The 1,153,433-nt window shown below is 47.4% G+C and overlaps 6 protein-coding genes and 1 long non-coding RNA gene across 12 annotated transcripts in view; 1 reads left to right on the top strand and 6 right to left on the bottom strand.

Annotated features, from left to right (window-relative positions):
- Positions 1-242,015: 242,015 nt before the first annotated feature.
- LOC119970617 (proteinase-activated receptor 2-like) lies at positions 242,016-260,417 on the bottom strand. The gene is made up of 2 exons (XM_038805531.1): positions 260,294-260,417; positions 242,016-243,677 (listed from the first exon to the last, which is right to left on the bottom strand). The coding sequence occupies exons 1-2, from the start codon at positions 260,346-260,348 to the stop codon at positions 242,596-242,598; spliced, it is 1,137 nt and encodes a 378-aa protein (XP_038661459.1). The 5' UTR covers positions 260,349-260,417; the 3' UTR covers positions 242,016-242,595.
- A 3,484-nt stretch (positions 260,418-263,901) lies between these two features.
- On the bottom strand, positions 263,902-275,125 carry LOC119970616 (proteinase-activated receptor 2-like). The gene is made up of 2 exons (XM_038805530.1): positions 274,955-275,125; positions 263,902-265,715 (listed from the first exon to the last, which is right to left on the bottom strand). The coding sequence occupies exons 1-2, from the start codon at positions 275,007-275,009 to the stop codon at positions 264,619-264,621; spliced, it is 1,152 nt and encodes a 383-aa protein (XP_038661458.1). The 5' UTR covers positions 275,010-275,125; the 3' UTR covers positions 263,902-264,618.
- A 75,076-nt stretch (positions 275,126-350,201) lies between these two features.
- Positions 350,202-361,629, bottom strand: LOC119970615 (proteinase-activated receptor 1-like). The gene is made up of 2 exons (XM_038805529.1): positions 361,302-361,629; positions 350,202-353,291 (listed from the first exon to the last, which is right to left on the bottom strand). Exons 1-2 carry the CDS (start codon positions 361,366-361,368, stop codon positions 352,075-352,077), a joined length of 1,284 nt encoding a protein of 427 aa, XP_038661457.1. The 5' UTR covers positions 361,369-361,629; the 3' UTR covers positions 350,202-352,074.
- A 25,269-nt stretch (positions 361,630-386,898) lies between these two features.
- On the top strand, positions 386,899-532,252 carry LOC119970614. The gene is made up of 3 exons (XR_005461651.1): positions 386,899-386,993; positions 455,454-455,543; positions 532,114-532,252. It is a non-coding gene; the product is annotated as an uncharacterized LOC119970614 (long non-coding RNA).
- On the bottom strand, positions 391,984-402,430 carry LOC119970613 (proteinase-activated receptor 1-like). Of its 5 annotated transcripts, XM_038805524.1 has the most exons (3): positions 401,184-401,545; positions 395,605-395,778; positions 391,984-394,327 (listed from the first exon to the last, which is right to left on the bottom strand). In XM_038805524.1, exon 3 carries the CDS (start codon positions 394,164-394,166, stop codon positions 393,177-393,179), a length of 990 nt encoding a protein of 329 aa, XP_038661452.1. In that variant the 5' UTR covers positions 394,167-394,327; positions 395,605-395,778; positions 401,184-401,545; the 3' UTR covers positions 391,984-393,176. The 5 variants fall into 5 exon arrangements, with proteins under 5 accessions (XP_038661452.1, XP_038661455.1, XP_038661451.1 ...); XM_038805527.1 differs by lacking the exons at positions 395,605-395,778; positions 401,184-401,545 and adding an exon at positions 402,342-402,430; XM_038805523.1 differs by lacking the exon at positions 395,605-395,778 and having other exon boundaries at positions 401,184-401,548.
- On the bottom strand, positions 502,013-910,007 carry iqgap2 (IQ motif containing GTPase activating protein 2). The gene is made up of 38 exons (XM_038805522.1): positions 909,851-910,007; positions 860,167-860,266; positions 746,466-746,622; positions 710,826-710,903; positions 691,324-691,400; positions 663,866-663,933; positions 663,592-663,705; positions 663,070-663,248; positions 661,483-661,570; positions 659,578-659,741; positions 659,264-659,351; positions 658,806-658,969; positions 653,133-653,293; positions 646,794-646,918; positions 645,182-645,345; positions 625,621-625,711; positions 620,737-620,904; positions 611,118-611,260; positions 607,446-607,616; positions 603,680-603,763; positions 603,405-603,476; positions 601,779-601,848; positions 590,926-591,134; positions 589,390-589,539; positions 587,530-587,693; positions 585,800-586,024; positions 581,425-581,565; positions 575,520-575,604; positions 573,276-573,508; positions 560,372-560,504; positions 547,140-547,242; positions 541,734-541,875; positions 515,381-515,468; positions 512,818-513,030; positions 512,231-512,391; positions 511,941-512,084; positions 509,280-509,388; positions 502,013-504,370 (listed from the first exon to the last, which is right to left on the bottom strand). The coding sequence occupies exons 1-38, from the start codon at positions 909,891-909,893 to the stop codon at positions 504,257-504,259; spliced, it is 4,983 nt and encodes a 1,660-aa protein (XP_038661450.1). The 5' UTR covers positions 909,894-910,007; the 3' UTR covers positions 502,013-504,256.
- A 123,673-nt stretch (positions 910,008-1,033,680) lies between these two features.
- sv2ca (synaptic vesicle glycoprotein 2Ca) overlaps positions 1,033,681-1,153,433 on the bottom strand; it is a 315,141-nt gene continuing 195,388 nt past the window's right edge. For both annotated transcript variants that reach the window (XM_038805520.1, XM_038805521.1), the window contains exons 6-14: positions 1,109,153-1,109,286; positions 1,104,957-1,105,046; positions 1,099,336-1,099,446; positions 1,093,664-1,093,752; positions 1,092,321-1,092,485; positions 1,080,465-1,080,598; positions 1,077,991-1,078,194; positions 1,063,986-1,064,145; positions 1,033,681-1,041,243 (exon numbers count right to left, since the gene is read on the bottom strand). In XM_038805520.1, the coding sequence (XP_038661448.1) occupies positions 1,041,060-1,041,243; positions 1,063,986-1,064,145; positions 1,077,991-1,078,194; positions 1,080,465-1,080,598; positions 1,092,321-1,092,485; positions 1,093,664-1,093,752; positions 1,099,336-1,099,446; positions 1,104,957-1,105,046; positions 1,109,153-1,109,286 (1,271 nt within the window). In that variant the 3' untranslated portion in view covers positions 1,033,681-1,041,059. The remainder of the gene's footprint in view (positions 1,041,244-1,063,985; positions 1,064,146-1,077,990; positions 1,078,195-1,080,464; positions 1,080,599-1,092,320; positions 1,092,486-1,093,663; positions 1,093,753-1,099,335; positions 1,099,447-1,104,956; positions 1,105,047-1,109,152; positions 1,109,287-1,153,433) is intronic.

Raw genomic sequence — 1,153,433 nt, 5'->3', positions numbered from 1 at the left:
TCTATCCCCATCAATGTTCTCCTCGTTAGAGGAGAGATCTCACTCCCCCATGTTTCCCTTGAGCAAATATTCCCCCCTTAGCACCACTAGGTTGCGCAGCGCCCAACAGACAATGTTGGTCCTGGACACTGTTGGCGGTGAGTATGGGTGCGCCCTGCCTGAGCAGACCAAATATCAAAAATGCATCTTCAGGAGACCGAGCGTCCACTCTAACAAGGACCTGGTGAAGGCATGTGTAGCATTGCACATCTTCCTAGCAGCACTCTGTGGACGGTGAACTGTGTCAACTACATCTTCTCAGGATATCCTTTGTCCCCAAGCAGCCAACTCGTTATTTGCATTGGTCCCTCAAAGATCTGTGGCACCTGCAAGCAGCTCAAAATCTACAAGTCATCAGATTTCCCTGGGTACCTGGAACAAATGTGCAGGATTTGCCTTCTGTGATCACAAATTAGATGGATGTTCAAAGAATGAAATCCTTTTTAATTGATGAATTCCACAGGCTGCTGCCAGGAAGCTCTCAAGGCCACATGTGCATAGTCGATGGTGCCATGCACTTGTGGGCAACCAGGTTTCTCTACGAATCCCACCACTCTCACAGCATGACTTTCAAAATCCTTGTGGAACTGGACATACTAGTGAGCTCTAGTGAAAAGGGCATCTGTGATCTTCCACATGAATGTGTGTGTTCCTGATTGGGTAATAGAGCACAGGTCCTCAGTGGACCCTGGGAGGAATAGTTGGCAAAAATGATCAGTGCAGTGGTGATCTTCAATGCCACTGGCAATGAATGCCTTCTAAATCCTTGTGGCCACTGTTCATCCCAGAGAAGCTGGTAAACATAAGTTTAGAATTTAGAACAGTACAGCACAGAACAGGCCCTTCGGCCCTCGATGTTGTGCCGAGCAATGATCACCCTACTTAAACCCACGTAACCCGTATACCCGTAACCCAACAATCCCCCCATTAACCTTACACTACGGGCAATTTAGCATGGCCAATCCACCTAACCCGCACATCTTTGGACTGTGGGAGGAAACCGGAGCACCCGGAGGAAACCCACGCACACACAGGGAGGACGTGCAGACTCCACACAGACAGTGACCCAGCCGGGAATTGAACCTGGGACCCTGGAGCTGTGAAGCATTGATGCTAACCACCATGCTACCGTGAGGCCCCAAGTTACAGCATCTGTGGACAAGTGACAGTGCCTGTGGCATTGCACAGTGCTCATTGACACATATGAACACTGCCTGCAATAGACCTGTGTCTGAAACATTGGTCTTCATTCCATTTGCCCTTCTTCAGTAGCATCTTCGATACTTTGTGATCCTGCTCCCTCTTGTTGCTGAGGTGCTGCTCCTCCTGGACCTGTGCCAATCTACAGCAGGCCCTTCTCCCCTTTATTAGATGTAGGTCTTGGGGCTAACGGTATATGGGGGGAAGACAGGATCAGGGTATTGAACTTGATGATCAGCCATGATCATAATGAATGGCGGAGAAGGCTCGAAGGGCCAAATGGCCTCTTCCTGCTTCTATTTTCTATGTTTGTATGTTACTGCACCTCAAGAAATAATTTTTACACTGCTTTGTTCCCGAGTTAAGTTTCTTCTTTGTAGGCTGTTAACTGAAGGCTCTGGACCTGTGTTCAGAGCTAACACTAGAAATGCTCTGTCCTGCCCTGGACTCTCCTGTGCAGCTCTCTCCAGTAGATTCAGTTGTGAGACTGTCCAGTAGGCACTCTGCCTACTTATGTCTCTGGTCGTCTCTTTCATGTAACAAAATGATTCATCTTCACAGTCCTCTTGCTTACCGGCAGCTAGAAATTGGAATTCCATGGTTTGGCACCAAAAGTATATATGTATAGAGCGCCTGATGTCAGGTGTGCGTGCAGGGCGTGTGACCTGCGCACTGCTGCCACTTATGTCTGGAAGACTGCCCACAGCCTCATTTCCTTCTCATTTGAAAGGCGGTGGTGCTGCCATTCTCAATAAAACTGCTGGTTGTGGCCTTTGCGCTCTTCTCCCGCGATTGGGAACACCATGGGAACACTGCGATCAATTGTTTTGTGACCCTCCTGACTCCCATGGGTTGCAACCCGCACTTTGAAAGTCCCAGTCCTAAAGAATGATTTCTAGCTTGTGACTCAGTATGAGGACAAGGCCAGTACATTATTCTTTCATGAGGGATGACCTATGGATAAATGCCACCGTCCATATTTAGATCAGTTTTCAGGCGTTCACGTGAGAACCAGTGATTGACAATTGTCCTCCTTGAGGTGCCTTGCAATGCATTAACCATACTGTCATGTGTGCACTGAGGTTGGCAGTGCTGCTCCTCCCTCGTGAAGGTTGCCATGGGCAGTGAGATGTTGGCATGATGCTTAAAGAGACTGCACCATGTCTAACTTCTTCACAGTGCATGCTTGTGGAGTTCTTATCCCAGAGCAGAACACCCCATGCTCCAGAGGCTTGCTAGCACCGTCAGACTGGTCCAGAACAGAAATGTGTGAGGGACTGACAATGCCCTGCATATCATGCTGTGTATGTCTGATAGGCATTCCCACTCTCCGGACTTGGACCAGGACATGGCCTTGTAACATGGTGCATACTCCCGCAGGACTGGCTTTGCTTTCCAGTCCCAATGACATGGTGCACAGTGCTACTGGACTGACTTTCCCTGCTGGTCCTGACAAATGGTGTGTACCGCCCCTAGTCCTGACAATATAGCATGCATTGTCCCAGGACTGAGTTTGCTTTGCAGTCCCGATGACATGGTGTACACTGCACCGGGTCTGGCTTTGCCTTTAGTCCTTATCACATGGTGTGCAAAGCCCCCAGGACTGGATTTGCTTTCTGGCCCTGACTACATTGAGCGCACTCCCCCAGGACTGACTTTACTTTCTAGTCCCGACGGTATGGTGCACACTGTCCCAAGACACACTTTGCTTTCTAGTCCCGACGGCGTGGTGTGCACTGTCCCAGGACTGACTTTGCTTCTAGTCCCGACGGCATGGTGCGCACTGTCCCAGGACTGACTTTGCTTCTAGTCCCGACGGTATGGTGCACACTGTCCCAGGACTGACTTTGCTTCTACTCCCGACGGCATGGTGCACACTGTCCCAGGACACACTTTGCTTTCTAGTCCCGACGGCGTGGTGCGCACTGTCCCAGGACTGACTTTGCTTCTAGTCCCGAAGGTATGGTGCACACTGTCCCAGGACTGACTTTGCTTCTACTCCCGACGGCATGGTGCACACTGTCCCAGGACTGACTTTGCTTCTAGTCCCGATGGCATGCTGCGCACTCCCCCAGGACTGACTTTGCTTCTAGTCCCGACAGCATGGTGCACACTGTCCCAGGACTGACTTTGCTTCTAGTACCGACGGCATGGTGCACACTGTCCCAGGACTGACTTTGCTTCTAGTCCCGATGGCATGGTGCACACTGTCCCAGGACTGACTTTGCTTCTAGTCCCGACGGCATGGTGCGCACTGTCCCAGGACTGACTTTGCTTCTAGTCCCGACGGCATGGTGCGCACTGTCCCAGGACTGACTTTGCTTCTAGTCCCGACGGTATGGTGCACACTGTCCCAGGACTGATTTTGCTTCTACTCCCGACGGCATGGTGCACACTGTCCCAGGACTGACTTTGCTTCTAGTCCCGATGGCATGCTGCGCACTCCCCCAGGACTGACTTTGCTTCTAGTCCCAACGGCATGGTGCACACTGTCCCAGGACTGACTTTGCTTCTAGTACCGACGGCATGGTACACACTGTCCCAGGACTGACTTTGCTTCTAGTCCCGATGGCATGGTGCACACTGTCCCAGGACTGACTTTGCTTCTAGTCCCGACGGCATGGTGCGCACTGTCCCAGGACTGACTTTGCTTCTAGTCCCGACGGTATGGTGCACACTGTCCCAGGACTGACTTTGCTTCTACTCCCGACGGCATGGTGCACACTGTCCCAGGACTGACTTTGCTTCTAGTCCCGATGGCATGCTGCGCTCTCCCCCAGGACTGACTTTGCTTCTAGTCCCGACGGCATGGTGCACACTGTCCCAGGACTGACTTTGCTTCTAGTACCGACGGCATGGTGCACACTGTCCCAGGACTGACTTTGCTTCTAGTCCCGATGGCATGCTGCGCACTCCCCCAGGACTGACTTTGCTTCTAGTCCCGACGGCATGGTGCGCACTGTCCCAGGACTGACTTTGCTTCTAGTCCCGACGGTATGGTGCACACTGTCCCAGGACTGACTTTGCTTCTACTCCCGACAGCATGGTGCACACTGTCCCAGGACTGACTTTGCTTCTAGTCCCGATGGCATGCTGCGCACTCCCCAGGACTGACTTTGCTTCTAGTCCCGACGGCATGGTGCACACTGTCCCAGGACTGACTTTGCTTCTAGTACCGACGGCATGGTGCACACTGTCCCAGGACTGACTTTGCTTCTAGTCCCGATGGCATGGTGCACACTGTCCCAGGACTGACTTTGCTTCTAGTCCCGATGGCATGGTGCGCACTGTCCCAGGACTGACTTTGCTTCTAGTACCGACGGTATGGTGCACACTGTCCCAGTACACACTTTGCTTCTAGTCCTGATGGCATGGTGCACACTGTCCCAGTACACACTTTGCTTCTAGTCCTGATGGCATCGTGCGCACTCCCCCAGGACTGACTTTGCTTCTAGTACCGACGGTATGGTGCACACTGTCCCAGTACACACTTTGCTTCTAGTCCTGATGGCATGGTGCACACTGTCCCAGTACACACTTTGCTTCTACTCCCGACGGCATGGTGCGCACTGTCCCAGGACTGACTTTGCTTCTAGTCCCGACGGCATGGTGCGCACTGTCCCAGGACTGACTTTGCTTCTAGTCCCGACGGCATGGTGCGCACTGTCCCAGGACTGACTTTGCTTCTACTTCCGACGGCATGGTGCACACTGTCCCAGGACTGACTTTGCTTCTAGTCCCGACGGCATGGTGCACACTCCCCCAGGACTGACTTTGCTTCTAGTCCCGACGGTATGGTGCACAGTGTCCCAGTACACACTTTGCTTTCTACTCCCGACGGCATGGTGCGCACTGTCCCAGGACTGACTTTGCTTCTAGTCCCGACGGCATGGTGCACACTGTCCCAGTACTGACTTTGCTTCTAGTCCCGACAGTATGGTGCACACTGTCCCAGGACTGACTTTGCTTCTAGTCCCGATGGCATGGTGCACACCGTCCCAGGACTGACTTTGCTTCTACTCCCGACGGCATGGTGCACACTGTCCCAGTACTGACATTGTCCTAGTCCCGATGGCAAGATGCGCACACCCCCAGGACTGACTTTGCTTCTAGTCCGGATGGCATGCTGCGCACTCCCCCAGGACTGACTTTGCTTCTAGTCCGGATGGCATGCTGCGCACTCCCCAGGACTGACTTTGCTTCTAGTCCCGACGGCATTGTGGTCACTGTCCCAGTACACAATTTGCTTCTACTCCCGACGGCATTGCGCGCTCTGTCCCAGTACACACTTTGCTTCTACTCCCGACGGTATGGTGCACACTGTCCCAGGACTGACTTTGCTTCTAGTCCCGACGGCATGGTGCACACTGTCCCAGGACTGACTTTGCTTCTACTCCCGACGGCATGGTGCACACTGTCCCAGGACTGACTTTGCTTCTAGTCCCGACGGCATGGTGCACACTGTCCCAGGACTGACTTTGCTTCTACTCCCGACGGCATGGTGCACACTGTCCCAGGACTGACTTTGCTTCTAGTCCCGACGGCATGGTGCACACTGTCCCAGGACTGACTTTGCTTCTACTCCCGACGGCATTGTGCGCTCTGTCCCAGTACACACTTTGCTTCTAGTCCCGACGGCATGGTGCACACTGTCCCAGTACACACTTTGCTTCTACTCCCGACGGCATTGTGCGCTCTGTCCCAGTACACACTTTGCTTCTAGTCCCGATGGCATGGTGCGTACTGTCCCCGTACACAGTTTGCTTCTAGTCCCGACGGCATGGTGCGTACTGTCCCCGTACACAGTTTGCTTCTAGTCCCGACGGCATGGTGCGTACTGTCCCCGTACACAGTTTGCTTCTACTCCCGACGGTATGGTGCACACTGTCCCAGTACACACTTTGCTTCTACTCCCGACGGCATTGTGCACACTGTCCCAGTACACACTGTGCTTCTAGTCCCGATGGCATTGTGCGCTCTGTCCCAGTACACACTTTGCTTCTACTCCCGACGGCATTGTGCGCTCTGTCCCAGTACACACTTTGCTTCTAGTCCCGACGGCATGGTGCGTACTGTCCCCGTACACAGTTTGCTTCTAGTCCCGACGGCATGGTGCGTACTGTCCCCGTACACAGTTTGCTTCTAGTCCCGACGGTATGGTGCACACTGTCCCAGGACTGACTTTGCTTCTACTCCCGACGGCATGGTGCGCACTCCCCAGGACTGACTTTGTTTCTAGTCCCGATGGCATGGTGCACACTGTCCCAGTACACACTTTGCTTCTACTCCCGACGGCATTGTACGCACTGTCCCAGTACACACTTTGCTTCTAGTCCCGATGGCATGGTGCGCACTGTCCCAGTACACACTTTGCTTCTAGTCCCGACGGCATGGTGCGCACTGTCCCAGGACTGACTTTGCTTCTAGTCCCGACGGCATGGTGCGCACTGTCCCAGGACTGACTTTGCTTCTAGTCCCGACGGCATGGTGCGCACTGTCCCAGGACTGACTTTGCTTCTACTCCCGACGGCATGGTGCGTACTCCCCAGGACTGACTTTGCTTCTAGTCACGATGGCATAGTGCGCACTGTCTTAGTACACACTTTGCTTCTAGTCCCAATGATGTGGTGCGCACTCCCCCAGGACTGACTTTGCCTCTACTCCCGACGGTATGTTGCGCACTGTCCCAGTACACACTTTGCTTCTAGTCCCAATGATAGGGGCGCACTGTCCCAGGACTGACTTTGCTTCTACTCCCGACGGCATGGTGCACAGTGTCCCAGTACACACTTTGCCTCTACTCCCGACGGTATGTTGCGCACTGTCCCAGTACACACTTTGCTTCTAGTCCCAATGATAGGGGCGCACTGTCCCAGGACTGACTTTGCTTCTACTCCCGACGGCATGGTGCACAGTGTCCCAGTACACACTTTGCCTCTACTCCCGACGGTATGTTGCGCACTGTCCCAGGACTGACTTTGCTTCTAGTCCCAATGATAGGGGCGCACTGGCCCAGTACTCATTGTGCTTCTAGTCCCAACGGCATGGTGCGTACTGTCCCAGGACTGACTTTGCTTCTAGTCCCTATGGCATGGTGCGCACTGTCCCAGTACACACTTTGCTTCTAGTCCTGATGGCATGGGCACACTGTCCCAGGACTGACTTTGCTTCTAGTCCCAATGATATGGGGCGCACTGTCCCAGGACTGACTTTGCTTCTACTCCCGACGGCATGGTGCACACTGTCCCAGGACTGACTTTGCTTCTAGTCCCGACGGCATGGTGCACACTGTCCCAGGACTGACTTTGCTTCTAGTCCCGACGGCATGGTGCACACTGTCCCAGGACTGACTTTGCTTCTACTCCCGACGGCATGGTGCACACTGTCCCAGGACTGACTTTGCTTCTAGTCCCGACGGCATGGTGCACACTGTCCCAGGACTGACTTTGCTTCTACTCCTGACGGCATGGTGCGCACTGTCCCAGGACTGACTTTGCTTCTACTCCCGATGGCATGGTGCGCACTGTCCCAGGACTGACTTTGCTTCTACTCCCGACGGCATGGTGCGCACTGCCCCAGGACTGACTTTGCTTCTACTCCCGACAGCATGGTGCGCACTGCCCCAGGACTGACTTTGCTTCTAGTCCCGACGACATGGTGCACACTGTCCCAGTACACACTGTGCTTCTAGTCCTGATGGCATGGTGCGCACTGTCCCAGGACTGACTTTGCTTCTAGTCCCAATGATATGGGGTGCACTGTCCCAGGACTGACTTTTCTTCTAGTCCCAATAATGTGGTGCGCACTGTCCCAGTACACAGTTTGCTTTCTACTCCCGACGGTATGGTGCGCACTGTCCCAGGACTGACTTTGCTTTCTACTCTCGACGGTATGAAATGAAATGAAAATCGCTTATTGTCACGAGTAGGCTTCAATGAAGTTACTGTGAAAAGTCCCTAGTCGCCACATTCCGGCGCCTGCCCGGGGAGGCTGGTACGGGAATCGAACCGTGCTGCTGGCCTGCTTGGTCTGCTTTAAAAGCCAGCGATTAGCCCTGTGAGCTAAACCAGCCCCTGGTATGGTGCACACTGTCCCAGTACACACTTTGCTTCTAGTCCCGACGGCATGGTGCACACTGTCCCAGTACACACTTTGCTTCTAGTCCCGACGGCATGGTGCACACTGTCCCAGGACTGACTTTGCTTTCTCGTCCCAATGACATGGTGCACACTATCCCAGGACTGACTTTACTTTCCATTCCCGATGACATGGTGCACACTGCCCCAGGACTGACATTACTTTCCAGTCCCGATGACATAGTGTACAGTGCCCCAGGACGGCCTCCGCTTTCCAGTACTGACTACATGGTGCGCACTGCCCCAGGACGGCCTCCGCTTTCCAGTACTGACTACATGGTGCGCACTGCCCCAGGGCTGTCTTTGCATTTCAGTACTGACTACATGGTGCGCACTGCCCCAGGGCTGTCTTTGCATTTCAGTACTGACTACATGGTGCACACTACCCCAGGGCTGTCTTTGCATTTCAGTACTGACTACATGGTGCACACTGCCCCAGGGCTGTCTTTGCATTTCAGTACTGACTACATGGTGCACACTGCCCCAGGGCTGTCTTTGCATTTCAGTACTGACTACATGGTGCTCACTGCCCCAGGGCTGTCTTTGCATTTCAGTACTGACTACACGGTGCTCACTGCCCCAGGGCTGTCTTTGCATTTCAGTACTGACTACATGGTGCTCACTGCCCCAGGGCTGTCTTTGCATTTCAGTATTGACTACATGGTTGATGTACCATCAATTGGACTCGAGTCGTGAAGAAGTTCCATATATCAGGCTTTAATCAACTAGTTGTGTGCCTGGCAGTCAACGTACAGAGAAAGGCCGACTGCCGGATCCTACGGGTTCTTATATCCCACCTCGTAGGTGGGACTACTTGCCTCTCGGCCAATGGGTGAGCAGTAACATGACTAGCCTCAACCAATCTGCAGAGAGGCACATGACCGACCTGGGCCAATGGGCAGCGAGTGCTCTGCACCAATGGCAGATAGGTACCGTAAACCTCCTAGTCATACTACCACATTCACCCCTTGTGGAGAAAGAAGCCGGGGGGGGGGGGGGGGCAGGAGTAAGAAAGGGGGGGGGTGCTGTTGGACTGGTGGTATGACTAGAGAGAACGAGGTGTACCGAGGTAAATGGCGGTTGCCCACTGGCTCGCGACGACTGTGCAGATACAAGAACGGCAATGAACTGTAAATAATTAGAAAAAAAAACAAAAAACATGTACAACTTGCACATTGGAACTCTGAATGATACAAGGAGTCCGATAAAAGTCCAGTGGAACATCAAATTGATGCGATCAGTCTGTCGGGCGCCCTTGATGTTCTGCTGGACCGTCGTAGCGGTGCCGGTGACGTCGGGCCGGTGGCCGTCCGTGACTCCGGGAGCGGCTGTCGTGATCCTGTGTCCATACCCCTGGTCGGTCCTAGCGAAGCGCTGGCCGGGGGAGGGGGTTCCTGTGCGCTGGGTTGCGGGGGCGCCGGGGGGGGGGGGGGGGGGGGGGGGGGGCTGAGCGGAGGGTATTGATGTGGGGGGTTGGGGCCGCACGCCGGCGGGTACCAGGTCTCGAAGGGAGACCGTGCTCTGCTGACCGTCGGGATACTCCACGTACGCGCACTGCGGGTTAGCGTGGAGTAACTGGACTCGTACCACCAACGGGTCGGACTTGTGCACCCGCACATGCTTCTGGAACAAGATGGGCCCGGGTGTGGCCAGCCAAGTTGGGAGTGGAGATCCGGAGGACGTCTTCCTAGGGAAAACCAGAAGACATTCATGAGGCGTTTGGTTTGTGGCAGTGCAGAGGAGAGACCGAATTGAATGGAGGGCGTCGGGGATGACCTCTTGCCAACGGGGGATAGGGAGATCTCTGGACCGTAGGGCCAGTAGGACGGTCTTCCAAATGGTGCCATTCTCCCGCTCGACCTGCCCGTTACCCCGAGGGTTATAACTGGTCGTCCCTGCTGAGCAGGAATTGACACGCAGCTCGTCGCTCATAAAGGATGACCCCTGGTCGCTGTGGATGTATGCGGGGTAACCAAACAGGGAGAAAATGGAGAGGAGGGCCTTGATGACAGTTGTCGTGGTCATGTCGGGGCAGGGGATGGCGAAAGGGAAGCGGGAGTACTTGTCAATCACACTTAAGAAGTAGGTGTTGTGGTTGTTGTAGGGAGGGGACCTTTGAAGTCCATACTAAGACGTTCGAAAGGGCGGGACGCCTTTACCAGATACGCTTGCTCGGGGCGGTAGAAGTGCGGTTTGCACTCTGCGCAAATGTGGCAATCCCTGGTCACGGTCCTGACCTCCTCAATGGAGTAGGGCAGGTTGCGGGTCTTGATAAAGTGATAGAAGCGGGCTACCCCTGGATGGCAGAGGTCTGCGTGGAGGGTGTGGAGGCGGTCAATCTATGCGCTGGCGCAGGTACCGCGGGACAGGGCATCAGGAGGCTCGTTGAGCTTCCCAGGACGATACAAGATATCATAGTTGTACGTGGACAACTCGATCCGCCAGTGCAAGATCTTGTCGTTCTTGATCTTGCCCCTTTGTGCATTATCAAACATGAAGGCCACTGACCGTTAGTCTGTGAGGAGGGTGAACCTCCTGCCGGCCAGATAGTGCCTCCAGTATCTCACAGCTTCAACTATGGCCTGTGCCTCCTTTCCACCGAGGAATGGCGGAGTTCGGAAGAGTGGAGGGTCCAGGAGAAGAAGGCCACGGGTCTGCCCGCTTGGTTGAGGGTGGCTGCCAGAGCTACGTCAGACGCGTCGCTCTCAACCAGGAATGGGAGGGACTCGTCGATAGCACGCATTGTGGCCTTTGCGATATCCGCTTTGATGCGGCTAAAGGCCTGGCGGGCCTCCATCGACAGTGGAAAAGTGTTGGATTGGATGAGGGGGCGGGCTTTGTCGGCGTTGTTCGGGACCCACTGGGCATAATAAGAGAAGAAGCCCAGACAGCGTTTAAGGAATTTGAGGGAGTTGGGGAGAGGGATTTCCATCAGGGGGCGCATGCGTTCGGGATCGGGGCCTATCACTCCGTTACGCACTACGTAGCCGAGGATGGCTAGACGGTCGGTGCAAAACACGCACTTATCCTTATTATATGTGAGGTTAAGGAGTTTTGCGGTACGGAGGAATTTTTGGAGGTTGATGTCATGGTCCTGCTCGTCGTGGCCGCAGATGGTGACGTTATCAAGATACAAGAAGGTCGCCCGTAAACCGTATTGGTCAACCATTCGGTCCATATCCCGTTGGAAGACCGAGACCCTATTTGTGACACCGAATGGAACCCTTAGAAAGTGATAGAGGCGCCCATCTGCCTCGAATGCGTTGTACTTGCGGTCACCCGCGCGGATGGGAAGCTGGTGATAGGCGGACTTAAGGTCCACAGTGGAGAAGACTTTGTATTTCGTGATCTTGTTAACCAGGTTGGAAATACAAGGGAGAGGGTACGCGTCCAGCTGCGTAAACCTGTTGATGGTCTGACTGTAGTCAATGATCATTCGGTTTTTCTCCCCAGTCCGAACTGCCAGCACTTGGGCTCGCCAGGGACTGTTGCTGGCCTCGATAACTCCTTCCTTTAGTAGCCTCTGGACCTCGGACCTGATGAAGGTCTGGTCCTGGGCACCGTATCATCTGCTCCTAGTGGCGACGGGTTTGCAATCCGGGGTGAGGTTTGCAAACAAGGAAGGGGGGTCCACTTTGAGGGACGTGAGGCTGCCGACAGTAAGGGGTGGAATAGGGCTGCTGAATTTAAAGGTCAAGCTCTGCAGGTTGCACTGGAAATCCAGTCCTAAGAGTGCCGGTGCGCAGAGGTGGGGGAAGGACGAGGAGTTTGTAATTTTTAAGAACCCTCCCCTGGACCGTGAGGTCCGCTACACAGCACCCGGTGATGTGGACGGAGTGTGAACCTGAGGCTAGAGCTATCTTATGCTTGACTGGGTGAACGGGGAGCGCGCAGCGCCTTACCGTATCGGGGTGGACAAAGCTCTCCGTGCTCCCGGAGTCTAGTAGGCAGCTCGTTTCGTGTCCATTGAGAAGGATCTGTGTCGTCGCCGTGGAGAGCGTGCGTTGCCGCGACTGGTCGAGAGTCACTGCAGCGAGTCGTGGCAGGAGGTCTGGGTCGTCTTCGCTTGCGGAGGAGTCGCTGGTGGGGTCCTCTGTATTGATCCAAAATGGCGGCGCCCGTTGGCCACATGTGGAGTCGGGGCCCCAAGATGGCGGCGCCCAGGACCCACACGTGGCGTCCGGGACCCAAAATGGCGGCGCCCGCGGGTCACTCGTGGTGGCTAGGGGCAGGGGCAAGGAGGCCCGTGGGTCGCCCCTGGGGGCCGGGAGCGGGGGCAGAGAGGCCTGTGTGCCACGCGGGTCCCTGGAGGAGCGCGGGGGGGGGGGCGATCCGCGGTCGCTGCGCGGAACAGCAGCGACCGACTTTGATTGACAGGCCACTGAATAGTGACCTTTCTTACCGCAGTTCTTACAGACTGCGGCGCGGGCCAGACAGCGCGGGCAGGGGTGCTGGGCCAGGCCACAGAAGTAACAGCGGGGCCCCGTGAGCTTATCGGGGTGCCCCGCAGCGCGGTCCTGGGGGGGTCGGAGTCCTTTTCTAATAGTCGCTGGCGTGTTGCAGAAGGTTGCTTGCCTGCAACTAGTTGATTAAATTGATGTGCCATCAATTGGATTCGAGTCGTGATGAAGTTCCATATATCAGGCTTTATTCAACTAGTTGTGTGCCCGGCAGTCGACTTACAGAGAAAGGCCGACTGCCGGGTTCTACGGGTTCTTATACCCCGCCTCGTTGGCGGGACTACTCTCCTCTCGGCCAATGGGTGAGCAGTCACATGACCAGCCTCAACCAATCAGCAGAGAGGCACATGACCAACCTGGGCCAATGGGCAGCGAGTGCTCTGCTCCAATGGCAGATAGGTACCGTAAACCTCCTCGTCATACCACTACAATGGTGCACACTGTCCCAGGACTGTCTTTGTTTTTCAGTCCTCACTACATGATGTGCACTGCCCTATGTCATTGTGCCTCTGTCCACCCCTTCCCTTCAGGGCTCGAGGGGCCAACCCCATCCCAGTCATGTATCTGTGTAGACCCCTTCCCCCGTGCTCCAGGCATACACCCCACCCTGAGTCAAGCACATGCATTCCAGCCCTTCTGTTACCTTCCTATTGGTCTTTCCAGAGCAGGCTTGACACAGAGATGGAGCAGCAGCGAGCATAGAACAGTGAATGGTAGGCGAACACTGCGCAAACAAATCTCAATGCCACAGGTGAAGTGCAGTTCACCAGTTGCATGTCAGTTATATTCGGTCATGACTCACGATGGCCTAAGTAGCCCTGGGTATGGCCATTAGATTTTGAGTAGGGATTCCGGCAAGCTGGGCTTTTAATGAACACTCCTGAGATATAAAGGCAAGTTCTTGACATGGCGCTACTGTCAACACAACCGACCTTGAAAGTCAGGAGTGGAAAACTGCAATTGATTTTGGCACTGTGGAAAACTGACTTTCTTTTGGTTGCACTCTGAATTTTCCAGTCCCGCCCACCACGATACTTATCACCAGCGCGGCTGGAAATTCTACCCCAAGGGACTGAAAAGGGATATGGATAGGTTAACCGAGTGGGCAAAGATTTGTTAAAAGGGGAAATGTCACTGTTGGCAGAAAGAACAGAAAAACAGAATATTATTTAAATAGAGGGAGATTGTAGAATGTTGTGGTACAGAGCAATCTGGGTGTTCTGTTGGAGTTTGGAAGAATGTACGATGATCATATTGCAATATACAGGACTCTGTGGGAGCTTGACATATTAGATGGGAACCTGGAACCAGGAGTTATAGTTTCAAAATAAGGGGCAGGATTCTCCAAGAATGGGGCTATGTCCCCCATGCCCGCGAGAAAACGGGCGCGAATCATTCCAGACTTCTTTCTGGAAAGTCCGGGGTGTTTCTCCGTTTTGAAGAGGGCTAGCAGGGCCCTTGGGAGAGATCCCCGCAGCTCCAGCTGCCAATGCAGGGCCCTGCACTTCTGAGCGCGGGTTCGCGCATGCACACGGCGGCGGACTGAGGCGCCGGCCCCGCACGACATGGCGGACCCACACATAGGGCCACGCCGAAGAAATAGACCCCCCTCCCCAGATTGCATGCGCCCGCCGATTGGTGGCCTCCGATTGCGGGATGGCCGTCGTGGAGGCCCTCCCCCCCCCCCCCCCCCCCCCCCGGTGACGGATCCACCTGCCCCCCATCAGGACGGCCACCACAGCCGCGACTCTGAGCTCCCGCCGGTTGGAACCATATGTGAACCACCACCGGTCATTTGCGGAGAATCATCGCAGGGGCCTCTTTCAACGGCCCACGACCAGCGCCGCGTCAACCGTGCGTACGCGACTGGTGGCAATTCTCCATCGTGGGTCCGACACCCCATTCTCCGCCCCCGCGCCGGGCGCAATTGTTGCGCGGAGGCTCGGAGCATCCCGGCCAAGGTGTTTCCCATTTAAGATGGAGAGTGCTGTTAGTCTTTGACATTCTGCACTCCAGTAAGCTTTGAAGGGTGCTTCATTGAATATACTCATGGCTGAGTTTAATTTTTGATCTGCAGGAGCGTTAAGAGCAGGCTGGAAAGTGGGTTTATAGCCACCCATCACATCAGCCATGATCTTATTGAATGGCAGAGCAAGTCTGAGGGAGTTAAATGACCGACAACTGTTCCACATATTCCGTTTAAAATGCTGCCCCCCTAGTTCTGGATTGTCCCACCAGATAATTCCTCTCTACCTACCCTATCATCATCTTAAGCACCTCTATTGGGTCATCCTTTAATCTTTTACAGTCAAAGGATAAGAGCAGAAATTACCTAAGATTGCAAAATGGACACAACAGGTTAGCTCAAAAAGTGAACTCTGATGGTGCCATGGGGCCATCTCAGTCGTCTCATAGGTTCTTTGGTAGCCAATGATAAGATCATTTCTAGCCATCCTCAAGGCAAGAATAATGTTTCAAAAGCTATTTTTCAATCCCATCATTAACTCCTTAAATTTCCTTCAGACTGCAAGTTGCAAAGGAAAGCACTTCTGACCGCTCAGTAGATGCTGAGGTCAGCTCTGCCTTTTTTTCAATCTAATCATTAAATACCCATGGTGTTAGAACTGCGGCACTGTTCCCAGGTGCTCCTTCAACTTGCATACTGCAGAATGTGGCAGGAAATGTTTTACAGATATTCCCAGTTTTACAGACGTGACAGTGCAGAAGGAGGCCATTTGGCCCATCGCGACTGCACCAACCCTTGGAAAGAGCACCCACACCTTCACCCTATCTCCGTAACCCCACCTAAACGTTTTGGACACTAAGGGCCACTTTGCATAGCCAATCCACCGATCCTGTGCATCTTTGGACTGTGGGAGGAAACCGGAGGAAACCCACGCAGACACGGGGAGAACGTGCAGATACCGCACAGACAGTGAACCAAGCCGGGAATCGAACCTGGGACCCTGGAGCTGTGAAGCAACTGTGCTAACCACTGTGCTACCGTGCTGCCCCATGTTACCAGGTTGGTGTGCTAGCTTTGTTAACACTGCATTGTCTGCATGTGCCTGTCTGTTAATCTAGTATCACATCTTATCTCTGTTTCAGTTATGTAGAAAGGCAAGAGCATAAGCACAGGACAAGTGAGATAAGTGATAACCATTTGCTGTGCAATAATCGGATGGCTCTGTGCTTCTGGATAGAGCAAGGCTGAATGGGCACAGAGGAGGGATGTCCTGTTCCCCTGAGTGGCCCAGAGGGTCAGCCATAATGCTGCCAGCGCTGCCTGGGACGAGGTGGCGGAGGCTGTGAGCAGCGGGAGTGTGACCAGGAGGACCACCCCACCCCCATCCCCGTGATCTTTCCACCTCCACATGAGCATCCACCCCCCAACTCTCCACGTGACCCTAACACCCCTCCACCACCTCTCCCTTCAGACCCCCCAACCCTCCCTCCACCCCTTCTCCCTTCAGACCCCCCAACCCTCCCTCCACCCCCTCTCTCTTCAGACCCCCCAACCCTCCCTCCACCTCTATCCCTTCAACCCCCCCAACCCTCTCTCCATCCCTATCCCTTCAACCCCCCCAACCCTCCCTCCACCCCTCTCCCTTCAGACCCCCCCAACCCTCCCTCCACCCTTTCTCCCTTCAGACCCCCCAACCCTCCCTCCACCCCCTATCCCTTCAACCCCCCCAACCCTCCCTCCACCCCCGTCTCCCTTCAGCCCCCTCCAACCCTCCCTCCAGCCCCCTCTCCCTTCAACCCTCCTTCCATCCCTTCCCTTCAACCCCCCCAACCCTTCCTTCACACTTCCCCTCCCACCACACTGAACCACGCATGTGGCTAATGATGTCCTCTCTGTGTCTCCTCGGAAAAAGCTCCCCCACAACCATCTGGAGAGGGCCCAGACTTGCGGTGGGATGCTGGACATAAGAATCCTCACCTCCTTCACGGAGGGGGCCCTGGAAGTGACTGGAGTGGCCGAGAACAGAGTGGTCACCAATGTCGATTGGAGATGTTCCAGAGGCTATGGGAACAGGAGATGTCGCCAGCACCGAGGCCAACACTTCTAGGTTGGCGAGCGTGGTGGCGAGCCTAGTGCAGGACATCGGCACCATTAGTGAAGGTGTCCAAGGCATCGTGCAGTCAGTGACGGCCATGGCTGAGTGTCTCGGCAGAATGTCCCACTCACTGGGAGATGTCACCAAGTACCAGGCTGACCTTGATGAGGTTCTGTGGGACATGTCCCACTCTCAGATGGGCATGACCGAATACCTGCGGTGGGCATTGCCAAATCGCTGCAAGCATGTCCCAGTTAATGAGGAGCATCACCGAGGGCGTCGACACGATGGTGCAGACCAGGGGAAACCACCAGGGCTGGCAAAGCCAGATGAGCCCGGGCTCAAACCAGCTGCCTGGTGCCCTATGGGCACCGACCGGGAGGAGGGGATGCTGGATGTCAACACAGACCCATCCCATGGAGTGGTGCGGTGGCCACCATTTTCCCGAAGTTCCACCACTCTGATGAGGCCGCGTCTCGTAGTCAGTACCTAGATCTGGGCGGCATGTCTGTGTATGTGTCGCCGACAGGTGAGCTGAGGCCCCCGGCCGGAGAGCCCCCTGAGGATGCCTGCCGGGGGCATCAAAGGCCATGTGATGAGGTAAGCAGCCGGTGCCGCCAACACTAATGTGCATCCTGGGGATAACATCTAGAATTAGCGGTAGAGCTAGAAAGGCAAAGCACATTGAGGATCACTGAGGGCACCGGGGGAGGAAGGGGAGATAGGGGAGTAGGGGGTGATGGGGTGGGGGAGAGGGGCTGGCACAATCGGGAGCATGGGAAATTGTTACACATATTAAACACCCTTGTGCACAAACAGTATGATGTCTCTCCAAGCATGCTGCCATCCCAGGCACATCGTGTGCAGGTGGTGGGTGTGAGCGAGCACTCAGCAGACAGGCAGCGGTCAGACTGTGGCTTAGATTGAGGAGCACCAGCACTCAGCTCTCTGCGGGTATCATCATCCCCCTGCCTTCGACAGTGACCTGCTGACAGTGCCAACACAGTCCCAGCACCCTGGAGTGATGTGTCACATACGCTGGGAGGGTGGGAAATGGGAGTTAGGGGGTGATGGACCAGGCCACGTACCAAGTCAATCGGGTGTGTTTGAGGCCACTCTGGCTCTCCGGGCTTGCTGGACCCTCGCCGCTGCCGCCTGTCCTCCAGCCTGCGGCTGGTCCTTCGGTTCCTCCCTGGCTTTGGCATCCAACATCCTCATCATCCTCCTCCTCCTCCTCGGAGGTGGCCACATGGTCCTCATCACCAACCTCCAGCTCGTCGCCCTGCTTCTACCTCTGATGTGCTTCCTGGGTATCACCTAGACATAGTGCTAGAGCTAGGAAGGCCAAGCACATTGGGGATCACTGAGGGCACATTGGGATGGGAGGTATGAGGGGTTAGATAGGCAGTGGGGAGGGGGAGTTTGGGGGTTGCGGGATGGGGGTGCGGCACCACCGGGAGTGGTGTATTGTACAGCACATGAAACCTTTATTTGCACAACCATTATGATGCCTCTGTGACTTTCTTCCGCAATGTGGGCTGACCTCCGGATCCATTGCCCATCTCTCCCGGCATTCCACCCCCACCTCCCCATGGCGCTCACCCACTGTAAAGGAGTATTGTATCATAATCCAATTTTTCATATTTAACAATTGTTTTCTCTTCTTGTTAAAACTAATTAGTGGTCCTGTGACTCTGTTCCTCTACTTTTTTAAAAAGAAAATTAAAAGTCCTTTGATCCAGGGTTCCATTTTGGGATCTTCTCATCCAGTTATAATGCCAACTGGGATCATAGCCCATCTACATCCTTGGTGAAGACAGGTATAAAGTATTCAATTACTTCAGCCATGCTCCCAGCCTCCATGTATAAATTCCCTTTTAGGTTCCTAATCGGCCCTATTCCTCCTTTTACCACCCTTTTATTTTTTATATGCCTTTAGAAGACTTTTGGATTCCCCTTCCTGTTGGCTGCCAGTCTTTTCTCATAATCCCCCTTTGCTTCTCCATGAGCTTTTTCACCTCCGCTTTGAACCTTCTGAATTCCTCTTGGTTCTCAACTATATTTTCTATCTAACACCTGCCATAAGCACACTTTTTCTTCCTTAACCCCAATTTCTATCTCCTTTTTCATCCTGAGAGCTCTGGATTTGTTTTCCTTACCTTTCCTTTTTAAGGGAACATACGTTGACTGTGTCTGGACCATTTCTGTTTTGAAGGTAGCCCATTGTTCAGGTACCTTCCTGCCAATCTTTCGTTCCACTGTAACCAGCCCAAATCTGTTCTTGCCCCATTGAAGTTGGCCCTCCCCCAGTTAAATATTTTTACTCTAGATTGCCTAATATCCTTTTCTATTATCATTCAAAGCATTAGGATACAACGATCACTGTCTTCTTAATGTTCCCCAACTGACATTTAGTCTACTTGGCACACCTCATTTCTAAGAGCCAGATCCAACAATGCATTCTTTCTTGTTGGGCTGAACACATATTGCTGTAGAAAATGTTCCTGAACACAATCTAGGAACTTGTTATCTTGTCACTGTAGATTACTATTCTGACTCTTGGGCGGTACACCAACTGACTTCAACAATGTTAGGAGAAATAGGAGGATGTCTGAATGCACACTTTAGTCCAGACATTGTGATTGATGAGGGAAGGGCTGTGGATGTTGTCTACATAGACTTTAGTAAAGCATTTGATAAGGTACCTCATGGCAGGCTGGTGCAAAAGATTAGATCACATGGAGTCAGGGTTGAACTAACTGGATGGATCCAGAACTGGCTTGGCCATAGTAGACAGAAGGGTATTTTTCCGAATGGATGCCTGTAACTAATGGTGTTCCTCAGGGATCAATTCTGGGACCTCTGCTCTTTGTAATATATATAAATGACTTGGAAGAAAACGTAGCGGGTCTGATTAGCAAGTTTGCGGATGATACTAAGATTGCAGGAGTTGCGGATAGTGATGAAGATGATCAGAGAATACAACAGGACATAGATAGGCTGCAAAATTGGGCAGAGAAATGGCAGATGGAATTTAACCCAGACAAATAGAACAGTACAGCACAGAACAGGCCCTTCGGCCCTCGATGTTGTGCCGAACAATGATCACCCTACTTAAACCCACGTAACCCGTATACCCATAACCCAACAATCCCTCCATTAACCTTACACTACGGGCAATTTAGCATGGCCAATCCACCTAACCCGCACATCTTTGGACTGTGGGAGGAAACCGGAGCACCCGGAGGAAACCCACGCACACACGGGGAGGACGTGCAGACTCCACACAGACAGTGACCCAGCTGGGAATCGAACCTGGGACCCTGGAGCTGTGAAGCATTGATGCTAACCACCATGCTACCGTGAGGCCCCAAATGTGATAGATCCAATTCAGGTGGGAGCTATAAAATAAATGGCCGAACTATCAGGAGCATAGAGGCAGAGAGAGATCTGGGCGTGCAGGTCCACAAATCCTTAAAAGTGGCAGCACAGGTGGAAATGGTTGTAAAGAAAGCAAATGGCATGCTTGCCTTCATAGGATGGGGTATTGAGTTTAAAAGCTCAAATATTATGTTACAATTACATAGAACGTTGGTTAGGCCACATTTGGAACTGTGTCCAATCCTGGTTACTGCACTACCAGAAGGACGTGGAAGCTTTGGAGAGAGTACAGAAAATGTTTTGCAGGATGTTGCCTGGTATGGAGGGTATTAGCTATGAGGAGAGATTGAATAAACTGGGATTATTGTCCCTAGCGAGACGGAGGCTGAGGGGCGACCCGATAGAAGTTTATAAAATTATTAGGGGTATAGATAGGGTGAACAGTTGGAGGCTTTTACCCAGGGCGGAAATGACAATTACAAGGATGCACAAGTTCAAGGTGAAGGGGGGAAAGGTTCAGTGGAGATGTGTGGGGAGGTTTTTTGCACAGAAGGTGGTGGTGGCTTGGAATGCACTGCCAAGTGAGGTGGTTGAGGCAGATACGTTAGCGACCTTTAAGACTTATCTGGATAGGCATACGAACAGACGAGGTACAGAAGGATACAGGCGGTTGGTCTAGATAGGACACGTGATCGCCGCAGGCTTGGAGGGCCGAAGGGTCTGTTCCTGTCCTGTATTGTTGTTTGTTCTTTGAGTGTCAATGACCCTCAATTTACAACTGAAGAATTCATCTACTGTGGTAATACCGCTGTATATATATATGTGTGTGCCTCTATTAGGGGTGTACAATAGTACCGGCTATTACAGGTTTGTCGGTAAGCCCCTGCATAGTTTTTCGGTAAGCCCTTGCCGGCTAGCTCCGCCCACAGGAGCAGTATAAATATCCATGAGGTCTCCTGAGCCTCCATTTTACAGCTCCACTTGACGTAATAACATCTCACGGTAATAAAGCCTCTTTTGTACCGTTTCGTGTTTCTGTGTGCAATTATTATCGCAACATCTACTTCACAGAGGATTGGGAAATTCAGCATTACATTTAATCTCCACACTATGGCTAGTCGAATGAAAAGGCTGAGGCGGAGTGAAAATCGCCAAAAGAATCATCAAAAAATCAATCTAATCTGGCACAGATGTATATGAGGCAATCTTCCAGTGAAAAAACCTACCAACTGAAGGCATGGAAAGTAGTCCATTGAAAGATTAATGTCATGTCACACCCACAGTGCCCTACCAATAGCAAAAAAATTGCTGAAACCAGAAGTTTAAGGGCAGCACGTTAGCATAGTGGTTAGCACAATTGCTTCGCAGCTCCAGGGTCCCAGGCTCGATTCCCGGCTTGGGTCACTGTCTGTGCGGAGTCTGCACGTTCTCCCCGTGTCTGCGTCGATTTCCTCCGGTTTCCTCCCACAGTCCAAAGATGGCCATGCTAAATTGCCCTTAGTGTCCAAAATTGCCCTTAGTGTTGGGTGGGGTTACTGCGTTATGGGGATAGGGTGGAGGTGTGGGCTTGGGTAGGGTGCTCTTTCCAAGAACCGGTGCAGACTCGATGGGCCAAATGGCCTCCTTTTGCACTGTAAATTCGATGAAAACTATGAGAAGTAATAAAAGGTGTGAGTGAAAATTGGCAAAAAGCCAAATTTCATTTTGACAAAACTGCCAAACCATTGCCAGAGTGAGCTTTTGAGAGTCCATCAGGGTACAAACCTCCAATGCTCTCAACAGCAGTCAGCTCAAGTTGGTCCTTAGGGCATGCATAGGGCAGTTGTCACCTCAATCGTACATGGTGGGTGTGAACACCCAAATGTACCGGCCCAAATACAGGCACATATCAACAACAAGAGAAGTTGTTCCTTCGCTCCAGGTGATTGATCAGGAAGATGCAATCTCACCAGCTGCGCAGTGTACAGAACAATATCATCTCCATAGGTCTGTTTGTCCCCAACAATGTAAATGGATCACAAACAACAGTTCCCACAGCATCAAGTGCCACGGAATGACATTCCCCAGAAAATTAAGTAGGATGCTCTTTCTAAGGGCCGATGCAGACTTGATGGGCCGAATGGCCTCCTTCTGCACTGTAGGGATTCTATATTGATGATTTTATGATGAAGGAACATCATCCAGATGTTAAACCAATGACAACATGCATGTGTACCATTAAGAGACCTCATGATTTAACACCTATGTATGCAATACATTTGTAGAGACTAATGGCAATTATGAACAATCTGTTAATATATGAGGACATTTATTGCCCAGGTTCCTCTTCCTTATTGCCCAGGTTCCTCTTCCTTATTGCCCAGGTTCCTCTTCCTGTTTAGATCCATTCCGATCTACATCCCCAAGGCCTTCTTCAAAGCGCTGGACAAACTTATCATGGCGTTCGTATGGGGGGGTAAAAATGCTAGGATCCCAAAGAAGGTCCTACAGAAAACAAAATCCGGGGGGGGGGGGGGCTAGCCCTCCCGAATCTACAATTCTACCACTGGGCGGCTTCAGCCGAGTGAGTAAGGGGATGGATCCAGGAGCCAGAAGCCGAGTGGGTGCGTGCGGAGGAGGCCTCCTGCATGGGGACCTCCCTCCGGGCCCTCGCCACGGCAGCACTCCCATCCCCACCCAAAAAACACTCCAGCAGCCCAGTGGTGACAGCCACCCTCCAATCCTGGAACCAACTGCGGCAGCAATTTGGCCTGAACAAAATGTCGGACAAGGCTCCCATCTGCAACAACCATAGGTTCAAACCAGCACTGACTGACGCCACCTTCAAAAGGTGGAGGCAGGACGGGGGGACACTGACAGTCAGGGACCTATACACGGACGACAGGATCGCAACACTGGACGAACTGACAGAGAAATTTCGGCTAGCCGGGGGGAACGAGCTACGGTACCTGCAGCTCAAAAACTTCCTACGAAAGGAGACAAGGACGTACCCACAACCGCCACGACAGACACTACTGGAAGACCTACTGGACGCAAGTATCCTAGAGAAAGGGAACTGTAGCGACATGTATGACCGACTGGTAGAAAGGGACGACACCGTACTGGACGCAACAAGAAGGAAATGGGAGGACGACTTGGGGATGGAGATAGGGTGGGGACTCTGGAGCGAAGCACTGCATAGGGTCAACTCCACCTCCACGTGCGCAAGGCTCAGCCTGACGCAACTAAAAGTGGTACATAGAGCCCACTTAACGAGAAACCGTATGAGTAGGTTCTTCCCGGAGGTGGAGGACAGATGTGAACGGTGCCAAAGAGGCCCGGCCAACCACGCCCACATGTTCTGGTCTTGCCCCAGACTTGTGGAGTACTGGACAGCCTTCTTCGAGGCTATGTCCAAAGTGGTGGGGGTGAGGGTGGAGCCATGCCCGATAGTGGCGGTCTTCGGGGTTTCAGACCAGCCAGATCTATTCCTGGGGAGGAGGGCAGACGCCCTTGCCTTTGCCTCCCTGATCGCCCGCCGTAGAGTCCTGTTTGGCTGGCGGTCAGCAGCACCGCCCAGAGCTGCAGACTGGCTGTCCGACCTCTCGGATTCTCTCCAAATGGAGAAAATCAAATTCGCCATCCGAGGGTCGGACGACGGCTTCCACAGAACGTGGGAGCCATTCATGCAATTGTTCCGGGACCTGTTTGTGGCCAACGTACAAGAGGAAGAATAGTCGGGGGAAGGTAGCCGGGGGGGGGGGGGGGGGGGGTGGCTACAGGTTCGTTACGGGTTCGTTACGGGGGTTTGATGGCTAGCTAAGGCCCAAAACCAAACTAAATAAATGCCAATAAACATGTTGGGGAATGTAAAATATGTATGCCGGCTAAAGGGGGGAGGCCACAGTTATTACTACGAAGATGCTTACCTGTAAATATATATGTTAATTTTTGCGTGTTTTTTTTTTCTCTCTCTCTAACAATTTGTAATTTGTTCAATATAAAACATGAAAACTGAATAAAAAACATTTATTAAAAAAAAATATATGAGGACATTTACAGTGTAATGGGTAACTTGGGTAACTCACAGTTACACATGATATTGCATATACGTTTGTTTGTTTTCATTATGGAAAGGGAATGTTTGGGTTTTGAAATGTTCCAATGGGATACGGGCCAAATCCCATATATGGGGTGGGATTCTCTGACCCCCTCCCCCCCCCCCGCCGGGTTGGAGAATCCCTGGGGGGAGGCACGAATCCCACCCCGCTGCCCTGTCGCCGGCTGCCGTATTCTCTGGCGCCGTTTTTCGTTGGCAGCGGCCCCCCTGGTGATTCTCCAGGCCCCGATGGGCCGAGCATCCATCCTTTTTGGCCTGTCCTGCCAGCGTGAATCACTCAACCCACGCACCAGCGGGACCTGGCAGGTGAGTATACATGGGTGGACCTCGGGGGAGGGGGGAGGGGTGCAGGGGGATCCGTCCCCCGGGGGGGGGGGGGTCCCTGCGGTGGCCTGCCCGTGATCGGGGCCCACCAATCTGCGGGTGGACTTGTTCCGTGGAAGCTCATCTTTCTTCTGTGCTGGGCCCTTGTAGGGCTCCGCCATATTGCCTGGGGGCTCGTGCGGAGAAAAGAACCCCCCCGCGCATGCGCAAAAGCACGCCGGCCGGTCTGCGCATGCGCGAGATCACGCCGGCCCTTCCGCGCATGTGCACGATCACGCCGGCTCTTCACCGCTGCCTGGAGCGGCTCCAACCACTCCGCCGTCCATGTGGCCCACAAAAATGCGGAGAATTCCGCACTTTCAGGAGCTATTGACGCCGGAGTGGTTGCCGCCGGTTTTCCCGGTGGCGTGGGGACTTAGTCCCCAGAAGGGAGAATCCCGGCCATGGAGTTAATTCGCATATCAACCATGATCTCATTGAATGGCGAGACAGGCCCGAGGGGCTGAATGATCTAATCTGTTGCTATGTTCCTAAGAAATGCAATCATTACAAAGTGTCCTATCTAGATGCCATGATCATGTGACCTCTGCCATGAGGAAATGTATGGGGTCAGCCATGATACATTCCGTTCAATGAAGAAACTACACTAGAGACACTGTACTCTGTGAACTTTGAGCAGCCTCTGCCTACTTCACATTCTGAGCTTTCTTTGGGGCCTTTGATCTCCTGGTGTTTAGGTGCTCCACTATCATCAGGTACAAGGTCCACCCTTAGATGCTCCTTACACTGGACAATGCCCTCATGACCCTGAGATTGACTTGGTACAACCACTTGATCTCCATCCTGCCAGCTTCCATGGCTCAATCGTACTGGAGACTGCCAAGCCTTCTCTTAACACAGGCTCCCACACTTTCGGAACTGCTGGTGCAGGGTGCTGAGCTGCACCATCCTCTTCGATTTCCAATACTATATACAACACTTCCTGCACTGCTTCAATGACTGACTTTATGCTATGTCCACACATTCATTACCAATACTATTAGGTTTTTGGCTGGGTGATTCAGCACCTATCTGCCTGGGACTTGACCAGTGTGGGTTTCTGGAGCATCAGGAACCCGCTATTCCTGCCATGCAAATGCCTCATCACTTGTGCTTTCACGCTGTTTAACGCTCCATCCTGATCGACAATCACTATAGATACGATTTCTCCTCCCCCGCTCCCCCCCCCCTACACACTCTGGTGTCGCTCAGGCTCATGGAGTCGCTGAAACACGATGCTCACCAGGAGAAACCTGTAACTATCTTGCTCCCTGGGACGAGACTTTCGGAACCTATCGTGAGATCAGATAATCACCAGCTCAAATGGAGAGCAAGAAGGAGAGGGGGGAAATCTATTCGGGAAACCTAACACATTCAGTCGGTTCTAAAAATCCATGCTCAGCAGGTCAGGCAGAATTTGTTCATGGTCCTGAAGAGGCTTGACAGGGAAGGCATTGAGAGGTTGTTTCTCCTGGCTGGGGAGTCAAGAACTCAGGGGCACAGTCTTAGGATAAGGGGCCATCTTTTAAAATCATTTGACATGAGGAGCAATTTATTCACGCAGAGTGTTGGGAATCTTTGGAATCCTCTACCCCACCCCAGAGGGTTGTGGATAAGCCATCATTGAGTGTATGTAAGGCTTGGGGAAGACACATTTTTGCTCTTTCAGGGAATCAAGGGATATAGGGAGCGGCTGGGAAAGTGGAGTTGAGCCTTGATCCAATTGAATAGTGGAGCAGACTTGAGGGGCCATATTGGTCTAATCCCTCTCCTATTTCTTATGTTCTTCTAATCAGAACTTAATGATGAACTAGTGAAACACAGTAAGAAGTCGTACAACATCAGGTTAAAGTCCAACAGGTTTGTTTTGAATCACTAGCTTTCAGAGAGTAGCTCCTTCATCGGGGTGAGTCTCCTGCTGAAGGAGCTATGCTCCGAAAGCTAGTGATTCCAAACAAACCTGTTGGACTTTACCCTGGTGTTGTAAGACTTCTTACTGTGTCCACCCCAGTCCAACGCCGGCATCTCCGCATCAGAACTAATGAAAGTTCATGGACCTGAAACATTAAATTCTGTTCTTCTCTAAACAAATGCTGTCCCATCTGCTGAGTGTTTCCAATACTTTCTGCTTTCAGATTTCCAGCATCCCATAGCATTTCCCATCCCATGCCATCCCTCAAACACTGAAGCAGTCCACGTGCAAATTCAGCAAGACCTGGACAATATCCAGGCTTGGGCTGGCAAGTAACATATGCACCACACAAGTGCCAGGAAATGACCATCTCCAACAAGAGAGGATCTAACTATCACCCCTTAACAATCAATGGCATTACCATCACTGAACCCCTACTATCAACATCCTGAGGAATACCATTGACCAGAAACTGAACTGGACTAGCCATAAAAATACTGTGGCTATAAGAGCAGGTCAGGAATCCTGCGATAAATAACTCACCCCCTAATTCCCCAAAGCCTGTCCATCACGTACAAGGCTCAAGTCAGGAGTGTGATGGAATACTCCCCACTTGCCTGGATGAGTGCAGCTCCAACAAAACTGAAGAAGCTCAACATCATCCAGGACAAAGCAGCCCATTTGTTTGGCACCGCTTCCACAATCATGCAAACCCTCCACCACCGACAAACAGAGAAAGCCGTGTGTACCACATACAAGATGCACTGCAGGAATTCACAAAGGCTCCTCAGGCAGCACCTTCCAAACCCATGACCACCACCATTTTGAAGGACATGGGCAGCAGATGCATGGGAACCCCACCACCTGGACGTTCTTCTCCAAGTCACTCACCATCCTGACTTGCAAATATATCACCGTTCCTTCACTGTCGTTGGATCAAAATCCTGGAACTCCCTCCCTAACAGCACAGTGGGTCTATCTACACAATATGGACTGCAGCAGCTCAAGAAGGCAGCTCACCACCACCTTCTGAAGGGCAACTAGGGAAGAGCAATAAATGCTGGCCTAACCAACAAAGCCCACATCCCGTAAAAATGAATATTAAAAAAAAAATTGCTGGTCCATTAGCTATGCTGGCTGTTCATTGTGCTAATTGCACTTGCCACTGAACAATCACGATATTGCAATCTGCAAAGACAGTCATGAGCTCAATTGATCAGATCAACAACTCAAGAGACATTAAGACTTATTTTGCCAACTGTCTGATCAATATCACATGACACAGAAACACGTCCTTTCTAAACCCGCCATGACCAACCAAGTTGTGGAACAGTTGGGTCGATTGCTTTGGTTGTCAAGGAAGACGTGCCACATTAAATATTAGCAATGACGTATGCAAGCCATCTAATGATGTTTTAGTGGTGCCTTGATAGATTTTGATCTGATATCTGTTGCTACAATGAGTTTAACAAACAAAAATAAAGTTTTTTCGAAGACAATACACTTTTAATAAAAATCTCAAATGGCTATCTAATGCTACCAACAAAAAAAACAAATGTAGGTAGTTCTTATCTAAAGCATTTCTAGTTCTTGGCAGCTGAATGTAAAGCAAATCTAAGAAAATTGATTAAAGTGGCATTGTTGATGGAAAAGCAGGTTCATTCCACTGCAAAAATGGGACTGTATCTTGCAACATTTCTGCAATGATTATGCTCACCATTTACTGCTCCGAAGGATAGCTTGCCTCTGTTCCTCCTCCAAGTGTTGACTGCCCCCATTACAGATTTCTGCTCGGATTTAGATAATCTCTTGGATTCAAAGGTGTTTGTCAGATGTATAGGAGTGTACCTGAAGGATCGAGTGAATAATTAAATGATGGTATTCCTAGGGGCAATCGCAACTGCATCTCATATGTGATGTGAACTCGATATTGTGTCCTGGTCGCATGTATTATAACCACACAATAGGTGGACTGAAAAGACATTCAGCAAATTACATACAACATACAGTGCAGAAGGAGGCCATTCAGCCCATCAAGTCTGCACCGACCCACTTCAGCCCTCACTTCCACCCTATCCCCGTAACTCAATATCCCCTCCTAACCTTTTTTGGTCACTAAGAGCAATTTATCATGGCCAATCCACCTAACCTGCATGTCTTTGGACAGTGGGAAGAAACCAGAGCACCCGGAGGAAACCCATGCAGACACGGGGAGAACGTGCAGACTCCGCACAGACAGTGACCCAGTGGGGAATTGAACCTGAGACCCTGGCACTGTGAAGCCACAGTGCTAGCCACTTGTGCTACCGTACTGCCCAAACGGTCAGAAGCAAATGGTTAAACTGCTTTATTTTATGGACAGGAATTGACTCAAGAGATTGATGTCATAATAGAAATGAACGAGGGCAGCACGGTGGCCTAGTGGTTAGCACAACCGCCTCACGGCGCTGAGGTCCCAGGTTCGATCTCGGCTCTGGGTCACTGTCCGTGTGGAGTTTGCACATTCTCCCCGTGTCTGCGTGGGTTTCGCCCCCACAACCCAAAAATGTGCAGAGTAGGTGGATTGGCCACGCTAAATTGCCCCTTAATTGGAAAAAATAATTGGGTAATCTAAAAATTAAAAAAAAATAATAGAAATGAACTTGCTTCATTAACTTTAAATAACTCCTTGTGAATAAAGGAAATAAAAAAGCAGCTCACTCTGCCCTGATTACTACTATTTATATTTACAACATAATAAAATATACTAAGGGACTTCACAGGAGCATTGAAATAAATTATGAGACTGAGGAACAAATGGAGACATTAGGTCAGATGACCAGAAGCTCAGTCAAATACAAGAGAAAATTCTTGGTGAGGAAGATCATAAGACATTGGAGCACAAGTAGGCCACTTGGCCCATCGAGTCTGCTCTGCCATTCAGTTAAATTCTGACTGATAGGGCCTGGGCACAATTTAACCACCGTGTTGCATTCAGCGTGGATCTGCGTTCGCCCAGTGCAGATCCGGGTACAACAGGTGAATAGAGGGAAATGCCAAAATCTAGTTTCATCCGGGCGTGAACCAGTTTGCAATTCACCAGCCCACTCCCAATGGCAAGTTTGGGATGTCGCCCAAAAATGGCGAGAATATCATTAACCCTCATTTGAATCTAATTAGTGAGATTGAAGCCGAATGCAGCGGCCTCCTGCGAATTACCCAACGAGAAATCATGCAGGCGTCATTTAGTAACCCTTATTAAATCCTTATTATTGAAGCTGGCATGATGGCTTCTGAGGGGAAGTGAGGGGGTCAGTAGCCATTTCCATTTCTGGCATGTAGCTCAATGGTACAAAGCTGTAGCCCCAGTGTTTGGGGGTGCGGGGAACCCACTAACGGGGTTGGGCTTGGTCAGAGTATCATAGAATTTACAGTGCAGAAGGATGCCATTCGGCCCATCAAGTCTGCACCCTCCTTAAACCCACTCCGCCACCCTATCCCTTTAACCCAACCTAACCTTTACGACACTAAGGCCACCATGGCTGGTTGAATTCCAATATCCATTGTCTGCAGGGGTGAAAGGCTGACACATTAGCATGGTGCATACCCCCGTGCCCAACAAGGGTGCCCCCTGATGGCTCCGTGGGCTCTGCCGCTGTGTGTTCCTCCACCATCCCTGCACTCCAGGCCCCATCGGTGGCCAGGACCGTGGGGGCCTCTGGCCCTGCCCCCCCCCCCCCCCCCCGATGCCAAGCGTACCGTCAGCCGGCACTACTCTTGCCAGGGGTATGCACCACGGTCCCGAAGGGGCTTCTGGGGTGGTGTCCGCCACGATTTTGGGTTAGAACTGATTTTCCTCCCAATCAAGCTTTGCAATTTCGGCTTGTGGTGGAGGAGGAGGATACCTGCCCCCAGTGGCCATGAAGATCATGGCAGCCTTAAACCTCTATGCCGCCGGGTCATTCCAGGGCTTGAGCGGGGTCCTGTGTGACATCTCCTAATCTTTAGCACACGGGTGCAACCAGGAGGTGACGGGTGCTCTGTATGCCTAGGCATCAGACTGTAACACTTTGACCTGGACAAGGCCTACAAAGATGCCCAGGCTGCAGGAATTGCTGCCATCGCTGTGATGCCCCAGGTCCAGGGGGCCATCGATGGCACACATGTCACCCTGCGAGCACTGGGGCATCGGGAGTGCCCGATATTAACAAGAAGGTGTTCCACTCTCTGAATGTTCAGATCATGTGTGCCCACCACCTCCGATTAATGCATGTATGTTCCTGATGCAGCCCCCCAATGTCTTCAGGGACCTCTGTCGGATTTGCTTGTGGAGGACACGGGGTTCCTGCTGAGGACATGGCTGATGTCACCAGAGTGGAGGCCTGAGGCCATGGCAGAGACCCGATACAATGAGGCCCGTGAGGACCCCCGTGCTGTCATTGAGCAGTGCACCAGGCTGCACAAGATGCGGTTCTGTTGCCTGGACAGCGCTGGCAGTGCCCTGCAGTTCATCCCCCATCGGATCTCCCGGTTTGTAGTGGACTGCTCTGCCCAACACAATCTGGCACAGCAGCGGGGCGACATGCTGGAGAAGGAGGAGGAGGCGGAGGGTCACGCAGCCTCTTCTGAGGATGAGTAGGTGGCCCAGTAGGAACTGGAGGACAACCCCGAGGAGGAGCTGGAGGATGGAGGACAGACTGCAGCGAGGACCCAACATGCCAGGAAAACAAGGGAGGCTCTCGTTGTCTCCAGATTCTCCTAGGATGAGCCTGTGTCCGTCAGCTCAACACCCCACCCCCCCAATTCTGCGCCCCCCCAATCCTCCCCCATTTCCCCTACACCATCACCCCTAATTCCATCCTCAACCCCCCCCAATACACTGCCTCCTCCGGACCACCCTGTTTCCCCCCACCAGGTACTTCCTCCTCCCTGAGGGTGCCTGTAGGGCTCTGGGTCGCTCCATGAGATGGAGGGCCAGTTGGAGTGAGGCTCCCCATTGTCTAAACCATGGTATCGATGCTCTAAACGATGGTCCTCAGTGACTAGACCATGTTCTGGAGTGCCTCGGCAAGGTCCGCCTGCCTCTAGGATGTCCCTCGTCGACTGGCACATGATGTCGAGGTCCTGAGTCATGTCTTGGACACCACTACTCAAGACTCGTGCTCCAGTGTTGCTCTAGGTGTCCTGTATTGTCGGCACCATCTCCTGCACCTGAAGGCTTTGAGACTCCTCCAATCGCCCTTGCAATTGCGGGACTGTCGTTGACACCCCGTCTTGAATCTCACGGTTCTGGCCTTCATCTGCATCAGCTCAGGGAGCACCTTCGCAAGTCAGGTGAATCAGGCAGTGAGGGAGACAGGCATGTCGAGATTACCTTTTGGCTGTTGAATACAGGCCATGTTCTCACCAATGCGGCTGTCATGAAACACCCCACCAAATGCGTCCAAAAGCAGACTTAGGGCGCAAATCTCCGGCCTCGTTACGCTTTCGCTCAAGCGAATCTAGGCCAGTGAAAAGCGGGAGAGGCCAAAAATGGGAACCACTCCAAGTGCCATTCAGTTTGCGATGCAAACGACCCATTTCCTTTGGCGAAACTGGGATCTCACCGTAGTGTGTTGAGAGACCAATTATTACAATTTAAGCCCCATTTCTATACAATTAATGAGACACACCGCATATCCAAGGGCCTCCTGTCTTTCAGAGGCCTCCCCAGTAAGTGGTCACGCTGGCGCCGATTATTACTCCTTTTGAAAAATGTGAACCTGGTGGAAGGGCTTCTGTGAGGAGCCGAAGACGGGATTATCCATCTTTCCTCACAAGCTAAGAGTGTGGGGCTTGCCACCCCTGTTCTCGTTGTGGGGTAGGGACCCTCAACCTGGGGTGGAGGACCCTCTGCAGGGGTTGGGCACCATGGGAAGGGAGGAGGTGCTGAGGCGCAAATAGAATCATGGAATTTACAGTGCAGGAGGAGGCCATTCGACCCATCGAGTTCGCACTGGCCCTTGGAAATAGCACCATACTTGAGCCCACACCTCCACCCTACCCCCGTAACCAAGTAACACCACCTAACCTTTTTGGGCACCAAGGACAATTTAGCATGGTCAACCCACCTAACATGCACGTCTTCGGATTGTGACAGGAGACCGGAACACAGTCATGCGAGGCCGGAATTGAACCCGGGTCCCTGGAGCTGTGAGGCAACGGTGCTAACCACTGTGCCTCCCTGCCACCTGCTGGATCATGTGAATCCGTTCCTGGGGCAATCCTTGTCCCTGCTTGTCTGCCCTACCGACCACCCATAACCCCCACTGACTGCCGAGACCTCTGACTGTGCAGCCGAAGGCTATTGTTAATAGGGAATTGGCAATCGTGCTTAAATGAGCACTTCACTCAACCCACGTGGATTCCTATGTGTGGGTGGGCCTTGTAGCATATGGGAGTCATTACCTAGCATCCTAATCACACCTTGATGCATGGACACTGTGCTTGAACACTGCGAGGGGCAACGCCACACAGGCAACAGCCAACATCCGAACACCCAGGTGATGGGACACAGCTCCGGGGACATGTCCACGGCCAGAGGGTGGGTGGGGACCATGAGGAGGGGGTGATGCCTGGAGAGATGGGCTAAGAGATCGGGGATCAGCCCACTTTGCGGAAGAAGGTGACAGAGGCGTCATACTGGTTGTGCACAAGGTGTTTATTGTGTTTGACAATTCCCCACCCTCCTGATGGTGCTGACCCCTCCCCCAACCCCAGCCACCTCAGCCCCTCCCCCTCTGCCCTCAGTGATCCTTGATGTTCTTTGCCCTCCTAGCTCTACCATTATATCTAGGTGTGCTCCCAGGATACACATCTGAGGTAGAGGCAGCCAGCTGCTTACTTCATCCCGTGGCCTTCGATGCCCTGGCGGGCGTCCTCTCGGGGCTCTGGGGCCAGGGGGCCCTGGCTCACTTGACGGCAGCACATGCATAGCCATACCACCCTGCCCCCTTCTGTTGGCTGTGAGATGCAGCCTCATCAAAGGGATGGGTTAGTCTGTATGGCATAGGGTGGTGAGCAGGGTTCCCAGGTGCCTTAACACACTTCCAGTGTGAGCGCAAACCAGGTGCGATTCAGTTCCGGCAGGAGAACATGGTCTTCCAAACAGAGAACCTTGCTCAATATATTTTGGGTGGGAAGGATGGGTGAGTAAATTTGCAGATGACACTAAAGTCGGTGGAGTTGTGGACAGTGCAGAAGGATGTTACAAGTTACAGAGGGACATAGATAAGCTGCAGAGCTGGACTGACAGGTGGCAAATGGAGTTTAATGCAGAAAAGTGTGAGGTGATTCATTTTTGAATGAATAACAGGAAGACAGAGTACTGGGCTAATGGTAAGATTCTTGGTAGTGTGGACGAGCAGAGAGATCTCGGTGTCCATGTCCATAGATCCCTTAAAGTTGCCACCCAGGTTGAGAGGGTTGTTAAGAAGGCGTACTGTGTGTTAGCTTTTATTGGTAGAGGAATTGGGTTTCGGAGCCATGAGGTCATGTTGCAGTTGTACAAAACTCTGGTGCGGCCGCATTTGGAGTATTGCGTGCAATTCTGGTCGCCACATTATAGGAAGGATGTGGAAGCATTGGAAAGGGTACAGAGGAGATTTGCAAGGATGTTGCCTGGTATGGAGGGAAGATCTTATGAGGAAAGGCTGAAGGATTGAGGCTGTTTTCGTTAGAGAGAAGAAGGTTAAGAGGTGACTTAATTGAGGCGTACAAGATGATCAGAGGATTAGATAGGGTGGACATTGAGAGCCTTTTTCCTCGGATGGTGATGTCCAGCACGAGGGGACATAGCTTTAAATTGAGGGGAGATAGATATAGGACAGATGTCAGAGGTAGGTTCTTTACTCAGAGAGTAGTAAAGGCGTGGAATGCCCTGCCTGCAACAGTAGTGGACTCGCCAACACTAAACGCATTCAAATGGTCATTGGATAGGCATATGGATGATAAGGGAATAGTGTAGAGGGACTTTAGAAGGGTTTCACAGGACGGCGCAACATCGAGGGCTGAAGGGCCTGTACTGCGCTGTAATGTTCTATGTTCTATGTTTTAGAGTGAAGAGCAAGGTTGGTAAAAGTAGGGCCCTGGCTGACTCGGGATATTGAGGCACTGGTCAAAAAGAAGAAGGAGGCATATGACATGCATAGGCATCTGGGAGCAAGTGGATCCCTTGAAGAGGATAGAGGTTGCCAGAGTATAGTTAAGAGAGATATCAGGAGGGCAAAAAGGGGACATGAGATTGCTTTGACAGATGAGGCAAAGGAGAATGCAAAGAGCTTCTACAACTACATAAAGGGCAAAAGAGTAACTGGGGAAAGTGTAGGAGGGCTCTTGAGGATCTACATGGTCATCTATGTGCTGATCCATAAGAGATGAGTGAGATACTAAATGAATATTTCTCATCGGTATTTACTGTTGAGAAAGGCATAGATGTTGGGCAACTTGGGGAAATAAATAGTGATGGCTTGAGGAGTGTACATATTACAGAAAAGGAGGTGCTGGGAGTCTTAAAGTGCATCAAGGTAGATAAATCCCATGGACCTGATGAAATATATCCCAGGATGTTGTGGGAGGGTAGGGAGGAAATTGCAGGTCCCCTAGCAGAGGTATTTATATTGTTGACAACCACAGGTGAGGCACCTGAAGATTGGAAGTGTGCAAATGTTGTGCCTTTGTTTAAGAAGGGTCACAGGGAAAAGCCTGGGAACTACAGAGCTTAATATCTGTGGTGGGTAAGTTGTCAGAAGGTATTCTGAGAGACAGGACCTACAGATATTTAGAGAGGCAAGGACTGATTAGGGACAGTCAGCATGGGGTTCTGAATGGAAAATCATATCTCATGAATTTGAATGAGTTTTTTGAAGGGGTAACCAAAAAGGTAGATGAGGGCAGTGCAGTCGACATTGTGTACATGGACTTTAGCAAAGTCTTTGACAAGGTACCACATGTTGTTGCATAAGGTTAAATCTCATGGGATCCAGGGTGAGGTGGCCAATTGGGTTGATGACAGAAGTAAAAGAGTGATTGTAGAGGGTTGTTTTTCAAACTGGAAGCCTGTGACCAGCGTGTGCCTCAGGGATCAGTGCTGGGTCCATTGTTATTTGTTATTTATACTAATGATTTGGATGAGAATTTAGGAGGCATGGTTAGTAAGTTGCAGATGACACCAAGATTGGCGGCATAGTGGAGAGTGAAAAAGGTTATCAAGGATTGCAACGGGATCTTGATCAATTGGGCCAGTGGGCCGATGAATGGCAGATGGAGTTTAATTTAGATAAATGTGAGGTGATTTTGGTAGATCGAATTGGGGCAGGACCTGCTGAATTAATGGTAGGTTGTTGGAGGAGAATTATAGAACAAGGAGATCTAGGAGTACAGGTTCATACCTCCTTGAAAGTGGATTCACAGGTGGACAGGGTAGTGAAGAAGGCATTCGGCATGCATCGTTTAATTGATCAGGACATTGAATACAGGAGTTGGAACATCTTGTTGAAGTTGTACAAGACATTAGTAAGGCCACACTTGGATTGTGTTCAATTCTGGTCACCCTATTATAGAAAGGATATTACTAAACGAGAAAGAGTGCAAAAAAGATTTACTACGATGCCAGCGGGACTTGATGGTTTGAGTTATAAGGGGAGGCTGGATAAACTGGGACGTTTTTTCCCTGGAACATAGGAGGCTTAAGGGTTATCTTATAGAGATCTATAAAATAAAGAGGGGCATAGATAATGTAGATAGTCAACATATTTTCCCGAAGGTAGGGGAGTTTAAAACTAGAGGGCATAGGTTTAAGGGGAAAGATACAAATGGGTCCAGAGGGGCAATGTATTCACACAGAGGATGGTGAGTGTCTGGAACGAGCTGCCAGAGGCAATAGTAGAGGCGGGTACAATTTGCCTTTTAAAAAGCATTCAGTCAGTTGTATGGGTAAGTTGGGTATAGAGCGGTATGGGGGGGCAATTGGGCCTTGCTTAATGATAAAAACAGGGCCAAAGAGCCTGTTACCATGCTGTAAACCTCTCAGGGGACCAAAACTGCTCCCAGTACTCCAGATGTGTTCTGACCAGTACCTTGTACAGTTGCAGCAAGACTTCCCGACTCTTATACTCCAATCCCCTTGAAATAAGGGCCAACATTCCATTAACCTTGCTGATTATCTGCTGCACCTGTGTTTCGTGCACAACTATCCCCAACTATTTCATGGTCCCTTTGTGTTGCAGTTCCTACAGATTTTCTCCATTTAAATGATACTCTGTTCTTTTGTTCTCCCTTCCAAAATGAACAACTTCACAGTTTCCCACATTATGTTCTAATTGCCACCTTTTCTCCAACTTACTATTATATATACTAGATATATCAATATCTCTTTGAAAACTGTTTGCATCCCTCTTGCAACTTGCCTTTCCACCTATTTTTGTGTCGTCTGCAAATTTGGCTACAGTACATTTGCTTCCTTCCTCTAAGTCATTAATATGTATTATAAACAGTTGCGGTCCTAGCCCTGATCCCTGTGGAATCACACTAGTTACAGGTCACTAACCTGAAAAAGAACCTCCTTATCATTCGCTGTTTCCTGCCCATCAGCCAATTCTCTATCCATGCCCGTATACTACCTCCAACACCAGGGGCTCTTATCCTATGACTTAAACTTTTGTGAGGTAACTTGTTGAATGTCTTCTGGAAGTACAATACAATACATTTGCTGGTTCCCCCCTGGTTCTCCTCGATCCACTTTGGTTGAGACTTCCTAGAGAAACTTCAATAAATTAGTCAGACATGATTCCCGTTTCAGGAAGCCATGCTGACTCTACTTGTTTAGATTGTGATTTTCCAAATGTGCTGCTATTACTTCCTTGAGAGTTGATTCCAACATTTTTCCAACAATAGATGTCAGGCTAAATGGCCGATAGTTACCCGCTTTTTGCCTCCCTCCCTTTTCAAATAGGGATGTCACTTTGGCAGTTTTCCAATCCACCGGTACTTCTCCAGAATCCAAGGATTTTGGGAAAATTACAACCATAATATCCATTATCTCTGTAGTTATTTCCTTTAGGATCCTGGGGTGGAAGCCATCAATTCTAGGGGAATTATCTGCCTTTAGCCCCATTAATTTGTCTAATACTACTTCTCTAGTGATGGTGATGGTATTTAATTCTTCCCCCATATCCTTTAATATTACTGGGATGTTCAAAGTAACTTCCACCGTAAAGACTGATAGAAAATATCTGTTTAACTCCTTGTTTCCCATAACTACCTCCCGACTTCTATTACAAAGGGGCCTATATTCACTTTGATCTCTCTCTTCCTTTTTATATATTAAATAAACTCTTACTGTCAGTTTTTATATTCCTCACTAGTTTGCCTTCGTAGTTTATTTTCTTCTTTTTATCATCTTTTCAGTGCTCCTTTGCTGGATCTTGAATTTATCCCAGTCTTCAGGGATATCACTGACTTTTGTCTTATTTGCTTTATCTTTCAACTTAATAAGTACCTTAACTCCCTCGGTTACCCATAGTTGGTTTATCCCTTTCTAAGAATCTTCACTCCTTATTGGCATATATTTTTGCTGAGAGTCATGAATTACCTCCTTAAATGTCTGCCACTGCTTGTTTACTGTCTCTCCTGCTAATATATCTGTCCAGTCCACTTTATTAACTCTATCTTCATTTCATTGTAATTACTTTTATTTAAGTTAAAAACAGTTGTTTCCGACCCAATTTTCTTACTCTCAGAGTGAATATTAAATTCCATCATGTTATGATCGTGACTTCCTTTATTCTGAGGTAATTTATTAAACATGCCTCATTACCCATTCCCAGATCCAAGATAACTTGTTCTCTGGTTGGCTCCATGACATGTTCCTCGAGGAAACTATCCATATGAATTCGTTGACGTAGCTACCCTTACCAACTTGATTAACTTAATCAACATGAAGGTTAAAGTCACCCATAATTATTGCTCTATTTTTTTTACATGCTCCGATTATTTCTTGATTTACCGGACATGTGCCCAAGATGTAACACAGTAGCCAAATACCATCCTATAGGATTTGAATTAGTGGACCATTTCTGGCCTTGTGATCTTTGGTGATATTGGTACCGGCATGAATTTTGCTGGGATGTGGCGGCTGTGAAAATTTTGACCCCACACAGTACATCATCTGGTATAAAGGGAGTGAAAGAGAAACTAGAAGATGGAATTTGAGGGAGGTAACGGGTAGAGCTTGTGACAAGAATGGAATGGCAGGATTACATTTTGACGTTGGTGGGTACGAGGGAGCAGGGCACAGGCCTGGGTAGTAATGGACAGCCTCATGTTAATTTGAAACTGCAGCAGGCATCCTGGGTTTATTGGGGGAAGGAGTTGTTTGAGAATTTGGTGGGTTAATATCTGAGGACACACAGGAGGGACTTGCAAAGTCTGTGGCCCACTAGCAGAGAGTGGGTTAAAGTACTGGGCTAAGGGCACCTGGGTCAAGATTTGTTTTCATTAACTAATCGAAACATTTAATTCAAATACCATATTTCAGTCCATAAGGACAAATTTCCTCAACTGGTGCCATGATGAAAAACGTTTGATTACGTCAAGTGATTTTGGTTCCAGCTTGCGATAAACTGCTTTCTAACATTAGAATTACGATGCAAAGCACACACTCAATTAATCTTTACAGATGCTAAATGACTAGTTCCATATATCCGGAATTCCCCCTTTGTTATTGCTAAAATAAGGCATTCACACAAGACGATTAATGCTTTGCATTTATGCCATAATAAGTTGCATTTTCTTTTATGTTGAAAGGTTTCTGCAGTTTGGTGGTTTAATCACTGTGGTGTTGTTTATGCGCAGATCCAAGTGTTCTAGTGTTCTTTGTAAAATTTAACAAAAGCTGTCTCTTGGCACAATGGCAACCAGTGGCTCCTGACCCTGAAGAGTTTAGTCTTATTGACAGTCAAATCTGTGTTCCGGTCAGTTAATTGATTTCCTGTTTCCTCACTTGCTTGTCATTTGTTCATCCCTATTTAGCTTGTCTCACTCACTGCAGATAATAGGTCATTTTTATTAGTCAACTGCTCTTGGTAACATTTACTCAAGTGACAATGTGACTACTTATATTTCTATCAATCCCTTTTCAACTTGTCAACAGATTTGTTTCATACAAGATAAAGAGAAGCTTGTATTTATATAGCTTTCATGTTCTACAACCAATTAAGTATTTTTAAAGTGTAATGGAGGAATCATCGCAGCAAATTAATGCACAGCAAATTCCCACCAACAACAATAAAATAAATGACTCGATTTTAGTGCTGTTAATTAAGGGCCAGGATCGCAGCAAAGTCCCAACTCTCCTTCAATATGATCTGGATGGCCTTTTACCTCCCAAGAGAGGAGACGGGGCTTCAGCTTAATGCCTCATCAAAAAGATAGGGCGGGATTCTCCATTGCCTGACGCCAATATCGTAATCAGTAATCGTGCGGAGAATCCCTGTTTACGACCGAATCGGGGCAGCGCCTGTTTTTAGATGCTCCGCCCCCTCCAAAACCGCATCATCGAGGCGTACGCCACACGCCATTGGCACGGCCTCAGGATGTTATCTGAAGGCCTTCCCCCGATGTTCCGCCCCCGATGGGCCAAGTCACCGACCGCATGGGACACATGTGCTCTAAGTTTTCGTGAACCTGGTGTGGTGGCTGCAGACTGTGTCCAGCGCTGCCACAGTCGGAGGGGGGAGCCGTGCTGCTGGCCGTGGGGGCTTTCGCGAGGAGTGGGGTGGCGAGAGGGTGTCCAGGGAGTCACTATCTGGCAGGTCAGGTCCGCGCACGGCTGACACCTGTTCCAGGTCGTCGCCGTGCACATGAGCGGCTACAGAACCGATAATTCTCCAGGCGTTTGTATCGGGAAGGTCATGCATTTTACACGGAGCAGCTGCTGGCCCCTCACCGGTCAGAGGATCGGTGTTGGGCGGCACCAATTTTTTCGGCGTAAAACCAGACACATCCTCCAGACATAGCGTCAAAATCTCACAACAAGGACTCCTACATCAGACTCCTATTTATTGACTACAGCTCCGCCTTCAACACCATAATCCCAGAAAAGCTCATAGGAAAGCTCCAAAACCTAGGACTCGACTCCTCACTCTGCAAATGGATCCTCCATTTCTGACCCAGACCACAATCAGTAAGATTAAACAACACCTCCTCCGCAATAGTCCTCAATACCGGGGTCCCGCAAGGCTGTATACTTAGCCCCTTACTATACTCTATATCCTCTATATCCTATCCTTAGCTCCTTGTAGACACATGACTGCATGCCAAATTTGGCCAACTCCATCTACAAGTTTGCTGATGACTCGACCATAGTAGGTTGGATCTCGAATAATGATGAGTCAGAATACAGGAGGGAGATAGAGAACCTAGTGGAGTGGTGCAAAGACAGCAATCTATCCTGCAATGCCATCAAAACTAATGAGATGGTCATTGACTTCAGGAAGCAAAGTACTGTACAACCCCCCCCCCCCCCATCTGCAACAACGGAGCCAAAGTGGTGATGATTACCAGCTTCAAACTCCTAGGAGTGCACATCACCGAAGACCTGTCCTGCTCCACCCACATCGACACTACCTATACTTCCTCAGGAAATCAAGGAAATTCGGCCTGTCCACACTGACTCTTACCAACTTTTACAGATGCACCAGAGAAAGCATCCTATCTGGCTGCATCACAGCCTGGTATGGCAACTGCTCGGCCCAATACCGCAAGAAACGTCAGATAGTCGTGAACACAGCCCAGTCCATCACACAAACCTGCCTTCCATCCATTGACTCGATCGACACCTCCTGTTGCCTTGGGAAAGTGGGCAGCATAATCAAAGACCCCCCCACCCAGCTCACTCGCTCTTCTAACTTCTTCCATTGGGCAGGATATACAAAGGTCTGAGATCACACACAAACAGATTCACAAACAGTTTCTTCCCTGCTGTTACCAGACTCCTAAATGACCCTCTTATAGAACATAGAACATTACAGCACAGAACAGGCCCTTCGGCCCTCGATGTTGTGCCGAACAATGATCACCCCACTTAAACCCACGTAACCCGTATACCCGTAACCCAACAATCCCCCCATTAACCTTACACTACGGGCAATTTAGCATGGCCAATCCACCTAACCCGCACATCTTTGGACTGTGGGAGGAAACCGGAGCACCCGGAGGAAACCCACGCGCACACGGGGAGGACGTGCAGACTCCACACAGACAGGGACCCAGCCGGGAATCGAACCTGGGACCCTGGAGCTGTGAAGCATTGATGCTAACCACCATGCTACCGTGAGGCCCCAAATGCACTGACCTGATTAATACTACACTCCTGTATGCTTCACCCAATGCCGGTGTCTATGTATTTACATTGTAGATCTTGTGTTGCCCTTTTATGTATTTTCTTTTTATTTTATTTCCATGTACTAAATGATCTGTTTTAGTAGCGCACAGAAAAATACTTTTCACTGTACCTCAGTACACTTGACAATAAACAAATCAAAATCAAAATCCAAAACGGAGAATCAAGCCCAGAGTACTCCAGACAGTGCTGCAATCCCTCAGTACTTAAGTGCCAGTCTGGATTTCGTATGAGGCATATGTACCGCCTCCTCAGAAGACAAACATGGGACACAACCAACAGTATACCCTTCGTCGTCCAATACTTTCCTGGAGCAGAGAAACTACAACATCTTCTTCGCAGCCTTCAACACATCATCGATGAAGACAAACACCTTGCCAAGGCCATTCCCACACCCCCACTACTTGTCTTCAAACAACCGCGCAACCTCAAACAGACCATTGTTTGAAGCTAACTAGCCAGCCTTCAGGAGAACAGCGACCATGACACCACACAACCCTGCCATGGCAATCTCTCAGATCAACGACATGGGTACCACCATTACACGTCAGATCACCACCCACCAGGTACGCGGTACATACTCATGTGACTCGGCCAACGTTGTCTACCTCATACGCTACAGGAAAGGATGTCCTGAGACGTGGTACATTGGTGAGACCATGCAGACACTGCGATAATGGATGAACGGACATCGCACGACAATCGCCAGACAGGAATGTTCCCTTCCAGTCGGGAACACTTCAGCAGTCAAGGGCATTCAGCCTCTGATCTTCAGGTAAGCATTCTCCAAGGTGGCCTTCAGGATGTTGACAACGCAGAATCACCGAGCAGAAACTGACAGCCAAGTTCCGCACACATGCGTACGGCCTAAACCGGGACCTTGGATTCATGTCGCATTACATTCATCCCCCACCATCTGACCTGGGCTTGCAAAATCCGCCACCTGTCCTGGCTTGAGACAATTCACATCTCTTTAACCTGTGATTATATTTCTCTCCAGTCACTCCGTCTGGACCTGTAAAGATGTAATTATCTAAAAAGACTCGCATTCAAAGTATCGTTTGCGTCATTGACTTTGTCTATATATGTGTTTTTGGAACCCACCTCTTCACTCAGCTGATGAAGGAGCTGTGCTCTGAAAGCTAGTGATTCCAACCAAACCTCTTGGACTTTAACCTGGTGTTGTAAGACTGTGCCCACCCCAGTCCAACACCGACATCTCCACATCACAAATAATAACGTTTCCTAAACTTGGGATCACTCAATTAAATAAACCAATTTGTCTTGCTCTTACCTCTCGTGGAAGTAAATAGAGTAGTCCTGGCCTCGATTGTTAGGTTTCTCATACAAACTATTTGTTGCTAATGTTGCACTTTACAGGGACATAGAGCAGTGTTATTCAGTCAAATAAAGTACAAAAACAAATATTTATTGACTAAAATTATTCTATTTAATTGAAATAAATGAAGACTAGAATTTTTTAATGCTGTATAAAACCTTACATGTAATTCAAGCGAGAGAGAAGAAACTAATTCTAGAATTAAATTATTTTTGAAACTTAATAGCGTTAATGTACAGAGTCTTTGGAGCAGATATTGGAAATGAAAATAGTTGAATGAAGTTTCAGCTGACTTTCGAAACCCAGTTCATTATTTCACTCGCTGGGTGAAGAGATTTCTCCTCACCCAGTCCTGAAAGGTTTACCCCTTCGCCTCACCCCCAGTTCTGGACTCCCTCACCATCTGGAACATTCTTTCTGAATCTACCCTGTCAAATCCTGTTAGAATTTTTAAAGTTTCTATGAGATCCCCTCTCACTCTGCTAAAATCCAATGAATATAATCCTAACCGACTTAGTCTCTCCTACTGCGACAGTCCCGCCATCCCAGGAGGCAGCCTGGTACACCTCCGCTGCATTCCCTCCATAGCAAGAACATCTGGACAGCACGGTAGCATGGTGGTTAGCATAAATGCTTCACAGCTCCAGAGTCTCAGGTTCGATTCCCGGCTGGGTCACTGTCTGTGCGGAGTCTGCACGTCCTCCCTGTGTGTGCGTGGGTTTCCTCCGGGTGCTCCGGTTTCCTCCCACAGTCCAAAGATGTGCGGTTTAGGTGGATTGGCCATGCTAAATTGCCCGTAGTGTCCTAAAAAAAAGTAAGGTTAAGGGGGGGGGTTGTTGGGTTACGGGTATAGGGTGGATACGTGGGTTTGAGTAGGGTGATCATTGCTCGGCACAACATCGAGGGCCGAAGGGCCTGTTCTGTGCTGTACTGTTCTATGTTCTATGTTCTATCCTTCCTTACACAAGGACACCAAAACTGCACACAATACTCCAGGTATGTGCTCACTAATGCCCTATACAATTACAATAAAACAGCCCTATTCCTATACTCAAATCCTCTCACTATGAAGGCCCACATACCATTTATCTTCTTTATTGCTGCTGTACCTGCACGCTTACATTCAGCGACTGATGCACAAGGACTCCAAGGTCTCGCTGAGTATCCACCTCTCTCAATTTACACCCATTCAAATAATAATCTGCCTTCCTATTTATGCTAACGAAGTGGATAACCTCACATTTATCCACATTATACTGCATCTGCCATGCATGTGCCCACTCACTCTGTCTGTCCAAATCCCACTGAAGCATCTCTGCATCCTCTTCACAGCTCACCCTCTCACCCAACTTTGTATCATCTCCAAATGTGGAAATATCAGATTTAGTTCCCGTGTTCAAATCATTAATATATAATGTGAACAGTCGGGGCCCTAGCACAGATCCTGGCACTACCCCATTAGTCACTGCCTGCTAATCAGAAAAATACCCATTTATTCAAAGTTCTTGCTTCCTGTCTGTTAACCAGTTTTCTATCCATCTCAAGGCACCAGTCGTAATCCAATGCGCTTTAGCTTTACATAGTAATCTGCTAAGTGAGACCTTGTCGAAAGCCTTCTGAGAGACGAAATAAACCGCATCCACCGGTTCTCCCTGGTCAAGTCTACTAGTTATATCTTCAAAGAATTCTAGTAGATTTGTCAAGCATGATTTTCCTAGGACAGCATGGTGGCACAATGGTTAGCAATGCTGCCTACAGCGCTGAGGACCCAGGTTTGATCCCGGCCCCAGGCACTGTCTGTGTGGAGTTTGCATATTCTCCCCATGCCTGCGTGGGTCTCGCACCCATAACCCCATAACCCAAAGATGTGCAGGTTAGGTGGATTGGCCACGCTAAATTGCTCCTTAATTGGAAAAAACATTTTTTAAGAAGCATGATTTACCTTCAGAAATCCATGCTTACCCCACTGCTTTCCAAATGCCGTGCTATGAAATCCTTGATAATGGACTCCAGCAATTTCCCGACTACGGACTTTAGACGCATTGATCTATATTTCCCTGTTTTCTCTCCGCCTCCCTTTTTGAATAGCGGGGCTACAGTCACTACCCTCCAATCTCTAGGAACCATTCCAGAGTCCAAAGAGTTTTGGGAAATGGCCACCAATGGATCGACCATTTCTAGAGCCACTTCTTTCAGTACTCTGAGATGAAAATTATCAGGTCCTGAAGATATGTCCACCTTCAATCCCAATAATTTCCCCCAAACCATTTCTTTACTCATATTAATTTCCTTCAGCTCCTCACTAAACCTTGTGCTTTTCAAAACTTTGGGTCCATTATTCATGTCTTCCTTTGTGAAGACAGAAGCAAAGTACAAAATTAATTCCTCAGCCATTTCTTTGTTCCCTGTTATGAATTCCTCTGTTTCTTATTAATAATAATAATAATAATAATAATGATCTTTATTGTCACAAGTAGGCTTACACCAACACTGCAATGAAGTTACTGTGAAAAGCCCCTAATTGCCACATTCCGGCGCCTGTTCAGGTGTACTGAGGGAGAATTTAGAATGTCCAATTCACCTAACAGGACGTCTTTTGAGACTTGTGGGAGGAAACCGGAGCATTCAGAGGAAACCCACGCAGTCACGGGGAGAACGTGCAGACTCAGCACAGACAGTGATCCAAACTGGGAATAGAACCTGGGGCCCTGGCACTGTAAAGCAACAGTGCTAACAACTGTGCCACCATTTCTGACAGTAAAGGGCTTACATGAGCTTTTAATCAATCTTCTTATACCTATAGAAACTTTTACGGACAGTTTTAATGTTGCCCACAAGTTTACTTTCAATTTATGATTCCCCTTCTTAATCAATCCCTTGGTCTGCCTTTGCTGAATTTGAAACAGTTGCCAATATTCAGATCTATTGCTTTTTCTAGTTAATTTATATGCCTCTTCTTTGAATCTAATATTATCTCTAATTTCTGGTTTTTCACAGTGAGCTAAGACAGCTGGCTTGTAATGCTGAACAAGACCGGCAGTGCGGGTTCAATTCCTATTCCAGCCTCCCCGAACAGGTGCCAGAATGTGGTGACTAGGGGCTTTTCACAGTAACTTCATTGAAGCCTACTTGTGACAATACGTTATTATTATAAGCCATGGTTTGGCCAAAGTTCCCTTTCCACTCTTGTGCCAAATAAGAATAAACAACTTTTGGAGTTCACCTATTCGTTCCTTGAATGTCTGCCATTGCCTGTCCACTGTCCTTCCTTTCAGTAATGTCATATTGAAAGGGTGATAAAAAATAAAGAACGCAGAAACTAATTTAATTTGTCTAATGTTTATTCAAGACTAGAACTAATGTATGACTATAATGTGGGAACAAAAGCAAATTGAAACTCGAAGCTGTGTTTCTTCAAAAGACAACACATAAAGAAATCTTGTGATGAGACTGAAACATCATTTCAATGCTTTCTGGCAGCAAACATAGGGACAAAAGCAGGCTGGTCAGTCCCTCCAGCTTGTTCCACCATTCTGTGAGATTGTGGATATTCTCCAGCAGAACTCCTTTGAACCATCATATCTCTTGATATACTTACACAAAAGAAAACATTGTTTGCAGTGTTGAAAATTTCAATTGACAGTCTGATTTTGCTAAAACAGTGATATTGAAAGATGAAATCAGCATATTCAATAGTTTCGCTGAAGAGAAAATACTGATTTTTTTTATTACAATGGAAATGAGGTAGATGAGTTTACAAATAGTCGCTACCATCATGCAACTAGAAGACTGACATCTCCCAATGTCTTTTTTCACTTTCAAATTACCTGCAGTATTTTTGGAACAGTAGGTGATTCCGTCAAATTTCAATATTTACGCAGAGCATCGATCGAGTTAAAGTTGTTACACATTGCGACTCAGCTGTTCCACTAATAGAACATAGGACATAGAACAGTACAGCACAGAACAGGCCCTTCAGCCCTCGATGTTGTGCTGAGCAATGATCACCCTACTCAAACCCTTCTTGATTTCTCGAGGAATTAAGGGCTATGGGGAGAGAGCGGGTAAATGGAGTTGAAATCAACCATGATTGAATGGTGGAGTGGACTCGATGGGCCGAATGGCCTTACTTCCGCTCCTATGTCTTATGGTCTTATGGTCTTACCCGTAACCGAACAACCCCCCCCCCTTAACCTTACTTTTATTAGCACGCTACGGGCAATTTAGCATGGCCAATCCACCTAACCTGCACATCTTTGGACTGTGGGAGGAAACCGGAGCACCCGGAGGAAACCCACGCACACACAGGGAGGACGTGCAGACTCCGCACAGACAGTGACCCAGCCGGGAACTGAACCTGGGACCCTGGAGCTGTAAAGCATTTATGCTAACCACCATGCTACCGTGCTGCCCTAATGTATCAGAATGCTTAACAGCTAGCAGAAATTTACATGTGTCACAGTCTTGGGGGTGAAAGTTACCCCGATTTCCATCTTCTGAACCAAGACTGTCTGAATTATGTTTTTTGTAAGTTATGTGGTACAAATATAACCCAATTCTGCGGCAGTCAGAACAAGGCATGAAGCCAGATAAATAGGCTGATAGTGCAGAATAATTTGCTCCTATCCATTTCCTATGAAGCATTCATTCATTCCCTGGCAAACTTGTGAAAATGGTGACAATTATCACTTGTTTCACGCCATTCTGTTAAAATGAATGAAAATGAAATTCTTTATTTCCACAAGTAGGCTTACATTAACATTGTAATGAAGTTACTGTGAAAAGCCCCTAGTCACCACATTCCGGTGCCTGTTCGGGTACACTGAGGGAGAATTCAGAACGTCCAAATTACCAATAGCGCGTCTTTTGAGACTTGTGAGAGGAAACCGGAGCATCCGGAGGAAACCCACACAGACACGGGGAGAACGTGCAGACTCCGCACAGACAATGACCCAAGCCGGGAATCGAACCTGGGACCCTGGTGCTGTGAAGCAACAGTGCTACCCACTGTGCTACCGTGCATCCCAGTACCATCTTCCCTTCTGGGAATTAATACTTTTGCAATGTTTAAGAATTGTGGAGATGTTCTGCAAACTGGCACTTGTGCCTGAAAAAGCAATAGTGGATTGCTTCGCAAACTCGCTGACCTGTTATTCTTTCATAGTGGCATCTACTTGTCAGATATGAGTAAATTATTCAGCACTATCAGTGTACTTATCTGCTTTCATGTCCTGCTTCAACTACAGCAGAGCTGGGCTTCTTTTTGTGTCGCACGCAGTATGTTTATTCTGAATGTGAAAGAGAGCTCGCAAATCATTCAGATCACATCCGCTCCAGCTCAGTTTTTAACTCAGTAAATTTAGCAAAAAGACAAAGATATATAAAAATAATGTGACAGCCCATGGCATACAAAGCCAAGAGAGACCCTGCTCCAACCCACAATTTATTCAGAGTTAGTTGATCTTAATAACAGTGAGGAATTACAATTGGCCTTCGTCTTTTGGCTGGGAAAGGGGGGGGGGGGGGGGGGGGGGAATCAGTCATTGTTCCCAATCCTGAAATTAAAAACAAACGTTGGAAATATTCAGCAGGTCTGGCAGGATCAGTGGAGAGAGGAATAGAGTTAACGTTTTAGGTCAATGAACTTTCATTAGAACTGGAAACCTGTAGTGGAATAGCGAATTTTAAGCAAGTGCAAAGGCAGGAAAAGAAGAGAAAACAAAAAAGAAGCTGTGGCAGTGGAGAAGGCAGGAGAACTTAAAAGGCAAAAGTGTTGACGGTGCAGTCTAAAGGAGATGGTGAGGGGGACATGTAAAGAAATGAAAGATGGGGCTAGAGTGTAAATGCAGAATCATTAACAACTTCTGCTGTCGAAATATGGGGGCAGAAATGAAGATCAGAAATTTTTGGGGCGGGATTTTCCATTGGCTGACGCTGGAAACGGGAAACGTGATTGGGCGGAGAATCGTTCTGACGCTTGTGGTGAATTATAAACCTAGTAATTCACACTGTGTTGTATTATATGTATTGTGTCCTTGTGGGCTCTGTATACGAGCAGTTGCGCGGCTCTGCCCATAGGGGGAGATGAGGAGTTTGTACTGGGCTCCACCCTTGGCTCCGCCCATGGTTCCGCCCATGGTTCCTCCCACTAACCGGAAGTATAAAGCTCTGCAGTCGTGAGCCTGCTGCCAGTCCATCTCGTCACAGGCAGGCTCTGTTGTAAGATTATTAAAACCACTGTTCACTTCCAATCACGTGTCTTGTGAATTTATGGTCACATCAACGCTGAAATCGTGGTGGCGCCAATTTGACGGCAAATCGTTAATCTCCGTCAGCTCGATAGCACTGTCAATGCATTCCAGAATGCACGTACAATAAACATTGTTGGCATAGACAGCTGGCCCGACCTGGTATTCTCCGGGGCCTCCGTGATTCTCTGCCTCCAATGGGCCGAGTTCCCGACGGTGCGTCCACTTGTGCTTTTAAAGACGTGAAACTGGCATTGTGGTTGATGAGGGAGAGAGAGGAAGCTGGACACGCCAGAGGCTTGACTGTGGGCTGCCGGTCCTGATACTAGCTGGTCTTGCTGGGGTGGCGGGGCCCCTGCCAGGGCAGGGGGGGGAGTGATGACTGGAGAAAGCGCAGTGTGGCCAGGGTGATCCCTCACGGGATTAGGGTGGTGTCCAGGCACACACCGCCATTGCTGCAGCCAGCAAGGCAGATGTCTTGCTGCGCACTCCACTGACATCCACATTGGCCTTGGTTCTGCAGAGTGACACTGGCCATATGGGTGTCCCCAACCCCCCACCTCAACCCTACCCTCCACCTCATCCTCTGCCATACCAAACCCCCTTGCTGCACCCGCCGGCGGGGCATTGCACAGCCCATCCAATGGCAACGTGCAAAATAGTCCCTTAAAATGGGCATCGGATGGGTGCCGCGAAGCATACCACTGGCATGGCAAGCCGACTTACCCCTGGCTGCAAAGACGGGGGTCAGGGCCAGAGTCCCCCATGGTGCCGGGCACTGATGGGGCCAGGGGTGCGGGGATGGGGGGAGGGAATGTGGGGACAGAGTCCGCAGTGCCAACCAGGACCACCGTATAGCCCATTTGACCTGGTTGGGCACGGGGATATGCACCATGCTGACATGTCGGCCTTTCATTCACCCCCTGCAGACAATAGATGTTGGAACTCAACCAGAAATGGTGGCCTTTCTCTTAGTTGCAGCAGCCCTGCGGATGTAGATGCTGGAGCTGCTCGAGAGGAGGAGCGTGCAGCAGTGGAGCATGCAGCAATGGAGCGTGCCCGAGAGGAACAGGAGGCAGCCGGCCAGGATGGAGAGCCGTCCGCTCAACATCAAAGGACGAGGAAACACAAAGATGGCGCCGCATGTGGACTTGTGTGTACCAGCAGTGCTTGTTGTTCAAGGACCTGTCGGACTGGGCATGCCGTCAAAAATTCCAGCTGAGGAAGGAGACAGTGCGGCATATCTTTTTTGTAATAGACATTTTATTGAGGTATTTTTGGTATTACAACAACAACAAAATAAACAATGTGCATGAATCAATAAACAAAGTGCAAAAGCTGTCTCCCTCCCTTACAGGTCCCACCTTTATTAACCCCCTACTCTAAACTAAACTAACCCCCCCACCCCCCTTCTGTTGATGATTAATTTTCTGCAAAGAAGTTGACAAACAGTTGCCACCTCCTGGCGAACCCTAACAGTGACCCTCTCAAGGTGAACTTGATTTTCTCCAAACAGAGAAAGCTAGCCATGTCAGATAGCCAGGTCTCCGACTTCGGGGGCTTTGAGTCCCTCCAAGCTAATAGTATCCATCTCCGAGCTACCAGGGAAGCAAAGGCCAGAATGTCTGCCTCTTTCTCCTCCTGGATTCCTGGATCTTCCGACACCGCGAAAATCGCCACCTCTGGACTCAGCGCCACCCTTGTTTTTAACACCATGGACATGACATCTGCAAACCCCTGCCAAAATCCCCTAAGCTTCGGACATGCCCAGAACATGTGGACATGGTTCGCTGGTCCACCCGCACACTTCGCACACCTGTCCTCCACCCCAAAGAATCATCTCATTCGGGCCACTGTCATGTGAGCCCAGTGAACGACCTTAAATTGTATCAGGCTGAGCCTGGCACATGTTGTGGATGCATTGATTCTACTCATATCCCCCTTCCTCTCAATCCCTGCTCTCCACCATATCCGGAAGCTCCCCCCATCCATACTTCCCGGGGCAAACCGGTGATTATTATAGATTGATGACCAGACCGATGCTCCATCTGCTCACACATGTCTCCACCATTGCCCCCAGACTCTCAGGGCTCCCACCAACACGGGGCTGGTGGAGTACCATGCCAGCGGGAATGGCAGAGGCGCAGTTACCAACACCCCCAGACTGGTGCCCTTGCATGATGCCACTTCCACATGCTCCCATACCGACCCTCTCGCCACCATCCACTTCCTGATCATGGCTATATTCGCCACCCAGTAATAGTTACTAAAATTTGGCAACGCCAGCCCAACCTCTCCCCGACTCCGCCCAAGCATTACCTTCCTTACCCGCGGGGTCTTTACCGCCCAAACAAAGCCAGTGATCACTTTGTTGACCCGTTTAAAAAAGGACCATGGAATGAAAATGGAGAGACACTGAAATACAAACAGGAATCTTGGGAGGATCGTCATCTTCACCGTCTGGAGCCGGCCCCATTCCCGTGGCACTTCGATGCCTAGATACCTATAGCTTTCCCCTACTAATCTAAACGGCAGCTCCCCCAATTGCCTCTCATGTCCCCTTGCCTGGACTGCAAACATCTCACTTTTCCCATATTGAGCTTATACTCTGAAAAACGGCCAAATTCCCCTAGAATCCTCATGATTTCTTCCATCCCCTCTATTGGGTCCGATACATACAGAAGCAGGTCGTCTGCATAGAGCGAGACTCTGTGAACCACTCCCCTGGACTCGCCCCTTCCAGCCCCTTGAAGCTCTCAGAGAAATTGCCAGCGGCTCTATAGCCAGCGCAAACAACAGTGGGGAGAGGGGGCATCCCTGTCTCATCCCCCGGTGAGGTCTAAAGTAGTCCGATGTTGTCCTATTCGTCCGTACACTTGCCACAGGAGCCTGATACAGCAACCTGACCCAGTCAATAAAGCCCTGCCCAAATCCGAACCGTCCCAGTATCTCCCACAGATATCAAAAGCCTTCTCCGCATCCATTGCGACCACTACCTCCACCTCCCTAACTTCCGGGGGGCATCATGATCACGTTTAATAACATTCTTATATTTGCCACCAACTGCCTACCCTTAACAAACCCTGTCTGGTCCTCCCCAATAACATCCGGAACACAATCCTCAATCCTGGAGGACAACATTTTGGCCAATAGTTTGGCGTCCACATTCAACTGGGATATCGGCCTGTAGGATCCACACAGCTCCGGATTCCTGTCCCGCTTCAGAATCAGTGAAATTGTGGCCTGTGACATTGTCGGGGGCAGCATCCCTCTCTCCCTTGCCTCATTGAACATCTGCATCAACAACGGTCCCAATATCCCAGATATCTTTTTATAAAACTCCACTGGGTACCCGTCTGGCCCCGGGGCTTTACCCGACTGCATGCAGACCCTTCACTATCTCTTCCAACCCAATCGGGGCCTCCAGCCCTTCTACCAGCAACCCACCCACCTTTGGGGAATTCAGCCCCCCTTAGAAGTGCCTCATCCCCTCTGGCCCCGTTGGGGGTTCCGACCCATACAGCCTACTGTAAAAATCCCTAAACGCCTTATTCACCCCTGCTGAATCTCCAACCAGGTTCCCATCTCCATCATTTACTTTCCCTATCTCCCTGGCTGCCTCCCTCTTGCCAAGCTGCTGTGCAAGCATTCTGTTGGCCTTCTCTCCATGCTCATAGATCACCCCCCTCACCTTTCTCAGCTGCTCCACCGTCCTCCCTGTGATCAACAAGCCAAACTCCGCCTATAGCCTCTGCCATTCCCTTAAAAACCCTGCCTCTGGGGTCTCCGCATACCCCCTATCGATCTGTAGTATCTCCTTTACCAGTCAGCTCCGTCTCTGCCCTGTCCACCTTCTCCCTATGGGCCCGTATTGAGATCAGCTCCCCTCTGACCATCACCTTCAGTGCTTCCCAGACCATCGCTGCTGAAATTTCCCCCGTGTCGTTGACCTGCAGGTAGCTCTGAATACATTTCCTCAGCCGCTGGCACACCCCTTCATCCGCCAAAATCCCACATCTAACCTCCAGTGCGGGCACTGGTTACTGTCTTTTCTAACCTGCAGGTCTACCCACTGCAGGGCATTGTGATTGCCGGATACCCCGTGTCCACCACCTCGTCAGTAAAGCCCTGCTCAGAATAAAGAAAACAATCCGGGAGTACATTTTATGCACATGTGGACAGTGCGACATTTCTGACAGACCATGGCGCACCTGGCACCCAAGGAATGGGGGAGGACACCCGCTCCCAGTGGCTGTCAAGGTGATGGTGTCCTGAACCTTTACGTCACTCCTTCCAGGCGCCGAGTGGGGACCTGTCCAGGATCTCACAGAGCTCAGTGCACAGGTGCATTCGCACCATCACAGAGGCCTTATATGTCCAGTCGGCACAAAACATCCATTTTAACGTGGATCGCGCCCACCAGGATGCCCAAGGTGCCCGTGCAGGGGATGATTGACAGGATGCATGTCGCCCTACAGGCACCTGCAGATGATGGGTCGCTCTACACAAACGGAAAAGGTTTCCACTCGATGCACGTACAGCTGATATCTGATCATCATATATAACTCAATGGAACCGCAAATCGGTGGGGTCTCATTTCCTCACCCACGGCCAATCTCCACCTTAGCGACTTCCCTTTCCTATGGGCTGCCAGTCACATCCAAGGCCATCTGCTCAAGCAAAGGGGCCGCAGGTCCGGCGGCCCCCTCCAGTTTTCTCCTGCTCCCAGCAGTTATGGGTGCCTTCTCCTGGGGGAGGGGGCGGAAACAGAAAATGACATTGTCAGATAGTCCGACTGTGATGAATGATTACTGCACCTTTAATGTAATGATCCCTTTAAGACCGGGTTTGGAACCCTGGGGGACTCCGCCTCCGGCTCCACCCCCCCCCCAGGGAGCCATATATAAGTTAATGTTCAGTGGGCAGTGTGCAGTGAGCACACTTCTCGGTAGCTGTCTGATTCTCTGCTAATTAAAGTCTTTGTATTACCAATCATCTCTCTCGAGTTGTAATTGAGGGCATCTCACCGACCGACTCATGCAGCTTAGGAGGTGTGTAGCTGGTGGCCTCAGTGGCCAGGGCACCCAGCTATGGCAGCTGGTATGGGTGCTGGCACCTGTTGCAGGTTGGGGGTTCGGCCGCACTCCTGGTGGGTGGGGTTACAGGTTATTTGGGACGGGAATCGGTGCCGGGAGCACAGTGCTGCCTACTGACCCTGAGGTTGTTGTGCAGTTTTTTCCTGCACTGCAGGCTGGTCTGGACGGTGTTGGTGGTAGCACTGACTGCCCCTGCCTCCTGCGCCTGGACACAGCGAACGGTAGTGTCTGGCAGCCCCTTCCCAGGCCAGGGTATAGGGTGGCCTGCCTCTCCTGCACAGCATCCAGGAGGGTCTTGAGTTCAGTGACTGTGAACCTTGGCACCGTGCGTCTTGCTGTCACCTTGTTGGCTGGGATGGTGTATGTGTGGGGTGGAGTATGTACAGGCAACTGCAGCTTGTCAGTATCCTGAGAGGCATTCGCCAATCTGACGAATCCAGCACCGTTTCTCATTGGAATCGATTGTGTTCCCTGTGACACTGGTGCTAGCCCCTTAATAGTAGTTCAATTAGTCCAGGTGCGGTGCCAATTTTGCTGCCATGGAACTCCACAAATCCTGCCCGCCGTAATCAAGTCTCAGGAATGGAGAATTCAGCCATTGCACTGTTATGTTGAGTCTGGTTAACAGTAAAGTGTCAAATCAATAGATGAAACTCTATTCAATAAGTTTATGATGATCTTCATTGGGCAGCACGGTAGCACGGTGGTTAGCATAAATGCTTCACAGCTCCAGGGTCCCAGGTTCGATTCCCGGCTGGGTCACTGTCTGTGTGGAGTCTGCACGTCCTCCCCGTGTGTGCATGGGTTTCCTCCGGGTGCTCCGGTTTCCTCCCACAGTCCAAAGATGTGCGGGTTAGGTGGATTGGCCACGCTAAAATTGCCCGTAGTGTCCTAAAAATTAAGGTTAAGGGGGGTTGTTGGGTTACGGGTATAGGGTGGATACGTGGGTTTGAGTAGGGTGATCATTGCTCGGCACAACATCGAGGGCCAAAGGGCCTGTTCTGTGCTGTACTGTTCTATGTTCTATCCCAATTCTGGGGCGAAATTCTCCGACTCCCAACAGGGTCGGGGAATCGCCCGGGACCGGCGTAAATTCCGCCCCCGCCGTGGTCCCCGCGCCAATCGGCGGGCCCCCCACAGCAATTCTCCGGCCCGCGATGGGCCGAAGTCCCGCCGCTGACAGGCCAATCCCGCCGACGTGGTTTAAACCACCTCTGTGCCGGCGGGATTGGCGGCGTAAGCGGGCCCCCGGGGTCCTGGAGGGTGGCGTGGGCCAATCGGACCCCGGGGGGTGCCCCCACGGTGGCCTGGCCCGCGATCGCGGCCCACCAATCAGTGGGCGGGCCTGGGGCCGTGGGAGCACACTTTTTCTTCCGCCGCTGCCACGGCCTTCACCAGGAAGAGACCCCCTCCACCGCGCATGCACCAGTGGTGACGTCAGCCGCTGCTGATGCACCGGCGCATGCGCGGACCGGCAAAGGCCTTTCGGCCAGCCCCGACGCCGGCCGGCGTAGCGCCAAAGGTTGTTGGCGCCAGTCGGCGGAGCGGGAGCCACTCCTGTACGGGCCTAGCCCCTAAAGGTGCGGAGAATTACGCAACTTTGGGGAGGCCCGACGCCGGAGTGTTTGGCGCCACTCCGCTACGCCGGGACCCCCCGCCCCGCCGGGTAGGGGAGAATTTCGCCCCTGATCTTACCTTTGCAATATCCTTGCTGCAAAGCAGGTCATTTTAAATTGGTCGGTCTTTTGCCAAATTGGTAACAAAAGGAAACGGATCAAAGGCACACTGATGGACCATGAACTTAATGAATGACAGAACACAATTGAGAGGCAGATTGGCCTCCTCCAGTTCTTTCTTCCGATGACAGGAGCAGGATCAGTGGTGATTTGTGCACAGTGCCCAATGGGTTCAATAACCCAGTGACACTCTCATGACTCACACAAGAAGATTGTGAGTACCACTGAACTGTATCCATCATGTGTCACCACGTTGGCGGAGAAAATTGTGGGAAGGAAAAACAAGAGAGGTAACAAAACAAGGAACCACAAGAACATTTGCATAATATTGACGCCAAATACATATGAACAACCAGGCGGTAACAACTTTCACGTTAAAAATGGTACATTTTCCATAACATCCCAATTGAATGTTGATAACTACTTAATTGCAAATCAAACCCAATTTTGATAGTTAATGAACTTTGCATGAAAATGTGTTGAGATCTCAATGAGGTCTTGTTAATAAAGTTCTGATCATTATATTTGTAAAAGTGTTTTTAATCTAGCCTGTTTATCTGGAATTGTACATGTCTGCCAAATTAAATCAATGGGCTCCAGTGATACAATAAACTTCTAATTATTTCCTTTAATCGAGTGGTTTCTGAAGTCTGCCAGTTCATTGGTCATCAAATGTTTTTCTTGTGCACAGATTCAAGGTTTCTTTGTTTCAAAAATAACAAAAACTGTCTCTGGATTTGGTGCCAACTAGGGGACACTGACCTATATGTGCTCAGGGGTTACTCTCGGTCAAGTCTGACTTCCAGTCACTTGAGTTGCTGTAAAACTGGTTTTCAAAGTTCATACTTCGAATCATACTTTGAGAAATGTTCTTGTCATTAAAATATTCAATCTTGAGTTTATGACCGGGGTGAGATTAAAAGGAAACATTTTTGAGCCCCAGGGAGTTTCTCCTCGGTCAAGCCCACACGTCGAATTATTTTCATCACTGGGGAGCTGAACTCACTGGCCAGACTGTCACCTCAGAGATTGGGCCACTATTTTGAATGGGTGCACCGATCTCTAAGTGAACTTGAGCCCCCCCCCCGCCCCTCCCCCCCACACACACACAGGAGTCACTGAGGCCCCCACCCCATTTTCAGACCTTCCCATACCCCGTTTATGGCCTCTCCCTTTCAGGGCCATCACTTTTCTCCCACCTCCCCCACCTTCCAGAGGCCCCTTCATACCCACCCTTCACCCCACCACCCTTCATGCCCCCTCATCCCTCCTTTCATGGGCATAGCCCTCCTCTGGCCCTGACCCTCAGCAGTGCCACCCTGCCACCTGGGCACCTTGGTACTGGCACCATGGCACCCAGTCAGTGCTCCTGCCAACCTAGCAGGACAAAGTTGCCCTGGAGCCAGGGGGTGAGCCAAGGTGCCACCCTGCCCATTCGCTGACCACCCTTGGGCCTCCATGGCCTGGTAGACCCCCAGATGCCATTACACATGGTTCACATTTATGTGGACCAATGTCTATTGGCATCTGGTTGGGGTCTCCCTGGGGAGGCCGTTAGATGCTGGGAGTCAGTTAGATCTGGCGTGAGCGCGGTTAAGTGGGCTCTTAAACCCACTTCACTGTGCGAGACTGGGTCCCGCGATTGTGAGCAGGATTCTGATCGTAACACCTTGAGGGATCTGGTTAGATCTCGTGAGGCATAAAGACCGTCAGGAATCCCGGAGAAGGCATTTCGCATGATATACCGGCTGTGTCCCTCTCCGACTTCGGTGGGATGTAGCTGGTAAATCGCGCCCCTAATCTTTTTTTAAGATTCTTTAAAACAAACGTTATAGCAGAAAGGGTTGATGTCAAATATGTAAATATATTGGGTGCAATTTACTGGGAACATCTCAAAGTGCAATCTGGGCCATGTTTGGCGGTGTGTTTTGCAACGGCTGCAATGCCGAGATGAACACGGCTATTCAAAGGTACTTGTCCATTTTGTTTGGCCTTTAGGAGTTTCTCCCCGTCGAGGCCATACTTTGACATTTTTACAGCACTAGGGAGCCGATCCCACCAGCAGGACCAGCTCCTTACAGATTGGGGAGCCACTTTGAAAGGCTACCCTGATCTCCACCCCTTTCAGGACCCGCCGCTTTCAGGACACCACCTTCACCCACCCCCCCCCCCCCCCCCACCCCACCCCCACCCCCCCCCCCACCTTCCTATGGCCCCTTCATACCCCCTTCACCCACACTTTGATGGGCATGGCCCCTAGACCCTTACCCTTGGCAGTACCAGTCTGGCACCTGGGTACCATGTCACTGCCAACCTGGGCTTGGGGGCTGGGGGGGGGGGGGGGGGGGGGGGGGGTGATGCCGATACTTGTGGGAAGGTGGTGAGAGCCCTGATGCTGATGTTGGTGATGGAGGAGGTAAGAACCTCAATGCTGATGGGTGTGGGGAGAGGGAGTGAATGAGAACCCTAGCACCTACTGTGGATGGGGTGGGGGAGTATGAATCCCAATGATGGTGGTGGAATGGAGGGGAGGAGCCGAGGAGGTTCAGATGCCAATGGTGGTGGGATGTGTGGGTTGGAGCTCATGATGGGGTCCTGTGAACATGAAGGGGGGAGGGGATGGAGGGCGGGTGCTGGGGAGAGGGGGTTCCCCTGTGCTGATTATGGTGCCATTTTAAAGGGCACCCCTATCTCTGCGGAGCCAACATGGCTCGCTTAATCAGCACCCCCCCCCCCCCCACGCGACACCCCCCACAGTGACGGTGTAAACTACGGTCGCTGAATTCTTTTCTCAGAGTAGCTGAAAATCTGGACTAAAAACTGGGCTGTGCAGCTGGAGAGCGACATGTCAGGTTTCAGCCAGAACCTGACACTCTGAGTGTGGGTAAAATTCCACCCAGTCCCACCCTCCATCATTTCTGTAAAGTAGCTGCAGAATGTGCCATTCATAAGGTGCACTGCAGCAGTTCACCAAGGTTTATTCAATAGAATCCTCCAAACCCGCAACTTCCACCACATGGAACGACCACGGCAGAAGGTGCATGGGACCACCGCAACATCCAACGTCCCCTCCAAGTCACAGGGCACCCTGACTTGGAAATACATTGTAGTTCCTTCAGTGTTGCTGGGATAAAGTCCTGGAAGGCCCCACTGAACAATACTGTGAAAATAGTTGCACCATACACCATGCAGCAGTTTATAAACTGCTTCTCAAGGGAAATTGGGGTGGGCAATAACCGCTGACCGCATCAGCAACACCCATGTTATTTGAATGAATAAATTCTTTAAACGTTGTGAAATGTTTGCAGATTGTGTTGGTTACTTGTGGAACAAAACCTCTGATGAACCATGAAATACAAAGATTTCACAGAGCCCATTCCTTTGACTGTTTTCAGAAAGTCAGCAGTGTATATCTCCAAACTAAAGAATTTTTTAGGAAAGTTGCCATGTTCCCTGGTTCTATAAATTTCTGAGAATTCCTAAATACTGACTTTAACACACAATGTTGAAACAGATAGAACATAGAACATACAGTGCAGAAGGAGGCCATTTGGCCCATTGAGTCTGCACCGACCCACTTAAGCCCTCACTTCCACCCTATCTCCCTAAACCATCCTAACCTTTTTGGACACTAAGGGTAATTTATCGTGGGCAATCAACCTAACGTGAACGTCTTTAGACTGTGGGAGGAAACCGGAGTACCTGGAGGAAACCCACGCAGACACGGGGAAAATGTGCAGACTCCGTACAGACAGTGACCCAGCGGTGAATCGAACCTTGTACCCTGGCGCTCTGAAGCCACAGTGCTAACTACTGTGCTGCCCACAACCAACCAGATCTCCTGCAATCAACTCTAAATCAACCAGAATAGTTAAATCAAAACATTTTGGCTCTTGTCTGCAGCAGAATTGTTTTTGTGGTTTACTTACAATATAGTGTCAGTTAACGCCATCACCTTTGAGTCAGAAGGTTAGGGGCGCAATTCTCTGGTCCAGCAGCTGCATTTCCTGGGCAGCGCGCCCTCACCGGCAGCGGGAATCTCTGTTCCTGCCAGCTGCCAATGGGATTTCCCATTGTGGCCACCCCATGCCACCGGAAACCCACAGATGTGGGTGCACTACCGGTAATAGAGAATCCCGCTGGGGGAGAATCCAACCTTGGGAGTTCAGAAACCTGGCCGCCGCTGTAACACAGTGCTGAGGAATGGTTGCACAGTCATTTTGGATGGGATGTTAAACTGAGGCCCTGTTTGCCCTGTCAGTTGAAGGTAAAAGCCCTCATGTAACAATTTGGAAGAAGAGCCCTGGTGTCCTATACATCCCTCAATCAACATCTCAAATACAGATAATCTGGTCATTATCAGATTGCTGTTGTGGGAGTTTGCTGTGTACAAATTAGCTGATACATTTCCTGCGAGTGGGGTTTTCCAGCCCCACACGCTGGAGGGATCTTCCAGTCCTGCTGACGTCAATAATGATTTGAATGACTCGGCATCCATCGCGGGGTCACTCGCTGCGGTGGCATGGGAGAATCCTTGGCCAATGCCACGATATGTTAAAAAGTACTTTATTAGCTGTGAAGCACTTAGCCATGGTCACTGCTTGTGCAAAGCACTATATAAATGTAAGTCTTCCCTTTGTTTTGTATGAGAGGGCAGATAGAGCTATGATAACGGGTCATCTGGAAACCAGTCCAGTACCTCTGTCTATGAAACACTGTTGCATTAAAGTATCGGACTGGATTTTGTCCTCAAGTCACTGGAGTGGGACTTAGAAACATAGAAAAGTAAAGTAAAGTAATCTTTATTGTCACAAGTAGGCTTACATTAACACTGCAATTATGTTACTGTGAAAAGCCCCCGGTCGCCACACTCTGGCACCTGTTTGGGTACAATGAAGGGGAATTCAGAATGTCCAAATTACATAACAGCACGTCTTTCGGGGCTTGTGGGAGGAAACCGGAGGCCCCGGAGAAAACCCACGCAGGCACAGGGGGAATGTGCAGACACCTCACTGACAGTGACCCAAGCTGGGAATTGAACCTGGGACCCTGGCGCTGTGAAGCAACAGTGCTACCTGCTGTGCTGCTGTGGAGCAGAACAAGGCCATTTGGCCCTTCGAGCCTGCTTCACCATTCATTAGGATCATTTTGGATGGGGTGTTAAACTGAGGCCCCGTCTGCCCTGTCAGTTGAAGGTAAAAGTCCTCATGTAACAATCTGAAAGAGCAGGAGACCAACTCAATCGCCTAATTCCAGAAGACCAGAAGACATAGGAGCAGAATTAGGCCACTCGGCCCATCGAGTCTATTCCGTTATAGAAACACAGAAAAGACTTGATTTAGGAGGCAAGGTTGCTGATTTACAATGATTGATTGATTGATATTTATTGTCACATGTACTGAAGTACAGTGAAAAGTATTTTTCTGCAGCCAAGGGAACACACAGTACGTACATAGTGGACAAAAAAATAATCAACAGAGTACATCGACAAATAGTACCTCAACAAACAAAGCAAGTACATGAGCAAGAGCTGCATAGGGTGTCGGCAATAGTGTTCTTGCAGGGAGCAGACCAGTCTGAGGGAGAGTCATTGAGGAGTCTAGTAGCTGTGGGGGAAAAGCTGTTGAGTAACATATATTACGCCAAGTAATATAACATGGTACCAGGGAATTGACTTCAAGAAAGCTTACTAGATAGATTTGATAAGAATTAGCAAGAAAACAAACTTTGCACTGACTATTCAACTTTGGAAGGCTTCGCAGCATTCAGATCCTCGAACAACAATCGACTCGATGGACAACGTTAAAGCTCCACGTCAACTAAAAAACTACCGGTAATCTTAACTCTAATTGGAAACTTTTCAAACAACAATTCCAAATTTATCTTGAGGCACATGATTTGACCACTGCTTCTGAAGCTAGAAAAATAGAACTGCTTTTATCCATGGCAGAACGGCAGGCTATTGAAATGTACAACTCTTTCATTTACTCTGAAGGGGAGGACAATAGCAAATTTAATGTGACAATCACAAAATTTGATGACCACTGCAAAATGCAGACAAATGAGATCTTGGGAAGATCTAGATTTCACAAAGGGTTGCAGAAACATGGCGAGCCGATCACAATCTTTGTAACCGACTTAAAGTTGCTAGCACAGACATGTAACTTTGCAGATTTGCATGATTTGCTGATATGGGATCAGATTGTATATGGACTATGTGATGAAGGTTTAAGGGAAGCATTATTAAGGTAACACGATTTAATGCTAAAAGTTGCGATTGAGAAATCTATATCTCACGGACCCTCTCATGGACTGACCTCATTAACACTACACTCCTGTATGCTTCACCCAATGCCAGTGTTTATGTATTTATATTGTGTACCTTGTGTTGCCCGATTATGTATTTTCTTTTATTTTATTTTCTTTCCAGGTACTTATGATCTGTTGAGCTGCTCGCAGAAAACTACTTTTCACTGTACCTCGGTACACGTGACAATAAACAAAATCCAAATCCAACAAAGCAAAAATCAATGTCTAGAATTTTATCACCATGAAAAGGGCCTGAAAGTCAACCACGAGGTCGAGAATGCTAAAATGGCATTGGACAGCAGCTACCTTGCGCACACACACTCCAGCACACTCCATGCACACGTCGCTCGATAATGCGAGACTCAAGAAAACAAGTCTGCGCATGCGCGAACATGTCTCATGTGTCAGAGAGATGACGTCATGATGTGCTACCGATGTGGTAACGCTCACCTCAAGGGGCAATGCCCTGCTCAGGGGAAAAGATGTCTGAAATACAAAGAACAAAGAACAATACAGCACAGGAACAGGCTCTTTGGCACTTCAAGCCTGTACCAGTCATGATATCAACCTTTGCCAAAACCCTCAGCCCCTCCTTGTGCCATATCCTCTATACCCATCCTATCCATGTGTTTGTCAAGATCCCTGTTGAACGCAGTTAATGTATCTGCTTCCACAACCTCCCCTGGTAACGCGCTCCAGGCACTCACCACTTTCTGCGTAAAAAGCCTACCTTGCACATCTCTAAACTTTGCCCCACGGACCTTAAACCTATGCTCCCTGGTGACTGACCCCTCCACCCTGGGAAAGAGTGCCAACCCATCCACTATCCATGCCCCTCATAATCTTGTAGACCTCTATCAGGTCACCCCTCAATCTCCATCTTTCTAATTAAAACAGTCCGAGTCTATTCAGCCTCTCCACATAGCTAACACCCTCCAGACCAGGCAACATCCTGGTAAACCTCCTCTGCACCCTCTCCAAAGCCTCCACATCCTTCTGGTAGTGTGGCGACCAGAAATGTGCGCAATATTCCAAGTGTGACCTTACCAAGCTTCTATACAACTGTAGCATGACTTGCCAGTTTTTATACTCAATGCCCCGTCCAATGAAGGCAAGCAATCCTTATGCTTTCTTGATGACCTTGTCCACTTGTGTTGCCATGTTCAAAGATCCCTGAACCTGCACGGCCAGATCTCTCTGACTTTCTATATTCCTAAGAGTTTTACCATTTACAATATATTTTCCTTCTATGTTAGACCTACCAAACTCAATGTTCCAAACTCAATCACTATGCCTCCCAGTGCAGATCTACAGCGCGATATCAATCTCCGACACCAAGACAAAAGAACATCAAATTTCGCAGTATAGATACAATGGAGAATAACAAATGTGAACAAAATTTTTCAACCGAAGAGGATCATTTTTCCTTAGAGAACTCTTTCTTCGTAGGAATTATTGACAAGACTGAGGAACTTCAAGAAACAGCCAATGCTCCTCAACATGGTCAACTCCAACAGTGAATGGACCTCAACAGTGTAAGTCAACATTTTTCCAATCCTTTACCAGCTTGACACTGGGGCTTCGGCCAACTTACTGACAAGCAAAGATCTTGACTCAATTCCAGGGGAACATGAGATGATAGCTGCTGCACATAGGCTGAAAGACTACAAAGGCAACCAGATTGCTTCAAAAGGACCGAGTCATTTAAAGTTAGCAAATAAGAAGGTCAAGAAGACACTACGGTTTGAGATCATGGATAATCAGAAATCTTCTCTGATTAGGTGCTCAGGCGTGCAAAGACTTATGGCTTGTTCAGAGAATTTTTATGAATACTCAGGATACATCACATATGGAAGATGAGATCCAGCAGATACTTCATGAATACCCTCTCGTATTTAGAAGTATGGGTACTTTACCTTACCAATATAAGATTTTGCTGAAAAAAGATGCAAAACCTGTAATTCATCCGCCTAGGAGGGTTCCAGCTCCTTTGTCTGAGAGGCTGAAATTAGAGCTAGAAAGGCTACAGTCACAAGGAATCATCTCCAGAGTCACGTAGCCGACTGACTGGGTCAGTTCTCTAGTATGTGTTAAGAAACCATCTGGAGATATCAGAATCTGCATTTTTCCAAAGGATCTGAACAAAGATATTCATAGGGAACATTACCCTATCCCTAGGTGAAGAGATCACATGCGAGATGGTGAATGCTTGCATTTTCACTAAACTCGACGGTTCGCAGGGATTCTGGCAGAATGCAGCTTGATGATTGAAATAAATTGCTCTGCACATTCAATACTCCATTTGGACGCTTCTGCTTTAACCACATGCCTTTTGGGATCATCTCTGCTTCAGAAATTTTCCACAGAATAATTGAGCAGATGACTGAGGGTATCAATGGTGTAAGAGTCCATGTCAATGACATAATAATGTGGTCAACAACAGAAGAAGACCACATTGTTCGTTTGTAAAAGGTGTTTCAAAGAATCCATCAGTATGGATTGAAACTAAACCACTCAAAGTGCACGTTTGCTCAAACATCTTTAAACTTCTTGGGAGATACAACATCAGCTCAAGGTGTAAGACCAGATGATGCCAAAATTTCTGCGATCCAGAACATGAAACAGCCACAGGATAAAAAAGCTGTGTTAGGATTTCTGGGCTTCGTAAACTTCTTGGGCAAGTTTATATCGAACCTGTTGATGAAGACGTCACCTTTACGCAATTTGATAAGGAAGACCACTGAATTCGAATGGACACAATGTCACCAAGATGAGTGGGTGGATCTCAAACATCAACTGATGACAGCTCCAATTCTTACTTTTTTTGACCCAACTAGAACTACCAAAATTTCCACTGACGCCAGTCAAGACGGGATAGGCGCAGTTCTTCTTCAACAAAATGATCAATCAGATTGGGTTCCAGTTGCATATGCATCCAGGACTATGACCGCAACAGCGTGCAGACATGCAAGATCGGAAAAGAATGTCTCAGACTGATCGCAGGAATAATGAAATTTCCCAACTATGTATATAGGCTTCCTACATTGAGAATGGAAGCGGATCACAGACCGTTAGTTCACATAATAGATACAAATCTGAATGACATGCCTCCTCGCCTACAACGCATAATGATGAAGTTAAGGATGTATGACTTCACTTTGGTATACACTCCAGGAAAGGAACTCATCATAATGGATACATTATGGAGATCACTTGACACTGAAAGTTCACCACCAGAGTATATGGAGACATCGAAGCTGAAACGCAGTTATGTACGGAGAATCTTTCGGTATCTGATGAGAAACTACAACAAATTTGTCAAGAAACACAAAAAGAAACTTTGCTAAGAGTGATGCACCGTCTACAGCATGGTCGGCCAAAGGGACAATGTCCGCAATATCAGAACATACAGACAGTTAACAGTATTTTTTTTTTAATTTAGAGAACCCAATTATTTTTTTCCAATTATGGAGCAATTTAGTGTGGCCAATCCACCCAACCAGCACATCTTTGGGTTATGGGGGTGAAACCCACTCAAACACGGGGAGAATGTACAAACTCCACATGGACAGTGACCCAGGGCCGGGAGTCGAACCCGGGTCCCCAGCGCCGCAGTCCCAGTGCTAACCACTGCACCGCCGTGCTGCCCGTCAGTTAACAGTAGTTGATGGACTATAGTTATGTAGTGACCAAATTGTCATTCCATTGAGTCTATGCTCAGAGATGCTACACAAGATTCACGAGGGACATCTCGGAATTGAGAAATGTAAGAGGACAGCACGACAGACAGTTTACTGGCCTGGCAATAACAAAGAAATAACTGACATGATCATGATATGTGACACCTGTCAGAAACATCAACCGGCACAGTGTAAAGAGACACTTCAGCAACATGAGTTAACTACGTCACCGTGGACAAAAGTAGGCATCGATGTATTTCATGCTACAGGTCGTGCCTATGTCTCATCATAGACTACTACTCAAATTTTCCTGAGGCTATGAAACTTCCGGATATTATGTCTTTATCTGTAATAAAGGCTTGTAAGGAAATATTTTCGAGGCATGGGATTCCACACATGGTAATGTCCAATAATGGTCCAATCAGTTAAACTTTCGTCATGTGACATCTAGTCCACATGACCCACAACCTAATGGGAAAGTTGAGAAAGGGGTCCATATCGTCAAGCGGTTGTTGTGCAAAGCTGTAGACTCAGCCTCCGATTTCAACTTGGCGCTGTTGGCCTACAGGACAGCCCCTCTGTCGACTGGTTTGTCTCCGGCGCAGATGCTCATGAACCGCAAGCTGAGGACGACTGTTCCAGCCATCCATATTCCAGACCTTGACCACCTCATGGTGCTGCAAAAAGTGCATCGGTCCAGGGACCAGCAGAAGATCACGTATGATGCTTATGCCATGGATCTGCCTGCGCTGGCTCCCGAAGGTGTTGTTCGCGTCCAGTTGCCTGAGGGAGGTTGGTCGGCCCCAGCTGTTGTTATCAGGAAGGCCGCCCCAAGGTCTTTCATTGTTCAAATAGCTGACGGCTCCATTCTCCGGTGCAACAGGAGGGCGCTGCGGAGAGTTCCCCGCCCACCGCCTAACCACATTGCTCCACCGGTTATCATGCCTCCTCAGACGTCTCCTGTTACGAGGCCACTGATCTGTCAGCGATCCCATCTGTCCACGATACCGTCGCAATGCCAGAAATCCCGCCTGTCCAAGTGCCGGCGTCTCCTGCTCCACCTCTGCGCCGATCGACCAGAATTCGTCGCCAGCCTCAAAGACTGAATCTATAGACTTTACTTTTGTAAATTTTGTTCAGTTTGCTCTGCCTCTGCACGATAGACACCTTCCCATGTTCATATGTTCGTTAACTCACCACTTGTACATAGTCAGGCATGTATATACCTTCACGTTCCAAAACTTATTTTTTAAAAAAGGGTAGATGTCATAATATCCACGCATGTATATAATGAGATGCAGACAGGCAGTGATTGACACACAGGATGACCAATGAACACACAACACAGAATAACCAATCACCAGACAGGACACCACCACTATGAAGCCCACAGGGCATTAAGGCTCCCGTTCTCTCGGGACCCAGATACTGAGACAGTCAGAGTGCACAAGTTAGTGGGCACTACTGCCATGTGATAGCTAGTAAGTTTGGTCGAGCCAGTAAGGGGTCATCAGTAGGATTAGTAGAGTGTCAACCCACAGCTGAACATGTACAGCAGTTCATAGTTAAATAAAACAGTGTTGGATCATCTCCGGTGTCAGACGTTTGTTTCTAGCTTCCCTGCATCCAGTTGCAGTCAACGTTGAACCAACCTGCCTAACATATCACCATTGGGGAGATTAATGAGGAAGGGTGAATGTTTTATGACTGACCAAGAGCAGAATAAGCCATTCTGAGCATTCTGAGAAAGCTCAAAGTCTTGGATAGGACAATCATGAGTGAGCACCAACGAAGGTCATTGTGGATGCCCTTTGGGACTAGGAACAGTGCTAGCATAGACACATGCCGGAGGACCAAGTGTCACTGCTTACTGATGTGGAAAGGTGATATTTGCAGATAGAGAAAGCAGCCTTGGGGCTGATCTGGACATGTGATAGGTTTCTTGTATATCTGTTTGGCTTTGAGTTTGAGTTGCCAACAGAGCATAAACCGCTGGAAGTGATATACTTTCCCCAGTCAAAATCATGCACTAAGATCAAAAGATCGAGACTGCCTTCAGCAATACAAGGACAAGGTTGTTCACATTGCAGATTCACTCTCAGGATCACTGAAGGTGAACAAGATGAGTGGATCCAGCTGGGGAAGGAGGCTGAATCATTTGTGCAATTTGTAGTTGTACGCTGAACACCCAGAGCAATGACAATGTGGCTGCTAAAGAGAGCCAAGCAAAGATCAAGAATTAGAAGACATCAGGCAGAGGATCCAAACAGGAAAGTGGGAAAAGTATCCAAAAGAATCCTATGTTGCTGTGAGAGATGAAATGTGCACGAGCGGAAAACCTGTGCTCGGAGTCAGCTGACTTGTCAAGGCAATTAAAACATTGAATTGGCTGATGAAGATCATTTGGGAGTGGTCACCATGGAGGAGAAACTAAGAACCAAGGTTTGGTGACCTGGATTGGAGAAGGATGCAGAAAAATTCATTGCATCCTGTCATGCACTCAAAGCCATTCGCAAATCCGACCATCTGAACCAATTCACAACAGCTGCATGAAGGGAAGATTAGGTGCATTTCCGGTCAGTGCAATCAGTTCTGTTTGTTATTGAATATTACAATCGTGACTATGAATAAGTTGCGATAAAGTCTACAACAGCACAACAAACAGTGATTGAGATATTTGGGAAACAGTCTGTTTTGAGTACCTTGTGCCTAGTGGGCCACAGTTTATCTCACAGATGTTTGCTGATTACATACATGTTACCAGGAATCACCACCACAGAGTGACACCAAAATGGCCACCAGAGGTGGAACATGTAGTGGTGTACAGAGTAACTCCACAAAGCACGACATTGCTGCCTGGGTGCAAACTATGTAGAAAGATGCCAGAGATCAGGGATATCACTGATGATCAAGGAGTTTGAAAAGAACGGTGAATCAGAGTTATACCCAGATCACAGAAGGGGTGCCAGGGCCAGATGTGATGCCAGGTGATGAATTATTGGCTAGCTGAGAGTCTTCAGGCAAGATGGACAAAACTAGTGGCTAAAATCAACCTTCTCTGCAGCTTGGATTTTCCGGTGCTGTTCTCGCCCGCAATGGGTCCCTCCATGGACGTGACCGGAGAATCCTGGCCATTCTTCCAAAGTGATATACTGTTACTTTCTAGACTGGATAAACGGTTACTGCGTGGGCCACCTGAAGGAGCAGAACATGACATAAATACGTCATATGTCATGAGATATCAGCATCACTAGTTTTGTGATGCAGAATCCAGAGTCTGAGCTAAATCCAGTTCCAGATCAAGAAGATATCGAGGTTGGAACAGCAACGAGCAGCTCGACATTGAGGTGAGGCTCAGATGGTAGTCAGGACGGGTGAGGCAGCTGGACCAAGGTGTAGAAACTCCAGAGTTCCTGACACCAGGCTGACAGCTTGCAGTCCAAGGGCCCCTGAATGGAAGCTGACACTTGCATATCCAGGAGCAGAGTGTGAGGTGACAGGATGCCAGAGCAACCCTTCCAAAAGATGTGAGGGTTTTATCGAATGCTCAGTTCCATTTGGGGGAGGAGCTCAGTGATGGAAACTAATTGGTGGTTTAGAAATAATTTGTGATTATTGTATTGGAAAAGCAAAACTGTGACCCAATGGAGTTGATCAAGATGCGAAACCCACACCCACAGTTAGACTTGAATAATATTAAAGGAATTTGAAACATGAAGCATATTGGACTCTTTTGTGTTCAGTGATTTAAGAAGTGATTTCCTTTGATCTTGCGTTTGAAAGTAGGGAATAATATTTCATTGCTTGAAGTTGAAAGAATCAAACAGGAAATTATATTCAGGGTACGGCCAGAAAAAAAATCATGTACATATTTTTGGTTTGAATGTTATGCAAGTTCAGATCTTATATACCATTTAGTCTGTTCTGCAAACCATAAGGGGGTCACAAAGGTCGGATGACACGTTCAGGCAATTGCCTTGGGGATGAGGGTGGGGAGAATGATGCAGAGCTAAGATGGCCAAATAAAGTTTGTGAATCATGTCAAATATTGTTCTTAGTGGTTGGTATTGTTGCTTCACAGTGCTAAGGTCCCAGGTTCGATTCCTGCTTGGATCACTGTCTGTGCGGGAGTCTGCACATTCTTCCCGTGTCTGCGTGGGTTTCCTCCAGGTGCGCTGGTTTCCTCCCACAAATCCCAAAAGACTTGTTGTTAGGTGAATTGAATATTAGAACATAAGAACATAAGAACTAGGAGCAGGAGTAGGCCATCTGGCCCCTTGAGCCTGCTCCACCATTCAATGAGATTGTGGCTGATCTTTTGTGGACTCAGCTCCACTTTCCGGCCCGAACACCATAACCCTTAATCCCTTTATTCTTCAAAAAGCTATCTATCTTTATCTTGAAAACATTTAATGAAGGAGCCTCAACTGCTTCACTGGGAAGAGAATTCCATTGATTCACAACCCTTTGGGCGAAGAAGTTCCTCCTAAACTCAGTGCTAAATCTACTTCCCCTTATTTTGAATTCTCCCTCCGTGTACCCAAACAGGTGCCGGAGTGTGGCGACTAGGGGCTTTTTACAGTAACTTCATTGCAGTGTTACAATCAGCATCAGTAGGTTGGCCACCTTGGGTTCGACAAAGGGCAAAAGGGGAGGACCAAAAAAGGGAGTCAAATGAACAGGGTTTTCTTACAACGATTTATTCGGGATCTTGCTGTCCACAAATTAATTGCCGCGTTTTCTGCATTACAAAAATTACCATACTTCAAAATATCGTTCATTTACTGGAAAATGGTCTGGGGTGTCCTGAGGTTGTGAAAGGTGCTGTATAATGCAAGTCTTTAAAAACCTTGATCTCTGTCCCACCTTCTCTCTCTCCTCCTTTGAAGAAGCTGCTACCTTTTTGACCAGGCCACACTCCTAATATCCCTTCCTGTGGCTCAATGTCAAACTCAATCTGTTAATGCTCCTATGAAGAACCTTCAGATGTTTTACTAAGTTTACGGTACTAACTATAAAATAAAAGTTGCTGTTGTATATATCCAAGTCAAAATCTGTTTAAATTTTAACAGCTACTGACAGTCAAATATAATAATGCCATTTTAGAAACATTGCAAAAGGCAGTTATAGTTATGCTGCAGAGTTATGTTGCCAAGGGAATGTTTGACATGAGTATTGCTTTGGAAAGGGAACCACACAAACCTCCCCTATTATTTCTGGATCATGCTTTCTCAATGGTCTTGATGAATCATGGAGCAGAGAGAACTTGGGGATGAAATGATCGGACTGTACAAGATAATAATAATAATCTTTATTGTCACAAGTAGGCTTACATTAACACTACAATGAAGTTACTGTGAAAATCCCCTAGTCACCATTGCGGCGCCTGTTCGGGTACACTGAGGGGGAATTCAGAATGTACAATTCACCTAACAAGCATGCCTTTCGGGACATGTGGGAGGAAACCGGGGCACCAGGAAGAAATGCACGCAGACGCAGGGCAAACATGCAAACTCCACACAGACAGTGGCCCAGGCAGGAATTGAACCCTGTACCCTGGTGCTGTGAGGTAACAGTGCTAACCACTGTGCTACCATAATTATGAAGGGCATGGACAGGGTGGATAGGGAGCAGCTGTTTCCCTTGGTTGAAGGGTCAGTCACGAGGGGACACTGATTCAAGGTGAGGGGCAGGGCATTTACGGGAGATTTCAGGGAAAATGTTTTTTCCCAGAGGTTGGTGATGGTCTGGAATGGACTGCCTGGGAGGGGGGTAGAGGCAGGTTGCCTCACATCCTCGCATCCTTTAGATATGATATACCTTCAAGTCACCCAGAGGCAGAGAGAGCGAGTGAACATTAGGCTTTATTAATCATGAAATTGCCTAGCCAGAGTCGGCTATACAAATAAGTGCCACCCACAGGTGGCCGGACTATATATGGCCCCGGTGAGGGCGGAGCCAGAGGCGGAGCCCACCGGAGTTACAGTACAGTACCTGGAAGCAGCTCGTATCACCACTTCCAGGTCATAGGTTACAGTATCATACATGCATTAGGTGAATACATTCACCACAAGATAGTACCTGGATGAGCACTTGGCAAGGCATAACATTCAGTGCTATGAGCCGAGTGCTGGTAAAAGGGATTAGGTAGGTAGTAGGCAGGTGTTTTTCACGTATCAGTGCAGACTCGATGAGCCACAGGATTCTGCGACTCTGAAATTAATTCCAATTGTGCCAGGTTGCCACCTAGTGGCTGGACCCTAACTGCAGGCCTTACAGCCAAGTATAACATACAGTTCTCACTACAGTATTCTGTGGGTTTTCACATACAGTGCAAACTGCCTTGAGAATCCCAAAATCCTGCTCAATACATGAAAAAATTAGACATTAAACACAAATATTTAGACATTAATAGGTCTCATCAGATGAAAGTGTAAAACCTGATGTAACTATACATTTTCAAATAGTTATTTAAGATGATATATCCCAGTAAATATATTTTATTTAACCCCAATTGGTCTATCACATGATCTCACTCACACAGTACATGTGGAATTGCATAAGGTTCATTAGTGGGCACTACCTACCTACCCATGAGGCGGCACGGTAGCACAGTGGTTAGCACCGTTGCTTCACACGCCAGGGTCCCAGGTTCGTTTCCCGGCTTGGGTCACTGCCTGTGCGGAGTCTGCACGTTCTCGCTGTGTCTGCGGGGTCTCCTCCGAGTGGTCGAGTTTCCTCCCATAGATCCCGAAAGACGTGTTTGTTCAGTGAATTGCACATTCTGAATTCTCCCTCAGTGTACCTGAACAGGCGCTGGAGTGTGGCAACTCGGGGATTTTCACAGTAACTTCATTACACTGTTAATGTAAGCCTACTTGTGACAATAATAAAGATTCTTATTGCTATTATTATGAACGGAATTTCAGGATCACGAGGCAGAAGAGAGATTGACCAGTCCTAGATCTTTAATGTGTCATTCTTGCCAGTTAGAACTAGTATTAAAAATATTTATAGTTATTTCAGCATTCTTAGTTAAAGTTTGAACTATGTGACAAATGCAGGATTTTATATATAGTGGATTAAAAACATGTGGCAATTTAAGGGTTAATAGCCTGGGTTAGAGTGTTTGACTGCAGTAGTCATGTGATTAATAAGTATCCTATTTTGCAAGACCAGAAAGCTTTTAGAAGATGGAGGTGAAATTGGCCAGAGCAATGTATTTTCAGCCTGTGCTAATGCACTGTTGTTTGACTATGGGGAGTGCCCGGGGAGCTAATGGGCGGAATTCTCCGACCCTGCGCCAGGTCGGAGAACCGGTGCCGCGCGAATCGCACCACGCTGCCCCAACGCCGGGACGCAATTCACTGCAGTGCGGAGAATTGGCGCCATTGGCGCCGGCGTGGCTATGTGCCGATTCTCTGGCCCGGGCCGACATGGGCCGGCGCGCCGATTCTCCGGCCTGGATGGGCTTAGCGGCCGTCATCAAAAAGCCGAGTCCCGCCGGCGCCATTCTAACATCCTCTGAACCGGCGGGACCTCGGCATTGAAGGGTTCGGGGGCGGCCTGTGGGGGTGGAGAGGGGGTCCAACCCCGGGGGGGGGGGTCCTCTGTAGTGGCCTGGCCCCTATTCGGGGCCCACCGATCAGCAGGCCGGTCTCTCAACCCCCAGCCTCCTTTCCTCTGCGCCGCCTCCTGTTGCCCTGTGCCATTTGGCGTCGGGGCCGGCGTGGGGAAGAAGCCCACTGCGCATACGGTAGTTGGTGCCTGTCCAACTGCGCATGCGCGGACCCCGCGGTGCCGCGTTCTGGCTGATTGGGCAGAGAATCAGTTTTGATGCCAAAATAATGGCGGATGCTGGTTTTATGCCAAATCGCGATTCTCCAGTGTCTCGACAACCATGTCAATGCATTCCACTCCACATATACAATAAACGGCGTTTGCATATCATTAGCGGGCCTGACCCGGTATTCTCCGCAGCCTCCGCAATTCTCTGCCTCAATTGGAGCGAGTTCCTGACACGAGGTTCACCTGTGCTTTTAAAAATCGAAAAACAGGCACCATGGCTGATGCGGGAAAGAGAGGAGGTCGGACATGGAGAGGTACGTCCGTGGGCTGCCGATCCTGAAACTGGCTGGGCAGGCTGGGGAGGGGGCTGCCAGGGCAAAAGGGGGGGTGACGGAGGGACAGGCATGGGGCCGGGGTGACCCCCACATGGTACCGGTGTGTGTCCATTGCCATGGCCTGCAAGGCAGCCACCTTGCTGCGCACCCCACTCAGCACCCACCTTGGCCTCTGGTTCAGAAGAGTGCCACTGATTGTATAGTTGTCTCCACCCCACCACCCCATCGTCCAGCCCCCATCCTCCACCCCGCCATCCCCACACCTCATCCTCCGCCATACCACCTCTCCAACCGGCCACCACCCGAGTGCAGGGCATCACGCTGTCCACCCAATGGCATCACACACAGTAGCCCCTATGGGGCACTGGAAGGGGGCTGCAGAGCGTACCGTTGGCATGGGCAGTGCCAGATGATGTACCCCTGGCAGCAGGATGGGCACCAGAGCTAAAGGCCAGGCACTGACGGGGACAAGGGTGCAGGGATGGGGGGGACATAAGCGGCAGAGCGTGCAGTACCAACCAAGGACACTGATTAGCCTGGTGGGCCTGTTTGGGCCGGGGGTACGTACCGTGCTAACATGTCTGCCTTTCACCCCCTGCAGACAATGGATATTGGTATATAACCAGCAATGGCGGCCTTCCTTCTAGTCGCCCAGCGCTGGGAGAGACACTGCAGCTGTACGAGCTGGAGCTGCTCGAGGGGGAGGACACTGCAACAGCAAAGCCTGTCTCAGCAGAACAGGAGGCAGCTGCTGAGGATGGAGAGCTGCCCAGCAGGCCGAGGAGGAGGAGCCGCAAAGGAGGCGCCGCATGAGGCCTCGTGGGTTCCGGTAGCTTCTGTCATTCAAGGACTTGCAGGACCGGGCATGCCGTAGAAGACTCCGGCTGAACAGGAGGACACTACAACATATCTGCCGGATAATGCGAAGCTGACACGGTGAAGGAATGGGGGAGGACACCTGCTCCCTGTGGCCATCATGGTGTCAGTTGCCTGAACATTTACACCACGGGCTCCTTCAGGGCACTGTGTGGGGACCTGTCCGGGATCTCACAGACCTCAATGCACGGGTGCATCCTTGCCATCACGGAGGACCTGTATGCCCAGTCGGCACAATATATCCTTTTCAATGTGAACGGAGCCCACCAGGATGCTCGGGCAGCGGGATTCACCTCCATCGATAGGATGCCCCGGGTCCAGGGGCTGATGGACAGGATGCCTTTTGCCTTACGAGCACCTGCAGATGACAGGCCGATCTACACAAACCAAAAGGGGTTCCACTCGATGAACATGCAGCTGGTGTGTAACTATCAGATGCGCACCTCCAGACAGTGTGTACGACGCCTTCATCTGGCATACTGGACGGTCCATGGCCTTGTTGAGGTGCCCCCCGGCCGGGGGATTGGCTCCAGGGGCTATCTGCTGCTTTTGTGGCCGATGATGCCTATCCGGAGGCTGCAGTCCGATGTGGAGACCGGTGGCCCATGCCGTGACCAGGCGCATGATTGAGAAGTGCTTTGGCATCTGAAGATGCGATTCAGGTGTCTGGAACTCTCTGGAGGGGCCCTCCAGTATAGCGCTGGAAGGGTTGCCCACTCATGGTGGCCTGCTGTGCCCTCCACAACATCACGCATCAGGGGGGCAACGTGCGGGTTGAAGAATACACACTTCACACCTACAGTCCCGCTGAGCCCTGCGGCTTCCCACTGCCTGCTTTCACTCTCCGCTATGTTTATCTCAGTCTCACCTCTACACTTACTGGCCTGCTGTCCGGTTCCCACCACCCCTCCTACACTAGTTTAAACCCTCCCGAATAGTGCTGGCAAACCTCCCGCCCAGGATGTTGGTGCCCCTCCAGTTCAGGCGCAGCCCGTCCTTCTTGTACAGGTCCCAATTCCACAGAAGACATCCCAGTGATCCATATATGTAAAGCCCTCCCTCCTACGTGTTCAATTGTACTATCTCCCTGTTCCAAGCCTCACTAGTACATGGCACTGGGAGTAATCCTGAGATCACTCCCCTAGAGGTCCTGCTTTTTAGCTCCCGACCTAACTCCCTGAATTGTCTTTGCAGGACCTCATCCCTCTTCCTGCCTATGTCATTAGGCCAATGTGGACCAATGTGCACAATGACATCTGTCTGTTAACCCTCCTGTTTCAGGATTACCTGCAGCCATTCAGAGATATCCAGGACCCTAGCAACAGGGAGGCAACACACCATCCTGGAGTCTCCTTTGCAGCCACAGAAATACCTGCCTGTGCCCCTCTCCTCACTGCCATCTTGTTGGCTGGGATGGTGTGTGTGGGGATTGAAGTGTGCATTTGTGGCTGCCGCTTGTCAGCCTCCTGAGTTCCAATTACAGACCCGGAAAATCCGGCACCAGTACGAGAGGGAAGAGGTCCTGCAAAGACAATTCAGGGAGTTAGGTCTGGAGCCCTGTTCTTCTATTCATAGATAGGCAATGTATCCTATATATATTTATAGAATCATAGAATTTACAGTGCAGAAGGAGGCCATTCGGCCCATCGAGTCTGCACCTGCTCTTGGAAAGAGCACCCTACCCAAGCCCACACCTCCACCCTATCCCCATAACCCAGTAACCCCACCCAACACTAAGGGAAATTTTGGACACTAAGGGCAATTTATCATGGCCAATCCACCTAACCTGCACATCTTTGGACCGTGGGAGGAAACCGGAGCACCCGGAGGTAAACCCACGCACACACGGGGAGAACGTGCAGACTCCGTGCAGACTCTGCACAGACAGTGACCCAAGCCGGGAATTGAAATTGGGACCCTGGAGCTGTGAAGCAATTTTGCTAACCACAATGCTACCGTGCTACCCCTTAACAGTTGTTGAATCGGTCCAGGTGCAGTGCCAGTTCTGCTGTTGTAGAAATCCATGAATCTTGCCCCAGCATCAACACATCATCTCAGGAACCGAGAATTCCACCAAGGGTATTTTGGTCTCACAGTGGATAGTTAAAACAAGATTAATAGTATTTGAAGCAGCGTAGACTTGTCAGAGGACAAGGGGGAAGCTGAAACAAACCAGTTGAAACAGCTTTTTCAAGACATCCAACCAGAATCTGCAGGGGTTTTAACAGGAGCCAAATCTGTTCTGGAAAGCAAGTATCACTTTGTGCGATTAGGATGTAGGATGGATTGGAAGCTGTATGTTCTTTCATTCTTATACTTTAATCGGGAATAGAGATAGTAATTAAGGGTACTGTATTTATTGTATTAATTAGTATTATTTAAGCGGTAATTGTAAGCTTTTTTCAGGTGTGAGATTAAAGATTTTAATAATCTGTCAGCAATACAGTTTTGTTTTAAAAATATCAAATCCCTATTTTTTCATGCAACCATTCCTCGGGCGAAATATTCTTTCCGCACATTCTTTTAAAATAAATTAACATATTGGGATTTAGGTCCAATAGCCTAGTCACTGTTGGGTCTGGTCTGGGATCGTAATTACTATCACTTTTAAATGGCTGGGGTTATTTCAAGTGACTTGCTTAAATTTTCAGTTTGATATTGAATGTAATGGTTACCCTTGTGGAATGGACTAATACAGGCATGTGTGATTCAGTGGCCTCACCATGTCTGACTTGGTGTCGGGATGAAGCTGTTTAATCTTGTGAGATGCCTCTTGCGAGCTTCTCGATGCTTTAAATGCCTCGCGAGATTCAACGGAATCTTGCGAGACATCACGATCTGGATGTCCCCCTCGCTGGGCGAGATCCAGGCATGTACAGTTAATGTTAGGCTCATTTAAGTATACATTCGCCGGATTCACATGGGGCCTGGGATTCACCAGCCTCCCTAGTGAGGCCTCAACTGGACATTATTTGGTACTGGTTCACAAAGCTGTGAACCAGTCGTGATGACACCTTGGAGGGGGGGGGTCTCACTGGAGAGTTGAGGTCGCTGGGTGGTCAGGGAGAGGGCAGGGCAGTACGCTGGTACTCCCCCTGGCACTATTGGTGCTGGCAGCCTGGCACCATTGCACTGCCAGGCTGACAGGAGCACTGCCAGAGTGCACACTTGCTGTGCCCAGGTGACAGGTTGCCAATGCCAAGGTTCAGGACGGGGACGGGGGGGCCTTGTCTATGGTAGGGTGAGGACGGGGCTTGAGGACCGTTGAAGATATGAGTGGCTTTGACAGGGAGTTCCTCGCCAAGGCCAAAATAACGTCAAAGTGCTGTTGAATAGTCTTTCAGGGCGCTGCAGGTGCTGAGAAACGCCCAGGTAAATGCACTTTAACTTAAGTCCGCTGAATCGCGTTCTATGTTCTCCTGCTGCAGCTGAATTACACCTGGTTTGCCCTTGCACTGAGGGCAAATCTGGAAGCAATTCTTTGCCATGCAAATTTTTTCATGGGGATTGCGCAGGATTTCCTGCCAAACTTAGCTCTCAGGCCTCCTTCTGCACTGTAAGTTCTATCTATTCTAGGCCACCATTTTGAGCAGCCGGCCCACAAACGAGGCCCGGTGACTGGATCCACCTCCGCCCCGCAAGGCAATTCAGTCCATTCCCCGGGGATTTTCTGGATCACGGCCACAGTATGAGAGTGGCCCAACCCCGTCCATTGACCCTCCCCCCCCCCCCCCCCCCCTCGGGAAGAAGTCAAGTTCGTTTTCTGCATCGCCTCACACCAGAGACCCCATCCTATCTCCCTCCCCAACTCCTCCTCCCAATTCCGCTTGATGCTTTTCACCAGCGCCTTACCCTTCTCTCCCAACACCCATATATGTCCCCGATCCTGCCCTCCCCCATCTCATCTGGTAGCAGCAGTTTCTCCAGCAACGTGTACTCTGGTAGTTGGGGGAGCGTCGTTACCTCCTAATTTGCAAAGTTCTGCACCTGCCAGAACCTAAACTCACTCCCCCCCTCGGTAACTCAAACCTCTCCTGCAGCTCATGCAACCCAATGAATTTCCCCTCCGTGAATGAACATATCCCTGACTTGCCTTAACTGCTCCTCCTTCCACCACCTAAACATCCCATCCATCCCTTCCATCTTAAACCTATGGTTCCCATACAGTGGTGTCAAAGCCGACATATGACCCAGTTTAAGGTGCCTTCTCAACTGATTCCAAATCTGGATTCCCTGTATATTTCCTCGGAATCAGCAACAATGGAGCCATCACCAGAGCCCTCAAACTTGAGCCCCTACAGGACTGCTCCTCTAACTGATACACTCTGTCCCCTCCCCCCCAACACTATCTTTTCCCTTCTATTTTTTGTCTGTCTTCCATGTGTGTGTGTATATAGAGGGTGTGGCGGATGGGGCAAGTTAAAGAGAGGGGTTAGCAATTAGATCATAGTTAACCAGTTGTATTTGCTGGTGACTGTAGTTATTGGGCATCCAAGGGTCAAAGACTTTGGGTGTTTTCTAAGAATTTGTCCGGCTGGAATTGACCATGCATTAGCCTAGGGGATTGTAACAATATTCAGGTCCCGTCTTTGTCATCCCATAGCTGTGTCTTGTAATGGCTATCTGATCGTACATATTTATTTCTATTTATTCTGTCAATGTATCTGTTTTGTTATGAATGCTTTGTGCATTCAGATACAAAGCCTTTAGTTTTTTCTTCTTTTTTGTAATCTCTAACCTTATTTACTGGTGCACTCTTCGGTTTGTACACCTTTTTTCCTGCCATGCTCTGATCATTGTTTCCATTACTTCCAACTTGCTTTTTTGCCTTGTCTTCTCTATCCATGCTGATACATTACCCTCAACAATGTGCACCCTTATTTTGTGTATTAAACCTTGTTGTGTTGCCTTATAGAATGTGATTCTGGAAATACAAGTATATTACATCCATTGATTTCCCTTTATCTACCCCCATAGTTATATCTTCAAAAATCTCTAACTTGTAAATTATGATTTCCCTTCATCAAACCATGTTCACTGATCATTCCCTAAATACATTTAGACTTTTTAAATACTAGACTGTAGCATGTTCCCAAGGATTGATGTCAGGCTAATTAGTCTGTAGTTTTCTCCCTCCTCCTTTCTTGAATAGCAGTGTTACATCTGCTGACTTCCAATCCAATGGACTGTTCCAGAGTCCAAGGAAATTGGAAAATCATAACTGGCGCATCTCTTCTAGAATCCTATTGTCAAATTTTAGTCCCTTGAGGTTCTCCAGTACTTTATCTCTGCTGATATTAATTACCTTACTTTCCTCACTCTTTTTAGACCCCAAGTTACCCTGTATTTCTTGTGTATAACTTATGCATTCTCCTGTGAAGACAGACAGGAAGTATTTGTTGTCTTTGCCATTTCCCTATTCCCCATGATAATTTCTCCTGTCTCTTCTGTTAAAGGGTCAATGAGCTGCATTTTACATGCCTTCGACGGCTGCATTTAGGGTAGTGGGAGAATTGTAAAATGGGGTGGATATCTATCCCACCACCTTCCTGCCCATCCCCTATGCCCAACTTCAAGCTCATTCCCATAATGCAGTGGGTGGGCAAGTGCCAAAATAAGCCACCTGTCCACCATATTCTAATAAGTAGTCACGGGTCAATTAGGTTTATCCCCAAACCAGTTAACCCTAATAACATACTACCCATACCATAAAATGTTTTGCATGGGCAGTCAGGTGGGAGCGGGCTGCTCGATGATTTAACAAAGTTTGTCAAAATGCGGGAAGGAAGAGGGTTACAATATCTGGAGGATGCCCTTTGCCAATCAGTGGTGGTCCTCTGAAGATTGAAGCCCTCTACCTTCCTACCTGCTCACAGCCTTAAACCACATCTTCCCACTTGCCCCCCTTTAGCTACGTTTTTCCTTTTCATGTACTTGTAAAAGCTCTTGCGATCTGTTTTTTATATTTTGTTTCCCATTTGTATCAACTTCTTGGTGGCCCTTTGCTAGCTTCTAAAACACTCCCATTCCTCAGGCTTACTGCTATTCTTTGCAATGTTATAAGCCTCTTCTTTTAATGCAATGTTACTGTTAACCTCCTTAGTAAGCCATGATGGCAGTGACTGGGAGAGACAGTGGCATAATGGTAATGGCACTGAGATAGTAATCCTGAGGCCCAACCTAATGCCCAGGGCACATGAATAAAATCCCATCATGGCAGCGGAATTTGATTAATACATTTGGAATTGAAAGTGGGTCTTAATAATGATGAGTATGAAGCTATCACTGATTGCTGATTACTGATGGTTCATTAGTGCCCTTCAGGAAGGATCTCTGGTGTTCCACTCTGCTTGTCTTTACCCACATTGTTACACTGTTCTACTGCCTTAATATTTCTCTTTGAATATATAAATATCCCTTCAAACGAACCCTGCCTATTCCATTACCTATTCTGTTACTTTAAAGCCTTATTCACTGTCGCAGTTATATGTGGAGCCCATCCCAAACAGAACAGCTCCTTGTATGCTGTGTGTTGCTTCCAGTGCCGCACAAACCAACACCCTTCCATGCCACACCACTCTTTGAGCCACACATTTAATTCTCTAATCAGCTTGACCCTGTGTCAATTGGTGCATGACTCAGGTGATAATCTAGAAATGATCACCTTTGACGTTCTGTGTTTTAATTTAGACCCTAACTGCTCAAACTGTCTCAGCAGAATATTATTCCAATTCTTCCTATCTTGTTGGCTCCTATGTCGACTTTGAGGATATGTCCTTAACCCTGGCACCAGGCAGATAACACAAACTTCAGACTTCCCACTCACCGATACAGATTATTACCTCCCTGACTATAGAATTCCCGATCACTACTGCTTCAATTTGGTCCCTCCACCTGGATGGCACCCTGCAGCTGGGTACCATGATTATCTTACTCATCCACCCTTGTTCTCATCCACACACATAGCAAATAACTCATGCCTGTTGGTTAGAGTCAAGGGCTGAGGCTCTTCCATATACCACCTGCTGGATCCCGATACCAGACTGGGTTTTAGTCACACCCTTGTTCCCTGACCACTGACCAACCCAAAAGCTCGACTTAACATGATAGTGGAATCTTCCCACATCATCACACATGCCACCTGCCAACAGTGGGATTTATGGCTGGCAGGGATAAAGGATTATAGCAGGGAATGTAAAATTGGTTCACTGATGTCGAGGTTGGAGCGTCCCCTCCCAACGTTAATGGCGGGTTGATGGCAAGTCAGATCTCCCACTGAAACCCACTGAAGTCGAAGCTAGTGCACCATAGGAGCTGTCCGCAAGTATTGTGCATGCAGGAAGTCACAAAGGTTGAGGGGGAGGGGGTGTTGGTGCAAGTAACGAAGGACTGGTGGTGGGTCCAGAGGGTGAGAGGGGGGTCCAGAGGAAAAGAAGGTGGGGAGACAGACGAGAACAAGAGGGGGTGGGCAGACGAGAACAAGGAGGGGGAGTGGGAATAGGAACAGTGACTGAGGGGGCTCAGTAGGGAAGTAGGCCATGTGCAAAGTAACAGCGATAGGGTCTGGGGTGACTGGGACAAGGCTGAAGAGGAACCGAAAACAGAGTGAAAGTGTCATCGAGGGGTGGGGTCGATAGTGATGGGGGATGTTGGTGCGTGGCGGGGGGGGGGGGGGGGCGGTAAAAGCTGGTGGAGACTTTGAATTGAAGCATGCACCATCCTAAGACACGTCCAGCTCCAGACCAAGGCCATACTCCCAATGTCCAAGTACAAAAGAGGTGGAGGCAGAGTCTTCTCATGGGGTCGAGTTCAATTTCACCACAACTGGACAACTAAAGGGAAACCCGAAAAAAACATGTGGAGACTGTATGACAGTTTACTCATTTGCTATTCCTCACTCTTTAGTGAAAGCCACGTGGCAGCAGATCAGGCCTAGTGGTTCTCACTACAACAAATCCCAACAAGGTGCCAGCTGCCATTCACTTTGAGCCATTGACCATCAGCTCCAGGCTGAGTTAGAGAAGATGTCTACAAGGGGCATGCAGGTGCATGTCAGCCAAGTGACTACTACAGGTCTCCATGCTCCTGGGGGAATGGACCGACCTGACAAGGGCTCACGTGCTTAGCCTTTCCCTAGAGTCTCGAAGGCAATGGATGTAAGCTGATTAGTGTGAGTGGGAGGCTTTTCACACATGGTAATCACCACCCTTCAGAGGACAATGTTTCTATATGTAGCCATGTATTAGGAGGAGGAAGGTCAATCCTTAGGCCACCTCTGGAAGGGGTGGAGTGTGTTTGACTATTAAAACAACTGGGGGCAAGTAAGACTTCAGGAGACTTCCAAACGGTGCAACGTAACATATACTTTGGAGTCCAGAAACTATTTACAATAATTGAACACCCATGTCACCAGTTCTCATTAAATACTTTTTAATTTTTGTTTTGCGCTGTGTCTAGGTGCATCCCCGACATCTGCAACAGAGGTGGGGCAGCCTGTTGAATACTAGCCCTTTTGTCTGTGGGGAAGTTGGTAGGTGTCCCCTGGTGGGCTGAGGCCTGGAGGGCCAGGCCTGCCATGGGTCTCCTTCTCAGAGGGAGGTGCACAGTCCTTGGCCTGAGTAGTTGGAGCTGATGGGATCACAGGCAGGAGGAATCGGGGACATCCTTGCAGAGTCTTGGGTGGATGCTCCAAATTTCCAATCATGTCAAATTCCCAACTTCGCACCAAATTCCCAATTTCGCATTCGGTTCAGGAAAATGTTGATCCCGATCACTCTGTGCTTCTCCATTTTATGCGATACAGAACCTGCCTGCTTTTATAGGGTTTATGACTCAACATCCAAGTTGCAACTGCTAATTCAGCTGTAGAAGAGTCATATGGACTTGAAACTTTAACTCTGTTTCTCTCTCCCCAGATGCTGCCAGACATAGCGTCATAGAGCTTTACACCACAGCAGAGAGGCCCTTCAGCCCATCGTGTTTGCGCCGACCATCAAGCACCTGCCTACCTATTCTAATCCCATTGTAAAGCACTTGGCCTTATATGCTTTTGGAGTTTCAAGTGCTCATCTAAAAGCTTCCTAAATGTTGTGAGGGTTCCCGCCTCCACCACCCTTTCAGGCAGCGAGTTCCAAATTCCCACCACCCTCTGGGGGAAAAGGCTTTTTCTCAAATCCCCCTAAATCTCCTACCTTTTACCTTAAATCTGTGCCCCTAGTAATTGACCCCTTGGCTAAGGGGAAAAGTTTCTTCCTTTGTACCTGCTGAAGATGAAAAAGGTGGATTTGCTTGGGGAGAATACAGCAAGTTGGTTTGAATCGGCCGCAGGACAAAGCCAACATATAGCACACGCAAGAAGGGCCAAATGGTCTCCTGTGCTTAACTTTCTAAAATTACTTAAAAACAGTCAAAATAATTTGACTAGTAGGTTTTCTAAGCTATTCAGATTTTCCAATATTCTCTAGGAAACCCAATATAAAAGTCCCTCATTATCCCAGCCATGACCTTGGTTGAGGTTTCTGATCTTGACCTTAGCCTTGTACTAACTTTATGAGATTAGATTTTGAATAATGCACGCAAACTAAAAAGCAGACAACACTCTAACCTACAATAACCCAAAATAAACAGGTATGACAAGTTAGGTCAATAATGATCAAACTGGTCAAAAGATTACAACAGCATTGTCTGCATGACCTATTTAGAAATAACTGTGTAAATATAATCAAATCCAAATTGTATGCACAAAGGTTATTGTGAGCAACTAATCATTTATTACAAATTACCTTGAAAATGCTTCTTTGAAGATTACACAGTAGCATTTTGTACTACCCATGTCAGGATACACATAGTAGTGGTTCAAGTCCCACACTGCTCGTCATTACATGGCCCTGACCTCAGGCAGAGGAGTTCATTGTGTTTTTACTGGAGCTGCTGCATCGAGATAGAGATTGAAAATTATATTTTCTACCTTATAATGGTGAGGTAGCCTTTATTCATTCCATCCTCTGGAGTCCTTCTTCTTAGGCAGTCCCTCAGGATCAGGGATTCTATGACTTGCTTCCAAACTAAAAATGAGTTCTCAGGTGACTGAGGAGTCCGATGTGTGACCTCCAGTTTCTGTCACAGGCGGTGGTTGGAGGAGCAGGTGGATGGGGTGCTCAGGTTCCACATGCTCCTTTCGCTGTCGATGCTCGCCTTCATTTTGCTCTCCGCGAGAAACTCAAGGTGTCAGCTCCTTCCCTCCTTCTCTACTTCGGGTGGTCTTGGGCCAAGGGCTCCTAGGTGTCGGTGGGAATGTTGCACATTTTTCAGGAGACTTTGCGGTTCCCCCTGCCCTCCTGGGGTTTGCTTGCCACCTTGAAGCTTCAAATTGGGCGTTGTTTTGGGAGTCTCGTGTCAGGAATGTGGCCGATGCGGCTTGCCCAACAGAGCTGATCGAGCATGGTCAACGCTTTGATGATGGTGACCAAGAACACTGATGTTGGTGCATCTATCCTGCCAATGGATTGCAGAATCAGGCTGGGAGCGGTCTAGGTTGCCAAAACACCGATTGATCATGTCCTGGTTATGGCATGGGCTTCATTGTAGCGGGTCTCTGTGTCGCGCTGTGGCGTCCGGATAGGTGTCACAACCATGACCGCAATGGATAACCCCTGTCACTCAGCTGAGGATGCGACTCAAAGAGGTCACGAACCATCGAGTGGACCAGTGTGAAGGCGTTGTGCACACTGCCCGGCTATCAGATGTAGACTTGCAAAATGTACCGCTGATGGTCACACACCAGCTGCACTTTCGAGTGGAACGCCTTTCGGTTTGTGAAGACCGGCCTTTCATGGGCCGGTGTTCGTAGAGCAACATGCATCCCATCAATCACCCCTTGGACATGAAGCATCTTGCCGATGATGACGATCCCCGTTGCCCAGGATTCCTGTTGGACTTAGTCCACACTGAATTTGATTTATTGAGTCGCCTGGGCATACAGGGTCTCTGTGATAGCCCGAATGCACCTGTGCACCGAGGTCTTATAGATCCCAGACAGGCCCCCACTTGGTGCCTGGAAGAACCCCGTGGCGTAAAGGTTCAGGGCGACCATCACATTGATGGCCACCGGGAGTGGGTGTCCTCCCCCATTCCCCTCGATGCCAGGTGTGTCATCATCTGCCAGATGTGTCGCACTGTCCATCTGCTCAGCTGGAGTCTTCGTTGGCTTGCTCCATCCGGCAGGTCCATGAATGACAGGTGCTGCCGGTACACATGAGGCCTCATGCGGCGCCTCCTTGGCACCTCCTCTTCCTTGGCCTGTTGGGCAGCTCGCTCTCCATGCTGGGTGGCTGTCTCCTGATCTTCTGGGGCAAGTTCTGCAGGATTCCCCCTAGAGCAGCTCCAGCTCGTACGGCCTCAATGCATCCCCCAGGGCTGCTGATGCAAGGATGATGGCACCATTCCTGGTTGAATTCCGAAGTACATTGTCTGCAGGGAGTGAAAGGCAGACATGTTAGCATGGTGCGTACCCCCATGCCCAACTAGGACCACCGGGCTACACTGGGGCCTCGGTCTGCACATGCAGACTCTGTTCCAGCATGTCCCTGTTGTATCTTTGGATTTGTGAAGTTTTATTTAATTTACGGTTGCCGGTTGTTGTTGAGACATTGCTGAAACTCAGTAGAAATTCAAGTTAAAAACTTGTCAGGTGCAAATAAGAATTGTTTTATTTGAAGTTCATTGGTTACAACTTGAATTTCATTTAAAAGGTAGTTTGTAGACAATTTGATTTTCTTCAAAGAATCACAGGAATTATCTTCTGAGACAATAGCCTGAACACAACTTTAAAAGTCAAAGGTTGAAGTCAAAGTATGAAAATGAAATAGGAATACAGAACTCTTTTCTAATTCTCTTCCTTTACTTTCTCTCTCTCTCTCTCTTTCTGTCTTGTTCTCTTTGTCTCTTTCCTGTCTCTTTCTCTCTGTCTTTCTGTCTTTCTGTCTAAAATGGTGGCCAAATCATCCATGGATATACTCTTTCATATCTGTCTTAAGCGATCCGATCACACCCCAATATAATCCTAATTGGTTTAAGCTATATTCAAAACACATTTGATTTGATAACAAGCCGTCCATCCTCACGATGCAACGCCACTTCCAATTGTTGCTTATCTGCAACAATTGAGACGTTAGTCATCTCATCATACTATTAAACTGTTTTTTGACACAGTCTAAAATGTTTCGGCTTGCATACGTTATGGAATGTGGTTCAGGCTGTTATCACAAGTGGCCTGAAATCAGAACAATGGAGCCTTTAATTATTCCACTTTACAGCCCATGGGATTTAGCCGCTGTCCTTGAAAGAATGTGATGTTTTTATCAGTGGTTCTGTTTTTCCCAAACTCATGTCTGAGTTTGGGAATTGTATGTTTCAAACATTTTAAAATTGGGATTTAATATTTATGCTCTAAACTGCCTTTTTACCTATATTAAGTGTATTTAAAATACCTGACTTCTACAGTCCCCCTCCCCCCTTCTTCCCCCATCCCCACATCCATCCTGGCCGTTTCCCTTGTAACTCTGCTCACTGCACCCCGGCCCTGTCGGTGCCCAGCACTGCGGGGGCCTCAGGGCCTTACGCCCTTCCATGCTGATGGGTACAGTTGGCCGGCGCTACCCATGCCAGTGGTCTGTTGTCCCCATCCAGCACCCTCCTGCAGGGGCTACTGTGGGTGTTGCCCTTGGGTGGGCTGCGTGCTGCCCCACTGGTGGGTGGAGGCCTGTTACGGGGGGGGGGGGGGAGTTGGTGGAGTGGAGGGTGCGGGGTGGGATGATGGAGCGGAGGTTGGGGCTGGGTGTGGGGTTGGTGAGGTGGGGGGGGGGGTGTTCATGTGAGATGGGTGGAGGGTGGGGGTAGGGTCCAGGGGCTGGTGGGGTGGGTGCACTCATACAGCCAGTGGCACTCTGCTTAGCCACAGAGATGGTCAGTGGGGGGCGCAGCAAGATGGCTGCCTTGCACCCTGGTCCCATGGGAGAGTCACCTCGACCCCACAGCCGATCACCTCGTCACTCCACATTGCCCACCCACCCTGGGCCCGGTAGACGTTCCCCCATCACAGCTGGCCTGCCACTGGCAGGGCTGGAAGTCCGCGATTCAGCCTCTCTGTGTTCTACCTCCTCTCGCTCCTTCATTAGCCACAGCGCCTTTTACCGATTTTCAAAACCGCAAGTGAAAGTCGCTGTAGGTAATTCCCCCCAGCGGAGCTGGAGCATCACAGAGGCCCCAGAGAATACCGGGTCAGGCCCGCACTCATGTGCGGACAGCATTTACTGTATGTATGGAGTAGAATGCATGATTTTCCACCAAGTCGCGTTCTGTGATTCTGCAGTCTGCCAATGGAGAGTCCTGCCCCTAGTCTCCGGCCTGCTCATGTAGTCACAATATTTATATGGCTGGTCCAGTTCATTTTCTGATCAATGGTAACCCCCAGGATGTTGATTGTTGGGCATTCAGCGATTGTAATGCCATTGAATGTCAAGGGGCGGTGGTTAGATTCACCCTTGTTGGAGATGGTCATTTCCTGGCACTAGTGTGGCACAAATGTTACTTGCCATTTGTCAGCCTAAGCCTGGATATTGTCCGGGTCTTGTTGCATTTGGATATAGACTGCTTCAGTATCTGAGGAGTCACAAATGGTGCTAAACATTGTGCAGTGCAGTCATCCGGAAACATCCCCAATTCTGGCCTCAAACTGGAAGAATGGCAATTGATGATGCAGCTAAAGATGGTTGGATCGAGGACACCACCCTGATGAATTCCTGCAGTGTTGCCCTGGAGTTAAGATGATTGACATCCAACCATCACAAACATCTTCCTTTGTGCCAGGTATGACTCCAACCAGCGGAGGATTTTCCCTGATTCCCAGTTACTCCAATTGTGCTATGGCTCCCTGCAATGAAAGCAGATTGGTGATGAAAAAAGTCATTCCAAATTTCTGCCTTACACTCCTTCCCAACACAATTCTTTACTTGGAGTTTTAAAATGTATTTTTACATTCCCCCATTACAACAATCCACTGCATCATAAATGATTCCAAGGTGTTTTTTGCCTGTTCATTTCATATGTTGACTATTTTTTGAAGAGCTTCTTGATATCTGCTCTACATGTAATTTTCAGCAGGATTGCTAGTACCCCTCGTCTTACCATTCCTGTTAAATTTGATTTGAGTATTTCAGGTTTTGTATGCTTTTTTCAATCTTATATAGTTTTATGTTCTGCCTCCATACATGGCAAAGGAAACCTGCCTTTCTCTAGTGTTTCTTTTGCATCTAATGATATGTCTCTGCACTAACTGAAGCACTGCTTAAGCACAATATCCTCTGACTTCTATCCTAGTTGTGGAGATGCCGGCGCTGGACTGGGATGAGCACAGTAAGAAGCCTTACAACACCAGGTTAAAGCCCAACAGATTTGTTTCAAATCACTAGCTTTCGGAGCGCAGCTCCTTCCTCAGGTGAATCACCTGAGGAAGGAGCTGCGCTCCGAAAGCTCGTGTTTGAAACAAACCTGTTGGGCTTTAACCTGGTGTTGTAAGGCTTCTTACTGTTCTATCCTAGTGATTTATTCATTGTTCCTCTTTTATTAGGTTTATTGGCTTACCACTCTGCACTGATGAGTCATGCTTAGTATTGAGTCGATATATACCCTTATAATCCCTTTCAGCTTCACCTTTACCTATTCAGACATCGCTCAGGAAGTATATATTTCTCCCCCAATGTGTAATATTTCCAATTTATCCTTACTGCATTTCGACTGTGGTCAGTCTGCCCACGTGCAGATTTTTAAAAACCCCATTGTATTATCCTATCTTCCTCTCAATCTTCACTGCTCTTTTGCTTCTTGTGCTTGACATAAATGAAGGTCATTCTTCGTTAACATGCTTTATTGAAAATGCCTACACTGCTTAAAAATGAATGGATTCATTCCACCATTACATAATTGGGCACAATGTTGTAAGCTGATCATAATTTCTAAGCTGATAATGAGAAATTTAATACCAACTAAATACCGTAATGCAGCTTCCAGGCTGTTATGTTTGCGTAGAATGTATGGAAATTCTCTTGAGGTCACAGTTTTATGCCAGTTTACTGTACTCTTCAACTGGTTCAATCTGAAAAAGTGATGGGATGCAAGAAACTGGAGTATGCATATTCCACTCAATAAAATCTTCTCCAAACCTGTGAGTTCATGAATGCAATTTTATTTTTCCTTTTCTCAAAACGTAGGGCCATCAACCTATTGGAACAACTATAACCTATTGTAATTTAAGGGGGTGACGAGGTATTATACATTGCACGTGTACAGCCATTGGGCAGAGGGTGCTGAATGCAAGTAACCACCTTAACAATGATAGGTAGCAAAGACTATTTGCTGAATAAACTAATGTACACATCAGATGATATTTAGTGAATATTAATCTGTTTTAGGTCCGTTGAATTATACTTGAGTATTCTGTTTATCATGATATACTGTGTTTGCGATTTCAGCATTAAAACAAAGCTAGGATTTTCGCCCAATCATAGACCACGGGTGGAAAATCTAGGTCAAAGGTGCTTCTCGTAACTTCTGAGAATGGCCTTGACCAGTGCTTTTCCAACACTCCCTGTAAGAAACCATCTGAACTCAGCCTGGTGCTTTTGTCTGATGTCAATGCTGCGTTTTGGAACTCACCTGAATGCGTTTTAAGGATTTAAAACTACTACTCCATAACAATTAAAGTTCTGACTGCACTAACCATGAACTATAGTAGCTGTCAGGAAAAAAACATCAGTGTCAGTGTAGGGTGAACATTTCCAGGTATCCTTGGGAAAGACACCTCATTATCAGTGCTGACCTTGATTGAACTCCTTTAATGTTGACCATGATCTGTCAAAAAAAACTGAGATTAGATATCGAAAAATGCAAACAAGCAGAGGTGGATTTATACTGAAACACACCATGCCTAGGCACGGAGCCCCGACCAATGGGGGGCCCCATGCTGACCACTGTCTGTGGGCACTAGTGAGAGGCTGATTGTTCTGTAGTTGCTGATAGGCCCTATTACCAGGCAATGCAGAGCAACATCAGGCTCTGATTGCTCGAGTACTCTTCGGGCGGGAAAACAGACCGGCCTGAACATTGAGGCACACGCACACAAGGGGCAAAATTCTCCGACCCTCAGCAGGGTCGGAGAATCGCCCCGGGCCGCTGTAAATCCCGCCCCCGCCGTGGCAGAAATTCTCCGCCACCTAGGAATTGGCGGGGACGGGAAACGCGCCGCACCGAGCGGCGAGCCCCTGCGACGATTCTCCGGCTCGCGATGGGCCGAAGTCCCGCCGCTGGGAGGCCTCTCCCGCTGCCGAGGTTTGAAGCACCTCTGGTGGCGGCAGGATCGACGGCGCGAGGGGGCCCCTGGGGTCCTTGGGGGGGGGCGCGGGGCGATCGTACCCCGGGGGGTGCCCCCACGGCAGCCAGGCCCGCGATCGGGGACCACCGATCGGCGGTCGAGCCATGGCGGACGCGGTAGAGAATCCCCCAGCGCGCATGCGCCGGTGGTGACGTCAGCACCACCGGTGCATGCGCGAACCGGCGAAGGCCTTTCGGCCAGCCCCGGCGGCGGGCGTCAGGCGTCAAAGGCCACTGGTGTGAGGGCTTGGCCCCCAAAGGGCGGAGAATTCCGCACCTTTGGGGAGGCCCGACGCCGGAGTGGTTGGCGCCACTCCGCTGCGCCGGGATCCCCCGCCCCGCCAGCTAGGGGAGAATCCAGCCCAAGGAAAGAGAGGCGATTAGGCGAGGAGGGAAAGAGGTAGAAGCAAAATATCCTGTGTTATACTTTGCACACTTAGGCGCAGCCAGCAGGTTTGTCGACAGTATGGCAGGGGGGTGGGCAACGGAGCAATAGGTCAGAAGATGAAAGCATTGAGGGAGAACTAGGGAATAGGGCCAGTATGGCTCTGAGGCAGAGCAGACAGGGAGATGTTGCTGAACACAGCGGATCTGGTGGCCTGAAGTGCATATGTTTCAATGCAAGAAGTATTACGGGTAAGGCAGATGAACTTAGAGCTTGGATTAGTACTCGGAACTATGATGTTGTTGCCATTACAGAGACCTGGTTGAGGGAAGGACAGGATTGGCAGCTAAATGTTCCAGGATTTAGAAGTTTCAGGTGGGATAGAGGTGGATGTAAAAGGGGTGGCGGAGTTGCGCTACTGGTTAGGGAGAATATCACAGCTGTACTACGGGAGGACACCTCAGAGGGCAGTGAGGCTATATGGGTAGAGATCAGGAATAAGAAGGGTGCAGTCACAATGTTGGGGGTTTCCTACAGGCCTCCCAACAGCCAGCAGGAGATAGAGGAGCAGATAGGTAGACAGATTTTGGAAAAGAGTAAAAAGAATAGGGTCATTGTGATGGGAGACTTCAACTTCCCCAATATTGACTGGGACTCACTTAGTGCTAGGAGTTTACACGGGGCAGAGTTTGTAAGGAGCATCCAGCAGGGCTTCTTAAAACAATATGTAGACAGTCCAACTAGAGAAGGGGCTGTACTGGGCCTGGTATTGGGGAATGAGCCCGGCCAGGTGGTAGTAGCTTCAGTCGGGGAGCATTTCGGGAACAGTGACCACAATTAAGTAAGTTTTAAAGTGCTGGTGGACAAGGATAAGAATGGTCCTTGGGTGAATGTGCTAAATTGGGGAAGGCTAATTATAACAATATTAGGCGGGAACTGAAGAAGCAAGATTGGGGGCGGATGTTTGAGGGTAAATCAACATCTGACATGTGGGAGGCTTTCAAGTGTCAGTTGAAAGGAATTCAGGGCCGGCATGTTCCTGTGAGGAAGAAGGATAAATACGGCAAATTTCAGGAACCTTGGATGTCAGGGCGAGAAGGCTGGGAACAGACGAAACCTGTGTGGAATATAAGGAAAGTAGGAAGGAACTTAAGCAAGGAGTCACTTGGCAAATAGGAAAATTCCAAGGTTTTATACACGTACATAAAAAGCAAGAGGGTAGCCAGGGAAAGGGTTGGCCCACTGAAGGATAGGCAAGGGAATCTACGTGTGGAGCCAGAGGAAATGGGTGAGGTACTAAATGAATACTTTGCATCAGTTTTCACCAAAGAGAAGGAATTGGTGGATGTTGAGTCTTGAGAAGGGTGTATAGATAGCCTGGGTCACATTGAGATCCAAAACGATGAGGTGTTGGGCATCTTGAAAAATATTAAGGTAGATAAGTCCCCAGGGCCTGATGGGATCTACCCCAGAATACTGAAGGAGGCTAGAGAGGAAATTGGTGAGGCCTTGACAAAAATCTTTGGATCCTCACTGTCTTCAGGTGATGTCCCGGAGGACTGGAGAATGGCTAATGTTGTTCTTTTGTTTAAGAAGGGTAGCAAGGATAATCCAGGGAACTACAGGCCGGTGAGCCTAACGTCAGTGGTAGGGAAATTACTGGAGAGAATTCTTTGAGACAGGATCTACTCCCATTTGGAAGCAAATGGACATGTTAGTGAGAGGCAGCATGGTTTTGTGAAGGGGAAGTCGTGTCTCACTAACTTGATAGAGTTTTTCGAAGAGGTCAGAAAGATGATTGATGCAGGTAGGGCAGTGGATGTTGTCTATATGGACTTCAGTAAAGCCTTTGACAAGGTCCCTCATGGTAGACTGGTACAAAAGGTGAAGTCACATGGGACCAGGGGTGAGCTGGCAAGGTGGATACAGAACTGGCTAGGTCATAGAAGGCAGAGAGTAGCAATGGAAGGGTGCTTTTCTAATTGGAGAGCTGTGACTAGTGGTGTTCCTCAGGGATCAGTGCTGGGACTTGTGCTGTTTGTAGTATATATAAATGATTTGGAGGAAAATGTAAGTGGTCTGATTAGTAAGTTTGCAGACGACACAAAGGTTGGTGGAATTGCGGTTAGCGATTAGGATTGTCAGAGGATACAGCAGGATTTAGATCGTTTGGAGACTTGGGCGGTGAGATGGCAGATGAAGTTTAATCCGGACAAATGTGAGGTAATGCATTTTGGAAGGTCTAATGCAGGTAAGGAACATACAGTGAATGGTAGAACCCTCAAGAGTATTGATCTAGGTGTACAGGTCCACAGGTCACTGAAAGGGGCAACACAGGTGGAGAAGGTAGTCAAGAAGGCATACGGCATGCTTGCCTTCATTGGCCGGGGCATTGAGTATAAGAATTGGCAAGTCATGTTTCAGCTGTATAGAACCTTAGTTAGGCCACACTTGTAGTATAGTGTTCAATTCTGGTCGCCACACTACCAGAACGATGTGGAGGCTTCAGAGAGGGTGCAGAAGAGATTTACCAGGATGTTGCCTGGTATGGAGGGCATTGGCTATGAGGAGCGGTTGAATAAACTCGATTTGTTCTCACTGGAACTATGGAGGTTGAGGGGCGACTTGATAGAGGTCTGCAAAATTATGAGGGGCATAGACAGAGTGGATAGTCAGAGGCTTTTTCCCAGGGTAGAGGGGTCAATTACTAGGGGGCATAGGTTTAAGGTGCGAGGGGCAAGGTTTAGAGTAGATGTAAGAGGCAAGTTTTTTTACTCAGAGGGTAGTGGGTGCCTGGAACTCGCTGCCAGAGGAGGTCGTGGAAGCAGGGATGATAGTGACATTTAAGGGGTATCTTGACAAATACATGAATAGGATGGGAATAGAGGGATATGGACCCAGGAAATGTAGAAGATTGTAGTTTAGTCAGGCAGCATGGTCGTCACGGGCTTGGAGGGCTGAAGGGCCTGTTCTGGTGCTGTGCTTTTCTTTGTTCTTTGTTCTTTTGATCCGGAGCTGAGGGCAGGACAGCCAGCAACAGTGAGGAACCGAGCTAATGCCATGAGCCAAGATGAGTCAACCTGCCACCATTGAGCAGTGAGAGGAGCAGGCAAGGAGCGATTCAAGCAGGGCTGAGGAGGATAGGTTAGCCAGCAATAGCGAGGGCGCAGGCAAAATCCATGAGCCAAGGTGCTTCAGCCAGTTAGCAGCCATTGAGCAGCAAGGAGAGAAGCCAGGGGCAACTTAATCAGGGTTGAGCAGGGCAGGTAAGCTCGCAATAATGAGGCGAGGCATGAGGTGTCAGATGGAAGCGTCGAGCCAACTTGAGCCAGCCAATCTGCAGCCAGTGAGCAGTGAGGGGAACAGGTGAGGGGCGATTCAGCCCCCAAGGCTGAGGATGAAAGGCCAGCCAGCAACAACGAGGTGAGGCGCGAGATGCCAGGCAGAAGCCATGAGCCAAGGTGAGCCAGCCATTCAGCAGCGAGGGGAGGAGGAGAGCGGTGACCTGACCCAGCCAGGGCTGAGGAGGGCAGGCCAGCCAGCAACAGCGAGGCGAGGTCCAAGGCGTCGGGGCCGGACGCAAGTCACGATTGGTGAGCCAGCTGGCCATGATCAGCAGCCGTCGAGCAGCAAGGGGAGCAGGCAAGGGGCAACTTGACACAACCAAGGCTGAGGGTAGGCCAGCCGGCAACGGTCGGGTGCAAGGCACTGAATCAAGCCTTCAAGCATGAGGAGACAATCAGTGAGGCAGGAAACTGCCTTGAAGACCCCAGATGAGTGAGGTTAGTGAGACTGTGGGAACAGAAGAGTGTGAGAGGTGGGGGAGACTGTGAGGGATGGGGTGGGGGGGGGGGGGGGGGGGGTGGTGAGGGGAAAGAGTATGAGGATGTGGAGGGAGTGGGGGAGGAGAATGTGTGAGGGAGGGTTAGCCAGAGTTGCCGACTTGCTGAAAAGGAGAGTGTGTGAGGACTGGCTGCCTTTTGGAGGGAGGGAAAGTTTGTGAGTTTGCATAGGGGGAAATGGACAGGAGAAGAGCAGAGTGTGTGTTGTTTGAAATCCAGAGTCACAGCTTCATAGTTAAAAGGTGAATCCAATTTTTGCAGAGCTTGAATTAATCTGGGATTGAATGAGCAAAACCTGCTCTATCAGAAAATTCATTAAAATCAAGGTGAGTTTCTTTAGCAATATGAAACGACACTATCAACCTGGCAGTCAAAAATGCTGAAAATTGAAGGCCAGGCAATGAGACATGGTAGCACAGTGGTTAGCACTGTTGTTTCACAGCGGCAGGGTCAGAGGTTTGATTCCCAGTTTAGGTAACTATGCGGAGTCTCCACGTTCTCCCTTTGTCTTCATGGGTTTCCTCCAGGTGCTCCGGTTTCCTCCCAAAATCCCAAAAGACGCGCTGTTAGATCATTTGGGCATTCTGAATTCTCCCTCTGTGTATCCGAACAGGCGGCAAAATGTGGCGACTAGGGACTTTTCACAGTAACTTCATTGCAGTGTTAATGTAAGCCTACTTGTGACAATAAAGATTATTCTAAAGATTATTATTAGGTTCAAGTTTGTCATTTTACTTTAAAACGTTTGAAATATTAAACAGCACACAAGCTGCATATTTATCCTCAGCCAAAATGATGGGTGAATTATCAGATGATTTAGATTTGCCAATTTCCAGAGAAACCACATGGGCTGAAAAAGTTGAACAAGAAGTGAACTCTGAAATGGCAATGGAACTACAAGATATTTCTTCGGTTGAAGTGAGGGAAGAAACCTACCCTGAAGAGATTCCCTTCTGGCCAAATATGTTCCACTGGGTAAGGTAGAATATTTTGTACTAAATAAACCAGAAAACAGGTAATATGAGAAATTTAAGATTGATGTTGGGGTTGTGATGGAACAATCAATTCACTAGACACGTGCTTTAAGATATGAACAGTGGTTTTAATCTACTTACAACAGAGCCAGCCTGTTCGGCGTTGAACTCTCGATGAACTGAACGACTGGCTCTGAGCATTGGTATTTATACAGCAGTCCAGGGGGAGGAGTCGTGGGCAGAGCCAAGAGTGGAGCCCTGTACAAACTCCTAAGCATTCCCAGCGCTACTCCCCCTAGTGGCCGGGCAACGCAACTACGCTTACAAAATGCATTGTCTCATCTATATACAATACAGTGCGAATTACGGAGTTACATTCACCACATTCACCCCCTACAAAAAAATCAAGTCCGGCAGGGGCGGTGGTTCATAAATTGAGTCTGTCCGGTGGTCGGACTGTCCGCTGTGATCTGCGGAGCACCAGGGTTGCAGCCTCTTGCGGTGGCTGGACGGGTGTTGTGGCTTGGGGTACGATGGCCGACTCCAGGGAAGATCGCGTCTGAGCTCCATACCCGTCTGGTTCGACTGGGGACTGAGGGCGCTGGGGGTTAGCCGGTGCGGGCACGCGGAACAGGTGGAGCGAGCTAGTGGGCTCGGGAGCGCGAGGGGGCGGCTGGGTTGCGCGGAACAGATGCAGCGAGCTAGTGGGCTCGGGAGCCTGAGGGGGCGGCAGGATGGGGTGTAGGGTGAGGGGTGCATCTGTAGTGATAGAGGGGATGCTGGACCCGGCGGGTGCAAGGTCCCGGAGGACTACGGTGTCCTGACGGCCGTCAGGAAACTCAACGAATGCGTACTGGGGGTTGGAGTGAAGCAGGCGCACATTCTCAACAAGGGGGTCAGTTTTGTGCGCCCTGACATGCTTCCTCGGGAGTACAGGGCCCGGTGTCTTCAGCCATGCCGGGAGTGAGACCCCCATGGTAGTGCCCCTGGAAAAAATGAAGAGCCTCTCGTGAGGGGTCTGATTGGTCGCTGTGCATAAGAGGGACCTAATAGCGTGGAGCGCATCTGGGAGGACTTCTTGCCACTGGGAGACTTGGAAATTCCTGGACTGGAGGGTCAGTAGGACGGTCTTCCAGATCGTCCCATTCTCCCTCTCCACCTGCCCGTTCCCCCAGGGGTTGTAGCTGGTAGTCCTGCTCAAGGCGATGCCCTTGTCGAGCAGGTACTGACGCAGCTCGTCGCTCATGAAGGATGAACCCCGGTCGCTGTACACGTAGCTGGGGAAGCCAAACAGGGTGAAGATACTATGCAGGGCCCTAATGACTGTGTGGGAGGTCATATCGGGGCACGGGATAGCAAATAGGAAGCGGGAGAACTCATCTATGATGTTTAAGAAGTAAACGTTCCTGTTAGTTGAGGGGAGTGTCCCTTTGAAATCGATCACGAGGTGTTCAAAGGGCATAGAAGCTTTGACCAGGTTGGCCCTGTCTGGTCTATAGAAATGCGGTTTGCTCTCCGCACAGATCGGGCAGTCACTGGTGACGGCTTTTACCTCCTCAGTGGAGAAAGGCAGATTTCGGGCTTTGACGTAGTGGGCGAGCCGGTTGACCCCCGGGTGGCAGAGGTCGTTGTGGATGACTTTCAGGTGGTCGATCTGCACGCTGGCGCATGTCCCGCAGGATAGGGCATCTGGGGGCTCGTTGAGCATCCCCGGTCGATACTTAATATCGTAGCTATAGGTGGAGAGTTCGATCCTCCACCGAAGGATTTTGTCGTTTTTAATTTTGCCCCTTTGCGAGTTGTCAAACATAAAGGCAACCGATCGTTGGTCGGTGATGAGGGTGAACCTCCTACCTGCGAGGTAGTGCCTCCAGTGACGAATAGCCTCCACAATGGCTTGTGCTTATTTTTCGACTGCCGAGTGTCGGAGTTCCGAAGCGGAGAGGGTACGGGAGAAAAATGCAACTGGCCTTCCTGCCTGATTTAAAGTGGCTGCTAGAGCTACCTTTGAGGCGTCGCTCTCAACCTGGAATGGAGTGGATTCATCCACCGCCCGCATGGCTGCTTTGGCGATGTCCTCCTTGATGCAGTTGAAGGCCTGGCGCGCCTCAGCTGACAGGGGAAATAGTGTGGCCTTAAAGAGGGGGCGGGCTTTGTCCGCATATTGAGGAACCCACTGGGCGTAGTAGGAAAAGAAGCCCAAGCACCATTTGAGGGCGTTGGGACAATGAGGGAGGGGGAGTTCTAAGGGCGCATACGGTCCGGTTCTGGGTCCAGGACTCCGTTTTCCACGACATAGCCTAGGATGGCTAGTCTGGTTGTGCGGAAAACTAATTTCTCCTTGTTATAAGTGAGGTTTAATTTCTGAGCCATCTGGAGAAAACGGTAGAGGTTGGCATCGTGGTCCTGCTGGTCATAGCCGCAGATGGTGACATTGTCCAAGTATGGAAACGTGGCTCGCAGCCTGTACTGGTCCACCATTCGGTCCATTGCTCGTTGGAACACCGAGACCCCATTAGTGACGCCGAAAGGGACCCGGAGGAAATGGAAGAGGCGGCCATCGGCCTCGAACGCCGTGTAGTGGCGGTCCTCCGGGTGGATTGGGAGCTGGTGGTATGCAGACTTCAGATCCACCGTGGAAAAGAGCCGATACTGGGCGATCTGGTTTACCATGTCTGCAATCCTGGGGAGGGGATACGCGTCAAGGAGCGTAAATCTATTTATGGTCTGACTATAATCGACAAACCATACGGAATTTTTCCCCGGTCTTCACGACCACCACCTGAGCTCTCCAGGGACTGTTGCTGGCCTCTATGATCCCCTCACTGAGAAGCCTTCGGACCTCCGATCTGATGAACACCCTATCCTGCAGGCTGTACCGCCTGCTGCGGGTGGCAATGAGTCTACAGTCCTGTGTGAGATTGGCAAAGAGGGGAGGGGGGAAGGGGGGAGATTCGCAGATAGTGAGTGGGGGCAGGGGCCCGCCGAAGCTGAGGGTGAGGCTCGTAAGGTTACATTGAAAATCTAGGCCTAATAAGAGTGGCGCGCAGAGTTCGGGCAAGACGTAGAGTTGAAATTTTGCATAGCTAGCGCCTCGGATTGTGAGTGTCGCGACGGTGCGCTCCTGGATCTGGACAGAGTGGGAGCCTGAAGCGAGAGAGATAGTTTGCCGCACGGGGAAAACGGGGAGCGAACAGCGTCTTACCAGATCTGGGTGTACGAAGCTCTCAGTACTCCCGGAGTCGAAAAGGCATGACGTGCTGTGCCCGTTGATTTGGACCTCTGTCATTGAGTTTCGCAGATGCTTCGGGCGCGATTGGTCCAGAGTGACTGCGCTGAGTTGCGGGTAGTCGGCGGCTCGATCAGCTGTGCTGGAGTGGCCCCGTGATGACTGCCCTCTGAGTTCGTAGTCGTCGAGATGAGTTTCAGAGTTTGAAGGGGATGGATTCCAAGATGGCCGCCCCCATGAGTCGCACATGGCCGGCGGCGTGGAGGAGGATTGCCAAGATGGCTGTCCCCATGAGTCACACATGGCCGGCCGCATGGAGGTGGATTGCCAAGATGGCCACCCCCATGAGTCGCACATGTCGGGTGGGGGCGGAGTCGGCATAGAGGCTGCAGCATTTCGGGGCCTGTGGGCCTGTGAATTCAGGGAACGAGTGCTTTGAGCCGTGGGAGGGTTAGAGGCTGGGGCTTTCTTCGCCAGACACACTCTGGCATAGTGTCCTTTTCGCCCGCAGCTGCTGCAGGTCGATTTTGGGGCCGGGCAGTGCTGCCGCGAGTGCTGATTCTGGCGGCAAAAGTGGCAGGCTGGGGCAGCATTGTGGCTGGGCGGACGCACGGTGCAGGCCTGAGGGAGTCGTTGGTCGGGGGTCCATGACGGGGTCGCGGGGTCCGCGGCGAACGAGGTGAGGCTGCGGAAGGAGACCTCCATAGTGGTAGCAGGTTCAACAGTCGCTTCAAGATTTAGGGCCCCCTTTTCCAGCAGTCGCTGGCGCACGTAATTTGACCTAAGGCCCGCAACAAAGGCATCGCGTACAGCAAGTTCTCTATGTTCTGCCACGGTAACCGTCTGGTAATTACAGTCACTAGATAAAGTTTTAAGCTCTCTCAGGAATTCTGCGAGAGATTCCGTAGGCCGCTGGCGGCGAGTAGTGAACAGGCGTCGTGCATAGACTTCATTAACAGGCCTCACATACATTTTGTTGAGTAGCGCTAGGGCTTCAGTATACGAACCGGCACAGTTTAGTTGAGTAGAGATTCTGTGGCTCACCCTCGCATGCAGTAGGCTCAGTTTCTGCTCCTCCGTTGTTTCGGCTGTGCTTGCTTCCGCCAAGTAGCTTTAAAACACCGCAGCCAATGAGAAAAAATTTATTTTGCCTCTGCATCCTGCGGGTCGAGTTCCAGTCGCTCAGGCTTGAGGGCTGATTCCATGATTGATCCTGACTGTTTTTTAAGTAGATTAAATTGATGGAACCATCAATTAACTAGACACGTGCTTTAAGATATGAACAGTGGTTTTAATCTACTTACAACAGAGCCAGCCTGTTCCACGTTGAACTCTCGATGAACTGAACGACTGGCTCTGAGCATTGGTATTTATACAGCAGTCCAGGGGGAGGAGTCATGGGCGGAGCCAAGGGTGGAGCCCTGTACAAATTCCTAAGCATTCCCAGCGCTACTCCCCCTAGTGGTCGGGCAACGCAACTGCGCTTACAAATGCATGGTCTCATGTATATACAATACAGTGTGAATTACGGAGTTACATTCACCACAGGTTGAAAATAGGTTAAAAGTCTTCATAAGTCCCATTTTCAATGACCCCAAAGTGGTCATCACCACCACCTTCTGAAGGGTAACCAGAGATGGGCAATAAATGATGGACTAGCCATAATGTCTTCATCTCATGAATAAATTTTAAAAAAGAACTTCCCATAAAAGGCGTTAACTTACAACATCAGGCATCAAGTGACTGATGGTATTGTGTTTTCTTCTGGTTTTGAAAGAAGGTCCTCTTTAACCAGTTAAACATACTTTTAGTTAACTGGGTAAATTGTGGGTAAATCTCATTTAGTCACAATTTCCTGTCATTGTGACAATGTGAGGAAGAAGAGAATGATAAATTTTAATGAGGAAAGTGAGGAGAAGCCTCGAGTGGAACATAAACACTGACACAGACTGGTCAGGCTGAATATCCTGTTTCTGTCATGTACATACAATGTAATCCTACATAAAGGTTTATTCCACGTACTGATCGCTCTTTATTTGAAAGCAAAGGTCAGATGTTCCGGTCCTACTGACAGGGCATTCTCTCCCCCCCCCCCCCCCCCCCCCAAACTCCCGGCGCACATTTCATGCATTCAACGGGAAATATCGTTGATAACGGCGGGACCAGCCAATGGTGTGCCTCCTCTGACCTTCACGAAACTCTTGGTGGGTTGAACGGTAAATCCGACCCAGAGTTCCTGCTATCTATCCTTAAAGTATCCTTCTCCAGCCTAAACCTCTAACCTTTACATCTGCTCCAACTGTATAATTAAACGTAAGTTTCCTTTTATTCTTCTACATCTTTAGTGATTTTATACAGAATATCCTTATTAATCACCTGCTATTTGCCACTCGAAAAGTCCAAATCGCTCCAATTTTTTGACATAAAGCAGACTCCTGGAGATCACCCTGGTCTTTCTTCTCTGCACTACCTCCAGGCTGTAATGTTTCTCTTGCTTTTTGGTGATTTGAACTGGATTAATGATGCAACCTAATCTAAACAGTACAAACTTTAAACATTACCTCCTCTGAATCATATTCTTTTATTATTTAGGCTGTGTAGTTCAGCATCAGCACAATTTCTTCAGCTTCACCTTTCGATATTTCAATACTGTATCATTCATTGCAATTCACAGAATCATTACAGCACAGGAGTTTTCCCAGTTTTCCAAACGAGCGTCATGACTCAGTGTCATCCCCCTGCCTTTTCCCCATACCCCTGTATATTATTTTTATTCAAGAAATCATCTAATGCCTCTGGAATGCCTCGATTGACTATGCCTCCGTTACACTTCCAGGCAATGCATTCCAAACCCGAACCACTCATTGTGTGAATTATTTTTTTTTTCACATCGCATTTGCTTATTTTCATATCACTTTGAATCTGTGCCCCCTCATTCTTCACCATTGTTTGCAAGCGGGAACAGTTTCTCCCTATCTGCTCTGTCCAGCCTCCTCATGATTTTGAACATCACTATCAACTCTCCTCTTAGCCTCCGTCTCTCCAAGGAGAACAGTCCCAACCTCCCCAATCTATCCTCATAACTGAAGTTTCTCATCCCTGGAACCATTCTTGTAAACCTCTTCTGCATTCTCTCCAATGCCTTCACATCCTTCCTATAGTGTGGTGCCTAGAACTGTGCACAATACTCTAGCTGTGACCTAACTAGTATCTTGTATAAGTTCTGCTCTTATTCTTGCTCTTATATTACATGTCCCTATTAATAAAGCCCAGAATACTATATGCCTTATTAACTGCTCTCTCCACCTGTCCTGACATCTTCAATGATCTACCCACAGACGCGCCCAAGTCCCTCTGCTCCTGCACACCTTTAAGAATTTTCCCCCTTATTTTATATCATCTCTCCATGTTCCTCCGACCAAAATGCATCATCTCTCACTTCATCTGCCTCCCTTCTGCCCACTCCACCAACTTGTCAATGTCCTTTCGAAGTTCTAAGCTGCCCTCATTACAGTTTGTAATACTTCCAAGTTTTGTGTCATCCGCAAACTTTGAAATTGTTCCCTGGACACCAAGATATAGATAATTACTTACCGAGATCTAGATCATTAAATACTTCAGTCAAGAGAATCTCATTGTTCCATCCAGCACGTTTATACATGATATTTTCTTAGTGCGTTACAATTGTTTCCTTCTTTTTTCTGTTTATTTATTTTTTAATTAATCGCCTGTTTTAAGGAACCTTGTCAAAAACTTTACGGAAGCTGCTTATTTGTCAATTGAATTTTCATTGTCACAACAAAGTCAGAAAGATTGGTCAAGCTGGATCGTTCCTTTTTGACAGCTAGGCTATTGTACAGATAATCATCAGGTTTACTGTCGATAATCAAATCTATAAATTTACAATAAATGGAAAGGAAGATTAATGGAGATTTAGTTGTATGAGTCTGTTACCTGACCATTTTTCAATACAGTCTTTACACTAGCCTGTTTTCAAACGGATCTCCCCTAATGCTCACATTTCACAAACTTTTTCACTAGCCTCTTTCAGAATTATGAAGTTAAGTCGATGTAGATTAATTTTAGCACAAATTGAGAATCAAATCTAGGGCCTGTTTGACTATGTTTTGCACAAAGAAAGGTCACTTTTGTGATTTAAATTATAGGATGGCACGTAATCCCCCGTAACAGTCTGGGATTTATTGGTGAAAACTTGAAGCCGATACCGATGGAGAAGGTGATGAACTGTCATTGGACTAATCTGTACAAAGATTAGGTTAGACCAAATATATGAAGACGTAAGAAGATTGAAAGCAATGTCAAAGTGTTTTGCTTCAAGAAAGTTTTATCAAAAAATATACTTCTGCAGGACTGCGCCCCTAAAGAATAATGTGACAGGAAGACAAAAAATGGAAGAGGGGGACACTGTACAAACAGAAAGAAATACTAGATTTGGGAAGGTATAAATGAAGAACCATTTCAGAAAAATCTTGAAGATAGAAAGGAAGGCGATGAAGGAAAAGGTATTTGGAGTCATTTTAACAGTAAAGACACAATGGATGGGAGGGTAAGCTGTGAGGAAGATGCAGAGATGCTTCAATGTGATTTGGACAATTTGAGTGAATGGGCAAAAGATGGAAGATGGAGTATTATGTGGATAAATGTGCCGTTATCCACTTTGGGAGCAAAAGCAGGAAGGCATATTATTATCTGAATGGCTATAGATTGACAGAGGGGAATGTGCAACGAGATCTGGCAGGCAGCAATTTAATTAAGGAGCAATTTAATATGGCCGTTACACCTAATCCGCACGTATTTGGACTGTGGGAGGAAACTGGAGCACCAGGAGGAAACCCACAGAGACATGGGGAGAGCGTGCTAACTCCATACAATCATGTACCCAAGGCTGGAATTGAACCCGGGTCCCTGGCCTGTGAGGCAGAAGTGCTAACCGCTGTGCCACCATGTGTGTCTCCATGCAGGTGCAGTAGGCGGTAAAAGCAAATGATATGTTAGCCTTCACAGCAAGGGGATTCGAGTACAGGAGCAGGGATGTCTGGCTGCAATTATACAGGGCCTAGGTGAGGCCACACCTGGAATATTGTGTGCAGTTTTTGTCTCCTTATCTGAGGAAGGATGTTCTTGCTCGAGAGGGAGCGTAGCAAATGTTCACCGGACTGATTCCTGATCAAGAAATCCGCTTTTAATCATGAACACCAGATTTGTGCTCGAGCTGCTGTTATCGACAGCGTTACATACCAAGAACTGGAAGGTGGAATTAGGTAGAATAGTTCTTTCCTGGAACATAAAAACTAAGAGCAGGAGTAGGCAACTTAGCCTCTCGAGCTTGCTCCACCATTCAATACGATCATGGCTGATTTCATCAGGCCTCAGCTCCACCGTCCATAACCCTTCAACCCATTACTAATGTAAAATCTGTCTGACTCCTCCTTAAATTTACTATTTGCCCCAGCATCCACCACACTCTGGGGTAGCGAATTCCACAGACCCTTTGGGAAAAATCATTTCTCCTCAACTCTATTTTAAATTTGCTACCTTTTTGCTGAGACTATGACCTCTCGTTTTGGAGTGCCCCACAAGAGGAAGCATCCATGTTCCATGTAGTTTATCCAGACTGTTTATCATCTTATATATCCTCAATTTGATTTCCCCTCGTTCTTCTTTGGGGAGAGGCCCATATAGAGTATACGCCTAAACTGTTCAATCTCTCTTCATAAGAAATACCACTCAGAGGGGATTCTCTGTTGCCCGACGCCAAAATTGGTTACGGCGATCGGGCTGAGAATAACTCCTGATGCCGAAATCGCGGCAGGTGGCGGTTTGACGCCGAATCGCGAACCTCCACCTCACCAAAATGGCGTCATTGTGGCGCACGCCGCGCAGAGTTGCAACTGCATTTGCATCTCATTAGCGGGCCCACCCACGATGCTTGGCCTCCGATGACCCGAGTTCCCAACAGCACGGTCCACGTGTGCTCTCAGCGGTCGGGAACCTGGCGTGATGGCTGCGGAGAGAGAGAGAGAGAGTGGACATATGGACAATGTCCAGCACCATCATACTTCGCCGGCAGTCGTGCCGCTGGCAGGGGGGGCTTCTGCCAGAGCTGGGGGGAGTAGTGAGGACAGCCAGGAGGTGGGCTGTGGGGTTGGGGTGGACGGGGTTGCAGACTAAACGGCGCCACTTCCTTTAGTCAGGGAGCCCAGACAGCCAAGGTCAATGACCGCTAAGGACACGTCCAGCTATCAAAGCATCCGCCCCTTTATTGGTCAAAATCGAAGGCAGTGATCGAAGCCTGTCGAGTTATTGGGTCCAAGTTAAGGACTGCCTCAATGAGCGCAAAATCTCAGAGGGATAAGAAGATACATAGCCATGTGCTCGGTCTCTCTTGGATCCGGCCTATGCCAACCCAAGTGCAGCATAACGACCAGACAGACAAGTTCAAGACCAACGATCGCTACCAGATGGATGAGCCCAGCAGAAACAGAGCCACCTCTTTCATCCAGCCACGCAAGTTCCGGACAAAGGCCTTGTCCATCTGCATAGAGCCGGTTGCCCTGAAGTTAACTATAGGTTATTGTAATTGTTAGGTGTAGTTTAACTTGTAGTGTTTTGTTTTGCATGTCGAAGTAATCCTTGTGTCTAAATAAACCATCTTTGAACTTAAACTGACTAACTGGTTGTGTGGTCCTTTGATCGATATTCGGTTAAGCCTTGTGGTGGTATCATTTGATACCTGGCGACTCTAAAGAGCATCATTATTAATTGGCAACATTACTGCGGTGCCGATTGGCAACATTATTGGAAGCGGGCGGGAGTTTAAATACCATGTGCTTATGTGCGGCGCCCTGACGACTTAAGTTCCGAATGATGCAGGAAGTTACAGCCCATTAATTTTGTTCTGAATGCTTTGTGCATTTAGACACAAAGGGCGGGATTCTTGGACCCCCCGCCAGGTCGGAAAATCGCCGGGGGGGGGGGGGGGGGGGGGCGTGAATCCCGCCCCGCTGCAGCGATGCCGGCTGCCGAATTCTCCAGTGCTGGTTTTTGGGCGAGGGTGGGGATCACGCCGCATCGGTTGGGGCTGTTGGAAGTGGCTCCCCCGGCAATTCTCCGGGTCCTGATGAGTTGAATGGCCACCCGTTTTCGGCCAGTCCCGCCTTCCGGGCGGCCCGACGCTGGAGTGGTTCGCGCCACTCTTGGCGCCAACGTCAAGCCATCCAGCCAGTTCTGGGAGAATCCCACCCATGGTCCATCCCGGCATGACCATCCATGGGGGGGTGCGGGAGGATCCAGCCCCGGGGGGGGGGGGGGGGGGGGCACGGTGGCCTGGCTTCGCGATCGGGGCCCACCGATCTGTGGCGGGCTGTGCCGTGGGGGCTCTCCTTCCCTCCGTGCTGGCCTCTGTAAGGCTCCGCCATGGCTGTTGCGGAGAAGAAACCCCCTGTGCATGTGCAGGAAACACGGCAGCAATTCTGCCCATGCGCCAGAACACGCCGGCGGTTCTGCGCATGTGCCAACTCGCGCCGGCCCACCTCGGCCCTTTGCCGCCAGTTGGCCCGGCGACTACTCCTCCGGCGCCGGCCTAGCTATCGGAAGTTCGGAGGATTCCGCAACTTCCGGGCAGCCCGACGCCGGAGTGGTTCGCTCCGCTCTTGGCGCCGGCGTCAGGCCATCTGGCCATTTCAGGGAGAATTCCGCCCAAAGTTTTTACATTCGTTTTGTTATAATTGCTTTGTGCAAATGAACATTCACCCTCTCTGTCTCTCACCTTTATTTTCTCGTAACCACCCGTCACATTGCTAACTGCACGCCTACTCCTCCTTTACATTTGGTTTTCTAATTTTCTCTGAAACTGAACCCTCCCTGCCACTGTTTAGTTTAAGGCCCTATCTATAGCCGTAGCCATGCAATTTGCCAGGACTCTGGTCCCAGGATGATTCAGGTGAAGACCATCCCATCAGAAGATGTCCTTCCCTAATACTGGTCCCATGAATTCAAACCCATTTTCTCCCACACCAATCTTTGAGGACTCATTTACATCCCTAACCTTATTGACCCTGTGCCAAATAGCTCGTAGTTCCGGTAGTAATTTGGAGATTATTACCTTTTTGGTTCTGCTTTTTAATTTAGCCCCTAGCTACCCATATTCCCTCAGCAGAACCTCTGCCTTGTTCTATCTATGGCATTGGTGTCTATGTGGATCTCGCCAACTGGATCTTTACCTTCCCACTCCAAGTTCCTCTGCAGCCCAGATGTGCTACCCCGAATCCTGGCACTGGGTAGGCAACACAACCTCGCTCCTGATCACAGAGAACAGTGTTTATGCCCCTAACTATACTATCTCCAATTACAACTACATTTCTCTTCTCTACCCCCACTTTAATGGCTCCCTGTACCACGGTGAATGTGGTCCGTTTGCTCATCCTCCCTGCAGTCCCCATTCCTTCCACACATGGAGCAAGAATCTCAAACCTTTTGGACAAGAAAAAGGATGGAGGTTCCTGCAACTCTATCTCCTGGATCCCTCTCTCTACATCACTTGTAGCCACACCCTCCTGTCCCTGACCACTGGTTGAATTCAAGGTAGTTAGCCTGAGGGATGTGACTGCCTCCTGAAACACAGCATCCAGGTAATTATCCTCCTCCCTGATATGTCGCAGCTTCTGAAGCTCAGACTCTAGCTCATAAACTGTGGGCCTAAGTTCCTCAAGCAACCAACACTCACTAAATGTGTGGTCACTAGGAACGACAATGGGGTCAACCAACTCCCACATCATGCAGGAACAACATATCACCTGATCCTCCATTCTCATTTTATTTAATTAGTTTTTAATTTGTTAATTTTTCAACTGGCTTCTTAAACTCTCCTTATGACTCTGATCTGAAGCAACTTATAATCAGTAATTTAAAATAGATTTTCAAATTTAGCACAGATTCCCTATTAGCCAATCAAATCACAGCCTTCCTGTGACGTCAGTTTTCAGTTTTTTCCTGACCAATTGGGACACTCAGAGTGCACCACTCACCTTCCCAGGCTGCTCTCTGGTTTTCTCCCACTCCATTCTGCTCCGATATGAAGCTCTCAAATCCTTGAGGTAAGGCTTTTATATCATTCACCTTCCCAGGCTGCTCTCCGGTTTTCTTCTGCTCTGCTCTGATGTGAAGGCTGCAAATCCCTGAGGTAAAGTTTTATATCATTCACCTTCCCAGGCTGCTCTCCGGTTTTCTACTACTCTGCTCTGCTCCTGATGTGAAGAGTTATATGTATTGAAGTTTAGAAGAATTGGGGGGATCTCATAGAAACCTATAAAATCCTATAAAATAATTTTAGGATTAGACAGGTTAGATGCAGGAAGGATTCTCCTGATGGTAGGGGAGAACAGAACCAGGGGTCACCATTTAGGATTGAGGTGAGGAAAAATTTCTTCATCGCTACCACAGAAAGCAGTGGAGGCCAAAGCATTGTATTTTTTCCAGAATAAGTCAGATATAGCTCTGTGGGCCAAAGGGATCAAAGGTTATGGGGGGAAACTGGGAACAGTTGGATGATCAGCCAAGATCAAAAATATTGGTGGAGCTTGCTCAAAGGGCCGAATGGCCTCTCCTGCTCCTATTTTCTATGTTTCTATGTCATCTCCTTGAAACTTGCAACCCTCTGAGATATCTACGTCCATCTAATTCTGTCCATTTCAATGTTCCTGATTTTAATTGTTCCACCATTGGTGGCAGTACCTTCAGCTGCCTTAAGCTCTGCAATTCCCTCCCTAAACGTCATCTCCATATAATGACAAGGAGACAGCTGACATAACTGTAATATAGATTTATTTTCAAGTATTTACAATGGTATGCATAATTCAGCATCTCACTCCCAGTGCAATCGTAGCTGGGATGACTTGCCTCACCCATCCCTGATCTGGGTCTGCTTTTAACCTTTTTCCGAACAAAGCCCAGGTGGTAGGCCTCTGCCCCCTACCTGGGGAGCCCGTACTCCACGGGTCACATGGGGTGATCAATTAAGGCTTCCCGGTTGTCTTTGTGGGGGTTATAATGCTCCATCGCTCTTTTTCCCTCCTTTAAGCCATTCCTGTAAATCTACCTCTTTGCCCAAGCTATTGATGATTTGCCCTAATGTCTCCTTATGTGACTTGGTGTCTAATCTTTGCTTAATAACACTGCAGTGGAGCAACTTGGGATGCTTTACAATTTGTTCTTCTCGTAATGTTAACTGGCTTGGAAACCATCTGAGATTAGATGTTGACTAACGCACACAGACTAAGTGCCAAATGATAACACATATTAACCCAACTAAAGAAGTGGGCTAGTGAAGTCAATATAGTTCAAAGAAATTCTAACGTGTGTTGTCCAGTCTGCATATGATTAGGGAAAACTGAAGTCAGCATACTTATGTTCGGGTATATTCTGCAATTGTATTTTGTGAGAGTGGTCTGCGTTAGCCTGCAGTAATCTCCAACACGTGGACCAACAAGTTCAATGCAGTTCAAAGAGATTCCTAATTTTCAATAGTAACATCTACGTGAGATTTTATACGAGCTGAAGAGTAGAACGGCTTCCCTTTAGTTGTCGTAAACAATTTGTTCAGAAGTTAAATTTATGCAAGGGTTGTGGGCATCTCTGACTGGGCCAGAAATTATTGCCCATCTCTATTTGCTCTGGCTTGCTTGGCCATTTAAGAGTCAGACACATTGCTGTGGGCCTGGAGTCACATGTAGGCCAGACCAGGCAAGAATGACAAATTTCCTTCTCTCAAGGATATTAGTGAAACAGATTGGATTGGATTCGATTCGATTGGATTTGTTTATTGTCACGTGTACCGAGGTACAGTGAAAAGTATTTTTCTGCAAGCAGCTCATCAGATCATTCAGTACATGAGAAGAAAAGGGAATTAAACAAAATTCAAGAAAATACAAGAAAATACATAATAGGGCAACACAAGATATACAATGTAACTACATAAGCATTGGCATTGGATGAAGCATACAGAGTGTAGTGTTAATGAGGTCAGTCAATAAGAGGGTCATTTAGGAGTCTGGTGACAGTGGGGAAGAAGCTGTTTTTGAGTCTGTTTGTGCGTGTTTTCAGACTTCTGTATCTCCTGCCCAATGGAAGAAGTTGGAAAAGTGAGTATGCCGGGTGGGAGGGATCCTTGATTATGCTGCCCGCTTTCCCCAGGCAGCGGGAGGTGTAGATGGAGTCCATGGATGGGAGGCAGGTTTGTGTGATGGACTGGGCGGTATTCACGACTCTCTGAAGTTCCTTGTGGTCCTGGGCCAAGCAGTTGCCATACCAGGCTGTGATGCAGCCCGATAGGATGCTTTCTATGGTGCATCTGTAAAAGTTGGTAAGGGTTAATGTGGACATGCCGAATTTCCTTAGTTTCCTGAGGAAGTATAGGCGCTGTTGTGCTTTCTTGGTGATATCGTCGATGTGAGTGGACCAGGACAGATTTTTGGTGAAGTGCACCCCTAGGAATTTAAAACTGCTAACCATCTCCACCTCGGCCCCGTTGATGCTGACGGGGTGTGTACAGTACTTTGCTTCCTGAAGTCAATGGCCAGCTCTTTAGCTTTGCTGGCATTGAGGGAGAGATTGTTGTCATTACACCACTCCACCAGGTTCTCTATCTCCCTCTTGTATTCTTACTCGTCGTTATTCGAGATCCGGCCCACTATGGTCATATCGTCAGCAAACTTGTAGATGGAGTTGGAACCAAGTTTTGCCACGTAGTCGTGTGTGTACAGGGAGTAGAGTAGGGGGCTAAGTATACAGCCTTGCGAGACACCGGTATTGAGGACTATTGTGGAGGAGATGTTGTTGTTTAGTCTTATTGATTGTGGTCTGTTGGTCAGAAAATCGAGGATCCAGCTGCAGAGTGGAGAGCCAAGTCCTAGGTTTTGGAGCTTTGATATGAGCTTGGCTGGGATTATGGTGTTGAAGGCGGAGCTGTAGTCAATAAATAGGAGTCTGATGTAGGAGTCCTTGTTTTCGAGATGCTCTAGGGATGAGTGTAGGGCCAGGGAAATGGTGTCTGATGTGGACCTGTTGCGACGGTATGCGAATTGAAGTGGGTCAAGGCGTTCCGGGAGTATGGAGGTGATTCGCTTCATGATCAGCCTTTTGAAGCACTTCATTACAACTGACGTCAGGGCCACCGGGTGGTAGTCATTGAGGCACGTTGCCTGGTTCTTCTTTGGTACCTGTATGATGGTGGTCTTCTTGAAGCAGGTGGGGACCTCGGAGTGGAGTAGGGACAGGTTAAAGATGTCTGTGAATACCTCTGCCAGCTGGTATGCGCAGGCTCTGAGTGCACGACCAGAGATCCCGTCCGGGCCCATCGCCTTCCAAGGGTTCACTTTCAGAAGGCCGATCTGACTTCGGAAGTTGTGATGGTGGGTATGGGTGAATTATGGGCTGCTGGGGCACTCGACAGCGGATTGTTGGCTACCTGCTCGAACCGAGCATAGAATGCATTAAGTTCATCGGGGAGGGGTGCGCTGCTGCCAGAGATACTGCTCGGCTTTGCTTTGTAGCCCGTTATGTTGTTTAGTCCTTGCCACAACTGCCGAGAGTCTGTCTGTGACTCGAGCTTAGTTTGATATTCTCTCTTGGCATGTTTCTGGCAATCAACAATGGTTTCATAGTCATAATGAAACTTTTTAATTCCTGATTTTTGAAACAATGGAATTCAAATTACACCATCTGCCATGGTGGGATTTGAACCCAGGTCCTCTGGGTCACTGGACTATTAGTCTAGTGACAACACCACTACACCACCATCTGCAAAGGTTGGATACCTGTCACCAACACCGGAATTTTACTGACCCTTGGGTGATGGGTGGGAAAATGGGTGGACTGGTGAAATGCCAGGGAGACATGTCAAGATGGTCCCCTCATGCAGGTGTCCCTGTGTGCTGGAACAGCTCCCTGCCAAGCAAAGGCAAGCAGCTTCTTTGAATAATTAAAGGCCCAATTAAGGGCCATTTTCCCAGGCACTTTGTCAGTGGCGGAGTGGCCACCTGTCACATGAAGAGAAAGCCAGCTTCATGAAGATGCCCCTGCCACACCAGCAATGGGCAATACTCTCCCAATACACAGACATTGGGATTCCCCCTCCCCCACACACACAACAGGAAACCCACAATGGGGCTTCCCATCCGGCCCGCCCTTGGCAATGCTGCACAGCCACTGTTATGTTGGCACTGCTTGGTTGGCACTGTCAGTAGGCACTTCCCTGGCATGTCCCTCCTCCCCCAGGAGCTATACTTACCTTTGTGCCCCTAGTTTGTCCCCTTGACTGCTTCACATATTTAAATACCATTCACATTGGCAAGGTATGAGGTGGGAACATATGGCCCGGAAGCCATTTAATTATATTTCAATTTATTAAAATTTATTGAAGTAAGGTTCCCTCATTACTTCACCGGTGGGGCATGCGGAAAAATGGTAAACAACAGCTCGCTGGCAAGAAACTAATTTCTCAACACTCGCTGGAGCTTCCCGTACCAGCCTCCCCGGACAGGTGCCGGAATGTGGTGACTAGGGGCTTTTCACAGTAACTTCATTGAAGCCTACTCATGACAATAAGCAAGTTTCATTTTTCAATTCATTTTGGGCCCGCCTAGCTATTTATGCCAATGGCTAACGTGGGCTCAAAATTGCCCCAGAGTTTGCAGTCCTGCCCAGCTCTCAGATTTCATTGTCCATCATTTACTTCACCCTGAAGGCTACTGGGGAGCAGTGTCAACTACTACATTTCAACAGGGGTGATAACAATGTAGCTGCATATGTGATAACTGCATTGTATGTTTTTGCCACTGGAGGTTTCCAAATATCATTCGAAGGACGTGAAACAGTTAATCGCGATGCAGAGAAGGAATGAGTTAACTGACACTCTAACTCACAATCGCTTGGAGAACATGAACAACTGGACAGTGCCATAGTTAACTGCAATGATAAATCACCATCAGTTCCTGACAACAATGGAATAATAATAATAATAACCTTTATTAGCATCACAAACAGGCTTACATTAACACTGCAATGAAGTTACTGTGAAAATCCCCTAGTTGCCACACTACGGCGTCTGTTCGGGTACACTGAGGGATAATTCAGAATGTCCATTTCATCTCATCAGCACATCTTTCAGGACTTGTGGGAGGAAACTGGAGCGCCTGGAGGAAATCTACGCAGACATGGTGAGAATAAGCAGAGAGTGACCAAAGCCAGGAATCGAACCCGGGTCCATTAACATTGTGAGGTAAACCACGTTATTGCATTTTATGTACTGTATTGTATTGTGCATGCCTGGGCTTGTCGAGGCTGACTCCGCCTGTGGCTCCTCCCCTCGGGCTTCTGTATAAAGGTGGCAAGTCTCCGCCTCAGGACCCAGTTCGGGTCCAGAGGCAGGAGGCTTGCTGTTTAGTGTATTAAAGCCTCAGTTACGCTCATCACTCGTCGTGTGTTATTGATGGTGTATCAATTTAATACACTAAACTCCTAAAGATGAACTCATCTTTCAAGCCTGATCGCTTGGACCTGGACCCACAGGCAGCTGACGCTACAGAAATGTTTGAACACTGGCTAAGCTGCTTCGTTAACCAGGTATATGCTCAGCACCTCCTCGCCACGAGACAGCAGCGCCCTGGGGAATCAGTTGCAGAATTCCTGCGTGCCTTGCGCATCCTCTGCTGGAACTGGGACTGCCGGGCGATATTGGCTACCCAGCACGCGGAGCTGCTGATCAGGGACGCTTATGTTGCGGGCATGAATTCTAACTATATCCGCCAGCGTCTACTAGAAGGGGGGACACTTCGCCTCCCAGAGACAGTACAACTCTCCAACTCGCTGGAGGTGGCCTCCCAGAACATAGGGGCCTGCACCTCCGACCACACGGCGCCCTCGTGGGCCTCGTGGACGCAGCCATCAACCGACCCGGGTGTGACACAAGCCTGCGCCGTGCAGCGCCCCGCCAACACCGGAGGCCCGAGGTGCTACTTCTGCGGCCAGGGTAATCACCCCAGACAACGTTGCCCGGCACAGAACGCAACTTGTAACGGCTGTGGGAAGAAGGGCCATTTCGCAAAAGCCTGCCAGGCCCGATCCCCCCTAAATCTTCTAGGCCCAGCAGCGCTGCCTGCTGCCTGTCGGGGCCATCCCTAGCTGCCGCGCCACTCGCCATGTGCGACCCGTGGGCACCACCATCTTTAACTTCGGCCGACACGTGTGACCCACGGGGGCCGCTATCTTGGACGTAATCGCCGCTGACACCCGCCACGTGCGACCCATGGGAGCCGCCATTTTGGGACCACTCCGCAGCCTCCCTGGACCCCAACTCACCCGACCGTACGCTGGCCACCGCTACCTCCGACCGGCCTACCGACCACCTTCTGACACTCGCCTCTCTCACACTCTACCAGTCCCAGCCGCACCATCTTGCAAAGTCCACGATGACCGTCCGGAACAACGGGCACGTGACGGCTTGCCTTTTCGACTCCAGGAGCACAGACAGCTTCATACACCCAGATACGGTAAGGCACTGCTCCCTCCCCATCCTACCCACAACCCAGAATCTACAACCATACCATTAACCGATACACGCAGCTCGATGCGTACCCGCTCCCCCGCATATCTGACATGGTCAATCAGATTGAGCAGTATTGAATCTTCTCTACAGTCGACTTGAAGTCCACGTGCCACCATTTCCCTATCCATCCGGAGGACCTCCAATACACTGCCTTCAAGGCAGATGGCTGCCTCTACCACTTCTTCAGGGTCCTCTTCGGCGGCACCAACTTGGTCTTTCAAAAGGAAATGGACCGAATGGTTGAACAGTACGGGCTGCGGGCCACATTCCCCTACCTAGACAACGTCACCATCTGCGGCCATGACCAGCAGGACCATGACGAGAGCCTCCGGCGCTTCCTCCACACCGCTAAATGCCTGAACCTCACCTATAATAAAGAAAAATGCGTCTTCCGCACAATCCGCCGAGCCATGTGGAAAACGGAGTCCTAGGGCCTGACCCCGACCACATGCTGGAACTCCCCCTTCCCCACTGCCCCAAGGCCTTGAAGAGATGCCTGGGGTTCTTCTCTTACTATGCCCAGTGAGTCCCCAACTATGCGGACAAGGCTCAACCAGTGATCAAATCCACCATTTTTCCCCTGACGGCTGAGGCCCACCTGGCCTTCAATTGCATCAAGGCAGATTGCTAAGGCCGCGATGTACGCTGTGGATGAGTCCATTCCATTCCAAGTGGAGAGCGATGCATCAGACTTTGCTCTGGCCGCTACATTCAACTAGGTGGGCAGGCCCGTGGCTTTCTTCTCCATGCCTCCAAAACTCGACACTCCTCCGTCGAAAAAGAAGCCCAAGCCATCATAGAAGCTGAGACATTGGAGGCATTACCTGGCCGGCAGGTAATTCACTCTCCTCACTGACCAATTGTCGGTGTGCACTCCGCGCAGACCTGGCAGTCCGTGGTCACAGGCCTGACCTCCTCGATGGAGTAGGGCAGGTTGCGAGCCTTGATGAAGTGGAAAAACCGGGTGACGCCCGGGTGACAGAGGTCGTTGTGGAGGGCCTGGAGTCGGTCTACCTGTTCGTTGGCACATGTACTGCAGGATAGGGTATCTGGGGGCTCATTGAGCTTCCCGGGTCGACACAAGATATCATAGCTGTAGGTGGAGAGCTCGATCCTCCAACTCAAAATCTTGTCATTCTTGATCTTGCCCCGCTGTGCATTATTAAACATGAAGGCAAGTGTTCAACAACACTGTCTCTGCTGTCATTACCCATTGTTCAACAACACTGGCCCTACTGTCATTACCCAGTGTTCAACAACACTGCCTCTGCTGTCATTACCCATTGTTCAACAACACTGGCCCTACTGTCATTACCCAGTGTTCAACAACACAGGCCCTGCTGTCATTACCCAGTGTTCAACAACACTGTCTCCGCCGTATTTACCCAGTGTTCAACTACACTGTCTCCGCTGTCATACCCAGTGTTCAACAACACTGTCTCCGCCGTCATTACCCAGTGTTCAACAACACTGTCTCTGCTGTCATTACCCAGTGTTCAACAACACTGTCTCCGCTGTCATTACCCAGTATTCACCAACACTGTCTCTGCTGTCATTACCCAGTGTTCAACAACACTGTCTCCGCTGTCATTACCCAGTGTTCAACAACACTGTCTCCGCCGTCATTACCCAGTGTTCAACAACACTGTCTCTGCTGTCATTACCCAGTGTTCAACAACACTGTCTCCGCTGTCATTACCCAGTGTTCAACAACACTGTCTCTGCTGTCATTACCCAGTGTACACCAACACTGTCTCTGCTGTCATTACCCAGTGTTCAACAACACTGTCTCTGCTGTCATTACCCAGTGTTTAACAACACTGTATCTGCTGTCATTACCCAGTGTTCACCAACACTGTCTCTGCTGCCATTACCCAGTGTTCACCAACACTGTCTCTGCTGTCATTACCCAGTGTACACCAACACTGTCTCTGCTGTCATTACCCAGTGTTCAACAACACTGTCTCTGCTGTCATTACCCAGTGTACACCAACACTGTCTCTGCTGTCATTACCCAGTGTTCAACAACACTGTCTCTGCTGTCATTACCCAGTGTTTAACAACACTGTATCTGCTGTCATTACCCAGTGTTCACCAACACTGTCTCTGCTGCCATTACCCAGTGTTCACCAACACTGTCTCTGCTGTCATTACCCAGTGTACACCAACACTGTCTCTGCTGTCATTACCCAGTGTTCAACAACACTGTCTCTGCTGTCATTACCCAGTGTTCAACAACACTGGCCCTGCTGTCATTACCCAGTGTTCAACAACACTGTCTCTGCTGTCAATTACCCAGTGTTCAACAACACTGTCTCTGCTGTCATTACCCAGTGTTCAACAACACTGTCTCTGCTGTCATTACCCAGTGTTCAACAACACTGTCTCTGCTGTCATTACCCAGTGTTCACCAACACTGTCTCTGCTGTCATTACCCAGTGTTCAACAACAATGTCTCTGCTGTCATTACCCAGTGTTCAACAACACTGTCTCTGCCGTCATTACCCAGTGTTCAACAACACTGTCTCTGCTGTCATTACCCAGTGTACACCAACACTGTCTCTGCTGTCATTACCCAGTGTTCAACAACACTGTCTCTGCCGTCATTACCCAGTGTTCAACAACACTGTCTCTGCTGTCATTACCCAGTGTTCAACAACACTGTCTCTGCTGTCATTACCCAGTGTTCAACAACACTGTCTCTGCTGTCATTACCCATTGTTCAACAACACTGGCCCTACTGTCATTACCCAGTGTTCAACAACACTGCCTCTGCTGTCATTACCCATTGTTCAACAACACTGGCCCTACTGTCATTACCCAGTGTTCAACAACACAGGCCCTGCTGTCATTACCCAGTGTTCAACAACACTGTCTCCGCCGTATTTACCCAGTGTTCAACTACACTGTCTCCGCTGTCATTACCCAGTGTTCAACAACACTGTCTCCGCCGTCATTACCCAGTGTTCAACAACACTGTCTCTGCTGTCATTACCCAGTGTTCAACAACACTGTCTCCGCTGTCATTACCCAGTATTCACCAACACTGTCTCTGCTGTCATTACCCAGTGTTCAACAACACTGTCTCCGCTGTCATTACCCAGTGTTCAACAACACTGTCTCCGCCGTCATTACCCAGTGTTCAACAACACTGTCTCTGCTGTCATTACCCAGTGTTCAACAACACTGTCTCCGCTGTCATTACCCAGTGTTCAACAACACTGTCTCTGCTGTCATTACCCAGTGTACACCAACACTGTCTCTGCTGTCATTACCCAGTGTTCAACAACACTGTCTCCGCTGTCATTACCCAGTGTTCAAAAACACTGTCTCCGCTGTCATTACCCAGTGTTCAACAACACTGTCTCTGCTGTCATTACCCAGTGTTCAACAACACCGTCTCTGCTGTCATTACCCAGTGTACACCAACACTGTCTCTGCTGCCATTACCCAGTGTACACCAACACTGTCTCTGCTGTTATTACCCAGTGTTCAACAACACTGTCTCTGCTGTTATTACGCAGTGTACACCAACACTGTCTCTGCCGTCATTACCCAGTGTTCAACAACACTGTCTCTGCTGTCATTACCCAGTGTTCAACAACACTGTCTCTGCTGTCATTACCCATTGTTCAACAACACTGCCTCTGCTGTCATTACCCAGTGTTCAACAACACTGTCTCTGCTGTCATTACCCAGTGTTCAACAACACTGTCTCTGCTGTCATTACCCATTGTTCAACAACACTGGCCCTACTGTCATTACCCAGTGTTCAACAACACTGCCTCTGCTGTCATTACCCATTGTTCAACAACACTGGCCCTACTGTCATTACCCAGTGTTCAACAACACAGGCCCTGCTGTCATTACCCAGTGTTCAACAACAATGTCTCTGCTGTCATTACCCAGTGTTCAACAACACTGTCACTGCTGTCATTACCCAGTGTTCAACAACACTGTCACTGCTGTCATTACCCAGTGTTCAACAACACAGGACCTGCTGTCATTACCCAGTGTTCAACAACACTGTCTCTGCCATCATTACCCAGTGTTCAACAACAGTGTCTCTGCTGTCATTACCCAGTGTTCAACAACACTGTCACTGCTGTCATTACCCAGTGTTCAACAACACTGTCACTGCTGTCATTACCCAGTGTTCAACAACACTGTCTCCACTGCCATTACCCAGTGTTCAACAACACTGTTTCTGCTGTCATTACCCAGTGTTGAACAACACTGTCTCTGCTGTCATTACCCAGTGTTCAACAACACTGTCTCTGCTGCCATTACCCAGTGTTCAACAACACTGGCCCTGCTGTCATTACCCAGTGTTGAACAACACTGTCTCTGCTGTCATTACCCAGTGTTCACCAACACTGTCTCTGCTGTCATTACCCAGTGTTCAACAACACTGGCCCTACTGTCATTACCCAGTGTTCACCAACACTGTCTCTGCTGTCATTACCCAGTGTTCAACAACACTCTCTCTGCTGTCATTACCCAGTGTTCAACAGCCCTGTCTCTGGGCAGCACGGTAGCATGGTGGTTAGCATAAATGCTTCACAGCTCCAGGGTCCCAGGTTCGATTCCCGGCTGGGTCACTGTCTGTGCGGAGTCTGCACGTCCTCCCCGTGTGTGCTTGGGTTTCCTCCGGGTGCTCCGGTTTCCTCCCACAGTCCAAAGATGTGCGGGTTAGGTAGATTGGCCATGCTAAATTGCCCGTAGTGTTCTAAAAAAGTAAGGTTAAGGGGGGTGGGGTTGTTGGGTTACGGGTATAGGGTGGATACGTGGGTTTGAGTAGGGAGATCATTGCTCGGCACAACATCGAGGGCCGAAGGGCCTGTTCTGTGCTGTACTGTTCTATGTTCTATGTTCTCTGCTGCCATTACCCAGAGTTCAACAACACTGTCTCTGCTGTCATTACCCAGTGTTCAACAACACTGTCTCTGTCGTCATTACCCAGTGTTCACCAACACTGTCTCTGCTGTCATTACCCAGTGTTCAACAACACTGTCTCTGCTGTCATTACCCAGTGTTCAACAACACTGTCTCTGCTGTCATTACCCAGTGTTCACCAACACTGGCTCTGTCGTCATTCCCCAGTGTTTAACAACACTGTCTCTGCTGTCATTACCTAGTGTTCAACAACACTGTCTCCGCCGTCTTTACCCAGTGTTCAACAACACTGTCTCCGCCGTCTTTACCCAGTGTTCAACAACACAGTCTCCGCCGTCTTTACCCAGTGTTCAACAACACTGTCTCCGCTGTCATTACCCAGTGTTCAACAACACTGTCTCCGCCGTCTTTACCCAGTGTTCAACAACACTGTCTCCGCCGTCTTTACCCAGTGTTCAACAACACTGTCTCCGCCGTCTTTACCCAGTGTTCAACAACACTGTCTCCGCCGTCTTTACCCAGTGTTCAACAACACTGTCTCCGCCGTCTTTACCCAGTGTTCAACAACACTGTCTCCGCCGTCTTTACCCAGTGTTCAACAACAATGTCTCTGCTGTCATTACCCAGTGTTCAACAACACTGTCTCTGCTGTCATTACCCAGTGTTCACCAACACTGTCTCTGCTGTCATTACCCAGTGTTCACCAACACTGTCTCTGCTGTCATTACCCAGTGTTCAACAACACTGTCTCCGCCGTATTTACCCAGTGTTCAACTACACTGTCTCCGCTGTCATTACCCAGTGTTCAACAACACTGTCTCCGCCGTCTTTACCCAGTGTTCAACAACACTGTCTCTGCTGTCATTACCCAGTGTTCAACAACACTGTCTCCGCCGTCTTTACCCAGTGTTCAACAACACTGTCTCTGCTGTCATTACCCAGTGTTCAACAACACTGTCTCCGCCGTCTTTACCCAGTGTTCAACAACACTGTCTCTGCTGTCATTACCCAGTGTTCAACAACAATGTCTCTGCTGTTATTACCCAGTGTTCAACAACACTGTCTCTGCTGTCATTACCCAGTGTTCAACAACAATGTCTCTGCTGTTATTACCCAGTGTTCAACAACACTGTCTCTGCTGTCATTACCCAGTGTTCAACAACACTGTCTCTGCTGCCATTACCCAGTGTTCAACAACACTGGCCCTGCTGTCATTACCCAGTGTTGAACAACACTGTCTCTGCTGTCATTACCCAGTGTTCAACAACACTGGCCCTGCTGTCATTACCCAGTGTTGAACAACACTGTCTCTGCTGTCATTACCCAGTGTTCACCAACACTGTCTCTGCTGTCATTACCCAGTGTTCAACAACACTGTCTCTGCTGTCATTACCCAGTGTTCACCAACACTGTCTCTGCTGTCATTACCCAGTGTTCAACAACACTGTCTCTGCTGTCATTACCCAGTGTTCAACAGCCCTGTCTCTGGGCAGCACGGTAGCATGGTGGTTAGCATAAATGCTTCACAGCTCCAGGGTCCCAGGTTCGATTCCCGGCTGGGTCACTGTCTGTGCGGAGTCTGCACGTCCTCCCCGTGTGTGCTTGGGTTTCCTCCGGGTGCTCCGGTTTCCTCCCACAGTCCAAAGATGTGCGGGTTAGGTAGATTGGCCATGCTAAATTGCCCGTAGTGTCCTAAAAAGTAAGGTTAAGGGGGGTGGGGTTGTTGGGTTACGGGTATAGGGTGGATACGTGGGTTTGAGTAGGGTGATCATTGCTCGGCACAACATCGAGGGCCGAAGGGCCTGTTCTGTGCTGTACTGTTCTATGTTCTATGTTCTCTGCTGCCATTACCCAGTGTTCAACAACACTGTCTCTGCTGTCATTACCCAGTGTTCAACAACACTGTCTCCGCCGTCTTTACCCAGTGTTCAACAACACTGTCTCCGCCGTCTTTACCCAGTGTTCAACAACACTGTCTCCGCCGTCTTTACCCAGTGTTCAACAACACTGTCTCCGCTGTCATTACCCAGTGTTCAACAACACTGTCTCTGCTGTCATTACCCAGTGTTGAACAACACTGTCTCTGCTGTCATTACCCAGTGTTCAACAACACTGTCTCTGCTGCCATTACCCAGTGTTCAACAACACTGGCCCTGCTGTCATTACCCAGTGTTGAACAACACTGTCTCTGCTGTCATTACCCAGTGTTCACCAACACTGTCTCTGCTGTCATTACCCAGTGTTCAACAACACTGGCCCTACTGTCATTACCCAGTGTTCACCAACACTGTCTCTGCTGTCATTACCCAGTGTTCAACAACACTGTCTCTGCTGTCATTACCCAGTGTTCAACAGCCCTGTCTCTGGGCAGCACGGTAGCATGGTGGTTAGCATAAATGCTTCACAGCTCCAGGGTCCCAGGTTCGATTCCCGGCTGGGTCACTGTCTGTGCGGAGTCTGCACGTCCTCCCCGTGTGTGCTTGGATTTCCTCCGGGTGCTCCGGTTTCCTCCCACAGTCCAAAGATGTGCGGGTTAGGTAGATTGGCCATGCTAAATTGCCCGTAGTGTCCTAGAAAAGTAAGGTTAAGGGGGGTGGGGTTGTTGGGTTACGGGTATAGGGTGGATACGTGGGTTTGAGTAGGGAGATCATTGCTCGGCACAACATCGAGGGCCGAAGGGCCTGTTCTGTGCTGTACTATTCTATGTTCTATGTTCTCTGCTGCCATTACCCAGTGTTCAACAACACTGTGTCTGCTGTCATTACCCAGTGTTCAACAACACTGTCTCTGTCGTCATTACCCAGTGTTCACCAACACTGTCTCTGCTGTCATTACCCAGTGTTCAACAACACTGTCTCTGCTGTCATTACCCAGTGTTCAACAACACTGTCTCTGCTGTCATTACCCAGTGTTCACCAACACTGGCTCTGTCGTCTTTACCCAGTGTTCAACAACACTGTCTCCGCTGTCATTACCCAGTGTTCAACAACACTGTCTCCGCCGTCTTTACCCAGTGTTCAACAACACTGTCTCCGCCGTCTTTACCCAGTGTTCAACAACACTGTCTCCGCCGTCTTTACCCAGTGTTCAACAACACTGTCTCCGCCGTCTTTACCCAGTGTTCAACAACACTGTCTCCGCCGTCTTACCCAGTGTTCAACAACACTGTCTCCGCCGTCTTTACCCAGTGTTTAACAACAATGTCTCTGCTGTCATTACCCAGTGTTCAACAACACTGTCTCTGCTGTCATTACCCAGTGTTCACCAACACTGTCTCTGCTGTCATTAACCAGTGTTCACCAACACTGTCTCTGCTGTCATTACCCAGTGTTCAACAACACTGTCTCCGCCGTATTTACCCAGTGTTCAAATACACTGTCTCCGCTGTCATTACCCAGTGTTCAACAACACTGTCTCCGCCGTCTTTACCCAGTGTTCAACAACACTGTCTCTGCTGTCATTACCCAGTGTTCAACAACACTGTCTCCGCCGTCTTTACCCAGTGTTCAACAACACTGTCTCTGCTGTCATTACCCAGTGTTCAACAACACTGTCTCCGCCGTCTTTACCCAGTGTTCAACAACACTGTCTCTGCTGTCATTACCCAGTGTTCAACAACACTGTCTCCGCCGTCTTTACCCAGTGTTCAACAGCACTGTCTCTGCTGTCATTACCCAGTGTTCAACAGCAATGTCTCTGCTGTTATTACCCAGTGTTCAACAACACTGTCTCTGCTGTCATTACCCAGTGTTCAACAACAATGTCTCTGCTGTTATTACCCAGTGTTCAACAACACTGTCTCTGCTGTCATTACCCAGTGTTCAACAACACTGTCTCTGCTGCCATTACCCAGTGTTCAACAACACTGGCCCTGCTGTCATTACCCAGTGTTCACCAACACTGTCTCTGCTGTCATTACCCAGTGTTCAACAACACTGTCTCTGCTGTCATTACCCAGTGTTCAACAGCCCTGTCTCTGGGCAGCACGGTAGCATGGTGGTTAGCATAAATGCTTCACAGCTCCAGGGTCCCAGGTTCGATTCCCGGCTGGGTCACTGTCTGTGCGGAGTCTGCACGTCCTCCCCGTGTGTGCTTGGGTTTCCTCCGGGTGCTCCGGTTTCCTCCCACAGTCCAAAGATGTGCGGGTTAGGTAGATTGGCCATGCTAAATTGCCCGTAGTGTCCTAAAAAGTAAGGTTAAGGGGGGGTGGGGTTGTTGGGTTACGGGTATAGGGTGGATACGTGGGTTTGAGTAGGGTGATCATTGCTCGGCACAACATCGAGGGCCGAAGGGCCTGTTCTGTGCTGTACTGTTCTATGTTCTATGTTCTCTGCTGCCATTACCCAGTGTTCAACAACACTGTCTCTGCTGTCATTACCCAGTGTTCAACAACACTGTCTCTGTCGTCATTCCCCAGTGTTCACCAACACTGTCTCTGCTGTCATTACCCAGTGTTCAACAACACTGTCTCTGCTGTCATTACCCAGTGTTCAACAACACTGTCTCTGCTGTCATTACCCAGTGTTCAACAACACTGTCTCCGCCGTCTTTACCCAGTGTTCAACAACACTGTCTCCGCTGTCAATACCCAGTGTTCAACAACACTGTCTCTGCTGTCATTACCCAGTGTTCACCAACACTGTCTCTGCTGTCATTACCCAGTGTTCAACAACACTGTCTCCGCCGTATTTACCCAGTGTTCAACTACACTGTCTCCGCTGTCATTACCCAGTGTTCAACAACACTGTCTCCGCCGTCTTTACCCAGTTTTCAACAACACTGTCTCTGCTGTCATTACCCGGTGTTCAACAACACTGTCTCTGCTGTCAGTACCCAGTGTTCAACAACACTGTCTCTGCTGTCATTACCTAGTGTACACCAACACTGTCTCTGCTGTTATTACCCAGTGTTCAACAACACTGTCTCTGCTGTCATTACGCAGTGTACACCAACACTGTCTCTGCCGTCATTACCCAGTGTTCAACAACACTGTCTCTGCTGTCATTACCCAGTGTTCAACAACACTGTCTCTGCTGTCATTACCCAGTGTTCAACAACACTGTCTCTGCTGTCATTACCCATTGTTCAACAACACTGGCCCTACTGTCATTACCCAGTGTTCAACAACACTGCCTCTGCTGTCATTACCCATTGTTCAACAACACTGGCCCTACTGTCATTACCCAGTGTTCAACAACACAGGCCCTGCTGTCATTACCCAGTGTTCAACAACAATGTCTCTGCTGTCATTACCCAGTGTTCAACAACACTGTCTCTGCTGTCATTACCCAGTGTTCAACAACACTGTCACTGCTGTCATTACCCAGTGTTCAACAACACTGTCACTGCTGTCATTACCCAGTGTTCAACAACACTGTCTCTGCTGTCATTACCCAGTGTTCAACAACAATGTCTCTGCTGTCATTACCCAGTGTTCAACAACACTGTCTCTGCTGTCATTACCCAGTGTTCAACAACAATGTCTCTGCTGTCATTACCCAGTGTTCAACAACACTGTCTCTGCTGTCATTACCCAGTGTTCAACAACACTGTCTCCACTGCCATTACCCAGTGTTCAACAACACTGTTTCTGCTGTCATTACCCAGTGTTGAACAACACTGTCTCTGCTGTCATTACCCAGTGTTCAACAACACTGTCTCTGCTGCCATTACCCAGTGTTCAACAACACTGGCCCTGCTGTCATTACCCAGTGTTGAACAACACTGTCTCTGCTGTCATTACCCAGTGTTCACCAACACTGTCTCTGCTGTCATTACCCAGTGTTCAACAACACTGTCACTGCTGTCATTACCCAGTGTTCAACAACACTGTCTCCACTGCCATTACCCAGTGTTCAACAACACTGTTTCTGCTGTCATTACCCAGTGTTGAACAACACTGTCTCTGCTGTCATTACCCAGTGTTCAACAACACTGTCTCTGCTGCCATTACCCAGTGTTCAACAACACTGGCCCTGCTGTCATTACCCAGTGTTGAACAACACTGTCTCTGCTGTCATTACCCAGTGTTCACCAACACTGTCTCTGCTGTCATTACCCAGTGTTCAACAACACTGGCCCTACTGTCATTACCCAGTGTTCACCAACACTGTCTCTGCTGTCATTACCCAGTGTTCAACAACACTGTCTCTGCTGTCATTACCCAGTGTTCAACAGCCCTGTCTCTGGGCAGCACGGTAGCATGGTGGTTAGCATAAATGCTTCACAGCTCCAGGGTCCCAGGTTCGATTCCCGGCTGGGTCACTGTCTGTGCGGAGTCTGCACGTCCTCCCCGTGTGTGCTTGGGTTTCCTCCGGGTGCTCCGGTTTCCTCCCACAGTCCAAAGATGTGCGGGTTAGGTAGATTGGCCATGCTAAATTGCCCGTAGTGTCCTAAAAAGTAAGGTTAAGGGGGGTGGGGTTGTTGGGTTACGGGTATAGGGTGGATACGTGGGTTTGAGTAGGGTGATCATTGCTCGGCACAACATCGAGGGCCGAAGGGCCTGTTCTGTGCTGTACTGTTCTATGTTCTATGTTCTCTGCTGCCATTACCCAGTGTTCAACAACACTGTCTCTGCTGTCATTACCCAGTGTTCAACAACACTGTCTCTGTCGTCATTCCCCAGTGTTCACCAACACTGTCTCTGCTGTCATTACCCAGTGTTCAACAACACTGTCTCTACTGTCATTACCCAGTGTTCAACAACACTGTCTCTGCTGTCATTACCCAGTGTTCAACAACACTGTCTCTGCCATCATTACCCAGTGTTCACCAACACTGTCTCTGCTGTCATTACCCAGTGTTCAACAACACTGTCTCTGCTGTCATTACCCAGTGTTCAACAACACTGTCTCTGCTGTCATTACCCAGTGTTCACCAACACTGGCTCTGTCGTCATTCCCCAGTGTTCAAAAACACTGTCTCTGCTGTCATTACCTAGTGTTCAACAACACTGTCTCCGCCGTCTTTACCCAGTGTTCAACAACACAGTCTCCGCCGTCTTTACCCAGTGTTCAACAACACTGTCTCCGCTGTCATTACCCAGTGTTCAACAACACTGTCTCCGCCGTCTTTACCCAGTGTTCAACAACACTGTCTCCGCCGTCTTTACCCAGTGTTCAACAACACTGTCTCCGCCGTCTTTACCCAGTGTTCAACAACACTGTCTCCGCCGTCTTTACCCAGTGTTCAACAACACTGTCTCCGCCATCTTTACCCAGTGTTCAACAACTCTGTCTCCGCCGTCTTTACCCAGTGTTCAACAACAATGTCTCTGCTGTCATTACCCAGTGTTCAACAACACTGTCTCTGCTGTCATTACCCAGTGTTCACCAACACTGTCTCTGCTGTCATTACCCAGTGTTCACCAACACTGTCTCTGCTGTCATTACCCAGTGTTCAACAACACTGTCTCCGCCGTATTTACCCAGTGTTCAACTACACTGTCTCCGCTGTCATTACCCAGTGTTGAACAACACTGTCTCCGCCGTCTTTACCCAGTGTTCAACAACACTGTCTCTGCTGTCATTACCCAGTGTTCAACAACACTGTCTCCGCCGTCTTTACACAGTGTTCAACAACACTGTCTCTGCTGTCATTACCCAGTGTTCAACAACACTGTCTCCGCCGTCTTTACCCAGTGTTCAACAACACTGTCTCTGCTGTCATTACCCAGTGTTCAACAACACTGTCTCCGCCGTCTTTACCCAGTGTTCAACAACACTGTCTCTGCTGTCATTACCCAGTGTTCAACAACAATGTCTCTGCTGTTATTACCCAGTGTTCAACAACACTGTCTCTGCTGTCATTACCCAGTGTTCAACAACAATGTCTCTGCTGTTATTACCCAGTGTTCAACAACACTGTCCCTGCTGTCATTACCCAGTGTTCAACAACACTGTCTCTGCTGCCATTACCCAGTGTTCAACAACACTGGCCCTGCTGTCATTACCCAGTGTTGAACAACACTGTCTCTGCTGTCATTACCCAGTGTTCAACAACACTGTCTCCGCTGTCATTACCCAGTGTTCACCAACACTGTCTCTGCTGTCATTACCCAGTGTTCACCAACACTGTCTCTGCTGTCATTACCCAGTGTTCAACAACACTGTCTCTGCTGTCATTACCCAGTGTTCAACAGCCCTGTCTCTGGGCAGCACGGTAGCATGGTGGTTAGCATAAATTCTTCACAGCTCCAGGGTCCCAGGTTCGATTCCCGGCTGGGTCACTGTCTGTGTGGAGTCTGCGCGTCCTCCCCGTGTGTACGTGGGTTTCCTCCGGGTGCTCCGGTTTCCTCCCACAGTCCAAAGATGTGCGGGTTATGGAGATTGGCCATGCTAAATTGCCCGTAGTGTCCTTAAAAAGTAAGGTTAAGGGGTGTGGGGTTGTTGGGTTACGGGTATAGGGTGGATACGTGAATTTGAGTAGGGTGATCATTGCTTGGCACAACATCGAGGGCCGAAGGGCCTGTTCTGTGCTGTACTGTTCTATGTTCTATGTTCTCTGCTGCCATTACCCAGTGTTCAACAACACTGTCTCTGCTGGCATTACCCAGTGTTCAACAACACTGTCTCTGTCGTCATTCCCCAGTGTTCACCAACACTGTCTCTGCTGTCATTACCCAGTGTTCAACAACACTGTCTCTGCTGTCATTACCTAGTGTTCAACAACACTGTCTCTGCTGTCATTACCCAGTGTTCAACAACACTGACTCCGCCGTCTTTACCCAGTGTTCAACAACACTGTCTCCGCTGTCATTACCCAGTGTTCAACAACACTGTCTCTGCTGTCATTACCCAGTGTTCACCAACACTGTCTCTGCTGTCATTACCCAGTGTTCAACAACACTGTCTCCGCCGTATTTACCCAGTGTTCAACTACACTGTCTCCGCTGTCATTACCCAGTGTTCAACAACACTGTCTCCGCCGTCTTTACCCAGTGTTCAACAACACTGTCTCTGCTGTCATTACCCAGTGTTCAACAACACTGTCTCTGCTGTCATTACCCAGTGTTCAACAACACTGTCTCTGCTGTCATTACCTAGTGTACACCAACACTGTCTCTGCTGTTATTACCCAGTGTTCAACAACACTGTCTCTGCTGTCATTACGCAGTGTACACCAACACTGTCTCTGCCGTCATTACCCAGTGTTCAACAACACTGTCTCTGCTGTCATTACCCAGTGTTCAACAACACTGTCTCTGCTGTCATTACCCATTGTTCAACAACACTGCCTCTGCTGTCATTACCCAGTGTTCAACAACACTGTCTCTGCTGTCATTACCCAGTGTTCAACAACACTGTCTCTGCTGTCATTACCCATTGTTCAACAACACTGGCCCTACTGTCATTACCCAGTGTTCAACAACACTGCCTCTGCTGTCATTACCCATTGTTCAACAACACTGGCCCTACTGTCATTACCTAGTGTTCAACAACACAGGCCCTGCTGTCATTACCCAGTGTTCAACAACAATGTCTCTGCTGTCATTACCCAGTGTTCAACAACACTGTCTCTGCTGTCATTACCCAGTGTTCAACAACACTGTCACTGCTGTCATTACCCAGTGTTCAACAACACTGTCACTGCTGTCATTACCCAGTGTTCAACAACACTGTCTCCACTGCCATTACCCAGTGTTCAACAACACTGTCTCTGCCGTCATTACCCAGTGTTCACCAACACTGTCTCTGCTGTCATTACCCAGTGTTCAACAACACTGTCTCTGCTGTCATTACCCAGTGTTCAACAACACTGTCTCTGCTGTCATTACCCAGTGTTCACCAACACTGGCTCTGTCGCCATTCCCCAGTGTTCAACAACACTGTCTCTGCTGTCATTACCTAGTGTTCAACAACACTGTCTCCGCCGTCTTTACCCAGTGTTCAACAACACTGTCTCCGCCGTCTTTACCCAGTGTTGAACAACACTGTCTCCGCCGTCTTTACCCAGTGTTCAACAACACTGTCTCCGCTGTCATTACCCAGTGTTCAACAACACTGTCTCCGCCGTCTTTACCCAATGTTCAACAACACTGTCTCCGCCGTCTTTACCCAGTGTTCAACAACACTGTCTCCGCCGTCTTTACCCAGTGTTCAACAACACTGTCTCCGCTGTCATTACCCAGTGTTCAACAACACTGTCTCTGCTGTCATTACCCAGTGTTCACCAACACTGTCTCTGCTGTCATTACCCAGTGTTCACCAACACTGTCTCTGCTGTCATTACCCAGTGTTCAACAACACTGTCTCCGCCGTATTTACCCAGTGTTCATCTACACTGTCTCCGCTGTCATTACCCAGTGTTCAACAACACTGTCTCCGCCGTCTTTACCCAGTGTTCAACAACACTGTCTCTGCTGTCATTACCCAGTGTTCAACAACACTGTCTCCGCCGTCTTTACCCAGTGTTCAACAACACTGTCTCTGCTGTCATTACCCAGTGTTCAACAACACTGTCTCTGCTGTCATTACCCAGTGTTCAACAACACTGTCTCTGCAGTCATTACCCAGTGTTCAACAACACTGTCTCTGCTGTCATTACCCAGTGTTCAACAACACTGTCTCTGCTGTCATTACCCAGTGTACCTCAACACTGTCTCTGCTGTTATTACCCAGTGTTCAACAACACTGTCTCTGCTGTCATTACGCAGTGTACACCAACACTGTCTCTGCTGTCATTACCCAGTGTTCAACAACACTGTCTCTGCAGTCATTACCCAGTGTTCAACAACACTGTCTCTGCTGTCATTACCCAGTGTTCAACAACACTGTCTCTGCTGTCATTGCCCAGTGTTCACCAACACTGTCTCTGCTGTCATTACCCAGTGTTCAACAACACTGTCTCTGCTGTCATTGCCCAGTGTTCACCAACACTGCCCCTACTGTCATTACCCAGTGTTCAACAACACTGCCTCTGCTGTCATTACCCATTGTTCAACAACACTGGCCCTACTGTCATTACCCAGTGTTCAACAACACTGGCCCTGCTGCCATTACCCAGTGTTCACCAACACTGTCTCCGCTGTCATTACCCAGTGTTCAACAACAATGTCTCTGCTGTCATTACCCAGTGTTCAACAACACTGTCTCTGCTGTCATTACGCAGTGTTCAACAACACTGTATCTGTCGTCATTACCCAGTGTTCAACAACACTGTCACTGCTGTCATTACCCAGTGTTCAACAACACTGTCACTGCTGTCATTACCCAGTGTTCAACAACACTGTCACTGCTGTCATTACCCAGTGTTCAACAACACTGTCACTGCTGTCATTACCCAGTTTTCAACAACACTGTCTCTGCTGTCATTACCCAGTGTTCAACAACACTGTCTCTGCTGTCATTACCCAGTGTTCAACAACACTGTCTCTGTCGTCATTACCCAGTGTTCAACAACACTGTCTCTGTCGTCATTACCCAGTGTTCACCAACACTGTCTCTGCTGTCATTACCCAGTGTTCAACAACACTGTCTCTGCTGCCATTACCCAGTGTTCAACAACACTGTCTCTGCTGTCATTACCCAGTGTTCAACAACCGTGGCCCTGCTGTCATTACCCAGTGTTCACCAACACTGTCTCTGCTGCCATTACCCAGTGTTCAACAACCGTGGCCCTGCTGTCATTACCCAGTGTTCAAAAACCAGCGGCTGGATTCTCCGGTTGCCAACACCGAAATTGCCTGTTTGGTGACAGGCCGGAGAATCCAAATTCCCGACAGAATTGTGGGCAGTTCCGCTTCTGCGATTCTCCGCCTCTGCAAAGCGGCGGACTCTAGGAGCACGCCGCGCCACATATCCACGGCCTCAAGCCTTTACCTGAGACTCGCCCCCCCCCCCCCCCCCCCCCCCCCCCCCCCCCCCCCCCGATATGCGTCCCTGACTGGCCGAGTTCTCACTGCGTGGGGGCCTCTTGGTCTCACCCATCAGAAACTCAGCGTGACGGCTACGGACTCAGTCCAGTGCCGCCACAATTGGGGGATGGTGATCCACGGACGGGGTGGACATATTCGGGGCTGCTGTGCTGGGGTGGTCCGGAGTGTGCGAGCCGGCTGAAGGGGGCAGACTATTTCGCGGGTCAGATCCGTGAGCACCTCTTGGCAATTGCAGGCCGCCGTCGGCCGCATGCGCGGCCACGGACCCAGCAATTCTCTAGGCCGTATTGGCAGCTAGGGCCCTTGGTTCTTGGCCCTTTTCACCCAGTTCACAGGGTTAATTAGTGGGCAGACCCATCCATTTGAGAGCCCTTTGTGAGACGATGTCAAAAGGCGCAAGGGGCTGAGCAAGGAGCGGAGTCCGGTGGGATGGAAGATGACGGAGGCAAGCTCGTCGGGTGGACCTGCACCTATTCTGGAGGAGGGTGGGCGCATATGGTGGTATTGGAAATGGGGACACCTAGCTGCTAGAAGAACAGTGATATTCCACTGCATGTGTATCTGTAACATCCACCAACCCGAAGTAATTGGAAAATCTAGCAACTGCCCATGGTGGCACGGGAGGGAGGACAGAGTGGCTTGTGTGGACAAAAGTGAATTGCTGAGGCTATCGCCCACTCTCACCATCCTCTGGCTCACATTGTGAACAACCTCAGTCCTGTAGAATGAAAATTCTAGATTTCGGGAGTCCAGGCCACTTCCTGGTGCGACCCACGTCCCCCCCAACTGGAAGCTAGCGCCGTGCCTCATCTCTCTTACCTTACCAGCCCTCACTCTTATGCTGGTTCCCAGCCGAGCCAGACAAACAGGAGCCAGTGGCGTGAGCAGTCACAGCAGTCAGCTCACCACCCCGCCTGACCAGTGCTTCCCCCAACAACATGGCCTGAGATCACTGACTTTGTAAAGGTCAGGACAATCTGGTACATCGCAGAAATGGCACAGCCGGACCCCTACCATTTTCTAACAGGGTTCACCAGTCTCCAAGACTAATCTACCCAAATCCCATGAAATCCTTAACACAAGCTCAGGGTCAATTTCTAAAGATTCTACAAACAATAGATTCATCGATACAAAATTTCTCAGTAACTTGGAATGCTGTGCTAGTTTGGAGTAATCATAGAGAATAGAATTTACAGTGCAGAAGGAGGCCATTCGGCCCATCGAGTCTGCACCGGCTCTTGGGAAGAGCACCCACTTAAGCCCACTCCTCCATCCTATTCCTGTAACCCAGTAACCTCACCTAACCTAAGGCCAATTTAGCATATCCAATCCACCTAACCCTGCACATCTTTGGACTGTGGGAGGAAACCTTAGCACCCGGAGGAAACCCACGCAGACACTCCGGGGAACGTGCAGACTCCGCACAGACAGTGACCCAGTGGGGAATCGAACCTGGGACCCTGGAGCTGTGCAGCAACTGTGCTAACCACCATGCTACCCAATCATTTGGAGGGGGCTGCAGTTCCTGGATATAGGCGGCCGGGGGGGGGGGGGGGGGGGGGGGTATCATTTAGGACTGAGATGAAGAGAACTTTCCTCAGTCAAAGAGTTGTGAATATTTGGAATTCTCCACCCCAGGGGATTGTGGGTGTTCCATTGTCGAACATATTTAAGACTGAGATGGATTTTTTGGTTCCTCAGGGGATCAATGGACAAGCGGGTGGAAAGTGGAGTTGTGGCTGAAGGCAGCAATGGACATATTGAACGGTAAAGCAGGCAAGAGGGGCTGCATGATCTTTTCCTGCTCCTATTTCTCATGTCCTTATGTTACTTAATTTTGTCCTATTGCTACCTGTTTCATTTTCTATTGACAGTGGAGTGACAGTCATTGGATTTTCAGCCACGCAAACAGACTCCTGACCAATAGTAACCATTAAAGGACTAAACACATTGGTGCAGCAGCAAAGTTTAATCTAGTTCAAAAAGACTCTCATTCCAGCCACAGAAGTTACTCTAGGGCAAAGTGAGTTTTCAAAGAGCTTGTCCATACTTTCTCTTTGAAGAAACTGTGTGGTGACGATTCCCTTCCTTCGCAGAATTATCAGTTTAAAATAAACCCTGGATATAAAACACTGGAGCTGTAAAAGCGAATGTGAAGCTGTTGAATTGCCATCAAACCCCATGTATGTCCATTAAGGAAGAAAAACTGGACATTGACTTCCAATCAGGGATTGGGAGAGAAATGAGGGCTAGTTTCAGGTCCCGACACCGAACGGACTGCATTCATCTAAGGGGATTTTCACATCCACAGCCAATTAACGGTCTGGAGGCAGGTTCGTCATCCAATCAGAGCTCCCAATGCTGGGGGTTAATGAGAGGCCCTCCAGCCCTGCATGATCAGCAGCCCCACTGGCTGCACTGCCGATGTGAAGATAGAGAGAGCAAAGGACAAGTGAAGGCAAGTTTCCTTTTACTTTTTAAAAATGTTACAGCTGCCTGGGTGTGATCCAGGAGGCAGCAGTCCCTCCAAGAATGGCCACAACTGTCAGCTGGCATCCATTATGTGTCCAAAAAGGTTAGCTGGCGTTACTGGGTTGCGGGGAGAGGGTGGAAGTCCGGGCTTAGATAAGGTGCTCTTTCCAAGGGCCAGTGCAGATTCAATGGGCCGAATGCCCTCCTTCAGCACTGTAAATTCTATGATCTATGATGATCTATGACAGCGGAGGTTTAGGTAGCCCGTTGACTGCAATGCCCTGTTGCCTGTGATGGGCTTGGCTGGCGTCCACTGCAGGGCTGAGGCCTGCAAGGTGCTGGCCAGCTTTGGATCTCCAGCTCTGGGGACAGGTGCACCTTCGTGAATCTGTGATGCTGCAGCTAAGAGGATCACAGGCTGAGGGGATTGGGATCAAATGGACACTCTCAGAGTCACCTGGGTGGATGACACTGGAGTGTCCAGTTGAGTGTTCTCATCACTATGCGTGCCCGAGGGCTCCTGGGTAACTCCTTGAGGAGAAGGTGCACCTGGAGTGAGGTCAAGGTGCACCTGGAGTGAGGTCAAGGTGCCCCATCCCTCTCGCAGATAGCCATTGATGGATCCCACCTGTTCCTATAGCCATGGAGAGCAACTCCTGGCACACATCAGGTTCTATGTCCTGGATCAAGGTCTCCATGGCAGTCTCCATCCTACCTGTAGGTGAATGCCATAAGTAGGGGAATACCATAGAAAGATAAAAAGAGACACTTATGTATTCTGGTTTCATATCTAATTTCTTGAAACTCCAAATTAGCTAAGTCGGCTTTGTTACTGACGGAAATAGATGTCATAATTCAGATGGAATAGATCCAAGGGGCAGCACGGTAGCACAGTAGTTAGCACAGTTGCTTCACAGCTCCAGGGTCCCAGGTTCGATTGCCAGCTTGGGTCACTGTCTGTGTGGTTAGGTGGAGTTACTGGTTTACAGGGACAGGGTGGAGGTGTGGGGTGCTCTTTCTAAGAGCCGGTGCAGACTCAAAGGGCTGAATGGTCACGTTCTGCACTGTAAATTCTATGATTCTATACTTCAAGAGGATTAAGAGCTAAATTTGAATTAAAGCCAAGATAAGTTCTGAATGGGTAAAATTCAAGAGAATATGTTCAATGGGGCAAGTAAGAAAGTTTGACTTTCTTGTCAGAAAATTGATATAACTTGAAACAATTTTACATTAAGTCGTATGGTACCTTACAGCATAGAATCAATTCAAGGATGTCCTCAGAGAGAATGAGAGGATTTAATGCCCTTCACCAATGTGAACGTGATGGCAAGGGAGCATTTAATCAAGTAGGAGAGTAATGGGTGAAGATCCCACCATGCTCGCCCCTCTGCCCTGATTAAATCTCGTGGATCACCTCCTGACTTCACTACCCACTAAAGCCTTTAAATGGGCAATTAATGCCCACTTAAATGCCTCGTCAGGCTGCCACTGGTTTTTGCCCAGCTCCAAGTGGGGGACTCGCCATGGGGGCAATCCGAAAGGCAAGCCCTGCTGCCCCGCTGAGATCCCTCCCTGCCCTTTGTGGCAGTATGACTAGAGGTACTACGGTACCTAGCAATGCCATTGGTGGAGAAGGCTCGCTGCTCATTGGCCCAATGGTATGTAGCACTCGTCACCCATTGGTTAGGATTGTAAGGGACCTCCGCCCAGTAAGGCGGGGTATAAGAGCCCGTGGGCGCGATTCTCCGCACCCCACGCCAGGTGGGAGAATAGCGGGAGGGCCGGGCGAATGACGCCACGCTGCCCTGGCACCCCCCGCGATTCTCCCACCCCCCCAAAATGGCATGTCGCGTTTTGCGACACGCTGCTCGGAGAATCGCCGCTCGCCATTTTTCTCGGCGACCGGCGATTCTCAGCCCGGATGGGCCTAGCGGCCTGACGACCCCGACGGGTTGACGCCGGCGGCAACCACACCTGGTCGCTGCCGGCGTGAACAGCACGCGACAGGTAAGTGTGGGGCCTGTGGGGGGGCGGAGAGAGGATCGAGCACCACGGGCGTGCTCGTGAGGGGACTGGCCCGCGATCGGTGCCCACTGATCGTCGGGCTGGCGCTCTAGGAGACGCATTCTTTCCCCTCCGCCGCCCCGCAAGATCAAGCTGCCACGTCTTGCGGGGCAACGGAGGGGAAGACGGCAACCGCGCATGCGCGGGTTGGAGACGGCCAACCTGCGCATGCACGGCTGACGTCACTTAGGCGCCACCGGCCGCGTCATTCTCGGCGCGCCGCTTTGACGCAAGCGTCAAGGCCCGGCGGCCGAGTTTCTCGCAATGCCGCTCCTAGCCCCCCCCCCCCCCCCCCCCGGGGGGGAGAAAAAGGGGCGAGGAGCGGCCTCCAACGCCGGAGTGAAACACTCCGGGTTTCACTCCGGCGTCGGCACTCAGTCGGGACAGTCGCGCCACGTGTATCCCCCACAGCTTCCTTTCTGTACCTGAGCTGCTGGGGGATACATCTTGTCTATTAAAGCCTTCAATTCGGACTACAACCTCGTTCTGTGATCATTAATAGTGCATCAATTTAATAGACAAGATTTTAAAGGATGGAGCCCCGCATCAAGCCAGAGTGTCTTCGACTCAGCCCCCACGCGGCTAATGCAGCAGCAACCTTTAAGCACTGGTTAGCATGTTTCAACGGCTACCTCGGCACGGCAGAAAGCACACCCACAAGGAGCAGAAACTACAGATCTTGCACTCGAGAGTGGGCCCGGACGTCGACACGCTCATCAAAGACGTTACTTGTGGTGATATAACCACTGTAGTGATGTGTACTTGCAGTAGAGGGATGTATGCCTGTACCTGTAATACAGGTTCCTCCGGTAAGCCCCTGCCGGCTAGCTCCGCCCACAGGGAGCTTGTGTATAAATATGCGTGTGAGTCACTCAGACCCTAGTCTACAGTTGCAGATGAAGGAATAGCATCGCACAGCAATAAAGCCTCTATTGTACTAATCTCTCGTCTTTGAGTACAATTGTTAGCGCCACAATTTATTACTGTGTGATTTTCCGTTCACCATGGACATCAGAATCAAGCCTGACCATCTGCAGCTGGATCCGCAGTCGCCTCACGCCAGAAAAGGCTTTGTTCACTGGCTTTCAGTCTTCGAGGCCTACATCTCTTCAGCGGACCCTCCCCCGATGGAGGCTCAGAAAAAGCAACTCCTGTACTCCAGACTTAGCTCCAGTGTCTTTCCGCTAATTCGAGATGCGACTGACTACACCACAGCTATGGAACTGCTCAAGGAGACCTATGCACAGTCGGCGAACACCCTGTTTGTGAGGCATCAACTCTCTACTCGCGTCCAGCAGCCGGGTGAGTCGATTGAGGACTTTTGGAGAGCCCTTATATCTCTGGTACAAGACTGCGACTGCCGGGCCCTCACAGCCACGGAACACTCTGACTTACTCATGCGCGATGCCTTTGTTACAGGCATTGCATCGGACCCCATCCGGTAACGACTGCTGGAAGGGGCCGCCCCCGACCTCGCGGCCGCAAAGGCCCTTGCGTTTTCCATGAAGGCCGCCTCCCGTAGTGCACGATCGTACTCCGCTAGCCACTCGGCCCACCCGTCCTACCCCTCGTGGACCCCGCAAACAGCCCCCCCAGCAGCCGCCCCCACGCACTACGCCTGCGCTGCTTGCCGCGTCGCGCTCCCTGGGGGTCCCCACTGTTACTTCAGCGGTCAGCAGAAGCACCCCTGCCAGCGCTGCCCGGCCCGCACAGCGACCTGAAAAGCTTGTGGCAAGAAAGGCCACTTTGCAGCGGTGTGTCAGTCCCAGACGGTTGCCGTTATCGCGCCCCCGGTCCCCTCGTCTCAGCTGCTCGTTCAATGGGCCCCGCTGTCCGCTTCCCCCGACCCCACGTGCAATCAGTGGGCACCGCCATCTTTCGCCACCCCTGCCACGTGGGCTCCATGGGCGCGGCCATCTTTATCCACCACCGCCATGTGCGTTCCATGGGCGCCGCTATTTTGTCCCGACCCCACAACGTGCGCTCCATGGGCGCTGCCATTTTACCCACAGGTACTCCAGATGCCGCCATTTTGTCCTCCCCCGGGACGGGGCCACGGGACACGGGTCGCTACCGCTACTCGTCGGACTCATCTGACTCGACCGCCGATCGCCTGCTACTCGCCTCCATTATGCTCGACCAGTCGCCTCCTCGCAACCTGGCACCCTCTTCCACATCGGTGCTGGCCAACGGCCACGTGACCTCCTGCCTCATCGACTCCGGGAGCACCGAGAGCTTCATCCACCCGGACACGGGCGGTCCATCCCGCCAACCGGCAGATCTCTCTCGCCTCCGGGTCCCACTCTGTCCCGATCCAGGGTTTCTGCCTGGTTAAACTTACTGTACAGGGCGTGGAATTCAACCATTTCCCTCTGTACATTCACCACAACCTCTGCGCGTCACTCTTACTAGGCCTGGATTTCCAATGCAATCTCCAGAGCCTCACCCTCAAATTCGGCGGACCCCTACCTCCCCTCACCGTTTGCGGCCTCGCGACCCTCAAGGTTGAGCCTCCCTCCCTCTTTGCCAATCTGACCACAGACTGCAAGCCCGTCGCCACCAGGAGCAGACAGTACAGCACCCAGGACAAGGCCTTCATCAGGTCCAAAGTCCAGCGGCTGCTTCGGGAGGGTATCATTGAGGCCAGCAACAGCCCTTGGAGAGCCCAGGTGGTAGTGGTTAAGACCGTGGAGAAGCACAGGATGGTCGTGGACTACAGCCAGACCATCAACCGGTACACGCAGCTCGACGCGTACCCCCTGCCCCGCATTTCTGATATGGTCAATCAGATTGCACAGTACCGGGTCTTCTCTACCATTGACCTGAAATCCGCCTACTACCAGCAACCCATCCGTAAATCGGACCGTCCCTACACTGCCTTCGAGGCAGACGGTTGTCTGTACCAATTTCTTAGGGTTCCCTTTGGCATCACGAATGGAGTCTCGGTATTTCAACGAGAAATGGACCGAATGGTTGACCGGTACGGACTGCAGGCCACCTTCCCGTACCTCGACAATGTCACCATTTGTGGCCATGACCAGCAGGACCATGACGCCAACCTTTCTAAATTCCTCCACACCGCATCGCTCCTTAATCTCCAAAACGGACTACTGGGGCCCGACCCAGACTGCATGCGCCCCCTCATGGAGCTCACCCTCCCCCACTGCCCCAAGGCCCTCAAACGCTGCCTTGGGTTCTTTTCTTATTAAGCCCAGTGGGTCCCACAATACACGGACAAGGCCCGCCCACTTATCCAGTCCACACATTTTCCCCTCTCGGCCGAGGCACAACAGGCCTTTGCCTGTATTAGAGCAGACATAGCCAGGGCAGGGATGCACGCAGTAGACGAGACACTGCCTTTCCAAGTAGAAAGCGATGCTTCAGATGTCGCATTTGCCGCCACGCTGAATCAGGCAGGCAGACCCGTGACATTCTTTTCACGCACCCTCCACGCATCCGAAATCCGGCATTCCTCTGTTGAAAAGGAGGCCCAGGCAATCGTTGAAGCGGTGTGGCACTGGGGGAATTACCTGGCCGGCAGGAGATTCACTCTCCTCACTGACCAACGGTCGGTAGCCTTCATGTTCAACAACACGCAGCGGGGCAAGATCAAGAATGACAAAATCGTGCGGTGGAGAATCCAGCTCTCCACCTTCAACTACGAGATCTTGTATCACCCCAGCAAGCTCAACGAGCCCCCAGACGCCCTCTCCCGAGGTACATGTGCCAGCGCACAAGTGAACCAGCTCCGTGCCTTGCACGAGAGCCTTTGCCATCAGGTGGTCACTCGCTTGTACCATCTAATCAAAGCCCGCAATCTGCCCTACTCCGTCGAGGAAGTACGGACAGTCACCAGACACTGCCAGATCTGTGCCGAGTGCAAGCCCCACTTCTACCGGCCAGATCGTGCGGGCCTGGTGAAAGCATCCCGCCCCTTTGAACGCCTCAGCGTGGACTTCAAAGGGCCCCTCCCCTCCACCGACCGCAACACCTACATCCTTAGTGTGGTCGATGAATTTTCTAGGTTCCCCTTCACCATCCCATGCCCGGATATGACGTCTGCCACCGTCATCAAGGCCCTGGATTCCATTTTCGCCCTGTTCAGTTTCCCCGACTACATCCACAGCGACGGGGGATCCTCGTACATGAGCGATGAGCTGCGTCATTTCCTGCTCAGCAGGGGTATCGCCTCCAGCAGGACGACCAACTACAGCCCCCGGGGAAACGGGCAGGTAGAGAAGGAGAACGGGATGGTATGGAGGGCCGTCCAGCTGGCCCTACGGTCCAGGAACCTCCCAGCCGCTCGCTGGCAGCAGGTCCTCCCTGACGCGCTCCATTCCATTCGGTCCCTACTGTGCACCGCAACTAACAGTACACCCCATGAACGTGTTTTTGCCTTCCCTCGGAAGTCTACATCCGGGGTGTCGCTCCCGACGTGGCTCACGACTCCGGGCCCAGTCCTTCTCCGTAGGCATGTCCGGCACCACAAGGCAGAACCCCTGGTGGACAAAGTACGCCTTCTCCACGCCAACCCTCAGTATGCCTACGTGGAGTTCCCCGACGGCTGCCAGGACACAGTCTCGCTCCGGGACCTGGCTGCCTCAGGTGCCAATCCCATGCCCACGCCCCCTTTTCCCCCCGCACCACCCTCCTTTTCCCCAGCGCCCCCCTATTCGTCCCCACCAGGTCCATCCCTCGTCCCCCTGCCCACACTGGATTGCACGGAAGATTTCGGCTCGCTCTCGGAGTCATCCCGCCAGCAGCCAACACCACCAGCACCTGCACCGACGTCGCCACCACAGCTACGCCGATCACAGCGGAACATTCGACCGCCGGTTCGGCTCAACCTGTGACCTGCTGACCGGGTGGACTCTTGGTTTTCTTTGTTTGGACCCTCTTGTAAATAGCTCATCCTTTGTTTTATAGTTACACGTCACCCCCGCCGGACTCATTTTTTTTACAGGGGGGGAATTAGAATTAGAACAGTACAGCACAGAACAGGCCCTTCGGCCCTCAATGTTGTGCCGAGCAATGATCACCCTACTCAAGCACACGTATCCACTCTATACCAGTAACCCAACAACCACCATTAACCTTATTTTTTAGGACACTAAGGGCAATTTAGCCTGGCCAATCCACCTAACCCGCACATCTTTGGATTGTGGGAGGAAACCGGAGCACCCGGAGGAAACCCACGCACACACGGGGAGGACGTGCAGACTCCGCACAGACAGTGACCCAGCCGGGAATCGAACCTGGGACCCTGGAGCTGTGAAGCATTGATGCTAACCACCATGCTACCGTGCTGCCCAGTGGTGATATAACCACTGTAGTAATGTGTACTTGCAGTAGGGGGATGTATGCCTGTACCTGTAATACAGGTTCCTCTGGTAAGCCCCTGCCGGCTCCGCCCACAGGGAGCTTGTGTATACATATGCGTGTGAGTCACTCAGACCCTAGTCTACAGTTGCAGATGGAGGAATAGCATTGCACAGCAAAAAAGCCTTGATGGAACCATCAATTCACCAGACACGTGTTTCCGATGTGAATCTAGGCTTTAATCGACTTACTTCAGAGCCAGCCTGTTACCTGTCGATGAACTCGTAGTGAACTCAGGCTGACTCTGGACAAGGGTATTTATACAGCTGCACTAGGGGGAGGAGTCGTGGGCGGAGCCAAGGGTGGAGCCCAGTACAAGTTCCTGAGTGCTCCCAGCGCTACTCCCCCTAGTGGTAGGATAGCGCTACTGCGCTTACAAAGACAGTGTGAATTAACATATATACATCTATATTACATTCACCACAAGCCTCTATTGTACTACTCTCTCATCTTTGAGTATAATTGTTAGCGCTACAATACTGACTACGATTCCGCAATGGAACTACTCAAAGGACATTACATCCGTCCAGTAAACCAAGTCTACGCCCGGCATCTACTGGCAACGAAACAGCACAGCCCTGGTGAGTCACTAGATGAGTTCCATCATGCGCTCCTCATGTTATGGAGGAACTGCAGCTGCCCACAAGTTTCGGCTAACGAACGTACAGAACTATTGATCCGGGATGCTTTTGTTGCGGGTATGCAGTCCCCACAAATCCGCCAGAGACTGCTCGAGAAAGAAACTCTGAGCCTCAAGGAGGCACAGACCCTCGCCGACACGCTGGAAGTTGCCTCCCAAAACGCGCGCGTCTACGCCCCCGACCGCGCGGTGTCCCCCTGGTCAGCGTGGAATTCCCCCTCAGCGGACTCTGAATCGCCTCAGGCCTGCGCTGCGAGACGCCCCGGCAACCCCGCTGGCCCCCGTTGTTATTTCTGCGGGCAGGCGAAACACCCCCAACAGCGCTGCCCGGCTCGTTCGGCAACTTGTAAGGGGTGCGGCAAAAAGGACCATTTCATGGCGGTCTGCCAGGCCCGGGCGGTCGCTGCGGTCCCGGGCGGCGAGTGCGGATCGCCGCTCCAACCCTCTCTACAGGTCCCGTGCGGCCCACGAACATCACTACCTTCCTCCCCCAGCGCCACGTGTGGCCTCGGGCGCCGCCATCTTGGTCTGCCGACGCCACGTGCGGGGATGGGCGCCGCCATTTTGTCCATCCTCAGCCATGTGCGACCAGTGGGCGCCGCCATCTTGGACTGGCTCCAAGAACCTCAGCGCAGGTGACCACGCACCGCCCAATGATGATTCTGAACTTTTGCCACGGTTGGCATTGGTGACCCTGAACCAGTCTCAACCATAAGACCATAAGACCATAAGACATAGGAGTGGAAGTAAGGCCATTCGGCCCATCGAGTCCACTCCACCATTCTTTCCAACCCGCACTCTTTCCACAGCGTCGACGACGGTATTGATCAACGGGCACGAGACGTCCTGTCTGCTCAACTCTGGGAGCACAGAGAGCTTTATACACCCTGAAACGGTAAGGGGGTGTTTACTTCCTGTCCACCACGTCAATCAAAAAAATCTCCCTGGCCTCTGGTTCCCATTCAGTGGCAATAAAAGGGTATTGTGTAGCGAACCTCACGGTCCAAGGGAGGGAGTTTAAGAATTACAGGCTCTACGTCCTCCCCCACCTCTGCGCGGCCACACACCTAGGGTTAGATTTTCAGTGTAATCTTCAGAGTCTAACTCTTTAAATGCGGCGGCCCTATACCTCCCCTCACTGTCTGCAGCCTCGCGACCCTCAAGATCGACCCCCCTCCCTGTTTGCAAACCTCACCACGGATTGCAAACCCGCCACCACCAGGAGCAGATGGTACAGTGCCCAGGACCGGACGTTCATCAGGTCCGAGGTCCAGTGGCTTCTGAGGGAAGGGATCACCGAGGCCAGCAACAGCCCCTGGAGAGCTCAAGTTGTGGTGGTAAAGACTGGGGACAAGAACAGGATGGTCATCGATTACAGCCAGACCATCAACAGGTTTATGCAACTAGATGCGTACCCTCTCCCCCGTATATCCGACCTGGTCAACAGGATCGCGCAGTACAAGGTCTTCTCCACGGTAGACCTAAAGTCCGCCTACCACCAGCTCCCCACCCGCGCGAGTGATCGCAAGTACACTGCGTTTGAGGCGAATGGGCGACTCTACCACTTCTGAAGGGTTCCCTTCGGTGTCACAAACGGGGTCTCGGTCTTTCAGCGAGAGATGGACCGAATGGTCAACCGATACGGTTTACGGGCAACATTCCCGTATCTCGATAATGTCACCATCTGCAGGCACGACCGGCACCAACCGGACCACGACACCAACCTCCGCAAATTCCTCCAGACCGCAAAACTCCTGAACCTAACGTATAACAAGGACAAATGCGTGTTTAGCACCGACCACCTAGCAATCCTCAGCTACGCAGTGCGAAATGGAGTGATAGGCCCCGACCCGGAACGCATGTGCCCCCTGATGGAGCTCCCCTTTCCCCACTGCTCCAAGGCCCTGAAGTTCTGCCTCGGGTTCTTCTCTTATTACGCTCAGTGGGTCCCCAACTACGCCGACAAAGCCCGTCATCATATCCAAACAACTACTTTCCCCCTGTCGACGGAGGCTCGCCAGGCCTTCAGCCGCATCAATGCAGATATCGCAAAGGCCACGATGCGCGTCATTGATGAGTCCCTCCCCTTCCAGGTCGAGAGCGACGTGTCAGACGTAGCTCTGGTGGCCACCCTAAACCAAGCGGGCAGGCCCGTGGCCTTCTTCTCACGTATCCTCCAGGCTTCCGAAATCCGCCACTCCTCGGTCGAGAAGGAAGCACAGGCCTTAGTAGAAGCTGTGCGACATTGGAGGCATTACCTGGCCGTCAGGAGGTTTACCCTCCTCACGAACCAATGGTTGGTAGCTTTCATGTTCGACAATGCACAGCGGGGCAAGATAAAGAACGATAAGATCTTGCGGTGGAGGATCGAGTTATCCACCTATAACTACGAGATCCTGTATCGTCCTGGGAAGCTAAACGAGCCTCCCGATGCCCTGTCCCGCAGCACATGTGCTAACGCACAAGTGGACTGCCTCCGAGCCCTTCACGAGGACCTCTGCCACCCGGGGGTCACTCGTTTCTTTCATTTCGTAAAGACCCGCAACCTGCCCTACTCCATCGAGGAGGTCAGGACAGTCACTAGGAACTGCCACATCTGCGCGGAGTGCAAGCCGCATTTCTACCGTCCGGAGAAAGTGCATCTGATAAAGGCTTCCCATCCCTTTGAACGCCTCAGCATGGACTTCAAAGGTCCCCTCTGCTCTACCAACCGCAACACGTACTTCCTCAACACGATTGACGAGTACTCCCGCTTCCCGTTCGCCATCCCCTTCCCCGACATGACCACAACCACCATCATAAAAGCACTGCACACCATCTTTTCCCTGTTCAGATTCCCCGCCTACATACACAGTGACAGGGGGTCCTCCTTTATGAATAACAAACTGCGTCAATTCCTGTTCAGCAAGGGCATTTCCTCGAGCAGGTCGACCAGTTACAACCCCCGGGATAACGGAGAGGTTGAGAGGGAGAAAGGAACGGTCTGGAAGACTGTCCTACTGGCCCTACGGTCCAGGAATCTCCCGGTTTCCCGCTGGCAGGAGGTCCTCCCAGACGTCCTCCACTCCATCCGGTCTCTGCTCTGCACTGCAACTAACCAGACACCTCACGAACGTCTACTTGTCTTCCTTAGAAAGTCCTCCTCAGGGACCTCACTCCCGACCTGGCTGGCAGCCCCCGAGCCCATCCTGCTCCAGAAACTTGCAGGCGCACAAGTCGGACCCGTTGGTCGAGAGGGTCCATCTACTCCATGCTAACCCCCAGTACGCGTACGTGGAGTACCCTGACGGCCGACAAGACACGGTCTCCCTATGGGACCTGGTGCCCGCCGGATCCCCCACTCCCCCCCCACCGGCGAACCTCACCGTCGCCCCCTTCCCGGGACAACCGGTTTTCCCGTCGGCTCTGCCTGGAACCCCCCGCCCACTGCTGCACTCTACAGACGCTCCCTTCCCTGGTCAGTCAACCTCCCCACCAGCACCACCTAGACGTCTGGACACCCCCTCCCCGGGTCGGCCACCTTCACCAGCGCCATCTAGGGGTGTTGAAGCCGCTACGTTGACTGGATCCACGCTCCTGGAGTTACAGACGCCTGCACCGCCACCGATGTCTCCGCTGAAGCTCCGTCGATCGCAAAGGACAACCAAGGCCCCCGACCGTCTGATTGTGTCGCTATGAACTGTATATGGACTTTTAATGTGACATGTACATGGCCAATTGTGTAATTGCGAAACTGTATTATGTCCTTGTAAATAGTTATGGGCCAGTGGGCAGACGCAGTACGAGAGTAGTGCAGTACCTCAACACTAGTCATACTACCAGTTATGTTATTCAACCCGTGCAGACCGCCAGTTATGGTTGGGCGACCAAGCCGCCACCCCACCGCCGGATTCTTTTTCAACAGGGGGTGAATGTGGTAGTATGACTAGAGGTACTATGGTACCTAGCAATGCCGAGACACCATTGGTGGAGAAGGCTCGCTGCTCATTGGCCCAATGGTAAGACTAGTCACCCATTGATTAGGATTGTAAGGTAGCTCCGCCCAGTAAGGCGGGGCATAAGAGCCCGTGTATCCCCCACAGCTTCCTTTCTGTACCTGAGCTGCTGGGGGAAACATCTTGTCTATTAAAGCCTTCAGTTCGGACTACAACCTCATTTCTGTGGTCATTGATAGTGCATCACCCTTGCTGCTGACAACCCCTCCCCCAAGATCAATCCCCCTCCCACCATCACTCACCTGTGGCCTTCATCCCTTTATCTCCAACCGCCACCTTCTTGGTGGTGCTGCCGAACAATGAAGATTGGCAGCCGCTGATTGGCAAGCAGCTCACGTGGAAGGGATTCCTGCCCCTGGGGTCCTTTATCTGAGAAGAGCCCCATGGCTGCCCATTTAAGTGCCTGATTGGCACTTAACGTGGCAGGTCTTCGCGAAAGGAGGTGACACAGGGCTCTTTTCGGCTCTCCAGACAGTGGCAAAGTCATCGCTGCCTTCATTGAATTCTGCCCCAATGCCCTCTTGCTGGGAAAAGCATAACTAAAGGCCATCCATATAAGTCAGTCACCAAAAAATCCAATGGGGAGTTCAGAAGAAGCCTCCACCCAAAAAGGAATAAACATATAGAACATAGAACAGTACAGCACAGAACAGGCCCTTCGGCCCTCAATGTTGTGCCGAGCAATGATCACCCTACTCAAACCCACGTATCCACCCTCTACCCGTAACCCAACAAGCCCCCCCTTAACCTTACTTTTTAGGACACTACGGGCAATTTAGCATGGCCAATCCACCTAACCCGCACATCTTTGGACTGTGGGAGGAAACCGGAGCACCCGGAGGAAACCCACGCACACACGGGGAGGACGTGCAGACTCCGCACAGACAGTGACCCAGCCAGGAATCGAACCTGGGACCCTGGAGCTGTGAAGCATTTATGCTAACCACTATGCTACTGTATGGAACCCATTACCACAGGAAGAGGGTGAAGTGAAGAGTTTAGATGAATTTAAGGGGAAACCAAGTGTACGAGGAAGAAGGGAATAGATGCTTACAATGGTCGATTTGGAAGAGAAAAGATGAGGGGAGTCTTCTGTGGAGCATAAACACCAGCATGGACTGTGTGGGCTGATAGAGCTCACATTTGATATTCGTTGTTTATGAAAATGTTATCAAGAGTTCTGCAAACAATTACATCCTGTTGCTGTGTAACTGACATATGATTATGAAGGTAAGTTCCCCAGTTTGGTTCAAGTGCTATTCGAAGTTTATGCTTGAAACCATTTCATCAAAATCTTATTTTGAAGTAATTTATAAATGTAAATTTTAAATCGGTTTGCAAATCTATGCTTATGGAATTTTCCAAATAATGAATGAGATATGGTCTGTATATGTCTTAAATCATTTTACAATATTATTCTTAATGTGGACACAGTTAATCTGAGAAGAAAAACTCCTTGCTTTTGAAAGCCTTTGTTCACATTCTTAATTGTGTCTGTACTCTTGGGAGAAAGTGTGTGTATTTATTCTGGTCAATAATTTGAGAGGCCCTAAATCCAGACGCAATCATAAACATATTATTACTGTCAATTTGTTATAAGGCACAGTTTTGATTTCATGACACTGGATGCTTTGTATTCCAACGAGCAAATCAAAGCCTTTTTCACACGGTGCAGAAACCTATTAATTACACGCAGTTCAATTTTCATTTATTGTTTGTGCATCAGTGGGTTTCCTGCATCCTAAACTGAAGCTTAATCAATTTCACAGAGTGTAACTCAGCACAACGTGCCAGAAATGTCAGTAAGTAAGTGAAAGTCGTGCTGTGTTGCACAGAACTACCCTGACTTTTACTGAACTTCTATCCACATTTAGGCCTCTACGCTCCATTAAGTACTGATATGGCACAAAATTACATTTAAAGATTTTAACAGGAATCAAATCCATTTTGTACTATTTATGTTTGTGCGCTCAGATTATGCAGAGATTCCTGAACATATTACCTTGTTTATAGTTCCTGATTGGCACTGTTATACCGATGGAAATTTGAAGAGGGTGTCTTATTATCTATCAGCTATAAACTCATTAGAAACATTGCATGAGTTTCTGATCAATTTTATGAAATGCAATAGGTGGGGTGGAGAATATTTTCCTCCGTGAATTTCAGAGAATCTTGCTGCACTAATTTGAAAACACAATGCACTAATTTGATCAACTCCTACCCAGCGGCAAAGACACAGTGGGTGAAATTTCTGGAGACCTTCTCCACTGGTCAATTGAAACTTTGACAGAGATGTTGCAGAAGTAAAAATAGGGAGGTAATATTTCCCTCTATTTTTAGAGTTTCCACAGCTCTTCCATTAGTAATAGAGGGCAAGCTGGAAAATCATGACTTCTCTGCACCGTTGTCTCTTTTCCCTGACTCTGCTCCATATCTCTCCATCCACCAACCCGACGAAAGGCTATTCTTCTCAGCCTGGAAACTGTCTTAGCAAACACAACCTTTCAGAGGAGCGAGTTCCAGATGTCCACCTCTTTTATGTGAAAAATGTCTTGATGATTTCACTCAAAAATGGCCGACCTATATGGTTCCCATTTCTCCCACGAGAAGAGAATAGTTTAGTTGCATCTACCTTGCTGCTATAAACAGGTGAAGGCCAGAGCCCAGAATGTTACAATACTGTTATAGCAGGATTCTCCGTCAGTTGATGCTGGTGTTGGGAAACGCGATTGGGCGGAGAATTATTTTTGATGCCGAAATCGTGATGGGCGCCGGTTTCACGCCAAATCGTAATTCTCCGATGCCTCGACAGTGGCGTTAATGAACGCACATACAGTAAACGCCATTGGCATATCGTTAACGGACCTGACCATTATTCTCCACGACCTCCGCGATGCTCTGCTTCTACTGGAGTGAATTCCCGACAGCGAGGAATCGAACCTGTGACCTTGGTGCACAAGGCCATGAGCACTGTCTCCATGTGACAGAGAGCTAGTCTGATCAAGCCAGTCTGAGGTTATCAGTTTAGATTAATAGAGTGTCAACCCACAGCAGATTATGTACAGCAAGAAGCAAGTTCAATAAAACAGTGTTGGACCATCTCCTGTGTCAGAAGCCTGATTCAAGTCTCACTGCATCCAGTTGCAGTCAATGTTAGACCAACTCAGATAACACATCATGGTACCAGGGAACTATTAACTCAAACAAACCTACCTTGAGTGACTCTGCAACGACCAGCAAGCAAACAACCAGCGGAATGGAAAAGATCCAGCCCCCTCTGCAACTCCGGATCTCCGGCAACCTTGGCGCCAACTGGAAGGTCTTCAAACAGAAGTTCCTCCTGTATATCGAGGCCTCCGACCTCGAGGCAGTATCGGATTCAGGAACATTGTGTTGTTCCTGTCAACTGCGGGAGATCACGCCACCCACACCTTTAACTCGCTCACGTTTGCTGATGGCGAAGACAAGACGAAGTTCAAGACAGTTCTGTTGAAATTCGACAGCCACTGCGAAGTCGAGGTGAATGAGAGCTTTGAACGGTACATCCTCCAACAGAGGCTTCAGGGTAAGGATGAATCATTTCAGTCCTTCTTGACCCATCTCCGCATCCTAGCTCGGTCATGTAATTATGACTCAGCGGCTGATTCCATGATCCGGGATCAGATCGTTTTCGGGGTCCAGTCCGACACTCTGCGGGAGCAGCTCCTCAAAATCAAACAGTTGACCCTCTCCGCTGCCATCGAAACGTGTGTTGTCCATGAGCTTGCCAGGAATCATTACTCCCGCATCAGGGCGGCAGAAACTGCAAAACTGGCCTCCCACAAGGCAGCAAGAGTGTAGGCCATCGCAAAAATGCAAGACCTGAGCATTGAGGAGAGTGGCCGTTTCGCGTGCGTTTTCCGGGTCCCCACGCATGCGCGCCACAACTGGGAGAACGATGAGGCCGAGGATCCTGCTGCGCATGTGCGAATGTCGGCTGGCCGCACTGCGCATGCGCGACAGCGCACAGAACGCACTGACGTCAGCGTCATGACATGTCCAAATTTTGGCTCCGCCCATTTAAAGCGGCAATGTCCAGCCAAAGCAGGTGATGTCTACAATGTGGAAAGCCTGGGCATTATGCAGCCCTCTGCAGGTCCGCTCCACTGAGCAACAGCCAGCGATCCCAGCTGCAGCGCAGACGTGTCCCTTGCACACAACAATGTATGCAGGATTCTGATCCCGAAAGCCTAACAGACCCCAATGTTGACTGCCTTGAGTCTCCCTATCAGGTGGGTATCATCACCACACGCGAGCTGGTCTCCACCGCGCCTGCAAATAGTCGGAACGCCCGGCGGTCGTCCATTTTATTGTAGACAACCGCAGGGCTAAGTTCTAGCTTATTAAAGCCTAACTTTTGTATAGCAACTCGTCTCTCGTGCAATTGATGGCTCATCAATTTAATAAGCTAGATTTTTGAAGATGGAGTTCCAGATCAAGCCCGAATGCCTGCGCATCAGCCCGCAAACTCCGAACTCTGCAGAAATTTTTCAACATTGGCTGGCATGTCTCGAAGGATACCTGGAGTCTGCAACAAGCCCCTCCACCATGGCACAGAAGCTGCACATCCTCCACTCCAGCGTGGGTATAGCAGCCTACGCGATAATCAAGGAGGAGAAAGATTACGATGCCGCCATGCTAAAGCTGAATACACAATTCCTTAAACCAGTCAACAGAGTATTCGCCCGACATCTGCTGGCCACCAGACAACAGCTCCCCGGTGAGTCATTAGACCAATTTTACCAGGCCCTCGCCATCCTGGGGAGGAACTGCTCCTGCCTCGCAGTCTCAGCTACGGAGCACATGGAACTGCTGATCAGAGATGCTTACGTGGCTGGGATGCAGTCCCCCGCTATCCGCCAGCGGATGCTGGAGAAAGACGACCTCAGCTTAACTGAGGCACGGACTCTCTCCACCTCCCTGGAGGTCGCCGATCTAAACGCCCGTGCCTATGTCCCCAGCCGCGCAGCACCATCCTGGGCCTCCTGGCACGCTTCCCCACCGCCATCCGCCGCTCCCGACCTCCCTCAAGCATGTGCCGTGGGACGCCCCGACAAGTCCACGGGGACCCGCTGCTACTTTTGTAGGTTCGCGAAACATCCTCGCCCCGCTGCCCAGCCCGCTCCGCCCTCTGTAAGAGCTGCGGGAAGAAGGGCCACTTCTCCACTGTCTGCTAGGCCAAAACGGTCGCTGCGGTTCCGCGCAGTGACCAGGGATCCCCACCTCCGGGCCCTTGCTGGCCCCTCCTGGACGCCGCGCAAAACTCTCCCCCCCCCCGCCTCTCTCTCCCCTCCGGGCCCTCCCGGTCCCCTCCTGGGCGCCGCGCAACCCTCTCCCCCCCCCAGGCCTTCGTGCCTGGCCTGCGTGCCTCTCTCTCTCCTCCGGGCCCTCCCGGTCCCCTCCTGGACGCCGCGCAACTCTCTCCCCCCCCCCCCCGCTCCCGGGCCCCCGCGCCTCTCTCTCTCCTCTCTCTCCTCCGGGCCCCTCCAGCGCACCGCGCTACTCTCCGCTCGCCGCGCCCGCGCCTGGCCTGTGCGCCTCTCAGCCCCCGCTCCCGGCCGCTCCGGTCAGCCCGCCGGCACCGCTAACCCCGCCCCCAGCAACCACAAGGGCCCCACGGGCGCCGCCATCTTGGGGCGCTGACTCCACGTGCGGGCCCTGGGCGCTGCCATCTTGGGGCGCCGACCCCAAGTGCGGGTCCTGGGCGCCGCCATCTTGGGGCCCCGACTCCACTTGTAGGTCCTGGGCGCCGCCACCTTGGGATCCCGACTCCACGTGCGGATTCTGGGCACCACCTTCCGGGACTGGCACGCAAGGTTCTTCCAGCATCTACTCGGACGACGACGACGAATACGGATTTTCTCCACGGCTCGCGACCATTCAGCTCGACCAGTCACATCCACGCACGCTCGCCAAGACGACAACGCTGATCTACCTCAACGGCCACGAGACGGGTTGCCTGCTGGACTCCGGGAGCACGGAAAGCTTCGTTCACCCTGCCACGGTAAGACGCTGCGCGCTCCCTGTCCATCCTTACCACCAGCTCCCCCTCCACCCGAGTGACCGCAAATACACCGCGTTCGAGGCAGATGGGCGCCTCTACCACTTCCTTAGGGTTCCATTTGGTGTCACAAATGGGGTCTCGGTCTTCCAACGGGAGATGGACCGAATGGTCGACAAGTACGGATTACAGGCTACCTTCCTGTATCTTGATAATGTCACCATCTGCGGCCACGATCAGCAGGACCATGACACCAAACTCCAGAAATTCCTCCAAACCGCAAAACTCCTTAACCTCACATACAATAAGGATAAGTGCGCGTTTAGCACCGACCGTCTAGCCATCACAGTCAAGAAGCGGGGAAAATATTGAATACGACACGCAACCTGCCCTACTCCATCGAGGAAGTCAGGTCAGTAACCCGTGACTGCCACGTCTGCGCCGAGTGCAAACCGCACTTCTACCGCCCCGAGCGCGCACACCTGATCAAAGCATCCCGCCCCTTCGAACGTCTTAGCATTGACTTCAAGGGGCCCCTTCCCTCTAACAACCGCAACATTTACTTCCTGGCGGTTATCGACGAATACTCCCGCTTCCCCTTTGCCATTCCCTGTCCCGACATGACCACATCGACCGCCATTAAGGCCCTACTCTCCATCTTCTCACTGTTCGGCTACCCCGCGTACATACACAGCGATTGGGGGTCCTCATTTATGAGCGACGAGCTGCGTCAATTCCTGCTCGACAGGGGCATCGCCTCTAGCAGGACGACCAGCTATAACACTCGGGGTAACGGACAGGTCGAGCGGGAGAATGGTACCATCTGGAAGACCATACTACTGGGCCTCCGGTCCAGAAATCTCGCTATTTCCTGATGGCAAGAGGTTATCCCCGAAGCCCTACACTCTATCCGCTCACTCCTCTGTACCGCAACAAATCAGACACCTCATGAACGTCTTCTCGTTTTCCCCATGACGTCATCCTCCGGATCCCCTCTCCCAACGTGGCTGGTCACCCCCGGGCCCATCTTGCTCCGGAAGCATGTGCGGGTGCACAAGTCCGACCCGTTGGTGGAGCATGTCCAGTTACTCCACACTAACCCGCAGGACGCGTATGTGGAGTACCCCGACGGTCGGCAGGACACGGTCTCCCTCCGGGACCTGGCACCCGCCAGTGTGCGGCCTTCCCCCCTTCACCACAGATCCCCCCCCCTGTTTTTTTCCCCCCAGCGCCCCACTTAGGTCACCCCTTCCCCATCCATGGCGTCTCCACAGCCAGCTCGGGTGACGGAGACTATTCAAGGGCCATCGCTCCCGGAGTCCAGGCATCAGCGGAACCACCACCATCAGCTGAACCGACGTCACCTACTCCACTGCGGCGGTCTGCCAGAATGTCACGGGCCACGAAAAGACTGATCGAATCGATCTAAATTTCAACAGGTCCATGGACTTTGTTGGGACTTTGTGTGATATTGCTAATTGTCTGGGCCAGTGGGAAGCCAAAAATGTAATAAAAGAAAAGGAGAGAAAATTTTTGTTCTCCCAGCTGCTCTCATATCACCAGTTCTCACCCCCCCCCCCCCCCCCCCCCCCCCGGCTCTCGTTGATACCCCCCCTCCCGGCTTCTTTCTCCGCAAGGGGTGAATGTGGTGATATGATTTGCATAGCTGTCTGCCATTGGTGCAGAACACCGACTTACCATTGGCCCTGGTCGGTCATGTGCCTCGCGACCGATTGGTTAAGACCAGTCATGTGACAGTTCTCCGATTGATCGAGAGGATGAGTTAACCATGCCTCCATACCGAGGTATAAATAGTCGGAACGCCAGGCGGTCGTCCATTTTATTGTAGCCAACCGCAGGGTTAAGTTCTAGCTTATTAAAACCTAACTTTTGTATAGCAACTCGTCTCTCGTGCAATTGATGGCTCATCACATCCGAAACCAACCTACCATTCTTCCACTAGCCTGCCAGCTCCTTGGCTACAATGGCAATGCCATAGCTGCCAGTGGATCATGCCAGCTCACCGTATCTCACAAGGCAATCAAGGCGACGTTAAGATTTGAGGTCTTCCAGCCTGACAAGGCGTCCCTGCTCGGTGCTCGAGCATGGAAACTCCTAAATCTGGTCCTGAGAGTCCATGCCATGTCCTCCACACCTGCGACTGCCTTGCCCACTGCGAACCTACAGGCTGAGATAGATGACATTCTCACGCAATACCACAATGTGTTTGATGGGATGGGCACGCTCCCATAATCGCTACAAAATACAACTCAAACTGAATACCACCCCAGTAATCCATGCACCACGCCGGGCGCCGGCTCCTCTCAAGGATCATCTGAAAACGCAGCTACAAGAGCTCCAAGACCAGGGCATCATTTCAAAGGTCACGGAACCAACAGACTGGGTCAGCTCCATGGTCTGCGTCAAGAAGCCCTCTGGTGAACTCCGCATTTGTATCGATCCCAAAGACCTGAATCGCAACATCATGCGCGAGCACTACCCGATCCCGAAGTGAGAAGAATTAACCTGTGAGATGGCTCATGCCAAATTTTTCACCTAGCTAGTCGCCTCACGAGGTTTGTGGCAGATACAGCTGGATGAGTCCAGTAGGAAGCTGTGCACGTTTAACACTCCGTTCGGCAGGTATTGTTATAACCGCATGCCTTTCGGCATCATTTCAGCTTCCAAAGTCTTTTATCGAATAATGGAGCAAATGATGGAGGGCATCGAGGGGGTGCGAGTCTATGTGGAAGACGTGATCATCTGGTCCACGACGCCCGAGGATCACATCGCTCGTCTCAGACAGGTTTTCCAGCTCAACAGGGCCAAATGCTCATTTGGTCGTTCTGCTATCAAGTTTCTGGGTGACCATATTTCACAGCAGGGTGTGCAATCTGATGCTGACAAGGTACTGGCAATCAATGCCATGAAGACATTTGGGCAGCACGGTAGCATTGTGGGTAGCGCAATCGCTTCACAGCTCCAGGGTCCCAGGTTCGATTCCGGCTTGGGTCACTGTCTGTGCGGAGTCTGCACATCCTCCCCGTGTGTGCGTGGGTTTCCTCCGGGTGCTCCGGTTTCCTCCCACAGTCCAAAGATGTGCAGGTTAGGTGGATTGGCCGTGATAAATTGCCCTTAGTGTCCAAAAGTGCCCTTAGTGTTGGGTGGGGTTACTGGGTTATGGGGATAGGGTAGAGTTGGTGACTTTGGGTAGGGTGCTCTTTCCAAGAGCCGGTGCAGACTCGATGGGCTGAATGGCCTCCTTCTGCACTGTAAATTCTATCTATCTATTCTATCTATAAGACGCCAGAGGACAAAAAGGCGGTCCTACGTTTCCTCGGGATGGTAAATTTTCTCGGAAAATTCATTCCTAACATGGCATCCCATACCACAGCTCTCCGGCATCTCGTAAAAAAGTCCACAGTGTTCCAGTGGCTTCCTGCACATCAAGCGGAGTGGCTTGAGCTGAAGGTGAAGCTCACCAGAGCCCCAGTACTGGCGTTCTTTGACCCAACCAAGGATACCAAAATATCCACAGACGCAAGCCAGGACAGCTTTGGTGCGGTGCTCCTCCAGCGAGACGACTCCTCGTCCTGGGCTCCAGTGGCATACGCCTCCAGGGCCATGACTCCGACCAAACAACGGTATGCCCAGATCGAAAAAGAATGCTTGGGTCTCCTGACACGAATAGTCAAATTTCATAACTACGTATACGGTCTGCCAAAGTTCACAGAGGAAACAGACCACAGGCCCTTAGTTCACATAATCCAGAAGGATTTAAATGATATGACACCTCGGGTGCAGTGAATTCTTCTTCGTCTCTGCCGATATGACTTCGAACTCGTCTACACACCGGGTAAGGAGCTGATCATCGTGGATGCCTTATCCTGATCCATCTCCATGCCGTGTGAATAGGACAACTTCATTCGCCACATTGAGGCACAGGTACAGTTGGGTGCCAGCAACCTCCTAGCCACCAATGAACGAGTTATCCAAATATGCGAAGAAACTGCCAAAGATCCTCTACTGCAGCGTGTGATGCAACACCTCGCCCATGGCTGGTGATGGAACCATCAATTCTACGGACACGTGCTTGTAGGATTAGAATAGCGGTTTTAATATACTTCCAACAGAGCCAGCCTGTTAGCCGTTGAACTTTCGGTGAACTGGCTGGCTGACTCTGTGGCACGGATCTTTATGCAGCAGCTCCAGGGGGTGGAGTTCTGGGCGGAGCCAAGGGGGGAGCCCAGTACAAACTTTCGAGTACTCCCAGAGCTACTCCCCCTGGTGGTCAGGTAGTGCAAATGCACTTACAATATTGATACATATATATACTGGAAACAGAGTGACATTGGTAACTTATAATACCGTGTGAATCTCATTCACCACAGCTGGCAAAAGGGGCAGTGCCCCCAGTTCTTCAACGTTAAGGACGAGTTAACGGTTGTTGAAGGGATCCTTCTGAAACAGGATAGAATCGTCATTCCCCAAGGCATGCAAACCATGGTACTCAAACAGATCCATCAGGGTCACCTTGGGGTCGAGAAATGTCGATGCAAAGCTCGGCAGGCAGTTTACTGGCCTGGCATCAGCCAGGACATTGCCAACATGGTCCTCAACTGCACAACATGCCAGAAATTCCAACCATCCCAGCCCAAGGAAACACTGCAACAGCACGAGATCCTGACCTCTCTGTGGTCCAAGGTGGGGCTAGACCTCTTTCGTGCAAATGGGCATGATTACCTGCTTTTAATCGACTACTTCTCCAGCTACCTGTAGGTGGTGAAACTGGCGGACCTCACGTCCACGTCTGTCATCAAAGCCTGCAAAGAGACGTTTGCCAGGCACGGAATACCACTCACAGTAATGAGTGACAACGGTCCATGTTTCTACAGCCAAGAGTGGTCCAACTTTGCATGACCCTACCGCTTCAGGTATATCACACCCAGTCCCCATTACCCGCAATCAAACGGGAAGGCTGAGAAGAGGGTCCATTTTGTCAAGGGGCTGCTTTGCAAGGCTGCAGACGCAGCCTCCGATTTCAACCTGGCGCTGCTGGCCGACAGGGCAGCCCCTCTGTCGACTGGTTTGTTTCCGGCGCAGCTGCTCATGAACCGCAACCTGAGGATGACTGTTCCAGCCATCCATATTCCAGACCTTGACCACCTCACGTGCTGCAGAAGGTGCAGCGATCCAGGGACCAGCAGAAGATCACGTATGGTGCTCATGCCACTGATCTGCCAGCGCTGGCTCCAGAAGATGTTGTTCGCGTCCAGTTGCCTGAGGGAGGCTGGTCAGCCCCAACTGTTGTCGTCAGACAGGCTATCCCCAGGTCTTTCGTTGTTCAAATGGCTGATTGCTCCATTCTTCGTCTTAACAGGAGGGCGCTGCGCAAAGTTGCCTGCCCACCACCTGACCGCACTTCTCCGCATGTCATCATGCTGCCTCAGGACATCTCGCACCGCGTGGCCACCAATCTGGCAGCAATCCCGCCTGTCCAGGTGCCGGTGTCCCCTCCTCCACCTCTGAGGCGATCGACAAGAATTCGTCGCCCACCACAAAGACTGAATCTATAGACTTGAATCCTGTAAATTTTGTTCAGTTGCTCTGTATCTGCACGATAGACACCTTCCCATGTAAATATGTTCATTCGCTCACCACTTGTACAGTCACACATGTATATGCAGCCACATTCCAAAATTTATTGCATAAAGGGGAGATGTCATAATATCCACTCATGGATATAATGAGATGTAGACAGGCAGTGATTGACACACAGGATAACCAATGAACACACACGACACAACACATCCAATCACCAGACGGGACACTTCCACTATAAAACACACGAGGCATTAAGACTCTGCCTCTTCTCACTGGATACAGCTACAGAGATAGTTAGAGTGCACAAGGCCATGAGCACCTTCTCCATGTGACAGAGAGCTAGTCTGGTCAAGCCAATCTGAGGTTATCAGATTAGATTAATAGAGTGTCAACCCACAGCAGATTATGTACAGCAACAAACAAGTTCAATAAAACAGTGTTGGACCATCTCCTGTGTCAGAAGCCTGATTCATGTCTCACTGCATCCAGTTGCAGTCGATGTTAGACCAACTCAGATAACGCATCAATAATGACCTGCAAGGTCTCTTTCAAGGCACCCACCATCCTGACTGTGAAATATATCACTGTTCCATCACTGTCACTGAGTCACATGGGCAGCACGGTAGTACAGTGGTTAGCACTATGGCTTCACAGCGTTAGGGTCCCGGGTTCAATTCCAGCTTGGGTCACTGTCTGTGCGGAGTGTGCACATTCTCCCCATGTCTGCATAAGTTTCCTCCAGGTACGCCGGTTTCCTCCCACACATCCCGAAAGACGTGCTTGTTAGGTAATTTGGACATTCTGAATTCTTCCTCTCTGTACGTGAACAGGCGCCGGAATATGGCGACTATGGGCTTTTCACAGTAACTTCATTGCAGTGTTAATGTAAGCCAACCTGTGACAATAAAGATTATTATTATAGTATATCCTGGAACTCCCTCCCTAAAAGCACTCTGGGTTTACCTAAACAACATAGATTGCAACGGTTCAAGAAGGCGGCATTGCAACTATCTGCTCCAGGGCAATTAAGGATGGGAAACAAATGCACCCCAAGAATGAATTTAAAAGATATTAACTGCATCCAAAAGACCAAAGAGCATTATCCAGTCTTTCTCACAATGATTGTCACTAACTTGCATTTTCCAGTCATATCACAAAAACTGGTCATTCTGTTGAAGCAGGTACAGGAGTCAGCTCACTTTTGAAAACAAACAACATGTTTAGGTTGCTTTGGACCTTGGTCTGCAATAGTAAGTTTTCAACTGGGGCTGTTTACATTTCATTTGTTTTTTACAGTGAAAGATCAGGGCAGGGGTGGATCCCTAGCGCAACTAATCCCACCGGACTCCTCTCCGAAAACACTTACCGTTCCTGCAAGTGCTACCGGTAAACAAAAACAAATTCCATAATGAGCGGTAATGACCTTCAAAGCTCTTTGGCTTGTATCAGACTTGAGGCTCAATGAGTATTCATGCCAGCAGAACAAAGGAAATATTTGAACCCATTGGGTTACAGTTAAATAAAGAGAAATGCACAAGGGAGCAGTGGAAACATTGCGTCCTTTTCTAAGAAGAAAGTTCTGTCCTCTCATTCTGACCAAGGGCACGGAGTTTGTATATTTTTCACTTGGCTAAGCTTTAGTCTCAGGACCTCTCATATCACCTGCAATTAGTTCGGCCCATCCCTGCACCTTCTGATCAAAAATGTTTTGTTCATTAAGTTGATGCAAGTTTAAGCTGAGGATGGTGCAGCGTGTAAAACCGAATAACCAGCAGGGTATCTCCTCAATCAATGAGAGTTAAGAATTGGGAAACAAATAGTTTGAGGACTGAAGAGGATGAATGCGAGCGGGAAAATTCAATGTCCAATCAGGTACAGAAAGTGAAATAAAGAGAGTGGGAAAAAAAATTGTTTGAGGGAGTGAACAAAGTGACAGAAAGCAGGAGTAAATTAAAAAATTACACTTTAAATTTTGCTATTTTAAAACTGCTAGCCTTAAATGCACGCAATGGGTTTAGTTCATATCTACAGTGCAAATACAGTGCTTTGATGGTATCCAATAGATGTTAATGGTGAGACAGATAGTGAAATATTGGGCAGAATTTTATGCTCCCTGAAGATGGGTTGCTGATGGGGGATGGGGGATGGGGGGGGGGGGGGGACCTGTAAAGGTCTGTGAGTGCCTTTTCCTGATGCCTACCTGCCTGCCCCCGTCCCTGCTGTAAATTTGCATGCAACAAGGGAGGCATCAGGTCTGCACTTAAGCCACCTCTGGCCCTTAAGAAGCAAATTAATTGCCACTTAGGGGCCACTTACCAGCTATTTCACAAGCAGTGGATGGGTTGAGGCCGGCAACAGGTGGGAAACCTGGCAGGTAACTCTACTCGGCCAAGTGGCAGGAGTGGCCTCCTTTAATAACCCCCTATTTCAATCAGCACTTTGAACACCACACATTTCCCCTCCCCTGTCCAGCTCAGTCACCTCACCCCTCCACTTCTCACCCAGGCTGGCCCTGGCATTACTCCAAACCCTTCCCCTGCCATTTGTGCAGAACTAGCAGTGAAGCCGCACAACTTGTACCTCAACTTTTGAATATTGCATTTACCCTATATCGGCCCCTCATCTGAAGTACCAGTTAGTTATCAATAACAATGAACACCGTCAGCCTCATTGATATTTTGATGACAAATTCTGACCTCATGTAAATGAAAACATCCTTTGCGTTTATAATCTAAAATTGTAGTCAAATTTAGAATTCATTACGGTAGTATTAACTTAAAAAGAATATGTATTGATGTGTAGTATCTGGTGATAAGCATATTAGAAACTTAATTTTTAAAAATAAATTCATGGGTTGTGGGTATCAGTTGCTTGGCCAGCATTTGTTGCCCATCCCTTATTGCCCTTGAGAAGGTGGAGGTGGGTTGCCTTCTTGATCTGGTTGGCACAGTGGTTAGCACTGCTGCTTCAGGTCCCAGATTCGATTCCCAGCTTGGGTCACTGTGCGGAGTCTGCACGTTCTCCCTGTGCGTGCGTGTGTTTCCTCTGGGTGCTCCAGTTTCCTACCACAAGTCCTGAAAGACGTGCTGTTAGGTAATTTGGACATTCTGAATTCTCCCTCCGTGTACCCGTGTTAGCTTCTGGCTGCTGTTGAGTAGAGTCAAGAGTTCTGCTCCTTTTCACAAACACCTTTATTTTCCTTGAACACACCATACACAAAACTCTATCACCACATCACATGGCACGAGAGCCACCTGCAACCCCTTTACATATCAGTGTCAATTATTGGACACTTAACATCAATGAGACATCTAATTGGAATGTCTCTTAACCCATTCCTTAACAACCCAAGCATGCGCTGGAATGTGGCGACTAGAGGATTTTCACAGTAACTTAATTGCAGTGTTAATGTAAGCCTACTTCTGACAATAAAGATTATTATTATTATTATCTGTTCCTTTGCATGTGGTGTAGGTACAACCACTGTACTGTTAAAGTGGGAGTTCTAGGATTTTGGCCTTGACACTCATTGATGTTAAGTGTCCAATAATTGACACTGATGTGTAAAGGGCTGGCATTGGAGTAATGTTCCAATGTCACACAGAATGAAGGAATACCAGAGATACTAATTGAATTTTTGACCTTGATTTTCACAGAATGGGGTAATAGTGAAAATGAGAGGAGAAGATAGAGCAATTAGAGAGAGTGGGCGGGATTCTCTGACCCCCGCCGGGTCGGACCATTTGCTGCGATCACCTGAGCCCTGGTTTCGCTGCGGGCACGGGTGTTGAACTCGTCGCTGCGGGCACGGGAGTTGAACTCGTCGCTGCGGGCACGGGTGTTGAACTCGTCGCTGCGGGCACGGGAGTTGAACTCGTTGCTGCGGGCATGGGTGTTGAACTCGTCGCTGTGGGCACGGGTGTTGAACTCGTCGCTGCGGGCATGGGAGTTGAACTCGTCACTGCGGGCACGGGTGTTGAACTCGTCGCTGCGGGCACGGGAGTTGAACACGTCGCTGCGGGCACGGGAGTTGAACACGCCGCTGCGGGCACGGGAGTTGAACACGTCGCTGCGGGCACGGGAGTTGAACACGTCGCTGCGGGCACGGGAGTTGAACTCGTCGCTATGGGCACGGGAGTTGAACTCGTCGCTGCGGGCACGGGTGTTGACTCCGGGAGCGTGTCTTCTGGACCTTCATCCCTGTAGGTCGGCGATGGTGGGAGGGGGTGGAGGGGGGGCGGAGCGTAGGCCATGTAGGGGCAGGGCGGTGTTCGGTGTAGGGTGGGGGTAGTAGGTGATGGTTGCAGGGGAACCGGCAGGTGCCAGGTCCCGGAGGGAGACTGTGTCTTGTCGGCCGTCGTGGTGCACCACGTAGGCATACTAGGGGTTGGTGTGAAGGAGCTGGACCCTCTCGACCAGGGGGTCGGACTTATGGCTCCTCACATGTTTTTGGAGGAGAACAGGCCCCGGTGTCGTCAGCCAGGACGGAAGCGAGACCCCCGGAGGTGGATTTCCTAGCGAAAATAAATAGTCGGTCTCGTTCGTGGCTGTGCAAAGGAGTGACCTAATGAAGTGGAGCGCGTCGGGGAAGACCTCCTGCCAGCGGGTAACTGGGAGACACCTAGACCGTAGGGCCAGAAGGACGGCCTTCCATACCGTCGCGTTCTCACTCTCCACTTGTCCGTTTCCCCGGGGGTTGTAACTGGTAGTCCTGCTCGAGGCGATGCCCTTACCGAGCAGGTACTGACGCAGTTCGTCGCTCGTAAGCGAGGAGCCCCGGTCACTGTGGACATAAGTGGGGAAACCGAACAAGGTGAAGATACTATGCAGGGCTTTAATGGCAGTGGCCACGGTCATGTCGGGGCAAGGGATTGCAAAGGGGAAACGGGAGTACTTGTCAACGACGTAAAGAAAATACGCATTGCGATCAGTGGAGGGGAGGGGCTCTTTGAAATCGATGATGGGGCTTTCAAAGGGCCGGGATGTCTTCACCAAGTGGGCCTTATCTGGTCGATAAAAGTGCGGTTTACACTCCGCGCAGATTTGACAGTCCCTGGTCATGGCCCTGACCTCCTCGGTGTAGTGGATATAGTGGAGAAGCCGGGTGACCCCCGGGTGACAGAGGTCGTTGTGGATGGCCCGGAGTCGGTCATCTTGCGCGCTGGCGCATGTGCCATGGGACAGGGCATCTTGGGGCTCGTTGAGCTTCCCTGGACAATATACAATATCGTAATTAGAGGTGGAGAGTTCGATCCTCCACCTCAAGGTTTTATCATTCTTGATCTTGCCCGCTGTGTATTGTTGAACATGAAGGCTACGGACTGTTGGTCGGTGACGAGGGTGAACCTCCTACCAGTGAGGTAGTGCCTCCAATGCCATACAGCTTCCACAATGGCTTGAGCTTCTTTTTCGACTGAGGAGTGTTGAATCTCGGAGGCGTTGAGGGTACAGGAAAAAAAAGCTACGGGCCTGCCCGCCTGGTTAAGGGTAGCGGCGAGGGTGACCTCTGACACGTCACTCTCTACTTGGAAGGGGATGGACTCGTCCACCGCGCGCATCACGGCTTTGGCAATATCTGCCTTGAGGCGGCTGAAGGCCTGGCGGGCCTCAGCCGTCAGGAGAAAGATGGTGGCTTTGATCAGTGGCCGGGCTTTGGCCGCAAAGTTGGGGACCCACTGGGCGTAATACAAAAAGAACCCGAGGCATCTTTTCAGGGCCTTGGGGCAGTGGGGGAGGAAGAATTACAGGAGGGGGCGCATGCGGTCAGGGTCGGGCCCTAGGATTCCGTTTTCCACGACATAGCCGAGGATGGCCAGTCGGGTTCTGCAGAAAACGCATTTCTCCTTCTTATAGGCTGGGTTGAGGGCTTGGGCGGTTTGGAGAAACTTCTGAAGGTTGGCATTGTGGTCCTGTTGATCATGGCCACAGATGGTGACGTTGTCCAAGGACGGAAATGTGGCCCCCATTTGGTCCAGCGTTCTTTGGAAGACCGAAACTCCGTTGATGACGCCGAAGGGGACCCGGAGGAAGTGGAAGAGGCGGCCGTCTACCTCAAAGGCCGTGCAGTGGCGATCTTCCGGGCGGATAGGGATCTGGTGGTATGCGGACTTCAGATCTACCGTGGAGAACACCCGATAGTGTGCAATCTGATTGGCCATGTCCGCTATCCGGGGAAGGGGGTACAAATCGAGTTGCGTGTACCGGTTTATGATCTGGCTGTAGTCTACAACCATCCGGTTCTTTTCCCCGGTCCTGACAACCACCATCTGGGCTCTCCAGGGGCTATTGCTGGCCTCGATGACTCCCTCCCGCAAGAGCCGCTGGACCTCGGACTTGATAAAAGTCCTGTCCTGGGCACTGTACCGCCTGCTCCTGGTGGTGATGGGTTTACAGTCGGGGGTGAGATTTGCAAAGAGTGGGGGAGGGTCAACCTTCAGGGTCGCGAAGCTACAGACAGTGAGAGGGGGTAAGGGCCCGCCGAACTTCAGGGTCAGACTCCTGAGGTTGCACTGGAAATCCAGTCCCAACAGGAGAGGAGCGCAGAGATCGGGGAGGACATATAGTTTGAAATTGGCGTACTCAGCGCCCTGTATTGTGAGGTTCGCGACACATAACCCCCGGATCTGCACCGAATGTGATCCGGAAGTGAGGGAGATTGTATGGAATGCAGGGGAAATTTGGAGAGAACAGCGCCTGTCTGGATGTACAAAGTTCTCTGTGCTCCCAGAGTCAAACAGGCAGGGCGTTTCGTGCCCATTGACCCGGACGGTCATCATGGAGTTCCTGAGGTGCTTGGGCCGTGACTGGTCGAGGGTGACCGCGCCGAGCTGCGGGTAGCCGGCGTGGTCGTAGGTGTTGGGGCAGTCCCAAGATGGCGGCCCCCGTCGGTCGCACGTGTCGGGCGGCGTTGGAGATGGCGGCCAAGATGGCGGCCCCCGTCGGTCGCACGTGTCGGGTGGCGTTGAAGATGGCGGCAAAGATGGCGGCCCCCATGAGTCGCACGTGTTGGGTAGGGTTAAAGATGACTGCCCCCACGGACAGCACGAGGCTGATGATGCGTCCGAAGGGGGCGGTACCAGCAGGCACACAGCCACGATGCGGGGTCTGAGGGACTGTGAGTCTGAAAGTCGGGCCTGTGATTTAGGAGTTTTGGATCTGGCCAGGCAGACTTTAGCAAAGTGTCCTTTCTTGCCGCAGTCGCTACAGGTCGCGTTCCAAGCTGGGCAACGCTGCCTGGGGTGCTGGTTCTGGCCGCAGAAATAGCAGGGCAGCCCACCCGGGTTGGGAGGGCAGCCGCGCGGCACAGGCCTGGGGCACCCTCTGATTGGGCGTCCATAAGGGGATCGCGTGGTCGGAGGGGAAAGCATTGAGGCTCTGAAACGCTACTTCTAAGGAGGTGGATAGTTTTACTATCTTGTCTAGGTCGAGCGTGCCTTTTCGAGCAAGCGCTGTCTGATGTAGTTGGACCGGACTCCAGCCACATAGGTGTCCCAGATGGCGAGTTCCATATGCTGCGAGGCCGTGATGTCCTTGTCGTTGCAATTTCTAGCGAGTACGTTCAGGTCGCGTAGTATTCCTCCGGTGATTCCCCGGGGTGTTGACGGCGCTTGGTGAGGAGATGCCGCGTGAACACTTCGTTCACCGGCCTCACATACTACCTTTTCAGGATCGCGATCGTGTTTGCGTACGTGGCCGATTCCTCGATCTGTACGGAGATTCTGTGGCTCACCCGGGCATGGAGGAGACTTAGTTTCTGTTCGTCGGTGACGAAGGGCGAGGAGGCGATGGCGACGTAGGCCTCAAAACAGCGTAGCCAGTGTGAAAAATTTCCTTTGGCTTCAGCTGCCTGTGGGTCGAGTTCCAGTCGGTCAGGTTTGAAGGCTGCTTCCATAGCGATATTGTAGCGGATTAAATTGATGCGACCATAAATTCACACGAGACGGAGAGTTGAAGTGAACAGTGGTTTTAATCAGCTAGAACTGTGCCTGCCTGCGACTGCTCTGCACTGAGAGCCACCTACAGGCTGCAGATCTATATACCTCCCCAAAGGGTGGGAGCCAGTGGCGGAGTCCACAACACCAACATAATACAATGTAATGTAATGGTGAATGGTCACAGTAATACATTCACCATAGGGGGGAGGGAGAGGAGAGAGGGGGAGGGAGGGGGAGGGGGAGAGGGGAGGGGGAGGGGGAGGAGGGAGAGGGGTGAGGGGGGAGAGGGGGGAGGAGGAGGAGGAGGAGGGGGAGGGGGAGGGGAGAAGGGGGAGGGAGAGTGGGAGAGGGAGATGAGGGGGGAGAGGGGGAGGGGGGGAGGGGAGGGGAGGGGGGGATGGGGAGGGGGGAGGGACAGGGAAGGGAGTAGGGGAGAGGGGGAGAGGAGGTAGAGGGCAGGGAGAAGGTGAGGGAGGGGGAGAGGGGAAGTGAGAGGGGGGTTGGTATCAGAAAGGGGGAGGTGAGGAGGGGAGGGAAAGGGGCGAGGGCGGAGAGGAGGGATGAAGTGAGCGAGAGGGAGAAGGGAGGAGGAGAAGAGGCGGAGGAGCACGGAGGAGTGGGAAGGGGAAAGGGAGGGGAGGGGCAGGAGAGGGGTGGAGGGGGGATGGGAGGGGCAGGGGAGGGGAGGGGCGGGGTGGAGGGGGGATGGGGAGGGGAGGGGAGGGGAGGGGGGGGGGAGGGGGGAGAGGGGGGAGGGGAGGGGTGGGGGGAGGGGGAGAGGAGGGGAGGGGAGGGCGGGGGGAGGGGGAGAGGGGGGGAGGGGAGGGGGAGAGGGGGGGAGGGGAGGGGGAGCAGAGGGTGCATGCCAGGGAGGAGAGGGGTGGGCCGGGGAGGGCGAGTGATGGGGAGGGTGCTGGCCGAGGAGGACTGTGGGGGGGGGGGTGTGGGTCGGGTGTCCGCCTGGCCAGGTGCCAGCTTGCAACAGTCGCGACCATTGCAGGGAGAGGGGGGAGGGAGAGAGGGAGGGGGAGATGGCGCGAAAGCGAGGAGGAGGGCATGGGGAGGGGGAGAGGGGGGGAGGGGGACCCGGGCGAGAGTCGGGGAAAGGGGCGACACACTTAACTTAGGCCGCTGTTCTATCACCCCTCACACACACACTGGCGCTCATCTCACACACCTCCGCACGCATCGGACAGAGCACAAAGGCAGCTTCTGTAGTGTGTGAAAGTGATTTTAATAAGTGCTTCTTGCCCCCAAACCTAATTGTGTCTGCACCCGTGCCAGCTTACTCAGTGTCCAATTGTCTGGCTTTACGGGCCCTATGACTACGTCTAGGTGGTTCCTGGAGGTGCACTCCAGTGATTCCTACCCTGTGACTAGGGTCCCCTTTGGCGGCCGTTTCCTGGGGCAGCCCGGCCCAGATGGGCCAGGTTGCAGGTCAGGTGACTGGGATGGCGAGCTACCAGCCTGTCCTGCCCGTTGCCCACTGGATGCATCTGGGAAGGAATGGGGGGAGTCTGAGGTGTCATGGTGTTCCAGGACCTCCCTACAGGGGGACCACGGGACGGGCCCCAGCTCCTCCTCCTCCTGGCTCCCGGGCCTCTACTTCGGTCCAGGGATGTGAACGGACCCGAAACATCCAAACAATCCCCCCCCCCCCCCCCCCCCCCCCCCCCCCCCACACACCTGGCGCTGTAAGTCCTGGAGGCCCGCCCTGGTATCAACAAGGGTCTGCAAGTTTGCAGCCATGGAGCTCAGGGAGTTGGCCATCCCTGTCTGTGTCTGGGCGACGCCGGGCAGCACCTGGGCAATGGCGCCGCTGCTCCAGCAATGGCCTGCAGAGACTGGGCCGCTGCCTGCAGAGACTGGGCCACTGCCTGTAGAGACTGGGCCACTGCCTGCAGAGACTGGGCCACTGCCTGCAGAGACTGGGCCACTGCCTGCAGAGACTGGGCCACTGCCTGCAGAGACTGGGCCACTGCCTGCAGAGACTGGGCCACTGCCTGCTGAGACTGGGCCACTGCCTACAGAGACTGGGCCACTGCCTGCAGAGACTGGGCCACTGCCTGCTGAGACTGGGTCACTGCCTGCAGAGACTGGGCCACTGCCTGCAGAGACTGGGCCACTGCCTGCAGAGACTGGGCCACTGCCTGTAGAGACTGGGCCACTGCCTGTAGAGACTGGGCCACTGCCTGCAGAGACTGGGCCACTGCCTGCAGAGACTGGGCCACTGCCTGCAGAGACTGGGCCACTGCCTGCAGAGACTGGGCCACTGCCTGCAGAGACTGGGCCACTGCCTGCTGAGACTGGGCCACTGCCTGCAGAGACTGGGCCACTGCCTGCAGAGACTGGGCCACTGCCTGCTGAGACTGGGTCACTGCCTGCAGAGACTGGGCCACTGCCTGCAGAGACTGGGCCACTGCCTGCAGAGACTGGGCCACTGCCTGCAGAGACTGGGCCATGGCCTGGTGAGACTGGGCCACAACGTTGAGCGCCTCTGCGATCTGCTGCTGGCTCTGGCTCATGGCTGCCTGTGAGAGGGCAGCCATGTCCTGGGCCACAGACGCTGCCTCCACGGAAAACCCCAGGCCTTGCATACTGCTCCCCATGTCTGACACCATCGTACCCATTGCCTCCACATGGATGCCACCCGTGCAGTTTCAGCTTGGGTGGCACACATGAACGGCACCACTCCCAGCTCCTGCACGCGGGTGGACTCCTCCACCTGCATCTGCAGCTGCTGCAAGCCGGCCGTCACCCCCTTCGATCGTCCCTTGGTCCCTGACTGCATCGGGTCTATGGGTGGGTGCGGTAACTCCAGGAACCGAGGCCCATCAGAGCGGCAGATGGTTACCTGCGCCAGGCTGACCTCCGACCGCCCGGCCCCTCGGCTGCTCCTGCCTCCACCTGCTGTACTGGGACGGTTGTGCCAGTTAGTGTCCCAGTTGCCTCATCGCTAAAGTGCCCAACCGAGGTGAGTGTCTCTGCGATAGTGGAGGGTGTTGGAGATAGCAGTGGAGTTATGACGTGCTCCTCATCTGACCCGAAGTCCAGGGTCCCCTGGAGTGGTGACTCCTGTCCATCCGTCCCCTGTGTGTGGGTGTCGTGTGTGTCACTGTCCTGTGTGTTAGGGTCCTGTGTGTTAGGGTCCTGTGTATTAGGGTCCTGTGCATCAGTGTCCTGGGCGTCGGTGTCCTGGGCATCAGTGTCCTGGGCATCAGTGTCCTGGGCGTCAGTGTCCTGGGTGGGTGTGTCCTGGGTAGGTGTGTCCTGGGTTGGTGTGCCCTGGGAGGGTGTGTCCTGGGTGGGTGTGTCTTGGGTTGGTGTGCCCTGGGAGGGTGTGTCCTGGGTAGGTGTGTCCTGGGTGGGTGTGTCTTGGGTAGGTGTGCCCTGGGTGGGTGTGTCCTGGGGGGGGTGTGTGCCCTGGGTGGGTGTGTCCTGGGTAGGAGTGTCCTGGGTAGGTGTGTCTTGGGTAGGTGTGCCCTGGGTGGGTGTGCCCTGTGTGGGTGTGCCCTGTGTGGGTGTGTCCTGGGTGGGTGTGCCCTGGGTGGGTGTGCCCTGGGTGGGTGTGCCCTGTGTGGGTGTGCCCTGTGTGGGTGTGTCCTGGGTGGGTGTGTCCTGGGTGGGTGTGTCCTGGGTGGGTGTGTCCTGGGGGGGGGGGTGTCCTGGGTAGGTGTGCCCTGGGTGGGTGTGTCTTGGGTAGGTGTGCCCTGTGTGGGTGTGTCCTGGGTGGGTGTGTCCTGTGTGGGTGTGTCCTGGGTGGGTGTGTCCTGTGGGGGTGTCCTGGGTTGGTGTGCCCTGGGTGGGTGTGTCCTGGGGGGGGGGTGTCCTGGGTAGGTGTGCCCTGGGTGGGTGTGTCTTGGGTAGGTGTGCCCTGTGTGGGTGTGTCCTGGGTGGGTGTGTCCTGTGTGGGTGTGTCCTGGGTGGGTGTGTCCTGGGGGGGTGTCCTGGGTTGGTGTGCCCTGGGTGGGTGTGTCTTGGGTGGGTGTGTCCTGGGGGGGTGTCCTGTGTGGGTGTGTCCTGGGGGGGGTGTGTCCTGGGTGGGTGTGTCCTGGGGTGGTGTCCTGGGTAGGTGTGTCCTGGGTAGGTGTGTCCTGGGTGTGTGTGCCCTGGGTAGGTGTGTCCTGGGGGGGGGGTGTGTCCTGTGTGGGTGTGTCCTGGGTGGGTGTGTCCTGGGGGGGGGGGTGTCCTGGGGGGGTGTCCTGGGTTGGTGTGCCCTGGGTGGGTGTGTCCTGGGGGGGTGTCCTGGGTGGGTGTGTCCTGGGGGGGTGTGTCCTGTATGTGGGTCTCTGCGATAGTGGAGGGTGTTGGAGAAAGCAGTGGAGTTATGACGTGCTCCTCATCTGACCCGAAGTCCAGGGTCCCCTGGAGTGGTGACTCCTGTCCATCCGTCCCCTGTGTGTGGGTGTCGTGTGTGTCACTGTCCTGTGTGTTAGGGTCCTGTGTGTTAGGGTCCTGTGTGTTAGGGTCCTGTGTATTAGGGTCCTGTGTGTTAGGGTCCTGTGTGTTAGGGTCCTGTGTGTTAGGGTCCTGTGTGTTAGGGTCCTGTGTGTTAGGGTCCTGGGCATCAGTGTCCTGGGCATCAGTGTCCTGGGCGTCAGTGTCCTGGGTGGGTGTGTCCTGGGTGGGTGTGTCCTGGGTAGGTGTGTCCTGGGTAGGTGTGTCCTGGGGGTGTGTGTCCTGGGGGGGGGGTGTCCTGGGTGGGTGTGTCCTGGGTGGGTGTGTCCTGGGTAGGTGTGTCCTGTGAGGGTGTGCCCAGTGTGGGTGTGCCCAGTGTGGGTGTGCCCTGTGTGGGTGTGCCCAGTGTGGGTGTGCCCAGTGTGGGTGTGCCCAGTGTGGGTGTGCCCTGTGTGGGTGTGCCCTGTGTGGGTGTGCCCTGTGTGGGTGTGTCCTGTGTGGGTGTGTCCTGGGTGGGTGTGTCCTGGGTAGGTGTGTCCTGTGAGGGTGTGCCCAGTGTGGGTGTGTCCTGGGTAGGTGTGTCCTGGGTTGGTGTGTCTTGGGTAGGTGTGTCCTGGGTTGGTGTGCCCTGGGTTGGTGTGTCTTGGGTAGGTGTGTCCTGGGTTGGTGTGCCCTGGGAGGGTGTGTCCTGGGTGGGTGTGCCCTGTGTGGGTGTGCCCTGGGAGGGTGTGTCCTGGGTGGGTGTGCCCTGTGTGGGTGTGTCCTGGGTGGGTGTGCCCTGTGTGGGTGTGCCCTGGGAGGGTGTGTCCTGGGTGGGTGTATTCTGTATGTGGGTCTCTTGGGTGCGTGTGTCTCGGGCGTCAGTGTCCTGGGTCGCTGCGACGGGGGCCCGTTGCTGTGGCTGCCCTCCTCATCGTTGTGTGTGGCCCGCCGGCGTCGCCACACTTGCACTAGATGGGGGCGGCGTCCATCTGCCGCTCCAGGTCTGTCCCTGGCCGACCTGGAACGTCCTGGGGGCGGTCGGCATCCATGGGGACGGGTGGGTTGTAGTTTGGTCCTGCAATACGCAATACGGCATGCATGGTTAGACACACAGATGGGGATAGGGGGAAGTGGGGATATGGGGAAGGGGGGGGACATGGGGGAAGGTGTGATATGGGGGAAAGGGGGATACGGGCGAAGGGGAGATATGGGGGAATGGGGATATGGGGATGGGGGGATGGGAGAAGGGGGGATATGGGGGAAGGCAGGATATGGGGGAAGGGGGATAGGGGGAAGGAGAGATATGGGGATGAGGGGATATGGGAAAAAGGGGGATATGGGGAAAGGGGAGATAAGGGAGAAGGTGGGATGGGGAAGGGGGAAGGGGAAAGGGGGGCAGGCAGTGGGGGGTCTCACTTGGTGGTGCGCCCCTATCCTCTGCATCCGCAACCTCCCGGTCCTCGGGTCCGCCTGCAAGGTCCAGGGCCCTCTCTTCATGAATGGTGAGTGGTCGCTGTTAGGGTGGATCCCCTCCGGTTCTCTCACACTCTTGGTTGTTGTGTGTGAGCTTCTCCTGTGGGGGGCGGCAGGGTGGCAGGGATAAAGGGCAACCGTGTTAGGCAGATATATACATACGGACCAGCGGTTGTGTGTGTTGGCAGAGGTTCACAACCCATCCTGCCAATGCAGCCTGCATGGATGGGTGCAGCCATGTCAGTTGCACCCCCTGTCAGTCGAGGGGGGGGGGGGGGGGGGTACTCACCCTGGCTGCCCTGACAAGTTCATTGACCTTCTTGTGACACTGGACGCCTGCCCTTGCTGTTACAGCCACGGCACTGACCGCCTCTGCCACTTCCCTCCACAGGCACCGGCTGAGGCGTGGTGCGACCCTGCGGCCGTGTCCAGGGTACAGAGCCTCCCTCCTCTGCTCCACTGCATCCAGGAGCACCTCGATGTCGCACTCCTGGAACCTCAGCGCTGCACGGCGGGCGGCCATTTTGCCGGGTCTCCGGGGAGGGTCATTTTTTGTGCTGCGACGCCACGGGGCGTCACTGATGCCACGCGTGTCTGTGACGGGTGATGCCGTCGTGAATGGCTTCACGCCGCTGCTAGCCCATTCCCGGCCGGAGAATTCTCGACGTTCCGGGGGGCCTGACGCTGGAGTGTTTCACGCTGTTTTTGGCTCCGGTGTCGGGCCATCGTGCCGATTCACGGAGAATCCCGCCCAATAACTATAGATAAAGAAATTGTACTGAAAAAACAATGGTAGTACTGAAAGTAGAACTGTTTCCATGCCCTGATGATATCCATATACAAATTCAGAGTTCTGTAAGGATAGATAAGATAGAACAAGGGGTGGAGTTGCTTTGTTGGTTAAAGATGTCATCAAGGCTGTGTTAAGAAATGATATTGGCACTAAGTGTCAAAATGTTGAATCAAACTGGGTGGAAATAAAAGACAAGGGGAAAAAATCCTTGGTAGGAGTAATTTACAGGCCCCCGACCAATACTTCCAAAGTGGGGCATGGTATAGACCAAGCAATAATGAGGGCTTGTCAGCAAGGCACAACATAATCATGGGTGATTTTAACATGCATATTGACTGGATGAATCAAATTGGCAAGAGAAGCCTCAAGGGAGACTTCATAGATTGTATGAGGGATTGTTTCTTCGAGCAATATGTTCTGGAGCCAACCAGGGAGCAGGCTATTTTAGATTTAGTATTAAGTAACAAAGGAAGGTTGATAAATAGTTTTGTCTTTAAAGATCCTCTTGGAAGGAGTGATCACAGCATGCTAGAATTTCAAATTCAGATTGAGCAAGAGAAGGCAGAGAGCCATACTAGAGTTTTAGCGTTGGGCAGAGGTAATTATACAGGTCTGAGGAAAAATTTGGCCCTAATAGATTGGGCACAAATAATTGAGGGTAGAAGAGTTGAGGAACATTGATGGATGTTCAGGGAGATTTTTTTTCTCTTATAAATTTAGAGTATCCAATTAATTTTTTCCAATTAAGGGGCAATTTAGCGTGGCGATTCCACCTACCCTGCACATCTTTGAGTTGTGGGGGCGAAACCAACGCAAACACGGAGAGAATGTGTAAACTCCACACGGACAGTAACCCAGAGCCAGGATCGAACCTGGGACCTCGGCGCCGTGAGGTAACAGGGCTAACCCACTGCGCCATCATGCTGCCCATTCAGTGAGATATTAAATACCTCTCAATTAAAGTATATTCCTAAGAGGAAGAGGGATTGTAAAAGGGAGAAAAATGTTCCATGGCTAAACATTGATTCTGGATCAAAGGGTTGACATATAAAGAGAGATTAAACATTTTGAGCTTATACTCGCTGGAGTTCAGAAGGATGAGAGGGGATCTGACCGAGGAGTATTAATACTAACAGGGATTGATAAGATAAACCTAGTCTAAATGTTCCCCTTTTGGGGAAATCTAGAACAAGAAGTCACAGATAAAGGTAGAGAGGTGGTAGATTTAGAAGTGAGATGAGGAGAAACTACTTCTCGCAGAAGGTGGTGAATTTGTGGAACTCACTGCCCCATAGTGCAGTGGATCATGAGTTGCTAAATGATTTCAAGAGGAGATACATATATTTCTGATTCTGAAGAATGGGTTAAAGGGATAAGGGGAACAGGTGGGGAGGTCATTTTGAGACCAGGAAGAGATCAGCCATAACTTGATTGAGTGGCGGAACAGGCTCAAGGGACTGAATTGCCTAATTCCTATGTTCCTATGCCAAGGGAAATAGCAGTGGTTTGGCCCCTAATTCTTCATATAATCCTGGATATGGTTTTGGTGGGGACTCTTTGTTGCTTTGGAATGTGAAAGTTGTCTGTGGATCCTCTTATGATTGAGGAGTCTGATGTGGGATTCATGATGTGGAGATACTGGCGCTGGACTGGGTTGGGTACATTAAGAAGTCTTAAACACCAGGTTAAAGTCCAACAGTTATATTTGGAATCACTAGCTTTCGGAGCGTAGCTCCTTCATCAGATGACATTTGATGGCAGCCTTCCATTTCATAAAATGATGATATGCTAAATGGTGATCAACTCAGTGTTAAACTTTGCCTGTGTGACTCAGGAGCCCCACTCTAGCATGGCAGCCTCTGCCACAGTTGCTGCAGAGGAACACAGGGGGTTGAGAAGGTGTAGGATTCACTGGCCCCTGTTTTCTCTGGGCCCTCTTTGTGGCCAGTTGAAGTTTTCGTTTCCACATACATTTTCCTTCCGAATAGTCAGCCTCCAGGGTCATAGTCATCAGCAACTATCTTCCAGTTGGGAGTGTTAATGTTCAGAACCTTGATTTCTCACTTGCAGCTTCCCTTGTAGCAGAGGTGTGAACACCCAGGAAGTGGCAACTCAGTGACCAGCTTATTGTACAGAAGATTTGGGGTAGATGGCTGTCATCCATCCGATGAATATGGCCAAACCTCAACGTAGACCCATCAGCTCAGCAATGAGTATATGTTGATGGACCCCTCATGACCCCTCAGTTAATGGCATATACCGAGGGTATGTCTGAGACAGGGAAGGTAGAAACTGTTCAGCACTTTTGCCTGTCTCGCATATGTTGTCCAGGTCTCATCCAACCTGATTAAGTAATTACAATGAAATCGGCTTCATGTGTTATTATGAACTGGTTGTATCCCCACATAGGCTTTAAGTATGTAATAGATTGGCATGATTGTCCATTTCATGAAATAGAAATATGTTAAATTTCAATAAACACATTGCAGTTTTCTTTATTCAGTTACGTTGAATAAAAATTGTGTTATCTTTCAGAGTATTTCAAGTAGTACAGCCTTGACCTTTGATGTGCTGATCAGTTCACCTTGAGCTTTGCAGTTCTGATTAGATGCCACATCAATATTTGGACATTCGTCTGTTTGAAGGGAGATAAATGGACTGTATTGATTGCTCTGGTTACGTTTTTTAGCCTTCATTGGCATTATGTGTTGTCCTTTTCCAAGGATTCAGTTTTTTATTGCAATTTTACAACACATTTTAAACCATTAAAGCAAAACAACCTTGATCATCTTCTATCTGATTAATTGGTTACTTCAAAACTTGACCTGATTATCTAATCACAAATCTCTTCTAATGTGCTATTATCTCAGTTTGTTAAAGGGGAAGATAAGTAATGTGAAAATTCTTACAATGGGTCTTACATTGAACATCCAGGTAATTTTAAATAACTCGCTCAACCATTCAATTGAAATAACAGAGAACGAATGACAGACAAATGCATTAATATCCATATGCTAATAACTTCAGAGTGCATGTAACTGATAGGAAATATTAGTATGGAGACAGATTCTGAAGTTACATAATGTGATACAACATCTCAGGTGACAGTAGGTATGCATCTGCTTACATCACTGTAGCACTGCTAAATTTTCTTTTATTGAATTCAAAATCAACCATGGTGGGATTTGAACCCAGGCCCAGAGCATTACCCTGAATCTTGATTGCTAGCCCAGTGACAATACCACTACACCATTGCCTCCCCAGTAGTTTAAACCAAGGAAAGAGACATGGATTACTTGGCCAAGGATGTAAAGAAGGTGCTTAAGAGAGATTGAAGCTAGGAGGGAGATATGGGGCGGGATTGTCCGACCCCCCGACGGGTCGGAGAATCGGCGGGGGGGCAGGAATCGCGCAGCACCGATCGGCGGCCGCTCGCAGCCCCCCCCCGGCGATTCTCCGGCCCGCGATAGGCCGAAGTCCCGCTGGTTCTTGGCCAGTCCCGCCTGCCTAGATTAGACTAGGTCCCTTACTGGCGGGACCTGGTGGCACGGGCAGGCTCCGGGGTCCTAGGGGGGCACAGGGCAATCTGGCCCCAGGGGCTGCCCCCACGGTGGCCTGGCACACGATTGGGGCCCACCGATCGCGGGCGGGCCTGTGCCGTGGGGGCACTCTTTTCCTATGTGTTGGCCGTGTCAGCCTCCACGATGGCCGACGCTTGGGGAACCCCCCCCCCCCTGCGCCGCTGATGCTCCTGTGCATGCGCGGACCCGCGCCGGCCAACGGAGTCCCTTCTGCCCCGGCTGGCACGGCGCCAAAGGCCTTCCACACCGGCCGCCGGGGTGCAAGCCACTCTGGTGCCGGCCTAGCCCCTGAAGGTGCTGAGGATTCCGCACCTTTGGGGCGGGCCGACACCGCAGTGGTTCACGCCACTCCGTCCCGCCGGGACGCCCCGCCCCGCCGGGTACGGGAGAATCCCGCCCATGATTTCTTGGCCAAGGATGTAAGGAAAGTGCTTGAGGTGATATAAAATCAAAAAAGTGCCAGAAAAACTCAGCAAAGTTTGACAGCTTCTGTTTGGAGAGAAACAGAGTTAGTGTTTTGAGTCTGATATGACTTCCCAGGAGGAAGGATCAGTCCTTGGATTCTAGATTGCTGGTATTGTTTTCTCAGGCTCCTTTTCCGGCCTCTTCTTTCCATCGGGTATCCTTGAAGAATTGTGTACCATCAATGAGGACTTGTTGCTCCCACTCTTCACCTTTATGGAAACATGTAGGCCTTATACTTTGTTCCGTTTTTAAATTAATCCCACTATTCCAATGTAGATTTTCCCACAAGTAGCTGCTCCCAGTCGACTTTGGCCAGATCCTGTCTTATCCTCATAAAATTTGCCTTGCACTAATTCAGAAAATTTGTATCTGGTCCGTCTTTGTTCCTTTCCATAACTGCCTTAAATCCTCCTGAGTTATGGTCACTGTCACCAAATGCTCCCCCGCTGAAACCTCTACCACTTGCCCGGCTTCATTCTCTAAAACTCAGTCCGGCACAGCCCCTCTCTTGCAAGGCTTTCTACATACTGGTATAAAAAGCTCTCCTGGATGTATTTTAAGAATTCTGCCCCTCTAAGCCTTTCACACTTTGACTATCCCAGTTAATATAGGTGAAGTTGAAATCCCCTACTATTATAACACTATTATTCGTACATTTCTCTGAGATTTGCCTGCATATGTGCCCTTCAATATCTCCCTGAATGTTTGAAGGCCAATAGCTGCAACTTAAATCTTATTATTTACATTTCTTAGTCACCTATATATTTTTATATTAATTTTATATATTAGGTCCTTCCCCCCTCTTCTCCGTATTCCCACCATCTCCAAATTTCCAATTAAGCCACTCTAGTCAAATGCCACTCCCTTTCAGAAGCGCTCTGCTCAGGCCCCCTTGCTTTTACACTATTCCCAAATTCCCAGTGGTGACTCAACTGCCCTACTCCAGGTGATTTGCACCTATTCAAAAACAACGCTTGCAACATACATGTCCAGAGAGATGTCCAAAAAGAATGCCCTGGATTAGTCACAGATTTGGCAAAGTTCTATGATTATGAGCATGGGCGTCTGATGTTTCTGGTAGAGACTGACCGCAGGTCACTTGTATCCACTGTGCAGAAGAATTTGTGCCAAATGTCCCCGAGAATCCAGCGCATGATGATGAAGCTCCAGTGCTACAATTTTGACCTCATCTATACACCAGACAAGCACCTTTCTGTCGCAGACACACTGGGTGGGTTTCTCTCAGCCCAGGGCTGGGCCGGAGAATCACCGCGACCGGTGCAAATCACGCCACGCCGCCCCGATGCTGGGACGCGATTCTCTGGAGAATCGCCGATATTGGAGCCGGTCGGAGCGCCCCCCCGCCGATTCTCGGTCTGGGAAGGGCCGAGCGGCCGTAGCAAAAAACCGGAGTCCCGCTGACGTACGTGTGTTCTTACCCGGCGGGACCTCGCCCCAGGGGCAGCCTGTGGGGAGGGAGGGGGGCTCCAACCCCGGGTTGGGCCTCCACTGTGGCCTGACCCGCAGTCTGGGCCCACCAATCGGTGGGCCGGCCTCTCAGGCTGGGGGCCTCCTTTCTTCCGCGCTGGCCCCTTTAGCCCTACGCCATGTTGCGTCGGGGCTGGCACGGAGAAGGGAGCCACTGCGCATGCGCACGTTGGCGCCGGTCCCACTGCGCATGCGTGCATTGGTGCCAGTACCACTGCACTTGCACGGACCCTGCAGCGCCCAGTTGACGCCAGGATCAGCAGCTGGAGAGGCGAGGACCGCTCCAGTGCCATGCTGGCCCCCTGTAGGGGCCAGAATTGCTGATCCTGAGGCCATGTTGACACCGTCGAGAAACGCAATGGCGCTTACGAGGGCATAAACACTTAGCCTCAGGATCAGAGAATCCCGCCCACTTTCTCAAGCCATGAGCATCAAAGAGGTACATCTGGTTGATGAGGATGTGCAACTACATGTCAATCCCGTCGCTGCGTCGCTTCCAGTCTCCAATGAGAAGTCTCGCCGAATAAAGGCAGAAACAGTCAAGGGTGCAGTCCTACAAAAGGTAATCAAATGTCTCTGAGGGGGATGGCCTTCGGGTTCCTGCAGGGGTTACTACAATGAGTGAGAATTGAGTGAGGCAAATGGCCTTCTTCTGCAACAGCTCAGAATTGTCATTCCGCAATCCTTGAGGCCGTTCATGCTCAAGCTCCACGAAGTATACCTGGGTATTGGGAAGTGCAAGCGCAGGGATACCAACTATTGGCCAGGTATCACCCTGAACATTGCAGGCATGGTCGAACATTGTGATACATATCAAAAATTCCAATGCAAGCAAAGCAAAAAGCCAATACATGTGGGTGAAATCATCGCACGCCCGTGGCAGAAAGTGGGCATGGTTCTTTTCCATTTCAATGGGAAGGAATATCTTGTAGTTATTGACTACTTCTCAAACTATCCAGAGGTTGCACAGTTGGTGAACCCGACTGCTCGGTGTGCCATGCAACATGCTAAAACGATATTTGCCCGGCATGGCATAACAAGCATTGTTATGTTTGACAATGGTCCTTGTTTCAAAAATTATGAGTGGACTGAATTTGTCCGTCACTATGATTTTAGACAGATCACCTCAAGTCCTTTAGATCTCCAGTAAAACTGGAAGGCAGAAAACAGTCTGCACATTGTAAAACAGCTGCTAGAAAAGACCATTGATAGCCAGGAGACATCTATCTGGTGATTCTAAGCTACCGTTCGGTGCCCTTGTCAATGGACTGTCACCAGCACAGCTGCTAATGAATAGGCAGATGCGGACAGCCATGCCTTCCATTGCAACTCACCCTGTGGATCAAGTACTGAAGTGGAAACTACTTCTTCAAAAGAGGAGGCAGAAAGTGTTCTATGACAGATCCACAAGGAAGCTCCAATCACTGCATCCAAGTGATACCGTCAGACTCGAGGATGCCAATGGAAATGGATGGTGAAGACTTGCAAAGGTTTTGCAACCGGCAGGCCCACATTTGTTTCTGGTTCTTACTGAGGATGGCTCAGTCTTGCGAAGAAATCGAAGAGCGCTATCAAAAGGTTTCGAAGTAATCGAAAGTGCAACGGCCTTTCGTGCTGGTATGTAATCCCAAAATACTTGAATAGGACACAGACCACCCAACAGAGCCAGCGATCAGAGAAGCATCCGCTGCAGTGAATACGGAACAAGCAGGAATATCAGCAACAAATTAAGGTAGAACTCAATCACCGATTCAGCCATCATCAGGCGATCAAACAGATTACGTCGCAAACCTGACAGACTGAACTTGTAAAAGACTGTGTACAATATATATTCAAAGTTATCATGCATATTAGGTTGTTTAAAGAACAGTCACGTTTGTAAATATTAATACTCCCAAAGGAAGGGGGATGTGATGATCTGCATGTATGGGGCTGTTTAGCTCACTGGGCTAATTGCTGGCTTTGAAGGCAGACCAAGGCAAGCTGGCAGCATGGTTCGTATTCCCGTAACAGCCTCCCTTAACAGGTGCCAGAATGTGGCGACTAGGGACTTTTAACAGTAACTTCATTTGAAGCTTACTTATGAAAATAAGTGATTTTCGTTTCACTCCATTTATGTATATAGTTGCATATCAGTGTACATAGTTATCGGTATGACATCTGACCAGCAGGTGGCATCAGACATCTATCATGTGACTGGAGACACCCGCCAGTTGGTAGTAAGTCATACAAGTAGATAGTCGCACTTAGCGTAGCTCCATGAGAATTCACTGAGTTCATTTAGAAGCCATTGTCTGTATCATAGTTTATTAGTTGTCTTTCCACATGTTTGTTAATAAATCAGCTTTCTAGTTAAACAACTAGATGTTCTGTGTATATCATTACAATGGTTATATCACAGAACACAGCATAGGCCACAGTTGGAGTACTACTGTGTGCAGTTCTGGCCACCACACTACAGGAAGAATGCGATTGCACTAGAAAGGATGCATGGGAGATGTACCAAGATGTTGCCTGAGCTGAAGTGTTTCAACTATCAAGAGAGACTGGATAGGCTGCTTTTTTTTTCCTTTGAGCAGAGAAGGCTGAGAGGAAACCTGATAGAGGTGTATTAGATTATGAAGGGCATAGATATGGTGGTTAGGAAGAAATGTTTCCCCTCAGCAGGGGGGTCAGTAAACGGGGGGGGGGGGGGGGGGGGGCATAGATTTAAGGTGGGGGCAGGAAATGGGCAGGTGGATGGCACAGTTAGGACTGTTGCCTGACAGGTGCTCAATTCTGGCCTGAGGTCACTGCCTGTGAGGAGTTTGCATGTTCTCCCCGTGTCTACATGGGTTTCCTCCAGGTGCTTTTGTTTCCCCCCCACAGTCCAAAGATGTACTGGTTAGGTGGATTGGCCATGATAAATTTTGAGAGAGCCACAAAGAATCCAGCACACGTTGTAGAATAGAAAGAAATAACATTTATTAACAATAACATAACAGCAGCAGTAACTCCCTTGCTGCCCTCTCCTCTCTTGCTGGTTCCATACTGGCCAGCTCTATTTATGCAGGGAATCTGCTAATGTTTTCTCCGCCCTCACACTCCCTCAGGATTGTGGGATTGCCATTAGACCCAGCCAGTGGTAAGCAGGCAGGTTATAAGATCCCCCCCCCCCCCCCAACCAAAGTCCAAAGAATCCACCGAAGACCCTGGCGAAGGAGGGCGTCGGACTCTTTTTGTCGCAGGCCGGACACCATTTGCACGAGGCGGTGGATCGGGCGGTGTGTAATGGGATGGAGATTGGCGCTTCCATGATAAACGGCGTAACGTGGGCCCGAGGACTCCCCCTCTGAGGCGTCCTGTGTCTCCATCTCGGAGTCAGAATCCACTGCCTCCGTCAACTCGGCGCCCCTATCACCACGCGGGTTCTGCAACGACCTGCGCAGGTTTTGAGTGCGGCACCAGAGGAAGATTGTGAGGAATACTTTCCACTGTGTCTGGCCTCTGCAACTGTAGATGTGAGCTCTGGGGGCAGGGAATCTTTGAAGGGATGGCCTTCTGGACTAAACGTGTTCTACATGCTGGAGACGACCCTGGGCTTGCACCTGGTAAGAGATAGGGCCCGTTCGGCAAAAGATAACGCCAGGGACCCACTGGGCTCCACCAGCAAAATTTTGAACGAACACTGGGTTACTGGGCGCAAACTGCCAAATTGGCCGATGCCAAGAAAGGCCATGCCCCTGCCGTTCTTGAGTGCGGCGTACTTTTGCAGCAATGTCCGGGAAAACCATGCTAAGGCGGGTGCAAAGTCGCCGGCCCATTAGGAGTTCCGCGGGAGCTACCCCAGTCACCGCATGTGGGGTGGTCCTGTATGAAAACAAAAAACGAGCCAGTCTCGTGTCCATAGACCCAGAAGACTGCTTCATTAGGCCCCATTTGAATGTCTGCACTGCGGTGCTCCGCCAACCCATTTGAAGCCGGCTGGTATGGGACAGTGCAGATATGGCGTATGTTGTTAATCTTCATGAACCTCGCAAACTCCTCACTTGTGAAAGGAGTGCCGTTGTCCGTAACGAGTACCTCGGGGAGGCCATGCGTACTGAAAGACAAGCGCATCTTCTCGATCGTTGAACAGGACGTTGTGCCTACCATCTTATGCACCTCTAGCCATTTAGACTGGGCATCGATTAATAGAAGGAACATGGATCCTTGAAAAGGGCCGGCGAAATCCGCATGCAAGCGCGCCCAAGGCCGCCCTGGCCATTCCCAGTGATGTAGGGACGCGGCAGGCGGAAGCTTCTGATGCTCCTGGCAAATGGAGCAGTTTTGGGCCACCTTCTCAATGTCGGTATCGAGGCCTGGCCACCAGACATAACTCTGGGCCAACATTTTCATTTTGGTCACACCTGGATGCCCATTGTATCCCTTAGTATCAGCTCCTGTCCTTTTTCCGGGACAATCACACTCAACCCCTACAAGAGGATACCGTCATCCATGCTACATTCCGACAGCTTTGAGGAAAATGCCCGCAACTCGCCTGGGAGCTGTCTATGTTGCCCACCATTCCCTGTACCTCCTGCACTCCCAGTTCTGCGCTCTCTCGGGACAATTCTATTTGAATGGCCTGTTGAAAATGGCCTGTTGTCAATGTTGACTCAGCTGACAACTTTCTCTGGGTGGCCGCATTGTTAACATCAGACAGTCGCGTAACATTTCTGACAAGGTCTCAGCATAGTCACAGTACTCCGCAATCCTGCGTAGCCTGGATAGAAACTCTGCAAAGGACTATCCTGTGGTCCTCTCAGCGGTATTGGATTGGATTTGATTATTGTACCAAGGTAGAGTGAAAAATATTTTTCTGCGAGCAGCTCAACAAATCATTAAGTACATGGGAAGAAAAGAAAATAAAAGAAAATACATAATAGGGAAACACAAGGTATACAATGTAACTACATTAGCACCGGCATCAGATGAAGCATACAGGGTGTAGTGTGAATGAGGTCAGTCCATAAGAGGGTAATTTAGGAGTCTGGTAACAGCTGGGAAGAAGCTGTTTTTGAGTCTGTTCGTGCGTGTTCTCAGACTTCTGTATCTTCTGTACATGGAAGAAGTTGGAAGAGTGAGTAAGGTGGGTGGGAGGGGCCTTTGATTATGCTGCCCGCTTTCCCCAGGAAGCGGGAGGTGTAGATGGAGTCAATGGATGGGAGGTAGGTTCGTGTGATGGACTGGGCGATGTTCACGACTCTCTGAAGTTTCTTACGGTCCTGGGCCGAGCAGTTGCCATACCAGGCTGTGGTGCAGCTAGATAGGATGCTTTCGATAGTGCATCTGTAAAAGTTGGTAAGGGTTAATGTGGATCTGCCGAATTTCCTTAGTTTCCTGAGGAAGTATAGGTTGTGCTTTCTTGGTGATAGCGTCGACGTGAGTGGACCAGGACAGATTTTTGGAGATGTTCTCCCCTAGGAATTTGAAACTGCTAACCATCTCCACCTCGGCCCCATTGATGCTGACAGGGGTGTGTACAGTACTTTGCTTCCTAAAGTCAATGACCAGCTCTTTAGTTTTGCTGGCATTGAGGGAGAGATTGTTGTCGTTACACCACTCCACTAGATTCTCTATCATCCTGTATTCTGACTCGTCGTTATTCAACATCTGGCCCACTATGGTGGTATTGTCAACAAACTTGTAGATGGAGTTGGAACCAAGTTTTGCCACGCAGTCGTGTGTACAGGGAGTAGAGTAGGGGGCTAAGTATGCAGCCTTGCAAGCCCTGGTATTGAGGACTATTGTGGAGGAGGTGTTGTTGTTCATTCTTACTGATTGTGGCCTGTTTGTCAGAAAATCGAGGATCCAGTTGCAGAGTGGGGAGCCAAGTACTAGGTTTTGGAGCTTTGATATGAGCTTGGTTGGGATTATGGTGTTGAAGGAAACAGTACTTACTTTCAGACGACCCTGACCTATACCTTCACAGGAGAAGGTTCGGGTTAGGATTAGGAGCTGTAGTCAATAAATAGGAGCCTGATGTAGGAGACCTTGTTGTCGAGATGCTCCAGGGATGAGTGTAGGGCCAGGGAGATGGCGTCTGCTGTGGACCGGTTGCGACGGTATGCGAATTGCAGTGGTTCAAGGCGTTCTGGGAGTATGGAGGTGATGCGCTTCATGATCAACCTCTCAAAGCACTTCATTACGACTGAAATCAGGGCCACCGGACGGTAGTCATTGAGGCACGTAGCGTGGTTCTTCTTTGGCACTGGTATGATGGTGGTCTTCTTGAAGCAGGTGGGGACCTGGGAGTGTAGTAGGGACAGGTTAAACACCTCTACCAGCTGGTCCACACAGGCTCTGAGTGCACGACCAGGGATCCCATCCAGGCCTGTCTCCTTCCAAGGCTTCACTTTCAGGAAAGCCAATCTGACTTCGGAAGCTGTGATGGTGGGTATGGGTGAGTTATGGGCTGCTGGGGCACTCGACAGCGGATTGTTGGTTATCTGCTCGACCGAGCTTACAATGCATTGAGTTCATCGGGGAGGGATGCGCTGCTGCCGGAGATACTGCTCGGCTTTGCTTTGTAGCCAGTTACGTTGTTTAGTCTTTGCCACAACCGCCGAGAGTCTGTCTGTGACTCTAGCTTGGTTTGGTATTCTCTCTTGGCATCTCGGATGGCTTTGCGGAGGTCGTACCTGGATTTCTTGTAGAGGTCAGGGTCGTCTGACTTGAACACCTCAGATCTGCCGTTCAGTAAGGAGCCAATCTCGCGATTGAGCCATGTTTTCCAGTTGGGGAGCGTACGTACTGCTTTCTTTGGCACACAGTCATCCACACATTTGCTGATGAAGTTTGCGACGGTGGTTGTATACTCATTTAAGTTGGTCGGTGAGTTCTTACATGTGACCAGTCCACTGTCTCTAAGCAGTCACGTAAGAGCTCTTCTGTTTCCTCGGACCAGCACTGCATGATATTCTTAGCTGGATTCTCCCGCTTGAGTTTCTGCTTGGATGCCGGGAGAAGGAGCACCGTCTGATTTCCTAAAGTGCGGTTGGGGGTTGGAACGGTAGGCGCCCTTGATTTTTGAGTAGCAGTGGTCAAGAGTGTTGTCGCCCCTGGGGGGACAGGAGATGCGCTGGTGGAATTTTGGCAGTACACTCTTGAAGTTGGCCTTGTTGAAGTCTCCGGCCATGATGAACAAAGCCTCCCGGTGTTCCGCATTCCTGAAGGACCTCTTTCCATGCTGTAAAAACTTTATGTCTCTAGGATTTGATGTATAGTGCAATCGTCAAATAATGGGGTATTTGGTAGTTGACAATGTCAATGAAGTCAATGCGATGGACATGAAAAAGTTTGGATGCGATTTTAGATCAAGAATGGATAGGAACTTCATACGGAAGTGATTTGGCATATGCTCTTGACTTCTTGTCAACTTCAATGCCATTGTGCATATCTGGCCAATAGACAGTCTCTCATTGGAGAAGGTGAAATTTGCCCTCAGGGGATCAGTACAGGGGTTCTTTAGGCGGTGGCAGCCTTTCCTGGACTTCCTGGCGGAACGGTAGGGAAATAGGCCGGTAGCAGCAGCAACCCGGGTTTGGAGGAGGGGGGGGGGGGTGAGAGAGAGAGAGAGAGAGGGGGGGGTTGGTTTGGTGGGAAGGAGAATTGAGTACATGGGTTTGTTGGATGTGGCGGGTGTTATCTCTTTCCTTTTTGTTGTTTGCTTTTTTTTGTTTAGTAGTTGCTTTTGTAGTTGGGTGGGTGTTGTTCTTGGGTTTTTACCATAGTTGTTCTGTTAATATTGTTTTGTTGTTTATATTTTGTGAAAACCTTAATAAAAACTATTTTTTTTAAAATAGACTGTCTCTCTTGTGAGTCTTCTCATCTTATCTATGCCCAAATGTGAGTGATGAAGTTGTTGAAGAATATAACCTATAAAGATTCCAATATAATGATCTGCCTGCCTTTAAAAATGATCCCGGGATGAAACCTAGCTCATCCCATTAAGGCCAAAATGGTCTCAAGTGTTCATGGACATGCTGAATTGAATCAGGCCATCCTTCAGTGATGATTTTCCAGTTTCTGTAGTGTGGAATCTTTGACCGTTTATTCTTGTAGCTGCTGACACCTGTGAGGCTCTGAATGTACCAGGTAACTCGATGGACTTGCATTGTCCTCTAAGCGTAATGTCACAGATCCATTGCAACTGCAAACGTTTGTCAAAACCTTCTGGATATTTCGATGTTGGGTCATGGACTGAGGTGATAGAGGCAATTTCTGAGGTTGATCGTCTCAGGATCCCACGACACACTTCCCTTCTAGTGATGTCATGCGGCTATCACTTAAAGGCATATTGCAGCAAAAAGTTAACGTTTTGAGTTCAAAATGACTCTTCTTTGGAACTGAAGAGAAGCATAAATGCGTCGTGTTTTATGCTATTCAGTTCCGAAGAACAGTCTTATTGGATTCAAAACATTAACTGCTTCTCTCTAGGTTCCTCTACGCATAGTTCTTGTGAGATGAAGGGTTTTGTTTATAAACAAAGAGTCATTAACAGTTTGGGGTAAAATAAGTCTTTGCAGCAAAAAAGAACAACCTTCGTATTGGCAAAGTTGTGGAGCTTCCCCTAAAACACCAAAATAGTGCAACTGAGAATGGTAATAGAACATGTGTGGGATGCTATCCAGCTACTTATAAAAATATCAGTCGAACTGACATGTGTTGTGGGCAGAGGCGAGATATGATGATGAGTATTTACATGTTTAGATAAATGAAGATTAAGAACAATAGCATAGCTTCACCTTTGCTGATGCCAATTCGAATTGGCTTTCCAAAACTGAAGTGAATTTGGAAATTATTGGCTGGTCGGAGACAGAGCACACCATAAGACTATAAGACATAGGAGCAGAATTAGGCCACTTGGCCCATTGAGTCTGCTCCGCCATTGAATCATGGCTGATATTTTCTCATCCCCATTCTCCTGCCTTCTCCCCATAACCCCTGATCCATTTATTAATCAAGAACCTATCTATCTCTGTCGAAAAGACACTCAGTGAATTGGCCTCCACAGCCTTCTGCGGCAAAGAGTTCCACAGATTCACCCACCCTCTGGCTGAAGAAATTCCTCCTCATCTCTGTTTTAAAGGATCGTCCCTTTAATCTGAGATGGTGTCCTCTGGTTCTAGTTTTTCCTACAAGTGGAAACGTCCTCTCCACGTCCACTCCATTCAGTCCTCACAGTATCTCTTGTAACTTTCAATAAGATCCCCGCTCATCCTTCTAAACTCCAACGAGTGCAGACCCAGAGTCTTCAACAGTTCCTCATACGACAAGTTCTTCATTCCAGGGATCATTCTTGTGAAACTCCTGCAGACCCCTTCCAAGGCCAACACATCCTTCCTTAGATACGGGGCCCAAAACTGCTCACAATACGCCAAATGGGGTCTGACCAGAGCCTTAAACAGCCTCAGAAGGACATCCCTGGTCTTGTATTCTAGCCCTCTTGACATGAATACTAACATTGCATTTGCCTTCTTAACTGCCGACTGAACCTACACATTAATCTTAAGAGAATCGTGAACAAGGACTCCCAAGTCCTTTTGTGCTTCTGCTTTCCGAAGTATTTCCCCATTTAGAAAATAGTCTGTGCCTAAATTCCTCCTTCCAAAGTACATAACCTCACACTTTTCCACATTGTATTTCATTTGCCACTTCATTCCCCACTCTCCTAGCCTGTCCAAGTCCTTCTGCAGCCTCCTTGCTTCCTCAATACTACCTGTCCCTCTACGGATCTTTGTATCATCTGCAAGTTTAGCAACAGTGCCTTCAGTACCTTCTTCCAGATCATTAATGTATATTGTAAAAAGTTATGGTCCCAGCACAGACCCCTGAGGCACACCACTAGTCACCGGCTGCCATCCTGAAAAATCTGATTCAACTGCGCCCCCTGCTCTGGCTCGCTGGCGGAACGCACAGTAGAGGTGCTATGAATGAATGGAGATGGGCGATGTTAAAAAGGTGGAAATAGGCAGTCTTAAAGATGACACAGTTATGAGATCAGAAACCCACCTCAGGATCATTGCAAACAGACTGGCTTAATTCTCAGATTGTAATCAGGGAGAGGGATGGAGTCCCTGGCTAGGGAACAGAGTTTGGAATGGGAACCAAAGTCAATGGTTTCAGTTTTCCCAATAGTTAATTGGAGGAAATGTTTGCTCGTCCAGTACTGAATAAGCAACCTGATAAATTAGCCACGCTGGGGAGTTGGGAGAGATGGTGGTGAGGTAGAGCTGGGTTCCAGAATAACTATGAAAACTAACATAACACCATTGGATGATGGAGATGGGAAATGGAGATTGAGGGAGTGGGGTGGGGGGTGGGGGCGCTGTGGCAGGGGTGGAAATCTGGTTGGAGGGATTCAACACGTAGGTCTGAGAAAATGGCAATGGATTTATGAGGTGACAACACGTTCAAGGACTTTAGAGAGGGGAGTGAGGTTAGAGAAAGGGCAGTGGTTTGCAAGGACTGTGGGGTCAAGTCTTGTTTTATTTTGAAGCGAAGGGCCATGATGGGAGGTTTAAAGGAGAGAGAGGCAACACCTGAAGAGTAGAGGACGAACAGAACCATGTCAAATGTCAGCGGTGGTTAAAAGACTGATGACAAACCCTAGCATCGTAAAAAGTGACAGGCATCAGCACAGATATAAGCACTTGAAGGGGAGGCAACAAATGAGTTTGCTACTGTAAGGATTCAAGTAGAAGGCCTATACCACCTTCTCAAAGGCAATTAGCAATGGGCAATAAAGCATCATTCTTCCTATAGCTTTCCATTGTTCTATCTCATGGTCATCCTTTAAGACATTACTTAAAGCCTACCTCTTTGGTTAACCTTTTGGTCACCTGATGTACTGGCCTACATCCTCTAACCAGCTTCAGAACCACTGGGTCAGAAAATTACTTAATTTGATTTGAGTTATTACTGTCACATGTATTAGTATACAGTGAAAAGTATTGTTTCTTGCATGTTATACAGACAATGCATACCGTACATAGGGAAGGAAGGAGAGACTGTAGAGTATAGTGTTACAGTCATAGCTAGGGTGCAGAGAAAAGATCAACTTAATATGAGGTAGATCCATTCAAAAGTCTGATGGCAGTAGGGAAGAAGCTGTTCTTGGGTCAGTTGGTACGTGACTTCAAACTTTTGTATCTTTTTCCTGATGGAAGAAGGTGGAAGAGAGTATGTCCGGGATGCGTGGAGTCCTTAATTATGCTGGCTGCCTTTCCGAGGCAGCGGGAATTGTAGACAGAGTCAATGGATGGGAGGCTGGTTTGCGTGACGGATTGGGCTAAATTCACGTCCTTTTGTAGTTTCCTGCGGTCTTGGGCAGAGCAGGATCTATACCAAGCTGTGATACAACCAGAAAGAATGCTTTCTATGGTGCATCTGTAAAAGTTGGTGACAGTTGTAGCTGACATGCCAAATTTACTTAGCCTTCTGAGAAAGTAGATTCATTGGTGGGCTTTCTTAATTATAGTGTCAGCATGGGGAGACCAGGACAGGTTGTTGGTCTGGACACTTAATAACTTAAAGCTCTCAACCTTTTCTACTTCATTCCCATTGATGTAGATGGCGACATGTTCTCCACTACGCTTCCTGAAGTTGATGACAATCTCCTTCGTTTTGTTGACATTGAGGGAGAGATTATTTTCATCGCACCTGTTCACCAGATTCTCTATCTCATTCTTTATTGTCTCATCATTATTTGAGATCCGACCCACTACGGTGGTGTCATCAACAAATTTGAAAATCGAGTTGGAAGAGAATTTGGCCACACAGTCATAGGTGTATAAGGAGTATAGTAGGAGGCCAAGGACACAGCATTGAGGGGCACCGGTGCTGAGGATGATAGTGGAGGAGGTGTTGTTGCCTATCTTTATTGATTGTAGCCTGTGGATTAGGAAGCTCAGGATCCAGTCGCAGAGGGAGGAGCCGAGGCCCATGGACCATGGAGTTTGGCTATGAGTTTTGTAGGAATAATGGTGTTGAAGCTGAGCTGCCGTCAGTAAGTACTTACCTGATAGCGTTTAAAAGGATCCAACTTTTGATACAGCATCCAGAACAACTCCTTTCGCATGGGCAGCCTCACAGAGAAGAGTGAAGAGAATCAGACCAGGAGAGATGCTCCTTTTTACAGCACTAGCTGCGTAAGGTATGTTTAAATGTACACTGTGAATGTCAGTGAATGGATGAACGAGTGAATGGGTAGGGTGGTTGGGTGGGTAGGTGGATGAAAAAAGCAGGTAGGCTGACAGTTGGGTGACGTTGTACATCAATAGTGTGACAGGTAGGTGGGGTGGCGCATGGGTGGAGTGGTGGGGTGACAGCTGGGTAGGGTGCCAGATGAGTACAGTGGCAGTGGTGAGGTGGGAAGTGGAGGGACTGCCCTGACAAAACGAATAGTCTCCATCTGTGAAACTATCAACCTTATAGTGAAGAGCTCTTAACATGGGCTGGTTTAGCTCACCAGGCTAAATCGCTGGCTTTTAAAGCAGACCAATCAGGCCAGCAGCATGGTTCGATTCCTGTACCAGCCGTGCCGGAATGTGGCGACTAGGGGCTTTTCACAGTAACTTCATTGAAGCCTACTCGTGACAATAAGCGATTTTCATTTTCATGCAGTGTCAGAAAATGTGGTACAATGAAGCAAAACGTAACCACCTTACCTTGCAGCCTTCCAGAGTGGGACAACTTGATTCCTTACCTGACCCCAGGTTTAGTGCCAAGGCAGCAGTTACTCTTCCCTCTATTTCCAGGATAGGACGGGCAAAAGATACAGGACTCGCAAAGTGATGCCCACGTCCCATAAAGGAATCTTTTTAAGGGTTGCTTGTAATTGGAAGATCCCCTCAAATCAAAAAGAACCTTTTGCAAGACTTCCGATGAAGGACCACCAGTGTTGCCTGATTGAATATAGCACCTCTGACTTGTGCCTTAAGTTCAGCCATTTCAAACTGTCTTCAGTAAGGAAGTTTAGAGAATGAGCTGGTGGTGTTGCATAATCCACTTTTTCTCCTTGATGTGCTCCCATCTGTCTTTTGACTAAACTCATTGATGTTAATAAGTGGACCACAGGGATGGACCATGGGGATGGACCACGGGGATCGACCACGGGGATGGACCACAGGTACAGCTCACCACACAGCAGGCCTGACGAACAGTACTCCCATTATCACTGTGCCGGAACCATATTATCAGCTGCCTAAATGGCTTGGAATTCAATATATCCGTACATTCTGACACACATCCTTTCCAACCTGTGAAGATGGTGCCTCTAAGACAGCAGCACCTGTAGAACAATTGTATCCACTATAATTTCTTCTTAGTATTTCTGTTGTGAGCATAAATTCATGGCCTTGAAAATGCAGCATGTGAATATTTGCGGACAAACAGTTGGAATCAGTCTCTATTAAAATAGCAGATGGAGGAATTTGATGAAGGTATGTTAAACTTTGGAACATGTATTACCAACGCTGCAGAACTCAATAGCAATGTGTGAGGCTGCTGTTAAATAATGTCAATGATTGTGAATGAAAAATTCCCTTCCACCAAGAAATTAAAATTGCCTCTTTATCTTAGGTCTTTATAATCCTCAGTATGTATGCATGCAATTGCAAGCCATTCTAATGTCACAATAATGAAATCCTCATTAGGGATCAAACAACTGGACAGAATCATACGTTGGATTAAGAATAATTTATTGCATTTTTCATCCATAACTTGATGCTTTATAAATAAGATGAACTTGGAAATCCCTTTGTAAGGGCTTCCCCCTACAAAATGGAACAAACTTAATTGAAAACCCGAATGCCTTCATAAGGCAGGAGTTGTACATTTAAAAGTACATAATGTATTCTGAGACTACTGTTTTACTGCAGAACAGATGTTCAAAATCAACATGCTCAATATTAGTAGATTCTAGTGTGCCCTCGATACAATAAAACATTTGCTGGAAAACTGGAAAAATTTACATTTTTAAAATCACACAATATTTTAAAGTAATTCTTGGATGTCGAGCTGATATTTTAGTAACAAAATGAAATTCAAAATAGGTATAGTGGCTCCACCTAGTGTCAAATGCAGGGAATAATCTGAATATCAAAATTCATGGTGAAATAGCAAATAAGGTAAATTTCACAAATTCACACTTGTGGAGCAGAGCTTTACTTGTCTGGAAGTAATAATCACATATGACTCTTGTTGGAAATTTACTTATTCCTTAATACACCAACCATAATTTTTTCTAGAACATTTAGTGGGAAACTAATGGGCTGGTAGCTCAGGTCACTGTGTTGAGTCTATCGGCAAAGACTGCATAGCACACCCTGTGGAGGATCTGGGTATCTCCAACAGCGAGTTCTAACATCTGCACTGAACTAAGTGTGGACTCCAGAATTGCTGTCAGATTTTCTCCATTATAACAGTGAGCAATGGGCAGTTCTAGTCATGTCAAATTCCGATCATCATGGTGCTGTTGATTATAATCCGGGGAATCCAAGGTTTTAAAAAATATTTGTTCATTGGGTGTGGGCATCGTTGGCTGAGCTAGCATTTATTGTCAATCCCTAATAGCTCATGCAAAGGTGGTGCTGAGCTTCCTTCTTGAATTGCTGCAGTCCATGTCTTGTAGGAACACACACTGTTAAGAAGCCGCTTCCAGAATTTTGTTCCAGCGATTGTGGTTTGAAGGGGAACTTGCAGGTAATGGTGCTCCCATGCATCTGCTGCCCTTGTTTTTCTAGCTAGTAGATGTTGTGGGTTTGTCGAAGGAGCCTTGGTGAGTTCCTCCGATGTATCTTGTAAATGGTACACACATTGAAGGAGCTGGGAGTGAAGTATGGGCTGGAGCAGGGGGAAATATTTAGATGCATGCAGGTTCGAGACTTTGCCAGAAAGGAGATACAGAGCTTCCCAGTAAAGCCGGCTTCCACATTGCTGGAGGAGATGCTAACGACAGGGGGATTAGAGAAGGGGGGAATATCGGCAGTTTACGGGGCTATTTTGGAGGAGGAGAAGGCGCCACTAGAAGGGATCAATGCAAAGTAGGAGGAAGAGTTGGGAGAGGTTATGGAGGAGGGTTCTGGTGTGAGGTGCTCTGGAGGGTGAACGCCTCCACCTCGTGTGCGAGGTTGGGGCTGATACAGCTGAAATTGGTGTATAGAGCGCACCTTACAAGGGTAAGGATGAGCCGGCTAATTGAGGGGGTAGGAGATGTGTGTGAACGTTGTGTGTGTGTGTGTGGGGGGGGGGGGGGGGGGGGGCTAACCACGTTCATATGTTTTGCTCCTGTCCAAAGATGGAGGATTACTGGAAGGAGGTGTTTAGGGTAATCTCTAAAGTGGTGCACATGAAACTAGACCCGGCCCCTTGGGAGGCCATATTTCGGGTGTTGGACCAGCTGGGGTTGGAAACGGGCGCGGAGGCAGGTGTTATAGCCTTCGCCTCCTTGATCGCCCGAAGGCGGAGTCTGCTAGGGTGGAGATCAACCACTCCACCGTGTGCCATGGCGTGGGGACCTGCTGGAATTCTCAACGCCTAAAAAGGTCAAATTTGAACTGAGGGGAAGGATGGAAGGGTTCTACAATTCATGGGCGTTGTTCATTATGCACTTTTTAGAATTAGATCACATTGAACATTAGGGAGGTTGGGGACTGGGAGGGTTGGGGGGAGGGGGACTGTATATGTTAATGGTGACTTTGAGTGATTCCTGATTCCTTTTTGTCATTTGTTTATGTTAACATGCGGGCCAATGTCTGGATTTTGGTGGGAGCATGGGATCGTTGTTATGATATGGGGATTGACCTTGCATTCATTACTGATTATTATTTATTGTTGGGTGTAAATTTGGGAGAAAATGTGAAAAAGGAGGAGAATAAAAAAGTATTTTAAAAAAGGTAAATGGTGCACACACTGCTGCCACAACCCCCTCCAGTGGTGCAGGGAATGAATGTTTAAACCAGTGGATAGAGTATCAAACAAGCGGGCTGCTTTGTCCTGGATGGTGTCGAGCCTCTTGAGTGTTGGAACTGCACTCATCCAGGCAAGTGGAGAGTATTCCATCACACTCCTGACTTGTGCCTTGTAGATGGTGGACAGGATTTGTGGAGTCAGGAGCTGAGTTACTCTCCATAGAATTCCCAGCCTCTGACCTGCTCTTGTGACCACAGTACTTATATGGCTAGTCCAGTTCAGTTTCTGTGGAGCTAGTGATGGTAATGCCATTGAATGTCATGGGGAGATGTTACCAGTATTATTTCTAGTTACCAGATTAATTTCAATGATTAAGCATTAGTTTTTGATGGAATCAAAGTTCCTTTCAGCTCTGATTTCCCTGCGGTAATGTACTGTTCCATTTTTGGTTTCCCCCCCCACCCTCCCCGGGTCTCGGAGCAACAGCTCCACATCAGCTCTTGGTATGGAACCACAATGCATTACCACTACTGAGAGCCAAACTAGTTTTGTAATGGATGCTTCACATATGTGTTCACAAAAGAGGACAACAATGTAAACATTGTAATCAAAGAGGAGTGTAACATTTGGAAATATAAACATCGCGAGAGAGGAAATCTTCAGGTGTTTAGAAGTGGATAAATAATCAGGCTGAGATGAAGTGTACCCTAGGCTGGTAACAGAAGCAAGGAAGAATTTGGAGAAGCTTTGACCAGCAAACCTTTCTGACCATTGACATGGTGCCAGACAACTGGGTGACTGTTATCATTGTTCGGAAAGGGAGGAAGGAATAGACCAAGAATAGGCTAGTCAGCTTAGCCTTGGGGTGGACATGTCAGAAAAAACTCAGACTCCTTTAGAAAGACACAGAATAATCAGGGACTATCAGCGTGGATTGATTAAAGGAAGGTTGTGCCTGGCTAACCAGATTGAACTTTTTGAGGAAATTAAAAGGAGGGTAAAAGGATGTTGTGTTTTTGACGTAGTCTAAATTAGGGATCAAGCAGGTAATTCACTTGCTCAATTTAAATTGCTCCCTCCATTGTTAAATTCAGCGAGGCAAGGGAACCTAATATTCTTCCCCTAGAGCGCAAACTTCCCGAAAGTATGAAAAGTATCAGCCGACCTTCCATCTGAAATCCCAACACAAGCTTCGAGCACACACAGCTCCCAATAGCTGTGCGTGAGTTTGTTCAATTTCCCCTTCAATTCCAAAATCAGGAACTCTGACAATTGTTTTCAATAAATGAGTAGCAATATCTGAACTTCCTCGGAGTGGCATTCAGGGTTGGATTACCACTCTGCTTCTAACTTTTTGCCTCATATGTTTATTGTCCTATCTCATCTGACCTTCCGACTCAGGGCAGGCGAGATCTGAGTGGTACATAGTTTCTAATCCTGGTAGCATTTTATATTGTGGTACATTCTAACTTAAAGCTGTCCAATCCTTATATCATGTTATATTACCCTTGGTGGTAATATGTTGTGTTCTTTGTCTTTTCTTCCAGAATGGTCCGTTGTGTTGATGACAAAGAATCCACTAATCAAAGGGCAGCACGGTGGCCTAGTGGTTAGCACAACCGCCTCACGGTGCTGAGGCCCCAGGTTCGATCCCGGCTCTGGGTCACTGTCCATGTGGAGTTTGCACATTCTCCCCGTGTCTGCGTGGGTTTCGCCCCCACAACCCAAAAATGTGCAGAGTAGGTGGATTGGCCACGCTAAATTGCCCCTTAATTGGAAAAAATAATTGGGTAATCTAAATTTAAAAAAAAAAAAGAATCCACTAATCATTAGATTGAAACAAATTAATTTATTGTATAACGATTAATTAAATGAAGCCCGCAAACGCTACTGAGCTATAGTTAATAATAAAGTAATATTGAATCTGTCTAGCAGTATTGAGTAATCTAAATAGTCACTAATTGTGCTATGATCTAATCCCGTGTTAACGCTATCTAATCAAATCTTCTCCTAGTGCTGTCCTCAGGCTTTCTCCTTCACTAACACTTTACACTATACCCAGAATTCCCTCAGGGTCTGACTTAAATACAGTGAAGTGGTGGTGCCCTCTGGTGTTTGATTTACACTGAGATGTAATAATTAACCCTTCACTAACCTGACTATATAATATCATTACACACAAGGGTGTAGCAGGGGTGGTGGGAGTGAGAGTCATGTCTGGTTGGCGTGGTGGGGGGTAGTGGAGGGGAACAGGGTGTGAGAATTGGGCCTGGTGGCGGGGGATTTCATCGGTTGGTGAGTTTCCGTCAGGGGGTATAATCCTTTGTGGGTGGAGGGAGCTCCTGGGGATTCATAGCTGTTGGGGGGGGTGGAGGTCTGTGAGTTAGGGGGTGGGGTACTCACGGCGTGAGATATCTGGAGGGTCAGGGAGGTTGCGGAGTTCTGTGGGCCAGTGTATTCGGAGGGTGGGGGATGTCCGCTAGAGGTTCTGGGATGTGTGGAGAATCCCAGAGGGAGTTCCCTGTGCACCTGTGCAATAGTTACCCAGATGTTAGAAGAGGTTTGAATTCTTTTAACTTTTTTTGGGTAATTATTGATGTAACCCAGTCAGAACCATCCTCAGTTTGCAATTTATTCACATTTTCGGATGGTTTCACATACAAGGTAATTGCACTGGGGAAGTTTGAACTTTTGGGCAATTGCTGTGCAAACTTTACTTGGGAACATCTGGGGGGGGGGGGGCGGATGGGGGGGGGGGGGGGGTGCGGTGAGTGCATCTTTGGGGTACAACCCAGATATGACACCCTGGAGCAAGGATGTTACAGCCCAATAATGACATATTATTTATCTCAATTAAAAAGCTTTATGAAGGAACAAAATGGATTCACCTCTGATCATTCCTTCATATCTCTTACTATCTATGTGTCTCCATCCCAACCCCAGCGTCCTTTCATCTGCCCTGGGAAAGAATATCACCACATCCCTCACTCATGGTTGCTCTCAACTCCCTGCCCTGGGGCCTTCCATCCACCCCAATCTTTCATCTTTACGGATGTTGTCAACAGCCTCTTTGCTTCTCCCTTTAACTCCATTGTCCCTGCCCAATCCCTCAGGTTCGTGCAGAGGAACTTGAAGCCAACGTTTGAGCATATATGATACTAGTCGGAGTGGCACGGTGCCGCAGTGGTTAGCACTGCTGCCTCCCGGTGCCGAGGACCCTGGTTCGATCCCAGCCCTGGGTCACTGACTGTGTGAACATTGCACATTCTCCCCATGTCTGCCTGGGTCTCACCCCCACAACCCAAAGATGTGCAGGGTAGGTGGATTGGCCACGCTCAATAAATCCCAGAATGTAGGCGTATGTGAACAGCATGGTATACCATCAATTGTACCCTGTATCTTGGAAGATCCAGCACCACTTGTAAAATTAGATTCCCCATCTTGCTGGTATTTTATGATTCCAAAGGTGATTAATTCTCCAGCTCTGCACCAATGTTTATTAGTCACCTCTTGCTGTACAATGATTGATTTATAGAAATGCACTGGGATGTCTCAAGTGAGCCAAACCTTTAAGAACATAAGAACATAAGAACTAGGAGCAGGAGTAGGCCATCTGGCCCCTCGAGCCTGCTCCGCCATTCAATTAGATCATGGCTGATCTTTTGTGGACTATAAGAACATAAGATTTATGGTTAATGTTGGTCCTCTTCCACAGGGACAGCAATGCATTTCATTTACTTATCCCTCGATAGTTCCACGACATACTGCTTCAAGAAACTATCATGAAAACATTCCACAAAATCATCTGCCAGACCATGTTTCATCAATTTGATTGTCCCAGTCTGTGTAAAGATTAAAGTCCCCCACAATGATTACATTTCCATTGTTACAGGATCCAATAATTGATTGTTCGATGCTCTGACCAATGGTATAACTACTGGGAGGGGTCTATAAATTACTCCCACTAGTGTTTTTTGTCTCTTGCTGTTCCTGATTTCCACCGATACGGGCTCTATTTCATGATCTTCAGAACCAGGTCTTTTCTCACCAATGACATCCCTTACTATCAAGGCTATCCCACCTCCTTTGCCATTTTGCCTGCCTTTCTGAAATATATGTATCCTTGAATATCTATTTCCCAACCTTGATCACCTTGTAACTATGGGCGGCATGCTCCGATCCAGGGGTAAGTGTGGCCCGTAGGAGCAGCGATCCTGTGCCGCACAGAGGGCCAGCACGACACTGGAGCGCTTCATGCAGCTCCAGCTGCCGATACAGGTGCTAGCACGGCCGGCACGGGTCTGCACATGCGCGCCACGGCTGGCGCGAGTTTGCGCATACGCGTGGGTTGCCTTCTCCGCGCCGGCCTCCGAGCAACATGGTGGAGCCCTACAGGGGCCTGGCGCGGAGGAACATAGGCCACCCCCGGGATAAGCCCGCCTGCCGATCGGTAGGCCCCGATCGCGGGCCTGGCCACCGTGGAGCCCCCCGCCCCCCGGAGTCGGATTCCCCCCTCCCCCACACCAGGATAGCCCCGCAGCATGAACGCCGAGGCCCCGCCGGGTAGGACCACATGCGAACGGCGCCGGCGGGACTCAGTGGGCATTAGGCCCTATGAGCAAGGAGAATCACCTGGGGGGCCGCATTGAATGGCCCCCGACCGGCGCCACGCCGGAGAATCGGCGGACCAACATCGGAGCAGCGTCGCGAGATTTGCGAAACCCCCAGCAATTCTCCAAACCGCCGTGGTGTCGGCGAATCCCGCCCCGTGTGTCTGTAACAGCAATTAGACCCAAACCATTTATCTCTATCTGTGCCACTAGTTTGTCTACCTTGTCACAAATGCTTTCTGCATTAAAATAAAGAACCTTTAATTTCATTTTTAAAATTCCACTCCCTGCAATTACATAATTTGCTGATGTACAATCTCTGTCAAATTCTCTGTCCCTTCCTGTCATATGGGATACTTTTATTAATAATAATCTTTATTAGTGTCACAAGTAGGCTAACACTGCTCTGAAATTACTGTGGAAAATCCCCTAGTTGTCACTCTATGGCGCCTGTTCGGGTACAGAGGGGGAGAATTCAGAATAGTCCAATTCACCTAATAAGCACGTCTTTCGGGACTTGTGGGAGGAAACCGGAACACCCGGAGGAAACCCACGCAAATACTGGGAGAATGTGCAGACTCCGCACAGACAGTGACCCAAGCCAGGAATCGAACCCGGGTCCCTGGTGCTGTGGAGCAACAGTGCTAACCACTGTGCTTCTGTGCCGCCCACATGAGCTAAGGAATTAGCTGAGGAATAGAATATAAGAGCAGGGATTTTATTCTGAAACTGTGCAAAACGCAATTGTGATAGTCACCACTGATGTATATCTTGTATATATAGGATGTTGATATAGATGCTTTACAGCCCCTGTACTACAGGTACGGGGGTAGATGCCTGTCTGCTGGCTCCGCCCAGTAGGCGGAGTATAAATATGTGTGCTCCCTGTACAGCAGCCATTTCATCAGCTGCTGTAGGAGGCCACACATCTCAGTGTACATCCTACTCTCGTCTTTGCGTAATTGATAGTGCACCAATTTATTACACTGAGTTTTTCAGAGATGGACCTACGCATCAAGCCGGATCACCTGCAGCTGCATCCTCAAGCAGACAACGCCAAAAAGGACTTTGGACATTGGCTAGTCTGTTTTGAAGCGTACATCGGGTCTGCGCCAGACACAATCCCAGAAGCACAGAGGCTCCAGATCCTTTACACGCGGCTGAACTCTAATGTCTTTCCACTCATCCAGGACGCGCTGACCTACACAGAGGCCATGGCGCTACTGAAGGAAAACTACACTCAGCGGACTAACAAAATCTACGGCAGGCATCTCCTCTCCATGCGGCGCCAACTTCCCGGTGGGTCGGTGGAAGATTTCTGGCGTGCCCTTCTCGCCCTAGTTAGAGACTGTGGGTGAGATTCTCCGCAAATGCGGAGAATTATAAAGGCTGCCGTGGGACAGGCTGTGACCACAGCAGCCTTCACGCCCACTTCCAGGGCTGATTCTCCCCCCCTGGGCGGGGCCAGGAGTGCGGCCCTGTGCCTCACGGCGGCGCGGCCTTGACGACGGTCGTCAAGGCCGCACGTCAAGTGTCACGGCTGACGCAGCCGATGACGGCGGCCGCGCATGCGCAGGTTGGACAACGCCAACCCGCGCATGTGCAGTTGCCGTCTTTCTCCTCAGCCGCCCGGCAAGACGTGGCGGCTTGATCTTGCCCGGCGGCGGAGGGGAAAGAGTGCGTCTGTTTTGGACGCTGGCCCGACGATCGGTGGGCACCGATCGCGGGCCTGACCCCTCCCGAGCACAGTCGTGGTGCTCCCGTGGGTCGGGTGTGGGGAGGTGGGAGGGCGTGAAAAATGTCGGGAGGCCCTCTCGCTAGCGGAGATGGTGGTGGTGGTGGTGAAGTTCCACAAACTATGTCAATGTCGTTTTCTTCTTGGATTCCAACCGGTTGAGTTTGAAAAGATTTCCGTCCATCCTGTAGATGATGTCTGCTCAGCTAGGAAGCTTGCTCTTGACAAGGTGAATGACAATGGCGATGAAGGTGGGGAAAAGGGTGCGGATGATGACACATCCCTGCTTGACTCCAGTCTTGGCCTTGATGGTTTCTGTCTTATTTCTTTCGACAATCACTGTCGCAGACACCTTGCCGTGGAGGAGTCGGAGGATGTTGATGAATGTCTCTGGACAGCCGGCCTTTGACAGGGTTCCATAGCACTCACCGGTCGATTGGCTGTCGCTCCAATCAGAGGATGGCAGCTCTAGTGTCACGGCAGACCCACCAGGAGAAATTGATGCTACTGAAGCAGGTTGGAGAACAATGAGGTTGCCTCAACATTGTGGTTTGTGTAAGGTATTTTGTGTAGAGGTTTATTGTGTACACATTTATCATGTACACGTTGATTATGAACAGTTATATTGTGTATATTGCATACCAGAATGCAAATATAGGGATCTAGACCAGTAGACCAGTAGGGATGGAGTGGAACCCCTCTTCTTTATTGATCCCAGCTCTGTATTCAGACTTTTCTGAATGCAGCCCACACTCGGCGACATGCAGCCTCCAACTCCAGTGCTAACCCCAGACTGCCACCGTAAGACAGCTGCCACTCAGCTGGCGGCTTCTGTAGGTTATGGCAAGAAGGGGGCACACTGTCGCTGGCAAAATTAAATGACACAAACCGGGTCCATAGCCTGTTTATCCCATTCCCAGCTTTCCTTTGGGAAGGTTTGCCGGCAGTCTTCATGCGTCGGGGTTGGGTGTGGGGGTGGCAGTCCCGGTTCCAGCCCCCACCCCCTCGCCCCCGTCCACCACCCCATTTTCCCAACCAGCCACACTAACAAGATTCAGCCCTTAGATTTCGAAATCCAAATTATCCAGAGTGTCACAGAGCTGAACTCATTTCCACTGCATTGAAAAGATTGAGAGTCGACATAAGCTTTCAAAATGCTGAGGCAAAAAAAACTTCTAAGTGCAAATAATTTATTTACATTGACCCATCAACACAGAGATGATACAATTAATGTAAAATAACCCTGAGTAAACCACGCTTCAATTCTAAGCCATTAGCAAAAAGGAAAGAACGCTGAAGGAGAATGAAACTCACATTGAAAGGAATTAATAATAGATCCACTATTAAGCACTCGTAAGATGTCAGTTTCTCCTATTGTGTACAGATACATTTTGTCCAGGCATATTGCGTGTACAGGTATATTGTGTCCAGGTATATTGTGTATACAGGTATGGTGTGTCCAGGTATATTGGGTGTACAGGTACATTGTGTCCAGGTATATTGGGTGTACAGGTACATTGTGTCCAGGTATATTTGGTGCACAGGTACATTGTGTCCAGGTATATTTGGTGCACAAGTACATTGCGTCCAGGTATATTTGGTGCACAGGTACATTGGGCAGAATTCCCCGCAACGCCCGACGCCATTGTGAAACCCGGAGTGTTTCACGACGGCGTCGGAGGCCGCTCTCCTCGCCCCCTATTCTCCCCCCGGGGGGCTAGGAGCTGCGTTCCGTAAATCTCGGCCGCTGGGCCTTGATGCTGGCGTCAAGACGGCGCGCCGAGAATGACGCGGCCGCCGGCGCCTAATGACGTGAGCCGCGCATGCGCAGGTTGGCCCGCTCCAACCCGCGCATGCGTGGTTGCCGTCTTCTCCTCCGCTGCCCCGCTAGATGTGGCGGCTTGACCTTGCGGGGCGGCGGAGGGGAAAGAGTGCGTCCCTTGGAGACGCCGTCCCGACAATCGGTGGGCACCGATCGCGGGCCAGTCCCCTCCCGAGCACGGCCGTGGTGCTCGATCCCCTCTCCGCCCCCACAGGCCCCATACTCACCTTTACTAATTATAAAGGCTGCCGTGGGACAGGCTGTGACCCACGGCAGCCTTCACGCCCACTTCCAGGGCCGATTCTCCCCCCCAGGCGGGGCTATGAGCGCAGGCCCGTGCGTCACGGCGGCCCTCCCGCTAGCGGAGATGGTGGTGGTGGTGGTGAAGTTCCACAAACTATGTCAATGTCATTTTCTTCTTGGATTCCAACCGGTTGAGATTGAAAAGATTTCCGTCCATCCTGTAGATGATGTCTGCTCAACTAGGAAGCTTGCTCTTGACAAGGTGAATGACAATGGCGATGAAGGTGGGGAAAAGGGTGCGGATGATGACACATCCCTGCTTGACTCCAGTCTTGGCCTTGACGGTTTCTGTCTTATTTCTTTCGACAATCACTGTCGCAGACACCTTGCAGTGGAGGAGTCGGAGGATGTTGATGAATGTCTCTGGACAGCCGGCCTTTGACAGGGTTCCATAGCACTCACCGGTCGATTGGCTGTCGCTCCAATCAGAGGATGGCAGCTCTAGTGTCATGGCAGCCCCACCAGGAGAGATTGATGCTACTGAAGCAGGTTGGAGAACCATGAGGTTGCCTCAACATTGTGGTTTGTGTAAGGTATTTTGTGTAGAGGTTTATTGTGTACACATTTATCATGTACACGTTGATTATGAACAGTTATATTGTGTATATTGCATACCAGAATGCAAATGTAGGGATCTAGACCAGTAGACCAGTAGGGATGGAGTGGAACCCCTCTTCTTTATTGATCCCAGCTCTGTATTCAGACTTTTCTGAATGCAGCCCACACTCGGCGACATGCAGCCTCCAACTCCAGTGCTAACCCCAGACTGCCACCGTAAGACAGCTGCCACTCAGCTGGCGGCTTCTGTAGGTTATGGCAAGAAGGGGGCACACTGTCGCTGGCAAAATTAAATGACACAAACCGGGTCCATAGCCTGTTTATCCCATTCCCAGCTTTCTTTTGGGAAGGTTTGCCGGCAGTCTTCATGCGTCGGGGTTGGGTGTGGGGGTGGCAGTCCCGGTTCCAGCCCCCACCCCCTCGCCCCCGTCCACCACCCCATTTTCCCAACCAGCCACACTAACAAGATTCAGCCCTTAGATTTCGAAATCCAAATTATCCAGAGTGTCACAGAGCAGAACTCATTTCCACTGCATTGAAAAGATTGAGAGTCGACATAAGCTTTCAAAATGCTGAGGCAAAAAAAACTTCTAAGTGCAAATAATTTATTTACATTGACCCATCAACACAGAGATGATACGATTAATGTAAAATAACCCTGAGTAAACCACGCTTCAATTCTAAGCCATTAGCAAAAAGGAAAGAACGCTGAAGGAGAATGAAACTCACATTGAAAGGAATTAATAATAGATCCACTATTAAGCACTCGTAAGATGTCAGTTTCTCCTATTGTGTACAGATACATTTTGTCCAGGCATATTGCGTGTACAGGTATATTGTGTCCAGGTATATTATGTATACAGGTATGGTGTGTCCAGGTATATTGGGTGTACAGGTACATTGTGTCCAGGTATATTGGGTGTACAGGTACATTGTGTCCAGGTATATTGGGTGTACAGGTACATTGTGTCCAGGTATATTGGGTGTACAGGTACATTGTGTCCAGGTATATTTGGTGCACAGGTACATTGTGTCCAGGTATATTTGGTGCACAAGTACATTGCGTCCAGGTATATTTGGTGCACAGGTACATTGGGCAGAATTCCCCGCAACGCCCGACACCATTGTGAAACCCGGAGTGTTTCACGACGGCGTCGGAGGCCGCTCTCCTCGCCCCCTATTCTCCCCCCGGGGGGCTAGGAGCTGCGTTCCGTAAATCTCGGCCGCTGGGCCTTGATGCTGGCGTCAAGACGGCGCGCCGAGAATGACGCGGCCGCCGGCGCCTAATGCCGTGAGCCGCGCATGCGCAGGTTGGCCCGCTCCAACCCGCGCATGCGTGGTTGCCGTCTTCTCCTCCGCTGCCCCGCTAGATGTGGCGGCTTGACCTTGCGGGGCGGCGGAGGGGAAAGAGTGCGTCCCTTGGAGACGCCGTCCCGACAATCGGTGGGCACCGATCGCGGGCCAGTCCCCTCCCGAGCACGGCCGTGGTGCTCGATCCCCTCTCCGCCCCCACAGGCCCCATACTCACCTTTACTAATTATAAAGGCTGCCGTGGGACAGGCTGTGACCCATGGCAGCCTTCACGCCCACTTCCAGGGCCGATTCTCCCCCCCAGGCGGGGCTATGAGCGCAGGCCCGTGCGTCACGGCGGCCCTCCCGCTAGCGGAGATGGTGGTGGTGGTGGTGAAGTTCCACAAACTATGTCAATGTCATTTTCTTCTTGGATTCCAACCGGTTGAGATTGAAAAGATTTCCGTCCATCCTGTAGATGATGTCTGCTCAACTAGGAAGCTTGCTCTTGACAAGGTGAATGACAATGGCGATGAAGGTGGGGAAAAGGGTGCGGATGATGACACATCCCTGCTTGACTCCAGTCTTGGCCTTGACGGTTTCTGTCTTATTTCTTTCGACAATCACTGTCGCAGACACCTTGCAGTGGAGGAGTCGGAGGATGTTGATGAATGTCTCTGGACAGCCGGCCTTTGACAGGGTTCCATAGCACTCACCGGTCGATTGGCTGTCGCTCCAATCAGAGGATGGCAGCTCTAGTGTCATGGCAGCCCCACCAGGAGAGATTGATGCTACTGAAGCAGGTTGGAGAACCATGAGGTTGCCTCAACATTGTGGTTTGTGTAAGGTATTTTGTGTAGAGGTTTATTGTGTACACATTTATCATGTACACGTTGATTATGAACAGTTATATTGTGTATATTGCATACCAGAATGCAAATGTAGGGATCTAGACCAGTAGACCAGTAGGGATGGAGTGGAACCCCTCTTCTTTATTGATCCCAGCTCTGTATTCAGACTTTTCTGAATGCAGCCCACACTCGGCGACATGCAGCCTCCAACTCCAGTGCTAACCCCAGACTGCCACCGTAAGACAGCTGCCACTCAGCTGGCGGCTTCTGTAGGTTATGGCAAGAAGGGGGCACACTGTCGCTGGCAAAATTAAATGACACAAACCGGGTCCATAGCCTGTTTATCCCATTCCCAGCTTTCTTTTGGGAAGGTTTGCCGGCAGTCTTCATGCGTCGGGGTTGGGTGTGGGGGTGGCAGTCCCGGTTCCAGCCCCCACCCCCTCGCCCCCGTCCACCACCCCATTTTCCCAACCAGCCACACTAACAAGATTCAGCCCTTAGATTTCGAAATCCAAATTATCCAGAGTGTCACAGAGCAGAACTCATTTCCACTGCATTGAAAAGATTGAGAGTCGACATAAGCTTTCAAAATGCTGAGGCAAAAAAAACTTCTAAGTGCAAATAATTTATTTACATTGACCCATCAACACAGAGATGATACGATTAATGTAAAATAACCCTGAGTAAACCACGCTTCAATTCTAAGCCATTAGCAAAAAGGAAAGAACGCTGAAGGAGAATGAAACTCACATTGAAAGGAATTAATAATAGATCCACTATTAAGCACTCGTAAGATGTCAGTTTCTCCTATTGTATACAGATACATTTTGTCCATATTGCGTGTACAGGTATATTGTGTCCAGGTATATTGGGTGTGCAGGTATATTGTGTATACAGGTATGGTGTGTCCAGATATATTGGGTGTACTGGTATATTGTGTACAGGTATATTGGGAGTATGGGTATATTATGTCCAAGTATATTGTGTACAGGTATATTGTGTCCAACTATATTGGGTGTGCAGGTATATTGTGTATACAGGTATGGTGTGTCCAGATATATTGGGTGTACTGGTATATTGTGTACAGGTATATTGGGAGTACGGATATATTATGTCCAAGTATATTGGGTGTGCAGGTATATTGTGTACAGGTATATTTGGTGCACAGGTACATTGTATCCAGGTGTATTTGGTGCACAGGTACATTGCGTCCAGGTATATTTGGTGCACAGGTACATTGTGTCCAGGTATATTTGGTGCACAAGTACATTGCGTCCAGGTATATTTGGTGCACAGGTACATTGGGCGGAATTCTCCGCAATGCCCGACGCCGTCGTGAAACCCGGAGAGTTTCACGACGGTGTCGGAGGCCGCTCCTCGCCCCCTATTCTCCCCCCAGGGGGCTAGGAGCGGCATTCCGTAAATCATGGCCGCCGGGCCTTGATGCTGGCGTCAAGGCGGCGCGTCAAGAATGACGCGGCCGCCGGCGCCTAATGACGTCAGCCGCGCATGCGCAGGTTGGCCCGCTCCAACCCGCGCATGCGCGGTTGCTGTCTTCCCCTCCGCTGCCCCGCTAGATGTGGCGGCTTGACCTTGCGGGGCGGCGGAGGGGAAAGAGTGCGTCCCTTGGAGACGCCGTCCCGACAATCGGTGGGCACCGACCGCGGGCCAGTCCTCTCCCGAGCACAGCCGTGGTGCTCGATCCCCTCTCCGCCCCCACAGGCCCCATACTCACCTTTTGCGCCATGTTCACGCCGGCAGCAACCAGGTGTTGTTTGCCGCCGTCATGAACAGGTCGGGAACGGCAGGCCGCTTGGCCCATTCGGGCCGGAGAATCGCGGGTCGCCGTGAAAAACGCCAACCCGTGACTCTCCGAGCGGCATGTCACAAAACGCGACATGCCATTTTGCGGGGGTGGGAGAATCGCGGGTAGTGCCATAGAGGCCCTCCTGCGATTCTCCCACCCGGCCTGGGCAGCAGAGAATCGCGCCCATTGTGTACAAGCATATAATTATAATAATCTTTATTATCACAAGTAGGCTTACATTAACACTGCAATGAAGTTACTGTGAAAAGCCTCTTGTCGCCACATTCCGGCACCTGTTTGGCTACACAGAGGGAGAAATCAGAATGTCCGAATTATATTGGGTGTACAGGTACATTGGGCGCGATTCACCAATCGCGGGACTAAGTGTCCGCGCCATTATGAACGCCATCGCGTTTCACAACGGCGCAAAACGGGCATGGGCAGTAGCGATTCTGGTCCCCATTGGGGGCCAGCACGGCACTGCAGTGGTTCACGTCGCTCAAGCCTTATATCCTGACGCGGACTGGGATCGGTGCCAACCCGCACATGCTCAGTGGCGAAGCGCCAACCGACACATGCGTGGTAGACTCACGGAATGCTCCGGCCCCGACGCAACATGTCGCGGGGGTTCTGGGCCGGAAGCGGAACAAAGTAGGCCTGGTGGGGGTCGTATGTCAGAACCCATTGGAGGCTCCCCCCACCCCCGGTGAAGGAGCGCTTTCCCCCACCCCACAGGCCGCCCCCGACCCTTCGCGCAGTGTTCCCGCCGGCAGCAGCCGTTTCCACGCGGCTGCTCGGCCCATCCGGGCCGGAGAACTGGCGACCCGGCCGCGGACAGTGACCCGCGACTGGCGCCGCGCCAAACGCGCCACCGCAAATGGTGCCGATTCTCCGCCTCTCGGAGAATTGCGCGCCGGCGTCAGGGCGCCATGGCGCAGTTGCGGCGATTCTTCGGCCCAGCGCCGGGCTGGGAGAATCGCGCCCATTGTGTCCAGGTATATTTGGTGTATAGGTACATTGTGTCCAGGTATATTGGTCATACAGGTACATTGTGTCCAGGTATATTGGTCATACAGGTACATTGTGTCCAGGTATATTGGTCATACAGGTACATTGTGTCCAGGTATATTGGTCATACAGGTACATTGTGTCCAGGTATATTGGTCATACAGGTACATTGTGTCCAGGTATATTGGTCATACAGGTACATTGTGTCCAGGTATATTGGTCATACAGGTACATTGTGTCCAGGTATATTGGTCATACAGGTACATTGTGTCCAGGTATATTGGTCCTACAGGTACATTGTGTCCAGGTATATTGGTCATACAGGTACATTGTGTCCAGGTATATTGGTCATACAGGTACATTGTGTCCAGGTATATTGGTCATACAGGTACATTGTGTCCAGGTATATTGGTCATACAGGTACATTGTGTCCAGGTATATTGGTCATACAGGTACATTGTGTCCAGGTATATTGGTCATACAGGTACATTGTGTCCAGGTATATTGGTCATACAGGTACATTGTGTCCAGGTATATTGGTCATACAGGTACATTGTGTCCAGGTATATTGGTCATACAGGTACATTGTGTCCAGGTATATTGGTCATACAGGTACATTGTGTCCAGGGCTATTAAGCTGAGAATTGCTTTTAAAAAACTGACACCCAACATGGAGCTCATCAAATTTTCATCTGTTGAAATAAGGAACGTGGTCTCCCTGCCCATTTCTGCTCCATGCACTTTATCTGGGCAATCCAAATCTCCCAAATGCAACAGTCTTGATTCCATCTTATAACTTAGCTTCAAATATATTAGGGTCAATTTTACAAATGTGTGCTTCCACTACAGATATTTGTGTGTGCAATATGTGTAATAAAGATGTGTATTTACTGCATCATATATTGCAAAATTTGATAGCTTCAAAGTCAATAAATAATTTAGAGCACATTATTTGATACAGCCAGGAAGTGGCGCCAGATATCTGCTGGAAACAATCAGCAAGGAGCCGCCTCACAGTGTTGCAACTCAATCATTTAAACAAGCCCTTTTTATAAATGTTTGTAAATTGCAATGGTTGATTGGTCCACAATATTATAAGGGGCATGGATAGAGTGGATGGGCAGGCACTCTTTCCCAGGGTGGAGGGGTCAGTCTCCATTGGCATAGGTTCAAGGTCCGTGGGGCAAAGTTAGAGGAAATGTGCGAGACAGGTTTTTACGCAGAGTGTGGGGAGTGCCCGGAACATTTTGCCAGGGGAGGTTGTGGAAGCAGATACATTAACAGCATTCAAAAGGCATCTTGACAAACACATGGATAGGAAGGGTATAGAGGGATACGGCACAAGGAAGTACTGAGGGTATTGGCAAAGGTTGGTATCATGGCCAGTACAAGCTTGGAGGGCCAAAGAGCCTGTTCCTGTGCTGTATTGTTCCTTGTTCTTTGACAACAGATACATATCAATCAACCCTCTACCCAGTGCAATCCACATAAACAGCAGCTGTGAAAGTAGGATGATCTACATTTGTTCTTTTACCTCCCAACAGATGCACCATAGCATCCTATCTGGCAACTGCTTGGCCCAAGACCGTAAGAAACTACACAGAGTTTTTGAACACAGCCCAGTCCATCACGTGAACCCACCTCCCATCCATTGACTCTGTCTACACCTCCCACTGCCTTGGGAAAGTGACAGCGCAATCAAAGACCCCTCCCACCTGGGTTATTCTTTCTTCCAACCTCTTCCATCGGGCAGGAGATACAAAAGTCTGAGAATATGCTGTAAGATTCAAAACCAACTTCTTCCCTGCTGTTACCAGACTCCTGAATGACCCTCTTAGGGACTGAACCGATCTCTCCACACATCTTCTCTGCTGAGTAGTACTGTACACCATATACTTCACCCGATGTCTGTGTCTATATTTACATTGTAAATCTATCGTATGTCCTATGTTTTTTCATGTATGGGACGATCTGTCGGGACGGTTCACAGAGCAATACTTTTCACTGAACCTCGGTATACGTGACAATAAACCCAAAACCAAATCCAACTATCATGACGACAGCATGCTCCTTATTTCACCTTGGTACTCCGTATAGCCAGCTGGGTCACCTTGCTCTGCCCTGTCCTGTCCCCCATCCCCAGGCCCATTACAAGATGCTGCAAATCGAGCTCTTGAGCCCACCATGTGCTATCATGTGGCGCCTGATCTGCGGATCCTGCGATCATTTGGTTTTTATCCCCCAGAATTGTTCCTTCCTGTTTGCAGCCCGAATGCTCCTTAAGTCAGTATTTTTCAAACGTTTTTTCCCGGGACCCACTTTTACCAACTGGCCGAACTTTGCAACCCATACCAGCCAAACTTTGCAACCCACCATTATTTCTTATCTTTAATGCAACAGGTGAGCCTGCTTGGTCTTCACAATCTCATTTACTTTGTTGTTCAATGTTACATTTCTGCGCAGGGCTTCAGCTGACATTTTAAATTCTCGCTACATCCTTTGAAAAAAAATCAAGAGGTTTGTCCTCAAACCCGCCTTCAAATGCTTTTAATGTTTTGAGACTTTTAAACTTTCATTTTCCAGAACTTCCCTGTATATAACACAAATGTGCTTTGCATCCTGATTTGCATTGGCACAATTAATAAAACCATACCTCAATAAATCATCTTTATACTGCTTTATTCCTGACTTCAGCATCTTCTTAATGCCCTGTTCACTAGAGGCCCTGGAGGTCCCACCACCACTGCTTTGACCTGCTGTGGACTCTCCCGGGCAGCTCCCACTAGCACTGCTTTATCCTGCTGTGGGCTCTCCCGGGCAGCTCCCACCAGCACTGCTTTGTCCTGCTGTGGGCTCTCCCGGGCAGCTCCTACCACCACTGCTTTGTCCTGCTGTGGGCTCTCCCGGGCAGCTCACACCAGCACTGCTTTGTCCTGCTGTGGGCTCTCCCGGGCAGCTCACACCAGCACTGCTTTGTCCTGCTGTGGACTCTCCTGTGCAGCTCACACCAGCACTGCTTTGTCCTGCTGTGGACTGTCCCGGGCAGCTCCCACCACCACTGCTTTGCCCTGCTGTGGGCTCTCCTGCACAGCTCCCACCACCACTGCTTTGCCCTGCTGTGGATACTCCTGTGCAGCTCCCACCAGCACTGCTTTGTCCTGCTGTGGGCTCTCCTGTGCAGCTCACACCAGCACTGCTTTGTCCTGCTGTGGACACTTCCGGGCAACTCCCACCAGCACTGCTTTGCCCTGCTGTGGGCTCTCCTGTGCAGCTCACACCAGCACTGCTTTGCCCTGCTGTGGACTGTCCCGGGCAGCTCCAACCAGCACTGCTTTGCCCTGCTGTGGGCTCTCCTGTGCAGCTCCCACCAGCACTGCTTTGCCCTGCTGTGGGCTCTCCTGTGCAACTCCCACCAGCACTGCTTTGTCCTGCTGTAAACTCTCAAGGGCAGCTCCCACCAGCACTGCTTTGTCCTGCTGTGGACTCTCCTAAGCAGCTCCCACCAGCACTGCTTTGTCCTGCTGTGGACTCTCCTAAGCAGCTCCCACCAACACTGCTTTGACCTGCTGTGGACTCTCCCGGGCAGCTCCCACTAGCACTGCTTTGTCCTGCTGTGGGCTCTCCCGGGCAGCTCCTACCAGCACTGCTTTGCCCTGCTGTGGACTCTCTTGTGCAGCTCCTACCACCACTGCTTTGACCTGCTGTGGGCTCTCCTGTGCAGCTCACACCAGCACTGCTTTGTCCTGCTGTGGACTCTCCCGGGCAGCTCACACCAGCACTGCTTTGTCCTGCTGTGGACTCTCCCAGGCAGCTCACACCAGCACTGCTTTGCCCTGCTGTGGACACTCCTGTGCAGCTCCCACCAGCATTGCTTTGTCCTGCTGTGGACACTCCTGTGCAGCTCCCACCAGCATTGCTTTGTCCTGCTGTGGACTCTCCCAGGCAGCTCACACCAGCACTGCTTTGCCCTGCTGTGGGCTCTCCCGGGCAGCTCACACCAACACTGCTTTGACCTGCTGTGGGCTCTCCCGGGCAGCTCACACCACCACTGCTTTGTCCTGCTGTGGGCTCTCCCGGGCAGCTCCCACCAGCACTGCTTTGCCCTGCTGTGGACTGTCCCGGGCAGCTCCCACCACCACTGCTTTGTCCTGCTGTGGGCTCTCCCGGGCAGCTCCCACCAGCACTGCTTTGCCCTGCTGTGGACTCTCCCGGGCAGCTCCCACCAGCACTGCTTTGTCCTGCTGTGAACTCTCCCGGGCAGCTCCCACCAGCACTGCTTTGTCCTGCTGTGAACTCTCCCGGGCAGCTCACGCCAGCACTGCTTTGCCCTGCTGTGGGCTCTCCCGGGCAGCTCACGCCAGCACTGCTTTGTCCTGCTGTGGGCTCTCCCGGGCAGCTCACACCACCAATGCTTTGTCCTGCTGTGGGCTCTCCTGTGCAGCTCACACCAGCACTGCTTTGTCCTGCTGTGGACTCTCCTAAGCAGTTAACACCACCACTGCTTTGCCCTGTTGTGGACTCTCCTGAGCAGGTCACACCAGCTCTGCTTTGTCCTACTGTGGAGACTCCCCTGTGCACCTCTCTCCAGCAGACCTAGTTGCGAGATCCCGGCCTGGTTGTGTCTCTGGCCCTCTCTTCCAGATTATGAACCTATCCATTTTAAATTCTTCAGCCCTGTTGCTTCCTTGCTGGCAGCTGAAAAATGGTGGAATCACTCTTCAGTGATTTCGCGGCCAGAGTGCATGATGTCAGTGTAAGGGGCACGTGACCTGCTCTCTTCCGCCGCTTCTGGTGGGAAGACTCCACTGATATATTTTTTAAAATCTGCACCTGGGACAATGCAGTGACACCAGGACAAGGCAGTCTGCCCTGCTGGGCTCTGGGCCTGCGCACTGCCACATGCGGCTGAGTGGGCACGCATGTGCTGGCATTCCTGAAAGCCGGTCGCGGACGACATTTTTAATAGCCACTTGCGGCCGTTGGGCACTTCTTCCCGTGATTGGGAATGCCGCAACTGATCGCTCCGTGACCCTCTCGATGCCCGCCCGCAACCCACCCCCAGGTCGTGATCCTGAGTTTGAAAATCACTGCATTAAGTGATGTCAGTGAAGTCTGGTTTGCCATCTCCAATGATTGAGACTGTTTGCTTTGAGACAAAAAGTCTTAAGTTAAGCTGATGATTCCAGAAATGCAGGTGTGCCTGTTGCAAGGAAATGCTAAAATTCAGCTTTTTAATTTCCTTGAAAAGAATTTTCCAGGCACACCCAGCTGTTGACTGATATACAGACAAGTTAGAACTGGCTGTTGCAATGAGGGCAGCGCTCCATGTTGTGGATGTGTTGTCGGAGTCGGAGTTGTTTTTTTTTGAGCTGTGCTCACTGCTATTATGTGGGGAACAACAGTGACCAATTTGCACAGCAAGATTCCAAAAACATCAATGCGGCAACTAACATTCGATCACCTATTTAAGCCATGCTAGCTGAGAGGGAAATGTTGACCAGAGCACTCTGCAATAAATAGGAAAAGTGTGTCCATTATATCTTCCAAGTGTCTGGATTTCGCAATGAAACAGATGGGTTGCAACAATCTATAGATTACAAACTGAACACTAGGGGCCAGCAGCCAGAGCAGCCAAAGAGTTGAAATTTCAGCTTCCACGTTTGTTCCTGAAAATCATGTTTTCATATTGTAATCCTTTTTAAAAAACGCCAGCCTATGTATCGGCTTTTAGGATTTTTAAAAAAATCAATCTATTGGCTGTGTTAAACTGTAGGTTCCAAGAACTTGTCATCAGTGATATTCCATTGTTTTGGCATTTCTAACAACATGTTCATTACAAAATAACAAAGAGGAGTGCTACAAAAATAGAACGATTGACATTTATTTAGCACCATTCACAACCGCTGGATATCCCCAGGAACTTTACAACCAATGAAGCAATAAATGCAGCAACTATTGTAAATGTTCTTATTCCTTCTTGTGATGTGGACATTGCTTGCAAGTTGGAGCGCTGCCTTCTTGAGCTGCTGAAGTCCATGGGCGGGGTTCTCCGCCGGCGGGATTCTCCGTTTTGCCGGCGCCCAGGGGTTTCCCGATGGTGTAGGGTTGCCCCACAATGGGAAACCCCATTGACCAGCCAGTGTAACAGAGAATCCCGCCAGCAGGTCGGGGCAGAAATGTGGCGCAGCAGGGCGGAGAATCCATCCCCATGTGTTGTAAGTAAACACACAGTGCTGTTAGGGAGATAAATTCCTGGGTTTGACTCTGACAATGAAGGGAAGGTGATATAGTTCCAAGTCAGGATGGTGTGTGGTTTGGAGTGGAATCCGCAAGTGATGGCGTTCCCATGTATCTCCTGGCCTTGCATTTCTAGGTGGTGCAGATCACAGATGTGGAAGGTGCCTTTGCTCGATTCTTAGCGAGGTGCTGCAGAGCATTTTGTAGATGGTGCACATTGCTGCTCGTGTGCTGTCCATGGAGAGAATGAATGCTTAAGGCGGTATACAGCGTGCTGGTCAAGCAGACTGTGTTTTCTTGGATGGTATAAAGCCAGTTTTGTTGGAACAGCACTAATCCAGACAAGCGGAGGGTACTCCATCACACTCCTGACTTGTACCTCATTATTGGATGAGATGTTTTGGAAGCCACAATATTCCTATGGCTGGTCTATTTAAACCTCTGGTCACTGGGAACCCCAAAGATATTGTCAAGGGAAGATGATCAGATTCTCGCTTGTTGGGGATGGTTATTGCCTGGCACTTGAGTGACAAATGTTAGTTTGCCACTTGCCAGCTCAAGCATGAATGACCATTAAACCATCAGATATAGGAGAAGAATTAGGCTATTTGGCCCATCATATCTGCTCTGCCATTCAATCATGGCTGATATGTTTCTTATCCCCATTCTCCCACTGACTCGCCGTAACCCCTGATCCCCTTATTAATCAAAAACCTATCTATCTCTGTCTTAAAGATACTCAATGACTTCTCCTCCACAGCCTTCTGCGACAATGAGTTCCATAGATTCACCTCCCTCTGACTGAAGAAATTCCTCCTCATCTCTGTTTTAAAGGATTGTCCCTTTAGTCTGAGATTGTGTCCTCTGGTTCTAGTTTCTACTGCAAGTGGAAACATCCTCTCCACGTCCACTCTATCCAGGCCTCGCTGTATCTTGTACGTTTCAATCAGGTCCCCCTCATCCTTCTAAACTCCAAGGAGTACAGACCCAGAGTCCTCAAACGTTCCTCATACAACAAGTTCTTCATTCCAGGGAGCATTCCTGTGAACCTCCTGTAGACCCTTTCCAAGGCCAGCACATCCTTCCTTAGATATGGGGCACAAAACTGTTCACAATACTCCAAATGGGGTCTGAATCAGAGCCTTATACAGCCTCAGATGTACATCCCTGCCCTTGTATTCTGGCCCTCTTGACATGAATGCTAACATTGCATTTGCCTTCTTAACTGCCGACTGAACCTGCACATTAACGTTAAGAGAATCGTGAACAACGACTACCAAGTCCCTTTGTGCTTCTGCTTTCCTAAGCATTTCCCCATTTAGAAAATAGTCTATGCCTAAATTTCTTCTTCCAAAGTGCATAACCTCACACTTTTCCACATTGTATTTAATTTCCCACTTCACTGCCCACTCTGTCGTATTCAATATTTTCCCCGCTTGACTGTGATAGAGAAATGCAAACATGATTCATTAGGTAAGCAAAACTGAACTTTATTTCCGAATTAGAACTGACTGCTAGCAGTAATGGCTGATACTTGGAGTCGGAAAGCAGTCAAGTACAAACTGCTGAGTCCGTCCCAAGTCTGCGATATTACAGAAAAAGAAGGCGATTCTTATACATTATAGGATCAAGATAACATGAATACAACTTGGTCAGGAATTTGATCGAAAGTAAAACATAAGTAATAATCGTTACAATGGCGTCACCTTGCTGACCTTTAGGGGACTGGAGTTTCATATCATTATCTTGTCTTTGTTTTAAGAAAGGGACAAATTTGTTTACGAACAGGAAGAGGCAGTTGTTCAGCTTGTTATGTATTGAGACTGCTTCTAGGTTCATGACGAACAAGCCTTATCTAGACTCTCAGAGTCACCCAGTTCTCAGTTGACCTCGGCTGTTTGTATCTGTGCCTTAGGTTTAAATTCAATTGTACCAAGAAGACTTGACTAGTTTTCCCATCATGCCATTATTTGCTTCACACAATACCACACTCCCCCCTTTTGTCATATCATGACAACTAGCTAAATAGGTATATCCATGATTCGTTTGAAAATGCATTTACACAAGCAGGCAAGCAATCCTATCCCTAGTAGCATTAGTAGTAGTAGAATAAAGGCCTTAAAGATCCAATCAAATAATCCATGACCCAACCACCCTAGCCAACCTGGCGGGTTATAGTCGTGAAAATCACTGACAATTTCTTGAATTTGAGCAGCCTGTTTCTTAATATGGTCGGCCAGGTTAGTGATATTTTCAGAGCCATCTGGAATGTAAGTACAGCATTCTTGGCCTATGATAGCGCACGTTCCTCCCTGCAAGGCTAACAGATAATCCAAAGCCAGTCGATTTTGTAATGCCACAGTCCGGACAGCCACTAGCTCAGCTGAGACCTCGGCCAGTGCCTGTCCAGTGTCCCTGGCTTCTGTTGCCATTACGTTTGCCAGATGTTCCTATGCTGAGGCCATGTAGATCAGTTCGTTGGAAGCCTTGCCTGTTCCGTACAAGGGAAAGGCCATAATAAGGAATTGTTCCATTTTAGAATTTGTTCTTTTTGCTCGCGAGGGGGAATGCTTAAGGGTGGGTCGGTGGTGCATTTGGGGTATGACATATCCCAAAAGGCAGGATCCTGTCCAATCAATGGGGAGTCACGGATATGCTTTAGTGCCGCATATGAAATAGGTTCCATTGTAGGCTGTAAAATCATCAGCTGATGTCATCCAGGGGATTGTATTGGTAGGTTGCATCTACTTTGCCCCATTAACTTTCCTTTCCCTGATTTATTAAAACATATGGAACCTTGAACATTATACGAGTGGACAGTGAGGGAGGGTGGAGTTAAGGCATGATTATAGGTAGGTTGATATGAAGCTGAAAATTTAGTCATGTCATAGCCAACAGATCTCCATATTTTCATATTCCCCCTATCTCCCCTGATGCCTGTTTGATTTTGTCGTAAAATCCATTCAACTGTTTCTGTGGTATGAAAGGGGAGAGATTGGAGAGGTATTCCTTCCCTCGAATGGACGGGGATATGGGTACAAACCCAACACTTGCTAATATTCAATTTTTCGGCGTAAAGATATGACATATGTGAATAGGTATTGGAAGGCAGGTCTCGTTTAGTTCGTTTTTTACTACCGAGTGGCCATTAAGGCTAAGTAGTCCAGAAAGTCCAAAAATTATACTGAAGATCTTCATCCTGTGTTCTCGTCTGGGTTGGAGACTATCTTCTTGCAATCGGATAGATGTATCCAACTTGAACGTCCTTCAAGTTTGACCGAAGTTGGCGTTGTCAGTAGTACGAGTAATGGTCCGCTCCAGCGTTGTCCTAGTTTCTTTCTGTCCTAGTTTTTTACCAACACGTGGTCTCCGGGTTTGACCACTGGATATCGAGGGACGGCTGTCCTTGTCGTTACTGGTAGATGTACCTGTTTTACCTGTGAGTGAAGAAACTTCAAAGAAAGTGTTAATTGATTCAAATAGTTCTGCATTTGTTCCCCCATCACATGGAGGTCTACTCCCTCTAGGGGTTTTTCATGGGCATCCCAGGGAGTCCTCATTGGCCGACCATAGACTATCTCTGCAGCTGACAGTCCGGTCCGCGAATGGGGAGTCACTTGCATGTGAAACAGTGCCAAGGGTTATACTTTTAGCCAATTTAACCCAGTTTCTTCAGTTAATTTAGATAATTTTTCTTTTAAAGTCCCGTTGGCTCTTTCCAAAATTCCTGCTGCCTGCGGGTGATACGCGCAGTGCAGTTGCTGTTTAATTACAAGTGCTTTGCACAATTCAGTATTGATCCGAGCTACAAAATGTGGTCCATTGTCTGAGCTCACCATTTTGGGTACCCCAAAATGAGGAATGACTTCCGTTAACAATAACTTCACTACTGTTAGTGCCATACAATTAGTGGTGGGGAAGGCTTCAATCCATTTACTAAACACATCAATTATTACTAAACAATATTTATAGCACTGTGCTTTTGGCAATTCGATAAAATCAAGCTGTATACAAGCAAAAGGACCATCTGGCAAGGGAGTGGTTCCTGGAGGGCATTTAATACCTTTACCCTTATTATGTTTCATGCAAATGACGCATCGATCCAGCCACGTTTGTGCTGCTGTATTCAAATCTGGGTGCCACCAAGTTTTTAGGAGTAGCTGTACCACTCCCTCCTTGCCAAGATGGGTACAAGAATGCAAATAATCAACAAGTAACGGCAATAAAGAATTCGGAATACAAACTTGACCAACTGGAGTCAGCCAGAGGTCTCGTGTCAAGGAGTGCGAACACCCCATTGACTTCCATAGTGTTCGCTCAGAATCAGAGGCGTCCCTCTGCAAATTTTGAACTTCAGCTATCTCTGGCATGCCCTTCGTCCGTAATGCAGGTACCTGGTTTAGAGCCTGATTAGCCCCACTGGGAACAATTAAAGAGGTTGATGAATCTGCAGTTTTAGCAGCACGGGCATTTCCTAATTGAACAGGAGTGCCACCCTTCGTGTGCGCAACACATTTAATAACTGCCAATTGATGGGGTAGCTGAATAGCATCGAGGAGATTTTTAACCCAAAGAGCATTTTGAATGGGAATTCCCACAGAGGTGAGAAAACCTCGCTGTTGCCAGAGGCGGCCGAAATCATGGGTCACGCCAAAGGCATACCTAGAATCAGTGTAAACATTAGTACTTTTGTCTGTGGCCAAAATACATGCTTGAGTAAGGGCGAATAGCTCGGCTTTTTGTGCAAAGACAGGGGTCTGGAAGGCAGTTGCTTCCTGCACGTCAGTGTCGGTTACCATGGCATATCCCGACTGTGGGACGCCAAATGGGGAAATGGAAGAACTGCCATCAACATAAAAAATTAGATCTGGATTATCAATAGGCCTGTCTGTTAAATCCGGGCGAGGTGCAGTAAGGAAGTGATTCCGAAGTAAACAATCGTGTGGTGGGTCTTCAAGGTTATCGGGGGGCTGTTCGAGGAACACAGCAGGATTTAATGTTGAACAATAATGAAACGAGAGGTAGAGGCTTTGCAATAGTGAAACCTCATAGCGGCTCAATCATGCTTGAGTCAGATGCTGGGTTTGCTGAGACGTTAGGAGAGCCACGATAGAATGTGAAGTATGCACTTGTACTGGTTGGTGAAGGGTTAGATTAGAGGCTGCCTGGACTAACAAATGAACAGCAGTAAGAATTTGGGTGCAGGGAGGTAGACCGCAAGCTACAGGATCTAATTTGGTAGAATAGTAGGCGACCGGGCCTAAGAGGAGCATTTTGAGAGGAGTACGGAGTTAATTCTTTAGTATGTACAGTAACATTCGGAATCCATTGTCTGCAAAATTTCACTAATCCTAAAAAGGCTCGCACCTGCTTGGGCGATGTAGGAAATGGGGTCTGCAGTATAGGAGTAATGCGCTCCTGAGTAAGCGAGCGATCAGTAGTACTTATTAGGACACCCAAAAATTTGACCTGTCGTTGGCCTTTATGAACTTCATGATGTTTATGAACTTCAGCTGGCGGGATCACATATCCCCATAAATGGAGACGGATGAGCAGCTAAAAGGTGTCACGCTGGTTAGTGATGAAATCAGGGCTGGCAAAGAGTAAGTCATCAACATATTGAATGATGGTGGAGCCACCAGGAGGTGCTAATGTCGCTAACTGAGAGTGACCAAACGCCATTCGGATGATCTACCTATCTTAGGAAGTGGAAGAATCGGGGTGTTACAGGGCGATTGGCACGGTATCAGAATTCCCTGTTGAAGGAACGATTGAATCATGACCGAGACTCCTTCTTCAGCCTCGGGCCGCAAAGGGTACTGTGAAATAGAGGGTAAGGGCATATCAGGTTTGACTTTAATAACAACGGGAGGGACATTAGTGAGACCAACTTCGTGTTTGGAGGCTGCCCATAAATCTGCGGGTAGTTCAAAAGTTGTAGATTGGGTTGAATGATGATGGTGCAGTGTGCCAATGTGGACAAATGGGCGTTTAAAATATTCTAAAGTGCCTGCGGGTAGGTTTTGACTATCGTTAAGGAAAGGATCAGCTTGTCCTCTTAGTGCAGCTGCCAAAAATCCCAAGGACTTGGCATTGTAGCCTTCATTGACAGAAAGGGTCACGTGGGGTGACACAAGTCTCGACTGACGTCATAGGCTGTGGGGTAAATCGACAAGAAAGGCAGACCCTTCTTTTGTCTTGGTAAATGCTCTCCAAATCGGGCGAGGTTACTGTATGATCGTAGCAAAGAGTTACATGTGGATTGGGAATATCTAAGGGAGGTGAAAAGTGTGAGGGATCAAAATCAATCGACCACCACTGTGGAGTAGTGAATAGGGGAAAGTTTCGAAGCTGGGCCTGCGGGATAGGTGATATGGTAATGCCGTTATCAAGGCTTGGGTCACTATATTCTCTCATCTGGACTCTATCGGATGTTTTAAACAGTGGTACTCAGGGTTAACATTAGCTGCCAGCATAGAACACAGAGCAATCAGGCGCAGGCACAGAAGTTATTAAATTCTGCAGCTGGTGACCTCGTATTTGAGACAGTTCTATAAACATACCATTATCAATGCATGTATTACCGCTCCGAATTTGCAGTGTCTGTCTGCCTAATAAGGTCAGGTGTCGTTAGTTGTTGTACATCTTTACTGCGAGAAGGCTATGAGTGGGACATATTCCAGTCAATTTTCAATATTTGCTATTTAACCAGTTTTTTGGAAAGAGACATTACTGGATGTTTATTATTTCTTTTTATTTCAAATGAACTGAACCACCGCCGAGTCTATCTGGATGGCCTGAAACGATCTGAAGTTATTTTAGACAAGAATCCATTGTTAAGTTCCTAACCGTAATCTTGTATTGACTTTTCTCCCCTTATTCATTTTGGGAGATTTGTTAACCTCAGATATTCCTGAACAAAAACTAATGGAGTGTTTTAGCCCCTTACTGATCAAGGTGGATAGCCTAACTTGACCTGTCAATTCTATTCCCAATTTTAATTCTTTATCCTGCCAGCTGGCTAACAAGGAGGCATCCTTCAATTTTGGACAATATTCCCTCCATAGAGCAACTAACTTTTTAGCAGTTGACCCCCTATTATTTTCCTAAATCACTTGTTGAGCTTCTATTACTGTTGATAGGCCTTTAGTTCCCCCCAGTATTGTTCACACAGCGTTTGCAGTACGCTGCCATTTTAAAAAGTTGAATCTAAATTTTTACCCATTGCACCCTTTGTCTGATGCCAGATGGTCCTTCCGATTACAATTTTAACAATTGATTAAGGAAATTACGTGTGTGATGTTTTATGTCAGGGTCCGCACTCTTTTTGCCCTGTTTATGTGTTATTAAGCAGAGTTATCCGCATCTGCAGGAGATTATAATTTAAATCACGGAGTAATCGCGCTCCGTACAAACCAATTAACAGCTCGAAGGTGACACTGTAAAGATTCTATGTCACCCGCTTTACAAAGTTAACGGGAACCTTTTATCGCGAAGGTTTCAGGTAATAACAAGGACCATGTTGGCATCGATATCTCTTTACCTCTTTCAAATAACAAAGTCTGAAAAATGAAATATGAATTCTTTCCCTCGCTCTCTTATCTATCTCTCTCCCTCTCTACATAACTCTGACTGTCTTTGGAACTCTTGTTGCTCTTTCTCTTTATCTGCCTACCTCTCCATCTCTGCCTCTCCCTGACTCGCTCTCTTTCGCTCTCTCTAACAGTTCCTGTCTCTGTCGCTGGCTCTCTCTCTCTCCTTCAATCTCTTCCTCTGTCTCTCTTTCTCTCTCTTGGATTCAGCCCTTGTCCTTGCGGACAAATTTTGAACAAAAGTTTTTCATTCTCTTTCGAAAACTTTATCTGTGTTATTCCATTTAAGTCAATTTGCACTGATTAATTTTAGAGGCACTAACTATTCTTTGAGAAGTATTTTTTCTTTGTCAATTCAAAAAAGACCAACTGTCTGCTGAAATGGTTAATGTTTCCTGCAGAATCTAAGGGGCGGAGAACTTGGCGTGATGCCATTTACGTCTTTTCACGCAATCTAAAAACTTATTCATATTTCAATTACTCTTATTTGTAAAGTTACTTTCTTTTAAACTGATATAGTGTGAACTGAACAACTTTGAAAACATTTGCAAGAGGAATTATGAATGTTTTGCCATTAGTTTAAAAACAATTCGAGTACGCATTTTGTTGTCCTTTAGAAGAACCACTTGTTATCATAATAAGGCCAGTACAACATTCCAAGCAGTAGTTAGTTTACATCATCTGATCTACTAAATTTCATTCAAAAACAATGTTAAACTTTAGTCATATTGCCAGCATGCTTCTAAATTGGTAGCTCATTAACTTCACTTCTAAAATGTCCTTATTGTGGATCTTTTAATCAACACCTTTTAATCAATTATCATGTCTTCCGTAGAGAAGGGTTGTTCGATATTTACGGCTTGCGTCTGTGACCGAGTGCGTGTCGCTAAGGGGGATACGTTAGCGGGAGTTTCATTGGTAATGGGAGTCAGGATTTTGGAAAGTGGAATTGTAGGATCGGGGAGCGCAGAATGAGGGTGGGGTCCAGGGTTCAAATTCTCCTCGTCTTCCGTATCGCTTGAATAGGGGAACATCGGCATGCCAGAGCAACTGGGAGGATCCCCCTTTCCTATAATCTTATGAGCTAGCCCTACTTGTCTGGTGAGAGGAGGTTTCTTATTGCCGAATTGCTTTTTTAGTGTTTTGACTGTTTTCTATCCCAAAGCTCACATTACAATTTGAAAGTCTCCCAATTTTTCAATTTACCGTTCACACACTCATTAATATCTCTTTTGCGGGCGTTATCTCTCCAACTCATTGTGATTGTTCGTTGCGTTAAGTGGACTGTTTTTTTTTCCACTGTAAAATTAAACAATTTGAAACCGGCATTTTTTTTTCCAGATTGCTTTTTTTTTCTGCATCAATGCTATTGTCAAAGTTCCAAGATCCCTGTGTAACCTAGTGGCCAGATATCGTTACCTAATTTATTGTTTAAAGCAGCGCTGCAGCCAATCTTCGAATATTACGTTCTTGAGAAGGGGTTTCTAAACACATGAAAAATAGAGGGGAATTGCCGCTAGTTTTGTCTAAAGTTTGTCGCATAATGTCAGTAAAATGTGCCCCAGGCAAAAAAAAACGCTCAAACAAAATTTCTGGTACCAAATCAAATTGGAGGGTCCTTGACCCCAAAAAATTACTGACAGGGTCCCTGACCCGAAAAAATTATTGACAGCCTGTATAAATCTGATGCGGATGAAAAACGAGATCAACAAGGTCCCTGACCTGCGGCTAATTACACAAAAAAAATGTACTCACAGTCAAATTTAGATTCGAGAACCGTCACCTGTTTAGTTACTTCCGTCAGGGATGAGGGGTCGCAGCACAGATCCGAGAGAGAGAGAGACCAAGGTCAATCTTACCTTGTGCCGGCGTCTGTCTCTTTACTCCGGTCGTGGCCTTGATCACTTTTTCTCAGTCCCTCATGGAAGCTCACTTCAGGATATTGGATTTTTTCTCGCAGCGCCAAATGTCGTATTCAATATTTTCCCCGCTTAACTGTGATAGAGAAATGCAAACATGATTCATTAGGTAAGCAAAACTGAACTTTATTTCCGAATTAGAACTGACTGCTAGCAGTAATGGCTGATACTTGGAGTCGGAAAGCAGTCAAGTACAAACTTCTGAGTCCGTCCCAAGTCTGCGATATTACAGAAAAAGAAGGCGATTCTTATACATTATAGGATCAAGATAACATGAATACAACTTGGTCAGGAATTTGATCGAAAGTAAAACATAAGTAATAATCGTTACAATGGCGTCACCTTGCTGACCTTTAGGGGACTGGAGTTTCATATCATTATCTTGTCTTTGTTTTAAGAAAGGGACAAATTTGTTTACGAACAGGAAGAGACAGTTGTTCAGCTTGTTATGTATTGAGACTGCTTCTAGGTTCATGACGAACAAGCCTTATCTAGACTCTCAGAGTCACCCAGTTCTCAGTTGACCTCGGCTGTTTGTATCTGTGCCTTAGGTTTAAATTCAATTGTACCAAGAAGACTTGACTAGTTTTCCCATCATGCCATTATTTGCTTCACACAATACCACACTCTCCTAGCTTGTCCAAATCCTTCTGCAGCCCCTTACTTCCCCAACACTAACTGTCCCTCTGCAGATCTTTGTATCATCTGCAAACTTAGCAACAGTGCCTTCAGTACCTTCTTCCAGATCATTAATGTATAATGTGAACATTTGTGGTCTCAGCACAGACCCCTGAGGCACACCACTAGTCACCAGTTGCCGTCCTAAAAAAGACCCCTTTAGCCCACTCTCTGCCTTCTGTCAGTAGGCCAATCCTCTATCCATGCCAGGATCTTACCCTTAACACCGTGGGCTCTTAACTTATTGAACAGTCTCCTATGCGGCATCTTGTCAAAGGCCTTCTGGAAATCGAAATAAATCATGTCCACTGGTTCTCCTTTGCCTTACTTCCTTGTCACCTCCTCAATGAACTCTTAACAGATTTGTCAGACATGACCTCCCTTTGACAAAGCTGTGCTGACTCAGTCCTATTTTACCATACACTTCCAAGTACTTTGCAAACTCATCTTTAATAACAGACTCTAAATAAGGGGATGGATCAAGGAGCCAGAAGCCGAGTGGGTGCGCGCGGAGGAGGCCTCCTGCATGGGGACCACCCTCCGGGCCCTCGCCACGACAGCACTCCCAACCCCACCCAAAAAAACACTCCAGCAGCCCGGTGGTGATAGCCACCCTCCAATCCTGGAACCAACTGCGGCAGCAATTTGGCCTGACCAAAATGTCGGACAAAGCTCCCATCTGCAACAAACTGACAGAGACATTCCAGCTAGCCAGGGGGAACGAGCTAACAACTCAAAAACTACCTACGAAAGGAGACAAGGATGTACCCACAACCGCCAAGACAGACATTACTTGAGGAGGTACTGGACGCAAGAGGTACTGGTAGAGAGGGTTGACGCCGTACTGGACACAACAAGAAAGAAATGGGAGGAGGACCTGGGGATTGAGATAGGGTGGGGACTCTGGAGCGAAGCACTGCATAGGGTCAACTCCACCTCCATGTGCGCAAGGCTCAGCCTGATGCAGCTAAAAGTGGTACATAGAACCCACTTAACAAGAACCTGTATAAGTAGGTTCTTCCCGGAGGTGGAGGATAGATGTGAACGGTGCCAAGGAGGCCCGGCCAACCACGCCCACATGTTCTGGTCATGCCCCAGACTAGCGGGGTACTGGACAGCCTTCTTCGAGTCAATGTCCAAAGTGGTGGGAATGAGGGGGGAACATAGCCGAAAGTGGCGGTCTTCGGGGTTTCAAACCAGCCAGATCTATTCCTGAGGAGGAGGGCGGACGCCCTTGCCTTTGCCTCCCTGATCGCCCGCCATAGAATCCTGTTCAGCTGGCAGTCAGCAGCACCACCCAAAGCTGCAGACTGGCTGTCCAACCACTCGGAATCTCTCCAAATGGAAAAAATCAATTTTGCCATCCGAGGGTCAGACGACGGCTTCCACAGAACGTGGGAAGCATTCACCCAATTGTTCCGGGACCTGTTTGTGGCCAACAAACAAGCAGAAGAATAGCCAGGTAGCCAAGAATCAGGGGAAAGTAGCCAAAGCATGAAAAGGAGAGCTAGACCGGGAGGGAGCCCGGGCCCGGGGGGGGGAGCTAAACCTAAGAGGATAACAAACTTGGCATCTCCAGGAACAGAGAACAAGGAGAATACAGGCGAAAGACGGGAGGAATGGCTGAAGCGGAGGTGAGCACGAGACGACAACGGCAGCGAGATTCATCCGGGAGAAGCAAGTGACAACACCAACACCAAACCCATTCGAGTATTGCCCACTGCAATGGTTTCTCTGGCACCCAAATGTATATTTTCCTACCCAGTCTCCACACCTCCCTCCCTCCCCTCCACAAACAGTCGCCTACTTGTGTGTTGTAAATAATTTTGCCAGTTGTGCAGAGTTGCTGCTGTTGAGCTGGTGCACAATAACCTACCAGTTATTCTATTTTCTTTTTTATTTTATTTTTTATTATTACTTTGTTTTGGTATGTTTGGGTGTTCCCTTCTCTTCTGTAAATGTATATATATATTATATATATATTTCTTATTCTGTGTACATAACGGTAAATATATTTTATTCAAAAACCCAATAAAAACATTTATTTTTAAAAAAATAACAGACTCTAAAATCTTACCAATGATCGAAGTCAGGCTAACCGGCCTATAATTTCCCGTCTTCTGCCTCCCTCCCTTCTTAAACAGTGGTGTTACATTAGCCACTTTCCAGTCCTCTGGGACCCTTCCTGTCTCCTGTGATTCCTGAAAGATCACCACCAATGCCTCAACAATTTCCTCAGTTATCTCTTTCAGGACCTTGGGATGTAGTCCATCCATTCCAGATGATTTATCCACCTTCAGACCTTTCAGTTTCCCCAGAACCTTCTCCTTAGTGATGGCCACTGCACTCACCTCTGCCCCCTGGTTCTCCTGGAGCTCTGGCATCCAACTGGTGTTTTCCACCGTGAAGACTGATTCAAAGTAACGATTCAGTTCATCTGCCATTTCTTTGTTTCCTATTATTACTTCTCCAGTCCGTTTTCCAGTGGTCCAATGTCTATTTTTGCCTCTCTATTACCTTTTATATATTGAAAGAAGCTCTTCCTATCTTCTTTTATATTACTAGCTAACGTGCACTCATATTTCATCATCCCCCCCTTATTGCCTTTTTAGGTGTCCTCTGCTCACCTTTAAATGATTCCCAATCCTCTGGCTTCTCACTATTCCTCGCCACTTTGTATGCTTTTTCTTTTGCTTTGATGCTATCCTTGACGTCCCTCGTCAGCCATGGATGCCTTGTCCTCCCCTTAGCATGTTTCCTCCTCCTTGGGGTGAATTTCTGCTGTGCCTCCCGAATAACCCCCCAAAACCCCTGCCATTGCTGTTCCACTGTCTTCCCTGCTAGTCTCCTTTTCCAATCAACTCTGGCCAGCTCCTCCCTCATGTCTTTGTAGTTACCCTTATTTAATTATAATACCATTACATCTGATTGTAGCTTCTCCTTCTCAAAATGCAAGGTAAATTCTGTCATATTGTGGTTACTGCTCCATGAGGGTTCCTTTACCTTAAAATCCCTAATCAAGTCTGCCTCATTACACATCACCAAATCCAGAATTGCCTGTTCCCTAGTAGGCTCTGTCACAAGCTGCTCCAAAAAAAATCTCTTAAACAGTCCACAAATTCCTTTTCTTGGAATCCACTACCAACCTGACTTTCCTAGTCCACACGCATATCGAATTCCCCGTGATTATTGTGATATTGCCTTTTTTACATGCTTTCTCTATCTTCTGATTTATTTTCTGCCACACACCCTGACATCTGCGAGGGAGCCTTATATAACTCCTATCAGGGCCTTTTTACCTTTGCGATTCCTCAACTCTACCCACAGAGATTCTATGTCTTCAGATTCTATATCGCTCTTTGCTATCGATTTAACTTCATTCCTTACTAACAATGCAACCCCGCCTCCTTTGCCCATCTGTCTGTCCTTTCAATAGGACACATTCCCTTGTATATTTAGATTCCAGCCATGATCCCCTTGCAGCCACGTTTCTGTGATGCCCACAACATCGTACCGACCAATTTCAATGTGCTCAATACGCTCATTTACCTTGTTCCGTATACGGAGCACATTAAAGGTACAACACCCTCAATCCTGCATTGACCACCTCCCTTCTCACACTTGTCACCTTTTTTGCTCTGCCTGAGGCTGATGTTCTCTTATTTTTGTTCTCTATTTCCCCTTCAGTTATGACACCTTCTAAACTAACGCTCTGGTTCCACCCCCTGCCATATTAGTTTAAATCCTCCCAAGTGACACTAGCAAACCTCCCAGACAGGATATTGGTGCCCCTCGAGTTTAGATGCAACCCATCCTTCTTGTACAGGTCACACCTGCTCCAGAAGAGATCCCCCAATGTTCCAGAAATCTGAAACCTTCCCTCCTACACCACTGGTTTAGCTATGTGTTTAGCTGCACTATCCTCCTTTTTCTAGCCTCACTATTTCTAGTCTCGGATGTGCCGGAGCTTCTGGAGGAGAAGGGGGTTGATTGCTCTGCCCTTTGCCTCTCTGATTGCTTGCCGAAGGATTTTGTTGAATGGGAGGTCGACTTTCTCCTGTTAGAGAAGATTAGGTTCGAGTTGAGGGGGCCAGAGGAGGGCTTTGAGATGCGATGGAGGCTGTTCATGATGCTATTTGGGGAGTTGTTCGTCGCGGGAGAGGAGGGTGAGGGGAGGAGGGGATAAAAAGGCGGGGGGGGGGGGGAATTGTACAAACTGTGGATTGTGATTTGCTGGACTGTGTATTTTGTTGATGTTCCATGTGTTTGGAATAAAATACCTTTTTAAAAAAAAGAGAATCCTGAACTAGGGCTCCTATGTCCTTTGTGTTTCTGATTTCCAAAGCCTTTTCCCATTTAGAAAATAGTCTTTGCCTCTATTCTTTCCACCAAGATGCAGTACCTCAAACTTTTCTACATTGTATTCTACTTGCAACTTTTTTGCCCACTAACCGAGCCCTTCTGCAGTCCTCCTGCTTCCTCAACACTACCTGTCTGTAGAAGCCAGGTATTTCAAATACACTTAATATAGGTAAAAAGCTGCTTAAAGCATAAATATTAATTCCCAGTTTTAAAATGAAAGAAACATACAATTTCCAAACTCAGTTATGAGTTTGCAAAACACAGAAGTCTGATAAAAACATTACATTTTTTCCAAGGACAAGTGTTGAATCCATGGCAACGAGGAATAAGAATGAACAAATTGCATGATTCTCACGCCATTTCAGATTAGAGTAAATCACATCCCACGATTATAATAGCTGAAACATTTTAGACTGTGTTGCCTTGTTTTTAATAAATGGACAGTTAAAACATCAAATCAAATATAATATATATATTTGATTCTAACATTAAAAGACAGTTTGAATTATATTTTTGGAATTATGCCTCGCATAGTATGATGAGATAACATAAGGTCTCCATTGTTGCAGACAAGCAACAATTGGAAGTAATGTTACATCGTGAAGATGGACGGCTTGTTATCAAATCAAATGTGTTTGACTCTAACCCAAACCAATTAGGATTATATTGGGGTGTGATCGGATCGCTTAAGACAGATATGAAATAGTATATCCATGGATGATTTGGCCACCATTTTAGAAAGGAAGAAAGATAGAAAGAGAGAAAGGAAGAAAGGAAAGAAAGAAGAAAGGAAAGGAGAGAGAGAAGAATAAAGAGAGAAAGACAGAAAGGAACAGCAGAAAGGAAGAAGAAAGAAGGAGAGAAAGACAGAAAGGAACAGCAGAGAGGTAGAGAGAGAGAGAAAGACAGAGAGCCAGAGCGAGAGACAGAAAGAGCCATAAAGTAAAGGAAGAGAATTAGAAAAGAGTTCTGTATTCATATTTCATTTTCATACTTTGACTTTTAAAGTTGTGTTCAGGCTACTGTCTTAGAAGATAATTCCTGCTATTCTTTGAAGAAAATCAAATTGTCTACAAACTACCTTTTAAATGATTTTCAAGTTGTAACCAATGAACTCCAAATAAAACAATTCTTATTTGCACCTGACAAGTTTTTAACTTGATTTTCTACTGAGTTTCAGCAATGCTCAAGAACAACCGGTAACCTTAAATTGAAGCTCTACTTCACAATCATAAGTTCCTTCAACTGCAAACTTAGCATCAATGCCCTCAGTCCCTTCTTCCAGATCATTAATGTATATAGTGAATAATTGTGGTCCCAACACTGTCCCCTGCAGAACACCACTAGTCACCGGCTACCATCCTGAATAATATCCCTTTATTCCCACTCTCTGCCTTCAGCCAATCCTCTAACCATGCCAGTACCTTGCCCCTAACACCATGGGCTCTCATCTTATTTAGCAGCCTTCTGTATAGCACCTTGGCAAAGGCTTTATGGAAATCAAATAGACCACGTCCACTGGTTCTCCTTTGTCTAACTCCCTCTTTACCTCCTCAAAGAATTCTGACAGATTTGTCAGGCATGCCATAGTAGCTCAGTGGTTGGCATTGCTGCTGCACAGCACCAGAGTCCCAGGTTCGATTTCCGGCTTGGGTCGCTGCATGTGCGTAGTCTGCACGTTCTCGCCGTGTCTGCGTGGGTTTCCTCCGGGTGCTCGGGTTTCCTCCCACAAGTCCCGAATGAAGTGCTTGTTATGTACCCGAACAGGCACTAGAATGGGGCGACTAGGGGCTTTTCACAGTAACTTCTTTGCAGTATTAATGTAAGCCTACTTGTGACAATAATAAAGATTATTATTATCCTTGACGAAGCTGCGCTGACTCAATCCTATTTTGCCATGCACTAAGTATTCTGCAATCTCATCCTTAATAACACTCTAAAATCTTACCAACCACCGAAGTCAGGCTAACTGGCCTATAATTTCCTGTCTTCTGCCTCCATCCCTTCTTTTTTTTAAATAATTTTTATTGAAAGAGTTTTTCCATACAAACATTTACCCCTACTAATTTTTAAATTATTTACAACACAATCCCTCTAGGCAAATGTCCCTCCCTCGCCCGCCCTCTCGCGCGCACCAGTCCTCCCCCCCCCCCCCCCCCCCAGGCAACCTTAACAAACAAGGCAGCCTACAGTTTCAGACATGAGCAGCGAGCAGACTTGCCCGCGTTACAGTCGTGCACGTCCCCCCACGACCCTTGCTGCCCCCCCCTCCCCTCCCCCCCCCCCCCTCCCCTCCCCCCCCTCCCTCCCCCCCCCCTCCCCCCCCCCCCCCGGGTTGCTGCTGCCACGACCCCGCACGTCTATCTCTGATCTAAAAAGTCAAGGAAAGGTTGCCACCGCCTGGCGAATCCCTGTACCGACCCTCTCAGGGCAAATTTGATCCTTTCTAGCTGAATATAGCTAGCCATATCGTTAATCCAAGTTTCAACGCTTGGAGGCCTCGCGTCCTTCCATTGAATTAATATCCTTCGTCGAGCCACTAGAGACGCAAAGGCCAGTATTCCGGCCTCCCTAGCCTCCTGTACCCCCGGTTCTACCCCGACCCCAAAGATCGCAAGCCCCCATCCTGGTTTGACCCTGGACCCCACCACCTTCGACACCGTCCTTGCCACCCCCTTCCAGAACCCTTCCAGCACCGGACATGCCCAGAACATATGCACATGGTTCGCTGGGCTTCCCAGACATCTGACACACCTGTCCTCATCCCCAAAGAACCGGCTCATCCTTGTCCCCGTCATGTGAGCTCTATGCAGCACCTTAAATTGAATGAGGCTCAGTCTCGCACACGAGGAGGAAGAGTTGACCTTCTCCAGTGCATCCGCCCACGTCCCGTCTTCTATCTGCTCTCCCAGCTCCCCTTCCCACTTGGCTTTCAGCTCCTCCCCTGATGCTGCTTCCGCCTCCTGCATTATCTTGTAGATGTCTGATATCTTCCCCCCTCCGACCCAGACCCCCGAGAGCACCCTATCACTCGCCCCCTTACTGGGGAGCAGGGGAAACCCCTCCACCTGCCGCCTAGCAAATGCCTTCACTTGTAAATATCTGAACATGTTTCCCGGGGGGAGCTCAAACTTCTCCTCCAGCCCTCCCAGGCTCGCAAACCTCCCCTCTATAAACAGGTCCTTCAGCTGCCGTATGCCCACCCTGTACCAGCTCTGAAATCCCCCGTCGATGTTCCCCGGGATGAATCTATGGTTCCCTCTTATTGGCGCCGCCAACAGACCTCCCATTTCCCCCCTATGTCGCCTCCACTGCCCCCATATCTTGAGGGTGGCCGCCACCACCGGGCTCGTGGTGTACCTCGTGGGGGGGAGCGGCCATGGTGCCGTTACTAGGGCCCCCAGGCTTGTGTTGCCACAGGACGCCCTCTCCATTCGTTTCCAAGCTGCCCCCTCCCCTTCCATCATCCACTTGCGCACCATTGACACATTTGCCGCCCAGTAGTACCCCGAGAGATTGGGCAGTGCCAGCCCTCCACTGTCCCTACTCCGCTCCAAAAAGACCCTCCTCACCCTTGGGGTGCCATGCGCCCACACGTAGCTCATGATGCTACTCGTCACCTTTTTGAAGAAGGCCCTAGGGAGGAAGATGGGCAAGCACTGAAATAAAAACAAGAACCTTGGGAGGACCGTCATTTTGATTGACTGCACCCTCCCCGCCAGCGACAACGGTACCATGTCCCACCTCTTAAATTCCTCCTCCATCTGTTCCACCAGCCTGGAAAAGTTCAACTTGTGGAGGGTCCCCCAGTTCCTTGCCACCTGCACCCCTAAGTACCTAAAGCTCTTTCCTGCTCGCTTGAAGGGGAGTCTCCCAATACCCTCTCCCTGGTCCCCCGGGTGTATCACAAAAACCTCGCTTTTGCCCAAATTTAGTTTGTACCCCGAAAAGTCCCCAAACTCTGCTAATAGTTCCATTATCTCCGGCATTCCCCCTTCTGGGTCTGCCACGTACAGCAGTAGATCATCCGCATACAGCGATACTCGATGTTCCTCCCCTCCCCTAGTCAGTCCTCTCCACCCCCCTGAACCCCTCAGTGCCATCGCCAACGGTTCAATCGCCAGTGCGAAAAGTAGGGGGGATAGGGGACATCCCTGCCTGGTCCCTCGGTGGAGCCCGAAATACTCCGACCTCCTCCCGTTTGTCACTACACTCGCCGTCGGGGCCGAGTAGAGCAACTTCACCCACTTAATAAACCCTTCCCCAAACCCAAACCGTTCCAACGTCTCCCACAGGTACTCCCACTCCACCCTATCGAATGCCTTCTCCGCGTCCAGCGCTACCACTATCTCAGCCTCCCCCTCCACTGCCGGCATCATAATTACATTCAGCAGTCTCCGCACGTTCGTGTTGAGCTGCCGCCCCTTCACGAACCCCGTCTGGTCCTCATGGATTACCCCTGGCATACAATCCTCTATTCTAGCTGCCAGGATCTTTGCCAGCAACTTGGCATCCACGTTCAGAAGCGAGATAGGCCTGTAGGACCCGCACTGCACGGGGTCTTTATCCCGCTTCAATATCAGGGAGATCAGAGCCTGCGACATTGTCGGGGGCAGAACCCCCCCCTCTCGCGCCTCATTAAAGGCTCGTACCAGTACCGGTCCCACCAAGTCCACATTTTTCTTATAGAATTCCACCGGGAACCCATCTGGCCCCGGCGCCTTCCCCGCTTGCATCTGACCTATTCCCTTGACTAGCTCCTCTAGCCCTATTGGCGCCCCCAGCCCTTCTACCAGCCCCTCCTGGACCCTTGGGAACCTCAATTTATTTAGGAAGTCCTCCATTCCCCCTCTCCTCGTCGGCGGCTCAGACCGATACAACTCCTTGTAAAAATCCCTGAAGACCCCGTTCACTTCTTGCCCCTTCTGCACTACCTTCCCGCCCCTCTCCTTCACTCCCCCAATCTCCCTAGCCGCATCTCGTTTGCGAAGCTGGTGTGCCAGCATCCTGCTCGCCTTTTCCCCATACTCATAGACCGCGCCCTGTGCCCTTCTCCACTGCGTCTCTGCCTTCCTGGTGGTCAGCAGGTCGAACTTGACCTGCAGGCTGCGCCGTTCTCCCAGCAGCCCCTCCTCTGGTGCCTCCGCATATCTCCTATCCACTTCCAATAGCTCCCCCACCAGCCTCTCCCTCTCCTGCCTCTCCTTTCTTTCTCTGTGCGCCCTTATGGAGATCAGCTCTCCCCTGATCACTGCCTTCAGGGCCTCCCAGACCATCCCCACCTGCACCTCACCCGTGTCATTCAAGTCCAGATAGCTCTCAATGCTCTTCCGGACCCTTTTACACACCTCGTCGTCCGCTAACAGCCCCACATCCAGCCGCCACAGCGGGCGCTGGTCCCGCGCCTCCCCCATTTCCACATCCACCCAATGCGGTGCATGATCAGAGATCGCAATGGCCGAGTACTCAGCTTCCCGTACCCGCGGGATCAGCCCCCTGCTCAACACGAAGAAATCGATTCTGGAGTACACTCTATGGACGTGGGAGAAAAAGGAATACTCCCTCGCCCTCGGCCTACCAAACCTCCATGGGTCTACTCCTCCCATCTGCTCCATGTACCCCCTCAGCACTTCTGCCGCTGCCGGCCTCCTATTGGTCCTTGAGCTCGATCTGTCTAGCCCGGGGTCCAGCACTGTGTTAAAGTCCCCCCCCATGATCAAGCCCCCTGCCTCCAGTCCCGGAATGAGGCCCAATAGGCGCCTCATAAAACCCGCGTCATCCCAGTTTGGGGCATATACGTTGACCATCACCACTTTCTCCCCCTGCAGCTTACCCTTCACCATCACATACCTACCCTCCTTATCCGCCACCACCTCCTCCGCCACGAACGACACCCTCTTTCCCACCAGAATCGCCACCCCCCGGTTCTTTGCGTCCAATCCAGAGTGGAACACCTGTCCCACCCACCCCCTTCTCAGGCGAACCTGGTCCACTACCTTCAAATGGGTCTCCTGTAACATTGCTACATCAGCCTTCAGTCCCTTCAGGTGTGAGAATACCCTTGATCTCTTGACCGGCCCATTCAACCCCCTCACGTTCCAAGTGATCAGCCGGGTCGCGGGACGACCCGCCCCCTTCCCCTGCCGATTAGCCATGTCCTGTTCCCTGCTCGCCCCGGGTCGACCCTCCCCTTCTGACCCGCTCCCCATGACGATGTCCCCCTCCCCCCACCTCTCCAGTCCTCCACTTCCCGTTTCTGGTCTTTTCAGCAGCAACCCGGTGTCCCTCCCTAACCCCCCTCCCCCCCCCCCCAGGCTAGGACCCCTCCTAGCCGCGATGTACCCTCCATCGTACTCCCGTAAGTCAGCTGGTTCACGCTGACCCGGCTGCTCCTGCCACACTCCGACTCCCCCCGGCTCGGGGGGGGGGGCCTCCCCCCCCTTGCCACTCCTCCCTGGCCCCGCTCCAGCGCGGGAAAGGTCGCCATTGCTAGCCACGCCCCGCACTCCTCCCCCCCCCCCCTCCTCTGCCCCGCGCGCGGGAAAACAGAGGAAAGCCCGCGCTTTCGCCCTGCCACACCCCACCCCACCATCTTCAGTTCCACCCCCGTCCCCGTCCATGCCTGTAAAAGAACCCCCCCTAGGAGCCCATATCCCCGATCTGCTCTCCCCCCCGTCCCACCTCCCCAACTTAACATTATAAATAACAGATAAATAACAAATAACAATGTACTTAACAGTCGCCCTCTACCAAACAGCATAAATAACCATAAATAACCATGAATAACCACAATAACAATAACTAAGGGAAGTTGGCAAAGGGGGAAAAAACATCAGAAGAAAAACCACAGCAAGAGTTCAAAATCCAAACAAAGAATTCAGCTGAAAGTACCCGAGCGGCTACGGCCGCCAAGTATCCCCTGGGTCTAATTCGAGTCCAGTTTCTCTTCCTGTACAAAGGCCCACGCCTCCTCTGGGGACTCAAAATAGTGGTGTTGGTTCCTGTAGGTGACCCACAAGCGCGCTGGCTGCAGCATTCCGAACCTGATCCGTTTTGCATGTAGCACCGCCTTCGTCCGGTTGTACCGGGCCCGCCGCTTTGCCACCTCCGCACTCCAGTCCTGGTAGACCCTCACCGTCGAATTCTCCCACTTGCTGCTCCTTTCCCTCTTGGCCCACTCCAGCACTCTCTCACGATCGCTGAGTCGCTGGAACCGCACCAGCACCGCCCTCGGGGGCTCATTTGCTCTTGGCCTCCTAGCCATGACCCTGTAGGCCTCTTCCAGCTCCAGGGGCGAAGGGACGGCCCCTGCCCCCATCAGGGAGCTCAGCATTTCTGCTACATATCCCGGGAGGTCTGACCCCTCCAGGCCTTCTGCCAGGCCCAAGATCCTCAGGTTCTTCCGCCTCATTCGGGTATCCAGCTCCTCAAAACGGCTCTGCCATTTCAGGTGGAGTGCCTCGTGCACCTCTACCTTTCCCACGAGGACCGTGGCCTCCTCCTCCCTCACAGTCATCTCCTGTTGCAGCTCCCGAATCGACGCCTCTTGGGTCGCCTGGGCTCCCATCAGCCTGGTGGTCGTCGCATTCATTGACTCCAAGAGCTCCATTTTCAGCTCCGTAAAGAAGCGCAGGAGAGCGGCCTGCTGCTCCTCCGCCCATTTCCTCCATTCCTCGGGTGCGCCACCAGCCGCCATTTTGGTCTTCTTCCCCCGCTTTTTTTTGGGAGCTGCTGTTGCTTTCTTTACCACCCCACTCCGGGTACCGACCATAAAGTTGGTCTGGTTCTCTTCAGGGAGCCTTCCCCCACCGGGATTTGTCCTTACAGCGCCGTTGGGGCCCTCCAATCGGCCCGAAAACACCTTTGTAGCAGGAGCAGCCAAACGTGCGACTTAGCTGGTCATAGCCGCAACCGGAAGTCCCGCCTCCATCCCTTCTTAAACAGAAGTGCTATATTAGCCATTTTTTAATCCTCTGGGACCCTACCTGCCTGCCTCCAGTGATTCTTGAAAGATCACCACCAGTGCCTCCATAATCTCATCAGGTATCTCCTTCAGAACCCTGGGGTGTAGTCCATCGGTCAGAGTGATTTGTCCACCTTTCAGCTTCCCCAGTACCTTTGCGTTAATGATGGCCACTACATTGACCTCTGCCACTGACTCTCGAAGGTTTGGTATGCTATTGGTGTATCCCACTTTAAAGACTGATACATAGTACCTATTCAGTTCCTCTGCCATTTCTTTGTTCCCGATTACTACGAACCTCATTTTCCAGTGGTCCATTCTTGTCTATTGGCAAAACCTCCTGAAATCTTACTACCTAGCATGCACTCATATTTTCATTTTCATATTTCATCTTTTCCCCCATTATTGCTGTTTTCGTTGTCCTCTGTTTGCTTTTGAAGACTTCCCACTAATACTGGCCACCTTTTATGCTGTCCTTGACTTCCCTTGTCAGCTATGGGCTATGGTTGCCTTGTCCTCCCCTTAGCATGTTTCTTCCTCCTTGGGAAGAATTTCTGTTGTGCCTCCCAAATAGGCCCATAAACACGGGCCATTGCTGTTCCCCTTCCAATCAACTTTGGCCAACTCCTCCCTCATGTCTTCATAGTCGTCTTTACTCAATTGTAAAACGGTTACATCTGACTCCAGCTTCTCCCTCTCAAACTGCAGGGTAAATTCTATCACATTGTGGTCACTGCCTGCCTCCCCCCCCCCCCCCAAAGGGTTCCTTCACCTTAAGATCCCTAATCAAGTCTGCCTCATTACGCATCTCCAAATCCAGAATTGCCTGTTCCCTATTGGGCTCTGTCATAAACTGCTCCAAAAACAACATCTCCTAGACATTCCACAAAGTCCTTTCTGGGGATCCACTACCAACCTGATTTTCTCAGTCCGCCTGCTTATTGAAGGCCCCCATGATTATTGTAATATTATCTTTTTTACATGCCTTTTCTATCTCCTGATTTTCTGCCCCACGTCCTGACTGCTGCTCGGGAGCTTGTACATAACCCCAAGCAGGATCTTTGTTCCTTCCTCAACTCTACCCACAAAGATTCTACGCCTTCCGACCCTATAAATTGCTTCTTGCTATTGATTTAATTTCATTCCTTATTAACAATGCAACCCCGCCCCCTCTGCCTATCCTTTCGAAAGGGCACATATCTTTGGATATTTAGTTTCCAGCCCTGAACCACGTACAGCCACGTCTCTGTGATGCCCACCACATTGTACAGGCCATTTTTCAATGTGTGCAAGAAGCTCATTTATCTTGTCTCATATGCTGCGTCATTTAGGTATGATGCCCTGGCCGGCATTGACTGCCCCCTTCTCACAGTTGTCTAGGTTTTGCTGCATGCAAACAAACGGACTGCTTGACACCACAGGGATGTCAGAGGATATCGTCTTCAAAGAAAAGTGAAAATGATAAGCCCAGCGATTACAGGACGGTCCGTTTAACCTCCACGTTGGGAAAGCCTTTAGAAATGATCAATTTGGACAAAATTAATAAGTTACTTGGGCAAATGCAGCTTAATAAAGGAAAATTCAGCAGGCAAAAAGCAAGTTTGTTAATCGCAAGGGTAATCTTTTTGAGAGACTTCCAAAAGGCATTTGATGAATTGCTGCAGAACAGACTTGAGCAAAGTTAGAATAATGGAATAACATGAACAGTAGCAACACAAATACAAAATTAGTGGAGTGACAGCAGAGGTGGTGAATGGTTTTTAACCAGACTGGAGGAAGGTTGAGTGTGAGCAGAGTTCCCCAGCGATTAGTATTGGGACCTCTGCTCTTCCAACTACCTATCAATGATATGGGACTGGTTTCTCCACAACAGGATTCTACATTTTACTGGCAGCCCAGGGGTTTCCCGACAGCGTGGGACTGCCCCACAATGGGAAACCCCATTGACCGGCCAGCGTAACAGAGCATCCCACAGGCAGGATTAAATGGAAATGTAGCACGGCGGGACAGAGAATCCAGCCCATAAACCTTGGTTTACAGGGCACAATTACAAAGTTTGCAGATGATACAAACTGTGGACAATGAGTTGGATAGTTTAAAACTTCCAGACTGATGAGCCATCAATTGTACGTGAGACGAGTTGCTGTACAAAAGTTAGGCTTTAATAAGCTAGAACTTAGCCCTGCGGTCGACTACAATAAATGGACGACCGCCGGGCGTTCTGACTATTTATACCTCGGTATGGAGGCGTTGTTAACTCAGCCTCTCGACCAATCGGAGAGCCGTCACATGACTGGTCTCAACTAATCGGTCGAGAGGCACATGACTGACCAGGGCCAATGGTAAGCCGGTGTTCTGCACCAATGGCAGACAGTTATGCAAATCATACCACCACACAGACCAAAAGATATAGGTTGATGAAATGAGCAATCGGCAGATGAAATTTAATGCAGAGAAGTGTGAAGTGATTAATTTCCATAGGAATAACAGGCAACATAAAATACAAAGGATATAATGCTGCAATCAACAATGGCTTCCATGGTCATCGGTCATCATTAGACTTTTCATTCCAGATTTTTGTTGAATTCAAACTTCACCATCTGCAGTAGTAGGATTTGAACGCAGACCATACGGAGGGTCTCAGAGTTATTGGTCTAGTGACAATACGCCTGTGCCAAAGCCCCCATTTTTATATATATATTTTAAAATTCTACAAAACTGAGGGGGGGGGGTTTAGACCCTGGTGAGGCACTGTAACTACAACAAAACGGCAAAGTAAAAAACAAATCAAAATGTCATTACTGGGAGGGTGATGCAGTCCCTGGCACGCCCACTGCTCGCAGAAGGCCTGGTGTGTCCTGGTGGACACCAGCACCACATCTAGACATGTGTACAATTCATTGCAAGTGACAGGACAGGCTGAAAGAGTGCTTAAAGCATGCTGGACTTCATCAAGAAGGGCACAAGAGTACAAAAACAAGGAAGCCATGTTAAAGTTACACATAAAGCACTGGGTTATTCTCACCCAGTGTACTAGTGTCCAGCTCTGGGCACCACAACTTAGGATGGATGGCGAGGTAGTAGAGAGGCTGCAGCAAAGATGAATGTGAATGGTCCCAGGCAAGAGGAAATTAACTTAGAGATGGAAGTTGGGACTGTTCTCCTTGAAGATAAGGTTGTGAGGATAGGAAACATTTAAAATCACGAGGTGGTCTGAATAGAGTCGTTCAGGAGAAAGGGTTCACACTTGTGAAAGGATTGAGAACCAGAGGGTGTGGATTTAAGGCAATTGGAAAAAGCAATAACACAGAGGGAAAATGTCGCACAACAGGTGGTTAGGGTCAGGAATCGATTGCGAGAGTGATGGAGGCAGCGTCAACTGAGGCTATAGGGAATTATCTTGACAAGGAAACTTTGCAGGCTTGCAGAGAAAAGGCAGGGAGTGGTACTAGGTGAATTGCTCCTTCAGAGGAGGGCCAGCACAGACATGAGCTGAATGACCTTCCACACAGAAACCATTTTGTTAGAGGAAGATCATTGTTGAAGCAGCTGAAGGTAGTGCGGCCTAGGCACCATCCTGAAGGAACTCCTGCAGCAATGTCTTCTTTGTGGAAAATGTGGATAACAGCAAATGAAAATAACAGCAAGCTCCTATCCAGCCAACTGATAATCAGATTACAGTTTTGTGTTATGATAGATAAATATTAGCCAGGACGCCAGAGGCATCTCCTCTGCTTTCTTAGAAAATAGTGACAAGACCTATTGCATCCCCATGGTGGCAGGGGCCTTGGTTTATCTGAAAAAAGTGGCACCACCAAAAAATGCAACACTAGTTCAGCACTGCAGAATTGTCAACCTTGATTTTGTGCTCAAGTCCTGGAGTGGAATTGAACCCACAACCTTCTGACCCAGAAGTAAGAACGCTACCCATAGATCCGCAGCTAGTGTGGCAGCATTAATTCACGAGACACTCGCCACTTATCAACAATATAATTCCAGGTATAATCTGCATCTTTGAAAGGTGGAGTAGGTGGAGCATCAAAAAAAAAAGGGGGGAACAACGGGTTGACATTTCAGCAAGAATCTTGCTCAGAATTCTATACTTATACAGTGAAGGGGCAAAACTATTGAGAATGGATGAGTCAAGGTGAATGTGAAACCAGTGGGTCACCATAATGCCCTGTAATTTTGCAATTTGTTTTGGATTCAGACCAGACTCTGGAGACAGGTCTCAGCTAGCAATAACACGTCTGCAGGCAGGTTATTGGAGGTCAAATTTATTTATTTATTTTTTTAAAATAAAAAGTTCACATTTCACAATTTAAAAAAAATATTTATTCAAAATAAATGAGTTTTGAGAACAGCTGAAGATTTCAAAACATTTTACTGTACAATTTTGTTAATATTCTTAACACAGCTATTAAAACATCCCATGTCCCCCCTCTAGTTTATTTTTTTAATTCAAACAGGTTATAGAAAAAGGTCAACAGTTACTGTACCAATTATGAACAACGCATTCGTTCATTCTTTTTTTTTTAAAGTCACAGTACAAGCTTTTGGCAGTTAAAGGGAAGGCAAAAAAAATGTTGGTGTTCTAGTCAAACATCAAATATTTAAAAAATTCCAGGGTGATTCAAGAAACACGTCAATATGTAGGATCATTCTGAACATTCTTACACACTATATACACACACTTTCAAGTAAAATAGGGAAGATTGCTTTGATCGGCATAAGCAAATGGCAGTCAGAAATTGTTTATAATTCAGCAATTTTTACAATTCATAGAAAACTAGTGAGACAATACTTGGCTAAACTGGCCAAATTAATTTACAGATTTGTTGTACAAAGCTGAGCAACTGAAGGTTTGAAATTGAACGGTCAAAAACAATGCTTCACACTTTATTCAGCAGTGTGCTTGTTGTGGTAGTAACTTTACTGGCAGAAGTATATGAACCAGATCCTTTGGAAAGTTTCTTAGAGGCAAAGGAAGCCTTGATACTTCTAACTGCCCTGACACTACGACATCGCAAAGTATTTTTAACATGGTCTCGGAAATCTTTGGAAACAAAGTAATAGACAAAGGGATCAATGCAACTATTTATGCCAGACAGACAAAGACTTACAATATAGAACGCATAAGTATTGCTGTTCCTTTCATATTTTAGAAGTGAATAATGAACAATAAGCATAACATTGCTTGGAGTGAAGCAGACTAAATACATCGCAAGAACAGTAACGATCAACTCAATTGCTCTCCTGCGGCTTTTCCCAATGCTGTCTTCATTGGTAGAAGCTGTCAATGTTTTGATCATCAACACATATGCAGTTAATGTCAACAATGCTGGAAAGAAGTACACACCAATAGACAAAGAGAGAAAATAATCAAACATGCTGGAAACCAACTGCTTTTCAGGCATAACATCATGACAGGTTGTTATATTAAGGCGAGTAACATTTGCTGTTTGCTGAATATTTAAGTACAATGGCATAGTGCCCAATGCAAATATTATCCAAATGAAAATAGATACAGCATAGGCAATAGAAGTCTTTCTTCTTGATTGAGATATTGGATCAACAACAACCCAGTATCGTTGAACACTGATGCATGTCATGAATAGGATTGAACAGTACATGTTTCCATAGAAAAACACCACCAGCACCTTGCACAGTCCTTCTCCATAAATCCAATTGTTGCCATTGAGATGATAGGAAATTTTCAAAGGTAACCAAATGATGAACAGGAGATCTGCCAAAGCCAAATTGGCCATGTAAATAGCTGCCGGATGTTTCATTTTGGTTCGCCAGACAAACACCCACAGTGCCATAGCATTTGCAGGCAAGCCAAAGATGAACACAATAATGTAAACCAAAGGCAAGAAGACTGTAGTCAATCCACTCGTTAGTACAGATGCAGCAAAGTCGTCAACCTCAAGTCCATGGTTGCTCTTGTTACCAAGAAAGCTTCGTGGTTTTACTGGAATGAAAGAGAACTCATTTATAATTCCATAGCAAATACATTATTCCAGGTTGCATTTGTCACTCAAATGAAATGAAGATGTTTTAATTGTAGAAAAGGGCATTAAACCGCCCCAAATTATGTTACAAAATAAAATGGGGGGAAAACTAGATTATTCGTAGTTGTTACTAATAAAGCAGTCAACACACATGCAAATTTCATGTCACAGCCATTAAATTACAAACAAAACAAACATATTTTTAAAATTTGAGACAAAGTACTGATGATACTCAATGCACAAGTACATTAATACATAATCATTAAGTGTATTATATCAATGCAAATGTAGTTGTCTAATGCATCAAACACTAACCTGGAGATAGATTGGGAATTCAGTGGTAGAAATTTTATTTTGTTGAGCATTACTGAGGAACTGATCTCAGAATACATGCTGCATGCCAATGTACTTAACTTGTCAGGAAACTGAGGTAGTTTTAAGCAATTTATAGAAATTTGGGGCTGAATTCTCCGTCTCGCCACATTTCAGGTTCACCCCGTCGGCGGGATGCTCTGTTACGCCAGGCGGTCAATGGGGCTTCCCATTGTGGGGCAGCCCCATGCCGTCGGGAAACCCCCAGGCTGCCGGCAAAACGGAGCAACCCGCTGGTGGAGAATCCAGCCCAAGGTATCGATTCAAGTAAGTTTAATTTAGTGTGTCTGTGTAACAAGGATTAAAAGTTCTAGTTAGATTCCTGTTAAACAAAGGCCTTTGCATGTATGGGGATTTTGGTTTGTTTTCAAACTGTCTGCATTGCGCTTGGCAAGTTGACATCGTGAAAAGCAAACAAGTACAAAAAAAGACTCAGCCCTTGCTTAGCAACCACCGGTCACCTAAAACTTAGAAAGACCGTTAGAGTTTAGTTTTAACTGGATCCAAGACAGTAGAGGCCACCAGCTTTCATAGCTCTGCCAGAAGCATAAGTAGGACAATGGAGTAATAGGAGGAAAGCAAGTCCCATAAACTAAACAACAGCTAGTTCAGGAAACCAGAGAATGAAAAGGGAGGTCCACAGGAACACGGAATTCAGAAAGACAAAATAAACTAGGACTTGAGCACAGTACTGTTCATTGGAATTCAAGTGAAAGACGGAGAAAATACTCAGTTAGAAATGTCTGTGGTACCCAGATTTAAAGTGAGGAACTAGACAGAAGTAAATCAAAAGTTTGGTGACATCTTAATACAGCCTGTGAAGCAGCAGTGTTCTACTGGCATGGGTGGGAACCCGAGAGATTGCAGAGACGCTCGAATGCACGTGGCAATTCAAGACAGAGATATATTAAAGGAGAGTTATAATTACAATTGTAAATACTGGAAGTGGATCCTTGCTGAAAACAGCAGAGAGAAAGAATTATTTGAAAGAAGATTCAAAGGCATGTCTTTGAGAGTAGAGTTTGGAAATACTTGTGGAAACCAAGGTCCTGAATTATGTAATAAACATCTGGAGGCTTGGAGGAGAAATTCAGAGAAGTTCAATTAGGTGGCATCTGACCCATGATTTGGGATGAGTCTGACCACATTTGGTTTACATGGACTGCAAGAACAATATAGCTCAACTTATAACTTGTAACCCGTGTTATCATAACATTTTCATACATTTATAATGAAGTGAGAGTGGGAGAGTATTGTATTATTGTCAAAACTTCTCATGTTTAATAATTGTTTGTTGTTGCAGATATTCCAGTGACTCTGTTCATCAGGTTTCCCAAAAACAAGTAAAAATGTTTGGATTTTTTGAGCCAGTGTTCTATTCTGGGACCTTGCTGTCCAGTTGCATCAACTAGGATCATAACACTTATTTGTACATAGAACCACAGAGTCTCTACAGTATAGGAGTCCATTCTGTCCACGAGGTCTGCTCCGACCTTCCGAAAGAGCACCCTACCTAGGCCCATTCCCCCACCCTATCCCTGTAAAACCACCTAACCTGCACATCTCTGGACTACATTTATTGGTAATACAGTGTAGCCACCTGGGGTGGCCACTGCCCAACACAAAATGGAAGATTGCAAGGAATGCAGGGAAAATGGACATGTTGTAAAGCAAGCTGCTTGCAAAGCACTTGTATATTGGGACTGCTGCAGAAACCAGTTTTGACTGCTGCAGAAACCAGACAGCACTGTGAAAAGAAACCAGTTAACATACTAATGAGGCAATACCGGGCGATCCCCAGATACAATGGAAACAAGTTAAACACAGATCGATACATTGAATGGAAGGCCAGACCTTTCGGCGCCAGAGAAGCCCAAAACAATAGGTCCCAAGAACCGCCCCAGTGACCGAGGAACTGCCCCATTATTGGGGGATTCAAACATATTGATTGGGAAGAGACCCAATCGATTCCAAGCAGGTAAGGGAGTCCGTCCAAAGGGGCGCGGATCCCCTGGGACCTATAAAAGACAGGTCCCACACATGGTTCAGTCTTCTGATCCAGCCCTCCTCTCTCTTTGACCATCACTCCTCCATGGACCAGCTTTTGCCAAGAAGATCTTGAACGAGAGAGAGAAGAGGGTTCGGACAGCAGCCGCCAACAAGTAAGTGCCTCACAACAATCGCTACCAGAGATAGGCACTCCTGACCCCTTTTAACTTATACCAACCTGAAGTCTGCAGACCAGAGCCGAGCAAGAGGCCTTGTTCCCTGACCCAGCAGTTCCTTCGAGATAAATATTAGTTTATTTAGCGGTAGGAGTAAGTTTAATCCTTTTAGCGTGTGCATGGGTAGTTATTATAATTGTATTATAATAAACTCAGTTGTTTGGACTTACTAATTGGTGTATGGTTTTATTGCTTTGAACCTCACCTTGACCTTGTGGCGGTGTTTTAACGACACCTGGTGACTCCAGAGTTAAGTAAAGAAACAGAACCAAATTGAATGTTAAGCACACTCACCCAGAACGACCAACAACAGCAAGATGAAAAGCAAAGCATGCAAGTATTTTGATCACTGCTGTGCCGCACGGTAGCATTGTGGATAGCACAATCGCTTCACAGCTCCAGGGTCCCAGGTTCACTTCTGGCTTGGGTCACTGTCTGTGCAGAGTCTGCACATCCTCCCCGTGTGTGCGTGGGTTTCCTCCGGGTCCTCTGGTTTCCTCCCACAGTCCAAAGATGTGCGGATTAGGTGGATTGGCCATGATAAATTGCCCTTAATGTCCAAAATTGCCCTTAGTGTTGGGTGGGGTTACTGAGTTATGGGGATAGGGTGGAGGTGTTGACCTTGGGTAGGGGTTAGGGTGCTCTTTCCAAGAGCCAGTGCAGACTCGATGGGCCTAATGGCCTCCTTCTGCACTGTAATTTCTATGTAAATTCTATGTGCCTTGCTATCTTGATTGCCTGCCAAACTGGTAGAAAAATAACTTGGTTTCAATTAACTTGATAGGGGACTGGGATCTTGAGAGAAGGTTCCGCAAGGATAGATGCACAGCCAAAATTAGAAGAGAAATCAAGTGAGTCAGGAAGACATAGATGTCTAGACCAGTTAAGTTACAAGGGGGTTTGGTAAGAGTGGATGGTATTTATTTTCATGCAAGGAGTCTGACGAACAAGGCAGATGAATTGAGGGCACAACTTAAAATATGGGGATATGATGGAATTGCTGTCACCGAGACATGGTTGAGAGAGGGGCAGGATTGGCAGCTCAATATTTCAGGATACAGGGTCTTCAGGCGAGATAGGGAAGGAGAGGGGTTGTCGCAATTCTGATCATGAATCGATTACAGCAGTGAGGGACAACGTCTTAGAAGGCTCTGCAACTGAAGCCATATGGGTCGAACTTAAAAACCAAAAAGAAACAATCACATTGTTGAGAGTGTTCTATAGGCCTCCTAACAGTCCGAGAGAAATAGAACAGCGATATGTAGGCAAATTTCACAGAAGTGCAAAAGTAATAGGATAGTGATAGTGGGGGATTTCAACTTCCCCAACATTAACTGGGGTAGTCAAAGTATAAAAAGTTCAGAGGGAGCAAAATTCTTAAAATGCATCCAGGAGAACCTTTTAAGCCAGTATGGAGAAGGTCCTACAAGGGAGGAGGCTGTCCTGGACTTAAAGCAGGCAATTAGTTGAAGTATCACATAGAATTACAGAATCCGGTGGGCGGCATGTGGCACAGTGGTTAGCACTAGTGCCTCACAGCACCACGAGCAATTCGGCCTTGGGTGACTGTGTGGAATTTGCACTATCCACCGATGCCAATGTGAGTTTCTGCTGGGTCACCAGTTTCCTCCTACAGTCCAAATATGTACTGGTTAGGTGGAGTCATGCGGGCAGGGCACAGGTGGGCCTAGGTAAGGTGCGCTTTCAGAGAGTTGGTGCAGACTTGATGGGCTGAAATGCCTCCTTCGGCACTGTAGGGATTTTATGGATCCATAAACTTCAGTCTTTACCATCAAAACCTCTCAATCTTAAACCTCTATGGATCACCTCCTAAGTGCCTGTTCAAGGAAGGAGTCTGAACTTTTCTCAACTTCTTGGATTTCAATAACAAATTGTTTGGCCAGTTGAAGGACTGCAGGGGTAGAGCAGTGAAATGGGATGGAGCGGATTGATTTAAGTTGGCATGGCCTCCTGCACTATAAAGACGTTGTCCCTCATCCCTGGAAACACTTTTGAGGTTAGATATCCTTCCTGAAGTGTGGTAGACAGAATTGTCCACAGTACTCCAGCTGAACCCTAACCAAACCAAGTAATCATAAGGTTTGATATATTTTTAAAAAAATATTCTATGCCAATAGAGTATCTGCCTTTTAAAAGCCCTGATCAACATGCACTTTCCCATGATCAGGTTTATGAACACCAAAGCTTGTATGCACCAATATATTCAAATTCATGCCAGTAATAGTCCTTCCTTATTAGTCTTCCCAAAGTTCATAATTTCACATTTCTCCACATTGAGCTCCATCTGCCATAGACTATCCTGAAATCAGCAACCAACTTCACCTTTTTCTATTTGTTCATAACACTTATTGTTCCTCCATTATTGCCCAGGAGGCGATGGTGGCGAGCTTCCTTCATAAACCGCTGTGTTGTAGGATCACCCATATTGCTGTTCGAAAGGGAGTTTGAAGATTTTGATTGACCCAGCAACAGTGAAGGAACTTTATTTTACCAAGTAAATCTGTAAACTTTATAATGCTACTCCGCACTTCAGAAAACATCCATCCACCACAGTCTGCTTCCTAGTCAATTCCATATCCTGAGAATCCTGGATGATTCCGGAACACTGGAAATTGAAAATAGGACCATTAGACATGGGAGCAGAATTAGGCCATTCGGCCCATCGAGTCTGCTCCACCATTCAATCATGGCTGATATGTCTCTCATCCCGGTAACCTTTGATCCTCTTATTAAATCAAGAAATTAATCTATCTCGGTTTTAAAGACACTCAGCGATTTAGCCTTGTTAAGGGACAGGGTATAGAGAACCCCAAAGTGTATCATGGAGTTCACCTTACCCACAACTTTTAATAGATTGTGGTATGGGGAGCACACGGCCCACTCTACAGGTGTGGTACAGCAGAAATGGAAAAGTACTTTTTAAAGCAAAACAATGTGTATTCTATGAAGTCAAGTTAACCTTTTTAAAACATATAGTGAACATCTTAGCAACCATCAATTCAAATACAACCCCCAAAGAATACAACACTAAGTAATCCTTAATAAATTCCCAAACAACATCCAGAAGGCAAAATACCCTTTTAACACAACTGATCTTTGAGAAGTTACCACATTGAAATCAGCAAATGGACATTCATACACATCCTGCTGTGATTTCAGCTTCTCCAAAACTAAAATGAAACCAAACCCACCCTGCAGCAAAAAGCCTAAAGCAAAAGTAAAAAGCTGACAGACAGCCCAGCTCCACCCACTCTGACATCACTGCAGTAATAAACACCCATTTTTTTAAAGGTACTCTCAGGTGACAGGCCTCCACAGCCTTCTGCAGCAAAGAGTTCCACAGATTCACCTCCCTCTGGCTGAAGAAATTCCTCCTCATCTCAGTTTTAAAGGATTGTCCCTTCAGTTTGAGGCCGTGCCCTTGGGTTCTGGTTTTCGTACTAGTGGAAACATGCTCTCCATGTCCACTCCTCGCAGTATCCTGTAAGTTTCAATAAGATTCTCCCCCTCATCCTTCTCAACTCCAAAAGTATAGACCAGAGTCCTCAACTGCTCCACATATGACAAGCTCTTCATTCCAGGGATCATTCTTGTGAATTTCCTCTGGACCCTTTCCAAGGCCAGCACATTCTTCCTCAGATATGGATCTGCTCACAATACTCCAAATGGGGTCTGATTAGAGCCTTATATAGCCTCAGAGAAGTATAGCGCGTCTTGTATTCTAGCCCTCTTGACTTGAATGCTAACATTGCATGTTTAAATGTTACACCTTTGTTTAAAAAAATGGTGCAAGGATAAGCCCTGCAGCCACAGGCCAGTCAGTCTAACCTCAGTGATGGGGAAACATCTCCAAAACAATAATCCTGGACAAACGTGTCACTGGGACAAATACAGATTCCAGCACAAGAGGCAAATCACACAGAACTAACTTGAATATTTTTGACAAGGGGAATAGGCCTGTTGTCATGCACATGGATTTCCAAAAGCAAATGATAAGTACCATAACATACCCATCAACAAAGCCCATGGAATAAAAGGGTGAGTGGCCGCATGGATAACAAGCTGGCCAAATGACTGGAAACATTAATGTTATTCTTTTTTGGAATGTGGGCGGTATACAGTGGAGTTCTGGAACCAATGCTTTTCTTGATCCATATTAATGACTTAGAAGTGGGAACACAGGACAAATTCAAAATGTGCAAAAGCTAAAACTTGGGAAGTATTATGAACTGTGAGGGAGATAGAATAGACTTCAAAAGGACATAGGCAAATTGGGGGAAATGGGCAGGCGTGGCAGTTCAAATTCAATGCAAAAATAGGAGATGATACATTTAAACAATACAGAGGGGGTGCACATTGAAGGTGACAGATCAGGTGGAGAAAGTGGCCAGTGAGGCCTTCAGGATCTGGGCTTTTACAAAGGCACAGAGTAAAGCAATGAAGGTGCGGTGAACCTTTCGAAATAATATGGTTTAACCCAAATTGGAATATTGTGTCCAATTCTGGGCACGACACTTCAGGAGGGATGTGAACACATATTATGCAGGTAGCTGAAAGATTCATTAGAATTGTTCCAATGATAGGGGACTCCAATTACAGGAATGGAGTTTTTGGTCTTAAAAAGGAGTGGAGAGGAGATTTGATGGAGACATTCAAAATGTACAAATCAACTCCAGCCTCGATCCAATACAATTCGCCTACCGCTGCAACAGGTCCACGGCAAATGCCATCTCCATGGCCCTGCACTCTACCCTGGAACACCTAGATAACAAAGTCACCAATGTCAAGCTCCTATTTATCGACTACAGCTCAGCCGTCAACACCATCATTCCTAAGCGAAACTCATCTCCAAACTCCGTGGCCTTGACCTCAGCTGCTCCTCCCTCTGGATCCTGAACTTTCTAATCCACAGGCGACAATCAGTAAAGATAGGCAACACCGTTGCCCCACAAGGCTGTGTCCTCAGCCCCCTACTAAACTCCTTATACACCTATGACTGTGTGGCCAAATTCCCCTCCAACTCGATTTGCAAATTTGTTGATGACACCACCATAGTGGGTCGGATTTCAAACAATTACGGGCAGAGTAAGGAATGTGATAGAGAATCTGGTGAACTGGTGCGACGACAATAATCTCTCCCTCAATGTCAACAAAACGAAGGACATTGTCATAGATTTCAGGAAGCGTAGTGGAGAACATGCCCCTGTCTACATCAATGGGAACGAAGTCGAAAGGGTCGAGAGCGTCAGGTTTTTAGGTGTACAGATTACCAACAGCCTGTCCTGATTCCCCATGCTGACACTATCGTTAAGAAAGCCTACCAACAGGGCAGCACGGTGGCGCAGTGATTAGCATTGCAGCCTCACGGCGCCGAGGTCCCAGGTTCGATCCCGGCCCTGGGTCACTGTCCATGTGGAGTTTGCACAAGTGGGTCAGAATGGAGGAGAGTTTGTGCAGGGAGTCGGGACTGAAAGCACTAGTAACAGCGCCGCTCCAGATAGCTCTGGGGAAATACTCAGGGAGTCCAGTAATAATAGCTTCATTGAGAATTTCGAGGCAGTTTCACCAACACTTCGGATTCGGGGCAGGGTCAAGGGAAATGCCGATTCGGGAGATCCACAGGTTTGAGTCAGGGAGGTGGGATGGAAACTTTCAGAAATGGGAGGAGAAGGGGATTAAGACACTAATAGATTTGTTTCTTAGGGGTCGGTTTGCAGGATTGAAGGAGCTGGAAGCGAAGTTTGGGCTGGTGCAGGGGGAAATGTTTAGATACATGCAGGTTCGAGATTTTGCCAGAAAGGAGATACAGAGCTTCCCAGAGGAACTGGCCTCCACATTGCTGGAGGAGATGCGGACGACAGGGGGACTGGAGAAGGGGGTAGTGTCAGTGGTTTATGCAGCTATTTTGGAAGAGGATAAGGCACCACTGGAAGGCATCAAAGCGAAGTGGGAGGAAGATTTGGGAGAGGTTATAAAGGAGGGGGTCTGGTGTGAGGTGCTCCGGAGAGTAAATGCCTCTACCTCGTGTGCGAGGTTGGGCTGATACAGCTGAAGGTGGTATACAGAGCACACCTCACGAGAGCGGGAATGAGCCATTTCTTTGAAGGAGTAGAAGATGTGTGCGAGCGTTGGGGGAGGGGAGGGGGGGGGGGGGGGGGGTGGGGGGCGCTAATCACATTCATTTGTTTTGGTCCTGTCCAAAGCTATAGGATTACAGGAAGGAGGTTTTTAGGGTAATTTCCAAGGTGGTGCACGTGAAACTGGGCCCGGGTCCCCGGGAGGCCATATTCGGGGTGTCGGACCAGCCAGGGTTGGAAACGGATGCAGAGGCAGATATCGTAGCCTTCGCCTCGTTGATCGCCTGAAGGCGGATCCTGCTGGGATGGAGAGCGGCCTCTCCACCCTGTGCCCTGGTGTGGCGGGGGGGACCTGTTGGAATACTTGACCCTTGAGAAGGTTAAGTTTGAACTGAGGGGAAGGATGGCAGGGTTCTACAATTCATGGGCATTATTCATTATGCACTTTCAAGAACTGGATAACATCGAACATTAGTTGGGGGGGGGGGATGGGTGGAGGGGGCTGTGTGTATTAAGGGTGATCCCTGATTCCTTTTTGTCATTTGTTTATGTAAACATGCGGGCTAATGGTTGGGGTTTGGTGGGAGGATGGGATCGTTGTTATTGTTATGGGGATTGACATATTTGTTGCTGATTACCGTTTATTGTTGGTGGGTGTAAATTTGGGAGAAAATGTGAAAAAGGAGGAGAATAAAAATATTTTTTAAAAAGAAAGCATTCTTTCTGGTTGTATCACAGCTTGGTATGGAGCCTGCTCTGCCCAGGACCACAGGAAACTACAAAAGGTCGTGAATGTAGCCCAGTCCATCACGCAAACCAGCCTCCCATCCATTGACTCTGTCTACAATTCCCGCTGCCTCGGAAAGGCAGCCAGCATGATTAAGGACCCCATGCACCCCGGACATACTCTCTTCCACCTTCTTCCATCAGGAAAAAGATACCAAAGTTTGAGGTCACGTACCAACCGACTCAAGAACAGCTTCTTCCCTACGGCCATCAGACATTCGAATGGACCTACCTTGTATTAAGTTGATCTTTTCTCTACACCTTGCTATAACTGTAACTTTATATTCTGCAGTCTCTCCTTCCTTCCCTATGTACGGTATGCATTGTTTGTACAGCATGCAAGAAACAATACTTTTCACTGTAAACTAATACATGTGACAATAATAAATCAAACCAAATCAAATCAAAACAGGAATTTTAGGGAGCCTTGGATAATGAGGGATACTGTGAACCTTGTCAAAAATAAAAAGGAAGGTTTTGTTCAGTCTAGAAGGGTGGGGATAGTCAAAAGCCTCGAGGAGTACAAGGAAAGTTGGAAGGTACTTAAACTGGAAATTAGGAGGTCTAGGAGGGGTCATGAAATCCTTGGCAAGTAGGATTTAAGATGAATCCCAAAGTGTTTTATTCATATGTAAAAGGCAAGAGTGTGGCCAGAGAAAGGATTGCACCACTCAAGGACAGTGGCAGGGATCTATGTGTTGAGCCAGAGGAAATGGGTAAGGTATGAAATGAAGGGACTTTGTGGAAGATGATTCTTGAATAGGGTGTGTAAACAGTCTGGGTTATGTTGACCTCAAAAAGGAAGTGTTATTGGGTGTTTTAAAAGACATTAAGGTAGATAAATCTCCTGGGCCTGATGGGATTTACCCCAGAATACTGAGGGAAGCGAGAGAGGAAACTGCTGGGGCATTGACTGACAGGCGAGGTCCCAGAGGACTGGAGATAAGCTAATATGGTACCTCTGTTTAAGAAAGATAGTACGGATAATCCAGGAAACTATAGGCCAGTGAGCCTCACATCGGTAATAGGTAAATTATTGGAGAGAATGGTCAGGGTCAGGATTTACACCCATTTGGAATCAAATGGACTCATTAGTGATAGACAGCATGGTTTTGTGAAGGGTAGGTCGTGCCTCACTGACTTGATCAAGATTTTTGAGGAGGTGACAAAGGTGATTGATGTCAGGAGAATGGTGGATGTTGTTTACATGGACTTCAGTAAAGCCTTTGACAAGGTGTCTCATGGCAGACTGGTACAAAAGGTGAAGTCACACAGGATTAGAGGTGAGGTGGCAAGATGGATACAGAACTGGCTCGGTCACAGAAGATAACAGTAGAAGGGTGTTTTTCTGAATGGAAGATTGTGACTAGTGGAGTTACACAGGGATCTGTGCAGGGGCCTCTGTTGGTTACATTATACATAAACGGCTTGGGTGGAAAATGTAGCTGGTCTGATTAGCAAGTTCGCAGATGACACCAAGGTTGGTGGAATGGCAGATTGAGTTAAGGATTGCCAGAGAATACAGCAGGATATAGATAGGTTGGAGACTTGGGCAGAGAAATGACAATTGGAGTTTAATCCGGACAAATGTGAGGTAATGCATTTTGGTAGGTCTAACAGAGAGGAAATATACAGTCAATGGCAAAATTCTTAGGAATATTGAAAGTCAGATATCTGCACGTACAGGTCCACAGATCTTTGAAAGTGACAGCACACGTGGACAAGGTAGTCAAGAACAAGGTAGTCAAGGTAGCATACGGAATGCTTGCCTTCATTGGACAGCGTTCGAGTATAAAAACTGGCAAGTCATGCTACAGTTGTATAGAACCTCGGTACTGCCGCATTTGGAATATTTCGCGCAATAATAATCTTTATTATTGTCACAGCTAGGCTTACATTAACACTGCAATGAAGCATGAAGTTACTGTGAAAATCCTCTAATCTGTTCAGGTACACAAGAGGGAGAAGTCAGAATGTTCAATTCACCTAACAAGCACGTCTTTCAGAACTTGTGAAGTAAACTGGAGCACCCAGAGGAAATCCACGCAGACATGGGGAGAACGGCCAGACTCTGCAAAGAAAGTGACCCAAGCGGGAATTGAATCAGGGACCCTGGCCTTGTGAAGCAATAGTGCTAACTGCTGTGCTACCGTGCCACAATTCTGATCGGCACACTACCAGAAGGATGTGAAGGCTTGAAAGGGTGCAGAGGATGTTTACCAGGATATTGACTGGTCTGGGTGTTAGCTGTGCGGAGAGGCTGAATAGATTTGGGCTGTTTTCATTAGAATGATGGAGGCTGAGGGGCGAGCTGATAGATGCTTACAAGATTATGAGAGGCATGGATAGAGTGGATGTGTAAAGTTTAGAGGAGATGTGCGTGGCACGTTTTTTGTTTTCTTTTTACACAGTGGTTGGTGAGTGTCTGGAACATTTTGCCAGGGGAGGTTCTGAAAGCAGATGCCTTCTAACAGCATTCAAAAGGCATCTTGGCAAATCATAGAATTTACAGTGCAGAAGGAGGCTATTTAGCCCATTGAGTCTGCACTAGCCCTTACAAAGAGCACCCTACTGAATCCCACGTTTCTATCCTATCCCCGTAACCCCCACTTAACATCTTTTGGACACTAAGGGCAATTTAGCATGGCCAATCCACCTGCACATCTTTGGACTGTGGGAGGAAACCGGAGCACACGGAAGAAACCCACACAGACACAGGGAGAATGTGCCGACTCCGCACAGAGAGTGACCCAGTCGGGAATTGAACCTGGGACCTTGGGAGCGGTGAAACAACTGTGCTAACCACTATGCTACCATGCTGCTCTTAAATGGACAGGATGGGTATAGAGGAATATGGCACTAGGAAGTGCTGAGGGATTGGGCCAAGCGCGTATCATGACCGGTACAGGTTTGGAGGGCTGAAGGGCCCATTCCTTTGCTGTATTGTTGTTTGTTCAGAATAGGTTTTCAACCCAACCCATCCCCCACGCAGAGAAGAAAATACCAAGCTGGTATTTAAAAGGGAGAGAACAAGAGGCACCCACACCACTGTTACACATAGCAAAGGCTGAGAATGCAAAGAAATCAAAGGAAACCGTTATTCTTATAGTTAACTATTTGAACTTGAATTCTAATCATGTAATGATGTCCCTTCAGGTTCAGCTTAAAAACCTTGTGACTAACTGGGCTTGTTGTAATTCTAAACTTTATCCCGGAAGGATCAGTAATCAACCACACCCTTCTATAGTGTCATGATAGTTACAACCACACACACCTTCCCAGGTATACAGCTACAGTTCAGGATAGGCGAGGACAATATATACACCAACACTACGTGGCTTTCAGCGTTAAAATACCAATTGGGTGTACATTTTACTGCAATTACACATTCTCAATAATAGTTATTGTCACAAGTAGGCATACATTAACATTACAATGAAGTTACTGTGAAAAGCCCCGAGTCGCCACATTCCAGCGCCTGTTCGGGTACACAGAGGGAGAATTCAGAATGTCTAATTCACCTAACAAGCACGTCTTTCGGGATTTGTGGCAAGAAAATGGAACACCCACGCAAACACAGGGAGAACATACAGACTCCACACAGACAGTGACCCAAGCTGGGAATCGAACCTGGAGCTGTGAAGCAACAGTGTTAACCACTGTGCTACTGTGACATTAAGGAAGGAATGAAAAAAATGGAAATTAAATCTTGTTTCAGAACTCAATAGGTCATTTCAAAACAAAAAGCTCTTAATATAATGGTGAAGTGTGTTCAAACACCTTAAAAAAATATTCACCCTAGTCACATCAGGTAACAGTCTCATGACTCAATAAGTACACAAGATACATGTCGCTTTTAAAATTCATTTACAGGATGGGGGGGGGGGGGGGGGTCACTGGCTAGTCCAGCATTTATTGCCCACCCTTGGTTGCCCGTCACAATGTGGTGGTGAGCTGCCTTCTTGAACTGCTGCAGTCTATGTGGTGTAGGTATATCCATTGTGCTGTGAGGGAGGGAATACTAGGATTTTGACCCAGCAACAGTGAAAGAACGACAATATATTTCCATGTCAGGATGGTGCGTGGAGAGGGAAACCTCCAGGTGGTGGGGTTCCCAGGTATCTGCTGCCCTTGTCCTTCTAGATGGTTGTGGTCATGGGTTTGGAAGGTACTAAAGTCACACTTGGGGCTTCCCCATAACTGACCTTTTGCAGATCTTAACTGGAGCTCTTGATACTTCTGCAGAAATAAGACTCTCTTTCCACCTTTCACTTAACTATTTCCGACCATGCATCAAATAAAATCTCCATCAATTCTGGACAAGGTGAAAATAGATAAGTCCCCGGGGCCTGATGGGATTTATCCTAGGATTCTCTGGGAAGCCAGGGAAGAGATTGCTGAGCCTTTGGCTTTGATTTTTATGTCATCATTGGCTACAGGAATAGTGCCAGAGGACTGGAGGATAGCAAATGTGGTCCCATTGTTCAAGAAGGGGAGTAGAGATAACCCCGGTAACTATAGGCCGGTGAGCCTCACGTCTGTTGTGGGTAAAGTCTTGGAGAGGATTATAAGAGATACGATTTATAATCATCTAGATAGGAATAATATGATTAGGGATAGTCAGCATGGTTTTGTGAAGGGTAGGTCATGCCTCACAAACCTTATCGAGTTCTTTGAGAAGGTGACTGTACAGGTAGATGAGGGTAGAGCAGTTGATGTGGTGTATATGGATTTCAGTAAAGCGTTTGATAAGGTTCCCCACGGTCGGCTATTGCATAAAATACGGAGGCTGGGGATTGAGGGTGATTTAGAGATGTGGATCAGAAATTGGCTAGTTGAAAGAGGACAGAGGGTGGTGGTTGATGGCAAATGTTCAGAATGGAGTTCAGTTACAAGTGGCGTACCACAAGGATCTGTTCTGGGGCCGTTGCTGTTTGTCATTTTTATAAATGACCTAGAGGAGGGCACAGAAGGTTGGGTGAGTAAATTTGCAGACGACACTAAAGTCGGTGGAGTTGTAGACAGTGTGGAAGGATGTTGCAGGTTACAGAGGGACATAGATAAACTGCAGAGCTGGGCTGAGAGGTGGCAAATGGAGTTTAATGTAGAGAAGTGTGAGGTGATTCACTTTGGAAAGAATAACAGGAATGCAGAATATTTGGCTAATGGTAAAATTCTTGGTAGTGTGGATGAGCAGAGGGATCTCGGTGTCCATGTACATAGATCCCTGAAAGTTGCCACCCAGGTTGATAGGGTTGTGAAGAAGGCCTATGGTGTGTTGACCTTTATTGGTAGAGGGATTGAGTTCCGGAGCCACGAGGTCATGTTGCAGCTGTACAAAACTCTGGTACGGCCGCATTTGGAGTATTGCGTACAGTTCTGTTCGCCTCATTACAGGAAGGACGTGGAAGCTTTGGAACGGGTGCAGAGGAGATTTACCAGGATGTTGCCTGGTATGGAGGGAAAATCTTATGAGGAAAGGCTGATGGACTTGAGGTTGTTTTCGTTAGAGAGAAGAAGGTTAAGAGGTGACTTAATAGAGGCATACAAAATGATCAGAGGGTTAGATAGGGTGGACAGTGAGAGCCTTCTCCCGCGGATGGAGGTGGCTAGCATGAGGGGACATAGCCTTAAATTGAGGGGTAATAGATATAGGACAGAGGTCAGAGGTAGGTTTCTTACGCAAAGAGTGGTGAGGCCGTGGAATGCCCTACCTGCAACAGTAGTGAACTCGCCAACATTGAGGGCATTTAAAAGTTTATTGGATAAGCATATGGATGATAATGGCATAGTGTAGGTTAGATGGCCTTTAGTTTTTGACATCCCATGTCGGTGCAACATCGTGGGCCGAAGGGCCTGTACTGCGCTGTATCGTTCTATGTTCTATGTAAAAGGAAACTGCTTTGTGATTTAAGATAGTCATGTTGGATGCTAAATCACATTATCTCAGAGGTAAGGCCTTCTGCTCTACACAGTCCTATGGAATTAAACTACAATAATTAACTAATGCAGGAGGGCAACATTATTTCAAATTACATTACATGTTAACTCCCCAAATGGCGTTTACTCTATTCAGCCAAACTAGTACACACCATTGTATTTTTGAACAACATTATAACCTAATAACGTTTTAGTGACAGATTAACTGAATGTCAGCGGTACAAACAAAGGCAGATGGTGGCAAAATTTGTAAATCAAGTTATTTTGATTGATGCGGTCAGACCTGCTGATTTCTCCAGCATTTTCTCTCCTCGCCTTCACGATAATAAGTGTATTTTGTCTTTAGTCCCAGCACAATGCTGGTCAGACTGGGGACAAAACGAGAAATGGAAGCTGCGCCCATTCTAATTGTATTATATCCTGATAATGTTTCAGAGATTAACCGAATCGTCAGTGGTACAAACAATGGCGGGCACCAAGTGTTAAAACTCTGTGATGATCCAAGATTAGATAGTTCACTGTCTCCCCTACCGCAAGGCAGAACGGTTAGATTGCAGCAACGTGGCATTCAAAAAGGTTTATAATTTCACTACAACTTGTAACGAGAAGAGTTTTCCTTCCGATCATTAATCCAACCTTAAACTAATTTACAGCCTGGGAATCAGTAACTCGCCATTAGCATGTTTTATTCTAATACAATTTACACAAGAATGTTCCCAAATGCAGGACAGAAACCCCGACATATTCACTGTCCTCGCCTTCACAATAATAAAAGTGTATTTTCTCTTTAGTGCCAGTACAATGCTGGATAGACTGGGGACAAATGGAAGCTGCGCCCAGTCCAATTGTTCAGTTGCGATCAGCGAAATCAGCCCAGTCCCGGCTCAGACATTGACTCTGGAACAACACTAACTTTTTCCTTGGACGTAACAGGGAATTAAAATCTTTCTGTTTTAAAGTGAATGTTTGAATGAATTTTTTTTAAAGTGCATTGATCTGAGACTTGTGCCATCACTCAGGCGGACGGAACTTGAACGATTGGGTGTCCAGTGAAATCTCGGAGCGCCCGGCTCCCTCCACTCACTGAGAGCGGAGCAATTTCACAGTGAGCGCCCCCTCCCCCAGCAACAGCAACTCCCTCCTCCACAGCCTTACCTGCACTGCAAACCGGCAAGGCCAGCAAACACGCTGCCAATATTACTGCAAACATCCTCACTTGGATCAATTCCCAGGACACAAACTCCAGGACAACAGGAACTAACTCTGTCTGTACTTCCCTCCCCGCCCTGCTCTATATCATCATTTGCTAATTGCGGAAAGGGGCCGGGCTCCTCATACCTGGACTGGATGATTGACAGGATCTTGGCATCCTCAAATAATCTGATTGGAAGAACCTGCAAAGGAGGCGTGTCCTAAAGGCAGGTCTGGGCCTGCATCTGCCCTGGGCCAGGAGGGTGGGTATCACTCCCCACCCACCACCCCAGACTGATACTGTAAAAGTTAAGTCGCCATAGTCCCAGATGACTATAGGCTCCTTTCCCCTTTGGGGAAGTGGAGACGCCAGTGATCAGCGGCCTGCTCTCCCGGCGGGGGGCGGGGGCCGGGGGCCGGGGGCACACGCAACAAATATTCGAGGAGTACAAATCATGACAGCACTTGTTCAAAGTAATTTCTTAAGAGTGTTTGAGCGAGTGTTCCCCCGCCAAGTCTTTTTTTAAAACCATGCAGTAGTTTGGGGCAGCACGGTAGCATAGTGGGTAACACAATTGCTTCACAGCTCCAGGGTCCCTGGTTCGATTCCCGGCTTGGGTCACTGTCTGTGTCCCGGAGTCTGCACGTTCTCCCCATGTGTGGGTGGGTTTCCTCCGGGTGCTCCGGTTTCCTGCCACAGTCCAAAGATGTGCAGGTTAGGTGGAGTGGCTCCTTAGTGCTAAATTGCTCCTTAGTTTCCAAAATTGCCCTTAGTGTTCGGTGGGGTAAATGGGTTGTGGGTATAGGATGGAGGTGTGGGTTTGAGTGGGGTGCTCTTTCCAAGAACCGGTGCAGACTTGATGGGCTGAATGGCCATCTTATTTAGAAATGGCCGAGCAGAAAACGGCAGGAATCAAGAGCCTTGTATTTAGAATTAATTCCAGGCTGAAACCAGATTTCATGGATTTTCAGTCTATTCTGACACATGCATTTGGAAGGCTGCGGAATGATTTTTATTTATTCATTCAGGGGGTGTGGGTGTCGGTGGCTAGACCAGCATTTAGTGCCCATCCCTAATTGACCTTCAGAAGGTGGCATTGAGCTGCCTTCTTGAAACATTGCAATCCATGTGGTGTAGGTAAAGCCGCAGTGCTATAAGGAGGGAGTTCCAGGATTTTGACCCAGCGACAGTGAAGGAATGGCAATATATTTTGAAGTCAGAATGGTGGGTGGCTTGGAGGGGAACCTCTAGGTGGTGGTGTTCCCATGTATTTGTTGCCCGTGTCCTTCTAGAAGGTCATAGGTTTGGAATGTGCTGCCTCAGTGTTGGCGAGTTCCTGCAGTACATCTTGTAGATGGTACACATTGATATACAATGGGAGGGGGTGAATGTTGATGGTGATGAATGGGGTGCCAATAAAGCAGATTGTTTTGTCCTAGATGGTGTCAAACCTCTTGAGTATTGTTGGGGCTTCACTCATCCAGGCAAAGGAGAGTATTCTATAACAATCCTGACTTGTGACTTATGGATGGATGGCATGCTTTGGGGACTCAGAAGGTGATTTACTGGTTGCAAGATTCCTCGCCACTGACCTACATTTTTAGCCACAGTATTTATATGGTTAGTCTAGTTCAGTTTCTGGTCAATGGTAACCCCAAGGATGTTGATAGGGGGTGATTGAGTGGTGTGAAGGAGTGATGATTAGATTCTCTCTTGCTGGATATAGTGATTTCCTGACACTTGTGTGGCACAAATGTTATTTGTCACTTGTTCACTCAAACCTGGCTATTGTCCTGGTAATATTGCATTTGGACACGAATAGCCTCAGTTTGTGTGGAGTTACTAATGGTGCTGAAGATTGTGCAATCATCAGCAAATGTCTCCACTTCTGACCTTATAATGGAGGGAAGGTAATTGAAGTAGATGAAGATCTGAGGATCTCATGCACTGATGTCCTGTAGCAGAGATGACTGACCTCAAACAACCAGAACCCTTTCCTTCATGCCACGCATGACTCCAACCAGCAGAGAATTTCCTCCCGATTTCTATTGACTCCAGTTTAGCTAGGGCTCCTTGATGCCTTCCTTGGTCAAATGCTGCCTTGATGATAAGGGCAGTCACTCTCACTTTATATCTGGAATTCAGTTTTTTTGACCATGTTTGAAACAAGGCTCTAATGAGGTCAGGAGTAGAGTGGCCCTGACAGAACCCAAACTAAGCATCACTTAGCTGGTTACTGCTCAGCAAGTGCTGCTTGACTGCACTGTTGATGAGCCTGTCCATCGTTGAAAACAAAAGTGGATTTTGCATTGTAATGGATATGAAGGGCAGACAGTGGTTTTATTCAAGGTAATGAAATTACATTAGGCTTCAGGAAAACTTGTTCAAATTACTTAATGATGTGACTGAGCTCTGCTGAAAGTATAGAGTCTATGGTCAAACTTTGCCTTTTGCACTGCAGTTCTAACAATAGCTCGATATAAAAAGGTCTTCAGCAATGGTATGTTAGATGACATTGTAAGGGATGGTTTAGAAAAAGATTACATTTCTGAAAGGCTCAGCATTCCTTTTTGCAGCAATTTTGTGAATTAATTCTCCTGCAAACCTCCTGAACTCTACTCACCTAAACTTCAACACTAAAGATAACCAGTGAGATATGGTGAGAGATTACCCCAAACGCAGTTTTATGATGTTGTGTTTCAAGTGGAGATCTTGACAGGCAAGAATAGTAGTTCAAAGGACACCTGAACAAATGTTTTTAATGTATTTCACAGAATTGTTATAGTGCAGGAGACCATTCGGCCCATCGTATCTGCACCAGCTCTCCAAATGAGCATGTCACTTCGTGCCAACCACCTCATAACCCCACATTTTGTTCCTTTCCAAATAACAGTCCAATTATTTTTTGAATGCCTTATTGAACCTGTCCGCTACACCAAACAATGGATCTTCGACCCCTTGCACTTGCTGTGTGATAGTTTTTTTCCCCCCACATTGCTTCTGCATCATCTGGACTCGAAACATTACCTCTTTTCTCTCCCTACAGATGCTGCCAGATCTGCTGAGATTTTCCATCATTTTCTCAAATTTCAGATTCCAGCATCCACAATAATTTGCTTTTATTCAGGATCGGCAGTATTGGATTTTTGTGCTCAGGAATTCCTGGAGTGGATATGAACCCACAATCCTCTGACTCAGAAGCAAAAAACACTATCCATAGAGCTACAGTTTGCCATGCTATGTTAATTCACAAGATGCTCGCCCCATGCTCCTGGTAACATCTTTTAAAATCTTATGTTAAAAGGGGAAGGGCAGTGGCTTCTGCAGTGAGAATTGTCACGTGAATTCACTTCCCTCACACTTTGAGAATGTTGCATTCATACAAATTGAGAATGGAAGAGTAGAGATGAACATGATAGTACAGTGGGTCATCAATGCCTGTACATTTGCAGTTAGTCTTGAATTTAGACTAGACTCGACAATGGAGTCAGGTCTCAGCTTACAATAATAAGAGCGCAGCCAAGTTATTGGTGACTAAAAGTGTATTAAAACAAAACAAATTGTTCAAAAGTAGTTTTCAAACATATTTATTCAGAATAAATGCATGCATCATTCACAGTATTGAAACCACAAGACTTCAAAAACAATTTACAATTTACTGAATAGTTTAATATTCTTAAATGCTAGCATTAAAAATCTATTGTTCCCTTTCCTACATTTATATGGCCGTTTTTCTTCAAACAGGTTATAAAAAGGTTCACAGTTATAGTACCAATTAGGAACAATGAATTCAATCTTTAAAAAAAAAAAAAAATCACAGTACAAGCCTTTGGCAGTTATGTACAAGTTTTAAAATCAAATAAAAAAAAGGATTATTCACAAAATATTTCAATGTAGGACCATGCTTAAATAAAATTGTTATACACTATACAAGTTGACAAGGAGGATTGCTTTGATCCTCATATTATAAGCAATCAGCTACTGTGGTTTAGTTCAGCAATTATTGTGCAGTTCATAGACAATACTTTTGTGCAGAAATGAATGTAAAATGGCCAAGTCTATTCAAAAAAGTGACTCATACATTATAGGTATGTTGTGCAACAAAGCTGAGCAATTATTTACAAGAAAGTGATAATATAGTTTCAGTTAAAACTTCCCAAAATGGCTTAATACTTCATGCTTTGGATACCAAATCAGCTAATTATGAAGATGAACTGTTTAGTGCATGCCACACCTGTTTAGTGTATGCTATACCCGCAAATCAAAATAGATGCTTCACACTCAACACTCAGCAACTGCTTGTTGTCGTAACTTTACTGGCAGAAGTATATGAACCAGATCCTTTGGAAAGTTTCTTAGAGGCAAAGGAAGCCTGAATACTTTTAACTGCCCTGACACTACGACACCGCAAAGTATTTTTAACATGGTCTCGGAAATCTTTGGAAACAAAGTAATAGACAAAGGGATCAATGCAACTATTTATGCCAGACAGACAAAGGCTTACAATATAAAACGCATAAGCATTGCTGTCACTTTCGTATTTTATACGCCAATAGTGAACAATAAGCATAACATTGCTCGGAGTGAAGCAGATTAAATACATCGCAAGAACAGTAACGATCAACTCAATCGCTCTCCTGCGGCTTTTCCCAATGCTATCTTCATTGGGAGAAGCTGTCAATGTTTTGATCATCAACACATATGCAGTTAATGTCAGCAATGCTGGAAAGAAGTACACACCAATAGCCAAAGAGAGAAAATAATCAAACATGCTGGAAACCAACTGTTTTTCAGGCATAACATCATGACAGGTTGTTATATTAAGGCGAGTAACATCTGCTGTTTGCTGAATATTTAAGTACAATGGCATAGTGCCCAAAGCAAATATTATCCAAATGAAAATAGATACAGCATAGGCAATAGAAGTCTTTCTTCTTGATTGAGATATTGGATCAACAACAACCCAATATCGCTGAACACTGATGCAGGTCATGAATAGGATTGAACAATACATGTTTCCATAGAAAAACACCACCAGCACCTTGCACAGTCCTTCTCCATAAATCCAATTGTTGCCATTGAGATGATAGGAAATTTTCAACGGTAACCAAATGATGAACAGGAGATCTGCCAAAGCCAAATTGGCCATGTAAATAGCTGCCGGATGTTTCAGTTTGGTTCGCCAGACAAACACCCACAGTGCCATAGCATTTGCAGGCAAGCCAACGATGAACACAATAATGTAAACCAAAGGCAAGAAGACTGTAGTCAATCCACTCGTTAGTACAGATGCAGCAAAGTCGCCAACCTCAAGTCCATGGTCCCCGTTGCTGCTGTTAGTTTCTTCACTGGTAATTTCCACACCAATAAAGCTTCGTGATGATGCTGAAATTAGGAAAAAAAAGAGAATTCCATGTTATTCCAGCTTACATTTGCCACTTTAAATGAAATAGGGCCAATATTACATCTTTCAATTTTTATAAAAGGGCAGCTAATTCTACTCAGTTATGTTGCAGCATAAGGTATACAATAAAGCAAAAAAAGTCACTAGTAACAAATTATTCCATTATACACCCACAAAATTACAAACGAAACCAACATATTTAAGGTTGAGACAAAGTACCAAGAAGCAATTATGTTTGTATATTTCAAGCAATACATTTTAATATTTTATGTTCCCCATATAGCATATTAATACCAAGTGTTGTCTCTAATGCTAGCCTAGAGATAAATTGGAAATCCAGATAACAAAATATATTTTCTCTAAGAGCTAATGAGGAATTGAATTAAATATGATCTCAAAATGCATGCTCAATGCCAGAGTACTTTATCAAAATTTATTGGTAAAATAACAAGGTCAAAAGCAAAGTATGCAAGTGTTTGATCAGTGTGCCTTACTTTCTGGATTGCTTGCTAAACTGGTAGAGCGCAACACAGGCAATGATCCTAAATATCTGCAGCACAGAATAATGTGCATTGTTACACAAACTAATCAAACTAAGCACTCAAAAGCATATCTAATCCAGCTTTGACAAAGAGTCACCCGACTCGAAACGTTAGCTCTTTTCTCTCCGTACAGATGCTGCCAGACCTGCTGAGATTTTCCCTTTCACTTCAGGTTCCAGCATCCGCAGTAATTTTCTTTTATCTAATCCAACAATTAAGTCAGTCCAACAGGATGTGCAATTTTAGAAAGCAAGCAGTATCCAAGTCTATTGTGGATGGAGACCAGGGGTGAGTCTGGTGCATCCTGCTATTAAGAAAGTTGACCACAATCACATGAATTAAATCAAAGTCCAATAACAGCCATTGACACAAGATTTGCACTATTTGACAAATTAATGCCGAAATTTCAAACAGAAAAATGACAAATGTTTGTTCTGAATGGTGGAAAGTGTGTGTCTGGCATTATGGTCACATGGAGGACTGGAAGCAGCCAAATGTTCCTCTGCTGGCTCTTTGAAAGATCTTGTGCTTAGTTACTCATCCTGTCTGTCTATAAATCTGAATATTCCTCATCTTCAAGTACCTGCCCAAATCTCTGGGTGCTCTGGTTTCCCACCACTGTCCAAAGATGTGCAGGTTAGGTGGAGTTACAGGGATAGGGTGGGGAGTGGTCCTGGTTAGGGTGCTCTTTCAGAGGGTCAGTGCACACTCAATGGGCCTAATGGCCTCCTTATACACTGTAGAAATTCTCTCTTCAAAATTATCCAGGGGATCAATTTCCACCAGCTTATCAGGTGGCATGTTCCAGACCCCGACACTGAAAGAATCTCCTCAGTTGATCTTTTGACTGATCTTAAATCATGACTTTCTTACTGATGCTATGACAGAGGGGTTTGTCTTTCTCAATCTTCACCATCAAAATCTCTCAATCTTAAACCTCTATGGGTCACCTCCCAAGTGTCAGTTTAAAGGAGGACAATCTGAACTTCCTGACTTCAAGAAGAAATTTGTTGTCCACTTGAGGGAAATAAAATTGAAGGGCTGCCATGGTAGAGCAATGGAATGGAGCAGATTGATTCAAAAAGAGCTTGCATGAATTAAATAGGCTGAATAGCCTTCTGCGACAATGACTTTGTCCCTCATGCTTGGAAACACCTCTATACTCAGGCCTTAGCATCTTTGCTGAAGTGTGGTGAGCAGAATTATCCACGGTACTCCAGTAAATTATGCAAACCAAGTAATTACAAGGTTCTAACATAATCTAATTTTTTAATATTCTATGCCATATTCCTTTTAAAAGCACTCATCAATATGCACCGCCATCTTAAATGATTTAGGTTTATGAACACCCAAGGCTTGTATTCATCTACAATTTTCGAATTCATGCCAGCTTTGGCAATAGTCCTTCCGTAATAGTCTTTCCAAAGTACATCTTTTCACTTCCCCATATTGAAATCCACCTCGAAACGTTAGCTCTTTTCTCTCCCTACAGATGCTGCCAGACCTGCTGAGATTTTCCAGCATTTTCTCTTTCGTTTCAGATTCTAGCATCCGCAGTAATTTGCTTTCATCCACCTACCATGCTTCTGCCCGTTTCACCATCCTATAAACATCCTTAAATCCACAAACAACACTACTGTTTTCGATTGGTATATGGGACATGGACATTTCTGGCTAGTCCAGCATTTATCGACCATCCATTATTGCCCTCGAGAAGGTTGTAATGAAGTCTTGGTGAACCACTGCAATCAATGTGTTACAGGAAACACTCACAGTGCTGTTAGAAAGACAGTTCAAGGACTTCGACCCAGCAACAGTGAGGTGACTTTATTTTGCCAAGTTTCATCTGTATCATCTGCAAACTGTATAATGCTCCTCCCACTTCAGAATCTAGGTTGTTAGGATTCATTCAAGTTTATTAATTGATCTTTGGGAAATACCAATCCAAAACACCTGCCAGTCTGAAAAACATCCATCCATCACCCTCTCCCTCCTGTCACCTGGTCAATTCCATATCCTGAGACGCTGGGCAATTCCAGAGGACTTGTTCAAAAAAAAAAAAAGGTGCATGGACAAGCCACTAGCCAGTCAGTCTAACCTCAGCGATAGGGAAATATCTCCAAACAATAATCCTGGACAAACATGTAATTGGGGCAAATACAGATTATTTAGGAAAGCCCGCACAGATGTTAAAGGCAAATCACGTAGAACTAACTTGGAGGTTTTTGACAAGGGAAATTAGGCCTGTTGTCGTGCACATAGATTTCCAGAAGGCAAATGATAAGCATCGCAACACTCAGCAACAAAGCCCATGGAATAAAAGGGCGAGTGGCAGCATGGATAAAAAAAGCTGCCCAGATGACTGGAAACATTCATCGTGAATTTTTTTTTTGGAACGGAGGCAGTATACAGTGGTGTTCTGGAACCAATCGGGGCAGTATACAGTGGTGTTCTGGAACCAATCGGGGCAGTATACAGTGGTGTTCTGGAACCAATCGGGGCAGTATACAGTGGAGCTCCTGATCCGCGTTACACAGGACAATTTCAAAATTGGCAAAAGACAAAATTTGGAAGCATCATGAACTGCAAGGGTCAGCACCGGCCCTCGGAAAGAGCACCCTACTTAAGCTCACTCCTCCACCCTATCCCCATTACCTGACCTAATGATGGACGTCAACGAGCAGAAGTGGGCAGGAAAATTGGGGGAGATACAGACAAAGCAATGCCTGGTCAAGAGGCAGTGAGTGCTTAGATTCTGTCATCAGAGATAGTCATTGCCTGGCATTTGTGCAGTGAAAATGTTACTTGCCACTCATCAGCCTAATATTGTCCAAGTTTTGCTGCATTTGGACTGCTTCATTATCTGAGGAGTTACAAGTGGCGCTGAACACTGCAATCATGTGCATCATCAGCAAACATCACTGTTTCAAACTTATGATGGAAGGAAGGACATTGATGAAGTACCTGAAGATGGTTGGGCCAAGGATAGTGCTGTGGAGACCTCCTGTAGTGGTGACCTGGAACAGAGGCGATTCACCTTCAATAACCACAACCATTTTTTGTGCCAGGTCTGATTCCAACCAGAGAATCTGGCTCCTTGATACAACTGCTGATGACCCTTTCCACCACTTTAGTCATGTTAGAGAGTAGACGGAGAAGATTGTAATTGGCCAGGTTGGATTTATCCTTAGTGTTTACAGGACACACCTAGGCAATTTTCCACATTGCCAGGTAGATACCATTGTTGTAGCTGTACTGGAACAGCTAGCTAGCTTCAGTGCTATTGCTGGAATGGAGTCCATTCAGCCATTTTGTGATATTAGGTGTTTTCATGCGCATGAACTTCCAAAACACAATTGATGATGGCTGCAAAAAACTCTTGACAAAGCCCATGAATAAAAAGGGAGAGTGGCCGCATGAACACAGTTGGCCAAATGACTGGAAACAATAATGGAGAAAGGTTGTTTTATGAGTGGGCAAGGTATTCAGTGAGATTCTGGGCTTTACAGAGGCAGAGAGTACAAAAGCAAGAAAGATGTGGTGGACCTTTAGTAATAACTGGTTCAACTCAAATTGGAATATTATGTCCAATTCTGGGCACCACTCTTCAGGAAGGATGTGAACACATTGGGCTGGATTCTCCGCCCCGCCACATTTCGGTCACCCCATGGATGGGATGCTCCATTATGCCGGCTGGTCAATGGGGTTTCCCATTGTGGGGCAGCCCCATGCCGTTGGGAAACCCCAGGGCTGTTGGCAAAACGGAGCATCCTGACGGCAGATAATCCAGCCCATTATGGGGAGGGGGTGGGGGGTGCAGAAAGAGTCACCAGAATTATTCCAGGTATAGGCTGAAGAAACTGGGGCGGGATTCTGTGATCCTGAGGCTAAGTGTTAACGCCGTCGGAAACACGGCCTCAGGATCAGCAAGGGGCCCCCACATGGGGCCAGCATGGAACTGGAGCAGTTGACATCGCTTCAGCTGATGATCCTGGCGTGAACTGGGCGCCACAGGATCCGCACATGCGCAGTGGCACCAACGCGCAGTGGCTTCCTGCAACACACCGGCCCCGACGCAACATGGCGCAGGACTACAGGGCCAGCACAGAAGACAGGAGACTGGCCACCGATCGGGGGGCCCCGATCGCAGGCCAGGCCATATTGGAGGCCTCCCGGGGTTGGACCCCCCAACCCTTTCACGCCGAGTTCCCGCCGGCTGAGAGCAGGTGTGGACGACACCAGCAGGACTTGCCGTTTTTACGATGGCCACTTGGCCCATCCCAAGAAATCGTCGGGCCGGCTGCGGAAAGCGGCCCCCGACCAGCGCCGCGCCAACCACACCGGCACCAATGCTCCGCTCTGCGGAGAATCACGTGCTGGCGTCGGGGCGTGATTCGCGCCAGTCGCGGGGATTCTCCGGGCTGAGAGAATCCCACCCTGGGTGTTGTCAAAGGTTGAGGAAATTTGATGGAGGAGTCCAAAATCTTGGAGTCTGGACTTGATTCTACAGCATCCAAAGGCCCATTTTCCATCATTACCATCAACTCCAGCATGATGCCATATGAAACACATCTTCCCCTCACTCCCCACCAGTCAGCCTTCCACAGGGTCCACTCCTTTAGTGACATCTGGTGCATTCCTCCATCATCCCCCAACTCCTCATGCCATTCCTTCACAGTCACAGAACGTGCAACACCTGCCACTTCACCTCCTTACCATTCAAGATCCCAAACATTCCTTTCAAGTGAAACAATATTTCACTTGCACCTCTTTCAAATTTGTCTGTTGCACTCTGCTCCCAATGCGGCCTCCTCTACATTGGGGACGTTAAACCAGACTGGGTGAGCTTTTCAATCCCCAACGCAAACATTTTGTCCCAACAGACACCACCCCCACTGGACCACCCATCATTGGTCCTCAGATTTTGCTTTCACTGAGCACTGACTGACATTTGTTCTCTTATTGAAAGTCTGCTACCTGAGCAGACCTTTCCATAGTCCTCACGCTGCATCCTGTCTAGTGCCTTGCACATCTTTGTTGCGATGTCTCTTGAGCTCCCACCCATCACTGACCTTCTACTCCGTGCCCCCCCCCCCCCCCCCAGTAAACATTTCTCCCCCTCTTTAGCTCTGAAGGTGGGTCATATGGACTTGAAATGCCAATTCTGTTTCTCTCTTCACAGGTCTTGTATTTCTGATTTCCAGCATTCACAGTATTTTGCTTTTTTATTGCTACCAGTTTTGCTGTGTTACGGACAAACAAAATAACTCTGGCTTCACGTCTGTCAAGTACTAAAATTGTGTGGCCTGAAGTGTACATTGCAGACATTATCATAATTTAAAACATATGACAATGGAGTGGGTTTTCTACCCAATCCCTCCCCCACCCCGATGAGAAAATGCCAAGCTGGTAGTTACTAGCGGGAGAGAACACAATGTACCCAGCCCATTGTTACACAAAGCAACTGACTTGAATATTTTATTCTTAGAAGGGAAAGAAATCAAAGGAAACCAGTTTTCTCACTTAAATCATTTTGAGTCGGCATTTTACTCAAGTGGAAATTTCCACTCTTAGTCAAGTTTAAAAACTCGTGACTAACTCGGCTTGTAGTAATTCTAAAGGAACAGTACTGTATTAAACCACACCCTAATACAGTTTCATAGTTCCAACATGACGCACACAGGTCTGATTACAGCTATACCGCGACAGTTCAGAATCAGTGGGCACAATATGTACACACATTTAAAAAACTAACTAGTGCACAATTTACTGCAATTACAATCTCAACATTAAAGGGAGAAATGGAAAGATGTTAGTTACATCTTGTCTCAGAACCCACAAGACCATTTGAAAACATGTTCAAACATGTTGAAAATGTTGACCCTAGAAAAAGTTTTGATTTACAGCTAACAGTCTGTAGTTAAGTACCTGGACAGCATGGTAGCTAGCACTGCTGCCTCACACCACCAGGGACCAGAGTTTGATTCCAACCTTGGCTAACTGAATTTTGTACACTTTCCCAGTGCTTGTGTGTGTTTTCTCCGGGTGCTCCTTCCATAGTCGAAAGATGTACAGGTTAGGTTGATTATGATCAATGCGCAGGGTTAGGGCGGGGATTGGAGTTAGGTGGACTGGGCTTAGGTAGAGTTCTCCTTTGGATGGCCAGGGCAGACATGGTGGGCCAATGGCCTCTGCTTATACTACAGGAATTCTAAGTATGTCACATCTGAAGCTATGCTTTTGCCTTCGCAAAAGTTCACATTTTGCAAATCTGACCCAATGCTCTTGTTACTTTTGTCACTATTTCCGACCACCCATCTGCACCATCAAAAAAACCCTGTGATTTAAGACAGTTATGTTGGGCACTAAATAATGTCATCTCAGAACCAAGACCTTTTGCTTGACAGTCGCAGAGAATAAAACTGCAATGATTCATTAATAGAGAATCATAGGACTTCTGCTGGCGGCCATGCGAGAGTAGGTCGCGAATATGGCAGCTCCCGCCACGAATGAACTTACAGGCCTTTTTCAGGAGCTTTAGCGGCTCTCCCCTGGTGAAATTCGACGGGGCAAGCAACGCTGGAGAGGTTCCCCGCATTGGTTTATGGACGGGACCAGAGGTAGGGCTGCAAAGAAGCGGGTGGAATGGGCGTGGGAGCACAAAATGGCGGCCGGCTCGGATCAGGCAGCGTGGGCCCAGTGGTCACGGGAACAGCAGGACTCCTCAGAAGCTGCTTTGCAGAGCTAAAAACAGAGATGCTGGCCCCGATGAAGGCCTCAATGGAAAAGATGGTTGCGACCCAGAAGATGCAGGAAAAGGCGATTAAGGAGATCAAGAAAAAGGTCTCTGATCATGAGGATGAGATACTTGGTCTGGCCGTCAGTTCGCTTACTGCATACTTTTTTTAAAATATGTTAATAGAACATAAAACATACAGTGCAGAAGGGGGCCACTCAGCCCATTGAGTCCGCACCAACCCACTTAAGCCCTCACTTCCACCCTATCCTCGTAACCCAACAACCCCTCCTAACCCTTTTGGAAACTAAGGGCAATTTAGCATGGCCAATCCACCTAACTTGCACATCTTTGGACTGTGGGAGGAAACCGGAGCACCCGGAGGAAACCTACGCAGACTCCGCACAGTGACCCAGTGGGGGAATCGAACCTGGGGCCCTGGGGCTGTGAAGCTACAGCGCTAGTCACTTGTGCTACCATGCTGCCCACCGTTCACCTTGTTTTGTTAAATGTTGTTGATGGTTATGTAAAATTTTGTTTTGATTAAAATCTGAATAAAATTAGAGAATTATAGAATTTACAGTGCGAGGCCATTCAGCCCATCGAGTCTGCACCAGCCCTTGGAAAGAGCACCCAACTTAAGCCCACACTGCCACCCTATCCCCATAACCCAACCTCTTTGGACACCAAGGGCAATTTAGCATGGCAGTGACCCAAGCTGGGAATCAAACCTGGAACGGTGAATCATAGAATTTACAGTGCAGAAGGAGGGCATTCGGCCCATCGAGTCTGCACCAGCCCTTCAAAAGAGCTAAGCCCACAACTCCAACCCATCCCAGTGACACAGTAACCCCACCCAACCTTTTGGACACTAAGGGCAATTTAGCATGGCCAGTCCACCTAATCTGCATATCTATGGACTGTGGGGGGAAACAGGAGGACCAGAGGGAAACCCACATAGACACGGAGAGAAAGTGCAAACTCCACAGACAGTGACCCAAGCCCGGAAACAGCCCTGGAGCCAAGAAGTAACTGTGCTAACCACTGTGCTACCGTGCAGCCAATGATAGGAAGCAACAGAGCTAATCATTGCGATAGACATTATTTCAAATTACATTATGCTAACTCTCCATGGAATCCAGTCAAACTAGTGTACACGGCTATATATCCTGTTAATGTGTCAGAGATTAACCGAATCGTCAGTGGCACAAATAATGGCGGGCACCAAGTGTTAAAAACTCTGAACCAGTGAACAAGTAATCGCGATGATCCAAGATTAGATAGTTCACTGTCTCCCCTACCGCAAGGCAGAACGGTTAGATTGCAGCAACGTGGCATTCAAAAAGGTTTATAATTTCACTACAACTTGTAACGAGAACAGTTTTCCTTCCGATCATTAATCCAACCTTAAACTAATTTACAGCCTGGGAATCAGTAACTCGCCATTAGCATGTTTTATTCTAATACAATTTACACAAGAATGTTCCCAAATGCAGGACAGAAACCAGACATATTCACTGTCTCTCCCCGCCTTCACAATACTAAAAGTTTCTATTTAGTGCCAGTACAATGCTGGATAGACTGGGGACAAATGGAAGCTGCGCCCAGTCCAATTGTTCAGTTACGATCAGCGAAATCAGCCCAGTCCCGGCTCAGACATTGACTCTGGAACAACACTAACTTTTTCCTTGGACGTAACAGGGAATTAAAATCTTTCTGTTTTAAAGTGAATGTTTGAATGACATTTTTTTAAAGTGCATTGATCTGAGACTTGTGCCATCACTCAGGCGGACGGAACCTGAACGATTGGGTGTCCAGTGAAATCTCGGAGCGCCCGGCTCCCTCCACTCACTGAGAGCGGAGCAATTTCACAGTGAAACCGAGCCGGGCTTTCCAGCGCCCTCTCCCCCAGCAACAGCACTTCCCTCCTCCACAGCCTTACCTGCACTGCAAACCGGCAAAACCAGCAAACACGCTGCCAATATTACTGCAAACATCCTTCCGATGCTTCCTCACTTGGATCAATTCCCAGGACACAAACTCCAGGATAACAGGAACTAACTCTGTCTGTACTTCCCTCCTCGCCCTGCTCTATATCATCTGCTAATCGCGGAAAGGGGCCGGGCTCCTCATACCTGGACTGGATGATTGACATGATCTGGGAATCCCTCAAATAATCTGATTGGAAGAACCTGCAAAGGAGGCGTGTCCTAAAGGCAGGGGCTGGGCTAGTCAACAGGCCTGTACCTGCCCTGGGAGGAAGGTGGGGCTCACCCCCAGACTGATACTATAATTGAGCTGGCTCAGTATCAGTGTAGGCGTCAGTGAGTCAGCAGCTTGCAATCCCTCGAGTATCAAATAGCAAGCAAGACGTTTACACTTCTCTCTGGTGAAACAGACAACGCGCAACAAAAACATAAACACACAATGTTTCCCAGGAGTACAAATCGTGACACTAGTTGCCAGTAATTAACGTAATTTCTCACCAGACGACATTCCGTGGTTCCTGTTTTTTCTTACAGCCTTTATGTAAGTTTGGTGCACAATGTTTCTTCATTACATCAGATTTAGAATCATAGTCATAGAATTTACAGTGGAGAGGGAGGCCATTCAGACCATCGGTTCTGCGCTAGCTCTTTGAAAGAGCACCTCCACCCTATCCCCATAGTGTTTTGAACACTAAGGGGCAATTAATCATGGCCAATCCACCTAACCTGCAAATCTTTGGACTGTGGGAGGAAACCGGCGCACCCGGAGGAAACTTACACAGACAAGGGGAGAACATGCAAACTCCACACAGTCACCCGAGGCTGGAATTGAACCTGGGTCCCTGGTGAGGCTGCAGTGAATGGGCAGCAATCAACAGCCTAGTATTTCAAATCAAGTAGATTGAAACCAAATACCATTGGTTTTGAAGAAGTATAAAATGGACTCGAAACGCAAACTGTTTTTCTCCACAGATGCTGTCACACCAGTTTGTCCAGCATTCCCTGTTTTTCAGATTCCTCGCATCTGCAGTATTTTGCTTTCCTTTCATCGATTTTCAGTTCTTTCCGTGTGGCAGAGGGATTAGCACTGCTGCCTCGCAGTGGCAGGGACCCGGGTTCAATTGCGGCCTTGGGTTACCGTGGAGTTTGCACGTCCTCCCCGTGTCTGTGTGGGTTTCCTCTGGGCGCTCCAATTTCCTCCCACAGCCCAAAGATGTGCCTCCTCTCTTCGGATATCAAATCCATTGCACCCATGCAGGAAACAAGAAGGGATTCATCACACCCACCCATATTAAAGAAAAAATACACATAAACCCAAGTTCTGAGGGAAGTTACATATGCCACACAAATCAACTTAACCGCAATCCGGACCCAGAGCAGAATTAAATTATTCCATATCATTATGGAGAGAGGACCAGTAATAGAATATTTGGATTATAATCAAACCTCCAGGGCCTCACAGAGGAGAAAAATCAGGAAAAAAGGACTAGAAGTACCAGACATAACCCATTGGACCACGTACCAGTATCACAAGGAAGAAGCTATGAGAGACCCAGTGGAGGATCAGACCTTCAGGACTTCCTGAAAGAGAAAAAAAGCAACCAGAATGAACCCACTGGAAGACCAGGGTTCGATCCCGGCCCCGGGTCATGGTTCGTGTGGAATTCTCTCCATGTCTGCATGGGTCTCACCCCCACAACCCAAAGATGTACAGGGTAGGTGGATTGGCCACATTAAATTGCCCTTAATTGTAAAAAAAGAATTGAGTATTCTAAATTTATTTTTTTATTAAATAATTATTTTGAAAACCAAAAGGTTCAGAATCAGGATCCATCCCATGCCTCATACTTCCCTGGCATCCACCAAACATCCATCAACGGAAAGGCCACTCAGTCAACAAGAAGGCCCCAACCCTGTGTGGTGGGGGTGGAACAGGATATCCACCAAGCACAGAACATGACCATCTCCTGGCCCCCATGCCATTTTCCCAGGATACCACCTGCAGGCACTTCCGAAAAGGCATACCCCAACAGGATACGGGTGGCACAGTGGTTAGCCCTGCTGCCTCACAGCACATGGGACCCAGTTTTGATTCTGGCCTTGGGTGACTGTCTGGAGTTTGCATGCTCTCCCCGTGTCTCTGTGGATTTCCTCCAGTTTCCTCCCACAGTCCAAAGATGTGCAGGTTAGATGGATTGGCCATGATCAATGCGCAGGGTTACAGGAATAGGCTGGGGGAATGGACCTCGGTAGAGTGCTCCTTCGTAAGGTCGATGCAGATTCGATGGGCCAAATGGCCTCCTTTTGTACTGTAGGAATTATATGTATTCTATGGGTACCAGCCACAGCATCGGACCTGGCCTAGCCCAGCACCACCCAAAACACAAAAAACTAAAATTAAATCCCCAGGATCTCCAGCACACCCCAAAAACCTAAACCCCAGCCAAGCCCACGCTCTACCAAAGCCAGCCAAGGGAATGCACCATCCCCCTCACACTAAAAAAAACAGGATAATTACTCCAGCCCTAACCAGGGAGAGCTCCAACCTGTGGAGAAGAAGTACCATCAAGACACCCAGCAATTGGATGTCATGGGAGGCAGGACCAATTCCTCTCCTCCTGGCCCCACCAGGAATGCCCCCCCCCCCCCCCCCCCAAACCACCTACACCGACTAAAAACAGGATAAGAACCAGTAAAATGGTCCCTGGTGAAGAACGGAAGTAAAAAGGACCCTCAAGGAGAGAACGCCAGATTAACTGAAAGTGACCATCCATTGCAGAAATGATACGCAGGGGAGGCGATGGTGCAGTGATATTGGACTCTTATCACTAAACTAGTAAACCAGAGACACAGAGTAATGCTCTGGAGACCCAGGTTCACATCCTGCAGTTGCAGATGGTGAAATTTGAATTCAAGAAAAATCTGGAATTTAAAAAAAAAAGCCTAATGATGACCATGAAGCCATTGTCGATTGTCATAAAAACCCACCTGGTTTAGTAATGTCTTTTTGGGAAGGAAATCTGTAATCCTTACCTGGTCCGGCCTACATGTGACTCTAGACCCACAGCAATGTGGTTGACTCTTAACTGCCCCCCAAGGATAATTAGAGATGGGCATGAACAAATTTTTTTTTTTAAACAGACAATTTTATTGAGGTATGTTTTGGCATTGTAAACAGTAACAATATACATTAGTGTGCAAATACCAGTTACAAAAAACATAGTGCCAATAACAGTTCCTCTCTCGCAAATAGACCCGCCTATTCTTCCCCCCTACTCTACACTATTGTACCCCCTCTCCCCACCCCCCACCCCCCCCCCCACCTGCCCCTCTTCCCCCCCCCCCCCCCCCCCCCAACCCCTGCTGACGATTAGTTCCCCGCGAAGAAGTCAATGAATGGTTGCCACCTCTGGGCGAACCCCAATAGTGATCTTCGTACGCTTGCCATGTCCGACAGCCATACTTCAGTCTTTGGGGGCTTCGAGTCCCTCCAGGCCAACAGTATTCATCGCCGGGCTATCAGGGAAGCAAAGGCCACAACGTCAGCCTCTATCCCCTCCTGGACTCCCGGGTCCTCCGACACCCTAAGAATCGTCACCTCTGAACTCATCACCACTCTTGTTTTCAGTACCCGGGATATGACGTCCGCAAATCCTTGCCAGTATCCCCTGAGTTTTGGACACGCCCAGAACATGTGGACATGGCTCGTTGGTCCTCCCCCACATCTAGCACACTTGTCCTCCAGCCCAAAGAATTTGCTCATCCGGGCCACCGTCATGTGGGTCCGGTGAACTACCTTGAACTGAACCAGGCCGAGCCTGGCACATGTTGCGGTTGCATTTACCCTCCTCAGAGCGTCTGCCCATACGCCTCCCTCCAACTCCCCACCAAGCTCCTCCTCCCACTTAAGTTTCAGTTCCTCGGTCCTTGTGTCCTCCGCTCCCATAAGCTCCTTATAAATATCCGAGACTCTCCCCTCTCTTACCTCACCCCTGGAAACTACCCTGTCCTGGATCCCCCTTGGTGGAAGGCATGGAAAAGACAGGACCTGTCTACGTACGAAATCCCGCACCTGCAAGTACCGAAAGTCATTCCCTCTCGCCAGCCCGAACTTCTCCTCCAGAGTCCTCATGTTCGCGAAGCTCCCTTCCAGGAACAAGTCGCCCATCCTTCCCACCCCCGCCCTCCGCCATGCTCGAAACCTGCCGTCCATCTTCCCCGGGAGTTGGTGGTTGTCACATATCGGGGACCGGACCGACGCTCCCACTTCCCCCGCATGCTTCCCCCATTGGCCCCAAATCCGCAGAGCCGCCACCACTATAGGGCTGGTGGAGTACCTGGCCGGTGGGAGCGGCAGGGGAGCCGTGACTAGGGCTGCCAAGCTGGTGCCCCTGCACAAAGCAGCTTCCACCCGCTCCCAAACCGACCCGTACCCACCATCCATTTCCTTATCATGGCTATGTTAGCCACCCAGTAGTAATTGCTGAGGTTCGGCAACACCAGTCCCCCCACGCTACGGTTCCGTTCCAGCATCCCCCTCTTAACCCGCGGGGACTTCCCCGCCCAAACAAATACCAGGATGATTTTATTGATTCTTTTAAAGAAAGACCGCGGAATGAAAATAGGGAGACACTGAAAAATAAACAGGAATCTCGGGAGGATCGTCATCTTCACCGTCTGTACTCTCCCCGCTAGTGACAGCGGGAGCACATCCCACCTCCGAAACTCGCTCCTCATTTGCTCCACCAGCCTAGACAAGTTCAACTTATGCATCTTGCCCCAGTCACGCGCCACTTGTATCCCTAAATACCTAAAACGTTCCCCAACCAGCCTAAACAGTAGCTCCCTCAGCCTATTCTCCTGACCCCTCGCCTGCACCACAAACATCTCGCTTTTTGCCATGTTCAACTTGGAGCCCGAAAACCGGCCAAAGTCCCCTAGGATTTCCATAATCTCGTCCATCCCTGCCGCTGGATCCGACACATACAAAAGCAGGTCATCCGCGTAGAGTGAGACTTTATGTTCTATCCCCCCTGACCATTCCCTTCCATCCCCTTGCCGCTCTCAGAGAAATTGCCAGCGGTTCTATGGCCAATGCAAACAGCAGTGGAGAGAGGGGGCATCCCTGTCTTGTCCCGCGGTATAGTCTAAAATACTCAGATATCAGCATCAACGGGGCCGAGGTGGAGATGGTTAGCAGTTTCAAATTCCTAGGGGTGCACATCACCAAAAATCTGTCCTGGTCCACTCACGTCGACGCTATCACCAAGAAAGCACAACAGCGCCTATACTTCCTCAGGAAGCTAAGGAAATTCGGCATGTCCACATTAATCCTTACCAACTTTTACAGATGCACTATAGAAAGCATCCTATCGGGCTGCACCACAGCCTGGTATGGCAACTGCTCGGCCCAGGACCGCAAGGAACTTCAGAGAGTCATGAATACCGCCCAGTCCATCACACAAACCTGCCTCCCATCCATGGACTCCATCTACACCTCCCGCTGCCGGGGGAAAGCAGGCAGCATAATCAAGGATCCCTCCCACCCAGCTTACTCACTTTTCCAACTTCTTACATCGGGCAGGAGATTCAGAAGTCTGAGAACACGCACGAACAGACTCAAAAACAGCTTCTTCGCCACTGTCACCAGACTCCTAAATGACCCTCTTATTGACTGACCTCATTAACACTACACCCTGTATGCTTCAACCGATGCCAATACTTATGTAGTTACATTGTATATCTTGGGCGCAATTCTCCGGACTTATCGGAGAATAGCGGGCGGCGTAAATTTTTACGGACACGCTGGTCCGACACCCACCCGCTATTCTCCCCCCCCCCACGGCCGCCCCCCGACACGAATCGCTGCTCGCCGTTATTTTATGGCGAGCAGCGATTCTCCCCCGGCCGATGGGCCGATTTCCAAGGCCTTTACGGCCGCTTTTATGAATGTAAAACACACCTGGTCTGACCGTTCGTAAAAACGGCCGTAAAGTCCCGATCTGGGGCCATACCACAGCCGTGCCAAGGGTGCCATGGGCCCGCGATCGGTGGGCATCGATCGCGGGCAGCGGGTGCTTACCCCGCGCACTCTTTCTCCCTCCGCCGCCCCGTTGGATCCATTCGCGGGGCGGCTGAGGGGCATACCAGCCCGCGCATGCGCGGGTTTCGCGCATATGCGTGATGACGTCATCCGCACATATGCGTGTTGGAGTCGTCCAATCCGCGCATGCGCGGTTGACATCATCTGACGCGTCAGCCGTCGCTAACTTTGGCTAGCGGGCTTAACGAAATTCGTTAAGCCCGCGATGCCGGAGTTCACGGCCGCGCGATGCTAGCCCCGACCAGGGAGCAGAATCGGTTCCCGGTCGGGGGGGCGGAGGCTGGCGTCAAACGCGCCCGTTTTTGACGCCAGCTTCCCGATTTTTCGTAACTCGGGAGAATCGCGCCCCTTGTGTTGCCCTATTATATATTCTCATGTATTTTCTTGAATTTTGTTTAATTCCCTTTTCTTCCATGTACTGAATGATCTGTTGAGCTGCTTGCAGAAAAATACTTTTCACTGTACCTCGGTACACGTGACAATAAACAAATCCAATCCAATCCAATCCAATATCGTCCTGTTCATCCTTACACTAGCCTGCTGGGCCTGATATACCAGTCTAACCTAGTCCACAAAGCCTTCTCCAAACCCAAACCGTCCCAGCACCTCCCACAAATAGTCCCACTTCACCCGGTCAAAAGGCTTTTCGGCATCCATTGCCACCACTACCTCCACCTCTCTGCCCTCCGGGGGCATCATAATCACATTGAGTAGCCTTCTTAAATTGGCTACCAGCTACCTGCCCTTAACAAACCCCGTTTGGTCCTCCACAATCACATCCGGTACACAGTCTTCGATTCTGGACGCCAGGATCTTGGCCAGCAGTTTAGCGTCCACATTAAATCAGGGAGATTGGCTTATAGGACCCACAAGCTTCGGATCTTTATCCCGTTTTAATGTCAGCGAGATGGTGGCTTGCGACATCGTTGGGGGTAGCACCCCATTGTCCCTCACCTCGTTAAACACCCTAACCAGCACCGGCCCCAGAAAACCCGCAAACTTTTTGTAGAACTCCACTGGATACCCGTCCGGCCCCAGGGCTTTACCCGACTGCATGGCCTTCAGGCCCCCTATTACTTCTTCAGCTCTAATCGAGGCCCCCAGCCCCTCTAACATCCCCTAGCCCACCTTTATGAAGGTCAGCCCATCTAAGAAGTGCCTCATCCCCTCCGGACCCGTGGGGGGTTCCGAGGTATACAGCTTCCTGTAGAAATCCCTGAATACCCTGTTCAATCCTGCCGGGTCTCCAACCCGGTTCCCTGCCCCGTCCACTACCGTCCCTATTTCCCTGGCCACCTCCCTCTTCCTAAGTTGCTGTGCAAGCATTCTGCTGGCTTTCTCCCCATACTCATACACCGTGCCCCTGGCCTTTCTGAGCTGCTCTACGGCCTTCCCAGTGGATAGCGCCCCCAGCTCCGCCTGCAGTCTCCATCGTGCCCTAAGTAGCTCTGCCCTCGGGGACTCCGCATATTCCCTAACCGACCGTGTCATCTACTGCACCAGTCTGTCCATCTCCCCCCTGTCCGTTCTGTCCCTATGGGCTCAAATTGAGATCAGTTCCCCTCCAACCACCACCTTCAGCGCCTCCCAGAGCACTGCTGCTGAGCCTTCCCCTGTATCGTTGACCTGCAGGTAGTCCTGCATGCATTTCCCCACACTCTCACACACCCTCTCATCTGCCAACAATCCCACCTCTAACCTCCATTGTGGGCGCTGGTAGCTTTCTTTGCAGACCTGCAGGTCGACCCAATGTGGAGCATGGTCCGAAATAGTGATCGCCGAGTATTCTGTATCCCTCACCCCTCCTAAAAGTTCCTACTCATAATAAACAAGTCAATACGAGAATAAACCTTGTGAACATGTGAATAGAACGAGAACTCCTTCCCCGTCGGCCGGCTGATTCTCCAGGGGTCTACCCCCCCACATTTGTTCCATGAACCCTCTCAGATCCCTTGCCATTGCCGGGACCCTGCCCGTTCTGCAGCACGACCGGTCCAGGTCGGGATCAAGGACTGTATTAAAGTCCCCACCCAGTCGGGGATTTTCCCCAGCAGCCTTTTGATGAAATCTACATCATCCCAGTTTGGAGCGTAAACATTCACTAGGACCACCTTCACCCCCTCAAGCTTGCCCCGGACCATGAGAAATCTACCACCGCCATATACTGGCTGTATACACAGACCCCACCTCGCTCCCGTTGACTAGCTCAAAGCAGCTAGCTTGGTGGCTCTCAACTCCGGCGCCACCATGTCTCCCACCTATTGTACTCCCGCTCCCCTCCCTCCCGCCCATCCACACCACCTCCCCAGAACAGCCCTGTTCGAGCAATCGCTCTGGGACCGAGACAGAGAGAAAACAAACAAAGAACAAAGCTCGCCCCCACAATAGTGCAATTCAAACTGTGTAATGAGGTGGGCGTTACCACCCACCCCCCTCCCAACATTCCCAGAAAAATAGCAAAAAGAACCCAAACAGCCCCCCAGTACCCAATAATGTAAACTTTAACTATAACTTTGGCTTTAACTTTAAAACTTTCAAACAGGCAAACACAAACACAAGAACACCCCCAATTTTAAGTAAAAGAGCATGCCGAACGACATCGCTAACATGAAGGGCCATCTACGAACAAATGCAAACATCCCTTAATACACTCTAACTTGAGTCCATGGGTCCTCGGTTCGGCACCAGTCCATGCCCCTTAGCGAAGCCCATCGCTTCCTCCGAGTCGTCAAAATAATGTTGCTGTTCCCGGTATGTGACCCAAAGCCACGCCGGTAAATGTAGCCCGAACTTGACCCTTCTTTTTAAACAGGATCTCTTTCGGCTCAGATCCTGGTAGATGCGCAGGACACTGTTGTTCCATGAGCAGCTCTTCGTGCTCTTGGCCCACTGTAGAACCCACTCCTTGTCCACGAACCTATGGAACCTGACCACCATCGCCCGGGGAGCCCTCCCCCCCTCGTGGCTGCCTCGCCTGCACTCTGTGTGCCCTGTCCAGCTCCAACGGACACGGGAAGAAATCATCACCCACCAACTTCTGCAGCATGTCTGCCAAATTGAGGGCTGGAGTGAAAAACAATAGCACTCTAGATCTGAATCCATACAGAGTTGTATGGACTTAAGGAGCAGAAGGGAGCGAAAACAAGCGAAGAAGGGGCTGAACAAAGGTGGTGTGGAAGCTCAAGTGGGAGGAAAGATGGCCGATAAACAGACCACGGAACAGACGGTCCAGACTGTTTAGTAGCTCACTGGGCTAATCGCTGACTTTGAAGGCAGACCAAGGCAAGCTGGCAGCACGGTTCGATTCCCGTAACAGCCTCCCCGAACAGGCGCCGGAATGTGGCGACTAGGGACTTTTCACAGTAACTTCATTTGAAGCCTACTCGTGACAATAAGCGATTTTCATTTCATTTCAAATATGCCGTGGCATCCACTCCATCGGCCCCCTCCAGGAGCCCAATGATTCTCATATTCTGCTGGCGAGACCTGTTTTCCAGCTTGTCCATCAGCCTTGCTTGTTGCTCCTTCAACTTTCTAATTTCCACGTCTGCTACCATTTGGAAATCCACCTGCTCTTCCACTGTCTTCTCCAGTGCCTGGGCCTTCTTTTCCTGAGCGTCCAGCCTCTGGTCCAGTCGCTCCACCGCTTTCTGGAGCGGTTCCAAATTATCCCGCTTCAGTGCTGCGACGCTCTCTTTCATGACCTTCAGCATGTTGTCCAGTGCTGTCTGGACCGTCTGTTCCGTGGTCTGTTTATCGGCCATCTTTCCTCCCACTTGAGCTTCCACACCACCTTTGTTCAGCCCCTTCTTCGCTTGTTTTCGCTCCCTTCTGCTCCTTAAGTCCATACAACTCTGTATGGATTCAGATCTAGAGTGCTACTGTTTTTCACTCCAGCCCTCAAAAGTTCAAAAAAGTCAGAGGAAAAGGTCTTAAAGTCTGACCGGAGCGAGACCACCAAATGCGCGACTTACTCCCTCATAGCCGCCACCGGAAGTTGCATGAACAAATTTTTAAAAAGCAGCCATCCTCCCCAACAACCAACCATAACTACTGGTCCCAGCTCCAATAACACACACCACGTCTCAATGGAGCTGGTTTAGCACACTGGGCTAAATTGCTGGCTTTTAAAGCAGACCACGGCAGGCCAGCAGCACGGTTCAATTCCCGTACCAGCCTCCCCGAACAGGTGCCGGAATGTGGTGACTAGGGGCTTTTCACAGTAACTTCATTGAAGCCTACTCATGACAATAAGTGATTTTCATTTCAAGTAAAGAGAGAATCAGAGAGATTAAAAAACTCATTCCCAAGCAAGAGTCAGAAGGAACCCAGTCCTCCTGAGGATAAAAGAGACTGTCTGTCTGGGCAATCGTAGGATAAAAACATGGATTCTTAAATTCAATAACATAAATAAATCCAAAAGATTCTTTTTAAAAAACAGATTAGCTCTAGCTTGGGGGCTATCCTCAATCTCACTCAGAATGAACTAACCCTACAACCCCAACGCTCCCTCCCCCCTCACCCCACCCCAGCTCCATCCGTCTTCTCCAATTGAGTAAAATTGTGCACCATTCACATTTCTCATAATTAACTCAATGCAATTTTACTAGATCAAGATAATCAATGATACACGCCATCGCATCCACAGTTCACACTCCCCTGCAGGGAAAATAAAAGATAGCAACAAATTCTGATGACGGCCATGGAGTGTGTGGTTGCTCCTAGGGCGGCTCTTGCTTGAGGGCATTGGTTTTGGCCCCTTTTAACTGGACTTTGGGGAATTTGGGTTTGTGATAGTGAGTGGGGTGCTAGTGGAGACTCCGCTGGTATTGGTGAATGTGTTTGCGCATAATTGGGATGATGCTGGATTCATGAATAGGCAATTTTGTGGTGATCCTGGATTTGGACTCTCACCAGCTGATTATGGAGAGGGGGGGATTTTAATTGTGTATCAGAGCCAAGCGTGAATAGGTCGATCCTTAAGTCGATAGGGGAGGTCGGCGTGTTTATGGAGAGGATGGGGATGGTGGATCCGTGGAGATTTGGGCAACCATAGGAAAGGGAGTATTCCCTCTCACATGTGCCTAGGGTATATTCCCCAATTGACTATTTTGTGGTGAGCCGGGCGGTGCTGATAGGGGTGGAAAGTGTGGAATAGGCAGGAATAGTGATTTCAGACCATGTTCTGCACTATCTAGATGTGAGATTTTGTTTGGGTCAGGCACAGAGGCCTGGGAGGATGTTGGATTCGGGACTTTTGGCTGACAAGGAGTTCTGTGGGAAGGTGGCAGTGGTGATGAAGAATTATGTTGAGCTTAATCAGAATAGTGACAGCCATGTTTTGGGATGCATTAAAGGCGGTGGTCTGGGAGAAATTATTTTGTTGAAGGCCCATAAGGATAAGATGGGGAGTGAGGAGCATCGGCGATTGTTGGCCGTGATAATTGAGGTGGATAGGAGGTAATCAGTGACCCCCCACGAAGGAGTTGGCAGAAAGAAAGATGTTGAAGGGGCAATTGACTGGTTGACAACGGGTGTGTGGGGGGTGGGAGGCTGGTATGTGTTGGTTTTTAGATGGCCTCGACTTCCCGGAGCTGAAGAAGGGGAAGAGGCAGGTGATGGAGGAGCCGTTCGGGCTAAAGAAGGTGATGGAGTGAATTGGCATGATGCAGTTAGGTAAGGCACTGGGGCTGGATGGCTTCCTGGTGGAATTTTATAAGCAGTTCCCAGGGAACATGCCCCCTCCCCCCACCTTTTGGGCATGTTTAATGAAGCGGTGGAAAAAGGGGAGTTGCTGGCTTCGCTAGCACAGGTGTCAATTTCACTTATCCCGGAAAAAGTGAAGAGTCCATTAGATTAGAATGTCCTATAATAATAATAATCTTTACTGTCACAAGTAGGTTTACACTAACACTGCAATAAAGTTACTGTGAAAATCCCCTAGTCACCACATTCCGGCACCTGTTCAGGTACACAGAGGGACAATTCAGAATGTCCAATTCACCTAACATGCACGTCTTTCATGACTTGTGGGAGGAAACCAGAGCACCAGGAGGAAACCCACGCAGAGACGGGGAGAACGTGCAGACTCCACACAGTGACCCAAGCCGGGAATTGAACCTGGGACCCTGGCACTGTGAAGCCACAGTGCTAACCACTGTGCTACCTTGCTGCCCGTAGGCCCATCTCGCTGATGAATATGGACGTGAAAGTCCTGGCAGTGATATTGGCGAGAAGATTGGAGGTGTGTGTACCACAGCTGTTCTTGGAGGGACAAAGCGGTGTTGTGAAGGAGAGGCAGCTGTCCAATAACATTAAGAGTTTGTTAAAAGTGATTATGACCCCATCAGGAGGGTGACCACCAGAGGTGAGTGTGTCCATGGATGCAGAGAAGGCCTTTGACCGGGTAGAGTGTAGGTATTTGTTTGAAATCATGGGGAGGTTTGGGTTCGGGCTGAAATATGTGGCATGGATTCGATTGCTATGTGTATCCTCCATGGGAAGTGTGTGAACGCATGAGATGAACTCTAGATATTTTGGGCTGCACAAGGGTACAAGGGAGGGGTGTCCAATGTCACCGCTTTTGCTCGTGTTGGTGATTGAGCCCTTGGTGATGGTACTTCGGGCCTCGACTGAGTGGCGGGGGATTGAGGTGGGGGACTGGGAACCTCGGGTGTCATTGAAGAGGTTAAAGGGGGACCTTAAAAGGTGGGATCCGCTGCTCCTGACATTGGCATGGAGATGCAGGTGGTGAAGATGAACATACTATCGTGATTCCTTTTTGTGTTTCAGTCCTTCCCGATTTTCTTCCCCAAGGCCTTTTCTCTGAAGGTAGATGCGTAATCTTTGAATTTGTGTGAGTAGGAAAGGTGCCGAGAGTGAAGAGGGCTCTGTTGCAAAGGCAGAGGCGGGCAGGGGGGTTAGTAGTTCCGGATTTGTTGCATTATTATTGGGCAGCGAATGTGGAGAAGCTGAGATGGTGGTGGGAGCGGGAAAATTGGGTCATGTTGAAGGAGGAGTCTTGTCAGGGTACGAGCCTGAGTGTTTTGGTGATGGCCCCACTGCTGTTCGCCATGAGGAACTATATGTGTAGTCCGGTGGTGGATGTCAGTTAAGGCCCCAGCAATTTCCTCCCTTGCTTCCCTCAGTATTCTGGGGTAAATCCCATCCGGCCCAGGAGACTTGTCTACCATAATGCCTTTTAAAAGACCCAATACCTCCTCCTTTTTGATGTCACCATGACCCAGACTGTCCACACACACTACCCAAGAATCACCTTCCACAAAGTCCTTTTCTTTGGTGAATATTGATGCAAAGTACCCATTTAGTACCTCACCCATTTCCTCTGACTCACGCATGCGCGGCTGACGTCACGACGGCTCCAACCCGTGCATGCGCGGTTGCCGTCTTCCCCTCCGCTGCCCCGCAAAACGTGGCGGCTTGATCTTGCGGGGCGGCGGAGGGGAAAGAGTGCGTCGCTTTGAGACGCCGGCCCGACAATCGGCGGGCACCGATCGCGGGCCAGTCCCCTCCCGAGCACGGCCATGGTGCTCACTCCCCTCTCCGCCTCGCACAAGCTTCAAACTAGCATTTTGCACCCATGTTCAAGACGGCAGCGACCAGGTGGGGTTGCCGCCGTCGTGAACTGGTCGGGAATGTCAGGCCGCTCGGCCCATCCGGGCCGGAGAATCGCCGGTCGCCGTGAAAAACGGCGAGCGACGATTCTTCCAAGCGGGGGGGTGGGAGAATTGCGGGGGGCGCCAGGGGGGCGTGTCGTGAGTCATGTATTACAGCCGTAATACAGGAGGACACCACAGAGGATTCATACAATGAGGCAATCTAGGTAGAGCTCAGGAACAGGAAGGGGGCAATCACAATGTTGGGCGTTCATTACAGGTCCCCATTACTGGGGAGCGGACAATCGCGCCCTTAGTCTTCGTTCTCTCAGGAACATTATTTTCTTGAATCTTAATCAACTGTCGCTTGAAAGACTCCCCTTTGTCCGATGTTGATTTACCCTCCAACAGCCGCACGTAATCCAAATTCTTCAGATCCTGTTTAATTTTATCATAATTTGCCTTTCCCCAGTTTAGCACCTTAACGCGAGGGTTACCCTCATCCATGTCCAAAAGTACCCTGAAACTTACAGAATTGTGGTTACTACTCCCAAAATGTTCCCCTACTGAAACTTCAACCACCTGTCCACTGCATTTGAGTAGACAGAGTGATGTTGTTCTCTTATTTGCGTTCTCTATTTCCCCTTCTATTATTACACCTTCTAAGCTAACGCTCTGGCATCCATTCCCCAGTACCAGGTCCAGTACTGCCACTTCCCTAGTTGAATTATCTATATATTGCATCAAGAAGCCTCCCTGGATACACCTGGATACATAAACTCTGCCCCATCTAAGCCCCTAGCACTAAGTGAGTACCAGTCAATGTAGGAGAAATTGAAATCCCCTACCACATCAACCCTGTTACTTTTGCACTTATCCAAAAACTCTCTACCTATCTGCTCCTCTATCTCTCCATGGCAGTTGGGGGACCTGTAATGAACGCCCAACATTGTGATTGCCCCCTTCCTGTTCCTGAGCTCTACCTAGATTGCCTCATTGTATGAGCCCTCTGAGGTGTCCTCCTGTATTACGGCTGTAATATTCTTCTTAACCAGCAATGATACTCTCCCACCCCTTTTGCATCCGCCTCTATCTCTCCTGAAGCATCTATATCATCCAACGTTCAGCAGCCAATCCTGCCCTTCCTTTAACCACATTTCTGTGATAGCCACAACATCACATTTCCAAGTACTAATAAGTGCTTTAAGTTCATCTGCCTTACCTGCTATACTTCTGGCATTGAAACAAATACACTTCAAACCACTGCATTTGAGTAGACAGGGTGATGTTGTTCTCTTATTTGGGTTCTCTATTTCCCCTTCTATTATTACACCTTCTAAGCTAACACTCTGGTTCCCACCCCCCTGCCATTCTAGTTTAAATCTTCCCAAGTGACTCTAGCAAACCTCCCAGCCAAAAGACTGAGCTAGAGAGAATGACAGCTTTGGGCATAATTCAGCGCATAGAAAAACTAACAAACTGAGTTAATTTGTGGTCTGTGTCAAGAAGCATGATGGAGACCTACGTATATAAATGGACCCTAAGGATTTGAATCTTAATATTAAAAGGTAACACTACCCTATCGCAAGCAGGGAGGAGATAACATGTGAAATGGCAGGGGCAACGTGTTTCAGCAAATTAGACACGTCATAAGGCTTCGGGCAACTTAAACTAGATAAAGAAAGCACTAAATTCTGCACGTTCAACACTCTTTCTCATTGTTGCTGACATGATATCTGGAGCCGCTGACATTGAGGAACCACTCAAGCTCGATGAGGACGTACAGGTCCATGTAAACCTGATAACTTGAGACTCTGCCAGTATCTGACAACAACTCAAACATAATTAAAGAAGAAACTGCCAAGAACACAGCCCTGCAGAAAGTGAGAAGGTATCTCCACAAAGGATGTCCCAATGGATCCTACTCAAGTATCTACAATGTAACAGTAAAGTACAGTGATGTGAATGACTTTTGCTGGGGAATCAGTGGATTGTGATTCCACAGTCACTACGGTCAATGATCCTCATGAAGCTCCATGAAGGGCATCTCGGGATGGAAAAGTGTAGGTGTAGAGCCAGGGAGGCAATTCATTGGCCTGGGAGGCAACCATGACATTAAAATGATGGTCACAACTGTGAAACATACCAACAAGGAGCCGATGCAGATGGGTGAGATAGTCACAACTCTGTGGCAGAAGGTTGGCATGGGCCTTTTCCACTTAAATGGGGAGGAATACCTTCTGATCATAGACTATTTTTCTAACTACCCGGAGATAGCACAGCTGTCAAATTCTACAGGCAGATGTGTCATTAAGAGTGCCAAAGAGGAGGGGATGGAAGAAATCATGAGGATTCATGGGGAATTCAGGGGAATTTGGCCGGTTTTCGGGTTAAAGCTAAATATGGGGAAAAGTAAGATGTTTGCGATCCAGGCAAAGGTACAGGAGAGGCGATTGGGAGAGCTGCCGTTTAGATTAGTAGGGTGAAGCTTTAGGTACCTAGGCATTCAAGTGGCACGGGAATGGGACCGGCTGCATAAATTAAATCTGGCCTGGCTAGTAGACCAAATGAAGAATGATTTTCGGAGATGAGCGCGCTCCCGTTGTCATGGGAGGATGCCGACGGTGAAGATGACGATCCTCCTGAGATTCCTGTTCGTGTTTCAATGTCTTCCCATCTTTATTCCATGGTTCTTTTTTAAACGGGTCAACAAAGTGATGTCTGACTTTGTTTGGGCGGGTAAGGAAGGTAATGCTTGAGTGGAGTCGGGGAGAGGGCGCGCCAAATTTTAGTAACTATTACTGGGCGGCGACTATAGCCATGATCAGGAAGTTGGGGGGGGTCGGCATGGGAGCGTATGGAGGTGGCTTCATGCAAGGGCACCAGTTTGGGGCATTGGTAACTGCGCCTCTGCCATTCCCGCTGGCATGGTACTCCACCAGCCCCGTGTTGGTGGGAGCCCTGAGAGTCTGGGGGCAATGGTGGAGACATGTGGGAGCAGAGGGAGCATCTGTCTGATCCCCAATCTGTAATAATCACCGGTTTGCCCCGGGAAGTATGGATGGGGGGTTCCGGATATGGCGGAGAGCAGGGATTGAGAGGATGGGGGATATGTTTATAGAGGGGAGCTTTCCGAGCTGGAGGGGAAACGATTTCAGGTATCTGCAGGTGCGGGACTTCCTACGTAAACAGGTGTCAACCTTCTCGCTCCTACCTCGAAGGGGGATTCAGGACGGGGTAGTTTCCAGAGGGTGGGTAGGAGAAGGGAGAGTCTCGGACATTTACAAGGAACTTATGGGGTCAGAGGAGACGCAGACCGAGGAGCTGAAGTGCAAGTAGGAGGAGGAGCTGGGAGGAGAGATAGAGGATGGTCTATGGGCGGACACATTGAGTAGAGTCAATGCGTCCGCAACATGTGCCAGGCTCAGCCTGATACAATTTAAAGTCGTTCACCGGGCTCACATGACAGTGGCCCGGTGAGCAGACTCTTGGGGGTGGAAGACAGGTGTACAAAATGTGTGGGAGGACCAGCGATCCATGTCCACATGTTCTGGGCATGTCCGAAGCTTAGGGGATTTTGGCAGGGGTTTGCAGATGTCATGTTCACAGTATTAAAAACAAGGGTGGTGCTGAGTCCAGAGGTGGCGATTTTCAAGGTGTCGGAAGACCTGGGAATCCAGGAGGAGAAAGAGGCAGAAGTTCTGGCCTTTGTTTCCTCAGTAGCCCGGAGACGGATACTATTAGCTTGGAGGGACTCAAAGTCCCCAAAGTCGGAAGCCTGGCTAACGACATGGCTAGCTTTCTCTGTTTGGAGAAAATCAAGTTCGCCTTGAGAGGGTGACTGTTAGGGTTCACCCGGAGGTGGCAACCATTCGTCAACTTCTTTGCGGAAAATTAATCGTCAGCAGAAGGGGGGGGGGGGGGGGGGGTTAGTTTAGCTTAGAGTAGGAGGTTAATAAAAGGGGCCTGTAAGGGAGGGAGACGGCTTTTGCACTCTGTTTATAGTTTCATGTACATTGTTTATTGTGTTGTTGTTATAATACCAAAAAATACCTCAATAAAATGTTTATTAAAAATAAGTGCCAAAGAGATTTTTGCCCACCATGGCATTCCGAATGTGATCATGAGAGACAATGGTCCCTGTTTTGATTGCTATGAATGGACAGAATTTGCATGATTTCTAAAATATTACCTCCAGTCCCCTCTACCCTCAGTTGAACGGCAAGGCTGAAATGGGTGTTCATAGTGTTAACCTGCTTCTGAAAAAAGCACTAGTTAGCCGGGATGACACCCATCTCGCGCTCCTAAGCTATCGTTCAGCACCACTGATCAATGGGCTCTCGCCGGCGCAAATGTTGATGAACAGGCAACTGAGAATGGCCTTGCCCCATATTCCTCAAGAACCAGTGAACCACACATAAGAGAGACAACTAAGCTCTCAACAAAGGAGGCAGAAGGGATTCTACGATAGATCTGCAAAAAGACTCCAACCTCTGCAGCCAGAGGACACAGTTAGACGAGAAGATTCCAGAGGAAATGGATGGTCTGGGCAGGTGAAGGTACTGCGACAAGCGGGTCCAAATTCGTTTCTCTATTGCGGATGAAGGTGCTGCCTTGAGAAGGAATAGAAGAGCGCTGCTCAAAGTCCGGCAAGCATTTGTAGTACAACCACCAAAAGAAGCATGTAAAAGTGATCTAATGCGTGTAAATAATTTCATTTTCCAAAGGAAATGGAATGTGATGTTATGCATGAAACAATTATGTACATAACATTATACATGACCTCCAACCACCAGGCGGCACTGTAAACCTTCCATGTGACCCTGTATCTGGGGAGTTGGGAGTAAATTGTGTTGGATGATAGACGTATTTTGCAGTAGCTCTATAATAGTTAGTTACTGTTAATAGTTTATTATTTTATTTATTCTAGTTATCTTTATCACATAGTTGTTTCATAATAAATTATTTGAACTAGATGTGATGATCTGTAGAGCATCATTCATATCAGCCCACCTACAGAACATGACATACGCTTTAGGAGAAAATGTTGCGCCTTGATGAGAGGGAATAGTAGGATTGGGGAAATATACGGGTGGTTGGGAGAGCAGGGCACGGCCTTCATGAAAAGGATCAAGAGAATTGGGAGGAGGAGTTAAGAAGGGAGATAGGATGGAGACTTTGGTGGGAAATAATGCGCCAAGTGAACTTAACCTCCTCCTGCGCAAGGATTTAAGGTGCTGCACAGGCTTCACACAACTCGGACCTGGATGAGTGGGATTTTCTGGAGGTAGCGGGTGAGTGCAAGAGGTGTGGAAGAGGGCCAGCGAGCCATGCCTATATATTCTGGTGGTGTGAGTTGGAGAACTTTTGGGAGGTGGTATTCTCGACTCTATCGAGGATTGTAGTGATTGAGATGACCTTATGGTGTTGATCTTTGGGGTGTCGGTGGTGCCGAGGCTGCTGGAGGGGAAGTGGGCCAATGTTGTTGTCTTCGCCTCTCTGATTGCCCAGTGACAGATACTTCTGAATTGGAGGTCAGCCACACTGCCGGTGTTTGTGGCATTGTAAGGAGACTTGTAGTCTCAGGTTGGAAAAATCAAATTTGCCCGAGGAGAGATTTGAGATACGGTGGAGGCCGTTCATGGCTACATTTGAGGAGCTGTTTGTTGCGGGGAGGGGGAGGGGAAATGGAGAACAAATGTACAAACTGTATACTCTGTGGATCTTTAAAAAAGAAAACAGCAACATTATTCAATAGTAGGATCAACAGCGAGTAACATCCAGGATAACAGAAGAACCACCGGGCAAACTGCAGGATAAAGACATCTTCAATGTTGCACGAAAAGGCAAAGGATAAAGCAAGATCAATGAACGTTCATCAGGATCTTTCAATCGAAGCACAAGACACCATCATCTCCCCCCATGCTACTTCCTCGACACCTAAGACCAAACCGGGCAGAATGACTCAACCGGTGCGGCCACTTTCAACTCCACACAAGCATTGAGAACAGGACAATAGAGGACCAGCGATCGGTGAGCCCAACCGACCCCTGGCCTCAAATACAGGATACTCTGCGCTTCATCGAATCTGATGCACCCAATCTCCAAATCCAGATTACCAAAGCATGGCAGCCGATTTTTGAACTCCTTCGGGAACTCGCCTTCCACGTCTCGCCAGGGAGCAGACTCAGGGAACGCACCCCATCCGGCCCCCATCTCCTGAACCCCCTCAGGATAGATGACATCCATGCAGCAGGATCTCGACAAGATGGAAGCGGGCCCTCACCAAGGGAAACGCTCCTTCGAATACAAAACCTTCTGGCGCGTCTCCCCTGCTCTCTTAAAAATATTCCAGGAGAGCACCGACCAGCTGCACCACAGAGCTGAGATTTTCGTCCAGGTGCAGACAGCACCACCAGGGCCAGAGGTCGCTGCGCCACTGCAAACTGGGCCCCATCCCAGCCATGAACAAACAAGGATATTAACTTTTCAGCCAGAGCTCACGATTGCTCCCACGCTCACATCTCAGCACTTCACTAGATCACCAATTGTTAAAAGGAGGCCATTCGGCCCATTGTGTCTGTCCCGGTTCTCCGAATGAGCATTTGTTGGTCATTTCTTCTTTGGGAGTCATTCAGTAATTTTGGTTAGTCTAGTTTCTCCACAGGGATCGGAAGCGTAGGGAGTGAAACAGGGGGGGGGGGGGGGGAGTTAAGAGGCACTTTCAGAGAAAGCAGCGACGCATGTAAAGGTTCTCCAAAATGGTGAGACAAAGAGATCGGGGAATGCAGACAAACGCACAGTCAACAGGCTAAGAGAAACAAGTGAATGTAGCATACCGAAGGAGTTTGCAAACAGTCGGGTGGGTTGAGGTTGTGAAGGGATTTGAAGATGTTGACAAAAGATTTTCCTTGGCAGCTGAGGTAAGCCTGTGAATTTGGGGACAATGGGCGGAGAGCAGCGCGTCCAGGAAATAATCAAAGCGGTTAAATGGCGGACAGATTGGAAACTATCGAAGGTGAAATGTCAGAGATGGAACGAGTTCAGTGGAAAGATATTCCGTCAAGATAGAAAGAGGTAGTGCTGCAGAGGGAAACAAGAAGTTGTGGCGATGGCGAAGATGTGTTTGGAGCACAGGTCTAGTTCAAACAGAGGTCATGTTCCTCTACTGTCTAACTCAGCCTGAACTAGAGTCAGTGATATAAAGTCATGTTTCTGGCAGTGGCTAAAAAATATCAACAAAACGTATCATTACTCATGGATTATTACAGATACTGCGGCGAAATCTTCTGGTGATTGTTCATTCTCAGGAATCGGGGCCTTTTCTGCATCCTGACCACCCACAGGCCAGCATTTCACGCTTCACAGGCATCCTTTGAATTGGTTATCTTCAATGAAGGAAGACAGCTGCAGAGACTGACTTACCATCGTGAGGCCCCGTGCACAGTTTCACTTTCTGGCCTCCCATTACCCCAGGATCTTAAGGCTCAAGTCCACCCCTCTGGTACACACTATGTCCACCCCACCCCTCTGGTACACACTCTGTCCCCCCCCCCCCCCCCCGGTACACACTCTGTCCCCCCCCCCCCCCCCTGGTACACACTCTGTCCCCACCCCTCTGGTACACACTCTGTCTCCCCCCCCCCCCACACACTCTGCCTCCCCCCCCTCACACACTCTGCCTCCCCCCCCCCTCCAACACTCTGCCTCCCCCCTCCCACACCTCTCCCCCCCTCCCACACACTCTCCCCCCCCCCTCCCACACACTCTCCCCTCCCACACACTCTCCCCTCCCACACACTCTCCCCCCCCTCCCACACACTCTTCCCCCCCCCACACACTCTTCCCCCCCCCACACACTCTTCCCCCCCCCACACACTCTCCCCCCCCCCACACACTCTTCCCCCCCCCTCCCACACACTCTCCCCCCCCACACACTCTCCCCCCCCCCCTCCCACACACTCTCCCCCCCCCCTCCCACACACTCTCTCCCCCCCTCCCACACACTCTCTCCCCCCCCTCCCACACACTCTCTCCTCCCCCCTCCCACACACTCCCCCCCCCTCCCACACACTCTCCCCCCCCTCCCACACACTGCTCTCCTCCCCCCTCCCACACACTCTCTCCCCCCCTCCCACACACTCTCTCCCCCCCCTCCCACACACTCTCTCCCCCCCCTCCCACACACTCTCTCCCCCCCCACACACACTCTCCCCCCCCCCACACACACTCTCCCCCCCACCCCTCCACACACTCTCTGGCCCCCCACCCCCTACACACTCTCTCCCCCCCACCCCTCTCACACATTCTCTCTCCCCCCACCCCTCTCACACATTCTCTCCCCCCCCCCCTCTCACACATTCTCTCCCCCCCCCCCCCCCCTCTCACACATTCTCTCCCCCACCCCTCTCACACATTCTCTCCCCCACCCCTCTCACACATTCTCTCCCCACCCCTCTCACACATTCTCTCCCCCCCCACCCCTCTCACACATTCTCTCCCCCACCCCTCTCACACATTCTCTCCCCCCCCCACCCCTCTCACCCATTCTCTCCCCCCACCCCTCCCACACTCTCTCCCCCCACCCCTCTCACACACTCTCCCCCCACCCCTCTCACACTCTCTCCCCCCACCCCTCTCACACTCTCTCCCACCCCCACCCCTCTCACACACTCTCTCCCACCCCCACCCCTCTCACACACTCTCTCCCCCCACCCCTCTCGCACATTCTCTCCCCCCCACCCCTCTCACACATTCTCTCCCCCCACCCCTCTCACACATTCTCTCCCCACCACTCCTCTCACACATTCTCTCCCCCCCCCCTCTCACACATTCTCTCCCCCCCACCCCTCTCACACATTCTCTCCCCCCCAACCCTCTCACACATTCTCTCCCCCCACACCCCTCTCACACATTCTCTCCCCCCACCCCTCTCACACATTCTCTCCCCCCACCCCTCTCACACATTCTCTCCCCCCACCCCTCTCACACATTCTCTCCCCCCCACCCCTCTCACACACTCTCTCCCCCCCACCCCCCTCACGCACTCTTCCCCCCACCCCTCTCACACATTCTCCCCCCACCCCTCTCACACACTCTCTCCCCCCACCCCTCTCACACACTCTCTCCCCCCCACCCCTCTCACACACTCTCCCCCCCCCCATCCACCCTCTCCACACTCTCCCCCCCCCACACCTCTCAGCAACACTCTCCCCCCCCCACCACCTACACACCCTCCCCCCCTCTCAACAACACTCTACCCACCTCACCACTCTCCCCCATCACCACCACTCTCCCCCCGCTCACAACACCTCCCCCCCTAACACACTCTCCCCCCCTCACACACTCTCCCCCCTCTCACACACTCTCCCCCCCCTCTCACACACTCTTCCCCCCCACGCCTCTCTCACACTCTCCCCCACCCCTCTCACACACTCTCCACCACACCCCTCTCAACACTCTTCCTCCCTCCCCCCCCCAACCCCTCTCACCACTCGTTCCCCCCCCCACCCCTCTCACCACTCTCCCCCACACCCCTCTCACACACACTCACAACCACCCCACCCCTCTCACACATTCTCCCCCCCCCTCACACATTCTCACCCCCCACCTCCTCGGTCACACACGCTCCCCCCCACCCTCTCACACACTTTTCCCCCCCACCCCTCTAACACACTTCCCCCCCACCCCTCTCACACAATTTCCCTTCCCCCCTTCACACACTCTTCCCCCTCACACACTCTCCCCACCCTCACACACTCTCCCCACCCTCACGCACTCTCCCCCCTCACGCACTCCTCCCCCCTCACGCACTCTTCCCCCCTCACACACTCTCCCCCTCACACACTCTCCCCCCTCACACACTCTCCCCCCTCACACACTCTCCCCCCTCACACACTCTCCCCCCCTCTCACACTCTCCCCCCTCACACACTCTCCACCCCCCTCCAACACTCTCCCCCACACACTCTCCCCCCACACACTCTCCCCCCACACACTCTCCCCCTCACACACTCTCCCCCCCCCCCCTCACACACTCTCCTCCCCCCCTCACACACTCTCTCCCCCCCCACTGCTCTCACACACTCTCTTCCCCCCACCCCTCTCACACACTCTCTTCCCCCCCCACCCCTCTCACACACTCTTCCCCCCCCCCACCCCTCTCACACACTCTCTCCCCCCATCCCTCTCACACACTCTCTCCCCCCACCCCTCTCACACACTCTCCCCCCCACCCCTCTCACACACTCCCCCCCCCTCGCACACACTCCCCCCCTCTCACACACTCCCCCCCCCTCTCACACACTTCCCCCCCTCTCACACACTTCCCCCCCCCACACACTCCCCCCCTCACACACTCCCCCCTCACACCCCCCCCTCTCACACACCCCCCCCTCTCACACACTCTCCCCCTCTCACACACTCTCCCCCCTCTCACACACTCCCCCCTCTCACACACTCCCCCCTCTCACACACTCCCCCCTCTCACACACTCCCCCCCTCTCACACACTCCCCCCCCCTCTCACACTCCCCCCCCACACACTCCCCCCCCGCTCTCACACTCCCCCCCCGCTCTCACACTCCCCCCCGCTCTCACACACTCCCCCCTCTCACACTCCCCCCTCTCACACTCCCCCCTCTCACACTCCCCCCTCTCACACTCCCCCCTCTCACACTCCCCCCCTCTCACACTCCCCCCTCTCACACTCCCCCCTCTCACACTCCCCCCTCTCACACTCCCCCCCTCTCACACTCCCCCCTCTCACACACACCCCCTCTCACACACTTCCCCCCCTCACACACACTCCCCCCACCCCCTCTCACACACCTCCCCCCCACCCCTCTCACACACTCTCCCCCCCACCCCTCTCACACACTCTCCCCCCCACCCCTCTCACACACTCTCTCCCCCCCACCCCTCTCACACACTCTCTCCCCCCCCCACCCCTCTCATACACTCTCTCCCCCCCCCACCCCTCTCTCACACTCTTCTCCCCCCTCTCACACACTCTCCCCCCCTCTCACACACTCTCCCCCCCCTCACACACTCTTCCCCCCTCTCACACACACTTCCCCCCCTCTCACACACACTTCCCCCCCTCACACACTCCCCCCCCCCCCTCACACACTCTCCCCCCCCCCCCTCACACACTCTCCCCCACACCCCTCTCACACACTCTCTCCCCCCCCCCCCACCCCTCTCACACACTCTCTCCCCCCCCCACCCCTCTCACACACTCTCTCCCCCCCCCCCCCCCCCCCCCCCCACCCCTCTCACACACTCTCTCCTCCCACACCCCTCTCTCACACTCTCTCCCCCCACCCCCAGTGGTGAAGTTGGTAATTGAGGTGCAGGAGCTCTAAAAGAATGTGTTGGCTATATAATTTTTCAATCTTCTGTTACACTATCTTTCCATGTACTCATCATTTGACTCAATTAAAAAAGGTTTTTTAAATGAAAAATATTAGTGCCGTTTGGCTTTTTATTTCAAACCATGAATCATTGAATCATTAGTCTTTAGTATAGCTGGGAATTCATAATGCAACAGTTTACTTATGAAATTGAAGCCTATTAAAACATGAAATATAGAGCTTTACAACAAGATATGGTACAAAACTGGGTAAATAGGGTTCAGATAAGATCAATCTGAATAGCAAAACAAGCTCAAGGGACTGAATGGCCCACTCTTGCTCCTGTGTTCCTATCGATATATTAATGAATGGGGCTTGGCACATGTGTACAAGCATTGATGCACCTTACTCTTTCTTCAGTTTCAATCTCGTCCATGTGCAAAGAACTTTAACTAATTTAAAAAAATAATCTTTATTGTCACAAGTATGCTTAGGTTAACACTACAATGAAGTTACTATGAAAATTCCCCAGTCGTCACATTACAGCATCTGTTGGGGTACACACAACAAGAATTCAGAATGTCCAATTCACCTAACAGCACAGCTTTCAAACTTGTGGGAGGAAACCCGGAGGAAACAGATGCAGACACAGGGAGAACATGCAGACTCCGCACAGACAATGACCCACTGTGCTATCTTGCTGCCCAACTTAATGACTCGCATAGTATCTCTCTGCTTTTCTACCTATCCCACGTTAAATGTTATCAACTCCAACAATCGGATCAATCTTCACTGCCTTGAGCTAAGCTTAGGCCATTTATCAATTCTTATTCAAGGAGTAATATCTAAAGTGGTGAGAGTGCGGAGATGAGGCTACAAGAGAACAGATGGGTGTCAGGTAGGGGGATGTGGAGGTGAGGAAGGGCAATTGGGAGGTGAGGGAGGGGTGGGGGTATGAGGACTGAGGATGGGGATGGGAATAGGTCTCTCCTGATTGCATACTGCATCTCCTCACTGCGCAGGCGCACAGCGCCACAAGCAGAATTGGTATTGCCATTTTAACTGATGATTGAGTCAGGAAAAAGCTGCCTCCTCCTCTGTGATTGGCTCAGCAGAGTGATTGACATGGAAATTCTGGAAGGGATTTCAAAGTAGTTCTGCCTCTGATTGGCTGTGAGAGACTCGCTCATCATTTATGGTGCCCTCTGTCGTTTGAAGGCCCTGTGCCTGGGCACGATGTGTTTCATTGTGTGTCCGCCCCTGGGTGGCCAGGTTGCAATCAGATGGCCTGCAGCTCTGGAAGGCTGGCAGCCCAGCTGAGAGAGATGGTCACTACTCAGGCAGAAAGCAAGGGCACCTGAAAATCCAGTCCCTCTCAGAAATGTACATCAAATTTCTAAAATACAGAGAGGTTAAGCCGGTACACCCATCATGACTGGAGGGAAACCACTTTGGAGGAGTCATTTAGGCCATGAGTGCATGACCCAAGTCAGGAATCGAACTTGGGACCCTGGCCCTGTGAAGCCACAGTGCTAACCACTGTGCAACAATGTCCTTTCGGGAAGGAAATCTGCCACCTTCACATGGTCTGGCCTACATGTGACTCCAGATCCACAGCAATGTGGTTAACTCTTAAAATGGCCTCTGAAATAGCCCAGCAAGCCACTCAGTTCAAAGTCAATTAGGGATTGGCAATAAATGCTGTGCCAGCCAGCAAAGCCCACATCCTATTAAATATATTTTTAAAAGGCGGAAGCTGTACGGATGACCTACCTTGGAGAGCTGTCGGCCAATCAGATCTCAGTATCAGGGTGTCGGTCGGGGAGGATGCCCCATATCTGAACGGGCTTTCTGATTGAGGCACCCTCCCCGCTCCTTCCCACTTCAAATCGAGGCTGATGACTTTTTCAGTTTGGCTCCCTAATCCAACCGGGGCTCGCCAGCCTAAAAATTGAGGCTGGGTGTGAAAATGCCCTTAAGTGGCTATTAATAGGTGCATGGGCAGGTTGTCTTCCCGCCCCACTCTAAAATTGCACCTGGATTGGGCTGGCCTGTATCCCAAAGGGAATCCTGTTTTTGCGATTTTACGCTCTCCCTCGCCTCATAGGCCACTGTGGGGGAGGTGCTAAATTCTGGCCATGTCATTAGTGAGTGACCTGCCTCCTACTACAGCTCTTTGGCTCTGGCACAATAGCAGGCAGACAATGCTGAATCAGCAGGCAGGCAGGTTGCTCCAGGAGAGCTGATTTATGGAGAAGGGTGTCCGAGATGACAGTGGCCAGAATTTTGCACCTCCCTGCGCAGTGGCTTATGAGGCATAAAGTGATAGAATAAAGCCCAAATATATCAGGCATTCATGTAAAAATAGTCCGTTGCTTGGTTGAGGTGGTCATCATTGCCATTTTTACCTGTACAGTCTCTTTCTGTCCAATAAATATATTTATTTTCTCATTGCTGTATGCTTCCATTACTTCAGAAATTCTTTTTTAAAATATAATTTAGAGTACCCAGTTTTTTTTCCAATTTAGTGTGGCCAATCCACCTCATCTGCACATCTTTGGATTGTGGGGTGAAACCCACGCAGACACGTGGAGAACGTGCAAACTCCACACATTCAGTGAATCAGGGCCAGGATCGAACCTGGGTCCTCAGCTAACCACTACGCCACCGTGCCGCCCATCTTCAGAAATTCTTAGATTTTTTAAAAGTGTTGTTTAGTGATGGCTATTCCCAAATTCTCCAAGCAGGACTCCCTCACTCAGCAGAAGGAAGCCCCTTTTTATCTTTACAGCGTTTGCATGTAAAATAATCAAAACATGGGCGCGATCTAACGGCCTCGTCATGGCTGAATGGGGACACACCAAGGCCATTAAACCCGCGAGAGGCCTCTGATGAGATCTCGTGAGGCATTGTGATCTGGATCCTGCCCTCAATAGGATACATATGGATAAAGTACATATGGACCGAATGCTTCCTTTTGAGAGGTAATCTTGAATGAGAGATCATAGTTCTAGTATGAGAGGGAGCAAATTGAAACAGAGTTGAGGAGAACCTACTTCTCCCAAAGGGTTGTGAATCTGTGCAATTCGCCACCCCAGAGTGCGGTGGATGCGGGGACAATGAGTAAAGTTAAGGAGCAATTAGACCGATCTATAATTGGTAATGGGTTGAAGGGTTATGGAGAACAGGCAGGCAGTGGAGTTAAGGCCAGGATGAGATCAGCTATGATCGAATGGCGGAGCAGACGCGATGGGCCAAATGGCCTCATTCTTCTCCTAAATCTTATGAATTTATGAATATACTGCCTATCGCTTTGCATATCGTTAACTAAATAAACCTAAGTTTGGACCTTCTCGGGCCTCATTTGATTATAATACCTGTGGCACAGTGGTTAGCACTGGGGCTACAGCACTGAGGACCCAGGTTCGATCCCGGCTCTAGGTCACTGTCCATGTGGAGTTTGCACACTCTCCCCGTGTCTGCGTGGGTTTAACCTCCACAACCCAAAGATATGCTGGTTAGGTGGATTGGCCACACTAAATTGCCCCTTAATTGGAAGGAAATGAATTGGGTACTCTAAATTTATTTTTTAAAAATGATTATAATACCTGGAATGTGCAACTTGAGGGTGCAATTCAGTGGACTAAAGTTAAAGTCCACTAAACAGCATGTTCAGTGAGGTATGTCTCGGTGGTTGCAGCTCTGAGAAACACCATGCTATCCAACGATACTTTGCCATTTTTTGTTCTCGGGGAGTTTTTCCCCATTGAGGCTGCATTAGAGGGATTTCCAGAAAGAAAGGCTCCTCACAGATGGGGGTGCCATTTTGCCCGGCAGCCCCAAGCACCGAACTCCCTCCCCCCGCACCCCCTGCCGTCTCAGGTACCCCGCCTGGCCTTTTCTGTACTCACACATCCCCTCAACCTTGGAGGCCCAAGGGACTCCCCCCTCACCCCACTTTGCCTGGGCTCGTCCCTGGCAGTACCAACCTGGCACCTGAGCATCCTGGCACCTGAGTACCCTTGCAGTGCCACTCAGGCACCCTGGTGGTGCCAGGGTGGCAGTGCCAGGGTGTTTGGCTGTCAGTGCCAAGGTGCCCAGCTGCCAGAAGGATTGCCAGAATGCCACCCTGCCCTAACACCAACCACCCAGGAGTCTCCAATGGCCTGGGAGACCCCCCAAGGTGCCGTTACAATATTTGTGTGAACCAGTACTAAATGGCGCCCTGGCGAGGTGTCGCAGGCACAACCGGTGAGCCCTGGACGCTGGGTGAATCCAGCATCCAAGTATTTAAATAAGCCGTACGTCTCATTTAAATATGGTCTGGATCTCGGCCAGTGAATGTGAGATTCAGCTCAGCCGATTGGACGATTGGAGCAAGTCGAGTGACTCGCGGTTGGCTCAGAGCCCAATTTGGGGCTCGCATGCAATTTACCTCTTGTGCCCGGATTCGCGTCGCTGAATCACGCCCATGGTATTCAGTACTAGCCCAGATCCTGGTATCCCGAAGTGTTTATTTCTTTCATTAGGAGAGGTTGCTGGGACCTGAAGTTCAGTTCATGGGCACGATTCAATGAAACGTTTCTCAGTGTGGTAGAGAGCAGGAACTGCAACGGGCTTCCCGGCGCTCGGCCCAATAAGGCCGGCATTAAGTCAAGCCAACATTAATTGGTCCACTTAATGAGTTTCCATGGGCTTCACACCAGCCTATTTGCCTGGACCGCGCTCACCAGCCCCCCACTAACAAGGTAGAGCAGCAGTAACTTGCATTGCCAACTTCACTCAGCTCGCAGCCATGGCACTGATACGACCGGCCCCATGATTTGGCGATGCAGACCTGGGGAGGCTCTTAGAGGTGGTCAAGGTAAGGAGGGATGTCCTTTCCCTCCAGGCGTCCTGGAGGGTAAGCCAGGGCTGCCAGTGCTGCCTGGGAGGAAGTGGCAGCGGCCGTCAGCTCGGACAACGCGACCAGGAGGAGCAGTACGCAGTGCCGCAAGAAGGTCAATGACCTATGCAAGGCCGCACGGGCGAGTTGGCACCAGAACCCCACCGCCCCCCAACCATGGTAATGCGCCAAGTACAGCCCCCTGCCCAGCCCCGTGCCATGTCCTGGCCCAACCATGCCTCCCACGTTGACCCCCCCAAACCTTTCGTCCCATCATGCAAACCATCCCCATCCGAAGCACCCTCTCCAATTGTCCCTCCCCCCCCCATCAGGGTGAAGCACGCATGCATCTAACAATGCCCTCTTTGTGTCCTTGCAGGAGAAGTTGTCCCACAACCGGCAGGAGAGGGCCCAGACAACTTCGGTTGGTGGCCGTGGTGTGAGTGATCACACATTTGGTAGCTCCCGATTGTGGTAGACCCTTTGGACCTTTGCCCCTGTTTTACCACACGACCATAAAGCCATAAGACTTAGGAGCAGAATTAGGTTACTTGGCCCATCGAGTCTGCTCCACCATTCAATCATGGCTGATATTTCCTCATCCCCATTCTCCTGCCTTCTCCCCATAACCCCTGATCCCCTTATTGATCAAGAACCTATCTATCTCTGTCTTAAAGACAACTGAGGACAGGTGTATTAGGTGCTCAGGGAGCCCAGAAAACCATGTCCACATGTTCCTGGGCATGCCCAGCGCTGGGGGAATTTTGGAAGGGTGTAGCAAGGACGGTATCGAGGGTGGTAGGATCCAGGGTCAATCCAGGCTGGGGACTCGCAATATTTGGGGTTGCAGTGGAGCCGGAAGTGCAGGAGGCTAAGAGGCCGGTGTTTTGGCCTTTGCATCCCTAGTAGCCCGGCAGAGGATTCTTCTTCAGTGGAAGGATGTGAGGCCCCCAAGCGTGGAGGCCTGGGTCAACGATATGGCGGGTTTTATTAAATTGGAGAAGGTGAAATTTGCCCTAATGAGGTCAGTGCAGGGGTTTTTCAGGAGATGGCAACCATTCCTACATCTCCTGGCAGAAGGGTAAAAACAAAAGGCAACCGGGGGGGGGGGGGGGGGGGGGGGGGGGAGGTTTGTCTCTTTGTTTTTGTTTTGGGTTGAATATCTGTTTTTTGCCAATGACGGGCGTTAATTTATTTTTTCTCTTTTATATTTACTGGGGGGGGGGGGGGTTCTGTTTTTTAGAATTTTCTGTTATTGTTTTCTTTTTTGTGAAAATGTGAAAATTTGAATTAAAATTATTTTATTTTTTTAAAAATCAGTCTTAAAGCACTCAGTGATTTGGCCCCAGCCTTCTGTGGCACCACCACCCTGTTGCTGAAGAAATTCTTCCTCATCTCTGTTTTAAAGGATCGTCCCTTCAGTCTGAGATGGTGTTCTCTAGTTCTAGTTTTTCCTACAAGTGGAAACATCCTCTCCACGTCCACTCTATCCAGGCCTCGCAGTATCCTGTAAGTTTCAAAAGATCTCCCCTCATCCTTCTAAACTCCAACGAATACAGACCCAGAGTCCTCAACCGTTCTTCATATGACAAGTTCTTCATTCAGGGATCATTCTTGTGAACCTCCTCTGGACCCTTTCCAAGGCCAGCACATCCTTCCTTAGATACGGGGCCCAAAACTGCTCACAATACTCCAAATGGGGTCTGACCAGAGCCTTATACAGCCTCAGAAGGACATCCCTGCTCTTGTATTCTAGCCGTCTTGACGTGAATGTTGACATTGCATTTGCCTTCTTAACTGCCGACTGAACCTGCACGTTCACCTTAAGAGAATCATGAACAAGGAATCCTAAGTCCCTTTGTGCTTCTGATTTCCTAAGCATTTCCCCATTTACAAAATAATATATGCCTAAATTCCTCCTTCCAAAGTGCATAACCTCACATTTTTCCACATTGTGTTTCATTTGACATTTCATTGCCCACTCTCCTATATTGTCCAAATCCTTCTGCAGCCCCCTGCTTCCTCAATACTACCTGTCCCTCTACAGATTTTTGTATCATATGCAAACCTAGCAACAGTGCCTTCAGTACCTTCTTCCAGATCATTAATGTATATTGTAAAAGGTTGTGGTCCCAGCACAGACCCCTGAGGCACACCACTAGTCACCGGCTGCCATCCTGAAAAAGACCCCTTTATCCCCACTCTCTGCCTTCTGCCAGTCAGCCAATCCTCTATCCATGCCAGGATCTTACCCTTAACTTATTTAACAGTGTCCTATGCAGCACCTTGTCAAGAGCCTTCTGGAAATCTAAATAAATCACGTCCACTGGTTCTCCTCTGTCTAACTTCCTTGTTAATTTCTCAAAGAACTCTAACAGATTTGTCAGACACGACCTCCCTTTGACAAAGCCGTGCTCACTCAACCCTATTTTACCATGCACTTCCAAGTACTCCATGATCTCATCTTTAATAACAGACTCTCAAATCTTACCAATGACCGAAGTCAGCCTAACCGGCCTTTATTTTCCCATCTCTTGCCTCCCTCCCTTCTTAAACAGTGGCGTTACATTAGCCACTTTCCAGTCCTCTGGGACCCTTCCTGCCTCCAGTGATTCCTGAAAGATCACCACCAATGCCTCCACAATCTCCTCAGCTATCTCTTTTAGGACCCTGGGGTGTAGTCCATCTGGTCCAGGTGACTTCTCCACCTTCAGACTTTTCAGTTTTCTCAGAACCGTCTCCTCAGTAATGGTCACTGCACTCACCTCTACCCCCTGGTTCTCCTGCAGCTCTGGCATCCCACTGGTGTCTCCCACTGTGAAGACTGATGCAAAGTAACTATGTAGTTCCTCCGCCATTTCTTTGATTCCTATTTTTACTTCTCCAGCCACATTTTCAAATGGTCCAATGTCTATTTTTGCCTCTCTCTTACCTTTTATATATTGAAAAAAACTCTTCCTATCTTCCTTTATATTACGAGCTAGCTTGCACTCATACTTCATCTTCTCTTCCCTTATTGCTTTTTTAGTTATCCTCTGCTCGCTTTTAAAGGCTTGCCACGAATCGTCGCCACCCTTTTTGGAGTAGCTTGTGACAGAGACAACGATTTCCAATTCCTTATGAGCAATAGCCTTCAGCCGCATGGCCAGAGGCCTCCGCAGTCAATGGTTATGGGTTGTCAGTGGGACAGACAGGCAGGGACTGGAGTTGCCCCCCCGCCCCGCCATCCACTGCCGAGCACTGGGGTGACAAGCCCAGCACCTCCCAGCTCTTTGCCTGTGAGCAAAGGTGGGTATTCACCTCCTCGGGTACCCGCAGAAGCCCTTCTGTCAGGTTCCAGTTTTACAGAAGGAGTACCATTTAGCGCCAGCGTGACCACCTGCTGCCGAGGCCGATGAATGACGGGAGGCCGTTGGATAACAGGTGGCTCTTGTTAATTGTATGGAATTGGGGTTAAGTGGTGATAATTGGTTTCTCGCCACGTGCAGCGAGATCCTGATTTCGTCTATGGGAACGGGCGTTTGCATTGCAAATGGTTTGGCGCCTGGTGCGGTTCGTTTTTTGCCTCTCCTGCTATTCACCAGCCTCGACACGCTCTCATCGAGCACAATGAGGCCACTGAATTGCGCCCCATGTGTTTTTGGCCATGGATTAAATTGAACCTTTTAACGTGAACCATATTCACTGAAACAAACACCCTGAAGTACATTATTCCGCAGGATGTAATTCTGAAGTGAATGATGGTAACCACACAGCTCTGTCTGGAACAATGTTTCTGACCGCTTCCCTTACATGCATCTTTAAACAGTGCCAATTTTAAAAAGGAAAGGAAATTTCAAAGTACAAAAGCACTTATATTTATATAGTCCCTTAATGCAATGGAACATCCCAAGGCTCTTCCCAGGAGCATTATAAAACAAAGTCTGATGTTGTGCCACATAAAGATGATGTGGAGATGCCGGCGTTGGACTGGGATGAGCACAGTAAGAAGTCTTACAGCAGCAGGTTAAAGTCCAACATGTTTGTTTCAAACACGAGTTTTCGGAGCACTGCTCCTTCCTTGAAACAAACATGTTGGGCTTTAACCTGGTGTTGTAAGACTTCTTACTGTGCTCACATAAAGATGCATATTGGGCTGGGGTTTTGCATTTTGAAGCACCCCTGAGATTTCCAACTTGTCTCAGCAGCACCCACCTTTCACAGTGACACTGTTGAGGCTTCGGAGTTCTGATTGTGCCTGTAGCATCAGGAGTCTGCCCGCCCTTCTTCATTTGACAGTGGACACACATGAAACCTATTAAGAGACAGCCTGCGGTAAAAGTACGACCAGTATGACCACCACCAGGTGTGGACTTACGTGGCACCCACTTTTGCACCTAACCTAGGGTTGATGACGCCCATGGTAAAAGCTCGACACCCACGCTTCCCTGGGAGTCAAAAAGGCAGTGAACCTGTGAGGAAATAGACTGAAGGGGGCTGATGTAAATTTGGCCAAGGCTTGAGGTCGACACATAATTGGGTGTCGGAGAGGCGGTGGAACTATGAGGACCAAGGTTAAAGGCCTACACTTACCTGTGTTACAGGCCAGGGTTTAGAGAACCCCAAAGTGTATCATGGAGTTCACCTGACCCATAACTTGGAATAGATTTTGGTTATGGGGAGCACAAAGGCCCCCTTTACAGATGTGATGCAATAGAGAACTAAAAGTGTTTTTAAACAAAAAAGCAATGTTTATTCGATGAATCCAATGAACATTTTTAAACACACAAAATAAACCCCTTAGCAACTATCAACTAAAATACTCCCATCAAAGAATGCAGTACTTCATAAGTAACCCTTAATCTTTCCTTGCAACATCCATAAGACAAATACCCTCTTCAACACAAACATCAGGTTTAAATTCTCTATTGAGAGCAGTTATCACTTTGAAATCACCCAAATGAACACTCTTTAGCTTGCAGAGGTATTCATGCACATCTGCTGGCTTTCACTGCAGCTCTTCACTCTGAAAACAAAACTAAAACCCACAGACATCACCAGCTTTTGTTCAAAGCAAAAGTAAAAGCAGAGTCACAGCTCAGCTCCACCCACACTCTGACATCACTGTAGCTATTTGAAAACACCCATTTCTTACAGGTACACCACTACAACTATTTGATAAATACCCATTTCTTAAAGGTACTCTCACATGACACAAGGGAATCAGAGAGGTGGTGGATCTAGAAGGAAGCAGCCCAGAAGGGGAGAATAACTATCGGTACTGAGGTTCAAGGCCTGTACTGACATGGGAGTCGGAGGCACACCAACCCGTGCTGAGTTTGAAATAAGTGTGTGAAAAAGTGGACTCATCACAATAAAGGAGCAATTTGGTTGGGGAAGAAGATAGCTGTTTGGCATGTATCTGATAAGTATTTACAGTCAAGTCTATTGCTAAAGTTAAAATAGTACATCAACTGGTGGTAAGGTTCATAAAATATGTAAAAATAATAAATAATTGAATAAGATAAGTAAGTCGATAATTAAAACAAATTAAAGTTAAGGACAAGTGATGTGTCAAGGCTGCTGCATATGGGAGCTTCTGGATAACATTGTGATCCCGGGAAAACATGTCTACAGTGAGTGTTTGCGGCTCAAGGAGATTCGGCTCAGAATCATTGAGCTGGAGGCTGAGCTGTGGACACTGTGACACATCAGGGAGTGGGAAAGTTATAGAGTTATAGAGTCATATACACAGAAAAGGCCCATCGAGTCTGCGCCGGTCAAAAACAACCACCTAACTATTCTTTTTTTCTCTATTTTTTTAAAACTTAGAGTACCCAATTCATTTTTTTCCAAATTAAGGGCCAATTTAGAGTGGCCAATCCACCTAGCCTGCACATCTTGGGTTGTGGGGGCGAAATCCACGCAAACACGGGGAGAATGTATAAACTCCACATGGACAGTGACCCAGGACCAGGATCGAACCTGGGACCTCGGCGCTGTGAGGCAGCAGGGCTAACCCACTGCGCCACCATGTTGCCTACCTAACTATTCTTATCCCATTTCCTGGCTTGGCCCCTAGCCTTGTATGCCTTGGGATCGCAAGTGCACGTCAAAATCCTTCTTACATTTTATGAGGGTCTCTGCCTCCACCATCCTTTCAGGAAGTGAGTTCCAAACTCCCATCACCCTCTGGGTAAGAAAGCTTTCCTTCCCCTCCAAACCTCCTGCCCCTTACCTTAAATCTAAGCCCCTTGGTTATTAATCCCTCCACCAAGGGGGAAAGTTTCTTCCTGTCTACTCTATCTATGCCCCTCATAATTTTATATATCTCAATCATGTCCCTCCTCAGTCTCCTTTAAGAAAAACAATCCAAATCTGTCCAATTTCTCTTCATAACTAAAACTCTCCAGCCCAGGGAACAAATGGTAAATTTCCTCTGCACCCTTTCCAGTGCAATCACATCCCTCCTATAATGTGGATTCCAGAACTGCACACAATATTCTAGCTGTGGCCAACCCAATGTTTTATACAGTTCCAGCATAACCTCCCTGCTTTTAAACTCTATGCCTCAGCTAATAAAGTCAAGTATACCACATGCCTTAGAACATAGAACAGTACAGCACAGAACAGGCCCTTCGGCCCTCGATGTTGTGCCGAGCAATGATCACCCTACTCAAACCCACGTATCCACCCTATACTCGTAACCCAACAACCCCCACCTTAACCTTACTTTTTAAGGACACTACGGGCAATTTACTATGGCCAATCCACCTAACCCGCACATCTTTGGACTGTGGGAGGAAACCCGAGCACCCGGAGGAAACCCACGCACACACGGGGAGGACGTGCAGACTCCGCACAGACAGTGACCCAGCCGGGAATCGAACCTGGGACCCTGGAGCTGTGAAGCATTTATGCTAACCACCATGCTACCGTGCTGTCCGAACTTAACCATTCTATTCACTGTTGTGTTCTGTGACCTTGCCATTGCAATGATGCACACAAAACACCTGGTGACTTAACTAGAATGATGATTTACCGATCAATATCTGGAAAGATAACAAACAGAATACTCCACAGACTAGGATACTATTTGAGTTTTGTGAACTCTCATGAAACTACCCTGTGCAACTGTCCTGTTGTACGCCTTACTGCCAACTGGCGAGTGTCCCACATCACGTGACCTATGTCTGATGTCACCAGCCGGTTGGAGGTTGCACTGCTAACTATGTACAATACTGTTCACAGGCATATTACCACATCCATCTCCTCTGCTACCTTATGGGGCCGGTGTACATATGCACCAGGGTCCTTGTTTGCCTTGTTTCTCCTGCCTAAGAGCATCACCACATACTTATTAGGATTGAATTCCATTTGCCACCTATCAGCCCATCTGACCAACCTGTCTATATCCTCCTGTAATTGAAGGCTATCCTCCTCACTACTTGCCATCGAACCAATTTTCGTATCTTCCTCATACTTACTGATCAATCCTCCTGCACTCATAGCTAAATGATTCATCTATAAACCACAAACAGCAAGGGCCCCAACACTGATCCCTGCGGGACCCCACTGGACACAGGCTTCCAGTCAGGAAGACACACCTCCACCACCACCTTCTGCTTTCTACCACTCAGTCATGTTGGATCCAAATTGCCAGATTCCATAAGCTCTTACCTTCGCTATCAGTCTCCGATGTGGGACTTTATCAAAAGTTTTGCTGAAGTCCAATTAGACTACATTAAATGTATTTCCCTCATCTATATATGTGGTCACCTCTTTGAAAAATTCAATCACGTTGGTCAGACATGACATGCCCATAACAAAACCATGCTGACTGTTCTCAATTAATCCTTGCCTCCGCAAATGCAGATTAATTCTGTTTGTCAGAATTGCTTCCAATAGTTCCCACCACCACCCCCCTCAGTTCCCACGCCCCATGCCCCCCCCCCCCCTCCCCCCGATTGGGGTTAGACTGACTAGCCTGTAGTTTCCTGGCTTATCCCTCCATCTATTCTTGAATAAAGATACTACGTCGGCTATCCTCCAGACCTCCGGTACCTCTCCTGTGGCCTGAGAGGTATTGAAAATGATTGCCAGTGGCCCTGCTATTTCCCCCCCTTGCCTCACTCAATAGCCTGGGATACATTTCATCCGGCCCTGGAGATTTGTCTACTTTTAAGCCTGCCAGACCACTAAGGACCTCCTCTTTGTCTATGTTAATCTTCTATACCCACACCCTCCCTCTCACGAATGAACATTGACACTAAGTATTCATTTAGAACACTGCCTACATCCTCCGGCTCCACACACAAATTAAAACTGTGGTTCTTAATGGGCCCTGCTCTTTCCCTAGTTACCCCTTTACCCTTAATATACTTATAAAACAACTGAGTAATTTCCTTTATTTTATCTGCTTGTATCCTTTTATGTTCCCTGTTTGCTCTCCTAAATTCTTTTTTAAGTTTCCTCTTGCATATTCTTTTTTAAAAATACTTTAATTCAAGTTTTTTACATATATTCCATCCATGTCCCGGCCGTCATCTCCCTTCCCAGCTCCCCCTCTCACTTGTGATTGGTCTCCTCCACCAGAGCGCCCCCTCCCTCTCCATCAATTCCTTGTAAATATCCGACATCCTCCCGTCCCCTATTTCATCCCCTGCAACACTGGAGATGGCAGCCTTGGGAAGGACAGCACCTCCCTCCTCATGAAGTCCCTCACCTGCAGGTACCTAAAGTCATTTCCTTTGCACAACTCCTCCAGCCCAGCGGATTTGCTCCCAACAAGCAAGTCCCCACCTGTCTCCACCCCCGGAAGCTCGTATCCAGTCCCACTGGCACAAACCTATGTTTGTCCCATATCAGCGGCCACAACAACATGTCCTCCAGGCCAAAAGGTTGCCTGCACGGACTCCACACCCTTAACTCCGACACCTCCACTGGGCTCATGGAGTACCTGGTCGGCAACAATGGAACAGGTGCCAGATCCCTCAAACTCATTCCCCTGCAAGACAGCGCCTCCACCCGCCCCCAGGCTGACCTCTCCTCCACAGCCCATTTCCTCACTATCGCAATATTCGCCACCCACTAGTATTTTATCAAACTCAGCATAGCCAACGCCCCCTCCAAAAACACTCACATCACCCCACGGGGTCTATCCTGCCGCACAAACCCTGAAATTATCGCATTAACCTTCCTGAAAAAGGACTTGGGGACAAAGATAAGGAGATTCTGGAACACGAACAACAACCCGGGCAGCACCATCATTTTTACTGTCAGCATGCTCCCAGCCAGCGACAGCGGCAAAACATCCCTCATCTTAGATTATTATTATATATTATATTATTAAAATTCGCCTTCATCCCTTCTACCAATCGAGCCAAATTAAATTTGTGTAGCTGGGCTCAGCTCCAAGCCACCTGGATTCCTAAATACCTGCAGCTCATCCCCACCACCCTGAACAGCAACTGCCCTAATCTCCTCTCTTGCCCTCTGGGCATTGATGGGACCAGTTCGCTCTTTCCTATAGTCACTTTATACCACGAAAACCAGCCAAATTCCTTCAAAATCTCCATAATCCCTCCAATGCTGCCCTCAAAGCATCCACATACTGCGAAACCCTATGGTCGCCACCGACCCGCCAGGAGCACCTTATCCATCACAAGAAAATCGGTGCACGTGGGAGAAGTCTGAAAACGCCTTCCACCTCGGCCTCCCAAACCTCCACGGGTCCTCGCCCCCTCCCCCCCGCCCCGCCCGCCCCCATGTGCTCCCTCACCACCTCCGATACCCTCGACAACTTGGGACTCGACCGGTCCAGTCTCGGGTCCAGGTTCATATTGTAATCCACACCCCCCCCCCACACACCCCCCATAATACCTGGAGTATTGTGTTCAGTTTTGGTCTCCTTACCCGAGAAAGGACGTACTGGTGCTGGAGGGTGTGCAGAGGAGATTCACTAGGTTAATCCCAGATCTGAAGGGGTTGGATTACGAGGAGAGGTTGAGTAGACTGGGACTGTACTTTTTGGAATTTAGAAGGATGCTGGGGGGGATCTTATAGAAACATATAAAATTCTAAAGGGGATAGATGCGGGAAGGTTGTTTCCACTGGCGGGTGAAAGCAGAACTATGGGGCATAGCCTCAAAATAAGGGGAAGTAGATTTAGGACTGAGCTTTGGAGGAACTCTTCACCCAAAGGGTTGTGAATCTATGGAATTCCTTGCCCAGTGAAGCAGTTGAGGCTGCTTCAGTAAATGTTTTCAAAATAAAGATAGATAGTTTTGAAGAATAAAGGAATTAAGGATTATGGCAGGGGTGAGCAAACTACGGCCCGCGGGCCGCATGCGGCCCGCCAAAGGTCTTTATGCGGCCCACCAAGATCAAGTCATTAAAAAAAAAAAAATTTTTTTTTTTTTTTTATAAGGTTAATGGGGGGGGGGGGGGGGGGGGGGGGGCTGTTGGGTTACTGGTATAGGGTGGATATGTTGACTTGAGCAGGGTGATCATTGCTCAGCACAACATCGAGGGCCGAAGGGCCTGTTCTGTGCTGTTCTATGTTCTATAATCAGCCGATGTGTGTCCAGGTCCGGGATCCTCCCGAACAACTTGCCTCATAAAGTCCACATTGTGATGATATGTGAACTATCATTTGTGTGTATAATATAATAACTAAACTGTATATAAACATTAGTGCCTGTATGTATAGATTAGCATCCGACCACAGGTGGCGTGACAACAGGAGAATGTTACGGGAATATAGCCACATGTGAGGCAGAACGTATTCCAGCATCCAACCACTGGTGGCGTGATGACAGGTGAACATTACTGGAAGACACCCATATGGGAGGCAGAACCTGGTCAGCAGGCACAGAGTCCAGTTGCAAAACGAGCAACTCCTGAGTCAACAGTAATCAATACTAGTTAATTATAGTTGTTTGTCTTTAGCCGTCATATCCTACTGTAATCGTAGCAGACATCATAGAAACCCTTCAGTGTTTTAGTTAGTTAATAAATAGTTTTGTTCATTTACAAAGCCATATGTTCTCTGATCACTTCAACTTCAAAGATCTTGCCATCCGTGCATACGGAGAATGTTACACACAGCATCCAAATTTGGGGCACAAACATTTACCAGGACTACTGCCATCCCCTCCAGCTTCCCACTGACCATCACATACCCACCCCCTGGTTTGGCTACGATACGCCCCACCTCGAACGCCGCCTTTTTATTAACCAACACTGCCACCCCCCTCAACTTCATATCTAGGCCCGAGTGGAATATCTGCCCCACCCATCCCTTCCTCAACCTCGTCTGATCCCCCAGCTTCTGGGGTGCGGCTCTTGTAAAAACCCCACGTCCGCCTTAAGACTCCTCAGATGCGTGAACACACACAACCATTTACCCGGCCCATTCAGCCTCTCACATTCCACATGACCAGCCTGGTCAGGGAACTCTCCGCACCCCTCTCCTGCCAATCAGCCATATCTCTTTTTATGTCAGCCCCTGGTATGATTTTGCCAGCCCAGGCCAGATGGTGGGGATGAATGTAATGCGGCATGAATCCCAGGTCCCGGTTGAGGCTGCACTCATGTGTACGGAACTTGGCTATAGGCAGTACCACCCTGGCACCAGGGCACCCTGGTACTGCCACCCTGGCAGTTATACTGTCGGCTTTGCAGTGCCATGTTATCACCTTCCCAGTGCCTGGGTGGCAGTGTAAGGTGCCAGCCTGGCAGTACCAAGGTGCCTGCATTCAAGGGGGAGAGCCAGGTTGCCACCCTGCCCCATCCCTGACCACCCACAGGCCTCCTATGGCCCAGGAGATCCCCCAAGTGTCATTCCATCTGGTCCACGTTTGTGTGGTCCAGTACTAAACGGCGCCCAGCTGGGGTCTCCCTGGGGAGGCCAGTAGATAACGGGAGCCAGTTAGATCCAGCATCAGCAGGTTTATGTTGGTTCTGAACCCATGTAAGCGTGCAAGACTGGGTCTCACCCATTGTGGGTGGATCCTGATAGCGACGCCTTGCAAGATCTGGTTAGATCTCTTGAGGTGTACCGGCTATCGGAAAACCTGGGGAACCTCTCCTGGCATCTACCGGCCATGTTGCTCAGGCAGGACGCGGCTGGTAGATCACGCCTTTCGTCTCCCAAACTGAGACTTCTGGTCAAGGTATTGTATTACATCCGTAAAATGCAATGAGGATATATGGCAATATCCTCTATAAAACTAACAAAGTAAGAGAATTATCAAAGGGGCAATAACATTTGAGAATATTTCATTTGACCTGAAGTAAATAATGGCTTAGTCGGAATTAATGTACTCAAGACCAACTGTTCCAGAATACTAAAGGAAATAGATAAAGCTCGCCTACTTATTAACTGTTTGAGGTTCCACTGGTCAAACTTAAGAGGGAGGAAATCAGATTTGGGAATGGTAGGGCTGACAGTTATAGGAAAGTTTGACAATACAACAGTGATTTTTATAGGAAAGTTTGTCAGCCCTTTAGTCTCTGCATGGCTTTTGGAAATCAAAGAAGCTGGCTGCGATCTTTGATAAATTATGAAATATGGATGATAGCAATCCAATATCTGTCATATATCTTTAACTGCAGAAAGCAATCAAAAACAAAAGTGCAGACAGCTGTTTTGAAAGGAGATTGCATTAAATGGGATTCATAGCTAGATGTTATGTTGGGCAGGTTACTACTTGCAATCTTAATGACATTAATTGAAGTGGATCTGTCTGGCGCCAGACCATGAATGGCTTCCCATCAGTCTCCATTTTTAAATCATCGCTGTTCATTACCTTCATAAATTATTTGGATGTGGGCATTAATGGAACATTAAAAGTTTGCAGATGACACATGCCAAACACATCGCTCAAGAATATTAATGGGCTGAATCTTGGAGCAGAACACGTCTTGGCGTGTGCTGTCAAACTTTTTTCTTCACTTGAGGACTTCTTGCATCAGTAATTTCTAGAAGTGTTATCTGATAGCAGTGAGGCAAAGGCAGGGGCATCTGGGACCTCAGTGAACGGGCAGGGAGCGATGGTACATCTCCTCAATCAATGAGATTTTAAAGATTGGGACTGAAACAGAGGAATGGCACGAGAAAGTAGATGAATTAAAATCAAATTCTATGGGAAGAGAAATAAGAGGAAAAATTAAGGAACAGAGAAAAAAGAGACATGAAAAAGTAAGATAGACTTTTTTTCCCTGGAGCGTAGGAGGCTGAAGAGTGATCTTACAGAGGTGTATAAAATAATGAGGGGCGTTGATAAGGCAGTCTAAAACTAGAGGGCATAGGTTAAAGGTAAGATAGGAGAGATACAAAAGGGTCCAGAGGGTAACTTTTTCACACAAAGGATGGTGAGTGTTTGGAACGAGTTGCCAGAGGCAGTAGTAGAGGCCGGTACAATTTTGTCTTATAAAAAGCATCTGGACAGTTATATGAGAAAGATCATTTGTGACTAGCTTAGTGGTAAAAACTGGGCAGCATGGACAAGTTGGGCCAAAGGGCCTGTTTCCATACTGTAAATCTCTATGACTCTATAAAAGACAATGGTAAGCATTTTAAATTGAGATTTTAAAAAAATCTTAACAGGAAATTACTGAGTGCAGGGATAAGACAGCAGTTAAAATAATTCCCTTTCTCATCTGGAAAAATTGATTGGCATTGCACTCATAATGATCATGTCAATAAAGAGAAATTTACTCTGGAAGTTAGTTATGCGCCTGAATTTTTGGTGGTGTGATTGATAGGAACTAATGCGAATATCCAGCAAGTTCTGAAAAACAATGGGGAGGCTACAGGCTATAAAAGCCAATAGCACAGTGGCTTAAACTGACCAGCAATTTCTGGAAAGTTGCGACTCATTCTCGATCTCCTCTGCCCTTGATCTTGCTGGTGGATTTGCCTCTTAATAATGGCTTGCACAGTTAAGATGTTATTAATTTTCCAGCAAGATCAGGCCAATAATATCTGATTGAAACAGATAAGATCCTGAGGGGTCTTGGCAGGGTGGATGTGGAAAAGATGTTTCCTCTTGTGGGAGAATCTAGACTTGGGGGGGCAGGAGGGTCACTGAAAAACAAAGAGGTATCTTTGGATCTCATTGAAACGTGCAGAATACTGAGGGGCCTACACAGAGTGGACGTGGAGAGGATGTTTCCACTAGTAGGAGAAACTAGAACCCGAGGGAACAGCCTCAGACTGAAGGGACAATCCTTCAAAACAGAGATGAGGGGGAATTTCTTCAGCCAGAGGGTGGTGGATCTGTGGAACACTTTGCACAGAAGGCTGTGGAGGCCAAGTCACTCAATGACTTTAAGACAGAGGTGGATAGGTTATTGATTAATAAAGGGATCAGGGGTTATGGAGAGTGTAACTCCTGCTCACTACCACACTTAGAAATCTTTCCAAAGAATCGCGCCCATTGAGTCTCACAGGGACCCTTTTAAACAACTATAGGGAAGACCTCAACAATATGTTCAGAGGCTGATATCTCTGAACATACTAATCTCTAATCTAATCCTTTGCCTAATGATTTGACATGCATACCCCTATGTTTTATCATCCCATTCAGTTTCAAATAACTCATCCAACTGGACATGTTGGGTGGGATTCTCCGATAATGGGGCTAAGTGTTGACGCCATCGTAAACGCCGGAGCATTTTACAACAGCATCATCTGGCCGCTAGGAGGAGCGATCTTGCACCGCACAGGGAGCTAGCATGGCACTGGAACGCTTTAAGCAGCTCCAGCTGCCGATACGAATGGGCAGCATGGGCGGCACGGGTCCGCGCATGCGCGCCACGGCTGGCACGGGTCCACGCATGCGCGTGGGTTGCCATCTCCGCGCTGGCCCCCGGGCAACATGGCGGAGCCCTACTGGGGCCCGGTGCGGAGGAACATATGCCTCCCCCTTGAATGAGCCCGCCCGTCAATCGGTAGCCCCCGATCGCGGGCCTGGCCATCGTGGAGGCTCCCCCTGGAGTCGATTCTCCCGTCCCCTGCACTAGGATGGACCTGAAGCCAGAACGCTGAGGTCCTGCTGGGTAGGACCACACGCGAACGACGTCGGCTGGAGTCGGCTGAACCGGGCGGGCATTCGGCCCGTCGAGCACGGAGAATTGGCGGGGGACACGTGTTGAGGCCGCGACAACCGCGCTGGCGCCATTGCCGCCAATTCTCTGGTCGCCGGTGAATCGGCGGCCCGGCGCGGAGTGGCGTCACAGGATTCACGCCTCCCCAACACCCCCGCCGATTCTCCGACCTGGCGCGGGATGGCGCCGTTGTAAAATGCTCTGGCGTTTGGTATCAACACTTAGCCCCATTATCGGAGAATCCCGCCCAAAATGTACAGTTGGATGAGTTATTTGAAACTGAATGGGATGATAAAACATAGGGGTATGCATGTCAAATCATTAGGCAAAGGATTAGATTAGAGATTAGGAAGTTGAGAGATATCAGCCTCTGAACATATTGTTGTGGTCTTCCCTATAGTTGTTTAAAAGGGTCCCTGTGAGACTCAATGGGCGCGATTCTTCAGAAAGATTTCTATGTGTGGTAGTGAGCGGGAACTTCCATGAACTTCCTGGCACTCGGCCCTGCGAGGCCAGCAACGCTCATCAACTTTAATTGGTCCACTTAACAAAGCCCCATATGCTTCTCACTGCAATTGAAGGCTCACCAGCCAATTCACCTGCTCTGTGCTCACCTGCCCCCCACTAACAAGGTCGAGCAGCACTTGCTTAGCCAACCTCAGTCAGCTCGCAATAATGGCGCCGAGAAGACCGTCCCCATGATTTGGCGATGCGGGGTTGCTCCTAGATGCGGTCTACCTGGAGCTGATGGAGATAATAGGGAGCGGTCAGGGCATTCAGAGAGAGATGTCAGTGTCCATCCATAGCCGATTGGGACGCTTTCCGTACCAGCCTGCCGGACAGGCGCCGGAATGTGGCGACTAGGGGCTTTTCACAGTAACTTCATTGAAGCCTACTCGTGACAATAAGCGATTTTCATTTCAGTTTTCATTTTCGATTGGAGGAGTCCTAGAGGCTACAGGGGCAGGAGAAGTCGCCAGCAATGCGTGGCACCAAGGCCAACACTGCTAGGGTGGCGACTACAGTGGAGAGCCTGGTGCACGACGTCCGCACCATTAGTGAAAGTGCCAAAGGCATCACGTGGTCAGTGATGGCCACGGCCGAGGGTCTCAACAGAATGTCCGACTCGCTGGGGTTTGTTACCCAGGACCACGCTGACCTTGATGAGGTTCTGTGGGACATGTCCTAGTCTCAGATAAGAATGGCAGAGGCGCTGCAGAGCTTGTCCCAGTCGCAGGTGGACATTTCTGAGGCCCAGCAGAGCATGTCCCAGTCACTGAGGAGCATCACTGAGGGCGTCGACACGATGGTGGAGACATTGGGGAGCCGACAATAGGGTTGGCAGAGCCAGATGATGCAGGAGTAACGGGGGCTCAAACCAGCTGCCCATCCATTCCAAGGTGAACCCCAGGGCTCCACTGGCACCGATCGGGAGGAGGGAGCACTAGGTGTCAACCCGGTCCCGTCCCATGGAGTGGCAACGGTGGCCACCAGCTCCCCCTAGTTCCACCCCTCTGATGAGGCTGTGTCTCGCAGTCAGCACAAGGGACAGGGCAGCACGACCCCTCTGATGAGGCTGTGTCTCGCAGTCAGCACAAGGGACAGGGCAGCACGACCCCTCTGGTGAGGCTGTGTTTCGCAGTCAGCACAAGGGACAGGGCAGCACAGCTGTGCATGTTCTGCCGACAAGTGAACTGGGGCCCTCCTGCCCCAGAGCCCCCAGAGGACGCCGCCAGGGGCATCAAAGGCTTCGGGACAAGGTAATCAACTGGCTGCCTCCACCTCTGATGTGTATCTTGGGGAGACACCTTGATGTAGTGGTACAGCTAGGGGGCCAAGCACATTGAGGATCACTCAGGCACTGGGAGAGGGGGAAGGGGGTAGGTAGGGGATAAAGGGGGAGTGGTGGAGTGGCACCATCGGGAAAGTGGAGAATTGTATAACGCACTAAACAACCTTGAGCTCAACCAATATGACGCCTCTGTCACTTTCTTCCACAATGCGGGCCGACCTCAGAACCTTTGGCCTATTTCCCCAGGCATCCCCTGCTCCCCGGGCACACTGCGTCCAGGTGATGGGTGTGAGCTGGAGGCAGGGGTCAGACTATGGCTTAGATTGAGGAGCACCAGCGCCCAGCTCTCTGCAGGTTATCATTATCTCCCTGTCCACGACAAAGAGCAACAAAGAGACAAAGGGCAGCACCGTAGCATAGTGGTTAGCATAAATGCTTCACAGCTCCAGGGTCCCAGGTTCGATTCCCGGCTGGGTCACTGTCTGTGCGGAGTCTGCACGTCCTCCCCGTGTGTGCGTGGGTTTTCTCCGGGTGCTCCGGTTTCCTCCCACAGTCCAAAGATGTGCCGGTTAGTTGGATTGGCCATGCTAAATTGCCCGTAGTGTCCTAAAAAATAAGGTTAAGGGGGGGATTGTTGGGTTACGGGTATAGGGTGGATACGTGGGTTTGAGTAGGGTGATCATGGCTCGGCACAACATTGAGGGCCGAAGGGCCTGTTCTGTGCTGTACTGTTCTATGTTCTATGTAAAGACACGCTGTCGGTGCCGACACAGTCCCAGCACCCTGGAGTGATGTGACACAGACACTGGGTGGGTAGGAGAAGAGATTGGGGTGTGGGTAAGGAATCAATGATGGATCAGGCCGTGTCCTAAGTGAAGCAGGTGCGTACGAGGACCTCCCTGGCCACCCGGGCTAGCCGGACCCTTGCTGCTACCGCCTGTCCTGGAACCTCTGGCTGGTCGTCCGGATCCCTGGGCTCATTCTTCAGCCCCTGCTGGCCCGATGCCACCTCATCATCCTTGTCTGCCTCCTATTCCTCCTCCTCCTTGGAGGTGGCCACATCTTCCTCATCACCAACCTCCATCTCGTCGCCCCGCTGCTGTGCGAGGTTGTGTAGGACACAGCAGACTACCACAAAGCGGGCGACCCTCCGGGGGGTGTACTGCAGAGCACCACTGGAGCGGTTGAGGCATTGGAACTGCGTCTTCAGGAGTTTGATGCACCGCTCAATTACAGCCCGGGTGGACAGATGTGCCTCAATGTGCCGGGTTCCCACTTCGGTCTGCGACCTCCGTACTGGTGTCATTAGTCTGGGGCAGAATTCTCCGACCCCTCGCAGGGTCGGGGAATCGCCCGGGACCGGTGTAAATCCCGCCCCCGGCGTGGCCGGAATTCTCCGCCACCCGGGAATCGGTGGGAGAGGGAATCACGCCCCGCCGATCAGCGTGCCCCCCACGGCGATCGGCGTGCCCCCCATGGCAATTCTCCAGCCTGCAGGATTGGTAGCGTGAGCGGGCCCCCGGCGTTCTGGGGGGGGCACCGGGCGATTGGATCCCGGGGGATGCCCCCATGGTGGCCTGACCCGCGATCGGGGCCCACCGATCGGCGGGCGAGCCTGTGCCGTGGGGGCACTCTTTTTCTTCCGCCACCACCACGGTCTCCACCATGGCGGAGGCGGAAGATACCCCCCCACCGCGCATGCGCCGCTGGTGACGTCAGCGGCCGCTGACGCCCCGGCGCATGCGTGGACTCACGCCGGCCGGCAAAGGCCTTTCGGCCAGCCCCGACGCCGACCGGCGGGCGCAAAAGGCCATTGGCGCCAGTTTTGGCACCAGTCGGCGAAGCGGGAGCCACTCCGGCACGGGCCTAGCCCCTAAAAGTGGCCCAACGTCGGAGTGGTTGGGACCCCCCATCCCACCGGGTAGGGAAGAATCCCGGTCCAGGTCCTCAACGGATATACCCTTTATCCCCTAAGAGCTAGCCTCCCATCCTCGGGTGCTCCTCGCAGAGGCCAGGGATGACCGACTGCCCCAGGATGTAGCTGTCATGGATGCTCCCCGGGAAGCAGGCACACACGATCTTCATCTGGTGGTTGTACACTAGCTATATATTCAGTGAGTGGAACCCCTTTCTGTTAAGGTAGGGCATGCCCAGATGGCCTGGTGAGCACAGGGCTACATGTGTGTCATCAACAACCCCCTGGATCTGGGGACCCGTGGAGAAACCTGCTGCCCGGGCACCTTGCTGGGCTTGGTCTGTGTCAAAATAGTTTTCCGCCCGGGCAAACAGGGCATCCATGAACTGTCCGATGCACCTGTGGGCTGTGGCCTGCGAGATACCACACAGGTCCCCACTTGAGCCCTGGAAGGATCCTGAGCATACAATCTCAGGGCTGCGGTGATATTGATGGCCACCGGGAGCAGGTGTCCTTCTCATCCAAGTGGTGCCAAATCCCCGAGGACATGGCACAGGTGCCACAGCGGTTCCTTGTTGCGGCTGAGTCTCCAAAGGCACACGCTGCCAGTCATCTGTTCAAATGACCAGTGACGCCTGTACACACTGGACCATCGCGAGCCTCCCCCTCTGGGTCCCTCCCTGGCCTGATGGGAGGCCGGGTCCACAGGTATGGGGCGGGGTCCGGCACGTGGGTTGCCATCTCGAGCATCTGCTGATGCTGCCCCATCTCTGGTGTCTGCTCGCCCGGACTAACAGCAACACCACTAGGCCATGTTCTGCTGGGTTCAAAATCCCTGCCATAGCGTTCAATATCTGTAAGGAATTGGGAGAGGGTGTTAGACTGACAAACAGCGGTGGCTCCCACTCCAGGACCCTCCATTTCCCCATTGATCCCCCCACTTCCCTCCCACCGGAACTCTCTGCCCATGCACTCCCGGCCGCACCTGCTCCCCTCACTGGACCCCAGACCCTGTATCCCGGGCACCTGCTCATCCTGCCACCTGGACCGGGTGCTGGTCCCCTCCCTGTGGCACTCAACCACACTCTGGCTGTGGACATGTCCCCTGGGTGTTCAGATGTTGGCTGATGTGTGTGTGGTGTTGCCTCCCGCAGTGTTCAGGGACAGTGTCCAGGCATCACGGTCTGATTGGGGTGCGAGGCAATGACTCCCACATGCTACATGGCCCGCCCACCCACGGGAATCCACTTGGGTTGTGTGATGTGGTCACTTAACCATGATTGCCAATTCCCTATTAGCAATAACCTTCAGTCTCACGGTCACTGGCCTCGGCAGTAGGTGGGGGGTTATGGGTGGTCCATGGGGCAGATGGGCTGGGCCAAGGGTTGTCTCCAGAATGGATACACACAATCCAAGGGTTGGCATGCCTACCTCCCTCCAGTTGCCCCCCCACTGTGCCTCCCTCCCCGCCTTCCCATAGTGGCCCACCCATCCAAAGGGTGCCCCTCACCCGGCCGAGCTCTGCAGTGGCAAGCCCAGCGCCCAGAGCTCTTTGCTGGTGAGCAAAGATGGCTACTCACCTCCTCAGTTCCCACAGAAGCACTTCCGGCAGGTTTTTAAAAAGGAGCACTAATCGGCACCAATGTGACCATTTGATGGAGAGGCCGATGAATCATGGGAGGCCATTGGATAAGGGTTGGCTCCCGTTAATTGTATGGAAGTAGGATGATAATTGGCTTATCGCCACGCTACGATGGGATCCAGATTTCACCTATAAGAGCAGGCCGGTTGCATCACAAACTGTTTGGTGCCTGGTGCGGTTCTCGTTTTCAGCCTCTCCTGTTATTCACCTGCCTCCTTTCGCTCGAGTGAGAGCAGAACGAGGCCGGAGAATCGTGCCCATCGTTTCCAATTGCCGAGGCTAATTTGTCAATTAGCTGGGAATTGCCTTGGTATTATCACTAGAAGAATAATGAAGAACGTTAAAATAAATGTTTTCACACAAATGGGGAGCGATTCTCCACAAATCCGGCGTGCCGTGAAGGCTGGCGTGAAACTTGCCGTGTTTCACGGCAGCCTCGGAGCTCCGTCCCGGGACCCGATTCTCCCCCCCGGGCGGGGCTAGTATCGGGGCCAGGGGAATCACGGCGACGCGGAGTTAGCGAACGTCACTAACTCCGCCCGCCAAGAGTCACGGCGGCTGACACGCACGATGACGTCAGCCGCGCATGCGCAGGTTGGATGGCTCCAACCCGCGCATGCGCGGATGACGTCATCACGCAGACGCGTCAAACCCGCGCATGCGCAGGCCGTCGTGCCCCTCAGCCGCCCCGCGGACTGATCCTGCGGGGCGGCGGAAGAACAAATAGTGGGCGGATATCGGACCCGCTGCCCGCGATCGGTGCCCACCGATCGCAGGCCCATGCCACCCTTGGCACGACCGTGGTGCGGCCGTGCCAATCGGTGCCATGGTTGTCCGGGACGAGCACTTTGCGGCCGTTTTCACGAACGCTGAAAGCAGGTGTGATCGCGGCCGTGAAAACGGCTGTAAACTCCGCGGTATTCGGCCCATCGGCCTGCGGAGAATCGCTGTTCGCCGTAAAAAACGGCGAGCAGCAATTCGTGTTGGGGGGCGGCCGGAGGGGGGGGGAGAATAGCGGGAGACCGTGAAAATTGTCGGGAAGGCCCTCCCGCTATTCTCCGACCCGTCGTGGGCAGCGGAGAATCGCGCCCCCTTTGAATTATAGGAGGTTATAGCATTAATGGCTATTGACACAGGAATTGTAGTTTAACTTAAAAGAGAATTAGATAAGTATCAGATCAGAAAAAGCAATAAAACATGTGGAAAGTGTAACAAAATGGGAGTACATTAGATAGCTTCAATTGAAAACGTAGCTTTGGGCATAGGTGTGATCTGCGGTTTATTTTATAATTCTGTGATTCATCAGGAGCAATGCCGAAGATCTGCCAGTTCAGTAAAACATTAAGTTAGTTCAAACACATCGCCTCTCGGCCTTTTGGCTCAGATGAATATCAGGTCAGGTGTAATGCCTGGACCTGGTATGTCTCTCTTGTGGGAACCATGAATTTGCATTGGTTTTTGAAGCAGGCAAGGAGCTAGATTAGGGGTTTGCCCCTGTCCACACTCTGAGCTCTTGCTTTGTAACTCTGATAAAGTAATAAAAATAAAGTTAATTCAAACACAAATGTGATAAATATCAAAATCCCCCTACCTAAACTATCTGTTTTATATGATGAGATTATTCCATAAACAACAGGGGATTCACTGATGTAACAATAATCTTTATTAGTGTCACAAGTAGGCTTACATTAACACTGCAATGAAGTTACTGTGAAAATCCTCCAGTCGCCACATTCCGGCGCCTGTTTGGGTACGCGGAGGGAGAATTCAGAATGTCCAATTCACCTAACAAGCACGTCTTTCGAGATTTGTGAGAGGATACTGGAGCACTTGGAGGAAACCTACGCAGACACAGGGAGAACGTGCAGACTCTGCACAGACAGTCACCGAAGCAGAATTGAACCTGGGACCCTGATGCTGTGAAGCAACAGTGCTAACCACTATGCTACCATACCGTATATTAATATTATACTTATGAAGTAAGCAAACAGTTTAGAATTAAACATGATTCAGAGAAGACTAAAGCTTTGGCTGCACGGTGAAGATTGGAATATCTGATGATTTAGTGCAACCTTATGCGCTGAGCCATCTGTGTGCAGGTTGAGGGCTACAGGGAAGAAAGATAAAACTGGAGATTAACTGGAATGTTCTGGGTCAATAAAGCCTCATTCTGAAATCCAAGGTAAACAAGATTTGGAATACAAAAATATTCATTAAATGAAATGTTGGCCAGACCAATTGTTGACGTTGGGCCATGGAACATGATTTTGCAATTTGGAAGATGAATAAATGTTAGTAATGAAATAAACGGCTAATCTGAGAAACAAGGCTCCAGGATTTGGTCATGACTTAATATGAAAGGAATTTGAACTGAACAGACTGAAACTCTGACGGATGATTAAGACACTTCAGCTAGAAGGTGACAAATTACTGAAGTTTATCTAATCATTCTTGCTTAGAAATAATTTTGACTCGAGGAAGATCTGGTTAGTCAGTCTTAATGATTAAAGTTATTTATTTTTTTATAAATATGTTTATCAAAGTTTTCATTTTAGAGTAGGGGGTGGGGGACGTTGAAGCTGAAACAGTGAGCGGCCGCATTATGTGGAGGTCCTGCTGGGGATCGCAATTTTGTTCCATTCCTTACTGGGAACTTGCCCCCCCCCCGCAACAAGGGTGTGTGCTTGAAGTATCAAACCAGACACCAAAAGGGTAAAAAAGGCACTTTAAAATTGGAAACCGGCGAGCTCGGGAGTGGGGCGGTTGCTAAAGAGAGAGGCTCCTGCCCGCGGACATTTTTTTTCCCCAGGGTTTTTTTTTCTCAATCTTTTTTCGGTCTTTAGAGCTCGAGGGATGGGCGGCAAACCAAACCAGTTTAAAACTGGCGATAATTCCAACCGGAGTGCGGGGCAGTTGGAGCGGAGGTGTCGAGTGCGGAGTGTGGGCCGTTGGAGAGGCGGGAGCAGAGTGTAACACCTGCAAGGCAGGCGAGGCGGCGGGCCCAAATTAGGACCACAAGGCAGCCAAAATGGTGAGATGGTGGGCAGACTGTGAGGCAGCTGAAGCCCTGAATTTGAAATCAGTGCTTGAAGCAACCAGAGCAATGGGGCTGGGCCCAGAACACAAGGCAGCTGAAGACGGCATGTAGAGGGGTGGTCACATGTTGAGTGACTCCTGCTTGAGTTGTATGTTTTTTTTCTTTTTGGGAATTTTTAATGCCCGGTCCTGGGGGAAATTCATGAAGGACTAAGAAGCTGTAAAGAAGATGAAAGATGTCCAAAAGCCAGAGGAAAATAGCAGCGAGGAGGGGAGAGAATGAGAGCTCACCGTCGAGCATGAAGTCCAGCCCAGGGGCTGACAAGAGGACGGAGGCCGGGTCGCTGGGTGGAGCTGCACTGCTTACAGCAGAGAGGATGGCTGAGGTGGTGTCTCTAGAGCTCAAAAAGCAGTTCGCAAAACATTTGGAGGTGATGAGAGAGGAGATGGCGGTGGCACTGAAGGCGTTGGTAGAGGAGGCAATTGCCCCAGTGAAGGTAGCTGTTGCAATGGCGTCGGCTGAGGTGAGGGAACAGAATGAGGAGTAGAGGAGGCCATGTCATGGCACAGCAATCAGCTCACCTCGATGGGAGATGAGCTGCAAAGGGTGGTTGAGGCCAATAAGGGGCTGCGAGCAAAGCTGGAGGATGTGGAGAACCGCTCGAGATAACAAAATCTAAGGATTGTGGGCCTGCCCGAGGGGGCGGCGGGTCTGAGGCCGACAGAGTACTTTGCCAAGGTGTTGGCAAAAACTGATGTGGGAGGGAGAAGAACCCTCTCGGTATGAATTGGACCGAGTTCATCGGTCAGTGAGGCCTAAGCCCAAGTTAAACGAGCCGCCAAGGGCAGTGATTATCTGTTTTCACAGATATCACATGAAGGAGAAGGTATTGAACTGGGAAAAGAAGGAGCAAGAGGGCAATGGGCTGGTGCCAAGGTTCGTATCTATCAAGACTTGACGGTGGAACTGGCAAAGCGGCAAGCGGCTTTCGGCCAAGTGACGGCGGCATTGTACGGCAGTGGAGTTCGGTTTGGAGTGTTGTATCCAGCAAATCTAAGGGTGACCTACAACTCCAGAGACTTTTATTTTGAAAAGGTGGAGACGGCGGAGGCATTTATGAAGTCAGAATGTATATATGTAACTTTGAATAATGTTCCTACTTCATACTGTTATAGAGGTTGAAGAATTTTGTTGCTGTTCTTTGTAGCGACATTAGGACCCCCTGTTAGGATAGTTATATGGAACACCCCCTGTTAGGATAGTTGTGTGGAACATGAGGGGGTTGGGAGGCCCAGTGAAGAGGTCAAGGGTGCTTGCACATTTGAAAAGTTTGAAAGCAGATGTGGCGATGCTGCAGGAGACTTACGTGAGGTTGAAGGATCAGGGGAGGCTAAGAAAGGGCTGGGTTAGCCAGGTGTTTCACTCGGGTTTTGAGAGTCGGGGGCGGGGGTTTGCGTTTCTGGTGAATAAGAAAGTGAGGCTCCAAGTGGAGAAAGTTGTGGCAGATCAGGGAGGTAGGTACGTAATAGTGACAGGGGCATTGGAAGGGAGGTTGGTGGCATTGGTAAGCATGTATGGTTCTAACTGGGATGATGCAGTGTTTGTAAAGAAGGTGTGTGGCACAATCCCCGACTTGGATTCACATGAATTGATAGTGGGTTGAGACTGGAACATGGTGCAGGATCCAAATTTGGACAGGTCACGACCGCAATCGCTTACCCAGTCAAGGGGAGCGAAGACGTTGGCTGGGCTAATGGTGGAAATGGGAGGAGTGGACCCTTGGAGGTTCTTGCACCCAGGGGAGCAGGAGTATTTTTTATTCTCTTCAGTTCATAAGGCCTATTCGCGGATAGATTGTTTTGTGGTGGGGAAGTCGCTGTTGACCGGGGTCAAGGGGTTGGAATATTTGGCAATTACGATATTGGACCATGCCCCACACTTGGTTGATATGGTGTTGGAGAAGGGAATAGTACAGAGGGTGGGGGGGGGGGGGGGGGGGGGGGGGTGTAGATTGGTTGGGGGACCGAGGATTTTGTGATAAGATTGGAAAAGTGATTGAGGAATATGTGCAGTTTAATTGTACGGGTGAGGTCTCGCAGGCGGTGGTATGGGAAGCTTTGAAGGCAGCGGTGAGGGGGGAGGTGATATCATTTAAGGCAAAGATGGATAAGGAGGAGAGGGTGGAACAGCAAAGGTTAATAGATGAGATGTTGAAAGTGGCCAGAAGGTATGCAGAGGATGTGGATCCAATATTGTTGGAAAAGAGGAAGGAGCTGCAAGCGCGTTTTGACCGGCTGTCCACAAGGAAGGCGGTGCGCCAATTGAGGCGGGCGAGGGGAGCGGTCTAAAAGTATGGAGAGAACACAGGAACCATGCTGGTAGGTCAACTTTGGAGGGAGGCAATGGCGAGGGAAATTGTTCAGGTGCGGGATAGGGCAGGGAAGTTGGTGGTGGCTCCGGATCAGATTAATATGGGTGCTTGAAAAGTTTTACGGAAGATTGTATAGGTCAGAGCCACCCGGGGAGGATCAGGAGATGCAGGAATTCCTGGATGGTTTGGAATACTCAAGGTTGGGGGAGGGGCTAGGGCCATATTGGAGGGGGCGATAGCGGAACAGGAGATAAAAGATGCGATTGGGAGGATGCAGTCGGGGAAGATATGAAAAATGAAAATCGCTTATTGTCACGAGTAGGCTTCAAATGAAGTTACTGCGAAAAGCCCCTAGTCGCCACATTCCAGCACCTGTTCAGGGAGTCTGTTACGGGAATCGAACCGTGCTGCTGGCCTGCATGGTCTGCTTTCAAAGCCAGCAATTTAGCATTGTGCTAAACAGCCCCTTAGCAGGGTCAGAAGGGTTTCCGGTAGAGTATTACAGGAAATTTAAACATACATTGGCGCCGCTGATGGTGGAGATGGTTGAGGAGGCAATAGGGAAGGGGGTGTTGCCACAGACTTTGGGGCAGACATTGATCTCCCTGTTGCCCAAGAAGGATAAGGATCTGGTAGAGTGTGGGCCGTATAGGCCCATATCACATTTGAATGTGGACGCAAAGGTGTTGCGGAGTTTGGAGGTGTGGAAAGGGATAGTTCGGGGGCAGGGGGGGGGGGCGGTGTAGAGAATAGGGTATCTTTGTATGTGGACGACTTGCTGTTGTATGTATCGGAACCGAGTGTGTCGATGGTGGGCATATTGGAGCTGCTTTGAGGGTTTGGGTCTTTTTCGGGATATAAACTAAATTTAGATGAAAGTGAATATTTTGTGGTGTCTCGTCCAGGGGTGGGGGGGCTGCCAGGGAAATGGGATGGGAGTTTTCGGAGATTGGAGAAGAAGGGAATCAGGACATTAAAAGATTTGTTTCTAAGGGGACCGGTTTGCTGGATTAAACGAGCTTGGGGTGACATATGGGTTGGAGCAGGGGGAAATGTTTAGGGATATGCAGGTCCTGTAGATGTGTTTTGGTCCTGTCCAAAGCAAGAGGGTTATTGGAAGGAGCTGTTAAGGGTAATTTCGAAGGTGATACATGTGAGGCTTGAGCGGGTCCTCTGAAGGCCATATTCAGGGTATCGGATCGGCCAGGGTTGGAAGCGGGCGCGGAGGCAGATGTTTTAGCCTTTGCCTCGCTGATCCCCCCCAAGGTGGATCCTGTTGGGGTGGAGATCAGCCTCTCCACCCTGTGCCCTGGCGTGGCGGGGGGGGGGGGGGGGGGGGGGGGGGGTCTGTTGGAGTTTTTAAACATTCGAGAAGGTGAAGTTTGAGTTAAGGGGAAGGATAGAAGGGTTCTACAATTCATGGACTTTGTTCATTATGCACTTTCAAGAATTGGGTGACATTGAACATGAGTGGGGGGAGTTGGGATGGAGGAGGGTTGGACTGTGTGTGTTGTTGGTAACTATGCCTGGGTGGATGGTGGATTCCTTAATCCTTTTCTTTGTCATTTGTATCTAAAATGTTGAGGGTTGTTTGGGGGTTGGTGGGAGGAAGGCATTGGCCAGGGGATTGACATTGTATTTGTTACTGTTGATTATTTGTTGGTGGGTGTAAATTTGGATGTAAATGGGAAAAAGGAGGAGAATAAAAATATTTAAAAGTAAGTTTTAAATTTATAAAACAAAAATAAACAAATATATACAAACAAAGTACCATTTACAAACTCCAACTCTTAAAAAAAACTCACACCACAAACTCCCCTTACCCCAACGCCCCCCCTCCCCCCCACACCCCAGCCTAAACAAGTGACTGTGGTCAATTCCTGAAGATAGGGGCAGCACAATGGTGCAGTGGTAGCACTGCAGTCTCACGGCGCTGAGGTCCCAGGTTCGATCCCGGCTCTGGGTCACTGTCCATGTGGAGTTTGCACATTCTCCTCGTATTTGCATGGGTTTTGGCCCCACAACTCAAAGATGTGCAAGGTAGGTGGATTGAACACACTAAATTGCCCCTTAATTGGAAAAAATTCATTGGGTAGTCTAAAAAATTTTTTTAAATGCTGAAGATAGAAGACAAAGTTCACCACCTACTTGTGACAAGAAGCAATTTCAATTCATTAATTCCCACACCCCACTGCAGCCTCCAGAAACCATCAACACACCACAGAATCCTCCAGAATGTACTATGCTCCTGCCAGTTGGGCATTGCCAGTCTGACTAATAGCTGTTACAATGTTGCCCAACCCCATCCATATAAGTCCCCTCTCTAGTGAACTCCTACAATTACAATTACAAATACAATTACATTCAGAGGACCAAACAATGGCGAATCAACTCTTTTCAAGGAAATAAAGAAAAATTACTCACTCCATGGCCATCGAGTTCCAGCGATAACCACAGAGAGCTTTTCAATTGTCACTTTATAAATCCTACTGAGGCGCTAATACCTTGTGCCCCCATGTTCTCACTGTCAAAGCCATGTGGGGCGAGCTGGAAAATGTGCTCTACTGCCTCATAACAAATGTAAGTCCCTTTCATTTGCTCATTTCAAAAAATGCTGCTAGTGTCCCCACATGGTTCTTCATCTGTTGCTCGTAACATTTCTAGCCTGACACCATCCCTTGCAATTGTTAACTCTCACTCTCTCCTCAGCCCATTATGTCTGTTTCAGTGGTGTCAAATCCAACTCTTAATTATCTGGGGAATCTGTTGAAACGATCAACATATTTCTTGAATGATCTTCATATGATTCAACTTATGGAATTTTGATTATTTTTTTCATTCTTTCATTGGACAGGTGAGGCATGGTGACACAGTGGTTAGCACTGCTGCTTTACTGCACCGAAGACCCGGTTTTGATCCTGGCCCCGGGTCACTTTCCTTGTGGAGTTTGCACATTCTCCCCGAGACTGCGAGGGTCTCATCCCCACAACCCAAAGATGTGCAGGGTAGGTGAATTGGACCACGCTAAATTTCCCCTTAACTAAATTTTAAAAAAAAATTATGTCATAGGATATATATGTCGCTGGCTAGGCCGACATTTGTTGCCAATTCCTAATTTCCCTTGAGAAGTTGGTGGTGGTGAGCTGCCTTCTTGAACTGTTGCTGTTCCTGTTGTGTAGGTGCACCCACAATGCTGTTAGGAATGGAGTTCTAGGATTTTGACCTAGTAACAGTGGAACACAGGAACAGGAGGAGGCCTTTCAGTCCCTCGAGCCTGTTCCACCATTTAATGAGATCATGGCTGATCTTTGACCTAATTCCGTATCTTTCGGTCCATATCCCTTAATATCTTTGCTTAACTAAAATCTATCTATCTCAAATTTAAAATTAACAATTGATCTAGCTTCAACTGCTGTTTGTGGGAGAGAGCTCCAAATCTCTGGCACCTTTGAGTGAACAAACAACAATATATTTCCAAATCAGGATGGCATGTGGCTTGGAAGGGAACTGGCAAGCCCCTCCCAGCCTCCTCACCACCTCCACCATCTAGAAGGACAAGGGCAGCAGAAACATGGGAACCCCACCACATATTCCGCTCCAAGCGACTCAGCAACATGACTTGGAAATATATCGCCGTTCCTTCATTGCCGCTCGGTTGTCGCTGTCAGCAGTTCAAGAAGGCAGCTCATCGTCACTTTCTCAACGGCAACTCGGGATGGATAATGAATGATGGTCTAGCTAGCGACTCGCCTGTTTATGTCCCTCTGTACTCTTTGTGTCATCCTCACCACTTGCCTTCCCACCTATTTTTTGTGCGATCCATAAACTGTGCAATAGTACATTCATTTGTATTTACAAAATGCTATATAAATGCGTATTGCTGTTTGTTTCGTTTTCTCTTTTAACCTCTCTTTTTAGGAGCCAAGGTACAAAACTTAAATGATGCTCTTCCTTTCAAATGAATGAATATTGTTGACCCAGTATTGGATATTCGGTATGTCAACATATTATGTGATGGTTAATTTTTAATTTGATGTGATGCAAGTGGGGAACTCTCGCTTTTAACTGGAACAAATGGTTTTGATTTATGGGAAATAAATACCTTCGGACCAAAAATAAATTGATCCAACAGGGGGTGGTATTGAGTAGCATTCTGATTTGATTCAATTTATTATTGTCACATGTGTTATTATACAGTGAAAAGTATTGTTTCTTGCATGCTTTACAGACAAGGCATACCGTACGTAAGGAAGGAAGGAGAATTAGAGAGTATGCTGGGCACAGCTTGTAAGAAGTCGCCTCGCTCCGGCGCCATTTCCGGTGGCATAAGGGAGAAATCAGCACAGTCATCGCAATTTGGAATAGAATTGAGGAGGAGGACCCATTGCCAAAGAACGGAATAGCCCTAAACATTACATTGCTGTAGTGTTTCAATCTCTCCGTCCTCCTCAAACCCCCCCAGAAAAAGGAGAGGAGAGAGCACCAGACCTGTGAGGGACATGTTTGAGTGTGGATTTAAGAAGGCAGCTGATTGGTGAGTATGACCTCATGAGTATTTTCAATCTATTAAAGTCATTTAATATTTAACAGAGGGTTAGTCATGACACTTGGTGGGGCTTGGTGTACCGCATGCAACATGTGATCAATCATGGATGCTGACAGCATCCCTGACAATTACATCTGCGGGAAGTGTATCCAACTGCCCTTGCTGACTGAACGAATGGATCAGTTTGAGCAGGAGCTGAAGGTACTAAGGAGGAACCAAATGGTGGAAAACGCCATAGATAGAAGTTATAGAGACGTGGTCACACCCAAGGTACAGGAAGATAGATGGGTGACTGGTAGATGGGCAGGGAGTCAGTGCAGGAGTTTTCTGTGGCTGACCCCTCGCTAACAAGTACGTCCTTTTGGATACTGATGAGTGGGATGGCCCATCAGGTGACAACAGTAGCCAGAGGGTTGGCACCACGGCTGGCCCTGCTGTTCAAAGGAGGGAGGCAAAGCATAATAGAACAATACTAATTGGGGATTTGATAGTCAGTGATACATGGATAAGCATGTCTGTGGTCACAAAAGAGACCCAAGAATGGTGTGTTGCCTCCCTGATGCCGGGGTTATGAATTGTCTCTGAGCGGGTACAGGGCATCCTGAAACAGGAGGACAAACAGGCAGATGTTATTGTCCACATTGGTACAAGTGTCATAGGCAGAAAGAGCAGCAAGGTCCTGCAAAGTCAGTAAAGGGTAGTAAGCTAAAAAGCAGGGCCTCAACGGTAGTGATTTCAGGATTACTCCCCATGCCATAAACTAGTGAGGCTAAGAACAGAGAGATGCTACATGGCTAAAGAACAGGTGTAAGGGGAAGGGCTTCAGATATGTGGATCATTGGGATGACTTCCAGGGAAGGTGGGACCTATACAAGCAGGACAGGCACCTAAATTAGAGGGGCACCAATATCCTGGCCGGGCAGTTTGCTAATGTGGTTCGGGAGGGTTCAGACTAGTATGACAAAGGGGTAGGAACCGGAGCGGCAAGCCAGCAAGAGACTGGAGAAAAGCTTGAGACTAAGACAGATATAGCTAAGAGGAGAGCAGGCAGGGGGAGGTCGCTGAACTGAGCGGGTCTGGGGGTCTGGAATGCATTTGCTACAATGCAAGAAGTATAACAGGTAAGACGGATGAATTTAGAGCCTGGATTAATGTGGGGAATTATGATATTGTTGCTATTACGGAGATATGGTTAAAGGAGGGACAGGACTGTCAGCTTAATGTTCTGGGATATCGATGTGTTAGATGAGACAGAGGGGGTAGCAGAAAGGGTGGGGGAGTTGCATTACTGGTTAGAGAACATATCACAGCTGTGATGAGGGAGGATATCTTGGAGGGATCCTGCAGTGAGGCATTATGGGTAGAGCTCATAAATAGGAAGGATGCAATCACAATGTTGGGTTGTATTGTAGGCCTCCCAACAGTCAGCCGGATACAGAGGAAGAGATATGTAGTCAGATTCTGGAAAGATGTGAAAATAGCAGGGTTGTTGTGAATTCAATTTCCCCTCTATTGACTGGGCCCTTAATGCCAGAGGTTCGGATGGAGAGCATTTTGTTAGGTGCGCCCAGAAGGGGGAGCACAGTGGTGCAATGGATAACACTGATGCCTACGGTGCTGAGGACCCGGGTTCAAATCCCTGGGTCACTGTCTGTGTGGAGTTTGCACATTCTTCCCGTATCTGCGTGGGTTTCACCTCCACATCCCAAAAGATGTGCAGGTTAGATCGATTGGCCATGCTGAACTGCCCCTTAATTGGAAAAAAATAATTGGGTACTCTAAATTTATTTTTAAAAAGGTGTACCCAGGAGAGTTTTTTGAAATAGTATGTTGATAGTCCAACCAGGTCCTTATTGGACCTGGTATTGAAGAATGAGCCTGGCCAGGCAGCGCCGGCCCTAGGGTTGCTGGCGCCCCGGGCAAGCTGAACTTCGGCGCCCTTCGGGGGGGGGGGGGGGGGCGGGGGCGGTGCCGGGGGGGGGGGGGGCGGGGGCAGGGCCGGGGGGGGGCGGGGGCGGCGGGGGGGGGGGGGGGGGAGGGGGCCCGAGGGGGGGGGGGGGGAGGGGGCCCGAGGGGGGGGGGCCGGAGTGACCACCGGCGAGCCTGGATCCATCCACCATGTTTGTGCGGGGCGGCCTGAGGGAGGGCGGCCACCGCGCATGCGCTGGTTGGCACCGGCCCAACTGCGCATGCGCGGGACCCGCACTCCTTGATGGCGCCCCCTAGCACATGGCGCCCCGGGCGACTGCCCGAGTTGCCGGTACCTTGAGCCGGCCCTGCGGCCAGGTGACCAAAGTTTCAGTGGGGGAAAATTTTGGGAATAGTGATCTTAATTCCATAAGTTTTCGAATACTCATGGATAAGGACAAGAGTGGTCCTCAAGAGAGGGTGCTAAATTGGGGGAAAGCCAATTCCAACAGATTTCGGCAAGAGGTGGATTGGGAGCGGCTGATTGAGGGAAATCCACATTTGATATCTGTGAGTCTTTTAAAGACCAGTTGATTAGAATGTGGGACAGACATGTTCCTGCGAAAATGAAGGACAGAAATGGCAAGATTATGGAAGCTTGGATGACAGGGGAAATTGTGAGACTCGTCAAAAAGAAAAAGGAAGCATACATAAGGTCTAGCACGGTTGCAGATGACACTAAGATAGATGAAGTTGCAGACAGTGAAGGGGACTGCCAAGAGAATATAGCAGAATATATTGGAGAGTTGGGCAGAGAAATGACAGATGGAGTTCAATCCGGACAAATGCAAGTTGATACATTTTGGTAGATCAAATTCAGGTGCGAATTGTACAGTAAATGGCAGAACCCTTAGGACAGGGGTGGGCAAACTTTTCCGTGCAAGGGCCACATTCAGAAATTCACAATTTTAAAGGGCCGCATAGTATATTAAGTAAAATAATTACTTCACCCGGTTATGATTCTGGGCGCCTCATGTAGAACATAGAACATAGAACAGTACAGCACAGAACGGGCCCTTCGGCCCTCGATGTTGTGCCGAGCAATGATCACACTACTCAAGTCAACATATCCACCCTATACCAGTAAGTAACCCAACAGCCCCCCCCCCCCCCTTCATTAACCTTAAAAAAAAAAATTTTTTTTTTTTTTAAATCTTTAAAAAAAATTTTTTTTTAATGACTTGGTGGGCCGCATAAAGACCTTTGGCGGGACGCATGCGGCCCGCGGGCCGTAGTTTGCCCACCCCTGCCTTAGGAGCATTGGCATACAGAGGGATCTGGGTGTTCAGGTCCATAGTTCCATGAATGTGGCAATGCAGATGAATAAGGTGGTCAAGAAGGCATATGGCATGCTTGCCTTCATCGGTGGGAGCATTGAGTACAAGAGTTGGCAGGTCATGTTACAGTTGTATAAAACATTTAAGATGTATCTTGATAGACACATGAAAGGGTGGGAAATGGAGGGATACAGATCGTTTGGGCAATAGGTAGTAGATCTAAATAAGTAATATCGGTGCAGCCTTGGTGGGCCGAAGGGCCTATTCCTATTCTTTGTTCTCTTTCTCTGTGGCACTCCACTAGTCACATGTTGCAACCCTAAAAATACCCCTCTTATCCCAACTAGCTGTCTTCTATCAGTTGGCCAATCCTATATCCATGTTAATATATTACCCCCAACACCATTGGCTCTTAGCTTATTAAGTAGATTTTTATACGGTATCTTATTGAACGCTGTTTGCAAATCCAAGTATATTACATCTACTGGTTTCCTTTCATCTATCCTAATTGTTATCTATCCTATCCTAATAAATTTGTCATGCATGATTTCCCCTCCATGAAGCCATGCTGGTTCCATTTGATTATATTATGCATTTCTAAATGTTCTATTATTACATCCTTTGTAATGGACTCTAACATTTACCTGAGGACAGATGTTAAGTTACCTATTTTTTGTCACCTTCCCATTTTGAATAAGGCAGTTTTCCAATCCACAGCCCCAACCAGACTCTCTCACGACTTGCCACCTTGACCCAAATGGCACCACTGACCTGAACCCCAACTCACCCCTCCGATCCAAACAACACCCCCGACCTTAGTCTCCCAACCCGAATGACACCACTGACTCGAATATCCGGTCCAAATGACACCCTCCCCGACCTGACGGCCCCAACCCGAATGAGACCCACGATACCTTACTTGACCTGACTTCCTCTGGCCCAAACCTCCCGACCTAGCTCCGTGCCCTGCCTGCAGCCTCACCAATGTCCAAACCCCTACACCCTCCCTCAATTTCTGAAGCCCCACACCTTCCCCATGGCCAGATTTCCCCTCTCCTCATCCCCTGCATCTGGATCCCCCCCCACCCCCCACCGATGCCCAAACCCCACCTCACCTTCCTATCGATTTACCTTAGAAACTTACCTCCTCCCTTTCAGTGGGACCTTTAAACTCACCTGCTTTGTGGCAGCTAGCGCTAAATACAGGAGGCATGTCCTCCTTTGCCGCTCCCTTTTGCACTTTGCCACTGCAGCCAGGGCGCGCTTTTCTGCCTGAATCTCACCCGACCTGAGTCAGGCGCTTTCCATTTTAAGAGAAGGTAAGTCGCTATGGAGGTAATCTAGCGGCTGTGTAAAGCCTGTGCTCCCTATGCTGTTTATGGTCTGCACACATTGCCAAGGAACCAAATATTGCATGTGGCTAGCTTTATTTAAAACTAACCTGCGCTATTTAAAGCTATCTTGCACCTCTCAAAGTGAAGGAGCATTCTGATTGGACTCGGCCCTGGGATTTGTTGGACAAGTGAGTCTGACCTCAGAGAGAGTGAAGAAGGGTGAACCATGGGAAAGGTTTAACAAGAGTGCTTAGTGTCAAGGATGTGCAGGTTAGGTAGATTGGCCATGATAAAAACTATCCCTTAAGGTCCAGGGATGCACAGGTTAGCTGAGGTTACGGTGCTATGGGGATAAGGCGAGGGATTCAGGTGGGGTGCACCGTTGGAGGGTCGGTACAGACTCAATAGGCCGAATGGCCTCCTTCTGCACTGTAGGGATTCTATAGTTCTATGGTCAATGCACCTTCAAATGCCATCTCCTGCAAATTGCATCACTCACCTCAGAAGCTGCTAAATTCACCACACCATCACTCTTGCATTTATACAGTGCTGTCCATGGCCACTAGATGTCTCAAAGTGCTTCGCAGCCAATTACGTATTTTTTGAGGTTTACTGTTGTAATGTCGGAAATGCGACAGCCAATTTTACACACAGCGAACCTATAAACAGCAATGTAATAATGAACAAATAATCTGTTTTTGTGATGTTTGAGTGATTAATATTGACCAGGACACCAGGGATAATTGACCTGCTCTTCAAAAAAATGCCATGGGAACTTTTATATTCACCAAAGCAGACAGGTGGCATCTGGGTTCAACTTTACATCTGAAAGATAAACTGCAGTGCGGCATCAGAGAGCCAGTTTTAGTTCTTGTGCATTCAAACCCTGGAGAGGAAGGAACTTTCTTTGAAAATGTTTTTATTGAGTTTTCATGTTTTATACCCAATAATTTATAAATTACAAGAACCGACACATTTATTCACAAGTGAGCATCTTCACAACTGTGGCCATAACCCCCCTTTAGTCGGCATACATGTTTCCCATTTCCTAGTATGGCTGAGACACATATTTACAGGTATTTATTTACAATTTGGTTTGGGCCTTAGCTTGCCCTTGGGCCAGTTCCTTGCGGCTTTATCCTTCCTGCTTGTCCCTCGCATTCATTTTGCGTGCTTTTGCCTCCATTCCCTCTTCCCTCCCACTCACCTTTCTTTTTCCTCTCTGCCCCATGGCTCGCCAATGTCTCCCCACCCACTCCCCCCTCCCACCCCCATTACTCTACTATTTGCTGACTATGACCAGGTCTTGAAACAAGTTGGTGAACGGCTTCCACGTCCTGTGGAAGCCCTCTTCCAATCCACGGATGGCAAATTTTACCTTCTGCAGCCTGAATTCCGCCAGGTGGGACAGCCAGTCTGCAGCTTTCGGAGGTGCTGCTGATCGCCAGCCGAGTAGGAGTCTCTGACGGATGATCAGGGAGGCAGAGGCTAGGGCGTCAGCCCCCCTCCCCAGTAAGAGTTCTAGCTGAGCTGGTACCCCGAAGATCATCAATTTTGGGCATGGCTCCACTCTCACTCCCACAACCATGGATGTTGCCTCAAAGAAGGTCGTCCAATACCTGACAGGTCTTCGGTGCCCAGAACATGTGGACGTGGTTGGCTGGGCCTCCGTTCACTTTTTTCCTCCACCTCCAGAACTAACCCAGGTTCTGGTTAGGTGTGATCTGTGCACCACCTTTAGCTGCATTAGGTTCAGCCTGTGCACATTGAGGTGAAGTTTGCCCTGTGTCGTGCTTCCATCCAGACTCCTCCCCCTATCTCTATACTTAGTTCCTCCTCCCACTTTTTTCCTTGTCTCATCCGTGGGGGGGGGGGGGGGGGGGGGGGGGGCCTCCTCCAACAGTTGCCCATACATGTTCACACAGTTCCCCTGACCCAGGTTGCCCACGTCCAGCAGCTCTTATACTAAGAACAAAGAAAAGTACAGCACAGGAACAGGCCCTTCAGCCCTCCAAGCCTGTGCCGACCATGCTGCCCATCTAAACTAAAATCTTCTACACTTCCTGGGTCCGTATCCCTCTATTCCCATCCTATTCATGTATTTGTCAAGATGCCCCTTAAATGTCACTATAAAGACTAACTAGTGTCTTGGTATCTGGGGTAAATCATTGTTTCTTTGCGGAGGAGGTTTATGACCTGAATGTATTTCAGGTAATTTCCTCTTGATAACTGGAACCTCTTTGTGAGATCCCCCAGGGTTGCTACTCTATCGTCCGTGTACAAGTCCCTAACCATCAGCATCCCTCATCCTGTCTCCGTCTTTTGAAGGTGACATCCATTACTGTGGGAGTGAACCTGTGGTTGGTGCAGATTGTAGCCATGGTGGACATTTTGGTTAGGCTGAAGTTTCGCCTCATTTGGTACCACATTTGGAGCGTGGCTCCTACCACTGAGCTCATCGATTATTTGACTGGGGGGATGGGAGAGCGGCTGTGACTAGGGCTCGGAGGGATGTCCCTGTGCAGGAACCCTTCTCCCACTCTGCTCCCGGTTCCTTAACCCATCTCCATATCTTCCCTAACGACTGGCATGTCCAATCCATTGAGGAACTGCTTCATCTTCAAGTCCCCCTCCGGGTTGTCAGGGGTGTACAACCCTCGGTAGAAAGTTGCAAAGGCTTTGTTGATCTTTTCTGGCACAGTTAACTAGCCTGCCGCTTCTGTCTTTAACCTGAGTTAGTTCCCTCGTAGCTGCTTGCTTTCTCAGCTGGTGAGCCAGCAGGCGGCTGGCTTTGTCTCCATGTTCACAAAAGTTCCCCAGTGTCTGGCAGAGCTGGCACACTGCTTTCCAGGCGGAGAGAAGGTCGACGTCCATTTGCAAATCTTTCCTCTCTGCCAACAGTTCCACGATGGGGCCATGGAGTATCGCTGATCCACCTCCAGTATGGAGTTGACCAGCCGCCCTCTCCTCCCTGTCTTTGCGCACCTTTAATGCAATAATTTCCCCCCTGATCACCACCTACAGTGCCTCCCAGAATGTGGCGGGTGAGACCTCGCGACTTCGGTTGTTGGTTACATACCCGCCTATGGCCTGTGATACCAGATTGCAAAATGCCATGCCGGCGAGGAGGTCCATGTCCAGCCTCCATGGGAGACCTTGATCTCGGCCTGCCTCCAGCCTCACATCCATGTGGTGTGGAGCATGGTTAGAGATTACAATTGCGGAGTGTTCTGCTCCCACTACCCCTGGGAGCACAAATTTCCCACTACAAAGAAATCAATCCTCGAGTAGACCCTGTGGACTTGGGCGAAGAAGGAGAACTCTCTCTCCCCTGGGTGGGTGAACCTCCCAGGGTCCACTGCCCCCATCTGCTCCTTTGCCATATTGGTTAGTTTCCCCGATTTGGGACTGGATCTGTCCATTCATGGGTCCTGTAAGCGGTTAAAGATGATGAGTCGGTGTGTGTCTATGTCAGCGATTTCTGCCATGGGTTTCTTTATGAAATCCGTATTATTCCAGTTGGGAGCATACACATTTATCAGAACCACTGATGCCCCTTTACTGATGCTCCAGAACACCACTAACCATGACATACCATACGCACTGAGTCCGGAACCGTCTTTGTCACCGTGAAGGTTGTCCTCTTGTTTGTTATGGCCACCCCCCGCTAGTCCACTGCCCATAACACCATTAGTACGTCTGACCCACTCAACTCTTCCTTACCTACAGTCGGTCCTTCTCCCTCGGGTCTGTCCCCTGGGGAAGATAACATTGACGTTAAGAATTTTCAGATGGGTGAAGAATCTGGATCTTTTCACTGGGCCGTTGAGCCCCCTGGCATTCCAGGTGACTATCCTGATGGGGGCTTCTCCCCCCACCTTTCCTTCGGGGTCAACCATACTTACCCCATGGATGTGCCACCGCACTCTGGGATTTCCCTTCGTTTGGAGCCATCCGGGGTGGCTGCGTTCACTGTACTTTCTATATGGCAGCACCCAGCGCTCCAGGGTTTCCCTTTGTCCAGGGACCATGCAAGATGGCCATCATTGCCATTCATTCAATGTGGCTGAGCCCCTGCACTCCGGGGTTTCCCTTTGCTTCAGGGTCCACCACGATGGTTGCTCTTGGTGCTGCTGCTTCCACTTTTTAAGAAAGATTTAGAGTTCCCAATGCTTTTGTTTCCAATTAAGGGTAATTTAGTGTGGCCAATCCACCTACCCCGCACATCTTTGGGTTGTGGGGGTTAGACCCACGTAAACACAGGGGCCAGGATTCACCGACCCGGCGCCGGGTCGCATAATCACCGGGGAGCCGCGTGAATTGCACCCCGCAGCCCCAACACCGACTTCCCCATTCTCCAATAACGATTCTCGGCCACCTGCGGGATTCACCGGTCGGGGGCCGTTGTCAGGCCCCCCCCCCAGCGATTCTCCGGCCCCGATGGGCCGAGTGGCCGACGTGTTTGGCCGGGTCCCGCTGGCGTGGGTTACTCACACGGCAGGACTTGGAAGCTGAGTCTGCGAGGGCCGTCCTGGAGGGGGAGCGTGGGATCCGACCCCGGGAGGGGCCCCCACGGAGGATTGGGGCCTACTGATCGGTGGGCGGGCTGGTTCCATGGGGGCCTATTTTAGTCCACGGCGGGGCCCTGTAGAGCTCCGCAATACTGCCTGGGTTCTGGTGCAGAGAAGGGATCTCCTGCGCATGCGCGGACGTACGCCAGCCCTAGCGCGCATGCGTGGAAATACGCCTGCCGTAGCACGCATGTGTATAATCACAGCGGACGTTCCGCGCATGGGCAAACTCGTGCGGGCAATTCCACTCCAGCTGGAGCTGCGGGAGCCACTGCAGTGCCAACCTAGCCCCCTAGAAAGGGGAGCATTCCCCATTGTCGGGGACTGTTGACGCCGGAATGGTTGGCGCTGATTTTCACGCCGACGTGGGGACATAGCCCCACTATTGGAGAATCCCGGCCAGGGAGAATATTCAAACTCCACATGGACAGTTACCTGCCACTGGGACCGAATCCAGGTCCGCAACGCCGTGAAGCAGCAGTGCTAACCACTGCATCACCATGCTGCCTCTCTGCTGATTCCACTGCCATTCTGTGCAACCTGTCATATCGAGCATTTTACCCAGCCCTCCTGCCCCCAATTCCCTTTCTTTGGCCTGTCCTTCCCTCCTGTTCCCCCCCCCCCCCCCTCGTGCCCCTGTGGGCTTCCCCCACCCCCCTCTTCGTGCCCCTGTGGGCTTCCCCCCCTCTTTACCCCTCCTGTCTTTCCCTCTCGTCCCCTATTTTCTAGCGTTACTCCCCCCCCTCTTCCAGGCACACCCTCTCTGTCAGGAGCTATGCCGCCCCCCCCCCCCCCCCCTTTGCCAGTACTTCCCTGCACAGGCCTGTCCCCTACTGTGGTAGCCCCCTCACCCCCCAGGAGCAATCCCTGTCTTCCCCCACCCATTGTCTTCTTCCCCTGCCACCCCACTCTCACCTGTTTCTCCGCTCTCACCCCCTCCTTCCTGGGACTCAAAGCTAAGTCAAAACCAAGACAGTTCTGTCCCGCATAAATGTCTTTTCCTTGAAAACGAGTTTGTCTTCAATATTTCTGCTGTTTCTGCTGCCATCCCAGCCCGTGTCCTTGCCAAAATTTGTCCACTTCAGCCGGTGCGGTGAAGTAGAATTCCTTCCCCTGGAGGTTTACCACAGTTTAGCCGGGTACAGCACCCCATTCTTGTTCAGGGCCACCTTGGCTGTGCTAAATTCAGTCCGGCACTTGGCCAGGTCTCCCCCAATTTCCTGGTCGACTCGGATTGAATGGCCTTCCCACTGGCAGGACTGAGTGTGCCTTGCCTAGTTGAGGATCTTCTCCAGATCCGGTTATCGGTGCAGCTTCGCAATTGTGGCTCGTGGCTGCTCCCCCGTTTTGGCTGGAGTGACCTTTGGGCTCTGTCTATCTCCGTGGGTTTGGGAAAGTTCTCCCTTCCAACCAGGTCACCCAACATCTGGGCCGCATAGTCTGTGGGTTCCTGCCCTCGATGCGCTCTGGCAGGCCCATGATATGGAGGTTCTGGCGACATGACCGATTCTCCTGGCCCTCCAGCTTCCCCTTCAGTGCCCCTTGCACGCCACAACCATCACCAATTCTGTTTCTAGGGATGTCATTTGGTCACTCTGGCCGGTCGTCACGTTCTCTAGGTCCCTAATTGTTGCCTCCCGTGCTTCCAGTTGTCACTCTGTTTTCCAACGCCACCTTGAAGGGGGCCAGGACGTCCGTGATCGTTGCCTTCACTGTCGCCATAATTTCCAGCTTGATGGCATCTGTATGTTTTTGGGGCACCTGAGTCATGAGGTCCATCCACTCGGTTATCGGTGAATAGTCCGGTGAGGGTCCCGGTGACCCAACCCGCTCGGATGTGGCCCACTCCGACTCGCCCCCATGCTCGCTGTCGTCCCATTCCTCCTCTCCAGGCTTTTCCTGGCTCTTCCTTCCTTTCGGGTTCTGGAGTTATTGTCGGGCATTTCTCAGTAGTTGCGGCTGACTTGTGGGAGGGTGGCGGGGAATGATTCTACAGATTTGACAAGCTATTTTTGTGAATGTTGATTTTTTTGAGTTCCCAGAGGAGAGCCACCTTCTCTGCATCCGCTCAGCAAATCCCTCACACCAAAAATACTTGGATGTGGAACTTATACCTGGAGACTCAAAGAAGAGTTCAACCAACTGAGCCACAGAGAGTACAACATGCACCAACCCTCTCTATCAATCAGGACCTAGTATTCACATATTTCACCTCACCCTCACAAACGTAGCACAATTGCAAGCACCAAACACACATTTCACACTGTGTGCATGCTGCCAACGATTCAACCATGACAGTCCCATCACCCAGATTGCATGGTTTTCAAGGGAAATTGGGTGCACAACGGGAGAGTCCAGGAACAGGAGCTGGTAGAGACCTTCCTGCAGGTCCTAACTCTCGTGGAAGAGAGGGTGCTGACCATGAAAGGAAGGGCCGCTGCAGAGGCCATGGACACAGCTAGCATTGAACCAATTGAAGATTAGAGAATTTGTGTTAATCCTCTTTCTTTTATCCCACTCCGTGCTCATTCCAAAACCTCTTCTGATTAAGAAGTTGCAGTTGGTAGTAGCATACATTTCTCACCTTCTCCTCTCCCCTCACCATACCCCCACCCTTGTCTGCTTTTGTTTTCAGGAACTCAAGAATTGCATCATGTTAGACAATGGAGAGAGTGAAGATGAAGACACGCCATCACTCGAATTTACAATCACAGGCACCAGCTCCATTGTTGTGTGTAATGTAGAGGATGGCCTAGAGGGAGAACCCGCACATAGTGAAACACCCACACAAATGGACTGCACGGGTGCCAGCTCACTGGAGGGGCGGAATTGCCCAGGTTTCATTCTGCAGAGGACTCAGATGAGGACTTCAATGGGTCAGGCTGCAAAAAAAGGCTGATATCCAAGTATTTGGTGCATGGGAAAGCTTCCAAGACACCCTGCAGTTGCGCAAGCGCGGTCGACGAGCATTGTGGCGATTCTCTGCTGGTAGCTGGCCGAGTTCCCGCCGGCGTGGTTCTAACATGGTTCCACCAGGGGGACACTCAGAGTGGCAGCGGCCTCCGTCCCCAGGGCGGGGGGTCCTCCAGTACGGCCAGGGTTCCGATTGGGTGCCACAGATCGGCGAGCACGCGCGATCTGGGGCGGGCCTATTTTCTGGGGGCTGGCTTGCAGTGTGGGTCCGCCATGTTGCATGGGGCCGCTGCCGCGCCCGTGCGCAGACCCGCAGCTGGAAGTGCAGGGCCCCGTATCGGTAGCTGGAGCTGCATGTGTGAATTGCGCTTTCACATAGCCGTTCGTCAGTCCAGAAGTAAAACACTCGAACACGTTGGTAACGAATATTCGTTTATTCACGGCCGGGACAAATCTCTAAGTAGTCGGGGAACCACCTTCGAGAAGTGCCAAAGTCCCAGAGTACGGACTGTCCCTTTATACAATCACAGCTTAGAGGTGGTCCCCTTAAATTCCCAGATACACCAATGGTTTGGCAAGGATCCAGAACATGTACTTATATGGAATTATTATCCTGAGGTAGGGTGGTTACTATGACATAATCATTAGCAGCGCCGGCCCTAGGGTTGCTGGCGCCCTGGGCAAGCTGAACTTCGGCACCCTTGGGGGGGGGGGCCGAGGAGGGGCGGGGCGGGGCCGAGGAGGGGCAGGGCCGAGGAGGGGCGGGGCGGACCCGAGGGGGGGCGGGGCCGAGGGCGGACCCGAGGGGGGGGGGGCGGGGGGGCGGACCCGAGGACGGGGTGGGGGGGCGGACCCGAGGGCGGGGGCAGACCCGAGGGGGGGGGCGGGGCGACCGAGGGGGGGCGGGGGGAGGGGACCGAGGGGGCGGACTGGGGGGGCCGCCCTGGGGGAGGGCGGCCACCACACATGCGCTGGTTGGCACCGGCCCAACTGCGCATGCGCGGGACCCGAGTCTCTGGCGCCCCCTAGCACATGGCGCCCCGGGCGACTGCCCGAGTTTCCGGTGCCTTGAGCCGGCCCTGATCATTAGCACGGTTCACTAATACTGCTGCTGCTAACGGTTTTCTTATCCTATCCGTCCATCAGGTCCAACTTCCTTATCTCCTTCCCTCTCGTGCTCCTGAGTCAGCTCTTTCACATTCCAATGCCCATTGTCTCAGTTGACAAGGTTTTACACACTCATCTTTGCTGTCTCTGCACTAACAGATACAGAGATTTGTTCTCATTTCATTCCCTCAACCCTTTAACATCCCTTTCACTTGATGATCACAGATATATTTCAGAACCTTAATATTACGTACAGACAGCAAGGTTAAAACAAGACAATAAATGTAATCCACTTCCACACATGGAGCACTTCGGCGCCCTGCTAGCCCCCTTCAGGTAAGTGATTAGCTGAGCCAAGGGGCCCATTGATGCTGGCGTGAAGTGCTCCGGTGTTTAAGCCAGGGTCAACACTTATCCGCCATTTTGGAGAATCCCGGCCGTTATACCAGAACTATATAAAAACTAGTTGGATCGCAGTTAGATTCCTGTGCAGAGTTCTGGTCACCATATTACAGCAAGGATGTGATAAACTACGGAAGTTACAAAAGAGATTTACGAGGCTGTTTCAGGAATGAAAGTTTTAACGACAGGAAGGTTTGGAACGACTTGGGTCATTTTCTTTGGAACACAAATAGCTCAGAAGCGATTTAGTTATAAAATTAAGAAACCCCTCTCGAGAGTGGACAGATATTTCCACTAGCAGACAGTCAATAACCAGGGGGCATAGATTTAAAGTAATTTGTGTAAAGATTAGGGGAGAGTTGAGGAGTAATTTCTTGCAGCCAGCAGTTGGTGAGCATCAGGAACTCTCTGGCTGAAAAGCCTGGCAGAGGCAGAAACCCTCATGACTTTAAAAGACAACTGGGTGTGGACTTGAAATGCTGTAATCTAGAACTGAAAACTGGGATGAGATTGGATATTTCAGACAGCACAACACAATGGGCCAAATGGCCACCTTCTGTGCTGTAAATTTTTATTTCTTTTTTAGATCTGCCTTCTGAAGACCCTCTGCTGCTTTAGCCTCCAGCTGTGTGTCCTTCTCAACCCCACTTCTTCGAGAAGCCTTTTCTCTGCCCCCACCCCAGTTATGTCCAATCCCAAGAAGAAGCACTCCTTGGCATGTCCACCACCAAAAAGGTACTTCAGTGCTTGCTATCCCACTGCCACGTACAATGTCAAAACTTCAACTAAAATTATATAAGCATTCAAAACGTGTAATATTGCAGAAGAAATAAAGCAGCTTCTAACCAGTAAGTCATTGATGATTCCTTTCAATGCTGCTTTCAATTGTGCAATAAGGACCCTTCATGATGCTCAATGACGTCTTCTGCTGTGTGAGGTTAAGAGAGGGCACTGGATGGCAAAATAGCAACACTGGTGTGAAACAAGCATTGCACACTGATTGGCATCCTGATCTGCCCACTGTGCATGCTATTGGATGGTCGATGTGGGTGCCCTTGCCTCTTTATTAACATGTCCAGTGCACTCTCCATTGGAAGCGTGTGTGTGCAGGCACTTTGGATTCATTTCAGATGCTTAAGAAGCCTCTTACGCCCAAAGGAAACGGGTGCTGACGACCCCAAATTTGCCTCAGTGCCTTCTTATAGAAAACAAGTTGGAAATGCGAGTCAATGTTCAAGTTGCAGGAGTGTGTGTCAATAAGGTAGCTTCCAATTTGATCAGTTTTAATTTAGAAACTTTTATTTTAAAACACAAGTGTTAGCTGAAACCATTTTCATGCGATTCTGGACAAAATATATTTCAACGCATTATGATTACATACTTCATAAACTAACCATAGAATAACCGATATGAACCATGAAATTAAACTTTTAGTTTTCTGTGGTTATATAAGAAAAATGGAGCACAATCTTACAGAATTATATACAAACAGACACAGGAATATAAAGGAATAGTTTTGCTGTCACACCACTTGCAGCATTCACAAACACATTGGCTGGAATTTTCTCATTTTTTCTGTGTGGAATCAGGTGGGAGAAGCAGAGTGCAGCCCGCCAGCTGCACTGCCGCATTTTGCCGCCATATTTTTAAACATTTGGACAAAAGAATATCAAGGTGGCAGGTCCCACGGCGTTCCGCTGGTGGTGCAGTGTTTGAATGAACCCATCCTACCAGCAACGTCGAGGGCGCCCTGTAAATTCATCTCATGTAACTTAAATTTTAAGATAGGGAAATACATGAAATGTAATTAAATGAAAATTGCTTATTGTCACGAGTAGGCTTCAAATGAAGTTACTGTGAAAAGCCCCTAGTCGCCACATTCCGGCGCCTGTTCGGGGAGGCTGTTACGGGAAGTGACCATATGGGGCTGTTACGGGAAGTGACATGAGTGACCATATTAAGATAGAAGCTAAAATAATGATAAACAAACTTAAAAATATACATTTTTTATATTTGTACAAGTATGTGAAATGTTTAACCATTGTGGAAAAACATGGCTTTTCACAAATATAAGCTTAGCTTTTCAGGGCCAATGAGGGTGTTCCGCAGTAATTATGAAGTTATCCTGCTGTTAAAAACTGAGTTACACCTCATTCAACCAGGTGTAGCCGTTTCTGTGAATTTACAGCAGAACTAATAAAGTTAAAGTGAATGCTCTTGTCACATCATGATTGCAAGTGAGACAGAAGTCTGCGAGATCTCTTAAACCACACCCTAAATGGAGCAACATAGACTCACTGGCAGAAACTTCTGCTTTCTGCACTATTCTGCGCATGTCCGAACTCTCAATGTTGCTGTCAGTTTCAGTGGGGTGATGACAGCAAACACTGACAGTGTTACCATTCTGACCAAAGTAAAATCTGGGACACTATTTTCATTGATCAGAAGAGCTCCTTCCAAACCTTTCACCCAGTTACTCCCCCATGAGAAACAAGAACAAAATAAAGTTGACATAAACTTTCAAAGTGAAAATCTAACTGGGCAGCACAGTGGCACAGTGGTTAGCATTGCTGCCTAAGGTGCTGAGGATCTGGGTTCAGAATCCTGGCCCTGGGTCACTGTCTGTGTGGAGTTTGCACGTTCTCCCCGTGTTTGCATGGGTTTCACCCCCACAACCCAAAAGATGTGCAGGATAGGTGGATTGGCCATGCTAAATTGCCCCTTAATTGGGTACTCTAAATTTATATTTAAAAATCTAACAAACTAAGAATAGAAAGTTGTTTTCCTCCTGTTAACTGGCTTGACTTGTGACAAGGCCAGGTTGTACGCAACGCACAGTCGTTCAAAGGTTAAGGTGATTATGAACCAATTTCACTGAACTATAATGGAATTTCGTTAATAAATAGATTCTGAATCTACTTGATGAACAGAAAAGCAATGTGATGTATAACCAGAACAGAAATCTTTTAATGAAACTAGTTTCTTGTCATACTTTCTGTCACAGATAAATCAGCAACAAATTCACATAGAACAATAAAATCCAATGAAGCTACAAAGTTAGAAGGTTTGTTGCGTAATAAGGCCAAATTTCAGATGATCATACCTTTATAAAATAAAAATATAATACTGAGAAAAAAGAATGCAATCAATTTAGGCTAGTAATTTTTTGTAGGAACAATCGTTCGAACTGGAGTTTCCTGTTTTACAGCTCTTAGTCTCTGCTGGACTATTCCCAGATTCAGGGACATCCCTGGGGCACAGAAGGTTCTGAAAATGCATTTGGAAAAGGGTTGAGGCATAATAATAAATCAAAGGGTCGAGGCAACAGCTCACACTGCCTACGCACACACACAGCAGGTAAGCAAAGTAGAGAGAGTCACTTGGTGAGTAGTTAAAGTGAAGATAGTGTATGAGCAAAATGATGTTAGACGGTGCAAAACAGACAATGAAGACCAACAGCACAATCACAGCCAAACAGATAGCACGGGTTTTCTTGCACTTGTTTGTCACGTTTGCTAAATGAAGGGTTGAGATAATACATATGTAGCAGACTGAGGTCACAAGCAGGGGAATCACAAAGAGCAGAAAACACAAAGTGGGGAAATAGTAGCTGGAATAGTTTTGAAGTTCAGAGAGGGGTAGCACATCATGGCAGGTTGTAATATTCAGCTCGGTGATATACATTGTTTGTTCAGTGAGGAAAAGTGGTAGAGTACCACCAATAGCTGCAAGCCATGCGACAAGGCAAAACACAACCGTCCGTCCCCGGGACCTCCAGGAGGCAGATCGTATCGGATAAACAATAGCAAGGAAACGGTCAATACTTATACACATCATCAGCAGCACTGAACAGTACATATAAGCATAGAAACCACCAGTAACTAACCGGCACAGGAAAGAGCCAAACCCCCAGTTATTACCAGAAAAATGATAAGCGATTTTCAGAGGCAGCAGCAGCACAAAAAGCAAATCTGCTGCCGCCAAATTCATCATGTAAATTGCAGTCGGCTTTTTAAATTGCATTCTGAAGCGAATCATTAAAATTGCGACGCAGTTGAGAAGCAATCCCACTGCAAAAACAATGGTGTAAATACAAGGAATAAATACAGTCATCCATTGACTGGTTAGGTAGTGTTCTGCTGTTTTTGAAATGACTACAGGTTCTGCATAACGTTCCTTAGAGTTCACGTCAGGGACGATAGGTTTATTGTCATCTGATCCAAATCCAGATCCATCTCTGAATCCACTTCCATCGTACTGACCTGAACCTTCCCCTTCAATTTTCTCATCAAGGTGGGGAATTTCTTCTCCAGTATCCCAAGAAGCTGCAAAGCTTTTGGGAAACACTTGACCTTGTGACAAGTTGGCTGAAAAACAACAATCAAAAGGTTAAAGTTAATGTTTCCAATTAGTCAGTAGTGAAAAAAACTTAATTGTATTTATGTTAGATTCTTGTAACCTTTGGTAGCCATTGAAAATGCCATGTTTTGGATATTTATACTTTTCTAGAGCAGGGAGAAGTTAATAGCCATGTAGAACATCATAAACAGTGCACCACTATCCTCCAGTTTACAATTATACATTATCACTAAAAGAATAAAGGAAGAGGTGGGAGAAATTTCCCAGCGTAGAAAATTGTTGGAACATGGAATACCCCTCTCTGTAACAGTAATGGCTATCAAATTCTGCAATAACTTTTAAAAGAGGATAATTTGATTTTTTTTTTATTCCCCAAAGGTATGGGGATTAGAACAAAGCAAACTGTGCTAATGGCTTCCTCTGTTTTGTGAAAGATTGTACCGTTTGTACTAATGTCCAAAGTGCAATATTAATGTGAAATCACCAATATAATTGCACTGAACAAAATAAAATGATGTTTTGTACTTGTCAATTCTTTATAAGGTTTTTGTTGTTCAAGATCGCAGTTACCCCTTTGCCACTTACACTCAAACCAAATAAACCAGGGGCTGATTTAGCACAGTGGGTTAAATAGCTGGCTTGAAATGCAGACCAACGTGAGCAGCATGGGTTCAATTCCCCTACTGGCCTCCCCAAGCAGGCATAAGAATGTGTTGACTAGGGGCTTTTCACAGTAACTTCATTGAAGCCTACTTGTGACAATAAGCAATTATTATTTGCTTATGATTATGTTCTTCTTTCAAAGCAATCATCTTAATGCAGGTCATCTTTGGATTCTTATTCTAAAGGGTCTGCAGTGAAGAGCAATTCATTTCACATCTCACCTTGTAGTTTCCAGTGCATTGCTGGGTGAGATGCCAGGTATTTGCCACCCACAAAACTTTCATCTAATGTTACTATTATCTTTAACACCCGGTTGTAATATACATTACCCATCTTGGATGAAGGGATTGAAGGTATGGTTGCTAAATTTGTTGATGATTCCAAGAAAGGTAGGAAATGATGTTATGAAGAGAACATAAGAAGGCTGCAAGGGGACATAGATAGGTTATGTGAGAGAGCAGAGATTTGGCAAATGGAGTATGTTGTGGATAAATGTGAAATCGTCCACTTTTTTAAAAAAAAGGTTTTTATCCTTTTGGTATACATAACAAAATATAAATACGAACGGAACAATGATAATTTTGCAAGGGAGCACCTAGACAGTACCCCTAATGTTATTTACAACGAGATTGGTTTGAACTATTTACATGGATTTTTCACCGTTCCTTCATTCCGTTCTTTTGTCTTTTCCTCGCTGCTTTTGCTGTGCCCGTTGTGGTCCCCTGTGTATCACTCCCTCCTGCCCCTCATCCCCCCTGCTCCCCTGTGGCCCCTGGCTCTCCTAATGGGTTTGGTTGTACTTTCCCATTTCCCCGGACACCCCCCCTCCCCCACTGCATCCCCCCCCCCTTCTTCCCTTCTGTGTCATGCAAACCCTCCCTTTGTCCTTGGCTACCTAGCTGTTGGCCACAAACAGGTCCTGGAACAGCCGAGTGAATGGCTCCCACGCTCTGTGAAAGCCCTCTTCCGACCCACGGATGGCGAATTTGTTTTTCGCCATCTGAAATTCCGACAGGTCGGACAGCCAGTCTGCAGCCTTAGGCGGTGCTGCTGAACACTAGCTGAGCAGGATTCTTCGACAAGCAATCAGGGAGGCAGGGCCAAGGGCATCGGCCCTCCTCTCCATGAAGAGATCTGGCTGTTCTGATACCCCGAAGACTGCCACTGGCGGGATTGGGTCCACTCTCATCCTCACCACTTTGGACATTGCCTCAAAGAAGGTTGTTCAGTACCCAGCAAGTCTGGCGCAAGACCAGAACATGCGGACGTGGTTGGCCAGGCCTGCTTGGCACCGTTCACATCTGTTCTCCACCTCCGGGAAGAACCTGCTCATTCGGGTTCTGGTCAAGTGGGCTCTTGTACCACTTTTTGTTGCGTTAGGCTAAGCCTCGCACATGTGGAGGTGGAATTGACCCTGTCCAGTGCTTTACTCCAGAATCACCACCCTATTTCGAACACCAGGTCCACCTCCTACTTCTCCTTTGTCACGTCCAGTTGGGGGTCTGCCCTCCCGATCAGTCGTCCATACATGTCGCTACAGTTCCTTTTGCCTTAAATGTCTGCGTCCAGCAATTCTTCTAGTAGTGAGTGGCGTGGTGGTCGTGGGTACATCCTTGTTTCTTTTCATAGAAGGTTTTTAGGCTGCAGGTACCTGAATTTGTTGCCAGCTGTTAGTTGGAATCTTTCTGTCAACTTGTCCAGTGTTGTATTACCCTACTGTCAGTGTACAGCTCCCTAACTGTCAGCGTCTCTCCGATCTATCATCAAGGAAGAAATAGCGAGGCATCTGGATAGAAATTGTCCCATTGGGCAGACGCAGCATGGGTTCATAAAGGGCAGGTCGTGCCTAACTAATTTAGTGGAATTTTTTGAGGACATTACCAGTGCAGTAGATAACGGGGAGCCAATGGATGTGGTATATCTGGATTTCCAGAAAGCCTTTGACAAGGTGCCACACAAAAGGTTGCTGCATAAGATAAAGATGCATGGCATTAAGGGTAAAGTAGTTGCATTGATAGAAGATTGGTTAATTAATAGAAAGCAAAGAGTGGGGATTAATGGGTGTTTCTCTGGTTGGCAATCAGTAGCTAGTGGTGTCCCTCAGGGATCCGTGTTGGGCCCACAATTGTTCACAATTTACATAGATGATTTGGAGTTGGGGACCAAGGGCAATGTGTCCAAGTTTGCAGATGACACTAAGATGAGTGGTAAAGCAAAAAGTGCAGAGGATACTGGAAGTCTGCAGAGTGATTTGGATAGGTTAAGTAATTGGGCAGATGGAATACAATGTTGACAAATGTGAGGTTATCCATTTTGGTAGGAAAAACAGCAAACGGGATTATTATTTAAATGATAAAATATTAAAGCATGCCGCTGTGCAGAGAGACCTGGGTGTGCTAGTGCATGAGTGACAGAGAGTTGGTTTACAGGTGCAACAGGTGATTAAGAAGGCAAATGGAATTTTGTCCTTCATTGCTAGAGGGATGGAGTTTAAGACTAGGGAGGTTATGTTGCAATTGTATAAGGTGTTAGTGCGGCCACACCTGGAGTATTGTGTTCAGTTTTGGTCTCCTTACTTGAGAAAGGACGTACTGGCACTGGAGGGTGTGCAGAGGAGATTCACTAGGTTAATCCCAGAGCTGAAGGGGTTGGATTATGAGGAGAGGTTGAGTAGACTGGGACTGTACTCGTTGGAATTTAGAAGGATGAGGGGGGATCTTATAGAAACATTTAAAATTATGAAAGGAATAAATAGGATAGATGCGGGCAGGTTGTTTCCACTGGCGGGTGAAAGCAGAACTTGGGGACATAGCCTCAAAATAAGGGGAAGCAGATTTAGGACTGAGTTTAGGAGGAACTTCTTCACCCAAAGGGTTGTGAATCTATGGAATTCCTTGCCCAGTGAAGCAGTTGAGGCTCCTTCAGTAAATGTTTTTAAGGTAAAGATAGATCGTTTTTTGAAGAATAAAGGAATTAAGGGTTATGGTGTTCGGGCCAGAAAGTGGAGCTGAGTCCACAAAAGATCAGCCATGATCTCATTGAATGGCGGAGCAGGCGCGAGGTGCCAGGTGGCCTACTCCTGCTCCTAGTTCTTATGTTCTTATGTCCTGCCTCCACCTTTTGAAATAGGTGTTTGTGAGTGCAGGCGCGAACCTGTGGTTGTTGCAGATGAGAGCTTTTCAGACATTTTGGTTAGGCCAAAATGTTGTCGCAGTTGATTCCACGACCGGAGTGTTGCCACCATCACTGAGCTGGTTGAGTGCTTCTTGGGTGGAGATGGGAGTGCCGCCGTGGCTAGAGCCCAGAGGGAGGTCCCCTTGCAGGTATCCTCCTCCATCAGCACCCACTCGGCTTCCGGTTCCTTTATCCACCCTTTTATTCTTTCTGCTGTCGCTGCCCAGTGGTAGCACTGCAGGTTTGGGATGGCTGACCCCCCCCCCCCCCCCCATGGGGAAGGAGGTCAAACCAGTGGAACGGATTGGTCCGGGAGGTCATCCCAGAGTGGGGAGGTCAGGTTCGAGAGGGGAGTGATCAGACTGGGGTGCGGGCTGTCGGACTGGGAAAGCATCTGGTTGGACAAGACGGGGAAGAACTAGAAGTAGGTTCAGACCGGGGTGGCAGAGGGGGTGGGGAGGTGGCGTCAGTCCAGGTGGGGGGATCAGTCGGGAGGGGGCTTCGGACCAGGAGGTAAGTGTCCGACAAGGAGGGGAGGTCAGAGGTCAGACCAGGGGGGAGAGGGTTTGGCTGGGAGAGAGCAGTGCCGGGTCAGATGTGGGGGGTGTGGGGGAGTTTGTGGGGGATTGACTGGAGGGTCATGTGTGTGTGCAGAGTGTCCTGCGCAAGGCTGGGTCTGGGTGTTTATATGGTTATTCTGGAGTTTGAAGTAGTTTTTCCTTCCTCCACCTCCTTCAGAGTAACTGTCAGGCTAAAACTGGCAGAACCACCCGAAGTTAGAGATATAAATCGCTTCTGTCGAATGGTTCCCGGTCCAGCGCAACTAACTGTTCAGTGGAAGTTAGCATTTCCGTGCAATTAGCGATTAAACCCTTATGTGGGCAATTCCTAGCGGGATCTCCAGTACATCATTGAGGTATCCCCTAAATGCAACACTGAGGAACCAGGAAGTTAAGTGAGTTTCACAGCATGGAAAGAGTCTCTTCAGCCCATCGTGTCTGTGACAGCCATCAAGCACCTATCTATTCTAATCCCATTTTCCACCACTTGTTCCATAACCTTGTATGCTATGTTATTTCAAGTGCTTATCTAAATGCTTCTGAAATGTTTTTTTAAATTTAAAGTAACCAATTCTTTTTTCCAATTAAGGGGCTATCTATTGTGGCCAATCCACCTACTTGAACATCTTTTTTCGGTTGTGGGGGGGGGGGGGGGTGAGACCCACGCAGACACGGGGAGAATGTGCAAACTCCACACGGACAGAGACCCCGGGGCCAGGATTGAACCCGGGTACTCAGCGCTGTGAGGCAGCAGAGCTAACCACTGCGCCGCCATGTCGCCCAATGCTTCTGCCTCTACCACCCTTTCAGACAGCGAGTTCTAGATTCCCATCACCCACTTGGTCAAATCTCCTGTCCATTACCTTAAATCTATGCTCCCTGGTTATTAACCCCTCCAGGGTAAAGTTCCTTCCTGTCTACCCTACCTGTTTCCCTCATAATCAAGGAACATGTTCACACCAAACCAGTCCCACCACAATGACCCTGGTCAGTAATGGAATAAATTGACCTAAAATCTTTCAGTCAATCTAAATATTTCCCGCTCTGCAGTCTGCCACTTTCCTTTCCACTCAGGTTTATTGTCTCTTGTTGCTGTAAGTATAACTACATCAAGGAATCTTTCCAGTGTCCACCCAAACTCTGTTATTGTGCAGTGTTTAGAACTTGTCAAATATTTCACAACTGTCCCGGCCGCTCATTTCTTTAACCGACGGCACCAGCGTGTCTCTTTCTCATGGCTGCTCCCTCCGCCCTCTGATAGTCTTTACTTCCCTCCCCCTCTCGAAATCTTCCGTCTTTTCGTTTTAATCCTTGAGTTTCCATTCCGCTCTGCACCTTTAGATAAGCAGTTGCAACAAGATGGCCTTGAGATCTGGAGACAAAGTAAACAACTCCAGGAACCTCCTCCCTGCTCAGTCTAATTCCAGGAACAGCAAGGCAGCAAGTCCGTGGCCACATCTCTGTGTTCCAGTCATCAAATAGAAAGGGAGTGTGCACATTGGGGGGAGACCTTTGCAATAATATCTCTTCAATCTTTGGAAAATCTCCCAATTGTTCTCGATTGATAATACATTAGTCGCACCTAAACACATCCTTCCTGCCGCTGTTTGCAAACAGGAAGCACGCGAAGAAGCAAAGGTGGGTGGAATAGAAACAGTTACAGGCATGTTGCAATGTTATGGCTAAACTCTAATCAAAGCGCAGAGTTTAATTACTTCGGGAGCAAAGGAAGGCGTTGTTGCAAGTTTCAGGATAGGCCAGTCAGGAACCAAACTCGTTTCTCTGACACTGACGCTTGTTAGGCAGTATTTGCAAAGCTTCTCTTTCCATGTCGAATGATTTTCCTCGGGGGGAGGGGTGCTTACGGATTAGTTCTCCCCTGAAGCTCGGAGCACAGTAATTAGCACTTATGGTTTAAAGAGGCAGCGCGGTTGTTTCAGGGCAGTGTGTGTAGTCATGTTGGTCATGTTTATAAAGGAGTCTATTTACCGCCTTACGGCGGATGGTTTGTCTGGAATGCAGCGAAGCAAATATAAGCATCACCCACGCGAGGGTGTCCTCACACGCACACGCAGAAAGAGAAAATAAAGTTGGCAATTTACGAATCGTCTTGCGGGCCAACAGCCTTCAAAAGCGCTGAGTGGAAGGGGAGTAATCTCCCCCGCACATCGCTGTGTTGTGGTGCGGATGGATGAACAAGAAGCGTGAAAAAGCCTGGCTGCTGACACTTGTCTGGTCTTGGTGACTAAGCTCTGGGCAGAGATGTGAAGGAACATCTGTGGATTCAGGAGTTTTGTTATTTTTACAGCACAGAAGGAGGCCCTTCTGCCCATCGTCCGCACTGGCTCCCCAAAGAGCTACCCAGCTAGCCCCATTCTCCAGCCCTAATTCCGCAGCCCTCTAAATTAACCACTTTCAAATATATATCCAGCTCTCTTTTGAAATCTCCTCTGGAATCCACCTCCATCATTGTCCCAGGCAGCACATACCAAACTCCGCCAACTCTCTGAGGAAAGAAGTTTCTCGTCATCTGACTCCTAGCTATCTTGCTGACCATCTTGAAACTGTGACCCCCCCTAGTTGCTGACATGCCAACTGGTGGAAATGGAATGTCCTTTACCCTGTCAAAATTGTTCAGAAGTTTGAACACCTCAATAAGGTCCCCTCTTAATCTTCTCTGCTCCAAGGAGAACAAGCCCATCTTTCCTTGAATCTAAGATTCCTCATTCCTGGTATCATTCGTAAATCTAGTAAAGTTGCAGACAGGGGCTGTTTTAGCACAGTGGGTTAAAAAGCTGGCTTGCTAATGCAGAACAATGCCAGCAGCGTGGGTTCAATTCCAGTACCGGCCTCCCTGAACAGGTGCCAGAATGTGCCGACTTGGGGCTTTTCACAGTAACTTCATTGAAGCCTACTTGTGACACTAAGCGATTAATATACCTACCCATTCCTCCCTCTCTCTCTTTCTCACCTCCCATCCTCACATCCTTTTCCTGGATGTTTCCAAGGAGTAGGAGGGATATGGGGAGCAGACGATTGTCAGCCAACCTGCATTATGCCACATTCCCCATATCCCTCTGGGAATCTTGTTCAATTTCCCTCTTAGCAGCTGTGTGGATTTCATGATGTGGAGGTGCCCGCGTTGGACTGGGGTGAGCACAGTAAGAAGTCTCAAAACACCAGGAAGGAAGTTCCTCCTGAGGAAGGAGCAGTGCTCCGAAAGCTCGTGTTTGAAACAAACCTGTTGGACTTTAACCTGGTGTTGTAAGACTTCTTACTGTGTGGATTTCAGTCCTGGAAACTAGAAACGAACAACAAACACGGGACACTAACACAACAGAACATTTACTGCTGAAGGAGAATCATAATGGACTAGAAATAGACTATGTCTCTCTCTCCACAGATGGTGCAGATCTGCTGGGTTTATCCAGCATTTTCTGATTTTATTCTACAACCTTCCCGGAGTTCATTAATGAACTCCACATCAAAATGAACTCAATTTCATTGTCAATAAACTGTGCATCTATTTACTCCCAACTGGACAGCCTCAGCTTCACACGTGTATAGGGTTTGAAAGCTTCTATATTCTCACACGTGCATATATTTCAAATGTTTTCTTACCACGTTTGAGAGCGGAGATGGCGGGAAGCAGCGCGACCCACAACGCAAGCTGAACCTTCCAGCCCATTCCCGGGTAAATTCTGCTCCGCAATCCCGCTCCGGCTCAAGTTTGAACCGTCGGTGATTCCGGGCGAGATGTAAGCAGCTCCCTGGGAGAGAGAAACTGCAGAGAAAGCCTGGGGGCAGTGCCGGGGAGGTGAAAATGCCTGAGTTATTCTCACTGCTCCTGTCTCGGGTGCAAAGTTCCGAGTGCTGCTTTGCTCTGTGTGTGTGGGGGAGGGCGGACTGCCTCTTTGACACAATTCCTCATTGGCACTGCCTCCTCTCAACCCGACCAAACTTCTCATTTCATAACTCCGCTATTTCCGGAGAGGATTTAAAGGAATGACACCGCCCTCCCTCACATTCCTCTTACTCCCCACACCCCCACCTCCTTGAAAACAAAACTTTTTTTTCCATCCAGCAACACACCAGTTAGCAACCCAAATTAAAGTCTAAGAAATCCCTCAACCATGCCACTGGTGCTGTGGAGTCAGGGTAAGTTTCTGATTGTGTCCCTGTGGAGTGGAATGAAATGAAATGAAAATCGCTTATTGTCACGAGTAGGCTTCAATGAAGTTACTGTGAAAAGCCCCTAGTCGCCACATTCCCGCGCCTGTCCAGGGAGGCTGGTACAGGAATCGAACCGTGCTGCTGGCCTGCTTTAAAAGCCAGCGATTTAGCCCAGTGAGCTAAACCAGACCCTGGTTTAGCCCCTGGATAGCCTCAGGATAGCAGGTCATCCTGAAGGAATTCCGTTGTATTGCCATGAATCCTTACAGTATAAATTGCAGACATGGATAACGCTCTTTTTGTGTCCCCCCAAGACCCTATTAACCGCCCCACCCCCCTTGTAAGATCACAAAGGTGGTCACAGCTGATATTGGACAGCCTGTACTTCAGCGAGGATCAAACCCGGGAAGAATCGGCTGCACTGTTGATATCCCAGGTCATTTCCTGAAGGGGAATACCAGGAAGTTGGGAATTCTCGGAATCTGAGTTTTGTTTGTACACTGCCAGCCACCCAGGTCCATTATATGAAACTTATTGAAAGGAGAACCATGGTTTAGCCTGACGGATTTGTCCTTATTGAAATTGTTAACTTTGCTAACAAAGGATGTGATTTCACTAGAAAGTGTGCAGAGGAGATTCACCAGGATGTTACCTGGGCTGGTGCTTTTCAGCTATGAACAGAGGCTGGTTAGGCTGGGATTGTTTTCCTTAGAGCAAAGAAGGCTGGGGGGGGGGGGGGGGGGGGTGATTGAGGTATACAAAATTATCAGTGGCATAGATAGTGTAGATAGGAAGGAACTTTCTCCCTTGGTGGAGGGGTCAATAACCAGGGAGGCATAGATTTAAGGTAAGGAGGTAGGAGATTTAGAGGGGATTTGAGGAAAAACTTTTTTACCCAGTGGGGGTGGGAATCCAGAACGCTGCCTGAAAGGATGGTAGAGTGGATTCTTCAATATTTTATGAAGCATTTAGTTGAGCTCTTGAAACATAGCACCAACTCTCTGAAAGAGCACCCTGCCTAGGTGTGATGGTATGAATGGGAGCACTGGTTTCCCATTGGCTCTGGCTGGTCATGTGCCTCTCGGCTGATTGGCTGGGACTAGTCATGTGACTGCTCACCAATTGGTCGCGAGACAAGTAGACCCCGCCTCCAAGGCGGGTTATAAGTGCCCAGAGTTACCGGCGGTCGGCCTTTCTCTGTAGTCGACCACCGGGCTAACATCTAGCTGATTAAAGCTTAAGTTTGGACCTTCATCGTGCCTCGCGTCCAATTGATGGTACATCACTAGGCCCACACCCCACCCTATCCCTATAACCCCACCTAGCCTGCACATCTTTGGATACAAGGCTCCGGGCCAAGTGCTGCAAGATGGGATTAGGATAGATAGGTGCTTGATGGCCGGTGCAGACACATTGAACCAAAGTGCCTCTTTATGTGCTGTAAAACTCTATGCCAACCCACCATAACTCTCCCAACAAAGCGGGGAGCTCCCAGCTTCTACCTGCATTCCTGGTTAATAGTGTTAGTTTGAGCTCTTTGACAGAGTCGTCCAGACTCAAAACGTTAGCTCCCTTTTCTCTCCACAGATGCTGCTGAGATTTCCCAGTCTGTTCTGTTTTTATTTCAGATTGCAGAATCCGCAGTAATTTGCTTTTATAATAGTCTTCGTGGTGAGCTGAGTTAGCTAATCAAAGCAGAAAGAGTGGTGCTGGTTCTGTTGGCATTTCAACATTCCTGGGTTACAGAAAGTAGCATTGGAGCATTATGGGGAAGAAGTGGCAGAGTGGTATTGTCACTGGACTAGTAATCCAGTGACCCAGGGTAATGCTCTGGGGACATGGGCAGATGGTGCAATTTGAATTCAATTTTTAAAAATCTGGAATTAAATGTCTAATGGTGACCATGAAACATGTCAATTATTGTAAAAAACAATCTTTGGATAGGAGTCAGTTAATGCCCCATCAAGGGATCATCAGTAGCATCAGTTTAAGAGTAAGCAGGAAATATTACTAGGGGCAGTAAAATGTCTCCAAGTTGATATAGTTCTGAGAATTTACTCCTCTGTTCCTATGAGCCAGTTTGACAAGTTGTTGCCATTCTGAAGAATTGATAAGTTCCTCTCAGTTATTATGGTCAATGGCACCAATATTCAATACACATTACATAATCCTAACAACTAGTGTGTGGCTAGCACAGTGCTAATATTGGAGGTACTGTCTGTCACTCACCATCTAGATAAAGTGCTAAAGATAATGTACAGCTAGCAAAAGAAAGCACATAACTACTCTAAAGCTGAAAATGCTACAAGTGCTCTCTGCAGGTCTAGCAGTATCTGTAGAGAAAAACAAAGTTAATGTTTCGCCATCTGCAGACACATGCTATCTTAATCTTCTCCTTTTATGGAGGTGGAGTTGAATGAGGCTAAACAAACCAAAACAAAAGCAAACAAAACTGGAGGTGCTGGAAATCTGATGAAGGCTCACCATTGACCCAAAAACATGAACTCTGTTTCTCTTCACAGATGTTGCCTGACCTTTGAGTATTTGCAGCATTTCCTGAGATTGCACAACATGTCACTTTGTCCCTCGTGACCTGATAATCAACAGGACACAAATTAACAAATGTTGACTGAGCAAAAGACCGTGAAATTTATCCCTGATGATATTCTGTCTGAGTGCGATTTCCGCCATGATTTCCCTTCCATGGTGCGATTAAGTCTGCTGGAACTGCACTCAGTGCAATCAAATGAAAACGGGGATGGCTAATTCCAATTCTGTCCCACTATTATCCCAACATTCATCACCACAGTGAAGTTGGCAAAGCTTTGGCCTGCTTAACACCTCAGGGGATGAAAGTGATGTCATTACACCAAATTAATATTCTGCAACATAATGGGTTTTGATTGGGAGCCATGCCCACTAGTTTCTAAGTGGGCAAAAGTCCTTTGGGAAATACCCATCTATGAAAGAAATAACCATTGCCATTGCAGAAGTGACTGCAGCTCTTTCCCTTCCCCCTAATATCTGGAACTCCTGGAATTCCATAAAAACCACGTCACACCTCCCAATGGTCCCTACAGATATAAGAAAATCGTCACCAAACTCTTCTTCAAAAAATATTTTTATTGGTGTTTTGACATTTCCTAGCATACATTACAAAACATAGTACAGTATGCATTACATTGCATACATTTCAAAATCAAAACAGATATCTACAAGAATTTACAGAAACTGTAGTTATAGATATTTTACAAAGGATGTATCCTCTCGATACGCGGAGCTTGTCACACAAGGTGTGCTAGCTTCGGTCATAAGGTAATCGAGCAAGATACAGACAAAGGTAACTTCCAAAGAAAATGCTTGCTGGGCCATCATAGAACCTACAGTGCAGAAGGAGGCCATTCGGCCCATTGACTCTGCACCGGCCCTTGGAAAGAGCCCACTTAAGCCCACACCTCCACCCTATCCCCGTAACCCAGTAACCCCACCTTACCTTTTTGGACACTAAGGGCAATTTAGCATGGCCAATCCACCTAACTTGCACATCTTTGGACTGTGGGAGGAAACCGGAGCACTCGGAGGAAACCCACGCACACACGGGGAGAACGTGCAAACTCCTCACAGACAGTGACTCAAGCTGGGGATCGAACCTGGGACCCTGGAGCTGTGAAGCAACTGGGCTAACCACTGTGCTACCGTGCTTCCCCCTCAGTCGTGTGGGGCCAGTAGTTGGCTGAGCTTACTGGAGAGGGAGCTTTTATATAGATACGGGGAGAGGGGGGTTGGGGGGTCCTGTTCCGGTGCCCCCGGCAGTCGGCCAGTACTGTTTTACGGCCTACCCCTCGCCCTAGTAGCCTCCTGGCACTTAGCCATGCTGGAGGGGGGCAAGTTCACTGCCTGTGTTCCTTGTGGCTCTCTCCTCTTCCACCTGTTCAGCATTTCCCTTTGGTTCTTTTATTCCACCCCCCTCCCCCCTTCCTGCCCCCCATTTCGTGCTCTTCTCCTCCCCCTTTCTTTTCCTTATTTTGTGGCTTGTCCTGGGTCCACTCCTTCCCCTCTTCCTCGCTCCCTCCCAACGGTACTAGACGCTGGTTACAAACAGGTCCTTGAAAAAGTTGGTGAGCAGCCTCCAGGTGTTGTGGAGACCTTCCTCCAATCCTCTGATGGCCTAGTTCCTTTTCTTTAGCCTGACAAACTCTGCCAGATCAGACAGCCAGTCTACAACCTTGAGTGGTGCTTCTGAACTTCAGTTGAGCAGGAACCTCTGGCGGCCGGTCAGGGAGGCAAAGACCAGGGTGCCTGCCCCTCTCCCCATGAAAATCTGTGATTGTTCTGATACCCTAAAGATCGCCAACAGGGGGCAAGGCTCCACCCTCATCCCCATAACCTTGGACATGGCCTCGAAGAAGGACATCCAGAACCCGTGAATCTGGGGCAAGACATGTGGGTGTGGTTGGCCATACCTCCCTGGCACTGTTCACACTTATCCTCCACCTTGGGGAAGAACCCATTCATTCTCTTCGGTATTTCAAGATAAAGATAGATAGTTTTTTGAAGAATAAAGGAATAAAGGATTATGGTGTTCGGACGGGGAAGTGGAGCTGAGTCAACAGTAGATCAGCCATGATCTCATTGAATAGCGGAAAAAGTTCAAAGGGCCAGATGGCCTACTCCTGCTCCTAGTTCTTATGTTCTTACATGTGCCCTGTGCACCACCATTAGGCTCAGCCTTGCGTACGTTGTGGTGAATTTTGCCCTGTGCTGTGCTACAGAGTCCTTCTCCTATCTCCGTGCCTAGCTCTTCCTCCCATTTCTCCTTTCTTTCATCCAGGGGTGAGCATGTCTCTTCCAATAGTTGTCCGTACATGTCTGCACAGTTCCGGTCTCCTAGCATGCCTGCAGTCAGTAGTCTGTCCAGTAGTGAGTGTCCTGATATCTGGGGGAATATCGTTTTTCCCTTACGGAGGAAGATTTTGGCTTGTTCTTTTTAGGTTTGTTCCCTTTTGGGAGCTGGGACTTGTCCGTTAGCTGCCCTAGGGTTGCTATTCTGTCTTCTATGTACATGTTTCTAAAGTCAGAATCCCTTCATGCTGTCTCCACCTTTTGAAGGAGGTGTCCATTGTCACAGATGGGGGTCCTGGGGGACCATCTCAGTCAGACCGAATTGATGTAACATTTAGTTCCACATTTGAAGTGTGACTACTACCACTGGGCATTTTGAGTATCTGGCCGGGGGGGAATGGGAGTGTTGTAGTAACAGTGCCAGGAGGGATGTCTGTGCGTAGAGCTCTCCTACATTCTGCTCCCAATTCCCTGACACATCCCTGCACCCTTTCCGCAGTAGCCGCCCAGTGGTAGAACAGGAGTTTTGGGAGGGCCAGGTTCCCCACGTTTCTCATTCTTTGTAGGACCTTCTTCCTAATCCTTGTGATCGTCTCCCACTTCCCTACACACAAATGCCATGATTAATTTTATTGACTGCTGTGTCCTGGATGATGTCGACCTTCTTGAGTGTTGTTGGAGATGTCGATTCGGAGGGATCTGAACAGGAAGAGGAACCTGGGCAGCCTGTTCGTCTTGATCATCTGCACTCTCCCCACCAGGTCCACCGGGCAGAGAGGGAGCAAAGTCCCACCTCTGCAGGTCCCTTTAAAAAAAAATTTAAAGTGCCCAATTCTTTTTTTTTACCAATTAACGGGCAATTTAGTGTGGCTAATCCACCAACCTGCCCATCTTTGGGTTGTGGGGGTGAGACCCACGCAGACATGGGGAGAATGTGCAAACTCCACAGGGACCGGGATGGAACCTGGGTCCTCGGCGCCATGAGGCAGTAGTGCTAAGCACTGCACCACCATACCGTCCCTGCAGGTCCCTTTTAATCCACCAGACTTGTCAAGTTCCATTTGTGATCCTTGTCCAAACATGGGCTATTTGGATCCCCAGGTATCGGGATTTGGGCTGGGCTAGTTGAACAGCAGCCTCCACAGCTCCAACTCTCCCCTCTGCGGGTTCATAGTGAATATTTCACTCTTTCTCAGGTTAAGTTTGTAACCTGAGAAGGCGTCAAACTCCCAGGGGCTCCAAGATGTAGAGGAGCTGGTCATCCGCATAGATTTGGACTCTATGCTCTGTGTCTCTCCTCTGATGCCTCTCCACCCCTATGCCACTCTGAGGGTGATTGCCAGTGGTCAATTGCCAGGGCAAACAGTAGCGGGGACAGTGGGCATCCCTGTCTAGTGCTTCTGTGCAGCTGGAAGTATCCAGAGCTGGTGGAGTTTGTCCGCATGCTCGTCACGGGTCTCCCAACTCTTTAAATTCACTGATCTCGGCCAAGTTTCTAACCATGTGGCTACATTAATGAATGTCCAAGAAAACGATGATCCCTTAAGCAACATCACTATAATCAGTATCTGTTCATTTCTTTCTCTCTTAATTATGGAACTTTCCTCTGTAGAAACTGACTGCCCTATGGATGTGGGCATCGCTGGCTAGTCCAGCATTTATTGCCCATCCCTAGTTGTCCTTCAGAAGGTGGTGGTGATTTGCCATCTGGAATTATTGCAGTCCCCAAGGTGTAGGTACACCCACCATGCTGTTCGGGAGGGAGTTCCTGCCCCAGCGACCATGAAGGAACGGCCATGTATTTCCAAGTCAGGGTGATGAGTGGCTTGGAGGGGAACCTCCAAGTGGTGAGGTGCCCAGGTATCTGCTGCTCTTGTCCTTCTAGCTGGTAGTGGTCGTGGATTTGGAAGATGCTGTCTAGGAACCTTGGTGAGTTACTGCAGTGCATCTTGTAGATGGTACACACGGCTGCCATTGTTTGTCGGTGGTGGAGGGTTTGAATGTTTGTGGAAAAGACAGCAATTAGGTGGACTGCTTTGTCCTGGATGATGTCGAGCTTCTTGAGTGTTGTTGGAGCTGCACTCATCCAGGCAAGTGAGAGTATTCCATTACACTCCTGACTTATGCACTGTAGATGATGGACAGGCTTTTGGGGGTCAGGAGGTGAATTCCTCCCCATAGGATTCCTAGCATTGGACCTGCCCTGGTAGCCACAGTATTAATATGGCTAGTTCAGTTCAGTTTGTGTTGATTGTGGGGGATTCAGCAATGGAACTGCCATTGAATGTCTAGGAGTGATGGTTAGATCCTCTCTTATAGGAGATGGTCATTGCCTGGCACTTGTGTGGCGCGAATGTAACTTGCCACTTGTCAGCCCAAGCCTGGATATTGTCCTGGTCTTGCTGCATTTGGACATGGACTGCTTCATTATCTGATGAGTCACGAATGATGCTGAACTTTGTGCAGTCATCCACAAACATCCCCACTTCTGACCTTATGATAGAAGGGAGGACATTAATGAAGGAGCTGAAGATGGTTGGGCCGAGGACACTATGCTTAGGAACTCCTGCAGTGATGTCCTGGAGCTGAGATGATTGACCTCCAACCATCACAACCACCTTCTTTTGTGCCAGGTATGACTCCAACCAGCAGAGAGTTTACCCCTGAATCCCATTGACTCTAGTTTAGCTAGGGTTCCTTGATGCCATACTCTGTCAAATGCTGCCTTGATGTCAAGGACAATCACTCTCACCTCACCTCTGGCATTCAGCTCATTTGTCCATGTTTGAACCAAGGCTGTAATGAGGTCAGGAGCTGAGTAACTCCGGCGGAACCCAAACTGAGTGTCTGTGAGCAGGTTATTGCTGAGTAAGTGCTGCTTGAAAACACTGTTTAAAAAAAAAAAAAATTTTAGAGTACCCAATTATTTTTTCCAATTAAGGGGCAATTTAGCGTGCCCAATCCACCTACCCTGCACATCTTTGGGTTGTGGGGGTGAAACCCACGCAGAGACAGGGAGAATGAGCAAACTCCACACGGACAGTGACCCAGGGTCGAACCTGAGTCCTCAGCGCCGTAGGCAGCAATGCTAACCACTGTGCCACCATGCTACCCTTGAAAACACTGTTGATGCCTCCTTCCATCACTTTGCTGATGATGGAGAGTAGACTGATAGGGCGATAATTGGCTGGGTTGGATTCGTCCTGTTTCTTGTGTACAGGACTAACCTGGGCAATTTTCCACATTGCCGGGTAGATGTCAGTGTCGTAGCTGAACTGGAACAGCTTGGCTAGGGGTGCAGCATGTTCTGGAGCACAAATATTCAGTACTATTGCCGGAATATTGTCAGGGCCTATAGCCTATGCAGTATCCAGCGTCTTCAGCCATTTCTTGATATTCATAGATTCATAGAATTTACAGTGTAGTCGTTGATGGGAGCGGGGTCCTTACATTTGCCCCTGGAGCTGGAGGGAGCTCACAGAGTGCTGGCCAGGAGGCCTAAGGCAAATGAACCCCCGCGGGCGGTGCTGGTGCGGTTCCATCGATTTAGTGACCGGGAGTGTGTGCTGCGCTGGGCCAAGAAAGAGAGGAGCAGCAAGTGGGAGAATTTGGTGGTGCGAATCTACCAGGACTGGAGTGCGGAGGTGGCAAAGCGGCGGGCCGGGTTCAACCGGACAAAGGCGGTGCTGCATGCCAAGCAGGTCAGATTTGGAATGCTGCAGCCTGCGCGTCTGTAGGTGACATACAAGGACCGGCACCACTACTTCGAGTCCCCGGAGGAGGCGTGGGCCTTTGTACAGGCGGAGAAGCTGGACCCGAACTAGGGTCTGGGGACACACTATGGCCGTTCCTGTTTTCGCTGTTGCTGTTCTTCAATTTTGACACGTGTTTTTTTTTAATGCTGGTTTTCTTTTCGCTCTGTTTCCGGGTGGGTTTGTCTGTTGGGTATGGGTGTGGGGTATGTGGGGAACGTTGGGGGTATGTGCTTTATATGTTCTCTTCTGTACGTGGCTGGGGGTTGGGGTGAAACTGGATTTTGGGGAGCTGCGTCAGAAGGGTGGGGTGTGGCAGTGTGAAAGCGCGGGCTTTCCTCTGATTTCCCACGCTGTGGGGCGGGGGGGGGGAGCTGGAGGTGGGGGCGTGGCCTCTACTGGTTTTCTTTCCCGCGCTGAAGCGGTGCCAAGGAGGTGTGGCAAGAGAGGGATGACCCCATGCCGGGAGGAGATGGGTTTTGGCAGGAGCTGCCGGGTCAGCAGAAGTCAGCTGACTCACGGAAGTACCATGGAGGGTGCGTCGCGGCTAGGAGGGGTCCTAGCCTGGGGGGGGGGGGGGGGATACCGGGTTGCTGCTGGAATGGCCAGGAAGGAGCTGGTGTTGGCCGGGGGGGTAGAGGAGAGGCGTTATCGCCATGGGGAATGGGTCAGGCGGGGCGAGCTGGCCTGGGGCGAGCAGTCGATAAGCTATGGCCAGCCGGAGGGGGAGAGTGGCAGGTTGCCCTCTGATCCTGCTGATTACCTGGAACTTGAGGGGGCTGAATGGGCCGGTTAAGAGAACTAGGGTATTTTCTCATCTGAAGGGGCTGAAGGCGGACGTGGCTATGCTCCAGGAGACCCACTTGAAGGTGGCGGACCAGGTTCGTCTGAGGAAGGGGTGGGTGGGGCAGGTTTTTCACTCAGGATTGGACACGAAGAACCGGGGGGTGGCGATTCTGGTGGGGAAGAGGGTTGCGTTCGAGGCGGCTGAGTTGGTGTCGGACAAGGAGGGCAGATATATTATGGTGAAGGGTAGGCTGCAGGGAGAGAAGGTGGTGCTGGTTAATGTATATGCCCCGAATTGGGATGATGCCGGCTTCATGAGGCGCTTGTTGGGCCGCATTCCGGACCTGGAGGCAGGGGGCCTGATCATGGGGGGAGACTTTAACACAGTGCTGGATCCCCCACTGGACCGGCCCAGTTCAAGGACGGGTAGGAGACCGGCGGCGGCCAAAGTACTGAGGGGGTTTATGGACCAGATGGGAGGGGTGGATCCCTGGAGGTTTGGGAGGCCGAGAGCGCGGGAGTATTCCTTTTTCTCCCATGTCCATAGGGTCTATTCCCGGATAGATTTTTTCATCCTGAGCAGGGGATTGATCCCGAAGGTGCAGGATGCAGAGTATTCGGCCATAGCGATTTCAGACCATGCTCCGCACTGGGTTGATCTGGAGATGGGGGAGGCGCGGGACCAGCGCCCGCTCTGGCGCCTGGATGTGGGGATGCTGGCTGATGAGGAGGTGTGTAGGAGGGTCCGGGGAAGTATTGAGGGGTATCTTGATACCAACGACACGGGGGAGGTCCGGGTGGGGATGGTCTGGGAGGCTCTGAAAGCAGTGATCCGGGGGGAGCTGATCTCCATCCGGGCCCATAGGGCAAGGAGGGAGAGGAAGGAGCGGGAGAGACTGGTGGGGGAGCTCCTGGATGTGGACAGGAGATACGCGGAGGCACCGGAGGAGGGGTTGCTGGGGGAACGGCGTAGTTTGCAGGCCAAATTTGACTTGTTGACCACCAGAAAGGCGGAGACACAGTGGAAGGCAAGCAGGATGTTGGCGCATCAGCTTCGCAGGCGAGATGCGGCTTGGGAAATTGGTGGAGTGACGGATAGGGGTGGGAATGTAGTGCAGAAGGGGACAGAAGTAAATGGGGTCTTTAGGGACTTCAACAAGGAACTGTACCGGTCAGAACCTCCGATGGGGAGAGGGGGGATGGAGAGCTTCATGAACAGGCTATGGTTCCCAAGGGTTCAAGAGGAGCTGGTAGAGGGGCTGGGGGCGCCGATAGAGTTGGAGGAGCTAGTCAGGGGGATTGGACAAATGCAGTCAGGTAAGGCCCCGGGGCCGGACGGGTTCCCGGTGGAAGTTTATAAAAAGTATGCGGATCTGGTGGGCCCCCGGTTGGTGCGAGCCTTCAATGAGGCATGGGGGGGGGGGGGGGGGGGCTTTGCCCCCGACGATGTTGCGGGCACTGATCTCTCTGATCCTGAAGCGGGATAAGGACCCCTTGCAGTGTGGATCATACAGGCCTATCTCGCTCCTCAATGTTGACGCTAAGTTGCTGGCGAAGATCCTGGCCACCAGGATAGAGGACTGTGTGCCAGGGGTGATACACGAGGATCAGACAGGATTTGTCAAGGGACGGCAGCTCAACACGAATGTGCGGAGACTGCTAAATGTTATTGATGCCGGCAGTGGAGGGGGAGGCGGAGATAGTGGTGGCGCTGGATGCGGAGAAAGCGTTTGATAGAGTTGAGTGGGGGTACCTGTGGGAGGTGCTGGAGCGGTTCGGATTCGGGGAGGGATTCATCAAATGGGTGTGGCTGCTCTACGCGGCTCCGATGGCAAGTGTAGTTACCAATGGGAGGAGATCGGAGTACTTTAGGCTCTACCGTGGGACCAGGCAGGGGTGCCCCCTGTCCCCCTTGCTCTTTGCACTGGCGATTGAACCTTTGGCTATGACGTTGAGGGAGTCAGGGAGATGGAGGGGTCTGGTGCGGGGTGGGGTGGAACATCGGGTATCGCTGTATGCGGACGACCTGCTGTTGTATGTGGCGGATCCAGAAGGGGGAATGCCGTGGGTGATGGAGCTGTTAGCGGAATTTGGGGGCTTCTCGGGCTATAAGTTAAATTTAGGCAAGAGTGAGGTATTTGTAGTACACCCGGGTAATCAGGAGGAGGGAATTGGGAGACTCCCATTTAAGAGGGCAGTGAAGAGTTTCAGATACCTGGGGGTGCAGGTGGCCAGGAGTTGGGGGACTCTCCATAAGCTTAATTTTACCAGGCTGGTGGAGCAGATGGAGGAGGAATTTAAAAGGTGGGACATGGTGCCGCTATCGTTGGCGGGTAGAGTGCAGTCCGTCAAAATGACAGTTCTATAATGATGCCCCCGGCGGGTAGAGAGGTGGAGGTAGTGGTGGCAATGGACGCCGAGAAGGCCTTTGACCGGGTGGAGTGGGACTATCTATGGGAGGTGCTCGGACGGTTTGGGTTCGGGGAGGGATTGGTGGATTGGATCAAATTATTATATCAGGCCCCGAGGGCCAGCGTCAGGACCAACAGAGAAGTGTCGGAGTACTTTAGGTTGTACCGAGGGACCAGACAGGGCTGCCCGCTCTCCCCGCTGCTGTTTGCGCTGGCCATAGAGCCGCTGGCGATGGCGCTGAGAGCCGCAGAGGGTTGGAAGGGGATGGTGAGGGGCGGGGTTGAACACAGGGTTTCTCTTTATGCAGACGACCTGCTCCTGTACGTGTCGGACCCAGTGGCCGGGATGGGAACTATACTGGGAATGCTGAGGGAGTTCGGCCAGTTCTCAGGATACAAATTAAATACGGTCAAGAGTGAAATGTTTGTGGTCCAGGCAAGGGGCCAGGAGAACAGATTGAGAGGGCTACCGTTTAGGCTGGTTGAGGAAAATTTCCGGTATTTGGGAATCCAGGTGGCACGAGACTGGGGCAGGCTACATAAGTTAAATTTGGCCAGGGTGGTGGAGCAAATGAAGGGAGAGTTTTGGAGATGGGATGCACTCCCGCTGTCGCTGGCAGGGAGGGTGCAGACAGTAAAGATGACAATCCTCCCTCGTTTTTTGTTTATTTTTCAGTGCCTCCCGATCTTTATCCCACAGTCCTTCTTCAAAAGAGTTAACGGGCTGATCATGAGCTTTGTCTGGGCGGGAAAGTCTCCGCGGGTAAAGAAGGCGATGTTGGAGAGGAACCGCAGCGAGGGAGGGCTGGCTTTGCCGAGTCTGGTCAATTATTACTGGGCGGCCAACATCGCTATGATAAGGAAGTGGATGGTGGGTACGGGGTCTATTTGGGAGCGGGTGGAGGCGGCTTCGTGCAGGGGCTCCAGTTTGGAAGCCCTGGTCACGGCTCCTCTACCGCTGCCGCCGGCCAAGTACACCACCAGCCCGGTAGTGGTGGCGACCCTGCGGATATGGGGCCAGTGGAGGAGGCATGTGGGGGAGATGGGGGCGTCTGTCTGGGCGCCAATCTGCGACAACCATCGGTTTGCCCCCGGCAGTATGGATGGGGGGTTCCGAGTATGGCGGCGAGCAGGGGCGGGAAGGGTGGGTGATATGTTCCTGGAAGGGAGCTTCGCGAGTTTGAGGAGCTTGGAGGAGAAATTTGGAGTGGTAAGGGGAAATGATTTTAGATACCTACAGTTGCGGGACTTTGTTCGTAGACAGGTCCCATCTTTCCCGCGCCTCCCGCCAATGGGGATCCTAGACAGAATAGTCTCTGGGAGGGATGAAGGGGAGGGTAGAGTCTCGGGTATTTATAAGGTGCTCATGAGGGAGGAAGGGTCCCAGACAGAGGAACTGAAACTTAAATGGGAGGAGGAGCTAGGCGGGGAAATGGAGGATGGGCTGTGGGCAGAGGCCCTGAGTAGGGTAAACTCGACCGAGACATGTGCTAGGCTCGGGCTGATCCAATTTAAGGTCGTTCACCGGGCCCATATGACGGTGGCTCGGATGAGCAAATTTTTCGGGATAGAGGACAAATGCGCTAGGTGCGCGGGAGGACCAGCGAACCATGTTCACATGTTTTGGGCATGCCCTGAGCTGAGGGGGTACTGGGAGGGATTTGTGGGGGTCATGTCCCAGGTGCTAAAAACAAGGGTGGTGATGAGCCCAGGGGTGGCAATTTTTGGGGTTTCGGAAGACCCGGGCGTCCAGGGGGAGAAAGAGGCCGATGTGCTGGCCTTTGCTTCCCTGATAGCCCGGCGACGAATATTATTGGCGTGGAGGGACTCAAAGCCCCCGAAGACGGAGTGGTGGCTTGCGGACATGTCGAGTTTCCTGGGGATGGAAAAAATCAAGTTCGCCTTGAGGGGTTCTGTGCAGGGGTTCACCCGGAGGTGGCAACCATTTATTGACTTCTTTGCGGGACAGTGAGCGTCAGCAGGGGGGGTGGGGGGAGGGGGGGGGGGTGGTTAGAGTAGAGTAGGAGGGAAAATATGGCGGGTAGTACCGGTGGGAGGGGAGCGGGCTTGTGCAATATGTTACGGTGGAAGTATTGAAAGTACGTGGATGTTTGCACATTTTTGCCTTTTTTGCTTCCTTTCTGATGATGTCTGTAACTGTTTATAAAGCCAAAAACTACCTCAATAAAATTGTTTATTAAAAAAAAAAAATGACAGTTCTCCCGAGGTTCTTGTTCCTTTTTCAGTGTTTGCCCATCTTTATCCCTAGGGCCTTTTTTAGAAGGGTGACTAGCAGCATCATTAACTTTGTTTGGGCGCATGGGACCCCGAGGGTGAAGAGGGTCTTCTTGGAGCGGGGTAGAGATGGGGGGGGGGCTGACGGTAACCAATCTCTCGGGGTATTATTGGGCGGCCAATGTGTCGATGGTGCGCAAGTGGGTAATGGAGGGGGAGGGGGCAGCATGGAAATGGATGGAGAGGGCGTCCTGTGGAGATACAAGCCTGGGGGCCCTGGTAACGGCGCCGTGGCCGCTCCCTCCTATGAGGTATACCACGAGTCCGGTGGTGGCGGCTACCCTCAAGATTTGGGGGCAGTGGAGGCGACATAGGGGAGAAGTGGGGGGCTCGATGGAGGCTCCGTTAAGGGGGAACCATAGGTTTGTCCCGGGGAACATTGATGGGGGATTTCAGCGTTGGCACAGAGCGGGCATGAGACAACTGAGGGACCTGTTTATTGATGGGAGGTTTGCGAGCCTGGGGGAGTTGGAGGAGAAATTTGGGCTCCCCCGGGAAATATGTTCAGATTTCTGCAGTAAAGGCATTTGCTAGACGGCAGGTGGAGGGATTCCCTTCGCTTCCCGCGAGGGGGGTGAGCGACAGGGTGCTTTCGGGGGTCTGGGTCGGAGAGGGGAAGATATCTGATATCTAGAAGGTTATGCAGGAGGCGGAGGAGGCGTCAGTAGAGGAGCTGAAAGCTAAGTGGGAGGGGGAACTGGGGGACCAGATCGAAGACAGGACTTGGGCTGATGCCCTGGAGAGGGTTAATTCTTCCTCCTCGTGTGCGCGGCTTAGCCTCATCCAATTCAAGGTGCTGCACCGGGCCCACATGACTGGGACGAGGATGAGTAGGTTCTTTGGGGGTGAAGACAGGTGTGTCAGGTGCTCGGGGAGTCCAGCGAATCATGCCCATATGTTCTGGGCATGCCCGGCACTGGAGAAGTTCTGGAAGGGGGTGGCGAGGACGGTGTCGAGGGTGGTGAGATCCAGGGTCAAGCCAGGATGGGGACTCGCGATTTTTGGGGTTGGGGTGGAGCTGGGAGTGCAGGAGGCGAAAGAGGCCGGTGTGCTGGCCTTTGCGTCCCTAGTAGCCTGGCGAAGGATCTTGCTACAATGGAAGGATGCGAGGCCCCCAAGCGTGGAGACCTGGATCAATGACATGGCGGGTTTCATTAAGCTAGAGAAGGTCAAATTCGCCCTGAGAGGGTCGGTACAAGGGTTCTTTAGGCGGTGGCAACCTTTTCTCGACTTTCTGGCTGAACGATAGGGTACGGGGACAGTAGCAGCAGCAACCCGGGGGAGAGGGGGGGAAGGGGGAGGGAAAAGGTGGGGGGGGGGGGCGGACGATGACTATGTTTGTTTATTTAATTTAAATTAATTTTTAAGTTCTTTTGTTGTTCATTGGGGTTGGGGGGGTGGGGGATGTGATACATGCGTCGATACGGTCTGGGGGTGTTACAGTTATTATGGGTTATTTTGTTGCATTTCATTGTTTGTCGTTATGTTTTATATTTTCTGTAAAAAATTCCAATAAAAATTATATTAAAAAAAAATAATTTACAGTGCAGAAGGAGGCCATTCGGCCCATCGAGTCTGCACTGGCTCTTGGAAAGAGCACCCTATCCAAGCCACACCTCCACCATAACCCAGTAACCCCACCCAACACTAAGGGCAATTTTGGACACTAAGGGCAAATTAGCATGGCCAATCCACCTAACCTGCACATCTTTTTCTGTGGGAGGAAACCGGAGCACCCAGAGGAAACCCACGCACACACAGGGAGAATGTGCAGACTCTGCACAGACAGTGACCCAAGCGGGGACTCGAACCTGGGACCCTGGAGCTATGAAGCAATTGTGCTAACCACTATGCCAGGAGTATACGAAATAAGGTAGGGGAACTGGCAGCATGGGTTGGTACCTGGGACTTTGATGTTGTGGCCATTTCAGAGACATGGATAGAGCAGGGACAGGAATGGTTGTTGCAGGTTCCGGGGTTTAGGTGTTTTAGTAAGCTCAGAGAAGGGGGCAAAAGAGGGGGAGGTGTGGCGCTGCTAGTCAAGGACAGTATTACGGTGGCGGAAAGGATGCTAGATGGGGACTCTTCTTTTGAGGTAGTATGGGCTGAGGTTAGAAACAGGAAAGGAGAGGTCACCCTGTTGGGAGTTTTCTATAGGCCACCTAATAGTTCTAGGGATGTAGAGGAAAGGATGGCGAAGATGATTCTGGAAAAGAGCGAAAGTAACAGGGTAGTTGTTATGGGAGACTTTAACTTTCCAAATATTGACTGGAAAAGATATAGTTCGAGTACATTAGATGGGTCATTCTTTGTACAATGTGTGCAGGAGGGTTTCCTGACACAATATGTTGACAGGCCAACAAGAGGCGAGGCCACATTGGATTTGGTTTTGGGTAATGAACCCAAGGTGTTAGATCTGGAGGTAGGTGAGCACTTTGGAAACAGTGACCACAATTCGGTGACCTTTACGTTAGTGATGGAAAGGGATAAGTATACCCCGCAGGGCAAGAGTTATAGCTGGGGGAAGGGCAATTATGATGCCATTAGACATGACTTAGGATGTGTTGGTTGGAGAAGTAGGCTGCAAGGGTTGGGCACACTGGATATGTGGTGCTTGTTCAAGGAACAGCTATTGCATGTTCTTGATAAGTACGTACCAGTCAGGCAGGGAGGAAGGGGTCGAGCGAGGGAACCGTGGTTTACCAAAGAAGTGGAATCTCTTGTTAAGAGGAAGAAGGAGGCCTATGTGAAGATGAGGCATGAAGTTTCAGTTGGGGCGCTTGATAGTTACAAGGAAGCGAGGAAGGATCTAAAGAGAGAGCTGAGACGAGCAAGGAGGGGACATGAGAAGTCGTTGGCAGGTAGGATCAAGGAAAACCCAAAAGCTTTCTATAGGTATGTCAGGAATAAAAGAATGACTAGGGTAAGAGTAGGGCCAGTCAAGGACAGTGGTGGGAAGTTGTGTGTGGAGGCTGAGGAGATAAGCGAGATACTAAATGAATACTTTTCGTCAGTATTTACTCAAGAAAAAGATAATATTGTGGAGGAGAATGCTGAGACCCAGGCTATTAGAATAGATGGCATTGAGGTGCGTAGGGAAGAAGTGTTGGCAATTCTGGATAAGGTGAAAATAGATAAGTCCCCGGGGCCGGATGGGATTTATCCTAGGATTCTCTGGGAAGCCAGGGAAGAGATTGCTGAGCCTTTGGCTTTGATTTTTAGGTCATCATTGGCTACAGGAATAGTGCCAGAGGACTGGAGGATAGCAAATGTGGTCCCTTTGTTCAAGAAGGGGAGTAGAGATAACCCCGGTAACTATAGGCCGGTGAGCCTAACGTCTGTGGTGGGTAAAGTCTTGGAGAGGATTATAAAAGATACGATTTATAATCATCTAGATAGGAATAATATGATTAGGGACAGTCAGCATGGTTTTGTGAAGGGTAGGTCATGCCTCACAAACCTTATCGAGTTCATGGAGAAGGTGACTGAACAGGTAGATGAGGGTAGAGCAGTTGATGTGGTGTATATGGATTTCAGTAAAGCGTTTGATAAGGTTCCCCACGGTCGGCTATTGCAGAAAATATGGAGGCTGGGGATTGAGGGTGATTTAGAGATGTGGATCAGAAATTGGCTAGTTGAAAGAAGACAGAGAGTGGTAGTTGATGGGAAATGTTCAGAATGGAGTTCAGTTACGAGTGGCGTACCACAAGGATCTGTTCTGGGGCCGTTGCTGTTTGTCATTTTTATAAATGACCTAGAGGAGGGCGCAGAAGGATGGGTGAGTAAATTTGCAGACGACACTAAAGTCGGTGGAGTTGTAGACAGTGCGGAAGGATGTTGCAGGTTACAGAGGGACATAGATAAGCTGCAGAGCTGGGCTGAGAGGTGGCAAATGGAGTTTAATGTGGAGAAGTGTGAGGTGATTCACTTTGGAAAGAATAACAGGAATGCGGAATATTTGGCTAATGGTAAAATTCTTGGCAGTGTGGATGAGCAGAGGGATCTCGGTGTCCATGTACATAGATCCCTGAAAGTTGCCACCCAGGTTGATAGGGTTGTGAAGAAGGCCTATGGTGTGTTGGCCTTTATTGGTAGAGGGATTGAGTTCCGGAGCCATGAGGTCATGTTGCAGTTGTACAAAACTCTAGTACGGCCGCATTTGGAGTATTGCGTACAGTTCTGGTCGCCTCATTATAGGAAGGACGTGGAAGCTTTGGAACGGGTGCAGAGGAGATTTACCAGGATGTTGCCTGGTATGGAGGGAAAATCTTATGAGGAAAGGCTGATGGACTTGAGGTTGTTTTCGTTAGAGAGAAGAAGGTTAAGAGGTGACTTAATAGAGGCATACAAAATGATCAGAGGGTTAGATAGGGTGGACAGCGAGAGCCTTCTCCCGCGGATGGAGGTGGCTAGCACGAGGGGACATAGCCTTAAATTGAGGGGTAATAGATATAGGACAGAGGTCAGAGGTGGGTTTTTTACGCAAAGAGTGGTGAGGCCGTGGAATGCCCTACCTGCGACAGTAGTGAACACGCCAACATTGAGGGCATTAAAAAATTTATTGGATAAGCATATGGATGATAAGGGCATAGTGTAGGTTAGGTGGCCTTTAGATTTTTTTCCATGTCGGTGCAACATTGAGGGCCGAAGGGCCTGTACTGCGCTGTATCGTTCTATGTTCTATGTACTGTGTTGCCCAAAACAAGTTTAGTGTACCCAATTTTTTTTTTCCAATTAAGGGACAATTTAGCATGAACAATCCACCTACCCTGCACATCTTTGAATTGTGGGGGTGAGACCCACGCAGACATGGGGAGAATATGTAAACTCCACATGGACAGTGACCCAAAGCCGGGATCGAACCTAGGTCCTCCACGCCGTGAGGCAGCAGGGCTAACCACTGGGCCACCGGGCCGCCCTATAGAGAGAAGGGGCGGCACGGTAGCACAGTGGTTAGCTCTGTTGTTCACAGCTCCAGGGTCCCAGGTTCGATTCCCGACTTGGGTCACTGTGTGTGTGGAGTCTGCACGTTCTCCCTGTGAGTGCGTGGGTTTCCTCCGGGTGCTCCGGTTTCCTCCCACAAGTCCCGAAAGATGTGCAGGTTAGGTGAACTGGACATTCTGAATTCTCCCTCTGTGTACCCGAACAGGTGCCGGAATGTGGCGACTTGGGCTTTTTCACAGTAACTTCATTGCAGTATCAATGTAAGCCTACCTGTGACAATAAAGATAGGAAAGAAAGTTGAAGGGGGTTCAATTTTGATGGGTGAGGAGCTGCGGAAGGTAGCAGAGGCTAACAAAGGGCTCACAGGCAAGGTGGAGGATCTGGAGAACAGGTGACAGAACTTACGAATCGTGGGCCTGCCTGAGGGGGTGGAGGGCCCGAGACCGACTGAATACTTTGCGAAGATGTTGGCAGAGCTGTTGGGGGAGGGAGAAGAACCCCCCCCCCCCCCCGATACAAGCTGGACAGGGCTCATCGTTTACTCAAGCCCAAGCCGAAAGCAAACGAGGCACCAAGGGCCGTTATAATTTGCTTCCATAAGTTTCACATTAAGGAGAAGGTCCTGAGTTGGGCGAAGCGGGGTGGATGTGTTAGCCTTCACCTCACTGATTGCTTGTCGGCATGTCTTGTTGGGGTGGAGGTCAGCCTCTCTACCCTGTGCCTCGACGTGGTGTTTTTGACCGTGGAGAAGGTGACGTTTGAGCTGAGGGGGGAGGGGGCGGGGGGGGGGCGAAGGAGGGATTCTACAATTGTTGGGGTTTGTTCATCATGCATTTTCGGGTGTTGGTTACCGTTTGGGGGGTGGGATTGGGGGAGGATTGGGGTCATTCCTGGGTTTGGGGTGGGGGGAGGAGGATTGATTTTTATATTGTTAGGGTTATTCTTCTTGTTTCTCTTTTGTATGATGAAAATTGTGAAAATTTGTTGAATAAAAATATTAAAAGAAAAACATTCCAACCCTTTCCAGACTGCATCAGCCGCCCACTAGCCCATCTGCTAGATCACAGTAACAATTATACGTCATGACATGTTGAGGTATTTTATACCGTGATTTGGTATAGCTCCATTCTCACGCACACTCTACAGCCGTCTGTTTGTGATCATTTACAATTGTTCCACTCGTTCCAGAAAAAAATCCACAGTCCCGGAGGGAGACCTGAAGAGCTTTCAAAAGCAAATATATATATTCAACAAAATGGCACAAGCTGAACTTCCCAGCCCATCACCTGAGTGCTCTTCCCAACCCTGATTTGACTCAGGTTAGAACCGTTACTCTGCTTGAGTCAGATGAGCACCTCTCTCCTTGAACCTCTTCTGCAATAAATAAGAAAGTTTAGAATCATCGTGTCATACAGTTTTACAGCAGAAAAAGAGACCCTTTGGGCCATCATGTCTTGCACTAGCCATTGAGCATCTATCTGTTCTAAACCGAGTTTCAGGCACTTGGCCCATGACCTTGTAAGTTATGGCATTTCAAGTGCTCATCTAAATGCTTCTTAAATGTTGTGAGGGTTCCCGCCTCTGCCATCCTTTCAGGCAGTCAGTTCCAGATTCTAACTACCCTCTAGGTGAAGAAGATTTTCTTCAAATCCCCTCTAAATTCCCTGTCCCTTACCGTAAATCTATGCCTCCTGGTTATTTATCCCTCTTTTAAGGGGAATAGTCTCTTCCTATCAATGCCAACTATCTCCCTCATAATTTTGCACACATCAATCATGTCCGCCCTCAGCCTTCTCTGCTCTAAGGCAAACAATACCAGCCTAACCAGCCTCTCTTCATAGCTGAAAAACTCCAGCCCAGGCAACATCCTGGTGAATCTTTGCACCTTTTCTAGTGCACTAACATTCTTCCTAAAGTGTGGCGACGAGAACTGCACACAGTACTCTAGTTGTGGCTTAAAGAGCATTTTATACAGCTCCACCATAGCCTGCCTGCTCCTATATTCTATGCCTTGGCAAATAAAGGCAAGAATCACATATGCTTTTTCAACCACTTTATCTACCTGCCCTGCTGCCTTCGGAGATCTTTGGACATGCAACTCAGGGTCTTTCTTGTCCTCTGTGCTTGCTCGCGTTTTGCTGTTCATTGTGTATTCCCTTGCTTTGTCCGTCCTCCCAAAATGCTCCACCTCACAGGGTTAAATTCCATTTGCCATTATTCTGTCCATTTGACCAGCCCGTTTATATTGCCCTATAATCTTTCCTTACCATACCACCTATTTTCGTATCATCTGCGAACTCATTGATTCGGAACCTTTATTTCCTGTTCACCTTTGTCCTTTTCCATAACTACCTTAAATCTTACCGAGTTATGGCCACTATCACCAGTGATCCAAGAAACTAAGGGCTCTCCCTCCTGCACCATCTTTTCATTCACGCATTCATCTGCTCTATTCCCTTATTCTTTTGTTTCTATTCCAATAATCATCGAATGTCCTCCTGACCTCTTGGGCTTTCACGTTAATGGGGATGCAGGAGCACAGGGACCTGGGTGTATTTTTTTTATTCGTTCATGGGGTGTGGGTGTCGCTGGCTGGGCCAGCCTTTATTGGCCATCCCTGAGGGCATTTTAGAATCAACCACATTGCTGTGGATCTGGAGTCCCATGTCGGCCAGACCAGGTAAGGATGACAGATTTCCTTCCCTCAAGGGCATTAGTGAGCCAGATGGATTTTTTAAACACTCGACTCATGGTCATCTTTAAACGTTTTTAATAATCCCAAAATTTTTATATTGAATTCAAATTTCACTTCTGACATGGTGGGATTCAAACGTGGTTCCCCAGAGAATGGCTCTGGGTCTCTGGATTATTATTCCAGTGTCAATACCACTACACCACTGCCTCTTTGGACGCCTATTTCAGAAAACGGAGACTTTGACAAAATGCTGCCATGTTTCAGCCTTCCACCCGAAAAGCTCGGAGACCAGGGAAGAATGTCATGTCCAGTTTTGTGACTGATTAAGTTCAATGACCCAACGCTAATGTACCTCAGGATCACTCTTCAGCACACATTGACCAACCAGCAACACCTCCTGCACACCAGAGCCAAGGTCAAGATTGAATGAATCTCATAAGGAAACTGGTGTGAACCACCTGGAGCAGCAGATTCACACTACACACTTCACTCATCCTGGTCTGCCACACAGCAAAGTACTGACGTTCATCCTGTGTCCTGAGCTGCCACACAAACATATCACCTTCGGGAAAGTCAGGAGGATTATATCCTAATTTTGAGGCCACCACAGTTCAAGTGACTTCCCGTGCCATCACACTGGTGTCTCAACAACGGAAACGTCCCCCTTAAAGAACACCATTGGTTGACAGATAATGAAAATCTTCCGTTGACACAGGGCTGCATAAAAAGAGCTTGCACCCACCTGAAATTCTGTAGCCCCCAATAGAACATACTCCGCAAACTGATGGCTGTACCGCCTCTCGATTGTGCACCTCCTGGGGGGTGACCAGGAAAATCCCGGTTGGCTGCAAACATCAAAACTGACACCTGGGCCAGGACTTTCTGCTCCTGTTCTTAGGTGGGTTTGGTGACAAGTGCAGAATATCTCTCGAGACTCCCAGACCGTGTTTTACATCGGCAGGAAGTGTCATTGTTATTGGCACCATGGTGCCACCAGTGACATAACGGGAATCCGGACATTCAACATCAGGAATAATCAGGGTGGCACAATAGCACAGTGGTTAGCATTGTTGCTTCACAGCGCCAGGGTCCTAGGTTCGATTCCCGTTTGGTTCACTGTGTGGAGTCTGCACATTCTCCTTGTGTCTGCGCGGGTTTCCTCCGGGTGCTCCGGTTTCCTCCCACAAGTTCCAAAAAATGTGCTTGTTAGGTGAATTGGACATTCTAAATTCTCCCTCTGTGTACCCGAACAGGGGCTGGACTGTGGCGACTAGGGGATTTTCACAGTAACTTCATTGCAGTGATTCATGCTTTCATGCATTCAGTTCCTTCATCCAAGTCATTGATATAGATTGTAAATAGTTGAACAAAATGTTTGAGGGCTGGTTTAGCTCAGTTGGCTGGACAGCTGGTTCATGATGCAGAAGGAGGCTAACAGCACAGGTTCAGAGTCCCATACCGGCTGAGGTTATTCATGAAGCCCAGCCTTCTCAACTGCTTACCTGAGGTGTGGTGATCCTCAGGTTAAATCATCACCACCAGTCAACTCTCTCCCTCAAAGGGGAAAGCCTATGGTCATCTGGGACTATGGCAACTTTATTTACTTTAAATAGTTGAGGCCCCAACATTGATCTCCACTCGTCAAAGTTTACGTACCTGAAATGATCCAATTAACTTGTTGTTTCTTGTTAGCTACAGTTAATGAGATATGCACAGTAATTGACTAAGTCCCAAACACCTTGGCTTCCCTCACTGCGTCACAATTAGCTCAACTCACTACAAATCACCTTGCAAAATATGTACAAAGTCATGCAAAGACAAGTCTGACAATCTCAGATGTGGTTAGATGCTCTGCGACAGTAAAACCAGTTCAGGTGACAGCAGGCAGGATAACTAATAATTCCCACCAAAGCATCAATAAGAATAGTTGAAATAGTTCTCAGTGAAGTAGGTACATCAGTGGGTCAGTCATGACTTGTCCTTGTATTTTTGGATTGTAGATTACTGTGTAACAAGCAGAGTAGATAAAGAGGAATCAGTAGTGTATTTGGATTTCTAAAAGGCATTTGATGAGGTGCCACAAAAAAGGTTACTGCGTAGATAAGAGCACATGGTGTAGTGCTGTGGTAATATAGTAGCATAACAAACAAGAAACAAAGAGTTGAGACAAATGGGCCATTTTCAAATTGGCAAATTTTAACAGTGGACCAATTTTTTTGATAATACTGAAAAGGACAGGGGAGAGAGAAAGGCAAACTGTACTTCTTTCTTCTCACTAACTATCCGTAAGCAGAAAGTGTTTTGAATTATTTTTAAGGGATTTTGTGGCATGTTTTCCCAAGCAATCGGTTGTATGATCTAATTTTCTAATAACTCGCTTCAAACTTGGATTATGATTAACTCATGAAGTTAGCTTATTTCACATTCAAAATCAGAGAGAGGAGTGCTCGCAACTTCCCTCTCCATTATGCACACAGACAGTAATGTGGGGTCGAATTTTTTTTTTTACAACTATGGATGATAGCTGTACAAGAACCACAGAATTTAATATTAGTTCACATAGTTTCTCGGACCTGAGAAGTCAGAGAGTGTCTCCTTCGTGACAGAATTCAGAATGAGTTTTCTGGTTGAAGATAACAATAAGAAAATCCTTGAAATGGATGGCGCATCGCTTCGATGGGATTTTCTGTGCCTAGATTAATTGGCAGGTGTTGAATGGAGGGTCTTGACTCTGACTCTGCTAGCAGGGTAAACTTATCATAATTTGCAAATTATGTCCCTTTGTCCTCTCTATGAAATGGGCCCAGTCAGTCCCAAGTGTGAGATGGGCCTAATAAAAACAATGGAGGAATAAAGGCCCAATTTCACGTGAGAAGCTCTAAGTGCTGGAGCAGGCCCAACTTCCCAGGTGCTTCCCAACAGCGGACCCGGCGAAACCATGGCAGTATCTAACGGCAATTTTTCTGCCCTGGGATGCTTGATCCCAAGGAAAGTCTGCCACTGGCCACTTAAGTGCCTAATTGCCTAGTTTGCACATAGTTTGCACATAGATGTGCAATAAAATGGACTTGTAAAGATGATCAAGCTCAGTAAAGCAGATAGCATCAACTCGTACACTGTCCCACAACATAATGCTGACTCCTAGAGTGCAGCCATTTTAGGAAATTCCTCCTCTACTCCCTGATGTTCCAGGAGAGATACGGTATTACAACCTAACCGGATCATTAACACCCTGGCAGTTTTGCCCCAGGAACTTGTCAGGTTTTCAGTTAAGGAACTGTAGTGATCTCACTAATCACACTCACCTGTGTTAATTCCAAAACATGATGACTCTGTGGCAAGCTGTATCACATTTTAGCTATCAGCATGGCTGTCAAAACTCAAATAGCCAGGCGGAGAATGATAAAACATGGAGGTTAAGCCTTTTATTTATTTATCAGCTTTTCTTTGCAAAGCTAAATGTAACATCCCAATAGCTTCAACATTAGTTCAGCCTGCTTTTATAAATAGGAACACAGATGTGTCCCGAATTAATACGCTTCACCTCAATACAATTAACCCCAATTAACGGGGTCAGAATAGTCAAGTTTGGCAGGAAAAACGATGGGCTACCTTCAACGAAGAGAGAATTTGGGCAGTCAAGAAATACTGACACAAAGGGGAATGGTAAGCCAAACAAATCCAGAACTCCCTGGATGACAGATGAAAAAAACATGTACTTCTGACAGATGTCAGGTGGGTAATACAAAACCAGATTGAATACAGACGGTTCAGAGGGGAAATGAAAAAGCAGATAACAGAAGCAAACAGAGAGTATGTAACGAGACGTACAGCTAACATAAATGGGAATCACAAGGCTTCAATAGGCATATAAATAGTAAAAGGAGGAACGGGGTGGTTTGGGGCCAGAAAGAGGATTTACACATGGAGGTTGGGGGCACAGCTCAGGTATTAATACTTTACATCTGTCTTTACCAAGGAAAAAGATACTGTCCAAGCCCTGGTGTAAAAGGAGGTAATTAATACACAAGAATGATTTTAAATTGATGAGTTATCAGAGAGGCAGCCTGCAAGTTGATAAAACACCCGGGCCAGGCAGCTCGATGGCTTGGTAATAGCCTAGGATGTCTAACTTGCTTGTATGTAAAACATGCATAACCAATTTTAGTTTTAACAATCCCAAAAGGTGCCTTTCCTCTCCCAAAGGTGTCCGGAGATCCTATCTAAAGATGTGCCATACCTCTCTCATATGGGGTACCCTGATGATCCAAACTCATCCTCAAAGCTCAGGCCTCCTCTTACTTTACCTGATTTATTCTTCACATTCTGGATTCCGCAATCCTGATCTTCAAAAATCTCACTTCAGTGACGTTAGCTGATGATTTAATGACCAGCTGTCACTTCAAACCATAAAACTCTCTCTATCCATGATAAGTGCATAACCTCAAACATAACTTTGAACAATGAAACTGTTTCCCCACACTGTCTGAAATTGTTCATTCAGAGTAAACTTTGATCTCTTTAAACATCAGAAGGAGTTGGAATTCTCTGAAATCCAGACTCCATTTCCTACCACATCCAAATCAATATCGTGCCAAGAGAATTAGTTTGTGATTCATTTGTCACTTAAATCTGTCGAGGGCTCACTCTTCATTAAGATGCAACATTGTTTGTGTCTCTCCATAAGGCCACAGTAGTGGATTTTGGCTGCACAGAGGTCCTGGTCTGTCCTGAACTGTTTAACTAGGACCACACTCTCTGACGTGGTTTAATGCTTGCCATTTAACAGATGGGGTTCGTCCCGTGTTTCCCATTCTTTTATCCGAAAAATGTCTGCTGATAGCTCTTGTAATTCATATATAATCTTGTGCACACCAATGTGTACAAACAACCTTTTATGTAAGTCTGCATTTTTAAGCCTATTTCTCAGCAAAGGAAACTCACAGTTCCTCTTCTGATTTGCTGGAATCTTCAGCAACCCAAATTTATTCGAAGAGAGAATCAAACTAAAATCAGACAGATGACTCTGATTGGCAAAGGCAATGCCATGAGGAATTAATCAGGCAATGGCCGTTCTCCAAGCCTTTCTTCAGTTGCTCTGTTCATATGCTGAACAGTCCTGATTATGCTAAGAATTACACTGCAAACCAATTTAAAATCATCAGTCAAGTCCACAGTGTGGCGCGCTTACACATGCGAGAAGCTAGAAGTCACATGTATTCACACAAACGTTCCTGTCCTTTGCAGACAGAAGTATCATGTCCATTCATTATGCCTTTTCTATAAAACCATAAGTTATCGGAGCAGAATTAGGCCACTCGGCCCATCGAGTCTGCTCCGCCATTCAATCATGGCTGATATTTTCTCATCCCCATCCTCCTGACTTCTCCCCATAACCCTGATCCTCTTATTAATCAAGAACCTATCCATCTCTGTCTTAAAGACACTCAGCGATTTGGCCTCTACAGCCTTCTGCAGCAAAGAGTTCCACAGATTCACCACCCTCTGGCTGAAGAAATTCCTCCTCATCTCTGTTTTAAAGGATCGTCCCTTTAGTGCAAGATGGTGTCCTCTGGTTCCAGTTTTCCTGCAAGTGGAAACATCCTCTCCACGTCCACTCTATCCAGGCCTCGCAGTATTCTGTAAGTTTCAATAAGATCCCCCCTCATCCTTCTAAACTCCAACGAGTACAGACCCAGAGTCCTCAACCATTCCTCATACAACAAGTTCTTCATTCCAGGGATCATTCTTGTGAACCTCCTCTGGACCCTTTCCAAGGCCAGCACATCCTTCCTTATATATGGGACCCAAAACTGCTCACAATACTCCAAATAAGGTCTGACCAGAGCCTTTTACAGCCTCAGAAGTACCTCCCTGGTCTAGTCTAGCCCTCTTGGCATAAATGCTAACATTGCATTTGCCTTAACTGCCGACTGAACCTGCATATTAACCTCTACTGGGAAGCTCTGTATCTCCTTTCTGACAAAGTCCAGGCGCTGGTGTAGCACTTTTAAAGCAGACCAAGGCAGGCCAGCAGCACGGATCAATTCCCGTACCAGCCTTCCCGAACAGGCACCGGAATGTGGCGACTAGGGGCTTTTCACAGTAACTTCATTTGAAGCCTACTTGTGACAATAGCGATTTTCATTTCATTTTTTAATTCCATTTAATTTCAAGTCTCGAACCTGCATGTATCTAAATATTTCCCCCTGCTCCGGCACATACTTCGCTCCCACTGCACGTTAACTTTAAGAGGATCGTGAACAAGGACGCCCAAGTCCCTTTGTGCTTCTGGGGCGCAATTCTCCGACTCCCACGCCGGGTGGGAGAATCGAGGGAGTGCCGGGCAATTCCCGCCATGGCACCTGCACGCGATTCTCCCACCCCCCCCCCCCCCAAAACGGCGTGCCGCGTTTCACGACAGGCCGCTCGGAGAATCGCCGCTCGGCGTTTCTAACAGGTGAGCGGCGAATCTCCGGACTGGATGGGCCGAGTGGCCTGCCCAATCCGACCGGTTCATGCCGGCGCCAACCACACCTGGTCGCTGCCGGCGTGAACAGCACGCGAACGCTGCATGTGCGGCCTGTGGGGGGGAGGGGGAGGATCGAGCACCAGGGGGGTGCTCAGTAGGGATCTGGCCCGTGATCGGTGCCCACCGATCGGCGGGCCGGCATCTCTAAAGGACGCACTCTTTTTCCTCCGCCGCCCCGCAAGATCAATCCTCCATGTCTTGCGGGGCGCCCGCGGGGAGGACGGTAACCGCGTATGCGTGACGTCATTTAAGTGCCACCGGCCGCGTTATTTACGCGGCGCCGCTTTGATGCGGCGCCAAGGCCCGGCGCGTGAAATTGATGCGGCGCCGCTCCTAACCCCCTGGGGGTGGGAGAATAGGGGCGAGGAACGGCCTCCGACGCCGGAGTGAAGCACTCCGGCGTCGGCACTTTGTCTCCCGTTGGGAAAATTTCGCCCCTGATTTCCCAAGCATTTCCCCATTTAGAAAATAGTCTGTGCCTACATTCCTCCTGCCAAAGTGCATAACCTCACACTTTTCCACATTGTATTTCATTTGCCACTTCATTGCCCACTCTCCTAGCTTGTCCAAATCCTTCTGCAGGCCCCTTGCTTGCTCAATACTACCTGTCCCTCTACTGACCTTTGTATCATTCCAACTAAACAAAAACTTGGGGCACCACCTGAATAATACTTGAATAAAACCAATACCTGGTTCATGCCTCATGGCAATGCCTTGACCAGTCGATTTGCCTGGTTTGACTTTGAGACAAAGACTTGGCAATTATTTGCTCGCTACTGCATTCTCCATGGCAATCCAAGTCCACTTACTAACCAATTAGCACTCTCCTCTCAAGCAGTGTAAATTGTTGTTCCCTTTATTGATGGTTTATCTTGTGGAGTTGTCCAAGCATCTATAGCATGTCTCTTATTTCAGCAATTATCATTCATTCAACCATAGATTTAACAGTGCAGAAATTAATCTGGGATGAATTTTCTCATATAAATAAACAATTTGGAATCAACTTAATCCTAGTTTTATTTAACACAATCTTTTTAGGAAGTACATCTGATAATGTCGTCAAACATTTGGGTGGCATGGTAGCTCAGTGGTTAGCACTGTTGCTTCACAGCTCCAACATTCCAGGTTCAATTCCTGGCTTAGGTCGCTGTCTGGGTGGAGTCTGCACATTCTCCCCGTGTCTGCGAAGATTTCATCTAGGTGCACCGGTTTCCTCCCACAGTCCAAAGGTGTGCAGGTTAGGTGGATGGGCCATGCTAAATTGCCCTTAGTGTCCAAAAAAGAGGTTAGGTGAGGTTACTGGGTTACAGGGATAGGGTGGAGGCGGGGGCATAAGTAGGGTCCTCATGGGCAGCATGGTGGCGTAGTGGTTAGTACTGGGACTACGGCGCTGAGGTCTCAAGTTCGAATCCCGGCCCTGGGTCACTGTCCGTGTGGAGTTTGCACATTCTCCCCATGTCTGCGTGGGTTTCCCCCCCACAACCCAAAGATGTGCTGGTTAGGTGGATTGGCCATGCTAAATTTCCCCTTTATTTGGAAAAAAAAAGAATTGGGTATTCTAAATTTATTTTAAAATAGGGTCTTCATTCCAAGGGCCAGTGCAGACTCGATGGGCTGAATGGCCTCCTTCTGCACTGTAGATTCTATGTCGCAACAAATCACAAATAGAAAAGCAAAATATTGTGGATACAAAAATGCTGAAAATACCCAGCAAGTCAAGAAACATTTACAAGAGAAAAAGTGCGACCTTTCATCGAAACAAATCGCACATTTTGCAGTATCAGTTATACTGGACAAATTTTAACTATATTAGAGAGATAATGGTATATGTGACACGTGTATGTTGTTCAATTCATGATATCTGGCAAACGTGTTTTCTGGTTACCTTTTAATAGTGTAACATGGGAAAGTAATAATCAAGAAATGCAACAGCCCATAAAATGGGAGCTTCTTATTCCTTTCCAAATCAGTCTTGACTCCAAAAGTATCCTTCCTCATTACTGTAGAAGTGTCACTTCACTTTTCTGCTTTTCATAAGCTGTAGAAGGTTTTGGTACAACAGAATTCTCAACCTTTGGATTTGCATTGTTAAACTGTGTGACATTTATACCACAGAATTCTCCTGGCAGGCTGCATTTATTTTACATGGAAAGCCTTTGTAAATGACACTCAATGACTTCTACAGCAGATACAAAGGTGTCCTAAGTTGGTTCTGAGTAAATACAGTACCAGATAAGTTTGAATGATTAGACAAATCTACTACGGATAACAATGAAAGAAAGAGTTGGTCCTGAACATTATTTAAAGTTAGTTACTTCTACAGCTTATGAAACTAACAAGTCAATGATGACTGGTAATAATCATAAACATCAAAGGAAGACAGATTAAGGACATGCAGCAGAATGGAACTTATTTCACCAGATCTTTTAGAGCAGTAACGAAAGACCAGTGATGGGCAACATCGCCTAGTGAGTGGGCCTCATGAGTGACCCTCCTTTATCTCAGTGGGCCGCAAGATGAAATCGGGTTGTTCATTAATCATGACTTCATGAGTAAGATTAAATATATTTAATACTCGTCAAGTATTTCATGACGAGTTATAGAAAATGCTTAATCATTTATATATTAATAGAACCATCAACTTCAAATGGTAAAAACTAAATAAATATTTACACTTTGGATGCAGAGAGAGCGCACGACTCCTGTGTACAATCAGCACACACTTCACTTGCCCTTGCTTTACACGAGTATCACTTCAGTTATACCGGTATGAAAAATACTACACGGAGAGAATACCACTTGTGGCATGTGTGCAGTTCAAGGGTTAACATGCCTACAACATCAGCACTTGAATTACTGTTAATACTGTGGTTTGAATTTACAACACAAATACACACACAGGTGAAACCCAAGCTTGTTAAAGCACAGAAGTTGTTACAAGTACCACAAAATTAAAACTAAGGTTTAATCAGAGGTACACTTTGTTCAAAGAGTAGAACCAATCAAACTATCCCCAAGTAGGCCAAATCTGTCATACTTTATAACATTATAGTAAAAATTCAGAGCTTATACGTCACGTAATGCGAACAACTTTTTGTAAATGCAATGCAATTTCTGATTTGCCTCTTTTACCTGACTATCAGGAAACTTCCTCAAATAAAGATTTGATAACTTACTCCTGAAGACCGTTGAAACATAATAATAAATCAAAGGGTCGAGGCAACAGCTCACACTGCCAACGCACGCACACAGCAGGTAAGCAAAATAGAGAGAGTCACTTGGTGCAGAATAAAAGTGAAGATAGTGTATGAGCAAAATTATGTTAGATGGTGCAAAACAAACAATAAATACAGAAAGTACAATTACAGCCATAAAAAAAGCACGCCTCTTTCCACACTGCTGTGTCTGACTTGCTGAATGAAGGGTTGAGATAATACATATGTAGCAGACTGAGGTCACAAGCAGGGGAATCACAAAGAGCAGAAAACACAAAGTGGGGAAATAGTAGCTGGAATAGTTTTGAAGTTCAGAGAGGGGTAGCACATCATGGCAGGTTGTAATATTCAGCTCGGTGATATACATTGTTTGTTCAGTGAGGAAAAGTGGTAGAGTACCACCAATAGCTGCAAGCCATGCGACAAGGCAAAACACAACCGTCCGTCCCCGGGACCTCCAGGAGGCAGATCGTATCGGATAAACAATAGCAAGGAAACGGTCAATACTTATACACATCATCAGCAGCACTGAACTGTACATGTAAGCATAGAAACCGCCAGTAACTAAGCGGCACAGGAAAGAGCCAAACCCCCAGTTATTACCAGAAAAATGATAAGCGATTTTCAGAGGCAGCAGCAGCACAAAAAACAAATCTGCTGCTGCCAAATTCATCATGTAAATTACAGAGGGTTTTGACACTTGCATTTTAAAGAGGAATATAAAGATTGCCAGGAGATTTAGAGGCAAGCTTACAATAAAAACAAAGCTGTAAACCACAGGAATCACCAAAGTTGTCCAGTAACCCAATAGGTAATATTTTGCTTCCTCAGAAACTGGCATTGCAATCGCTGAAGATTTAGAGGACGAAGATTGCAAAGTTTTATTAAGTTCATGACTTGAATTTCCTGATATGTTCTGCTGTGGGGCTTGCGTAGTCACATCATTATTGCACTCAGCAGCAAAGGTTTTGCGTATATTATTGGCACACAAATGTTTTGTATCTGAAAGACACATCAAATATGTAATTAATATTTTCTTATCGCTCAATGTCATAAACAGAAGTAATGAATAAAAAGCTGTACGAGCCCTTAAACCTGCACTGCCATCCAATAGGACCATGGATGAGCTTTAACAATGAATTTACTTTGCCTGTCCTGTTCATAATAATAATATAATAATCGCTTATTGTCACAAGTAGGCTTCAATGAAGTTACTGTGAAAAGCCCCTAGTCGCCACACGCCACTTTAGCCCACTGTGCTAAACCAGCCCCATATCCCCCGATTTCCTTGCTTCCCAAAAATCTATTGTTCTCAGTTTTAGTGATACTCACTGTCTGAACACGAACAGACCTCTGGGATAAGGACTTCTGTAGGTGCTCAACCTTCTGCCCAAAAGCATGTTTTCCCATCTCAGTTCTAAATGACAAATCTCTTATCCTGAGACTATACCCCCTAGTTCTGGACTCAGCACTGGGCGAGACATTCCCTCAGCATCTAGCTTTCCAAGCTTTGTAAGAATTTGATACATTTCATTGAGCTCACCTCCTATTCTTCTAAACTCCAGATAAATGCCTCTTCTACTGAGTTGCTCGTCGGAGGTCAGTTTCTTATTATGTGACCCTTTGAGGCACTCCCTCTAAAGCAAGTATATTCTTCCGAAAGTAAGGAAACTAAAACTGAAAGCCTGTGTAATTTCAGCAAGACCTCCTTATGTCTATACTTCAAACTCTTTGCAATAAAGACTAGCATAAGATGTAATAGCTTGCTGCACAGAGCATGTTAACTTTGTGATTTGTGTGACCCCAAATCCCTCTGAATCCCAACATTTACTATTCTGTCACCAATATACTGCTTTTCCATTCTTCCCACCAAAGTAGATAGTTTCCTAATTTATACTCCATCTGCACCATCTTGTTCAACCACTTGTGTGGCTTTGCATCTTCCTTGCAGTTTATTTTCCCACTCAGCAAACTTGGATATATGACAGCCAGTCCTCTTATCTTACGTTATTGATGTAAATTGTGAATAGCTGAAGTCCAACCATCCTCCTTTGTAGTAGATATGACTCCAGTCAATGGTGCATTCCATTCTCCCCGCCACTTCCCAACAATTCTTATTGGCTTAATTTGTATACGGGTTCCTTGATGCCATACTCAGTCAAATGCTGCCTTGATGTTAAAGACAGTCATTTGGTCGTGTCCAGTGCATTTAGTGGTTTCTGGATACCGCATGGAGTGAATTGAATTCGCTGAAGACTGGCATCTACAATGCTAGAGACCTTGGGAGGAGGCCAAGTCTTATCATCCACTTGGCACTTGCGGCGAAAGTTGGTTGCAGGTGCTTCAGTCTTGTCTTTCGCATTGAAGTGCTGAGCTCTACCATCATTGAGATGGGGATGTTCCTCCTGTTAGTTGTGGGATCGTTTAGCTCTGTCTGTAGAATGTTGCTTCCACTGTTGAGGATGAAAAGATGATTTCACAACTTGAAAATGAAGCGGGGTGGATAATATGCTGGAGCTGGTGAACTCTGTATCTGAATTTATAATATGTGGGAGGCACATGGGAAGCATAAATTTGTAAAACTTACTCATTTTCTTTTGAAATGCTTACTTTAAATTAGCTTTTCCACCTTTGTCTTTATCTCTCAGATATTTATATCTACGTGTCTGTTTCTAACTAAGTGTCTTTTCAGCTCCTTCCTTTCTTTCACTTCAGAATCATTACAGCCTAGGAGTCCATTTGGCCCATCATGTCCACACCAGCTCCCCAAATGAGCAAATCACCTAGCTCAATTTTCCTGCATCTCCCCATAACCCTACACATTCTTTCTTTCAACAGTCGATTTCCACTTTGGAATGCTTGAATTGAGCCTGCCTCTCAGGCAGAGCATCCCAAACCCTAACGCTGTGTGTGAAAGTTTTTTCCCCATATCACTATAGCTTCTTTTACGTAGGCACAGTAGCACAGTGGTTAGCACAGTTGCTTCACAGCTCTAGGATCCCAGGGTCATTCCCCGCTGGGGCACTGTCTGTGCGGAGTCTGCACCTTTTCCCCGCTTCTGCGTGGGTTTCCTCCGGTTTCTCCCACTGTCCAAAGATGTGCAGGTTAGGTGGATTGGCCATGCTAAATTGCTCTTAGTTTAAGTGGAGTTACTGGGTTACTGAGAAAGGTGTAGGCTTAGGTAGGGTGCTCTTTCCAAGATCCGGTGCAGACTCGATGGGCTGAATGGTCTCCTTCTGCATTGTTGATTCTATGATTCTAATTATTTTAAATCTGTGCCCTCTCAGTCTCGACCCTTTCACGAGAGGGAACAGTTTCTCCCTACTACCCTGTTCAGGCACCTCATGATTTTGAATAACACTATCAAGTCTTCCCTCAGCTTCCTTTCTCTAGGGAAAACAGTCTTAATTTCTCCAAGCTATCTTCTTTACTAAGTCCCACATCCCTGGGATAATTCTAGTGAATCTTTTCTGCACCCTCCTTAATGTCTTCACATCCTTCCTGAAGTTTGGTACCCAGAACTGGACACAAGGCTCCAGCCAAGGCTTATACAACTTCAAAATAACCTTCCTTGCTCCTGCGCTCTGTGCCCCGATTAAAAATTCCAGCCTTTAATTTATTTTAAATGTTCTGTTCTCCTCCTATAGTTTGTTGAATCATTTCAACTCAGTTCTTGGAAGTGACTCCTAATGACCCACGACAGCAATCCAAAACGAATCCTGCTTTCCATTTTCTTCTTGTAGCCTCTGTCATCTTCTACTTCCAATATTAATCTACCCATCTCTTAAAGCAGGCAACGGTCTCCAGCCCTTTGTCAAAGTATTCCATACTCTAATTACTCTCTGCAGAAAGCAATCCCTCCTGACCGGTTTCAATTTCTCAGTGATAAAGTTAAATTGATATTTTTTCATCATTGACTCCTCCCCCCCCAAGCAATGGAAATTTCCATTCCTTATTCACCTTAACATTGTTCAATAATTCTACAAGCCCCTATTAAATCCTCACTTAATCTAATTTTCTTTAGTGACAAGAGTCACGGTATCTCAAATGTCCTGATATCTATAGTTTAATTCCAACCCTGGATGCTGCGTCTTTTAACAGTAAGAATAAGTAAAGACTTGTATTTCGATAGCTCTTTCACAATCTCAGGATGTCTCAAAGTACTTTAGAACGAATTAAATACTTTTTAAAAAAGTGTAATGCAGGGAACAGGAAAGCCAATTTGCAGCGAACAAGGTTCCATAAATAACTGACTTAATAACCAGATCATCTGCTCTCAACTCATTGAAGGATATAAATATTGAACAAGGCAAGCAGTGCGGGTTCAATTCCCATACCGGCCTCCCCGAACAGGCACCGGAATGTGGCGACTAGGGGCTTTTCACAGTACCTTCGTTGAAGCCTACTCGTGACAATAAGCAATTATTATTATTATTCTTATATTAACCAGGACACCATGGATAACTCCCTTGCTCTTCTTCAAAATAGCATAATTTATGTCCACCTGAGAGAGTTTTGGTTTAATGTACCATTCAAAAGATGACACCCCTGACAGAGTAACACTGGAATGCCATTCTAGATTTTGTGCTCACATCTCTGGGTGGGATTTGAGCCCGCAACCGTCAGCTCAAATGAACGTAACATATACATTTGAATGAAGAGCAAGTTGGAATATTTTAGCAAACAGTTTTCCAACCACTAATGAACCTTGCATGAGAATGCAAAACTTGAGAGAAAAACACAGACAGCTTCTACATCCCTGCCAAACCACATTTTAAACAAATTCAGTCATGGGCGTCGCAGGCAACATTCATTACGTGTCCCTAATTGCCCTTGAGGGGGCAGTTAACAGTCAACCACATTGCTGTGAGCCCAGAGTCACAGGAAGTCCAGACCAGGTAAGGACGGCAGATTCTTTTATGACAATGGTCATCATTCGACTTTCGATTCCAGATTTTTATCAAATTCAGATTTCACCATCTGCAGCGCCCAGAGCATTACTCTGAGTCTCTGGCTTACTAGTCCAGTGACAATACCACTACGCCATCACCTCCCATGGTGATTAATCACTACCAACATCTTCATGTCAGTGCATGAATTAAAGGGAGTGGCTGCGAAAGTCATATGCGAAGTGATTTGCAATTCTATAGAATCTATGAATCTATCCAGCTATTCTAGGGTGAGTGAAATCTAATTGGACAATCATTTGAAGGTGAAAATGAAAGGTTGTTGGGAAAAAGTGGGGAAGTAGACAGCTCCAGTTGATGTGACAGGTACAATGGGTTCAATGGCCTCCTGTGCTGTACATATTAATATTACATGCTATTAAATGGTAGCATCTTTATCAGGTTTCTCACAGCCCATTTCATGAACTGTCCAGTAATGAGTTACTACAATTTCATCATAGCATTTACAGTGCTGAAGGAGGCCATTCGGCCCATTGAGTCTGCACCGGCCCTTGGAAAGAGCACCGGACCGAAGCCCACACCTCCACCCTATCCCCGTAACCCCACAGGCAGCAAAGGCGAAAGAATTATCTTTCTTCTTTTTAAACAAACGGACTTAATGAATCTTTAACTGTTTCAAAATGGAATTTCGTACTTCGAACATAGGGTATGGATTATGGGGAAAAGCCCATTAGAAAATCCGGTTCCTTTGGATTTTTTAAATAAAAGTGGGTCGGTGATATTGGGATAAACTGCAACTTCCCGTTTCTTCCTTGTGAAACAGTACAGATAATGTGAAGATGGGATACTGAGGTCCAACACGGCTGCCAGCTGAGCTTAGACCATTTTGCTGGGCTGCTTTCTGTGGGAATTGTACCTGTCTGTACAGCTGGCTGAATACAGCTAGGATAACCCTGGGTACACACTGTGCTGGAGACCCCCTCCTCCCCCCCTGGGTACACACTGTGCTGGAGACCCCCTCCTCCCCCCCTGGGTACACGCTGTGCTGGAGACCCCCTCCTTCCCCCCTGGGTACACACTGTGCTGGAGTCCCCCTCCTCCCCCCCTGGGTACACACTGTGCTGGAGACCCCCTCTCCCCTGGGTACACACTGTGCTGGAGTCCCCCTCCTCCCCCCCTGGGTACACACTGTGCTGGAGCCCCCATCCTCCCTCCCCCCCTGGGTACACACTGTGCTGGAGTCCCCCTCCTCCCCCCCTGGGTACACACTGTGCTGGAGTCCCCCTCCTCCCCCCCTGGGTACACACTGTGCTGGAGACCCCCTCCCCCCCCCTGGGTACACACTGTGCTGGAGACCCCCTCCTCACCCCCTGGGTACACACTGTGCTGGAGACCCCCTCCTCCCCCCCTGGGTACACACGGTGCTGGAGCCCCCCTGGGTACACACTGTGCTGGAGCCCCCATCCTCCCCCCCCCCCTGGGTACACAGTGTCCTGGAGACCCCCTCCTCCCCCCCTGGGTACACACTGTGCTGGAGACCCCCTCCTCCCCCCCTGGGTACACACTGTGCTGGAGACCCCCCCCCCCCCCCCTGGGTACACACTGTGCTGGAGACCCCCTCCTCCCCCCCTGGGTACACACTGTGCTGGAGACCCCCCCCCCCCCCCCCCGGGTACACACTGTGCTGGAGACCCCCTCCTCCCCCCCTGGGTACACACTGTGCTGGAGACCCCCTCCTCCCCCCCTGGGTACACACTGTGCTGGAGACCCCCTCTCCCCTGGGTACACACTGTGCTGGAGTCCCCCTCCTCCCCCCCTGGGTACACACTGTGCTGGAGCCCCCATCCTCCCTCCCCCCCTGGGTACACACTGTGCTGGAGTCCCCCTCCTCCCCCCCTGGGTACACACTGTGCTGGAGACCCCCTCCTCCCCCCCCCGGGTACACACTGTGCTGGAGACCCCCTCCCCCCCCCCCTGGGTACACACTGTGCTGGAGACCCCCTCCTCCCCCCCTGGGTACACACTGTGCTGAAGACCCCCTCCTCCCCCCCCCCTGGGTACACACTGTGCTGGAGTCCCCCTCCTCCCCCCCCCCCCCTGGGTACACACTGTGCTGGAGACCCCCTCCTTCCCCCCTGGGTACACACTGTGCTGGAGACCCCCTCCTTCCCCCCTGGGTACACACTGTGCTGGAGTCCCCCTCCTCCCCCCCTGGGTACACACTGTGCTGGAGACCCCCTCTCCCGTGGGTACACACTGTGCTGGAGACCCCCTCCTCCCCTCCTGGGTACACACTGTGCTGGAGACCCCCCCCCCCTGGGTACACACTGTGCTGGAGACCCCCTCCTCCCCTCCTGGGTACACACTGTGCTGGAGACCCCCCCCCCCCCCCCCCTGGGTACACACTGTGCTGGAGTCCCCCTCCTCCCCCCCCCTGGGTACACACTGTGCTGGAGACCCCCTCTCCCGTGGGTACACACGGTGCTGGAGCCCCCCTCCTCCTCCCCCCCCCCCCCCGGGTACACACGGTGCTGGAGCCCCCCTGGGTACACACGGTGCTGGAGCCCCCCTGGGTACACACGGTGCTGGAGACCCCCTCTCCCGTGGGTACACACGGTGCTGGAGCCCCCCTGGGTACACACGGTGCTGGAGACCCCCTCCTCCCCCCCTGGGTACACACGGTGCTGGAGCCCCCCTGGGTACACACGGTGCTGGAGACCCCCTCCCCCCCCCCTGGGTACACACTGTGCTGGAGTCCCCCTCCTCTCCCCCCCCCCTGGGTACACACGGTGCTGTAGCCCACCTGGGTACACACGGTGCTGGAGACCCCCTCCTCCCCCCTGGGTACACACGGTGCTGGAGACCCCCTCCTCCCCCCTGGGTACACAGTGCTGGAGTGCCAGATATGGCCCCAGCCCCCTTGCCAATCTCCCCCAGATCCGATTTCTTACCACTCTTGTGAGGACAGATGAGTAGGAGCAGCGCGACCCACAGCAGGAACTGAACCTTCGAGTCCATTCCGAGTGAATTCTACTCCACGATCCACCGAGCTCCAGACAGATATAAGCAGCCGCCTCCCGCAGAGCTTCTTCCACAGTGAGATCAGCACCTTCAGTTTGGGAACTTCATCATATGAGTTCCGCCTAATTATTCCCGAATCGCCGGCCACTTCCCGGGTGGGAGGGAATGGGCAGGGCTGATCGTGTAGGCGATCGATGAAAGTTCTTAAATGGAACGTGTCTTTCCCATTTAACCACCCCCCTCCCCCCACTTTGGGCTCCTAAAGGAATATATCTTAAAATCATGTTCTTCTTTCTTTATTGTATTGCTGCATTCCAATAAGTGCTTCAGTGGCTGTTTGGTGACAGCCCATCCGTTGTGAAAGAGTTACTACTGATAAAAATAATCTTTATTGTCACAAGTAGGCTTACATTAACACTGCAATGAAGTTACTGTGAAAATCCCCGAGTCGCCACACTCTGGCGCCTGCTCGGATACATGGAGGGAGAATTCAGAATGTCCAAATTACCTAACAGCACGTGGGAGGAAACCGGAGTACCCAGAGGAAACCCACACAGACACAGGGGGAACGTGCAGACTCCACATGGGCAGTGACCCAAGGCGAATCGAGACCTGGGACCCAGAAGCTGTGAAGCAGCAATGTTACACACTGTGTTACCATGCCGCACGAGCTGGGTTTAATTGTTAGACCTGGACTGTGCTAACCAGACAGCAGAGACTAGAGAATTGAGGCCGGGCACTTACTCGTAGAAGAGGCTTCATGCCAGTCTCCTGGTGGCAGCTAACTACCTCCCCCATTATGTGGGAGAGTGGAAGGGGCTAAATACAGGTTGTTAATTCAGCTCATTAATATGCCAATGGTCGCCCATTATCCCAGAACCCATTGCAATGACTTGGTGACTCAGTGATTCAGTGCCACACGGTTTTCCCATTCACTTGGAGGGCTGCCACTGGGGGAGGGGGTTCCTTCATAGGTATTTTGCCCAATCAATATACCCAACATCGGGTAGAGGGTGGCCACTGAAGGCCATTCTCTTTGCCCTTGCCACTGACCTCTTCTCTTGCGACCCCTTCCCACCCTCACTCACCTTTGCTTTGGGCTCCGATGATTAACCTTGGCCTCTGGTAGACGCAGTTCCGGCAAAAGCCACTGGCAGCATGAGGAGCTACCAGCCTGTGATTGATGGGACTTCAGCTACTGGCATCTCAATTGTGGGGAAGGCCAAAAGGTGGTCACTAAAGTGCCTGAAAGATACTTGATTCTGTCAGACATCACTCACCGGACAACTGGTTCCCCACTGCTTCTCCCACTGCTGGGTGGAACAAAATCTCAGCCAAAGAGTCATTATGGCACAAAAGGAACCCATCCAGTACAAGGAGTTCCTCGCAGGCAGCAAAGTCCAAGTCATTAACACTCGCTCTTCCCACATCTCCCCTTATCTCTTTCCCCTAACCTTAAATATGTCTTCCCCAATCCTTGTGCTATCAGCTGAGGTGATATCTACTTTACCTAAATCCCTGCACCCCTATCAAACCCCCTTTGCTCCAAGGAAAACAACACCAGTTTTGCCAACCTATAGCTAAATTTCTTAATCCCTGGAATAATTTTGGTAAACCCCCTCTGCATCATCTGAAAGACTCTCGCATCGAAAGTGTCATGACCAGAATAGATTTACATAGAATTTACAGTGCAGAAGGAAGCCATTCGGCCCATCGAGTCAGCACCGGCTCTTGGAAAGAGCACCCTACCCAAGGTCAACACCTCCACCCTATCTCCATAACCCAGTAACCCCACCTAACACTAAGGGCAATTTTGGACACTAAGGAGCAATTTAGCATGGCCAATCCACCTAACCTGCACATCTTTGGACTGTGGAAGGAAACCGGAGCACCCGGAGGAAACCCACGCACACACGGGGAGGATGTGCAGACTCCGCACAGACAGTGACCCAAGCCGGAATCGAACCTGGGACCCTGGAGCTGTGAAGCAATTATTCTATCCACAATGCTACCGTGTTGCCCTTCTGTAAGAAAATTATCACGGGCAGGAGAATAGGACTCCATACTTGCGTTAAGACCTAATCAGAGTTTTATAGTCAGCATAAGTTCCCTGTTATTGTACTGACTGGCTGCCGTTTAATAGGGTCCACTGGAATGAGCTACGTAGTGAGCGGGGCCCAGTAAATGTAGGGGGAGCCACACAACCCATTCCCACCAATAGTACTTTGTCAACCATTTTCTTAAAACCCACACAGGCAACAACCATTGCTTTCCCTTTGCCAGTCTTTTCTGTTACTTCATCAAAAGGTTCAGTTACATTAGTCAAACACCCTCTTTTTTATATAAATCTGTGCTGACTCTCCTTAATTAACTCAAACTTTTCAAGTGCCTGTTGGATTTCTTGGAATATTTCTGGAATATTCTGCACACTTCAGAGCAGCACAGCTTTGAAATAATGGCTCAGCTCTTCCGATTAGGATCGGTAACCCTACTTCCGACCCTGGTCAAAAAATATGCACACATACCTTCCTCCAATTTTCCTGGCCTGGAGGATCCTTCACATCTGACACAATGCAGCAAACCCCAGAGGAAGAGCACGGAAAATCCACTCCGGAATCACATCCCTTGCTGTTGTATTCCAGTAAGTAAACAGTTTAAATGTTCCAAACCTTCTTTGAAAACATTTAGAGAGAAGATAAGTGGGTAAGGGGTTCGGGTGGGTAAGGGGGTAGAATGGGTGAGGGTTGGGTAAGGGAAGTGGGTAAGGGAGTCGGGTGGTGAGGGCCTAGGGTGGATAAGGCAAGTAGCTAGGCTGGTAAAGAGGCTTGATGGCAAGGAAAGGATGGGAGGTGGATTTAAGTTGGCAGAGCTGCAGGTGGGTGAGATGGGTGGTGGGTCAGAGGGTAGTCAAGTCACGTCAGGGGGGGGATTCAAGGAGTGGTCAGTTTGAGTGATTGGGGGTTAGTTCTGTAGTTATCTGGAAGTTAGAATTGGTTTCTTCCTGTCTAACATTTTCTGGGTAACTATCCAGTTAAACAAATCCGAACGTCTGCAATTTCTGACTCTATCTGAAATGAAATGAAAATTGCTTATTGTCACAAGTAGGCTTCAAATAAAGTTACTGTAAAAAGCCCTTAGTCGCCACATTCCAGCGCCTGTTCGGGGAGGCTGTTACGGGAATTGAATCGTGCTGCTGGCCTGCCTTGGTCTGCTTTCAAAGCCAGCGATTTAGCCCTGTGCTAAACAGCCTCAAGAGTTGAAGAATTTTTCGGGGGGTCCCAGGGAACATGGGAATTGCCCATTGGAAGCTCAGACTTCCCAGGCAATCCTCGCGGAGTTCTTCCATTGGGACCTCCGAGGGGTCCCTTAGCTCATCTTCGAGGAAATGTCCAGTCTTGGAGTATATGGAGACTGGAAGATCTGGGTCCTCATATTGGCTTTGGAGGGAGTTCTGTGGTAATATCCCAGAGTGTTAGCAGGTATCCAAAGATGTAGGTTATGAGGAGAAATTACATAAATGTAACATATTTTCCTGGAACATAGATTAAGGGTCAAGTGCAGGCAGTGGTGTAGTAGTACTGTTGCTGGATTAGTAATCCAGAGACCAGGATAATGCTTGGGGGGCCCACCATGGCAGATGGTGAAATTTGAATTGAGTAAAGATCTGGAATTAAAAGTCTAATGATGACAATGAAACCATTGTCGAAAACATCCATTTGATTCACTAATGTCCTTTAGGGAAGGAAATCTGCCATCCCTACTTGGGTCTGACGCCACGATCTCTATGGATATGACCTTTTGTATATGGGTGGAATGCAATCGGAATCTCACCTCATTTCCCACTGGATTGGAAATATTTTGGGAGTATTCCGTCCCATGTGTACAGGATTGCTTCTTTACAACCACAAGGTCTAATTGCTGTAGATTAGCAATTAGAGCTCCACGTGTTTTATATGCATGAATTCTGAGATTAATTGGAGGGTTAATTTATTTCCCTGTAGATGTTCAGTTTCTTAACTAAACGTGTTCTCCAGGAATTTTGACAGGGGTGGCATTTGTCGTGAACAATGAGAACCACAACTTGTTTCAGTATTACTGCTGGCTGCATTCAGGGAAAAGGCTACAATTCTTCAGATACTCGACAAATCAGTTTCTGTTCTCGTTTGTACCGTTCTTTGTAAGATCTTTTAGTAGGAGTTTGATGTATCAATGAGGATAAGCACTGACTGATTATTTGAATGCACTGGAATCATTTTAAATACAAATTTTAGTTAAAGTTAGACCTCTGCGACGGGGTATTTTTCTTCCTTTTTACTATTATTATTCCATTATATGTAATTTTTTAAAAAATGAGCAAATGCCGGATATGAAATTTCCACATGGACAATAGGGAATCTTGAATTGATATTTATTCTGTACAGTAAACTACCTTCTTGACTTTACATTGGCCGAAATCCTCCCAAACATGCACAGAGTGTTGGCTCAGGTGAGAAAACCAGCATGAAGCTGGCAGGCTGTACAGCCGGCTTTCCTCGCCGTATTGGATAACATTCTGTGCAATTTCAAAGGGAAACCAGATTCGCAGTCAGCTGGAGGGGCGGGACAAGGGCAGCAATTCCGGGAATTCCACAATTACAGCACTGTTTTTAAATAAAAGGCAACCCCACCCCCATTGATCAGAACCCCCCCCCCCCCCCCCCCCCCCCCATGGACAAGGGACCTGAATCCTGTCAGAACCATGCAGAAACTGGCTGTATTTCTTCAGAAGCTTGTGTCAGCTCACTTTCTAATCACACTCTTCTGAACTGCCTGGAAAGAAACTGCTAATCTAGCTACAGACATATATTTTAACTGAACTGAGAAGCTCGGTTTCTGCTCACATCTCCAACTAACACTCTACGAACAATGCTTTTTTGCAAAATGCCTGATACCATGGTTTCTCCCAGTAATTACATAGATGCATAGACACATTGAAGATAGGAGCAGGAGGAGGCCTTTTGGCCCTTCGAGCCTGCTCTGCCATTCATCTCGAACATGGTTGATCATCCAACTAAATAGCCTAATCCTGCTTTCTCCCCATAGCCTTTGATCCTATTCTCCCCAAGTGCTATATCTAGCCGCCTCTTGAATATATTCAAAGTTGTAGCATCAACCAGTTCCTGTGGTGATGAATTCCACAGGCTCACCACTCTTTGTGTGAAGAAATGTCTCCTTATCTCTGTCCGAAATGGTTTACCCTGAATCCTCAGACTGTGACCCCTGGTTCTGGACAGACGCATCATTGGTAACATCTTCCCTGCATCTACCCTGTCTAATCCTGTTAGAATTTTATAAGTCTCTATGAGATCTCCCCTCATTCTTCCGAACTCCAGCGAGGACAATCCTAACCTAGTCAATCTCTCCTCATATGACAGTCCCGCCATCCCTGGAATCAGTCTGCTAAACCTTCGGTGCACTCCCTCGAGAGCAAGAACACCCTTCCTCAGAGACAGTGACCAAAACTGCGCACAATACTCCAAGTGTAGCCTCACCAAGGCCCTGTACAATTGCAGCAACAAGTCCCTGCTTCTATACTCGAAACCTCTCGCAATGAAGGCCAACATACCATGAACCTTCTTTACCTCCTGCTGCACCTGCATGCTTATCTTCAGCGAATGGTGCACAAGGACATCCAGGTCCTGCTGCACACTCCCCTCTCCCAATTTACAACTATTCAGGTAGTAATCTGCCTTCCTGTTTTTGCTTCCAAAGTGAATAACCTCACACTTATCCAAATTATACTGCATCTGCCATTGATTTGCCCACTCGCCCAACCTGTCCAGGTCTTGCTGTAGGATCCCTGCATCTTTGTCATAATTCACCTTCCCACCTAATTTGGTATCATCTGCAAACTTTGAGATGTTACATTTTGTTTCCTCATCCAAATCATTAAAAAAATTATGAATAGCTGGGATCCCAGCACCGATCCCTGCGGTACCCCACTAGTTACTGCCTGCCAATTTGAAAATGACCCATTAATCCCTACTCTTTGTTTCCTCTCTGCCAACCAGTTTTTAATCCACCTCATACATTTTCCCCAATCCCATGCGCTTTAATGTTGCACAATAATCTCTTATGCGGGACTTTGTCAAACGCCTTCTGAAAGTCCAGGTGGTGGGGGAGCATCAGGGGATTGCTCCGCTCGCACCCCCGTCTAATGGAGTAGCCAGGGGGCCATCGGACATCCCGGGGGAGGAGGAGGGATTGAGGCCCGTCCCGATGACTCCCGCAGGGGAGGTGCCGGAACACCGCAGCACCTCGGACGTCCCCCCTCCTGTCCCTGGTGCATCTGGTGGGCAGCAGGCAAAACAGGGTAGCTGCACTCCACCCGGGACATCTGAGCAGCAGCCGGGCCCATCCAGGCCGGGTCGCCCCAGGAGACATGCGCCAATGAGGACCCTTGTCGCAGGGCAGGAGTCGGCGCAGGCTCCTCTGATCCTGCTGTATTCCTTCACAATAAACACCTGTCAACACCATTAAAACCTACCTCGGTTCTCTGTCTGATGCGTGTGGGGGTTGGGCTGGTCCGAGCTGGCCGGGAAGGGAGGATGCGCGGGACCAGTGCAGGCCCTGTGGGAGGACAGTGCTCCCCCCTCCCCCCCCCCCCCACCCCACCCCCCACCATTCCCCGAACCCAGCACCCCCATCCCAGGGATTCGATGAAGGGGGATCTTATTGAAACTTACAGGAGTCTGCGAGGCCTGGATAGAATGGACGTGGCGAGGATGTTTCCACTTGTAGGAAAAACTAGAATCAAAGGACACCATCACAGACTAAAGGGACGATCCTTTAAAACAGAGATGAGGAGGCATTTCTTCAGCCAGAGGGTGGTGAATCTGTGGAACTCTTTGCCACAGAAGGCTGTGAAGGCCAAATCACTGAGTGTCTTTAAAACAGAGATAGATAGGTTCTTGATTAATAAGGGGATTAGGGGTTATGGGGAGAAGGCAGGAGAATGGACATGAGAAAGTATCAGCCATGATTGAATGGCGGAGCAGACTCTATGGGCCGAGTGGCCTAATTCTGCTCCTATGTCTGAACTGTTGGCTAGTGTAGACTTGAGAGATGAACAGACACTTCCAACACTGATGAAGGTTCAACTCAATTTTATTAACTAACTTCTAACTAACTAACACACGATGACTGTGGGTCTAAATGATGCTAACTTAAACTGGAGCCTTGTACGAACCAGTTGATTCTCTCAGCACGTGGTGTGAGTCTGTGCTGGGCTGGATGAGTTCTTGTTACACTGAGAGGCAGCACCCAGAATGAGCGGGAACCGTGGTGCCCTCTGCCTTTATAGTGTGTGTATTCTAACTGGTGATTGGCTGCGGTGTTTGTACATGTTGATTGGTCCCTGTGTGTGTCCATCAGTGTGTGTCTGCACCATGATATACTGGTGTATATTGTGACATCCCCCCTTTTATAAAAAATGTTGATGAAGGCATGTGATAATAAATAGTGTGGGTGTGTGAAGAATGTACCTAGCTACGTGTGAGGTGCGAAGACATATGTACAAATCTATATACAGGAAACAAGACTATGTACACAGGAAGGTGCCTGGTGCAGATGACTAACATGAACTGGAACAACCAACGAATCTATTTACAAATCACTGGAGAACGAATGCAACAAGGAAGGAAAAAAAAAACATGTCAGAAAGTCCAGATGTGTACAGAGTTCACAAGTTCAGTCTCTGAGGTGGGCGACGAACTCTGGTTGACCGCCTCAAGGGTGGGGCAATGGCTGGCGCATCAGGAGCCGGGAGGGCTGCAGCACTGTCAGGGGCAGGCAGAGTGACCGGAAACGCTACACAGTCCACGGCGGGATCAGTAGCAGAGCTGGTCGGAGGATCCCGTGACGACTCTGGAAAAAGGCGAAGAGCACGCCTGTTGCGGCGCCGAATGGATCCATCCGGTAAGCGGACCAGGAAGGAGCGGGGGCCATCTGCCTTAGAACAACAGCAGGCGCAGACCAGCCACCATCCGGGAGGTGGATGCGAACTGTGTCACGTGGACGGATGTCGGGAAGGTCAGCAGCCCGTGAGTCGTAGGAAGTATTCTGCTGCAGTTGAGACATGTGCATGCGGTGGAGCACGGGGACATAATCGAGGTTGGGACCGTCGTCCTGAGGGTGGGGTTCATTAGTAGCTGAGCAGGCGACAGGCCGGTGGAGAGCGGGGCGAAGCGATAAGCTAGCAGAGCAAGATGGAAATCTGAGCCGGCGTCGGCGGCCTTGCTGAGTATCCACTTAACTATGTGGACCCCCTTTTCACCTTCCCATTGGATTGGGGGTACAGGGGACTAGACGTAACGTGCTCAAAGTTGTAGTGTCGGGTGAAGCTGGCCCATTCCTGGCTCGCGAAACAGGGGCCATTGTCTGACATGACCATCAGCTGAATGCCATGGCGGGCAAGCGTCTCCTTACATGCCCTGATCACAGCCGAGGATGTGAGATCGTGCAGCCTGATGACCTCCGGGTATCTGGAGAAGTAGTCAATGATGATGATGTAGTCCCTGCCCAATGCGTGGAACACGTCGATGCCCACTTTGGTCCAAGGCGATGTGACGAGCTCATGGGGCATCAGGGTCTCCCGTGGTTGGGCGGGCTGAAAACACTGGCAAGTTGAGCAGTTGAGCACCACATTGGCGATGTCATCGTTAATGCCTGGCCAGTAGCCGGCTTCTCTGGCCTTGCGGCAACATTTCTCGACTCCTAAATGGCCTTCATACAGTTGCTCCAACACTAGCTGGCGCATGCTTTGTGGTATGGCGATGCGATCCAATTTCAGGAGCACCCCATTGACAACAGCCAGGTCATCGCGGACATTGTAAAATTGTGGGCATTGGCCCTTGAGCCACCTGTCTGCCATTAGATGCATCACCCGCTACAGAAGTGGATCAGCTGCTGTCTCGCAGCGAATTTGCATCAGCCGTGCATCCGAAGCTGGCAAATGGGAGGCTGCAAATTGGACTTGAGCATCTATTTGGCAGACAAAGCCGTCGTGATTACACGGAGTTGTGATCGACCTTGCGAGGGCATTGGCAACGGCAAGGTCCTTGCCAGGGGTATAAACAAGTTGAACGTCATACCTGCGGAGCTTGAGTAAGATACGTTGGAGGCGAGGCGTCATGTACTTCAAGTCCTTTTTGATAATATTTACAAGCAGGCGGGGGTCGGTTTCAACCGTGAACTGCGGAAGTCCATAGACGTAGTCGTGGAACTTCACGACTCCAGTGAGAATGCTGAGACACTCTTTCTCGATTTGCGCATAGCAATGACCCCATGTGGGGGTCATCACCTGCGACATATGCAACGGGGATCCATGACGAGGCCTCGTGGTTTTGCGAACCAGGTCTCTGAGGGCCGTGGTGTGTGAGACAAGATTCGGGATGAACTTCCCAAGGAAGTTCACCATACCCAGGAACCGGAGAACTGCTTTCTTGTCCTCGGGTGTCTCCATGGACGTGATTGCTGCAATCTTGTCCTCGTCCGGACACACCCCCTGGTGGGAGATGTGATCCCCCAGAAACTTGATACTCGACTGGCCAAAGGAACATTTGGCCCCATTGAGGCGGAGGCCGTGTTCGTGGATGCGCCTGAAAACACGCTGAAGGCGGGCAATGTGTTCCTGCGGGGTGGTCGATCAGATAATAATGTCGTCGACATATACCCGGATGCCGTCGATCCCCTCCATCATCTGCTCCATGATCCGATGGAAAACTTTGGACGCAGAAATGTTGCCGAATGACATCCGGTTGTAGCAGAACCTGCCAAAGGGTGTGTTGAACGAACACAGCTTCCTGCTTGACTCACTTAGTTGGATCTGCCAGAAACCCTCCGAGGCATCCAGTTTGGAGAAGAGTTTGGCGTGGGCCATCTCGGACGTGAGCTCCTGATGTTTCGGAATCGGGTAGTGCTCCCGCATGATATTCTGATTCAGATATTTAGGATCGATACAGATCCACAGCTGGCCGGACGGCTTCTTGACACAAACCATGGAGCTTACCCAGTCTGTGGGTTCCGTGACCCTAGAAATGACTCCTTGGTCCTGGAGGTCCTGGAGCTGTTGCTTGAGGCGGTCCGTAAGGGGCGCTGGGACTCTGCGAGATGCGTGAACGACAGGCTTGAGTAAGATTTTGTACGTGTACGGGAGCGTGCCCATGCCTTCGAAGACATCATGGTATTGCTGGATGATGGAGTCGAGTTGCACCCTGAAGTCTGTGTCAGAGGATGCAGACACATCGCTTGAAGAGAGAGAGTGTACTCCCTGCACTAAGTGGAGCAGCTTGCATGCCTGCGCACCAAGCAAGGAGGCTTTTGAGGCAGCAACAATCTCAAACGGGAGAGTGACTGTGTGAGCACGATGTGTCACCTCAAGGCGGCAGGAGGCGCTGGCAACGATGGCATTGAAAATGAAAAATGAAAATCGCTTATTGTCACGAGTAGGCTTCAATGAAGTTACTGCGAAAAGCCCCTAGTCGCCACATTCCGGCACCTGTCCGGGGAGGCTGGTACGGGAATTGAACCGTGCTGCTGGCCTGCTTGGTCTGCTTTAAAAGCCAGCGATTTAGCCTTGTGAGCTAAACCAGCCCCTACATTGCCATTGTAGTCCAGCAATTTACACGCAGATGGCAGGACAGCAGGCTGTACGCAGAGCTTGCGAAAATCAGACGACACAATGAGATTGGCAGAAGCGCCAGTGTCCAGGCGGAACCTGACAGGGGACCTGTTGACCGTAAGGGTGGCACACCACTCATCATCCTGGCTAACGCTGTGGACGTGGACGGGTTTAGTGTCACGCTTGGGGGACATCGTGTTCGTGGTGACGACGCCAACTTGGAACGGGACCTGTGGGTCATCGCAGGCACAGTCAGAAGCAAGGTCTGGAGTAGGTTCATTGATGGCAGGCTGGATAGCCCTGACGTCTCTGTGGGGCTGGGTGGACCTCCTAAAAACAGCAGGCAGGGAAGATCTGCACATTGTAGCGACGTGGCCTCGTTTGCCACACTGCAGGCAGCGTCGGGACTTCGCGGGACATTGCCGCTTTAAGTGGGCGGAGCAGCAGTTGCCACATGCCGGAGCGTCGGGACGTTCGTCACGCCACCACGCATGCGCGGGGCGATCCACGCACCTTCGCGAAGCGGTCCGTGACGTCACCACGCTCGCTGCGTGTAAGCACGGGACTCCGCGAAAAGCGCGCAAAATGGCCGCCATCATTCAGATCCAGAGCCTGAAAAGATTTAATCATCTGGACCCGTTCTGCCTCGTAGGGGGCTTGCCGCGCCATTTCAGCAGCCTGGATGCAGGAGTAGCGCGTGGAGGCATGTTCATGAAGTACACAGGTCTCAATGGCCATGGAGAGAGTGAGCTGCTTTACTTTTAGTAGCTGCTGGCGCAGGGGCTCAGATTGAACACCAAAAACAATCTGGTCACGGAGCATGGAGTCAGAGGTGGACCCGTAGTTGCAGGACTGTGCAAGGACGCGGAGGTGGGTAATAAAGTACAGGAAAGGCTCGTCCTTACCCTGAATTTGCTGCTGAAACATGTATCTCTCGAAGCTCTCGTTAACCTCGACCTCGCAGTGTCTGTCAAACTTTAGAATGACAGTCTTGAACTTCGATTTGTCCTCCCCCTCAGCGAAGGTGAGCGAGTTGAAGATGTGCAGAGCTTGGTCCCCGGCTGTGGAGAGGAAGGGAGCAATCTTCCGTGCGTCCGAGGCAGCTTCCAGGTCCCTGGCCTCGAGGTACAGCTGGAAGCGCTGTTTGAAAAGTTTCCAGTTCAAGCCCAGATTCCCGATAATGTGGAGAGGCGGCGGCGGGCGAACGGAGTCCATTCTGTAGGATGGCTGGAGACTGGTGGAAGGTAGATCACTGAAGGGTAGGTCTCAGAAGTGCGAGCATTCCTCAACTCCTGGTACCATAAAGTGTTGGCTAGTGTACACTTGAGAGATGAACAGACATTTCCAACACTGATGAAGGTTCAACTCAATTTTATTAACTAACTTCTAACTAACTAACACACAATGACTTCGGGTCTAAATGTGCGAACTTAAACTAGAGACCTAAGCCTTGTCCGAACCAGTTGATTCTCTCAGCATGTGGTGTGAGTCTGTGCTGGGCTGGATGAGTTCTTGTTACACTGAGAGGCAGCACCCAGAATGAACGGGAACCATGGTGCCCTCTGCCTTTATAGTGTGTGTATTCTAACTGGTGATTGGCTGCGGTGTTTGTACATGTTGATTGGCCCCTGTGTGTGTCCATCAGTGTGTGTCTGCACCATGATAAACTGGTGTATATTGTGACAATGTCTTTTGGTCTTATGGACCATGTGATGAACTGGCCAGCTTGCATGCAGGGATCACCTAGATGGAAGGTGCTATCATTGGCATGAGTCAGACAATGTCATACAATGTGGAGCAACAGAGCTCATCGCAAAGTGGGTTTTCAGCATTCTCCATCCCATTGACCAGACCCGCTATTATTGTCAACCCAGGACCCCCAGCTCGTAGCGCTGTAGCGGTTTGTATAACGGAGGGGGTCTGCAAGTGGGCAGTCTGTGATGTCTGTGCCCCTGACCAGCAGTCCACTCCACCCCCTTCCAATTAATCAGTGAACCTTGAGGCGATCAGTGCGTCCCGTGCGCACTGGCCCTGCCGCACATGTCGTGCGGCCTCACCTGCCTGCCTGGGCTCCATGTCCTGCTCATCGTCTCCCTCTCCTGCATCTTCCTCGTCGGACGAGGTTTGCTCTTCCTCCTCATCCTCCTCCTCCAGCACATCACCCCTCTGCTGTGCGATGTTGTGAAGGATGCCGCAGGCCACCACAATGCTGGCGACCCTCCCAGCCTTGTACCGGAGGGCCCTTCCAGAATGGTCCAGGCACCTGAATAGCATCTTCAGGAGGCTGAAGCACCACTCGATCACACTCCTGCTTGCTGTATGGGCGTCGTTGTAGTGGGTCTTTGGCCTCCGGATAGGTGTTATCAGCCATGTCCGCAGCGGATAATCCCCGTCGCCCAGGCGCCAGCCCCTCAACTGGGGGTGGGCCTCTCGAACACGTCAGGAATTGCCGAGTGTGCTAGGATGAAAGCATCATGCACACTGCATGGGCATTGGGCGCAGAGGTGTATCATGCGCAGCTGATGGTCACACAGTAGTTCATTGAGTGGAACCCCTTTCGGTTGGTATAGAGCGGCCTGTTATCCGCAGATGCCTGTAGGGCATGTGCATCCCACTGATCGCCCCCTGGACCCAGGGCATTCTGGCAGTGGCGGTGAACACCGCTGCCCGGGCATCCTGGTGGGCTCGGTCCACATTGACACATTGAAATGGATGTATTGTTCCGCCTGGCATAAAGAGCCTCCGTGACGGCACGTATGCACCTGTGCACCGATGTCCAAGAGATCCCGGGCAGGTCCCCACTCAGCATCTGGAACGACGCCGTGGTGTAAAAAGTCAGGGTGACCATTACCTTGACAACCACTGGGAGCAGGTGTCCTCCCGTACCCCACATGGTGTCATGGTGTCAGGTGTGCCATGATCTGGCAGATGTGGCTCTCTGCTCAGCCGGAGTCTTCGACGGCATGCCTGGTCTGGTAGGTCCCCGAATGTCAGGTGCTGCCAGTACACATGAGGCCTCAGGTGGTGCCTCCTTCGCTCCTCCTTCTCCTTGGCCTGTTGGGTGCCCGGCTCTCCATGCCGGGCAGCTGCCACCTGTCTCTCTGCTGCCCACTCCACTGCTGCACGCTCCGTTACTGCCCGTTCCGCTGATGCACGCTCCGCTGCTGAAGCTTCCTCCTCCTCCTCGAGCTTCTCCAACTCATACATCTCGCAGAGCTGCAGCGACCAGCAGGAAGGCCACCATTGCTGGCTGAATTCCAATTTCCATTGTCTGCAGAGGGTGAAATGTCGGCACATTAGCATGGTGCGTACCCCGTGCTCAATCAGGTCCACCAGGCTACATGGTGCCCCGTCTAGCATTGCAGGATCCGCCCCACATCTCCCTACCCCCCCCCCACCCATCGCCTCACCCCTGGCCCCTTCGGTGGCCGGCATCATGGGGGCATCTGGCCCTGGCACCCGTCCCTTATGCCAGGGTACCATTTGCTGGTACTGCCCTCACCAGGAGCTACCGTGGGTGTTGCCCTGGGTGGTCCACCGGTGGATGGTGGGTGGGTGGGCGGGAAGGTTGGGGTGGGGGGGGTGGGGTGGGGTACAGTGCAAACGGTGTTTGTATGCGTGGCCTGCATTACATTGACGCCGTTTTTGACGTGACAGGAAATCGCGATTTGGCGTCGGAAACTTTTCTCCGCCCAATCGTCATTCCTGATTTCAGCATCGGCCAATTCTTCATGCAGAAAGTAGTAGGAAGGTGGAAGTCTCAGCCACAATATGCTGCAGATAGGGCTGGTTTAGCTCAGTGGGCTAGACAGCTGGTTTGTAATGCAGAACAAGGCCAGCAACGGGGTTCAATTCCCGTACCAGCTTACCCGAACAGGCTCCGGAATGTGGCGACTAGGGGCTTTTCACAGTAACTTCACACTTGTGACAATAAAAGATTATAAAAATATATAAATGTCAACACAATTATAACTTTTCGATCTGAGATTGATGTTATTTTTGGTTACCAAGGACATTAAGGATATGCTGCCAAGGTGAGTGGATGGAGTTAGGATAACGGTCAGCCATGATCTCATTGAATGGTGGAACAAGCTCAATGTGACGTGAGGGAAAACCTTACCACACAACGCGTGGGTCTGGAATGCTCTTCCTGAAAGTGCGGTGGAGGCAGGTTTAATTGAGGCATTTATAAGGGGGCATTAGGTGATTATTGAATGGAGACAGTGAGAAGGGGTATGGGGAAAAGACAGTGGAGTGGCACTAAGCCATGACACTCATATGAAGATACAATGCAGGCACAATGAGCCAAATGGCTCCCTTCTGTGCCATAACAATTCTGATTCTGTGAAATGTCCCTACGTTGCTGTGTCCTTCAGGGAGAAACCACCCCAATAAAAAAAAATCTCAGTGGCATGTGCTACTGTCACTGATTTGAAAATGGTGTAAAGCCCAATCAGGTTTTCGTATTTCAGGAACTGACTACCTAAAACTCCACACATTGAGCACACCCACCTTCTTTCCAGGCAGGGGGAATTACCTTCAGTTCTCCTTTCCCAAAAAGAATGTTGGGTGTATCAGATACTCACAGATGATCAAAAGTAACCAAACCCTATGTATAGGTCCAGGCTTGCCTCATGATTACTGTGCTGCACTACCATTCAGACTCCTGTAAGGCAGGGAAGCAGTCATAGGGCAGTGTTACATGTTGTGAGAAGACCACATGCCAAAGTCCAATTAACAATAGAACTTCGAGTGGCAATTAAAGTGGCCTTTGTCCTCACCTTAAATACCATCAGTTCCTTCCAGAGCTAAACCAGGGGAGACCTCAGCATTATCCGCAAATGAAGCAGACAGGTGTGTCATACCTGTTCAGCGATGCCAAATACCTTAATCTCCTTTTCCAGTAAAGCACATGACAAGACTGTCCAATTTCCCACAATGTGTATGAATTCATAGCCAGCTGCCTAGGTCCCCAGGCACGATGCATCTGCTTACACCACAAACATGTTTTCTATACTTTTTGAATGCATCTGTTGAATAACAGCACCCCAGTATTTTTTTCCGCATATGGTAAAAGTTCAGACTTTTAGTGGGCTTGTCAATGGAGACCTCCAGTCACTGGCATCAGTTTAAATCTAATGCCGTCAATAGGAGAAATGTTGCCTCTGTCAGCAGAAAAAAAAAGTCTCAATCTCAATGAAGAATACAGTGTCATAGAACTTACAATGCACAAGGAGGCCATTTGGCCCATCGCGTCTGCACCAAAGAGCATCCTACCCAAGCCCACAACTCCACCCTATCCCCATAACCCAACTTAACTTTTTTTGGACACTAAGGGCAATTTAGCATGGCCAATCCACCTAATCTGCATGTCTTTGGACTGTGAGAGGAAACCGGAGCACCCGGAGTCACGGGGAGAACGTGCAGACTCCGCGCAGACAGTGGTACAGCGGGGAGTCGAACCTGGGACCCTGGAGCTGTGAAGCAACAGTGCTAACGACTGTGCTACAGTGCCGCCCAGTGAACTACGCAGACTGCAGAGCAAGAAACAAAAAAAGCAGGAAATATTCAATATATTTAAATCATTGCCCATTCTGTAAAGATCAAACCATACACATGCAATTATGAAAAAGAACGAAAAAGAGCAAAGTAAGGAAACTAAAAAATTCTTTATTGGAAGTATCTGCAACGTTAATTCTCTTCTGAGTGAGAGGTTCCACATTTGTAAAGGTTAATTTTTTCAAGACAGAGTAGTTGATCAGCACTCACATGCTCTTAAAAGCTCAGTTACACCTGCTCATACAAGGCCCGATTTTTCATCTGTCTTTCGAGCGAGACAAGTGGATAATTAGATAAGGTTTATGCCTTTACGATGATCTGAGTGCAAGTTTCACCTGTGAAGACTGCAATTACAGCCCGTTTCAGAGGAGCAGAGTGTCGTCAATAGCAGCTTTCAGGTTTCTGTGTTTATCTGTGCAACTGCAGACATCAGAAATTTCTGTTGACCCAACAATAATGGTGATGCTGACATCGTCCCTGTGATTAATGTTGGCCATTTTATGGGGAAGCTGACTGCCTGGTTGCTAAGAAACAATTGGAATGATTGCATTTTCAGACATTAATCTGTACTAGACTTCGGTGAATGATGACTGAACGTGTGGCCACTCGCAGTTCAAGACCACTGTCTCCTTCTCCAGCTAGCAAAATCCTCATGCCAGCGACTTTCAGAATAAACGGCAAGGCCCACCTAGACCCATGCAACCATTATGATTACTGTCATAATATACACACAAGTATATGATGGTGCATAGACACACACTGACTGACACACTGAAAGACCAATCAACACACAAAACACAGCAGCCAATCACCAGACAGGGCACTATAAAGCCAGAGGGCACTAGTTTTCCCGCTCATTCGGGATGCAGCCTCTGAGACAGCCAGAGCCCGTAATCAGTAGCACGAACATCTGCCATGTGCTAGCAGTATAGTCTGGTCAGGTTAGCCATAGATCTTCAGTCAACCTAACATAGTGTCTACCCACAGTGCAAGTATGTTTAACAGCTCATAGTTAAATAAAATAGAGTTGTACTTCTACAAGTGTCGGTAGCCTATCTCTCTCACTGCTCTGGTAAACGCAGTCCCTACAGACCCAGCATAACCAACACATCAATTACTGCCGAGCAAATTATTTTGACCTTACACTCAATTTACTTCAGATGTCTTGATGAGGAAGCATGTGGACATACAGCTCTGGCAGATTGCTGTGATCTGTTTCATGCCCAACCCTGGAATGGATTGGATTCCCTCACATTCCAAGGGAAGAGCACATCAAAACTCTGGAAAAATAGAACCTTACACTGTTTCTCCAACGTTTCTATGAATCTTCGGCTAATTCCAATAGATGATCAGGAAAAACTGTACTGAGATTCAACTCTAGAAGTGGATGGTCCAGCCCAAGATAGCCAAATTCTAAATATTAGGATTAAATGGATACGCATGTGGAGTCACAGCAAGAACTCACAGTGCCGCATTTCTACTTGTTTTACACATGAACAGGAATTCTCAGGTTTATATTAACAAGTCAGAGGCCATTAAGTACAGGAGCTTATGTTTAGAGGTTATTAACTATATTCCAGTCTTCGTATAATGACAATTCTTAATTTACATTTTCAGTTCACAAAATCGCAGATGTCAGGTATGGATATATTATTGCACTACCATTCATATGCAAGAGAACACAACAATTAAATAAACATGCGAGTATTTCAGCTTCTGGGATCTTTTTCTTTTTCCTTATTTTTGGCATTCATATTCTGTTCTTTTTTTAATAGTCTTAATTGTTGTCTTTATTTTTATTCATTTACAGGATTTTAAAAATAATTCATTCATGGGATGGGGGTGTCTCTGGTTAGGCCAGCATTTATCATCCATCTGTGGTTGCCCTTGTTATCTGTGAGGGTATCCCAACTTGCAATGCCTGTTCATGGGGGTGTATAGTTTTGTATTGGTGTGTGGAGACAAGTGAAACTCCAATACGAATAAGCAGCCCAATCATTGTGTAACAATTGCTCAAGACCATTTATTAAAGTAAAGACAGACACATGAACAGGACTACTCTAAGACAATTAAGGTATATGAATTAGTAAACACACACACAGTTTAAGTAGAATATATCCCTTGTTCCAAAATATATATCTATGATCTCCAAACTGCTTAAGACTTCTGTTTCACAAACAACATCCAAAGTAAATAAATCAATAACTTCCAACTAGCTTATAATTCCCACACAATACAGGGATGATAATCAAGTCTGGGAATCGTCTTGTCCTGGTCCAGTGAAGATATTTAAACTGCCTTTACCAAGGTTTATTGGCTGCCTTAGCTCTAAGTCTTCAAGGTTGTTAGAAGTAAAACTTGGAATTCAGGCTTGGTGGCTGGAAATTGGCTTGTTTTTTTCTGAGCCTGCGAGGTGTCAACTGTCCTGCATTTCTTCTGAGGGTGTGGCCAATTATCCCTTTGTTCCACTTTGATGTTGCCTTCTGTATATCTAGCTGTCTGCCCCTATCAAATTCCTTGACTTTAGACGCTATCAGACGATTGATTTTTTAAAAATTCAATTACGGGATGTGGGCGTCGCTGATTGACCAGCATTTATTGCCCATCCCTAGTTGCCATTCAGAAGGTGGTGGTGAGCTGCCCCCTTGCTGCAGTCCTCGAGGTGTAGGCACACCCACTATGCTGTTAGGGAAGGAGTTCCAGGATTTTGCCCCAGCGATAGTGAAGGAACTGCGATATATTTCCAAGTCGGGGTGGTGAGTGACGTGGAGGGAAACCTCCAGGTGGTGGGGTTCGCAGGTATCTGCTGCTCTTGTCCTTCGAGATGGTAGAGGTCGTGGGTTTGGAGGGTGCTGTTTAAGGAACATTGATGAATTACTGCAGTACATCTTGTAGATGGTACACATGGCTGCCACTTTTAGGCAGTGGTGGAGGGTTTGAATGTTTGTGGAAGGAGGAGCAATCAAGTGGGCTGCTTTGTCCTGAATGATGTTGAGCTTCTTGAATGTTGCTGGAGCTGCACTCATCCAGGCAAGTGGAGAGTATTCCATACACTCCTGACTTCTGCCTTGTAGATGGTGGACGGGCTTTGGGGGGGGGGGGGGGGGGGAAACAGGAGGTGAGTTACCCGCCATAGGATTCCTAGCCTTTGACCTGCCCTGGTAGCACAGCATTAATGTGGCTAGTCAAGTTCAGTTTCTGACCATTGGCAACCCCCAGGATATTGATTGTGGGGATTCAGTGATGGTAATGCCATTGAATGTCAAAGGCCGATGTAGGAAATGGTCATTGCCTGGCACTTGTGTGGCACAAATGTAACTTGCCACTTGTCAGCCCAAGCCTGGATATTGTTCAGGTCTTGCTGCATTTGGACATGGACTGCTTCATTATCTGAGGAGTCGCGAATGGTTCTGAACATTGTGCAGTCATCCGCAAACATCCCCACTTCTGACCTTATGATGGAAGGGAGGTCATTGATGAAGCAGCTGAAGATGGTCGGGCCTAGGATCTTCCCAATCCTCCAGATAAACTGTTTCTACCTGTAAACTATTCACATCTGATTCTTATCTAAAATGCCTTCTAGTCTCGTTACTGACAGAGAGATGCATCTCATCCAGCCTTTTCAGTACTGGCTACTCCTGTCTCGAGGCAGATTTCCACCTGTTGCTGGGCGGGTCACATCCTATTATGTTTTGTTAAATTTGTTTTACTGCTGTTGTCAGGAAAATTCATGACAGACTGTAACACACTCTGGGATGTCATGAGGTTATGTAAATTTTTGCTTTCCATTCCACAGCTTTTGCTTAGAAAACAGAAGAATTCAAAAGCTCATCTCTTGTTTCCAAGAACGTACCAGTGTCTATTTTTGAAGTGGTCTCTATATTAACCATTAGTTGATGGAATTGGCTGAACAAGTTGCTTTCTCACCCAGTTGAACTGTACATTTCTGAAACAAAAATAGAGAATGCTGGGAAAACACCACATGCCTGGCAACATTTCTAGTGAGAGGAAACAGAGTCAACATTGCGAATATTGACAGAATTATGTCACACTATGCTCTTGTATTTAAGATCTTCAATTGATGGTGTGGAGTTCAGCATCAATTGCTTACCTCACCACAATGCAATGTAGGTTGGCACTGAACCCTGGAAAATTTTTAGAGAATTTACTACACTGAAACAGGTTACCCCATTAATCAGATCATGTTTCCTTCCATCCGCCACACAAGGAGCGGTTTAAAATTTAAGTTCCTGCCTTGTTTTCATATCCATTTAATCCCTACCTGTCAAACCACATATCTAACCCCGTTCTTAAATATCGGCATGGTCCTTGCTGTAACCAGTAATTTGTGTAGTGAATTCCATAATCACACATCACTCGTGGATATAAAAACAGCCTTAAATACTTTGTGTTGGGTGGCAAAGTGGCACAGTGGCTAGCACTGCTGCCTCACAACTCCAGGGACCGAGGTTCAATTCCAGCCTTGGGTGCTGTGTGGAGTTTACACTGTTTATTCCCACGTGGGTTTCCTCCAGGGTTTCTGCGTGGGTTTCCTCCAGGTACTCCAGTTTCCTCCCACAGTCCAAAGATTGGAGGTTAGGGGGATTGGCCATGTTAAATTACCCATTAGTGTCCAAAAGATTAGGTCGGGTTACGGGGGTAGGGTGGAGGTGTGGGCTTAAGTAGGGTGCTCCTTCCAAGGGCCAGTGTAGATTCGATGGGCCGAACTGCCACCTTCTGCACTGTAGGGATTCTATGATTCTAAATGATTTTATATTTATGTATATGAAATCTAGATTTCTCAATGACAGGAAGAAAATGTTTTCTATCTATTGTCGGTACTGTGGATCACTCCTTCATAATGAAACACTTTAATCAAATTTGTAGAAGCATAGAATCCTGAGAGTGCAAAAGGAGGCCATTTGGCCCATCGAGTCTGCACTGGCCCTCTGAAAGAATACTCCACTCATGCACACTTCCCCATCCCATCCCAATAACCCCTTATTTAACCTACACATCATTTTTGGAAACTAAGGGGCAATTTAGCGTGGCTAATCCACCTGACTCGCACATCTTTGGACTGTGGGAGGAAACCGTAGCACCCGGAGGAAACCCACACAGACACAGGGAGAATGTACAAACTCCACACAGACAGTCTTAGAGACAGACAAACTCCAAGGCCAGAATTGAACAAGGGTGACTGGTCCAATGAGGCAGCAGTGCAAACCGTATCGCCCCAAATTATCCTTTAATCTCCACTTATAATGAAAACATCCTCAATTTATCAATGTTTCTTCATATTTGTGTTTCCTCATACCAGATTATATACTTGCAAATCAATAATGTAATGTGACTTTTTTTATTATCTCAACAATTTTCCTAAATTGTGGAGCTTAAGACTGAACACAGCATTACCTTACCTTTATACAATTAAAACTCTGTTATATTCCATCTATCTGCTATTAAATCCAGTCCTCAGAAAGCATCTTTGTGGCTTTATCCACTTGAGGCATTGTTCTTAACAGTCACACCCCTCAGTTTCTCCCCTTCAACATATAATTATTAGTTTTTATAACAAAGTGTGCCACCTCGCACTTAACTGCATTATAAGATCATAGGAAATAGATGCAGGAGTCGACCATTCGACCCCTCAAACCTGCTCCGCCATTCAATAAGATCATGTCTGATCTGAATTGGTCTCAACTCCACTTTCCTGTCTGCCCCTGACTATCCTGGGTTTGGTACGTTTCGGCGTGGCCAGTTCGGCGTGGCCAGTTCGGCGTAGCCGATTCGACGGAGGAATGTTTCGGCGGAGGGACGTTTCAGCGTCAAATTAGTTATAGTCGCAAAATGTTTGTGCAGCCCATTTCTTGTATCTTTTTCTTCCAGCCGCCTCAGATATCGTGTTTGTGCACCAAACCGGGTCTCTTAAAGAAAGGCACCAACATTAAACCAGTTCGCCAGTGATCTACACTGCTGTCTGACTTTACACAGCCGGTGTTACTGAAGATATCGTGTTTGTGCACCAAGCCGGGTCTCTTAAAGAAAGCCGGTGTTACTGAAAGTATTGAAGCAGCTGCCCAGTGATCTACACTGCTGTCTGACTTAACACATTGTAGATCACTGGCGACCTGGTTTAATGTTGGTGCCTTTCTTTAAGAGACCTGGCTTGGTGCACAAACACGATATCTTCAGTAACACCGGCTGTGTAAAGTCACAATATCTTCAGTAACACCGGCTGTGTAAAGTCACAATATCTTCAGTAACACCGGCTGTGTAAAGTCAGACCCGGTTTGGTGCAGAAATACGTTATCTGAGGCGGCTGGAAGGAAAAGATACAAGAAATGGGCTGCACAAACATTTTGCAACTATAACTAATTTGACGTCCCTCCGCCGAAAAACTCCTCCGCCGAATCGGCCACGCCAAAACGTCCCATTCCAATCAGCTACACCGAACTGGCCCCGCCGAATCGGCCACGCCGAAACGTCCCATTCCAATCGGCTACACCGAACTGGCCCCGCCGAATCGGCCACGCCGAAACGTCCCATTCCAATCGGCTACACCGAACTGGCCCCGCCGAATCGGCCACGCCGAAACGTCCCATCCCCGACTATCCTTGACCCTCCTGTCAATCAAAAACCTGTCTAGCTCAGCTTTGAATATATTCAATGATTGAGCCTTCATTGTTTTCTGGAGAAGAGAATTCCAAAGCTTATGACCTCTGAGAGAGAAAAAAGTCCTCCTTATCTCTGTCTCTTACCTTACCTTTAAACTGTGCCCCTAGTTCTGGACTACCCACAAGGGGAAACGTCCTCCCAGTGTCCAAGTCCCCCCAGAATCTTAAATGTTTCAATAAAATCACCTTTCATATATCTAAACTTCAATGAGCATAGTCCAAACCTGCTCAAACATTCCTCACAATATGACTATTGGGTTTTATCAGCCACATTTCTTTGGCTATTTAACCATCTTATCAATGTGCCTTTACTGAATGATGAGAAATTGGGCCTCCGCGAACCACTTGTCTATACCTTCAGTAGAATCAATGACAGTTCTCTTTGATCGGAAATTATCCCATGTTGGTCTCTATTCAAAAACGGGGACAAAATAAGAGCCAGCCCATCAGCCTGACGCCCAATATTGGGAACTTTCTAAAACAATTACTGGAGATGCCTTGGTGACTGAGAGATGCGGTCATTATAGGTACAGTACTTGGAAAGGTCGGATTTGGTCGGTTCAGTGGGTAGTGATTACTATAGGTAAGGTTGATCTTGGTGTTGAATTGTCACTCAGACAGCCACAATCCATGAACAGGTTAAGATTCAAGATGATCATGTGACAGGGTGGCACAGTGGTTAGCACTGCTGCCTCATGGTGCCGAGGACCCGGGTTCGATCCCAGCCCCGGGTCACTGTCCATGTGCACATTCTCCCCATGTCTGCGGGGGCCTCACCCCCACATCCCACAGATGTGCAGGGTAGGTGGATTGGTCACGCTAAATTGCCCCTTAATTTGAAAGAAAACAATTTGACACTTTATATTAAATAAAAGATTCAAGAAGGTCAGTTCAAAATCAGATGGAAAAGATGAACAAATTACAAAGATATTAAATGAAAATCCTATTTCTTTCTTTGTAAATCTTTTTAATCTCTTTTATTTTCAACATTTTCATCAAATAAACAACAAAAGAAAAACAAACACAATAACAATCCCCCAGAAACAACACATACCTCACACCACAAACCTTCTTCCATTACCTCCCCCAACTCTTTTTCCCACTGGGCCTTAATCCCTTCCATGGACACCCCATCCTCCTCCAGAATCTTCCCATAAATCACCGACATCACCTCTTAACCAAACCCCTTCTTCAATCTCCCTGCTGTCAATACCTCTTCCAACAATGAGAGGGCTGGCGCTATAGGGAAGCTCAGAACCTCCTTCCTTTCTGCAGGTACTGAAACCCTTCCCCTTGCCCCAGTCCCTACTTCTTCCCCAACTTTTCCAACCCCTCTCCTTCCATCTCCAAAACCTCCCATCTAGTCTCCCCGGCTTGACCCCTGATCGGCATCTCCCCTGACCCAGCCCCAAATCTAAAATGCTGCCTCAACTGCCTCCAAATCTTCAGTGCTGCGACCCAGGGAAAGTGGCAATGTAGTGGTATTATCATTGGATTAGTAATTCAGAGACCCAGAATCATGCTCTGGGGACCCGGGTTTGATTCCCGCCCTGGCAAATGGTGAAATTTGAATTCAATAAAAATCTGGAATTAAAAGTCTTAAGGTGACCATGAAACCATTGACGATTGTCGTGGAAATCCATCTGGTTCACTAATGATCCTTGAAGAATGCCTTTGGTAAAAAGACTGACAGGCACTGAAAAAAAAAACAAAAACTGCGGCAACACATTCATTTTGATCGGCCGCACCCATCCCACCAATGACAGAGGGAGGTTATCCTACCTTGCCAAGTCAGCTTTCACCCTTCCCACCAAGCTAGTAAAATTGTACATAAGGAGCCCCCCACCAATCTCGTGCCGCCCGCACCCCTAAGTACCTGAAGTGGGTGGCCACCCTGCAAAATGGCAGCATCCCCCACTCCTGGCTGGGACACAACAAAATACTCACTCTTCTCCAAATTTAATTTAGGGAAGAAAATCTGTCATCCTTACCTGGTCTGGCCTACATGTGACTCCAGATCCACAGCAATGTGGTTGGCTATTAACTGCACCCTGGCAATAAATGCTGGCCTTGCCAGCGACACCAACATCGCATGAACGCATATAAAAAAAAACACCACCAGACTCCCAGAGTATTTTCCTGGGGTCATCGGAAGCGGTGCCGTTACCAGCACCCTCAGCGCTGACCCCCTACACAGAACTTCCTCCATCTTAACACAACGGGACCCCCCCCCCCCCCCCCCCGCCAACATGCCCCCTCCCACGACCAACTCCTCATTTTTCCGCGTCCATCGCCCAATAATAATACTGTAAATATGGGAGGCCCAGCCCCCTCACTTGCCACCCTCTCTGCAGGACCACCTTCCTGACCCTCTTTTACCCCCCCCCCCCCCACCCTCAGATAAAAGAAGTGACCAATTTGTCCACTTCTTTGAAGAATGCCTTTGGTAAAAAGACCCCCCCCACCCCCAAGTGTTGCACCACATGCACCCCCAAGTACCTGGAGTGGGATGCCACCCTGCAAAATGGCAGCCCCCCCCCCCCCCCCCCCCCCCCACTCCCGGCTGGGACACAGCAAAATTCTCACTCTTCCCCAAATTTAATTTATATTCTGAAAATCACCCAAATCTTTGGAGAAGCCCCATTATGTTCCCCACCGACATACTCAGCTCTGAAATATAGAACAATAAATCATCCAGATACGAAGATGCCCTCTGTTCCATCCCCCCTTACACTATCCCCTTCCACAGTCCCTAACTCCCTAAAGTGATGGCCAATGGCTCTATCGCTAGTGCAAATAGAAGGGGGCACATAGGACACTCCTGCCTGGTACTCTGGTGCAAAGCATAGTACCCCAAACTCAGATTATTTGTGCGGACACTCGCCATTGGTTCTCTATATAGTAGCTGTACCCATTCCGTAAATCTCGGCCCAATCCCAAATCACTCCAGGACCGCCATCAAGTACCCCCAAGCCACGAACACCCCTGTCTCCTTTCCCTCGGCCGGCGTCATAATTACATTTACTAATCTCCTGATATTCGAAAATAGTTGCCTTCCTTTCAGAAACCCTGTCTGGTCTTCCCTTATCACCTTCAGGAGGCATCCTTCCAACCTAGGCGGCAGTACCTTCGCCACTATCGTGGCATCTACATTCAATAATGATATGGACCTATATGACCCACACTCCATCGGGTCCTTGTCTTTCTTGAACAGCAGGGAGATCGAAGCCTGTCTCAAAGTTTGTGGTACCACGCCCTTCCCTATTGCCTCCTCAAACATCCCCACCATCAGCGGCGCCAATTTGTCTTTGAACTTCTTGTAATACTCCATTGAGAACTCATCTGGCCCTGTCGCCTTCCCCGATTGCATCTTCCCAATTGCCTCCTTTACCTCTTGTTCCCCCACCAACCCCTCCAATCTTGCCCTATCTTCCTCCTCCAGCTTCAGACACTTTCCAACCTATATAGCCATTCATAAAACTCCTCACTTTGCCTCGAATCATTCTTATTACCTCTAGTAGCTTCTGCTAAACTCCATGGGTATATGTAGGCCGGGTATATGTGACAAGACAAGATGAATCCACAGATTACCTCATACGTAGTGAAATCAAAACTCAATTAGTTTATCAGCAAATCTGAACTGACAACTGAACTGCCTTAAAATATCATTCTGCCTGCACAATACATTTGCGATAAGGTATTTGTTTTGTCTATGATTATAGAAAATCAATGGTTCATGTAGTTTTTCCAAACTCAGGATCATGACCTGCCGGTGGGTCACGGTCGGGTGTTGGGAGGGTTGTGGCGCAAACAGTCGAATGCCGGCCGGCAGACACACCCCGATTGGCTGCAGCGTTCGGGTGGGCAGCAAGAGCTTGGCTGTGCTGGTCACCACGTGCATGGGGGGCAGGGGCTGATGGGCGGCTAGGTGGGCGTGCAATTCTAACAGTGGTGGCCCCAGCTTGGAGCTCTGCTCTGTTGCTTGCCTTCTGCACCCTGTTCAGCTCTTCCCCCCACACTGTTGGCAGTATGCGACCTGCGGCTCTGTGGTCAAGCTGTTCAGTGACCGTTACAATGTCTGCTTGCACTCCCACGACATGAAGTACGGGTTGGGAAGTGGTCAGCAGTCTGTGACTGGGGTGGATGCATCTGATGACAGTAACAGCTATTGGACAGTGAGAGGGAAGCCAGGCCAGGTTTGCCAGCAAGGAATACCGATCAAATGAGTCCAATCAATAAGGCTGACACATGGCAATACGCAAAGAAACCGACAGTCATCACTTTGTGTCAGCACTCTCTGGAAACCAGGAAGTAAGTTCTTTACATGAGAATGGAGAAGGAGATGACTTGAATGTTTGGATATGAAATGCAGTGGAACTAGTCTGAAATATTGTGACTTTACGTGTTTGACAAGTTGCTTCACCTCGTCTAAAGTCATAGTTTGTAAAGTAAAAACAAGATTGTACTTTTTTCTACGCTTGTTTAAATTTCAAAAGAAATGGGAATATATTTAAAACAAAGTTTTTGTAAATTTAAGTATACCCAAGTTTAACTGAAATTGCTTTAATTTTCAGTAGTAAAATGTCATAAACTTGGAAAAATCAGGTAGTAGAAGAGTTTCAAAGGTAAAAGAAAAAGAATACCAGCTATGACTGGCTTTTAAGTTGAGAATGCCGGCCTTTAAGTACAAACAATGGCGTCTTTCTGCCAGAATTTGCTGGAGAGAGCTGCTAAGGAGAGTCTACGGCAGGACAAAGCAATGCTGGTATGATCTGCATACAGAGCTTGTGGACTCTGGTGAACAAGCCATTAAAAAACTGAAATCGGGAGCAAAGCATTATAAAGATGATTTCTTGAGGTATGGCTTTAATTGTGCCATGGCAAATAAGGATTCAAAAACTTATATGCAGGGAAGCACAGGTAAATGAAAGTTTAAAACCCTCTAAACGTCAAAGACATTTGAAGCTAAGCATGACGAGTTTGAGGACAAACCTCTTGAGTTTTCTCAAAGGATGCTGACGCCCTTAGCCGAAATGTAACATCGAATGACAAAACAAGTGAGATTGTAAGGACTCAGCAGGCTCACCTGTCACGTTAAAGGGAAGCAAAAATGGTGTTACCCGAAGGTCAACCAGCGGCGGTCGCAAAGGTCAGCGGACGTGAGGCACAAAGGTCAGCCAGGGTGTGTCCCGAAGGTTGGCCGATTGGTAAAAGTGGATCACAGGAAAAATCATTTGAAAGAAACTGCCCTAAAATCACCCGATAATTAAAAAAATAATAATTTACGGGTTGTGGGCGTCACTGGTTAGGCCAGCATTTATTGCCCATCCCGAGATGCCGTTCAGAAGGTGGTGGTAAGCTGTCTTCTTCAACCGCAACAGTCCCTGAAGTTTAGGTACACCCACTATGCTGTTAGGGAGGGAGTTTCAGGATGTTGCCCCAGCAACAGTTAAGGAACGGTGATATATTTTCAAGTCAGGGTGGTGAGTGACTTAGAGGGGAACCTCCAGGTGGTGGGGATCCCAGGTATCTGCTGCTCTCGTCCTTTTAGATGGTAGCAGTCGTGGATTTGGAAGGTCTGTCTAAGGAACCTTGGTGAGTTACTGCAGTGTATCTTGTGGATGGTACACATGGCTGCCACTGTTCTTCGATGGTGGATGTTTTCAATGTTTGTGAAAGGAGAGCAATCAAGCGGACTGCTTTGTCTTGGATGGTGTCAAGCTTCTTGAGTGTTGTTGGAGCTGCACTCATCCAGGCAAGTGGAGAGTATTCCATTACACTCCTGACTTGTGCCACGTAGATGGTAACAGGCTTTGGGAGTCAGGAGATGAGATACTCACCGTAGGAGTCCTAGACTTTGACCTGCTCTGGTAGACACAGAATAAATATGGCTAGTCCAGTTCAGTTTCTGATCAATGGTTATCCCATTGTGGGGTTTCAGCAAAAGTAATGCCATTAAATGTTTAGGAGTGATGGTTAGATCCTCTCTTATAGGAGATGGTCATTGCCTGGCACTTGTGTGGCGAGAATGTAACTTTCCACTTGTCAGCCCAAGCCTGGATATTGTCCAGGTCTAGTTGCATTTGGACATGGACTGCTTCATTACATGAGGAGTTGCGAATGGTACTAATATCCCCACTTCTGACCTAATGATGGAATGGGGTAATTAATGAAGCAGTTGAAGATTGTTGGACCTAGAACACTACCCTGATGAACTACTGTGGTGATGTGGTGATGGAGCTGAGATGATTGACCTCCAGCAACCACAACCATTTTCCTTTATCCCAAGTATGACTCAGAGAGTTTTCCCCCTGATTCCCATTGACTCCAATTTAGCTCGGGCTCTTTGATGCTATACTCGGTCAAATGCTGCCTTGATGTCACGGGCAGTCACTCTCATCTCATCTCTGGAATTCAGTTCTTTTGTCCATGTTTGAACCAAGGATGTCAGGAGCTGAGTGACCCTGGCGGGACCCAAACTGAGCATCCATGAACAGGTTATTGTGGAGTAAGTGGTGCTTAATAGCTCTGCTGATGACCCCTTCCATCACTTTGATGATGGAGAGTAGACTGATAGGGCAGTAATTGGCTGGGTTGGATTTGTTCTGTTGTGTAATTATCCACATTGCTGGATTTATGCCAATATTGTAAATGTACTGGACCAGCTTGGCGAGGAGTGGGGCAAATGCTGGAGCACATGTCTTCAGTACTATTGCCAGAGCCCACAACCTTTTCAGTCTCTAGTGCCTTTCGCATGTGGGGTGAATTGTATTGGCTGAAGACTGACATCAGTGATGCTGGGGACCTCAGGAGAAGACCAAAATGGATCATCCACTCAACACTTCTGGCTGAAGATTGTTGCGAATGTCTCAGCCTTGTCTTCTGCACATAGGTTCTGGGCTCCTCCATCATTGGGGATGGGAGGTTTGTGGAGCCTCCTCCTCCAATGAGTTGTTTAATTGTCCACACCATTCACAGCTGGATGTGACAGGACTGTAGAGCTTAGATCTAATGCTCTAGTTGAGGCATCGCTGCTCCTGCCATTTGGCACATACACAGTCCTGTGTTATAGCTTCGCCAGGTTGACACATCATTGTTCGGTATGCCTGACGTTGCTCCTGGCACGCTCTCCTGCACTCTTCATTGAACCAGGGTTGATCCCCTGCTAGGTGGTAATGGTAGAGTGGGGCATATGCTGGACTATGAGGTTGCAGATTGTGGTTGAATACAATTGGATGCCCAGTCATGAGTTGCTAGATCTGTTCAAAATCTATCCCTTAGCATGGTGGTAGTACCACACAACATGATGGAGGGTATCCTCAATGTGACGGTGGGACTTTGTCTGCACAAGGACTGTGCGGTGTTCATTTCTACCAATAGGCTCATGGACAGATGCATCTGCAGCAGGGAGTTTGGTGAGAATGAGGTCAAGTATGTTTTTTTCCTCTTGTTGGTTCCCACGTGCTGCAGTCCCAATATAGCAGCTATGTCCATTAGGACCTGGCCAGCTCAGTCTTTGGTTGTACTACTGAGCAACTCTTGGTGATGGACATTGAAGTCTCCCACCCAGAGCATATTCTGCACTCTTGCCACCCTCAGTGCTTCCTCCAAGTGGTATTCAACATGGAGGAGTACTGATTCATCAGCTGATGGCTGATGGTACATGGTAATTAGCAGGAGGTTTCCTTGCCCATGTTTAACCTGAAGCCATGAGACTTCATGGTTTCCAGAGTCGATGTTGTAGACTCCCAGGGCAACTCCCTCCCGATTGCATATGACTGTGCCACCACCTCTGCTGGGTCTGTCCTGCTGGTGAGACAGGACATACCCAGGAATGGTGATAGTGGTGTCTGGGACATTGTTGGGTATGAATCTGTGAGTATGACTATGTCAGGCTATTGTTTGACTAGCCTGTGAGACAGCTCTCTCAACTTTGGATAAGCCCCCAGATGTTATTAAGGAGGACTTTGCAGGATCGACAGGGCCTTTTCCACCCTGTGTAGAAGAACCACCCCCAATGAGAGAGAATCTATCCATCTCCCCTGGCTTTCAACAACATTCTCAACACTGAATCCCCCACTATCAACATCCTAAGATTCAGCATTGACCAAAAACTTAAACTAAAATGGACCAGTTATATAAATGCTGTGGGTACAAGAACAGGTCAGGGCTTGGCATTCTGAGGAGAATAACTCATTTCTTGAATCGCCAGAGCCTGTCCACCACCTACATGGTGCAGGATATGAGTGTGATAAAATACTCTCCACTTGCTTGGATAATTGCACTTCCAGTAAAACTCAACAGACCAAAGCACTCTACCACCCCATTCACCACCTTAAACATTCACTCCCTCATGCGTGGGTGCACAGTGGCAATAGGGTGTACCATATGCAAGATGCAACAAGGCTTCTTCAACAGTACCTCCAAAACCCATGACCTCCAACCCTTAGTGAAGTACAAGGGCAGCAAATGGACTTCCGGTGGTGGCCATGGAGTGAGAGGTCACTTATTTGGTAGCTCCCGCTCATGGTGGACTTTTGGGACCTTCTCCCCCAATTTACGGGGGATTTGACTGGTAAAATTGGAGGCTGGTGAAGAAGAGAAGAGGAATCCCCCACCAGTTTATGTAGTCGTGGACCTGAAGTGGTCTGCAAAGAAGAGATTGTTGGGCAAAGAAGAGAGCGGAGCTTGCAGCACAGGAAAACATGTCGGAAGCTCAGGGACTGGGATTGCCAGCCCAGTAGTCAATGGAGCAGCTGGTGAAATTCCTCCAGCAGAGTTTCGCCAAGTAAAGACAGGAGTACCTGGACTTAGAACATAGAACATAGAACAGTACAGCACAGAACAGGCCCTTCGGCCCTCGATGTTGTGCCGAGCAATGATCACCCCACTTAAACCCACGTAACCCGTATACCCGCAACCCAACAATCCCCCCATTAACCTTACACTACGGGCAATTTAGCATGGCCAATCCACCTAACCCGCACATCTTTGGACTGTGGGAGGAAACCGGAGCACCCGGAGGAAACCCACGCACACACGGGGAGGACGTGCAGACTCCACACAGACAGTGACCCAGCCGGGAATCGAACCTGGGACCCTGGAGCTGTGAAGCATTGATGCTAACCACCATGCTACCGTGATTAAGATGGGGATTGATCGGATGGAGCAAAGGTTGGAAGCCCAGGGACTGGCGATCCAGAAGGTGGCTGAGCACGAGGGCCAGCTAACCGCGATGGTGGTGGAGATGGATCTGATGAGGGACCATCAGAAAGGCTGCAAGAGAAGGTGGAGGATTTGGAGAACAGATCGCGCAGGCAGAACCTGAGGATCGTTGGTCTCCCGAACGGCATTGAGGGATCAGACGCAGGGGCATACGTGGCGCGTATGTTTGAGAAGCTGTTTGACGAAGGTGCGTTTGCTAAACCCCTGGAGTGGACATGGCGCATAGAGCGCTTGCGAGAAAGCCGCGGGTGAATGAGCCGCCGAGGGCAATGGTGGTGCAAATGCACCAGTTCCTGGATAAGGAACAGATCTTGAGGTGGGCCAGGCAGACGAGGAGCTGCAAATGGGAAGACAATGAGCTTGCATTTACCAGGACTTGGGTGCGGAACTGGCCAAAAGAAGAGCGAGCTTTAACAAGGTTAAATCGGCCCTCTTCAAGAAGGAGGTGAAGTTCGGCATGCTGTACCTAGCTCGTTTGTGGGTCACTTACGAGGGCCAAGAACTTTATTTTAGATCGCCGGGTGAGGCGATGAACTTTGTTAAGGACTGGAGACTGGCAAGTGATTGAGGGCATTGAACTTGGGCTGAGTAATTCTGTGCCTGTGCTGCTAAATTTATTTCCTTTTTGAACCAATTCTTTGGGCAGTTGCTCAGTTTTGTGTGTGGGTTAACTTTGTTCTTGTGGGTGGATGGTGGGTGGTATTTTCTTCTTATGTTTATTGGGGGTTGTGATGTTTTGCAATGTATGTTCGAGCGGGGTGGAGGGAGAACAGTGGGGGGTAGGATGCTTGGCGCCATGGGTATGGGCTACCAGACTAGCTGGGCGGGCAAGCTCATGGAAGCGCAGTAGGGGACGTGAAGGTGACTAGTTTGATATGGGAGGTTGGGATTGTTGTTCTGTTAGTGGGGGGGGGGGGGGGATTGTTCTGCTGACAGGGGAAGGACTGGCGTTAAGAGACAAATTGGAGGTCGAGGACCGTGGGGGCCCGAGGGAGGGCCTGAGGAGACGCGGGATGCGAGCTGGAGGCTGGCCTACGAAGGGTGGTGGTTGATCAGCAGAGAAGGGAGGGTGGGGTGGCCCCCCAACCAGGGTGATCACAGGGTGAGAGGGCTGGATATGCCGGCCAAGAGGGCCCATTTCAGAAGGTTGAAGGCGGACATGGCAATGCTACAAGAGACACATCTGAGGGTAGTGGATCAGACTAGACTGAGGAAGGGGTGGGTCCGACAGGTATTTCATTCGGGGCTAGACTCTAAAACTAGGGGGCGTTGCGATCTTGATCAATAAGCAGTAGGGAAAATAGTGGCGGACTCAGAGGGTAGGTATATCATGGTGAGCGGGAAGCTGGAGGGGTTGCCGGTAGTGTTAGTGAATATTTACAGACCAAATTGGGACGATGTGGAGTTTATGAGGTGGGTGTTCGGGAAAATCCCGCACCTGGACTCGCATCAACTGATCATGGGGAGGGGGTCTTCAATACAGTCATTGATCCGAAGTTGGACCGGTCAAGTTCAAGGACAGGGAGGGTGCCAGCCTCGGCGAAAGGACTTAAGGGATTTATGTTAGACCCGTGGAGGTTTGGATGGCCAAGTGTGAAGGAGATGTTTTCTCTCATGTGCACAAAGTGTACTCCTGGATCGATTTTTTCATTTTAAACAGGGCTTTGCTGGCGGGGATGGTGGATGCCGAGTATTCGACGATTGTTGTGTCGGATCATGCCCCTCACTGATTGGATGTAGGACTGTTATCGGATGAGGGGGTGTGCGGACGGGTGGGGGAGGCCATCCAGAATTATTTGGAGATAAATGATGCAGGGGAAGTTTCGGCAGAAATGGGAAGCGGTGAAGGCAGTGATTAGGGGGAAGCTACTTTTGATATGGGCTCATAGGGAGAAGGGGGAGTGGGTAGAGATGGACAGGCTGGTGAGGAAAATACTCCAGGTGGATAGAATGCTGGACCTGCTGTTAGTGAAGGCATTTAATGAGTCTAGGGAGTGAGGTGTCCTTCCCCCAACAATGTCACAGGCTTCAATATCTTGATTCCGAAGCGGGAGAAGGACTCAGAGCAATGGGGGTCATACAGACCTATCTTCCTACTGAATGCCGATGCCAATTTGTTGGCCAAAGGTTTGGCCTCAAGGATAGAGGACAGTGTTCCGAGGTGATAGGGGAAGACCTTTGTTAAAGGCCAATGTTAGAAGGCTCCTGAATATGATCATGATGCCCTCCGAGGGGAGGGAGGTGGAGGTAATGGTCGCTATGGACGCAGAAAAGGCCTTCGACCGGGTGGAATGGAAATATCTGTGGAAAGTCCTGGGACGGTTTGGATTTGGGCGGGGCTTTATTGACTGGGTTCGGTTGCTGTATCAGGCACCAGTGCGGATTAACCGGACTACTTTAAATTGCACCAAGAGACAAGGCAAGGATGTCCCCTCTCCCCACTGTTGTTTGCCTTGGCTATAGAGCCATTGGCGATGGCGCTGGGAGCGTCAAAGGACTGGAAGGGGCTAGTCCGTGGGGGGTGTGGAACACAGGGTCTCGCTATATGCAGATGACCTACTCCTATATATTTCTGATGCGTTAGGGGGATGGGGGAGATTATGCGTGTCATAATATACATCTATGTATACAATAGAGTGCAGACAGGCAGTGATTGACATACAGGATGACCAGTAAGCACACAGAACAGAGCAGCCAATCACCAGGCAGGACACAACCACTATAAAGTCAGAGGGCACCAGTTTTCCCGCTCTCTCGGGATCCAGCCTCTGAGACAGTCAGAGTTCGTGAGCAGCAGCCAGAACATACACCATGTGGTAGCTAATAAGTCTGGTCGGGCTAGTGTCAGGTCTCCATTCAAGTCAGCATAGTGTCAACCCACAGTTGAACATGTATTATAGTTTAGATGTTAAATAAAGTCGTGTTGCATCTCATCAAGTGTTGGAAGTCTGTCTCTCGCGACACTGCATCAAGTGCAGTCCACTTCGACCCAGCCTGCCCAACACATCATGGTACCAGGTAGTGATGCTGAAAATTGACGGACCTACCTTGAGTGAATCAGTGTTGACCAGCAAACAGCCATCCGGTGACATGGAAAATGTCCGCCCTTCTCCGCAGCTCCGCATCGCCGGCAACCTCGGTGCAAAGTGGAGAATCTTCAGACAGACGTTCCAACTCTATCTCAAAGCCACCAACCTCGAGGCCGCATCGGATGCCAGGAAGATCGCACTATTCCTCTCCACAGCCGGGGACCACGCCATCCACATCCCTTACATTCGCTGAAGGCAAAGACAAGACGAAATGTAAAACAGTCCTGCTGAAGTTCGACAGCCACTGCGACATTGAGGTGAATGAGAGCTTTGAATGGTACGTTTTCCAGCAGAGGCTTCAGGGTAAAGATTAATCTTTTTAATCCTTTTTGACCCATCTCCACATCCTTGCGCAGTAACGTAACTATGACTCTACAACTGATTCCATGATCCGGGATCAGATCATTTTCGGGGTCCACTCCAATTCCCTTTGCCAGCAGCTGCTGAAAGTTAAGCAGCTCACCATCGCCATTGAAACGTACGTTCTCCACGAACATGCTAACAATCAGTACTCCCACATCAGGGCAGCAGAAACAGCAAAGCTAACCTCCCATGAGGCGGAATGGGTACAGGCCATTGCACAAATGCAGGGCATACAGATCGATAAGAGTGGCCATTTCACGCGCTTTTCCCGGGCCCCTGCGCGTGCGCGCCATGACCGAGGGGGCTGTGAGGCAGAAGATCAGCCTGCGCAGGTGCGTATGTCGTTTGACCGCACTGCGCATGCATGTTGGCGCATGGAACACGCTGACGATGGCGTCATGACGTGTCCGAATTGTGGTTCTGCCCATTTAAAGTGGCAATGTCCGGCAAAATCATGACGGGGTCTACAGTGTGGCAGCTTGGCCATTACGCAGCCCTTTGCAGATCTGCTCCACTGCCCAGCATCCAGCGATCCCAGCCACGGCGCAGAAGCGTCCGTTCAATACAGCAATCCATGCCAGACTCCGACCCCGACAGCCCCACAGATCCTGAAGCTGAGTGCCTCAAATCCCCGTACCGGGTGGGCATCATTACGAAGCATGCGCTGCCTCTCTCCAAGATAGTGAAGCACCTCCCGATCCTCAGCGTGGATCCCGACGACGAGTGATGTGCTGTCCTCACAGTCAACAAGGCTTGCATCCGGTTCAAGCTGGATACTGGCGCATCGGCGAACCACATCTCGAAATCTGATCTCGACACCATCCATGTCAAACCAAGCATTCTTCCACCGGCCTGCCAGCTCCTTGACTACAATGGCAATGCCATTGCTGCCAGTGGCTCATGCCAACTTGGAGTTTCCAATAAAACCTGACAGAGCTTCCCTGCTCAGTGCTCGGGCCTGCAAACCCCTGAACCTAGTTCAGCGAGTTCACACCATGTCATCCTCATAGGCGACGGCCTCACCTGGTGAAAACTTCCAAGCTGAAATTGATGACATCATCACACAATACCACAGCGTGTTCGATGGAATGGGCACACTCCCATACCGATACATAATCCTGCTTAAACCAACGCCACCCCTGTGATTCACGCACCCCTCAAGGACCGCCTCAAGCAGCAGTTACAGGACCCCTAGGACCAGGGCATCATATCAAAGGTCACAGAACCCACCGACTGGGTCAGCTCCATGGTCTGTGTCAAGAAACCGTCAGGGGAGCTTCGAATCTGCATTGACCCCAAAGATCTAAACCGCAACATCATGAGGGAACATTACCCGATACCAAAACGAGAGGAGTTGACCAGCGAGATGGATCATGCCAAATTCTTTACGAAGCTGGACGCCTCCAAGGGGTTCTGGCAAATACAGCTGGACACATCCAGTCGCAAGCTGTGCACATTCAACACCCCGATCAGTCGCTACTGCTACAACCATATGCCTTTTGGCATCATCTCTGCCTCAGAGGTATTTCACCGCATCATGGAACAGATGATGGAGGGTATCGAGGGGGTGCGCGTGTATGTTGACGATGTCATAATCTGGTCCACAACTCCTCAGAATCACATCGATCGCCTCAAGCAGGTATTCCACAGAATCTACGAGAATGGCCTCCGACTCAACAGGGCCAAGTGCTCGTTCGGTCAATCAGAAATCAAATTCCTTGGTGACCACATCTCGCAGCAAGGCATGCGGCCAGATGCTGACAAGGTTTCGATGATCAATGCCATGAAGACCCCAGAGGACAAGAAGGCAGTCCTCCGCTTTCTAGGGATGGTCAACTTCCTTGGGAAGTTCATTCCAAACGTGGCTTCCCACACCACAGCCCTCCGCCATCTCGTCAGAAAGTCGGCAGAATTCCAGTGGCTGCCCGCTCATGAGAAAGAATGGCATGAGCTGAGGGCAAAACTCACCACAGCCCCGGTTCTAGCATTTTTCGATCCTACCAAGGAGACCAAAATATCCACTGACGCGAGCCAGGACGGTATTGGGGCGGTGCTCCTCCAACGGGATGACTCCTCCTCCTGGGCCCCAGTTGCGTATGCCTCCAGATCCATGACGCCCACTGAGCAATGGTACGCTCAGATTGAGAAGGAATGCCTGGTCCTCCTCACGGGAATCGACAAGTTTCACGACTATGTGTATGGCTTCCCAAAATTCACGGTTGAGACAGACCACAGGCCATTCGTCCACATCATCCAGAAGGACTTAAACGACATGACACCCCGGTTACAACAAATCCTTCTCAAGCTACACCGCTACGATTTTGAACTTGTCTACACGCCAGGCAAATAACTCATTGTTGCAGATGCCCTTCCAGGTCTATCACCACACCGTGTGAGCAAACTGACTTCGTCTGCCAAATCAATGCGTAGGTGCAACTGTGTGCCTCCAACCTTCCGGCCTCTGATGAGAGGGTCATTCAAATTTGAGAGGAAACGGCCAAGGATCCTCTGCTACAGCGTGTGATGCAGCACCTCACGAGTCACGAATGCATGGCAGAAGGGACAGTGTCCCCAGTTTTACAATGTCAAGGACGACCTGACGGTGGTGGACAGCATCGTTATGAAGCCTGATAGAATCGTCACGTCACCTCCAGTCCCCACTACCCGCAGTCAAACGGGAAGGCCGAGAAAGGGGTCCATATCGTCAAGAGATTACTATGCAAGGCTGCAGACTCCGGCTCCGACTTCAACCTGGCGCTGCTGGCATACAGGGCAACCCCGCTGTCCACTGGGTTGTCTCCAGCACAGATGCTCATGAATCGCACTCTGCGAACCACCGTTTCAGCCATCCATGTTCCAGACCTCGACCACCTCACGGTCATACAGAAGATGCAGCAGTCTCGGGCCCAACAGAAATCAGCATATGACGCTTATGCCATGGATCTCCCCGAGCTGGTGCCAAATGATCGTGTTCGTGTGCAGCTGCCTGACGGCGGCCTATCCAAGTGCAGGCGGCCCCTGATCCACCCTTGACGTGGTCAACCAGAATTCGTCGCCCGCCACAAAGACTAAACTTATAGACTGAACTTTTGCACAATTTTGTTACCTCATTGTTTTGACCTCTGTAAATATAGTTTCTACCGTTTCATCTGCCCTATATCTGCACTAGCGACACCTTCCTATGTATATAAGATCATTTTAACACATTCTGTATATAGTCACGCACATATACACGTCCACACCCACATGCACCTTACTATTTATTATCTGAACACAAACACTGTAAAAAGAAAAGGGGGGGGGAGATGTCATAATATACATCTATGTATACAATGGAGTGCAGACAGGCAGTGATTGACACACAGGATGACCAGTAAGCACACAGATCAGAGCAGCCAATCACTAGACAGGACACGACCATTATAAAGCCAGAGGGCACCAGTTTTCCCGCTCTCTCTGGACCCAGCCTCAGAGACAGTCAGAGTTTGTGAGCTAGCCAGTGCAAACATCATGTGGTAGCTAATAAGTCTGGTCAGGCTAGTGCCAGGTCTCCATTCAAGTCAGCATAGTGTCAACCCACAGTTGAACATGTATAATAGTTTAGATGTTAAATAAAATCGTGTTGCATCTCATCAAGTGTTGGAAGTGAAGGAGTTTCCATTATTTGGGGATTCAGGTGGACGGGGGTGGGAACAGTTACATAAATTAAATTTGACCCGGCTAGTTGAACAAATGAAGGAGGACTTTCGAAGGTGGGATATGCTCCCGTTGTCACTGGCGGGGAGGGTACAGACTGTAAAAATGACGGTTCCCCGAGGTTTCTATTTATTTTCCAGTGCCTCCCTATTTTCATACCAGCGGGCTTTTTTAAGCAGGTGAATAGGGTGATATCTGGGTTTGTGTGGGCGGGTAAAACCCCGCGAGTAAAGAAAGTGCTGCTGGAGCGAAGCCGCGCGGGGGGAGGGGGGTTTGGTGTTGGGCTGGCACCAGCCCGGTACTCCTCAGGCCCAGTGGCCCTGAGAGTCTGAGGGCAATAGCGGAAGCATATGGGAGTGGAGGGAACGTCGGTGTGGGTTCCAATTTGTGGTAATCACCGGTTTGTCCCGGGGAGGCTGGATGACGGGTTTCGGAGGTGGCAGAGAGCAGGGATTGAGAGGCTGGGGGGGAACCTGTTTATCGATGGGAGCTTTCCCTGTTTGGAGGATTTGGAGGAGGAGTTTGAATTACCGAGAGGGATTGGGTTTCGGTATCTGCACGCAAGGGAATTTGTGCAACGGCAGGTTTAGACCTTTCCGCTTCTACTGCCACAGGGGATACAGGACAAGGTAGTTTCTAAAACGGGGTGGGGGAGGGGATGGTTACGGATATCTATAAATAACTCATGGAGTGGGAGGAAACACAGATAGGTGAGATAAAATGTAAATGGGAAGATGAGCTGGGAGGAGAGGTAGAGGCGGGTCTGTGGGAGGATGCTCTGAGCAGAGTCCTCATCATGTGCCAGGCTCAGCCTGATACAATTCAAGGTGGTTCACCGGGCACAAATGACGGTGGCCCGGTTGCGAAAGTTCTTTGGGATAGAGGACAAGTGTGTGAGGTGTGCAGGAGGGCTAGCAAATCATGTTCATATGTTCTGGGCATGCCCAAAGCTTAGGGGATACTGGCATGGGTTTGCGGATGTCATGTCCACGGCACTAAAAATAAGGGTGGCGCCGAGTCCAGAGTTGGCGATTGTTGGAGTGTCGGAAGATCCGGGAGTCCAGGGTGAGAGAGAGGCTAACGTTTTGGCCTTTGCCTCCTTGGTAGTCCGGAGATGGATCTTATCAGCATGGAGAGATTCAAAGCCCCCAAAATCAGTGATATGGGTTAGTGACATGGTTGGGTTTCTCAGACTTGAGAAAATTAAGTTCCCTCTGAGAGGATGAACGTTAGGGTTCATTCAGAGGTGGCAGCCGTTTATCGAGTTCTCCGGAAAAAACTAAACTGTCAGTAGATTCAGTAAGAAGGAGGGGCTTAGGGGGTGGGGGGGTAGTTAGGCTATTTTGTGTTTAGAGTAGGCGGGAACAATGGGATGTGGAAGGATGTGTTACGCACTGTACTATGCGTACATTTGTATTTTGTTTATTATTATAAAATCATAAATGCCTCAATAAAATGATTTTTTTTTAAAAGCAAGGGCAACAAACACATGGGAACACCCATCACCTTCAAATTCCCCTCTGAGACAGTGATCTTGGAATTTGGGCTTGAAGCTATAGTGCTGTTCCTTCACTGTTGCTGGGTTAAAATCCTGGAACTGCCACCATCCCAGAAGGAAATACACAGTAAAATGGGAAAATAAGAATACCGGTATGAACTCATTTTGTACACTTTAAAGTGGAACACTGTTAAAGGGAGAAGTAGGAATATTGATCTAAACTCTTTTTTTCCTTCTGGACTAACAACACCGTGGGTGCACCCAGACCACATGGACTGCAGCCGTTCAAAAAGGTAGCTCTCCACCACATTCTCAAGGGCTAGAAGGGATGGGCAATAAACACTGGTCTAGCCAGCGATGCCCACATCGTGTAAATGAATTTAAAAGGTAGCAACATCCAGATAAGGTTCCTCAATCAGATTCCCATCCCGAGCTGTACCTGGTACGGAAGCGTCAGTCAACTGAAAGACACATTGCTGCACAAAGGAGGGAAAATAGAATGGATATCCTCAATGTGTGGCAGTCACTTGTCCCCTGACAGTGAGTAATGAGGAACCACCGATACTGGTCTGGCAGCAGCCATCTTAATTTTCATCCTTTTTGTTACAAAGGCGGTGAATTTGTGAAGGAGAAGAAAGTAAAGTCTTTTATTACACTCCTGTATTATCTTTTATTACACTTCTTGGTGTGTTTTGATATACTGCGGAGTGTAATATATGTTACTCAAACCTTGGTTGCTGGTGAGGTTTTCTGAATCTCGATGAAGAAGACTGGAACTCGTCCAGGAGTAACGAAAGGTTTATTGAGTAACAATAACAATAATTGCGTGAGTTCTTTACTTTAACATTGATGCTAGTGATAAGGTCAACAAAATCTAACCACAGTAACTATGCTTAACTACACTAACCATCTTAGCTAATCTGATACTCCTGTCCTGGTCACAGTACACCCGAAAGAGCGAGAGACACAATGTGGTTGCTTTTATACCCCTGTTGGTCCAGCCCTCTAGTGATCATCTGGTACTACCGACTACACATTAACCCCTTATGTACATGCACATACAGAGATCACCACATAAAGGAAGGCTGACCTGAGGATACACACCTTCATCAGAGTGTAATAATCCTCAACTAAAAATATCACATTTGGAAAGAGAGCATTTAACCTTGGGATTATAGAATAAGATGTTTGTACCTTATTAAGAATTCTTGCTCCCCAAAGTTAGGCATTTTAGCGCTGCCTCGCGAATCCCATGAGAAAGCCATGGACAGAGGCAAAGAACATGATGAAGATCTTCCATTCATTAGGATCATGATAGACCATAACAAGGGCATGCATATTGCTAATTCATGGCTTCAATCCGCAGCAATGAAATTTAATTCCCTCATACAGGATTTGTGAGTCGCATCATCATTGAGGGACTGAGTAGATGTGGGGTTCTTGGTCACAGCACGAGAAGGTGTTGTGAGTTGCTTTTCTGTAACAAAGTGAGGTGGAACGCTATTGCTGACATCGTGGTCAGAGAACTATCAATTTTTAAAACATGCCAATTCGGTTCTCATATTCTAATTTAGCAAGAGTTGACGTTTGTTCTCTACATTTAGATTTCTCTGTTTGTGATCATTACAATAAAACGATTTATTATTTTAATTATAGTCTTTATCTCACAGCACCCTAACAGAATAGCAATGCTGTGAAAGTACGCTAAGAGAGAATTTAAATGAAGATGTGAAAAATCGTCGGCTAGTGCATAATTCTGCAAGAAACAGATATAAGCAGATTTTCATCATAGAAAGGTAAACAATTGCTCAGTGGTGGCAGGTCTGCATTAATAATAACCATTTAATTTTCGTGAAATCCAAACTCAAACCTTCAAGCCAAGGGCCATTTATCTGAAAAAAATGGTAAGGTTTAGGAATAGTTCCAGTTTCAGTGCCTACAAAAAGTAATGTTACAGTTCAGTTCAGGTGTTCAGCTGGTAAGTAGCTGGCCTAGAATGGTACCAGGTCACACTGAGTGGAGCATGTCAGACTCTGCCCTGCATATGCTGAGTTAGCAGAGACTAGTGGGAGGACATTGAGGGTGTCAGGACACCTCCTCCAGGCAAGGGAGAGGATAACAGCGTTCGCTACGTCAAATATTATCAAATCACAAAACTTTTGAAATGACCAATAACTATTAAAAAAGTTGTTGTAGCCTATAATATATTGGTAGAAAATGCAGGCATGGTATAACCACTGCATTGCCCCGAATCTGGTCATGTTGGTTAAGTAGCTCGAAAGGCCAAAACCAAGATTCGCGCCAGGCGTGAATCAGTTTGTTACCTAACCGGCCCGCTCCCAATGGCGAATTCCAGATCTCGCCTGAATAAGGTGAGCATATCATTAACCCAATTTGCATTAATTTCCACTTCATTAGCAAGATCGAAGTCAAACGTAATGGCCTCCCGGGAATTAATCGGCTCCCCAGTGAGATATCCCACGGGTGTTGTTTAGCACTCCATTTTAAAAAGTGAAGCTGGAGCAATGGCTGCTGAGGAGAACTGAGATGGTGAGTAGTAATTTCCATTTTCCGGCATGCAGCTCAAGGGCACTGGAGCTGCTGCCCCAATGCTCGGGGGTGGGGGCTTGGTTGGGGGTTGGCCCTGGGCAGGGGGTGTGGAGGGTGAGGGGCTTTTCGTCAGTGAGGCTTTCAAGCCATCTTTAAATATTGTAGATACCCATGACAGGGTCAACTACAGCTGCTGCCTGTCTGTCCTACCAAAAACCTCCAGGAGAGAGTCCCGTTCTTGGTTACATGGCGATACCTTCTGACTGTGAGTAGCCTCTCGCATCACAGCTGAAGGTTAATAAGGAATTGGCCTTGTTAGTTGTGAGAGCACTTCACAGCTGCAGTTTGTGTTTGCAGCTTCTCCTGCTGCCGGCTGCAAATACCTAGAGGCTGCTGTTGCTGTTTCCTTCCTTTTCTGTGCCCGGAAAGAAGGACAATTTTTTCTAAGAGACCGGTACGATTTCCTGCGAACTTGGTACCCCATGGAGGAGGAGGAGGACACCCACGCTTTGTGGCCATGAAGGTCACCGCTGCCATGAACATTTATGCAACTGGTTCATTCCAGGACACATGTGCCATTTCCCAGCTACAGATGCAAGGTCACAGATGCCCTGTATGCCAGGCTTGCAGACTAAACAACTTAGAGATGGACCAGGTTCCCAGGCTGCCATCCCAGGCAAGATTCTCTGCCATCGCCGGGATTCCCCAGGCCCAGGGGCTAATTGATGGCACACATGTTGCCTTGCGTGCATTGGAGTATCAGGGACAGGCCTTAATTATCATAGAATCATAGAACTTACAGTGCAGAAGGAGGCCATTCAGCACATCGAGCCTGCACCGGCCCTCTGAAAGGGCACCCTACTTAAGCCCACACCTCACCCTATTGCCGTAATCCAGTAACCCCACCTAACCTTTTTGGACACTAAAGGCATGACCATTTAGCATGACCAATCCACCTAATCTGCTTATCTTTGGATCGTGGAAGGAAACTGGAGCACCCGGAGAAAACTCATGCAGACATGGGGAGAAAGTGAAGACTCCATACAGTGACTCATGCCGGGAATTGAACCTGGGACCCTGGTGGGTGCAAGGGGTGCTTAATAAGGCCCCTGAAGTGGAACGAGCGCACAGGTCCCTGAGGCAGAAGCCTACAGCTGAGGAGCTACCATGAGTGGTGTTCGTGAGACTCCACAAATTTGTGGAGAAAGAGAAGATCTTGCGTTGGGCCAGGGAGAACAAGGTCCAAATCTATCAGGACATCGGAGCCGAGTTGGTGAAGCGTTGGGCAGGGTTCAACAAGGCCGAGGCGGTGCTGTGTCGGTGGTGGATCAGGTTTGGCGTGCTCTACCCGGTGGAATTATGGGTGACGTTTGAAGGCTGGTAATATTACTTCGAGACCCCAGAAGCAGCCGAGATCTTCAACACGGAGCATAAACTGGGGGAGAACTGAGTAGACAATGCTTGGGAACAGGGGTGCTGGCATTTGGTAGTGGTTGGGAACACATTTGAAATGGGGGTAGGGATTGGGAGATTTTCGTTCCCTCTGTTTTGGAGGGGGTCCTTTTTTGGGTTTGCTGTTTACTGCTGGGATTCAAATGGGTTATAGGGGTAATTAGTTTATGTGGGAATGGATGTTCCCATCCCATCCCCTCCTCTTGTTTTATGGAGTTGTTTGTGTTCAGCGTTTGTTTGCTTTTGGGGGAGGTGAACTGGAGTTCAGGAGGTGTCTTTGTTCGGGTAGGAGAGGGTAAGGTCCGCAGGGAGCTTTCTTCCCTGAGCTGAGGAGTGGGGGATGGGGAGGGGAGGTTATTGGGAGGAGCATTTGGGCAGGAGTTGCCACTCTAGCAAGTAATGCTGGAGAATGGAAGTGAGGGAGAAGGCCAAGAAGGGTGGCGGGGAGGCCTGGTGTGGGGGGGGGGTTATTTCTGAGCGACTTTTGGTGTTGGTCGCATCGCTTTTCGTCCATCTCTGTCTGTCGTTGTTGCCTGATGCTGGCAGAGTGGTCCACTGGGGAGTCCGTTCTAGAGTTGGTCGCCGCCTTTTTGGAACGTCATTCTGGCTGTGAGTGCGGCTTTGTGTTTGAAAGACTGTTCTGTGGCTGCTCGGACTGTGGGATTTGCAACAGTGATGTTTTACCTTCAAGCTGACAGTTATTGTACGACTCCAGGTTTTGTGCCCAGAGACTCTGTTGTTGCTGAGTTGACTGGGCATTCCATATGTGACTTCTGGTCCTGTGGCAGAATGTGCCCGACCTTGATGGTTTTTTAAATTTGCGCTCTGGATTTATTTGTCTGTGTCGAGGTACTGTAAGAATGTCGGGGCGACAGCTCCCTGAGATTTAATTTTAGATAAAATTGAGAGTGCTTAATTTTTTTTAAGGGGCGTTTGGGAGTTACGAGACATTGTCCAAAGTTCCCTCCCCCCCTACCTGTTCCCTCTGTGGCTGGAAGGCATGCCACGCCGATTGGGCCTTAGGCTGATGGGTCCGATGCCGTGGCATGTGCTGTCCCCGGACTCAGCGGTTGGTAACTTCGCCTCCTGTTTGACTGGTGAGGGTGTCGGGCCGGACGTAATGCTTGGTGGAGTACCTGTAGGCCCGTCCTGCTTCCCCGTTTGATGGCACCTTATCCGAACCAATCTTTTTTTGGGGGGTTTGTTGTCTGGCAACTGTGGGGTATGCACCGTTTGGTCCTCTCCTATCCTCTCCTCCTCAATGGTCATCCTTGCGAGGGGTTTCGGACTTTGAAGGGTGGGCGGGAGGGGTACAATAACCTGTAGTAGCCTGCACAGGACTCATCCAGCTGGGGACGATTGTTCTCTGTGCTCAATTGGACTGAGTTAACCCAGCACTAGCATAAAAGGCCGGCAGCAGTCGAGCCAGCTTAAAAGGAACAAGGACCCGGTGAAAGATAACCGGGCCCTGTGCATGTTTGATGTTGTTGAAGAAATAAAGGACTTTTAAGAAGCTCATTGGACTCCCCTCGCTTTATCACAATATGGAAATTTAATTTCCGGTATTTGCTCATTTGTTTAAAAATACATAAAATGGACCAATGATAGTAAAAAGGAACAAAAATACCCTGTCACAGAGGTCTAACTTTAACTAAAATTTGTAATTAAAACTATTCCAATGCATTCAAATAATTAAGAGTAAGAAGTCTAACAACACCATGTTAAAGTCCAACTGGTTTGTTTCAAATCACTAGCTTTCGGAGCACTGCTCCTTCCTCAGGTGAATCCTTCACTCATTCACCTGAGGAAGGAGCTGCGCTCCGAAAGCTTGTGTTTGAAACAAACCCGTTGGGCTTTAACCTGGTGTTGTAAGGCTTCTTACTGTGCTCAACCCAGTCCAACGCCAGCATCTCCACATCATGGCTTTCAAATAATCAGTCACGCATATCCTCATTGATACATCAAATTCCTGATAAAAGATCTTACAAAGAACGGCACAAACGAGAACAGAAAACTGATTTGTCCTGCATCTGAAGAATTGTAGCCTTTTCCCTGAATGCAGCCAGCAGTAATACTGAAGCAAGTTGTGGTTCCAATTGTTCATGACAAATGGAGGCCCATTAACTCTGAAATATTTCCACTTTGAGCAGCTGTTCTTTCAAACCCCAGTTTGAGACTATCTCTTTGATCTGAAGAGCTTCATAGAAAGGCGGAGGTGCTCTGCCCCAGAGTGTTTTTCCAGCAGGACGGACTGAGAAGGGGGGCTGATGGCGGGATTTGGGGGCTGAGGGGGGGGGGGGGGGGGGGGACACCCTTGCCAGTGATTGGTGGAGAAACCTTGCTAGTGATTGCGGGTAGGGGGTCGCTGCAGCAGTACTTTGAGATTGGGGCGCCTTTTTAAAGAGGGTTTAGGCCCCTCCCAGGTCCAACATAAAGTACGATCCTTAGTAAAACATTTTCTATGTGCCATTAAATGGCACGTCAGCCTCGTTCCAAAAGCCGTCAGGAAACACTCCAGTTTTCCCGCTGGAGGGAGCACCTTGTCTGCAAATTTGATAATTGCGCCCATGATCTCTGTTTTCGGGCCAGGAAATGCACTCTGCTGTTCAAAGACTTTTTAAGCCGCTTCCTGGGGATTTTGGTTCCCAAAACTGGCCCATCGTATGGGATAAGGAATTTCTGACTCAGCATGTCGAAGGCCTGGGGCATTCTGTGTAGGCGCTAGCTGAGGCCTGGGACAGGATGTCCGCCTTACAGGCAGCCAGAGCCACCTGAAAGTTGCAGTGGTGCTCCTGAGAGTGGCCCAGTCAATGCAGGTCAAGGTTGGGAACGTTGAAGGTATTGGCCAGGCACTGCCTGGCAGTCCCAGAGGGAGATGGCGCAGTCACTGGATGATGTGACACAAACGTAGAAGGTGGTGTCACAGTCAATGGGTGATGTGGCGCAGTCCCAGACGGAGATGGTCCACTCCCTGTGCTCCATGGCTACAAGCATGCGGACCCTAGTCGAGACGAGAGTGGGCCTCCAGGATTGGCAGGTGCAGGTGGCGGGGGAGCCTCAAGGGATTGCTCCGCTCGCACCCCTGTCCCATGGAGTAGCCCGGGGGCCATTGGGCATCCTGCGGGAGGAGGTAATGGGACCTGTGCTGGTAACTCCCATAGGGGAGAGCCGGAACACCGCAGCACCCCCCCCCCCCCCCCGCGGACAATCGCCACCTCAGGGGTCCTCACCATACAGTGTGGGGCACCAGAGCACATTGCAGAATGGGTTGTCATCATCCTCTACCACATGGACCACAGCTGGTGTTACTGCCAACCCAGAGCTTGCACCCTGTAGTGTCACCCACCCCACCCCAGTTAGTGAACCTGAAGGCAATCTGAGTGTCCCATGCACGTTGGCCCTGGCGCAGGCCTCGTGCGGCTTCATGTGCCTGCCTGGGCCCCATGTCCTGTTCATCCTCCTCCTCCAGCACATTGCTCCTCTGCTGCGCAATGTGGAGGACCACATCTCTACCCCATCCCCGTAAGCCCCACTTAACCTTTTTGGACACCAAGTCAATTTAGCATGGCCAATCCACCTAACCAGCACGTCTTTGGACAGTGGGAGGAAACCAGAGTACCCGGAGGAAACCCACGTTGACACGAGGAGAACTTGGAGACTCCGCACAGTGACCCAAGTCGGGAATTGAACCTGGGGCCCTGGAGCTGTGAAGCAACTGTGCTGACCACTATGCTACCGTGCTGCTCATGGTCCGTCCCCTGTCAACCCCCCCCCCCCCCTTTTTCAGGGTTATGGGGTGGGAGATCAGACTGGGACTGATCAGGCTGTCTTGGGTGGTTCCTGGCCCCGGGCCAGCCGGAGGTGATGACCTTTGTCTTTTTATCGTTAGGAATTGGACACGGTTAGTGGGTCGGGAGGAGGAGGGGTGGTCTTGGATTGGGGGGGTGGGTCTCTTCAAGGGTAGGGGTTTGTAAATGTTATTTCGTTTGTATGGACTTGCGTATTTTGTGTTTTACAAATGAAAACTTTGATAAAAATATTTTCAAAAGAAAGAAGCGTTTTTGGTGTCTTGACTTTACACTACAGCTGCTCAATCGACGTCTCCATTTCAGGGAAACTTGTACTAGTTTACAGTAAATGCTCCACTGAGGTGGTTCTGAGTCATAAAACTAGACACGTGCAAGTAATTATCTGGCCACACAATTGTAGAACACTGTGACATTGTTTGTGCTATCAGACAGCGGCTCATACTGTAAAAAAAAATGATTTTGAAGCTACAGAAGCTAAAATAAATATATTTTTTAAACTTTTGTTTGTCATTAGGATGTTAATTTCATTAAAGGAACTATAATGGATGGAATGCAGTGATCACTCACTAACAGGTACGATTGTCCACCTGAGATACTCTGTGTTACTGGTCATGGTTCTATGGCTCTTTGTGTGGCTGATGAGCCCGATCCTAGAGCCGTGTCTTCAATCATTCAACTTGGCAGACGTTTCCAAAAGGTGGGATCAGTCCTTGGACACAAAATCACTGATTTTGCTTTTTTAGGTTCCTTTTCCGGGCCTTCTCTTGGCCGTCGGGTGTTCTTGAAGAACTGTGACCCTTCAATCAAGTAACTCTCATCTGAGCAAATGAGATTTTGTGGTTTATGTTCCATTTTTTGAGGTAAGCCAACAAGGTGTCTTTGAAGAGCTTCCTCTGTCCTCCTCTTGTTCAGCATCCTTCATTGAGCTGGGTGAAGAAGATTTGCATTGTCAGTTTGGACTCTGACATCCTAAGCATATGGCCGTCCCAGCAGAGTTATGTTTGGATGATGATGGCCCAGATACTGGCACTATTTACTCCTTCAGGAACACTAGCATTTGCATACCTGTCCTCCCAGCTGATTCAGAACTAAAGTACATTTGGATTTTGCAATGCATTTTAAGCAGAGTTGTTTACAATGTAATGTTCATCCTTAGAAGCTTCAGTGATTACTTCAAATGCTTTAACAAAGTTTAATGCCTCAGCTGGTATATGCAAACCTCTTGTAAGCTAATGTGAACTATCTCTCTGACGGGTATTGCAGTGAATCAATCACCCACACCTAAGAGGGTACTGTCAAAGGACATTCCGAAATTGTGTCAGAGAGATGTGTGCCATGACACTGCACTTCAGCAGCTGCTGCTTTCAGACGTTGACCTGGTCAATTAACAATTGATATGTCAAAACCCTACCCTTCCCCCCCTACAAATAGATGGAACAGTTGTATTTAAGTGAGAAAATATATTTTATTGCAAGAAATTTGGAAAGGTTGAGGTAGTTTTATGTCATTGATCAGCTGATAAAGTTAAATGTTAAGTTGAATGTTAACTAGTTTCAAAGTTTTGTATTTATAAAATTATTTTTATTAATCAATATTTTACATTAAACTTTATAAGCTTCTACAATGGTCTTAATCAAACATCAGAACATAACATTCAATTATGAGTGTGATATTATGTCTATCACATTAAGAGTTAATGTAATATTTTATCCTACCACCAGATGGAGCTGGGGAGCAGACATATAAAAGAAATGCCTCTCAGACTTCAGGGAGAAGATAGGAGAAGGTGAGAGAGAGTAGGAGGAGAGCAGAGAACAAGTAGAGATACTGGGTGTGAGGTAGGTGTTGGTATACTGTAGCTTGTAATCATAGTTTATAGTATTGCTAGCTTTAGGAATAGTGTTCCAATTGTATAATAAGTAGTGTAATACAATTGTATTTTGTTCATTTAACTTAGCTTTGTGGTCTTTGTGTACACTATGTCCAAAATCTATCCTGAGTATTAGCAACACAAAGAACACCACAATAAGATAATTATAAATGAATAATATAATTGAAGTAAACAAGACAAAGACATATTTAACACGGGTAACATGGTGGTATACTAGTTAGCATTGCTGCCTCACAACACCAGGGATCCGTGTTCAAATTGAACCTTGGGTGACTATGTGGTGTTTGTACATTCTCCCCATGTAAACATGGGTTTCCTAGAACCATGGCATTGAACCACAGAATTCCTACAGTGCAGAAGGAGGCCATTCAGACCATCAAGTCTGCATCGACCCTCTTAAAGTGTACCCTACCTACCTGGGTGCCCTTGCCTGCCCTATCCCCAGAACATAATCTGTATATCGCTGGACACTATGGGAAACTTTGCATGGTCAATTCATCTAACCAGCGCATCGTTGGACTGAGGGAGGCCCTTGCGGACATGGGGAGAATGTACAAAGTCCATACAGACTAAGCCAAGGCTGAAATTGAACCCAGGTCCCTGGCGTTGTGAGGCAGCAGTGCTAACCACTATGGACTGTGCTGCCGCCATTTCCTCCAGGTGCTTTGGTTCCCTCCCACAGTCCAAAAATGGGCAGATTAGGTGGATTAGCCCTGCTAAATTGCCGCTTCGTGTCCAAAGGTTATGTGGGGTTATGGGCATAGGGCGGGGGTGTGGGCCTGGGTAAGGTGCTCTTTCGGAGTGTCAGTGCAGGCATGATAGGCTGAATGGCTCTCTTCTCCACTGCGTTGATTCTATAAAAACCAGATGTCACAAGTACAGTGACAGCAAAAAGCCTTGGGCGCTTTTAAAATCTTACAACCATAATCTAAATGAAAACATACGAACGTTTTCAAGCATGCCACGCGTAAAATTATAGAATAATCTAGTGCAGATTTAAATAGTTCCACAGATTTAAAACAAATAACCAAACATATGTGCACTTATAAATAATCACCTTTAATCATAAAAAAAATAAAAAATTACTTTAATAGAACCAACAACAATAGTGACGCCTGTTTAAAAGAAAGAGGAAAAGAACAAAAGAAAAGGTTTGGAAAATGTCTACATACCATTAAAAGACTTATTAAAGTAGTTACCTGTTGTTTAATATCTGTTTAAATGCCTGCCCTCGATGGATGTTCCCAAGCTGGTCGTGTCATAAAGGGGCAGCGCTGCATTCTTCCTGCGCTGCGCTGGAGCCTGCGCAGACTGGGTGCTGGAGGCCCTGGGTTTCCGCAGAGAAAGGAATGTTCATCGGAGCGCAGCTAAGATCGCAGGTTTCTCTTTTCAACTTGGCAGCCTGGAGCTTCTGGCTGCTAGTCGGAGGTCTTGGGCCACTTTTGCTCATTTCTGGTAAACACCATAATCAGGAGTACATATTTTCCTCGGATTTTTATACAATTTGGATGCATGGGTTGAAATGAAATGAAAAGAAACATACCAAAAATGAAACTACCATACAGAGCAGCGAAAATATTTCAGCAATAGATAATATAATTTGAAATCATGGCCGTGATTCACCCTAAAGATTTCTACGTCTGGTTTGGGGCGCATTTCCCAGCGGCTGCAGTGTGGAGGAACATCTTGGTGTTCAATGCCACTTTGACGTTTTTTGGGCCTAGGGGACTTTCTCCTTGCCGAGGCTGCACTCAGAGATCCTCGCAGACCAAGGCCACATTGGCCTCTCGCAGATTGGGGCACAATTTTGTTGGCTGCTCCAAACTTCCCCCACCCACCCCTGTTTTAGACCCCATCCCCAACCATGGGGAGGACCCTGGGAAGCCCCCCTCATCCTCCTCTACCTGGTAAGCCATTCGGCCCATCGAGCCTGCACCAACCTTCCAAAAGAGTACTCTACCTATAGCCATTCCCACGCCCTATCCCCATAATCTTGCACATCGATAGACCAATCTACCTAACCTGCACATCTTTGGACTGTGGGAGGAAACCGTAGCACCCGGCGAAAACCGACGCAGACACAGTGAGAACATGCAAACTCCACACAATCACCTAAATCCAGAATTGAACCCGGGTCCCTGGCAGCAACGCTAACCACTGTGCCACCCAGGCTTCATTTAGATCAACCCAATGAAGGATAATATGTGGCAGGTTCCTGCAGCCTTGGACAGCTGGCAGGCCCATGAGCAGATGTGAGTGCTGTTGCTGCAGGATGGGGATTGCAAGAGGGACTCCATTTTGAGGTACCCTCTGAAGAAGAATTTAATTTAATAAAATAATCGCTGGCCACAGCTACTAGATCATCAGCAACAGTTGTGGACTGCTGAAACTGTACTTCCAGAAGGGTAAGAACAGGAGGCCTCATGGACCCTCTTTAGGCCAGCCTCCACAAACTGCACTCAGGCACCTTCTGGGTTTGGCCCTCTTTGGATTCTTTGCCATGGCCTGGTTGCCATTCCCATGGATATAAAGGTTGCAGTTAGTTCACTTCCCCATCACCAGATCTGTTTGGGTAAATTTTCTCTCACTGTGGAGCCTGTCATCGCTCTCTCTGTGGAGTCTTTCTGTGCTCTCTGTGTGGCGTTGTCTTCGTCTTGGGTATTGCTGTCATCCAATGTATCGACGATCTGCCATGGCACCATGGTGTTGGATTCATCTACCACGAGTAGAGTCGTGTTGAGCTTTGCAACCGTGTTGCTGATGCTGTGATCAGCATATCCGAATAGCTCAGCCATGTCTGAGTAGTATTGTTCGAAAAACAAATCATCTTTTTTTGCTTCGGATTTTTTTTTGTTCTCTTCACTTTGGGTGGTGCAGACTGCTTGTTCCAGGGTGTTGTGAGAGTTATTTTCAACTGCTGGTGTAAGTTCAGGCGTTTTTCTGTCTTTTGACGCAAGAAAATTGGGTTTTATAGCTTTAAGTATCTTGTTTGTAATTTTCGGGCATTTCTCTTTTAAGTGGGCGTGGTCCGGATCCTCAGACGTCATGAGGCTCGTGACGTCATGCGTAGGAATCGATTGTGCATGCGCAAATCGGCCTTCCTTTACTGTGCGGTTTTGTGTCCACTGCGCATGCGCAGCTTGCGCATGCGCATAACGATCAGCAACAAGAACTTTTTTAATGCGCAGAACACAAAACGGGTGATTGTAACTGCGCATGCACAGATTCTGTTTCCTGCGCATGCGCAGACGCACATTTTCATTCTTTGTTCCCCAGAGACTGTAAAATGTGCTCCGACGCCATTTTACAGCGGATTTCAGCGTTTTTTTCCCCTGAAAAGTGTAAGTTACCTTTTCCTTTCGATCTCAACTGGATTTCAGCATTTTTGTCTATGTGAGAAGTTCAAGTTATTGTTTCCTTTTGATCTGTACTTTTCGCTCGCGATTTCTAGACTGAACCCTTTCTGTTCTGATAGTGATTGTTTGAGTTTTGCATCACTCAGTCCCTGTGCAGTTTGGCCTCTGAGCATACAGTACTGTTCAAATTCCATACAGTACTCTTCAAATTTTTTTAGTATTATTTATAAGTTGTTGCTGTCTTCAGCTTTCGAGTATTTAAAGCCATTATATACTTTTCTAGCTTCATGTCATGCGATTTTCATTTAATCTGAGGCTGCTGCTAAATCATTAGCTATGATATATAGATCGAACACTTGTTTAAATCTTTTCCAGACATTACTTACATTACCGGTTAAGTCCAGCTGAGGCGGGGTTCCAGCCCACATCATCGAATAAGCGAGGTCTTCCCAAGTCGAATGCCCGGTAGGAATTTTTCTTGCCATTTTGGTCTTTCTGTGTCTGCAGCTGAGTTGTCTTGTAGTAAGCGTCTGAAGCCACTCCTGGGTACCATGTGTTGTTCCTTGTGTCTTAATAAAGCTCGTAGTCTCAAAGTTGGAGTAGATGCTTTATTGTGAATTCGTTCTGTCTTCAGAGCTTAACTTATAGCTACCTCAAATGCTGCCAGCCTGTGTCTGTGTCCTGCTACCAGTTCTCCCTTCCGTGAAGTGTGCCCTCACTTCCTGTCCCTCTGTATTTATAGCTCTCCCGTGCTCCCTCTAGTGCTTGCTCAGTTGTATTGCATCTACACAGACCTACAATCACCACAGCTTCTAGGTTCTTTATACTCTACATTGTTCAAATCTGTAATCAAAATATTGTCCGGGTAGCATTGCACACCCAATAGCCCACTCAAGCTCTGATCCATAGATCGTTGGAAGAGAGCTAGTGCGAATGTTATCCTGAACGGAAGCCTCCGATACCAAAACAGACCCTTGTGTGTTACCATGGTCAATAACGATTGAGACTCAATAATAGCTTTGATCATTTGCAGATAGGCTTGGGAGAAATCAATTTTGTTAAATGTTTGGATGCCCGAGAGGCCTGAAAAATTCTCTTTGATAAGTGACAGCACATAATAGTCATTTTGAAATCCCTGCATATTCGTACTGAACCGTCCATCTTTAAGACTGGGATGATTGGGATTGTCCAATCTGTGGTGCTAACAGACTCAATGACTCTGGTCTTCAGTAACCTCGAGTTCTTCTTCCACTTTAGGTTGAATAGCATAGGGTACGGTATGTGCTTTCAAACACAGCACGCTGTCTACCTTTATCTTGAGTTACACTTTGACCCCAGTCATGGATCCAAGTGACTCCTTGAATACCTTTGCCTACTTTCTCAGAAGTGATTGGAGATTATTTGTAGAATCAACAAGTTAGTGGTACTGCCAAGGGTCAGGGCCTTGGGGGGGCCATGCCCATGAAAGGAGGGTAGAGGGGGGTTTGAAGGGTGGGAGGGGGAACAGAGCATGTAAGTAGGGCTTCTGGAAGTTTGGGGGAGGTGACACGTAGGGGCCCTGGAAGGGGAGGCCTGGATAGGCTTGTGAGGGATCCTCAAAGGCGGGGAGGGGGTGTGGGAGCCTCCAGGAGCCACATAGGGGTTGTCCTCACTTTTGCAGATGTTGAGGTAATGCCCATACGTATGGGGGACCCACAAGCGCATTTAAAGATCGGGGCACCCTTTCAAAATGGCGACCCAATCTCAGGGGAACCGGACTGGCCAGCCGGTTCAGCTCCCCAGTGATGAAAATAAATCTAAGCGTGGGCTAGCCCAGTGAGAAATGCCCCAACGCCCCAAAAAGTGATTATGTGTGGTTAGATAGCAGTGGGGAACTCGCTGGCAGAGTGGAGTAGAAACTCCTAACAAATCCTGTCACGAATGACACAACGTTTCTGTTAGATCACGCCCCATATCATATCCTTGGCTTTATAAGCAGAGGAATAGAGCACAAATATAAGGAAGTTAAGAAATGAGGACAGAAATGCGTAAGCATCTATATAGTTTTGTTGTTCATAAGCTGAAGTGCAGACACGATTATTATGTAACTTCATACCCCGTGTTCTCACTTGTCCTGTGGTTTTAATGGCGTGCAAAGAACTCAGAAATATAACTGCAATGGCTGTGATTTGTTTTAATTTAGGCTAATGAAAATCAGAACGCTTAGACTAACGACTGTAATGTGAACAATAACTGAGGGAATGGGGAGGATGTGGTCAGATGGAGGGAGACTATTCCTTGTGAAACAGAAGAGAAATCTGTGGGTGTGTCTCAGAGAACTGGCTGACTCATGTATGCGATGACGGAAGCTTCAACCTTTCATTTTCTGGACTTTAATGGCCTTGCTTTGAGCTTCACGGATCAAGCGGTGCAACAAGTGATCGGCCAAACGAATGTGTGAAATCAGCTTAGTATCCTGCTGACACGAAGTGCACAGAATTCCAGAATTGTTACATCACAGAAGGAGGCCTTTCGGCCCATCATGTCTGCATTGGCTCTCCAAATGACCAATATGACTTCGATCCATTTGCCTGCCTTTTCCCCAGCCCCTGCCAGTGTTTCCAATCAAGTAATGAAGCCCATTTAAAGGCCTTGATTGAACTTATTTACACCACACTTCCAGGCAGTGCATTCCAAGCTCAAACCACTCGCTGTGTGTAAAAGTTTGTCCTCACATCAAAGAATTGCTTCTTTTGCAAGTTACTGTAAATCTGTGCCCTCTCGTTGTTGATCCTTTTAAGAGCAGGAACAGTTTCTCCCTAATGGTTCTGTCCAGCCCCCACCCCCCGCCCCATCATGATTTTGAACATTATAATAATCCTTCCTGTTTTTACCCTTATCTACCCTTCTGTTTTTGAAATTACATTTTTGATCTACGGATGATTTATGGACATGTATCTTTATGGCAACCTGTTTCTTTAATTCAAGCAAAAGGAAGCAGGGGCCTGTGCTTTTAATTCAAACAGGAGATTCCAGAACACTGTGCTATTTTGGACTTGCAGACAGGCCAGTGTCAGTGATGAACCGGTTTGATTGATCTGACTGGTGGCTAATTGTCCCAAAAGGCTGTGCTCTGCTCGGTAACAGGTGGTGATTGGATCTGATCGCACTGGAATGTTTCCAGGGTTACGAGGTTCCAGTTCGGTTTTACTTTTGATTCTGCAGCCTGGATGAAGGGATTTAACTGACACTCTCGAAAAAAATCCAACTAATTATCTGCATAAGATGTGCAGCACAGTGGCGCAGTGGTTAGCTGTGCCGCCCCACGCCGTTGAGGACCTGTGTTGAATCTCGGCCACTGTCTGTGTGGAATTTGCACATTCTCCCCTTGTCTGCCTGGGTCTCACCCCCACAACCCAAAGGTGTGCAGGGTAGGTGGATTGCCCACGTTAAATTGCCCCTTCATTGGAAAAAAATAATTGGGAATTCTAAATTTATTTAAAAGAAAAGAAAACAAATTTGTTACAGAAGGCCACTGTGAGAGCTGACTCTCTCTCCAGGGTGTCGTACTCTTGACACTGCAGAGGCCTGAAGTCAAGCCACAAGCTGAAAGCAACGTTTGATGTGAAATACAGTGTCTCTCCAGAAAGATATAGACCTGATGGTGAAACTCAAGCAGACAACCTAGTTTGATAAGATTTTTTCAAAAGGATATGTTTATTCAAGGCTTTTCAACAAAAGTATAGAAGTACGGAATAGAGGGAGAACAACACATCAACCCAATAAACAACCCCGGTCCTCCAGCCCCCCCTGACACCGACCCCCAGCCATGTCCCGCCTTCCCCATTTTAACCCCCTTATCCTCCCTGCAAAAGCACCCCCCCCCCCCCCCCCCATTGCTGACCCCTCAATCTTCCTTGAAGAAATCAGTAAACGGTTTCCACCTCCAGGTGAACCCCCTCTACCGACCCCCGCAGAACGAATTTAATCATCTCCAACCTCAGAAATTCTGCCAGGTCGCCCATTCGTACCCCTGCCTTCGGCGGCTCCGAGTCCCGGCAACACAACAAAATCCGTCTCCAGGCTATGAAATGAAATGAAAATGAAATGAAAATCGCTTATTGTCACGAGTAGGCTTCAATGAAGTTACTGTTTAAAGCCGCTAGTCACCACATTCCGGCGCCTGTTCGGGGAGGCTGGTACGGGAATTGAACCGTGCTGCTGGCCTGCCTTGGTCTGCTTTAAAAGCCAGAGATTTAGCCCAGTGTGCTAAACCATTCCCTAATCCGGAATCCTCCCCAACACCCGCCTCACAAAATGCACATTGTCCCAATTCGGGCCCGAAACATCTACAAGGACCACGTCCTTCCTCTCCAGGACCTACCCCCCCGGATTGGCCACAATTCTCTCTACCTCAAGCACCACCCTCCTATTGACCAACACCACAACTCTCCCCATCTTCATATCCAGCCCCAAGTGGAACATCTGCCCCACCCATCCCCTCCTCAGCCTCATCTGATTCCCCAAATTCAGATGTGTCTCCCATAAAAACACTCGTCCGCCTTCAGACTCCTCAGATGCAAATCCCACTTCCATTAGCTAGCCCGCCCAGTGAGCACGGTGGCTCCTGCCCAAAGCCTCTAACTTCCCCACCCGCCTGCTTTCCAACCCTCCAATCCCCAATCTACCAGGCAACAAAGAGGAACAAAAGGCACACTCTCCATCGAAACCCACCACATACATTGTACCATAAACACAAAGCTCCTCTCCAAAGTTCAGTGTCTTCACACTCCACCCAGTCCATGGTCCCCCATAAAGTTAATCGGCTCCACTGGCGAGTCAAAATAAAACTCCTGTTTCTAATGAGTCACCCACAAGCGGGCAGGGTCAGCCCCCTTCTTGAAGAGGGCAACCTTTACCAGATTGAACCCAGCTCTCCTCTTCGCCAACACTGCACCCACGTCCTGGGAGACCTGCAGCTCACTCCCTTTCCAGGTGCAGCTCCTGGTCTGGCTCGCCCATTTCAAAATCTTTTCCTTGCCCAAGAAACGGTGCAACCGCACCACCATCGCCCTCAGCGGCTCCCACACCTCCGGCCTCCCCCTTGGCGTCCTGTATGCCTGACCCACCTCGAGGGGCCAGTCAAAGTCCCCCCTCTCCCATCAACAGCTTGAACATCCTCACCACATACTTGGCGGCCTTTGCTCCCTTGATGCTCTCGGGCATCCTGACTATCTTCAAATTCTGTCTCCTGGAGCGATTCGCCAGGTCCTCTAATTTCTCTCAGGCTCTTCTGGCTGTCCCACACCATCCCCAACTCCATCTCCAATGAGGCCATCCACTCTTCATGCTCCCCCACTGGCTCCTTCACCTTCTGAATTGCCAGGCCCCGAGCCTCTGCCCCACTTCTGTTGCCCTGAGCGGCTACCTTAGCCAGGTCTCCTGAAGCCTCCTTCCTCTGTTGCTGGAATTTGTTGTTCAAAAACTCCAACAGTTGCTCTGTCAACCACTGGGTGGGTAAAAATGGCTTTTCTGGATCAATGTCAATTGGTTCCTGAAGCATATAGGCAAACATTGTCAGGATGTAAGGAGATAATCGTGACAGACTTATGCAGAATTTGAAAGGGTTAAGCAGAACAATTGTCATAGGTGGGTACGAGCATTGGGAGTTGAAACTACCTATGAGGCTCCAAGAGAGGTCATTCTCTCAGAGGAATTTTTAGAATTCGCTACCTCCTATAGGAAGAACCATTGTTGAAGACCAGGGGATGATATTTGCTAGGCAGGCGACATATATGGCTGACAATTATGAGCTTGTCAAAGTCATCCAGACTCGAAAAGTTAGCTCCATTTTCTCTCCACAGATGCTGTCAGACCTGCTGACATGGGCCAGTATTTTCTGGTTTTGTTTCAGATTCCAGCATCCGCAGTAATTTGCTTTTATCTTCAGGGTTTGGAAGGAGGCTCACCATTGATCGCAAAGTCAGTCTCACCGAGAGAGCGACTGCTCTCAGAAAGTAAGCGGACAGCGTCTCCCCATTTTAAATATACATCAAACCCCTCATGCACACGCAGCGCAACTTTGATTGACAAGGTTAAGAGTAACAGAAATTCAACCAACACTGACAATGTTAATAGTAACAGAAATTCAACGTTCATTGACAATGGTAATTGTGGCAGACATTAAAGATGCATCTGATTGGACTTCAGGTGGCGTTTGTGAACGGAACGGTCCACAAAATCGTGACTTTTTTCGCGGGATTTCCCGGCGTGTCTTTTAAAAAAAACTAAAGTCCCGCGAAATGGGCCGTGCCTCCCTCGCCCTGCCCAGGTGCCAAAGCTCCGTTCCAGAGAGCTGAAGAGGAAAATAAAAGAGGCGAGAGAGGAGAGACTGGTCCCGGTGTGCTACACATGGAAGAGGAGTGGGGATCACAACAACAAGCAGCCTGAAAGTCGGAGCACGGAGAGGATAAGACAAAAAAAATTTTATTCAACTTTTTTTTTCTCTCCTGAAAATTTAAAAAACTTCTTTAAAAATAATGTTTTTTTTTAAAAAAGTTCCTTTTTATTAAAAAAATTGTTTGTAAAAAAAAATCAACCCTTGGGGTTTTTTTCTTTCGGGGGGGGAAAGAATTTTTTTTTTCTCTCACCAAAGCAAGGTAAAAAGAGAAAGGCACATAACAGAAATATGTCTGCAAATAATAATAAATCAGGGGGATGGCAAGATGTAAGAGGGAGCAGCAGTGAAGGAGAAGGAAAAAGGCAGGAGTTGTGGCCTCGCAGGCAGACGGCCCCATGAAGCGAGATCAGGAAGCGGAAAAGCAGGCGAGCAGAGCAGCGGTGCAGGAACAGGACGTGGCGATCACCCCCCCCCCCCCCCCCCCATCCCGCACAGGGGGAGGAATGGAGAAGCGTGCTGAAAACTGAGATAAACGCCATAAAGGAGATAAAAACGGAGATAAAAATGCATCTGATTGAGAAATCAGTCTGTTTCTGTGATCATTGACTCTGAGCTTCTTATGAAATGTTTTTGAATGGATGCATCTCCCCCCTAACTGGGATGGATGGAGTTCCCAAACCCACACCTGTCGCTCCAGGCCTGGGTTCAGAATAGGGCAAACATGAATCAGCTTTGTAACAATGAATCAATTGAAAGGCAAGAGTTCCCCAGAGGATACAGAGGAATTATCTGCTGAATCTTGTATATGGGAATCCTCCGGCTATGAGTTGCTGTCTGGGGTACTTGTGGAAGCATGTTCCAGAAAGCAGTCATTTGATTTTGGGTGGGAGATGCAGGCCTGGAAAAAAGAATGTGAAGCACAAATTTAAAGATAATCGATTTTTTTCTTTTAAACACATTGGTTGTAGGTGCAGGTGCTGACTAACCTGGCTGATCAGCTACTACAGAAATGGGAGCCACTGCTGGAAGCTCTGTCGGTGGTGGTGGCTGTAACAGTGACCCAGGAAGGCAAGAAAGTCCATGGCACCGGCCTTTATATCAGCTTCATGTGGCCGTACACTGTACTGTTTTACTGAATTTACCCAGGGTGAAAATGGGGAAAAGGGGGTTGGATTCTCCACCACGCAGCGCTACATTTCTGTTTCAGCACTCTGGCGGGATCCTTCATTACCCCGGCTGGTCAATGGGGTTTCCCATTGTGGGGCAGGCCCACGCCGTTGGGAAACCCCCGGGCTTCCGGGAAAACAGAGCATCTCACCGGCAGAGAATCCAGCTCAAGGTCTTTGGAGATCACTTTTGGAGATCTTTTGGTGACCCATTTTACATCATGCCACAATCAATCCGTGGGTCACGACTCCCATTTTGAAAAACACTGGTATAAGGTACAATTGAAGTGTAATTTAGTTATCGGCATGGTTAAGAAATTCCCTGTGGAAGGAGTAGATTTGCTTTTGGGGAATGATTTGGCAGGAGTGAAGGTTATAGGTTCACCCATGATCACAGAGAGTCTGAGGGAAGTATTGCAGAAAGCACATGAGATGCCAACGGTGAGGCATGTGAGAGTTAGGAAACCCTGCGGGGTAAGAAAAGAGAGAAATGTTAGAAAATGTTGATCACATATCAAATGACAACGGTCGAGAATCTGATTCGGCTGATACTGATGCAATTATCTCTATGGGAATGATTCCTCACAGAGATTTGTCAAAGATAAAATCTAGTAGAGAACCAGATTCTGAGAATTCGAAGATCAAAAGAAAGAGGAGTCTGAATTTAAAAGTAATGACCGTGATGAAGAGTCAGACAGAGTTTTGAATTTGAATTTGGTTCTGATTATGCAGTGTTGATAAACAACACTGCGGCAGCATGGTGGTTAGCATAAATGCTTCGCAGCTCCAGGGTCCCAGGTTCGATTCCCGGCTGGGTCACTGTCTGTGCGGAGTCTGCACGTCCTCCCCGTGTGTGCGTGGGTTTCCTCCGGGTGCTCCGGTTTCCTCCCACAGTCCAAAGATGTGCAGGTTAGGTGGATTGGCCATGCTAAATTGCCCGTAGTGTCCTAAAAAGTAAGGTTAAGGGGGGTTGTTGGGTTACGGGTATAGGGTGGATACGTGGGTTTGAGTAGGGTGATCATTGCTCGGCACAACATTGAGGGCCGAAGGGCCTGTTCTGTGCTGTACTGTTCTAATTCTAATTCTAACTGTTACAGACTAATCTTGAACAATGGTAAGTAATTCGTCCAAAGCTAGTAAAGAAGACAGCAAACCAGAACAAGACAGCTGCTTGATCTTTTTTAAAAGTAATTTGTTACAACTTCCTGGAGTAAACCATTGCCATTCTCTCCAGGTGCAAATATTTCCCTGAGCTTGCATGCTTTGAAGGACAGTATACATGATAGCAGCCATCAGCTGTTCAGGATGAGGACAGTAAGGATTGGATTGGATTAGATTTTTCATAGAATTTTCATAGAATTTACAGTGCAGAAGGAGGCCATTTGGCCCATCGAGTCTGCACCGGGTCTTGAAAAGAGCACCCTACCCACGGTCCACACCTCCACCCTATCCCCATAACCCAGTAACCCACCCAACACTGAGGGCAATTTTGGACACTAAGGGCAATGTAGCACGGCCAATCCACCTAACCTACACATCTTTGGACTGTGGGAGGAAACCGGAGCACCCGGGGGAAACCCACGCAGACACGGGGAGAATGTGCCAACTCCGCACAGACAGTGACCCAAGCTGGGAATCGAACCTGAGACCCTGGCACTGTGAAGCAATTGTGCTATCCACAATTTATTTGTTTATTGTCACGTGTACTGAGGTGCAGTGAAAAGTATTTTTCTGCGGGCAGCTCAACAGATCATTAAGCACGTGGGAAGAAAAGGGAATAAAAGAAAATACATAATAGGGCAACACAGGGTATACAATGTAACTACGTAAGCACTGGCATCGGATGAAGGACTGTGAAGGGGCACCAAGCAAATGGCTGGTTAACCCATATCCTTGTAAAGGTCCACAGTGCCTCTTCAAGGTACAGGAAGACATCCAAAAAGAAATGAGCCAATCAGTGAACAATTCCCTTTAAAAAGTAAGACAAAGGTAGATGGTGAACCATGTGGTGGTTCTGCCATCACATCAGTTAACAACACCCATGGAGCAAATGAAGTGCCTTCCTCAGATTCTGAAAGTTAAAAAAAGGAACAATTGGAATCTGGAAAGTAAAAATTGTTTTAGTCAGTAATACCAAATGGAAATGAGGGTGGTAATTATGAAAAATCCGAGGAGGAGGTAAAAACCGTAACACGAAAAATGGTGCATATACACTCAATCAACACTGAGAGGATTGAACCCTCAGCAGCACTTGTTGCTGAAGGTAACCATGTCAGGACAAGAGAGAATGGAAAGCTGGAGGATGGAAGCATGCTTATTGGTTAAGAATGAACCAAATGTTTCCTTCAGCATTGACAATACTACTTGTAGTTTAGTTGTAGGAGATCCCTGAAAATTGATTCAATGTTCATTAGACAATCAGAAAAGACTGTCTGCGTTACACGAGAAACAGTAAAAGTATAGACAGAGATGTAGGGAAATACCAGTAGCACTCTGTTAGCCACTCATGGTGTGGACCGAAGAAACTCTGAACCAAAAAACCCACATCCATCTTGACTGAAACCACATAGACAGGCTCAGTTAGAGATCGAAATACAATGCACATTGGACACATTGCAGAAACAAGCGAAACCACTGTGGTCCACAGAACGCCAAGTAGAGTTTGAGAGATTGACGACCATCTTAGTGGATGATCTGGTGCTGGCTGCTCCAGACTTTTTCAGATCATTTAAAATGGCCACAGGTGCCAGTGATCTAGGGGTAGGAGCAGTACCAGGAGGAGACGACGATGCAGGAGTAGAGAGGCCAGTGGGCTATTGTCTGTGTTGCTCTGTTTCGATCCCAACAGTGTCACCAATACTGCGGGTATTTCTATTTATCTTAGTGAACCACAAGCCTTCCCTTATATCGATCAAATGACCACACAACCAGTTAGTTAGTTCAAAAGATGGTTTATTTACATACAAGAGTTTTCTCAACATGCAAACACAATATCTACTAAGAGTTAAACTACACCTATCAACTACAATAACCTATACATAACTTCAGGGCGACCGGCACTGTGCAAATGGATAAGGCCTTTATCTGGATTTCACTTGGCTGGTTCGAAGAAAGTGGCTCTGTCTCTGCTGGGCTCATCCGTCAGGTAGCCATCGTTGGTCCTGAACTTGGCTGGCTGTTCATGCTGCAATTGGGCTGGCACAGGCCGGATCCAAAAGAGACAGAACACATGGCTGTGTCCTCTTTTATCCGTCTGGGATTTTGCGCTCTTTGGGACGGTCCTTAACCTTGGACCCAATAGTTCGACTGGGCTGTGATCACTGTCTTCAATTTCGGTCAATAAAGGGGCGGGTGCCTTGGTGGCTGGGCGGGTCCTTAGCGGTCATTGACATTGGCAGTTGTGCTTTCTGAGTAAGGGGAGTGGCACCGATCAGTCTTGATTGGAGTTCTATTATCCTGGGAAAATGGGCCATTAAAATGCAAACGAGTGGGGGTTTCGATCAGTTCTGGTTACCTGTGTTTTAGATACGCATAGGCTGTGTATCTGTCTGAGTCCTGGGTTGGCCATAATTCCCATGGTCCTTTGCAGGTGGCCACCTTAGATGGCCTTTTGATCCTGAATGCAAAGCGTGATGGATAACACTATTGATCCCTGTTCATCCTTGGTGGACCGGTCACCCTTGGTCAAGGCAAGGTTCTACTCTACTCTGCCTTACGGTTTGGGACATTTAGCTAATATTTAATTAATACATTTATAAATTAATTCATCTCTAACGGTCACTATAATTCAGGTCACTGTAAAACATTTAATTTATCCGCACAGTTGATCTCTAGCTAACTCTATCTAAGCTACCCTCACGCTGCTGGCAAATATCAAAGAACTTATATACAGTACAAAATTTAAAACAGTAGCATCACATTTCTACTTAATCTTAATAAAGTTAAAGAGGTACATGGTTTATTTTTAGCAGCGATTGTTACATGAGTTCAATTTTGTTGAATTCCAAAGAAGGGGGAGCGGGAGGCTTTTGCTCATCATTTACGGAGTCGGAGAGTCTGAATGACAGTGGAAATTACTGCAATTACTAGAAGGGCCTGTACTATGTATGAAAGGAGTTCCATTTGGCAATGTGTTCGCACCAGGCAGGGGTTTTGATGTCTGTGTTTATGTGTGGTGTTGTGTCCGGGCTGGTGGCGGCCTGTTGTGTGGTAGTGTTCGGGGTTGGTGTAGGGTTTGTTACAAAGGTTCATTGCGCACGCAGTTGCAGAAGTCCAGCGATGATCCAAACGCATGTCAGCAGTCCTTGCTTCATCCTGTGTTTTCTGTTTTCTGTGTAATCCTGGGGTATCTGTTATTACCCTTGGTTAACATCTCATTTTATTAGTCTTTATCTCCTTACTCCAATTACCCGTTATGATGGTCACCATGTGTGACTCCCTCATTTTTTTTCGAAATACCATTTTGGAGAGACAAGAAATGCAAAATATTTTTTAAAGTACAGAGACTCTCGCAGCTTGTGGTCGATGCTTGGAGTTGGTGGACAATTTCTTCGACCAGTCTTTTCTTTACTTGCAACCAGTGGTGGTTGAGGCTTATCTTAACCAGCCGAATTTCAGGGCTGCCAGATTTATAGAGTTTTGTCCCAGGGCTCAGAGGTAGTTCACATGTAGCAGCGTGTATAGCAGCAGTGAGCAGCAACCAATTGTGTCATATGTGTAAATAGCAGGTGGGGAGCGACCAGGGGGTTGCGGGAGGTGAAGGAAAGAAGGGGTGAGTGTACGGAACATGGCAAAATGCATTCTTTATACCACAAACAAAGGGAGAGCAGAGAAGGTGAAACTAAGGGCTGTCAAAGGCAAAGCAGAGTATAGAGAAGCATTCCAGAGCGTAAAAGTGACGAGAACATGAGGTGCGTGTGGGCCACTGCGGGAGAAGAATGAGCGGGAGAAGAATGAGCGGAACCCCCGAGTAGGGCGGGGGTTAGTGCCGTTACTCCACTACCCGAGCTTAACTGACCGGATGCATTTGGGGTCCTCAAGTAGGGCGGGGATCAGTGCCATTATTCCCTACCTGGATAACATGGGTGGACGGTAAGAGTTTGTAGTTATGTGGAAACTTGTCATAAAGGCGAGGAGAACAGTGATCGGTTTTTCAATAAATGTGGGCCTTTAACTGACATTGGGTATCGTACCCTCGAATCAGAAGAGTAATTTTGTGTCGGGTGACATGAATTAAAACCATGTAGTAGAAAAAAAAGGAAAAAGGCGGGCAGGCTCCATCAGAACTTTGGACACATTAATACTTAGGCGGTGTTTCTTTCTCATCATCTGGACACCTGAGGGTTCTGTAGCAAACAGTGTTGTAAAAGCATTACCGAAACAAGAGTTAGTATCTGAATCATCACCATCTCCCGGTTGCCAATCTCATGTCTGCCGTTTCTGTGCCTTGGCTGCGTGGGCCCTTGGATGGTCCGAATCGTCGTGCCTTACTAGTCAGCAAGAGATGTCATGGTGCCAAAGAGGGGCTTGTTTATCATGAGGCATAGGGGCTGTGGGAGTGGAGGTCAAGTTACTGTGGTCAGGTGGTGGGTGTGGCGGTGGGTAGGGGAGGGCATATAGGGAGTCAAAGATATCTAAGTTGTGGTTCCGGATGCTGGGGTGACTGGTGGCAGAGAGATCGCGCCAGTGTTCAGGGATAGTAATCAAATTCAGGAACTCTCGCTGTCGTCGGAGTCAAGTTCAAGGTAAAAGTCTGTACCTGTGGGCGGAGACAAGTTCGGGTCTGTGGGCGTGGACAAGGGATAAATGCCGGCATGGCTGGGGGAGGGTTGGCGTAGGGATTGGACTAGGTTGTCGATGGATGGGGCGTAATCATCTCCTATTGCCAGAGAGATGTTGTGGGAGTGGCTACATTGCGATCCATAGACTTTGAGTTGGTTGATGTGGAACCAACCAGTTTTACCATTGGGGTACGTTATCTTGTAAATGAGGGGCTCACTTTAGGGTCCTGCAAATTTGGGGGAGAGGAAAGAACTGGGGTTGTAAAGTGAAACCATTACTTGCTAACCAACTGTGTACTCTACGGGGTGGACGGTTTTGTCAAAGCCGGCTTTACTCTGCTTCCTTCTAGCGCCTAATCAGACAGCTGCAGCGCGTTGTGCCACTTTAATGTTATCTGTAACCTGTTGGACTGCTTTTTCCTGGGTGAGGGCGGTTACTGTAGTGCTTGCCAGATCGAGACCTAATAAATATTCAATACCCTTCATGGGCCTTCCTGTCATGAGAGTGTGGGAGGTGAAACCTGTGGAACTGGAAACGTGTTTCGAATAAACATGAGAGCAAATGGGAGGACTGTGTCCCACGTGGTATTATCCTGTTGCATCATCTTCCTAATGTCGCTTTTAAAGTTCGATTCATTCTCTCGACAATGCCACTGGATTGGGGTGATATGCTATCTGGAATTTCTGCCTGATCCCAAAAATTGTTGAAACATTTTGCATGACTCTGCCGGTGAGGTGGGACCCTTGGTCTGACTCAATGCTGCGGGGGAGACCCCAGCGTGTGAATATCTGTTGGGTCAGAATCTTAGCGGTGGCCTTTGCTGTGTTTGTCCGTGAGGGAAATGCTTCGACCCATTTAGTAAAGGTGTTGATTACAACCAGCACGTACGTGAAACCATTTCTGCAAGGGGGAAGGGGGCCAATGTAATCGATTTGCAAATTTGTCCAAGGGCCATTCACAGGCCGGGTGTGACGTAATTGTCCTTTCTCTGAGTAACGTTCGGGATTGTTCTGAGCACAGATAAGGCAATTCTCGACATAATGGGTTACATCGGTTTTTAAATCGGGCCACCAACACAAAGGTCTTAAATGGGCAATGGTATTGTCTATCCCTTGATGTCCGTGTCCGTCATGAAATTGGTAAATGAGCTTGTTTCTGTCCTGGGTTGGGACCACATAAATTCTGTTTTTTAAAACTATGCCGTCCTGTACAGTCAGTGCGTCCTTCCATTTATCATAGGGGGCTGGGAAGTTGCCGTCTAAAACCTGTTTGAGAGTGTCGTCTGCCTTTTGGGCTTGAGATAGATCTCAATATTGGTCTGGGAAACCTGGACTGAGTGTATCAGTTCGTTTTCTGGTGGCTGCCAGAAGTGACCATGGCGTGATCCTGTTTTGGCTAAGGCACCTGCCTTTACATTACCGGGTGGGGATAGCGATGATGGCTTCTTACTTTAATGGTACCATATATGCAATCTGAGGCTGTCTTGAGAATGTGCTTAAACAACGGGGCAGAGGGTTGGGGTTTTCCATCGGCTGAAACAAAACCTCGAGATTCCCACAGAGCCAGGAATTCTCTTGCATACAGGCTGTCTGAGTGTATGTCTGCGGGAGTTGGAAAAGAGTCGGGGTGCTGAATTACATAGGCTATAGCTGCAAGTTCTGCTGCTTGTGAACCTAGGTGGCCGGGCAATTTTAAAGAGATCTCTTCTAGCGGGTATTCCTGCGCATCTTCCATGTAATTTCCACAACCAGTAATTCTAATTCCATTTTCGATTGTGGAAGAACTGTCTACATACATGTTTAAGGTATCCCCTGTGGTTTGGGAATCTTGTGTCTTACTGCCTGCTTGTGGGTGTAGTGACTTTGAGATAAAGGGTCCTGTGTGGTGTTGGGCTGCTATGATCTTGCACTCATGTGGGGTCCCTGAATATTAGAGATTATCGGCCAGAAATGTGTGGGTTTTGGTGCGTTTTACCGTGATGTCCCTGCCTTGTTATAGTAGTATCCAGTGAGCTGCTCTGATTTGGCTGACTGAACCATCCTTTAATCGACGTCTAGTAATAGTTGAGTGGGGGTGTGTTCGGTCAAGATCATGATTGGGTTGAGGCCTGTGATATACGCAAAGTACTGTACTGCTCAAAAGACTGCAATCAAGTGCCATTCGCAGGCTGAGAATCCTTGCTCTTGAAGCATAGGCTACGGGTCCTAGGTGATCGTGTCGTTCTTGCAGGCGTACTGCTGATTGGGTTCGGTCGGTGTTTGCTACTTCTATGGCATAGGGCAAGTCTGGGTCTAGAACTTGTAAAGCGGGGGCTGTGGTTAGGGCGCGTTTTAAATCATCTGTGTGCTGCAGAAGCCATTCCCATGGGGTGTTCCTTTTAAGGAGCTCTGAGAGTTGGGCTGCTTTGGTGGCAAAACCATCTATATCATTTCTGCAATATCCTACCAAACCTAGGAACGACCGGAGCGCAATGATATTTTGGGGCAGGGCAATTTAACAATGGATTCGATCTGTTTATGCTCAATTTATCTCTTCCCGTGGGTAATGATGGTGCCTAAATAAAGAACCCTTTCCTTTACATTCTGGGCCTTTTGGGGTTTACCTTACATCTGATTGATTGCTGTAGGCCTAGTAATTCAGATAAGAGCTCTACGTGTTCCTGTTTTGTGTCCGTTTGCAAGAGCAGATCGTCTACATATTGTATTAGGCATTCAGGTCAGGAAAATTTAGAAAGCCCGTTGGCCAATTGTTGGTGGAAAATGGAGGGGGTTATGGAATCCTTGTGGGATGCATGTCCACGTGTACTGCTGTCCTTGTAAATGCAAATTTATACTGGCAGGCCCTGTCTAACAGGATGGACCAAAAGCCATTGCTGATGTCCAGCACTGTGAAATATTTTGCCTGCACTCCCTTTGTGAACATGATCGCTGGACTCGTGGCAACAGTTGGGGCTGCTAAAGGGGTTACCTTATGAAAAAATGAAAATCACTTATTGTCACGAGTAGGCTTCAAATGAAGTTACTGTGAAAAGCCCCTAGCCGCCACATTTCGGCGCCTGTTTGGGGAGGCTGTTACGGGAATCGAACTGTGCTGCTGGCCTGCCTTGGTCTGCTTTCAAAGCCAGCGATTTAGCCCTGTGCTAAACAGCCCATTATTAAGTTCTCGGTAGTCGATCGTTAGTCGCCATGAACCATCGGGCTTCCTTACGGGCCAAATTGGGGCATTATTTGTGGAAGCTAAGGATAAAATAACTCCTTGGTCTAACAAACTGTTAATAACCTTTGAAATCTCACCCTCGGCTGGCTGTGGGAAACCATCTTGCTTTTGCGGCTTTGGATCGGGACCTGAAATCTTTACTGTACCTGGGATCTTCCCACAGTCATGGTTGTGTTGTGCGAACAAAGCTTTGTGATTTATGAGGACCTCTGTAATCGTCTGGTCTGCACTAATTGTTTGCAGATTAAACCAATACTCCCCTACGCTGACAGTAGGGGATTATGAAAATCCTGTTTTTATAATCCCCTACTGTGAGCGTAGCAGGAGCTCTAGCCGTTTTATCCATTCGCCATGCACATTTGCTAACTGGGTCAAAAGAAAGGTTATGGGAGCTCATCAAATCAATGCCTAAAATGTGCTCTGCGGTTTGGGGTAAGTCAGCTAAAACAATGGGGTGTTTGGTGCCAATGTTCCCTATCTGGATGGGTACGGGAGCTGTGATATATCTTTGTTGTCTGTGGCCTGTGAATCCACTCAGGGTGATGGTGTCTGTGGTGGGCCATTTGTCCTATTGAAACATGGTGGAGGAGTTTAAAGTGGTGCGGGATCCTCCTGTGTCCCAAAGAAAATTGACTGTATGTCCCCGGACTGTGCCTGTAACTACTGGTCTGCCTGATTGCCCCAGCGTGTGTAACAGACCCAAGTTGAGGAGTCCAAACATCCTCAATCTGTGGAGTTAAACGCTAAGTCGTCTGAACAGGCGCGAACATTATGCATGGCCTAACATTGTTCTGGTGGGAGGTTTGGTGGTTGGTATCGTTGATGGTTCAGGGGGATTTGTTGGTATTCGTGGGTGTAATGTTCCATGTGGCCACAATTGTAACAACCTCGTGGTGCCTGTGCTCTGGGGTGCTGTCCCTCGTGTCTACCCTCGTTTATCCATGCTGGGTCCTGGCTAGTCCTGGCTGGGTGCAGGTTTGCTTCTATATTGTCCTGATCTATCTGTTGGTGATGGGTTTGTTCCCATGCTCGAGAAAGTCGTTTCAATACCCAAACCTCATTGTGTGTGTGGTCCGCTGGGTCGTAGTTTACACAAGCCTTTTGACCTGCTTCTGTGGCATTCGATACTAAGGTGCGGGACCATTTAGTGGTGTCCTACTCATTATGTGCTCGGTTTAAATCCCCAAATACTGCAAAAAAAAAAGGCAGTCGGATGTTCTCCCTTCTTTTGCCTGCAGTGATTTAAACCCTCGACTTGATCACCTTTGTTATACCGATTGCATTTAGCTCACTCGGCTAAATCGCTGGCTTTTAAAGCAGGCCAGCAGCATGGTTCAATTCCCGTACCAGCCTCCCCGGACAGGCGCCGGAATGTGGCGACTAGGGGCTTTTCACAGTAACTGCATTGAAGCCTACTCGTAACAATAAGCGATTTTCATTTCATTTCATTTCATTTAAAATGGACGTTTTCATCTCTTATAGGTTCCTCCTGCTACATTTTGGAGTTCTGGCAAAGCTGACCTTATGGACTGGCTAAGGCTCATAACCATTAGCTTTACTTCCTCCCTCCCATCTAGGCTGTACATAACCTTTCATTGGCGCACCTCCTCAAAGAAGCTGTGCGGGTCTGCGGTGGACTGGAATGGATTAATTTTCATGCAAGCTTCTCTTAATTGGGTTATGGATAGTAGGGTGGTGTAAACTATATAAGGCTCCTCCTGATCTGATGACCTGCGTTGTGTAGTAACCGGATTCATGGGGGTTGAATTGTGAGTGGGGGTGTGTGCTGCCTGTGCAGTCGGTGCTGTGGGTGCTTTTCTTTTTGGGACGTGGGGGGCTCGATTTTGATTTCCCGTGTCCTCTACGTATCTTTGGGCACTTTGGTTTAACTCTTGCCAATCGGGAGCATCTTCCTCATCTAAATCTTGCCCGAAAGTGTACCTGAAGCCATTCTGTACTGAGAGTAGCGACTGTAACTTTTCTATCTTCTGTCGGCATTTAGCATGGTCAACGGTACTCTGTCTCTGTTCCTTAGTGGAGTTGTGGAGCGCTCTCAAAGCTGCTTTTAAATCTGCGCATTTGCTAGTTAGCTGGGCAACCTGTTTTTCTGTTTCCGCTCTTACTAGGACTGCGCGCTGTGTATCTTGGTAGGCTTTATCGTACTGGGTGTGGAAGCTACTAAGGTGAACTGGACCAGATTGATGTGCACATTTACATCGGCCATTTCCTTATCCTTAGATGCTAACTGTTCCCGGAGTTGCTCAATTATCTTCTCGCTTTCATTACTGTTTCCCTCGTTCTTTTCTTCCTTCTCATTAACTGCCTACGGAACGTCTTCACGTTCCTGTAAAACAGGACACTATTGCCATCGGCTTTCTGACTTTGCCTAAATTTTTCTTGTGGACCTCGCTTAGGTTCTCCCACCAAGTTTGTCCGATCCTTCCTGGACCTGGCTCATCATTAGCCCAAAAATTCGACCAAAGGGGCCATCCTTTCCCCTTTAAGTTTTTTCTTAACTCTTCCTCCCATATGGGGCATTGCTCTGCTGTGTTGGTCGCTGCGACCTCGGGTTCCTGTGGATTCATTAATCTCTCCATTGCTTTAGTGGCCATTACTTCTCTTATCTCTTTCTCTACTTTTAATTTGGGACAGGGGAATAAGGCGGTGATTGAACAGTGGGTATGGCTGAGGCTATTTTCCGGCTCACAATCCCTCGATAATTGTACACAATTCTAAGAGTTTACCTTACTCTTCCTTTTAGGTACGCATGCGGGTTAGTACACACTTCCGAAATTCGGTTATTTGGTCGATATGGGACTTGCAGTTATGGTTCTTTCTCGCAATTTGATTCAAAGTTTGTGGGTTTTCTCAGAGTGGCAAAGTCACTTCTAATCGAGGTCCCACCAGAGTTCGCCAATAATGTTGTTCTGTTTCGGTCCCAACATCGTCGCCAGTAGTGTGGGTATTTTTATTTATCTTAGTGAACCACAAGCCTTTCCTTATATCGATCAAATGACCACACAACCAGCTAGTTAGTTCAAAAGATGGTTTATTTACATACACAAGAGTTATCTCAACATACAAACACAATATCTATTACGAGTTAAACTACGCCTATCAACTACAATTACCTATATTTAACTTCAGGCTGACCAGCACTATGCAATTGGATAAAGCCTTTATCTGGATTTCACTTGGCTGGTTAGAGAAAGTGGCTGTGTCTCTGCTGGGCTCATCCGTCAGGTAGCGATCATTGGTCTTGAACTTGGCTGGCTGTTCCTGCTGCAATTGGGCTGGCACAGGCCGGATCTAAAAGAGACAGAACACATGGCTGTGTCCTCTTTTATCCGTCCGGGATTTTGCGCTCTTTGGGACGGTCCTTAACCTTGGACCCAATAGTTCAACTGGTCTGTGATCACCGTCTTCGATTTCGGCCAATAAAGGGGCGGGTCCCTTGGTGGCTGGGCGGGGTCCTTAGCGGTCATTGACCTTGGCAGTTGCGCTTTCTGAAGAAGGGGAGTGGTGCCAATCAGTCTGTGGCTGTACCGGTTGCTTGATTGGAGTTCTATTATCCTGGGAAAATGGGCAATTAAAATGCAAACGAGCGGGGGTTTTGATCAGGTCTGGTTACCTGTGTTTTAGAAACACATAGGCAGTGTATCTGTCTGAGTCCTGGGTTGGCCATAATTCCCATGGTCCTTTGCAGGTGGCCATCTTAGATGGCTACTCCGTAAAAATCTATATTTGTGCCAAAGAACGTATTCCAGTATTGAAAAGGAATCCTTAGCCTTGTTGCTAGCACTGCAGCACTTTGAAATATATGTCCAACATGACAGAGTTTGGTTTAAACAGACATTTACAGATTCCTGGAAAGGATAACATGATTGCGGATGTTTTGTCACATGTATAAGGGCCGACTAGTTACCAACTGGGAAGGGAACTTGTATACTGAGGATGGATATGTGTTTGTATTTATGTCTTGCATCATAATGAAATGGCCTTACCCTGAAGTTTCATTATTTTAGAAGGGGAGGTATGTAAGGGTCCTCCCTGTTTGTTCCTGTTTATTCCCTTATTTCCTCTTTCTTTTATTTGTAACACTACATTTTTGATCTTTGCATTATTTATGGACATATGTCTTTAAGGCAGTCTCTATCTTTAATTCTGTTTTAGACTGGTGATTGCAGACTGGACAGTGTCAGTGATAAATCGGTTCCATTCATTTGGTTGGTGGCCAATGAATGGGCCCAAAAGGTCTGTGCTCAGCCTGGTAACTGGCAGTAATTGGATCTGATCGCACTGGAATGTTTTCAGTGTTACGAGGTTCCAGTTTCGTTTCACTTTTGATTCTGCAGCCTGGATGAAAAGGTCTAACTAACTCTCCAAAAATATCCAACTAATTCTCTACATAAAGCCACTGTGAGGGCTGAAGAGAAGTCTGGGTGTCGTTCTCTTGAGACTGCAGAGGCCTGAAGTCAAACCACGATCTGAAAGCAAGGTTTGATATGAAATAACTGTTAATACAGAAAGATATGGGTCTGAATATAAACCTCGACCACAAGGCCAGGTTGATAAGAAATAAAGGGTCTCTCCAAAAAGCCTGCTGCTCGTGAGTACTAAATTTTCTAACCTGTGGGGACCCTGTATGAATGACTCTGCAAGGAAGACCATTAGCAGCTGTAAACCAGAGGCTTTGATTGACCAGCATGCTGTGAGGAAAGCATGCTAAAAAATCACCTCTTGAAGTAAAGTCTCTTATCCTTTTGACTATCATCCGCGTTATTTTTACCCCTTTCCACTCCACTGTGTTTGACTGTATTGTGTGTGTGGCTAGAGGGTAGGACTGTAAAAGGGGGTAGTAGGTATTAGCTTGTTATCCAATTGTGTTTACTGCATAATTCATGATATTCTTGGTATAAATGAACAGTAATTGTGATTCAACTTACAAATCAGGTGACTGTAATTATTGCGAAGCCAAGGGCCAAAGACTTTGGGAATTTTTAGGTGAATTATTGGTTAATTCACTTGAGTTGTGACTCCGGGGCACGTGGGGCTGGAATTGGACCACGCAATTGCCCAGGGTGTCATCATAACATTTCTATCAAATCTCCAGCTTGCCTTCTTCTCCACATAAATACAGCCCTACCTACCAATCTATCTTCACAACTGAACTTTCTCATCCCTGGAACCATTTGTGCAAATGTCTTCAGCACTCTCTCCAGTGTTCACATTCTTCCTATAGTGTGGTGCTCCAGAACTGTACACAGTACTCCAACTGAGGTCTAACTAGTGTCCTTGTTTTGCATAACCTCCTTGCTCTTGTACTCGATGACCTGCTCATAAAGCCCAGAATACTGTATGTTTTATTAACTGCTATCTAGGGTAAGACAGTGGCACAGGGTTTAGCACTGCTCTATCACAGCACCAGGGTCCCAGTTCGATTCCAACCTTGGTGACTGTGAGGAGTTACCACGCTCTCCCCCATATCTGCGTGGGTTTCCTCTGGGTGCTCCAGTTTCCTCCCACATTACAAAGATGTGCAGATTGGGAATGCTTTTTTCCCCTTGGTGTCCAAAGGATATAGGGCGGGGTGGGCAGGGGAGTGGGCCAAACTAGAGTGCTTTTCGGGGGGTTGGTTCAGGCTCGATGGGTTGAATGGCCTCCTTCTGCACTGCCGGGATTCTATGATCTCCATCTGCCCTGCCACCTTCAAAGACCTATGCACATATACACCCAGGTGTAATAAAAATTACACCCCTTATTTATATTGTCTGTCCATGTTCTTCGTACCAAAATGCATCACTTCACACTTCTCCACATTGAACATCATCTGCCATCTATCTGCCCACTCCCCAACTTGTCCATGTCCTTTTGATCTTCTACATTATCCTCACAGTTTTCAATATTTCCAAGTTTTGTATCATCTGAAAACATTGTAATTGTTCCCTGCACACCCAAAATCCAGATCATTAATGTATATCAGGAAAAGCAAAGGCCTCTGGAGAGACACGGGGGAAAGGAAAACTTTCAGGGCAAGTAATTTTTGAATGAGTATGGAGTTCTCAAATATCACCTCAAATAAAGATACATGCTCTTCCTCCTGCCGACACATTCACAGGTGCAGATACAAGCTGGCAAGAAGAGATTTTGAAGTCTGTTCATTGGATATCAACCATTTTGTGAAATAGAAGCATAAGAACTGGAGGAGTGGACCACTTGATACCTTGATCCTTTTCCACCATTCAATAGACCATGGCTGGTCTGATTATAACATTAACTCCACTTTCCTGCCTGTCCTCCCACAACCCTCACCTCCCTTGTTGGTCAAACATTTGTCTAACAGAGATATATTTAATGACTTCCACAGCTCTCTGGGACAGAGAATCCTGAAGGTTAATGACTATCTGTGATAAAAAATTTCCTCCTCATCTGCATTTAAATAATCTCCATTTGTTTTGAAACTAGATACCCTCACAAAGAGGAACAACCCCTCAGCATCTACCCTGTAGAATTTTTATGTTTCAATAGATCACCTCTCATTCAAAGAACAAAGAAAAGTACAGCACAGGAACAGGCCCTTCGGCCCTCCAAGCCCGTGCCGACCATGCTGCCTGATAAACTACAATCTTCTACACTTCCGGGTCGTACCCCTCTATTCCCATCCTATTCATGTATTTATCAGATGCCCCTTAAATGTCACTATCGTCCCTGCTTCACCACCTCCTCCGGCAGGAGTTTCTGGCACCCACTACCCTCTATGTAAAAAAAACTTGCCTCGTACATCTACTCTAAAACTTGCTCCTCGCACCTTAAACCTATGCCCCCGAGTAATTGACCCCTCTACTCTGGGGAAAAGCCGCTGACGATCCACTCTGTCGATGCCCCTCATAATTTTGTAGACCTCTATCGGTTGCCACTCAACCTTCGTCTTTCAAGTGAGAACAAATTGAACTAATTCAACCGTTCCTCATCGCTAATGCCTCCATACCAGGCAACATCCTGGTAAATCTCCTCTGCACCCTCTCTAAAGCCTCCACATCCTTCTGGTAGTGTGGCGACCAGAATTGAACACTATACTCCAAGTGTGGCCGAACTAAGGTTCTATACAGCTGCAACATGACTTGCCAATTCTTATACTCAGTGCCAGGCCAATGAAGGCAAGCATGCTGTATGCCTTCTTGACTACCTTTCCACCTGTGTTGCCCCTTTCAGTGACCTTGGACCTGTACACCTAGATCTCCCTGATTTCAATACTCTTTAGAGTTCTACCATTCACTGTATATTCCCTACCTGCATTAGACTTTCCAAAATGCATTACCTCACATTTGTCCAGATTAAACTCCATCTGCCATCTCTCCACCCAAGTCTCCAAACGGTCTAAATCCTGCTGTATCCTCTGACAGTCCTCATCGCTATCCGCAATTCCACCTACCTTTGTGTCGTCTGCAAACCTAATCAGACCAGTTACATTTTCCTCCAAATCATTTATATATACTACGAACAGCAACGGTCCCAGCACTGATCCCTGCAGAACGCCACTAGTCACAGCCCTCAATTAGAAAAGCACCTTTCCATTGCTAGTCTCTGCCTTCTATGACCCTAGCCAGTTCTGTATCCACCTTGCAGCTCACCCCTGATACCGTGTGACTTCACCTTTGTACCAGTCGACCATGAGGACCTTGTCAAAGGCCTTCCTGAAGTCCATATAGACAACATCCACTGCCCTACCTGCATCAATCATCTTTGTGACCCTCTTTGAAAAACTCTATCAAGTTAGTGAGACACGACCTCCCTTCACAAAAACCAGGCTGCCTCTCACTAATACGTCCATTTGCTTCCAATGGGAGTAGACCTGTCTCAAAGAATGCTCTCCAGGTAATTTCCCTACCACTGACTAAGGCTCACCGGCCTGTAGTTCCCTGGACTATCTTGCTACCCTTCTTAGACAAGGAACAACATTGGTTATTCTCCAGTCCTCCGGGACATCACCTGAAGACAGTGAGGATCCAAAGATTTTGGTCAAGGTCTTAGCATTTCCTCTCTAGCCTCCTTCAGTATTCTGGGGGAGATCCCATCAGGCCCTGGGGACTTATCTACCTTAACATTTTTCAAGACACCCAACACCACCTCGTCTTTATTGGATCTCAATGTGACCCAGGCGGTCCTACACACCCCCAACATTGTGACTACACCCTTCTTATTCCTGATCTCTACCCATAGCGCCTCGCTGCCCTCTGAGGTGTCCTCCCGTAGTACAGCTGTGATATTCTCCCTAACCAGTAGCGCAACTCCACCACCCCTTTTACATCCCCCTCTATCCCACCTGAAACATCTAAATCCTGGAACGTTTAGCTGCCAATCCTGTCCTTCCCTCAACCGGGTCTCTGTAATGGGAACAACATCATAGTTCCAAGTACTAATACAAGCTCTAAGTTCATCTGCCTTACCCATAATACTTCTTGCATTAAAACATATGCACTTCAGGCCACCAGACCCGCTGTGTTCAGCAACATCTCCCTGGCTGCTCTGCCACAGAGCCGTACTGGCCCTATTCCCTTGTTCTCCCTCAATGCTTTCACCTTCTGACCTATTGCTCCGGTGCCCACCCCCCTGCCATACTAGTTTAAGCCCTCCCGTGTGACACTAGCAAACCTCGCGACCTCGATATTTATGCCTCTCCCGTTTAGATGCAACCCATCCTTAGACAGGTCACACCTGCCCCGGAAGAGCTCCCAATGGTCCAGATAATGGAAACCCTCCCTCCTACACCAGCTGTTTAGCCACATGTTTAACTGCTCTATCTTCCTATTTCTAGCCTTACTGGCACGTGGCATAGGGAGTAATCCCGAGATTACAACCCTAGAGGTCCAGTCTTTAACTTTTCTGCCGAGCTCCCTGAACTCCTGCTGCAGGACCTCATCCCCCTGCCTGCCTATGTCGTTAGTACCAATATGTACAACGACCTCTGCCTGTTTGCCCTCCCCCCTTCAGGATGCCCGCTACCCATTCGGAGACATCCTGAACCCTGGCACCAGGGAGGGAACATACCATCCTGGAGTCTCTTTCATGTCCACATAAGCGCCTATCTGTGCCCCTGACTATAGAGTCCCCTTTGACAATTGCTCTTCTGCGCTTTGACCCTCCCTGCTGAACATCAGAGCCAGCCGTGGTGCCACTGCTCTGGCTGCTGCTGTTTTCCCCTGATAGGCTATCTCCCCACGACAGTATCCAACGAGAGGGGGACAACCACAGGGGATTCCTGCACTGATTGTCTTACCTTTCTGGTGGTCACCCATTTCTCTGCCTGCACCTTGGTGTGACCACATTTATATAACTGCTATCTATGACACTTTCCCGCCACCTGCATGCTCTTAAGTGCATCTCCAACTGAACCATGCGGTCTGTGAGGAGCTCTAGTTGGGTGCACTTTCTGCAGATGAAGCCATCCGGGATGCTGGAAGCCTCCCGGACCTGCCACATCTCACAGTCAGAGCGACTGCAACCCCTCTAATTGACATTGCGTCAATTAATTAGTAATTAAATTTAAAAGTTCAAAAAAAAAGTTACTGTTAACTATATGTTCTTCTAAACTCCACTGACTACAGGCCCAAACCTGCTCAATCTGTTATGGGCCAGGTTTGGAAAGTATATCATGGAGTTCACCGGACCCAAGACTTTTAATAGATTTTGGTTATGGGGAGCACAAGGGTTCACTCTCCAGGTGTTATGCAACAGAGACTTAAGATTTTTTAAAACAAAACAATGTTTATTCTATGAACCCAGTTGACATTTTATAAACACACAGTAACCATCTTATCAAATACAAACACATGCAATCCCACAGATACAATACTCTATAGGTAACCCTTAATGGAGAATGGGCAGGAAGGTGGAGTTGAGGTCAAGAGGAGATCAGCCATGATCATACTGAATGGTGGAGCCAGCTCAAGGGATTGATTACCTACTCCTACTCCTAGTTCTTTGCGTTCTTTTAACCTTTTCCTCACTAACTAACTCTGCACATTCATCGTTCGTGCACAAGATGTTATTTCTGAACCGTCTGTGCAACTTCCCTCTTCTAAGATTAAGCCCTGTCATTCAGTTTTAGAGTATGTAGCAATCTCAAACAGGTTTATCAGAGTTCAAATAATCTGTTTCCTCAAGAATTTTGAATATTACTCAATTCAGGAAATCAGTGTGAATTTTTCACAAGTACAGGTTTTTTACTATGCTCATCAAAGAGCATCATACAATTGTTACATCACAGAAACAAGCCCAGTGCCTCTCTCCCTGTATTGCTGTTTTTCCTCATTTAACCCTCATTTGCTCTCATTCCCTCAACATTACTCTTTTACAAACAACAATCCCTTGTCTTAATGACTCTGGGCGTGATCTTCCAGCCACGCTGAACTGGAAAAGCAGCTCAACGTGATACAGCATGGCCGGTGAAAACCAAGAGACCCCGTTCCCAGGATCAACTCGGCTTGCAACGCCTCGCGAGATTCAACGCAAAACGCGTGAGACGTTGCAGGAAACCCCGCCCCACAATGGGCATGATCACTTTTTAGCAAATCTGCATATTAGAGCGAGGCAGTAAAACCTTACTTTAATGTGCAGATTCCAGAGGTACTGGAGGCTTTGGGATTCAATCCTTTTGGCTCAGGGACCTCGGGCGAGCGTCGTTTGGTACTGGTCCCCACAAATGGGGGCCATGGGGGTCTCAGAGGGGATCGTAGGCACGTAGGTGGGGTTGGTTCGGGGATTTTCTTCGGGGCCTCGGAGATTAGATCTCTCGCTACAATGGCGAGTGGAGCTCCGCATTGTAAAAAATGTGGCTATGTGCCTCGGCTGCGCGTTCCAGTTTAGGCCCTCATTCAAAGTGAGTCGCTTTGAATAGCCATGTGTTACTTGTAACATGCGGCTAAATGTGCTCGCTCATGGACTTTGTTCCCTTTTGGGAAGATCACGCCCCATGTTTCACTATGGAGACTGTTATGGGCCAGGGTTTAGAGAACCCTAATGTGTGTCATGAAGTTCACCTGACCCACAACGTTTTATAGATTGTGGTATGGGGAGCACACGGCCCACTCTACAGGTGTGGTACAGCAGAAATGGAAAAGTATTTTTTAAAGCAAGACAATGTTTATTCTATGAACTCAAGTTAACCTTTTTAAACATACAGTGAACATCTTAGCAACCATCAATTCAAATGCAACCCCCAAAGAATACAACACTAAGTAATCCTTAATGACGTCCCAAACAAAATCGAGAAGACAAAAGAAACACCTTTTAATAGAAGCACATTAGGTTTACAGTCACTACGGAGAACATTTATAATTCTGAATTCACCAAATGATCAAGAGATAGTCTTTTTATGGCAGAGAGAACAGCAGTACAGCTGCTTTGTCTGGCTTCAGCTCCAACGCTGAAAATGAAACTAAAACACACCCTGCAGCAAACAGCCTAAAAAAAAGTAAAAAGCTGAGACAGCCCAGCTCCACCCACACTCGACATTACTGATAAACACCCATTTCTTAAAGGTACTCTCACATGACAAGACAAATATTATCCAAGTATAATAATTAGAACACATTTACATGGGCAGAACTGGGCCCTCTACAACCAAAACACCACAGCATCATTATGCTTTTTTTTTTTGGCTCTCTCTCCACCATACCAATTCAGGTTTAATCCACGTCACCTAATTTAAAAATAAACGGGAATGTATCTGTGGAAGGGGGAACACAAAGAATTTACCCTGGGTTCTTTATCATGGGCAAATTTAAAGGAGTTTCTCTAAACTATCAAAGGTGGTTTTACATTGGCATTTGTCTAGTTGGCAATGTGAGAGAAAGATTTGTTTAAATAGATTAATCTAATCCGGAAGTTATGTCTTTCATTCCTAAAGACTCATTCCCACAGACAAACTGGCTGAAATGAGACCATTTGGCTTTTTATATATTAATTGCATAACAATTTATACTGTCATGACCAGAAGCGCTTCCTGATAGCTGTTGCTTTGTTCCACAATTGGTTTATCAAGAAAAAGGAAGCTGGAGACCAATATTAAACAGGCTTGCTGTGATTCTTAAAACATGATTTTCTTTTATTTCTCCAACTACATACAGCCAAGATATTGGATACCATTATTTTGTAATGATCATATCTGCTTTATATTCTCTAATATGTTTTGTCAGATATAAATTTCGATACTGTCACAGAGAAACTGCTTCTGATAATTCCCATGGATCTACGCTCGCCGATTCAAGATTGCACCAGGTGACTGTCCTCCAGAGCAAATTAAGTTTATAACAATTTCTGATAGATGCACTGCAGGTCAAACAAAGTTTAAACAGCAGATTCAACAGTTTACATTTTAAAAGCTCTCTCACTAAAAGAAACACATGTAAAATATTAAGCATTCCGTAAATATTTCTGATCTAAAAAAAAATTCCAATCCCCCAAAACCTTTTTTTTAAAAATCCTCAAAATTTAGGGAATTTTACTTGAGGAATTAAAATCCCACCAGACAAATCCATATTACATGAGAACTTGCTGGAGCATGCCCATACAGCTGTTGGGTCCTCTGGGGCTAGAGGGAACCCAGGGGGTTGCCCTGGGGGGACACCTATATGACCCATGGCACCAGGTTCAAAGCAGGCTGTTAGTGCAGCTGCATGGATGCCTTGCCGGCTGCGACAATGTTGCTCCTTTTCCGTCCATCCTGACCCCACAGCCCATCTCCTGGCCACCCCCCATTACTCCCCCCCCAGCCAGCACACTATGGCCATGTTGGATACTTTCTATACCTCCTTTCTCTCCCTGGGCAGCTGCCACGGCAGTTTCCCAATTTTTAAAAGCACAAGTGAACCACGCCATCGGGAAGTCATGCCATTGGAGGCGGAGAATCGTGGAGGCCCTGGAGAGTGCCAGGTCGGGCTGCTAATGATATGCAAACGGTCCCCGTACGTGCAGAGTGAAACGTATTGACGCCATTTTTGAGGTAATGGAGAATCGCAATTTGCCGTCAAATCGGCACTTGCCGCTATTTTGGCGTCAGAGGCTATTCTCTGCCAAAACGCATTTCCCGATTTTGCCGTCGGCTAACAGAGAATCCAGCCCAACATCTTTGGCCATTTTAAAAACAAAAATCAAGCAAATCCAGGTGACCATAAATATTGGATGACACATTCACCCAGTACCAGCTTAATGTCATATATATTTACATCAGCCAAACTAAGACTCACTTCCTGGTGAATGTTTGCACCAAACCTACAGTAGGAGCTTCAACATTAAGCAGAAGTTGAAACACTGAAAAGAAGTACCTCCCAGGCATTTAATGTGGTTCCACACTGAGACTTGCACCTTATTCTTTGGTACGCAACTGGAGAGATTCATATTAAATTCTTTGTTAACATCCTGAAGTTCTTCTCAAATAGGAGGAAGTAAAATTGATGCTATTCCAAAACTGGGATTTGAGAATGACTGACCAAATGTTAGAGAAGGATCATGTTGGACCGGCTGGAGGCAAGGGGACACCTGAGGGGAGAGCCGACCAAAGCAGTAGGTGGGATCTGATCATAAAAGGCAATCAGTGATGGAGGAGGCTCCCCACCTTTCTCTCCAAAGGACCGAGCAGGGTGACCTGCAGGGGGTTCCCCACCCCGGACCGCCTCCCGCTGGCCTCAAAATTGCAGCCAGCCAGGAAGGAACCCTTCACAGCCTATATTGACCACTTAAGATTCTGCCTCATGTCACTGCAGTGATTAAGGAGCCTTTAAAAATCTAGAAACTCATCATTTGGATTGAAGAATGGAAAAAGAAATTAGAGCAAGGAAATGTAATGTAAGCAAACTAGTTTGACTGAAATAGATGAACTCTACCACGTTGTTTATCTTTTCTCCCACTTCCTTTGCCTTCGGAAATGCACCCAATTGTCTCTCCATTTAATTTAATGGACTTCCCATATTGTATGCCATCTCTATTCTGCATTATTGAAAAAGCGGTACCTGACTTAGACTCTGAGTCATTATGGCACAGAAAGAATCCACTCAACTCAGGTTTGCTGTAGAACAATCCAATCAGACCCCCCGCTCTCTATCCCCATATTCATGCAAGTTTGTTTCAGTTTGGTGCCCATCCAATTTCCTTCTGAAATTCCTCCTCGTCTCTGCGAGTTCCAGGTCATTACCACTCACTGTGTAAAAGATATTTCCTCACGTGCCTCCTGCACCTCAGGTTGAAAAAGTCCTTGTACCGTCAACTAATTCGAACAGCTTTTCATTGTCTCACTTGCGTAAATCTGTCATTATCTTGTACAACTCTGTCTATAAGAGAACAAGCCTTGTCCCTCATCTCTGGCACCATTCTGGTAAATCTCCTCTGCACTCACTCAAGGAGCCTTAAATTCTTCCTGGGGTGAAGAGTGTGCCTTATAAAGGTAAGGATGAGTAGGTTGGGTCGATACACATTGGAAGTTAGAATAATGAGGGATTATCTTATTGAGGCATAAGGGGTCTTGACAGTGTAGATGTGAGAGGATGTCTCTCCTCTTGCGGGAGTCTAGAACTAGGGGGTATAGTTTCAAATAAGGGGTGTCCCATTTAAGAGAGATGAGGAGGACTTTCTTCTCTCAGAGGGTCAGTAATCTGTGGAATTCTCTTTCCGAGAGGGCAGTGGAGGCTGCGTCATTAAATACACTGTTAATTGTTGTGAAAACCCATCTGGTTCACTGATGTAACTTAGGGAAGGAAATCTGCTGTCTTTTCTTGGTTAGGTCTACATGCAACACCAGATCCACAGCAATTGGTTGATTCTTAACTGCCACTCGGTTCAAGGGCAATTAGGGATAAGCAACAAATGCTGGCCTTGCCAGTGACAGCCTCATCCCATTAAAGAACAAAGAGAAGTAACATTCAAGGTTGAGATAGCATATGCTTAAACTACAAGGGATTTAAAAACTTTATTACCTGCAAATGCTCGCATTCAAAGCATCGTCTTGCATCTTTGCCTTTGTCTTTATATATGTTTCTGGAGCCTACCTCTTCATTCACCCGAGGAAGGAGCTAGTGATTTGAAACAAACCTTGTTGTGTTATGTACTCTGGGATAACACAGGCTGCAACTGAATGCAGCTTTAACCAAAAGATACTCCAGACCTTGAAGTTAGTTCAATCTGATTTATTGAACCAGTAGCACAGTTATCTATGAGTTCGACTCTCTGCTAACCTAAGTGTGGTTACTCTGTCTGACTGAACCAGACTATCTCTTAGCCATGTGCTGGAGGTGTGATACTGTACATACACCCTGACTCACTCTGCAGATATTCATCAGTGGAAAGAGGCGGAGTGTGAGTGCCTTGTGCCTTTTATAGTGAGATACCACCCGAATGTCCTGCATGCTCATTGGTCATGTCCTGTTCTCTGTGTTCATTAGCTGCCTGTCTATATCATTGGACTTTAACCTGCTGTTGTAAGATTTCTTACTGTGCTCACTCCAGTCCAACGCCAGCATCTCAACATCATAAACTACAAGGGAGTCAGGTGTTTTGGCTGAGTTAAGGTCACAACCCGATCTTCAGCCCTGATCTTATTGAATGGTGGAGCAGCTTACGTCTGCTTCGATTTCTTACGTTCTCAAGTGTAGTGACCAGAACTGGAGGAAATACTCCTCTCCTAGTTTTCAGGGTTAACGTCCACCCTCTTTATATCCCACTTGCAGGTATCTTGTAGTGGAGGTTTGGGCACTCAGGATGTGGTGGAGGTCAAGGACGGCACGGGGGCACAATGGTTATCATTGTTGTCTCACAGCGCTAGGGACCCGGGTCAATTCTAGGCTTTGTGACTGTGCGGAATTTGTACTTTCTCCACGTCTGTGTGGGTTCCCTCCCGCCGTTCAAAGATGTGCAGGTTAGGTGGGATCAAAGATGTGAAGGTTAGGTGGGATTTGGGGATAGGGTGGGGCAGTGGGCCGAGGTAAGGTGCTTTTTGAGAGAGTCGGTGCAGACTTAATGGGCTGAATGGCCTTCTTCTGCACTGTAGGAATTCTGTGGATTCCATGGGCATAGTTGACAGTTCACTTTAAACAAGAATTTTGGGTGTACAGCTATCATCCTTTTATTTAATGTGACTGAGCCAGAGTAGATATTGTTAACTTAGCAATGAGTGTATGCTAATGGAATTAGCATGCTCTAGGGCCTCTGGGCTGGTTACCTGTCCTTCCAAGAGATGTTGATGATATATTTGAGAGAGTGAAGGGTTCCTGGCGCCGACCTGCATTTTCTCTGTCTTGTGGTTGCAAACGATGTTCATGGAGTGGAATCCTCTTCTGTTGGTGAAGGCACCTGGCTCACCCGCTAGAATACAATGCCACAGGATAGTGCACGGATGGGTGCACTTGGCAGAAAGCCTCTAAGAAAACTTGCAGGACAAATGTCCTCCAGAAAACACAGAAAATGCAATGAACTGTCGGGAAGTCACCTTCAATCAACTCTTTCCTAAACACCTACCTATTCTCTTTGCCATGGTTCTGGTCGACCTTTATCCTCTTCTGAATTGAGTGGGATGGCCAACTGCCCATGTGCCCAATGTGCCAACCGCAAAATCACATGGCACATAAACTTGCATACATTTGCCTTTTTATTGGGTCTAATTGCCTGTTTACTTGTCAACGGGCACATGTCGGACTCCTGCACTTGCCTGCCGAATGTAATATGGCGTGCCGGCTCGATGCGGTCAGAACACCTGCCCAACGTGTTCGGCACAATTTCGCACAAGGTCAGTTGCACATTCGCTCCTGGTGCATAAAATCCTAGCCTTTCAATGACAAATGGACAAGACTCTCACACCGTTAAAGCATTTAGTATGGCCATCGCTTTCAGGAAGACAAATGTCATGGTCCAGAATGTTGCAATATCCTCATCCATCGGCATTGAAAATGTAAAGCTGAAGGTTGTTGATAGCTTCATATATCTGGACTCCACAATCACCAGCAATCTGTCACTGGATGCTGAAAGCAACACATGCACGGGAAATGCTGTAGCTGTTATGTCCAAGCTGAGTAAGAGAGTGTGACTGAACACCAAACTGAATGCACCAAGCCTGCATCCTCAGTACACTGCTCTGCTGAGACCTGGACAACATGAGCTAGGTAATAGAAAAGGCTGGACATTTTCCACCTTCACGGTCTTAAATGTATCGTCAGCATCTCTTGGAAGGCAGGTAATCAGTCCAGAGGCCCTGGAGCATGCTAATTCCATTAGCATACACTCATTGCTAAGTTAATATCTGCTCTGGCTCAGTCATATACAATAGATGGATGATAGCTGTACACTCCAAATGCTTATTTACAGTGAACTGGCAACTATATCCATAGAATCTAATGAAGTGCAGAAGGAGGCCATTCAGCCCACCGAGTCTGCACTAGCCCATGATACATACAACCTATGACACTGTCAGGTGCTCAAGTTCTTCGCTGCTGCCTATCTCGCTCCGCCACCCACTCTCCTTCACTCTTGCCTTTGCCTGGAGTTTGAATATCGACTTTGCCATTATTTCCAGCTGGTCCAATGAGAGGCCAGCTTCTCAGTGCATTAGCTGCTGAAAGCCTGACTACTGCTCCTATCAGTACTCATCGCAGTGTGAAATCCACCTCTAATCCGACAAGCTGGAAGGACAACGATTTTCAAATTTACAACAGCCCGACCCACTGCAGAATCCCGGATGTTCTCTATGGAACCCAGTTTGGGAAAGGTTGCCCTATATAATGCTGCTGAATGTGCTTTGTATGACCTCAGGAATACCAGTGAGAGTGTCTTGTGATCTCCCATGTTTGACAGCCAGTCTATTTGTGTGGGAGGATGAATGAAGTTACCTCTTTGCATCTCAATCTAAAATGCCGAGATCATTACTGAAATATTGTCCATTATGTGAAAAATACATTATTCCATGAGAAGACAGAACAGGCCAAAGGTTGAAATCGTTCAACTCTGGTGAAAAGAGTGGAATGTTAGCATCTCTGTAATAAAGTGGCCGAGGTCACAGGCCCTTGTACAGTAGCGTGGGAGGATTGATTAAGTGTGCCAACCCAAAACAAACATCATTATGTTGCTGCACTATTTCTTGAAACGTAAATTGCTGCCCTGCAAAGTCAGCAAGAGGAAGACGGAAACACTGAACACTGATTCTGAGCATACTGACTGCAAAAGAAGTCCTGTAGCAATTACAAGAGTTTATTCAACCAAGTTGGTGGTGAATCACTTCATTAAATAATCAAAGAGTGCACTTTGAAAGCTCGAAATGATTTAGTAACCATATGGCATTTTAAAGATTAAACCTAGTTTATGCACAGAAATCGCTTGGAACCAGTTTTATTTTACATGATCACGTGCTTTCTACAATTCATGAAAGTATGGGCTATTATTCAAACAATGTACATCCTCTGTAGGTGCACAGAGAGTGTGTTGCGGGAAACCATTTACTGAGTGCGCACACATAGAAATACTATGGTAGTGTTGCAGTTGGTGCTGAATGTGTTTTAATACCAGAGTGTCCAAAGCTTCAAGCTACACCAATGCTAACGTGGCTGCAGAATGATGGGGACTGGGAACTAAATATGCTGGTTATAAAGATTACAGGGCAGACAGGGGTGATGGCAGAGGGGGTGGAGTAGTCTTACTGATTAGAATTACTATCACCTCAATGGTGAGGGAGGCTATACTGAGGGGAAAGCATCCAGAGGAGACCATATGATGGAACTGAAGAACAGAAAAGGATCTAAAACTGTAATGGGTGTTATGACCTCTGGCAGCAGTTCGGAGGTGTTAGATTGTATAAAGGCAGAAATTAGGCAAGTGTGTAACAAAGGCAGAGTTATATTAATGGAGGATTTTAACTTACACGTAGATTGGGAGAGGCAGACGAGCACCTGTCAGAAAGGTAGTGAATTTCTGCAATGTGTCCGGGCTAGTTTCCTGCAGCAATATGTTCTAGGTGTGACAAGGCGACAGGCAATATTAAATTTAGTTATGAGCCAAATTTAATTAGTAGCCTAACTGTACGCGAACATTTATCAAATAGCGACCACAACATGATTGAATTTAGTGTAGCGTTTGAAAGTGAAATCAGATACAAGAATTTTAGACTCGAGTAAGGCTGACTAAACTGGGAAGATCTGTTAATGGGTCAAATGGCTGAAGAATAGTTGAGAATATTCAAAGAAACATTTAATGAAATACAGAATGTGTATACACTCCCGAGAAGAAAAGGCGCCACTTCACAAAAACAACAGCGATGGACAACTGGAGAGGTTAGGGACATCATAAAACTAAAAGGGCTTAAAATAATGAAAAACATAGCAAAAACCAGATGAATGGGATGAATACAAAGACCAGCAAAGGGTCACAAAGCAGCTTATAAGAGTTACGAAAAGGGATTATGAAAGGAAATTCATAATCTTATAATAATTTTATTGCAAGAGACATCAAAATTAATAAGAATAAATTTTATAGTTATATAAAATAGAAAGTAGTGTGGCGATAGAACCCGTGGACATTTCCCTGTGGACTTCGGATAAGTGGAGGGGATAATGGGGGGGGGGGGGGGGGGGGGGGTGGAACATCGGGGGTCCCTGTACGCTGACGATCTTCTTCTTATGCGAGACCCAATCTCCACCATGGGCTCTATAATAGTGCTGTTGAAGAGTTTTGGCACAAATACAAATTGATAGGGTACAAATTGAACCTGGTGAAAAGTGAAGCTCCCGGGTTGGGGAGCTAATCTGGGATTGTTGCTATTCTGCTTCTCATTTTAAGAATCTGGGGGTTCAGGAAGCTTGGGACTGGGCTTGGCTCCGTAGGTTTAACCATATGACCTTGGTGGGAAGGGTCAAGACCCATTTGCAGAGGTGGGATACTATCTCTTTGTCCTTGGCGGGCAGGATTCAATCGTTAAGAATGAATTTTTGATTTTTGTTTTCCTTCCAAAGTCCTTTTTTGGGGTAACAAAGAAATTTATTTCATCCTTTACTTGGGCGGGCAAAGTAGCAAGGATTCGAAGGACAGTTCTTCAGCGGGACCGACAGTCAGGGGACTTAGCGTTGCTGAGCTGGATATATTATTACTGGGCGGTGAACGCAGAGAAGGTGTTGGGGTTGTGTGGGGATGTGGATGCTCCATGGGTACAGATGGATCAAAATCATGGCTCTAGCGACCACCTCATTCCCATTTTAAATTGGGGGCGTAGTATTGAGAATGGTTCTGACCCACGGGAATTGTATGTTTGAGCTTGCGAGGTTGGATGCCATGTTCGAGGAGGTGGGAAGAGAAGGGGTTGGAAGGAATGGGGGATGGTTTCTGAGTTTGGAGGAGTTGTTGGAGAAATTTGGGCTCTCGAGGTCTGAGTTATTCAGACACCTACAAGTTTGCAATTTTGCAAAACGGATCTTTCCGACTTTCCTTGCCAACCTCGTAGATGGAGAGGATTCTTTCATTTTCCCAGTGCCTGCAGATGTAGCTGGAGGAGTCCAACTACCTACAGGGGCAGGAGGTGCTGTTAACAATGCGTACCACCCAGGCCAACACCGCATGGGTCGCATCCGTGGTGGAGGCCTTAGGGACAAAGGTATCGGCCATCCATCAATATGTCCAATGCCTGGGGAACTCTGTGTGGGCAGTGGCTGAGGTCCTGTCACAGACAGCAATGTACCAGGGCCACCCGGAAATTGCCGCAGCGCTCCAGAGCTTGGCCCAGTCACAACAGGTCATGGCTGCGGGTCAAGCTGTAATTGCTGGGCGCTGGTTGACCTGAGCCAGTCAAAGCTGGGCCCTAGCAGTCACAAAGAGATGTGGCACAGTCCCAGAGGGAGATGGCTGTGTCCCTGTGTTCCATTGAGACTCGGGTCAAGACGAGAGCAGGCCTCCAGGACTGGCTCTGCGATGGCGGCAAACTCCATTGCACGAGTAGCCTATTGGGCTTGGTCCACATTGAATTTGATATATTGTGTTGAGCGGGCATACAGGGCATGGATGCACCTGTGCATGGAGGTCTGAGAGATCCCAGACAGGTCCCTACTCTGCAGCTGGAAGGACCCCGTGACCAGGTAGTTCAGGGTGACCATCATTTTGACAGCCATCGGGAGTGGGTGTCCTCACCCATATCACTGTGGTTCCAGGTGTGCCATGATGCAGCAGATATGCCGTGCGGTCTCCCTACACAGCCGGAGTCTTCGACAGGGTCCGGCAGGTCCTCGAATGATCAGGTGCTGCCAGCACACACGAGGCCTGATCCGGCGCCTCCTTCCCATCTCCGCCTGTTGGGCAGCCCGCTCTACTTCCTCACTGGCTGGCTCGTTCCTCTGGGGCAAACTCAGCTTCTGCAGGTTCCTCCCCAAGCAGCTTCTGCTCGTACAACCTCAGTGCATTCTCCAGGGTTGCAGCTCAGATGATGGCAATCATTCCTGGTTGGATTCCGAAATCCATTGTCTGCAGGGAGTGAAAGGAAAACATGTTAGCATAACACGTACCCCCGTGCTCAGCGAGGTCCAATGGGCTACAGGATAGCCCGCCCTTTACTGTGGCCCCTGCCCCTACTAGTCCACCTTCCTCCCCCCCCCCCCCTCATTCTCATACACCCCCCGGCCATTCCACCTGGTACTCGGAACTCCTCACGGCACCTCTGGCCCCGGTCCCTGGGGTACTAGGTCAGGGGTACTGATGGCTGGCACCACCCATGCCAGAAGTGTGCTCTGCGGCTCCTTCTGCACTGTCGCAATTCTATGACAACTGATCTTGCATCAAATGTCTTTTGCAGAAGAGAATGTTCAAAATTTCTACCCACAGATAAATAGATAGATAGAAAAGTACAGCACAGAACAGGCCCTTCGGCCCTCAATGTTGTGCCGAGCATTGTCCGAAACCACTATCCCACTCCCTGTCATTCTGGTGTGTTCCATGTGTCTATCCAATAACCGCTTGAAAGTTCCTAAATTGTCCGACTCCACTATCACAGCAGGCGGTCCATTCCACACCCTAACCACTCTCTGAGTAAAGATCCTACCTCAGACATCCCTCCTATATCTCCCACCCTGAACCTTATAGTTATGCCCCCTTGTAACAGCTACATCCACCCGAGCAAATAGTCTCTGAATGTCCACTCTATCTATCTCCCTCATCACCTTATAAACCTCCATTAAGTCGCCTCTCATTCTCCTCAGCTCCACTTTCCGGCCCAAACACCATAACCCTTAATCCCTTTTTTCTTCAAAAAACTATCTATCTTTACCTTAAAAACATTTAATGAAGGAGCCTCAACTGCTTCACTGGGCAAGGAATTCCATAGGTTCACAACCCTTTGGGTGAAGAAGTTCCTCCTAAACTCAGTCCTAAATCTACTTCCCCTTACTTTGAGGCTATGCCCCCTAGTTCTGCTTTCACCTGCCAGTGAACCATGGTTCCCTCACACGGCCATTTCCTCCCTGCCTGACAGGGACATACCTATCAAGGACACAAAGTATTTGTTCCTTGAAGAAACTCTACTTTTCATTTGTGCCTTTCCCCTGACAGTTTCTGTTCCCATCTTATGCTCCCTAATTCTTGCCTAATCGCATCATAATTACCCCTCCCCCAATTATAAACCTTGTCCTGCCGTATGGCCCTATCCCTCTCCATTGCAATAGTGAAAGATACCGAATTGTGGTCACTATCTCCAAAGTGCTCTCCCACAAATAAATCTAACACTTGGCCTGGTTCATTACCCAGTACTAAATCCAATGTGCCCCCCCACCCCCCGCCTCTTGTCGGCCTATCCACATATTGTGTCAGGAAACCCTCCTGCACACACTGTACAAAAACTGCCCCATCCGAACTGTTCGACCTATAGAGGTTCCAATCAATATTTGGAAAGTTAAAGTCACCCATGCCAACTACCCTGAGACCTCCACACCTATCCATAATCTTTTTTGCAATTTCTTCCTCCACATCTCTATTACTATTTGGGGGCCTATAGAAAACTCCTAACAATGTGACCGCTCCTTTCCTATTTCTAACTTTGGCCCATATTACCTCAGTAGGCAGATCCCCTTCGAACTGCCTTACTGCAGCCGTTAAACTATCCTTGATTAACAATGCTACTCCTTCACCTCTCTTACCACCTTCCCTACTCTTACTGAAACAGCTATACCCCGGAACTTCCAACAACCATTCCTGTCCCTGTTCTAACCATGTCTCCGTAATGGCCACAGCATCATAGTCCCAAGTACCAATCCACGCTCCAAGTTCACCTACCTTATTTTGGATGCTCCTTGCATTGAAGTAGACACACTTCAACCCACCTTTCTGTCTGCCAGTACACTCCTGCGATCTTGATACCTCCTCAGTACCTCACTACTCTCAACACTGGCTTCTGGACTACAGCTTGTTTTCCCAGCCCCCTGACAGATTAGTTTAAACCCCCCCCCCCCCCCCCCCCCGAAGAGCAGTAGCAAATTTCCCTCCCAGGATATTGGTGCCCCTCTGGTTCAGGTGCAAACTGTTCTGTCTGTACAGGTCCCACCTTCCCCAGAATGTGCTCCAATTATCCACGTACCTGAAACCCTCCCTCCTACACCATCCCTGCAGCCATGTGTTTATCTGCACTCTCTCCCTGTTCCTCACCTCACTAGCACATGGCACCTGCAACAAACCAGAGATGACAACATGGTTTGTCCTGGCTCTCAGCTTCCACCGTAGCCACCATAGTCCCAGATTTCCCAATTCGTGAACAGGTTAATCTCCACCTGCCCTATTAGTTCTTCTTAATGGTTCAAATCTTTAAGTAAATCACCCTTCAACTGTTTACCTTCCAGGGAATACAACCGTAGTTTTTTAAATTAATCCTCAGATTTTCACCCCTGGAGTCCAGGAATTTCTCTAATAAATATATGCTGTATACACAAGTCCATTACATTCTTTGTAAGTGTATGGAATTGCTGTACCCTCCCTGGTCTAACCAGGGCTTTGTATAGCTGAAGCATGAACTCAACACCCTTGTACTTTAAACCCTCCAGATATAAAGGCAGCCTGTTTGACTATTTACTGTAACAGTTCATGGAGTTTTAATGATCTAAATGCTTGAACCACCAAGTCTCTGGACCTCCATAACTACCAGATTTTCATTGTTTAGATAGCACAGTACTGGAGTGATTGAACGCCCATGGTGAAAATGAAATTCTACAGGCTGAAGAATCTGAAAATTTTAAAGGAACAGAAGACATTGAAGGAGTTACGGATATTGATGAGTAGATATATACAAAAATAACTGTGGAAAAAGCGCTAACCAGTCAATCGAATCTGTCCCATATAGTTCTGATAGTGTATGTATCACCAACCTACCGTCAGGAATTATTTGGTAGAAGGAAAAATTCAAAACTCAGGTCTATCTGGGAAAGAAGATCCGTAAAATTATTTTCTGACAATTTAGATTATTTATTGTCACGCATACTGAGGTACAGTGAAAAGTATTATTCTGTGTACAGTCCAGAAGACTCTAATATATATACTACTGCAACTTACATTTAGATAGCACCTTTAATAGCAAAACGTCCCACTTGACAGGAGCATAATCAAACAAAATTAAACGCCAAACCACACAGGGCATTTTAGAACCCATAACCAAATGCTTGGCCAAAGAGACAAGCGTCAAAGGAACATCTTAATGAGGAGAAGGTTTGAGGGATTTGGGGGAGGGAATTCCTGTGCTGAGGACCTAGAGAGCTGAAGACATGACTGCCAATGGTGGAGTGATTAAAATCGAAGATGTGCAATTGAGGGCACTCCATCCCAGACAGAACTAGGTTCAGCTTGCTCGTAAAATAGAAATGTCAGCGGGACAGGGTGGAGAATGGTGTCCAGATAAAGAAGAGCAAATTGAAACAAAATGGAATGGCCTGGTCTCTTTGGTATTGGTAGAAGTTGAATATAGGAGTGTAGGGAGATAAAGCCTGAAAGAGATGATACTGGCATTAGTCTGGGAAATATTGGCTAGGTGTTGCAGGGTCATAATCAAGAGGAAGACGAGAACTCAAGAGGGGCAGAATTTAATAAGTGGCAGAGTTTACCACACAACCACTTGAGGAGTCTGCTGCGGGGAATGTAGCCCCAAAAATCACCATAGCCCCACAGCCAGTTAACACGGTAGCACAGTCGGTAGCACTGTTGCTTCAGTACCAGGGTCCCAGGTTCGATTCCCGGCTTGGGTCACTGCCTGTGCAGAGTCTGTACGTTCTCCGTGTGTCTGCGTGGGTTTCCTCTGGGTGCTCCGGTTTTCTCCCACAAGTCCCAAAAGACGTGCTGTTAGGTAATTTGGACATTCTGAATTTCCCGAACAGGCACTGGAATGGGGCAACTGATGTGTTGGGTATGCCGGGTCTGCGAGGACTGCGTTTACCATAGCAGTGAGAGAGACAGGCTTCCAACACTTGAATAAATGCAACTCTATTTTATTGAACTCTTAACCATTAAACGTCGTTGAGGTCCTTCTGTATGCTGTGAACGAGTGGCCTGTGGTCTGTTTCGACCATAAACTTGGGGAGTCCATACACGTAATCATGGAATTTATCAATCCCTGTGAGGAGGCCCAGGCACTCTTTCTCGATTTGAGCATAGTGCTGCTCAGTAGGTGCCATGGCTCTAGATGCATATGCGACTGGGGCCCAGGAGGAGGAATCGTCCAGCTGGAGGAGTACTGCCCCAATGCCAGCCTGGCTTGCATCAGTGGAGATCTTCGTCTCCTTGGCAGGGTTGAAAAACGCCAGTACCAGGGCCTTGGTGAGTTTCGCCCTGAGCTCTCGCCACACTCGCTCATGAGCGGGGAGCCACTGCACGTCGGTAGTTTTTTTAACGGGATGGCGGAGAGCTGTGGTGTGAGATGCACACCACAAGGAAGTTGACCATCCCTAGGAAGGGGAGGACCAACTTCTTGTCCTCCAGTGTCTTCATAGCGTTGATCGCCGACACCTTATCTGCATCTGGCTGCACACCGAACTGCGAAATATGGTCACTGAGGAACTTTATTTCTGCTTGACCGAACGAGCATTTGGCTCAGTTGAGGCGGAGGCCATGCTCGTGGATCCTCTGGAACACTCGCTTTAGGCAATCGATGTGTTCCTGCGGAGTCGTAGACCAGACAATGATATCATCGACGTACACTCGCACCCCCTCAATGCCCTCCATCATTTGCTCCATTATTCGGTGGAATACCTCCGAGGCGGAGATGATGCCAAAGGGCATCCGGTTGTAACAATAACGACCAAACTGGGTGTTAAAAGTGCAGACTGGATGCGTCCAGTTGTATCTGTCAAAACCCCTTGGAGGCATCCAGCTTCGTGAAAAACTTGGCGTGAGCCATTTCGCTGGTGAGCTCTTCGTGCTTCGGGATAGGGTAGTGTTCCCTCATGATGTGACAGTTCAAATCTTTGGGGTCGATACAAATGCGCAGTTCCCCCGACGGTTGTTTGGGAGCAAACCCAGTCCGTGGGTTCTGTGACCTTAGAAATGACGCCCTGGTCCTGGAGGTCTTGCAGCTGCTGCTTGAGGCGGTCCTTAAAGGGTGATGGCACCCGACGGGGTGCATGAACCACAAGTGTGGCATTCGGTTACAGAAGAATCTTGTATGTGTAGGGGAGTGTGCCCATACCCTCGAACACGCTTTAATTGGATTTGGAAGTTTGCATTTGGCGAGGCTGATGCCTCAGTGGGCGACATGGGGTGAACCCGCTGCACAAGATTCAGGATTTTGCAGGCCTGAGCACTGAGCAAGGAAGCTTTAGAACATAGAACATAGAACAGTACAGCACAGAACAGGCCCTTCGGCCCTCGATGTTGTGCCGAGCAATGATCACCCTACTTAAACCCACGTAACCCGTAACCCAACAATCCCCCCATTAACCTTACACTACGGGCAATTTAGCATGGCCAATCCACCTAACCTGCACATCTTTGGACTGTGGGAGGAAACCGGAGCACCCGGAGGAAACCCACGCACACACGGGGAGAACGTGCAGACTCCACACAGACAGTGACCCAGCCGGGAATCGAACCTGGGACCCTGGAGCTGTGAAGCATTGATGCTAACCACCATGCTACCGTGAGGCCCCTAAAAGAGTTTTTCCGCATGGAATGTTGCGTTGGCCAGTACGGGGACCATACATACTTTGTTGGACCATACAATTTTGAAACGCAGGGTGGTTCCTGAAGAACGATGAGATACCACAGGCTGGCATGAGCCACTGGCAGCAGTGGCATTGCCATTGTGGTTGATAAGCTGGCAGGCCGATGGAAGAATGTTCGGCTTGACGTGGATGGTATCCAGGTCAGACTGCGCAATGAGGTTAGCTGAAGCGCCGATGTCCAGCCTGAAGCATATGCGAGATTTGTTGACCGTAAGGGTGGCACACCACTCATCGTCCGGATCAATGCTCATCACTGGGAGTGGTTTAGCCTTTTTTGCGGAAAGCATCATATGCTTGGTGATGATGCCCACCCGGAATGGGGATGTGAGATCCTCGGTGTCGGGATCTGGAACCATGTCCGAATCGGAGTCTGCAACGGGTTGCTGTACTGACCGGATGTTCCTGTGCTGCTGCTGGGATCGATGTGTGATGGGCAGTTGAGCAGATCTGCACAGGGCTGCGTAGTGGCCAAGCTTGCCACACTGGAGACAGCGTCAAGATTTCGCGGGACATTGCCGCTTTAAGTGGGCGGAGCCACAGTTGTTGCACGTCATGGCGCCGACGTCAGGACGCTCCGTGCGCCACCGTGCATGCACGGTGCGGTCGAACGATGTGCGCACCTGCACAGTTCGGTCCTCGGCTTTGCCGTCCCCTCGGTTGTTGCGCGCATGCGCTGGAGCCTGGGAAAAGCGCGCGAAATGGCTGCCCTCATCCAGACTCAGGCCCTGGAGCTGTTTTACGGCCTGCGCCCGCTCCGCATCGTGGGGGCCTTGATATGGGAGTACCGGTTGTTAGCGTGCTCATGTAGGACGCTGGTCTCGATGGTAAGGGTGAGCTGCTTTACTTTAAGGAGCTGCTGGTGAAAGGGATTGGAGTGGACCCCGAAAACGATCTGGTCGCGGATCATGGAGTCGGAAGTGGAGCCATAGTTGCAGGATTGCGCGAGGATACGTAGATGGGTTAAGAAGGACTGAAAAGGTTCATCCTTACCCTGAAGCCTCTGTTGGAACACATAGCGTTCAAAGTTCTCGTTGACTTCGATATCACAGTGGCTGTCGAACTTCATCAGGACTATTTTGAACTTTATCTTGTCCTCACCTTCAGCAAAGGTGAGGGAGTTAAAGATGTGGATAGCGTGGTCCCCGGCTGTAGAGAGGAAGAGAGCAATCTTCCTGGCATCCGATGCGGCTTCGAGGTCGGTGGCTTCAAGATACAGCTGAAACGTCTGCTTAAATATCTTCCAGTTGGCACCGAGGTTGCCCGCGATGTGGAGCGGCGGACGCTGTCCATGTTACCGGATGGCTGATCGCTGGTCAAAGGCAGACTATCTCAAGGTAGGTCCGTCAAACTCTAATATGACTCACTGGTACCATGATATGTTGGGTATGCGAGGACTGCGTTTACCATAGCAGTGAGAGGGACAGGCTTCCAACACTTGAATAAATGCAACTCTATTTTATTGAACTCTTAACTATTAAACATACTTTAACTGTGGGTTGACACTATGCTGAGTTGACTGGAGACCTGAGGCCAACCTGACCAGACTATCTTACTTCCACATGGTGTATGTTCTAGTTGTTGCTCACAGGCTCTGACTGTCTCAGAGGCTGAAACCCAAGAGAGCGGGAAAACGAGTGCCCTCTGGCTTTATAGTGATCGTGTCCTGTCTGGTGATTGGCTGTTGTGTTCTGTGTGTTCATTGGTCATCCTGTGTGTCAATCAATGTCGGTCTGTGCACCATCATATACTTGTGTGTATATTTTGACAGTGACTAGGGGCTTTTCACAGTAACCATTGCAGTGCTAAAGTAAGCCTACTTGTGATAATAAAGATGATTATATTATTAGAAGGAAGTCTCCCCTCCCCCTCAGAGTTGCCACTCAAATTGGTTGGTTGGCAACTCTGTAATCACAGCTGCACCACTGGGAGCAGCTGCCACATCTGGGGCTTCACGCAATGTCCACAGGACCAATTTGGGGTCTCTGGGCAGGGACACGAGGGGGGGCCTGGGGATGGAAGGTGGTGTCGTGATGGCCAGGCCAGATGGGGAGTTTGCCCGATTTGGAAATGGGGCCGGCGAGAGAGGTGCATCCCCCTCGGAGGAATCCTAGGTCTCACCCAAGTTCCTATACAATTGCTAGCAGACTGGTGGCAGGCAGGTAATTTTCAGCCACACCCACCCACTCCCCTGTCTAAATGCTTGCAAACCTGTTAAGCTGGTACCTGAAAAAAAATTTTGCCCAGAAGTTTGATGAATAATACACATCTAGAACCTCATGCTGGTTTTTTCATTTGCAGATTCTGATTAACTTGCTGTACATTTCCAGAATTTACAGCTTTAGTGTCAGATTTCTGGCACGTGGAGCTTTCCCTCGGTACTTTAGATCTAAAGAAGGCCTTTTGCATTGAAATTCCAAACAGTAATGTTTACTAACTGTGCAAGGTTTGCTCCTTGTAACATCTCGCATATTCGGTGATTTGGAACATGACCGAGATGTTCATAAAGTGGCCAAAAGCTCGTTATTGTCAATCTGCCTTGGATTTCTTTCTCAATCATTTGTTGGCATAGGATGCACTCAACTTTCAAGATGATGACATGACCATCAAGTTTGCTTATATTGGTCCGTGAGCCATTGTGGGCGGATCCAGATTGTGACATCCTGCGAGATCTCGCGAGGCGTTATGTCCATCGGGGATTCTGGAAGAGGCCTCTTGCAGGATCTACCGGCCTATTCCTGTCCCAATTCCGGCGGGTCCCAGCCGGTAAATCGTGCCCAGCATTTATTAGGACGAAGAAGTGATGGCTTCAGAAAAAAGAAAGGAAGCTCACTTCCATGAGTCAGCCCCATATACGGAACCACAAACTGGTTTCTACCCTCAGCTGTCATTTATTAACCTGTTGGGATGTGAATCACTTGCATCAGGACTGTAATTACTTTCCTTATTGGACTTGAGGTTAGGCCCTCAGGAGCTGGCAATTGTGCCCACATTGGCGTGGGTCCAACTGAAAATTTTAACAGATTACAAATGAGCACCATCTGATTAAAAATAAAGTATAATACAGGTTTTTTTTAAAAATCAGAAGATATTTATGGGAGAAATTTTATTACTAATAAACAAAACTGATGAAAAATTGTCACAAGGAATGCTGGTGATTTGCATTGGAAGAAAACAAAGTCAACGGAACGGAAACTCTTTTGAAAGATTTATTTTACATAATTTGACAAGGCAGACAACCATTGAAAAATCAACGTTGTCAAACAAGATTCCAATATTTTGGTTTTAAAAGAATAGCTATAAATAGCCAACATGGGGACCGAGCAGTTTACATACAAAAGGCACAAGTGTCGGTTTGAACTGACGTACATAAAATCAATCACTAGAGGCAAATCATGACTTTTATCACCATTCTACAGGTAGTCACACCTTGGCTGGAAATACATTTTTGGCCATTAGGCAGTAGTGCATATTTATTATCTTGTAATGTATAAATCATAATATTTTTACTTTTTACATTGAATATCTTAAATGGAATGTTTTCATAACTGGAATTGTACACAGCATTTAAAGCCAACTATTTAAATAAATGATTAATTTTAATTATTCTTAAACTAAACAAGCAACATCCAAACACTATGCTTGGAGGTCAGATTAATGCTGCCTTGCCCCAAATTGAAGCCGTATTGTTCCGTTATTTTTATTTTTAAAAATCAATCAGAATTATAGGGTCCTGTAAATTTGTTTTGAAATCACAACTAAAATTCCCGAGTAAAGATTATGGCAAATATAATTTAAAATTCTACATTCCTAGTTCTCCCGTAACCTGCTCGATTACACCGGCTCATAAAGGTATGTCTGCGCTGATAACAGAAAGTTAAACAGTTAGATTAGAAGATAAAGATCAAAAGGTTATAGAATTTGATTTGTACCGATATTGTATACTCTTATTATTGGGTAATCACAAGCAAATTTTCAAACTAATATGAATGTAACAATCGGAGCATCAAGTAACCCCTCGTGAGAATATTCCATTTGAAAGTCACAGGAATTATTGCTATGAAAGATGCGTGGAATTAATTGCTGGTTAGGAAGGTTTGTTATGAACACTGTAATGGGTTTGGGATAGTATTCCGCACAGTGGACAGCATTATTCAGAGGTTTGTAATGCCCTCACTTGCAGTATTGGTTTCTTCTTATGTAAGCAGCATATTTAGGCTTCAATGTACACCTGAGTTACTTGGAGAGATATTTTTCTTGAATTTCTCAGTTACAAAGCTTTTCTGTTAGAGATACACCAGAAAGGTACAGCTATTACGGACAACAGGTTTCTGAAATGTGTTGCAGATATGCACATGGTTACGTGAATTAAGAGATTTCAGTATTGACATTCATTAAAAGCACAACTTGAATCATGAGGCATCAAAAATTCCAGACTAAAACATTCTCGATATCGCTTTACATCTTGTATCCTCTGGAGTCTACATAGATTAAGGCATTTCTTTGAAAATGAACCTAATAAAAACAAAATCAAACGTGAAAATTTCTTCAGACCTTTAGAGGCAAGGAAGTATTTATCAGTAATGTTCAGCTACAGGCGAAGCAATAGTCAGGAGTTTTTTAAAAAAAAATCCTGTTTTGTACTCAACCAAGATCATTCACTGGCTCCAGCTCCAAGTAGGATTTTTCTGCTGGTTTTGTATTCATAATTTTAGCAGCACAATCGGATGTTGCTTCAGCCCTGATTAAACCACAGACGTGCCATTAATAGTTAAATCGCAAAGTAGCAAAAGGTAACTTTGAAAATGGAAACTTGCTAGACCAGGATTTTTTTGTTGGTGAAGAGTTTGTTAAAATTCCTGAAAAAAGTATTACTGGAATAACAACTGGATTGCTACTTTTTTTCTTTGTCTTCAGTTTGTGAAAGTTAGACAAATCCATTTGCGGTCTGACTGTCAGCAAATCTATAACCAAGATGTGAAAATGAGCTGCAATTATGTTGAAATGACTAAGGAATATAATTAACCTTTGACTGGGAAATGTACAATGTATCTTGGTCCACAGCTAAGAGTATTTTAAACTGGGGTTACTGTATTCATTACCTTTTCAGAAACCCAATTAAGTGCAGTGTTAAATCAAACAAAGTAACTCAATAGCGAATAACCCACATGCACCCATTTACTTGTAGAATGATTTTCTGTATCAACTTCTTAAGATTAGAGAATGCCAAGGCAGCTTGGTTCTTATGTAAAAAGAATAATGGCAGGAATCAGTTTTGGTCCAATACTGTGATATGTTTTCCTTAAAAAAAACAATACAACTGATATTTTGCATATCTCTGTGACCCTGCTATCGACTGCAAACTTAATATTTGTTTAATTATTGAAGAGGAAAGAGTTTAGCATGAATTTGACTGTCAGGGTTGCCAACGTCGATGGTTCATTTTCCGTAGAATTTTTTATTCAGTAGGAAAACTAGCAGGTTTACGTTGACTTTGGCCTTGCCAAACATCTTCATGACGGCCACACCTTCATACTGTAGCTCCAGCAGGTCCTGAAAAGTGAAATTCATTTGTAAATTCCTGTTAGCTCACAAATCCAAAATGTGCAAATGTTATCCACAGAAAGTTACATTACCAGATTCTGTCTCGAGACAATAACAACAGCAATAACTGAACAAGCTGGCAGGATATTGAAGTTTAGGTGCAGCATAATAATAATCGTTATTGCCACAAGTAGGTTTACATTAACACTGCAATGAAGTTCCTGTGAAAAGCCTCTAGTCGCCACATTCTGGCGCCAGTTCGGGTACACAGAGGGAGAATTCAGAATGTTCAAATTATCTAACAGCACGTCTTTCGGGACTTGTGGGGGGAAATCCCAGCGCCCAGAGGAAACCCACGAGAATGTGCAGACTCCGTGACCCAAGCTGCGAATCGAACCCGGGTCCCTGGTGCCACGAAACAATAGTGCCAACCACTGTGCCACCGTGCCTTGAACTAAGAAATAAAGGCAGCACATTCATCTTGACTGTTTGGATTCTTCCTGCCAGAGTCAGAGGGAGATTATTTCACCTCTGTAATTCCATTTTGCTATAATTTGAATACCAAGTTACCAAACAACAGGGCCATATTTATAATTAATGTTACAAAACAAGGAGGTAGGGATGGAGTGAGAGGACAAAGAAGGGGGCAAGGAGAGAGAGGGGGTGGGTAGGGAGAGAGGGGATAGAGAGAGAGAGAGAGGAAGATACAGAAAGTTGGGGGAGAAGAGGGGAGGATTAGAGAGAGAGAGAAGGGAGGGATAGAGAGAGACAGTGAGACGGTGATAGAGAGGAGGGGAAAGAGAGAAGGAGGGAGGGGACAGAGCGAGAGGAAGGGGATAGAGAGAGAGGGAGGGACGAGAAAGGGCGGAAGGGGAGAGAGAGGGGGGAGAGAATAGAGAGAGAAGGAGGGAATAGAGAGAGGGGTAGCGAATAGAGAGAGGGGGAATAGTGAGGGGGGAATAGAGAAAGGGGGAGCGGATAGTGAGAGAGGGAGGGAATAGAGGGAGGGGGAGGGGACAGAGTGAGGGGGAGGGGACAGAGAGAGGGGGAGGGGACAGAGAGAGGGAGAAGGGACAGAGAGAGGGAGAAGGGACAGAGAGAGGGGGAGAGGACAGAAAGAGGGGGAGAGGACAGAAAGAGGGGGAGGGGACAGAGAGAGGGGGAGGGGACAGAGAGAGGGGGAGGGGACAGAGAGAGGGGGAGGGGACAGAGAGAGGGGGAGGGGACAGAGAGAGGGGGAGGGGACAGAGAGAGGGGGAGGGGACAGAGAGAGGGGGAGGGGACAGAGAGAGGGGGAGGGGTCAGAGAGAGGGGGAGGGGACAGAGAGAGGGGGAGGGGACAGAGAGAGGGGGAGGGGACAGAGAAAGGGGGAGGGGACAGAGAGGGGGAGGGGACAGAGAGGGGGAGGGGACAGAGAGAGGGGGAGGGGACAGAGAGAGGGGGAGGGGACAGAGAGAGGGGGAGGGGACAGAGAGAGGGGGAGGGGACAGAGAGAGGGGGAGGGGACAGAGAGAGGGGAGGGGACAGAGAGAGGGGGAGGGGACAGAGAGCGGGGGAGGGGATAGAGGGAGGGGAGGGGATAGAGGGAGGGGGAGGGGATAGAGGGAGGGGGAGGGGATAGAGGGAGGGGGAGGGGATAGAGGGAGGGGGAGGGGATAGAGGGAGGGGGAGGGGATAGAGGGAGGGGGAGGGGATAGAGAGAGGGGGAGGGGACAGAGAGAGGGGGAGGGGACAGAGAGAGGGGGAGGGGACAGAGAGAGGGGGAGGGGATAGAGGGAGGGGGAGGGGACAGAGAGAGGGGTGTTACCAATGATGGGTGTGTCCAGAACCAGGGGTCACAGAGGGAGGGGACAGAGAGAGGGGTTTCCCCCCTGATTCTCATTGACTTCAGTTTTGCTATGATTCCTGGTCAAAAGCAGCCACTCTCACCTCACCTGTTTAGTTCCTTTGTCCATATTTGAACCAAGGCTGCAGAGAGGTCAGGAGCTGAGTGCTCCTAACGTACCCCAAACTGAGTGTCAGTGAGCAGGTTATTGCTGTGTAAGTGTCACTTGATAGCACTAAGTGACATCTTCCATCACTTTGTGGATGATCAGGAGCTGACTGATGGAGCAATAATTGGCCACATTGGATTGGTGTGGCTTTTTGTGGACAGGACATTCCTGGGCAATTTCATTGTCCAGTAGATGACAGTGCTGTAGCTGGATTATCATGTTGGTTGGCATGTAAATAGTCTTGTGTTATCGCTTCACCACGTTGACACCACATGTTTAGCTATGCCTAGGGTTGCTCCTGGCATGGCCTCTGGCACTCTTCATTAAACCAGATTTGTTCCCCTGGCTTGATGCTAATGGCAGAGTGGGGATATGCCGGGTCATGAGGTCACAGATTGTGGTTTAGGAAAATATTTTCTCATGAGAACTGAGAAGGATGAGGGGTGACTTGATAGAGGTTTATAAGATGATCAGGGGAATAGATGAGTAGACAGTCAGAGACTGTTTCCCCAGGTGGAACAAACCATTACAAGGGGACATAAATTTAAGGTGAATGGTGGAAGATATAGGGGGGATGTCAGAGGTAGGTTCTTTACGCAGAGAGTAGTGGGGGCATGGAATGCACTGCCTGTGGAAGTAGTTGAGTCGGAAACATTAGGGACCTTCACACGGCTATTGGATAGGTACATGGATTATGGTAGAATGATGGGGTGTAGATTAATTTGTTCTTAATCTAGAACAAAAGGTCGGCACAACATCATTGGCCGAAGGGCCTGTTTTGTGCTGTATTTTTCTATGTTACCGATGACCCACAATGCCTCATGATGCCCAGTTTTGAGTTGCTAGATCTGCATGGAGGTAATCATAACAGGATGGAGAGTATCCTCAGTGTGAAGAGGGGACTTTGTCTCTGCAAAGACTGTGAATTTGTCAGTCCTGTCTCTGTTGTTGTAGCCTGTGAGGATGAGCTCAAGTAGGATTTTTCCTCTTGTTGATTCCCTCACACCTGCTGCTAGCAGCTATGTCATTTAGGACGTGGCCAGCTCAGTCAACAGCGGAGCTACTAAGCCACTCTTGGTGATGATCATTTAAGTCCCCCACCCAGGGTACATTCTTTGTCATGCTCGGTGCTTCTTCTAATTGGTATTCAACATGGAGGAGTTCGGATTCATCACCTGGAGGGTTGGGGGAGGCAAGTGAATGGTGGATGATAGGTAGTAAACAGCAGGAGGTTTCCTTGCCCAAGTCTGACGTGATGCCATGATGATCCATGGGGCCCACAGTCGATGTTAAAGATTCCCAGGGCTACTTCCTCCCGACTATATACCACTGTGCCGCCACCTCTGGTGGTTCTTTCCTGCCAGTGAGGTAGGACATTCCCAGGAATAATGATGGTGGTATCTGGGATGTTATCTGGACAGTATGATTCCATGATCATGATTTTGTCAGGCTGTTGTTTGATTAGTCTGTGAGATAGCTCTCCCAATTTTGGCACAAGCCCCCAGATATTAATAACTATGTCTTTGCAGCTTCGGCAGGACTGGCTTGCCATTGTTGTTTCTGGTGCTGCTCAATGCAGTATTTGAGAAGACAGCCAGCTTTTTGCAAGGGACTAACTTTCAAGTGGCAAGTGAGTTTCCATACAAATCCATAATATTTTCCCAGTACTTGCCTTTCCTGTGCCCCTTCCCCCAACCTCCATCACTTGTGGATGAGGAACCAAGTGAAAAAATTATGCTTCCCATGCAAAAGCAGGAAGGGGTTATCTATGGAAGTGGCGTTGTGATACAGTTCAGCCACACGTCATCCGGTGTTAAGAATCATAGAATCCCTGCAGTGCAGATGGAAGACATTCGGCCCATCAAGTTTGCACCGGTGTTAGAAAGAGCACCTTACTTAAGCCCACGCCTCCACCCTATTCACATAACCCAGAAACCCCACCTAACCTTTTGGACATTAAGAGGCAATTTTGCGTGGCCAATCCATCTAACCTGCACATCTTTGGACTGTGGGAAGAAACCGGAGCACCCGGAGGAAATCCACGCAGACACGGGGAGAAAGTGCAAACTCCACAGAGACAGTGACCCAAGCCTGGAATCGAACCTGGGACCCTGGAGGTGTGAGGCAGCAGTGCTAACCACTGTGCCACTGTGCTGCCCAGACTCTGTGCCTTATTTTTTTCCTCTCTACAAATCTAATTAAGTAAGATCTTGAAGTTCTGGAGCTGTGTATTATTAATTCTTACCTACCATTGTTCTGGTATCAAAGACTGAACTCGTACTCTAGCTGCCTTAAGGATTTCCTAATTTTTTTGAATCTTAAAAGGTATGCATCGTTGTGAAAAAAAGTTTAGATTTAAAAAGTTGTTGTATTGTAACAGAATGTTTTACACAATGAGATACTGAGGAATTTAACAATACAGCTGTTACAAAACAAAATTGAATCAGTCATATGTTTAAAAACGTAGATCTCCAAGAACCAAATCTTACTTTTTTAGTCCAAATGAGGACGGAAGCTCTAACCTCACAGCATTAAGTGGTTTGGAGTGCATTTCATTAAAGATATGCTGGTACGTTTTCAGGGTGCTTTATGGCAACCCACTATGTAGCTTCCATCTTGGCACAAAGGTACAGATACAGGTCATGCACCTGTTCCATGAGCCTATGGAATGTTGGTTTCAGTGCTGGTGCTTTGACCACCTGCACGTGATGGAAGTTATTCTCGCAACGGTGTACAATATTTTTTAAGAAATGCAAACACTGTGCAACTGCCTGGTGATGCAAAGTTGGGCCCAGAGCGCAGAAAACATCTCTATAATTAACCTTTCTGAAACCAAGTGTCTAAAATTAACGTATACAATCATGACTCAATATATTTCAGAAGCTGCTAAATCATACACAGAACTGACAGCTCTGTTTCCTACCTGAAAATGAAGTTGTACTTTTTCCATCTCTACCCCCATGAACTTGGCCTTGACTTCAAAGTCACCCACTTCCTCACTTGGTGTGATGTCAAAGAGGACATTCTTAAACCTAACAAAAAAAATTTAAGCAGAATTGAGAGGTTAAATAAACCCAATAAGCTATCAGGATCATTTCAAAATGATAAGATTGTTGCATTTTAAAAGCATCATCAGAATTGGCATGTCAATCAAAGAGAAATTCTATGATTCTATTCTATTAAAGGATGACTCATTTTTAAATTTATGGAAAAGAACTTTATGATGCTAACGAAAGCACCAACTCCAGTCAAGTCTGACAAGATTTACAGATTCAGTCAATTGTGAGCACTATGTTTGCCCAGATGTCAAGACCTTTGAGGTAATGAAGGAGTTTTACCAGAACAGTTGGGGTGAGGGGTGATGAGAGAAACTGGAATGGTTCTCCTTGGAGCAGAGATGGATAAGGAGACATTTAATGTAGGAATTTAACATTTTGAGGTGTTTTGACAGGGTAAATGATGAGAAGCTGTTTCCATTAATATTTGGGTCAGTGAACAAGCTATGGATTTAAGAAATTTAACAGAAAAGGCAGAGCAGAGAAGGGGACAATTTCTTTCAAAACATAGCGAGCCACAAAATGGAATGCACTGCAAAGAAAGTGATGGAAGCAGATTCAGTAGCAACTTTCAAAAGAAATTGGAAAAATATGTTTAAAATGGAAGAGTCAAGGGGGAAAAAGGGTTTGTTGAATAGTTCTTCCAATTAGTCGGCACAGGCACAAGTGTCCAAATGGTTCCCTACCACACTGTAAAAATCTACCATTCTTCCATTTTGCTGTTAACCCTATTCAACACAGTGACTAGTGGTGTGCCTCAGGGGTCTGTGCTGGGACCACAACTTTTCACAATATACATTAATAATCTGGAAGAAGGAACTGAGAACACTGTTGCTAGGTTCGGAGATGATACATAGATTTGCAGAGGGACAGGCAGTATTGAGGAAGCAGGGACCTGCAGAAGTACTTGGACAGGCTGGGAGAGTGAGCAAAGAAGTGGCAGATGGAATAGAGTGTAGAAAATAGTGAGGTTATTCACTTTGGTCGGAAGAATGGAGGCATAGACTATTTTCTAAATGGAAAAAGGTGTAGGAAAGCAGAAGCACAAAGGGACTTAGGAGTCCTAGTTCAAGATTCTCTTAAGGTGAATGTGGAGATTCAGTCGGCAGTTAGGAAGGCAAATGCAATGTTCGCATTCATGTCGAGAGGGCTAGAATACAAGACCATGGACGTACGTCTGAGGCTGTATAAGGCTCTGGTCAGACCCCGTTTGGAGTATTATGAGCAATTTTAGGCCCTATATCTAAGGAAGGATGTGCTAGCCTTGGAAATTGTCTAGAGGCAGTTCACAAACATGATCGCTGGAATGAAGAGCTTCTCATGAGGAGCAGTTAAGGAGTCTGGGTCTGTACTCGTTGGAGTTTAGAAGGATCTTATTGAAACTTACAGGATATTGTGAGGCCTGGATGGAGTGAACGTGGAGAGAATGTTTCCATTAGTAGGAAAAACTAGAACCCGAGGCCACAGCCTCAGGCTGAAGAGACGCTCCTTTAAAACAGAGATGAGGAGGAATTCCTTCAGCCAGAGGGTGGTGAATCTGTGGAACTCTTTGCCGCAGAAGGCTGTGGAGGCCAAATCACTGAGTGTCTTTAAGACAGTGATAGATAGCTTCTTGATTAATAAGGGATCAGTGGTTATGGGGAGAAGGCAGGAAAATGGGGATGAGAAACATATCAGCCATGATGGGCCGAGTGGCCTAATTCTGCTCTATGTCTTATGGTCTTATCCTATGTGTAATATTCCAAATTAAAGCTTCATGGTTTTTCCCACTTTGATTTTGTTTCCCAAATTTGAATCAAAGTAATGAGCACTTAAATAAAAATAGTTATAAAGTAACAATTACATTTTTGTTTTACTAGTTAACTACACCAATCCTGGTTTACAAACATAACTTTCCCCTGAGTATATACATGATGGAACTGAGAGCTTTTAGATACAAACGTGGCTCGCACATGACTTCTGACTCAGACAAGCTGCAGTATATGCAGTCAACTCATGACACAACTTCCTGGATATAAATTCTCACTGATGTGAGCACTGTTCTACAGACGGTCGTAATAGTCATTGGCCACAGCGCCGCCTCTGAGTGATATATTAGTACATCAGGAGCGTGGAGATGTAGTTCTCCAAACTATTTACAGCTGAGGGCAGATTGATAAAATGCAGACTTGAAGCCATCAGCACAAACCATTTAGTGCTTTCAGTTAATAGAATAGTATTACTTATTTTTCTGCACTTGTTATAATTGCTCCTCTTGATGTCCATCATCCTTCAAAGAATGTAAACTCAGACAAACCCCAGCTAATGAGATGATGGGTGGAAGTTGTATTGAGAAGTAATTAAATTATTAAGCTTCAAACAACATTCTGGGTTACTGTGGTATTTTACAATCATTGCTGATTAGTTCCTAATTGTATCAGGTTGCTAGCAAACATTCAGATATCTAGGCAGTAACACAACACAGCACTGTAATATTTTGCAGCAGGCTAATAATTTAATATGCTTTCAATAAGGTTATTGTTACTCACTGATTGGATTGAAGCCCTTCAATTTCCAGTATAACGCCTTTCTCGTGCAGGCGAGCTGCTGTGTAGCGCAAAGTTGACTGTTTCAGTTTTCTGTTACCCTTTTCTTCTCCTTTTCCATCCAACTTTATTGATCGCCGAGCATTCCTGCAATTTACCCAAGAAAATCCTTCAAAATCTGACCATCTACGTGATTCACAAAACAGTCACTGAAGGCTGTTTGAATGTTAAGCTTGTGGTTTACTGAGCTACATTAACACAATTTACTAAATTGAACCGTATCATTTGCCTACTTTCTTGTCAAGTTGTCCAGGCAGGTTTTAATATAGGTATTGTAATAATTATTCTGTTCTTCATAAAACTTGGCCTTGGAATTAAGTGCACCCAGTGTCTGCTGCAATTTCACCAGTTCAGCCTTGCGACGCTGCCGATATCTTCGCTGGTTCCGAATATCCTGAAAGAGAAAAGGCCTTTGCAGTTGATATGGATGCCTCTTCTCTTAAAGAGCTATTACCTAACTTTAATGCAAACATATCTAAAAGTGAATTTGAATTGGATGATTGCAGGATGGCAGACTTCATCAAATGTGGCTCGATTAGGTGGGCAAAGGACTTTTTCGACCAAAACCAAAAAGGCGATCAGGGGTTATGGGGAGAAGGCAGGAGAATGGGGATGAGAAAATATCAGCCATGATTGAATGGCAGAGCAGATTTGATGGGCCAAGTGGCCTGATTCTGCTCCTGTCTTATGGTCTTATAAAACAAACGTGATAGTTTCAAGCAGTGACCTGCAATTTGATCTAAAGCAATCATAGACAATAGTAAGAAAGCTCAACAGGCAAGAAAATCCGAATTAAATACCCAGCTTCTTTGCTCAGTACCTTTGCGATATCATTTATTAGCTCCTGGTATTTATTTGTCGATGACACCAGGCCAGCCTGTTCCAATGTCCGAAGGTTCCTCTGGATTTTCCTTTTTTTCTGTTCAACTGGGAGTTGCCCATCTTCAAGGATAGACTGACTGTGTTTCATTTTATCAGGAACTTTGGAATCCAATAGAGCACGCTTCTCAACAACCTTTAAGTGATTGGCTTCCTAATAAGTTGCACAAAGATTCAAATCAGCTGACACACATACACATGAAGACCATGCACGTACACATTAAGACCATCCACGTATATTACTATTCTGGTAAAAATCCCCAGTGAAACTACTCTGATCAGTGAACCATTTCCAATCACTCAACACAGAATCAATCTCCAGTTATTTTTTGATATATAGCCACAGCAGAGATAAACATCACATTGAAAGTATTTAACTTGCTGTAAATAGCTGTTTTGCCACAAGAGTAAGTTGAAAAACACTTGTGTTATATTAACAATTCCACAGATTCAGGACTCCGTTACCATGGAAACCAGTCCTTACATTCCTTTAGAACTACATCACTACAGAGATACCACCTAGCTTATGTTTTTTAAGTATGAGTAATTCAACAAACATCCCACATTAAACTAAGGGCAAACTACAGGCATACAAATTCTAACAAGTAGTGTACTACATTTATTACACTCCTTTTCATTGATTTTCAATATTTCTTCCTGATCATTAACTTCCAAAAATGTCCATTTTTTGGCTTGAACAATAATGGAAAGAAATACAGTAGTCAGGAAGGGAAAATGAAGTCAACACTTACTTGCATTAGTGCAATAATATTGCAGGATTTACAAAATGGAAGCCACTTGCCTCCCAGTAAAATTTTAAAAACTATTTAATGGGATAGGAGCATCGCTGGCAAACCCAGCATTTGTTGTCCATTTCTAATTGCCCTCGAACTGAACATTTCGGAGGACAGTTAAGAGTCATTTAAGAGTCAACTATACCATTGTGGGTCTGAAGTCACATGTAAGCCAGAACATGGAAGGATGATAGATTTTCTTCTCGAAAGGGGTGGAAACGTGAACCCCATGGGTTTTTATGATGATTGTTCATCGTTTCATGATCACGATTACGGAGTCCAGCTTTATACTCCAGATTTATTGAACTTAAATTGTACCAGCTGCCAGGGCGGGATTTGAACCCATGTCCCTACAGTATTAGCCTGGGTTTCTGGATTACTCATCCAGTGACATCACCATTATGCCACCACCTACACCTGTAGAGACTTTGTACCCTTTAGGAGTCCTTTAGCTCAGCTCTCCGGGGTCTGCAGTGCTCCATTGCTCCCATTCTGCTTCAGTAGATGTTGCCAAATCGCCATCTTGCCCTTATTGTGGATAGCAATGCTTTTTTATTTAATTTAGAGTAATCAATTCATTTTTTCCAATTAAGGGGCAATTTAGCGTGGCCAATCCACCTACCCTGCACATATTTGGGTTGCGGGGGCGAAACCCACGCAGACAGGGGGAGAATGTGCAAACTCCACACGGACAGTGACCCAGAACCGGGATTGAACCTGGGAAGTTGGCGCCATAAGGCAGCAATGCTAACCACTGTGCCGCCCTGTGGATGGTAACGCTGCTGCTTGTAGGCAGGAATATGCAAATCACTGGCTAATGAGGGTAATGGATCTGGTCAGTAGTGCTGTCCACCCTTGGATGCTGGGGCTTCGCGAGACTCAGGTCTCCAGATGCTGAGGAAACTTCGGGTCAAATTGAGCAGCCCGCTAGGAATATTGGAGGACAGAAAGAAAATTACACAGGCAGCTCATAGCAGATACCTCCATCTTCCCAGGAATTGCTGCAACATATTTCCGATTCCAGACTGGCATGACTCCTTCGTGGAAGCCAGGGAATATTTGCTCGTCTCTATATGATAATTCCCTCTGGACCAGAACTATAGTGGGGCTGGCAGAAGTATAATTTTCGTTGGTGCCATGGATTAGATAAACCTCCCTAGCAAGTACTTTTTTTTCCATAAAACATCACACTCAAGCTGTGGTCAGATTTCAAATTAACCAACTAGCGATGCTTACAAATTTAAACAAATTTAACGGAGGGCCCACTGGATGGAGTAAACAAGTGCCTCAACATCACTGACTATCTGGACTGATGTCATTATAACTAAATAATAATAATACATTATTATTTATGTATAATGACATCAGTCCAGATAGTCATAAAATAATGAAAACTGATGTTACTAACCCGATTACATAATAGTTCCTCTGATGCTCCCAAGGGCTGGATGGTTGACTTCACATCAGGCTACAGTTATATTCCAGCCGAAGCAAACTTCAACCGATGAGGTTTGCCTCCCCAAAGGTCTTTCAATTGCTAATCTTTAAAGGCACTTAGGAGTTGGACTGGGATCCAACCACCCACTATAAAAGGTCTCAAACCTCTTTGTACAGTGAATTAGGTCCCTGAATTTTAGTCTCAAATATCTTTGCATGGATCCCCCCGCAGAATTAAAACTGTTGATATTTGAAGAAAACAAATAAAGTTACCTGTTGTGAGGAGGCCGGTGTGTCCAAGATTTCAGTCAAAGTTTCTCCTGGCTGAATTCTGATGACATCCACAATCAACTGTTTTGTCCTTTTAAAAACAAAGTATTTTGTTTGTTGTGATTAAAGTGGGTCAAGGTAGTGGCATATCTTTTTGTTCTCAGGCACATACTTGGGAATTTACTCCAGACATTCTTCTTTGATTCAGTGTCGCAGAACATTCACCTCAAGTTAGAATTATGGTTTCACTTGCACAATAGAGTGTCCAGGCAATAAATAGAAAATCCTAGTTAACCCGTAATATTCCATGACCTTCTCTGAACTAGAAAGACTTGTCAGTCGAAATGGTTAACACGACAGTGGAGAAGCAAACAGAAGCAGTATCGCCCTCCCTGAGAAAATAGTGGGCGGGTTTGCCACTTTTAACTGCAGTGCAAATGTGTACAGGTGCCCTGAATATATCTTTTATATGGTGGTTTGCTGCTGATAATCAACAGATTCCATCTGGCCTCCATAGGTGTTATTTTAAGCCCCCTCCTCCAAAAGGATTGGCAATCTATAATTTGAAAAATTTCAAACCGAAATGGATACGTGGGTTTGAGTAGGGTGATCATTGCTCGGCACAACATCGAGGGCCGAAGGGCCTGTTCTGTGCTGTACTGTTCTATGTCTCCTCCCAAACCTTCTCTTCTCCGAGGAACACAATTCCAATTTCTCCAATATTCTGCACACACTTTAGTACTGTGCCATTATGTCTATATTGTGCCGCTTCGTATCCCATCTGCCAAAATGCATCACCTCACATTTCTCGATGTTAAATTCTACCTGCCACTTGTTCAAAGTATCGTACACAACCCTGTCTGCATCAATGGTGCCGAGTGGAGACGGTTGACAGCTTCAAATTCCTAGGTGTGCACATCACCAACAATCTTGTCGGTTGTGGTAAGGCTTAAACAACGTAACGGCTTAAAGCAAAGTTGAATAGAACATCCGGCAGCAGAGCACCCCTCCCTGATGAACTCAATGCATTCTATGCTTGCTTTGAGCAGGAAAGCATCAAACCGTTGTCAACTGACCCGGCAGCCTCGGATACACCCACATCTGCCGTCTCAGCTTCTGAAGTCAAATCGGTCTTCTTGAAAGTGAACCCTTAAAAAGGGATGGGTCCTGATGGGGTCCCTGGTCGTGCACTCAGATCCTGCATGGACCAACTGGCGGATGTGTTCATGGACATCTTCAACCTTTCCCTACTCCGTGACGAGGTTCCCACCTGCTTCAAGAAGACCAGCATTATACCGGTGTCAAAGAACAACCAGGCAACATCTGGTGCAGGAACACCTACAATGCTACTCTGAAGGGAGTTTGATCCAGCAACAATGGCAATACATTCCCAAGTAGGGACCGTGTATGGTTTAAAGAGGAACATGCAGGTGGTGGTGTTCCCATGGATCCGCTGCCCTTGTCCTTCTAGGTGGTAGGGGTCATGTATTTGTCAATTGAGTATTGACAAGTTGTTATAGTGCATCTTGCATATACCACACACTGCTGCCACTGTGCATCAGTGGTAGGACTGGCGATGAAGTGGACTGCTTTGTCCTGGACAGTGTTAAGCTCAAGTGTCGTTGGATCCATACTCATACAAGCAGGTAGAGAGTATCCCATCACTTTCTAGACTTGTAGCTTGTAAATGGTGGGCAGACTATGTCAGGAAGTGAGTTGCTCTGCTACAGAACTTAAGTCTCTGACCTGTTCTTGTAGCCACAATATTTACATAGTTTGTCCAGTTCAGTTTCTGGTAAACTGCAACCCCCAGAATATTGATTATGGGGAATTCAATTGATGGCAATACCATTAATTGTCAAAGGGAAATGATTAGATTCTCTCTTGTTGGAGATGATCATTGCCTAACACCGGTGTGGCACAAATGTTACTTGACAACTGAATGTTATCCAGGTCATGCTGGATACGGACATGGACTGCTTCAGTATCTGAGGAGTTGTGAATGGTGTACCATCGGCAAACTTCCGCCTTTCTAGCCTTAGATGACAGGATGGTCATCAAGCAGCTGCAGATGGTTGGGGCTAGGACACTATCCTGAGGAACTCCTGCAGCGATATCCTGGGATTGAGATGTTGGACTTCCGATCACCACGACCATCTTCCTTAGTGACAGGTATGATTCCAACTCATGAAGAGTTTTCTTCCTGATTCTTATTGACTTCAATTTTGCCAGGGCAGCTCAATGCCACATTCAGTGAGATGTTGCCTTGATGTCAAGGGCAATCACTCTCATCTCACCTCAAGTCACCTCTTTTTCCCAAGTTTGGACCAAGGCAGTAATGAGGTCAGGAACTGTGTGGCCCACAGTGCCTCACAGATCCCATGATGGTACTGACAAAGAACGCGATGCTTGATGTGAAGACGGAACTTCTTCCACAAGGTCTGTGGTCTATACTGCCATTGACAAATGCACCTGCGACAAGTTGTCTTTGTTTCTTTCCCTACAACTGGTTGACCGCCCCACCCCTGCTGCAGGCACATTCTGGCAACTATGTCAGTCAGGACTCATCCACATCAATACACTTTCTTAAGAAACTGCCAAAGAAAATAAGTTTAAAACAATCACTTTACTAACAAATGAATACACGTCTCCAGAAATAACATTTTTCAGCCACATACTTCTGCAGAAGTTGTTTTGCTTCACTGTTTCGAACCATGCAAGTGTTTAAGACAATAGTACCATTTTAATGATGCAGTTAGACTTCCAACAAAAATACAGCTGGTACAATAGAAGCTTCCTTTTTATCACAGTGCCATTCTTTAGAATTTGTATTTCAGCACTTTCACAGGAAAGGGTGCGTATACTTCCGTATCAATGAAAGATTTTGAAAGGCACTCTTGGAAACTTTGAAAAGAAAACTGATTTGGAATGTATCCCAGTAATAATCAAGGCTGATAATGATGCACTGGGAAAGACAGACTTTAAATTTTTTTTAAAGTAACTGACTGCAAACATGTGGGGCGCGATTCTCCGCACCCCACGCCGGGGGGTGGGGGGGGGGGAGGAGAATCGCGGGAGGGCCGGGCGAATCACACCACGCCGTCCTGGCACCCCCCGCGATTCTCCCACCTCCCCCCCCCCAAAATGGCGTGTCGCGTTTTGCGACAGGCTGCTCGGAGAATCGCCGCTCGCCGTTTCTCACGGCGACCGACAATTCTCCGGCCCGGATGGGCCGAGGGGCCTGCTGAACCCGACCGGTTCACGCCGGCGCCAACCACACCTGGTCGCTGCCGGTGTGAACATTGCACGATCGGTGAGTGTAGGGCCTGTGGGGGGGCAGAAAGTAGGGGGGTACAATGGAGTGCCAATGCATTATTGCCCCTTTGCCATTACCATGGAAGACATCTTGCATTAGTAAAAGTAAGATAATAATAATAATAATCTTTATTATTGTCACAAGTAGGCTTACATTAACACAGCAATGAAGTTACTGTGAAAATCCCCTAGTCGCCACACTCTGGCGCCTGTTCGGGTACACTGAGGGAGAATTCAGAAGGTCCAAACTAACTAAAAGCACGTCTTCTGGGACTTGTGGGAGGAAACCAGAGCACCCGGAGGAAACCCACGCAGACACGGGGAGAACGTGCAGACTCCACACAGACAGTGACCCAAGCAGGAATTGAACCTGGAACCCTGGCTGTTATTGAACATTAAGTACTTCAGAGGTTTTGGGGAAGCAGACCAACTTTTATGTTGAGTACTACGTTACCTATACAATGCTTTAAAAATCCTTGAAATTAATTTATCTGACCTCCCTATCTTGTACCCAAGTCATTCTTTAAGAAGGTTAATGGGCTGATCTCTGGGTTTGTTTGGGCGCGGAAGGCCCCTTTGGAATGTGAGTGAGGGGGGGCTGGCTTTGTAGAATATGATAAATTATTATTGGGTGGCAATATTGCAATGCTGAGGAAATGGGCTGTTTGGACGGGTCGGTATGGGGGCGAGTGAAAGCAGCGTAGTGTAGGGGAACTGGTTTGAGGGCTTTGTTGTTGGCACCTTTACCAGGTAGTCTGTGGGCCCGGTGGTGATGTCAGCCCTAAGTGTGTGGGAGAAGTGGAGGCAGCATTTGGGGCTGGATGGTGCCTTGGCATGGACCCTGATGTGTGACAATCATAGGTTTGCACCAGTGGGGCTGGATGAAAGGTTTAGGAGGTGATGGCAGGCAGGAATTGAGCGCTTTGGGGACTCGTTTATAGGGGGCACATTCACGGGGCTGGAGGACATAGAGGAAGTATATGAGTTGCCCAGGGGGAATGGCTTTAGGTAACTGCAGGTTTGGGATTTTGTAAGGAATTTTGTGAGGATTTTCTTGGCTGGTTTGGAAAATATGTTATAAACTGAATTGTCTGGTACTAGGCAAAATACCTGCTGTTTTATACATTAAATTGGCAAGAAAGGAAGTAATCCTCACAATTTCTTGCTGCTTCGAAAAGCACAAATAAGACTTTAGATACCATTAGAAGGTTTGCTTCTGACGGACAACTCATGTCATTATGATCTCCAGTGTACTGACTTGATAGGCATGAAGAATCGTATCTGATGCCCTCAAAAAAACAGCAATTTTGGTATTCCTCCTTGACCATTTTGAATAAAAACTCAAGAATAGAAAATAGAATAGAATATAGAATCCCTATAGTGCAGAAGGAGGCTATTCAGCCCATCAAGACTGCACTGACTCTCTAAAAGACCACCCCTACCTAGGCCCACTCCCCGTAACCCCACCTAATCTTAACACCTTTGGACACTAAAGGGAAATTTAGCACAGCCAATCCACGTAACCTGCACATCTTTGGACTGTGGGGGGAAACCGGAGCACCCAGAGGAAACCCACACATTTACGAGGAGGACGTGCAAACTCCACACAGATTAGAGCTAGAAGGCTAGAATTAAACCCGAGTCCCTGGAGCTGAGGCAGCAGTGCTAACCACTGTGCGGTCATACAGAATATTAGAATTAGCGTGTTTATAACAGTACAATAGGAAAAACTAATGGAGGATGGATAATATTACATCCTGTCAAATGTTTTGAATTGTTTATTAATGAACTTGTGTATAGTAGGGATATAACATCAATGAGTAGGACTCGAGGTGGGAAGGCGATGGAGTGAAGAACTATAGGTGTAGGTAAAAGAAGGGCATGGGATCATATCCCTTTTTAAAATTCTGATGTTGGAAGAGGGTGGTTTTGGCATAGCTACATTTATTGTTCATTCATGGTACCTTAAGGTGGAAGAGCAATGAAGGAGATGTTAGATGGAAAATTCCAGCAATAATTCTGGAAGCATACGTCCCAGTTCAGCTGGAGCATGACACAGAGGTACTGCTGTTCTTGTGACCTTGCTCGATTGTACAGAGCAGGGGACTGTGTGTATTGCACAGATAATTCATTCTGTGGTGGAGGGCCTTGATGTCAAGATCTGCAGCAGCAACTCCACTTTGTCCTGGTTAGCGTTGAGCTTCCAAAACTGCTCCCTATCAGAATAATGAGCTCAATAGGATTCTGAGGAATGCGTGATTCTCTTTTATTAGTAAATGGACAAGTCTGGTTTCAACTGAAATGTTCCCTGCGGTTCAAGACATTAGAGGTTCAAAAACGAACAAGATGGCATTGGAACCCACAATAAGCTAACACCTACAAAGGTGGATTGAAGAAAAGTGGGTAGAAAATTGATATTGAGCAAAATATTAGAGTGCTATCAGCCTTGGAGTTTCATAAAGACACAGTATAGGAAATAAAACTGACAAAGTCCATGAAATTTGTAACAGTGACAAGCCTTTTGGTTACATTCTTCCCCAGCCTCTTCTCTCCATTGCTTTATTTTTAAGTATTCATTTTGATTGACCTGGCAACTCCCGAGTGCTACAAAGCTCAGGCACGTCCCAGACTGGGCCCTGATTTCACAGAAAACACGTGCATATACATAATACAGGTTTACAGACCGGTCTTGGTCGATAATATGAACATGCTGTGCCCTTATGGAACAAATGCAGTTGCAAACTTGTGCTGAGCTGTGCCACAGCTGGAAAGCATCAATACCGTCAGTTGCATGTTGTATAAGGGTATTATAGTCTTGTGAAGCTAGCCCATATTGACTCATGCTAGGAGTGTTGGAATGTTTTTTTCTGGCAGATACAGGTTACTCACTGGCTTTCAAGTGTAATGAACATTAAAAATAGAAACCCATTTCCAATATCTGCACTGAGCAACTGGAAACAAAAAGAATTACAATCTGCTCGAGTTCACCTCATGAGGTGAAATGTTGACAGGATTATAAAAGTGCTTGACCGATGAATGAAAACCCTCTGGAAAACATTAAAAAACATTTCTAACATTCTCCTGAGAAAAGATCCTGGAAAGAAAATAACATTAAATACACCATAAGCTTTTTCCAAAATATACAGAACAATTCTTCGTGTATTTGGTCGTTCTTGTTCAGTCTAAATAGATTTTGCACTCCCAGTAAAATACCCAATAGCAAGCAGCTGTTTACACACCGTGTATAACGTAGGGGTTCTTCAATTGACCATGTCTTGAGGACATCCTGTAACACACTATGCGCTGACACGCAATGGCTCCTGGTCAAGCAACTTTAAAACTTTTGTCCCGTTTTCAAATCCCTATCTCTGCATACCCCTCCAGTACACACCCCTCCAAGATCTCCCTGCTCCTTTACTTCTGGCCTCTGATTCATTACTAATAAAAATTCCAACATTGGTTGTCGCACCTTCTGTTGCCTTGGCCACAACCTCTGGAATTTCCTTCCTAAACTTCACCACCACACTTTCCTCCCTTAAGATCCTTCTCAATACCCAAGTCTTTGACCAAGCTTTTGATCATCTGACCCAACACCTCTTCGAGTGGCGTAGTTTGACATTGTTTTAGAATGCTGCTATGAAGTGTTTCAATACATTCAGGTGCTATACAAGTTGTTGTTCACACCCCAGTGCACAAAATCAGCTGAGCTTCCTTAATCACTATCTAATGGAAAGTGAGCCTATAGCGATGTAAAGTGAGGGCAGAATCCAACTTCAATGCTTTAGGAGTGGAATATCCTTTGCAATCAGATTGGACACTTGTGTGCACACACAGTACATATATTCTATTTGCATTTGAAGAGAAAAACAGGCTAATATTTTGAGCTAGGGCACTGTTGTCCTTCACTCCTTAATCACTGTCTGCTATGTTCATCTCCTCCTTAATCACTGTCTACTATGTTCATTTCCAAGATTTACCAAACCTAAAAACATTCTTTTTAAATACATTTGATTGCATTATTATGTATTTCTAATACTTCTGGTTAGAAAAACATAGGGAGTTTCAAGGGATTAATATTTGTATTGGTACGCATTAGAAATAAGGTATAATTTTAAGTGGGTTTAATTTCATGTTTCTGTGGAAGGAAGTATAAAACCTACAGTTAGATTCATGCTGGACAATGTGTGGTTGCTGGTTTAGACCCAACTGTGTTTCTCTTGTGCTTAGAGGGGGCTATGGCGTGAAAAATAAATAAAAGGCAGAGCATGTTTTTTTTTATTCTCTCATGGATGTGGGGGTTGCAGGCAAGGCCAGCATTCGTTGCACATCCCTAATTACAGTTGAACTGAGTAGTTTTTTTAAATGTAGAGTCAACTTTATTGCTGTGGATCTGGAGCCACATGCAGGCCACACCAGTTGTGGACAGCAGATTTCCTTCCCGAAACGACATTAGCAAACCAGATGGGTTTTTACAACAATTGACAACGGTCTCATGGTCACAATTAGACTTTATTGAATTCAAATTTACCATCTGTTGTGGTGGGATTCAAACCCAGGTCCCCAGAGCATTATTCCGGGTGTCTGGATTACTAGTCTAGTGACACTACCACAATGCCACCGTCCCCACACGTGTTGCTTAGCAACTAGGCCTTGTAAAGTAAGAAGTTTTTAAGTTTTCAGATCAGCAAATTTGATTGCAGTTGCAGATTGGTAATGAGAGAGTAAGCAACTCTCATCACAGACTCTCATCACAGTTCCACTAGAGGCAGTTGGTTTCGAAGGCTAGAGAAGGAACATTTCTCTCAGCTTTTTAAAGGGAAAAGCCACACCATGGCATAATGGTTAAGGAAACAAGAGCAGAGCTCTCAAGAGGAGCTAGTTAAAGAAACTGGAGCAATGAAGAGAAGTTTCCAAGAAACTGGAGGTTAAAGTTACTAGAACAGAGAACTGTTCAGTAAAGACAGACAGAGCGGAGAAGATGGCTGAGGTACCAGGATGATATCTGAAGTGATTTCCAGGTTTGAGAGATTTTACTACGACCTGTGGAACGCGAGTGGCTGGATCTTGGAGTTTGTGTAACAGCAGTCAAGACAAAGAAATCCTAAAGGGGTTTGTGGACTGGATTGGCCATTAAAAGTGGAGCAGAAGCTTTGTTTAAAAGTGTCATTTGGAAAACCTGGTCTGGATTCAGAATGCAAACCGCCAAGGGAAAACACACTTATGAAAGAAGATTTTAAAGTGTGTATTTGGGAGTGGAGTTTGGGCACTCATGTGCCAATCATCTGGGAGGATTCTGGGGGAACATCTACAAACATTCACTTGGGATTAAGAGTGGAGAGTGTATTTGCTTAGCCATCTTGTACGTTTAAAAGGGACTGTGTCTTAATGAGGCCATTGTAGATTAAGATACACTTTCTAATCTGTGTTAATCCTAAAATCGGTGTTTTATTGTTAAACTAAGGGGGGAGCAAAACCACATTGTATTATAATTTTTTTAATGTTCAGTAAATCATTTTTCCTGTTGTTAAAACTAATCAACGGTCCTGTGATTCTGTTCCTCCACAGAAACAAAACTAAAAGTTACGGACTTTTGAGCCAGGGTTCCATTCTGGAATCTTCTGCTCAGTTATAACATCAACTGCGATCATCCTTACGAGGGAAAAGTAACAAATCCATGAAATCTCTTTTCAAACTCTCATAATCCACAAACAGTGAATCTGACACAGTACTGGGAGAGTACTGCAGATTTTATATACGGATCACATTCATAGGAAGTTGCCACTTAAAAGCCATTAGTGTTGTTCAGAATTAATGCAGAGAGATGAAAGTGCAGGAAACTAAACAACTTTTTAACACTCTGGAAAAACTAGACCATCCTGGTTCAAATTGACGCACTTCCGTTCCAAGAGAGACGGTTTCAGTAACTCAAATCAGAAACACATTGGACCCACCAGATGCTGAACTTCAACTCAGCATCTTTGAGAATTGACTGGCCTCTGATATTCAATCATTGGATAAGATGACATTTTATCTTGCATAAAGAAACGGGTAGCGTGGCAATATCAGTCATAAATCAGAACTAAAATTTTATAATGCAAATAATCCTACCTGCAGCAGTTTTAAAACAGACAAAACATGTATGCTTTCCTTGATCTTAAGGAATCAGTTCCTTTTATTTGGTCAGTACACAAGGTTAATTTCCAAACTGATGTACCGTCAATTACCACGAGACGAGAATGGTGAAACAATCGAGGCTTTATTGCACAAGATGTTGTGCCTCCTGTAGCTGGAACCAGAATGGCTGCAGCGCAGGAGAGCACACACTTTTATACGTCACCTGCTGGGCGGAGCCAGCAGGCAGGGATTTACCATAGTACTTGTAATACGCGGGCAGTGCCGTAATACATACAATATATCACTAGTGGTGTTTATCACATTCACCCCCTGTTTAAAAAGAAAGTCCGGCGGGGATGACGAAAACATTACAGATAGAGTCTGTTGGGGGCTTTGACCCTCTGCGATCGCCTCAGTCCCAGTGGTGTAAGGGCGCCGACGTGGTCACCTGCAACTCCGGGAGTGTGTTGTCCTCATCTTCATCACCCGAGTGTATCCAGTGGGAGGACGGATCCTACTGGGGTGGGGGCTGTGGTGAGGTTCACTGGGGGGAGGGTGGGTGGCGCAGGGGTGAATGAGGCAACCGGGTGGGGCAGCGGTGCCAGGTCAGGGGTTGTGGGTGGGGACACAGCGGGTGCCAGGTCCCGGAGGGAGACTGTGTCCTGGCGCCCGTCGGGGTGTGCCACATAGGCGTACTGCAGGTTTGCGTGGAGGTGGACGACTTTCTCGACCAAGGGATCCGATTTATGGCCCCGCACATGCTTCCAGAGGACGGGTCCGGGAACCGTCAGCCATGTTGGGAGCGAGACCCCGGAGGTGGACTTCCTGGGGAAGGCAAACACACGTTTGTGAGGGGTCTCATTAGAGGCGGTGCAGAGGAGCGATCGGATGGCGTGGAGCGCGTCGGGGAGGACCTCCTGCCAGCAGGAGACCGGGAAATATTTAGACCGCAGGGCCAGCAGGATGGCCTTCCAGACCGTCCCGTTCTCCCTCTCCACCTGTCCATTTTCCCGGGGGTTGGAGCTGGTCATCCTGCTTGAGGCAATGCCCTTGCTGAGCAGGAACTGACGCAGCTCATCACTCATGAAAAAGGATCCCCGATCACTGTGGATGTAGGTGGGGAAACCGAACAGGGTGAAGATGCTGAGCAGGGCTTTAATGACCGTGGCAGAAGTCATGTCAGGGCATGGGATGGCGAAGGAGAACCGGGAGTACTCGTCAATTATGTTGAGGAAGTACACATTGTGGTTGGTGGAGGGGAGGGGCCCTTTGAAGTCCATGCTGAGGTGCTGAAAGGGTTGGGAGGCCTTTACCAGGTGCGCTCTATCTGGCCAGTAGAAGTGCGGCTTGCACTCTGCGCAGACTTGGCAGTCTCTAGTTATGGTCCTGACCTCCTCAATGGTGTAGGGCCGGTTGCGGGCCTCGACAAAATGGAAGAACCGGGTGACCCCCGGGTGGCAGAGGTCATAGTGGAGAGCCCGGAGTCGGTCTACTTGTGCACTGGCACATGAACCATGGGATAGGGGCATCAGGGGGCTCATTGTACTTCCCCGGGTGATACACGATCTCATAGTTATAGGTGGAGAGCTCGATCCTCCACCTCAAGATCTTGTCATTTTTGATCTTGCCCCGCTGCATATTGTTAAACATGAAGGCAACCGACCGTTGGTCAGTGAGGAGAGTGAATCTGACGGCCAGGTAATGCCTCCAATGTCGCACAGCATCCACAATGGCTTGGGCCTCTTTTTCGACAGAGGAGTGTCAAATTTCGGAGGCATGGAGGATGCGGGAAAAGAAAGCCACGGGTCTGCCCACCTGGTCGAGGGTGGCGGCCAGAGCTACGTCCGATGCATCGCTCTCCACCTGAAAGGGAAGGGTCTCGACGACCACGTGCATCGTGGCTCTGGCGATGTCTGCCTTGATGTGGTTGAAGGCCTGACGGGCCTCAGCCGTCAGGGGGAAAACTTGATGAGTGGGCGGGCCTTGTCCGCATAATTAGAGACCCACTGGGCGTAGTACGAGAAAAACCCCAGGCATCGTTTCAGGGCCTTGGGGCAGTGGGGGAGGGGGAGTTCCAGGAGGGGGGGGGCATGCAGTCGGGGTCAGGCCCCAGGACTCCATTTTCCACTATGTAGCCAACGATGGCTAAGCGGTTGGTTCGGAACACGCATTTCTCCTTATTGAAGGTGAGGTTAAGGAGTTTGGCAGTATGGAGGAATTTCTGGAGATTTGCGTCGTGGTCCTGCTGATCGTGGCCGCAGATGGTGACGCTACCTAGGTACGGGAAGGTGGCCCGAAGCCCATACTGGTCAACCATTCGATCCAATCTCTCGCTGGAAGACCGAGACCCCATTGGTGGCGCAGAAGGGAACTCGAAAGAAGTGATAGAGGTGGCCATCTGCTTCAAATGCAGTGTATTGGCGGTCCTCCGGCGGATGGGGAGCTGGTGGTAGGCGGACTTCAAGTCAACTGGGGAGAAGGCTCGACACTGCTCAATCTGATTGACCATGTCAGATATGCGTGGGAGGGGATACATGTCGAGCTGTGTGTACTGGTTAATGGTCTGACTGTAGTCAATGACCATCCTGTGCTTCTCCTCAGTCTTCACTACCACTACTTGAGCTCTCCAGGGGCTGTTGCTCGCCTCAATGATCCCCTCCAGCAGAAGCCGTTGGACCTCCGACCTGCTGAAGTTCCTGTCCTGGGCACTGTACCATCTGCTCCTAGTGGCGACGGGTTTGCAGTCCGGGGTGAGGTTCGCAAACAGTGAAGGTGGATCAACCTTAAGGGTCGTGAGGCCACAGATGGGGAAGGGGGGGGGGGGGGGGGGGGGGGAGGGCAGGGATCCGCCGAATTTTAAAGTAAGGCTTTGGAGATGGCATTGAAAATTAAGGCCTAGCAACAGGGCAGCGCAGAGGTGGGGGGAGGACGTAGAGCCTGCAGTTGCTGAACTCTACGCCGTGAATGGTGAGGGTCACGACACAGTACCTCCGGATTTCAACAGAATGGGATCCGGAGGCCAGGGAGTTTTCCTGGGTTATGGGGAGTACCAGGAGGGAGCAGCGCCTTACCGCAGCCAGGTGGATGAAACTCTCTGTGCTCCCAGAGTCAAAGACGCAGGTCGTCTCGTGCCCGTTGATCTTCACCGTCGTCGCAGTGTTGAGAGGTTGCGAGCTGAGACTGATCTAGGGTGATGGAGGTGAGCTGCGGAAGATGTTGGGAGCTCCCGGGCTGATCAGCAGTGGTGGAGGTATCAGTAGGCAGTGAATGGCCAGACGAGCAGGGGTCTTGAGGTGCGGTCCAAAATGACGCAGAAGATGGCAGCACCCATGGCGGGCAGCATCAAAGATGGCAGCGCCCACAGGCCACACGTGGCTTGCGGTGGCGAAGATGGCAGCGCCCCCGGATCGCACGTGGTGGGTGTAGACATGCCAGGCCTGGAAATAGCGGCGACCGACCGGGCCTGGCAGACGGAAACAAAGTGGCCCTTCTTCCCGCACCCGTTGCAGGTCACGCTCCGCACCGGGCAACACTGCCTGGGATGTTTGTTATGGCCGCAAAAGTAACACTTGGGGCCCCCAGAGTTGACTGGCTGCCGCACGGCGCAGGCTTGCGGTGAGTTCGAGTCAGCAGCTGGTGGGGCCCACGATGCCCACGAGGGTGCCATGCGGTCAGGGTGTAGGACTTCAGGTTACGAGATGCCACTTCTCGTGAGTTTGCATGCTGCCTAGTCACTGCAAGATCGAGCATACCCCCTTCCAATAGTTGCTGGCGAACATACGTGGACTTCATGCCCATGACATAAGGGTTTCTGATTAATAGTTCGGTGTGTTGGACTGCCGAAACCGCCTGGCAGTCACAGTTCCTAACGAGGATCTGTAGGGTCCGCAAGAAATCATCCAGAGTCTCCCCCGCGAGTTGCTGTCTCGTGGCCAGGAGGTGCCTGGCGTACACTTGATTCACTGGCTTAACGTAATGTCCCTTGAGGAATGTCATCGCTTCTGAGTAGGTGGGTGCATCCCGAATGAGGGGAAAAATTTCAGGGCTCACCTGTGAGTAGAGGACTTGGAGTTTCTGTGGGTCCGAGAGTTCTTCAGTGGCTGCTCTGAGGTAGCCTTCCAAGCAGGCTAGCCAGTGGTCGCATGTGGACGTGGCGTTGGCTGCGTGAGGACTCAGCTGCAGGCGATCAGGCTTGATCAGGAAATCCATTTTTAAAAATCTTGTGCAATAAATTGATGTACTGTCAAGTTCCATGAGACAAGAATGGTGAAACAATCGAGGCTTTATTGCACAAGATGTTGTGCCTCCTGCAGCTGGAACCAGAATGGGAGCAGCGCAGGAGAGCACAGACTTTTATACGCCGCCTGCTGGGCAGAGCCAGCAGGCAGAGATTTACTGTAGCACCTGTAATACACTGGCAGTGCCGTAATACATACAATATATCACTAGTGGTGTGATTTTTTTAATGAAAGCAGCATGCTGTGCCAGGCAACCTGATTGTTTTCAGCGTGGCATGATCTGTGGTTGGATACAGTCACATTCACTCATTTATTGCTTATTCATGTCATAAAGACCAAAGTCACAGCAATGAGCTGCCTGAACAGTGTGGTGGAGAATGCTCCAGGATAGGAGTGTGTACACACTCTAAAACCATCAAACTGGACTTCAGCGACTAAGCACAATGATGCAAAAATCACAAGGAGTGCTAACATAGAAAAATACTTCGAGACTACATTCAGATTATTGAGATCTACATAAAAGATGTGCCAGGGTTAAACAGATCATCTGGGCCCACAATTAATTGATTGATCGGTTTGATTGTCACATGTACCGAAGTACAGTGAAAAGTATTTTTCTGTAGCTAAGGGAACGTACACAGTACGTACATCGTAGACAGAAAGAATAATCAACAGAGAACATTGGCAAATGATACATTGACAAACAGTGATTGGTTACAGTGCAGAACAAGGGGCCAAACAAAGCAAATACATGAGCAAGAGCAGCAAAGCGCATCGTGAATAGTGTTCTTACAGAGAACAGATCAGTCCGAGGGGGAGTCGATGAGGAGTCTTGCAGCTGTGGGGGAGAAGCTGTTCCTATGTCTGGATGTGCGGGTATTCAGACTTCTGTATCTTCTGCCTGATGGAAGGGCCCGGAAGAAGGCAATGCCTGGGTGGGAGGGGTCTCTGACAATGCTGTCTGCCTTCCTGAGGCAGTGGGAGGTGTGTATGAAATCAGTGTGGGGGTGGCAAGCTTGTGTGATGTGCTGGGCTGAGTTCACCACGCTGCAGTTTCTTGCGATCTTGGACCGAGCAGTTGCCATACCAAACTGTGATGCAGCCAGATAGGATGCTCTCTATCGCAGAAGTTTGTGAGAGATGATGCAGACATGACAAATTTCTTTAGCTTCCGTAGGAAGCTAACATCCTGCTCCTCCAGTGTAGGATATCCAAAGATGCGCTGAGGAATCCCTCTTGGAAGTTCCCAGCAATTGTCCAGAAGGACCAACCTCCCCAGGGCAACTGGGCTGCAGTGGGAGCCATTCGGCAAAGCAATTTATGTCCCCAGCTTCGGATAGTTCTGCCAGTTTTACACTCAGGGTCACTCCAAAAGAGTCACTCCGAAAGAGTCACTCGGCAAAAAAACACTTCTAACTTCAGCATAACTATTTTAAACACCCAGAATGAGCCGCTCACGGGACACCACCCCACACACGTACAGGGTTTCTCCCTCCCCTCCCTTCCTGCCCTGCTTCATGTCCGAATCACCAACCACAACACCCCATTCCATTACAAGGACTAGGAGTGATAAGTATAAAGAAGTTGTTAATAATTTCAGGTGAAGAATTATGGATAAAATTCTTTACGCCCAGTGCTTTGAATTACAGTAATTGAGATGAATAGCATGGATGCTATTGCTACTGTTGCAAGGTATAAGGATGGATTCAGTAGCTAGGGTACAGTGTTCGGAATTTTGATAAAATGCATTTAAGCAATATTATACCTGAAAATGAACAATCGGCCTTTTTAAAAAAGTGTACACTCAAGTTCACTATACATCCGTTTAGTTCCAAGAAAAATGCCTTCGTTACAAAACTAGGGCAACTTTTGAAAATCTAAGCGGGCCCTTGTAACTTTAACTAAAACTTTCATTACAGTCACGTTTGTCCACAAAATTTGAGGGCTTGCTTTAATAAGAAATCCCAAAAAATATTCTGCATTTTTTGCTCATGAATAAACTTTAAAATCACTTGTTGATCTGTCATCACACCTATGAAAAACCTGTTACTTTAACTTGATCAGTGTTACAGTATCATCATGCCTTTGAACGTATCATTCACCTCTCATATCAATAAATGCAAGCAACGCTTCCCAAACATGGAGACAAGACTGAACACGGAATGGAGCAGAAACATTTTAGCGTTCAACCACCATCACATTTCTCATAATTAAAGTGCTTTCAGTAATAATTTCCCATATTCTAGCTAAAAAATAACATTGCAGCACTACAGTACAATAATTAGACTCAGTCTCAGAATGAATAGTACCAGATGCACAATGCCAGACTCCACATATACACTTGTGTCACCTCTACACCTCACCAGTATCTCTCACGCCCCAGACACTTTAATTTGTATGGATTAGCAGAAACTTCCTCCAACTAAACAGCAGGAAGATTGAAGTCATTCTTTTTCAGTCCGTGCCATATACTATATTCTCTAGCTACTGACTCCATTCCTCTCTCCACCAACTGTTTGAGGGTGCACCAGATCATTAGTAACCTTGATGCTGTATTTGTCCCAGAGGAGATTTTCTGACTGCATGTCCCATCCAACACCAAGGCTGCCAATTTCCACCTCAATAACATCACTTGACTTTATCACAGCTTATCTGCTACTGAAACCCTTACCATTACCTTTTGTTGCCTCCAGACTTCACTATTTCAATACTTGCCTAGCTGATATCTCAACCTTCCATAAACTGCAGTTCGTCTAAAACTCTGCTGCCCACATCCTAACTCACGTCAAGTCTTGTTCATACATCATCCCAGTACTCATTGACCCACATTGGCTCTCAGTGCAACATAGCTTCAATTTTAAAGTTTTCATCCTTGTTTGAAACCTCCTCCTTGATCTTATCCCTCCCAGTCTCTGTAACTGCCTCGAAAATTATAAACTCTTTCGATTCTGGTCTATTGTGATCCCCGATTTTAATTGCTCCACTATGGCTGGTTGCATCTTCAGCTGATTAGACCCCAAGCTCAGGAACTCCCTCCCTAATACTTTCTACCTCTTTTGCTTCCATTAGAATACTCCATCTCTGACAAAAGATGATCATTGGCTCTCATATCTTTGGACGTCACTCAATTTCTTGACATCATTCCTGTGAAGCACCTTGGGATGTTTTACCACGTTAAAGGCATTATATAAATGCAAGTTGTTGAATATTGGAGAATTAATTTGATTAAATGAAAGTAAACTTTACAATTTGTGAATGTGCTGTATGTTTGGTGACAGCATTTTTGTGAAAATTAATTAAAGAATGTTCAAGCCTTCTGATAATCATGGGCAATATGAAACTACAAAGTTGACTAAATTTGTGTATTTTACTGAACAATTTAACAAGTATTAGTAAGTGGCTTCATAGACTCATAGAATTTACAGTGCAGAAGGAGGCCATTCAGCTCATCGAATCTGTACTGGCTCTTGGAAAGAGCAACCCACTTAAGCCCACACCTCCACCCTATCCCCGCAACCCAGTAACCCCACCGAACCGTTTTGGGCACTAAGGGAAATTTATCATGGCCAATCCACCTAATCTGCACATCTTTGAACTTGTGGGAGGAAACCGGAGCACCCGGAGGGAACCCACACACACATGGGGAGAATGTGCAGACTCCGCACAGGCAGTGACCCAAGCCGGCAATCGAACCTGGGACCCTGGAGCTGTGAAGCAACTATGCTAACCATTGTGCTACCATGCTGCCCACCTTCCAAAGTAATCTTTCCTTTAAGGTATTTTTTAAACATCCAAGCATTAAGTAATTAAAATCTTTCAGAGCATAGAACATAGAACGATACAGCGCAGTACAGGCCCTTCGGCCCTCGATGTTGCACCGACATGGAAAAAATCTAAAGGCCATCTAACCTACACTATGCCCTTATCATCCATATGCTTATCCAATAAAATTTTAAATGCCCTCAATGTTGGCGTGTTCACTACTGTTGCAGGTAGGGCATTCCACGGCCTCACCACTCTTTGCGTAAAAAACCCACCTCTGACCTCTGTCCTATATCTATTACCCCTCAATTTAAGGCTATGTCCCCTCGTGCTAGCCACCTCCATCCGCGGGAGAAGGCTCTCGCTGTCCACCCTATCTAACCCTCTGATCATTTTGTATGCCTCTAATTAAATAAAATATAATTTTTTAAAAATCAGATGACATCATTGGGTAAATGGCCTGTGAGCAGAATTGACCATTGTTCATGTACACACAGAGCGGTGTTAAAATTCCCATTTAATGTCAGAATCAATAAATCGTCCAAAGGAGATGCCATACACTGATGTTGAGGCAGACTGCTTAATATTCAAATACACAAAGTAATTGGGAAAAACAACACATTTTCAAGGTAATCAGTAGTTCCATAGTATTTTGCCGATAGCTTTTCTGCCCACGCCTTTTAAAAAAATCTCTTGCTTCCACCGGAAATCTGGACAATTTACATCCCCTCTAATGAGCTCAGCTTCAACACCGCAAATTGACTGGCCGACCGAAAGGTGAAGTAACCGGAATTTTAACAGCCAGATTCCATTCCTTTAATGAAATGAAAATCGCTTATTGTCACAAGTAGGCTTCAAATGAAGTTACTGTGAAAAGCCCCTAGTCACCACATTCCGGCGCCTGTTCGGGGAGGCTGGTTAAATTATTTTTTTCCAATTAAGGGGCAATTGGTAGGACCAATCAACTTACCCTGCATATCTTTGGGTTGTGGGGGTGAAACCCACGCAGACACTGAGAGAATGTGCAAACTCCACACTGACAGTTACCCGTGGCCGGGATCAAACCCGGGTCCTCGGCGATGCAAGGCAGTAGTGATAACCACTGTGCAATGTGCCGCCTCTGGACCCCATTCTCTCCATAACCACTCTCGGTTTTCCACTCTCCTATTCTCAAATGCCCTTATATCAAGCTTCAGAATCCATTAGCCAGCCCATATTAAACAACGTGTTTGTAAGGTCGAGGTCTGATTCTTGGTTCTAGCTGCAGGATTCCCAGCTAATTGTTATTAGTGCATTCACTTATTGACTTCCTGACCAAAACTGCAGGGATGGCAGCTGTCTGGCTCTTTACTGGTAGCAAGAAAGAGGAACAGTCCCCAGTGCCAGCCCATTGCCCAGGGAGTTGGATTTCCAGATGGGGTATTGTGAAAGCCCAGGGCCCAAAACAAAATCTAAAAAAAAAAGTGAAACTTCTTTAGGCCTTTGTTCTCAGCACCAATGGGGAGACTACCGATCCTCCCCTACTATGGCCTCAGTTTAAAATAGCACATGGGGCTTCAAGCAACAAGTTATGAACACTTAAAGAGGAATCCATGACTTGTGGCAGTTTTCCTTGCCACTGAAAGTTAAATTGCCACCAGGCAAATCACAGTAGGACGTTGAAATCCCACATTCCACTTTAACTGACCCAAACACCACCAACACCTTCCCCCACACACCTCCAACACCCCCCCCCCCAACTTCAGGCAGGTACGGTGAGATACCCTCAATTACGACACAGGAGAGAAGATTGGTAATTTAAAGGCTTTAATCATCAGAGAACTGAACAGCTGCCGAGAAGTGTGCTTACCACATGCTGCCGAGTGAGCCTCATCTTATATACCGTTTCCTGGGGGCAGAGCCAGAGGCGGAGTACCCCAGGGTTCCAAGCCTGGTCTTAAAGGGCCAATGTATTAAAGGCAAGGTACAGTTGCAGCAGTTACTGATACCATTCATCACATTCACCCCCTGTTTAAAAAAAACATAGTCCGTCGGGGGTGAAGTAGAGTTATAAGTTCAGTCTTTTGGGTGGTTTGACCGTCCGTGCTGACCTTCTCCACTCCGGTGGTGGTGCCGTGGATACGGTCGGTTTTGATGATGGTATATCCGGCAGCACGGTTGACTGAGCCTTTGCCCGCCTTGGAGCGGGGGGGGGGGGTATCCGGGGTGACTAGGGTGATCGGTGCCGGCTGGGGGGCAGGGGGCGCCATGAGGGGGGCACTGTCGGGGTCGGCAGTCGGTGCGGGGAGGGGAGCGTCGGTAGGAGGGGGGGTTCGGTGGAGACGCCGGCAGGGTCGGTGGGAGAGCCAGCGGGTACCAGGTCTCGCAGGGAGACAGTATCCTGCCTGCAGTCGGGGTGCTCGACGTAGGCGTATTGAGGGTTTGCGTGTAGCAGTTGGACCCTCTCGACTATTGAATCTGTTTTATGGCTCCTCACGTGTCAAAGGAGTAGGACTGGTCCCGGAGTCGTCAGCCAACGTTGAAGCAAGACCCCAGAGGTGGACTTCCTGGGGAAGACAAACAAACGATTGTGAGGGGTCTCGTTCGTGGCCGTACAGAAGAGCGACCTAATGGAATGTAAGGCATCGGTTAGGACATCCTGCCAGCGGGCGATTGGGAGACACCTTGACCGTAGGGCTAGAAGGACAGCCTTCCAAACTGTCGCGTTCTCCCTCTCTACTTGCCCGTTTCCCCATGGGTTATAGCTCGTCGTCCTGCTCGAGGCGATGCCCTTGCTCAGCAGGTACCGACGCAGCTCATCGCTCATGAACGGTCGCTGTGAATACAAGCGGGAAAACCAAACAGTGTGAAGATGCTGTGCAGTGCCTTGACCATGGAGGCCGAGGTCATTTCGGGGCAGGGGACAGCAAAAGGGAAGCGGGAGAACTCATCGATGACGGTGAGGAAATAGATGTTGCGGTTGGTGGACGGGAGGGGCCCTTTGAAGTCCACACTTAGTCGCTCAAAGGGCCCAGAGGCCTTTATCAGGCGGGCCCTGTCTGGTCGATAGAATTGCGGTTTGCACTCCGCGCAGATCTGGCGTGCCTTAGTCATGGCCTTGACCTCCTCTGTGGAGTAAGATAGGTTGCGGGACTTGATGAAATGGGCAAGCCGGGTGACCCCCGGGTGGCAGAGGTCATCGTGGATGGCTCTCAGGCGGTCTTTTTGCGTGTTGGCGCACGTGCCACGGGACAGGGCATCCGGGGGCTCATTGAGCTTCCCCGGGTGATATTTAATATCGTACGTATAGGTGGAGAGCTCTATCCTCCACCTCAGAATTTTGTCATTCTTTATTTTGCCCCGTTGTGCGTTATCGAACATAAAGGCGACCGACCGTTGGTCGGTGACGAGGGTGAACCTCCTACCGGCTAGGTAGTGCCTCCAGTGCCGCACGGCCTCCACTATGGCTTGTGCCTCCTTCTTGACTGCAGAGTGCCGAATTTCCGAGGCGGTGAGGGTTCGGGAGAAGAACGCTACTGGTCTGCCCGCCTGATTGAGGGTAGCAGCCAGGGTGACGTCTGATGCGTCGCTTTCTACCTGGAAGGGAATGGCTTCATCCACCGTGTGCATGGCGGCCTTGATGATGTCGGCCTTGATACGGCTGAAAGCCGATTGGGCCTCAGCCATCAGGGGAAAAACCGTGGTCTTAATGAGTGGTCGGGCTTTGTCCGCATATCTGGGGACCCACTGGGCGTAATAGGAGAAAAGCCCCAAGAACCGTTTGAGTGCCTTGAGGCTACGGGGGAGGGGGAGCTCCTTAAGGGGACACTTGCGGTCGGGGTCTGGGCCTAGGACCCCGTTTTCCATGACGTAGCCGAGGATGGCTAGCCGGGTTGTGTGGAACACGCATTTCTCTTTGTTATATGTGAGGTTGAGGGCCCGGGCAGTCTGGAGGAACTTCCTCAGGTTTGCGTCGTGGTCCTGCTGGTCATGGCCGTAGATGGTGACGTTGTCCAAGTACGAGAAGGTAGCCCGTAAGCCGTACTGGTCCACCATTTGATCCATCGCCCTCTGGAAAACGGAGACTCCGTTTGTGACACCAAAAGGGACCCTGAGGAAGTGAAACAGCCGACCAGCTGCTTCAAAAGCCTCTGGGCGGATAGGTAGTTGATGATCGGCCGATTTTAGGTCGACCGTGGAGAATACCCAATACTGGGCGCTTTGAGTCACCATTTCCGCTATGCGGGGAAGTGGGTACGCATCGAGTTGCGTAAAGCGGTTTATGGTCTGGCTATAATTCACTACCATTCATTGCTTTTCCCCAGAGCGGACTACCAATAATTGAGCCCTCCAAGGGCTGTTGCTGGCCTCTATGACCCCCTCTTTTAGTAGCCGCTGAACCTCTGACTTGATAAAAGTCATGTCTTGGGTACTGTACCGCTGACTCCTGGTGGCGACGGGCTTACAGTCGGGAGTGAGGTTCGCGAAGAGGGTAGGTGGCGCAACTTTGAGTGTCGCCAGGCTGCCTACCGTCAGTGGGGGCAGGGGTCCGCCGAACTTCAGTGTCAGGCTCCGGTGGCTGCACTGAAAGTCCAGACCGAGCAGCAGGGGAGCGCAGAGGTGAGGGAGGATGTAGAGTTTAAAACAGGTGTATTCAGCGCCTTGAATCGCGAGGTCCGCGACACAATACCCCGTGATTTGAACCAAATGGGACCCTGAGGCGAGGGCGATAGTTTGGGAGGCGGGGTGGGTGCGCAGAGAGCAGCACCTTACCGTGTCTGGATGGATAAAGCTCTCCGTGCTCCCGGAGTCTACTAGGCAGGGAGTGTCGTGGCCGTTGATTTGTACCCGCATCATTGAGTTCCTCAGGTGCACTGGCCGCTATTGATTGAGCGTGATCGCTGCTAGTTGCGGGTAGTCAGAGTCCTCGGTTAAGTCGGACTCACAAAATGCCCGCCTGGAGTCACAAAATGGCCGCCGCCGTCGGTCGCACGTGTCGAGGTTCGAAGATGGCCGCCGCCAAGATGGCTGCTCCCATGACTTGCACGAGGTCGATGACGTGTCAGAAGTAGGCGTGTCCGGCCACCCTGCGGCCGCGTTGCGTGGCCTGTGAGGCCAGGAGCTTGATTTCTGGGCCTGGTGAGGCTTTTGTTTGTGGCCTTTGGGCCCAGCCAGGCAGACTTTAGCGAAGTGTCCCTTCTTCCCGCAGCCGTTGCAGATCGCGGAGCGGGCCGGGCAACGTTGACTTGGGTGCTGGCCTTGCCCACAGAAATAGCATGGGGAACCCCCGGAGTGAGCGGATCGCCACGTGGCGCAGGCCTGTAGCGTGGTCGAGTCTGGAAGGGATCGAGAGGGGTTTGCAATGTCCGTGGAGTATGTATGGAGGTTACGCTGGGCCGTTTCTAGAGAAGAGGCGAGCGTTACCGTGCCTTGGAGATCCATTGCCCCGTCTTCTAGGAGCCGCTGCCGGATGTACGAGGACCTGATACTGGACACAAAGGCATCGCGAATATGCAAGTTCATGTGGGCTTCTGCCGTCACTGCTTTATGATTGCAGTTCCTCGCGAGCGCAGTGAGTCTCTCCACGTATTCCAGAGTTTCCCCGGAGCGCTGGCTGCAGGTTGAGAGCAAATGTCTGGCGTGTACCTCATTAATCGGCTTTACGAAGCGTTTCTTCAGTATATCAACCGCAGTTTCGTAGGTCGTAGCGTTCTCGATCACGGAGGAGAGTCGGCGGCCCAACCGGGCATGTAGTAATCTCAGCTTGCGAACGCCGTTGACTTGCTGAGGAGTCAAGATAGTCCTCAAAGCACCAGAGCCAATATTAAAAAATTTCCAGGGCCTCCGGCTACCGAGCATCCAGGTTGAGTTTCTCCAGCTTTAAAGCGCTGTCCATCTTGATGTGTCTGATGATTAAATTGAGATACCCTCAATTACGACACAGGAGAGAAGATTGGTAATTCAAAGGCTTTAATCATCAGAGAACTGAACAGCTGCCGAGAAGTGTGCTCACCACATGCTGCCGAGTGAGCCTCATCTTATATACCGTTTCCTGGGGACAGAGCCAGAGGTGGAGTCCCCCCGGGGTTCCAAGCCCGGTCTTAAAGGGCCAATGTATTAAAGGCAAGGTACAGTTACAGCAATTACTGATACCATTCATCTCATAAGGGAAGTTAATATTAATCCCATTAACCCCAGAGTATTGAATACCTCTCGGGAAAAAGGAACAGACCGTCTCAACAACTTTTAAAACTTAAAGCATATGGGTGGATAACTTTGGCGTAAAAGGTTTGTTTTTATTTGTACAATGCCTATTATCTCTTTTCTCAAAATGTTCTTCTGAATTTAGGTAGAATTAATTTGAAATGGCATGATCAGTGCAGGCAAATGGAACATACTATTTATGTTGAACAAGATTTCACAACTGAACTGCACGATACTGATTGTAGGAGGATGGTTTTTAATTGAACTGGGCACGACTACTTTCATCTACCTGCAACACAGAAGCAGAAGGGGCCTCAGTTCAAATGTCAGCTGGGCCTCTGGCAATGCTGTACTCCTGTAGTTCTGCACCCAAATGTTAGCTGAGTGCATACATGGCTCAAATGTATAAATAGTGGGGAATAGTGTCACCAGCTAAACCAAGCTGACATAGTTGGCATTTCGTTTTGGTTGAACCAACTGAGCTGGAATCTTGGATAACAACAAGTATTAAGCATTAACACATTTTTAAAGAAAAGTAATTAACTAATGCCTGCAGCAAACTACATTTTGTGATTGCCCAAGCAGAGGTTTCAAACGTGCTTTTTGTTGGAATGTTAAATTCAGTACCTTTGCCAAAGCAGGTAGCCTGAAATTAAGTCCCAATAGTAAGGAACTAGACAGCAAAAAAACAGAATACTTGTTATTTTAACCGAGTGAGCAGCCTGAGAAATTGATTATTTTAACCTTGGAAAGTGCATTCAAGTGAACTATAAAATATAAACCAGTTATAAGTTGTAATAGTTTCAGAGTGCATATCAGTCTGTTTTGCAGAAAAGAGAATTTGTCTGGCAGCTAAAGATAGAATTGAATAGGCAGTTTGTTCAGTATAGAACAAGGGCTCTCTGTTATAATCCCCCCGGACACAGTTAACGAGATATTGGATAAAAGGCACAGGATCTGCCTGTGGATGGAACTGGTGATGCTGAATCCACAAGAACATCTAGCACAACTAGAAAATTGCAGTAGGCCAAAATCTTTCAGCAAATAAATGCACCTGTCCTAAACTAACTACATGGTTTTATTTTACTGTGCAGACAAAATGACATTTGGAAATTCTGATTGAATAAAGCATTGCCCAAAGCAGATATCATGCCAATATATAATAAGGTGCATCAGTCTGGTGCAGTCATCACGCAGTCCCACTTGACAAGGCAGTGCCTCCAAACAAACTTTACAAATGGCTCCCTTGGATTTGCTGGGAAGATCTGAGATATGCTGTCCATTTGTGGTAATGTTTACAACATCTGGCTTGTATCCAAATGCTTCGCTTTATAACACAGACAAGTACATTACAGCAATACTTTGCTTTCAATCATTGAAGCTGCTATCTCGTTCAGACAGATGGCTATAAACACGCACTGTGCTTGTACATTCCAGCACAATCCCATTGACACAAGCTGAAAACATTCATCACCAAGATTACTAGGATCTTACTTACCAATCAAGAATTAAACAAAATGCCAGAGACCTGGTGTTTTATTAAATTTATCTAGTGCCAATGCAATATCACTGTGAACTTTAAACTAGAACGTAAATACTCAGAACTGCTCATTGTAAACATATACCCTAATGACATTACATCATTACATTATGTTACTCAGCTAGTGCTCAAAGGAAAACAAGTATTGTAAACAATGACGGAACATGCCCATTTTTACTGGACTATATCGAACTGCCAAGGGGAGGGGCCATATGATGTTCCCCAACATGAGTGGTGCTGTTAGAAAGACAACATAACCAGTCATAATGACTCAATCAGTAATCATTAAACAGATGCTTGGGCAGGAACATGGGCCGGGATTCTCCCCTACCCGGCGGGGCGGGGGGTCCCGGCGTGTTGGAGCGGCGTGAACCACTCCGGCGTCAGGCCCCCCAAAGGTGCGGAATTCTCCGCACCTTTAGGGGCCAAGCCCTCACATTGCGGGGCTAGGCCCGCGCCCGAGTGGTTCCCACTCCACCGGCTGGCATGAACGGCCTCTGGCGCCACGCCAGCCGGGGCCGAAAGGACTTCGCCGGCCGGCGTAAGTACGCGCATGAGCCGGAGCATCAGCGGCTGCTGACGTCATACCGCCGCATGCGCAGGGGAGGGGAGAAAAAGAGTGCCCAAACGGCACAGGCCCGCCCACCGATTGGTGGGCCCCGATCGCGGGCCAAGCCACCATGGGGGCACCCCCGGGGTCAGATCGCCCCGTGCCCCCTCCAGGACCCCGGCGGCTGCCCACGCCGCCTGCTCCCGCTGGCAAGGTAGGTAGTTTAATCCACGCCGGCGGGAGAGGCTCGTCAACGGCGGGACTTCGGCCCATCGCGGCGTGATTCCCGCCCCCGCCAAATCTCAGGGGCAGGAGAATTCGGGACACGGCGGGGGCGGGATTGACGCCGGCCCCGGGCGATTCTCTGACCTGGCGGGGGGTCGGAGAATCCCGCCCATGGTTTTTGTAGAATTACCTAATTCATTTGAGAGTCTGGTCTCCTACTCCTGTACTGTTGTTTTAGGGTGCGCAATTAAAATAGGGCAGTCGAGATGTATTATATAGATTTACCATGCTGATTACTGTGTCGTGTTGCAAAATATCCCTGGAATTTAGCCTCAATTTTCCATCCCACTTTTCCTCTTTCACTTAGTGGTAGAAGGTAAAGTAAAAATTAGCCTAACCAGATAGTAGGTTGTCTTGGATAAAACTTACTTTATCATCAAAGTCTTCATGTCTCTGTCATCCCCCTCTCGCACCTCAATCTTGCTGGTCAGCGCGAGTGAGACTCCTGTTTTTGCAAGTTGAGAGAGTATATTGTCTTTGTTGGGGTCATTTGGGTCAACAGCCCCCTCCCCTGGGAAGAAAGAAATTGTATTCAGTTTTACTGACAGCAGTAGTTGCTCTCTGTACTCATGAGACCAGATAAGTTCAGACTGTTCCCAAAGATATGTAATACAGCCAAAAACTCATCAGCTGTCCAAAAGTACAATATGCAAACACATTGTAATTACATCATCAGCCAAAACGTTCAATTTCGGAACAGACCATATTCAGCACTTTAGCCAAAATAATATATTGTAAAGCCAGAAATTTTCATTTAAGTTAATAAGGGTATCAAATCTCCAGCTAAGTATTGACAAATAAAACTGAACCTTAAATAAATCTCCACAAATATTTGTAAAAAATATCAGTAAAATTAGTTAAGAAACTGTGATTAGTGTAACACATAAAATTGAACCTGCTTTTAACAATGCAATTGTGGCATATATTTGGAGGATTCTGGAAGCTGGGTTTTGACTGAAATGCTGCCCAACTGTCACCAACAGGTATTGCCTCCCTCTCAAGTATCTTTGTGACTGGGCAACATGGTGGCACAATGGTTAGCACAGCTGCCTCAAGGTGTTGAGGACCTGTGTTTAATCCCAGCCCCAGGGTCACTGTCTATCTGGAGTTTACACATTTTCCCGTGTCTGCGTGGGTCTCACTCCACAACCCAAAGATGTGCAGGGTAGGTGAATTGGCCACGCTAAATTGCCCCTTAATTGGAAAAAATTAATAGATATTCTGAATTAAAAATAAGTGTCTTTGTGGTTGTATTCTTGATGATTAAGGGTATGGTGCTTTTGTGGATATTTTACTGTCCTAGTAATCCAGAAGCCTGGACTAATAATCTAAAGACAGAATTGCAAATTTCACTCCAGCAACTGGGGAATTGAAATTCTGTTAATGAACAAAACAAATCTGGAATAAAGATCTAGTATTAGCAATGGCAATGTTGAAACCACTGGATTGCTGTTAGAAACTCCTCTGGTTCAGTTATGGTCTTTAAGGAAGGAACCGCTGCGGTCCTTATCCAGTCTGATCTGTATGTTATCCCAAACCCACAGCAATTTGGTTGATCCTCAATTCCCCCTCTGAAATGGCCTAGCAAACCACTCAGTTACATTAATGGAGGGAGCTCACCACCTCTCAAAGACAATTAGAGGTGGACAGCTAATACAGGCCTTGCCAACAATGATAACATCCTATAAATGAATGAAAAAAAAAGTCTCCTATCATTGCTCAGTACCGGAATAGTGTGTGAAGCGGGAGGTGTAGATAACAAATTTGACAATTAGTCCGAAGATAGTCCTGGAGTGCTGTGTACAGTATTGATCTCCTTATTTAAGGAAGGGATGTAAATGCTTTAGAAGCAGTTCATAGAATGTTTACTAGATTAACACTAGGAATGGGAAAGTTCCTTCTGAGGAAACATGGGACAGGTTAGGCTTTTATCACCTGGCGTTAAGAAGAGTAAGAAGCAACTTGACTGAAATGTGAAAGATCCTGGGGGTCATGTGATGTGAACGCACGAGTGGCTGCATCTTGCGAGCTTTGGCGCTACTCATATATCAATCCTTTTTTTTCATCCTGATGCAAAACCATAATTATTTGTTCCTGGTGTGTACGTCTTGCGCTGTATGGTTGGAAGATCATGGCTAGATATTGGCGATAGGCAGCAGTTTCTTTAAAAAATCGTCATTTGATTGAGGCTGTTGGAGGTGGCTATGGTAGGGCCCAGCTTGGAGTGGTGGTTTACTAGTGAGCAGCCCTATGGTTTGGTGATGCTGTTGGGATCGAGGTGATGGCTGCCTTTGTGAATGACATTGTGGACGATGGTCTCAGATCCTTGGCATAGGGTCGTTGGTGCTCACATTGATGAACTGCGAGATGCCCTTAAGATTTTTAATTTTTTCCCCCAATTAAGGGGCACTTTAAGGTGGCCAATCAACTTACACTACACGCATCTTTGGGTTGTGGCTGCCAGACCCATGCAGACACGGAGGGAATGTGCAAACTTCACACAGACAGTGAGCTGTGGCCGAGTTTGAACCCAGGTCCTCAGCACCGTGAAGCAGCAATGCTAACCACTGCGCCGCCCCCTAAGAGAATGTATAAAGTGGTGAAGAGGATTCAGTCAGTCAATGAAGCAATCTCCTTGGTGGAGACTCACATTCAGTCCTTGGAAATCCTGTTGTTGTGTTATTTTGAATATCCTGGTCGTTTTGGGGAGATAGGGCCGGGTGTGGAGTGTTCGTGGATGCCGGGTGGGTGGTAGAGAGAGAAGAGACATGAATTCCCGGTTGAATCACAATCCCTTCAGGGCCTAGGTGTCTCGTTTCCTGGGCTTTGGGACGATGACATGGCAGAGATGCGGGGCCTTCAATGGAGCTCTGGAGGAATCCTGAATGCTGTTCGATGATCCTATTATGGCTTTAGCCTTTCCATGCTTCATGGCTGGTGATATTATCATGCAGTTCATCATTAATCCTGCACATTATCCCCTTGTAACTATGCCAGTGATTTTATGTTATCATCTTTTTTCCTGACAAGGGTGTACAAAACATGAGCACAGAGGCGGTTGATGGCCGTTATTCTGTTATGGTGAAAAGCATGCTGAGTTGGTAGTGTGACATGAGCATTGTGCAGCATTCACCCACTTTTGTTTTGAGTGATGTCATCCTTGCATCTACAAAGAGGGAATATATTTTGCGCATAGAGAAAATGAGAAGTTACATGGCAGGGTGATGGGTGGATGGTTTGGTGTGGAGGTGGTTGGTACAACCATGCAAGTCTTCATTGTGTGTGAGGAAAGCCCCTAGTTAGAGCGTTCAATGTCGTGTTTCTTTTGTATTTTTGTTATGTTGGATTCCTTGCTTGTCGCCTGGGGTCCGGACCAATCATGTATCCTAGAGAGGACTATGATTCTTCTTTGTGGTTGATATCTTTGGCATTGTTGAAGTAGGAGGAAGTGTAAAATGGCACTATGCGCTTATGGCTTTATCCTGGTATCCGGAGATCCATTGCTCATGGTAATACTTTTTTTATCTTGTCATTGTCAGTGTGATGGGAGACGCTGGCAGCAATGATTATAAACTGAACCAACTTTATAAATATTTGATTGTCTTCTCTGCATAAATGTGTAGAATGATGATCGCTTTGTACTGTGTTGGAGTTTGGGGATTTGTTGCGCCTGATGCTTATCTGTAAAATATCCTCCTAGAAAGAAGGTCTTTTTGGTTTTTCTCTGTGGCATTTTCCTCATTATTTTGGGGTTAAAGACTCATCGACTGGCTCTTGCTGTGGTACAGACAAGTCTTATATCCGAGAAAAGGTTGTCATAATGAGTTAGTGATGCTGCTGGTATAGTTGGAGTGGCCTGGGAGGGGGGGGGGGGAGGGGTGTATATGTATTGGTGCACGCCTGAACATGGTGCGAAGATCTTATCCTATATGACTGTACAAACATTCGCTACATGTGAAGTTATGTGCCACTACTTTTCCATGTTTTCCTGGCCGTATCTTCTCCCTCATTCTCTAGCTTATCCATTAGTAAATACGGAGGCTACAAGTTTAATGATTAAGCTGAACCAACTTTGTTGTTGTTCGCCTGCCTTTTTCTGTATTTGCGTACACTGAGGCACCTATGCTGCGCTGTACCAATCCTGGCCATTTGTTGAGTTACTTGCAAAATGGAAAAACGCTAATTAAAAATACATTAAAAATAAATATAAAAGATCATAGAATCATAGAATTTACAGTGCAGAAGGGGGCCATTCGGCCCATCGAGTCAGCACTGACGTTTGGAAAGGGCTCCCTAATTCAGCCCATGCCTCCACCCCAGCCCCCTAACCCAGTAACCCCACCTAACCTTTTGGACACTCGGGCAATTTATAATGGCCAATCCACCTAACCTGCACATCTTTTGCACTGTGGGAGAAAACCGGAGCACCTGGAGGAAACCCATGCAGACATGGGGAGAAAGTGAAATCTCCACACAGACTCACCAGAGGCTGAAATTGAACCTTGGACCCTGGAGCAAAGAGGCAGCAATGCTAACCATTGTGCCACCGTGCCGCCCTTTTGACAGGGTGGACGTGGAAAGAATATTTCCTCTTGTGGGAGAATCTAGTACTAGGGGTGAAAAATTCAAAATAGGTGTTGCCCATTTAAGACAGAGAGGAGGAGATTTTTTTTCTTCCAGAGGATAGCGAGTCTTTGGAACTCCCTTCCTCAAAAGTCAGTGGAAGCAGAATCTTTGAATGTTTTCAAAACAGAGGTAGATAGATTCTTGGTAAACAAGGGGGTGAAAGGTTATGGGGATTGATGGCAGGCTGCAGTAAGATTTGCCATGATCTTGTTGAATGGAGCAGGCTCGAGGGTCCTACTCATAATTTATATGTCCGTATAGATATTATATCATCTACTAATGAGCAGCAAGATCAGTAATCACAATCTGATTTCATTAGATGAAAGACCTAAAACTGTTCTTTAAGCTTTTTTCAAATAAATTTGGCGTCCCCAATGATCTTTTTCCAATTAAGGGACAATTTAGCATGTCCAATCAACCTAATGTGCACATCTTTGGGTTGTGAGGGTGAAACCCACGCAGACACGGGGAGAATGTGCATACTCCACACAGATAGTGACCTGGGGCCAGGATCGAACCCGGGTCCTCAGCGCCATAGACAGCAGTGCTAACCACTGCGCCACTGTGTCACCCTGTTCTTTTTGCTCATTGGGCGGAGCTACCTTCGTCTTCCGTTTTACTCGATTTGGATCCTGGTTAACAAGGAAATGGGTACGTGAATTGTAGTCAAAAATAATAATGCTTAAGGTCTTAGATTTGAGTTTGTACATTGTTGCAGTGTACTGAAAATATTCAACTTAGAAGCTATAACCTAATTCAAAAGTTTTGAATTCAATATTTTTAAAAACAAAATTGTCTACACTAGTGACTACACTTCAAAATTGACTGAAGAAGTGTCTTAGGATGACCTGATATTGATAAAGATGCTAAATAAATGGGAGTTTGTTTGTTCACTTGATTATTTTGTTGCTTAATTCGAATTATTGAATCAATCATTTCTACGACCAAAAGAGATGGAATGGATTGTTGCATAAACTTTTCAACAGAAAATTGCTTATTTTGAAATAGAAGAATTTCATTGTGGCTAAATCTAAATCCTAGCTGAGCACAGTTTTCTATTTTTGAGAGAGTTTGGTTTATTCACCCCAGATTAATTAACCCCCAAGGCCAAAACAAAAAAAATCTACAATCAATTCTTAAATTACTCACCGATCAGAGTTTCAACATCAGGTACACTTCCTAATCCTTCCATGAGCTCATGCAATAAATCGTTATGATCTGGCGAAATAGCATTCTGGTGCTCTAACAACAGCTGTCACAAGGAGAAAAATTAGACTGGGTCATAAATCTATCACGAGTTTAAACCACCCACAGATATTCATCATAAACTAGAAAAGATTAATTAAAACCTACAAACCAAACATCAATATGCAGTTTCAGTTTCCTGCTCAAGAACACAGCATATCAACTAAAAAAACAAAATCTCACAAACTATAGCCTACAGTCCAGTGTGGAATGCAGTAAATACAACATGTACTGGTCTTTGAATGGAAACATACATTTTTGAGAGATGTTCAGTAAAACCCTCCTTCATAAAGTTTTCAATCACCCTTTTACATTTCTCTATCCAATTTACTTCCAGTCACCAATGTCCCTTATAGTCAGACGTTAATAGTTACTAGGAACCATCCAAAGTGTGATTTTGTTCCCCCATTTGCCATCCATGCTGTTGAGGGATGCCACAGGTTACATGGCTGCATTTATTCTACTGCACACAAGGGCCAGTTCAGCTCAGCTGGCTTGTGATGCAGATTGAGGCCAAGAGCATGGGTTCAATTTCCATACCGGCTGAGGTTATTCATGAAGGCACAGCCTTCTCAACCTTGCCCGAGGTGTGGTGGCCCTCAGGTTAAATCACCAGTTAGCTCTCCCCCTCAAAGGGGAAAACAGCCTGTGGCCAACTGGAACAATGGTGACTTTATTATCTTTTACTGCACAGAAACAGTGGGCCATCAGCATATCCCCATCCGCTCATCAGTGCAAAAGATGAAGCTGAAACATTCGCAACTATCTTCAGCCAGATGTGTCAAGTAAATGATCCATTTCCCCAGCATCACAGCTGTCAGTCTTCAATCAATTTGATTCACTCCACGTGGTATCCAGAAACGGTTGAAGGCACTGAACACTGCAAAGGCTATGGGCCCCGACAATATTCCAGCAATAGTACCATCATGCGGCACTTACTCGGCAATAACCTACTCATGGACGTTGAGTTTGGGTTCCACCAGCGTCATTCAGCTCCTGACCTCATTACAGTCTTGGTTCAACTATGGAAAAAAGAACTGAACGCTGGAGGTAAGGGGAGAGTGACTGCCCTTCACACCATTCCCAGGTTAGAATCCCAGCTAGGCTCACTCTCTGTGCGGAGTCTGCACGTTCTCCCTGTGTCTGTGTGGGTTTCCTCCGGGTGCTCCGGTTTCCTCCCAGTCCAAAGAAGTGCAGGTTAGGTGGATTGGCCATGGTAAATTGCCCTTAATGCTCCAAAAGGTTCGGTGGGGTTACTGGGATACGGTGGAGGGGTGGGCTTAGTGCTCTTTCGAAGGGCCAGTGCAGGCTCGATGGACCGAATGGCCTCCTTCTGCACTGTAAATTCTATGATTCTATGATCAAGGCAACATTTAACTGAACATAGAACATAGAACAGTACAGAACAGGCCCTTCGGCCCTCAATGTTGTGCCGAACAATGATCACCCTACTCAAACCCACGTAACCCGTATACCTGTAACCCAACAATCCCCCCCATTAACCTTACACTACGGGCAATTTAGCATGGCCAATCTACCTAACCCGCACATCTTTGGACTGTGGGAGGAAACCGGAGCACCCGGAGAAAACCCACGCACACACGGGGAGGACGTGCAGACTCCACACAGACAGTGACCCAGACGGGAATCGAACCTGGGACTCTAGAGCTGTGAAGCATTGATGCTAACCACCATGCTACCGTGAGGCCCCGACTGAGTGTGGCATGAGTGTGAGGGGCTGGTTTAGCACAGTGGGCTAAACAACTGGCTTGTAATGCAGAACAAGGCAGCAGCCTTGTTCAATTCCCGTACCGGCCTGCCCAAACAGGTGCCAGAATGTGGTGACTAGGGCCTTTTCACAGTAATTTTATTGAAGCCTACTTGTGACAATAAGCGATTATTATTATTATCAAGGAGCTCTAGCAAAACTGGAATCAAGGTACAAAATGTCCACTGGCTGAAGTTCTACCTGGCACATAGAAGATGGTTGTGGTGAATGGAGATCAATCATCTCAGTTCTAGGAGATCACTGCAAGAGGTCCGTAGGGTAATGTCCTAGGACCAAACACTTCAGCGGCTTAATCAATGACATTTCTTCCATCATAAAGTCAAACTGCGGATGTTCAGTATCATTCACAACTCCTCAAATACTGAAGCAGTCCAAATGCAGCAAGAGGTGGATGATATCCAGCTCAGGCTGACAAGTGGCAACTAAAATTCACGCCACATAAGTGCTAGGCGATGACGGTCTTTAACAGGAGAGGATCTAACCGTTACCCCTTGACATTCAATGGTATTATCATCATTGAATTCCCCACTATCAACCCATCACATTCACCTATAATGAAATTCACCTGCCAAATATATGACTACTCTGCTAGGTTCCCTCTGCATCACTAGAGGTCAAAATAATGTTATGTTTGACTCCAATCTGTGGGTTGTTAATTATTCTGTGGCTCTGAATACAAGTGAAAGGTTTAAATTGTGAGAAAGTTTTAAAACTGCAAATGTTAATGCAATACTGCATATGAATCACCAGATCCTGGTAGTACTTCCCCACGTTCATATTTTCATGATCGTCTGTTCCTGAATGTTTTTGTGCTTATTGGCTGTCATTCTATGTAATGAGGCAGTTATGGCATTTTTGTGGTAAGAATAAAGCTGCGCTCAGTAAATACTGGGAAAAGCACTGCAAGCATACACAAGATAATTTATTTATAGGAATTCCCCAGTGTTTGGCTACATATTTTATTTCATAGGTCATTAGCTTATACTACAGAACCTCAATATATTTTATTCAGATATTTAGAGCTCATTAAAGTGAAAATAAAATGCAGAACATCCTGATTTATTTCTGGGGCGAGAAGCTACAAAAACTAAACCAGAAAGTTAAGAACTGTTCATAAACATTCCCTGGCAAAACAAATGTAGAGGTGGTTTTGAAAGCAATCCAAATATCAGCAAAACTCATACAGACATAATTGTAAGCTGGAAAACTGCTAGCTAAAGCCTTTTTTGAGTTAATTGGCAAAACCCATATGCTTACATCAGTTATGCGGCTTTGCAGATGGATAAGGTCTTGAATTGGAAAGACAGAGACATGTGCCTTTAGAAGTGCACAGAGGAACAACAGTAAAGTTTAATGTCAGAGATAAATCCCTTGGACAAGGTTTGTTTACATTGGGCATCCGAGTATGAAGAATCAGCCAGTGAATGGGGAATATGAAGTAAGCAGGGTGAGGGTGCCCCCAGGCAGGATGTTTGGAGGCTTGGTGGGAGACATCGCACTATTTCAGAAAAGTGGCAGGGAAGTTGATGGAGCCACTTCATGAGTCGGTTTTTTTTTTGGTTGATTTAAATATGTTCTGTTAGGTTTCTAATAGGGTGAACGGGAAACTGCCCTAACAGCTATGTTTTGCCTGTTTTACTGTGTTAGGTTGTTTAAAAGTGCCAAGTCAGGAACGTGATGGAATACTCCCCACTTGCCTGGATGAACGCGGCTCCAATAACACTTGAGCCTCATGCTCAATCATGGACAAAGCAGCCAGGTTGATCTATATATCACTCCCTCCACCACCGATGGTGTGGCAGTCGTATGTACCATAAACAAGATGCACTGCAGCAGCCCACCAAGACTCCTTCGACAATATCTTCCAAACTTTCAACTTTTACTACTTAGAAGAACAGGGCAACAGGCACAAGGGAAAGCCAGCACCTGCAGGTTCCCTTTCAGGTCACACACCATCCTTCACGGTCACTAGGTCAAAATCGGGGGAATCCCTCCCGAACAGCACTGCAGGTGTAGTTATGTTACATAGAGTGCATCCATGCACCACCAGCTTCCAAAGGGCACAAATTGCTGGCCTCTGCAGCCAATGCCCAAATCCCAGGAATGTTTTTAAAAAAAGGGTCATTGTACCGATGGAAGTACATCTCAGTATCAGAGGCATGGTAAAAGGTATTGAAAAAAGAAGCATGATACCAGGAGCACAGGGTTATAAATATCAGGACTGGGGTTCTTTCTGTAGAAAAGAGATGGCAGACTGCTGTACCAACTGAGAGGAATTTAAAACTATGAAAGGGTTTCTTTGGATGGACATGATATATCGACAATGTCGAGAGACCAACACCAGTACAAGATCACCAACAATAATCCAATGAAGAATTCAGGAGAAACCCCTTTCCCCAGTGAGTGGTCAGAATGTGGAATCTTCTACCACAGTCGCTGCAGGAGATAGCATTGCTGCATTCAAGGGAAACCTCGAATAACGAGGGGAAGAAAGGAATACAAGACTGCACTAATATGGTTAGAAAAGGACGAAGCTCATGTAGAGCATTATGATCTTTATTATTGTAAGTAGGCTCACATTAACATTGGAATGAAGTTACCGTGAAAATTCCCTAGTCACCACATTCCTGCGCCTGATCGGGTATACAAAGGGCATAAATCAGTTGAGCAACTTAGCCTGTTTCGGAGCTGTACATTCCCCGTAATATGTCACAAATCCTGCTTGATCGTTAACAGAAATCAGTTCCCCCTGCTTTTCCACAGCAGTAGCTTCTTTGCTCTGCATCTCAGTTGCGGCTGTCTTTTTCTGCGCGACATTGGGAAAGGTGCTAAAACTGCCTGTCCACTTCAGTTAGTTTATATTTGAGTTTCTCTCCAACAGCAATTACTATTTGTCAGAAATGCTAATTGTAGATTCCTTTTCAGACTTTTCTTTACTTACATTAGTGGATACATTTGAAACATAATCAGCTTTCAAAATTCAGCATTTATGACACTATATTCGTGGCAAACACCTCAATGGGAGAAATACCATGTGATGTGGTTCCTGTTGGTACCATATATGTACGCATTGAAGTGGACTGGCAGTTTTAGCAGCTTTCCCAATATCTCACAGGAACGGACAGCTGCAGCTAAGGTGCAGGAACCAAAGAAGCTACTGCTTTGGAAAAGCAGGGAGAACTGTTTTCTGTTAACGGCCAAGCAGGATTCTTTTAAGGGTTAAATTTCCGTTCATAAGAAAGGGAACAGAAGAGACAGAAGATGATTTAAGCAACAGGAGGCACCTGGGGAATGCCTTGCCTGTGTTAACCGTATTGGAGAAAAGGTGGGCAGAGTGGAGTGATTGTCAAAGGACACTGGAAGCTTCCACCTGGCATGCTGGGAGGGGTGAATGTCTCGTGCAGAACTAGTGGGAATGACTTTGGGATGGTTTCTTTCATACTATACATTAGCCAGAAGTGTGGGGTTAAGTAAAAGCATGTTACAAGACATATTTTCGTTGTTAGTTTGTTTTTCTTTCGCTTGATGTATTAGTCACCTGTTAATGTATGATCTATGCTAGTTTTAGTTTGTTACAGCAAAAGTCTTAACTGGAGTCTTTTCCTTTGGCTCTTTCCATTGATCCTTTGGGGAATTCAAATCTTATTAATAAAAAAGCTGTTGCCATGGAGATCATAACAAACGTAATTAATCATTCATTAGAGGAAATTTTAGAAAAAAAAAATCATAGAATTTACAGTGCAGGAGGCCATTTGGCCCATCGAGTCTGCACCGGCCTTGGAAAGAGAACCCTAGTCAAGCCCACACCTCCACCCTAACCCAGTAACCCAACTTAACCTTTTTGGACACCAATCCACCTAACCCGCACATCTTTGGACTGTGGGAGGAAACCGGAGCACCCGGAGGAAACCCATGCAGACACAGGGAGAAAGTGCAAACTCCACACAGACAGTCACCCAAGGCTGGAATTGAACCTGCATCCCTGGAACTATGAAGCAGGAGTGCTAACCACTGTGCCACCATTCTGAGGAAACTCACGCAGACACAGGGAGAATGTGCAGACTCCGCACAAACAAATGGTCTTGTATTTAAGTAATATTAAAGATGGTCATGTGGTTGTATTTCAGATTCTTGACAGTTACATTTTACTGCTGCCCGTATATTGTTGATTACCATAATGCTTCACAAAGAAATACATTAGTGCTCAATATTAAGAAGAAATCTTTAATTCTAATTCATCTTCCATGCTTTCACAGAGCATGCCGCCAGGCGGCAAAGATTCAAATATCAGTAATGCTGGGATCAGTAATGCTGGGAGGCTGCTGAAGTGTCCGCAGATTAAACGCAATTAATTTTTCATTAAAAATATTATTGGTTCCAAAATATAACTTTATAAGCCAGGATTACTCGTCGACTATTGATCGGGATAGAATTCAGACTTTAAACCATCAAGATTTCAAAGCAAATCGTGGGATGCTCCATCTGCACAGTAGATAGCACTGTTGCTTCACAGCTCCAGGGACATAGGTTCGATTCCCGGCTTGGGTCACTGTCTGCGTGGAGTCTGCATGCTCTCCCAGCGTCTGCCTGGGATTCCTCTGGGTGCTCCGGTTTCCTCCCACAAGTCCCGAAAAACGTGTTGGTTAATTGGACATTCTGAATTCTCTCTCCGTGTACCCGAACAGGTGCCGCAGTGTGGTGACTAGGAGATTTTCACAGTAACTTCATTGCAGTGTTAATGTAAACCTACTTGTGACACTAATAAAGATTATTATTTAAGGCTGAATTGGCAGGTTTTTGGTCCCACATGCAATCAAGGAATAAGGGAAATTGGTGGGAGAGTGAATTTAATGCCAATCATCAGCCATGAACTTATTGAATGGTGGACAGGTGTAAAGGTTGACTAATCTATTGCTTATGTTCGTATAACATGCAAAAGTCCTTTGCAACATTTGCATTTTATGTGCTCAAGTGATCTGGCTAATAATTAAGACATTAAATAAGACGTATTTCTTCCTTTTGCACAAGATGCTCAATCTCAAATCCTGAAACAAGGTGGATTCTAATGGGGGCACATTTCAATGATCGTTTGTGGTCACCTGCTTCACTCAAACTGACCTAATAGCTATTGTGATCAGAATAACATTCCCAAGATCTTTCTACAGCGAGTGCAGGAGGGTGCGTTGCTATGTATTGTTATCTACATATGTGTGGATTCAAGACAGCAACACAATGAGGAAACGGAGCAGAAAAATCATAATAATATTTGCGTATTATCTTTCACAATTAATTAACCTCGGTGGCATCTCTGCCCATTATGCCACCTTGGAGGCAGTAAACAGGAATGAGAACATGACCGATGGTGGCAAGGTGGGCGCAGTGGTTAACACTGCTGCCTCACAGCGCCGAGGACCCAGGTTCGATCCCGGCTCCACGTCACTGTCTGTGTGGAGTTTGCACCGTGTCTCCATGGGTCTCAACCCCACAACCCAAACAGATGTGGGGGTAGGTGAATTGGCCTTTGCCCCTTACTTGGGGAAAAAAGAATTGGGTACTTTAAATTCAGAGAAAAAAACGAGTACACCAAGAAACTGCATTTCAAACTTTGGGATATAAAAACACGGCAAGCTTAACAGTGGGTGGTTCAGTGGCACAGTGCATTAAACAGCAACAAGCTGCCCACTTCTAGCTTAACCCGTGAAGCTCGATCTGTGACTGAACAGAGGTCATGAGCCTCCTTCTGGCAAGAGAAAAGCTAGAAAGACGGGTGTTCCCCATTGCTCTCCTGCATTGCCAAGTAGGTAGTTAGAAACCATTAAATGTCTGCCGACACTATGAACTCACATGAAGAATGGTCACTTGGTTAACATACTGGAGGGCTGCCAATGCACCAATTCACCACAAATCACCATGTTTAGCAAAGCAGCAATGGGGGAGGTGGAGAGCTGCCAAGCCAAATTATTCAATGAGTCTTCCTATTTAAATATAATGAATGCAGAAACAGAACAGTGGAATTGAAATTGTCATTGAACTCACAGCAGGAGAAAGATTACAATCCTCTTCATTCAATGCCCTTTTAAACAAAGCAGCCGGCATAATCCAAGAATAGAAGCTTTGGTAATGAACATTTGCAAATGCAAATGAACACTCATTTGCAAACTCATACTACAGGCCATGCCAGGCCATTGTAAAAGGGCAGAACAAACCAACAGCATATGGTTTGTGCCTTCTAACAAAGTAAACCAGTCACAGAAATCTTCTACATAAATAAAAAGGTACGAATGACCCACCCTAGTCTCCCTCAATCCCCACCCCCAACCCATCCTAATACCCCCCCAACCCATACCTCTGCCCTCCCTAAGCATTTTACCACCTTTCCCCCCATCCAGCCAGCCCACTCAACCCCCTTTTCCCCACCACCCAGCCCACTCGACCCACCATTCCCCCCGCCCAGCACACTCGACCCACCATTCCCCCCGCCCAGCACACTCGACCCCCTTTCCCCCCGCCCAGCACACTCGACCCACCATTCCCCCCGCCCAGCACACTCAACCCACCATTCCCCCTGCCCAGCACACTTGACCCCCTTTCCCCCCGCCCAGCACACTCGACCCACCATTCCCCCGCCCAGCACACTCGACCCCACCATTCCCCCCGCCCAGCACACTCGACCCACCATTCCCCCCGCCCAGCACACTCGACCCACCATTCCCCCCGCCCAGCACACTCGACCCACCATTCCCCCCGCCCAGCACACTCGACCCACCATTCCCCCCGCCCAGCACACTTGACCCTCTTTCCCCCCACCCAGCCCACTCGACCCACCATTCCCCCCGCCCAGCCCACTCGGCCCCCCATCCCCATTTCTCCGCCCAGCCCACTCCCCCCCCCCCCCCCCATTCTCCCCACCCAGCCCACTCGACCCACTGTTCCCCCTGCCCAGCCCACTTGACCCACCGTTCCTCCCGCCCAGCCCACTCGGCCCCCCCCATTCCACCTGCCCAGCCCACTCGCCCCACCGCCCAGCCCACTCGACCCACCATTCCTCCCACCCAGCCCACTCGACCCACCGTTCCCCCGCCCAGCCCACTCGACCCACCATTCTCCCCGCCCAGCCCACTCGGCAACCTATTCCCCCTCACCCAACCCACTCGGACCCCCCCTCCCCATTCTCCCCGCCCAGCCCACTCGACCCACCGCTCACCCCGCCCAGCCCACTCGACCCACCATTCTCCCCGCCCAGCCCACTTGACCCACCGCTCCACCCTGCCCAGCCCACTCGACCCACCATTCTCCCCGCCCAGCCCACTCGACCCACCGCTCCCCCCGCCCAGCCCACTCGACCCACCATTCCTCCCGCCCAGCCCACTCGACCCACCATTCCTCCCGCCCCAGCCCACTCGACCCACCATTCCTCCCGCCCAGCCCACTCGACCCACCGCTCCCCCCGCCCAGCCCACTTGACCCACCGCTCCCCCCGCCCAGCCCACTCGACCCACCGCTCCCCCCGCCCAGCCCACTCGACCCACCATTCCTCCCGCCCAGCCCACTCGACCCACCGCTCCCCCCGCCCAGCCCACTCGACCCACCATTCCTCCCGCCCAGCCCACTCAACCCACTATTCCCCCCGCCCAGCCTACATGACCCACCATTCCTCCCACCCAGCCCACTCGACCCACCGCTCCCCCCGCCCAGCCCACTCGACCCACCGCTCCCCCCGCCCAGCCCACTCGACCCACCGCTCCCCCCGCCCAGCCCACTCGACCCACCATTCCTCCCATCAGCCCACTCAACCCACTATTCCCCCCGCCCAGCCCACATGACCCACCATTCCTCCCACCCAGCCCACTAAACCTAACGTTCCCCCCACTCAGCCCACTTAACACCCTCGTTACCCCCGCAAGGCCCACTCGACCCACCATTTACCCCCTCCCCGCCCAGCCCACATAAACCCCTTTCCCCTGCCCAACCCACTGGACTCCCTGCTCGCCCCGCCTAACCTACTCTACCTCCTGTTCCCCCACCCTACCAACCCGACCTACTGTCCACCACCTTCTCCAATCTGCCTCTTTTCTCCCGCTGACCCATTCTGCCCCCTTTTCTACCCCGCCTGATGCATCATACCCCTGACCCATCTGATCCCACCCTCAAATAATACCCATCCTACTTATTCGCCTTACACAATTACCTCCACCTCGTCTTTGGGTCTCTAAATTTACCTGCTTCACAGTAGCTAGTGCCCTTAAAAGGGGTGTGGCTTCACTTCCCCCCTTGAATGCTGCACTGGGCTGAGGGGATTCCTGAACAGCTGTGCTGGACTTTTCTCAGCTGGCCCGAGTTGGAAGGCCGGATGAGAAATCTGCTAACTTCAGCATTAACAAAAAAGAGCAGAGGGGCAATCCAACTGTGATTGTCACTCTAGTTTTGGCCATTTACGTCAAGGCTTCTGGGCCTCTGTCACAGTGATGAATGAGCCCATGTTTTCCTTATCATAGAACAGAAAGCCAGGAGAGAAGTTAATGAGTCACGCAGAGAAGATGCCAGGGATTACAATCACTGATTCTGCACTAGTTATTTGCAAGCAAGGCTCAACTCCCTGAGGAACGTTCAAGTCTGAGATTTGCTACACCGGGGCCAACCAGCAAGAAGGTTGAAATTACTTGCAGAGGGTCAACTGGACAAAAAGATGAATATTTCAGTTGAAAAACTGAACATGGAAACAACCCACAATCCACATCTGCCATCTTAAACGCAGAAGTGAGCAAAAGTGCCACTAAACATTCTAAAATCTAAAGACACTGTAACAGTTCATAAAAGTCTACATTTAATTATGTTGAATGTTTAATCAGTTACAGCATTGCCTTGGTGCAGAAGAGATGGAACTACAAAGAGGAAGAAGAGGAGGATTCTAAACCAATGCAAGTTGCGGGAGATCATGTGGCAATCGGGAAAAATAGCTTTGCTTTCTATATCTGAATGAAGGTGTATTTGTATTCCAACTAGGCAAATTACATATGCTGAATGCACAGCAGTTTCAATGCATTGCAGATATATCATATCAGAGCAGTCCTCGGAGACAAAACAATCAAATATAGGCTCGACTCATTGCACATACTCATAGGAAGTCTTCTGATAATTAGCACATGGTTCAAAAGGAATGAGCTAATGTAAACACAGGAAGGCAGTTTTTTCTCCCCTGCCACAGGCAGGAAAGGGAAATGATGCAAAGTGCGAAATAGATTGCTAGTTCAGCGAAAAGGATAAGTAATGGGGATAAAATACAACAAGCACTAAAATAGCACTTGGCATTACGAAATAAAGCAATGGATGCTGTGGTTTTGCAGGAGTATCGGGGGCAGAGATCTCAAAGCATGTTCAATGACAAGCACTTTAAGAAGGCTTTTAAAACGTCAGGGAGACAAAGTGGTGGAGAGGTATTGGACAGAAATTCCAAAGAAGAGGGGCGAGCTGCTCCAAGCTCTGCCAACCCCAAGGTGGAGTGGACTGGAGAAGGCAAAGGCAAGGACAGGAGACTAGAATCTCTAAGGGTGGAAATGTTAAGCCAGCGGTTGCAGCTGGAATGCAAAGCAAGGCATTGGAGAAACTTGGGAGAGAAGGATTTAAATTCCGTTCGACTGGGAGCAGGGAGACAACACAGGTCATTAGGCTTGGCGATAGTGAGCCATTGGAGTTCAGTTTGGAACATGATGCAGATGGCAAAGGTTTGGATGGGTGGGAAAGAATGCAGCACAAATTACATCAAGGGAAGTGCTGAAGTTTGCAGAGGTGATGAATGTGCAGCTAGAGGGTTTCCCCAGCAATACAGATAAACCACGGTTAATCAAACGCAAGTTGAGCCACACATAGATGATTCGAGGGGTGAGATATTTCATTAGTGGCTTTAAGGAATCCCAGCAAAACTGGAGGGAAATTCTTATGAGGTAAAGCTCACAAAAGTACTTTAAAAAAATCATTTCAGATTCTTTAAAAGCCTTACATTTCTTTAAAAGGAACAGGATCTCACACTCCACACAAGGGATTTTTAGCAAATCCAATCTTGGATAGTCCTTTCCTTAGATCAAACAAGGGCCAGAAGCATCTACATTTAATCCTAGAGCAAGTTGCTTTCACTCAACTGCCATTTACTGTGCATTTCCTTCACCCAGACAACTCTACTGTTGTATTTGTTACTTTGTAACGCTCCATTTTCACAAACCCCTCACCCACTTGCCCCTTCAGCATGGCCACAACTCCTTCGCACAAGTTCCCCTGCTCAATCACTGTTCAGGACTAAGTAAGTGATTTGGTAGCAGCCAATCAGGACTCTGTTAATGTCACTCAAGACAGGGGCCAGTGATCCTGTGGACACCCCTTTCTAGCAAAGTACAGTCGGGATGTTGGTACTGGGGCTTCCCGTGGAGATCCTGACCCAGAGCTACTGCCTGAAGGAGGAACTGCATACCCCAAACTGCAGACTGTAAGTAGATTTTACAACATGGCTTACTGTGAGTCAACATATACTCAATGTATTATCACTTCACAGCAATAAAAATAAAGTATTTCAACTATTAATGACAAATATATTTCGGCTACAACACATTTAATTGAAGCTAGTAAAAGGGGCTGATAGACAGCAAACATACAATTTTTTTTCTCTTCCAAGCAAAACCTCAGACCCAGTATTGTCTCTCGCACAAAGGTGCTGACTTCCAACTTTATAAAATCACCTGCCTCGAACCATATTTCAGCCCATTTGCTGCTGAAGCTCTCATCCCAGCCTTGGTCATCTCCAAATTATATTGTCCCAATGCCCTCCTGGTTTCCTCCTACCCTCCTTCCCCTGTAAACATTTAGCTACCCAAACTTCTGCTGCCTGAATCGTACCTTCACCAAGTCCCACTCTGTACAAACCCTGTCCTCCCTCAACCATGGTGGTTCCCCACACCCTCAAATTTGAAAATTTTAGCTATGTTTTCAAAATCCCTTCATGGCTTCAATCCCACCCTGCTTTTGTATTGTTGACGGCACCGTAACCCCTCCCAAACTCTGTTCCTCCAGCCATTTGTACATCTCTCCATATTATAATTGGTGTCAAACCTTCAGCCACGTTGTCTAGATAACCTTCCCCAAAATAATCTTCCCAAAACTTCTCCATCTCCTTAAAAACCCAACACTTTGGCCCAGCTTTCAATTTTCAACAAACCTCTTTTTTCATTAATGGCACTAAATAATTCCAAGCTGCTGTTTTCTCCCGATGACCATATATACACCATCCCATCTTCATTAAAAAAATAAATTGAAATATTGCCTTGGGAATGACTTTTCCAGTTGCAAACTGTTAACATACCGAATGAGTGTTTATAATTTCTTCAATGGAGATGTAAATAACCGGTTTGCTTAGTGTCACCATGTCAGAGTATTCATCAATATTAAATTTTTCTTCTGGCTCTGGTACATCACAGGCTGACTGGAAAAAACTCCTGCAAGGGATGGAAAAACAAACAATTGGTTAGGAGCCAGACTGTCACATTAGGATTCAGTCACAATACACCTTTCTTATTTTGAATGATCTTTTGTTTCTAGATTAAAATGTTACGTAATGGCTACTGCAAAATCTACCACAATGTTAGCGTTCCCATTTATCTTTATTCACCACAGCTGTACTTCAGAACTCATATCAAGCCTTCTAAATATAGCTTATCTAATAGATAGCAACCAGCCAAGCAAAATACAATAAGAACTACTCAGTTATTGTGAACTGTGGATAGAACAGACTTTGCCTTTAATCCTCTAATTAAGAGTGACCGAAAACCCCTGTGGTTCAGTGTCACCTTCCTGACATAGCTTAAATAACAACAGCTCCTAACGTACTGGTGTACTTTTCATATTGCTAATGTCAACTTATTGACATCAACTGAAAATATTTGATAATTCAAAAAAGTTAAGTAAAGGGGACAGAACATTATCACAACTTTCGCAAAGAATGTTAGCAATCTCAAGTTCTGCTGACACTGGAAGATAATTTTTTTCATTGAAATGCTGCCATCAATGACTATGTGAATAACAGACTGCATCGAGAGGCCTCCCAATCGCTATTCCCCACTGGATTTATATCTGTTTTTCTTGAGCCCAAGGTGCGGTGTGGGGATGTTGAAAGGAAGAGAAAAACCAGATACAAAGAAATGAAGGAATGCTAGACTTAGATGAGAAAGCTAGAAAAAGAGACTGAAAGATGTCTCAAAAAAGTTGCATTTTAAGAAGGCTTTAAAAATGAAGGGGGGAGTTTAGGGAGTGAATTGCTCTGCCAATGACGTTGGGGGGGGGGGGGGGGGGTAAGAAAGAGGGATGTACAGAAGGGTCAAGACTAAGTACAAAACATATTGCATGAATGGGAAGGATAATGGCGGTAATATCAGAAGTGCAGTTGGGCAAGGAATTTGGAGATGAGAATAGTGAGAAAACTAGGATTGATTGGTGTGATCAGTTTAGAAAATTGAAAGGTGGATGATGGAAGGTTGATATGGAAGATGTTTTGAGTCTAGGTGTGATCCGGTGCAGCACAAAGAAGCAGGAATTGGGGGAGAACTCAGCTGCAGACGTACAAGTCAGCAGTAAGGGGATAGATGAGATATGGGGATTGATGCTCAACTCTGGGCCAAAGGTTTCCCACAGCCAGGTTCAGACTAAACATACAGGCAGGGAAGGTGATGAAACTTTCCAAGTTTGCTGATGACACAAAACTAGGTGGAAATAAGAGTTGTGAGGAGGATGCAAAGAGGCTTCAAGGGGATTTAGACAGGCTACGTGAGTGGGCAAGAAATGGAAGATGGAAGATACAAACAAATGTGAAGTTATGCACTTGGCAAAGGAAAACAGAAAGAGTACTTTGTTTTTTAAAGTAGTGAGAGATTGGGAAGTGTTGATGCCCAAAGTGACCCGGGTGTCTTTATTCAAGAGGATTTGAGTATATGAGTAAAGGTGTCTTGCAACTGTATAGTACTTTAGTGAGATTGGACCTGGAGTATTGAATACAGTTTTGGTCTCCTCGCCCAAGAAAGGATATGCTTGCCACAGAGGGAGTGGCTGTTCATCACACTGGTTTCTGGGATGATGGGACTGGGCTATGAGAAGAGATTGAGGAGTCTGGACCTGTATTTTCTAGAGCTTTTAGAATGAGAGATGGTATCTTTGAAATATACAAACTTCTTCTAGTGCTGGAGGGGTCAATGCACGAAGGATGTTTCCCTTGGCTGGGGGTGGGCATTGGTGGGTGGGTGGTCTAGAGCCAGAGGACAGAGATAAAGGGACACTTTGTCACTCAGAGGGTGACAAATCTTTGGAATACTCTACCCCAAGAAGCCTGGTCATTGAGTATGCTGAAAACAGAGATTGAAAGATACAAGGATCCGGTGCTAGTACAGGAAAATGGCACTGTTCTAGATGATCTAACTGAATGACAGAGCAGACTTGAGGGGCCAAATGGCCTACTCCAGCTACTATTTCCTATATTCCTAGAGTACTAAGAGAGAAAATGTTATTGTTGGAGTTTGAACGGGAATCATGGTCCACGTCATTAAAAAATTAAGTCTGTACAAAATTAACTGTTCAATGTTTAAGTTAGAGTTTCCAAGAAAAACTGGCCACATGGGAATCACATCATTTACGAGGTCAACATCTGGTGAGCCCACTGCTGCCTATTATTAAAAAAATACCACCCGCGTAATGTTCTAGTAATGTTCTCTAACCATAATCCAAAAAAAAACTTTTAAATGATCCAATGAGTCAGAGATCGCTGGAAAATAAAAGGCTGCTACTTTTTCCATGCCTTGCATTGTGACCACCACAACCTACTCCACCTCCACCACTTTAGGAGAGAAAATCAAGCAAATCTGGTTCATATTGTTACTCAGCTTTCAGAGCTGCTTTCGGAAGGAATCCTGCCAAGTTCATCACCAATAGCAGAACTTTATTCAGATTGTCTAATAAATCTGTTTCCACCACATTATCAAGAATCAAAGTATTTATTCTATTTTCCTTAAAAGTTTGTAAGCAAGGGCAGCACGGTGGCCTAGTGGTTAGCACAACCGCCTCACGGCACTGAGGTCCCAGGTTCGATCCCGGCTCTGGGTCACTGTCCGTGTGGAGTTTGCACATTCTCCCCGTGTCTGCGTGGGTTTCGCCCCCACAACCCAAAAATGTGCAGAGTAGGTGGATTGGCCACGCTAAATTGCCCCTTAATAGAAAAAATAATTGGGTAATCTAAATTTATAAAAAAAAAGTTTGTAAGCATATGTATGGTTTCCTTTCTTTGCTCTGCCATGAAAACAGTAAAAGTAAAGTAAAATTGCCATAGTCCCAGATGACAATAGGCTGCTCTCCTCTTTGAGAGCTGACTGGTGGCGATTTAACCTGAGGATCACCACACCTCAGGCGAGGGGCAAGGTTGAGAAGGAAGGGCCTTCATGAATAACCTCAGCCGGTACAGGAAGTGAATCCACGCTGTTGGCCTCTCTCTCCATCATGAAACAGCTGTCCAGCCAACTGAAAATAAAGCCACAACGTTGCCCCAGTAGTTTTATTATTTGACTTATGAGGCAAAGACATTGATGGTTACCATGCACAAGAAATCTAGCAGCCAAAGTGACCGCCCACTCTGAATTAAACCAAAATGGCCCATTTCAGGGGAAACATGTACATGGCTTGAAACCGTTACAGGGAAGAATCTTCCACAAAAAATGGAAAAGTGACATTTCCGACACGATAATCAGTGCGACTCCTGCCAGCCCGGACAGTCAGAAACGCCATGCCTAAGGCGCAAAGCGTTTGATTTACCTGCCCCGAGGCCATCTAAGGAGATGCTGCATTTAAACGGCTCCACAGCACTTGATCTCATTGAAGCCAGGAGGATGACAGCTAGAGAACCAGCTCCCAGATTTTCAGAGGGGGCCCTCACTTGATTGCTGATGCCATGGAGGAGAGTCCTGCCACAATTTATCCATGATGGCAGGAGGCCCCCCCACCGCCAAGGTCACCCATCCCGCCTGGGAGACTGTAGAAGCACTGGTCAGTGTCAGCAGCCTGATCCAGCGGATGGGGGTTCAATGTGGGAAAAAACGGAATCTGTAAATGCCCCCCGACTCCCCTAGCCACTCCGTATTTCAATTAACCCACGGAATGTCACGTTGAACCCACATGATGCCACCTTACAGGTTCTTGGTACCCAACCTCCCAGCATCATCTTCAACCCCCCCCCCCCCCCCCACCCTTGGCATTACTCATCAGAACCTAATCCCTGCTTAAGCACAGTGCCCACACATGCCAATGTCCCTGCATGAGAAGGCAGAGTGAGAGAGTGGGAGAGAGAGAGTGGGAGAGTGAGTGAGAGAGAGAGAGAGAGTGAGAGTGAGAGAGTGGGAGAGTGAGTGAGAGAGTGGGAGAGTGAGTGAGAGAGTGGGAGAGTGAGTGAGAGTGAGTGCGAGAGAGAGTGAGAGTGGGAGAGACAGTGGGAGTGAGAGTGAGAATGGGAGAGAGAGTGAGAGTGGGAGAGAGAGTGAGAGTGGGAGAGAGAGTGAGAGTGGGAGAGAGAGTGAGAGTGGGAGAGAGAGTGAGAGTGGGAGAGAGAGTGAGAGTGGGAGGGACAGTGGGAGTGAGAGTGGGAGTGAGAGTGAGGGAGAGAGAAAGGGGAGAGAGATAGAGAGAGAAAGGGGAGAGAGAGAGATGGGGAGAGAGACAGAACGAGAAGAATAACAAGAGGGAGAGGGAGAGAGCGAGCACTGAAACTAAGGATCTCGACTCCCTTCGAGGAGAGGGCCATGGAACCTTCAGGGAATGAGCTGGAGTGGGCCTGCATAGATACCAAGGTTAGCTTGCGCCTGAAAAGGGAGGAGCCACTGCACCTTCATTCAGATGACCAGTCTTAAGTGAGTTTTTGTTGTCCAAACCCTTGACCAGACCACATTCTAAAACGATGTCCCTTGCCTTGGAGGTGATCTCTGAGGAGGACACAGATGACCGATCATCCACCATCGCAGAAAAAAGTACCGCGGTAGGGGAACTTAATGGACAGGCTTCTGGGCCACCATCTGGTGATCACCACACTGCTTCTGATGCACATCGGGTGGAAGCATTCCAGAGATTAGACAGTCGGAAGTGTGCTGGCTTCCAGGACTCTGTGTCCCAACTAGGTGCCATTCCTTTGTACACATTCTTCCGTCAGCTGCTGGAGATGCTGTGGTTGAGCCAGGAATATCAGGAGGGGGTGTCAGCGACATTCTTGGGATTGCAAGGCCAAAGAGAGGAGTTCCAAAGACCTTAGTTGCAGAGATGTTGCGGCCTTGTGTGGCACCCAGGGTGGCTTCCACAGTGGAAAGCTTTGGGCAAGATGTCAGAGCCATGACTGGAGAACTCCAAAGTATGGCTCAGTCCCCAAGGACCATGGCTGAGGGGTTTGACACCATGATGCAGACAATGGCAGGCCTGCAGGACTGGCAGAGCCAGATGACGTTGAGGTTTCTGGAGCTCACTCCAGTTGCCCCACCATCCCATGGCGTTAACTAGGGGCCCTTGAGCACCTGGAGGGAGGAACAACCACTGGAGAACCTCCCATGGGGCCTTCCATTCAGGAGAGTCTGGGAGTGAGCAGCCGTTCTGAATCCCTCCCTTCCTGATACTGGCACATCTCGGAGGCAACGGTCAGAACAAGATGATGCGGCCACATCAGTGCTATCCGAATGTAGGCTAGGGCCCTCCAGGGGACTCCTGTCAAGTGCATCTGGCACCTCAGACAAGAGCGTGGAAGGCACAGGCTACTCCACTTCTGATGTCCATCCTGGGGACACACCGAGACGTAGTGGGAGGATTTGCAAGAGTAAGTAGGAGAAGAGTAGGCACGGATGAGGTTATACACAAATGGTTGGGGGTCATAATAAAATGTCACAACTGCAATTGTCACCTTATTAAAACCTCTTGGCTTCACTCTCTTTGACCCTCCTCCCACTGGGATAGGTCTTCACCTAATCTGTACATGGCTTTTGTCACAGGCTCTCGATGCAAGGGACACAGTTGGCCCACTCAAACAGAGTAAAATACATCCTGGAAGGACTCTAGCGCGATGATATGCCTGTAAGCAATATTGCAGGTGGCTGGTGATGAGACCTCCAACCAGCAGGTGGCGGTACAGACCCACCACGTGTTCTCCAGACTGAGCTCATGTGACAAGGGGGAGATGGTTACAAGATGTACATAAGGACATTCATGCTTAGGTGTAGTTCCAGGGAAGTACAAAGAAACTCTATGACAATGTGCTCTGTAATTGATCGCTATCTTACGTGTGATTCGATAAAGATTCTAGTTTTGACAAGTCACAAGTCCTTTGGTAGATTCCATACTGGACATCGAACACCAAACACAACATTAGTCATTAATCACTGAACCTCGACCCTCGCCCCTAATCTCATTCTAGTGCGACAGGACAAAGAGATGTAGGCCCGAACCTCACTTGCACATGAACTGGGGAGTCAAATGTGCTGGCAGAAGACAAACATAAGAAATGCTGAGGAGCATCAGCATTATCCTCACGATGAGTCAACATTACCCTGCTGCATTGTCAGGCTAGGCAGGCACCCTGAAGACTTGTTTTTAAAAAAATATATAAATTTAGAGTACCCAATTATTTTCTTTCCAATTAAGGGTCAATTTAGCGTGGCCAATTCACTGCACATCTTTGGGCTGTGGAGGTTAACCCCACCTAGACACAGGAAGAATATGCAAATTCCACACGGACAGTGACCCAGGGCTGGGATTTGAACCCGAGTCCTCTGCGCTGCGAGGCAGCAGTGCTAACCACTGTGCGACATGCCAACCTCTAAGACTTGGTTTTAATGTGGTTTGCCTCCCTTCATCGAGGCTCTTGATTTTTTTTTGGGGGGGGGGGGGGGGGGGGGGCGCGGCACCCCCTCCTGGACTTCCTGCTAATCAGAGATGTTCCACTCGTCCTGGTCATCATTGTCTAGGACTGCACCCCGCTGTGACAGGTTACGTAGGGCACAGCATACTAGGACGATGCAGGAGACCCTCTGGGGACTGTACTGCAAAGGCCCACCGGACCTGTCGAGGCAGAAGTGCACCTTATGCAGCCCGCTGTATCGCTCAATCACAGACCGAGTGACACTGTGAGCCTCATTGTAACGTGCCATTGCATCGGCCTCAGGCTTCCACATTGGTGTCATTAACCAAGATCTCAGCAATTGTCCCTTATCCCCAACAAGCCATCCCTGCAACCTGGAGTGATCATCAAATATCGCAGGGATTTGAAACTGGCCAAGGATGAAGTTATCATTCATGCTCCCAGGAAAATGTGCACACATGTGGATGATCCTCATGATGTGGTCACAGACAATCTGGATATTAAGGGAGTGGAACCCTTCCTGTTAATAAACAGAAGTCCCTGATATCAAGGCATGCTTGGTGCCATTGAAAACCTCTGCGCTGTAGGCCACAGCTCTCTTACCCTGATGGACATGGTTCAGTTAGAAACTAACGATGCCCTGGCATAGAGTGCATCTGTGACCTCAAGGATGCACTTACGGGTGGCTGACTGCAGCTGCCACACAGGTTACCCGCTGAGCACTGGAAAGATTCAGTGGCGTAGAAGTTTAGGGCTGCCATGACCTTCACGGCCAGAGAGGCGGGGTGCCCACCTTCTCCAGGCGGTGAAAAGTTGGCAAGAAGGTCACATGTGCCGCACTGTCGTACTGTTGAGGCAGAGTCACCTACGGCACATGTTGTCTGACTGCCCCATGAAGGACACCGGGGTCCTGTAAATTCCTGGTCTCCTCCTTTGCTTTCAAGCCCGCGTTTGGCCCTCAAGAGAGAGAGAGAGAGAGAGTGTGAGAGTGTGTGGAAGAGAGAGAGTGTGTGAGAGAGAGAGAGAGAGTCTGTGCATAAGTGAGAGTGAAAGAGTGCGAGAGAGTGAGAAAGAGAATGAGTGCGAGTGCGCGCGAGAGAGAGCATGCGCGAGAGAACGTGCGCGAGAGTGTAAGAGAGAGTGTGTGTGAGAGAGAGAGGGTGTGTGTGAGAGAAAGAGAGTGAGTGTGAGTGAGTGTGAGAGTGATAGAGAGTGTGTGTGTGAGAGAGAGAGAGAGAGAGAGTGAATGCGAGCAAGAGCGAGAGAGAGAGAGAGAGAGAGAGAGAGCCACACTCCGGGCTGTGCAGTCGGGCCGAGCTGTCACCCATCCTCTCTTGCAGTATCGGCGTCTGATCTTCCATCACCACCATGTCTGAGGACCGGGCCACAGAAACACATGGAGAATTAACAAGTGACTCACAAGTCCAGAACAGAATACATAGTCAATGTACAAAACAGACCTTTAAAAACATCCACTGATTGTTTAAGCAAATCCTCCTGCATCCCTCAGCCCCGTAGTAGACCCACCAAAATCTTCCCCTCCCCACACCAGGTAAAAGAGACCAAAAGGCAACCAACTACTTTTTTCCTTCTCTTCATCCAGAAAGCACTAAGTCCAAGGGGAAGTGACAGCAGGCAAGCAGAAAAGGCAGCAGCAAACAAAACTCTCAGCTATAGCCTCCAGGTATTTGCAGCTGAGCAGGAGCAAGCAGCAAACACAACCTGCAGCTGGGAAGTGCCCTCACAACTAACAAAGCCAATTCTTCATCAGCAATAGCCTTCAGCTGTGAAGCTAGAGGCTGCCCACAGTCAAAGGGAGTTAAAGTGACCAGCAGCATATAACCAAGAGCAGCGCTTTGTCCTGGAGATTTGTGGTAGTTCAGACAGGCTGCAGCTGTAGTCGTCCCTGGTATGGGTGCCCACAATATTTCAAGATGGCTTGAAGGCCTCATGGATGAAAAGAACTACCCCCCCCCCCCCCCCCCCCCCCCCCAAGCACTTGGGCAGCACCACCCTTGAGCATGCCCAAAAATGGAAATGGCTACCCACATCCTCAGTTCCCCTCGATAACCATTGTGCCAGATTCATGTTTTTAAAAAGGAATACTAAACAATACCCGTGTGATTTCTCGCTGGGAAGCTGGTTAATTCCTGGGAGGCCGTGACATTCGACTTCAATCTCACTAATGAGATGGAAACTAATGCAAATTAGGGTTAATGATTATGTTCGCCATATTTGGGCGAGATCTGGAACTCACCATTGGGAGCGGGTCGGTTATTTGGCAAACTGAATCATGCCTGGCGCAAATCCAGATTTTGGCCTTTGCCGCTATTTAACTGGTGTGCCCAGATCCAGGCCGGGCGCAACGTAGTGATTAAATCACGCCAAGAGTTAACGCTTTGAATCCAACAGACCTTTCAGTTTGCTTTTGTTGATAGATAACTTGCTGCAAAATATGGCTACCAATGGCATGGCACCTGGCCATTGCTTCCAACTTAGCAGGGGCACCGTCAGGAAGATGCGTTACTGGAACGATCTGTTCCTACAAAACTGCAAAACTTTGGAATAAAGAGGTTTCAAAGACACTTGGACAGATATTATGATACATCCACACGGAAACAAAGGGCTGAATTCTCCACTGTCGGGATTCTCTGTTGGGCCGGCAGCACACCCACGGCTGGAGATTTCCCAACGGAGTGGGGCTGCCCACAATGGGAAATCCCATTGACCGGCTGTCAGGACGGAGAATCCCGCTGCCGGCGGGGGCGCGCAGCACCAACGGAGAATCCCGACCAAAAAGTTTCATTTAATTCTCCAGTCCATCTCTGCCCTGAGGAAAGTTTCCAGAGAGGTCATATTCAACTCAAAATATTAACTCTGTTTCTCTCTCCACAGTTGATGCCAGACCTGTTGTATTTCCAACATTTTCTGTTTTTACTGCACTTACTCCCATTTTATTCCTCGCTGAACACATGATTAGTGTTTATTGGTTACGAATAACACCAGCTTGCAAATTTCATAGACACTGAACTTTGCCTTGCAGCACTTAAGTGTAGTAAAATGTTTGTAAGTTATTTAAGGGCCATTACCGGATTTGAATACAGGCAACATCTCGATTTGTCAAGATTTTGCCAGTTCAGGAAAACAGGAAATGTTAGTACTCTACTCCAAGGTTAAACTAGCAAGATCTAAAACAACAATATTTGTGTTACAAAACATTTGGAGTCTTTTGAAATGATAGAATTGTAAAAGAATATGTTGCTCCAACTTTATTTTCTCACTAGTTTTGTCAGAGTTTTCCCAAGTAAAGGTGGCTTCGGGACAACATGCACAAGCATCCGAAGTTGAGCAACTCGTCCACATAGTCAAACTGCAGAAATTAATCTTACAAGTATGGATAAGGTTCTTAAGAGCCAAATACAAAACCATGTTCTGCCCAAAACTGCCCATGGTACTTGGGGGTCATCACATACGGAATAAATTACTTTTGGAAAAAAAACAATGTAATATCAACCAACTATATTACAGAAAGCTGTATTTTTAAAAACAGTAAAATCTGAGTACTTCTAGACAACTAGCATAGCATTACAGGGTACACAGAAGCATAGCCACAAGAATAGTGATCCGAAGGCCTTCTCCCCCAAAAGTAAAATATATGCACAAGCAGTGACATTGCAATTAGCAGGGTCTTCATTCATTCTTTCAATAACATCTGGTTAGAATTGAGACTGGTGCCTATGAATAGGAACAAAATCAAATATTCAGAGACCATAAAGGTTCTGTGGTGCTAGAACCATGAAATGACAGCTGTGAAAAGCAAGTGGTTGACTTGAAGTAATGTAGGCATAGGCTAATAATTGAGACCCCCCAAACACGTCTGGAGATCTGGGAGGAATTTTTCTTCAACTGTTGGAGTACAGTTCAAAGTGCTAAATTGAACAAGGTGTAAAGATGGTTTGACAGAACACATTCAATTTTTTATTTCATGCTCGCTGAGAAAATAGGCTCAAGGCCTCTAACTTGCTCTTTTCTCCTTCTTGTTTATATACCATATGATCTGGATCAATGCCGATTTGCACTCCAGCTTTGTCAGCCATTTGTCAACATTTCCTCACCCAGATAGAAATGAACAGTGTTTTATCACAATTGATAAAGAGATTCTGGAAGTTCTAACACCCAAGGCTATTTATCTTCAACAGCCCAGGCCCCAACTCTAGAATTCCTTTCCTAAACAACTTCCATCGTTCCGCCTCTCTTCAAACCCACTTATTTCTCACAGCTTCTGGATTCCCAAACTAAACTCTTTTTTCGCTGGATGTTCCCTTGTGCCTGTGAAAAGGCTTGAGTGCATTGTCTACATTAAGTTCACTTGTTTAAAAACAAAACTAACTTCAGCATCGTGGAGGCATGGAACAGTACTTCTTGTGTGTTTGAATAACTTATATCAGGTTAAATTATAACAGGTTGTTGTTTCTCTGTAACTCAATATTCAAGTCCAGTCAAATATAAAGGGCTTACTGACTTGGACAATAATTTCCCAATTAGATTCACTGGACACAAAACAATCCGTGTTACCTTGGATTATTTGAACCACTTGGTATAATTTCCAGATAATTTCAAACAGGGTTGCAAAATCTGCAATGGTCAACGGAATGCTAAGTTGCATTATAATGCCATCTATAAATAGGGGGGAGGGGGGTCAAGTAAAACAGTCAGAAACAGCTTAAAACCATTCTGATTTGTTTCCCTACATCCACAAGAGAAAGGAGTTAGTTGTATATTCACAGCATTTTGTACATTACTGCAATACTGGAAAGGACAGAGCTCCAAGCATTTACTCAATTGTAAATGACTGACGAGTCAACATGATTACCATTTGAACGCGACTTTTATCACAGCAAGCCAAGCGGCATTTATTTTCTTTCTTTAATTATTCAGAAGGCAAATGCAATGAGTCACCCTGAACCGCATTGTGAGGATGATCCCTTGGACCTTACACAATTAGTTTCTCTAATCCAACGCAAGGCAGGAAGGCCTTCACAAATTACTTCAGTATTCCCAGGTTGAGGGTCGCAGAACAGAGCTATGAATCCAGATGCTAATCGCTGTTCAAATGGCCCCTTGCTGTCATGTGAAATTGTTCACGCCAGCTGAGGACAGGTACAGCTCAATATGCACCGTTCGCTCTCTCAGCTAAATAGTCTGAAACTACGGAATTAAAACTAAACACGAAGGTGGTGGTGAAGTACTGGGGAACCAGAGTAGGCAAAAATGTTGTCTCCTCTGCCCCCACCTCACTGCAACTTGAGTATGGTATGGCAACTTCTCGGCCCAGGACCGCAAGGAACTTCAGAGAGTCGTGAATACCGCCCAGTCCATCACACGAACCTGCCTCCCATCCATTGATTCCATCTACACCTCCCGCTGCCGGGGGAAAGCGGACAGCATAATCAAGGATCCCTCCCACCCGGCTTACTCACTTTTCCAACTTCTTCCATCGGGCAGGAGATTCAGAAGTCTGAGAACACGAACGGACAGACTCAAAAACAGCTTCTTCCCCACTGTCACCAGACTCCTAAATGACCCTCTTATTGATTGACCTCATTAACACTACACCCTGTATGCTTCAACCGATGCTAATGCTTATGTAGTTACATTGTATATCTTGTGTTGCCCTATTATGTATTCTCATGTATTTTCTTGAATTTTGTTTAATTCCCTTTTCTTTCATGTACTGAATGATCTGTTGAGCTGCTTGCAGGAAAATACTTTTCACTGTACCTCGGTACACGTGACAATAAACAAATCCAATCCAATCCAATTCACTTTATCTCAATAGTAGCAGTGACTATTAAGAGGCAAGAAATGGGCGGACATCTTGAGTTTGAGTTTCTAACTGTCAATATAACAGGAGGTAAAATACTTAATTTGAACACCCTTGAAACTAATATCCTCAACCCTCTTGCATTGGAGCCCGAGACTGGCTATCCGTTTTTCTGCAGCGATGTCCTTGCTTGTTTTTTGTATGAGCAATGAAATATATTAGCATTTAACAGTGAAAGCAAGGCAAGTAGCAACTGATCTCCAATTAGTAAACCCTGCACCATTTTGTTTTTTTACAATTACTGAATGGGCAAACATATCAACTTATCACTTATTGCAAGTCACAACATTTTTACACCAGCGTTCCAGAACATCTTAAACCGGTAACTCCCAAGTGTATTAGCAATAAGATATATTCTATTAGAAAAAAACATTCCTCAAGACAATTCTTTTCTACTTTGTAGAACCACAATTTCTTTTCAAATCAAGATTTTACTTTCAGGTTCTATAAATTGCAATTTACCTGAATTTCTGGTAAGTCTGTGATAAATAAGTGTTCATAGATGACAACTGCGCATTCTCTCCTTCGAACAGCTTGTTTGAAGCAGCGTGTTGTAGCACCTTTGCCACCGAGCCCAAGTTCCGCCGTTGATCAGGATGGAGCTGACCACCGGCAGTCATGTCAATGATGTCAAATCCATCAGGTGCAACAATAGCTGGGTTCATGTATCGATAGTAAAGAAGGTTGCCTACGATCTACAAACAGCAATTAATATTTAAATCATTCTTATTTTTTGCGATAATTACAAAAGAAGCAAGAAATAGCTAGGCCCCTTTCTGGAACAAACGTAGCATCATCACTCCCTCCCTAGAATTATCATCATGATAAATTCAGATGGTCCACAGAACACGATCAACATCCTGGCAGATACCATTGATCAGAAACTGAACTGGACTAGTCCCATTAATACCATGGCTACCAGTGCAGGTCACAGGCTAGGAATCCTATGGTAATAACTCACCTCCTGACCCCCCAAAACCTGTCCACCATCTACAAGGCACAAGTCAGGAGTGTAATGGAATACTCTCCACTTGCATGGATGAGTGCAGCTCCAACACTCATGAAGCTCGACACCATCCAGGACAAAGCAGCCCACTTGAATGCTCCTCCTTCAACAAACATTCAAACCCTCCACTACCGATGAACAGTGGCAGCCATGTGTACCATTTACAAGATGCACGGCAGTAACTCACCAAGGTTCCTTCGACAGCATCTCCCAAACCCACAACCACTACGATCTAGAAGGACAAGAACAGCAGATACCTGGGAACCCCACCACCTGGAGGTTCCCCTCCAAGTCACTCACCACCCTGACCTGGAAATATTTTGCCGTTCCTTCATTGTCACTGGGGAAAAATCCTGGAATTGCCTCCATAACAGCACAGTGGATATACCTACATCCCAAGGACTGCAGCGGTTCAAGAAGGCACCTCACCATCACCTTCTGAAGGGCAACCAGGAATGGGCAATAAATACTGGCCTAACCAGCAATGCCCACATCCTGTAAACTAATCAAAAAAATACTGGGAATTCCCAGGTATATTTCCAATGTGTTGCCAGTAAAATCCCCAACATGCTACTTTACTTTCAGAATCCCACATTTTTTTTTGATTCGCTGGTCGGACCAGCAATTATTGCCCATCCCTAATTGCCCTTGAACTGAAGGCAATTAACAGTCAACCACAATGCTGTGATCTGGAGTCACAAGTAGGTCAGATTTTCTTCCCTAAAGGACATTGGTGAACCAGATTAGTTTTTGGAACAATCAACAATGGTTTCATGGTCACCATTAGACTTTTAATTCCAGATTTTCTTTATTGAATTCAAATTACACCACCCTGGGGGGGGGATTCAAACCCAGGTCCCCAGAGCATTACCCCGGTCTCTGGATTACCTGTCCAGTGACAGTACCAATATACCATCACGTCCTCCGTGCAGAGTAGCATTTTGCAGCACTTCTACATATTGGATTAGTCATGTAGACAAAAGTGGGCCTGTACAGGTGCCTCGTCAGAAAATTATTTGTCACAAAAGCTGATAAAATAAGCTGAGCGTTAATGCATTTGAAACATATTTTTGACCCAAGCCACAACTGCATGTAAAGCAGAGAGGATTCGCCATTATAAGCCATATAAATCATTTCAGGGCATTAAATCCATTCTTTAAATACTCCAGTTGTACAATACATGGTTTATCCATGTAACCAAACTGCAACATCTCAAACTACAAATATGACTTTGAAACCCTGGCTCTCTTCAAATTTAGCCACCTATAGAATTGAGTTGTTCAGTCCTAGGTGCAATTAAACTCCCAGAGCTGGTTGCATATTGATTTGTAACTTGAACGTTCAGAATGCAGCCCATGGTACTGTGCAAGAAACCAGTTTTAGAGCACTGAACCATAAACATGCCATCAAGGTTACTTGAATCACATGATAGTACATATTTGTATAGTGCTGGCATGCATTATTCCTCTGAATAATACCCTTACCTCTCTATAATTACCTATCTATAATTGGCCCTTCCCTGCAGAACTATTGCTCGTGTTCATCTACGCAAGAAAAAACTAATCATACATTCACTTTTCATAGCATTACGTTAAAAGCTATCAAATATGACAGTTTGTACAATATTTGTAATTGGAGCACATTGTTAAACATGTTACTTCTGTCACAGCCAGCTAAGATATAGACTGGTATTGATCTACCTTTAGCAGTTCATCTTCAGTGGAATCTGGAAATTTCTCATGAAGCGAGTTCTTCAGAACTTTGGCTATGTACCTCATTCCATAACTACACACAGACAAATGGGTTAGGACAATGAGATGGCGAAATATTAAAACTGGTATAACAGATTTTCAAATAAAATGATCAAATAAAATGGTCTTTTCCAACATGAAGCAAATAAAAATGAGTTTGAGATACAATTTACAGGAGTCATTCATTTCATTGAGCTAATAAAAATTCTGCCCTCTACAGGAAGGTGAAATATATTTGCTCAACAAAGGTTGTAACCATGAAGCAAACCAATTAACTTTTACAAAATGTGACTAACTTTATGAAATAAATGGCTGAACAATTTCCTGTATAATTACAATGTGAATAGCATGGCAATCCCTCGCAGATTATCCATTTGGGAGAACACTTGTTACTCAGAATCAAAGTAAACTTGATTTTAACCTTAACCAACACAAGTATGAATGGCCCGTCCCAAGTATTGTGAACAAGAACAACAACATATTTTGCTGACGAAAAGCTCCGGGATACTGCCCTAGAGAGAAAACGGGGGTGGTATTTTATGTGCCCCCACCGAGCATCGTTTGGGTGGGGAGGCAGGGTCATAAAACAGACTAGGTGCCCACCCCCAAGCTCACCCTCAAAATATGGGGGATGGACAGACGCCAAAATTGGACAGATGTCAAAATCAGCAGCCTACCCACCATATTTAAATAAGTAACCAAGGGTCAGTTAGGCTTGTTAGCAAGTCAATCGACCCCGATTCATTGCCCACACCATAGAATGTTTGGCATGGACAGAAGAATGCAGCCCATTTTTTTTTTTAAACAAAGCTCCTCAAAAGGTGGAAAGAGGGGAGGTTCGATCTTCAGGGGCTGCCTTTGCCAAATAGCCCCCTCCCACCCCAAGATTGAATCCCCCTCCCTTCTTACCCACCTGTAGCCTTAAACCCACCCCTCCCCCACATCACTCTTCTTGACCTGCCCAAATCATCCCTGACCAAGACGCCGGGATTTACCTGCTCCAGGCATCCACAGGCCACCTTCTTCTTAATCACTGCAATCCCCACTGAGGCTACTGGTCATCAGTTGTAGAAGGTGGGCCTTCCTCCCCAGTGATGGATGGGAAGTCCCACTTTTACCTTGTTCAGACAGTCCACACGCTTTTTGGCTTTGGTGTGAGGCAGCTTGGAGCATGTTAGCTCCACTCTGGCTTTGTTTCTGAGGTGGTGGGGGATGAACCACTTGCCTTCATTTCCCCCACCACCAAATCTTTCCGCTGTTTATTTAACATCAGGTCTTTGCATCTGTTTGCTAATCTAGGCCCATTATCTTGATCTCTTCCTTTTGCATTGCAACCTATGTCTTTATTTATGAAATTCAGAATTGAGGATTCCTCAATAGGTCCCCATGGACTGCAGTGATTCATGAAGATAGCTCACCACCACCTTTTCAAGGGAAATTAGGAATGGGCAATAAATGTTGACCTAACAAAATCCTGTAAATTATTTTTAAAAACTTGTGCTTTGAGGATATTATGTATTGATGGGATAGGTTCACTTTTTCATTCACAGCTTCAAAGTCTTTCCATTTTGGATTTTCTCCTATTCCACTTCTTTATTTCTCCCAAGATACATTGACTTGTACATCAGAAATAAATTGAATTTACCCATTCAGCTAACACATACCATCTACGGTTACAGTGTCAGGTAATTTCAAGATTTTCTCCCTGAACACAAGTAAATATCTTCTTCATATATAGGGAATAAAAGAACCCAGTACTGCTTCTTGTGGTATAAACTGTTTCCGCCCCTTCTCTTAACTCAGCAACACTCACTTACTCTAATTCACTCTTTTGTCAGTCAACCAATTTTCTATCCAAGTGACTAAATTTTTCTCAACGAGCTTCTTAGACAGACCATTGAATCTATTCTGAAAATCTCAAATACATGACACACATTTACTTATGCAGTTGGTCACTTCTTCAAAACGCTAAGCCTGATCGGCCTTAACAAATAAATTCCGGTTTGCTTCTGATTAACTCATATTATTTATAAATACTTGCGCAAATACTGGATGACAAAGTCAACACCCAGAGACCACTGCACTTTAATCACTGCTGTTACAAAGCTATCACTCTATCTGGGGCTGGTTTAGCACAGGGCTAAAGAGCTGGCTTTTAAAGCAGACAAAGGCAGGCCAGCGGCACGGTTCAATTCCCGTACCAGTCTCCCCGAATAGGCGCCGGAATGTGGCTTTTCACAATAACTTTATTTGAAGCCTACTTGTGACAATAAGCGATTTTCATTTCATATCCACCCAGCATCTCCCATTGTTACTATTAAAAAGTGGCGGACAGATAAACCAGAATTATATATTGGAATATTATTTTAAAATTAGGTCTACATTTATCCACAATATTCCAGAAAGCTATTTTGATAAGGTGTATTGCTCTAGTTTATTACATTTGTTAGGAGGATGAGAATGGGGCAATAGAGGAAATCAGATCAGCAGCAAGATCAGTATATAACCCAAATTCCGAGTGCTTGTTGCTACTGCTGGAAGGGACATGATCAACCTTTCTTATGCAATGGAAAAGAAATCCTGAACAAAAGATCTCAAGTCATCTCATACATTAGGGGCAGCAGGGTAGCATGGTGGTTAGCATAAATGCTTCACAGCTCCAGGGTCCCAGGTTCGATTCCCAGCTGGGTCACTGTCTGTGTGGAGTCTGCACGTCCTCCCCCTGTGTGCGTGGGTTTCCTCCGGGTGCTCCGGTTTCCCCCCACAGTCCAAAGATGTGCGGGTTAGGTGGATTGGCCATGCTAAATTGCCCGTAGTGTCCTAATAAAAGTAAGGTTAAGGGGGGGGGGGGTTGTTGGGTTAAGGGTATAGGGTGGATACGTGGGTTTGAGTAGGGTGATCATGGCTCGGCATAACATTGAGGGCCGAAGGGCCTGTTCTGTGCTGTACTGTTCTATGTTCTATTTCCCATTCTTTGGCTGCTTCAACTCAAATGCACAACAATCCAACAAAAATAAAATCCAGCAGAAAATCAAATGTATCACTCTGATATTTACTTTTAATTAAGAAAACAAGATATGTATTTGATACACACTGATTGGCAGTGTCATAATGAAAAATGAAAATCGCTTATTGTCACGAGTAGGCTTCAATGAAGTTACTGTGAAAAGCACCTAGTCGCCACATTCCGGCGCCTGTCCAGGGAGGCTGGTACGGGAATCGAACCGTGCTGCTGGCCTGCTTTAAAAGCCAGCGATTTAGCCTGGTGAGCTAAACCAGCCCCTCTGGGGCTGGAGCAAACTAACTTTGGGGATTTACAGCGCAAAGATTCCATAACAACTATCATCACTGGATTCAGAATCAAAAGATGCATTGGCTGGCAGGAGGCAATCAACTGAAATCACAACTTAATTCCATAGAGGAGATAAAAATTAGTTTAATTTTGGATACAGGATAGTTGCCATGCTTGGAGTGCATGCCCAAACATGTGGGTAGAACTATGGTCCCTGGCCCTTCCCTGATTAATTAAATTTAAATAAATGGGGACCATTCGCGAGCAACTCATATAATGGGGGTTGACAATATTGTGCATTGCCGACACCATATAAAGGCAGCTGGCATCTCTTAAAGGAGAAGTGTATTTTGATTGCAGGAAACTGAGGTTACCATTTGAATAAGAACATAAAAACTAGGAGCAGGAGTAGGCCATCTGGCCCCTCGAGCCTGCTCCGCCATTCAATTAGATTATGGCTGATCTTTTGTGGACTCAGCTCCACTTTCCGGCCCGAACACCATAACCCTTAATCCCTTTATTCTTCAAAAAACTATCTATCTTTGCCCTAAAAACATGTAATGAAGGAGCCTCAACTGCTTCACTGGGCAAGGAATTCCATAGATTCACAACCCTTTGGGTGAAGAAGTTCCTCCTAAACTCAGTCCTAAATCTACTTCCCCTTATTTTGAGGCTATGTCCCCTAGTTCTGCTGTCACCCGCCAGTGGAAACAACCTGCCCGCATCTATCCTATCTATTCCCTTCATAATTTTAAATGTTTCTACAAGATCCCCCCTCACCCTTCTAAATTCCAACGAGTACAGTCCCAGTCTACTCAACCTCTCCTCGTAATCCAACCCCTTCAGCTCTGGGATTAACCTAGTGAATCTCCTCTGCACACCCTCCAGCGCCAGTATGTCCTTTCTCAAGTAAGGAGACCAAAACTGAACACAATACTCCAGGTGTGGCCGCACTAACACCTTATACAATTGCAACATAACCTCCCTAGTCTTAAACTCCATCCCTCTAGCAATGAAGGACAAAATTCCATTTGCCTTCTTAATCACCTGTTGCACTTGTAAACCAACCTTCTGTGACTCATGCACTAGCACACCCAAGTCTCTCTGAACAGCGGCATGCTTTAATATTTTATTGTTTAAATAATAATCCTGTTTGCTGTTATTCCTACCAAAATGGATAACCTCACATTTGTCAACATTGTATTCCATCTGCCAGACCCTAGCCCATTCACTTTGTTGATAATGGCAGATGGAGAAGAAGTTGCAAGTGCACCTCATTTTCGGACATCCTGATTCATGAATGGGATCTCAATTAATGTATTTTAACAATGCCTGCATTGATTTCAGGTGACTGCCTGGGCCATGACACAGAGCCCAATATGCTGCTGGCTGCACTTGTACCATGGGATGTCACATTGAAAATTGATGATGCCCATTGTAAGCTAAATAATGGAGTCAATACCCCAAAATCGCTAAATTCAAAATAAATATTTTGTTTGGACTCTTTGGAAACTTTTTCTGTAGCAGATTCTGTCCAGAAAGAAATATTACTCCCGTCTACAGAGATCGAGGAAGGTCTCTGTGTAAAACATTAATTTAAAAAACAGCTAATGTCACAAAAACAATGAAAAAGTTCTCATGACTTTTCATTTGCATAGTACAAATTTGGCAATTATATGAATCAGACGTTCCACTGCCCCCCCCCCCCCCCCCCCGACTCCAGCAGTCCTAATGCTATATTACACTCGAATGAGCGGGGATGGGCACAAGGAGAGACCTCCACCCTCACTCAGGAGAAGGTCCTGCCTTGGAGAACTGTGGGTCAATCAGATTGGCTGGCAGCTCTCCAGTTCCTCCAGGCATAGTGCGGCAGTGGCCGGGGAAGGCACTGCTGGGAACTGTCTGTAACTGGGATCCAGAGAGCAGGTAAATGGCACCCAGGGTGACAAGGTAGGGAATATTTCGGGGGTCATGAGGTCAGGATCTCCGAGGCTAGGCCAGGGTGGGATGGCGGGAGGGGATATAAAGGAAGGTATGGGGGTCGCCTGGCTTTAAGGGGAGTGTGCCCCCAGTCAGAAGGGGCAGCATCCCCATACACCCCTTCTGCGCGTCCAAGTTCCCGGCCTTCCCCGCTGAACTGTCCTCCGCCCGTCAACCTCAGCAGGAGCATAAAATGTTGGCCAATATGCTCGAAACAAAACCAATGCCTAATAAATGGAAATGGTGTAAAAATTTGTTTGAAATCTAATGATAGTTGCAACATACAAAAAAGCCAAATTAATATTTATGGGCAAACATATAATCATAGTGGACAGCTACAAAATACAAGAATAAATTATTGAATGAAGTCTCTTAAGAATTTTGATAAGCTTGAAATTAATTTAAATTGCTTCCATTTCTCATATTTGTTTTTATATATTTTTCCGATTTGGACTCCATCTGAAGTATATAAGGATGGAGAGTGGGTCTATTTGGATAACTTGTTCGAAGAGCATGCATAGGCAGAGTGGGCTGAATGGCCTCATCGTGGCCTGTAACGTTCTATGATGCAATGATACTTACGGAATGGTATCCAAGGATGTGCTAATCGACATGAGAACCTTATCAGTGACGGCTTGCAGGTTGTGCATGCAGGTTTCCAGTTTTGTCCTCACTTCTTCATGCGACAAGGCCTGTTCTATTGTTACATCATATGGCAGTTTACTACAAACACAAAGTAATTCAATAATCTTAGACATGCATTCCATGGCATCCGGTTTTGTACAGAATCTCCAGTGAAAAAAAAAGTATAAATGAAGAGAAACAGAATTTCTCAGATTTGTGCATGGAATTCTCCATTACTTGAATGATGTTATCCACCCATCATACGTTTGAGAAATAGACGAAAGAGATGGGAGTGAAATGGAACAAAGATTCTTGAATCACATGTGACAAGATTTTGATCCCATCATGGGGTGGGCAGGCTGGTATGGAATTTCCCAATGCCTGTCATTGCACTGGTTCCCCACTATGGGCCCAACTCCTGGCTGTTTTCCTGGAGGTCAGATTGGCGGGATCAGTAGGTGTAAGTCAATTATAAGACCAATTAAGGGGGCAGCACGGTGGCGCAGTGGATTAGCCCTGCTGCCTCACAGCGCCGAGGTCCTAAGTTCGATCCCGGCTCTGGGTCAGTGTGTGGAGTTTGCACATTCTCCCCGTGTTTGTGTGGGTTTCGCCCCCACAACCCAAAGATCTGCAGGCTAGGTAGACTGGCCACGCTAAATTGCCCCTTAATTGGAAAAAATGAATTGGGTACTCTAAATTTTAAAAAAGACCAATTAAGGTCATATTCCAGTCAACCCCACCACCCATCCAGATGTTTGGACCAGGGAAGATATCTGGAGGCAGCCATCTGGCGGCAGGCCAATGGGTCCAGCGTCGCAGGAATTGCTGTGAGGGGTCCCCTGCAGCTACCATCATGCAGTTTTGCTGTAGCTGCAGCTACCCTGTTGAGGGGGTTCCCTCTACAATGGTGAGCCAGCAGCTGTAGCCATTTCAACTTTAGATGAAGTACCTCTCCCTGCAGTGGCAGGCTGGAACTCCTTTCACGCGAGAGGGTTTCATATTGGTTCTTCTGCTTTGAGTGTCCACTTGCCGTCCATAATTGAACGAGTGCACCCTGTGGCCATTAATTGCCCTACCCGGCAGAAATTGCTGTTGGGTTACAGATCCTGACATGGTGAAGGTCAGGACCCACATTTGATCCCAACATCAGTGACTTGATCCAGATAATCCTGCCCATGGTTCTTCATTCCCCACCCAGTTATTTTTTTTAAAGAAGGCAGCTTAAATGGCCTGAGAATGTTTCTTTAATCGGTTGTTTATTCTAGGAATTAACTGAAAACACAGATGGGGCACACATTTTTTAAAAACCCACAATTTTCTAAAAAGAAAAACTAGATAGTTATCTTGGTCTGACAAAAATTAATAAAGAAAAGGGTCAAGCACGTTACTGCCGTGTTTCGAAAAAAGACTACATGTAGGTGCTATGTAATACAGATAACTGGTGGATAGGTAACTGTTCCCAGCTAGGACAGGGTATAAGGGGGAGAAAGTTGGTTTAGAACAGTGAAGAAGAATGAAGGAAAACAAATTATTTGAAGAGAGGAAAGACTCTTTTTTTGCATTCCAAGTAAAGAGGACAAGGCACTGTGTCCACAGCGTATGGTACACGTGGGGCGAGATCCTCCGATCGGCGACTTCGTAATCGTGTGATTGGGTGGAGAATCACTTTTTACGACCGAATTGGGGGCGGTGCCTGTTTTCAGATGCTCTGCCCCCTCCAAAACACGGGGAGTGGGTGGGCCGCACGCCATTGGGACAGACTCAGGACATAACCTGAAGGCCCTCCCCCGATGCTCTGCCCGCGATAGGCCGAGTTCACGACAGCGCGGGGCACCTGTGCTCTCAGTTTTCGTGAACCTGGCATGGCAGCTGCGGTCAGTGCCGCCACAGTCGGGGGGGCGGGGGGGGGGGGGGGGAAGCTGTGCCGCTGGCCAGTGGGGCTTCAGCGAGGGCTGGGGGGACTGGTGGGGGTGGCCTGGGGGTACTATCTGGCAGGTCGGGTTCGCGTGTGGTTGGTGCCATGTTGTACGGCGCGACCGCTGCAGGTCGGCGCCACGCTCATGCGCGGCCATTGACCCAGCAATTCTCTGTCTGTTTATTTCGTAAAGTCAGTGTGTTTTACATGGTGCGCCTGCTAGCCCCTCACTGGTCGGAGCGTCGGTGCTGGGGCCTCACCGATATTTTCATCGTAGAACTACACACTTCTTCCGGACATGGCCTCCAAATCGGAGAATCCAACTCCTGATCTTTGGTGGACAGAAATTTGATTATTTTGTTGATGTGTGGGCCTTTTTAAAAAAAAACTTATGCGTTGCCTGCCTTTGTAATAACCCACAATACCCACCTTGGCAGCTTATCAACCTCAAATAAATAGCTTATTGTTTCATGAAATTATACTTAGTCTTCAATTTCGAAAAATAATTTGCTCTCCTTCTGTGCTGTCACATACCATTCTAATCTGCTTTTTTGAGGATTTTCTATATTCTGTATATTTTCTGCCTTTCATTACCTACACAGTAATAACCAAACACTTCATAACTTTTAAGTTTGATCTCATGTACACATTGAACCGTACATTTTTGCAAGTACATTGCAATAGCCATTAATCCACTTCTAATTTAGTTATTCTTCAATAGTTCCTCCTGTTTGGCATGTTATGTACCTCAAAACATATTGAAATCTGAATCTCTAGATCAAAATTTCTGCTGCAAACCATCTTATTAACACGTGTGGAATAAAAGTCACCATAGTCCCAAAAGACCATCGACTGCTCTCCCCTTCGAGAGAGAACTGACTGGTGATGATTTAAACCTGAGGGCACCACACCTCAGGTGAGCAGCAAGGAGAAAGGGCAGGGCCTTCATGAATAACCTCAGGTGGTACGGGAATTAAACATGTGTTGCTGGCATCACTTCACATGTGTAGCCAAGATAGGATTAAAGAGAATCCACAAATAGTAAGCCAATGAGAAGCATTATAATTTATTATGTTTTCTCCTAGTTTCTGGCACATGTTTCTTTGAAATGTTGCCCTTACGAAACGGGCCAATTCTGGGAATTTAGCAGGTCCCTTTTACGGTCAGTCACTCACATTGAACAGTGTGGAGAGCTCAACTGGACAGACTAGAAACTTGTTTGCTAACACCGAAGTACCTGTATCACTGCTCTCAGTATTATAGCTAATGCGGCTTAAATTCAAATAACATTGATCTCAGCATAATGTTAGCTGAATAAATATTTGATCAAACTCTCCCAATCAGAGGATAGATCATTTTTAGATAAAAGTCAGGTGAGCTTTCACTTGCGAGCTGGATTAGCTTTTCAGCATTTTGGCCAGATAATTGAATGGGACGTAATAGTAAAATGGGTTATAATGGGAACAAAGGAGTGTGGGAAGGTGATGTAGTTGAGCTTTCACTCTCCTGCTGAGTATTGGAACGGAGAAATTCCTCAAGTATGCCATGGATTTTATTTCAAAAAGCCACTTCTCCCGATTGAATCATAGAACATAGAACAGTACAGCACAGAACAGGCCCTTCGGCCCTAAAATTACTAGGGTTGACAGGCTTGTTAGTTATAATACTCTACTGAAACTGGGGCTATTAGAATAAAGCTAGATCATTTAACAGTTGTTTAAATGGAGAGGTTTAAATGAAGTAATGGGGAGAACATAGAACATAGAACAGTACAGCACAGAACAGGCCCTTCGGCCCTCGATGTTGTGCCGAGCAATGATCACCCTACTTAAACCCACATACCCGTAACCCAACAATCCCCCCATTAACCTTACACTACGGGCAATTTAGCATGGCCAATCCACCTAACCCGCACATCTTTGGACTGTGGGAGGAAACCGGAGCACCCGGAGGAAACCCACGCACACACGGGGAGGACGTGCAGACTCCACACAGACAGTGAGCCAGCCGGGAATCGAACCTGGGACCCTGGAGCTGTGAAGCATTGATACTAACCACCATGCTACCGTGAGGCCCGAGAGAGGCATAATTTCTACTGGTGGGTCAGTAATTAGAGGCTGTGAATCTAAAAGCATCATTAAATGAAGGGAAAGGCTGCTGGGGCTTGAACTGACATGCTGAAGCAGTGATGGAAGTAGAATCCATAGTAACATTGCAATTATTTGTTTAAAAATAAGGAGATAGAGAAAAGGTAGAGAGTGCAACAAATGAGTACCTCCTACAGAGAGTTAACATAAGTGTGAGGGCCACATAACCTCTTCCTGTGCTGTAAAAATTGTTAGATTAAAACACAATGCTAAATTAAAAAGGTGAACATGCACACTTACTGATTATTAATTTGCTAACAATATGACCAACCTGGCTTCACCAGTTTGCATCTCCATCTGATTCACCCACGCCTTGTACACTTCCACTGGGTTGGTGTTTATAGCGAGTGTTTTATCCTCCATAATCTCTTTCACTACAGGAGAAAGCAGCTGTCTGAGCGCATTCTGCCCACGGGTGCCACGGTTAAAGGTGACCACCATCTTAATGACTGTGGGGTTTCCAGTTACAATATCTTGAACCTGGTCCACTTTAGATCTGTATATAGTAAATGCAAGATTTTTTAAAAGATTAACATTAAGGAGCTGTAATTCACCTCATCTCCAAAGAAAAACTACAAGATAAGCTTTCACCACACAGTGCTGAAAACATGTTTCTGCATTTTGATTTTTAAATGATAAAAGTTTAATTGCATTTCCCAATATTTAGTCATATATTCATCAAAGATGATTAAAATTGCAAATGCTATGTAATTAGTGTTGAGTGATGCTGAGCTATTTCAGTTTGCCTTTAATTAAGTAGGCTAACTGCAGCAATTAAATATTCATATTTTGCAATATATTAGACACATGGACTCCTCAAACACATTCATATGTTTGAATACTCATGAGACACCAATAGGTAACCATCTCCCTTCTTTATTTAATTTAAAGTGTATTCTACTGATTAACCATGAGACATAACTGTTGCTGATGCACATCTTATTTTCTGTTAGTGTATTGTGCTATGCACTGGTAGCTAGAAGGAACATCTCAGCATTCATTTTGTATAAAACTCCATATTATATTCAACGATGTTTCAATTGGGTATCAGAGTTTTATTAAATGATTGATTGAGCAAAGCTCCACTGCTGGTGTCTTCAGTCACTTTTTGTTAATATTTCAAGCTGCTGGAAGCAGACATTTTTATAAAGCCTTTCCTTCTCATTCGATGGGACTCAATTCTGCTCCGGTGTCATTATGAGTATAGTGGGCGTGATCTACTGGCTGCGTACCCCTCTGAAAGGCAGCAGCATGGCACAACGCAGCCTGTAGATGCCAGCTGATCCCTTTCTGGGATCTACCCGGCTTGTCACACTTTGCGAGATCTAACGTGATCTTGCGAGATGTTGTGATGTGAATCAATTTTTGGCAATCTGTATATTAGAGTAAGACAGCTAGTCTCACTCTAATATGAACTCCCACGATCTAGCCAAGGCGATGGGATCTAATCTCCTCACCTTGGCGATCTCGGGTGAGCGGCGTTCAGTGCTAGTCTCCACAAACAGGGACCAGACGCAACGGCACTCGTAGGGGGTCTTCCAGGGGATGAGTGCTACCCGAGTACCTTGCGACTGCCTGCCTTGCACACTGACATTGAGTTTTGTCCACTCAAATGGATCAAGGGCTAAATGCATTGGATGAGATGTTGGAGGGACAATACTAGGGCCTGTTCAATCCAGGCCTGTGCAGTGTTAGATAACTTCTGCTGGGATAGCGGTGGAACTTTATAAATGAGCTCATTGTTTTGCACTGTAGGGAAGGGGGAGCCAAGGAGAAACAAAACTGGGGCGGGGGAAGGTGGAGAGTAAGCAGGGCTTCCTGATTGCTCTCCAGGAACCACTGATAATTGAAAGTTATTTTGCCAACACCGCCTATATGCTTGCAAGCCAACATCTAGTTTGTATAGGACAATAGGGCTGCCAATATCTGTGGAACCACACACAAACACAAATTACTGCTTTCAACAGAGCTAGAAAGAGGAAAAATTCACTAGCCACCTACTTGATTTCCTCCTCCAAGGCAGTTTTAAAGAGTTTTAATAGTAGGCATTCTTCTCTCTGATTTGACGCATAGTTGTACAGGGAGAAGATGACAGTATCCATAAATTTAGTTGATTTGTTTTGAGGCATCTGGAAGATCAATTTGGCCAAATAGGTTGGATTTGTCTGGGGAAGAAAACAGAAACATTGTCTCATCAGGTTAGCGGATGTACAATTTATATTCCATAATACCATTCTAAATCTCAAAAAAAAGGTATATTACGACATACTCTTCTGAATTTTTCTCTTGGTCATAAACACAAACTCACACTGAGGGCAAGACAATAACCTATTTCCAATCTGTTGCTGTCACCCCCAAGCCAGACACTGAATGGTGCTATTTGCCAATTGCTTTCATGTACAAATGCCAATGCACAGCCCAACCAAGCGGAGACTCAAAGACGACATTTTTGCAATCAGGTGATAATAAACCAGGTGAAATGATGAGGTTTCAACTTGATGAGAAGTACTTTTACTCTCCTCTTGCCTCTGTGCAGTACTCTTTCAGGCAACCTCAATTTGTAGACTCCATAACCACATTTAGTATACCTTCAACTTGGCTGATAGATCTTCCAAACTATTTGGTGGCACCAGCTAAAAGAATACAGTTCAAACATGAGGGAGGCGCCAAAAAATAAAATGGAAACTTTTATCAAGTCACGGAGAGTCCACACTGAGTTGCATCAAAGAAATATAGGTTTATTTACAAGGCTATAATACACAGCTCCCGGTAGATTGTAACTGGGTCTTAATGGTTGGTGCCGAACTGGCCAACCTTATACACAATATGGATAGAGCTTACCCCTTCCCGCTTAATGAGGGAGCTCGTACTCCACAAGGGACACTGAAAAGATAATTATTCCTACCCCATAAGTCGTTGGGTTATGATAGAAACCAAGAGCCGAATTTAAATTCTAGTTCTTTTCATGGAAACCACTGAGAAATCCACAAATTTGACCAGATGGCTAAATACATTATGTAATAATAATATTTATTAGTGTCACAAAGTAGGCTTACATTAACACTGGAATGAAGTTACTGTGAAAATCCCCCAGTTGTCACTCTCCAGCGCCTGTTTGAGTACACACAGGGAGAATTCAGAATGCCCAATTCACCTAACAGCACGACTTTCGGGATTTGTGGGAGGAAACCGGAGCACCCGGAGGAAACCCACGCAGATACAGGGAGAACGTGCAGACTCCGCACAGACAGTGACCCAAGCCGGGTATCGAACCTGGGTCACTGGCGTTTTGAAGCAACAGTGCTAACCACTGTGTTGCCGTGCCCCAAGTAGTATTATGGAGGAATAGTACGGCTGCCATATAGAATGGGAGCAGTATTAAAATCCATTGTGCTGTGTGATTTGTTTTATTCGTTCATGGGTTGTGGGCGTCGCCAACTGGGCCAGCATTTCTTGCCCATCACTGAGAGCATTTAAGAATCAAACACATTGATGTATGCATATTTTATTTGGTGTGACTGATTCCACAGCTCCGCAGTTTACACCTGGTAACTGCTGTCAGGGATCAACAGCATGTAGATGTTTGAGCCTTTCCTTTACCCTTCCACCCAACTGCATGGCACTGACAGGTAAACTCACTCAGCCAAGCAACCAAAAATAAGCTGTGTCCCACATTCCTGAGATAACTGGTCACATCCCGGTGTTAGCTACAAGTGATAATTGTGATGAACTAGCTCATTTAAGGCTCAGCAAGCTGTAACAGGGTTACAAAATCTATTTAAAAAAACAATATTCACAACACACACATTACAGGAAATAAAAAATCATGAGGCTTCAAAAACACTTTCTAGAAGTTTCTACCTGAAGCAAGTAGAAAAGATGTTGGTATGCTTCCAGTTTTTTCCTATTTTCTTTGCTGAGCGATTTTAACCCTTGCTTGTCACCTGAAATTACTTCCACAGCCTGACCTTTGTTCTTCTTATCCATTTTCTTGCTGTGTGAAATCACATCCTGTTGGGAGAATGGGAAAAATATCAGGTACATGATTTGATTTCTCAAATGGGTCTCAACTCCAATCATGGCACACAGCTTCTGGTAAACAGCTGACCATTCTGTGGAAGTAATATTTCTCGTCATCTCATCCCATTTTTTTTTAAAGATTCATTTACGGGATGTGGGCATAGCTGGTTAGGCCAGCATCTATTACCCATCCCTAGTTGCCCTTCAGAAGGTGGTGGCGAGTTGCCTTCTTGAACTGATGCAACGCTTGAGGTGTAGATACACCCACAGTGCTGTTAGGGAGGGAGTTCCAGGATATTGCCCCAGCGACAGTAAAGGAATGGCGATATATTTCCAAGGGGTGGTGAGCGACTTGGAGGGGAACCTCCGGGTGGTGGGGTTCTCAGGTATCTGCTCTCGTCCTTTTAGATGGTAGTGGTCGTGGGTTTGGAAGTTGCTGTTTAATGAGCCTTGGCGAATTACTGCAGTGCACCTTATAGATAGTACATAAGCTGCCACAGTTCATCGGTGGTTGAGGGTTTGAATGTTTGTGGGAGGAGAAGCAATCAAGTGGACTGCTGTGTTCTGGATGGCGACGAGCCTCTTCAGTATTATTGGAGCTGTACTCATTCAGGCATGTGGAGAGTATTCCATTAGTCCTGACTTGTGGACAGGCTTTGGGAGGATTCAGGTGGTGAGTTACTTACTGTAAATTCCTAGCCTTTGACCTGCCCTGTTATGCACAGTATTAATATGGCTAGTCCAGTTCAGTTTCTGATCAATGGTAACCCCTAAGATGTTGATTGTGGGGGATTCAACAATGGAAATGGCATTGAATGTCAAGGGGGGATAGTTAGATCCTCTCTTGTAGGAGATGGTTATTGCCTGGCACTTGTGTGGTGTGAATGTAACTTTCCACTTGTCAGCCCAAGCCTGGATATGGATATTGTCCTGGTCTTGCTGTATTTGGACATGGGCTGAGGAGTCACGAATGGTGCTGAACATTGTGCAGTCATTCACAAACATCCCCACTTCTGACCTTATGATGGAAGGATGGTCATTGAGGACACAGCTGAAAATGATTGGACCTGGGACACAAATGCAAACACTTGCTTCTGGAGGCATCTGGTGCCTCAGAAAATTAAAAATTAAATAAATTATACAGAAGTGATTAAAGCACCAATGTTTCAGACTGCTACAGTGTGAACAGTTCTGTAAAGTGGGAGTTGGATGGAGGGGGAGGAACAGAGGTGAGTTGTAGAGAAGATGGGGCAACAATCTGATTGAGTGGGTTGAAACAGTGAGGGTGAGCAAGGCAGGGGGGGGGGCGGGGGTAGGAGAAAGGATCAGAGTAAGTGAAAGGATTGATTTTGGAAGAATCCAATAAGGGAGACATGCCTGTAGCGATATCCTGTTTTTCACTAGAAGCCCAATCTTAATGTCCATCAGGTTCAGATCCTTTTCTAGCTGCTGATTGGATCGGATTTTGGTGACAACTTCCTCCCTGATTCTTGTAACTTCCAGCTCCTCTTCAAAGTCCAGGCAACTGTGATCCAGCAGGTGAACAAATTTACGCACAACGTTCAATGGGGGTTCCCCTGCACTGACTAAAGAAGAAAAACAAACACAGAAGAATATACTTGTGTAGTGGAGCAATTGTAAACAAATTAGTTCATTTTCCCCGACCTCTGTTGCTGTCCTCACCTTTATATAAAACACTCTCTAGCTGGGATCCCCAATGATCTAGCTCAGCAGTTCCCAACCTTTTCTTTTTTGCCGACCACAACATATGTAAGCCGCTTTAAACATTATTTACAAAGCCTACGGCTGATGGAGTCAAACTTATCTATAAACAGGTATTAAAAATGCAGCTGTTTCTAATAATTTATGATGCACACTCACAAATACATTGCGGATTATATTACACAAGGATTTTTGTGAAGCAAATGACATTGCAAATAAAATGCAACAATCGGTTATGATACATACGAGGTAGACGTAATTGTATTTTTCTTTCCCCACCTGCAATAGTCTCGCAGATCACAAGTGGTCCGCGGTGGGACCACACCTGGGAACTGACTGAAAGCTTCAGCACTGACCTGGTTCAGAGCAATTAATATAGGTGGAACCAAATTACTTTGGCCAACCAAGCTCAGCATCATATCACTGGCAAAGCATGTAATTCAAGCATTTGAGCATAAAAACCTGAATGGTTATTATGCAGCTCACACCATAACTATAATGAGAAATGCTGTAACCACAGCAAGTCAATGCACTGAAAGCTTTATGACACTTTGAAAATATCTGTAAATATACTGCTTGCTTGCAAGGGCTCAGAGGTACACTGGTTACATTACTAGACTAGTACTCCTGAAAACAAGACTAGGAATCGAGGCAGGGCGAAGACAAATCCCGCTCTGTCAATTGGTGAATTTAAGTTCAGTTTAAAATGATTTGGAAGTAAATGCAGATATCAGTAAAATTATCATAAAGCTTTTAGATTGTCATAAACCCCCAACCAGTTTATCCTTAAGGGAAGATAATCTATCGATTTTATACAACCTAGCTACACGTGGAAGCACTTGTACTTTGGCACCTTCAGGTGTACTGCCAATCATAAGATAAAGTGCAGACCAATTGACTTTTAAAAATTGCTTTAAAACAGAAATTTAGTTGAATAAATTCATAACACGTGTAGAAGATGGTATTAAACTGTTGTGAACAATCCTCGGTGAGGTCTGATGGAACCAAGATCTGCCAATTAACTATTGGCCAGTTTGTATCTCTGAGAACTCCCTAACCTACCAGTAATAAAATGTTGTTAATAATCATCCTAATAATCTTTATTAGTGTCACAGGTAGGCTTACATTAACACTGCAATGAAGTTATTGTGAAAATCCCCTAGTTGCCACAGTATGGCACCTGTTCAGGTGCATGGAGGGAGAATTCAGAATGCCCAATTCACCCAACAAGCACATCTTTCGGGACTTGTGGGAGGAAACCACAACACTGGGAGCAAACCCTCGCAGACTCGGCTCAGTGACCCAAGCCAAGAATCAAACCTTAATTCCCTGGTGCTACGAAGCAACAGTGCTAGCCACTGAGCTACCATGCCACCCAATAGTCATCTTGCTGATCACCTTGGACGTAATGAAACACTACTTCAGGTTTGGTGTAGTGATCCTTCTCCTTTCACTTAAACTGTCTCCACAATCATGAATCCAATAGCTATGGATCAAGATGAAAGAGAGAAAGGAGTCATAGTCGACACTTGATCAACATATCTAACTAAGTTAGAACAGCACACGTTTAAAAAAAATGTTTTTTATTGGATTTTTGCACAGAGTATATTTTGCTGTTATTTACACAGGATATGATATATCTATATATACGTAAGTAAGCAGAGTGTTGCCAGTCTATAGAACAATGGCTTCGCAGAGCTAGAGTAACTTAAAATAGCTAATAGTGTGAAAAGTGTTAATTGGAATGGTGCTTTAAATTCTATAGATATTCTATTATGGAAATAAGCCAAGGAACACAGGTTCTAACTAGTAAAACTTGGACTGCTACTCGAAGATGGATTCACAGACAGTGATCAACCGACAGAATAGATGTCCTGAGCCAAATGCCCTGCAAATATCTAAGAAACAACATAATGCAACAATGTAGGATTGGGCAGGATGAGGGTGTTGTTTTGGAAGCATAGATTAAAATGGATTTCTTGAACCACAAGTTTCTTCTGAAACTAAGATAGAGGCTAAAAGCAAATTACTGCAGATGCTGGAATCTGAAACGAAAGAGAAAATGCTGGAAAATCTCAGCACGTCTGGCAGTATCTATAGAGAGAGGCTGTCTGGTTACGTCCAAAGTAGCTGCAGTTTCCACCGAATACAAGAAAAACATCTGGATTTAAGTAACTTAAACAGAATAAAATTTCCAAAAAAACCCCAAATAACAAACTTGTTTAAGTTTATTTTTTACAGGATGTAGGCACCACTAGCTAGGCCAGGATCCATTGACGATTCCTAATTACACCAGAGAAGGTATTGGTGAGCTGCCTTCTTGCAGCTTATTCAGCAGCCAAATTGCGGTTAAGGAGGGAGTTCCAGGACTTTCTGCAGTGAAGGCCTAGGTTGATGCTAGGCAGTCTGCCAAGTTTCACACAAGAGTTTTGATACAACTGAGTTCATTAAGAGCCAACCATATTGCTGAGAATCTGAGGTAACATATAGGCCAGACCAGAGAAGGATCTCGGATTTCCTTCCTTGAAGAACATTAATGAATCAGATGGGTGTTAATCACGGAGACTAGCCTTTAAATCCAGATGTGAATTTAAATTCCAACAGCTGTCCTGGTGGGATTTGAGCCACTGTCTCATGAGCATTATACTGGGCCAATAGTGTAGATTTCTAGTCCAGTGACATTACCACTACACTACCACCTCCATGTCCATAGTTCTTGTCAGTAGCTAAACGTGCCTTATGTCCCATATTCATTCTTAGCATTTATCTCCAAATTGCTTGAGAAAGTGATGAGCTTCTTGCTGAATTGCAGTCTGTGTGGTGAAAGCATTTCCACAATGTTGTTCAGTAAGGAGGGGCAGCAGGGTAGCATGGTGGTTAGCATAAATGCTTCACAGCTCCAGGGTCCCAGGTTCAATTCCCGGCTGGGTCACTGTCTGTGTGGAGTCTGCACGTCCTCCCACTGTGTGCGCGGGTTTCCTCCGGGTGCTCCGGTTTCCTCCCACAGTCCAAAGATGTGCGGGTTAGGTGGATTGGACATGCTAAATTGCCCGTAGTGTCCTAATAAAAGTAAGGTTAGGGGGGGTTGTTGGGTTACGGGTATAGGGTGGATACGTGGGTTTGAGTAGGGTGATCATGGCTCGGCACAACATTGAGGGCCGAAGGGCCTGTTCTGTGCTGTACTGTTCTATGTTCTAAGGAGTTCTTGAAATTTAATCCCACAAAGAAAGAATAGGCAATTTTGTCCAGTTGTCTTGGAGAGTCAGAAGGCGAGTCACTTGCTACAGAACATCCAGCCTTTGGCTTGCATTTGTAGCCATAGCATTAATGTTTGTTCGGTTGGTCGATGGTAAACCCTGGTATGTTGATGGTGAGGAGGTTGACAATTGTAATACCATTGATTAAAGTGAGATGATTAGTTTCTCTATCACAGAATTATTAAGGTGCAGGAAATGAAAATGAAAATCGCTTATTGTCACGAGTAGGCTTCAAATGAAGTTACTGTGAAAAGCCCCTAGTCGCCACATTCCGGCGCCTGTTCGGGGAGGCTGTTACGGGAATCGAACCGTGCTGCTGGCTTGCCTTGGTCTGCTGTCAAAGCCAGCGATTAGCCCTGTGAGCTAAACAGCCCCTAAAAAAATGAAGTTACTGTGAAAAGCCCCTAGTCGCCACATTCCGGCGCCTGTTTGGGGAGGCTGGTACAGGAATTGAACCGTGCTGCTGGCCTGCCTTGGTCTGCTTTAAAAGCCAGCGATTTAGCCAAGTGAGCTAAACCAGCCCAGGAGGAGACCATTCGGTCCAGTGGGCCTGCACCACTCTCAGAACCAGCATTTTGACTCCATTCTCCTGCCCTTTCTGGTAACCCTGCTCATTGTTTCTAATTAATTAATCACCTAATTTCTCTTTGAATGCCTCGATTGAACCTTCTTTAATTAATCACCGAATGCCCCTTTGAATGTCTCGATTGAACCTGCCTCCACCACACTTCCAGGCAGTGCATTGCAGATCCTAGTCGCTGATGGTCATTGCCTGGTACTCGTGAGATGTGAATGTTACTTACTACTCATCAGCTCAATCTCGGATGATGTCTAGGTCCTATTATTTATTAGTCAGCATAATTTTAAGGCATCAAAAGTGATTCCAGACAGCAATAAAGAAAAACACGTGTGAGGCACTTATTCCGACCCTCCCCCATCTTCGTTCCAGTACTTTTGAAGTCATTTTGTACTTTTGATCAAATGTACTTGTCTAAAAGAATGGCTCGATTTAAGCTAATTAATTTGAAAATATTTGTACTGACTTATTTTTAAGACCTTGGCACTTGTTGACATAGCCAGCTCCAAGACAAAAAGTATGCAACTAACATTTTTGATTGACGCTGAATATCACAAAAGATGTTTACAACAAACACATGTTCTAGTAAAGTAAGAAAGTTTTTCTTCCCTTAATCTCTCAAAATGTGGATCATAATTCATTTTAAATCAATAACTTATCAAAAGAGACATAGAAGGCTCATTCAATTCAATTGAATTAATTGCAAGTACCATAAAACCATTATAATGCAGAAGCAGGCCATTCGGCCCATCGATTCTGCACCGACCCTCTGAAAGAACATTCTACCTAGGTCTACCTGCTCTATCCCCGTAACCCCACCTAACCTGCACATCTTTGGACTGCGGGAGGAAACCGGAGCACCCATGAGGAAACCCATGCAGACACGGGGAGAAAGTGCAAACTCCACACAGACAGTCACCCAAGGCTGGAATTGAACCCGCATCCCTGGAACTATGAGGCAGCAGTGCTAACCACTGTGCCACCATTCTGCAATTGATAATCGTTTGATTATCGGTACATAGCTAAGTAAACAGCTGGAAGATTCTGCCTAACCAACCTCCTTAATTTCTTTAAGGAATTGATACCCTCAATTAATAATGGAAAACTCTATGATGTGCATCTAGGCTCTCAAAAGACATTTAATAACTTTCAACATAAAAGTTTTCTAATTTAGTTCAAGCTGGCGGGTGTTCAAAGCAAAGCTGGGTTATGGATGAGCAAGTTCCTGAAGGTTAGAAAATTGATACTAGCTAAGTCACAGTTTTGAGACCACTACTGTTTGTAATTCACATTATTAGACTTGGGTTCAGAATCTCAATGCAAATTGATCAGATGTAGTGATGATGCCAAACAGAGAGGGGTAGGGCAATAGAAGGAGGCAGCCCTGGAATTACAGTAGGCCCACAAAATGGGAGAAATTATATAATACAAATACATATAAAATATTCCATAAAGATAAAATGAAATGAAATGAAAAGAAAATCGCTTATTGTCACGAGTAGGCTTCAATGAAGTTACTGTGAAAAGCCCCTAGTTGCCACATTCTGGCGCCTGTCCGGGGAGGCTGTTACGGGAATTGAACCGTGCTGCTGGCCTGCTTGAAAAGCCATAATGTGTTGTGCTTTCCCCTTAGCTTTAAGCCTTCTCCATAATCTTAGTTATACAATTCACCAGGACACTAGTTCTAGTTTTACCATAGATGAGGGCAAGTTTGAGGAAGCCCTGCAACAATGATGATCTTGGACTCCCACCGAGCATGGACAAAGTCAAAGCTGCCATTAAACATGTGAAGAATGGAAAAGCCGCAGGAGTAGATGGGATCCCAGCGGAGATTTTCAAACTTGGAGAAGAGATCACCCGTCCTCTCCATCAACTGTTGCTGAAAATCTGGGATAGAGAAGAAATTCCTGCAGACCGCAGGGATGCCTTCAGAACCACCATCTTCAAGAAAGGAGTCAAAGCTGACTGTGAGAATGTCCAAGGAATCTCCCTACTCTCCATCGCCAGGAGGAACATCACCCGAATCATCGCTCGCCGCCTTCTGAGGAAATCCTTCCGGAAAGCCAGCGTGGCTTCCGACAAAATCGTGGAACGGACACGATTTTCACTGCTCGGGAACACAAAAGAATTGCAAGGAGCAACATTAACCATTCTACATGGCCTTCATTGATCTGCCCAAGATTTTTGACTCAGTCAATTGGGTAGTGCTATGGAAGACCCTGTCAAAGGCCGGCTGTCCAGAGAAATTCATCAACATCCTCCGACTCCTCCATGACGAAATGTCGGTGACAGTCCTCACTGACGGAATATAGAAACCTTTGAGGTCAAAACTGGAGACGAGCAGGGATATATCATCGCCTTCGCTCTTTTCTCCACTTTCATCGCCACCATCTATCACTTTGTCAAGAACAAGATTCCCACTGGAGTGGACATTGTCTATCTTTCAACCTCAACTGGTTGAAAGCCAAGAAGAAATGACACTAACATCGTTTGTGGAACTTCAGTATGTGGATGACATCACCATCTCCACTCTCTCAGAAGAGAATCTCCTCACCATCATAGATTATCATAGAATTTACAGTGCAGGAGGAGGCCATTCGGCCCATCGAGTCTGCACCGGCTCTTGGAAAGAGCACTCTACCCAAGATCAATACCTCCACCCTATCCCCATAATCCAGTAACCCCACCCAACACTAAGGGCAATTTTGGACACTAAGGGCAATTTATCATGGCCAATCCACCTAACCTGCACATCTTTGGACTGTGGGAGGAAACCGGAGCACCCAGAGGAAACCCACGCACACACGGGGAGGATGTGCAGACTCTGCACAGACAGTGACCCAAGCCGGAATCGATGAACAATGCTACCGTGCTGCCCATGCTTGACACCTTCGCGGAAGCATACCAAAGAATCTGTCTTTGCCTTAACCTTAAGAAGACTCAAATGTTTTACCAACGCACCCCAGGGTAAGCACCTTTCTCTCTCTCTCCATCACGATCAACGGAGAAACCCTATCAATTGGGGAACTACCTCTCATCGAAGGCTGATATCAATGCAGAGATCCAACATTGTATCCAATCAGTGAGAACCTCCGTTGGACACCCAGGTACAATAGTTTTTGATGACCATGACATCCGTGCTGACAGCAAGATCATAGTGTACAAGCGGTCATCCATCCAATTCTTTGATGCGGCTCAAAAACTTGGACTACCGCCTGATGCCACCTCAAGGCCCTGGAGAGGTACCATCAATGCTGTCTGAGATGGATTCTCTGTGTCAGTTTGGAGGACAGGCGTACTAACATCCGTGTCCTTGAAGGAGCCAAGAGCACGAGTATCAAGGCCATGATCATCCGAAACCAAGGAGACCCTTGCTCCTGATTAAAGGGACAGAATTCTTCAAGGACACCCGAAGGCAAGAGGGGGGCACAGAAAAAGAGCCAGAGAAAGGACTACCAGTGATCTAGAGTCCAAGGACAGACCCCACCTCCCGGAGACACCTGCCAAGTGTGCGGTCAAAGATGCAGCTCTAGGATCGGGGTCATCAGCCATGGAAGAATCTACAGAACCCAGGACCAGTAACACGGAGTTTCTTAGGTGGATAATCATTTCATTAGTGAGAGTCCCAGTGTGGTTCAGATGAAAGCCGACCCAACGGTACAACTCCCTCTTTTCTCAGTACTAGTGCCAGGAATTGAAACCCATTTCTCCCACACCAATCTCTGAACCATTCATTCAACTCTCTGATCTTAGTTACCAAATGCCAATTTATTCATGGCACAGAAGATCACCTTTGTTGCTCTAGTTTTTAATTTAGTTCCTAGATGTTCATACTCTATTTCAAAGTCTTACCTATGTAGTAGGTACCCATGCGAACCTCATCATCTGGATCCTCCAGGCTCGAGGAGACGTCCATTCTCCTGACAATGGGTCAGGTAACACAGCTTTCAGTATTCGTGCTCGCAGATGAAGGGAGGCCATGATCAACTACTTTGGTTAGTTTGCTCATCCTCCCTTGCAGTCCCTTCTCTTGCTTAAACAGGCTGGAAGAACCTTGAATCTGATGGATAATTGCAGGAGCTGAGGATCCTCTGTTACTACCTTCTGAGACCCCATTCCTACCTCAATTGCAGTCACATGCAGCTGGCCCACAGACCAAACAACCAGTACCTAGCCTAAGGGAATGAGAGAGCTTCCATGTAACTTTCCCACTCCCTGATTCATCGTAGTGCCCGAAATCTGGAGGCAAAATACTTTGAGCTGCAGTCACCGTAGATTAGGTTGCTATGGATCACACTGATGACCCCCAGCTCCCCCGTGTAACAGCTGCGAGACATCATCCGCCCTATCTTAATTGTTTTTTTATTTAATGAATTAGGTTTCAAGCTTAGAAATATCACAAGAGTTTTTTTCCAACTGTAATTATATTCAGTAGTTTAACTACTTAAGCTATAAAGTTGATGTAATACTTATATCTTGCCAGTATCAGTTTAAACTATTGCCTCCATTTAGAGAGATAACCTCTTAAAACTCACCACCAGTCATTTAACTGCTAATAATAATAATCTTTATTATCACAAGTAGGCTTACATTAATACTGCAATGAAGTTACTGTGAAAAGTCCCTAGTTGCCACAATCCGGCGCCTGTTTGGGTACACAGAGGAAGAATGCAGAATGTGCAATTCACCCTTTCAGGACTTGTGGGAAGAAACCGGAGCACCCGGAGGAAACCCACGCAGACACGGGCAGAACGTGCAGACTCCGCACAGACAGTGACCCAAGCCGAGAATCGAACCTGGTACCCTGGAGCTGTGAAGTAACAGTGCTAACCATTGTGCTAACGTGCTGCCCCTTAATTACTACCGTTAAACTTTCACCAGTTACTGGGGGCTGAAAAAAGTGCAACACCTCTTTCCTGCTCTGCACTAAATTCCCAAGTTAGCAGTCATTGCTCGTCATCTCCACTCTGTGCTCTTACTCCCTAACCGGGCAGGATGGTGGCATACATGAACAGATCTTTCTTGGGTGCCTCCTGTCTTCACAAGTTCTCAAACTACCTAAAAGTGTTAGCATGGTTCGACCTTTCTTTCCACCACCTTCCTTCAATAATCTTATCTTTCTAGGCCTTTCCAGGGGTGATCTGAGTATTTTACTGGCAGAACTTAGTTGTGCTGTAAAAATTATTTTTGATATAAATGTCCAATTGTTTAAACTGGAATCTGATGGATAATTGCAGGAGCTGAGGATCCTCCGTTACTACCTTCTGAGCCCCCATTCCTACCTCAATTGCAGACAGTAGTAAAAGCCTATCCAATATGCACCTTCCATGAACTTCTACAACCTTCTGCCCTTGATCAAGAAGGTCTTTACATCCATCTTCCTTCATTGCATCCAACCTGTGCTGTAGTCCATGATCAGTTCCACAACTCCCAAGGAACAGCTTTCAAGCAAACTTGCAGGGGCTGCAACATTCCTATTTGTCTGTTATCAGTTATTTTTGCCCAGAGTTGTTTACAAGGCCTGTTAATGAGCTGTTCATAACAACTATCGAGTCCAACCATTCTTATTTCTTGTTTTTTGGAATATTTTAATTGGCATTTTCAATTTATACACAATAACACTTTACGTTTAATATTTACAGCACGTGTAATTCTTATATACCTATTATCAACTCCCCCTTTTCCTTTCTCCCTGCCCCCTCTTTGGCATCCCCTTCTTTCATTTAGGGTGTTCTGTCCCCTAGCTCCTATTCTCCCCTCCCCCCCCTTCCCTTTATGTCTTCTGCTGCCGGCCTTGTGGGTTTGAGGGGGGCCTTCTGCCCACCTATCCCCCCACCCCGGTGTGCTGAGGGACTTGAGGCTGTTTTCGTTAGAGAGAAGAAGGTTAAGAGGTGACTTAATTGAGGCATACAAGATGATCAGAGGATTAGATAGGGTGGACAATGAGCGCCTTTTTCCTCGGATGGTGATGGCTAGCACAAGGGGGCATAGCTTTAAATTGAGGGGAGATAGATATAGGACAGATGTCAGAGGTAGGTTCTTTACTCAGAGAGTAGTAAGGGCGTGGAATGCCCTGCCTGCAACAGTAGTGGACTCGCCAACACTAAACGCACTCAGTCACCATTGTTCACTCAGGTCAGCTCAGAAAACCAGACTTCCTAACGACACAGATAATTTTTATAAAGCAGCAAGAAGCAAGAACACAAATGCCCATTTCCTGACTGAAATGAAGAACTGCAGCTCAGAATTATTGCTATCGATTAATGCCTCATCATAAGAATTCAGTTTTCTCTATAGCAATGAGATTGAAGTGCAGTCGGCACCGTCATAATAGACTCGGGGTCACTGTTAGTTCAGCGGAGTGGAATCCCAATCTCAAAACATCAGGGAATCGGATTAGTTGTAGCTAATGCACACTGCACCCCTGCTGCTCTCTCCAGCTCGAAATGAATAGGACAGAAGCAGATTATCCTGCCAGCGGAAATCAAGTAGCATTGGCAGAGGATTAGCACAAGTGTGGGTAAACACCCAATCTCAATCAAGAACTAATATGTGGCCTGCAAAGTGCAAGAGAAGACAGTAAAACAATTCACAGCCACGGTTAGGATGAACATATTTCACCCTCAATCGCAAGAGAATCTCAACCACAATGCGTGAAATATTTAAATACTCACTTAATGTTTTGTAGTCATCTTTAGCTTTATTTGCTCTGAGGAACGCCTGGATTTTAATTATTTGCTTTGTCTGAGAAAAGTGGATAAATAGTTTATTTGCAAAGTACACACTTTTCAATTAAAGATCTCAAAAATACAACTTCTTCAGATTCATATTCGCTAAATGTATCAATTAAAGTTTCTGATTAAATAAAGTTGATGTTGTGAACCGTAAGAAGTTAAACTAAATAAAGGGAAGAATAAAATTATTAAAATTAATTTGAATAGTTTTAAATTTCCCTTTCAACCCACTGTTCTTGCTTCAGGATATTTAATTTCACTTTGTAACTATCTTCAAGGAAATAAGAATTTCCTGTTCTCTGAGGAGGCAGAACCTGCCTCCGCTCGGGGCAGAATTTGTATGGTCTGCCAAGTTGGTGACGGAGGCGGACGCGATCTGAAATGTCAGCATCAGAGTGAGAGCACCCAAATCCCGTTCTTGGCACCAGCTATTTTGGTCGAGTTGGGTTTGGTGCTCGGTAGGGCTATCCAGCCCCAAGAGGCTGAATAGAGAGCTCATTAAGAGCCTTAGGATCACTGAAAGCAAGCCAGCTGGGATTTTCCTTCCTGCCTGCCTGCAGGCCCAAAGGCCGCCTTATAGAGGAAGCCCCCAGCTCTCCACCACACGAGTGGTCTGGCTGCTTTTTATTTAATTTTCCTTGTTCTTTACTGCAGCTGTCGCTCGCTTCAAGCTGGAAGACCTCCGATCAGCTCTTCAGCTTTGAGGCCCTACTGGTCACCCTTAATTGGACAAGGAAAATGACACCATGCCAATTAAAGGGGCACCTCTGTAAAAATCCTAAAAGCATATCCACCACGATTGAATGGCGGAGCAGACTTGATGGGCCGAATGGCCTAATTCTGCCCCATGTCTTATTAGTGACCTCTTCCTCCACAGGGGTGTGTTTGGGACCCAGAAACAGTCCTAATCTCTGTTCTCATCCCCAAAGTGAAAATTCAGTCCCTGAAATCCACCTCTGAAAAAATCCACCAAAATTAGGAATGTCATATGACCAATCATGGGTGTGACATTCTCCCCATTAAGTGGATTGGTACATACAGCTCTAACAAACAGAACCACCCTAATGAAACTAAACTTCATTCTTATCGTATCTGATATATAAATTTAGAACACTGCAATTTTATTAAAATAAATCAGATGCAACTCGGCAAAGCCTCTTCTAATTCCAGTTCTATTTCATAACTGGGTGCTAGAAAATGTGCAAGACGCCTAAATCGGATTTGTTTCCCCTCTATACAAATACTCCCACTGTCGAGGGTGCTCACCACAAATCTTGTTCAGTACATCTTTGCAGCACAGTGCACTGTTCAACCAACAACACTGTCACCAAAGTGTCTTAATGATCCAAGCCTTAGATTGCACAGGAGACTACCAAGAAATGAAGGCAGTCAAGTTCAGGTTTTCATTTTGTAACTTAAGAGACAATCAAAACTAGGGTGAAAGAACACTGTTCCCCAAAATTGGTTCCCCAGGCACACCTCAGGCTTGTGAGCTTTCTTGAGAAAGCAAGTGACTTGTTGGAACGGGCAGCCATTTAATATTCAGCTATCAAAAGTGTAACTCACATGATCTTTGAAGTACTGACGCCTTGCACGATATGCTTTTCTTGCCCTCCACATCTTCACAAAAGACTGGATCTATAGAAACCGTACATGGGTATTAAATACTTTTTTTTTAAAAAAGAGTCCGAACATTAGCAATAAAACTGCTGTCTGCTCCTCTTATCAGTTACAGGGTGGCTTCCATGATTTGCAGGTTTATAACAAATAAAAATGTCTTAGAATTTAATGCTGTCACATATTGTGAACAAAACATAAAACTTTACCCGGAATGAAGTTACCTTGATAATAGCTGCAGCACTATTTTGCAGCACCATTAGCCTGTTCGTGTACGCCTTCCTCTGTTTATATCCTTTCCAAGAAGACTAGAAAAAAAAAACAAAGCATTGAGCTGATTCAATCAGTTTCTCCAACCATTCAGTCATTTCCCCCAAAACATTCCTAATGGATTGCACGAGACTAGCAGATTTTCAAACAACCAAAACAGAAAATAAGTTCTGGTATAACAGAAAAAGATGTATCCATAAAATAAAAAGCATAATTTTAATACAATAGATACACACTAGTGATAGTAACACTAGTATCTTTTTATTTTGAAAATATTTTAATTGAACATTTTTTGAATGCATAAACACATAAATACATTTCCTCCCACAGTCCAAAGATGTGCGGGTTAGGTGGATTGGCCATGCTAAATTGCCCGTAGTGTCCTAAAAAGTAAGGTTAAGGGGGGGTTGTTGGGTTACGGGTATAGGGTGGATACGTGGGTTTGAGTAGGGTGATCATTGCTCGGCACAACATCGAGGGCCGAAGGGCCTATTCTGTGCTGTACTGTTCTATGTTCTATACCTGATAAACAATCGCCCCTCTCCCCCCAATCCCATCTAACTTTTGACAGTGACCAGTTCTTTGAAATACTTGACAAATGACTAGCATCTTGTGTAAAACCTCCCAATCGACCCTCTCAACGTGTACTTAATTTTTTCAAGGTACACAAACTCCATCAGGTTCCCCAGCCACGTCGAGGCACTCGATGGGGAAGTTGACCTCCACTCCGACAGAACCCGCCTGCGAGCAGTCAGAGAGGCGACGTTTGCCTCCGCACCTGTCAGCAGCTCTGGCAGGTCTGAAACCCCGAAAATGGCTTCAGGGGACCAGGCACCTTTGCAAGATCGTCGATATGGTGCTGAAGAAGGAACCCCAGAGGTTTGCTAGCTTAGGACATGCCCAGACCCCAGACGATTCTCCAATATGGAGCCCAAGTGTTTGTGCCGTCTGAACGCCATCGCATTTCATGATGGCGCGAACGGGGCCCGGGTATGCCCGATTCTGGCCCCGACAGGGGGCCAGCACGGTGGTGGAGTGGTTTACGCTGCGGCCGACCTGCGCATGTGCGGTGGACAACTTTAGCGTGCTGGCCCCGACTCAACATGGCGCTGGTGTTCAGGGGCCAGCTGCGTCAGAAAGTAGGCCGGGTTGGGGAGGGAGGAGAGAGAAAAGAGGCCAGCCCACCGATTGGCGGGCCCCACCCCATCGGAGGCCCCCTCCCCCACAGGCCGCCACCAACCGTTTGCACAGAGTTCCCGCCGGCAGCCACCAGGGGTACACGGCGCCAGCGGGACTCTGTCATATCGGCGCGGCCGCTTGGCCCATTCGGGGCGGGGAATCGGCGGCCCCGCCGATTCCAGGGGCCCGCTGCCAGCACCGCGCCTGCGCAAATTCTCCGCACCTCGGAGAATCGCGCGCCGGCGTCGGGGCGTCGCAGTTCCGCCGATTCTCCGACCCGACGGAGAACATCCGCTCACATCTATCCTCTACCCCATCAAACACCCGACTCATCCTAGCCCTTGTTAAATGCGCCCGATGCACCACCTTAAATTGTATGAGCCTGATCCTTGCACACGATGAGGTGGCATTCACCCTCCGCAGGGCTTCACATCACACCCCGTCCTCCGCCTCACCCCCTTGTTCTTCCTCCTACCTGGCCTGAATTCCCTCCAGCATCACTATGTCCTCCCCCAAAATCCTCCCACAATTCTGAAATAATTCTCTCTTCCCCCTCTGCCAATGACAATATCCTCTCCACCAACGACTATGACTGCAACACCGGGAAGGTCGGAAAAATTAACCTAGCAATATTCCCAAGCTGCAAGTGTCTGATCACGTCCAAGTACGCTAAACCATTCTCCTCCACTAACTCCTCCAGACTCTCAAACCACCCCTCTGGGATTAAATCTCCCATTATTGCCAACCCCATCGCCTCCCAGCCCCCAAACCTGGCATCCATTCTTGCTGGTTCAGACATGTGATTGTCCCTAATCAGAGTAATCTTTGATACTCCTCCCGCCTTAAAATGCTGCCGCAGTTGTCTACATTTTTTCAATGTGGCCACCACCACCGGATTCCCTAAAAATTATCCTGGAGCTAACAGCAGTGGAGCCTTCACTAACGCCCATAGCCCAGTTCCCTTACACGACCTAGCCTCCATCTTCACCCAGACTGCCTCTTGATCCCCGCACCAGCCCAACACCTTTGCCACATTCGCTGGCCAGTAACAGGACATCAGGTTTGGCAGCGGCAAACCCCCAGACTGCCAGTTTCTCTGTCGGATCGTTTTCTGAATCCTCACCACCTTATCCACTGATATAAACGTTGAGACTAAACCTTCCATCCCACAAAAAGCATATTTAGTAAAACATCGGCAGGCACTAGAATAAAAACAAAAACCATGGCAAAATATTCATCTCCACTGATTGCACTCGCTCAGCAGAGACAGAGGGATGCTGTCCCAGCTCCGTAAATCCCCCTTAACCCCACTTACAAAATATGTAAATTAAACTTCCAGATCCGCCCCCAATCCTGAGCCACCTTCACCCCCAAGTACCTAAATTAATGTGGAGATGCTGGCGTTGGACTGGGGTGGGCACAGTAAGAAGTCTTACAACACCAGGTTAAAGTCTAACAGATTTGTTTGGAGTCACTAGGTTTCGGAGCGCAGCTCCTTCATCAGGTAAGTCTCATTCCTTTGACTTATAGCTGTGGAAGCAGACTATCACCACCCTTGGTGGCTCATTCGCCCACGGTTTTGGCTAAAGCGACCGATTGGCCCTATCCAACTCCATGGGGTTACGTCATCAGCTTCCTCCATCAGCATCGTCGCAATAATCTCTGTCGGCCTCGGGCCCTTCAGTCCTTTGGCAGCACCACGATCCTCAAATTCTGCTGCCGCAATCTATTCTCAAGGTCCTCCACCTTGGCTCACGGAGCCTTATTTCTGTCCTCCACCTCGGCCAGTTCAACTTCCAATGAGGCGAGCTGGTCACTGTGCCTCGACAGTGCCTCCTCCATCCCCTCACCTAGTTTCTACATCACCTACAATATTCTCCCAAGTGATTCCCTGATCGGGGCCAGCAGAGCTTCCACCGACTGCTGGAGCAATTCCAGCATCGCCCTCCAATGTCTCTCGAAAAGTTTAAATTGTGCCACCATCACCTCTGCCAGTGTCTCTATTGTTATAAAGGCGGCACTAGCCAGCGAGCTTGCCTCCACCATCATCCCTGCCAATGCACATTTCGCTGTGCTGGAAGCATGCAGGCGGACTGGCATTCGAATCTTTCTTCCCAGAATTCCTTCGTAAGCTCTTTGCTAACTAAGTCTCACCTGGGACAAATTTTATGGAGATTTTTCCCCAAACAACAGGTGGAAAGAACCAAAAGCCCAGGGCTCTAGCAGAACCTCTAGGGCTCTAGCAGAACCTCTAGGGCTCTAGCAGAAGTTACCCAACATGTGTCCTCCTCCTACATGTTATCACCGGAAGTCCCCATATTGAAAATATCTAATGAAGGGATTTATCTTTAAAATTTTACACCTTAACTATTTGCTTACAAGTTAGCAATCTTATTGTCAAAGTAACCTAGGTAATTCTTCAGCAAAAGAAGGATCTGCCCAAAACTAAAAATTCAGCATGTGTGAATGGTACCATGCCACAATCATTTATTTCAATATATCCATCCTTAAAGACTTGATTCTTAAAATTTCCTAGCACACCTGTAGCCTGATGGCAGAAGGTTCCTGTTTGTGGAGGTAGTTCACTCGTTCTTTGTAAGCTTTTCTTACAAGGTATCCTCTTGCCCTTGCCTGCAGACAAATGATCCGATTCTCATTGGCTAACCAGAGCTGCTTGCGGTGGTAATCACCAGTTAAACGGCCAGTAATATCCTGAAGAAAATAATTAATAGGCATCATCCTGTGAGTAGCAAGTGAACAACACCTGGATGCTAAAACCACAGGTTATATCAATCATTGAATATGATGTGCGTCTATGAATGCAAGCTCAAGAAACTTCCAAATTAATCTTCATGTTGTTATTTTGCACAGGTTGAGCAGATTGAAAAAAATATTTGGCACCCACCCTCAACCTCTTGCATTCTTCACTACTCACTACTATCTGAAGAGCAGAATGTGGAAGAAGCCAAGGTTGAACGTGCAACATAATGGTCTGGGTCTTGACCTCACGATGGAAAGCACGTGGCTATGTTAAATGGGATGCAAGGCACTGCACTTGGAGATGTATAATGTAGGCAGGAGATGGGGTGGGTAGTCTGTTTCATGGGAAAGAATGGAAGGTACCTTTTGTACTAAAGAGGTAATTGTACCTGTTATTAGGTAAAGTTTAATACATTGGATCAGAAGTGTTCAATTTTCATCTGTGTTTTGAGAGACCTCATTATTCAGCCTGTAAAGCTGAACATTTCCCCCTCTTAGAACAGTGCGGTAAATTCAGTTAGTTACTATTTGCTTGGGGGGTGTGTGTGTGTGTGAAAATTGATTTTGTATGTGTTAATCCTGCAAATGCTTTCCTGGGACACAGATTTAAGAGTTGCAAGGGGGCTGTGAAGAAGAAGATTTTTATGCAGCGAGCAGTAAAAGGCCTGGAACTCTACCTACAAGGGCAACGGAGACAATCAATATGTTAAAAATAAACTGGATGGATACTTGAGGGAAATAAACTTGCAGGCTACTGGAATAGAACAGGAAATGGGACTGGTTGGACTGCTCTGCAGAGAGTCAGCATGGCCTCAATGGGCCCAATGGCCTACTTCAGTGTCGTAACGATCCTGTACTTAATTTATGGCACGACGGGCCAGCTGGTAAATGCTTTTGCGTACTATATGAAGTCACACAAAACATGAGCACTCTGCATGAGGAATCACATGAATGAAACGGTTGTACAGTAGTTAGCTCTGCTGCCACACAGCGCCAGTTCAATTCCAGCCTTGGGTGACTGTGGAGTTTGCACATTTTCCCCGTTTCCGGATGGGTTTCCTCCAGGTGCTCCACTTTCCTGCCACAAAAATGTGCAGGTTAGGTGGATTGGCTATGATAAAACTTCCCCCTAGTGCTCATTCAGATGGTCGGTTCAGACTCAATGGGCCGAATGGCCTCCTTCTGCACTGTCAGGATTCTATGGAAACAATGTTTCAAAGCTGTGTTACCTCGTTTTGTACTTGCATATGATCCACAAGGCTCTATAGTTTTAAAAAGAGGCCATAATGTTAGGACTCCTCTGCACTGAATGATAAATTTCTACCAAAAACAGCATGGTCAGCCTTGGCATCTTAACCTACCATCCATTTACTTCACTGGATGTATTTTGGGAGCAATGATTTGTTTGAAATGCAATTAAGGAGAATACAAACATTTCTGCTCACATGTTATCTTGACATTGTCAACAACAAAAAGATAATAAACTGATAATCAAGACAAATGCTCCTGCATAGAAATAAATGACAAATTGTGCAGTAATTGTTAGCAGCTTGTTGATAAAATGTTCCTGTTTAGCTTAGCTGAAATTTTGAAGCCAATATATCCTATTCAAATTTTCATAAAACCTTTCTGTTTGATGGTAAATTGTAAAGGCAGATGACGTGTGACACATGTGCATTCCAACATGCCCCAGGTTTGAGATGGAGCCTCGCCTCTGGAATTCATCAACTTTAGTGCATCAGGAGGAGACTGGTGAATAAACACTCCCCAAAGTGAGGGTTGAGTACTGGATTGTTGATCACACCTTATTCAAAATCTGAAATTAGGACTGGATGCTTATTTCCCGCCAACTTTGAAATTTTTTAATGATTTAGAATTGACTGAAAACCATACCAAAAAAGGTCAAGCACAGGTAGGAGGTGTTTAAGCAACCAGAACCAACAGGATCAACCTTGATAAAACAAATGACAATTTGATATTGATGGAGGAACCTGGACCTCGCAGTCCACATGGTGATCCACATGACGGATTCTCTGTTCTGCCACGGGAGGAACATCCTGCAAGTCTGTTCCTTAAAGACTTCACTTGTAAGCATGGTAATTAGAGAGTTATTGAGCTGTCAGTTTCACAAATCACTCTGTCTAAACAAAGCTGAGCATAATGCAACTCTTACAGAATGTTTCCCCCCCCCCCCCCAGTGGATTTGAGCAATTCGATCCAAAATGACATGACTGGATGCTTACATAAACATATTAAAATGTTTTAAAACAAATAAACATTACTTTCATGCGTGTCAATATCAAAATAAGGAATAGATAAAAATAAACCTAGAAATGTGATGACGCAAACATGCATTCTTCATTCCACAAAACCAAATTTGTGCAGCACTGCTCATAATACATTAGATATATACTGCTTTACAAGAACACTGGAGCATGCCACACACCCAGCCTCATTAAGTTGAAACACTCAGGATGTCTGGCAGTATCTGCGAAGAGAGGATATCAAGTTAACATTTCAGATCTGTGGGTCTGACAACTGCACAAACTTGAAATGTGAACCTCACCTTTCTTTCTCTAAAGATGCTCATCACTTGCTGGGTGTTTCCAGCATTCTCTGTTTTTAAATTTGGATTTCCAGCATCTGCAATATTTTGCATTTTGTTTTTGATTACTACCTTAGCTGTTTTTCCAGTTCACTGGCTGTACTTGACTGTAACGTTGTACGCCACCCAGATAATTGATACAGGTTTTAAAAAAGGTAAAAGACCTTCACATCAAAACCTCAAACATTGTGACAGAGTCGCAATAATAATAATCTTTATTAGTGTCACAAATAGGCTTACACTAACACGGCAATTAAGTTACTGTGAAAATCCCCTGGTCGCCACACTACGGCGCCTGCTCGGGTACACGGAGGGACAATTCAGGATGTCCAATTTACCCAACAATAAACCATTATTACAGGTTTTCACATTTTCACTTTCAGCTTTGATGCTTACAATTGATAGAGATACTTTATTTGCAGGATCTCAGTTGTGCTGAATTTATATTTGTTAGAATGAGAGACATCATTAGCAAATCACCAGGGGAGAGGCAATTAAAGGTGCAAAATTGAAATGACTGCTGATTACGACTAAATGCATCCATAAACAAATCATTGCTTTACATTAAGCCAATGGTTAAAATTTTGCTTAATTCATGGAACTCCAGGGCTTTTACCAGCATTTTGTTGATTACATTGGACATTACTGCATAGACCATTGGTTATTGAAACAAATGAAATTAAATTCTAATGACATTTCACCAGTGGCTGGAGATCAGATTTGGTCCATTCTCATGAAAAAGGCAAATCAGTGACCTTACCCATAAACATTCATACCAAGAGGTGAATTACTTAAGCAGATACAATACGCTTATGAAAGTACCAATTTTCACAAGTTGCTGACAATACCTGAATTTCCTCTTTACTGAGCTGAGTGTTGTTCTGTACAAAATGTTCTGGTTTGTCCCATGTGCCCTCAGTAGTTTCCAAATTGTAGTAGTATTCATATTTTCCCTTTATCTTGTGCATGACCCACACACTTCCATTTGGTTCTACACAATAAATACAAAGCGTATGCAATTTAATGTTAATATTCATCACTGTGCTTTACTATTAGGGGTGGAGTTGTGAACTGTAGCCCTGTGGGAATCTGATCTCAAACCGAATGAAGTAGATAATGCACACTAATGTTACAATATTAGTTGCTTACGACTACAATTCCTTTTGTTCATTGGACTCCATTCAAATCAACGCTTGAACGCAATCTATAAATTGAACATTCGAATGTTATGTGGATAGGTTTTGAGAAAATTAATTTTCTACTGCAAGTCATATTTTTTGTTTTAGCTTTACTGGTTTGGATTTAAGAAAACAGTGGTCTCAAGAATTGAACAAAATGCATGAGATAAGCGGAGGGAAGTTTCTGATTTTCCCTTAAGAATCAAAGTTTATTCCCATTCATCTTCTTCTCACTTATCTGGCTTTTCCATCTGGTCAATTCACTGGCATCCTAACATTAAATATACTTTATGCCACCAACATACCTAGCAACACAAATCTGGCTTTGTGTTGGAGAGAGTACACCAAACAGCTGCATTCACAAAACAAGACACTAGTCAGTCACAGCAGCTTTGCAGCCTTGGAATGAGATATCATGCTATGAAACTAATGTACAGGCTCCGACCGGTCAGGCTAAACCCCAGAGGAACAATCTATGGATAGCTAAGAGGTCCTTCTACCAACATATTATTAAAGATGAGATTGCGGAGTGCTTGGAAGCACATGATAAAATAGAACCGAGTCAACACGGTTTCATCAAGGCGAGGTCATGTCCTTCTGAAGGCAAAATAGGGATGGGCAATAAATGCTGTCCGAACCAGCGACACCACATCCCGTAAGTGAATAAAAATAAATACATCTGTTAAGTGTTCTTCGAGAAGGTAATGAGGATGTTAGACAAAGGAGAACCAGTGGACATGATATATTTAGATTTCCAGAAGGCCTTTGACAAGGTGCCATATAGGAGACTGTTAAATAAGTTGAGAGCCCATGGTGTTAAGGGTAGGATACTGGCTAGACTAAAAGATTGGTTGATTGGCAGAAGACAGAGAGTGGGGATAAAGGGGTCTTTCTCAGGATGGCAGCCGGTGACTAGTGATTGCGCCTCAAGGGTCGGTGTTAGGACCACACATTTTCACAATATACATTAATGATCTGGAAGAAGGAACTGTTGCTAAGTTTGCAGATGATACAAGGATATGCAGAGGGACAGGTAATATTGAGGAAGCAGGGGGGCACTTGTGCAGGCTAGGAGAGTGGGCAAAGAAGTGGCAGATGGACTACAATGTGGAAAAGTATGAGGTTATGCACTTTGGTCGGGAGATGGAGGCATAGACTATTTTCTAAATGGGAAAAGGTGTCAGAAGCACAAAAGGACTTGCGAGTCCTAGTTCAAGATAGGGTGGAGGTGTGGGCTTGGGTGTGGTGCTCTTTCCAAGGGCCGGTGCAGACTCGATGGGCCGAATGGCCTCCTTCTGCACTGTAAATTCTATGATTCTACAATTATCTTATGGTTAACATGCAGATTCAGTGGTCAGTTAGGAAGGCAAATGCAATGTGAGCATTCATGTCGAGGGGGCTAGAATACAAGAGCAGTGATGTTCTTCTGGGGCTTAATAAGGCTCTGGTTAGACCCCATTTGCAGTATTGTGAACAGTTGTGGGCCACGTATTGAAGGGTCCAGAGGAGGTTCACAAGAATGATCCCCAGAATGAAAAGCTTGCCATATGAGGAATGGTTGAGAACTTTGGCTCTGTACTTGTTGAAATTCAGAAGGATGAGGGTGGGATCATACTGAAACTTATACTGAGAGGCCTAGATAGAATGGATGTGGAGAAGATGTTTCCACTAGTAGGAAAAACTAGAACCTGAAGTCACAGCCTCAGACTGAAGGGACAATCCTTTAAAACTGAGATGAGGAGGAATTTCTTCAGCCAGAGGGTGGTGAATCTGTGGAACTCTTTGTCGCAGAAGGCTGTGAGGCCAAATCACTGAGTGTCTTTAAAACAGATATAGGTTCTTGATTAATAAGGGGATCAGGGGTTATGGGGAGAAGGCAGGAGAATGGAGATTAGAAATACATCAGTCATGATTGAATGGCAGAGCAGACTCGTTGGGCCAAAAGGTTTAATTCTGCTCCCATGTCTCAAGGTCTTATGTCACAGCAAAGTTCTCTGCTCCTACCTCATCCAAGGACAATGCAAGTGGGGAACTAGCTAACTAATAGGGGAAAGAAGTCCCTTCGAATTTTCATTCTCAACTGTGGTGGACGTCAACACAAGTGCAATAAAAAGGCTGATCTGTTGCAAGCGTGTTCAATCAAATGTGCTGATTGGCCTCCTAAGATTGCTGCCATCTAAATGATGTGGTTCAGTTAATTCAGTTCACACCACAAAATGTGAAGTAGCTGAGTGCACTGACTAGCACGAAGATTATGGGCTCTGTAAAAATCCCGATTGCACAGCTGAAGAACTGTGAACTAGAGCTGACCACTCCCCTAGTCAAGTTGTTCTAGTGCATTGGTAGCTACCCAACCACAGGTAAATCCCAAATTTGCGTTGTACCATTTTACCAGAAATGCCGGTTTTACGGAATGGAAGAGATTGGGTTGTAAACTGAAAGTCAGATTTAGATTTATTGGCACGTGAACAGTGAAAAGTTTTGTTCTGTGTACGGTACAGGCAGATCGTTCCATACATGAAAAAAACTTTGGATGATAACACACAATGTAAATATATAGGCATAGCAGTATGCTCCGTCTTCTTCACCCTAACAACAGTAGAGAAGATGCATAGAGAGATCAGTTCAGCCCATAAGAGGGCCATTCAGGAGGCTGGTAATAGGAGGGAAGAAACTGTTTTTGAATCTGTTGGTGCGTGTTCTCAGACTTTTGTATCTCCTGCCAGATGGAAGAAGTTGGAAGAGAATAGCCTGGGTGGAAGGGGCCTTTGATTATGCTAGCCACATTCCCTAGGCAATTGCAGGTGTAGACAGAGACAATGGATGGGAGGCGGGTTTGCATGTTGGACTAGGCCATGTTCACGACTCTGTAGGTTCTTATTGTGTTGGGTCGAGTAGTTGGCATACCAAGCTATGATACAGCCAGATAGGATGCTTTATATGGTGCGTCTGAAAAAATTGGTTATGCATGCTGTGGCACTGGTTAAAAGCTTTGACAAAGTAAAAATAAATATTCTGCTGAGGTTGTGTGAAAATGAATATTCTGCCAAGGTTCTTGTTTATCTTTCAGGCTCTCCCTAGCTTTATACCAAAGGCCTTTTTTCGGAAAGTGGACACAATCATCTCTGACTTTGTATGGGAGGGGAAGGTGCCGAGGGTGGGGAGGACCCTGCTACAGAGGCAGAGGCAGTAGAGGGGTTGGCGTTGCCAAACTTGCTTCATTATTGGGCGGCGAATGTGGACAAGGTGCGGCGGTGGTGGGAAGGAGAAGGGGTAGAGTGGGTTTAGGTTGGAGGAGGAATCTTGTAAGGGGTCTAGTTTGAGGGCTATGTGACGGCAGCATTGCCAATGGCTCTGAGTAGGTATTCAGGGAGCCCAGTGGTGCAGTCCATGGTGAAGATATGGATTCAGCTGAGGAGGCATTTTATGGTGGGAGGGATGTCGGTGCTAACACCGCTGTGCGAGAATCATGGGTTTGAGCCGGGGGGGATGGATAGTGTATACAGGAGATGGAGGGAAGTGGGGCTGGTCAAGGTGAGGGATTTGTATTTGGAGGAAGGGTTCACCAGTCTGGAGGAGCTAAGGGAGAGGGTAGAGCTGCCGAGGGGTAGTGAGTTCATGTATCTACAGGTTAGGGACTTTGCACGAAAGGTCTGGAAGGGATTCCCTAGATTGTCGGGATACACCCTGCTGGAGCGACTGCTGCTTCCGGATGTGGAAGGGGAGGGAAGAATTGGGATATATAAGTGGCTGGGGGAGCAGAGAGGCAAGCGGGTGGTGAAGATCAAGGAGAAATGGGAAGTGGAGTTGGGAATGGAGATCAATTGGGGAGTATGGGGTGAGGCACTGTGAAGGGTAAACGGGACCTCCTATTGTGCAAGGATGAGCCTGATATAGTTTAAGGTGGTGCACAGGGTGCATTTGACTCGGGCGAGAATGAGTGGGTTCTTTCAGGGGGTAGCAGATGAGTGTGAGAGGTATGGGCGGGGGCCAGCGAATCATGGGCACGTGTTTTAGAGTTGTGAAAAATTGGGAAGATTCTGGGCGGGAGTGTTCGCAGTCTTAGCCAGGACAGTGGAGGAGGGAGTGGACCCGGACCCTTTGGTGGACATATTTGGGGTTTCCGAGAAGGCGGAGCTCATGGAGAGGAGGAAGGCCGATGTCTTGGCCTTCGCCTCTCTGATTGCACGGCGACGAATTTTGCTGGAGTGGCGGTTGGCATCGCCACCGGGGGTAGCAGCACAGTTAGGTGACCTGTATGACTTCCTGCGGTTAGAGAAGATAAAGTATGAGTTAAGGGGCTCAGCAGGGGAGTTTGAGAAAAGGTGGGGGATGTTTGTGATTGGGGAGCTGTTCATCGCAGGGGGGGTGGGTGGTGTGGGTGATGGGGAGGGGGGGGGGGGGTGAAAAAGGTGGAAAATCTGTACAAACTGTATAGTTGATTGTTGGGAAGAATGTTTACCAGGGTGTTTATTTGCTGACCTACTTTGATACAATGTTGATTAAAATGCGTTTAAAAAAAAATAAAATCTTTGACACAGGGTCATCTGGACTTGAAACGTTAGCTCTTTTCTCTCCCTACAGTTGCTGCTAGACCTGCTGAGATTTTCCAGCATTTTCTCTGTGGCACTGGTTGCTCCCCTCAACTACATGATATCAATTGAACACACAATTCCCTGTTTAACAATCAACATTTTTATTTCCCATGACCTACATAAAACACTCCCTAAATTTTACAATCTCACAAGAGCCTACTATGAATTGTTGTTTCACTTGATATTTCCACTTTGGGCAACCATGGTAGCACAAGTGGATGTCACTGTTGCTTCACAGCGCCAGGGTCCCAGGTTCGATTCCCGGCTTGGGTCACTGTCTGTGCGGAGTCTGCACGTTCTCCCCGTGTCTGCGTAGGTTTCCTCCGGGTGCTCCGGTTTTCTCCCACAGTCCAAAGATGTGCAGGTTAGGTGGATTGGCCATGATAAATTGCCCTTATTGTCCAAAAAAGGTTAGGAGGGGTCATTAGGTTACAGGGATAAGGTGGAAATGAGGGCTTAAGTGGGTTGGTGCAGACTCGATGGGCCGAATGGCCTCCTTCTGCACTGTATGTTCCATGTTCTGTGTACTTTCTTGCAATTTGTATGTGGGTGCAGGTGAAGCAGCAAGCAAACCCGACTGAGAATATGGCATCGGATCCACCACTTGGTACAATTTAAAGGCTAAGAAGCAAATAATGAGGTTCTACAGTGAAACCAAGTCAAAATACGCAAGGCAAGCAACAAACCCAGATTTAGACAATGTAGTGTTTGAGTGGTTCAAACTACAACGCAGTGAAGCCAAAGCACTCTCTGAAACTCAGATAATGAAGCAGGCGAGGAAGTTTTCTGAGCAGATGGGAATTATGGCTCCTTGTGAATTCTTCATTGTGTGTCTCAATAGATTCAAGGATAGACACGGAAGCTTGCGATAACTGGAGAGAATTGTTTGGCTGATGAAGGAAGTGATAAACAGTATGCTGAAGCTTTTTGACAAATTGTTCAGCCACACAACTTGACTGCCGAACAAATATTCAATGAAGCAGAGACTGGCCTCTTTCTGGCATTGCTGCCTCAAACTGCGTGAGCCGAAGGAGATGGAAAGCAGGCATCAAGATTTAAAGTAGCCAAGGAACGCATCACTGTAATGCTGTGTGGAAATGCCGCAGGATTCAAGTCCAAACATCTAGGCATCGAAAAGTGCGCTCAACCTCGCACATTTAAAAATTAAGCATTTACCAGTGACGTATAAACACAGCAAAAATGCTTGGATGACTCAGGAAATTTGCCAAGACTGCTTTGGTCATTATGAGGTTTGCCAAATAAAAAAGCCCTTCTGTACGATTGGCTTACCTGAAGATTGGAAAACCATGTGGCTTTTGGAAAATTGTAGAGCACATCCTGTTTCTGGAATCCGATCAATGGAAACATCTCCCACCGAACGTTACAACCAACGGATCCAAGAGTTATAAGCACGGTGAAGAACTTGAATCGGAGCAATTTTATGGAGCATCTGATCAATGATGGAGGCAAAGACTTTTGGTATCAATGTCTTCTGCAAATCGTACACCATCAAAGATGGTGTTTGATTTTGCTACTGTGCGGGTTCGTGTTTCCCCAGAAATAATTCAGGAGTGCTGCAGGAAACTGTGGCTGGTGGTTATGTTTGAAGGCAACCAGCAGAATATGTGGTTTTGGCATTAAGAAAAACAAACAGGCAATCAAAGAGCTAGCGCAGAACTCTTCATTGATTTAAAATATAGATTTTATTAAGGCATTTATATAAACCTTAATAAGAGCAAAAACAAACTGGTACAACATAATAAATAATTAACCCACCCCCCCTCCCCTTCACCCATCCTGCCTTCCACATTTTAACCCCCTTGTCCCCCCCCCACCCCTTCAATCCTCCTTAAAGAAGTTGGTGAACGGCTTCCACCTTCGGGTGAACCCATCAACCAACCCTCTCAAGACGAACTCAATCTTTTCCAACCTCTGGAATTTCACCAAGTCACTCACCCACACGCCCGATTTCGGTGGTCCCTCCACCCAAACAAATTCTATCTCCAGGCTATCAGGGAGGCAAAGGCCAAAACATCGGCCTCTCTCACCCGATGAACTCCCGGGACTTCCAACACCATCATTAATGAAGAATGTCTCTGATGAAGCACTGAAGAATGGATTAGTGTCGATGACAATGCCAGTCATGCATGTGACTGACGAAGACATAGTCATGTCCACTCTTAACCCTACAAAAGGTGACAGAAGACTCAGGAGATGAGTGTGAAACTGAAGAACTGCCTCGTCAATCATTTACCAATGCTCCAGATGCTGTGAAAACTCTAATTCAGTTCTGAGAATCGCGGGAGAATTATTCCCAGCTGGAAGTTATGTCAATGTGCCAATTAGAATGTAAAATTTGTGATGACAAATGTAAATCAATGAAGTAACTCTGCACAAACTGCTCATATTGTCATTTGACAATACCAAAGCAATAATGTACAAATATAATACAAAGAACAAAACAGCACAGGAAGAGGCCCTTCTGCTCTCCAAGCCTGTACCAGTCATGATACCACCCTTGGCCAAAACCGTCAGCACTTCCTAGTGCAGTATCCCTCGATATCCATCCGATCCATGTATTGTTGAGATGCTTTTGGACACTGTTAATGTATCTGCTTCCACCACCTCCCTTGGCAACATGTTCCAAGCACTCACCACCCTCTGCATAAAAAACCTGCCTCACACATCTGCTCTAAACTTTGCCTCATTGACCTTAAACCTACACCCCCTAGTGACTGACCCCTCCACCATTGTTTTACAATGTGTAATGTGTCTAGAAATGATGTGCAGATGCTGTATGTATTGTTTTATGAATAATTGTGACAGGCTTGCCTATGTTGGGTTTTTTTTCCCAGTCGATTAGGCCGTTGCGCTCCCTTGTGGAATTATTTTTGTTAATCGTTTGACGATTCCTCTTTGTTTTTGTGTGTGGTCCTGTACTATGAAATAAATCCATCTTATTGTTTGACCTTATCACTGTTCTCTGATTATTTTACAATAATTCTAAGGCTGAACTACACAATATCGGTTTTAAGGAAGATCCTTCTTTATGGGATGAACTCGGTCCCAATCCATTTTGCAAAGATGGGATTCACATGTATTTGGAAAGTTGCTCAAGTACATCAACAAAAATGCAACAGTGCCACCACACAACATCAGTTCTTTAATCCTCTGATCACTAATGCATTGTTCAGATTTGGAATCTAATCACTTCACTCCAAACTTTAAAAAGCCTTCACCAAGACATGGATACATGAATTGAATGAAAGAAATTAGGCAAGTGTTAGATTATGTGATCGTAATATGTCGTTACTCTTTGCTTTACTTCCAGAATGGTTTGATTGTTAGATTTCAATGAAACTACCGATCTTCAATTTATAGCACATTAGATTTAATGAATAACGAATATAAATACCAATGAGTTTGTTACTCTACAGAACTATAACTGATGATAAAGCAAATCAGAAATATTAACTATGTTTAACTACATGTGCCAATTAAACTATATCTCTCTGACACTCCTGGTTCGAAGAGACCCAAGACCCTCTGAGTTCAGTTTATCTACCTGAATCTAGTGCTGCCATCTAGTGGTTGTCTAACACTATGATGCAGTTGTTACCCTTCATGTCCCATCAGATACACAGATCACTACAGCAAGAGCAACAACTTTTGCCATCAAGACAACATTCGACATATATTCTAGCAGAAAAGTGTTCTGGATGAACAGGTTTGGGCTGACAAATGGCATGTCAGATTTGTGCTGTAAAGATTTGACTGCCACATGTGCATCACCTTGAAGAAATAATTATACACAATTATAGAAAACTGCAAAGCATCAGAGGACGTGCGGAGCACCATGGCTGCATCAATCAAACATAGCTTAGGCTTGTGATGAGAAATAAATAAGAGTGACATCAGCAATATTTGCTGTAACGCAGAATCATCCTTGAAATATTACGTTGACTCTCATTTTAGAGAGAATTTATTGCGCTGGTCTCACTGCTGCAGTGCAGAGAACAGCAAGACAGAGTGAGACTGCACCAGCAGGTCTGTACCTGAATTTTAGTGCTGCAAAATAACAGATTATTAATAAGTGACAGCATTTAAATTCTTTCTTCCAGGCTGGTGAAAGTGGCCATTTGGTCCATCTAGTGTGCACTGGCCCTTTGAAAGAGCATTCTACCCATGTCTGTCCAACCCCCCATTAACACCATAACCTAACCTGCACATCCTGGGCACTAAGGGGCAATTAAGCATGACCAATTCACCTAACCCACACATCTTTGGACTGTGGGAGGAAAATGAAACACCCCGAGGAAAACAGGGATAATGCACAAACTCCACACGTACGGTCACCCAAGGCCGGAATTGAACCCGGATCCCTGGCGCTGTGAGGCAGCAGTGCTGACCACTGTGCCGCCCATCTGTGTTTTTGGAATAAAACATCAACGTATTTTGGAACATAAATGAAGAATAAATCATTCATAAGACTTTCAATCTTAACCTAACCATTAGTCACAGGCACCAGACGAAAACCAAACATTTTGCCACAGGGTAACCGGGCACGCACCTCCCATCACAAAGGCCAGATCAAGATACTTCTGTGCCACTTAGTTAATTCCCCTCTTGGCCTAGCACAAGGACATTAGAGCTAATGATAGAGAAAACTGTTACATATCCCTCGAGTTCCATACCATCTCCAGTCTTCTGCTTTTTTATTTCAGAGAGTTCATCTTGATATGTCTCAGCACATTCTGGTATAACCCCGCTCGGGGTTATGTTGGAAGATTGTAGAGTAGTCAGCGTTAGTTGTGGGTCACCCTTGTCAATTGCCGAGTTAACCTCAGATAGTGCAACAGCCACTGAAAGAGAAATAAAGGAAAGATAAATGTATTTGTTATGTTTTACTTCTCAAAATAAGGGGAGATAGCATTTAATTCTTTTTTTGGGGGCCGGTCATAGTTTTAGACTAAGGGATAGCAGATTTAAAACAGAGATGAGGAGTGGCAGCACACTGGCGCAGTGGGTTAGCACTGTGGCCACACGGTGCTGAGGTCCCAGGCTCAATCCTGGCTCTGGGTCACTATCCGTGTGGAGTTTGCACATTCTCCCCGTGTTTGCGTGGGTTTCGCCCCCGCAACCCAAAGATGTGCAAGATAAGTGGATTGGCCACGCTAAATTGCCCCTTAATTGGAAAAAATGAATTGGGTACTCTAAATTTATTTAAAGAAAACAGAGATGAGGAGAACTGATTTCTCTTAAAGGGTCATGAATCCGTGGGATTCACTACCCCAGTGTGCGGTGGATGCCAGAATATTGAACAAATCTGAGGAGATAGACAGATTTTTAAGTAGCAATGGGTTGAAGGGTAAGGGAGAAGAGGCAGGATGGTGGAGTTGAGGCCGAGAGGAGATCAGTCATTATTGTATTGAATGGCGAAGAAGGCTCGAGGTACTTATTTGCCTCTTCCTGCTCCTAGTTATTAACTGTGAGCATCTGCACTCGTGTAGTAAAACGTGAAAACACAAAGGCTTCCGGCAATTCTATATTGCCCTGAAGATCCCTCATATTGATTTCAAGCAGAAATCATTTAACTGAAAAGAACATGCCCTTACACACTAATTGTCTTTCTGTGAAATCCCGCGAAAACACTCTGGCCTGTAAATCCCTCACAATGGCAATGTCCAGCACCGGGAGGGGAAGGTGTTCGAGGGTCAGAATGGGTTGTATCGGACCAGGAGGAGGGGGAAGGGGGAGATCGTGCATATGTGGGGTGTCCCGTGCAAGGCTGGGTCTTCCAATAGTTACTCTGGAGTTAGAAGTTTTTATTTCCTTCTAACTCTTTCAGAGTAATTCAAAAGGTACAACTGGCAGAAACATCCAAAGTTAGCAATTTAAATTGCTCCTGTCAAATGGTTCCCAGCCCAGCGCAACTGTCCAAAGGAGGTTAGCACTTCTGGGCAATTATAGAACATAGAACAGTACAGCACAGAACAGGCCCTTCGGCCCTCAATGTTGTGCCGAGCCATGATCACCCTACTCAAACCCACGTATCCACCCTATACCCGTAACCCAACAACCCCCCCCATTAACCTTACTTTTTTTAGGACACTACGGGCAATTTAGCATGGCCAATCCACCTAACCTGCACATCTTTGGACTGTGGGAGGAAACCGGAGCACCCGGAGGAAACCCACGCACACAGGGGGAGGACGTGCAGACTCCACACAGACAGTGACCCAGCCAGGAATCGAACCTGGGACCCTGGAGCTGTGAAGCATTTATGCTAACCACCATAACCACCATGTAGGGCAAACCACTACAAAGGGCCTTTTTAGAGGGATTCCCCAGCACATCATTGGGGCACTCCCTAAATACAACACTGGGGGACCAGGAACGTATGGGCCAATACCCTCTTGAATGAAATATAACTGGGTTTGTAAAACAACATACTAAATTCTGAAGTATTTCTGGACAGCCTTACTGGCCCAGGAAAACTGATTTTATATTTGTGAAATTTTTAGATTTCTTGGCTGATAAAAGAAGTTCATATTTTAAAAGATTTGATATTTCAGCTTCTATCTACACCTCACTGGTATGTCCCCATCATTTATTTCATTTCCTGTTTTGTTGTCTGAGAGAATACTTCAATGTGATTGGCTGCTTGCCTACTTGATGACATCACTGCTGCTGGACACTTGGGAGATCCTCTCGACTTCCTGCAGATTCAAACTAACTTTTGGAAAGGGAAAATATAGAGATCGCTAGATCTTTCTAGGCAGCTATCTTGGATGGCAGCAACAAGTGCAATTGCTTTGCCACTGACCTGCAAATCTGGGCCAATAAATAGATCTGTAACAATCTTAATTGATTACTCATCTATTCATTGATCAGGACTAGATCAGTAGGCTAATTGCGCATTTTTTGCTATTCTTAGTCTAGAAAACTCTTTTCTTCTTATTCTGCCTTTTCTTCATATTGCTTAATACCAATGGCCAATATTTTCTCCCTAAATAACAGTGAGGTTAATGGTGCTAGCTGATATTTACGTGCAAATAATAACAGTAACAGGTAAGGGACAGATGCACAATTAAACTCTCATATCCAAAGGTTGCGATCAAAGTTCTGCCACTCCACCACTAGCTTTATGAAAATAAGCTCTCACAGTCTGTTGCACTATTACAATACATTAAATGCCACAACATTTGCTGGGTATACACTAAACTTGCCACAAAGGAAAGCCTTCTCCATTCCCGTCACTACCGTCAGGCTCTCCACCTCTGAAAAATCATTATTACAAGTGTAGCAAATCATCAGTCAGGTTTTAACTGTTGCAGATTTTAAAAAGTGTTGTATTTCAAAAACAAATCCTGTTTCTTAGTCTAATATTCTTCTCTCTCAAATTCTCTTTCTGTCCTGGATTTGACACCGAATTCGTGCACTCAAATTTATATTTATTTTCCTTTGCTAATTTCAGAATTCTTCAATCTGATTGGTTAATATGTTTGATGTAGAGTTACTTTCCCTGTTCATTTAGGTCCCAGATTAACTTGCCGTGCCTTTATGTTAAAATCCAAACATGCAAGAACAGGGCCAATTAAGGTTAGACATCGCTTGATGCTCGCTTTTGGAAAAATTGCCACCTTGTTTTGCACGTAAATATCTAACTATTTAAATGACTTCAGAGTGTGGGCTTTTCTGGGGAACAATGCTGCACATTTTCACAATTTCTGAGCGTTTCATTTCTTCATCTTGAGGTCAGACATCAAGTCCATTTTACTTTGGATTCTTCCAGTACACAAAGAAATATTTGAATCTATCCTTTCAATCACATGAATTAATTATCACCTCAAATCAGTTCATTGGTTAAACCCCTTATTTCAAGAAATATAAATGTAGTTTTAATGAAAGACTATCAATGGGGAGGCGGTGGCGTCGAGGTATTGTTGCTGGACTAGTAATCCAGGGATCCGGGTTCAAATTCCACCATGGTAAAGATTCCACCACTGCAGGTGGTGGAATTTAAACTCAATAAATATTGATTGATTTGATTTGTCACATGTCCCGAAGTACGGTGAAAAGTATTTTTCTGCGGTCAAGGGAACGTACACAGTACGTACATAGTAGACAAAAAAATAATAATGGACAGAATACATTGACAAATGGTATCTGGAATTAAAAGTCGATAGTCATAAAATCTGGAAATCTGCCATCCTTACTTGGTAGGTCTACAAGTGACTCCAGACTCATGCCAATGTGGTTGACTCAAGCCACCAGTTGTATTCAACTGCTACAAAAACACGAAAAAGTAATGAAACCGGCATAGACTCAGACACCGGAAACGATACTGGCAAATCCAGCCCTGTTGACCCTGCAAAGTCCTCCTTATTAACATCTGGGATTTTGTGCCAAAGTTGGGAGCGCTGTCTCACAGACGAGCCAAGCAACAGCCTACCATAGTCATAACTCCCTCCCTAACAGCACCGTGGGTGTACCCAAACCTCAGGGGCTGCAGCAGTTCAAGAAGACTGCTCATCGCCGCCTTCTGAAGGGCAACTAGGGATGGGCAATAAATGCTGGCCTAACCAACGATGCTCACATCCCGTAAATAGAATTAGAATTTTAAAAAACCTCAAACTATAACTTTGTTTCTCTTCCAGACCAGTTGAGTACTTCAGGCAGTTTCTGGTTGATTTGAGATTTCCAAGATGCAACTATTTGGCCTTTGTGATGTATATTTATCTAGTCTTTCATCATTGTTTAGCTGCATCATCGCTTGCATCACCCTGGTGAAAAATTATTGGATGTTCTCCAAGAGAAGCATTTCCATCCCGTTGGGTGTCCAAAAATGCACAGAATTATCCAAATGGAGTTTAAATTAGCTTTTTTTGTAACTGTATTAATGCTTCCTATTTTGTGCATCCCTTAATTAGAACAGTCAAGAAGCAGTGTTCCATTAAACTTTTGGTTGTTTTTTTATGCACATCACCTACCTTTAAATGCACAATATTCCAAAATTCCTTTGTTCATATACGTTTCCCGAGTGCTTCCCCATTTAGTTTGCACTTCACTGTACCATTCTGGGTCACACTTTATTAAGTTAACCAGAATGTGCCACCAGTCAGGCACCCAGGGGGAGCTCAAACTTCCAGCCTGATAGCGGGATTCAGAATGGAATCCCTAGTGATGGTTGGGTAGAGTGAATCGCTTCTGGGTGCCGTTTCTCGCGCTAGCATGGTTCACTCCAGCGGAAGAACATAGTCACCAAAACTAAGAATCTAACACAATACATTGTTCTACCCCAGCACCTATTTAAACCTTGATCAATGCCCAGCTTTTGTGTCCCTGTCAGAGATACCATTCTGTTAAATTTTGCTCCCTACCCAGAGATTCTCCCCTTCATTTCCCATCAATCAAGCAAACTCCTCTTGAGAGAGATGTCCCAGAAGAGAGATGGGTTAGGTGTTGAACATGGCAGCCGGATGTCAGATTACGTTTTTGGTGAAATTACAAACAAAATTAGAATATTTTTGTTTCAAATTGTGCTCAATCTAGCCAAACAATTATCCTTTACTTACAGCAATGAGCTTGGTCAGTGTCATCATTTGCTGAAGTGATCGATTCCTGTATCTCATCCAACCCCAACACTGCCGAGTCATCCAGAGACACCTTCAGTTGAAAAATGCAGGTAAAGATCAGAATGTTATTCTCCAAAAATAACCAGATCATTGAGAAAAAACCAATACAAATGCGTGGAAATGTCATGATAGAACTTTTCAGATCTAAATTATAAGCTTTATGCAAATTAAAATTTCCACAATGACTGACAAGAAAAAAAAGAATATTTTAAAGTTAAGGACAGTGGGATAATATAAATATAGCATGTAGTACTTCTGGGTTTGGTGAGCATCTGAAATGTTTTGAAATATTAACGCACAACATGCAATATTAATATTTGTTATCTGTATGACTTCCCTCAGTACTGTTTAAAATATAGGTTTGGGGGGGGGGGGGGGGGAAGGTGACAACACTATGGCTTTGCTCCATGAGACTTTCTTTGCTACTGCTCTTGGCTGAAGACTTTTTGTGAATTCTACTTTATCAGAGTTGTCACTCACTGCCAGTGAGGACTCCATTGTGCATTTAAGATAAAAATTCCTGAGCTCAACAACTTTCCCAGATCACAGATTCCTCTCCCAATCACAGGCAGAGTCCACTCCTGAAATGAAGCCACAGCTTTAAGTGAGATCTGGCACTTGCAGCCAAGATCAATTGGTGAAGCAGGAGTAGTGTAATCTGACAAAGCCAGCACAATGTGGCAGGAAAAATGAAAATGCCACTTATTACCTACATGGAGAGTAACTTCAAAGTGCTTCAGTGCAGAGGGATCTGGGTGGCCTCGTGCATGAATCGCAGTAAACTCGTATGCAGATTCAGCAGGTAATAAGGAAGGAATTTTGGTTTTTATAGCTCTTTATAGCTAAAGGAATAGAGTATAAAAGTAGGGAAGTGTTTCTGCAACTGTACAAGGCAGACAGCACCTGGGAGTACAGTGTACAGTTTGGTCCCCTTATTTGAGGAGGGATGTAGTTGCATTAGAGGCAGTTCAGAGCAGGTTCATTGGATTGATTCCAGACACGAGGGGTTTGTGTTATGGAGAAAGATTGAGCAGTTTATGCCTGTACTCTCTCGAGTTTAGAAGAATGAGGCGCCATCTAATTGAGGTATACAAGATGGTAAAAAGTATTGACAAAGTAGACGTAGAGCAGATGCCAATTCTTGTGGGGCAATCGAGAACAAGAGGTCATAGTTTTAGGAAATTACTTCTCTCAAAGATCATGAATCTGTGGAATTCATTACCCCAGAGTGCCAGGACAGAGTAAAATATAGGACAGATTATTTTTTAAAAAATAAAAAATTTAGAGTACCAATTAATTTTTTCCAATTAAAGGGCAATTTAGAATGGCCAATCCACCTACCCGGCACATTTTTGGGTTACAGGGGCGAAACCCACACAAACACGGGGAGAACGTGGAAACTCCACACGGACAGTGACCCAGATCCGGGATCGAAACTGGGAGCTTGGCGTCATGAGGCAGCTGTGCTGACCACTGCGCCACCGTGCTGCCCCCTGACAGATATTTAATTAGTAATGGGTTTAAGGGTTATGGAGAACGGGCAGGAAAGTGGAATTGAGGCTGGCAGGTCCCATTGTGAGCTGCAGTGACCACATCTGCAGCAAGTATTTGTTGCTCAAGGAATTTTCGTTGGGAGTCTTAGCTTCAGACACTGCAGCACACCCAGGAGAGGGAAAAGCTACCTGAACACTTTGTTTCAGGAGGGAGTCACATCCCACAGATTAAGTACGACAAATTCAGCTGGTGGCCAGGGACAGCATGGTGCGACTGCCAGATGAGGCAGGCAGAGTGATCCAGAATTCAGAAATGGAGTCTCAGCTCTTGACCTTGTCCAACAGATATGAGGTACTTGCTCCTTGTGTGGATGAAGAAAAGGATTGTTGGAAGGATGAGCTAGCTGACCACTGAACCATGGTACAGGAGGTCATTCAAGCAGGGGTAGCAAAAAGACAAGTGGTAGTTGTAGGGGATTCTATTGTTAGGGGAACTGATAGCATCCTTTGTAAGCATGACCAAGTCCCGCATGGTACGTTGCTTGCTCAGTGCCAGGTTGAGGGACATCTCCAACCGGCTTGAAAGGATATTTGAGTGGGATCCACTTGTCGTGGTCCACGTTGGGACAAACAACATAGGCAAGACTAGCAAAGAGGACCTGTTCGGGGAATATCAGAACTAGGAACGAATTTCAAGTACGGGTCCTCAAGGGTTACAATCTCTGGATTATTAACCGAGCCACCTGCAAATTGACATAGGGATGAGAAAATTAGGGAAGCAAACACTTGGCTAAAGGAGTGGTGCAGGAAAGAGGGGTCCAATTTCATAGGGCACAGGCATTAGTATTGGGACAGGAGGGATCTGTACTGTTAGGACAGTCTCCATCTGAACTGAAGGACAAATAGGGACTTTAAACTAGCAAATAGGGGAGGAAGGGAAGGCCTCAGGGGAACTCAATATAATTCCAAAAATAAGTAACAGGGCAGAGAGTAAAGAAATGGTCAGAAATGTAACTTTAGGAACTGCAGCTAATGGTAAAACTACAAGTCAAATGGTTAATGGGATGTGGGTGTCGTAGGCAAGGTTGCCCATCTGCAGACGAGTGGCTTGATCGGCCATTTTAGAAGACAGTTAAGAGTCAACCACATTTCTGTGGGTCAAGAGTCACATGTAGGCCAGGCCAGGCAGATTTCCTTCCTTATAGAGAAGTGAACCACATGGGATTTTATAACAATTGATGGTTTCATAGTCTCCAACACGGAGACTAGCTTTCAATTCCAGAGTTCTTCATTGAATTCAAATTCCACCAGCTGCCAGAGTGGGATTTGGTTCGAACACCATCCCAGACTTAGGCTGGGTCTCTGCTAGTTCAGTGACATAAACATTATACAAACATCTCTCCATTAAACCTAGCCATCATATTTTCTCTTCATAGCAACTTAACTTTCAATACACACCACTATTTCAATAGTATTGAATATTCGGGGTAAACATATGCCATATAGTTACTACAATGTTCTTAGGGGAAGGTAAACCTTCCTTTGACCGGTCTATCGTCTTTGGCACAGAGACCACACCATCCTCCTCCAACGCCTCTCTACTGCCACCTAGCTGTGTTGCACTTGCCCGATTCAATTTTTATCTAGCTAATTGTAACCATATTACCTCGTGCTATAGTTTCTTTTACCACTTTCACCTTTGCTCATGGTGCCCCCATTCACCCTCCCCCCAAGCATCTACATGCTTGGCCCTCTCCTATCTATCATCTACTTGCTTCCCCATAGCAACATATAAAAGCGTAGCATTCGTTTTCACTAAAGTGTGGGTGACTACAACTCTCGACTTTGTTGCTAAATTACCAGATGACTTATCTGAGATCCAGTATTGGAACTGTAGGAACTTTCTTCAGTTGGATATTGAGAAGACTGAGGCCACTGTCTTCAGTCCCTCCTCCAATACCAATCCCGAGCTACCAATTCCATCCCTATTCACCTGCTAATTATCTCAGACCAAACTAGACTGTTCGTAAAAGCAGTGTCACATTTGACCCCAAAACGGGTTTCCGGCCACAAAGTTGCACCATCATTCGGACTGTCCCCCATTTCCACTGCTAGCGTCACCTGCCTACCCTGCCTCAGCCCCTCTGCAGCGGAAACGGTCTTTTGTTTCCTCCAACTTTATCTATTCCAATGGATGTCTGACTGGTCTCCAATGTTCTACCATCTGTGAACGTGAGGTCATTCTACTGCCCGTGTCCTTATTCGCACCAAGTTCCATTTACCCCAGTACTCGCTGATCCACATTGGCTCCCCTTGATTTAAAATTCATATCATTATTTTCAAATCTTTTCATCGTTCACCTCTCCATCTCAATCGCTGGCTTTGAAAGCAGACCAAGGCAAGCCAGCAGCACGGTTCAATTCCCGTACCAGCCTCCCCGAACAGGCGCCGGAATGTGGCGACTAGGGGATTTTCACAGTAACTTCATTTGAAGCCTACTCGTGACAATAAGCGATTTTCATTTCATTACCTCTCCCCATCTCTCATCTCCTCCAGCCTCATCATCGCTCCCTATCTCTGACCTCCACCAGCGCCGTCACCTCTCCCTATCTCTAATCCCCTCCAACCTCATAATCCTCCCGAGACATCTGTGCTCATCCAATTCTGCCACCTTCAGCATCCCTGATTTAACTGCTTGACCAGTTTTCAGCTACTTAGGCCAGGATATCCTGGAATTCCCTCACTAAACCTCTTTGGCCCTTTTCCTCTCTTTCCTTCTTGCAGGTGCTCCTCAAAACCTATCACTTTGGCTGAGTATTTGGTCAGTTGCCCGAAAATCACCTTATTTTGTTACGGCACCCTGGGCAAGTGTGCAGCCAATATCAGCCCCACCTGTCCCGGAGTCACAACACAAGTGAATTAACCAACGCCTCTTATAAAATATGCCCAAATTCTTTGGCCCTTGGCTGCTCAATACAGTCACCAGGTTTGTAATTTAAAACACAATTACTGTTTATTCATTACAAGGAAAATGATGAAATATGCAGCAGATATAGTTGTTTAAATATTAATAAGTACCGAACTCTACTTTAAGTTGCCTCCCCACTCTCTACATTGACACACCAGACAGACAAGCATAGAGGGTGGAATAGGACAAACACACAAGTGAAAGAGAAAAGAGTCTTTGCTTCAGATGATGGTTCCGGGCATGCTTTCTTCACAGTAAACTTGTAGGTTACACTATTTGTGTTGTAGCCCATATTGGTTTTACTGCAGTTTTAAAAGCATCATGCTCACAACTTTCCTGGAGAGGCAGAGACTTTGTTTCCTCAAACTTTGCTTTCAGTTTGTATTCATGCCTCTATGGTCGGTTCTGCATTTGCCTTTTAGGAGAGAGAAGCGATTGGTTCTGGACTCTGCCTGCACATACATTCATCCAGGCTCTGCCAGTTCAGAAACACAGCCTTTCTGGGGAAAAACACAGAGAAGAGAGAGAATCTTCTCTCTAAGCTGCCAGGAGTCAATCTGGAAACCCCTAGATTCTGAAAGCATTCCAGGGGGTTCAGATTCAATCACCACCTGTTCCCGGGCAGAACACAGCCTTCTTGGGCCAATTCATCGACCATCAGCCAAAGCAATCAAACCGAGATCCAGCCAATCTCAGTCATTGGTGCTAGTCAGTCTATAATTCCAGTCCAAATCAGCACAGGCTTCTGACTGAATTAAAGACACAGGGCAGTTATGGTGGCACAGTGGTTAGCACTGCTGCCTCACGGTGCCACGGCGCCAAGATCCCAGGTTCGATCCTGGCTCTGGGTCATTGTCTGTGTGGAGTTTGCACATTCTCCCTGTATTTGCGTGGGTTTCATCCCCACAACCCAAAGATGTGCAGGGTAGGTGGATTGGCCATGCTAAATTGCCCCTAATTGGAAACTCTAAAATTTTTTTTTTTTTTTTTTAAAAAGACACAGGCCACTGCTTTCTTCTACTTGAATTAAAGCCACAGGCTACCTTAAAGACACATGTCCATAAATCATCCATGGATCAAAAATGCAACGGCAAAAATAAAAGGGTAAATATGGGAATAAACAGCAATGACAATGTGGCTTGGTGTCTAATTTGCTTTGCAATGCTCCTTTGAAAGACCTTGGGAAGTTTTATTACATATAACACTTTTAACATAAACTGTATTTCTCCTTGTTTGTTGTAGTAACCATTATCTGGCCATTGTTATCTGCTTCCCTAACATTTACCATGCTAAAACTTTGCAATGCATATCTACCTTACTGTCTGAGCAATCCTTTGACTTTGCCCATTGTGTTTTTGAAGAAAATCTATTTTTGTTTTAAAGTTGAACAAAGAACAAAGAACAAAGAAAATTACAGCACAGGAACAGGCCCTTTGGCCCTCCCAGCCTGCGCCGATCCAGATCCTTTATCTAAACCTGTCTCCTATTTTCCAAGGTCTACTTCCCTCTGTTCCCGCCCGTTCATATACCTGTCTAGATGCCTCTTAAATGTGTAATCGTGCCCGCCTCTACCACCTCCGCTGGTAAAGTGTTCCAGGCACCCACCACCCTCTGCGTAAAAAACTTTCCACGCACATCTCCCTTAAACTTTCCCCCTCTCACCTTGAGATCGTGACCCCTTGTAACTGACACCCCCACTCTTGGGAAAAGCTTGTTGCTATCCACCCTGTCCATACCTCTCATAATTTTGTAGACCTCAAAAACAATAATTGCCTTGGTGTATTGTTGATAGAAATGCAGAACGGCAATGTTTTGCTGCCTGACATTTTGCACTAAAGTGTGGTTTTATGTCTCTCGTTATTACTTCATGCCGCTAACTTCTTGCAACCAGCACATCACACAGTTACAGCCAGCAATGGATCGGCTATGTTAAAATTGCTGTTATAGTGTTGATTATTTTCCTTTGCGCTCAAGAACAAATATGATTCATAATTTTGAAGACGATTATGCAAAACATAATTTGTATCCTCCGTATCCTACTGCTCTGTTTTTGTGTATAAACAGTTACTTCCATCCATTTCTGCACTACATATATTACTATTTAAGGTAATGATTACAGTCTTCAGTCCAGGAATATATGGAGGTAGGACAGCAGCAGGTCCCTGAGCAAAAGTTTGCTCCTCATTACGTATGAGTGGATGCATCTATATTCTACATTCACGGTTTAAAATGTTGAGTTCCAGCTGTTGCCTCAGCAGATAGCTACAGCAGATGGCATACTTCCCAAGCAGAACAGAGCAGGAAGCTTCTAAATTTGAATCTTTCCTAATGCTGGGTCAATCTGAGTCGCACAGTTTACAATACAGAAATCAGCCTTTTGGTACTTCTGTCTGATCCCTCATGATATGCTTTTTCAGGGAGTAGCACGGTGGCGCAGTGGGTTAGCCCTGCTGCCTCAAGGTGCCGAGGTCCCAGGTTCAATCCCGGCTCTGAGTGTGGAGTTTGCACGTTCTCCGTGGGTTTCGCCCCCACAACCCAAAGATGTGCAGGCCAGGTGGATTGGCCATGTTAAATTGCCCCTTAATTGGAAAAAAATGAATTGGGTAAACCAAATTTATAAAACAAATTTTTTTTTTTTAATATGCTTTTTCAAGGCATCATCGAAATTCCCTTTTCATATATCTTATACACTCCAGTATTCCAACATTTATTTTTATATTTATTCATGCAACTGTGCATCACTGAGCACAGTGAGCTGCTTTCTTTAACATTGAGGGCATCATTTTCCCACTGCGTTGTGCTTGGCACCAACCTGATTACACTGGGTGCATAGCAGGAGAGGTCATAAACGGTTTTCGCGGTACATGCGATGCACCAGACATGGCGATCTGGAACTTGTCCTCAATGGGCAGCAAGGTAACACAGTGGTTATCACAGTTGCTTCACAGCTCCAGGGTCCCAGGTTCGATTCCCGGCTTGGGTCACTGTCTGTGTGGAGTCTGAACCTTCTCCCAGTGTGTGCGTGGGTTTCCTCCGGGGGCTCCGGTTTCCTCCCACAGTCCAAAGATATGCAGGTTAGGTGGATTGGCTATGCTAAATTGCCCTTAGTGTCCAAAAAAGGTTAGGTGGGGTTGTGGGGATAGGGTGAAGGTGGGATAGAGTGGAGGTGTGGGTTTAGATAGGGTGCTTTCCACGGCCCGGTGTAGACTCGATGGGCCAAATGGCCTCCTTCTGCACTGTAAATTCTATGATTCTATGGATGCGATCCAGATTAACATATTAAAATGATCCATTATGCTCATTTAAATATGCACAGCCTGGAGATCACAGTGTCCTGGCCCCCGGTACTCACCTCCTGCACTGGTCAGGCCTCACACTAGTGCAAATTAGTACTGCCCTCCAAAAACGGAGACCAGACGTGATGGTCTCCAGGAGACCAGGGACAAGGTAGGGCAGTGCCAGGCTGTCCTGAGGGGGTCCATGCCCATGAAAGACGGGTGGGAGGGGGGCGATGTCACGATGCCTATGAGGATGGATGGGTGGGGGCCATGTCCGGGTGGTATTGGGGGAGGGGTGTGTACGTAGCCCCTCCAGGGTCAAGAGTTGCAGCCCTGCCCACGTCTGGAGGGGGAGGGGGAGGTGCGACGCAATGTCCATGGGGTGGAGGAGGGGACCCATAACTTCACGTTGAGATTTGGAACCCTTTTAAAAAGGTGCCCCAATCTCAGAGAAGCCAGTCTAGTTGACGTCTTTGTTCAAAGTGTGGGATTTTCCAATTAGAAGGTCAAGCTCCAAAAAATGACTAGGTGTGGGTGAATATTGGTCTGGATCTTGCCCAAACACCTGACGGGAATTACTCTGTGCTGTTAGGGTGAGAATTCCAAGGTTTGACCCAGTGACAGTAAACAAACCGCAATATAGTTCCAAGCCAGGACTGTGTCCATGCAACGATGCATCTGTGACAGGTGGATTGGTGAGATGAGTTGAAGTGTGTTTTTTCCTCTTGTTGGTTCCCTCACCGCCTGGCAAAAACTCAGTCTGTCAGCCATGTCCTTTAGGACTCAATCAGCTCAGTCTGCACTGGTGTTACTGAGCTACTCTTTGTGACGGATATTGAGGCACCACTCAGGAGTACATTCTGAGTCTTTGCCACTCTCACTCCAATTGGTGTTCCATTGGGTAGCATGGTGGCACAGTGGTTACCACTGGTGCCTCACTGTGCCAGGGACATGGGTTCAATTCCGACCTCAGGTGACTGTGTATGGAGTTTGCACTTTTTCCCAGTGTCTGCGTGGGTTTTCTCCGCATGCTCCTGTTTTCTCCCACAGTCCAACGATGTGGGTGGATTGGTCATGCTAAATTGTCGCTTGGTGTCCAAAAGTTAGGAGGGGTTACGGGGATAGGATGAGAGTTGGGAGGGGGAGAGATTATGTCTAATTAGGGTGCTCTTTCAGAGGGTCGGTGCAGATGCAATGGGCCAACTGGCTTCCATCTGCACTGTAAAGGTCAAGTAAACTGTGATTCAAGTGATTCTATCAAGCATGGAGGAGTACTGATCAACAGAAGTGTTTGCGGGGGGGGGGGGGGGGGGGGGATGTTTATAGGGAGAGAGGGTGTTGTAGAAGTGGTCATCAGCAGGAGGCTTCCTTGCCCATGTCTGACCTGGTGCCATGAGACTTCACGGGGTCCGGAATTGGTGTTGAGAGCTCCCACTGCAACGCCCTCCTGACTGTATACCATTGTGTTACCACCCCTGCCTGAATCTCTCTTGCTGGTGGGACAGGACATACCCAGGGATGACGATGGTGGTGTCTGGGACATTATCTGTAAGGTACAATTCCTTGAGTATGACTATGTCAGGCTGTTACTCAACTTGTCTGTGAGACAGCCCTCCCAATTTTGGCACATGCTCCCAGATGTTAGTAAGGAAGACTGGGCAAGGTCTTTCGGGTTGGGCGTGCCAGTGTTGTTTCCTGTGTCTCGGTCGATACCGGGTGATCTGACTGGTTTCATTTCTTTTTTTGGGCTCCATGGTAGTTTGAAACAACTGACAATTACAAGGCAGCAGTTTTACTTCCCTAAAGGACATTGGGCAGCACGGTAGCATGGTGGTTAGCATAAATGCTTCACAGCTCCAGGGTCCAAGGTTCGACTCCCGGTTGGGTCACTGTCTGTGCGGAGTCTGCACGTCCTCCCCGTGTGTGCGTGGGTTTCCTCCGGGTGCTCCGGTTTCCTCCCACAGTCCAAAGATGTGCGGGTTAGGTGGATTGGCCATGATAAATTGCCCGTAGTGTCCTAAAAAATAAGGTTAAGGGAGAGGTTGTTGGGTTGCGGGTATAGGGTGGATACGTGGGTTTGAGTAGGGTGATCATTGTTCGGCACAACATCGAGGGCCGAAGGGCCTGTTCTGTGCTGTACTGTTCTATGTTCTATTAGTAAACCAAATGTGTTTTTCCCACAATCAACAATGGTTTTGTGGTCCCCATTAAACTAGCTTTTAATTCCAGATTTATTAATCCCACCAGCTGCCAAGGCGGGATCTGGTCCCCAGAGCATTAGCCAGAGTCTCTGGATTAATAATTCACTGACATTATATCTATACCACCTCCTTCCCTATAAACGCTGCTTACAATTTCACATCTAATTCTATGGAAACAATCATAGGTGCATTCCAAGGCTATAGCTGATCCCCCTGTACCCAGCAATGAGAAAGTGTGTTTCAAATAAGTTCAAAATAAGTCTTCCGTCTGCTAGCCAGTGATCCCGATTTGATTTGAGCATTGGATGAAGACAGGAACTGATTTGATTATGGTGACCATCACAATCTACTAGCCTGCATTTTCAGTGTTACGCATAAAATTATTACTTTCAACAAATAGAGGAACCATACCTGGAAGAGTTCCATTTAACAAAAGGGGGAAAAAAGAAAAAGGCTGCACCCACTATCAATATTCCCTCAAAATTATTTTTGTTGAATGCACAGCCCCTTTAAGTTGCTTTGCACTTTAAACCTATGTGTAACTTGTGCAAGTTGCCTCACAGCATTGAGGGGAACATTATTCACTATTGCAAAAATATGAGAAACATTTCAGTATTTGCTTTATTTACAGGGTCCTGGGGATGTATTAGTAACAGTTCCTCGGAGACGAGGATGACTTGCATCCACACTACAATGGAGTTCTCAGGTGACTGAGGTATCCAATGCACAACCTGCAGCTGCTGTCACAGGGTGCGGTTCAAGGAGCAGGTGGGTGGGTGCCTGGGTTGTCACACGTTCCTTTTTCTGTCGACACTTGGCTTCAGCTTGGCTTGTTTCCGGCAATGAAATTCGAGGTTGTCAGCTCCTTCCCTGATGCTTCTCCTCCACTTCGGGCAGTCTTGGGCCAGGGATTCCCGGATGGTCAGTAGGGATATTGCACTTTTTCAAGGGTGTCCATTGAGGATTCCCTCTGCTTTCCTGGGGCTGCCATGCCAAATCTCAGAGTAGAACACTTGTTTTGGGAGTCTCATGTCAGGCATGTAGACGATGTGACCCGCCCAGTGGAGATTGGTCAATGCTTCCGTGCCAGGGATGTTGGCCTGAGTGAAAATGCTGACATTGGTGCACTTCCCCTGTTGATAGATTTGTAGGATCTTGTGGAGGTAATACTCACGTTCCTGTTCCAGTGTTTTGAGGTGCCTGCTGTATTTTTTTTTAAACTTCATTTACAGGATGTGGGTGTGACTGGCTGGGCCAGCATTTTTTACCCATCCCTAGTTACCCTTCAGAAGTTGGTGGGCGAGTTGCATTCTTGAACCATTGCAGTCCCCGAGATGTAGGTACACCCACTATGCTGTTAGAGAGGAAATTCCAGGATTTTTGACCCAGCTACAAGTCAGGGTGATGAGTGACTTGGAGAGGTACCTCCATGTACCAGCTTCCCGTACCAGCCTCCCCGGACAGGTGCCGGAATGTGGCGACTAGGGGCTTTTCACAGTAACTTCATTGAAGCCTACTCGTGACAATAAGCAATTTTCATTTTCATGTGATGTGGTTCTCAGGTATCTGTTGCTCTTGCCCTGCTGGATGGTAGTTGTCCTGCTAGATGGTAGTGGTCATGAGTTTGGAAGGTGCTGCCGAACTCACCTCGGCAACCTGCGGGAATTCCTGCAGTACAACTTGTAGATGATACACACGGCTGCCACTGTTTGTTGTTGGTGGAGTAGCAATCAGGCAAGCTGTTTTGTCCAGGATGGCATCAAGTTTCTTGCCAGTTCAGATCTCAGCCATATAGGGAGGTGCCACATCAGAGGTCCTGGTCTTCAAACACACTCTTCCTTAGGCGACCAAAGGCTTACACGCTGAAGGTGTGTCTGCTTGTTCGCACATCCTCTAAACCTAATGACACCTTTTCAAGGGCACCCAGTCAGCGAGATGCCACCTCCCTGCAGCTCACTCGCTGATTGGACTGACGGCCGGGGTGGGCCATCATGCTTACTTGGCATGGTGGCCTCGGCAATGGCCAATTAATTTGCAAGCGTGCAAACTAATTCCAAAAGCAATCACGAGCTGCTGTGTACTCTGCTCACACATCTCAATCACGCCACACAAGGTGGTGCAAATTCAGGGCTAGGCTCTCACATTATAGGTGGTAACACAGTATCAGCCTAGAATATGTTTAAAATCCAGTTGAGGTGGAAGAATGGGGTTCAGAAGTATAGTTTCTGGCTCAAAGGCAAGAATACAGTCAACTCCACCTGTCACATCTCAATCTTTCTTCAGATTTAAATTGGTGCTATGTGGGATTACTGAGGAGGCGGCAGGAAACTGTAATTATGGCATGAAAAGGGCTAATGCCTATATAACAATGGTTACATTGCATGTTAGAAAGTGTCACTGGGTACATTATGACCTCTACTGGTACTTAAATTAATAACAGTACTTTCCACAGTGCAAATTCCAACAAGATCTGAGTGCTTGGAAATTACAATGCAGTTGTCTCAGCCTATTAGAATGACAACATGACCCAATCAATTGCTTTTAAGAAGTCTAAAGAGGAATTGGAGGACGGCAGCATAGAATAATGGCCCCAATACTGCACAGTAGGAAGTCTTACAGCACCAGGTTAAAGTCCAACAGGTTTGTTTCAAATCAGTAGCTTTCGGAGCACTGCGCCTTCCTCAGGTGAAATCAGGACGGAGCAGTGCTCCGAAAGCTAGTGATTTGAAACAAACCTGTTGGACTTTTAACCTGGTGTTGTTAGACTTCTTACTGTGCTCACCCCAGTCCAATGCCGGCATCTCCACATCAAGGTCCCCAATAATGCAGGTAGAGACAAAGAAGTAGCACTTGCTCTTCACTTTGAAAAAAGATATTCACAAAACTTTCAAAGGCTCTACAGCGCAGGCTTCCTCTTTTCCAAGATCAGTTTGAAGTTGGCATTTCTACAAGGTGATCTCTGACATCCAAGAGGATGCAGGAAAACTGAACAACCAATCATAGTGAAGAATCCTCACAGACAGCAAAACTGGAAATATGCATTTAAAATCATTTTACAGGAAGTGAAATAACGATTGGGACACATACACAGGAATGTGGTAGAAATTTAAATTGGAAAACAATTTAAAAAAAACATAGATGTTAGTTGTGATTTTTTAAAAATCTGCAACCTTTTAGTTTTCGTCTGAGGGAATGCGGCTCCAGAGTTGTAAACCTATTTTTCCAGGGCCAGAGAGGTTATTTGGCAATAATTATGACATATTACACCACTAAAAACTCAGTTACTTCTTTGGAACAATGTTTAAGTTACGCCATTGGTTTTTACAGTGAAACTAGCGGGTAATTTGTTTAAGTGCATACCTTAACAATTATTTTTATGTTGATCTCATTTTTGAAGACCGCAACATTGCACGAGCAGGGAATCTTTGACAGTAATTTCCAAATTTAACAATGGGAGGCAGAGTCCGATCAACATTACCTAGTGAAAATCGAGTGTGCAAACAACTTCACCATTCCCACTGCAGTAAATTCTGGACCAATATATTTTTACATATGGAACAAGGGCTTGACTCTTGAAGGAAACGTCTCCTTTATTTGCTGAAGTATATGTTTACAATAGGTTATATCCAGCTAGTCCATGCCAGTTCTTAGCTCAGAAGCAAATATGAAGTTGCAAGTGATAAATGCTGACTTTTTTTAAGCTTCCCACACTAAGGAATAAATTAGTTTGTTTTCAGAATTCAACTGGTGATTTCCTTTAATTGAAAAATGGAATCATCATTCACGGATACAGAATAGAAAGTCATTTGGCCCATTATGGCTGTACCGCCTCTTTAAAAGAGCCATCCAACAAGCCCCGCTCCCTACTCTTTCCACACAGCTCTGCCTTGTTATTCACTGCCTTCTCCAAGTTCCTTTGAAAGAATAACATTTAATCCACTTACATCCCATTTCAGACAGTGCATTCCAGATCATTAACCCCACATCATTAACCATGTAAAAATCTCCTTCCACTCCCATGTCACCTCTCATTCATTTGCAATTGCATGAAATTGCCATTTTCTTGCTTCTGACCCTTCTGCCTCTGGGACGTTTCTTCTAATGTACACAATCAAAACCTATAACCTTCTCAGCTCCAGGGGGAACAATCCCAGTTTCTCTAGTCTCCACAAACTGAAGATTTTCACCAGTGGTATAATTCCAGTTAACCTCCTTTGCACCAGTTCTAAAAGCCTGACATGCTTCCCAAAGTGTGAAATACAGAATTATGAAGTACAGATACTTCATAGAATTTACAGTGCAGCAGGAGGCATTCGGCCCATCGAGTCTGCACCGGCTCTTGGAAAGAGCACCCACTTAAGCCCACATCTCCCCCGATCCCCGTAACCCAACTAACCCAAGGGCAATTTAGCATGGCCAATCCACCTAACCTGCACATCTTTAGGCTGTGGGAGGAAACCGGAGCACCTGGAGGAACCCCACGCAGACACAGGGAGAACGTGCAGACACCGTACAGACAGTGGCCCAAGCTGGGAATCGAACTCGGGACATTCAGGAAGAGATGTGGAAGCACTGTGCTAACCACTGCTTCAGTTGGAGCATAACCAATGTTTATAAACAGGTTTGGCATAATTTCCTTGCTTTTGGCCTCCATGCATCTGTCTATAAAGCCAAGTATCCCAAGTATTTTAATAGCCTTCTTAACCTGCCCTGGTACCATGAAAGGTCTTGTGTATGTGCATCTCCACATCTCTTCCTGAATGTCCTTTAAAAGTGTACCATATTGTCAAACTGAAAAACATTCTCTCTGATTTCACTGTGTTGCCCCTCCCAAACTTAATACAATTTTTAGCACTTAGAGAACACATTTTTAACGGATGCACAATCAGAACATCCATTTTTATATATACACTATTCCGAATCCCATAGAAACCAAAAACATATTTAAAAAATTAAACTTCCAGTTAACAGCTGAAAGAATTACATAATAAGGTTTCACATTTTGAAACCTTTACTGTAACAGACTAAAAGCACTACTGCAGTTGGCAACTTATACCTTAAACTACAGAACAGAACTTTCCTCTATTATGTCTAAAATAACCAAAATAGCTCAGTTCGCAGGTATACTTTACACTGCCCTTTCAACAGACAATAAATTCTTCCAGATCCAGTCCAAAGTGATTATTAGCTCTGAGGATTTACTTCTGTTGCTTTCCTTTCTTAGGCTGCTAACTTTAAATCTCATAACTATCTTTCAGTGTTTTTCGTCTCAGAAAATTCTTCTTCTAACACAAGCTAGGCAAATCTTCCCGTCTTGTTTGAACTCTTTGATCTTTTCATTAGAGCGCAAACTTCCACTTACATTCCTGCATGGTGAATCATAGAGACCTTTGGCCTCTAATTGCTCTCTCTCCCAGATTCTAACAGAACGTCTGCGTTTGAGTCTCTGGTATCTTTAAAACACTTCACCTTTCAAAGCCCATTTCCATGACATCATGAATCGCCTGAACCTTACGTCCAGATACAAATGCAAATTCTTTAGACCCCAAATTGATTCTATCCAGGAATTAAATGGATAGTTTAAAGCATAACTGTTGACAACCAGAAATTCTCAACACCTCCCTGAGACTTTCGAGGCTACCAGTCTAACAATTGTCTGATAAACCTCATAATTGAAACAACACTCACAGAAAGAAGCTCTGTTTTTACCGAGCAAAAAGCAAATCTCAAGAAAATAACCCATCAGTATAGCTGACTGAATAGTTATAATGCGTGCTGAGAAATTAGGCCAAATTATCAAACCCAAAACCAGACATTTGGGAGAGTCTGATTCCTTCAAGTAAAATTTATAATGGAAAGGCTAAAAGACTACAGGAGGCCCAGAGATCTGCGTCAGACCCTTTGTGGCCTCACCTGAATACGATCTACCCAGATGAGAGGCAGGGCTAACGCCCCTTTCCCTAGGATTGCTGGGATATAAATACCCCTGCCCAGTTACTAAGTAGGAGGAACGTACAGTAACCCGAATAAAACCAAATTGTTCCACAAGCACCACTTCCGAGTGGTCGTTTGTCTGAGACTTTACACTGGCGACGAGGGTCAAGTGGAGCTGCAGGAGGAACCATTTCCTCTGGACCAGGTCGCCTTGATTAGGCCTCAGGATGCCTCCACTCAGACGGCAGATATGCCACTAATCGGCAAGCTTGAGGCGCTCAACGCCGAGTCTGGGATTGGACCCAGTACATGGAACGAATGAACTATATTTAAAAATCTCAACAACATAATCAGGGACGACAGTCAGATGGTGACCCTCCTTACAGATTGCTGTGTGGAGACTTGTAGCATTATCAAAACTTTAACTTTTCCCGACTCACCTGGCAACAGCCAGTTCGCAGAGCATGTTATGCTGCTCGGCAACCATTTCATGTTTGGGCCTGCATTATCATAGGTGCTCCAAGACCAGTTGGTTTGCGGAATCAGAGATGAGGCAACCCAAGAAAGTTTATCGAGTGTAACTGATCAGAGCCTGAAAAAAGCAACTGGGAAGGCGTTGTCCCAGGAGGATGCAGATTGCGGTGTCCAGGAACTCCGAGGGATTTCCATCCAGAACCTCGGATGCCCAGCAGGGCATGGAACGCCTCACTCCAGGGAGGAAATTTCGGACTCCCGCCATTGGGGGCGGATTCCAGGGGACCAGGACTGATGGTACCAATTCCCCGCCAACAGATGCCGTGCACTCCATACACCAGAGATTCCCGACGAGGGGAATGAACATGTTGGCGCCAGAGGGAGGAGACAGGACAGACGCCAGCAGGACACCTCACCCACCTGCCACCCCGATGTTGCCTCAGAACTCAGACGCATTTCATCAACGACGGGCTGGAAGAGGCCCGTTCATCCGGCCAAGAGCATCTGGAAACCTGGAGGTTGTGCTGCATAGGTTTGATGCGGCCGCGGTCTGCCTGCAGGGCAAGAAGTCCACGTTCCATCCAATGGAAGTGATCTATTTGGGCTACAGGGTTGACAGGCAAGGACTACAGCCAGTAGATGACAAAGTTCAGGCCATCTGGCAGGCATCTGTATTAAAGGCCCCCATAGAGCTTTGTTGATTTTTGGGTCTGGTCAACTATTACGGGGAAGTTCATCCTGAATTTGGTGACGGTTTTGGCCCCGCTACACCTGCTGTTAAAGAAGGGCCAAAGGTGGATTTGGACCTGCCGCAGCATTCGACGAAGTAATTGAAAGTAATTTGACGGGTTATTGAAAGAGAACAAGGCAATTCCCCCGGTGGCGTCCGCCCGCATTCAGTGTTGGGCACTCCTTCTGGCAGCTTACGAGTATATTTTGGAACATCGTGCAGGGGCGAAGATTCCCCATATGGATGCCCTCAGCTGCCTCCCACTGCCCACCAGCACTATCGACGAGGTAGTCACAACCATGCATTTTATGGACTCATTACCAGCAACAGCGGCCCAAGTAAAGGCTTGGACATAGACCGACCCACTGCTGGTCAGGGTCCGCCATATCATGCTGTTCTCCTGGGGAGCGGAGGGCTTTTACCTTGAAAATGGTGAAGCTCAGCGTGGTGAACAGCATCTCCCTGTGAGGCTCCCGGGTGATCATCCCCAAACACGGCTAGGGGGCAGTTTTGCAGGACCTCCACAGTGGACATCCAGCTGTCTCCAAAATGAAAATGTAGGCCCGGGACTACTTGTGGTGGCTCGGCATCGACGCGGAGGTTGAGACGTTAGCGAAACACTGTTACCCGGTGCCAGGAGCACCAAAAGCTCGCCCCGGGGCAGCTCCATTTCACCCATGGGAATGGCCAGGCTGGCTGTGGTCCCTCCTCCATCAGAATTTCATGGGGCCTTTCCAGAGGGCAATGTACCTACTGATAGTAGAAGCACATTCTGAATGGATGGATGGCGACTACATTGCGTGTCACCATTGAACAACTTCAGCAGGCCTTTAGCTTTCACTGACTCCCAAAGGTCCTTTAGTCAGACAATGGGCACCGCGTTCACTAGTTCGGAGTGTGCGGACATTTTGTATAGCAAAATGGAGTCCATCATGTCCGCACCACGCCTGATCACCCATTTTTGAAATTGTTGGCAGAACTTGTACAGACATTCACATGTGCGATAAGAAAACAGACCATGGGCTCACCAGAAACTTGCCTCGCCAATTTACTGTTCTTCTGTAGGCCCACACGCTACCACTGGGGTGACGCCCCTGGAGGTTTTGATGGGTTGTCGCTTGCGCATGCACTTGAGCCTCATTTTGCAAGACACAGAGGATATGTCCGTGACCAGCAGGAACGGACTGGGGTGCAGCGAGCCAGGCCCATGAGATAATTCGCTGCTGGCGACCCAGTTTATATCAGAAAAGTTACTGACAGGGCATTATGGATTCCGAGATATAAATACTCCGGCCCAGGTGGGGGCGGGGGCGGGGGCGGGAGACCCTTCAGGGAGTAGGGGGAAAGTGTATAGCAACCTGGATAAAACCAAACTTTTCTGCAGACATTGCATCTGAGTGCTGGCTTGCCTGAGACTTTACAGACACAAAAGGCAATCCAGTTGATAAATTTAACAACATTATTTTGAAAGATGTATTTTGGAAATAAAACTTTGTTACCAAAAAAATTATTCAGATCAAAGACTGCAAACCCAGTGGCTAGATTTACGTATTGGTGAGTTTACATAGGCATAATAATTGTGCAATAATTTCCACTTTGTAGATTTGTGCCTCACTCATGGCTCAAATAAACAGACGTGTTCAGAACAATCGCCGTTTATCCCAATGTCTCAACAGAGATTAGCTAAGTTTCAATTTTAATCTCCTCAACATTTAATGAATACAACACTATTCTGTATTCATCTATACCCTACCTTATCTGGATAGCCACATGACTTATCTGGATAGGCACATGAACAGACGGGGTATAGAAGGATACAGGCGGTTGGTCTAGATGGGCTGCGTGATCGGCGCAGGCTTGAAGGGCCCGAGGGCCTGTTCCTGTGCTGTATTGTTCTTTGTATGCCCAACTAATATGAAGATTGAGCTAGTTCATCACCTTTATTTATTTTTTAATAAATTTAGAGTACCCAATTATTTTTTTTTCAATTAAGAGGCAATTTAGCATGGCCAATCCACCTAACCTGCACATCTTTGGGTTGTGGGGTGAAACCCACACAGACAGGTGGAGAATTTGCAAACTCCACACGGACAGTGACCCAGGGCCGGGATCAAACCCGGGTCCTCAGCGCCGTGAGACTGCAGTGCTAACTACTGCGCCACCGTGCCATCACCTTTATGATAGTGTAGCAATGAACCAAAGAATTCCAAATGGATCCTTGGGAGCACCGGAAATTTCCCACTGGAAATCAAAACATTTTCTTTGGACATATTAACATTCATTATTGTTCCATGCAAAACTTTGGATTAAGTGCCCACGATTGATCTCAGAAGTAAGATTTTAATTAGTTTCAGAATTACAATGAATGGATTTGACAGGCAAGCAAATATTAACAAAATAAGCAGACATTTTATGAACCTCACCTTGCACTTCTGTTGCTTAGTGTTCCACAGAACATCTTGATAATGGCGGGCTATTGAAGGCTTCACTCCCTGTAGTTTAGCAGTCGGCATCAATAATGCTTCCAGTGTTTTACTGGGATCTTCCTTATCTATTATATCATTGATGAGACCAGCTGCAATGACTTCTGTAGCAGGAAATTAAGGCAAACATGAACTTACAACAAATAAACTGATCACAACAGTGATAAATTGCCATGTTATGTTTTGATAGGTGTCTCTGCTGACAATATTTACAAGTTCAAACTCCACTGGTTATACTTACCTGCAGATTACCGCAATTACCTGCCGTAGGTACAGTTTTGTTAGCTCCTTGAAAAATTTCACTTCCAAAGTACAATTAGAATTTTCATAAATAAAACTATAAATATAACTCCCTGGATAGTGAAGGCAGCATACGAAACCATAGGAGACTATACTAGTTAACCAACCTCAGTCAGTGTGGCAAAAACAGCCAGCACTGCAATATAATGTTTCCAATTTGCAGAGAGGTAAAGGAGCCAGTATGCCTGTTCCCGATCACCTTTGGCAACACCTGCTAATAAAATAGGCATGGACTGTGTACAAAGGATGATGTCCAGTTGCAGTTCACACCTCATTGTCAAATAGACCACCAACAACCTTATTCAGGTTTCACAAAAAAACGGGACCGGGGAGGGGATGGGGAGTACACCCGCAACGGCCTCAGAACTATGCTCCCAGGAGGTCAAAGGGTAGAAAATTAGCAACCTTAAAATCAAGTAACCCTCAGTAACATACTGATAATGGAATGAAAATATATTCATAAAGCAGGGAACACTGGCATTAAAAGGCATTGTGCAAAATACTCTTAATGCTATAAATTTAATATTTGTAAACACCCTCCCAGTGTAGCTCTTAGAATTACAAACTAGGGTCATATGATTGCAAATTATTTAGAGTTACGTGATTATGAGCGGAAACCATTCACTCACATATATATATATATATATAGGCTGGTATCTATGGAAACCAGCGTACAGATTACTAATTGATAACCTTGTCGCAATTGTGCAACAAGTAGTCTTCCAGTGAAGAGCTGAGTATCTGCAACTTCATGAGTGTAAAAAAAACATACTAGTCAGGGTGATGGTTTTTCAGCTGAAAAGTTAAGGAAATACAATATTAATTTTATTTAAGGTTAACAGATCAGTTCAAACTACTGCGTAAATTAGTGTTCAATGACAGACATAGAAATTGTTTGTGATCATAGTGGAAAAATACATTTTTCATTTTAATATTAAAAATATAATTTGTATCACAATTTGCTATACTGAGATTTCACTGCATCTGCTTAATGTGGGCCGCTTTTTTGCTTAAACTACAATGAATGCAGAACACAAATAAATAAGTGTGCTATCGGCACAGAGGTCACTGTGCACACGCCTGCTCCGATCATCTTTTGAGCAGCCAGATTATCAGTAATTGAGAGCCAGTCCACGCAATCAGTTCCTCTGCATAGTGGAGACACTTAAATTAATTAAATTTAGCGCTTGGAGAAAATTGGTAGTTTACTACATTTATGCCAAGAGTCACAATTTTAGAACGCAAAACTCACTTTCATTTTCTTCCTTAACCTGCAAATTGACTTCTTCAATGCAGCTCTGAATGTCATTCCAGCTTAAATACTGCAGTCCTTGGTCTGTAGCTTCTGTCTTCATTAGTGCCAGCATGGCCGCATACCTGAGAGAAAAAGAACTTAAGGATCTGAAAAGTCCGATAGTACCAGCACTTGGGAACTCATTTTACATATCTTCAAGTCTCGGCGAAGACAAAATAAAAATCACTCGTGAAAACATTCATGGATTCACTAACTACATAAAGATGAGCACACATATACAGGACTCAAAACTGCGTTCATAGCTTTTAAAAAATTAATTCATGGGCTCCTGGATATCACTGGCTAGGCCAGCATTCATTGCCCATTCCCAATTGCCCTCAAGAAAGTAGTAGTGAGCTATCTTCTTGAAGCGCTGCTTTCCATGTGGTGTAGATGCACTCACAGTGCTGTGAGGGAAGGAGTTCTAGGATTTCTTTTTTTCTTTATTAGTTCACGGGATGTGGGCATTGCTGGCTGGGCCAGCATTTGTTGCCCAGCCTTGATGGCACTTAAGAGTCAACCACATCACAGAGAGCCTGGAGTCACATGGAGGCCAGACCAGGTAAGGATGACAGATTTATTTCCCTAATGGACATTAGTGAACCAGATGGGTTTTAACCACAGTGGTTGCATGGTCGTCATTAGACTTTTAATTCCAGATTTTTATTGAATTCAAATTCCACCAAATGCTCTGGTGGGATTTAAACCTGGGTCCTCAGAGCATTACCCTGGGTCTCTGGATTATTAGTCCAGTGATAATACCAGTACTCACTTCCTCCCCGATCAGAAAGAGTGAATAAACAGCAATATATTCCCAAATTAGGATGGTGAGTGGCTTGGAGGGGAACTTCCAGGTGGTGGTGCTCCCATGTATCTGCTGCTCTCGTCTTTCTAGATCTAGATGGTTGTGGTCATGGGTTTGGAAGATGCTGTCTAAGAAGCCTTGAAGAGTTCCTGCAGTGCATATTGTAGATGGTACACATTGATGCCACTAGGTGTCAGTGGTGGAGAGATTGAATGTTTGTGAATGGATGCCAAACAAGTGGGCAGCTTTGTCCTGAATGGTGTCAAGCTTCCAGTGTTGTTGGAGGTGCACTCATCCAGGCAACTGGAGAGTATCCCATCACACTCCTGACCTGTGATTTGTGATGGCAGACAGAATTTGGAAAATTAGGAGGCGAGTTACCCGTCGCAGGATTCCTAGCCTCTAGCTTGCTTTTGCAGCCACAGTATGTGGCTTGCATGCCATGTCCTTGTTTCTCTCTGTGTACTCCAGCCTGAGATGTCAAACTATCCAAGTTAATAAGAGTAAACTCCTTCAGTTGACCATATTACAACTACACCCGTCTCCTACCTGTTAACTCCTGGGAAATCAGATACACTCTTGTGGATTAAAAAAAAATCTATCTCAAGTAAATTTGGACTATTACTTCAAATTAATCCATGACAATAAGAAGCGATACAAAATTTCAATTAGTGAAAAGCAAATTTAGGGTGGGAGTGGAGAAAGGCCTGTGAACGTGCACTCATCTGATTGAATATGGAAGATTGCCTTTGTTTTAGTGCATCTTTAAAGGTTTTTGGATTTGGATTTGTTTATTGCCACATGTACCGAGGTATCGTGAAAAGTATTTTTTTGCGAGCAGCTCAACAGATCATTAAATACATGAAAATAAAATAAAATAAAATAAAAGAAGTACATAATAGGGCAACACAAGGTACACAATGTGGGATTGGAGAGAGAGAGATTTGGATAACACATTTAATGTTGGCTATCGCCCATTGTGAAGCAGCTAACAACAGCAGGCAAGATCAGGGAATAAACAGGAGCACATAATATACAACAAACAATCATTGTGTTAATGGCAGTGCACCATATTCAAAAGGGTAGATACAGGATATATACAGAATAATATAAATAGCCAGCAGGAAGAATGTTTAATGGAATTAACAGCATCGTAAGTTCTGCATGCGAAATCAGTCATGCGTTTATTAGCTCATAGTTTTAAATAATTCTCCATTGACAGTCACAAGGGCTTAAAATACAAACTGAAAAATAAGGAACTTACACTGAGCTCTACATTCACCATACTGAGAAGCAGCGTCGAGAACGATCCCACTATTAAACGGGACTCTGCTTCTTTTTTGGGCCCCGTCAAGGAACACCCCGCCGAGTCCACACTTAAGACTCATTTTCTGCTCAGCCCGCCCATGAAGGAAGAGACCAGGGCCCGATGTATGGACCCCCACGGTGGCCTCCAGAACCCCCCCCCCCGAACTCCTCAATTTACAAATTAGGGAGTCCTCAAGCCCCCTGCACCCCATCTGATAAGGGCAGATCACCACCGGGTCTGATTCCCGGCATGGGCAAGATGCCATGGGGGCATTGCCAGCCCTGGCAGTGCTACTTGGGCAGCACTGCCAGGATGCCAGGGCCACAGTGCAGAGGTATCATCAAGAGTGCCAGGGTGCCACCCTGCTGTGGTTCACGTTTGTGGAGATCAGTCTTGAATGGCACTATGTCGGGGTCTCCAAGATGAGGCTGTTAGGGTCCCACGCCTTAGGTAACTCCGGCATAGATGGATTCAAGGGAGGCAAATTACTCTCTTGATTATGCAAATCTGGGTCCCGACATCATCATCTCGCGAGATCTAATTAGATCTCGGGAAGCATAACGAGTGTCGTAAATTCCGCGAGAGGCCTCTCACGAGATTAAACTGTCTCGTCGCATCCCGAGTTGGGCATGACGAGGCCGGTAAAGCACGCCCATAGATAGGTTAAACGAGTGGGCAAATATCTCGCCAGTGGAGTGGAAGATGGACTTGTCCATTTTGGCCTTCAAAACACAAATCGGAAAGCATTGATTGCATCATAAAATTGAGTGAAAAAAGTCCATGATTGGGAAACTTGACCCATTTGAATAGGGAGCCGAAGACTGGAGAAGATATATTAAGCAGCTTTGTTTATTTTTTTATTTGTTTAAAAAAAGTAAGGGAGAGGATGAACATAAGATTATTATATTAACAGTTTGTGAGCCCCAAACCTACAACTAAAGAACAAAGAACAATACAGCACAGGAACAGGACCTCCAAGTCCATGCCAACCATGGTACCTGCCTAACTAAAACCGTCCGCACTTACGGAGTCCGTATTCACCCATTCCCACCCTATTCATATATTTGTCTAGATGCCCCTTAAATGCCATTATCATACCTGCTCCCACCACCTCCCCAGGTAGCGCGCCCCATATATTTACCACCCTCTGTATAAAAAGACTTGCCTCACACATCTGTTCTAAACTTTTCCCCACGCTTTAAAACTATGTCCCCTAGTACTTGACTCTCCAACCCTAGGAAAGAGCATCCGACTATCCACTCTGTCCATGCCACTCATAATCTTGTAGACCTCTATCAGGTCGCCTCTCAACCATCGTCGTTCCAGTGAGAATAGACCGAGTTTATCCTCATAGCTAATGTCCTCCATACCAGGCAACATCCTACCCTTTCCAAAGCATCCACATCCTTCTCGTCGTGTGGCTACCAGGATTGTACACAATATTCCAAATGAGCCCGAGGTCCTGTACGGCTGCAAAATGACTTGCCAATTTTTATATTCAATGCCCCAACAGATGAAGGCCAACATGCCATATGCCTTCTTGACCACATTAACCACATGTGTTGCCACTTTCAGTGATCGGGTGGACATGCACGCCCAGATCTCTCTGTCAATACTTGCAAGAGTTCTACCATTTACCCTAATTCCTACATGCATTGGACCTTCCAAGGTGCATTACCTCACACTTGTCTGGATTAAACTCAATCAAATCTGCCATCTTTGCCTGGTCTGGTCTTACATGTGACTTCAGACCCACAGCAATATGACTGACACTTAACTGCCCTTTGAAATGGCCTAGCAAACCCCACAGTCCAAGGGCAGTTAGGGATGGAGATCAAATGCTGGTCTTGCCAGCTGTGTCCGCATCCCATGTAAGGATAAAGAAAAAGAACCGTTATTCACCATGGCCCCTTGTCTAGAAACCCCTACTGCTCCTCTCCTCTTTGCACTTTTAGATTAAATCTTTTCCTCCATGATTCTCTAGTTATTTCCTTAATTGATTGTTTTGTTCTTTCCTTAACACATCAATCCTGCCAATACCAACCCAATCCATCTCCTACCTCATCCCTAACAATAAAGCATTTTGAAAATTTTCAATCTTAAAGACACTACATTAATTGAAGGAGTTTATTATCACCATTAGCTACTTTTGCCCCATTTATTGTGCTAGGGTGCAAACTTGAAAAATAAAAGATGAACTGATAACTGTAAATAGGGAGATAAACTTCTGACTAATAGTGGAAACAGCTGGTGTCAGAAAATTCAGGAGGAAAGTGGTCAACTTTCGAATGAAGGAACCAACTGAAAATTGTGAGACATCATGTTTCAGGTTTATGTCCATCAAATATATTGCAATAGTATTTTACAGTCATGTGACTTACAGACCATATTTCGGATGAGGAAAAGGGTGACTTGAAGCGTAACCTGATTAGTGTTTGAAATCCATAAGAGCAAGAGGTAAGATTAGAAAGCATAAATTAGAAGTGTAATTGACACACACACACACACAAAATCGACAATGGTTTCATGGTCATCATTAGACATTTAATTCCAGAGTTTTATTGAATTCAAATTTCACTCTGCCGTGGTGGGATCTGAACCTGGTTACCAAAGGATTACCCTTGATTCTCTGGATGACTAGTCCAGCGACAATACCACTACATCAATGCCTTGACAGTCAATGCAAATAGTGAACAGGTGGCATACAGGCAAAGTACAACATTTCGTGAACGAGCAAGTAGAACTGGATTAAGTCGTAAAAAAATACGGAACAACATCCTGGATTTTAGAAATAGGATTGAAGAGATATTGCCCAATTGACACAATGCAGTTTTGGGAATATCATTATGGAATCCAAGCAGACTAAACTCATAGGGAATATCTCAGCATGATGAAAAAGTATAGCTAGGAGATCTGATTGGAGAGGTTGCTTCTTTTCACTAGGGCCCCATTGAAGGGCTTCACTACAGATAATACGGAAATGCTATTTTCTCTGGATAGGAAGTTAGTTATGTCAGGTAATCAATTTAAAATTGCCAGAGAGCAAGGAGAGAGGTTCAGGGAAATTTCTTTACACAAAGAGCATGGATAATTTTGCAACAAGTGCTGAAGCATGAACTATTTTCTTTGTTTGAGATTGATAATATTTGGTGCCAAGAGACATGTTTGACAATGAGGTGATTTTGGATTGCACTGGCAAAGAGCCAACACAAACTTAAGGATCTGCACATCCTTCTGTAATGAAATGAAATGAAAATCGCTTATTGTCATGAGTAGACTTCAATGAAGTTACTGTGAAAAGCCCACATTCCGGCGCCTGTTCGGGGAGGCTGTTACGGGAATCGAACCGTGCTGCTGGCCTGCTTGGTCTGCTTTCAAGGCCAGCGATTTAGCCCAGTGTGCTAAACAGCCCCATAGAAAACGAAAATCGCTTATTGTCACGAGTAGGCTTCAATGAAGTTACTGTGAAAAGCCCCTAGTTGCCACATTCCGGCGCCTGTCCGGGGAGGCTGGTACGGGAATCGAACCGTGTTGCTGGCCTGCTTGGTCTGCTTTAAAAGCCAGCGATTCAGCCTGGTGAGCTAAACCACTGCAGTACTTAATGTTCTAAAGTTTATCATTGATTCTCCACACGTTGGTGCTTCTAAAACAATGCTTTCAAATTAAAATATACTCTAGGTCCAACCTGCCCGTCAAATGCGACAATGAACCTTATTTCAGCAAATTATTTATTTCTCATAGATTATAACCATGATCGAGGTGTGTTGCTCATCCATTAATCATGAGCATGACATGCTGACATTTAAATACCAGTTCCAGCATCTGGATACTTAACCTGCAAGTTAGCAGAGAAATTACTGAACTGGATCCTCGCTTTTCAACAATGAAATATATACCATAGTTATATGCCTGGTAACTTTATTATATAATAACATCCCATCGCATTGGCTGTTATAGAAGAATACTTTAGTCATTAGAAAAATACTTTAGTCATTAGAAGAATACTTTAGTCATTAGAAGAATACTTTAGTCATTTTCCACTATGATTTGTTTCAGTGTTAGCTGAGAAATTCATAATTATTCAGTACCATTTATTAATATGTATGCCATTCATTTTCCCATTCAAACATTTTTTGTGTTGGTTTGCAAATTGCAATCAGAGAGCGAGAACTCAATAACATACCGCTGTGTGTTTTCATCGTGCAGGTTACTAACTCCAATAGAGGAGCTGGTGAGGTGCCGTAACACAGCCTGGACATCATTCATTGTCAATGCTTCATTCAGTGCAGCCACTGCTGACAACATCTCCACCGCAATCGCAAGTTCTTCATGAGTCAGCTTCCCCTGTTAGTTGATGAGCAGAAAAATGGCTTATAAAAGCAAAGTCATGTTTTTCTTTGGTGGTGAATTTCTCTAAGAATTATAGTTTGTGTTATCTTATTTGAAACTAAATTAATATACATGTTGGGTGTACCTCTTCTGTTACCTACTCCTAACTTAGGGGCGGTGCGGTTGTGCAGAGGTTAGTACTGCTACCTCATGTCGCCGAGGACGCAGGTTTGATCCTTGCCTCGGGTCACTGCCCGTGTGGAGTTTGCCCATTCTCCGTGTCTACGTGGGTCTCACCCCCACAACCCAAAGATATGCAGGTTAGGTGGATTGGCCATGCTAAATTGCCCCTTAATTAAAACACAATTGCTCCTAACTTAGCAAGTTGCTACCCTACGTCTAACTACTCAACCAGTATTACATCAGATGTTCATAAACTTAATGTGACTGAACATCATTGATATCGCACATGAAAAAAAGTCATTAAGATGTAAATAGAGAGAAGGGAGAGCTGGGTTGACCACACAAATTGCACAGGTTTTGGTTGAAGGTACGAGGTATAGCAAACCTTTGAATGTGGAGAGCAAATGAAATCACTTCAGGCAGAACAAAAAAGGTGACAAGTGTGAAAAGGGAGGTGGTCAATGCAGGACTGAGGGTGTTATACCTAAATGCGCGCAGTTTACAGAACAAGGTAAATGAGCTTGTTGCGCACATTGAAATTGCCGGGTACGATGTTGTGGGCATCACAGAGACATGGCTGCATGGGATCAGGGTTGGGATCTAAATATCCAAGAAAAAGGGTCCTATCGAAAGGACAGGCAGAGGTGCAGAGGGGGAAGGGGTTGTATTGTTACTGAGGAACAAAATTAAATCGATAGCAAGAAGCGATATAGGATCAGAAGGCATAGAATCTGTGTGGGTAGAGTTGAGGAATCACAAAGGAAAAAGACCTGATGGGAGTTATGCACAGGCCCCTGAGCAGTAGGCAGGTTGTGGGGCATAAAATAAATTAGAAGATAGGAAAGGCATGTAAAAAAGGCAATAATACAATAATCATGGGGGATTTCAATATACAGGTGAACTGGGAAAATCAGGTTTTTAGTGGATCCCAAGAAAAGGAATTTTTGGAATGTCTAAAAGATGCCTTTTTGGAGTAGCTTGTGACAGAGCACACTAAGCAACAGAGAATTATGGATTTGATGGTGTGTAATGAGGCAAACTTGATTAGGAAATGTAATATGAAGGAACGTTTAGGGAGCAGTGGCCTCAAGATGATAGAATTTACACTGCAGTTTGAGAGGGAGAAGCTGGAATCAGATGTAATGGTACTACAATTAATAAGGGTAACTTCAAAGACATAAGGGGGGAGGTGGCCAGAGTTGGAAGGGGAACCTAGCAGGGACGATAGTGAAACAGCAATGGCAGGTGTTTTGGGGGATTATTCAGGAGGCACAACAGAAATTCATCCCAAAGAGGAGGAAACATGCGAAAGGAAAGCGAGGGAAGTCAAGGACAGCATAAAAGCAAAAGAAAAAGCATACAAGGTGGCGAGGATTAGCGGGAGCCAGAGGACTGGGAAACCTTTAATAGTGAGCAGATGACAAAAGCAATAAAAGGGGAGAAGATCAAATAAGAGTGTAAGCTAGATAGCAATATAAAGATAGCAAGAGTTTTTTTTCAATACATAAAAGGTAAGAGAGAGGCAAGAATAGATATTGGACCACTGGAAAATAAGGCTGGAGAAGTGGCAATAGGAAACAAAGAAGTGGCAGAGGAACTGAACAGTTACTTTGCATCAGTCTTCACGGTGAAATACACCAGTGGGATACCAGAACTCCAGGAGAATCAGGGGGCAGAGGCGACTATAGTGGCCATCACTAAGGAGAAGGTTCTGGGGAAACTGAAAGGACTGAAGGTGGATAAATCATCTGGACCTGATGGACTACACCCCAGGGTTTTAAAGTAGATAGCTGCGGAGATTGTGGAGGCACTGGTGGTGATCTTTCAGGAATCACTGGAGGCAGTGAGGCTCCCAGAGGACTAGAAAATGGCTAATGTATCACCGCTGTTTATGAAGGGAGGGGGACAGAAGACGGGAAATTATAGGCCGGTTAGCCTGACTTTGGTCATTGGTAAGATTTTAAAGTCCACTGTTAAAGATGAGATTGCGGAGCATATGATAAAATGAATCAACACGGCTTTGTCAAGGGGAGCTCATGTCTGACAAATCTGTTAGACTTCTTTCAAGGAAATAAGACAAAGGAGCACCAGTGCATGTGATCTATTTAGATTTCCAGGTGGTGTTTGACAAGGTGCTGTATAGGAGACTGTTAAATAAGTTAAGAGCCCATAGTGTTAATGGTAAGATCCTGGCATGGATAGAGGATTGGCTAACTGGCAGAAGGCAGAGAGTGGGGATAAAGGGGTCTTTTTCAGGATGGCAGCCGATGACTAGTGGTGAGCCTCAGGGGTCTGTGCTGGGACCACAACTTTTCACTATATACATTAACAATCTGGAAGAACGAACTGAAGGCACTGTTGCTAAGCTTGCAGATGAACAGGTGGTATTGAGGAAGCAGGGGGGTTGCAGAAGAACAGGCTAGGAGAATGGGCAAAGAAGTGGCAGATTGAATATAAAGCAGATAATTGTGAGGTTATGCATTTTAGTAGGAGGAATGGACGCATAGACTATTTTCTAAATGGGGAAATGCTTAGAAAATCAGAAGCACAAAGGGACTTGGGAGTCCTTGTTCAAGACTCTTGCAAGGTTAATGTGCAGGTTCAGTTGGCAGTTAGGAAGGCAAATGCAATGTTAGCATTGAAGGCTAAGGAGAGGGCTAGAATACAAGAGCAGGAATGTACTTCTGAGGCTGTATAAGGCTCTGGTCAGACCCCATTTGGAGTATTGTGAGCAGTTTTGGGCCTCGTATCTAAGGAAGGATGTGCTAGTATTGGAAAAGGTCCAGAGGAGGTTCCGATGATTCCTGGAATGGGACCCATGGTGGCACAATGGTTAGCACGGCTGCCTCACAGCCCCAGGGACGCAGGTCCAAATCTGGCCTCGGGTGACTGTCTGTGTTGAGATTGCACTTTCTCCCCGTGTCTGCGTGGGTTTCCTCTGGGTGCTCCGGTTTCCTCCCACAGTCCAAAGATGTGCAGGTTATGTGGATTGGCCATGCTAATTTTCCCCCTAGTGTCCAAAAGGTTAGGTGGGGTTACTGGGTTACGGGAATAGGTATGGAGAGGCATGGGCTTAAGTAGCTCTTTCCAAGGGCTGGTGCAGACTCAATGGGCCGAATGGCCTACTTCTGCACTGTAAATTCTATGATTCTATGAAGAGCTTGTCATATGTCATTTTACATAGAGGGTAGTGAGTGCCTGGAACTCGCTGCCAGAGAAGGTGGTGGAAGCAGGGACGATAGTGACGTTTAAGGGCATCTTGACAAATACATGAATAGAATGGGAATAGAGGGATACAGACCCTGGAAGTGTAGAAAATTTTAGTTTAGACGGGCAGAATGGCAGGCTTGGAGGGCCGAAAGGCATGTTCCTGTGCTGTACTTTTCTTTGTTCTTTGTTCTTATGAGTAGCAGTTGAGGACTCTGGGTCTGTACTCGTTGCAGTTTGGAAGGATGAGAGGAGATCTTATTGAAATTTACAGGATACTTAGAGGTCTAGATAGAGTGGATGGGGAGAGGATGTTTTCACTGATAGGAAAAACTAGAACCAGAGGACACAATCTCGGACTCAAGGGGCGATCCTTTAAAACAGAGATGAGGAGGAATTCCTTCACCCAGAGGGTGGTGAATCTGTGGAACTCTTTAACACAGAAGGCTGTGGAGGACAAATCACCGAGTGTCTTTAAGACAGTGATAGATAGGTGTTTGATTAATAAGGGGATCAGGAGTTATGGGGAGAAGGCAGGAGAATGGGGATGAGAAACATATCAGCCATGATTGAATGACAGAGCAGACTCAATGGGCTGAATGCTCTAATTCTGCTCCTATGTCTTATGGTCTTCTATCACAGCAAAGTCCTCTGGTCCTACCTCATCCATGGACAATGAAAGTGGGGAACCAGCTAACTAATAGGTGAAAAGTCCCTCAGAATTCTCATTCTCAACCGTGGTGGATGTCAACACGAGTGCAAGAAAAAGGCTGATCTGTTGCAAACGTGTTCAATCAAATGTGCTGATTGGGTGGTCTTTTCAGCCTCCTAAGATTGCCACCATCTAAATAACGTGGTCCAGTTAATTCAGTTCATACCACATGTATTTCTTCAGCCAGAGGGTGGTGAATCTGTGGAACTCGGTCGCAGAGGCTGTGGAGGCCAAATCACAGTGTCTTTAAGGCAGAGATAGGTTCTTGATTAATAAGGGGATCAGGGGTTATGGGGAGAAAACAGGAGAATGGGGGTGACAAAAATATCAGCCATGATTGAATGGCGGTGCACACTCAATGGGCCGAGTGGCCTAATTCTGCTTCTATATCTTATGGTCTTATACTTGGTGCAATGGTTACCAACTCTCACTATACTGGTCTTCTTAGGCCAACATGAACTCCACAAGTAGTGAAGCAAAAATCATTCCTCAACTTGGTTTTGTTAAATTCAATTTTGTGACAAAGTCTCGGAGTATTGTGTGGTGAGTAGGGCGATTGCATGGTGCTACTTCACACTAGAGGATAAATATGCAGTTCCGTAGAGTTATGAAGCACAAACTCAGATTCCTTGTGCAATGAGGTTTTGGGCTAAATTGCAATCCTTCAGCGAGGTGCCGAACTAAACAAAAGAAAATGTGAGGGACCACACAAAATCCATAAACAATTCTGCATTGGAACAGTTCCCTCAGACTTTATACCTAACAGGGGAAAAAAAGATTTAGGGGGAAAGCCCAGCCTGGCCTCACATACATGTTGTTGGGGGCAAAGAGTCCATACAAAGGTGAAGTAAAGTAAAGTTGTCATAGCCCCAGATGACCATAGACTGCTTTCCCCTTTGAGGGGGAGATCTTGGTGGTGATTTAACCTGAGGATCACCACACCTCAGGCGAGGGACAAGGTTGAGAAGGTGGGGCCTTTCATTAATAACCTCAGCCGGTAGGGGAATTGAACCTGCGCTGTTGGCGTCGCTCTGTATCACAAACCCACTGTCCAGCCAACTGAGCTAAACCAGCCACCAAAAAAGGTGAGGTATTAAAGGCAGCAGTAGATTACTGAGTTGAGCAAAGTCTTGTCTCCAAGTGTTTCTTCTTTCATGATTTTTAGGAATCATCACAGAGACTTGTATTAATGCCAGATGTCACCTGTACAGCCAAGTTATTTTAATTGCCTTGCTTCTTTTTAGTGATTTCCTGTACAGGGTTGAAAGCGTTACCAAAAATCACAGATATCATTTGTGATAATAAAAAGCAAAGCACACAAGTTAGAGCTTTCATATTCCCATCGTCTATGGAGGGTAGAGAAATATTTGAATGAATATATTCATCACCTCTTGCAGGTTTTTTTTAAGCACGCTGAACATTTACCTCAGGATTCTGTTTCTGCAGGTTGAACAGTTCTACCTGGTACAAGTCAGCCATGTGCGAGTACGTTGTGGGCAGCTGAGCTTCTGGTACCATTAATGTTTTCATAGTCTGGAGAGCGTCACCATCTCGGATAGCAGCATTTATCTTTTCAATAGCTTCCAGCTCTGCATAAATTCAAACAAAATCCAATCCAATTAACTGCAGGATCTGGTACAGCAGCATTATGCTGTGATGAGAATGCAAATCAATCTCATGAAGCCACACAAAAGAGACAAGGAAAAGATAACCAAGTGCATGGTCACTCTTGCCAGCATGTGGGGCAAGATTACATTCCACCCTCACCAATCATCAGCAATGGTAACTTGGATGCAGCATGGAATATTTTACTACTCAACAGATCAACCCATCAATAAAAGAAAATTGTAGCTCAGCACAGGTCTAAAACAAATAAAACTTACTAAGTTTATGGGCTCCCGCCTGTTCATTGGAAAGGCTGACCCCTGCTTGAAGATCATCCTTGCTAAGCATACCAGAAAAATGATCTTCCTGGGAAAAATAAGAAAATATACATAAGCTTTGAATGTACAAGAGCATCATTTTCAACATGTTTTTAATGCCCAAGCTACATGGCATCAATAGTGGCCTTGATGGGCAATACTAGCCAAAATAAAATTAATGTATGAATAATTCTTCTGAACAGAAAACAAAACAGCACGGTAATATACCTCAATGGCAAATCAATAGCTTTTACTTGAAAAAACAAAATTTCTACCTGCACTTTCTGTTCTTTATGAGCAGACAGACGTGTTAGATACCATGGTGAATTCTCCTGCTGCACTCCCACAAGTCTCAGTGCAGGGATCTGCAGACCAGCCAGTAAATTGTCCTGATCACGTTTCTCTAGGGCTTCATTCACCTTCTGTAGAGCTTTATTTACTAGGGAAGAAGATATTTGAAGCAATTAGTTAAATAGCACAACATTTTTACAGTTGGATTTCTTTTGAGTTACTTGGGGAAGGGTAGAAGGATCATGTTGAATTTTAAAAATTCAGTCTATTCCAGATAAAGGCGAAAGGTTACCGAGTGCTGGTGAAACAGAATTACATGCAGTCCAGCAAAATAATAGCTTGGATAATGAACCTCAGGTCAGTTTGCCACTAACATAGTGAAGATGCTGAACAGCAAGCCTAGGAAATAAGGCCAATGAAAGTTTATTTGCTGGATTAGATTTGCTCAACGCATTCCATTTTATTTTGATATTGTCGCGTAATGATTTTAGTGATTCAAGCCTACAAAATACTGCTAATTCTGCAAATTTTACAAGAAACACATTGAGAGTCAATTAGCAGGAGAGTAGCAACTGCACTTAATTCTGATCGTGCAAAACGACAAAACAAACTGGGTCACAATTATCTGTATTTTTGTCTAATAAGTGTTTTCCTTTGTGAAATATCACTATTTAAAAAGTAAACCAATATTGATTGTGGCGTGAAACCGAAGACTCATTTACACACGGGGGTCAAGGTTTCAATTAGGGTCTTTCTTGCAGCAACATAATTTTCATCAGCAATTCGGGGAAATGGTGACTCAGAGCAGTAATGTCTCTAGGCTAGTACTCCAGAGGCCCAAGCTAATTGCTCTCGGGACATGGGGGCAGGGGGGGATCCTATTAATGAATAAATCTGAAATTAAAAGCTAATTTCAGCAATAGTGAGACAATGAAACTTATCACAATTGTCAGCTGGCTTGCTAATTTCCTTTAGAGACAGAAATCCGCCGTGCCGTACATGTGACTCCACGCCCACAGCAATGTTGACTCTTAACTGCCCTCTGAAATGGCCTAGCAAGTCATGCAGTTATGTCAAACTGGTAAAGAGAAGTTACCAGATGGGATGTAGTGGGTCAAGATGACACTATTAGAAATGCAGGCCCTTTTAAGAGTTAACTGGGTCTTGCTTCAGAGTGAATTGAGAACAGGTGATGCTCATTGAAGCTTGTGTTTAAGAGTTGGAGGTACTCAATTCACCATAAAGGAGCAATATTCTTTTGATAGCATATGGATTACATAACATTATATAGAAAACACAGCACCCAAACAAGCGATTCTGGCGTTTACCTCCATTTGAGCCTCTTCCCATCCTTCCTCATCTAACTCACTCGATTTAATCCTTTAATCTAGTCTCCCTCATATACTTACCTAGCTTCTCCTTAAATGTATCATGATCATGCTACCTGAAAAAAACCCACTGTACATGTATTAATTTTTCATTCAGGATATGTGAGTTTCACTGGCTAGACTAACATTTATTGCCCATCCATAAGTGCCCTGGAGAAGGTGGTAGTGAGCTACATTTTTGAACTGTTTCAGTCCATGTGGTGTTAGGGAGGGAGTTCCAGGATTTTGGCTCAGAGACAGAGAAGGAACAGTGATGTATTTCCAAATCAGGTTGGTGATTTGGAAGGGAGCCAAATGGTGGTGTTCCCATTTGCCTGTTATTCTTGTCCTGCTAGACAGGGTAGTGATAGTGGGTTTGGAAGGTGCCGCCTAAGGAGCTTTGGTAAGTTCCTGCAGTGCATCTTGTAGCTGGTACACGCTGCTGCTATATATATATATATATATATATGTAAATGTTCAGGTAAATACGACATAAGATCAGGAAAAAAAGTATCAACTCACCATTGACTGTATCGACGTTGTCTTGAATCTCCCTACGGGTCAGAAGTTCCTCATACATATCCCTCTCTTCTGCTTTAATAGAATTGCTCTAGAACCAGAAAACAAAATGAACTTTGTTCATGGCAATTTCTAAATAGAAGATTAAAATGCAAGGAAGGGCACAGCCAAAGCAAAGCATCTCTCAACCCTGTTTCAGAAATGCAAATTAAAAGAAAAAAACTTCTGCAAGGCACTTTGGCAGATCTAACATTCTGATTTAGACAGGTGTCCAAACCTTGCTCAGCAAAATTCGCTAATAATTCGAGTTAATAACAACATGTAATTTAGGGTATCTAGCATCCTTTATTTCAGGTTGGAAAGGACAATAACCAATTCACCCAAAATCACGCCAGTATATTAAGTATTCTCAAATCACTGTGACTTAGGGTTGGGCCCTCAATTTCCTTCTAGCTTTTTGTTTGAACATACATTTTTTTTTAAACAACTAAACATAATACAAATTCTTGACTGTGGAACTCACAGAAATAATTGTCAAGTATTTTAGGTATTCTATTGAGCAAGTGCTTCCCATCATCCCTTTTCCTGGATACCTAGGAGCCACTTGAAGTAGCCTGTTTCTGGATTCCTACAAGTTCCATCCAGAAAATGGACACACAAATTAGGTAACTTCCTCAAACCCCCATGACACTTGTAGTTTATTTTTGAAGGAATTTAGCTTGAGGAGGTTGTCCCTGAGACAAAAATAAGAGTGAAATTATGTGACTCGAGAGGAGAAAAACGGATGAAAAACATGGTAATAACAATAATTTTTATTATTGTCACAAGTAGGCTTACATTTACACGGCAATGAAGTTACTTTGAAAATCCCCTGTTCGGCTACACAGGGAGAATGTAGAATGCCCAAACTACCTAACAGCACGTCTTTTGGGACATGTGGAGGAAACCGGAGCACCCAGAGGAAACCCACGCAGACACGGGGAGAATGTGCAGACCCCGCAGATAGTGACCCAATCGGGAGTGGAAACTGGGACCCTGGCGCTGTGACACAACAGTGCTAACCAATGTGCTACCATGCCACCCAGGAACTGGGGAAGGTTAACATCTAAAGATGGGCATGAGTTAAATGACCTCCCCCACCTCCAGTATCTCAGAATTTTCTGATTTGCAGTACTGCACAAGGACCTCACAGTCAAGTTGTGTGTAACAGGACACATCCCAGTAATCCAAACCACAGTGCACAAAAATTCATGAAGCAATTATGTACCCTGAATAAACAGTTCACTTTCCTTAAAAATAAATACTTTTCACTGTACCTCGGTACACGTGACAATAAACAAATCCAATCCAATCCAATCCAGTTTGTGAATTTTTAGTCTTAGAATAGTTGATGAATTTTATTTTTAAGGAAAGTGAATTCTGCAATTACCGTTATCAAAAAGATAGGAAAAATAGACGAAGCGCTCAGAAACAGCACACCAATAACCGCCCAGTGGAAAGTTAATTTCAACTATTGTCAACCACTGACCTCAAGAAGCTAGAATTCTCAGTTTTATACGTGTACAACAATAATTGAACAGGATATCCTACCTTGCTTTCGGCACTCTCTTGCTTTGTTTCCTTGGCCTGAAATAATTTATCTTGGTAATCCTGAGCTGAATGGTCCTCGATATTAGCTAAAACGGCATTTGGATTCAATAGAGTCTTTATGGTTTCCTCTGCAACCCTTCGAGATATTGCTTCATTTATTGCGATTACCGCAGCATGCACTGGATAGGGAAATAAAAGAAACTGAATTCAACACAAAAATGTTATAATGCGGCATTAATATACTTGCAAACAAAACTAGTGTTTCAAATCAAACATAGCAATAAAAAAGCGACGGCCATTATAAGGCGTAAACCTTTATAGCGATCTTAAATCTATTTGAATGAGCTGACTTTTCCGATACCATTTGGCATTTTATTACAATTTGCAGAAAGAAGCACCAATATTTAGATAATGTTTCAGCACCTGGGACAATTCCTCAGGTACAAGATTTGACATACTTAGTGCATATTGTTTTTAAATCATCTACTTAAACTCTCAACAGTCTGTAATAAACATACTCACAAGCAGCTTCATCAACAGAAAGTTCATTTGCCAGAATTCCACCAATTTTACTGAACGCAGGCATCTGAATACCATACTTCTCTAATTCCTTACGCATGTTACTTATTTCCTCCTCTGTAAGAGAAAAGATAATGTTACATGTTCATTATGCAAAATTATCCGGTCCAACAAATTCTATGCACTGCAGAATGAGATCACCAAAGACATTTCCTGAACTGGGATCTTTGCATAGTAACTTTTTCTGAAATAAAAAATGGCAGATAAAGACATCTACCTGTAAAATCCACCTTTCCCAGCAAGTCTTGGATTTGTGGTGCTATTCCGAGTTTGAACAGGTACAAACTGCAATAAAATCAAACACATGAAAAATGCGACAACACATGTTGACAACAAAACACATGCGAACAACTAACTTTTTATACCTATTCTCATTTTCTGATTGCAGGAATGGACATGAAACCACTGCAGTCTATCTAGCCAGGTACACTCAAGTGTGCTATTAGGGAAGGAGTCTGCTAGTCTGAAGTGATCACATCCCTGAACTGTTTATATCAATTTAAAAATTGGAAATCACAAAGGAGAGATCTTTTTACTTAAAAAAAGGTTCTCTCCAGGATCCAAATTTGCTACCTGTTTGGCTACTATTACCACATCCGATCCCATCAGGACAACATACAGCCCAGTTCATTGATCGGATTTTCAGGGTAATTCACTAGTTGTTAATTCAGACTGTTGCATATGTCCAAAGTCTATATTTAAGGCATACTTATAATACTGTGGTACCAATAACTCCTGATGAATAGGTCACCATCAAGTTTACTCGCTAGTGCAAATTTCCTGTCCGACAATGCTTTGGTTACAGTGGAAAGCTATTATTTCCTGACATCTGAATTTGTCCTCCTTCATGGTTTATACAAATGGACAAAGGAGCATGAGATCTGTAATATAAGGGCATGGCACATACAGGGTTAACAAGTACAGTATCACCCACAATGATGCAAGAGAACACATGACCCACACTTGGGAGTCACTCTAGAGTTGGATAGAGCTGTGGAGACAGCTCCTACCTTGAATCCACATAACTTCTTGTTATTAATGAATACATGCAGTTAACCCACAAGACAACAAAGACTTCACAAAGACCTACCAAATAATAATCAACATCCTACAACAACTTAATTACGCTCAACATATCAGTCAATGGGGCAATCTCACCCACCAACAAAACTCTCCTGGAGGTGAACCCAAGAGGAAAATTCTGGGAGAATACCTGAAAATGTCTCTACAGTTGCTAGAGTCAAATCCAATAAGGTTCTAGAAAACCACTGATATACATAAATCATAAATAACCGGAAGCACAACAAAATATACATGGTACATTTTCAATGAAATGTGGGAATTGTGGAGAAGACCATTTTTATATCAGATTTTTATTCATATTCCCCTCCTTTCCGTATTGGTGTCTCTTTTTTCTTCAGGTCTGCTTTCTTTCCGTTCACTGCCTCCCCATATAATTTTCACTTTTGTACATTGATTAATCTTTTCAAAAGAGACACATATACAAAATAGCAGTTAAAATGACAAAGTGGCTGGTTAGCAATTACAAATTAGCGTGGTTAGCCTGGCTCTGTGGTTCAGAAGGGAAGGGGGAGAATAGAAAAGCAGTGATAGGAGACTCAATGGTTAGGGGAATGGATAGGAGACACTGTGGTCGCAAACGAGACTCCCGGAAGATATGTTGCCTCCTCGGTGCCAGGGCCAGGGATGTCTCGGATCGAGTCTACTGGATTCTTAAGAGGGAGGGTGAGCAACCAGAAGTCATGGTACACATAGGCACCAACGACATAGCTAAGAAAAAGGGATGAGGATCTAAAAAGTGATTTCAGGGAGTTAGGTTGGAAGCTAAAGAGCAGGACAAGCAGAGTAGTGATCTCAGGATTGCTACCGGTGCCACGTGCAAGTGAGGCAAGGAACAGAGAGCGAGTGCAGCTGAACACGTGGCTACAGGGCTGGTGCAGGAGGGAAGGCTTCAGATATGTGGATCATTGGGATATCTTCTAGAGAAGGTGGGACCTGTACATGAAGGGCGGATTGCACCTAAACTGGAGGGGCACCGATATCCTGGGTGGGAGGTTTGCTAGAGCTCTTTGGGAGGTTTAAACTAGTTTGGCAGGGGGGTGGGAACCAGAGCTATGGATCAGAGGATAGGGTAGCTGTTAAACAGGCAGAAATAGTATGCAGCAAGTCTGTGAGGAAGGATAGACAGTTGGTAGGGCAAAGTTGCACTCAGTGGAATGGGTTAAAGTGCATCCGTTTCAATGCAAGGAGTGTCAGGAATAAGGGCGATGAACTTAAAGCATGGATCAGTACTTGGAACTATGATGTTGTGGCCATTACGGAGACATGGATTTCACAGGGGCAGGAATGGTTGTTAGATGTTCCGGGGTTTAGATGTTTTCAGAAGAATAGGGAGGGAGGTAAAAGAGGGGGAGTAGCACTGTTAATTAGGGAGAGCATCACAGCTGCAGAAAAGGAGATAGTTGAGGAGGGTTTGTCTACTGAGTCAGTATGGGTGGAAGTTCGAAACAAGAAAGGAGCAGTGACTTTATTGGAAGATTTCTATCGACCCCCAATAGCAGCAGAGAGATAGAGGAACAGATTGGGCGGCAGATGTTGGAAAAGTGGAGAAGTAACAGAGTTGTTGTCATGGTGACTTCAACTTCCCTAATATTGACTGGAACCTTCTTAGTGCAAATGGTTTGGATGGAGCAGATTTTGTCAGGTGTACAGGAAGGAATCCTGACTCCAATATGTAGATAGGCCGACTAGCGGGGAGGCCATGGTGGACTTGGTGCTCGGCAATGAACCAGGCCAGGTTTAATTTTTCGGTGGGAGAGCATTTTGGTGACTGTGACCACAACTCCTTGACTTTTACCATAGTCATGGAGAGGGATAGGAACAGACAGTATAAGAAGGTATTTAATTGGGGGAGGGGAAATTATACTGCCATTAGACAGGAACTGAGGAGCATAAAGTGGGAACAATTGTTCTTGGGGAAATGCACAACTGTAATGTGGGGGTTGTTTAAGGAGCACTTTCTGCGAGTGCTGGATAGTTTTGTCCCAATGAGACAAGGAAGGAATGGTAAGGTGAAGGAGCCTTGGATGACAAGCATGTGGAGTTTCTAGTCAAGAGGAAGAAGGAAGCTTACGCAAGGTTGAGGAAGCAAGGATCTGGCACGGCTCTGGAGGGATACAGGGTAGCCAGGAAGGAACTCAAAAATGGACTGAGGAGAGCTAGAAGGGGGCATGAAAAAGCCCTGGGGGGAAGGATTAGGGAAAACCCCAAGGCGTTCTACACTTATGTGAGAAATAAGAGGATGATCAGAGTGAGAGTAGGGCCCATCAGGGATAGTGGAGGGAACTTGTGCCTATAGTCTGAGGAAGTAGGGGAGGACCTAAATGAATATCTTGCTTCAGTATTCACCAGAGAGAGAAGCTTGTTGCCCATGAGAACAGTGTGAACCAGGTTAATAGACTCAAACCGGTTGATATTAAGAAGGAGGATGTGCTGGAAATTTTGAAAAGCATCAGGATAGATAAGTCCTCTGGGTCTGACGGAATATACCCAAGGTTACTATGGGAAGCGAGGAGATTGCTGTGCTATTGGCGATGATCTTTGCATCCTCACTCTCCACTGGAGTAGTACCGGATGATTAGAGGGAGGCAAATGTTGTTCCCCTGTTCAAGAAAGGGAAGAAGGAAATCCCTGGGAATTACAGACCCATTACTTCTGTGGTGAGCAAAATATTGGAAAGGATTCTGAGAGATAGGATTTATGATTATTTAGAAAAACATAGTTTGATTAAAGACAGTCAGCATGGCAGCACGGTAGCATGGTGGTTAGCATAAATGCTTCACAGCTCCAGGGTCCCAGGTTCGGTTCCCGGCTGGGTCACTATCTGTGCGGAGTCTGCACGTCCTCCCCGTGTGTGCGTGGGTTTCCTCCGGGTGCTCCGGTTTCCTCCCACAGTCCAAAGATGTGCGGGTTAGGTGGATTGGCCATGATAAATTGCCCGTAGTGTCCTAAAAAATAAGGTTAAGGGAGGGGTTGTTGGGTTGCGGGTATAGGGTGGATACGTGGGTTTGAGTAGGGTGATCATTGCTCGGCACAACATCGAGGGCCGAAGGGCCTGTTCTGTGCTGTACTGTTCTATGTTCTCTGTTCTATGGCTTTGTGAGGGGCAGGTCATGCCTCACAAGTCTTTCTTTGAGGATGTGACGAGACACATTGATGAAGGTCGGGCAATGGATGTGGTGTATATGGATTTCAGTGAGGCATTTGATAAGGTTCCCCATGGTAAGCTCATTCAGAAAGTTAGGGGGCATGGGATACAGAGAAATTTGGCTGTCTGGATACAGAATTGGCTGGCCGAAAGAAGACAGCGAGTGGTAGTGGATGGAAAGTATTCCACCTGGAGGTCGGTGACCAGTGGTGCTCCGCAGGGATCTGTTCTGGGTCTCTGCTCTTTGTGGTTTTTATAAATGAGTTGGATGAGGAAGTGGAAGGGTGGGTTAGTAAGTTTGCCGATGACACAAAGGTTGCGGGGAGTTGTAGATAGTGTTGAGGGTTGTTACAGGTTAGAACAGGACATTCACAGGATGCAGAGCTGGGCTGAGAAGTGGCAGTTGGAGTTCAACCTTGATAAATGTGAAGTGATTCATTTTGGAAGGTTGAATTTGAATGCTGAATACAGGGTTAAAGGCAGGATTCTTGGCAGTGCGGACGATCAGAGGGATCTTGGGGTCCACATACATAGATCCCTCAAAGTTGCCACCCAGGTTGATAGGTTTGTTAAGATGGTGTTAAGGTGGGTTGACTTTCATTAACAGGAAGATTGAGTTTAAGAGCCACGAGGTTTTGCTGCAGCTTTATAAAACCCTACTTAGACCTTACTTGGACTATTGTGTCCAGTTCTGGATGCCTCATTATAGGAAGGATGTGGATGCTTTGGAGAGAGTACAGAGGAGATTTACCAGGATGCTGCCTGTACTGGAGGGCATGTCTTATGAAGAAAGGTTGAGGGAGCTAGGGCTTTTCTCACTGGAGCGAAGAAGACAGAGAGGTGACTTGATAGAGGTGTATAAGGTGATGAGAGGCATGGATAGAGTGGATAGCCAGACTCTTTTCCCCATGGTGGAAATGGCTGTCATGAGGGGACATAATTTTAAGGTGATTGGAGGAAGGTATAGGAGAGATGTCAGAGGTAGGTTCTTTACACAGAGAGTGGTGGATGTGTGGAATGCACTGCCAGCAGAGGTGGTGGAGTCAGAGTCATTAGGGACATTTAAGCGACTCTTAGACAAGCACTTGGACAGCAGTAAATTGTAAATGGTGTAGGTTCTGTTGATCTTCGATTAGGATAAATGGTTGGCACACATCGTGGGCTGTAGGGCCTGTACTGTTCTATGTTCTCTCTGTTCTAAGTAATATCCGTCCCAATCAGAGAGGCGGAGGTCCATGGTATTGTTCCCCCTTCCCCTCCAGCACCTCTGGCAACTCTGATAGACTAAAAATTGGCACCAAAGGGCACAGCTCCAATCTCACCCCCATGATCATCGGCAGAGTCTCTAACACCGATGCCTAGGACCCAACCAGAAGGCATATGCACTTGCTTCACCAGGCCCAAGAGCACCTCTCACACTTATCCTCCACATCTGGGAAGAACCCACTCTTACACGCTCTAGTCATATGACCCCTGTGAACCACAGGGTTCACAGATACCTGGATTTTGTTTTGACAGCTTAAATGGCAAGGTTCCCAGGTCTGCACCCCGACCCAGGGAATTCACCAGGAAGACCTCATTCTTGGTCACGTTAGGTTTGTACCCCAAGAAGGACCCAAACTTCTTCAACAGCCCAATTACCCTCCCTCATCTAAATCAGTCATATATACTGGGGTCTCATGGCGGCACAGTGTTTAGCACTGCTGCCTCACAGCTTTAGACACCCAAGTTCAATTCCAGCCTTGGATGACTGTGTGCGTGAAGTTTGTACATTCTCCCAGTGTGTGTCTGGGTTTCCTCTGGGTGCTCCGGTTTCCTCCCACAGTCCAAAAGGTATGCAAGTTAGGTGCATTGGCCACGCTAAATTGCCCCAGTGTCCAAAGATGTGGTTAGGTGGGGTTACAGGGATAGGGCGAGGGAGTGGACCTAGGTAGGCTGCTCTTTCAGAGGGTTAGTGCAGGCTCGATGGGCCGAAAGTTTATGTCCGGCATTCAGTTTTCTATCCATCTCAATACACTAGCCCTAATGCCACGCACTTTAAATTTTACACGCTAATCTCTTATGTGAGACTTTATCGAAAGCCCCTGAAAGTCCAAATAAAAAAAGAGACCCCTCCCACCCTTTGCCCTCTTTCAGACCCTTCCATCAGGCAGAAGATACAGAAGTCTGAAGACCCGCACATCCAGATATAGGAACAGCTTCTTCCCCACACTACTGGACTCCTCGACGACTCTCCCTCGGACTGATCTGTTCCCTGTAAGAACACTATTCACGATGCCCTAAGCTGCTCTTGCTCGTGTATTTGCTTTGTTTGGTCCTTGTTCCGTACTGAAACCAATCACTATTTGTCAATGTGCTATTTGTCATTGTACTCTGTTGATTATTCTTTTGTCTCTTATGTACGTACTGTGTACGTTCCCTTGGCTGCAAAAAAAATACTTTTCACTGTACTTCAGTACATGTGACAATAAATCAATCAATCCACTGGCCACCTTCATCAACTCAACTAGTTACATCCTTCCAAGGGAAGACTGGTAGCAGGTACTACTTTTGTTTGAAACTTTTTATTTAAAACAAATTTGTAACATTTACAGAGAGAAAAAAGGCCCTATGCAAAGAACCTTAACATAGTGAAAACGAACAGTGGGAAAGAATAAACATGTTAATATGACATGCTCCCTGTCAGCTCTGTTTGCCCATGCCACACGTGTTCAACTATACTAACGTGGCTCTAACCCCCTCCACCCCCACCCCCTCGCCTGTGTCTCGACCATTCGGTCCATTACCGCTCTCTTCGGGTCCAGCGTGTCCCTCCTCAGTTTGGCGAAGCAATTCCTGAAGAACTCTATCTGTTGCTTCCTTGGCCAGTGAGCCTCCACTCCCTGGTTCCTGCCGTCCGCCATGCTTCACCGCCCGGTCTGGGGTCCCCGCTGCTCCTGCTTCGACCCTTGCCGCTCCACTCGACCACTTCTGGTCCAGCTGTCCATACCCGGGGGGGGGGGGGGGGGGGGGGGGGGGGAGAGCCTCTTCCCTATCGTCTCCTCCACCGATTCAGGTCGCCAGGTCCGGAAAAGTCTGTTAAAAAAGGTCCGTTTGCCCATCACGGGCGGGAGCAATCCGACCTCCGACCTGCTTCCTCGAGGGCACCACTGAAAGTCGTAGCAGGTACCTCTGATGCAATATGTTCTTCTGTAGGTGAACAAGCAGTTGCATAGTCAGATGGAATGGAGGCCATTACATCTTGAGGTCGTTTTAGCACTGGCGCACAAATGCGTGTTGACAATAATTGATCCACGTGGCATCTCCGCACACCTGCATCTGTCATTTGGGCCATGCAGGATATTGGCCCAGTCTGACCTAATGCCGCAAATACGGTCATTTGTGTTGTAGCTGCGTGCTAACACTGATTTGCCTTATTGAAATGAGTGCTTCCTCAAGTTACTTTCGCATCTCAAGATCTGTGACTGTTGGTTTCACACCAACAGTCTTGCTAGAGAGGTCACCTCTAGCAAGAGTAAATCAAATAGGTAGTCCCTCAGCTTTCTTTACATCAATAGCAAAGCTGGTGAATTTTGCATAATCGCATGTATCGTATTTCAGTATGTTTCTAAAAATATGTTCACACGGCGCTGAAGTGAACCTTGTCTTTTGAACACTTTGGTACGTGTTTCAAGGACTGGACAAAATTTTCAGCAAAACCATTCATTGATAGGTGGTAAAGTGCTAACTTTAGATGCCAAACGCAAAATATCTTGAAGCAATCTTCAAACTCCTGTGCTGTAAACTGTGGCCCATTGTCACTCGCGGTCTGTTCTAGATTTCCGAATCACACAAAGATCTCATTGAGGCCACTTTTGAGTGTCCATCTACAACCATGAAGATATGCCCCTCGACTGGACCAGTAAAGTCAATGTGCAGATGTTGCCAAGGCATTTACCATAGATGTAATGGGGACAACAGTGGTGTATTCCTTTCCCCCACACATGACTGGAAGAATTCTGCTTTTTCTTCTAGTTGGGTATCAATTCCTAGCATCAGAAGTAACTTTGTGCTTATTCCTTCATTCGCATTATGCCTGGGTGTCCTTCGTGGAACTGCTCAAAAACATTTTGTTGTAAATTTGGTGGAATAATTACTCTCAGCCCACACAACAGGCCTGCCCTGTGATGCTAGTTTGGGTTTCATAGAAATGCACGATTTTAATTCAGTATGTTTTCTAGCTATCCTCCCCTTTAATACGATTTCTTGTACCTTCCATCATAGGATCATTTCTGGCATGTCTTTGGACTTGAGCTGCAGTTACTGGAATGCTGTCAATCTTTGAACGGTAAAAAATATCAGTTGGCCAGTTGAAGCCAAGCGTGATAATACATCCGCATGGATTTCAGATTGATGGTATTTGATTTGTGCAAAATGTGCCAATAGGATAAACGACCATCATTGGAGCTTACTTGCAGCCAAAGGGATGCCTTTGTGTGGCCCAAAAATAGCCATTAAGGGCCTGTGGCCCATCAGCAATCTGAACTGATGACCATAAAGATATTGGTGGCATTTCCATACACCAAATAGGATACTCAATGCCTCATCGCCAAGAAGTGTAGTTAGACTTTGCACTTGTTAATGCACGAGATGCAAATACTATTGGTCTTTCTTCCCCTGAAAGTAGTACATGTGACACCACTGCTCCAACAGCATACGGTGAAGCATCACAGGCATTATATCATCTTGGTAACACTGTACACACCATGTTAAACCACTAAGGATCTGGTCCATTGAGCTTTGAAATAAAGTTGGTACTAATGTTATTCCAATAGGCCTTTGCGAGTGATGGTGGTGAGGTGTTCAGATTCAGCTGCCACATAAATTTACAGATCGTTCTGCGATCCAGATCCACATGTGTTTGATACAAGACTGACAAGAAGTTTATTGAAAAGGTGCAAGGTTTGGCACAAGACTCCCCCAAAAACCCGCAACGTAGCCGATGACATAACGTAAGTGATGTGACTTGGTTCTTAAAGAGACATTGCACACAACTATAATAACCCACAAATATAACAAAGTCATCATCAACTCCTCTTCTTCAATCATTACCCTGAAAAGAAAAAGAGGCTGATCGTTAATCTCATCGCTGTTTATGGAACATTGCTACCACGTCTGACTATATGTCATTGTATTTTAAACAGTAATTCACTGTTTTTGAGTTCAGATATTTTAACACAAGACACTGTTTAAATGCTAGTGTTGTAATAAGTCTGATTCTACTGCAGTGCACCGATGCATGAACACACTGCAGCCATTATTCTAGTGTATGGTTTTTAGCTTTTATCTTTCTGATCTTAACTCTACATTGACCCTGTAACTTATAAAAATCACAGCCGCCAAAATGACAAAAGCGCAGTAGTAAGGATAGATGAGTTACAAAAACATTTTCTAAACTAACAGTTCTTTTAGTCTCTTTATTTTGTGTCAATTGTAAGAGTGCTTACTGTTTATTTCCTTTATTCCCAATTCTTTTATGAGATTTTATTATTTTGGTCCGTGGACCATAATTGGAATATGCCTTTAAGCAGAAGACTCAAAGTTGAAGCAGCCCGCTTACCAGGACATTGTGTTCCTAGGTTTTGTTTTTTGGAAGAAGTCAGACTCCACGGCACGGAGTGAATTTTAGGAATCAGGTTTGAAAGGAGTCAGATTGATTGGTTGGGCTGGCAACGGTTGGTTGGCCAGGGACAGTGTTCTGTCTGACAATGGTCAGTCATTGGTTCTCGTGTGATGCTGAGAGAACTGGGCAGAAGTGTTTAGACCTTGGAAGTGAAAGGGAAAAAAAATATGAGCGGGAGCGAGAGAGAGAGAGAGAGAGAGAGAGAGAGTGAGTGGGGGTAGTTAGGAAGAGGGGTTGAGAAAGGTGTATTAGTCTGTTACATTTTCTGTTTGTTTAATTACAGTAATGCACATAATGTTACTTGTGTTAAAGTTAATAATCTGGTGACTGCAGTTTATTGGGCTCAGCCAAGGACCTTGAGTATTTTAAATAAAGTTGAATTTTAGCTGTGTTGTCACTCCGAGTCAAGTTGAGCTGGAATTGACCATGCACTATCCCAGGGTGTTGTGACATAATCTTAAAATCTCCAAAGTTGCAAATTATACCATCCTGCTTCATGACAGGTACAATAGGGGCTGTCCAGTCACTAGTAGTGACGTGTTCCAAGACTCCTGTTTCCACAAATCCCAGTAGTTCCACATCAACCTTGGACGTTTTGCATAGGGTACAGCTCCCACCTTGGCACATTTTAGCTGACTATTTTCCTTAATCTTCAGGGACACGTGTACATCTTTCACGGACCCCACTGTGTCTTCAAAAACACTGCTGTATTTTTCCATTATGATAAGTTTGACTTTGAATCAAATAAGTTGCTGACAGTGCTTTAGTTCAATTTAATTTAATATTTTCCAGCCAAGAGTGGCTAAAGATAGCTGGAAAACCTCCTTGCACCACATGGAGAGGTAACTCTGCAGTTTGTCCACGTGGCTCAACCTTGGCTGTGATACTCAGTGGTACTCTCTTCAGTATAGATCATCTCTACCAGTTTTAAAGGCAGGTGGTTAAGCTTCAATTCATAAATGGTCTCAGGAATTGGGAGATGGCAGCCCCCATATCGACCTCCATTTTAATAGGTTGCCCATTTAATTTTGGCAGTACAATAATCTCCACAATAATCAAGGGCTTTGGTAAATAATGATCTTCTAATATTTTCACCGTTTCTTGATATGTCTTCATCTCCGGGGATCTCTGGTCACTTCTTAGCAAATTATAAGTTTTGCTTCCGATTGCCCGTAAATCTCTTGCGAAATTTTGTTGGCTTGAAAAAGACAATGGAATCTCTCTGAATAGGACTTCCAGTTCTCGGAATCTTCATCAAATAAGCCCCTGCACCAAAATTTCCCACCATGTTTCTCAGTATTGGAATTCTTCCTCCCCCCCCCCCCCCCCTCACCCCCCCCCCTCCCCCCCCCCCCCCCCCCCCACCCCCCCCCCCTCCCCCCCCCCCCCCCATGGTTCCGATGTCAGCAATTTCTGACATTCTGTTAATCAGTTGATCGATTGATTTGTTGAAGCTGCTCCACTCATGATTTCTGAAAAATGAAACCTTTTTCCGTTCTTCTGATTCCGACCTCATCGCCAGTTTTATTTTTGTTTAGACAAATAGTACAAAATAAATAGGATTGCAGATCCACATGTGTTTGATACAAGACTGACAAGAGGTTTATTGAATAGGTGCAAGGTTTGGCACAAGACTCCCCCAAAAACCCGCAACGTAGCCGATGACATAACGTAAGTGATGTGACTTGGTTCTTAAAGAGACATTGCACACAACTATAATAACCCACAAATATAACAAAGTCATCATCAACTCCTCTTCTTCAATCATTACCCTGAAAAGAAAAAGAGGCTGATCGTTAATCTAATCGCTGTTTATGGAACATTGCTACCACGTCTGACTATATGTCATTGTATTTTAAACAGTAATTCACTGTTTTTGAGTTCAGATATTTTAACACAAGACACTGTTTAAATACTAGTGTTGTAATAAGTCTGATTCTACTGCAGTGCACCGATGCATGAACACACTGCAGCCATTATTCTAGTGTATGGTTTTTAGCTTTTATCTTTCTGATCTTAACTCTACATTAACCCTGTAACTTATAAAAATCACAGCCTCCAAAATGACAAAAGTGCAGTAGTAAGGATAGATGAGTTACAAAAACATTTTCTAAACTAACAGTTCTTTTAGTCTCTTTATTTTGTGTTTGTTATATTGCTGCCCTGCATGCAAACCAACCATAGAGCAAGCCTCCTCTTAATGAACAATAACGTAATGGAGGGTGTCGTCAACAATGCCCTCAAGCTGTACTCACACCAATAACCAATGATTAAACCTCCATGGATATATTTAATGGCAGTTGGCAACCCTAGAAAGGACCACTGCCAACCAAGAGAGAATCCAACCATCTCCTCTTGACATTCAATGGCATTACCATCATTAAATCCCCCACTATAACATCACGCTGTGTTGTCATGGACCAGAAATGGAACTGGACGAGCCACATAAATGCTGTGACGACAATAAGAGGTCAGAGGCAAGGGATTCTGAGATGAGTAACTCACCTCCTGACTCTCCAAAGCCAATCCATCATCTACAAGACACAAGTCAGGAGTGTGATGGAATACTCTCCCCCTGGCCTGGATGAGTGCAGCTCCAACAACACTCAAGAAGCTCAACATCATCCAGCCTGTTTTATGTTAAAACTTTCCAAAGTGGAGCATGACTTACGCCCATATCATACTGATTTAGGCTGCTTTATTGACACGTCATCCACCACCTTAAACCATTACTTCCTCCACCACCGATGCACAGGGCCACAGTGTGTACCATCGAGAAGATGCACTGCAGAAACTCACCAAGGCTCTTTCAACAGCACCTCACAAACCCGCAACCTCTACCACATAGAAGGGCAGAGCCAGAAGACACGTGGAAGTACCACCAACCTGCAAGTTCCCTTCCAAGCCCCACATCATTCTGCCTTGGAACTATATTGCCATTTCTTCACTGTCATGGGATACAAATCCTAGAACTCCCTTCCTAACAGTAAATTGGGTGTACTGCAGCAGTTCAAAAAAGCAGCTCACCACCATCTTCTCAAGGAAGACACGGTAGCATTGTGGTTATCTCAATTGCTTCACAGCTCCAGGGTCCCAGGTTGGTTCACTGTGCGGAGTCTGCAAATTCTCCCCGCGTGTGCATGGGTTTCCTCCATGTGCTCTGGTTGCCTCCCACAGTCCAAAGATGTGCAGGTTAGGTGGACTGGCCATGCTAAATTGCCCTTAGTGTCCAAAATTGCCCTTAGTGTTGGGTGGGGTTACTGGGTTATGGGGATAGGGTGGAGGTGTGGACCTTGGGTAGAGTGCTCTTTCCAAGAGCCGGTGCAGACTTGATGGGCCAAATGGCCTCCTTCTGCACTGTAAATTCTGATTGTTAATTCTATCTATAATTGCCAGCAACACCTACATCCCATGGAAGAATGAAACGTATCCTGAAATACAAAGCTAATCCATCTCATCAGTACAAAGCTTATCCTTAAGGCTGTCTCCCATTCATCCAACCCAGATTTTTAGAACACCAAGATTGAGGTGATCTATTTGACTGCATCTGCCATATTTATCTCCTTCCTCCCCTCCCCCTCCACAGAAATCCCTTGCCTGATGCCTTTAGCTTCTTTCCCATCTCTCTCCATGCCCAAGTATATCTTGTCCAGGAGACCAACCAATGCTTTCTCAATTCTATTTCACATAAACTGCTAACCATCCAACTTCCCTTCCTGACAACATGGTAACTAAAATGTTTCCTGCTCCTCAGATACTGCCCCCTTCCTTTTCAAAGCCATCACTCCCATCCTCAAAGAATCCATCGTCAACAGCACTATTCTTGAAAACTACCACATCTCTCATGTTCCAGTCCTTAAATGGATTGTTGCCTCCAAACCATGCTCATATTTCCCACTGACTCTCTCTAAACAAGCATTCAATCTTACCACAGAAGTGACATACCGTTAAAGACCTTGTATGTGATCATGACCATGGTGCACTATCTGTCCTCAACCTTCCTGACCTCTGCAGTGGACACACCATTTTCCTCCAATGTCCCTCCACTATTGTTCAACCGAAACAGAATGCCTGGACTTAGTTTGACGCGCTGCTATCTAAAAGTAACCAGAGCATCCATACAACAGGTGCTCTTCCCAAACCTGGCATTATTACATCTGGTATGCAAAGGATCGCTCCTTGGCCACTCCTGTTCCTTGTTCATATTCGACCCCTCAGTAATATCATCCAAAGATTTGACATACGGTTTTACTCGCACGCTGAGAACACAGAGCTTTACTTTCCACCTCTCAACCCCTCCACTGCCTCTCTGTTGTAAACTTGTTTCACCCACATCTATTCCTGGGAGGGTAACAATTTAATCTGAATAAATATTAGATAGTATGAAGTCATCGTCTTCAGTCACCACCTTGCCATCGATTCCATCCTCCTTCCAGCCATCATCTGAGACTGAAGTTAACCAACCTCAACCTCACTGCACTTCCACCTCCATATCATCTCCTGTCTGCCTCTACCCATCTACTGCCAAACGGCTATCCACGCCTTTGTTACCTCCAGACTCTGCTATCCAATCTTCTACTGGCTGGCCTCACACCATTTGTCCTCCACAAACTTCATATCCAAAAACACTGCTGCCCACCGTCTAATCATGTCAAGCCCTGCTCAGATATTGCTCATGGGGCTGGTTTAGCTCACCAGGCTAAATCGCTGGCTTTTAAAGCAGACCAAGCAGGCCAGCAGCACGGTTCGATTCCCGTACCAGCCTCCCCGGACAGGCGCCGGAATGTGGCGACTAGGGGCTTTTCACAGTAACTTCATTGAAGCCTACTTGTGACAATAAGCGATTTTCATTTCATTTTTATTTCATTTCATACTCACCGAGCTGCCCTGGTGCCACATTAGATCCAAACGAGAGTCATACTGGATTCAAAATGTTAACTTTTGCTCCCTTAACAGGTGCTGTCAGACCTGCTGCGTTTTTCCAGAACTTTGTTTTTATTTCATTTCATATTTCCTGCGTCTACAGTATTTTGCTTTTATACTTTATTCGTTCTATGTTTCCCCAATATGTTCCCATTTTGAATTCTCATTTACATCCAGCCTGCAAAATTTCTTCTCAACTTACAACCTTTCAGTAACTTTGTACACTTCTGATTTTGGTCTCTAATGCACCTGAGCCCCCCGACCCACCCCAATTTCTTTGCCCCACCACTTAGAGCCTTCCGCCATTTTGGCGCTCAGCTCTTCAAAACATTCCTCCTTGACCAAGTTTTCAATCATATCTTCCAGTATCATTATCTTTGATTTTTTTTAATCAATTTTGGCTGATTGGGCATGCTGATGTTATGAAGCACCTCATGGTTTTTGATTGATTGATTGATATTTGTCATTTATTGTACAGTGAAAAGTATTTTTCTGCGGCCAAGGGAAGATACACAGTACGTACATAGTAGACAATAAGAATAATTGATAGAGTACATTGACAAATGGTACATCAACTAATATTGGTTACAGTTTGGAACAAGGGCCAAACAAGCAATACAGGAGCAAGAGCAGCATAGGGTGTCTTGAAGTGTTCTTACAGGGAACAGATTAGTCCAAGGGAGAGTTGTTGAGGAGTCTTGTAACTGTGGGGAAGAAGCTGTTCCTATGTCTGGATGTGCGGGCCTTCAGACTTCTGTGTCTTCTACCTGATGGAAGGGTCTGAAAGGGGGCAAAGCCTGGGTGGGAAGAATCTCTGACAATGCTGTCTGACTTCCTGAGGCAGCAGAAGGTGTGGACAGAATCAATGAGAGGGTGGCAGGCTTGTGTGATGCATTGGGCTGAGTTCACCACACTCTGCAGTTTCTTGCGATCTTGGATCGAGCAGTTGGCATACCAAGCTGTGATGCAGCCGGATAGGATGCTCTCTATCGCACATCTGTAGAAGTTTGTGAGTGTCGATGCAGACATGCCAAATTTCTTTAGCTTCCGAAGAAAGTAGAGACGTTGTTGGGCTTTCTTGACTGTTGCATCAACGTGAGTGGACCAGGACAGACTGTTGGTGATGGTGACCACCAGGAACTTAAAGCTATTGACCATCTCCACGTTGGAGCCATTGATGTAGACCAGGGTGTGTTTCGTGCTACGTTTCCTGAAGTCAATGATCAGTTCCTTGGTCTTTCCAACATTTAGAGAGAGGTTGTTTTCGGTACACCATGCAACCAAGTGACCCATCTCCCTTCTGTAGTCTGATTCGTCGTTGTTTGAGATACAATCCACTACAGTCGTATCATCCGCAAACTTATAGATCGAATTGGAGTTAAATCGTGCCACACAGTCGTGTGTGTATAGGGAGTACAGTTGAGGACTGAGCACATCGTTGCAGGGCTCCGGTGTTGACGGCTATTGTGGATGAGGTTCTGTTACCTATCCTGACAGATTGTGGTCTGTTGGTGAGGAAATAAAGGATCCAACTGCACAGGGAGGGGTCAAGTCCAAGATTGCAGAGTTTGGTTATCAGTCTCGGCGGGTTAATGGTGTTGAAGGCAGAACTGTAGTTTGTGAACAGCAGTCTGATGTAGGTGTCCTTATTGTCGAGGTGTTCGAGGGTTAATTGTAGGGCCAGTGTGACAGCATCTGCTGTGGATCAGTTGCGGTGATAGGCGAACAGGAATGGATCGAGACCGTCTGGGAGGCTGGCGTTGATCCATCCCATGACGAGCTGCTCAAAGCATTCTATGATAACAGACGTCTGGGCCACCGGTCGGTAGTCGTTGAGGCGTGTTACCTTGTCCTTCTTTGGTACTGGTATTACGGTGGTCTTCTTGAAGCTGGTGGGGACCTCGGAGTGGAGAAGTGAGGTGTTGAATATATCTGCAAATACACTCGCCAACTGGTCAGCGCAGGGTGTGAGTGCTCGCCCAGGAAATCCGCTGGGGCCCGTCGCTTTCTGTGGGTTTACTTTCACGAAGGCAGCTCTAACTTCTGAGGCTGTAATAGTGGGTACGGGTGTGCCCAAGGCTGTTGGGGCGGGTGGCACTGATGTATTGGCAGACTGTTCAAAGCTAGCATAGAACCTGTTCAGTTCATCAGGGAGGGATGCTCCAGCCGTAGCCTATGATCTCGTGCAAGCCCTGCCGTAAACATTGTGGGTTTGTCTCATTGGCCTGGGACTCCAGTTTGGTCCAGTATTGTCTTTTGGCATCCCTGATGGCTTTCCATATGTCGTACCTGGATTTCGTATATAGGTCAGGGTGTTTTTCTATGTAAATTGTCCACCCTACTTGGATTACCTCGGATTGTGAGAATATGTTCCTTACATTTCCCTCGTGAATAACTGGAGGAGTAATTTAATTCATAACTACTTCATGTTCACCCTCAGTTTCAATCTCATCCATATCTTTTACAGCAGTGTCATCCAATATCTTAGCCACTGTCTAGCCACATATGACAAATTGTAAATCCAGGTGATAAGAATTAGATTTGTAATTTGTAAATAAGCATGAGCAATGGACATCATTGTTGGCCTTAAATGCACAGAGTATGCATGCACATTTTCACTCTGTTAGTAAAATGCTAAATGGAAAAGCAGAGTGTGCAAGTCTTTTTTTTAGACATTGCTGAGTGTTTTCAATTCTTAGTGACTGAATGATGATATTGGTTAGGAAAATATACACATGAAGTAAACTTTCCTGAATTGTATGCATGACATGTTCTAAAATAAGTGCATGTAGCTAAGTCGTGACACTGTAACTATACCCATGTCTAGTCAATTCTTTTTTAAAACTACACGGCACCTCTTCCAACAGGTTCTTTATACATTCAGGAAATGTGGTTGTCGCTAGCTAGGCCAGCATCTATTTGCCCATGCCTAATTGCCCATGAGAAGGTGGCGGTAAGCTGCCTTCTTGAATTGTTGCAGACCATGTGCTGCAGGAACATTTGCTGTGCTGTTAGTTAACATTTATAATATGGAGACAATTGTTTCCCATCAGATTCTGTATACGGACCTGTGGTCAAGTACAAATATCCATTTTACCCCTCTGGCCTGATGTTTCCAATGACTGAATGACACAAAGATGCCAACATCCACTATTCATGTTATTTGATCACCAGAAAAACATTGCATCTTTTTTCTCAGCCTTCCAAATGCCTCTTGAATCAATGACACTTACATCAACTAAAAAAAGGTAAGATGCTGGAAAAGCTCAGTGGGACCGACAGCATTTGTGGAGAGAGAAACCGAGTTATCATAACTTCCTGGTTCCCGAGCGTCGCATTCAGAGGGTACACCAATGATGCGCTAGGGATCCCATAAGGATGTTCCATGTACGTTTACCCGGCAGTTCCCAGAATTGCCGAACTTCTGCTGGACAATTGCACTGGGCCGGGAAATACCTGACAGAAATCGTTAACTTCAGATGGTTCTGCCAGTTTTACCCTGATATTTACTCTGAAAGTGTTAGAAGTTACTCTGAAAAGTGTTAGAAGGAAAACCACTACTAATTAGAGTGTAACTATTTAAAAAACCCAGACCTAGCTTCTCACAGGGCATCCCGCACACACATGACACCCCCCCCCCCTTGTCTGACCAGAGTACAGCCCCCTCTTCATTCTGCTTCGACACTCCCCTCCCCCTCCAGCCCCACCTCCTGCCACCCCTCAGCTACCTCTTTGTCCGACCCCTGACCCCCCCCCCCCCCCCCTTCATTTTGACTTCTGCCCCCCTCCTTCCTGGAACAACCACTGCCCCTGCCGCCCCCCCCCCCCCCCCCAGGTCCGACCCCCTACCTATAATTCCGTAAAAAGGGGGTGTACCCTCCTTTCTGTGCCTCAGATTCTCCTTGCCGATGCAACTGGGGGCGCGCTTTGTTGCTCCAGTTTCACAAGCGAGGAACACTGGGTGAAACAGGGGCTTTGGAATATCAACATGGGTAAGTCTGTCGAGAGGGGCAATCTGTCAGAAGTTGCCACCTCTGTTAACAGGCCAATGTTTTGGGTCCATATGATTCTTCAAACGTATGAAGAGCCATATTTGACTTGAGATGCTAGCTCTGTTTCTCTCTCTGCAGATGCAGGGTTTTTCCAGCACTTTGTTTATTGTTTGAGATTTGCAGCATCTACAGTATTTTGTAAACATCTAACACTAAACTTTACAGAATTTTGGATACTCAATGACTGCAGTGTGCAATAATTTAGCAGTTTACGTCACCCAGAATGCCTCAAGGTAAATCAATTCCGCCAACATTATAATCTGGTCTTTGACAACATCTCACGAGGAGATGCTGTCCGCATGAAGAGATGTGAAGATTGGGAACTGCAGAGTGGTTGCGGAGGGGGGAGGAGAAAGAGAAAGCTTGTGGCTGATTGATAGAAGCAAGTTTTGATTGGTGTTTAATAATTTGCAGATGTACCATCTGACCTATATTAAATTGCACCTGTGAAAGTCCTGTGCTTGGAATGTGCAGTTGAAACTCAGGTCCTTTTTTCTGACAGGGTCACAAAATATCTAACTATTAAAATAGTTGTTTTTTTGTTTCCTTTCGTGGGAGGGGCATTACAATCAGCCTCAACATTTCTGCATTGATTGGGGGGGGGGGGGGGGGGGGGAGAGAGAGAAATTACCAGAGTTGCAGAGCGAGTGCTATCTACCATTTCAACCATGCACGAGTGTGAAATCATCTGGCATGCGTCATGTGTCCAGAGTTTGAATGGTCTGCTGATGGGACACTATCGAGATCACACATGAATGATAACCATTGGAGGATGCCCGTCACAGCAGAACAGTAACCTAGTTGGGTTAATTCCACAGGAGAGCAAAAATGTGGGGTGGGGTGGGGTCTTTTAACAGTGATGCAGGTCTCCAGAAGACAGTCAAGCAACATCAGGGGGAGTCACTTCCCTTTTTTGCACCTATTGTAAAGCAGGAGTTCACTTTACAGTGAAAATAGTGTCTGTGTCATCTCACAGAGAAAATGTGAAAAACAAAGTGAATGAGTTCAGAATGATGTTTACTGTTCTTAACTGTCCAAAGGTTTTAACATATGCCTTGTTACCTTAGCAAAATATTCATTATTGCCAATGCGTAGACCTCCACCCATAGCAAACACTGCTCAGAACAGGGGTGGGTCAGTTCAACACAGTCGTCTACTTCACAATATATGCACCTGATGGCTGAAAGATAATCGGTTCTTCAATTATAGGAAACCTAACCGGGCTGGCTCGGAACAACTGACATTATTTTGACAAAATATATGTAATTAATGCACAATTCTTATTGAATAAGGTTTGCCTAAAATTTATCCAAGTTGGAATGTAAATTGCAGGTGTGACTCAAACAGCTCATTTACGTGTCAACTGACTGTCACTCATTTAGGATAGAATATAGAATTCCCACAGTGCAGAAGGAGGCCCTTCAGCCCTTCGAGTCTGCACCAACCCTCTGAAAGAGCACCCTCCATAGGCCCGCACCCCTGCCCTACCCCCTTAACCCCACCTAACCTGCACATCGCTGAACACAAAGCGGCAATTTACCATGGCCAATCCCCTCACCTGCACATCTTTGGACTGTGGGAAGAAACTGGAGCACCCGGAGGAAGCCCTCGCAGACACGGGGAGAACGTGTAAGCTCCTCACAAGCCAGTCACCCATGGCCCATGTTGCATCACACATTAAATGTGCTGGACACAGTAGATCATGTAGCAGACATTAAACCAAGATTGTTTTCTATTCTCAGTTAGATATAAAAGATCCCCTGCTACTGTTCTCTCAGTGTCTTGGTCAAGCCCCACAGGACATTTATTTATTTGCTGCTTGTGTGGCCCTTCTACATGCAAACTGGCTGCTGTAAATGCCTGCAAGTATTCACTCTGACTAGGTTTCAAAAGTAATCCAGTTATAGTGAAGTGATTTGAGAGAGACGGAGAGGATGCAAGCTTTTCCTTTTAAAAAAAACAGCAAAATGGTTACAACGTGGCTGCTACCACAAGATGGCATCATATACCTATTTCAGAAGAAGTGCAGCGTCCACCCCAACCACCTAACATTAGGAATGAACATTTCACATATCTAACTCTGGGTATAGTCAGAGGAGTTATTTTACGGATTTTGATTAACAGAGTTTCCGTTGACGAAGCAACAATAATTACCACATGACACCCTGACCTCTAACAGTTCCAACAGAGTCATGCACAGCTGGGCTCGAGCCCTGAAACAGCTTCTCAAATCAAGAGTTCCTGAAAAGGCTCATTCTCAGTAGCAATGCAATAAAGAAACTTTGTAATATAAAGAAAGTCTCTCAGAAATAAACCTTTAATCTCAATGGCTCCTGGCAGCCTTTGAAATGCCTAATTACTCATATGGCTGAATAGGTTATATCACTCCTTGCTGGATCAGAATGTCTCAAAATACTTTGCTCAATTAGTTTATTTTTTTGTCCTCCAAAGTGCAGTAACTGTTTTTATCTAGGTAAACATTTTCAGCAAACAGCTATGGTACAAAAGCCCTCGTGTTTTTGGTGGCATTAATTGAGGAATATTAGCTACAATATTGGAATTTCCTGCTCACCTTCAAGTAGTATTACAGAACCAAAATTGAGGGCAGACAGGGCCTCAGTTTAACAGCTGCTCCAAAGTCAATCAGTACTGCATAGAGATGTCAGCCCAAATCCTGCAATGGGGGGTTAAACTTAGAACCTCCTGACAGGAGGGGAAGTGCCACAGATGTAGCCATATTAACAATGTTGGTTCCACCATTCCTAACAATGCTAAATGTAACTCAGTAACATCTTAGTTGATGTTTGTTGTTTGTTGAGCAATCTGTTTTTTTTAGGGCCGACTAATGGAGATGTAATATATTCCTCTTGTGCTTGGGTCAAGCAATGTTTTATTCCTGGTCATAGTTCACAGTAGTGGCGATTCAGCAAACTCATACTTGTAGACAGAAATCTTGGGAAATGGCAGGAATACAGCCTGTTATTTGCTATCCATTAGTTACCAAAATGAATGAAGGGGAAATAGCAGCTGCACACTTGGGATTTCATAAAGTGCATCAGCCTGCCGTGGAGTGTCAGTTGGAGAGCCTTCTCCAACATCCCAGCTCAGTTATCAGGAGAGAATTTTTGATCCTCCTTCGCTGGCTTGTCCTTTCCCTTCAAATAACATTCTCATCCCTAGGCCACTCACCCGCCTCCGTGCAAAGCCCCAACAACATCTCATCTGCACATTATTCAAGGTTACATCCAAAGTCAAAAACCATGTCAACCTCAAATCTAGCAACACAAACCAATTTAGGTTGAACTTAGCAGGGAAAATCATTTTAGGTGCACGCAAGAAATCTATGCTGACATACAACTTAATTTCATGAAAACGGCTGATTGATCTTAATACCACAAGTATGTTTTCTGAACCACATTGTTGGGACTGAAAGATCCCAGTCATCCTCAATTGTCACTAAGCTTCCAAGTTTCATGTCATCTGCAAATTTTAATGTTGTGCTTATACCCAGGTCTAAGTCATTAATGTACATCAAAAGCAATAGCAGTCCCAGTACTCAACCCTGGAGAACACAATCTGAAAAACAGCCATTCACCACACTCTGTTTTCTATTCCTTACCCAATTTTGCATTAATGTTGTCATTTCCCTTTTCATCCCAGGGCTTTCAGTTTTGTTGTTAAATTAGATTTGTCTAAAACCACACTCCAGAGTACTGTGCATAGTCTGATCTCTATGTTATGTAAAGGATACAAAGGCACTGGAGAAGATGTAAAAAAAAAAATGGAGTTATATCAAACCTGAAAGGATATACCAACAGGAACGGTCAAATAGGCTGGGGTTCGCAAGAGAACAAAGAACAAAACATAAATGAACAGGCCCTTCGGCCCTCCAAGCCTGTACCGGTCACGATACCAACCTTTGCCAAAACCCTTAGCACTTCCTTGTGCCGTATCCCTCTGTACCCATCTTATCTATGTATTTGTCAAGATGCCTTTTGAATGCCATTAATGTATCTGCTTCCTCAACCTCCCCTGGTAACGCGTTCCAGGCACTCACCACCCTCTGTGTAAAAAACCTTCCTCGCACATTTCCTCTACATTTTGCCCCACGGACCTTAAAAACTATGCCCCCTGGTGATTGACCCCTCCACCCTGGGAAAGAGTGCCTGCCCATCCACTTTATCTATGCCCCTTACAATCTTGTAGACCTCTCATCAGGTCACCCCTCAACCTCCGTCTTTCTAATGAAAACAGTCCGAGTCTATTCAGCATCTCCACATAGCTAACATCCTCCAGACCAGGTAACATCCTGGTAAACCTCCTCTGCACCATCTCCAATGCCTCCTCATCCTTCTGGTAGTGTGGCCTATCAGCTCATGGAGATTATGAAGAGTTTTGATAGGCTCGACACAGAGAAGATATGTCCACTTGTAAGTAGGCCAGAACCAGGGAGCATCAGTATAAGATAGCAATAAATCCAAAAAGGAATTCAGGAGGAACTTTTACAGGAGAAAGTGGTTAGAATATGGAACCCACTACCACAAGCACAAGCAGTAGGTAGCTGAGACAAATAGCATTTAATGAGAAGTTGGATCAGCCCATGAAGCGGGAAGGAATAGAAGAGTTATTGATACATTAATGGGGTGATGAAAAGAGTGGGAGTAGACTTAATTGGAGTATAAGCCCCAGAGACCTACTGGGCCAAACGGCCTGTTTTTTTTCTCTAAATGGTATGAAATATTAGATTTCTATGCGCTCAAATACAGTTTTTTTTAAAGAACATACAGAGTTGACATGTTGGTGCACAATTACTTGGTAGCACGGTAGCACAGTGGCTAGCACTGTGAAGCCACAGTGCTAGACAGGGTCGCTTGTTCAATTCCCTGCTGGGTCACTGTCTGTGCGGAGCCTGCACGTTCTCCCCGTGACTGGGTGAGTTTCCTCCGGGTGCTCCGGTTTCTTCCCACAGTCAAAAGACGTGCCGGTTAGGTGGATTGGACATGCTAAATTGCCCTTGGTGTCCAAAAGGGTTAGGAGGGGTTATTGGGTTACGGGGATAGGGTGGAAGTGAGGACTTAAGTGGGTCAGTGCAGACTCGATAGGCCGAATGGCCTCCTTCTACACTGCATGTTCTATGTCTATGTCAACTTCAATTATCTACGGTCTTCATAATTTGCACACAGACACAAAGTATCTTAACTGCTCCAGATAAAGAACATAAAGAACCTAACATTGTGGGTAGTGATTAAATCTAAATCGCCACTTCTGGTCAAAGATAGATTTGCCTTAAGACATAGGAGCAGAATTAGGCCATTCGGCCCCTCGAGTCTGCTCTACCATTCAATCATGGCTAACATGTTTCTCATCCCCATAACCCCTGTTCCCCTTATTAATCTAGAACTTATCTATCTCCATCGTAAAGACACTCAGTGATTTGGCCTCCACAGCCTTCTGCGGCAAAGAATTCCATAGATCCACCACTCTCTGGCTGAAGAAATTCCTCCTCATCTCAGTTTTAAAGGATCGTCCCTTCAGCTGTGTCCTCGGGTTCTAAATTTTCCTACCAGTGGAAACTGCCTCTCTACGTCCACTCTATCGAGGACTTTCAGTATTCTGAAAGTTTCAATAAGATCCCTCTTTATCCTTCTAAACTCCAACGAATACAGACCCAGAGTCTTCAACTGCTCCTCATATGACAAGCTCCTCATTATGGGACCATTCATGTGAAACTCCTCTGGACCCGTCCCAAGGCCACAACATCCTTCCTTAGATACATGGCCCAAAACTGCTCACAATACTCCAAATGGGGTCTGACCAGAGTCTTCTACAGCCTCAGAAGTACATCCCTGTTCTTGCCATCAGCAACCATTTAGGAATATAAACAAGATGGCATTGCTGCTATGGGATGTAGCCTGCACAACCAAAAGATATTCTGCAGCATGCTCCGCCCCGCTGCACCACATTCCTGCCTCAATCCGCCGGCGGGATGTTCCGTTACGCTGGCCGGTCAATGTGTTTTCCCATTGTGGGGCAGCCTCACGCCATCGGGAAACCCCCGGGCTGCCAGCAAAATGGAGCATCCTGCCAGCGGAGAATCCTGCTCCCCGGATTCCACAGACTCCCTTGAGTAGCACCACCCCTGGTTGCAACAAACTGAATAAAATCAGAGCACAAGAATGACCATTTTAGTGCTTTTGCAGACTGTTGCACCAATAATTAGACCAGATACTTTCCCATCAAGTCTGCTTATTCCTCGACTCATTGTTACACAACGAGGTTCTGATAAAAATGTATTTTCAATTAACTTAGCTAAAATTTAATTAATATGCTAAAACATAGCCAGAGAATATCTGTTCAAATGCCAATTATTCTTGAAGCCTTGGAATAACCTACAATAAGTTTTTAAAAATTCATGCTTATTTTAATGCCAGGTCTCTATCTTAGGAGAAAAACATTGCATTATTTCAAAATATTTGTGTGCATTAATTGCAAATCATAAAAGTCAACGTAACAGCAAAGTACGCCCCCAGTGGCATCTGAAAGCAGAATATGGGGGGGGGGGCAAATGTCCTCAAACTTTAGTCTCACAAAATTTTTTAATGTCCCACCCCACAGTCACCAAAACTGGCTGTGTGGTATCCAGAGCCTGCCTTAATATAGCTGAAAAAACAAACATTTTCATGGCCTGATCTCTCTTCGTCACTGCTAGGTGCGCTCTCATCGTACATTTAATACATCACTATTTAAATTATCAGCTAAAAAATTATTTACACAATTAGGGCATTGTAGGGTTTCAGACATTGGCCGTTTATCAGTGTGATCAAAGTTTAAATCTAACCCCGTGTGACAGGTTGAAAGTTTATGCAGGCAGTGGTTCTAATAGTCCTATGTGATTCGAGCATGTGTTGTGTCCAATCAGCTTTAATAATAATCTATTAATCTTTTATTATTGTCACAAGTAGGCTGCAGTGAAGTTACTGTGAAAAGTCACATTAAGGCTTACATTAACACTACAATTAGGTTACTGCAAAAAGCCCCTAGTCGCCACATTCCGGCACCTGTTTGGGTACACAGAGGGAGAATTCAGAATGTCCAATTGAGCTAACAAGCATGTCTTTCGGGACTTGTGGGAGGAAACCGGAGCACTCAGAGGAAACCACGCTATCATGGGGAGAATGTGCAGACTCCGCACAGACAGTGACTCGAGCAGGAATGGAACCTGGGGCCCTGGCACTGTGAAGCAACTGTGCTAACCACTGTGCAACCATGCCACCCTTGTGGATAACCAAATCAGTCAACCCGAAACTACCCTGATGATTCAGCATTAATTAGCAATATTACTCAGAGAAACCTCAGGATGGTTGATGGAGGGAATTGGGAAGAAAAATGCTGATTGGTTGCTCTTCAATTCAGTTGCGAAGTAAAATATAGGGTAATATACATGTACTCAAAGGAAATGCCTTTCAACAATTTTCTTTCAAAGTGGTTTTATGTTTAAACTCTCTCTTACAATTATTTAAAAACTCTCTCTTACAATTATTTAAAAACTCTCTCTTACAATTACAAATGGCCATGTATCAACACAACCGTTTGCTTCGCACTACCAGGTACTCAATTATTAGTGAGTAACCAATAAGGGAAATCAACTGTAGCCAGCATTAAAGAAAATGGACAAATTGTGGAACTGAAAACAATTGCAGCGAAAATGTAACCATGATAATTATCAGTTTTCATCCAGCGATATGTACCCTGCGATTACAAACTAAATTCTGGTTTTGCTGTAAATCTTGAAAGCATCAGGGGTTGTAATGGAGCATAATAAGGAACCCAGACCAGGGATAATTTTAAAGAGTTTGCTGCTCTCAGTTCTCATGTTACAGCATGACAAATGACAAACGAAAAGTGACCAATAGGAAGGAAACCTCAACTGAATCAGGAAGTGGCTAATATTGACCACCACGGAATAAAAACAGATACTCTACCATGCATACTTTTATTAACAGGGCAGTGCAAAATTATTTTATTACTGAGATGTCTCTCAGGCTCAAATCCAATCTTGAGGGCTGTGAACAGAAAGGATCTAAATGTCACAGTCGCATGGCAGATAACTCCCTTTAATGTGTGCAAACAAACTCAGGAATTGCTACATTACATTACATTCCAGCAGTGAAAGCCAAGTATGACTGGATAGTCAGATTTCATTTGTTAAAATGTTTCTCACAGAGGGGCTCCAATCCAAAATTAAGAGTTTACATTTGAAACAATATAATCAAAATGTACATTAATAAAAGCAATAGGACGATAAGGAACATGAGGCAATTTTCAGGTTAGCTTCAGATTGTCAAATCAGAAGAACTTCCAGCGCTGACTTTATTTTTATTTTTCACTTATTGTCACAAGTAGACTTCAATGAAGTTACTGCGAAAAGCCCCTAGTCGCGACATTCCGGCGCCTGTTTGGGGAGGCCGGTACGGGAATTGAACTTGCGCTGCTGGCCTTGTTCTGCATTACAAGCCAGCTGTTTAGCCCACTGTGCTAAACCAGCCCCATACTGCTTTCATTCCCATTCCCTCATTTGTGTTGTGTTTCAACACAAATTAGTCAATTATTCACTCTCTTTCTTTAGATAACGCTTAATCATAACTTTACGTATGGAGACTGCAGTTTGCATCATTTGGCATTAGCTTTAGGCCTCTGTATTGTCCAATAGGAGGTTTATATTGGTTACAAACAATGTTTTACCCAATGCAATGCTCTAACTCTAAGCAGTCATGGGCAGATGCTCAGTCTCCCATTACTTTTCAGGTTACCTTAGTGCATGTATGCAGTAGATCACCCGAGGCATATTTTTTCGATCATAAACATCTGTTGTCTCAGGATAAAAGATCTAAAAGAACAAAGAAGATGATCCTTTAGCAACAAGCCATTTGTTAAAATTAAATGCCATGAAAACATTCACCTGTGTAATGTCATACTTCCTTTAACCAACATTTGCTGCTCGCTTTCCTCGAGACAAAATGAAATCGGCATTTACCATAATGCCTACTGTCTATCTCTCCCATTCAAAGTTCATACCATGCACCGCAGATTGTTTCTGCCACTGTTAAAAAGTTACACATCATGACTATGACTTCTGTTTAATAGTTTTGTCATTTCAATAAGCTGCAACAAAATGAATGTGGATAACAATAAGACAGCGGGTGAAGCAGAACAAAATTCTACACCTATCTAAAATGCACATGATGGAAGTATAGGTATTGGTCTGCTCCATTTACAACAATAGTGGGAGTGTGAGACTGCAGCCTATGGCTCCATTTATTACAGTGGTGGTTTCAGGCCTGCTGGGCACTGTTGGGCAACCTATGGCCTGGGGCCCAGACAAAATGAAATAAAATGAAATGAAAATCGCTTATTGTCACAAGTAGGCTTCAAATGAAGTTACTGTGAAAAGCTCCTAGTTGCCATATTCCGGCGCCTGTTTGGGGAGGTTGGTACGGGAATTGAACCGTGCTGCTGGCCTGCTTTGGTCTGCTTTAAAAGCTGTAGCCCATCTGGGTTCTGAATGAGGCACACGGGGCTTTCTGTGCCCACATGCAGGGTTGCCACATTCCACTGATTTCCATCAATGTGGTTTTGTTTCTTACCAGTCTGACTGAAGTGATCCACACGTAAAGCAAGACAAGTGGAATGATGTGCGTGCTGATTGTACACAACATTGACCGAGAGAGCATTGACTCGTTATGAAATATTTGGCGTATATTAAATGTATTTAGATTGAATTTGTTTATTGTATACGTGTACCGATGTACAGTGAAAACTATTTTTTTGCGAGCAGCTTAGATCATTAAATACATGAAAAGAAAAGAAAATAAAAAGAAAATACATAATAGGGTAACACACGGTACACAATGTAAATATGTAGACATTGGCATCAGGTGAAGCATAAAGGAGTGTAGTATTAATCAGTTCAGTCCATAAGAGGGTCATTTAGGAGTCTGGTAACAGCGGGGGAAGAAGCTGTTTTTGAATCTGTTTGTGCATGTTCTCAGAGTTTTTTGTCCCCTGTTCGATGGAAGAAGTTGAAAGAGTGAGTAAGCCAGGTGGGAGGGGTCTTTGATTATGCTGCCTGCTTTCCTCAGGCAGTGGGAAGTGTAGATGGAGTAAATTGATGGGAGGCAGGTTCGTGTGATGAACTCTCTAAAGTTTCTTGCGGTCTTGGGCCGAGCAGTTGCCATACCAGGCTGTGATACAGCCAGATAGGATGTTTCTATGGTGCATCTGTAAAAGTTGGTAAGAGTTAATGTGGACATGCTGAATTTCCTTAGTTTCGTGAGGAAGCTGTTGTGCTTTCTTGGTGGTAGCGTCGACGTAGGTGGACCAGGATAGATTTTTGGAGATGTGCACCCCTAGGAATTTGAAGCTGTTAACCATCTCCATCTCAGCCCCATTGATGCTGACAAGGATTCGTACATTTAATCTTATTCATAGGGTCATGGTTAGTGAACATGCCTGATTTCAAACTTGCGTCCCACTTGAGATGAAGAAGGGCCACTCATGTGGCCCACTCACTAGTGATTGCCCATCACTGTGAGGGGGGGGATAATCCAGGGGCACACAACCTCAGGACCACCCGCTATGGACTGGTGTGCAGCATATTTTGCCAAAAGCATGATTTTTCAAGGACAGCTGGCATTGACCTCTCTGAAAGGGTCAGACATCAAAATTACAAACAAATATTGTTTTTTTTAAAAAGTATGAACACTTCATTATGCGTTTTAATTTGCAATGTCAAAAACAAAGCATACTCCCACCAGACTTCCTTTCCCCTCTAACCTAATCTCAAATGAATACCCATTACCACACCATTGCAAATTCTTGTACTTTTCACATCAGCCAGCCTCAGCAGCATGGATTACCCCCCATTGTCAAAGTGAAGGAAGTTTAATACTGCGAATGCATACCCTCAAAAAGCGGAGGAACAACTCAAATTCACTTAATGGATGATACTTACAATCATCAAAAAGGGTCTCACTTGTCCACTAGATCCAAATCCCCATGGTGAAAGAATTGAATTGTAACTCACTGCATCATCCATTTAGTTAATTAAAATGCTAACAATAACATTTTGAACACATTTTATTTAATTTAAAATGGTACCAGATCCAACAGAATGCTAATTGAAGCAATCCATTCCACTGTACCAACCTGGTTTGCATTTTGTGCCAGAGCCAAAATTGTTGGAAAGTGTTTCCCAAGCGGTTCCCAACTTCTTGTGCCATTTAAAGAATGGAGAGACAATTAAGCTGCAGAAGGATACCCTATTAACGCCACCAAATGATGCTGAAGGGGAGTATAATATGGGTCATATGTATTTGAGAGCTCTCCTTGCATGGGCACAGCTTTTATTGAAAGCACGAACCACAATAAAATGTATTTGGCAATGTCACCAAACATTAATAAAGATTTACAATATTGCCCATAGTTGGAATAATTCAGATAAACTTAGGTTTGCAGTTGAGATTTTATCTCCAACTCCTGCAGATGGCCACTCAGCCATATAACCTCTAGAGGTCAATGAAAATAGTTCAACAAATTCAGAGCTAAGAGTGGGTACACAAGAAACAATGGCCATATGCCACATTACCAAGGAAACGTGACAAATCGCACCCCAGCTCAATATCACAAAAGCAGCATATTAATAAATGGGTGAGTGCGAAATCCTGGTGAACGTCAAACGTAACAAACTATTGAATAAGCAAACTGTTTGGCTAGGTTTACAATGATGAATGGTCTCAAATAAATGATCTGAAATTTCAGTCATTTTCTTTTTAAAAACAGGTAATATATGGCAGCTTTAAATAAACTTCTAAAATTCTACAGATGCACTAATCACACTGTGTAATTGTTTACAATTTAAAATTTTACTTCAGAATTTGTTTCTGTTTTTAATAAAATCTCTAGATATTAAAAGTTAAGAGAGCGGGGCTTAAACATCAGGATCTCCCAACTGAGTAGTTTTTGATTTGGTAGCTCCCCTTCTATGTTCCCAAGGCACACATTGATAGAGGAGTAAAGTTCGATCAGTGCATCAAACCTCTGGTATCTTTCCCAATTAATCATTCTTTCATGGGCGATTCAGACATTTAAGTGTTGGAAGACTATTAGAGAATAAAGGAGCCGATTGCCTGTTTCAGAAAAAAACATTCTTGCGCCCGCATACACACACACACACGTCTGCACCCCATTGAACAAGATACTGACTCTCAACACTCCTCATCAAAAGCACTAAACCTTGATACACCCCAGCCCCTCCTTCCAACTTTGCGGTGGGCAAAGTTTCCTCCCCAACCAAGTAGACTTTTATCCTTACATTCCAGCCAAGTCTCCTTGTCTTACGCAAGAACTGGCTAATCCAATTTCAACACTCCCACCGCAAGCCCCCTCCTCAAACCTCACTAGCTTGCCCTCCTGTGCGTCAATTACCCTCTATAATAAACACCCTCCTGAATACATTCCATCTTCAGAGCCCCTCACCTCTCCCAGCCTGCTACTACCACCTTTATTCCTCTGAACCCTCCCGTTCAATGCCATTTTCTCTTCCTTCTCCACAATGGCTCATCATTTCCACCCTTTAATGCTGCTTGACTTGAAAAATTAGAAAATTGGTCTGAAAAGCATACGTCATAGGAGACTGGAAATATTTCAAGCAACAGAAATGACAAATACCAAGGAGGCTGTAAAGGATTATAAAAGGATACAGATTAGGTAGCTAGGTTAAATGGAAGGCAGCTAACATATTCAATGTGAACACGTGCAAGGTGATGCATTTTTCAGGTGCAGTACAATTAACCTAAAAATAAAAAGCAACTTATCTCCAAGGAATGCATTATCAAATGTCACTTTAAAAGACCACTAAAGTCACAAATCTACCTCAGTCATGCATCAGTCAGGGAAACGAGGAATTTCAACACCACAGATGGGCAAACCCCCCCTGCCCCATGTGATGTAGTACTGAAATCATACAGACCAGGAAGGTTTCAGGTTTGATTGCTGTGGCCTTGGCAGAGTTAGCGGATTGTAAATAGAGTAGTGCTACAGATTTCCATAGATTAAAGTCAAAAAACCTGCATGTTTGAAAAATCTGAAATGAAAACAGATGTGTCTCTAGTATTTTCTGCCAACATCTGGCATATATTGCTGTGGAGACCCTTTTGCTAATATCCAATATAAAGGGTCCTCAATGTCCTTTGGAACAAATTAGAGGGGAATGAAATTATTTGTTACTAATAGAGCTCTGGGACTTTGTGGAAATCAAGTGGAGGTGTTGGACAAGTCAAAAGACTGTTTTATTTTCCTATGGACTGAAATTGAACTGGAGCTACTTGCCCAAAAGTGGGATATTCTGCATTTTTAGGAAAACTCACTTTTTAAAAAATGTGAATTACATGTTCTGAGCAGTCAGAAGCGATCCTCTGAACATGGAGATGAAGTTACGTTGTTGGGACAGTAAACAGAGATTTGTATTGCATTGAATTAGGAATAACTAATGTGCACATTGGTTGGAATTTTTTTTTTTCCAAAACTCAAGGGGAGACTAAGGAAACAGTCATACAGCTTTGACAGATTAACCACCAACTGTTTTGAGCACCATTACTTCACATTAAAGGTACCAGATAAGTGTAAACAGTATTTTATTTGCAACATTGAGGTAAAAAGGATCAGAGGGATTTGACGAGCTTTTTTGAATTCCTGGTACATCTGCATGGTCTGTTACGAACCCAGTTTGGGATATTCACTCAAAACAAAGTCAACAGGATATTCTCAGTCGCATGACAGGAAAACTGGCACAATTGTGACTAAAGCGCAACTCACTGTGTGCAGTAATTTTAGGACATTTTAATGTGCTATTCCCTAGATCATGGTCCCACTGGACTTCACGTAACCATACCGCGGACGTGTCCACCTTCGATCTGGTGGTTTACAACTCCCGTCGTCACCTCACACCCAATGGGACTCGCGCAATCCTAGATTGTAAATCCCCGTGAACTTCGTTTCTCTCCAAGCCACCCTGGAATATGATCTGACACTCGAGCTGGCTTCAAGCTCCCTAATTGATTAACTAGACTTACCGTCACAAATTAAGCAAGAATACAGACCAATTCAATCTCATGTACAGTGACAGCACGAACCAGAAGAGCTTTTCAATCTATCAGCTGATCCACCAGCAATAGACGTGGAGAATCCTCTTCCCACATGGTGTGCAACAGCCTGACTCCTTCATTTTCACTGCTCTGAACCTTACACTTACGATTCTGCTTTCATCTCATGGGCCTGGCGGTAAGACAATGAACTGCCTAGAATTGATATTAGCAGCTTATTGCTTCCTCCAACAGCCTCAGTTCCTGATTGAATGACCCACAGGTAGGTATTATTCATATTATCCCATCAAGGCCTTCCTGGTTTAGTTAATGCAGTATGGAAGGGGGAACTAAAAGCTACCTTATGAAAACCAGATATGGACAACCAGCCTGGACCTTTCCCAGTCCCATCTGTAAGTGTTTACACAACACAAATTATAGTCAAATACAAAGTTAGTTCTTGCTCTTTCTACCTGTGAACTCCGTCATACCAGAGAATTAGGGCTGAATTACACATGGTTTGCCTGCGCCCAAGCATAAACATTGGGGACTAGCCCACCTCTGTACCGAACCAGCTTGCCACCCCTTAATTAGAATTAAGCCAACGCCGCTGTGCGAGAATCATGGAGCTAAGGGAGAGGGTAGAGCTGCCGAAGGGTAGTGAGTTCAGGTGTCTACAGTTTAGGGACTTTACACAAAAGGTCTGCAAGGGATTCCCTAGATTGCCGGGATACACACTGCTGGAGCGACTGCTGCTTCCGGATGTGGAAGGGGAGGAACGAATTATGGATATATATAAGTGACTGGGCGAGCAGGGAGGCAAACGGTGGTGAAGATCACGGCGAAATGGGAAGCGGAGTTGGGAATGGAGATCAATTGGGGAGTATGGGGTGAGGCACTGCGAAGGGTCAATGGGATCTCCTCTTGTGCAAGGATGAGCCTGATACAGTTTAAGATGGTGCACAGGGTGGATATGACTCAGGCGGGAATGAGTGGGTTCTTTCAGGGGGTAGTGTGAGAGGTGTGGATGGGGGCCAGCGAATGGTGCACACATGTTTTGGGATTGTGAAAAATTGGGAAGATTCTGGGCGGGAGTGTTCGCAGTCTTAGCCAGGATAGTGGAGGAGGGAGTGGATCCGGACCCTTTGGTGGCGATATTTGGGGTTTCCGAGAAGCCGGAGCTCATGGAGGAGAGGAAGGCCGATGTCTTGGCCTTCTCCTCTCTGATTGTACGGCGACAAATTTTGCTGGAGTGGCGGTTGGCATCGCCACCGGGGGTAGCAGCATGGTTGGGTGACCTGTATGACTTCCTGCGGTTAGAGAAGATAAAGTATGAGTTAAGGGGCTCAGCAGGGGAGTTTGAGAAAAGGTGGGGGATGTTTGTGACTGGGTTTGAGGAGCAGTTTGGCGCAGGGGGGTGGGGGAGGGGGGGGGGGTGGGGGTGATGGGGAGTGGGTGGTGAAAAAGGAGAAAAATTTGTACAAACTGTATAGTTAATTGTTGGGAAGAATGTTTCCCGGGGTGTTTATTTGCTGTAACCTACTTTAATACAAGTTTGAATAAAATGCATTAAAAAAATGAATGAGGCAGGACTTCCATCTATCACCTGGAGGACACCCCAGCTAACAGACCTGTCGGCCAATCAGAAACCAGCAACTGTGCGCACCGCCAGCAGGAGCAGCAGCACTGCCAGTATTCAGATAGCCCAAGAAGGCAGAAGATGGTAGCATAGTGGTCACTAGACTAGTAATCCAGAGGCCTAGGCAAATGGTCTGGGAACATGGGTCCAAATCTCACCACGGTAGCTGGTGGAATTTCAATTCAATTACTAATGTGTAATATCAAGCTAACCTCAGTAACAGTGACCATGAAACTATCAGCAATTGTAATGATGGAGCCAGATACAGGTCGTTTGGGATCTCACGCTTGCACCAGCAGGGCTGTGTGGCATGGGTCAGTCATGTCTGACTTTCTGGACGACCTACCATCCCAACTATTGAGGTGGAGAGGAGCGGTGAGTTGGAATCCCCATTACACAGAAATATACAGTGCAGGAGAGGCCCTTCAGTCCATTCAGTCTACCCCGACACCCTAATGAAATTTCAAAATGTATTGGATTGATGCAATCTGACAAAGCCCCCATTCCGGATGGCTTTCCGTTTGAATTCTATAAGTAGTTCTCGGAGCATCTTGTGTCTTTAATTTTTTTAAATTTAGAGTATCCAATTATTTTTTTCCAATTAAGGGGCAATTTAGCGTGGCCGATTCACCTACCCCGCACATCTTTGGGTGTGGGGGTGGGACCCAAGTAAACACGGAGAATGTGCAAACTCCACATGGACATTGACCCGGGGCCGGGATTGAACCCAGTTCCTCAGCGCCGTAGGCTGCAGTGCTAACCACTGCGCCGCCCTCAGCTATTAAAATGAACGTGCTCTGGGGATTTCAGATCCAGAGCCGGGATCGAACCTGGGATCTCGGCGCCGTGAGGCAGCAGTCCTGGCCACTGCGTCATCTTACTGCCCGCAGCTTGTGTCTTTAATTCTGCGCATGTTCAATGATTTCTTATGCCAGGGATCGCTGCCCTCAACCCTCACTCAGACCTCTACCTCTCTGCATCTTAAGAGGAACAAAAACCCAACAGAGTATGATTCGTACCATCCTATGTCACTTCTGAACACAGACGTTAAGTTGCTTGCTAAGGTGCTGACGCTTTGGGTAGCACAAGTGGATAGCAGTGTGGTATCACAGCGCCAGGGTACCAGGTTCGATTCCCCGCTGGGCCATTGTCTGTGTGGAGTCTGCACGTTCTCCCCGTGTCTGCGTGGGTCTTCTCCGGGTGCTCCGGTTTCCTCCCACAGTCAAAAGACATCCAAGTTAGGTGGATTGGCCATGATAAATTTCCCTTAGCGTCCAAAAAGGTTAGGAGAGGTTATTGGGTTACGGGGATAGGGTGGAAGTGAGGGCTTAAGTGGGTCGGTGCAGACTCGTTGAACCGAATGACCTCCTTCTGCACTATATGTTCTATGCTCTATGTTCAGCTGGAGCCTTGCCTCCCAAATATAATCTCGGAGGATCAAATGGCTTCATGAAGAACATACATTACTTATTAAGTGTTGTCTTTTTCCCCTTCTCAGTGCCCGAACCCTAGGTGATTGTATCTCCTTATCCTGAAAAGACATTTGATAGAGTGAAGTGGGAGGATTTATTTGAGATTCTTGAGATGTTTGGTTTTGGCCACAAATTTATGTATTGGACTCGTCTGGTGTACAAGGCCTCCACTACCAGTGTTCATACGGACGTCTTGAACTCCGATAATTTTCCTTTGAATAGGGGCATGACGCAGGTCTGTACATTCATAGATTATCATAGAATTTACAGTGCAGAAGGAGGCCGTTTGGCCCATCGAGTCTGCACCGGCTCTTGGAAAGAGCACCCTACCCAAGGTCAACACCTCCACCCTATCCCCATAACCCAGTAACCCCACCCAGCTAAGGGCAATTTTGGACATTAAGGGCAATTTATCATGGCCAATCTACCTAACCTGCACATCTTTGGACTGTGGGAGGAAACCGGAGCACCCGGAGGAAACCCATGCACACACGGGGAGGATGTGCAGACTCCGCACAGACAACGACCCAAGCCGGAATCGAACCTGGGACCCTGGAGCTGTGAAGCAATTGTGCTATCGACAATGCTACCGTGCTGCCCTACTGCCCCACTCTGGCAATAGAGCCGCTCGCTGAGGTCCTCAGCTAAGTGAAGAGGGATTAATCGAGGAGTTGTGGAGTATCTGGTATCCCTTTACGTGGACAACTTACTTCTCTATATTACGGACCCAGCACACTCCATATTCAAAATATTAAAGTTGCTTTGCACTTTTGGCTCCTTCTCTGGGTACAGGTGAACTTAAGCAAGAGTAAATATTTCCGGGTCAACCACCCTGGGAGGAGAGCCCAACTGGGGAGGTTATCTTTTCGCCTTGCTATTGGGGATCCGGGGGCCTACAACTGGGCCTCACTTCATAAATTAAATTACACCAGTCCGATTAATGGTATTAATGCAGACTTGCAGAGGTGAAACAACCTCTCCCTATACTTGGTGGGGAGGATTCAGCTATTAAAATGATTTTTTAAAAATAAATTTAGAATACCCAATAATTTTTTTCCCAATTAAGGGACAATTTCACGTGGCCAATCCACCTACCCTGCACATATTTGGGTTGTGGGGTGAATCCCACGCAGACATGGGGAAAATGTGCAAACTCCACACAGACAGTGACCCGGGGCCGGGATTGAACCCGCTAAATTGTAACTCGCTAAATTCTGGGGAGTAGCAGAAGATTGTAAAACAGCCAATGCAACTCCCTTGTTCAAAAAAGGGAGAAAGGCAGAACGCAGGGAACTATAGGCCAATTAGTTTAATACTTATTATTAGCAAGACGCTGGAGTCGATACAAAATGGAAATAGAATAGAATAGAATGGAATTGAATCCCTGCAGTGCAGAAAGAGGCCACCCGGCTGATTCCAGGGATGGCGGAACTGTCATACAAGCAGAGATTGACTAGGTTAGGATTGTTCTCGCTGGAGTTCAGAAGAATGAGGGGGGATCTCATAGAGACTTATAAAATTATAACAGGACTAGACAGAGTAGATGCAGGGAAGATGTTACCAATGATGGGTGTGTCCAGAACCAGGGGTCACAGTCTGAGGATTCAGGGGAAACCATTTCGGACAGAGATAAGGAGACATTTCTTCACCCAAAGTGTGGCGAGCCTGTGGAACTCATTACCACAGGAAATAGCTGATGCTAAAACTTTGAATATATTCAAGAGGCGGCTGGATATAGTACTTGGGGAAAATTAGATCAAAGGCTATGGGGAGAAAGCAGGATTAGGCTATTGAGTTGGATAATCAGCCATGATCGTGATGAATGACGGAGCAGGCTCGAAGGGCCAAAAGGCCTCCTCCTGCTCCTATCTTCTATGTATCTATGTATCGAGTCTGCGCCGGCCCTTGTTCCGATAGAGCACCCTACCTATCCCCCCACTCCTAGCCCTGTAACCCCACCTTACCTTTTTGGACAATATTAGCATGGCCAATTCACCTAATCTGCACATCTTTACACTTGGAAATAGCTAATCATGTCGGAAAGTCGAATATAATCATACCTAGTCAACATGGTTTCATGAAAGATAAATCATGCTCGACAAATTTTCTCAAATTCATGAGGGTGTAACAGGGAGAGTAGATAGAGAGGAACCTATAGATATAGGACGGGATTCTCCCAACGGGAGACTAAGTGCCGACGCCGGAGTGAAAACCGGAGTGTTTCACTCCGGTGTCAGAGGCTGCTCCTCGCCCCCTTTTCGCCCACCCCCGGGGGTCTAGGAGCGGTGCCGCGTAATCTACGCGCTCTGGGCCTTGACGCCGCGTAAAAGCGCAAGAAATGGAGGAGTGATCTTGCGGGCGGCGGAGGAAAGGAGTGCGTCCTTTAGAGACGCCGGCCCGCCAATCGGTGGGCACTGATCGCAGGCCAGACCCCTTTTGAGCGCCCCCCAGTGCTCGATCCTCTCCCCCCCCCCCCCGCCCCCGCAGCGTTCGCGTGCTGTTCACGCCGGCAGCAACCAGGTGTGGTTGGCGCCGGCGTGAACACGTCGTATTGGGCAGGCTGCTCGGCCCATTCAGGCCGGAGAATCACTGCTCACCCGTTACAAACGGTGAGCGGCGATTCTCCGAGCATCCTGCCGTAAATCCCGCTGCGCCGCTTGGGGGGGGGGGGGGGGGGGGGGGAGGGTGGGAGAATCGCGTGCGGGTGCCGGGGCGGCGTGGCAGGACCAGCCCGGCGCCCCCGTGATTCTCCTACCCAGCGTTTGGGGGGGGCGGGGGGGGTGGGGGTGTAGTATTGCGCCCATAGTGTTTAGATTTCCAAAAGGCATTTGACAAGGTGCTGCATAAAAGGCTGATGCATAAGATAAGAGTCCATGGAATTGGAGCAAGTATATTAGCACGGATTGAAAACCGGTTGAAACAGAGAAAACAGGTGGAATAAATGGGTCTTTTTCAGAGTGGAAAGATGTAACTAGTGCAGTACTACAGGGATCAGTACTTGGCCTGCAATTGTTCACTATTTACATTAATGACCTGGAGGAAGGAACAGAATATAAGGTTTCCAAATTTGCCAATGACACGAAAATAGAAGGAAGAGAATGTTGCGATGAGGATATTGCGACTCTGCAACAGGACATAGATAGATTAGGTGACTGGGCGAAAACTTGGCAAATTGAGTTTAATGTGGGGAAGTGAGGTCATGCACTTCGGTAGGAGGAATCAAAGGGCAGATTATCTAAATGAGGTGAGTGAAGTTCAGAGGGATCTGGGTGTTCTAGTGCATGGATCACAAAAAGCTAGCAGGCAGGTGCAACAATTAGCTCAGAAGGCAAACGGCATTTAAGGCCTTTATTGCAAAGGGATTGGAGTTTAAAAATAGAGAGGTTTTGTTGCAATTGTACAGGGTGTTGGTAAGGCTTCACCTGGAACACTGCATACAGTTTTGGTCCCCTTACGTAAAAAGGATATAGTAATATAGTAACACTGGAAGAAGTCCAAAGGAGCTTCACCAGGCTAATTCCTGTGTTGAGGGTTGTCCTATCAAGAGAGACTAAATAGTCTGAGTGAGGCAAACATACAAGATCCTGAGGGGCTTGGCAAGGTAGATGGTTACACTAGTGGAAGAGTCTCAATCAAAGGGTCACAGCTACAAGATAAAGCGCCGGTCATTTAAAATGGAGATGTGCAGAAATATCTTCTTGCAAAGGCTGGCGAATCTCTGGAACTCTCTGCCCCGGAAGGTATTGGAGGCTGGATCCTTAGAAGTATTTAAAGTAGAGGTGGATAAATATTTGATAGATCATGAAATAGAGGGCTATTAGGAAATAGCACAGAAAAGAAGTTGAGGCCGGAATAGATCAGCCATGATCATAGTGGGGCAAGCGGGAAGGGCCTGGTGGCCTACTCTTGCTTCCAATTCTTGTGTTCTCTTGCTACGAAGGCCAATATACCATTTGACTTCTTTACTGCCAGCTGCACCTGCATGCTTACTTTCAGTGACTAGTTTATAAGGACACCCAGGTCTTGGTATACATTTCCCTCTCTCAATCAGATAATAATCTGCCTTCCTGTTTTCGCTACATAACTCAACTTGTCCAAATTACACTGAAACATCTCTGCATCCTCCTCACAACTCATCTCCCATCCAGCTGTGTGTCATTTACAAATTTGGAGATATTACATTTAGTTGCCTCATTTAAATCATTAATATATGTTGTGAATAGCTGGGGTCCTAGCCCTAATCCTAGAGTACCCCACTAGTCACTGCCTTCCATTTAGAAAAAGACCGTTGGGCAGCACGGTGGCGCAGTGGGTTAGCACTGTGGCCTCACGGCGCCGAGGTCCCAGGTTCAATCCCAGCTCTGGGTCACTGTCCGTGTGGAGTTTGCACATTCTCCCCATGTTTGCGTGGGTTTCACCCACACAACCCAAAAATGTGCAGGGTAGGTGGATTGGCCACGCTAAATTGCCCCTTAATTGGAAAAATGAATTGGGTACTCTAAATTTATTTTTTAAAAAAAAGAAAAAGACCGTTTATTCCTGTTTTTTACTCTCGATCTACTAACCAGTTTTCCATCCATCTCAATACACTACCACCAATCCCATGTACTTTAATTTTAAATGCTAATCTCTTACGTGGGACGTTTGTCGAAAGCATTCCAAAAGTCCAAACCATATCCACTGGCTCCCCCTCATTAATTCTGCTAGTTACATCTTTGAAGAATTCCAGTAGATTTGTCAAGCACGATTTCCCTTTCTGAAATCCATGCTGACTGTCCGATCCTGCCATTGCTTTCCAAGTGCTCTGCTGTTTAATCTTTTATAATGGACTCTAGCATTTTCCCCCACTATGGGTGTCAGGCCGACTAGTCTATAATTCCCTGTTTTCTCACTACCTACCTTCTTAAACACTAGCTGCCCTCCAATCTGTAGGAACCATTCCAGAGTCTGTAGAATCTTGAAAGATGACCACCAATGCATCCACTATTTCTAGGGCCACTTTCTTAAGTACTCTGGGATGTAGACCATCAGGCCCTGGGGATTTATTGGCCTTCAATTTAGCCAACACCATTTCTTTCACTTCCTCCCTCTCACTGAACCTTGTGCTTATGAACATTTTTGGTGTGTTATGTGCCTCCTCCTTTGTGAAGGCAGAACCAAAGTACATATTTAGTTGGTTATCCATTTCTTTGTTCCCCATTCTAAATTCCCCTGTTTCTGATTATAAAAGATCTAACATTTGTCCTCACCAATCTTTTTCTCTTCACTTATCTATAGAAGCTTTTCAGTCAGTTTTATGTTCCATAGAAGGTTACCCTCATACACTATTTTACCCTTATTAATCAATCCCATGTGTCCTCCTTTGCTGAATTATAAACTGCTCCCCATCCTCACGTCTGCTATTTTATTCTTGCCAATTTGTTGCCTCTTTCTGGGATTTAATATCATCTCTAGTTTCCCTTGTAAACCATGGTTTGGCCATCTTTCTACTTTTAATTTTGCTCCAGATAGGAATGAACAATTGTTGCAGCTCACCCATGTGCTCTTTGAATGTTTGTCATTGCCTATCTACCGTCATCCCTTAAGTAATGTCCCATTCCATCAGAGCCAACTCGCATCTCATCCAATAATATTTCCTTTATTTAGATTCAGGAACCTAGTCTCAGAATGAACTATGTTACTCTATCTTTTTTTTAAATAAACTTAAGCGTACCCAATTCATTTTTTCCAATTAAGGGGCAATTTAGTGTGGCCAATCCGCCTAGCCTGCACATCTTTTGGGTTGTAGGGGCGAAACCTACGCAAACACAGGGAGAATGGACAAACTCCACACGGACAGTGACCCAGAGCCGGGATTGAAACTGGGACCTCGTGAGGCAGCAGTGCTAAGCACTGCGCTACCGTGCTGTACTTGTTACTCTCTATCTTGATGAAGAATTCTATCATATTATTGTCGCTCATCTCACACAACTAGATTTCCAATTATTCCTTTCTCAGTACACAATACTCAGTCTAGGATGGCCTGCTCTCCAGTTGGCTCCTCAACATAATGGTCCAGAAAACCATCCCATATACACTCCAGAACCTCCTCCTCTTGTGGTATTGTTACTAATTTGATTTGCCAAATCTATATGCAGATTAAAGTCACCCAAAATTATAGATGTTCCTTTCTCGCATGCATCTCTAATTTCCTGTTAACGCCATTTCCAACATCACCACTACAGTTTGGGGGTTCATATGCAACCCCCACAAACATTTTTGCTCTTTGGCGTTTCTCATTTCTACCATACAAATTCCACATCGTCGGATCGAATATCCTTCCTCAATATTGTGTGAACCAGCAATACAATGCCAACGCGATTTCCTGTCTGTCATTCCTAAATACTGAATACACCTGTATGTTTAATTCGCATCCCTGGTTCCCCTGCAGCCATGTTTCCATAACCACGACTATATAGAACATAGAACATAGAACAGTACAGCACAGAACAGGCCCTTCGGCCCTCGATGTTGTGCCAAGCAATGATCACCCTACTCAAACCCACGTATCCACCCTATACCCGTAACCCAACAACCCCCCCCCCCCCCCTTAACCTTACTTTATAGGACACTACGGGCAATTTAGCATGGCCAATCCACCTAACGCACACATCTTTGAACTGTGGGAGGAAACCGGAGCACCCGGAGGAAACCCACGCACACACGGGGAGGACGTGCAGACTCCACACAGACAGTGACCCAGCCGGGAATCGAACCTGGGACCCTGGAGCTGTGAAGCATTTATGCTAACCACCATGCTACCGTGCTGCCCCCAAAGTAGTTTACATCTATTTGTGCTATTAATTTATCCACTTCATTGAAAATGCACTGCACATTATGGCCTTGTCTTTTAACATTCCTTGTCCCATTCCCATTATTTTTCACTGTAGCCCTATTTGATTCTGGCCCTCGATTTCTCTGCCCATCACTTTTTTCATTCCCCATTCTGTTTTTTGCTCTTATCCGTGTTCCCCCACCCCGACTCCTTGCATAGGTTCCCATCCTCCTGCCATTTTAGATTAAATCGTCCCCAACCACTTTAGCAAATGCTCCAAGAACACATTCACCAAAATTAGCCACCACATTATTTAATAATTTAGTTCAGCAGAATTGTAAAAATTCTTACAAGCCATCGATAAAACATAGCTGAAGAATTTGAGATGAATGAAGGATCAAGCATGCTATATACTACTGTATGTAGGCTGTCAAGTTCATCCAGAGTATACTGCATTTGCAATAGGCCAACATGGATATACAAGAATAGAGATTCAACAATGCAAGCCAAGGTGCCTCTGTATAAAAGTGCACAAGCACAATTTCTAACGGAATGAAGCCTCAAACTATTTGGAATGTGGTGCTAACAACCATAATAAATGCGTGTGTTAACAATCATAATAAATGCTCTGTAGTTCACTCTAAATAAAATTAGCTGGAGAGAATGCACACGGTGCTTGAGTTCAGGTTGAAACAGCCTGGGCAAATGCAACGAAAAGCTCCAGCAGTTTCTCGTGAAGTAGGAATAAATTATTTCTCTTTGCCGGGCTTCTTATCAAGTAGGAGTTATTTTGCATTGATAACAATGCAGCCCTCACTCTACAATCGAGCTTGCTAAAAGTAGAACCTTCCTCTAAATTATTTCTCAGTCCCTTCAGGTACACTTTCTGAAAATTGAGAATTGTGTGGCACACCTGACAAATAAAATCATCACTTTGAACTTCGTGTCAGAAATTATCTGGGAGATGTAACAAATCTTGAGTTTCAAAGTTATTTTATGGTATTTGTTAAAGCACTGGTAATTAAAGGAGGAAACAATGCCAAACGAGAAGCCAAAGCAACCCTCCCTTCATCAAAAATTCAATCAAAATATTTCTTTGGTCTGAGAAATCAGCAACGGGGCAAACTTGACGGTGACACATCATACCGAGAGTTTCAGTCAGAACTGCAGTCACTGGTGTGTGACTACTGAGAAAAAGCATGCTTGGTATTTATTAGATATGGACCTTTGGATGCAAAGCAATTTATTTAAGACATGAGAGCACTTTAGTTTGAAAAGTACTTATAATAATAATAATTTTTATTGTCACAATTAGGCTTACATTGCAACAAAGTTACTGTGAAAAGCCCCTTGTCGCCACATTCCGGCGCCTGTTCGGGTACACAGAGGGAAAATTCAGATGTCCAAATTACAGAACAGCGCGTCTGTCAGGACTAGTGGGAAGAAACCGGAGCACCCAGAGGAAACCCATGCAGACTTCGCACAGACAGTGACCCAGCCGGGAATCGAACCCAAGACCCTGGCGCTGTGAAGCCACAGTGCTACCACTATGCTACCGTGCTGCACGTGATTCCCTTCTCTCCTTCTTTGCTGATCACCTCCACCCACCTGACGACAAAAATTACTATCCCACTTTAAGACTAATAACTTTCATTCAGGGCACTGTGTTACACTGAAGCATTATTGTGAATAGAGTAGAACTGAAAATTATAGTATTTGATATATTCTTTGATGAGGAAGCTCTTCGGATTATCAGTGCGCTAAAAACCTCCGGTTCTGTGGTAGTGTTGTATACTTTGTTGGATCCGGACATGGGGGAGCATTCTTCTCTTTAATTAAAAGAAAGAAAAAGTTCTTGTTTCACAAAAGTTCTTTTGTAGATCATGGGAGCATTCCTTAGAATCACCAGCTTTTATAGGTCTCGCACTAAAGTGCTCCTTTGTAGACAAGTAAGGATCAAATGACAGATATAATAATGGCCTTCTCGTCATTGCTGAGAAAAATGTGAAAAGACAAGCGGCATGCCATCCAGAACTGTGCATCTTCTCAGGAGCTGGCTTTTCATCCTGTTTTGGTTGGGTGATGATAGAACACACTATGCTGACGCTGGAAGTTCAAAGTGATGATTTTATTAGCCTAGGTTTGAAATCTCCATTGTAAATGCTGAAACTTTATTTTGATTTATCCGGAGGAGTCAGCAGTAAATAATATGTTTTGACTGACTTTGGTCAATGCTATATACCTGCCTGTCGATATGAATTGCATCCTGCCTGTTTTTACTTAATGCTCCAAGCATTGGAATTTCCTTTAGATACAGGTCACTGATCTGATGCCTCAAGGATACAAACTATTTCCATCTGCTTTATAAGCATTTTTCTGGATTACTTCTTCTGGGCCACCTCTCCACAAGCAGGTACAGCTGTCATGAATCCACCTGCAGACAGCGGAAGACAGTATGCAAAGGGCCTCAATTGATATGCTTCTCTCCTGGTAACGAGTTTGAAAAGACAGTTTAGATAATAAACAAGTGTGAATAGTTTATGGAGGAGAAATAGATTAGAGACGATTGAGAAGGTCCCCGAGATATACATATGTTAGTGTGTTAATGTATAGTCAAGGAGGTTGATAGGGGGTGGCATGTGGCACAGTGGTTAACACTGGGACTGCAGCGCTGTGGACCCGGGTTTGAATCCCGGCCCCGGGTCACTGTCCGTGAGTAGTTTGCACATTCTCCCCTTGTCTACGTGGGTTTCACCTCCACAACCCAAAGATGGGCAGGTTAGGTGGATTGGCCACGCTAAATTGCCCCTTAATTGAAAAAAAAATTGGGTACGCAAAATTTATTTTTAAAAAGGAGGTTGATAGGGGCAAACAGCTCAATACACAGAAGGTATAATCAAAGAACAACAAAGGTCTAATTGACCGATCCCAGAGAAGGAAAGGAGGCAGTTACCATCTAGCAGTCTCAGAAAGTGGACAGGCCAGTTTCCAGTCACCAAGCCTGAAGGCCAGTTTATAGCAAACAAGTCTTAGAACCAAGACAGTACAGAAAACCTTCATAGCAGCAGTTTAAAAATATCTTCGCTGGACCGGGAAAAGGACTGTTCCCAGATTGAGCATCTTACCTGTATTGTGTGGTAACTATAGCTGGTAATCAATTAAGGTGTTGTTTGGGGAACAGGAGAAGTCTTTCCGAGTTCAGATATCTTAGATATATTATGTAACATGCGGTACATTCTATCTAAGCTGTGTGTGTTTCATAATTCAACGTCGTAATTGCACGAGAGAAGAGTAGTCCTGTTTGTGTGTATTTGTCTTCACTTTAGTAAATAGTCTTTAATAATTGTTACCCAACGACCGGGCTATTTATTCTCACTGGGTTTCCTTCGTCACCTCATACCAAAACAAAACAACATACCCCCACGAACTGGTGTGCCAAGTTGGGATACCCTGCCAAATAACAATCACATGCTTTGTAACACTGGGTTGTGGCCAAAACAAGATCCATCAATTCCACAATTATATCTGCAGCCACCACACACTGATGATGAGCTGCAACGGATATCTGATATTTTGAATGAGAACCAAGGGACACATTATAGTCATGTAAAAAAAAGGGCAAGAGAAGTTTGAAAAGGCAAATAATCTAGTCAATAACGCCAATGCTGACAAGATGAGAATCACCAGCAATATAAAAGAGAATCTAAGAAAAATGCTGCAACATACAAATAGGTGATGGACAGGTTGATAGCACTTATGGAAGTCAAGTTCTGGATCCGGAAGGATTGCATGTAGAATATTTAAAGTAACTAATGAAACTGAATGTGTTTTAGTGGGTATTGCTAAGGGGGAGGGAGGTGACGCGGTGTTGAGCAATGAAGATCCTGGCATCAAGGGTGAAAGCAGGCTTGTTGGATCATTGGCCATATTCCTGCGGAAGCCACTCTGATGAAACAAGGAATGAATTTGTTGAAGTGGAGAATTAAAAATTATTTTATGGTTGTAGATGATTTCTGACATGCCTCAGGTGGAGGAGGAGCGGGTAAGGCGGACAGGAATATAGAAAAGTTAGGCATCTGTGAATCCATGCATGGAGAAGTCACCTTATCACCTTAACAATTACGTCAACATTCAAATAGTCTATACTCAGTAAATGTGTGCCGAAAATGTCACAATAGAAGTTTACAAGCTGGAAGATTCTTTATACATTTATTGGTAAAGGACACAGTTTAAACTCAAATGCACTGACCTTGGGTAATCCAACCGATTCCATTGCTCTGAGCCACTGTACTGTATTGTCCGTGTGCCGAAAATGTAATCCAGATCGCTTGATACAAATAAAAAGAATAATTTTATTAGCATTGTGACCTATTGATTGACCTGTAATAAATACATTGAATATTGAAACTTTAAATATTTTTCAGTAATTCTTCACGTGCTTAACAACACTTAGAATGTATCACTAGGTTCAAGACCAGCATGCTACAAAGGCTCGAGGTATCAGGTGCTGGCCTTCAGAAGAAACACTCAAGTTGTAGTAAAGTTCCCAGTTCGGCTTCTTTCAGCAACTTAGCTTCTCATGTGACTGAAAATTCCAAAAATCCACCCCTCCCCCACCCCCCCAGGTTTGTTTGTTGCAATATTGTTAGAGAGCAGAAACCGTTTTTTGTTGAAGTAAAGAAAATTTGAAATCCCAGTTACTCAAAATTAAAACTAGAAGATTCCACTGTTTTAAACAAACAGAAGAATTTTAACCATACACAAGTTACCAAACCACTGTCAATACTATATATCTGATACCCCAGAATTAACAGGAGGTAAATGTGAATTAGCAGGCATATATAGTCGAACACATCACAAACAGCACTGTAAACGGCAGGCAGAAGACAGGACCACCAAGTTTTCTCAAAAATCCACCCAGACATCAGTCTTCACTAAGTCACAGGAATATTTTAAAGCTCAGTTTTCCTCACAAGCAATTGCAGCTCCGTTCCTTCAACAGACCTACCCTGATACCCAAAGAAAGCAGTTCTACTAGCCCCACACCCAGAGTTCTACGATCTTAATCAAAAAGGCACATTATTCTAGATCTCGCCCAGAGACGTCTTGCTCAGAGAGCTGGCAGCATTGTGGTAATGTCACTGGAATAGCAATCCAGAGGCCCAGGCGAATGATCTGCAGACATGGGTTCAAACCATGGTTGCTATTGGAATTTAAATTAATAAAGTTTGAATTTTAAAAAATTAGTCTCAGTGATGAAACTACCATTAATTGTCATTAAAACTCACATGTTTCAGTAAGATCCTTCAGGGAAGGAAACCTGCCATCCTTACCCAGTCTGGACTTTATGCCTGCGACTCCAGACAATAATGTAGCTGCATCTTAACTGTCCTCTGAGATGACCTAGCAAGCCACTCAGTTCAAGGGTAATTCAGGACAAGTAACAAATGCTAGCCTTTCCAGTGGTGCCCCCTTACCCTGAAATAACACAGAAAAATGGAATAGATTTGCTTCCAGGTCCAGTCTTTTTGGTCTCTTCCAGCTGAGCTGACTGACAACCAGGATTGCACCCCATGGTGGCCAGAAACACGGTTGCCAAATATATTAAATAGCAAAAGAACAAGTAAACAGAAGCAGAAAAACTTCTTATACAGCTCATGTTCTAGAAAACAAATAGTTTGCAGCTGCCTTGGTAAACTGTGCAGTGTAGTGGCTCTTTTTCTTTCCTCACCAGCTACCCGAGCTACCTGGCCCGATCTATTACTGTTCAAAAGCTTGAAGAGGTTTTACCAGTTTGAAAAATAACATTTTGGTTTTGGTAAATGCCTTCAAAAACCAAAAAAGACCAGGACCAGGAGTATTTGCACAACTGGCAGAAGAAGCAACTTAAGACCTGTGCACCTGAGTCTATAGAGTTAAATATGCAATCAACCACAAGAAATTTGCACATGAAGCGTAATGAAATGTCATGAATGCAATCCCATGGTCTGGTGACTGCAATAAATATTTTACTGGACCAGCCACGATTCTGTGTGTAAATAGTAACTGCCCATTCTTATTGCATTTTTTGACTATTATTAAAGATCCTATGGCATTTCTCAAAGCGAGTCCAAAGACTTGCTGTTTTGTAGCAAAAGAGACATTGGTGTTATGCCATTTAACCAAAAATACATCAACTGAAGCTACTCATTTATGATCACAAGGTTAAATTGGCACAGTTAATACCTTACATTAGGGGTATGTGTGTGTGCGTGTCACAATAAAATTCACTGATGCCATCCATTTTTCCTGTTACTAAGTGGCCTTGATTCTGCAATTCACCAAGGCTCTGACAGCACCTTCCAAACCCATAACCTCTACCATCTAGAAGGACAATGGCAGCAGATACCCGGGCACACCACAACCTCTCAGTTATCCTGCAAGTCACTCACGACCCAGACTTGGAATTGCATAGTCGTTCCTTCACTGTCGCTGGGTCAAAATCCTCAAACTCTCTCCCGGACATCGCTGTGGGTGTGCCTACAACACGGACTGCAGCGGTTCTAAATAAAACAGCTCACCACCACTGTCTCAGTGGCAATTTTGATCGGGCACTAAAAGCTGGCCTGGCCAGCGACACCCACATTCGGTGACTGAATTTTTAAAGAATGCTTCTTTAGGCATAATTCATCTTTATCAGTGCCTTTTTCAAGCGGAATACATTGTAACAGGTAGGCAACATTTACCCAGGTTGAAAATCTTACTGGAAAGTGGGAAGAGCCAAGAGGTTTTATCAGTGGGTGGTGGCTTGGCCCTAATTAGCATGGGATTGATGTGGTCGTGGGGGTGGCAAGGTGGGAACGGGCCGAGGTTTTTGCAGCACTGCAGGGGATTTTCCCAACGGTCTTGACATTCTGAAATTTGAATATGCTGGCGGGGAAGATCATTGTTTGGTAACACTTCTAAAATAAAATGAACTGGGGCTGCATTTGCAGGGTGCCAAATTCTCAGAAACACAGAAAATAGGGACACGAGTAGGCCACTTGGCCCTTCGAGCCTAAATGGTTTACCTTGTATCCTCAGACTGTGATCCTTGGCTCTGGACACCTTCACCAACTGGAGCATCTGTCCTGCATCTACCCCATCTAGTCCTGTTCGAATTTTATAGATTTGAATGAGATACCCCACCCCCTTCCTCTAAACTCCAGCTAATGAAATCCTTATTCAAATTATTTTTATTTTTTATTTTTGAGAGTGTAATCCTAACCGACAAATTTGGAGATATTACATTTAGTTCCCTCGTTGAAATCATTAACATATTTTGTGAATAGCTGGGGTCCTAGCACTGATCCCTGCGGTACTGCACTAGTCACTGCCTGCCATTGGGAAAAAGACGTATTTATTCCTATTTTTTGTCCCATCTACCAACCAGTTTTCTATCAGCTCAATACAATACCCCAATGCCATGCATTTTAATTGTACATGCTAATCTCTTATGAGGGACTTTGTCAAAAAAAGTCCAAACAAACCACCTCCACTGGTTCCCTTCATCAAATCTACCAGTTACATCCTTGAGAACTTCCAGTAGATTTGTCAAGCATGATTTCTCTTTCGTCTATCCCCGCTGACTGTCCGATCCTGCCACCATTTTCCAAGTGCTCTGATAGTCAATCTTTTAATGGACTCTAGCATATTTTCCCCACTACCAATGTCAGTCAGGCTGACTGCTCCTCAATTTCCTGTTTTCTCTGTACCTCACCTCCCTTTTTAAATAGTGGGGTTACATTAGCTACCCTTCAATCTGTAGGAACTATTCCAGAGTCTATAGAATCTTGGAAGATAACCAGCAATGCATCCACTATTTCTGGGGCCAGTTCTTTAAATACTTGGGGATGTAGATAATCAGATCTTGGGGATTTATCAGCCTTCAATCCCATCAATTTCCCCAGCAGTTTCCCTACCAATAGTGACTTGTTTTAGTTCCTCCATCTAAACAAACTCTGTGATCCCCAACATTTTGGGGACATTATTTGTGTCCTCCTTTGTGAAGACAAAGCCTAAGTATGTATTGTGTTGGTCATCCATTTCTTTGATCCCCATTATAAATTCCCCATTTCTGGCTGTAAGATCTTCACCAATCATTTTCACTTCACGTACCTACAGAAATGTCTACAATCATAAACCGCTCCCAACCCTCAGGTCCAGTGTTTTCTTTGGGCCAATTTGCATAGATCCTTCTTGGACCTAATACGACCTCTAATTTCCCTTGTCAACCGTGGTTTGACCACATTTACCATTTTATTTTTGCGCTAGACAGGAATAAACAATTGTTGTGGTTCACCCATGTGCTCTTTGAATGTTCACCATTCCCTATCCACCATCATCCCTTTATGTAACGTTCCTCCATCCATCACAGCTGACTCGCGCCTCATGCCATTGTGGTTTTCTATATTTAGATTCAGGACCCTAGTCCCAGAATCAACTATGTCACTCTCCTTTGTGATGAATAATTCTATCATATTATGGTTGTTCATCCCCAATGGGACTCGCAGTAGATTTCCAATGATTTATTTCTTATTACACTATACCCAGTCTACGGTGACCTGTTTTCCAGTCAATGTATTGGCCCAGAAAATCATCACATATACTCTCGAGGAATTCTTCCTCTATGGTATTGTTACTAATTTGATTTGCCCAATCTACATACAGATCAAAGTCACCCATAATTACAAATGTTCCTTTATTGTATGCATCACTAATTTCCTATTTAATGACATTCCCAACATCACCACTACAGTTTGGGGATCTATGTACAACCACCCTAACGTTTTCTAGCCCCTTGGTGTTTCTCACCTCTGCCCATACAGATTCCACATCGTCACAGTTAATAGCCTTCCTAACAATTGCGTTAATTTCCTCTTTAACCAACAATGCAACCCCATCACCCTTTCTTTTCTGTCCGTCTTTCCTATATAGTGAATACACCTGTATGTTCAATTCCCATCCCTGGTCACCCTGCAGCCATGTTTGCTTAACCCCGACTATATCATAGCCGTTTACATCTATTTGTACGATTAACTCATCCATTTCTTTGAAAATGCTCCACACATTAAGGCACAAAGCCTTGAGCCTCTTCTTTTAACCTTCCTTGACCTGCTCCCATTAATTTTCTCGGTGGCCTGTTTGATCTTGGCACTTGATTTCTCTGGCTATCACTTTTCTTAAACCTCACTCTGTCTTTTGTTCTGGTCAGTGTTTCGCTCTCCTCTGACTCCTTGCATAGGTTCCCATCCCCCTGCCATTTCAGTTTAAATCCTCCCCAATCACTCTAGCAAATACTCCCCCCGGGACATCAGTCGCAGTCCTGCCCTGTTTAACCCCATCCAGTTTGTACAGTTTGGTCCCACCTCCACCAGAACCAGTCCCAGGAATCTAAAACCCTCCTCCATGCACCATTTTTTCAGCCACATATTCATCTGATATATCCTGCTATTTCTACTCTGACCAGCACGTGGCACTGGTACGAATCCTGAGATCACTAGCCCTGAGGTACTATTTTTCAACTTACTGCCTCAATCCCTATATTCTGCTTTTATGACAACATCCCTTTTTCTTAAACCAAGATGATTTGTACCAATGTGTACAACAACCACTGGCTGTTCATTCTCCCCCTTCCAGAATGTTCTGTAGCCACTCTGAGACATGCTTGACCCGAGCACCAGGAGGCAACATAGCATCCTGGAGTCATGTTTGCAGCCACAGAAATGCCCATTGTTTCCCCTTACAATTGAATTCCCTATAATATTGCATTCCCACACCTTTTACTTTTCCCAGTGCCAATCGTGGCGCAACGAATTTGGGTGTTGCTGCTTTCCCCCGAGACACCATTCCCCCACGGTTTCCAAACCGGCACGTCTGTTTTGCAGGGGCATGGCAACAAGAGATTTCAGCACTTCCTTCATGTCCTGCTCACTCTACCTGGTGGATACCCTTTCCTTTCCTGTCTGTGGAATCTTAGCCTGCAGTATGACCTTCCTCTCGATATGTGTTATCCACAATACAATCCACCTCACGAATGCTTCACAGTATCCATAGCCGCTCCAGCTCTGAGACCCAGGTTTCCAGGTGCTACAGCTGGAGACATTTCCTGCACACGTGCTAACCCCTGGCACCAGAAATGTTCCCAGCTTCCACATAGAGCAGGGGGAGCACACAATGGCTTTGAGCTCTCCTGCCAGACCTACCCCTTAAAATTAAACCTTTTGGAAGATACTCAAAATCAAATATCAATCACGCTAGGACCCTTCTCCTCCTTACTACAGAATACAACCCTTACAAACCACTAGCGATAAAAGTAGTTCTTACCCGACTGTACTCACCCAATAAACTACTTCCACTTGCCCTGTGTCACTTTTGAATCCTGATGTCACCTCAAGAGCCCCAAACTCCAAGCCAGCACTCTGTTCCCAGTCTTGCTCTTTCTTGCACTTTTATCCTCCTGGCTTTGCTCTCAGCATACATGGCTAAAAAGCCAGTCAGGAGCCCGCCAATCAAAATGCCGGCAGCCCAGAAACATTTAACACTTGGTAGGGTGTTAATTAATACAGAGCGAGACTCCAACCACAATGTGGTGGAAAGGTCCCAGCTTAGAGACCTGCCAGCCAATCCAATTAGCCGTGACTCACTGGGGCAACACTCTCCAAAAAGGCGGTGTTTATGGATGCCAGACATAAGGCAAGTCTAGGATATCGGCATTGCCCAGTGAGGGGATGTGAAGTCCAGATTTCAGGGGCGAGAGGGAGAGTTAAAGGGGCGGCATGACCTCGGGAGAGGGTTAACCTCTCTCCCCTATCCCAACCCCCTGCCCGACACCAGCTCACCTACTCACCTAGTAAAAGGTGCGGACTACCCCCCAGGTGTGGATCACCCCCTGTCGCAGGTAAATTAGAGGCAGGGCTGGGATGAGGCATTTAAGTGGCCACATAATGGCCTCAATATCCCAAGAACAGGCTCAACTACTCCACAAACCTCCTGCAAACTGGGAGACAGGGCAGGGACTGGTGGGAATTGCAGTGGACAGGCCATGTGCTGCATTTTACAAGCTAACCTTGCCCCCTTCCCCTACTCTCCTCCAAACACACCAGCTCAGGGCTGTAAAATCCTGTCTCTGATTTTTCACAGATCAGAGATAGGAGGTGGAGCAGAGACAAGCAGATCTACAAGATTGCACTGCATGTAAACAAAGACATAACTGGTTTAAAAACAGTGCACAGTACAAATCTAACGATATATTTTCTTTCGCATAAGAGTTGGAAAATCTACGTTTTCCATGGTTTCAATGTTTCGATAAATTTATTATTCAGTTTTCAAGCCACAAATGCTTGGCTCAATAAGAATGTTTCATATCGCTGTGTGACAGGGCTCAGGCAGGTCATCTCACAAAGGGTTTATCACAAATGGAAGTCCTAAAAGATTCACAATTAATATTGTTTGTAGATTTTTAAGTTAGATCATGTGCTTTGGAGTTTGTTTTTCCACTCAGGCAACAGGAGTAGTACTTGGACTCGGAAAGGGATCTTCAATTGGAACAAACAAATGCCGAGACACATTTGGTAGACAGCATCCAATCAAGATATGGAAGAGAAAATATCAGCAGAGCCCAACCCATTCAGTCAAATTGATCTTTAAAGTCTTTGGGAAAAGACAATGGGATACAGGATGGACAGAGATCTATCTTGCTTTGAATCAGGGGCTGTATTACTTATTATGGAAACAGCTAATAAATAATATTGTTACAAGTTTATGCTGATGGCTTCATTCCATCTCAAGAGATGATGGACTGCCCTCATGGATGTATGTCACTTCTGGATTGAACAACATCCGTTTCATCGATGAATAGTGTTGGCTGAAGGTCGACTGATGTTGCTTTTCTTCCACTATACTCTCTTCTGGCATTCAGTCATTTATTATGTCCTCTGCTTTTTCCACGTTCTTCCTGGCTGCCTGGTTCCAGGCACTCCAGTCAGCAGTGAGGTTTTCCCATGTCTTGACTACAAACCCGGTCAACTTGAGGTCTCACTGATAGACATCTTTGTACCACAGACATGGGCGACCTGTTGGTCTTGTGCTAATGGCAAGTTCACCATAAAGCAAGTCTTGGGGATTTGGCAATCACCTATTCTGCTCACATGACCCAGTCAACAGAGTCACAGCTGACACGAGAGCGCAAACATGCTGGGAATTCCTGCACTTGTGCACTTCTTTATTCAGCACTCTTGTCTTGCCAGGAGATGGCTAATATCCATCTAAGGCAGAGGAGGTGGAAGTGGTTCAGCTGCTTTTCTTGGCTTGTGTAAGTTGTCCATGCTGCACAACTGTAAAAGAGGGCGCTGAGAACACAAGCCAGATATGCACAGAACTTTGTATTTTCAGTTAGCTTGCAGTCGGGTCCACTCTTGCTTTTCAACTTTGACACGACAGATGTAGCCTTGGCAATCCTAGTGCTGATGTAGGCAGGAACGGTTTGCTGGTAATTGTTGAACGATGGTGTGTTAAAACTGTCGATGATCTCCAGCATGTGGATGTTGAAGTTAATAGAAAGTTGATTCTCTACAGCCTGGCCCGTAATGCTGTTGATCACTCCTTGCAGGCCAGGGAGAACTATCTACAAAGTTGTAGCAAGTGAATTTCAGTATGGGATGCCAGGGCTGTGCACAAACCAGGTCATTACACTCTTTTACTCTTGGCGCACAGTCTTGACAAGTTGAACAGCTTGGTGCCAGCTCTGGCATACTTCCTCATTTTGAGTCAAAAGCACAACAGCAGCATGGCGAAAAATATACCACACAGAGCTGGTGTCAGGATGCAGCTGTACTTTTCCGGCTTCTGATATGAAAGCATCTTATGTGGCACCATGTAACTAATAGTATTCTTATAAACTCATATATGTCTGCCATAATTTGCTGTAGATTATGTCCCTCTCTTTGAGGGGATGTGTACATCTTGCTTAATCAGCTAGTTGCTTCACCTTAATCCATTTTCATCCTGATTTACACTGCTCAAGCAGTTTCATGATAGAGGTTAGCTACAGCTAAGATCGGATGAGGAGGAGTGAACTGGTTTCCCTCCATTCAGTCTGCTCAGTTGGTCACAAAGGATTTTAAATTTATTATTTATTAAATTTATTCGTTCATGGGACATGGGCGTCGCAGGCTGTGCCAACATTTATTGCCCATCCCTAATTGCCCTCCAGGGGGCAGTTAAGAGTCAACCACATTGCTGTAGTTCTGGAGTCACATGTGGGCCAGACCGGGTAAGGACGGCAGATTTCCTTCCCTAAAAAACATTAGTGAACCAGATGGGTTCTTACAACAGTCGGCAATAGCTTCATGGTCATCATTAGATTTTTTATTCCAAATTTTACTGAATTCAAATTTCACCATCTGCAGTGGTGGGATTTGAACCAGAGTTCCCAGAGCATGACTCTGGGTCTCTGCTAAACTCGTCCAGGTGACAATGCCACTACGCCACCACCTCCCCTATTTTCCCCGTGCTTGCCTTTATCACATCCCAAATGTATTTTTTACAATCTATGCAGTAACCAATATGAAGCCAATCACAAGGTTTTCTCGAGTCGAGCAACAAATTTATTAGCTACTAAATCAGAAAGAAAATAATTTTTAAAACGCACGTTAAAGACACACACAGATATCAGATGAAAGACAAGTTAGAGTCCACAGAAAAGTAAAAAGAATATATGGTTAAGTCTACATCTTGCTTGCCCTTGAGGCATAGATTGTTGAATGTTACAGTTGTTTTAAGTCAGCTGGTTCCTTTAAAACCCCGGAGATGAATTGAAGGCCTTGTTAATACATTTAGTGGAGACAAATTTCCTTTCTTGAATCTGTAACTAATCTTCCAGAGGTTGGTGCCTTCTGGTGGGTGCTCACTATCACTTGTTGAATTTTTTAAAGGCTGTAGAGGAAGGGATTGACTTAACTTGAGAGAGAGAGAGAAATTCCTTAATGCTCCATTAGCAGCTTTTCCAGGGCAAAAATAAGTGCAGCTTGCTGTCCATTTTAAAGGAATTTGATTACCATGTCTGCTGTAGTCATTAATACAGTAAGAAGTCTTACAACACCAGTAAAGTCCAACAGGTTTGTTTCAATATATAGCTTTCGGAGCACTGCTCCTTCCTCAGGTGAATGGAGAGGTATGTTCCAGAAACATTTATATAGACAAAGTCAGAGATGCCAGACAATGCTTGGAATGCGAGCATTTGCAGGTAATCAAATCATTACAGATCCAGAGATAGGGGGTAATCCCAGGTTAAAGAGGTGTGAATTGTCTCAAGGCAGGACAGTTGGTCGGATTTTGCAATTCACCTGAGGAAGGAACAGTGCTCCGAAAGCTCGTGATTGAAACAAACCTGTTGGACTTTAACCTGGTGTTGTAAGATTTCTTACTCTGCTCACCCCAGTCCAACGCCAGCTTCTCCACATCGTAGTCATTAATAAGTGCAGCTTGCTGTCCATTTCAAAGGAATTTGATTACCACGTCTGCTGTAGTCATTGTTATAGAGAAGTAATCATATTTTGATGTTCCACCTCAGAAACATTTCACACATTTTAATATAATAATAATAATAATCATTATTGTCACAGGTAAGTTTACATTTACACTGCAATGTAGTTACTGTGAAAAGCTCCAAGTCGCCACAATCCGCCGCCTGTCCAGGTACACAGAACAAAAATTCGGAATATCCACTTCACCTGACAGCACGTCTTTCGGGACTTGTGGGAAGAACCAGAGCACCCGGAGGAAACCCACGCAGACACGGGGAGAACGTGCACAGTCCACACAGGCAGTGACCCAAGCCAGGAACCAAACCTGGGACCCTGGAGCACTGAAGCAACAGTGCTACCCACTATGCTACCATGCTGAAGTCAACAGGGATTAAGGTCATTTTATCCTTCACATGGGGTTTGAGTGCCTGTTGGTTGTTACCCTGGCTGCTGAGCACTTCACCGTTGTCTTGATGGACTATTGGTCTCCGCTGACTCAAAGATGCAAATAATGGGCAAAATTCTCCAACCCCCAGCAGGGTCGGAGAATCGCCCGGGGCCGCCGAAAATCCCCCGCCATGTCCAGAATTCTCCCACCCGCAAAAAGTCGGCGTGCCACCAATCCCGCCGCCCGCCTCGGAGAATGGCGGGGGCCAGCGGGAGGCTATGGGTTTCTGTGCTGCCGTTATTCTCCGGCCCGGATAGGCCGAAGTCCCGCCGCTGAGAGGCCTCTCCCGCCACCGTGGTTTGAACCACCTCTGTGCCGGCGGGATCGGCGGCGCGAGCAGGCCCCAGGGGGGGTCGCGGGGCAATCGGACCCTGGGGGATGCCCCCACGGCGGCCAGGCCCGCAATTGGTACCCACCGATCGGCGGGCGGGCCAGTGCCGTGGGGGCACTCATTTTCTTCCACCGCCGCCACGGCCTCCACCATGGCGGAGGCGGAAGAGAATCCCCAGCGCGCATGCGCCGGTGGTGAAGTCAGTGGCAGCTGATGCACCGGCGCATGCGTGAACCGGCGAAGGCCTTTCGGCCAGCCCCGGCACCAGGCGGCGGGCTTCAAAGGCCGTTGTTGCCGGTTTTGGCGCCAGTCGGTGTGGTGCCAACCGCTCCGACGCAGGCCTAGCCCCTCAATGTGAGGGCTTGGCCCCAAAAGATGCAGAGAATTCCACACCTTTGGGGAGGCCCGACGCCGGAGTGGTTGGCGCCACTCCGCTACGCCGGGACCCCCGCCCCGCCGGGTAGGGGAGAATTTCACCCAATATGTCCATTTGTTTAAGCATTTACGACCCCAAGGTGTGAAATTCTATCGCTGCAGTGTAATCCACATAATTACTTTGCAGAAAAGGTCAACTTCCAATACCAGACATCAGATGACTCATGACAGCCACCTTTAGTTCTGTTTTTCTTGTCTTAGGAAAGAGTCCGTTTTAAACATTTCAGTATATTTTTGGTTAGCTGGTAAGTTATAGGCAAATATCAAACAATCACAATTTCCCATTTTCTTTCACTGCTCACATTTTCATTATGCTCAAGAATAATGAGGGAGTTGGGAGGGTGGGGGGTGGGAGGGTGGTGGGTGGGGTGTGCCTCCCTGTCAAGCTGATCACGTGGAACGTTAGAGGGCTAAGTGAGCCGGTTAAGAGGGCTCGCGTGTTCGCACATTTGAGGGGATTGAAGGCAGGCGTGGCAATGCTACAGGAGACACACCCGAGAGCAACAGATCAGACCAGATTGAGGAAGGGGTGGGTCGGGCAGGCATTTCACGCGAGGTTGGACACTTAAGAGTAGGGAGGTCGTGATCCTGATTAATAAACGGGTGTAATTTGAGGCGGGGAATATAGTTGCGGATATGGAGGACAGGTATATCATGGTTAGCGGGACGCTGGAGGGGACACCAGTGGTGCTCGTGAATGTCTACGCACCAAACTGGGGTGATGCGGAGTTTATAAGACGGGTGTTAGGGAAGATCCCGAACCTGGATTCACACAAGCTGATCATGGGGTGGGGGCGACATTTAATACGGTAATTGATTCAAGGTTGGACCGGTCAAGCTCAAAGACAGGGAAGGTGCCAGCAATGGCGAAGGAACTAAAAGGGTTCATGGAGCAGATGGTTAGGGTAGACCTATGGACGTTTGGTCGGCCAAGAGCGAAGGAGTTTTCCTTCTTTTCGCATGTGCATAAAGTATACTCCCGGATCTATTTTTTTTATCCTGAAGAGGGCTCTACTGGCGGGGGTGTTTGATACCGAGTATTCGGCGATTGCTGTGCCATGCCCCACATTGGCTTGATTTACAGGTGTGCAAGGAAGGGGCCAGCGACTGCAATGAATATTGGATGTAGGACTGTTAGCGGACGAGGGGGTGTGCGGGCGAGTGAGGGAGTCCATCGGAACGATCTGGAAATAAACGACACAGGGGAAGTCTCGGCAGCAATGGTTTAGGAAGCGCTGGAGGCAGTGGTTAGAGGGGAGCTAATATTGATACGGACCCACAGGAGGAAGGTGGAGAGAGCAGAGATAGATAGGCTGGTTGGGGAAATACTCCAGGCAGACAGGAGATACGCGGAGGCCCCGGAGACAGATGGAGTCTGTTGTCTACGGGGAAGGCGGTGGAGCAGTGAGGAAGGGGAAGGGGCGATATATGAGTATGGAGAGAAGGGTCAGCAGAATGCTTGCACACCAGCTAAGGAAAAGTGAGGCGACCAGGGAGATAGGTACAGTGAAGGACAGAGCTGGGAACACGGTCTTGGACCCAGCAGGGCTGAACGGGACGTTTAAGGAGTTTTACAGCCGGCTTTATGAATTGGAACCGCCAGCTGGGGTGGAAGGGATAAGGCAGTTTCTGGGAAGGCTGGAGTTTCCACGGGCGGAGGGAGGGTTGGTGGATGGGCTGGGAGCCCCGATCGGGATTGAGGCTATGCAGTCGGTTAAAGCCCTGGGACCGGACGGCTACCCAGTGGAATTTTACAAAAAGTTATCTGAGATGCCGGGCCCGCTGCTGGTGAGGACATTTAATGAGGCAAGGGAGCGGGGGGTTCTTCCTCAGATAATGTCACAGGCCTTGATCTCACTGATCCTGAAGCGGGAGAAGGACCCAGAGTTATGTGGGTCATACAGGCCAAACACCCCAATTGAATGTTGATGTCAAACTGTTAGCTAAAATCTTGGTCTCAAGGATAGAAGATGGTGTCCCAGAGGTGATAGGGGAGGACCAGACAGGGTTTGTTAAGGGCAGACGGCTAATGGCCATGTTAGAAGGCTCTTAAGCGTGATCATGATGACCCCAGAGGGGAGGGAGGTGGAAGTAGCAGTCGCGATGGATGCAGAAAAGGCCTTCGATCAGGTGGAATGGAACTATTTATGGGATGTGCTGGGGTGGTTCGGGTTTGGGCGGGGCTTTATTAATTAGAACATAGAACAGTACAGCACAGAACAGGCCCTTCGGCCCTCGATGTCGTGCCGAGCCTTGTTCGAAACCACGATCAAGCTACCCTACTCCCTGTCATTCTGGTGTGCACCATGTGCCTATCCAATAACCGCTTGAAAGTTCCTAAAGTGTCCGACTCCACTATCACAGCAGGCAGTCCATTCCACACCCTAACCATTCTCTGAGTAAAGATCCTACCTCGGACATCCCTCCTATATATCCCACCCTGAACCTTATAGTTATGCCCCCTTGTAACAGCTACATCCACCCGAGGAAATAGTCTCTGAACGTCCACTCTATCTATCTCCCTCATCGCCTTATAAACCTCCATTAAGTCGCCTCTCATCTTCCTCCGTTCCAAAGAGAAAAGCTCTAGCTCCCTCAACATTTCCTCATAAGACTTATCCTCCGAACCAGGCAGCATCCTGGTAAATCTCCTTTGCACCCTTTCCAATGCTTCCACATCCTTCCTATAGTGAGGTGACCAGAACTGCACACAATACTCCAAATGTGGTCTCACCAAGGTCATGTACAGTTGCAGCATAGCCCCACGGCTCTTAAACTGAAGCCCCCTGTTAATAAACGCTCACACACTACAGGCCTTCTTCACGGCTCTGTCCACTTGTGTGACAACCTTCAGAGATCTATGGACATGAACCCCAAGATCTCGCTCTTTTCCTCCACATTCCTCAGAACTCTGCCGTTGACCCTGTAACACGCTTTCAAATTTTTCCTGCCAAAATGAACCACCTCGTACTTATCAGGGTTAAACTCCATCTGCCATTTTTCAGCCCAGCTCTCCATCCTATCAATGTCTCTTTGCAGATTACAACAGCCCTTCACCTCATCCACTACTCCACCAATCTTGGTGTCATCAGCAAATTTACTGACCCACCCTTCAGCCCCCTCCTCCAAGTCATTGATAAAAATCACAAATAGCAGAGGACCCAGCACTGATCCCTGTGGCACACTGCTGGTAACTGGTCTATAGTCTGAAAATTTTCCATCCACCACCATTCTGTCTTCTATGTGATAGCCAGTTACTTATCCAATTGACCAAATTTCCCTCTATCCCACACCTGATGGAGTTTAACCCTGACAAGTGTGAGGTTGTCCATTTGGAAGGACAAATCTGAATGCGGAATACAGGGTTAATGGTAGGGTTCTTGGCAATGTGGAGGAGCAGAGAGATCTTGGGGTCAAGGAGAGGTCTTGAACAAGTATTTTTCTTCAGTATTTACAAATGAGAGGGGCCATATTGTTGGAGAGGACAGCGTGAAGCAGACTGATAAGCTTGAGGAGATACTTGTCAGGAAGGAAGATGTGTTGCGCGTTTTGAAAAACTTGAGGATAGACAAGTCCCCCGGGCCTGACGGGATATATCCAAGGATTCTATGGGAAGCAAGAAATGAAATTGCAGAGCCGTTGGCAATGATCTTTTCGTCCTCGCTGTCAACAGGGGTGGTACCAGAGGATTGGAGAGTGGCGAATGTCGTGCCCCTGTTCAAAAAAGGGAATAGGGATAACCCTGGGAATTACAGGCCAGTTAGTCTTACTTCGGTGGTAGGCAAAGTAATGGAAAGGGTACTGAGGGATAGGATTTCTGAGCATCTGGAAAGGCATTGCTTGATTAGGGATAGTCAGCACGGATTTGTGAGGGGTAGGTCTTGCCTTACAAGTCTTATTGAATTCTTTGAGGAGGTGACCAAGCATGTGGATGAAGGTAAAGCAGTGGATGTAGTGTACATGGATTTTAGTAAGGCATTTGATAAGGTTCCCCATGGTAGGCTTATGCAGAAAGTAAGGAGGCATGGGATAGTGGGAAATTTGGCCAGTTGGATAACAAACTGGCTAACCGATAGAAGACAGAGAGTTGTGGTGGATGGCAAATATTCAGCCTGGAGCCCAGTTATCAGTGGCGTACCGCAGGGATCAGTTCTGGGTCCTCTGCTGTTTGTGATTTTCATTAACGACTTGGATGAGGGAGTTGAAGGGTGGGTCAGTAAATTTGCAGATGATACGAAGATTGGTGGAGTTGTGGATAGTGAGGAGGGCTGTTGTCGGCTTCAAAGAGACATAGATAGAATGCAGAGCTGGGCTGAGAAGTGGCAGATGGAGTTTAACCCTGACAAGTGTGAGGTTGTCCATTTTGGAAGGACAAATCTGAATGCGGAATACAGGGTTAATGGTAGGGTTCTTGGCAATGTGGAGGAGCAGAGAGATCTTGGGGTCTATGTTCATTGTTCTTTGAAAGTTGCCACTCAAGTGGATAGAGCTGTGAAGAAGGCCTATGGTGTGCTAGCGTTCATTAGCAGAGGGATTGAATTTAAGAGCCGTGAGGTGATGATGCAGCTGTACAAAACCTTGGTCAGGCCACATTTGGAGTACTGTGTGCAGTTCTGGTCACCTCATTTTAGGAAGGATGTGGAAGCTTTGGAAAAGGTGCAGAGGAGATTTACCAGGATGTTGCCTGGAATGGAGAGTAGGTCATACGAGGAAAGATTGAGGGTGCTGGGCCTTTTCTCATTGGAACGGAGAAGGATGAGGGGCGACTTGATAGAGGTTTATAAGATGATCAGGGGAATAGATAGAGTAGATAGTCAGAGACTTTTTCCCCGGGTGGAACACACCATTACAAGGGGACATAAATTTAAGATAAATGGTGGAAGATATAGAGGGGATGTCAGAGGTAGGTTCTTTACCCAGAGAGTAGTGGGGGCATGGAATGCACTGCCTGTGGTAGTAGTTGAGTCGGAAAATTTATGGACCTTCAAATGGCTATTGGATAGGTACTTGGATTAGGGTAGAATAAGGGAGTGTAGGTTAACTTCTTAAGGGCAGCACGGTAGCATTGTGGATAGCACAATTGCTTCACAGCTCCAGGGTCCCAAGTTCGATTTCGACTTGGGTCACTGTCTGTGTGGAGTCTGCACATTCTCCCCGTGACTGCGTGGGTTTCCTCCGGGTACTCCGGTTTCCTCCCACAGTCCAAAGATGTGCAGGTTGGGTGGATTGGCCATGACAAATTGTCCAAAATTCTATGATTAACCTAGGACAAAAGTTCGGCGCAACATCGTGGGCCGAAGGGCCTGTTCTGTGCTGTATTTCTCTATCTCTATCTCCTTACTTTCTTCATGAGCCGTCCATGGGGAACCTTATCAAACGCCTTACTAAAATCCATGTATATGACATCAACTGCTCTACCTTCAACATACCTAGTAACATCCTCAAAGAATTCAATCAAATTTGTGAGGCAAGATTTACCCATCACAAATCCATGTTGACTATCCCGGATTAAGCTGCATCTTTCCAAATGGTCATAAATCCTATCCTTCAGGACCTTTTCCATTAACTTACCGATCACCGAAGTAAGACTAACCGGCCTATAATTACCCGGGTCATTCCTATTCCCTTTCTTGAATAGAGGAACAACATTCACCATTCTCCAGTCCTCTGGCACTATCACCGTGGACAATGAGGATAACTTGGTCCAGTTGTTGTACCAGGCACCGGTACCAGGGTTTGGTCTGGGGGGGTAAGAACATAGGGTCTCGCTATATGCCGACGACCTGCTCCTCTATATTTCCCACCTGTTAAGGGGGATTTTAGGGGAATTTTAGTGGAATTTGGCCAGTTTTTGGGGTTCAAACTGAATCTGGGGAAAAGCGAGATGTTTGTGATCCAGGCAAAAGGGGCAGGAGAGGAGATTGGGAGAGCTGCCATTCAGAGTGGTGGGAGGGAGCTTTCATTATTTGGTAATCCAGGTGGCACGGGACTGGGGGCTGTTACATAAACTAAATTTGACCCGGCTATTAGAACAGATGAAGGAGGACGTTCGAAGGTGGGACATGCTCCCGCTGTCACTGGCAGGGAGAGTACAGACCTGAGGTTTCAGTTTTTTTTTCAGTGCCTCCCCATCTTTATCCCAAGGGCTTTTTTTAAACGAGTAAACAAGGTGATTTTGAGTTTTGTATGGGTGGGTAAAACCCCACGAATGAAGAAAGTGTTGCTGGAGCGTTGCCGAGGGGAGGGTGGGTTGGCGCTGCCGAACTTTAGCAGCTATTACTGGGTGGCAAATGAAAATGAAATGAAAATCGCTTATTGTCACGAGTAGGCTTCAATGAAGTTACTGTGAAAAGTAACTCCTAGTCGCCACATTCCGGCGCCTGTCCGGGGAGGCTGATACAGGAATCGAACCGTGCTGCTGGCCTGCTTGCTCTGCTTTAAAAAACCAGCGATTTAGCCCAGTGAGCTAAACCAGCCCCTGAGCTAAATCAGCCCTTATTACGAATCTAGCCATTATTACGAAGTGGGTGGTGGTAGTTTTTTTTGGGGGGGGGGGGGGGGGGGGGCGGGGGGAGAGGAGGAAAGGAGGAGGAGGAGGTGGTATGGGAGCGAATTAACATGGCATCATGCAAGGACACAAGTTTTGGGGCATTGGTAATGACACCTCTGCCATTCTCGCCGGCCCGGTAGTCCACCGGATAGTGGCGGCCCTGAGAATCTGGGGGCAGTGGAAGAAGCATATGAGAGTGGAGAGAGCATCGGTCTGGGCTCCAATTGGGAATAACCGTCGGTTTGTACCAGGAAAGCTGGATGAGGGATTTCGGAGATGGCAGAGAGCAGGGACTGAGAGGATGGGGGATCTATTTATAGATGGGAGCTTCCCCTGTTTGAAGGATTTAGTGGAGAAATTTGAACTGCCAGCAGGAAATGGATTCAGCTATCTGCAGGTACAGGATTCATTACGAAGGCCGGTTTTGATCTTTCCACTCCTACCGCGATGGGGGATACAGGACAGGGTAGTTTCCAGAACGGAGATGAGAGAGGGGTAAGTTTCGGATACTTATAAAGAACTCATGTAGTCGGAGGAAACACAGACAGTGGAGCTAAAGCGTAAATGGGAAGTTTTGGTTGGGGGCAGGTAGAGGCAGGTCTATGGACGGATGCGTGAAGCAGAGTCAACACGTCCTCATCATGTGCCAGGCTCAGCCTGATTCAGTTTAAGGTCATTCACTGGGCACACATGATGGTGGCCAGCAAGCATTTTGGGATAGATGACAGGTGTGCGTGATGTGTGGGAGGGCCAGCAAACCAAGTCCATATGTTTTGGGCATGTTCGAAGCTAAGGGGATTTTGGCAGGGGTTTACAGACGTCATGTCCACGGTGTTAAAAACAAGGGTGGTACCGAGTCCAGAGGTGGCGATTTTCGGAGTGTCGGAAGATCCGGGAGTCCAGGGGGTGAGAGAGGCTGGCGTCTTGGCCTTTGCCTCCTTGGTAGCCCGGAGACGGGTATTGTTAGCATGGAGGGACTCAAAGCTCCTGAATTCAGAGATCTGGCTTAGTTTCTCAGACTTGAGAAAATAAAGTTTTCCCCAAGAGGGTCAATACTAGCGTTCATACAGAGGTGGCAGCCATTTGTCAACTTCTTTGGAGAAACCTGTCAGGGGGTGACGGAGTTAGATTATTGTTTAGAGGAGGTGGGACTTGTGAGGGAGGGAGGCGGTTTTGCACTATGTTTATATTTGTATTTGTACTGTTTACTGTTATTATTATAAAATTATAAATGCCTTAATAAAATGTTTTTCAAAAAAAAAAAATAATCTTTATTGTCTACAATGAAGTTACTGTGAAAAGCCCCACATTCCGGCGCCGGTTAGGGTACAAGGGGGGGGGGGGGAGAATTCAGAATGTCCAAATTACCTAACAGCATGTCTTTTTCGACTTGTGGGAGGAAACCAGAGAACCCGGAGGAAACCCGCGTAGACACGGGGAGAAGGTGCAGACTCCGCACAGAGTGTGACTCAAGCCGCTAATCGAACCTGGGACCCTGGCGCTGTGAAGCAACAATGCTAACCACTGTGCTACCATGCCGTCCATATGATTCTTGTGAGCAATAGCTGCATTTCTAATGCAGTTTTTGATTAAAGATCTTTAAAGATCCTCAAAGCAAAACATGTTGACACTGGATTCCCTTACCAGAACTTTGTTAATCTCTGCCTTGCCCAATTTCATGTGCAATGAATATATGCATCACAGCAATTAAAGAACTATTGAGATATTTATTATTTGGATATCAAAATTAAGAAAATATTGTATTAGGTACAATCAGGGGTCACTTGGGGCCATTAAAAAATGCGGGTAATATTGCAAATGAAAATAAGGAAATGGCAAACTTATTAAATAATTACTGTGTGCCAGACTTCGCAGTAGAGGAAGAGGATAATATTCCTAACATCCCAAGGAAGCTAATAATGAATCAAGGAGTGTAAGGCACCAAATTTAGCACAGGCACCAAAATGGCATTCCAAAAATATAACAGCACTAAAGGCTGACAAACAATTTGATTGTTTCTAACCAAAGTGTTTATTTTATAAAGGAAATAGTGAGGATATTGCAGATGTTTCAGCCATAATCTTCAAAAGCTCTTTTGATTCAGGAACATCCTTTAGATTTCTTTTATTCTTTCACAGGATATTGACGCCATTGGCTAGGCCAACGTTTTTCTTATCCATCCCTAATTGCCCTCAAGAAGGTTACAGTGAGCTGTCTTCTTGAACCGCTGTAGACCATGCGATGTAGATACACACACAGTGCCGTTTGGGCGGGGGTTTGGGGGGGGGGGGGGGGGGGGGGGGGGAAAGAGTTCCAGGATTTCGGCCCATCAACTGTCAGGATGGCGAGTGGCTTGAAGGGGAACTTCCAGGTGGAGTTGTTTCCATGTGTCTGCTTCCCTTGTCCATCTAGATGGTGTGCCAAATATATTCCTAAAACGCACGACCAAATCCCTTTGAAGTCCTAACGCAATGATTCTGTGGGAATTGCCTGGGAAGTCTGAAATCCGATGGGGCAATTCCCCTGTTCCCCTGAACCCTCTGAAAAAGGTTTGTGTCTCCAAGTATGAGTTGGAGACATCAGACAGTTCAGACTTACCAGAATAGTTACCCAGGAAATACTAAAATCTATAGCGGAATTTTGCCATTCTTTGGCAAAGTGTCAGCTCAGGTGGGAAAAGCGGAGTGTAACCCGACAGCTGCACTGCTGCATTTTTCCGCTATATTTTATGTCATTTCAGGCGCATGTGATGCAGTGGTTAGCACTGGGACTACAGCGCTCAGGACCCGGGTAGAATCCCAGCCCTGAGTCACTGTCCATAGAACCACAGAAAAATACAGCACAGAACAGGCCCTTCGGCCCACGATGTTGTGCCGAACATTGGTCCTAGATTAAGAACAAATTAATCTACACCCCATCATTTAACCATAATCCATGTACCTATCCAATAGTCGCTAGAAGGTCCCTAATGTTTCCAACTCAACTACATCCACAGGCACTGCATTCCATGCCCCCACTATCTCTGGGTAAAGAACCTATCTCTGACATCCCCCCTATATCTTCCACCATTCACCTTAAATTTATGTCCCATTGTAATGGTTTGTTCCACCCGGGGAAAAAGTCTCTGACTGTCTACTCTATCTATTCCCCTGATCATCTTATAAACCTCTATCAAGTCGCCCCTCATCCTTCTCCGTTCTAATGAGAAAAGGCCTTGCACCCTCAACCTTTCCTCGTAAGACCTACTCTCCATTCCAGGCAACATCCTGGTAAATCTCCTTTGCACCTTTTCCAAAGCTTCCACAAATTCAATCCCTCTGCTAATGAACCCGAGCACACCATAGGCCTTCGTCACAGCTCTATCCACTTGAGTGGCAACTTTCAAAGATCTATGAACATAGACCCCAAGATCTCTGTGCTCCTCCACATTGCCAAGACCCCTACTGTTAACCCTGTATTCCACATTCATATTTGTCCTTCCAAAATGGACAACCTCACACTTTTCAGGGTTAAACTCCATCTGCCACTTCTCAGCCCAGTTCTGCATCCTATCTATGTCTCTTTGCAGCCGACAACAGCCCTCCTCACTATCCACAACTCCACCAATGTTTGTACCGTCTGCAAATTTACTGACCCACCCTTCAACTCCCTCATCCAAGTCATTAATGAAAATCACAAACAGCAGAGGACCCAGAACTGATGCCTGCGGCACGCCACTAGTAATTGGGCTCCAGGCTGAATATTTGCATACACCACCACTCTCTGACTTCTATCGGTTAGCCAGTTCGTTATCCAACTTCAAATTTCCCACTATCCCATGCCTCCTTACTTTCTGCATAAGCCTACCATGGGGAACCTTATCAAATGCCTTACTAAAATCCCTGTTCACTACATCCACTGCTTTATCTTCATCTACGTGCTTGGTCACCTCCTCAAAGAATTCAATAAGACTTGTGAGGCAAGACCTATCCCTCACAAATACGTGCTGACTATCCCTAATCAAGCAGTGTCTTTCCAGATGCTCAGAAATCCTATCCCTCAGTACCCTTTCCATTACTTTGCCTACCACCAAAGAAAGACTAACTGGCCTGTAATTCCCAGGGTTATCCCTAGTCCCTTTTTTGAACAGGGGCACGACATTCGCCATTCTCCAATTCCCTGGTACCACCCCTGTTGACAGTGAGGATGAAAAGATCATTGCCAACGGCTCTGCAATTTCATCTCTTGCTTCCCATAGAATCCTTGGATATATCCCGTCAGGCCCGGGGGACTTGTCTATCCTCAAGTTTTTCAAAATGCCCAACACATCTTCCTTCCTAACAAGTATCCCCTCGAGCTTACCAGTCTGTTTCACACTGTCCTCTCCATCAATATGGCCCCTCTCATTCGTAAATACTGAAGAAAAGTACTCTTTCAAGACCTCTCCTATCTCTTCAGACTCAATACACAATCTCCCGCTACTGTCGTTGATCGGACCTACCCTCGCTCTAGTCATTCTCATATTTCTCACATATGTGTAAAAGGCCTTGGGGTTTTCCGTGATCCTACCCGCCAAAGATTTTTCATGCCCTCTCTTAGCTCTCCTAATCCCTTTCTTCAGTTCCCTCCTGGCTATCTTGTATCCCTCCAGCGCCCTGTCTGAACCTTGTTTCCTCAGCCTTACAGAAGTACCCTTCTTCCTCTTAACAAGACATTCAACCTCTCTTGTCAACCATGGTTCCCTCATTTGACCATCTCTTCCCTGTCTGACAGGGACATACATATCAAGGACATGTAGTATCTGTTCCTTGAACAAGCTCCACATTTCAATTGTGTCCTTCCCTGACAGCTTATGTTTCCAACTTATCCACTTCAGTTCTTGTCTGACAGCATCGTATTTACCCTTCCCCCAATTGTAAATCTTGCCCTGTTGCACGCACCTATCCCTCTCCATTACTAAAGTGAAAGTCACAGAATTGTGGTCACTATCTCCAAAATGCTCCCCCACTAACAAATCTATCACTTGCCCTGGTTCATTTCCAAGTACCAAATCCAATACGGCCTCCCCTCTGGTCGGACAATGTGTTAGAACTGTGTTAGAAAAGCTTCCTGGACACACTGCACAAACACCACCCCATCCAAACAATTTGATCTAAAGAGTTTCCAATCAATATTTGGGAAGTTGAAGCCACCCATGACTACTACCCTGTGATTTCTGCACCTTTTCCTCCACCTCTCTGCTGCTTTTGGGGGGCCTATAAAAAACTCCTTTCCTATTTCTGACTTCAACCCATACTACTGTACGTCAGTAGGCAGATCCTCCTCGAACTGCATTTCTGCAGTTGTTATACTATCTCTAATTAACAATGTAAAAAGTCTTACAACACCAGGTTAAAGTCCAACAGGTTTGTTTCAAACACGAGCTTTCGGAGCACGGCTCCTTCTTCAGGTGAATGGAAAGGCTTGTTCCAGAAATGTTTATATAGACACAGTCAGAGATGCCCCGGAATGCGAGCACCTGCAGGCAATCAAATCATCAAAGATGCAGAGAGAGAGATAACTCCAGGTTAAAGAGGTGTGAATTGTCCCAAGCCAGTTCAGTCGGTAGGCCTCTGCAAGTCCAGGCTTGTTGGTGGGGGCCGAATGTAATGCGACATGAATCCCAGATCCCGGTTGAGTCCGCATTCATGCGTGCGGAACTTAGCTATAAGTTTTTGCTCAGCAATTTTGCGTAGTCTACCTCATACGCTGCAGGAAAGGATGTCCCGAAGCGTGGTACATTGGCGAGACCATGCAGACACTGCGACAACGAATAAACGGGCATCGTGCGACTATCAACAGGCAGGACTGTTCCCTTCCAGTTGGGGAACACTTCAGCAGTCAAGGACATTCAGCCTCTGATCTCCGGGTCAGCATTCTACAAGGAGGCCTTCAGGAGACGCGACAACGCAAAATTGCTGAGCAAAAACTTATAGCTAAGTTCCGCACGCATGAATGCGGACTCAACCGGGATCTGGGATTCATGTCGCATTACATTCGGCCCCCACCAACAAGCCTGGACTTGCAGAGGCCTACCGACTGAACTGGCTTGGGACAATTCACACCTCTTTAACCTGGAGTTATCTCTCTCTCTGCATCTTTGATGATTTGATTGCCTGCAGGTGCTCGCATTCCGGGGCATCTCTGACTGTGTCTATATAAACATTTCTGGAACAAGCCTTTCCATTCACCTGAAGAAGGAGCCGTGCTCCGAAAGCTCGTGTTTGAAACAAACCTGTTGGACTTTAACCTGGTGTTGTAAGACTTCTTACTGTGCTCACCCCAGTCCAACGCCGGCATCTCCACATCATGGCTAATTAACAATGCAACCCCCACCCCCACCTCTTTTACCATGCTCCCTAATCTTATTGAAACATCTGTAACCAGGAACCTCCAACAACCATTTCTGCCCCTCTTCTATCCAAGTTTCCGTGATGGCCACCACATCGTAGTCCCAAGTACCGATCCATACCTTACGTTCACCCACCTTATTCCTGATGCTGCTTGTGTTGAAGTACACACACTTCAACCCATCTCCCTGTGGAGTTTGCACATTCTCCCCATGTCTGCGCAGGTTTCACCCCCACAACCCAAAGATGTGCAGGTAGGTTGATTGGCCATGCTAGATTACCCCTTAATTGGAAAAAAATAATTGGGTACTCTAAATTTATTTTAAAAAATAAAAATAAAATATATATTTTATGACATTTTATGACATTTCTGGGGGGGAAAAAAAAATCAAAATCAGAGTACCCCACAGAAATGGAACACCTCCCCCAAATAAAACAGGACCGCATGACACCCCCACAACACAGCAGCCTCCCACCACAGAGCCCCCTGCATCACCAAGCTCCGAACCCCGACATTTAAAGTCAGGAACCCTATTAAATCACTGACAGGAACGGGGTCAATCAAGCAGGGAAATTCAGCCAGCGTTAACACCATTTTGGGTCTCCCGCTCAATTCTCTGCCCACTCCATCATTCAAGAAGCCTGCAAATAGGGGCAGATAATCCCGCGACCTGGATAACACCTCGACAACACAGTATTTACTCACATTGGTGGTGAGGGAGTAGTTGATGGGAGGGAACCAATCAACCCACCCCGCCAACAACCACCTGGATTCCCCACCCCACAACCTGACCTGGCTACTCTCCGCCACCCGACTAGCCCCCGGATCCACCGAGCGCCCTCCCAACCTGATCATACTACCCCTCTAAACCCAACTATCCCTCTCCAGACTTGCCCCCACCACATAACGTTCCCCTGCCGACCAGATCTTCTTATCCCTTTACCTCATAATCCATCCTACCCCCTTACCACATTACCTTAGCTCACTATCCCCTTACCCACATACCTCCTCGCCATACTTTTCAAAGAAGCCTTGGGTCACTCAATCTTTAATTACCAGAATATAGTACTAGTGTCATAAGGGTGGCGTGGCTTCTGCGCGCATTCTCCCTCCTGCTCCCTTCAAGGTTTCCTGCGCTGACTGAGTTCTGCAGGATCCTCCCTGGTTATAATTGCCCAGAAAAATCAGAGGGTGGTAAGTGTGCTTTTTTTTGTCTAATTGGATCAAATGGAAAATTCAGGCCCATTAGCTAAACTTGAAGCACATGGAATTGAAAGCAAATCCACCTGCTTAGAGGTGGATTAGGAAGTAAAAGACAGAGACTAGACAATGGCCATGTATTCTAATTGGAAGTGACTCCTGGCTTCCCATAAGGATCTACGCTGGGACTCAACTATTAATAATATTTAGTAATCAGTGGATAAAATAATGGAGAACAATTAATCTAAGATTGCTGATAATACGTCAACAGTTTTTGTTGTTCAGTATTGTCAACAAGAGCATAAAAAAGAGACATTGATAGATTAAGTGTCGAGTAAAACTTTGTAGCAGATAGATTCCAGCGCAGGTTGGGATCATCCATTTTGGACAAAGAATGGTTAGATCAGAGTATTTGTTTTAAATAAATGAAAAGCGAGGAAGAATAGTGGTTTGAAGCGATATATGGGCCAAATTTTACAGATCAATAAAATGTAGTAGTCAGGTATGAAAAATAATCAAAAAGGCTATAACTAGCAGAATGTTAGCCTTTAGAACTGGGGGGCTAGGGCATAAAAGGAGGAAGTTCTACTGCAACCAAAGAAAGCTCTGAATACAATACATCTAGTATATTGTATACCAATGATCCCTCCATTTATTTTGTCAAACGTGGCCTGTACAGTTTAGTATGTGGCCCTTTTAAATAATTATGCATGGTCGTGCATGCATGGTAAATTCAAAGGGCCGACCTGTGCTCAGACTTGTGTGAAAACCTCCGAGTTGCTCCACAGCTGTGCAGATGAGAGGGAACATTGCTATATACAGTCCTGGGAGCTACCACTCACAAAGAATATCATGGTCCTGGAAGGAATGCAGTGCAAATTCACCAGAATGTTACCGGGCAGCAAGATTTAGATTATGCGAGCGATTAGGTAAACTAGGGTTATATTCCTTGGAATATGGGAGGTTGATTTGATTGAGATTATTAAGAGTTTGAAAGTTATTGATAAGATAAAGTGTGGCCGCATACCCCTTTTGGAATGGCGAGAGGGGGGTTAGAGAGACAAGTTCTCAGAGTAGGGCCGATTGGGCTGTCGGGTGCAAATCCTGGGACTCAACGCGGGTTTTGCTGTTAGACGTTTGGAGTCGTGGAGTAAATTAGCATTTATCTCACTCTCTGTAAATAGTTGTTTTCTGTAATAAACCATTTATTCATTAATCTACTTGGTGGTCGGCAGCCTTTCAAGATACAGTACTACATAAAGCAAATGTTTTTCCACACTGGTGGGATAAGTCTGCGAGGGGGCAGACCCTTAATATCAGGGCTAAGCTGCGCTTTTTCACAGAAAAGGTGATCGAAATGTATGACTCTCTCCCCCAAACAACAGTAGATAATGGCTCAAGTAATAATTTAAGTTCCAAAATCAATAAATGTTTGCTAGCCATTATGGAACCAAGGTGGGTAGACAGAGTTAAAATACCGATTAGCCATTAACTCACTGAAAAGTGGAATAAAACAAAGTAGCTGAATGGTATGCCCCAATTCCTCCATTCCTGTTTATCATAATCAATTAAATTCTGCCATATTTGTTCCTGCTTTCGTATAATTTTAATTCTTCATGAACCAGACGTAAAAGTTGCAGCCTGAGATGTACAATTAGTTAGAGGCAGAGAATGGGAGTGGAAAATGGCAATTCATGTGCACCTTATAGGTAAACTTTCTCTGTTCATAAAATCATAGAATCCCTATATGGCAGAAGGAGACCATTTGGCCCATCGAATCTGCACTGGATCTCCAAAGGAGCACCCTATCCCTATAATCCCATCGAATAATTTGGGCACTAAGGGGCAATTTATCATGGCCAATCCACCTAACCTGTACATCTTTGGACTGTGGGAGGAAACCGGAGCACCCGGAGAAAACCCACGCACACATGGGGAGAACAAGGGACAGTAGCCCAAGACCAGAATTAAACCCGGGTATCTGGCACTGTGAGGCAGCAGTGCTAACCACTGTGCCATAGTGTCACCCACATGATGGTTAACTATACCAATTAATTTCATGCTTCGTGCCCCATTTGCAGACAGAAGGCATGGGTATGAGAAAGGTTTATTGTTCCGTAATTGGCATTTGAAAGAAGCATCAAGAACGCTTTAATTCAATCGCAGTAGCTGTTTGAAACAAAAAAACCATTAGGTATTTGGGACTCTTACTCAACCCATCATCCCCTCAGCATTTAAAAATGATCAGAGTCTGTACAAGGAGATTTCCACATCTATTCTCTGAAGCACCAACAAGCTGGTTTCTGCAGTCAGAAAGTTCACGCACACAAGGCAAGTGAATGATTCACCTGAAACCAAATGCAATGATGGCAATATGCCCAATCAACAGGCAAACCGCCATGTGCTGTAAAATACCCAAACATTTTACATTCATGACAATTATTCAAATTATCAAATCAAAGCCATATCACTGCTTGCTCCAGTGGTTCCAGTATGTATGAAAATCTTACAGCATTATTCAAAGAGAAAATTCTCCCACATCCTGCCCAGCATCCTCCTCCCACCTACATGGCCCAAAAATGATCTCAATGGTTGAAATGCCTGCTATCTTTCCACGCACAATAGCTGCTACACTTCAGAATGAATGCATTGCACAAGAAGCATGCTGAGTTGTGGAGACACACTAACATATTGCACAATAGCAATTAGTCTTCCATTCTTTATAAGTGGAAATGTGGATGCCATTTACAAAAAGAAATCTAGAGTGAGAGCAAGAGATCGAAGATGTGGGGCGCGATTCTCCGCTCCCCACGCCGGGTGGGAGAATCGCGGGAGGGCCGGGCGAATTACGACACGCCGCCCTGGCACCCCCCACGATTTTCCCACCCACCCCTAAAATGGCGTGTCGCGGAATCACCGCTCGCCGTTTTTCACGGCGACTGGCAATTCTCCGGCCCGAATGGGCCGAGCGGCCTGACGTTCCCGACCGGTTCACGGCGGCGCCAACCACACTTGGTCGCTGCCGGCATGAACATCGCGTGACAGTTAAGTGTGGGTCCTGTGGGGGACGGAGGGAGGATCGAGCACCACGGGCGTGCTCAGGAGGTGACTGGACCGCGATCGGTGCCCACCGATCGTCGGGCCGGCGTCTCTAAGAGACGCACTCTTTCCCCACGATGCCCCGCAAGATCAAGCCTCCATGTCTTGCGGGGCAGCGGAGTGTAAGACGGCAACCGCGCATGCACGGGTTGGAGCCGGCCCGGGGTCTAAACATAGCAGCTTGAGAGGGATTTTGATAGCAGGGTCTGCAGGTGAGGTTGTTTTGTGAAACAATCGCAAATGGATGGGACACAAGACAAAATCTTATCTTCCATCTGAACTGAGTGAATGCAAAATAGGCAGTGAACCCAAGTCGGGGAGGTGTGGAAAGCGTGAGCAGGAACCAGGAGTTGGAGATGATTCAAATAGAAGCAAGGTCATGGAAGGCTCTGAAAGGGAGAATATGGATCTTAAAGCTGAATTGCTGGAACAAAGTCAGTGAAGCTTGGCAAGAACAGGTTGTTGAATATGGGGGCCGAATCCAAGTGTTAATCCAGGTTGCAGGGTTCTGGATTTACTACGGTTTATGCAAGATGGTAGGCTGATTGATGAGTTGTTTCTCACTTCAGCACATTTATAGAAAATTAGAAGACAAATATTTCAAGGACATTTTTTTTTAAGAGAACTGTTGAACACAGATCCTCACAAGGCCTTTAATAGGAAAGCAGCACCTGTACCTGTGACAACAAACATCAGCCAAAACCTATAATAAACACTCGCATCACAAAACCAGAACAGATTGCATCAGTTCTATTACAAACAGTTGGATGCGGCAAGGACCATGTGAAATACTGGAGCAGTATACTCAGGAGGGCTCCAACAAAGGAAGATGACAATTATTATACCCAGATGAAAAATTCTAGAACCTCTTATATTATAGAATCTCTTTAACAAACGTACAAATCAATTATTGCAACGTTTCAAGTTTCTTTGCACTGTACAAGATGATGAGCGGCCTCTTTCAGTCTTATGCAATTCTATCTCCTAAGCATAATGCATTGTGTATTTATCGTATGTCCTACATTTTTCATTCCTGGACTGTATGCAGGACAATACTTTTCACTCGGTCCACGTGACAATAAATCTAAATCTAATCCAAGGTCCTGCAGTTTTCGGCTCAAAAGAGTTATCGCCTACTGGAATTGGATCATTGCTGTATTTTAGAAATTGTGATTGGACTGAGGGGGCAGTCGAATATGCTGACTTTCACTTCACAGACCTGGCCCCAGTCCAGATCAACTGGATTAGAGCTATCTCTCAACCAAGGATCTAACAGTTTACGTATGAGTTTTCTGAACCCAACTGGGTTGGTTAGTACCAGCACTCAGAACAAAACACACGGAGCAAACTGTGTAGCAGAAGTGTGCTTCAAAATAAAGCATATCATCAGGGAGGCAGACAAACAGTTCCTTTTTTAATTTTAAACCAAAAACATATAATTTTTCATCTGACGACTATAATTGCCAGAACAACAACTAAATTGCAGTGAAAACCTGCCCCCTCAGTCCAGTCACAATTTCTAAAATACAGCAATGATCCAATCCCAGTAGGCGATAACTCTTTTGAGCCGAAAACTGCAGGACCTTGGATTAGATTTAGAATTATTGTCACGTGGACCGAGTGAAAAGTATTGTCCTGCATACAGTCCAGGAATGAAAAATGTAGGACATACGATAAATACACAATGCATTATGCTTAGGAGATAGAATTGCATAAGACTGAAAGAGGCCGCTTGGCCCATCATGAATGGATGAGCTCTTTATATAGGATTAAGTACTTATCCCATACCTCTTTGAAAATTATGACTGAATCTGCTTCCACCAACATTGAAGGCAGTGCACACCACATCACGAATACTTGTTGCATAACAATATGTTCATGTCACCTTTACTCATTTTGCCAATGGTCATGAACCTGTAAGTAGTCTTCTGCCACTGGTAACCTCTTACTTTGTCTGTTCCAGAAAGACCAACCGGAGTTGTTCCAGTGCCCCCATCAAAGTGATGTTCTCAACCCTAGAAACATTCTGGCAAATGTCTTCTGCACTTTCCAAGGAATTAACATCTTTCCCACAGTGTGATAGCCATACTATACTCCATCAGAATATAACCAGTTTTTTTTAAAGATAGCTAAAGATTTTGGACAATAAATTGTTGACTGCATTTGCCTACATGACAAAATAACTCATTGAGCAATGAAGTTCCGAGTCACCCCTGAGGACCTAAAGAACCATTTAAATGCAAATCCTTTGCCTGCCAACGCTATGCTGATTGAGATCAGATGCACAGGAAAAAAGGATTCACCTTGTCTCTTTACATGTGAAAATGCCTGGCTCTCAACCAACACAGACTTATAAACCACCTCCTTTAAGCTCTACAATTTGATGTTTGAATGTTTAAAGATACTGAATGCACTCTACAAATTGGCTGCCATGATTCATACATTAGAGAAAACACTTCAAATTAATTCATTGCCAGTAAAGTGCTTTGAAATGCCCTGGAGGCCATGAAATTTACTACATATACAAGTGTTTCTTTTCCCAATGGCAGTTAGCTCTCATATTAGATGTAACCTTTTAAAAGAACCTTCCTCCCTCGCCCCAACTAGCCACCGAGAGGTCTCAATCACATCACATCATGATTCTCCCCTTTTTTCCTTCAGTACACTGCACATCATTAAAAATACATGCGTCGAGTACAACTGAAAGCAGATCAGTGCATATGCTACTGATGAATAGTACTTTTAGTGAACAAGTCCCACTGAAGACTGTTCTGTCCCCAGTTAGTCTAAGATGGAATGTGACATTGTGTGCATGGGACAAAATAGCTTCATCACAAGGGAAAGTACAAAGGGAACACAAACGTTAACATAGCAGTGTAATTCTCTGCTCAAAGGCAGTTTGTCTATCAGAAATGTTATTTTATTCTTTCATGAGATGTGTGCAAGGCCTAGTCTTGATCCCTATTGGGGCCCCCGAGAAGTGATAGTGAGCCAGCTTATAATATTAATCTTTGTGGTCACAAGTAGGCTTACATTAACACTGCAATGAAGTTACTGTGAAAATCCCCTAGTCGCCACATTCCGGCACCTGTTCAGGTACATGCAGGGAGAATTCAAAATGTCTAATTCACCTAACAAGCACGTCTTTCGGGACTTGTGGGAGGAAACCAGAGCACCTGGAGGAAACCCACACAGGCATGGGGAGAACATGCAGATTCCACACAGACAGTGACCCAAGCTGGGAATCGAACCTGGGACCTAGGTGCTGTGAAGCAACAGTGCTACCCACTGTGCTACCGTGCTGCTTGAACCACTGCAGTCCACCTGGTGTCGATACACAAAGTGTTGTTAGGATGGATTTTCCTGGCTTTTGACTCAGTGACAGTGAAGGAATGATGATGTAGTTCCAAGGCAGAATGTCTTGGGAGGGCAATTTATAGGAGGTGGAGTCTCCATGCGTCTGCTGCCCTTATTCTTTTAAGTGGAAAATGCTGTCAAAGGAGTCTTGGCGAATTGGTGGAATGGTGTCACGGTGCTTTGGTGGTGGAGGAATGGATGGTGCTGGTTTTAGCATAGGGCTAAAGAGCTGGCTTTTAAAGCAAACCATGGCAGGCCAGCAACACGGTTCAATTCCCGTACCAGCCTCCCCGAACAGGCGCCGGAATGTGGTGACAAGGGGCTTTTCACAGTAACTTCATTTAAAGCCTACTTGTGACAATAAACGATTTTCATTTCATTTTTTTCATTAAGGTGGTGGATTGGGTGCTAATTAAACAGGCTGCATCATCTTGGATGATGTTGCGTTTGAAGTATTTTTGGAGCTGCTCTCATTCAGATAAGTCAGGAGTGTGTCCCATCACATTCCTGACTTGTGCCTTGTAAATGGTGGACAGGCCTTGGGGAGTCAGGAGGTGTGTTTATCACTGCAGGGTTCCTAACCTTTGACTTGCTCTTGTAGCCAAAGTATTTATTTGGCTAGTTCCGTTTCTGGTCAATGGTAACCCCCAGAATGTTAATAGCAAGTGATTCACCAAGGACAACAGCATTGACTATCAAGGCGAGATGGCCATTGCCTGGCACTTGCGGGGCATGCATGTGTTACTTGCCCTCATCAGCTCAAGCCTGAATGTCGACCAAGTATTGCTGTATGCGGACACAGACTGCTTTTAGATTTGCATATTCTTCTCTACTCCTCCCATCCTCCATTCAAATCAGTGCAACAGAATACACATACTTTGATGTCAAATGCCATCATTACGATGTTTAAACCATGACATTTAACATCCATTTATACATCATTCTATAATCCTTCATAACCACCCCTCCCCAAACACACCCAATCAACTCAAGAACAGAACAGTTGAATGAGTTAAGAAGTAAAAAAAAAATTCTGACTAAGCTGGTTAAACTGGAGAAATCAGCACCAGCCAACTGTTTCAAAGGTTAACCTTTGTTTTTTTGTGAACATTACCCTCAAGAAGAAACTGTCTGAAGCCTCAAGAAAATTGTACTTTGAAACAGATTATTCATTGTACTGGAAATCAGTTCAGCATGATCATTAGCCTGCCAGCAACAGCCACCTAATACAAAGTGACACTGGACCTTAAACTGGTACTGTTTTTGAGAAACACGTGTGGCAAGACTTGTTTTCTCATTTGCAAACACAATGTAAAGATTACTGAAACTGACCAGATTACTTGATATTGCAAGGAATGCTCTTTTTCCCAGGAAAAGAATGTACCCCTTCATAAAATGGAGGGAAAGAAAATAGCAAACAGTGCCAAAACCTGGAGACGACAATTTTTAACCTGTAAATCAAGCATTACAAATTCAGACTTGAGAAGGAAACTTTTTAAAATAAATTTAGAGTACCCAATTATTTTTTCCAATTAAGGGGCAATTTAGCGTGGCCAATCCACCTACTCTGCACGTTTTTGGGTTGTGGGGGCTAAACCCACGCAGACACGGGGAGAATGTGCAAATTCCACACGGACAGTGACCCAAAGCCGGGATTGAACCTGGGACCTCAGCACCGTGAGGCAGCTGTGCTAACCACTAGGCCACCGTGCTGCCCTTTGAGCAGGAAACTGGCAGAAAGCTTCAGGACACGCAACAGTTCTTTTCATACATAGAACATACAGTGCAGATACACGAACGACAAAAGATTAAACTTCAGAACAAGGTAAAACTGAAGTAGAGTTGCATTAAAACTACAAAATCAAGAATTTGTAATGCTTGATTTACAGGTTAAAAATTGTCGTCTCCATGTTTTGGCGCGGTTTGCTACTTTCTTTCCCTCCATTTTATGAAGGGGCACATTTTTTTTCTGGGAAAAAGAGCTTTCCTTACAATATCAAGTAATCTGGTCAGTTTCAGTAAACTTTACATTGTGTTTGCAAATGAGAAAACAAGTCTTGCCACACGTGTTTCTCAAAAACAGTACCAGTTTAAGGTCCAGTGTCACTTTGTATTAGGTGGCAGAAATGTACCACGTGAGTAAAAGAGGTCAAGACGAGATCAATTTTGATTTCTGTCTGGGAATAATTTTCAACGATGGCATTAAAGGGCGACTCCAAAAAATTGCTGATTGTGAAGGCAAAGAGGGGACAAGGAAAAGAGAAACAAAATTCAGGCAAGATTGCCACTTCTTGTCACAACGACCAGTACTAAAAGGTGCATTTATGTGGGAACCTGGATTAAACAGGATTGAGTTCTTCTGGTCAAACGGTCTGTCAAAACACCCCATCAAAGAATGGCCACTTATTGAGGCATTGAAAGGGTTCGAGTGCTCATGGAGCCATGCCCAAAGAATACATCACTACCTTCATGTGATGAGAGGAGCACATTGAAGGGAATAAAGATAATCATAGAATCATAGAATTTATAGTGCAGAAGGACGCCATTTGGCCCATCGAATCTGCACCGGCTCTTCAAAAGAGCACTCCATTTAAGCCCACACTTCCAAAATTTTCCCCAACCCAGTAACCCTAACTAACCGTTTTGGACATGAACGGCAATTTAGCACAGCCAATCCACCTAACCTGCACATTTTTGGACCATGGAAGGAAGCTGGAGCACCCGGAGGAAACCCACGCAGACACGGGGAGAACGTGCAGGCTCCATACAGACAGTGACCCACACCAGGAATCGAACCTGGGGCCCTGGAGCTGTGAAGCAACTGTGCTAACCACTGTGCTACCCCTTGGAGGTTTAAATTATGTAATGGATAGGTGCAGGCACCTATAAATTATATTGCAAAATAAGTTGCTACCTTCAGGAGAAGGCGGTGAAGGCACAATTAAAAGACTGTTGGAAGCCAGGGTTCTCAAACATACAGTAGAAAAATGCTGCATGTAATAAGTGTTTTTAATATTACCATTAAGAAAACAGACACATACTTACAGGTATCAGTGAAATGGATGTACCCACTTCTCACTGCAGAGTCTGGCTTGGCAGGAACACAGAACAGGAGCCCAAGAAGGGCAGAATCCTGGAGAGAGCATTACGGAAACAGGGGAGAGTAGGAGCACTGAGTAAGCTCAGTACATGAAGAACTGGAGCCCAGAGAGAGCATGAGCATGGAAAACGCACAGGGAAGAGGAGGAAGAATAGAAACATAGGAGGAGCAGAACAGAAACAAAATATGACTATGGAGTGGGCAATAGCACAGGGGTGCTGAGCACAGGGAGAGTACTGGAGAAGTATGGAAGAAGAGAAGCACTGTGGGGACACATTTTGTCAACTCTTAACCACAGGACTCTGGGCAGATGTCCAGGTTATTCATGTGTATGGCTAGTCCTGCATCACCGACACCTTGGATAGGCCCCAGTTTGAGAACCACAGTTATAAGCCATGTGACATAGCAGGTGAACCATTTTGTTTATCAGTACACTAATGACAGACTATTCATGTACCTTGAATCTGGTTTGTTCAATGTCATAGATCTTTCTGTCGGACACCAATTTAGGAGCAAAGAACTTTGCGAGTTTGAGAAGATAGACTCCATTTCTCAGTCCTTCTTCAAGTTCTGTGGTAAGGGGTAATTCTTCATGCAAACAGGCTTCCATCCACCTAAAAAAATTAAAATGACAATGAACCATGAAACTTGCAGATTTAAGTTTCATCAATATTCATACTACATTTACTATCAAAAACTTGATTACACTCTGATTTTCTCTTCTTTTTCCATTGATAAAAACTATGCATATCTAAGTAATAGAATCATAGAATAGAATTCCTCCAGTGCATAAGGAGACCATTCATCCCATCAAATGTGCACCAACTCTCTGTAAGAGAATTTCACCTAGTGTCAGGCCTCCACCCTATCCCCCGTAAGACAGCAACCCCAACTAAAGTTTTGGACACGAAGGAGCAATTTAGCATGGCCAATCCACCTAACCTGCATATCTTTGGACTGTGGGAGGAAACCGGAGCACCCGGAGGAAACCCACGCAGACACTGGGAGGACGTGCAAACTCCACATAGTCACCGGAGGCCAGATTTCAACTTGGGTCCCTGATGTTGCGAGGCAGCGCCAACTACTGTACCGCCATGTTGCCCTCATTACGAAGCAATTACAGCAGGGCAACACCTCAAAAGTGGTAAAGTTTGACATTGTAAACTTTCACATTAGTTGGAGTGTCACTAAACAGGTACCCAGGATGGAAAGGAAGGGGAACAGGATTAGAAAAATCAAGCACCTGTGCATTGCACTTCAATAAATTTACTTTTTGATCCTTTACTTTCTCTATTTTAAAATTATTAATCCCTGTTTTTCTCACCTCTATGTTGTTGACCTACTCCAGTACATTACCCAGAATAAAGCTGAAAACATCACAACGTTCCTCCACAGGTTATGACATTCGGACTATTATACTTACTAAGTCCTGTTCATCAATCGCCCCTATACTAACTGAACAACATTTGCTTCTGCTCCACCAATACGCTGATATTAAGATTCACATTCTCTTGTTCAAATAACTTCCTGGACTTCATCACTTCTTATTGCTGTAACCACCCTACAACAGCTCTGCGATCCTCCAACTCGGGCCTCTTGTGTACCTAACTCCCCCATTCCTCTTCCTTTCACTCAACCAATATTCAAGGAAGCACCATGATATAAAGAAGTGGTGTAATTTTTTCTATGAACACATCAACTCTTTGGGAGGCTTTGCTCATGTAAAGATCACCCAATCAGATGATGGGCAGCTACATTTGATATCCCCAAATCAGACCACTACCCCCAGACATTTAGGCAGACGAAACACATAATTACCCACTCAGAAAGATGCAAGAAAGCACAGCATTAAGCGGGAGACCCTGGCTGTTTTTAACTTTTAGATTTTTTAATTTAGCAAATGAATCTCGGATTCCATTCCATGGACATAAAATTCAGGTGTCGGCTGAAAATTATTTCTTATTGGCCCATTCCCTTTAATGTATCAAAATCAGTGTGAGCAAACATTTTACCTCAGGCACATATCAATGAAGTGAAAAGAGCAAGTTAACCTTTTTTAAATACCGTACGTCTTTCTGAACCTGCACGTTTCTGAGCTGCTAAACATGATTTTTAAAACATGCATACCTTCAGTTACCTCGGCTACAAGCATTCCTTCCCTCCACCATCCTAATAATTCCTTCTTGGGTTCAATTCCTATTTTTGTCTGATCGTATTCCTGAGGCACTTTGGAATTTTGGATGAGTGTCCCTAAGTGCTCTTGCGGTGTGCTGGTAAGCCACCTTCATGGAATGCTGCAATACATCTGGTGGAAGTGCGCCCAATAGTGTTTTTAGAAAGGGAGTTCCAGATTTTGACTTGTTGAAGGAATGGCGATATAGTTCCAGGTCAGGATAGCATGTGATGCAAGGAAAGGGTAGACAGACTGGCTGCGAGTTCAGAGCAGTGTTTGTTATTTGGAAACTGAATGGGTGAGATACCTACTGATTGACGTGCTATTAGGTAATTTGGACATTCTGAATTCTCCCTCAGTGTACCTGAACAGGGCGCCGGAATGTGAGGACTAGGGGCTTTCCACAGTAACTTCATTGCAGTGTTAATGTAAGCCTACTTTTGACAATAAAGATTATTACGCCTATACTTGATAATTGGAGCAATGCTGCTGAATTGAATAGAACAAAAAACTATTAATTTGTGAAAATTGGCTGAAACCACGACAGACGGATTAAAACCACACAATCACAGCTCGACAGGAAGAAGTCCTTACATGGATAAGACTGCATAAGACAACTTGGAATTGCGCTAACTAACCAACAAACAGCCAATCACGTACCCAACTAATCAAACTGCATCTAGAAGAGGATTGTATATGAGCTCTTTCAAACACTGTATTCTATATGTAAGCCCCTGAAAATGTCCCACATTTGCAACACTCAAAAGACAAAAAATACACACATTATTGGGAATAGCCCCTCTCGGTCAGCAAGTAGGAAGGTCTCAGTCAAAGGTAATGCAATGAGCACCTGGGTGGTAACTGTATGATTTAATTGAAACGCTTTTGTTTCAAATTCTTAATAAAGGTGTTGGATTTAATGTGAGATTGTGTCACTCGTGTGTCTCGGTCTCGGAACCCAAAAGGCAAAATCACCGACAGTGACTTAGAGAGGAACTGTCAGGTGGTGGTGTTCCGAATTGTCTAATGACCTTGCTCTTCTAGATGTTACAGGTCATGAGTTTGAAAGCTGCTGTCGAAGGAATCTTTGGTACACACGAGTAAATGCTTAAGGCGGTGGATGGGATGCCAAGCTAGCGGGCTGTTTTGCCCTTAATGGGTAGAACATAGGGGCCGAGATTCTCCAATCCTGCGGCCAAGTTCTGACGCCGGCGTGAAAATGGCGCGAGCCACTCTGGCGTCAACGGGCCCCAACTGGCAGATTTCCACCTCTTCCCAGGGGGCTAGTACGGCGCCGGAGTGGTTCCGCAGCTCCGGTGCCCGAAAGACGGCGCACCACAGCAGGCGTGAGTTTGCGCATGGCGCCGGCCCCCGGGCAATATGGCGGAGCCCTACAGGGGCCTGGCGCGGAGCAACATTGGCCCCGCACGGAACTAGCCCGGCCGCCGATTGGCAGGCCCCGATCGCAGGCCAGGCCATCGTGGAGGCCCCCCCTGGGGTTGTATCTCTGCCATCCACCCCGCCCCCAGGACGGCCCCCGCAAACAGAACTCAGAGGTCCTGCCGTGTGGGACCATACGTAACCCACGCCGGTGAGACTCGGCCAAACTGGGCGGGCACTCGGAGAATCGCCGGAGGGGTGGGGGAGGTGAGGTGCTTTCAATGGCGTGTGCCCGAAAATCGGCACTGGATAATCGGCGAGCCAGCGTGGTGTGATTCTTGCTCCCCCACCCCGCGGGGTCGGAGAATCCCGGCCCGGATGTTGTTGGAACAAATGGGGAGTAACCCTGACTTGTGCCTTGTGGATTGGTTTGGGAGTCAGTAAGTGAGTTGGCGCCACAGAATTTCCAGTGTCTAACCTGGTTTGATAGATCCAGTACCTATATAGCCAGTCCACTTCGGTTTTCAGTCAAAGGTAGCCCCAGAACATTGATGGAGAAATACAGCACAGAACAGGCCCTTCGGCCCACGATGTTGCGCCGAACTTTTGTCCTAGGTTAATCATAGAATTTTGGACACTAAGGGCAATTTTTCATGGCCAATCCACCCAACCTGCACATCTTTGGACTGTGGGAGGAAACCGGAGTACCCGGAGGAAACCCACGCACACACGTGGAGGATGTGCAGACTCCACACAGACAGTGACCCAAGTCAAAATCGAACTTGGGACCCTGGAGCTGTGAAGCAATTGTGCTATCCACAATGCTACCGTGCTGCCCTTAAGAAGAAGTTAACCTACACTCCATTATTCTACCCTAATCCATGTACCTATCCAATAGCCGCTTGAAGGTCCCTAACGTTTCCGACTCAACTACTTCCACAGGCAGTGCATTCCATGCCCCCACTACTCTCTGGGTAAAGAACCTACCTCTGACATCCCCTCTATATCTTCCACCATTTATCTTAAATTTATGTCCCCTTGTAATGGTGTGTTCCACCTGGGGAAAAAGTCTCTGATTGTCTACTCTATCTATTCCCCTGATCATCTTATAAACCTCTATCAAGTCGCCCCTCATCCTTCTCCGTTCTAATGAGAAAAGGCCTAGCACCCTCAACCTTTCCTCGTATGACCTACTCTCCATTCCAGGCAACATCCTGGTAAATCTCCTTTGCACCTTTTCCAAAGCTTCCACATCCTTCCTAAAATGAGGCGACCAGAACTGCACACAGTACTCCAAATGTGGCCTGACCAAGGTTTTGTACAGCTGCATCATCACCTCACGGCCCTCTGCTAATGAACGCTAGCAGACCATAGGCCTTCTTCACAGCTCTATCCACTTGAGTGGCAACTTTCAAAGATCTATGAACATAGACCCCAAGATCTCTCTGCTCCTCCACATTGCCAAGAACCCTACCGTTAACCCTGTATTCCGCATTCATATTTGTCCTTCCAAAATGGACAACCTCTCCCTTGGTGGTGGGAGATTCCATGATATTAATCCTGTTGAATGTCTTTGGGAAATGGTAATTCTTCTGAACTTGTGCAGTGTGATTGCTACTTGTCAAGTACTCAGCCCAAGCCTAAATGTTATCTTGGTCATGCTGCTGCATGCTGGCACAGGCTGTTTCAGAATCTGAGGAGTTGCGAATTGCACTGTATACCAGACAATCAGCTGAAAACATCACGTGTGGCGAATCAAATTGGTTGGAAGCTGGCATCTGCAGTGCTGGAATCATCAGGAGGAAAAGATGGATCATCAGCTCGGCACTTTTGGTAAACCTGCAAAAGCCTCAGCCTGGGGTTAGTGACCATCACCATTTACTAGTGCATGTGGCAAGACTGCAGAAAGTGCTTTGACTTTTAAAAAAATGTATTCCTTCATGGAATGTGGCCTCACTGGCTATGCCAAAATAAACTAATTGCACTTGTGAAAGTGTTGGTGGGCTGCGTTCTTGAGCTGCTGGTATACTCAAGAGTGCTGTTAGGAAGGGAGTTCCAGGATTTTGATGTAGCGAAGGAACAGCGGTACATTTCCGATACATTACCAAGTCAGAATAGTGTGTGGCTTGGAAGGGAACTTGCAGATGGTGGTGCTCACATGCATTTGCTGCCTTGGTCCTTTTAGACACTAGAGGTCTAAAGGTACTGTCAAAGGTGTCTTGGTGAGTTGCTGCAATCCATCTTGTAGGTGGTACAACACTGTGCACCAGCGGAGGAAGGAGTGAATGTTTAAGATGGTGGATTGGGTACCTTAAATAGGTGCAATATGGATTCAAGGACTTCTTGCACTTTTTAAATGCATTCTAGAAATGTTTCCTTACTTACAATAGGGATGTTCTGACAATTTAGCTCTGGATAGTTCAAAGTTACCTATCATTTCAATGCATGTGCTTTTCCTACTTCAATTAGACAATTCTGCTTTCCATGTATATAGAAAACAGTAAATTGCAGCACAATGCATCACAGGTCCTGAATATTACGTCCAGGTAAAGTTAAAGTTGTCCAAATTTGACATTTTCAAATATCTTTGTAAATGGAGTTACTTCTACATCAGTATTCTGCTAGGAAATGCACTTCTGGCCACATTTACTTTCTCTACAAGTTTAAAAACAGTAATCAGTATAATACTTGAGCCAGAAATTTGTGCATTGCGGACTCAAAATACAAACAAAATGATATGTTTTTGCAAAATAAAAGGGTAAATGAAATTATTAGCTGGTGCACGCTTTCAACGGCCAACAAGAATCAATCACGTACAAATGAACATCTGCTGCAGCAATACATGTGGAACACAAATCAGGGCTCAGCAATTCCTTAAGTTTCAAATTGCCAGGCTTAGCCTCCCAAACTTCAGTTCAAGGAATGAGATGGGGAAGAGTCAAATCACAGCACCGAAAGTCCACTAATTTTCCCTTCTCCCACCCCAACATATGGCATCAGAGGTCTATCTTCATGAAAAAGTGCTTTATGGAAGCAGAACTCAGAATTAGAACCCAATGAAAGTAGCTAAAGGACACGCAAATGGACAATTACGTTAGCGTGCAAAAGTACGGGTGACAATCCCACTACTGAACAGCTAGAAAAGCTGGTAAGAAATCCAAGGGGAATTATAAATGGAAAATAAGACACATCAAGTTACCAAGAAGAATGTAAATAGTTTACCCAGCGAGTTCATTCCAATTTCAATAATGGTCTGACACCAAGAAATGTTATGCAGCTTAGTTTGTTTTACAGAATTGATATTCCAGTGTTTGCTGCCTGTTGAATTTCAATTCTACCAGAAGATGTCAGTATGCAGAAACTAGTGTGGTAACCAGTCAAATAGGTTAATCAGTGATTATAATGCAGTAAGGATCCGGTTATCTACACCACAATAGATGTATAAAAGAACGACCAGGCTCAGGGTCACTGTCTTAGTCAGCAATCCAGCTGATTAGTGGGCAGGCTCTGCCTACTCAGCAATTGTTGTCAACCTGGTTTCTCCCAGATTCGGTGAACAAGTCCATGAGGTGTTACAGCAGTGAACCTATTCATGCTGATTGACGGTAACTGTTCTGTGGATTGGAAAGGTAGACTTAGACAGCCAGTAAATCAGAGACTCGGAACAGCAATTAAACACCGATTCAGAATGTCTTGTAACCTCACACTTATCAAAAGGAATTTAACATAGCAAACTGCATTTTGTTTTACTGCTATTTTTCATTGCTTTCTAAGTATTCAATAGATATATTGCTTCCAGAAGCGGATTTCATGTCACAGAACATGAAATCACAACATACTGATCGCATTGCCTTACATCCTGTTACTGTGGCTGCAATAAGTTCAGAAATTCTTTAAATCGGTCTTTCTGGCACAGGTTTTTGAAGGAAGTTTTGCACATTGAAAAGATAAATGGTCCATTTGTTATACAATAAAATCTTGTTTCTAGAAGGCTGAAATAGCTGTGGATTTGCCAAGAACTAATCTTTATAGTTGTCAAAAGCTCAAAGCATCAAACAAGAATGCTGGCTGGATATTTTAGCATGGTAAAACAAATATTATTGGGTTATGGGAATGACCGTTAAGGCCAGCAATTGTTGCTCTTCCCTAATCGCCCTTAAGAAGGTGATGGCAAGTCACCTTCTTGAACCTCTACAGATAATCTAGTGTAGGTGCGCCTAGTGCTGTTAGGATGGACCTTCCAGGATTTTGATCCAGCAGTGAAGGAGTGACGGTGATGTAGTTCCAAGTTAGAAGGGTTTGGGGGCTTGGAGGGCTGCTTCCAGATGGTGTCCCAATGCATTTCCTACTTTGTCCTTCTAGGTGGTAGAGATCACTGTTGGAGGAGGCATGGTGAGCTGCTGCAATGCACATTATGTTCGGAAAACATAGGTAGCTTTAAAGGAATTAGATTTGAATTGGTAAATATTAGAAGTAAGGTATAGATTCTGGAAAAGAGCGAAAGTAACAGGGTAGTTGTTATGGGAGACTTTAACTTTCCAAATATTGACTGGAAAAGATATAGTTCGAGTACATTAGATGGGTCATTCTTTGTACAATGTGTGCAGGAGGGTTTCCTGACACAATATGTTGACAGGCCAACAAGAGGCGAGGCCACATTGGATTTGGTTTTGAGTAATGAACCAGGCCAGGTGTTAGATCTGGAGGTAGGTGAGCACTTTGGAAACAGTGACCACAATTCGGTGACCTTTACGTTAGTGATGGAAAGGGATAAGTATACCCCGCAGGGCAAGAGATATAGCTGGGGGAAGGGCAATTATGATGCCATTAGACATGACTTAGGATGTGTTGGTTGGAGAAGTAGGCTGCAAGGGTTGGGCACACTGGATATGTGGAGCTTGTTCAAGGAACAGCTATTGTATGTTCTTGATAAGTACGTACCAGTCAGGCAGGGAGGAAGGGGTCGAGCGAGGGAACCGTGGTTTACCAAAGAAGTGGAATCTCTTGTTAAGAGGAAGAAGGAGGCCTATGTGAAGATGAGGCGTGAAGTTTCAGTTGGGACGCTTGATAGTTACAAGGAAGCGAGGAAGGATCTAAAGAGAGAGCTGAGACGAGCAAGGAGGGGACATGAGAAGTCTTTGGCAGGTAGGATCAAGGAAAACCCAAAAGCTTTCTATAGGTATGTCAGGAATAAAAGAATGACTAGGGTAAGAGTAGGGCCAGTCAAGGACAGTGGTAGGAAGTTGCGTGTGGAGGCTGAGGAGATAAGCGAGATACTAAATGAATACTTTTCATCAGTATTCACTCAAGAAAAAGATAATATTGTGGAGGAGAATGCTGAGACCCAGGCTATTAGAATAGATGGCATTGAGGTGCGTAGGGAAGAAGTGTTGGCAATTCTGGACAAGGTGAAAATAGATAAGTCCCCGGGGCCGGATGGGATTTATCCTAGGATTCTGGGAAGCCAGGGAAGAGGTTGCTGAGCCGTTGGCTTTGATTTTTAGGTCATCATTGGCTACAGGAATTGTGCCAGAGGACTGGAGGATAGCAAATGTGGTCCCTTTGTTCAAGAAGGGGAGTAGCGATAACCCGGGTAACTATAGGCCGGTGAGCCTAACGTCTGTGGTGGGTAAAGTCTTGGAGAGGATTATAAAAGATACGATTTATAATCATCTAGATAGGAATAATATGATTAGGAATAGTCAGCATGGTTTTGCGAAGGGTAGGTCATGCCTCACAAACCTTATCGAGTTCTTTGAGAAGGTGACTGAACAGGTAGACGAGGGTAGAGCAGTTGATGTGGTGTATATGAATTTCAGTAAAGCGTTTGATAAGGTTCCCCACGGTCGGCTATTGCAGAAAATACGGAGGCTGGGGATTGAGGGGGATTTAGAGATGTGGATCAGAAATTGGCTAGTTGAAAGAAGACAGAGAGTGGTAGTTGATGGGAAATGTTCAGAATGGAGTTCAGTTACGAGTGGCGTACCACAAGGATCTGTTCTGGGGCCGTTGCCGTTTGTCATTTTTATAAATGACCTAGAGGAGGGCGCAGAAGGATGGGTGTGTAAATTTGCAGACGACACTAAAGTCGGTGGAGTTGTAGACAGTGCGGAAGGATGTTGCAGGTTACAGAGGGACATAGATAAGCTGCAGAGCTGGGCTGAGAGGTGGCAAATGGAGTTTAATGTGGAGAAGTGTGAGGTGATTCACTTTGGAAAGAATAACAGGAATGCGGAATATTTGGCTAATGGTAAAATTCTTGGTAGCGTGGATGAGCAGAGGGATCTCGGTGTCCATGTGCATAGATCCCTGAAAGTTGCCACCCAGGTTGATAGGGTTGTGAAGAAGGCCTATGGTGTGTTGGCCTTTATTGGTAGAGGGATTGAGTTCCGGAGCCATGAGGTCATGTTGCAGTTGTACAAAACTCTAGTACGGCCGCATTTGGAGTATTGCGTACAGTTCTGGTCGCCTCATTATAGGAAGGACGTGGAAGCTTTGGAACGGGTGCAGAGGAGATTTACCAGGATGTTGCCTGGTATGGAGGGAAAATCTTATGAGGAAAGGCTGATGGACTTGAGGTTGTTTTCGTTAGAGAGAAGAAGGTTAAGAGGTGACTTAATAGAGGCGTACAAAATGATCAGAGGGTTAGATAGGGTGGACAGCGAGAGCCTTCTCCCGCGGATGGAGGTGGCTAGCACGAGGGGACATAGCCTTAAATTGAGGGGTAATAGATATAGGACAGAGGTCAGAGGTGGGTTTTTTACGCAAAGAGTGGTGAGGCCGTGGAATGCCCTACCTGCAACAGTAGTGAACTCGCCAACATTGAGGGCATTTAAAAATTTATTGGATACGCATATGGATGATAAGGGCATAGTGTAGGTTAGATGGCCTTTAGTTTTTTTTCCATGTCGGTGCAACATCGAGGGCCGAAGGGCCTGTACTGCGCTGTATTGTTCTATGTTCTATAAGTGTGCTTAATTTAATGTTTTTATGCCTGGAAGGGTAAAACCTAGAGTTAAATTCATGCTGGACAAGGTAATTTGTCTGTGTGGGAGTTGGTTATGTCCCAACTGCATTTCTACTGTGCTTAGAGAGGGCTATGGTGAGAAGAATAAATAGGCTAATAGACGTTATGCGAGTGTTGCTTCGCAACTGGGACCTTGTATGTTAGAGAAGCTTTTATGTTCTAGTTTTGCTAATTTGACTGCAGTTGGAGATAGGTAGTGAGAGAGAAGGCAGATCTCAGTTCCACTAGAAGCACTGATTCAGAAGGCTACAGAGAAAACATCTCTCTCAGCTTTGCTAGAAGCCATACCATGGAGTAATGGCTAAGACATTAAATGCAGAGATCTAATGGGCAGCTAGTTAAGGAAAGTAGAGAAATGAAGAGAGGTTTCCAAGACGTCGGAGGTTAAAGATGCTAGAACAGAGAACTGTTCAGTAAATTCACACAGAGTTGAGAAAAAGGCTGAGATACCAGAAAGATATCTGAAATGATTTTCAGGTTTCTGTGATTTTACTATAGCCTGTTGAATGAGAGTTGAAATAACTATGGAACTCGGTGGCTGAATCTCGGAGTTTGTGTTAAACTGGTTAAAGTAAGGAAATCTAAAATGTGGGTAGTGTAAAATCCTGGACTGGATTCGCTATTAAAGGTGGAACAGAAGCCTAGGTTAAAAGAGTAATAAACATATTTTGGTATGCAAACCGCTAAAGGAAAGCATAATTGAGAGAGAAGATTTTAGAGCACGCTTTTGGGAGTGTAGTTTTGAATTTCTCAATCTCGCATGTGACCATCATGCGAGGGTGGGGGTGGGGGGTGGAGAAATGCACAGACCATAACTTGGGTTCAGAATGGAGTGTACGTATTTGATCACAAGTCATTTTATGTGCTTAAAAAGGACTGTGTTAATGAGACCATTGTAGATCAGGATGTACTTTGTAATCAGTGTTAATTCCAAAACCTCTGTGCAATTGTTAAACAAGGGTGGAGGGGAGAGAGAGAGAGAGGTAAAAGCGTATTGTACCATAATCCAATTTTTAAAAAATGTTTAATCACTTATTTTTCTTGTTATTAAAACTAATTTGTGTTCCTGTGACTCTGTGCCTCCACATTTTTTTTAAAAATTGCAGTCTTGGAATCTTTTGAGCCAGGATTCTGTTGTGCTATGTAATTTGGAATAACACAAGCTGCCACTTGATGCAGTTTTGAGTAAAAGATGCTCCTGACTTTGAAGTGAGTTCAGTGTTTTTTATTGAACTATTAGCACAGTTCTCAATGAGTTCGACTATCTGCTAATCTAAATGTAGTAACTCAGTCTAACTGAACCAGCCTTGATCTAAGCCACGTGCTGGGGTGTGATGCTGAGGATACACCCTGTCTCACTCTGTAGATGTTGGTCTATGGAAAGAGGCGGGGTGTGAGTGCCTCATCCCTTTTATAGTGAGATACCACCCCTGAGTGTCCTGATTGCTCATTGGTCGTGTCCTATTCTATATGCTCATTAGCTGCATGTTTGCATATCATGACAGATTCTATTCTGGGAACTTCCCGTCCAGTTACACCAACGGGGATCGTAACACTTGTAAATGGTACACACTGTTGCAACTGTGCGTCAGTGGTGGAGGGGATGAATGTTTAAGGTGATGGATGAGATGCCAAATCGGAACTGCTTTGTCCTGGATAGTGTCGAGCTTCTTGAGTGTTGTTGCAGCTGCACCCATCCAGGCAAGTGGGGAGTATTCCACCACACGCCCGACTTGTAACTATCAGATGATCAACAGAGTTTGGGAAGACGGGAGGTGTTAAATTCGCTGTAGAGTTCACAGCCTTTGATCTGCTTTTGTAGCCACAGTATTTACATGGTTGGTTCAGTTTAGTTTCTCAATGTAACTCCCAGAATGTTGATAGTGGGGAACTCAGCGATGGTAATGACACTGAATACATGGGGAGATGGTTAGATTCTCTCTTGTTGGTCATTGTCTGGCACTTGCATGGCACAAATGTTGCATGCCATTTGCATGGCACAAATGTTGCATGCCATTTGCATGGCACAATTGTTACATGCCATTTATCAGTCCAGGCCTGAATGCTGTCTCCGTCGTTATCATTATTGTAGAATGTGGGAGTAATTATCCAGAATGCATCATTGACATCCCACTAATATTTAATCCATAAAAATCATGGAATGTTTACAGTGTGGGAGGTTGCCAACAAGCCCATTCCAGCTCTCTGTAAGAGCAACCACTGCCACTCCCTTCCCCTGTAGTACATTCTTTCCATTCAGCTGCTTATCAAATTCCCTTTTGAAGGCCACGACCCAATCTCCCTCTACCATCAATTCTTAAATAGGAAATGCTTTAGTGATCTAAGTTAGAGTTCACAATCACTATTCACTGAGTTGGTTACCACAAACATATTTCCCTTCAGCAAAATTAGGGATTTTTTTTTAGATACTAGAGACGTTTGGCAATTGTAACAACTGTCACCCTGATTCTACGTGAGCCAGAAGTGTTCTTGGGTCATATTTGTATTTCTATCACCCAATTGTATATAAATACAGGTGGGTAACGTTGCTAACATGCACACTGAAAGTTGCCCATGTGTCAGCAGCTCATCCCCTCCAACAGGTTGAGTTCTCTCTGCTCAGTATGAGTATATAGCTTCAAGTTCTAATCTTCTTAGTGAATGGCATATCAGCCTAACCTATCCACTACAGCGCTCCATGGGTATTACAAAGTTAATAGTATTTAACTAGAACAGGATGCTTCTCTCAAATTTCCCACACATTGAACTCACCATTTTGGGAGTCAACATTCACTGCAGCATCTGGTCAAGCTGCTTGATCCTGTTTTTCATTAATGGAGACTCTCAGCAGATGTGAGGTTAGATCACACAGAGGCCCATTCTTGTCTGTTTTTATGCCCGTGATAAGGTGCACAGTATCAGGCAACTTTGCGAACACCGAACTGGAGAAGGTGAGGGTACTGAGGTGTTTCCTATTAACAACAGTTCTTTACGTAACAACAATGACTGCACTTTGTTGGCTCTATAGCTTTGGAACAGCCTGAGCTTTTGAAAGGCGCTATACAAATGGAAATCTTTCTTTAAGCAAATGCACAGATGGTAGCTTTCAACTCATCTTTGACCCACTTTTCCAATTCTATTAATCAACTGCGAAAAACAGATTTACAAATGCCGTTCAATAAATAACTATTCAACAATTATAACCCCAAATACCATAAATAGATGAGAATTATCTTGTTTGTATTTACAGATATGCTTAGGCATGGAGATTTTGTTCAGTGATGCAGGTGCCACATTTAGACTTTTGCCTCGTAATATCCCTCCGTGTACCCGAATCGCCAGCTACAAGATGCTGAAAAGGCATACTGGGCTTCGACATTTGTCTTCAAATCATTCAGCTCTTCCACCCGTGTCTGAATAAAGGCAGCAAAAAGCTCTGGAGCCAGATGGCAATGGCAGGGGCTGAATTAACATCTGTGAGCTCATAAATTGGTGAGCAAGTATTACTTGATGATGTAAAATGGTGCCTTCCAATACAGTATGTTATTGGGATTGGGATCCTGCTCAATGGATCTTGTTTAATTTATCCCCTTTTTTATTTGTGGCTAGAACATACCAGTGTTTTAGCTGTATTAAAACTGCATGGCTAACTCTGGTGCACAAGCCTTCAGCACTTATGGCTGAATACAAAACTTTAATCTTATTGATTAAACCAGATCTTTTTCAGAATAGTGTGCTGGTCTGGGAAGGAAATGTGAACCTTGTGCTGTTTACACTTTTCTCTCTTCACTGGGTGCTTATGTTGCACCCACTATTGGAATCACTATTGTTACGTAAAGAGCTGTAGTCAACAGGAAACACCTCAGTACTGGAGAAAGAAATATGCCACTATTAGTTCATCATCCCTGATGCAAATCATGTTTGTATATATTCACTAAAACTTCACCACTACAGCACGTTTCAAAATGTAAGAAACTGAGGATATAGCCTTTTATTCTGTGGGGACTATTACAGACTCCTCAAGCATGCATCGTGATGGCACCAAAATGTGAACACTTGGCAGACAGTATGGAAATAGGTTGGCAGGTGCACGCGTTGTGAAATTGTGGAAAACAGGTTTTCACTTCAGTGAATAGACAATTTAGGTTTTCACTTCGGTGAATAGACAGTTTAGACAGTTAACCCACTGCTTGCCAAAGTCCCTTACTGCAATTATTGGGGAAAAATATTTGACAAATGGTGCACATCAACCTCAAAATGGTATATAAACTGAAGAAATTTGCTACAAATGAAAAGTCAATATTCAATCCACACATAGCATAATATTTTAGAGTTGTATGGAGCAACATAAGCTTTTCTTAAAAAAAAGTATAACTTTTATATGCATCTCTACTGATAGATTCTGGCTTATGTTAAAAACAGTATATTTGAGGGTGCTTAGCTAGTTTTAAAAGTTTAAATATGATGTTACCATAGTGCACACACTTTTGGTTTTGTTGTATATGTATTACTATTTTTGGCATAAAAGGTGACCTTCTTGAAGCAGCCCCACTTAGTGAGCTGGTTAATATTTAATCATGAAGACAGTTTGGCTGCTGCACACATGTGGACTTCAGCACTTCAAAGGATATAGAACCCCATGCAGTATTTTTAACCTTTGTGCCTAACTATGGAATTCTTGGCATATGGTTTCCAAATGCACTGCAGGAATTACTTTTCTAAAGTCTTCTATTGTTGGTGGACCTTAAAAAGGTGTTAAACGAGCGTCCCGATTTTCTGTTTAATTTATACAGGAATGCAGTTTTCAGGAATAATGGTAGCAGTGTGACAGAGGAATGTTACCAAGGTGAATTTCTACCTTCACGTCCCTCTTGTGCTCAAGTAGCCCATGGGTCTTGACAAGCTATTGAATAAAACACGAGGTTAATTCTGCCCGCATTCTATGATCTCGAGTTACTACTTTACAAGACTGATGGGAGTTTGATCACAGACGGGAACTATGGCTAATTTTAAATTGATCCCAGTTGTCCTGAACCCCAGCAGGACTTGAGTGGAGTAATTTTTTTTTTAATAATCATAATAATCTTTATTATTGGCACAAGTAGCCTCACATTAACATTGCAATGAAGTTACTGTGAAAAGCCCCCAGTCGTCGCATTCTGGCACCTGTTCAGGTACACAGAATGTCCAATTCACCTAACAAGCACGTCTTCAGGGACTTGTGGGAGGAAACCGGAACACCCAGCGGAAACCCTCGCAGAATGTGCAAACTCTGCACAGACAGTGACCCAAGCGGGAATTGAACCTGGAACCCTGGCACTGTGAAGCAACAGTGCTAACTACTGTGCTACCGTGCAAAGTAGTTCAGCTCACTATTCTAGCTTGGGGAATGAAGCTTACACAAAAAGTATATGCACTGCATTTCAGCCCCAATTTTTATCTTGAATCTAACTACTGAATCCTACATTGGGTTCAGTTACACTGATCTGCAGCAAAACTTTCCAATACATTTGGAAAGAATTACATTTTTCCCTTGGCTTATTATATAATCTATCCACTGCTATTTTTGTTTTAGGAACGTTTAGTCCTTTAGCCTGCTCCACCATTCAATGAAATCACGACTGATGTATGTGATCCAGCTCCATATCCAATTTAAAACCTTTGGCCAAACAATCCATTAAACTACATTTTGCCACGCCTGTATAAAACACTCATATGGTGTCCAATTTTGCCCATCATACTTTAGGAGGGATGTAAAGGCTTTACAGAAGGTGCAGGGATCTGGAGACATGGGTTCAAATCCCACCAGGGCAGCTGTCGAATTTGAAATCAGTTAATAACGTCTGGAATTGAAAATTAATGACTTAGTTTAGTGGGCTTAGGCAGCTGGTTTGTAATGCAGAACAAGGCAATCAGCGCGGGTTCAATTCCCGTACCAGCTGAGAATTCGGAATTCTCCCTCTGTGTACACCAACAGGCGCCGGAATGTGGCGATTAAGGACTTTTCACAGTAATTTCATTGCAGTGTTAACGTAAGCCTACTGGTGACAATAAAATATTATTATTATTAATGTCAATAATGTGGACGATGGAACAATTACTGATCGTTGCAAAAATCTAATCTAAAGATCTGATGTCTTTGAATGCTCTCAAGTCAAGCCTGTCAAGGCCCACAGCACGGCTGATTATCAAATACCCTCCAAAATGGCTTAGCAGGTTGAAGGGGCAATTAGGCATGGCAGCTAGCTGGCACTCACATCCCATGAAAGAATAATTTTGTTAAAAATTCACAAGAATGGTTTCCTGGATGAGCGGCTTCATGCTCAGGTGGACAGAGAAGGTAAGGTTATTTTCCATAGAGAAGTGAAGAATGAGAGGAGATTTGAGGAAAAATGGTAGAGGTGTAGACAAGAGTAAAGAGGAATAAATTGTTCCCCTTGGTGGGAATGTCAACAACAAGAGGACACAAATGTGAGTTATTGGCAAAAGGACCAACACTGACACAAGGAAAAGCTTTACTTAGCAAGTAGTTAGGATCTAAAATGCACTGCCCGATAGCGTGGAGATGACAGAATCCATAGTGCCTTTTAAAAGGGAAATAGATAAGCATCATTAAAAAACTTGCAGAGATTTGGGGACAGGGCCTGGAGTGGGACTACCGAAGACTTGATGGTCTCCATCTGTGCCGTACAAATTTAATGATTCTATGATTCACAATCTATCAATATCTCCCTGTATCTTTACCCTCTCAACTGCAATACCCATAATATCACTCATCTTTGTGTTCTCAGCAAATTTGGATACAATGAAGATTTGAGGTCCCAACATGGATCCTTGCGGTACGTTAGTGGTCACATATGGTCAATTAAAGTAACTGTCCATTATTCGTACTCCCCATCTCCTAACGCTCAGCCAATTTCCCAACCAGCTCAACAATTTGCCTCCAGTTCCATCAAGTTCAACTTTTGCTAAAATTCTCATTTTTGTTTTTAAATGAGATGATGGACCAAGGCAAATATTTAAGGAGATCAGGGTTTGAAAGGAGTAGAACTAAACATCAGCTAACCTTATAAAGCTATTTGAGCAGTGTTTACTGGCCTCTATCCTCTCAAATGCACTTCATATTGTCACTTAAATTATCACCATTCTGGCTACTTACACTCACTATGTGTGTGTTGCCACATACTGTTGCTGCCAGAAAACTATTGAATGGCCTGTTCTGTGATTTAGTGTGCAAAATGGCTGACAGTTAATGGAGTTAAATTGACATGGAACAGAGCACAGATAAGATTGCAGTTGGGAATTTTTACAGGACTTTGATCACTTTCAGACTGGGATAACCTTGAATGTGACCATTTAAAGTTTATTGATAGCGACAGTCGGACTCTTAGATGATACGTAGATCCTAATCACAAGCATGAATTGTGCACTCGTCCTCACATTCATTCATGGTGCAAACAATTAGATCGCATTAAATGAAAATGAAAAACAAGTAAAATGAATAGTATTTTGATCAGAATTCAGAAATGTCATAGGACAAGCGCTGTGCATGTGGTGGTACAGTACATATAAACAGTACAATAACAGGGAACTTTACCCTTGCACTGAGGATTTTTGGTATTGTCATTTACAGCATTTTAGCTTAACCTTTTTCATTATTTAATTAGTCCTTCATGGGCCAAGGGGAGAAAAAGAGGAAAATATGTTAAACTGCATGAATTGTGATATGTTTTTGGAGAGATTGTGTGTATTATGTATATCATACAATCCCCACAGTGCAGAAGGAGGCCATTCATCCTATCACGTCTGCACCGCCCCTTTGAAGGACCACCCTACCCAGGCCCGATCTCCCGCCCTATTCCTCCAACCCCATCCTAAGGGTCAATTTATCATGGCCAATCCACTTAACCTGCACATCTTTGGACTGTGGGAGGAAATCGGAGCACCGGGAGGAAACCCACACAGACACAGGGAGAACGTGCAGACTCCACACAGTCACCCAAGGTCGGAATCGAACCCGGATCCCTGGCGCTGTGAGGCAGCAGTGCTAACAACTATCACCTGTAGTCTCAATATACTTTGGTTTGGAATAATTTTTTTTTTTTTTAATTACTCTTTCATGGGATGTGGGCTTCGTTGGCGAGGCCATCATTTGTTTACATAACAATAATAATAATAGTAATAATCACATATTGTCACAAGTAGGCTTCAATGAAGTTACAGTGAAGAGCCCCTAGTCGCCACATTCCCTGTTCGGGGAGGCCGTTACGGGAATTGAACCCGTGCTGCTGGCATTGTTCTGCATTAAGAGTCAGCTGTTTAGCCCACTGTGTTAAACCAGCCCTATACCAGCTATAGATGGTGGAGATGAGCCACCTTCAATCAGGCTGCTTGTCCTGAACGAGGTTGAGTTTGAGTGTTGCCAGAGCCGCACTCACCAGGGCAAGTCTATCACACTCCTGACTTGTGTTTTACAGATGGCGGACAGACTTTTGAAAAAGCAGAAAGTCAGTTATTCGCCACTGAATATTCAGTCTCTGACCTGCTCTTGTAGCCACAGTATTTATATGGCTAGTCCAGTTGTGAACTAGTGGACAGTGAGGGGATCCAACGATGGTAATGCCATTGGACATCATTTGTATGGCGTGAATATCACTTGCTACTTATTAGGTAGTGCTGCATATGGGCCCTTACTGCTTTTGTATCGGAGGTGCCGTGATTGCTGCAGAACAAAGCGAACACCTACACTTCTGACCTTATGACGCGATTGAAGATAATTGATTAAGCAGCTGAATATGGTTGGGTCCAGGACACGACCGTCAGGAACTCCTGCAGTGATGCCTTCTGACTGAGATGATTGACCCCTAACAGCCTCAACAACCATCTTCCTGTGTGTTCAGTAAGACTCCAACCAGCGAACAATTTTCCCTCTGATCCCCATCCACTCTAGTTTTACTAAATGCTGACTTGATATCAAGGACAGCAACTCTCACCTCTCCTCTGGAGTTCAGCTCTTTCGCCCATGTTGGACCAAAGTTGTAATGAGATCAGGAGCCAAATGGCCTTGGTAACCCAAACTGAGCATCAGTGAGCAGATTATTGTTGTGCAAAAGTCACTTGATAGCACTGCTGATGACACCTTGCGTTGCTTTGCTAATACTGGAGAGTAGGCGGTGGGGCAATAACTGGCCTGTTTATATTTGTACTGTTTCTTGTGGACAAGAAATAGTTGCGATGTGGAGATGCCGGCGTTGGACTGGGATGAGCACAGTAAGAAGTCTTACAACACCAGGTTAAAGTCCAACAGGTTTGTTTCGAATCACTGGCTTTTGGAGAACTGCTCCTTCCTCAAGTGAATGAAGAGGTGGGTTCCAGAAGCATATAAATAGACAAAGTCAAAGATGCAATACGATACTTCGAATGCAAGTCTTTGCATGTAATTAAGTCTACAGGTACAGATGGAGCAACTGGAGAGAGAGAGATAGTCACAGGTTAAAGAGGTGTGAATTGTCTCAAGCCACGACAGTTGGTAGGATTTTGGCACGCCCAAGCCAGATGGTGGGGGGCTGAATGTCTTCTTCCAAAATTCTGTACATGCTGCAACAGTCCCAGCAGATTGGAGGGCGGCAAATGTAAGCCCGCTATTTAAAAAAGAGGGAGGACAAAACAGGGAATTACAGACCGGCTAGCCTAACATCAGTAGTAGGGAAAATGCTGGAGCCTATGATAAAGAATGCGATAACAAGACATTTGGAAAATATCAAAGGGATTAAACAAAGTCAACATGGATTTATGATAAGGATTTATGAAAAGGAAATCATGTTTGACAAATCTACTGGAGTATTTTGTGGGCAGAGCAACCAGTGGATACGGTGCTGTTTGGATGTTCAGAAAGCTTTTGATACCATACAAGTGGTTAGTGTGCACTATTAAAGCACACGGGATTGAGGGTAATAGATTGGCATTGATTGAGAATTGGTTGGCAGACAGGAAATAAAGGAATAAATGAGTCTTTTTCAAAGTGGCAGGAAGTGACTAGTTGAGCCCCACAGGGGTCTGTGCTGGGCCTCAGCCATCTACAATATACATCAATGATGTGGATGAGGGAACCAAACGCAATATATCCAGGTTTGCTGACGACATAAATTGGTTGAGGAGGATGTTAAGAGGCTTGTCCACTTACTCCGTTAGACAAATAGAGTAAGTGGACAAATGCATGGCAGATGCAGTATAACATGGATAAATCATGGGTGATTTTACCCACATATAGATTGGATGAATCAGACAGGCAAAGGGAGCCTAGTGTGTGTACGGGACACTTCCTTCGAGCAGCATGTTTAAGCAGGTTATACTAGATCTGGGAATGTGCAATGAGGCAGGAACAATTAATGACCTCAAAGTGAAGGTGCCCCTAGGTAGCAGTAATCAATATATGATAGAATTTTAAATTCAGTTTGAAGGAGAAAAGAGTGGATTTAAGACTAGTGCAAGGGTAATCATGAGGGCATGAATACAGAACTGGCTAAAGTGAACAGGGAAATTAGGTTGCGGGATAGGTCAGGAGATGTGCAGCAGCAAACATTTAAGGAGATATAATTATATAAGTACATTATAATAATATAATTACATTTAAGGGGGATCTGGGTGCCCTGGTATATGAATCACAAAAAGTTAGTTTGCAGATACAGCAAGTGATCAGGAAAGCAAACAGAATGTTGATGTTCATTGTACAGGGAATGGAATAGAAAAGTAGGATTTTTTGCTACTGTTATATAGGGTGTTGGTGAGACCACATGTGTACAGTATTGGTCTCCGCGTTTATGTATTAGAAGCAGCTCAGGAGGGTTCACTCAACTGATACCTGGGATTGGGGATGGGATGTTATCTTATGAGAAAAGGTTGGACAGGCTGGGCCTATATCCATTGGGTTTTACTTATTCATTTACCGATGTGGGCACTTCCGAAGATGGTGGTGAGTTGCCTCTTGAACTGCTGCAGTCCTTCATGTGTAGGTACACCCACTGTGCTGTTAGGGAGGGAGTGCCAGGAGTTTGCCCGAGTGACAGTGAAGGAATAGCGATATATTTCCAAGTCGGGATGGTGAGTGACTTGGGAGGGGAACCTCCAGGTGGGGGTTCCCAGGTATCTGCTGCTCTTGTCCTTCTACATGTTAGTGGTCGTGGGTTTGGAAGGTGCTGTCTAAGGAACCTTCGTGAGTTACTGCAGTGCATCTTGTAGATGGTACACAAGGCATGCCACTGTTCGTCAGTGGTGGAGGGTTTGAATATTTGTGGAAGGATGAGCAATCAAGCGGACTACTTTGTCCTGGATGGTGTCAAGCTTTTGAGTGTTTTTGAAGCTGCACTCATCCAGGCAAGTGGAGAGTATTCTATTACACCCCTGACTTATGCCTTGTAGATGGTGGACAGGCTTTGGGGGGGGGGGGGGGGGGGGTGAGAAGGTGAGCTACTCACCGTATGATTCCTAGCCTTTGACCTGCCCTGGCAGCCACAGTATTAATGTGGTTGGTCCAATTCAGCTTCTGATCAATGGTAACCCCCAGGATGTTGATTGTGGGGGATTCAGCGATGTTATTGTCATCGAGTGTCAAGGGGCGATGATTAGATCCTCTCTTGTAGGAGATGGTCATTGCCTGGCACTTGTGTGGCGCGAATGTAACTTGCCGCTTGTCAGCCCAGGTCTGTATATTGTTCAGGTCTTGCTGCATTTGGACTTGGGCTGCTTCATTATCTGAGGAGTCATGAATGCTGCTGAACATTATGCAATCATCTGCAAACATCCCCACTTCTGACCTTATGAAGGAAGGCAGGTCATTGATAAAGCAGCTGAAGATGGTTGGGCTGAGGACACTACCCTGAGGAACTCCATTGGAGTTTAGAATAATGAGAGGAGATTTGACACGGTGAAAGCTGAAACAATGTTTTCCTTTGTGGGAGAGACTAAATCTAGGGGACGCAGTTTAAAAATTTCCAATTTAAGATGGAGATCAGGAGAAATATTTTCTCCGATAGGGTTGGGGGTCTTTGGAACTCTCCTCTGCAGGCAACAGTGCAGCCAGAATCAGGGGCTGTTTAGCTCACTGGGCTAAATCGCTGGCTTTGAAAGCAGACCCAGGCAAGCCAGCAGCACGGTTCAATTCCCGTAACAGCCTCCCCGAACAGGCGCCGGAATGTGGCGACTAGGGGCTTTTCACAGTAACTTCATTTGAAGCCTACTCGTGACAATAAGCGATTTTCATTTCATTTTTCATTTCATATATTTTAAGGCAGCTGTAAATAGATACTTGACAAACAGGGAGTCAAAGGTTATCAGGGGTAGGCAGGAATGTGCAGTTGAGACCACAATTACATCAGGCATGATCATATTGAACATCATCTCGATGTGTTTGGTGCCTTCCCAAATAAGCCATTTTGGTCAGCCACAACCAGGATCCGCGATGGCGGAACAGCAGCACAGTAGTTAGCACTGATGCTTCAGTGTCAGGGTCAATTCTCGGCTGACTCACTGGAAGTTTGCACCTTCACCCAGTGCCATATGGGTTTCCTCCAGGTGCTCCGGTTTCCTCCCACAAGTACTGAAAGATATATCTGTTAGGTGACCTGGACGTTCTGAATTCTCCCTCACTTTACCCCAACAGCTGCCAGGGTGTGGCGACTAGGGGATTTTCACAGTAACTTAATTGCAGTGTTAATGTAAGCCTACTTGTGACACAAAAAGATTTTAATTTTGGTAGAGGTGGTGCAATCACTGTTATGTAAGGTACGGAAACATTTTACACCTTTATTTTCATCATTCTAGTATATTTGCAAATTTAGCTTTCATGAGAATCACTAAGCAGATAAAGTTGGTTACTTCACCACAAGACCAGAAAATTGTAATATAATTCACTTTTGATAGTTATAGCTGTGTCAATTTTAAATCTGGAAATTTTAAAATTTGAATGACCCCATAGCTTGAATGAAGCAACATAAATAACTCAATGATGTTGCAATTTCAAGCCAAATAAAATGGAATCAAATAATTAAAACTGACGTTAATAAAATGAGGAGTAGAAAGCAGGCATAGTTGAATGAAGAAAGTCTAAAAAAAGGAGAATATAGCAACTTTAACTATAGGAGCAGCCAATTTGATGTTCAGTTATTGAAATAACAAGTAATTTCACCATGATTCTTGAAAGGTTAAGTAATGCAGCTTGTGCAATTCATTAAATTTGCCTCGTATCACAAAAAGAGAACTTGGGAGATACAACAGAAAATGGTTTGGTAAAGCTAGCAGGCTTGATTTGCAAAGCCCATTATGTCCACCAACTGTAATCCTTTCAAATAAACTCAAAGGATACACAAGATAACATAGTCTCGAGTGTGCTGCAGGTCAACAAGACAAAAGTGTAATGACATAAACTGGAGAACCAACGTCAAACTGCTAATCAGTGTCAACACAACAGCATTCGCATTGTCCCTGAAACACAATGTACTGCATTCTACATATCCTGTGTTTTACAAGTGGGACTTGGTAAAGCTTTGCCCAATAGCTTGTTCTTCCACAACATTCAACTAAAGTTTTACATGGGCAGAGCTTTACAAGGAAATGCATTTGATTTATACAATATAGAAACCACAAGGGCGGCATGGTGGCGCAGTGGTTAGCACTGCTGCCTCACGGCGTCGAGGTCCCAGGTTCGATCTCGGCCCTGTGTCACTGTTCATGCGGAGTTTGCACATTCTCCCCATGTCTGCATGGGTCTCACCCCCACAACCCAGAAGATGTGCAGGGTAGGTGGATTGGCCACGCTAAATTGCGCCTTAAATGGAAAAAAATTCTTGGATACTCTATATTTATTAAAAACAGGAACCACATATATACCAATTTATGATGAATGTGGAAATAACTGTCAACTACCCTTTCTCCTGCATTCCCACTCCTTCCCTCATCTGCTCGCTACCTCGTGCAGGTGGTAACTCAAGTTAAGAAAATGCTGTAAAAGACTATTTTGTACCACGTCATGCCAAAGAATATGAAGCTCTTAGATGTGATGAGCAGCACAATAACCTATTTCAGACTGCAGTTGGCCAAAGAGTGATTATGGCAATCCGAAGTGCCTGACTTATGGAGGTCATTTGCAGCTTTTGGTATGAATACATTGTTCATTCACTCCCTCAGTAATTTCTCCCCGCAAACAGATTTTAGAATTGGGGAGGCGGGGGGGGGGTTACCTTTGATTATTTGCCACGATAAAATGCAGCACGGCAAGGGCGGCTGTTCTCATACATGTCAACAATGGGTTCAAGACAGGGAATTATCCATGTGATATGAAACTACATGTGAGGCAGCCAAGAGCACAGGAAGTCTTAATTGTACCACCTATCAACTTCAATTCAATATTAGGGCGGCACGGTGGCAGGTTGGCACTGTTGTCTCACGGCACCGTAGTCCCAGGTTCAATCCCAGTTCTGGGTCACTGTCCATGTGGAGCTTGCACTCTCCCCCCCATGTTTGCGTGGGTTTCGCCCCCACAACTCAAAGATGTGCAGGGTAGGTGGATTGGCCACACTAAATTGCCTCTTAATTGAAAAAAAAGCATTGGGTACTCTAATTTAAAAATTTTTTAAACTGTAGTTCAATATCAACAAACCTTACTTGTATTTAAGTAACTGTAGGAATGTTGCTGGGCATATCCATGTTTCTATTCATTCCCAAACACCTCAAAACATGCTTGCCCAACTCAAAGAAAAAGCAGAACTGGTAAAGGTCTTTTATAATATTGAGAGAAACAACAGATTTATTTTGTTTTTGGCCAGCACTTAGACAAAATCAAATTGCCACAGGCGCTTTGTTGGCAGACCTCCTCAACTGAATCACATGATTGGGACTATAGTGGTGTTGCAACTAAATGACATGATCAGCAACAAGATCAGTATTGCTTCTTCTCCTGTCCTGAAATGCTTTATATGGCAATGGTTTATAACGGGCCAGCACGGTAGCATGGTGGTTAGCATAAATGCTTCACAGCTCCAGGGTCCCAGGTTCGGTTCCCGGCTGGGTCACTGTCTGTGCGGAGTCTGCACGTCCTCCCAGTGTGTGCGTGGGTTTCCTCCGGGTGCTCAGGTTTCCTCCCACACTCCAAAGATGTGCGGGTTAGGTGGATTGGCCATGCTAATTGTTGGGTTACGGGTATAGGGTGGATACGTGGGTTTGAGTAGGGTGATCATTGCTCGGCACAACATCGAGGGCCGAAGGGCCTGTTCTGTGCTGTTCTATGTTCTATGTATTTATCTATTCAGCTATCAGGGAGGATTTAAAGCTTTAACTCTACCATGGGGCAAAAATAGTTCCTGTATAAATGGCAAAAGATGAAACCATTGCCAGTCTGACATTGGCCAAACACTGTCAAATTACTGACTCAGAATGACAGGCTGTCCCAATGGAGCTTGCGAATACAGCCCTAAAACTTAAAGATTGTTCATATTGCTGAAAAGGATAATATAATTGCTGATGCATCATCAAGAATGTAATTTTTCTGGAATTATCTGGAAAGGAATTAAGCCAGAGAAAACTGTACAGACTGCAGACTCTGTTAAGGAACAAATGGCGGAGTGCATGTTTGAATTTTATTTATATATTGTATACTTCTTTCCTGTTAACTTTGCAATGAAACATATTTCAAAATAGCACTTCATTTCTAAAGGGTGGAGGTGCTGGGGAAATCTTATTTTTTCTTTTAAAGAATAACTGCATTTGCTTGGGTTTTCTTTCCAAGAATGTTAGAAATTCGCCTCTGGACTGGGAGCAACCATGCTTTTTCCAAGAAATCACCTAATCAGCATGGTACTGGAGGGGAAAGTGTGACTTGCTTGTTTGCACTGCAATTGTTTTAATTGATTCGGATTTGGGGGGAGGGGGAAGAAACTGACTTAAAGGCAAAGGCTAGTGATTTACCAGGAATCACACAACAGGGATGAGCTTTAGCTTTTTTGATTTGCGTTTTTCAATGGGGGTGAGCTAAAAAAAAGTAAAAAGCTGAGAAAATTCTCAGGGACTGGATTTATACCGTTTTGGAAACAAATGGACTCATAAGCGATAAACAGCATGGTTTTGTGAAGGGGAGGTTGTGCCTCACTAACTTGATCGAGTTTTTTGAGGAGGTGACAAAGATGACTGATGAGGGGAGGGTGGTGGATGTCGTTTACATGGATTTCAGTAAAGCCTTTGACAAGGTGCCTCATGGCAGACTGGTACAAAAGGTGAAGTCACATGGGATCAGAGGTGACGTAGTAAGATGGATACAGAACTGGCTCGGTCACAGAAGGCAAAGGGTAAGAGTAGAAGACAAGCATTCCATATGTTTTTCTGAATGGAAGGTTGTGACGAGTGGTGTTCCAAAGGTATCGGTGCTTGGGCCTCTGTTGTTTGTGGTGTACATAAACGATTTGGAGGAAAATGTAGCCGGTCGGATTAGTAAGTTCACGGATGACACCAAGGGTGGTGGAGTGGCTGATAGTGTTGAGGATTGTCAGAAGATACAGCAAGACATAGATAGGTTTTGGACTTGGGCAAAGAAATGGCAAATGGAGTTTAATCCAGACAAATGTGAGGTAATGCATTTTGGTATGTCTAACATAGAGGGGAAAATATACCATAAATGGTAAAACCCTTGGGAACACAGAAAATCAGAGAGATCTGGGCGTGCATGTCCACTGATCTTTGAAGGTGGCAACACAAGCGGACAAAGAGTCGCAAAAACATATGGAATGCTTGTCTTCATTGGACGGGGCATTGAGTATAAAAACTGGCAAGTCATACTACAGTTGTATAGATACATGGTAAGGCCGCACTTGGAATATTCCGCACAATTCTGGTCGCCACACTACCAGAAGGATGTGGAGGTTTTGGAGAGGGTGCAGAGGAAGCTTACTAGGATGTTGCCTGGTTTGGAGGGTGTTAGCTATGTGGAGAGGCTGAATAGACTTGGAATGTTTTCATTAGAAAGCCGGAGGTTGAGGGGTGATCTGATAAGAGGTCTACAAGATTATGAGGGGCATGGATAGATTGGATGGGCAGGCACTCTTTCCCAGCGTGGAGGGGTCAGTCACCAGGGGGCATAGGTGAGGACACTCCGCTATGGGTTTGCTGAGCACCCCCCCCCCCCCTCCCACTTTTTCAGTCCTTGCCACCCCCTCCTTTCGGTATCCTCCCTGCCAGGACTTCCACCCTTCATCCCTCCCAAACTTTTCAGAGGCCCCGTCATACCAACCCTTCACCACCACCCTCCATAACTCTTCCTCACCCCCCTTTCCTGGGCATGACCCCACTCAGGCGCCAGCCCTTGGCAGTGCCACACTGGTACCCTGACTGCCACCCAGGAAAGCTAGTGCCCATCCCAGCCTGAAGCTGCCATCCTGGTACCAGCTTTGCACTGCCAAGGTGCATGGGTGACAGAAGGAAAGTCAGGCTGCCACCCTGATCTGTCCCCAATCATCCAGGGCTCTTCAATGACCTGGGAGACGCCGCAGGTGCCACTATGCCTGGTCCATGTTTGTGTGGCGAGGTCTCCCAGACGCAGTAATGTATAATCTCAATCTCGTCCAATGACATCTTGCAAGATCTTGTTAGATCTCACGAGGGAACTCGAGGTCAACAGCATTGAAACCCTGAAAACCCTATCCTTTATATTATAAAGCTTATCCTCCAAAGCCCATCTGCAGAACCCTGCTTGTGTGTGAGTGTATGCATCCGTGTACGTAAGTGTACATGCTGAGGTTTTTTTAAAAGGATAGATAGTTACACTTCCAGAGTACAATTATGTGTTCATCAGATCTTGCAACTGGTGTTAAAAATGTTTTGTTTTATATTAAATGAATCATTCGGAGTTAATTGAAAGAAGCCTGGTTAAAGCCACTCTTTTAATTTTGGTCTAACAGTAGCAAAGGTAAATAATTGGCCATTTTGTTGAGTGAATGCAACTTTTAAACAAATGGTGCGACCTGCAGAGCATTGTGGCTCGATAAACTGTACAATCCTCCCATCCTGGTCGCAACAACAGGTTCCGACACAAATAAAAAGTTCCTCTTGCATGAGCTTAAAATTGCTGCAGCAATGATTTCAAGATGCGGAAGCAAAAATGAACACGAGGGAACTATCAAATTCTTGTAAACTAGTTACATAAATTAGCTTAGACTAATGCACTGAATAGTCAATTTCAATGAGCTGGTAACAATAATAAAATAAAGCACATTGAACATAGTAAAGTGAGATATTCATGAGTTTGATCACAATAGAGAGCAAGAAACAAATTGAAAATATGCGTAGAGAATATTTACTCATGATGTATTTGATAAATGACTGCTGAGAACCAAGGCGCAGCAACAAATGGATGCAACCGAAGTCATGAAAGATAGATTAAACAAGGCTACATGTGCTCCAAGGTACTTTACATAAAAAGACAGGGCGAGGGAAGGGAGTATAAAACCAATGAAGAGAAGCCAACCAAACTTGAGTCAAGTGAAAAGATGGAGTTCAAGATTTCTCCTTTTAAAAAAAAGCTGGAGAAGTGGCAAAGAGGGCTTTAGAAAAAGAGTTAGAAAAAGCTGTTTGAGAGACAGTTAAAGCCTTTCCACTAATAGCGAAGTAAAGCAATGCCGAGAAACACAGACTCAGAGATCAAGGAGGAGATTGGGCCCGAGGAAGAGATGTACGTGAAGAGAAGTTGCAGGGGTTAAGGGAGAACATTTTCAAAGGGAAGGTGACTAGGATAAGCAAACCTTTGGTTTCTGTGAGTAAAGAAGAGTAAAAATGCAAAGACCAGATTCAAGGAGATGCAGGAATGTTAAGGTGCAGAGTAAATCGTGAAGAGAAAACGCAGCAGATGCAAAGCAATAGTAGGTTGAGAGTCCTTAGCGTCTATTTGCATAATATTATTGAAAGAAAAATATTACAACATTTAGCAAAGTGACAGATCTCACAATGTGCCATCTGGCTCTTTGATGACATCCCCCTCCAGGCACTTACATGTTAATGGGATAGGTGCATTGAGAAATGATCAAAGAGAACACTTCCAGAGGAAACAGTATTTAGTTTGTGTTTCAATATACAACTTGAATGCCGAGTCCATGGTACCATTGACACCAGTTTATCGTAGTACAATTCAGGGCACAGATTCAAAAGTGCATAATTTGATAGCATTTCACATTTTAGACCCAAAATGAAATAAAATTGTATTAGGCCAAGCTTTAGCTTTTTTCTATGCAAATTACTGAAGACAAATGTTCACTTTGGCAGATTCAGAAACAGAGCCCGTTTTACAGATAAAGAAGCAATCCATACAGTTAAAATACAGACTTCCTTCGTTACACATCGGAGTTACGTGGATTTTGCAATATTTCTGAAAGAAACTAATTTGGCAAATAAATTGTTCTGCATAGTGCCATCACACATGCAACAAAACATATTGTTGGATTGAACTAGTACTAAACATTCTTTCAGGCTGCGAATTAATGGAGAATTTCTGGCTGTGAATCAATGGAGAATTTCCATGTTCTAATGTGTCTCCCTTCTGTATAATTGTTGCGCTGCCAAGCAGCTAGCTCAACTGTCAAGAGAAATGGGTTTTCTCTTTCCCCACAGTAACAACACTAAATGATTTTTTTCATTTTGTGTTAAAAAGATGCACTTCCCCTATATTGCACACAGAGTAGCACATGGTCAAACCTGTAGAATTAGTCAAAATGGAGCACTTCAAAACGTTCAGCAATCTGATATATTGGAAATATATCCCCGCTCCTTCACTGTTGCTGGGGCAACATAGAGTCATAGATGTTTACAGCAAGGAAACAGGCCCATCGGCCCAACTGGTCCATGCCACCCAGTTTCTATCACTAAGCTAGTCCCACTTGCCTGCATTTGGCCCATATTCCTCTATACCCACCCTGCCCATGGAACTGTCTAATTACTTTTTAATGGACAAAATTGTATCTGCCTTTACCACTGCCTCTGGCAGCCTGTTCCAGATGCTCACCACCCTGTGAGCCTCAAATTTCCCCTTTTGTATCTCTCTCCTCGCACCTTAAACCTATGCCCTCCAGTTCGAGACTCCTCTACCTTTGGGAAAGGATGTTGACTATCTACCTTATCGATGCTCCTCATTATTTTATAGACCTCCATAAGCTCACCCCTAAGCTTCCTAAGTTCCAGGGAAAAAAGTCCCAGCCTATCCAGCCTCTCCTTATAACTCAGACCATCAAGTCCTGGTAGCATCCTCGGAAATCTCTTCTGCACACTTTCTAGTTTAACAATATCCTTCCTATAATAGGGTGGCCAGAACGGAACACAGTATTCCATGTGTGGTCTTATCAAAGTCTTGTACAACTTCAACAAGACATCCCAACAGCTGTATTCAATATTCTGACCAATAAAACCTAGCATGCTGAATGCTTTCTTCACCACCCTGTCCTCCTGCGACTCCACTCCCTCCCGAACAGCACAGTGGGTGTGCCTACACCTCAAAGACTGTAGCAGGTCAAGGCGGCCACTCACCACCACCTTTTGACAGGCAACTAGGGATGGGCAATAAATGCTAGCCTAACCAGTGATGCTCACAACCCATAAATGAATAGGAAAAAAGACTGCAAGTGTCATTGTACACTTCATATACACTAGGGTTGACAAAGGGACAAAAAACATATTGGATTTTCCTGGAGAGAAATTAAAAAAAAAAAACAGATGCAAACCCATTCTCAAGAGTAATACTTCCAATGGCACCATGCTCCTCCAATATTAAACATGCACACATATCCTCAAAGTGATTGCAAAGAATGAATAAGCATAGGAACATAGAAAAGCATATTACATTTTGCTTTCTGCACAGTTTCAAACACTAGAAAGCAGTTTCTATTGGTGGGGGGGTGGAAATAGAGTGTAAAAATTGTCCAAACCAAGGGTTGCGAGCAAGCAGCTGATCAAAAAATGGTCAATCTGCTTTTTATAGAGGCCAACGAACCTACCTCATTATTTTCCATTTTACTTCACATTTCCAACATCTTTTCCCTCCATTCATACTTTCCGACTTGAAATGACAGTTGAAAATCCCTGGACTGCCACCTGAATCTGTGCGTTACACATCACTCACACTAAAAACACTAACAGCAACTAAATGAGGCTTTGCAGACAGTAGTCTGCAACCAAGCTGATGGGGACAGTCTGTACTTTTTACTGCTGCATCATCTCGAGGAAACAAAGACTGGCCAATGGGATGGAGTATTCGCCACCATCAAAGGTTGGGATCAGCAAAACAGATGTTGAATCATTCACACCGACACAGCCATAGTTAAACTTCCATTGGTCTGTTCAATAGTTCCAAGCAATTGGGATGCAGCACCCTGGCAGGTATAACTTTGGGATAAAAAGACAAAGTGATTAGCATAAACGCCTCTCACATACACGCACGGGCACACGCACACACTGCGGGTGTAATTTTCCCACCACGTCGCGGCTGACGCAATGTGGCACCCGGTGCGATGTGGATCACAACCAGTAAATGATATTTAAACAAGCCATGAGGCAGTGAGGGGGCTGAACAAAGGTTTTTGGGGTTCAAGATGGGGAGGGGTCCTGAAAACAGGAGGTGTTGAAATCAGGGCAGCTTTTCATAATGCCGCCCTAATCGGTGAGGAGCCCGTCCTCTTGGCGAGCTCAGCTCCCCAGTGTAGGAAAGCGCCCTACGTGTGACCTCGACAGGGAGAAACTCCAGGGCCCCCAATAAACAGCCAAGTGCCACTGAACCGCGTCATCAATCTCGGCACTGCAGCCATCGAGAAACACCCCGCCAAACGCCCCAAAACGGGACTTGGAAATTTTTCCGGTGAGTGACGCCAAATATCTGACATTGCAAAATGTCCCAGAAAGCAACTTAAAATGCACTATAATAATAGTGCAAATTAACAACATTGGGAGACAACACAGCATTGTCCCACTCTTTCCAAGTCTCACAATACCTTCCTTCATTATTATTGGGTCACAATTCTGAGTTCTCAATCCAACATCAGAAGAAACACTGCAGTGGTTCGTGCAAAAAGCCCATAACCACATTCTCAGAATTATTTGGATGGACAATAAGTGCAGCCTTTCCAGTGTCAAGAGAACATTTTTTTTTAAACTCACAGGAAGGAAAAATTAATTTTCCACATCAGTTTACTCCTACCATCATGCTTACAGGTCACTGATGTGAGTGTCATGGCTAATGTGCTGGACCCACTGAGCCAGCTGTAAACAACTGCAGAGAAGTAGATTTACGTTGTGGAGGAGAGGAATGACAAATAGATTTGCAAATTAGTGGATGCTTTAAGAAAAATACAACACTGGGCATGATTAATGGCAACTGCAGTTGCATCAAAAGCCATAGAAAAAGTATGGATGAAAATATATGTGTGAAAACATTTTAAATTATGCCTAATTTTCACGCTATATCTGTAGTTGAATAAAGCTGCGCCACACTTTTACATTTTAATATTCATAGGAAAAGAAAGCTAAAACCAAATCAGTGCCTGCTGTGCAACCTTCTTTGATATACAAAAACGTTGTTAATTATGAGGGATTATATCCAGTGTTCCAAATTAAGAGGCATTAGTTTCTTTTCTTCCCCGAATTATTATTTCTCTTTAGTTTGTCGTCAATTTTTTCATCCATTTGCTCCCTCCTCATTTACTACATTAAGAGATGCTCTGGTGCATCCTGATGAAAGATTCATTTAAAGTTCTATGCCACACGCATTCCAATACTCCCCTTCCTCCCTCTGACAGGTTAATAGTACAACTCCCGCTGTAGTATGCTGAGCTCCCAAAAAGAAAACTGCGTCATGGAGTTTATTAAAAAACGGTCAAGGTCTCCTGCTGCAGATCTTTATCTAACAATTCCTGTTGGAAGTGGACACGTGATTCTTGGGCAAGGGCAGGTTTCAGCATGGTTGCAATATGCCTCGCTGTGGCTGAATAGTCCGTCAATACAAGCTCATGCATAAACACATTACTTCTTTTTGATGTCAGACGGCCAATCTGTGGAACCACAGTTTATCACAATTCTCAGCATTCAGAATAGCAGAACGAGCAGGCATCAAAACACTAACTCATACTGCAGTACAGTCTGCCTGATGCGTTGTTGATAGCAATTCAGGTCAAGGTCTGAGTAAGCATTTGTAGTAGCAGAAATTATTTAAAGAATGTGAAATTTTCAAAAATAGCAAGTAGCAGGCAGAAGAAACAATGCAACCCACACATCAAGAAATGCCAGAAGCCAAGTCCATGGTAATTTCCATGGTGCCTCTAATACAATTGTACTAAAAGCCAAATACAGATCAAAAATAGTAATTTGATTTGCAACACATGCACAAACATAAAAAGCCCTCTGTAATCTGGCTGTCAAACAACGCTGCTGAATAAAAGTGGCTTAATTCTCGAACGCCTCCAGTGTCATGCCACACATGGTTGCCAGTTATTTTTCAGACTCCTTTCATACTGAAACAGATTTTCTGTGCAGTGCAGTTTTTTCATCCTTACAACTGAATTTGTGTCAAAATCACATGCCATTTGGTAATCAAAAATAAATATTAAGCTGACAAACATATTTGTGGAAATATCATTTTAAAAACCAAGTTTCATGATGACATAAATAAGTGTCCTCCAGAAGTTGTGCTGAAAAAAAGTAGAACTCAGAAACGAACACTTGGTGCAATTTAGTGAAGTCTTCTTAAAGAGTATTTGTATTTGGTGTCATGTCTATTGAAAATCTCTTCCAAATCGTGGTACTCAGCTCAAGAAGCTCAGTTGATGATCTATTGAGAGTGATCTGATCTCCCCCTTCACCAACTGTTACATGTATATCATTTTTAAATAATAAAACATCCCAAGGCATTTCAAAGAAGCAGGAGGCAAAATTTGACACAAAGCCACCTAAGAGTATAAGAGGGTAGATGCCAATAGTTTGGACAAGGAGTATTTTAAAGGGGGAAAGAGAACGGCAATGGTTCAGCAGGGATGCTCGGATACTCAAGGGGTCAGAGTGCAGAGATATATGAGGGTTATGGGACTGGAGGAAATTAGAGATATTGAGGAGCGAGGCCCTGGAGGGATTTGAAAGCAAGACTGAGGATTTTAATATGCTGCTTAACCAGGTGCCATTGGAAGTCAGTGATCACAGGGGCGATGGATAAATGTGATTTTGTGCAAGGTAAGACAAAGACAGCAGAACTTTGGATGATCTCCAAAGGTTAGAATGTGGGAGGCCAGTCAGGTGAGAGTCGAAATACTCAAGTCTAGAGCCTGACCAGAATCTCTACCCTCTCTCTACGATGCCAGCGGGAAAACATGCCAGTGCAAACAGTGTACAGATGTACAGGGGCTGGTTTAGCTCACTGGGCTAAATCGCTGGCTTTTAAAGCAGACCAAGCAGGCCAGCAGCACGGTTCGATTCCCGTACCAGCCTCCCCGGACAGGCGCCGGAATGTGGCGACTAGGGGCTTTTCACAGTAACTTCATTGAAGCCTACTCGTGACAATAAGCGACTTTCACTTTCAAGTTCACTGGATTATTGCTTCGGGCTACCTTCGGAGTTCGGAACGGGAACCACCAGCAATGCTGGACCCCGGAACACCACAGCAGTGGGTGGGGAAGCATCGACAGGTGGATCTTCCAGCTTCAGTATCATCAAGGAGATCCATCTTCCAGCCTTAAAGTGTTGCAAGAGATCCATCTTCATTTTCAAGAGTTCCATCATCTGTCTGCAATAGAGGGTCAGTGATGTTGGGCACCTTTTCATTTTGACACCAGGAATCGATGGTGGACTACATCGATGGTATACACCATCAGGCCTGCCCCACCAAGGGGTGTGGCACAAAGCACACAATTGCATAATTAACGAGGTTAGGATGGAAAGGTACATCATGTTTTTCCACCAGCCTTCAAAAGCAGGAAACACTTCATGTTCCCACCCCTGCTACAAGTCCTAGCCCTCTAATGAGAGAATTCTGCCCTCCATTAAATAAATATTTTATTCTAAAATTTTTCAGATTATCACATACAAAATAATACAAACAATCTGGCTTTTTAAACAAAATAATAACCCTAAACCCCTCCTGCCCCCCCCCCCCCCCCACCCACACACACACACACACACCCCCACACACACACACACCCCCCCCCCCCCCCCCCCCCCACACACACACACACACACACACACACACACACAAACAATCCCCTGTTCTCCAGCTGCTGGCCATGGACAAGTCTTTAAAGAAGGTGGTGAATAGCTTCCACCTGGAATGGAACCCTTTCCACGACTCTCTAATGGCAAGCATAATCTTTTCTAATCTCAGAAACACTGCCAAGTCCCCCAACTATGCCAAGGCCTTAGGTGGCACCGAAGACCTCCATCGAAGCAGGACTCGTCTACGGGATATTAGAAAGGCGAAGACCAAGACATCAGCCTTCCTCCCCTCCAGGAGCACTAATGAGTCTGACATCCCAAAGATAGCTGCCAATGGACACGGCTCCAACCTGACCTTAACGATCTCCGACATAGTCTCAAAAAAAGGCCCAGAACTCAAACAACTTAGGGTAGGACCAGAACATGTGTGAATGGCCTCCTCAAACAACTCACATCTGTCCTCTATTCTGGGGAAGAATCCATTCATGCATTTTCTAGTCAAGTGCACACGATGAACTACCTTAAACTACATCAGATTCAGCCTGGCACAAGAGGTGAAATTCATCCTCTGCAAAATCTCACTCTACACCCCTCCATCCAGCACCAGAGTCAGTTCCACCTCTCACTTCCCCTTTGCTTCCTCTAATGGTGCTTTCCCTGCCTTCAACAACCACCCATATATATACGATATCTTCCCTTCCCCAATCTCATCGTGAGATAGCACCTGTCCATAAGTGTAGGTAGTGGTAGCTGAGGGAATGAAAACAGCGTCTTATAAATTTTCGCAACTGCGTATACCTAAACGAACTCCCCCTCAGGAGTTTAAATTTCTCCACTATCTCTGCCAGTCCCGCAAACCTACCCTCCACAAATCCCTCAACCTCTTGACCCCCCTCCCTCTTCCAAATCTTATACATTGCATCCATCCTGGATGGCACAAACCTATGGGTTCTCATAAATTGGTGACAGTAATGACTTTGCCGCCAATTTAAAATACTGCCAAAATTGGTTCCAAATTAAGAGACGCACCACCATTGGGGTCATAGAGTACCTGGCCGAAGAGAACTGAAGAGCGGCCACAACTAATGCCCTTCGACACAACCCTACATAGGAAGCCTCCTCTCTCTTCCCCCCCCCCCCCCACCACCACCTCAGCCCGGCTCCTCCATCCATCCTCGCATTTTCTCGATGTTCGTCTCCCAGTAATAGAGCATAAGATTCAGTAGCACCTGCCCTCCCGATTGTCGCCCCTCCACAAGAAGGCTCCTCGAATCCTGGGGGTCTTACCCGCCCAGGCAAAGGCCGAGATTAATTTATCTACCCTAACAAAAAAAACAAATAAGAACATTGCAGAATCTTCATTTTGACAGCATGCACTTTCCCCGCCAAGGATAATGGGAGGGCATCCCACCTCTTCAAATCCCCCTGCCTCCACCAGGCTGGCCAGGTTCAATTTATGCAGCAAGGCCCTGTCATGGGCCACCTGAATCCCTAAACACCTAAACCAAGTCATGGCCAGCCTGAATGGCAGCCTCCCCAAATCCATCTCCTTCCCCAGAGGATTCACCAGGAAGGTTTTGCTCTTGCTCACATTCAATTTGCACGCCGAGAAGGATCCAAACTCCCTCAACAGCTCCATTATCCTTCCAACACTATACAACCACAAGCACCAAGTTCACCGTGCTGATCCGGGCACTAGCCGAGGGGGCGCGATACAGCAGTCTCACCCAGGAGATAAATGTTGGCCCAAGCCCAAATCGCCCCAAAGTCTTGAAGAGATACCTCCATTCCACCTCATCAGTTGCCTTCGCCGCATCCATGGAAAAGATTACCTCTGATGCCTTCCCCAAGGAGGGCAACAGAACCACATTTAAAAATCTCCTGATGTTGGCCGACAACCTTCGGCCCTTGACAAACCCTGCCTAGTCCTCAGATCACCTCTGGGAGCACCCCTCCAGATGAATCGCTAGCACCTTAGCTAATAGCTTTGCGTTAGCCTTTAACAGTGAGATAAGCCTGGAAGACCCACACTCCGCAGGATCCTTGCCCTTCTTTGGGATCAAAGAGGTCAACCCCTGTGCCAACGTGGCCAGCAGCAAGACCTGAAACAGAGTCATTAAACATCCCCAATAAGTGTAATATCAACAAGGCCGCAAACTGTTTGCAGAATTTAATCGGGAAGCTATCTGGACCCAGTGCCTTCCCCAACTGCATAGAACTAATACAGTCCATAATCTCCTCCAACATTTCCAGTCTTGCTTTTCCATAAGGAATTCCACTAATTTCTCCATTGTTCTTTGGGGGGCATCGATAACACAAAGGGCTCCACCATTTTTCTCTTCCACTCTGGGGCATTCGGAGTCTGATGAGGGGCCTTTATTCAACTTCTGTCTCATGTCGTATCCTGTAGACATCTCATACCAGAGGAGAAACCAATTAACTTCAATTATTCCATCTACCTTCTCAAAACTACACCCACTAATCAGGCAAAAAGGGCCAAAAACACTCACCTCATAACCACCACTGGAATTCGAGGTACTACATTTAACTGTAGCTGGGAGAATCCGGTTTTAAATTGTCAATTCAACATTATCTGTAATCACCATCATCATCCTGGGGGGTTACCATGGGACCAGAAACTGAACAGGTTCAGCCAAATACACACTGTGACTACAAGAGCGGATCAGAGGCTGAAAATTCTGCAGCAAATAACTAACTCATCCTCTGACTCCCAAAGCCTATCCACCAGCTCCAAGGCGCAAGTCAGGAGTGTGAGGGAACTCCCTTCCGAATAGTATTTACACCACAACGGCTGCAGCAGAAGCTGGCCACCAGTTCTCAAGGGCAATTAGGGATGGGTGATAAATGCTGAAATGCGCATATCCCAAGAACAATTTTTTTTTTAAAATCACTTTTTGGCTTAATTAACATCCTTCTGGTTTTTTAAACCTACAAATTAATTTCGATACAAGACTTTCACAACAACAATATTCAATAAGACTTGTGTCTGAAAAGGAACCTGTTCACCCATTATACAATCCTACATTCATAAGCATTTTTGGTCAGGCAAACATCTCTTGATGACAGTTGCACTGAGTAGTCACGACTCGTATCCCAAAACCGCGCAATGTGGGTCAAATGCAGGATCTTCTTCCTGTTAAGAGATTAAGTGTACAGAAATTAAGAAATCTCATTTTATGCACCTATCCTGGGGCAGGCAAGTGCTTTATAACAATTTTTAATACTCTTAAACAAAAGCAAACTGCTGAGCTAGTGTACCTGCAAGAAAGGAGAAATATCAGATTGTGGATCTCAGGTTAACATTGCTGTAATGCAGATTCAGGTAGTATTTTAGGTTGGAAGAACAGGGTTAAGATATTTAAATTATCTGCTAGGAGCGGATGTGTTTTATAGTCCACAGAGGAGAATCAAGAAGAGGCAAGTAGACCTGCATCTCCCACCCCCACCCTGGGGTCTCCCCCCACCCCCCAATGAAATCCCTCCGACTTCCATGCCCAACACCAAACGTAGACTCCAGAAAAGATGATTCTGCATTAGGTATCTGCAGGGCTCACAATTGAAGCTGCTGACATAACATTTTAATCCGACATTATTGACGATTGTGCAAACGTAAGGAGCCTCTAGTTTCTTGCACAATAATCCAATTATTAGAATTTTAGAATGTGAACTATCGGGAAACAGCGAATGCTGGTGGTTTTTTAAAAAATCTCACCGTGGCAGCAGCTCAGACTAAAATCCTCCATTCAACACTCCCTCTCACATCCACCCCCACCCCGGGCAAAGTAAGTCATCAAAGCGTTGGCACAAATGGAAAGAGGTGATTGATATATTAGCACTGCTTCCTGGATAAACAATGTTCAAATTATTTCCAAAGTAATTAGTAATTCACAAAAAGAAACAACCGAGGCTTCAGATTATTACTCCTGTTCAACTGATATACTCTAGGGAACGAGATGTTATGAATAGACTGTCAGTTATTTCATAATGCAGAATCTCTGGGGAGAAGAGGCAAAGACAAAAAAAAGGTTCACAACAAAATAGTGGCTCATAGATGCATCTCTCTGTTTATAATACCTTAAGTACATTGGTTTGATGTCAGACTTAGCACTGTGCTCAATGATTGTTTCAACGTGACAGTCAAAACAGAAAGAGCATTTGGGCAGAGCTGCAATGAAGTAATTGAAGCATCTGGTTTATTTTTATTTGGCATAATTATCCATCTCTCTAATAGGGCAGAGATTTTCAAGTTGTGTGTGTAGGGCAAATACTGCTGTACTCACGGGACTTTCCTGGCTTGCTTTCTAAAGAAGCAATATCAGTGTTATCATTGCAATAAAATAAATCAGTTATACAGGGGAAGAAATAATAGTGGCCTAGTTAGAAAAAGGAGTTGGAGTGACTGTTCACATTTAATGACGTAGGGAGGGAGGAAAGGACGATGGAAAGGAGCTAGTTGGTTCTATAATTTTTTTTTACATGCTAACTTCATTCTTACTTTTTTCTGTATTTGACAACATTATGCCCATTTTCTGAGAGTGTGCAAACTAACATTTACAGATGATGGAGGATAACTTGCCCGAAGTCCTGAAAAAGTTAATAGCCAATGGAGGGCAGGGACTTCATACAATTAACATAAGTACAGCATCAGTAACTAGGAAATTAACAGAACTAAAGAGTGACAAATCTCCAGGGCCCGAGGGTTTCCATCGAGGGTGTTAAAGGAAGTAGGGGAGCACATTGCAGATGCTATAGCTATAATTTTTAGAGTTCCCTAGATTCAGAAGCTGTCCCTCTGGATTGAAAAATTGCACACGCCACTCCACTTTTTAAGGGGGAAACCAGAGAATTACAGACCGCTTAGCCAAACATCTGTGGTGGGGAAATTGCTGGAGTCTGTAATCAGCGAAAAAAAATGTTGTCTATCAGGGAGAGACAGTATAGATTTGTGAAGGGAAGGTCATGCCTGACATATCTTATTGAATTTTTTGCAGAGGTCACTAAGTTAGTGGACAAGGGAATGCCTGTGGATGTTATTTATACGGACGTTATTTATACGGACTTCCAGAAGGCATTTGATAAAGTGCCACATAAGTGACTGTTAACTAAGATGGAAGCCCATGGAGTTGAAACGTAAATTATTGACATTGTTAGGAGATTGGTTAAGTGGCAGGCGACAGAGGGTGGATAATGGGTAGTACCCTAATTGGCAGGAAATGACGAGGTGACTAGTGGTGTGCCACAGGGATCGGTGTGTTGGGGCCTCAATTATTCACATTATTCGTTAATGACTTGGATGATGACATAGAAAGTCAAAAATCCAAATTTGCTGATGATACAAAAAGTTAGGCGGCATTTTAGGACATCTAATGATAGCATTAAATTGCAAGGAGATACTGACAGACTAGGTGAATGGGAAAAATTGTGGCAGATGGAATTCAATGCAAGCAAATGCGAGGTTATCCATTTTGGACCAAAAAAGGATAGAGCAGGGTACTTTCTATATGAAAAGAGGTCAAGAACAGTAGATGTCCAATTAGACTTGGGGTCAAGGGCATAGATCTTTAAAATTCCACGATAAAGTGCAGAAAATAATCAAAAAGACTAATGGAATGCTAGCCTTTATATCTAGACGATTGGAGTATAAAGACACAGAAGTTATCCTGCAACTTATACAAAACCCTGGCTCGACCTTACTCGAGTATTGTGAGCAGTTTTGGACACCACACCTTAGGAAGGATACACTGGCTTTGGAGAGAGTGCAACGTAGGTTTACAAAATGATACCTGGACTACAGGGGTGAAGTTACACAAGATTACACAAACAAGGCCTTTTATCGCAAGAATTTAAAAGGTTAGGAGGTGATCTGATCTAAGTATTCAAGATATTAACAGGGAAATACAGATAAAAATAAACTATTTCCACTGGTTGGTGATTCTAAAAGGGGGCATAGTCTAAAATTTAGGACCAGAGTATTCAGGAGAGATGTTAGGAAGCACTTCTTCATACAAAGGGTGGTTGAGGTTTGGAACTCCCTCCGTCAAATAGCAGTTGAAGCTAGAACAGTTGTCAATTTTAAATCGGAGATAGATATTTATTAAGCAAAGATATTAAGGGATATGGGCCAACCCCAGGTATATGTAGTTGGGCCACAGATCAGTCATGGTGGGACAGGGTCGAGGGGCTGAATGGCCTACTCCTGTTCCTATGTTCCTTTTCCAACTAGGCGCTGAAAATCGAAAGATACTACTATAAACTTAATACTTTCTCATGTATTGTTAGAGCCACCTAATAAAGTTGTATGCTATACCTTGTTGTTGCATACATCGGAAACACTCCTTTCCACTACCCAATTTCCATTCACAAATTAATGAGCTCCTGTGGGTTAACAATGCTGGCTCCTTGGCAGAGCCTTCAGTGATCCAGTTACATTCAAACTGGTGTATCATATGAAAACATTCCAATTTGGACATTGACTCATTAACTGTGATATTAAAAAAATCCAAAGAGAGACTACAACTATCTGTTTCTTACCACCATTCCAGAAAACATTTCCCACAGAACTCACACTGACAATTTCCAGTAATAAAGAATGTTATTTAAAATAAAACTTTAGTAATCTGGGATTAACCCATTTGTTATGAATTTATTGGGATTTATTATGATTATCACAGTATGGTAAGCTGCATTCGCCATTCAATGTCCTATTATACACCACAAAGACCCATATACTGCGACATTATTGTTGGAACCACAGGATTTCTTTCCCAACTATCTCCAACCCAGGAGAAGCCATTAGAACAGAATGCGAGCTACATCAGGCCAGAAAACGTTGCTCAATTATTTTAATTCTATTTTTACCCAAACGCTCAACTGCAGTTTAAACCACATCCTTCCCCACCTGATAAATTGTTGGCAAGATTTTGACACTGCAATTAGACATCACCATTACTTAGTCATTCACAATCCCAACACAGCTACTGTAGTTACAGAAAACAGTTGGCTCTCTCTGAACACACTCAACACCAACATGTGTGTCAGATTTTGTGATAGCTGGGTATCTTAAGGTATCTTCCATCAATCAGTCAGATCTAGCTTCATACCATAGTTTCGTCCATTTAATTGCTGAAAGCACAGTGGGGCAGGGAAGGTGAACAGGGCATCTCCTTAGCCAATAAAATTGAAGGATTCAGAAATATACAGTGAATACAGTGGAAGGACTGAGATGCGTAAAATCAGATATAGAAAGAATAATAAAGAAATGGAAAGGCTGGATTAAGACTGAATGGGACCGAAATGAAGAGTAAAAATGTTTATTTCTTTAGTAAAGTAAATTGACTAAAACTTCCAACATCTAATACAGGAAGGAATGAGACCCCACACTGGTAATTGTTAATATTGATTGGCAGTAATTACAATTACATCACTGAAAGGGTTCTTAAGCAGGTGCTGTCAAGACTTCACTTTCCATGCATTGTTCCTAGTTACCTTGCAAACAAAACTTCCCAACCATTCATTTTAATGTTGAGACAAATAGCAAGATGTTTTTTCTGATGCAAAAATTGAACAATTTTGGATATTCAGTTAACCTGCCTAATTTATATGTGAATAACAATGAGTGACATCAGTATCACTTATTTTGGCAACAGAATTTGGGGCAATAGATTTATTTTGGAGAAAGATATTTTTCATGCTAATTAGACAGCTGATGGGACTATTGTTACCAAGAAAATGGTCACTAGCATCTTTTGCTTTTGACATTTTTAATAATAATTCATAATAATTGGTCTCACAAGTAGGCTTACATTAACAATGCAATGAAGTTATTGTGAAAATCCCTTGGTCGCCACATTCCGGCGCCTGTTTGGGTACACTGAGGGAGAATTCAGAATGTCCAATTCACCTAACAAGCATGTCTTGTGGGAGGAAACCAGAGCACCCGGAGGAAACCCACGCAGACACGGGAGAACGTGCAAACTCCACACAGACAGTGAACATAGACAGGGAGTCGAATCTGTGACCCTGGTGCTGTGAAGCAACAGTGTTAACCACTGTGCTTCTGTATCATAGTATTGATACCATTACAGTGATTGTTAAAGAAGTGCCATATAGCCCCTTTGCTACCCAACAACAGTAAAATGACAATTCACTTGTGCCATGTTAAAATGACTATATATCAGTTGCAATGTTTTTTTTTCCCTTTTCTTTGAAAGCTAGCACCTGTCAGTGCATCATTGCTGAAGTACTTACCTCGTATGAACCTTAATAGTGAACAGCAGCAGGAATTGAACAGTACGTACTTCAAACAAGAGAGAAAGAAAAATTCCAAGGGGAGGACACGCATCTGTAATTAACTAATAAAGTTAACAATAGTATCAAACTTAAAAAAAAACAAATAAATGCTCAAAGATAGGTGGCAGGTCAGAAGATTGGGCAGAATATAAAAAACAGCAAAGAATGACAAAAAGCTTAATAAGGAGGGAAAAAATTAAGAGTACGACAGACAACTGGCTAGAAATATAAAGACAGATAATAAGAGTTCCAGCAGCTATTTCAAAAAGCAAAGAGTTAATAAAGTGAGCGTTACTTTGATAGAAAGTGAGCCTGGGAATTAATAATGGAAAATATGGCGATGACAAATGAATAGAATCAATATTTTGCATCGGTCTTCACTATAGAGGAACAGGTGACATCCTATAAATTGCTGCAAATGAAGGAATGGAAGGATTGAAGGCACTCAAAAAAATTACAATGGAGTAAGGGACCGATATCAAGTCCCACATGCTAAAGGACAGATGGTTCTCGAAACCGAGGGATGAAAAGAAGAGTCCCAAGAAGATTATAAAGTCAAAGGGAGAAAAACTGGAAAGTGAATAATGTACTGTTCACTGAAGTTAAAGAAAGGGGCTCCCAGTTAAAGACAGAGCTGAAAGGTGCAGACATGGTGAAGTTGGTTAACATGAAGCCAGATATCTGAAGTAATCCTAGGTTGGTGATGCCTCAATACAGCCTGTGAAGCAGTAATGTTTGTTAACAGATAGTTAGATACGGGTAGTTGAGAGATAGTGTGGAAAACATGTGACAATCCAAGGCAGAGGAATACTGAAAAGGTCATATTGAAATCCTGGAAGTGGATCCTTGGTGAAGGCATCCGAGAGAAAGCGTTGTTTGGGTACAAGATTCTTAGGTGTCTTTTTTCTGAGAGTGGAGTTTGGAAATGCTTGTGCGGAAGTCAGAGTTCCAGTGAGACCAGTTGGTTCAGTGTGACATGCATCTGGGGGGGATTTGATGAGAAACCTATAGAACTTGTATTGGATGGCATCTGCCACTTGCTCTCAGAGTGGGGCGTATCTGACATGTTGGTTCCCATGGACTATATACTTAATGAGAACATTAGAGTATACAATATATTTTGCAACTTGTGTAACCCTTATAACTCTGGGGGGCATGGTAGTGCAGTGGTTAGCACTGTTGCTTCACAGCTCCAGGGACCCGGGTTCAATTCCCGACTTGGATCATTGCCTGTGTACAGTCTGCACGTTCTAAGTGTCTGCGTGGGTTTACTGCCAGTGCTCCGGTTTCCTCCTACAAGTCCCAAAAGATGTGCTTGTTAGGTGAATTGGACATTCTGAATTCTCCCTCAGTGTACCCGAAAAGGCGCCGGAATGTGGCGACTAGGGAATTTTCACAGTAACTTCATTGCAGTGTTAATGTAAGCCTACTTGTGACATAATAAAGATTATTATATACCTGTAAAGGTGTAATGGGATTGAGGGAGTAAGGTATTATGGTTAATCTTGTTTAAAAAATGCTTTATTCTCTTGTTAAAAAGTTTATTGGCAGCCCTGTGATTCTGTTTATCAACGTCTCAAAACAAAACATAAAGGTTACAGTGAATTGAACCAGGGTTCCATTCTGGGACCTGACTTCCTGTAATACCAGCTGGGGGTCATAACATGGGAGCAGATAAATATGGGAGCAGATAAAGAGGGTGATAATGGATTGGTTTGAATTTGTGCTGCTCATTGTTGACTGGACTTTTTATTCATGGGATAGCAATGTCACTGGCTAGACCAGCATTTTAAAGGGCATTTTCGCGGGGACTAGGGGATTTTCAGTGACTTCATTGCAGGTAATGTAAGCCTACTTGTCACATAATAAAGATTATTATTGTTGTTATTATTTTATTTGTTAGCCATCCCCCATTGTCCTCGAGATGGTGGTGGTGAGCTGCCTTCTTGAACTGCTGCAGTCCATGTGGTGTAGATAAACCCACAGTGCTGTTTGGGATGGAATTCCAGGATTTTGACCTAGCCACAGTGAAGGATTGACTTTTCTTTAAATTTAAGGCACCCAATTTCCTCCACACACACACCCCCCCCCCCACCACCACCACCACCAATTAAGAGGCAATTTAGTGTGGCCAATCCACCTACCCAGACCCAGCAGTGGCGGCAGCACTGTGGTACACATTTGGGAGGGAGTTGCCCTGGCAGTCTTCAACAATGACACAGGACCAGGAGAAGAAGTCTCACGGTATCAGGTCAAACATGGCCAAGGAAACCTCCTGCTGATTACCATGTACCATCCCCCCAAAGCTGATGAATCAGTACTCTTCCACATTGAAAACCAATTGGAAGAAACACTGGGATTGACAGGGCTCAGAATGTACCCTGGGTGAGGGACTCCAATGTCCATCACTAAGAGTTGCTTGGTAGCACCATTACAGACAGAGCTGGCCAGGCCCCAACAGGTGTAGTTGCTTGATGGGGTCTTCAGCAGATGGTAAGGAAACAACATACTTGACCTTATTCTCACCAGTATGGGGGCATGGTAGCACAGTTGCTTCACAGCTCCAGGGTCCCAGGTTCATTTGTCCGCTTGGGTCAGTGTCTGTGTGGAGCTTGCACTTTCCCCCAGTGTCTGCATGGGTTTCCTCCGGGTGCTCCGATTTCCTCCCACAGTCCAAAGATGTGCAGGTTAGGTGGATTGGCCATGCTAAATTGTCCCTCAAGTGTCCAAAAAGGTTAGGTGGGGCTATTGGGTTACGGGATAAGGTGGAGATGTAGGCTTTTGTGGGGTGCTCATTCCAAGGGCCAGTGCAGTCTCGATGGGCCGAATGGCCTCCATCTGCAGTATAAATTCTATGATACTATGAGCTTGCCTGACACAGATGCATTTGTCTATCATAAAATTGGTTGTAGTGACCAGAAGTCAGTTGAGGCGAAGTCCCGCCTTCACATGAAAAAAAAATGAAATGAAAATCGCTTATTGTCACGAGTAGACTTCAATGAAGTTACTGTGGAAAGCCCCGAGTCGCCACATTTTGGCGCCTGTTTGGGGAGGCTGGTACGGGAATTGAACCTTGCTGCTGGCCTGCCTTGGTCTGCTTTCAAAGCCAGCGATTTAGCCCAGTGCTTCCCGAGGATTCCTGTATCGTGTTGTATGGCACTAGAACCGTGCTAAATGCGCTAGATTTTGAACAACCTCGCAACTCAAAACTGGGCATCCATGAGCCATCGGTAATTTCAGAATTGTACTCAATGGCAATCTGTAATCTTGAGATGGGCTATATTCTGCACACATCCGTGACCACCAAACTAAGGGGTCAATACTGGTTCAATGCAGAATACAGAAGGGTATACAGGAACAGTACCAGGCATACCCAAAAATGAAGGATTAATCTGGTGAAGCTACAACACAGGGCTACTTATATGCCAAACAACAAAAGCAGCAAATAATAGAGCCAAGTGATTCCAAAACCAACAGATCAGATCGAAACTCTTCAGTCCTGCCACATACAGCCATGAATGGTGGTGAACTATTGAACTCAATGGAGGAGGAGGGTCCACAAATATCCCCATCCTCAATGATGAAGGAGCTCAGCACATCAATGCAAAAGATAAAGTTGAAGCACTCGTAAAAATCTTCAGCCAGTGTCGAGTAGATGATCCATTTCAGCCTCATCTGGGAGGTCGCCAGCAACATAGTTGCCAGTCTTCAGCCAATTCAATTCACTTCTTATAATATCAAGAAAGAGCTGAAGGCACAAAAACAGAAAATACTGGACAACCTCAGAAGGTCTGACAGCATCTGTTGAGAGAGAAGGAAGGGAGATAGCATTTTGAGTCTGGATGACTTTGCCAAAGCTGAAGGCATTGGACACTGTAAAGACTTTGGGCACTGACAATACCTGGGCAATAGTCCTGAAGACATGTGCTTCAGAACTAACCATGCCCCTAGCCAAGCTGTTCCAGTACAGCAGCAACTGGAATCTACCCAGAAATGTGGAAAATTGCCCAGATATGTCTTGTACACAAAAAGCAGAACAAATCCAACCTGGCCAATTACCAGCCTATCAATCTACCTCTTGATCATCAGTAAATGATGAACGGAGTCATTAACAGTGATATCAAGTGGCATTTGCTTCGCAATTCCGGCCTCGGGTGGCTGTCTGTGTGGAGTTTGCACTCCCCCCCCCCCCCCCCCCCCCCCCTCCGTGTCCTCCAGGTACTCAGACTTCTTCCCACAGTCCAAAGATGTGCAGGTTATGCTACATTGGCCTCATGTGGGGTTACAGGGATAGTATGGGGTTTGGGCTTAGGTAGGGTGATCTTTCAGAGGGCCAGTGCAGACTCAAGGCCGAATGGCCTCCTTCTGCACTGTAGGGATTCTATGAGTCTATGACAAAGAGCTGAATTCCAGATACAAGGTGAGATCAACTGCCCTTGAGATCAAGGCTGCTTTTGATCAGAGCATGGCATCAAGGAGTCCTAGCCAGTCTGAAGTCAGGGGAATACTGTCCCCTGGTTGGGATCATACCTGGCACAAAGGATGATTGTAGTTGTTGGTGGTCAGTCATCTCAGTTCCAGGACATTACTGCAGGTGTTCCTCAGGGTAGTGACCGAGGCCTAACCATCTTTAGTTGCTTCATCCACGACTTTCCATCCATCATAAGGTCAGATATGGGGCTGTTCACTGATGATTGCACAATGTTCAGCGCCATTCGTGACTCCTCAGATACTGAAGCAGTCCATGTCCAAATGCCGCAAGACCTTGATAATATCCAGGCTTATCCTGACAAGTGGCAAGTTAACCCATTCACACCACACAATTGCCAGGCAATGGCCATCTCCAACAAGAGAGAATCTATCCATCACCCCTCGATGTTCAATAATATTACCATTGCTGAATACCCCACTATCATCATCTTGGGGGTGAGCAGTGACCACAAACTGAACTGGACTAGCCATCTAAATACACAGTGGCTACAAGAGCAGGTCAGAGGCTGGGAATCTTGCAGCGCGTAACTCATCTCTTCATCCGTCCACCATCTACAAGTCACCATCTACATGCAGTCCACTTGCCTGGATGAGTGCATCTCCAACAACACTCAAGAAGCTTGCCATCACCCAGGACAAAACAGCTTGCTTGACTGACACCACATCCACAAATATCCAGTCCGTCCACCAACAATGCACAGTGACAGCAGTATCTAACAAGATTTGCTGCAGGAACTCACCAAGGCTCATTAGACAACACTTTCCAAACCTACGACCACTACCATCTAGAAGGCCAATGCAGCAGGCACATGGAAACACCACCACCTGGAAGTTACCCTCCAAGTCACTCACCATCCTGACTTGGAAACATATCACTGTTATCTTCACTGTTGTTGGGTCAAAATCCTGGAACTGTCTCCCTAATAGCACAGATATAACCACACTTCAGGGACTGTAATGGCTCCAGGCAGCAGCTGACCACCACCTTCGCAACGGCAATTAGGAATGGGCAATAAATGATTGCATATCCAACGATGCCCATTTTTGTCAATGAATTTTTAAAAAAGATTGATATGCAGACAGTTTAGCTGGGCTCTGCACTAAGTTCATTTTTTAAAAATTAATTCAATTAAAATTGATGCATGGCATTCTAAAATAGTCTGGATTTTGAGCAGCCAGATTGAGACATTGTATTTGTAGATAGTATTATACCCAATCCCAGATCTGCCCACCCATACATTCAATCTGACTTGATGGTGACTTGCAATCAGGAGCTAAGAGTTCTCCATTGTCTCCCTACCTCACTCAGCAGCATCGAAGCCATGTGCAGTCAGTCACAAGACCTCAAGAGATCAAGAGACTTTTGGATGCTGAAAAGAATTGAGAGATATGCGGATGGTGAGGGAAGGTGGAGTTGAAGTAGATCAGCCATGATCTTGCTCAAGGGTGAAGCTGGCTTGAAAGGCCAAACAGCCTGATCCAATGGCTATTTTCAGGTTCTCAAGGAGCACCCCTAGCAATTCTCACATAAAATCAAAGACGGATCAAAGATTACACCTCTATCCTTCCCTTCTCTGCTGGGCTATCAGATCTGATTGTGGCTATTATTTTGTACCAGTGTGCAATGCTAAATTTAACACTGGCATAATTGAAATAAAATTAAACTCAATCGCCAAGAAAAAAAAAGTCCCCACAGCACAAGCAGTTAAGTATTCAACACCCTGATATCTCATTAATTTTCAAAATTCCAAAGCTGGCTTCCAAATTGTTACAATGCCTCAATTTGCTGAGTTTTGCCAACTTCCAGTGCGCTTCCCAAAATGATTGCCAGCTTGAAGCAAAGGACTCTAGCACAGAGCATAATATCTCCGCCCTCTATCTTGGCCTGCTTCAATACTGCATCCAACAAGCTGAAATGAGCAACAACATTGACCACCGGCATTGAATCATCTAGGATGATGATTCTGCCAATTGAAGGGCACTGTGCCCAAAGCAGCTCACACATACAGCTTTCACCATCTATGACAAAATAAAATCAACTCTTGTAAACAGTCAGCCTCCACTCATGCATAAACAACAACATCGAAGAACATCTTCCCTAAATATTAATTAAGTTATCACCTCACATTTTGGAAACACTGTTCTCAACTGCAATTACAAACAGCATCATGACGCAATTGCTAATTTAGTTCATCATGAGTATCGCAAAAAGTAGATATTCAGTAGATGATCAGACTTCTGCAGTGACACGGCTTCTTTTTGGTGAGCAATTGCTGGTTAAAAATTACACTCACAGAGGATCAATACTGTAATAGATTTATAATCCTAAAATTATGGATCTAAAATGTACAAACGTGTCTGAAATATCAGCAAAATTAGTCCAGTTTGTTCCCCGGACAGTAGCGCAACAAGCTTACATTCCTACAGCATTTTTACACCTGTGAAGTGTCCAAAAGCCTTTCATATGAACATTGTCAAATAAAATTTGGTGTCATGTCCAGAAAATGGGAACGTTTGTGGCACAATAGATTGTGCAGCTAATCCAGCTTGTCTCAAAGTCTAATTAATACAAAGAGAGCCCAAAAGATAATCTTGCAAATAAGCAATTTAGGGACACCTAAAGTCTACAAAAGAAAATGCTTCTCCCTTGCGTATACACTGGAGCACGCACAAACATCTACATAGAACAGCCAGCAGCACGAGATGGGAGCAGATAAGTTTATCTGTTAAGCAAAAGAACAAAGAACAAAAGAAAAGTACAGCACAGGAACAGGCCCTTCGGCCCTCCAAGCCCGTGCCGACCATGCTGCCCGTCTAAACTAAACTCTTCTCCACTTCCTGGGTCCGTATCCCTCTATTCCCATCCTATTCATGTATTTGTCAAGATGCCCCTTAAATGTCGCTATCGTCCCTGCTTCCACCACCTCCTCCGGCAGCGAGTTCCAGGCACTCACGACCCTCCGTGCAAAAAAACAAAACTTGCCTCGTACATCTCCTCTAAACCTTGCCCCTCGCACCTTAAACCTAAGCCCCCTAGTAATTGACCCCTCTACCCTGGGGAAAAGCCTCTGACTATCCACTCTTCTATGCCTCTCATAATTTTGTAGACCTCTATCAGGTCGCCCCTCAACCTCCGTCGTTCCAGTGAGAACAGAGTTTATTCAACCGCTCCTCATTGCTAATGCCCTCCATACCAGGCAACATCCTGGTAAATCTCTTCTGCACCCTCTCTAAAGCCTCCACATCCTTCTGGCAGTGTGGCGACCAGAATTGAACACCATACTCCACGTGTGGCCCAACTAAGGTTCTATACAGCTGGAACACGACTTGCCAATTCTTATACTCAATGCCCCGGCCAATGAAGGCAAGCATGCCGTATGCCTTCTTGACTACCTTCTCCATCTGTGTTGCCCCTTTCAGTGACCTGTGGACCTGTGCACCTCAATCTCTCTGACTTTCAATACTCTTGAGGGTTCTACCATTCACTGTATATTCCCTGCCTGCATTAGACCTTCCAAAATGCATTACCTCACATTTGTCCAGATTAAATTCCATATGCCATCTCTCCGCTCAAGTCTCTAAACGATCTAAATCCTGCTGTATCCTCTGACAGTCCTCATCGCTATCCGCAATTACACGTACCTTCGTCTTGTCTGCAAGCTTACTAATCAGACCAGTTACATTTTTCTCCAAATCATTTATATACACTACGAACAGCAACGGTCCAAGCACTGATCCCTGCGGAACATCATTAGTCACAGCCCTCCAATTAGAAAAGCACCCTTCCATTGCTACTCTGTGCCTTCTATGACCCAGCCAGTTTTGTATCCACCTTGCCAGCTCACCCCTGATCCCGTGTGACTTCACCTTTTGTACCAGTCTACCATGAGGGGCCTTGTCAAAGGCCTTACGGAAGTCCATATAGACAACATCCACTGCCCTACCTGCATCAATCATCTCTGTGACCTCTTCTAAAAACTCTATCAAGTCAGTGAGACATGACCTCCCCTTCACAAAACCATGATGCCTCTCACTAATACGTCCATTTGCTTCCAAATGGGAGTAGATCCTGAATCGAAGAATTCTCTCCAGTAATTTCCCTACCACTGACGTAATGCTCATTGGCCTGTAGTTCCCTGGATTATCCTTGCTGCCCTTCTTAAACAAAGGAACAACATTGGCTATTCTCCAGTCCTGCGGGACATCACCTGAAGACAGTGAGGACCCAAAGATTTGTGTCAAGGCCTCAGCAATTTCCTCTCTAGCCTCCTTCAGTATTCTGGGGTAGATCCCATCCAGCCCTGGGGACTTATCTACCTTAATATTTTTCAAGACGCCCAACACCTCGTCGTTTTGGATCTCAATGTGACCCAGGCTAGCATCTACCAATTCCTTCTCTTTGGTGAATACTGATGCAAAGTATTCATTTCGTACCTCACCCATTTCCTCTGGCTCCACACATAGATTCCCTCCCCTGTCCTTCAGTGGGCCAACCCTTTCCCTCTCTTGCTTTTTATGTACGTGTAAAAAGCCTTGGGATTTTCCTTAACCCTATTTGCCAATGACTTTTCGTGACCTCTTCTAGCCCTCCAGACTCCTTGCTTAAGTTCCTTCCTACTTTCCTTATCTTTCACACAGACTTTGTCTGTTCCCAGCCTTCTAGCCCTGACAAATGCCTCATTTTTCTTTTTGACGAGGTCTACAATATCTCTCGTTATCCAAGGTTCCTGAAATTTGCCGTATTTATCCTTCTTCCGCACAGGAACACGCCGGTCCGGAATTCCTTTCAACTGACATTTGAAAGCCTCCCACATGTCAGATGTTGATTTACCCTCAAACATCCTCCCCCAATCTAGGTTCTTCAGTTCCCGCCTAATATTGTTATAATTAGCCTTCCCCCAATTTAGCACATTCACCCTAGGACGACTCTTATCCTTGTCCACCAGCACTTTAAAACTTACTGAATTGTGGTCACTGTTCCCGAAATGCTCCGCTACTAAAACTTGTACCACCTGGCCGGGCTCATTCCCCAATACCAGGTCCTTCCCTAGGTAGACTGTCTACATATTGTTTTAAGAAGCCCTCCTGGAGCTCCTTACAAACTCTGCCCCGTCCAGGCCCCTAGCACTAAGTGAGTCCCAGTCAATATTGGGGAGGTTGACGTCTTCCACAACAACCCTGTTGTTTTTACTCATTTCCAAAAATCTGTCTACCTATCTGCTTTTCTATCTCCGGCTGGTTGTTGGGAGGACTGCAGTAAACCCCCAACATCGTGACTGCACCCTTCTTATTCCTGATTTCTACCCATATAGCCTCGCTGCCCTCTGAAGTGTCCTCCAGGTGGTTAAATGTAAGCCGAGATAGCGGGCTCATGTTTTGTTATGAATGACACTCCTGGCATTGTTTATTTTGCCCATGGCTGCAGCATCCCTGCAAGAGTAGCATATTTCTTTATTTCACCACCTTCAAAGACCACGTATTAACTATAACTCTTAAGGGATTACAGAAACTATATTGTGAACAATTAATTCAAAGAAAGAATGCGACTTCTATGGCCAGAATTGACCAGTCCCACCAGTGGCAAGAATCAGCACATGTGGAATTCGGAGAGCAGCCAAACGTCCATTGAGTTTGGCAGGAATTTCCAACGGGGCTAGAAAATCCCACCCTCTAGAACTGCTTCCAGAGAATTTCTTTCACGTAATACCTATTGTCAAACTACAAACTCAAGTGATCAATTGCAGAGATCCATTTTGAAAAATTCCTGCAGAATTTTTTTTAAAAGGATTTGCAGATGGCAACGCAGCTTTCACAACCTCACCACTTTCCAACGTGATTTACAGCCAAACACCAATATGATAATGACCAGATAATCTGCAGTGATGGAAGGATAAAATTAATCAGGACACCACGCATAACCTGCTCTTCTTCAAAGTAGTGTCATAGGCTCTTTCACATACATTTGAGGCAGCAGACAGGTCCTTGGTTTAACACCACAACCAAAAGATTATAAGACGTGGGAGCAGAAGTAGGCCATTCGGCCCATTAGGTCTTCTCTACCATTCAATAAGATCATGGCTGATCTGACATAATCCTCAACTTCACCTTCCTGCCTTATCTCCATAACCATCGATGATTACCTTACTGATTAAACATCTGTCTATCTCAGCCTTGAGCAGAATGTGGCGGCACGGTAGCAGTGGTTGACACTGTTGCCTCACAGCGGCAGGGTCCCAGGTTCGACTCCTGCTTGGGTCACTGTCTTTGCTGAGTCTGCACGTTCTCCCCACATCTGTGTAGGTTTCCTCCGTGTGCTCTGCTTTCCTCCCTGAAGTCCTGAAAGACGTGCTTATTAGGGGAATTGGACATTCTGAATTCTCCCTCCGTATACCCGAACATGCGCCAGAGTGTAGTGACTAGGGGATTTTTACAGTAACTTCATTACAGTGTTAATGTAAACCTACTTGTGACAACAATAAAGATTTTTTTTTGTTTTAAAAGCAGCTTCTACAGCTCTCTGCGGTAAATAATTCCACAGATTCTGAGGGAAGACATTCCTCCTCCTCATCTGTATTAAATGGATGATCCCTTACCCTGAGATTATGCCCTCTGGTCCTAGACTCTCCCACAAGAGGAAACATCTTCTCAGCATCTACCCTGTCGAGCCCTCTGAGAATCCTACTTGTCTCAATAATGTCACCTCACATACTTCTAAACTCCAATGAGTGCAAGGCAATCTAGTTAACCTCTCCTCATAAGGAAATCCCTCCATACCTAGGATCAAACTTGTGAAGATTCCCTGGAGTGCCTCCAATGCCAGTACACATTTCCTTAGATAAAGAAGCCAGTATTGCATTTGCCTCCTCTATTACCTGAACTTGCATGCTAGCTTTTTGTGATTAATGCACGAGGACCCTCAAATCCCTCTGTGCTCCAGTTTTCTGCAGTCTTTCTCCATTTAAATATATTTAGATTCTTTGTTAATCCTACCAAAGTGCATAACTTCACATTTTCCTACATTACATTCCATCTGCCATGTTTTTGTCCACTCACCTAAGTTGTCTATGTCCCTCTGCAGACTCTTCACGTGATCCTCAGCACTTGCCTTCCTACCTATTTTTGTGTCATCCTCAAACTCGTCAATAGTGCATTCACTTCCCTCGTCCAAGTCACTAACATATATTGCAAATAATTGTGGCCCCAGCACAGATCCCTGTGGCACTCCACTAGTTACAGGTTGCCATCCTGAAAATACTCCTCTTACCCCAACTCTCTATCTTTTATCAGTTAGCCACTCCTCTATCCATGCTAATATACTACCCCCAACACTATGTGTACTTCTCTTAGGATAGCACCTCCACATCTTCTTCAGTACGGCAATGGAATATCAGCCTAGATTTTCTTGGGTTCAAGTCCTGGAGTAGGATTTCAATCCATAAATTCTGACTAAGAAGGGTGCATGCTACAAACTGAGCCATGGCTGGCACTACTGCTGGAATCGAGTAACAAAGAGCAGCTCTTGCCAATTGCTCCCTTCCCTCTACTAAATGTCAGAGCAAAACTGTGGAGACTTTACTGCTAATTTAGCAATGGCTTAGGATTGAATCTGGAAGTCCACATAAGATGTTAAGAGTTTTGAAGTTGTGTGGGCGCATATGCAAGTAAACCTTCTATGACAAATGATCAACAGTAAGAGTAATCCAGCAAATCCAAAAGCATCATCTATCCTGTAGCCCTGCAAGAGAATTTCCCTCAAGTACTCATCTAATTTCCTTTTGAAATCAATGATCCTCTCTGCTTTCACCACCCTGATCGGCAGTGTTTCCCAGGTCATCACCACTCACTGCCGAACACAAGTTCTTCCTCACATTCACCCTGTACCTCTTGCCCAAAGCCTTAACTCTATACAAATAAGTCCCTGTACCATCAGCCAACTGGAACAGCTTTTCTTTGTAAATCTTATCTAAATCTATCTTAATCTTGAGCACTTCATTAAATCTCTTCTCTCCTGTTCCAAGTAGAACAGTCCAGCTTCTCCAGTCTAACCTTATAGTTAAAAGCCTTCATCAAATAACCTCTGCATCATCAATGGACACTCACATCCTTCCTAAAGTGTGGTGACCAGAATTGGATGCAATGCTTCTGTAACCCAACCAGAATTTTGTAAAGATTCAGCACAACTTCCTTGCTTTTGTACTCAGCACCTCCGTATATGAAGCCCAAGATTCCATATGCTTTGCAAACTACTCTTTCAATGTAACCTGTTATCTTCAACGGTCTATGCACATGAACCCAGGCCCCTTTTTATAGAGGGAAATTAAAGGGCTCTCTCTTCCCACATCCATCTCAAACCTTTTAATAATCAGCTGTGCTCGGAATTTGATCTTGGTGATGGTGGTGGTTGCGGGGGGGCGGGGGGAGAAACGAGAGGAGAGAGAGAGACAAAATGAAAACAAGTTCCGCCCTGGCTGCTGACGCAGTTTAGACCCACCCCACGTTAAAAGAATGACCACTGGGTGAGGAACTTAGTGCAACCGCCACCTCTGAAACAGAACAAAACTGGAAAATACTTGCATGCTTAATCATCCACTTGCAAATAACTGCAACCATTTTTACCCTCTCCCTCATCATTATACCCTCTACCTGCCTCCCCACTCTCCCCAACCCGAGCAGCCAAGTTAACAAACTGAGGGAGAAATAGATTGTTTTGAATGCAACGGAACTCTGAAAAAAAAGGTCACGTCAGATAAGAGATGACCATCTCCTGATTATCTAAAAAAAATGTGACCTCAGCACAACAGCTTTTCAAATCTCCGAAGGAAATCAAAAAATTGCTTCCAATAACAGAATCAACAAATGCTGCATTATTTAATCTACAAGGGAATGATACTTGTGCCTCTGTAAAGGTAATATTTCAAAAGTATAATGAGAAACGTAATTTCCAAATTGACAAAACCAAGCGCAGTACCCGGAATCCAGTTCGTTTGTTGCCATCGTCAAGAAATAACAGCAACGACTCAGTCAGCCACAGAAATAGATTTCTGAATTCACAAACCAGAATCTCTAACTGCAGACAGCAGCTCCAACTGAGCTACTAACACATAGCAACAAGGCTTTACACGTCTGTGGCCTATGTTCAATCATTTCTATGTTGTGTCTTTCACTTGATAAAAATACTGTTTGTTATGGTTTACTGAAGATAGTAACCTTTAATTAGCAACTTCTTCATCAAACATTTAATGAATGAGCAGGTCATTCGACAGACTTGAAAGTTTCAGGTAACAGGATGACAATCAGTTGCAACATATTCACATTCCACTCTTTAGCTCTTTCCCTTAGGCCTTGTGACCGTGCATTTTTAGTTCAAGCCATTAGATTCAGCCAATGCCATCCTATAACCCAAAATACAAACTAGCCACATACAGCTCAGTATAAAGCAACCCAAGAATTCTTCATGCCTCCCTTTGTGGGAACAATAGAATCCCTACAGTGCAGAAGGAGGCCATTCGGCCTATCAAGTCTGCACCGACCCTCTGAAAGAACACCCTATCTAGACTCACTCCCCTGCCCTATCCTTGTAACCCCAACTAATTTACACAACTTTGGACTGTGGGAGGAAACCGGAGCAGACATGAGGAGAATATGCAAACTCCACACAGTCACCCAAAGCCGGAATTGAACCTGGGTCCCTGGCGCTGGTGTGTCTGCCACTACAGCCCTGCACTGGGATTTCCACAGCACTAAGAACACAGACAAACAATGTAAATGCAATTATTCAAATAATTTTATTCAGACATTTTGGCTACTATACCTCCTTATTATGTGGCAAAGGTACATACAGTTCAAGACTTCTTTGATGACCTGTTTAGGCTGACCAAGCCATCAACTCAGAAAATTTAAATGCATCAAAAATATTCCTCTTTTATTCAAACATACATTTGATTTGCAACTTTCATTAAAAAAAAGAATGAGTTAATTTTATTTGGTTCTGCCCATTTTTTGGTAACTATTTCTTAGCTTGAACTGAGAAATCAGTCTGAAACCTTTGGTGCATGATAGATCAGATAGCTTTTATGAATGGTGACTAACCATAAAAGAATCACGTGGTTTAACAGAGCAGTCATGAACATGCTTTTTTCCAATACTTCAAGGAGGGATGATATCCAATAACAGCTGTAAAATCTATGTTGCACTAATGCTATTGCTCACTTATCATTTCACGGTTTCATAAGTCATGGCCAAGTGCAGTATGTATTTATTTATTTAGAAGCATTTTATTAATGACATGATCACCTTATTAAGCGAGTGCAGTATTTATTTTGTAATTTCCCAAAGTTTAGAAAGGTTATCCGATGGTAATAATTTGCAAACAAAGAATTAGCTGATCATTCAGTGGCCACTATACATTTTACCTAGCTCTGTGGTTTAGTGAAAATACTCACTGACGCAGAAGAGAGTAAAATATCACACACAGGAATGTGAGAAACCTACAGTTAAACCGGTCTTAGAATCATAGAATCCCAGAATCCCTAGAGTGCAGAAGGAGGCCATTCGGCCCTTCAAGTCTGCACTGATCCTTCAAAAGAGCACTCTACCCATGTTCACACACCCATCCACCCAGCTCTATTCCCATAACCTAATCTGCACATCCCTGGACACTAAGGGGCAATTTATCATGGCCAATCCACCCAGCCTGTACTGGGAGGAAACTGGAGCACGTGGAGGAAACCCACGCAGACATGGAGAGAATGTACGAACTCCATACAGTGACCCAAGGCTGGAATTAAACCTGGGTCCCTGGAGCTTTGAGGCAGCAGTACTAACCACTAAGCAACATCTCATTGTCTTTTTCTCAAAACTTAATACATTTTTTTTTCCAATTAAGGGGCAATTTAGCATGGCCAATCCACCTACCCTGCGCATCCTGGCACTGTGGAGTGAGAGACCCCCCCCCCCCCCCCCCCCCCCACAGATACTGGGTGAATTGCAAACTCCACATGAACAGTGACGCTGGTCCCCAGCACCATGAGGCAGCAGTGCTAACGACCCCGCCACCTCCTCTGTGCGTTTCATCAACAATACTCCAACTGATGGTTTAATGATGCACCCAGTTGCTTGCCCATTTCAAACAAGTCGTAGATGCGGTGTTGTTTGGATTCCTGGTCACTAGCAACTTGTGCAGCGATCCAGAGAAGATCAATAGGCAAGTTCCTTGCCTCTTCACTTGACTGCATTTTAGCAGCTGCAGGAGCTGCAATGGGTAGGGGGATTGATGGCAGGGTAAGCAATATTAAAGAAGCCAAAGTCAGATGCCAAAGACATTTATGTTATGATTCCTATGGAAACTTCCAAGTTTAAAAAGAGAGGGATTCCCACAACATAAGATTTTACTTTTTAAAAGGCTTTTACAGTAAGAAACCAACTAAAGTCAACATGATTCAAACATTAACACATGAAGGGTATTCCAAAACAAAAGATAAATTTCACTTTAAATAAATACAACAAAGATATGCCTCATGGAGTTACAAGCAATCACATTGTTACCCACACAAATTCAGAATGGCGTGCAAACAGTCTTTCCAAATTGGCCTCTGATGCGAAGGATCTCTCGCTTCCCATCCAAACATTTTGGCCCTCGAGTCACAGTCACTAGCGGACGTATCCCATCCGGGTCACCAGAGTCACCACCGATAAGGTACACATCTGTGAATCCTCTCTTTGTGGTGAGTGGTGGCATAGTGATTTTGTCACTGGATTAGTAATCCAGTGACCCTGGCGATCCAGGTTCAAATCCCACCACACAATTCGAATTAAATAATGAAAATTCTAGAATTAGAAGTCTAATGATCACCATGAAACCATAGTCAATTGTTGTAAAAACCCATTTAGTTGACCAAATGCTATTTGGGGGAGGAAATCTGCTGCCCTTACCTGGTCTGGGCTACATATGACTCCAGACCCACAGCAACATGGTTGACTCTCAAATACCCTTGCTGCTAAATTCCCCAGCAAGCCACTCAGTTTAAGGGCAATTAGGGATGGGCAATAAATGCTGTCCCAGCCAGCAATGTCCACATTCTATGAACAAAACAAACGAGTCACGACAGTCCTGATGGCACATAATCCCGAGAGACTCCCCTTCTCTGAACCTTTTAAATGGTGTGGTGAGCTCTAGCAACACAAACAGCAGCAATAGTGACAATTCCCTTCTCCTGCATGTCTTCAACTTTCTGTCCTTTCTAACTGTACAGCACACACAGTAACACATCAAATTTTAGAGACCTGTTTCAATACCAAGAACTGTTCAAAGTTTATTAAACAGAAAACTGTTCCTTTTGGAGAGACTTTTGCTTGTTTCCTCGTTATGTGAATTATCTGTGCGTTCTGAATGACAAGAGAAAACACAGACTGATCAAATTTCACCGCAATTAGCTTTCTATTTACAATTTGCTTTTTGTCTGTTAATCACCCGGTCACATGGGTTTATCGTGGAATACAATAATATAATAATCAGGAAAACAATGAACCCATTTCCAGAATAAACCCATTGGGCGGTACTCTCGCCCCCCATGCCGGGTGGCAGAATCACCGGGGTACCGCGCGAGTTGCGCCACGCCGCTCAACACCCGCACGCAATTCTCCCACCCCCCAAAACCAGCGGCGCGAGATTCGCGCCGGGCCACTCGGAAAATCGCCGCAAATGACGAGCAGCGATTCTCCGGCCCGAATGGGCCAAGCGGCCGACGGAAAAAATGACAGTCCCGCCGGCGCCGTTTACCCCTGGTCGCTGCCAGCGGGAACTGTGCGGGAACACTGGGGGGGGGGGCAGCCTGTTTGGGGGGGGGGCCTTCACCAGGGGTGGGCCTCCAAAGGGGTCTGGCCTGCAATCGGTGCCCACCAATCGGCGGGCCGGCCTCCCACCCCCCCCCCCCATCCCAGTCTACCTCCTTCCGCGGCCAGCCCCAGAACTCCGGCGCCATGTTGGTGAGAGGCCGCCGCGTGTAAGAAGTTCCCCTCACATGCGCAGGATGGCGCGGCCCAACTGCGCATGCGCAGGAATGAGCTGCCACAACTGCGCATGCGCGGGTTGGCGTGGCGCCCATTTGGCACCACGTAAGGAGGCTGGAGTGGCGTGAACCACCCCAGTGCCGTGCTGGCCCCCAGTGCCCGGGCCCTATTCGCGCCGTCGTGAAACGCGACGGCGTTCACGACGGCGCAGGCACTTAGTCCTGGGAGCGGAGAATACCGTCCATTTTCAGAGTACTCCCCAGTCCACTTTGGTCATAAAAGTGGTACAAAAAGAAAATGCATGTTGGTATCAAGAGAAGCCTGCCGTTTACCGCTCGCCCATGGATGCCCTTGAGTAGACAGTGGGCTTTTAGTCTTGAACTGTTGCATGGCGAAGGTGTTCCTACAATAGTGTTGGATAAGGCCTTCTAAGATTTTAACCTTGTGACAACAAAGGAACGTATTTTAGGAGCTGCACTCAACCAGCCAATTGGAGAACATTTTATTAAACATCTGGCTTGTGCCTTGTAGGTGGTGGAAAGGCTTTATGAGTCAGTCAGTGAGACACAAGTTAAACAATTCTCAGCCTTTGACATGTTCCAATAGCTGTGGCATTTACGTGGCTGGTTCAGTTGAGAGTTTTTAAGATATTATTTTTAAACATTTTTCTTAAACTTTTATTATTAGATGCTCAAAGAATACAAAGTACAAAAATTACAAAGAACAACAGTAAACCAAATAATAAAAATAACCAGTAAACCCATTCCCCCTTACTCTCTCCCTCTTCTTTCCGCCCCCCCCCCCCCCCCCCCAGCAGCAAAGTGACCAATTCTTTAGAGTATAATGTGAATGGTTGCTATCTACCGTCGAACCCTTCAATTAACCCCTTCATGGTATATTTGACCTTCGAGGTGCAAAACCTCAATGACATCACCGAGCCATGTCAAGGCACTAGGTGGCGGCACCAGTCTCCAACTCAGGAGGATTCGTCTCCGGGCAACTAACCGGACGAATGCCAGAGCATCTGTCCCACCCCCGCCCGCAATGCCGAAACTAAAGGACAGGACTACAGCTCAATATTTAGGATTCCCAACATGGTGCTGAAAAAAAGAGAGACCCAGAAACCCACGAACCTGGGACAGGGCCAAAGCAAGTGTGTGTGGTTCTCAGGCCCTCTCAAACAGCGCTCACACCTATCCTCAACCCCCTCAAGGAAATGACTCATTCTGGCCTTGGGTAAGGTGCACCCTGAACACTACCTTGAGCTGGATCAGGCTCAGCCTCGCACAGGATGACATGGTGTTCACCCTGCGGGGGGGGGGGACTTACTCCACACCTCCTTGTCCAGCATGGGCGTGCCAGCCCCTCCTCCCATTTCACCTTCACCCCCTCCACCAAGACCAACTCTTCCCCCAAAGTCCATCCACAGATGCCAGACGCACTCCCTCTGCCGATCCCAAACAAGAAAAAATCCGATCCAATAAAAATGAATGTGGTGCCACCGTAATGTTGGGAACGTCCGTCGAATAAAATTTCAAACCTGGAGGTACCTAAACCTGTCCGAGCTCAAGAATCCTATTTCTCTTTCAGCTGCTCCAGGCTGGCAAACCGCTCCTCCAAAAGTAATTGCTCACTGTATCCAGTCCCTTCCCCTTCCACCACTCAAATGGGGCATCCAGCTTTGCTGGTTCGAACAGGTGGTTCATACAAATAAGGGCCCACCTTGAAATGCTGCTGGAGTTACCTTCATATTTTAAAACTGGAGACCACCACTAGGTTTGAAGACTACTTCGCCAGGGCGAAAGGCAAAGACGCCATCGTCAGCACCCCAAACTGGCCCCTCTGCACAACCCAGACTCCCATCTGCACCCAGGGTCTCCACACCACCCCAAAACCTTCTCCGCATTGGCAGCCCAGTAATAAAACATCAAATTTGGTTTTTGGTAGCTCAAGCTCCCGCACCCCGCTCCCCGCCCCCAACTGTTTATCCCCTCTCCGCCCATATGAAACCAGAAATAAGCCGCTCAATCCCCAAAAATAAGTCTTGGGCGAGAACATCGAGAGACACAGAAATAAAACAAAAATCTCATCAAGATGTTCAGCTTGATGAATTGAACCCAGCTCCAATTCCATTGGTGCCTCCAACCCCCCCCCCCCCCCACCCTGCAATTCCTCCCCCATTTTTGGAAACACCAGACCCTTTACAAACTGCCATTGCCCACTCATCCCCTGATTGCAATGACCTACAAAGCCTATGAAAGGGATCAAAATGCCCATTCGCCCTGTCCGGCGCAGAGACCAGCCTACCCTCCGAATTCTTAAACTGAACAATGTCCCCAGCAGCCTCCTTATCTGGTGAGCCAAGAGACGGCTGGCCTGCTCCCCATAATCATGCACTGCCCTGACTGTAGACAGAAGGTTAAACTGCATCTTCCTGCATGCCAGTTTCTGGAGTTAGGTCGCTAGCATACCCAGGATCTCATCCACTAATCTCTGTCGCTCCTTCTTGGCATCCCCATCTACATCCACCTTGTACGATATGATCTCCCCTCTAATCAACGTCTTCAACACCTTCCACAAAGTAGAGGGCGAGGAGTGGACGCCCCGTTCCATTAAACTCTACATATTCCCTTAAGACTCTAGAGACCTACCCTCTGAACTTAATATCCGAAAAAAGCCCTACGTCGAACCTCCATCCCATCTGCTGGTACGACCCGCCTCTGACACCACATTTATCAGGTGCCGAGCATGATCAGAAATAACCACTGCCAAATATTCCGGCTTTTTTAACACAGGGAGAAGAGTCCTACCTATCACAAAGAAGCTATCCTGGAGTACACCTTGTGGGGGGATAAAAAAACAAGAACTCCTTACCCCCAGAGTGCATAAACCGCCACAGGTTCGCCCTTCCTGTCTTTTCCACAAATGCAGCTACCACCCTCAACATCATCCCCGAAGGGGACAGCAACTTTGGCCTGGAGCGATCTGGCTTCTGGTCCAGCACAGTTGAAATCTCCCCCTAAAATCAGATGGTACGCATCTGAACAGGTGCCGGAGTGTGGCGACTGGGGGATTTTCACAGTAGCTGCATTGAAGTGTTAATGCAAGTCTACTTGTGACAATAATAGATTATTATTGCAGCCAACAACTGCCTTATAAACTTTACATCGTTCCAATTTGGGGTGTATACATTCAGCCTAACCCCTCCTAGCCCACTCTATCCACCGAAGTGGGTTTAGTCAAGTTGCTGGTCAATGGTCACCTCACAGATGTTGAGGAATCCAGATATGGTGATGTCATTGAATGTCAAAGGGAAGCGGTTAAGCTCTCTTATTGGGCCACCTATCAGCCTAGGCAGGATGTTGTCCACCAGTTGCTGCATCAGGGCATGGAATTATTAACTGAGGAATTGGGCATGGAACCGGACAATATGCGAACAACAGCAAACAGCCCATATTGCACTTTGAGGATGCATCATTGGTGGAATAGCTGAATTAGTTGGGCCTAGGATACTACCTTGAGAAACTCTTGATGCAATTTTGTGGGGTTGTGATGATTAACTTCCTATAATCATAACTATCGTCTTCTGTGACTTACGAGATTCCGGCCAATGAAGAGTCTCCCCCCCCCCCCCCCCCCCCCCCCCCCCCGATTTCCATTGACTTTAGATTAGTAGGGCTTGTTAATATCAGTCAAATGCTACCTTCATGTCCAGGACAGTCACTCCCATCTGACCGTCGGAATTTAGCTCATGCTCTTGTTTCGGCAGAGGCTCAAATAAAGTTCTGGATTAGTCAACCTGGCAGAACCCAAACTGAGCATTGGGTGAGCAAGTTATTGGTAAATAGGTGCTGCTTGCTAACCCAGCTATGAGCTCTTCCATCATTTGCCTATGATTGGGAGCAGAAATAGAGGGTAATAATGGACTGGGTGGGATTTGTGCTGCTTGGTGTTGACAGGACTTTAAAAAGATTCATTCATGGAATGTGGATGTCACTGGCTAGACCAGCATTTATTGCCCATCCCCAATTGTCCTCGAGATGGTGATGGTGAGCTGCCTCCTTTAACCGCTGCAGTCCAGGTGATGTAGGTAAACCCAAAGTGCTGTTAGGGACGGAGTTCCGGGATTTTGACCTGGTCACAGTGAAGGACTGACTTTTCTTTAATTTAAAATGCCCAATACTTTTTTTCCCAATTAAGGGGCAATTTAATGCGGCCCCGAGAGACAATGTTGGAGGAGTTACTGGATGCAGACAGTCTGGGAAAGGGGAAATACGGGGACATAATCAGGCAGCTTTTAGAAACAACACGTTCCCCACTGGATGTAACAAGGGGAAAATGGGAGGAAGACCTAGGGACGGAAATAGGGTGGGGACTCTGGAGCGAAGCACTGAACAGGGACAACTCCATCTCCTCTTGTACAAGACTAAGCCTCAAGTAGTAAAGTGGTGCACAGAGCACACCCGACAATAACTCAAATGAGCAGGTTTGTCCCGGAGTTGGAGGGTAAATGTGAACAGTGCCATGGAGGCCCAACCAACCACACCCACATGTTTTGGACAGCCTTCTTCGATTGACTATACAGCAAGAATTCAGTAACTAGAATACACAATAGATTGACCTTAATTCACCAATTAATGTCAATCAATTAGCATTACTCACAAAATCACAGCAATAGCATAAATCCACCATCAAATTGGAACAGTATATAGCAATGACTTGGTTTACATTTGAACCATAACATTGAACTAAGAATCATATATCAATATTAAAGGTAGGTCAGTTAAAGAAACAACCATCACTATTTAAACAATTCTTCCAACTTCAGTAAGCTTTACATTACGACTTAAGAGTTGCTCAGTACATTGGCACATTGAAACAATGAAGGAGCCAAGTTCAAACTCCATATCACACATATTTCAAACGTAGCCATACTGTCGTCCAGGAAAACAACACTTTACAGGAACAGTCCTACTTAAGTCTATTTTACCAGCTCTTGCTGTAATTCTCAGAGCAACACTCAGGCCCAATTGCATCTATCTCCCCATAGTAGGGTAATAAAGGGAAGATATGTCCTGCCTATTACCAAAATAAATCAAATCTGGTAATGAGAAAAAAAACTATAAAGCATCTTTTGTTTTTGCCAGATGTGCCATTTAGTCTGCCAAGGATGAGGGGCGGCTGTGATTCAAATTGGCAGCCACTACCTTTTCCAACAGCTGATCCCAAGCTCTGAGTCGAGAGAATGTGCACTTCAGTATCAGTGATGGCTCACCATCTAATCACATCTGACACTGACCTCAGAAGTCATGTGGATTCTCAGAGGAAGTGGGGCATGTGGAAATGATTTGGAGGTGTGCAGCACATGGTTTCTGCTTTTGCTTTGGTGGCGCTTCAGTGAGAAATCTAAAATCGTACCATTTAGGAGACGGTAAAGTTTGAACAAGAGGGCAAAGTAAACTATTCACTTTTTATTGTACAAGTACCATTGAAGAAAATTTGTGGCACGAAACATACAAAGGGGAAACATTTAGGCAAGTCAAAATATTACATTCACAGGCAGTGAATATGGCCAAAACGTTCACTGGGGCCCCAAGGTCAAAGGTCTGAAAGAGCCAGAAGTTGCCTTATATTTAGCAGATCAGGGATGGAGCAGGGTTTCTGATGTTTTTAGGTTTAGTACTTTCCTCAAGCAGCATGGTAGCACAGTGGTTCGCACTATTGCTTCACAGCGCCAGGGTCCCAGGTTCGATTCCCGGCTTGGGTCACTGTCTGTGCAGTCTGCACGTTCTCCCCGTGTAGTTGTGGGTTTCCTTCGGGTGCTCCGGTTTCCTCCCACAAGTCCCGAAAAGACGTGCTCGTTAGGCGAATTGGACATTCTGAATTCCCCTCGTGTACCGAACAGGCGCCAGAATGTGCCAACTATGGGCTTTTCACAGTAACTTCATTGCAGTGTTAATGTAAGCCTACTTGTGACAATAAAGATTATTATTGTATCGAATTAGTGAGATTCCTTCCCCCTCTGCCTTTCTAACCTTCACTGTAGTACAGCTATCAATTGCAAAATGTGGATTCTGAGCTTCAAGTTTGCTTCCAATAAGTTGTGATAATGTTTGAAATGTTTTGGCAATTCTATTATCCTTTACTTCACTGCACCGAAAGAAGAAAATTATTTGCAATTCTGGAAAACAAAACTACAGAATATTCCTGAATGACCTTTAATAGCTACATATTATCCGGTCTCTCACCAACTTGAATGATATATTTTTAATCCAACACCATAAATTTCCATGTGTAACATTAATTTTAATTACATCACTGCAGGACCAGGTTAGTGAGCAACAAGAGAGAATTATAATTTGGAACACAGCTCCAGTAGCGTAACCCTTATAATACCAGACGAAACAGAGCTGTTCCCAGTAAATTTAGTTTCTTTAATGATACAACTCATGATCCAGCTGTCATAACACATCATTATCAGTTCAATCAGACAGAAGCTTCAGAGTGGCTCACTGGATAAACACATTGCCTGCTGTGGCACCAAGCTCCACAGACGAGGAAGGTCCCAGGTTCAATCACTGGTATGTGCTGAGTCAGAAGAGCATTACAATTTGTCTTAGCGTTCCTTAGCTCGACGAGAGAAAAAAATCTACCCTGCGAGGGTTACAGTTTCCAGAATGTGACCTAGTGACCTCAGCTGGCAGTACATGCATGAAGGAGCGGGCTGAAGTCAGTACCAGTTCAGTTCCGATATCCGTCAACAATCAAAGCTTGAATTAACTTGTTGGCCAGGCTTCCAAATTAGGATGTTCTACTCCAGCCTGGTATCATTGAATTTCAGCATTCACTTCTCTGTAGCCCAGCTGCATCAGGAGGGGAAAAAAGAATTACTATCCTAAAGGAAGGGGTTGGGAATGTGATTTCAGGACAGGAACCATCAACTATTCACTACTGCCAGTATTCAAACTTCGCAATGTTATTCCAGCTTTTAACACTACCATCTCTCAGAACATGTCATAAGGACATTAGAACAGAAGGGGTTGGAGTAGAAACAGGACATGCAGTCTCTCAATCTTGCTCTACCCATTAAAAAGATAATTCTGGATCTTCTACCTCAGCTGTACATTCTTACACTAGCCCATATTCCTTTAAGGCGCAACATCCATCAATCTCAACAAGGCTGCCCTTCGACAACATCATCCAACAATAAGCATCAGTTTGTATACCACATGTATACTTGTGACACCCTCCTCACCACCAACCCTCGACTGTTCCACTGTCTCTACAATCAGTATTGGATGAGCACAAATGTTATCCAAATAAATATTGGAATAACTGAAATCACTTTTAACTTTGGTCCTTGCCATGAACTCCATTTGTAGCCGCTGATTTTATCCCTCACCCTCGCAACTGTCTGAGACGGTACTACAATGTTTACAAACATGGCATCACATTCTCGCCATGAAATGAGCTTCCAGCCACACGTGATAACGCAAGGCCCAAAAGCAACCACAGCGGGAGCAAGAGGCAGGGACCCGAAACCTGAGAGCACCAGCAGTGAGAGCCAGAGAGGCGGAGTAAGAAGTGGGAATACAAGATCAGAAGTAGCAAGACAGAACACAAAAAAAAATCCAGGAGGAACATCACAGGTAGCAAAGCATCCAGAGCCCTGAAGGAGTGTCAGGAGAGTGACAGCAGTCAGTCCAAAGGAGTGACAGAACTTGAGGGAACTGTGATCAGTATGCACAATTAGTATGGAGGAAGAATCCAATTTTTAAGATAAGGATCAAGAATAAGGAGCTAAACAGGATTTTAAATCTTAAATTTCAAGTTCTTAAGTTGTATTGCTCAGAAATGTAGTTTGTAGTCCAACAAATAAAGGTATGGCAGGGTAACTCGGTCCCAGTTGATGCATATCCTGCTCTCCGTGGGACCCCCCCCCCCCTAATGTTGTTTAAAAGGTAACCAAAAGATGAACCATAAAGGAAGCAACGCCATTTATGCTCACCTTTTATACTCTTCCCACTGCCAATTCATGGTTCATGTCTCCACTTTGAACTTGTAACTCAGGAAGGCTTCCAAAACACTGAAAATTTCAAAAGCTCTGAAAAGGTACCAGCATCTTCCAAATTTGAGCGTGTAGAGTGCCCAACCTATCCCATCCCTTTCCCCACTCCGCTGAAAATAACCGGTGACTGTATATAGACGGGACCTCTGCCTTTGCCGCTTTAGTGGGCATTTTTATTCCAATTTCCAAATCCATGCAATCCCAAAATGGTGCTGCAAAATCCAGACCCAATTGTCAGAGACACCCTACAGCTGAATTGCATTAATTTAGATCAGCTCAGATCGCCTTTACAATTCACCCAGCATTGCTTGAAATACACAAATTTGTGACATGTCAGCAACGAATTGCATGGGCATAGTAGGGGTAAAAATTCACACAACGTGTTACAGGTTGTGGTGTTACTCAATTGCTTGAACATTCATCTATCAGAATTTATCAAAGAGCCCCGAGGTGACATTGCAGAACACAATAAAAAAGTGTCAGCATATTCAGGCAGCTATTCGTTCATAAGTAGATGTAATCACGGTGTCAAAATTAACAATCTACTGATTAGATACATTTCAGTTATGGAATAGAATCATAGAATAATATAGCACAGAAAGTGGCCATTCTACCCATCATATCTGTGCTGGCTCTTTCAAAGAGTTATCGAATTAGCAGCAATCCCCTTCTCCACCCTCGCAGCCATACAAATTTCTCCCTCTCTTTATCCAATTTTGGTAGTTATTGTTAAGTCTGCTTTCACCATCTTTCAGACAGCACATTTTGAGTTCATCTCCCCTCCAGGGCCTTTTGTGAATGATCTTAAATCAGAGTCCAATGGTTAAAAATAAAATAGAAATTAGGGGCGAGAAACATTTCTATCGCAGATTCTCAGATGTAACTCTTTGTTCCTGGAGTTTTAATTTTCTACATTCACAGGAAATAAATTGCACTCACCGATGTGAAGGGAGATGTTTTGGCAAAGCTACTGGTTCTACAGGTAAGTAAGCTATGTCAACATTTATTAAAGCATTGAAGTGTCTCAATGAATTAATCATCTATGTGAAGTCCAGGGGAGCCTACCACTTGCAAACATGAAGAATTTTAACCATTAAAAGGCCAATAAATATTTATGTAACCAAAATGATTTTACTTCCAATTTGGCGCTTTCAGCATTCCCAAATCAGCTCTTTTCTTTTTAAGTAGCAAGTCTGCAATTGTGACAATGACAATTTTGACCTTGTGGGCTTGGAAAACACTTTATTACTTGTCATTACTTGTCATTACTTGTGTTACTTAGGTTCCAAATCTTTGCTTGCATCGAACAAGGTTTTGTTTTAAATCTGGATTCCTTTGAAACGGAAGCTCACACTAATTAGTTTGCTCCAGCACGGCAAATACTAGTTTCAGAATACATGCCGATGCACAGATCAGTCGGTGCATCGAACTTCTCGCCCGGCAATTTACTTCTCGTTTGGCAGTGACAAATCAAAATACAATCTGTAGCCTGTGCTATAATTTGGAATTTTGAGCTGAATCTCGTCATCCCAATTAGAAAGGAAACATGGGGCAGCACGGGGGCGCAGTGGGTTAGCCCTGCAGCCTCACGGCGCCGAGGTCCCAGGTTCGATCCCGGCTCTGGGTGACTGTCCGTGTGGAGTTTGCACATTCTCCCAGTCATTGCGTGGGTTTCGCCTCCACAACCCAAAGATGTGCAGGCTAGGTGGATTGGCCATGCTAAATTGCTCCTTAATTGGAAAAAATGAATTGGGTACTCCAAATCTTAAAAAATATAAAGGAAACACTCCGGCAGTGCTCAAATATCACGTCATACATTGCGTTACCTTTCTGCAATTTGACACTCAGGACAATAAGCATCCTTCTGGAGGCTGTCGAACTTGGTGCTCAGAACCTCAGGTGTTTGGCAGTAACGAACAAAGCAAGAGCGGATATTGGGACTTTGCTATGTGTGGTGAATGTAACTTGGTAATTCACACTGTATCTTTGTAAGCGCAGTAGCGCTATCCGACCGCTAGGGGGAGTAGCTCTGGGAATGCTCAGGAGTTTGTACGGGGCTCCACCTTGGGCTCCGCCCACGACTCCTCCCCCTTGTGCTGCTGTATAAATACCCTTGTCCAGAGTCAGCCTGCAGTTCACCGAGAGTTCATCAACGGGTAACAGGCTGGCTCTGTAGTAAGTAGATTAAAACCACTGTTCACATCGGAAAGCACGTGTCTGGTGAATTGATGGTTCCATTACTATGCCAGCGAGGGAAAGAAAACCCTGCATAATTTAAAACCACCTTTCGCGTTGCAAGTAGACCCTCGTCAGATTACCAAATTACCAACTAGAAAATGGAAAATAAATTCAAATATTGCCTTACTTTTCTTACGAACTCAACTCTCCAGGTGTACACTAAGCGTAGCAATAATATTAATAGCACCATTATTTAATGTGCATTCAAACAATTTTTCCACCCTTCGCACCCAAGACTGAATTTAGTACAGTACATAGAATAAACATCATCTTGGCCTGTAACATCTGTTCAGTGCGCAAAGTTAATTAATCAGGTAGTTTCATTGTTCTCAATGAATAATTTCCACAATTGGAGAACAGTTTTACTTTGCCGATTAAACATTTAAACTGGTCAGGGAAAGAAAATTTATCACAATGTTCCTTTCTCCCCATCTGAATGGCAAACAGAAAAGTGTATTTGTCTTGTTACTCATCATCTTTGCTTTGAGCCAGCAGTGTATGTACAATAAATCCAAGATTAATGGGAGGGGGAAAATGGTTGCCATTCATTTATTTTTTTTAATTTACAGCGCCCAATTCTTTTTTTCCAGTTAAGGGGCAATTTAGCGTGACCAATCCACCTACCCTGCACATTTTCTGGGTTCTGGGGGTGAGACCTACACAGACATGGGGAGAATGTGCAAATGGCTGGCTTTCATTGGGAGCATGGATGTCAAATCCTGCAGTGAACGGATTTGATTAATTTTATTGAAACTATGCATTTCAAAAACATCTGCGAAAGGGCAGTGAAATTTCATATAACCATTGTCGTGTTATCTATAGCACTGAAGCTCTGCAGGCATATGCCAATTTTATAAATATCAGTTCCTCAGGCGTCTCGATTGCACCGAGGAGGTTCCCGAGGTATGGAAAATGATCCACGTTGTCCAAGGGCTCACTGTGGACCTTGATGGTCGAGGGGCAGTTTTGTGTGGCAGGAGTGAGCTGGTAGAGAACCTTTGTTTTCCGGATGTTTAGTCAGATGCCCGTCCTCTCATGTGCCTCGGTGAATGCGTCAACGATGGTTTGTAGCTCCATCTCTGAATGTGTGTTCACAGGAGCGTTGTCTGGGTACTGCAGCTCAATGACTGAGGTTGGGGTGTTCTTGGTTTTGGCCTGGAGGCATCGGGGGTTGAACAGTTTCCCTTGCGTGCCCGGTAGGTTATCCCCTACTCCAGAGGGCAGCTTCAGGGTGACGGGGTGGAGTGTTGCTGCGAGGAAGATGAGAAAAGCGTTGGTGCAATGACGCAGCCCCAAACTTATAAATCCCTATATTACCTCCTCAAAACACAAACAATACCACCATGTTATTCCTCAACTTTATATAAACTAACAATTCAATGCTTATACTTTTTTTGTTTTAAGCCTACAAATATTTTATATGGCTAGTCCAGTTAGGTTTCTGGTAACCTCCAGGATGTTGATAATGGCGGATTCAGTTAGGATAATGCCTATTTCCGATCGTTGGAGATGGTTAGTGTCTTGCACTTGTATGGTACGAATGCTATTTGCCATTTATCAGCACAGCCTGAATATTGCCTCGGTCTTGAAAAAACAGACTGCTTCAGTATCTGATGAGTTACAAATGGTGACGGACATCACGCAGTTATCAGTAACATCCCCACTTATGGAGGAAAAGTCTTTGTTGAAACAGCCGAACATGGTTTCGCCTGGGGCACAACGCTCAGGAACACCTGCAGTAACATCCTTGGACTGAGATGATTGACCGCCAACAAACACAGCCGTCTTCCTTTGTGCAACTATGACTCCAACCACTGGAGAGTTTTATCCGATTCTCACTGACTTCAGCTTTAGGGCGGTCACTCTCCTCTCACCTCTTTTGTCATTTTTGGACGAAGGCTGCAATGAGGTCAGGAGCAAGTGACCCAAACTGAACATCAGTGAGCAGGTTAGTGCACTGTGGACAACGTTCTATCACTTCACTGGCAATCGAGAGTAGGCGGCAAAAATTGGCTGGGTTAGATTTGTCCAGCTTTCAAGGGACAGATCATATCTGTGCAATTTTCCATATTGCCGGGTAGATGTTCGTACTGTAGCTGTACTGGAATAGCATGGTTAAGTGCTTGGTTATGCGCATGCCTAGTTCTGCAGCATAGATTGAGATGGAGTACATCTAGCAGCTTGACAAGTCTGGAACAGCTGTCCCAATTTTAGCACAAGATCCCCCCCCCCAAAAAAAATTAGACACACCACCAGATGTTAATAAGGAGGGACGACAGGGCTGGATATGCTGTTGTTGTATCCAGTGCCAAAGTCGGTGTCTTTTTGACTTTCTGAAGTGATTTGATACAACTGGATACCTTGCTCGGCTACTTCAAAGACTAGGTAAAAGTTACCCATATTGCCATGAGTCTGAAGTCACATGAGGCCAGAACAAGTAAGGACGGCATTTTTCCTTCCCTGAATGACATTTGTGAACCAGATGGATTTTTACAACGATTGCGATATCACCAGTGAGACTAACTTTTTTTAATAACAGATTTATTAATTTAACTCACCGGCTGCCATGGTGGGATTTAAAACCACGTGCCCAAAGCATTAGCCTTGGCCTCTGGCTATTAGGCCAGTGGCATTACCACTACACCATCACCCCATGTAGACAAACACTAGGGTCTTTGTCTTTCTCCCCATCAATTTAAACCCTTTCCCATCGTTACTTTTACATATTGTACAGAGAAAGACCCATCTGTGGTGTTGCCAATAGTTCTTTGTCAGCCTTAGGTGCAAAAGAAAAATCAGTTTTCAGACTTTGTTTGTGTGGAAACTATGGTAACCAGTTGAATGGAACAGTGGTGAGTGCAGTAAGAATACATGATGGCTTACATCATGGTCTGTAGCACAATTTAGATCCAGTGGGAGCTACATTCACTGAACAGAAAATCAGTAACTATTCCCAAAGTGCTCAAGGGAGTCAGTGCTGCAGAAAAGCAGCTTTACGTAGCGCAAGCAGACATAATATTTGTACATTTTCACATGAATTTATTCCTTATAAAAGGCATGCAATTATTTGTGAAATTGTACAGCATGAATTTGTACTGTAGATTGCAGCCAAGCAAGATTGTTCATAGTATTAAATGTAGATTTTCAGTTATTCACTAAGCTTTTTTGTTACTGTGTTGTTCACCCTTAATTGGCCTCAAGAAGGTGATGGTGGGTCCCCTTGAACTGCTCTGGTACATCCCGCGTTGGTACACAAAAAGTGTAGTTCAAAGGGAATTCCAGAATTTTGACCCAATGACAGTGAAGAAACGGCGATCCAGTTCCAAATTAGGGTGGTGGGTTGGCTGGTAGGGAATCACACAGATGATGGTTTCTCACGAGTCTGCTGTTCTTGCCCTTCTAGGTGGTAGAGATCACAAGTTGGGCAAGTGCTGTCAAAGGAGCCTTGGTGAGTTGCTGCAGTGCATCTTGTATACGGCACGCAGTGCTGCCATTGTGCTGGAGTGGAGTGTTGAAGGTGTCAATGGATGGGGGATCAAAGAAGATCAAGCAGGCTGCTTTGTCTTGGACTGCGTCAAGCTTCTTGATTGTTACTGAAGCTGTTTTCATCCAGGCAAGTGGAGATTATCCCATCAGGCCTGAATTGTGTTTTGTTGCAGGTGGGCACACTTTAGGGAGTCAGGATGTAAATTACTTATGAACATATAAAATAGGAGAAGTAAGCCATTAGGCCCCTCAAGCCTGCTCTGCCGTTCACTGATATAATGGTTAATCTGTGTGTTTCAAGTTTCACATTCATGTCTACCCCCCCCGATTGATTTCCTTGTCAAACAAGAAACTTTATATCTCTGCCTTCAAAATATTCAGTGACTCCACTTCCACTGCCTTCTCAAGCAGAGTTGCAAAATCACACAACCCTCAGAACAAATTCTGCTCATCTCTGTCCTAGAAGGGCAACTCCTAATTTTTAAAAAGTGCCCTCTAATTCTGGTCTCAGCCACAAGAAGAAACATCGTTTTTACGTCCACCTTGTCAAGACGATACAGGTTTGTGTATACTTCAATAAAAGTCAACCCTAACTCAAACTACAGAGGAATCAAGCCAAGCCTGTCCAAACCTTCCTCATAATAAACTCATTTCAGGTATCAATTTAGTAAACCCCCTCTGAACCACCAAATTTATATCCTTCCTTAAATTAGCCTTCTTGACTACACGCTGCATCTGCCTACTAATCTTTTGTGATTCATGTACGAGAACACCTAGATCCCTGAACACCATAGAATTCTGCAGCCAGTATCAGTTATCAACCCGGCTTTTTTATCCTTCCAAACTGAACAGCTTCACACGTTACCACATTATATTCCATCTGCTAGATTTTTGCTCACTCAACCTATCTGTATCAATTTGCAAACTCCTCATGTCTTTTACAGAAAATACTTTCCTACTTATCTTTGTGCCACTTGCAAACCATGCCACAGAATTTCCAGCATCTGACATGCTCTGATAAACTCTATCCCAATCCATGTGTGGCTCTTTTGGAAGTTATTGTACTTGCATTGTTTCCTTGGACAGATGTTACGTTTGGTGAGATTTTTACCACCACAAGCACATGGGGCAGCACAGTGGCTGGCACGGCTGTCTCACAGCGGCAGGGACCCGAGTTAGATTCTGACCTCTGTTGACTGTGGAGTTTGCACATCCTCCCAGTGTCTGCGTGGGTTTCCTCCAGGTGCTGCAGTTTCCTCCCATAGTCCAAGGTTGTGCAGGTTAGGAGGATTAGCCATGCTAAATTTTCCCTTACGGTGGGGTTGCAGGATTAGGTCTAGTTAAATGATCTTTTGAAGGGTCGGTGCAGACCCGATGGGCCAAATGGCCTCTTTCTGCACTGCAGGGATTCTATGATTTTATGAATTAGAAGAAAATTACCTGGACTTTGGTTGATACAAACCAAAAAAATAACACTAATTAAAGTCTACCATAACAATGCAGACTGTATTTCTCCGCACAGTGACCCAAGCCAGAATCGAACCTGGGACCCTGGAGCTGTGAAGCAATTGTGCTATCCACAATACTACCGTGCTGCCACTGAGAATGGGTCTGAGAAAATATCAACAATGATTGAATGGCGGAGCAAATGTGATGGGCGAGTGGCCTAATTCTGCTCCTATGTCTTATGTCTTACATCTAAAATGCTAAAAGCAGTAACAAAGGGAGAGAATGAAAACCAATGCACTACATCCACACATTAGCAGGCCCAAAAGCAGCAAGAGAAGCAGGCATTCAGGTCAGAAAAAGAAAATTAAAGTGAGTGGGAGAAATAATTAACTTTCTTTAATTCCAGAGGAATTTACTGGAATGAATGTCCTGTAAACTGTTAAACGATTACTTCTGAATGATGAAACAGATTATGTTTATGATCCCAGCTAATGTTATTACTGGACAAGTCAGATCCCAGGGTGGAACCCAGCTTGATATTTTATTTTTGTTTAGAAATGTGGAGGGCGGCTGCTGGACAGACACAGAGACTGCTGATGAACATTTAGCAAAATAATAAAACATGATTTTAACAAAGAAAGAACTATATCACACACCTCTTTCACTCCACTACAGCTTTGCTTAATATATATATCACAGATTCAAAAGGGTATACAAAAAATCCATCTTATACTCTTATGTTCACAATAAGTACACAGTCCACTTAAACCAATCAGCAAACTGTGGTCAGACACCCCACACTCTGAAACCAAGTAGCAGGTGACAACTTCTGCGGATTTCTCATCAATTCTCCCTGATGCATGCCTCGCTCAAATGGTCTCACTAGATCTCTGACTTACACACAAGGATTTCCAATCTTTGCAGTTGAAGAACATGCCTTGAAATCGCCTCACAAACAAGGACTTCTCTCAGATATCTTCACTAAGGATCCACTTCCAGGGTTGCAACCTCTCCTTCTGATAGCCCTCTGCCCTGGAGCCTTGTGCAGCACTGCTTCACAGGCCTGCTACAAGGAGTCACCGACTATTGGCTGTCTCCTCAGATATCCTAACGTTTTCACACGGCCAATACTATTCCAGCACTGCGGCCTGAAGCACTGCCTTTTAAATTGGAGCCTCTGCTCCTCACTCTCAACTTCACTTAACAGGACCTTTTTCCAGATTCTGGTTCTTTCCCTTTGACTAGAAAGGTCTCTTTGAAACTTCCTCATGAACTTCTCTCTTCTGAACTGAACTAAGCAATTTTCTCCTAGTGACTGTGGGCCCCTTAGGCAACAGCACAGTTTTTCCCTACTTGAATTGTCACAAAAACCCATTGGTGTCCAAAAAGGTTAGGTGGGGTTACTAGGTGACAGGGATAGGGTGTTGTGGGCTTAAGTGGGGTGATTTTTCCAAAGGCTGGTGCAGACTTGATGGGCTGAATGGCCTCTTTCTGCACTTTAGATTCTATGATTACAACTGCGTGCATACAAACAACTGTGGACTCTCAGGCAATTTTAAAGTGAAACTCACTTTCCTTAGCTCATAGGTACAGAAATATAAATTAAGCTTAAATATGAAGCTATAGCTTACATCCAGCACACACAAATACAAAATAATTTACCTAAAACTATATCTATTTCCTAACATTACTGATAGAGGCATTAAAATATTGTGAACAACCGGATAAGCTAGCTAACCTAGATTTTCCAAGGATCTACTTCTCTCTGTTCCCCGCCCGTTCATATATCTTAGATATATGATAGATATCTCTAAATATACAAGATTATCCCAAGTGTGTAACAATACTACTACTAACAATAATCTTTATTAGTGTCACAAGTAGGCTTACATTAACACTACAATGAAGTTACTGTGAAAATCCCCTAGTCGTCACATTCCTAGGCGCCTGTTCGGGTGTACTGAGGGTTATTCAGAATGTCCAAATTACCTAACAGCACGTCTTTCAGGACTTGTGAGATGAAACCGGAGCACCCGGAGGAACCCCATGCAGACACGGGGAGAATGTGCAGACGCCGCACAGACAGTGACCCAAGCCGGGAATTAAACCTAGGTCCCTGGCGCTGTGAAGCCATAGTGCCAACCACTGCTGCCCCAGACTTTAATTGTATTCCAAGCATCTGTAAAAAATGTTCTAGTTACGTTGATTCATTTACAGTAGTGAAGTGCAGTTCAAACTAAACAAAGAAAAGCACTGAAATGTCACTCTCATTAAAATTAGAATCAGAGCAATAGAGCTGTCAAAGGGTTAAATACTCAGCAAGCAGCTGCATCTCCAGCTCTGTAACACATGATAATTTTTGTGCCATTCACATGAGCACACTTCTTTTACTTAAATTCCCACACTTCCTTTTTCTCTCCCCACTCCTTCAGCTTACAGATACTATTCCACTCCTTTCAATTTCTGCATTATAAATAGTTATAATAAGGTACTACCATCTTTAGTAGACTAACAGCCAAATTGAGCTCCAACCTCTTGCTTATTCTGCCATCCTGTTAATTACAAGTTTGTACGTGACCAAAAGCACAAACTAATCAAAAATCAGCCTTCTGGTGATGCGGCAAGTTAACAAAAGACTCCACACATCCAACTTCAGGCTGTTAAACGTTACGAGACAAAAGAGTTTATAATTTCAGTTGCTACTCATTATTCCATCGGGAGAATTCAAGTTTTGTGGAAAGTTTATCAGCAGCAAGAGATATTTCAAAGCCGCAAGCCACAGTGTTCTGGAGATATCCAGTTCAGACCACCACTTTTGGCTTTTTTGCTACCTGGCGTGGATGCCACATGCTGTTTTGCATTATGTCACGGGAACATTTACGTAATGTCATAGGGAAAGGGGGAGGGAATGGGCTTTTTTAAAATTTAGGTTCAACATGTAAAAATCCAGCAGACATTTGCAGTTTTGTTAACCTTTAGACTGCCTAAGCAATGGTTAATCCCAAGGTCTCTAAGGTATTATTTAATAAATTACTGCTGTTTTTCAAAGAAACATCTGTTTCACTTGTGAGGCAAGCAAGATTCTGGGAAAAATCTCTACGGTACAAATCGCAGAATTAGTTCATCATCATGTATTATCATCCAGAGAATGCACAGTGGGGATAAGACAAGTTTCTCACTTCACTAGCGATGGTGGGAGGGGCTTGTGGTTCTGGGGATGATTTTGCCACCAACCTTGATATAATTTTCCCACCACTGATAGCAAGAAAGCAGCAGTCCAACAATTGGCAATAGAAGTGAAATTAGGCTTTCACTCAGCAGCGCAGTGGCGTAGCCACATAACAATGAAAGCTGGGTGCAAGCCAAGAGCTTTCCAGCCACAATTGTGCAATCATATGGAGGCCAGAAGTTTCACACAAGGAGGGAGGCAAAGCGCTCTTGATTCACCACAGAAACCCCCACTGCTATGCAGATGGCCAGTGGATGTTAACATGTTTCAAATTAACTTCTCTACCAATAGCAGGGCCGGGGGGGGGGGGGGGGGGGGGGGGGGGGGTCGGAAACGTATTTTTTTGGTGGGGGGGCGAAGAGAAAGAGAAGCAGTTGCAGCATTACACACACTACATGAAATCATACTTATAGGTTCAGAGACCTGGCAAAGTCTGGAATCAATGATTTAATAATCGAATCTCATGGCTTTTTGGAAAGAGGAATCTCTTATTTTTAAGCTTCAACAACCCATGGCTAGCTACAGGAAAAGGCACTAGGGTTCAAATTTCAACAGAAATGTTGTCAAACGAGCAAATCTCATGACAAAACTGGCAAAATAAAAGCTTGGCTACAGGATTTCTAAAACCGCTGACGCATAACTGCTGAGAAAAATACCTTAAGCACATGTAGATTTCTCTCTGAATCCATGTTTCTCCAACATTTGGCAATAAGGCACAGCTTTAAATGTGAGTATAGTATAGTAATGGAGTTCAGTGATCCAACTATAGCAAGGATGAATTTTACAGCAGAATCGACAAGAGAAGACAGAATCTCCAGTCAGGTATCTAGGCAGAGATCGGCATTAATATGCCAAAACCTCCTGAATAAAAGACAACTGGCTGAATGAACAAAGTGATTACAACCTTGATGGGTTGCGTTAGCAGATTTTACCTGCAGCATTGGTCTACTGTGGCCTTGAGCACATGGGACTTTGTGGACAAGGGCACTGTTTTAACAAAAAACAGTCTTCAAGTCACGTGCCCATGGCACCCAAATATACCAGCATTTTTGGAACTGTACAGAGTCAGAGCCTTCAAGATAATTAGGGAGGATAAATTCAGGCAGGCACGTAGTCTTAAAAATGTCATAATATAGAACAGCTATAACATATGTGAGCACATGCATTTATTAGTAACAGGAGTAACATGGGTGAAGAAATTCCTGAAATAATGTAGCCTCATTTGTCCAAGAACATAGTACAATTGATTCTATCTACAAGCCTCAAGTGAATTCTGTTCAACGCAGTTATAGTACACGATTCAATAAAGTCATAAATACTATTTTTCGCATTGTGGACGAGGAGATTGCAGTGAAAAATAGATTGAACATATATTGGCCACTTGCCCAATCACACTATCAGTTAAGGGCAATTGTGTGGCAATGCGCAATGAGTTCCAACATTTAATAATTAACCCGTTGTAAAACCACATTAGCTAGCTAGCCACCATTACTCGACCTCTCAAGTTTATGACCGGGAAACAGCTGATAATGATTCAAGCTCACAGTAAGCATCTGGAATTAGGAATCCAGAATTACTTTCTCTAAAGTAAAATTTGTGGGTCCAATACTATCTGAATGTAAAAATAATTATAATTTTATTCCTGTATCAACTCACTCTGAAGGAATATCTCACGGTTTTATTAAATCACATTTCATTTGACTTTAAGAAATGTAATTGTCATTGACATGATATTTCCAGGATTTACTCAGAGGGTTGAAGCAGGGCCTGCACCTTCAGATTAGCCATGGTGAAAGCACCAGGACCAAATTATTTTCAGATCTGAGGGCAGAGATCAATGATTAGGCACAAAGTTTTAAACTATTTGTCTCTCTTTCTCTCCCTCTCGCGCACCCCCCCCCCCCCCCCCCCCCCCCCCCCAGCCCGAGTCCTGGAGCAAAGCCAAGAGGGAGCCAGTAATGTGACTTGCCCATGTTAAAAAGCTTGGTCCACCAAATTCAAACAGCATTTGGGCTGTTGTGATGAATGTAGGAATTTCAGACATATATGGCATATGTATGTGGTGCAGTAATGGGTGGCACGATGGCACAGTTGTTAGCACTGTTGCTTCACAGCACCAGGGTCCCAGGTTCGACTCCAGCTTGGGTCACTGTCTGTGAGGAGTCTGCACGGGTTTCCTCCTGGTGCTCCGGTTTCACCCCACAAGTCCCGAAAGACATGCTGTTAGGTAATTTGGACATTCTGAATTCTCCCTCAGTGTTTTTACAGTAACTTTATTGCAATGTTAATGTGAGCCTATTTGTGACAATAAATACTATTATTATTACATGGGTTAGTATGTGCAAGTATCTACTGCAGTAAGGGTTTTAAAAGTCCTGCTTTAAAAGATAGGCAGTGTGGCTATGAAGGGGTAAAAATGATATCATTCTTATTTCTAACCATTCTCATGTGTAAAATGAAATGAAATGAACAAGCCTAATGGATTTTTGTTAAGATTTCTAGGGAGTAGATAATTATAGACAGTATTTAAACTTATCTGATCAGGTAATGTGACTTGAGTGAGATAAGGATGATGTCAGTCAGTTTAGATTTTTAAAAAATAAACTTATTTAGCGAGGCCAATCCACCTGCCCCGCATATCTTTGGGCTGTGGAGGTGAGACCCACGCAATCACCACACGGACAGTGACCCAGAGCCGGGATCGAACCCAGGTCATGAGCATCGTCAATTGATAATTGTAAGCTATTTCTTTTATGATGTTAAAGTTAGTTTAATACTGCGTTAATGATAAAGTTTGCTTTAATGTACCACATCCATATTTGGACACGGCATCACTCCTGCAGCAACGTATCCTTTCATCACAGGCTTATAAATAATAATTTTTAAAATATCAGGGTTTGTGTCTGGAATCCTAGCAACGGTTGGGACATTAATACTGTATAAGAGTGACACATGGGGTGTGCTTGGCCTGTCCAGCACTGGGGAATCAGGAGGCCAAGAAACTTTGCACCTACATGTTTATACATCGACAGCACAAGGTGTCATGTGGTATTTTTGTTACAATGGGCTCATGCACAAACAACGGCATCATATTTAGATCCTGTAAAATGTCTTTATGTGATATTGTCCTCTTGTGATTGGGTGCCTGCTCCGACGAGGGTACTAGCTTCTCTAGTCATCACAGTTCTGATCACTGGCAGCTGTAGTGTAAAGGGTTAACATTATAACCACCTGATGTTGATGTAATGACGTGTCTAGGTACCGATCTGGAGGGAGAAGTCCAACCTTGTGCAACTTCTGAAGATTATACACAGATCTATGAATAAATGATAATGGTTTTAACAAACAACAGTCTTGAATAACTCACTTCGGGAAAATAGATCAACCGGAAGAACTCCATCTAGACCGCAAACATACAAAGAAACAGCGATCGCCAGTGTTATGGGAGCGGCGTTTTCAGAACCCCAAAATGTATCATAGAGTTCAACCAACCTCTCCCTTTAATGCAGGGGTGGGCAAACTTTTCCGTGCAAGGGCCACATTCAGAAATTCACAATTTTAAAGGGCCGCATAGTATATTAATTAATAGTCCCGGTTGTAACCAATTAGCGTGCGGCATATACCTCAGCGCTTTTCTCGGCGGCATCCTGCATTTAGCCCTCTTTTTCTCTACTTTTCAAAAATGGCGCTTCACCCGGTTATGATTCTGGACGCCTCATATAGAACATAGAACAGTACAGCACAGAACAGGCCCTTCAGCCCTCGATGTTGTGCCGAGCAATGATCACCCTACTCAAGTCAACGTATCCACCCTATACCAGTAACCCAACAGCCCCCCCCCCCTCCCCCATTAACCTTATAAAAAAAAAAAAATTCTTTTTTTTTAATGACTTGATCTTGGTGGGCCGCATAAAGACCTTTGGCGGGCCGCATGCGGCCCGCGGGCCGTAGTTTGCCCACCCCTGCTTTAATGTATTGTGATGTATTGAAGCACACGGCTTGGTCTCCAGGTGTGGTATTACAATTATGGACACATGGGTTTTTAAACACAAAACAATGTTTATTCCATGAATTCAACTTAACCTTTTTAAATAAACATTGGATCTCTTAACACCCCTTACTTCAAAGATAACCCCGAAAATAATACAACACTAAATAATCCATCAAAATGTTCCCTCAAACCTCCAAAAGACTTAACACCTTTAAACAGAAACACATCAGGTTAAAGACATTACTATTATGAGTTTAAATCACCCAAATGATTCAGAGATAGTCTTTCCTGGCAAAGATCACCGCAGATCCAGCTCACTGCTCTTTTTCTTCATGCAGCTCGCTCAGCAAACCAGCCAGGCTCTTTCCTGCTGTTCTCTCAAAACTGAAACCAAAACACTGCAAAATGGCTGAGCTAAAAACCCAGCTCCACCCACACTCTGACATCACTTCAGTAATATGAGCTGCTCTATTTCTTAAAGGTACATTGCTTAAACATCCATTTCTTAAAGGTACTCTCACATGACACCAGGAATGATAATCGGGGAGATGGTGGCGTGGTGGTAATGTCATTATAAGACCATAAGGCATAGGAGCAGAATTAAGCCACATGGCCCATCGAGTCTGCTCTGCCATTCAATCATGGCTGATATTTTTTTCATCCCCATTCTCCTGCCTTCTCCCCATAACCCCTGATCCCCTTATTAATCAAAAACCTATCTATCTCTATCTTAAAGACACTCTGATTTGGCCTCCACCTTTGCCTTCTGCGGCAAAGAGTTCCACAGATTTACCACCCTCTGGCTAAAGAAATCCCTCCTCATCTGTTTTAAAGGATCGTCCCTTTAATCTGCGATGGTGTCCTCTGCTTCTAGCTTTTCCTACAAGTGGAAGCATCCTCTCCACGTCCACTCTATTCAGGCCTCGCAGTATCCTGTAAGTTTTAATAAGATCCCCCCTCATCCTTCTGAACTCCAATGAGTACAGACCCAGAGTCCTCAACCATTCCCCATACAACAGGTTTTTCATTCCAGGGATCATTCTTGTGAGCCTCCTCTGGACCCTTTCCAAGGCCAGCACATCCTTCCTTAGATACGGGGCCCAAAACTGCTCACAATACTCCAAAAGGGGTCTGACCAGAGCCTTATATAGCTTCAGAAGTACATCCCTGGTATTGTATTCTAGCTCTCTCGACATGAATGTTAACATTGTATTTGCCCTCCTAACTGCCGACTGAATCTACACGTTAACCTTAAGAGAATCATGAACAAGGACTCCCAAGTCCCTTTGTGCTTCTGATTTCCTAAGCACCTCACCATTTCGAAAATAGTCTATGCCTCCATTTCTCCTTCCAAAGTGCATAACCTCACACTTTTCTACATTGTATTCCACCTACCACTTCTTTGCCCACTCTCCTAGCCTGTCCCAAGTCTAGTAATGGACCTAGGAGCCCAGGCTAATACATTGGAGACATGGTTCAATGAAAGCTGGCCTCAGTAATGATGACTGTGAAACTATCATCAATTGTTGTATAAATCCATCTAGTTCACAAATGTCCTTTAGGTAAGGAAATCTGCCATCCTTGGCTTGTCTGACCTAAATGGGACTCCAGAGCCAAAACAACGTGAGCTCTTAACTGTCTTCAAACGGCCTAGCAAGCCATTAATTTGTGGCAATTAGGGATGGTGAACAAATGCTGCTTTGTTGACAGATCCGGGGGGGGGGGGGGGGGGGGGGAGAAGAGAGAGAAGAAGAGAGGGATAGTATAATCACTTACAAAGCTACAGATTAATCATGGACAAACAGCATGTTTTGTTCAGGGAAAATCATGTTTGACTAACGACTGAATTCTTGTGAAGAGGTAAAAAGGTGAGTCCGTGTGTACGGTGCCCCACCAATTAGAGCTAATTGTATTGGGTCTTTATTTTGTTCTCTGTTATTTTGAATTTAAATATCCGTGCTCGTCTTCTTCGGTGGCCCGGGAAGATATGTATCCTGGAGAGAAGTGGGTTCCTTTTGACTTTTCCTTCAAGGTTGGGAGTGATTTTTTCTTTTTAAATGGGTCTTTTCTTCTTTGAGGCTTTGGGTGAATTGAGTACTGGTGCACACCTAGGTCGTTTGATCAGTCCTTCACTAATTTGTTGTAGAGAAACTTTTTGCCATGCCTCTACATTGTTGGAGCCTTTTCTTCGTATGGAGGAAGATGTGATGAGAGAGCAAGGTGCCCTCCTCCAAGTGGCTTCCTTAGTGCCCTCCTCGTTGTGGTTGGGTGGAAGCAGTGTTTGTGTCTCGGTTGAGGCAGCACTCTCGTTTCCCTTTATATCATTCTTGTGAAGAGTGCAGTGTGGGGCAGTGGCTAACATTCCCGGGTTGGCTCAGGTGTTCTTCCCTCCGGGTTTTTTTTCTCCTCTTCATCTGGGTGAGAAGTGTGTCGTTATAAATGCAGGACCAATCCGGTGTTCTATGGGAAGATCCTCTTATTGCACTGGGGTGGGGGAGGGGGGAATTTGGCGCAGCCCCCCCCCCCCCCCCTAAAAAACTCCCAGGCACCCAAAATATTGCATGTCTTGATGATTCTTCTTCTCTTTGTGATGGGGTCTCCCCAACTAGGGCTGGCATAATTTTCTTTTTAATGTAAATGTGGGTGGTGCACTAACCTGGGTGTGGTTGGTGAGGTGAGGGATCAGCTGGGTGTAGGTTTTGAGGTCTGCTGGATATCCTTGGGGTGCTGATTCCTGTGGGTCAGAATGTGCTAGGCTAGGCCAAGTCCTGCACTGTGGTTGGCATCCTGTGGTCCCTGGAGCTTGCTTTGGCACCTTCGGGAAGGGACATCCTGAGAGGTTCGGTTTTGCTTCTTCTGTGCACAGGAGCCTGGGGTTGAGCCAAGTTCTATACTTTATTATATATCCTGTTGCCCTGAATGGTCAGGATGTTTTCTTGTTTGAATGAGGAGTTTGTTCTTTTCTTCATTAATGGGTGATGAGCGTGCACCGGGGGATTACAGACCCATGGTTCCGGTGACCCACTGCTGGTAGTTCTAGTTCTCCCTCCTTTTAGTTTTTTTAAAATCTGAGCATGTTGCTGCTGGTCCTCCATGTATAAAACTATGGAATTATGTTGGTTCTATACAATGCCTGAGACTGAGGTTATGTTGTGTTGTGTGATATGGGGGTCTCATGTATTTTCATTGTGTGTTTTCTTCTTTTAGTAACAAGTCTTATAACACCAGGTTATAGATATAGAACAGTACAGCACAGAACAGGCCCATCGGCCCTCGATGTTGTGCCGAGCAATGATCACCCTACTCAAACCCACGTATCCACCCTATACCCGTAACCCAACACCCCCCCCCCCCCCCCCCCCCCCCAACTTAACCCTACTTTTTAGGACACTACGGGCAATTTAGCATGGCCAATCCACCTAACCCGCACATCTTTGGACTGTGGGAGGAAACCGGAGCACCCGGAGGAAACCCACGCACACACGGGGAGGACGTGCAGACTCCGCACAGACAGTGACCCAGCCGGAAACCGAACCTGGGACCCTGGAGCTGTGAAGCATTTATGCTAACCACCATGCTACCGTGCTGCCCAGATTGCCCAGGTTAAAGTCCAACAGGTTTGTTTCAAATCACTAGCTTTCCGAGCACTGTTCCTTCCTCAGGTGAATGAAGAGGTAGGTTCCAGAAACATTATAAATATATATAGACAAAGTCAAAGATGCAATACGATACTTTGAATGCAAGTCTTTACAGGTAATTAAGTCTGCAGGTCCAGACGGAGCGCCTGGAGAGAGAGATAATCACAAGTTAAAGAGGTGTGAATTGTCTCAAGCCAGAACAGTTGGTAGGAGTTTGCAAGCCCAGGCCAGATGGTGGGGGAGTGAATGTAATGCAACATGAATCCAAGGTCCCGGTTGAGGCCATACTCATGTGTGCGGTACTCCTTTTTTTAAGGGGTGGGTATAAAGAATTCGTGATTGGTTCCTGCATGGGTGAAAATAGGTCTGCTTTGAGAGAGGAGATTGTGGTGTGTCATTCGTGCCTCTGGCTTTGCCAGAGTTGAGGGAGATATAGATTGCTGCGTGTACGAAGATGGTCAAAAAATGTATCCTGAATTCTCGTGAGAATTGCGAGATGTGCACCATTTTACCATGTTTCATGGCTTTATCCGGTTTCTCCCTTGTTCTCTGGTTGTTCTGATATTGTTCTGATAGAGGCATCAAGTCATGTCTAATCATTGTATTGAGCTAGTTATACTGCTGTTCTCCTGTTCCCCTCTGTATTCATGCATGCTGAGCTTTGCATTTACTTGCTGGGCTGCATCATTCTTGCGGATTTGTTGCGTTGTCAAAATGCAAAACTTTCATAAAGATATTTTTCAAAAAAGGAAACTTCTCACAAAGCCCATCTACAACTGAAGTGTGAACCATACAAAAAATGTTTTAAAAGGTAACCATTTGCAAGACAAACATTTACCTAGCAGAAAATAGTTGATCATGAATGATCTTAGTCTTGTGATTGAGATCAATCAATGTGTTAACCCATTTACATCGTGTTTCCAATTATTGTTACAAGATTACGTTCCAACATGGGTGAAAATCCATTTTTGTTAGCTATAAACTGATCATGACATGACACCGGTGTGAATACATATTGATCATCACCAATAAAAGGCAACTAAAAACGCACTCAAGTAAAAATGGATAACAGGCCTCAACCGTGTAAAGATTAATTCAGTTAATGACATAAATACTGGCGAGGTCACTTCCTGTTATGAAAAGTATGCTCGTTGCTGATGCAGTCACTAACCACAAAATGAAGGTACCCCATTTGCCTCAAGTGTTCAACTGAAAAACGTTCTACGCCCAACTGCAAAACAAGTCTATAACGGAGATAAACATCTGGATATTGCTAAGGAAAGCCTCTCAATATAAAGGACACTTCAGTTTTCACAAGATCAGTCAACTGATGTATTTGAACAAAGTCAACTCTAAATGTAATGTGGAGCAATAAATTTTGCAGCACATTGAACTACCCACACACGTAACATACAATCAAATTATTTCCTCTTAAGATTTACTTAAACTTATGTACGAACTCCAATCATTGCACAAGGAGACTGTGCTATATCTTCAGTTTACATTAGCCACAAATAGCGCCTCATTTGATTTGGCTTTTAGTCACAGACAAAAAAGTTGCAATATCGCAACACTTTAAATTTTGCAATTCATCGCCCATCCTCCCAGTGGTTCAGCACGTTTAACAGCTATGTTTATATGCTGAAAGGAAACAGGTGTGAATTTCAGTTTCTTAATATTTATTACGAATTCCATGATTTTAAACTTCCGACATGAAAACAGTTTTGTTAAAACGTTACCAATTTTCATCTCTGCGCTGTCGATTGTGTAAAAATTGCACCTATTGTTTTATTTTTAAATGAATAACATAACACCGGATGACTTTTCAATACAGGCACTTGTGTGTCACCTGGATTTAAGCCAAGCCTACTCAAAAGCATTTACAAAGCCATTTCCCACACCAATCATACAAGACAACTGCTATATCTTTCACCCAAGGCAAAAGAAAAAGTAAAACATGTTTATGTTTAGCACAACAAAATGTGAAACAGATGCTCTTTTCAACTGTACTAAGCAAAAGGTATTTGAATTTCAGTATTGTTTAACATTTCAGACCTGCTCATTGCAACAGGAAGTCATCTTTAGAGTATGACATTGGATCAGAGAACATTTGACTTAAATACTCCAAGTGGAAATTCCTTGTATAAATCATCAGTTCAGATATCATTAAACCAGAGGGAGATACACTGTCTTGTGGCTGCCTGATCTATTGCCCAAGACTCATTTTGACTACAATAATAACTTGCATTCATAAAATGCCTTTAGTAAAATAGCCAAAGACACCTAATAAAAGAGTAATTATACAAAAATATTCTCTATCTTTGGCTAAATGTCCTTAGGAGGGCTAACAAGAAGCAACGTGGCCGAATGCATGGTTACCAATGGTGGACGAAGACCAGACTTGGAGGACTGCAAAGTTCTGACTGGGTTATAGCTCAAAGAGAATTACAGCAATAGGGAAGGTTGAGGTCTTGAAGGGGTTTGAACTGGAGGACAAGTTTTATAAAAATAGTCTCCTGCTCCACCATTGCCTCAATGTAGATTTACGATCACAAGGTTTTTTTTTTCTTTCTTTTTTTTATAAATTCAGAGTACCCAATTCATTTTTCCAATCAAGGGGCAATTTAGCAAGCCAATCCATCTACCCTATACATCCTTGGGTTGTGGGGGCGAAACCCATGCAACACGGGGAGAATGTGCAAACTCCATACGGACAGTGACCCAGAGCCGGGATCGAACCTGGGACCTCGGCACCGTGAGGCAGCAATGCTAACCACTGCACCACCGTGCTATCCACGATCACAAGGTTGATAGATTTTATTTAAAGGACATGTTGGGATACAGCTAGCAGAGTTTGGATCAGCTCAAATGTACAGAGCTTGGAAAAGTACAGGCAGGTCAACAGTGAAAGTAGGCAGTCTTTGTGAAGAAGAGGATATAGGATCAGGTCTCTCTATCGCCCCATTCCACCACCTCCCTCTAGCCCCCCCCCACCCCCCCCTCCACTGCCTCTTGTCAGAGAATTGCTACTGGAATGAACTATAATTTCCTCCAATTAAATATTGGGAAGAATGAAGCCTTCATCTTCACCCAAAGACATAATTCCCATGCCACCAATTGACATCATCAAATGGCGTTGCAAAGCGGGTGGCATGTGGCGCAGTGGATAGCATTGGGACTGCGGCGCGAGTTCGAATACCGGCCCTGGGACACTGTCCGTGTGGAGTTTGCACATTCTCCCCGTGTCTGCGTGGGTTTCGCCCCCACAACCCAAAGATGTGCAGGTTAGGTGGATTGACCACACTAAATTGCCCCTTAATTGGAAAAAAAAATAATTGGGTACTCTAAATTTATTTTTTTTTAAATGACATTGCAAAGGGTGACATGCAGATTGGAAATAGGAGGGGGTCAAATTAGCTGCTTGAGAAATGTAGAGGTAATGGTGCAGGAAGACCAACCATTGTAGAAGATTCTCTGGCTATGGCCGAATAGGAAAGAATGGAATGATGTGATGGTAATCCCATTCAGTTGCACAAAGATTTCACCCCTCAGACGGGAACAGGAACCGAAAATTTCACCTTGAGCAGGAGCTACCAAATGTGTGACCGCTCACTCCATGGCCACCACCGGAGTCCCAGAGCTTTGCTTTTACTCTGTTCTGCAATTTCTAATTTCTTTCCTCACCTTTATGTCATCTTTTGTGTGGATGCACGGTAAAATGTCTTCACTTTGTCATCTAAGATGCACTACCTTGGATTGATACTTCTGCAAATCAGGACTTGAGGTCAAGTATTTTTTATCTCCTGGAGATCCCACAACCCAAAGATGTGCAGGCCATGCTAAATTGTCCCTTAATTGGAAAAAATGAATTGGGTACTCAGTGATCTTCAAAGTTGGGGGCGCGACCCATGGGTGGGTCATGGGTGTTTGTCGGGAAGGTCGTGGAGCCGTCCGTTGCAGCGCTCCCAATTGCGCAAATTTGCGCGCAACAGTTGGATTTTAACTATGCTGGCTGCGAGCGGTCTTTCTACCGTATAAAAAAATGCAGGCGCACTGCACGTGCATGCTCGCTCATCAGTGCACATGCGCAGAGTTTTGAGTGGGCACGCATGTGCAGTGGGGGCCGCATTTTTTTATATGGTAAAAAGGCCAGTTGCAGTTGGCATACTTAAAAGCCGGCTGCTGCTTGCTCTGCTGGTTCGGAATTGCTCAGTTCTTCTGAATGAAGCCAAGGACGAGTTTCTACCCGGCGACTAGCACCATCAGCCCCATTCGCAGAGATCCTGCGCTATGGCCTCCACCTCGGAACTCACCTATATCTACAGGGTGCTCATCCTGCACGACGGCGAGGTCACTGTCACCGAAGACAAACTCAATGCCCTGATTAAAACAACTGGTGTGACCAATGAGCCTTTCTGACCTAGTCTGTTTGCCAAGGCATTGGCTAATATTGACGTCAATAGTCTGATCTGCAACATTAGTGCTGGTAGCAATGCCCCAGCTGCTGCAGCAGTTGTTTCCACCGCTGCCCCTGTTGCTGCTGAAGAGAAAAAGGAAGAGAAGAAACAGGAAGAATCTGAAGAGTCTGACGATGGCATGGACTTTGGTCTCTTTGATTAAACGTGCCTGCAACAACATTGTTACAATTTACAAAAAATAAAGAAAAATTGAATATGCAAGCCGGCTGCTGCGGCTGAAGACTGCGAATTTGCACAATCGGAGACGCTGAAGATTGTTTTAAAAATTCTATGTAATCTTCTTGCCTGAGGGTGGCAGAGAGCAGGTCACGGCCCCCGAACATCGCCATAACGTGCTTTGGGCCCGATTGCGATTCCTCCATTTTGTCAGCAGCAAACAAGGTAAAAGAAAATGGTGGGTCGCGAAGGTCAGCCGGCATGGGTCGTGAAGGTTGGCCAGTTCATAAAAATGGGTCCCCGGAAAAAAAGTTTGAAAAACACTGCTCTAAATTTATCAAAAAAAATAGTGGCAATTATACTTGAAGACCAAGGAACTGCATTAAAAGTTCAGATAATAGAGCAAAACATATTTCAAAAAAAAAGTTTTAATTCTTCCATTTGCAGCAGAAATCGTCCATACTACACTGTAATAAGTTTACTCTCTCTTCCTTCATTCAGAAGTGCATTAAGCTCAGGTTTCAGATTGGTGATCCAAACCATAATCAATTGAGGGGAAAAAAGTGCAAATAAAGTCAAATCCACAAATGCTGTATTTTACTTATGCCTCTGCTTTGCATGTCATGGATAGGGTGCACATAAAGACATAAGCATATAAAAGCAACAACTGCGGATGCTGGAAATCTGAAATAAAAAGCAGAAAATGCTGACAACTTTTTTTTTTTAAAAAAGAGTCCTGAGCTAATGTTTCGAGTGGATGACTTTTCACCAGAGCTCTGACGAAGAGTCATCCAGACTCGAAACATTAGCTCAGTTCTCTCCCCACAGATGTTGTCAGGCTTGATGAGATTTTCCAGCATTTTCTGTTTTTGTTTCAGATTCCAGCATCTGCAGCAATTTGCTTTTATCTTCTCAAGAGTCAGATGGATTTGAAATGTTAACTCTGTATTTCTCTCCACAGGTGCTGCCAGACCCGATTTTTTCCAAAAGTTTTTATTTCATAACCATCTCTTGCTCAATTGACCAAAATACATCAAATAAACTGAAAGCACACAGGATGAAATATTTTGTACTTCAATGTAATAGAACCACACTAAATTAAGATGGTCCTTTCTATTTTAATCAATATTCAAAAATCTGGCTTTTCGGAGTCAAGGGAAGATTAAACTGCACATGACAATGATTTCATCTATTCCCTTTTGGTAAATAATAATTAAATTAATAATGTAAAATAATGCTGGAAAAATAGTTGATCAGGGTTTCAAAAGATAACATGGGATGCACCAGAATAATAACAATCTTCGTCTTTCATACATTATTGTTGTGGGTGTTTATTTACTTTAGTGCTAAATTCTGAACACTGACTGTTCTTTTCACCAGGTAATCCTACACAAAGTGTTAAGTAGAAGAGAACTGTAAGCACGCTACAATAGATGTAGCATTGTGACTTTACATAAATAACACAAAAAGAAAATAGAGGAACAATAATAGGGCACTTATTGTCCAGAAGTTAGAAACCTAATTATGTTACATATGGAATTGAATAAAAACTTATTGCAATAACCCAGTACTATCTATATTAGAAATGTTTGCTTTATGGGACAGCTGAGATATTACTCGAGTAATTCTGAAGCACAGATTTTCAAACTTCAAAGCGGTTCCCAGTGGATCAACAAAACCAGATTTGTACTCATTGTAATGTTATTGCCTCATGGACTCACAAGATCATAGTTTCAAAACTCACCACTGCAAGATAGCACAGATTGATTGATGTTGATGTTGCATTGCCAGAGGTGCAGTGTTTGATTCTGCTATGGGCTATAGCACTGCCAGAGATGGATCAAGGCAAAACTTTTGACTGCCAGGACTGGGATTTGGGGACCAAGAGCTACATGTGCAGGCAAAGAATGAGGGAAAATTGATGGGTGAAGCTCCTAAGGAAAGACTCACTCCATGTGATATCAGGAAGCAGCTGAAGACACTGGATACAGCAAGGATATGGGCCTCAACAACATCCTGGCAATAGTACTGAAAAACTTGTATTTCAGAATTAGCCGTGACTGTAAGCAAGCTGTTTCAGTGTGGCACTGGAATCGACCCAGTAATGTGGATAGTAGCTCAGGTATGTTCTGTTCACAAAAAGACAGACAAATCCTAGCCAGCCATCTGCCACCCCATTAGCCTACTCTCAATCATCAGCAAAACGATGGAAGTTGCTTTCAACAGTGCTATCAAGTGACACTCGCACAACAATAACCTGCTTGTCAACGCATAGCTTGCGTTTCACCAGAGACACCCAGCTCTCAACTTCATTATAGCCTTGGTCCAAACATGGACAACTGTAGCCACCTGGGGTGGCCACTGCCCAACACAAAATGGAAGATTACAAAGAATGCAGGGAAAATGGACATGTTGCAAAAGCAAGCAGCTTGCAAAAGCACTTGTGTATTCTGACTGCTGCAGAAACCAGACAGCACTGGGAAAGAAAACAAGTTAGCATACTAATGAGGCGATACCCGGTGATTCCCAGGTACAATGGAAACAAGTTAACTCAAATCGCTACATTGAATAGAAGGCCAGACTTCTCGGCGCCAAGAGAAGTCCAAAACAATAAGCCCCAAGAACCACCCATTGATCCAGGGACTGCCCTGTTATTGGGGAAATTCAAATCAATCGATTGGGAAGAGACCCAATCGATTGCGAGTGTATAGAGGGTCCGCCCAGGTGGGCGCGAGACCCTGGGAGAGGTATAAGACAAAGACCCCGACCCCAGCTCTCTCTCTCTGCCGGCCCTCCCAACAAAAACACCTTTGTAGCTCTCGAACTTGACCACGGAGAGGAGAGTCCTGGCCAGCAGCCGCCATCAAGTAAGTTTCATACAACGCACGCTACGAGAGTAGACACTCCTGACCCCTTTAGTCCACACCGACTGGAAGCCTGCGGATCCAGGGCAAAGCTAGAGGCCGTTGTTCCCTGATCTGGCAGTTCCCTTATTCCAGATAAATATTGGCCTGTTAGTGGTAGGATTAGCCTAGTCTTGTAGTGTTATATGCATAATTAGTAGATAACTGTATTATAATAAACATGTCTTGTTCGAACTTATTAACTGGTGTATGGAGTTATTGGTCTGAACTTGAACTTGAAACTTGTGGCGGTATCTTAACGATACCTGGCGACTCTAGAGCTAAGGAACGAAACAGAGCCAAATGGAGTGTAAAGCACACTCACCCAGAACAAGCAACACAACAGAGTTGAACTCCAGGGGGGAGGCGAGAGTGGCTGCCGTTAACATCAAGGTGCCATAGTAAAGTTCAAGTTAATAGGAGTCAGAGGGAAAACTTGCCAGTGCTTTGAGTTACACCTAGCACAGAGGGAGATGTATTTGGTTGGAGGTCAGTCATCCCAGTCCTGGTATATCGCTGCAGGAATTTCTCAGGGTAGTATTCTAAGCATCTTCAGCTGCTTCATCAATGACCTTCAACATACGGTGGGAAGTGGGGATGCTCACTGATGATTGCGCTGTTCAGTACCATTTACATTACCTCAGATAGTGAAGCAGTCCATATCCAAATTCAGCAAGACCAGGACACCAATCAGGTTTGGGCTGATAAATGGCAAGTACCATTCTTGCTACACATGGTGGGCAATGACCATCGTCAGTGAGAGAGTCTAACCATCTCTTAAGGACATTCAATAGCAATAAGATTGCTGAAACCCCCCACTATCAGCATCCTGGGTGTTCCCTCTGACCTTGACTTGTATGGCAGGTCAGAGGTAAGATCCAACCTCTTAACTCGCCATGTTACCATTAACATGGCACAGGTCAGAAGTATGATGGGATATTCTCCTATTGCCTGGATGAGTGACCATCCTGAACACTCTGAATGAAGAAGCTCATCATTCCTAGACAAAACTGTCCGCTCCATCAGAACCCCAAGACGCACCGCAGCAACTCATCAAGCTTGCTTTGTTAGTACCTTCCAAACACGCGACCTCGACCACCCTGAAGGACGAGGGCAGTAGGTGCATGGAAATATCACCATCTTCAAGTTCCTCTCTAAGCCTCGCACCATCCTAATTTGGACGTACATCACCGTTCCTTCGCTGGCAATGATTCAAAATCCTACAACTTTCATTCTAACAGCACCGTGGGTACACTTCAACCAGATAGGCTGCAGCAGTTCAAGATGGCATGTCACCACCATGCAGATCCCATGAATAAGAAAATACAAGGGGCGGGGTCCTCCATTCCTCGACGCCGATTTCATAATTGCCGATCGGATGGAGAATCCACTTTCGCGCCGAGATCGGGGGCGGCGCCTGTTTGATGCAGGTATCGGATGCTCCGCCTCCTCTGAAACTGCATGATCGTGGCGCGTGGCACACACCGTTGGGATAGCCTCAGCATGTCACCTGAAGGCCTCCCCCTATGCTCTGCCCATGATGGGCTAAGTTCCCAACCACGCGGTTGATGTGTGGTCTCAGCCGTGCGGGAATCCGGCATGGCGGCTGCGGACTGTATCCAGCGCTGCCAAAGTCAGGCGCGAGTGCCATGCTGCCGGCCAGGGGGGCTTCTGCAAGGGCTGGCAGGACTGGTTGGGGGTGGCACCATCTGGTAGGTCAGGCCCACGCACGGCCAGCACCATGTTTTACAGCACGACTGCTGCAGGTCGTCGCCGTGCGGACCCAGCCGTTTATTTTCGGAGACCAGGAGTTATACGCAGCGCGGCTGCTAGCCCCACATCGGTCGCAGGATTGGTGCGGTGGCAGGGCCAATTTTTTCCACATAAAAAGCCACAGATCCTCCGCACTTCGCCTCAGAAACGGGGAATTTGACCAAAGTTTTTTGCCTTTAATTTGGTTTAATTTGAGTAATGGGAAAGTGATGTGCAACATGTAGGCAACATTTCTTCCCCCCCCCCCCCCCCCCCCCCCCCCCCCCCCCCAAGTTCATACATTTGATCTATAAAGATATCATGCTTCAATAGAGTTGTGTAAAAAAAACTAAAGAAATTGCACAGTATGTACCTTAAAGGCACTTTTAAATATTAATGTTGAACTGAAGTCTCTGCAATCATTCAGCAGCCAATCTTTACTTCAGTGGTCTTTTAAAAGATAATATATTTAGATTATAACACGACAGTGTAGAGGCAAGTAAAATAATCAAGTGCATATTTTCTTTGCAATGCAAGTTTTCCTTTTAAACCTTTTGACGTGTAATTGCTTGACCCTCATCTGGGCTTGTGACTGGTCTTTCCAGTTGGTGGAATAGGGGCCTTAACCCTGCGCTCAAGTACAAATCGTGCAGCTGGACGAACAAGGTTTTAAAAATTAAGTCGCTTATGCAAGGTCAACATTTAGAATCAATCGCTTAATTGACCTCGAGTAAGTGGTGAGCCACCTTGTTGACCCATTCCAGGCCATTTGAAGATAAACCCTCAGGTGATGTTAGGGAGGGAGTTCCAGGTTTTCCACTCAGCGACAGTGAAAGAATGGTGATATAGTTCCAAGTCCTGGTGGTGAGAGAGTTGGAAGGAATTTGCGGATGGTTGTGTGAGGTGTCCAAAACCTGGAAAAACAAGGGCCGCAGGGGTCATACATTTGGATGGTGCTGTTGGAGGAAGAGCAAGTTTCTGCAGTGCATCCTGAAGATGGTACGCATTGCAGCCATGATGGGCTAGTGGGGCAGGGAGTTAATATCTAATATGGTGAATTAGTGGTCAATTAACAGGAATACGATCATACAAACAAGGTGGAGGCCATGCGGCCCCTTAAGTCTGCTCCGCCATTAAATAAGACCATAGCTGATCTGATAGCAACCTCAAATCTGCATCCCTCCTATCCCAGGCAACCTTTCATTAGAACATAGGAACTAGGAGCAGGAGTAGGCCATCAGGCCCTTCGAGCCTGCTCTGCCATTCAATGAGATCATCGCTGATCTTTTGTGGACTTAGCTCCACTTTCCCGCCCAAACACCATAATCCTTAATTTCTTTATTCTTCAAAACTATCTATCTTTATTTTGAAAACATTTACTGAAGCAGCCTCAACTGCTTCACTGGGCAAGGAATTCCATAGATTCACAACCCTTTGGGTGAAGAGTTCCTCCAAAGCTCAGTCCTAAATCTACTTCCCCTTATTTTGAGGCTATGCCCCATAGTTCTGCTTTCACCCACCAGTGGAAACAACCTTCCCGCATCTATCCCCTTTAGAATTTTATATGTTTCTATAAAATCCCCCCCAGCATCCTTCTAAATTCCAACAAGTACAGTCCCAGTCTACTCAACCTCTACTCGTAATCCAACCCCTTCAGCTCTGGGATTAACCTAGTGAATCTCCTCTGCACACCCTCCAGTACCAGTACGTCCTTTCTCGGGTAAGGAGACCAAAACTGAACACAATACTCCAGGTGTGGCCTCACTAATACCTTATACAATTGCAGCATAACCTCCCTAGTCTTAAACTCCACCCCTCTAGCAATGAAGGACAAAACTCAATTCGCCTTCTTAATCACCTGTTGCACCGGTGAACCAACTTTTTGCGACTCATGCACTAGGACACTCAGGTCCGTCTGCACAGCAACATGTTTTAAAGATTTTATCATTTAAATAATAATCCCGTTTTCTGTTATTCCTACCAAAATGGATAACCTCACATTTGTCAACACTGTATTCCATCTGCCAGACCCTAGCCCATTCACTTAACCTATCCAAATCCCTCTACAGACTTCCAGTATCCTCTGCACTTTTTGCTTTACCACTCATCTTAGTGTCGTCTGCAAACTTGGACACATTGCACTTGGTCCCCAACTCCAAATCATCTACGTAAATTGTAAACAATTGTGGGCCCAACACTGATCCCTGAGGGACACCACTAGCTGCTGATTGCCAACCAGAGAAACACCCAATAATCCTCACTGTTTGCTTTCTATTAATTACCCAATCCTCTATCCATGCTACTACTTTACCCTTAACACCATGCATCATTAGCTTATGCAGCAACCTTTTGTGTGGTCATCACTTGCTTACCAAGCTTCTATCCACCTCTGCCTTAAAAATATTCATGATGTGGAGATGCCGTTGTTCGACTGGGGTGAGCACAGTAAGAAGTCTTACAACACCAGGTTAAAGTCCAACATGTTTGTTTCAAACACTAGCTTTCGGAGCACTGCTCCTTCCTCAGGTTGGAGCAGTGCTCCGAAAGCTAGTGTTTGAAACAAACATGTTGACTTTAACCTGGTGTTGTTAAAAATATTCAAATACTCTGCTTCCACTGCCTTTTCAGGAGAATCCTCCAAGACTAACGACCCTCTGAGAAAAAAGTTCACTTTTATTTTAAATGCGCGACCCCTTATTTTAAAGATGACCCCTAGCTCTAGATTCACCCACAACAGAAAACATCCTCTTCCACATCCAGCCTGCCAAAATCCCTCAGGATCATATAAGTTTCAATCAAGTTGGTTCTTACTCTTCTAAACTCCAGCGGTATAAGCCTAGCCTATCCAATATTTCCTCATAAGGCAACCCCTCCATTCCAGGTATCAGCCCAGTAAACCTTCTGTGCTGCTTCTGATGCATATACATCCTTCCTTAAATAAGGTGACCAATACTGTAGCCAATACTCCAGATGCGGTCTCACAAATGCTCTGTACAACTAAAGCACAATTTCTGTGATTTTGTATTCAACTCCCCGTGTAATAAATGACAACATTTTTTCCCAATTACTTGCTGTACCTGCATACTAGCATTTTGTGATTCATGTACTAAGGCACGCAGATCCCTCTGCATCTCAGAGCTCTGTAGTCTCTCACCATTGCTGGAATATTGCCCACATCTTGCTGAATGCGAGCACAGTTTCATTAACTGAGAAAATGCAAAAGGAACCGAACTTTGGGAAACCATCAGCGAAACCGCATTTCTGGCCCAATAATGGAGCAGCTGAAGATGGTTGGGCCCTGGACACTTCCCGGAGGAATTCTTGCAATGGTGCCCTGGGACCATAAGGATAAGTTTCCACAACCACTTTCCTTTGTGCTAGGTATGATTCCAGCCAGTCAGGAACCTTCCCAGATTCCCATTCACACCAGGGGAGAAATTCTCCAACCCCCAGCAAGGTCGGAGAATCGCCTGGGGCCGCCGAAAATCCCGCCCCCGCCGTGGCAGAGATTCTCCGCCACCCGGGAAGTGGCGGGGGCGGGAAACACGCCACTCCGATCGGCAAGGCCCCTGCGGCGATTCTCCGGCCTGCGATGGGTCGAAGTCCCGCCGCTGGGAGGCCTCTCCCGCCGCTGAGGTTTGAACCACCTCTGGTGGTGGCGGGATCAGCAGCGCGACCGGGCCCCCGGGGTCCTGGGGGGGGCGCAGGGTGATCGGACCCCGGGGGGTGCCCCCACGGTGGCCAGGCCCGCGATCAGGGCCCCCCGATCAGGAAGCGGGCCAGTGCCCTGGGGGCACTCTTTCTCCTCCACCGTCGCCACGGCCTCCGCCATGGCGGAAGCGGAAGAGAAACCCACAGCGCGCATGCGCCGGTGGTGACATCACCGCCAGCGCATACGCAAACCGGCGAAAGCCTTTCGGCCAGCCCCGCTGCCGGGCGGGGGGCCTGAAAGGCCGCTGGCGCCGACTTTTTCACCAGTCGGCATGGTGCCAACCGCTCCGGCGTGGGCCTAGCCCCCAAAAGGTGCGGAGAATACTGCACCTTTGGGGAGGCCCGCCCAGGAGTGGTTGGCGCCACTCCCCTACGCCGGGACCCCCTGTCCCGCCGGATATGGGAGAATCCCGCCCCAGTTGTCCTCCTTGATGCCACATTTGGTCAAATACTGCCTTGATGTCAAGGAGACCCTCTCACTTCACCTCTTGAATTCAGTTATTTTGTCCATGTTTGACCCACAGTTGTGATGCGGTTTGGAGCCAAATAGTCCTGCGGAACCCAAGCTGAGCATTGGTGAGCATTCAACTCAACATGGTAAAGCAATGTGGAACAGAAGCAGGAAAGGAACATCATTCATTTTTACCAGTGTGGGGGATTACCTCGATTTTTAAAAAAAAGTTACCTGTATGGGAATCTTATGAAACTTTGTCACAAAACACTTTTCCTTAGTGTAGTAGCCATGTTCCTGGACTACTGTTCTAGAGTTCTCGACCAAGAAAACGAGTTCATATCCCCACATCAGTCAGAGATCTTAAATTCAGTATTTTTTTAAATAGAAATAAAAAAGCTAATATCAATAAAAGAGGTGTTGGATTGTCACAAAAGTCCAATTAAGTCCTAAATATTCTTTCAGGAAGGAAAACTCATGTCTCTACATGGTGTAGTCCATATATGGCTCCAGAATCAGACAATGTGATTGGTTGGCTTTTAACTACTCTGTGATCTGACCAAGCCAACCACTGAGTTAGCAAGACAACCATGGTCAATAAATGACAGAGTTGCCAGATAGAACCACATCCCGAGAATAAATCAAAAGAAAATGTGTCACATTAGATTTTCAAAGATCTATAGTTTCATCACGAACCAGGAGCACACTGATGAAATGTTTAAAGATTCTGATGTTTGATCCTTATAAATTGATGGTCTTGTAAACCAGCTGGAAAAAAAGAGAAAAGCTTTCAGTAAATTGACTGAATGGCTCAATGTGGTAACTCCAGCCTATCAAGGTGTGTGTAATACAGTTTTGCAAGAACCAACTACACCAGTGATTATGATTAAATGGCTTGCTCCAAATTGTTTCTGCATTGCTTATATGTCATTTAAAATATCAGTTGCATTAGCAGCAACTAGGTGAACCATTAAAGTCAATTCTGATCAAGTTCAGGAAAACAAAACGTAGCAAGCAGGGTGATCGTCATCAACGTAGGTTCAATTTGCACTTTCGTGACTGTGCTCACCACATCAGCAAGAAGCTAACCTCAGCAGGCAACGGGCATGTTTGTATAGAAGCCGAGTCAGTTCGGCGCCAATTCTGCAGCTCACTGGTTTTTGTGTTTGCAGTTATCAGGTCATTCTCATTAGGATGCATATGGACACGTGAACATGCATACGTTGCGTGCTAAATGGCTGCAATAATCACCACTTTTTTTTGCTTCCTCTTTATCAAGAGCGTAAAACGCCATCAAAGGTGCAGTCCAATAGAAAATACAAATCTTTAGTACCTCAATGTTTATAACAAAACCATACTGATCTGTCCAAGGGAACATGTCATTATCTGCAATTCAGCTATACTTTCCAAATCATTGCTCCTCTTAAAAATAAATTGGAATCATCTGTTTAGTGGTTTTAAATCTGGAGATTATGCACCCTGCTACAACTATATTGCAGAACAGATGGGTGGCGCGGTGGTGCAAAAGTTAGCACTGCTGCCTCACACCGCTGAGGGCCCGCGTTCAATCCCGGCCCCAGGCCACTTTCTGGGTGGAGTTTGCACATTCTCCCCGTGTTGGTGTGGGTCTCACCCCCACAACCCTAAGATGTGCAGGGTAGATGGATTGGTCACGCTAAATTGTCCCTTAATAAAATATTTTTTATAAAACTATATTGCAGAACAGTCACTGAGTCACAGTTATATTTTTGTTCTTGCTCCAAAGCTCGATTAAAAATTATGCAACGTTCCTTACAAGAGATAACTACAGAATTGAAATAAATTGTAAATTCAATAAATTCCAAAACTCAACTTGTATCTTGGACCACGTGGAACGCTTCAGGGGCTAAAATTTTGAATGATTTGTTTAGCTGCCTTGCCTGAGCTCTCAGTTCTGATGAGAGGCGCAATAAATAAAATCAACCACAGCCAAACATTCCTTCCAAACTAGCCTGAGTAGCTTATAGACCATGAATGAATTGAAATACATTAATCAGTGTACGTGCTGTGAAGAACCCTAGGATGTCTCAGGGTCATGAAAAGGGTTATTGTAAATGCAAAAAACTTATTTCTTTATTTACTGCTGCACATGCCAAAGAACTGGTGATATGGCTGAGGATAACACAAGAACAAAACTAAGGTCATGCGTGCAGCAGAACGAGGGGGAAGTTTGGTTTTAACTTCAAGAGATGGGTAAACACAATTATAATTAGGAACACAATTATAATTAGGAGTACACATTCCAGCCCATTGAGCCTCACCCGCCATTCAATACAATCATGTTTGATCGGACACTGCAATGCCTTTTACCCACACTATCCCCATAACCCTTTATGTTATTGTTAATCAGAAAGCTATCAATCCCTGCTTTAAACATATTCAATGACTGAGCTTCCACAGCCCTCTGGGGTTAAACATTCCAATGATTCACAACCATCTATGTAATGAAATATCTCCTCGTTTCAGTCCTCACTGGCATTCCCCCTTATTATTAAATTGTGTCTCCTGGCTCTAGACTCGCCAACCAAAAGAAACATCTCACCTGCATTTACCCTGTTTATTCTTTTAAGTATTTTGTGGGTTTCAATGAGATCACTTCTCATTCTTCAAAACTCTAGAGAATAGATGTCCAGTGTTCCCCAATCTCTCTTCATAAGACAGTCACGCCAGCGTAGAAACAAGTCCGGTGAACCTTTATTGCACTCACTCTATGGCAATAATATCCTTTCTGAGGGAAGGGGAACAAAACTGCACACAGCACTCCAGGTGCTGCCTAACCAAGCTCCTCTCCAATTGAAGCAAGACTTCACTCCTGTACTCAAATCCTCTTGAGATAAAGGCCAACATTCCATTAGCCTTCCTAATAGCTTACTGCTAACCTTCAGTGGCTGTCTTATGGACAAGGACACCCGGGTCCCTTTGTACATTTATACTCAAATTAGTCACCATTCAAAAAATACTCTACACACCTGTTCATTCGACCAAAGTGAATTACCTCTCATTTTTGCATCTGCCTTTCATGAAGACACAACTGAAGCCAGCGAGGCTTGCTGTACAATGGATTTTTTGCAAGCCAATAACAAGAATGGTGACTTAGTAAAAGAAAATCCTGAAGAGGAATGTGTAGAGCAGTTGTGAAGCAGAGTGTGAGGGGGCTAGAAACCAGAGGGAGACGATGCCTCTTCAAACGCTCTGTGGTGGACACAATGTCAAAAGCTGTTAAACTAATGATCTATATTTTTGAATGGCATAAATTCAGTCAATGGTTGAAGAGAGACTTGATAAAGTTAGCCCCAAAGGAACTTAAAATGTTGAATAATTTTTTCCAAGGGTTTCAATGCAAGGTGAGTACATCATTTACGGCAACGTATGCACTCTGTAAAATGGTAGCACTGAAAACATGCCTTTATTGAGATGCCATCATCTTGACTGCAAGGCAACTTATCTCAGATTGTGCAGGAGTTTCCTGCAGCACAGAAAATCAAACTGCGGTTTTATTCCAGCAGAATGCTACTACAGTAACCCATGAATTTATGAACTACCATATCAAAACAGAGTTTTTGCATCTCAAAACTCCTTTTCTGCTTACTCCAGATCCCTAGCAATCATCTTTAGGGTGTTGTAATGCAACTCTCCGAATGGCATACCATCCTTCATGATCATTCTATAACTAAATAGCAACCAACAGTAAATTGCTATTTGTATCCTCGTAAGGGTATACCTTGATTGCAAATACCAATATATTTAGAAGACCCATATATTTAGAAAGAACAAAATCTAACAGAAAAAGCAATTAATGTATGAGCATAGAGCATAGAACAGTACAGTACAGAACAGGCCCTTCGGCCCTCAATGTTGTGCCGAGCAATGATCACCCTACTCAAACCCACGTATCCACCCTATACCCGTAACCCAACAACCCAACCCCTTAACCTTACTTTTTTTTAGGACACTACGGGCAATTTAGCATGGCCAATCCACCTAACCCGCACATCTTTGGACTGTGGGAGGAAACCGGAGCACCCGGAGGAAACCCACGCACACACGGGGAGGACGTGCAGACTCCGCACAGACAGTGACTCGGCCGGGAATCGAACCTGGGACCCTGGAGCTGTGAAGCATTGATGCTAAACCATGCTACCGTGCTGCCCTCATTTATTATATATTTTTTAATGTGACAAATTTAGTGTGAATTCCACTGCTGGTCTTCATAGGATTGGGTACATAGCATGTATGTTCAGAGAAGGGAGCAACGTCAATAAAATAGAAGAGTCCATGCAAGAGAGTTATGGAATAGAATTGTTACGATCAAATACTGCACATTAAAAACTGATTGTTAACATAAGGCATGTGTCCTCCACCCCATCCCATGTTCCGTCTCCCCTAACCCCACTTAAGTGAACACTCATCCTGTATTATAATTCCATAGAAACCACTTTCACGCAAGTCCCTGCATGCTATCAGATTTTCAAATTTTCTTATCCAGGGCCCCAAGCAGAGCAGAAGACAATTAATTGTAGCATCTCTGTTGCTACCTCCATTCAGGTTAGCACACTCAACACAGAGTAGCAAAGACGTGCTCATTTGTTCCTCGTACAGCACTGGACAGTGCCTTTATTCACTTGGCACATTGACGCGTTTTTGCCACAAAGTGATCCAAGAAAAACACCAGTTTATGTTCCACTGGCAATGGAAAAGAGATTTCTCTTCAAACATCACTGCATAAGTTACACATTTCTGTAGTTCTACATCATAACCTCAAAAGACCTTTCACCATTGAGAGTAACTATAATTCAACTAAATGAAATCAAACTGTTAAAATTACAACAAATCACAGCAGAACCGTACAGAACGTTGAATCTCCCCTGCTACAATATTAAAATTCAGTGTGAAACAAACAAATGCAAATGAAGTGACAAGTCTCACAAACAAAAACAGGTAAAATAATTCTGCGTTCTCCATTGGGTCTTAATAGTAGTTCACAAAACTGAACATATAGAAAGAGCAAAAAAACAAATGTAGTTCATCGAATGCCATTGTCACTACATTGTTGATTGTGGGTCTTTTTCAGGTTCTTAAAAGATGAATAAATTAAACAATTAAAAATAATATTTTGCAGTTACTAAGCAACAAGGGCATATAGAACATGATGATGTAAAAGATGAACCGTCTCATAACTGGCAATTCCAAATTAACAGAATTATACTATCCATACAGGTCATCATTACAACTTAAAATAAACATTGGAATTATTTTTTTTTTTAAATTTAGAATACCCAATTCTTTTTTCCCCCAATTAAGAGGCAATTTAGCATGGCCAATTCACCTACCCTGCACATCTCTTGGTTGTGAGGTTGAGACCCATGCTAAACAGGGAGAATGTGCAAAATAAATATTTGTTTGTGGGATGTGGGTGTTGCTGGCTGGGTCAGCATTTGTTGCACATCCCCGAGGGCATTTAAGAGTCAACCACATTGCTGTGGGTCTGGAGTCACATGTCGGCCAGACCAGCAAGGGTGACAGATTTCCTTCCCTAAAGAACATTAGTGAACCAGATGGGTTTGTATAACAAGCGGCCATGGTTTTATGGTCATTATTAGGCTTTTTTTAATTCCAAATTTTTTTTATTGAATTCAAATCCACCTTCAGTAGTTATTTCTTCTCACAAAGGCATTTTTCACTTACTGATACCATATAACTGGGCATAATGATCCTGCAGGTGATACAGGTTGTGTTGCGAAGGTACGGAAGTTTAGGACATGTTCATTCTTTGTGGCTGAAGCAGGTGACATATCAATATGGCGACCACCCACAACTGGCGCTTCAATTTATACTTGGCATACAAGTCAATCCCTGTTTTCAAGGGAATTTTCGAGGCTTCAAAAGTCGACTTATATGCGGATATCTATGGTATTCGTAAAAAAAAGCAGTTACATCGCTATACATTTATCTAACATCCTTTCCATTCAGTGAAGCCACAATCAATTGCCTCCAGCTTTTCCAATATTTTACAAGAATGTTAGATGTTCCCTTTAAAACCTGAAATCTCCTTGGGTCTCAGCGCATAAAGCATAAAGAAAATGCAACACATTTTCCAAATGATATGAAATCATATGACATCTTGCAAGTCATTTTTTCTCAAGTCATTATAAGCTTCAAGTATTCTTCATTGTTTATAACTATACTGCACTCAGGGCAGCACGGTGGCGCAGTGGTTAGCATTGCAGCCTCACGGCACCGAGGTCCCAGGTTCGATCCCGTCTCTGGGTCACTGTCAGTGTGGATTTTGCACATTCTCCCTGTGTTTGCGTGGGTTTCACCCCCACAACCCAAGGATGTGCAAAGTAGATGGATTGATCACGCTAAATTGCCCCTTAATTGGAAAACATTAATTGGGTACTCTAAATTTAAAAAAATAAATAATTACACTGCACTCTCTTTTAAAGAAACCTAAATTCATCCTGGCTAGAAACACTTCACAAATATATGGATCACTTTCAAAAGCATTGTGACAATTCAATTATAGCTGCCTTGTATTACTAATTGTTTTGCACTAAATTGATATTTGTAGACTAAAATGTTTCTTTCTGAAAAAAATCAGAATGCAATTAATTTAATAAACCACATTTTGCTATGGAATCGGCACTTGTTCACAGAATCGCTACAACTCAGAAGGAGGCCATTCAGCCGATCATGTCTGCACTGGCTCAGAGTATTTCACCGGAGTGCCATTTTCTCCATAACCCTGCAGATTTCATCTTTTCAAGCCATCTAATTCCCTCTCGAATGCTCCAATTGAACCCGTCTCCACCACACTCTTTAGGCAGTGTAGTCCAGACCCTGACCACTCGCTGTGTGTTAGGTTTTGCTCATATTGCTTTTGCCAATTGTTTTAACTCTGCGTCCTCTCGACCTTGAGCTTTTTCACCCAGAGGGTGGTGGGAGTCTGGAACTCACTGCCTGAAAGGGTGGCGGAGGCAGAGACCATCATAGCGTTTAAGAAGCATTTAGATGTGCACCTGCGATGCCAAGGCATACAAGGGTATGGACCAAGTGCTGGAAAATGGGATTAGAATAGTTAGGTGGTTGCTTTTGACCAGCACAGACATGATGAGCCAAAGGGCCTTTTTGTACTGTAGACCTCTCTGACTCAATGACATGAACCCTGGACGTCTTGCATACTAATTCAATGACGATCCTAGAGCGAGAATCATATCCTGAGAATCATCACCTGGACCGCAGGGACTGCAGCGGTTCATGAAGGCAGCTTACCACCACCACAACCTCAAAGGCAGTTATGGATGGGCAATAAAAATGTTGGCTTGGCCAGCAGGGCACTCATGAAAGAGTAAAAAGTTGATACCATCATAATCAGCAACCTGGTGATGCACTGCTACAAACGGAGTACCAAATTGCTGTTACTCTAGAATATTAGTATCCTTGAGGAGAAGATGTACAGTTAAAATGTTGCGATCGGAGGGCAGAACGGTGACACAGCACCTAACACAGTTGCCTCATGCGCCAGGTAACAGGGTTCAATTCCGGACTTGGTCTGTGTGGAGTTTACGTTGGTTTCCTCAGGTTTCCTCACACAGTCCAATGATGTGCAGGTTAAGTGAATTGGCCATGCTAAATTGTCCCTTAGTGTCCAGGGAAGTGTAGGTCATGGGGGGAGGGGGGGGCTAGGCCCAGGTTGGGTGCTCTTTCAGACCTGATGGGCTGAATGGCCTCCTTCTGCACTGTAGGATAATTAAAACTCGGTGACAAATACTATTCAGTCATTTTCTGGTTAATTTTCTCCCTGCCCTCTCCCAGATAATGGCCTGGATTTTGCAACAAGAATAATAATGAGGCAGTCAGCTTTCATTGTTATTAAGGAGTTCGCCAGACAGTGCCCTCACAGGTTCAGTTAAAATGCCAAATCTGGAAGTTGCTACCTTTCAACAAACGCCACCTGAACAACACATCTCCGAGAAACCTGGCATACTCTATATGAGGTTGCAGTACTGAGCAATTAGATGCTTATTAAAGATAGCAGGAAAAGTTAGGGCTCTCCCCAGTCAAATCTTTTTTTTAAATAAAAGGTATGTGTATTCAAGTTTTTAACATTTACAAAACATTACAACACAAAAAACAAAATAAACCCAGCACAACCACCCCCCACCCCCTTAATCAACCTCCCTCTCCCCCAAACACTATCTCCCGGAAATGCAGAGTAAACAAACCCCACCTCTTGTGGAATCCCTCATTTGCCCCTCTTCACTTTACTTCTAAATGCAGGAACTCCATTAGATTCCTCAGCCACACCCAGGCACAGGGTGGAGAAGCGGGCCTCCACCCCAACAGAACCCACCTACGAGCGATCAGTGAGGCAAAGGCTGGAACATCGGCCTGCACTCCCACCTGCAACTCCGGCAGACCTGACACCCCGAATATGGCCCCCAGGGGACCAGGCCCTAAATCCACATGCCAGATCGCCGACATGGTGCTGAAGAACAACCTCCAAAATTTCTCCAACTTCGGGCAGGACCAGAACATATGTACATGATTAGATGGGCACCTCCCACACCACTCAAATATCCTTACCTCCTTCAAACAGCCGGCTCATCCCCGACTTTGTCAGGTGCACCCAGTGAAATGAAATGAAATGAAATGAAAATTGCTTATTGTCACGAGTAGGCTTCAATTAAGTTACTGTGAAAAGCCCCTAGTCGCCACATTCCGGCGCCTGACGGGGAGGCTGGTACGGGAATCGCACCGTGCTGCTGGCCTGCTTGGTCTGCTTTAAAAGCCAGCGATTAGCCCTGTGAGCTAAACCAGCCCCGATGTGTACCAGATTTAACTGGATCAACCCCAGCCTTGCTCATGGGTTGATGCGTTCACCCTCTACAGCACTTCACACCACAACCTCTCCTCCAGCACCATCCCCAACTCCTCCTCCCACTTGGCCTTGACCTCCTCCAGGGACACCATCTCTTCTTCCAAAATCCTCCCATAAATCGCCGAGACGATCCCACCCTCCAATCCTCTTACCAGCACCATCCCCAACTCCTCCTCCCACTTGGCCTTGACCTCCTCCAGGGACACCATCTCTTCTTCCAAATCCTCCCATAAATCGCTGAGACGATCCCACCCTCCAATCCTCTTACCAAGAACATCTCCGGCAACGAGGAGGAAGGTGCTACTGGAAAGATTGGAAAAACCTTTTTGCAAAGTCTCCCACCTACATGTTCCCCAAGTAGGAACCCAAATTTTGACCCCAACTCCTCCAAACTGGTAAACTGCCCTTCCAAAAACAAGTCTTTAATCTCCTTCTCCCCTCTTTCCTCCCATCCCGGAAACCTTGCATACATTCTCCCCGGCTCAAACCCATGAGTCCTTCAGATGGCATCAACCTTGACCCCGCCCTAACCTAAAGTGCTGCTGGAATTGCCTCCATATTTTCAGCATGGCAATCACCACAGGACTCCCCAAATACCTCCCTGGGGCAAAGTGGAGCGGCGCCATTGCTAGCGCCCAGAACCACAAACCCCGACAGGAATCGGTCTCCATCCTCACCCACAAAGCCTCCATCTCTCTACTCCAGCCCCGCACCTTCTCCACATTCGCTGCTTAGTAACAGTGCAACAAGTTGGAAGTCCCAACCCCTTGACTGCCACCCGCACTGAAGTACCGTCTTCCTAATCCTAGTCTTTTTACCTACCCAGAAAAATGATGAAGCCAACCTACCAACACCCTTAAAAACAATTTAGCCAACAAGACTGGCAAGCACGGAAATAAAAATAAAAACCAAGGCAAAATATTCATCTTCAACGCCTACACCCAACCTGCCAATGACAGGGGAAGGCTATCCCACCTCAGTAGATCCGCCTGAACTCTACCCACCAGACTCGTAAATTTAATTTACGAAGCCACGCCCAATCTTGGCCACCTGCACTCCCAACTCAAATCTAAATGAATTTTCAAAATGATACATCATAATCATTACCAAATCACTCGCCGTCACTGAAAATTAACTCCTGTGTCTGTGGCGTCTCATTTACAGAGATTCTAATTATTGGTGAAGATTTCTTTAAATTTCAATTATTAAGATGTTTCCTTTTCATCTTGCTCTCTTGATCCCCCATCTTTGCCTGCCTCACGAGCAATTCTGCAATCTGATGGTTAGTAAATATACACTACAGCTTAGCCTCTTTATACAATTCCCAAACCCCCTGCAGAGGCTCGCTTTCGGATGCCTCATGACAGTAAATTGCCATTCAAAAGACAGGAAGAGTCTGAGGGCAGCTGTACGTGATGAATGGTGTTGCCATTCCTTCACCATTGACTGCAAGATGCCAGCCATTGACTGTTGCGGCACAGTTCCACGGCTAAATATTTCATTCCATGTGGAATGCATCATAGCTGAATACAACTTTTTTTCCCCTCACTATCCCTGTGCCACAAAGTCAATTATAGTGCCACTATTTCTGCCTACTTTAAGCATAGGTCAGATTTTCCTGTTCTGGAAGAAATACAATGATTTGTTCTTTAAAAGTAACAGATTAAACCATATCACATACAAAAAATATGAACAGAAGGAAAATGTGATTTTATTTTATACAGAGCAAGATTCCATAATCCCAGCCAAGGTCACATCAAAACTTCAAAAACTAGGACCTGGGGTCCTCCCTCTGTAACTGGATCCTCAACTTCCTTACCCATAGACCACAATCAATAAAGATAAATAACACCTCCTCCACGATACCTCACAATACTGGGGCCCTGCAACGCATATTTAGCCCCCTCCTATACTGCCTAAGCACACACACGACTGTGTGCCTAAATTTGACTCCAACTCCATTCCAAGTTTGCTGATGACAAGACCGTAGTGGGTCGGATCTAGGACAACAATGAGTTAGAATATAGGAGGGAGATAGAGAACCTGGTGGCATGAACGACAACAATCTCTCCCTCAATGTCAGCAAAACTAAGGAGCTGGTCATTGACTTCAGGAAGCAAAGCCCCTGTCAGCATCAATGGTGCCGAGGTGGAGATAGTTGACAGCTTCAAATTCTTAGGCGTGCACATCACCAACAATCTGTCCTGGTCCACCCACATCAACGCTACAACCAAGAAAGCACAACAGCGCCTATACTTCCTCAGGAAACTAAGGAAATTCGGCATGTCCACATTGACTCTTACCAATTTTTACAGATGCACCATAGAAAGCATCCTATCTGACTGTATCACAGCCTGGTATGGCAACTGCACAGCTCAAGACCGTAAGAAACTTCAGAGAGTCATGAACACAGTCCAGTCCATCACGCAAAATTGCCACCCATCCATTGACTCTGTCTGCACCTCCCACCTTGGAAAAGCAGGCAGCATAATCAAAGACCCCTTCCCACCCTGGTTATTCTCTCTTCCAACCTCTTCCATCAGGCAGGCGATCCACAAGTCTGAGAAGATGCACTAACAGGTTCAAAAAACAGCTTCTTCCCCGTTGTTACCAGACTCCTGAATGGCCCTCTAATGGGCTGAACTGATGTCTTCAAACATCACTACTGAGTAGGACTACACACCTTATGCTTCACCCGATGCCTGTGCCTATGTATCTACATTGTGTATTTACCGTATATACTCACGTATCATCGATCTCGCATATCATGCGACCCCTAAATTTTTGTCCCCAAAACATGATTTTATGCTATATCTCATGTATCATGCGAGTCACTTTTTTGGAAATTAATGCCCAAACTAAAACTTCCAAATGGTATCATTGTCTGTGGATTCTGCAGAGTGGATTCTGTTGTGAAAGCTGTTCGCGAATCGAACAGCTTTCCAGCTGGCTTGACTAGCGTCGTTCAGCCACTTGACGTATCCATTCATAAAAACAGCAAGTAAAACACCCGCGAATTTTGTATCGGAAAAAGACGGCCATGTATTGAATAAACTACCCATATGATCAGGAAGACAACCTGAACAAAGAACCAATAGTCGTTAATGATTTGGATACTACTCTACAGATTTTGACCACAGCATTCTGATGGGAAGATGTTCAGCCACTTGACGTATCCATTCATAAAAACAGCAAGTAAAACACCCGCGAATTTTGTATCGGAAAAAGACGGCCATGTATTGAATAAACTACCCATATGATCAGGAAGACAACCTGAACAAAGAACCAATAGTCGTTAATGATTTGGATACTACTCTACAGATTTTGACCACAGCATTCTGATGGGAAGATGTTCAGCCACTTGACGTATCCATTCATAAAAACAGCAAGTAAAACACCCGCGAATTTTGTATCTCGCGTATCATGCGACCCCCCCCAAATTTAGGTTACAATTTAGGTCTTCAAAAGTCGCATGATACGCGAGTATATACGGTATGTATGTCTTATGTTCATTCATGTATGGAACAATCTGTCTGGACTGTATGCAGCACAATACTTTTCACTGTACCTCAGTACACATGGCAATAAATCAAATGGGATGAATGAACAGTTAGCAAATTTTTTTTTTGAAGGAGCTGTGGTTCAAGAAGAAACAGTGGGGTCAGGACAGCGAATGAATTTTCTACTCATCTTCGAGTAATTCCATGGGGCATTTGACATCAAACTTATATTGTTATAACAGGTAGACAGAGCCTCAGCCCATTTTATCTCAAGCTGCTACTTCCTAAAATGCAATAATGCAAACTCCAGCGCCAGCGGGATTATACGCAAATTGTGGATTGGGGAACTGACCATGAGATGAGATGATTGTGCTGCAAAGCAAGCCAGGCTGATGCATCAGGAAGACGGACTATTCCTTTCAAAGTCTATCCTTGACGCAAACCAGTGCGCCAACACACCCCAGATTTCACATTTTGAAAATAAATGCTAGGCTGATTTCTACTTCAAAAGGAAATGTTTCTTGAACATTTGTGACCATTTTGCTCAACAAATTCTATTACACACTATTAAGTAGACAAATAATGCTTACTGTTTGGCTTCCTCTAGGTGACATAAATATTCATAGGCAATGTTCTGATGCCTCCTCTCATCCATTTCCTCCGCAGAGAGTCTTTCATCGTCCACAATAGCTACAAAAGAGAAATGTATGTGGTTATTATGTGGCTGAAGGGAGTATCGCCAGAAATAACAAGGAATTAGAGTGGAGCCCTCAGGTCTGCTCTGCCATTCAATATGATCAAAGTTGATCTACCTCAACTCCACTTTCCTGTCCTCTCCCCATATCCCTCAATTCTCTGAGAGATGAAAAGTCTGTTGATCTTCAATGGAGGCAATGACGTATCATCCACATCGCCTCGTGGGTGAACAATTAGAAAAGATTCACAGCCTCTCATGTCCACTCTGTCCCTCGGCCCGTTATGAAACCTTCTATGTTTCAATCACTTCATCGCTCATTCTTCTAAACTCCAGAGAAGGACGATGTAGGTACAGAAAGCAGAGTGGCAAGAGAGGAGCTTGCAGGAGCTCGGAGGCTAATTTTCAAATGTTGTCTGGCCACAGGAGAGGTGCCAGAGGGCTGGAGAACAGCCAATTTGGTACCATTATTCAAAAAGGGAAGTAGGGAAAAAACAGATAAATATAGGCCTGTGGGTCCAGCATTACTGGTAGGGAAATTACTGGACAATGTTCTGAGGGACAAAATTAATCTCCACTTGGATAGGCATAGATTAATTAATCAAGGATAGTCAGCATGACTTTATCAGGGGAAGATCACATCTAACAAATTTGATTACATTTTTTGAGGTGGTGACTCGGCGTGTAAATGAGGGCTGTGTAGTTGATGTAGTCTCCATGGACTTCAGTAAGGCTTTTGACAAGGTCTTGCATGGGAGACTGGGCAAGAAGGTAGAGCCCACGGGATCCAGGACAATTTGGCAAATTGGACCAAAATTGGCTTAGTGGTAGGAGGCAGAGGGTGATGGTCAAAGGTTGTTTTTTGTGACTGGAAGCCTGTGTCCAGTGGTGTTCTACAGGAATCGATGCTAGGTCCCTGGCTGTTTGTTGTGCACATGAATGATCTTCAGACTCACTATTCCAATGCTCTCATGGCCAGCCTCCCATTTTCCACAACATACAACTTAACCAAAATCTGCTGCCCATATCCCGTCTCACCCCAGGTTCTGTTCGTTCATTATGCTTGCATTTGTTGACCTATATTATTTCCCAGTCTCCAAACATCTCAAATTTAAAGTTCACATTGTAGTTTCAAAATCCCATTAGGACCCTGCCACTCAGAATTTCTGTAGCCTTCCACAGCTTCCAAACATTCTGCATTCCTTCACTCTGGCTAGGTGTGAATTCTATATTCTGGGACCAACCATTAGCAGCTGTGCCTTTTGACGCCTGAGCCCCAAACTTCACTTGTCCCATTCCCTCTTTGCCCATTTAAGGTTCTGCATAAAGCCCATCGATCTGACAAAGATCTTGCCATCCCTCGCAATGTCTTTTTTGATGTCTCTTTTGTTTTAGTGTCCACCATTGTCTGGTTACCGTCATTTGAGGTGCCTAGGTATGTTTCAATGCTTCAAGACACTATATAATGCAAGTGGTCATTGAGTGTGGAAACTTTCAGTCACTGTGTATTTAACATGACTTTTCAGTTCTTTTTACATGCTCCTTACAATCCCTATAGTGCAGAAGGAAGCTATCTGGCCCATCAAGTCTGCACCGACCCTCCAAAAAAGCACCCTACCTGGGCCCACTCCCCTTGTAGCCCCACCTAACCTGCACATCTTTGAACACTAAAGGGCAATTTAGCATGGCCATTCCACCTAACTTCCACTTCTTTGGACTGTGGGGGGAAACTCACGCAGATATGGGGAGAACGTGCAAACTCCACACACAACTCCGCAGTTAGCATAGCGCCGGGGTCCCCAGTTCAATTGCAGGCTTCCAGTGACTGTGTGGAGTTTGCACTTTCTCCCCATGCCTGCGTGGGTTTCCTCTGGGTGCTCCAGTTTCCTCTCACAGTTAAGACGTGCAGGATAAGTGGGCTAGCCGTGCTAAATTGTCCCCTTAGTGTCCAAAAGATTGTCATAGATCATAGAATTTACAGTGCAGAAGGAGGCCATTCGGCCCATCGAGTCTGCACCAGCTCTTTGAAAGAACACCCTACCCAAGCCCACACCTCCACCCTATCCCCATAACCCAGTAACCCGACCAAACACTAAGGGCAATTTATCATGACCAATCCACCTAACCTGCACATCTTTGGACTGTGGGAAGAAACCGGAACACCCAGAGGAAACCTACACACACACGGGGAGAATGTGCAAACTACGCACAGACAGTGAACCAAGCCGGGAATCGAACCTGGGACCCTGGAGCCGTGAAGCAATTGTGCTAACCACAATGCTACCGCGCTAGGATAGGGTGGAGGTGTGGGCCTAAGAAGGATGCTCTTTCCAAAGGTCGATGCAGACTCGATGGCCTCCTTGTGCATTATAGGGATTCTATTACATAGTCACCCAAGGCTGGAATTGAACCCGGGTCCCTGGTGCTGAGGTAGCAGTGCTAACCACTGTCCCCCTGTGCCTCCCTCCTGCTTTCCACACTTTCAACAGGACTTTTTAATTACAGCTGCACTTCCGGATATCTGTTTTCCTTTGAGAAGGTGAAAGGGAGATTTGATTCAGGTATGCAAAAATAGGAGGGATCTGAGCAAAGTAGGTTGGGAGAACTTTGAGGAACGATACTCTTGCTATGGCAGGAGTGTAATGAAGCTTTATAAGGCTGATTCCTGGGATGGCGGTAATGTCATACGACGAGAGACAAGTCAGTTAGGATTATATTCTTGGAATTTAAAAGAGTGAATCTTATAAAATTCCAACAGGATTAGGCAGGGTAGATTCAAAAAGAATGTTACCAATGGCGGGGGAGTTCAGAACTAGGGGGTCATAGTTTGAGGATACGAGGTAAACCTTTTAGGACTGAGGTGAAGAGAAATTTCTTCACCCAGAGAGTGTTGAATCCGTGGAATTCACCACCACAGAAAGTAGTTGAGGTCAAACCGTTGTGTGATTTCAAGGAGGAAATGGGGCTAAAGGGATCAACGAATATGCCGGGGGGGCGGAGAGAAGGGATCAGGATATTGAATTTATAGTCAGCCATGATCAAAATGAATGGCGGAGCAGGCTCAAAGGGCCTCCTCCTGCTTCTTTTTTCTATGTCTGTTTCTATGTAAATCATACCCATGGTGGAAGGATCAAGAACTACTGGGCACAGATTTAAGGTTAATTGGCAAAAGCAGCAATGGTGATGTGAGGAAAATGTTTTCACTCAGCGAGTGGTTAGGGTCTGGAATATATTGAGAGAATGTGGTGGAGGGCAGGTTCAATAGAGGTATTCAAGAAGGAAATCGGATTATCTGAAAAGAATCAGGCGAGCAGGTTAAGGAGTGGTACTAGGTGAACTGCGTCTTCAGAGAGCTAGCACAGACATGATAGGCTAAATGGCCTCCTTTAGTGTTATAGCCATTCGATAATTCGAAGAGCACAGCATTTGGTGTGCCCCACTGACAAATTGACTATAAAATTAACAACTCGTGTACAGTGCTCACTTTGTGCCCCCACTGAACAATTCAAAACTAATACTGCAATCCGGCTGCATGGCCCAGTATATACTACGTGATATGATCACAGGCATAGAAGTCACTCATCTCAAAAACAGGTAACATTAATGCAAGCAACTTACCTCAGCAGAGCTTTCTTCATGGTAAATTATTAATTCAATGTATTTGTACATGACCATTATAAAGCTCTTCAAGGGGATATCAATAGAAAGAATGTCCACTATCAAAAATACATTTTACTCAGAATGAATACACTGTAAATAGAGCTTTAATATTGACAAGTCTAGCCAAGTGCAGCAGATCAGCACCTCTGGCGAATCTGATGTAATCTTTTACTTCAGTCTTTTATATCGGCAGCCTATTTCTATGATTGCTTCACAGGTCATCCTTATTTATTCATAATTCATAAAATTCAGACTCATAACAGCACAGGGGGTCATTTGATTCCTGGGGTCAATGCTGACTCTGTACAGCAATCTGGTCAGTCCCATTCCCCTATTCCATCCCCATTGTCTTGCAAATTTATTTCCCAAGTATTATCCAACTTCTTTACCCAAATCGATTTTTCCCAATTAAAGGGGCAATTTAGCATGGCCAATCCACCTACCCTGCTCATTTTTGGATTGTGGCAACGAGGCCCACGCAGACATAGGGAGATTGTGCAAACTCCACACGGGCAACGACCCGGGGCCAGGGTCTAACCGAGGTCCTCAGTGGCCTGAGATAGCAGTGCTAACCACTGCATCACCGTGCCACCCTAGCCAACTTATTTTCAAAAATAATTCATCACCTTCACGTTCATCCACCAGACTTGAAGGCAGCAAGTTCCAGGTCATTACCACTCACTACTTAAAAAAATTCTTCCTTCACATTCCGCTGTATCTTCAGCTAAATCCTTAAATCTGTGTCTCCACAGTCCTTGCACCAGCAGCTAATGGGAACTTGCCTTTCTTTGTTGTTTCTGTTGTAATTTTGTTCATTTGTATCAAATCACCCCTCAACCTCGGTTATGGAGGAAAACAATCCCAGTTTCTCCAACCTTCACCTTGTAGCTAAAATTTCCTCCGGGTGCTCTGGTTTCCTCCCACAGCCCAAAGATGTGCAGGTTTGGTGGGGTTATGGGGTTACGGGGATTAGGTGGCTCTTTACAGGGTCAGTACTTCTGCACTGTAGGAATTCTATGGCTCAATCATTCTAGTAAATCTCCACTGCACCGTCCCATGATCGTTACAGCCTTCCTTAAAAATGTGTGGGGGCCAGAACTGGACGCAATACTCCAGCTGTGGCCCAACCAGAGCTGCAGCATAACTTCCCTGCTTTTGTACTCGATTCCTCTATTCATAAATCTAAGATTGCACATGTCCTGCCACTTCAAAAATGAATGCACATGAGCCCAGGGTCACACTGTGCTTAACAACCTGCAGAACAGACAAGAGTTCCATACAGATATTTGCCCATTATGTATATACGTTTGAGAAAGGCATTGGAACACAAAGCGAGAGGAAGCAAGACAAGGCAATTTTAGAAAGAATTATAGAGGACAGGGACATAGTGGTTGAAAGATTGACTTTACAAGTGTAATGAGAATGTCGTTTTAAGAAATGTTTGTCTGATCATGTTACTGCAGTGATGTCAGAGTGGGGGTGGCGCTGAGCTCTGGCTCTACTTTTTAGTTTCACTTTGAGAAAAGCTTAGGTGTGTCTGTGTTTTTTTGGTTTTATTTTCAGTGTTGGAGCTGAAGTCAGACAAAGGAGGTGTGCTGTTGATCTCTCTGCCATGAAAAGACTATCTCTTGATCATTTGGTGAATTCGGAATTATAAATGTTTTCAGTAGTGAATGTAAACCTGATGTGCTTCTGTTAAAATGTGTTTCTTTTGTCTTCTGGATGTTGTTTGGGAAGTTATTAAGGATTACTTAGTGTTGTACTCTTTGTGGGTTGTATTTGAATTAATGGTTGCTGAGATGTTCACTGTATGTTTTAAAAAAGGTTAACTTGAGTTCATAGAATAAACATTGTTTTTCTTTAAAAAAATACTTTTCCATTTCCACTGTACCACACCTGTAGAGTGGGCCGTGTGCTCCCCACAATCTATTAAAAGTTGTGGGTCAGGTGAACTCCATGATACACTTTGGGGTTCTCTAAACCCTGGCCCATAACACAAGACAGAGTCGAAGAAACAAATTATTTGGAATTAGACAAAGACAATAAATGCTATTCTGGATACCATAACAAGAGGAGATTTCCACAAAGAGGGTGGAATGAAGTCATGGGTTATTAAAAATGGGGAGCTCTGATCTTTAAAGTCAGTTTGCAGGGACCCAGAAACCAATATATATATATACACATAGAAAGAAAGAAAGAGAAAGAGAAAGAGAGTGTATGTGATGGATGTGCAGGACAGTACGTGGCAGATCAAGCAAACCACAAAGTTCTAGACTTGCACGAATTTATGAAAGATGGAGGCAAGAAGATAATTTAAACTGAAATAGGCATGGATGAGAACAGTCAATGCTGTATTCTACACAATTTATGTCCAATACCATGTCCCTGGAAATCTCAGCATTAACAGCACAAAACTCTATATTTTTCATTCAAAAATCCTACAGAAATGGGAAAGGTGTATTTTGAACAGAACACATTTTAAAAATGCATTTATTTGTTTAAAAATGCTGTGCACAGTCAATGTCAACTGAGGTTGCATTTGGTCTGATAATTCAGGTGCCCCTTCCCGTCTAGCTTTACTACTCACTCCATTTGCAGCAGGAATAGCTGGATAGAGAATAGTGTGGCCTGGTATTACTCATTGCCTATGCCATTAAAAATAATTGTCTCTTGTGCCAAAGACCTGCCATTTCCACTCTATCCCAGATTCCCCATGCTTTCAGGAAGGATGGGGGAGAAAAAGCTCAAGAGAATAGGGGGCAGCAGGGTAGCATGGTGGTTAGCATAAATGCTTCACAGCTCCAGGGTCCCAGGTTCGATTCCCGGCTGGGTCACTGTCTGTGCGGAGTCTGCACGTCCTCCCCCTGTGTGTGTGGGTTTCCTCCGGGTGCTCCGGTTTCCTCCCACGGTCCAAAGATGTGCGGGTTAGGTGGATTGGCCATGCTAAATTGCCCGTAGTGTCCTAAATAGTAAGGTTAATGGGGGGGTTGTTGGGTTATGGGTATAGGGTGGATACGTGGGTTTGAGTAGGGTGATCATGGCTCGGCACAACATTGAGGGCCGAAGGGCCTGTTCTGTGCTGTACTGTTCTATGTTCTATGTTCTAATTCAACCAAATTCAAATGGAACTCAAGTACAATGTCTGGCTGTAAATTTAATCACAAAGTGAAAGATACAGAAGTTAAAAAGGAATTTGTGGGTTCCTTCATTTACGGCCGCAAACGAGTGGCTGTTTAGGGAATATTTTCCCAAAAGACAAAGTTATTATCCATTGCACAGTCGAAAAAGGCATTCCTCTAAAGAGCAGCACCAATTCTCACCCGATGCTGTAACTTCCCAGATTCCCTTTTTTCTACTTCAATGCAACACCACCCCACCCCCATCCCTTTGACACATTTTAAATTTATATAAGGCCCCCATAGCCCTTACCATGCTACCAGTATTGCTATTCAACATTTAAACATGAAAAATGCTGCATAATGCAACTTTCTTTAGTTCCTTCTTCTAAGCAAGGTAACAAGTGTGGGAATTAATGGCACAAATCAGTTTTCCACTATTTCACAGATGCAAAAATCAATAATCAAAGTTTGATCTGTCCATATTATGTACTACAATAGTTAATTGTATCAGCCGCTCAGTTCTAACATTCTCACCTCTGAATTAGAGGCTACAGGTTTAAGCATTGATCCAGGGGCTGTTTAGCTCACTGGGCTAATCGCTGGCTTTGAAGGGAGACCAAGGCAAGCTGGCAGCACGGTTCGATTCCCGTAACAGCCTCCCCAAACAGGCGCCGGAATGTGGCGACTAGGGACTTTTCACAGTAACTTCATTTGAAGCCTTCTCGTGACAATAAGCGATTTTCATTTCATTTCATTTCATGACATGTGCTGACACCTCAATGCAGCACTGAGGAGAGGCTCCGCCTTTCAACCTACATTTTGGCTGCCTGTTTACGTAAATAATCATTCCATTGCATTACAGACGTCCTGCAGGTACCCCAGCCAATACATATCCCTCTACCAACACAATGAAAACTGATTTATTGCTCATTCATCTCACTGCTATTTGTAGGCCCTGACTGGTGTACTTGCTTGCATATGCAACAATGACGACGGTTCAAAAGTATTTAGTTGGCTGTGAAGAACTTTGAGAAATGGTACATGAATTCAATTTCATAATAACATATGTGGGTATGGTTTGGGATCACAAAAAACATATTTGGTACTTGGCAGTTGGTAAAGATTCCCTTTGTTGTCTTCCACAAGGGTATTTTCACAGGAGGTGTACAATGGGTGCAGTCATGGTTACATTAATTAAAACAAGTTCAAGAGATTTTCCTTAAATGAGTCCTTAAGAGGGCATAGACATTAAGGTTTGTGGTAGATGTTTGTAGCACAAGTTCTCTCCTGTGTCATAAAATAGACCACTCTTTTAGGAGTTATAAATCATTTATTGTTGAACCACATTAAGATGCATTTCTTAAAACTTCTTTCACAGGGTCCAACAAACCTCCCCACCCTAACTCTGAACCAATTCATCATCATTCCAGCTTGGTTATTCTTGTTTAAATCTTTCCAATTAGAATTCTACCCCTGCCACTTTGACGGGTACTATGCCTGTGATGCATTATTCCTCCACATCCTATTCAGACTTTAAAAAACTTTTATTACGGGATGTGGGCATCGCTGGTTAGGCCAGCATTTATTTCCCTTCCCTAGTTACCCTTCAGAAGGTGGTGCTGAGTTGCCTTCTTGAACCGCTGCAGTCCCTGAGGTGTAGGTACACCCAGCGTGCTGTTAGGGAGGGAGCTCCAGGATTCTGACCCAGTGACAGTGAAGGAACGGTGATAATTTTCCACGTCAGGGTGGTAAGTGACTTGGAGGTGATTGTCCAGATGGTGGTGTTCCCAGGGTACCTACGGCAATGATTTTGATGCCCGCTCCTACATTTAACTCGAGGGCCTTGGCCACCTCATCTTTTACATGTGTATGATGTACCTATGATGATGTTATCAAAAGACATGGGGAGAGATTCTCTGGCCTCCCCACAGCACATCCCTTGGCAGCGGAGATGGGCAGTTGTTGACCAGCAATGGAATCTTCTAGTCCTGCCACTGTCAATGGGATCTCCCATTGAAATCACCCCACACCGCCTGGAAACCCACAGCAATGGTGTGCCATCAGACCGAATATCCCGCTGGCATGAGCAGCCAGAAGGTCTGATCCATAGGATCAGCTTCCACATGCATGTAGACAATACGTAACTGTACTTCTCCACTTCCTGTGTTGTCAAACTGACGGCATGATGCACTGCAGCAAATCGACCAAGACGTCTTAGACAACACCTTGCAAACCCACAACTTCCTTTCATCGAAGGACAAGTGGCACATTGTAACACAACCACCTTCAAACCACGCACCATACTGCTATGCAAATAATTGCCATTACTTCACTGCCGTTGGGTCCTTTCTGGTGGGGGCACCTTCACCACAGCAGTACAAGGTGGCAGCTCATCACAAACCACATGTGGGTAATTAGAGATCGGAACAAATGCTGACCCCACCAGCGACACCCATGAATGACTAAAAGAAAAATAAATTGCTATTTGAGTGATTACAAGAGAAAAACTTAACATGTTAATTTTGTTCCATAGACACTGGTAGGTTGGGAGAAAGGGAAAAATTAGGTCAGGAGGGGGGGATTCTTCAAAGGCTAGATAGAATGGCCACTATTGATCAACAGTTCCTCATTCTACACTTCCCAACTACTGGAAGTACCCACTTCTAATTATCTTCTTCCATCTCTTCATAACCTTGAACGATCCTGCCATATTACCTCAATCTTCACTGTTCGAATGAATAAGTCCTCAATTGTTTATTTCTTTTCTTTGTACTAGATGTTGTGAATCAGTATTTCACTCTCCAAAGGCACAATGTTCCTCCTTTAGTGAAGACCCAACACAGGGCGCGGAGGGCTTATGTTTTTATATGGGCTGATCATTAACTTTTAATTATAGATTTTACAAGTCTTAAGATAAAACCTCAAATTTCATTATGCTTCTCAATTTATTTTTATTTAAAAAAAAACAGCTTCATCAATCAACACAGCTGCCTTTAATGTCTTGTGGACCTCTTAACACCCAGATCCCTCTGCCCTTTCACAACACCTAGCCGACTCTTCGTTCAATGTATATTTATTTTTTGTAAAAGTAAGCAGGATGCAATGCTTCACAATTACGGAAACGGAATTCCAGCTGCCACTAGCAAATATTCCCATTTCATCAAAATTCTTTCGAAGACTAAAGAGGAAAATAACACCTCCTGTTTTGATTAATGCAAACCAGCGTCACTCCTAGGTCACATGCTCAGTGAACAGAATGGGACCAAACTAAACTCTGGGACACTGCTAACCTTCAAAAACATTGACTCCTATCTTAATCGAATCTACTGTCGCGCACTTCATTCACTTTATTAAACTTCCTCTTCTAATCTTACACATGGTACATTGTCAAATACTTTTCTAAAGTCCAAGAATGCTCCATCAGCGTTATTTTTCTATTTACCACATCTATCAGCCCCTCAAACAATTCTAAAATATCATTTATTTTGAAATCCACACTAACAATTTATAACTATTCTCTCTATTTTATTCAGGATGAAGTTAACATGTATATCACAATTCTAAAATGTTTCCATACCACAGATGCTGATTAAGTCAAGGGTCCTCTTGCAGAGGGGTTTCTGTTAATGCTATTAAGTGCAGCTCTCTGGTAGAATAATTGCTTCCAGTTCCCCAGTTTATTTCCCACGCTCTGCATTGCAATAAGTGCTCATTAACCTTTATTGTAAACATTACTCCTCCCCCCAACCCACCCCCCCACCCCCACCCTGTGAGCTTCCATCTGAGCTGCAGTGAATCCTTGCTTCAGCCTTTTTCAGTTATATTCTATTTAATTTTATTCCTCTACTCCATAACCCTTTTGCTAAAAAGATTTCTGCATGAACATGACCTTCATCTATGTCGCCTCTCACTATTAGCTGATGATTGGCTTTACTTTCTAACTAGCCCCTTCAGAGTTAAAATACATCAGTCCTCATTTATACATTTTGCAGTATGTTAACATCTTTGCTCTTCTGATGTAATTCATTCTTGCAGAACAGCTCCCATCTAATCCAAAGTGGAATCCCTCTTGCTGACACCACACATTAAGCGATGTACTGATTTTAATCTCCGTCCTTCCCTATTCTGGAAATATGATGCTCTTTTAATAGCCCTGATCAGGGTGATCATCTTCCCCACAAGAAGCTAAAGCTTCAAATCTGTTTGAATCTAACTTGGGGTGGAGTTCTAACCTTCTTTCCCTGACCCTCAGATAATCATTCACCTTAACCCCCTCTGGAACCTGGTCAATGCTTTTGACTGGTGTGACGGTCCTCTCAATCTCATGAACCAAAAACAGTCCCCACTTTCTAATGCAGCAGACTACCTCCACCGCAGGTCCTGAGATTTTGAACTTGAGGAATAAGAGTAGGCAATGCTTAGCACATCTGCTTGCAATAGTCAACACTTGGGTATTTAAAACTCTCTCATCTCCCAGGAATGGTGCATCCTGTGCTTACATAGTCTGGTTTGCTCAAATTTGCTCCACTTTAAAGATCACCATGGGCCAGAAGAGTGGCAGGTTGTACTTAGTGAAGTGTCGCAAGGATCAGTGCTTACAATTCATCTATTTACTATCAATATCAATTAGTTAGCTGACCATGTATAATATAAGATACAAAGTTTGCCGTGAGAGCTATGCTAAGGAGCTGCCAAGTGATAGAGACCAGTCAAAGGGTTGGGCAAGATGGTGGTAGTTCGGAGTAAAATGTTGGGGGGGGGGGGGGGGGGGGAGACAAAATGGCTCTTTCCCTGGTTGGCGAGTCGAGGGGTTAGCCATTTAGGACTGCGATGAGGAAATATTTCTTCACTCAAGGTTTTTAGACGTCAAGACGATGAATATGTTTATGATTAAGATTGATGGATTTTTCGGTACTGACAGAATCCAAGGATAAGGGGATCCAGGGGAAAGTGGAGTTGATGTTGAGGACCAGTCATTACCTCAGTGAATGACCAAGTAGGGTTGATTAGCCATGTGGCCTACTCCTGCTTCTATTATGCCTTTAGAATAACGGTGAGGGTAAAGGCTCTCTCCATTATTTCTCCATAAGTAGTATAGGAGCAGATGCATGGCTAAATATGAATCTGGTTACAATCACCGTAGAGACCAATAACTTTTTTTTAAAGAAAGAGATGCATTCGCCAGTGACAGAATTGCAGGACACGATTTCAGTTTGAATAGTTTTACTGTAACAAGAACTAAAATCAACATAGACTAAATATTACTTTAAAAGCAACTAATACACCAAATTAAAGAAAAGACGCTTCCCTATTAACAAACATAACGACACAATAAAAATATTTTTAGACGAGTTTTTATGTTATGTCACACTGTCAGCAGACATTAGACATTGAAGATTTAGTTCCAAACTCACAGCTTTTCAACACACACCCTTCTCACTGCCGTGTGAAGTCCAGTCTGCCTGCGTCCTTTGAAAGTCATTCCATCCCCAAACCAATTTCCAGCAGCAAAGTCCATTCCAGTGACTCCTTGCTTCTTGAAACTCCACAAGCCCCATTTCTTGTGGCCAACAAATAAAAAGTATTTTCCTAGTTTTTCACAGCAGCGTCTGTTTGTCTCCCGCTCCATGTATTCCAGCCTGTGTGTCTCTGTATGAGATTTTCGAAACGTTTTGGTTATTGATAACATGGGTCTGTGGCCAGAATTAGCATATCACACCAGGACATCCTATTTTATCTCGAGTTGGAAGAGACGTTTTTAAAAATAAACACCTTCTAAATATTGTTGCAAAGATGGGACTTTACTGTTGTCCAAGATGTGCCACACTGCAATTAGCTTCTTGAAAACAGCATTTTGATGCCAACCTCACAACTGCCGTGCATTGCAAGTCATCCATTGCGTTTCTATGTGGTAGATAGGAACTACAGCCACCCCAATAAATCAATTCAATCAACAAAATCTGGAATTAAAAGACTAACAATGACCATCAAACCACTGTCAATTTGTGTTAAAACCCATCTGGCTCACTAATGTCCTTCAGGGAAGGAGATCTACTGTCCTTACTTGGTCTGGCCTACATGCAATTCCAGATCCACAGCAATGTGGGTAATTCTTAACTGCCCTCTGAAATGGTCTTGTAAATCACTCAGTCGCATTAAACTGCTAGAAACTCAAATAAAGAGTAAAATCAGACTGAATACCCAGCATCGGCTTTGGCACCAGAAACAACAGCAGCAAATTCAATCTCGTCACCCTGCAAATCCTCCTTCCTAACATCTGAAGGCTTGTGCGGAAATTGAGAGCTGTCTCACAGACCAGTCAAGGAGCAGCCCGCCATTGTCATACTCGCAGAATCATACCACCATCACCATCCCTGGGTACATCCTGTTCCATCAGCTTGATGCTTCCCAGAGTTCTGCCATTTATCATGTATTCTCTTGCCTGGTTTGTCCTTCCCAAGTACATCACCTCTCCAAATTGAATTCATTTGCTACTGATCAGCCCATCTGACCAGCATGTCTATATCTTCCTGTAATCGAAGGCTATCCTCCTCACTATTAACTACGCCACCAATTTTTACATCTTACACGAATCTACTGACTGGCCTATAGTTACCTGGTTTATCCCTTCCTCCCTTTTTGAATAATGGTACCACATTGGCTATCTGCCAGTCCTCCGGCACCTCTCCTTTGTCCAGAGAGGAATTGAAAATTACCAGCATCCCTGTTATTTACTCCCTTGCCTCACTTAACAGCCTGGGGTACTTTTCAACTGGCCCTGGAGATTTGTCTACTTTTAAGACTGGCAAACCATTCAGAACCTCCTCTCTGATTTTTACTTATTTTTTTTCTCAGTTAATCCCTTCTTACAAAAATAAATCAAGCCTGCTTCTTTACGACATTGACTGCGAGGACACTGTTCCCAGACTGCTTCACTGCGTCACTGACTGCATCCCCACCCTCTCTCAAAGCTAATGAATCAGGGGCAGGATTCTCCCCTACCCGGCGGGATGGGGGGGGGGGGTCCCGGCGTAGGGGAGTGGCGCCAACCACTCTGGGGTCGGGCCTCCCCAAAGGTGCGGAATTCTCGGGTGGCGGAGAATCTCTGCCACGGTGGGGGCAGGATTTTCGGCGGCCCGAGGCGATTCTCCGACCCTGCTGGGGGTCGGAGAATTTCGCCCCAGTACTCCATGTTGAACACCACTTGGAGGAAGCAATGTGGCAAGTGCAGGGAATGTACTCCGGGTAGGAGACTTCAATGTCCATCCCCAAGAGTGGTTCAGGAGCACCACTACTGAATGAGTTAGCCAAGTCACAAAGGACATGATGGCTACACTGGTTTAGCAACAGGTGAAGGAGGGAACCAACAAGACGGAGAAATATACTGGACCTTATCTCCATAAATCTATCCATTTCAGATGCATCTGTCCATGACAGTATTGGTGGAAGTGACCATCGGCCAGTCCTTGTCGAGACAAAGTCCTGTCTTCAAGTTGAGGATATCCTCCATCAGGTTGTGTAGCAACACCACTGCGCTAAATGGGATAAGATTTCAAACAGAAACTGAACACTGTGCAACCATGAGGTGCTGTGGACCATCTGAAACCTCATGACCTAGCATTTCTCCACTCTACCATTAACAAACCACCCCTGGTTTGATAAAGAGGGCTTGGGGACATGTCAGGAGCAACACCAGGCATATCTAAAATTGCTGCGCCAACCAGGTGAAGCTACAATACAGGACTACTTGCATGCCAAACAGCAAAGCAGCAAGTGATAGCAGAGCTAGGTAATTGCACAGCCACAGATCACAAACCCAGGATGGTGGAAAAGTAAACAACTCAGTGGAGGAGGAAACTCCACAAATATTTCCATCCTCAAATAATGGGGAAGCCCGGCACATCATTGCAAAAGATAACGCTCAAGCATTTGCAGCAATCTTCAGCCAGAAGTGTCAAGTGGATGATCTATCTCGGCCTCCTCCGGGAGGTCCCAGCATTATCGATGCTCGTCTTCAGCCAATTCGATTCACTCCATGTGAAACCAAGAAATGGCTGAAGGCACTGGATATTGCAAAGGCTATGGATCCTGACAATATTCTAGCAATAGTACTGAAGACTGTGTTCCAGATCTTCACACCCCAGCCAAGCTGTTCCAGTACAGGTACAACACTGGCATCAACCTGACAATGTGGAAAATTTCTCAGGTATGTCCTGTACACACAAAGCAGGACAAATTCAACCCATCAATTACCGACCCATCAGCCAACTCTTGATCAGTTGTCAAGGGGTCATGAACAATACCATCAAGTGGCTCAGCAATAACCTGCTCACGAACACTCAAGTTTGGACTCTGGCAGGGTCACTTGGCTCATAATAGTCTTGGTTCAAACATGGACAAAAGTGTTGAACTCCAGAGTCAGGTGAGAGTGCTGACCCTTGACATCAAGGCAGCATTTGACAGAGTGTGGCACCAATGAGCCCTCGTAAAACTGGGGTCAATGGGAATCAGGGGGAATCTCTCCGCTTGTTGGAGGTCAATCATTTCAGCTCGAGGACATCATGGTTGGAGTTTCTCAGGGTAGTGTTCTGGGCCCAATCATCCGTAGCTGCTTCCTCAATGACCTTCCTTCCATCCAAAAGGCGAGTAGTAGGGATGTTCGCTAATGTTCAGCACCAATTGCAACTCCTCAGATACTGAAGCAGTCCATGCCAAATGCAGAAAGACCTGGACGATATCCAGGTTTGGGTGACAATTGCAAGTAGGACTCGCACCATACAAGTGCCTGGCATTGACAATCTCTAAAAAGAGAACTTAACCATGGACTTCCGGTTGCGGCTATGCGGAGCTAAGCCGCATGTTCGGCAGCTCCTGCTATTTAGGGACTTTTGGGCCGTTTCGAGGGCCCCAAGCGGCGCTGTTTCTACGCATCCCGGTGGGGGAAGATGCCTGGAAGAACTTGCCCTACACTATATGGTGCTCACCCGGAGTGGGAAGAAGAAAAAGGCTGCAGTAACTCCCCCAAAAAAACGGGGGAAGAAAAACAAAATGGCGGCCGGCGCTCCCGCTATTTAGGGACTTTTGGGCCGTTTCGAGGGCCCCAAACGGCGCTGTTTCTACGCATCCCGGTGGGGGAAGGTGCCTGGAAGAACTTGCCCCACACTATATGGTGAAAAAGGCTGCAGTAACTCCCCAAAAAAACGGGGGAGGAAAAACAAAATGGCGGCCGGCGCAACACCCGAGGACTGGTGGAAGTGGGCGCAGGAGCAACAGGCCTTGCTCCTACGTTGTTTTGCTGAGCTGAAGGCTGAGCTGCTGGACTCCATGAATGCAACTACGACCAAGCTGCTTGGGACCCAGGCGGCACAGGAGGAGTCTATTCGGGAGTTGCAGCGGCAGGCCATTGAAAGAGAGGAGGCCGCCGTGGTCCTCGTTGGGAAAGTGGAGTTGCACGAGGCACTTCATAAAAAGTGGCAGGACCGCTTAGAGGAGCTGGACGTTCGCACGAGGCGAAAGAATCTGAGGATCCTGGGCCTGGCGGAGGGGCTGGAGGGGTCGGATCTCCCGGCGTATGTGACCACGATGTTGAGCTCGTTGATGTGAGCGGGGTCCTTCCATTTTCCCCTGGAGCTCAAGGGAGCACACAGAGTGATGGCCAGGAGGCCGAAGGCAGGTGAGCCCCCGAGGGCGGTGCTGGTGCGGTTCCACCGATTCAGTGACCGGGAGTGTGTGCTGCGCTGGGCCAAGAAAGAGAGGAGCAGTAAATGGGAGAATTCGGTAGTGAGGATCTACCAGGACTGGAGTGCGGAGGTGGCTAAGCGGCGGGCCGGGTTCAACCGGACGAAGGCGGTGCTTCATGCTAAGCAGCTCAGGTTTGGAATGCTGCAGCCTGCGCGTCTGTGGGTGACATACAAGGACCGGCACCATTACTTCGAGTCCCCGGAGGAGGCGTGGGCCTTTGTACAGGCGGAGAAGCTGGACTCGAACTAGGGCCTGGGGACATACTTTGGCCGGCGTTGTTTCCGCTGTGGCTGTTTTGTTCCAACTGTTTCAACTTTTTCAACTTCGACATGTGTGTTATGTATGCTGGTTTTCTTTTTGCTCTGTTTCCGGGTGGGTTTGTCTGTTGGGTATGGTTGTGGGGTAGGTGGGGAGTGTTGGGGGTTTGTGTTCTATATGTTCTCTTCTGTACGGGGCTGGGGATCGAGGGGAAACTGGATTTTGGGGAACTGCGTCAGAAGGGTGGGGTGTGGCAGTGTGAAAGCGCGGGCTTCCCTCTGGTTTCCCGCGCTGCGGGGCAGGGGGGTGGAGCTTGCGATGGGGGCGGGGCCTCTACGGGTCTTTTTTCCCGCGCTGCAGCAATGCCAAGGAGGTGTGGCAAGAGGGGGATGACCCCATGCCGGGAAGGGATAGGTTTTGGCGGGAGCTGCCGGGGTCAGCAGAAGTCAGCTGACTCACGGAAGTACCATGGAGGGTGCGTCGCGGCTAGGAGGGGTCCTAGCCTGGGGGGGGGGGGGGGGGGGGGGGGGGGGAACACCGGGTTGCTACTGGAACGACTAGGAAGGAGCCGATGGGGGCCGGAGGGGGGGGGGGGGGGGAAGAGGAGAGGTGCTATCGCCATGGGGAACGGGTCGAGCGGGGTGTGCTGGCCTGGGGCGAACATCTGCCAAGCTATGGCTAGTCGGCGGGGGAGGGGGGCGGGTTGCCCTCTGATCCGGCTGATTACCTGGAACGGGAGTGGGCTGAACGGGCCGGTTAAGAGAACCAGGGTGTTCTCCCATCTAAGGGGGTTGAAGGCGGACGTGGCTATGCTCCAGGAGACCCACTTGAAGGTAGCGGACCAGGTCCGTCTGAGGAAGGGGTGGGTGAGGCAGGTTTATCATTCAGGATTGGACGCGAAGAACTGGGGGGTGGCGATTCTAGTGGGGAAGAGGGTGGCGTTTGAGGCGGCTGAGGTGGTGTCGGACAAGGAGGGCAGATATATCATGGTGAGGGGTAGGCTGCAGGGAGAGACGGTGGTGCTGGTGAATGTATATGCCCCGAATTGGGATGATGCTGGCTTCATGAGGCGATTGTTGGGCCGCATCCCGGACCTGGAGGCAGGGGGCCTGATCATGAGGGGAGATTTTAACACAGTGCTGGATCCCACACTGGACCGGTCCAGTTCAAGGACAGGTAGGAGACCGGCGGCAGCCAAAGTGCTGAGGGGATACATGGACCAGATGGGAGGGGTGGATCCCTGGAGGTTTGGGAGACCGAGAGCGCGGGAGTATTCCTTTTTCTCTCACGTCCATAGGGTTTATTCCCGGATAGACTTTTTTGTCCTGAGCAGGGGATTGATTCCGAGGGTGCAGGATGCAGAGTACTCGGCCATAGCGATTTCGGACCATGCCCCGCACTGGGTTGATCTGGAGATGGGGGAGGCGCGGGACCAGCGCCCGCTTTGGCGCCTGGATGTGGGGATGCTGGCGGAGGAGGAGGTGTGTAAGAGGGTTCGGAGAAGCATTGAGGGGTATCTGGATACCAATGATACGGGGGAGGTCCAGGTGGGGATGGTCTGGGAGGCTCTGAAAGCAGTGATCCGGGGGGAGCTGATCTCCATCCGGGCCCACAGGGAAAGGAAGGAGAGGAAGGAGAGGGAGAGACTGGTGGGAGAGCTTCTGGAGGTGGACAGGAGATATGCGGAGGCACCGGAGGAAGGGTTGCTGGGAGAACTGCACAGGTTGCAGGCCAATTTTGACTTGTTGACCACCAGAAAGGGGGAGAAACAGTGGAGGAGGGCGCAGGGCGCGGTATACGAGTATGGAGAGAAGGCGAGCAGGATGTTGGCGCATCAGCTCCGTAGGCGAGATGCGGCTAGGGAAATTGGGGGAGTGAAGGATGGGGGTGGAAATGTAGTGCAGAAGGGGACAGAAGTAAACGGGGTTTTTAGGGACTTTTACGAGGGATTGTACCGGTCGGAACCTCCGAGGGGGAGAGATGGGATGGAGAGCTTCATGAACAGGCTATGTTTCCCAAGGGTTCAAGAGAGGCTGGTTGAGGGGCTAGGGGCGCCGATAGAGTTGGAGGAGCTAGTCAGGGGGATCGGGCAAATGCAGTCAGGTAAGGCCCCGGGGCCGGACGGGTTCCTGGTGGAAGTTTATAAAAAGTATGCGGATCTGGTGGGCCCCCTGTTGGTGCGAGCTTTCAATGAGGCATGGGAGGGGGGGGCTTTGCCCCCGACGATGTCGCGGGCACTGATCTCTTTGATCCTAAAACGGAATAAGGACCCCTTGCAGTGCGGATCATATAGGCCTATATCGCTCGTTAACGTAGACGCTAAATTGCTGGCGAAGATCCTGGCTACCAGGATACAGGATTGTGTGCCAGAGGTAATTCATGAAGATCAGACAGCATTTGTCAAGGGGCGGCAGCTCAACACGAATGTGCGGAGACTGCTCAATGTTATCATGATGCCGGCAGTGGAGGGGGAGGCGGAGATAGTGGTGGCGCTAGACGCAGAGAAAGCGTTTGATAGAGTTGAGTGGGGGTACCTATGGGAGGTGCTGGAGAGGTTTGGATTTGGGGAGGGATTCATCAAATGGGTGAGGCTGCTTTACGTGGCACCGATGGCGAGTGTAGTCACAAATGGAAAGAGATCGGAGTATTTTAGGCTTTATCGTGGGACCAGGCAGGGGTGTCCCCTGTCCCCCCTGCTCTCTGCACTGGCGATTGAACCGCTGGCCATGGCGTTGAGGGAGTCAGGGAAGTGGAGGGGTCTGGTGCGGGATGGGGAGGAGCACCGGGTATCGCTGTATGCAGACGACCTGCTGTTATATGTGGCGGACCCAGAGGGGGGAATGCCAGGGGTGATGGAGCTGTTAGCGGAATTTGGGGGCTTCTCGGGCTATAAGCTAAACTTAGGAAAGAGCAATGTATTTGTAGTGCACCCGGGAGATCAGGAGGAGGGAATTGGGAGGCTCCCCTTCAGGAGGGCAGTGAAGAGTTTCAGGTACCTGGGGGTGCAGGTGGCCAGGAGTTGGGGGGCTCTTCATAAGCTTAACTTCACCAGACTAGTGGAACAGATGGAGGAGGAATTTAAAAGGTGGGACATGGTGCCGCTATCGCTGGCGGGCAGAGTGCAAACCGTCAAAATGACGGTTCTCCCGAGGTTCTTGTTCCTCTTCCAGTGCTTGCCCATCTTTATCCCTAGGGCCTTTTTTAAAAGGGTGACCAGCAGCATCATGGGATTTGTTTGGGCGCATGGCACCCCGAGGGTGAAGAGGGTCTTCTTGGAGCGGAGTAGAGATGGGGGGGGGGCTGGCGTTGCCCAACCTCTCGGGGTACTACTGGGCGGCCAACGTGTCGATGGTGCGTAAGTGGGTGATGGAGGGGGAGGGGGCAGCATGGAAACGGATGGAGAGCGCGTCCTGTGGGGATACAAGCCTGGGGGCCCTGGTAACGGCGCCGTGGCCGCTCCCTCCCACGAGGTATACCACGAGTCGGGTGGTGGCGGCTACCCTCAAGATTTGGGGGCAGTGGAGGCGACATAGGGGAGAAGTGGGGGGCTCGATGGAGACTCCGTTAAGGGGGAACCATAGGTTCGTCCCGGGGAACATGGATGGGGGATTTCAGGGATGGTATAGAGCGGGCATTAGACAGCTGAGGGACCTGTTTATCGACGGAAGGTTTGCGAGCCTGGGGGAGTTGGAGGAGAAATTTGGGCTCCTGCTGGGAAACATGTTTAGATATCTGCAGGTAAAGGCATTTGCTAGACAGCAGGTGGAGGGATTCCCTGCGCTCCCCGCGAGGGGGGTGAGTGACAGGGTGCTCTCGGGGGTCTGGGTCGGGGAGGGGAAGATATCCGATATCTATAAGCTTATGCAGGAGGTGGAAGAGGCGTCAGTAGAGGAGCTGAAAACGAAGTGGGAGGGGGAACTGGGGGAACAGATCGAAGACGGGACATGGGCTGATGCCCTGGAGAGGATAAATTCTTCCTCCTCGTGTGCGCGGCTTAGCCTCATTCAATTCAAGGTGCTGCATAGGGCCCACATGACTGGGACGAGGATGAGTAGGTTCTTTGGGGGTGAAGATAGATGTGTCAGGTGCTCGGGGAGTCCAGCGAACCATGCCCATATGTTCTTGGCATGCCCGGCATTGGCGGAGTTCTGGAAGGGGGTGGCGAGGACGGTGTCAAGGGTGGTGGGATCCAGGATCAAGCCAGGATGGGGACTCGCGATCTTTGGGGTTGGGGTAGAGCCGGGAGTGCAGGAGGCGAAAGAGGCCGGTGTGCTGGCCTTTGCGTCCCTAGTAGCCCGGCGAAGGATTTTGCTACAATGGAAGGACACGAGGCCCCCAAGCGTGGAGACCTGGATCAATGACATGGAGGGCTTCATTAAGCTTGAGAAGGTCAAATTCGCCCTGAGAGGATCGGTGCAAGGGTTCTTTAAATGGTGGCAACCTTTCCTCGACTTTCTGGCTCAACGATAGGGTACTGGGACAGTAGCAGCAGCAACCGGGGGGGGGGGGGGGGACGTTGATTATGTTTGCTTATTTTATTTAAATTTGATTTGTTTAATTTTAATTTATGGTTAAGTTCTCTTGTTTGGGGGGGGGGGGGGGGAGTGTGATACGTGTGATGTTACGGTATGGGGGGAATTGTGGGTGTTATGGGGCTGTTAGTTGCATATTACTGCTTGTTGCTATACTTGTTGTTATGTATTTATATTTTTGTAAAAAATTCCAATAAAAAAAATAAAATAAAGAGAACTTAACCATCTCCCCTTGCCATTCAATAGTATTGTCATCACAAAATCCCCCAGTATTAACATCCTGGGGGTTACCATTGACCAAAAATTCAACTGGACCAGTCATATAAATACTGTGGCTACCAGGTACAGGTCAGATGCTAGGATCCCTGCAGCAAGTGACTCACACCTGACACCCAATCAGAAGCCTGTCCACCATCTACAAGGCACACGTCAGGAACATGATGGAATAGTCTCTCATTGACTAGATGAGTGCAGCTCCAGCAACAATCAAGAAGCTCGTTACCAACCAGGATAAGGCAGTCTGCTTGACTAGCACCTCTTCCATAAACATTCACTCCTTCCACCACCAATGCATAGTGGCTATAGTGTGTACTATCTACAAGATGCACTGCAGAAACTGACCACGGCTTCGAGGCAGCACCTCTCAAACTCACAAACACCACCATCTAGAAGGACAAGGGCAGCAGACACATGGGAACACCACCACCTGGATTTTCCCCTCCAGGTCACACAACATCCTGACTTGGAAATATATCGCCATTCTCTCGGGCAATTAGGGATGAGCGATAAAAGCTAGCTTATCCAGAAATGCCCACACCCTATGAATGAATAAAAATAGAGTTCACTCAAGACCTATGCTGTATTCCTGTTTGCAATCTCCGTAACATTATGAACAAAATCTGAGGTTGAAGGATGTAAGAACAGGTGTAACTAACAGTAGGTGCATTAGATACTTCGCGCACAAATGGAAAGACAACATACATGACCTTGTTGGAGACATAATGTCGATAAAATATTCTTCCACAAAGCAGAAACACTGTCAGAACACAAAATTCTGTTTGAAGAAACTAGTTCTAAAAAAAAACAAGCTAGTTCTTAATGTGATACGTCATATCACATTCCCCGAAGGAGACTGAAGGTTAGTTCCACTTGTGGGAAACGGTGAACACTCTCCCATGTACAAATTTATTGTATCAAAATGCAAATAATTGGAGCATCTTCACAACAATGGCTAGTGGATATCAGCCAGTCCAGTAAGGAAGCAAAAAGAAGAAGACTACACAAAATTCAATCCCCAATGTGTGCTTGTGTGCTGTCTCTGCTGATACCAGCAATCAAAGTACAATGAGAATGATGTAGCATAAGAGGCCATTCGATCCATCAGGATTGTGCCTGCTCTTTGAAGAAGCTATCCAATTAGTCAAACTCCCCTACTCTTTTCCCCAAAAGCATGCAAAAGTTTCCTTTTCAACCCAATTCGCTTTTGGGAATTGAACGTATCTCTTCCCCACTTTCAAAGAAATTAAAAAGAAAAGCCTTGCTTTTAAATAGCTACTATTGGAGGGCTGGAGGCTATTTACATTTGGTGAAGTACGACTAAATTGGAGTCACTCTTGTAATGTAGAAAACACAGATGCCAAAATGCATCAGCAAGCTCTGAAAAGCAATGCAACAATGACCAGATAATATGATTTTTGTGACGTTGGTTGAGAAATAAATATTGGCCAGGACACCAGGGATAACTCTCCTGCTCTTCTTCAAAATAGTGCCCTGAAATATTTTGATCCACCTGAGAAAGCAGACACAGCCTCCAGAGAAGGTACACTAGGTTAATCCCAGAAATGGAGGGATTTCCTTATGAGGAGAGGTTGAGTAGGTTGGGCCTGTACTCATTGGAGTTTAGAAATATGAGAAGGGACCTTATTGAGACATATAGGATTCTCAGGGGGCTCGACAGGGTCGATGACGAGAGGATGTTACCTCTTGTGGGAGTTTCTAGAACAAGGGGGCACAATCAAAGGGTAACAGGTCATTCATTTAAGACAGATGAGGAGGAATTTATTTTCCAGAGGGTAGAGAAGCTGTGGAGATCTTTACCGCAAAGGGATGTAGAGGTTGCCTTGTTAATTATGTTCAAGGTGGAGATCAACAGATTTTTAATCAGCAAGAGAATCAATGGTTATAGGATTAAGGCAGGAAAGTGGACCTGAGGTTACCTCAGATCAGCCATGATCTCATTGAATGGTGGAGCAGACTCAATGGGCAGAGTGGCCTGCTTCTTATAGTCCCATATACTTATCTTGCTCAACCAGGTGGAACTGCCAGGAAATTTTTTTAAGCCTGCCGCAAAAAACGTACATACTTTTTTTTTTTTTTTTTAATTTTTTTTTTTAATAAATTTAGAGTACCCAATTATTTTTTCCAATTAAGGGGCAATTTAGCGTGGCCAATCCACCTATCCTGCACATCTTTTGGGTTGTGGGGGTGAAACCCACGCAGACACGGGGAGAATGTGCAAACTCCACACGGACAGTGACCCAGGGCCGGGATTCGAACCCGGGTCCTCAGCGCCATAGGCAGCAATGCTAACCACTGTGCCACCGTGCTGCCCAAAACGTACATACTTGAAAATTCACTTTTTGTACACTCTCTTGCCCCACGGCTCCTGAAGAATATTTAACTACAATAAAACATTTATTCAATATTAACTGAAGCATTTATCAGTCTTATTTCATGGCCATATAGTATTCTAAATGTAAAATTGAATCTTCTAAATACGATCCAATAAGGTTGATTTATGAACCTCAAATTGGTGCCAAAGTAAATAATACCCACCCCAGGGAAAGTCGACAAAATACACAAGTCTTTAGTAGAATCTGGCATTGCATCTAAAAACATTGTCTTTTATTTTGCTGTTTTCCTTCTGAAATAGTGCCACAGCCGTTCAACTTATTTGATGATTGAACAAAAGAACAGTCAAAACCCTTCTACACACAGATAAGAGCTGCAAACTCACTGACATGACATGGAAGCACAGTATCCCCATTCAGTGTCCCTACGTGGTTCCAGATGGTGTCAGTAGAATTGTGGTCTTCTATTTCCGTCCCACAAACATAAGCCAGTGCAGACAAACTAAGAACTCTGTCATGTGAAACCCTTCAAGACCCCATATTGCTGCAGAACATATTGCTTTAAAATAGCGGATGTAGAGAACTCAAAACTAGATTTTCCACGCTGAAAGTACTAATCTTGAATAAGGCAGCTCCCCAGGTTTGATCCCCGGCCCGGTCTGTGCGTAAAGATGTGATCGGAGAGGAGGTAGCTGAGCACCATCATGCCAGGTCTTGGTGCTCCTGGATTGGGTAGAAGGCCCAAAGGCTGGTTTAGCACAGTGGGCTAAACAGCTGGCTTGTAATGCAGAACAAGGCCAGCAGCGCGGGTTGAATTCCCGTACCGGCCTCCCCGAACAGGCGCCGGAATGTGGCGACTAGGGGCTTTTCACAGTAACTTAATTGAAGCCTAATTGTGACAATAAGCGATTATTATTAAGTGAGAATATGATTTGGATAACATGCAGTGAGAAGAGGATTTGTCATGCCCGAGTTGTTGCTCTCCACAGATAAATAAGCTGCCAAACTCATGAAACCATGATCCAGTACAATGCACTGCAAAAAGAGAATCGAGCGTCACAAGATAAAACTCCAGCTTTGATCATTGTTTTATGCTTGGGTGGCCTGACATTTTGAATTTTATCAGATCTTAAAATCTGTCACAATGCAGCAAGAACAAGGAATTGTGTGTGATGGTGTGGCTGGTGGGGGTGGGGCTGGGGGGAAAACACAGGAAAAAGCTATTGAGTCATATTTAGTTAGATCATCTTCATTCCTTGAATGTGGTCAAACCATAGAATTACAAATACAGACAATAATTAGAGCAGAGAAGTCGATTTGGAAGCCCATTCTGCAAGGTCCGCTCCACAGGAGGTTTCTGTCCTCCCCGAGCTTGCCTTAGGACATCTGCGATACAGTGTGAACCAGATGTACCTCCCCAGTCAAACTCTCCACCTGCCACTGCCCCCGGAGCGGGTCGCACCCGGCACCGTTACATTTTGGGGGGAGGTGGGATTCTGAGTTAGAGGTGTTCAGTCTTAATCCTACAGATGGTAACTTTGCACCATTCACTCCTCAGCCAAGCATGTACACCAAATGTCTGCTGAACCTGTGATTGCTCTTCTACGGAGCAGGATTATTATTGCAACAACACTTTGATACACGATCAATCACTACTGAAGCGAGATTGTAGTCCAATTGAAGGCTTTAATGAACAAGTAGTTACCCCAGCAGCTCCGGTACAGAATGACTGCTGTGGGTGAAACACAGACTCTTATGCTCTGCCTGCTGGGAGGAACCAGCAGGCAGGTTCTACCACTCATACTACAGTATAAGGTACATCCCAATATGTACCGCGATACCCCTAATATAGCCTACCACATTCACCCCGTTTTTAAAAAGAGAGTGCTGCGGGGGTGGTGGCCTTACTTTTACAGTGGTAGAGGTTATAGCGGTACCCTTTGGTGCCTTTACATGCAATACACATATTTACAGACAATTATTTACAAGTTCATTTTACAATGAAACTATCAGCCAGTCGGGGGCCCTGGTCGACCTCTGCGATCATCGCTGTCCCAGCGGTGATGCTGTCATTGGCTCGGGCATCCATGGCTCTGGAAGCATGTCGTCTTCAGCTTCATCGCATCCGGATGGGACCAGCGGGAGGACGGATCCTCCTGGGAAAGTGTGCACCGGTGAAAAAATGGTTGGGGTTGGTGGGGGGGGGGGGGGGAGATCCAGATCCCAGAGGGAGACTGTGTCCTGTCGGCCGTCGGGGTGTGCCACATAGGTGTACTGGGGGTTAGCATGGAGGAGATGTACCCTCTCGACCTGTGGGTCCGACTTGTGAGCCCGTACGTGTTTGCGGAGTAGGACAGGTCCAGGGGCTGCCAGCCACGTTGAGAGCGAGGTCTCCGAGGAGGACTTCCTCAGGAAGGCAAGGAGACGTTCATGAGGTGTTTTGTTGGTAGTAGTGCACAGTAGTGATCGGATGGAGTGAAGTGCATCGGGGAGGACCTCCTGGCACCAGGACACTGGGAGATTCTTGGACCGTAGGGCCAGTAGGACGGCCTTCCAGACCATCCCGTTCTCCCTCTCTACCTGCCCGTTTCCACGGGGGTTGTAACTGGTCGTCCTGCTGGAGGCAATGCCCTTGCTGAGCAGGAATCGACACAGCTCGTCACTCATGAAGAAGGAGGACCCCCTATCACTGTGGATGTAGGCGGGGAAACCGAACAGGGTAAAGATGCTGTGGAGGGCTTTAATGATGGTGGCAGCCGTCACGTCGGGACAGGGGATGGCGAAAGGGAACTGGGAGTATTCATCAATCACATTTAAGAAATACGCGTTGCAGTCAGTGGAGGGAAGGGGCCCTTTGAAATCCACGCTGAGGCGTTCAAAGGGCGGGAAACCTTCACCAGGTGCGCTTTCTCTGGCCTGTAGAAGTGCGGCATGCACTCCGCGCAGATTTGGCAATTTCTGGTTACGGCCCTGACCTCCTCGATGGAGTATGGCAGATTGCGGTTTTTAACAAAAGAACCGGGTGACCCCCAGGTGGCAGAGGTTCTCGTGGAGGGTCTGGAGTCGGTGTACTTGTACACTGGGACAAGTGCCGCGGGACAGGGCATCAGAAGGCTCGTTGAGCTTCCCGGGACGATACAAGATCTCGTAATTATAGGTGGAGAGCTTGATCCTCCACCGTAAGGTCTTATCATTCGTAATTTTGCCCCACTGTGCATTGTCAAACATGAAGGCTACCGACCGCTGGTCAGTGAGGAGAGTGAATCTCCTGCCGGCCAGGTAATGCCTCCAATGCCGCACAGCTTCGACGATGGCTTGAGCCTCCTTCCCGACGTAGGAATCACAGATTTCTGAGATGTGGAGGATGCATGAAAAGGCCACGGGTCTGCCCGCCTGATTGAGGGTGGCAGCCAGAGCTACGTCTGATGCGTCGCTCTCGACCTGGAAGGGGAGGGACTCATCGATTGCCTGCATCGTCGCCCTGGCGATGTCTGCTTTGATGTGACTGAAAGCCTGGCGGGCCTCTGAGAATAGGGGAAAAACCGTGGACTGGATTAGTGGGCGGGCCTTGTCCGCATAATTGGGGACCCACTGGGCGTGGGCGTAATAAGAAAAGAAGCCCAGGCAACGTTTCTGGGCCTTGGGGCGGTGGGGGAGGGGAAACTCCATGAAGGGGCACATGCGTTCGAGATCTGGACCTATGACTCCATCGTGCACTATGTAGCCAAGGATGGCTAGGCGATCAGTGCTAAACACACATTTGTCCTTGTTACAGGTTAAGTTAAGGATTTTTGTGGTATGGTGGAATTTGCGGAAGTTGGTGTCGTGGTTCTGCTGGTCGTGGCCGCAGATGGTGACATTGTCGAGGTATGGGAACGTGGCCCGCAGACCGTACCGGTCAACCATTCAGTCCATCTCCCGTTAGAAGACCGAGACCACATTTGTGACACCAAAGGGAACCCTTAGAAAGTGGTAGAGCTGCCCATCTGCTTCGAATGCAGTTGTCCAGGCGAATGGGGAGCTGGTGGTAGGCTGATTTAAGATCTACTGTGGAGAAAACCTTATATTGCGCTATCTGTTTGACCATTTCAGGTATGCGGGGGAGAGGGTACGCGTCGAGCTGCATTTACCTGTTGATGGTCTGACTATAATCGATGACCATCCTGTGCTTCTCCCCGGTCTTTACAACCACTACTTGAGCTCTCCAGGGGCTGTTTCTGGCCTCGATAATGCCTTCCTTTAGTAACCGTTGGACTTCGGACCTAATGGATGTCCGGTCCTGGGCACTGTACCTTCTGCTCCTGGTGGCGACGGATTTGCAATCGGGTGTACGGTTTGCAAACAGGGAAGGCGGGTCGACCTTGAGGGTCGCGAGGCCGCAGACAGTGAGGGGCCGCCGAATTTGAACGTTAAACTTTGCAGGTTACACTGGACGTCCAGTTGCAGTGGTGTGGCAGCGCAGAGATGGGGGAGGACGTAGAGTCGGAAGTTATTTAACTCCATGCCCTGGACCGTGAGGTTGGCTATGCAGTACCCCCGGATCTCCACAGAGTGGACCCAGAGGCCAGGGAGATATTTTGTTTAATCGTGTGTACAGCGAGGGAGCAGTGTCTTACCGTATTGGGATGGATGAAGCTCTCTGTGCTCCCAGAGTCGATCAGGCTGATGTACCATCAATTGGACGCGAGACACGATGAAGATCCAAACTGGCTTTAATCAGATAGTTGTTAGCCCGGTGGTCGACTACAGAGAAAGGCCAACCGCCAGGAAACCTGGGTACTTATACCCCACCTCGGAGGCGGGGTCTACTTGCCTCTCGACCAATTGGTGAGCAGTCACATGACTAGTCACAGCCAATCAGACAAGAGGCACATGGCCAGCCAGAGCCAATGGGAAACCAATGCTCTGCACCAATGGCAGTGCTCCCACTCATATCACCACATTCACCCCTTGTGGAGAAAGGCGGGGGGGGGGGGGGGGGTGTGAGGGGAAGAGATGGGGGGGGGTCCGAGGACATGTGGTATGAGTAGAGATAATCGAGAAGATATGGGCTGCCCACTGGCTCATGGCAAAATAAACAATACTACATAAGGATGCAAAAAAATTACAATAGAGTCCATAAAGTCCCATGGTTGCATCAGATGAACACGATCAGCCTGTCGGGTGCCCGTGGTGTTCTGGTGGACAGTTGCAGTGGAGCCGGTGACGTCGGGCCGATGGTCGTCCTTGCCTCCAGGAGCGTTGGTCGTAGATGTGTCTCCGTACCCCGGGCCGGTGCTGGAGACGCTGTAATTGGGGAAGAGGGGGTATATGCGCTGGGTCGTGGGGGGCATTGGGGTTGGGGGTGGGGGGGGGGGGGGGGGGGGGGGGGGAGGTGTTGATGGAAGAGGAGAGGGCCGCACGCCGGCGGGTGGCAGGTCCCGAAGCGAGACCGTATCCTGCCAACCGGGATACTCCACGTACGCATACTGCGGGTTGGCGTGGAGTAACTGGACTCGCTCAACCAACGGGTCGGACTTGTGCACCCGCACATGCTTCCGGAGCAAGATGGGCCCAGGAGTGGCCAGCCAGGTCGGGAGAGGGGGTCCTGAGGACGACTTCCTAGGGAAAACAAGGAGACGTTCATTAGGTGTTTGATTAGTGGTAGTACAGAGGAGACACCGGATTGGGGATGACCTCTTACCAACGGGGGATAGGGAGATCTCTGGACCGTAGGGCCAGCAGGATGGTCTTCCAAATTGTGCCATTCTCCCGCTCGACCTGACCGTTACCCCGGGGGTTATGACCTGTCGTCCTGCTAGAGGCTATGCCCCTGCTGAGCAGAAATTGACGCAGTTCGTCACTCATAAAGGAGGACCCCCGGTCGCTGTGGATGTACGCGGGGTAACCGAACAGGGAGAAGATGGATAGGAGGGCCTTTATGACAGTTGTTGTGGTCATGTCGGGACAGGGAATGGCGAAAGGGAAGCGAGAGTATTCATCAATAACACTCAAGAAATATGTGTTACGGTTGTTGGAGGGGAGGGGACCCTTGAAGTCTATACTGAGACGTTCAAAGGAGCGGGATGCCTTGGTCAGATGAGCTCGTTCGGGGCGGTAGAAGTGCGGTTTGCACTCGGCGCAGACGTGGCAGTCCCTGGTGACGGTCCTGACTTCCTCAACGGAATAGGGCAGGTTGCGGGTCTCAATAAAGTGGTAAAAACGGGTGACCCCTGGATGGCAGAGGCGGACTTAAGATCCACCGTGGAAAAGACTTTGTATTTCGCGATCCTGTTAACCAGGTCGGAAATACGGGGGAAGAGGGTACGCGTCCAGCTGCGTAAACCTGTTGATGGTCTGACTGTAATCAATGACCATCCGGTTTTTCTCCCCAGTCCGAACTACCAGCACTTGGCTCGCCAGGGACTGTTGCTGGCCTTGATAACTCCTTCCTTAATGAGCCTCTGGACCTCTGACCTGATGAAGGTCCGGTCGTGGGCACTGTATCGTCTGCTCCGAGTGGCGACAGGTTTACAATCTGGGGTGAGATTAGCAAACAAGGAAGGGGAGTCCACTTTGAAGGGCGCGAGGCTGCAGACAGCATGGGGGGAGATAGGACCACCGAATTGGAAGGTTAAGCTCTGCAGGTTGCACTGGAAATCCAGGCCCAAGAGTGCCGGAGTGCATAGACGGGGGAGAATGAGGAGTTTGAAGTTTTTGAAAACTCTCCCCTGGACCGTGAGGTCCACCAGGCAGCACCCGGTGATTTAGACAGAGTGCGAACCCGAGGCCAATTCGATTTTATGCTTAACTGGGTGGATGGGGAGCGCGTAGCGTCTTACCGTGTCGGGGTGGACGAAACTTTCCGTGCTCCCAGAGTCCAGTAGGCGTTTCGTCTTATGTCCGTTGAGCTGGATCGTTGTCGTAGTCTTGGCGAGTGAGCATGGTCGCGACTGGTCGAGTGTGATGGAAGCAAGTCGGTGCGCGGCGCGGGGCCCTGGGGGGGGGGGGGGGGGGGGGCGATCCGCGGTCACTGCGCGGAACAGCAGTGACTGACTTGGTCTGGCAGGCCACAGCGTATTCTTTTTTAAATACCTGTAGAGCCTCTTACTATCCACTTTTATACTTCTCGCTAGCTTTCTCGCATATCCAAATTACTCCGTCTTTATCAATCTTTTAGTCATTCTTTGCTGTTCTTTTTATTATGTCCAATCTTCTGGCCTGCCACTTATGATTTTTCTTTTGATTTGATACCATATGTTATGGATGCTAGAGCCTCTCTCATTGGAATGATCTTTTGAGTATTTGAAAATATCTCTTTAAATATCTGCCACTGTGTCTCTACTGACCTATCCCTTAACCTAATTTCCCAGATCACTTTAGCCAGCTCTGTCTTCATGCCCCCATAAATGTCCTTAAGTTTAAAACACTAGTCTTAGACCCACCCCTCTCTCCCTCAAACAGAATCTGAAATTCAATCATATTATGACCACTGCTACTTGGATGTTTTCACTTGGAGGCAATGAATTAATCCTTTCTGCATTTTCCATGGCAACGCCTTTACCAATCATACCCCACCCGCCTACTAATCAGCACCCTCTTGCTATGCAGTATAAATTGTTGTTCCCTTTAAGAGTTGGTATTCTTACACTTCTGGTCTGATGAGTACAAGATGAAAAGTTTCAACAGCATGTCTCTTTTTTCAGCAATACTCAAATTTTGAACTACCAAGTGACTACAATGAGACATCTTTGGACAACCTAATCTTCAGCTCAACCAAGTACAGCATGATTTTTTACACTCAAAACAGCCAAGCAAATTTAAAAAAACACCTAGTTGATAAACTTCAGCATGTTGCGGAGGTATACAAGTGAGGAGGAAATCAATTTCCCCTCAACATTTTCATATCTCAGTATCGTAGCATTGCAATTCAGAGTAATTGATGAACAAATTTGTTAACGCTCAAAACTGTCCACATGGTATGGGGGGGAGTCTGTCCAACTGGTGTTCATATTTGTTGTGTGTAGTTTGAATTTTTTCACAAGATTGGGAAGCTAAGGGATTGGGTAGTACTAACAATCTAAATATCTACACTGTCAAATGCTCTCACCAGTGTATGGATGAGACAAAGGAAAGTGATAGCTCTCATTTCTGGGGCCATGTTGCACTTCTTGGGTTTATCTCAAGGGACGACTACATGCAATGATTTCATATCCAGCACCAAGGAAGCAGATTGTCTTCAACTTCAGAATATCTCTATAGTATCCGGCATCGAAATCTATTGGCAGGAGGAGCTTTCAAATCATGAAATCCAATAATGATAAACTTACAAAGATGGTTAGAAAATTGAAGGGAGAACCTAGACATCTATATTTTTAAACTTTAGTTTCCAGCCTCTCTACTCAGGATCCTAGAATTGCACCCTTCTTTACAATGCTCTCAATTAGGATGCTGAGCATTTTTCTGAGTAAGGTGGCATTGTCTCAGTCAGGTTGGTACTAAAGACTTTATACATACCCTACTGTGCTCCAATTGATGCAAGGCTAACAAACCCTCTAAAATCCAAGCAATTATTTTTATTCTTTAATGGTATTATGATCCCAGCTGATGTTATTACCAACAAGTCAGATCTCAAGGCAAAACCCGACTTGATAGATCCTAACTTTTGTTTAGAAATGAGGAGGGACGGATACTGAAGGTAGTCACAGAACAAAAGAATAAAGCATTAATTAAACAAGGAAAGGTTAATTATAATACACTACTAAATCCATCTTAGACTCCAATGTTTGCTAAGTACACAGGCCATGTAAACCGATAGGCAACTGTACACAAATAGCCCACACTCAATGCTTGTCAGATGCCACCAGAAACAACTTCTACAGATTTCTCGTTAACGCCTCCCAGAAGGTCGTCATACTGAGCAAACTGGCCTGGAACTCTGGTCTTCCACACAAGAGTCTGTAATCTTCACTCTTGCAGACCATGCCTTGGAATCTTCTCCCAAACAATGCTTTCTCTTTGTTGTCTTCACCAAGGATCCATGCTCCAGGGTTTCTTCTTCTTCCTTCCAACGTTCCTCTCCCCTGAATCATGACTTGCATTCAAGCTTTGCCTTCCACACACTTTCACAGTTACTCAGCCATACTAAGAGAACACCACTGCTTCACAAGTCTGCAGTAAAGAGTTATAGACATTTGGGTGCCACCTTGGATCTTCTCACTTCTTGGAAGCCTATTTTGCTTTAAGTCTCCTTCCTGGAGCTCTCTCTCCAATTTGGAGCCTTCCCCTCTGTTTCCTACTTTAACTTCACTGAACTGGACCTAGTTGTGGTCACCCTCCTGGTTCCTCGACTGAATTTTCGTCTTGTGTCCCATTTTTGGTCCCATTACTTGGTTTCTGGGACTTCCTTGTCATGGGAAATCTACCTTCTGCAACTCCCATCCTGCTTCTTTTACCGCTCTGTTAATGGATTTTGCTTCTAGGTCATTTGATCTTTGTGCCATTTCACTTTGGTTCTAGTCTCCTCCTCTGCACAGGTGCAGGGTCCCTAAAGGAAAAGAACAAATTGCGCAGGTGCACAGGGCAGATTTCAGGCCTGAAGATGTGGATGTCACCAACTGCGCATGTGCGGCCATTCTCCGGCCAACAAATGCATGGAAGCTTACGCTTGCAAAAGAAAAAGGAACAATCTACACTTTTTGCCATTCGAGGGCTGTGCAGAAACCACTGAGGCCGACTGTAGTTTCCAATCGGAAGCCTGATCTCAAGTTTTTAATTTTTGGTTTCAAGGACAATCACTCTCACCTCACCTCTGGCATTCAGCCCTTTTATCCATGTTTGAACCAAGGCTGTAATATGCTGATGAACTGAGTGACCCTGACAGAACCCAAACTGAGCGTCCATGAGCAGGTTATTGCCAATTAAGTGCCGCTTGATAGCACTGTTGATGACTCCTTCCATCACTTTGCTGATGATGGAGAGAAGACTAACAAGTAGCAAGTTACATTCGCACCACACAAGTGCCAGGCAATGACCGTCTCCTCCAAGAGAGGATCTAACCACCGCCCTTGACATTCAATGACATTACCAACATGGAATCCCCCACAATCAACATCCTGGGGATTATCATTGATCAGAAACTGAACTGGACTAGCCATATTAATACCGTGGCTACCAGGGTTAGAAGGCTAAGAATCGTATGGCAAGTAACTCAGCTCCCGACGCCCAAAGCCTGCCCACCATCCACAGTGCACAAGTCAGGAGCATAATGGAATACTCTCCACTTGCCTGGATGGTGCTGCTCCAACAACACTCAAGAAGCTCTACACCATCCAGGACGAAGCAGCCCGCTTGATTGCTCCCCCTTCCAAATTCAAATCCTCCACACTGAACAGTGGCAGCCAGGTGTACCATCTACAAGATGCACTCCAGTAACTCACCAATGTTCCTTAGACAGCCCCTTCCAAACCCACAACTACTACCATCTAGAAGGACAAGAGCAGCAGATACCTGGGAACCCCACCACCTAGAGGTTCCTCTCCAAATCACACCACCTTGACTTGGAAATATTTTGCCGTACCTTCACCGTCACTGGGGCAAAATCTTGGAACTCCCTCCCTAACAGCACTGTGGGTGTACCTAAACCTCAGGGACTGCAGCAGTTCAAGAAGGCAACTCCTCACTACCACCATCTGAAGGGCAACTAGGGATAGGCAATAAATGCTGGTCTAACCAGTGATGCCCACATCCCGTAAATGAACTCATAAAATGGATGATGTCTCACCTGGTTACAAGATTCTGTAGATGATAAAGGCCCAATCACCTACAGGTGACAATCCATCATGTAAGCAAACAAAACATGAACAGGATCCAGGTCAACTTGAATAACTAGGAGGGAGTCATTTCCCACTATCTTTCACTAATAAAAAAGGTGATGATTCACCAACATTAGCAAATGCCAATGCAATCGTTTAAACAATGCAAGGTCAAATGTTGATTTACACAAAGGAAAAGGGTGACTCATGCCTTAGCTTTCTTAGCTCCAGCATTCATGAGCACCAGAGAACACAGGGGATGTATAGTCATGTGCCTTAAACTGAAGGAGCTGGAATAAGCTCTGGTCCCCAAATACAAATTTCCAAACATTTGAAGCAATTTCAAATACCTCTAGCAGTGCTCTATTTGGGACCATTTAAGAACAACTTCAACCAGCGATCAATTTTCAGCTTGACCCAAACTGCATTGTCAGTGAGCTGGAACTTTTTGCCTGGAGGATCATGAGAATACAGAGACACATTTGTACAGCGTACACTGTGTTCCCATCAAGACTTATTGCTCAGCTTGACAAAGGCAATACAACTCTGGAAACTGCAGATAATTGGAAACAATTCCAATACTATTTGTGAATGTTTGTCATTGAGAATTACCCATGTCTGACAGCCAAGGACATAGTGGCTACCGAAAGACATCAATAGATTTAACCAACTTTTTGTTTCACTTGCCTCTCACTTTTTTAAGTAGTCATCACACAGGTGGGGTGGCAGCCTTACATCGCATAAGACAATGGTTTGTGCCATGATGGTTGATGCGCGATCAATAACTCCTGAAACGAAGGAGTAGTCCGGATTGAAGGCTTTAATCTACAAGATGTTTCCCCAGCAGCTCAAGTACCGAAAGAAGGATGGCCGCTGGGAAACACAGGTACTTATACCCCGCCTCATTGAGCGGAGCTACCTTACCTTGCGTCTTGACCAATGAAAAGGCAAACGCTTGGGCCAATGAGCAGCGAGCCTTCTCCACCAATGGTAGCTCACATTCCCAGTTACCGTAGTACCTCTAGTCATACTACCACATTCACCCCTTGTTGAGAAAGGTACCGGGGGGGGGGGGGGGGGGGGGGTGTTTGTTGAGAAGCGGGGGGGGGGGGGGGGGGGGGGGGGCTTGGGCATCCAGCCGTGACTGGTAGTCCGGTGTGGGTGGGACAATTTACTGGTAGTATGACTAGTGATATGGAACTATACCTCTCCAACGGCGGCTGCCCACTGGCCCGTAACTATGTACAGAGTTGAGTTATCACACACACGGCAAATTATTTACAAAGTCAGAGAAAAAAAAGGGTCCATTAAGAGTTCATATCGACTCGATCAGACGATCGGTGCCTTGGACATCCTCTGCGACCGACGGAGCTTCGTCGGAGATGTTGGAGATGCGGGCGTCCATGACTCCAGGAGCGATGATCCGGTCCTCGTGGAGGTTTCAACACCCCTAGACGGAGCTGGTGAGGGCCGGGCCGTTGGGGGGGGGGGGGGGGGGGGGCTCCTGCCGGCGGGAGACTGGGAGATTTCTGGACTGTAGGGCCAGTAGGACGGTCTCCGTTCTCCCTCTCGACCTGTCCGTTACCCCGGGTGTTATAACTGGTCGTCCTACTTGAGGCAATGCCCTTGCGGAGCAGGAATTGACGTAGTTCGTCACTCATAAAGGAGGACCCCCTATCACTGTGTATGTAGGCGGGGAATCCGAACAGGGAGAAAATGCTGTGGAGGGCTTTTATGATGGTGGTTGTGGTCATGTCGGGGCAGGGGATGGCGAACGGGAAGCGGGAGTACTCGTCAATCACATTGAGGAAGTACGTGTTGCGGTTGGTAGAGGGGAGGGGACCTTTGAAATCCATGCTGAGGCGTTCAAAGGGATGGGAAGCCTTTATCAGATGCACTTTTGGGGGCGGAAGAAGTGCGGCTTGCACTCGCCGCAGATGTGGCAGTTCCTAGTGACTGTCCTGACCTCCTCGATGGAATAGGGCAGGTTGCGGGTCTTTACAAAATGAAAGAAGCGGGTGACCCCCAGGTGGCAGAGGTCCACATGGAGGGCTCGGAGGCGGTCCACTTGTGCGTTTGCACAGGTGCCACGGGACAGGGCATCGGGAGGCTTATTTAGCTTCCCAGGATGATACAAGATGTCGTAGTTGTAGGTAGATAACTCGATCCTCCACCGCAACATCTTGTCGTTTTTTATCTTGCCCCGCTGTGCATTGTCGAACATGAAAGCCACCGACCGTTGATCTGTGAGGAGGGTGAACCTCCTGCCGGCCAGATAATGCCTCCAATGTCGCACAGCTTCTACTAAGGCCTGTGCTTCCTTCTCGACTGGAGTGGTGGATTTCAGAAGCATGGAGGGTGCGGGAGAAAAAGGCCATGGGGTCTGCACGCTTGGTTGAGGGTGGCTGCCAGAGCTACGTCAGACGCGTCGCTCTCGACTTGGAAGGGGACGGACCCGTCGATAGCGCGCATAGTGGCTTTTGCGATATCCGCTTTGATGTGGCTGAAGGTCTGGCGGGCCTCCGTCGACAGGGGGAAAGTGGTTGTTTGGATATGATGACGGGCTTTGTCGGCGTAGTTGGGGACCCACTGAGCGTAATACGAGAAGAACCCGAGGCAGTGCTTCAGGGCCTTGGAGCAGTGGGGAAGGGGGAGCTCCATCAGGGGGCGCATGCGTTCCGGGTCGGGGCCTATCACTCCATTTCGCACTGCGTAGCCGAGGATGGCTAGGCGGTCGGTGCTGAACACGCATTTGTCTTTGTTGCAAGTCAAATTCAGGAGTTTTGCGGTTTGGAGGAATTTGCGGAGATTGGTATCGTGGTCCTGCTGATCATGGCCGATGGTGACATTATTGAGATACGGGAAGGTTGCCCATAAACCGTATTGGTCGACCATTCGGTCCATCTCTCATTGGAAGACCGAGAACCCATTTGTGAAACCGAAGAGAACCCTTAAAAAGTGGTAGAGCCGTCCATCTGCTTCGAACGCAGTGAACTTGCGATCGCTCGTGCGGATGGGGAGCTGCGGACTTGAGGTCCACCATGGAGAAGACCTTGTACTGTGTGATCCTGTTGACCAGGTCGGATATACGGGGGAGAGGGTACGCGTCCAGCTGCGTAAACCTGTTGATGGTCTGACTGTAGTCTATGACCATCCTATTCTTCTCCCCGGTCTTTACCACCAGAACTTGTGCTCACCAGGGGCTGTTATTAGCCTCAATGAGCCCTTCCTTCATAAGCCGTTGGACCTCGGACCTGATGAAGACCCGGTCCTGGGCACTATTGTCAGCTCCTGGTGGCGAAGGTTTGCAATCCGGGGTGAGGTTTGCAAACAAGGACGGGGGAATCGGCCTTGAGGGTCGCGAGGCTGCAGACAGAGAGGTGAGGTATAGGGCCGCCGAATTTAAATGTTACGCTCTGGAGGTTACACTGGAAGTCTAACCCCAGGAGTGCGGCCGTGCAGAGGTGGGGGAGGATGTAGAGTCTGTAATTTTTAAACTCCCTCCCCTGGACCATGAGGTCCGCTTGATCTCTACCGAATGGAAGCCAGAGGCCAGGGTGATTTTTTGCTTGACGGATAGACAGGGAGAGCGTAGCGTCTTACCGTGGCAGGGTGTACGAAACTCTCCATGCTCCTGGAGTCCAGCAGGCAGGTCATTTCGTGCCCGTTGAGCAGGACCTTCCTTGTTGCCGTAGAGAGGGTGCAGGGTCGAGACTGGTCCAGGGTGACTGAAGCGAGTCATGGCAGAAGATCAGAGTCGTCATTGGGCGGTGCGTAGTCACCCGCGCCGGGGTCCTCAGAGCTGATCCAAGATGGCGGCGCACACTGGTCGCACATGGCGGGGATGGACAAAATGGCGGCACCCGTCCCCCGCACGTGGCGTGGGAAGCACAAGATGGCAGCGCCCAGAGGCCACACGGGGTGTTGGGGGATGGGGACAGAGAAGTTTGCGGGCCGCACGGGGCCCTTGGAGAGGGGGGGGGGGTGGGTTGGTGTCCCGCGGTCGCTGCCCGGGACCGCAGCGACTGCCCTGGCCTGGCAAACGGCCCAAAATTGGCCTTTCTTCCCGCAGCCCTTGCACGTTGCCGATCGGGCTGGGCAACGCTGTCGGGGGGTGTTTCGCCTGGCCGCAAAAATAACAACGGGGCCCAGCGGGTTTTTCAGGACGTCTTGCGGCGCAGGCCTGGGGTGATTCCAAGTCCGTGGGAGAGAGGGAGGCTGAATTCCACGCTGCCCAGGGGGCCGGCGCGCGGTCGGGGGCGTATGAACGGGCGATTCTGTTCACAACATCTAGAGAGTTCGCGAGGGCCCGTGCCTCCGTGAGGCTCAAAGTTTCCCTTTCTAACAGTCTCTGGCGGATTTGTGGGGACTGCATACCCGCAACAAAGGCATCTCGGATGAGGAGTTCAGTGTGCTCGCTAGCCGAAACTTGCGGGCAGCCGCAGTTCCTCCCCAGTACAAGGAGTACTTGTACTGGGTAAAAATCGTCCAACGACTCACCAGGGATCTGCTGCCTCATGGCCAGCAAGTGCCAAGCGTAAACTTGATTTACCGGCCGGATGAAGTGTCCTTTAAGCAGTTCCATGGCAGCGTCGTAGTCGGTCGTGTCCTCGATGAGCGTGTAGATTGCGGTGCCGACGCACGAGTGGAGGATGTGTAGCTTCTGCTCCCTCGTCGGTACGCTTTCCGTCGTGCTGAGGTAGCTATTAAAACAGGCCAGCCAGTGCTTCAATGTGGCTGCTGTGTTAGCTGCGTGGGGGCTGAGTCGCAGACTCTCCGGCTTTATCCGGAGCTCCATCCTTTAAAAACTTGTAGATTAAATTGATGCGCGATCAATAACCACTGAAACGAAGGAGTAGTCCGAATTGAAGGCTTTATTCTACAAGACGTTTCCCCAGCAGCTCGAGTACAGAAAGAAGGATGGCCGCTAGGAAACACGGGTTCTTATACCCCGCCTCATTGGGCGGAGCTACCTTACGTCTTGACCAATGAAAAGGCAAACACTTGGACCAATGAGCAGCGAGCCTTCTCCACCAATGGTAGCTTACATTCCCAGGTACCGTAGTACCTCTAGTCATATTACCACAATGGTCAATTCTTAAACATTGTCTGGTTTGACTTGGGAGCCTCTATTGCAGAGGAAGACAGGAGGCTGAGAAAGTGCACAATTCGCTGGTCTCTTTTCTCGGCCAGCTGAGCTTTCTGTTTTTTCGCGGCTCTTTCTATGACTTTCTTCCAGATCATGGCTATTAGTGACCGTCTCCCAGTGATGACTGTTGCCCAGTGCTCAACGTCCTTGTCGACCAACTTCATATCTTGATTGCTGATGTTCTTGTAGCAGGAGGTCAAGATGCAGTGGCGAGTCCACTGTACAGAAGGTCTTTGGGTGTATGGTTGTCACCCATCTAATGAACTAGGCTGAGGAATTGACATTCCAGGTCTTCGGAGTTGGGGACATTGCCCTGACAAGAGATGCTGAGGATGCATTTGAGACAATGAAGGTAGAAACTGTTCAGCATTTTTCTCCTGCGCAGCATACACTTTCCTAGTCTGATCACTGCAGAGCTGTGCGGTGAGGATGCAAGCTTGGTAGATCCACAGTTTGGTGTTCAGTCAGGTTGCTGTTGTTCCACATGCTCTTCCTGAGCTTGGACAGTCACACCTTTAGTGTTGATTTCAGCATCAAGTGACAGATTACTGTTAATTGTGGAGCCTGGAAATATGTCCAGCGTCACTTTTGTCAGTGCTGACGGATGACAGTATGGCAACATCCTGGACCAGTATATTGGTCATCCTGATACTGAAGAACAGACCAAACTTCTGCAAGCGCCCATTTGCCATGGACAGTGTACCTCAGTATGGAACGTTGGTGTGACAGCATCAGTATAGGCAACACACTGCCCGAAGACTTTGCGCAGCTTTGCCTTGGATCACAGGCAAGCAAGGTTGAACATCTATTCCATCAGTTTTGGCATGCAAGCAGACAACCTCTGTAGATGACCTGAATGCATACGATAGCAGCAAAGGGAAGACTATGCCGAAGAGTACCAGAACAAAACCATGTTTGCTTTCACTGCAGATCTCAAAGGGTTCCAGTATTGCCCCACCTTAGCTGACCTTACCCATCATGTTGCCATGGAAAGAGATCACAGTTAGCCACATTGCTGGGCAGCCACTTTTCTCCACAAACGTACATAGAGCACCTCTGATCAATGGTTCAATGCCTTGGCAAAATCGATGAAGGCAATATATAGTTGTCTCCTTTGTTATAAGACCATAAGACATAGGAGTGGAAGTAAGGCCATTCGGCCCATCGAGTCCACTCCACCATTCAATCATGGTTGATTTCAACTCCATTTACCCGCTCTCTCCCCATAGCCCTTAATTCCTCGAGAAATCAAGAATTTATCAATTTCTGTCTTAAAGACACTCAATGTCCCGGCCTCCACCACCCTCTGTGGCAATGAATTCCACAGACCTACCACTCTCTGGCTGAAGAAATATCTCCTCATCTCTGTTCTAAAATGACTCCCTTTTATTCTAAGGCTGTGCCCCCGCATCCTAGTCTCCCCTGCTAATGGAAACAACTTCCCTACGTCCATCCTATCCAAGCCATTCATTATCTTGTACGTTTCTATTAGATCTCCCCTCAACCTCCTAAGCTCCAATGAATATAATCCCACGATCCTCAGACGTTCATCGTATGTTATAGACAGCATATTTCTTGCAATTGCTGGACTGAGGAGATGTTAGTTGCAGTTCTGCCAGTTCTGAAACCACACTGGGATTCAGGGTAGATGCATTTAAACAGGATCTGCAATCTGACAATGGCAAAACAGGCAAATACTATTCCCCTTAATGCTCAGCGGGGCTATGCTGGGGCACTGCCCTCTCTCTGCAGCAGAGAAGGTTATGCAGATGCTGCAGGCATGCTAGTTTCCCCAACTGAAGATGTTCAGGTGATAAAGCAGCTGCACCTAGAGCTTTGCCCATGGCAACTGAGTCAATAGCCTTGCTAAGCTTCTCCACTGTGGGCTCAATATCCAGCTCTGCCATGACGGGTGGGCTTTCTACAGCCTCTAGTGCTTTCGCTTTGTGTTCTCCCTAGAGTACAACTCAGGGTAGTGTGCCACCATCTCTGCAACCATTTATTGCCATCAGTCCCATCCTTCTGTTTCTGATATAGAGGGGTTTTCTTTGCTGTTAGGCAGGTTGCCTTTTTTATCTCTTCATACATGTCCCTGATATTTCTTTTGTCAAAGGGAAACTGGGTATTCTGGTAGAGTTGTAACCACTAGTCTTTGGCGCACCGCCTAGTAGAGTGGTGGACTTTCGAGCGGCTCTTAGTGCAATTAGAGTCTTCTCAATCACTCTTTTAATAAGCGAGAGCGGGTCATTTGGCCTGCTGGGATACAGTCATTCATACCTCCCTCAAGTTAGCTCTTCCCCCCCCCCCCCCCCCCCCCCCCCCCCCCCCCCCCCCCCCCCCCCCCCCAAGGAGCACTGGCAAGAATGTTGGCTGGGGTTTGCAGGACAAATCTCACTTTCCAGTACCTACTTGGTCGCTATTATTCCGGTAGTCCAGAGGGTATCCAGAGAGCATCACAATGAAGCCCCTCATCTGTCCTCATCATCCTTCCAAAAAAAAGTGAAGATTGTAGCAAATAGCAACTGATTCTTTCCCCTATTTGGCTCAGCACCGTAAAATACTTCACCGGCTGAGATTCGGCTAATTCAAAAGGACCAAATATATCTTGTCTTTGTCTTCATGTTTCAGTATTCAACAGAATGGGAAGCAGAAGAATAATTAAGTAAGCATTTGTAGTGCAGATACAGGAAATGTATAATTCAAAATTTGGTACACAATATACCAAAAAATTGACTTAAAAATATTCACCTTTGAAATTATCATTTAATCTAGTCATAATAATTACTTACACAATATACATAAGCATTAATTGGCGAAAAAACATTTGCCTAAATAAAATATTCAAATCTGTTAATTGACACAAATGTTTTCTTCCACAGTGCGAAAATCAGACACCACTGAATACTGCAGAAGTGTCATAATAAAGGCCCCAGACATAAAAGGACATGATCTGTTCATTTAATCAACTAATTACTCACTCCACAGCCTAATGTTCCAATGTCAGTAAACTCCACAGTTCTTGATATCAGTCACACCTGTGCTTTATGTTTCTCTCAAAAATAGACATAAGATAGATGATTGAAATTTTTATATACCAATGTCAATCACCTCGCCCCAGATTCCTATGGCAGCACGGATTGATCAAAGCTTGAGGCCCAGAATTTTCCTGCACTGATGACTTCTCTTCCTACTTCTGTATCATTGCCTCTGGTGGTATCCTCCAGCCATCAACCCATGGCCTTCCTAATTCTTGTGTACATGCTGCCCCTAAACGATATCATCCGAAAGCATGGTTAGTTTTCACATGAACGCTTTTGAGACCCAGCTCTACCTTACCACATCTTTTGATCTTCCACTGCTGCTAAGTTATCAGTCCCCTTATGTGACGCCTAATACAGGAGGAGCAGAAATTTCCTCCAATTAAATACAGGGGAGACTTGAAGCCACTGTTTTTGCTCCCTGCTCCAAACTTTTCAAATCCTAACTACCAACTCTACCCCTCTGTGACACTAAACAGTGACTCTCGACCAGTCTGTTTTCAACTGCAATGTCGTATTTATCACCGAGATTAGCTTCCAATCGCATATTCAAGCCATCACGAAGACCGCCTATTTCCACAAGCCCAATTTCAGCCAACTCAGTTAATTTGCTCTGAATACCTCATTCATGCTTCCATTCTTCACTATTCCAATCACTCCTGGCTGGTCTCCCACATTCTACCCTCCAAACTTAGTCATCCAAAGCTCTGCTGTCTGAGTCTTAATTCAAGTCATTCACCTTTCACGCATGCTCGCTGACCTAAACTGGCTCCCAGTCAGAGTCTTGATTTTAAAATTCTTGTCTTTTGCCAAATTCCTCCTCATTGCAAGGAACGTAGGAGTTGCAGAAGTAGGCAATTCAGCCCTTCGAGCCTGCTCCGCTATTCAATCAGATCATGGCTGATCTCTTCCTGGTGTCAAATCCACCTCCCCACCTCTTGCCCATATCCCTTTAACCCATTTTTAAAAAAAAATCAGAAATATATCTATCTCCTTGAAACCATTTAATGACTCAGATTCCACCGCACTATGGGGCTTCCTTGGTTAATCTTGTCCAGCCTCACAATGTTCAAACTCATCTAATTCTGGACTCCAAACATCCCTGATTTTAATCACTCCGTCCTTGGTGGCCACATCTTTCGATGCCTCAGACTCAAGCTCAGAAATTACCGCCCCCCTCAGGACAGCACTGTGGTTAGTGCTGCTGCCTCATGGTGCCACGGTCCCAGGTTCGATCCCAGCTCTAGGTCACTGTCTGTGTGGAGTTTGCACATTCTCCCCGTGTTTGCATGGGTTTCGCCCCCACAACCCAAAAGTTGTGCAGGGTAAGTTGATTGGCCACGCTAAATTGCCCCTTAATTGGAAAAAATGAATTGGGTGCTCTAAATTTTATATAAAAGATAAGAAATTACTGCCCCCTCTACCTAGCTTTCCTGTTTGAAGACAGTCCTTAAAACCTAGCTCTTTGGTAATGAAATCTAAGTGGCATGGTGTCATATTTTGTTTTATTTTGCTCGCAAGGCTTTGAATCATTCTATTCTATTATATTAAGGGTGCCATATAAATACAATGATGTGGAGATGCCGGCGTTGGACTGGGGTGAGCACAGTAAGAAGTCTTACAACACCAGGTTAAAGTCCAACAGGTTTGTTTCAAACACGAGCTTTCGGAGCACGGCTCCTTCTGCTCGGGTTTGAAACAAACCTGTTGGACTTTAACCTGGTGTTGTAAGACTTCTTAATATAAATACAAGTCATTTGTGGCAGAACAGAAATCCTTTGAACATAAATTAGAAACATATTAGCAAGAAATTATCTGGAACTTTAAATTAAATGGCGTCAAAAAATGATCACAGCAGTCCCAACTTTTACCCACTGAAAGTAATCAAAACATAGCTCTCCCGAGAGTTGACTAACTAACATCCACAAATTATTAACAAAACTTTGCACATCTATGGCTGGGACAGTGAAGAAGAATTAAGAATCTTAATATACCTGTAAATGTTGCATGCATACAATGCCTAAAATATGCATTTTAACAGATAAATATCAAAAATATTTTGGAGAATCCTAAACAGCAAGCAAAATACAAACTACCAGAAGGATTGACGTGTGCTGACATCAGCATGCCAAAATCCAGGGTTAAAGTCCAAAGTTTGCAAAATGAATGTTTTCCAAATTGCTCAGTTTTACCTACTTAAACAAATAACATTGAGAGGATTGAGCAGCCCAAAATGTCTATACTCTTATTTAACCCCTACCACAACTACACTAATAGAGAGTCTGTTAATGTTATCATTTATTTATTATTCTATTTTGACCATTAGAACACAAGAAATAGGAAGAGTAAGTCGTTTATTGAAATACCATTCAGAATTATTGCTGATCTAGCTCAGTTGTTTACATCCTGTCATCCCCCCCCCCCCCCCCCCCCCGCGATTCATTTCCTTAATATTCACAAATCTGTCCCTCTCTGACTGACCATCCACAGTGGCATTGGTGATCATCTCCAGCATTCTATAGACTCTGGAGGAGTCCCAATGGATTGGAGGGGAAGCTAATGTATCCCCACTTTATAAAAAAAGGAGGGAGAGAGAAAACGGGGAATTATCGACCGGTTAGCCTGACATCGGTGGTGGTGAAAATGCTGGAGTCGATTATTAAGGACAAAATAACTGAACATTTGGAAAGCAGGGACAGGGTTGGTCCAAGTCAGCATGGATTCACTTAAGGGAAATCATGTTTGACAAATATTCTGGAGTTTTTTGAGGCTGTAACCAGTAGAGTGGACAAGGGTGAACCAGTGGATGTTGTGTATCTGGACTTTCAAAAGGCTTTTGACAAGGTCCCACACAAAAGATTGATGAGCAAAATTAAAACTCAAAATTGGTATTGAAATCATAGAATCCCTACAGTGCCGAAAGAGGCCATTTGGCCCATCATGTCTGCACCGACCCTCTGAAAGAGCACACCCAAACCCATTTCTCCACCCATCCCAATAACCTCTTAACCTAACGTACAGATCCCTGGATACTAAGGGGCAATTTAGCATGGCCAATCCACCCAACCTGCACACCTTTGGACTGTGGGAGGAAACCATGGCACCCAGTGGAAATCCACCAGGACACAGGGAGAACGTGCAAACACCACAATAAGTCACCCAAGGTTGAATTGAACCCGGGTCCCTGGTGCTGTGAGGCAGCAGTGCTAACCACTGTGCCATCATGTCACCCCGCTGTCCCACAGTGCCATATTGGGAGTAATGTATTGACGTGGATAGAGAACTGGTTGGCAGACAGGAAGCAGAGACTGGGAATAAACGGGTCCTTTACAGAGTGGCAAGCGGTGACTAGTGGGATACCACAGGGTTCAGTGCTGGCCCCCCAGCTGTTTACAATATACATTAATGATTGGGATGAAAGAATTGCATGCAATAGCTCCAAATTTGCAGATGACACTAAGCTGGGTGGCAGTGTGTGTATGAGGATGCAGCAAAGAAGCTGCAAGGTGACTTGGACATGCTGGCTGAGTGGGCAAATACTTGGCAAATGCAATACAATGTGGGTAAATGTGAGGTTAACCACTGGTGGCAAAAACAGGAAGGCAGATTATTCTCTGAATGGTGGCAGTTAAGGAAAAGGGAAGTGCAATGAGACCCGAGTGTCATGGTGGAACAGTCGCTGAAGGTTGGCATGCAGGTACAGCAGGCAGTGAGGAAAGCTAATGGCATGCTGGCCTCCATAGTGAGAGGATTTGATGTCTTGCTGCAGTTATACAGGGCCTTGGTGAGGCCACACCTTGCGTATCATGTGCAGTTTTGGTCTCCTAGTTTGAGGAAGGACCTTCTTGCTATTGAGGGTGTCCATCAGAGGTTCACCAGACTAAATCCTGGAATAGCAGCACTTAAATATGAAGAAAGACTGGATCAACTGGGCTTGTACTTACTGGAGTTTAGAAGAACGAGAGGGAATCTCATCAAAATATATAAAATCCTGATGGGCCTGGACAAGCTAGATGCGGGAAGAATGTTCCCGATGTTGGGGACATCCAGAACTAGGGATTACTGCCAAAGAATAAGGGGTAAATCATTCAAGACTGAGATGAGGAAGATTTTCTCTCAGAGAGTTGTGGACTTGTGGAATTCTCTACCACAGAAAGCTATTGGGGCGAGTTCATTGGACATATTCAAGAGGGAGCTGGACGTGGCCTCTGTGGCTAAGGGATCAAGGCATATGGAGAGAAAGCGGGAGTGGAATACTGAATTTGCATGATCAGCCATGATCATATTGAATGGTGGTGCAGGCTCAAAGGGCCAAATGGCCTACTCCTGTACCTATTTTCTATGTTTCTCGACTGTAGAGATATCCAAAGATTAACACTCCTTTGAGTGAAGAGATTTCTCATCAGTTGTAAATGGCAGGCCCCTGATTCTGATGTTTTGTCGGAATTTTCCAGATTCATAAAATCTACAAGACGAGGAACGGTTCCAAACCTGTCAACGGGCCACCGACTGCCCATTCTTTTCCCCTATATGGTTCATGAGGAAACTTGGTGGATCTTGACATTAGCTGTGGATTATCAGGAGCTTAACAAAAAATAAGTCATTAACAGCTACCACCGTTGCTCCTAGCCCTGAAACTATGATGAAGCAAGCCCCTCGGGTATGCTTATTCACAGTCCTTGGTATAAACAATGGGTTCTGGCCAATTGCCCTGAATGAGGAATGCCAATATAAATTCACTTTTACCTTTCGGGGACACCAATACACATGGACAATACCCTCCCTCTCCAGGAGGGATTTAACAATTCTCCCTCTGTCTTCCACCAAAGACTAACACAAGAGTTACTTAAATTCACCAGATCCAACTGTCTTATGCAAGATGTTGGTGACCTTCTCTTCCAGACTGAGACTAAGGAGGAGTACGTACAGATTAGAACATAGAACAGTACAGCACAGAACAGGCCCTTCGGCCCTCAATGTTTTGCCGAGCCATGATCACCCTACTCAAACCCACGTATCCACCCTATACCCATAAACCCAACAACCCCCCCCCCCCCACCTTACTTTTATTAGGACACTACGGGCAATTTAGCATGGCCAATCCACCTAACCCGCACATCTTTGGACTGTGGGAGGAAACCGGAGCACCCGGAGGAAACCCACACACACAGGGGGAGGACGCGCAGACTCCACACAGACAGTGACCCAGCCGGGAATCGAACCTGGGACCCTGGAGCTGTGAAGCATTTATGCTAACCACCATGCTACCCTGCTGCCCCTTGGGAACGCTTCTTGGGATTCTTGGGAACGCTTCACTCTTCCAGGATCCTTGAGACTAAAGGTTAATCCCAAGAAAGCCAAAATTATGAAACCAGAGGTGGTCAATTAACAGGTAGGGATAACAGCCAGCAGACACGCACACCGGGGGACGACAGAGGCAAAGGGAACATGATCTCAACTTCCGTCCCATCAAGTCCCTTACTAATTTTGTTTCAATGATGTTCAATTGTATTACACAGAGTCTCTCTCTCATTTTTCTAAAACTCTCGTGTCAAGCCACTCAATCGTCAGGCAATCCCTCTCATCCCAGGAATCAGTAGGTGAATTTTTTGAATTCTTCTTGGGCAAGCATATCCTTGTTCAAGTAAGGAGACTGAAATACCCCAGGTATGGTCTCACCAATAATTATAGGAAGATTCCTGAGGAGTGATTTTCTGAGATTAGAAAGCAAGGGCCTGACAGTGTTATTCTTTAAAAAGTGAGAAAATTACTGCTGTCCCCTTATCGCCTAACGAAATTGTGAGATCGAAGGCTTTAAAACAGGCAAATTCGTTAACAGGTGGCTGAAAGTCATTTACCCTTTTGGTTTCGCAATGTCAACCTCACCGCCCCTTTAAAAAAAAATTAAAGTGGTGGAGTTTGTGCACACCTTTATTTGTCCTAGTGAATGCTATTGAAAATTAGAGGTCACAGACATGTGTGGTGTCCATAATACAAAGCTGGAGCTGTTCACATGTGTTCAAAGGGCAGGTTAAAGCAGAGCCGCACCCTGGCCGGGTGTGTGAGTGAGAGAGAAAGAGCGAGAGGCCGGTGATCTCCAGGAGACTTTAATCCGGTTCCACCCCCTCCGCCGCCTCTGCTCTGACCCAATTCCACACACCCATGAGGGAAACTCTCCCTCAAAAAAAAGTGCTAGAAAGTTTGCAAACGGCAGATGAAAAAGTTTGGGAGAGGGGTAAAACAAAAAACACAACCGAACACGTTTCAGATTCCAAACAGCAGCGAAGATTTCAGACAAAACATAAAGTCATTTCGAGAGGAAACCGGAAACCTGAAGACACGTCCCCCTTGTGAAGTGCACTCAACACCCAAAAAAAAACCTTCAGATTCAAAAACTGTAAGACACGTTTTCCAAATTTTAAGCAACGGCCTCGGTTGGTTTAATACCGCAGGATTGGAATGGTCCTGCCAGGGTAGGAGAGGCTGCTTCAATTATCATTTGCATCTTTGTATTTATTTATGTGGCAAAAGTTGTTGCAGACTTGCCCGGGAGTCGCGTGCTGTGGATATAAAGTAGCTCGAGGCGGCTTGCGAGCGAGCGAGCGCTTCACCATCTGTCTGTGTCCCAGTGCACCAACACTCAGTTACAATATTACTCACATCCATAGCGGGGTCTGTGCAAAGTCAGGTTCTCCTCGTACATCCTCGCCTCACTACGCTCCGGATTGTCTGATGTGTACACGCGTGTCCCGCAGTGACTCCCGCTTCCCCCTGCACTTCACTTCACTCACTGAGTGTGCTGGGCTTTCCTTCGGCGTCCCGTTATACCATGGGGAGCAGCGCCTCTCTGTGGCAGCGGCCCCTGTTGGTTTAGGCAGCCTGTTGCAGCCTTCAAATTCCACCCCCCGCCCCACTCACTCACTCAGGGCCCTGTGTTGCACGTTTTGGGTGAGCAGGGTGTCAAACGCTGGTGAAAGCCCAATTTCCCCGTTTGAGAATCCTCCAATCCAGCAACTGGTGAATTCACGCCTTCAGGGTTTCTACTCCTGATGTTGGTTCACCTTCCCTCCATCATAGGGTCTGACAGCACAGGAAAGGCCCTTTGGCCCATCGCATCTGTGCCAGTGAAAAACAGTCACCTAAGTATTCTAATCCCATTTTCCAGCACTTGGCCCATAGTTATGTATGCCTTAGGCATCACAAGTGCACATCTCAATACTTCTTAAATGTTATGAGGGTCTCTGCTCCGCCACCCTTTCAGTCAGTGAGTTCCAGACTCCCACCGCCCTCTAGGTGATAAAGATTTTACTCACATCCCCTCAAAACCTCCTGCCCCTTACCTTAAATCTGTGCCTGCTGGTCATTGATCCCTCCACCAAGGGGAAATGTTTCTTCCCGTCAACTCTATCTATGCCCCTCATAATCTTATACATCTCAATCATGTCACCCCCTCAGTTGCTTCTGCTCCAAGGAAAACAATCCCAGTCTATCTAATCTCTCTTCACAACTAAAACTCTCCAGCCCAGGCAACGTCCAGGTAAATCTCCTCTGCACCCTTTCCACTGCTATCACATCCCTCCTACAATGTGGATCCCAGAACTGCACACAAGGTCTGAAGTGAGGATGTGGAACTTCACAGGATTCAGTTCCATTGGCAATTCATCAAATAAAGAAGCGGTCTGTACTTTCATGCAACAAGACCTGAAAAACATCCAGGCTTAAGTTGTTAATTGGAAAGTAACATTTGTGCCACAAAAGTGCTTGGGGAATGATCTCCAAAGAGTAAGTCTAGCCATCTCCTCTTGACAATCAATAGAAATGGCATCTGTAATAATCCCAGGAATCACAGGCTAAAAGGCAAAGCAGGTTTATTCTCCAACACAAACAAGGCCACAGCGATCAAAATAACTATCCCAGCCCAAGACTATCGGGAACTGCCGGTCCGGATCTGGGGTCAATATTTAAGGCTCTGCTGGCCCCAGCTGAGTGGGCCTCCACCTGCTCAACATGACAACTCATATTCTACAGGGAGGACAATCAGCGATCACCCATGGTCTTCATGAGGGTTATAACATCCCTCTTAAATCTATTTCATCCTCTTCACTCAGTGAGAAATGGGCCTCTTCTACTTTTTGACACTCGGTCTCGAGTCTGTGGCCAGGTGGACCTGGATTGTGGTTGGGGCATGAAGTGGACTGCAGAACTCCGCTTCCTCAATAAGCGCCTGAGGGTTGGGGAGGGGGGCTCGTCCTTGGTGCTGGCCTCCGGAGGCAAAAGAGTCTGCTCAGCCCCCATCTCAGATCTCATGATGGAATGACCCTAGTGTCACCGATGGTTGAGACCTTGTGCCAGAGGTGACCGAGACTGCTGTTGAGGATGTAGTTCCTACGGGAAATGTGCTCTCTATTCCTCAGGTAGTCCAGGTGCTTTTTCAAAGCCTTTCCTTGGACCTTGACTTTCTAGGAGACAGATCTTCTCCAACATGACTCCAGGGATCCCACTGAAGCCATCTTAAAAGTTCTGTACATATACGGCATCTTCTATTTTATACGTTCTCTCGAGCCTCCTGTCATTGTAATTCCTCTTTTGGCTCTCCTGCTTGGACTCCATCTTCCCCACCAAATTGGGAAATAGCAGGATCAGCCTTGCCCACAGTCGCTGTCCCATCAATAATTCTGCCAGGGCACCTCTCATGTGAGACATGGTTCAGTAGTCAAACAGGAATCGAGCCAAGCAAATGTCCATGGGACCCACTGGCTGTTTCTCCATTCCGTTCTTGAATGTCTCTACCACCTATTTTGCTAGACCATTGGACAACGGTATGGCACCATCCAGATGTGCCTGTTGCTGTTCGACTTCAAAAATGCCTGGAACTCCTCGCTGGTAAAGGCAATAACATTATTGTATATGAGGACCTCTAGTATGACATGGGTAAAAAAAACTTTGCCGGAGTTTTCTATTGTTGCATGAAAAGTTGTGGAGGCCATGCAATGTAGTTCCAATCATTTAGAATAAGCGTTGACCATAATGAGGAGCATGCAGACACCGGAAGAATGTGCAGACTCTGCACAGACAGTGACCCAAGCCGGGAGTTAAACCTTGGTCCCTGGCGCTGTGAAGCAACAGTGCTAACCACTGTGCTACTGTCTCACCTCCATGAGAATTGGGTGCCAACCTGGGCGGAGGATGATTACCCAGGGCCAACACAGGATAATACTATTTTAAACACTTAATTCTTTTCTTTTCATGAGAAAGGGCTTTATGTCATCGGTGGGGTGTCCTCAGATCCCACCACTGAGGATCATATTACTTGGATAATGTGGGGTCCTTCTGAGTCCAACCTCTGATCTGTTTTGCAGATATTTACAAGGCGTCTAAAAAGTTAATAGTAATGATGACTTCTTCCAGTGCCTGCAAAGCGGCAGCAGGAAGTGACTCAGAGTGTCAGCGTTGGTAATACGTGCTGCAGGGATGTGCTCAAGGGCGTATTCATAGGTTCCCAATATCAAGGCCCTATGTTGGATCCGAGCCGAGGCGATGGGGAAAATTGCTTTATCATCTTTGAAAAGGCCCAGAAAAGGCTTGTGGTCTGTTATGATTACAAAAGGTCGGCTGTAGACATACTGGTGGACCTTCGTCACCTCAAAATTAACATCCAACCCTTCCTTTTCAAACTGTGAATAATACTACTCAGTGTCCACCAGGGTCCTGGATGTGTACGCAATGGGCTTCTCCCTGCCCAATGTCACATCAATGTGAGAGGACTGCACCCAATCCATACGGAGAGGCATCACACAACAATATTAGTTCTTTCTGGGATCATACTGGGCATATTCAAGGACAGTAGTTGCTATTTTACTTTCACGAAGGCTTCATGCTGCGGTGCCTGCAATGGATCACCTTTGACTTTTCAGGAACATGTGCAGGGGTGACAACAAGGTGGCCAAATGTAGGATGAATTTCCCATAGTAATTTATCAGGCCTGAAAAGGATCTGAACTCTGCTGTATTTTGCAGAATCAGCGCATCCATGATGGCAATTGACTTTATCCTCCACGGGGTGTAGGCCTTTCTTATCTACCCGGTACCCTAGGTAGATCACTTTGCCTACCTGGAGAACACATTTCTCTCTTTGAGATGTACGCCTGCATTGGAAAATTACCTCAAGTTTGCTCCAAGTTCATAGAACATAGAACGATACAGCGCAGTACAGGCCCTTCGGCCCACGATGTTGCACCGACATGGGAAGTCAAAAACTAAAGGCCATCTAACCTGCACTATGCCATTATCATCCATATGCTTATCCAATAAACTTTTAAATGCCCTCAATGTTGGCGAGTTCACTACTGTTGCAGGTAGGGCATTCCACGGCCTCACCACTCTTTGCGTAAAAAACCTACCTCTGACCTCTGTCCTATATCTATTACCCCTCATTTTAAGGCTATGTCCCCTCGTGCTAGCCACCTCCATCCACGGGAGAAGGCTCTCACTGTCCACCCTATCTAACCCTCTGATCATTTTGTATGCCTCTATTAAGTCACCTCTTAACCTTCTTCTCTCTAACGAAAACAACCTCAAGTCCATCAGCCTTTCCTCATAAGATTTTCCCTCCATACCAGGCAACATCCTGGTAAATCTCCTCTGCACCTGTTCCAAAGCTTCCACGTCCTTCCTATAATGAGGCGACCAGAACTGTACGCAATACTCCAAATGCGGCCGTACCAGAGTTTTGTACAGCTGCAACATGACCTCATGGCTCCGGAACTCAATCCCTCTACCAATAAAGGCCAACACACCATAGGCCTTCTTCATAACCCTATCAACCTGGGTGGCAACTTTCAGGGATCTATGTACATGGACATCTGCTCATCCACACTACCAAGAATTTTACCATTAGCCAAATATTCCACATTCCTGTTATTCTTTCCAAAGTGAATCACCTCACACTTCTCTACATTAAACTCCATTTGCCACCTCTCAGCCCAGCTCTGCAGCTTATCTATGTCCCTCTGTAACCTGCAACATCCTTCCACACTGTCTCCACCGACTTTAGTGTCGTAGAACATAGAACAGTACAGCACAGAACAGGCCCTTCGGCCCTCGATGTTGTGCCGAGCAATGATCACCCTACTCAAGCCAACGTATCCACCCTATACCAGTAACCCCCCCCATATTAACCTTATTTTTTAGGACACTAAGGGCAATTTAGCATGGCCAATCCACCTAGCCCGCACATCTTTGGACTGTGGGAGGAAACCGGAGCACCCGGAGGAAACCCACGCACACACGGGGAGGACGTGCAGACTCCGCACAGACAGTGACCCAGCCGGGAATCGAACCTGGGACCCTGGAGCTGTGAAGCATTTATGCTAACCACCATGCTACCGTGCTGCCCCAAATCGTCTGCAAATTTACTCACCCAACCTTCTGTGCCCTCCTGTAGGTCATTTATAAAAATGACAAACAGCAACGGCCCCAGAACAGATCCTTGTGGTACGCCACTCGTAACTGAACTCCATTCTGAACATTTGCCATCAACCACCACCCTCTGTCTTCTTTCAACTAGCCAATTTCTGATCCACATCTCTAAATCACCCTCAATCCCCAGCCTCCGTATTTTCTGCAATAGCCGACCGTGGGGAACCTTATCAAACGCTTTACTGAAATCCATATACACCACATCAACTGCTCTACCCTCGTCTACCTGTTCAGTCACCTTCTCTTTTTTTTTTATAAATTTAGTGTACCCAATCATTTTTCCAATTAAGGGGCAATTTAGAGTGGCCAATCCACCTAGCTTGCACATTTTTGGGCTGTGGGGGCGAAACCCACGCAAACACAGGGAGAATGTGCAAACTCCACACGGACAGTGACCCAGAGCCGGGATCGAACCTGGGACCTCAGCGCCGTGATCAGTCACCTTCTCAAAGAACTCGATAAGGTTTGTGAGGCATGACCTCCCCTTCACAAAACCATGCTGACTATCCCTAATCATATTATTCCTATCTAGATGATTATAAATCGTATCTCTTATAATCCTCTCCAAGACTTTACCCACAACAGACGTGAGGCTCACCGGCCTATAGTTACCGGGGTTATCTCTACTCCCCTTCTTGAACAAAGGGACCACATTTGCTATCCTCCAGTCCTCTGGCACTATTCCTGTAGCCAATGATGACATAAAAATCAAAGCCAAAGGCTCAGCAATTTCTTCCCTGGCTTCCCAGAGAATCCTAGGATAAATCCCATCAGGCCCCGGGGACTTATCTATTTTCACCTTGTCCAGAATTGCCAACACTTCTTCCCTACGCACCTCAATGCTATCTATTCTAATAGCCTGGGTCTCAGTGTTCTTGTTCAGTGGCCCCTGTGATTAATATGTCGTTGAGATATATTGCCACTTTAGGCAGCTCTTGGAGAATATTTTTAACACGCTGAAAGATGGCATTTGCCAACCAGACTCCGAAGAGCAGGCGTGTATATTTGTACAGGTGCTTAGGGGTGTAAATTTTGGCGTACTTTCTGGATGTTTCATCCAGTTCGTGAAGGTTTGACCACCTGCCAATTTAGTGTACAAATCCTCTATACGCGACATGGGGTACAGATCCAGTCATGAGGCTTTGTTGATTGTAATCTCCGCAAAGGCGAGCTGACTTGTCAGGCTTGAGGAGCGGAACCACTGGCACAGCCCACTCCGCGAATGGTACTGGCTGTAATATCCCAAGGCTTTTCAACCGTTCGATTTCCTTCTCTATCTTCGCAAGCAAAGAGTATGGGACTGGTCGGGCTTTGAAAAAATTTGGTAAGGCATCAGGGTCCACATAGATCTTAGCCCTCACTCCTTTTATTTTACCAAATCCCTCTTGGAATACTTTGGGAAATTTGTTAATGATCTTGTACAATCCACCGATCCCTAATTAAAAAATTTCCAGCCAGTCCAGTCGGAATTTCTGGAGCCAATTCCTGCCGGTGGGTCCTGATCCTCGCACGACTATGAGTGGGAGTCATGCCAACTGCTGCCCATAAACTACCGGTGTCGTGGTGATCCCCATAATCTTCAAAGGTTCTCCCGTGTACATAGCTAGATTGGCCTGGTGCCCCTTAGGTTTAAGGGGCTTTGCAAAGACTAAAATTGGGGTGAGGCTAACATTCCATGAATGCTTTTTTGTATTTTAGTGTTATATTTGTTACTCCCAAATTGATTGAAATCCATTTGGAGATGCTGGAATGTATGTTCTCCAATGACGGAGACTGCAGCTCCCGATCCACCTCAATCTCTCAGGAATGATGATTAACGAGCAGCCTAATCCTAATCGGGGTGACCTTGGTAATGATGATGCAGTTTTGTCATCTGAGGGCTGGTATACTTGCAAGGCATGGGCCTGAGGTGGCTTTGGCTTCCAGCCTGGGTGGCATGCATAATGCTGATATTGGCAGCCTTGCCGGAGTTGTGACCTTCAACAGCACCAACAGCAGTCCTGCAGCTGACACTTGTGATCCTCTGGAGAGGGTTCCCGGGTACTTACGGGGTTATCTGGCTCTTTTTTGAAATACCAGGATGCCCTTTCGGAATATTGGGTTGATGGTGGGTGAGGCATGTGGGTGCCTTCCCCGGATACACTGGCTTCTCAATGTGAGGACCTTCCCACCCTCCAACCTGAGGACTCTACTATCGTCATCCCTTGAAGTTCTTGCGCCACTTGTCATCCATTCCCATAGATTCCCCACTGGAAGTTACAATCAAACCTCTTTTTCCTCACCATCTACCTTGTCTCTATTTCTCAATGTGTCGTTCATGGTATGTTTCTTGACAATATTGATAAGATGGGCCTCGGATGGGCTTCTTCGTTCAGTGAGAAGCATTCTGTTATTTTCCCTCAAGTATTATGCATATCTAAAAATAAAAAGATTTTTTAATATATTGGACATATTTCTGTGCAGTACATACTCAGATTCCTGTACACTCAGAAAGTGCTACTTTGTAACTGATAATTTGTAAGTGTTTCAATCAATTTGCTAGTAACAAATATAACACGAAAATACAAAAAAGCATTCATGGAATGTTAGCTTCACCCCAATTTTAGTCTTTGTAAAGCTGTTTAGCATTGCACATTAGGCCATTTTATTAATATTCCAGTAATATCATTAGCTTTTATTCACCATATATACTACTTTCAGATGTAAGTTAAAGTCACAAAATAGGACTTGGTACTTTGGAAATTAATCATTGATTAATTATGGGTACATAACTCAGGAGTTCAAAAGGTCATTGATCTTTTAGAGATGAATCAGAGGAAATCAATAAGAACGATTCCAGGATGTGACTTTTATTTCCATGGAAAGTCTCAATGAACTGGATTTTAAAAGGAGAAAATATGTTGATAAGTATGTATAAGAGATTTTTAAAATGATGATGGATGTCATTGCTGTTATCGAACCTTTAAAAAATGGCTGTCATGTTTACCTAAATATCAACAATATCTCCAATTAATTATATAGGACAACTTTTCTGAGAGATGTGACAGTAAAGCACCCTACAGCACTGCACTAGATATCTCAGTCATCTTATTTCTATCTCAGTCATCTTATTCCTTGCTCCTGTTCACCTCAATTACTGTCATTTGTTGGCCCTACTGTGGGGCAGAATGCCCAAGGAAGCAATGGTACCAACCCTGGGATCCCAAGGGATGAATGGAGTAGTCTGATCATTTGCATTCAGACCTTCACTTGCCTTCTTGCATAGGACTCAGGTTCTGTACCCAGGATGAACCCGAACCCAGGATGGTGAGTCAGGCTTACTGCACTTAAGGGGTTTTGGGTGAAAATCTCTTCCTGTCTGAACACTGCTAGTGAGAGGACAAACTATTCCACAATGTATTTTTTTATTTGTTCACTGGACTGGCAAGGTCAGCACTTGTTGCCTATCCATTATTATCTTTGAGAAGGTGGAGGTGAACTGCTTACATGAATGATTGCACACCATGTGGTGTCGGTACCACAGTGAAATTAGGGGAGGAGTTCCAGGATTTTGACCTGACAATTCTTAAATCTTCTTGATTTAAGAAAATATACTGCATTTATCTTATTGTGACATTTTATTCATGTACATTGTCTATATTACTACAAATCTCATAGAGAAGAATTGAGAAAATAAATAAGAGTGATAACAATAGTGTAACAATAGGTAACATAAGAAGGAAACCACATAGCTTTTATAAACATTTAAATAATAAATTGTAATGAAAGGAAAATTTAGGCTCAGTAGAGATCGAAAAGGAGATGTTTCAATGGAAGCAGAGGCCGTGGCTGAGATTCTAGATGAATAATTTGCAACAACCTTCACTAAAGACAAAATGCAGCCAATGCGACACAGGACTAACCAGTTTCTTCACAGCTCCAGGATCCCAGGTTCGATTCCTGGCTTGGCCAGACAGTCTAATGTCTGTTCAGAGTCTGCATGTTCTCCCTGTGCCTGCATGGGTTTCCTCTGGGAGCTCCAGTTCCCTCCCACAAGTCCCGAAAGATGTGCTGTGAGGTGAATTAGACATTCTGAATTACCCCTCAGTGTATCCGAACAGACACTGGAATGTGGCGAGTAGGGGCTTTACACAGTAACTTCACTGCAGTGTTTAATGTAAGCCTATTTGTGACAATAAAGATTATTATTATGTCATAGTACAGGAGGAGGGAGTAGGGAAATTTGATTAGATTAATATAGATAAAGAGAAAACAATGAAAAGTTCGGTATTCCTGAAAATAGAAAAGTCATCTAGCCTAGATGGAATGCATCTGAAGTTTCTACAGGAAGTAAAGATGGAGTTATCAGAGACTCTTGGCATGATCTCCCAATTCTCTTTCGATATGACAATGCTGTTAGAGGACTGGAAGATAGCAGGAGTTGTACGTTGCTCAGAAACGGAGAGAGGAGTAAACAAAGCAATCACAGGCTAGACAGTCTAATGTCAGTGGTGGAAAAACCTTTTGGAGACGATAATGTGAGACAAAATTATTTGTCACTTGAAAAATTATGGATTAATAAATGACCACCAACCCAGAATTGTAGATGTAATGTCATGGCTAACCATCTTAATTCAGTTTTTTGACGAATAATACAGAGGGTTGATGAAGCATTGTGTATGGACTTTCAAAGTGGCATTTAATAAAGTATGACAAATTCCCAATATATACAGATAACCTTTTGAAGGATATTCACATTTTCAGTAGCTGACTAGACGAATCATACAACAAGGTTTCAAATTTTAAGACTTTAATTCCAGTAAATAAACCAAAAGTAACATTGTCTAAACATTGTTCAGTAGGTAAGTTGAACTCTAAAGTACAGAAAAGGTGACCCATTTAACTTTTAAATCAATAGAAAATCCCATTCCACATTATACTTTACTCTGTCCCTTATGTGGCACTTCATTCTCTAGCAATCAGTCCACAGTTATTCTCAGATTACCATGGCTTGCTTCCCATTTCCTTTCCCAGCCAGGTAACTTTGAACTACTAAATTGATCTTCATAGTGAGGGTTATCCTGGAGATTCCTCTCTCTAGCCAAAGCTAGGCAAATCTTCCAACCGCATTAAATCCACATAATATTGGAGCTGAATATTATGGTCCATTTCAGTAGGTGGGACTCACACCATAAATGGCGGTATGGGACAATTGGGCGCAGCCGTTTTGGCGCGGCCGTTTGGACGCAGCCGTTTGGGCGCCATGGGACAATTGGGCGCAGCCAATTTGGCGCGGCCGTTTGGGCGCAGACAACAGAAATTCTTTTCGTTTTTGTGGCTAGTAAATTGTTGCAAATTGTTGCAAGTAAATTTAAAAACCTTAAATTAGTTCATTTAGTTTAGTTCATTTGGTGATTATGAGCAAGGCTCCTCAAGTACTCGATAGCATCCATGTTTTCAAATTTAAGAACAGTTTCATGTATTCTTTTATCTTTATTGTAAATTAAAAACCTTAAATTAGTTCATTTAGTTAAAAACCTTAAATTAGTTCATTTAGTTAAAAACTAAAGTTAAAAAACCTTTAGTTTAGTTCATTTGGTAATTATGAGCAAGGCTCCTCAAGTACTCGATAGCATTCATGTTTTCAAATTTAAGAACAGTTTCATGTATTCTTTTATCTGCATCTCTATACTTTTTTAGTTTTTGTGGCGGTTCATGGCCGGCTAGTAACCTTTCATAATATGCATCTCTACCTTTCTGTACTTTACGCAGGCCATCAATTAGTTTCCATATGGTGGGATGATGCATGCCAAGTTCATATTTCAATCGACGGTGGGCTGCCTCCGCATTATTGTTTGTGCGGTCTTCCCCGTTTAATGTTCTCTGATAAAGGTTCCAAATCTCAGGGCGAAATAAAGGTGTTCGTCTACCATTTCCTCGTCTGTTCAGACGACCAACATATCTTCAAACCAGTTGAGTAAATCTTGAAGTTCTTGCGGCAGTTGGGTCGCTAAAGCATCCAGATGTTCATCGATTTTGTTCAAAGGTACAAAGGCAATGGCAATAATCATTTTAGCTTTTAACGCAAAATCTGGATCAGTGTTATACAAACTACAGAACCCCATACTAGCTAGATGTTTTTGCATATTTTGAGCTAAATGAAAAAAACATCCTTTTATTTGAACATCAGGGAATATGTCTTTCATAGCACTGCACGCAGCTTGTTCATAATCACAGACGATTGAACTGGGTTTCAAGTTGGGTTCGATTTCTTTCAATAATGCGAACATTCTCGCATATGTGGTGCGTTGTGAATTGGTTTAGTTAAAAAGATGGTGATAGAACGCACCAGCACCCAACTCAACGCACCCGCACCAGCAGCCAACTCACCTGAGGCTAATTCACAAATAAAGAAATGTTATTTTGGCGGCAAAACGTCCGGCGCCAAAACAGCCGGCGCCAAACCGGCTGGCGCCAAAACGGCCGTGCCACAACGGCCGTGCCCAAATGGCTGCGCCAAAACGTACCTAACCCCATAAATGGGTGGGTCACTGACTCTCACCCCACCATCGTCTTCCACCATATTATATGACAATCATCCAATTGATGGCTGCAGAGATATTTTTAACTCCTGACATCGCTGGATTGTTATTTCACTGTCCAATCGAAGATAGAAGTCAGGATGTCTGGCAGCCAAATTCACAGGGCATGACTTGGAAGGAGGTCACAGCCACTAACTTAAAGGGGACAGGGGACAGTGTAAGAGGCTCCTGCAGTCAAAAGCAAGAAAGGTTTTTGATCTCTGCAAGATTGTCAAGCATTGGCTAAAGTTAAATTTATTCATCTGAATAATGTCTGAAATTCTCCAGAGTCTTAGAATTAAGTGTCTTTGGCAGGGAACACACATGGCATACATTCTGATCATCTACTTAATATTAAGATCTAAGTATTGTGCAGATGAATCATTCAAATATGTTTTCCACCATAGATAGCCAAGAGAAGGGAACAAGGGGAGGAAAGAAGGTGCCAAAACAAGAGGACATAGATTGGTGAAATGGGCAGACCCTCCACATTAAATTTGATGCAGAGATGTGCAGTGCTGCATTTTAACAGGAAGTATGAGGAGAAGTACATTTATAAAGGTGGTTCAGGAACAGAGAAATCTGTGGGTGTGCATACACAATTCTTTGAAGGTGGCAGGACAAGTTGAGAATGCTGCTAATGAGGTATACTATATCCTTGGCTATAAAAACTAATGCATGGAGTACAAAAACAAAGAGTAACTCATAAGTTAGACTCTATGCAGAATATTGCATCAAATCCTGGGCAGCACACCTTTGGAAGGATGTTAAGGCTTTAAAATAGATTCAGAGGAGGGTTACTAGATTCAAGGAGATGAGCAAAACTCTGTTCTCTTTAGAGCAGAGAAGATTAAGCATAGATGTATTAGATGTTCAAAATCATAAAGGGTTTTAATTGAATACATAATGAAGAGTTGTTTCCGGAGGCAGGAGGATCATAGTCAGTAGACACGGGTTCAAGGTAATTACCAAAAGATCCAGACATGAGGAAAGATAATTTTATACAAAATTTATATAATTTTATACGGTTGGCAGGGTGGCACACTGGTTAGCACTGCTGCCTCACAGCACCAGAGATCCAGGTTCAATTCCGGCCTTGGGTTCTTCCCGTTTCTGTGTGGGTTTCCTCCGGTGCTCCAGTTTCCTCCTACAGTCCAAAGATGTACAGGTTTAGTGGATTGGCCATGTTAAATTGCCCCTTAGTGTCCAAAGATGTGTAGGTTAGGTGGATTACGAGGATAGGGTCCAGTAGTGGGCCTAGTTAGGGTGTTCTTTCAGAGTGTTGGTGCACCCTCTGATGGGCCGAATGGCACCCTTCTGCACTGTATGAATTCTATGATTATGTGGTCTATACAGGGGTTGCCATGATATGGAATGCTCTACCTGAAAAGATGTTGGCAACAAGTTCAATGGCAAGCTACAAATGGAAATTAGATAGATAATTGAAGGAAAGAAAATTGCAGACTTATGCAGAAAGGCAGGGGTACAAGACTGATACAGTAGAATTATTCTTTCAAAGAGCCATCCCAGTCACAATGGGACAAATGTGCTCTTCCTTTGCTATACATTCTATGATTCTAGGATCTGTACCAATGGATATATTGGTTTTCAAACTCCTTCCGCCTAGAAACAGCCATGTAGATTAGAAAAATCACACATTTGTGATGAGATCACTTATCTCAGCTAGGGCAATGATGAAGGATAATTTGTCTCCAGGCCCTTGGGCGAGAGGAAGAAAAAATAACCATAGTTTCCACTTCTGATTACTATTCAGTGACTTGCCAAAAAGTAGACATGGAAGATACCAGGAGCAGACAGGATTAGATTTAGCAGTCATGTTCTCATGGTTGATTATCATGTCAATGATCATCATAATAGCTTATAAATGAAGAATAGTCATTTGCATCGTGCACCACTTAGCACTTGCCACCAGCAAAGTCAGTTTATGAGTAAGATAAGAAAAGGGAAGTGAAAAATCAAAACGAATAATACACAAGAAAACGTATTATTTGAAATGCTACAATTCTCGGTAATGGTCTGTTGCTAGCAGGGAAAAAATGTCAACTGTTTGTGTCATCAGGTATGAATATGCATCAAGTGATGTATCTTATAATCTCAAGCATCATCCAGTGTATCCTATGATCATGAGTGAAAGTAACAGGATCTGAAATAATGTGCTGTAAACTAAACCAATAAGATTGACAGTGCATTGTTTAAACAAAGGGAGGAAAGAAAGTTCACAATGCAGTACACGCCACTAAAGTACCAATGTTTTCATAAGTTCTTCGCCACCTTTTGTCCGGTCTTGTAGTTTCTTTAAAGAAATATGTGGGCTGTGTGCCAACATTATATAAAGGTTTTAGTTACATAGCAGAGAAGCATCAAGTCTAGTGAGACACATGACCCTTTACAATAGCTGCACATTTAATCCTTACAACAGTCCACTGCTTTGCTTGGCAGCACTTGTGCACTTTATGGAGAATGATTAACAGTAACTTGTAGAACAGTGCCCTAGAAATAAGATACTTGAAAAATAGATACATTTCTAAAATTCAATCTCTGGCAGGTTCTGTTACAGGAAAGCCGTGGGCGGAATTCTCCGGGCCAGGCGGGGCAGGATTAGTGGACTTCCACAGCAGCAATACTGATGCCGCACCTGGACCGATTCAATGACCGTGGAAGGGCTAGCACCGGCACCACGTGGAAGAAAATTGATTCCAATGAGAAATGGTGCAGGATTCACCGGGTCCATGATTGACACTCGGGAGGCTGACAAGCTGCAGCCGCATATACATGTTACGCTCCCCACACACATTCATCCCAGCCAACAAGAGGGTAATGGTTGTGCTGGAGCGCGCCCATCCTGCTGATGGGCCAGCTGGGGACAGAGGGCACCTCGGGGGTTGCCCTGGAGGGGTACCATACGACCTGTGGCCCTAGGTTGACAGTGGGGAGTCGGTGGCGTGCACAGCTGCCTGGTTGCCTTGCAGGCCGCAGCAATGGTTCTCTGCGCCAGTCCACCCCAACCCCACAGCTCACCTTATGGCCACCTCTTGCACCTCTCCCCCCCCCCCCCCCCCCCCCCCCCCCCAGCCCCTGCAGAAGCCCCCGGCCAGCGGCACAACTGTCAGCAAACTATGGTAATGTTGGACACTTTTCATACCCTTTCTCTCTTCCTCAGCAGCCATGACGCCTGTTTCCCGAGTTTTAAAAGCACAATTGAACCTCGCCATTGGGAATTCGCCCCAGTGGAGGTGAAGCGTCGCGGAGGCACCGGAGAAGACCAGGTCAGGCCCGCTAATGATATGCCAATGACATTTACTGTACATGCATTCTGGAACGCATTGGCGCCGCTGTCGAGGCACCAGAGGATTGCAATTTGGCATGAAACCGGTGCCCGCCACGATTTCCACGTCAAAACTGATTCTCCGCCCAATTGGCATCAATCGACGGAGAATTCTGCCCACGATGTCTTGAAGTATTGTAACGAAAGCAGAATCAATCTCATTTTGTGGTTGAAGTAGTTAGAGGAAGCTTTATCAACACCTTTCAAAAGCATTCTAGCGCTTCACATAGAAGAAGTCGTGTTTTATAATTATTGTGTTTAAGCACAATAGCCATTTTGCACAATGAAGGTTCACACAAGCAGTAGTAAGGTGAATGACCAATTAACAGGGCTCCTTCGTCCTTGTGGTAGTATGACGAGGGGTATTACGGTACCTGGAAGTGTGAGCTGCCATTGGTGCAGAGGGCTTGCTGCCCATTGGCCCAGGTATGTCATGTGCCTCTCAGCCGATTGGCTTAGAGGTAGGTAGCTCCGCCTACGAGGCGGGGTATAAGAACCCGTGTTCCCCGGTAGTCTGCCATTCTTCTGTATGTCTGCTGCCGGGTACACTTCTTGTGTATTAAAGCCTATCGTTCGGACTTTATCTACGTTTCGTGTCCATTGATTGTGCATTAGTCCTATCTCGCTGTCATGTCACACTTGACCCAGGGCTGTGAAATCCTGATAATTTGTAAAACCGGAACTGAGATTCCTTCATCTCTTATCTCCACATCTGATTTGTCACCAAAACCATTTTCGTACAGCTCCATCTTGTCTCTTCATCTTGATCTTGTCCTGTCTTTCACTGGGGAGCCGTGCCGACACAGCTTCCTGGGGAGCGACTTGGTGACAGGTCTGTGGATTCAGGGTATCTCTTTCAGGATAGGTGGCCTGGCTCAGGCTGCCATTGCAGCAGTATTTGTTTTAAATGCACCCATTTGTACAAGTTACAGGCTGCTGCCCACTCACTGCTGACTGCTCCCTGTATCCTGTAAATATTCATCGAGCTGTCAGGTCCCGCAGCAGCCCTTCTGCCAGTTTCACATTTTTCAAAGGAGTAGTAATCGGCGCCCACATGGCCACTTGCTGTGGAGGCCGTTAGATTACCGGAGGCTGTTAGATAGGGAGTTGCTCCATTAATTGTAAGGAGGTTGGGCTTAAATAGTGACTATTAGTTTCTCCCCATGTTCAGGCCAGATCCTGATTTGGCCGATGGGTGCAGGCCGGTTAGATCACAATCAGGTCAGCGCTCAGCGTGGTCTTTTGAACAGATGACAGATAGCATGTGCTGGAGAAGACTCTCCCTCAACAAGAGAACAGTGCAGCCCCTGTTCCATGTCCTTGCAAACTTGCCACCATGTGGAGGAGGAGGATAGCAGCTCCCAGAGGTCATTAAGGACACCGCAATCTTGACCTTCAGGATAATTCCAGGGCTTGAGCAGGGATTAGTATGGCATTGCACAAGCTACAGCCCACAAGTGCATCTGTGAATTCACAGATACCCTGTTTGCCTGGGCAGCAAACTATATAAACTTTGACATAGACCAGGCGCAACAAGATGCCTGGCATCATGATTCTCTGCCATCAACGGGATGCCCAATTCCAGGAGCCAATAGATAGCATGCATGACGCCTTCCAAACACCATCGGGGAGTGCCCTACATTAACAGGAAGTGGTTCCAGTCCCTGAACATCCAGCTCTTGTGCGACCACCACACGCTTTCTGGAGAGTGTGCACGACAGCTACATCCTGGGACAGTCGGACATCCTCGGCTCTTCGAGGACCACCCCAGGATGGCTGGTTGGCTCTAATGGAGAAGGGCTACCCTCCAGGGCCGGCTCAAGGTACCGGCAACTCGGGCAGTCGCCCGGGGCGCCATGTGCTGGGGGCGCCATCAAGGAGTGCGTGACCGGCGTCAGAGACCCGGCACTGCGTAAAAGACTCGGGTCCCGCGCAAGCGCAGTTGGGCCGGTGCGAACCAGCGCATGCGCGGTGGCCGCCCTCCCCCAGGCCGCCCCGCACAAACATGGCGGATGGATCCAGGCTCGCCGATGGAAGAAAGGAGGCCTGTCGACAGAGAGACCGGCCCGCCGATCGGTGAGTCCCGATCATGTACCAGGTCGCTCCGGCCCCCCCCCCCCTCGGGCCCCCTCCGCCACCCCCTCGGGCCCCCTCCGCCCCCCCCTCCGACCCCCCCCCCCGACCCGACCCCCCCCCCCGACCCGACCCGACCCCCCCCTCCCCCGACCCGACCCCCCCCGACCCGACCCGACCCCCCCCCCCCCCCCCCCCCCCCCCCCCGAAGGGCGCCGAAGTTCAGCTTGCCTGGGGCGCCAGCAACCCTAGGGCCGGCACTGCTACCCTCTCAGGACCTGGCTAATGATGCCAGTATGGAGGTCAGTGACCAATGTGGAGACCCGATACAACGAGGCTCTTGTGGCCACCTTGACTGTCATTGAGCAGTGCATCGGGCTCCTAAAAATGTGGGGTTGGATTCTCCAATTTTAAGACTAAGTGCTGACGCCGTTGTGATCTTTTACGCCAGGAAAACTGGTGTGAAAAGGCCCCCGATTGCCCGTTTGCAGGTGGCCAGCAGGGAGCCGGTGTAGAGCTTGCAGCTTGAGCTGCCGATATGGCCCCCATTGCACGACCTCCCCGGGGCAGCCAGGGTTAGTAGGTAACACTGTGCCCCTGGCACTAACCTACATCCCACACACCCGTAACCTAACCACCACCACCCACACCACCACTCCATCCCCCAGCCTGCAGTCGAATCATGCGTCTTGTCTTGTGTCTTGCAGGACCTGCTGGTGATAGGGCAGGTCCATCTGGCATCCCAACCCCCAGCCAGTGCCACAGCCAAAGCACTCCCTGTGAGCCAAGCAGTGGTGAGGAGAGGAGCTCAGATGGCAGCCCTTGACCCGAGACTCAGAACATCCCTAAGCCTGAGTCCGATTTTGACACAGATTTTAGGTCACAGCTGTCTCCAACACCCTCCACCATCCCAGAGACACTCACCTTGGTTGGATACTTTAGTGAAGAGGCTCCGAGGACAATCTCTAGTGCGCAACACACAGCTGATCCGGTCCATCAGGTGGAGGTAGGAACTCCCAAGGGGGCGGAAGGTTGGAGGGCGGGCTGACCCCAGGGACTAGCTGCCGTCCCGACAGGTTTCGAGCTTCTGGAACGGACAGTCCCATTGATCGTGGAGATGCAATCGCAAATCCAGGGACTACATGAGGGTTTGTCGACAAGCGTCCAGCACCTGCAGGTGCAGTTGGAGGAGTCCAACTGGGTGCAGCAGCAGGAGGTGGTGCCGACCATGTGTGCCACCCAGGCCAACACCGCACGGGTGGCGTCCGCAGTTGAGGCATTCGGTCGACAGTTTTGGCTATGGGTCAGCATGTCCAAGGTCTGGGGCATTCTGTGCAGGCACTGGCTGAGGCCTGTACAAGGTTGCCATCTCTCAGACAACCATGTGTCAGAGCCACCTGGGCATCACATCAGCATTTCTTTTTTTTTTTTTTAAATAATTTTTATTGAGAAATTTTGATTTTATACAACAATAACGCACCTTAGTAAAATACCGAAAATAACAATAATATTAACAATCATATACATTCGCCCCATCCCCATGAACAACACAGCATTTTAACAACAACGCAAATTAACACACTATACAGTTATAGAATAAACACTACAATAATGCACCCCCCCCCCCCCCCCCCGGGTTGCTGCTGCTATTAACCAAGTTACCTATCTCTGAGCCAGGAAGTCCAGAAAAGGCTGCCATCGTTTATAGAACCCTTGCATTGATCCTCTCAGGGCAAATTTGACCTTTTCCAATTTTATAAATCCTGCCATGTCACTGATCCAGGTCTCCACACTTGGGGGCCTTGCATCCTTCCATTGTAACAGAATCCTTCGACGGGCTACTAGGGACGCAAAGGCCAGGACACCGGCCTCTTTCGCCTCCTGCACTCCCGGCTCCACCCCAACCCCAAAGATCGCGAGTCCCCACCCTGGTTTGACCCTGGATCCAACCACCCTCGACACCGTCCCCGCCACCCCCTTCCAGAATTCTTCCAGTGCTGGGCATGCCCAGAACATATGGGCATGGTTCGCAGGACTCCCCGAACATCTGGTGCACCTGCCCTCACCCCCGAAGAACCTACTCATCCTAGTCCCGGACATATGGGCCCGGTGCAGCACCTTAAATTGGATGAGACTAAGCCTCGCACATGAGGAGGAGGAGTTGACTCTCTCCAAGGCCTCCGCCCAAGTCCCGTCCTCTATCTGCTCCCCGAGTTCCTCCTCCCATTTAGCCTTCAGCTCCTCCACTGACGACTCCTCCACCTCCTGCATTAATGAAATGAAAAATGACCTTATAGATGTCATTACCTTATAGATGTCAGACACCTTCCCCTCTCCTACCCACACCCCCGAAAGCACTCTGTCCATCGTCCCCTGCAAGGGCAGCAAAGGGAATCCCTCTACCTGTCGCCTAGCAAACGCCTTTACCTGCAGGTATCTGAACATGTTTCCCTGGGGAAGGCCAAATTTATCTTCCAGTTCCCCCAGGCCCGCAAACCTCCCGCCAATAAACAGGTCCCTCAATTTGCTGATGCCCGCCCTTTGCCATCCCCTGAATCACCCATCTGTGTTCCCCGGGATGAACCGATGGTTGCCACCCAGTGGAGCCTCCATCGAGCCCCCTGTTTCCCCCCGATGCCTTCTCCACTGTCCCCAGATTCTTAGGGTCGCCGCCACCACCGGGCTCGTGGTAACTCTCTTGGGGGAGAGCGGCAACAGTGCCGTTACCATGGCACCCAGGCTTGTACCTCTACATGACGCCATCTCCATTCTTTTCCACGCCGCCCCTCCCCCCTCCATCACCCATTTACGCACCATTGACACATTGGCTGCCCAATAGTACCCCAGAAGGTTGGGCAGCGCCAGCCCGCCTCTATCCCTTCCTCGCTCCAGGAATACCCTCCTCACTCTCGGAGTCCCATGTGCCCACACAAAGCTCAGAATACTGCCGGTCACTCTCCTAAAGAAGGCCCTGGGGATAAATATGGGCAGGCACTGAAAAAGGAACAAGAACCTCGGAAGCACTGTCATTTTGACGGACTGCACCCTCCCCGCCAACGACAATGGCAGCATGTCCCACCTCCTGAACTCCTCCTCCATCTGATCTACCAGTCTGGTAAAGTTATGCTTGTGGAGAGTCCCCCAGTCCCTGGCCACTTGCACCCCCAGGTACCTAAAGCTCTCCCCTGCCCGCCTAAGCGGGAGCCTACCAATTCCTTCCTCCTGGTCTCCAGGGTGCACCACAAACACCTCGCTCTTGCCTAAGTTTAATTTATAACCTGAGAAGGTCCCAAACTCGGCTAGTAACTCCATCACTCCCGGCATCCCTCCCACCGGGTCCGCCACATACAGTAACAGGTCGTCGGCATACAACGACACCCTATGTTCCTCTCCACCTCGCACCAAGCCTCTCAACCTCTCCGAATCTCTCAATGCCATCGCCAGCGGCTCGATTGCCAGTGCAAACAACAAGGGGGACAAGGGGCAACCCTGCCTGGTCCCTCGGTAAAGCCGGAAGTACTCCGACCTCCTCCTATTCGTGGCCACGCACGCCATCGGGGCCTCATATAGCAGCCTCACCCATCTAATGAACCCTTCACCAAATCCAAACCTCCCCAACACCTCCCATAGGTACCCCCACTCCACTCTATCGAAGGCCTTCTCCGCATCCAGCGCCACCACTATCTCTGCCTCCCCCTCAATCGCCGGCATCATAATGACATTCAGCAATCTCCGCACATTCGTGTTCAGCTGCCTTCCCTTCACAAAACCTGTCTGGTCCTCATGCACAACCCCTGGCACACAGTCCTCTATCCTGGTGGCCAGGATTTTTGCCAGCACCTTAGCATCCACGTTGAGGAGAGATATGGGCCTGTATGACCCACACTGCTGGGGGTCCTTGTCCTTCTTTAAAATTAACGAGATCAGCGCCCGTGACATCGTCGGGGGCAAAGTCCCCCCTTCCCACGCTTCGTTGAGTGTCCGCACCAGCAAGGGGCCCACTAGGTCCACGAACTTTTTATAAAATTCCACCGGGAACCCATCCGGCCCCGGTGCCTTCCCTGACTGCATCTGCCCGATCCCCTTAACTAGCTCCTCCAGCTCAATCGGCGCACCCAGCCCCTCCACCTTCTCCTCCTGCACCTTCGGGAAAGAAAGCCTGTCAAGGAACCTCTCCATTCCCCTCCTCTCCCCCGTTGGCTCCGACTGGTACAGTTCCCCGTAAAAGTCCTTGAAGACCTCATTCACCTCTACCCCCTTCCGCACCACATTCCCACTCTTGTCTCTCACTCCAGCAATCTCCTTAGCCGCATCCCGCTTACGGAGCTGATGAGCCAGCATCCTACTCGCCTTTTCACCATGTTCGTACACTGCCCCTTGTGCCTTCCTCCACTGTGCCTCAGCCTTTCTAGTGGTCAGCAAATCAAATTTAGTCTGCAGGCTGCGCCTCTCCCCCAACAGTCCCTCCTCTGGTGCCTCTGCATACCTCCTGTCCACCTCCAGCATCTTTCCCACCAGTCTATCCCTCTCACTCCTCTCGCTCCTCTCCCTGTGTGCCCGGATGGATATCAGCTCCCCACGAATTACTGCCTTCAGGGCTTCCCAGACCATCCCCACCTGAACCTCCCCCCTATCATTCACCTCAAGGTACCCCTCAATACTTGCCCGGATCCTCCTACACACCTCCTCCTCCGCCAACAACCCCACATCCAACCGCCACAATGGACGTTGGTCTCGCACCTCCCCCATTTCCAACTCTATCCAATGCGGAGCGTGGTCAGAGATTGCAATGGCCGAATACTCGGCCTCCTCTACTCTCGGAATCAATCCCCTACTCACCATGAAGAAATCTATCCGAGAGTAGACCCTATGTACGTGGGAGAAGAAAGAGTACTCGCGTGCCCTCGGCCTCACAAACCTCCATGGATCCACTCCACCCATCTGATCCATAAACCCTCTCAGTACCTTGGCCGCCGCCGGCCTCCTACCCGTCCTAGAGCTGGACCGATCCAGTGAAGGATCCAACACCGTATTAAAGTCCTCCCCTATGATCAGACCTCCCGCCTCCAGATCCGGGATCCGTCCCAACATACGCCTCATAAAGCCCGCATCGTCCCAATTTGGGGCATACACACTAGCCAGTACCACCTTCTCTCCTTGTAGCCTGCCCCTAACCATCACATACCTACCCCCCTTATCCGCCACCACCTCCGATGCCTCAAACAACACATTTTTCCCCACCAGAATCGCCACTCCCCGGTTCCTCACATCCAACCCCGAGTGGAAAACCTGCCCCACCCATCCCTTCCTCAGGCAGACCTGGTCCGCCACCCTCAGGTGGGTCTCCTGAAGCATTGCCACATCCGCCTTTAGCCCCTTCAGGTGAGCCAGTACCCTTGACCGCTTCACCGGCCCATTCAACCCTCTCACATTCCAGGTGACCAACCGGATCAGAGGGCGTCCCGCCCCCCTCCCCCGTCGGCTAGCCATAGCCCGTCGACTGCCCGCCCCAGGCCAGCATCCCCTGCTCGACCCCGTCCCCATAGCGACAACCCCTCACCTCTGTCCCCCCAGCCCCCACCAGCTCCTTCTTGACCCTACCAGCAGCAACCCGGTATTCCCCTTTCCCCCCTCCCTTCACCCCCAGGCTAGGAACCCTCCCAGCCGCGAACTGTCCTCCATTGTACTTCCGTGGGTCAGCTAACTTCTGCTGACCCCGGAAACTCCCGCCAATAGCCCGACCCCTCCCGAAGTGGGATCATCCCCCAATCTATCCCTCCTCCTGGCACCGCTCCAGCGCGGGGAAGAACCAGTTAAGGCCCCACCTCCCCCGTCACCATCTCCGCCCCCCAGCCCCGCAGCGCGGGAAACCAGAGGAAAGCCCGCGCTTTCGCCCTGCCCCACCACACCCTTCTGACGCAGCTCCCAAATATCAGCCCCCCTCCATACCCCCACTCCGACGTAGAATACAACGTACCCCCCCGACCCTCCCCGCAAGATACACAGCCCAAACAATGCCCCAAGCACAAAAACAAAAACATAGCAGAACAACCCCCCCCGTAAATAACCATATCAAAATTGCAAAAGTACTAAAACAAGAAGAAAAAAACAGAAGAAAAAGAGAACACAGCAACAGCCGAATCCAGCACTAATATCTTACAGCCGACCTCGCAACCCCCAATCCCTAGTTCAAGTCCAGTTTCTCCGTCCGCACGAAGGCCCACGCCTCCTCCGGGGAATCGAAATCACATCAGCATTTCTAAACATGGCCCAGTCACAGCAGGACATGGCTGGGAACATCGCTGGCATTGGCCAGGCATTGCCCAACGTGGCAGTGGCCCAGTCCCAGAGGGAGGTGGGCCAGCCATAGGCTGATGTGGCACGGATCCAGAAGATAGTGGCACAGTCAATGGGTGATGTGGTGCAGTCCCAGATGGACATGGTCCACTCCCTGTTCTCCATGGCCATGAGCATGCAGATCCTGGTCGAGACCGGAGCAGTCTCCAGAACTGGCAGCGCCAGGTGGTGGGTGAATCTCAGGAGATAGCTCTACTCGCACCTCCGTCCAATGGAGTAGCACAGGGGCCTTCGGGCACCCCGAGGGAGGAGGGGTTGATGGGGCCCGTGCCAGTGACTCCTACAAGAGAGGTGCCAGAACACCGCAGCACCCCGGACCCCCGCCCTCCTGTCCCTCGTGCATCTGGTGGGCAGCGGGCAGAACATGGCGGCATCACACCACCTGGGACACCCAAGCTGCAGCCGGGACCATCCAGGCCCTGTCGCCCCAGAAGACAGCCGCCAATGGGGACCCAGGTTGCAGGGCGGGCATCACAGCAGGCCGCCTCTACTCCTGCTGTACTGTCTGGGGATCTACCTAGATGTAGCGTTGGGGCCCATAAGGCCAGAAAGTTAGACACCAATTTAGTAGGCACAGATACAGTGCACAGTTTAGTTGTGGGAACTAGGGCTCAAATCTGTATATATGTTGTCACATTAAACACCTCCTACCACTGTTACAATCTGTCCCGGTTCTCTGTCAGGTGAGTGTGAGGGCTGGGATGGTCTGGGCTGACTGGGGTGGGGGGAAATGGGCAGGCGTTGTGGGTGGTCTGGGCTCCACCCCCCCCCCCCCCCCCCCCCCCCCCACCAATCATTCCCACCGCCCCAGGGATTCAATGGCACCGTGTGATGGAATGGCCAGTTCACATGCACGGATCACCCAGCTGGATAATGGAAAGTGGTACAGTAGGCAGGAATGAAACATTTTTTAAAAATAAAATATTTTATTGAAGCATTTGTAATTTTCACAGTTTAACACATTAACATCTCTTAAACAACCGCATGGGTCGACACACGTAAATTTAATTTTTTTTTAAAACCACAGCACAACACCCCCTACAACCCCCGCTCTATTCTCAGCTGCCCGTAAACTGTATTCTCTGTCCCGTTGTAACATTGCCATGCCTCCTGTTTTCCTCGCCCTCCCCTTTTTTCCCTCCCCCCTTACTGCTGACGTTCAATTCTCCTTGAAGTAGTCTATGAACGGCTGCCATCTCAGGGCGAACCCTTGAATTGATCCTCTCAAAGCGAATTTGATTTTCTCCAGACTGTGAAACCCTGCCATATCGCTGACCCACACTCCTGACTTCGGGGGCTCCGAGTCCCTCCATCCCAGCAAAATCCGTCTCCGGGCCACCAGGGAGGAGAAGGCCAGGACATCGGCCTCCCTCCCCCTCTTGGCCCCCGGATCTTCCGATACCCAGATATTGCCAATTCTGGACTCAGAGTCATCCTTCATGTTCACCTGTAAGATTTCTCCTACCAATCTGTCCAGATCCGTCCGCTCAGTTTTCTCCCTATGGGCCAGAATCAAAATACATTCCCTTCTGATAACTGCCTTCAATGCCTCCCAAACTACTCCTGCCGCAGTTTCTCCTGTATCATTGTTTTTTATGTACCCCCCGATGGCCTCCCTCACTCGCTCACAGATCTTTTTGTCCGCTAGCAGCCAGGCATCTAATCCCCACTGTGGGTGCTGAGACTTTCCCGTGCTTGCCCGTAGGTCTACTCAATGTGGCACGTGGTCTGACACCACAATTGCTGAGCACTCAGTGTCCTCCACTCCCGCTAACAGTGTTTTACCCAGCACAAAGAAATCTACCCTGGAGTATACCTTGTGCACATGGCAGTAAAATTAATATTCCTTGCTCTTTGGCCTCCCAAATCTACACGGATGCACCCTTCCCATGTGCTCCATGAACCCCCGCAATTCCTTCACCATTGCTGATACTTACCCTGACCTAGAACTCGACCGGTCCAGTCTCAGATCCAGGACGTGTTGAAATCACCCCCCATAACCAGTCAGTGCGAGTCCAGGTCAGGGATCTTTCCCAGCACCTTCCTAACAAACGCAATATCAGTTTGGGGGGGGTATATATTTGCCAGCACCACTGCCATTCCCTCCAGCTTCCCACTGACCAGAATAAATCTACCCCCTGGGTCTGCCTCTATCCTCCCCACCTCGAATGCCACCCTTTTGATAATCAGGATGGCCACCCCCCCCCCCACCCCCCCCCCACCCCTCCGCCCTTGTTTTATAGTCCAGTCCCAAATGAAACACCTGCCTGACCCATCCCTTCTTGAATCTGAATTGGTCTCCCAGCTTCAAGTGTGTCTCCTGTAGCATGGCCACATCCGCTTTTAACAGTCTCAGGTGTGCGAACACACGGGCCCTTTTGACCGGCCCATTCAGTCCATGAACATTCCACGTAACTTGTCTGGTCAGGGGGGCTCTCGGCCCCCTCCCCTGTTGATCAGCCATGACCTTTCCTGGGCCAGCCCTTAGCCCATGCCCGCACCTCCCTTGGTCCGCCCCTCGGCAGCTACCGCCCTCTGCTCTCCATCTCCAATCCCCGATAGTCCCTTCCTCGTCAGCAGTCCTCCCCCGCCCCCTCCCCCCTCCCCCCTACTCCATCTCTCCTCAGCTCTCCCCCCACTTTGCTCCCGTTAACTAGCTATCCAGCTAGCCTAGCAATGTCCCCAGCGCCTAACATTCTCGTCCCCAGCGCCTGACATTCTACAACCTGCCGGATCTCCTCCCCCCCTTAACATAAGTTCTCAACACAATAACATCAAACACAGAAAACAAACAAACAATTCCCCAAGGCCCAGGCGCAGAGGCCCACCCCCCTCCCTTAACAGAATTTTATCTATCCCATCACCTTCAAATTGAATCAAAACAATAGAAGAGACATCAAACAGGGTAGGAAAAAAATTATGCAGACAGAAACTCAACCATCTTTTTTGCAACAGAAGAGAAACAACATTGCAACTCAAAACCCTTTTCATTGCAATTCGACACATACAACAACAAATCACAATCAAATCAAGCAGAAAAAGCCCTTCTCCTCCTGAAAGTCACAAATTAAATTACAGAATTGCATGGTTGAGATTTTTCCAGACAGAGAAAGAAAGAATCGCAAAAAACTCCCCCCCCCCCCCCCCCCCCCCCCCCCCCCCCCACACCCCTTTCTTACAAAAAACTCAGTCCACCACAGTTTAGGTTTTAAAGTCCTTATGTATCCACCAAGTTCTTGTCTTTCATAAAGACCTCCACCTCTTCCGGCGAGCCAAGGTATAGCTCATGGTTCTTATGGGTCACCCAGACCGGGTAGAGGGGTCCAAATTTTATGTCTTTTGCATACAGAGCCGCCTTGACTTTATTAAAATTCGCCCTCCTCTTTACAAGCTCTGTTCCCCAATCCTGATACACCCGGATCTCTGACTCTTCCCAGGTGCACCCTTTCGTCTGCCCAGCACACTTCATAATACGTTCCTTATCCAGGAACAGATGCGGCTATACCATAATCGCCCTCGGGGGCTCACAACCCTGGGGCTTATGCATAAGAACCCAATGGGCCTGGTCCACCTCCAACAGCTTGGGGAACGGACCTTCCATCAGCTTCTCCCGCACCTTCCCCACATACCCACCAACATCTTATCCCTCCTTCCCCTCTAGCAGACCGACGATCCGGATATTCTGCCAGTGAGAATGATTCTCCAGGTCTTCCACCTTCTCCAACAGCCATCTCTGCCGCTCCTCTCGAATGCCAATTTCCATTGCCATCGCTGTGGACTCCTCCACTCATTACGTTGCCTGCTCCTGCAGCTTTTGAATCTCCTGTCCCTGAGTCTTCACTTTCTCCTCCACCCGGTCGACCACCCCCTTAATCGAGGTCACCGCCTGGATCAGGGCCTCAGCACACTCCTTGCGATGCTGGCCGAATTTCGACCAACTGGTCCATCGTCCATTGTGCAGACTCAGTCGAACTTTGCCTTGTTGTCATTAAACCCACTGCTTTCTGAGATTTGTTTCCATCCATCCTTTGATTTCTTATTCTCCCACTATTTTTTGGGTGCGATTCCATAAATTGGGGGTCGCCTCCTTCTCCTCTCACTTTTAGCAATTTATGTTGAGAAATTCCCACATAAATCCAGCTTAAAAGCTGTTAGAAGACCACTAGAGTGGGTGAGCCCTGCTGCCTCACAGCGCTGAGGTCCCAGGTTCGATCCCGGCTCTGGGTGACTGTCCGTGTGGAGTTTGCACATTCTCCCCATGTTTGCGTGGGTTTCACCCCACAGCCCAAAAGATGTGGAGGTTAGGTGGATTGGCCATGTTAAATTGCCCCACAATTGGAAAAAAATGAATTGGGTACTCTAAATTTTAAAAAAAGGCCACTAGAAGGGCGAGCTGCTAAATGTGTGACTGTTCACTCCATGGCTACCACCGGAAGTCCGAATCAGACATTGTTAGACAATATGGAGGACCAGAGCTCATCCCAGAGCGGGTTGTCGTCATCTATCCCATGGACCAGACCTGGTGTTGCCGCCAATCCAGGGCCCCCAACCCGTAATGCAGCAGGTATGTATCATGGAGGGGGTGGGGGGTGGGGGGGGGGGGGGGGGTGGTGGAATGCAGTATCCATGCCTCTGGCCAGATTCCCCTCACTGTAGTTGGTGAACCTGGAAGCGATCAGAGCGTCCCGTGCATATTGGCCCTGGCGCACACGTCGTGCGGCCTCCCGTGCCTGCCTGGCCACATGTCCTGCCCACCCTCCCCGCATTCTCCTCGTCGGCCGATGATTGGCATTCATCCTCCTCCTCCTCCAGAACGTCACCCCTCTGCTGCCTGATGTTGTGGAGGATTCAACAGGCGATGAGTGTGACCTTCCCAGCACTGCTCGATCAAGCTGCTGGTCGCTGCATGAGCATCGTTGTAGTGGACACCACGCTGGTCTGTGGCCTGCGGGTAGGTGTCATCAGCCACAATGGCAGTGGATAACCCCTGTAGCCCAGTAGCCAACCCCCAGTTGGGGGGAGCGCCTCGACATGTCAGTAATTGCCGAGTGTGCCAGCGTGAAGGCATCGTGTACACTGCCCAGGTATCGGGCATAGACGTGCATGAAGAGCAGCTCATAGTCACGTATCAGCTGCACATACTTTGAGTGGAACCCCTTTCGGTTGGTGTAGAGTGACTTGTAGGGGGACACGCCTTCCATTAATCACCCCTCATCCAGTCCACCTCCTTTCCCCTGTCGATGGAGGCCCGCCAGGCCTTTAGCCGCATCAAAGTGGATATCGCAAAGGCCACGATGCATGCTATCTGGCTGGCAGGAGGTTTACCCTCCTCACAGACCAACGGTCAGTAGCTTTCATGTTCGACAATGCACAGAGGGGCAAGATCAAGAACGGCAAGATCTTGCGGTGGCGGATCGAGTTGTCCACGTACAACTACGATATCTTGTATCGTCCTGGGAAGCTCAACGAGCCTACCGATGCCCTATCCCGTGGTACCTGAGCCAGCGCGCAGATTGACCGCCTCCGCTCCCTCCACTGCCATCCAGGGGTCAACCGTTTCTACCATTTTATTAAGACCCGCAACCTGCCCTACTCCGTTGAGGAAGTCAGGACCGTCACTAGGGACTGCCACGTCTGCGCCGAGTGCAAACCGCACTTCTACCGCCCCGAACGAGCGCATCTGATCAAGGCATCCCGCCCCTTTGAACGTCTCAGTATAGACTTCAAGGGTCCACTCCCCTCCAACAACCGTAACACATATTTCTTGAGTGTTATCGACGAATACTCCCGCTTCCCTTTCGCCATTCCCTGTCCCGAAATGACCACAACAACCGTCATAAAGGCCCTCCTATCCATCTTCTCCCTGTTCGGTTACCCTGCGTACATCCACAGCGACCGGGGGTCCTCCTTTATGAGTGACAAACTGCGTCAGTTCCTGCTCAGCAGGGGCATAGCCTCTAGCAGGACGACCAGTTATAACCCCCGGGGTAACAGTCAGGTCAAACGGGAGAATGGCACCATTTGGAAGGCCATTCTGCTGGCCCTACGGTCCAGAGATCTCCCTATTCCCCGTTGGCAAGAAGTCATCCCCGACGCCCTGCATTCAATCCGGTCTCTCCTCTGTACTACCACTAATCAAACACCCCATGAATGTCTTCTTGTTTTCCCCAGGAAGTCGCCCTCAGGACCCCCTCTCCCGACCTGGCTGGCCACCCCCGGGCCCATCTTCCTCCAGAAGCATGTGCGGGTGTACAAGTCCGACCCGTTGGTTGAGCGAGTCCAGTTACTCCATGCCAACCCGCAGTATGCGTACGTGGAGTATCCCGACGATCGGCAGGATACGGTCTCGCTTCGGGACCTGCCACCCGCCGGCGTGCGGCCTTCTCCCCCTACATCAACACCCCCCCAACCCCAATCCCCCCCAGAGCCCCTCCGCGCTCCCACGACCCAGCGCACATGTCCCCTCTCCCCCGATTACAGCGTCTCCACCACCGGCCCGGGGTATGGAGACACATCTACGACCGACGCTCCCGGAGGCAAGGACGGCCATCGGCCCGACGTCACCGGCTCCACTGCGACGGTTCTCTAGAATACCACGCAAACCTCATAGGCTGATCGTGTCCATCTGATGCGGCCATGGGACATTTTGGACTTTGTTGTTATTCTGTTGCACCTAAAGTAGTAGTAGTATTGTTTTTTTTGCCACGAGCCACTGGGCAGCCCACCTTTCTCGATTTTCGCTGCTCATACCACCAGTCCTTGGACCCCCCCCTCCCACCCCTCTCTCTCTCTTCCACTTACACCCCCCCGCCTTCTTTCTCCAAAAGGGATGAATGTGGTGGTGTGAATGCGAGCACTGCCATTAGTGCAGAGCATGGGTTTCCCATTGGCTCTGGCTGGTCATGTGCCTCTCGTCCGATTGGCTGGGACTAGTCATGTGACTGCTCACCAATTGGTTGAGAGGCAAGTAGAACCCGCCTCTGAGGCGGGGTATAAGTACCCAGAGTTCCCGGCGGTTGGCCTTACTCTGTAGTCGACCACCGGGCTAACAACTAGCTGATTAAAGCCACAGTTTGGATCCTAATCATGTCTTGAGTCCAATTGATGGCACATCAACACGATTCTGCCATCAGCCAACAGAGAATCCCACCCAATGAGTTGAACGATGCGCAACTGTTCAATAGAAAACTGTAGCAAAACATAAAATATAATTTCAATGAGGGTGGGGGAAGAGGTTAAAAGATTAAAAGAGTACAACAAGCTCAGCCTGTCAAAGGAACATTCATTGGTGTAACATGTTCCGTACTCTGATCAAAAAATTACATAATTATATTTTAATCTTTGTTCGGACTTACATTATGAACTGATGGATACTTTCAACGTAAAGTCAGCATTGTGCCCTAAAGTGAACATATAATTTTAAAACTATACTAAAGATTTCCTGTTTTACATTTTACTAAATGGAATACGCTGCAGAAATAAAATGAGCACTTACTCGCCAATTATTTTTAGTTTTCAAATCAAAGTGGGAACCTCATTATTGTTCTATAATCATACACACTGGGGAATGCACCAGATCAATATTCGGTAAACCTTATAAATTAAGATTTTACATTTTGCAAAAGACAGTTCGAGTTTGGTGAGAAAAAAAGTAATGATATAATTATATCAGAACAATTAATTCTAACTTTTGGAAGAAGACAAAATATAAGTCATGCTAAATTAAGCACAAACTTAGAAATCAAATTGTCATCCTGTAAATCATGAAGGGGAAAATCTAACTAAACGTTCAATCAAATGTAGTCATTCTGAATGAAACGTATTAAGATGTAATGAATTATCTTATTAAGAAATAGTGAGATATGGACAAGGGCAGATGTGAGTTCATACATGAAAATTGTTCAGATCACAATGGGATATCTTTGCAGTGAAGGGTAGGATATATACATAGTGGCAAATCTTTAGGTCGCCAGATCATCAAAGGCCAGACGTATGACTGCGTGTTGGGACCCTGTGGAAATTCTGATGTTTGGACCGACATGGGAATTGCCCGTAGAGTATTTAACTTGGAAATATTGAACAGAGTAAAACCTAGTGTAACATCTGGGTAACTATACAACCTCCCAATAACCCCCCCCCCCCCCCCCCCCCCGCGCGTCCCCCGCGTCTTCCCCCCCCCCCCCCCCCCCCCCACCCCCCCTTGATCTCTGAAAGAGTGTAGTTTTGGACATTATACCAGAATTAGTTTTAGAACTCTAGTTATCCACTAAGTGCTGAAGGGGTTAAAATTCTTCTGAATCGATCTCTGCCACGTAAACAGTTTAGCTGAAGTTGTTAGCTGCAGGAAACGACCTCAAGGACACATCTTGCTGGTGATGGGGCCCCAGCAAAAGGGAAGCCACAGATGGTCATTATCAAGGATGGCAATGAACAATGTCAGTTCTTTTACCACTTTGCTCTGGTGCCAGATTGTCTGGAAGTAGACAGAAAGGGAGGAAAATTCGCATAGGTCTGTTTATTGCTGTAACATTTTTACCTTGGGAAACAGGCATTATAAGTTAGAGGAATCAGACAGGGTGTGATTGATACCCACAGGCCTTATAACGAGAAACTGGTGATAGATATTAGAGGACAGCATGTACGTGTCTTTGTATTGATTGGATTTTACAATTAAGTAGACCTGCCCATGTTATGATTCGCTAATTGATCTTATATGCTGTGCATGATGTGAACCTAATCAATAGTTGTGACTGGACATGGATAACTAGTAAAAATGATTGGTATATGCTAATTTCTTGTAATCAAATCTGGAGTATAATCTTTGATTCAGGGCTCTTTGATGTGCCCACTTGGAACATCAGTAGCCCATACTAAAGCTCGCAATAATGGCCTCGCCTGTTTTCTCGTGAACAGTAGAGTGAAGTACACTATAGCCGAATTGCTGTACGTTTTCTCTGCTACAACGCCTATCCCCAGGCCTTCTCACTGACCCAACTACCTGACTCCCCTTGACCATGCAACTACCCCCCAAACTTCCCGATTAGTCCCTGACCACACCCATCTACCTCCAACCCAATGCGACTACCCCTTGCCCATGCGACGACCCCAGACCTGAGTTGACTACCCCTCCACACACCTGACTAACCACAGACCTAACTGACCATCCCACCACAACCACCTAACTACCCCCTGACCCACCCCGCCTACTCCCAACTACCTGTCTAGACCCTCAACCCAATTACAACTCCAACAAGACCCCATTACCCACTCACCCATCTACCCAACTAATATACCTACCTACCTCACCCACCTACCCACCTAAATACCTATGTGCCTGACGTATCTGACCACTTACCCACTTCACCCACCCACTTACCAAGCTCATCCACCTCACTCCCCCCCCAACCCACCCACCTCATACACCTAGCCAACATCACCCACCTACTTACCATCTTATCCACTTTATCCACCCACCCACCCTACCTATCTACCACTCTGTCCACCAACCCATGTCACCCACCTATCAATCTTGGCCAGATACCCACCTCACCCATGCGCTCACCAACCCATTCACTGACTCACCCATTCACCCACTCAGCCATTCACTCATCCACTGATCAAGTTACGAATCTCCAAAGACTGGACCATTAAACCTACCATATGACAGCTAATGCCATAAAAATGGGATTTGTCCTGTCTTCTCCCGACTTTCCTCCATCTTGATGAAGTTCCCTAAGGACTCTCTGCTCCCCATCTCTTGGACAGCTGAGCTAGGAAGATTGCGGGAGAAATTTACAGGAGCTGCAGGTTGGGAGAATCTTTGAGTACAGTGGCTTCCTCTTATTCAAAAGATTCAGACCATAATAATATAACTAAGCACATTAAAGTACATAATTTAATAGCATTAAATTAATGGTAATGTTTTTGTAATGATATTACAGAAATGTAATATGAAAGGATATCAAAATATTTATTTCAGATAATGTAGATTTATTTTTTACTTCCCTAAGGCTGCAGATCATGAAGTTCCATCAACATCAGAAGCCTATCCAGGCCTGGATCTGAAAGGTGAGGACTGACGTGATATGCCTCAGCCTAGGTGGCCTGCACATCCTGGGCTGGATTCTCTGTTCTGGAGACTAAGTCCCCACGCAGGCGTGAAAAATGCCCACCGATTCAATGTTCTGGGGGGGCTAGCAGCCAGGCAGCATAGAGCTTCCAGCTCTAGCTGCCGATATGGCCTGCAGATTTGCCAGGTCTGTGGCCACGCCTGGGCACGGTGCCAGCCTGTGGCGGCCGCGCTGTGCTTCATGGCGGATCCCACCCACAAAATAGTCCCCCCCCCTTCGGCCGGCTCGCGCGCCCCGGACCGGGCCCCCACAGTGCCCTCAGCCCTGAATATGTCCACCCTGCCCCCGGATTGGCCCTCCCCCGACTGTGTCGGCTCTGGACTGAGTCCGCAGCCACAACACTGAGTTCCCGACGGGTGAGACCATACGTGATCCACACCGTCGGGAACTCAGCCGGTTGGGGACGGAGCATCACAGGGCGGGCCTTAGCCAATGTACGGAGGCCGTGGATACGGCATGTGGCATACTCTGTGAGTACACCGCTTTTCTCTGCCCCGTTGCCGAACGCGATTTCGGTGTCGGGGATCGGAGAATCCAACCCCCTATTCTAATAAGAAAAACAGAGTAAACTTGGCAATTATTTGTCAAAAAAACGGGAGTTTTTCCAAGAGCATTGCATCAATGTATTACAGAGATCTACTCAATTTACTGCAAATAGGGGCAGAAATCATTAAGCATCACACCCATTTTGTAGGTCTACATGTCTTCAAAGCGACTACTGCAGTCTCTGAGTCCCAGTCATTTATGGCACAGAAGGAGGCCGTTCAGCCCATTGTGTCAATACAGGCTCTCCTGGACAATCCAGTCAGTCCCTCTCCCTCACTCAATCCCTGTGGCTCTGTCGGTTTATTTCCTTCAAGTGCCCATCCAATTTTCTTTTTAAATCATTGATTGTTTCTGCTTCCACCATATTTGTGTGCAGAAATTTCCAGGTCATTAACATTCGCTGTGTAAAACCGTTCTTCCTAACATTCCTCTTACAGCTCTTGCCCAAAATATGTGCAGGTTAGGTGGACTGGCTATACTAAATTGCCTCTCAGTGTCCAATAATGTGAAGGTTAGGTAGTGTTATGGGGTTACAGCATAGGGCAAGGTCGTGGGTCGGGTGCTCTTTCAGAGAGTCAGTGTAGACTTGATGGACTGAACAGTTTTCTTCTGCACTGCAGGTATTCTATGGTTCTATGTGTCCCCTAGTTCTTGTAGTATCACCTAATGGGAACAGCTCTTCCTTGTCTACCTTAGCCAGACATATCGCTTTCTTGTACTGGTGTATCAAATCTCCGCTCAATCTCCTTTGCTCCTAGGAGAACAAATCCAGCTTTTCCAATCTAGCCTTATAATTAAGTTCCCGATCCCTGGAACTATTCTCTTCTGCACCCTTTCAAGGACCCACACATCTTTCCTAACGTGTCGTGAACTGAACTTGGCACAATATTATAGTTGGGATCTGACAAGAGCTTTATAAAAGTCCAGCTTAACTTTTGTACTCAATGCCTTTATTTATGAAACCATGATGTGGAGATGCCAGCGTTGGACTGGGCTGAGCACAGTACAAAGTCTGACAGCACCAGGTTAAAGTCCAACAGGTTTGTTTCGAATCACTAGCTTTTGGAGCACTGCTCCTTCCTCAGGTGAATCAGCAGTGCTCCGAAAGCTAGTGATTCAAAACAAGCCTGTTGGACTTTAACCTGGTGTTATAAGACTTCTTACTTTATTTATGAAGCCCAAGATCCCATATGCTTTGCAATCCACTCTCTCAATATTTCCTGTCAATTCCAAAGTAGATAGAGCAAAGTGATCCCACAACCAATGGATTACATCACAGCTCTGCAGTCCTGCTACATCCAGTTATGAATGCTCACGGACAATCAAACAATGGAGAGGGTGAGGAGCCTCCACAACTATCCCCATTCTCAATGATGGGGGAAGCCAGCACATTAAAGCAAAGGCTAGGGCTGAAGCATTCACAACCATCTTCAGTCAGAAGTGTCGAATGGATGATCCATCTCTGCCATGTCCTGAGACCCCCCCTGTATCACAGATGTCAGTCTTCAGCCAATTCGATTCACTCAACTTAATATCAAAAAATGCTGAAGGCACTGAACACTGCAAAGATTGGCGGACCCTGACAATATCGTGGCAATAGTACTGAAAGCTTATGTTCTATATCATTTTTTTCCCAATTAAGGGGCAATTTAGTGTGACCAATCCATCTACCCTGCACATCTTTGGGTGGTGGAGGCAAGACCCACGCAGACACAGGGAAAATATGCAAACTCCACACGGACAATGCCAACCACTGTGCCACTGTGCTGCCCCTTGTGCTCCATATCTAGCCATTCCTTCAGCCAGGTTGTACAGTTATAACACTGGCAAACACTTGACCAGGTGGAAAATTGCCTAGTTATGTCCTGTTCACAAAAAGCAGAACAAATTCAATCCGGTCAATTACTGCCCCATCAGCCTCCTCTCGATCATCTGCAAAGTGATGGAAGGTTTCATTGACAGTACTATCAAGCGGCACTTCACAGCAATAACTTCTCACTGATGCTCAGTTTAGGTACCACCAGGACCATTTGACTCCTGACCTCATTACATTTGTGATCCAAGCATGAACAAAAGAGATGAACTTAAAAGGTGAGAGTTACTGCATCAAGGCAGCATTGGGACTGAATGTGGCATCATGCTAGGAGCCCCAGCAAAATGGGAATCAAGGGGAAAACACCCCAATGGTTGAAGCATACCTAGCATTAAAGAAGACGGTTGTTATTGTTAGAAGCCACATCTCAACTCCAGGACATCATTGTAGCAATCTAGCGAAGATGCAAGATAATAGCAAGTTTGCTACTATCTCCATCCCTAACCACTTCTGTCAGCAAGTGGGATGCAAGCCATCCAAACCAGGTGACACACCTTTATGCTACGTATAGCCAGCATTCCCAGTAGACTGTAAGACCATAAGATGTAGGAGCAGAAGAAGGCCACTCGGCCCATTCAGTGGCTGATCTGACAAAATCCCAAACTTCACATTCCTGCCTTATCTCCATGTCTGTTTCAACCTATAACATACTCAATGACCCAGCCACTACAGCTCTCTGTGGTAAAGAATTCCATAGATTCACTGGGCGCGATTCTCCTCAAATGCGGAGAGTCGTAAAGGCTGCCGTGAAACTGGCCGTGTTTCACGGCAGCCTCCGCGCCCCCTCCTGGGACCCGATTCTCCCCCCCTGGTCGGGGCTAGCAGCGCGGCCCCGTGAAGAACGGCATCGCGGGCTTAGCGCTGGTCGCTAAGCCCGCGCGCCAAGCGTCACGTCGGCTGACGCGCGGATGACGTCATCACGCATATGCGTCAAACCCGTGCATGCGCGGGCTGTCATGCCCCTCAGCCGCCCCGCGGACTGATCCTGCGGGGCGGCGGAGGAACAAAGAGTGCGCGGGTATCGGACCCGCTGCCCACGATCGGTGCACACCGACCGCGGGCCCATGCCACCCTTGGCATGGCCGTGGTTCTGCCGTGCCAATCGGTGCCATGGTTGTCCGGGACGGCACTTTGCGGCCGTTTTCACGAACGGTGAGAGCAGGTATGTTTGCGTTCGTGAAAACGGCCGTAAATGCCTGGGAACTCGGCCCATCGGCCAGGGGAGAATCGCTGTTCACCGTAAAAAACGGCGAGCAGCGATTCGTGTCGTGGGGCGGCCGTGGGGGGGGGGGGGGTGGAGAATAGCGGGAGGTCGGGAAAAATGTCGGGAAGGCCCTCCCGCTATTCTCCGACCCGTCGTGGGCAGCGGAGAATCGCGCCCACTATATTCTAAGAAGAAATTCCTCCATATTTCAGTTTTAAATGGGCAACCCATTATTCTGAGATTATGCCCTCTGGTCCTAGGCTCTCCCACAAGAAGAAACATCCTCCCAGCATCTACTATGTCAAGCCCCCTGAGAATCATATGTCTTATATATATACCCACTCTCTCAATTTACACAGTATCCATCCGTTCTACTATCTTCACTCCCACCAATATTTTGTCAGATTCCTCCTCCTAAGTAAACACTGATACAAAATACTCATTCCGCGAGATTTACTGGCTGTTATCGTCAGCGGGATCTTCTAGTTCTGCCAATGGCAACCCCCGACTTTGCGGCGGAGGGTGAGAACAACGATAAACCCCGTGGATAGAAGCAGGACCGAAAGATCCTGCTTTCCAGCCAATGGTGGGTCATCTCTGCCATGGCAAAACACGCGGCAGAGAAGTGGGGAGTGGTGGAAATGTGTCATCATTATTAATAATAATCTTCATTGGCAGCACGGTGGCACAGTGATAGCAATGCAGTCTCACGGCGCTGAGGTCCCAGGTTCGATCCCGGCTCTGGGTCACTGTCCGTGTGGAGTTTGCACTTCTCCCCGTGTTCGAGTGGGTTTCGCCCCCACAACCCAAAGATGTGCAAAGTCGGTGGATTGGCCATGCTAAATTGTCCCTTAATTGGAAAAAATTAATTGGGTACTCTAAATTTATTTTTAAAAATAATAATAATCTTCATTAGTGTCACAAGTAGGCTTACATTAACACTGCAATGAAGATACTGTGAAAATCCCCTAGGCGCCACACTCCGGCGCCTGTTCGGGTACACGGAGGGAGAATTCAGAATGTCCAGACTTATTCTTTTCCAAGTTGGATTTAGACTTGATTTAAATTTTAGAGTTTCAGCAGCACCTGCTGTGGGTAAGACTTTTAAATTACTTTGAAACATGAGCCAGGAACAGCCAGTAAGTGCCAGCAGTGTGCCTGCTGCTGCACAGAAACATCTTTCGGGACTTGTGGGAGGAAACCGGAGCACCCAGAGGAAACCCACACAGACACGGGGAGAACTTGCAGACTCCGCATAGACAGTGACCCAAGCCGGGAATCGAACCCGGGTCCCTGGTGCTGTGAAGCAACAGTGCTAACCCCTGTGCTACCGTGTGTCCCATTATGTATCCTAGCCCTGTCCTGCTTAGCTAAGCATACAGTAAGTCCCCGTTTTAAGTTGTTCCGCTTTAAACTGTTTCATTTTAAAGTTATTTTTGTTTCAGTTCTTTTTTCTCCCACTTAAGTTGTGATCTGCTTTCGAGTCATTGCCGTTCATTGTCATTGCATAGCCTGTGTGTCATCGTGGGTCGGTTCCCATCATGTAACATTGGGTCCCGAGACCCAATCATTGTGAAGAAGTACTGTATTCGAGGTGACGTCAATTCTTAAAAAAAAGAGGCAACTAAAGCCAGACTTATTCTTTTCCAAGTTGGATTTAGACTTGATTTAAATTTTAGAGTTTCAGCAGCACCTGCTGTGGGTAAGACTTTTAAATTACTTTGAAACATGAGCCAGGAACAGCCAGTAAGTGCCAGCAGTGTGCCTGCTGCTGCACAGAAACCAAGAAAAGCCATTAGCTGAGCTGTGAAATTGAATGTTTTAAAACGTCTTCAGGCTAATGAGTGTTATCTCATTTGAATTTAAACATAAATTATAATTTATTTTTTACAGGGATTTATTTTATTTTGTAAGATAATTGTGTTCGGAGTGCACAATGCTGCACATGTTTGGTACAGTATTTCAACTTGTAGGGAGGTGGTGCTGTCACTGAACCAGAAATCCAGGGTGATGCTCTGGGGAACTGGGTCTACATCCGTCCACCCCCTGTCTACATCAATGGCTCCAAAGTAGAGATGATTGATAGCTTTAAGTTCCTGGGGGGTCACCATCACCAACAGTCTGTCCCGGTCCACTCACATTGATGCAACAGTCAAGAAAGCCCAACAACGTATCTACTTCCTACAGAAGCTAAAGAAATTCAGCATGTCTGCATCGACTCTCACAAACGTCTACAGACGTGCCAGAGAGCATCCTATCCGGCTGCATCACAGCTTGGTATGGCAACTGCTCGGCCCAAGATCCCAAGAAACTGCAGAGTGTGGTGAACTCAGCCCAACACATCAGACAAGCCTCATATTGATTCTGTGTACACCTCCCATTGCCCAGGAAGGCAGACAGCATTATCAGAGACACCTCCCATCCAGGCATTGCCTTCTTCCAGTCCCTTCCATCAGACAGCAGGTACAGAAGTCTGAAGACCCGCACATACAGACAGAGGAACAGCTTCTTCCCCACAGCTACCAGATTCCACAACGACTCTCCCTTGGGCTGATCTGTTCCCTGTAAGAACACTATTCACGACGCTCTATGCTGCTCTTGTTTGGCCCTTGTTTCGCACTGTAACCAATCGCTATTTGTCGATGTACCATTGTCAATGTACCCTGTTGATTATTCTTTTGTCTACTATGTACGTACTGTGTACGTTCCCTTGGCCGCAGAAAAATACTTTTCACTGTACTTCAGTACATGTGATAATAAATATCAATCAATCGATCAATCCAATCCCACCATGGCAGATAGTGAAATTTAAATCCAATAAAGTAAAAAGCTTAATGATGACCATTAAACCATTGTTTATTGTTGTAAAAATCCATCTGGTTCACTAATGTCCTTTGAGGAAGAAAACCTGTCAACCTTACCAGGCCTGGCCTCATCTGACTCCAGACCCACAGCAATACCCTTTGAAATGGCCTAACAGGCCATTCAGTTCAAGGGCAATTAGGGATGGCCAATAAATGCTGATCCAGCCAGAGAAACCACGATCCCATGAACAAAGTTTTAAAAAATAGTTTTTTTTCCAGGCAACAAATGTCTGAAGGAATCTAATTCCAACTTTAACATTGATTCACATGGTCCACATGATTCGCATAGTTGCTTCACTTCAAATTGCAATTTCCAGGAACACAATCACAGCTTTAAATGAGGCTGAGTTTGTATCACCTTTGTTGTCCCTAATGGAGCCCACTCCACCTCTTACTACCCGCTTCGTATTTACTGTAGAAGATTGTTCATTCCCTTTTATGTTAACTGCATTGTATTCTCAATTCTTTCATTGACCAGTTCAGAATTCACCTGACATGCGCCATACACCTTTTTTTTGTTTCATCATAATTCCTCGTCACACAAGGAGGAAAAACCAGTGTCAACGACTCCGGCGTCGACGGGCCTCCAAAGCGAGGAATTCTCATCTTTCTAGGGGGCTAGGTTGCTGCCGGAGTCATCCCCGCTGCTCCAGCTGGCGCCAAAGGGCCAGCGCAAGTTCGTGCATGCGCAGAACGGCCAGCGTAATCTTGCACATGCGCGGACCAGCCGGCATATTTCCGCGAATGCGCGGTTGTTCTCTTCTCCGTGCCGGCCCCCGGGCAATATGTCGGAGCCCTACAGGGGCCCAGCGCGTAGGAAAGAAGGCCTCCACAGAACCAGCTCGCCTTTAGGATCAGTAGGCCCCGATCGCGGACCAGGCAACCGTGGGGGCCCCCTCCCCCCTGGGTTGGATCCCCCTGCACCCTCCCCCAGGACCGCCCACACACACTTACCTGCCAGGTCCCGCCTTGCGTGAGGTGAGCAATTCACGTCGACGGGACTGGGCAAAACTGGACGGCCACTCGGCCTATTGGGGCCCAGAGAATCGCCGGGGTAGGGAGCCGCTGTCAACGACCCCCAAAAAACGGCGCCGGAGAATAAGGCAGCCGGCGTCGGTGCGGCGGGACGGGATTCGCGCCTCCGCCCGGGGATTCTCAGACCCGACGCAGGGTCAGAGAATCCCGGCCCCTATGTCTGGTTCCCCTACCTTTCATCCTTGGAATGTGCAGCGTGAACAAGAAGCACCTCTTCCTTAAAGCTCACCAATTGTGTCATTCCAGTTCTTCCTCTCAGCCTTATGAAGAGAGATTGAATAGTTTAGGCCGAGAGTCTCTGGAGTTGAGAAGAATGAGAGGATCTCTAATTGCTGTATATAGGATTCTAAAGGGGGTTGACAGGGTAGATGTAGAGTACAATGTAGCCGAATTACAATAGAGTCCCGTGTAGAGCGCGTTTAGCTGGGTGTTTCCCAGAGCTCGCAGCGCTGCAAACACTATTGAAATGCGGGGCTCAGCGGGAAACACCCCGCCGAGGCCGCACCTAGAGCCCTTTCCTGCACTGAGATCTGCTCGTCAAAACATCTCAGAGCACGAGGAGATCGGGACGGCATTTATAAATGGCGCCCTCATTCGAGAATCCCCCCCCCCCCCCCCACCCCGACACAACCCATGAATGCTCCAACTCACCTATAAGGGGGCCCTCAGAATCTGTGAGTGCTGTAGGCAAGAACAGGCCAACAGTGCCGTACAAAAAACTGCACAACCTCCTCAGGGCTGTCAGGGTAAATAGGCAGCATTGTACCCCTGGCAGTAACCCCCGACCCACACACCCATAACCCCATCACTCACCGACCTCCCCTCCCCCCTTTCCAGAGGGTGACTGAACCCCCACCTTGCACTACCTGCCGCACCCATACCGGCTACCATGGCCGGGTGCCCTGGCTACAAGGGCCATCAGCTACCACCCCCTGTGCCGCATGTGGCTGACTGTCTACACTATGTGTTTTCTGTCACGCCCTCACCTCACCCCACCCCCCCACAACCGCCAGGAAGGGAAAAGACCGGAGGGAGATTGCCGGACCTGCAGTCCCTCACTGCAGCAGCGAAGTGGCACTGGACCTGATTGGTGGGCCTGGAAGAGGGTGGTCACCGAGGCGCAGGTACAGTTCCCCATGGCACATTGCCAGATAATGGCACATGGCCTCAGGGATGAAGTTTTCAGTCATGGGTCAGGATGTCCAAGGTTTGGGGCACTCTGTGTGGGCGGTGGCCAAGGCCCAAGACAGAGCTGGACATGTTTTTTGGGTCGGTCTTCACAGTGGAAGATACAAATAAGATGCCAGTGACTGATGGAAATGAGGCTATGACATGTGAGGACCTTGAGAGGATTGTTATCACTAAGGAGGGAGTGATGGACAAGCTAATGGGGCTAAAGGTAGACAAGTCTCCTGGCCCTGATGGAATGCATCCCAAAGTGCTAAAAGAGATGGCTAGGGAAATTGCAAATTATGCACTAGTGATAATTTACCAAAATTCATTAGACTCTGGGATGGTCCCAGCGGATTGGAAATTAGCAAACGTGACACCACTGTTTAAAAAAGGAGGTCGGCAGAAAGTGGGTAATTATTAGCCAGTGAGCTTAACTTCGGTAGTAGGGAATCTATCATCAAAGAAGAAATAGCGAGGCATCTGGATGAAAATTGTCCCATTGGGCAGACGCAGCATGGGTTCATAAAGGGCAGGTCGTGCCTAACTAATTTAGTGGAATTTTTTGAGGACATTACCAGAGCGGTAGTTAACGGGGAGCCAATGGATGTGGTATATCTGGATTTCCAGAAAGCCTTTGACAAGGTGCTACACAAAAGGTTGCTGCATAAGATAAAGATGCATGGCATTAAGGGTAAAGTAGTAGCATGGATAGAGGATTGGCTAATTAATAGAAAGCAAAGAGTGGGGATTAATGGGTGTTTATCTGGTTGGCAATCAGTAGCTAGTGGTGTCCCTCAGGGATCAGTGTTGGGCCCACAATTGTTCACAATTTACATCGATGATTTGGAGTTGGGGACCAAGGACAATGTGTCCAAGTTTGCAGATGACACTAAGATGAGTGGGAAAGCAAAAAGTGCAGAGGATACCGGAAGTCTGCAGAGCGTTTTGGATAGGTTAAGTGAATGGGCTAGGGTCTGGCAGATGGAATACAATGTTGACAATTGTGAGGTTATCCATTTTGGTAGGAATAACAGCAAAAGGGATTATTATTTAAATGATAAAATATTAAAACATGCTGCTGTGCAGAGAGACCTGGGTGTGCTGGTGCATGAGTCGCAAAAGTTGGTTTACAGGTGCAACGTGATTAAGAAAGCGAATGGAATTTTGTCCTTCATTGCTAGAGGGATAGAGTTTAAGACTAGGGAGGTTATGCTGCAATTGTATAAGGTGTTAGTGAGGCCACACCTGGAGTATTGTGTTCAGTTTTGGTCTCCTTACCTGAGAAAGGACGTACTGGTGCTGGAGGGTGTACAGAGGAGATTCACTAGGTTAATCCCGGAGCTGAAGGGGTTGGATTACGAGGAGAGGTGAGTAGACTGGGACTGTACTCGTTGGAATTTAGAAGGATAAGGGGGAATCTTATCGAAACATTTAAAATTATGAAGGGAATAGATAGGATAGATGTGGGCAGGTTGTTTCCACTGGCAGGTGAAAGCAGAACTAGGGGGCATAGCCTCAAAATAAGGGGAAGTAGATTTAGGACTGAGTTTAGGAGGAACTTCTTCACCCAAAGGGTTGTAAATCTATGGAATTCCTTGCCCAGTGAAGCAGTTGAGGCTCCTTCATTAAATGTTTTTAAGAGAAAGATAGATAGTTTTTTGAAGAATAAAGGGATTAAGGGTTATGGTGTTCGGGCCGGAAAGTGTCCACAAAAGATCAGCCATGATCTCATTGAATGGCGGAGCAGGCTCGAGGGGCCATATTGCCTATTCCTGCTCCTAGTTCTTATGTTTATGTTTTATCACAGGCAGCCATGTGCCAGGGCCACCTGGGCATTGCAGCGGCGCTCCAGAATGTGGCCCAGTCACAGCGGGTCATGGCTGAAGCATTGGCGGCATTACCCAAGTGCTCACTGATGTGGACAGACCCAGAGGGAGGTGGTATAGTCACTGGTTGATGCGGCACTGACCCAGGCGATGGGGGCACAGTTACAGCATGATGAGGGGCAGGCCCAGAGGGAGGTGGTCTACCCCTGTGCTCCTCGAGTACCAAGACCCTGGTTGGGGCGGGATCGGGCCACCAGGACTGGCAGTGCCAGTTGGCGGGGAGTTGCTGCATAAGTTAGCTCCGCTCGCACCCCCATCTCATGGAGTAGCTGGGGCCATCAGGCACCCCGAGGGAGGAGGAGGTGATGGGGCCTGTGCCGCTGACTCCCGTAGGGGAGGTGCCAGAGCACCACAGTGACTCAGGCTCCCCCCCTCCTATCCCTGGCGGCATCTGATGGGCAGCGGGCAGAACAGAGCAGCACCCACACCACTTGGGAAACCCGAACAGCAGCTTGGCCATCCCAGGTCCGGTCGCTCCAGAAGACGGCTGCTAAAGGGAACCCAGGTCACAAAGCAGGAATCGCAACATACCGCCTCCTGATACACCGCCTCCTAATGTACCGCCTCCTGATGTACCGCCTCCTAATGTACCGCCTCCTGATGTACCGCCTCCTAATGTACCGCCTCCTGATACACCGCCTCCTGATGTACCGCCTCCTGATACACCGCCTCCTAATGTACCGCCTCCTGATGTACCGCCTCCTGATGTACCGCCTCCTGATGTACCGCCTCCTGATGTACCGCCTCCTGATGTACCGCCTCCTGATGTACCGCCTCCTGATGTACCGCCTCCTGATGTACCGCCTCCTGATATACCGCCTCCTGATGTACCGCCTCCTGATATACCGCCTCCTAATGTACCGCCTCCTAATGTACCGCCTCCTGATGTACCGCCTCCTAATGTACCGCCTCCTGATGTACCGCCTCCTGATGTACCGCCTCCTGATGTACCGCCTCCTGATATACCGCCTCCTGATGTACCGCCTCCTGATGTACCGCTTGGTTGGTGAACCTGGAAACAGCCTCCTGTGCCTGCCCGGGCCGCATGTCCTGCCCTGCCTCGCCCAGCATTCATACCCTCCCCAGCACATCACCTCTCTGCTGCGCAATGTTGGGGAGGATGCAGTAGATCACCACAATGTGGCAGGCCCTCCCATTGCTATGCTGGAGGACCCCTCCAGAGCGGTCCAGACACCTGAACCATATATTCAGGATGCCGAAACACCGCTCGATCGCGCCCTGGACGTGGCATGAGCATTGTTGCAGCAGGTCTCTGCGTCGATATGTATCATAGCCAGCCCCTCAGCTGGGGGTGTGCCTCAAAGGGGTCAGGAACTGTCAAGTGTTCCAGGATGAAGGCGTTGTGCACACTGACTGGGTAGTGGGTGCAGATGTGCATGATATGCATCTGGTGGTCACACATTAGCTGCACATTCATCGAGTGGAACCCCTTTCGGATTGTGAAGACCGGCCTGTTGTGGGCCAGTGCTCGTAGGGCGACATCCATCCCGTCGATCACTCCCTGTTCTCGGGGCATCTTGGCGATGGCAGCAAACCCCACTACCCTGGCATCCTGGTGGGCTCAATCCACATTGAAATGGATGTATTGAGACGACCGGGTATTTGACTTCTGTGCTGGCGCGGATGCAACTGTGCACCGAGGTCTGTTAGATTCCAGACAGGGCCCCACTTGGTGCCTGGAAAAACCCCGTGGCGTAAAGCTTCAGGGTGACTGTCACCTTGACGACCACCAGGAACAGGTGTCTTCCCCCATTATCCCCCCGGTGCCAGGAGTGCCATGATTTGGCAGATATGTGGCACTGTCTCCCTGCTCAGCCGGAGTCTTCGACGGCATGCCCGGTTCGGCAGGAACTCGAATGTTAGGTGCCGCCGGCACACTTGGGACCTCCTGTGGTGCCTCCTTCCCACCTCCTCCTCCTCCTCGGCCTGTTGAGCAGCCAGCTCCTCATCCTCACCGGCTGCCTCCTGTTCCTCCGTGGCAGGCTCCACTGCTGCAGGGTCCCCCTCGAGCAGCTCCAGCTTGTACAGCCTCAGTGAATCCCCCAGGGCTGCAGCAACTAGGATGATGGCTGGTTGAATTCAAAGTCCATGGTCTGTAGAGGACAGTCAAACATGTCAGCATGGTGCATACCCCCATGCCCAACCAGGTCCAATGAGCTACGCAGTGGCCCTGGTCTGCACTGCAGACCCTGCCTCCGCATGTTCCCCTCCCCGCTCCCCCTCCTCCCTTATCCCCACATCCACGCTCGGCTGTTCCCCCTTCCTCATCCCTGGCCCTATCAGTGCCCTGCACGGTGGGGATCTCTGGCCCTGCACCAGTCCCTGCTGCCAGTGCTACTGATGGCTGACACTACCCACGCCAGAGGTATGCTCTGCGAACTACGTCCGGCGCCCTCCTGCAGGGACTATTGTGGGCGTTGCCTTTGGTGGGCTGCCTCGCCGGCGGGTGGTGGCCAGTTGTGGAAGGAGGAGTTGGTGGGGTGGAGTGTGGTGTGTGGGGGTGGTGGGGTAGGGGCTGGGGTGCGGGGTTGTTGGGGTTGGGGCTGTGGTGCAGGGGTGGTGGGACATGGGCACTCATATGGCCAGTGGCAGAAACCTTGCAGGCTGTGGCAATGGAATTCTGTGTCTAGACACCCTGATAATGTGGGTGATCACCCAACACCTTCACCCATCCCCTGGACACCCCCTGTCACCCCACTGCCCCATCTCCGGACCTGGCAGACATTACAGTGACAATGGTGAGCTGCCTGGGGACATGCGGCAGGAATTTGCAAGTTGATAGTCTAATTTAAGTGAGGCCCAGTTTCAACTAGGCCTCAGGCCTACTTTTTCAGGTTGAGAGATTGTTCTTTGTGCCCAGCTCACACAAGCAGGCTGACGCTCTGCAGTATCTACATCCTTATCTCTAGCCAATGATGCTGCTGTAAGTGCATTTATGTAGAAATTGGCACGAGCAGGTTTAGGAGTAACAATAACCCCCCCCCCGCATGAGCTTGTTAACACTCATTGGATGTGATTTTCCAGCCCCACCATGGCGGGGGAAGGAGGTGGCAAGGAAGCCAAAATTCCATTGCCTTTGGCAAGACCGGATGATCCAACCCACTCAGTAGGTTGAACATGAAGAAGGGCCACACCTGTAAAGTGTGAAACCTGTGCCCGGAAAACATATCACATCCGGAATATGTACCTTTTGAGGAATAGGGAATAAAAATGAAGGAGATAGGGCAAAAAAAATAAAGATAATTTATAACACATTAACACAAGTAAGTGAATAAAATTCTGTAGGGATAAGCGAGGAGAAATTCTGTTATGGTTTTTTTTTCAAACATGCGGAACAAGCATTCTCTGTCCTTTCCAGTGTAACTTAAGAGCCCTGAGCTCTTGATATGAGCCCCATATGTACATTGCAGTCCCAAAAGAGCACTACGCTGCCCTGGATGACCCTTACCTTTCCCATACTAACATTCAAAACAAAGCTTCGACTGTCTGAGTAAATGTTATTCCCTGAGGACTAATCCAATGCTGCCACCTTGTGCCCTTTATCATAATCAAAATGATCATTTATTTTTTAGGAATGTCTATTCATTCACATTTCCAAAATTTTTGCGAAATGTTTACGTAATGAAAACATTTGGACCTCCCAACTTGACCCTCTCAGGATAGAAGCTTTTCTGACATAATGTTCTACAGATTCAATGGCCCCGATATTAAACCAGAAGTGAGTTTTCCCTGAGCATTGTGGAGTTTTAAATTTCAAGTTTCCCACCTGAAATACAACCTGATTTACAGGCTGTCAGGAGAGAAACATCCAGAAAAGGCCACAGCTGAAGGGCAGACGCATAAAAAATTAGATTTGTAGCCCCTACTGTTGGTGCAAGAGTAGTTTAGAGATGGTGATGAATCTCAGAAATTGTCATGCATTATAGTTTGTGGGCTGGATTCTCCGTTTCAACGACTAAGTGCCGGCTGAAGAGGAGAATTCGTGGACTTTTTATGACTCAAAAATCGACGCCGACTCGGGGACTGTGAGGGGCTAGCAGCGGGAGAAACTCCCGGCTCCCTGGCTGAAAAAGGCCGAAGGACGGCCGGGTCCCTGGCCGCGCATGTGCACGCTGATGACCTGCAGTGGTCGCGCCGTACAACATGGTGCCAGTCGTGCATGGACCCAACCGGCCAAATGCGACCCCACAGGCCATCCCATAGGCCACCCGCCACCAGTTCCCCCAGTCATTGCAGAAGCCACCCCGGCTAACGGCATCGACCTGGCTGAGTGTCGCGGCGCTGGACACAGTCTGCAGCCACCACACCGGGTTCCCCACCGCTTAGACCACACGTCAACCGTGTAGTCGGGAACTCGGAGGGCCTTCCAATGATGCGCCAATGTGGCACCTGGTGTGATGACGCCATTTTGGAGGGAGCGGAGACTTGAAAACCGTTGTCAAACCGGCACAACCCCCCCATTTAGCTGTCAGAAGGGATTCTCCACCTGATCGTCGATTAAGAAATCAGCGTCGAACAACGTTGAATCCCACCCTGTATTTTTGCAGTAATATTATTAAAACCTAGGTTAGAATGCTTACAGACAGTGGACGGGATTCTCCCAGCCTCCGCGCCGCAATCATACACGGCGCAGGGGCAGAGAATGGTGCGTGAAACCTGCAATCGGGTCAGACGCCTTCCCGCAATTCTCCGAGGACTGGAGAATCGGCGACATTCACGCACGCGTGGTTGACGTGCCGCTGGTCGGGGGCCATTGAAAGGGGCTCCCGCGGTGATCATTCGCCGGCAACTGGCCGAGTTCCCATCGGTGTGGTTCACTCATGCTTCCACCTGACGGGAGCTCAGTGTGGCAGCTGCGGACACAATCCATGGCCGCCCTGATGGGGGGGCGGGGGGAATCCGTCACTGGGAGGGGCCTACAGGTCGGCTAGACTCGGGATTGCGGGCCGCCGATCGGCAGGCGCGCGCGATCTTGGGGGGGCCTATATTGTTGGGGCTGACCTGCTGTATGAGTCCACCATGTTGCACGGGGCCACCGCCGCAGGCGGCCGCCACGCGCATGCCTGTGGCTAGAAGTGCAGGGCCCCTTATCGGCAACTGGAGCTGCCTGGACTACTCCGGGGCCCAGCCCCCTTCAAAATGGAGAATCACTCTGGACTTTCTCCAGGAAAGTCTAGAGTGATTCTCGCACGTTTGCTCGCGGGCGTGAGGGACATAGCTCCATTATCGGAGAATTCCGCCCAGTACGTCTGTAAGAGCTGTGATTAAAAGTGAGCTAATCAGTGTTTTTTGCAGGAGAAGCGTTTTGCTAATAGATACTAAAAGCCATTTAACCTGTTTGCAGATAGAGAGTTAATGTAATAGTGTAACAATGTGAGGAGCCTGGCTAAACAAATCAAGACACATCTTGTACCAAGAGACAAAAGAATGCTGTGTGCTTTGAGTGCAGCTGGTGTAGCTAGTGGGAGAGGCCAGGTCTGGCTGGCCAAAACAGTTGCTTCCAGCGCTCTAAGCCGAGCTGATGGTTTTCAGCCTGGTCCTAAAATAGGTTGCTCCCTCCAAGGACCCTACACCAAAATACGCTCGGTAGCATTAGGGCAGCACGGTAGCATTAGGGCAGCATGGTAGCATTAGGGCAGCACAGCAGCATTAGGGCAGCACGGTAGCATTAGGGCAGCACGGCAGCATTAGGGCAGCATGGCAGCATTAGGGCAGCACAGCAGCATTAGGGCAGCACAGTAGCATTAGGGCAGCACAGTAGCATTAGGGCAGCACAGTAGCATTAGGGCAGCACAGTAGCATTAGGGCAGCACAGTAACATTAGGGCAGCACAGTAGCATTATGGCAGTACAGTAGCATTAGGGCAGCACAGTAGCATTAGGGCGGCACAGTAACATTAGGGCAGCACAGTAGCATTATGGCAGTACAGTAGCATTAGGGCAGCACAGTAGCATTAGGGCAGCACAGTAACATTAGGGCAGCACAGTAACATTAGGGCATCACGGTAGCATTAGGGCAGCACGGAAGCATTAGGGCAGCATGGCAGCATTAGGGCAGCACAGTAACATTAGGGCGGCACGGTAGCATTAGGGCAGCACGGCAGCATTAGGGCAGCATGGTAGCATTAGGGCAGCACGGCAGCATTAGGGCGGCACGGCAGCATTAGGGCAGCACGGCAGCATTAGGGCAGCACGGCAGCATTAGGGCAGCATGGTAGCATTAGGGCAGCACGGCAGCATTAGGGCAGCACGGCAGCATTAGGGCGGCACGGCAGCATTAGGGCGGCACGGCAGCATTAGGGCAGCACGGCAGCATTAGGGCAGCATGGTAGCATTAGGGCAGCACGGCAGCATTAGGGCGGCACGGCAGCATTAGGGCAGCACGGCAGCATTAGGGCAGCACGGCAGCATTAGGGCAGCACGGTAGCATTAGGGCAGCACGGCAGCATTAGGGCAGCACGGCAGCATTATGGCAGCACGGCAGCATTAGGGCAGCACAGCAGCATTATGGCAGCACGGCAGCATTAGGGCAGCACGGCAGCATTAGGGCAGCACAGCAGCATTAGGGCAGCACAGCAGCATTAGGGCAGCACGGCAGCATTAGGGCAGCACGGTAGCATTAGGGCAGCACGGCAGCAATAGGGCAGCACAGCAGCATTAGGGCAGCACGGCAGCATTAGGGCAGCACAGCAGCATTAGGGCAGCATGGTAGCATTAGGATGGCACGGCAGCATTATGGCAGCACGGTAGCATTAGGGCAGCATGGTAGCATTAGGGCAGCACAGTAACATTAGGGCATCACGGTAGCATTAGGGCAGCACAGTAACATTAGGGCATCACGGTAGCATTAGGGCAGCACAGTAGCATTAGGGCAGCACGGTAGCATTAGGGCAGCATGGCAGCATTAGGGCAGCATGGTAGCATTAGGGCAGCACGGTAGCATTGTGGATAGCACAATTGCTTCACAGCTCCAGGGTCCCAGGTTCAATTCCGGCTTGGGTCACTGTCTGTGCGGAGTCTGCACATCCTCCCCATGTGTGCGTGGGTTTCCTCCGGGTGCTCCGGTTTCCTCCCACAGTCCAAAGATGTGCAGGTTAGGTGGATCGGCCATGAGAAATTGCCCTTAGTGTTGGGTGGGGTTACTGGGTGGTGGGGATGGGGTGGGGGTGTTGGCCTCAGGTAGGGTGCTCTTTCCGGGAGCTGGTGCAGACTCGATGGGCCGAATGGCCTCCTTCTGCACTGTAATTTCTATGATAATCTATGAAAACTGATTGTCAACTTTATACATAAGGAGATTAGGGTTGATACAGTTGAAGGTAGTGCATAGGGCCCATTTGACTAGGTCTAGGATGAATAGGTTGTTTAGGAGTGGAGGATATGTGTGAGCATTTGGGAGAGGTCCAGCTAAGCATGTGCACATACTCTGGTCATGTCCTAAGCTTGCGAGGTTCTGCGTCTCCTTCTGTCGCACCATGTCAGCGATTCTACAAATTGAGCTGAAGCCCTCCCCCTTGGGGGCCATATTTGGGGTGTTGGACCTGCTGGAGCTACAGACAGGGGTGGGGGATGATGTCTGGCCGTCGCCTCGCTGACTGCTCGAAGGTGGGTGCTGATAGGGTGGAGGTCAGCTTCACCACCCAGTGCACCTGTATGGCTGGCAGGTCTTATAGAGCTTTTATACCTCAAGAGAGTCAAGTACACCATGAGGGGGGCAGTTGAGAGGTTCTACTGGAGATGGGAGTAGTTTATTCTGTATTTTAAAGATCTGGTCACCGTTAATTGCCAGGGAGGGTGGGTGGAGGTAGGGGGAGGAGGGAGTCGAGTGGAGGTTTTATTGGGGGACTTTTTGCTTGGGGGATTGGGGGTGAGAGATGGTTTTGGGCTGCTTGTTATTGTTTCATTGTTAGGTATAAAATATGAAATATATATATTTTTAAACTTTATACATAAATGGAATTTGAAATATATGGGTTGCTCAATTAGAATGTATAGGCAGGTGTCCGGAAGCAAGTACCTGTTGGATTGGATTGGATTGGATTGGATTTGTTTATTGTCACGTGTACCGAGGTACAGTGAAAAGTATTTTTCTGCAAGCAGCTCAACAGATCATTCAGTACATTGGAAGAAAGGGAATTGAACAGAATTCAAGAAAGTACATGAGAATACATAATAGGGCAACACAATATATACAATGTAACTACATAAGCATTGGCATCGGATGAAGCAGACAGGGTGTAGTATTAATGAGGACAGTCCATAAAAGGGTCGTTTAGGAGTCTGGTGACAGTGGGGAAGAAGCTGTTTTTGAGTCTGTTCGTCCGTGTTCTCAGACTTCTGAATCTCCTGCCCGATGGAAGAAGTTGGAAAAGTGAGTAAGCCGGGTGGGAGGGATCCTTGATTATGCTGCCTGCTTTCCCCCGGCAGCGGGAGGTGTAGATGGAATCGATGGATGGGAGGCAGGTTTGTGTGATGGACTGGGCGGTATTCACGACTCTCTGAAGTTCCTTGCGGTCCTGGGCCGAGCAGTTGCCATACCAGGCTGTGATGCAGCCCGAGAGGATGCTTTCTATAGTGCATCTGTAAAAGTTGGTAAGGGTTAATGTGGACATGCCAAATTTCCTTAGTTTCCTGAGGAAGTAAAGGCGCTGTTGTGCTTTCTTGGTGATAGCGTCGACATGAGTGGACCAGGATAGATTTTTGGTGATGTGCACCCCTAGGAATTTGAAGCTGCTCACCATCTCTACCTCAGCTCCGTTGATGCTGACAGGGGTGTGTACAGTACTATGCTTCCTGAAGTCGATGACCAGCTCTTTAGTTTTGCTGGCATTAAGGGAGAGATTGTTGTCATTGCACCACTCCACTAGGTTCTCTATCTCCCTCCTGTATTCAGACTCGTCGTTGTTCGAGATCCGGCCCACTATGGTCGTATCGTCAGCAAACTTGTAGATGGAGTTGGAACCAAGTTTTGCCATGCAGTCGTGTGTGTACAGGGAGTAGAGTAGGGGGCTAAGTACGCAGCCTTGCGGGGCACCGGTGTTGAGGACTATTGTGGAGGAGGTGTTGGTGTTCATTCTTACTGACTGTGGTCTGTTGGTCAGAAAGTCAAGGATCCAGTTGCAGAGTGGAGAGCCAAGTCCTAAGTTTTGGAGCTTTGATATGAGCTTGGCTGGGATTATGGTGTTGAAGGCGGAGCTGTAGTCAATAAATAGCAGTCTGATGTAGGAGTCCTTGTTTTCGAGATGCTCTAGGGATGAGTGTAAGGCCAGGGAAATGGCATCTGATGTGGACCGGTTGCGACGGTATGCGAATTGAAGTGGGTCAAGGCATTCCGGGAGTATGGAGGTGATGCGCTTCATGATCAGCCTCTCAAAGCACTGTTAACTGTAAAGCTATTTCCTTATTGTGAATAAGCTTAAATCTGTGTTCAAGTTAAAGATTGTTTTAATATAAAAGCTGTTTACTGGTCGGTGTTATCACTCCTGTGGTGTAATAACACTTCCTCACGGTTTTATCAAATGCAAATGGTTGAGTTCTAGTCCAGGATCATATCCAAAATTGGGGTTCTGGTCCTGACCTTTGACAGCTACAAAATGCCAACCACAGTGCATGTGCACACTCTTATGCGAGTTGCATCATGGGTGAAATAATGCCAAAGGCATAGTCTGTACCTGGAAATGAGTGCTATTTAGATCGCCAGGCATTCCGGGCCCCTAATTGGGCCTCATTAAGCTCATTAAGGGTGGATCTGAGGCATTCATCCTGCCTCATGAGTACTGGAGGGTGTTTTGTCCAGCCTCCAAGGTTGTTGTCCATGACCCAGAACAAGGTGATGTCCAGCCCTTTGAAGAGTCTTGTGGCAGAGGACAGTGTCATAGAACATAGAACGTAGAACAGGACAGTAAGAAGTCTTACAACACCAGGCTAAAGTCCAACAGGTTTGTTTCAAACACGAGCTTTCAGAGCACTGCTCCTTCCTCAGGTGAATGGCGAGGTATGTTCCAGAAACATTTATATAGACAAAGTCAGAGATGCCAGACAATGCTTGGAATGCGAGCATTTGCAGGTAATCAAATCATTACAGATCCAGAGATAGGGGGTGATCCCAGGTTAAAGAGGTGTGAATTGTCTCAAGCCAGGACAGTTGGTAGGATTTTGCAAGTCCAGGCCAGATGGTGGGGGTGATCCCGGTTGAGGCCGCACTCATGCGTGCGGAACTTAGCTATAAGTTTTTATTCGGTAATTCTGCGTTGTCGTGTGTCCTGAAGACCGCCTTGGAGAACGCTTACCCGGAGATCAGAGGCTGAATGCCCTTGACTGCTGAAGTGTTCCCCGACTGGAAGGGAACATTCCTGCCTGGTGATTGTCGCACGATGCCCGTTCATTCGTTGTCGCAGTGTCTGCATGGTCTCGCCAATGTACCACGCTTCGGGACATCCTTTCCTGCAGCGTATGAGGTAAACTACATTGGTCGAGTCGCACGAGTATGTGCCACGTACCTGGTGGGTGGTGTTTCCACGTGTAATGGTGGTATCCATGTCGATGATCTGGCATGTCTTGCAGAGATTGCCCTGGCAGGGTTGTGTGGTGTTATGGTCGCTGTTCTGAAGGCTGGGTAATTTGCTGCAAACAGTTGAGGCCGCACGCATGAGTGCGGCCTCAACCGGGATCTTGGATTCATGTCACATTACATTCACCCCCCCACCATCTGGCCTGGGCTTGCAAATCCCTATAAATGTCTATATAAATGTTTCTGGAACATACCTCTCCATTCACCTGAGGAAGGAGCAGTGCTCCGAAAGCTCGTGTTTGAAACAAACTGGTGAATTATAAGCCTCAGTAATTCACACTGTATTGTACCACATGTATTGAGCCTGTACTCTGTACCGGATTATGTGTAATCGGGCGGCCCTGCCCATAGGGGGAGATGAGGAGTTTGTACTGGGCTCCACCCTTGGCTCCGCCCATGGCTCCGCACATGGCTCCGCCCATGGCTCCGCCCCCAACCGGAAGTATAAAGATCAGTGCTGTGAGCCTGCTGCCAGTTCATCTCGAGTTCATCTCGTCACAGGCAGGCTCTGTTGTAAGACAATTAAAACTACTGTTCGCTTCTAACCACGTGTCGCGTGAATTGATGGTCTCATCAATTTAATCTTCTTAAGAAACAGTAAGAAACGACTATGGAATCAGCCCTCAAGCCTGATCGACTGGAACTCGACCCACAGGATGCATAGGCGAAATAAATCTTTTCACACTGGCTCAGATGTTTCAAGGCCTATCTGGCTGAAGCAAGCACTACAGAAACTACGGAGGAGCAGAAACTCAGCCTACTGCACGCAAGGGTGAGCCATTGTATATCTACTCAACTTAATTGTACCAACTCATATACGGAAGCCCTGGCCCTGCTCGACAGAATGTACGTGAGGCCCGTCAATGAGGTCTACACGCACCACGTTTTTACGATTCGCCGCCAGCGCCCCACAGAATCGCTAGAGGAATTCCTGCGTGATTTAAAAGCCTTATGCCGGGACTGTAATTATCAAGCTGTAACTGCTTCTGAACACAGGGAACTCGCTGTCCGAGATGTATTCGTTGCAGGCCTCAGGTCCAACTACGTGCACCAGCGGTTGATTGAGAAGGGGGCCCAAAACTTAGAAGACACTGTAGAACTCGCCACTACTATGGAAGTCTCGTTCCGCAGCCTCACCTCGTTCCCCGCGGACCAAGCGACCCCATCCTGGTCCCCCGACCAGCGACTGCCCCAGGCCTGCGCCGCGCAGCCACCCAGCCACCCAGCCACTATACTGCACCAACGTCCCACTTTTGTGGACAGCCCCAGCACCCGCGGCAGCACTGCCTGGACCACAACGCGACCTGCAGCAGCTGCGGTCGCAAAGGACACTATGCCCGGGTATGCCTGGCGAAGAAAACTCCTGCCCCAAACTCTCTCGCAGCCCAGAGCACTCGCTCACCGAACTCGCAGGCCCGCAGGCCCCGTAACGCTGCGGCCTGTACTCCGACTCCGCCCCCAACCGCCACGTGTGACTCATAGGGGCCGCCATCTTGGCAACCCCCCACCACGCGGCCGGCCACGTGCGACTCATGGGGGCCGCCATCTTGGATGCCATCTTCCTCGCCGCCCACCATGTGCGATCCATGGGGGTGGCCATCTTGGGCTCCATCCTCTCCAAACTCAGAAACTCAAATCAAAGACTGCGACCTCAGCGGACAGTCATCACGGGGCCACTCCAGCACAGCTGATCGAGCCGCCGACTACCCGCAACTCAGCGCGGTCACGTTGGACCAGTCGCGTCCGAAACACCTCCGCAACTCAATGATGACCGTTAAAATCAACGGGTACAGGACACTGTGCCTCTTCGACTCCGGGAGCACTGAGAGTTTCGTACACCCAGATCTGGTAAGACGCTGTTTGCTCCCTGTTTTTCCTGCACGGCAAACTATCTCCCTCGCTTCGGGCTCCCACTCTGTTCACCTCCAAGGGCGCACCATCGTAATTCTAACGATCCAAGGCGCTAGCTACTCGAATATCAGCTATACATCCTGCCCGAACTCTGCGCCCCACTCTTACTGGGACTCAATTTCCAGTGTAATCTCAAGAGCCTCACACTCAGCTTCGGCGGACCCCTACCCCCACTCACTATCTGCAGTCTAGCGACGCTAGAAATCTCCCCCCCTCCACTCTTTGCCAATCTCACTCCGGACTGTAAACCCGTAGCCACTCGCAGCAGGCGATACAGCCTGCAGAACAGGGTGTTTATCAGAACCGAGATCCGGAGGCTCCTACGTGAGGGAATCATAGAGGCCAGTAACAGCCCCTGGAGAGCTCAGGTGGTGGTCGTCAAGACCGGGGAAAAAATTCCGAATGGTAGTGGACTATAGTCAGACCATTAATCGGTTCACGCTCCTCGATGCGTACCCCCTCCCCAGGATTGTAGACATGGTGAATCAGATCGCCCAGTATCGTATTTTCTCCACGGTGGATCTGAAGTCTGCATACCACCAGCTCCCAATCCGCCTGGAGGGCCGCCATTACATCGTTCGAGGCCGATGGCCGCCTCTTCCATTTCCTCTGGGTTCCCTTTGGCGTCACGAATGGGGTCTCGGTGTTCCAATGAGCAATGGACCGAATGGTGGACCAGTACGGGCTGCGGGCCACGTTTCCGTACTTGGTTAACGTCACCATCTGCGGCTATGACCAGCAGGACCACGATGCCAACCTCCATCGATTTCTCCAGACGGCCCAGAAATTCAACCTCATGTATAACACGGAGAAATGCGTTTTCCGCACGACCAGACTAGCCATCCTCGGCTATGTCGTGGAAAACGGAGTCCTGGGCCCCAACCCAGACCGTATGCGCCCCCTCTTACAACTCCCTCTCCCTCATTGTCCCAGGGCCCTCAAAAGGTGCCTGGGGTTTTTCTCATATTATGCCCAGTGGGTCCCTCAGTATGCGGACAAAGCCCGCCCACTATTAAAGGCCACACTCTTTCCTCTATCGGATGAGGCTCGTCAGGCCTTCACTCGTATCAAGGAGGACATCGCCAAAGCGGCCATGCGGGCGGTGGATGAATCCGTCCCTTTTTAGGTAGAGAGCGATGCCTCAGAGGTTGCTCTCGCAGCCACACTGAATCAGGCAGGGAGACCAGTCGCCTTTTTCTCCCGAACCCTCTCCGCTTCGGAACTTCGACACTCCTCGGTCGAAAAGGAAGCACAAGGGATGAAAAGGTTTCTGGACGGGTTAACATTCCCAACAGTAGGTGGGGGGCGGGTGGAAGAGCTGGGGGCCCCGATTAGAGTAGAGGAGGTATTGGGGGGCCTTAAGGCCATGCAGTCGGGGAAGTCCCTGGGGCCGGATGGATACCCAGTAGAGTTTTATAGGAAGTTCTCCGAGCTGGTGGGCCCGGTCTTGGCGAGGGTTTTTAATGAGGCAAGAGACAGAGGGACCCTGCCGCCGACAATGTCACAAGCCACCATATCACTGATATTGAAGCGGGGTAAAGACCCGGAGGCGTGCGGGTCCTACAGGCCAATCTCCCTGATTAATGTAGACGCCAAGCTCCTGGCAAAGGTACTGGCGGGTAGAATGGAGGACTGTGTACTGGAGGTGATTGGGGAGGATCAAACGGGGTTTGTGAAAGGTAGGCAGCTGGCGGCCAATCTGAGAAGATTACTTAATGTGATAATGATGCCCCCAGTGAGTAGGGAGGTGGAGGTAGTGGTGGCAATGGACGCCGAGAAGGCCTTTGACCGGGTGGAGTGGGACTATCTATGGGAGGTGCTCGGACGGTTTGGGTTCGGGGAGGGATTGGTGGACTGGATCAAATTATTATATCAGGCCCCGAGGGCCAGCGTCAGGACCAACAGAGAAGTGTTGGAGTATTTTAGGTTGTACCGAGGGACCAGACAGGGCTGCCCGCTCTCCCCGCTGCTGTTTGCGCTGGCCATAGAGCCGCTGGCGATTGCGCTGAGAGCCGCAGAGGGTTGGAAGGGGATGGTGAGGGGCGGGGTTGAACATAGGGTTTCTCTTTATGCAGACAACCTGCTCCTGTATGTGTCGGACCCAGTGGCCGAGATGGGAACTATACTGGGAATGCTGAGGAAGTTCGGCCAGTTCTCAGGATACAAATTAAATACGGTCAAGAGTGAAATGTTTGTGGTCCAGGCAAGGGGCCAGGAGAACAGATTGAGAGGGCTACCGTTTAGGCTGGTTGAGGAAAATTTCTGGTATTTGGGAATCCAGGTGGCACGAGACTGGGGCAGGCTGCATAAGCTAAATTTGGCCAGGGTGGTGGAGCAAATGAAGGGAGAGTTTTGGAGATGGGATGCACTCCCGCTGTCGCTGGCAGGGAGGGTGCAGACTGTAAAGATGACAATCCTCCATCGATTTTTGTTTATTTTTCAGTGCCTCCCGATCTTTATCCCACAGTCCTTCTTCAAAAGAGTTAACGGGCTGATCATGAGCTTTGTCTGGGCGGGAAAATCCCCGCGGGTGAAGAAGGCGATGTTGGAGAGGAACCGCAGCGAGGGAGGGCTGGCTTTGCCGAGACTGATCAATTATTACTGGGCGGCCAACATCGCTATGATAAGGAAGTGGATGGTGGGTACGGGGTCTATTTGAGAGCGGGTGGAGGCGGCTTCGTGCAGGGGCTCCAGCTTGGCAGCCCTGGTCACGGCTCCTCTACCGCTGCCGCCGGCCAAGTACACCACCAGCCCGGTAGTGGTGGCGACCCTGCGGATATAGGGCCAGTGGAGGAGGCATGTGGGGGAGATGGGGGCGTCTATCTGGGCGCCAATCTGCGACAACCATCGGTTTGCCCCCGGGAGTATGGATGGGGGTTTCCGAGTATGGCGGCGGGTGGGGGCGGGAAGGGTGGGTGATATGTTCCTGGAAGGGAGATTTGCGAGTCTGAGGAGCTTGGAGGAGAAATTTGGGTTGGTAAGGGGAAATTATTTTAGATACCTACAGTTGCGGGACTTTGTTTGTAGACAGGTCCCATCTTTCCCACGCCTCCCGCCAATGGGGATCCTCGACAGAATAGTCTCTAGGAGTGAAGAAGGGGAGGGCAGAGTCTCGGGTATATATAAGGTGCACATGAGGGAGGAAGGGTCCCAGACAGAGGAACTGAAATTTAAATGGGAGGAGGAGCTAGGCGGGGAAATGGAGGATGGGCTGTGGGCAGAGGCCCTGAGTAGGGTAAATTCGACCGCGACATGTGCTAGGCTCGGGCTGATTCAATTTAAGGTCATTCACCGGGCTCATATGACGCTGGCTCGGATGAGCAAATTCTTCGGGATAGAGGACAAATGCGCTAGGTGCGCGGGAGGACCAGCGAACCACGTGCACATATTTTGGGCATGCCCTGAGCTGAGGGGGTACTGGGAGGGATTTGCGGGTGTCATGTCCCGGGTACTAAAAACAAGGGTGGTGATGAGTCCAGGGGTGGCAATTTTTGGGGTTTCGGAGGACCCGGGGGTCCAGGGGAGAACGAGGCTGATGTTTTGGCCTTTGCTTCCCTGATAGACCGGCGACGAATACTATTGGCGTGGAGGGACTCAAAGCCCCCGAAGACGGAGCTGTGGCTTGCGGACATGTCGAGTTTCCTGGGTATGGAGAAAATTAGGTTCGCCTTGAGGGGATATGTGCGGGGGTTCATCCGGAGGTGGCAACCATTTATTGACTTCTTTGCGGGAGAGTGAGCGTCAGCAGGGGGTTGAGGGGGGGGGGGGTAGAGTAGAGTAGGAGGGAAAGTATGGCGGGTAGTACCAGTGGGAGAGGAGCGGGCTTGTGCAATATGTTATGATTGAAGTATTGAAAGTACATGGATGTTTGCACATATTTGCCTTTTTTTTGCCCACTACGTCAAAGCCCGAAATCTGCCTTTCTCCACTGAGGAGGTAAAAGCCATCACCAGGGATTGCCCGATCTGTGCGGAGTGCAAACCGCACTTCTATAGACCAGACAAGGCCCACCTGCTCAAGGCTTCTCGGCCCTTTGAACGCCTCACTATCGATTTCAAAGGGCCACTCCCCTCGACTAATTGGAATGTGTACTTCCTGAATGTCATCGACGAGTTCTCCCGCTTCCCCTTTGCTATCCCGTGCCCCGATATGACCTCCCACACAGTCATAAGGGCCCTGCTTGGCATCTTCACCCTGTTTGGTTTCCCCAGCTACGTACACAGCGACAGGGGTTCGTCCTTCATGAGTGACGAGCTGCGTCAGTACCTGCTCGACAAGGGCATCGCCTCGAGCAGGACTACCAGCTATAACCCCAGGGGGAACGGGCAGGTGGAGAGGGAGAATGCGATGGTCTGGATGACCGTCCTACTGACCCTCCGGTCCAGGAAGCTCCCGACCTCCCATTGGCAGGAGGTCCTCCCTGACGCGCTCCATGCTATTAGGTCCCTCCTATGTACGGCCACCAATCAGACCCCTCACGAGCGGCTCTTTGTTTTTCCCAGGGGCACTACCACGGGGGCTTCGCTCCCAGCATGGTTGAAGATACCGGGCCCAGTGCTCCTCCGGAAGCACGTCAGGGCACACAAAACTGACCCACTCGTAGAAAGAGTGCTCCTACTCCACTCAAACCCCCAATACGCCTTCATAGAGTACCCTGACGGCCGTCAGGACACTGTATCCCTCCGGGACCTAGCGCCTGCAGGATCTAATCCCACCACTACCACCGCCGAGGTACCCCTCACACTACACCCCACCCAACTCGCCGCGCCCCACGCCCCTGCACCTACCGGTTCGCTACCCATGTTCCGCGCACCCGTGCCCACAAGCGTCCAGCGCTCCCCGTCACCAGTCGGACCAGTCGGGTGCGAAGCTCGGACAGAATCACCCCCGGAGTCCGCCATTGTACCCCAACCAACCATTATCGTCCAGCCACCAGAAGAGGCTGCAACTTCGGTGCCCCGCCGATCACAAAGGACAACTCGGCCACCGGACAGACTCAATTTGTAGACCCATCACACCGCCGGACTTGATTTTTTTCACAGGGGGTCAATGTGGTGAACTCTTAACCTCAGTAATTCACATTGTATTTTACTACATGTATTGAGCCTGTACTCTGTACCGGATTGTGTGTAATCGCGCAGCCCTGCCCATAGGGGGAGATGAGGAGTTTGTACTGGGCTCCACCCTTGGCTCCGCCCATGGCTCCTCTGCCAACCGGAAGTATAAAGATCAGTGCTGTGAGCCTGCTGCCAGTTCATCTCGAGTTCATCTCGTCACTGGCAGGCTCTGTTGTAAGACGATTAAAACCACTGTTCGCTTCTAACCATGTGTCGCGTGAATTGATGGTCTCATCACAAACCTGTTGGACTTTAACCTGGTGTTGTAAGACTTCTTACTGTGCTCACCCCAGTCCAACGCCGGCATCTCCACACCATAGAACAGGAGAGCACAGTACAGGCCCTTCTGCCCACGATGTTGTGCCGACCATTTATCCTAATCTAAGATCAACCTAATCTGTCTGCGGATATAGATCATGCATAATTCTGTGAAGTCTCTCTGCAAATCTTTCTGCAGTTTGTAGGCCTGTAAGTTGAGAGAATTTAATTTGGATTTAGGTCTCCTAACCTTGGCACTTTTATAGTTAACAGAATTTTTAAACCTCAGAAAGTTGCCCTTACACCTTCTATTCCAACTAACTCAGTATCCACCAGAGGCAGACCTAAGGAACCATGCTAAAATGGATTAAAATAAACTTCTAAATATCTAAATAATACTATATAAAAACACTCATGAAATTTGATGCCTTTACACCCTCTCAAATACTTAATCACTTATTAAAACAAACATTTCTATTCATAACCTCACATGAAATACAGCTAACCCTTTAAGAACCTCTTGGAGCTGTTGATTAAACTGTAAATTTACAACACCACCCCCATCCCTCTCTCCCACTTTGTGATAATTATAGGTTGTGGAAAGCAATCATGAAGTAATAATTCTATAATGATAGCACTTAAGGTTAAGTCCACAAACAGGTAGTACAGATTTTTTTCAACTCACAGACACAAGATTTGTTTTCTTTAATTTTTAAAAGGGAGGTTATTTAAAGAACTTGACAGGTCGTCAGTTCCACAGAACGTTTATCCACCCTTCATGAGCATGTACATTTTTTGGGTCACAAACCTGGGTCAGAATTTTGAACTGCCTTCCGAACAGCACTATCAGTGTACTTCAGCCACATAGACTGCAGTGGTTCAAGAAACGGGAGCGATTCAGCCTCTGTGCCGGACGTAACGGGTGAATCTCGGGCTTTGCGCCAAGCGCCAGGCCGATCACAATCACCTGACTCGCTACGCCCGGCACGATTTGGATCACGCCCTCGCTGGGTTTTTTGAGGGATCCAGATAATCGGATTTAAATAAGCAATTAGGCGAGGCCTCAATTGGGTGCCGATTAGTACAGGTCTCCACAAGCGGAGACTAGTCCTCATGGTCACCCGGGGGTCTCCAGGGCCGTTGGAGCCCCCCCCGGGTGGTTGGGGACAGGGCAGGGCAAAACCCAGGAACTCACCTGGCATGTAAGCATAGCAGTGCCAACTGGGAACCATGGCAGTGGCCACATGGCACTACCAGGGTACCCAGTTGGCACAGCCAGAGTGCCAGGGGCAGCACCTGGGTGCCAGGGGCACTATCCAGATGCCAGGTTGGCATTGCCAGGGTGCCCACATGCCAAGTTGGCACTACCAAGGGTCGGGGACTGAGGGGAGCCACGCCCTAACTGAGGAGGGAGGTAAGGGACGTATGAAAGGAAGGGAGTGAAGAGAGAGTATGAAGGGGCCTCATAAAGGTTGGGGGGTGAAAAGGGGGTCCTGAAGGGAGGGGGGGGGAGGAATGTCCTCAGTTATACCCATGTCTTTGGGGTGTGGCATTGTCCATGGGTGAGGGGAACCCTCAAGCTCACTTAGAGATTGGGGCACCTTTTCAAAAGGGTGCCCGATCTCTGAGGAGCTGGTCTCACTGCCGGGTTCAGCTCTCCACTGCTGAAAAAAAGTTCAAAGTGTGGGCTTGACCAGGGAGAAACTCCCCAAGCCCCCAAAAAATGATTGAGTGTTGGTGAATACCAGACTGGATCTCACCCAAAAAAGTTGGTGAGAAACTCACCCAAAATAACACAAAGAAATGTTTTGTTTTTCTAAAAAAATATTTCCGTCTCCGGGAGGAAACGTCTATCAACCCTGGCAGAGCAAACTTGATCTTCTCCAAACTCAGGAGTTCTGCCAGGTCACTCACTCACTTCCCTGCCTTCGGTGGCTCCGAGTTCCGGCAACACAACAAAATCCATCTCTAGGCTATCAGGGAGGCGAAGGCCATTACATCGTCCTCTCTTCCCACCTCCACTCCCGGGTCTTCCAACACGCCAAATATCGCCTCTTCCGGACTCAGGGCCCCCCACCCCCTCCCCCCCCCGAACCACGGACATAACATCCGGGAACCCCTGCCAGAACCCCCTCAATCTTCGACATGCCCAGAACTTGCCAACATGATTTGCCACACCTCCATGCGATGCCTACACCTATTTTCTAACCCCTCAAAGAACCTGCTGATCCTCTTGCCACTGTTATGTGAGCCCTATGCTCCACTTTAAACTGGATGAGACTTAACCTCGCACTCGATGAGAACACATTCACCCTCCTCAAGACCTCAGCCCATGTCCCAGCCCTCACCTCCACTCCAGCAGCTCTTCCCATTTGCGCTTAAAATCCTCCATCAGGGCGCCCTCCCTCTCCATCAGTTCCTTGTAAATGTCCGACACCTTCCCTTCCCCTATTTCATCCTCTGACAGACGCTTATCTTCTCGCACTGGAGGCAGCAACCCCAGGAAGGACGGCACCTCCCTCCTCACGAAATCGCGAACCTGCAGTTACCTAAAACCATTCCCTTTGGGCAACTTGTACAATTTCTCCAACTCCTCCGGCCCCGCAACTTTTCCCCTATAAAGAACTCCCTAAAGTACTCAATCCCCACCTGCCCCCCACCGCCCACCTGGAATCTCGCATCCAATCTTGCCTGCACAATCCTCCGGTTACCACAAATAGGCGTCCACAACAAATTACCCTCTAACCCCAAGTGCTGCCGATACTGTCCCCACACCCTCAAGGCTGACACCACCACTGGGCTAATGGAGTAGCTGGCTAGCGAGGATGGCAAAGGCAGCAATAACAAAGCCCTCAAATTCGTTCCCCGAGACGATGCCACCTCCACCCATCCACAAGCCGACCTCTCCTCCACGGGCCATTTCCTCAACATCGCAATGTTTGCAGCCCAATAATAATTGATCAAATTTGGCAACACCAGTGCCGCCCATTCCAGAAAAGCCCGCTGCACCCCTGGGGTCTTCCCAACCCACACAAACCCCATCGAGTCTACTCGGTTGACTCTTCCCTATACCCGTAACCTAACCTGCACATCCCTGGACACTAAGGGCAATTTAGCATGGCCAATCCACCTAACCTGCACATCTTTGGACTGTGGGAGGAAACCAGAGCACCCGGAGGTAACCCATGCAGACACGGGGAGAAAGTGCCAACTCCACACAGACAGTCGTCCAAGACCGGAATTGAACCCGGGTCCCTAGCGCTGTCAGGCAGCAGTGCTAACCATTGTGCCACCGGGCCGCCCAACTAAGTTTGTGATCCAGCATATCTAAGTCCTGGCTTTTCTTTGGGCCTTCTACCAAAGGCTGACCCGATTTGTGCTGAGAGTCCAGCAGAGCAACGGAGGGAATTTGGATCCGGTCATGTTTCTGGGCACACTGTGGAAGGAAACCTGTGAAATCCAAAAAGTAAAATGAAATTCCAGCATTCAGGAGGTTCAGTGAAGCTGTTTTTTGATGAATGCACTTTAATCAACCAGTTTGACTATGTCATTGTATATCAGACTCTTTCGCAATATTTCCACGGAACTTAATGACTAATTTGCTACGCATTAAAAATACTTAACGTGACGAACCATTAATACATTGTCAGAACATGTCGTCGTGGCTGAGTGAATGTGAGTTGACAATGGACTCTAGAAATGGAAAATAGAACCTGACAGACAAGAGACTAACTGCCTCAACACCCATTAATAACAGGGAGGAGGTTAATTTGAACTGATACCTTATTTGTCAATGTCAATGGACAAAATCAATAGCTGAACACAAGTCAGATTACGCACTCGTACAGCTTCTGATCGGAAAGTGATGATGCTCTCTCTTATCTGGTTTCAGTGAATCTGTCAGCTCTCATATAGTGGACTGATAGGTGTGCACTGGTGCTCAGGAAATACACTGATTAGCCTATTTGAATGATGTGTTCTGTTAAACCTTCATAGAGCACCGTTTACTGCGGCTGTGAAGAAGCCTGGCAGGGGCGATGAGTGTAATCACTGGTGATGAAACTGAGGGTCAAATGGGAGAAAAGATAAATGGAGGTGAAGATTTTAGGAAAAACTCTTAATCATTGGGTTGAATTCTCCCAAAGGCCCGACGCCATTGTGAAACCCGGAGAGGTTCACAACGGCGTCGGAGGGCTCTCCTGGCCCCTTATTCTCCCCCCGCCGGGGGGCTAGGAGGGCCGTGCCGGGAAACTCGGCCACGGGGCCTTGTCGCTGGTGTCAAGGCCCGGCGCGCCGAGAATGACGCGGCGGACGCGCCTAATGATGTCAGCCGCGCATGCGCGGTTGCCGTCTTCCCCTCTGCCGCCCCGCAAGACGTGGCAGCTTGATCTTGCGGGGCAGCGGAGGGGAAAGAGTGCGTCCCATTGAGATGCCGGCCCGACGATCGCTGGGCACCGATCGTGGGCCTGTCCCCTCCCGAGCACGGTCGTGGTGCTCAGTCCCCTCTAGGCCTCCCACAAGCCCCAAACGGGCATCTCACGCCGTGTTCACGACGGCAGCGACCAGGTGTTGTTGCCGCCGTCATGAAACGGTCGCGAACGGCAGCCCGCGATTCTCCGAGCGGTGTGTCACAAAACGCGACACGCCATTTTGGGGGGGGGGGGGGTGGGAGAATTGCGGGAGGTGCGAGAACGGACCTCCCACGATTCTCCCACCTGGCTTGGGAGCGGAGAATTCCGCCCATTGAATCTACAACAAGACGTCATTCAGAAGTAGAAATTGAAGCTGTAAACACGCGGATCTTGTGTGTTCAGCTTATTAACTATGTATCCATGAGGAGAATAGCAAATCCGGTGGTAGGGAGCAGGCAGGAAGTTGCAGTCCCCATTATTAAATCATGAACTTGAAGGTCAGGCTGCCATATTAAAAGGGAACCCAAACATCAATTCACATCCTGCTCCAGATTTTCCACATCACAGGCAGTATGTCACAGACCAGACAACATGTGGATCCATGGTTTATTGAAACCTCCCTGCAGACTCTCTTCAAGGCTGTCCAGGAAAGCTGTGAGGTGCTGTTTCCCCGGAGATGACAGCAGGATGCCCTCCCGCCTGACCATGGCAGCCTGGGCAGAGGTTGCAGCAGAGTTAGTGCCTGTGGGGTCAAAAGGAGAACTGCCCAGCAGTGGAGAAAAAGGATGAACGATCTGCTGTACTCCACCAGGGTAAATAGTCGCTGAAAAATGACACTCGTAAGGGTGTTAGGAAGTGTAACTGTGAAAGTGCACATGGTTGTCAGACATAAGTTAGGGTTGCAGCACTCACCAGCAAATGGGACATGTACACTGAACGTGTGCCAGTCACTTCATGCTCTCAATGTTTTATAAGTTGCAGGACATCCTCCTTGTTAATGTTATGGGCCAAGGTTTAGAAAACTCCAAAATATATCCTGGAGTTCACCTGACCTACAACTGTTTATAGATGTTGGTTATGAGAAGCACAAAGGCCTATCTTTCAGGTGTTATTCAACAGGTGATGTGGAGATGCCGACATTGGACTTGGGTGAGAAGGTTACAACACCAGATTAAAGTCCAACAGGTTTGTTTTGAATCACTAGCTTTCGGAGCACTGCACCTTCCTCAGGTGAATGAAGAGGTAGGTTCCAGAAACATATTTATAGACAAAGTCACAGATGCAAGATGATACTTTGAATGCGATTCTTTGCAGGTAATTAAGTCCTTACAGGTCCAAACGGAGCAACTAGAGAGAAGGATAATCACAGGTTAAAGAGATGTGAATTGTCTAAAGCCAGGACAGTTGGTAGGATTTTGCAAGCCCAGCCCAGATGGTGGGGGGGTGAATGTAATGCGACATGTATCCCAGGTTTCCGTTGAGGCCGCGCTCATGTGTGCGGAACTTGGCTATAAGTTTCTGCTCGGTGATTCTGCGTCGTCGCACGTCCTGAAAGCCGCCTTGGAGAACGCTTACCCGACGATCAGAGGCTGAATGCCCTTGACTGCTGAAGTGTTCCCCGACTGGAAGGGAACATTCCTGCCTGGCGATTGTTGCGCGATGACCGTTCATCTGTTGTTGCAGCGTCTGCATGGTCTTGCCAATGTACCACGCTTCAGGACATCTTTTCCTGTTATTCAACAGAGGCCTTAAACACTTTTAATCAAAACAAAGTTTATTCTACGAATTCAGTTAACATTTTTAGTTGCGTCAGGCTGAGCCTTGCGCACGTGGCGGTGGAGTTGACCCTATGCAGTGCTTCGCTCCAGAGTCCCCACCCTATCTCAATCCCCAGGTCTTCCTCCCATTTCTTTCTTGTTGCATCCACTACAGTGACGGCCCTTTCTATCAGTCGGTCATACATGTCACTACAGTTTCCTTTATCTAGTATGCTTGCGTCCAGTAGTTCTTTTAGTAGTGTCTGTCATGGCGGTTGTGGGTACATCCTTGTCTCCTTTCGTAGGAACTGTCCCTGTTCTAACCATGTCTCCGTAATGGCCACAACTTCGTAGTCCCAAGTATCAATACATGCTCCAAGTTCACCTACCTTATTCCGGATGCTCCTTGCATTGAAGTAGACACACTTCAACCCATCTTTCTGTCTGCCGGTACATTCCTGCGACCTTGATACCATCCTCAGTACCTCACTACTCTCAACATTGGCTTCTGGACTACAGCTCATTTTCCCAGCCCCCTGACAATTTAGTTTAAACCCCCCTGAAGAGCCGTAGAAAATTCCCCTCCCAGGATATTGGTGCCCCTCTGGTTCAGGTGCAAACCGTCCTGTCTGTACAGGTCCCACCTTCCCCAGAATGTGCTCCAATTATCCACGTAACTGAAACCCTCCCTCCTACACCATCCCTGCAGCCACGTGTTTACCTGCACTCTCTCCCTGTTCCTCACCTCGCTAGCACGTGGCATCGGCAACAAACCAGAGATGACAACATGGTTTGTCCTGGCTCTCAGCTTCCACCCTAGCTCCCTAAATTCCTGTTTTAAATCCCCACCCCTTCTCTTACCTATGTCGTTGGTACCGATGAGTACCATGACTTGTGACTGTTCCCCCTAAGGATTCGAAAACACAGTCCGAGAAGTCACGGACCCTGGCACCCAGGAGGCAATATACCATCTGTGAGTCTCTTTCGTCGCCACAGAACCGTCTATCTATCCCTCTAACTATCGAGTCTCCAATAACTATTGCTCTCCTGCTCTCTCTCCTTCCCTTCTGAGCCACAGTGCTGGAGATCCATTCACCGTGGCTTACCCTTGGTAGGCCGTCCCCCTCAACAGTATCCAAAGCGATATACTTGTTACTGAGGGGAACTACCACAGAGGATCCCTGCACTGACTGCTTCCTCCCAGCCCCTCTCACCGTCACCCATCTATCTTGATTCTTTGGAGTAACTACATCCCTGAAGCTACTATCTATGACCACCTCTGCCTCCCGAATTTTCCAAAATTCATCCAGCTCCAGCTCCAGTTCCCTAACACGGTTTATGAGTAGCTGGAGATGGGTGCACTTCCCACAGGTGAATCTGCAGGGACACTGACGGCGTCCCTCACCTCAAACATTCTGCAGGAGGAACATTGCACTGCCTTCCCTGCCATCCCCTCTAGATAAAACAAGAAAAATAAAGAAAGAAAGAGCGTACCTGATATTCACTCAACCCCTTAGGTTAGAGGAGGTGGAAGGGTGGGGGCCACTACAAGTGTAGTGTCTAGAGTTTAGGAACCGCCCAACTTAAATACAGGTACAAATAAAACACTTTACCAGCAACCACTGCGCCCCGCACGAGAACAGCAATCAGCTGTTATAGGCCCGCACAAACAATTTAAATCTTTGCTACTTACCCAGCAGTCACTCTGTCCTCACTCCGACCGGATTCAGCTGGAAACTCCCAACAGTAAGTTTTTAAAAAATGTACTCCCCTTCTCAGCAAGCACTCACTCAGCAACCGCTGCACCCCGCATTAGAACACCTCAGGGAAAAGAAAAACTAAAAACTACTTACCAGTCACCAGCCAATCACTTACCTGCATGCTGTAACGTCACGGTTTAACTTCTTTCTACTTCTACCTGCCCTTGAGTCTCCTTCTTGATCTTTACTTGGCTGGGATCCTTACAGTGATTGTTTTTTTTTGGTTAGAGGAGGAGGTAGGGAGAGAAACACTGAAGAAGGGGCCTCACGGTAGCATGGTGGTTAGCATCAATGCTTCACAGCTCCAGGGTCCCAGGTTCGATTCCCGGCTGGGTCACTGTCTGTGTGGAGTCTGCACGTCCTCCCTGTGTGTGCGTGGGTTTCCTCCGGGTGCTCCGGTTTCCTCCCACAGTCCAAAGATGTGCGGGTTAGGTGGATTGGCCATGCTAAATTGCCCGTAGTGTAAGGTTAATGGGGGGATTGTTGGGTTACGGGTATACGGGTTACGTGGGTTTAAGTAGGGTGATCATTGCTCGGCACAACATCGAGGGCCGAAGGGCCTGTTCTGTGCTGTACTGTTCTATGTTCTATGTTCTAAGTGTTTGGGGTTTAACTGTCACTTGACAACAGCTCCTCCACAAACCACCTTCTGGATACAGTGACCGCATTGCACTGATTCAAATTTTCCCCGCAACAGCCAATCAGCAGCTCCGCTCTGCTGCCCTCTGCTGGATGAGATAAAGTGAGATGTGAGTGGATTTAAGGAGTATTGAAGGGGAGTTAGACCTGCTATGTGAGTGGCAAGTACACTGTAGATGCAGTTTCTAGGCTATGAGAATGAAACGTTCCACTGTCTTCTTAACAGGAGAAAAGCAGAGACTGTCTACATGTCTGGAGAAAGCTGTGGTGGGCACGTCCAATCGTAAATGACCGTACTTGGTAATGTATCATTTTGAGCTAACATGCAGGTGAAGGTTGCAAGTAAGGAGATATCAAGCACCTTCGCCTTGATTGAAGGAGGGTTTTAAATGTAGAATTTAAAAGATGTGCGTGCAGTTTACTGAAGCCTTTCTGAGACCTCACATGAAGATTTATTTGGTCTGGTCATCTCCTTTTCAAGGGTTCCAGTAAACTTTGCATAAAGTTGCCAACAAAGTGCATTGGACTTCCTTAAAGTATCCAGGTCTTAGTTCATGAGTTGAGAGGGGATAGAATAGGCTTGAGTGCGAGACTCTGCAGAGGACTGTAAGGCTATCCCTGTGAAGCTGCTGTAGGTCCTTTTTCCCAAGTTTCAGGTTTAGGTGGCCTCAGTATTAATATGAGACTCGGATTCATCATTGTGAACACCCCAGCCAAAGTAAACATCTTTTGGATCCCGGCCCTGGGTCACTGTCTGTGTGGAGTTTGCACATTCTCCCCGTGTCTGCGTGGGTTTCGCTCCCCACAGCCCAAAGATGTGCAGTGTAGGTAGATTGGCCACTCTAAATTGCCCCTTAATTGGAAAAAATAATTGGGTACTCTAAATTTATAAAAAAATAAAAAAAAGTAAACATCTTTCTTGCATGGACACTGCAGAGCCCTGTTCGAGTTGCTGATGCTTTCTGTGATTGGAAGATCCAGAATGGCTACCACTCAGTAACCCATAGTGCAGGTGAGGCATGCTCAGTGGATGGACCCCAAAGTTACCTCAAAACTTCCCAGCATGATAAATATGTCAAGGGATAGGGGTTTACCATGAGGAAGTGACAATGAAGGGGGGAATCTTTTCTAATCAATCTGCATGGAGGAACAATCTTGAAGGACCAAATGGTGGCCTCCTGGTTCTCCTCACTGTGCACCCATATATCTAGTTCTGCCTGGAAGAGCTCTCTGCAAGGTTTTCCCCCATTGGGAATGGGTGTGAAGGTGATATTAGTGCATTCCTGCCATCATGTGATTTGATATTGCTTCCAAATTGCCATGCGCACAAACGTTGTGAGGGCATGAGAAAAATCTTATTTCTACTTACAAGTGCCTGACGTCATGGGTGAACTGAGTGGTGAGCAGGTTCTAATGCACACATTTAGTACCAGGGCTCTGTATATCAGCAGTTCGGCACATGCAAAAGATCAAATCACCAGCGGGGCAGATGTTAAGTAGTGCAATTTAATTCAGCTATCATGAATCAAGGTACATTAAAGAAATGTATAATGTATGTGGCCAAAAAGAAGCTGGGGTGTGCCAGGCAGAAGATGATAGAAAACTAAAGAGTGTTGGCAGCTTACTCTGCCTGGATTCTGTTGGCTATTAGATTGTCACAGGCCTCTGCCATATTGTACCCTTGCAACAACCTCTGCACATGCCTCCTCATGTGGGCATCACGGTGGCACAGTGGTTAGCACAGTTGATTTACAGCTCCAGGATCCCAGGTTCGATTCCTGGCTTGGGTCACTGTCTGTGCGGTGTCTGCACATTCTCCCTGTGTCTGCATGGGTTTCTTCCGGGTGCTCCGGTTTCCTTCCACAGTCCAAAGATGTGCAGGTTAGGTGGATTGGCCATGCTAAATTGCCCTTAGTGCCAAAAAGGTGGGGTTACTGGGTTACGGGGATAGTGTGGGCTTGGGTAGGATGCTCTAAGGGCCGGTCCAGACTCAATGGGCTGAATGGCCTCCTTCTGCACTGTAAATTCTATGATATAAACTCCTGACCCTCATAATTACCATTCCCTTCACCACACTTATTATTGGAAGAGACATCTCAGCCCTCCATGTCTCCCTCAGTTAAGGAGTAGGCCATATAGGACTGAGATGAGGATAAACCTTTGCACTGAAAATGGTGAAACTGTGGAATGCTCTACCATAGAATCATAGATTCATAGAATTTACAGTGCAGAAGGAGGCCATTCGGCCCATCGAGTCTGCACCAGCTCTTGGAAAGAGCACCCTATCCAAGGTCAACAACTCCACCCTATCCCCATAACCCAGTAACCCCACCCAACACTAAGGGCAATTTTGGACACTAAGGGCAATTTATCATGGGCAATCCACCTAACCTGCACATCTTTGGACTGTGGGAGGAAACCGGAGCACCCGGAGGAAACCCACGCACACACGGGGAGGATGTGCAGACATGTGCAGACATGTTAATGATTGTAACTGCCTCTTGCCAAGGGGTTCTCAAAGCCATATATATGTAGTCAACAGCTCCTTCCACCTGTGCAACACCTCTGACAGCTGCAAAATCCAAAGCTTTGGTAGCTTGGTTTTTGGGATCCAGGCAGAATTGGACACATTTGCGTGCTGTCCTCAAGAGGACACGTGTCTCTGACAGTGAGATGTTGCAAAGGTCTCCAATAGAGCCCCAGAAGGAGATACTGGTAAAGAATCTGGGGGGCTGGTGACCTTTAATGCCACTGGCATGATATTGCCCCCATGTCCTTGCAGCAGCTGGTCATTATTAGGAAGAAAGCAAATGCCAGCAACCACATTCCGGCATCACCTTTTGCCCATCTGTAGATAGCCGCACCGCCTGCAATGTACCCATGGTCAGGTCAATGCTTGATGCTGTAGTGGTCCCTGGGTGCCAGCATCCTGACCTTCGTGAGGTCAGTACCTCTTGCTGCTCAGGCTGTTGTTCCTTGTGTTCTGTGCCGACCCGGGCTGGTCCCTCCACCTCCTTTACCATGCTAGAAGGATAACCATGCATGTATGTTTTGTGTACTATGGTGGAAGACCTCTCTGGGCAGTGAGTGTGATAGAGAGAAGTGTAACAGTTAAAGGAGGAAGGTGGGTAAGGTAGGTTGGAAGTGCTAGGGGCAGTGGGTGGTTCATGGGAAGGGTTATGGAAAGTCAGAAAAGAGCAGGCTTGGGTGATTTGCCTTTTCGTGCTGTCAGGGACGAAGGAAAGGAGCAATGTTCATGTATCCAAAGGGATGGCTGGTAGACATCAACAAACTCTCAACTGCAAACCTCTATCCTCCCGGGTGAATGGTCATTGCTGGTCAGGGCTCAGCCAATACTGACAAGGAAATGGTCTCTCCATAGAGTAGTCAAGGAGGCAAACTGAATAGTGTCTGAGGGAGGGATTTTACACATGACTGTTCTAACCCTGGGCATGGAGGAACTCTCATCTCTGTTCCTCCAGGATGACCTTCACCTGGAAGGGATGTGATGGGGTTGACATGTCTAGATGGTTTAGCACTGGCTTCATGACACTGAGATGGAAGCAAATCTGAAAAGAATGCTGACTAGATTGATTGCTGCAAATCATTCACAGATACACTGCGGCCTGGATGATGCAGGCTCCAGGCAGCACTACCTTTCTATCAGCTCCTGACTGGATGTAGAAAGGGTGGGGTCTATTAGTTCAAGAATTTGTTCCAAGAGGTTTGAAGGAGGATACTGGCATTCAGAGCGTACATAGAACATAGAACAGTACAGCACAGAACAGGCCCTTCGGCCCTCGATGTTGTGCCGAGCCATGATCACCCTACTCAAACTCACGTATCCACCCTATACCCGTAACCCAACATCTCCCCTTAACCTTACTTTTTAGGACACGACGGGCAATTTTTCATGGCCAATCCACCTAACCCGCACATCTTTGGACTGTGGGAGGAAACCGGAGCACCCGGAGGAAACCCACGCACACACGGGGAGGACGTGCAGACTCCGCACAGACAGTGACCCAGCCGGGAATCGAACCTGGGAACCTGGAGCTGTGAAGCAATTGTGCTATTCACTATGCTACCGTGCTGCCCTTAAGAACAAATTAATCTACACTCCATTATTCTACCCTAATCCATATACCTATCCAATAGCCGCTTGAAGGTCCCTAACGTTTCCGACTCAACTACTTCCACAGGCAGTGCATTCCATGCCTCCTGTGTCCAGCCTCCACTCCACCCTCCTCCCTTAGCCTGCCTCCTGCGTCCAGCCCCCACTCCCCACCCCCTCTTAGCCTGCCTCCTGTGTCCAGCCTCCAATCCCCACCCCCCCCTAGCCTGCCTCCCGTGTCCAGCCTCCAATCCCAACCCCCCCCCCCCCCCCCCAGGCTGCCTCCTGTGTCCAGCCTCCAATCCCAACCCCCCCCCCCTTAGCCTACCTCCTGTGTCCAGCCTCCAATCCCAACCCCCCCCTTAGCCTACCTCCTGTGTCCAGCCTCCAATCCCCACTCCCCCTTAGCCTGCCTCCTGTGTCCAGCCTCCGATCCCCACTCCCCCTCAGCCTGCCTCCTGTGTCCAGCCTCCAATCCCCACCCCCCCTCTTAGCCTGCCTCCTGTGTCCAGCCCCCACTCCCCACCCCCCCTTAGCCTACCTCCTGTGTCCAGCCTCCAATCCCCACTCCCCCTTAGCCTGCCTCCTGTGTCCAGCCTCCAATCCCCACCCCCCCCTTAGCCTGCCTCCTGTGTCCAGCCTCCAATCCCCCCCCCCCCCCCCTTAGTCTGCCTCCTGTGCCAACCTCTACTCCACCCCAAGCCTGCCTCCTGTGTCCAACCTCCACTCCACCCATCCCCCCCTCAGTTTCCACCCAGGTTCAGCCTTGGTGTGGCTTAACCTCCCAGCACCTGATTGCAATCAAGAAGCTGACATTTGTGGGCGGCCCTCAAGAGGCCAAAGCAGCGGCTGCTCACTTCCATGTCCAGGAAGAAGGTAACCTCACTAGGTGCATGTCACTTATATGTAGTCACAAATGTGAACATTCTCATTTCTGACTGTCCAGAATTAGTGCACAGAAAAAGGTCTTCCTGACATTGCTTGTCGGGTCGCTGGATTCACCTTTAACCGACCTTTAAAGTCCCGAGAAGAGAATTGTAAAAGTTCACCTCACCGTTAGGAAACTGAATGTTGGCCTCCAGCCAAATTACATGTTCCTCCCGCCAAGCTTCCCGCTGTTAGTGGGGCCACAAGATTCTGGCTAAGATGTCCAAAACATGATACAAAACTAATACATACCTCTAAAGGAAAAAACTTTATTTGTGTTTCAGCAACCATGGGCAATGAATGAAATATGAGACATTTTCAAGCTAAAAGGAAAGGATTACACAAATACAAGACAAATGGAAATTCAGTGGTCTGGAAAGACTATAGAAAACGTTACCTAGATAGTAATAAGAGGGTAAAAAGGGAGCAGGCAAACAAATTCAAGGAACACAACACCAATATTTATAACAAGAGAAAGAGCGTATAAAGGGAACTGTGGGTCCATAAAAGAGCATTGCAGGTGGAATGATAATGGACAATAAAGAAATTGGCAGTCTGGTTAAATGAATAATTCATAAGACCATAAGACATAGGAGCAGAATTAGGCCACTCGGCCCATCGAGTCTGCTCCGCCATTCAATCATGGCTGATATTTTCTCATCCCCATTCTCCTACCTTCTCCCGATAACCACTGATCCCTTATTAATCAAGAACCTATCTATCTCTGTCTGAAAGACACTCAGTGATTTGGCCTCCACAGCCTTCTGCGGTAAAGAGTTCCACAGATTCACCACCCTCTGGCTGAAGGAATTCCTCCTCATCTCAGTTTTAAAGGATTGTCCCTTTCGTCTGAGATGGTGTTTTCTGGTTCTAGTTTTTCCTACGTGGAAACATCCTCTCCACGTCCACTCTATCCAGGCCTCGCAGTATCCTGTATGTTTCAATAGAATCCCCCCTCATCTTTCTGAACTCCAACGAGTACAGATCCAAAATCCTCAAACTTTCCTCATACGACAAGTTCTTAATTCCAGGGATCATTCCTGTGAACCTCCTCTGGGCCCTTTCCAAGGCCAGCACATCCTTCCTCAGATACGGGGCCCAAAACTGCCCACAATACTCCAAATGGGGAGTGACCAGAGCCTTATACAGCCTCAGAAGCACATCCCTGGTCTTGTACTCTAGCCCTCTTGACGTGAATGCTAAAATTGCATTTACCTTCTTAACTGCCGACTGAACCTACACATTAATGTTAAGAGAAATCGTGAACAAGGACTCCCAAGTCTCTTTGTGCTTCTGATTTCCTAGTCACTAATGCAAGCAAACCGGTAGGTGTTAGTGATGGTCCCCAGTCCAAATCAATGAGGCTCAGCAGCTGGAGGACTGCAAAACCACCTGCCAAATCTCAAATATAATGATTGACATGAAGGGGGAAATTCACCAGCATTATAGTGATCCCATGTAACATTGGAAAAGCTTACAGAGAGAGACAAGCGTACCCCGTATCCATTTTCATATTGGAGGAAGAGGACATAATACCAGCCGTACAAGGGTTCTTAAACTAAATCAAGGGGAAGAACAGCGGATTAAATAAAAATTATGGTGGAAATAAAGGGATGTAAGGTAGACAAACCTCCAGATCAGAGATCTGAAAATAAATTGGTGAGGAAATTGCAGTGCGTAGCTTTCTATATTCAGGAAATGTTGGGGGGTGGAGTGGCTGGGAGGTTTTTCTGTCGCCCCCCTGGCGTACTTACAAGCCTTCTTCGTCCCCTATCCCCTCACCTCCGAGCTGTCACTCATGTGGTAACGGGTAAGGTGTTAGCCAGCCTACCTGCCCTTAGGCCTATTGAGGCCCTTAATTGGACAATCAAGAACCAATTTCCACCTCTGCTACAATGATACATGTGATTGGAAAGTAGGAATGAAGGAGGCCAGTCCACTTTTCATACCCTCGGGCTAACAGGCACCCTATCCAAGATGGTAACCCCCATTTTGTGCATTCCCACAGACATCCAGAACACACCCTTCCACCACCTCCCTCCCTTTCCCGGCCCCCTGATCTCTCCACGACCACTCCAGACTCAGCTGGAAGTCCAGCATCCATGGATCTGCTCCTCAGGAGTACTTGTAGTCCCAGTAGCAGCTACTACTGTGTTCTGGTGCTCCTCAGACTACTCAGTTGTTGGTCAATCAGATTGGCCTGCTGTTCTCAAGGGTGGAACTTGCGGTGCCAGAGGGGCCGAAATTCGACCCTTACCTCATTAAGGCTGATCCCGTGTATTATTCGCAGGACAGCCTTTTTTAAAAAGTCAGTCTGCTCAAGATCGACCTTTCTAGCGGGAGCTGCGAGCAATAAGGTCACCCATAAAGTTCATACATAGCTTTAGATTGGAACATGCACATATTCATCCATTATTGCAGGAAGGAGAGAGGGTGAAACTGGATAATTGCAGACTCCTCCATTTAACATCGGTTGTGAGGTGGTTACTGGAAAGAATGACTGAGGGCTTGAGTAGATCGAAAGAGTTCACATAGATTTGGGAAGGGCAGGTTATATCTGACTAATTCAGCTGAATGGTATGAGAAGCTCAATGGCTTGACTGATAGGGACGTGTACGTGGATGTTGGTCAAATGGATTTCCAGAAAGTATTTGATAAGGTACGTGACATAGGTGGCATGCTCAGCACATGCACATGTTCGAGGACCAACCAAAATTATGGCCATCAGCCGATTGCCAATTGAGCATCCAGAAGATGGTTCCACAAGAACAAATTTGGATGATCTTTGCTGGCTGCACACCGATGGGTCTTGGAGGGACAGGGGGAATTTAGAGGGCAATGAACTGGAGGGGGCCAGAGGGGGGCTGTACAGCTGAAAGGAGAAGTCCTTTATTCCCTGTGCCATGGTCAGCTGTAGCACCCCGATTTCTGCCATGGCTGAGAACACATTGTAGCCCCCTTGCTACATGTGAAATAGAAGTGACCATAGTGCAATGAGTATTGTTTTAAGGATGAGTCGAGGCAGAGTAAAGTGAGCAATCTTTTCGGTTTCTGATTGAACACTACCAGGCAAGGTGAAATGATAGTATTTAGGACTAAAATTATGTGCTAAACTCATGGCTGAAAATTTGATTGGGCAATGAGCAAGTGCGAGGAATGTGATGCACCATTGCCTCACGCAGGTTTCATGTTAACTGCTCATCTTAGTGATTGTCTTCTGCAGCCCAGTGCAAGCCAATGTGGCATCAGCGTGCTGATTCTTTTAAACTGGATAAAAACAAATGACTGCGGATGCTGGAATCTGAAACCAAAGTAAAAATGCTGGAAAATCTCAGCCGGCCTGGCAGCATCTGTAGGGAGAGAAAAGAGCTAACGTTTCGAGTCCAATGGCTCTTTGGCAAAGCTAACAGTCAGAGAATGTGGGGAATATTTATACTGTGGAGTGAGAACGAAAGATGAGTCATAGCCACAGAAACCCAGGGAAACGGGTGCTAATAATGGGGTATTTTAAACTGTGTTGGTGAAGAGGGGGGTCCTTCTGTAGCGAAGTGGGAGTGCAGAAGAGTTAACAGTCCAAAATGGTGAATCAGTGTGAAACCAACACTTGATTCTGATTGGTTTCATCCCATCCCAACAGCTTCAAAAATATGCATGCCACAACCACACTGAGGCCCTTACAAATAACATACCTCACAAAGCATGGCAGAAGTAGTTGGAAGCGGTTTAACAGGCATCTTTGCATCAACAGGCTTCTGTAACACCAACACCAGCAGCACAACACAACTGATTTTTTTCAGGCTATTTTTAGCACACTACCTCCTTGACACATATTTCCATCTTTTGGCCAAAAATTCCCAAATAATTAAATCAGCTCAAATGACCAAATCGACTCAATTATTACTTGGAAATTGTTCGATCGAGCACAGCTTTCTGACAAACATTTTTCATGGAGACAGATTATCTTGTGCTGCCCAGCTCTGCCCTCACTTCAAGGCTGCAAGTAATAAACCAAACATTTCAAAAGCAATTACGTTCTTATTCCACAACAATATGATTTTAAACAACCATTTCAACATTATTTGGAAACATTATTCTGCTTTTAAGATTTTTTTCCCTGCCTGGGAATGTTTTGCATAAATATCCGCCAATCTGGAAAACTGCTAAAAGCTAATATAAATCCCCAAACCTGACAACTCAAATGACAGGCAACAACTCAAAGCCGCCCTAAATATGTGACTGGGTATGACTCATGTGAGCCCAAGTCCCGTGCTGGGGGCAGGAAGTGGGAGGATCACCCGCCGCGGAGAACGTAGTGCGTAAACCCGCCAAATTCTCTGATGTTGAGGCCCCCCCGGCCATCGCCACAACTGTCAGCAAATGATGGCGATGTTGGACACTTTCCGTACGCCCCACTTCTCTCCCTCATCAGCCACGATGCTGGTTTAACAATTTTTAAGAGCAAAGAGAACCGCGCCCTCGGGAAATCGGCCCATCAGAGGCAGAGATTTGCAGAGGCCCTGGAGAGTACTGGGTCGGGCTCGCTAATGATATGACAACGGTGTTTACTGTATGTGAGTTTTGGTACACAGTGACGCCGCTGTTGTGGCGACGGAGAATTGCGGTTTGGCGCGTATTCGGCGCCCGCTGCGATTTCGGCGTCAGAACAGATTCTCTGCCCAATTGTGGTTCGCGCTTCCGGCATCAGCTGACGGAGAATCCCGCTCAGCAGCTCCAAAATAGTTAACATTTCAGCGGCAATGATGAAAAGAGTAATTTCAACATTTAGTATTAATTTCCTTGCGTTTCTTGAATCATTGCTAAGCTGTAGAACTGTTACCTGTTGGATCTTATTAACTCCTGGTGAAACTGAAGTATTGAAATAGTAAAAAATGACAATGAAAGGGCTTCTCTCCAAAGCAGTTTGAAAACTCCTGAGCCCATAGTAATATATAAGGGCAGCACGGTAGCATTGTGGATAGCACAATCGCTTCACAGCTCCAGAGTCCCAGGTTCGATTCCGGCTTGGGTCACTGTCTGTGCGGAGTCTGCACATCCTCCCCGTGTGTGCGTGGGTTTCCTCCGGGTGCTCCGGTTTCCTCCCACAGTCCAAAGATGTGCAGGTTAGGTGGATTGGCCATGATAAATTGCCCTTAGTGTCCAAAATTGCTCTTAGTGTTTGGTGGGGTTTCTGGGTTATGGGGATAGGGTGGAGGTGTTGACCTTGGGTAGGGGGTAGGGTGCTCTTTCCAAGAGCCGGTGCAGACTCGATGGGCCGAATGGACTCCTTCTGCACTGTAAATTCTACGATAAGTAAGTTGTTAATCCACTGACACCTCATTCAGGCCACCAGGTTATAAAGGTGCCGATCTAATAAGAATTAAAAAATCATACGATAAATTCACAAAGTACAACAATATCATCAGGAAAGCCGGCTGAAAAATGCTGCACTTGAACCTTTTCTATTCTCACTACTTTCCAGACAGCCACTTGTCGAGCTGTCAATAATATTCAATCTTATGTCGTTTAAAAGAATCAAGTGATGAGTAAAGAGTCTGCCTGGAATGATTAAGAACAGTCCTTCAATTGACTAAAAGATCCTTGAGGACTCCCTAAGGATTTTGAGGAAGACACTCTGTGGCTCAGACATTCCAAGCAGAATTACAAAGTCCCGTGCCAGGGGGCAGGAAGTGGGAGGAACACCCGCTGCAGAGAACGTAGTACGTAAACCCGCCGTAAAGCCAAGCGCAAACTCAAGCGGGAGAATCCAGCTAAGAAGGTCGTGCAGCGCTGGTCCAAGGAAACAGAAGAGCTCTTACGTGACTGGTCCATACTTAAGAACTCAGCGACCAACTTAAATGAGTATGCCACCACTGTCACAGACTTCATCAGCAAATGCGTGGACGACTGCATGTCAAAGAAAGCTGTACGTACGTTCCCCAACCGCAAATCATGGTTCGATCGCGAGATTGACTCCCTACTGAAGGAAAGATCTGAGGTGTTCAAGTCAGACGACTCTGATCTATACAAGAAATCCAGGTACGATCTCCGCAAAGCCATCCAAGATGCCAAGAGAGAATATCAAACCAAGCTAGAGTCACAGACAGACTCTCGGTGATTGTGGCAAGGACTAAACAACATAACGGGCTACAAAGCGAAGCCGAGCAGTATCTCCGGCAGCAGCGCACCCCTCCCCGATGAACTCAATGCATTCTGTGCTCGGTTCGAGCAGGTAATCAACAATCCGCTGTCGAGTGCCCCAGCAGCCCATAACTCACCCATACCCACCATCACAGCTTCCAAAGTCAGATTGGCTTTCCTGAAAGTAAACCCTCAGAAGGCGACGGGCCCGGACGGATCCCTGGTTGAGCACTCAGAGCCTGCGCGGACCAGCTGGCAGAGGTGTTCGTGGACATCTTTAACCTGTCCCTACTCCACTCCAAGGTCCCCACATGCTTTAAGAAGACCATCATCATACCGGTGCCAAAGAAGAACCAGGCAATGTGCCTCAATGACTACCGTCCGGTGGCCCTGAATTCAGTCGTAATGAAGTGCTTTGAGAGGTTGATCATGAAGCGCATCACCTCCATACTCCAAGAACGTCTTGATCCACTGCAATTCGCATACTGTCGTAACCGGTCCACAGCAGATGCCATTTACCTGGCCCTACACCCATCCCTAGAGCATCTTGACAAGAAGGACTCCTACATCAGACTCCTATTTATTGACTACAGCTCCACCTTCAACACTATAATCCCAGCCAAGCTCATATCAATGCTCCAAAACCTAGGACTTGGCTCCTCACTCTGCAGCTGGATCCTCGACTTTCTAACCCACAGACCACAATCAGTAAGAATAAACAACAACACCTCCTCCACAATAGTCCTCAATACCGGGGCCACGCAAGGCTGTGCACTTAGCCCCCTACTCTATTCCATTTACCACACGACTGCGTGGCAAAATTTGGTTCCAACTCCATCTACAAGTTTGCTGACGATATGACCATAGTGGGCCAGATGTTGAATAACGACGAGTCAGAATATAGGAGGGAGATAGAGAACCTAGTGGAGTGGTGTAGTGACAACAATCTCTCCCTCAATGCCAGAAAAACTAAAGAGCTGGTCATTGACTTCAGGAAGCAAAGTACTGTACACACCTCCGTCAGCATCAACGGGGCCGAGGTGGAGATGGTTAGCAGTTTCAAATTCCTTGTGGTGCACATCTCCAAAAATCTGTCCTGGTCCACCCACGTCGACGCTACCACCAAGAAAGCACAACAGCGCCTATACTTCCTCAGAAAACTAAGGAAATTCGGCATGTCCACATTAACCCTTACCAACTTTTACAAATGCACCATAGAAAGCATCCTATCGGGCTGCATCACAGCCTGGTATGGCAACTGCTCGGCCCAGGACCGCAAGAAACTTCAGAGAGTCGTGAACACCGCCCTGTCCATCACACGTACCTGCCTCCCATCCATTGACTCCATCTACGCCTCCCGCTGCCTGGGGAAAGCGGGCAACATAATCAAAGACCCCTCCCATCCGGCTTACTCACTCTTCCAACTTCTTCCATGTACAGGAGATACAGAAGTCTGAGAACACGCACGAACAGACTCAAAAACAGCTTCTTCCCCGCTGATACCAGACTCCTAAATGGCCCTCTTATGGACTGACCTCATTAACACTACACCCTGAATGCTTCATCTGATGAGGGTGCTTATGTAGTTATATTGTATGCCATGTGTTGCTCTGTTATGTATTTTCTTTTATTTCCTTTTCTTCCCATGTACTTAATGATCTGTTGAGCTGCCCGCAGAAAAATACTTTTCACTGCACCTCGGTACACGTGACAATAAACAAATCAAATCCAATCCAATCCAATCCAATTACAATAATGCAGAAACTAAAAAAGAAAGATTTTCTTGCAATTGGCATATCAATGCAACTGATATGATTTGATTTTGATTTACTGAGGTACAGTGTAAAGTATTGTTCTGCGTACATTCCAGACAGATCGTTCCACACATGAAAAACGTAGGACATACAATAGATACACAATGCAATACATAGACATAGACAGAGACATCAGGTGAAGCTTACGGATTGGAGCGCTACACAGTAGAGAAGATGCATTGAGAGGTCAGGTCAGTCCATAAAAGGGTCAGTCAGGAGTCTGGTTACAGCAGGGAAGAGCAGTTTTTGAATCTGTTTGTGCGTGTTCTCAGACCTTTGTATCTCCTGCCCGATGGAAGAAGTTGGAAGAGTGAGCAAGCCGGGTGAGAGGGGTCTTTGATTATGCTGCCAGTTTTCCCAAGGCAGCAGGAGGTGTAGACTAATGTGATATGCATATGCATAGTAATGTATATAGTTAGATATATGACCTCCGACCAGCAGGTGGGGACAGAAATCTATCATGTGACTCCAGAGATAGGGCAGTGGGTAGCAAGTCGTACTAGAGGATAGTCACATTAGAAGCAGCTCCAGGAGAATTCGCTTATTTGTTGCCATTTGTATCATAGTTCGTTCATTATATTTCCACGTGTTCATTTTATTAATGAACTATCTTACTAGTCAAAGAACAGGATGCTCTGTGTGCATCTTTATCGCGGCCACGACACAGAACATAACATAGACAGAGCCTATGTGCGGGAGGTGGGTTCGCATGATGGACTGGTCTGTGCTCACGACTCTCTGTAGTTTCTTATGTTCTTGGGCTGAGCAATTGCCATACCAGGCTGTGATGCAGCAAAATAGGTTGCATCCTTTGGTGAATTTCTTTGGTTTCCTGAGGACGTATAGGCGCTGTTGTGCTGTTGTATTAGGACAGATTGCTGATGATGTGCACACCTTGGAATTTGAAGCTGTCAACCATCGCCATCTCGGCACCATTGATGCAGACAGGGGTGTGTATGATACTTCGCTTCCTGAAGTCAATGACCAGCTCCTTAGTTTTGCTGGCATTGAGGGGGAGATTGTTGTCGTTACACCACACCACTGGGCTTTCTATCACCCATTGTTGTTAGAGATCTGACCAACTATGGTCATGTTATCAGGAAACCTGTAAATGGAGTTGGAACCAAATTTTGCCACACAGTCGTGTGTGTATAGGGAGTATAGTAAAGGGCTAAGTAAGCAGCCTTGCGGGGCCTCCACTAGCGTGGAGGAGGTATTGCTGTTTGTCATTACTGATTCTGGTCTATGGGTCAGGAAGTCGAGGATGCAGTTGCAGAGGGAGGAGCCAAGTCGTAGGTTTTAGAGTTTTGATATGAGCTTGGTTGGGATTATGGTACTGAAGGCAGAGCTGTAGTCAATGAGTAGGAATCTGATGTAGGAGTCCTTGTTGTTGCGATGCTCCAGGGATGAGTATACCCAGGGAGATAGCGTCTGCTGTTGCCTGGTTATGGCGGTATGCGGATTGCAGTGGATCAAGACATTCTGGGAGTATGGAGTTGATGTGTCTCATGAAATTCTGGGTCAATGTTATTCCTCATGTGCTCGTGTTCATATTTCTGGATGCCTTAAGATAAACATTTATGCACTATGTACAATATAGGAACAGGAGTAGGCCATTTTGTCCCTTGGGCTTGTTGCATCATGTAACTGTAGCTATGAGGTTAGTTTGGAGAGGTTGGAACTGTTTACTTTGGAGTAAAGAAGGCTGAGAGGAGACTTGATAGAGGTATTCAAGATCCTGAGGGGTATGGACAGGGTAAATCGTGAGAAACGGTTCCCATTGAAGAGCGCATCAAGAACGAGAGTGAACAGATTCAAAATAATTGGCAAATGTGACATGAGGAAATATTTTGATTGGAGTCTGGAATGAACTTTCTGAGAGGGTGGAGACAGGTTCGGTCAAGTTTTTGAAAGGGAATTGGACTACTTATCTGAAAAGAAAGAATGTGCAAGGTTACAGAGATAAGGCAGAGAGTAAGACTCAGTAGAATGCTCATTCAGAGAGCTAGGGCAGACTTGGTGGGCCGAAAGGTTTTGTGATATCCGCACCTTTGCCTCATATACGTTAGTGCCTTTGGTGAACAAAAATGAACACTCTCAGATTTAAAATTTACAATTGAGATAGCATCAATTACCATTCACAGGAGTTCCGAATGTCTGTCATCCTTTCATTCCTGAGTCATAATTAACTCGAAACTTTTAAAATCTGTTTCCTTTTCCACAGATTCTGCCAGACTTGCTGAGTATTCCTAGCACTTAAGGTTAAGGGTAACTGTTATAACCTGCCTGCTTACCACTGGCTGGGGACTAATGGCAATCCCACAATCCTGAGGGAGTATGAGCTTGCCCAATGAGGGGGGCGGACAAATCATTAGCAGATTCCCTGCATAAATAGAGCTGGCCAGTTTGGAACCAGCTAGAGAGAGAGAGAAGTGAGCAGCAAGGCTGCCGCCGGAGCCGGAGCCGGAGCCGGAGCCGGAGCCGGAGCCGGAGCCGGAGCCGGAGCCGGAGCCGGAGCCGGAGCCGGAGCCGGAGCCGGAGCCGGAGCCGGAGCCGGAGCCGGAGCCGGAGCCGGAGCCGGAGCCGGAGCCGGAGCCGGAGCCGGAGCCGGAGCCGGAGCCGGAGCCGGAGCCGGAGCCGGAGCCGGAGCCGGAGCCGGAGCCGGAGCCGGAGCCGGAGCCGGAGCCGGAGCTATTTCTTTCTTATTCTATAAACTCATGCTGGATTCTTTGTGGTCCTCACAAAACTGGTGATGAGAGTTAAAGTGAATAGCTGTCTACGCTGCTGAAGCCATCTCCCTGGATTTTTGTTGGATACAGGTTGGAAGTTGTTTTCTATCACACCATGCCTCTGTATGGACGTTTGGATGTCTTTGATTCTGTGCTGGAAAGTTGGAACCAGTACGCACAACGGATGTGTTACTATTTCTGGGCAAACAACATCACTGAAAACGAGCACCAGGTGGTCATTTAGCTCACCGCCTGTGGCCCGCATACGTTTGGGGTGATTAGGAGCCTTACATACCCAGCTGTGTGAGCACCAAGACGTTTGATGAACTTGTGAACTTAGTGGGGCAACATTTTAACCCAACCCCGTCCACGATAGTTCAGCGTTATCGGTTTAATACTGCTGAGAGGACCCCAGGAGATTCTCTTGCAGTGTTTCTATCCAGGCTATGCAGGATTGCCGAGTACTGTAACTATGGTGAGACTTTGTCAGAAACGTTACGCGACCGTTTGGTTTGCGGTATTAACAACTCAGCCACCCAGAGAAAGTTGTTAGCCGAGCCAATATTGACGTTTCAACAGACCATTCAGATAGTATTGTCCCGAGAGAGCGCAGAACGAGGAGTGCAGGGAATGGAGGTGCATGCCTTGGGGCGCAACCTCTTCCATCCAAAAGTGTCTCCCCGCACCCCTACCGTACCTTGGGCGGGGCGCCGTCCAGATCGACGCCAGTGGCCGTGGGATGTTCCTCCCCGAAGGGAGCCTTCTCCAGAACCAATGAATGAGGAGCCATGTCCGTGTCAGACTTGTAGGCGCCGACCCCGTCGTGGACGCCGGTCCTGGGGGCGCCAGAGGCGCCATTGTTCCGACCGAAACTGGGGCCAGCCCAGGGGCCGCACCTTCCATTTGGATCAACCTGCGGTGACTACTCCCCAGGACGCGGAGACGGAGGACGACTTCCTGCAGCTGCATTGGGTGGCAGCTCCCCGTGTGGCCCCCATTAAGCTGACAGTACGGGTCAATGGTCACCCGCTTGAGATGGAGTTGGACACTGGCGCTGCGGTCTCAGTGATCGCCCAGAGGACATTCAACCACATCAAGCAGGATATACAGACCCTGACATTAACCGATAAACAAGCCAGGTTGGCCACCTATACGGGGGAACCATTGGACATTGCAGGAACTACGATGACCCCTGTTGTTTATGGGCGCCAGGAGGGGTGTTTCCCACTTATCATGGTGCGTGGCCACAGGCCCAGCTTGTTGGGTTGGGACTGGTTGTGCCATTTATGGCTGCAGTGGCAGCACATCCTCCAAACAGGTTCTGGAAGGTTGACGGGTACTAGGACGGTACCCAGATGTATTCCAGCCTGGCTTGCGGATGGTAGAAAGGGCCGTAGCCCCTATCCAGGTCGAACCAGGAGCAACGCTGCGCTATTTCTGGGCGCGCCTGGTGCCTTAGCTGTGCTTGAGAAGGTAGAATGGGAGCTCACTAGTTTGGAGTCCTTGGGTATTATCAGACCCGTCCATTTCGCTGACTGGGCAGCGCCAATTGTACCTGTAATGATGCCGTAGTTCGCTTGTGCAGCGACTATAAACTTACAGTGAATACGGCTTCTTGGATTGACCGATACCCAATGCCTCACATAGAAGGTCTCTACGCGAAGCTTGCAGGTGGACTCTTGTTCACTAAATTAGATATGAGTCATGCCTACCTACAGTTGGAGCTGGACCCTGCCTCCCGGCCATATGTAACGATTAATACACTCCGGGGCCTGTATGAATATACACGTTTGCCCTTTGGAGTATCCTCTGCCTGCGCTATCTTTCAACGGGTCATGGAGGGCATCTTGAGGTTTACCGCGTGTCGCTGTCTACTTAGACGACGTTTTGATTACAGGGACGTCTGAGCAAGGACATTTGGAGGCTGTCCTTAGACGCTTCTCAGAGGCTGGAGTCCGTTTACATCGCACAAAGTGCGTCTTTCAGGTGAAGGAAGTAGTCTACCTGGGTTATCGGGTGGACTGCGAAGGTTTGCACCCCGTCGCAGAGAAGGTGCAGAGAAGGTGCCCGCAATTCAACAGGCACCCGCCCCGACTGACACTTTGCATCTTTGTTCTTTTCTTGGCCTCGTAAACTATTATGGGATGTTCCTCCCCAATCTGGCAATTATGCTGGCCCCGTTGCACCTTCTGCTAAAGAAGAATCACACCTGGGTTTGGGGTCAGCTACAAGAAACTGCTCTGCAGTGGGTAAAACAGCAATTGCCGTTGTCTGGGTTACTAACCCACTATGATCCTGGAATACCTTTGCTCATCATGTGTGATGCATTCCCGTATGGTATTGGGGCCGTCCTGTCCCACAAGATGGAGAACATTGCAGAGCAGCCGATAGCTTTCGCCTCCCGCACATTGACTGCAGTGGAAAAGAAGTACGTGCTGATCAGGAAGGAGGGCCTGGCGCTGGTCTTTGTGGTGAAACACTTCCACCAGTATGTGTATGGCCGCCATTTCACTAATATGACTGATCATAAGCCTCTGCTGCGACTTTTCCGAGAGGATAAGCCAATACCGTCCATTGCTTCCGCACGGATACAGTGCTGGCCTTTGTGGCTCGCTGCCTGAGTATTCTCTGGAGCATAAACCAGGGACCCAGGTAGCGAATGCCAATGCACTGAGCCGAATGCCTTTGTCGACCGGCGCCATGTCGACCCCCACGTGATTGCAACCCTAAATTTTATGGACTCCTTGCCTGTCGCGGCATCACAGATCCGTGAGTGGACCCAGACGGAGCCAGTCCTGTCAAAAGGTTCGGCACATAGTTCTGTATGGTGGGCAACATAGACAGCTCCCAGGCTAGTTGTGGCCATTTTCCTCCAAGCTGTCAGAATTTAGCGTGGAAGACGGTATCCTCTTGTGGGGGGCGCGTGCGGTCATCCAGGAAAAAGGACAGGAGCTGATACTAAGGGACTTGCACAATGGGCATCCAGGTGTGACCAAAATGAAAATGTGGGCCCGGAGTTATGTCTGGTGGCCAGGCCTTGACACCGACATTGAGAAGATGGCGCCGGCTGCGCCCCTACATCACTGGGAATGGCCAGGGTGGTCTTGGGCGCGCTTGCATGCGCATTTCGCCAGTCCTCTTCAAGGATCCATGTTCCTTCAATTAATCGATGCCTAGTCTAAATGCCTAGAGGAACATAAGATTATTTTTTTAAAAATCCACCTAACCAGCACATCTTTGGGTTGTGAGGGTGAAACCCACGCAAACCCGTGGAGAATGTGCAAACTCCACATGGACAGTGACCCAGGGCCGGGATTCGAACCTGAGTCCTCAGCACCGTAGGCAGCAGTGCCAACCCTATGCCACATGCCGCCCCTAGAGGTGCATAAGATGGTTGGCACAACGTCCTGCGCAACGATCGAGATGCGTTTGTCTTTCAGTACGCATGGCCTCCCTGATGTGCTCATCACGGACAACGGCACTCCTTTCAAGTCTTACAACACCAGGTTAAAGTCCAACATGTTCATTTCAAACACGAGCTTTCGGAGCACTGCTCCTTCCTCAGGTGACCCTCGTTCACCTGAGGAAGGAGCAGTGCTCCGAAAGCTAGTGTTTGAAACAAACATGTTGGACTTTAACCTGGTGTTGTAAGACTTCTTGCTGTGCTCACCCCAGTCCAACGCCGGCATCTCCACCTCATAAGTGAGGAGTGTGCAAGGTTCATGAAGATGAACGGCATACGCCATATCCGGATCGCTCCATACCACCCGGCTTCCAATGGGTTGGCGGAGCGCGCAATGCAGACATTCAAACAGGGCCTAAAGAAACAGTCTTCTGGGTCTATGGACACAAGACTAGCTGTTTTTTTTTGTTTTCATATGGGACCACTCCACATGTGGTGACTGTGATAACTCCCACAGAACTCCTAATAGGCCGGAGACTTTGCACCCGCCTTAGCATGGTTTTCCTGGACATTGGCGCAATGGTACGCCGCAGTCAAGAGCGGCAGGGGTATGGCCTTTCTCGGCATTGGCCGATTCGGCAGTTTGCGCCCTGTCACTCAGTGTTCGCTCAAACTTTTGCTGGTAGTGTCAGTGGGTACCTGACGTTATTTTTCGCCAAACGGGCCCTATCTCTTACCAGATGCAAGCCCAGGTTCGTCTCCACGCAAGCAGGTAGACCACGTTCGGTCCAGAAGGCCGCTTCTTCCAAAGATTCCCTGCCCCTGGAGCTCACTTCTACAGCCGCCGAGACCACAGTGGAAAGTATTCTTCTCGATCTTCCTCTGGCACCGCACTCAAAACCTGCGCAGGTCATTGCAGAACCGCATGGAGACTGTGCAAATGGTGTCCAGCCTGTGGCAAAAAGAGTCCGTCACTCTCCTTCGCCAGGGTCTTCGGTGGATTCCTTGGACTTTGGGGGGGAGGGAGGGATGTTATAACCTGCCTGCTTACCACTGGCTGGGGACTAATGGTAATCCCACAATCCTTAGGGAGTATGAGCTTCCCCAATGAGGGGGGTGGAGAAATCATTCGCAGAGTCGCAGAGTCTCTGCATAATTAGGCATCTGTATTTGGACCTCAGTTTTTAGCCAGATATACTAATCACAGGGTGAAAGATTAGAGTTGTATGTCCAACTGAACTGGTGAACTGTGTGGCTGGAAGCAAGAGGGATGTGAATGGATCAAATTGTGGCTGAAGGTGTTCCAGGTGGAGATATGTCAATTTGTCCACTTTGCATTTGAGGAAAAAATTTTTTTTTAATGGAAGAGGCAAAGAGCTGTGGAGGAGCAAAGGGATTTTGGTGTCATGTACATTAATTACTGAAAAAAAAATGAGGAAAGCTAATAAGATGGTTGTTTTTTTTATCAAGAGGGTTGGAATTTAAAATGAGGAAATAAGGTTTCAATTGTAGAGGCTTGGTCAGACCCACCCAATCAGGAAATCTGCATTCGGTTTTACAGATATGTTTATAGATTTATTGGCTGTGACTTCCAGTGGCGCCCATGGACTGAGTGGTTGCACATATGGTGGCTCCGGCTCAAGTAGATTTCATTCGTCCTTCCCCTCCCCAGTTTTCCCCAGAGTTTTTTTTTAGGGCAAAAGGTGTGTGAGTGCCCAGGGAAGGTATTACTCCTCTGGTAAACAAGGCCAGCATCGCGGGTTCAATTCCCGTACAGGCCCCCCGAACAGGCGCCGGAATGGGGTGACTAGGGGCTTTTCACAGTAACTTCATTGAAGCCGACTTGTGACAATAAGCGATTATTATATTATTATTGGATCAGAGGATGAGAAGTACCACGAGAAAGACAGAGCAGCTGGTGGAGTTTTTGAATAGAAAATTCCAGAGGTAAGAGGCTTTGGAGGACCTGGCTAAGATGGTGGAGCCGTTCAGAGCAGTGATTGAGAAAGTGGGGCAGAGACTGGAGGCTCAGGGGCTGGCAATACAGGAGGTGGAGCAGGCGGTGGTGCAGCACGAAGAGCGGATGGCCTCTTTGGAGACCGGGTTGGTAATGGTTTCAGACAGCCAGAAGAGACTGAGAAAAGTTAGAGGACCTGGAGAACCGCTCCAGGAGACAGAACCTGAGGATCATTGGAACGCCCGAGGGAATGAAGGCTGCCAAGTATGTGGCGAGGATGCTGGAGAGGTTGAAGGGGAGGGGGCTTTTGACTGACCCTTCAAGGTGGATCGGGTGCACAGGGCACTGAGGAGGAGGCTGCAGGTGGGAAGCCCCTGCAGGCGATGGTGGTGCAGCTGCATCAATCCTTGGACAAAGAAAAGATTTTGAAATGTGCGAGGCAGAGCAGGACATGCACCTGGAAGTGAGCTGCGGGTCTACCACGACCACGGTGCAGAGTTGGCAAAGCGAAGGGTCGGATTCAACCGGGTAAAGGCTGCCCTCTTTAAGAAGGGAGTGAAGTTTGAGTTTTTGTACCCCCCTGCTTGTGGATGACTCATCAGAAACAGGCGTTTTATTTTGAGTCGCCAGAGGAGGCGATGGACTGAGAGAGCATGGACTGGAAGGAGTGTGAGGACACTGAACCTTGGAGAGGTGTTTTGTGTTTGTTGTATAGTGTACGGGGTGGGTAGTTTGGGCTGGGTTTCGCAGGGGGTGCGGCGATGGTGATTGTTTTTTCTTTGTTTGTTGGTGGTGGGGTGGAGGTGGGCTGGTCGTGGAGTGGGAGTCAGACTCCTTGGGCGGGGGTTACCAAGCTAGCTGGGCAGGCTAGTTAAGGGGAGTGAGGTGGGGGTAGTCAGGAAGAAGGCTGGGAGGGAGGGGGGGGTGGTGATGGTGTTGGTATTTTGTTCAAAGGTATTTTATTTAAAGGTGGTGGGGGGGAGGATAGTGGGGGGTTGGGTTGCAGACAAGGGTGCGGTTGGTGTGATGCAGTTGGGAAGGAAAAGATGGCGGCCGACATTCAAGGGCGCACCTGGAATGGTGTGTGACGTGGGCCGAGGACTGGCACAAAATGGATATGGCTGATCGGCAGGGGATGGTAGTGGGGAGACTCCCGAGCCAGCTGGCCACATGGAACATGGGGAGGTTTGAATGGGCTGGTTAAGCGGTTGTGTGTGTTCACGCATCCGTGGAGTCTGAAGGAAGAAATGTGTTCTTACACGGAGAGGTGTGACTATGGGCTGCTGATCCTGATACCCGTCGGGCAGGCTGGGGTGGGGGTGCCTTGCCAGGACCAGGGGGTTGGGGGAGTGATGGCAGAATGGGCCATGGGGCCGGGTGACCCCCCCCCCCCCCCCCCCCCCCCACCACCACACACACACACACAACAACTGGGGCAATGTCCAGACATGAAACCGCCATTGCCATTGTGCATCCCACTGACCACCCACCTTGGCCCCTGGTCCTGCAGGGTGACATTGGCCGTAATGGTGCCGAGTGGGGACCTGTCTGGGATCTCACAGAGCTCGGTTCGTGGTTGCATCTGCGCTGTCAAGGACGTCCTACATGTCCAGTTGGCACAACATATCCGTTTTAATGCGGACCGTGCCCACCAGGATGCCTGGGCAGCAGCATTCACTGCCATCGCCGAGATGCCTCAGGTCCAGGGAGTGATCGTCTGGATGTATGTCACCCTACGAGCCCCTGCAGATGACAGGCTACTCTTCACAAACGAAAAGGGGTTCTACTCGATGAACGTGCACTAGTATGTGGCCATGAGATGCGCATCATGCACGACTGCGCCTGATACCCGGGCAATGTGCACAAACGCTTTCATCCTGGCACAAACGTATCCTGGCACTTCAAGCCCCCCCCCCCCCCCCCCCCCCCCCCCCGCCACGGCCCCGTCTGCAACCAGCCTATCGGCACACACCCATCTGACAGAGCACCGAGGCGGGCAGGTACTAACTCTGTGAACAGGTATTTAATGTGACAACATATATAGAGATTTGTGCCCTAGCCCCTATCACTAAACTGTGCCCTGCACCTGTGCTAACTTAACTGGTGTCTAATTGTCTGGCCTTGCGGCCCTAATGCTACCCCTAGGTGGATCCCCAGATGGTACATCAGGAGTGGAGGTGGCCAGCTGTGATTCCTGCCCTGTGACCTGTGTCCCCGTTTGCGGGCATCTTCTGGGGCAACCGGGCCTGCTGCTCGGGTGACCCAGGTGGCATGGTGCCGTCCTGTTCTGCCTGCTGCCTATGTGATTCACCAGGGACAGGATGGGTGGAGTCTGAGGTGCATCGGGGTTCCGGCAATTAGGTAGGCAGGAAACGTTAGACGGTCTGATGCATACAGCCCAAAGATCAGTAACTGTTGGCTTCAGTGTCTTGGGCACCCAGCCATGGTGGCCAGGTATGAGCGCATGTGGTGCAGGGTAGGGGTTCAGCCGCACTCTGTGTGGAGGGCAGGTTAGGATAATGGGTGTGTAGGAAGGGGGTTAGTGCCTGGGGCACAGTGCTGCCTACTTCCCCTGGCCACTCTGAGGAGGTTGTACACTCTTTCCTGCACTTCAGGCCAGTCCAGACGGCGTTGCCCACAGCCCCGACCACCTCTGCCACCTGCATCCAGGCCCGCCGAATGGTGGCAGCTGGCATCTTTCTTCTCACCCTACAGACAGGGTCACCCACCTCTCCTCCACATTTCATGTCGGTGAACTTCAGGGCTGCGTGTCTTGCTGGCATTTAGTAGGTTGAGATGGTGTGTGTGGGGAGTGCAGTGTGTATATGCGGCTGCAGCTTGTCAGCCTCCTGAGTGTCAATCATGGATCCGGCGAATCCTGCACTGCTTCTCATTGGAATTGATTGCGTTCCATGTGGCGCCGGTGCTAGCCACTTAATGGTCGCTGAATCGGCCCAGTGTGGTGCCAGTTTTGCTGTCGTAGAAGTCCACAAATCCTGCCCAGATGTCAACATTTAAGGCTGGATTCTCCCACCCCGCCCGCTGCAAGAACGCCACGGGAGAGCCACCTACAACAGAGAACTCCATTCATCTCGGATGGAATTCCGCCGTTGTAGTCCAGCAGCACTCGCACCATCTCAGATGATGGCTGTTCAGGAAATACTAGCAAACAATATACTTGGCTTAGGGTTGCGAAATGTGTATGTTTCTATTGTGTGTAACAGTTCTCATTCTGCCTTCTTTGTTACTTTAAGACCAGCCTTACTGAGTAAGGCTCACATGACCTGAACAATCAATCAACATGTAGTGTGCATGTCTCTAAGGGAGCAAGTTTTCCTTGTTAGAATGAGTGTACTATGGACTAGCTCGAAGCATGCAGCTAACAAAACAACATTGTTCAAATGTCAAAGTCTCTGGGAGCACACCTTCACATCTGGCTACGATGATAAATTATCCTGGTTCTGCCCCTAGCCCTACACCTATGAGTTTTATATTTTACATGTCGACCGAAGAAAATAAAATATATACTCACCAGAATGCTTCATAGACTCTATGAACTCCTCCACAGAGGACTGCAGTCAATATATCGACTGCCTCAGGTTTTATTTCCAGGCAAACAAAATAGGGGAGGAGGCAAAGCACAGAGCATTCCCCCTGAGCAACTGTGCAAGTCAGACCTGCAATCTTATCCAGTCTCACAGTCCCAAGCAAGCCCAACTCCAAATCACTCAGTCAGCTTATGAATCTATTCTATGCTTGTTTCGAGCAGGAAACCATCAAACCGCTCTCAGCTGCCCCAGCAGCCTCGGACACACCCATACCCATCATCACAGCTTCCAAAGTCAGATTGGCCTTCTTGAAAGTGAACCTTTGGAAAGCAATGGGTTCCGACGGAGTCCCTAGTCGTGCACTGAGATCCTGCATGGACCAACTGGTGGGTGTGATCATAGACATCTTCAACCTCTCCCAACTCCATTCCGAGGTTCCCACCTGCTTCAAGAAGACTATCATCATACCGGTGGCAAAGAACAACTAGGCAACGTGCCTCAACGACTACCGTCCGGTGGCCTTGACATCTATCAGTATGAAGTGCTTTGAGAGGTTGGTCATGAGACACATCTACTCCATATTCCCAGAATGCCTTGATCCAGTGCAATTTGCATACTACTACAACCAGACCACAGCGGACTCAGTCCAGCGCCGTCATAGTCAGGGGAGAGACGATCCGCGGGCATGGCGGACTTTGTCAGGGGCTGGGGGCACTTTTGAGGGGGGTGGGCTGGGGTGCGCAAGCCGGCCAAAGTGGGGCACTAATTTGCAGGCTGGGTCCGCGAGCGGCCTGCGCCATGTTGCACGGTGCGGCAATTCTCCGGGCCGTATCGGCAGCTAGAGCCGGATGCTCCACGCTGCTCCATGCTAGCCCCCAGCCAAATGGAAGATCGGTGGCCGTTTTACTCCGTTTTTGGTTGTAAAACGCCACCATTCCCACGCCGGCGTGGAAACATAGCCTCAGAATCGGAGTATCCAGCCCCATGTCCCTGGCCGTATACTCATCCCTCGAGCATCTCGACAACAAAGACTCCTACATCAGACTCCTATTTATTGACTACAGCTCCGCCTTCAACACTGTAATCCCAGCCAAGCTCATATCAAAGCTCCAAAACAAAGGATTTGCCTCCTCCCTCCTGAATCCTCGACTTCCTGACCCACAGACCACAATCAGTAAGGATAAACAACAACATCTTCTCCACAATAGCCCTCAATACTGGGGTCCCACAAGGCTGCGTACTTAGCCCCCTACTATACTCCCTATAATGGTTTTGTGTGATGGACTGGGCTGTGCTCACGACTCCCTGTAGTTTCTTACCGTCCTGGGCCGAGCAGTTACCATACCAGGCTGTGATGCAGCCAGATAGGATGCTTTCTCTGGTGCATCTATAAAAATTAGTAAGAGTCAATATGGACATAGAAACATCGGATCTCCAGTGCAGAGGAAGGCCATTTGGATAATTGAGTCTGCACTGCCCTTTGGAAAGAGCACTCTACTCAACCCTGATCCCGTAACCCAACCCAACCTGTTGGACACTGAGGGGCAGTTTAGCATGGTCAATCCACCTAAACTCCACATTTTTGGACTGAGGGGGGAAACTGGTGCACCTGGAAGAAACCAATGCAAACTCGGGGAGAAAGTGCAAACTCCACACAGACAGACACCCAAGGCCAGAATTGAACCCGGGTCCCCAGAGCTGTGAGACAGCAGTGCTAACCACTATGCCACCATGCCCCCTCGCCCACAACCTCTGGGACTCCTCCAATCGGATATGGGCCTGCCGGAGTGTTGCTGACATCCCCCTCTGAATGTCCCGGCAGCTCCCTAACGTCATGCCGAATTTCATTAGTTTTCTGAGGAAGTATAGGTGCTGTTGTGCTTTCTTGGTCGTAGTTCGACATGGGTGGACCAGGATAGATTGTTGGTAATGTTCACACCGAGGAATTTGAATCTGTCAACCTTCTCCACCTAGGCACTATTGATGCAGACACTTGGCTTCCTGAAGTCGATGACCAGCTCCTTAGCTTTGTTTCTTTTTTAAATTTAGAGTACCCAATTCATTTTTTCCAATGAAGGGGCAATTTAGAGTGGCCAATCCACCTAGCCTGCACATCTTTGGGTTGTAGGGGCGAAACCCACACAGACACGGGGAGAATGTGCAAACTCCACACGGACAGTGACCCAGAGCTGGGATCGAACCTGGGACATCGGCGCCGTGAGGCAGCAGGGCTAATCCACTGCGCCACCGTGCTGCCCTGGCTTCTTAGATTTGTTGACATTGAGGGAGAGATTGTAGTCCTTACACCACTCCACTAGGTTCTCTATCTCCCTCCTGTATTCTGCCTCATCTTTATTTGAGATCCGACCCACTACGTCATCAGCAAACCTGGAGATGGAGTTGGAGCCAGACTTTGCCACATAGTCGTGTGTGTATAGGGAGTATAGTAGGGGGCTAAGTACGGAGCCATGTGGGGCCCCGGTATTGAGGACTATTGTGGAGGAGGTGTTGTTTATCCTTACAGATTGTGGTCTATGGGTCAGGAGGTCGAGGAACGGACAATTGTGGAGATGCTGTTGCAGACCCAGGGCGACATGAGGGGTTGTCGGCGAACATCCAGCATCTGCAGGTGCAGTTGGAGGAGTCCAACCACTTGCAGCAGCAGGAGGTGGTGCCGACCATGCATGTCACCCAGGCCAACATCGCATGGGTGGCGTCTACAGTGGAGGCCTTAAGGACGAAGATTTCGGCCATGGATCAACATGATGTCCAAGGCCTGGGGCACTCTGTCCAGGCAGTAGCCAAGTGCCAGGACAGGGCTGCCCTATTTAGAATTTAGAATTTAGAACAGTACAGCACAGAACATGCCCTTCGGCCCTCGATGTTGTGCCGAGCAATGATCACCCCACTCAAACTCACGTATCCACCCTATACCCGTAACCCAACAACCCCCCCTCCCCTTAACCTTACTTATTAGAACACTACGGGCAATTTAGCATGGCCAATCCACCTAACCCGCACATCTTTGGACTGTGGGAGGAAACCGGAGCACCCGGAGGAAACCCACGCACACACGGGGAGGACGTGCAGACTCCGCACAGACAGTGACCCAGCCGGGAACCGAACCTGGGACCCTGGAGCTGTGAAGCATTGATGCTAACCACTATGCTACCGTGCTGCTATCACAGAGAGCCATGTCCCAAAGCCACCTATACATTGCAGCAGCGCTTCTGAGCGTGGACCAGTCACAGCGGGCCTTAGCTGAGAGCATCGATAGCATTTCTCAAGCGCTGGCCGACATGGCACAGACACAGAGGGAGGTGGCCCAATTCAGAGCGAGGTGGTGCAGTCACTGGCTGATGTGGCACACACTGAGCAGGTGGTGGTACAGTCACAGCGTGATGTGGTGCAATCCCAGATTAAGGTGGTCCACTCCCTGTGCTCCATGACATGCAGACCCTGGTCGAGATGGCAGTGGGTCTTCAGAACTTCAGGAAGCCTCAGCAGTTAGCTCAGCTTGCACCCTCTTCATATGGAGTAGCCCAGGGGCTAAGGAGGAGGAGGTGATGAGCCTCATGATGGTGTCTCCCGCAGGGGACATGCCAGAATGCCGCAGCACCTCAGGCTCCCCCCTCCAGTCTCTGGCGCATCACATGGGCAGCAGGCAAAACAGGACGGCACCATGCCACCAGAGCAGCAGTCGGGCCCATCCATGTCCGGTCACACCAGAATATTGGTGTCAAAGGGGACCCAGGTGACAGGGGGGGAATCACAGCAGGCCACCTCCAATCCTGATGTACCATCTGGGGATCCACCTAAGCGTAGCATTAATGTCCATAAGGCCAGAAAAGTAGAGTGCTCCCATTGCCAAGAGTTGTCAAACAATGCGGAGCATCAGAGCTCATTCCAGAGCAGTTTGTCATCATCCTCATGGACCATACCCGTTGTTACTGCCAACCCAGATGGAATGGGCCGACACTGGGCATGGTCACCTCTTCCTCCTCCTCAGCCTGTTGGGCGGTCAGCTCTCCATTCACACCGGCTTCCTCCTGCTCCTCTGGCGCAGGCTCAGTTGCTGAATGGTCTTCCTCCTCGAGCAGCTCCATCTCTTAAAGCTTCTGTGCATCCCAGAGAGCTGTGGCGACAAGTGTCATGTGAGAGTACCTTTAAGAAGTGGGTGTTTATAAATGGGTGTGTATATAAATATCTGTAGTGAGAGTACCTTTAAGAAATGGGTGTTTATTAATGCAGTGATGTCAGAGAATGGGTGGAGCTGGGCTGTCTGTCAGCTTTTTAATTTCGTTTTAGGCTGTTTGCTGCAGGGTGTGTTTTAGTTTCGTTTTCAGAGCTTGATAGCTGCAGTCACAGCCAGAAGGTGTATTAGAGTCTCTCTCTGTAATCTAAAGACTGTAAATCGATCCTGGTGAATTAAAACTAATAACAGTCGTGAATTTAACCTGAAGTGCTTCTGGTAAAAGGTGTTTTAAGTCTTATGGATGTTAAAGGGAAAGCTTAAAGGATTACTTAGTGTTGTATTCTTTGGGGGTTGTATTTGAATTAATGGTTGCTAAGATGTTCACTGCATGTTTTAAAAAGATCAACTTGAGTTCAAAGAATAAACATTGTTTTGCTTTAAAAAATACTTTTCCATTTCTGCTCTCCCACACCTGTAGAGTGGGCCGTGTGCTCCCCATACCACAATCTACTAAAAGTTGTGGGTCAGGTGAACTCCATGATACACTTTGGGGTTCTCTATACCCTGGCCTATAACACTAGGAAGGAGGATGCCATTGCTTGTTGTATTCCGAAGTCTGTTGTCTGCAGGTGGTGAAAGGCCGACGTGTTAGCATGGTACATACCTCTGTGCCCAGCCTGGTGCACCAGACTAAACGGTGCACCCGCATGCCCCCCTCCCCCAGCCCCTCATCCCTGACCCATCGGTGCCTGGCAACATGGGACCTCTGGTCCTGGCGCTGTCCCTGCTGCTAAGGGTACTGTTGACTGTCACTGCCCTTGCCAGGGGTATGCTCTGCAGCCCCCATACGGCACTCCCTCTTTCGGGGCTACCGTGGGCGTTGCACCTGGGCAGGCCACATGATGCCCCGCTGGCGTGTGGCGATCCATTGGGGGGCAGTGTGGCGGAGGTGGGATGCAGAGGTGGGAGCTGGGGTGGTGGGGTGGAGGATGGGTTCTGGGATGGAGGAGGGGGGCTGGCCATGTGCCCTCAGAAGGACTATGGGCCCATGTGATGGAATTGCCAGCATGCATGCAGGGATCACCCGGGTGGACAGTGGAATGTGACGCCGGGGCGCGAGCCAGACAGTGTCAGAAGTTCCGCGAGCACCAGAGCTCATCGCAAAGCCAGTCATCCTCCACCCCATGGACCAGACCCACCCAGGGCCATCCTCCCACGATGTAGCTGTTGGGAAACTTGGAGGGGGGGCTGGGGGTGCTGGGGTTGGGGAGATGGTGTGAGGGGGGTGGGCTGTCCGTTTGGAAGGGGTGTGGGGGTTGCTGGGGTGGGGCAGGACGGTTGAGCTGCTGGGGGCCAAGTGCCCTGGTCGGTGAACCTGGAGGCTAGTAGATTGTCCGCAGCGACCTGGCGCACAGGTCATGTGCCTGCCCAGACCACATGTCCTTCCCACCCTGGCCCTCCCCCGCACCCTCCTCCTCGGAAGAGGTATGCTATCTCCCACAATGGGGAGCAAAGGGAGGAGTGTGGAGCGCACCCCAAACTTTTGCACATAGTTTTTTAGTTGTAATGAGGGACTAATGGGGAGGTGGGGGGGGGGGGAAATTTGTGGTAGTGTGGCTCCTTTCAGAGGACATGCTCCATGGATCACGTGACCGGCTCAGGGACAATCATGCGTAAGCACGTGAATCCTGGCCAATGGAGCAGGATCCCGGACAGTGTGGACCCTGGAGCAAAAGTGTAAAGACCTGTTCATAGAATTAGAATTTACAGCACAGAATTTACAGTGTTACATTGTGTTCTGTGCTTGTTACTTTACTGCCTTTACCTTTCATCAATAAACCCCTTTGTTCACTACTCAAAGCCTCCACTGTCTCGAGCCACCAAACGTAGCATTAAAAAAATGAAGTGAATACTTTTATAAATCATCAACAAAAGTTGTTTCAGTTTTGTCCCTGATAGCTCCGATGAAATGGAAGTTGATATCATGGGTGGGATTTTCCAGTCCCGTCAGAAATTCCCACCCAAAGTCAATAGACTTTTGTCTGCTCTCCAAATTTTCCATCCCATGTTTTTTGTGAAGTTACTGTTTTGCTACCTGTGTAATTATTATCTTTCTCTTTGTTTACAGGGATGTTGGTGCCCGAGGCAGAACCAGCATTTATTGCGCACCTCTAACTGCCCTTGAGAGGGTGGTGGTGACTTGCTGTCTTGAACTGTTGCAGTGGATATGGTGTAGGTGCGCCCGTACTGCTGTTAGGGAGGGAGTTCCACGATTTTGACTCGGCGACAGTGAAGGAACAGCGATATAGTTCTAGGTCAGGATGGTGTGTGCCTTGGAGGAAAACTCGCAGGTGATGGCATTCCCATGTATCTAATGCTCCTGTGCCTCTAGGAGGTAGAAGGTGCAGTTTTGGAAAGTCCTATTGAAGTAACCTTGGCGAGTTGCTGCACTGGATCTTGTATATGGTACACACTGCTGCTACTGTGTGTTGGTCGTGGAGGAAGTGAATATTTAAGCTGTGAATGGGGCGCTAATTAAGCAGAATGCTTCGGCCTGGATGGCATCGAACTTCGTGAATGTTGTTGGAGCTGCACCCATCCAGGTAATTAGGGAGATTCCATCACATTCTTCATTTGTTTCTTTTAGATCCTGAACGGACTTTGTGGAGGCAGGAGATGATGGCGTAGCGCTGATGTCACTGGACCAGTTACTTAGAGGCCCAGGTTATATTCAATGAATAAATCTGGGGCAGGATTCTCCATTGGCGAGGTCCTCCGCTTTGCTGGCAGCGCACTCACGGCCAGGGATTTCCCGAAGGCGTGGGGGTGCCGACAATGGGAAACCCCATCGGCCGGCTGCTGGGACAGAGAATCCCGCTGCCGGCGGAGGGGCACTGCACCAGAAAACAGGTCCGGCGGGAGAATCCTACCCCTGGAACAGAAAGCTCGTCTCAAGAATGGTGACCATGAAACTATCATTAACTGTTGTAAACACTGCTTCAGTAATGCTTTGGGAAGGAAATCTGCCATCCTTCCCTGATCTGGCCTACAAGTGACGCCAGACCCACAACCATGTGGTTGAGTTTTAACTGCCCTCTGAAGCAGCCGAGCAAGGCACTCACTGCAAAGGTAACTAGGAATGGGCAACAAAAACACCCACATCCCATGAAATAATACATTTTTAAAAAAGGTGAGTTCGTTGTCTATAGACCTGCTGCTGCCTAATATCAGTAACCATGGAGTTTTAGTGGAACTATTTTGTTGTCGAGCTTGTGGTTTTGAGGGTTTGTTAATTTACAGCTACCATTAAAAGAGTGCCAAAAGCCAGATAAACATTTAACTATTGCATGACGTAAGCTATGTTGCGAGGTACAATGTATTGATATATCACTGGGGAATGAACGTGTACATTGTAACGATGTATGGCTTGTATTCACAGGAATGATGGAAGGGGTACAATTGATCATGTTATCAACAGGGTTATCTTGACTCCCATTCATTGCATAGGTGCAATTCGTATATTTCTGTTAATCTGTGGGTACAACTGGAATTCACTTTTTTAAAGTGATAATCTTGATTTCCTGTTACAATGCTAATTTCGAACTCTGGACCAAATTCTTTCTCACTTCGTTGCTGGTGCAAACATAGCCGGTGGCACAATGTGTTAGCTGCTCCCAATACGCCCCAGTCAGCTCATCCGAATAATTGTTCATAGAGCCTCTTGCAGTTTTATCCTTGTTTTGAGTGCTGGTATGGGTGGAAAATCAGTCCCATCATTCAAACTTAAAGGAATGTGTGCATTGAAAGGCAACTGGCTGAATATGGGGGAAAAATATTGTTTCAGCCTATGTACAATTTCAAAATGGATTTTACTTATTTGTGAGGCTCTGCCAAGTTTGTGTTGTGTCTGTGGGGAGGGTGGAGACAGGGAAATAAGTCAAAGCTGAAGTGAAAGGAGGCGCAAAAACAAATTCTGTTGATGTGATGAAGTTAAACATCACTCAATGCGTTATTTTATAGTTGGCAAAATGGACATGCAGTTGCAATGGAGTGTGATTCCTTATTGAGCCAGGAGTAGCGGAATGCATTGCTATGATTCCTTCTTTGTGTTCGTGCGTTCAGCATTGAGTTATTGTCTGTTTCATGGATGGTTCTGAGTGACCAAAATCACATGGTGGAGACTTTTCAATTTGTGTATTAAGTGTCCGGATCTGCCATCAATAGTCCATGATGTCCCTGAGCTTTGCCAAGGATCCTTTGTGTTGGGTCTTTCATTTAAAAAAAAATGTATTTGATTACAAACATGTATCAAAACAGGTTACAGCGAATAAACGCCCCGGGAAACATACTTCCCAACAATCAACTATACAGTCTATACAGATTTTTCCCCTTTTTCACCCTCATGGTGTGTCTGATGGTGGGATGGAACTTATTGATGTCATCGTGTAGTCGTTTCAGTGATTCTTCGCCGTGGGTCCAAAGGAAAAAAGTTTCATTGATGTATCTGGTGTATAACATCGGTTGAAGGTCCTGTGCGGTGAGGAGGTCTTGTTCAAACTTGTGCATGAAGATCTTGGCATATTGAGGTGCGAACTTGGTCCCCATGGCTGTTCCATGCATCTGGATGAAGAATTTGTTGTCAAAGGTGAAGACGTTGTGACCTAGAATGAAGCGGATGAGTTGCAGAATTGTGTCTGGAGATTGGCAGTTGTCAGTGTTGAGTACTGAGGCTGTTGCAGAAATGCCGTCGTCATGGGGGATGCTGGTGTAGAGTGCCGAGACATCCATTGTGACGAGGAATGTTCCTGGTTCAACTGGTCCATGGGTGCTGAGTTTCTGTGGGAAGTCCGTCGTGTCGCGACAGAAGCTGGGCGTACCTTGTACAATGAGTTTTAAGATGCCCTCGATATAGCCAGAGAGGTTCTCACACAGGGTTCCATTGCCTGAAACGATAGGATGGCCTGGTGTGTTGGCCTTGTGTATTTTTGCGAGGCAGTAGAGATCTCCAACGCGGGGAGTACGTGGGATGAGAGCACGTAGGGTGCTCTGAAGGTCTGGATCCAAGGTCTTGATCAGTCTGTTGAGTTGGCGGATGTGTTCCTTGGTTGGATTGCGGGTAACTGTCTGTAGTGTTCCTGGTTGTTGAGTTGTCGGTATACTTCTTTACATCAATAAGTTCCATCCCACCATCAGACTCACCATGGACTACTCTCCAAAATCAGTTGCATTCTTGGGCACACTCATCTCCATCAAGGACGGTCACCTCAGCACTTCACTTTACCGCAAGCCCACGGATAACCTCACGATGCTCCACTTCTCCAGCTTCCACCCTAAACACATTAAAGAAGCCATCCCCTATGGACAAGCCCTCCGTATACACAGGATCTGCTCAGACGAGGAGCGTAACAGATATCTACAGATGCTGAAAGATGCCCTCGTACGAACGGGATATGGCGCTCAACTCATTGATCGACAGTTCCAATGCGCCACAGCAAGAAAACGCACCAACCTCCTCAGAAGACAAACACGGGACACATCTGACAGAGTACCCTTTGTCGTCCAGTACTTTCCTGGAGCGGAGAAACTACAACATCTTTGCAGCCATCAACACATCATCGATGAAGATGGACATCTTGCCAAGGTCATCCCCGCACCCCCACTACTTGCCTTCAAACAACCGCGCAACCTCAAACAAACCATTGTTTGCAGCAAACTACCCAGCCTTCAGAACAGCGACCACGACACCACACAACCCTGCCATTGTAATCTCTGCAAGGCGTGCCAGATCATCGACATGGATACCACCATTACACATGAGAACACCACCCACCAGGTGCGCGGTACATACTTGTGCGACCCGGCCAGCGTTGTCTACCTCATACGTTGCAGGAAAGGATGTCCCGAAGAGTGGTACATTGGCGAGACCATGCAGATGCTGCGACAACGAATGAACGGACATCGCACGACAATCACCAGGCAGGAATGTTCCCTTCCAGTCGGGGAACACTTCAGCAGTCAAGGGCATTCAGCCTCTGATCTCCAGGTAAACGTTCTCCAAGGCTGCCTCTAGGACGCGCGACAATGCAGAATCGCCAAGCAGAAACTTATAGCTAAGTTTCGCACACATGAGTGCGGCGTCAACCGGGATCTTGGATTCATGTTGCATTACATTCATCCCCCCACCATCTGTCCTGGGCTTGCAAAATCTTACCAACTGTCCTGGCTTGAGACAATTCGCACATCTTTAACCCCTATCTCTGGATCTGTAAGACTTAATTACCTGCAAATGCTCGCATTCTAAGCATTGTCTGGCATCTTTGAATTTGTCTATATATATGTTTCTGGAACATACTTCTTCATTCACTGAGGAAGGAGCAGTGCTCCGAAAGCTAGTGTTTGAAACAAACCTTGACTTGAACCTGGTGTTGTAAGACTTCTTACTGTCCACAGATGCTGCCAGACCTGCTGAATTTTTCCAGCATTTTCTGTTTTTATTTTCTCTCCCTAAGTAATTGTCCATTTCATACATGATGCACCATTCCTTGAAAATAAATTTCTTTGTCAAAATTGAATTGGAGTTGTCAAGTCTCAAAAGTACTGGAATGCAGGCAGAATAATAATCTATTTATCATTGTGTGCTCACATTCTCTGTGAATGAACAACCAACACAATCAGATTGTGTCACCTCAGCTTCTGCCCTTAAGGAAAATTCCTGTGTGCTGATCACTGAGTGCTTAGCTCAGTGAATTAAAAGAATCAGCAAACTTGCTTCATGTACAATAAGTACTCTCCCCTAACTGTCAAAGAAATATCAGGCTTGATTTAAAAAATATATATACATTTATTAGGTTATACATTTTCGAGAATAATGCAAAAAAAGTACAAAGTTACAAAACTATACATCTCCATGGGCAATGGCTTACCCACACGAGGACAGAATTGAACAGGAGAATGGCATCACAACTTGTTTGATGGAATAATTAGACAAAGCTAGACATTCTTATGGCCCCACCAAAGACAGAGAGGAGTGGGATAAAGTTATAAATAACATGATAAAGTGGTGCACACATTCCCAAATCACACAGATCTGCATTCGTCACAAAAAAATCAGGAAAAACCTCTTGCGGCGTGATTGGGCGCACACCAACGTACATCACCCTCGACCCCAGTAGCACCAGAGGCATCAATGACCCATCACAGCCTCCTCTCTTTGGATATTAAACCCATTGCACCCACGCAGGAGACAAGAAGGGATTCATCACACCCATCCTTAGGAAAGAAAGAAAATACACGTAAACCCCAGTTCTAAGCATGTCACAAAAAGCAACTTAACCCCAATCCAGGCCCAGAGCACAATTAAATCATTCCAAAGCATTGTGGAGAGAGGACCAGCAATAGCATATTCGGATTATAATCAAACCTCCAGGGCCTCACAGAGGAGAAAAAGAAGGAAAAAAGGGTTAGAGCTACCAGAACTAACCCACCAGAAACCTAAAGGACCAGGATCCATCCCATGCCTCAAACCTTCCTGGCATCCCCCAATGAAGAGAAGAACAGGCCACTCAATCGATAAGAAGTGCCCCCCCCCCACCAGATATACACCCAGCACAGAACATGCCCATCCCCCAGTCCCCATCCACCTGGAAAACAAAACTCAGACCCCCAGGATACCCCGAAAAGGGACACCCGAGGCCTCCAGGGGCAGCAAAACACCCAGTAATTGGGCTTCCTGCGAAGGAGGGTTGACCCACCCCGCCCCTCCGCACCATTCCCACCCCCCCCCCCCCCCCCCCCCCCCCCCCCCCCACACACACACACCATCGGGCGAGAACAGGATAAGAACCAGCACAACGGTCCCAGGTGAAGAAAAGAAGAGAAAAAAAAAGCCAAGGAGAGAACGCCCAGACTAATGTAAAGCAACCACAGTTGCAAAAAGGATACCCAGAGCAACTGTCTTCCCCAACAACCTGCCATAACTACTCGTCCCACCTGTTCCAATAATAGACACCACATTCCAATAGGAGTAAAGAGAGAATCAAAGACAGACTAAAGAATTCATTCCCAAGCAAGAGTCAGAAGGAACCTCCCCAGGATGAAAGAGAATATCTGCCCAGGCAGTTGTCGGATAAAAACACAGAGTCTTTAATTCAATAACATAAATAAATCCAAAAGGAAAAATAAACCCGTAACAGATTAGTTCACTCTCAAATCACATTGACGTAATGCGAGTTTGCTAGATCAGGATAATCAACGCCATAAGCCATCGCTCTGACATTTCACACTTCCCTGCAGGGAAGATAAAAGACAACTATAATATTCAACAAAAGGATCAACAGCGAGTAACATTCAGGATAACAGAAGAACCACAGGGGAAACTGCAGGATAAAGACATCTTCCTTATAGGACGAGAAGGCAAAGGATAACGCAGGCTCAATGAACACACCAGGATCTTTCAAGGATTCCAATGATCGAAGCACAAGACACCATCACTTCCACCATGCCGCCTCATCGGCACCCAGGCGGTTCACAGCCTAGGCCCCGGCCAGGGGGAATGACTCAACCGGTGCGGCCACTTCCAACTCCACACAAGCATTGAGAACAGGACAATAGAGGACCAGTGATCGGTGAGCCCAACCGACCCCTGGCTTCAAATACAGGATACTCTGCGCTTCATCGAATCTGATGCACCCAATCTCCAAATTCAGATTACCAAAGCATGGCAGCTGATTTTTGAACTCCATCGGGAACTCTCCTTCCAATTCTTGCCAGGGAGCAGACTCAGGGACACACCCCATCCGGCCCCCATCTCCTGAATCCCTCAGGATCGATGACATCCATGCCGCAGGATCTCGAAAAGATGGAAGCGCGCCCTCACCAAGGGAAAAGTTCCTTCGAATACAAAACCTTCTTGCGCATCTCCCCTGCTCTCTTAAAAATACCTCGCGATTCTTCCAGGAGAGCACTGACCAGTTGCACCACAGAGCTGAGATTTTCAGCCAGGACAGAATTTGCACAGCCTTTTCAATGGCTGCCATCGTCCAAGTGCACACAGCACCCACCAAGGCGATACGCCACTCAGCAGCAAGCTGGGCCCCATCCCAGCCCACTCCCACTGCCATGGACAAACAAGGATATCAACTTTTCATCTTGGCTCTTCTTCAGAAAAAAAACAATCAGGAACTTCCAGGGACATAGCCCAAGCCATATAGCCCAAAGAAATATGAAGTGTGCACCGGGATGAAATAACGGATTAGAAGATGAGCAGAACTGGAGCTTGTGAAGATACGATTGCTCCCTCATTCACATCTTGTGAGCTTCCCATGGCTGGATTTTATGGGGAACTATGCTCCTGGCTAAAAGGTCCGGCAGTGCCTGACTGCTGCTCTCTAATAATCTAACGCTGGGAGCCTTCAGATCTTTGCTCTGGAGGACGTTCCCTCTTCCAGTGCTGCTAACCAATCCAATTGGCCAGCAGCTCTGTAGTCCCAGTAGTGTCAGCCTACAGCAGTTATCCCTACAGGCTCTATAGGTAATTCATCCACACTGATGGGTCCAGGTGAGTTCAAGAGGATGGGGGAGGGTTAAAGGGGGGGATGAACTGGTGTTTTGGGAGGCAGGGGGGTTGCGGGTGCCTCTGATGGGCCGAGAGGACGTGTAAATGAGGTCTAACCCCCGCCTGACACCAGCCTGTGCAGCTAAAGCTGGGGGGGGGTATCCTTGCGGCGGGTAGAATTCCAGGAAGGCTGGGAAGAGGCCCGGTAATAAGCCACCGAGGGGCTTCAATGGGCCCAAGGGCAGGCAGGCCACCCTACACCCACCCCAGACCCTGTAAAATTTCAGAAAGTTTGGTGGCAAGCGGGAAGGCCACACACTGGATTTTACATACCTCCCCTATCTTTAAATCACCAGTGGGCGAAAGACAAATCAAGCTCACAAAATCGACTCCAACATTGAGGATCAGTTGTCAAAATAACAAGATAAACCAAAAATATGTCTTGGTGATTGTTGCTGTTATATTTGAATTCTGAAGTCTCTAGTTAGGGGATTCTCCCATTATTATTTCCAGCATTTTTCACAGACATGGGATAATGGTGCTGACCTACCTGACTAGCACTTCCACCTTTGCCATTGCAGGGGTGTGCAGTTCAATCCTCCCACAATTCTAGTGGAGTTGGACATAGTTCACGGCCTATCAGAGGAGAAGTGATCTACAGAGAAACCCCAGCTTCAAGTGGGGAACCAAAAACAAACCAGTCACTGGCTCCGAGAATTATTTCACTGACTGGCTTTGAAATTCAAAAACCATGGGCAGGATTCTCTGTAGCCCGAAATTGGGAACGGTGATTGGACGGAGAATGTCTCCCCATGCTCCCGGAATCAGGGCAGGCACCGGTCTGACGTCAGGCAGGTTGTGATGCTCCGCCCCCTCTAAATCGGTGTCATCGGGACGTGTGCTGCGCGCAGTCGCAACCCCGTTGGTATGTCATTAGCCGGCCCACCCGCGATGCTACGCCTCCGATGGGCCGAATTCCCGACCGCGTGGGCCACATGTGCCATTTTTTCCATCGTGAAACACCATGGATCCTCCGTTGGTGTTGACACTTAGCCTCAGGAATGGGAGAATCCAGCCCATAACATCTGCCCTTGGATTGGATTTGTTTATTGTCACGTGTACCGAGGTACAGTGAAAAGTATTTTTCTATGAGCAGCTCAAACAGATCATTAAGTACATGAAAAGAAAAGAAAAATTAAATAAAATAAAATACCTCCTCTTTTACCTACCTTTTACCTCTTCTCACCCTCCAAAGCATTACACATTCCTTCTTGGTAATAAAGCAATTTACAAGTACTTCTTTCAATTTAGTATAGTATATTTTCTGCTCACAATACAGTCTCCTCTGCAGTCATGCCACATCTAGCTGTGAATGGTGGTGGACAATTAAACAACTCACTGTAGGAGGAGGCTCCATAAATATATCCATCTCAATGATGGAGGAGCCCAGCACATATGTGCAAAAGACAAGGCTGAAGCATTCGCAACAATCTCCAACCAGAAGTGCCGAGTGGATAATCCATCTCGGTCTCCTCCGGAGGTCCCCAACATCATAGATGCCAGTCTTCAGCCAATACAATTCACTCTACATGATATCATGAAACAGCAATAGTACTGAAGACTGGTGCTCCAGAACTTGCTGCACCCCTGGCCAAGCTGTTCCAGTACAGCTATGACACTGGCACCTACCCGTCAATATGGAAAATTGCCCAAGTGTGTCCTGTACACAAGAAACAGGACAAATCCAACCTGGCCAATTACCACCATATCGGACTACTCTCCATCATCAGCAAAGTGATGCAAGGGGTCATCAACCATGCTATCAAGCGGCACTTACTCAGCAATAACCTGCTCACAGACGTTCAGTTTGGGTTCTGCCAGGCACATTCAGCTCCTGACCTCAGTACAGCCTTGGTTCAAACATACACAAAAGAGCTGAATGCCAGAGGTGGGGTGAGAGTGACTGTCCTTGATATCAAGGCAGCATTTGACCGAGTATGGGCATCAAGGAGCCCTATACTGGAGACAATGGGAATCAGGGGGAAAACTCTCCGCTGGTTGGAGTCATACCTGGCACAAAGGAAGATGGTTGTGGTGGTTGGCGGTTAATCATCTCAGCTCCAGGACATCACTGCAGGAGTTCCTCAGGGTAGCGTCCTAGGCCCAATCATCTTCAGCTGCTTCATTAATTACCTCCCTTCATCATAAGGTCTGAAATGGGGTTGTTTGCGGATCACTGCACAATGTTCAGCACCATTCGCGAGTCCTGAGATAATGAGGTAGTCCATGTTCCCATGCAGCAAAACCTAGACAATATCCAGGCTTTGGCTATAAGTGACAAGTAACATTTGCACCACATGTGGTGAATGTATATTGCTTCATTCACACTGTATAGCATTGTGTCCTTGTGGGCTCTGTCTGTGAGCCGTTGCGCGGCTCTGCCCACAGGGGGAGATGAGGAGCTTGTACAGGGCTCCACCCATGGCTCCGCCCATGGCCCCTCCCACTACCGGAAGTATACCGTGCTGCAGCCTTGTGAGTCTGCCCTCAGTTCTTCTGGTCGCAGGCAGGCTCAGTTGTAAGTCTATTAAAGCCACAGTTTACTTCTTCTCGTGTCTCGAGTGAATATAGACTTAAGAAAACCACTATGGAATCAGCCCTCAAACCTGATCGACTCGAACTCGACCCGCAGGCTACAGAAGCGAAGGAAATCTTTCTACACTGGCTTCGGTGCTTCAAGGCCTACCTGGCTGCGTCGACTACCTCCGCTACTACTGACGAGCAGAAACTCAGTCTACTGCATGCACGGGTGAGCCATCGCATCCTACGCAACACAACAGTACCGACTTGCACACCGAGGCCCTCGCTCTGCTCGACCGACTATACGTGCGACCTGTAAATGTAGTCTATGCGCGGCACATTTTCGCTACCCGCCGCCAGCGCCCCGCAGAGTCGCTAGAGGACTACCTGCGCGATCTAAAAGCCCTTGCACGGGAATGTAACTTTCAAGCTGTAACTGCCTCCCAGCATATGGAACTCGCTGTCCGTGATGTGTATGTTGCAGGGGTCCGGTCTAACTACGTGCGCCAGCACTCCTCGAAAAAGGGGCCCAGAACTTGGAGGACACGGTAGCGCTAGCAACCTCAATGGAGGTCATGTTTCAAAGACTGAACTCGTTCCCCCCAGACCACGCGACCCCATCGTGGACCCCCGACCAGCGACTGCCCCAGGCCTGTGCCGCGCGGCCACCCACCCACTATGGAGCAGCGTGCCATTTTTGCGGTCAGCCCCAACACCCACGGCAGCACTGCCCGGCCCGCAACGCGACCTGCAGCAGCTGCGGCCGAAAAGGACATTATGCTAAAGTATGCCTGTCGAAATCGAAACCCTCCAACTCCCCCACAGTCCACAGCAATCGCTCCCCCAACTCGCAGGCCCGCAGATCCCGTAATGTTGCAGCGTGTCCGCCGACTCCGCCCGACATGTGCGACTCATCGGGGCCGCCATCTTGGCAATCCTCCCCCATGTGCGACTCATGGGGGCCGCCATCTTGGCAATCCTCCCCCACGCGGCCGGCCATGTGCGAGTCATGGTGCCGCCATCTTGGGCACCATCTTCCTCACCGCTGCCACGTGCGATCCACAGGGGCGGCCATCTTGGACACCATCTTCTTCATCGCCCGCCACGTGCGATCAACGGGGGCCACCATCTTGGCCATCACCCGATATTCATCTTGACGACTACGACCTCCGCGGACAGTCATCATGGGGCCACTCCAGCACTGCTGATCGAGCCACTGACTACCCGCAACTCAAAGCAGTCACTTTGGACCAGTCGCGGCCAAAGCACCTCAGGAGCTCGATGATGTCCGTTCAGGTCAACGGATACAAGACACTGTGCCTCTTGGACTTCAGGAGCACCGAGAGCTTCGTGCATCCAGACCTGGTAAGACGCTGCTCGCTCCCTATCTTCCCTGCACGGCAAACTATCTCCCTCGCCTCGGGTTCGCACTCGGTCCAAATACAAGGGCGTACCATTGCGACCCTAACAATACAGTGCGCCAGCTACTCTCATTTCCAGCTGTACGTACTCCCAGACCTCTGTGCCCCACTCCTACTCGGGCTCGATTTTCAATGCAATCTTAGAAGCCTCACACTCAGCTTCGGCGGACCCCTACCTCCTCTCACGATATGCAGCTTAGCGACTCTAAAGTTCGACCCCCCTCCACTCTTCGCTAATCTCACGGCTAACTGCAAACCCGTAGCCACTCGCAGCAGGCGGTACAGCCTGCAGGACAGGGTATTTATTAGAGCCGAAGACCAGCGGCTCCTACGTGAGGGAGTCATAGAGGCCAGTAATAGCCCCTGGAGAGCTCAGGTGGTGGTCGTCAAGACCGGGGAAAAGCTCCGGATGGAGGTTGATTACAGCCAAACCATTAACCGGTTCACGCACCTCGATGCGTACCCCATCCCCCGAATTGCAGACATGGTCAACCAGATCGCCCAGTACCGCATCTTCTCCACGGTGGATCTGAAGTCTGCATACCACCAGCTCCCAATCCGCCCGGAGGACCGCCACTATACGGCGTTAGAGGCAGATGGCCGCCTCTTCCATTTCCTCCGGGTTCCATTTGGTTTCACGAATGGGATTTCGGTGTTCCAACAAGCAATGGACCGAATGGTGAACCAGTACGGGCTGCGGGCCACATTTCCGTACCTGGATAACGTCACCATCTGCGGCCATGACCAGCAGGACCACGATGCCAACCTCCACTGATTTCTCCAAACCGCCCAGAAATTCAACCTCACATACAATAAGGAGAAATGCGTTTTCCACACAACCAGACTAGACAACGGAATCCTGGGCCCTGACCCGGACCGTATGCTTACAACTCCCTCTCCCTCATTGTCCCAGGGCCCTCAAGAGGTGCCTTGGATTCTTCACCTATTACGCCCAGTGGGTCCCTCAGTATGCGGACAAAGCCCGCCCACTATTTAAGACCACACTCTTGCCACTGTCAGCCGAGGCCCACCAGGCCTTCAACTGCATCAAGGAGGACATCGCCAAAGCCGCCACTTCGACACTCCTCAGTTGAAAAAGATGCTCCAGCCATTGTGGAGGCCGTACAGCACTGGAGGCACTACCTCGCAGGTAGAAGGTTCACCCTCATCACCGACCAAAGATCGGTTGCCTTCATGTTCGACAACTCGCAAACGGGGCAAAATAAAAAAAACGATAAAACCTTGAGGTGGAGGATCGAACTCTCCACCTATAATTATGACATCATTTAGGGGCCTCACGGTAGCATGGTGGTTTGCATCAATGCTTCACAGCTCCAGGGTCCCAGGTTCGATTCCCGGCTGGGTCACTGTCTGTGTGGAGTCTGCACGTCCTCCCCGTGTGTGCGTGGGTTTCCTCCGGGTGCTCCGGTTTCCTCCCACAGTCCAAAGATGTGCGGGTTAGTGGATTGGCCATGCTAAATTGCCCGTAGTGTAAGGTTAATGGGGGGATTGTTGGGTTACGGGTATACAGGTTACGTGGGTTTAAGTAGGGTGATCATTGCTCGGCACAACATCGAGGGCCGAAGGGCCTGTTCTGTGCTGTACTGTTCTATGTTCTATATATCGGCCGGGGAAGCTCAACGAGCCCCCAGATGCCCTGTCCCACGGCACATGCGCCAGCACGCAAGACGACCGATTATGGGCTATCCACAATTACCTCTGCCACCCGGGGTCACCCGGCTCGCCCAATACATCAAAGCCCGAAATCTGCCTTGCCGAGGAGGTAAAAGCCATCACCAGGGATTGCCCGATCTGCGCGGAGTGCAAACCGCACTTCTATAAACCAGACAAGGCCCACTTGGTAAAGGTTTCCCGGCCCTTTGAACGCCTGAGCATCGATTTCAAAGGGCCACTCCCCTCGACCAATCGAAATGTGTACTTCCTCAACGTCATAGATGTACTCTCCCGTTTTCCATTTGCTATCCCATGCCCCGATATGACCTCCCATACAGTCATCCGAGCCCTACACAGTGTCTTCACCCTGTTCGGCTTCCCCAGCTACATACACAGCGACAGGGGTTCGTCCTTCATGAGCGACGAGCTGCGCCAGTATCTGCTCGACAAGGGCATTGCCTCGAGCAGGACTACCAGATATAAGCCCAGGGGGAACGGGCAGGTGGAGAGGGAGAACGCGACGGTCTGGAAGACCGTCCTACTGACCCTACGGTCCAGGAATCTCCCGACCTCCCACTGGCAGGAGGTCCTCCCCGACGCGCTCCATGCAATTAGGTCCCTCCTGTGCACTGCCACTAACCAGACCCCTCATGAGCGATTATTTGTTTTCCCTAGGGGTACTACCACGGGGGCTTCGCTCCCATCTTGGTTGAGGACACTGGGCCCGGTTCTCCTCCGGAAGCACGTCCGCACACATAATACGGACCCACTAGTAGAAAGGGTACTACTGCTACACTTGAACCCACACTACGCCTTTATAGGACACTGTTTCCCTCCGGGACCTCGCGCCTGCAGGATCCACCACCGCCGCCGAGGTACCCCTCACACTACACCCAACCCGACCCCCCATGCTCTGCGCCCCCACGCCTACAGGTTTCCTGCGCCCACGTTCGCCCGTCGCACCGGTCAGGAACGAAGCTCTGAATGAACCACCCCCGGAGTCCACCCTCAGATCCACACCGCCCGTCAGCACACAGCCATCCGAAGAGGCTGCAACCCCAGTGCTCTGCCGATCCCAGCACCACCGGACCGGCTCAATCTGTAGACCCGTCACCCCCGCCGGACTTAATATTTTTTACAGGGGGTGAATGTGGTGAATGTATATTGCTTAATTCACACTGTACAGCATTGTGTCCTTGTGGGCTCTCTCTGTTTGCCGTTGCGCGGCTCTGCCCACAGGGGGAGATGAGGAGCTTGTACAGGGCTCCACCCTTGGCTCTGCCCATGGCCCCTCCCACTACCGGAAGTATACCGTGCTGCAGCCTTGTGAGTCTGCCTCAGTTCTTCTGGTCGCAGGCAGGCTCAGTTGTAAGTCCATTAAAGCCGCAGTTTACTTCCTCTCGTGTCTCGAGTGAATTTATGGCAGCACGGTAGCATGGTGGTTAGCATCAATGCTTCACAGCTCCAGGGTCCCAGGTTCGATTCCCGGCTGGGTCACTGTCTGTGCGGAGTCTGCACGTCCTCCCCGTGTGTGCGTGGGTTTTCTCCGGGTGCTCCGGTTTCCTCCCACAGTCCAAAGATGTGCGGGTTAGGTGGATTGGCCAGGCTAAATTGCCCTTAGTGTCCTAAAAAATAAGGTTAATGGGGTTGTTGGGTTACTGGTATAGGGTGGATACGTGGGCTTGAGTAGGGTGATCATTGCTCGGCACAACATCGAGGGCCGAAGGGCCTGTTCTGTGCTGTACTGTTCTAATTCTAATCACCACACAAGTGCCAGGCAATGTCTATCTCCTACAAGAGAGGATCTAACCATCGTCCCCTTGACATTCAATGGCATTACCATCACTGAATCCCCCACAGTCAACATCATCGCTGGGGGTTATCATTGATCAGAAACTGAACTGGACTAGCCACATTAATACTGTGACTACCAGGGCAGGTCATAGGCTAGGAATCATGTGGCAAGTATTGATGTGTTATCTGTGCTGGTCTAACATCGACTGCAACTGGATGCAGTAAAACGAAAAACAGGCTTCCGACACAGGAGATGGTCCAACACTGTTTTATTGAACATGTTGATTGCTGATCTAATCTAACTGATAACCTCCTACTGCCTTGACTAGACTAGCTCTCTACCACACGATGATGATGTTCATTGGCCTGTGCACTGTGACTATCTCCCTAGCCGTGTCCTGTGAGAGAGAGAGAGCTTTAATGCCCTGTGGGCTTTATAGTGGTGGTGTCCTGTCTGGTGATTGGTTGTTCTGTGTCATGTGTGTTCATTGGTTATCCTGTGTGTAATTCACTGCCTGTCTGCATCTCATGATATACATGAGTGGATATTATGACAAGTAACTCACCTTATGACCCCTCAAAGCCTGCCCTTCATCTATATGGTGCCGGCCGGCGTGGACCCGGCCTGTTAAAAAATGCCCCCCCCCCGCAACCAGCCTTGCCACCCCGGACCATCCCTCACCAGTCCCCCTAGCCCCTGCTAAAGTCCCCTCTGCCAGCAGAACGGCTCCCCTCCAACTGTGGCAGCGATGGACACAGTCCATAGCCACCTCGCAAGGTCCCCGAACGGTGTGAGGACACGCGAGCGATGGCGTAGGGTACTCGGCCCATCGGGGGAGGAGCATTGGGGGAGGGCATCAGGTGACGTCCTGAGGCCGTCCATATGGCATGAGCGTACTCCCTGAGTACGACAGTTTTGAGGGGGCGGAGCCTCGCAAAAACGGCACCGCCCCCGATTCCAGCGGAAACGTGGATTCACCGGCCGAACGCCGAACACGATTTCGGTGTCGGCGATTGGAGAATTCAGCCCAGGAAGTCTTGGATAATGAGGGAGATAGATAATATGATTAAATGAAAAAGGAATACATGATGGATACCAGGTGAATTCCTCGAGCAAGAAACAGGCCAGCTGGATAAGTTGAGAGAGTGAGAGAGGAAGTGAGGAAGAAAATAAGACTGGCAAGGATAAGGAATAGAATGGCAGTTAACAAAAAATCTTCTTCTACCATGTAAATAATTATGGGGGCAACAGTGCTGGTTCTTTTCAGGTTCTTTTCAGCCATGATTGAATGATGGAACAGACTCGATGGGCCGAATGGACTAATTCTGCTCCTGTATCTTATGAATCTATGAATATATGAGCACAACCCTTTCAGGTCCAAGTCTGGTGCCCACACATGCCACATGCTATAGACGCCCCTGCCCTTCAAGTGCGCGGCTCACAATGCCTTCTCATTGTCCCACAGGAGTAAATAGCCCATAATAAGTGGGAAAGGGCCAAGACGGGGAAGTGGGAGGAATGCCACAGATCTGAGACCTCACCCCCTATAAGAAACGTTTTATAGAGGTTGCGGGGTTGACCGAGGAGAGAGCAGTTACCGACAGCAAGGTTGGCTATGTGATAGAGGTGAGGATCCACTGCCACTTTGCCCAGATTACTTGCCTCAAGTGAGTTGTTCATGGCAGACAAAATGATCCTGCCAACTCACTGATCACATGTCCATTGTCCCGCAGGATCTCCACCTAATGAGGCCATTAGGAGTCATCCTCCACCCCCAACACCCAAGAGACCACCTCAGAGGAGAGCTCCGAGGAGACCACCAACAAGGCGTCACCACTATAACCCCCACTTTCCACCAGTGCAGAGACACCCAGCTCGGTGGGTGACATTAGTGAAAGGTTTCTGGGGCACAATCTGGTGAGCTCCACACAGTTGTTGATACACATCAGGTGGAGACAGGAACATTCAAGGGAGACAGAAATCAGAGGTCTGCTGGATCCCAGGACTCAGCTGGGTCCCAGTCAGATGCCAAACCTCTGGATACGGTTCTCCCAGAGCTGATGCAGATGATAGGACACAGCCGTGACATCTAGGAGAGAATGTCAGCAACATTCCAGTGAGTTCAGAGCTGATTGGAGGAATCCCAAAGGCTTCGGGCACAGGAGATGGTGCCGACAATGTGTGGCACCGAGGCCAACACTTCTAGGCTGATGACCGTAGTGGAAAGTCTGGGGCACGACGTCCGCTCCTTGAGTGGCGGTGCCCAAGGCATGGCTCAGTCTGTGACAACCATGTTTAGGGCCTTGACGTCATGTCTCAGTCCCTGAGGGACATGTCCCAGATGCAGATGGATATTACAGAGGCACTTAACATCACGCCCCAGTCATTGATGGCATCAACACCATGGCGCAGAGAATGTGGAACTGTCAGGACTGGCAGAACCAGATGACTCAGAGGCCTTTGGAGCTCATTTCAGTTGTTCCTCGGTCCCATGGAGTCCTCAAGGGCATAGATCCGGAGATCCGGGTATAGTCAGGGATGAGGAAGCGCAGGAGGCCATCCCAGGACTTGCCACCAAGGAGATGATGGTGGTTCCAGTTCTTCTGAATCCCCCCCCCCTTCTGACACCGACGCAACTCAAGGGCAGCGGGCAGAAGAGGGTGACAAGGCGAAGCCTGTGACATCGGTAAGTCGGCCGGCTTCAGGCTTTCCAGAGGACGTCCGCCAATGATTTCAAAAGCCACAGGGAGCGAAAAGCAGCAGACTGCCTCCAGTGGCTCAGCCAGTCATGACGGTTCCCCACTGTCTGCACCATGGTGTCGATCAAGAAGAGTGAGGAGCACTGAGTTGGCACCGGGAAGCAAGAGTCACTATCTGTAGCTAGGGGGAATGGAAATGCTAAATGTTCACTATTAAAACAAGTGACACCTGATGCATGTGAAGCCTCTGTCACGTTAATCTTCAAAGTGAGCCTACCTGCACCCCCAGCATGTGTAGCCCCCACTTCACCCACACCGCGGCCCCTGGGCACAGTGGCCCAAGGTCAAAAGCCTCCAATGCAGACCATGTTCAGAGGCTGGGTGTGGCACCGCTGTCAGCAGAAAGACAAGGGTCAGACTTTTGCAGAAACTGAGGAGTACCAGAGATTTCCTCACAGCGAGATAGCATCACTCTCCTACTTTGCAAGTATATTGACCCGCTGACAATGCCGACACAGGCCCATAACCCTGGGGTGATGTTACACCCTGGGAGGGTGGAACAGGGTAGTAGGGGAGGGGGCGGGGTGATGTGGGGGGGCAGGGAATGGGGGAGCGTGGGAATTGGAGGTAAGTAGGGAAATGGGGGATGAGGGAAAGAGGGGTAAGTAGAAATTGGGGAAGGAGGGAAATGGGGAGGAAGGAGAGAAATGGATGGGAGGGGGAAGGGGAAGGAGGGATTAGGGGAAGGAGGGAAATGGGGGTAGAAGGGAAATGGAGGAGAGGGGAAGGTAGGATTGGGGAAAAGAGGGAAGCGAGGGGATGGAGGGAAATAGTGGCTCCCCCATCAGCATAATCAACCAGGGCCTCAGCAGGTATCCCTTATCCACCAAGAGCTAACCCGTCATCCTGGGATGGTTTCACGTTCATTGGGGTCTCCGAGTGCCCCCAGGATGTAGCTGCCATGCACGCTCCCTGGGCAATGGGTATTCACAGGCATTATACGGAGGCGGTGGTCGTACAGGATCTGAACAGTCAGGGAGTGGAACCCCTCTGCTTATTAATAAAGGGCATCCTTGATGCCTTGGGGTGCACAGGGCGACATGCATGTCATCGATTTCCCCCTGGACCTTGGGCATCCCAGCGTTGGCAAAAAATCCTGCAGCCCAGGGATCTTGGTGGGCCTGGTCTAGCTCAAAGGTGATAAAGTCTGATGACCGGGTATACAGCACATCCATCACCTCCAGGATGCACCTGTAGGCTGTAGATTGTGAAATTCAGCAGCAGTCCCTGCTTGAGCCCTGGAACGAACCGGTGGCACAAAGGTTGAGTGCAGCGATGACATTCATGGCCACCGGGAGTGGATGTCCTCCTCCTCGATGTGGTGCCAAGTCCATGAGGACATAGTTTCTCTCATGAGACGCAGTCATCTGCAGCAAATGCTATCCATCTTCTTACTAAATGACCAACAACGCCTGTATACCTTGGCCATCGCTGGCCTCACCTTCTGGGTCCCTCCTCAGCCTGATGGACAGCCAGGACTTCAGGGTGTGAGGCAGCACCCTTCCCTCCAGCCTGCATTGTCACTGCTGCCTTCTCCGACGTCTGGCTGCCTCTGCTGCTGCCAGCAACGCTAGGGCAGCCTTTGCAGGATCAACTCCAGCAACCATTTTAGTATCTGCAAGGAATTAGAGAAGGGGATGGATTGACAGGGGATGGATTGACAATCAGTTAGGGCGTCCACCCCGGAACCCTCAAATCCCCCAAATCTCCCCCACCTTTACATGTCCCACCTTCTCTCAGAGTGCCATGCAGCAAGCCAGTTCTGCTGGCAAAACTTGCTCTGCACACTCACCCCCAGCTATGTCAGGAGCCCTTAGACCCCCAGACCCCAGACCTGTGCTGGGAAAATTGGCAGGACTGTGCTCATGTGCGCTCCCCTGATCCACGCACTTACCCTTTAGCTGCGAGAGGATCCCCAATCTTGAAGCCCTGATCTTTAGTGTTTGAAAGTTGGCAGCTGCCTCGATGGTGCTGATATTCCTAAAGTTCAGGCACACTTTTCAGGCATCAAAGTTTGCTTGACATGCAGTACGCTAATCATCCACTGAAACATTGCATGCGTGCCCTCGAGGAAGCTCTTGAAAGTTGAGGAGTGTGAAGCGCTATCACAACTAACAAGGCTAATTCCTCAGTTGAAATAGCATTCAGCTGTGAAGCGAGAGGCTGCTTACAGTCAAAGGGAGTGAAATTGACTTTCAGGTGCTAAGCTGCAGCAGGGCTCTGTCCTGGAAGAGTTTGGAAGGTCTGACAGGCTGCAGCTGTGGTTGTCCCTGTTATGTGTCTCCACAATATTTAAAATGGCTTGAAGCCTCATAGATGCAAAGGCCCTCAATCCCCCAGCCTAGGGGTGAACCCCCAAATCCCCCCAACACTGGGGCAACAGCTCCGGTGTCCTTGAGCTGCCTGCCAAAAACTGGAAATGGTTACTCACCTCCTCACTTGCCTTCACCTTTTTGAAAAATAGTCCAAAAGGCCTGACTTCCCGCTGAAGAGCCGGGTAATTCCTAGGACCGCTGCATTCAACTTCAATCTCGTTAATGAGATTGAAATGAATGCAAATGAGGGTTCATGATATGCTCACCCATTTTGGGCGAGATCCGGAACGAGCCATCCGGAGCGGGCCAGGTGAATTGTAAACTAGTTTGCGCCTGGCGCGTATCTAGATTTTGACCTTTCCTGTTAGCTACCCAAAGCACCCAGATCTGCGCTAGACGCAACAAAATGGTTAAACCGTGCCCAATGTCCCTTCCTTAGACATGTATGAATTTCAATGGATCTTTAAATTATCGGAAAAGTGCCTCTCTTCACACTCTCCCAAGGATGTCGCGTTTGCTTATGCACCTTTACTTTCGAAAGTGGCCTTGCAATTTTAAGTAGTTTGTACTGTGCCATTTCAAATTGAGAAATTTCCAGTCAGTTGAACGTTTGATGTATTCTATTTCTGCCCTACCCTTTAAACTGCCACTTCCATTTCACCTACATGAAAGGTAAATTTTGCCTCTTCTGATGAAGGATTAGGACATGAAATTTTCACTCTGTTTCTCTCTGCATAGGCGTTATCAGGCCTGCTTAATATTTCCAGCATTTTCAGTTTTTATTTCAGATTTCCAGCATCTGCAGTATTTTGTTTGTTCAGGAGAAATCATTGGATAATGATTAGAAGTGGGAGCGCGATGGTCTCTTCTTTTTTCAGCGAGGAGGCTTTTAATATGAAAGGTGGAATTCTTGCCGTGGCAAATTTGTGGCACCTTATCATGCCAGTGTACACTTCAAGCTGATTGCTCACTTTGTTTATTAATGATAAAATAGGTATTAATCTCTTGGGCCTGAATTTTGCAACAAGAAGTAGGGGAGAGAATGGGGCCTGATCGAGATTTGCACATGTGTGTTTTGCACAGGCCTCTGGTCATATCTGGTCATACCCTTTCAAAGAGGTAGGGTACACCTGAAGACCTAGTCCTAGGACACCTTTGGGAGAGGTAAGGTGTCCTTTGGGATTGTGGAAAGTGAACACGAATATGCATAAAACTACATTGGAACTGTCAAGAGAGCTGTCAAGAGAACCTATCCAAAGCAACTGTCAAGTTGTCAAGGAATTTAAACATCTTGCCTTTGAAGGAAAACTGTGTGGACTGTTTAAAAAAAAAACCATTGCTTCACTCTGTCTGTTGACGCAAGCCTGAGAATCATCACTATTGGATTTATGCTGGATGACTGATTTCACAATGTTCTATTATCACAGTCTTCTGTTTCGTAGCTTGATTGGCAGCTCCAAGTGGTTGGCGACTCTTTGAAAGGGGAAGATGAATTCCAATGCTCGTTTTATAAGGGATTAAACGCTTGAATGAATTGTTGTTTTTATAAGGGATTGGGCAGTTGAAGGAATAGATATGTAGTTAATGGGGTTTATGAAAGTGAGTGTTTCTTTCAAAAAAAGTCTGCAAAAGACTCTTAATCTCAGCATGACTCCTAAGGTCTGCCTGTGATGGATACCGGGTGAGTTGTTCTGTTAGATATAAGGACAAAGGATGGTGGGGGGAACATGAGTTGCCAAATGTTGGAACAAAAGTGGCATTGGGACTATGAAGGGCCACAGGTTGGGTATATGGTCACAGGTTGGCATGGAGGATTTGAGGGGCTATGGGAGTGGGTAGAGGGATATAGGTTGGTATGGAGAATATTCAAGGCCATGGTCGGATGTGTCTAGGTCTTCAGTGACATAGGAGTGTGTGGGGAAATGAAGTATGAGGGCTGGAGAGCTTTTTTTATTTCAACGCTTTAAAAAAAATCTTTGACGAAGTAGCAATGCACAGAGGCAGGTCTTCTGCCCCGCCTGCCTCTGCACTCATTTCAGGTCACTCCGCTTGACTCCCAGAACATCCTAGCACCTGGAACAAAAATCCCAACTTCCAGGGCACTTGCTCCTGGGTTGGGTTTGTGAACCCGGGAAATATCATCAACACTCCTGGTTCAGGCCTTGGTATTAAAATGGCATCAGCAGAGAGGCTGACTGATTCTTAGGAAAAGTGTCCTCATCTATATATGAATTAGAATGTTGGTTCTATGTTTTGAATGGGCAGGTTTATTCTTCATGAGATCTGTACCTCAGGACGTGACATGTTAAGGGGGGGGTTGTTGGGTTACGGGTATAGGGTGGATACGTGGGTTTGAGTAGGGTGATCATGGCTCGGCACAACATTGAGGGCCGAAGGGCCTGTTCTGTGCTGTACTGTTTTATGTTCTATGTCAGCATCATTAGACTTGCAGTCACAATAGTGTTAAGCCATCTAAGGTTCTTGCCCATCCATATTTAATTACTTATTAGGAATCTTTAAAGTCTGAATTCCTGTATTTTAGCTTTCAATCACACTTCAGTTTATGAACATGATAATTAATAAAAACACAGTTGCGGATGATCTCTACTGAGAACATTGCTGTTTTGTTTATTTCAATACAATAGAGCAAAAACGCTCTGGCTTTCATGTGGCTCACATTTTTATTCATTACATCAATGGTATTTATTTGGCAATTTTTTTTCATACACAAACCCACATTTTTAAATTGATATTGTACATTTGACATGCCCTTTCACAATAGACACAGCTTCAAGAGACTTATGCCAAACACATTGTAGTTCCAGTGTACAGAAATCCCATTGGTTGCAGCATACTAGCAAGATGCATCCCAGTTTGGACAACCTTAACAGAAAAGAAATCAGAACTTGTACACAATCAGCTGACGTACAATAGCAAGTGCACAAAGATGATTATGCGTGTTACTTCTTTTCCAAAACTTCCATGGAGATATGTGCAGACTTAAATGTCAGGGACATCGCCAACATTAAGGAAAGGAGAGTTATAGAGAGTAAAAGTTAAATTAGTTTGTTATATAGTCATAAGCCCCTTCAAATATCTATATATTTTATATATATATATATATATCTATATATCCTGTTTTATAAATTGGTCAAGTAAGTTAAATATCAGTGCATGTTTTTCTTTAGTACGCCTGTAGAAAGAATGCTTCAGGATTACACATGTAGAAACTTCACCCATTATAGACCATCAGTGAAATATTACTCAGTTTCAGTGAAGTTTAAAAAGCCAAATCATAGCAGTACAGGGGGTATGATCAGGCGCAAACTCAATTTGATCTCTAAGTTACTAGTTTTACCATACAATTTACAATATAGTTGACACAGATTTAATTTAATTTTAATGGATAATCTGATGTATTTGTCTGAAAGGATAACTCTTGATGCTGCCCATATTGCATCTGTGTATTGGTGTGCAGATAACAGCTGTAGACCAATACACAGCTATATGAGAGAAATATATGAGGTAGAATTTTTACTGACCTGACCCGCAGGGAGCTGGTCAATCAGGAAGTCGGGAAGGGAACGCACAATTCTGGAATCCCCCCATACATAATGTTGTTTAAACGCCACCGTAGGACAAGTTTGCTTGACAGCCAGGCCTTCAGGCAGGAGGGGAGCTGGTCATTGACGGCCACAGTAACAGCTAAGCCTGTGCCAGGAATAAGGGAGGGGTGGTGGTAACCAGAGTTAGGGGCAAGGCCTGAGCTGTGGTTCCAACAAAGGGGGTCAGCTGAGGGGTACTGCCAATCCCGGAGTTGGGACGTTAGGTCCTTGGTATTGGGGGTGGATGGTCGGAGGTGCGTGGTAGGGGTATCAGAGGCCTTGTTAGAGGGGAAGCATTGGGCCTAGTTGTGGAGGAGAGAGGTTGGTTGGTCGGGGGGATAGGGGGGTGGCGGGGTTGCGGGGGGGAGGAGGTGGTCCTGTCACAAGACTTAATTCGCGGTGCGGTGTTGAGGGAAACCCTGTCACAAGAGTTAATTCCCGGTGGCATGGGGGGGGGGGGGGGGGGGGGGACCCTGTCACAAGAGTTAATTCATAGTCATGGTTTCAGATCAATGTGAATGAAGAAGATTGACTTCAATTTCAGAAAACTGAGTTTGGGAATACCCAAACACGTTTTCTCTTACTAACACAGAAACAAAATGAGAGCAAAGCTTTTTGAATTATTGTATAATTGCTCCAGCAACTTCAGGAAGAAAATCTTAATGATCTTTTATCAGGAAATGGTGATACTTCAACGCCAGTGTCATTAGCTTCATGATAATCCGGGCCTTACTCCAGGGTGACTCGCTAACGTTTTGTCCAAGGCCAAGCAGTGCTCCTCAAAGTGGACTCTCCTGAATGCTCCATAACTTGAATGTTGATTCATGGAGTGACAGGGTTGCCCTTGCATTTTCCCATATTGATGAGCTTGTGATCTGAATCATGTTACTATGGGAAGGTACTTACGGGAAGTTACAAAAATGGGGCAAATTAATTAGGGACTATGTTTCCTTCAGGGTGTTGCATTTCATGAAAATGTTGATGTGAATAGACTGGTGAGCGCAACTATATGGCAAGTGACTATTTTTCTATTATTCCAGCAATGTGTAAGGAAGCACATGGGCGGGATTCTCCGTCGGCGAGATCCTCCGTTTTGCTGGCAGCGCACTCAAACCCACAGATTTCCTGACGGCATGGGGGTGCCCACAACGGGAAGCCCCATTGGCCGGCAGGCGGGACAAAGGATCCTGCTGCCGGCGGGAGCACACAGAAAACAGGTGCGGCGGGATGGAGAACACACCCCATATATTTGGTCGTTAAAACTCTAGTAAAGAATAACAAGAAGAAAGTCGAGAAATTATATTTGTGTGCATGGGAGATAGAGGGCAAGATAAATGAAAAATGAGTTCTGAATTTGTATTCGGACTGCTAAGTTAGTTTTACAACGGAAGGGGAAGATTTAAGTCTGAAAATACTTATTGTCAAAAAATAATCTAAACACAGCATCGATCAGGAAAAAAATGCACAAATGTAATTTTATAACCTGAATAACTGATATATGTAGGGCAGTTCCTGGGCCATTGAATGAGTAACACTTCTAAAGCTAATTCTGCTTCTCAGTCCATATGTCTTGCCTGGCCAGCTGAGTAGTTCCAGCTTTTCCTGTTTTTATTTTAGATATCCCAATCATCAGTATCTCTGCTGCTTTACTTAGGCAAGGTTTGATGCACAAGCTCCGATCTGTGAAATGTGCCTAGAACTATCATAATCATTATATTAAAGGTGCAGGAATATAACGTTGCAAGAGATAAAATGGGAATTGAAATAGAGAGATTTGACAGTTCAGGTTGTTATCGAAAGCAGAGCAGAATTGTAACCTGAACTTATATATATTTATGAAGCAAATATTCAGCAGGTTGCACAGGTTTACAGTGTCTTCATGAGCAGGGTCATTTTACAAGACACAGGCATACCCTTCAAACCTACATAAAGTGTATTGCTTGCATCGTTAATATTTTATAGTTTAGATGGGGCAGAGGGAGACCTTTTCTGCTGTCAATCACGGGGTTTAAATGGCTGTTGTCACCTTTCCAATTAATAACTCTGTTTACAAATGAGAAGTAAAGATTATAAAGTCTTCAAAAGCAAAACTAACATGAATTTGTTAAAACACTGTGGTATGCCAGTTGCAATTACATTACAATTTCTGACAAATATCGATTAACTGCATCTCCTGATTGCCACAAAAAGACCTGCGGTCTAGTTTGCTTCTTTGCCTATGCTATGCTAAAACTGTATTAAATTATGTTTTTTTTCTACTAAATGGTTCATAGACACAAAAATACCTTTCCATGGAAGTACAAATCTTACTGTCCACCCTTGTCAGCAAATCTCTACAAAGTGTGACCCTCGTGCTCCACAAGAAGGTTTGCACCAACCTATGTTCTGAAGTACGTAAAGTGACTGTGCTGAAATACTTTCAACAAACATATGATCAGTTTCAGTGGAATCCTGATTAACAAATTCAGCTTTTGTTCCGCCTACAGACATTTATTTTCCCATTTTAATTACAATTGTAGAAAATGTCCGAAGATTACTAAAGGGAGCATTGCATGGACCTATGTACAAAAGTTTTGGCATAAAGCCTGCATAGGCATTACCAAGAACTCCTATAGGATATTTCACTTATCCCATAAGGTGGTATTGGATTTAAATGATAAGAATCTAAAGAGGTTATATATGATTTATGAATAGTTTGACCTACTGGATATTTGGTAGCTGTTGACCTTTGTTTCTTTAAGAGTGTATGGATTCACAAATCACATGTGTCACATTTTAGAATGCGTTATTTGAACAGACTGTATACATTTTATAGACTACTATAATCTCAGCGCTATTATATTGAGCTTTCTAAACAGCTTTGTCTCCCTGGCCTACTAAATTCTGGCGATGGCCCTGGCAGAGACAGGCGCAAGTTCACAAATGCAAAGAAATGACTGCAGTGAGTTCTCAGAGTTATATACTAGACCTACAACACATACACATAGCTAAAACACTAAAACATGAGGAAGATACAGACAAAAACGTTCTCATTTTTACATAGAGGCAGGTAAATATTATACATTGCAGAATAATGCCAATTATGTTCATCTTTAAGCATTTCTCAGAAGACAATTCCATATCCTACCTATAAGATCTTAACTTAACAAAAAAGGGCAAAAAAACCCTTTGTTTAATTGGAATATTTAGAATGAACATTCTTGATATTCAGTTCTATGGAGCTCAGAATGCAAATTCCGTACGTACATTCTAATGGAGCTGCCAAGTTTGAACTGAAAGAAACAACAAGCACCTCCTTGGATGTTCTGTGGCTTCCTGGGTCAGTTTTTTTTGCCACCTTTGAAGGATGAGGCTTGAACCTGATCATTAACTCAAGTTTCTGCTGTACAGTTTGTAAGAATGCATAGTCTTTTAATGAAAATGCGGGATTATTACAAATCCCATTATAGTGGAGGAATGATTATCCAGAAAATAAATGCGGGGCAGAAAACATGACGGATGTTCAAAATTCATATGGGAGTATTAGAGGATTAATAGATGAACTTCAACAAGTTAACGTTGATCTGTTTGAACTTGTTCATATGTTCTTATGTACTCCTGCTCATGTGATAGCTGATATCTGTGGGAAATGGATATGAAGGGGTTCACCTGACAGCGAATTCGCTAAAAAATTGCATCATGCTCCTCCAAGTTGGTCTTGAGATGAACTCATTTCATGTTGAAGCTTTTGGTGCCATGTTTAGATTGCCCACTGGAGGTCAGACTTAAGCAAACTCTTGATCTCTGTATACAAGTATAGGCAAGGCCAAAGATCGATTTCAGATGCAAGCTCTAAGTGATCAGGTTAACATGTTACAGAGGAGACCAACAGAAAGGGACAATGTTCACTTATCATTCGAAGAATCATTGCCAAGTAATTCTCAAAATGCCTATAAAAGTCCAAACTAAGGAAGCAGAATGCTTAAAACTCTTGTTCAGCTCGATGGGATGTTTTGATGATCAGTTGCCATCATTCGTTGGACTTTTCTAGTCCTCTCGGGAGGTTTTATTCACCCACATTCTATCAGCGAGAGCTACAGCCACCAAATTTCTGCTGGCAATTTGTAGTTACAATTTTTCAATAATCAGCTTGCATTTTGGATTTTTATAAAAGGACTGGATTAATGGGCTGAGCTTTTTTCAGTGGGGATGTAAACGGGGGCTACCTGTTATACACTCCACCAGGAAGTTTCATTCTAATCACTGAAAAGGAAGATTGACGTAAGGGAAGGTGATCCAATACGGAAATAAATCCCACCAAAGTTAAAAATTCTAGCAAATTAGTCCTAAAATGCTCTCATTTCTATTGTCAATAATTTTATTTGATAACTTATCGATGTAGTATCTTGGGATATATTTTATTTATTTATTTTTAAAAATTCCAATTAAAGGGGCAATTTAGTGTGGCCAATCTGCCTACCCTGCACATCTTTGGGTTGTGGGGGTGAGACTCACACAGACCGGGGAAGAATGTGCAAACTCCACACGCACAGTGACCCGGGGCTGGGATCGAACCAGGTCCTCGGCATCATGAGGCAGCAGTGCTAACCACTGTGCTACCATGCCACCCTTGGGATAATATTTATTTCACCAATGGTGTTATTATAAATGCAAATAGTTTGTCATTGCGTGGAAAAATAATTAACAACGTGAAGGGTGTACGGCTCCTCAGACAATTAAAACAGCTCTGTTTATTAAGACAATAGACTATAAAGGGGCTAGATTTTCCTCCATTTTCTAATTATAGTAGGAAGGTGAACACCGCTATATTTTTGCATTTGTTTTTTAATAGAACAATTGGGTAGAGAAAAATATATTGCAATATGATATAAAAGGAGGAAGTCCAAACCTGATCACCAGCTGTGTTTATTTAATGTAAGGATTGGCCTGGGAAATGCAGAACAATGGCTGGGAATCTCCTCACAGCTGCTCCGGCTCCTGCGCTTTCTGCCACACTTTATAAGTTACATCATCAGAGCAGGAGCAGCTCCTCGGAAATCCCATGTTTGACCATTCATCGTAAAACTATGCAAAGATAGTTAAATGCAAGGAATTAAAACAAGACAGGAAATAGCTCCCATCAAAATAATTCCTCAGATCATCTTTAAGTTGTATTAACATTAATATTCAGCTCTGGCATTTACAATTGCAGTGGATACAGCATTTTATATATAATGCAAGCTACAATAGGCACAATGCATATTTTACAGGCAAACACGAGGTCAAAGGCCATTCAGGTTTCAATGAACAAATGGATACTCTATAGGGTTTTGGTTGTTTAACCAGTGATTTTTAAAAATCCTTGATTTTAGTAAATAAAGATACTCTTTTCACATGAAATGGTACAAAAATATGCAAAAATAACATAACTACTTGGATGAATCTGTACATTCTTGTTTAAAATGACACTTTTAGTTCATTTACAGTTTAAACTTTTTAACATTGTATAATCAGTACAATAACATGACTGACTATTGTACAGCATCTTTCCTTTTGCGATGTCTCAAATCTCTGTACAATAAAATACTACCTTGAAGTATCTGTTGTTCTGTAGCATCGTTACTGAATGTATTTGGAAATGGGAACATAATGTTAAAGAAGTGGAAATGCAAGAGCTTCTGTTGGGCACACCTAGCTATTCTGCTTCATCGTTATCACTGTAAGGTGAGTTCTGTATGCAGTTTTAAAATTATATTTAAAAAACAGCAAACAAAAAGGGCTACGGATGGAAATTGATTTCTGCATGGCAATTCTAATCTCTATTCCCATCAAAACAAAGCATTGCCCACTGAAGTTAACACAAGAAATCAGAACAAAGTGATTTAGCCAATGTGAAAGGAATGGCATGATTTCACATGATGGCTGCTGCAAACACCTCATTAAGAATAATGGCATGTCATTGTATGCTTCCAGCTTTGCTTCAGAATTTTACTGATTTGACGCATTTGCTGATTTAATGTGACTGAAAGTTTAACATTGGTTCAAATTTATAGAGGGGAGGATAAACCTGAATAATGGTCGCACACTAGATTTTAAAAAACGATGGCAGGTCAGGTTTACTATTCCTTCTTTATGCTCTCTCAGCCATACAAACCATTGTGTACCTGTGTGTACAGCAGCCTTGTTGATCATGTGGCTTTAAGTGAAGTAGGAGTGAGTACAGTTCAGAAAGCGCAAAGATAGAAGAAGGAATCTTCAGGGAAAGCAAAGAACCAGCAGACGTACTTGCGTGTGACAATAGTTGTTTCTGTTACACTGCAGGCTTTTTTCCCAATTCAAACCTCTCATTTGACCGCTGCCACTGGCCGACTAAAAATCCATCAGATGGCTTTATCTAATCACATGAGCACCTGGTTTCTTGTATCAGGGAGCCGCAGTCCCATGAGGCCTCCACAAACAAGGACGGTGGATGCCAGTAGGATTGGGATTGCTTTGGTTATACCAACCAAAGAACCAAAAATGAGATTTCCGAGTACGGTTGCTGCTTTACACAGGGCATTCAAGAATCCGAATCCGGTCGCTCTGTTAAAAAAAAAGAGTTTATCAATTTCAACGAAAGGCATTTATTTTTCCTGAGAAGTGTAGCAGGCACATGATGCATGCTGTCAATATCAAGTGATTATTTTCCTGGTCATTTTCCTAAGACTGAGTCACATCTAGAATTTTTCAGAGAAAAAGTAAGTTCAAAAATTGGATGTTTTAATCAATGTAAAGCCGGATTTTAATCAAATGGGGAGGCCTTTGTTCAGACTATGTCAGCTGCACCACCTCATTGCCAATTGTCATGACTATGGGATCAATTTTTCTGCGTGGTGCAAACCAGGCAGGTGATGGGCAGGGTGACGGGCAAATGGAGCAAGGGACCTGACTTATTTTGAAGATTGGGCTATATTTAAAATTCAAGAGGGAGCTGTATACAAGTTAATAGCAGGATTTTCAGTTTAACCATGCATTCAATTTGAACATTTTTTGGGGGGTTTTATTTTCTGTGATGGATTCCGTTTGCGATGCAACAGGTTTGGTGATGCAACAGTAGCTATCCCGCTGGGCCAAATGAGAGGCTGGAGCCACGCTCTTTTCCTTAGAAAAAGAGTGCACAACAGATACTTCAAATTCTGAAACAGGCCTGGGGTAAATAACTAAAACATCAATGTCAGAGGCATCATTCCCAGGCCATGGTGCAGTGGCACAATAAACTCCATGGCCTTACCCAGATGGTAAAGGTCCAAATTACACCTTATTATCTCTTTTGCTTATGCTGAGACCCTGGGTGGGATTCTCTGTCCCGCCAGCCCCGTTTTCCTGTGCAAGCACCCTCACCGGCAGCAAGATTCCCCGTCCCGCCTGCCCCGTTTTCCTGCACGGCGCACCCTCACCGGCAGCAAGATTCCCCGTCCCGCCTGCCCCGTTTTCCTGCACGGCGCACCCTTGCCAGCAGCGGGATTCTCCGTCCCGCCTGCTCCGTTTTCCTGCACGGCGCACCCTTGCCAGCAGCGGGATTCTCCGTCCCGCCTGCCCCGTTTTCCTGCACGGCGCACCCTTGCCAGCAGCGGGATTCTCCGTCCCGCCTGCCCCGTTTTCCTGCACGGCGCACCCTTGCCAGCAGCGGGATTCTCCGTCCCGCCTGCCCCGTTTTCCTGCACGGCGCACCCTTGCCAGCAGCGGGATTCTCCGTCCCGCCTGCCCCGTTTTCCTGCACGGCGCACCCTTGCCAGCAGCGGGATTCTCCGTTCCCTCAGCCGGCCAACGGTGTTTGCCATTGTGGCCACCCCACGCTGTCGGGAAACCTGTGGCCATGGTGCACTGTCGTTGGAGTGGAGGATCCCGCTGACGGAGAATCCCGCAGCGTTTCATGGCGCTTCCCCCATTTGTCCCCTCTGGATACCCTAAACAAATATGTGGCGGCTGGAGACATCCACTGGAGGCTTCCAGTGGTCATCAAAGAAGTTTATTGATGAAAGGCAAATGCAGTTATGTAACAGGCCCAGAGCACTATACAACAGGTCTGAACACTTCGGCTCCCTGGCCACACTATCGGGGGCCCTGCTCCCAGGGCCCCACACAAACTGGCCGAGACTCCCGTACCATGGTCTCTCAGTCTTGGAGTGAGGTTTCCTTTCCTCACAGTCTTACAAAATTAAAATAAAATATTGAGGTTTCTATCCAGTATCCTAGCCACTGTTGGGGTCTTGTCTAGGATTGTAACAAGGTGATGCAAAGAAAAAATGAAATGAAGTCAAAATGAAATGAAAATGAAAATCGCTTATTGTCACAAATAGTCTTCAAATTAAGTTACTGTGAAAAGCCCCTAGTCGCCACATTCCGGCCCCTGTTCAGGGAGGCTAGTACGGGAATTGAACCGTGCTGCTGGCCTGCCTGGGTATGCTTTAAAAGCCAGCGATTTAGCCCAGTGTGCTAAACCAGCCCCTTAGTGTGCTAAACCAGCCCCTAAACCAGGGTCGCAAATCATTGAAGCAGAAACCTGTTGAACATTGTGGGAAAGCTCTTTGTGGGTGTTGCCCTTATCTGACTGCAGATGCTGGTTAAATGCATATATCCTGAATCCCAACGTGGGTTCAGAACTGGAAGATCTATAATTGGCATCACCATCTCAGTCTGGCAGCTGCAAGGGAAATGCCGTGAACAAAGGAGACAACCATGCCTTCACCCATCTCACTGAGGAATTTGACCGTATGAGCAGAGGTGGTCTATTTAAGATGCTGGATAAAATTGGCTATCTACCAAAGTTGCTCAAATGTGATTTCATATTTCCATGACAACATGGTGGATAAGGCCAGCTGAGATGGGGTATCTGGACAACCCCTTTGAGATCCACTGTGGGTTCAAACAGGGTTGTTCTCTGGCACCTACACTCTTTTGCATATTCTTTCCTTTGCTGCATCATATGCTTCAGATCATCTACAGGGGGTGTCTACTCCCACACCAGAATTGATGGAAAGCTGCTCAGCCTTGGTCCCCTCTGACCAAATACAGGGGGCAAGTGGACAGACTCTCTCATGCCTGTTAAAGAGTCAAGGCAGGATAAAAAACTGAACGGTTTCCATCTCTACTGACATATACTCAGTACCTCTTGGCAGGACAAAGTCACCAACTCAAGAGGTTCGGGAGCCTGTTAATTCCATCAGCATAAATTCATTGCCAAGCCATTGATGTTTTGGATGATGGCCATATATCCAAAGCACTTTCTGTATGGTGAACTGGCCACTGGGTCACAACCTCCTCAGTGTCCGCACCTCTTCTACAAGAACTGCAAGTGAAATGTGAAGATGGTGGATATTGATAGTGACAACAGGGAGACAGTCACTGACAGCCGTGATCTCTGGAGGTTGATTGTTTGGGAGGGACTTGGAAGAGACGAGCAGAAATGAAAAGCCCAGGAGCCCGAGGAGGGGGTCCAGGGCAAACCGAGGCCAGGGAATCACGTACCATCTCATCCCACGGCCTTCCTCCACAGCAAATGCAGCAGAGATTGCCACGCCAGAGTGAAGCTCCTGAGTCACAGCAGGCGATGCTTAGCACATAGTTCAGCACCATGGTTCAAACACTCGTTTCACGAAACAGAAGGCTGCCATTCTATTCTGAGCACACAATTATCTGCTCACAAGAGGCACAGGCAGCATTCTCCTGTTACACAACGTGGAAATATTTCACTCTTCTGCTGTTTTCACAATCACATTGGCGTTACTGTCCTGAGCATTCCCACTTCCGCACTATGCTCACAACCTACTGCCTTCCCTCATCGTATCATATGAAGCTGCCTTGCAGGTCTGTGCAACTCTGCAAAAATTCTACACTATTTCACGCCTACTCTTGCTGCAGTTGACTCATGAGGAAAGGCAGTGGGCAGGTTGGGGAAGAGACTACTAACTCCCACTCAGGTAGAAGAGATAGCCTGAGGCACGCAGCAAGGGACACATCAGGGGTGGTGAGGCTGCAGGCCAAGTACAGCAGGATGTCTGCCTCTTTCTCACATCTTTTCTCTTCCCACAAGCAAATTCACATACTGGCAATATGGCAGTACTGCAGTGTTTTGCACTCATGTACAACTATGTAACCTTCCAGTTTCATGTCTCTTATCCTGCTCTCCCCTTCTTGGTCGATTCCTATGACTTTAACTCTACTGTAAAAGTGATGGAGAAAGCCAGCCACTGTTGTAAAGCTGCACTAACTCTAGCTCCATCCTTCCCAAGCACTAGCTAGAAACTAGATACAGTGGCTTGGAAAGGTGCACTGGGTGGATCACTCAGCACTAGTGAGTGGGTACTGGTGGTCTGGAAGATGGCGGCTAGTGGGCAAACCCGGGCCTTAGCTTGGAGGATGCACAGTGGCAGCACAGGCGCACAGTGGTTAGCACAGTTGCTTCACAGCTCCAGGGTCCCAGGTTCGATTCCCGGCTTGGGTCACTGTCTGTGCGGAGTCTGTACATTCTCCCCGTGTCTGCGTGGGTTTCCTCTGGATGCTCCGGTTTCCTCCCACAGTCCAAAGATGTGTAGGTTAGGTGGACTGCCCATGATAAATTGCCCTTAGTGTTCAAAAAAGGGTAGGTGGGTGGTACGGGAATAGGAGGGAGGTGTTGGGATGGGGTGGAGGTGTGGGCTTGGGTAGGGTGCTCTTTCCAAGGGCTGGTGCAGATTCGATGGGTCGAATGGCCTCCTTCTGCACTGTAAATTCTATGATTCTATAATTCTATGATTGGCTATGATCAATGCACAGGGATAGGGAAGGGGAGTGGCCTGGGTAGAGTCCTCTTTCTAGGTCGGTGCAGACTTGATATGCCAAATAGCCTCTATTATAACCTTCCCAGATCCTATTGGCTGGGGACAATTAGTTGAACAATTGATGCTGAACTCTGTGTTAAGCATCGCCTGGTGTGACTCAGGAGATCCACTCTGGCATGGCAATCACTCCTCAAGTTTCTTGGGGAATATGGGGCTCTATTCTCCCAAAAGGGAACAAAGTCCCATAGCGAGGGTGTTTATCCGCATGTTACCTGGCACTCTCAGTGCTGAGAAATACATGGCTATTCAACGTGACACGCGTTGTATAAGGGGCCTGTACAGGGAACACGCAGCCGCGGCTGCACATAGCCCTGTTTTGTACAGTGCAGAGCTCCGCACGTCGGAACTCCCCAGTGAGAGATCGAGGCGCCATTTAACAATGTCACCCCGATCTCCAAGGCCCCCGAAGCGAACCACAACCTCCCCCCAGCCCAAATAAACTATGGGAGGTCTCCAGCCCCTCCCTAACACCCACACAGGGCACCCCTGGCCTGATCACGTGTGTGAAAAAAATTCCATCTTGGAAGTGCCAGCCTGGCACCCTGGCAGTGCCCACGCCAGCTGGAAGTGCCAAGTAGGCACCTTGGCAGTGCCAGGATGGCACCCAGGTGGCACTGCCAGAGTTCCCAGGTGACACCAGCAGACAGCTGGGGGCCTCCAATCCCCTGGGAGACCCCCACAAGTGCCATTCCATCTGGTCACCGTGTCTGGGGACCAGTAATGAACAGCGTTTGCCCAAGGTCTCTGAGGCAAAGGGGTGAATCCCACAGCATCAGGCACCTCAGGAACTTGCTCATTAGAGTGAGGCTAACTGTCTTGATCCAATATACAGGTTTGCCAAAAAGTGGTTCACATCGCAACATCTCTCGAGATCGTGTATGAACTCGCGAGGCATTGTGAGCCGGGTAGATCCTGGGAGCAAAGTCTCCCGACTTTGATCGGCCATGCTGCGCTGATTGGAGCTTATTTTACGGAACAGCATGGACATTGGATCGCGTCCATGAGCTCCCCCAATGAGGAGGGGGTAGGGCAATCATTAGCAGTGCTGCTGTATAAATGGAGCTGACCAGTGTAGTACCGGCTAGAGAAGGAACCAATTGTGAACTACTGGCCCTGTGCACATATTGTTGTCAATTATGTTACTTTCTGTTTGACTCTTCAAACTTGTGCTGGATTCTTCCTCACAAATGCCTCCTTCTGTATTTTAGGGATTCTATGGAGATGCAGCCTTTATTGATCCTGTCTTTAAAGTACTCTCCCCAGCATTGTCTCAATAATTGGCCTATTGTCTAAAAGCTGTCACGACAAGTTGGAGTGAATTGAAGACAACAATGAAATGGGAAATTGGATAGGCTGTATAACAGGTGTGTGATCCACTAGCAATCATTCTGAAATTCATCCTTCCCCCACTCGTGTGGACAGTGTGCAACACTCTCAGATCAGGATGGGAACATCTCAAAATGCCTTCTATTGGAGAACATAGATTCATAGAATGACACAGCACACGGAGGCCATTTGGCCCATTGCGCCTCTGCTGACTGATCGAGCTAACCAATCAGTCCCATCTCCCTGGCCTTTCCCCACAACATTGTCCCCTTCAGGTACTAACCAATTCTATTTTGAAAGTCATTATTGAATGTATTTGCATCACCCTTTTGCGCAGTGAATTCCAGAGGGATTAAATATTGCTTTTGATTCATTTGCCAGTTACCATAAATCTGTGTCTGCTGTCAGCGGGAATAGTTGCTGCTTATTTACACCATCAAAACCGTTCCTCTCAAAACCATTCATGATTTTGAACAGCTCTATTAATTCTCTCCTTAACCTGCTGTGAGCTTGTTCAGTTTCTCCAGTTGCTCCACATAACCAAACTCCTGCCAGGAATGGACAGGTTGTCTTATGAGGAAAGGTTGGACAGGCTAGGCTTGTATCCGCTGGAGTATGGGAGTGCAAGAGGTGACTTGATTGAAACCTTTAGAATCCTGAGAGGTCCTGACAGGGTGGGCGTGGAGGGGATGTTTCCTCTTGTGGGAGAATCTAGAACTAGGGGGGGTCACTGTTTCAAAATAAGGGATGACCCATTTGAAACAGAGTTGAGGAGAATTTTCTTCTCTCAGAGGGTAGAGAGTCTTTAGAACTCCCTCCCTCAAAATGAGGTGGAAGCAGAGTCTTTGATTATTTTTAAGCAGAGGTGGATAAGCTCTTAATTAACAAGGGGGAGGTGGATGGTTACAATCAGATCAGGAACAGGCTTGAGGGAGATGCCTACTCCTGCTCTTAATTCAGATGTCCATCTGTGGTACCATTTTATTCAATCTTCGCTGGATCCACTCTAAGGCTTTCACATCTTCCCTGAAGTGTGGGGCCTAGAATTGGGCGTAGTGTTGTTGCTGAGGCCTAAGCAGTGATTTTAAAGAGTTAGCCGTAATTCTTAGCTCTATTCTCCACATCTTTGATTATAAAGCCAGGAATCTCTAATGCTTTTGAAACAGATTTCTCAACTTGTCCAGCTGGGGGCGGCATGGTTGCACAGTGGTTAGCACTGTTGCTTCACAGCTCCAGGGTCCCAGGTTTGATCCCCGGCTTGGGTCACTGTCTGTGCGGAGTCTGCACGTTCTCCCCGGGTCTGCGTGGGTTTCATCCGGGTGCTCCTCCCCACAACCTATCCCACCTGTGAGAGTTACTGACCAACCAAATAGCCAGCAGCGTCACGGGGAGCGGTGGCCACTGCTGGGACACCACCAATCGCTGAGGGAATCAAGCTGCGAAGAGAAGCCTGGAACAAAGGCGTGTCTGGGCTCTCATTAGGAATAGTTTGGCAGATGCTGGCGAGGGGTTTGAGGAACTGGGGAAGACAGAGTCAAGGCAACTGTTGAGGTTGGGGGTCTCCAATGGGCACTTGTTGACCACCCTCGCACCCAATGAGATGGGGCAGGTTGGACACTTGCTGCCGGCCTCACTGCCATTAATTGGCCACTTAAGGGTCTCAAGTGGCTCATAGGAGGATGGATGGGTCACCAGGTGCTGCCCTCACGTTGGTACAATTGCAGTGGGGGCCGGTGGGTAGCTGCAGGGAACACAGCCCTTGGCATGACACCTAATTTTATACACTCTTGCCTGGAAACACACATCCAGCGTGGAGGGGTGTGAGCAAATGTCAGTCCTCTATTCCTGCACTCCTTTTAAAATGACCACACTTAGTTTATATTGCCTCTCCTCGTTCTTCCTACCAAAATGCATCACTTCACGCTTTTGTGTAAAATTGCATCTCCCCATGTCACCTATCTCTATGCTCCTCTGAAAGATCTTAATGTGCTGTTTACGACCTTTCTAAGTTTCTGCCTCGACGAGGTGACTCATGTGGTCCCTCTGAGAATGACCACCGCAGAAGGTCAATCCCTGCTGCATGGGTGTGATATTTTTATAACTTTCACTCTAGTCATGCTGTAATCTTTCCAACTGACACCACAAATAAAGACAAATCGAGGATCTGGAAACTTCCTTTCTATAGCATGGGCTAGGTTCAAACTACAGTGCACTTCCAGTAGTGAAAGGCACCACATATATTTGTCCCTAACCCTGTAAAACGTTCCAGCTGACACAGCCATAAAGTTACTGCAGCTGCTCAGACAGGCCACAATGTATGTCAAGTGAGAGGGGAGTACAGCAAGGTTCCAGCAAAAGCAGCATTCTAAAAATAATTCAACTACGAAACTGGGCCATAATCTAATTACTTGATGTTCATTTTCTTAACCGTATTATAAGAATTATTGTTGTGTCTCTGTAATTATTTTAAAAACCTGCTGGTGTATTGTCTGCCTCAGTGATGTCTGAATGGCCTTTTGCATGAATGCAGCTAATAGGATTGTAGGAAGGTTAATTACGGAAGCTGCTTGCAGATGACCAAAGCATTCCCTCTTGTTATTCATATCCAGCAGGACAACTTATTATTAAACACAAAGATTATTACATATTGTTGCAGCGATGTCATTAGAATTGTAAAACTAATTATGCGCTGACTGAATCTTCAACACGGAGAGGTTGAAGAAAGCGCCCATTTTGTTCCCTCTGGTTTCAACTACAGTATTTTTAAATGATTAAAGCAAATTACTGCGGATGCTAGGATTGGAAATAAAAACACAACATGCCGGACAATCTCAGCAGGACTGAAGCATCTGTGGAGAGAGAAAGGAGCTAACGTTTCAGGTCTGGATGACTTTGACAAATAGCACCCTTCTCTCTCCACAGATGCTGTCAGTCCTGCTGAGATTGTCTGGCATTTTCCTGTTTTTGTCCACAGCATTTCAATGTTGTTCTGGATGCCTCGTCACCTTTCTTTTATCTTTGAACGCATTCAAAATCCTGCTGCCTTTATCCTAATTCGCTCCAGGTCCCATTTGCCCCATTGCCAGATCTGGCTTCACCTTGATTTTAAAATTTGCATCCTTGTATTCAACTCCCGTCTCATCTCATAGGAGCAGGAGTAGGCCATTTGGCCCTTCGAGCCTGTTCCATTCAATACAATCATGTCTGATCTGGTTGTTGTCTCAGCTCCACTTTCCTGCCTGCCCTCCACTGCCCCCCCACCCATAACCCTTGACACCGTGGCCTAAGACAAACCCATAAAACTCTTTAGCTTACTTCGGCCACACAGCCTTCCGAGATTACTGTGCCCCTCCAATTGCTCCACCATTAGTGACCATGCCTTCAGCAACCAAGGTCCTAAACTCCGGAATCCTCTCATTAAGCATTCCCACCTTTCAGTCTTCCTTTAAGATGCTCATTAAAATCTGTTTGACCTGTCCTAATATATTTATATGTGACTGGGTGAAGTTTTGTTAGATTATAGGCTGGATTCTCCAATCCCTGACGCCGAAAGCACATTCGACGATGGGGCGGAGAATCCCTGATGACGCCCAAATCAGAGGTAGTGCCGCTCTCACAATGCACAGTCCCTGAAAAGCAGCGTACTACTAGAGCCATTGCCTGAGGCCTGCTCCGCGATGGTCCGTCCCTGACCGGCCAAGTTCCCGATGGCATGGGACACATGTGGTCTCACCCGTCGTGAACTCAGTGTGGCGGCTGCAGACTCAGTCCAGCGTTGCCACAGACGGGGGAGGGCAAATATCGGGCAGATGGGGGCTTCAGTCAGGGCTGGGGGCACTGTGGGGGGGGGGGCAGTTCGGGCATGTGAACCGGCCGAAGGGGGGACTATTTTTGCGGTCCGGGTCCGCAGGCTGCGACCACCATGAAGCACGGCGCGGCCGCTGTGGGCTGCAGCCATGCACATGCATTGCCACGGACCCGGCAATGCTCCGCGGCGTATCTTTGTCAAAGTCCTAGGTAGGAGCTCTACGCTGCCTCTCTGCTAGCCCACCCTGGCCAAGCCACACCCAGCGCAGGGAATTGGTGGTCGTTTTGAGCCAGTTTTCCTGGCATAAAACACCACCGTTTTCATGCCGGCCCGGGGACTTAGTCTCCCAAACAGAGAATCCAGCCCAATGCTTCTGTGAAAGGCCTTTGGACAGTTACTGCATTAAAGATACAATATAATTGTATCTTGTTAGCCTGTAACGTCCTGGCTCCCCAGCATCAGATTTGGTGGAACACTAAAGATGCGCTGGGGAGTCCCCTTCAAATGTTCCTAGGTCAGGGTTTGTACGGCAAGTGCCCATCCAGAAGGGCTAACTTCCTCTGGCCAATTGCACTGGGCTGGTGATCATCCAACAAAGCAATTTAAATTGCTAACTGCGGCTCTTTTTCTGCCAATTTTCCGCTTGTTACTCTGAAAGAGTTTGAAAGAAAAAACACACTTCTAACTTCAGAGTAAGAATTTTAAACACTCAGACCGAGCCCCGCACAGAACACCCACACACCAGATCCCCAGAGGACTCCCCAGAACTCCACCACCCCATAGTATTCTTGGCCCCCACCCACCCCGAATTTCTGACCTCCCCACAGCCCCTGAACGACTGATACCCCAACCCCAGAAGCCAAACCCCCTACCCAGATGCTCAACGTCCCACTCCTCCAAATGTCAGACCCCCTGAGGTCTGACCCCCTGATGTCTGACCCTCCCGCTCCGCAATGTGTGAACTCCCCCCTCTGCATCTAATCCACTTATCTCACTTACTTTCTCGCTGCCCTGTTATTTTCAATGGTGCATGCACGAATCCTGCCCTGCAGGAACTCCAGTCCCGCTGCAGTGAAAATGCAACAAGAGGCAGCACGGTGGTGCAGTGGTTAGCACTGCTGCCTCATGGCGCCGAGGTCCCAGGTTCTATCCCAACTTTGGATCACTGTTCGTGTGGAGTTTGCACATTCTCCCTGTGTTTACGTGGGTTTCACCCCGACAACCCAAAAGATGTGCAAGGTAGGTGAACTGGCCACGCTAAATTGCCCCTTAATTGGAAAAAAAGAATTGGGTTCTATAAATTAAAAAAAAAAGAAAATGGAACAAGCCATATTCGGGATTGGGACTTAGGGAGAGGGATTCTCTCAGACCAGGCTGGGCCGAAGCATAGCCAGAACGGGTGAGAATTGCGCGACGCCGCCCCAACGCCAGTCCGTCGATTCTGCAAAGAGCGGAGAATCGACGTCATTGGCGCCAGTGCGGTTGGCGTTGTTGGCGCGGCGCGGTCGGGGGCTGCTCTACCGGGCACCCCCGGAGATTCTCGGCCTGGGATGGGGCGAGCAGCCGTACAAAACACCCGAGTCCTGCTGGCGGCGTTCATACCTGGTCTTACCTTGACATGAATGGATCCGGAGGCCGCCTGTTTGGGAGGGGGGGGAGGGGGGGGGGGAAGGAGGGAAGGAGGGTCCGACCTCTTGGGCTGGGGGCCTCTTTTGTTCCGCGCCGGCCCCTGTAGCCCTATGCATGTTGCGCAGGGCCGGCGCGAAAAAGGGAGCCACCACGCATGCGCGGCAATCGCGCCGGTTCCACTGCGCATGTGCAGACCCGCGCCGCACTGGAGTGGGTTGCTCCAGTGCCATGCTGGTCCCCTGTAGGGGTCAGAATCGCTGCTCCTGAGGCCATGTTGACACCATTGAGAAAGATGACGGCGTTTATGACGGCAGCAACACTTAGCCTCAGGATCAGAGAATCCTGCCCAGTATTTCCAGCCATTTCCAGGATTTTTGTCACAACGAAAAGGCTCTCTGTTGTGGCAAAAATATGGGCCTATATTTAAACTGTTTCAAACCAATATTTCACAATTGTTCAGATCATAGAGGCAATTCTCCAAAATGGAGACAAAGTGTTCGCGCCGTCGTGAACGCCATCGCGTTTCACGATGGTGCGAAACAGGCACGGGGATGACCGATTCTGTCCCCCACAGGGGGCCAGCATGGCACTGGAGCAGTTAACGCCGACCCAGCCTCCCTTCCCGCCGCCAAATGGGCACCGCGCCAACCTGCGCATGCGTAGTTGGGCCTCGCCAACCTGTGCGTGCACGGGGGACTTCTTCAGCATGGCAATATTGAGTTCTTTACCCATCAGTCTGGCCTCAATAAAACTCGAGATGGATTTGTAGGTATAGTATTATTTATTTTTAACCAACTTGCAAGGCTGACTCGCTCCACAGAGGTTCAGAACGCACAGGCGGTCTTCTGAAACTCCAGAACCGAGTGAAATCGGAGACAAAGAAATCTCTGCGAATATCATTCAAATGGCATCAAGTTTCACATACAAGATTCCCATAGGTCATCCTATACACCTCCTGACCTGGCCATATATCCTGATTGGCTCACTTCGCATTCTTCAAACCTGGGACTCTTGTTACCCAGCATCTTTTTCCCCATCCTCCACAAGGCACCCCTCACCCCTTCCTTGCCATGCTTTCTGAATCCCTTTGTCCTTTGTTTGTGAACTCACTACTGTCAGACTGGCTCACATCTACATTATTCTAACTAATATTTTAACTAACTATTTTATATCACATTCGTTTGTTCAATTCCTCAAGCGCGCCGGGCCCGACGCAACATGGCGTGGGGATTCAGGGGCCGGCCGCGCAACAAAGTATGCCCGGGGAGGGAGACACTGGCCCACCAATTGGTGGACCCCGATCGCGGGCCAGACCCCATCGGAGGCCCCCCCTGGTGAAGGAGTGCTTTTCTCCGCACCACAGGCCGCCCCCCGACCCTTTGCGCAGAGTTCCCGACTGCAGCGACCAAGGGTGAACGGCGCCGCCGGGACTCTGTCATATCCGCGAGGCCGCTTGGCCCATCCGTGCCGGAGAATCGGCGCCCCGTCAATTCCAGCCAGTGCCGCGTCAAACGCGCCGGCGCAAATGGAGCCATTTCTCCGCATGTCGCAGAATTGCGCACCGGCGTCGGGGCGTCGTGGCATGGTTGCGGCGATTCACGGGCCCAGCGCGTGGCTCGGAGAATCACCCCCTACGTTCCATAAGACCATAAGACATAGGAGCAGAATTAGGCCACTTGGCCCATCGAGTCTGCTCCACCATTCAATCATGGCTGATATTTTCTCATCCCCATTCTCCTGCCTTCTCCCCATAACACCAATCCCCTTATCTCTTTTTTCTAAATAAATTTAGAGTATCCAATTCATTTGTTCCAATTAAGGGGCAATTTAGCATGGCCAATCCACCTACCTGCATATCTTTGGGCTGTGGGGGTGAGACCCACGCAGACACGGGAGAATGTGCAAACTCCACATGGACAGTGACTCAGAGCCTGGATCAAACCTGGGACCCTCGGCGCCGTGAGGCAACAGAGCTAAACCACTGCACCACCGTGCTCCACGATCCCCTTATTAATCAAGAACCGATCTATCTCTGTCTTAGAGACACTCAGTGATTTGGCCTCCACAGCCTTCTGCGGCAAAGAGTTCCACAGATTCACCACCCTCTGGCTGAAGAAATTCCTTTTCATCTCTGTTTTAAAGGATTGTCCCTTTAGTCTGAGATGGTGTCCTCTGATTCTAGTTTTTCCGACAAGTGGAAACATCCTCTCGACATTCACTCTATCCAGTCCTCACACTATCTTGTCAGTTTCAATAAGATCCCCCCTCATCCTTCTAAACTCCAACGAGTACAGGCCCAGGGTCCTGATCCATTCCTCATATGACAAGTTCTTCATTCCAGGGATCATTCTTGTAAACCTCCTCTGGATCCTTTCCAAGGCTGGCACATCCTTCCTTAGATACGGGGCCCAAAACTGCTCACAATACTCCAAATGGGGTCTGATCAGAGCCTTATACAGCCTCAGAAGTACATCCCTGCTCTTGTATTCTCGCCCTCTTGACGTGAATGCTAACATTGCATTTGCCTTCTTAACTGCTGACTGAACCTGCACATTAACCTTAAGAGAATCGTGAACAAGGACTCCCAAGTCCCTTTGTGCTTCTGATTTCCTAAGCATTTCCCCATTTAGAAAATAGTCTATGCCTAAATTCCTCCTTCCAAAGTGCATAACCTCACACTTTTCCACATTGTATTTCATTTGCCAATTCATTGCCCACTCTCCTAGCCTGTCCAAATCCTTCTGCAACCCTCAATATTACCTGTCTCTCAGATCTTTGTATCATTTGCAAATTTAGCAAATCATCTGCAAATTTAGTTCCCTGCTACTGCGATTAGGAATTCCGATTGGGCAGAGCTCAGCTGAAAAATGGTATCAGTGCCAGGCAGCAGACCAGTTCCCATTCCCTACTGTCCCACCACCGGCTGTAATGTGCAACCTGTCCTGCGCCAGCGGCGAACATGCAAACCTGTGTGCCAATTTGCATACATTTTAATGGGATCAACGTGCTGGAAGTCTAATTCGCCACCCCCCTGTTATGTTCCACTCCTCCCAGCCGTGAGTCACGTGGGTGTGATTTTGTGTGAGTATTTACTAGTTGGGTCCTGACGCCATGGCATGTGATGGGGAGCAAGGAAGTAAGAAAACTTTTAAATTTATCAAGCTTGCTGGTGTTGTATGCCTGGAACATAAGAACGTAAGAACATAAAACTCGGAGCAGGAGTAGGCAATTCATCCCTCGAGCCTGCTCTGTCCATTCATTAAGATCATAGCTGATCTCATCCGGCCTCAACTGCACTTTCCTACTCATTCTCCATAACCCTTTACCCGATCTGCCTTTCTGCTCCTTAAATTTACTCAATGGGCGGGATTTTCCGATCCACCGCCGGGAATCCCACCCCGCCGGCTGCCGAATATTCCGGCGCCGGGGTTTTGGCGGGGGCGGGAATCGCAGCGCGTCAGTCGGCGGCTGCTGCCAGCGCCCCCCCCCCCCCCCCCCGGCGATTCTACGGCCCGCGATGGGCTGAGTTGCCGTCTGTTTCCGGCAGATTCCGCTGACGTAAATCACAACAGGTCCTTACCGGCGGGACCTGGCTCCACGGGCGGCCTGTAGAGTCCTTGGGGGGGGGGGGGGGGGGGGGGGGGCGAGAAGGTGCAGGGGGGATCTGGCCCCGGGGTGGTGCCCCTACTGGGACTGGCCCGCAATCGGGGCCCACCGATCCGCGGGCGGGTCTGTGCCGTAGGGGCACTCTTCCCTCCGCACCGGCCGCTGTCAACCTCGCCATGGCCGGTTGCAGAGAAGAACCCCCCTGCGTATGCGCTGGGATGACGCCAACACCGCTGGTGCGCCAACTCGCGCCAGCCGGCGGAGGCCATTCAGCTCCGGTTGGCGTGGCGCCAAGCCCTTCCGCGCCAGTTGGCGTGGCGCCAAACACTCCACTGCCGGCCTAGCCCTTGAAGGTGCGTAGGATTCCGCACCTTCAGGGCAGCCCGACACCGGAGTGGTTCATGCACTCCTTGGCGCTGGAGTGGCCCGCCCCGCCGGTTCGCGGAGAATCCCGCCCAATGTCTCAGCATCTGGGGTGATGATTTCCACAAGATTCACGAGATAAGTAATTTTCTCCCATCTCTGTTTTAAATCTGTACCCCTATCCTTAAAAAGTGACCTCTCATCCTAGATCCCCCCACTATACGTCTACTTTGTCAACATCTTTTATCAGCTTATATACCTCAATTAGATCTCCTATCATTTTAAAATTTTTTTTTTTCTTTTTTAAAAATATATTTATTACAAACATGTATCAAAGCAGGTTACAGCAAATAAACACACCGGGAAAATACTTCCCAACAATCAACTATACAGTCTGTATAGATTTTCCCCTTTTCACCCTCTCCCGCCTCTCCTTCCCGCTCCCCCTACCCCCCCCACCCACGGCAATGAACAGCTCCTCAAAACACGGTCACAACATCCCCCACCTTTCCTCAAATCCCCTGCTGAGCCCCCTTAACTCATACTTTATCTTCTCTAACCGCAGGAAGTTATACAGGTCACCCACCATGCTGCTACTCCCAGTGGCTAATGCCGACCGCCACTCCAGCAAAATTCGCCGCCGTTGCAATCAGACAAGCGGAAGGCCAAGACATCGGCCTTCCTCCTCTCCATGAGCTCCGGCTTCTCTGAAACCCCAAATATCGCCAGCAAAGGGTCCGGGTCCACCTCCTCCTGTACTATCCTGGCTAAGACCGCGAATACTCCTGCCCAGAATCTTCCCAATTTTCCGCAACTCCAAACATGTGCGTGTGATTTGCTGGCCCGCCCACACCTCTCACACTCATCTGCTAGCCCCTGAAAGAACCCAATCAATCTCGCCCGAGTCAAATGCACCCTGTGCACCACCTTAAACAGTATCAGGCTCATCCTTGCACAAGAGGAGGTCCTGTTACCCTTCGCAGTGCCTCACTCCATACTCCCAATTGAGCTCCCCTTCTAACTCCGCCTTTCATTTCTCCTTGATCTTCACCACCCGCTCATCTCCCTGCTCCCCCAGCCACTTGTATATATCCCCAATTCTTCCCTCCACTTCCACATCTGGAAGCAGCAGTCACTCCAGCATGGGTATCTCAGCAGCCTAGGAACCCCCTCTAGACCTTTCACACAAAGTCCCCAACCTGCAGATACCTGAACTCACTCGCCTTCGCTGGCTCTATCCTCTCCCTTACCTCCTCCCGACTGGTGAACTCTTCCTCCAAATACAAATCTCTTATCTGACCAGCCCACTTCCCTCCATCTCCTGCATGCACTGTCCATTAGGGCAGCATTATGGATAGCACAATCGCCTTCACAGCTCCAGGATCCCAGGTTCGATTCGGTCACTGTCTGTGTGGAGTCTGCACATCCTCCCCGTGTGTGCGTGGGTTTCCTCGGGTGCTCCGGTTTCCTCCCACAGTCCAAAGATGTGCAGGTTTAGGTGGATTGGCCATGATAAATTGCCCTTAGTGTCCAAAATTGCCCTTAGTGTGGGTGGGGTTACTGGGTTATGGGGGATAGGGTGGAGTTGTTGACCTTGGGTAGGGTGCTCTTTCCAAGAGCCGGTGCAGACTCGATGGGCTGAATGGCCTCCTTCTGCACTGTAAATTCTATGATTCTATGATTCTATGATCACCACCAGCTCAAACCCATGATTCTCGCACAGCGGCGTTAGCCCGACATCCCTTCCACCCTTAAAATGCCTCCTCAACCGATTCCTTATTTTCACCATGGACTGCACCACTGGGCTCCCTGAATACTACTTGGAGCCATTGGCAACACCGATGCCACCATAGCCCTCAAACTAGACCACTTACAAGATTCCTCCTCCTTCCTCACCCACTCTACTCCTTCTTTTCCCACCACGCTGTACCTTATCCACATTCGCCCGCCCACTAATAATGAAGCAAGTTCGGCAACGCCAACACCCCCGGCTGCCTCTGCTCCTGTAGCAGGGTCCTCCCACCCTCGTCACCTTCCCCGCCCATACAAAGTCAGAGATGATCGTGTCCACAGTCCGAAAAAAGGCCTTTGGTATAAAGATCGGGAAAGCCTGAAAGATAAACAAGAACTTTGGCAGAATATTCATTTTCACCACTTGGGACCCTCCCCGCCAACGTTAAGTTTAGTGTATTCCACCTCCTCAGATCCTCCCTGGCCTCCTCCTCTAGCTTCATGAAGTTCCACTTATGGAGCTAGGTCTCCTCTCATCTTCTAAACTCAAGAGAGTATAGGTCTAAACTGCTCAACCTCGTGATACGACCAAACCTCTCATCTCTGGAATCAATCTGGTGAACCTGCTCTGAACTGCCTCTTATGCAGCTACATCCCTCTTCAAATAAGGGGACAAAACTGTGCACTGTACACCAGGTCGGTCTCACCAATGCCTTGCGCAGTTGCAGCAACACTTCCCTTCTTTTATATTCTCTTCCTTTAGCTTAAAGGGCAAAATTTAATTTGCCTTCCTTGTTCCCTGCTGTACCTGCATACTGGTTTTGTGTGATTCATGCACCGAGGACACTCAGATCCCTCTGCACTGAAGCACTCTGATGTTTCTCTCCATTTAGATAATAAGTTGTCTTTCCATTTTTCAGACCAAAATGGCTAACCTCAAACTTATCCACGTTAAACTCCATCTGCCAAATTTTAGCTCACTCACCTAATCTATCTATATCTATTGATAAATCCTTATTTCCTCATTGTTATCATTATTATCCACTTATTTTAGTGAAATCAGCAAATTTTACTGTAGGACTTTCTATCCCTACCTCCAAATCATTAATATATAGTGTAAATACTGGGGGCTCGAGGACCGAACCCTGTGGCACCCCACTAGTTACATCTTGCCAGCCAGCAATAGACCCATTTATCCCAACTCTCTTCCTTCTGTTGGTTAGGTAGTCTTCTATCCAAGCCAATAAATTACCCCTAATCCCATGTGATCTTACCTTGTGTATTAACCTTTTGTGTGGCGCCTTATCAAATACCTTCTGGAAGTCCAGATATACTACATCTATAGGATCCCCATTATCCACTTGGCTTGTTGCATCTTCAAAGAACTCCAGCAAATTAGTCAAACACGAATTACGCTTCATAAAACCACACTGACCCTGATGAATTGCATTTTGATTTTCCAAATGTCCTGTTATTACTTCCTTAATAATGGATTCTAACAATTTTCCAACGACAGATGTTAAACTAATTGGTCCAAAGTTTCCTACTTTCTGACTCCCTTCTTTTTTGAATACATGAGCATTTTTCCAATTTACTGGAACCTTTCCTGCATCCAGGGAATTTTGGAATATTATAACCAATGGATCCACTTTCTCTGCTACCACTTCCTTTCAGATCCCTAGGATGTAGGCCACCAGGCCCTGGGGACGTGTCTGCCCTCAATCCCAAGAGTTTGATCAGTACTTTTTCCCTATGATGATGATTGTTCTAAGTTCCTCCCTTTCTATAACCTCTGCCTCATCTGTTACTATTGGGATGGTACAAGTGTCCTCCACCGTGAAAACTGAGGCAAAATATTGATTTAGCGTCTCCACCATTTCTGTGTAACTCACTATTTACTCTTCTGTCTGATCCTCCAAGGGATCAACATTCACTTTAGCTACTCTCTTCCCTTTATATATTTATAGAAGCTTTTGCTATCCTTGTTTATAATTTGCACTAGTTTTCATTCATAATTTACCTTTGCTCCTTTTATTTCTTTTTGGCAACCCATTGTTGGTCTTTAAAAGTTTTCAATCTTCACAGCCTGTGACTGGATTTTGCAATAATGTTATGGCCTTAGTTAAAGACATCAGTCTTTAAGGGCAAATCCGTACAGCTTTATTTTCAAATGCCAATCACAAATGACCACTTGAGTGAAATTTGCTTCATCACATGGCAAGATGGACTTTGAACCCATACTCAAGATTTGCTAGCCATTCCCAATGAAGAAAAATCATTTTCCAATCACTCATCGGGGCCTTTGATATCTCTTAGTTTGTTCGTTTGGGGAGATGGTGGTGTAGTGGCAATGTCACTGGACTAGTAATCCAAGACTCATGACTAATGCTCTGGGGACATGGGTTCAAATCTCCCCAGGGCACCTGATGGATTTTAAATCAATCAATCATTCGGGAATTCAAAGCGAATCTCAGGAATGGTAACCATGGCAATTATCGGCAACTGTTGTAAAATCCCATCTAGTTCACTAATATCCCTTAGGGAAGGAAATCTGCCTTTCTACTTAGCCCAGTTCGACATGAAACTCAGAGTCACAGCCAATGCGATCGATTCTTAACTGCCCTCTGAGATGGCCTAGCAAGTAACTCAGTTAAAGGGCAATCGGGATGGCTAGCTAATGTGCCCATTTCCCATGAAATAATTTTAAAAAAAAAAGTATACTAAACCATGTCCCCATTTTGACAAGTTAAACAAGTATCTTTGTTTCTTCTGCTGAACACTGACATAAGAATGAAAGGAAAGCAAGAACTTGCATTTCTACCACCTGTCCAGATCTCAGTATGTTCTAAAAATGGAGTACGTTTGAATAGTAATCACTGTGCTAATGTGAGAAACTCAGCAGCCAATCTGCACACAGCAAGTCCAATAAATAACAACGAGATAGTTACTAGATCACTCTTTTGTAAGCCATTGATGAGGAATAAATATTGGCAAGGACCTAGGGGAGAACTGCCCCTTGTTGCTTGGAAAGATGCATTGGATATTTCTCAGTTGCTTGAGAGGGCAGATCATGCCGGCAGGATCTTCCTGTCCAGTCGACGATTGCACCCCCGCCATGAATTTCCCAGCAGGAACCCCATTGACAATAGAGGGGACACAGAGGATCCCACTGCAGGACAATGGTGAGCCATCTCTGCTGCCGAGGAAAGACGCAGCAGGTTGCATTGAAAATCCACCCAGCACCTTGACAGTGCAGTACACATACAGTATTGCCATGGAGTGTCAGCCCAGATTTGGCTAGGATTTCTAGTCCCGTTCCCATCGATTGGGTTCGACAATAGGATTGGAAAATGTCGACGAGAACTGCAAAGTCGCGTTTTACGTCCGATAAAGTGTGGCCCGATTGCCCCTATTCATCATTAGGGACATCATTATAATCATTAATTAACATACGATTATCAGCCCCCTACCCCAGACTCATCTCCCTACCCCCCCCCCCATCCCCCGCCCCCCCCATCAGAAAATCCATCCAAAGCAGCATGAATCACTACTGGTGCGCGCCTGGCGAGTCAGGGAAACTCAGGTGAGTGCAGCTTTCAGGGAGGAGAGAGTCATGCCCAGAATCTACCCAGTCAGTTTGCTCTTTGCAGGGGCAGCCTTTGAAAGTGGCACTCCAATGCTCGCACTTCTAAATTGCTGGTGAGGAGGGCGAATCAGAGGCCCCCCCTCCAGCAATACGTCATGGAACCCATGAATTGAACTTTATTTCCCAAAATGTTGCCACATTTGGTGGAGAAAGCCATCATTGCTGGTTTCAATGCTGCTGTTCATGCTCGACATCAAACTTTGCCGATATCACGGAAATTCCCGACCTTTCTACTTATGTTCCTGGACTGGGAGCCGAGCACACAAGTGATTATTAAACAAGAAAATTGAACTATATTATCCCAGAAAAAAAAAGTTGGAAAAGTCTCAATACAAACACCAAAAGACAATTCAAATTCCCACTATTTCTTTACACCTGCAATATCTTTACAGGCACATAAACCAGTGAAGAATTACCACTAGCTTGACACAAAGGCTTCTTGCTTGGGATTGCAAACAGTTTTCTTCCAGTGAATTCCTGAGCATTCTCTTGATTCTTCCAAACGTACTTGTAATAGAACATAGAACAGTACAGCACAGAACAGGCCCTTCGGCCCTCGATGTTGTGCCGAGCAATAATCACCCCTACTCAAACCCACGTATCCACCCTATACCCGTAACCCAACAACCCCCCCCCTTAACCTTACTTTTTAGGACACCACGGGCAATTTAGCATGGCCAATCCACCTAACCCGCACATCTTTGAACTGCTCCCCAATTGTTCCCCATTGCTCCCCATTGTTGTATTGTAATGCTCCCCATTGTTGGCTGTTTAGCTGCTCTTGTATGAAGAGTCAAAAGTTCTACTCCTTCTCACAAACACCTTTATTTTCCTTTAACACAACTCTGTACAAAAAATCTATAATCACATCACATGCCCCAAAGGCCACCTGAAGCTTCTTTACATATCGGTGTCAATTACTGGATACTTAACATAAATGAGACATTTAATTGGAATGTCTCTTAACGCATTCCCTTAACACCCAGACACCCAAAAACTGCATTCTAAACTCACTGGGCTGGATTCTCCACCGGTGAGATCCCCAGTTTCGCCGGCAGCGCAGTCACACCACAGATGTCCCAACAGCATGGGGGCGCCCACGATGGGGAAATCCCATTGGCCGGCTGCTGGACACGGAGAATCCCCTGCCGGCGGGGGCACAGCGCACCAGAAAACGAGGTGCGGTGGGACAGAGAATCCCGACCACGGTCTCTGCAACAGCATAGCAAACAACTTGTTCGCTAAACTCAGTCTCCCAGTTGCACCTCTGCTAAACCGCTCACTTCACTGAGTTCTGTAACTGATTATTCGGTTAACATCTGTCTCCATAACTTTGTCGTTTTAGTTCTCAATAGAGGGCCTTCGCCAACGGTGAATCACTGCCTCTGCTTACCTTCTCCTTCCCCGCTGTTTCCCCCTCCACCCATTGGCCTCCCAATCACAGCCACCACCACCCCACCACAATCCACCTCACCAGGACCTATCTGACTGACCCTACGGATCTAAACAGTCTGGTCCCCTCTGGGGAACTGGTTTCAGTCCCGGCAATGGCCACCATTGCCGGAGGCTCACGAAGGCTTTACATCCTCCCAGATGGGGGCACAAGCCATTATCTGAGACACTGAACAGCCTAATGTCAAATCATGGCTTACCCACCTTGTGGGTGCAAGTTTCTGGGCAGGAGCCATGGGGGGAGTGGGCCACCACCTCCACAAGAAAATCCAGTCACTGTTTCTGCTCAGACCCAATACCCTCAGCTGTATTAAAGTCAAGTTTGGAAAGGAAAGCAGATTTCAGCGCACGTGTAACTGAAATAGCAGTAAAGCAATTAATTGTTTATGAACCCACAAGAATGTACAATGGTTCATCCAATTATTGTAAATAAATTTTATTGATTCGTGATGATTCGCAATTAGCATTGAAGAATACATTTCCTGATTTGCAGCAGTGCATTTGTCACAGAAATGTGATGATTGGACATAAATGCAAATGTCGCCACTGTCCCAGAAGACCAGAGGCTGCTCTCCCCTTTGAGAGCTGACTGGTGGTGGTTTAACCTGAGGGTCACCACACCTCAGGTGAGGGGCAAGGTTGAGAGGGCGGTGGTTTCAGGAATAATCTCAATCGGTACGGGAATTGAACCCGCACTGTCAGCGATGATCCACATCCCAAACCAGCAGCCAACTGAGCCAACTGTGAAAAATGTGCAAGTTTATTAAAGGACGTGACGGCAGGCTTAGTTCATTTAAAATAGCAGGTTCATCATTTGCAAACCCATCGATTCTTTAGAAAGAGGTTTCACCTTGGAGAATGGCATATATATATAGAAGGAAAGATGTGACAAACTATACTTAACCTCCTGTCGGTTGGCAGAAGTTCCACAGTGATCACGTCGAGGGAATTCCAGGCTGAAATAGTCAGACCATTGTACAAGCAAAGCATTCCAATCATCATGGCTTCACTGGTCCCGAACCATAGGAAAAAGCAGCTGATCCCAGACAGAACCATGGATCCACCTACCGAGGTTCACAAGCAAACAGGAAATTATGTCAAATAGGTATAAAATATCCTGGAAATACACACCATTATCAGTATCTGTGAGGAAGAAAAAGACAAGTTAAAACCTTGGTTGGGTATGACTTACAGTAATCACTAGGTGATCTGCCCAAGTGACTGAACTAAAAGACTTGCATTTATATGGAGCCTTTCACAACCTCAAGACATCGCCAGAGGGGAGGAAAGCCATGACATGATTTGATGGCTCCAGGCTGTTAAGTGGCAGAGGTCATAACTTCCGTCCCATCTGGGAAGGTGTCCCTCCTCTGAGAGCTGCTGGGAATGGTGGCCACTGCTGGAACTGCAACTGCCTCCCCCACGAGGAGCAGCACGGAGGCCAGATTGCAAAGCACTTTACAAGCAGTGAAATACTTTCTGAATTGTGGTCACTTTTGTAATGTTGCAAATGTGGTGGATAAATTGTGCACAGCAACCTCTCACAAACAATGTGACACTTGACAAGATAATCTTTTTTTAAGTTTTTTAAATACATTTTCATGGGATATGGGCATTGCTGGCTAGGCCAACATTTATTGCCCATACCTAATTGCCCTTCAGATGGTGGTGGTGAGCTGCCTGCTTGAGCCGCTGCGGTCCCTGTGTTGTTTTTAGTGATGTTGGTTGAGGTATAAAGTTGGACGGGATACTAGGGATAACTCCGCAGCTCAAAAGAGCCCCTTAAGATCTTTTATGTACATGAGAGGCTATATGGGACCTCGGTTTAACATCTCATTTGAAAGGTGGTACCTCTGATAGTGCAGCTCACCTCAGTACAGCTTTGCAGTGCCATGCTGTGGTTTTTGCTCATGTCTCTGGAATGGAACTCACAATCTCTGACTCAGAGGAGAGAATGCTACCAACAGGTAGTGTAAAGAGGAACTGATTTCCTCTCAATATTATGCAGCTTAACAATATTTTCCCTGCTTTCTGGAGCATGCACCTACTTTACCTGACAAGGCAGCAGTGAATGTGAGCAATGAGATTCTCTCTTGCTGTGCAGTAAAGATGTGTATGAACAATGTTAGTCATCTCTTTCTGACGTTCCTACTCTCAGGTTGGGATCTACATTTATGCTTCTTGAATCCTAGATTTAAGGCTCGAATTAACAGGAGGGATCCATGAGAATCTGCTCTGACGCTCACCCAGGTTCATCAAATGGAGATCACCGAAGGGATATCTCCCACCAGAGTGTGGTTATAATCACCCAATTTGTGCTGACAGTGGAAACAGATGCAGAAATGTGCGGCAAATTTAGGGCGCATTCTTCCGGCTGTTCATACCGACAGGATCTTCCGGTCCTACCAATGGCGCACCCCGCTGCTGGATTCCCAGCGCTGTGGGGTGGATTCTATGGGAAATCCCACTGACAGCAGCGGAACCAGTGAATCCTGCTCCCAGCTAACGGCAGGCCACTTGCCGCCACCCTGAAACAGGCTACAGGGAGGCCAGAGAATCTCACCCTTAAACTCTTCCCAACGTATCTGGAGGTGGAGGAGTGGGGGTGACTATGGTGGCGAGTGGGTGTCTGAGTAGGGGACAGGATCTGGGTTGTCAGTGAAGCTGCCTTCCATCCACTTGGAGAAAGATGGCAATAGGTGGAAGAATGGCTCAATATCCTACTAATAGAGCAAAAGGACGTAGATGAGCCCCCACACCACCCCCCTCTCCCCCACTCAATGCAGCGCCCAGAACTTAACCTTGTCTGCCTTGGTCTTTGGCAAAGCTGACAAAATCTCCAGCTTCCTTCAACCCTGGCGGCTCTTCTGCCTCTTGGATGTCCCTTGCCACCACTGTTTCCACTGCTGTGCCATCAGGGCTTTCTGGCCTTCCAGTGGCGAGCACCATCTTGGCAATCTGGAATCTTGACAGGAGCCTGTCCTGCATCCTTCATGCCCCTGACTCAATAAAGTGTTTTGCAGTCGGCACAGAGTCGGATGCGCAAGGGGTGCAGAACAGAAAATTCCAACGGTGCATCCCCGCCGCAGAGAGGCATTTTATCACCGAGCCGAGACACTACCCGGCCCTGTGGCAAAGTTAGCACTGGTGAAATATTTACTGTGGTCAGACGCTCTGTTGGTTTTCACCCTTGAACGCAAGACAAGATGGTTATCAGTTTCACTTACTGGCAGAAGGAACAGCTGGACAGTTAGAAAAGAATGTCGCTTAAGTGAATTATTTCAAGGATCAGCAACAAAGTGATCCAAGAAAAACGAGGAGAGCAGAAGAAGCAGGTGTGGTACATTATGAGGAGATCAAATATGCAAAGACTGCACAGATGTTGCGGAAGGACATAATCATGAGCTTAATGATGGAGACGAGTTCTCCGAAAGAACAGCTCGAAGATGGCTTGGATGTGTTCTCAAAATAAATCAGCTAATTCACGTTCATTATGACTGGAAAGCTTTTTTTAAAAAACATAAATAAAGTTCTATTAATTGGTGTCTTGTGGGATTCCAAACAAGACCAAAATATCAAGAATCCAATTTAAATCGAGTTAAGATAAAGATCGACCGTGATAATTGAATGGCAGGGAAGGCTCGAGGGGGCTGAGTGACCTACTCCTGTTCCTATGTTCCTAACCAAACAGAAAATACCAACAGTAAATGGATTAGGATAATCTCTGATACCCAGTGGATTTCTGTTCTAATTATACAAATGCACTTGTTTCACTTTTAATTAAAAGTTGAGACAGTAGCTTCCAGTTGGAAGATTAAATGGGGATTTTGATCTGTGTTCAAAATGGTCCATTTCCATGATTAATCAAGAGGTCATTGAGGATTATTAAGATTGCCACACTCCCATGTGTGAGTTTACACATTGTACCACTGAGACACCATTCACCATGAATATTTGAATTGTTAAATTGTATTCTTTGCACTGCTCAAGTGTAATCTCATTATGTACCTGTATATTCAGCAAACCTTTCTATTTCACCTGCCAATATCTCTGAGACTACTCGGGCAACCAGAGTTATCATTTATCTTTGTCTAGGCAGAGCGGCAATTGCAAAATCCCAGGATGAGAATAAAAATAGTAGAGAACCGCGGTCGTACGAAAGGATAGGAGCTTCTGAACGATTACCTCATAAAAATGATCAACGCCAGAACGCGGTGATAGAGAAAAATAAAAAAAGCAGAACTATTGTTTTCAAAGCAGGACCGAGAGAGTTGCATTTTCTTTTCCTCCAGAATAGAAAACACTTTTCAAATGTGTTATTTAATGGAGCAATTACGTCAGCGTCAACTTTACTCATTATGCTTCAAATTGTATTCTAACAATCGTTTGCTGGATTCTCCAAACAGTTCTAGTTGGGATATTTTATTTAAAGCGGCGTTATAAGACCATAGACCATAAGACATAGGAGTGGAAGTAAGGCCATTCGGCCCATCGTGTCCACTCCGCCATTCAATCATGGCTGATGGGCATTTCAACTCCACCTACCAGCATTCTCCCCGTAGCCCTTAATTCCTCGCGACATCAAGAATTTATCTATCTCTGCCTTGAAGCCATTTAGCGTCCCGGCCTCCACTGCACTCCGCGGCAATGAATTCCACAGGCCCACCACTCTCTGGCTGAAGAAATGTCTCCGCATTTCTGTTCTGAATTTACCCCCTCTAATTCTAAGGCTGTGCCCACGGGTCCTCATCTCCTCGCCTAACGGAAACAGTTTCTTTGCGTCCACCCTTTCTAAGCCATGTATTATCTTGTAAGTTTCTATTAGATCTCCCCTTAACCTTCTAAACTCCAATGAATACAATCCCAAGATCCTCAGCCGTTCATCATATGTTAGACCCGCCATTCCAGGGATCATCCGTGTGAATCTCCGCTGGACACGCTCCAGTGCCAGTATGTCCTTCCTGAGATGTTGGGCCCAAAACTGGACACAGTACTCCAAATGGGGCCTAACCAGAGCCTTATAAAGGCTCAGTAGCACATCGCCGCTTTTATATTCCAACCCTCTTGAGATAAATGACAACATTGCATTCGCTTTCTTAATCACAGATTCAACCTGCATGTTTACCTTTAGGGAATCCTCGACTAGCACTCCCAGATCCCTTTGTACTTTGGCATTATGAATTTTCTCACCGTTTAGAAAGTAGTCTATGCTTGGATTCTTTTTTCCAAAGTGCAAGACCTCACATTTTCTCACGTTGAATTGCATCAGCCATTTCCTGCACCACTCTCCCAAACTGTCTAGATCCTTCTGCAGCCTCCCCACTTCCTCAGCACTACCTGCCTGACCACCTAACTTTATATCATCGGCAAACTTCGCTAGAATGCCCCCAGTCCCTTCATCCAGATCATTAATATATATGGTGAACAGCTGCGGCCCCAACACTGAACCCTGTGGGACACCGCTGGTCACCGGCTGCCATTCTGAAAAAGAACCTTTTATCCCAACTCTCTGCCTTCTGTCAGACAGCCAATCCTCAACCCATGCCAGTAGCTCACCTCGAACACCATGGGCCCTCACCTTACTCAGCAGCCTCCTGTGTGGCACCTTATCAAAGGCCTTTTGGAAATCCAGATAGACCACATCCACTGGGTATCCCTGGTCTAACCTACTTGTCACCTCCTCAAAGAATTCTAACAGGTTCGTCAGGCACGACCTCCCCTTACTAAATCCATGTTGACTTGTTCTAATCCGACCCTGCTCTTCCAAGAATTTAGAAATCTCATCCTTAACGATCGATTCTAGAATTTTACCAACAACCGAGGTTAGGCTAATTGGCCTATAATTTTCCATCTTTTGTCTTGATCCTTTCTTGAACAAGGGGGTTATAACAGCGATCTTCCAATCGTCCGGGACCTTCCCTGACTCCAGTGATTTTTGAAAGATCTCAACCAACGCTTCCGCTATTTCTTCAGCCACCTCCCTCAAAACTCTAGGGTGTAGCCCATCGGGGCCAGGAGATTTGTCAATTTTAAGACCTTTTAGCTTTTTTAGCACCATCTCTTTTGTAATGGCAACCATACTCAACTCAGCCCCCTGACCCTCTATAATTTTTGGGATATTACTCATGTCTTCCACTGTGAAGACAGACGCAAAGTACTTATTAAGTTCTCCAGCCATTTCCTCGTCTCCCATCACTAGCCTTCCGGAATCAGTTTGAATTGGCCCAATGTCTACTTTGGCCTGTCGTTTGTTTCTTATGTATTGAAAGAAACTTTTACTATCATTTCTTATATTACTGGCTAGCCTGCCTTCATATTTGATCCTCTCCTTCCTTATTTGTCTCTTTGTTAACCTCTGTTTGTTTTTGTAGCCTTCCCAATCTTCTGATTTCCCAGTGCTTTTGGCCACTTTATAGGATCTCTCTTTTTCTTTGATACATTTCCTGACCTCCTTTGTCAGCCATGGCTGTCTAATCCCTCCCCGGATAATCTTTCTTTTCTTGGGGATGAACCTCTGTACAGTGTCCTCAATTATGCATACAAACTCCTGCCATTTTTGCTCTGCTGTCTTCCCCACTAGGGTCTGCTTCCAGTCGATTTTCGCTAGTTCCTCTCTCATGCCCTCGTAATTACCTTTATTTAACTGATTATGCAGATTATGTGGATTCCCCAGTGGCAGACAGCATCATGGGCTACTACCTGCGCCACCAACGTGTATTTCTCCATTGATTTGACTAATAAGTTTAAAACGGCACAGGGTTAGCAAAGATGCAAACCCCTAATAACCCCCCACCCACCCACCACCATGTGAAATCTCTGGTTTGGGTTTATTATGTTGCCCATCAGAAATGAACAATATTGGACAATATTGGAATATAAGGTCATGGAGGTCAGCCTGCTCCACATACTGTCCTGTCCATTCTTTTGACATTGCAAAAATCATTGACAATGAGAATGGTCAAGAAGTAACTGACAAGAAGTAACTGACAAAATGTCAATTTACTTTGTGTCCTTTTAATAATTACTTCAACAGCTGAATCCCTAGCAATGCAAGGGAATACAGAACAGGGGTCTGGCACATATAGGTTAACATTGGTACAGTACCACCCACATATTGATGTAAGAGTTACCCGCACCTAGGAGTCAATCTACTGTTAGACAGTGACATATGCGCAAGTAAGCATGGAGACAGCTCCGAGTTTGAACCCTCTTACTGTATACATTCAGTTAACTGACTTAAGATCCAATAGTATAAGGAGCAGTCAGTGACCATGGTAGAAAGACTCTGAACAAAGCTGAATGCTCAGGTGAAATTATGAAAATTATGTAAGAGTTCTACAGATAACTCTGAAATAAAAATAACTCAAGTTACCAGAGTTATTGCTTGAAATGAATAAATAGATTCATTGGGCACGATTCAATGAAAAAAAGTTAAAGTGCTGTATTAAGCGCATTTGACGGGGTGTTTCTTGGCAGCTGCAGCGCCGAGAATAAACCTGGGCGGGATTCTCCCATCTGACGGCAGAGTGTTGACGCCGTCGTAAAAACTGGAGAGTTTAATAACGGCGTCATCAGACCGCTATGTGTAGCGATCCTCAGCCCGACAGGAGGCCAGCCCGGCACTGGAACGACCCACGCCACTCTAGCTGCTGATACCGGTGTCAAATGGGCACTGCTCATGCGCACTGCGACTGGCGCGAATGCCCGCATGCGCAGTAGCACCCTTCTCCGTGCCAGCCCCGACATAGCGCAGGGCTACAGGGGCCGGCGCGGAGCAAAAGAGGCCCCCACCGCAACAGGCCGGCCCGCTGATGGGTAGGCCCCGATCGCGGGCCAGGCCACGGTGGAGGCCCCCCACCGGGGTCGGACCCCCTCGCCCCCTCCGCCAGGCTGCCCCAGACAGGATGGAGGCCGAGGGCCCGCCGGTAAGACCAGATGTGAACGGCGCCGGTGGGACTCGAGCTTTTTTGGGCGGCCATGGGGCCCATCCCGGGCGGAGAATTGTAGAGCGGCCCCCAACTGACGCCGCTCCAACATGCCGTTGCCAATGTCGCCGATTCTTCGTTCACCGGCCCGGTGATTCTCCGACCTGGCGTGGGCTGAGAGAATCCCGGCCTCTGCTTTTCAACGGCACTTTGCTGTTCTTTTTGACTTTGAGCAGTTCCTTCCTGTCGCAGCCACTCTTAGGTATCCGTCCTACACTGGGCAGCTCACCAACAGAAACGGCTCCTCGCAGATCGGGATGCCATTTTGCAAGGCTGCCCCGATCTCTAGTTCTCCCCCGCCCCCTCCCCACTTTCAGAACCCCACACCCGTCCGGCTTTCAAGAACCTTCCCTTCACCCCCCCCCCCCCCCCCCCCCCCCCCCGCAACCTTTTCTGGCCCCCCTCATGCCTCGCTCTTATCGGCAAGGCCACCCCCACCCCGGGACCATTCCCCGGCATTGCCAACCTGGCACCCTGGCACCACCAGTCTGGCATCCTGGCACTGCCAGTCTGGCACTCTGGCAGTGGCCCTTCCAACCTGGCTGTGCTGCCGGGGTGCCTGGGTGGCACTGCCAGGGAGTGCTGAGCGCCAGGAGAGGAGGAATTTCTTCAGCCAGAGGGTGGTGAATCTGTGGAACCCTTTGCCACAGAAGGCTGTGGAGGCCAAATCACTGAGTGTCTTTAAGGCAGAGATAGATAGGTTCTTGATTAATAAGGGAATCGGGGTTATGAGGAGAAGGCAGGAGAATTGGGATGAGAAAAATATCAGCCCTGATTGAATGGCGGAGCATTGTCGATGGACCAAAGAACAAAGAAAAGAACAGCACAGGAACAGGTCCTTTGGCCCTCCAAGCCTGTGGCGATCATGCTGCCCGTCTAAACTAAAATCTTCTACACTTCCTGGGTCCATATCCCTCTATTCCCATCCTATTCATGTATTTATCAAGATGCCTCTCAAACGTCCCTATCGTCCCTGCTTCCACCACCTACTCCGGCAGCGTGTTCCAGGCACCCACTACCCTCTGTGTAAAAAACTTGCCTCGTACATCTCCTCTAAACCTTGCCCCTCGCACCTTAAAACTATGCCCGTGAGTAACTGACTCCTCTACCCTGGGAAAAAGCCTCTGACTATCCACTCTGTCTGTGACCCTCATAATTTTGTAGACCTCTATCAGGTCACCCCTCAGCCTCCGTCGTTCCAGTGAGAACAAACCGAGTTTATTCAACTGCTCCTCATTGCTAATGCCCTCCATACCAGGCAACATCCTGGTAAATCTCTTCTGCACCCTCTCCAAAACCTCCACATCCTTCTGGTAGTGTGGCGACCAGAATTGAACACTGTACTCCAAGTGTGGCCTAACTAAGGTTCTTTACAGCTGCAACATGACTTGCCAATTTTTATACTCAATGCCACAGCCATGAAGGCAAGCATGCCGTATGCCTTCTTGACTACCTTCTCCACCTGTGTTGCCCCTTTCAGTGACCTGTGAACCTGTACACCTAGATCTCTCTGACTTTCAATAATCTTGAGGGTTCTACCATTCACTGTATATTCCCTACCTGCATTAGACCTTCCAAAGTGCATGACCTCACATTTGTCCAGATTAAACTCCATTCGCCATCTCTCTGCCCACGTCTCCAAACGATCTAAATCCTGCTGTATCCTCTGACAGTCCTCATCGCTATCCGCAATTCCACCAACCTTTGCGTCATCTGCAAACTTACTAATCAGACCAGTTACATTTTCCTCCAAATCATTTATATATACTACAAACAGCACAAGTCCCAGCACTGATCCCTGGGAAACACCACTAGTCACAGCCCTCCAATCAGAAAAGCACCCTTCCATTGCTACTCTCTGCTTTCTATGACCTAGCCAGTTCTGTATCCATCTTGCCAGCTCACCCCTGATCCCGTGTGACTTCACCTTTTGTACCAGTCTACCATGAGGGACCTTGTCAAAGGCCTTACTGAAGTCCATATAGACAACATCCACTGCCCTACCTGCATCAATCATCTTTGTGACCTCTTCGAAAAACTCCATCAAGATAGTGAGACACGATCTCCCCATCACAAAACCGTGCTGCCTCTCGCTAATTATCCGAGTGGCCTAATTCTGCTCCTATGTCTTATGGTGCCACGTGTCCTGTCCCTGACCACCCAAGGCCTTCAATCTCCCATGAGATGCCCAAGGTGCCATCATGCCTGTTTATGGTTGTGTGAACCAGTACTGATTGGTGCCCAGTTGCAGCCTTACAATCACAGCCCTTGTATTCCGGGCTCATTTAAATATACAATTCTAGATCTCATCCAGCAAGGACGAGATCCAGATCACACCAGGCCTTGCACGTCCAGTAACTGTTTCAAGGTTTTTCACCCAGTACGAAGGTTGATTTCAGCCTTTCCGGGATTCAACCATCAGGTCCCGACTCCAAGTCGGGCGTGACGAGGTTGTTGAATCGTGCTCATAAACTTTTAAAAAACTGGAAAAGAAGAAAGTAGTCAACAATTTGACAAGATTTCACTGTGAACTTCCATGTGCACCGCAGTGAACCGCATACTGAAGAGAAGGAAAATATTTATGGGACGACCAGAAAAATGGGATAAATTAACAACCATCTATCACCGCAACTGCAGAATTGACAGAGTTGTTCAATACTGAGCAATGAAAAAGAGGCTGAAAAGGTACCCAGATGCCAGAACAACCTCCAAATCAACAGAGGTACTCGCAATGACAGGGCCTATCACTCCTCCGACAGATGTGCGAATGAGATATAAGGCCACTGGGTTATAAGGCCACTGGACTGCCTGAATCCATGAACATGGAGAGTTGAATGAAGGAGATGAGATAATGATGTAAATGCATATGGCAAAGTAGAATAACTTTTTGGATAAAGACTTTAGGGAGGTGTATTATTGAAGTCTGGGACATTTAGGGTTAACGTGGACTGAATACACTGCCACCCACACAGTGATGCAAGAGGACACATGAACTGCGCTAAGGGTCAGTCTAGTGTTGGGACAGAATAGTGTGTACAAGCAAGCATGGAGGCAGCTCTTAGCTTGAACCCTTCACTGTATATATGTACATAGTTCTTGTAGTTAATAAATATATACAGTTAATATCCTCCAGGTTTGCTAGCTGCTCTTTTACCATAGCTCCTCTGATTAGTATGTCATCTACGTATATTGCCACCTCAACTAGCCCTTGGCGAATGTTCTCCATCACACGTTGAAAAATGGTACATGCTGACCAGACTCCAGAGGGCAGGCATGTATATTCATATAAACACTGAAAGGCGTTAATCGTCTCGTATTTCCTGGGTGACTCATCTAGTTCTAGCTGGAGTTAGCATGGCTCATATCTAGTTTGATGAAGGTTTGACCCCCTGCCAGTTTGGCATATATGCGTGGCATGAGGTACCGATGTAAATATGAGGCTTTATTAATCATTTTTTTATAGTCCCCGCAAAGACTGACCAGCCTGTTATCCTGTGGCTCTCTAACCGCTTAAGTTCAGTCTCTACTTTGGTAAGTAAAATATATTTGGGGAGGGCGTCGGGGTCCACTTAAATCTTTGCCCTTGCTCCCGTTATTCTACCAAGACCTTCTTGGAATACATCAGGGTATTTTCTAAGAACCTTGTATTGTCCACAGGTTCCTAGTTTAAAAATTTGTAGCCAGCCCAGACGGATCATCTGGAGCCAGTCTTTGCCCAAGAGGCTAGGAGGAGATTGTCATCGACTTCAGGAAGCGTAGTGGAGAACATGCCCCTGTCTACATCAATGGGCACGAAGTAGAAAGGGTCGAAAGCTTCAGGTTTTTAGGTGTACAGATCACCAACAGCCTGTCCTGGTCCCCCCCCATGCCGACACTATAGTTAAGAAAGCCCACCAACGACTATTTTCTCGGAAGACTAAGGAAATTTGGCACGTCAGCTACAACTCTCACCAACTTTTACAGATGCACCATAGAAAGCATTCTTTCTGGTTGTATCACAGCTTGGTCTGGATCCTGCTCTGCCCAAGACCGCAGGAAACTACAAAAAGTCGTGAATGTAGCCCAGTCCATCACGCAAACCAGCCTCCCATCCATTGACTCTGTCTACAATTCCTGCTGCCTCGGAAAGGCAGCCAGCATAATTAAGGACCCCACGCACCCCGGACATACTCTCTTCCACCTTCTTCCATCAGGAAAAAGATAACAAAGTTTGTGATCACGTACCAACCGACTCAAGAACAGCTTCTTCCCTACTGTCATCACACATTTGAATGGACCTACCTCGTATTAAGTTGATCTTTTCTCTACACCCTAGCTAGTTCTGTAACATAACATTCTGCAGTTCTTCCCTATGTACGGTGTATAGGATGCAAGAAATAATACTTTTAACTGTATACTAATACATGTGACAATAATAAATCAAATCAAATCAAAAAGTTCCTGGTCCTGTTTCCTAGCCTGTCAGCAATTTGTCAGGGTCATTGAGATAAGTGCACAGTAGGAAGAATTTCTTCAGTGAAACTGATAAATTGTGCAGGCTTTCATCAATTACATTGACGAGTTCCAGCCATGGCTGTGAGAGACTGCTCTTCAAAGCTTCTCTGTTTTCCGAGAGTGCGTTCTCTGCTTTACAGGTGATTTCCGCAATTTTGGAAGGTATTTCACCTGCCCAGCAATTTCACTCGCCTTCAGTTGCACCTCCCCGCTGTCAGTCATCACCACAGCATGGCATCATGCTGTGCTGGGCTGGTTTAGCACACTGGGCTAAATTGCTGGCTTTTAAAGCAGACCAAGGCAGGCCAGCAGCACGGTTCTTTTCCCGTACCAGCCTCCCGAACAGGCGCCGGAATGTGGCGACTAGGGGCTTTTCACAGTAACTTCATTGAAGCCTACTTGTGACAATAAGCGATTTTCATTTTTCATTTCATCAGCTAATGGAGCTCCACCGTCCTCCTCTGTTGGGGGTCAAGAGCAGAGGCCACACCACCAACAGTTCCAGCATCAACAGAAGCAACTTCTGCAGCACCACCAGCTGCCTCCTCCTCAGCCACATGCCCCTCCAGAGGGAAGATGGGATGAATACTGAGATCCAGCTGGACGGAGATGAGGCCCTAAGCCCCCCAGGCAGAGGATAGTTTCTCTTAACACGTTGGAGTACCAGCGCCTGGGACTTGCTGACCTTTGCAGTCTCCTGGAATATGACCTCCTTCCCAGTGGACTAGGTGGGCACTTAATGCCCGTGACTGACAATGTGGCTGTCACTGGACTGTGCCCACCATACCCCACTTCCGCACACCTGGGTTTCTACATCTTGCCAAGTTGTGTGCTCTCCTCCCCTGTAATGACAGAAAGAAGAAAGATGTGGGTGTTTGTGATGACTTGTGTGGAGAGGAGGGAAGGACACCATTTGTACAGGGTGACTGTGAGGCATGGGTGCGAAAGGGCAATATTCTGAGGGTGATTATGTGTGTCAGATCGGGATGTGAGGTACCTGCAGAGAGGGGAATGAGCAGATTTGAAAGCTACGTTGTCCTGATGGGTGCTGTGCAGAATGCTGTGATAGTCAAGAGTGTGGGGCTTGGCACTTGAAAGTTTTGCATCATTCACCCATCATGGCTTGACGGCCTGGATCTCTTGGTGCAGTGTCTCCAGATTGGAGGAAGGACAGTCCTGCTGCTGACCTCCTTCGCTACATCCTTCGATGCCTGCTTGTTTGAACAGGTTGTCCTCTTCCTCCCATCCTTGGGAGAGCTCATATCACTGCAGCCTCTCAGGACTTCCAGGTATGAATGAGAGATCCGGGGGAGGAGGTGGGTCAGCCGTCCCAGGTTTCCCCTCCATTCCTGCAGGTGTCCTGGTTACCCATGTTGTGATCCCTTTAATTAGAAAACCACCCTTTTTAAAAAATAAATTTAGTGTACCCAATTCATTTTTTTTAAAATTAAGGGGCAACTTAGCGTGTTCAATCCACCTACCTTACACATCTTTGGGTTGTGGGGGCGAAACCCACGCAAACACGGGGAGAATGTGCAAACTCCACACGGACAGTGACCCAGAGCCAGGATCGAACCTGGGACCTCGGCGCCGTGAGGCAACAGGGCTAACCCACTGCGCCACCGTGCTGCCTGAAAATCATTCTTTGACAGAATGAGTGCGCCATCCTGCCCAGCCTCCCTAATTGGTTGGGGAGTCTGGAGGCGGGATGATAATTGGTTTGCTCTGGTAAAGGGTGACAGCCAGACATGCAGTGCAGAGAGTGACGTTCCAGACCTACACGGTTCCAGCATTCCAGCAGGGACTAAGCTGAGAAGATCTGCCCTAGGCTCTGCGAAAAATGGAATTCAAGATATTCCTGCCTCAAAATGAATAACTAAATGAGGACTTTGGCCTGTTTGAGGTTGGCTCATCTGACACTACCCTAAGGAACTATGATGAATGGCAAAGTGATCCGAATTTCAATTCAGGTAGCAATCTCACCAATTTACTTTTTCTCATATATACCAATAGAACTGATGGCTGGCTGTGAAATATCTAGAGTGTATCCCCGGAGGGTGGGGAGTACCATGAACTATCCTAATTCTATCTTAACCAGATGTTTCACAGGGGCTTTCAAAGGAGGCCAGTGGAAAGGCATAGTAACTATTTTTGGCCCGCCCATAGATAGGTGACACTAAGACAATTTGTAATGGCCTGACCACCACCCTGGATGAAACTGGAGATCAAACCCATCATCTCCCTAGTTTGTATGGCTCAAGGCCAGGTTAACAATGGTAGCCTGTGGTCATGCGCCAAATATTTAGCATGAAACATGAAACAGTTTGAATTACGTTGGGATCTTAGTTACATGTTACTGTTAGATAAGGTACAATAGATGGGGTGCACCAGTCAGAAGGTTATGTTTTAAAAGTAAGTGGTAATTTGTACCTAACATTGTCAAGCGCCCAATCCTGTCCATGAGGAGTGCAGATACAATGTTGCCCGGCAACACTGCTAGTGTTCCTAGGAAGTTGACAAAATAGATCCAGTAGGCACTGTAGTCCTCATCAAAGTTAATCTGGCAGCCTTTCTTATTGTGAAGAAATGTAGTATTGTCGAACTGGCAATCAATGAATTTAGACGCTTCAAGATCTGAGGGAAAATCAAGAAACATATATTTATGGCTGGAAGTGATTCAAAAATAAAATGGTTGATTAAATAGCTGAATGGTTGGTATTTCCTCCTTATAATGATTATCTGTTTCAACCATTGCCAAGATAAAATGAAGAGTGTGGACCTGGCACGTGAGATTGGAAAACTGTGCAGCTAATTATGTAAAAGACTTCCTCTCTAACTTCTGCAGGCAACCTACAAGTTTACGTTTTATGAGACAATTCTGTTCATTGTAGATGAATAGCATGTCTCTAATCTTCAGAGTTAGCGCTGTACTGTGAAATCTTTGGAATGAATGCAATCAAATGGCAGTCCCCTGTCAGCTACTTGAAGGAAGATGCTTAAATGAGCAGTTAACACCTTTGTTAAAACAGCTTACAAAATAATTTCCTCACTAATATTGTACTAAGGGGTTAGTTTTAAACTTAAAATAGAGAATCCTCCCCTCACCTCATACCAACACATAAAGTGTTGTTTTGACTCCCGTGTACTTTCGGGAAGAACTGCAAATGTTGGCCTAGCCAGCGACGTCCGCACCCCGTGAAAGAATAACAAACAGGCATGAACTTGTCATTTTCTTTTGCTTAGATATGGTTGAATTTACCAATATGTTTATAAATTAGAAGACTGGACCGATCAGACTCATGGCGTAATTTAATTTTAAAAAAGAGTCCTGTGTCGGGCGGGTTTAGCTGGGTGTTTCCCGGTGCTTGTACCACCAGGAACGACCTCGCCATCGAACATGATTGTTACTTTTTCGGGCCTTGGTGGGGAAGGTCCTGCCGAGGCCACAATGACTTTCATTTCCTACACTGATAAGCTCCACTTGTCTTTGCAGGAAGAAATGGCAGCCTGATATCTCGATCCCCCGGATCCCCCGGATCCCCCGTGAGCTCCCTGCACCCCACTTCTTAAGGGCAGGGCACCCCTGGGCCTAATCCCTGGTGTGTGAAAAATGACACCTGGGCACCTTGGCACTGCCAGCCTGGCATCCTGGTTATGCCCCTGACCATATGGAAGTTCCACTCGTGCACCCTGGCATTGCCAGGCTGGTACCAGCGTGGCACTGCCAGAATGCCTGGATGGCACTGCCAGTGCACCAGGCTGGAAGTGCCAAGGTGCTTGGGTGGCATCAGCAGTGCCAGGGTGCCACCCTACCAGAGGCCGACCATCCGGGAGCCTCTGATCGCCTGCGATACCCCCTCCAAGTGCCGTTCGCCTGGTCCCCGTTTGTGAGACCAGTGCTAAACACGGCGCTTGGCTGGGGTCTCCTCAGTGAGGCCGTTTGATTCCGGGGGCTGGTTAACTCTGGCGGAGACATTCTTAAGTATGTCTAACTGCACACTTAAATATGTAAAAGTAGGTTCTGCCCATTGAGGGCAGGATCCAGATCGCGACATTTCGCGCGATCCCATTAGATCTCGCGAAGCGTAGCAAGCCGCGTAAACCCCACGAGAGGCCTCTCGGGAAATTACCGGCCATGTCGTGTGTCAAATCAAGCAAGGCGCGGCTGTTAGATCGTGTCCTGATCTCAGTTAAGTTTCCTTATGTTGCTACCTCATTAGTTGCATCATGTCACACACCAGGGATTGGGCCCAGGGGTGCCCTGCCCTTAAGAAGTGGGGTGCGGGGAGCTCAAAGATCCCCCAACAGTAAAACGCAACCATTCTGAAATTCGTCAGAGGTTCTGCAGTATCTTGCTGTACCTGCGGCTTCAAAGATTTGTGGAAATTCCAGGTTGCTTTGCAAGGGGGTTGAATGTCTGACCACCTCTTACAGGACAAAAGGTGGCCATGCGCTGGGGCAAACACGGATGTCCGAGGGCCAATGTTGTAGTGGCAGCTGGTGAACTGAGTAAGTGGAGGCATTCCAGTTTTTCACAAGGGCTGTGTGAACCTCGGCATTGGGTATTGAAGCCAGGCCACAAAAAAGGAGAGGACTTTTCACATATCAGCAACTTTGCTTAGAGAGTTCATAGGATCATGGCTGGTACTGGGCATCTGACAATATTATGGAAGTAGTGCTTACACCCGGGTAAATAAGGTATGCTCCCCATTGTAAACTCTGGTGGGGTCAGTTCTGGCGAGCATGACATGATGCAACTAATGAGGTCGCAACATAAGGAAACTTGGGACCAATGATTAAAAAGTGATTCATAAACTTATCTGAACATGAAATGAATTTACTACGAGTAAATTAGACATCTGGAACTGACAGTTCATCATGAAAGTCCTGATTTATACATTTACCTGTGTTATAGAAAAGAGTTTCAATAAATGTGCAGTTCCTAAAATAAGTAGTTAATGATGTGACGTCTTCAAAATAGCAGTTCTTAAAAAGGGAGTCTTCAAAGGTTACTGCTTTAAACTTCATGATTGTAAACCTATTAAAAGAAAAAATACATTTTGGTATTTATTATTTTTGCTGATTAGTCTTTTCAGAAAAAAATCTGCCGCATCTTAATTTTATCCCTCTTTTTTAAGGATCTCTTTTCTTCATACAGCCAGACAAGCTGAACCTCCCTTCAGATACTTATGTCCTGTGCGTGCCCCCTCTTTCTAAGAAATTGTTCTTTTGTAAGTTTGCACTAATTAATTGTAATTACTGGGCCATAATTAATAAAAAGATTTAAAATATGTATTAAGCAAAAATGTTTCATCATCAATGACCTTCCCTCATTCATAAGTTCAGAAGTGAAGCTGTTCACAAATATTCCCATACTAGCCTCCCCGGACAGGCGCCGGAATGTGGCGACTAGGGGCTTTTCACAGTAACTTCATTGAAGTCTACTCGTGACAATAAGCGATTTTCATTTCATTTCACTATGTTCAGCACCATTCAGACCTCGTCAGACATTGAAACAGCCCATGTCCACATGCAGCAACACATGCACAATATTCAGGTTGATAAATGACAAATAACATTTGTGCCTTCTAAGTGCCAGGTACTGATCATCTCCATTAAGAGAGAATCTTACCATCTCCCCTTGACATTCAATGGCACAACCATTGTTGAATCCCCCACTATCAACATCCTGGGGATTACCATTGACCAGAAACTGAACTGAACCAGCCATACACAGGGGCAGGAATGGGTGTTAGATGTTCCGGGGTTTAGATGTTTTAAGAAGAATAGGGAGGGAGGTAAAAGAGGAAGGGGAGTGGCACTGATAATTAGGGTGTGCACCACAGCTGCAGAAAAGCAGGTAGTTGATGAGGGTTTGTCCACTGAGTCAGTACAAGTGGAAGCAGTCCCTTTATTGGAAGTTTTCTATAGACGCCCAATAGCAGCAGAGAGGTAGAGGAACAGATTGGGGAGGTTATACTGCTATTAGACAGGAGCTGAGGAGCATAAAGTGGGAACAATTGTTCTAGGGGAAATGCACAACAGTAATGCAGGGATTGTTTAAGGAGCACTTGCTGCAAGTGCTGAATAGTTTTGTCCCACTGAGACGAGGAAGGAATGGTAAGGTGAAGGAGCCTTGGATGACATGAGAAGTGGAGCTTCTAGTCAAGAGGAAGAAGGAAGCTGACGTAAGGTTGAGGAAGTAAGGATCTGACTCGGCTCGAGAGAGTTACTAGGTAGCCAGGAAGGACCTCAAAAATGGACTGAGGAGAGCTAGAAGGGGGCATGAAAAAGCCCTGGTGGGAAGGATTAGGGAAAACCCCAAGGCGTTCTACACTTATGTGAGAAATAAGAGGATGATCAGAGTTGGAGTAGGGCCAATCAGGGATAGTAGAGGGAACTTGTGCCTAGAGTGTGAGGAGATGGGGGAAATGAATATTTTGCTTCAGTATTCACTAGAGAGAGGTACCATGTTGCCCATGAGAGCTGTGTGAACCAGGTTAATAGACTCGAACAGGTTGATATTAAGGAGGAGGAGGTGCTGGAAATTTTGAAAAGCATCAGGATAGATAAGTCCCCTGGGCCTGACGGGATGTACCCAAGGTTACTACGGCAAGCGAGGGAGGAGATTGCTGCGCCGTTGGCAATGATCTTTGCGTCCTCACTCTCCACTGGAGTAGTACCGGATGATTGGAGGGGGGCGAATGTTGTTCCCCTGTTCAAGAAAGGGAATCGGGAAATCCCTGGGAATTACCGACCCATCAGTCTTACGTCTGTGGTGAGCAAAATATTGGAAAGGATTCTGAGAGATAGGATTTATGATTATTTGGAAAACCATAGTTTGATTAAAGATAGTCAGCATGGCTTTGTGAGGGGCAGGTCATGTCTCACAAGCCTCATTGAATTTTTTGAGGATGTGATGAGACACATTGATGAAGGTTGGGCAGTGGATGTGGTGTATATGGATTTCAGTAAGGCATTTGATAAGGTTCCCCATGGTAGGTTCATTCAGAAAGTTAGGGGCATGGGATTCAGGGAAATTTGATTGTCTGGATACAGAATAAGCTGGCCGAAGGAAGACAGCAAGTGGTATTGGATGGAAAGTATTCCGCCTGGAGGTCGGTGACCAGTGGTGTCCTGCAGGGATCTGTTCTGGGCCGTCTGCCCTTTGTGGTTTTTATAAATGACTTGAATGAGGAAGTGGAAGGGTGGGTTAGTAAGTTTGCCGATGACACAAGGGTTGGTGGAGTTGTAGATAGTGGTGAGGGCTGTTACAGGTTACAACAGGACAGTGACAGGATGCAGAGCTGGGCTGAGAAGTGGCAGATGGAGTTCAACCTCGATAAATGTGAAGTGATTCATTTTGGAAGGTCGAATTTGAATGCTGAATACAGGGGTAAAGGCAGGATTCTTGGAAGTGTGGAGGAACAGAGGGACCTTGGGGTCCACGTACATAGATCCCTCAAAGTTGCCACCCAAGTTGATCGGGTTGTTAAGAAGGCGTATGGTGTGTTGGCTTTCATTAACAGGGGGATTGAGTTTAAGAGCTGCGAGGTTTTGCTGCAGCTTTATAAAACTCTACTTAGACCACACTTGGAATATTGTGTCCAGTTCTGGTCGCCTCATTATAGGAAGGATGTGGATGCTTTGAAGAGGGTACAGAGGAGATTTACCAGGGTGCTACCTGGACTGGAGGGCATGTCTTATGAAGAAAGGTTGAGGGAGCTAGGGCTTTTCTCACTGGAACGAAGAAGGCAGAGAGGTGACTTGATTTCATAGAATTTACAGTGCAGAAGGAGGCCATTTGACCCATAGAGTCTGCACCGGCTCCTGGAAAGAGCACCCTACCCAAGCCCACACCTCCACCCTATCCCCATAACCCAGTAACCCCACCCAACACTAAGGGCAATTTTGGACACTAAGGGCAATTTAGCATGGCCAATCCCCTAACCTGCACATCTTTGGACTGTGAGAGGAAACCGGAGCATCCGGAGGAAACCCACGTACACACGGGGAGAACGTGCAGACTCCACACAGACAGTGACGCAAGCCGGGAATCAAACTTGGGACACTGGAGCTGTGAAGCAATTGTGCTAACCACTATGCTACCGTGTTGCCCAAATAGAGGTGAACATGGTGATGAGATGCATGGGTAGAGTGGAAAGCCAGAGACTTTTCCCCAGGGCGGAAATGGCTGTCACGAGGGGACATCATTTTAAGGTGATTGGAGGAATGTATAGGGGAGATGTCAGAGATAGGTTCTTTGCACAGAGTGTGGTGGGTGTGTGGAACGCACTGCCAGCAGAGGTGGTGGAGTCAGTTATTAGGAACATTTAAGCGACTCGTTAAGTGACGGTATATGCCAGGATTAAGCTCAATAAGATGCAGAACAATGCAGCCCAATTGACTGCCATCCCTTCCAGCACCTGCTACGTGCAATCCCTTCACTATTGACCCAAGGTGGTAGCAGTATGTACCATCTACAAGATGCACTGCAGCAAATCACCAGTCCTCCTTTTGACAGCATCTTCCATAGGGCAATAGTTATGGGCAATAAATGTTGGGTACATCACATGAAATATATTTTTTAAATGCTAACAGTCCTCAATTAGGAAACATAGATTAGTGCGTTGAAGCTAACTCACCCTGACTTCCGGTGGAGCTAACTAGCCCTGACTTCCAGTGGAGCTAACAAACCCTGACTTCCGGTGGAGCTAACTAACCCTGACTTCCGGTGGAGCTAACTAACCCTGACTTCCGTGGAGCTAACTAACCCTGACTTCCGGCGGAGCTAACTAACCCTGACTTCCGGCGGAGCTAACAAACCCTGACTTCCGTGGAGCTAACTAACCCTGACTTCCGGCGGAGCTAACTAACCCTGACTTCCGGCGGAGCTAACTAACCCTGACTTCCGGTGGAGCTAACTAACCCTGACTTCCGGCGGAGCTAACTAACCCTGACTTCCGGCGGAGCTAACTAACCCTGACTTCCGGCGGAGCTAACTAACCCTGACTTCCGGCGGAGCTAACTAACCCTGACTTCCGGCGGAGCTAACTAACCCTGACTTCCGGCGGAGCTAACTAACCCTGACTTCCAGTGGAGCTAACTAACCCTGACTTCCGGCGGAGCTAACTAACCCTGACTTTCGGCGGAGCTAACTAACCCTGACTTCCGGTGGAGCTAACTACTAACTAACCCTGACTTCCGGTGGAGCTAACTAACCCTGACTTCCAGTGGAGCTAACTAACCCTGACTTCCAGTGGAGCTAACTAACCCTGACTTCCAGTGGAGCTAACTAACCCTGACTTCCGGCAGAGCTAACTAACCCTGACTTCCAGTAGAGCTAACTAACCCTGACTTCCAGTAGAGCTAACTAACCCTGACTTCCGGCGGAGCTAACTAACCCTGACTTCCAGTGGAGCTAACTAACCCTGACTTCCGGCGGAGCTAACTAACCCTGACTTTCGGCGGAGCTAACTAACCCTGACTTCCGGTGGAGCTAACTACTAACTAACCCTGACTTCCGGTGGAGCTAACTAACCCTGACTTCCAGTGGAGCTAACTAACCCTGACTTCCAGTGGAGCTAACTAACCCTGACTTCCGGCGGAGCTAACTAACCCTGACTTCCGGCGGAGCTAACTAACCCTGACTTCCGGCGGAGCTAACTACTAACTAACCCTGACTTCCAGTGGAGCTAACTAACCCTGACTTCTGGCGGAGCTAACTAACCCTGACTTCTGGCGGAGCTGACTTACCCTGACTTCCAGTGGAGCTAACTAACCCTGACTTCCGGAGGAGCTAACTAACCCTGACTTCCGTGGAGCTAACTAACCCTGACTTCCAGTAGAGATAACTAACCCTGACTTCCGGAGGAGCTAACTAACCCTGACTTCCGTGGAGCTAACTAACCCTGACTTCCAGTAGAGCTAACTAACCCTGACTTCCGGTGGAGCTAACTAACCCTGACTTCTAGTGGAGCTAACTAACCCTGACTTCCGTGGAGCTAACTAACCCTGACTTCCAGTGGAGCTAACTAACCCTGACTTCCAGTGGAGCTAACTAACCCTGACTTCCAGTGGAGCTAACTAACCCTGATTTCCAGTGGAGCTAACTAACCCTGACTTCCAGTGGAGCTAACTAACCCTGACTTCCAGTGGAGCTAACTAACCCTGACTTCCAGTGGAGCTAACTAACCCTGACTTCCGTGGAGCTAACTAACCCTGACTTCCAGTAGAGCTAACTAACCCTGACTTCCGGTGGAGCTAACTAACCCTGACTTCCAGTGGAGCTAACTAACCCTGACTTCCAGTGGAGCTAACTAACCCTGACTTCCAGTGGAGCTAACTAACCCTGACTTCCAGTGGAGCTAACTAACCCTGACTTCCAGTGGAGCTAACTAACCCTGACTTCCAGTGGAGCTAACTAACCCTGACTTCCGTGGAGCTAACTAACCCTGACTTCCGTGGAGCTAACTAACCCTGACTTCCAGTGGAGCTAACTAACCCTGACTTCCGGCGGAGCTAACTAACCCTGACTTCCAGTGGAGCTAACTAACCCTGACTTCCAGTAGAGCTAACTAACCCTGACTTCCGGTGGAGCTAACTAACCCTGACTTCTAGTGGAGCTAACTAACCCTGACTTCCGTGGAGCTAACTAACCCTGACTTCCAGTGGAGCTAACTAACCCTGACTTCCAGTGGAGCTAACTAACCCTGACTTCCAGTGGAGCTAACTAACCCTGACTTCCAGTGGAGCTAACTAACCCTGACTTCCGTGGAGCTAACTAACCCTGACTTCCAGTGGAGCTAACTAACCCTGACTTCCGGCGGAGCTAACTAACCCTGACTTCCAGTGGAGCTAACTAACCCTGATTTCCAGTGGAGCTAACTAACCCTGACTTCCAGTGGAGCTAACTAACCCTGACTTCCAGTGGAGCTAACTAACCCTGACTTCCAGTGGCGGGCATGGAGCGAGTAATTGCACACAGGGCTGCTCAGGCTCGAAGGCGTTGGTTTGAGCTCTTTTTAGCCGATATGGGGGAATTTCGACAGGAAAGTGTAGCTGAAGGTGTGGAGGAGAAGCCCCCCCCCCCCCCCCCCCCCCCCCCCCCCCCCCATGAGTAGCATGTCTGCTGGTTATCAGACCCGGTAGAAAAATCATAGAAGGAGGCCATTCAGCCCACCAGGTCTGCACCGGCCCTCGAAAAGAGCACTCTACTTAAGCTTAAACCCATGCCTCCACCATATCCCTGTAATCCAGTAACCCCACCTGATCTTTGGACACTAAGCGGCAATTTAGCATGGGCAATCCAACTAACCTGCATATCTTTAGACTGTGGGAAGAAACCGTAGCACCCGGAGGAAACTCATACAGACACGGGGAGAACATGAGAACTCAGTCACCCGTGGCCGGAATTGAACCCGGGACCCTGGAACTTTGAGGCAGCAGTGCCAACCACTGTGCCACCGTGTCACCCCAAAGAAGGATAAAGACCTGGCCAAGGAATGGGAGGAGACCTGTGGTGCAGTAGCAATTAGGACGATGGCGGAGGTGGAAGGGTTGTCGCAAGTTGGAAAACCCCAGATGGCACAGGTGATGGCGTTCATTAGAGGGAAGTTTCGCCAACAAAGAAAGGAAATGCAGAAGGACCGATCGAAGGCCATCGAGGGGGAGGTAGCACCCTCTGAAAGGGTCGATGGAGAAAGTCGAGAAGTGTTGGGAGACAGAGGAGTCGCAATCCGGGTGTTGGAGAAGGTGATGTCCGATCACAGCAATCGGGTGGTGGCATGGGAGGGGCCAGTAGCTAAAGGCAAAGATAGAGGTGCAGGAGAACAGGTCCAGAAGGCATATCGTTGGCTTGCCAGAGGGTGTGGAAGGCACAAGTGCCATGAGACATGTTTCAAGGATGCTGGCGGGGCTGGTGGCAGAGGGGATGCTGTACAACTGGACAAGGCCCCGGAGGTGGATCGGGTGCACATGTCCCTAAGGCAGAAGACGAGAGCAGGGGAACTGCCACGGGCGGGGATTGTGGAGAAGGAGAAGATCCTACGGTGGGCCAGGGATAAGTGGAACTGTGAATGGGAGGGGAACAGAATCCAAACCTCTCAGGACATTGGAGCGGAGCTGGCGAAAAGGCACGCTGGGTTCAACAAGGCCAAAGCGGTTCTATATCGAAGGCAGATCCAGTTTGGGTACTGTGCCCAGCAAAACGGTGGGTGACTTTTGAAGGCCGGGAGTGCTATTTTGAAACCCCAGAAACTGTGATGCATGATCAATTGCACAAAGACTTGAGTTGGGTACAACTGAGGCTTTATTACTCTAAGATGTGTGGCCTCCCACAGCAGCTGGCGAAATGGCTGCCGCATGGAGGACACACATATTTATACTCCGCCTACTGGGGGGAGCCAGCAGGCAGGGACCGCCAACGTACCTGTAGTGAAGGTCCTACCATACATCCTCTAATAGAGGTGCAACAGTGGTTTACCACAAACGGAATGCTGATAGGAGACGGAGGGTGGGGGACTTTTTCCTCGGGTGGGGTGATTTTACCTGCTAAGGGGCAACAAGTTTGTAAGGGGGCTGCTCCCCCCTTAGGGATAGGTGGGTCAGGTATTTCACTCAGGATTTGATTCAAAGTAGCAGGCGGTGGCCATTCTGCTGAGCAGGACAGGGTTTGTAGGGATCAAAGAGGTGCGGGACCCTTGTGGGAGGTATGTGATAGTGAGCGGGGTGTTGGAGGGGATGCCGGTGATGCTAGTGAACATTTATGCGCTGAATTGGGATGATGTGGGGTTTGTGAAGGGGTTGCTGGGAATGATTCCAGACCTGGACACATATCAGTTCATTATGGGGGGTGATTTTAATTGGATGCTAGAACCAAGAGTGGATACGTTGAGCCTTAAGCCAATGGGAAGATTGAGCATGGCGATAGAGCTGGAACGGTTTATGGAAAGGATGGGAAGTGTGGATCCGTGGAGGTTTAGGAACCCGGGGGAGAGGGAGTGCTCCTTCTTCCCGCATGTGTACAAGGTATACTTCAGAATTAACTTTTGCGCAGTGAGTCGAGTGGTGTTGGTGGTGGTGGTGGGGGCGGAGTACGCTGGAATCGTGATCTCAGATCATGCGTCGCACTGGCTGGAAGTTAGACTTAGTTCGAGGAAGGAGCAGAGGCCGGAATGGAGGTTGGATTCAGGGCTTTTGGCGGACAAGCGGTTCTGTGAGAAGGTACAGTCAATGATCAGAGACTATGTGGAGTTGAATCAGAATGGGGAGGCATCTGGGGCCACATTTTGGGAGGTGTTGAAAACAGTGGTACAGGGGGAGGTCATCTCCTTCAAGGCATATAGGGACAGGAGGGAGGAGTGTGGACGGTTGTTGGACGAGATAGTCGAGATGGACAGGAAATATTCAAATGCCCCATCAAAGAGCGGTTGGCAGAGAGAAAGAGGTTACAGGGGCAGTTTGACAGACTGTTGACGGGGAAGCAATGGGGCAGCTACGGAGGTCGAAGGGGGGTGCAGTATGAGTATGGAGAGTAGGCGAGCCGTATACTAGCCTGTCAGCTATAGCGGCAGGCCGCATCCGGAGAAATTCTAAGGAAGCGGGCAGGGAAGGGGGAGGTAGTGTCGGGGTCAGGGAAGATTGATAAAGCTTTCAGGGAGTATTATGAGAAGTTATATAGGGCCGATCCGGGTGGTGAGGAAGGGTATATGGGGTGTTTTTAGGATGTGCTGGAATTCCCGAGGCTGGATGAGGAGAGGAGACAGGTGCTAGGGGAGCCACTAGAGCTGGGAGAGTTGATGCATAACATAACAGGGATGAAGTCGGGGAAGGCCCAAGGGCCTGATGGTTACCCGGCTTAGTTCTATAAGGCGTTTTCGACGGAGTTGGCATCGCATTTGGTGGGGATGTCTCGCGAGGTGCTGGAGAAGGCGAGGTACCCGGGGCACTGACCCAGGTGTCAATCATGCATATCCTAAAGAAGGGGAAGGACCCGTTGGAGTGTGGGTCAAACAGCCCAATATCACTGTGGAACACGGATGTGGATGTGTTGGCTAAGTGAATGGCGGGGAGAATAGGATGGTGCGTTCCGGGGGAGATTGCAGAGGACCAAACAGGTTTCATGAAGGCTAGGCAACCTTCGAGTAATGCAAGGCGAATATTAAATGTGATCATGACCATGTCGAAGGGGCGGGTACTGGAGTTAGTGATCTCTATGGACGTGGAAAAGGCTTTTGACTGGGTGGAATGGCGGTACCTATTTGAGATTTCGGGAAGGTTTGGGTTTGGGCTGAAGTTTGTGGCATGGGTGCGTCTGTTGTACGTGGCCCCAGTGGCGAGTGTACGGTCAAACGAGAGGAGTTCACGGAGCTTTGGGTTGCACAGGGGAATGAGGCAGGGTGTCCACTGTCGCCGCTGCTAGTCACGCTGGTGATAGAGTCCTTGGCGATGGCCTTTAGGGGGTCAGTAGAGTGGCACAGGATTGTGAGGGGGAGTAGGGAACACCAGGTGTTGCTGTAAGCAGACGACCTGCTGTTGTTCATGTCAGACCCATTGGAGAATATGGGGAGAATTATGGACATACTAAAGAGGTTTGGCGCCTTCGAGCTATAAGCTGAATGTTGGAAGGAGTGAAGTGTTTCAGGTGAATGTGGTGGGTTGGGGAACAAATCTTGGGGTGTTGCCACTTAAGGTAGCCAGGGACATGTTTAGGTATTTGGGAGTTCAGGTGACAGGGGAGTGGGAAACGATGCACTCATCGAACCTGATGAAGTTGGTTAGGGAAGACTTTAGGAGATGAGATACTTTATACCCGGGCGACACGGTAGCACAGTGGTTACCATTGTTGCTTCATAGCGGCAGGGTCCCAGGTTCGATTCCTGGCTTGGGTCACTGTCTGTGCGGAGTCTGCATGTTCTCTCCATGCCTGCGTGGGTTTCCTCCAGGTGCTCCAGTTTCCTCCCACAAGTCCCGAAAGACGTGCTGTTAGGTAATTTGGACATTCTGAATTCTCCATCTGTGTACCTGAACAGGTGCCAGAATGTGGCGACTAGGGGCTTTTCACAGTAACCTCATTGCACTGTTAATGTAAGCCTTCTTGAGACAATAAAGATTATTATTATTAGATTGGTGGGGAGGGTCCGGGTGGTAAGAATGAACGTTCTGCCAAGGTTCCTGTTTGTATTCCAAATCCTGCTGACCTTCATTCCGAAGGCCTTTTTCTGGAAACTGGATGCAGCGATTTTGGAGTTTATATGGACGGGGTAGATACCTAGGGTGAAGATGGCCCTGCTACAGAGGCTGAGGCAGAAAGGGGGGTTAGCGTTACCAAATCTACTGCACTATTACTGGGTGGCGAATGCGGAGAAGGTGAGGCGGTAGTGGGAAGGAGAGCGGTTAGAGCGGGTTGGGATGGAAGAGGTATCCTGTAGGGGGCCCAGCCTGAGGTCCATGGTGACAGCGGCTGTTCGGGTACACGGTGAACCCAGTGTACAGTCCACGATTAGGGTGGGGAACCAGTTGAGGAGGCACTTTAGGATGGAGCAGATGTCGGTGCTAGACACCGTTGTGTGGGAACCATGGGTTTAAACCGGGGGAGATTGATGGCATGCAAAGCAGGTGGAGAGAGAGGTGGGGCTGGTGAGGGTGAGGGATTTATATCTGGGGGACATGTTTGCAACTCTGGAAGAGCTGCGGGAGAGGGTAGAGCTTCTGAAGGGAAGCGAGCTCTGGTGTATGTAACTGAGGGACTTTGTGCGGCAGGTATGGGGAGAGTTTCCCAAGCTGCTGGAGTATAGCCTGTTGGAGCAGTTGCTGCTCCCAGACGTGCAAGGGGAGGGTAGGATTGGCGATATGGTTGGCTGAGTGAGCATTGGGGAGTGCAGATGGTGAGGATTAAGAATAAATGGGAGGAGGAGCCGGGGGGAGGTGGGGGAGTGTGGAGTGAGATGATGCGCAGGGTGAATTCGACCCCCTCGAGTGCGAGGATGAGTTTGATACAGTTTAAGGTGGTTCATCGGGTGCATATGACTCGGACGAGGATGAGTGGGTTCTTCCAGGGGGTGACAGACGAGTGTGAGAAGTGTGGGCGAGGACCAACAAATCACGCGCATATGTTCTGGAGCTGCGAGAAGTTGGAGAGATACTGGGAGGGGGTATTCGGGTCACTATCGAAGATTGCGGGGGTAGAGGCTGGGCCGGACCCAATGGTGGTGATTTTTGGGGCATTGGAAATGCCGGAGCTGATGGAGGGAGGGAAGACCGATGTTGTGGCCTTCGCCTCTCTTGTTGCACGATGAAGGATTGTTGGAACGGCAGTCGGCAATGCGACCGGGGGTGGTGGCCTGGCTGGGGGGGCCTATACGACTTTCTCCAGCTGGAAACAAAATCACGTTCGAATTGAAGGGATCAGCGCAGGGCTTTGAGATACGGTGGGGACTGTTCATGACCATGTTTCAGGAATTGTTCGTTGGGGGAGTGGGGGGGTGGTGGTGGCGGTGGAGGAGAGAGAGGAGGGCGGAGGGGGTGAAAAGGGGGGAAAACCTGCACAAACTGTGAACTGTGAGGTGTGGAGAATGTTTTATGATTCATTTATGTTTTTGTACCTTTGAATATGTTTGGAATAAAACACATTAAAAAAAAAGCCCTCTAAGTCCCCTGAACCAGAATGTTGAAACAAAGAGCTTAGGTTCTCAATATTTTTCCTGGAACGCTTTTTACTTTTTGAATGCATTAAGATGAATGACTTAACCATTCCTGACCTGTCCCTGATGTATTCTCCATTTGTGTGGATCTGGTTTTCCAGTGTAAAGTTGAACACAAAATCCTCAACTCTTTCGCCATAAAACCTTTTCACTCGGGATGCATATTCATCAGCTTGAAGGTGTTTGATGACATCAGGGAACCAGACAGAGAGACCATAGTAACTGAAACGTAACAGAATGGGCTAAAGGTTGTGCATCCACCAGAAGATGTAGAAACAAGAACTGAAGCTTTCACGTTGACTGAAGCAGAGGAAGCAATTTACTACAATTCTTTGCTGTTTATGCAATTAAATCTGTTTAGTGATGCTTGAGAGATAAAAATGGAATGCACAATGGGCTGATACAATAAATGATGGTTTCATAATTGATTAATTAACTGAATACTGCAAACAATGTACATGAACAAGATGGGCTTCAAATGTACCAGAACTGTTTTTTCAACAACTATCGGAAATTTAAAGAAAAATGCAAATAGCTTATACATGCGAAAAATATATCCTAAATACTCGCCTGATTTGCCGCAATGTGGCAAAACAGCTGTTGGCAGTGCTGCTCCAGATTGCTTAAAGAGGCAACGTGGGCCGAGATTTGAGAGTGAGTGATTAAGGCTCTCCAACTGTGGAGCGCCAGATCGCCTGGCTTCATGTGGGATCCACAGACCCGCCTGCACCAGCACAGGTCAATAGAAAGTGTTCGCTTGCAGGAACCCTGATTGATTTTCCCCACCCCAGACCGGGAAGACTGTTAGCAATTGTAGCTAAAGTTCCCTCTAATATTCATTTGCTGTAAGGTGTAACCTGTCTGCTGCACTCATGGCTCTTCTGAGATTATTGTGTGGCCGTGTGCATCTCAAAGGGAATGTTGGCGCTCGTTTGATGCACTCCATGGTACATTCCTGATTGCTGCACAGTCACACACCTCTGAGAGGGAACGTTGATTGTAGTAACCTGACTGTCAGTCGCCACAGACTGGGGATAGAACCTGGACTATTCCTGGCCAGCGTGGGCCAGCAGTAAACATGGTTTACACATTTACCCACTCAGTCAACTGGGAAGACACAAAGAGAATAATTGAGTAACAGTTATATGTTACACTTGATTTTCCTAAGTTAGAAAAATATTCTTTGCAGTTCTTGCTCTGGCCACTTTAACCTGCCTGGAAAGTCATGTAAACACTTTTGAATGGTTATTAAACTATTCATCCGCTTCACCTGTAAGGGTCTTCATAGTAATCACGCTGTTTGCCAGGACTCATTTACTTTTTGATGCAAGGAATTGAAAATCAATCAATGGTACAAAGGTTTGCTGCAGTGAAGTTGAAAATTTTATAGAAAATCTTACCCAAACGACAGTGTTACCCAAACTGTAATTAGCATAATGGTGTTTTTCTTGACAGGATAGTCGAAGCATCGCATGAATGTCATCCAAATCTGAGAAAATAGACAACACATATCATAAGGCACAAGATCTATGTATCATACTCTCAGCTCCTAACATGAGGGGCAGAAAGTGCAAGAGGAGCTGTCAGTAAAGGGTATAAATTCACCAGTGCCAAGTTTTGAGTGCTAAGGCAGCAGGGAGTTAGGTTGCAAGTACACGGGAATGATCAGCAATGTTCTCATTGATCTCAGTGAATGACAGAATAAGCTCAAAGGTTAAATGGTAAAATTTCAAAAATAATGGGCGGGATTCTCCAACACCGCGCCGGGTCGAGAGAACCGCTGGGACTGCGCATGCAGGTTCACGCCGGACCCACTGCGCATGCGTGCATCCCCTGGCGCCCATTCGATGGCTGGATCAGCAGCTGGAGTGACGTGAACCGCTCTAGCGCCCTGCTGGCCCCCTGGGGCCAGAATTGCTGATCCTGAGGCCGTGTTGACGCCGTCGGGAAACGTGACAGCGTTTCCGACGGCGTCAACACTTAGCCTCAGGATCAGAGAATCCCGCCCAATATCTTCTTACATAATGATGATGTTTGTCATGGCGCATCACCTGTTCCACGATGACATGCAAGTCGTGGGCGCGATTCAGCAACAGGGGAATTCCACGAGGGTCCGAAATCAGACTTTGCGTCGGGCTTCGGGTCAATCGCGAATCACCAATTTACTCAGCCGGCGCAATCTGGATCTTGCCCTCGCTGGGCTTAATCCAGGTAATTATATTTAAATGAGCCATTAGGCCACATTCATCAGGCACCTGAGAATCAACGGTCTGAGCCTGCAAGACCCTACTGTTTGGCACTGGTTTCCACAAACATGGACCAGGCATGACGGCATCTCGGGGCATCTTGCAGGGTATTAGAGATCCCGAGAGGTCAGGGACAGGGCAGGATAGTACCCTGGCACTCCCCTGTCACCTGGGCACCTTGGCACTGCCAGCCTGGCACCTTGGCACTGCCAACCAGGCACCGTGGCAGTGCCACGCTGGCAGAGACACTGCCATGGTGCCAGGCTGGCACTACCAAGGTGCTCAGGTGCCAGGTTGGCACTGCCAGAAGTCAGGCAAAGGGGGGCCTTTCCCATTAGAGGGGGATGAGGAGGTGTTCCAGAGGCCACTAGAAAGTTGCGAGTGTGAAAGGGAGGGGCGGGATCCAGAGCAGATGGGGGTCCAGCAGGAAATTAACTAAAGTGGGGCTTCGGCGGGGAGAAACTCCCCAAGACCCAAAAAAACAGCAAAATACTGGTGAATAATGGGGTGAATCTTGGTGCTGCAGCTGCCGAGAAACAACCTGCCAAACACACCCGAAACCAGACTTAGTTTTCTGTCTGCTGAATCAGATCCGTGATCCACCACAGACCCAATTCAGGTCCGAACTTAACTCAAGAAAGGCTGTGTCATTGCACCAACACTGCTTGATCTTTCTTGTTGCAATGCTCTATCTCAGCCTCAGAAAGATCCTGGCTGGATGTTCAACCTCTGCCGCCTGCAGGCCTGATCCAAGGATGTCCCATCGTCTGTCATTGAACTGCAGAATGCAGACAATGCTCGTGTCTGCATAGACTCGGAGGCTGAGCTCTAAGCCATTGTCAATAACATCACCGGGGTGTATGAGAACATGGGCCTTACACTAAACATCCAGAAGACAAAGGTCCTCGAGCAATTTGCCTCCACCACACAGCACTGCTCCCCAGTTATCAGAATCCACAGTGAGGCCTTGGACAATATGGACCACTTTCCAGACCTTAGGAACCTAAATTCAACAAAAATCGATGACAAGATTCAACACCATCCTCAGTGCGCCAGTGCATCCGTATGTTGCCTGTGAAAGAGTGTGTTTGAAGACCAGACCCTCAGATCTGACACCAAGCTCAAGGTCTATAGAATAATAGTGACATCCGCCCTCCTATATGGCTCAGAGATATGGACTATGTACAGCAGACACCTCAAAACCCAGGAGAAGTACCACCAGAGTTGCCTCTGCAAGGTTCTGCAAATCCATTTGCAGGATAGGCACAGCAATGTCAGTGTTCCCATTCAGACCAACATCCCCAGCATTGAAGCCGTGACCACACTCAATCAGCTCTGTTGGGTGGGCTACACCATCCACCTACCTGACACCAGACTCCTGAAACAAACACTCTAATCTGAGCTTTGACATGGCAAGCAAGCCATGTTGTTAATGGGCTTTGGGGCCCATTGACATTAATTGAGTGAGCTGCCATTATCTGTCATTACTCAGCTATTTCAACAAATATGAACATCATGCTGCTTGCTATACTGGAAGACCCAAAAACAAGACCCCAAAGTAGAAACTTGGGAGTGGAGTGTCAGAGTATTGTGAAGTCAGGTGAACATTTCTAGTCCTCCTCTTGTCCACCTGCCTGTTGATGGGAGTTTCCAGAATCCTTATCAGAGCAGTGTCAGTTCCTATTCCACTCTGCAATGTCAAATTTAGCCGAGGGATTCCAAAACAGATGTTATAAATAATTACGTGCAGAAGAGGTCAAATGCCTCTTTTAGGCAATCACCAGGAAAGCCTGAAAAGTCACATGATTTTGGGCAGCAGGGTAGCATGGTGGTTAGCATAAATGCTTCACAGCTCCAGGGTCCCAGGTTCGATTCCCGGCTGGGTCACTGTCTGTGTGGAGTCTGCACGTCCTCCCCCTGTGTGCGTGGGTTTCCTCCGGGTGCTCCGGTTTCCTCCCACAGTCCAAAGATGTGCGGGTTAGGTGGATTGGCCATGCTAAATTGCCCGTAGTGTCCTAATAAAAGTAGGGTTAAGGGGGGGGGTTGTTGGGTTACGGGTATAGGGTGGATACGTGGGTTTGAGTAGGGTGATCATGGCTCGGCACAACATTGAGGGCCGAAGGGCCTGTTCTGTGCTGTACTGTTCTATGTTCTATGTCTTTCAGGCACCATTGGACATGAGGCATTTAGCAACCATAAAGCAAGCAAAACTTGAAGACCCAAAAGCTTGATTAGTGGTTATTAGAGTCTCTGGTTAAAATCCAAATTTCCACAACACAACATATGTCAACCAGAAAATGGCATAACAAAATATATATATTTAAAATAGCAGTTTCCTTTCAGAATCAGCCAATACTATGCCCTGACTATGACAAGAATCCTAGCTTCTGTTTTTTAGCATGACCTTTGAGGATTTGGGGAGGGCCAAACTATACGTTTGTCCTCTGGCCCTCGCACTCTCCCTCTGGTGGCATTCCTCAATAAAAGTATTTTGAGTTGCCAAAACATTAGGGTGGTGATTTTGAGCCCACATTCTCTCCGCCTGTGACAAACTGCGTAGGCTCAAAATCGCATTTTACAATTCTGTCCGGCGAGATTTGGGTTTTGGAATTTTCACCTCTCCACTCTCCCCTCTCGCCAGTGGAGTAATATGAATCGCACTGTGAGAGCCCAGGGATCTCATTTCAATGCATTAGCATGTTGATGCGACCATCAGTTCATTCAGAGACACGAGTTGAAGTAAACTGTGGCTTTAATCGGCTAACAACTGAGCCTACCTGCGACTATGCTGAACTGAAGGCGGACTCGCAGGAACGCAGCACTTACACTTCCTGCTGGGGGCAGAGCTAAGGGCGGTGCCCTGTACATGCTCCTCATCTCCCTCTGTGAGCAGAGCCGCGCAATGGCTCACAGATGGAGCCCACAGGGACACGGTAATGTACAGTGCGAATTTATAGTTGTTACACATTCACCACACATGTCATTAGCAAGCACTCTCTCCAGGTCTTCCCCCTCTCATGGAATATTCGCCAGTGTAAGTCACACCGGCATCATTAACAACAGGTTTGGCAAGGTGTGAGGCAGTCGGGGGTGCAGAGGTAAGTATAGCTCCAGGGGAGGAGAGGGGGAGCGGTATAGGGGGGTATGCTTAATCAGTGTCCTGGCACTGCCCCCTTTGCACAGGTTGGCATCTGCCAGTGCCAACCTCTGTCAGGTAGCAGTGCCAGGGGCATAGGGGTCCTAGTGGCAGCCCCATGTGGAGATGCATATGTGTACGTGTGTGTGTGTGGAGGGTGGGGGGGAGCGGGCATTGGTGGGTGGAATGTTGGTAATGAATGGTGGGTGAGGGGGGGGGGGGGTTTGCCGGTGATGAATGTCAAGGATGGGTATTGGGGTAGATCCCTCAAGATCTCCGTGGGGTGAGTCAGTAGGTCAGTAGGAATGCAGCGCTGGTCAGGACACCCTTTGAAGATGGTGCACCGATATGTTTGGAGCCAGTTCCTGGCTCTTAGATGCCTCACCCCATCAGAGTGATGGTGTAATCCACACCAACTCATATCTTTTGGCAAAGAGGCTCAAACCTATGATTAAAATAAATGATTTATTTAAGATAATTAAATGAAATATTATTAGTAGATGTTCTGTTAATGAAGAGTGAGAGGAATATCTGACAATGAAATGCTGAATATATGACTGAAGTTAATCCCCTGTGGCATAGCTCACAAGCCAAAATTAAAAACAAGTTTCTCCCTCTTTTGTAACTGCGTGTCTCTGCTTGTTTCTCAACTTAATTCTTTTTGCTTCCATCTGTCTTAGTATGTCTTATTTAGTCTCTCTCTCATGTTAAGCTTCTTATATCCAGGTGATGTAGACCTGAAGTCAATCTTTACCCAGTTTAACATTTATTCACAAAGTAAAACAGGGGGCTGAATCGTCCCAAAAAACGGCAGTGTCAGGTTCAGACAGGAAACTGGTGTGCTTCTGTCCAGGGAACAGGTAGGTTTTCCTTTGATATGTTCCCACACTTTACCGATATCAGGTCCTCCCTGTCATTGATTGCCACCATCAGCTCCCCCTCCCCCCCATTATTGATCTCTGGCATCGGGGCCCTCCCAATGGGTTGTCCTATAAGCCCTGCTGGTGGCCACACCGCTTCCAGCCATGCCCACCTCTGGCCCCGCCCCTTCAAACCCCACCCTTTGCCGGTGCTGAGGGGAAGTGCCCGTGCCATGTCCTCGATCACTTGAGGGCTACAATGGTCTTCGAGCCCCTGTCATCGTGTCTGGTCTTCAATTTTGGAGATTAGTGGTGGGAAAAACAACATGCCCAGAAGATTTGACGTTCAGCCGATTTTGTATATTTAAATTAATTTAAATCCATGGTAATCAGGTTCACGTCCTCGTTGGGCGTGAACCTGATTACATTAGCAGTGGGGGGGGGTTGTGGAAGATCTCCTGGACTAGTGGCATGTGTGACGGGCGCAACAGAGAATTGCTCCCAAAGTCTTGGTGAATCAGAGCTGATTGCCAACCAATCAGTATAAATTATTGTTCCCTTTGAAATTTGGTGTTCTTGTATCTGTCCTGATGATTACAAGACAAAAAACTTCAACAGCATGTCTCTGTTTTCAGCAACAGTGAAGGTGTTCATCGTTGAAAATTACTGTCTGGACAAAACTGCTGGCTTTGTCATTTCATTGTGAGGTTAGTCTACATTCAACATTAGTTTCACAAATCAATGGTGAAATATTATTTTCTGGTATATTGTATCATGTGTCACCGAGGAGGAAGATACTTTTCCAAATTAAATCAGAGTTGTTTACTTACGCCATGCAATTCAGTCTTGATTCGAACAAGCCATCTCATATACCAAGTTCCCGTGTCTGTCTGTATCTCTATCAGTTCATCGATCAGTTTGGGAGTCTTGATTCTATTGACCTGTGAAGATAAGAGTTGGGAAATAAAGCACAATTCATTAGAATATGTAATTTCTGACTTAAATACATTTTCAAGCTATCTTTCCTCGTTTATCAAAAGATAAGTGTGTCACTGATAATCAGACATATGTCCAGTTCCATTCAGGTCAATCGGGACATCAGCTCTTTAACCTGAGTTTGTGGGATACACTTTGCACCGACCCAACTTTTTTCGCCAATGATCGCTACTAACTTATTGGGGGCCAGTTTCATTATATTGGCCCAGAATTTCCAGGAATGGGGCATCAAGCATCATGCCCCTTGCATTAGAAATTTTCCTTCTCTTTTCAGATTAAATAATTGGGCTGGATTTTTGTCCCAGTCTTCCAATCCTAGTGCCGGGATGAATCCCAGGTTGGGAACCGGAGATGTGGGTGCTGGGAACCAGAAAGAGATTTAGGTGGAGGCAACAAATCAGGTGGCATCCCTGAGCAGCCCCACCTAACTAAGGATGGAGGGCGTTCTCCCAGAGGCCGGAGGGTCAAATGGAGGCCCTCGAGAACCTGAACGATCGGCAGAGGTGGGAGCTGCTAATGTAGGTGGGAGAACGAGAGGGCGCCTCAAAAAGGAAAAGGAACCGCTTCCCAGGGCTTTGTGTATCCACATCTATTCCCCTCTGGAAAGCATGGCTGGGGGTGAGGTTAAATTGAATGAGGCAGCCATGGTCGCCAACCCCCCACCCTGCTGCCAGGACATGACCTCAATCCATCGGCGGGGCTCAGGCCCCAGTGAGGGCGTGAACCTAATTACCATGGATTTAAATTCAGTTAGATATACAAAATCGGCTTAACGCCGAATCTTCTGCGAACGTCATGGCTGGGATCCTCCAGCCCCATGGCGGGTTGGAGAATTGGCTGGAGCCGCGAGAATCACGCCACACTGCCGGTTCGCTGACACCGATTCTCGGGCGCCCGTTGGATCGCTGTTGCACCTGTCGGGGGACGTTTAAACACCCCCCCCCCCCCCCGGCAATTCTCGGCGAGTTTGGCCGAGTGCCCGCCGAGTTCGGACGAGTCCCGCCGGCATGGGTTACGTTTGGTCCCACCCGGCGGGATCTCGGAGTTCTGTCTGCGGGGGCCATCCTGGTGGGGGAACGGGGGATCCGACCCATGGGGGGGCCTCCACGGTGGTCTGGCCCGCGATCGGGGCCTAAAGATCGGCGGCTGGGCTAGTTCTGTGGGGACCTACGTCCCTCCGCGCCGGGCCCCTGTAGGGCTCCGCCATATTGCTCAGGGACCAGCATGGAGACGGGAACCCACGCACATGGGCAAACTTGCGCCGGCTGTAGCGCGCATGTGCGGACTTGCGCTGGCTGTGGTGCACATGCTTTCGGCCGCCAGAGCTGCGGACACCACTCCGGCGCCATACTAGCCCCCTAGGAAGGGGTGGATACCTGCCACTTGAGGCCCATTGATGCCAGAGTGGCTCGTGCCGCTTTTCATGACGGCGTCAGAATTTGGCCGCGGGATTGGAGAATCCCGGCCAATATGTTCAAACCGCTGGTCTCCAAAAACAGAAACTAGACGTGATGATGTCAAACTGGAAAACGCCAGAAGGCTTCTTACACTTGCCCGAAATGGATACTTAATTGGGCTAAATGGCTATCCATCGTTGGTCATGGGTAATCATAAGCCACTCCCCCACCACCCGATTGAGTCTCAACAAAAATTGCCCAGAGGTGTCAACCCAGTGGCAGACAAGCACATTGGCTGGTAGCAAGAGATTATCCCTAGTCCCTAGTCCCGCCTCCACTCTCCATTGAAAATTCAACCCCTTTTGAGCCACATAAAAATGAATAAATAGATGACAGCAAGGCATCTGAGACCATGGTGAATGATAGGGCTGACAATCTTATCTCCTTAAATAATGAGGCTTAAAGATACAGAAAAAGTGAACAAAATGGGGTGATATGGGGGTGAATCTCCCTAAACCCCCACCCCCTCTGTTCCCAGGGGAGACTCACGGGAGAGTCCCAAAACTGCTTTCACGCCAGTGGAATTTCCCCATTCGATTGTCCTTGCTTCCCGCCAATGATTATCGGAGTTCTCGCCATGCAATCATAGAAGCCCACTGTAACACATTACCATATACCACTGATGTGACGTCATGTTGGCAGGGTTTACAACAGGTTTTGTAAAATGGGGAACTGGCGAACAGGTTAGTACAGCCCCCAGGGAGAGAGGGTTATGTCCGGACAGTACCCTGACAGCACGAGCTGCTGTTGCTGGCCTCCTGGTTTCGTTTGGAAAAATATTTGAAAACATGATGGAAAAGCCGGCAGCGCAATCGGCGGGCTGCACACTGCTTTCCCGCCCAAGTTCATGTTTTGCTAATAAAATGGCAAAATTCTGGCCAGAGATTCCAATCAGATACAAAACAGAAATAAAGCGAAGGAAAGAAAGATTCCATAAAGGGAGGAAAAATGAGAATGGAAAAGTAAGAAAGAAATGTAATTAAAAATCTGAGAAGTAGTGCATGAAACTAATTTAAAGGCTCCATATATTGTTAATTCCCAGCCCTGAATCTGTGGAGTTTAATTTGTTTCAACAATGCAAATACTGCATTTCTTGAATCTCCTGGGGAACTTGACGGCGAACTCCCATTTTCCTCAGGCCACTGATGTGGTAATTCATGTTCCACAGGAGGAGGCGGTGGCGTCGTGGTATCATCGCTCTGGGGATGCAGGTTCAAATCCCGCCACGGTAGATGGTTATATTTGAATTCAACAAAAAACCTGGACTTAAAAGTCGAATGATGACCATGAAACTATTGTCGATTGTCGTAAAAACCCATCTGGTTCACTAATTTCCTTTAGGTGAAGGAAATCTGCCATCCTTACCTAGTCTGGCCTACCTGCGACTCCAGACCCATAGCACTGTGGTTGACTCTTAAAGTGCCACTCAGTTCAAGGGCAGTTAGGGACGAGCAACAAATGCTGGCCTTGCCTGAGACGTCCACATCCCATTAAAGAATAAAGGAAAAAACAACTACAAATTGCTGGATTATTTACACATCAATTAAATTGTGCGGATTCTCGGCTTGGGTCACTGTCTGTGCGAAATCTGCCCGTTCTCCCTGTGTGTGTGTGGGTTTCCTCCGGGTGCTCCGGTTTCCTCAAGTCCCAAAAGACGTGCTGTTAGGTAATTTGGACATTCTGTGTACCCGAACAGGCGCCGGAGTGTGGCGACTAGGGGCTTTTCACAGTAACTTCATTGCAGTGTTAATGTTAGCCTACTTGTGACATTAATAAAGATTATTATTATTATAAACATAAAACAAGTGCATTTTTGATCGGCTCTCATTGTGATTTGTATCTATGCTGGCAAACCTGCCTCAGGGGTCTGGAATGTGACTTCTCCAGGCCTCAGGTGTCTGTAGTTGGTGGGACATATTCCAGGAGGAATTAACACATGATTGCCTGCTTCTGAATGTCAAACCCCCATATTGGTCACTTGACATGCACACATGATTCATGGCCTTCCCACATCAACTGGAAATGTTGATTCCTTAAGGCTCTTCCTTAACCGATTGCTTGACTGGCTGTGAAGAACGATCCAAAAAATGTTCCTTTTTTTTCTAAAAACAATAATTTTTCAATGCAATTGTAATTTTTCTCCCGGGTTGCTCTAGAGGTTGAACTTTGACTCTGGAAGGCTGCAGGGCGATCCTGAATGATTGGTGATGTTTGGGATCATAAAACCATAAGACATCCGAGCAGAATTAGGCCATTCAGCCCATTGAGTCTGCTCCGCCATTCAATCATGGCTGATATGTTTCTCTTCCGCATTCTCCTGCCTTCTCCCCTTAATCCCTGATTGCCTTATTAATCAAGGACCTATCTATCTCTGTCTTAAAGGCACTCAGTGATTTGGCCTCCGCAGCCTTCTGCGGCAAAGAATTCCGCAGATTCCCCACCCTCTGGCTGAAGAAATTCCTTTTCATCTCTGTTTTAAAAGATTGTCCCTTTAGTCTGAGGCTGTGCCCTCGTGTTCTAGTTTTTCCTACAAGAGCAAACATCCTCTCCACGTCCACTCCATCCAGTCCTCGCAGTATTCTGCAAGTTTAAATAAGATTCCCTGCTCATCCTTCGAAACTCCAATGAGCACAGACCCAGAGTCCTCAACAGTTCCTCATATCCTGCCCCGATTGCAGGCCACCAACTGCTCCTCCGTCCCAAGGTGAACCCCAGGGCACTACAAGCACCAACCAGGAGGAGGGGGCACTGAGTGGCAACCTGGACCCTTCCCATGGAGTAACGACAGTAGCCACCAGCTCCCCTGTGTTCCACCTCTCTGATGAGGCCACGTCTCGGGGTCAGCGCTAGAAGGGCCAAGCACATCAAGGATCACTGAGGGCACCAGGAGAGGGGGGTGGGGTTGGGGAGGTGGGGGGCTGCACCATCGGGAATGGTGTATTGTACAGCATATTAAACACCTTCCTTCACAACCATTGTGACGCCTCTGTCACTTCCTTCCACAATGCGGGCTGACCTCCGGATCCATTGTCCATCTCTCTATGCATCCACCCTCCTCCCTACCGCCCATGGGCGCTCACCCACCCTCTGGCCATGGACATGTCCCCAGAGCGATGTCCCACCCCTGGGTCTTCAGATGTTGCAGGTGTGGTGTTGCCTCCCGCATTGTTCAAGCACAGTGTCCAGGAATCAGGATGTGATTGGCATGCTAGGCAATGACTCCTTCATGGTACATGGCCCTCCCATCCACGGGAATTCACTTGGGTTGTGTGAAGTGCTCACTTAACCACGATTGCCAATTCTCTATTCGCAATAGCCTTCAGCCGTGCAGCCAGAGGCCTCGGCAGTCAGTGGGGGTTACAGATGGCTGTTGAGGCAGATGGGCATGGACAAGGGTTGGTCCCGGAATGGGGAAGCGATCCAGTGTTGGCATGGATCACAAACGGGTGACCTCCCCAGTGTCTCCTCCCTTCCTCCAATGGAGGCCCACCCCTGCGGATGGTCCCCCACCCCCAGCCGAGGGTCCCTCACCCCCATCGAGCACTGGGGTTGCAATCCCTGCGCCCCCAGGCTCGTTGCCTGTGAGCAAAGATGGCTACTCACCTCCTTGGCTTCCCACAGAAGCCCTTCCGCCGGGTTCATGGTTTTCAAAAGGAATACTAATCAACGCCAGTGTGACCACCTGCTGGGGAGGCCTCTGAATGACAGGAGACCATTGGATATGGGGTCACTTTCGTTAATTGTATGGAAATGGGGCTTAAGTGGTGATAATTGGTTTCTCGCTGCGCTACGGCGAGGTCACGATTTCGCCTATGGAAGCGGGTTGGTTGCATCGCAAACTTTTTGGGACCTACCACGAATCTCGTTTTGGCCAATCCTGCTATTCACCGGCCTTGTTACGCTTGAGCAAGAGCATACCAAGGCTGGAGAAGCACACCCTAGAATTTACCAAGCCAAGCACATGAGTTATCCTTGAATTCATCATCATTGACACTTACAGTGAACACTTTCTCGGGCTGTCCTCGTGCTCTCATATTGGTGTCGTGGATTTGCTTCAGAATCATCCAGGCTTCATCATGTTTCCCCACCTAAAAAAACAAAAGATTAAATGTATTGATTTTCAGAAATACCAATCTTCTAATTGTACTGATTGCACTCGTGAGATCTTTGTCAATCTAGAACCCAAGATATTGATTTATTCATGGAATATGGGCATAATTGGCCAGGCCTGTATTTGTTGCCCATCCCTAATTGCCTTTGCGAAGGTGATGGTAATCCACCTTCTTGAACCATTGCATGTGGAGTAGATACATCAACAGAGCCATGAGGGAGCTCCAGCCTTTGGGCCCAGCAGCAGTGAAGGATCAGCGGTATAGTTCCAAGTGAGGATGGTGCATGGCTCAAAGGGGCGGCGTCCCATGCATCTGCTCCCTTTTGTTTTTCTGGAGGTTGTAGGCTTAGAAGGTGCCACAGGGTGCCAGCAGTGAAGGGAGTGATATTTAGGTTGGTGCATTTGTTGAAAATCAAGTGGGCTGCTTTGCCCGAATGGTGTTAAGCTTCTTTAGTGTTGCTGGAGCTACACCATCCAGACATTTGTAGAACATTCCATCATACTCCTGACATGTGTATTGTGGATGGTGAGCAAGCTATGGGGAGTCGGGGGTGAATTATTCCCAGTAGATTTTACCGCCTCTGACCTGCTCTTTTAGCCACTGGTATCTATCTGCTAGTCCAGTTAACTTTCTGGTGAAAAGTAACCTCCAGAATGTTGATGACGGGTAATGCGACTGCATGTCCAGGAGAGACGGTTAGGTTCTCTCTTGTTGGAAATGGTCATTGTGTGGGATTTCTGTTGTGATTGTTCGTATGTCTGTCTGAATGCTATTTGCTACTTATCTACCTAAACCTGAATTTTGTCCAGATCTTGCTTCATGTAGCATGGCTGCTTCATTTTCTGAGAACCATGAATGGGGCTGAACACTGAGCAATCACCAGAGAAAATCCCTATTTCAGACCTAACCTTAGAGGGAAGGTCAGTTTTGAAGCAGCTGAAGATGGTTTGGCCTAGAACACTACATTGAGGAATTCCTTTAGCTATGCCCAGGGCCTAAGATCATTTGCCTCCAAAAGCCACAACAATCCTCCTTTATCCTATATTTGACTCCAGGCAGAGGAGATTTTTGTTCCTGATTCCCAATGAGTTCAATTTTGCTAGGGCTCCTTGATGCTGCACTTGGTCAAATACTGGTTGATGTCAAGGACAGTTACACTCACCTCACCTGCAGAATTTAGCTCTTCTGTCCAAATTTGGACCAAGGCTGAAATGCGGTTTGGAGTTGCAGGGAGTAAATTATTAATATTAAAATTAGTGAAGTATTGTGAAAGGCAGGATTAATCAATTTTGGCCAGTTTATTAGTGTAATAAATGACTTGCATTTACACAGTAATTTTTCGCATTCTGAGGATGTCCCAAGTGTCTTACTGCTGAAGTGCAATGCATTGCAAGTGTAAATGAATTACTGCTGAAGTGCAATGCATTGTAAGTGTAAATGAATTACTGCTGAAGTGCAATGCATTGCCTATATAGGCTACACAGGTAACGAAGACCTCAGGCTCACCTCCATTTACTGAGTTAGCTCATCTCAGCCAGGATAATATGGGCCTCAGTCCACAGCTTGGTGAAAGGGCTGAAATAGCCTTAAGTTCCTATTCCTGCCTCAGTTCATCTGCACTGGAAACCAAAAATACACAGAAACATACATAGAAAATAGAACCAGGAAGAGGCCATTCAGCCCTTCAAGCCTGCTCTGTCATTCAGCAGCATGGTAGCATAGTGGTTAGCACTATGGCTTCACAGCGCCAGGGTCCCAGGTTTGATTCCCGCTTGGGTCACTGTCTGTGCGGAGTCTGCACGTTGTCTGCGTAGGTTTCCTCCGGATGCTCCGGTTTCCTCCCACAGTCCAAAGATGTGCAGGTTAGGTGGATTGGCCATGCCAAATTTCCCTTAGGTTATATGGGGTTGCAGGGTTATGGGGATAGGGTGGAGGTGTGGGGTTAAGTAGGGTGGTCTTTTCAAGAGCCGGTGCAGACTCGATGGGCCGAACGGCTTCCTTCTGCACTATAAATTCTATGATTATGATCGTGGCTGATCATAAAATTCAATACCCTGATCCCACCTCCACCCCAGACCCCTTGATCCCTTTAGCCACAGAAGCTACATCTAATAATACTTTTTGAAAATCACACAACGCCTTTCTGTGGTAGTGAATTCCACAGATTCACCACTCTCTGGGTGAAGAAATCTCTCCTCACTTCAGACCTAAAAGGTTTACCCCTTATCCTCAAACGATGACCCCTAGTTCTGGATTCCCCCACCATCGGGAGTATTCTTTCTGAATCTACCCTGTCTAATCCTGTTAAAATATTATAAGTTTTTATGAGATCCCCTCTCACTCTTCTAAACTCCAATGAATATAATCCTAACCAGCTTAGTCTCTCCTCATATGACAGTTCCGCCATCCCAGGAATCAACCTGGTAAACTTTTGCTGCCCTCCCTCTGTAGCAAGAACATCCTTCCTCAGATAAGGACATCAAAACTGCACAAAATACTCCAGGTGTGGCCTCACCAACGCCCTATACAATTGCAGTAAAACATCTCTATCCTGATACTCAAATCCTCGCGCTATGAAGGCCAAATTACCATTTGTCTTCTTTACTGCCTGCTGTATCTGCGCGCTTACTTTCAGCGACTGATGCACGAGGACACCAAGGTCTCACTGAGTATCCACTTCGCTCAATTTACACCCATTCAAATAATAATCTGCCTTCCTCTTTTTGCTACAGAAGTGGATAACCTCACATATACCCACATTATACTGCATCTACCATGCATTTCCCCACTCACTCAGCCTGCCCAAATCCCGCTGAAGCATCTCTGCATCCTCTTCACAGCTCACCCTCCCACCCAACTTTGTATCATCTGCAAATTTGGAGATAATACATTTAGTTCTCTCATCCAAATCATTAGTGCACAATGTGAACAATTGGGGTCACAGCACAGATCCATGTGGTACCCACTCGTCACTGCCTGCCAATTGAAAAAAGACCCATTTACCCCAATTCTTTGTTTTCTATCTGCTAACCAGCCTTCTATTCATCTCAAGACACTACCCACAATCCCATGCGTTTTAACTTTACATAGTAATTTGGTTATATGTATTTGTTACCTCCAAACTTGACTATTTTAATGCATTCCTGCTGGCCTCCTATGTTCTACCTTCTGTAAACTTGACCTCATCCAAAACACTGTTGCTTGTGTTCTGAGTTGCACTAAATCCTGTTCACACGTCACTGGGAATAACTTGCTCACAGCACTTTGGGTGCATCTACACCACAAAGATTGCTGTGGTGCATGAAGGTGGCTCACCAACAGCCTCCCATGGACAGTTAAGATGGGTAATAAATGTTGGCCTTGCCAGTGATTCCCGCATCCCAAAAACGAGGAAAAAGAACATTGTACCTGCTGATCTACATTGCTTCCTCGTTATGCAATGCCTTGATCATCCTTGTTTTCAAATCTCTCCATGGCCTCTCCTCTTCCCATCTCTGTAATCTCTGCCATCCCCACAACATTCAGAGATATCTGTGCTCCTCTAACTCTGGCATCTGAACCTCTGATTTAAATTGCTATATCATTGGCGGCCAAATCTCTTTCCTCCTTTAAGGGTCCCCTTGAAACCTAACTCTTTGAAGAGGACATTTAGTCGTCTACCCCACAGTATGTGGCTTGGTGTCAAATTTTGCTTTATAATGCCCCTGTTTAGCATCTTGGGACATATTACATTATTGGTGCTATGGCAATGTGAGTTGTTGTTGTAATTGAGCGATGGCCCTGTTTGTACGTGCAGCTGTTGAATGATGGTAGGTTTGGGCCGAGAGGTTGTTCCCCACATGGTAAAATATCTAACTAACACTTCTGAGATCACGCACAAATATAGCCACCAAAAGGTTGTGTCAGCGCCTTCAGGAAAGAAGAGGGGTGGGTGGGGGGTGGGGGGAGAAAGTCAACTAGAAAGAAATAGAAAATAGTTACTTTCTATCCATAATTGTTCCTGAGGAAAACGTGTCTATCATAGATTGTCAATGAATTTAAAGACAACCCCAGGAATCTTGCCCTGGTTCTGAGTACCTTACCTCCAGCAGGAATCTGGGACTCTCAGGCATGAACGTGAGTGCAACAACTGAGGAGACACAGGGAAGAGCACAGACAATGACGAACACTCGCCAGCTGTGGAACTGGTATGCAGAACCCATACTGAAACTCCAACCTGCAGAGGGAAAGAGCACATTTTGAGAACTTCAGTTTTACTAATCCACGTCTTTCAGCAGTTATCACTCCGGTAACAAGCGAGAGCTGTCTCCACAAATCCAAAGGGTGCACAACTCATTCGGACATCTTTTATTACTCGCTTGTCATAAAAAAGGGGTTGTTCATAATATCGAGGGTCATTCAGGGATTGGTCAAAGTGTACGAAGCAACTTCTTTTTAATGGCGCCTGCTAGATGATCAATGTGATGTTGCAATACATTTGCCACCCAATACAGTGTTATATTTCTGCTAGCAATGGAGGTTATTGTTCGTTGTAAGTAAACAGAATCAATTAATTGCCACCAGTTTATGAAAAGGTAATTGACACAGGGTGGAATTCTCCCTTAAGACCATTAAGACACAGAAGCAGAAGTAGGCCTTTCGGCCCATCAAGTCTGTTCCACCATTCAATGAGATTGTGACTGACCTGATAATCCTCAACTCCATTTTCCTGCCTTATCGCCATAACCCTTGATTCCCTTACTGATTAAAAATCTATCTATCTCAGCCTTGAACATACTTAACGGCCCAACCTCTACAGTTCTCTGCCGATTCACTACCCTCTGAGGGAAGACATTGTTACTCATCTCTGTTTTAAATGGGCGACCCCTTATTTTGAGATTATGCCCTCTGGTCCTAGACTTTCTCACAAGGAGATGAGCACCCACCCTGGGACTAAATCCCATGCAGGGGTGGGAACGGGGAGTGACCATGCCAGCAAGGGATCACATCATATCTTCTGGCCCTTACATCATCAATTATGCACCCGGAGATTTAGCACTGTAATCTGTGGCGTGTCCCGCCATCGTATCTGGGTGCCATATTTGAAAGGCTCACAGCATCACTGACACATTGCTGAAGTAAAAAGATAGACTTCCTGAGGAAGAAGATGGATCTCCAGGAACATTCTGACGCTGGAAGATGGACCCACTCGATGACAGTGAATCCTGAAGATCCACATATTGATGCTCCCCGCACTGTAGTGATCCTTACATGGGTATGTACAGAAGGGGCTGATGGGTAATGGAAAGACCACCAGGGGGCAGCACTGGCGTGTATGAAAGTGAGACACAGACATCCCTTCCTCTCTTTACCTAATGTGACTGTGAGGAGAACAGGAATAGAAATTTAGCTCAGGGCTGCTAGTCTGGTGCTAGTGCAGTTCTTTAAGAAAGGGGTCACGCAGTTATTTAAGTTGTGTTGCTCAATAAACCTTCCATCAAACTTCTGGACGACTTCTAGCCTTATTCCAGAGCGTCTACTGTAACTGAGTTGAGTAGCACAGATTACCATCTCTATAGGTAACAAAACAAGGTACAGGAGTGGCTTTAACTGAACGGCACGAGACAGATTAGGTTAGCGACCAGAAAGAACCAAAGAAACCAGCAAAAGCAACGAGCCGGCCACTCGACTGTGGAAGACTTCGCAGAATTTTGATTCCAAACAACCTACTGAAGCGATGGACCACACGTCACTTCCAGAGTTGCTGAACGCACCACTGCTGTGGTGTTCTGGGATCCAGGGTTGCTGGCAGCCTCCATCCCGAACTCCACAGCAGCCCCAGGCATTCATTAAGATCATGTCTGATCTGACTGTGGTCTCAACACCACTTTCTCCCAACCCCCTGAGAGCCTTTGATTCCCTTGTTAATCAAGAATTTATCTACCTATTCCTTAAAACTATTCAATGATGAGGTTTCCTCCGGGTGTTCTAGTTTCCTCCCGCGGTCCACAGATGTGCAGGTTAGGTGGATTGGCCATGCTAAATTGCCCTTAGTGTCCCAAAAACGGTTAGGTGGGGTTACTGGGTTACAGGGATAGGGTGGAGGCTCTTTCCAAGGGCCGATGCAGACTCGATGGGCCAAATGGTCTCCTTCTGCACTGTAAATTCCATGATTCTATGGCCCTGCTCTACGGCTCTCTGGACTAGAGAGTTCCACAAACTCCAACCCTATAAAAGAAAGAAATTTCTCCTCACCTCCATCTTACATGTCCACCTTGGCTGCAAATCAATCGATTAAAAATGAAGTGCTGCTGCCAGCGGGAACACTGGTATGTTTCCAGCTGGCCTTGGCAATGCTGCTCAGGTGGATTCAACAATAATTTGAATCTTTTGTGGAGAGGGGTGGGTTTCGCACTGGTTTTGAGAGGGTTGATATATCTTCAATTCACAGTGAGGCGGAGAGATGAACTTGCCTAGCCAGAGTCAGTTGTACAGATGAATGCCGCCTACAAGAGGCCGGCCTATATATGGCCCCGGTGTGGACGGAGCCAGAGGCAAAGCCACACTGGGGTTACAGTACAGTACCTGGAAGCAGTTCATATCACCACTTCCAGGTCATAGGTCACGGGTTATGGTATCATGCATGCATTATGGTGAATACATTCACCACATTCAACCCCTGTTAAAAAAATCAAGTCCAGCGGGGGTGACGTGGGGTCATTACATATTCAGTCTATCTGGAGGCCAGATCGTTATCTTCGACCTCCGCAGCTCTAGCGGTGCGGCGGGCACAGTTGTCGCAGGTGGTGACTCCAGGGGCGTTGTGTCTGGAGCTTGAGCCTCAGTCCGGGGTGTCGGAGACGGTTGGGGTGCGGAGGTAGGGTGGGGGGTAATGGGTGGCGGCAGTGTCGGCACAGAACAATACAGGAGACCTAGGGGGGCGTATGGGGCGCTGTGAGTGGCGGCGGGCAGCGGGTGGGGGGGGAGTAGGCAGGGGCCGCATTGGCGGGGGGACCAGCTGGCGCCAGGTCCCGTAGGGAAACTGTATCTTTCCGTCCGTCCTGGTGCGCGATGTAAGCGTACTGGAGATTAGCGTGGAGCAGCTGGACCCTGTCGACCAGGGGGTCAGTCTTATGGCTCCTCATGTGCCTTTGGAGAAGGACTGGTCCCAGAGTTTTCAGCCACGATGGAAGCGAGACCCCGGAGATGGACATCCTGGGGAAGATAAACAAACAAACGATCATGAGGGGTCTCGTTCGTGGCCGTGCAGGGGAGCGATCTGATGGAGTGGAGGGCGTCAGGGAGGACCTTCTGCTAGCGGGGGGATTGGGAGACTTCTGGACCTGAGGGTCAGAAGAACAGCCTTCCATACTGTCGCGTTCTCCCTCTCCACCTGCCCATTTCCCTGCGGGTTATAGCTTGTAGTCCTGCTCGAGGCGATGCCTTTGTTGAGCAGGTACTGACGCAGCTCATCTTCATGAACGATGTGCCCCGGTCACTGTGAACATAGGCAGGGAAACCGAACAGTGTGAAGATGCTGTGCAGTGCCTTTATTACGGTGGTTTCGGTCATGTCGGCGCAGGGGACGGCGAAGGGGAAGTGGGAGTACTCATCGATGACGGTGCGAAAGTATATATTCCGGTTGGTGGAGGGGAGGGGCCCTTTGAAGTCAATGCTTAGGCGCTCAAAGGGCCGGGACGCCCTGGTCATGGCCTTGAGCTCCTCGGAGGAGAAGGGCAGATTGCGGCCTTAATGAAGTGGGCAAGCCGGGTGACCCCCGAAGTCGGTCATCTTGCACGCTGGCACATGTGCCGCGGGACAAGGCAGCTGGGGGCTCATTGAGCTTCCCAACACGATACTTGAAATCGTAGTTGTAGGTGGAGAATTCGATCCTCCACCTCAAGATTTTATCATTTTTTATTTTGCCCCGTTGTGTGTTGTCAAACATGAAGGCTACCGATTGTTGGTCGGTGACGAGGGTGAACCTCCTACCGGCTAGGTAGTGCCTCCAGTGCCGCACAGCTTCCACTATGCCTTGTGCTTCCTTCTCGACCAAGGGGTGTCGAATTTCGGAAGCGTGGAAGGTCCTAGAGAAATATGCTGGTGGCCTGCCCGCCTGGTTGAGTGTGGCGGCCAGTGCGATGTCTGGCACGTCGCTCTCTACCTGAAAAGGGATGGACTCATCCACCGCGTGCATTGCTGCCTTGGTGATATCGGCCTTGATGCGGCTGGAGGCCGAGCAGGCCTCATACGTCAGGGGAAAAGTGGTGGTTTGAATAAGTGGGTGGGCTTTGTCCGCATAGTTGGGGACCCACTGGGCGTAGTAGGAGAACAGCCCCAGGCATAGTTTTAGGGCCTTGAGGCTGTGGGGAGGGGGGAGTTCTGTGAGGGGGCACATGCAGTCGTAGTCGGGCCCTAGGATTCCGTTCTCTACGACATAGCTGAGGGTGGCTAGTCGGGTAGTATGGAAGACACATTTTTCTTTGTTGTATCTGAGATTGAGGGATTAGGCGGCCTGGAGGAACCTCTGGAGGTTGGTGTCATGGTCCTGCTGGTCATGGCCGCAGATGGTCACATTGTCCAAGTACGGGTATGTAGCTCACAAACTGTACTGGTCCACCATTTGGTCCATCGTTCTCTGAAAGGCCAAGACTCGGTTTGTGACACCGAAGGGGACTCTGAGGAAGTGGAAGAGCCGGCGGGCTGCTTCAAAGGCAGTGTAGTGGCGCTCTTCCGGGCGGATTGGGAGCTGGTGGTAGGCTGACTTCAGATTGACCGTGGAGAACACACGGTACTGCGCGATCCGGTTGACCATCTCTGCTATGCGGGGGAGGTGGTACGCATCGAGTTGCGTGAATCGGTTCATTGTCTGGCTGTAGTCCACAACCATCGGATTGTTTTCCCAGGTCTAGATGACCACCACTTGTGCTCTCCAGGGGCTGTTGCTGGCCTCGATGATCCCTTCACTCAATAGTCGTTGGACTTCCGACTTGATAAACGTCATGTGCAGCGAACTGTAACATCTGCTCCTGGTGGTGATGGGCTTACAGTTCAGAGTGAAGTGGGGAGAACCTTGAGTGTCGCGAGGCTGCACACCGTGAGGGGGAGGCAAGGGTCCACCAAACTGTAGGGTCAGGCTTCGGTGGTTACATTGAAAGTCCAATTCGAGCAGTAGGGGGGTGCAGAGGTGGGGGAGGACGTACAGCTTAAAATGAGCATACTCTGCACCCTGCATCGCGAGATTGGTGATACAGTACCCCTGGATCTGATCCGAATGGGACCCGGAGGCAACGGAGATTGTTTTGGAGGCTGGGTAGGTGTGGTGGGAGCAGCGCCTTACCGTGTCGGGGTGGACAAAGCTCTCTGTGCTCCCGGAGTCGAAACGACAGGGGGTCTTGTGCCTGTTGACCCTGACAACCATCATGGAGTTCTTCAGCTGTTTTGGCTGAGACTGGCCGAGGGTGACTGCGCAAAGCTGCGGGTAATCTGTGTGGTCGGTGGAGTCACAAGATGGCGGCCCCCATGAGTCGCAGGGGCGGACTGGGGCGAAGATGGCAACCAAGATGGCCACCCCCATCGGTCACACATGTCGGTCGGTGCCGGGGCTGGCGTCCAAGATGGCGGCTCCCATGAGTCGCACGTGTCAGTCAGTGTTGGGGCCGGCGACCAAGATGGCGTCTCCCATGAGTCGCACGATGCCGATGACGCATCTGACGGGGGCGTTCGAGGCAGGCACGCAGCCGCATTGCGGGGTCTGTGGGGCTGCAAGTCTGTGGGTCGGGCCTGGTGCGTTTTCGATTTCTGAGCCTTTGTCCGGCCCAGACAGACCCTAGCGAAGTGCCCCTTTTTCCCCACAATCGCTACACATTGCAGTGCGGACTGGGCAGCACTGCCGGGGGTGTTGACCCTGGCCGCAGAAGTAGCACTGCGGTTCCCCAGGCTGGGCTGGAAGACGCGCGGCACAGGCCTGCAATATAGTCAGGTCCGACGGGGGTCGCAACGAGTGTGTCCATGAGGGGTTCGGTCGGCCCTTGGGGAATGCGCTGAGGTTCTGATAGGCCACCTCTAGTGAGGTCGCTCGCTTTACCGTTTCCCGCAGGTCAGAGGCCCCGTTTTCCAGCAGGCGTCGCCTGATATAGTTCGAGCAGAACCCCGGCACATAGGCATCCCGGATCTGTGAGTTCATATGTTCCTCCGCCATCACATCTCGGTAGCTGCAGTTCCTCGCCGGAACTCATCCAGCGATTCTCCGGCACATTAACGCGAGTAGTGAGGAGGTGTCTGGCAAACAACTAATTTACGGGCTTCATGAAGAGTGCCTTGAGAGTTGCGACCGCCGTCTCATACGTGGCCGCTTTCTCGATCATTACTGAGATTCAATGGCTCACCCGAGCGTGGAGGAGTCGCAGCTTGAGAGTCTCTGTGGGTGGCGTTGAGGAGGAGTCAAGGTAGGCCTCGAAGCATCGGAGCCAATGTTTGAATATTTCCTGGCTTCAGATGTGCGGGCGTCGAGTTCGAGCCTGTCTGGATTTAGAGTGGCTTCCATAGTGCTGTCGATGACTAATAAATTAATATACCTCCAATTCACAGTGAGGCAGAGAGAGCAAGTGAACAGTAGGCTTTATTAGTCATGAACTTGCCGAGCCAGAGTCAGTGGTACAGATGAATGCCGCCCACAAGAGGCCGGCCTATATATGCCCCGGTGTGGGCGGAGCCAGAGGTGGAGCCATACCAGGGTCACAGTACAGTACCTGGAAGCTGTTCATATCACCACTTCCAGGTCATAGGTCACATGTTATGTTATCATGCATGCATTATGGTGAATACATTCACCACAAGGGATGTGGCCTAAGCTTGCTGACATGTCCCGCTCTTCAAGGGTGTCCCCATCTCAGAATAACACAGCACTTCCCCCTTACCCCACCCCCTCCAATTGCTGGCAAGGCATCCTCCAAGTGAGTAACACCTCGTTATGGGCTCACCAAATGCCCCCTTCTTTCTGACACCCCCTTCAGGCCTCTCCTCCTCCAAGCCTCTTCCTCAGTCCTCCCATTCAGTCCCCATTCAGGCTCAGCTCTTGACAGTGCGAACCTGGGCCGAGTTGGGGGGGGGGGGGGGGGCGCAAGGGGATGAGTATCCGCTCTGTGCTTATCTTCAGAGTGCCGAGATGAATTCTTCAGGAGAGATGGGGGTCAGGAGGCTCGGTCTGGGCTGGAGAGGCTCAGGTCGGGGTCTTTCCTGGGAAGGGGATGGCAGGTCTTCCCTCTGTATCTTTGAAAATCATTAAAACGTCTTTCAGTATCCACTCCATCAAGCCCCCTCAGGATCTTCCAATAAGTATATTCCAATAAGATCACTTCTCTTTTTTCTAAACTCCAATGGATACAGGCCCAATCTGTCAATCATTCCCTCATGATTCCCTTATCCCAGGAATCAGAAGATTGAATCTTATCTGAACTGCTTTTAATTCAATTATAACCTTTCAGAAATATGGGGCGGGATTCTCTCAGCCCACGCCGGGTCGGAGAATCGGCGGGCCGGGCGCAAATCGTGCGACACCGCCCCAACGCCGGTCTACGCAATTCCCCCCCCCCACCACCCCCACCACCCCCACTCCCCCACCACCCCCAACCACCCCCCCCACCCCACCCCGCCCGGGATGGGCCGAGTGGCCGCCCAAAAAAAGCCCGAGTCCCGCCGGCGCCGTTCACATCTGGTCTTACCCGGCGGGATCACGGCATCCATCCTGTCTGGGGTGGCCTGGTGGGGGGGGGGGAAGGGGGATCCGACCCCGGGGAGGTGGGCCTCCACCGTGGCCTGGCCCGCGATTGGGGCCTACCGATCGGCGGGCCAGCCTCTCGTGGTGGGGGCCACTTTTGCTCCGTCCCTGTCGCCCTACGCCGGCCCCTGTCGCCCTACACCATGTTGCGTCGGGGCCGGCGTGGAGAAGGAGGTTACCGTGCATTGGCGCCATTCACAGCGCGCATGCGCAGACCCGCAGCACCCATTTGATGCCAGTATCGGCAGATGGAGCGGCGTGGGTCGCTCCAGTGCCATGCTGGCCTCCTGTTGGGCAGAGGAGTGCTACACTTAGCGGTCCGATGATGCCATCGTTAAACTCTCCAGTTTTTATGACGGCATCAAAACTCCGCCTTCAGATGGGAGAATCCCGCCCATGGAGTCCAAAACTGTACACAATACTCCAGATGTGGTCTCAACAATGTTCTGTACAACTGTAGCAGGACGTCCCTACTTTTTTATTCCATTTCCCTTGCAATAAATAACAACAATCCATTTGCCTTCCTAATCATTTGCTGTACCTGCATACTAACCTTTTGTGATTCATGTCCAGATGTCCACACACAGATCCTTGAGTAATGCGGAGTTCTGCAATCTCTCTCTGTTTAAGTAATATGCTGCTTTTCTATTCTTCCCGCCAATGTGGACAAGTTCACATTTTTCCACATTCTACTCCATCTACCAATGTGTCCCCACTTACTTAACCTGTCTATATCCCTTTGCAGACTCCTCATGCCCTCTTCACAACTTACTGTCCTGCCTATTTTAGCGCCATTGATATAAGAATGTAAGAAATAGGAGCAGGAGTAGGCAATTCAGTCTTTCAATGGAACATTTTTAAGGAAGACTAAATATCGTTCGTGGAATACCTGTAAATTAGTCAAATAGCTTAAGTTTTAGAATTTTTGGTTCTCATTCTGAAAATCCATGTGTTATACTACTTGCTGATAGTGTCAGCCGGTCTCAATAAAACCATGTGTATGGCTGGATAACAATAGTCATTTAAGCTGTGTACAATTATTGTGCCAATCCATTGAGAGAGAGACACACGATGCACACTACCTGGCTGAGAAAAACAGAAGTGCATTTTCCACCCATGGTACTGTGGAAAGAATTTCCCTTTGCTTGTGAACTTTCCAGCAACAATCTGGAAAGTTCTGGTCGCCTCATTATAGGAAGGATGTGGATGCTTTGGAGAGGGTGCAGAGGAGGTTTACCAGGATGCTGCCTGGACTGGAGGGCATGTCTTATGAAGAAAGGTTGAGGGAGCTAGGACTTTTCTCACTGGAGCGAAGGAGGAAGAGAGGTGACTTGATAGAGGTGTACTAGGTGATGAGAGGCATGGATAGAGTGGATAGCCAGAGACTTTTCCCCAGGGTGGAAATGGCTGTCACGAGGGGACATAATTTGAAGGTGATTGGAGGAAGGTATCGTGGAGATGTCAGAGGTTGGTTCTTTATACAGAGAGTGGTGGGTGCGTGGAATGCACTACCAGCAAAGGTGGTGGAGTCAGAGTCATTAGAGACATTTAAGCGACTCTTGGACAGGCACATGGACAGCAGCACCCACATGTATGATCGAGTGTAGGTTAGGTAGATCTTAGATTAGGATAAATGGTCAGCACAACATCTTGGACCGAAGGGCTTGTACTGTGCTGTACTGTTCTATGTTCTAATCACTGATTCCCCCCTCCCCCTGCCCCACCCCCGTGCCCCACCTCACCTCGCCAAGGGCACTATGGGCAATTATAGAAGCTCTCCTGCCACCCAGCTGATGTCAGTTAACTCAGCTCAGAAGGAACTGAATCTGAAACCATCTTGCCAACTGCATCATCAGAGGTGAGAGATAACTTTCAAAATCGGCATCATACAAAGGTTAGAAAAATGTTCATTTAGTCTGTGAAAGAAAGTCCCGTATGTTGATCTGCAGAGAGAGAGGCGACACATTAACTGCAAGGGCGCTCAAAGGTTTTTTCTCATCTGATTGTCTGTCAGCCAACTCTGTGAAGCTTTGACTGCAGCCGCAAAGAGAAGGGTGGCTGGTTCCGCAGTGGCGCAGTCAACAAAATGACTACACAATCAGTTCCTCTCTGCCGGTCAACAGACTGACTCCAGAGCTAATTTATTCCATTATATAGGCCAAAGATCTGATGAGGAATGTACTGAAATGATGCAATGTGTTGAACTGATAATATGACATGGTCTAAACACTGATTGCATCACATTGAATGTCCTGTGTTCTCTTTCCCTCTAGCGCTTTTTCTAGACACATGCGGTCACAATCCAATCATTCCTGGCAGAAGCGCACATGTATGATCATCAGATGAGATGAGGGTCAAACCCATCATAGTCTTGATGTTGACCCCCACCTCACTGCATTTGTTCAGGTTTTGCCTCCTTTTGCTGACCTCCTATCATCCGCCAACTGCAGTTAATCCAAACCTTTACTATACCATCTTGCAGCAAGCCCTGATCGTCAGTAACCTCTGTCCCATGTGATTTACATTCGTTCTCAGTACCCCCAGTCATATTTACAATTCTGTTTCAAAAGCCTGTTTCATACTTCTTCCATTGCGCTCACTGGAAAAGAAAATTATGTGGGGTGTAAAATGCCGATTCATGTCAGCTGTTTTGTGTTACTGCAGAAGACTAATTTCACCCCATGATGTTATCTAAATGGGTAAACATAATGTATATTCGGAAAGCAGGACGGTGTTCTGATTAACCCAGATGATATTAAACAAATAAACCTTTCAAAGCATTTTTAAATTAACTGAGTAATGCATGAATATAAGTCAAACAGTATTCGCACTGTAATTGCTATTTTACATTAATCAATAAAAGACATCAATAAGCCTTCAGCAAAGAGTACATTGTGGTTTTGTACATTCTCATTTCCCATTATAGTGATTGCTAAAGGACAGGCTTGTTGATGTAAAGTGGATGAACCACATCTGTCTCTCTCATGACAGTAACAAAAGCCAGGACCCAAAGATTTACTGGTCTTGTCAAGGTAACTTTATTCCCAAATCAAATGAAGATTGCAACACAGGGTTAAATATCACTGCTGCTTTTTGCAAGTGCCGCAGCGTGTACATACTTGGCAAATCATTAATCTTCAGTCTCGCCCCGAGTTCCTGCAGTGTCACAGATTGTTAAAGCCATTGGTTAGTCTGCAACCAGGGAGCAATTTCCATGGACCACTGCACAGAACAGAACTCAAGTAGCCCCAGAGACAGCCTGAGTTTTCCTCTCGCTCAATATCACCTTCTCACTCTACTGATTACCCAAAATGACCAAATGAATCACTGCGACAGGGAGGCCTGCAGTACGCGAGGCGCCGGTCTGACCAAATACTTCATTACAGGCAAACCATATGAATTGTAATGCATCTGACCATTTTTTAATCAATTTATTTCCTTCCAATTATCTCTTCTTTCTGCCTTTTCCAAAGACGTAGATTCCCTCCCAGAAATGTACCTCTATAAGCCCCACATGGCTATTATTCACTTGTGAGCTTTGAAAATGTGTGCCAGCTGGCAATCCAACTGTGAAAGCATCACAGCAAAATGTGACACAGACCTCATCGTGCACAGCCAGAGGGACTGTAATCAGGATTCGAAAATCCAGCTCATTTTCTAATATCTTGGAAGAAATGGTGATCACCAAACAGACTAACTGCAGAACTATTTATTAAATATTTATTAACAAAAAGAACTATATACAGAGAACGATAATGCAGCAGTGGTTAGCACTGCAGCTTCACAGCACCAGGGACCCCGTTTCAAATCCAGCCTCGGGTGACTGTCTGTGTGGGGTTTGCACGTTCTACCCTTGTCTGCGTGGGTTTCTTCCGGGTACTCCGGTTTCCTCCAACAATCCAATGACGTACACTGTGCAGGTTAGGTGGTTTGGCCATGTTAAACTGCCCCTTAGTGTCTAAACATATGCAGGTTAACATAGAACATAGAACAGTACAGCACAGAACAGGCCCTTCGGCCCTCAATGTTGTGCCGAGCCATGATCACCCTACTCAAACCCACGTATCCACCCCTATACCCGTAACCCAACAACCCCCCCCCCCCCTTAACCTTACTTTTATTAGGACACTACGGGCAATTTAGCATGGCCAATCCACCTAACCCGCACATCTTTGGACTGTGGGAGGAATCCGGAGCACCCGGAGGAAACCCACGCACACAGGGGGAGGACGTGCAGACTCCACACAGATAGTGACCCAGCCGGGAATCGAACCTGGGACCCTGGAGCTGTGAAGCATTTATGCTAACCACCATGCTACCCTGCTGCCTTAGTCGGGTTACAGAATAGGGCGGGGAAGTGGGCCTAGGTAGGGTGCTCAAGGAACAAAGTACAAAGAAATGTACTGCATGGGAACAGCCCTTCGGCACTCCAAGCCTGTGCCGATCATGCTGCCTGTCTAACCAAAAATCTTTAACACTCCTGGGGCCCGTGACCCTTATTTTTCAGTATTTTTCAAATTTTTGTTCTGGGGATCCATTTTTACCAACTGGCCAACCTTCGTGACCCATGCTAGCCAACCGTCGTGGCCCATGCTGGCTGACCTTCGCAATCCACGCTGGCCGGCCTTCGCGACCCACGCCGCCGACATTCATGACCCACCATTTTCTCTTACCTTTAAGGCGAGAGGTAGGCCGGCTTAGAACTAATTTACTGGTTTGCTGCTGACAAAATGGAGGATTCGTAATCGCGCACCAAAGTACGTGACGTCAGCATTCAGGGGCGTGACCTGCTCTCTACCTTGCTTCAGGCAGGAAAATTGCATTGAATTTTTAAAAAAAGCTTCTCCTGGGTCAGCACACTGACGTCAGATGGAGGTGATATTTCTCTTTGGGCTCCGCACATGTGCACTGCTGAGCGGGCACACATGCGAAGTGCACCCACATTTTTGTAGCTGGTTGCGGCCATCATTTTTTTAAAGCCGCTCGCTGCCGGTATTGTTAAAAGCCGGCTGCTGTAGCTGTTGCTCATGAATTCCTGCAATCGGGAATGCCGTGATGGATGGCTCCGCAACCCTCCCGACACGCGCTCGCTTCCCACCCGCAGGTCGTGACCCCCACTTTGAAAATGTCTGCTCTACTCTCATGTTATTAATGTAATGACTCCCCTTAAATGTCACTATCGTATCTGACTCCACCACCTCCTCCGGCAGCGAGTTCTAGGCACGCACTGCCCTCTCTGTAATAAAACGTCCCTCGCATATCTCCTCTAAACCTTGCCCCTCGCACCTTAAACCTATGTCCCCTCGTAATTGACTCTTCCACCCTGGGGAAAAGCTTCTGACTATCCACTCTGTCCATGCCCCTCATAATTGTGCAGACTTCTATCAGGTCGCCCCTCAACCTCCGTCGTTCCAGTGAGAACAAACCGAGTTTATCCAATCTTTCCTCATAGCTATTGCCCTTCATACCAGGCAACATCCTGATAAACCTCTTCTGTACCCTCTCCAAAGCCTGCACATTTTTCTTGTAGTATGGCGACCAGAATTGAACACTATATTCCAAATGTGGCCTAACTAAGGTTCTATACAGCTGCAACATGACTTTTATACTCAATGCCCCGTCCGATGAAGGCAAGCATGCCTATGCCTACTTAATTACCTTCTCCACCTGCAATGCCACTTTCTGTGACATGTGTACCTGTACACCCAAATCCCTCTACCTGTCAATATCCTTAAAGGTTCTGCCATTGATTGAAGATTTCCCACTTATATTAAATCTTTCAAAATGCATTGCCTCACATTTGTCCGGATTAAACTCCATCTGTCATTTCTCCGCCTAAGCCTCTAACCAATCTAAGTCCTGCTACATCCTTTGACAGTCCTCATTGCTACCCGCAACTCCACCAACCTTTGTGTCATCTGCAAACGTACTCATCAGGCCAGTTACATTTTCTTCCAAATCCTTTATATATATTACAAACAGCAAAGGTCCCAGCACTGATCCCTGCGGAACACCACTCGTCACAGCCCTCCAATTAGAAAAGCACCCTTCCATTGGTACCCTCTGTCTTCCATGACCAAGTCAGTTATGTATCCATCTTGCCAGCTCACCTCTGATCCCGTGTGACTTCAACTTCTGTACCAGTCTGTCATAAGCAACCTTATCAAAGGCCTTACTGAAGATGTAGACAATATCCACTGCCCGACTCTCATCAATCATCTTCATCACTTCCTTGAAAAACTCAATCAAGTTATTGAAGCATGACCTCCCTTTCACAAAATCTCTCGCTAATATGCCCACTTGCTTCCAAGTGGGAATAAATCCTGTCTCGAAGAATCCTCTCCAATAATTTTCCTATTTTCTTTACATAAGGCTCATCAGCCTGTAAATTCCTGGATTATCCTTGCTACCCTTCTTAAACAAAAGAACAACATTAGCTATTCTCCAGTCCTCTGGGACATCACCTGTAGCCAGTGAGGATACAAAGATTCCTGTCAAGGCTCCAGCAATTTCCTCCCTTGCCTCTCTAGTATTCTGGTGTAGGCCCCATCAGGCCCTGGGAGCATAACTACCTTAATGTTTTTCAAGACGCCCAACACCTTTTTGATCTCATTGTGACCCAGATTATCTACACACCCTTTCTCTGACTCATCATCCATCTTTGGTGAATACTGATGCAAAGTACTCATTTAGTACATCGCTCATTTCCTCTGACTCCACGCATAGATACCCTCCCCTGTCCTTGAGTAGGCCAACCCTTTCCCTGGCTACCCTCTTGCTCTTTATATATAAAAAGCCTTGGGATTTTCCTTAATGCTGCTTTACAATGACTTTACAGGACCCCTTTTAGACCTCCGGGCTCCCTGTTTGAGTTTCTTCCTACTTTCCTTATATTCCTCATGGGCTTCATCTGTTCCCAGCTTTCTAGCCCTTATAAATGCTTCCTTTTTCTTTTTCACTAGGCTCACAACATTGCTTGTTATCCATGGTTCTCGAAACTTGCCATATTTATCCTTCTTCCTCACAGGAACATGCCAGTCCTAAATTCCTATCAACTGATGTTTGAAAGCGCCTTGAAAGCTCTTTCAGATGGTCGGTGCAGACTCAATGGGCTGAATAGCCTCCTTCTGCACTGTGGGGGTTCTATGGACTTACTTTTGATGGACTTCAACCCCAGTTTCTAAACTGGGTAGAAAAACCACGCTCAGCCCCATGATTCGCACGCTCCAGTCCGATTGGTTGAATAGGTCACATGGCCCTCTGAGAACCCGTCCCTTAAAGGGGCGCACTACCACATCCCCCCTCCTTTAAGTTCCTGATTAACATATTTTAATAACAGTTGAACTATTTATGATATTATACAACAAACCAATCTCAATATAGTCCCTTTCAGGTTAAGTCGGCCTGGGGACTTTGTGACAATTTGGGAGCATCATAAATCACTAGCAGGTGTTCAAGCATTAGGAGTAACTTCAGCTTGAACTTCATTGAGTTGACTCCCGACTTGTGAAGGTGCGTCAGTGCAGATAGCGTCTCCAGTCCCACTGAAACATTACTTGCCTCTTCCTCGGGATAGCTTGCTGCAGCATTACTTTAATCTGACGCAATATCACTTCCAGGCAAGCTCGGGGCGGTCGCCCCACTCCCTGTGTCTGCGATTCTCTTCTTCTCAAATGGTCTAAGTGTTTCTTCATCTTTTTACCTTAGAGATCTATCCCATACCACACTGGACCTGTTCTGCCCACTACCGTTCCAGGGATCCGCTTCGGACCAGAACCAAACTTCTTCAACATATATCCTAACCTCAAATGCTCTCTCAGGCTTTGGAGTATCATGGAGCGGGATTCTCCAACCCCCACCCCCCCCCACCGCTGGGTCGGAGAATCGCCGGTGGGGGGGGGGGGGTGGGGGCATGAATCCCGCCCCCGCCGGCTGCCGAATTCTCAGGCGCCGGAGATTTGGTGGGGGTGGGAATTGCACCGTGCCAGTCAGCAGCCGCTGGCCCACCGGGGTCCTCGGGGGGAAGAGGGTTCTGGCCCCGGGGGATGCCCCAATGGTGGCTTGGCCCGCGATCAGAGCCCACCGATCCGCGGGCAGGCCTGTGCCGTGGGGGGCACTCTATCCCTCGACGGTCCACGATGGCCGGCAAGGAGATGAACCCCCCTGCGCATGTGCCGGGATGACCCAGCACACGCTGGCACTCCCGCGCACGTGCCAACTTACGCCGGAAAGTGGAGGTCCGGTTGGCGTGGCGCCAAGCCCCTTCTGCGCCAGCTAGCGTGGCACAAACCACTCCGGCGCCGGCCTATCCCCTGAAGGTGTGGAGGATTCGGCACCTTCGGGGCGGCCCGATGCTGGAGTGGTTCATGTCACTCCTTCGTGCCAGAGTTGTCCACCCCGCCGATTCCCAAAGAATCCCGTCTATGATGTTTCTTTTGCAAACTCTGCTTCGCCTCCATCCTCCCTGCCAAACCTGGAAACACCTGGTCCAGCCTGGTCTGAATATGCCTGCCCATCAGCAACTCGGCAGGAGTTACCCTGCTGGTCGTGTGGGGCGCCATTCTATAGGTAATAAGAAAATGTGCTCACTTGGTCTGCGGGGATGCTGTTAGTTGCTTTTTCACGGCTGTTTGAAAAGTTTTCACAGCCCTCTCCACGAGTCTATTCGAGGAGGGGTGGTTGGGCATGGACAACATGAAATGCTGGAACACTTTGCTGATCAATGCTGTCCCATTGTCCATACGCAAAACACCTCTGGCAAACCATGGGTAGAGACGCACCCACGGCTTACCTGGTCACTGCCAAGGGTGCATTGGGGCAGCAGGTGGTAACATTTGTTGTCTATGTCGGCTATGTGGTTCTGGGGCCCCGACCCCGATCGCATGCGCACCCTCATGGAACTCCCCCTCCCCCACTGCCCCAAGGCCCTCAAACGATACCTGGGGTCTTTCACGTACTACGACCAGTGGGTCCCTAACTATACGGACAAGGTCCGCCCACTCATCCACTCCACCGTATTCCCACCGACGGCTGAGGCTCACCAGGCCTTCGACTGTATCAAGGCCGACATCGCCAAGGCCGCAATGCATGTAGTCGACGAGACCCTCCCCTTTCAATTCGAGAGCGATGCATCAGAAGTCGCTCTGGCCGCTACCCTCAACCAGGCAGGCAGACCTGTGGCATTTTTCTCCCGCACCCTCCACGCCTCCAAAATTCGGCACTCCTCCGTCGAGAAGGAGGCCCAGGCCATCGTAAAGCTGTGCGGCATTGGAGGCATTACCTGGCCGGCAGGAGATTTACTCTCCTCACTGACCAACGGTCGGTTGCCTTCATGTTCAACAACACGCAGCGGGGCAAGATCAAAAATGATAAGATCTTGAGGTGGAGGATTGAGCTCTCCAGCTACAATTATGAGATTTTGTATCGCCCCGGTAAAATCAACGAGCCCCCCCGTTGCCCTATCCCGAGGTGCCAGCGCACAAGTGGACCGACTCTGGACCCTGCATGACGATCTCTGTCACCCAGGGTCACCCGTTTTTATCACTTCATAAAGGCCCGCAATTTGCCCTATTCCATCGAGGAAGTCAGGGCTATAGTGCTCATGTTACTGAGACTAATAATCCAGAGCCTTAAATGACTGATTCAAATGCATGCGTTCAAATCCCACCACAACAACTGGAGAACTTAAATTCAGCTGACAAAACAAATCGGGGTAAAGAGGTTTACATTAATAATTGTGGCCATGAAACTACTGGACTGTTGCAAAAACCCATCTGCTTCACTAGCAGGGAATCCGTGGTTCGTCTGGCCTATATGTGACTCCAGACCCATAGCAATGTAGTTCACACTACACTGGTTGGTAGTACTCAAGAAGGCAGCTCACCACCATGCGCTCAAGGGCAGTGAGAGTAAATGCTGACCCTGTCAATGACTAACAAATTAACAGTAAAGAACTGGAGGGTTACAAACTCAAATCCCTACTCTACATGACATTTCACACAGTGACGAGAATTCTCTTTGAATGAAATTATGTTGTAGAGGACAAGGTAGCTGATCAGGGAGCACTGACATAATTTGGTTCCCAATTTAAAGTTATATATTCTTTCTTTATTCTAATACTTTTATTTCACGTATTTAATGGCTAAATGGTGATTTGCGAAGTAGAAATGTTTTCGCAAGAGATGAGATCTGATTTTGGATCTGACAACATGTTCAAGGACCCCAGCAAGAAATGGGTGACTAAGGTGGAGTGACTATTTGAGAGGTTTTGTTTGATGGGTGGTTGATAGTGGTTTGGAAGGGAAGCAGGACAAACCGCTAAACCTGTCAGCTGGCATGAAAGCCAGAATGGGGAGTTGAGTGAGGTGTAATGACTTAGGCCAGGCCTTTGAGATTGGCCAATTAGAATACAAGTTCCCTGACTAGTGGCCCAAACAAGGAACCCATTTCTCTGTATATAACAGGGAGTATCAGATCCTCTGCACTCCCAGTGTAGACGGCCAACTGTCGCGCTGTCTATTCTCCTATAGGGCAACCCCACACACCGCAACGGGAATAGCACCGGCGGAGCTACAGACGGGCAGGCGACTCCGAACCAGGCTGAGTCTACGATTCCCAAAATAGGCGGAAGAGTAGAATGGCACCAAGATGCCCAATGCAGGGGCATTAACAACACTCACCGAGAAAGGCAGTTCAACGCGGGTAAAAAGATGTGGGCAGAAATTATGACAATGGCCCCACATGGGTAACAGGAACGGTCAAGGCCAGGAGAGGACCTGTGTCGTATGATATACGTGTGGGAGAACATGTGGTAAAAAAGCACCTGGACCAGGTGCGTGCCACAGATTCTTTCCCTCCCCCAGAGCTCACTCAGACCAGCATACGGAGGACCGTGAAGCGTCCTCCCCAACAAACTATTCACGCCCCTCCGGCACCACTGGTGAGGACATTGGACTCGGATATGGACACCATGGATGACGCTGCGGCTGTCCCCTTGCCGCCGGAGGAACCGCCCCTCAGACGCTCTCATCAGAAAGGGCGGCTGCCTAGACGCCATACAAAGGCCGACATGGAGGAGCCAGATCCAGCGCAGAAACAAACCAGGAAACCCATGAGTGACGAGGACCACGGGGGCTCCTTGGACTTTGGGAGGAAGGGTTGTAATGACATAGGCAAGGCTTTTGAGATTGGCCAATTAGAATAAGAGTACCCTGATTAGTGGCCCAATCAGGGAACTCCTTTCTCTGTATCTAACAGGGAGTGTCAGATCCCTGCAATCTCAGTGTAGACAACAAGCTGAATGCACATGGTTGTTCGGCTGTTGGTTTTGTAAATAGAAGAAATTCTGGTGAAGTGACTTCCGCCTCTCTGAACTTATTACAAGGATGTGGAGATGCCGGCGTGGGACTGCCGTGAGCACAGTAAGAAATCTTACAACACAGGTTAAAGTTCCAACAGGTTTGTTGCAAATCACTAGCTTTTGGAGCACTGCTCCTTCCTCAGGTGAATGCCTCAGACCATCCATTCACCTGAGGAAGGAGCGGTACTCTGAAAGCTAGTGATTTGAAACAAACCTATTGGACTTTAACCTGGTGTTGTAAGATTTCTGACTGTTATTACAAGGGGTGGGATTCTCCGATCCCCCGCCCCGGAGAATCCCTGGGGGGGCGGTTCCAATCCCGCCCCGCCACTCCGACGCCGGCTGCCGTATTTTCCGCCGCCGGTTTTCGGGTGGGGGCGGGGATCACACCATGTCGGCCGGGGGCCATTGACAGCGGCCCCTCCGGCAATTCTCCGGGCCCCGATGGGCCGTGCACCATCGGTTTCTGACCAGTCCCGCTGCCGTGGATTGGACTTGGTTCCACACGGCGGGACCTGGCTGGTAGGTCCTCGGTGGGGGTGGGGGGGTGCAATGGGGGATCTGGCCCTGGGGGGGCACCAAAGGTGGCCTGGCCCACAATCGGGGCCCACTGATCTGCAGGCGGGCCTGTGCCATGGGGACACTCCTTCCTTCTGCGCCGGCCCCTGTAGGGCTCCGCCATGGCCGGCGCGGAGAAGAAACGCCACCCCTACATCTGCGCATATGAACTACCCCGGTGGTTCTGCACATGCGCTAACTCGCGCAGTCCCTTCGGCGCCGGTTGGCGTGGCGCCAACCCCTCCGGTGCTGGCCTAGACCCCGGAAGTGCGGAGAATTCCATAACTTCCGGCTGGCCAAATGCCGGAGTGGTTCGCGCCATTCTTGACGCCGGAATCGGGTCAATTCGGTGATTGCGGTGAATCCCGCCCAAGGGGTTTGAAGGAGCAGGGGATTTTTTTTATAGGTGTGATGAGAGGAGAGGGGGGCGCGAGCAGGTTGTGCCTGGTAAAGATGGTCACAGATGTCCTTGAAACTGAGTTAAGAAAGATTGTGAAGGATGATGAAGTCAAGCAGTTGACCTCAGATATGGGTGGAACGTTTATGTGAATGACTAGATTCTTGGTAGCAAGGATGGTGGTGAGGTCAGTGGTTAGCACTGTAGCATCACAATGCCAAGATCCCAGGTTTGATTCCTGGCTTAGGTCATTGTCTGTGCGGAGTCTGCATGCTCTTCCCGTGTCTGCATGGGTTTCCTCCGGGTGCTCCGGTTTCCTCCCACAAGTCCTGAAAGACGTGGGGCAGGATTCTCCGACCTCCCGCCGGGTCGGAGAATCGCCGGGGGGCAGCGTGAATCCCGCACCCGCCGGCTGCCGAATTCTCCGGTGCCGGGGGTGGGAATCGCGGCGCACCGGTCGGCGGCTTCTGGCAGCGCCCCCCCCCCCCGGCCATTCTCCGGCCCGCGATGGGCTGAGTGGCCGCCCATTTTCGGCCAGTCCCATTGGTGTATGTTACGACAGGTATTTACCGGTGGGGCCTGGCTGCGCGGGCAGCCTCTGGGGTCCTCGGGGGGCGCGGGGGGATCTGGCCCCGGGAGGTGCCCCCACGGTGGCCTGGCCCGCGATCAGGGCCCACCGATCCGCGGACGGGCCTGTGCCGTGGGGGCACTCTATTCTTCCACGTCAGCCGCTGTAGTCCTCCGCGATGGCTGCCGTGGAGATGGACACCCCCCTGCGCATGCGCTGGGATGACGCCAGCACACGCTGGCGCTCCTGCACATGCGCCAACTCACGCCAGCCAGTGGAGGCCCTTCGGCGCCAGTTGGTGTAGCGCCAAGCCCCTTCCCCGCCGGCTGGCATGGCTCAAACCACCCCAGCGCCAGCTTAGCCCCTGAAGGTGCGGAGGATTCTGCACCTTTGGGGCGGCCTGACGCCGGCGTGGTTCACGCCACTCCTCGGCGTCGGAGTTGCCGTCCTGCCGATTCCCGCAGAATCCCGCCCGTGCTGTTAGGTGATTTGGATATTCTGAATTCTCCCTCAGTGTACCCGAACAGGCGTCGGAGTGTGGCAACGAGGGGATTTTCACAGTAACTTCATTGCAGTGTTAATGTAAGCCCACTTGTGACAATAAAGGGGCTGGTTGAGCACAGTGGGCTAAACAGCTGACTTGTAATGTAGAATAAGGCCAGCAGCGCGGGTTCAATTCCCGTACCGGCCTCCCCGAACAGGCGCCGGAATGTGGCGACTAGGGGCTTTTCACAGTAACGTCATTGAAGACTACTCGTGACAATAAGCGATTATTATTAAAAAAAGAGAATGCCTCTTTTCAATTTTTTTTCCTTTTCCTTTAAGTTTCCTCTGCCTACTTCTCTTTTCCTTTCCCTTCCAGATGTAAGTTTATTAAATTATTTTTAACTGTAAGGTATTTTCATTATGACTGTTGTTAAAACTTTATAAACAGGAATAAAATAAAGTGCTTGCCAAGGCAGCTTACGTGAAGCTTGTGATCGCTGAGAATGAGGACTTGCTCAGTCCAGAAGTTGGCCGGAATTCTCCGGTCTCAGGATTCACATTTCCCGCTCGCGCACCCCTGCCAGCGGGTTTGGCGGTGGTGTGGGGGTGGCTTCAATGGGAAATCCCATTGGCAAGCAGTGGGGGGGGGGGGGGGGACAGAATCCCACCACCAGAGAACGGAGCCAGGCCGAGAAACACGCGGCTGGGAGACCAGAGAATCCAGCCAGTTGAGGCAAACAAACGAGCGGGTATTTGTGCTGGGGAAGTCAACATGGGGCTGGGGAATGGATGATAAATAACTGGACACCCCAAGGACTTTATACAATGTTATATACATTGTGGTGATATGATCTGCATACTCGTCTGCCATTGGGCCAGAACGTCGGCTTACCATTGGCCCTGGTCGGTCATGTGCCTCTCGACCGATTGGCCGAGAGCCTGAGTTAACCACGCCTCTATTAACGAGGTATAAATGGTCAGACGACTGACGATCGTCCCTTTCCATTGTAGACGATCGCAGAGCTGTGTTCTAGTCAATTAAAGCCAGACTTTGGTAAATCACTCGCCTCGCGTACAATTGATGGTACATCATACATGAAAGCTCTTTTTTTTCACGGTAGGAAATATCTGCACCTTGGATTCTTTCACCCCTTTCTGGCGACAGAATGAAACAATTTATGAGAAAAGAGTCAGAAATTTACAGCACAGAGGGAGAATGTTCTGTCCCTGATATTCATGCTGGCTGACAAGTAGCTATCCAGCTGAAGCACATAATCTCCTTCAATAATGTACTGGTATCACCTGAGGATAAATTAAACAAACAAGTATCCCAAAATCCAATGTGAAACTAATGCTGAATTACGCTAACAATATGTTGAAAGGTTTCAATCAGCAAAGATACACATCTCATTATGACACTTAACAAATTGTGCACAAAATGTAACCTGTGAAATTTAGTACTGGAGAACAGAAACAGTCTTAGGGCACTGAGGGTTAACATTTTAGCTGATCTCCAGAAAATCTCATTACGTGGATTATGGCACATAATTGACTTCACTGCAAGACTGGCTGAGTCAGCAACCCTTGAGATTTATGCTGACACATAGCTGCATGAGTCCTGGATCAGAGGCACAACTCTATGATTTAACTACCCTGTGCCGTAGCCCGCACAAAGCTGTTTGAATTACAGCACATTCGCGCTGAATTTGCTATAGAAATGCTGTGGACGCGACACAGTCCTACGACACGCGGCAACGATCTTACTGATAAAGGAGCCAGGTTGAGAGCACGGATCAATAGCAAGTCTTCAAGATTTATTCTTTACAGAGTGACACAGGTTATTGATCAGTAGAACTCAATCAGGTTAGATACGCTTCCTGAAATAAAGGTTATGGAGAGACTGGCTTACGTTTTACTAATGTCAGCAATAATCATTACTATAACTGTTGTACTCAGTCTACTTAAACTCCACTGATGTCCATTTTAATCGGCGGTAAATACAAAATGATTAAATATTTTATAGGAATTTTGTCTTGCTTTGTTGAGGGTTTTATTTTAACCCCCTAATGCATGTGTGTGTGTGTGTGTGTTTCAGACTCAGATTAAACACAAATGACAGATGCAGAATTAGTCCAGTTTGGCTCAGCTGGGAGTAGAGAAAGTATACAGCACCTACACAAAATATTTTGACTAAATGTTGCAGAGCCGAAGCGTGCAATATTTGCCAATATTTACAGAAAATACAGGGAGCCATGTCTGCAACTTGATGAACACAAGGAACTGAGCCTGTTATTTTTCAAAGGCGTCGCTTTGTCCTTTGATTTGCTGCCACCATTTTAAATCCCCATGGGGCTTCAGTGATACTTCTCGGCCTAGTGTAATGTTGCTAATCCAGTTTGTCCTGTGTGCTTCCCAGCAATTCTTTAGTACTTATTCAGCACAGACAAATACACATGAGGGTTGGCAGCAGGCATCAGAACAGCTTGCACGCTCGGGCAGTTTTCTTTCCTGTCAGGACAAGCAATATTGGCTTTCAACATTCAAGCACAAGAGGGAAATAAAATCAACTCAGGAAAACATAAAAGTAAGAAAAGATCATTCGGTCTATTAAATCTATTCCTTTCGCAAACCAATGCAGACTTGTATTTTAGCCTCTGAAAGCTCTCTGAACTGTAAAAGGTCTGAAGGTAAAATGTTGCAACAACCACCTTTTGCATTCAAGTAGCACTTTTAAAGGAGTAAAATACCCCAGGGTGCTTCACAAGTGGGCTTTCAAACAAAATTTGCCACTGAGCCACATAAAGAGATGTTAAGGCAGATAATCAAAGGTGTGGTCAAAGAGGTAGGTTTAAAGGAGTGGCTTAGCAGGCAGGAAACGGCGAGTTGGAATAAATGGGTCTTTTTGAACTGGCAGAAAGAGACTAATAAAGTCCCACAGGGATCAGTGCTTGGGCCCAGCTATCCACAAAATACATCAATGATTTGGATGAGGGGACCAAATGTAATACTTCCAAGTTTGCTGATGACTCAAAATTTGGGGCATAATTTATTGGCCAGGCTACACCCAAAAAGTAGTTCGCCGTAGCACAGTGTGGACGATAGGGACTGGGAGATCCCGCTCCCAGGATCTACCCTACTTACAAAGCCTCATCAAATCTAATGTGGGATCGCTCAAGGGCCTTGGAGTTTGGGATGCCATTTAAAAATGCCAGGGTGGCAGTACCAAGGTGCCTGCATTCAAGGGGGAGTGCCAGGGGGCCACCCTGCACTGTCCCTGACCACCTAGGAGACCACCTCAAGTGCTATTCGGCGTGGTCCAAGTTTGTGTGAACCAGCACTGAATGGCACCCAGCTGGGCACTCCCTGGGGAGGCCAGTAGATCCCAGGTGGGCATGCCTAAGCAGGTTGTAAATCTATTTAGGCGTGTGAAGCTTGGTTCCACCCATTGTGGATTGCAACACAACGCGGGATATCCTGCGGAGGTCGCGCTCCCATTCAGGCGCAACATGGGCGGTAGATCGCGTCCAGAATGGCACAGTATTATTTAAATGGTGATAGATATCTAAGCTAAGGGGCTGTTTAGCACACTGGGCTAAATCGCTGGCTTTGAAAGCAGACCAAGCAGGCCAGCAGCACGGTTCGATTCCCGTAACAGCCTCCCCGAACAGGCGCCGGAATGTGGTGACTAGGGGCTTTTCACAGTAACTTCATTGAAGTTTACTCGTGACAATAAGCGATTTTCATTTCATTTTCAGATAGTCCAAAGATGTGCGGGTTAGGTGGATTGGCCATGCTAAATTGCCCGTAGTGTCCTACTAAAAGTAAGGTTGGGGGGGGGGGGGGTTGTTGGGTTACGGGTATAGGGTGGATACGTGGGTTTGAGTAGGGTGATCATGGCTCGGCACAACATTGAGGGCCGAAGGGCCTGTTCTGTGCTGTACTGTTCTATGTTCTATGTTCTATGATAGATAGATAGATAGAGATAGAGAAATACAGCACAGAACAAGCCCTTCGGCCCACGATGTTGTGCCGAACTTTTGTCCCAGGTTAACCATAGATTATCATAGAATTTTGGACACTAACGGCAATTTATCATGGGCAATCCACCTAACCTGCACATCTTTGGACTGTGGGAGGAAACCGGAGCACCCGGAGAAAACCCACGCACACACTGGGAGGATGTGCAGACTCCACACAGACAGTGACCCAAGCCGGAATTGAAACTGGGAGCCTGGAGCTGTGAAGCAATTGTGCTATCCACAATGCTACCGTGCTACCTCTGAAAACATCTTACAGAATTCCGCCAGGTAGCTGTCAGGCCCTGGGGCCTTGCCGGACTGCATGCCCTCCAGCCCCTTGATTATTTCCTCAATCTCAATCGGTGCTCCCAGCACTTCCACCATAGACTGGGAAATATTGATGTACAAAGGGACCTGAGTGTCCTAGCACATCAATTACCGAAAGCAAACTTGCAGCTGCAGAAAGCAGTTAAGAAGGCAAATAGTATGGTGACCTTCGTTGCAAGAGGACTTGAGGACAAGAGCAAAGATGTCTTCCTACAGCTGTACAGGGCCTGGTTAGACCACACCTTGTGTACTGTGCTCAATTTTGGTCTCATTACCAAAAAAAGGGTATACTTGTCATGGAGTAAGGGCAGTTAAGATTTACCAGACTGAGTCCTGGGATGGCAAGATTTTCATACGAGGGGAAAAATGGGTCGAATAGGCCTATAGCCACTAGAATGAGAGGGAATCTCATTGAAACGTATAATATTCTGACATGGCTGGACAGACTGGATGCAGGGATGTCTTCTCTAGCTGAGGGGTCTAGAACAAGCATTCACAGTCTCAGGATATGGAATCGTCCATTGAGGACTGAGATGAGGAAAAATGTCTTCACTCAGATTGTGGTGAACCTGAATTCTCTATCACAGAAGGAGGCCAAGTCACTGAAAATATTTAAGAAGGAATCTAGACTCTAAAGGCATCAAGGGGTTTGGGTAGAGTGCGGGAGCATGGCGTTAAGATAGAGGATCAGCCATGATCATATTGAATGGTGGAGCAGGATCGATGGACAGAATGACCTATTCCTGCTCCTAGTTTCTGGCCATGAATCTCCAGGGCCGCCAGCCAGTGGCAGAAATTCCAGTGGCCTGGTGAATTGGACATTGGGCAATTTTTTAAAAAGAGGCTCTCTTTGTTCTCAAGAACTACCAGGCACTGAGAACAAAGAGGCAGCCTCTTACAAAAAACTGCGATTAGGAAAACAACTGCTCCTCTGATTTAATGGAACTCTGTAGAACTGTGTAAATAATCAACCTTAATCCTCCTTTTGAAACTGTCTGAACCTGTCAATTAGAAAGCTTGTAAAAGGCAATGGTCTGTGAAATTGAATGTAGACAAAGCAGTTGAAAGCTTTTAGTCTTCTAGGTTTACAAACAGACTTGAAAAAGTTGAAGGGCAATGAATTGACTGTTTAAGTCTGCAGATGCGAAGATTTTCACTTTATTGTCATAGAACTTTAATTTTGAGATACTGACAGAAATGTAAAGGGTTTAAAGAGTGCAGTTGGGAATCACAGCCAAATGACCCCCATCCCAAGAAAGACTCCCCTGACTTGAGCCCCTCCAGCACAGTACATGCCCCCCTGACCCCACCTCCCATGAAGGACCCCCTCAGCACCGAGAGGCAATTGTACCCCCTTGCAACCCCTCGGATTGCAAATTGCCAGATTGGCACTACCAAGGGCAGAGGCTGAAGGGGGATGGGGGGGGGGGGATTGATGAAGGGAGCACTGGGGGGGGGGGGGGGGATGAGGATGGGCTGATTGGGGGAACTGGGGGAGGGTGAGAAGGGAAATGGGGATTGCATGGGGGGACTAAAGGGTGCTGATGGGGAAATTTGGGAGGGGCACTGAAGGGAGGGCTGAGGCAGGGGACCCTTACCATTTATTAGGATGGTGTGGGGGGGGGGGGGGGGGTTGCCAGTGATCTGGGCATGGTGCTGCTGCTGTATTCTGAGATCGGTGCACCCTGTAAAAACTGCGGCCCGATCTCGGAGGTGCAGGGCCTGCCTCTCTCAGGTCCAGCGAAAACCCCAACGTGTTATTAAATGACACTGAAAACCTGATCTTGGGTAAACAATTTTCTAAGTGTTGTTGAATGGCATGTCAGGTTCACTCTGAGCACCAGTGGCTATCACTCTGCTTTTCCCCTGGTTGGAGCACTTAGTCTCCAATTGGGAGAAACACGCCCTTTATGTTTCTATGTCGAAAGAGGAAAGAGGGAATTCTATCGCCAGTAAACGGCATGTCGCTGAGAAACAAATGGCTGGGGGACCGGAAAATTCAGCCCAGGGATTGGTGAAATCACAGAGGGACTTGAAATCAAGGATAAGAATTTTAAAATTCCGACATTGGGTAGCCCAGAGCCAAGGTAAGCCAATGAGCACAAGAGTGATAGTTTTATGGTGCAAGTTAACACACAGGCAGAAGAGTTTTGGATGACCTCAAGTCTATGTAGTGTAGAATCTGGGAGACCAGCCTGGACTGCATTGGAATACTGAAGTCCAGAAGTAATTAAGCCATTAAAGAAAGTTTCAACAGAAGATGAGTTGATAATTATCTAACTTCACAACTTATACATTTAGTTGCAAGACATTGTGTTGCTCAAGAATTTGCAGCTTTCCTCTTTTCCTTGACACAGTGGGCGGGATTCTCCATTGCCCGATGCTGAAATCGTATTTGGCGATCGGGCGGAAAATCCCCGTTTGCGACCGAATCGGGCTCGGCGCCATTTTTCGGATGCTCCACCCCCTCCAAATCGGCATTGAGGCACGCCCCACACACTTTGAGGCCTTCCCACAATGCTCCGCCCCCCATGGGCCGAGTTCACGACCGCGCGAGTCGCATGTGGTCAGGGTTTTCGTAAACTGTGTGTGGCGGCTTTGGACTGTGTCCAGCGTGGCCATAGTCAGATGGGAGCCTGGCTGCTGGCAGGGGGTGCTTCAGCGAGGCCTAGGCAACTGGTGGGGGCGTCCAGGGAGTGATGATCATAGATCATAGAATTTACAGTGCAGAAGGAGGCCATTCGGCCCATCGAGTCTGCACCGGCTCTTGGAAAGAGCACCCTACCCAAGTTCAACACCTCCACCCTATCCCAATAGCCCAGTAACCCCACCCAACACTAAGGGAATTTTGGACACGAAGGGCAATTTATCATGGCCAATCCACCCAACCTGCACATCTTTGGACTGTGGGAGGAAACCGGAGCACCCGGAGGAAACCCACGCACACACGGGGAGGATGTGCAGACTCCACACAGACAGTGACCCAAGCCGGAATCGAACCTGGGACCCTGGAGCTGTGAAGCCACTGTGCTATCCACAATACTACCGTGCTGCCCAATGGGGTGCCATGGGGAAACTATTTGGCCGGCTGGCTCCGTGCGTAGCTGCCGCCATGTTGTATGGCACGACCGCTGCAGGTCGTTGTCATGCGTGGCCACGGACCGGGCAATTCTCTAGCCGCTTATGTTGGGAACGCTGAGAGTTTTACGTGGCGGGGCTGTTCCCCCCCCCCCCCCCCCCCCCCCGGGCGGGGCTAATAGTGCGGGGGGCGACTTTTTCATTGTAAAATTAGACATTTCCTCCAGATATAACCTCAAAATCGGAGAATCCAGCCCTGTGTCTTTCTGAGACATGGGCCTGAATTTGCAGGTCATGTTGTCGTCTCGCGGCCAGATTGCAAACCTGAATGTAGGTACAGCAGGACATTATTCTGCTCGCTATCTCAGTGCAGGGCCTACAGGAGTTCAGTGAATCATAGAATCATGGAACTTACAGTGCAAAAGGAGGCCTTTCGGCCAATCGAAGCTGTACCAGCCCCTGGAAAGAACACCAAGCCCACAGCTACACTCTATTCCTGTAACCCCACCTAACCTTTTTGAACACTAAGTGCAATTTAACACGGCCACTCCACCTAACCGGCACATCTTTGGACTGTGGGAGGAATCTGAAGCACCCGGAGAAAACCCACGCAGACACGGGGAGAACGTGCCGACTCAGCACAGAGTGACCCAAGCCGGGAATCGAACCTAGTACCCTGGAGCTGTAAAGCGACAGTGTTAACCACTCTGAGACCGTGCCGCCAATTTTGTGTCGTCTTGATCAAGTTACCCGGAAATACAGTCACCTGATCAAAGTGACCACTGCATATGAAGTTCATGGCTCTCTGACCTCCCCCTCTGCTCTTGCCTCCTCTTGCTGCAGGCCCAGAGGTGGTCCCAGGTGCCTTTGGCAAAATACTACGGCCTTACAAAAATGGTCCACCAAAGACCTCATTAATCACCATTATTTGCTTCCTGCTGCTGCTGATGGGAGGCCCTCAACACTGTGAGCTCCCCTCCGGGAAAAACGCAAAGATGAGGTGTGGTGAATGTATTATACCAATAATCCACCATTGTATTTGTATTTGTGCTGCTGCCCTTGTATTTGTATCTGTGCTATGCTGTTGCCCTGGTGGGCTTCTCCTATGGGCCATTGTATGGCATTATCCACAGGGGAACATGTTGGGGCATGTATGGGCTCCGCCTATGGCTCCTCCCCTTGAAGGGAGGTGTAAAGAGCAGTTGACCTGTAGGCGGTTCTCAGCATTGGATCAGTCGCAGGCAGGCACTGTTCAAAGTTGATTAAAACCACGGTTTACTTCTACTCATGTCTCGAGTGAATTGATGGTCGCATCAATTTAATCAACTTAAACGTAACAATGGAATCGGCCCTCAAACCTGACCAACTGGAACTCGATCCACAGGCCGTGGAAGCGAAATAAATTTTTTCGCACTGGCTCCGCTGCTTGAAGGCCTATCTCGCAGCCTTCTCCACGCCTTCCGTCACCGACGAACAGAAGCTGAACCTCCTCCACGCACGGGTGAGCCATTGAATCGCTGTTCAACTCGACAGGGCCTCCTCCTGCGCAGACGCCCTCGCGATGCTCGAACGCCTCTATGTACGGCCCATGATCGAGGTCTACGCACGACACATCCTCACCACTAGCATCCCAGGCAATTGCTAGAAGACTACCGACACAACCTCAAAGTCCACGCACGCAGCTGCTACTACCAGGACGTTACGGCCACTCAACATATGGAACTCGCCGTCCGAGATGTCTACGTGGCGGGAGTTCGGTCCAATTATGTGAGACAGCGCCTACTCGAAAAGGGGGCCCTGGACCTGGATCAGACGGTAAAGTTAGCCTCCTCTCTGGAAGTAGCGTTCCAGAGCCTTAACGCGTTCCTGGCTGACCACGTGGACCCCCGACCAAAGACTACCCCAGGCCTGTGCCGCGCGGCCGCCCGTCCATCATGGGAGGCTACCCTGCTATTTCTGCGGCCAGTCCCAACACCCCCGGCAGCAATGCCCGGCCCGTAGCGCGAACTGCAGCAGCTGCGGGAGAAAAGGACATTTCGCCAAAGTTTGCCAGGCCAGGTCCAAGGTCTAATTCACAGGCCCGATCCTCACACTCACAGGCCCGCAGACCCCGCAGTGTGGCAGCATGTCTGCCGACTCCGCCCCCTGCAGACGCATCATCAGCCTCGTGCTATCGTGGGGGCTGCCACCTTCCAGCCCTCACAGCAGGTGCGACTCACGGGGGCCGCCATCTTGGCCATCCTCCTCCACGCGGCCAGCCACGTGCGATCTATGGGGGCCACCATCTTGGCCGCCATCTGCCACGCCGCTCGACGCGCAGGATCAACAAGGGCAGCCATCGCGAAGCCGCCACAGCACCTCCGACCACGCCGAAAACCCACAACTCAGCGCGGTCACCCTGGACAAGTCGCGACCCAAGCACCTCCGGAGCTCTATGATGACCGTCCGGGTAAACGGGCACGAGACACCTTGGCTTTTCGATTCCGGGAGCACAGAGAGCTTCATTCACCCAGATATGGTAAGACGCTGCTCGCTCACAATTTTCCCGGTGCAACAAACCATCTCCCTCGCCTCTAGGTCGCACTCGGTGCAAATCCGAGGGTGCACGACCACAACCCTGGCAATACAGGGCGCCGAGTATGGCAATTTTAAATTATATGTGCTCCCCGACCTCTGCGCTCCTCTCCTATTGGGACTAGATTTCCAATACAACCTCAGGAGCCTAACCCTGAAGTTCGGGGGCCCCTACCCCCACTCACCAAATGCAGCCTCGCGACCCTAAAATTTGACCCTCCCCCACTCTTGGCAAACCACACCGCTGACTGCAAACCAGTCGCTACCAGAAGCAGGCGGTATAGCAGACAGGGCAGGACTTTTATCAGGTCCGAGATCCAGCGGCTCTTGCGGGAGGGAGTCATCGAGGCCAGCAATAGCCCCTGGAGAGCTCAGGTGGTGGTCGTCAGGACCGGGGAAAAGAACCGGATGGTAGTAGATTACAGCCAAACCATAAACCGGTACACGCAACTCGATGCGTACCCCCTTCCCCGGATAGCGGACATGGTAAACCAGATCGCACACTACCGGGTGTCCTCCACGGTGGATCTGAAGTCTGCATACCACCAGCTCCCAATCCGCCCGGACAACCGCCACGACACGGCTTTTGAGGCAGACGGCCGCCTTTTCCACTTCCTCCGGCTCCCCTTTGGCGTCACGAACGGGGTTTCGGTCTTTCAAAGAACAATGGACCGAATGGTGAAATGAAAATTAAAAATGAAAATCGCTTATTGTCACGAGTAGGCTTCAATGAAGTTACTGTGAAAAACCCCTAGTCGCCACATTCCGGCGCCTGTTCGGGGAGCTGGTACGGGAATCGAACCATGCTGCTGGCCTGCCTTGGTCTGCTTTCAAAGCCAGCGATTTAGCCCAGTGTGGACCAGTACGGGCTGCGGGCCACATTTCCGTACTTGGACAATGTCATCATCTGCGGGCATGATCAGCGGGACCACGACGCCAACCTCCACAGATTTCTCCAAACTGCCCAAACTCTAAACCTCACCTACAACAAGGAGAAATGCGTTTTCCGCACAACCAGACTAGCCATCCTCGGCTACGTTGTGGAAACCGGGGTTCTAGGACCCGACCCTAACCGTATGCGCCACCTCCTGCAACCTCCCCCTCCACCACTGCCCCAAGGCCCTGAAGAGGTGCCTCGGGTTCTTTTCATATTATGCCCAATGGGTCCCCAACTATGCGGACAAAGCCCGCCCACTAATCAAGGCCACCATCTTCCCACTGGCAACTGAGGCCCGCCAGGCCTTCAGCTGCATCAAGGCGGACATCGCCAAAGCCGCGATGTGCGCAGTGGATGAATCTGTCCCCTTCCAGGTGGAAAGCAACACATCAGAGGTCGCCCTCGCCGCTACCCTCAATCAAGCAGGCAGACCAGTAGCGTTTTTATCGCGCACCCTCACCACCTCCGAAATTCGGCACTCTTCAATCGAGAAGGAGGCCCAAACCATCGTATGGCACTGGAGGCACTACCTCGCTGGTAGGGGGTTTACCCTTGTCACCGACCAACGAGCGGTAGCCTTCATGTTCGACAATACGCAGCGGGGCAAAATCAAGGATGATAAGGTCTTGAGGTGGAGGATCCAACTCTCCACCTATAATTACGATATAGTATATCGTTCTGGGAAGATCAATGAGCCCCCAGATGCCCTGTCCCGCGGCACATGCGCCAGCATGCAAGATGACTGACTACGGGCTATCCACGATGACCTCTGCCTCCCGGGGGTCACCCGGCTTACCCACTATATAAAGGCCCGCAACCTGCCCTATTCCACCGAGGAGGTCAGAGCCATGACTAGGGACTGCCAGATCTGTGCGGAGTGTAAACCGCACTTCTATCGACCAGATAAAGCCCACCTGGTAAAGGCATCCCGGCCCTTTGAGCGCCTCAGTATCGATTTCAAAGGGCCCCTCCCCTCCAATAACCGCAGTACATATTTCCTCAATATTATTGATGAGTTCTCCCACTTCCTCTTTGCAATCCCTTGCCCGACATAACCACGTCCACCGTCATTAAAGCCGTACATAGTGTCTTCACCCTGTTTGGTTTCCCCAATTATGTCCACAGTGACAGGGGCTCGTCATTCATGAGCGACGAACTGCGTCAGTACCTGCTCAGCAAGGCATCGCCTCGAGCAGGACTACCAGTTATAACCCCTGGGGAAACGGGCAGGTGGAGAGGGAGAACGCGACGGTCTGGAAGACCGTCCTACAGACCCTGTTTCTCACTGGGAGGAGGTCCTCCCTGAATGCGCTCCACTCCAATAGGTCCCTACTTTGCACGGCCACAAACGAGACCCCTCATGACCGCCTATTTGTTTTCCCTAGGAGATCCACCTCAGGGGCCTCGCTTCCATCCTGGCTGAAGACACCGGGGCCAGTCCTACTCAGAAAGCATGTCAGGGACCATACGTCCGATCCTCTGGTAGAGTGGGTCCAGCTCCTACACTCCAACCCCCAGTACACTTATATCAAACACCCCAACGGCCGACAGGATATGGTCTCCCTCCGGGACCTGGCGCCCGCCGGTTCCACCACCACCGCGCCTCCACCATATCCCGCCCAACCTACCATGACCAGCGCTCCCGCCCCTATATGGCTCCCGCGCTCCCTCCCACCCGCCCCCTTCATCGATTCACAGGAATGAAGCTCCAGAAGAGACGCTCCCAGAGTCCACGTCTGTACCGTACTGCCACCCTATTCTGTTCCACTATGGGCCATTGTATGGCATTATCCATCAGGGAACATGTTGGGGCATGTATGGGCTCCGCCCATGGCTTCTCCCCTTGAAGGTAGGTATAAAGAGCAGTCGACCTGTAGGCGGATCTCAGTATTGGTTCAGTCGCAGGCAGGCATTGTTCTAAGTGATTAAAGCCATGATTCACTTCAACTCATGTCTTGAGTGAATTGATTGTTGCATCAGGCGGGAGTGCAGAAGGGTGTGGCCCAACACTTTTTTCCTAACCTTCCAAGCTCCAATGCCTCCAAAGCCACCTCCACAGGCATGGGAAAATTGTGCCCACATTTCAAGGTCAGCACCAGCTGTTTAGTTCCTCCACCAAGTGGCCATTCTTCACGTGTGAGTCCATGAAGGATATCACAACTGAAACCAATCCTGCAATAACCCATAGCCAGGTATAACATACGTCACTGTGCAGCAATCAGCAGCACAAATGTGGATCCGTCAGGAGTCGCAGTACTGCATGATTAGTTTTTCTCCTCTTCAACTTGTCACATTGAGAGCAATTGTAATGTCAAAGAAATAATTTGAATTGCTGCAAGTATCAAAGGCAGGTGTATTTCTTTGTTCCCTTTGTTTCGTAGAGATGCAGATGTAAAATAGAATATACTTACATGATATTTATCATAAGACGAATGTTTCGACAGTACAGAGTGGCATTTTTACAAGTATTAGTGAGTTTAAGATTTTTAGGAAACGGATGAGTAAACTACTAATGCACTACCATCTCACAAAGAAAAGGCTGGATAATTTACTAATGCACATGCATGTCATAAGGAAAAGCCTGGATAATTTGCTAATGCACTAGCACGTCACCAGGAAAAGGCTGGATAATTTACTAATGCACGAGCATGTCACTAGGAAAGGGCTGGATAATTTACTAATGCACAAACATGTCACAAGGAAAAGCCTGGATAATTTACTAATGCACTAGCACGTCACCAGGAAAAAGCAGGATAATTTACTAATGCATCAGCATGCCACAAGGAAAAGGCAGGATAATTTACTAATGCACCATTATGTCACCAGGAAAAGGCTGGATAATTTACTAATGCACCATAATGTCACCAGGAAAAGGCTGGATAATTTACTAATGCACTAGCACGTCACCAGGAAAAGGCTGGATAATTTACTAATGCATCAGCATGTCACCAGGAAAAGGCTGGATAATTTACTAATGCACGAGCATGTCACTAGGAAAGGGCTGGATAATTTACTCATGCACCAGCATGCCACAAGGAAAAGGCAGGATAATTTACTAATGCACCAGCATGCCACAAGGAAAAGGCAGGATAATTTACTAGTGCACCAGCATGCCACAAGGAAAAGGCTGGATAATTTACTAATGCACCATCATGTCACCAGGAAAAGGCTGGATAATTTACTAATGCATTAGCACGTCACCAGGAAAAGGCTGGATAATTTACTGATGCACGAGCATGCCACCAGGAAAAGGCTGGATAATTTACTAATGCACGAGCATGTCACTAGGAAAGGGCTGGATAATTTACTAATGCACCAGCATGCCACCAGGAAAAGGCTGGATAATTTACTAATGCACCAGCATGTCACCAGGAAAAGACTGGGTAATTTACGAATGCACCATCATGCCACCAGGAAAAGGCAGGATAATTTACTAGTGCATTAGCACGTCACCAGGAAAAGGCTGGATAATTTACTAATGCATTAGCATGTCACAAGGAAAGGGCTGGATAATTTACGAATGCACCATCATGTCACCAGGAAAAGGCTGGATAATTTACTAATGCACTAGCATGTCACCAGGAAAAGGCTGGATAATTTACTAATGCACGAGCATGTCACCAGGAAAAGACAGGATAATTTACTAATGCACCAGCATGCCACAAGGAAAAGGCTGGGTAATTTACTAATGCACCAGCGTGCCACAAGGAAAAGGCTGGATAATTTACTAATGCACCCGTATGTCACCAGGAAAAGGCTGGATAATTTACTCATGCATTAGCATGCCACCAGGAAAAGGCAGGATAATTTACTAATGCACCAGCATGTCACAAGGAAGAGGCTGGATAATTTACTAATGCACCAGCATGTCACAAGGAAGAGGCTGGATAATTTACTAATGCACCAGCATGTCACAAGGAAAAGGCTGGATAATTTACTAATGCACTAGCATGCCACCAGGAAAAGGCTGGATAATTTACTAATGCACTCGCATGTCACAAGGAAAAGGCTGGATAATTTACTAATGCACCAGCATGTCACCAGGAAAAGGCTGGATGATTTACTAATGCACCAGCATGCCACCAGGAAAAGGCTGGATAATTTATTAATGCATTAGCATGTCACCAGGAAAAGGCTCGAAAATTTACTAATGCACCAGCATGTCACCAGGAAAAGGCTGGATAATTTACAATGCACTAGCATGTCACCAGGAAAAGGCTGGAAAATTTACTAATGCACCTGTATGTCACAAGGAAAAGGCTGGATAATTTACTAATGCATTAGTATGTCACCAGGAAAAAGCTGGATAATTTACTAATGCACCAGCATGTCACCAGGAAAGGGCTGGATAATTTACTAATACACCAGTACACCACAAAGGAAAAGGCTGGATAATTTACTAATGCACCATAATGTCACCAGGAAAAGGCTGGATAATTTACTAATGCACTAGCACGTCACCAGGAAAAGGCTGGATAATTTACTAATGCATCAGCATGTCACCAGGAAAAGGCTGGATAATTTACTAATGCACGAGCATGTCACTAGGAAAGGGCTGGATAATTTACTCATGCACCAGCATGCCACAAGGAAAAGGCAGGATAATTTACTAATGCACCAGCATGCCACAAGGAAAAGGCAGGATAATTTACTAGTGCACCAGCATGCCACAAGGAAAAGGCTGGATAATTTACTAATGCACCATCATGTCACCAGGAAAAGGCTGGATAATTTACTAATGCATTAGCACGTCACCAGGAAAAGGCTGGATAATTTACTGATGCACGAGCATGCCACCAGGAAAAGGCTGGATAATTTACTAATGCACGAGCATGTCACTAGGAAAGGGCTGGATAATTTACTAATGCACCAGCATGCCACCAGGAAAAGGCTGGATAATTTACTAATGCACCAGCATGTCACCAGGAAAAGACTGGGTAATTTACGAATGCACCATCATGCCACCAGGAAAAGGCAGGATAATTTACTAGTGCATTAGCACGTCACCAGGAAAAGGCTGGATAATTTACTAATGCATTAGCATGTCACAAGGAAAGGGCTGGATAATTTACGAATGCACCATCATGTCACCAGGAAAAGGCTGGATAATTTACTAATGCACTAGCATGTCACCAGGAAAAGGCTGGATAATTTACTAATGCACGAGCATGTCACCAGGAAAAGACAGGATAATTTACTAATGCACCAGCATGCCACAAGGAAAAGGCTGGGTAATTTACTAATGCACCAGCGTGCCACAAGGAAAAGGCTGGATAATTTACTAATGCACCCGTATGTCACCAGGAAAAGGCTGGATAATTTACTCATGCATTAGCATGCCACCAGGAAAAGGCAGGATAATTTACTAATGCACCAGCATGTCACAAGGAAGAGGCTGGATAATTTACTAATGCACCAGCATGTCACAAGGAAGAGGCTGGATAATTTACTAATGCACCAGCATGTCACAAGGAAAAGGCTGGATAATTTACTAATGCACTAGCATGCCACCAGGAAAAGGCTGGATAATTTACTAATGCACTCGCATGTCACAAGGAAAAGGCTGGATAATTTACTAATGCACCAGCATGTCACCAGGAAAAGGCTGGATGATTTACTAATGCACCAGCATGCCACCAGGAAAAGGCTGGATAATTTATTAATGCATTAGCATGTCACCAGGAAAAGGCTCGAAAATTTACTAATGCACCAGCATGTCACCAGGAAAAGGCTGGATAATTTACAATGCACTAGCATGTCACCAGGAAAAGGCTGGAAAATTTACTAATGCACCTGTATGTCACAAGGAAAAGGCTGGATAATTTACTAATGCATTAGTATGTCACCAGGAAAAAGCTGGATAATTTACTAATGCACCAGCATGTCACCAGGAAAGGGCTGGATAATTTACTAATACACCAGTACACCACAAAGGAAAAGGCTGGATAATTTACTAATACACCAACACACTACAAAGGAAAAAGGCTGTATTATTTACAAATGCATTAGTATGTCACAAGGAAAAAGCATGTCATAAGGAAAAGGCTGAATAATTTACTAATGCACTTGCATGTCACATGGAAAAGGCTGGATAATTTATTAATACAATAATGTTCAAAGGGATACAGGCAATTTAAGTAAAGAGTGACAAACGGAATTGTTTGGAAATAAATTAATGATAACACACTTTGCTGCAGAAAGTGTGAATTATACACATCAACTGGATTTGTCACTGCCAGCAAAAATGAATGATATTCTGGTGTGAATGTTGAAAATATGTGGCTCTTGTATTGGTGTTATCAACAAAGCTGATCCAACTTTGAGATGTGTCGACCTGTAGGTGCTATTGACAAATAGGAGCAGTTTGATTTAATCCTGTACAACCCTTTGGGAAGACTGTTTTCACTCTGATATTGAATTCTGTGCACTCGACGTTTGAAAGGGTGCATTAGGAAGAATTGTGAAACTTTGAAGAAAAAGAATAGAATTTCTTCTCAGAAGACAAAAGGCAATTGGGAAGTTTCCCAGTTGGGGTGTTAAATAATGGAAAAGCTGTGAAAACATGCGTAAACAGATATTGAACATAAATTAAGAATGCAGATTGAGAGTTCAGAATAAAATAGGAAAGACTTATGTGCCACCAGCAACTACAACTTAATTATCTTTCAACAGTATTTTGAAACAAACTATTTGAAGCTATTTATTGGATGTCAATCAACTTTGGATGAATAGATCATTAGGAAAAGGGATTGATGGCTGTACGGATGTTTAGTAATAGATGATGAATAATTACTCTGGATCACCATGGTTGTAATACTATCATCTATTTGCAATGGAGAGAGCAGCGACAGCGGCCATCCTGGGCGGCCCCCTAACAAAGGGAAACTCCGGAGGGCAGGGGCGCGTCCTCCAGGTAAGTATGGTTCATCCCACATGAGTGAGGGGCAGAAGCCCCCCACCAGGATAGTCACCTGGAATATAAGGGGACTCAACAACTCAGTGAAAAGATCCAGAGTCCTCACCCACCTAAGAAATATGAAGGCCGACATAGTCTTCCTCCAAAAGGCACACCTGAGAGAGCAGGACCGACTGCGGGTAAGGAAGGGCTGGGTGGGACAAACCTACCATTCCTGCTATGGGACAAGGGCCAGGGTGGTGGCAATACTGATCAGCAAGAGGACGGTGTTTAGGGCGACAAAGACGGTTACGGACCCAGGGGGACGGTACGTCATGGTCAGTGGGGCCCTGGATGGGGCACCGTTAGTACTAGTTAACGTGTACGCGCCCAACTGGGACGACACAAACTTCATCAAGAAGACCATGGCAGAAATCCCGGACATAGCGACGCATCGACTAATCATGGGGGGGGGGGGGGGGGGGGGACTTCAACTGTGTACAGGACCCAACGACTGACAGATCAAACCCCAAAATGGGGACAACCTCAAGCATGACAAGGGAACTCAGTCACTTTATGGAACAGATGGGAGCGGTGGACCCCGAGAGGTTCACCTACCCATGGGAGAAGGAGTTCTCCTTCTTCTCCCCAGTACACAACGTATACACCAGAATTGACTTCTTTGTGGTGGGGAAACTGGTGCTTCCGGGGATAGACAAAGTGGAATGCTCCGCAATTGTAATATGCAATCGCGCTCCACACTACATGGACATGAGGCTGGAAACGGGCAGGGCCCAACGCCCCACATGGAGGTTGGACGTTGCCCTACTAGCTGACAAGGCCTTCAAAAATAAGCTATCGCAAGCCATAGCAGAATACACGGAGAATAACCAGAACGGGGAGGTCTCTCCCTCCACTTTCTGGAAAGCGCTAAAGGCTATACTAAGAAGGGAAATCATCGCTTTCAAAGCACGAAGAGATAGGGAGGAAAGGACGGCTAGGCAGCAGCTGGTTGACTCCATACTGGAGGTAGACAGTAAATACTCTGAGGCCCCGATCTTAGAGCTCATGACGAAGAGGAAAGAGCTACAAAGGAACTTCGATCTGCTCTCCAACAGGAAAGCAGTGCACCAACTCCGCCAGGCACGTGGGACCCTGTACGTACACGGAGACAAAGCCAGCCGCCTGTTGGCACACCAGCTGAGAAAGCAGGTAGCTACCAGAGAAATTGCACAAATCAGGGATACCAGAGGCACATTAGAAACAGAACTGGAAAAGATCAACAAAACCTTCAAGGCCTTCTACCAAGGGCTGTACACCACAGAGCCCCCAATGGGGGAGTCCGGGATGAAATGGTTCCTTGGTGGACTGGACATACCAGTCGTGGGGAAGGGCAGAAAACGGGGCCTGGAAGCACCACTAGCACTGGGAGAGACCATGGACAGTATCAGCTCCATGCAGACGGGGAAGGCGCCGGGACCGGACGGATTCCCGGCGGACTTCTACAAAACATTTGCGACAGCGCTGGCCCCGCACCTGCGGGAGATGTTCACAGACTCGCTAGCTAGGGGCACACTGCCACCCACGTTAGCACAGGCCTCAATCTCGCTGATACCTAAGAAAGATATAGACCCAACGCAATGTGGGTCATACAGACCCATCTCACTGCTAAACGCAGACGCCAGAATACTGGCCAAAATCTGAGCCAAAAGGCTAGAAGACTGTGTACCTGAGGTGGTCACAGAGGACCAGACGGGCTTTGTCAAAGGTAGACAGCTTACTTCGAATATCAGGCGCCTGCTGAACGTGATAATGATCCCCTCTGGGGAGAGAGTACCAGAGGTGATTGTCTCCCTAGATGCAGAAAAGGCCTTCAACAGAGTCGAATGGAAATACCGCCTCAAGGTACTGGAGCGGTTCGGGCTTGGAACAGGGTTCACCTCCTGGGTAAAGCTCCTATACAACATTCTCATGGCGAGGGTACGGACCAACAATACCAACACCCGATACTTCCAGCTGCACAGGGGCACCAGACAAGGATCCCCACTGTCCCCGCTGCTGTTCGCCCTAGCGTTCGAACCACTAGCAATCGCACTCAGAGCAGCAAAAAGCTGGAGGGGGGTCCGAAGGGGCGGCAGAGAGCACAGTGTCGCACTCTATGCAGATGACCTGCTCCTCTACATCTCGGACCCACAAAGCAGCATGGACGGAAAAAAGAGTTTGGCGCCTTCCCGGGCTACAAACTCAACATGAGCAAAAGCGAGATCTTCCCAGTACACCCACAAGTAAGAGGGGCAGCACTAACGGGACTGCCGTTTAAACAAGCCTGACACAAATTCCGCTACTTGGGAATCCAAATAGCCCATGACTGGAAAAGGATCCACAAATGGAACCTCACCAGTCTGACAGAAGAAGTAAAAAATGACTTGCAAAGATGGAACACACTCCCACTCTCCCTTGCGGGGAACCCGGCTGGTCCCGGAGCCTTCCCCGCCTGCATGGAGCTAATGCTGTCCATGATCTCTCCCAGTGCGAGTGGTGCTTCCTGGCCCCGTTTTCTGCCCTCCCCCACGACTGGTATGTCCAGTCCATCAAGGAACCGTTTGATCCGGGACTCCCCCATTGGGGGCTCTGAGGTGTACAGCCCTTGGTAGAAGGCCTTGAAGGTTTTGTTGATCTTTTCCAGTTCTGTTTCTAATGTGATTCTGGTATCCCTGATTTATGCAATTTGTCTGGTGGCTGCCTGCTTTTTGAAAATTAACGTACTGCCCAGGTACCTCTTCCTACTTAGATCCATTCTGATCTACATCCCCAAGGCCCTTTTCAAAGCACAAGACAAACTAATCATGGGGAAGGGGGGGGGGGGGGGGGGGGGGGAATGCTAGGATCCCAAAGAAGATCCTACAAAAAACAAAATCCGGGGGTGCTAGCCCCCTTAACCAACAATTCTACCACTAGGCGGCGACGGCCGAGCAAATAAGGGAATGGATCAAGGAGCCAGAAGCCGAGTGGGTGCGCATGGAGGAGGCCTCCTGCATGAGGACCACTCTCCGGGCCCTTGCCACGGCAGCACTCCCATCCCCACCCAAAAAACACTCCAGCAGCCCAGTGGTGACAGCCACCCTCCAGTCCTGGAACCAACTACGGCAGAAATTTGGCCTGAACAAAATGTCAGACAAAGCTCCCATCTGTAACAACCATAGGTTCCCACCAGCACTGACTGACGTCACCTTCAAAAGGTGGAGACAGGACGAGGGGACACTGACAGTCAGGGACCGATACACGGATGGCAGGATCGCAACACTGGACGAACTGATATAGAAATTCCAGCTAGCCAGGGGAATGAGCTAAGGTACCTGCAACTAAAAAACTTCCGAAGAAAGGAGACAAGGACATACCCACAACCGCCACGACAGACATTACTGGAAGAGTTACTGAGCGCAAGCATACTGGATAAAGGAAACTGTAGCGACATGTATGACAGACTGGTAGAGAGGGTTGACACCGTACTGGACACAACAATAAAGAAATGGAAGGAGGACATGGGGATTGAGATAGGGTGGGGACTCTGGAGCAAAGCACTGCACAGGGTCAACTCCACCGCCACGTGCGCAAGGCTCAGCCTGATGCAGCTAAAAGTGGTACATAGAGCCCATTTAACAAGAACCCGTATGAGTAGGTTCTTCACGGAGGTGGAAGATAGAAGTGAACGGTGCCAAGGAGGCCCGGCCAACCACTCCCACATGTTCTGGTCTTGCCCCAGACTTGCGGGGCACTGGACAGTCTTCTTCGAGACAATGTCCAAAGTGGTGGGGATGAGGGTGGAGCCATGCCCGATAGTGGCGGTCTTCGGGGTTTCAAACCAGCCAGATCTATTCCTGAGGAGGAGGGCGGACGCCTTTGCCTTTGCCTCCATGATCGCCCGCTGTAGAATCCTGTTCAGCTGGCGGTCAGCAGCACTACCCAGAGCTGCAGACTGGCTGTCCGACCTCTCGGAATCTCTCCAAATGGAGAAAATTAAATTCGCCATCTGAGGGTCAGACGACGGCTTCCACAGAACGTGGGAAGCATTCACCCAATTGTTCCGGGACCTGTTTGTGGCCAATGAACAAGCAGCAGAATAGCCAGGTAGCCAAGAATCAGGGGAAAGTAGCCAAAGCATGAAAGGGAGAGATAGACCGGGAGGGAGTGGGGGGGGGGGGGGGGGGGGCAGCTAAATCTAAGAGGAAAGAAAGTCGAACAACGGGAGGGGGGGTTGGGGGGGGGGGGGGGGGAGACAGCTAAACCTAAGAGGGAAGAAAGTCGAACCACAGGAGGGGGGATGGGGCAGAAGTGGGGGGGGGGGAAGAGGGAAGAGACAGGGAACAATAGAAGAGAACCAGGGAGGTGGGGGGGGGGGGGCGCAGGGAAATGACAGCCGGAAGGAGGGCATGGGAGATGATAACAAACTTGGCATCTCCAGGAACAGAGAACAAGGAGAATACAGACGAAAGACGGGAGGAATGGCTGAAGCGGAGGTGAGCGCGAGACGACAACGGCAGCGAGATCCGTCCGGGAGAAGCAAGTGACAACACCAACACCAAACCCATTCCAGTATTGCCCACTGCAATTGTTTCTCCGGCACCCAAATGTATATTTACCTCCCCAATCTCCACCCCACCCCCCACCCCACCCCACAAATAGATGCCTACTTATGTGTTGTAAATAATTTTGCCAATTGTACAGAGTTGCTGCTGTTGAGCTGGTGCATAATACCTTACCAGTTACTTTATATCATTTTTGATTTCTTTTTTATTATAACTTTTTTTTGGTATGTTTGTGTGTGCCTTTCTCTTCTATATATATATATATATATCGTATTCTGTGTACATAACGGAAAATATACTTTGTTCAAAAACCTAATAAAAAACATTTATTAAAAAAAAATGATATGCTTGCCATATTTGGGTGTGATCCGGAATGTGCCATGGGAGCGGGCTGGTTAGGTTGCACAAGGCGTGAATCTCGATTTTGATGAAAAGGCGTGATTGTACGTCCACGGGACGCCTAGAATGTGTTCCCCGATGGGACGAGAATCGTGCGTCAGGGTAAAATCAGGGGCGCGATTCTCCAACCCCCACGCCGGGTGGGAGAATCGCGGGAGTGCCGGACGATTCACGCCACGCCGCCCTGGCACCCGCACGTGATTCTCCCACCCCCCTCAAAACGGTGTGTCGCATTTTGCGACAGGTCACTCGGAGAATCGCCACTCCGGTCGAGCGGCGATTCTCTGGCCCGGATGGGCCGAACGGCCTGCCTAATACGACCGATTCACGCCGGCGCCAACCACACCTGGTCGCTGCCGGTGTGAACAGCGCGCGACCGCTGCGTGTGGGGCCTGTGGGGGGGCGGAGGGAGGATCGAGCAC

The sequence above is a fragment of the Scyliorhinus canicula genome, chromosome 8 (assembly GCF_902713615.1).
Source record: "Scyliorhinus canicula chromosome 8, sScyCan1.1, whole genome shotgun sequence".
Lineage (NCBI taxonomy): Eukaryota > Metazoa > Chordata > Chondrichthyes > Carcharhiniformes > Scyliorhinidae > Scyliorhinus > Scyliorhinus canicula.
This window is presented reverse-complemented; position numbering and strand designations above follow the sequence as displayed.

What these genes read in the sequence shown, in the direction of transcription:
- iqgap2 (XM_038805522.1), bottom strand. Translation starts at nt 909,893, where the DNA reads ATGTACGAGGAGAACCTGACTTTGCACAGACCCCGCTATGGAT. An exon ending in AATCGGTTGGATTACCCAAG is followed by an intron (nt 691,401 to 710,825) that starts GTCAGTGCATTT and finishes TTGTTCTTTTAG; the next exon opens with ATCTTTTATCCTGAGACAAC. An exon ending in ATCTTTTCTACTTGCTTCAG is followed by an intron (nt 587,694 to 589,389) that starts GTAGAAACTTCT and finishes TTTCTTCCCCAG; the next exon opens with ACAAATCCAACCTATTTGGC.
- LOC119970616 (XM_038805530.1), bottom strand. Translation starts at nt 275,009, where the DNA reads ATGTTTGCAGTAATATTGGCAGCGTGTTTGCTGGTTTTGCCGGTTTGC. An exon ending in TTTGCCGGTTTGCAGTGCAG is followed by an intron (nt 265,716 to 274,954) that starts GTAAGGCTGTGG and finishes TCCTAATTTCAG; the next exon opens with CATCATCACGAAGCTTTATT.
- LOC119970617 (XM_038805531.1), bottom strand. Translation starts at nt 260,348, where the DNA reads ATGTTTGCAGTAATATTGGCAGCGTGTTTGCTGGCCTTGCCGGTTTGC. An exon ending in CTTGCCGGTTTGCAGTGCAG is followed by an intron (nt 243,678 to 260,293) that starts GTAAGGCTGTGG and finishes CTTTCATTCCAG; the next exon opens with TAAAACCACGAAGCTTTCTT.
- LOC119970613 (XM_038805523.1), bottom strand. Translation starts at nt 401,250, where the DNA reads ATGGACTCGAAGGTTCAGTTCCTGCTGTGGGTCGCGCTGCTCCTACTC. An exon ending in CATCTGTCCTCACAAGAGTG is followed by an intron (nt 394,328 to 401,183) that starts GTAAGAAATCGG and finishes TGTGTCTTTCAG; the next exon opens with ATACAAAACATTTGTGTGCC.
- LOC119970615 (XM_038805529.1), bottom strand. Translation starts at nt 361,368, where the DNA reads ATGGGCTGGAAGGTTCAGCTTGCGTTGTGGGTCGCGCTGCTTCCCGCC. An exon ending in CATCTCCGCTCTCAAACGTG is followed by an intron (nt 353,292 to 361,301) that starts GTAAGAAAACAT and finishes GTTGTTTTTCAG; the next exon opens with CCAACTTGTCACAAGGTCAA.